Consider the following 1,153,433-nt stretch of genomic DNA (forward strand, 5'->3'; position numbering starts at 1 on the left):
GTACTGGATGTCCTAGCCAGAGCAATTAGACAAGAAAATGAAATAAGAGGCATCTGAATCAAAAAGGAAGAAGTAAAATTGTCTTTGTTTGAAGATGACACTATTTTATATACAGAAAATTTTAAAGATTCCACCAAAAAACTTTTAGATATAATCAATGAATTTCAGTAAAGTTGCAGGACATAAAATCAACATAAAAAATCAGTAGTGTTTCTTTACATTAACAGGAAATATCAGAAAAAGAAATAAAGAAAACAATCCCATTTGCAATAGCATCAAAAACAATAAACATATTTAGGAATAAATTTAACCATGGAGGTGAAAGATCTCTACACTGAAAACTATAAGACATTGATGAAAGAAATTGAATAAGACACAACTGAAGCAAAAGATGTCTCATATTCATGGCTTTGAGAATTAATGTTGTTAAAATATCTATGTTACCCAAAGTCATCTACAGATTCAATGGAATCCCTATCAAGATTCCAGTGAAATATTTATAGAAATAGAAAAAAGAATCCTACAATTTGTATGGAACCACAGAAGATCCTGAACAGTCAAATCAATCCTGAAAAGAAGAACAAAGCAGGAAGCATCACACTTCCTAATTTTAAACTATATTACAAAGCTATAGTAATTTTAAAAATATAGTATTGGCATAAGCACATATAACAATGGAAAAGAATCAAGAGCCCAGAAATAAACCCATGCATATATGTTCAACTAATATTTGACAAGGAATCCAATAATATTTAATGCAGAAGATGACTTCTTCAATAAATGGTCTAGAGAAAATTGGATATTTAAACATGAATGAATGAAACTAGTTTACACCACTCAAAAATTATCCCAAAATGGATTAAGGACTTATATGTACAACATTAAATTATAGAACTCCTAGAAAAAAATAGGGGAAAATATCCTTGACATTGGTCTTGGCAGTGATTTTTTGCATATGACACCTAAAGCACAAGCAATAAAAGCAAAAATAAATAAGCATGGCTACATCAAAGTGAAAAGCTTTTTCTTTTTTTTTTGCACAGCAAAAGAAACAATCAACAGAATGAGGAGGCAACCTATGGAATGGGAGAAATATTTGCAAGCCAAATATGTGATAGGGGTTAATATCCAAAATTCATATGGAATTCATATAATAGCAAAATCATCACCATCATCATCATCATCATCTATTCAATAATGGGCCTAGGGCCTGAATAGTCATTTCTCCAAATAAGGTATTCAAATTGCCAAGAGGTACATGAAAAGGTACTCAACATCACTAAGTATCAGGAAAATGAAAATCAAAACTACAATGAAATATCACCTCACATCTGTTAGAATGGCTATTATCAAAAATAACAAGAGATAACAAGTGTTGGCGAGGATGCAGAAAAAAACTATACGGCACTGTTGGTAGGACCATAAATTGGTATATCCACAGTGGAAAAAAAATATAGAGGTTTCTCAAAAATTAAAAATAGAGCTATCATATGATACAGCAATTCCACTTCTGGGTATATATTTGAAGGAAATAAAATCACTATCTTGAGATATTTGCACCCCCATGTTTATTGCCATATTATTTACTGTAGCCAAGACATGGAAATAACCTAAGTGTCCATTGACAGATGAATGGATAAAGAAAATGTGTTGTATATATAGAGAATGAAAGATTATTCAGCCATAAAAAGAAGGAAATCTTGCCACTTGTGATAACATGAGGAATCTTGAAGGCATTATGCTAAGTGAAATAATTCAAACAAAGACAAATTTTGCATGATCTCACTTATATATGGGACTAAAAAACCTAAACACATAGAAACAGAGAACCGATTGATGGTTGCCAGAGTTGGGGATGGGGGTGAGGAAAATGGCTGAAGGAAGTGAAAATGCACACATTACAGTTATGAGATAAAGTTACAGGGATATACGCAGCATGGTGGCTATAGTCAACAATGCTGCATTGTATATTTGGAAATTTCTAAGAGTAGATATTAAAAGTTCTCATCACAAGAAAAAAATTTTATCTATGTGAGATAATAAATGTTAACCAAAGTTATTGTGGTTATCATTTTGCTATGTATTCATTTATCAAATCATTATGTTGTACACCTTAAACTTAATGCAATGTTATATGTCAATTACATCTCAATAAAACTGGGGAAAAAAAGATAATATATTGTGATTTAGTGTGGAATTAGGCAGTTTCCATATCAATAGGGAATGTATAGATTACTGAACAAATGGTACTAAGACAATTTATTCATTGTTTATATATATGTATACATATATATGACTATAGTTTGTTGAGCATATGCTATGTGTTAGGCCTTTTGTCTATTGTATCTCTAATATTTACAACAATCATGCAAGTTAGGTATTATCATCACTCTTAAGTAAGAAAAGTTAGGTTCATAGAGCTTAGGTGAGTTGCCTAAAATAGAGAACATTCTTGTCCTAGTCACTGCTGTACCCTCATTGTGTAGAACAGTATCTGGCACATAGTAACTCTCCCCAATTTTTTAAAAAATTATTGACTCATGATTATTGTGAAAAATACATTCTATCTGTGCATTATTCAACCTTTCCTTCTTAGTAAGAACACTCTGAGTTCTTGTGTGATAGTTATTCCAGTTGAAAAAAGACATAGATTTCCCAGCCTTGTATGCAATTAGGAGTGGGCTTGTAATAGAGTTCAGGTCATTGAGATGCAAGGCTCCAGGTCGGGCTTCTAGAAATGCTAAGTCAGGATGACTCATATTGTATACTTCTTTCACTCTCTGCCTTTTCATTTCTTCTTATCTTTAAATGTATATGATACAGGAAGTAGAGTAGCCATTTTATTGTCTTGAGATGATATGGCTAACCATAGCCAAACCGTATAGCACGTTTGTGAGAAAGAGAAAAAGGTAATACCTCCACACAAAGTCAGGGTCAATTTCAGCTTTCACTTACCACTTCACTGGGCATCAGTGGAGAGTGAAAATTGTCACAACCCAATGTGGCAGTCCAGGCTGAGTGGAAGACCGGAAGCATATTAGATTTCTCAGAACATCAAGGAGTCACCTACAATGGACTTATCACTATGTGAGAAAAATAAAACCCATAATAAAAACCACTGTTTTCTGTTATTCACAGGTAAATACAATGTTTAATTTACATAACTATCAGGGTTCCTTGGGGAGGGCCATAATGGACAGGGCAAGAAGAAATCTATATCTTTTTCTGGACACTTGGGGAATAAAAGGATTTTCCGGAGGAATATGAAGTGCTTATTTGAAAATTGGGGAGGGATTGTCAGGCTTGATTGTGAAAAATGTAAAATAAATTATTTCTTAGGAGTTTCCTTCCCTCTAAGATGCTGATAAAGAAATAAAATGTATTGCTGGAATGATGAGCTCTGATAATGGCCCAACAGGTATTTGAGCCCAGGCATGTAGACCAAGAGTTTGCATAAGGCAGCATCTTTGTGTTCTCTTTATCCTATCAGTCATGTCCTGACACTGGACTGGGCACACACAAGCCAGAAAATACAGAGTGGTTGAACTTTCCTATTGTCTGCATCCTGCACTTCCTCCCTGTTCTCCCAACTTCTGTCTCCTAGACAGAAGCCCAAAGTCCTAGTACTGACTACATCATGGAGTCCTGAGAGCATAGTCAGTATTCAAGAATACTTTCTTACAGGCTGTCCCAAAGTGAGTGGGACAAGTAAGGCTGAGGGTGAAGCTTGGGATTGATCTAAAAGTCAATATCTCAAATAAACCAAAATTAAAGCCAAATGTGCTCTCAAAACATTTATCCAAAGTGGCTCATCCCAGCCAACAAATATACAGACCATATACTGTCATAAACAATTCCCCATCAATCCACTCTCTTATGATATACTGTATTAATCAGTCATAGTACTCTCCCCCCAAGCCCAGATAGAGCCACATAATACTTCCCAACATGGTGTTCCAAGCAGTCAAAACTAATTGATTTTCCATGAAATGTTATCTATGTGTCACTCTGGGACTGGATAGAAAGGGAGAATATGAACATGAAGCAGTGAGGTGGTAAATGGGGATCAAGACAAAAGCAGAACTATTAAAAATAGAGTACAGGAATGTAGCCTTCAGAAATCAACTGAGCCTGAGAGGGTACATACAGAAGCTTTGTGGAAGGTAACTGAGGATTAGGCAAGGGAAGGAGAAAACTGCTAGTGTTGCTGGCTCAGCCTAGATAGGAGCATTTAAACAGCACTGTTTTACAGGAACCTTCAGGAGACAAGGCCTGTGGGGAATGCAAGGCTGAAGGTCGAGTCAGAGAACTGTGATACTGGGACTTTGGAGAAGAGAAAGGAAACAAGAAAAGACGACTCTAGGTTTCTAGCCTAAGTTTGGTTCAGTTTTCTAGGAGTTTAAACATCCCATCCCTGCCTCTGGCTTGCCTTTACTGGACTCTGGCCTATGACCTAAATGTTCTTATTTCCTCAAAATCTCTCTGAACTGGGTCATATACTCTTGGGTCCTTGCTATAAGGCTGTTTTATAAGTTTTCTTCCTTCAGATTCTTTGGGGCCTATTTATGTTGTTTTCTCATTCTGTTTTCAAGCTCCAAGGCTGATTCTGAAAAACAGAATCTGCTCAGCTGCTCCTCAGAAGGATGTTTCCCTGAACGGACTTAGTTCACAAGGCTAACCTTGGGAAAGTCCCTATTTATGAGACCACAGTTATTTGGAGGCCCCCAAAAAGCATTCAAGTTTTCTTTTCAGAAACCTGTCAAAATAAGCTCTTTAGAGACAGGGCAGCATGCTTTGTTATGTCCCAAACATCTTTCACAAAATGAGTAACCCGTGGTTCTAAGATTAGGTACTTTGTTTGATTTTTTGTACTTCCTCAGGATGGACATTCTACCCTCCTGGAGCAATTGTTGCCCCCATGCCTAAATTGGCTCATTTGTTGTCCTCTCTTTTTGTGCCAGAGTCTAATGTTTATTATCAGTTACAAAGTCGCCTTCACTATATTTCCCAGGAGGGCTTAGACCCTGGTTTAACTGATTCTCCTGGTCTTAGGCTCTACTAACTCGAAATTCCAGAGGTGGGTATGTAGATTAAGCAATAATAATAATAACACATGTGTAAATAGAGCAGTAAAGTTTTTAAGGCACGCATGCTTATGATTTATTTTAATCCTTCCCTGTGAAATAAACGGATCAGAGGCTATTATCCCCATTTTCAAAATGAAAAAACTATGTTCCAGAGAGGGGTTATGACTTGTGCAAGGCCACATTGTACAACTATGTAATTCCCACTCTAATGTTCTTTCTGCTCTGCCATGGGCCTCTGGATCAGTGTAGCTTACACCCACAGTGGGATCAGCTTTCCCCTGACAAGCCCCTATATCCAGGGCCAAGGAGCTGGCGGCCTTAGAGCCCATCTGGTCTCCAGTGGATGAAGCTTTCAGTGATTGGTGACAAGCCCCACCCTCCAGTCCACTCCATTAGGAGCATTCTGTCTGAACTGCTGGAGTCACGCAAAGCTCTGCAGTATGTGAGTATGCAGCAGAAATCTGCTTTTCATTTGCTGTTTGAAAACCCCAAAGCACTGGATTGGGGCTCAAGAGGCATGAGAATGCTTGAGTAGGCCCACACTCCAAGAAAAGGGCAACATTTCCAGTGCCAGATTCTTGGAAGAAGACAAGGAAGACGTATTCAAAACAGAAACTAACGAGATGGAAGTAAGTGAGAAAGTGCATCATTGAAACCCACTATATACCATTTTCCCAGATGAAGGAACACTGAGACTTAAAAGATGGAAGGACCTAGTTGAGGTTCTACTCTAATACCTGACAGTGGTGGGATTTGAACTCAGTTTGTGTGCCCCAAAATTGGTACTCTCACCACTGTACCACGCTGTCATGCTAGGTGCCCTCAAAGGAAATCTTCCTGTTCTCGTTCGCTTTCTTCCTTCCCTTGAGTCAATGCCTAAGATGCTCAACTTTCAAGTTCCCAAGAGAAACCTGGTGAGGAGGAAGTAGAGAGCAGTGGGGAAATGACTGGTTTGCTCTGCATGTATGATGAGAGAAGATGAAAGCTCCTGCTTCCAGTATGCTCAGAAGGGAAGCAGTTCCTGCTGGTTTTCAGGCTGGCTTATTTTATATCACTTTTATATTATTTAATAATTCATAACAAGTGATTGATAATGTGTCTCACTCAGATACCCAAAGGAAGAGATTTCTAATAAGGTGACTCTGTAAGTGAAATAAAGAACAACCTAGTCTTGGCAAGCTCATTACCTGATACATAAGCTAGAAAGCCTCATGATTGTTCAGAGCTAAATGTCTGGAGGAGGGTGTTCTGGCTGGTTTCAGATCCTGAATGTGCCTCCCACTAGCTTTGTGAATTTTGGGTAGTAATTTAACTCTCTGTTGCCTCTGAGGAGGAGGAGAGGCTGTCTATTCTTCCAGTGCAGGGCCATGAAGGATCAGGATTGGTTCAAATGTCTCTTCTCCCCTCTGGGCCTTAGCTTCCACATTAGACCATAAAGAGGTGGATTAGCTAGTATCCAGGGGCCTTTCTATTTCTGAAAGATTCCTTTGGGCCTCCATTGTACCATCATACAGACTTAAGAATTTTGAAACAATTTAATTTTTAAAAATTATACAAGTTCACTGTACAACAATAGGACAATGTAAACAACATAAAAATAAAAGAAAAAATCAATTAGAATTTCACTGCTTAGAGATAACTATTGTTAAAATTGAGAGCTATCTACCTTTCTGAACATTTTTCTATGCACATTTATCTATGTTTATTGTGCTTGAATTTTTAAAAAATACAATCATGCCACACAGACTATTTTGAAATCTACTTCTTTCACTTCACAATGCATCGTGAATGTTGTGCAGAGGTGGAAAATGTATGCCACTCTTTTCATGTTGCAGATTTAAAATGCAGGAGACCTCTGTTCTTTCTCACCATACAGGTCCATGCTAGAGAGGGACTTATTACCCATTTCTTCAAAATCTCACTAACTCCCTGTTTGTTCCTTCCCATTAGAGTAGTTGTTAATTTTAAAAATTGGGATAGATAGATAGATGATACATCATCAATGTTACCATACTTAAAAACTATCCCTCTTTCCTTTCATTTCCTGTGTCTAGGTACTTCTGACCTTCCTCCACATCCTGTCTCTATAAGATAGGGCACTAGGTAAGAGTCCAGAACCTGCCGTTTAGCTGTCCTCCTAACTCTTTTCTGCCTGCAATTGAAGTATGTGGCAGACTTTCATCCTCATCCATAGAACTGGCTGAGTAAATGTACCCAAGCCAATTTTTGCAGATTCAAGAGAGGGAAAATGTCACAGTTCAGATTCAAACCTGCACTACTTTCCCTAAATCATAGCTCCACATTGAGGGTTATAATAATCTTGCCCAAATGAATAAAATGAGCACTTATTTCCCATTTGGCTAGTGATCTTTGTGTATGTTTCCCATTTGTCATAAATCTGGAGAAACAAAAAAAGATGAATGGCATTCTGATATTTAACAATGAATATCTATGTCAACTACATTTCTACATTGTCAGTTGAACTGGCTACAGGGTATCTCATTGTAAATATGTCCCATATTTATTTAAACAATTCCCTATTATTGGATATTTAAACAGTTTCCTTTCTTCTCCAGTTTATAGGATCCATATTCTGAAAATTACAAAATGCTGATAAAAGAAATCAAAGAAAACCTAAATAAGTGGAAAGAAAACCATGTTCATGGGTTGGAAGAAACAGCATAGTAAAGATGTCAGTTCTCCCCAAATTGATATACATGTTTAATACAATTCCTGTAAAAATCCCAGCAAGATTTTCTGTATATACAGAAAAGGTTTTTATAAAATGTGGATAAAAGGCAAAGAAACTAGAATAGCTAAAACAATTTTGCAAAAGAGTTACAAAGTGAGAGTAATAATTTTATCAGATATGAAGTCTTCCTATATAGCTACAGTAATCAAGACTGTGGTACTGTATGTGGGATAGACACAAGATCAGTGGAACATAATAAAGAGACCAGAAATAGACCCCACAAATATGTTCAACTGAGTTTTTTAAAAGGTGTAAAACAATTCAATGGAAGAAGAAGAGCTCTTTCAACAAATGGTGCTGGAGCAGTTGGATATTCATGGACAAAAAAGAAGGAACTTTGGCCTAAACTCACACCTTATACAAAAATTAATCAAACTTTATCATCAACTTAAATATAAAACGTAAACATTAAAAATTTTAGGAAAAAATAGGAGAAAATCTTTGGAATCTAAAGTTAAGCAATGAGTTTTTTGACTTGACATATATATATATATATATATATATATATATATATATATATATATATATATATTCAACGATAGAATTACTTTTGCCATGACAGAACTGACCAAGTCCCCAGAGAAACTTGTGAGCATTATTTAAAAACAACCATTTAAAGACTCTGGAAATGGTCTCAAGGGCAAACAGCAGATGAAGCAATATCTATTCAAGAAGATATATAAAAATTAAATACGAAAGTCAAGAGTCTGTTTGAACCAAGATCACACATTCCCATTCCCATCCTGCTACCAGATTAATAAGGTGAAGACTCCACCCCAAACAGCTGCAGCTAAGAACACAGGGATCCCTCTTCCCCCAGCTACCAGTAGGAGGGCATTCTTCCCTGGAGGAACAGGACTTCAGGAAACAGCATTTCTCACATTGCCCCCAGATGATTGTTGTTGAGGCTAAATACCAGTGGTGTTCAGTCTAGAGGTGGGGGTTTCTTCTTATGCCAAACCTCTACATGTGAAATGGAGTCTATACGTTGAGTGTGACATGTTGAGTATACTGAGGCACCAATAGCTTTCACTGCAGCATGTGAGATGTTGGTTCAACACTAAGAGGAATAAGATGAGAGGTCTTCAGGCTACTGCCCAGCCTCCTCACCACCACTGGCCACTCAGCTCCTAGAATAAGATTGTCACTCATAGAGATGCTTGCCATTGTGGGAGCTCTAGAGTCCTAGTTCAGAGTTTTTGCCTGGGTGGAGAAGCAGGACATAAAACTGACAGCTCCTAATCCCTTCCTAAAGTAGCTGACTTCATTCATGAGAGTATGGAAAAGTTTAAATCTAAGAGTACTCTCAAACCCAGTGAAGTTGTGGTAAAGGGAATTGAGAGGAAATTCATATATCTAATGAAGATACAATCTAAAATGTAGACTGGCTAACTTGGAGGAGAAAACTAGGAAATAAGAGATCTGGGAGGAGCTCTGCTGATGTCAGAACAAATATCAAATAATGACCACTGAAACCTTTCCATAAAAGGAGCACAATTTTATTATTAGTTTCTAGATGAATTTTATGCTCCACCACATTATGTAAACAATAGAGCAATAAAGGAACAATTAGTGGACCTTAACTGCTGGATGTTATCAGAGAGAGAGTGGAAGAGAGCTCTACCATTACCACTATTATCCCCTGGTGACTGTGGACCTACTCAAGTTTCATCTCACTGAGGAATATCAGAGATTTAAAACTGTGAAAAGTTGGAGGGTAGTAGACTTCACTAAAATAACCCAGCCACTCACTAAACAAGTTAATAATAATAGCAAGCCCCATGGGTAGGAGGACCAGTACACAGAATTGCTACAATATATTATATAAAATTTCTAGTTTCCAACAAAACAATATTACAAAGAATACAAAGAAATGGGAAAGTGTGACCAGAGAAAAAGAAAGCAACAGAAACTACCTGTTAGAGTGCCCAGATGTAAGATTTAAGAAGAAAATATTTTTAAAGTAGCCATTATAAACGTGTTCACAGAAACAAAGAAAAGTTTGATTAAAGAAGTAGAGGAAGGTATGGAGAAAATATTGATAAAAATGATAAAAAATAAATTAGAAAAAAAAGAAAAAACAAAACCTAAAGTCAGCAGAAGGAAGGAAATAATAAAGATCAAGGAGGAAATAACTAAAATAGACATTTAAAAAAAAATAGGAAAAAATCAATAAAACCCAGAGCTGGTTCTTTGAAAGGGTAAACAAAGGTGACAAACCTCTGGCCAGGCCCACCAAGAAGAAAAGAGAGAGAACCCAAATAAACAAAATAAAAATTGAAAGAGGAGAAATCTCAACAAATACTGCAGAAATTAAAAAAAAAACCATAAGATAATACTATGAATAATTATATGCCAACAAATTTGACAACCTAGAAGAAATGGACAACTTCCTAGAAACATACAGCCCACCAAAATTGAATCAAGAAGAAACAGATAATTTGAACAAACCAATCACTAGAAGTGAAATAGAATCTGTAATTTAAAAAACTCCCTACAGACAAAAGTCCAGGACCAGATGGTTTTACAGGTTTTTTTTAAGTTCATAAAAAGAAGAATTTATACAAATTCTCCTCAAACTCTTCCAAAAGATTGAAGAGGAGGGAACACTCCCAAGGACATTTGATGAAGCCATCATTAACCTGATACTAAAATCAGACAAAGATACCACCAAAAAAGAAAATTACAGGCCAATATCTTTGATGAAAATAGATGCAAAAATTCTCAACAAAATATTAGCAAGCCAAATCCAAAAACACATAAAAAAGATCATACACCATGACCAAGTGGGATTCATGTTAAGCTCACAAGGATGGTTCAACATACGGAAATCAATCAATGTAATGCACCACATTAACAAAAGAAAAGTAAAAATCCACATGATCATCTCAGTAGATGCAGAAAAAGCATTTGACAAAATGCAACATCCATTCATGATAAAATCTCTTACCAAAGTGGGTATAGAGGGAACATATCTCAAGATAATAAAAGCTATTATGACAAACCCACAGCCAATATAATACTCAATGGTGAAAAGCTGAAAGCCTTCCCACTAAAATCTGAAACAAGAAACAGGTGCCCACTCTCACCACTTCTATTCAACATAGTATTGGAATTTCTAACCACAGCAATCAGACAAGAAAAAGAAATAAAAGGTATCCAAATTGGAAGGGAAGAGGTAAAATTGTTACTATATGCAGATGACATGATACTATATAGAGAAAACCCTAAGGACAACACACAAAAACTACTAGATCTAATAAATGAATTCAGCAAAATAGCAGGATACAAGATTAACATTCAGAAATTGATTTCTTTACATTTCTTTACACTAAAATAAAATATCAGAAAGGGGATGTAAAAAACAAAAACAAAACAAATAAACAAACAAAGAAAATAATATTTTTAAAAATTGTACCAAAAAAAAAAAAAAAAACCTAGGAATAAACCTGACCAAGGAGGTGAACGACTTATATGCTGAGAACTATAAAACATTAATAAAGGAAATTAAAGAGGATTAAAAGAAATGGAAAGATATCCCATGCTCTTGGATTGTAAGAATTAATGATGTTAAAATGGCAATAATACCCAAAGCAATCTACAGATCTAATGCAATTCCTATCAAATTATCCAAGACATTTTTTTGCAGAACTAGAACAAATAATCCAAATAGTTATATGGAACCATAACGACCCAGAATTGCCAAAGCAATTCTGAGGAACAAAAACAAAGCAGGAAGCATAACTCTCCCAGACTTCAGACAATTCTACAAAGCTACAGTAATCAAAACAGTGTAGTATTTGTCCAAAACCAGAAATATAGATCAATGGAACACAATAGAGAGCCCAGAAATAAATCCATACAACTACAGTCAATTAATCTTCAACAAAGGAGGCAAGAACATAAAATGGGAAAAAGACAGTCTTTTCAGAAAGTGGTTGTGGGAAATTGGACAGCTGCATGTAAATCAATGAAGTTAGAACACACCTTCACAACATGCACAAAAATAAACTCAAAATGGCTTAAAGACTTAAATATAAGACATGACACCATAAAACTCCTAGAAAAGAGCAGAGGAAAAAATATTCTCTGACATAAATCGTACCAATGTTTTCTTAGTTCAGTCTCCCAAGGTAATAGAAATAAAAACAAAAATAAACAAATGGGACCTAATCAAACTTACAAGCTTTTGCACAGCAAAGGAAACCATAAACAAAATGAAAAGACAACCTACAGAATGGGAGAAAATATTTGCAAATGATGCCACCGACAAAGGCTTAATCTCCAAAATATACAAACAGCTCATACAACTCAACAGCAACAACAAAAAATGAACAATCCAATCAAAAAATGGGCAGAAGACCTTAATAGACATTTCTCCAAAGAAGTCATACAGATGGCCAGTAGGCACATGAAAAGATGCTCAACATCACTAATTATTAGAGAAATGCAAATCAAAACTACAATGAGGTACAACCTCACACTGGTCAGAATGGCCATCATTATAAAATCTACAAATAAAAAATGCTGGAGAGGGTGCAGAAAAAAGGGAACGCTCCTACACTGTTGGTGGGAATGTAAGTTGGTGCAGCCACTATAGAAAACAGTATGGATGTTCCTCAGAAAACTAAAAATAGAATTACCATATGATCCAGCAACCCCACTCCTGGACATATACCTGGACAAAACTATAATTCAAAAAGATACGTGCGGGCTTCCCTGGTGGCGCAGTGGTTGAGAATCTGCCTGCCAATGCAGGGGACACGGGTTCGAGCCCTTGTCTGGGAAGATCCCACATGCCACGGAGCAACTGGGCCTGTGAGCCACAATTACTGAGCCTGCGTGTCTGGAGCCTGTGCTCCGCAACAAGAGAGGCCGCGATGGTGAGAGGCCCACGCACTGCAATGAAGAGTGGTCCCCACTTGCCACAACTAGAGAAAGCCCTCGCACAGAAACGAAGACCCAACACAGTCATAAATAAATAAATAAAAGAATGTGAATTTCTTTAAAAAAAATCCAGACCAGTGCAAGTCCTCTCTCTAAAAAAAAAAAAAAAAAAAAAAAAAAAAAAAAAAAAAAAAAGATACGTGCACCTCTATGTTCATAGCAGCACTATTCACAGTAGCCAAAACATGGAAACAACCTAAATGTCCATCAACAGATGAATGAATAAAGAGGATGTGGTACATATATAGAATGGAATACTACTCAGCCATAAAAAGGAACAAAAGAATGCCATTTGCAGCAACATGGATGCTACTAGAGATTTTCATACTAAGTGAATTAAGTCAGAAAAAGATAAATACCATATGATATCACTTATATGTGGAATCTAAAATATGGCACAAATGAACCTATCTACAAAACAAACAGACTCACAGACATAGAGATCAGACTTGCGGTTGCCAAAGGGGAGTGGGGGAGGGAGAGGGCTGGACTGGGAATTTGGGGTTGGTAGATGCAAAGTATTACAATTAGAATGGGTAAACAACAAGGTCCTACTGTATGGCACAGGGAACTATATCCAATCTCCTGGGATAGACCATAATGGAAAAGAATATTTTAAAAATAATGTGTATATGTGTAAAACTAGTCAATTTGCTGTACAGCAGAAATTAACACAACATTGTAAATCAACTATACTTCAATAAAAAGATCATAAATAGATAGAAGAATTTTTTAAAAGTTTTAAGAAGAACCAAATTTCTACAAAAAACCAAATGTTACATATATACAATGGAATTATTACTCAGCCATAAGAAGGAATGAAATTGTGCCATTTGCAGAGACATGGATGGACCTATAGACGGTCATACAGAGTGAAGTAAGTCAGAAAGAGAAAAACAATATAATATATTAATGCATATATGTGTAATCTAGAAAAATGGTAGAGATGAACCTATTTGCAAAGCAGAAATAGAGACACAGACGTAGGGAACAAATATATGGACATAGAGGGGGGAAAGGGGGGTAGGATGAATTGGTAATTTGGGATTGACATATATACGCTACTATGTATAAAATAGGTAACTAATGAGAACCTACTGTATAGCACAGGGAACTCGACTCAGTGTTCTGTGGTGACCTAAATGGGAAGGAAATCCACAAAGGAGGGGATATATGCATACGTATAGCTGATTCACTTTGCTATACAGCAGAAACTAACACAACATTGTAAAGCAACTATACTCCAATTAAAAAATTTTTTTCTTTTAAAGAAAAAAGGAAAAAATAGAAAGAACCAAAGGTAAATTTTGGACTTGAAAAGTACAATAACTGAAGTAAAATTCTTACTAGAGGGGCTCAACAACAGATTTGACTGGCAGAATAAAGAATTAGCAAATTGAACACAAACTGACAGAGATTATGCAAGCTAAAGAACAGAGAAAAAAAAGAATGAAGAAACTAACAGAGCTTCAAAGAAATGTAAGATAACATTGAGAACGTTAACATGTACATAATGGGGATACCAGAAGGAGAAGTGAGAAATAAGTTGAAGAAAATTATCCAAAGGAATACTAGCTGAAAACTTCTCAAATTAAAAAAAAAATTATTAGAGTATAGTTGCTTTACAATATTATGTTAGTTTCTACTGTACAGCAAAGTGAATCATCTATACATATACATATATCCCCTCTTTTTTGGACTTCCTTTCCTTTTAGGTCACCATAGAGCATTGAGTAGAGTTCCCTGTGCTATACAGTAGGCTCTCATTAATTATCTATTTTATACGTAGTATCAATAGTGTATATATGTCAATCCCAATATCCCAATCCATCAAATTTATTTTTAAAATGGTAACACACATATCCAGGAAGCTCAATGAAGTCCAAGTAGGATAAATTCAAAGAGACTCATAAACAGACACATGATAGTAAAATGCTGAAAATCAGCAATAAGGAAATCTTGAAAACTGAAAGAGAAAAATGATATGTCTCTTACAAAGGATCCCCAATAAGATTAAGAGCTGTTGTCTCAGCATAAACAGTGGGGGCCAAAGGGCAGTAGGATAACATATTCAAACTGCTCAAGGAAAAACATTGTCAAGCAAGAATCCTACATACAGCAAAATTAATATTAAAAAATTAAGGCAAAAGAAAGATTTTACAGATAAATAAAAATTGAGAAAACTCATTGCTAGATTTGCCTTACAAGAAACACTAAAAAACTTTTCAGGCTGAAAAGAAATTACCTCAGATGATAATTTGGTGATTTAAATTTAAATGAACCAAAAGAAGATGGCTGTAGGTGCACTTATGTAATTGTAGTAGGCACTATAAATGCATATTTTATTCATTTTTTCTCTTAATTCATTTAAACAGCAATTGTTTAAAATTATATATATATATCATATGTAGTTGTTGTTACATATATAGCTGTCTAAAATTATATACTGTAAATTATATATTGTATTATATAAAATTATATATAAATTATATACATTTTTATTGAAGTATACTTGATTTACAATATTATATTAGTTTAGGTGTACAAGAAGGTAATTAAATACTTTTATAGATTATACTCCATTTAAAGTTAATATAAAATATTGGCTATATTCCCTGTGCTATACAATATATCTTTGTAGCTTATTTATTTAATAAATTTATTTATTTATTTTGGGCTGCATTGGGTCTTCATTGCTGTGCGTGGGCTTTCTCTAGTTGCGGCGAGTGCGGACTACTCTTGGTTGCAGTGCACAGGCTTCTCATTGTGGTGGCTTCTCTTGCTGTGGAACATGCACTCTAGGCAAGTGGGCTTCAGTAGTTCTGCCGCGCAGGCTCAGTAGTTGTGGCTCGCAGGCTCTAAAGTGCAGGCACAGTAGTTGTGGTCCATGGGCTTTGTTGCTCCGTGGCATGTGGGATCGTCTCGGACCAGAACTTGAACCCATGTCCCCTGCATTGGCAGGTGGATTCTTAACCACTGCACCACCAGGGAAGTCCCTGTATCTTATGTATTTTGTATAGAGTAGTTTGTACCTCTTGATCCTCTAACCCTATCTTGCCTCTCCACCCTTCCCTCACCCTACTGATAACTACTAGTTTGTTCTCTATATCTGTGAGACTGTTTTTGTTTTATTTATTCATTTGTTCCATTTTTTAGATTACACTTATAAGTGATAACACAGTATTTGTCTTTTTCTGTCTGACATATTTTACTAGGTATAATGCCTTCCAGTTCCATCACAAGGTTGTAAATGGCAAAATTGTATTCTTCTTTTTTTTACTGCTGAGTAATATTCATATATATATATATATATATATATATATATATATATATATATATATGCCACACCTTCTTTATCCATTCATGTGTTGATGGACATTTTAGTTGCTTCCATGTCTTGGTTATTGTAAATAATGCTACTATGAACATTGGGGTGCACGCATCTTTTCAAATTAATGTTTTCATTTTCTTTAGATTATGTACCTAGGAGTGGAATTGGATGATATGGTAGTTCTATTTTTACTTTTTTGAAGAACAACCATACCGTTTTCCATAGTGGCTCAACCAATTTACATTCCCACCAACAGTGTACTAGGGTTCCCTTTTTTCTATGTCCTCACCAGGATTTGATATTCGTGAACATTTTGATGATAGCCATTCTGACCGTTGTGAGGTGATATGTCATTGTGGTTTTGATTTGCATTTCCCTGATGATTAGCAATGTTGAGCATCTTTTCATGTGCCTGTTGGTCATCAGTATGTCTTCTTTGGAAAAACGTCTATTCAGATCTTTTGTCCATTTTTTATTGTGTTGTTTGTTTTTTGATATTGAGCTTTATGAGCTGTTTATATATTAACCCCTATAGGTTATATAATTTGCAGATATTTTCTCCCAGTCAGTAGATTGTCTTATTGTTTTGTCTAAGGTTTCCTTTACTGTGCAAAAACTTTTAATTTAAATTAAGTCCCATTTGTTTATTTTTGCTTTGGTTTCCTTTGCCTTAGGAGAGAGACTTAAAAAATTATTGCTACAATTTAAGTCAAAGAGTGTTCTGTCTATGTTTTCCTCTAGGAGTTTTATGACTTGCAGTTTTATAATTGGGTCTTTAATCCATTTTGAATTTATTTTTCATATGGTGTGAGAAAACGTTCTAATTTCATTCTTCTATGTGTAGCTGTCCAGTTTTCCCAGAACCACTTATTAAACAGACTGTCTTTTCCCCAATGTATATTCCTGCCTCTTTTGTCATAGACTAATTGACCATAAATGGGTAGGTTTATTTCTGGGCTTTGTATTCTGTTCCATTGACCTATAAGTCTGTTTTTGTTCCAGTACCATACTGGTTTGATTACTATAGGTTTGTAATATAGTCTGAAGTCAGGGAGTATGATACCTCCAGCTTTGTTCTTTTTCTCAAGATTGCTTTGGAAATTCAGGGTCTTTTGTGGTTCCATATAAATTTTAGGATTATTTATTCTAGTTCAGTGAAAAATGTCATGGGTATTTTGATAAGGATTTCATTACATATGTAGATTGCTTGTTTAGTATGGAAATTTTAACAATTTTCATTCTTGCAATCCATGAACATGGGGCATTATTCCATTTCTTTATATCATTTTCAGTTTCCTTCATCAATGTCTTATTTTCAGAATACAGGTCTTTCACCGCCTTTGTTAAATTTACTCCTAGGTATTTTATTCTTTTGGGTAGGATTTTAAATGGATTTGTTTTTTCATATTCTCTTTCTGATAGTTCATTATTAGTGTATAGAAAAGCAACTTTCTATATATTAATTTTGTATCCTTCAACTTTAGTGAATTCATTTATTAGTTCTAATAGATTTTTAGTCGAGATTTTAGGGTTTTCTATATATAGTATCATGTCATCTGTCAATAGTGACACAGTTTTACTTCTTCCCTTCCAATTTGGATACCTTTCATTTCTTTTTTGTGTCTGATTGCTGTGGCTAAAAACTTCAAGTACTATGTTAAATAGAAGTGGTGAGAGTGGACATCTTTGTCTTGTTCCTGATTTTAGAGGAAAAGCTTTCAGCTTGTCACCATTGAGTATGATGTTAGCTATGGGTTTGTCATATATGGACTTTGTTATGATGATATGTTCCCTCTATATCAACTTTATTGAGTGTTATTATCATGAATGGATGTTGAATTTTGTCAAATGCCTTTTCTGCCTCTATTGAGGTGATCATGTGATATTTATTCTTCCTTTTGTTGATGTGGTGTATCACATGGATTGATTTGTGGATATTGAACCATCCTTGATCCTTGGAACACATCCCACTTGATCATGATCCTTTTAATATATATTGTTAAATTTAGTTTGCTAGTATTTTGTTGAAGATTTTTGCATCTATGTTCATCAGGGATATTGGTCTGCAATTTTTTTTTTGGTAGTGTCTTTGGTTTTGGTATCAGGGTAATGGTGGCCTCATAATAAAAATTTGGGAGTGTTCCCTCCTCTTCAATTTTTTGGAATAGCTTGAGAAGGATGAGTATTCACTCTGTCTTAACCAAAAGGTAGATAAAAACATGATCCAACTATATGTTGTCTATAGGAGACATACTTTTGATTCAAAAACACAGATAGATGGAAACTAAAAGGATTGAAAAATATATATCATGCAAACCACAACAACAGGAAAACTGAAGTGGATATACTAATATCAGACAAACGGGCATTAAAACAAAGTTTTGCTAGAGATTTTCCTTAAAGAAAGAAGTCAATCACAAAAGACCACATACTACGTAATTCCATTCATAGGAATTCCACAATAGAGAAATATATGGAGACAGAAAGTAGATTAGTATTGGACTTCCCTGGCGGTTAAGACCCCATGCTTCCATTGCAAGGGGCACTTAGTTCAATAGAACTGCAATCACTCATGCCGCCTCACCATGCAGCGAGGCCGGCCAAAAAAAAAAAAATTTTTTTTTTTAAAGCTACGATGAAGCAAGAAAGGTAGTATCTCAGAAAGTAGATTAGTGTCTGCTTAGAGCTAAGTGGGGTAAGGCAGGTGAATAGGAAGATGAATAGGAGGAAATAGTTAAAGAATATAAGATTTTTTTCTTAATTGATGAAAATATTCTAAATTTGAATGTGATGATGGTTGTACATGTCTGTGAATATAAGAAAACCCGTTGAATTACATACTTTATGTGGGTAAATTGTATGATATGTGAATTATCTCAAAGAAACTCTTTTAAAAAGCTGAACAGTGAAAAAGACATCCAATTAGAAAATGGGGAAAAGATATGAAGAGAAATTTTACCAAAGATATACAGATGGCAAATAAGCAGATGAAAAGATGTTCAATATCATTTTCAGTCAGGGAAATGCAAATTAAAACCACAATGACATATCACCATACATGCACCAGAATGGCTAAAATAAAAAATATTTACAACACCAAATGCAGACACAGATGTGTCAACCACTCATACAATTTTGATTGGACTGTAAGGTGTTACAGCCACTCTGGAAAATAGTTTGACAGTTTCTTAAAAACTAAAATGGAACCATCACTTGACCCAGCAATTGGACACCTAGGCATTTATACCAGAAAATAAAAAGTAAACTTATGTTCCCACAGAAGCCTATACACTAATGACCATAGCATAGATTTATTTGTAATAACCTAAAACTGGAATCAGCCCAGATGTGCCTCAACTGGTGAGTGATTAAAGAATCCATGGTAAATATGTATTGTGTAGTACTACTCAGCAATAAGTTGGAACAAATTATTTATACATGCAATCACTTGGATGAATCTCCAAGGAATTATGCTGAGTGAAAAAAGGTCAATCAGAAAAGGTTACATACTGTATGATTCCATTTAAATAATGTTTTTGAAATAAAATTTTAGAAATGTAGGACAGATTAGTAGTTTCCAGGGGTTTGGAATGGAGGAGGGAGCCAGGAGGATGGTAGGTCTGGTTATAAAAGGGCAATGTGATGAATAATTGGAACTGGATCAGTAACTTGGCTGTGCTATGGATACAGGAATCTATACAGTTGACATAATATTATAGAACTTAATGTACACACTCAGACACACACACACAAATGAGTGAACATCTGGGGAAATCTGAATAAGATCTATAGATTGTATCAATGCCAGTATCCTTGTTCTAATATTATAGAACAATATATCTAGTTTTGCAAAATGTCACCATTGGGGGAAACTAGGCAAAGTGCACAAGGGATCTTTCTGTATTGTTTCTTACAATTGCATGTAAATCTACAATTAATTGAAAATTTCAATTAAAAATCATCCTAAGAAAATTTCTGGTGGGCCCAAAACAGTCTATCTCACCTACGATTTCAACCAAAATCTCTGGACAAAAATACAAAAAGCAACTATCTGAAGACTTTGAAAAGTTAACAATAGTGGGCAGATTCATGAGGAAATCAAACCCAGAAGAATGATCCCTATGGGAGTGAGTTTACTGGGGTTTTTCTCCTTTCTCATTTTTTCACTTTGTCCTTAGGGTAGTCCTAGTGCAGAACTGCACAGCAGGCAGGGAAAGCAAAAACTCTGAAAGAAACATGTCTTGCTGTCAATAGAATTGGGAAAGAAGACCATCCTGAGCCAGATAGTGTTCCGGTAAGCCTCGTTTTTATTCATTTTTTTTTTCTCTGTTTCTCTCCAGGCCCTGAATCAAGAGTAGCTTCAGTCACGGAGTTGTACTGCAGCAGCAGTGGTACAGTTACCTAAAACCACAAGAGAAAACTCATCTTCCTTGTTGAAGAAAAAGGAAAAGGGGACCCTGTGGTCCAAAGAATGTCTATACAAATTTCTTTTATTTTTTACATCTTTTTCTCTTAATGTTTTCCTCTGAGGATGGCCTCAGATGTACATATCTGTATGGTGCCATGAGTGGATAAAACTCTGAAAGAAAGACCATCTTAATAACTAGAGTATAACTAGACTGTAAATCCAAGGGAGTCCGTATATCTGCCTCATTCTCACTTAAGGCAATTGGGTATGGGGGGGGGATAAAAGAACCTAGAGGGTGCAAAACTGAGCAGCTATCCATGGGCAAGAGAGAATTTGTGGAAGTCCAGCCTGCTTGAAGAGAGTTTCCAGCACACTACCACAATGGGTTAGAGACAAGTTTGGATGCAGGGGAGAGAGAGGAACACACTGAGGCAGCCCCCCTCCCCAGGATGACACTTTAAGAGGCTGGGCTTTTGGCAACATCAGCATCAACCTCTTCGGCAGAGGAGGTGGAAAGTGGTCAACTCTCCCATGGAAGAGGTGGAAAGTGAAAATGGTAAGTGACTGCCCAGCTCTCCCAGTTGTGCAGGTTGTAACTGAAGTAACCCATTTCACTCCAGAAGCTGGTTGAGATGCTGAGGAGGGGTCTCCATGACTGGGGTGAGTGAGGAGAAAGGGAAGGCAGCAGATAAAAATATCAAAGGGCATTAAAGGAATATGTTTCTTGACGTTTGTTTCAGGACTTCCGCAGGAACTCTGCTCAGAAAACTCTGGGAGTACCCCACTCAAGGATGCCTCCACCAGGCCTATGGGCACCATGAAAATCTCAAGAGCTAAATCCACACCTCTCCCCACTGTGCAGGCCCTTATAATGCTCCTGAGTGCACTCATGAGTGTAAGCTCTGGTAGACACAGAAGAACTCAGGTAATAGGCAAGATCCATGGGCAAGAGAGAAATCACAAACATGAGCTATAATGCCACCTTCTGGAATACAAAAGAAAGATTCCTAATAAGCAGGCTGTTGAATTGTAAGAACAAAAGAAGGTATCAAAAATGTAATTAAGGAGTTATCTGTTATTTCAAATGCTATATCCAAAGTGCATACCTACAAACATTAAAAACATAAAGAAAATATGGTACCAAAGAAAGAAAATGATAATTATCCAACAACTGAACTCAAAGGCACAGAATATTGGATCTAACAGGATAAAAAAATTCAAAATAGCTATTATGAAGAAATTCAGTGAAGTACAAGAAACCTCAGAACACAATTCAATGAACTCAGGAATAAAATTGATGAAGAGAGGGAATTCCTTATGAAAAAGATTGAAATTATAAAAAAAAAAAACAAACAGAATTTCTGGAACAGAAGGATTTGATGAATGAGAAGAATGTAACAGAGCAATTCAGTAATAGAAGAAACCAGATGGAAGAAAGAATTAGTGACTTGGAAGATAGAAATATAGATATAATTCAGTGAGAAGAGGCGAAAGTAGTAGAATCTTTTAAAAGTGAAGAAATCTGAGAGACCTTCAAGATGGCAGAGGAGTAAGACGTGGAGATCACCTTCCTCCCTACAAATACATCAGAAATACATCTACATGTGGAACAATTCCTACAGAACACCTATTGAATGCTGGCAGAAGACCTCAGACTTCCCAAAAGGCTAGAAACTCCCCACCTACCTGAGTAGGGCAAAAGAAAAAAACAGAGACAAAAGAATAGGGATGGGACCTGCACCTCTGGGAGGGAGCCATGAAGAAGGAAAAGTTTCCACACACTAGGAAGCCCCTTCACTGGCGGAGCCAGGGGCTGGCGGGGACGGGAAGCTTCGGAGCCACGGAGGAGAGCACAGCAACAGGGGGTGCAAAGAGCAAAACAGAGAGATTCCCACACAGAGGATCATTGCTGACCAGTACTCACCAGCCTGAGAGGCTTGTCTGCTCACCCGCTGGGGCAGGTGGGGGCTGAGAGCTGAGGCTCCGGCATCAAAGGTCAGATCCCACGGAGAGCACTGGGGTTGGCTGGGTGAAGACAGGCTGAAGGGGTCTAGTGTGCCACAGCTAACCAGGAGGGAATCCGGGAAAAACTCTGGACCTGCCTAAGAGACAAGAGAAAACTGTTTTGGGGTGCACGAGGAGAGGGGATTCAGAACATCACCTAAACGAGCTCCAAAGATGGGTGCGAGTCGCGGCTATCAGAGTGGACACCAGAGATGGGCATGAAACGCTAAGGCTGCTGCTGCAGCCACCAAGAAGCCTGTGAGCAAGCACAGGTCACTATCCACACCTCCGCTCTGGGGAGCCTGTGCAGCCCGCCACTGGCAGGGTCCTGTGATCCAGGGATAACATCCCCAGGAGAACACACGGCGGACCTCAGGCTGTTGCAACATCATGCTGGCCTCTGCCGTCGCAGGCTCACCCCGCTTTCCGTACCCCTTCCTACCCCTGGCCTGGGTGAGCCAGAACCCCCTAATCAGCTGCTACTTTAACTCCGTCCTGTCTGAGTGAAGAACAGAAGCCCTCAGGAGACCTACATGCAGAGGTGGGAACAAATCCAAAGCTGACTCCAGGAGCTGTGCGAACAAAGAAGAGAAAGGGAAATCTCTCCTAGCAGCCTCAGAAGCAGCGGATTAAATTTTCACAATCAACTTGATGTACCCTGCATCACTGGAATACCTGAATAGACAACGAATCATCCCAAAATTGAGGCAGTTGACTTTGGGAGCAACTGTAGACTTGGCGTTTGCTTTCTGCATAAAATTTGTTTCTGGTTTTATTTTTATCTTAGTTTAGTACTAAGAATTTAATATCATTGGTAGATTTGTTTATTGATTTGGTTGCTCTCTTCTTTTTATATAATTTTTTTTCCTTTTTCCCTTTTTGTGAGTGTGTATGTGTATGCTTCTTTGTGTTATATGGTCTATATAGCTTTGCTTTTACCATTTGTCCCAGGGTTCTGTCTGTCCTAGTTTTTTTCCTTCTTTTTAATTTTCTTTTATTTTTAATAATTTTTTATTTTAATAACTTTACTTTATTTTTCATTCTTTCTTTTTTTCTTGCTTTTCTTCTGAGCCGTGTGGCTGACAGGGTCTTGGTGCTCCAGCCAGTATCAGGCCTGTGCCTCTGAGGTGGGAGAGCCGAGCTCAGGACATTGGTCCACCAGAGACTTCCCGCCTCCACGTAATATCAAATGGCAAAAGCTCTCCCAGAGATCTTCATCTCAATGCTAAGACCCAGCTCCCCTCCAACAGGAAGCCTACACAACCCACTGAACAAACCTTAGCCACTGGAGGCAAAAAACAAACACAAAGGGAACTACGAACCTGCAGCCTGTGCAAAGGAGACCTCAAACACAGTAAGTTAAGCAAAATGAGAAGACAGAGAAACACACAGCAAAATGAAGGAGCAAGGTAAAAACCCACCAGACCAAACAAATGAGGAGGAAATAGGCAGTCTACCGGGAAAAAAATTCAGAATAATGAGAGTAAAGATGATCCAAAATCTTGGAAATAGAAAGAAGAAAATAAAATAAACATTTAACAAGGACCCAGAAGAACTAAAGAGCAAACAAACCATGATGAACAACACAATAAATGATATTAAAAATTCTCTAGAAGGAATCAATAGCAGAAAAACTGAGGCAGAAGAACGGATAAGTGTCCTGGAAGATAAAACAGAGGAAACAACTACACAGAGCAGAATAAAGGAACAGAATGAAAAGAATTGAGGACAGTCTCAGAGACCTCTGGGACAACTTTAAATGCACCAACATTCCACTTTTAGGGGTCCCAGAAGAAGAAGAGAAAAAGAAAGTGACTGAGAAAATATTTGAAGAGATTATCGTGGAAAACTTCCCTAATATGGGAAATGAAATATTCAATCAAGTCCAGGAAGCACAGAGAGTTCCATACAGGATAAATCCAAGGAGAAACATGCCAAGACACATATTAATCAAACTCAAAATAATTAAATACAAAGAAAAAATATTAAAAGCAGCAATGGGAAAACAATAAATAACATAAAAGGGAATCCCCATAAGGTTAACAGCTAATCTTTCAGCAGAAACTCTGCAAGCCAGAAGGGAGTGGCAGGACATATTTAAAGTGATGAAGGAGAACAACCCACAACCAAAATTACTCTACCCAGCAAAGATTTCATTCAGATTCGACAGAGAAATTAAATCCTATACAGACAAGCAGAAGCTAAGAGAATTCAGCACCACCAAACTAGCTTCACAACAAATGCTAGAGGAACTTTTCTGGGGAGGAAACACAAGAGAAGGAAAAGACGTACAATAACAAACACAAAACAATTAAGAAAATGGTAATAAGAACATATATATCGATAACTACCTTAAATGTAAATGGTTTAAATGCTCCAACCAAAAGACATAGAATGACTGCATGGATACAAAAACAAGACCTGTGTATATGCTGTCTATAAGAGACCCACTTCAGACCTAGGGACACATACAGACTGAAAGTGAGGAGATGAAAAAGATATTCCATGCAAATGGAAATCAAAAGAAAGCTGGAGTAGCAATTCTCATATCAGACAAAATAGATTTTAAAATAAAGACTATTACTATAGACAAAGAAGGACACTACATAATGATCAAGGGGTCAATCCAATAAGGAGATATAACAATTGTAAATATTTATGCACCCAACAAGGAGCACCTCAATACATAAGGCAAATACTAACAGCCATAAAAGGGGAAATTGACAGTAACACAATCATAGTAGGGGACTTTAACACCCCACTTTCACCAATGGACAGATCAATCAAAGTGAAAATAAATAAGGAAACACAAGCTTTAAAGGATACATTAAACAAGATGGACTTAAATTAATATTTAAAGGACATTCCAACCAAAAACAACAGAATACACTTTCTTATCAAGTGCTCATGGAACATTCTCCAGGATACAGCACACCTTGGGTCACAAATGAAAACTTTGGGAAATATAAGAAAATTGAAATCGTATCAAGTATCTATTCTGACCTCAATGCTATGAGACTACATATCAATTACAGGAAAAAATCTGTAAAAATACAAACACATGGAGGCTAAACAATACACTACTTAATAACCAAGAGATCACTGAAGAAATCAAAGAGGAAATCAAAAAGTACCTAGAAACAAATGACAATGAAAACACAATTACCCAAAATCTATGGGATGTAGCCAAAACACCTCTAAGAGGCAAGTTTATAGCAATACAATCCTACCTCAAGAAACAAGAAACACCTCAAGTAAACAACCTAACCTTACACCTAAAGCAATTAGAGAAAGAAGAACAAAAAAAAAAAACCCAAAGTTTTTTGGGAAGGAAAGAAATCATAAAGATCAGATCAGAAATAAATGAAAAAGAAATGAAGGAAACAATAGCCAAGATCAATAAAACTAAAAGCTGGTACTTTGAGAAGATAAACAAAATTGATAAACCATTAGCCAGCCTCATCAAGAAAAAAGGGAGAAGACTCAGATCAATAGAATTAGAAATGAAAAAGGAGAAGTGACAATTGACACTGCAGAAATACAATGGATCATGACACATTACTACAAGCAACTATATGCCAATAAAATGGAAAACCTGGAAGAAATGGACAAATTCTTCGAAAAGCACCACCTTCTGAGACTGAACCAGGAAGAAAAAGAAAATATAAACAGATGACTCACAAGCACTGAAATTGAAATTGTGATTAAAAATCTTCCAACAAACAAAAGCCCAGGACCAGATGGCTTCACAGGCGAATTCTATCAAACATTTAAAGAAAAGCTAAGACCTATCCTTCTTAAACTCTTCCAAAATATTGCAGATGGAGGAACACACCGAAACTAAATTCTATGAGGCTACCATCACACTGATACCCAAAAGAGACAAAGATGTCACAAAGAAAGAAAACTACAGGTCAATACAACTGATGAACATAGATGCAAAACTCCTCAACACAACACTAGCAAACAGAAGCCAACAGCACATTAAAAGGATCATACACCATGATCAAGTGGGGTTTATCCCAGGAATGCAAGGATTCTTCAATATACGCAAATGAATCAATGTGATAAACCATATTCACAAACTGAAGGATAAAATCCATGTGATCATCTCAATAAATGCAGAAAAAGCTTTCAACAAATTTCAACACCCATTTATGATAAAAACCCTCCAGAAAGTAGACATAGAGGGAACTTACCTCAATATAATAAAGGCCATATATGACAAACTCACAGCCAACATTGTTCTAAATGGTGAAAAACTGAAACCATTTCCTCTAAGATCAAGAACAAGACAAGGTTGCCCACTCTCACCACTATTATTCAACATAGTTTTGGAAGGTTTAGACACAGCAATCAGAGAAGAAAAAGAAATAAAAGGAGATGGGAGGAACCAAGATGGCGGAGTAGAAGGACGTGCTCTCACGCCCTCTTGCGAGAACATCGGAATCACAACTAGCTGCTGGACGGTCATCGACAGGAAGACACTGGAACGCACCAGAAAGGATACCCCACATCCAAAGACAAAGGAGAAGCCACAATGAGATGGTAGGAGGGGCACAATCAGAGTAAAATCAAATCCCATAACTGGTGGGTGGGTGACTCACAGACTGGCGAACACTTATACCACAGAAGTCCACCCACTGGAGTGAAGGTTCTGAGCCCCAAGTCGGGCTTCCCACCCTGCGAGCCTGGCAACGGGAGGAGGAATTCATAGAGAATCAGACTTTGAAGCCTAGTGGGAATTGATTGCGGGACTTTGACCGAACTGGGGGAAACAGAGACCCCACTCTTGGAGGGCACACACAAAATAGTGTGCGCATCAGGACCCAGGGGAAGGAGTGGTGACCCTGGGGGAGACTGGGCCAGACCTACCTGCTAGTGTTGGAGGGACTCCTGCAGAGGCAGAGGGTGGCTCTGTTTCACCATGGGGACGGGAACGTTGGCAGCAGAAGTTCTGGGAAGTACTCCTTGGCGTGTGCCCTCTCAGAGTCTGTTATTAGCCCCACAAAAGAGCCCAGGTAGCCTCCAGTGTTGGGTTGCCTCAGGCAAAACAACCAACAGGGAGGGAACCCAGACCCACCCATCAACAGTTAACTGGATTAAAGTTTTACTGAGCTCTGACCACCACAGCAACAGTCAGCTCTACCCACCATCAGGGCCTCCCATCAAGCCTCTTAGATAGCCTCAACCACCACAGGGCAGACAGCAGAAGCAAGAAAAACTACAATCCTGCAGCCTGTGGAACAAAAACCACATTCAGAGAAAGACAGACAAGATGAAAAGGCAGAGAGCTATATACCAGATGAAGGAACAAGATAAAACCCCAGAAAAACAACTAAATGAAGTGGAGATAGGCAACCTTCCAGAAAAAGAATTCAGAATAATGATGGTGAAGATGATACAGGACCTCAGAATAAGAATGGAGGCAAAGATCGAGAAGATGCAAGAAATGTTTAACAAAGACCTAGAAGAATTAAAGTACAAACAAACAGAGATGAAAAATACCATAACTGAAATGAAAACTACACTAGAAGGAATCAATAGCAGAATAACTGAGAGAGAAGAACGGATAAGTGACCTGGAAGACAGAATGGTGGAATTCACTGCTGTGGAACAGACTAAAGAAAAAAGAATGAAAAGAAATGAAGACAGCCTAAGAGACCTCTGGGACAACATTAAACGCAAAAACATTCACATTATAGGGGTCCCAGAAGGAGAAGACAGAGAGAAAGGACCAGAGAAAATATTTGAAGAGGTTATAGTCGAAAAATTCCCTAACATGGGAAAGGAAATAGCCACCCAAGTCCAGGAAGCCCAACAAGTCCCATACAGGATAAACCCAAGGAGAAACATGCCGAGACACATAGTAATCAGATTGGCAAAAATTAAAGACAAAGAAAAATTATTGAAAGCAGCAAGGGAAAAATGACAAATAACATACAAGGGAACTCCCATAATGATAACAGCTGATTTCTCAGCAGAAACTCTACAAGCCAGAAGGGAGTGGCATGATATACTTAAAGTGATGAAAGGGAAGAACCTACAACCAAGATTACTCTACCCAGCAAGGATCTCATTCAGATTTGATGGAGAAATCAAAAGCTTTACAGACAAGCAAAAGCTAAGAGAATTCAGCACCACCAAACCAGCTCTACAATAAATGCTAAAGGAACTTCTCTAAGTGAGAAACACAAGAGAAGAAAAGGACCTACAAAAACAAACCCCAAACAATTAAGAAAATGGTCATAGGAACATACATATCGATAATTACCTTAAACATGAATGGATTATATGCTCCTACCAAAAGACACAGGCTTGCTGAATGGATACAAAAACAAGACACACAAATATGCTGTCTACAAGAGACCCACTTCAGACCTAGGGACACATACAGACTGAAAGTGAGGGGATGGAAAAAGATATTCCATGCAAATGGAAATCAAAAGAAAGCTGGAGTAGCTATACTCATATCAGATAAAATAGACTTTAAAATAAAGAATGTTACAAGAGACAAGGAAGGACACTTCATAATGATCAAGGGATCTATCCAAGAAGAAGATATAACAATTATAAATATATATGCACCCAACATAGGGGCACCTCAATACATAAGGCAACTGCTAACAGCTATAAAAGAGGAAATCGACAGTAACACAATAATACTGGGGGACTTTAACACCTCACTTACACCAATGGACAGATCATCCAAAATGAAAATAAATAAGGACACAGAAGCTTTAAATGACACAATAGACCAGATAGATTTAATTGATATTTATAGGACAGTCCATCCAAAAACAGCAGATTACACTTTCTTCTCAAGTGCGCACTGAACATTCTCCAGGATAGATCACATCTTGGGTCACAAATCAAGCCTCAGTGAATTTAAGAAAATTGAAATCATATCAAGCATCTTTTCGGACCACAACGCTGGATTAGAAATGAATTACAGGGAAAAAAACGTAAAAAACACAAACACATGGAGGCTAAACAATACGTTACTAAATAACCAAGAGATCACTGAAGAGATCAAAGAAGAAATCAAAAAATACCTAGAGACAAATGACAATGAAAACACGACGATCCAAAACCTATGGGATGCAGCAAAAGCAGTTCTAAGAGGTAAGTTTATAGCTATACAAGCCTACCTCAAGAAACAAGAAAAATCTCAAGTAAACAATCTAACCTTACACATAAAGGAACTAGAGAAAGAAGAACAACAACAACAAAAAGAAATAAAAGGAATCCAAATCTGAAAAGAAGAAGGAGAGCTGTCACTCTTTGCAGATGACATGATACTATACATAGAGAATCCTAAAGATGCTACCAGAAAACTACTAGAGCTAATCAATGAATTTGGTAATGTAGCAGGATACAAAGTTAATGCACAGAAATCTCTTGCATTCCTATAGATTAATGATGAAAAATCTGAAAGAGAAATTAAGAAAACACTCCCATTTACCATTGCAACAAAAAGAATAAAATATCTAGGAATAAACCTACCTAAGGAGACAAAAGTCCTGTATGCAGAAAACTATAAGACACTGCTGAAAGAAATTAAAGATGATACAGACAGATGGAGAGATATACCATGTTCTTGGATCGGAAGAATCAACATTTTGAAAATGACTATACTACACAAAGCAATCTACAGATTCAATGCAATCCCTATCAAACTACCAAGGGCATTTTTCACAGAACAAGAACAAAAAATTTCACAATTTGTATGGAAACACAAAAGACCCCGAATAGCCAAAACAATCTTGAGAAAGAAAAATGGAGCTGGAGGAATCAGGCTCCCTGACTTCAGACTATTGTACAAAACTACAGTAATGAAGACAGTATGGTACTGGTACAAAAACAGAAATATAGATCAATGGAACAGGATAGAAAGCCCAGAGATAAACCCACACACTTGTGGTCACCTTACCTTTGATAAAGGAGGCAAGAATATACAATGGAGAAAAGACAGGCTCTTCAATAAGTGGAGCTGGGAAAACTGGACAGCTACATGTAAAAGAATGAAATTAGAACACTCCCTAACACCATACACAAAAATAAACTCAAAATAGATTAAAAAACTATATGTATGGCCAGACACTATAAAACTCTTAGAGGAAAACATAGACAGGACACTCTATGACATAAATCACAGCAAAATCCTTTTTTGATCCACCTCCTAGAGACATAGAAATAAAAACAAAAATAAACAAATGGGACCTAATGAAACTTAAACGCTTTTGCACAGCAAAGGAAACCATAAACAAGACCAAAAGACAACCCTCAGAATGGGAGAAAATATTTGCCGATGAAGCAACTGACAAAGGATTAATCTCCAAAATTTATGAGCAGCTCAATATCAGAAAAAAAAACAACCTAATCCAAAAATGTGCAGAAGACCTAAATAGACATTTATCCAAAGAAGATATACAGATTGCCAACTAACACATGAAAGGATGCTCAGCATCATTAATCATTAGAGAAATGCATATCAAAACTACAATTAGGTATCACCTCACACCAGTTAGAATGGGCATCATAAGAAAATCTACAAACAACAAATGCTGGAGATGGTGTGGAGAAAAGGGAACCCTCTTGCACTGTTGGTGGTAATGTAAATTGAAACAACCACTATGGAGAATAATATGGAGGTTCCTTAAAAAACTAAAAATAGAATTATCATATGATCCAGCAATCCCACTACTGGGCATATACCCAGAGAAAACCGTAATTCAAAAAGACACATGCACCACAATGTTCATTGTAGCACTATTAACAACAGCCAGGTCATGGAAGCAAGCTAAATGCCCATCGACAGACGAATGGATAAAGAAGTTGTGGTACATATATACAATGGAATATTACTCAGCCATAAAAAGAAAGGAAATTGAGTCATTTGTTGAGACGTGGATGGATCTAGAGACTGTCATATAGAGTAAAGTAAGTCAGAAAGAGAAAAACAAATATCGTATATTAACGCATGTATGTGCAACCTAGACAAATGGTACAGATGAATCGGTTTGCAGGGCAGAAGTTGAGACACAGATGTAGAGAACAAACGTATTGACACCAAGGGGGGAAAACCACGGTGGGGTGGGGATGGTGGTGTGATGAATTGGGCTATTGGGATTGACATGTATACACTGATGTGTATAAAATTGATGACTGATTAAAATAAATAAATAAAAAATAACTGAAGAAAAATAAACAAATGAGACCTAATGAAACTTAAAAGCTTTTGCACAGCAAAGGAAACCATAAACAAGACGAAAAGACAACCGTCAGAATGGGAGAAAATATTTGCAAATGAAACAACAGACAAAGGGATTAATCTCCAAAATATACAAACAGCCTGAGTGAGGAGGTGTGCTCCAATCAGCTGCTGCTTTTGCTCCCTCTTTCCTGGGTGGGGAGCAGACACCTGATGGTGGTGCACACTCAGAGGTGGGGCCAAAACCAAAGCTAAGCCCCAAGGGCAGTGCAACTAAGGAAGAGGAACAGAAATCTCTCCATGCATCTGCACAAACCATGGATTAAATCCCCACCATCCACTTGGTAAATCCTGCATCTGTGGAATATCTGAATAGACAACAAGTATTCCCACAACTGAGACCAGTCTAGCTTTAACATCAGTAGACTTTGCAGGCAAGTACACGTGGAAATTGGGCCAGGTGAGAGTCTGAGCTGCCCCACAGTGCCAAAAGCGAGTCTGCAAACTTATCTAGAAATATTGGAGGGCCTTGTGGGGAGGTGGGGGTTGCCTGTGGCTCACTGTGGGAGCAAGGACTCTGACAGCAGAGACCTCAGGTAAATACTCTTATTACTATTATTCTCTATTAGTTTGTTACACTTTGTTCAGTTGTTGTTGTTTTTGTTTTATTATTTTTTTTGTTTTTTATATATTTCTTAATTTTTCTACTTTTTTGTTGTTTTGTAATTTTTTCTTGGTTTTTCTTTGATCATCTTTGTGTGTTTTATGATTTCTTTGCTCTTTTAGTTTGCTTTCTCTTTATTTTTTTATCTAACTTTATTTTTTATTTATTTATTTTTCTTATAAATTTATTTTATTTATTTATTTTTTGCTGTGTTGGGTCTTCTTTGCTGTGCATGTGCTTTCTCTATTTGCGGCGAGTGGAGGCTACTCTTTGTTGTGGTGCACAGGCTTCTCATTGTGGCGGCTTCTCTTGTTCGGAGCATAGGCTCTAGGCACGTGGGCTTCAGTAGTTGTGGCATGTGGGCTCAGTAGTTGTGGCTCACAGGCTCTAGAGCACAGGTTCAGTAGTTGTGACGTATGGGCTTAGTTGCTCCGTGGCGTGTGGGATCTTCCCAGACCTGGGCTGAAAACCTTGTCCCCTGCATTAGCAGGCAGATTCTTAACCATTGCACCACCAGGGAAGAACTTTCTGCTTATTTTGTTTGTTTGTTTATTTTTATTTAGTTTTTATTGATTGTTTTCATTTTTGAATTCTTTTGTTTGATCATTTGTTTTTTGTATTTTTTGTCTGTTTCTTTGTTTCTGTTTGTTTGGTTTTGTTTTTACCATTTGTCTTGGGTTTGCTTTGTCTGTTTGTTTTCTTTTTTTCATTTTTTAATGTGTTTGGTGTGGTTGTTCTGCTGTTTGATTTTGTTTTTGCTATTTGTCTTGGGCTTTGTTGGTTTGCTTTCTTCTATTTTTTCTTTTTCCTTTTTTTTTCTTTTACTTCTTTTTTTCCCCTTTTTTTCTTATCTTACTTTTCTCTGGCCATGCTGCACAGCTTGTAGGCTCTTGGTCCCCTGGCCAGGGGTTGGGCCTTGGCATCAAGGGTGGGTGCACCAAGTCCAGAATGCTGGCCCACCAGAGAATTCCTGGGCCCAGGGAATATTAATCAGCATTTGCTCTCACAGAGGTATCCATCTTGACCCCCATACCCATCTCCACCCAACTGGCTTCAGATTCCAGTACTGGACACCTCACGTCAAACAAACAGCAAGGCAGGAACACAGACCCACCCATCAGCAGAAAGGCTACCTAAACTCATACTAAGCTCTCAGACACCCCATAACACACCACTTGACATTGCCCTGCCCATCAGGGAAAAAAGACTCAGCTCCATCCACCAGAGCACAGGTACCAGTCACTCCCTCCAGGAAGCCTACACAAGCCTCTGGACCAACCTCACCCACCAGGGGGCAGACATCAGAGTCAAGAGGAACTATGACCCTGCAGCCTGCAGAAAGGAGACCATAAACACAGTAAGTTAGACAAAATGAGATGACAGAGAAATATGCTGGAGATAAAGCAGCAAGGTAAAAACCCACAAGACCAAATAAATGAAGAGGAAATAGGCAATCTACCTGAAAAAGAATGCAGAGTAATGATAGTAAAGATGATCCAACATTTCAGAAATAGAATGGAGGCACAGACTGAGAAGATACAAGAAATGTTTAACAAGGACCTAGAAGAACTAAAGAACAAACAATCAGTGATGAACAAAATAACTCCAATGAAAAATACACTAGAAGTAATCAAGAACAGAATAACTGAGGCAGAAGAACGGATAAGTAAGATGGAAGATAGAATGGTGGAAATAAGTGCCATGGAGCAGAATAAAGAAAAAAGATTGAAAAGAAATGAGGAAAGTCTCAGAGACCCCTGGGGCAACAGTAAACACACCAGATTTCAAAGTATAGGGTCCCAGAAGAAGAAGAGAAAGAGAAAAGGTACGAGAAAATATTTGAAGAGATTATAGTTGAAAACTTCCAAAACAAGAGAAAGGAAATAGCCACCCAATTCCAGGAAGCACAGAGAGTACCTTACAGGATAAACTCGAGGAAAAACACACAGAGACACATATTAATCAAACTAACAGAATTAAATGCAAAGAAAAAATATTAAAAGCAGCAAGGGAAAAGCAACAAATAGCATACAAGGGAATCCCATAATGTTATAAGGTGATTTTTCAGCAGAAATTCTGCAGGTCAGAAGGGAGTGGCAAGATATGCTTAAAGTGATGGAAGGGAAAAATCTAAATCAAAGATTACTCTACCCAGCAGGATCTCATTCAGATTTCATGGAGAAATCAAAAGCTTTACACACAAGCAAAAGCTAAGAGAATTAGGCACCACCAAACCAGCTCTACAACAAATGCTAAAGGCAGGAAACAATAGAGAAGAGGAAAAAAAGAGGAAGGGAAGAAAAAGACCTACAATAACAAGCTGATCAGAATTAAGAAAACAGCAATAGGAACATACATGTCAATAATTACCTTAAATGTAAATAGATTAAATGCTCCAACCAAAAGACATAGACTGGCTGAATTGATACAAAAACAAGACCCGTATATATGTTGTTAACAAGAGACCCACTTCAGACCTAGAGACACATACAGACTGAAAATGAGGGGATGGAAAAAGATATTCCCTGCAAATAAACAAAAAAAGAAAGCTGGAGTAGCAATACTCATATCAGTCAATATCGACTTTAAAATAAAGACTGTTACAAAAGAAAAGGAAGGACACTACATAATGATCAAGGGGTCAATCCAAGAAGAAGATAAAACATTTAGAAATATTTATGCACCCAACATAGGAGCAACTCAATACATAAGGCAGATGTTAACAGCCATAATAGGGGAAATTGACACTAACACAATAACAGTGAGAGACTTTAACACTCCACTTACACCAATGGATAGATCATCCAGACAGAATATTAATAAGGAAACACAAGCCTTAAATGACACATTAAACAAGATGGACTTCATGGATATTTATAGGACATTTCCTCTGAAAACAGCAGAATACACTTCTCCAGTGCACACAGAACATTCCAAGGATAGATCACATCTTGGATCACAGAACAAGCCTCGGTAAATTTAAGAAAACTGAAATCATACCAAGCATCTTTTCTGCCCACAATGCTATGAGATAAGAAATCAGTTACAGTAAAAAAACAAAACTAAAAAACACAAACACATGGAGGCTAAACTGTATGCTACTAAATATCCAAGAGATCACTGAAGAAGTCAAAGCGGAAACCAAAAACTACCTAGAAAAAAATGACCATGAAAACACAATGACGGAAAACCTATGGGATGCAGCAAAAGCAGTTCTAAGAGGGAAGCTTATAGTAATAAAAACTTACCTCAGGAAGGAAGAAAAACCTCAAATAAACAACCTAATCTTATACCCAAAACTACTAGAGAAAGAAGAACAATCAAAACCCAAAGTTAGTAGAATGAAAGAAATTATCCAGATCAGAGCAGAAATCAATGAAATAGCAAAGATCAATGAAACTAAAAGCTGGTTCTTTGAGAAGATAAACAAAATTGATAAACATTTAGCCAGACTTATCAAGAAAAAAATGGAAAGGATTTAAATCAATAAAATTAGAAATGAAAAAGGAGAAGTTACAACTGACACCATAGAAAACAAAGGATCATAAGAGACTACCACAAGGAACTATATGCCAATAAAATGGAAAACCTGGAGGACATGGACAAATTCTTAGAAAAGCAGAATCTTCCAAGACTGAACCAGGAAGAAATAGAAAATATGAACAGACCAATCTCAAGTAATAAAATTTAAACTGTGATTAAAAATCTGCCAACAAACAAAAGTCCAGGACCAGCTGGCTTCACAGGAAAATTCTACCAAATATGTAGAAAAGAGCTAACACATATCCTTCTCAAACTCTTCCAAAAAATTGCAGGGAAAGAAACACCCTCAAGCTCATTCTATGAGGCCACCATCCCCCTTGATATCACAAAACAAGAAAATTACAGGCCAATATCACTGATGAACATAGACACAAAAATCCTCAACAAAATAATAGCAAACTGAATCCAACAACATATTAAAATGATCATACACCATGATCAAGTAGGATTTGTCCCAGGGATGCAAGGATTCTTCAATATATACAAATCAATCAATGTGATACACCATATTAACAAACTGAGGAATGAAAACCATACGATCATCTCAATAGATGCAGAAAAAGCTTTTGACAAAATTCAACACCAATTTATAATAAAAACTCTCCATAAAGTGGGCATACAGAGAACCTACCTCAACATAATAAAGGCCATATATGACAAACCCACAGCAAACATCAGTCTCAATGTTGAAAAACTGAAAGCATTTCCTCTAAGATCAGGAACAAGACAAGGGTGCCCACTCTCACCACTATTATTCAATATAGTTTTGAAACTACCAGCCACCACAATCAGAGAAGAAAAAGAAATAAAAGAATCCAATTTGGAAAAGAAGAAGTAAAACTGTCACTGTTTTCAGATGACATGATACTATACATAGAAAATCCTAAAGATGCCACCAGAAAACTACTAGAGTTAATCACTGGATTTAGTAAAGTTGCAGGATACAAAATACACAGAAATCTCTTGCATTCCTATACACTAACAACAAAATATCAGAAAGAGAAATTAAGAAAACAATTCCATTTACCATTGAAGCTAAAAGAGTAAAATACCTAGGAATAAACCTACCTAAGGAGGCAAAAGACCTGTATGCAGAAAACTATAAGATACTGTTGAAAGAAATCAAAGATGACACAAGCAGACGGAGAGATATACCATGTTCTTGGACAGGAAGAATCAATATTGTGAAAATGACTATACTACCAAAAGCAATCTACAGATTAAATGCAATCCCTATAAAGTTACCAATGGCATTTTTCACAGAACTAGAACAAAAAATCATACAATTTATATGGAAACACAAAAGACCCTGAATAGCCAAAGCAATCTTGAGAACGAAAAATAGAGTTGGAGGAATCAGACTCCCTGATTTCAGACTATACTACAAAGCTACAGTAATCAAGACTATACTACAGAGCTACAGTAGTCACAAAAATAGAAATATAGATCAATGTAACAGGATAGAAGGCCCAGAGATAAACCCATGCTCCTATGGTCACCTAATCTATGACAAAGAGGCAAGAATATATGATGGAGAAAAGACAGCCTCTTAAATAAGTGGTGCTGGGAAAACTGGACTGCTACAATTAAAGAATGAAATTAGAACACTCCCTAACACCATACACAAAAATAAGCTCAAAATGGATTAAAGACCTAAACGTAAGGCCAGACACTATAAAACCCTTAGAGGAAAACATAGGCAGAACACTCTATGACATAAATTGCAGCAAGATCTTTTTTGACCCACCTCCTAAAGTAATGAAAATAAAAACAAAAATAAACAAATGGGACCTAATTAAACTTAAAAGCTTTTGCAATGCAAAGGAAACCATAAACAAAATTAAAAGGGAATCCTCAGAATGGGAGAAAATATTTGTACCGGACAAGGGATTAATCTTCAAAGTACACAAAAAACTCATGCAGCTCAATATCAAAAAAACCCCAAACAACCCAATCAAAAAATGGGTGGAAGAGCTAAGTAGACATTTCTCCAAAGAAGACATACAGATGGCCATAATGCACATGAAAAGATGCTCAGCATCACTAATTATTAGAGTAATGCATATCAAAACTATAAGGAGGTATCACCTCAAACCAGTTAGAGTGGCCATCATTAAAGTCTACAAACAATAAATGCTGGAGAGGTTGTGGAGAAAAGGGATTCCTCTTGTACTGTTGGTGGGAATGTAAATTGATACATCCACTATGGAGAACAGTATGGAGGTTCCTTAAAAAACTAAAAAAAGAACTACAATATGACCTGGCAATCCCACTACTGGGCATATACCCAAAGAATTCCATACTTCAAAAAGACACATGCACCCCAATGTTCATTGCAGCACTATTTGTAATAGCCATGACATGGAAGCAACCTAAATGTCCATCAACAGAAGAATGGATAAAGAAGATGTGGTACATATATACAATGGACTATTACTTAGCCATAAAATGGAACGAAATTGTGCCATTTGCAGAGACGTGGATGGACCTAGAGACTGTCATACATAGTGAAGCAAGTCAGAAAGAGAAAAACAAATATCGTAGATTAACACATATATGTGGAATCTAGAAAAATGGTAGAGATGATTTTACTTGCAAAGCAGAAATAGAGACATAGACGTAGACAACAAATGTATGGATACTAAGGGGGAAAGGGGAGGTGGGATGAATTGGGAGATTGGGATTGACATATATATGCTACTATGTATAAAATAGATACTAATGAGAACCTACTCATTAGTAGGAACTCTACTCAGTGCTCTGCGGTGACCTACATGGGAAGGAAATCCAAAAATTATGGGATATATGTATACATATAGCTGATTCCCTTTGCTGTATAGCAGAAACTGACACAGCAGTGTAAAGCAACAATATTCCAATAAAAATAAATACAAAGAAAAGATAATTATGTACTATGATAAAGATGCTAATTATCTTTACAATGGCAATCATATTGCAATATATGAATGTATCAAACTTTATGAAATGATTCATTGGATGGGATCAATATCATTATAGAGATGGCAGAGGAAACAGTCAATAAAAATTATCCAATCTGCAGAACAGAGAGAAAAACATTTAAAAGTAAACTGGGGTTCAGAAGTGTATGGAATAAAATCCGAAGGTATAGCATTCAGGTTGCTTGAGTTCCAGAAGGGGAGAAAAAGGTACTGGTGCAGGAAAAAATTTTGAAGAAATTATGTCCAAAATCTGCCTAAAGTTGGTGAAAGATAAAGATCTATATATTCACAGGTTCACACACATTAAATTGTATACTTTAAATATGTGCAGTATTTTGTATGTGAATTATATGTCAATAAAACTGTTCAAAAGACCTGCCAATATTAAAGTTTACAGTTTCACACCTGAATTTCTTCACTGTTAAAAACAAGATATTAACATCATTGTTCATTAGAGAAATTCAACTAAAATCACAGTGAGGCACCACTATACAACTATGAGAATGGTGAAAGATTTTTTTTAAAGCAACAATACTATGTGCTGAGGAGAAGTAAGAGCAATTGGAACTCTCATACATTGCTGGTTGGAATGCAAATTGCTAGAGCCAACTGTTAGGGAAACTGTTGTTTCTTATAATATTAAACATATTCTCACCATATAACTCAGTAATTCTACTCTTATGCATGTACCTAAGAGAAATGAAAACTTATATTTGCAAAATAACTGTACAGTCGATATTTATAGTAGTTTTATTTGTAATCACCAAAACTTGACAAAATCCAAATGCAATTTACCTGGTGATGATGGATAAACAAACTGGTAATTTCATAAAATGTGGCAATACTCAGCAATAAAACATTCAAAATGTAGATTAATCTGAAATGAATTATGCTAAACAAAAGGAGTCATACACAAAAGACTACATATTGTATAATTCCATTTATATAACATTCTGGAAAAGGCAAAACTGTAGATATGGTTTTCATGGGTTGGAGGTGAACAGAAGGCTGAACTACAAAGTTGCAACACAAAATAATTTTTTCAAAGAACTTTAACATCCCAATCGTGCAAGTGATTGCAAAGTTTCATAGATCTATGCACCAAAAAAGTAAATTTTAATGTATCAAATTTTTTTAAAATAATAATTTAAAATATAAATTTAGGAAGGGCCACCACAGCCAAGTCTTGTGGCCATCCTTAATACTTGCCTAAAAATATTCCTAGAAATATATTTGCTGAACAAATGTTGCACACATTTTAAGATCTTCATAAAAATGGTGTATTTTCCCAGACAATGAACCCACTGGATTATCTTTCATCAGGGAGCTGTCCTGGGTGTTAGAAGGTGGCCAGTATTTCACCTCAGGTTCTTGGGCAGACCTCGTTTCAATTTAATGAGCTGTTATTTTGATTGATAGTGTTGTTTTCAACAGAAGCTGTTATGTCTATAAACGATCATGTATTGTAGACATTTACAATTTAACAGTTAAGAGACCTAGCTCTGAAGTCAGAAACTGCATACATTCAAATATTAGCTCTACTAATGCCTTAGCTATGTGGCCTTGAGTAATTTATTTAACTTCTTCAAGCCTGTTTCCTTACACATACAATGAAAATCAATAACACTTGTTTCAGAAGGTGTCAGTGTTTTTGTTCCATAGTAAATACTCAATAAGTAGCAATAAAGATGTTATATTGTTGTTATTGTTGATGATGATGAAGATTTATAAGTTTAGAATTTGAAGATTCGACAGTAACCTGTTTAGCAGATGTATAATATAGGAAGCTCTACATGCTTGCTTCTTACACTGACCCCTTCTGGACAAGCAGCCTTAGGCAGTTGTTTCTGTATAAAACTGTCATGCCATGTGATATGGGATGCTGATATCATGGCCACAAGTGATTGAATCAGGGATCTATGCAAAATCCAAAAAAATCTTAAAGAGGGTTTCTTGACCAATTGGGGATAATGAAATTCTTTCCTCCTGAGAAAACTGCACATTAATTATACTTTACCAAATATTTTAGGGAGTCTGAGGACCTCCTGAAGATACCCTTGAGCCTCAATATCCCTCTGATCCAAATGCTGTATGACGTACACTGATACAAAAACAAAAATATAGATCAATGGAACAGGGTAGAAAGTCCAGATATAAACCCACACACCTATGGTCACCTAATCTATGACAAAGTAGGCAAGAATATACAATGGAGAAAAGACAGTCTCTTCATAAGTGGTGCTGGAAAAACTGGACAGCTACATGTAAAAGAATGAAATTAGAACACTCCCTAACACCATAAACAAAAATAAACTCAAAATGGATTAAAGACCTAAATGTAAGAATGGATACTATAAAACTCTTAGAGAAAAACATAGGCAAAACGTTCTTTGATGTAAATCGCAGCAAGATCTTTTTTTGATCCACCTCCTAGAATAATGAAAATTAAAACAAAAATAAACAAATGGGACCTAAAAAACTTAAAAGCTTTTGTACGGTAAAGGAAACCATAAACAAAATGAAAAGACAATCTTCAGAATTAGAGAAAATATTTGCAAATGAAACAACTGACAAGGGATTAATCTCCAAAATATACAAATAGCTCATGCAGCTCAATATCAAAAAAACAAAAACCCAATCAAAAAATGGGTGGAAGACTTAAATAGGCATTTCTCCAAAAAAGACATACAGATGGTTAAAAAGTACATGAAAAGATGCTCAACATCACTAATTATTAGACAAATGCAAATCAAAACTACAAGGAGGTATCACCTCACACGGGTCAGAGTGGCCATCATCAAAAAATCTACAAACAATAAATGCTGGAGAGGGTGTGGAGAAAAGGGAACCCTCTTACACTCTTGGTGGGAATGTAACTAGGTACAGCTACCATGGAGAACAGTATGGAGATTCCTTAAAAAACTAAAAATAGAGCTACTATATGATCCAGCAATCCCACTCCTGGACATATAACCAGAGAAAACCATAATTTGAAAAGATACATGCACCCCAATATTCATTGCAGCACTATTTATGCCAGGACATGGAAGCAACCGAAATGTCCATCAACAGAGGAATGGATAAAGAAGTGGTACATGTATACAATGGAATATTACTCAGCCATAAAAAAGAATGAAATAATGCCATTTGCAGCAATATGGATGGACCTACAGATTGTCATACTGAGTATGAAGTAAGTCAGAAAGAGAAAGACAAATACCATATGATATTGCTTATATGTGGAATCTTTAAATAAAAAAAGGTACAGATGAAATTATCTACAAAACAGAAATAGAGTCATGGATGTAGAAAACAAACTTATGGTTACCAGGGGGTAAGGGGGAGGGGAGGGATAAATTGGAAGATTGGGATTGACATATACACACTACTATATATAAAATAGGTAACTAAGAAGGACCCACTGTATAGCACAGGGAACTCTACTCAATGCTCTGTAATGGCCTATATGGGAAAAGAATCTTAAAAAGAGTGGGTATATGTATATATATAACAGACTCGCTTTGCTGTACACCTGAAACTAACACAACATTGTAAATCAACTATATTCCAATAAAAATAAAAAACAAACAAAAAAATGCAGTTTGACGAACTCAGAAACCTATATGATAAATCCTATGTGATTCCCGATGACAAATCAAGCCAATCGGAACCTCTTCCTCACTTTGGAAGTCTAAAGATGGAAGTCTAACAAAGAGAAGACCCTAAGGAGAAATGGTGATATTCTTTAGAGGGATCAGTTATCTGAGTCATTGGAACTGTAGTTATATTTTGAATGATGGTGTCAGTATTCTCATTCTCCCTGAGGTCACACATTTCTATCTCACCATGACCTCCATATCCCCCCAAGGCACCTCTACATAACAAGATCTGACCTAAGCCAATCCAGGTACTCATTTTCATTACAACTTAAAACTGCCTAATATATATAACATGAACAGAGAATAAGTACTATGAAAGGTATAAATTTACCTTCCAAAATATTCTGTGGTCACCTGTGGTGATGGTCCCCATCCTCACCCAGAGGCAGCTACACTGTTCTCTCTTATATTAAACTCAAATCTATTTTATCAAGCTCCCACCCACAGATCCTGTACCTCTCCTAATTAAGTGATGTTATTAAAGTCATTAAAGCGATGTATTAGACTTATGTTTTCCATTTTGTTTGTCTAGAATTTATACATAGAATTACAAAATTATCTTTTTTGTGTGTATCTTTCTAATGAGGACATTAGCCATCATTTAAGTAAACAAAGCTTCCAAACCAGACAGAGATGATAAATGTGTTACAAGGCATCAGGACAGGCTCTCTATGGCCAGAGTCAAACTCCAGGCTTGGGTTGTACTCAGGAAATCAAGGCATCTACTGGTGGGTGCCCAAGTAAGCCTTACATTTACTTGCCAAAATTTGGCATGTGCTTTATGCATGGTATCTTTGAAAGGAGTCTCAGTCTTCTGCACCCGTCTACCCTTCACTCTCTCCACTGCCAGAGACAACTCTCTAATAACTAAGTCACTTCATTTATCCTATATGGCCCACTTGATTCTTTATCTAACATCATATGCTTCCAGAGTTCAGAAGTATTCTAGTTCCAATCTGTCATGTTATTGTTGGGCAACCTGAAGTCTAGAGAGGGGAAGGAATGTTTCCAAGGTCATGCAGATAACGAATATATCTCTCACACAAAAGAAAATGCTTGTCCGTAGGATTCATAGCTCCCTTTTGGCTTTGCCTCTCAGGGTTCCAACTTAGACTAGGCAATAATGATCTCTAGAGATAAGTTATTTTTCTTCCCCATCTGTGTTTACTCTCGCCCTTGTTCTCCTTGAAGTCTGTTTATTCTGTTACCCAGCTTCCTTCTCTGCCTCTCGGGCAGGCCACTGTGTTCCCTGATTTCATCTTTCTTTCCAGGCAGCCATTCTTCATGCATTCCTCCCTCAGCTTTCTCTACTCTGGATCCCTTCCAAGTCATTTCTCTCTCTGCGTGGGGGCAGCAGTCCAAGAGGAAAGGGATGGTGGTTTACCCTAGTTTAGAGTAAGCCTCTGGCAAAATATCTCTCACCAAGCATAGGGACCTTCTTGCTGATGAGATCATAGGGACAATCAAGACTGTGTCCTGGGGCCTCTTCCTTTGACCTAAGTCTAAAGTTATGCAAATGTCAGAGTATTCCATAAGTCCCTAAAGGTCTCATCATAGCATGGTTGTTAACTTACCACCTGCTTCAGGACAACCCTCTTCCTGTGGAAAGGCTCTCCCAGATCTTATCCCAGATCAAGTATTCAGTATACTCAGGGGTAGTTCTCATAAGACCAGTGGAAATTAAGTAGGATGAAGAGAAAGCCTCAGAGGCTGATTGTCTCCCAAGGTTCCCTTCAGTGAAGCAATTGCTGTCCAATGAATGAGAGAGCTAGGGTTTAGGTTTGGTTTTGTTTATGTTATTACTAAAGGATAAGGGAACTCACATTTCCAGAGCACCTCCTACATATCAGGTGCTGTGTCAGGCATTTTACATATACTGGGAATGTTCTAGTTGATAGCAACACCACCCTCTCAGGCAAAGAGAGGAATGTAGAAGTCTTCCTGTCTTCCTCCTTCTCCATCACCCTCTACAGACAGTCTATCAGGAAATCCTCTTATTCTATCTCCAAAACATTTTTATTCCATCTTCCTCCCTCCATACATTCAGTTATGAATCTAGGCCAGTCCATTATCACCTCTAGTCTGGCCTAATGAAATAATCTTTTAGCCAATCTCCTTGTAAGTGTTCTCATGCCCCTGCAATCCTTCTCCACACGTTAGTAAAGTGATCTTTTTAAAATGAACATTTGATTGTTTCTCTTCCCTGCTTCAATGGCTTCCAAGTGCACCTTGGCTAATGTCCCCAAATCCTTAACTGGACCACAAGGTCAAATTTAGCTTCCCAGCTTTATCTATATCTACTTGCATTCTCCCTGTTTCAATTCCAGCCACATTAGACCTCTCTCAATTCCCTGAACATACCATGCCCTCTTCTGTCTCACAGCTGTAAATGTGACATTATTTATCATCTGAATATTCTCTCATTGTTCTTTACCTGATTAACTCCTACTCATCCTTAAGAAACCAATTTACATGTCATTCCTTAGGAACACCTTCCCTATACTTACTCCCTAGTCCCATGATGCTCCCATACCTACCCAGAAAAGGTTTGATCCTTCTTATGGATGAGTATTTAGAAGTACAGGGTATTATGGGAGTGTATAGAGAATTCCTAATACTCATTATACTTATAATTATTTGTTTATTATTTATTTTCCATGATTTGCTCTAAAATCCAAGAAGGCAAAAACAATGCCTTCCACATTCCATGTAGAATTGGTACAAATTCCTCTCTAAATGTTTGGTATAATGAAACCATTTGAACCTGAAGACTACTTTTTTCACATTCTTTTAAATTTTGGAATCAAATTCAGGGGGACTATTCAGCTTATCTCTTTCATATTGGATGAGTATTGGTAACTTGTGGATTATGAGAAATTGGCCCATTCATCTAAGTTGTTGAATTTATATGCATAGAGTTTTTCTCGTATTCCCTTTTTTTCACTTTAATGAGAGCAATATGTAGTTATATGCCTTGTTTCATTCTTGATATTCATAACTTGTGTCTTCTTTTTTTTTTTCTTTGTCAGTTTCACTAGATGTTTGTCAATTTTATTGATCTTTTCAGAGAAGCACCTTTTTGTTTCACTGATTTTCTCTATAGTTTTCGCATTTCTTACTGAATTGATTTCTTACATTTTTGGAGGTTAAGGATATATTTATTGCTTTGTGATGATGGTTTCATGGAGTATACATATCTCCAAATTTGTCACGTTGTATATATTAAAAATGTCCAGTTTTTAAAATATCAATAATAGCTCAATAGAACTGTTTTAAAAATACAAGTGGCAGTAGGTCTAGGCTAGAGTTTGGGAGGTTTATTTATTTATTTATTTATTTGATAATTGTGTAAGTTTAGGTATACAATATTTTGATTTGATACATTCATATATTGCAGTATGATTACCACTGTAGCATTAGTTAACACCTCGATTACATCACATAATTATCTTCTTTTTTTGTGGTCACAACATTTAAGATGTTGTTTTTTAGCAACTTTGAAGTATACAATACGGTATTGTTGATTATAAACACTATGCTGTGCATTAGATCTTCAGAACTTATTCATCTTCTAAATGTAAGTTTGTAACATCTCCCACCCAATTGGCTCACTCTCCAGCCCTTGGTAAGCATTATTTTACTCTCTGTCTTTACAAGGTTTTTTTTTTTTTTAGATTCCACATATAAGTGGTATTACACAGTATTTGTCTTTCTCTGACTTATCTCACTTACATAATCCCCTTTAGTTCCATAAATGTCATCAAAATGGCAGGAATCCCTTCTTTCTCATAGATGAATAATATTTCATTGTATAAATAAATACCACATCTTCTTTATCCATTCATCCATTGATGGAAACAAGTTTTTTCCATATCTTGGCTATTGTGACTAAAGGTGCATTAAACATTCGAGTGCAGATATACTTTTAATATCTGTTTTTTTTTCCTTTGGATATATGCTAAGAATTGGGATTGCTGCGTGATATGGTACTGTTATTTTTATTTGAAGAACCTTCATACTGTTTTCTGTAGTGGCTGAACCAATTTACATTCCCATCAACAGTGCACAATGGTTCCCTTCTCTGCACATCCTTGCCAACACCTGTTATCTCTTTTTTCTTTATTATAACCATTCTGACAGGTGTGACGTGATATCTCATTTTGGTTTTGATTTGCATTTCCTTGATAATTAGTGATGTTGAACATCTTTTGGTGTACCTTTTGACCATTTGAATATATTCTTTGGAAAAATGTCTAATCAGTTTCTCTGTCCATTTTTAAATTGGATTGTTTGTTTTGTTGTTGTAGTTATGGAGTTGTATGAGTATATTGCATATACTTTTATATTGACCCCTCAACTAGTATATGGTTTGCAAATATTCTCTACCATTCTGCAGGTTGCCTTTTCATTTTGGTGATTGATTCTTTTATTGGCAGAAGCTTTTGATGTAGTCCCACTTGTTGATTTTTGTTTTTGTTGATAATGCTTTTGGTGTCATGTCCAAAAAAATCATTGCCAAGACCAATGTCAAGGAGCTTCTTTCCAATGTTTTCCTAAGTTTTTGGTAACATAGCTTATGGTTAAGTCCGTAATCCATTTCAAGTCATTTTTTGTGAATGGCATAAGATAAGGGATCAATTTCACATTTTTGCGTGTGATTATCCAGTTTTCCCAACACCATATATTGAGGAAACTATCCTTTCCCATTGAGTATTCTTGGCTCCCTTTTTCAAATATTAGTTGACCTTATATGCGTGTGTGGAAGTTGTTTCTGGGCTCTATATTCCACTCCATTCTACAACGTGTCTATTTTTATGCCAGTACCATACTGTTTTAATTACTAAGGCTTTGTAGTATAGTTTAAAATCAGGAAAGTGATACTAATATTAATTATTTTGAGCCATGAACAAGGGTATCTTTCAACATGTTTGTATTTTTTTCAGTTTCTTTCATCAGTAGATTTTATTGTACAGATCTTTCACTTCCTTGGTTAAATTTATTCCTAAGTATATTACTGTTTTTGATGCTATTGTGAATGATATAGTTTTCTTTGTTTCTTTCCAGATATTTTGTTGTTAGTGCATAGAAATGCAACTGATTTCTGCATGTTAATTTTATATCCTGCAACTTTACTGAATTTATTAATTAGTTCCAACAGTTTTTTTTGTTGAGTCTTCAGGATTTTCTGTATATAAAGCGATATCATCTGCAAATAACAAACATTTTACCTCTTCCTTTATGATTTGGATGTATTTTATTTCTTTATCTTGCCTCATTGCTCTAGCTAAGACTTCCAGTACTATGTTGAATAAGGATTGTAATAGTAGGCTTCCTTGTCTTGTTCCTAATATCAGAGGAACAGCTTTCAAATTTTCATCATGTATATAATGTTGGCCGTGAGTTTGGCACACATACCTTTATTATGTTGTGGTGTCTTCCTAGAAGTAACAAATTGTTGAAGGTTTTTATCACAAAAAGTTGCTGCATTTTGTCAAATAATTTTTCTTTATCTGTTGAGGTGATCATATAATTTTTATTACTTATTCCATTAATGTGATGTATCACATTATTGATTTGCTTATTTTGGACCATAATTGCAACCCAGGGTTAAATCCCACTGATCATACTGTATGATTCTTTTAATGTGGTTTCTTAATTGAAGTATAGTTGATTTACAATATTATATTAGTTTCAGATGTACTGCATAGTGATCCAGTATTTTTGCAGATTATACTCCATTATAGGTTATTACAAAGTAATGACTATAATTCCCTGTGCTACACAGTATATCCTTGTTGCTTATCTATTTTATACATAATAGTTATATCTGTTAATCCCATACCCCTGATTTGCTTCTCTCCCCTTCCATCTCTGCTTTTGTAACCACAAATTTGTTTTCTATATCTGTGAGTTTGTTTCTGTGTTGTAATGTGTTGTTGAATTCATTTTGACAATATTTTGTTGAGAATTTTTGCATCTATATTCACCAGGGACATTGGTCTAAAGTTTTCTTGTTGTGTCCTTTGTAGGTTACAATATTTTTTAATGCTGCTTTTAGGATACTCTTTTCATCTTTGCATTTTGACAGTTTCATTATAATGTGTCTTGGAGAGGTTATTTTGTTTTTTGGGTTTTTATACGATTTAAAACAAATTTATTGAAGTATAGTTGATTTACAATGTTGTGTTAGTTTCTTTTCCTGTATAGGCCATTACAGAGTATTGAGTAGAGTTCCCTGTGCTATATAGTAGGTCCTTATTAGTTATCTATTTTATGCATAGTAGTATGTACATGTCAATCCCAATCTCCCAATTTATCCCTCCCTGCCCTTATTCCCTGGTAACCATAAGGCTTTTTTCTACATCTGTGACTCTACTTGGAGAGGTTATTTTAAATTCTGATAATGGGGTGATATCTATTTGCTTCATAAACTGGGATGTCCAAGCCTCTCCCCAGGTTTGGGAGGTTCTCACTACTATTTTTTCAATAAATATTCCGCCCCCCTTTCCCTCTATTTTCTTTCTGGTGCTCCAGTGATTGTGATATTTTTTCATTTGATGATGTCCCATAAATCATGTATGGTTTCGTCTCATTCTTTTTTTCTTTGTTCTCTCCTGACTGGGTTATCTCAAAGTTCCTGTCCTCTAGATCATAGATTCTATCTTCTGCTTGGTCTATTCTGTTTCTAATGCTCTCTATTGCAGGGTTTTTTTTTTCATTCATTGAATTCTTCAGCTCCAGAATTTCTGTTTTACTCTGTTTTATGAATTCTATCTCTTTGTTAAATATCTCATTTTGTTCATGTATTTTTTCTTGAGTTTGTTGATCTGTCTTTATGTATTTTCTTGTATCTTACTGAGTTTCCTCAAAACAATTATTTTGAATTCTTTATTGGGTAAATTACAGGATTCTGTGTCTTTGAGTTCAGTTACTGGAGGATTATTGGTATTTTTTTATGTTTCCTTCATTCTACATGCTCCTTAGTGTTTTACATTTCTGATTTTGCAATTAACATTGCAGCCACATCCTCCACTCTTTACTAGTTGCCTTCAGGTGGGAGATACTTTTCATTGGTTCTGGGGATTTCTTTGACTGTGTGGATATATCTGTTTCACACTTCTTGTTCATTCTTGCAGCAGAATTCTTAATATTGCATGACTTCTCTCAACCTTACAGTTCACCAGGGTGGCTGTTGGAAACCTATTTTTTGTTTTCAGAAGGTGACACTACCGCTCAAGTTTGTGGTTTCTCCCTTACCCACAGACCCTGGTCTATTTTCTGCATGCACTCTTTGTCTACCAGAGGCTGCACTTGCACAAAAACTCGTTGCAGAGTGGGGGAAGGTGTGGATTTAACTCTCTGAGCATTAGGGTGACCACTGGCCAGGTGCGGGAATCTTCAGGTGAGGTTTAACCAGTGGCTCATGGGTGGGCTACCTCCTCAAGTCCTAAACTCAGTCAGCAGGAATGGCATCTCATTAATGCCCCCATATTCTTGTCTTCCTCTTTCTGGATATCCTCCATCCTTCCAGTAATGGAAGTCTCACCTCAATACTCTGGGTGCTGTGGCAGAGAAATGGGTTTCTCTCACAATGTCCTACACTGTTGGGACAGCCAGGCACTCACTCCCCATTCTATCTTTCCTCCAAAGTATGGTAGTTACTGGCTTGTCCAGCCTCACACTGTGCCACCTTGGGGGCAAAGTTCCTCTTACCCTGCCCAATGCATCCAAACTCATATTTTTTGCTCCAGTGGAGTGTTCAAATTTCTCAGGAAGCCTGGACTTCTCCAAAGGCTCACTTGTAGGTGGGTATTAGCCCAAGTCAGTACTCTACAGGTTTTCCCCGACTGCAGTGAGAGGGGTGGAACTGGTTCACAATCCCCTGCTGGTTCCACAACCCATACTGAGATCTGTCTGCATATTATCTGATGCACATGTGGGAGTGATATTATAACTCCTACAGAGGCACAACTGTTCATGGAACATGGAGAATTTTAGTTGTTAAAAGGGAAGGAGAATGAAAGGAGTGATGTCTTATGCTGCCATGATGGTGATATCACCTTTATTTTATTGATTTTTATTCTCATTTTTATTTCTTTTCTTCTGCTAGCTTTGTTTTTATTTTGGTCTTTTTTTCAAGTTCCTTTAGGTAGGGATTTAAGTTACCGATTTGATACTTTTCTTCTTTTCCAGTGTAAACATTTGGTATCATACATTTCCCTCTCAGCACTGCATTAGCTGCCTGCCACAATTTTTGATATGTTTTATTTTCATTTTCACTCAGTTCTAAGTATTCATTTAAATTTCCTTTAAGACTTCCTGTTTGACTTATGGATCATTTATTTATAAGTGTGCTGTTACTTTACAAGTGTTTGGTGATTTTACTATTGTCTTTCTGTTATGATATCTAGCTTGACTTTATTATGGTCAGAGAACTCTTTGTAGTTTCAATTTGAACTTCCTTAGTGAAGGAAGTTCCTTAATGACTAAGGAAATTGAACAGTTTTTGTATGTTTATTGGCCACTGAAATATTCTCTTTTCTGAAGTTCTTTAAGCCTTCTGCCTATTTTTCTATTGGGCTGTTATTTTTTCTTATTGAATTATAGATTTTTATATATTCTAAATATATCATTGTCAACAATATATTTGTTGCTAATATCTTCTCCCACTGTGTATCTTGATTTTTACCCTCTTCTTAATGTAGTAATTGCATTTATAATTGCAATGTGGTCCAATATACCAATTTTTATGCCTAGCATTTGTGTCCTATAAAGAAATCATGATGATATTTTCTTACATTTTCTTCTACAAACATTATGTTTTGCCTTTCATATTTTCCCATGACCACCTCACTGTGCTCCCCAGTTTGAGCTTGACACTGGATTTAGAGAGGTTGGAACCTGGGAAAAGACTTGACGTAGGGATGCACAGGTGACCTGGAGGCCCTGGGGCTTAGCCCAGGTAAGGCAGTCGTGGCCTTTTTTGGTGCTTATTCAAGTTGTTTCCCAGGAACAGTCCAGAATTCTGACAGCAACACTACTGCTGAATTTCCTGTCACCACCTAGCTGTGTGCCCCAGCCCAAGTAGAGCAAATGATTCAACCCCACTCACTCCATGCCACAGCCTAACACCGTGTCTGGGACAGCCACAAAAGGGGGAAAGATGCAACAATGGGCTGCTTCTGAGTAGAGCCACAGATGCCTACACAGGCAGAGCATTGGACCTGAGTAAGTGAATGAGCCCCACTTGCTTCAACACTACCCTCCTTTATGTCAAAGGCCCCAGTGTGGGAAGAAGGAAACACACTTAAAAGGAACAGAGGCAGCTTGAGCCTGACCCTCAGAGCTTATGCTCGAGCAACTTGGTAGTAGATCTTGCCACTGACATGGTGGTCACAGACACTGAGCAGAGAGGAAGCCCCACCTCACCCTGTGAAGGCTCTAGCTGTCCCATCACTAGCCACACTCTCTACCAAGGTGAAAGCAGCCATCACACCTTGAGGAAAGATGTGACTGGTGACTACATCAAATCCAGCCCTCTCACCAAAGGCAATGGGTATATGCAGTCTATGTAGGGAAGCTCCCACATAAGAATATCCATTCAAGACCACAATAGGTAAGTGTTTCACTTAAATTCAGAGATGGAGAAAGTTAAGTAAAATTAAAAGGCTCTCAATTGAGAGAGCAAGATAAAAACCCTAAAAAAATTAATAATGAAACAAAAATAAATAATTTACCAGACAAAGAATTCAAAAAGTTGGTAATAAAAATACTAACTGAATTAGGGAAGAGAATTGATCTAAACAAAGATCATTTTAACAAGGAACTAGCAAATATAAAGAAGGTCCAATCAAAAATAGATAATTCAATATCTGAGATCAAAAGCACTCTAAAAGCAATGAATAGCTGACTACATGACACAGAAGAACACATCAGAACAGCAGATATAAAAACAAATTTTAAAAAGGAGTGCAATATAAGAGATCTTTCAGATAACAACAAACTTGTTAACATTCACATTTTAAGGGTTCCAGAAGGAAAGAGAGAGAAAAGAGTGTTGAAAATGTATTTGAAGTAATTATCGCTGAAAACTTCTCAAACCTAAAGAAGGATAAAGTTATCCAAGACATGTCATAATTTAAATGGCAAAAGTTAAAGAGAGAATTCTAAAATCAGCAAGAGAAAAACAGTCAAATACAAGGGAATCCCCATGAGTCTATCAGCTGATTTCTCTGCAGAAACTTTGCAGGCCATAAGGGAGTGGTGTGTTAGGGTACCTCTACCCTAAAAGAAATATTAAAGGATCGTCTCTAATTGGAAAATAGGTAAAAATATATAGGAAAAGGAAAATTCCAATAGGAAAAGCAAATATATAGCAAAGATTGGAGTTCACTTAAATAAACCAATACATAGGTTAAAAGGCAAAAAATTGTAAAAGCAAATATAACTGCAATAAACAGTCAAAGGATAAGCATGAAGATGTAAAATATGACATCAAAACCACAAAATGTGGGGGAGGGTGTAAACAATGTAGATCTTTTAGAATGTGTTTGAATTTAAATGACTACCAGTTTAAATCAAGTACATATAATTATGGTTCAACATATTTGAACCCCATGGTAACCACAAGTAAAAAACTGAAAATAGATGCACAAAAAGCTAAAATGAAAGGTACCCAATCATACTACTAAGGAAAACAATGAAACCATAATGGGAAAAAAAAGAAGAAGAAATAATGAACAGAGAAGAACTACAAAAACAACTGGAAAACAAGTAATAAAATGACAGTAAGTACATACATATCAATAATTACTTTAAATGTCAATGGACTAAAGGATTCAATCAAAAGACATAGGGTGGCTGATTGGATAAAAATAACAAGACCCTTCAAAATGCTGCTTACAAGAGACTCAGTTCAGAGCTAAAGAAACACACAGACTGGAAGTGAGGGGATAGAAAAAGATATTCCATGCAAACAGAAATGACAATAAAGCAGGGGTAGCAATACTCATAAAAGACAAAATAGACTTTAAAACAAAGGCTATCACAAAAGACAAATGGAGCATTATATAATAGTAGCAGGATCAGTATAAGAAGAGGCTATTACACTTATTAATATATACACACCCAATACAGGAGCATCTAAATGTATAAAGCAAATACTAATAGACATAAAGGGAGAAGCTGACAATAACACAATAATGGTAGGGAAATTTTACACTCCACTGACATCAATGAACATAAAATTAATAAGGACATTGAGACAGAAAATCAATAAGGCAATAGTGGTCTTAAATGAAACAGTAGACTGATTGGACTGAATTGGTATCTACAGGACATTACATCCAAATACAGGAAAATATGCATCCTTTTCAAGTACACATGGAGTGTATTCCAGGATAGATCACATAATATGTCACACAACAAGCTTTAACAAATTTAAGAGAATAGAAATTATATCAAGCATTTTTTTTCTGACCAAAAGAGTATGAAACTAGAAATCAAATAGAGAAAGAAAAGCTAGAAAAGAACAAACACATAGAGACTAACCTACATGTTATTTTTTTTTTAAAAGTCAATGGGTAAATGATTAAATCAATGAGGAAATCAAAAAAAACTTCGAGAAAAATGAAAAATGGAAACACAATTTTCCAAAATGTATGAGATGCAGCTAAAGCAGTTCTAACAGGGAATTTCATAGTGATAAAGCTTACTCAAGAAATAACAAAAATCTCAAATGAACAAACAAATCTACTGCCTAAAAGAATTAGAAAAAGAAGAACAAAGTCAGCAGAAGGAAGGAAATAATAAAGATCAGGGAGGACATGAATAAAATAGAGATTAAAAAAAATTAGAAAAATCAATGAAATCAAGAGCTAGTTATTTACAAAGCTAATCAGACTAGTCATGCACAGTGCTCCTGATGATACCTGCTTTCAGTCTCAGGCTCCCAGGGTTGCCCTTGGTGAGGAGGTAGAATTCCAGTGAAGTCTGCTAACAGGGCTGGGATCTGAGCTCCGATAATTACCTTCTGTGTGACCTCAGCCTTGTGGCTGACAGGGTCTTGGTGATCCTGTCTGTCAGTTTTGTTTGTTTGTTTGTTTTTAGTATAGTTCTTACAACTTGTTATCATTGATGGATTTGTTTTTTGGTTTGGTTGCTCTCCTCTTTTTTGCTTTCTTTTCTTTTTTTTCCTTTTTTTAACTACTATTTAATTTTTTTAATTTTTAATAATTTTTTTAACTTTCAGATTTTAATGGCTTTTTTCTTTTCTTTTCTTTTCTTTTCTTTCTTTATTCATTTTGGTCTTTTTTTCACACTTTTCGTCTGAGCTGTGTGGCTGACAGGGTCTTGGTGCTCTGGCCAGGTGTCAGGTCTGTGCCTCTGAGGTGGGAGAGCCAAGTGCAGGACACTGGTCCACCAGACACCTCCCAGGTCCACATAATATCAAATAGCGAAAGCTCTCCCAGAGATCTCCACCTTAACACTAACACCCAGCTCCACTCAACGACAAGCAAGCTACAGTGCTGGACACCCTATGCCAAACAATTAGCAAGACAGGAACACAACCACACCAATTAGCAGAGAGGCTGCCTAAAATCATAATAAGGTCACAGACACCCCAAAACACACCACCAGATGCGGTCCTGCTCACCAGAAAGACAAGAGCCAGCTTCATCCACAAGAACACAGGCACCAGTCCCCTCCACCAGGAAGCCAACACAACTCACTGAACCAAACTTAGCCACTGGGGCCAGATACAAAAAAAACGGGAACTACGAATCTGGAGCCTGCTAAAAGGATACCCCAAAACACAGTAAGTTAAGCAAAATGAGAAGACAGAGAAACACACAGCAGATGAAGGAGTAAGGTAAAAACCCACCAGAACAAACAAGTGAAGAAGAAATAGGCAGTCTACCTGAAAAAGAATTCAGAATAATGATAGAAAAGTTAATACAAAATCTTGGAAACAGAGTGGAGAAAATACAAGAAATGTTTAACAAGGACCCAGAGGAACTAAAGAGCAAACAAACCATGATAAACAACAAATAAATGAAATCAAAAATTCTCTAGAAGGAATCAATAGCAGAGTAACTGAGGCAGAAGAACAGATAAGTGACCTGGAAGATAAAATAGTGGAAATAACTACTGCAGAGCAGAATAAAGAAAAAAGAATGAAAAGAATTGATGACAGTCTCAGAGACCTCTGGGACATTAAATGCACCAACATTCGAATGATAGGGGTCCCAGTAGAAGAAGAGAAAAAGAGAGGGACTGAGAAAATATTTGAAGAGATTATAGAAGAAAATTTCCCTAATATGGGAAAGGAAATAGTCAATTCCAGGAAGCACAGAGAGTCCCATACAGGATAAATCCAAGGAGAAGCACGCTAAGACACATATTAATCAAAATATCAAAAATTAAACACAAAGTAAAAATATTAAAAGCAGCAAGGGAAAAACAACAAATAACATACAAGGGAATCCCCATAAGGATAACAGCTGATCTTTAAGAAGAAACTCTTCAAGCCAGAAGGGAGGGGCAGGACATATTTAAAGTGATGAAAGGGAAAAATCTACAATCAAGATTACTATACACAGCAAGAATCACATTCAGATTCGATGGAGAGATTAAAACCTTTACAGAAATCAAAAGTTAAGAGAAATCAGCACCACCAAACCAGCTTTACAAGTGCTAAAGGAACTTCTCTAGGCAGGAAACACAAGAAAAGGAAAAGACGTACAATAACAAACACAAAACAATTAAGAAAATGGTAATAGGAACATACATATTGATAACTATTTTAAATGTAAATAGATTAAATGCTCCAACCAAAAGACATAGACTGGCTGAATGGATACAAAAACAAGACACATATATATGTTGCCTACAAGAGACCCACTTCAGATCTAGGGACACATACAGACTGAAAGTGAGGGGATGGAAAAAGATATTCCATGCAAATGGAAATGAAAAGAAAGCTGGAGTAGCAATTCTCATATCAGACAAAATAGATTTTAAAATAAAGACTATTACAAGAGACAAAGAAGGACACTACATAATGATCAAGGGATCAATCCAAGGACAAGATATAACCATTGTGAATATTTATGCACCCAATATATGCATGTCAATACATAAGGCAAATGCTAACAGCCATAAAAGAGGAAATAGACAGTAACACAACCATAGTAGGGGACTGTAACACCCCACTTTCACCAATGGACAGATCATCCAAAATAAAATAAAGAATAAGGAAAAACAGGCTTTAAATGATATATTAAACAAGATGTATTTAATTGATATTGATGGGACATTCCATCCAAAAACAACAGATTACACTTTCTTCTCAAGTGCTCATGGAACATCCTCCAGGATAGATCATATCCTTGGGCACAATTCAAGCCTTGGTAAATTTAAGAAAATTGAAATTGTATCAAGTATCTTTTCCGAACACAATGCTATGAGACTAGATATCAATTACAGGAAAAAATCTGTAAAACATACAAACACATGGAGGCTAAACAAAACACTACTAAATACCAAGAAATCACTGAAGAAATCAAAGAGGAAATCAAAAAATACCTAGAAACAAATGACCATGAACACATGACGATCCAAAACCTATGGGACACAGCAAATGCAGTTCTAAGATGGAAATTTATAGAAATACAATCCTACCTCAAGAAACAAAAAACATCTCAAATAAACAACCTAACCTTACACCTAAAGCAATTAGAGGAAGAAGAACAAAAAATCCCCAATGTTAGCAGAAAGAAAGTAATCATAAAGATTAGATCAGAAATAAATGAAAAAGAATTGAAGGAAACAATAGAAAAGATCAATAAAACTAAAAACTAGTTCTTTGAGAAGATAAACAAAATTGATAAACCAGACTCATCAAGAAAAAAAGGGGGAAGACTCTACTCAATAGAATTAGAAATGAAAAAGGAGAAGTACCAACTGATACTGCAGAAATACAAATGATCATGAGAGATTACTACAAGCAGCTATATGCCAATAAAATGGACAAACATGAAAAAGTGGACAAATTCTTAGAAAAGAAGAACCTTCTGAGGCTGAACCAGGAAGAAATAGAAAATATAAACAGACCAATCACAAGCACTGAAATTGAGATTGTGATTAAAAATCTTCCAACAAACAAAAGCCCAGGACCAGATGGCTTCCCAGGCGAATTCTATCAAATATGTAGAGAAGAGCTAACACCTATCCTTCTCAAACTATTCCAAAATATAGCAGAGGGAGAAACACTCCCAAACTTATTCTATGAGGCCACCATCACCCTGAACCCAAAACCAGACAATGATGTCGCAAAGAAAGAAAACTACAGGTCAATATCACTGATGAACACAGATGCAAAAATCTTCAAAAAATATTAGCAAACAGAATCCAAAAACACATTAAAACGATCATACACCATGATCAAGTGGGGTTAATCCCAAGAATGCAAGGATTCTTCAATATATGCAAATCAATCAAAGTGATAAACCATATTAACAACTTGAAGGATAAAAACCATATGATCATCTCAATAGATGCAGAAAAGACTTTTGACAAAATTCAACACTGGTTTATGATAAAAACCCTCCAGAAAGTAAGCATAGAGGGAACTTACCTCAACATAATAAAGGCCATATATGACAAACCCACAGCCAACATCGTTCTCAATGGTGAAAAACAAACCATTTCCTCTAAGATCAGCAAGGAGACAATGTTACCCACTCTCACATGTATAATTCAACATACTTTTGGAATATTTAGCCACAGCAATCAGAGAAGAAAAAGAAATAAAAGGAATCCAAATTGGAAAAGAAGAAGTAAAGCTGTCACTGTTTGCAGATGACAAGATACTATACATAGAGAATCCTAAAGATGCTACCACACAACTACTAAAGCTAATCAATGAATTTGTTAAAGCAGCAGGATACAAAGTTAATGCACAGAAATCTCTTGCATTCCTATACACTAATGATGAAAAATCTCAAAGAGAAATTAAGGAAACACTCACATTTACCATTGCAACAAAAAGACTAAAATACCTAGGAATAAACCTGCTTAAAGAGACAGAAGACCTGTATGCAGAAAACTATAAGTCACTGATGAAAGAAATTAAGGATGGTACAAACAGATCGAGAGATAGACCATGTCCTTGGATTGGGAGAATCAACATTGTGAAAATGACTATACTACCCAAAGCAATCTACAGATCCAGTGCAATCCCTGTCAATCTACCAATGGAATTTTTCACAGAACTAGAACAAAAAATGTCACAATTTGTATGGAAACACAAAAGACCCCGAGTAGCCAAAGCAATCTTGAGAAAGCAAAATGGAGATGGAAGATTCAGGCTCCCGGACTTCAGACTCTACTACAAAGCTACAGTAATCAAGACAGTATGGTACTGGCACAAAAACAGAAATATAGATCAATGGAACAGGATAGAAAGCCCAGAGATAAACCCCCACACATATGGTCACCTTATTTTTAATAAACGATGCAAGTATATACAATGGAGAAAAGACAGGCTCTTCAATAAGTGGTGCTGGGAAAACTGGACAGCTACATGTAAAAGAATGAAATTAGAACACTCCCTAACACCATACACAAATATAAACTCAAAATAGATTAAAGAAGTAAATGTAAGGCCAGACACTATCAAACTCTTAGAGGAAAACTTAGGCAGAACACTCTATGACATAAATAACAATAAGATCCTTTTTGACCCACCTCCTAGAGAAATGGAAATAAGAACAAAAATTTAAAAATGGGACCTTATGAAACGTAAGAGCTTTTGCACAGCAAAGGAAACTATAAACAAGACCAAAAGACAACCCTCAGAATGTGAGAAAATATTTGCAAATGAAGCAACTGACAAAGGATTAATCTCCAAAATTTACAAGCAGCTCATGCAGCTCACTATCAAAATAACAAACAACCCAATCCAAAAATGGGCAGAAGACCTAAATAGACATTTTTCCAAAGAAGATATGCACATTGCCAACACACACATGAAAGGGTGCTCATCATCGCTAATCATTAGAGAAATGCAAATCAAATCTAGAGTGATGTATCACCTCACACCAGTCAGAATGGCCATCATCAAAAAATCTACAAACAGTAAATGCTGGAGAGGGTGTGGAGAAAAGGGGTCCCTCCTGCACTGTTGGGGGGAATGTAAACTGATACAACAACTATGGAGAACAATATGGAGGATCCTTAAAAATCTAATCATAAAACTACCATATGACCCAGCAATCCCACTACTGGGCATATACCCTGAGAAAACCATAATTCAAAGAGTCATGTACCAGAAATTTCATTGCAGCTCTGTTTACAATAGCCAGGACATGGAAGCAACCTAAGTGTCCATCGACAGATGAATGGATAAAGATGTGGCACATATATACAATGGAATATTAGCCATAAAAAGAAACGAAATTGGAGTTATTTGTAGTGAGGTGGATGGACCTTGAGTCTGTCATACAGAGTGAAGTAAGTCAGAAGGAGAAAAACAAATACCATATGCTAACACATATATATGGAATCTAAAAAAAAATGGTTCTGAGAAACCTAACAGCAGGACAGGAATAAAGATGCAGACATAGAGAATGGACTTGAGGATACAGGGAGGGGGAAGTGTAAGCTAGAACAAAGTGAGAGAGTGGCACGGAATTATATATACTACCAGATTTATAATAGATAGCTAGTAGGAAGCAGCTGCCTAGCACAGGGAGATCAGCTCATTGCTTCATGACCACCTAGAAGGGTGGGATAGGAAGGGTGGGAGGGAAATGCAAGAGTGAGGAGATATGGGGATATATGTATATGTGTAGCTTATTCCCTTTGTTATAAAGCAGAAAATAACACATCATTGTAAAGCACTTATACTCCAATAAAGGTGTTTAAAAAAATAAAAAATAAAATAAAAAGATAAGCAAAATTGATAAACCTTTCACCAGGCTTAATGAGAAGAAAAGAGAGAGGACCTAAATAAGCAAAATAAGAAATTAAAGAGGAGAAATAACAACTGATACAGTAGAGATACAAAAAATCCTGAGAGAATATTGTGAGCAGTTAAGTGCCAAAAAATTGGACAACCTAGAGGAAAAGGATACATTTCTAGAAACATGTAGCCTGCCAAGTCTGAGTCAAGAAGAAATAGACAATTCAAACAGACCAACAGTGAAGTGAATTTAATTGGTAATAAAAAAAAATCTCAGCAAACAAAAGTCCAGGACTGAACAGAATTTTACCAAACACATAAAGAAGAAATAATGCTGATGCTTCTCAGGCTATTCCAAAAAATTGAAGAGGAGGGAACACTCCCAAATTCATTCTATGAGACCACCATTACCCTGATATCAAAACCTGAAAAAGACACTACAAAAAATAATCACAGTTGACTAACTTTTAGAAATATAGATGCAAAAATTCTCAACAAAATATTAGCAAACAGAATCCAACAATATGTAAAAATGATCATACACCATGAACAAGTTGGATTTATTCCAGTGTTACAAGAATGGTTCAACATTTGCAAATCAATCATTGTGATACACCCCATTAACAAAAAGAATGATTAAAATCACATGATAATCTCAGTAGATACAGAAAATGCCTTTGACAAAATTCAACATCTATTCATGAAGAAAACTCTCATCAAAGTTGGTATATAGGGAACTTTCTTCAATATAAAAAGGCCATTTATGACAAACCCACAGCCAACCTCATACTCAATTGTGAAAAACTGAAAGTCTTCCTTCTAAATTCAGAAACAAGACAAGATATTCACTCTTGCCACTTCGATTTAACATAGTATTGGGAGTATTAGCCACAACACACAGACAAGAGAAAGAAAATTCTTCAGATTGGAAAGGAAGAGGTAAAACTGTCACTATTTGCAGATGACATGATACTTGTATAGAGAACCTTAAAGTATCCACCCAAAAACTATTAGAATTAATTAATGAATTCAGCAAGGTTCTAGTATGCAAGATTAATATACAGAAATCTGTCGTTTCTACATATGAATAATGAAATATCAGAAAGAGAATGTTAAAAAATCTAATTGAAAATTGCATCAAAAAGAATAAAATATCTAAGAATAAACTTAACCAAGGATATAAAAAACCTCTACTCTGAAAACTACAGAACAGTGATGAAGGAAATTGAAGATAATTCAGAGAAATGGAAAGATAACTTAAGCTCTTTGATTGGAAGAGTTAATATTGTTAAAATGGCCATACTACCCAAAGTATTCTCCATATATTTAATGCAATTCCTATCAAAATACCCATGGCATTTTTCAAAGAACCAAAGCAAATAGTCCTAAAATTCATATGGAACCCCAAAAAGCCCCAAATTTTCAAAGCAATCTTGAAAGAAAACGAAGCTGGAGGTATAACCCTCCCAGATGTCAGAGTGGACTACAAAGCTATATTAATCAAAACAGCATGATACTGGCACAAAAACAGACACATAGATCAAAGGAGAAGAATAGAGAGCCCAGAAATAAACCCATGTACCTATCCGTTTTCAATTAATCTACAACAGAGTAGGGAAGAATACAGGATGGAGAAAAGACAGTCTCTTCAACAAATGGTGCTGGGAAAACTGGACAGCCAGATGTAAAACAATGAGATTACAACATTCCCTTACCTCATGTACAAAAATAAACTCAAAATGGTTTAAAATCCTAAATGTAATAATGGAAGCTATAAAAATCCTAGAAGACAACATAGGCAGAACACTCATTGACATAAACAGTAGCAATATAGTTTTGACTCTATCTCAAAGCAGAAAAAGAGAAAAAGAGAGAGAACTAATTAAACTTAAAATCTTTGGCACCTAAATAAACAAAATAAGAAATGAAAGAGGAGAAATAACAACTGATAAAACAGAGATACAAAAAAATCATAAGAGAATATTATGAGCAGTTATGGGCCAACAAATTGGATAACCTAGAGGAAATGGACACACATACACACAAATAAAGAATTATCTTAACATTTTCTATTATGATGGTAGATTTTCCTTTCCCTTTTGTAGTGCTAACAATATTAGCTTTTTATCAAAACATTTCTGTATTTTATATTTAAGGTGCATTTCTTATAAGCATTATTCACTTAATTTTTAAGGTAGCCTGACAATTTTTGTCTTTTAAGTGGAATATTTAACTCATTTACGTTTAATGTAATGACTGTGATATTTGTGTTTGAATATACCAACTTTTTTTTTTAATTTTGTTGGAGTGTAGTTGATTTACAATGTTGTGTTAGTATCAAGTGTACAGCAAAGTGAATCTGTTATACAAATACAAATATATAAAATCCACGTTTTTAAGATTCTTTTCCCATACAGGCCACTACAGAGTACTGAGTAGAGTTCCCTGTGCAATACAGTAGGTCCTTATTAGTTATCTGTTTTATATATAGTAGTGTGTATATTTCAATCCCAATCTTCCCATTTATCCGTCCCCTACCTTACGTCCTGGTAACCACAAGTTTATTTTCAACATCTGTAACTCTATTTCTGTTTTGTAGATAAGTTCATTTGTACAATATTTTTTAGATTCCATATGTAAGCAAAATCTTATGATATCTGTCTTTCTCTGTCTGACTCACTTCACTCAGTATGACAATATCTAGGTGCAGCCTTGTTGCTGCAAATGGCATTTTTTAGTTCTTTTTATGGCTAATATTCCATTGTATATATGTACCACAACTTCTTTACCCATTCCTCTTTCAATAAACGTTTAAGTGGCGTCCATTCCCTGGCTATTGTAAATAGTGCTGCAATGAACGTTGGGGTGCATGTTGCTTTTTGAATTATGGTTTTCTCTGGGTATATGCCCAGGAGTGTGATTGCTGGATCATACAGTAGCTCTATTTTTAATTTCTAAGGGAGCTATGTACTGTTCTCCATATTGGCTGTACCAATTTTCATTCCCACCAACAGTGTAGGAGGGTTTCCATTTCTCCACACCCTCACCAGCATTTATGGCTTGTAGATTTTTTGATGACAGCCACTCTGACTGGGGTGAGGTTTGATTTGCATTTCTCTAATAATTAGTGATATTAAGCATCTTTCTATGTCCTTTTTAACCATCTGAATGTCTTCTTTGGAGAAATGTCTGTTGAGATCTTCCACCCATTTTTTGAGTGGATTGTGGGATTTTTTGATATTGAGCTGCATGAGCAGTTTGTATATTTTGGAGATTAATCCCTTTTTGGTCAGTTCATTAGCAAATATTTTCTACCATTTTGAGGGTTGTCCTTTCGTTTTCTTTATGGTGTCCTTTACATTGCAAAAGCTTTTAAGTTTAACTAGGTCCCATTTGTTTATTTTTCTTTCTATTTTCATTACCCTAGGAGGTGGATCGAAAAAGATCTTGCTGTGATTTATGTCATAGTGTGTTCTGCCTATATTTTCCTCTAGGAGTTTGATAGTATTCGGCCTTACATTTAGGTCCTTAATCTATTTTGAGTTTATTTTTGTGTATGGTGTTAGAGAATGTTCTAATTTCATTGTTTCACATGTAGCTGTCCAGTTTTCCCAGTACCACTAATTGAAGAGGTTTTCTTTTCTCCATTGTATATCCTTGCCCCCTTTGTCATAGATTAGGTGACCATACGTGTGTGGGTTTATCTCTGGGCTTTCTATCCTGTTCCATTGATCTATATTTCTGTTTTTGTGCAAGCACCATACTGTTTTGATGACTGTAGCTTTGTAGCATAGTCTGAAGTCAGAGAGTCTGACTCTTCCAGCTCTGTTTTTCTTTCTCAGGATTGCTTTGGGTATTCCTGGTCTTCTGTGTTTCCATACGAATTGTAAAATTTTTTGCTCTAATTCCTTGAAAAATGTCATTGGTAATTTGATAGGGATTGCATTGAATTTGTAGATTGCTTTGAGTAGTATAGTCATTTTCACAATATCGATTCTTCCAATCCAAAAACGTGGTATATCTCTCCATCTCTTTGTGTCATCTTTCATTTTTAAAATCAGGATCTTATATTTTTCTGAGAACAGGAGTTTTGCCTCCTTAGGTCGGATTATTCCTAGGTATTTTATTCTTTTTGATGTGATGGTAAATCGGATTATTTCCTTGATTTCTATTTCTGATCTTTCATTGTTAATGTATAGGAATGCAAGAGATTTCTGTGTATTAATTTCATATCCTGCAACATTACCAAATTCATTGATGAGCTCTAGTTGTTATCTGGTAGCATCTTGTCATGTCCCTGATCTTAGAGGGAATGTTTTCAGTATTTCACCATTAAGAATGATGTTTGCTGTGTGTTTCTCATATATGGCCTTTATTATGTTGAAGTAGGTTCTCTCTAAGCCCACTTTCTGGAGAGTTTTTATCATAAATTGTTCTTGAATTTTGTCAAAAGCTTTTTCTACATCTATGGAGATGATCATATGGTTTTTATTTTTCAATTTGTTGATGTGGTGTATCAAACTAACTGATTTGCAGATATTGAAAAATCCTTGCGCCCCTGGGATAAATCCCACTTGGTCATGGTGTATGATCCTTTTAATGTGTTGTTTGCTTAGGTTTGCTAATATTTTGTTGAGGATTTTCCCGTCTGTGTTCATCAGGGATATTGGCCTGTAGTTTTCTCATTTTGTGATATCATTGTCTGGTTTTGGTATCAGGGTGATGTTGTCCTCATCGAATGAGATTGGGAGTGTTCCTTCCTCTGCAATTTTTTGAAAGAGTTTCAGAAGTGTAGGTGTTAACTCTTCTCTAAATGTTTGATAGAATTCACCTGTGAAGCCATCTGGTCCTTGACTTTTGTTTGTTGGAAGATTTTTCATCACAGTTTCAATTTCAGTACTTGTGATTGGTCTGTTCATATTTTCTATTACTCCCTGGTTCAGTCTTGGAATGCTGTACCTTTCTAAGAATTTGTCTTTTCTTCTAGGTTTTCCATTTTATTGGCATATAGTTGCTTGTAGTAGTCTCATGATCCTTTGTATTTCCATGATGTCTGTTGTAACTTCTCCTTTTTCATTTCTAATTTTATTGACTTGTGTCCTCTCCCTTTTTTTCTTAATGAGTCTGGCTATAGGTTTACCAATTTTTTAAAACAAATGCAGTATTTTACTAATAATTGAAGCTAATAAATTTTAAAATTTAGATAAAGTAGTTCTCTGGAAAAATATTTTTCAAAATTGACTGGCTTTCCTTTTTAACTTTTTATTTTATATCGGAGTATAGCCAATTAACAAAGTTATGAAAGTTTCAGTTGCACAGCAAAGAAACTCAGGCATACATATACATGTATCTATTCTTCCCCAAACTTCTCTCCCATCAAGGCTGCCACATAACATTGAGCAGACTTCCCTGTGCTATACAGTCCTTGTTGGTTATCTATTTTAAATATAGCAGTGTGTACATGTTGATCCCAAACTCCCTAAGTATCCCTTCCCTCTATGCTTCCACCCTGGTAAACATAAGTTCATTCTCTATGTCTGTGAATCTGTTTCTGTTTTGTAAATAAGTTAATTTGTATCATTTCTTTTTACATTCTGCATATAAGGGATATCATATGATATTTCTCTTTCTTTCTCTGACTTACTTCATTCAGTATGAGAATCTCTATGTCCTTCCATGTTGCTGCAAATGGCATTATTTAATTCTTTTCAATGGCTGAGTAATATTCCAGTGTATATATGTACCATATCTTCTTTATCCATTCTTCTGTTGATGGATATTTAGGTTACTTCCATGTCCTGGCTATTGTAAATAGTGCTGCAATGAACATTGGGGTGCATGGATATTTTTGAATTATGGTTTTCTCTGGATATATGCCCAGGAGTGGGATTGAAGGATCATATGTTAACTCTATTTTTAGGTTTTTAAGGAAACTCCACATGGTTCTCCATAGTAGGTATACCAATTTACATTCCCACCAACAGTGTAGTAGGGTTCCCTTGTCTCCACATCCTCTCCAGCATTTACTGTTTGTGGATATTTTGATGATAGCCATTTGACTGGTGTGAGGTGATATCTCATTGTAGTTTTAATTTGCACTTCTCTAATAATTAGCTATGTTGAACATCTTTTCATGTGTCTCTTGTCCATTTGTATGTCTTCTTTGGAGAAATGTCTATTTAGGTCTTCTGCCCATTTTTTATTGGGGTGTTTGTTTTGATGATACTAAACCTCATGAGCTGTTAGTAAATTTTGGAGACTAATCCTTTGTCAGTCACATAATTTGCAAATATTTTCTCCCAATCTGTGGTTTGTCTTTTCGATTTTTGTTTTGTTTTGTTTTGTTTCCTCTGCTGTGCAAAAGCTTTTGAGTTTAATTAGGTCCCATTTGTTTATTTTTCTTTTTATTTCCATTATTCTGGGAGATGGATCAAAACGGATATTGCTGTGGTTTATGTCAGAGAGTTTTCTGCCTATGTTTTCCTCTAAGCGTTTTATAGTGTCCAGTCTCACATTTAGGTCTTTAATCCATTTTGAGCTTATTTTTGTGTATGGGGTTATAGAATGATATATTTTCATTTTTTTACATGCAGCTGTCCATTTTTCCCAGCACCATTTATTGAAAAGAGACTGTCTTTCCATGATTTTTGTAGTCTTGCCTATTTGACCATATGTGCATAGGTTTATTTCTGGGCTTACTATCCTGTTCCATTGATCTATATTTCTATTTTTTTGCCATTAATATACTGTTTTGATGACTGTAGCTTTGTAGTATAGTCTGAAGTCAGGGAGCCTGATTCCTCCAGCTCCGTTTTTCTTTCTCAAGAGTGTTTTGACTATTCATTGTCCTTTGTGTCTCCATACAAATCTTAAGATTTTTTTATTCTAGTTCTGTGAAAAATGCCATTGGTAATTTGATAGGGATTGTATTGAATCTGTAAATTGCCTGGGTAGTATAGTCATTTTGACATTATTGATTCTTCCTATCCACGAACATGGTATATCTTTCCATCTGTTTGTGTCTTTGTTGATTTCTTTCATCAGCGTCTTACCTTTTTGGGAGTACAAGTCTTTTGTCTCCTTAGGTGAGTCTATTCCTAAGTATTTTATTCTTTTTGATGTGATGGTAAATGGGGTTGTTTTTCGAATTTCTCTTTCTTATCTTTGATTGTTAGTGTATAGCAATGCAACAGATTTCTGTGTAACAATTTTGTAACCTGCAACTTTACCAAATTCACTGATAAGCCCTAGTCGTTTTCAGGTAGTGTCTTTAGGATCTTCTGTGTATAGTATCATGCCATCTGTAAACCATGACAGTTTTACTTCTTTTCCAATTTTGATTCCTTTTATTTCTTTTTCTTCTCTGATTGCCATAGCTAGGACTTCCAAAACTATGTTATATAAAAGTTGCTAAAGTGGACATCCTTGTCTTGTTCCTGATCTTATAGGAAATGCTTTCAGCTTTTCACCATTGAGTGTGATGTTAGCTACAGGTTTGTCATATATGCCTTTTATTATGTTGAGGTATGTTCCCTCTATGCCCACTTTCTGGAGAGTTTTTTTTATCATAAATGGGTGCTGAATTTTGTCAAAAGCATTTTCTGCATCTATTGAGATGATCATATGGTTTTTATTCTTCAGTTTGTTGATGTGATGTATTACACTGTTTGATTTGCAGATACTGAAAAGTCTTTACACTCCTAGGATAAATCCCCCTTGTTCATGGTGTATGATCCTTTTAATGTGTTGATGGATTAGGTTTGCTAGTATTTTGTTGAGGATCTTTGCGTCTATGTTCATCAGTGATATTGGCATGTAATTTGCTTTTTTGTGATATCTTTGTCTGGTTTTGGTATCAGGGTGATGGTGGCCTCATTGAATGAGATTGGGAGTTTTCCTTCCTTTGTAATTTTTTGGGAAAGTTTCAGAAGGTAGGTGTTAACTCTTCTCTAAATGTTTGATAGAATTTGCCTATGAAGCCATCTGGTCTTGGACTTTTATTGTTGGGAGATTTTTTTAATATTTTTATTTATTTATTTATTTATTATTTTTTTGGCTGTGTTGGGTCTTCGTTTCTGTGCGAGGGCTTTCGCTAGTTGTGGCGAGTGGGGGCCACTTTTCATCGCGGTGCGCGGGTCTCTCACTGTCGCGGCCTCTCTTATTGCGGAGCACAGGCTCCAGACGCACAGGCTCAGTAGTTGTGTCTCACGGGTCCAGTTGCTCCACAGCATGTGGGATCTTCCCAGACCGGGGCTCGAACCTGTGTCCCCTGCATTGGCAGGCAGATTCTCAACCACTGCACCACCAGGGAAGCCCCTTGTTGCGAAATTTTTAATCACAGTTTCATTTTCAGTGCTTGTGATTGGTCTGTTCATATTTTCTATTTCTTCCTAGTTCAGTCTTGGAAGGCTGTACCTTTCTAAGAATTTGTCTGTTTCTTCCAGGTTTTTCATTTTGGGGGCATATATTTGCTTGTAGTAGTGTCTTATGATCGTTTGTACTTCTGTGGTGCCAGTTGTAACTTCTTTTTCATTTCTCATTTTATTGATTTGAGTCCTCTCCCTTTCTTTCTTGATAAGTCTGGCTATATGTTTATCAACTGTGTTTATCTTATCAATGAGCCAGCTTTCAGTTTCATTGATCTTTGCTATTGTTTTCTTTGTCTCTATTTCATTTATAGAGATTGATTTGCTCTGATCTTTATGATTTCTTTCCTTCTACTAACTTTAGGTTTTGCTTGTTCTTCTTTCTCTAGTTGATTTAGGTGTAATGTTAGGTTTTTTATTTGAGATTTTTCTTGTTTCCTGAGGTAAGACTGTATTGCTACAAACTTTCCTCTTGGAACTGCTTTTGCTGCACCCCATAGCTTTTGGATCATTTTGCTTTCATCTTCATTTTTCTCTAGGTATTTTTTTATTTCCTCTTTTGTTTCTTCAGTGATTTATTGGTCGTTTAGTAGCATATTGTTTAGCCTCCACGTGTTTGTTTTTTTATAGTTTTTTTCTTATAGTTTATTTCTAATCTCATAGCATTGCGATCAGAAAAGATGCTTCATGTGATTTCAATTTTCTTAAATTTACTGAGGTTCGCCTTGTGGCCCAGCATGTGGTCAATCCTGGAGAATGTTCCGTGTTGACCTCAGAAGAATGTGTATTCTGCCGCTTTTGGATGGAATGCTCTATAAATATCAGTTAAGTCCATATGGTCTAATGTGTCATTTAATTCCTCTGTGTCCTTATTGATTTTCTGTCTGGATGACCTGTCCATTGAAAAAAGTGGGGTGTTAAAGTCCCCCACTATTATTTTGTTACTGCCAATTTCTCCCTTTAAAGCTTTTAGTATCTGCCTTATATATTCAGGTGCTCCTGTGTTGGGTGCATATATATTTACAATTTTTATATCTTTTTCTTGGATTGATCCCTTGATCATTATATAGTGTCCTTCTTTGTCTCTGGTAAAAGTCTGTATTTTAAAGTCTATTTTTCTTGATATGAGTATTGCTACTCCAATTTCCATTTGTGTGGAATACCTTCTTCCATCCCCTCACTTTCAGTTAGTATGTTTCCCTGGGTCTGATGTGGGTCTCTTGTAGACAGAATATACACACTTTTCTTTTTTTTTTTTTGTATCCACTCAGCCAGTCTATGTCTTTTGGTTGGCACATTTAATCCATTTACATTTAAGTTAATTATCTACATGTATATTCCTATTGCCATTTTCTTAATTGTTTTTGGTTTGTTTTTGTAAGGTCTTTTTTTTCCCCCTCCTCTTTTGTTCTCTTCTCTTGTGGCTTGATGACCATCTTTAGTGTTGTGTTTGACTTGCTTTTTCTTTTGTGCATGTGTATCTATTGTAGTTTTGGGGTTTGCTGTTCCCATGAGGTTTTGAGATAACAGCCTATATATGTACAAGTTTTTTAAGTTTCTAGTCTCTTTCCCTCCTAAAGGAGTTCCTTTAGCATTTGTTGCAAATCTGATCTGGTGGTGCTGAATTCTTTTAGCTTTTGTTTGCCTGTAAAGCTTTTGATTTCTCCATCAAATATGTATGAGAGCCTAGCTGGGTAGATTATTCTTGGTTGTAGGTTATTCCCTATCTTCACTTTCAATATATTGTGCCTTCTGGCTTGCAGAATTTCTTCTGAGAAAACAGCTGATAACCTGACAGAAGTTCTCTTTTATGTTATTTGTCATTTTTCTCTTGTTGCTTTTAACATTTTTTCTTTGTATTTAATTTTTGTTAGTTTGATTACTATGTGTCTCGGCATGTTCCTCCTTGGGTTTCTCCTGCCTGGGACTCTCTGCACTTCCTGGACTTGGTTGACTGTTTCCTTTCCCATTTTAGGGAAGTTTTCAGCTATTATCTTTTCAAATCTTTCTCAGGTCCTTTCTCTCTCTCTTCTCCTCCTGGGAACCCTAAATTGTGAATGTTGATGCACTTAACGTTGTCCCAGAAGTCTCTTAGGCTGTCTTCATTTCTTTAGATTCTTTTTTCTTTATTCTGTTCCACAGCAGTGATTTCCACCATTCTGTCTTTCAGGTCACTTATCCGTTCTTCTGCTTCAGTTATTCTGCTATTGATTCCTTCTAGTATATTTTTCATTTCACTTATTGTATTGTTCATCTCTGTTTGTTTGTTCTTTAGTTCTTCTAGGTCTTTTTTAAATATTTCCTGCCACCTTCTCAATCTTTCCCTCCATTTTTTCTGACATCCTAGATCACCTTCACTATCATTATTCTGAATTCTTTTTCTGGAAGTTTGCCAATCTCCACTTCATTTAATTGTTTTTCTGTGGCTTTATCTTTTTCCTTCATCTGTGGCATAATCTTCTGCCTTTTCATTTTGTCTGACTTTCTGTGATTGTGGTTTTTGTCCTGCAGGTTGCAGGATTGTTCTTGCTTCTGCTGTTTGCCCTCTGGTGGATGAGGCTATCTTTGCTGGACTTGGAGATCTGCCACCAAGTTCTTTCAAAGGAGGACCTGCCACCCAGAAGCATCGAGTGACTCAGCAAAATCTCTTCAAATATATTCTCAGTCCCTTTCTCTTTCTCTTCTTCTGGGATCCCTTTAATTTGAATGTTGGTGCATTTAATGTTGTCCCAGAAGTCTCTGAGACTGTCCTCATTTTTTTCATTCTTTTTTCTTTATTCTGCTCTGTGACAGTTATTTCCACCATTCTATTTTCCATCTCACTTATCCATTCTTCTGCCTCAGTTACTCCCCTCTTGATTCCTTCTACTGTATTTTTCACTGGAGTTATTGTGTTGTTCATCACTGATTGTTTGTTCTTTAGTTCTTCCATGTCCTTGTTAACCATTTCTTGTATCTTCTCAATCTGTGCCTCCATTCTATTTCCGAGATCCTGGATCAATTTTACTATCATTACTCTGAATTCTTTTTCAGGTAGATTGCCTATCTCCTCTTCATTTATTTGGTCTTGTGGGTTTTCACCTTGCTGCTTTGTCTCCAACATATTTCTCTGTCATCTCATTTTGTCTAACTTACTGTGTTTGTGGTCTCTTTCCACAGGCTGTAGGGTCAAAGTTCCTCTTGCCACTGATGTCTGCCCCCAATGGGTGAGGTTGGTCCAGGGATTTGTGTAGGCGTCCTGGTGGGAGGGACTGGTGCCTGCCCTCTCGTAGATGGAGCTGAGTCTCGTCCCTCTGTTGGGCAGGGCCACCTTGGGGGATGTGTTTTGGGGTGTCTGTGAGCTTAGTATGACTTTAGGCAGCCCATCGGCTGATGGGTGGGCCTGTGTTCTTGTCTTGCTGTTTGTTTGCCATGAGGAGTTCAGCCTTGGAACTTGAAGGCAGTTGGGTGGAGCCAGGTCTCGGGGCCGAGATGAGGACCTCTGGGTGAGCTCATGCCAATTAATATTCCCTGGGTCTGGGACTCTGTTCTCCCACCATGGGAGCTTGGGCTTGACCCCCAGCCACAGAACCATGACCTCACAAGGTGCACAGCACAGGCAGAAGAAAAAAGGAAACGAGACAACACAAAACAAACAGAAAAACAAAAACAGAGACAAACAATAAAAATAAAAGAAAGAAACAAAACAAGAAAACAACCAAACACAAAATCATAACCAACAATAGTAACAAAACTAGCAAGAAACAAAAATCAAATTAAAAAAATCAAAGAAACAAAAAGCAAACAAAAACAACAACAAAAATAAAAAACCCCAAAACAAAACCCAAAAAATTCAAAATCAAAATAAAATTTCAAAAATATAGAAAAATAAAAAATATATTAAATTTTTTTAAGAAAATAAAATAAAAAATAAAAAAACAACACCTACAAAAAATGCCCCTGGAGCCTCCACTACCAGTATCCTTGCCCCCATGGTGAACTACAGCCAAATGCTGCCTCCCCAGGAGACCATCCAAAACCTCTAGGTAGGTCTCTGTACCTGATGTGGGCACTGTGGGGGTAGCTCAGACTCTGAAATGGCCAAACTCCCTCGTGTACATGCCCACAAAGTCTACATCTATTAAAGCTAAACCCGTCTCAGTTGCAGGAGCACTCATTGTTCATTCAGATGTTCTGCAGGTGCTGCGTTTACCAAGCCAATTGCGAGTGTTTAATCTGCGGCTTGTGCGGCTGCAAGGAGTGACTTCAGTTCTTATTCATTAGTTACACTGCTCCTGGGGTTCAGCTTTGGTTTGGGCCCCACCTCTGTGTGTGGGCCATCCTCAGGCATGAACTCCCAGCCTAGGCGAGAGGGGGCAAAGGCAGCAACAGGGGGCACTCTGGCTCATCTGGTGGGACAGGAAGGGCATGCACACTCACTTGACTGGGAGCCCCTCCCAGTGCCTGCAGAGGCAGGGGCTGGCAGGAGGCGGCTACCAACTGGAGCACACGTGCTCACTCAGGCTGGAGGAGGATAAAGCAACAACAACTGGGGCATGTGCGCTCTCTCTGGCAGAAGCCACCCCCAGTAACTGTGGAAGCAGGGGCTGGTTTGTGGGGAGAGAGGTTGTGATGGAGGCCCCACCCTTTGCACATCACTTAACAATGCTGCTTTGCTTCTATGGTGCTCCGGGCTTCTTCCAGGGGCATTCCCAGTTGTTGAGCTCCTCGTTCCTGTCCCCTCAGGTTGTCTCCTCTCAAACTTAATAGGTTTTGAGGTAAAATTTTGTCTCCCCAGCTCTGTGAGACAGTTGAAGCTCTAGTCCATCTTCTCGAACTCTTAGTTGTGCTTTCTGATGAGCTTTTCAACCTCTCAAATTTGTGCCTGTTACAAAGTAGCCTTAAGAGGAAAAGAGGAGATATAAATGTCAGATTTATTTCTCTGTGTGTCAGACTTACTTCTTCTCTGTCTCTCCAGGATCTTATATGCTCAAGTTCTGGCTACCTTGGCAGTTCTCTAATTCCTTTAGGTTTATTTTTTCTGTAGTCATGTTCTTTTAACACTTTCATTTGATTTCATCCAGAGAAGTTTAAATTTATATAATGAAACTGATATGTAGTAGAGTTTTTAAATAATTTTGATAAGAACATGGCTCATTCATTTAAAAATAATACAATTCTTACTTGTATAATTGTAAAACTTTTAAGATTAAAGGAATCTTGTTTGATTGAGTCACTTATTTTTCTTCCAATTCCTTGTTGTAAAGTATTTTTAATTGTTGTCATAAAAAACACATAATGCAAGATCTACCATCTTAACAAATTTTTAAGTGTACAGTACATTTTGTTAATATGCACATTTTTATAACACAGATCTCTAGATTTATTTTATCCTTCATCCTGTTAATGTTGTAGATCACATTACTTTGGTTTTTATATGCTAAATCATCCTTGTATCCCAGGGATAAATCCCACTTGGCCATGGTATATGATCCATTTAGTGTGTTGTTGAATTTGGATTGCTTGAGTTTTGCTGGGGATTTTTGCACCAGATTCATAAGGAATGGCCTATAGCTTTCTTTTTTCATAGTATTTTTGCTTGGCTTTATATCAGGGTAATACTGACTTCATAAAACAGGCTTGGAAGTGTTCCCTCCTCTTTAACTTTTTGGAAGAGTTTGAGAAGGATTAGCTTTAATTCTTCTCTGTTTGTTAGAATTCACAGTGAAGCCATCTGGTCCTGGGCTTTGCACTGTTGGGAAGTTTTGATTACTGATTCAATCTCCTTACTAGTTATAGATCTGTTCAAGTTTTCTATTTCTTCATGATTCGATCTTGGTAGATTTATGTTTCTAGGAATTTGTCCATCTTTCTAGGTTATCCAATTTATTGGTAGTAATCTCTTATAATCCTTTTTATTTTTGTAGAATCAACTGTAATTTAAAATCTCATCTTTCAAATTTGATTTTATTTATCTGAGTCTTCTTTTTTCTTGGTTTAGCTTAAGATGTGTTCATTTTTTATTTTAAAAACACTCATTTTTTGTTGAATTTTCTATTGTTTTTCCACTCTCTATTTCATTTACTCCTGCTCTAATCTTTATAATTTTCTTCATTCTGATTAGTTTGTTCTTCTTTTTCTATATGTAAAGTTAGATTGTTTATTTGAGATCTTTCTTCATTTTTTTATTGTAGGCATTTACTGCCATAAACTTCTTTTTTAATACTGCTTTTGCTGCATCTCATAATTTTTGATATTCTACATTTTCATTTTCATTTGTCTCAAGATATTTTCTTCTTTCTCATTTGATTTCTCCTTCAACCCACTGATTTTTGGAGAGTGTGTTGTTTAGTTTTCACATGTTTATAAATTTTCCAGTTTTCCTTCCGATTTTCCAGCCTTCTTTCTTACTCACTTTCAGTTTCATACCATTTTGGTCATAAAGGATACTTGGTATGACATCAATCTTTGAAAATTTTAGGCCAGTTTTATAGCTTAATATACATTTTATCCTGATAAATGTTCCATGTGCACTTGAGAAAAATGTGTATTCTGCTGGTTTTTTATTAGAATGTTCTATATATATCTGTTAGGTCTAGTTGGTTCATAATGTTGCTCAAAATCCACTACTTCCTTATTTATCTTCTCTCTATAGTTTCTATACTTCCTTATTTATCTCCTCTCTATAGTTTCTATCCATTATTGAGAGTGGGGTATTGAAGATTCCAACTACTGCTGTAAAATTCTCTATTTCTTCTTTTAATTCTGTCCATACTTAGGAGTTTTTTTGTTGTGTGTATGTTTATAATTGTTATATTTTCATGATGTATTGAACTTTTTGTTGGCATATAATTTCTTTTTTTTGTCCCCTGTAACATTTTTTTACTTAATGTCTATTTTGTCAGATATTAGTATACCTACCTCAGCTCTCCTTTAGTTACTATTTGCATAGAATATCTTTTCCATCCTTTCACCTTAAACTTCTCTGTTTCTTCAGATCTAAAGTGAGTTTCTTTAGACCACATATACTTGGGTCATGTTTTCCTAAATCCATTTTTCCAGTGTTTGCCTTTTAAATTAAGAGTTTAATCCATTTACAGTTTAAAGTAATTATTAAGGGACTGATTTCTGCCATTTTGGTTTATTTTCTGTATGCCTCATATTTTTGGTTCTCCCGTTTCCCCATTACTGCTTTCTTTTGTAATTCAGTTGGTTTTTCATAGTGTATCATTTCAATTCCTTTCTGAAATCCTTTTCTATATATTTCTTAGTTACTTTTGTGGTTACTCCAGCGATTACAATTAACATCTTAAATTTATAACAATGTAGTTTTATTGGTACACAAAATCTCTGCTACTTTTCAGCTCTATCCTTCCTCTTTTGTGCTGTTATTATCATCACAAATTACATCTTTATAATTGTGTGCCAACTAACATATTTATAATTATTGTTTTATGTACCTTCTTTTAAATAATATAGAAAAAAGAGTTTAAAATAAAAAATACACTAATGTTTGCTGTTATATATTGGTGTTCTGCATTTCTTTGTATGGCATTCTTTCATTTTAGCCAGAAAGACTACCTTTAGCATGTTTCGTAATGCATTCCTACTAGTGATAAAGTCCCTCAGCTTTTGTTTATCAGAATTATCTAAATTTCTCCTTCATTTTTGAAGGACAGTTTTTCAAGATGTACTATTCTTGGCTGACAGCCTTTTCATTCAGCACTTGAAATATTTCCTATGTTTGCCCTCTAGCCTCCATTGTTTATAATGAAACACCAGCTGTTAATCTTACTGAGGACCATTTGTACGTGATGAGTCAACTTTTTCTTGCTGCTTTCAAGATTCTCTCTTAGTCATTGGCCGTCAACAATTTTATTATAATGTGTCTCAGAGTGAATTTCTTTGAATTTATCCTGCATGGAGATGATTGAGCTTCTTGGAAATGTAGATTAATGTTTTTAATCAAATTTGGGAGGTTCAGTTTGGGCATCACTATTTCTCCAAATATTGTTTCTTCCCCTTTCTCTCTATCTCTTTTGGAATTCCCATCCTGTATATGTTGGTACGCTTGATGGTGTCTCACAGGTCCCCCAGGCTTTGTTCATTTTTCTTAATTAGTTTTTCTTTCTGCTCCTCAGACTAGATAACTTCAATTGAGTTAAATTCAAGTTTATTGATTCTATCTTCTGTTTGCTGTTTAACCATTCTAGTAAAATTTTTATTTCAGTTATTTTACTTTTAGCTCCAGAATATCTATTTGCTTCCTTTTATAATTTATATGTCTTTTTTTATATTATCTATTTGGTGAGACATGAGACATCATTCTCCTGGTTTCCTTTATTTTCTTTGTACATGGTTTTCTGTAGCTCTTTGGGCCTATTTAAGATAACTGATTTAAAGTCTATCTATTAAGTGTTATGTCTGGGCCTCCTCAGGGATAATTTCTATTAATTTCTTTTTTTCTGTTAATGAACTGCACTTTCTTATTTCTTTGCAGGCCTCCTAAGTTTTTGTTTGAAACAGGACATTTTGAATATCATGATGTGGAAAAAGGAAAAACATGGTGTTCTCCCCCTTCTCAGAGCTTGTTGTTGTTGTTTGTTGTAGATTGTAGTTGTTTGTTTAGTGACTTTTCTACATTTTTTTCTACTATATTCATTCTCTTCTGTGATCACTAGGTTACTGTTCTATTAGCTTAGTAGTCAGCAAGTGAATTGACAAAGATTTTCTTAAAGGACTGAAGTAAAATAAAACCTCCCGGGTTTTGTGGCTGGGCTCTAAATGTGTTGTAAGTCATGGGTTGCCTCAACATTCAGCTTGGTTGTTTACAACACTGCTTTCACCTTCATTTCCCATTTGTCCAGAGGTTGGAGGTCATACAGAGGTAAAAAAAACAAAAACAAAACAAAAAACTTAGGGCTTTCTTAGGTATTTTTTGAGTGTATGCCCTGGCCTGGACATGCATGTGGACTTCTAGATGCTCAGGGATATGTGGAAGCTTCCAAAGCCCTTATTCCCCATAGCATCCCACTCCCCATATTTCCTCTCAGGCTTCTGGTGTGTCTACTCTTTGCCCCAATTGATATCTTTGTTCCAAGCAGCAATGGCTGATTCATTTGTCTAAATATTTTTGGCAAACACCTTTTGTGTTTATCAACCCAAGAGACTTCAAGTCAGGTGAAATAAAGGTAAGACCTTTGCATTAGTCTTTCAGGGAGCCACCAAACACATCAAAACAAGGAACTACAGTTCTTTGAGAATAAGCTTGGCTTTGCTCCCTCTGGTACCAAGAAGCAACATCAGAAATGCAGGATGCCTTCTTCAAGCTGCCACCAAACCAGGGAGGGAGTGATATAGAAAGTGTAAGGTAAAATATCACAAAGAATTCCTACTAGGTTTCAGCCAATAAGCTGATTATGACAGTTTTTCCACTGTTTCTGTGGAAGGACAAGCTCTGAATTTCCCAGGTCTTGCCATTGCTGCTGACATCACTTCTCCAAATTAGTTTCTTTTTATTTTTTTTAATTGCTTAACAATGGTGTGTTAGTTTCTGCTTTATAACAAAGTGAATCAGATATACATATACATATGTTCCCATATCTCTTACCTCTTGCATCTCCCTCCCTCCCACCCTCCCTATCCCACCCCTCTAGGTGGTCACAAAGCACCGAGCTGATCTCCCTGTGCTATGTGGTTGCTTCCCACTAGCTATCTATCTATTTTACGTTTGGTAGTGTATATATGTCCATGCCACTCTCTCACATTGTCACATCTTACCCTTCCCCCTCCGCATATCCTCAAGTCCATTCTCTAGTAGGTCTGTGTCTTTATTCCCGTCTTGCCACTAAGTTCTTCATGACCTTTTTTTTCCCCTTAGATTCCATATATATGTGTTAGCATACTGTATTTGTTTTTCTCTTTCTGATTACTTCACTCTGTACGACAGACTCTAACTCCATCCACCTCATTACAAATAACTCCATTTCGTTTCTTTTTATGGCTGAGTAATATTCCATTGTATATATGTGCCACATCTTCTTTATCCATTCATCTGGTGATGGACATTTAGGTTGCTTCCATGTTCTGGCTATTGAGGATAGAGCTGCAATGAATATTTTGATACATGACTCTTTTTGAATTATGGTTTTCTCAGGGTATATGCCCAGTAGTGGGATTGCTGGGTTGTATGGTAGTTCTATTTTTAGTTTTTTAAGGAACCTCCATACTGTTCTCCATAGTGGCTGTATCAATTTACATTCCCACCAACAGTGCAAGAGGGTTCCCATTTCTCCACACCCTCTCCAGCATTTATTGTTTCTAGATTTTTTGATGATGGCCATTCTGACCGGTGTGAGATGATATCTCATTGTAGTTTTGATTTGCATTTCTCTAATGATTAATGATGTTGAGCATTCTTTCATGTGTTTGTTGGCAATCTGTGTATCTTCATTGGAGAAATGTCTATTTAGGTCTTCTGCCCATTTTTGGATTGGGTTGTTCGTTTTTTTGTTATTGAGCTGCATGAGCTGCTTGTAAATCTTGGAGATTAATCCTTTGTCAGTTGCTTCATTTGCAAATGTTTCCCCCCATTCTGAGGGTTGTCTTTTGGTCTTGATTATGGTTTCCTTTGCTGTACAAAAGCTTTTAAGTTTCATTAGGTTCCATTTGTTTATTTGTGTTTTTATTTCCATTTCTCTAGGTGCTGGGTCAAAAAGGATCTTGCTGTGATTTATGTCATAGAGTGTTCTGCCTATGTTTTCCTCTAAGAGTTTGATAGTGTCTGGCCTTACATTTAGGTCTTTAATCCATTTTGAGTTTATTTTTGTGTATGGTGTTAGGGAGAGTTCTAGTTTCATACTTTTACATGTACCTGTCCAGTTTTCCCAGCACCACTTATTGAGGAGGCAGTCTTTTCTCCACTGTATATTCTTGCCTCCTTTATCAAAGATAAGGTGACCATATGTGCGTGGGTTTATCTCTGGGCTTTCTATCCTGTTCCATTGATCTATGTTTCTGTTTTTGTGCCAGTACCATACTGTCTTGATTACTGTAACTTTGCAGTATAGCCTGAAGTCAGGAAGCCTGTTTCCTCCAGCTCCATTTTTCGTTCTCAAGATTGCTTTGGCTATTCGGGGTCTTTTGTGTTTCCACACAAATTGTTAATTTGTTTTGTTCTAGTTCTGTGAAAAATTCCAGTGGTAGTTTGATAGGAATTGTATTGAATCTAGATTGCTTTGGGTAGTAGAGTCATTTTCACAATGTTGATTCTTCCAATGCAAGAACATGGTATATCTCTACATCTATTTGTATCATATTTAAGTTCTTTAATCAGTGTCTTATAATTTTCTGCATACAGGTCTTTTGTCTCCTTAGGTAGGTTTATTCCTAGATATTTTATGCTTTTTGTTGCAGTGGTAAATGGGAGTGTTTTCTTAATTTCACATTCAGATTTTTCATCATTTGTGTATAGGAATGCAAGAGATTTCTGTGCATTAATTTTGTATCCTGCTACTTTACCAAATTCATTGATTAGCTCTAGTAGTTTTCAGGTAGCATCTTTAGGATTCTCTACGTATAGTATCATGTCATCTGCAAACAGTGACAGCTTTACTTCCTGTTTTCCAATTTGGATTCCTTTTATTTCTTTTTCTTCTCTGATTGCTGTGGCTAAAACATCCAAGACTATGTTGAATAATAGTGGTGAGAGTGGGCAACCTTGTCTTGTTCCTGATCTTAGTGGAAATGGTTTCAGTTTTTCACCATTGAGGACGAGGTTGGCTGTGGGTTTGACATATATGGCCTTTATTATGTTGAGGAAATTTCCCTCTATGCCTACTTTCTTCAGGGCTTTTATCATAAATGGGTGTTGAATTTTGTCAAAAGCTTTCTCTGCATTGATTGAGATGATCATATGTTTTTTCTCCTTCAATTTGTTATTATGGTGTATCACGTTGATTGATTTGCGTATATTGAAGAATCCTTGCATTCCTGTGATCAACCCCACTTGATCATGGTGTATGATCCTTTTAATGTGCTGTTGGATTCTGTTTGCTAGTATTTTGTTGAGGAGTTTTGCATCTATGTTCATAAGTGTCATTGGCCTGTAATTTTCTTTCTTTGTGACATCTTTGTCTGGTTTTGGTATCAGGGTGATGGTGGCCTCGTAGAATGAGTTGGGGAGTGTTCCTCCCTCTGCTATATTTTGGAAGAGTTTGAGAAGGATAGGTGTTAGCTCTTCTCTAAATGTTTGATAGAATTCGCCTGTGAAGCCATCTGTTCCTGGACTTTTGTTTGTTGGAAGATTTTTAATCACAGTTTCAATTTCAGTGCTTGTGATTGGACTGTTCATATTTTCTATTTCTTCCTGGTTCAGTCTCGGCAGGTTGTGCATTTCTAAGAATCTGTCCATTTCTTCCAGGTTGTCCATTTTATTGGCATAGAGTTGCTTGTAGTAATCGCTCATGATCGTTTGTATTTCTGCAGTGTCCGTTGTTACTTCTCCTTTTTCATTCCTAATTCTATTGATTTGAGTCTTTTCCCTTTTTTTCTTGATGAGTCTGGTTAATGGTTTATCAATTTTGTTTAACTTCTCAAAGAACCAGCTTTTAGTTTTATTGATGTTTGTTATTGTTTCCTTCATTTCTTTTTCATTTATTTCTGATCTGATCTTTATGATTTCTTTCCTTCTGCTAACTTTGGGATTTTTTGTTCTTCTTTCTCTAATTGCTTTAGGTGCAAGGTTAGGTTTTTTATTCGAGATGTTTCCCGTTTCTTGAGGTAGGCTTGTATTGCTATAAACTTCCCTCTTAGAACTGCTTTTGCTGCATCCCATAGATTTTGGGTCGTCGTGTCTCCATTGTCATTTGTTTCTAAGTATTTTTTGATTTCCCCTTTGATTTCTTCAGTGATCACTTGGTTATTAAGTAGTGTATTGTGTAGCCTCCATGTGTTTGTATGTTTTACAGATGTTTTCCTGTAATTGATATCTAGTCTCATAATGTTGTGCTCGGAAAAGATACTAGATACGATTTCAATTTTCTTAAATTTACCAAGGCTTGATTTGTGACCCAAGATGTGATCTATCCTGGAGAATGTTCTGTGCGCACTTGAGAAGTAAAGTGTAATCTGCTGTTTTTGGATGGAATGTCCTATAAATATCAATTAAATCTATCTGGTCTATTGTGTCATTTAAAACTTCTGTGTCCTTATTTATTTTCATTTTGGATGATCTGTCTATTGGTGTAAGTCAGGTGTTAAAGTCCCCCACTATTATTGTGTTACTGTCGATTTCCTCTTTTATGGCTGTTAGCAGTTGCCTTATGTATTGAGGTGCTCCTATGTTAGGTGCATATATATTTATAATTCTTATATCTTCTTCTTGGATTGATCCCTTGATCATTATGTAGTGTCCTTCCTTGTCTCTTGTAACATTCTTTATTTTAAAGTTTATTTTATCTGATATAAGTATAGCTACTCCAGCTTTCTTTTGATTTCCATTTGCATGGAATATCTTTTTCCATCCCCTCACTTTCAGTCTGTATGCATCCCTAGGTCTGAAGTGGGTCTCTTGTAGACAGCAGATATGTAGGTCTTGTTTTTGTATCCATTCAGCCAGTCTGTGTCTTTTGGTGGGAGCATTTAATCCATTTACATTTAAGGTAATTATCGATATGTATGTTCCTATTCCCATTTTCTTAAATGTTTTGGGTTTGTTATTGTAGGTGTTTTCATTCTCTTTTATTTCTTGACTAGAGAGGTTCCTTTATCATTTGTTGTAAAGCTGGTTTGGTGGTGCTGAACTCTCTCAGCTTTTGTTTGTCTGTAAAGCTTTTAATTTCTCCATCAAATCTGAATGAGATCCTTGCTGGGTAGAGTAATCTTGGTTGTAGGTTTTTCTCCTTCATCACTTTAAATATGTTCTGCCACTCCTTTCTGGCTTGCAGAGTTTCTGCTGAAAGATCAGCTGTTGACCTTATGGGGATTCCCTTGTGTGTTTTTAGCTGTTTTTCCCTTGCTGCTTTTAATATGTTTTCTTTATATTTATTTTTTGATCATTTGATTAATATGTGTCTTGGCGTGTTTCTCCTTGGATTTATCCTGTATGGGACTCTTTGTGTTTCCTGGACTTGATTAACTATTTCCTTTCCCATATTAGGGAAGTTTTCAACTATAATCTCTTCAAATATTTTCTCAGTCCCTTTCTTTTTCTCTTCTTCTTCTGGGACCCCTATAATTCGAATGTTGGTGTGTTTAATGTTGTCCCAGAGGTCTCTGAGACTGTCCTCAGTTCTTTTCATTCTTTTTTCTTTATTCTGCTCTGCAGTAGTTATTTCCACTATTTTATCTTCCAGGTCACTTATCCGTTCTTCTGCCTCAGTTATTCTGCTATTGATCCCTTCTAGAGTATTTTTAATTTCATTTATTGTGTTTTTCATCATTGCTTGGTTCCTCTTAGTTCTTCTACGTCCTTGTTAAATGTTTCTTCCATTTTTGTCTATTCTGTTTCCAAGATTTTGGATCATCTTTACTATCATTATTCTGAATTCTTTTTCAGGTAGACTGCCTATTTCCTCTTCCTTTGTTAGTTCTGGTGTGTTTTTACCTTGCTCCTTCATCTGCTGTGTGTTTTTCTGTCGTCTCATTTTGCTTATCTTACTGTGTTTGGGGTCTCCTTTTCACAGGCTGCAGGTTCCTAGTTTCTGTTGTTTTTGGTATCTGTCCCCAGTGGCTAAGGTTGGTTCAGTGGGTTGTGTAGGCTTCCGGGTGGAGGGGGCTAGTGCCTTTGTTCTGGTGCATGAGGCTGGATCTTGTCTTTCTGGTGGGCACGTCCACGTCTGGTGGTGTGTTTTGGGGTGTTTGTGGCCTTATTATGATTTTAGGCATCCTCTGTGCTAATGGATGTGGTTGTGTTCCTGTCTTGCTAGTTGTTTGGCATAGGGTGTCCAGCACTGTAGCTTGCTGGTCGTTGAGTGAAGCTGGGTCTTGGTGTTGAGATGGAGATCTCTGGGAGATTTTCATCGTTTGGTATTACGTGGAGCTGGGAGGTCTCTTGTGGAACAGTGTCCTGAACTTGGCTCTCCCACCTCAGAGGCACAGCCCTGACGCCTGGCTGGAGCACCAAGAGCCTTTCATCCACACGGCTCAGAATAAAAGGGAGAAAAAATAGAAAGAAAAAAAGAAAGAGGATAAAATAAAATAAAATAAAGATAAAATAAAATAAAGTTATTAAAATAGAAAATAAAACATAATTATTAAGAATAAAAGAAAAAAAAATTTTTAAGTTAAAAAAAAAACGGACGGACAGAACCCTAGGACAAATGGTGAAAGCAAATCTATACAGGCAAAATCTCACACAGAAGCATACACATACACACTCACAAAAAGAGGAAAAGGGGAGAAAATAATATATCTTGCTCCCAAAGTCCACCTCCTCAATTTGGGATAATTCGTTGTCTATTCAGGTATTCCACAGATGCAGGTACATCTAGTTGTTTGTGGAGCTTTAATCCACTGCTTCTGAGGCTGCTGGGAGAAATTTCCCTTTCTCTTCTTTGTTCGTACAGCTCCCGGGGTTTAGCTTTGGATTTTGCCCCGCCTCTGTGTGTAGGTCGCCTGAGGGCGTCTGTTCTTTGCTCACACAGGACGGGGTTAAAGGAGCAGCTGTTTCAGGGGCTCTGGTTCACTCAGGCCAGGGGGAGGGAGGGGTACGGATGCGGGGCAAGCCTGCAGCAGCAGAAGCTGGTGTCACCAGCCTGAGGCATGCCACGCGTTCTCCCGAGGAAGTTGTCCCTGGATCACGTGACCCTGGCAGTGGTGGGCTGCACAGGCTCCCAGGAGGGGCGGTGTGGAGAGTGACCTGTGCTTGCACACAGGCTTCTTGGTGGCAGCAGCAGCAGCCTTAGCGTTTCATGTCCGTCTGTGTGGTCAGTGCTGATAGCCACGGCTCACGCCTGTCTCTGGAGCTCATTTAGCCAGCACTCTGAATCCCCTCTCCTCGCACACCAGGAAACAAAGAGGCAAGAAAAAGTCTCTTGCCTGTTCCTCAGCTCCAGACCTTTTCCTGGACTCCCTCCCGGCTAGCTGTGGTGCGCTAACCCCTTCAGGCTGTGCTCATGCCGCCAACCCCAGTCCTCTCCCTGCAATCCGACTGAAGCCCAAGCTTCAGCTCTCAGCCCCTGCCCGCCCCGGCGGGTGAGCAGACAAGCCTCTCGTGCTGGTGAGTGCTGGTCAGCACAGATCCTCTGTGCGGGAATCTCTCCACTTTGCCCTTAGCACCCTTGTTGCTGCGCTGTCCTCCATGGCGCCGAAGCTCCCCCCTCTGCCACCCACAGTCTCCGCCCGTGAATGGGCTTCCTAATGTGTGGAAACCTTTCCTCCTTCACAGCTCCCTCCCACTGATGCAGGTCCCATCCTTATTCTTTTGTCTCTATTGTTTCTTTTTTCTTTTGCCCTACCCAGGTACGTGGGGAGTTTCTTGCCTTTTGGGAGGTCTGACGTCTTCTGCCAGCATTCAGTGGGTGTTCTATAGGAGCAGTTCCACGTGTAGATGTATTTCTGATGTATCTGTGGGGAGGAAGGTGATCTCCGCGTCTTACTCTTCCGCCATCTTCTCCTCTCCGAATTAGTTTTTAATAAGAAAAAACTTTTTTTTCCAGTTAGAACAAAAAGAAAATTTAAAAAATGGGATAGCCTTATAGAGTACCTCTAAAGGAATTTTTCTCGAGTAGTCAAGCTCTATCAGAAAGAAGAAAGGTAGGGAGGACACTGGTGGTAAAAAGAAAGAGGCTTCCTAGTTCATTGTGATAGCTTAATAGATAATCTAACAACATATTATGCACAGTTATGGAAATCTACCCTTGTCTCCAGCGTCTCCTTCTTCCTTTTAATTTTCTTCTGTCTTGAATTTAGAAATGTTTTCTCCCTAATTACAACATAATCCAGTGTATTGTATAAACTCTCTTTCTTTCACCACTACCACCCCTTCCATTAATTATACTTTTCTATGGCTAGGTGGATTCTGGGAGAGAGAGATGAGGCTCAGTGCTAAAACATGATAATTCTAGAATGTCAAAGCAGCCAAAATTCTTATCTGGCTTACTGGTTTTCTAACTTTTAAAGAAGAAAATTATTTTTAAAAAAAAAATGAAGTCTCACAAAGAATATAAACACACAGATATACATAGACATATTTATTCCAGGTGTTCCCTGAAGTACTCCACAGAACTACAGGATCTTAGGAGTACATTTTCATGTCTACTGGTCCAGGCCAGCACTCCCATTTTATTGTTAAGGTAACTGGGACTCAAGGAGGGGAAGATCTTGACCACCCAAAGTTCCTCAGAGATTCAATGGCAGCGTCAAGTCCAGGTCCCAATCCTTTCTAACACCTTTCTTCTTTCTCTGCCTCTATCCCTAAGCTCTAATTCAGTCCCCATCCATTTCCAAAAATATTCAGTGCTAGAATGTAAATGTTCTCATTTCCACTACAACCACTGAATTGCATAATGGCAACGTGACAAATGCAGCTTATTAAAAGCCAACTGATGCTAAGGAATAATCGAATGAAGTGAATATGCTAAGAGAAAAACGATAGAGTCATGGGGCCCCCTTGGGGTCTTTCAAGGGTTCTAGAGTAATTATATAAACAGCCTGGGCAGTAGAACTCTCACCAGCACACTACCCAGGGTCCTGTATTCAAGCATTACCTTTATAATGATCGTTATACTTTATGTTGCCTCAATCACAGACAATGGTTCAGCAATGTAAAAAGCCCTGCTGATGGAAGTGGAGACCAAATAATTCATGAGCACTTCAGCTGCATTTTCAGTCCTGACAAATGCCTTGAGCTGGTCTTCTGGTAGTAGGCCTTTTTGGAATCCCAAGAATATGTTAGCTTGGTTTTCTCCAAAGAGGTTTTATTTGCTGCTCTGTATGTATCCTTCTCAACTCCTCAGCCTGTTGCTAAGTTCCATCTCCTTCCTCACTCTTTTCTTCTACTTCTTGCTCTCTCTCTCCTTCTTTCAAATTACAGAACTATATCTTGCCCTATAGCTCGTGTAGGAACTAGACATCTTGCATTATAAGATGACAGAATATCAGTGCTACAGTCCTTATCAATTATTCAGATAATCTTACAAGTGGTGAAACTGAGACTCTAGAGCAGTCAGTTAGCTTTCCTAAAGGCAAACAATGACGTGGTGATGGACCTGGAACTGTAACATCTCCTGAGTCTCAATCTATTGTCCTATTTTTCACTAAACCATGTGGGGAAAGAAATGGAAAACTAGAATAGAGAGTTTTGAGACAGACTGGAAGCCTGTCCATCAACCCCTCTACCCATGAGAATTTGCTTTTCCCTTCAACACTTCCCTTCCAAACTGTTCTACCCATTATCTGAGCCCCCTGGGTGTATGCTGAAGTGAAAAGAAATGTTCTATCCATCTGAGGATGATGGGTCTATTTAACCTCAAGAGTATTTTTTTCTGAGCATTGAGATGAGGAAAGTATTCAAGTTTAGGGTAGAGCAGAACTTCTTTGCATATTACATAAGAAAGGAGCATGTGAACACTGAACACTATGTTGGTAAAAGAAAAAAAGGAGGGAGATGTCAGAGAAATTTATGGCTAAGTAGAGAAAAGATGAATTTGAGGTATTAAACATTGTCATTTTTGGTAATTTTGAATTCCTTTGCTGAGGTGTGTGTCATATAAACTCATTCCTTCATCTCCCCTAAATTTTTTTCAGTCAAAATTTGTATTCTTTAATAATTCTTTTGTTCAGAAATATTCTATTGGAGAGAGAGAACTTAAAGAGGAAGATGAGGGGAATATCTGCAATTAACCATAAAATCTTAACCCAACTGATGCAAATAGTAAGGACTGTACAATTTTTCATAGCAAGATGTCCTAGGTAAGGCAACTCAAAGGTTGGTATTTCAGTGGCTTTACAAATACAAGATCCCAGGTTCTTTCCACCTTTCTACTATCACATTCTCAGTGTGTCAGCTCTTCTTTAGGTTGACTCCCTTCAGTAATCAAATTGATGCCACACTTTCAGGCATCATATTTAGAGCCAATAACATACAGCAGATTGGCTCTCACACAGTGATAACTCTGCCCCCCAAGAGACATTTGACAATGCTTGGAGACATTATTTAATTGTTACAAATCAGGGGGTTTGCTACTGGCATCTGGAAGTTAGAGGCTATGAATGCTGCTAAACCTCCTCTAACACACAGGACAGCTCCCAACAACAAAGAATTATCTAGTCTCAAATGTCATTGGTTAACCCAGCTGTTCAGAAACCCTGATCTAGCAAAAGAAAAGGAGCTATACTTTCCCTTATGCTTCTGAGAAGACTCGTCCTGTTTCAAAATTGGGTTACAGGCCCATCTTTAAACCACTCACTGACACCACTTTTAATGTAGACAAATCAGAACTTACCACTGAGTCCATTAGGGATCTGACAGCAAAGAGGAGGAGGGAATTGCTAGTGTAGAAGCAATCACCAATACTGGCTACAAGAGGACTGCTATATGGATAACACACGTAATGTCCTAAGCACAGGGCTTGGCACATAAGACATACTCAATGTTAGTTTATTAAAATATTTACTTTAAAACAATATGTAAGAAAATAATATTGTTAAACCAAAGGAATCGTACATTCACAGGATAATTCTGTACTTCAGTCTGAGAAGCAAGGGGAGCTGATATGTCACAGCAGAAGACCTTCCTTATACCCTTCATATCAATCTACATATGTTTCTATAAGATAAGCACTGCTTGTACCTCTATGCCCAGACAGCTTGGGGCATATGAGAATGTAAGAGTTGCTTGATATCAGAATGCAAGGCATGATGTCTTCTTGCAACAATGCAGAAGAGGGCATAGGTACCTAACATGATTCCCACCTGCTAAGAAAAAAGAGGCCAATTCCAGATGTGCAGTCAGGCAAGCCAAACACAATGGTAGAGGGGTGAGACATAGTCATGGTTCAGTTGAGATTCAATCAGGCAGACAGCCCAGCAAGGCAGTGCCCACTACTTAGAAAGAGCTGCCCCCCCATCCAGGAAGTCTGTCAGTGAGTGGTGGAATGCAGTCACAAGTTAGGAAAGCATAGAGTCTAAGAGAAAAGAATTTGGAATCAGGCAGACCTGAGTTCCAATTCTGCTTCTGTGTCTCCCTAGATGTGTAACTTCAGCAAATAACTTAATCTCTTTGAGCCCTGTAGGACCCAGTCTAAAGGAGGAGCAGAGGAAAGGAGATGACAGTGGGGTTCCTCTTTAAAATTTCCAAGTCCAATTGCCAAAACTCACTGCACAAAATAAAACCACAATTCTACTCCTACTCTGGATAAACAATTGGTTAAATAAACCATTTTGATCCCAGAAAAAAGAGAAGAGCCATTAGAGGAAACCTCCTCAGAGACTTATCAGAACTCAGTACATCTCCTACTCTGTGGAGGATTGTGGCAGGATGATTGACTGAGATATTACTTTGTGTTTTGTGTTCACTGTATAATTTCCCTCACCACTTGATTCCAAACTGCACTCCTCATACACACATACACTGTATTATTTAGAATGCATGATTGACTAACAGAAAGAACCTCAAAATACAATGGCTTAAATGAGATAGATATTTATTTATCTCTCACATGATACACTACTTATATTTATACCAGGACATCATAGGTATAGGTATTTGACAGTGACAGGTACCCAAGCTTCTTGTACCTTGTTCTCTGTCAATTTTAAAAACCATGACTTTCATCTTATAGTCCTAGGTGACTGCTCCAGTTCCTGCCATCATGTCTGCATTCCAACCATGGAAAATGGGAGATCATGAGAGGGAGATGGATAATTGGGAAGCAACTAAAATTCTTTAGGGATACTTTCCTTTGACTTGAACACCCAAATTCTTCTTTCAAAACAGAGAGCACAATCACCCTCTCCCAGGGAAGACAAGCCAAAGTTTCCCCCAGTTGCTAAATATGGCTCAAAGTTCAGAATCTCTGGATGATACACAGTCCTCTCCATCAGATTTGAGTGCATCTTCATAAAGTCTAGTGATCTATAAACTATGATATATATTATCTACCTCTTAATAACACTTTTCATTTGGAAAAGGGAAGAATGAGAAACACACAGTAGTCACTGGTACAAAGAAATTATCAAGTCTCAGTGGGCAGGAACTGGAAAACTTCCCTGCCAAGGCAGTGTAAGTAAGTTTGTAGTTTAGCCTGGAGGTTCCTGGCTATTTCTTGAGAGTGACACTTTGGTCTATTGTTCTCTGCAGTCTCTGGTTCTTCGATGTTCATTATTACCTGTGTAAGTTCTGAAGTGGGTGTTGGAGAGTATTCCTTCTTCTGGATTATTCAGCATTTGTAGTCATCCCCCTGATTCAGTTCTGGAACCCATAGTTGATTCAGATATTAAATGATAATGGGTTTTTGCAAGCCAGGATGTGAATCCTTTTGCAATACAATTCATTCAAAAACTTATATCACTATTATCTCCCTCCTCTTTGTGGTGGTATGGTCATAAAATTATACCTTTATACATTGTATGCCCATAAACACAGATTTATAATTATTACTTTATGTAGTTGTCTTTTAAATGAGACAGGAGGAAAAAAAGAATTACCAAAAAAACCATTTATAGTAAATTTATATTTATTAATGTAGTTACCTTTACCATTCCTCCTTATTTCTTCATATGGATTTGAGGTACTCTTTAGTGTCCTTTAATTTCAGCCTGAAGGACTCCCTCTAGTTTTTCTTATAGGGCAGGTTTATCAGCAATGAATTTTCTCAGTTTTTGTTTATCTGGGAATGTCCTTATTTCTCCTTGATTTTTGAAGTATAGCTATGCTGGATATAGAATTGACAATTTTTTTTTCAGCATTTTGAACAGGTCATTCCACATCCTTCTGGCCTCCATAGTTTCTGATGAAAAAACAGTTGTTAATCTTATCAAGGATCCCTTGTATGTGACGAGTTGCTTCTTTCCTGTTGTTTTCAAAATTCATTCTTTGTCTTTGACTTTTGATAGTTTATTTTGTATCTATGTGTGGAACTCTTTTAGTTTGCCTTATAAGGATTCAGTGAGTTTCCTAGATGTGTAGATTAATGTTTTTAATCAAATTTGGGAAATTTTGGCCAGTATTCTTTCTGCCCCCTTTTGTCCCTTCTCTCCTTCTGGGACTCCCATTATATGTATGTTGGTATATTTGATGATGTCCCATAAGTCCCTTAAGCTCTGTTCACTTTCTTTCATTCCCTTTTATTTTTGCTTCTCAGACTGGATAATTTCAAACCAAACAAAATACCTTCAAGTTCACTGATTCTTTTGCTGCCACCTCAAAGAGCTAATCTGCTACTGAGCCCCTCCAGTGATTTTTCCATTTCATTTATTGTATTTTTCAGCTTCATAATTTTTATTTTGTTCATTTAAAATTTTACATCTGCTTTTTTTTACATTCTTTTTTTATATTCTTTTCCATTATGTTTTATCCCAGGAGATTGGATATAGTTTCCTGTGCTATACAGTAGAACCTTGTTGTTTATCCATTCTAAATGTAATAGTGTGCAACTACTAACCCCAAACTCCCAGTCCATCCCTCTCCCTCTCCCCCTCCCCCTTGGCAACCACAAGTCTGTTCTCCATGTCTGTGAGTTTGTTTATGTTTTGTAGATAGGTTCATTTGTGCCATATTTTAGGTTCCACATATAAGTGATATCATATGATATATGTCTTTCTCTTCCTGACTCACTTCACTTAGTATGAAAATCTCTAGTAGCATCCATGATGCTTCAAATGGCATTATTTTGTTCTTCTTATGGCTGAGTAGTATTCCATTGTATATATGTACCACATCTTCATCCATTCATCTGTCAATGAAAATTTAGATCCCTGGGATCTAAATTTAGAACCATGTCTTGGCTATTGTAAATAGTGTTGCTATGAACATAGGGGTGCATGTATTTTTTTGAAGATTCATGTCTTTGAATTATAGTTTTGTCTGGGTATATGCCCAGAAGTGGGATTGCTGGATCATATGGTAACTCTATTTTTAGTTTTCTGAGGAACCTCCATACTCATTTCCATAGTGGCTGCACCAGCTTACATTCTCACCAACAGTATAGGAGGGTTCCCTTTTTTCCACACTCTCTCCAGCATTTGTTATTTGTATACTTTTTAATGATGGACATTCTAACTGCTGTGAGGTGGTATCTCATTGTAGTTTTGATTTTCATTTTCTAATAATTAATGGTGTTAAGAATCTTTTCATGTGCCTACTGGCTATCTGTATATCTTCTTTGGAGGGATGTCTCTTAAGGTCTTCTGCCCAATTTTCAATTTGGTTGTTCGTTTTTGTTGTTGTTGTTGTTGAATTGTATGAGCTGTTTGTATATTTTGGAGTTTAAGCTCTGATTGGTTGCATCATTTGCAAATATTTTCTCTCATTCCATAGGTTATCTTTTCATTTTGTATGGTTTCCTTGCCTGTGTAAAATGTTGTAAGTTTGATTAGGTCCCATTTGTTTATTTTTGTTTTTATTTCTATTGCCTTGGGAGACTGACCTAAGAAAACCTTGGAATGATTTATGCCCGAGAATGTTTTTCCTCTGCTCTCTTCTAGGAGTATCATGGTGTCTTGTCTTATGTTTAAGTCTTTAAGATATTTTGAGTTTATTTTTGTGCATGATGTAAGGGTGTGTTCTAATTTCATTGATTTACATACAGCTGTCCAACTTTCCCAGCACCAACTGCTGAAGAGAGTGTCTTTTCAAATTTTATATTCTTGCCTCCTTTGTCTAAGATTAATTAACCTAAGGTGTGTGGGTTTATTACTGGGCTCTCTATTCTGTTCCATTGATCCATATGTCTGTTTTTGTACCAATACCACACTCGTTTGATTTCTGTAGCTTTGTAGTATTGTCTGAAGTCTGGGAGAGTTATGCCTCCTGCTTTGTTCTTTTCCACAGGATTGCTTTGGCAAATCTGGGTCTTTTATGATTCCATATAAATTTTTGGATTATTTGTTGTAGTTCATACAGAAGGACACTATATAATGGTAAAAGAATCAATACAAGGGAGGATTTAACACTCATCAACATATATGCAGCTAATATTGGAAAACCTAAATACATAAAACAAATACTAACAGACATACAAGGAAAAATTGATGAGAATACAATTATAGTAGGAGACTATAACACCCCACTCACATCAATGGACAGATATTCTAGACAGAAAATCAATAAGGCAATAGAGATTCTAAATAGTACAATAGAACAGTTAGGCTTAACTGGTATTTTCAGTACATTACATCCAAAAGAAAGAAAACAGAATACACATTCTTTTCAAGTGCCCATGGAACATTCTCTACGATTGACCACATTCTAGGGCACAAAAGTAACCTCAACAAATTTAACAGTATAGAAATTATTTCAAGCATCTTCTCTGACCACAAAGTCTTGAAACTAGAAATCAAGCACAGGAAAATAATTGAGAAAAAAAAATTACATGGAGACTAAACAATATGCTATTAAAAAAACAATGGGTCAGAGGAGCTTCAAGATGGTGGAAATGTAAGACGCGGAGATCAGCTTCCTCTCCACAAATACATCAGAAACACATCTACATGTGGAACAGCTCCTACAGAACACCTACTGAACGCTGGCAGAAGACCTCAGACCTCCCAAAAGGCAAGAAACTCCCCACGTACCTGGGTAGGGCAAAAGAAAAAAGAAAAAAACAGAGACAAAAGAATAGGGATGGAACCTGCACCAGCTGGAGGGAGCCGTGAAGGAGGAAAGGTTTCCACACACTAGAAGCCCCTTCAAGGGCAGAGACTGTGGGTGGCAGAGTGGGGGAGCTTCGGAGCCACAGAGGAGAGCTCAGCATAACGGGTGCAGAGGGCAAAGCAGAGAGATTCTCACACAGAGGATTGGTGCCAAGCAGCACTCACCAGCCCAAGAGCCTTGTCTGCTCACCCACCGGGACAGACAGGGGCAGGGAGCTGAGGCTCCAGCTTAGGAGGTCGGATCCCAGGGAGAGGACTGGGATTGGCTGCATGAACGTAGCCTGAAGGGGCTAGTGCACTACAGCTAGCCGGGAGGGAGTCGGGGAAAATGACTGGAGCTGCCGAAGAGGCAAGAGACTTTTTCTTGCCTCTTTGTTTCCTGGTGTGCGAGGAGAGGAGATTAACAGTGCCGCTTAAAGGAGCTCCAGAGACAGGCACGAGCCGCGGCTATCAGCGCGGACCTCAGAGACGGGTATGGGATGCTAAGCCTGCTGCTGCCACCACCAAAAAGCCTGTGTGCAAGCACAGGTCACTATCCACACCTCCTCTCCTGGTAGCCTGTGCAGCACGCCACTGCCAGGGTCCCGTGATCCAGGGACAAATTCCCCCGGAGAACACACGGCACGCCTCAGGCTGGTGCAACGTCACGCTGGCCTCTGCCGCCGCAGGCTCACCCCACATCCATACCCCTCCCTCCCACTGGCCTGAGTGAGACAGAGTTACCGAATCAGCTACTCCTTTAACCCCGCCATGTCAGAGCAAAGAACATACGCCCTCAGGCAACCTACATGCAGAGGCGGGTCCAAATCCAAAGCTGAACCCAGAGAGCTGTGCGAACAAAGAAGAGAAAGGGAAATTTCTCCCAGCAGCCTCAGGAGCAGACGATTAAATCTCCACAAACAACTTGATGTACCTTGCATCTGTGGAATACCTGAAGGGACAACGAATCATCCCAAATTGAGGAGGTGGATTTTGGGAGCAAAGATATATATATGTGTTTACCTTTTTCTCTTTTTCTGAGTGTGTATGTGTATGCTTCTGCGTGTGATTTTGTCTGTATAGCTTTGCTTTTACTGTTTGTCGTAGGGTTCTCTCTGTCCTTTTTTTTTTTTTTTTTACATTTTAAAAATTTTTTCTTCATAATTGTTTTTTAATTTTTCTTTTTAATTATTTTATTTTATTTTATTTTACTTTAATTTATTATATTTTATCTTTTTTCTTTCTTTCTAATTTTTCTCCCTTTTATTCTGAGCCATGTGGATGAAAGGTTCTTGGTGCTCCAGCCAGGCGTCAGGGCTGTGCCTCTGAGGTGGGAGAGCCAAGTTCAGGACACTGGTCCACAAGAGACCTCCCAGCTCCACGTAATATGAAACAGTGAAAAATCTCCCAGAGATCTCCATCTCAACGCCAAGACCCAGCTTCACTCAACAACCAGCAAGCTACAGTGCTGTACACCCTATGCCAAACAACTAGCAAGACAGGAACACAACCCGACCCATTAGCACAGAGGCTGCCTAAAATAATAATAAGGCCACAGACACCCTAAAACACACCACCAGACGTGGACCTGCCTAACAGAAAGACAAGATCCAGCCTCATCCACCAGAACACAGGCACTAGTCCCCTCCACCAGGAACCCTACACAACCCACTCAACCAAACTTAACCACTGGGGACAGACACCAAAAAACAACAGGAACTACAAACCTGCAGCCTGCAAAAAGGAGACCACAGACACAGTAAGTTAAGCAAAATGAGAAGACAGAAAAACACACAGCAGTTGAAGGAGCAAGGTAAAAACCCACCAGACCTAACAAATGAAGAGGAAATAGGCAGTCTACCTGAAAAAGAATTCAGAATAATGATAGTAAAGATGATCCAAAATCTTGGAAATAGAATAGAGAAAATACAAGAAAGGCTTAAAAAGGATGTAGTAAAACTAAAGAGCAAACAAACAGTGATGAACAACACAATAAATGAAATTTAAAATTATCTAGAAGGGATCAATAGCAGAATAACTGAGGCAGAAGTATGGATAAGTGACCTGGAAGATAAAATAGTGAAAAAAACTATTACAGAGCAGAATAAACAAAAAAGAATGAAAAGAATTGAGGACAGTCTCAGAGACTTCTGGGAAAACATTAAACACACCAACATTCGAATTATAGGGGTCCCAGAAGAAGAAGAGAAAATGAAAGGGACTGAGAAAATATTTGAAGAGATTATAGTTGAAAACTTCCCTAATATGGGAAAGAAAATAGTTAATCAAGTCCAGGAAGCACAAAGAGTCCCATACAGGATAAATCCAAGGAGAAACACGCCAAGACACATATTAATGAAACTATCAAAAATTAAATACAAAGAGAATATATTAAAATCAGCAAGGGAAAAACAACAAATGACACACAAGGAAATCCCCATAAGGTTAACAGCTGATCTTTCAGCAGAAACTCTGCAAGCCAGAAAGGAGGGGCAGGACATATTTAAAGTGATGAAGGAGAAAATCCTACAACCAAGATTACTCTATCCAGCAAGGATTTCATTCAGATTTGATGGAGAAATTAAAATCTGTACAGACAAGCAAAAGCTGAAAGAGTTCAGCACCACCAAACCAGCTTTACAACAAATGCTAAAGGAACTTCTCTAGGCAAGAAACACAAGAGAAGGAAAACACCTACAATAACAAACCCAAAACATTTAAGAAAATGGGAATAGGAACATTCATATCAATAATTACCTTAAATGTAAATGGATGAAATGCTCAACACAAAAGACATAGACTGGCTGAGTGGATAAAAAAACAAGACCCATATATATGCTGTCTACAAGAGACCCACTTCAGACCTAGGGACACATACAGACTGAAAGTGCGGGGATGGAAAAAGATATTCCATGCAAATGGAAATCAAAAGAAAGCTGGAGTAGCAATTCTCATATCAGACAAAATAGACTTTAAAATAAAGACTACTACTGGAGACAAAGGAGGACATTACATAATGATCAAAGGATCAATGCAAGAAGAAGATATAACAATTGTAAATATTTACGCATCCAACATAGGAACACCTCAATACATAAATCAAATACTAACAGCCATAAAAGGGGAAATCGACAGTTACACAGTCATAGTAGGGGCCTTTAACACTCCAATTTCACCAATGGACAGATCATACAAAATGAAAATAAATATGGAAACACAAGCTTTAAATGATACATTAAACAAGGTGGACTTAATTGATATTTACAGGACATTCCATCCATAAACAGCAGAATACACATTCTTCTCCAGTGCTCATGGAATATTCTCCAGAACAGATCATACCTAGGGTCACAAATCAAGCCTTGGTAAATTTAAGAAAATTTAAATCGTATCAAGTATCTTTTCCGACCACAACGCTATGAGACTAGATATCAATTACAGTAAAAAATCTGTAAAAAATACAAACACATAGAGGCTAAACAATACACTACTTAATAACCAAGAGATCACTGAAGAAATCAAAGAGGAGATCAAAAAATACCTAGAAACAAATGACAATGAAAACACGACGACCCAAAGCATATGGGATGCAGCAAAAGCAGTTTAAGAGGGAAGTTTGTAGCAATACAGTGCTACCTTAAAAAACATCTCAAATAAACAACCTAACCTTACACCTAAAGCAATTAGAGAAAGAAGAAGAAAAAACCCCAAAGTTAGCAGGAGCAAAGAAATCATACAGATCAGATCAGAAATAAATGAAAAAGAAATGAAGGAAACGATAGCAAAGATCAATAAAACTAAAAGCTTTCTCTTTGAGAAGATAAACAAAATTGATAGACCATTAGCCAGACTCATCAAGAAAAAAAGGGAGAAGACTCAAATCAATAGAGTTAGAAATGAAAAAGAAGTAACAACTGACACTGCAGAAATACAAAGGATCATGAGAGATTACTACAAGCAACTCTATGCCAATAAAATGGACAACCTGGAAGAAATGGACAAATTCGTAGAGATGCACAACCTTCCGAGACTGAACCAGGAAGAAATAGAAAATATGAACAGACCAATGACCAGCACTGAAATTGAAACTGTGATTAAAAATCTTCCAACAAACAAAAGCTCAGAAACAGATGGCTTCACAGGCGAATTCTGTCAAATATTTAGAGAAGAGTTAACACCTATCTTTCTCAAACGCTTCCAAAATCTACCAGAGGGAGGAACTCTCCCAAACTCATTCTACGAGGCCACCATCACCCTGATACCAAAGCCAGACAAGGATGTCACAAAGAAAGAAAACTACAGGCCAATATCACTGACGAACATAGATGCAAGAATCCTCAACAAAATAAGCAAAGAGAATACAACAGCACATTAAAAGGATCATACACCATGATCAAGTGGGGTTTATTCCAGGAATGCAAAGATTCTTCAATATACACAAATCAATCAATGTGATACACCATATTAACAAATTGAAGGAGAAAAACCATATGATTTTCTCAATAGATGCAGAGAAAGCTTTTGACAATATTCAACACCAATGTATGATAAAAACCTTCCAGAAAGTAGGCATAGAAGGAACTTTCCGCAACATAATAAAGGCCATATATGACAAACACACAGACAACATTGTTCTCAATGGTGAAAAACTGAAATCCTTTCCACTAAGATCAGGAACAAGACAAGTTTGCCTAATCTCACCACTATTATTCAACATAGTTTTGGAAATTTTAGCCACAGCAATCAGAGAAGAAAAAGAAATAAAAGGAATCCAAATCAGAAAAGAAGAATTAAAGCTGTCACTGTTTGCAGATGACATGATACTATATAGAGATAATCCTAAAGATGCTACCAGAAAACTACTAGAGCTAATTAATGACTTTGGTAAAGTAGCAGGATACAAAATTAATGCACAGACGTCTCTAGCATTCTTATACACTAATGATGAAAAATGTGAAAGTGAATTTAAGAAAACACTCCCGTTTACCATTGCAACCAAAAGAATACACTATCTAGGAATAAACCTACCTAAGGAGACAAAAGACATGTATGCAGAAAATTATAAAACACTCATGAAAGAAATTAAAGATGATACAAACAGATGGAGAGATATACCATGTTCTTGGATTGGAAGAATCAACATTGTGAAAATGACTCTACTACCCAAAGCTATCTACACATTCAATGCAATCCCTATCAAACTACCACTGGCATTTTTCACAGAACTAGAACAAAAAATTTCACAATTTGTATGGAAACACAAAAGACTCCGAATAGCCAAAGCAGTTTTGAGGGTAAAAATCGGAGCTGGAGAAATCAGGCTTCCTGACTTCAGACTATACTACAAAGCTACAGTAATCAAGAAAGTATGGTACTGGCACAAAAACAGAAATATAGATCAATGGAACAGGATAGAAAGCCCAGAGATAAACCCACGCACATATGGTCACCTTATCTTTGATAAAGGAGGGAAGAATATACAATGGAGAAAAGACAGCCTCTTCAATAAGTGGTGCTGGGAAAACTGGACAGTTACATTTAAAAGCATGAAATTAGAACACTCCCTAACACCATACACAAAAATAAACTCAAAATGAATAAAGACCTAAATGTAAGGCCAGACACTATCAAACTCTTAAAGGAAAATATAGGCAGAACACTCTATGATATAAATCACAGCAAGATCCTTTTTGACCCAGCTCCTAGAGAAATGGAAATAAAAACAAAAATAAACAAATGGGACCTAATGAAACTTAAAAGCTTTTGCACAGCAAAGGAAACCATATACAAGACCAAAAGAGAACCGTCAAAATGGGAGAAAATATTTGCAAATGAAGCAAATGACAAAGGAATTATCTCCAATATTTACAAGCAGCTCATGCAGCTCAATATCAAAAAACAAACAACCCAATCCAAAAATGGGCAGAAGACCTAAATAGACATTTCTCCGAAGAAGATATACTGATTGCCAACAAACACATGAAGGAATGCTCAACATCATTAATCATTAGAGCAATGCAAATCAAAACTACAATGAGATATCATCTCACACCAGTCAGAATGGCCATCATCAAAAAAATCTATAAAAATAAATGCTGGAGAGGGTGTGAAGAAAAGGGAACCCCCTTGCACTGTTGGTGGGAATGTACATTGATACATCCACTATGGAGAACAGTATGGAGGTTCCTTAAAAAACTAAAAATAGAACTACCATACGACCCAGCAATCCCACTACTGGGCATATACCCTGAGAAAACCATAATTCAAAAAGTGACATGTGCCAAAATGTTCATTGCATCTCTTGTTACAATAGCCAGGACATGGAAGCAACCTAAGTGTCCATTAACAGATGAATGGATAAAGAATATGTGGCACATATATACAATGGAATATTACTCAGACATAAAAATAAATGAAATTGAGTTATTTGTAGTGAGGTGGATGGACCTAGATTCTTTCATACAGAGTGAAGTTCAGTCATAAAGAGAAAAACAAATACCATATGCTAATACATATATATGGAATCTAAGAAAAAAAAAACTGTTCATGAAGAACCTAGGGGCAAGACGGGAATAAAAACACAGACCTACTAGAGCATGGACTTGAGGATATGGGGAGGGGGAAGGGTATGCTGTGACAACGTGAGAGAGTGGTAGGGACATATATACACTACCAAACATAAAATAGATAGCTAGTGGGAAGCAGCTGCATAGAACAGGGATATCAGCTCGGTGCTTTGTGACCACCTAGAGGGGTGGGATAGGGAGGGTGGGAGGGAGGGAGATGCAAGAGGGAAGAGATATGGGAACATATGTATCTGTATAAGTGATTCACTTTGTTATAAACAGAAACTAACACTCCATTGTAAAGCAATTATACTCCAATAAAGATGTTAAAAAAAAACTATGTATGAAAATTGAAAAAAAAACCAATGGGTCAATGAGGAAATCAAAAAGGAAATTAAAAATTACCTTTAGACTAATGACAATGAAAACACAACCATACAAAATCTATTTGGTGCAGCAAAAGCAGTTCTTAGAGGAAGTTCATAGCAATACAGGCCTTCCTCAAAAACAAGAAAAATCTCTGATAAACAACTTAACATACCACCTAATAGAATTAGAACTAAAGAACAAATGAAAACCTGAATTCCTCAGAAGGAAGGAAATAATAAAGATCAGGGAGAAAATACATAAAATACGATTAAAAAACAATAGAAAAAATCAATAAAACCATTAGCTGGTTCTTTGAAAGGGTAAACAAAACTGACAAACCTTTGACCAGGCTCACCAAGAAGAAAAGCGAGAGAATGCAAATAAACAAAATAAGGTATGAAAAAAGGAGAAATATCAACTGATACCACAGAAATACAAAAAAAAGAGACTATGAACACTATGAACATTTATATGCCAACAAATTTGACAACCTAGAAGAAATGGAAAACTTTCTAGAAACATAGAGCCCACCAAAAATGAATGAAGAAGAAATAGATAATTTGAAGAAACTGATCACTAAAAGTGAAATAGAATCTGTAATAAAAACAAAAACAAAAACTCCCTACAAATGAAAGTTCAGGACCAGATGGCTTCACAGTTGAATTCTTCCGAACATACAAAGAAGAACTTATACCAATCCTTCTCAAACTCTTCCAAAAGATTGAAGAAGAGGGAATGCTCCCAAAGAAATTTTATGAAGCCACCGTCACCCTGATACCAAAACCAGACAAAGATACCACCAAAAAAGAAAATTCCCGGCCATATCTTTGATGAATATAGATGCAAAAATTCTCAACAAAATATTAGCAAGCCAAATCCAACAACACATAAAAAAGGTCATACACCACAACCAAGTGGGATTCATCCCCAGCTCACAAGGATGGTTCAACATACACAAATCAATCAATGTAATATACCACATAAGCAAAAGTCAAAAACTACATGATCATCTCAATAGATGCAAAAAAGCATTTGACAAAATTCAACATCCTTTCATGATAAAAACTCTTACCAAATTGGGTAAAGAGGGAACATATCTCAACACGATAAAAGCATTTATGACAAACCCACAGCCAATAAAATGCTCAACAGTGAAAAGCTGAAAGCCTTCCTACTAAAATCTGGAACAAGACACTGATGCCCATTCTCACCACTTCTATTCAACATAGTATTGGAAGTCCTAGCCACAGCAATCAGACACGAAAAAGAAATAAAAGATATCCAAATTGGAAGGGAAGAGGTAAAATTGACACTATATGCAGATGACATGATACTATATAGAGAAAACTCTGAGGACAGCACACAAAAAATATTAGATCTAGTAAAGGAATTCAGCAAAGTATCAGGATACAAGATTTACATTCAGAAATCAGTTGCATTCCTTTACACTAACAATGAAATATCAGAAAGGGAATGTAAAAAAAAATCCCTTTTACAATCATACCATAAAATAAAATAAAATAAAATAAAATAAAATAAAATAAAATAAAATAAAATACCTAGGAATAAACCTGACTCAGGAGGTGAAAGACTTATACACTGAGAAATATGAAACATTAATGAAGGAAATTGAAGAAGATTCAAAAAAATGGAAACATATCCCATTTTCTTGGTTTTGAAGAACTAATATTGTTAAAATGGCAATACTACCCAAAGCACTCTAAAGATTCAATGTGATCCCTATCAAATTAAAATTTTCCATCTGTCTAAAAATTCTCTATTTGATGAGACATCACTCTTCAGACATATTTTTCTTTGGTTTAACATATTTAAAATAGATGATTGAAAGTCTTCAGCTAATAAGTTCAATATCTGGGCCTTCACAGGAAGAGTTTCTACTAATTTCCCCCTGTACATAGGTCATATTATCTTGTTTCTTTGTCTTATAACATTTATTGTTGAAAACTGACATTTTAAATAATATTGGCAACTCTGGAAATCAGATTTTCCTCCTCCTCAGGATTTGTTCTTGTTGATGTCTGTTGTGATAATTAATTGTTTTTTTGCTTAGTGAATTTTTGAACTAATTCTGCATTCTTTGTTCTTATGGCCATTGATGTCTCTGCTTGGTTAGATTAGTGGTCAGGTAATGACTGAACAGAGATTTTCTTAAATGTCTGGAATTAATGAGTCTCCAAGTCTTTGCCAAGAGGATCTATGTATGTATTGGGATATGACTTCAACAGTCAGCCGGTAGCTGACAGCTGTGCCTTAGCCTTCACTTCTTGTTTGTGCAGAACCTCAAGGTTAGCCAGGGATGAGAAATTGGGGTCTTCTTGTGTTTTTCGTAAGCATGCACACCACCCCCCTGTACATGCACACAGCCTTAGACATGTGTGTGATCTTCTAAGTTCCAAGGAATATGTCATAGCTTTTCAAAGCACTTATGGATATCTCATTCACCAGCTTTTCCTTGAAGAATTTTGGTTATCCTATTGTTTGCCCTCACTGTTATCCCTCTCCTTAGGCAGGAGTGAAGTTAAATTACCTCTAAATATTTTTGACTGATGCCCTCAGTGAAAAGTCTTTTCACACAGGGCAAGCTGTGTCAGTTCAAATAAAGATATCCTTTCAGGTAGGATCTTCCAGAGAACCACCATACAGGTCAAATAATGACAGTTCTCTGGGAATGAGACTTTGAAGGAGCACATACCCCATTCTGCCCCCTCCAGTAGCTGCCAGCCTGATAAGTTTTCACTGTGATTTTAGACTCTTAGTTTTTAAGGCTACAACAGAGCTGGGAAGAGAGGAATGGGAATAGGCCAACTCAAACTGCTGCAAAGCTCACTGTTCACTGTTACTAAGATTCATCCATTTTTCTTGAATAAATGATCCCGAGACTGCTACAAGCCTTTGATTAATTTCCATAGTTGTGGAAAACTTGAAGTTGGCAATTTTGCCAGTTTTCTCATTGACTTTTTTGGAGCAGAGAATTTTTGGAGGTACCTAATCTGTAATTTTTCTCAATATCCAAGAAATAGTTTTTACACTTTAAAACTCTAATTACTCTAATTAATTATTTGCCTATGTATTCTGTTTATACCCCCTACCTCTTATCTTAATGTCAGTTACCTCAAAGCTATCTGAAACAACCTGACATTTGGTGCTGGGCTGGCTACCACTGTCTGACTGAAAATTTTTAAGAGGACTGGCTTGAGCAAGTTTGAGGGCCACATGATTATCTCCTGCTGAAGCTGCTTCTTCAAAGTCACCATTTAAATCAGCTTAAGCGTGTCTCTTTCACAAGACTTTGCTAAAAAGTGGCATGAAGCAACTAACACATACCAACATGATATTTTACAATCAGTACCACTACAGTTAAAGGCTCTGTTAGAATGTGACCTGGTTTACAAGGACTCTGTCGTAATATAATTAACAAGTGTTTTGCCATGGTATGACTAGGGTTATAGCTTTCTAGATTGCACTGTCTGTGTTCTCTATGCACGCTACTCATGATAAATACTGTGGCAGTACCTCAATTCTGGTACCAAATTCTGTATCAGTGAGTATACATATTTGGTTGATTTAAAAAAGAGACCCCGAAAATATAATGCCTTAAAAATAGAATCATTTCTTATAAATTCAGGTCAGGGGTCCAGGGCTCGTATGGACACTTGATAGTGTTGAACACTTGGATTATGGACATTTGAAGACCCAGGCTCTTTCTATATAATTATTCTTCTATTCTTAAAAATGCCCAAGTATTCATATTATGGTTCCAATGATTGCTCCAGCTTCCATCATCACACCTACATTTCAGCCATGAGGAGAGGGAAGGAGAAAGAAGGAGGGGAATGCTCTTTTCCTTTAAGAGAGGGTCTGGTGGTTGCACATATTGATTTGGCTCAGTCTGCTGGCCTGAGATCTACACACAGCTGACAAGAAGGCTAGGAAATATATCATTTATATTGGGCAGCCATTTGCCCAGCTGAAATTTGGGGATTCTATTAATAAAGGAAAAATGGGAGAATTGATATTGAAGATTAACTACAGTCTGAATAGTCTCCAAGAAGTATCATGATCATGTGTTCTTTCCTGTGTCAAAGGAAGTTGTGTTCCTGGGCAAAAAGAAGTTATCTGCAGAGAATTCACTTTTCTGGTTTTCATCATCCTAAATGCTTTGCAGTGGGGAAGGATTTGGGTAGGGGAAGTGAGGAGTGAGATAAGTGACTTGTGTGGGGAGAGTAAAAGCACTAAGAAAGAGAGAAATCCTCCTAGGCTAGGAAAGGGATTAAGTCTGTTTTCCCTTAGGTAGAGAGGATCTACACCTTGCTCGCTGGCTGAGCTTTACAGTTGTTGCAGAACATCATAAGTGAATGGTGGCATGGAGCACTCTGGAAGGCTGGACCTTATATATAAGGATGCTCAGCCTCAGTAAGGTTTTACATGCTGTCTGGCATAGGGACTTTGTGAGCTTGGAGCATGAAGATTTGCCACCAATGATGGACTGAAGACTGAAATGTTTTCACCCATTTTGTAGATACCATGAATACTTCCTGGATTTTTGTGAGACCTTAGGGAGGAGAAGGGGTCTTTCTAGCACTGAGGGTGAATTTCCCATCACCCCAAATGGGTTTCACTTCAAGTATATGTGACAGTTCTTGTACAGCTGAATATGTAGTGTAAGATTCATGCACTTCTGAATGAGGAGAGCCTCTGGAGTGCATGGGGCCAGCAGACAATTCCAAGGCAAGGGATTGTTTCTTTTAGGAAACTCAAAACACAGTAGAACCATTGATAGATCCAGTTACAAGGCCCAAAGTAAAAAATAAAAAGCAGGAGGGATTGAAATTTCCTTTTACTACCTCAACTAGAAGGCTCCTCCTACATCCCACAGTACTTGGATGAGCTGAAGGCTGGCTATACAGCTGAAGAGGACCAGCTGCTCTCCATTTCCACAGAACAAGACACAGAGGGAATAGACTGTAGCAACTGCTGAAATGGAGACCAGGCACATGGAAATATTATTTTTTCAGAAGCACCAAAAGGGGTAAATGAGAGAGTCCAGGAAGATTCTTAGCTCTGGGCTCTGATCTCCTACTCCAGTTCATCCACTAGAGTAGCATCACTTTAAAGATACAAATTAAACCACTTTATGACCTGACTCAAAACTTCCTATGGCCCCCAATTTCCTACAAGATGAAAACCATGAAATGCAAAATTGCCTATCATATGACCCCCTGCTACTTCTCCAAAGTGTTCCCCAAAGTATGATATTTCTGATTTCTGTGCCTTTAATATTCTTTTTATGTTCTCTCTATATTAGTTAGTGTTCTTTGATTGTAAGCAGAAAAAGTAAGCTACAACCTTCACATTATAGCAGCCAGAGTTATTCTTTTAATATATAAGTAAAATCAAGTCATTCTTCTGCTAAAAACTCTCCAGTGGATCACCATTCTATTCAGAGGAAAATCCAAATGATTTACTATGGCTTTTAAGGGTCTGCATGATCTTGTTCCTCTCCTATTCTCTCTCCCTTTCTCACTTTGCTTCAGTCACACTGGTCTCCTTGCTATTTCTCAGACACTTCAAACATACTGCAGCTTTAAGGCCTCTGCATGGATTATTCCCTATGTCTGGAAGGCAAACAATTCCCTTAGAAAATGAAATGTCTGCCTTCCATACCTCCTTCTTGTTGCTCAAATTTCATTTACTCAGTGAGGTCTATCTCAAACACCTGATTTAAATTACAATATTCCCTTGTCTCAGAACTCCCAATCCCCCTTACTGTGATCTCATTGCACATAATCACTTTCTAGCATACATGCTTGGTTGACTGATTGATTCAGTTTACTGTTTTTGTCTTCTCTGCACACTAGAATGTAAGCTCTATAAAGGCAGATATGTTTTTCTGTTTTGTTCACTGTTGTATTTTGAGCTCTTGGAATAGTGAGTAGCATATACCAGACACTCAATAAATGTTTGTTGAATGAATTACTGGAACAGTTTCTATCTAAGTTAAGCAAAAAAGGGATTTCCTTGAATGATATGAGATATCTCACAAAAATGAAGGAGCAGTTCAAAGCTGTTCATCTGTGATGAGTCAGCTCCCACTCTTTTATGTCTTTGCTTCAAATCTTCAATATTCAAAACTCAGAAAACTTGTATGCAGTCTGCCTTGCTTCAGTCATTTGTCCATTCCTTAACTAGAAGAGAGCAGGAAACATTTATTGACAGCCCCACCAAACTGTATCCAATGTGAGGGGAGCATCCTCCCCCAAAAGTAAAATTGGGGTGTTCTCACTAGGAGAAGCAATGTTTTCTGGGCAGCAAATACAACAAATTTCTACTCTTCTCTCCTTGGAATTCCTTTCTCCACCTTCTCCTTCTGGTGAATTTCTATAAACTCTTCAAGTCTTCTTCCAACCTTCCCAACCCCTCCAGCTTTTAGCAAGTGATTTAGCCTCAAATTCATTGGGAAAATAGAAATAATCATATGGGAGTGCCTACATCTTCTAATTACAAAATATGCAAATCTATCTTCATTTTACAACCACCTTCTACTTTCTCCTTTTCCCCCTTTATCCCAATGGATGAAGTATCCATCGTGTTAAAAGTCAATCCCTTTACAATTCCCATTGGATCCCATATCCTCCCACCTTGTTAAAGACTCCATATCTTTGGTTATTCTCTCATTTTGCTGCATCATCAACCTCTTCCACTCTACTTGACCATCGATCATTCCTATCAGCAAAACATTATTTGGTATCTCCCATCTTAAAAACAAAACGAAATAAAAAAGTTGATATCATATTTCTTTAGCTATCTACCTCATTTCTCTGCTCTAAGTCACAGTCAGTCAAACTTTTTGCAAGAGATGTTTACAGCTGCTCCAATCATATTTCCACTTCTATCAACTATTGATACTACTCTTATGAAGGTCACCAGTGATTTTCAAGATGTCAAATTCAATGGACACGTTACTATCCTCGTCTGACTTCACTTCCCAGCAGCATTTGGCACATGTGACTACACCCTTCCTCTTAGAAACAGTTGACTTTTGGAACACCCCTCATGTGGATTCTCTTTTATCACTCTGGTCACTCATTATCAACATCTTTTTTGACTCTTTTCCCCCCTGGGTTCCTTAGGGTTTAATTTCCTAGTATGGCTTCTTTTCTTTTCTTTTTACATGTTTTTCCCAGTTGCTTTCATTCATCCAATGGCCTTATAAATGCCATCTGTAGGTGGACAACACCAATATTTAAATCTCTAGCCTATACTTCTTTTCTGGCATTATATATCCAATCGCCTATTTGACACCTCCACTTGAAAGTCTTGCAAATGTCGTTAATCTTAATATATTCCAAAGGGATCCCTTGATTACCACTACCCCCTCAAAACTCCGTTATCTTCTGAATCTCAGTAAATGATACAACTATCCATCAGTTGCTCAAGGCAGCAATTTGGGAATACTCTTGACTTCTCCTTCTCTGTGCTTTCATTTTCATGAGTAATTTCTTTTGATACTACTTACAAAATGTATGCCATATCCATGCTCTTGGCTCCATTTCCACCACCACTACCTTATTCCAGGCTACCATCATTTCTTGCCTGAACTAGTTGGTCCTACTTCCTTTACTGCTCTCTCCACTTAATTACCACACTGTAGGCAGAGTAAACTTTTACAAATATAAATCAGATATTACTCCTCTGCTTTAACCCCACAGTGATTTCCCATTGCTCTTGGAATAAAATCCAAATTCTACACCTTGGCTAACAAGGTCCTTCATCAACTAACCCATGCTTACCCCTCCAACTTCATTTTATATCTCCCCCTAATTTATTCTGCTCCACTGGTCTTCAGCTCTTTGAACTCTTCCTAGCTTTAGCAATTTTGAACATGCTGTTACCGTTTCTTGATGCTCTTTCTCAAAAGTTTTACTCCTTTTTGTCTTTCAGGTCTCAGCTTAAAAGTTAAATCCTCTCTGAGGTTTCTCCTGAACACACAATCTACAAACAATGCTAATAAATTTCCTGTCTTCCACCACTACATTATTCTCTCAGCACTTTTTAAATTTTTTAATATAAATTTATTTATTTATTTATTTATTTATTGGCTGTGTTGGGTCTTCGTTGCTGTGTGCGGGTTTTCTCTAGTTGTGGCGAGCGGGGGCTACTATGTTGTGGTGTGTGGGCTTCTCATTGTGGTGGCTTCTCTTTGTTGCAGAACACAGGCTCTAGGCACACGGGCTGCAGTAGTTGTGGCACGCGGGCTTAGTAGTTGTGGCTTGCGGGCTCTAGAGCTCAGGCTCAGTAGTTGTGGCACACAGGCTTAGTTGCTCTGCGGTATGTGGGATCTTCCTCGACCAGGGCTCGAACTTGTGTCCCCTGCATTGGCAGGCGGGTTCTTAACCACTACACCATGAGGGAAGTCCTGAAGCACTTTATCTTTTATAGTATTTCAAATTATGTATGTATATTTTTATTTATTCATTTATTTACTTTTATAGTCTCTGTCCCCCCTACTAGGCTACTAAAGTCCATGAGGGGAGAGATATTTCGTACTCACAAATATACACCAAGTTCTGGCACATTCCTGCCACATTGTAGGGACACAACATGTGCTTCTTGAGGAACTGAACTAAAAGATCAGTTCAAATGTCACCATGGCTTATCTACCCAGATGAGAGATACAAGTTTCTTTTTAATCTAAGTGTCTGTCCTACTCTGACATGCTACAACTTTGTAATTCCATTATTACATTCTATTAAAATGTCCAGGCTCCTTGGTGTGAATCTCTGTAGTTACATTCATTCAAAAAGAAACTCATCCAAGAACTGTGGCTACAGAGATATGGCTACTGGGTACACAGCCAGAGACTCCCTGCTATTAGATGTTAGCACCCAAGCCAGAATAACTGATATTACTTTACCTTCTCTCATAAAAAATAAGAAGAAAACAGAAAAAACTCATTATGTAGTATTTTTGCAGCCATGTGCTGGCTGTCATCACATCCAGAATCTTGTTCACTCTCCTCAAATGTTTTTGATTGTCTGCAAAGGGGAGATTTATCCCCACTTTCTACAAATCAGTTAATTGTCCTCTGGATAGAGCCGCACTCAGAAATTCATGAATCCATTTTCTCAGGGAAAATACTTGGGGGAAAATATCCTTATGTATTGGTTCTTCATGTAGAGAGATGGCTGGATGCTGACTTATTCCAGTAGTCTGTGACAATACTTGGTTAATGTAAACGTGTAGCAGTGCACTGGAGATAGTAAATGCTTTCATCTGTGGTTCTCACCACAATCTGGTGAGGTAGGCAGGCTGGGCCTTGTTATCCCATTTTGTAGTTGAAGGAATTGATGCCCAGGAATCAAGACTCCAACAAAAAGTGACAATAATAATAACTACCATCTATTAAGTCACACACTCTGCCAGACATTTCATGTACATTACCTCATTTGAGCCTCACAACAATCCTAGAAGATGAGTACAGTTAGTGTCTCAGTTTTACAGATAAGAACACTGAAGCTCTGAGAAATGAAGTAATTTGCCCAAGGCCACACAGCTACTAAACTGCTAAATCAGGACATCAAAGTGTGCCTAACTCTGAATCTCATGTTCTTAAAATCACTCTGTCATTAGAGAGGTTAAGAATGGAATTCAGACTTCCATCCTTCCAAATCCAGTGCTTAGCCTTTCCTCTCAGACTAGTTGGTTATTCTGTCTCCATTCCAGAGGAAGTACAAGGTCAAGTCCTGCTATCGTTGCTCTCCCAGCCAAGAGCTCAACAACTGTTGCCTTCCATTCCCAACTAGGAGAGAGTGAACTCCTCTTCATATTTTTGCCAATTATTTATTTTGTTGCTGGGAATGTGAAATATTTTTCAGTTTTGATCTTTTGATGTTAGGCTTCTGAATAGTCAGTCCCAGGAAGAGGTGTGGGGGAGGTGGTAATGATAGGGAAGATGTAGGATTATTCAGGACCACTCACTAGACCAGGAAGTCAGTGACCCTCAGACAGGAGAGTCAAGGGCGTTTGAACTCTAAGGCAGACACCAAGATTATGAGGAAGAAGCTTTAAACTCAGCCTGAAACAGGTCATCCTACCAAGAAAAAGAAAACTAAATAAGGCCAACCCCCTCACAAAGCAGAAGATAAAATGAGCCTTGGTCACTACTGCAGTCCCATTAAAGGTAATTATTTTGCCCTCTTACTTCACTGCTGCCATCTTCGTTCATGGCTTCATTACAGAATCACCATACTTCTGACCTTTTGGCTTTTCCTATAATCCTTGGCTGTGTTCATTCATTGATTTTTTTCCAGTTTTATTAAGATATAGTAATTGACATACAGCACTGTATAAGTTTAAGGTGTACAGGATAATGATTTGACTTACATATATTTTGAAATGATTACAATAAAAGTTTAGTTAACATCTATCAACTCATATTAATACAAAAAAAAGAAAAAGAATAAAATGTTTTTTCCTTGTGATGGGAACTCTTAGGACCTACTCTCTTAACAACTTTCAAATATACCATACAGCAGTGTTAACTGTAGTAATCACAGTGTACATTACATCCCTAGTACTTATTTATCTTATAACTGGAAGTTTGTATCTTTTGTATCCACCTTCTTCCAATTCTCCCTCCCCTTCCCCCTGCCTCTGACAACCACAAATATGATATCTTTTCCTATGTCATTTTTTAGCCTCCACGTATAAGTGAAATCATACAGTATTTGTCCTTCTCTGATCTATTTCACTTAGCATGATGCCTTCAAGGTCCATCCATGTTGCTGTAAATAGCAGGGTTTCTTTCCTTTTTGTGTCTGAATAATATTCATAGATAGATAGACAGATAGATAGATAGATAGATAGATAGATAGATAGATAGCTATAGATATATAGATATACACACACACACAACTTCTTTATCCATTCATCCATCGATGCACACTTAGGTAATTTCCATGTCTTGACTATGGTAAATAATGCTTATATGCTTCTATGAACATGTGTCAATTCATGAAGATAGCTCTTCAGTACAGTGTTTTTGTATCCACTAGATATATTCCCAGAAGTGGAATTGGTGAATCCTATTGTAGTTCTATTTTTAATTTTTTGAAGAACCTCCACACAGATTTCCATAGTTGCTGTACCAATTTACAATCCCACTAACAATTCAAAGTGTTCCCTTTTCTTCACAACCTTGCTAGTACTATCTCTTGTCTTTTTGATGATAGCCATTCTAACAGACATGCGGTGATATCTCATTGTGTATTTGATTTGCATTTCCTTAATGATTAGTGATTTTGAGCACCTTTTCATGTACCTGTTGGCCATTTGTATGTCTTCTTTGGAAAACATCTACTTGCACATTTTAACTGGATTGTGTGCTTTTTTGGCTATCGAGTTGTATGTGTTCTTTATATATTTTGGATATTAACCCCTATCGGATAAATGGTTTGCAAATACTTTTTTCCCATGTTGTAGGTAGGTTGTCTTTTCATTTTTCTCTTAGTTTCTTTTACTGTGCAGAAGCTTCTTAGTTTGTTGAAGCCCCACTAGTTTGTTTTTTATTTTGTTGTTGGTTGTACATTGTTGGTTAATTTTGTTGGTTGTACTTTGGGTATCATTTCCAAAAAATCATTGCCAAGACCCATGTCAAGGAGGTTTTTCCTGTGTTTTCTTTAGGAGTTCATGGTTTCCAATATTACATTTATGTCTTTTAACAATTTTGAGCTGATTTTAGTGAGTGGCATAAGATGGAGTCTAGATTCATTCTTTTACATTTGAATATCCAATTTTCCCAGCATTAATTATTGAAGAGACTGTCTTTTCTCCATTGAGTATTATGGGCTTCCCCCATCAAATATTGGTTGACCAGATGTGAATAGGTTTACTTCTGAGCTCTCTAATCTGTTCCATTGGTCTATGTGTTTGTTTTTATGCCAGTACCATACTGTTTTGATTACTATAGCGTTCTAACAAAGCTTGAAATCAGGAAGTGTAATGCCTATTACTTTGTTCTTCTCTTTCAAGATTGCTTTGATTATTTGGATCCTTTTGTGGTTCCATCTAAATTTTAGAATTGTTTTTTCTACTTCTGTAAAAAACGACATTGGACGCTTTATAGGGATTACATTGAACTGAATCTATAGATGACTTCGGGTAGTATTGACATTTAAAAAATATTAATTTTCCAACCCACAAACATAGGATACCTTTCCACTTATTTGTGTCTTCTTAGATTTTTGTCATCAGTATCTTGTAACTCTCCTTTGGTTAAGTTCATTCCTAAGTATTTTATTGTTTTTGATAATATTGAAAATGGATTGTTTTCTTTATTTCTCAAATAATTTGTTGTATAGAAACACTACTGATTTTTGTATGTCAATTTTGTATCCTGCAACTTCACTAAATTTGTTGATCAGATCTAACAGTTTTTTTGGTGGAGTCTTCTAGATTTTCTCTATATAAAATCATGTTGGGCTTCCCTCGTGGCGCAGTGGTTGAGAATCTGCATACCAGTGCAGGGGACACGGGTTCGAGCCCTGGTCTGGGAAGATCCCACATGCCGCGGAGCAACTAGGCCCATGAGCCACAACTACTGAGCCTGCGCGTCTGGAGCTTGTGCTCTGCAACAAGAGAGGCCACGATAGTGAGAGGTCTGTGCACCACGATGAAGAGTGGCCCCCGCTTGCCACAACTAGAGAAAGCCCTTGCACAGAAACGAAGACCCAACACAGCCAAAAATAATTAAATAAATAAAGGAATTCCTTTAAAAAAAAATCATGTCATCTGCAAATAGAGCCAATTTTACTTCCTCCTTTCTAATTCTGATGCCTTTTATTTCTTTTTCTTGCCTGATTGCTCTGACTAGATCTTCCAGAACTGTGTTGAATAGGAGTAGTGAGAGTGGACACCCTTGTCTTGTTCTTGATCTCAAAGGAAAAGCTTTCAACCTTTCATCACTGAATATGATGTTAGCTGTGGGCTTGTGATATATGACCTTTATTTCATTGAGGTATGTTCCTTCTCTATCTAATTTTTTTTTTATCATGAACAGATATTGAATTTTGTCAAATGCTTTTTTTCTATTGAGATGATCATATGATTTTTTTCTTTCATTCTATGTACACAATGTATCACATTTATTGATTTGCACATGTTGAACCATCCTTGCATCCCAGCAATAATCCCACTTGATCATAGTGAATTATGCTTTTAATGTTCAGTTAAATTTATTTGCTAATATTTTATAGGGAATTGTTGTATCTATATTAATCATGAATATTGGCCTGTAGATCTATTTTCTTGTAGTGCCCTTTTCTGGTTTTGGTATCAGGATAATGCTAGCCTCATAAAATGAGTTAGGAAGTGTTCTCCCTGTTCAACTTTTGTGAAGAGCTTGAGAAGGATTGGCATTGATTCTTCTTTAAAAATTTGGTAAAATTCACTGGTGAAGCCATCTGGTCCTGGGTTTTTCTTTGTTGGGAAATTTTTGATTACTGATTTAATCTCCTTACTAACATTTGGTCTCTTCAGATTTTTCTATTTCTTCTAATTTAGTCTTGGTAGATACTGTGTTTCTAAGAGTGTTTCCATTTCTTCTAGGCTTTCCAGCTTGTTGGTGTATAGATGTAGTATCTTCTTAGGATCCCTTTTATTTCTGTGGTGTTAGGTATAATGTCTCCTTTTTCATTTATAATTTTGTTGATTTGAGTCCTATCTCTTTTTTCCTTGGTTAGTCTAGCTGAGGCTTGTCAAATTTGTTCATGTTTTTAAATCTTAGTTTTGTTAATCTTTTCTATTGTTTTCTTGTTCTCTATTTAATTCTGCTCTAATCTTTATTATTTCCTTCCTTCTGTCTACTTTGGGCCGTACTTCTTTTTCTAGTTCCTTGAAGCACAGAAGGTGGTTGTTTGAGATATTTTTGGTTTCTTTATGTAAGCATTTATTGCTATGAACTTCCCTCTGGAACTGCTTTTGCTATAGCTCATAATTTTGGTTTCCTTGTGTTTCCATTTTTGTTTGTCTCAAGATACTTTTTTGTTTCCCCTTTAATTTCTTCTTTGATCCATTGGTTCTTCCAGAAAGTGTTGTTTAATTTCCATGTACTCATGAGTTTTCCAGTTTTCTTCCAGTTATTGATTTATAGTTCCACACTAGAAACTAGAAATTGTTAGGGAAGATACTTGGTATTATTTCAATCTTTTTGAATTTGCTAAGGCTTGTTTTGTGGCCTAACATATGGTCTATCCTAGAATATTTTGCATTAGTGCTTGATAAGACTGTGTATTCTGCTGCTGTCAGATTGAATGTTCTACATACATATCTGTTAGGTCCTTTTGGTCTAGAGTACTGTCCAAATCCACTGTTTCCTTATTGATTATTTGTCTGGGTGATCTATCCATTGTTGAGTGTGGGGTATTAAACTCCCCCAACTATTATTGTGTTACTGTTTATTTCTCCTTTTAGTTCTGTTAGTTTTTGCTTTGTATGTCTGTGTGCTCCAATGCTGGATGCATAAATATTTACAATTATTATATCTTCTTGATGGATTAACCCCTTTATCATTATATAATGACCTTCTTTGTCTCTTTTTACCATTTTTAGTTTAAAGTCTCTTTTCCCTGGTATAACTACCCCACTTTTTTTTGGTTACCATTTGCTTAAAGTATCTTTTTCCATCCCTTCACTCTCAGTCTATATATGTCTTTAAGACTAAAGTGAGTCTCTTGTAGGCAGCATATCACTGGATCATTCTTTAATCCATTCAGCCATTCTGTCTTTTGATTGGAGAATTTAACCCATTTGTGTTTAAAGTAATCATTTTATAAGTAAGGATTTACTATTTCCATTTTGTTAATTGTTTTGTGGATGTTTTGTAGATCCATTTTTCCTTGCTTTATCCTGCTGTTCTTTTGTCTGTGTTTTAATGTCTTTTGGTATCAGTAGGCTTTAACTTCTTTATCATGTTCTTTTGTGTACTTACTAGAGGGGTTTCCCTTATGGCTACCATGAGGCTTACATAAAATATTTTAAAATATAACACCCTATTTTAAACTGATAACAACCTAACTTTAATAGCATTCCTAAAGTTTACACTTTTATTTCTCCTCCTCTTCACATTTATGTTATTGATATGACAGCTTACATATCTTTATTTTGTATCCAATAACAGATTATTGTAGTTATGTTTATTTTTACTACATTTATTTTTTCACTTTTAAACTAGATTTGTAAGTAAATCATGCACCACCATTACCAAATTACAGAATCTAACTTCGACTATATATTTACCATTACCAGTGAGTTTTACACTACTTTTTATGTTTTTATGATGTTAACACCCTTTTACTTCCACTCAGAGAACTCACTTTAGCATTTCTTGTAAGGCATATCTGTTGGTGATGAACTCCCTTACCTTTTTGTTTGTTCAGGAAATTCTTATCTCTCCATTTGCTTGATTTGCCAGGTATAGAATTCTCAGCTGACATTTTTTCTTTCAACATTTTGAATATATTATTCTATTATCTTCTGGCATGAAAGGTTTCTGTTGAGAAATCAGCCCATTGTCTTATGGTGGTGCCCTTGTATGTAGGTTCTCTCTTTTCTCTTACTGCTTTCAAAATTGTTTTCTTTGTCTTTTTGACTTCTGACAGTTGTATTATATAATGTGTCTTGGTGTATTTCTGTTCAGGTTCAGTTTATTTGGGAAACTTTGGGCCTCATGAACCTTGATGTTTATTTCTCTCTCCAAGTCTGGGAAATTTTCAGCCATTTCTGCTTTAAATACACTTTCTGTCCTTTTCTCTTTTTCTGGAATTCCTATAAATGTGGATATTGTTCTTTTGATTGTGTCTCATAAATACCATAGGCTGTCTTCATTCTTTTTCATCTTTTTTTATTTTTCTCCTCTGACTGGATAATTTCCAATGTCCTATGTCTAGATCATTGATTCTTTCTCTGCACGGTCAAGTGTGCTTCTGAAGCTTTCTGTTGAGTTATTTAGTTCAGTCATTGTATTTTTCTATGCTACAATTTCTCTTTGGGGTGTGTGTGTGTGTGTGTGTGATGGTTTCCATTTCTTTGTTGGGCTTCTTGCTTTGTTCATGCATTGTTTCCTTAATTTGATTTGGTTGTCTGAGTGTTCTTGTAGTTTACTAAACTTTGAGATATATTCTAAGTTCTTTGTCTGACAGTTCATAGATCTCCATTTATTTAGGGTCAGCTATTGGAGCTTCATTAGTTTTCTTTTATGGTGTCATGTTTACTTGATATCTTTGTGATCCTTGATTCCTTAGACTGGTATCTGCTCATTTGAGTAAGTGGTCTCCTCTTCCAGACTTTATAGGTTCACTTTGGCAGAGATAGTTCTTCACCAGTTAGCTCAGTTTGGTCTTCTGGACGTGTGTGCTGGTAATGCTCTTGGGCAAGTAGGGCTTGCTATCAGGGTCTATTTTGGGGCAAGGTCACTGCCTGAGCTCTGAGTTTGGAGGAGTGCTGCAGGCTGAGAAGAGTTGGGTGAAATTAGAATTGCTGGCTTGGTTTCTTACCAAAGATACCTATAGAATGAGCTCTGTGGTTGCGTGGGTTCTCTGGTTAAGCTTACTAGGTGGTTGGGACTCTATTATACTTAGTAATAGGTGGGGTTATGAATAAGCTTCCCTGCCCTGGCAGGGAAGTGCCTTGGGCCCCAAGGCTGCACAGCTTGTTGTTTGGAGCCCCAAATCAGGAAAGACTATGCACTGAATTCCCTGGCCAGACAAGACCACTTGTTTTACTCTGCACATGGGCAAAGCTATGGACTATGCTCTCTATTCAAGTGTAAGCACAGCCATTGCATGAGCCATGAAGCTACCCGTGTGCTTTGGTTAGGTGCCCTGGTTGGATAGACTGAAGTCTGTATTTAGCAATAGGCAAGGGTATGAATTAGTTTCCCTGCCTAGGCATAGCAGGAAACTTGGCTCCAAGTCCAGCAACACTTTTTGTTTGTGGTCTTAAATCAAGACTACTCAAGCCCCAGTTCTGTGGCCAAACAGGGCCACTGATTTTGGTCTGCTGATGATCAGCTCTGCTCAAGTACTGCTGTGCTACCCAGATTTTCAGGTGTTCCAACCAGGCTTTCTGGTTGAGTGGCACCAGGAGCTACACTCATCAGTGGACTGGGCTATCCTGCATGAGTCGGGGAAGACCAGGCTACAGGACTAGCAAGGCTCTTCATGGGAAGACCCAAACCAGGCAGACCTTCATGCCACCAAGTTCCATGTTCAGACTGTGCCACTGTCTTGGATCTGCATATGAGAAAAACTGCTGGTTCGGACTACTACTTGATTGCTGCAGTTATAAGATTGGTCTGCCAAGATCCAAGTGCTGCTTGTTGCAAGCCCCTTCCCCCTTCTCTGTCACAATCAGATTCCTAGTGGTCAAGTCATTCAGCTTCCCTTATAATCCCCATGGGGTGAGACCAGAGTGGGGGCTACCAGGAAGCAACCTACAATCTTGGGTAAGCTAGATGTCCACACTGAGCTCTATTTTCCCACTGGAGGAACTATAGGCTCAGAGGAGATCTCTCAGTGTGTTGCTGCACTGGCCTGGGGGAGGGGCAACGTGGTCAGCATGTAGCCATTCATCTTACTCTTTTAATGTAGTCTGTCTTGGTCTCTGTGGTACAGGGGGAATGCTTCATCCTCCCCCCCATGTTCTAGTATTTTCTCAGTGGTGTCTTTTCCATGAATAGTTGTTAGCTGGGTTTTGTGTGTGTGTGTGAGGGTCAATAAAGTTAGAAATGACCTATGTCATCATCTTGGTGATATCACTCTTGTTCATTGAATCTGATGAAAGAATATGACCTCCTAGGTTTGACTGCTGACCCTTTTCAGAATGCACCTTGTGCTGCCTTTTCTGTGACTTTTCTCTGAATGACAGCTTTAGAACCACCATGGGCAGGCTAGCTCTCCTCAAGGTACCCCACCAACGTTTGGATCTTTCCATGCAAAGTTATCTTGATTACAAGGCCAGCATCAGCTACAATCAACAGGTGGAATCCAGTTTCACAGAGGGACAGCAGATTCTTAACACAGGGAAGGGAATGCACATCAGGCAAATTGATATTCATTGAAAGATCTGGTCCCAGGCATATAATCAGACTTTTGTGAAATGAGTCCATTGGGCCCTCCAAAGGAAGTGTAGCAGGATATGGATGCCCAGTCAGTAGAGGTCATCTACCCAGCTCTCAGGTAAGGGAAGCATGTCTCCTAGGTGTAGGGGTAGTCTTGGGTCCAGGGCAGCTTCAGAACCAGAAGGTGTCACATGCCTCAGACAAAAGGAACTCTCTGAGAATCAGGGATGATAACCTGAAGATCTAGAATAACAGCCTGCCTGAACCTACCTGGGCTAAAGTCTGGACATCTTGGGCAACAACACAAATCAATTTCGATTTTGAGGTAAAGAATCAGAATTGGGGCCAGATGCCTTATATGCTATGAGTCAGCTAGTCTGTGCAGTGGTTACATGAGAACTAAAAACCTTGTTCTCCATGAACACCATGGCCTCTCTGCTTTTGTAATTGTTTCATCTTAAATATCCCTTTTAAAATATTCCAACCCACTTATAGCTGAGCTAAAGGGAAAAGGATTTGGTCACATTTCAACTGACCTAAAGAGAGGGGTGAGATCAGAAGTGGCCAAAGCTTTCTAAGTTTAGCATCTTGAAAAATCTAGAGAACTTGGGCACAGAGAGAGGTGAAAATCCATGAGAGGTAAAGTTGAGGACACCTATTAACATCAGTTCCATCCTATCCAGTGTTTGCTCTCCCACCAGTACTTGGGAGCTGGCTGTATAGCTCTCTCACTGAATCCTATGATCCACGTATAACTTCCGTGTCCTTTATTGGGGGTAGAACTGGCAGAACCACCTCAATGTCAGGTCTTGACCTCTCGAAGAATCATAGGATCTCAAATATCAGACTTGGGAAGGTCTGTAGAAATCAGCTAGTTGGATGGCTCTCAACCCTGACTTAAACATCAGAATCTCATGGGAGGGAGGTGAACCTTTACAAAAATATCAGTTCTCTTAGCTTTATCCCCAGAAATTCATATTTCATTGGTCATGAGCGGGGCCCCAGGCATCAGTATTTTTAAAAAGTCCCAGGTAATTCTAATGTGCAGTCAGGGTTGAGGAACACGGATATAGTCCAATCTTTTCATTGTATAGGTGGGCAAACTGAGGCTCACAGAGGTGAAAAGAAATGTCAAAGATATCATAACAAGTGAGTGAAATAAACTAGAGTATAAGTCTTCTTATTCCTAATCCCATACTTTTTCTAGTGTTCCACAGAGCTTCTCAAAGTAGAAAGCACGTACAGTTCTGAGTTCCCTCAAAGAATTACACATATCTGGTTCTATATGGCATGATGCCACCACTGCCATTTCACTCAAACTTCTTCACATACACCTCATGTAACCCTACACTCAGAGAATGAATGGTTGGAGAAGTGTGGAGGAGTTGCATCTTATGTGAAATGAAATATCCTTGTGTCTGACCACTCCCAATCCCAAGGAGCCCTTAACACCAGCACATGGGAAACTTATTGTTTTTAATGAGATAATTCTGGACATTTTAATCTGCTTTTTAATGAACATTTCCCTAAGTAATTAAATATGGTTACAAAGTCTATCTATTTGAAAATCTGATTTAATTAACTAATCCCACATTATTGTATACTTAGGTGCTTTCCAATTGTTTTCCTATTACAAACAGGGCCTCAATGAATACCAAACTATAAAAATACAAGTAATAATAATTTTAACTTCCAAATTGTCCTTATGAAAGATTGTACTGATGTATACTGTCATGGAGAGTATGTAGAAACAACAAATTCCCCACATCCTGCCCAATACTGCGTTATCAGTCTTTTTAACTCTTTACCAATCTGACAAAGGGAAAAATGGCCACATTTTAAATCCACTTATTTTATTACTATCATTTCCCCTGTCTTTAATGACCATTTCTATTTCTCATTGTTTCCCTGTTCATGCCTTTTGCCCTTTGTGATAGGAAAATTTCTAAAATGAAAATTTCCAAGATTCTCAGTCCTTAGTGTACCTGCCCTTCACAAGAGTGTGGGCAGGACCTATGAATATGATGGGATAGTCACTCTTAGGTTATGCTATATGACAAGGTGATGAGATATTCAATCTCACGATTATGTTATGTATAAGACTTTGAAATAGCATACTGAAAAAGGATTCTCCTTCTGACTTTGAAGAAGTAAGCTGTCATGTTATGAGAGGGCCACATAGCCTAGGCCTGAGGGTGGCCTCTAAGAGTATAGAGAAACCCTTCCCTCCCCAGTTGACAGCAATATGGATACTCAGTTCCACAACCAAAAGGAAATAAATTCTGCCAATATCCTCCATGAGCTTGGAAGAAAATCTTGAGCTCCAGTGGAAGTGATATTCTGAGACCTCAAAATCGAAGTTATAAGAAGCCTTGCAGCTTTCATCTGGTTCTTTTGAAATGCTCTCTTTTGAACTCTTCTTCAAGATTCAGGCTCTAGGCTGTGAGAAGGCCAAGCCACATAGTTAGATAACATGTAGGAACTCCCAAAGATAGCCTCAGCTGTAGAATAACTGAGAGTCATACAAGTGAGCCATCTTGGACATTCCAGCCCCACTGAGCTCCCAGCTGATTGACACCTCAGCCAATACCACATATAGGAGAACTACATAGCTGATCCCAGAGAATTACAAGACATAATAAGAATAATCACTCTCTTAAGCCACTAAATTTTTTGATTTGTTATGCAACAAAAGATAACAGGAGGAGTTGAGGAAGATGGCGGAAGAGTAAGATGTGGACATCACCTTCCTCCCCACAGATACATCAGAAATACTTCTACACATGGAACTGCTCCTATAGAATACCCAGTGAATGCTGGCAGAAGACCTCAGACCTCCCAAAAGGCAAGAAACTCCCCACGTACCTGGGTAGGACAAAAGAAAAAAGAAAAAATAGAGACAAAAGAATAGGGATGGGAACTGCACCAGTGGGAGGGACCTGTGAAGGAGGGAAGGTTTCCACACACTAGGAAGCCCCTTCACGGGCAGAGACTGTGGGAGGTGGAGGGGGGAAGCTTCGGAGCCATGAAGGAGAGCACAGCAACAAGGGTGCGGAGGGCAAAGCGGAGAGATTCCCGCACAGAGGATCATTGACGACCAGCACTCACCAGCCCGAGAGGCTTGTCTGCTTACCCGCCAGGGCGGGCAGGAGCTGGGAGCTGAGGCTAGGGCTTTGGAGGTCAGATCCCAGGGAGAGGACTGGGGATGGCTGCGTGAACACAGCCTGAAGGGGGCTAGTGCGCCACGGCTAGCCGGGAGGGAGTCCGGGAAAGGCTGGAGCTGCCAAAGAGGCAAGAGACTTTTCCTTCCCTCTTTGTTTCCTGGTGCACGAGGAGAGGGGATTAAGAGCACTGCTTAAAGGAGCTGCAGAGACGGGCTCGAGCCGCGGCTAACAGCGCGGACCACAGAGATGGGCATGAGACACTAAGGCTGCTGCTGCCACCACCAAGAAGCCTGTGTGCAAGCACAGGTCACTATCCACACCTCCGCTCCCGGGAGACAGTACAGCCCACCATTGCCAGGGTATTGTGATCCAGGGACAACTTCCCCGGGAGAATGCACGGTGCGCCTCAGGCTGGTGCAACTTCAGGCCGGCCTCTGCTGCCACAGGCTTGCCCCACATCCGTACACTTCTCTCCCCCCAGCCTGAGTGAGCCAGAGCCCCTGAATCAGCTGCTCCTTTATCCCCATCCTGTCTGAGCGAAGAACAGATGCCCTCAGGTGACCTACATGCAGAGGCAGGGCCAAATCCAAAGCTGAACCCAGAGAGCTGTGTGAACAAAGAAGAGAAAGGGAAATTTCTCCCAGCAGTCTCAGGAGCAGCGGATTACATCTCCACAATCAACTTGATGTACCCTGCATCTGTGGAATACCTGAATAGACAACGAATCATCCCAAATTGAGGAGGTGGACTTTGAAAGCAAGATATATTGTTTTCTCCCCTTTTCCTCTTTTTTTGAGTGTGAATGTGTATGCATCTGTGTGAGATTTTCTCTGTAAAGCTTTGCTTTCACCATTTGTCCTAGGATTCTGTCCGTCCGTTTTTGTTTGTTTGTTTGTTTGTTTACTTTTTCAAAAAATTTTTTCTTAATAATTATTTTTTACTTTAATAACTTTATTTTATCTTACTTTATTTTATTTTATCCTCCTTCTTTCATTATTTCTACTTTTTCTCCCTTTTATTCAGAGCCATGTGCATGAAAGGCTCTTGGTGCTCCAGCCAGGCATCAAGGCTGTGTCTCTGAGGTGGGAGAACCAAGTTCAGGACACTGTTCCACAAGAGACCTCCCAGCTCCACATAATACCAAACAATGAAAATCTCCCAGAGATCTCCATCTCAACAGCAAGACCCAGCTTCACTCAACGACCAGCAAGCTACAGTGCTGGACACCCTATGACAAACAACTAGCAAGACAGGAACACAGCCCCATCCATTAGCAGAGAGGCTGCCTAAAATTATACTAAGGCCACAGACACCCAAAACACACCACCAGACGTGGACCTGCCCACCAGAAAGACAAGATCCAGCCTCATCCACCAGAACACAGGCACTAGTCCCCTCCACCAGGAAACATACACAACCCACTGAACGAACTTTAGCCACTGGAGACAGACACCAAAAACAACGGGAACTACGAACTAGTATCCTGCAAAAAGAAGACCCCAAACACAGTAAGACAAGCAAAATGAGAAGACAGAAAAACACACCGCAGATGAAGGAGCAAGGTAAAAACCCACCAGACCTAACAAATGAAGAGGAAATAGGCAGTCTACCTGAAAAATAATTCAGAATAATGATAGTAAAGATGATCCAAAATCTTGGCAATAGGATAGACAAAATGGAAGAAACATTTAATAAGCACATAGAAGAACTAAAGAGGAAACAAGTAACGATGAACAACACAATAAATGAAATTAAAAATACTCTAGAAGGGATCAATAGCAGAATAACTGAGGCAGAAGAACGGAGAAGTGACCTGGAAGATAAAATAGTGAAAATAACTACTGCAGAGCAGAATAAAGAAAAAAGAATGAAAAGAACTGAGAACAGTCTCAGAGACTTCTGGGACAACATTAAATGCAACAACGTTCGAATTATAGGGGTCCCAGAAGAAGAAGAGAAGAAGAAAGGGACTGAGAAAATATTTGAAGAGATTATAGTTGAAAATTTCCCTAATATGGGAAAGGAAATACTTAATCAAGTCCAGGAAGCACAGTGGGTCCCAAACAGGATAAATCCAAGGAGAAACACGCCAAGATACATATTAATCAAACTATCAAAAATTAAATATAAAGAAAGCATATTAAAAGCAGTAAGGGAAAAACAACAAATAACACACAAGGGAATCCCCATTAGGTTAACAGCGGATCTTTCAGGAGAAACTCTGCAAGCTAGCATGGAGTGGCAGGACATATTTAAACTGATGAAGGAAAAAAACCTACAACCAGCATTACTCTACCCAGCAAGGATCTCATTCAGATTCGACGGAGAAATTAAAACCATTACAGACAAGCAAAAGCTGAGAGAGTTCAGCACCACCAAAACAGCTTTACAAAAAAAGCTAAAGGAACTTCTCTAGGCAAGAAACACAAAAGAAGGAAAAGACCTACAATAAAAAACCCAAAACAATTAAGAAAATGGGAATAGGAACATACATATCGATAATTACCTTAAATGTAAATGGATTAAATGCTCCCACCAAAAGCCACAGACTGGCTGAATGGATACAAAAACAAGACCCATATATATGCTGTCTACAAGAGACCCACTTCAGACCTAAGGACACATACAGACTGAAAGTGAGGGGATGGAAAAAGATATACCATGCAAATGCAAATCAAAAGAAATCTGGAGTAGCAATTCTCATATTAGACAAAATAGTCTTTAAAATAAAGACTATTATAAGAGACAAAGAAGGAAACTACATTATGATCAAGGGATCAATCCAAGAAGAAGATATAACAATTGTAAATATTTATGCCTCCAACATAGGAGCACCTCAATACATAAGGCAAATACTAACAGCCATAAAAGGGGAAATCGACAGTAACACAATCATAGTAGGGGACTTTAACACCCCACTTTCACCAACGGACAGTTCATCCAAAATGAAAATAAATAAGGAAACACAGCTTTAAATGATACATTAAACTAGATGGACTTAATTGATATTTATAGGACATTCCATCCAAAAACAACAGAATACACATTTTTCTGAAGTGCTCATGGAACATTCTCCAGGATAGATCATATCTTGGGTCACAAATCAAGCCTTGGTAAATTTAAGAAAATTGAAATCATATCAAGTATCTTCCCTGACCACAGCACTATGAGATTAGATATCAATTACAGGAAAAGATCTGAAAAAAATACAAACACATGGAGGCTACACAATACACTACTTAATAACGAAGTGAACACAGAAGAAATCAAAGAGGAAATCAAAAAATACCTAGAAACAAATGACAATGGAGACATGACGACTCAAAATCTATGGGGTGCAGCAAAAGCAGTTCTAAGAGGGAAGTTTATAGCAAAACAATCCTACCGTAAGAAACAGGAAACATCTAAAATAAACAACCTAACCTAGCACCTAAGGCAATTAGAGAAAGAAGAATAAAAAAATCCCAAAGTTAGCAGAAGGAAAGAAATCATAAAGATCACATCAGACATAAATGAAAAAGAAATGATGGAAATGATAGCAAAGATCAATAAAACTAAAAGCTGGTTTTTTGAGAAGATAAACAAAATTGATACACCATTAGCCAGACTCATGAAAAAAAAAAGGGAGAGACTCAAATCAGTAGACTTAGAAATGAAAAATAATTAACAACTGACACTGCAGAAATACCAAGGATCATGAGAGATTACTATAAGCAACCCTATGCCAATAAAATGGACAACCTGGAAGAAATGGACAAATTCTTAGAAATGCACAACCTTCCGAGACTGAACCAGGAAGAAATAGAAAATATGAACAGAGCAGTCACAAGCACTGAAATTGAAACTGTGATTAAAAATCTTCCAACAAACAAAAGCCCAGGACCAGATGGCATCACAGGCGAATTCTATCAAACATTTAGAGAAGAGCTAACACCTATCCTTCTCAAACTCTTCCGAAATATTCCAGAGGGAGGAACACTGCCAAACTCATTCTGCAAAGCCACCATCACCCTGATACCAAAACCAGACAAAGATGTCACAAAGAAAGAAAACTACAGGCCAATATCACTGATGAACATAGATGCAAAAATCCTCAAAAAATACTAAAAAACAGAATCCAACAACACATTAAAAGGATCATACACCATGATCAAGTGGCGTTTATTCCAGGAATGCAAGGATTCTTCAATATACGCAAATCAATCAATGTGATACATCATAGTAACAAATTGAAGGAGAAAAACCATATGATCATCTCAATAGATGCAGAGAAAGCTTTTGACAAAATTCAACACCCATTTATGATAAAAGCCCTGCAGAAAGTAGGCATAGAGGGAACTTACCTCAACATAATAAAGGCCATATATGACAAACCCACAGCCAACATCATCCTCAACAGTGAAAAACTGAAACCATTTCCACTAAGATCAGGAACAAGACAAAGTTGCCCCCACTCTCACCACTATTATTCAACATAGTTTTGGAAGTTTTAACCACAGCAAACAGAGAAGAAAAAGAAATAAAAGGAATCCAAATCGGAAAAGAAGAAGTTAAGCTGTCACTGTTTGCATATGACATGATACTATACATAGAGAATCCTCAAGATGCTACCAGAAAACTACTAGAGCTAATCAATGAATTTGGTAAAGTAGCAGGATACAAAACTAATGCATAGAAATCTCTGGCATTCTTATACACTAATGATGAAAAATCTGAAAGTGAAATTAAGAAAACACTCCCATTTACCATTGCAACAAAAAGAATAAAATATCTAGGAATAGGGCTTCCCTGGTGGCGCAGTGGTTGAGAGTCTGCCTGCCAGTGCAGGGGACACGGGTTCGAGCCCTGGTCTGGGAAAACCCCACATGCCATGGAGTGGCTGGGCCCATGCACCACAACTACTGAGCCTGCGCGTCTCTAGCCTGTGCTCCGCAGCGAGAGGCCGCAATAGTGAGAGGCCCGCACACCACGAGGAAGAGTGGCCCCCACTTGCCACAGCTAGGGAAAGCCCTCACACAGAAACGAAGACCCAACACAGCAAAAAATAAATAAATAAATTAATTAATTAATTAAAAAATATATATCTAGGAATAAACCTACCTAAGGATTCAAAAGACCTGTATGCAGAAAATTATGACACTGATGAAAGACATTAAAGATGATACAAATAGATGGAGAGATATACCATGTTCTTGGATTGGAAGAATCAACACTGTGAAAATGACTCTACTACCCAAAGCAATCTACCAATTCAGTGCAATCCCTATCAAACTACCACTGGCATTTTTCACAGAACTAGAACAAAAAATTTCACAATTTGTATGGAAACATAAAAGACCCCGAATAGCCAAAGCAGTTTTGAGGGTAAAAAACGGAGCTGGAGGAATCAGGCTTCCTGACTTCAGAATATACTACAAAGCTACAGTAATCAAGACAGTATGGTACTGGCACAAAAACAGAAATATAGATCAGTGGAACAGGATAGAAAACCCAGAGATAAACCCACACACATATGGTCACCTTATCTTTGATAAAGGAGGCAAGCATATACAGTGGAGGAAAGACAGCCTCTTCAATAAGTGGTGCTGGGAAAACTGGACAGGTACATGTAAAAGTATGAAATTATAACACTCCCTAACACCATACACAAAAATAAACTCAAAATGGATTAAAGACCTAAATGTAAGGCCAGACACTATCAAACTCTTAGAGGGAAACATAGGCAGAACGCTCTATGACATAAATCACAGCAAAATCCTTTTTGACCCACCTCCTAGAGAAATGGAAATAATAACAAAAATAAACAAATGGGACCTAATGAAACTTAAAAGCTTTTGCACAGCAAAGGAAACCATAAACAAGACCAAAAGACAACCCTCAAAATGGGAGAAAATATTTGCAAAGAAGCAACTGACAAAGGATTAATCTCCAAAATTTACAAGCAGCTCATGCAGCTCAATAACAAAAAATCAAACAACCCAATCCAAAAATGGGCAGAAGACCTAAATAGACATTTCTCCAAAGAAGATATACAGATTGCCAACAAACACATGAAAGAATGTTCAACATCATTAATCATTAGAGAAATGCAAATCAAAACTACAATGAGATATCATCTCACACCAGTCAGAATGGCCATCATTAAAAAATCTAGAAACAATAAATGCTGGAGAGGGTGTGGAGAAAAGGGAACCCTCTTGCACGGTTGGTGGGAATGTAAATTGATACAGCCACTATGGATAACAGTATGGAGGTTCCTTAAAAAACTAAAAATAGAACTACCATACCACCCAGCAATCCCACTACTGGGCATATACCCTGAGAAAATCATAATTCAAAAAGGGTCATGTACCAAAATGTTCATTGCAGCTCTATTTACAACAGCCAGGACATGGAAGCAACCTAAGTGTCCATCAACAGATGAATGGATAAAGAAGATGTGGCACATATATACAATGGAATATTACTCAGCCATAAAAAGAAATGAAATTGAGTTATTTGTAGTGAGGTGGATGGACCTAGAATCTGTCATACAAAGTGAAGTAAGTCAGAAAGAGAAAACAAATACCGTATGCTAACACATATATATGGAGTCTAAGAAAAAAAAAAAAGGTCATGAATTACCTAGGGGTAAGACGGGAATAAAGACACAGACCTACTAGAGCATGGACTTGAGGATATGGGGAGGGGGAAGGGTAAGCTGTGACAAAGTGAGAGAGTGGCATGGACATATATACACTACCAAACGTAAAATAGATAGGTAGTGGGAAGCAGCCACATAGCACAGGGAGATTAGCTGGGTGGTTTGTGACCACCTAAAGGGGTGGGATAGGGAGGGTGGGAGGGAGGGAGATGCAAGAGGGAAGAGATATGCGAACATATGTATATGTATAACTGATTCACTTTGTTATAAAGCAGAATCTAACACACCATTTTAAAGCAGTTATTCTCCAATAAAGATGTTTAAAAAAAAAGATAACAGGAACACAAATTGGCATTTAAATAGGTTTTAACCAATGCAGACATATACATATTGGATTTGTTACACAGTAAGAGATAACTAGAACATATATGAATACATTTAATCTTCTTAATAACCATACAGAATAAGTACTATTATTATCCCTATTTTACAAATGAGGAAAGGAAATAAGTAATTTGTCCAAGATCACAGGACTAATAAATGATTAAGCCATAATTCAAATTCAGGTATTTTGACTACAGAGTCCATATTTCTAACCAATATGCTATACTGCTGCTTATTAACACAAATGGAAAAAAAATCTAAATAAAATATTTGCAAATTATGTCCAGCAGCATATTAAGAGTATAATAGAGCATAACTAAGTGAGGTTTATCGCAGCAATACAAGGACAGAAAATGAGGAAGTCTATCTATAACAGATTAAAGGACAAAATATCATATGATCATCTCAACAGATGTGGAAAATGTGGTTGATAAAAATCTCACATCCATTATTTCACAGAAAAAAATCTTGGCAATCTAACATTATAACAGAACTTCCATAAGTTGAAAAAATATCGTTCAAGAAACTTGCAGGACATATGAAGCATAAAGTTGAAATAATAAAATCATTTTCATCAAAGCCAGGAAAGAATATCCAAGTAAACCTACAACAAAGATAAATCTTAGTGGTGAAACATTAGAAGTATATCCACTAATGTCAGGAAGACCAAGATGTCCAATATCACCACTAATAGACAACATTATTCCACAGGTTTTTGCTGATAAAATATCACAATAAAACAAATAAGAGATAAACAGATTCAAAAAGAATAAAGATGTGTTCTAAGAGGAACAACTATCATATTAATAAAATATTCAATATATAGCCACAAAATGTAAAAGATAATCGCTTTCCTAAAACCCATTATTGCAAATTAAAAACAAAAAAAGAGTAACATAACTTAAAATCACAATAACAACATAAAAATAAAGTACTTAGAAATAAGTATAAGAAATACTTATGGTTCTTATAGAGAAAACTGTGATCACCTAGAGATGACCTAAGTAAATGGAGAGATAGAACATGTTCATGAATGGTAAACTACTATATGGGAAAAGAATCTAAAAAAAAGAGTGGAATATGTTTATGTATAACTGATTCACTTTGCTGTACAGAAGAAACTAACACAACATTGTAAATCAACTATACTTCAATTAAAATTTTTAAAAAATGAATGGTAAACTAAATATTGTAAACTTTTTCTATATTTAAATTAAATCAAATTTGTTAGTTATTTCAAAACCTTTCAGACTTGCTCTGAAAATTTTGAAACTTCATATTTGTAAAATGTTTGTGAATGTTCAAAGAGTGGTGGAAAATAAGATTTGGTCTCTATTGATGGGGTAAAAATTTCAATATCTGGTTATTAGTAATTACAAAGCCTTGTAGCCTTAATAACATTTGTCTACTTGACCCGTCAAAAACTGAATTATATTAAAATTTGTATTTCTTCTTTTTTTATTCTTATATACCTGGATTTACTAAAAATATTAACTGGGGAATGAATGGTGACAATTATCTATTTACTTTATATATAGTACATTATTAAATGTTTCAAGTATAGAAAGACTTTGTGCAGATTTATGAAAATATAAGGGAATTGTTTATGTGGAGATATGATAGATTTATGAAAATATGAGAAATGTTTGTGTGAAGATATGGTACTGTTCAGGAAATTGTTAAAATTGGAACCATAAAATTATAACATCAATTTAGATATTTCACCTGGCTAAGATATCCCTGAAGCTGTAGAACGTATATCTAGCTATACTTGGGCATTTCTGGTGGTAGAGCCCATTCCTGCGGAATCAGTTAAACCCCAAACTGTGTGTCCTCATAGCACATTTTGATAACTACATTTCAGTATAATTGCACACACAAACACACACACACACTAAGAACTCTCGGAATGGGTATTGTGAGTATCATCATTGAAGGCAGATTGCCCGATCTAAATTCAGCTCTATACCACTTACTAGGCTTGCAGTGTGGGATAAGTTAATTAACCTCTCTAACCTAATGTTCTCATTATTCTTTTTTTAATTGGGGTATAGTTGCTTTACCATGTTGTGTTACTTTCTGCTGTACAGAAAAATAAATCAGCTATATATATACATATATCCCTTATTTTTGGATTTCCTTCCCATTTAGGTCACCACAAAGCATTGAGTAGACTTCGCTGGGCTATACAGCAGGTTCTCATTAATTACTTATTTTAGACATAGTAGTGTATATATGTCAATGCCAATCTCCCAATTCCCCCCTTGGTGTCCATACCTTTTCTCTACGTCTGTGTCTTTCTTTCTGCTTTGCAAAGAGGTTCATCTGTACCATTTTTCTAGATTCCAAATATATGCGTTAATATACCATATATGTTTTTGTCTTTCTGACTTACTCCACTTTGTATGACAGTCTCTTGGTCCACACACGTCTCTACAAATGACTCAATTTTGTTCCTTTTTATGGCTGAGTAATATTCCATTGTATATATGTACCACATCTTCTACATTTAGGTTGCTTCCGTTTCCTGGCTATTGTAAATACTGCTGCAATGAACATTGGGGTGCATGTGTCTTTTATTTTTTAACATCTTTATTGGAGTATAATTGCTTTACAATATTGTGTTAGTTTCTGCTGTATAACAAAGTGTATCAGCTATATGTATACATATATCCCCATATCCCCTCCCTTTTGCATCTCCCTCCCACCCTCCCTATCCCACCCCTCTAGGTGGTCACAAAGCACCAAGCTGATCTCCCTGTGCTATGTAGCTGCTTCCCACTAGCTATCTATTTTATATTTGGTAGTGTATACATGTCAATTCTACTCTCTCACTTCGTCCCAGCTTACCCTTCCCCCTCCCCGTGTCCTCAAGTCCATTCTCTACGTCTGAATCTTTATTCCTGTCCTGCCCCTAGGTTCTTCAGAACAATTTTTTTCTCTTTTTTAGATTCCATATATATGTGTTAGCACACAGTATTTGTTTTTCTCTTTCTGACGTACTTCACTCTGTATGACAGACTCTAGGTCCATCCACCTCGCTACTAATAACTCAATTTCGTTTCGTTTTATGGCTGAGTAATATTCGATTGTATATATGTGCCACATCTTCTTTATCCATTCATCTGTTGATGGACACCTTGGTTGCTTCCATGTCCTGGCTAATGTAAATAGTGCTGCAGTGAACATTGTGGTACATGACTCTTTTTGAATTATGGTTTTCTCAAGGTATATGCTCAGTAGTGGGATTGATGGGTCATGTGATAGTTCTATTTCTAGTTTTTTAAGGAACCTCCATGCTGTTCTCCATAGTGGCTGTATAAATTTACATTCCCACTAACAGTGCAAAAATGTTCCTTTTTCTCCACACCCTCTCCAGCATTTGTCATTTGTAGATTTTTTGAAGATAGCCATTCTGACCAGTGTGAGGTAATACCTCCTTGTAGTTTTGATTTGCATTTCTCTAATAATTAGTGATGTTGAGCATCTTTTCATGTGCCTTTTGGCCATCTGTATGTCTTCTTTGGATAAATGTCTATTTAGATCTTCTGCCCATTTTTTGATTGGGTTGCTTGTTGTTTTGATATTGAGCTGCATGAGCTGTTTGTATATTCTGGAGATTAATACCTTGTCAGGCTCTTCGTTTGCAAATATTTTCTCCCATTCTGAGGATTGTCTTTTTGTTTTGTTTATGGTTTCCTTTGCTGTGCAAAAGCTTTTAAGTTTAATTACGTCCAATTTTTTCTGTTTTTATTTTCATTACCCTAGGAGGTGGGTCATAAAAGATCTTGCTGCGATGTATGTTGAGGGGTGTTCTTCTTATGTTTTCCTCTAAGAGTTTTATAATGTCCGGTCTTACATTTAGGTCTTTAATCCATTTTGAGTTTATTTTTGTGTATGGTGTTAGGGAGTGTTCTAATTTCATTCTTTTACATGTAGCTGTCCAGTTTTCCCAGCACCACTTATTGAAGAGGCTGTCTTTTCTCCATTGTATATTCTTCCCTCCTTTGTCATAGACTAGGTAACCATAGGTGCATGGGTTTATCTCTGGGCTTTCTATCCTGTTCCATTGATCTATATTTCTGTTTTTGTGCCAGTACCATACTGTTTTGAGGACTGTAGCTTTGTAGTATAGTCGGAATTCAGGGAGGCCTGATTACTCCAGCTCGTTTTCTTTCTCAAGATTCCTTTGGCTATTCCAGGTCTTAGTTTTTATCTCTACTGAAATTTTGTTTTATGTGTTCAAGTACATTATTAATTATCACATAAACATTCCTCAAAATTATCTATTAGTTGAAGAATCAGTTAAAAATGCCTTCACAGCATACAGTAAAATACAATGCAACAGCTATAAAAGTACAAGGGCTTTTTTGATCCACCTCCTAGAGTAAAGCAAATAAAAACAAAAATAAACAAATAGGACCTAATTAAATTTAAAAGCTTTTGCACAACAAAGGAAACCATAAACAAAATGAAAAGACAAACCACAGAATGGGAGAAAATATTTGCCAATGAAGTGACTGACAAGGGATTAATCTCCAAAATATACAAAGAGCTCATGCAGCCCAATATCAAAAAAACAAACAACCCAATCAGAAAATGGGTGGAATATCTCAATAGACATTTCCCCAAAGCAGACATACAAGTGGCCAGTAGGCACATAAAAAGATGTTCAACGTCACTAATTATCAAAGAAATACAAATCAAAACTACAATGAGGTATCACCTCACACTGGTCAGGATGGCCATCATCAAAAAGTCTACAAAAACAATAAATGCTGAAGGGGGTGTGGAGAAAAGGGAACCTTCTTGCACTTTTGGTGGGAATGTAAATTGACACAGCCACTATGGAGAACAGTATGGAGGTTCCTTAAAAGAAAAACTAAAAATAGAGCCACCATATGATCCAGCAATTCCACTCCTGGGCATATACCCAGAGAAAACCATAATTCAAAAAGATATATGCACCCCAATGTTCATTGCAACACTATTTACAGTAGCCAGGACATGGAAGCAACCTAAATGTCCATCATCAGAGGAATGGATAAAGAAATGTGGTACATATATACAATGGAATACTACTCAGCCATAAAAAGAGCAATGTAATGCCATTTGCAGAGACATGGATGGATCTAGAGATTGTCATACTGCATGAAGAAAGTCAGACAGGGAAAGACAAATATCATATGATATAGCTTATATGTGGAGTCTGAAAAATTGTACAAACGTACCTATTTACAAAACAGAAATAGAGTCACAGATGTAGAAAACAAACTTATGGTTACCAAGGGGGAAAAGGGCAGAGGGATAGATTGGGAGATTGGGATTGACATATACACACTACTTTATATAAAACAGATAACTATTAAGAACCTACTGTACAGCACAGGGAACTCTACTCAGTACTCCGTATTGACCTATATGGGAATAGAATCTTGAAAAGGGTGGATGTATGTATATGTATAACTAATTCACTTTGTTTTACAGGAGAAACTGACACAACATTGTAAATCAACTATACTCCGATAAAAATTAGTTTACAAAAATTAAATTAAATTTAAAAAACACAAGGCAGCCTTACACAGAAAGAGTTTCAAGATATATTAAGTTAAAATTACAAGGTATAGAAAAATGTAAAATTAAGTTAATATTTGTAAAGAAAAAAAAATTGTGTATGTGTGTGAATACATAGATCTCTGGAAGGATACACAAAATCTGGTAACAGTTGCATCAAGAAAGGGGAACTGGGTGACTGGGGTTAGAGGGAGAAGTCAGAATTACTTTTAATTGTATATCATTTTATGCCATGTTATTTTTTTTTCCTCTGTTCATCGACTTTTCAAAAAGTGAAATAAGTCACCAAAGGAAATGAATCAACACTTCACAGAAGATAAAACTGTATGTCTAATGAACATATGAGAAAATACTCAACCACATTAGTGGTCAGGAAAATACAAATTAAAACAGTAAGATTTACTTCTCACTTATTAGATGGACAAAAATTGTAAAGACTATCATTTTAAGTGTTGGCAAGAATGTGAGGAAATAGAAACTTTCATACACTCCTGGTGGAGGTGAAAACTGCTGTAATCACTTAAGAAATCCATTTGACTGTAGATGGAAAAATTGAAAATCAACATACCTTAAGACCCAGTGATTGTATTTCTTTAATCCCTAGCTAATTTTTGTACAGAGGGACACATATACAAGGATGTTTATTGCAGTAACATTTGTATTAGAGAAAATTTGGAGAAAACCTAAATGTTCATTTATAGATGTGGTATATGTACTTGATAGACTATATAGAATAAGAAACGCATTATACATTTTTAAACACATATAACCAGTCAACATAAAAACACATCAATATCAGTTGATCTCTATAATATAATATAATATAATATAATATAATATAATAACATTGATGTACATTTCTAAAGCACACACAAAACATTACCATATATTGTTCATGGATACATAGCTGTAAATATAGAAAAATGTAAAAAAAAAAAAAAAAAAACCAGGAAAGCATGCATTAAACTAATGATCACAGCTACTTCTAGGGAGGAAGGGAGTGAAATGGGAATGAGGATAGGAAGAAAGGGAGGTTTAATTTTACCTATAATAATATACTTCTTTAAACAGAAAACACTTGAAACAAATATGATAAAATGGAAATTAGTAACATTAATTATTTAAATATTAATTGCCAATTCTGCATGATTAATAAAGAGATGGTTGTTCTATTTTTCTTGTACTTTTCTGTACTTTAAAAAATTTCCCATAAGGTAAACATATCCAAAACCCATAAAATATATATTTTTGAAATTACAGAACAATTAATTAAACTGAGGTCAATCTAACTCAAAGTCCATTCTTTTTGCTTTCTCCCTCTCTCTGGCAGGTACTAACAGAAAGTCTAGTTCTTCAGAGTACATGATACCCAGAAAATACAGAGAACAGCAACAGGTGTTGATCCAAATGATCAGCTGATTCCAAAATATCCAGCAGTTAGTAATGGAAGAGTTAGTGGACATATGGAGCACAGTGATGGAGAGACCTGGAATAGAATTTACCCAGAGATTCAGGCAACATCTTGAACGTCTGTCCATAGGCAGTGGAGAATCACAGGTAAGAGTAAGTGTGGGGTTGGGGAGCTTATTATGAACTGGGCTGGGATCTGAAGAGCTGGGCTCTCAATATCTGTGACCCTTTCCAAGCTACAGTGAACACATTTCACATTTCAGAACTTCGAGTTAAACACTAAAAATAAAATGAATATCTGCCCACATCTGCCAACAATTAGAAGAGATACTGGCTCTGACTCTAGTTGTGTCTCTGATGGGAAGAGATGTTGGCTGGGACTCTAAAACTCTGATTCTTGAACAGCTGCAGGCCATCATACTAAATCCCCAAAGAACATAATGCTCAGAGGACAGACAGACACTTTAGGCCAACATAGAGTTTTTATTCCATGTCAGGGGTCTAGACCCAAACTCCAGTGTTGCTTCCTATCACCAAGGTCAGGCTGAATCAGATTGGGCTGTCAGGGACCAGATACAGGGCTAAGAAGCCTGTCCTATGCCCTTATCCCTCAGAAGGCCCTCAGAATCTTACAGAGATTGTGGTCTTCTGGATCTTATTGCTCTAACTGCTAGTTCGGCCCCTGAACACTGAGCCCAAAGAAAGAGTTTCTGGTTAATTCATATGTCCTTGATTTCCTGAATATTTTTGTGTCCTAAATGAGTCTATTTTGCTGTTGTCTCTTTGGTAAAAAAAAAAGAGAGAAATAAGAGAAACTTTGGACTCCCCCAAGGAGTTAGAGAATGCCACTATTACTCTTCACATAATGTGGAGGTCCTATAAGACAGGAAACTAGGAAATCTGCTTCATTTGGGTACTTGAGTGCTGTTTAGGATTATATTTTACTTTATTTTTTAATATGAAGAGAACCAACACTTCCAGAGCATCTATTTTGTGTCAAAAACTTTAGACATACAGCATGATGGAATGAGCTGAGAGTATTCCAGATAAGGATGAGACAGAGAACATAAAACAGTAGCAGCAGTAGGCATCTACTTCCCAGAAAAAGACCAGCACTGAAAAATCCAAGGCAGTGAGCGTCCATGTAAACATAATAAACATTGGGATCTAAAGGGATCCAGTGGGGGTAAAGTGCTACATGAATGAGGGTAGGAAGAGGATGCTATTGGCCATTGACCATTCTCAGAAAAAACAGAAATTCAGTTTTCTTTACACAGGAAAGAAAATTGGATCCAGCCTACTACAGAAGAGGGCTAAAAGGAGCTGAGTCAGGATTTTGACCTGCCAGTTGACTGATAGAACATCACTCACCCAAGTATGTGAGGAGTATGTGAGGGTTTAAGAAACTGCATAACATAGACCTGATCAGCCACTGTGTAATAATAGAGTTCAGATATAAAATAAACATACATCAGTAGTTACCAATCAGAAAATGTGACAGAAAAAATATATAATGATTATAATGCCAACCAAAACTACAAAATATCTAGGAATAAACCTGACCAGAAATGTGTAGGACATATATGGAATAAAAACCAATGAAACATTACTTAAGAATATAAAAAACGTAAGTGGAGAGACATGTCCATTTCATAGACAAAAAGACTCAATATTAAAGAGGTGACCATTCCCTCAAAATTGCTCTGTAAATTCAAAGGGATCTCAATGCAATCTAATATGTTTCATTTAAACAGAAATTAAAAACCTCATTTTAAAATTTATTTTGAAGAAGAAATGCACCTATATAGCTAAAATATTATTGAAAATAAAGTAACAAAGAAAAAATTTCCCCACCAGATATCAAAACGTGTTATGAAGCTATAATTATTGAAAAAGTATAATCAACACAAGAAGAGACAAATCAATGGAACAAAATGGAGCCTAGGAACAGACTATAGATATATAGCCATAAACATAGATAAAGATATGAAGTGATATATGACAAAGATGGTATTTCATATTTGTGTGGAAATGATGGTTGAATTTAATAGATAGATTGGGAACAATTGGTCATATTATTGGAAAAAAGAAAGATCCCTATCTGATATTAGTTACAAAAGTAAATTTCACATTAACTAAATAGTTTAATGTGGAAAACAATTATTTATTTTAGCAAATATTTGTAAATTTGGAGTATGAAACTTCTTTTTATATAAGATATAAAGTACAAAACTTTAAAGGAAGAGATTTCTTAATCTGACAACACCAAAATGCAAAAACTTTTTACAACAAAAAACAACATAAACAAAATAAAACGTGATAGATTTGGAAAAAATATTTCCACAGAATTAATATCTGTAATATAAAAAGAACACTTACAAACCAAAACAGAAAAGAGAAACAATCCATTTGGAAATGGAGAAAGAAGATAAGCAATTCACAGAACAGGGAATCCAAATGGCCAATAAACATATGAAATGATGCTCAAGTGTCACTTATAATATTGGCAATTCTAATCTAATTAAAATGAGACCTATTTGCCCATCAAAATGGCAAAAATTTTAAATAATGATAATATAAAATACTGATGAAAGTGTAGGAAAAAATACTCTCATGCATTGTTGATGAAAATATAAATTCATACAGGCCTTTTTGGAAGGCAGGTAGTGTCTATTAAAATAAAAATTTTATGTACCATTTAATGAAGTAATGCCACTTCTAAATGACTAAAAGAGAAATATTTGTTCATAAAGAAGCATGTATAAGAACCATGTACAAAAATGTTGGTTTCACTATTGTATGTAATAGGGAAAATCTAGAAACAATCATAGTGAAATGGCAAAATAAACTATGGCATATCTGTAGCAAGGAATATCATGCAAGAGTTAAAAAGGAGGAGATACTAACTTGGAAAACATTCAAAAACATATTTTTGATTGAAAAGCCAAGTTATAGAACAATATGTACACCATGACACCATTTATGTTTTTTTTTTAAAAAACCCACAGAACCAAAGATTATATTTGTAGATTGTGTTCATTCAGGTCCTCATAGAAGCAGATGCCAAGAAACGATTAGATGTGCAAGAGATTCATTTAGGGAAACTCCTGTGAAGGATAAAGGTAGATGTATCAGGAATAGTCAGGGACAGCCTTCAGACTTTATGCAGGTCTGACAAGTGTAAAAGGAGAGAGAGAATGAAAATACGAGAAAGTCTTGGCCAGACCAATGGCAAGTCCCTGAGCAACACTTGTCTGTTAGAGAGATCACACATCAAACAGGACTGGCTCACCTCTAGTATCTCTATCATGGCAATCTTTGGCTTAGAGCAGCCTGGAAGAAGCATGGTTTCAGTTTTCATGCTGCATTGGATCCAAAGGTGCTGCAGCTGGAGCTGTCAGTCAAATATACTGCCAGCAGCAAGTTCTATCAAAGGGGGATTTGTATGACAAATCTCTATGTGTGCCACATACATGTAAATATATATGTCTGTAAACGCATGAAAAAGGTCTGGAAGGATAATAATATCTAATATGTACTGATAAACTGTAGTACATCCATGCAATGTAATAATACTCAGCAGTAAAAAGGAATGTACAATTGATACATGCAATTTGGATGGATCTCACTGGAATTATGCTGAGTGAAAGAAGCTAGTATCAAAAGATTACATTCTGTCTCATGACATTTATGTAACATTCTCTAAATGACAGAATTACACTGATGAAATACAGATCAGTTGTTCCCAGGGATTGAAGTAGGGGAAAGGGATAGCTTGAGGGAGGATTTTGGGGGTGATAAAAAATTCTGTTCTTCATCATGGTAGTAACTAAACAAATCTATACATGTGGTAAAAACAAAACTAGTATTACACACACACACAAGAGGAAAACACTGGTGAAATTCAAATAAGGTCTGTGGTTAGTTAATAGTATTATACCAATGTCAATTCTTGGCCTTGATAATTGTATACTGGGGAGAAGTTGTGTGAAGGGTACATGAAATCTTCAGTACTATTTTTGCAACTTTATGAGTGTATAAAATTATTAAAAATAACAAGTTTTTAAAAGTTCTAGTTTTCCACAGTGGTTATACTATTTTAATTCCCACCAGCAGTATATAAGAGTTTCAGTTCCTCTACGTCATCACCAACACTTGGTATACTTGGTCTTTTTAATTTTAGACATTTTAATGAGTAAACTGTATCTACTAGTAGTTTTAATTTGCATTTTTCTGAGAGAGTGATGATGAGCATCCTTTCAAGTGTTTATTGGCATTTCATATATTTTTTCTTAATTGAGTATGTACCATATTATATAATTTTCAGGTGTACAATGTAGTGATTCACAATTTTTAAAGGTTATATTCCTTTTATAGTTATTATAAAATATTGGCTATATTTTCTGTGCTATACAACATATCATTGTAGGTTGTTTATTTCATACATAGTAGTTTTTACCTCCTAATCCTCTACCCCTATCTTGCGCATCACGTAATCCCTCTCCTCTCTGGTAACCACAAGTTTGTTCTCTGTATCCGTGAGCCTGTTTCTTTTTAGTTATATTGACTAATGGGTCTGTTTCTTTTTATTTATACTGACTAGTTTGTTTTATTTTTTAGATTCCACATATAAGTGATATCATACCATATTTGTCTTTCTCTGTCTGACTTATTTCATTTACCACAGTGCCCTCCAAGTACATCCATGTTGTTACAAATGGCAAAATTATATTCATTTTTATGGCTGAGTAGCATTCCGTTGTGTGTGTGTGTGTGTGTGTCTGTGTGTGTGTGTGTATACACAATGGAATATATATATATATAAAATCACAACTTTCTAATAGCTGAGTAGCATTCCATTTTGTGTGTGTGTGTATACACAATGGAATATATATATATATTATATATATATATATTATATATATATATAATCACATCTTTTTTATCCATTCTTCTGTTGATGGATAATTAGTTTGTTTCTATATCTTGGCAATTGTAAATAATGCTGCTATGAACATATGAACATTTATCTTTTCAAATGAGTCTTTTTGGTTTTATTTTTCAAATATATACCCAGAAGTAGAATTGCAGGATCCTATCATAGTTCTATTTTTAAATTTTTGAGGAACCTCCATAATGTTTTCCACAGTGACTGTACAAATTTACATTTCCACAAGAGTGTACTAGGGTATCTTTTCTGAACGTCCTCACCAACATTTATTATTTGTTGTCTTTTTGACGATAGCCATTCTGACAGATGTGAGTTAATATCTCATTGTGGTTTTGATTTCCATTTCCCTGATGCTTAGTGAAGTTGAGCATCTTTTCACTTGCTTGTTGGCAATCTTTGTGTCCTCTATGGAAAAATGAATATTCAAGTCTTCTACCCATTTTTTAAAACATGTTGTTTGTTTTTTAGATATCGAGATGTAAGAGCTATTTATATATTTTATATATTAACCCCTCATCAGACATATAGTTTGCAAATATCTTCTCCCATTCAGTAGGTTGTCGTTTTGTTCTGTCAATGGTTTCCATTGCTGTGCAAAAGTTCTTAAGCTTAATTAGGTCCCATTTGTTTATTATTGGGTTTTATTCCCCTTACCTAAGGAGATAGATCCAAAAAAATATTGCTAAAACTTATGTCAAAGAGTGTACTACCTATGTTTTATTCTAAGAGTTTTATGGCTTCCAGACATATTTAGGTATCTAATCCATTTTGAGTTTATTTTTGTATACGGTATGAGAAAACATTCTAATTTCATTCTTTTATGTGTAGCCGCCCAGTTTCTTCAACACCACTTATTAAAGAGACTGTCTTTGCCTCATTGTATATTCTTGCCTCCTTTGTTGTAGATTGATTGACCATAAGTGCATGGGTTTATTTCTGGGCTCTCTATTCTGTTGCATTGATCTATGTGTATATTCTTGTGCCAGTACCATACTGTTTTAATTACTTAGCTTTGTAGTATAGTCTGAAGTCAGGGAGTGTAATACTTCCAACCTTCTTTTATCTAAAGATTACTTTGGCTATTCTGGATCTTTTGTGGTTCCAAACAAATTAGAGGATTATTTGTTCTAGTTCTGTGAAAAGTGTCGTGGGTATTTTGATAGGGATTGCATTAAATGTGTAGATTACTTTGGGCACCATGTACATTTTAACAACATGAATCCTTCCAATTCATGAACACTGGATATCTTTCCATTTCTTTGTATCATTTTCAATTTCCTTCATCAATGTCTCATAGTTTTCAGAGTATTGGTCTTCCACCTCCTCGGTTAAGTTTATTCCTAGGTATTTTATTCTTTGTGATGCAATTTTACACGGGATTTTTTTTTCCTGCTTTCTCTTTCCAATGGTTCATTATCAGTGTATAGAACAGCAACAGATTTATATACATTAACCTTGTATCCTACAACTTTACTGAGTTCCTTTATTAGTTCCAAGAGTTTTTGGTGGAGACTTTAGGGTTTTCTACATGTAGTATCATGTCTTCTGCAAATAACAACAGTTTTAGTTTTCCCTTCCAATTTGGATGAATTTTATTTTTTTCTTGTCTCATTTCTGTGGCTAGGACTTCCAATACTCTGTTAAATAGGAATGACAAGAGTAAGCATCCTCTTCTTGTTCCTGATTTTGATGTTAGCTGTTGGTTTGTCATAATTGGCCTTTATTATGTTGAGATATGTTCCTTCTAGACCAACTTTGCTGAGAGTTTTTATCATGAATGGGTGTTGAATTTTGTCCAATCTTTTTTCTGCATCTATTGAGATGATTATGTGGTTTTTATCCTTTCTTTTGTTAGTGTGGTGGATCACATTGATTGATTTGCATCCCTGGAATAAATCTCACTTGAACATATTGTATGATCCTTTTTATATACTGTTGAATTTGACTTGCTAAAATTTTTTTTGAGGAGTTTTGCATCTATATTCATCAGGGATACTGGCCAGTAATTTTCTCTTTTTTGTAGTGTCTTAGGTTTTGGTATCAGGGATAATGGTGGTCTCATCGAATAAAATTGGGAATACTCCTTCCTTTTTAATTTTTTGGAATAGTTTGAGAAGGATAGATATTAACTCTTTTTCATATGTTTGCTAGAATTCCCCTGTGAAGCTGTCCAGTCCTGGACTTTGGTTTTTTGGGACTTTTGTTGTTGTGTTTGTTTTTGGATTACTAATTCAATTTCAGTACTAGTATCAGTCTGTTCAGATTATCTATTTCTTCCTGTTCATCCTTAGAAGGTTATATGTTTCTAGGAGTTTATGCATTTCTTCTAGTTTGTCCAATTTGTTGATATATAACTGTTCATAATATTCTCTTATGCTTTTTGTATTTCTGTAGTATTGGTTGTAATTTCTCCTCTTTTATTTCATATTTGTTTATTTGGGTCATCTCTCTTTTTCTTAATGATCCTGGCTAAAGGCTTATCAATTTCATCTTTTAAAAAAACCAGCTCTTGGTTTCATTGATCTTTTCTATTCTATTTATTTATTTTCTCTCTGATCTTTATTATTTCCTTTCTTCTGCTGAATTTAGGCTTTTCTTTTGTTCTTTTTGTTCTAATTCCTTTACATGGTAGGTTAGAATGTTTGATATTTTTCTTATGTCTTGAGGTAGGCCTGTATCGCTACAAACTTCCCTCTTACAACTGTCATTGCTATCTCCCATAGATTTTGGAAAGTTGTGTTTCTATTTTTATTTTTCTTGATGTGTTTCCTGATTTCCTGTTTGATTTCTTTGTTGACCCATTGGTTTTTAATAGCACGTTGTTTATTCTCCACGTGTTTGTGTTTCTCCCATTTTTCTTCCCATTATTAATTTCTAGTTTCATATTGTTGTTTTTGGAAAAAGTGCTTGATATAATTTCTATCCTCTTAAATTTATTGAAACTTCTTTTTTGGCCTAGCATGTGATATATCCTGGAGAATCTTCCATGTGAACTTGAAAATGATGTGTATTCTGCTGCTTTTGGATTGAATGTCCTGTAGATATCCCTTGAGTCCAAGAGGTATAATGTGTCATTTAAGACCACAGTTTCCTTTCTGATTTTCTGTCTGGATAATCTGTTCATTGATGGAAGTGGGGTGTTAAAGTCCCCCACTTTTATTTCATTATTGTTAATTTCTCCCTTTATGTCAGTTGATATTTCTGTTATATATGTAGGTGCTCCTATACTAGGTGCATGTATGTTTATGAACATTACATCCTTTTCTTATATTGATACCCTTATTATATAATGCCCCTCTTTGTCTTTAATAGACTTTGTTTTAAAGTATCCTTTGTCTGATATGAGTATTGCTACCCCAGCTTTCTTTTAGTTTCAATTTGCACGGAATATCTTTTTCCATTCCCTCATTTTAAGTCTGTGTGTCTTCAGAATGGGAGAAAATATTTGCAAATGAAGAAACCAGCAAGGGATTAATCAACAAAATATATGAACAGCTTATGCAGCTCAATATCAAAAACAACAAACAACCCAATCCAAAAATGGTCAGATCTAAATAGACATTTCTCCAAAGACATACAGATGGCCAAAAAGCACATGAAAAGCTGCTCAACATCACTAATTATTAGAGAAATGCAAATCAAAACTACAATGAGATATCACCTCACACCAGTCAGAATGGCCATCATCAAAAAATCTACAAACAATAAATGCTGGAGAGGCTGTGGAGGAAAGAAAACCCTCCTACACTGTGAGAATGTAAATTGGTACAGCCACTGTGGAGAACAGTATGGAAGTTCCTTAAAAAAATAAAAATAGAGCTACCATATGATCCAGCAATCCAACTCCTGGACATATATCCAGAGAAAACCATAATTCGAAAAGATACATGCACCCTAATGTTCATTGCAGCACTATTTACAATAGCCAGGACATGGAAGCAACCTAAACGTCCATCGACAGAGGAATGGATAAAGAAGATGTGATACATATATTCAATGGAATATTACTTAGCTATAAAAAGAATGAAATAATGCTATGGTTGGACCTAGAGATTGTCATACTGAGTGATGTAAGTCAGACAGAGAAAGACAAATATCATAAGATATCGCTTATATGTGGAATCTAAAAAATGGTGCAAATGAATTTATTTACAAAATAGAAATAGTGTCACAGATGTAGAAAACAAACTTATGGTTACCAGGGGGGAAAGGGGGAGGAGGATAAATTTGGAGATTGTGATTGACATATACAAACTACTATATATAATATAGATAACTAATAAGGATCTACTGTATAGCACAGGGAATTCTACTCAATATTCTGTAATGAACTATATGGGAAAATAATCTAAAAAGAGTGGATATACATATATGCATAACTGATTAACTTTGCTGAACAGCAGAAACTAACACAACATTGTAAATCAACTATACTCCAATAAAATTAAAAAATTAAAAATGACAGAAATGGAACCCATTTAAAGTTTCTATTCATGAAATATACATAAGGATGTGGATACATTTATTTTAATATTCTTCCTTTTATTACTTTTTATTATTTTTTGTAATCACATATTTAAGATTTTTTTTTTACATCTTTATTGGAGTGTAATTTCTTTACAATGTTGTGTTAGTTTCTGCTGTATAACAAAGTGAATCAGCTATATATATACATATATCCCCATATCCCCTCCCTCTTGAGCCTCCCTCCCACCCTCCCTATCCCACCCCTCTAGGTGGTCACAAAGCACAAAGCTGATCTCCCTGTGCTATGCAGCTGCTTCCCAACAGCTATCATTTCTATCTTCAAAATCACTTATGTGATCTTCTGTATTACTTAATCTATTATTCATTCCGTGTGTGTTTTTCATGTCAGTTATTGTACTCTTTAGCTGTGACTGTTTCTTTTATATATACATATTTTTTTTTGTTAAAATTCTCACTGTGTTCATCTATTCTTTTCCCCATTTCAGTTGGCATTCTTACTACTACTGCTTTGTACTCTCTATCAGGTAAATTATTTACCTCTGTTTCATTAGGGGTTTTTCAGTTTTTTTCCCTTGTTTTTTTGAAACATATTCCTCTGTGTTCTCATTTTGTTTAACTTTTTGTATCTATATGAAATTAGGTGAAACAGTTATCTCTACTGGTCTTAAAGGTGTGTCCTTGTGTAGGGGCAACCCTATGCAGTCTGCTGGTGCCCAATGGCATTTTTGGGAGAGCTGGATGAAGTGAGAACAGGCTGCATCTTCCCCTGGGGTGTTGTGGCAGCCACAACCTTTGTGGGAGGTAGGGATGGAGTTGGAGGGGTTAGAACCAGAGCTAGGTGTAATCCAGAGCTTCCTCTATGCTCAATGGCTGTCACTGTCCTATCTGGGGTAGGGGCAGGGCCTAAGGGTCTGGAGCAAGATCCCTGAGGGACTTGAGTTTCTCCAGCATGTGATGGCAGTCTCTCCCTCAGTTTGGGATGTGGCCAGGGTCTGAGGGCTTGGGACTGCTCTTCTGTGCAGGTCTGACACTTTCCCCAGTGTGCATGCCTTGGTTAGAGGCTGGGTTGGGACTGGAGGCATTGGTGCCACACCACTGAGCTGGCCCCATCCCCTCCCAAGTGTGCACTAAGACACTCTTGCAATGGTGGTCTCTGTCCTGGAGCTAGCCTCATTCCTTTCTGAGTTTGTGTACCAAAGAATGGTTGGTAATGGCTGCCTCCACCCTGGCCAGAGGGAGGGCTGGGATTTGTGCTGTCTCCATTTGCCCCAAGTGTGTGCACTTTTGTTGGCAACAACAGCCTCCACTTTAGTCAAGAGAGGCACCAGAGCAATTGGGTCTGAAGCATGAGCACAGTACAGGCTGGAGAGTGCACTGGGGTGGTCCTGGCAAGCTGGCCAGAGCCCCAGGTAGTTTTCAATCTGCTGCCTCTCTTCTGTGACTAGGAGTAAGCAAGTCTGTGCAAGTGCACTTCAAGACAAGAGTTTTAGATTTTTACAGCCCTCCAGTAAGCCTCACTGGTTTTCAAACCAGCTAAGGGGGCTCATCTTCCCAATGTTGGACCCAAGGGCTGGGGTGCCTAATATGTGGCTTGGACCCCTCACTTGCCATGAAGGATCCCCAAGCCTGTGATATTCCCTTCTTCTTCTGTGTTTCCCACAAGAGGTTGGGTTTTGACCAGATTGCTTCTCCTCCCTTCCTACCAGACTCCGCGTGGATCTTTCTTTACAGTTTTGGTTGTATTATAGAAAGGCTGTTCTCCTAGTCCCCAGGCCAATTTCAGCTCTATATATAGTTGTAGTTTTGATGTGTTTGTGAGGGTAGTTGAACCCAGCGTCCTCCTACTCTGCCATTTTGATCTCTCCTTCTGGTTTCTTCATTTCTTATTATTAAGTTGTAAGAGCTCTTTATATATTTTGGATACAAGTCATTTGCTATTTTGAATATATTTTCCACATGTGTGGCTTTCATTTTAACAGTGTCTTTCAAAGACAGGAGAATTTTTTTTTGATGAACTCCTAATTATCAGGTTTTTTTCTTCTACAGATCATACATTGGTGTTGTATCTAAGAAAATTTTGCCTACCCTAAAGTCACAAAGATTTTTTTCTATGTTTTCTTTTAAATGATTTGTAATTTTAGTTATTATATTTAGGTCTATGATCCACTTTCAGTTAAGTTTTGTATATAGTGTGAAGAGTTGAGGTTCATTTTCCCATACATATATCCAGTTGTTCCAGAACGCCAGAATCATTTGTTGGTAAGACTTTACTTTCCCAATTGAATTGCCTTAGCACCTTTGTAAAAAAAAAAAAAAAAAAAAAAAAGAGAGAGAGAGACAGAGAGAGACAGAGAGAGAACGTATGTATTCTGGACTCTCTTCTATTACATTGATCTCTATATCCTTTCACCATTACCACACTGCCTTGATTATTTTAGCTTTAGATTAAGTTTTGAAATCAGATTATGTAAATTCTCCAACTTTGATTTTGTTTTTCCATTTTTGAAATTAATTATTCTAGGTTGTTTGCATTGCCATATAAATTTTAGAATCAGCTTGACAATTTCTTCAAAAACTGACTGAAATTCTTATTCAAATTATGTTGAATCTATAAAACAATTTGGCAAGAATTAACATATTAATAATACTGAGGCTTTCAATTCATAAAATAGTACATCTCCACATTTCTTTAGTCCTTCATTTATTACTATCAGCAACACTGCATATTTTTAGTAAGAGTTCATGAACCTCCTATGTTCAATTAAGTCCTAAGTGTATTGCGGTTTCGGTGCTATTTTAAATTTTATCTTTTTAAAATAATTCATTTTCAAATTGTTTAACACAGTTATATGAAAATGTGATTCATTTTTGCATATTAGCATTTTTTCCTGTGACAGGGCTAAATCTTATGAGTTGTACTAGGCTTTTCTAAATGTAGATTATTTAGGATTTTCTATGTAAGCACTATGTCATCTGCAAACAGGGAAAGATTTACTTCTTCCTTTTTAAAGTTTATGCCTTTTTTCCACTGCACTATTATGATGAGTAGGACCTCCAGTACAATCTTGAAGAGAAGTGGTGAGAGTGGAAATTCTTTTTTTTTCTGATATCAAGAGAGAAGTCCTCAGTATTTCATCATTATGAATAATCTAAGCTGTAGTTTCACTAATAGTTCCCTCAGATTGGAGAAGTTACATCTATTCCTATTTTTCTGAGGGACTTTAATCATGAATGGGTCTTGAATTTTGTCAAATGCTATTTCTCTATCTATGAAAGTAATTTTTATGTTTTTTCTCATTATTCTATCAATATAGTGAATTACATTGAATTTTAAAATGCAAAGTCAACCTTGTATTCCCAAGCCTGTGATATTCCCTTCCTCTTCTGTGTTTCCCACAAGAGGTTGGGTTTTGACCAGATTGCTTCTCCTCCCTTCCTATCAGACTCCACGTGGATCTTTCTTTACAGTTTTGGTTGTATTATAGAAAAGCTGTTCTCCTAGTCCCCAGGTCAATTTCAGCTGTATTCCAGGGATAAACCCCACTTGGTCAAGGTGTATTGCCATTGTGCATACTGTTGGACTTGATTTGCTAATTTTTTGTTAAGGATGTTTGGATCTATGTTCACTAGTTTTATTGATCTGTAATTTCCCTTTTCCCCTCCTTTCCACATTTCCTCCCACCATCCCCTTCTTTCCTCCCCCTCCCCTCTCCTCCTCTTTTTTTCTTTTTCTAAGGTCTTTATCACCTCTCTTATTGGGGTTATAGTGGGCTCATAAAATGAGTTGGGAAATCTTTCCTCATCTTCTATTGTCTGAAAACTTTTCTGTAATAAATTGGTATTATTTATTCCTTAAATGTTTGATAGAATTCAACAGTGAAAATATATGAATGAGTTTTTAATGATAAATCCGCTTTTTTTAAAAACATCTTTATTGGAGTATAATTGCTTTAAATTGTGTGTTAGTTGCTGCTGTATAACAAAGTGAATCAGCTATACGTATACATATGTCTCCATATCCCCTCTCTCTTGTGTCTGCCTCCCACCCTCCCTATCCCACACCTCTAGGTGGTCACACAACACTGAGCTGATCTCCCTGTGCTATGTGGCTGCTTCCCACTAGCTATCTATTTTACATTTGGTAGTGTATACATGTCAATGCCACTCTCTCACGTCGCCTCAGCTTACCCTTCTCCCTCCCTGTGTCCTCAAGTCCATTCTCTACGTCTGCATCTTTATTCCTGTCCTGCCCCTAGGTTCTTCAGAATCCCTTGTTTATTTTTCTTTAGATTCCATATATATGTGTAAGGATACAGTATTTGTTTTTCTCTTTCTGACTTACCTCACTCTGTATGACAGATTCTAGGTCCATCCACCTCACTACAAATAACTCAGTTTTGTTTCTTTTTATGGCTGAGTAATATTCCACTGTATATACGTGCCACATCTTCTTTATCCATTCATCTGTCAATGGACATTTAGGTTGATTCCATGTCCTGGCTATTGTATATAAAGCTGCAATGAACAATGTGGTACATGACTCTTTTTGAATTATGGTATTCTCAGGGTTTATGCCCAGTAGTGGGATTGCTGGGTCATATGGTAGTTATATTTTTAGTTTTTTAAGGAGCCTCCATACTGTTCTCCATAATGGCTGTATCAATTTACATTCCCACCAACAGTGCAAGAGGGTTCCCTTTTCTCCACACCCTCTCCAGCATTAATTGCAGATTTTTTGATGATGCCATTCTGACCAGGGTGAGGTGATACCTCATTGTAGTTTTGATTTGTATTTCTCTAATGATTAGTGATGTTGAGCATCCTTTCATGTGTTTGTCAGCAATCTGTATATCTTCTTGGAAGAAATGTCTATTTAGGTCTTCTGCCCATTTTTATATTAGGTTGTTGGTTTTTTTGATATTGAGCTGCATAAGCTGCTTGTATATTTTTGAGATTAATCCTTTGTCAATTGCTTCATTTGCAAATATTTTCTCCCATTCTGAATGTTGTCTTTTGGTTTTGTTTATGGATTCCTTTGCTGTGCAAGAGCTTTTAAGTTTCTTTAGGTCCCATTTCTTATTTTTGTTTTTATTTCCACTTCTCTAGGAGGTGGGTCAAAAAGGATCTTGCTGTGATTTATGTCATAGAGTATTCTGCCTATCTTTTTTCCCTAAGAGTTTTACAGTGTCTGGCCTTACATTTAGGTCTTTATTCATTTTGAGTTTATTTTTGTGTATGGTGTTAGGGAGTGTTCTAATTTCATTCTTATACATGCACCTGTCCAGTTTTTCCAGCACCACTTACTGAAGAGGCTGTCTTTTCTCATTTGTATATTCTTGCCTCCTTTGTAAAAGATAAGGTGACCATATATGCATGGGTTGATCTCTGGGCTTTCTATCCTGTTCCATTGATCTATATTTCTGTTTTTATGCCAGTACCATACTATCTTGTATACTGTAGCTTTGTAGTATACTCTGACCACAGTTATCTATGCTGTGTGGCTGACAGGTTCTTGGTACTCTGGCCGGGTGTCAGTCCTGAGCCTCTGATGTGGGAGAGCCTAGTTCAGGACATTGGACCACTGGAGTCTTCATGGTGTCACGTAATATCAATCAGAGAGAGCTCTCCCAGAGATCTCTGTCCCAACATTAAGACCCAGCGCATGCAACGACCAGCACGATCTAGTACTGGACACCCCATGCCAAACAAATAGCAAGACAGGAACACAACCCCATCCATTAGCAGAGAGGCTACCTAAAATCATAATAAGTTCACAGGCACCTCAAAACACAGCACGGGACACGGTCCTGCCCACCAGAAAGAGAAGATGCAGCCTCATCCACCAGAAAACAGGCACCAGTCCCCTCCACCAGGAAGCCTACACAACCCACTGAACGAACCTTACCTACTGGGGGCAGACACCAAAAACAATGGGAACTACAAACCTGCAGCCAGCAAAAAGGAGACCCCAAACACAGTAAGTTAAACAAAAATGGGAAGACAGAGAAATATGCAACAGATGAAGGAGCAAGGTAAAAACCCACCAGAACAAACAAATGAAGAGGAAATAGGCAGTCTACCCGAAAAAGAATTCAGAGTAATGATAGTAAAGACGATCCAAAATCATGGTAATAGAATGGAAAAAATACAAGAAACGTTTAACAAGTACCTAAAAGGACTAAACAGCAAACAAACAATGATGAACAACACAATAAATGAAATTAAAAATTCGCTAGAAGGAATCAATAGCAGAATAAATTAGGCAGAAGAACGGATAAGTGACCGGGAAAATAAAATAGTGGCAATAACTGCTGCAGAACAGAATAAAGATAAAAGAATGAAAAGAATTGAGGACAGCCTCAGAGACATCTGGGACAACATTAAGCATACCAACATTTGAATTATAGGGGTTCCAGAAGAAGAAGAGAAAACGAAAGGGACTGAGAAAATATTTGAAGAGATTATAGTTGAAAACTTCCCTAATATGGGAAAGGAAATAGTCAATCAAGTCCAGGAAGTGCAGAGAGTCCAATACAGGATAAATCCAAGGAGAAACAGGCCAAGACACATATTAATCAAACTATCAAAAAATAAATATAAAGAAAAAAATATTAAAAGCAGCAAGGGAAAAGCAACAAATAGCATACGAGGGAATCCCCATAAGGTTAAGGGCTGAATTTTCAGCAGAAACTCTGAAGGGAGAGGCAGGAGATATTTAAAGTGATGAAAGCAAAACACCTACAACCAAGATTACTCTACTCAGCAACGATCTCATTCAGATTCAACAGAGAAATTAAAACCTTTACAGACAAGCAAAAGCTAAGAGAATTCAGCACCACCAAACCAGCTTTACAACAAATGCTGAAGGAACTTCTCTAGGCAGGAAACACAAGAGAAGGAAAAGACCTACAATAACAAACCCAAAACAATTAAGAAAATGGTAATAGAAATATACATATTGATAACTACCTTAAATGTAAATGGATTAAATGCTGCAACCAAAACACATAGACTGGCTGAATGGATCCAAAACAAGATCCATATATATTCTGTCTACAAGAGACCCACTTCAGACCTAGGGACACATACAGACTGAAAGTGAGGGGATGGAAAAAGATATTCCATGCAAATGGAAAGCAAAAGAAAGTTGGAGTAGCAATACTCATATCAGTCAATATAGACTTTAAAATAAAGACTGTTACAAAAGAAAAGGAAGGACACTACATAATGATCAAGGGGTCAATCCACAAAGAAGATATAACAGTTGTAAATATTGATGCACCCAGCAAAGGAGCACTTCAATACATATGCCAAATGCTAACAGCCATGAAAGGGGAAATCGACAGTAACACAATAATAGTAAGGGACTTTAACACCCCACTTTCACCAATGGACAGATCATCCAAAATGAAAATAAATATGGAACACAAGCTTTAAATGATACATTAAACAAGATGGAGTGAATTTATATTTATAAGACATTCCATCCAAAAACGACAGAATACACTTTCTTCTCACGTGCTCATGGAACACTCTCCAGGATAGATCATATTTTGGGCCACAAATCAAGCCTTGGTAAATTTAAGAAAATTGAAATCGTATCAAGTATCTTTTCTGACCACAACGCTATGAGACTATATATCAATTACAGGAAAATACCTGTAAAAAATAGAAACACATGGATGCTAAACAATACACTACTAAATAACCAAGAGATCAGGGAAGATATCAAAGAGGAAATCAAAAAATACCTAGAAACAAATGACAATGAAAACACGACGACCCAACACCTATGGGGTGCAGCAAAAGCAGTTCTAAAAGGTAAGTTTATAGCAATACAATCCTACCTCAAGAAACAAGAAACATCTCAAATAAACATCCTCAACTTACACCTAAAGCAATTAGAGAAAGAAGAACAAAAAAACCCCAAAGTTAGCAGAAGGAAAGAAGTCATAAAGATCAGATCAGAAATAAATGAAAAAGAAATGAAGGAAACAATAGCAAACATCAATAAAACTAAAAGCTGGTTCTTTGAGAAGATAGACAAAATTGATAAACCATTAGCCAGACTCATCAAGAACAAAAGGGAGAAGACTCAAATCAATAGAATTAGAAATGAAAAAGGAGAAGTAACAACTGATACTGCAGAAATACAAAGGATCATGAGAGATTACTACAAACAACTTTATGCCAATAAAAGGGACAACCTGGAAGAAATGGACAAATTCTTAGAAATGCACAACCTTCTGAGACTGAACCAGGAAGAAATAGAAAATATAAACAGACCAATCACAAACACTGAAATTGAGACTGTGATTAAAAATATTCCAACAAACAAAAGCCCAAGACCAGAGGACTTCACAGGCAAATTGTATCAAGCATTTAGAGAAGAGATAACACCTATCCTTCTCAAACTCTTCTAAAATATAGCAGAGGGAGGAACACTCCCAAACTCATTCTATGAGGCCACTATCACCCTGGTACCAAAATCAGACAAAGATGCCACTAAAAAAAAAAAAAAACTACAAGCCAATATTACTGATGAACATAGATTCAAAAATCCTCAACAAAATGCTAGTGAACAGAATCCAACAGCACATTAAAAGGATCATACACCATGATCAAGTGGGGTTTATCCCAGGAATGCAAAGATTCTTCAAGATATGCAAATCAATCTATGTGATATACCATATTAACAAATTGAAAGAGAAAATCCATATGATCATCTCAATAGATGCAGAAAAACTTTTGACAAAATTCAACACCCATTTATGATAAAAACCCTCCAGAAAGTAAGCATAGAGGGAACTTACCTCAACATAATAAAGGCCATATATGACAAACCCACAGCCAACATCGTTCTCAGTGGTGAAAAACTGAAACCATTTCCTGTAAGATCAAGAACAAGACAAGTTTGCCCACTCTCACCACTATTATTCAACATAGTTTTGGAAGTTTTAGCCTCAGCAATCAGAGAAGAAAAAAAATAAAAAATAATCCAAATCGGAAAAGAAGAAGTAAGACTGTCACTGTTTGCAGATGACATGAAACTATACATAAAGAATCCTAAAGGTGCCACCAGAAAACTACTAGAGCTAATCAATGAATTTGGTACAGTGACAGGATACAAAATTAATGCTCAGAAATCTCTTCCATTCCTATACACTAATGATAAAATATCTGAAATATAAATTAATGAAACACTCCCTTTTACCATTGCAACAAAAAGAATAATATACCTAGGAATAAACCTACCTAGGGAGACAAAATACCTGTATTCAGAAAACTATCAGACACTAATGAAAGAAATTAAAGATGATACAAACAGATGGAGAGATATACTATGTTCTTGGATTGGAAGAATCAACATTGCAAAAATGACTATACTACCCAGAGCGATCTACAGATTCAATGCAATCCCTATGAAATTACTCATAGCATTTTCACAGAACTAGAACAAAAAATTTCACAATTTGTATGGAAACACAGAAGACCCTGAATAGCCAAAGCAATCTTGAGGATGAAAAACGGAGCTGGAGGAAATAGGCTCCTTGTATTCAGACTATACTACAAAGCAAATCCACTTTCTTTAATAGACATAAAACTATTCAGATTTTGTGTTTAATATATCAATTTTGGTGAGTTTTTTAAAAATATATTTCTTCATTTCCTCTAAATTGCTGAGTTTTTTGAATAAAGTTGTCCATAATATTATTTTATACTAGTGTTTGTAAGAAATGTATTAGTAATCCTGCTTTCATTGCTGATATTCATTTTTCGTGTTTAGTCTAGCTAGGGTATTATCAATTTGTTGAATTTTTTGAAGGAACTAACTAGTGGCCTTCTTAATTTGTTCTATCATTTGCCTTTATTGTATTTTATTTATTTCTGTCTTTATTTTTATTATTTCATTTCTTTCTCTTAGTTTAGGTTTGCTTTGTTTCTCTCTTTCTAGATTCTCAATGTGAAGATTTAGTTCATTAATTTCAGGCATCCCTTATTTTCCAATTTAAGCATATAAAGTTATAAATTGCCATATAAGCACTGCTTTTAGCTGCATCCCACACATTTTGATATGCAGTATTTTCATTGTTCTATTCAAACTATATTCTAATTTTCTTCATGATTTCTTTTTTATTTAGAACTATGTTGATTAATTTCTGACTATGTATTGTCTTTCTAGCTATCTTATAACATTTGTAGTTTAACACTATTATGGTCAGAGAACATTCTCTAAATGGTTTCAATCTCTTTCAATTTATAAAGACTGTTTTATGAACCAGTAGTATATGGTCTCTCTTGGTGAATGCACAATGAGCACTTGAAAAGAATATGTAGTCAGAAGATTTTGCATAGTCTATTATATAAATATAAGTGTCAAGGTGTTTGATAGTGTTGTTCAGATCCTCTATGTCTTTACTGATTTTTTGTTTCTTTTTACTATAAATTTCTGAGAAAAGGGTGTTAAAACCTCTTACTACAATGGTTTGATTGCCTATTTGTCCAATTGACTCTGTCAGTTTTTCCTTTATGTACTTTGAGGCTTTCTTATTAATCATATTCATGTTTATGATACTTATTTATTCCTGATGAATAGACCCTTTTATCTTTTTGAAATAGCTATCTTTTAGGGTAATATTTTTTATTCTGAAGTCTATTTTATTGATATTAATATAGCAGTTTCAGCCTTCATATGCTTATTATTTGCCTGGTATAACCATTTGCATCCATTTACTTTCAACATTTCTGTGTCTTTACATTTATAGTGTGCCTCTTGTAGTTTGGTTTGCTTTTTTTAATGCATTTTGATAATCGTTATCTTTCAGTTGGAGCACTTAGCCTATCAACATTTAATGCAATTATTGAAATTGTTGGGTTTAAGTGTATTATTTTATTCTTATTTTTTCCTATTTCTCTCTTCTAGCTTATGTCCTATTTCCTTTTCCTGTCTTTTTTTTGGATTTATGAATTTTTTCAATGTAAATATCTTTTAGAGAGTCATTTTATTGTATCTATTGGTTTTTTAGCTATTCATATTTGCATTTTTTTAGTGGGTGCCCTAAGGACTGTGATATGCATAACTAACTTTTCACCATGTATTTCGAGTTAATATTTTTCCACCTCACAGAAAATATAAAACTTGCAACCATATACATACATCACCACAGCAATCCTCAATCTTTTATACCATATGTATATAAATCTACATAAGTTGTACACTTCAGACAATGTTACACATACATATACAGTAAGGTGTGTTTTAAAGAAATTAAGATATTTTTAAAAATTAAGAGAAAAAATAGTTTTTGATATTCACCTATTTATACTTGTGATGTTTTTCATTTAGTCTGGAAGATCTGGGTTTCCCTCGAGCATGATTTTTCTCCAGCCTAAAGAATCCTATATAGCTTTTATGTAGTCTAGCAATTAATTATTTCAGAATTCCTTTATCTGAGAATATCTTTATTTTACCTCCATTATTGAAGGTTATTTTTACTGGATATAGAACTCTAAACTGACAGCTTTTCTTTCAGCACTTTAATGATACTGCTCCACTCTCTTCTGGCCTTCATGAATTCTGATGGAAGTATATCATGATTTGAATTGTTCCCCCGTATATAAGGTGTCATTTTGCACTGGCTACTTTCAAGATTTCTTTTTATCTTTCATTTGTAGAAGTTTGACTCGTATGTATTTAAGCATGATTTCTTCATATTTATCTTCTTTGTGGTCTGGTGTGGTGAATGAATCTGTAACTTGATTTCCTTTGCCAAATTTTGTAAGTTCTCAGCCATTTTCTCTTCAAATAACTTTTTCTGTCCCATTTTCTCTTTCTTCTCTTTCTAGTACTCTCATTCCCATCTGTTAAAATTTTGTACTGTTCCACAGGTCACTGAGAATCTCTTCATTTTTAAAATTTGTTTATTTTTTTTCTTATTTTTCAAATTGGACCATTCCAATTGATATGTCTGCAAGTTCACTCAGTTCTTCTTATATCATCTCCATTTGCTATTGGCTCCATAGTAACTCTTATTTCAAAATTTGTGTTTTTCCATTGAAATTATCATTTAGTTTTATCTTACATTTCTAATATCTGCTAATACCACCTACATTTTCATTCATTGTATTTTCTTTTAACTCACCAAACACAGTTTTAACAGCTGCTCTGAAGTCCTTGTCTGATAATTCTAACATACAGGTGATCTTGGAATTGCCACCTTTATTTCTGAAAGTGGCTCATACTTTTCTGGCTCTTTATATGTAGAATAATGTTGGCTTGTTTCCTGGACATGGTAAATGTTATATTGTAGAGCTCTGGATTCTCTTATATGCCTCTTAATAGTGTTGAATATTTAGGCCACCAATTAACTTGGCTAGACTCAAATTATTACTAATAGTTATCAGAAGATTACTCAAATTTGGTTAGAGTCAAATTTCAAGCTGTCACGCCTGCTGTGGGAGGCAGCTAAGATCTCAGTTAAGACCGGTTTCAAACTGCATGGTTCAGCCAGTGACCTGGCAGAGTTTTTACACAGAATGTGGATTCTTCTCTGGATTTTTCTTTTTGGGTTCCCCCTCAGTCTTTGGAAGCCCTATACCCTGAGCTCCTTCCCCTAGTCTTTCTAGCCAGAAAGACAGCAGTCCTTCATAAGAATTTTCTCTATCCTGTGCTGTGCCACAATTTTGGCTTCCCTCAGTTCAAAGTAATAAAAATGGGAAGCCTACCCCATTTGATCACTTCCTCCAAGTTTAGATTCCCCTACAGAATATAATTGCTTTTGTTTGTTCCCCAGAGACTTTGGGTAGTTGTTTTATTGCATTTGGCCCAGAGTTTATTGTTGTCACTTCAGGAAGGTTGATTTATTAGGAACGTATTCCTCCACACAGGAAGAAGTACTGTGTAAATTTAAAATAAACATTTATGGTTATAAACAAACGCTATGCCCAAGGTCATATAGTTACAACATGGTATATTCTACCTTCAAAATCAATTCTTATTTTCCACTGTACAACAGTTTTCAAACAATACCCACAAAGAGTACACACCATTGATACTAAAATGAGTTTCCAAGTGAATTTTCATGATGCTTCTAGTTTGATATAATTTCTCAGATGCCCTCTCAGATGCTTCTGAGACATGCCTACCACTGAGCACAGTATGGTGGTCAAGCCATGGTTGAACTGACCCTAAGCTATGGGGTAGGCCAAAAGGTTCATTCGTTTTTTTCTGTAAGATGGTTCTAGTAGCACTTAGTTGTCTTTAACATCATTCAAAACAATTTTGTTATATTGTATGTGACAGCTGTCATATCAGTGTGCATTTAAAAAGACTTATCAAAGTTGGTGAATTTTTGTGTAGCCATTGTAATATTGAAGATGGAAGAAAAAAACAATATTTTTGGCACATTATGCTTTATTATTTCAAGAAAGGTAAAAACACAACTGAAACACACAAAAAGATTTGTGCAGTGTATGGAGAGGGTGCTGTGACTGATCAAACATGTCAAAAGTGGTTTGTGAAGTTTCGTGCTGGAGATTTCTCATTGGACAATGCTCCATGGTCGGGTAGACCAGTTGAAGTTGATAGCGATCAAATCAAAACAATAATTGAGAACAATCAACGTTATACCACGTGGGAGATAGCCAACATCCTCAAAATATCCAAATCAAGCACTGAAAATCATTTGCACCAGCTTGGTTATGTGAATCGCTTTGATGTTTGGGTTCCACATAAGTTAAGCGAAAAAAACCTCTTCTTGACCATATTTCCTCATGCGATTTTAAATTTGTTTTAAAACAAATTGTGACAGGCGATGAAAAGTGGATACTCTAGAACAATGTGGAATGGAAGAGATCATGGGGCAAGCGAAAAGAACCACCACCAACCACACCAAAGCCCGATCTTCATCCAAAGAAAGTGATGTGGTGTGTATGGTGGGATTGGAAGGGAGTCCTCTATTATAAGCTCCTTCTGGAAAACCAAACGATTAATTCCAACAAGTACTGCTCCCAATTTGACCATCTGAAAGTGGCACTTGATGAAAAGCATCCAGAATTAGTCAACAGAAAACGCATAGTCTTCCATCAGGATAACACAAGACTGCGTCTTTCTTTGATGACCAGGCAAAAACTGTTACAGCTTGGCTGGGAAGTTCTGATTCATCTGCCATATTTACCAGACATTACACCTTCAGATTTCCATTTATTTCGGTCTTTACAAAATTCTCTTAATGGAAAAAATTTCAATTCCCTGGAAAATTATGAAGTTACCTGAAAAATGGCAGAAGGTAGTGGAACAAAAGGGTGAATACATTGTTCAATAAATTTCTTGGTGAAAATGAAAAATGTGTCTTTTATTTTTACTTAAAAACCGAAGGCACTTTTTGGCCCACCCAATAGTTTACCTTTGGATAGCCCATTCCATCTTGAGAGATCCCATTTAAGACTTACTTACAGATTCATAAACACCATTGCAACAGCTTTCCTGGGGATGAATCGGACCCCGAGGAATTGATTTATGTTCACCGAGCCACCAGAGACTAATTTATAAACCAGAGTCTATTTATTAATTTTCAATGAGCAATATCTCACTCCTGAGCAAGATGAGAACTTATATCAGCTTATTCGCCTCTCAGTAGGGAAACACACTTGGGAAAGTAAATCAAGATCAAACTCCCAGAGTAAATGCAGTCAAAGCATAGAGCGTGAATATTTTGAAGGAGAATATCAAATCCTGATAGCTGTGAGCTTCCGCCCTCCCCCAGCCACTTCTAGCTGAAGTCATGAATTCCTTCTGCCTGCCTCACCTAATTCTGGAACTGGGGAGGAAAATTCAATAAGCAGGTTGGGGGGTGGGATTAGTCTTCCTTCCTGCTTTGGTTTCGACAGTTTTTAATCCAGTTACTTATTGAATCTAGACTCTGCTCTGAATGACCCCCATTCTGTCTAGTCATGCCCTCCAGGGCTACTACCAACTGTTTTTTACCCACTGCTGTCAGATAGAGCCTTGATAATATGACTTGTCTGCAATCCGGGCTCTCACTGCTGTCAACAAACCCCTCACTTAGTGAGCCTACACAAATTATGCTACAGATCTATTGACATCTTTTCCACTGCTACAGTCATCGTCATCATCATTATCATCATCATCATTTCATTCTAGCAATTCTAGTAAAGTGGCTTTTACTTACATTATTGCATGATATCTTCCTAATAGCTCTGTGAGGTAGGAAAGGCAATTATAATTACATCCACTTTATAGATGAGAAATCTGAAGCTCAGAAAAGTTATTTACTCAGACATGTGCAGCTAGTTAGCAATGAAGCCAGAACTGATATCCCTGTCTATCTCACTTTCCAATCTCAAACTCTTTTCCCTACAATAGTATTTCACCCAAGATGCCTATTGTGATGCACATTCCTAAACCCTGTTTTCTTTTATCAGAATCCCCAGGGAGGAATTCCTTAAAGGGTCTTTAAAGGGCCTCCCATGTGTTTCTTATGAACAGGAAAAATGGCAAATACTGCATAATACCCTGTCTACCTATCAGTGTTAGCCAGTTAGTGTCTCCTCCCCTTAGTACAGTGCCTGAAATATCCTAGGAATATTCATGTGGTCCTAGGCGTTTGAATTACATCATTTTTAAGAGCTCATATTCCTTATTATGGGCCACTTCAGCTAGGGAGTCATGACAGGCTAAAGGATAATCTCAGAGGTGTTTGGCTATAGTTCCCACACACTTTCATTTCTGGTATTTCACTTACAGGAAACCTTAATATTTGTTATTATTTTCAACTCTTTTGTTTTGTTTTGTTTTTGCATGAGTCCCAAGTAACCCATGTCATTGTGTCTCTTTTTGACCCAATGTGAAAGTGACTTTCTCTCCAAATATGATACGTACTTCAGCTGACTAGTGGTCTATCATCCAAGGCCTTGGTTTCCCTATTAATCTAGGGAAACTTCTATTACCTCCCATGGATCCAAAAAAATGTGAGAGAGTTAAAACACATGCCATCATTTTAAGGAGAATCTGCAGATCAGCTGTTGAGAAGTATTGCTTTAAGTGCCCATCAAGCTTGACTCTTCCAGCTTTGCAGCTTCCTCTTTCAAAAAACATATAGCCATCTACTTGGAGGATCAATTGCTCTGCCTATCTTTCAGAAAGCCACGTGGGAACTATCAGGGAGGCCACATAGACTTGCCTACTCTAGAGAAAAAATAGAGCTCTCCTGGCTCTATAAGGTCTAGCCTATCTCAACAGGACTAGAGTTCAACAGTAAGATTTGGTCATCAAGTCTTCCTTTTTTTCACACTTCCCCCTAGGCAATTTCCTTCTGGGACCTCATAGGCTGATTGAGGACAGGATTTTAGAGTCTTGTGTCTGGACTCTCTCCTGCCTTCTTCTCTCCTCTCCTCTCCTCTCCTCTCCTGTTTCTCACTCTCACTCTCTCACTCTCACACAACAGAGACATGTTAATACACTCTTGTCTTGAATAGAGATTCCTTCCTTTCTAGGACCATCCCCAAGTATTAGGACAGATGCTAAGATTCTATCTCTCCCTTCCTACTCAGTGCTTTAGCCTCCATATCTTTCCTAACCCCTAAAAATCAATCTTCTAGTAGCAGATATCTGCTCTCTGGGGCTCAGGGAGGCAGCCGGCTAAACTGAGGGCCAAGCTAAGCTTTATATTAATGAGGAATAGTCAGCTGGTAGAGGAGCAAATGAATAGAATTGACTATATCACTTTCTAGATGTCTGATCTTAGCTAATTAAGTCACTTAACTTCTCTGGAACTTACTTTCCTTAAATGATATATGGAGAAGAGCGATCTAGCAACAAGTTCTAAGTAAATGGTTTTCTAACTGTGATCTACAGTACTTTGGGCCCATCACACTTCACTTCAACCAGAGCAACTGTGCTATTATCTGTAGTATAAGGAGGTTCCAACTAAAACTGCATTGGAACAAAGGGATTAACCAGTAAAAAACGTTTTTAACAACTTACCTAAAGAGTTTTTAGGGCCAATCTAATCTTAACCTGTTTTGATTAAGTAGTAGAAGTTCTCTATAACCACCTCAGAAAAATGAGCACACTTGTGGTTGGCTTATCCAAAGGATAAATTTACTAGGTGAGGATTTCTGCAAAGCCCAGTCAAGCAACAGCATGAAAAGTTGGTAAGGGACATATCTGAGGACCAGTTCATAGTCATTAAATAATCATCCCAAGGGCATAACCTGCCTCTCCCCTTGTGGTATGTGTCCCATAGACACTGAGCTCCTCATAAGTTGTCTGCATAATCCTGCCCCACATTGGATAGAGACATTTATGAGTACTTACTATGTATTAGGCTCACAGGTGGGGGACAAAGGTGGCATTACAAAAAGTTTTTTTCAACTATATGCTGCCTACAAGGGGCTCACTTTATTTTCTTCTTTCCATTTTTTTTCCAGTTCATAGATAGACTTTTAATTCTCATGACAACACGTTGATGTAGCATATCCTTACTTTACAGGTGTAAAACTAAGGCAAGAGAGGTAAAGTTTGCCTAAAATCACAATTATTCCTTCATCATTTATACAACACAGTTTCACACAACTGGTAAGTGGTGGATCTGGGACTCAAACCTATTTCTGCCTTACTCAGCAACCCCTTATCATTAGTTGATAAGTCCTCTGGTTTCCACTTGGCTAGGAGATATGCAATCCATCCCTTCCTCTCTATTCCCATAGTCACTGTCTTAATTCAGACGCATAATTTATCTTCTGGACTATTGCAATTGCCTATTGCATATGCCAGACAAGAGCTCCTGGCTTCTTGTCTCTTGCCTCTCCAATCCACTCTTCACCTAGTTGTAGTATTCTTTCTATAACACAAATCTGACCATATTGCTTCCCTTGTTAAACATCTTCAAAACTCCTACTGTCTTTAGAATGAAGTCCAAACTGAACATGAAACATGAGGCACTTCGTGACACCACACAGTTGCTTAGGGCAAAGCCTTGGATTCATCCTTGCTTTTCCTGTTTCCTTTACTCTCTTTGTCCATCAGTAAATTCTGTCTACAAGGACCTCTGAAACACGTCTTGAATCTGTGCACTTTGCTCCACATTTACAACTACCACACTTGGCTGAGCCACCATAATCTGTCACTTAGACTGTTACAGTAACCTCCTAACTGCTTCATTCTTGCCTCCCTACAGCCTATTCTCCACATGACAGCCATAGTAGTCATTTTAAAATCCAAATCAGACCATGGTATTCATCTGCTCAGTACCTCCAATGATTTACTATCTTATTCAAAGAAAATGACATATAAGACTCTAAATAATCTGTTCCTACCCCCTGCTAACCCTTTGCCCTACTTTCTCTCTTTGCTGTTCCTCAAACATGCCAAGTTCATTCCCATCTTAGGGTTTTCCCTAAGCAGTTTCCTCTGCCCAGAATGCTCTTCCTTCTTAATGTCTCATGCCTGGTTTCTTCTCATGATTTATGTCTCAGCTTAAATGTCATCTCCTCAGAGAGGCCTTCCTGAACCACTCAAGTCAAGATCCACCTATCATATCACCTAATCTTATTCTCTGCACAACACTCATAACTATCTGTTATTTTCTTGTCTGTTTATTGTTTATCTTCTTACACTAGACCATAAGCTCCATGAGATTAAGGACTTTGCCTGTCTTGCTCACTACTCTATTCCTAGTGCTCACAATAGTGTGTGGAACACAATAAATACTCTGTAAATATTTGTGAAATGGATAAATTATCCTTTCCTACATCTCCAATTTCTCCTCTTATCACTTCCTTTCCCACCCTGCTCTCAGTTTTGTGAAAATTCCAGAAATTTCCATGTTCTTTTTTGCCTTTTCCTCTTCTTTCTAGGATTCCCTAAGACTGAATCACCCTCCTGATAAGTTCCTAGTTATCATTCAAGACTCACTTCAAATATTACTTCCTTTGAGAAGCCTTTTTCTGATCCCTCCAGGAAGAATACAGACTTTCCCTCTGTGTTGCTAGGGTGTCTTGTCCATATAGTCATTATGTGATGTTTTTATTTAATTTACTATAATCAGTTTACTGTCTGTCTCTCCCCTGAAGCCATTTCCAGCACTTTTTATAATGATTGGTGTTTAATGAGTGTTTACTAAATGAATAAATGATGTCAAAGCCAAAGCCATCCAAACTCTACCAGACCACTTCTTTAGCCTTCTTGAACTACTGGAGAGACAGCATATTGAATCCAAAAGACTTGGCTGTTGGAGTTGATAGTCTTTTCTATGTTTCTTACTAATTTCATGGCATTGAACGAGTTATTCACCTCTATAAGACTCATGGTCTTCATTTGTAAAGTGAGTTAACAGGATGACAAACAGTCTTGGTTTACCTGAGACTGAGGGGTTTCCTGGACACAGGAATTTCAGAGCTAAAACCATATAAATCCCAGGCACACAAGAAGAGTTAGTTATCCTAACTAACACCTACCTTGTTGTGTTGCAGTGGAACTTAGAAATAACATATGTAAAGCCCTTAGTACCTCTGAGTGTTTTCTGGTCTTTCTGACAACCATCTCTGCCCCTCCCTTTATTGATCTAACTGCAAATCTTGGTCGTCCCCTGGATTTCTCAGGACTTCTCTTTCCTATCTGACACCCTCAGACCCAATGAAAGAAGTATAGCATCATGTTTAAGACTTTGGGGTCTAGAATAACACAGACCTGTGTTTGAAGACTAACTATACCTATTAACTCTGATCTTAGAAACTTACGTAATGCCTCTGAACATTGGTATGCTCAAGCATTGAATAGTGCAGATGAGTACTTATGAAGAGGAAAAGTTTCCACCCTTGTCTTATCCCTCTGCCCCCTCTCTTCCGCAAAGAGGAGGTAATGCTAATATCAGTGAAAGAAGCCTATGACATTGATTGGGTCATATTCACTAGTGGGAGTTGTTGCTATGCAAAAAAAAGTCATATGCATTTCTATGTAGGCTCATCTTTCTCCTCCATTCCATGCAAGCCTGCTTTTATAGGGCAAAATTAGCCCTAAGTGTGCATATATCTTTGTTGTAATCATTGTGATTATCTCTCTGTCATTGTGGTCTCTGTTCTACACAAGCCCTCCTCTCCACATACAAACAAAACACACACTTTCATCTCCCTTGCAACTGAATGAGTCAGAGGATTCAGGACAAGCCCTTGGCAGATGTATTTAATTCCTCTTAACTTCCCAATTCCATGCAAATGGTCAGAGGTGGTAAAGTCTGAAGATTCTTATTTTGGGCCCCAGATGCTCTCAGACAGGTTCCTAATTGTCCCAGGATTCCAAAAGATATATGCAAAATGTCCTGGGTCTAAGATCCCAGCCTCCGGGAGTGTGTGCTTTCCAGAGTAATGGGCTCAGGACACTCACTCATTTGAGACCTGATAGTCTGCGTTAGGTTTACAAATATCCACCTTTTACAGGTATAGAAAGGATCAATGAGTTAACTTCACAACTGACATCACCACCCCTGCATAAATGCAGACCTTTCCAGATCCCTAACATCTGAGCCCTCTGATAGATCCATCTTTAAGCTCAATCCTATGCAGTTTCCCAAGTTCCCCTCTCAGGCTGGTATCTTCTGGCACAATGGTTGGCACTGGGCTCCTACATAGTCCCCAAATACTAACCTCCAGCTAGATCTGGAGCCCCTGGGATATCTCCCAAAGTCAGTCATGGGTGCCTACATCAGGCTCTTCCCTTTTTCTCAATTTAGTGGATCTATGGGCTCTGTCTTCTGCTTTTATCCTTACTATGAATTTCTACCTACCCATTTTTACTTGTATTTCAACATATTCCCTGAAAAAATAACCCAGCTTAGTGACTATTATAGCTTTGGAGTTAAGTAGGTTCAACAACCCACTTGCTATGCCTCAGTCAATCAATAAAAACATCAATGGGCATTGTTCCCAACTCCTTTGTGCACGATTTTATCATACCAGCCCTGATTTTCCAGCTCCAAACCTTGTCTCTCGTGTATACTTTCAGTTTGGGAACACCTCTGGCTTTCTGGACTTTGGTTTTCCCACACAAATTTTTATTCTGCCTTTGACTTGGTTTTGGCGTTCCTGTTACCTCAAAAGAAAACACAAATTAATTGGGAAATGTGGACAGCCCAGAACTTAACATATATTCTACTTTGGTCTTAGCAGGGCACAGGGCACAGGAAACAGAACCATCTCCTCCCTGGCTCTAGATTCTATTTTTCTATTAATGCAGCTTAGGTTGGCATTGGCCCTTTTGACAACCTTGCCCACAGAACATTCAATGAGCTTATAAGTTAAAGAAACTATAACTATAGTCAAAGAAAACTCGTAAGTCTCTTTCAAATCTGCTACTACTAATCCAAGTCTTACCCATATTGGTCTTTGAGCAATTGATTATTTGAATTTAAATGCTGTTCTTTACATTTCTATTAAATGTAATTTAGTTTCATCCCATTACTCCTCTTTATTAACAAAGTTGGGAGATTAAGAGTTCTAGTCCACCCTTTCAAAGCCCTAACTATAGTTCAAAGGGGACTATCAGTGGAGTCTCATTCACTCAGCACTGGCATACTTGAAGGTTAAGACAAACTTAATTATGAGCTTGCTACCTGCCAAGGGTCATGATGCCATCCTGTTGGTGGTGGAAACCTTATCCTAATTATTCTTGTTAGCTCCTGCTTTAGACTCCCATTTGCTTGTGCCAGCACCATTCTATTCTAAAAAATGATCTAATTCTTAATACATATCCTAGTGTTTGTGATTTCTCTTCACATACACTCATCCCTACCACTCCTTGTTCCACCTGTCCACAGCTCATCATGTGGAAATTGACAGCTAGATGCACTGTGATGAATATTTGCTACAGCTCCTACAGACATAATAATGAATTCATCTATTTTCCCACTGAAGAATTTGCCTAGGGTAGCTGTCTATTCTCTTTTAACCAAAATTCCTTCTTCAATGCAACCATGGAGATTCATTATTTAGGATTGTGTAAAGTTTTCAGAAGTCCTCAATCCTGTAGATCTCAGATCTAAATATCCAACTGATTCATCCCATTTTCAATCACTTCCTCCTTTGCCTAGCCCAACAAGGACTTTGCTTTTTACTCCATATTGGCACACCCAGCCCCATAAATATAATATGAGACACTGGACCATGTTGTGGAAGGACTTCTGGACTTCTGTGAGTATCGTTGGGCTGCGCCAAATCTCCAGTTCATTGGATATGAGTAGGAGAGTGAAGCTGCCAATTACCAACTCAATAACTCCAAGATAAATGTTTAAAGTTCCTAGTAGGCAAATTTAGTGACATCCCAAACATGATCCTCCAGAGGAATGGAGTGAGAGTGAAGGGTAGGAGGGGAAGGTGTCTTTTTTCCCTGAGCCCTTTAATCTGAGCCAACCTACCTATACATCATATATCCCTACCAGGTCATAAAGCAAAGAATCACCCCATTTGGTTCTAAGGAATCATTCAATTCCTAGTAGTGCCTCCTCTCCACTGCTTCTTACTTGGTTCCATATTTGATAACTCCAGCACCTGCTCTGGCTCTCTTCACCAGTGGCAATCAAATTCTGAAACCTAAGAAACCGTATTTCCTGCCAGGCTAGTTCCCTTTTACTTTTCAGATGGATTGGGTTGTAAGGGTTTAACTTTAGATAAGTTATGTCGGGGTGTGGCCACTTATAAAGTGGCCAGTGATCTGTATAATTGACTGGACTTCTGAAGCTTTCCTACCTCACATTCCCCGGTACAGTATAGCAGTGGCTATATAACCCTAGAGTCAGGAAGAGCTGAGTTAAAAATCTGTCTCTGCCACTAACAAGCCGTATGCCTATGAGCAAGTGACAACTTCTCTGAGCCTCAGTTTACTCATATATAAAATGTGAATATTAAGGGAAAAACAAAGTTGAACAAGTATCACTGATATGTATTTAAGCCTTCCTTCCCCTAGTGCTAACCGCTTGACAGCTTCTCTATACTTAATATCTGTGACTGGGTCCAGCAACTCTTGTTCTACCCCGGGAGGCTGGTCTTAAACAGATCCTGGCTCATTGCACCCCACCCACTTCCTTCCCACCAATCAGGTTTATGAATGCTAAGTTCTGAGGACAATAGCCCTTAGTTACATCCAGGGACCAGAAGGTTGTCTCCTCACTCTCCCAATAAGACCAACGAGGTCACTCATATCTCACACAAGATGTGAAGAAATGTAAGATCACTATTTCTATCATCTAGTTGACAATCATTCTTCTAGTCTGTATGTATTTGTAGGTCTAAATACTGAGAGGCCCCATGGCACACTAGAAAGACAGTAGAGACTTTAGGGTAAGAAAGTCCTGGATCAAAATCCTGACTATATCACTTACTAGCTATAGGAAATTAGGCAAGTTTAGTTCTCTGAGCTTTAGCTTCCTCTAATATAAGAATCAAATGGCCTAGAACATGGTATGTTCTCAATAAATACTAGTTCTCCCATCACCCTTTCTCCTTCTGTTTCATGGAGAAAGAGGTTGACCTTAACCGCAGGCACAGGGTGATGGGAGGGTGGTTGATGAACTTTCCCTCAGAGATATAAAAAGAAAGGGCTAGAATGCAAAAAGGCCACCATGAGTATTGCAAAGGAGTCAGGGAGAGTAAAGCAGAGCTCCCAGTTAAAACAAGGTAATTAGATTCTTGAAGTTGTGGCCCTCTTTGCATAGTTTCCTTCTGGTTTCCTTGCAGTGTTCCTTCTTTCCTCACCTCATGATGTTCTCCCATGCTAACCCTCTGTTTTCCAACCGCCCACCCACACACTTGGAATGAATAACTGTAAAATCCTACAACCACAAAGGTCTTCTCTAAGGGAGAGCAGCAAAGGAGGGGAAGGCTCACTACACTGCCAACTCTGTGGGGAGTGGTGTCTTGAGGGACAGAGTGGTAGGGGCAGTTTAGAGGAGAGAAAATCAAGCCAAGTACTTAGGGCCTGTGGGAAGGAAGAGAAAGGGAACTTGGTGGCTGAGGGCAGTCAATGTGATTCAGAATACCTTGTGTCCCCCCTACTTACATCCTGTGACCACAGAGAAACAGACAAAAAGATACACCTTTCTTTGGTCTAAAAACATGGCTTAAGCATATCTGTGCATATTGGTGATGCAAAGCCACTCCACAGCACATCTCATCCTTTTTGTTGTCAGAGTAGTAAGCACATGTCCCTTTCCCATCTGTCCTCCTGATAACTCAGCCAATTCCAATTGCTGCTTCAATTCAATTCAGAAAGTTTTAATTCCCAATCTCTCTCAGGTAAAATGACAGCTATAGAAGGTAGCACTGTTTAGTGAAAAGAGAATTATTGGCTTTTGAATAATAGGATTTCAGTTCAAATCTAAATTCTGTCACTTACTAGCTGCGTGACCTTGGGCCAGACATTAAGCTTCCATTTCTAGGTTTATAGAATTGGAATTACAGTACATTACTCATGGGTTGTTGTGAGGACCAAATGAAATGGGACTTATAAGGCATTTGGCAAATAATGACTGAATGAATAAATATATATTTACCTCTCCATCACAGACAAGAGTTGGGGAACTTCTAGGTACAGGCTATTGTAGTTTATGATTCAGTCAGTTGAGCCTTGTGCTTAAGGTAGAGCATCTGCAGCCACCATGCCTGACCATGAATTCCAACCCTGCTGCTTACTAGTTGTTTTCAACTCTAAAATGGGGATAATAATTATAATGATAATACTAGTATCTATCCAATATGAGACAAATAAATTAATACGTGTAAATGCTTAGAATGATAACAAACACATAGTGAGTGCTCAATAATTGCTACTATTCTCATTCACCATATATACTTATGGAGTTTTTAATGGAATATAGACTCCATAAATATAGGGAATTTTAGCCTGCTTTATTCACTGCTGTTTTCCAGCACCTGAACAGTGCCTGGAACACAGTAGGTTCTTAGTATGTATTTGTTGAATGAATAAATGAATCATATTTATCTACTTTCCTCACCCACACAAGTCTGGTGACTGAGCATTAGTATTTGGCAAAACTAGTGATATGACAGTTCAGAGCAACAGAAGGCAGCTTAGTTCCTAGCCCTTCTCCCACATCTAGCCCAACCTACACACAGCTGTCAACATCCCTGCACTAGATCCTCTTGTTGACATGACAGATGCCCTGTAGTCTTGGTATCAGGACATTTCAAAAGGAAAGCTACTATGTTTCCTTTTCTATGGATACTGGGATCTAGGATAAACTGGCAGGCTAGGGCTCTGTCCTACACATGTCAATTGTAATATCTGTCACACACACACATAGTGTTTTCTAAGGGAAGATGCCCTTCCAAAGTCCTATTAGGTATCCATGCTTTGGATCACATAATGTGCGCCCTCCCCACCTTAGCCATAACTAATTGAACCGAGGTGGCCACCGAACTAAGGGAAGACAATCTATACATAGGCTAGCCAAAGATGAGGCATTACAGATGTAATCTGGCATCAAAAAATGACCTAAGACAACTAAGTTCTCTCACAGGAATTTGAATTAGGATGTCCCAAGAGAAGAAATCAGTTAGCAACAGGAACTAAAGCTGAAAGATCATGATGAAGAAAGCCTGGATGAACCATGAAGGGCTATGACAAGCTAACTGCAAGCCAAAGTTAGGAGAGAGTAGAGTATATTAGGGAGCAAAAGTTAGTAGTAAAGAAAAGATATAGAGAAAAGAATGGAGCAGACACTGGGTCATATTCATAGCTGTATACAGCAGACCATAGAATCTAGTACTTCTATCTAGAATGACCAGAAAAGCTGGGTAAAAAAAAAAATTCTATTTGAATGCAACAGAGAACTATTGAGGCAACAAGAACTAGGGGGGGATAAAAATACAGAGATAATATTACCTTAAAGAAGTGAGCAAAATTCTATAGCCACTTTTACCTTGGTAGTATTTGCTTATTCTGGGCATGGGTGAAAAGCTGGCAATCCAGTATTGTCAGTAATGTGGGCTGCTGCTGGGGGATGTAGAAAGTAGCAGAGTTTTTGGTGGAGGCTGAGAGATCTCAAATGTATGGCCTGTATCCCCTCGTATAACTGATAAATACTAGGGATACTTGGGGCAGGAGGCAAAATCCTATGAGATCCTAAAAAGTAAAGCACTGAGTTATGGCACTAACATTAATCAAAAATTATAGTTAAGGATCCACTAGAAGAGTGGCCATACAAATTACACCAGGCACTGTGTTGAAAGCCCTTGAAGTCCTGCAGCAAACCCAATGAATACTGAGCCTTACCAGGAGAAGTGCAACCCATAGGTAACATAGCATAGTTTTTGATTGGATTAAGGTCATCAGCCACAATGCTATCTATCTACCCAATAGAGTGAAGGCTGAAGCTTTTCTAAAGGAAGATAATCCCAACTTGACTTTCAACAATATTTTTATACCATATCTGGCATTCACTATAAAAGAATTGCATTGAGGTAAAGCAAAGGAGCACATGACTAAAAGTGGAGAGAATAGACATTAAAAATATGCCCAAAGATGGTCCAAGTATGAGAGTTAACTGACAAGAATACTAAAATGATTACAATTATTAAGTTCAAAAAAAGAGAGGAGTAGGTGAATAAAATAGATAAAAGGAGAATTTCCTCAGATATTTGAAATTCATAAAAACAGTCACAAGGAAATCTTAAAACTGCAAAATGTAATAGCTAAATATAAAAATGAATTTGACGAGTTTAACTGAGCATCCCTTGTACATGTGAAAGCTGGATATCCATGTGTAAAAGAAGACATCACTATAAGATACATTCTTCTCTTGCTGCTCTTAAGATTCTCTTCTTGGTTTTTGCTTTCAGCATTTTTAATATGATGTGTCTATTTGTGGGTATCTTTATGTTTATCCTACTTGGAATAGTTGAACTTCCTGGATGTGTAGGGAATCTCAGTAAGGTTGGCAGCTGACTTCTCATCAAAAACAATAGAAGCCAAAATGCAGTGGGATAACACATTCAAAGTACAAATGGGAAAAAAAAGTCAGTCAAGAAACCTACCCCAGCAAAACTACTCTTTCAAACTGAAGGCAAAATAAAGGCATTCCCAGATAAACAAAAACTGAGAATTTGTTTCTAACAATCTGGTTTTCAAAAATTACTGAAGAGATAGGGCAAGATGGCGGAAGAGTAAGACGTGGAGATCACCTTCCTTCCCACAGATACATTAGAAATACATAAACATGTGGAACTGCTCCTACAGAACACCCACTGAACGCTGGCACAAGACGTCAGACCTCCCAAAAGCTGTGTGGATGAAAGGCTCTTGGTGCTCCAGCCAGGCATCAGGGCTGTGCCTCTGAGGTGGGATAGCCAACTTCAGGACACTGGTACACAAGAGACCTCCCAGCTCCACGTAATACCAAATGGCGAAAATCTCGCAGAGATCTCCATCTCAACATCAAGACCCAGCTTCACTCAACGACCAGCAAGCTACAGTGCTGGACACCCTATGCCAAACAACTAGCAAGACAGGAACACAGCCCCATCCATTAGCAGAGAGGCTGCCTAAAATCATAATAAGGCCACAGACACCCCAAAACACACCACCGGACGTGGACGTGCCCACCAGAAAGACAAGATCCAGCCTCATCTACCAGAACACAGGCACTAGTTTCCGCCACCAGGAAGCCTATACAACCCACTGAACCAACCTTAGCCACTGGGGAGAGATACCAAAAACAACGGGAACTATGAACCTGCAGCCTGTGAAAAGGAGACTCCAAACACAGTAAGATAAGCAAAATGAGAAGACAGAAAAACACACAGCAGATGAAGGAGCAGGGTCAAAACACACCAGACCTAACAAAAGAAGAGGAAATAGGTAGTCTACCTGAAAAAGAATTCAGAATAATGATAGTAAGGATGTTCCAAAATCTTGGAAATAGAATAGACAAAATGCAACAAACATTTAACAAGGACGTAGAAGAACTAAAGAGGAAACAAGCAACGATGAACAACACAATAAATGAAATTAAAAATACTCTAGATGGGATCAATAGCAGAATAACTGAGGCAGAAGAACGGAGAAGTGACCTGGAAGATAAAATAGTGGAAATAACTACTGTACAACAGAATAAAGAAAAAAGACTGAAAAGAACTGAGGACAGTCTCAGAGACCTCTGGGACAACATTAAACACACCAACATTCGAATTATAGGGGTCCCAGAGGAAGAAGAGAAAAAGAAAGGGACTGAGAAAATATTTGAAGACATTATAGTTGAAAACTTCCCTAATATGGGAAAGGAAATAGTTATTGAAGTCCTGGAAGCACAGAGAGTCCCATACAGGATAAATCCAAGGAGAAACACGCCAAGACACATATTAATCAAACGATCAAAAATTAAATATAAAGAAAATATATTAAAAGCAGCAAAGGAAAAACAACTAAAAACACACAAGGGAATCCCCATAAGGTTAACAGCTGACCTTTCAGCAGAAACTCTGCAAGCCAGAAAGGAGTGGCAGAACATATTTAAAGTGATGAAGGAGAAAAACCTACAACCAAGATTACTCTACCCAGCAAGGATCTCATTCAGATTTGATGGAGAAATTAAAAGCTTTACAGACAAGCAAAAGCTGAGAGAGTTCAGCACCACCAAACCAGCTTTACAGCAAATGCTAAAGGAACTTCTCTAGGCAAGAAACACAAGAGAAGGAAAAAACCTACAATAACAAACCCAAAACATTTAATAAAATGGGAATAGGAACATACATATCGATAATTACCTTAAATGTAAATGGATTAAGTGCTCCCACCAAAAGACACAGACTGGCTGAATGCATACAAAAACAAGACCCATATATATGCTGTCTACAAGAGACCCACTTCAGACCTAGAGACACATACAGACTGAAAGTGAGGGGATGGAAAAAGATATTCCATGCAAATGAAAATCAAAAGAAAGCTGGAGTAGCAATTCTCACATCAGACAAAATAGACTTTAAAATAAAGACTATTACAAAGAGACAAAGAAGGACACTATATAATGATCAAGGGATCGATCCAAGAGGAAGGTATAACAATTGCAATTATTTATGAACCCAACGTAGGAGCACCTCAGTACATAAGGCAAATACTAAAAGCCATAAAAGGGGAAATCGACAGTAACACAATCATAGTAGGGGACTTTAACACCCCACTTTCACCAATGCACTGATCATCCAAAATGAAAATAAATAAGGAAACACAAGCTTTAAATGATACAATAAACAAGATGGACTTAATTGATATTTATAGGACATTCCACCCAAAAACAACAGAATACACATTTTTCTCAAGTGCTCATGGAACATTCTCCAGGATAGATCATATCTTGGGTCACAAATCAAGCCTTTGTAAATTTAAGAAAATTGAAATCATATCAAGTATCTTTTCTGACCACAATGCTATGAGACTAGATATCAATTACAGGAAAAGATCTGCAAAAAATACAAACACATGGAGGCTACACAATACACTACTTAATAACGAAGTGATCACTGAAGAAATCAAAGGGGAAATCAAAAAATACCTAGAAACAAATGACATTGGAGACACGACGACCCAAAACCTATGGGATGCAGCAAAAGCAGTGCTAAGAGGGAAGTTTATAGCAATACAAGCCTACCACAAGAAACAGGAAACATCTCGAATAAACAACCTAACCTTGCACCTAAAGCAATTAGAGAAAGCAGAACAAAAAACCCCCAAAGCTAAAAGAAGGAAAGAAATCAGAAAGATCAGATCAGAAATAAATGAAAAAGAAATGAAGGAAACGATAGTAAAGATCAATAAAACTAAAAGCTGGTTCTTTGAGAAGATAAGCAAAATTGATAAACCATTAGCCAGACTCATCAAGAGAAAAAGGGAGAAGACTCAAATCAATAGAATAAGAAATGAAAAAGGAGAAGTAACCACTGACACTGCAGATATACAAACGATCATGAGAGATTACTACAAGCACCTCTATGCCAATAAAATGGACAACCTGGAAGAAATGGACAAATTCTTAGAAATGCACAACCTGCCGAGACTGAACCAGGAAGAAATAGAAAATATGAACAGACCAATCACAAGCACTGAAATTGAAACTGTGATTAAAAATCTTCCAACAAACAAAAGCCCAGGACCAGATGGCTTCACAGGCGAATTCTATCAAACATTTAGAGAAGAGCTAACACCTATCCTTCTCAAACTCTTCCAAAATATTGCAGAGGGAGGAACACTCCCAAACTCATTCTACGAGGCCACCATCACCCTGATACCAAAACCAGACAAAGATGTCACCAAGAAAGAAAACTACAGGCCAATATCACTGATGAACAGAGATGCAAAAATCCTCAACAAAATACTAGCAAGCAGAATCCAACAGCACATTAAAAGGATCATACACCATGATCAAGTGGGGTTGATCCCAGGAATGCAAGGATTCCTCAATGTACGCAAATCAATCAATGTGGTACATCATATTAACAAATTGAAGGAGAAAAACCATATGATCATCTCAATAGATGCAGAGAAAGCTTTTGACATAATTCAACACCCATTTATGATAAAAGCCCTGCAGAAAGTAGGCATAGAGGGAACTTTTCTCAACATAATAAAGGCCATATATGACAAACACACAGCCAACATTGTTCTCAATGGTGAAAAACTGAAACCCTTTCCACTAAGATCAGGAACAAGACAAGTTTGCCTACTCTCACCACTGTTATTCAACATGGTTTTGGAAGTGTTAGCCACAGCAATCAGAGAAGAAAATAAATAAAAGGAATCCAAATCGGAAAAGAAGAAGTAAAGCTGTCACTGTTTGCAGATGACATGATACTATACATAGAGAATCCTCAAGATGCTACCAGAAAACTACTAGAGCTAATCAATGAATTTGGTAAAGTAGCAGGATACAAAATTAATGCACAAAAATCTCTTGCATTTCTATACACTACTGACGAAAAATCTGAAAGTGAATTAAGAAAACACTCCCGTTTACCACTGCAACATAAAGAATAAAATATCTAGGAATAAACCTACCTAAGGAGACAAAAGACCTGTATGCAGAAAATTATAAGACACTGATGAAAGAAATTAAAAATGATACAAGTAGATGGAGAGATATATCATGTTCTTGGATTGGAAGAATCAACATTGTGAAAATGACTCTACTACCCAAAGCAATCTACAGATTCAATGCAATCCCTATCAAACTACCACTGGCATTTTTCACAGAACTAGAACAAAAAATTTCACAATTTGAATGGAAACACAAAAGACCCCGAATAGCCAAAGCAATCTTGAGAACGAAAAATGGAGCTGGAGGAATCAGGCTCCCTGACTTCAGACTATATTCCAAAGCTACAGTAATCAAGACAGTATGGCACTGGCACAAAAACAGAAATATAGATCAATGCAACAGGATAGAAAGCCCAGAGATAAACCCACGCACATATGGTCACCTTATCTTTGATAAAGGATGCAAGCATATACAGTGGAGAAAAGACAGCCTCTTCAATAAGTGGTGCTGGGTAAATTGGACAGATACATGTAAAAGTATGAAATTAGAAAACTCCCTGACACCATACACAAAAATAAACTCAAAATGGATTAAAGACCTAAGTGCAAGGCCTGACACTGTCAAACTCTTAGAGGAAAACATAGGCAGAACACTCTATGACATAAATCACAGCAAGATCCTTTTTGACCCACCTCCTCGAGAAATGGAAATAAAAACAAAAATTAAAAAATGGGACCTAATGAAACTTAAAATCTTTTGCGCAGCAAAGGAAACCATAAACAAGACCAAAAGACAACCCTCAGAATGGGAGAAAATATTTGCAAATGAATCAACTGACAAAGGATCAGTCTCCAAGATTTACAAGCAGCTCATGCAGCTCAATAACAAAAAAACAAACAATCCAATCCAAAAATGGGCAGAAGACCTAAACAGACATCTCTCCAAAGAAGATAAACAGATTGCCAACAAACACATGAAAGAATGCTCAACATCATTTTTTTTTTTTTTTTTTTTTTTTTTTGCTCAACATCATTAATCATTAAAGAAATGCAAATCAAAACTACAATGAGATATCATCTCACACCTTTCAGAATGGCCATCATCAAAAAATCTAGAAACAATAAATGTTGTAGAGGGTGTGGAGAAAAGGGAACCCTCTTGCACTGTTGGTAGGAATGTAAATTGATACAGCCACTATGGAGAACAGTGTGGAGGTTCCTTAAAATACTAAAAATAGATCTACCATACGACCCAGCAGTCCCACTACTGGGCATATACCCTGAGAAAACCATAATTCAAAAAGAGTCATGTACCAAAATGTTCATTGCAGCTCTATTTACAATAGCCAGGACATGGAAGCAACCTAAGTGTCCATCATTGGCTGAATGGATAAAGAAGATGTGGCACATATATACAATGGAATATTACTCAGCCATAAAAAGGAATGAAATGGAGGTATTTGTAGTGAGGTGGATGGAGTTAGAGTCTGTCATACAGAGTGAAGTAAGTCAGAAAGAGAAAAACAAATACAGTATTCTAACACATATATATGGAATCTAAGGGAAAAAAAAGGTCATGAAGAACCTAGTGGCAAGACGGGAATAAAGACACAGACCTACTAGAGAATGGACTTGAGGATATAGGGAGGGGGATGGGTAAGATGTGACAGCTTGAGAGAGTGGCATAGACATATATACATTACCAAATGTAAAATAGATAGCTAGTGGGAAGCAACTGCATGGCACAGGGAGATCAGCTCAGTGCTTTGTGACCACCTAGAGGGGTTGGATAGGGAGGGTGGGAGGAGGGAGACACAAGAGGGAAGAGATATGGGAACATATGTATATGTATAACTGATTCACTTTGTTATAAAGCAGAAACTAAGACACCATTTTAAAGCAATTATACTCCAATAAAGATGCTTTTAAAAAAAATTACTGAAGCAAGTTCTTTAGTCTGAAAGTGAGTGACCCCAGATAGTAATTCAAATTCACTTAAAAAAATGATAAGCACTAGTAAAGGAAACTTTGTAATTATAAAAGATAATATAAATACATATCATTTCCTCTTTCTTTCCTTTACTGATTTAGGAAACAATTGTATAAAATAATATGTATATAATGTATTTTCGGTGCCTATAACATGAAGAACTGTAACATATTTGCCAATTGCAGCACAAAGAAGGTTGGGTGTGGAGAAAAAGGAGTATTTTGCTAATTAAATGAGTCTATATTGCAATTCAAACACAAAAGAATAAACGAAGGGAACCAAAAATAATAAATAAGAAGGTTAACATAAATATAAAAATATATTCTTATTCTCCTTTCTTCTTTCAATTTCTTTAAAAGACATAAAATTATATAAAGTAATAATTGTTACAATGTATTATTGAATTTGCAACATTTATAGGTGTGATATGTATTACAATAATACCGTAAATGAGGGATAATGGGTAATAGAGATATATGTGCATATTTCTATATCACACTGGAATGAAGAAAATCTGAAGCTGATTCTGATCAGTATAAATGTATATGTTAAGCTCTACAGTAACCACTAGGGAAATAATTCAAAAATATATAATAAAAATATCATTAAATAAATTAAAATGATACATTAGAAAATATTCACTTAATTCAAAATAAAGCAGTAAAGGAGGAATAGAGAAAGAAAAAAGATATGTGACACATAGAAACAACAAGTAAAATGGCAGATTTAAATCCAGGTATATTAATAATAATATTAAATGTGAATGGATTAAATAATCCATTCAAAATACTAAAATTATTAGAATGGATTAAGAAAAGATCCAACTATATGCTTTCTACAGGAGAAATACTACAGATTTAAAAATGAAATATAGTGAAGATCAAAGAATGGAAAAAGAAATATCACACAAACAGCAACCACAAGAAAACTGAAGTGACTACACTAATATCAGACAAAACAGACTTTAAAACAAAGTGTTAAAGACATAAAAGGGGACATTTTATAATGATAAAAGGGTTAATCCATCAAGAATATATAACAATTATAAGTATATATGCATCTAACAATAGAACACTAAAATGCATGTAGCAAAAACTGATAGAAATGAAGGGAAAAATATACAATTCAACAATAATAGTTGGAGATTTCAATACTTCACTTTCAATAATGGATAGAACAACTAGGCAGAATATCAACAAGTGAATAGAAGACTTGAATAATACCATAAACCATTTGAGGGAAATTTATAGCTGTAAATGCCTATATTAAGAAAGAAAAATGATTTCAAATCAATAACCTAATTTTCCACATTAAGACACTGGAAAAATAATGGTAAAAATTAAACCTAAAGCAAGATGGACCAAATAATACAGATTAAAAAAGAAATTTATGAAATAGAACATGCAAAAATAATAGAGAAAATTGATGGAATCAAAATCTGGTTCTTTGAAAAAAAGTCAACAAAATTGACAAAGCTTTAGTTAAATTGACCCCCAAAAAAGTGAGAAGACTCAAATTACTGGAACCAGATATGAAAGAGAGGTTACTAATGGTCTTACAGAAATTAAAAGTAGGAATGCTATGAAAAATTGTGTGCCGATAAATTAGAAAACAAATGAAATGGATAAATTCTTAGGAAGACACAAACTAGCAACATTCATTCAAGAAGAGATAGAAATCATGAATAGACCTATAACAAGTAAAGAGATTGAATTGGTAATCAAAAAATTACCTACAAAGGAAAGCCCAGGCCCAGATACCTTAACCATTCAGTTCTATCAAAAGTTGAAAAATAATACATATAAATTTCCAGATAATAGATGTGGTGGGAACATTTTCCAACCAATTCTGTGAGGCCAGTATTACCCTGATACCAAAAGCAAATACATCACAAGATAAGAAAACTAAGATCACTATATCCTTCAAATATAAATGCAAAAATACTAACAATCCAAATCCAGAAACATTAAAAACCTATACAAAATGATCAAATGGGATTTATCTCAGGAACGCAAGGTTGGTTCAACATCCCCCCAAAATCAATTAATGTAATATACCATATCAATAGAATAATAAACAAAAACCACATTATCATCTCCATATATACAGATAAAACATTTGGCAAAAATCTGTCACCTTATCATGGTAGAAACACTCAATAAACTAGGAATATAAAGGAACATCCTCAGCTAGAAAAAAAAGCATCTCTGAAAATTTCACAGCTCCTCTCTCTCTCTCTCTCTCATTCTCTCCATCTCTCCTTTATCCCCAGACTTTCTCTCCACTTATTCCTTTCTCTCAGTCTATAAACAAAATCAAGTGTCTTCCATTCCTTTACACACAAAAATCATGTCACTCCTCTGCTCAGAAACGTGAATGTCTTCTAAACTCAGTGAGGAGAAAAGCCAAAGTCATTAAAATGTCCATAGAAACTCTTTGACCTCATCTCTTACTATTTTCCCCCTCACTGTGCTCCAACCACACTGGCATGCTTTCTCTTCCTCACCACGTGTGTGTCCTCCTCAGAGCCTTTGCCTAGATCATCCCAGTTTCCTTCTGCCTAGAATCATCTTTAATATACATGTCTCTTTCAATTTCTTCACATCTCTGCTCAAATGTAGTCTTGTCAAATAGGCCATCCTTGACTACCTTGTTTAACATAGTACCCCAACCTTATCATTCTTTCTTCTCCTTACCCAGCATTATTTTTCTCCCTATCTCCACCACTAGAATTTGGGCTCCATGAAAATGGGAACATCGGGGTGTTTTTATTTGTTTTTCTTTAACCTCTGTGTGCCAGCGCATTGAATAATACTTGACACTGATCAAGAAAAAAACTGCCCCTGATGTCCATAACTGATTTCGTATTCACAATTCAACCTCAATATTATTACAAGCTAGTCAGACACTCACAGCCAGGCCATTTTGTTCTCCTGTTGGATATAAACAATCTTATAGGATACCATCCCAGACAAGATTACTCTGAGACCAAGGCAAAATGAAGCAAAACAAGGCTCTGTCATAATTTTGTCTGGGACAAAATCAAGGTGACTGTGTCACCTATAACATACCCAATCATAAAATTGCCCCCCATATTTTCAATAACGTCTAAAGCAAACCTCCACTTTCTTTGACCCTCTCCAAAATCACACAAAAAACCCAAATCTTATAATAGTTTCTTTCTAAGATCATTTTACTGAGATACTCCATGGGTCTACATGGTGTGTGTTCTCTCTTGCTCCAATGAGTAACAAACCCAACTTGTTTAACTACAAGGTGTCCCTGGTGGTCTTTGGTTGAAGCGCATTGACAGAATTTGAGGCACCAATAAAGATTTCCCTGAGATACTCATTCCCTTGGACTGAGACTTTTAGTATTGATATATAACAATCTGTACATTTGAGATCACTTGTGTCTCTATCGGAACAATGTTCCAAATGCTGTTGACTGAGCGATAAATCCATGCTAAATTGGGCTCCACTATTTCACTGAAGCCTTTCAACATTGGGTTTATTTTGTTTTCCTAGGAATAAGTCCCTCTTTGAGATTTTGGTTATTGATTAGATTTGTATTGTTCTTTTGTGAAATATTTTCTAGCATCTAACATCTGTTTGTCTAATGCCCCCTTTTCTGTCTGTATTCTTGTCTAGTGTCTTGGCTGTTGCTTGCTTATAAGAGGAAAAGTCTATAGGGAGAGGAGGAGTACTGGTCCAGTAAGTCTGTCCTCATGCTAGCCTTAGGGCTGAGAAGTTCAGAAAAAATTTTTTTCTCAAACCAGTGTCCTTTGGACAAACTTTACCCCAGGTCACCATTTCAAAACCTTACAAGGACTTCTTCAGTCTTGTTTTTGTGTCCTTGAGAACTTCTGGTATTTAGTTCAGTCTGTCCAAAATCGGGACGTTTTGTCCAGCCCTTGATCAATGACTCCTGGTCATTGACCAAGCTCTGGATACACAGGTCATACAAGTACCTTCTTATGGACATGGTGTAGTTCTTGTGGAGCCTTTTCCATCTAAAACTGCACCACCTTCAGGCCAAACACCTGCTTCCTTTGTTTTCTAACTAGAATGCTAATATGCATATCTTGCAATCTGGCACAATCTCACCAAGGAAAATTTGGAATTACAGTGGTCACTTTGGGAGAAATTTGATATGGACAAATGTTCTTTGAAAGATGCTTAAAACAAAAAGGAAACCAAACTCTGACTGTCCAATAGTCTACTTTCTTTAATTGGTATGAAGGGGCTTCTAAATGCAATTCAGACTCAAAAACTGCTTCCCTAAAATATTATTTAGCTAAGGCTATTGCAAAATATGAGAGGCTGTCTCCTAAATAGTACTTAGGATTAGCTTCTGATGTTGACATTCCTAATGTTTTTCCCACTTTTTTGTTGATTATTTAAAGCCTAAAATTGCAGATACGATATGTAAACAAAAATTTGACTAGAAAGTCATCCCGTTACATGAACTTCAACATTTGGCTTAACATTTTAAAGAAAACTTACATACCAGAAATAAAAAAATTCATAAGAAATGTGTTTGTCTAAAAGATATAGGTCATTTTGTTTAGCAGGGGAAATATCTCCTTCATTTCCATACGTTGGGGGTTAATAAGTGCAGGCTTTTTAGTTATATAACTTGATAAAATTCTCAAGAACCCAAATTACATCAAAATTTGTATGATACTCTCTCTATTATGTGTACATGTCAAAAATATCTTTTTCTACATCTAAACTTTCTTCTCTTACTTTACAGAGAAAACATAACTATTTGTCTAAATCTGGCTCCTCCTCATCTTTCTGTATAATTTTCTCTCCTCTTTCCCTCTCTTATGAGACTTTAAAGATTAACTGATTAAAATTATTTAATTGTTATGTACATACTCTAGGAATATTTAGTTCCGATAAGCAGTAAAACTTGTCAAAGGAAAGAAAAATTAACAAAACGATTATGCTTTTTTTGTGGACAATAAAAAGTATATTTTTATATAATAACCATTTTAACTGTAGATATTAAGTAATATGAAGAGGCTTCAATTTCAAGACATAAGTTCTCACATGATTCTGCTATCAACAATTAGTTTACCAAAAATAAAATGTTACCATAATATTTTGGTTTGTTCAGAACTAAGGTTAAATTTCTCATGATTTAAAATTCCTAAATAGCCTGCACCTAGTTTTATGAGTTAAATAATATTTCATTATTTCCATAACTTCTTTAAAAATAAAAATTATATTTCTAAAATTGTATTTAACTAAAAATAATTGTAATGGATGTCATTTAAAGGGTTTAACTTTTAAAAGCTACAATTAATAAAGATTTAATGCATTAACTAAACTGTAATTTCTAGATTAATTAACCTTACTAAGTAAATTAGTAAATAATCTCTAAATGCTTGAACAGTTTCTAAAAAGAAAAAAATACAAAAACACTGGTTACTAAACTTAAATTTTATTTTTCTCCATTTCTTAAAATGTCAGTAGATTAACAAAATATGCAAATGGTTTTGGATAATATTGTGTATATATCTGTTCTTGACTCTCAAATTTTTTGAACAATATAAGATAAATGTAGATGGAAAAAGTAACTGGATGATTTTTAACTTTCTGTCCTCTAGGGTTTTTTGTGTCTCGAGAAAAAAGAGCAAATTGTTTACTTTAATTAAAGATGTTAATAAATGTAAACAATTGTACTAGGTACAGTAATCGCAGTTAGAGGTATGTGAGCAGAATAAGAGACGTGATTTTCTGTTTAGTATAAAAGTTATTAAAGATCATTCAAATGATAATTTAAGATGACATATATTACTTTAAGTAGACCAACTAATTAGTTAAAATTTAAAGCTATACTTAAAGCTTTACACTATTACTTTATTTGTTTGTTCTTATACCTGTGTATGCCTAAATGCACATAAATAAAGTTATATTCATAGAGCTTTTACTACAATTTGTTAAATAATGTATCAAAGGAAGAAAATTATAATTTAGATTTTTCCTCTAAAATGCCCAAATTAGTAGAGGTTCCTTTTTGTCACCAAATTATTCTGTTAACTCTCAGTGCTTCGAGCATAGTCTTAAATCATTCTATTAGAGAGTCCCTTGGATAGCACTGACTTAGTTTCACTTGTTCATTTTAAAAAATGTCATCACACACCTAAAGTCACTCAAAATATAGACTGCTCCCAAAAATTAATTCATCTTAGATGATTAAATAATTGCCCTTACCCAAACCTGTCAGCTGGAAGAAAGTAAAAGCAAATATTTATATTGATAGCAGATGTGCTTTTGGGGTAGTCCACCAATTTGGGATGATTTGGTAACAAAGAGGTTTTTAACCTTGATAAAAACCTAAGGAAAAAAAGGATGGCAATTTGAAGAACTTCTAGATGCTTTGCTGTTACCTAAGGACATTGCTATAATAAATAAAAGGCCACTCAAAGTACAAAGACTCAGAATCTTATGGTAATGCTTCAGAGGGCCACTATGCTAAACAAGTAGCATTAACCAAGATAATTGCTCCTGTAATCACACAGAAAAGAGAGACCTTGGAAAAATTCAAAGAGGCTGTATATTAATGGTCAGAGACAAGTCCCTGATTTAGAGAAAATGAAATGAGAAAAGTCAGGATGCTCTTTGCACAAAGATAATAATTGGCACTCTCAGGATGGCCAACTGATAGCATCAAATAATTTAAAATGGAATTTAGTAAAAATGCTTCATGTCATTACTTATAATAGCAGAGATAACCTGGCAACAACATTAAAGCATCATTGGTGGGGCAATGTTAGAGTTATTGCCAAGGAAGACCCAAAATGTGTCCTACATGCCAACAACTCAATCCTGGTAAAACTGGAAAGGTGGGACATGGACAGAAACCAAAGCCTCAAAGGCCCTTTAAACACCTCCAAATTGATTTAATACAAATGTTTTCTGCAATAGGTTATGAATATATTCAGTTGTTTTTTGTTTATTCTTAGGGTTGGGTAAATCTTTTCCTTACTGGAGAGCTACAACCCTGTGAACAGCTCCCCAACCCCAACAAATCTGCTTGATTTCCTTTTTCTATCCCAGGGAATTCCCATTTATCTACAACAGAGATATTCATTTTACTGAACTATTATCAGGAAAATCTGTAAAATTTTAACTTTTACCCAGAATAGTCACTGGCCTTTTCATCCACCATCATTAGGAAAAATAGAGGACTAACGGAATTCTAAAACTAAAATTAAAGATATTCTCAGAAATCCTTGAAATCGCATACCCTAAAGTATTGCCCTTACCTTTAATGTATAGAAGATCAACCCCCTCTGGGATCTGCAGGTAATCTCCTTATAAAATAACAATAGGCCACCCCATGAATTTTATATTGCAAGCAGATGTAATTACTTCAAGGGACTCATGTGATATCTCCAGCTTTATCATCAACAAGTATGAGCTCCATTTCCAAAACATGCATGAAAATAAGTCTTTACATGATCTTCAACCTTGAGATGTAATCTTTTGGAAAAGACACTGGAAAAAAAACTGCCTTAGAGGCTTGATGAAAAGGGCCTTATCAGATACTGTTAACAACTGACACAGAATTAAAACTTTAAGGTGTAGATTCTTACATTCATATTTCCAGCTCAAAATACCTACATTCCTTCTTCCTGACTATTGAACGTCCATTCTATCTAGAAATCTAAACAGGATTCTTAGAAATCCCCTGGAACCTACTGACTTCAGAGAGGGACAGCTTCCCTCTGTTCCCTGGTCCAAAACAGTGGAACAGTATTAATTTGCTGATACTTCAACACTCTTTCCTGTCTCTTTACTCTACTACTAATCTGGCCATTAACTCCAACTGTGGGGAGTGGGACAAGATGATGGAGTAGGAAGACCCTGGGCTGCCTCCTCCCACAGACACATTAAAATTACAACTACATATAGATGAACTATCTCTGAGAATGACCTAAAGTTTTCTGCAACTAAGGATAAAAAGAAAAAGCCACACTGAGACAGATAGGAGCAACAGAGACACAGTCTATCCAGGACTCATACCTCCAGTGCTGCAAACCACAGGTAGGAAGAATATCACAGCCTCAGAGGTCTTCCCTGAGGAGTGAGGGCTTCAATCCAACATTGGGTTTCCAAGCCCAGGGAATCTACACTGGGAAGATGAGCCCCCAAAATATCTGGCTTTGAAAACTAGCAAGGCCTATGTCTAAGAGATCCCGAAGAGTATATGAAACTGAGGATCCGCTCTTACAGGGTACATGGTACAAACTCATTCACTCCAAGTCCCAACACAGAGGCAACAGTTTGAAAAGAGCTTGGGTCATACATGAAGAAGACGGATTGACTAATTTTAGGGCATGTGCTCAAAGGGTAGAGATCTATTGGAACTTTCTCTGCACCCAGAGATATAATGGGCACGATTTTTTTCTTTTTTTGGCTCACCCTCTACCTACCTGGCCCAGGGTTGGCAGGTGTCATTTCTGACTTTTCCCATTGAATTTGCTAGCAATGCTTGCCCCACCACAGGTTCACCCATGGAACAACCCAGCTGGCAATACCCAAAAGCAGCATTCCCTGTGTCATCAGACCTTGTGAGGGCCTTTGGCCAGCATCATCATCCTGAAAAAGTGGTTTCCACTGCTTCAGACCAAGTAGGTGCCTGGTGCCCCTTGCCAACACCAGAGCCTTTCCAAAGCATGCCCCTACCCTGCCAGACCTGTTAGGTGACCTCAGCTAGCACTGGTGTGCTCCCAAAGCATCTCGCAGTGGTCAGTCTTGCACAGCAGACTGCCCACAACAATGGCAGCCAGGCCTTATCACCAACCACACAGGAAGACAGGCCCACACATTAGCATGGCTGCAGCAATCATGGCCCATCCACAAAAGAGGGCACATGCAGCACATGTGCATGTGCAGCACACTTTGGGTGCACCTGGATCTGGCAACAAGGGAGGAACACACTGCTGCGCTCCACAGGATACCTTCTATAAAAAGCCACTGTTTCAAGAATGGAAGGGAGGAACCAAGATGGTGGAGAAGGACGTGCTCTCACTCCCTCTTGAGAGATCACCAGAATCACAACTAGCTGCTGGACAATCATCAACAGGAAGACACTGGAACTCACCAGAAAAGATACCCCACATCCAAAGACAAAGGAGAAGCCACAATGAGACGGTAGGAGGGGTGTCATCACAGTAAAATCAAATCCCATAACTGGTGGGTGGGTGACTCACAGACTGGCGAACACTTATGCCACAGAAGTCCACCCACTGGAGTGAAGGTTCTGAGTCCCACGTCAGGCTTCCCAACCTGGTCTGGCAACGGGAGGAGGAATTCCTAAAGAATCAGACTTTGAAGCCTAGTGGGAATTGATTGCAGGATTTCGAAAGGACTGGGGGAAACAGAGACTCCACTCTTGGAGGGCACACACAAAGTAGTGTGTGCATCGGGACCCAGGGGAAGGAGCAGTGACCCCGGGGGAGACTGAACCAGACCTACCGGCTAGTGCTGGAGGGTCTCCTGCAGAGGCGGGGGATGGCGCTGTTTCACCGTGGGGACAAGGACGCTGGCAGCAGAAGTTCTGGGAAGTACTCCTTGGCGTGAGCCCTCCCAGAGTCTGCAATTAGTCCCACCAAAGAGCCCAGGTAGGCTCCAGTGTTGGGTTGCCTCAGGCCAAACAACCAACAGGGAGGGAACCAAGCACCATGCATCAACAGTCAAGTGGATTAAAGTTTTACTGAGCTCTGCCCAACAGAGCAACAGTCCGCTCTACCCACTACCAATCCCTCCCATCAAGCCTCGTAGATAGCCTCATCCACCAGAGGGCAGACAGCAGAAGCAAGAAGAGCTACAATCCTGCAGCCTGTGGAACAAAAACCACATTCACAGAAAGACAGACAGGATGAAAAGGCAGAGGGCTATATACCAGATGAAGGAACAAGATAAAACCCCAGAAAAACAACTAAATGATGTGGAGCTAGGCAATCTTCCAGAAAAAGAATTCAGAATAGTGATAGTGAAGACATTCCAGGACCTCAGAAAAAGAATGGAGGCAAAGATCGAGAAGATGCAAGAAATGTTTAACAAAGACCTAGAAGAATTAAAGAACAAACAAACAGAGATGAATAATAAAATAACTGAAATGAAATCTACACTAGAAGGAATCAATAGCAGAATAACTGAGGCAGAAGAAAAGATTACTGACCTGGAAGACAGAATGGTGGAATTCACTGCTGTGAAACACACTAAAGAAAAAAGAATGAAAAGAAATGAAGAGAGCCTAAGAGAACTCTGGGATGACATTAAACGCAACAACATTTGCATTATAGGGGTCCCAGAAGGAGAAGAGAGAGAGAAAGGACCAGAGAGAATATTTCAAGGGATTATACTCAAAAACTTCCCTAACAAGGGAAAGGAAATAGCCACTCAAGTCCAGGAAGCGCAGTGAGTCCCATACAGGATAAACACAAGGAGTAAGATGCCGAGACACATAGTAATCAAATTGGCAAAAATTAAAGACAAAGAAAAATTATTGAAAGCAGCAAGGGAAAAACGACAAATAACATACAAGGGAACTCCCAGAAGGTTAACAGCTGATTTCTCAGCAGAAACTCTACAAGCCAGAAGGGAGTGGCATGATATACTTAAAGTGAAGAAAGGGAAGAACCTATAACCAAGATTACTCTACCCGGCAAGGATCTCATTCAGATTCGATGGAGAAACCAAAAGCTTTACAGACAAGCAAAGGCTAAGAGAATTCAGCACCACCAAAGCAGCTCTACAACAAATGCTAAAGGAACTTCTCTAAGTGGGAAACACAAGAGAAGAAAAGGACCTACAAAAACAAACCCAAAACAATTAAGAAAATGGTCATAGGAACATACATATCGATAATTACCTTAAAGGTGAAAGGATTAAATTATCCTACCAAAAGCTACAGACTTGCTGAATGGATACAAAAACAAGACCCATATATATGCTGCCTACAAGAGACCCACTTCAGACCTAGGGACACATATAGACTGAAAGTGAGAGGATGGAAAATGATATTCCATGTAAATGAAAATCAAAAGAAAGCTGCAATAGCTATACTCATATGAGATAAAATAGGCTTTAAAACAAAGAATGTTACAAGAGACAAGGAAAGACACTACATAATGATCAAGGGATCAATCCAAGAAGAAGATATAACAATTATAAATATATATGCACCCAACATTGTAGCACCTCAATACATAAGGCAATGGCTAAAAGCTCTAAAAGAGGAAACCGACAGTAACACAATAATAGTGGGGGACTTTAACACCTCACTTACACCAATGGACAGATCATCCAAAATGAAAATAAATAAGGAAACACAAGCTTTAAATGATACATTAAACAAGATGGACTTAATTGATATTTATAGGACATTCCACCCAAAAACAGCAGATTACACGTTCTTCTCAAGGGCGCACAGAACATTCTCCAGGAAAGATCACATCTTGGGTCACAAATCAAGCCTCAGTAAATTTAAGAAAATCGAAATCATATCTTTTCTGACCACAACACTATGAGATTAGAAATGAATTATAGGGAAAAAACGTAAAAAACACAAACACATGGAGGCTAAACAATATGTTACTAAATAACCAAGAGATCACTGAAGAAATCAAAGAGGAAAACAAAAAATACCTAGAGACAAATGACAATTAAAACACGATGATCCAAAACCTATGGGATGCAGCAAAAGCAGTTCTAAGAGGGAAGTTTATAGCTATACAAGCCTACCTCAAGAAACAAGAAAAATCTCAAGTAAACAATCTAACCTTGCACCTAAAGGAACTAGAGAAAGAAGAACAAACAAAACCCAAAGTTAGCAGAAGGAAAGAAATCATAATGATGAGAGCACAAATAAATGAAATGGAAACAAAGAAAACAATAACAAAGATCAATAAAACTAAAAGCTGGTTCTTTGAGGAGATAAACAAAATTGATAAACCATTAGCCAGACTCACCAAGAAAAAGAGGGAGAGGATTCAAATCAATAAAATTAGAAATGAAAAAGGAGAAGTTACAACAGACACCGCAGAAATACAAAGCATCCTAAGAAACTACTAAAAGCAACTCTATGCCAATAAAATGGACAACCTGGAAGAAATGGACAAATTCATAGAAAGGTATAACCTTCCAAGACTGAACCAGGAAGAAACAGAAAATATGAACAGGCCAATCACAAGTAATGAAATTGAAACTTATTAAAAAGCATCCAACAAACAAAAGTCCAGGACCAGATGGCTTCACAGGTGAATTCTATCAAACATTTAGAGAAGAGCTAACACCCATCCTTCTCAAACTCTTCCAAAAAATGGCAGAGGAAGGAACACTCCCAAACTCATTCTATGAGGCCACCATCACCCTGATACCAAAACCAGACAAAGATAATATAAAAAAAGAAAATTACAGACCAATATCACTGATGAATATAGATGCAAAAATCCTCAACAAAATACTAGCAAACAGAATCCAACAACACATTAAAAGGATCATGCACCATGATCAATTGGGATTTATCCCAGGGATGCAAGGATTGTTCAATATATGCAAATCAATCAATGTGATACACCATATTAACAAACTGAAGAATATAAACCATATGAGCATCTCAATAGATGCAGAAAAAGTTTTGACAAAACTCAACACCCATTTATGATAAAAACTCGCCAGAAAGTGGTCATAGAGGGAACCTACCTCAACATAATAAAGGCCATATACGACAAACCCACAGCAAACATCATTCTCAATGGTGAAAAACTGGAAGCATTTCCTTTAAGATCAGGAATGAGATAACGATGTCCCCTCTCACCACTATTATTCAACATAGTATTGGAAGTCCTAGCCACAGCAATCAGAGAAGCAAAAGAAATAAAAGGAATACAAATTAGAAAAGAAGAAGTAAAACTGTCACTGTTTGCAGATGACATGATACTATACATAGAGAACCCTAAAAATGCCACCAGAAAACTACTAGAGCTAATCAATGAATTTGGTAAAGTTGCAGGATACAAAATTAATGCACAGAAATCTCTTGCATTCCTATGCACTAATGATGAAAAATCTGAAAGAGAAATTAAGGAAACACTCCCATTTACCATTGCAACAAAAAGAATAAAATACCTAGGAATAAACCTACCTAGGGAGAAAAAAGACCTGTATGCAGAAAACTATAAGACACTCATGAAAGAAATTAAAGATGATACCAACAGATGGAGAGATATATCATGTTCTTGGATTGGAAGAATCAATATTGTGAAAATGATTATACTACCCAAAGCAATCTACAGATTCAATGCAATCCCTATCAAATTATCAATGGCATTTTTTATGGAACTAGAACAAATCATCTTAAAATTTATGGAGACACAAAAGACCCCAAATAGCCAAAGCAGTTTTGAGGGTAAAAAACGGAGCTGGAGGAATCAGACTCCCTGACTTCAGACTATACTACAAAGCTACAGTAATCAAGACAGTATGGTACTGGCACAAAAACAGAAACATAGATCAATGGAACAAGATAGAAAGCCCAGAGATAAACCCACACACCTATGGTCAACTAATCTATGATAAAGGAGGCAAAGATGTACAATGGAGAAAAGACAGTCTCTTCAATAAGTGGTGCTGGGAAAACTGGACAGCTACATGTAAAAGAATGAAATTAGAACACTCCCTAACACCATACACAAAAATGAACTCAAAATGGATTCGAGAGCTAAAGTAGACCGGACACTATAAAACTCTTAGAGGAAAACATAGGAAGAACACTCTTTGACATAAATAACAGCAAGATCTTCTTTGATCCACCTCCTAGAGTAATGGAAATAAAAATAAACAAATGGGACCTAATGAAACTTCAAAGCTTTTTCACAGCAAAGGAAACCATAAACAAGATGAAAAGACAACCCTCAGAGTGGGAGAAAATATTTGAAAATGAATCAACGGACAAAGGATTAATCTCCAAAATATATAAATAACTCATGCAGCTCAATATTAAAAAAACAAACATCCCAGTCCAAAAATGGGCAGCAGACCTAAGTAGACATTTCTCCAAAGAAGACATACAGATGGGCATGAAGCACATGAAAAGCTGCTCAACATCACTAATTATTAGAGAAAGGCAAATCAAACTACAATGAGGTATCACCTCACAGCAGTTAGAATGGGCATCATCAGAAAATCTACAAACAACAAATGCTGGAGAGGGTGTGAGGAAAAGGGAACCCTCTTGCACTGTTGGTGGAAATGTAAATTGATACAGCCACTATGGAGAACAGTATGGAGGTTCCTTAAAAAACCTCCATAGAATTAGAATTACCATGTGACCCAGCAATCCCACTACTGGGCATATACCCTGAGAAAACCATAATTCAAAAAGACACAAGCACCCCAATGTTCATTGCAGCACTATTTACAATAGCCAGGTCATGGAATCAACCTAAATGCCCATCAACAGACGAATGGATACAGAAGATGTGGTACATATAAACAATGGAATATTACTCAGCCATAAAAAGGAACGAAATTGAGTCATTTGTTGAGACATGGACGGATCTAGAGAGTATCATACAGAGTGAAGTAAGTCAGAAAGAGAAAAACAAATATCGTATATTAATGCATGTATGTGGAACCTAGAAAAATGGTACAGATGAGTCCGTTTGCAGGGCAGAAGTTGAGACACAGATGTAGAGAACAGACGTATGGACACCAAGGGGGGAAAACTGCAGTGGGGTGGGGATGGTGGTGTGCTGAATTGGGCGATTGGGATTGACATGTATACACTGATGTGTATAAAATTGATGACTAATGAGAACCTACAGTAGAAAAGAACAAACAAACAAACAAATAAAACAACTAACACTAAACTTTCTTTGGGTTATTTGTATGGAAATATGTTAATATAAATGTTTCAGACATTACATGAAATTTATAAAAATCTTATATGTTCTGGTATAATGTTATATGTCATAATTCTAGTTATTACTTTAAAATGTATATCTCAGCAATAACTAAATTTCCTTGTCAATTGCATTATTATTAACTTTTATCAAATCTTTAACCGCGGTCATTTTTAAGTCTTTTGTCATTTACAGACAGTTCTGTGTGTACTCTGATGCCTTTGCAAAAATATTCCTATAAAAGTGTTTCATCTTCAAGGAATTCATGGAAAAGACTCTGACAAGCACAGGTTTCTGGTAACTGACTATAGTGCTGAACTGAATGAATAAGCATTTTCAGAACTCTAATGTAAAACTGATGAATTCATAAAGGTGCTAAGAAAAGATCAAGATGAAAAAGAAATTAATTACATGGGACTGAGCCAACTGATGAGGATGATTATAATTTTTGTGACTTTCTGTTTGAATAAAAAAAAATCCCACAAGGACTCAGAGACAAAAAATATACAAATGAATTTTCACTGCAAAGTAAAAGAGCTGTTACAGTGGAGGATTACTGGACTGAATGTCAATATTATGACATACTATGAGTGTGTTTCGTGTTTGGTAATTGCAATCATTGTTGCTTTTGTTGTGGTCATCCATTTACAATGCTTGGTGTCAGTTTATTTATCTCTTGTAAAAATAAAATACAGGGTGTGTGTGTGAAAATAAAAAGAATGGGAGACATAGCTGATCTACTTAATACATAGACAAAAACAAAGAGAGTTAGGAAAAGTGAAGAGATAAAAGAATATGTTTCAAAAACAGTACAAGACAAAACCTAAGAAAAATAATTAAACAAAATAGAGATAAGAAATCTTCCAGGGTCTGGGCAAGATGGCGGAAGAGTAAGACGTGGAAATCACCTTCCTTCCCACAGATACAGTAGAAATACATCTACACGTGGAACTGCTCCTACAGAACACCCACTGAACGCTGGCAGAAGACGTCAGACCTCCCAAAAGGCAAGAAAATCCCCACGTACTTGGGTAGGGCAAAAGAAAAAAGAAATAACAGAGACAAAAGAATAGGGATGGGACCTGCACCAGCGGGAGGGAGCTGTGAATGAGGAAAGGTTTCCACACACTAGGAAGCCCCTTCGTGGGCAGAGACTGCGGGAGGCAGACGGGGGAAGCTTCGGAGCCATGGAGGAGAGCGCAGCCACAGGGGTGCGGAGGGCAAAGCAGAGAGATTCCCGCACAGAGGCTCGGCACCGAGCAGCGCTCACCAGCCCGAGAGGCTTGTCTGCTCACCTGCCGGGGTAGGCGGGGGCTGGGAGCTGAGGCTCAGGCTTTGGTCAGATCCCAGGGAGAGGACTGGGGTTGGCGACGTGAACACAGCCTGAAGGGGTTAGGGCACCACAGCTAGCCAGGAGGGAGCCAGTGAAAAAGTCTGCAGCTGCAGAAGAGGCAAGAGACTTTTTCTTGCCTCTTTGTTTCGCGGCACGCAAGGAGAGGGGATTCAGAGCGCCGCCTAAACGAGCTCCAGAGACGGGTGCGAGCCGCGACTATCAGCACGGACCCCAGAGACGGGCGCAAGCCACGGTTATCAGCGTGGACCCCAGAGACGGGCATGAGACGCTAAGGCTGCTGCTGCCGCCACCAAGAAGCCTGTGTGCTAGCACAGGTCACTCTCCACACTGCCCCTCCCGGGAACCGGTGCAGCCCACCACGGCCAGGCTCCCGTTATCCGGAGACAACTTCCCCAGGAGAACGCATGGCGTGCCTCAGGCTGCTGCAACGTCACACCGGCCTCCGCTGCCTCAGGCTTGCCCCGCATCCATACCCCTCCCTCTCCCCGGCCTGAGGGAGCCAGAGCCCCCTAGTCAGCTGCTCCTCTAACCCCATTCTGTCTGGGTGGGGAACAGACGTCCTCAGGTGACCTGCATGCAGAGGCGGGTCCAAATCCAAAGCTGAACCCCGGGAGCTGTGCGAACAAAGAAGAGAAAGGGAAATCTCTCCCATCAGCCTCAGAAGCAATGAATTAAAGCTCCACAAACAACTTGGTGTGCCTGCATCTGTTGAATACCTGAATAGACAACGAATCATCCCAAATTCAGGAGGTGGATTTTGGGAGCAGGATATATTAATTTTTCCCCTTTTCCTTTTTTTGTGAGTGTATATGTGTATGCTTCTGGGTGAGATTTTGTCTGTATAGCTTTGCTTTCACCATTAGTCCTAGGGTTAGGTCCGTCCGTTTTTTTTTTTTTTTTTTTTTTTTTACTTAAAATTTTTTTTCCTAATAAATGTTTTCTTAGTAGTTTTTTCCTTATTTTCTATTTCTAAAAATTAAAAAAATTTTTTAAATAAGTTTTTTCATATTTTTTATTTTAAAAAATTAAAAAAAATTTTTTTCTTAATAAATTTTTTTCTTAATAATTTTTTCTTATTTTTTATTGTAAAAATTAATAAATCTATGTTTAAAAATTAAAAAAATATTTTTTCTTAATAAATTTATTCTTAATAATTTTTTTCGTATTTTTTACTATAATAGCTTTATTTTATTTTATTCTATCCTCTTTCTTTCGTTCTTTCTATTTTTCTCCCTTTTATTCTGAGCCATGTGGATGAAAGTCTCTTGGTGCTCCAGCCAGGCATCAGGGCTGTGCCTCTGAGGTGGGAGAGCCAACTTTAGGACACTAGTCCACAAGAGACCCCCCAGCTCCACGTAATACCAAATGGCGTAAATCTCTCAGAGATCTCCATCTCAACATCAAGACCCAGCTTCACTCAACGACCAGCAAGCTACAGTGCTGGACACCCTATGCCAAACAACTAGCAAGACAGGAACACAGCCCCATCCATTAGCAGAGAGGCTGCCTAAAATCATAATAAGGCTACAGACACCCCAAAACACACCACCAGACGTGGATGTGCCCACCAGAAAGACAAGATCCAGCCTCATCCACCAGAACACAGGCACTAGTCCCCTCCACCAGGAAGCCTACACAACCCACTGAACCAACCTTAGCCACTGGGGAGAGATACCAAAAACAACGGGAACTATGAACCTGCAGCCTGTGAAAAGAAGACCCCAAACACAGTAAGATAAGCAAAATGAGAAGATAGAAAAACACACAGCAGGTGAAGGAGCAGGGTCAAAACACACCAGACCTAACAAATGAAGAGGTAATAGGCAGTCTACCTGAAAAAGAATTCAGAATAATGATAGTAAAGATGATCCAAAATCTTGGAAATACAATAGACAAAATGCAAGAAACATTTAACAAGGACGCAGAAGAACTAAAGAGAAACCAAGCAACAATGAAAAACACAATAAATGAAATTAAAAATACTCTAGACGGGATCAATAGCAGAATAACTGAGGCAGAAGAATGGATAAGTGACCTGGAAGATAAAATAGTGGAAATAACTACTGCAGAGCAGAATAAAGAAAAAAGAATGAAAAGAACTGAGGACAGTCTCAGAGACCTCTGGGACAACATTAAACGCACCAACATTCGAATTATAGGGGTCCCAGAGGAAGAAGAGAAAAAGAAAGGGACTGAGAAAATATTTGAAGACATTATAGTTGAAAACTTCCCTAATATGGGAATAGAAATAGTTAATCAAGTCCAGGAAGCACAGAGAGTCCCATACAGGATAAATCCAAGGAGAAACACGCCAAGACACATATTAATCAAACGATCAAAAATTAAATATAAAGAAAATATATTAAAAGCAGCAAAGGAAAAACAACTAAAAACACACAAGGGAATTCCCATAAGGTTAACAGCTGATCCTTCAGCAGAAACTCTGCAAGCCAGAAAGGAGTGGCAGAACATATTTAAAGTGATGAAGGAGAAAAACCTACAACCAAGATTACTCTACCCAGCAAGGATCTCATTCAGATTTGATGGAGAAATTAAAAGCTTTACAGACAAGCAAAAGCTGAGAGAGTTTAGCACCACCAAACCAGCTTTACAACAAATGCTAAAGGAACTTCTCTAGGCAAGAAACACAAGAGAAGGAAAAAACCTACAATAACAAACCCAAAACATTTAAGAAAATGGGAATAGGAACATACATATCGATAATTACCTTAAATGTAAATGGATTAAATGCTCCCACCAAAAGACACAGACTGGCTGAATGTATACAAAAACAAGACCCATATATATGCTGTCTACAAGAGACCCACTTCAGACCTAGAGACACATACAGACTGAAAGTGAGGGGATGGAAAAAGATATTCCATGCAAATGAAAATCAAAAGAAAGCTGGAGTAGCAATTCTCATATCAGACAAAATAGACTTTAAAATAAAGACTATTACAAGAGACAAAGAAGGACACTATATAATGATCAAGGGATCGATCCAAGAGGAAGGTATAACAATTGCAATTATTTATGAACCCAACGTAGGAGCACCTCAGTACATAAGGCAAATACTAAAAGCCATAAAAGGGGAAATCGACAGTAACACAATCATAGTAGGGGACTTTAACACCCCACTTTCACCAATGCACTGATCATCCAAAATGAAAATAAATAAGGAAACACAAGCTTTAAATGATACAATAAACAAGATGGACTTAATTGATATTTATAGGACATTCCACCCAAAAACAACAGAATACACATTTTTCTCAAGTGCTCATGGAACATTCTCCAGGATAGATCATATCTTGGGTCACAAATCAAGCCTTTGTAAATTTAAGAAAATTGAAATCATATCAAGTATCTTTTCTGACCACAATGCTATGAGACTAGATATCAATTACAGGAAAAGATCTGCAAAAAATACAAACACATGGAGGCTACACAATACACTACTTAATAACGAAGTGATCACTGAAGAAATCAAAGGGGAAATCAAAAAATACCTAGAAACAAATGACATTGGAGACACGACGACCCAAAACCTATGGGATGCAGCAAAAGCAGTGCTAAGAGGGAAGTTTATAGCAATACAAGCCTACCACAAGAAACAGGAAACATCTCGAATAAACAACCTAACCTTGCACCTAAAGCAATTAGAGAAAGCAGAAGAAAAAAACCCCAAAGCTAGCAGAAGGAAAGAAATCATAAGGATTAGATCAGAAATAAATGAAAAAGAAATGAAGGAAACAATAGCAAAAATCAATGAAACTAAAAGCTGGTTCTTTGAGAAGATAAACAAAATTGATAAACCATTAGCCAGACTCATCAAGAGAAAAAGGGAGAAGACTCAAATCAATAGAATTAGAAATGAAAAAGGAGAAGTAACCACTGACACTGCAGAAATACAAACGATCATGAGATTACTAAAAGCAACTCTATGCCAATAAAATGGACAACCTGGAAGAAATGGACAGATTCTTAGAAATGCACAACCTGCCGAGACTGAACCAGGAAGAAATAGAAAATATGAACAGACCAATCACAAGCACTGAAATTGAAACTGTGATTAAAAATCTTCCAACAAACAAAAGCCCAGGACCAGATGGCTTCACAGGTGAATTCTATCAAACATTTAGGGAAGAGCTAACACCTATCCTTCTCAAACTCTTCCAAAATACTGCAGAGGGAGGAACACTCCCCAACTCATTCTACGAGGCCACCATCACCCTGATACCAAAACCAGACAAAGATGTCATAAAGAAAGAAAACTACAGGCCAATATCACTGATGAACATAGATGCAAAAATCCTCAACAAAATACTAGCAAGCAGAATCCAACAGCACATTAAAAGGATTATACACCATGATCAAGTGGGGTTTATTCCAGGAATGCAAGGATTCTTCAATATACGCAAATCAATCAATGTGATACATCATATTAACAAATTGAAGGAGAAAAACCATATGATCATCTCAATAGATGCAGAGAAAGCTTTCGACAAAATTCAGCACCCATTTATGATAAAAGCCCTGCAGAAAGTAGGCATAGAGGGAACTTTCCTCAACATAATAAAGGCCATATATGACAAACCGACAGCCAACATTTTCCTCAATGGTGAAAAACTGAAACCATTTCCACTAAGATCAGGAACAAGACAAGGTTGCCCAATCTCACCACTATTATTCAACATAGTTTTGCAAGTTTTAGCCGCAGCAATCAGAGAAGAAAAAGAAATAAAAGGAATCCAAATCGGTAAAGAAGAAGTAAAGTTGTCACTGTTTGCAGATCACATGATACTATACATAGAGAATCCTCAAGATGCTACCAGAAAACTACTAGAGCTAATCAATGAATTTGGTAATGTAGCAGGATACAAAACTAATGCATAGAAATCTCTGGCATTCTTATACACTAATGATGAAAAATCTGAAAGTGAAATTAAGAAAACACTCCCGTTTACCATTGCAACAAAAAGAATAAAATATCTAGGAATAAACTTACCTAACGAGACAAAAGACCTGTATGCAGAAAATTATAGGACACTGATGAAAGAAATTAAAGATGATACAAATAGATGGAGAGATATACCATGTTCTTGGATTGGAAGAATCAACATTGTGAAAATGACTCTACTACCCAAAGCAATCTACAGATTCAACGCAATCCCTATCAAACTACCACTGGCATTTTCCACAGAACTAGAACAAAAAATTACACAATCTGTATGGAAACACAAAAGACCCTGAATAGCCAAAGCAATCTTGAGAAAGGAAAACGGAGCTGGAGGAATCAGGCTCCCTGTCTTCAGTCTACACTACAAAGCTACAATAATCAAGACAGTATGGTACTGGCACAAAAATAGAAATATAGGTCAATGGAACAGTATAGAAATCCCAGAGATAAACTCACGCACATATGGTCACCTTATCTTTGATAAAGAAGGCAAGAATATACAGTGGAGAAAAGACAGCCTCTTCAATAAGTGGTGCTGGGAAAACTGGACAGATACATGTAAAAGTATGAAATTAGCACATTCCCTAACACCATACACAAAAATAAACTCAAAATGGATTAAAGACCTAAATGTAAGGCCAGACACTGTCAAACTCTTAGAGGAAAACATAGGCAGAACACTCCATGACATAAATCACAACAAGATCCTTTTTGACCCACCTCCTAGAGAAATGGAAATAAAAACACAAATAAACAAATGGGACCTAATGAAACTTAAAAGCTTTTGCACAGCAAAGGAAACCATAAACAAGACCAAACGACAACCCTCAGAATGGGAGAAAATATTTGCAAATGAAGCAACTGACAAAGGATTAATCTCCAAAATTTACAAGCAGCTCATGCAGCTCAATATCAAAAAACAAACAACCCAATCCAAAAAAGAGCAGAAGACATAAATAGACATTTCTCCAAAGAAGATATACAGATTGCCAACAAAAACATAAAAGGATGCTCAACATCATTAATAATTAGAGAAGTGCAAATCAAAACTACAGTTAGATATCATCTCACACCGGTCAGAATGGCCATCATCAAAAAAGCTACAAACAATAAATGCTGGAGAGGGTGTGGAGAAAAGGGAACACTCTTGCACTGTTGGTGGGAATGTAAATTGATACAGCCACTATGGAGAACAGTATGGAGGTTCCTTAAGAAACTAGAAATAGAACTACCATACGACCCAGCAATCCCAGTACTGGGCATATACCCTGAGAAAACCATAATTCAAAAAGAGTCATGTACCAAAATGTTCATTGCAGCTCTATTTACAATAGCTAGGACATAGAAGCAACCTAAATGTCCATCAACAGATGAATGGATAAAGAAGATGTGGCACATATATACAATGGAATATTACTCAGCCATAAAAAGAAACGAAATTGAGTTATTTGTAGTGAGGTGGATGGACCTAGAGTCTGTCATACAGAGTGAAGTAAGTCAGAAAGAGAAAAACAAATACCGTATGCTAAGACATATATATGGAATTAAAAAAAAATGGTCATGAAGAACGTAGGGGTAAGATGGGAGTAAAGACACAGACCTACTAAAGAATGGACTTCAGGATATGGGGAGGGGGAAGGGTAAGCTGGGACAAAGTGAGAGAGTGGCATGGACATATATACACTACCGAACATAAAATAGATAGCTAGTGGGAAGGAACCGCATAGCACAGGGAGATCAGCTCGGTGGTTTGTGACCACCTAGAGGGGTGGGATAGGGAGGGTGGGAGGGAGGGAGACGCAAGAGGGAAGAGATATGGGGACATATGTATATGTATTACTGATTCACTTTGTTTTAAAGCAGAAACTAACACACCATTGTAAAGCAATTATACTCCAATAAAGATGTTTAAAAAAAACACAAAAAAACTACAGTGAGGTGTCACCTCACACTGGTCAGAGTGGCCATCATGAAGAAATCTATAAACAATACATTCTGGGGAAGGTGTGGAGAAAAACGAACCCTCCTACCCTGTTGGTGAAAATGTAAACTGGTACAGCCACTATGGAGAACAGTATGGAGTTTCCTTAAAAAACTAAAAATAGGACTAATGTATGATCCAGCAATCCCACTCCTGGGCATATACACAGAGAAAACCATAATTTGAAAAGATACGTGCACTCCAATGCTCATTGCAGCACTATTTACAATAAACAGGACATGGAAGCAACCAAATGTCCATCGACAGAGGAATGGATAAAGAAGATGTGGTACATGTATACACTGGAATATTACTCAGCCATAAAAAAGAACGAAATAATGCCATTTGCAGCAACATGGATGGACCTAGAGATTGTCATACTGAATGAAGTAAGTCAGACACAGAAAGACAAATATCATATGATATCACTTATATGTGGAATCTTAAAAAAAAAAGGGTACAAATGAACTTATTTACAAAACAGAAGTAGAGTTACAGATGTAGAAAGGAAACTTGTGGTTACCAGGGGGTAAGGGGGGGGAGGGATAAACTGGGGGATTGGGACTGACATATACACACTACTGTATATAAAATAGATAACTAATAAGAACTTGCTGTATAGCACAGGGAACTCTACTCAATACTCTGTAATGGCCTATATGGGAAAATAATCTAAAAAAAAAAAAAGAGTGGATATATGTATATGTATAACTGATTCAGTTTGCTGTACAGCTGAAATTATTACTACATTGTAAGTCAATTATACTCCAATAAAAATTTTTAAAAATGAAGAAAAAATATTTTTAATAAAATGTTAATAAATATTGGTTTATTATTATTATTTTTAAATGAAGTAATCAAAAATTTAAACATTTCCCATTTTTAACTTGCAGTATGGTAAACATCAATAGATATCAACCACAATATCAAAACCTCTTTGAAGTCTTCAGTAATTTTTAAGAGTATAAAATGGTCCTGAGACCAAAACATTTGAGAACAATTCCTCTATATTACCCATGTCATCCCCCTGGTTCTTAAGCTTCAATGGCCTTCAAGCATTCAAAGTCCTTCATAGACAGGCTTAAAGCTTCCTTTTAAGTCTCATTTCATGTCACTCCCCTCCATGCACTCCCCTCCACACATCAGCTGCATCTGCATCAGGTAGCTTGCTAGTCCTTCAACCTGCCATGCTCATTCTCACCTCCATGCCTAGCACATGTAGCCCAATTCCAAGATCACATTTTCTGTGGATTCTCCTTTCCTGCTTGGCAGATTTATTGATCTCTTCTTACTTTCTCCAATGTACTTTATGAGGTTGATTTCGAAACTGCCACTTTCCTCATTTTTGCAAATAAAGAAACTGAAATCCAGAAAAAGAAGGGGACTTGACTAAGTTCCACAGCAAGTGAGTGGCGGAGCTACAGCCTAAATTCCCAGCATTCTTTTCACACTTCTCTTCATGGAAGCTGCTACAGAGATCAGAAAGTATTGAAGGCTCTGGAAGGAAGGGGAATTAGTTAAGCTGAGCTTTAAAAAAGTTCTGGGTTGGAACATTCTTAAAGGAAGTAACCCTTGACTTTGGCCTGGTCTAAGAGCAGTCAATCAGTCTTTACCCATGTTGACAGCAGATGAAAAGCAACTCATGGGAAATATCCTTGTCCTTTTTAGCTTCTTCAGTTCTATCCAAACCATCACATCAGTCATTATCCTTAAATGGAATGTCTGAGGGGCTTGCAGGCACTCTGGAGGCCACCTGAAGAACACTGCTCCCATCTGAAGAAGAGTATTTGAGTTGATGTTGTTCTGTCACCACTGCCTGCTACACCAATTGCCCTTATTTGGCTCCCTAGGCTTGGATAAAAACTCTAGGTATGGCCTAATGCAACATTCAGGATTTGGTGGAAAATGTAATTGCCTGTTTCAGAGAACTTTGCTTTTCCTATAATTTGTCGAATGGCAGGTATTGGGAATACTCTCTTTGGAAAAAAATTAGTTTTAAAAGCTTTTGGTAACTGTCAAGAGATAGTTTCTGTGAGGGCTCCAAATGAAGCTAACCCTAAGGGATACTGCTTGTTCTATAGCATCTGGCTGGTTAGGAAAGGTTACCCCCAGGGACAGGGGTCTAGAGAAGGTTAATGAAAATTAACTTGGTGTCTGATGTCTTGAAAACACTGTCCTATGGTAAAGTTTTTAGGGTGGAGTTGATCCATTCAGTTTAACCCACATTATTGGGGCACATTTGAGCCAGATGCTGTGCTAAGAGCTTGGAATACAGAGTTGAATAAAACTAAGCCCCTGCCCCTGAAAAGTTCTTATTCTCTTCAGGAAGCCAGGCAAAAATACACATAGTTACAACATAGTATTATCAGTACTGGAATCAGTATGACTGGAGAAGGAGTGACTATAATGAAATGGAGAAGGCTTTCTTAGGGAGGTGATATGTGAGCAGGGCCTTAAGATGAACAGGTATTCACTTGTTCACAAAAGATCATTACAGTTTTAGGTAACCAAATGTGAAAGGCATGGAGGTAGGAAGGCTGAGCTTAGTTGTTATATTTTGGCTGTCATCTGCCACCTCCAGATCCATTCTCTGCCCTTCTCGTCCCTCCTCTTGTGTCCCAAGAGGCTGACGTCGTGAATTGCATCAACTTGTCTGCTGGCTTCTGGCTGGGTTTGGCACTGACAGATCAAGAGTGGGAGAAGAAGAAAGTCTTGTTATTTCTTCCTCACTCTTTCTCTGCTTTAGGTCTCATTTCTGACACTGACTGGAATTTTCCCTGATTACAGTTCCTACTAGGGACTTCTCCACAGCTCCAGCTCTCACTAGGTGCTGGTAACAATCTTCCATTGATTTACCCCTCCAGTTCAAGGGTGTAATGGCTTCCTGTTATTCTGAGACCCTGTATGTTTCACCATCTCTTGTTGATACCACTAACCCTGCCCACATTTTTGAAAGTTGTCAGTTTCGTTTCCTGCGGGACCCTTGCAAATACAGCTGAGAACATCCACAGGTCTAGTTTTCACAGAATGTAAAGTTGTGGGTAAGGTGAGGGAGGACGGGAAGAAGATGAGACAGAGTCTACATGGCAGACTCTTGTATGACCCTTTTTTATGAAAGACCTTGTGTGAGTAGGTCATGAAGAGCCTTTACAAACCAATTTTGTTCTCAATTGGGAACTCCTGAGGTTTGTTGATCTGTTACACAGATGATTCCAGAATTAATAGTTACCATTTATTGAATATTTTCTGTGTCAGACACTTTATCTTCATTATCTCATTGAATCCTCACAACCCCTAAATGTGAGCACTTATTGATCTCAATTTTACAAGTGAAAAAACTAAGTCTCAGTGAAGAGAAGTAACTTGCCTACTGGATTGCTAATGAGTAGAAGAGGAAGGATTTGAACCTATGCCTGCCTGAGTCTAGAGTTTAGGTTCTTCACTAGACCCAGTTGGATGGTGAATTGGTCTATATAACTTTTAGGGTGTCTTTCAGCCCTAGGACTTCATACTCTATGGGGTAAGCAGGCATCTCCAACTAAGCTCATTGGCCCATCCATTAACTAAAGGTGCAGGTGGCACCTTGTGGGGTACATGCAGTGGTGTGAATGAGACTTCTTGGTTGGGCACAATGCCTTCATTTCCTGCAAATGTCCCTCCTGCTGGCCATGTCTTCCCCATGTCTGGGCAGAAACAGAACCATATAGCTAATTAATTCTGACAGAATTCCATTTTTAGAAATGCTAGTTATATCAGCTCCTCTGGTGGAAATCTGGCACTCCAGCAGGAGTGAGTGCCACCCGTAGTGCCAACCAGTGCTTGCTTAATTTAGCACTGGCACAGTCTAAGTTGATGTGGCTATTGAGTTTGGATATCAAATCATAGTTTGGTATCAAGCTTTAGGAAAATGAAAAGAGGAAACAACTTTGAATACCTACTCCAGGCTGGGCACTTTCCATTGATTCCTCACTACAAACCTGAGAGGCATGTGTCATGACCCACATGTTACGGGTGAGGAAACTAAGGCTTAGAGAGGGGAAGTAACTTGCCAGGGTGTAAGGTAGCTGACAAGTGTCAGAATAGGCATCAGAATCCAGACTCTACTTGACTTCTAAAGCCAATATTCTTTGCTACCGTATCATGTGACCAGCACAATATACTGGTTAAAACCTCAGAATTGAGGACTTCCCTGGTGGTCCAATGGTTAAGAATCCACCTTCCAATGCAGAGGACGTGGGTTTGATCCCTGGTCAGGGAACTAATATCCCACATGCTGCAGGGCAACTAAGCTCGCGCGCCTCAACTACAGAGCCCACGTGCTCTGGAGCCTGCGTGCCACAACTAGAGAGAAGCCCGTCCGCCGCAATAAAATATCTCACGTGCCACAACTAAGACCTGATGCAGCCAAAATAAATAAATAAATAGGAAGGAAAAAAAAACCCCTCAGAATTGAGAACTTGGTTTTGAATCCTAGCTCCACCACTTCTTAGCTGTATGATCATGGGTAAGTCACTTAATCTTTCTGTGTCTCGGCTTCTTCATCTTTAACGTAGGAATAATAATATCTACCTCAGAGTCTTGTTGTGAGGATTAAATGCATTCATATTTGTAAAGCACTGAGAAGAGTGCCTGATACAGAGTCAATGTCATATATTTTTAAAATAAATATAGAGCTATTTCTATCCCTTTAAAATCTCTTAATTCTTCCATTCTCAGGCCTGGAGAAGAAAAGAAAGGAACTAGATCAGGAGGCAGACTTTCCTAGAAGGAAATCAGATTTTCTACTAAAGCTGGAGAAAGGCTAAGGCTATTGACTGAACTGGAGAGACCCAACCTGCAAAACTTGAGAGAAAGTATATGGTGTCCATGTCTTGTGGTGAATTTCTGTGCCCACCCTCCCTTGTTCCCTCACTGCAGCTGGATGTTGCTTGGCCAGCTCTCTCTGACCTCCCTTTTACCTTCAGATCTGGAAATGGCTGCTGAGATGATAGCAAGAATGGACAGATAGTCATCTGGAGGACTGGAACCTTGACTATAGGTTATGGAAGCTGGGCTTGAGGATCATAACACTGTCTGGCTCAAAAAAAAAAAAACCTACATATGTTTCAGATTCCTTCACACTACTGTCAAGTTAGCAAGGGCAAGGAGGTGGTTCCATGGCCATACCTTCCTGACCCAGAATTGATAAAGATATATATCAGGTATAGATGTGTATATGTCAATGGATGCCTTAGGGTTTCCTGGAAGTGTGGGGTGGGAAGGGGGGAAAATATGATCTCCACTTACCACTGAAGACCCTTGTGTGAGTGGGGTAAAGTTGATGATAACCATGGAGACCCTAGCTGCCCTGTATAGGTATGTCCTTCATCATCATGGTCTGGGTATTGGTTATTACCCTTTGCTCAGCCAAGGATCATGGGCCCTTTAACATGGTTTTTGCAACTTCTTTATTCTCTAAGGCTGCCACCAGCCTAATGCTTCTCGCTGATTGAACACACACCCAAATGCCCAATAGTTACATTGTGAAGGGAGAAATGTACTATTTCTTGTGTTAGACACACCCAGGGGCAAATCCTAATACCACCAATTAATATCTGTGTGATCTAAGGTAAATTATTTAACCTTAGAGCTTCAGTTTTCTCATATCTAAAATTAGGACAACACTATCTCTCCCATGGCTGTTGTGAGGAATATATGAGAAATTCAGTGTAAAAATGTCTTGCAGAGGGCCTTTCCCTCCTCCATTGCCCAATTCTTTCTCTCAGCTAACAGTCAGCATCCTAAAACTTTCAGGGCTTTGAAAATGTAAGTTAATACTATAAAGTCAAAGCCCTTCCTTCCCAAAAACTAAGCTCCATAATTCCTTCTCATTTAGAATTGCTTAGGCCATGATCTGTAGAATGACCTTCTAGTCTTTACATGGATCTGAGGCACACCCATTAATGCTTCAGTTAGTCCCATGATTATTTCACCTCCTTTGCACTTCTGGGCACCTCCCCAGGACCATCGAATGCAGTTGAGATGGCCACATCTAGAGATGCCTCTCACATTTTAATCAGACATTTATGTATTTATTACAATTTTCTGGCAGATGGTCATAAAGTATCTTGACCAAGGGGTGCTTTCTCTAATTCACACAAAGGCTCCATATAAGCTAGAAGTAGTCCTTCAACTTTCCTATCCCAACTTGCTTCAGGCACTGGCCACACCCTTATTTACTCTCCCCTTGCTCCACCTCCAGCATCACAGCAACAACAATGAGAAGTTTCTTTCCCAATAGTTCAGGGCTTCCCTGGTGGCGCAGTGGTTAAGAATCCGCCTGCCAATGCAGGGAACACAGGTTCGAGCCTTGGTCCAGGAAGATCCCACATGCCATGGGGCAACTAAGCCCGTGTGCCACAACTACTTAGCCTGCTCTCTAGAGCCCATGAGCCACAACTACTGAAGCCCGCGTGCCTAGAGCCCGTGCTCTGCAACAAGAGAAGCCACCGCAATGAGAAGCCCGTGCACCGCAACGAAGAGTAGCCCCCGCTCGCGGCAACTAGAGAAAAACCCACGCGCAGCAACGAAGACCCAACGCAGCCAAAAATGAATAAAATAAAATAAATAAATTTATCAAGAAAAAAACAAGAAAACTGGTTCAGCACTGGGTATTGGGGTCTTCTGTGTTAGAGAATGTTTCAGTAATGAAAATATGCTATGCTTGTACAGACTCAGGAGTCCATTCCTATCTAGGCTTTCACCATTTACTCTCTATGTAACTTTGCGCAGGTAACAATCTTTCTGAATTTCAAGTCTTGATCTGTAAAATGGGACTAAAAGGAGGTGGTTAAGAGGCTCAGATGAGACAATGTATATAAAACGTATACAATGTGCCTGCCAGGTGGTAGTACTTTTTTTTAATTTTACCCAGTTACCACCCTAACTCTTATGCCAGATCTACTGGGAAAGCTCAAGGATTCAGGTCTCTCCCACTTTATGCTTGACACACAATAGATGCTCAACAATGTTTATTTCCTTCCCTTGGTCCCAGGGGAACCCCAATTCCATTGTGGGGCTTGTTTCAACTTCCAAGGCCCTGAATTCTAGAAGCACAAATTACGCAAATGCTCTGGATATGATTCTTATAAATTGTTCACTTTTGGTCAGGGCTGAGTCCCTTTCCCCCTTTGTCACAGTGGGACCAGTTTGGCTACTTAGCTGCCTATGTTTCTTTCCCAGAGCTCTTCAAATTCATTTAAAGGATATTTAGACCCATTTCCAAAGGTATTTTGTGATGTCTTATTCACTTCAGGGAAAGTAATGTGATTTCTTACTGAATATAAATATACCCTGGACAGCCAAGAGCCAAGGTTAATTTCTAGTTAAGTGTGAAATCAGCCAGCAGCAGAATAGTGCTTCTCTTCTATATCCCCTTCAGGACCTACGTACCCCCTTAGAGAATACCTTTGAGGAAACACAATAAGCACTATTGTAATGACAGTAGGAGTGAAAAATGTAGGAGGAAGGGAGAGTAAGGGAGTGTTGGAAAGACAGCTGCTTCCCAGAATAGTATAAAGGGTCCTCATGAGGGTGAAGGTACCTAAGCGACATCACCAGGAGCTTAACTGTCATAGGAGGAAGGATCCCCTATTCCTCAAGTCATAGGAATGACTTCAGACCATACTGTTGGAAACTGCACAGGGCAGGGTAGCTGGGTCTGGGTTATTGGCATGAAACTCCTGCATGAGAGACTAAGTATGGGGGGGACTGAGCCATGCATGAGGACAGCTTCCATAGGGTGTTGGGGTTCAGGGTGGCTAGTTACAGGGCCAAGGAACATGACAGTTTCCAGATAATCAGGTCATTGTATTGAGGAATCCAAGAATCAGGTGGTAGATAGATAACATCTGGGAAGATTTTGAATGGCAGAGCATGATCCACTAGCCCTGAATGGATAGAGAAGATTCCATTCCTGGATAGTAACTGAGGCAGCCACTACTACTACTACTACTATGACGACTACTACTACCACCACTGGTTAATATCAATTGAGCACTTACTTATTAAGGGCCAACCATGGTTATTTGGGTGAAGTAACTTGCCTATGGTGATTGAGGCATGAATATGGATAACGGTGTTTGAGTTCTTTTCAGTGGGGTTAGAGGCCAGGGCTAGCAAAGGAGACATGGAGAACAGAGGAACTCAGCCTCTACTGAGTCCCTCTAGATCTCAACCTCAGAAGGGAGACAGAATTCTGAGTCCTGCAGGATGGTAGCAGGGGTGGAGAAGAGGCGAGTGACAGTTAGGACTGAGCTTGTCCATACCCCACCTACCTCACATCCTGATGGCTTTGGAAGTTACAGTAGGATGGCACCTGCCAGCATCATGGTACCTAGATGAGAACAGCTGAGGAAGCAGAAATAAGAGGAATAAATCCAGGGCTGACAACACTAGCGGAAACTTAGTTCCCACAGGCTTGCCGAAGGCTGGGAAATGTAAGACATAGTAAAGGCCATTGCCTAGCCCTGTTCTCCAAAACCAGAAAAACCCTCTTTTGCAGCCTTAATTTTAGGCACTTTTTTTGGATATGCTCAGGGCCTGGGTCTTCAAGAAATGGACCTCACAGAGGTTCAGAGGTAATGATACAACTTGAATGCAAACCAAAATAGGGAGGCCCGCCTGCTCTGCGAGGGCATTCCTGGGGCCGACCCATGTTGACCCCACCTACCTGGACTGACAGTCTCCTTTTCTTCCAGCCACTGAGAAAATGTTGGGCACCTTCACTTTGCACTCCATTGGCCCCATAAAACCCAGCAAGTCTCTAAATTTGATTCCTTCAGGATGCTCAGCTGTGCTGACTTGGGTTATCAGAATGCCAGGACTCTGAGGGCAAGCTTAGAGGATCAAAGGTGCAAGGGACTTTAACTTGGCCTCTATCTCCCCTCTAGGAGAATTTTCCCAGTCTGATAGAAGCCACAGGGGATTAGTTTAGGAATTTGTCTGGGTATGAATCCTGAATTCACCATTTCCTGGCTGTGGGAATGTGAGCAAATGATGTAACTATTCTGTGCCTGAATTTTCTCATCGGTAAAATGAGGCTTATACCAGTACTTACCTCAGAGAAATATTATCTGGACAAATTCAGTAGACCGATGCAAAGCACTTAGGCAAACATTTGGCATGTACTAGATGCTGTAAGTGTTAGCTCTTCTGGTCAGGTGATATGGGGAATACATGTCTTATCTTGGGCCTTTGGGAAAACTACTTCTGCCCCCTCCTCATCTTAGGTAGAATGTTACTAGTTAAGGGACTGGTCACCAGCATTAATGTGCCATCTAGGAATACCATCAGCTTCCAAAGAGTCCCCCTTGCACTCCAGCTACCACTTTTTTGGTGTGCTGCCTAATTGTGTCTGTGTGTGTTTGAGAAATGGGTGAAGTTGAACAACACGAATTTTTAACTTCCCATGTAGGTGGCATGTAAATGGTAATTTTTTTCTTCCCCAGGATTTAGTGGGGGACAACCATGTGTCTTTATGCTGAAAAGGGGTGCTTCTGTAGGGAGCTGCTCCGTGCTTGTTGTATGCAGCATTATGGTCCCCCATGAAGATCCCATATCCTAATCTCCAGGACTGTGATTACATGGCAAAAGAGATGTTGAAGATGTGATTAAGGTTACTACTGACTTTAAAATAGGGAGACTATCCTGGATTATCTGTGCAGGCCCAATGAAATCACCCCAATGAAAGGGCGAGACTTGAAGAGCAGAGGCAGAAGAGAAAGTTAGATACAGAAAAGGAAGCAAAAGTATTTAGCCTGAAGATAGAGGGGGCCATATGTTGAAAAAATGGGGACCTCAGTCCTACAACAAGGAACTGATTTCTGCCAACAACCAGTGAGCTTGGAAGATGATCCTGAGCCCCAGATGACAACTATGTCCCTGACTGATATCTTGATTTTAGTTAAGTGAGACCCTAAGAAGAGAATCCAGCCACACTATGCCAAACTTCTGACCTACAGAAACTGTGAGAGAATAAATGGAGGTTGTTTTAAGCCGCTAAATTTGTAGTCATTTGTTACAGCAGCAATATAAAACTAATACAATGTTTGTGGGCCTCACTTTGTACATGTCAAATGAGGGCAAAATACCTTGTCTTACCTACCTTATGGGTCTGTTATGAGAACAAAATGATGGACGTAAGTGTGCTCTGCAGAGTTTCAAGTTATAAAACTGTTAGGATATTCTCCAATAGGGAAAAAAATCAATCTGTTTTGAAACAATTGGATTGAAGCAATTAAGAGCTTAGAGCGCCTGACATTTCCCAGGAGAAATGCTGAGGGTCGGAGGGCTGATTCTCCTCTCCTGGAGAAGTAGTGCAGCATAGTTGAAATCAGAAAAGCTAGGTACAAGTCTATTTCTTATCTGTGTGACCTTGGGCAAGTTACGTCATCTCTCTGAGCTTCAATAAAATGTGGGTAATCATCCCTGCTCTGCCTAGGTGATATGGCTGTATGATGCTCAACTGAAGAAATGAGTGTGAACATGTCATGGAAACAAAGTACTCAGATGGAAGGCCTATTCATCCTCCCTAGTGTGTGCCTTACTGCTGGAAGCAGATATCTTGATTCTGGTAAACTAGTCACCCAAAGAAAGTAGAGTTGAAAGACCCTTGGGGTGGTACTCTGAGCACCTGTTTTCTGCCATTGGCTCTGGTGTGTGACTTTAGCCAAGTCCCTTCTCCTCTCTGAGTCTGTTTCTTCATTTTAAAAGTTTAGATTATAGTCAGTTGTCTTCAGCTAATGGGCATCAGAATCACCTGGAGAGATGGCAGATGGAGGACGAGCAAAAATTTTCTCTTTTTTACAAGTCTCTCCTACCCCCAATAAACTATCCCCCCCCCAAAAGCCCAAATCAGAGGAGCTTTATTAAAGTATGTAGGAGTTTCATGTAAAGTATGCCCTATTCAGGATATAGGAGTTGATTCCCAAGTATGTGGTTTGAAGCAGCTGGTTCTCAAAGGAGTCTGGATGCCTTGTTACACTTCAATTAAAATACCGGCGGCCAATTTCAAACCAGTTAACTAGTCATGCTCCTCCCAGTTCCTTGCAATTCCCATTAATGTTGCTTTGTTATGACTGATATTTCCTCCCAGAATACTCCTTCTCATGTGAACTAAAGATACTAATCTCTGGCCAGACAAAACCCGGTAGAATTGTCCGTGTTTTCATTACAATGTTGACTGTAGTAAAAGCCATAGCTGAGAATAACTGAATGTCAAAGCTGAAAAGGCCCTTTGGTTTAAAGACAGACAACTTGGGAGGGACTTGCTCAGCATTACAGAGAGGCAGTGACAGCGGTGAGTGTGGACCCCAAACGCTCCTGAAGGGAGCTCTTTCCAGTGCTCCATGTTGCCTTTCTATTGCCTTTGACGCTCAGAGGTTTGAAAGTCAAGTAACTTCCAGTCTTATTTCCTAGGCTGGTTTCACTATTCTTTGAAGTAGAAAAACTTAATTTATATGTCATCAAAGTATAATGCCATGTACAAAGCAATGTAAGAAGCAGGCAGCTATGGACACAATCTTTGTAAACACTTCCAACATACCAGATTGGCCTTATCTGCCATTTTTGGTCTTTGCCTCACAAAGAGGTCTCCTTCCTCAACCTGCTTTGTTGTCTTAAATGCCTTACAATCAGTGCTTCTCAGACTTTAATGTGCATAGCTATCTCCTGGAGACCTTATTAAAATACAAATTATGATTCCAGATGTCTGGGATGGGGCCCAGGAATCTGCATTTCTCATAAGCTCCCAGGTAATGCTGATGCTGAGGCTGTTTATAGACCACATTTGGAGTAGCACGACTTGCAGATGTTGTTAGTCTCATTTCTAAACATCTTCTCCATTTACTGTCAACATTCCTTTACCACTGGAGGTAGTATGGTGTATTAGAAACAGGAACGGCCCTGTAGCTTCTAGTCCTGGGTTTCTATCAATCCCTAACTGTGTGACATTGGGCAAATCATTTCTCATCTTCCTTAGCCTCAAGTTTCCTTATCTGTAGAATGGGGCTGTCAGCTGTCACACAATGATGTTGTGAGGCCTCAGGGAATAACTGGGCTTGGTGCAAAATAGACTGTAGATGGAGATGCCTAGGTACAAAATGATTCTGGGCCTACATTTCCTTAGAATTGCAGAAGACAACATGAGCAGTGGATCATGCAAAATATGCCCAAAGATTGTTTCCATGACAAAACTGTAGGTGGAGGCCATTAATACTAGACAGTCTGCATACTTTATTAAAAGTCACATTAATGGACCCCAGGATCTAATTCTTTTTCTTCTGATGTTACATATGTATTTCACAAATGTGTCTTTCTAGCATCTATTAATGTCCTTGGTATCAAGTGATTCTTTTCCCTATGAAAATGAAGGTTTTTCTTCAAAAACATCTCTTCAAGGTATCTTGCTTTTCTCTGAAATTTTTAAATGCTTCTGAAGCTTTTTCTGGGCTTGTGATGTGTCAAGGCCATTTGTCTGTAGCCACATTAAAAATAGTATCATTGATCTACATTCTCTCAAAAGCAATTTTTCTAGTCACAGAAATACTTCTATTACTTTATTTGTTCTAGCTATTACAGAATTAAGGAACTTCTTGAAAAGGGAAGGATTCTTTCCCACAATTGCAACTTATTTTAGAAATACTCTACATGACACCACTTTATTACTCAATTTGGATGCTGAGTTTTGCCCCTCAGTGGCTGGGCAACACACTCCATCTTTTTTTAAACAAAAACTTCAATAATATTTATTATTCTAAATCATCTCTTAACTTTTGCTATCATCACCACAGAAAACCCTTAATAGGGATTTGATCCCAAGGCATCAAGTCCTGCAGAAGCACCAAGACCATTTCTATTTCTCAAACCATGTGTGGATGCCGCCCGTCTCTTGGGGTAAAACTGCACATGCTAGAACCTTGGTGAAGTAACAGACATATACAAGGACCTTTTTCTCTTTGAAAACCAGCTAAGCCAAGGACTTGACAACTACCAACTAAAATATAAATCCTTCATGTCACAAGGTAAAAGTAAATGATCCGTTTTAAGACATTATCAAATGGGCATTCTGAAGGTGAGGAGAAAACATAACTCAGAAATCTCTTTCAGCCCAGTTTTTATTCCCCTGTAAACTGGACCTTCATCCCCTCCTTCCCCTCAAATACTTGCCTTTTAATATTTTGTTAAGTAGGTCAGCTCCAGTATTATGGCCTTTATATGGCAAAGGGAAAACAACATGGAGTGCAGAGTCAGAGAAAGCTGGATTAGAATAATAATTCTGTTATTTACTTTCTGTGTGACCTTGAGCCAGTTAATTTTAGCCTGCTGGGTCATAAATCCTTTATCTGTAAAATGAGGAGGATAGCATCCACTTGCATGATTATTGTAGGGACTAAATGATATAATGTATATGAAGCATCTAGCACTTAGTAGGTGCTTAATAAATGTTATCACTGACAGCTCAACATTTACAGTTCATCCATTGCCAGTTTCTCCTACCTGCTGGCCGAGGTATGCAGATAATTTCCTACAATTGACACGCTTCAATTATCACCCCCTTCCCATAGCCTCTTCTGAATGACTATCCATCCATCAAGCCTAGGACAAGCCAGTCTCATTCCACAGAAGCTTTTGCTCTTTAAATCAGAGAACAAAAGGGTAGGTGCTGAGGTTCATTCTTTGGGTATAGCCCAGGGCAGGGGCAGAGCCAGCCAGGCACTGCTCCTTGGCTTCCAGTCAGACTGGTGATCCCAACTCTTTAGGCCAGGCCTAAAGATCTGTGTCCCAGGAAACACATAGCAATCTCACAGCCACATTTCTGGGACACATATTCTACTGAAATTGTGGTGGCTTTCTCTGGTTCTCAATAATCTCTCAATATTTGTAGTGGTGACTGTGGAATTTCCCCCCAAGGAAACCAGAGTGAAATCATGTCTCTAATATCTTCAAAGGTACTGAGGCCCCATTGGCCACTGCTTCTGTGGCTAAAATCTGCACACCTGCTTTGTTTAGCTAGTCATCTAATGGGACAGAGCAGAGAGGCCACAGCTCTGAGACTGTGGCTCAATGAGTACTTCCTGAGTGAGGCTAGTAGGTCTCACAGAGATTCCCTTTGAGGGTGAGCAGCAGGTAGAATGGTGCCCACTTGGCTTACTTTCTCCTGGTTTTTTTAGCAACTTTGCCTTTGAGACTGGGTAGAGCTGAGAGTTCAATATGGCCACCTGGGTACATCGTCATTAAGAATGTCATCAAATTGCTACTCAATTACTTCCACAAAGGCTCTCAGTGTGTTTAGCTTACATGTTACTAACTCATCAATAAGCCATATTTAGAGTTCAATCTTGAAAGTAGCTATTGCCTTTCAGTAACACTGTTCCAAAGGCATCTCAGAGTTGGTTTGGGCATGGGTGCATTCTCTTTCTCATCTCCCTCTCCCTTACCCTCTCTCTCACCTCCCCTCTCCCCATGTCTATGCTTCTTTCTCAGTACTATAGTCAGTGCACTAGTGGGGCCTGGCTATAAGAGTCCAATAGGAAAGTCCTTTCTCTCACACTGGACCACATTATAATTACACAGACCCTAAAGACAGGCTATCTTAAAGGCCACCCTAAAGCCAAGGCACCTGTGTGGAAACAAGAGATGACACTTTCTCCAGCAGCTTCTCTTCAACAAACAGGAATCAGAAATGTCTACTCGTCAGATTTCTGACTCACTACACTAACTGTGTTTTAATTCCTTTCCAATGATTGAAATAGCAAATGAGGAAGACCAGGAGCTTATGTCTGGAAGTCCCATTTGGTGGCAAATATGTGTGGCCCAAGAAAGAGGGTAAAAGCCAGATCCTCAAAATGATGGCCATTAAAGCGACCAATCATAAGGCCCCTTGCTAGATAAGCATGGTGTAATGGAAAGAACCTTGTGTAGGTGCCCAGGGATGTGGTATCTTGTTTACACATGGCTGCTAACTTGCTCTGCCTCAGTTTCCCCAAAGGTAAACTAAGGAGTTAGACTAAATAATTCTGAAAGGCCTTTCTAATCAAATATTTTATAGGTCATAAAAAGAGTCTTTTATCTCAAAGGCTGTGGTTCTTAACCTTTATTGTGTCACAGGCCCAATTTGAAATTCACTAGAATGTTATGGACCATCTCCTCAGAAAAGGCACATTGAAAAGGCATACCATTTCAGAGGCTTTATGAAGTTCCTGAATCCACAGATATTGGGTTAAGAACTGTTTCTTTCAGGTGATAAAACAGCTTATCTGCATAAGGCAGACATGAAGCAACAGTGACAACTGCCTGGCCTCAATCCATCTTAACAATTCTCCCCAGCATTTGACCCAAAAATGGAACTCCTGCAGAACAAACACAGTCTGCCTTTTTTAAAAGAACTGTCTTCAGCTTTTGTTTCTTTCTTGATTGCTTGGAAAGGAAGCTGTCAGGAGAAAACAGGAGGAGGAATAATTCAAACAGACCTAGGCTTTGACATGTAAAACATGCTTTGCAGATTTGTCCTAAGCGGCTGTATGCAAAAGCAGGAAGGCCTGAGTCCACTTGGAGGGATTGTGGGGGCATCACTCATTCTGTCTGGTCCCATAAGAGCAGACACATTCTTGGCAATATATTACAGCGCCAAAGCTCCAAACTGGCACCAGGGTCCATATCCTCAGTAAGAGACATATTAAGATTCTCGAAAGTTCAGCAAACATTCCTACTCCCCTACTTCCAAGGTAAGCAATGGACCCAACTCAAGTAACTTCTGGTTCAGGGTAAGACTTCTGAGATAAATCTTTAGTCCCAAATCTTTCAGAGCTAGATGGCCTTTTGAGAAGGCAGGAAGTTCAGAGAAGAGTTGAAAACTGAGCTCCTCTCTTCGACTCAGGTCGGTGGATAGCTTGGTTTCTGCAGTCTGGCTTGAGGGAGTTCAGCCATTCACAGTCTTATAGGAGCTCAAGATAGACCTTCTGAGGGAATGAAGACAGAATACAAAGGAGAAATAAACTTGTGTCTAGGACGTGTGTCCCTTATTTTATAGCATCCCAGAGCCTGAAGGTGCAGGGCCAGGAAAGATCTGCTCTTCAGCACACAAGGGTTTGAAGAAGACTCTTCTAGAACCTGGAAAGGGTCCCCTGAGGCCAAGGCTTTTAAAACCTGAAAGGGAAAGAAGAGAGTAAGGAATTAGCTAGGACTGGTTAAACACTTAACAGCCACTGAGCAGTAGGCCCTCTCTTGGTAGGTAGCTAATCTTCCGAGCAATAGCGGCTGGGTAGAAAAAGGCCCTTATAACTCAGATCCCATGAAACTGTCCTAATACGGTGCTAAAATCAGGGCTGAAACTGTGTGCCTTAAGCCTGAACTCTAATCCCCAAAAAGTCTACAGAAGATACAGATGCCTGATACCTCTGAGATTACCCACCTTGCTGAATGGCCACTGCCTTTATGGCCCTACAATAACTCCAAACTTCCTTTTACTGGGACTTCACCTTCATGAGAGCTGATAAGAAAATGCTTATCTACCCATAGACCTCTGAGGACTGGCAGTGATATGAAGAAAAGGAAGGCTGAGGAGTACATGGAAAGCTCTGCTCCAGATACCTGGATCTGATTTATGTGTGTATTGGTTCATGTCATGCCAGCAATCTGATTGTCAATCAGAACTCCTAGTAAAGAAAGAAATTTCCATGATCTCCATGGTTCTGGTGATCTCAGTAAGTTACTTATCCCCTCTGAACCTCAGTTCCTTTATTTGTTGAGTGAAAATACATACTAACGTCCCTATTTCTGGCATTTGATATGGACTAAATGATATAATGGAAGTGAAAACGCTTTGCATTAGACAAATATAAAGAACTAAGGATGAAGGTTCAAGGGGTAAGACTGAAATTGTGATTTGATCTGAAGGAATGAAGTTCCCCTACAGATACTAAGGTAGACTCTTGGGACCTGCTATAATATCAAATGAGAGGTTACTGATATTCTTATAGACCCAAAGGATGTCAGAGTTAAAAGGTTCCAAACATTTCATCTTACATATTGGGAAATTGAGGCCCAGAGAAGGAAATGTAATTGCCCAAAATGTCACGATTTAGGATTCCTAATGACCTTGATTCAAAGGCAATTTGTAAAACTATACTGTAGTTTGGCTGAGCAAGAAAGAAAGGAAACTTAAAACACAGAGAACCTCATAATTAAAAGGCAGTAAGTTTAAGGGTCAAGTAATTACAGGGTAGTGAACTGAGGCATGGAGGTGAATTCCCACCCTCTGGACCTACATGGCACTCCAGTCCTCAAAAACTCAGATCTCATAAAGAAGGTATATGTGTAACAAGGTTTTGTAATCAGGGATGGATACTACATACCTGAGGCCTCAACTCTCATCTCCAGGAAGTCTGCCTTGAGAACTGTGGGTAAAGGAGGAAAGACATTTCACTAAGACTCTAGAAATCAGAACTGGAAAGGAAAGCAAGTGGATGGGTGACCCTTCCAGGACGGTGGCAATTAGGCCATTTGAAAAACGAGGAAGTGATTCCATCCAGATGTTTCAAAACATCTCACTCCATGCTTATAGGTTGGGCTACCTCTCTGCCAGATTTAGAGAGCCCAGTATCCCAGACACAAAGACATCTTTCAGGTGCCAGCACAATCCTTCGAGTGCCATACTATGGGAGGCAAGGGAAGACCAGAGAAATTGGCCCAAGACCAAAGACTACATTCTGTGATTATCTCCAATGGGAAAAGGGCAAAGAGGGAAGGCAAGTGCCTTGTGAAACATGAATCTTTCTTTGCCTTGAAGACCAAACCAGCCTCTTGATGTGCTTAGATTGGTCCTAAAGTAGCCTTGTCTGGGGATGGTTGGAGGCAAGAGACAATTCTGGAGAATCAAGCTCCCTATAATTTGGCCAGAAAATCCCAGACAACATCTTGCCCCAGGGCTATATCCTGAACATTGTTTTTCTCTTCTCTCTTAAGTCTATTTATACCTACTCCCTGAGTGATCTTATTCCCATCCATGATTTCAATCCCCATCAAATACTGAGACCCCCCCCCCACAAGGTTACTATTCACATTGTAGTATATGTGAATGCCCCTATAACTTTGTACAGTGGCTGTACTTAACAGTTCTACCTCTAAACCTATGTAGATCCAGCCCCAATTACTAGTCTAAGTTGCAGTTACCCACTGGACATCTCTATCTGATGTCCCAAAGAGTCTTCATACACACTGTGTCCAAAATTGACCAGAGAAACTTTCCCACAAAACCTGTTCCTCCATGATTAATTATTGCTACCATCTACCTAACTGCCCAAGTTAGACTTTTTTCTCTCTTAATCTTTCTCCAATGCTCCATGTTTGAAAAGTCAGCAAGGTCTTACTGAGTCTACCTCAAATCTGTCCTTTCATTCCATTCCTATTGACAATGCCATACATCAGGACCTCATCAACTCTTGCCAGGATGATTAGCCTCCTAACTGGTCTCCCTGCCTCCAGGTTTTACTCTCCCAACTATCTTCCTCATTACCAGCAGAATGTGTGTGTGTGTGTTTTAAAATAACTCAGGCAGCTTAGAATATGCATTGTCATGCTGAAAAGTTTTCCATGACACCCCATGGACTACAGAATAAAGACCAAACTCCTTAGTATGTCATATAAGGCCTTTACAATCTGGCCCCAATCCATCTTCTTGGCCTCAACTCTAGCTAAGCTTCCTTCTTCTCACCCCCACATTCTAGCCAGAGTGGAACACTAATCACTTTGTGAACCTGCCTTGCATAAGCTATTCTGCCTTACTGAAATGTCTTCCCCTCCCTTCTCTTCTTGATGAGCCACTTCTCATTTTCTTTTGAGTTTTTAATTTTTTTAATTGTTGTATTGTAGAAGGGAGATGAATGAGAAGTGAGGTCATTCAAATGTCAGGTTACATAGAGTCAGGCGTACAAACTGGAAGCAAAAAGGGGCAGAGGAAAGGTTAAACAGATCATTTTCATTAGAGATGAGATGGGATTGACTGTGGCTAGTCTAAGAATCTTGACCAGTAGCCAGCATGTAGGTGCACTGATGCAAGTGGTGGTTACAGAATCGGGGCCTAGACAGAAGGGGTGCTTTCCTTATGTGGATGCTGAGTGGGAGGAACCTGTGGGTACCTAGGAAGGTGGCTTATTACATATTGGAGGACTGGTGTACCCACCTTGGTCTTACCCACAATCCTGCCAAGATGGAATCTGGGGATAAGGAACAGGATTAAATTTATGTTCCAGAGGCCTGGACATAGGATTGGTCAGGTCGTCCTCCAGCCTGAAGTGTCTGCTTTGACCACAGTGCCCTATGTTGCAGTTGGTCCAAGACTTCCCTGAGCACTAAATGACAAAGCCCAGGCAGTGGTTACCAATCTTTCCACACTTTCAACACCAGGTTGGCTATAGTTTCCCTATTAAAAGTCAGGCTGCCTTAAAGATTCTGTTGGACTTTGTTCATGCCTAGTATGTGTCCCTCTCAATGCCTTGGTTCCCTGTCCAAAGCTACAGATCAATCCCTCACATTTTCAGTGTATTCTACCCATCTTTCAAGCCCCATCTCAGATATCACTTCCTCTAAAAAGCTTTCCTTTAGATATGCCCGGTTCATTCTGTTAATTCTAGTTTGCTTCATTCTATTTCCCTGGTATTTATTCTCATATGGCTTATCCTAGGGAGGTTGGAAGGACCACCAGGAAGTAGGAAGTAGTCCTGCTCATAAGCAGATACTTTATTAAGAAGATAAAGTATTCTCTCTCTTTCTGTTTTTCTTTTTTTCCCTCAAGCCTATCTGATTAAGCCTGCTTTAAAAATGTCCTAGGTGAAAACTTTATCTTCATTCTATCAGTAAGAGAAATCTGGGGCTTTGACCTCACTTTCATTTGTTATGGTAGAATAAATGGTAAATTATTGTCTAAGGAGAATTTGGCCTAGTCTAGAGTTCCCTGTGGCTGACTGCCAAGCAGAACTAGGGTGACCTGCTGTTCAGAATCATGTCCTGGTGAGTCGTGTCCCACAGTTTTAACTAGATGATGTCAAACCTATCCCAGCTCCAGTGCTAGTAAAGGCACATTGTTCTGCTTTTAACTGAATACCTGGAAGAGTTACACGCCTGTCACCCATCAGGAAGCACAATTTTGAACTCTCTGATAAGCAACATTGAATAAACTCACAGAAGAGTGCCTGAAGGCTAAGCAATCATTTCTCCAGGTGTTCTAGTCTAAAGGGTCCCAAATGATAGGCCTTGGAAAGCCTGTACCAGCACTTGAGGAATTTTAAAAACAAATTAACTGGAAGAAAGAAATAAAGGAAGGAAATTTTAAAAACCCAGACTCCCAGGCCCTACTCCTGGAGATTCTGTTTTAGTGGGTCTAGAGCAGAAGGCAGGAATCTGTGTTCATTTTATTTTCCCTCAAAATTTTCCAGGTGATTTATATATTCAGCCAGTTCGAAAACAACCACCTAAGTCTAATGTTTACTTCTGAAATGAGGGCTATGCTTATTCTAAGGCTGTTTATGTTAGAATATTGCTTTCTATATATTCCTATCAGCTGCCCTTTTGGAATATAATAGGGTCTAAATAAGTAAACTAACAAAAAAAATTAGACCTACATCAAGCATAAAGTTTTTGCAATACCACTTGGCATGTGAGTACTCTATGTGTGTGTGTGTGAGAGAGAGAGAGAGGAGAAAGAGAGAAAGAGATGGAAAGACAGAGTCAGAGAGGCAGAGACAACAGACACAGAGATAGACAAAGAAAGAGAGACATGGAGAGAGACAGAAAAAGAGTCAAAGAGATAGGGAAACAGAGACAAAGAAACAGAGATATAAGTAGAAAAACACAAGGAGAGACATAAAGAGACTGAGAATTACAGAGACAGAGAAAGAAACAGTGTTCAAGAGACAAATGGACAAGAGTGACAAAGGCAGAGAGACACACAGGTATAGAGACAAAGACAGAGACACAGGGTAAGAGACAGGGAGACAGAGAGACAGTGTTGGGGGAGAGAAAGGAACAAACACAGACAGAGAGAAAGAGACAGAGCTACAGAGAAACAGAAAAATAGAATGTTAAGAGAGCAAATGACATGCTCATGATATATTTATTAAAAAGTGATTTGGTTTCATTTCTGTCACCTGCATCTCTTACCTTCCTGTTTTCCGGGAAGCTGTTTCAAAGAACCTGGTCCTGGAAGCCACCCTGCAAAGAGAAGCCAACCAAGTCCCATGAGTTGCTCTGGAATATGTGTGGGAACCAATGGCCAATGGAAAGGAAAAGAAAATATGAACCAGATAGGCCACCAATGCCAGGCTCTGCCTTAGCTTGCAAAGGATCTCGGTCTGAGGAAAAACCCAAGTATCAGAATGTGAAATGGCTCAGAGACCATAGGCACCCCCAAGGCTATGGCTGATACCCTTTGCTCCCCCTTGGTTCAGAATGGTCTAAGTATGTTGCCCATTCAGACTACTCTTGGGAGAAATAAGTGAAACAAGTTCTTGGTTTCAGAGTATAATTTTTGGCATTTTTGGCTAAGTGTAATTTTGGCAATTTTGGCTAAGTGTAAATACACTTAGCTAATTAGTCCAAACGGTAGAGGCTCTGTTTTTCTTATTTTCTCAATTTTACAATTATGGAAAATAAGAGACATAAGAAAAAGGAACACTAGGAGGCAGGATACTGAGAGGGATCCCAGGCACTGGCTGAGGAGAGGCCGGCCAGGCTAGTTTTGTGGCCAAGAAAAGCTGGTCCCTGAGAGGTGCTGTGGCCCCACCTTAGCGGCTCTATCCCTGATTCCTTGGCTTACAGGCTAGCCTCAGGAAGGCCTGTTGGATATTAGCTCTGCTACTACCCTGTAAGAGGCTCTCTGGAGAATCTGAGCCATTTTGGAAGATTTTAAAAAATCATACCCTCTTTTTAAAAAAAAAAAAAGCCTCAAAGCACACGTAAAATGACCAAATCTGTTCATTAAATTACTTTTAAAACCAGTAGTAATAAGAAGAAAAACAAATTTCCAGAGGCAAAGAAGCATGAAAGCAGCCAGTAATCTTATCACCCTAGAGAGATCAGGGCGACTAAGAAAAATGGGTCTCCTATCGGGTACTAAGATTTAAACACCTCAGCTTTAGGAAAAATCTCCCAGCTTTAAGTGTTGAGTAGAACACTCTGAACAGAGCTGGTCTGCAACAGTCCCCTACACTATGAAGTGAATGATACCCTGGAGTTGTGCATTGTACACCCTTCACAACCATAACGGTGATCCTGAAAGCATTCTTAGTGGTCTAAGGTGGGCTTTAGGTCAAGGTTGAAAAACAACCCTACTTACACAGACGATGGGATTTCCCCTGCATTGCCAGTCACTATATCTGGCTTTGGTTCTGGTTTCTGGGTAGTAGTTGCCCGGCAGGGAGGATCTGGAGGCCTCACTGGGGGTCGGATGATGGTTGGCTTTTCTCCTGGAGGCCGCACTATGCTGAAACTGTCAGAGTCTCCTGGAAAAGAGAACAACAAGAACGTGGACAGTGAGCCAAATGGAACACTACTCCTCAGCAGGTACCCAATATTGCAGCTATCTTGGCCACCTCCCTTGGTCCCCATTTCTTTTTGGTAACTAACAACTCTGGATTAAAAAAAATATTCTTCCAGCAGCTGTCCTTTCAGAAAGTCTATGTTTGAACCTCAGCTCTGGAGCTTCATATTTGTGTGACTTAGGGTATGTCACATCACTTTGCTCAGTCTCAGTTTCCTCAACGATATAATCAAGACTAATAATATATTATCTTACAGAGACATTGAGAGGATTTACTTAGGTAGTAATATGTTTAGTACTGTGACTGGCACATAGCAGGTGCTTAGTCAACGTTTGATGATAAATTTGTTATATTCATCATCACCAAAAATGAGTCTCTTCTCACTTAAGCCTTAACTATTGTGGCAGTCTCCAAACTCACCTTTCTGCCTCTATGTCTCTAGTTTCCAGCTCACTCAGTACAAAATAAATACACATAATTTTTAAATAAAATGATTCTGACAGGAATATGGTGAAACATATGCATGCACACATTGCTGGTGGCACTGTACACTGGGATTATTCTATCCAGATAGCTATCAAGAATTCTGGAACAGAGTCTCATCCACCAGAGGGCAGACAGCAGAAGCAAGAAGAACTACAGTCCTGCAGCCTGTGAAACAAAAACAACATTCACAGAAAGACAGACAAGATGAAAAGGAAGAGGGCAATATACCAGATGAAGGAACAAGATAAAACCCCAGAAAAACAACTAAATGAAGTGGAGATAGGCAAACTTCCAGAAAAAGAATGCAGAATAATGATAGTGAAGATGATCCAGGACCTCGGAAAAGAATGGAGGCAAAGATAGAGAAGATGCAAGAAATGTTTAACAAAGACCTAGAAGAATTAAAGAACAAACAGAGATGAACAATACAATAACTGAAATGAAAACTACACTAGAAGGAATCAATAGCAGAATAACTGAGGCAGAAGAACGGATAAGTGAAGTGGAAGACAGAATGGTGGAATTCACTATTGCGGAACAGACTAAAGAAAAAAGAATGAAAAGAAATGAAGAGAGCCTAAGAGACCTCTGGGACAACATTAAACGCAACAACATTCGCATTATAGGGGTCCCAGAAGGAGAAGAGAGACAGAAAGGACAGAGAAAATATTTGAAGAGATTATAGTCGAAAACTTCCCTAACATGGGAAAGGAAATAGCCACCCAAGTCCAGGAAGCACAGAGAGTCCCATACAGGATAAACCCAAGGAGAAACACGCTGAGACACATAGTAATCAAACTGGCAAAAATTAAAGACAAAGAAAAATTATTGAAAGCAGCAAGGGGAAAACGACAAATAACATACAGGGGAACTCCCATAAGGTTAACAGCTGATTTCTCAGCAGAAACTCTACAAGCCAGAAGGGAGTGGCATGATATACTTAAAGTGATGAAAGGGAAGAACCTACAACCACGATTAATCTACACAGCAAGGATCTCATTCAGATTCGATGGAGGAATCAAAAGCTTTACAGACAAGCAAAAGCTAAGAGAATTCAGCACCACCAAACCAGCTCTACAACAAATGCTAAAGGAACTTCTCTAAGTGGGAAACACACGAGTAGAAAAGGACTTACAAAAACAAACCGAAAACAATTAAGCAAATGGTCCTAGGAACATACATATCGATAATTACCTTAAACGTGAATGAATTAAATGTTCCAATCAAAAGACACAGGCTTGCTGAATGGATACAAAAACAAGACCCATATATATACTTTCTACAAGAGACCCACTTTAGACCTAGGGACACATACAGACTGAAAGTGAGGGGATGGAAAAAGATATTCCATGCAAATGGAAATCAAAAGAAAGCTGGAGTAGCTATACTCATATCAGATAAAATAGACTTTAAAATAAAGAATGTTACAAAAGACAAGGAAGGACACTACATAATGATCAAGGGATCAATCCAAGAAGAAGATATAACAATTATAAATATATATACACCCAACATAGGAGCACCTCAATATATAAGGCAACAGCTAACAGCTATAAAACAGGAAATCGACAGTTACACAATAATAGTGGGGGACTTTAACACCTCACTTACACCAATGGACAGATCATCCAAAATGAAAATAAATAAGGAAACAGAAGGTTTAAATGACACAATAGACCAGATAGATTTAATTGATATTTATAGGAAATTCCATCCAAAAACAGCAGATTACACTTTCTTCTCAAGTGTGCACAGAACATTCTCCAGGATAGATCACATCTTGGGTCACAAATCAAGCCTCAGTAAATATAAGAAAATTGAAATCATATCAAGCATCTTTTCTGACCACAACACTATGAGATTAAAAATGAATTACAGGGGAAAAAACGTAAAAAACACAAACACATGGAGGCTAAACAATACGTTACTAAATAACCAAGAGATCACTGAAGAAATCAAAGAGGAAATCAAAAAATACCTAGAGACAAATGACAACAAAAACACGACGATCCAAAACCTATGGAATGCAGCAAAAACAGTTCTAAGAGGGAAGTTGATAGCTATACAAGGCTACCTCAAGAAACAAGAAAAATCTCAAGTAAACAATCTAACATTGCACCTAAAGCAACTAGAGAAAGAAGAACAAACAAAACCCAAAGTTAGCAGAAGGAAAGAAATCATAAAGTTCAGAGCAGAAATAAATGAAATAGAAACAAAGAAAACAATAGCAAAGATCAATAAAACTAAAAGCTGGTTCTTTGAGAAGAAAATCAAAATTGATAAACCATTAGCCAGACTCACCAAGAAAAAGAGGGAGAGGATTCAAATCAATAAAATTAGAAATGAAAAAGGAGAAGTTACAACAGACACTGCAGAAATACAAAGCATCCTAAGAGACTACTACAAGCAACTCTATGCCAATAAAATGGACAACCTGGAAGAAATGGACAAATTCTTAGAAAGGTTTAACCTTCCAAGACTGAACCAGGAAGAAACAGAAAATATGAACAGACCAATCACAAGTAATGAAATTGAAACTGTGATTAAAAATCTTCCAACAAGTCAGGACCAGATGGCTTCACAGGTGAATTCTATCAAACATTAAGAGAAGAGCTAACACCCATCCTTCTCAAACTCTTCCAAAAAACTGCAGAGGAAGGAACACTCCCAAACTCATTCTATGAGGCCACCATCACCCTGATACCAAAACCAGATAAAGATACTACAAAAAAAGAAAATTACAGACCGATATCACTGATGAATATAGATGCAAAAATCCTCAACAAAATACCAGCAAACAGAATCCAACAAAACATTAGAAGGATCATACACCACGATCAAGTGGGATTTATCCCAGGGATGCAAGGATTTTTCAATATACGCAAATCAATCAATGTGATACACCATATTAACAAATTGAAGAATAAAAACCATATTATCATCCCAATATAGGCAGAAAAAGCTTTTGACAAAATTCAACACCCATTTATGATAAAAACTCTCCAGAAAGTGGGCATAGAGGGAACCTACCTCAACATAATAAAGGCCATATATGACAAACCCACAGCAAACATCATTCTTAATGGTGAAAAACTGAAAGCATTTCCTCTAAGATCAGGAATGAGAGAAGGATGTCCACTCTCACCACTATTATTCAACATAGTTTTGGAAGTCCTAGCCACAGCAATCAGAGGAGAAAAAGAAATAAAAGGAATATAAATTGGAAAAGAAGAAGTAAAACTGTTACTGTTTGCAGATGACATGATACTATACATAAAGAATCCTAAAAATGCCACCAGAAAACTACTAGAGCTAATCAATGAATTTGGTAAAGTAGCAGGATACAAAATTAATGCACAGAAATCTCTTGCATTCCTATACACTAATGATGAAAAATCTGAAAGAGAAATTATGGAAACACTCCCATTTACCACTGCAACAAAAAGAATAAAATACCTAGGAATAAACCTACCTAAGGAGACAAAAGACCTGTATGAAGAAAACTATAAGACACTGATGAAAGTAATGAAAGACAATACCAGCAGATGGACAAATATACCATGTTCTTGGATTGGAAGAATCAATATTGTGAAAATGACTATACTGCCCAAAGCAATCTAGAGATTCAATGCAATCTCTATCAAATTACCAATGGCATTTTTTACGGAACTAGAACAAATCATCTTAAAATTTGTATGGAGACACAAAGGACCCCGAATATCCAAAGCAGTCTTGAGGGAAAATAACGGAGCTGGAGGAATCAGACTCCCTGACTTCAGACTATACTACAAAGCTACAGTAATCAAGACAGTATGGTACTGGCACAAAAACAGAAAGATAGATCAATGGAACAAGATAGAAAGCCCAGAGATAAACCCACGCACCTATGGTCAACTAATCTATGACAAAGGAGGCAAAGATATACAATGGAGAAAAAACAGTCTCTTCAGTAAGTGGTGCTGGGAAAACTGGACAGCTACATGTAAATGAATGAAATTAGAACACTCACTAACACCATACACAAAAATAAACTCAAAATGGATTTGAGACCTAAATGTAAGACCAGACACTATACAACTCTTAGAGGAAAACATAGGAAGAACACTCTGACATAAATCACAGCAAGATCTTTTTTGATCCACCTCCTAGAGTAATGAAAATAAAAACAAAAATAAACAAATGGGACCTATTGAAACTTAAAAGCTTTTGCACAGCAAAGGAAACCATAAACAAGATGAAAAGACAACCCTCAGAATGGGAGAAAATATTTGCAAACGAATCAGCGGACAAAGGATTAATCTCCACAATATATAAACAGCTCAAGCAGCTCAATATTAAAGAAACAAACAACCCAATCCAAAAATGGGGAGAAGACCTAAATACACATTTCTCCAAAGAAGACATACAGATGCCCAAGAAGCACACGAGAAGCTGCTCAACATCACTAATTATTAGAGAAATGCAAATCAAAACTACAATGAGATATCACCTCACACCAGTCAGAATGGGCATCATCAGAAAATCTACAAACAACAAATGCTGGAGAGAGTGCAGAGAAAAGGGAACCCTCTTGCACTGTTGGTGGGAATGTAAATTGATACAGCCACTATGGAGAACAGTATGGATGTTCCTTAAAAAAATAAAAATAGATTTACCATATGATCCAGCAATCCCACTACTGGGCATATACCCAGAGAAAACCATAATTCAAAAAGACACAAGCACCCCAATGTTCATTGCAGCACTATTTACAATAGCCAGGTCATGGAAGCAACCTAAATGCCCATCAACAGACGAATGGATAAAGAAGATGTGGTACATATATACAATGGAATATTACTCAGCCATAAAAAGGAACAAAATAGAGTCATTTGTTGAGACGTGGACGGATCTAGAGAGTGTCATACAGAGTGAAGTAAGTCAGAAAGAGAAAAACAAATATCGTATATTAACACATGTATGTGGAACCTAGAAAAATGGTACAGATGAGTCCGTTTGCAGGGCAGAAGTTGAGACACAGATGTAGAGAACAGACGTATGGACACCAAGGGGGGAAAACTGCAGTGGGGTGGGGATGGTGGTGTGCTGAATTGGGCGATTGGGATTGACATGTATACACTGATGTGTATAAAATTGATGACTAAGAAGAACCTGCAGTATAAAAAAACAACAACAAAAAAAACAAAACAAAACAACAAAAGAATTCTGGAACAATGTGAATGAAATGCAAAATGATATATATGAGACAGTTCATGCTCATTGATCCAGTTGATCCACTTTGGGGAACAGGCCCAAAGAAATTAACCCAAAAGACAAAAAATAAGGAAAACAACTAGCACAAAAACATGCTTCTTAACAGCAAAAATTCAGACCCAACCACAAAGGCTGATAAGCAAACAATTCAATTCTTACAGGCATTTAACCAATACATATTATGCATGAAATGACAAGGATTTAGGCTAGGTCAAAAAATGTATTCATATAAAATAATATTAAGTGAAAAAAAGTCCACAAAAAATGTTCATGGCCTGATGAACACCATCTGGAAATAGACACATTTGCAACTATGCAAGGGTGTTAGTAGATCTTGATATTCATTTAATTTTTGTCAGTAAACCTTGATATTCATTGCTTTCTGCTACAAAACTTTTTAAGGTAAATGTAAAAAATATTAACTTTAATCCATATAATACTGTTGTAAGGTTTACCTTAAGTGTTTCCATGCTGTATTTCTTCTCCTTAAAGATTTTCTCAGTGGCTATAAAATGTACAGGATAAGTTCAAACTCCTTAACATAAATTCAAGGCCCTCTATGAGCTGGTCCCAAATTATTAAACCAGGTACTAGTGCTAGACTTTAAATACCAGCTCTACTTTTGTTAAACGGGTCTCTTCACTGGCCCTATCAAAGCAGCAAGCCCTTGACTCTTCTAGATGAGACAGTATGGTACAGTGTGGAAAGTAAGAGTCTGGAGTTGGGCAGACCCTGCTTTCAGGCCTTGTTCTGCTACTTCCAAACTGTGGGACCCTGTGCAGTTATTTCAACTCTTTGACTATCAAGGTATTCATCTGGGAAATGGATGTAATAACCCGTCCTCACAAGGTGGTTGTAAGGACTAAATTAGATGGCTGTTAGAGAATACCTAGCATGTAGCAGGGATAAGTAAGTGTTAGACTCTGTCCTGCTTCTTGCCCGATATATGCCCCTGTTCTCATGTCTTATCTGTATTGTAACCACCCCTAAACAGTCAGCTCAAATCTCAATCCTCTGAACACTTGAGCTGGCATTGGTAATTTCCATCCATGTAAACACTCATGAAGTACTTATATATTGCTCCATGGGGTTTTTTTAATTCCTCCAGCTAGTCATTCTGGTGAGGGAGACAGATATGAAAAAAGATAATGATAATACAGTGTGATTGGTGTTCTAATGGAGGTATGAACCAAGTACTTTCATTTACACACATAGAAATTCTGGCTCCCAATCTAGGCTATATCTTACATTTCTGGACATGCCATTCCCCTTAGCACCAGGTCGGGTACACAGAATTGCAGCTAAAGAGTGACCAAAATAATAACAATAATCCAATTTTTCTAACACATTATAATATTCAAAGCACTCTCCCAATTAACTATTTGATGTTCACAATAAGCTTGGGAGGAAAGAATAGCAGATGGGTCTTATCTTTCCCATTTTATAGAGAAGGAAACTAAGGTTTAGAAAGGTGAACTCACTCACCCGCAATCATACAGTTAGGTAAGTGGTAGAGTGAGGACTAAAACTCATATCTCCTGTTTCTGCATCCTCTGTTCTTCCCAGTGTCTGCTGTTTTGTTGTTATTAGTAGTAATATAAAAAGTTATAAATGACAATAATAATGGTAATGGTAATAAAATAACTGGTAAAAAACTTTAGCTACCTTTTTTATTGAATACCTGCTCTGTTCCAGGTACTATGATAATATACTCAGTACTTTATGCATATATTCTCATTTAACATTGGCCCTAACTCTGAAAGACAAGAAGCATTATGTCTGTTCTACAGTTGAGGAAACAGAGACACAGAGATGAGAAGTATAACCCCATAGTTAATTGGCAATAGATTCAGGTCCATCTGCTTTCCAAAGCCCAAGTAGTCAGAAGTACCAGTGGTTTTCAACCTTGGCTATACATTGGGAACATTGAAATTATACAGTACTGGGGACCCATCCCCAGAGAGCCTAGTTTAATTGATTGGGGTAGCACCTTGGTATGGGTATTTTTAAAAGCTTCCCAGGTGATGCTATGTATAACCAGAGTTGAGAACCATTAGGCCACATGATGCTGCTTGCTCACTGCAGATCAGATTATAACAGCTGACAATGCTGTTCCATTTCTACTGGTCACTGGAGGAGGTATTGGATAGGAAGCATATGCTACAGTCAGAGCCAGAAAACATTTCTACCTGAAGCTGTGTCCACCCTAAGGCTATTGTTTCCTTTGGTGAGAGAACCAGATGACAACCCCTGAAATATGAAACCCATTCATTTCCCAGTTGCAGCCACATCCAAATAGACATCAACCCAAGGCCTTGGAAAACAAATGTCATCAGCCTTGCATCCTCCTAGGCTCTTTATTGGGTGCTGCAAATTGATGATTCATTATAAGTCAAACTTTGAAGTAGTAGCAAAGGGCTTTCTTGTTTGAAAGACCCCCAGTGTTGTTCTCTCCTGCCTCTAATTTGTGACAGTATAGCCACAATGTCAAACTGAGGAGGCAGGGATGGAAGAGTAATAATAACTGGGAGTCAAAAGACCTAGATTCCAGTCTTAATACTAAAACTAACTTGCTGTGTGACCTTGAGCAGATCACTTCCCTACCTGTACAATGTGAACTTGGACTATTTTCCAGATCAGTAGGTCCATGATATAAGTCTATAGGCCTATATGTCTCCCCGCTGACTATTATATGCTACAGTGGAATACTCTAGAAGCCAGTTCTGATCATGTATCTAACCAGCTTGAAAAAAATCTCCAGATAGATAGATAGATAATAGTTAGATTTAGATTTCACAGCTCCCTGTTGCCTGCAGAATAAATTCAAACATTTTTTTAACCTGGAATTCACTACCTTCTTCCACCTGGCTTCAACTGATGTTTCTGGTCTAACTTTCTACCCTTCCTCTTTACATATCCCATAGTCCACAGAAACAGTATTATTTCTTGTTCCACGTACACATCCTACAATTAATCATCTCTCCTAGATGCCCTTTACCCCATCTAATATGCCCAAATTTGCATCATCTATTAAGATTCAGCTTAAGTGCCACAGCTCTTAGAAGCCTAATATGCTCCAAGTTCCTTTCTCTTAGTCTTACGGCACCAACCACCTTGTACTTTGAATCAGGGCTCTTTGTTTTGGTGGCTCTATCTCCCCTATTAGAATGGAGCAAACTGAGAGCTAGATCTAAATGGGATTCCTCTGTGTATTCACCAGGGGCCCAAGTAAATTGCTTTGCATGTAACTGGTATTCAATAAATACTCATTGAGAAAAGAAAAACGTAGTTCAGCCCATTAGAAGGACAACAGGAAAAGCTTTCCCTTTTGAAGTCCCCATTTGTGCCATCTGTGACACACACAAACATGATATACCCAAATTTCAGGGCTATTCTAAAATCTAAATTGAAAGGTGTTCAATAGACTGAGTGTTTCTTGAGGGCTTTTGTGCCCGGCCTTATGCTCTCACAACAGATGCAGACAAATGATTTGACATTGACTTTGCCATCCAGGGGCTTAAAACTGAGTTGAAGAATGAAGTCATACTCATGGGGAAAAAGCATGAATACAGTAACTCAGCATCCACAATTAAAGGGTCAAACTTGGGTGCCAAAAGAAGTGAGGTAAGGGAGAGTTCCCTGGGGCAGGATTGTCAAAAGGCTTCATGGAGGCAATAGGACTTTAGCTGGACTTTGAGGGGTGGCTAAGAATCCTTCCTTGCCCCTTCCCCTTATCAACAGTCCTCCTATTTCTGAGTGTTTGGCATGGTCAGAGATAGGTTGAGGGTGGAAAGAGTAGTTCTGAGCTCTTTTATGACACCTACATTTGAAGCTTGAGGCTTCTCATAGGCTCTAGAATATAGAAGAGTAAATATCTACCATCTTCCATGCCTGCCATTTCCTGAGAGGTCGTTACCCAACCAGTACCACTATCATTTTTTGAACTTCTATTATACTACCAGATGTTTTGTATACCTAACCTTACTTAATCCCCACAAAAACCTTACTGCAATATAGGCATTGTCCCCACTTACAGTTGAGAAAACTGGCTCAGAGAAGTGAAGTTTACCTAATTAGGATTGTGTAGTTAGTAATTAGCCTCCTGTAAAAGCAAAACAACTGCTACCTTTTACTTAGTACTCATTATGTGCCAAGTACATTGGTATCTCATTTCATCATTACAGCAATCCTATAGGCACAAATATCTTCATTTTACAAATTAGAAAACTAAGGCTCAGAGAGGTTGTGACTTGCCCAAGGTCCCACAACTAGGATGAGGCAGAGCCAGGATTCAACTCACATCTCAGTGACTCTGGAGCCTAAGTCATATCTGAGACTCCACTAAGTCTTTTGAGCTTATTGGTATTTCTACCAAATTGTACTTCCTTTTAATTTATTTTTAACCTCGGTCCACAACTTGACTCTCTGGACCTCCCTCTCCAGCCCAACCTGTTCCCTCCCTCCCCATTCTCTATCAAATGACCATAACTAAAGAATTTTAGCATTTATAGATTTCTTAGGACTTGATGAACATCAGTATTCAACCTTAAGCCAATTTCTTCCACCTTTTTTTACATCCATCTACACCTTACCCAAGAGCACAGAGTAAAGGGAGGCTGTTTTGACTTGTAGATACCCTCAACCTTCTAGAATCATCTATTTCTTTCTACGACATTCCCCCATGATCACTTTAAAGCCTCTGACCCCTGTGGATCAACTTGGAGTTAGGCTCCAGGAAATCCAGAGAATGATAACTAAACACAGTACATTATTAAAAGCGTAATGAGTCCAAACAAGAAAATGTGGATAATGGCCACAAAGCTCATTACCGCAAGAGCAAGTCTGTGCCTAATACTTTTAGAGCAGATGCAAATGCTACTTATAGCATTAGTCACCCCAGTGGAGAATTGATGGCCCTGTGGCTGAGCAGGGCCTTACAAGCACCCTTTCCCCAAGCCCAAAAGCATGCTACCAGAATGCAGTCTTCTCTCTCCAGTCAAGACAGAGGCTCCTAAGCCCATATGTCATAGGGTCTCAGTGTGGATGTATTCTCCATTTTTATCTCAGAACCTCTGGCACCGTGAAGGGCTCTTTACCCCATGCTCCTACTGGAATGTATATCTAACTCCCACTAGAACATGGATGACACTGGACTGGGACTGGTTGCTTACATGCCAGCCTCGCCATGAACCTTTGGAGGGCAGGGAACATGGCCTTTCATCTTTGTCTCTCTAATTGCACAGCATTGTGCCTGAATAAATGAACAAATACATGTAAGTAGATGCCCTTCCTCTCCGTTCCCCAAAGGAAAGTCCTAAGTCCCTTTGTAGAAGCTACAAAAATGCCCTTTCCAAAGCCAGGCCTGGGAAGAGGCAGCAACATCAAAGGAAGGCAGGAAATTTGGCTTGTATAATTTTGTTCCTCTAAAAGTGAATGCTTCTTAGAAAACAGAAAGGGGAAGGTAGCTAAAGCCACTTAAGAAATAAGAATGTGATACCCAGGGAGCCGAGGTTCAACCCCCATCTCCACATCTTACAATGTGGGTGACTCTGGGCAAGCTGTTTCACTTCTCTGAGCCTCAGTTTCTCCATCTGTGAAATGGGGAAAATAAAACCTATCTCAAAGGCCTATCAGAATGATTAGATGCAATAGAAGAAGAGACGTGTCCAGTTCCATGTGTGGAACAGAAAAGGGCCCTTGACAAAATTACATCAGCAAACAATATTGGTTACGTTATCAAGTTGAGTGTCATGGAACAAAGCAATTTAACATGCACCTTGTTTTTGCTATCTTTAATTACTAAGAAAATATGTGGAGCACATCCAGTCCATTCAAATGTTGGATGAATGCAAGGAGTGAAGATGGTGGATAGGACAGTGGCACAGTTGTATCACTAAAGCAAAGAGACCTATGCATTGATCCTCAGGATGGCAGGCAAAGCTCTGAAGAAGGAGCTGAATTGAAGTGACAACGACAAGATGCAGAGTGGGTAAGCTAAGGTGACAGCTCTCTCCCTCTGACACTGCCATTTCAGGCTGTGGGCTAGAACCTGTGGCTAACAACTATTAGTTATAGCTTGGGGTCAGAGCTGTTTGCAGTTTTTGTTTAGTTGATATTTGTTCTGATGCCCGAAATCTGTCACTGGAGTGACAACCAAATGGGGAGGAAGGGAGGTAATAAGACGTGAGGAGGTGGGAGTAGGGAAAGTTCAAAGAGGCAACTACACCAGAGGTTTGGCTAATTCTTCACCAAGGGCAGGAGTACTACCTCAGTTTTACTTCCTGTAGCCAAGGCTGGAGGCATGGGTCTTTGAAAAAACCTGCATCACACTGGCCTGTTGCTAACTGATTTAAGGCAGAAAGCAAAGCCAGGGAGTGCTGTGGCCCAGATTTAGATAGTCTGGCTGATACTGGACAGTCAAATGAGTACTCACATTAACTGAAACCATTAGATCAGAGCAGCTGCCGCCAGCAGCCTGAGGCAGGACTGTGGAGGAAGGGGAAGAGTGGAATGTCGTTGGGATTTAGCTTTGCAGCAGAAGATGGTGAAAGCGGAACTGATAGGGAGGGCTAAGTTACTGTGTGGGCTGAGCTGATAAGATCTGACTGACCCCAAGGCTTGGCGACAGGCAAGACAAACTTTACTGTGATGAATATAAGTTGAGTTATTCAATTATCCACCAGATTGATGTGAAGGTCAACATACGACTTATAAATTGAAGCAGTTGTCTACATAGAAGTCTGGCCTAACTTGCTACTTCCGAGAAGAGGCAAATCTTATGAAGGGGACGAAAAGGGGAAGGAATTAAGAACATATTCTGCATATTGATTATATAGCAGATACTTTATTTGTTATTCCTTTTAACCTTAGCAATAATTCTGAGGGAGGAACTGTTTCTCCCATTTACAGATAAGGAAACCAAGGTGCAAAGAGGTTAAATAACTTAACTGTAATCATACAGATGCATCAGTGTCAAGCTACAGAATTCATAGTCAGTTACTTAGTAGAAATCTTATCAGAGTTCCATAGAATAGCTTTACTGAATTGTGCTCTGAGACAATGCCATCAACCCATAATGAGGTTGTTACATGCAACAATCCACATCATGAAAGTAGCTCTAGACAATATGTAAATGAAGGAGCATGTTTCTGTTTATGGACATGGAAAATTGAATTTCATATAATTTTCGTGTCATGTCATATTTTTCTTTTGATTTTTTTTCAACAAATTAAGGCTTAGGTTTGCTAAGTCCTTATAAAAGCCTAAAGAGGGTAGGGACCCTGTATGTCTTATTCACTCTTATGTCTTCAACACCTAGAAAGGGGCCAGGTACACAGCAATTATTCTTACTATTTTTAAGTTCTTATATTTTTCTATATTGTGAAATGCCTTAAATCTTTTTTGGAACAGGACATGATATAAAACATAAGGCACATTTTTAAAAGGCTATCTAGCTAGAAAATAAAAGAGTCAGGATTTGGATCTAAGCCTTTGTGATATCAAAGTCTCTTTTTTCATAGAATTATATTCCCCCTAGTCCCCTCTAGATTAGTCACAACCTCCCAACATGAGTCTCCACATCCAGTAGCCAATTAAATTTGCAGAAGTCAGCCACATTTTGAATTTGTAATTTGTAACTTAAAAAGCCCATAGTTTTGCTGAAGTTGTGCCCTCTGGTCCCTATTTCTACTATACTGGAAAGTAAGAATGAGAAAACAATAGTTCACAGGTTCAAAGCTTCTTATAGGAAGGTAAAGTGATAGTTCTGCCTTACTGGAAAGAACACAGACTTTGATGCCTGCCAGACTTACTAAGACTTAGATCCCAGATCTGTCAGTTACTCACTATGAACCTTTGGCAATTAACACCTTTGGGAGCCTCAGTTTTCTAGTAGAAATAAAATAATAATAATAATAATATATTCTTCACAGTAAGTTTGTGAGGATCAGAAATATTATGCTAGTACCTAGTACAGTGCCAGGAACATAGCAGATACTTAATAAATGGTAAATATAATGCACCTAACATAGAAGCACCAAAATATATAAGGCAATTATTAACAGACTTAAAGGAAGAAACTGATAGCAACACAATAATAGTAGGGGATTTTAACACCCAATTTACATCAATGGATAGATCATCCATACAGAAAGTCAACAAGGAAATAGCAGTCTTAAATGAAACATTAGACCAGATGGATTTGATAGATTTGTACAGAGCATTCCATCCAAAAGTAGCAAAATACATATTCTCCTCAAGTGCACATGGAACATTCTCAAGGATAGACCATATGTTGGGACACAAAACAAGTCTCAGTAAATTTAAGAAGATTGAAATCATATCAGGCAACCTTTCCAATCACAGTGGAATGAAACTAGTAATCAACTACAAGAATTTACAAGAATTACAAATACGTGGAGAATGAACAACATACTACTGAAAAACTATTGGGACAACAAAGAAATCAAAGGAGAAATCGAAAATTACCTGAAGAAAAATGAAAATGAAAATACGACATACTTAAATTTATGGAATGCAACAAAAGTGGTACTAAGAGGGAAGTTTATAGGAACACAGGCCTACCTCAAGAAACAAGAAACAAATCTCAAAGAAACAATCTAACCTTACACCTAAATGAACTAGAAAAAAAAGGAAAAAAATGAAGCTCAAAGTCAGTACAAGAAAGGAAATAATAAAGATCAGAGTGGAAATAAATGAAATAGAGACCAAAAAGACAATAGAAAAGATCAATGAAGCTAAGAGCTGGTTCTTTGAAAAGATAAACAAAATTAACAAAACTTTAGCTAGACACTAAGAAAAAAGAGAAAAGTCTCTGATAAGTAAAATCAGAAATGAAAGAACAGACATAATAACAGATACCACAGAAATACAAATAATTATAAAAAAATGTTATGAACAGCTATATGCCAACAAATCGGCCAACCTAGAAGAAATGGACAAATTCTTGAATCCCAACCTTCCAAGACTAAGTCGTGAAGAAAGAAAATCTGAATAGACTGATCACTAACAAGGAAGTTAAAACAGTAAACAAAAACCTCTACCAAACAAAAGTCCAGGACGATACGGCTTTGTAAGTGAATTCTACCAAACATTCAAAGAAGATTTAATACCTATCCTTCTCAAACTTTTCTAAAAACTTAAAGAGGAGGAAAAACTTCCTAACTGATTTCACAAGGCCAACATTACCCTGATACCAAAACCAGACAAGGACCACACACACACACACACACACACACACACACACACACACACAGTTACAGACCAATATCTCTGATGAACATGGATGCAAAAATCCTCAACAAAATATTAGCAAATACAGTACAATACATTAAAAGGATCATACATCGTGATCAAGTGAGATTTACTCCAGGGATGCAAGGATGGTTCAATATGTACAAATCAATCAATGTATACACCACACATTAACAAAATGAAAACTAAAAAATGTATCATCTCAATAGATATAGAAAAAGCATTTGACAAGATTCAATACCCACATATGATAAAAATTCTCAATAAAATGGGTATAGAAGGAAGTACCTCAACATAATAAAGGCCATATATTACAAACTCACAGGCAACATTATACTCAATGGTGAAAAACTGAAAGTTATCCCTCTAAGATCAGGAACAGGACAAGGGTGCCCACTCTCACCACTCTTATTAAACATAGAATTGGAAGTCCTAGCCAGAGCAATTAGGCAATAAAAAGAAATAAAATGAATCTAAATTGGAAAGGAAGAAGTAAAACTGTCACTATTTGCAGATAATATTATTTTATATATAGAAAACCCTAAAGGCTCCATCAAAGAACTATTAGAAATAATAAACAAATACAGTAAAGTTAAAGGGTACAAAATCAACACACAAAAATATGATGTGTTTCTATATGCTAACAATGAACTATCAGAAAGAAAAATTAAGAAAATAATACCATTTACAATTGCAGCAAAAATAACAAAATACCTAGGAATAAATTTAACTAAGAAGGTGAAAAACCCGTACACTGAAAAGTATAAGGCATTGTTAAAAGAAATTGAAGAAGACACAAATAAATGGAAAGTTATTCCATGCTCATGGGTTGGAAGAATTGCCATTGTTAAAATGCTCATATTACCAAAAGCAATCTAAAGTTTTTGTGCAATCCCTATCAAAATCCCAAGGATAGCTTTCACAGAAATAGAACAAAAAACTCTAAACTTTATATGGAACCAAAAAACAAGCTGAAAAGTCAAAGCAATTCTGAGAAAAAAAAGAACAAAGCTGGAGGTATTACATTCCCTGATTTTAAACTATATTACAAAGCTACTGTAATGGAACAGCATGGTATTGGTAGAACAGACACATATATCAAAAAAAGAGAATTGAGGGCCCTGAAATAAACCCATGCACACATGGAAAATTAATTAATGACAAAGGAGCAAAGATCACAGAATGCAGAAAGATATTTTCTTCAATAAATGGTGCTGGGAAAACTGGACAGCCACAAAGAAAAGAAAGAAAGAAACTAGACCACTATCTCACAACATACAAAAAAATCAACTCAAAATAAATACTTGAGGGGCTTCCCTGGTGGCACAGTGGTTGAGAATCTGCCTGCCAATGCAGGGGACACGGGTTCGAGCCCTGGTCTGGGAAGATCCCACATGCCGCGGAGCAACTAGGCCCATGAGCCACAATTACTGAGCCTGCGCGTCTGGAGCCTGTGCTCCGCAACAAGAGAGGCTGCGATAATGAGAGGCCCGCGCACCGCGATGAAGAGTGGCCCCCACTTGCCACAACTAGAGAAAGCCCTCGCACAGAAACGAAGACCCAACACAGCCATAAATAAGTCAATTAAATAAATAAATAAACCCAAAAAAAGTTTAAAAAAAAAGAAAAAAAAGATCCCGCGTGCTGCAACTAAGACCCAGCGCAGCCAAATAAATAGATAAATAAATATTTTTTTAAAAATAAATAAATAAATACTTGAGTGTAAAGCCTGAAATAATAACACTCCTAGAAGAAAACATAGGGAGTACATTCTTTGACATTGATCTTAGTAATATCTTTTTGAATATTCTCCTTGGGCAAGAGAAACAAAAGCAAAAATAAGCAAATAGGACTACATCAAACTAAAAAGCTTCTGCACAGCAAAGGAAAACTTCCACAAAAAATGAAAAGACAGGGCCTCCCTGGTGGTGCAGTGGTTGAGAATCTGCCTGGCAATGCAGGGGACACGGGTTCGAGCCGTGGTCTGGGAAGATCGCACATGCCGCGCAGCAACTGGGTCCGTGAGCCACCATTACTGAGCCTGCGCGTCTGGAGCCTGTGCTCTGCAACAAGAGAGGCCGCGATAGTGAGAGGACCGCGCACCTCGGTGAAGAGTGGCCCCCGCTTGCCACAACTAGAGAAAGCCCTCGCACAGAAATGAAGACCCAACACAGCCAAAAATAAATAAATAAATAAAATTTAAAAATAATCTGTTTGTACTTTTAAAAAAATGAAAAGACAACCTACTGAATGGGAGAAGATATTTTCAAATCATATAACTGATAAGGGGTTAATGTCCAAAATATTTAGAGAACTCATAAAACTCAACAACAAAAAAACCCAAACAACCTAATTTAAAAATGGAAAGAGTAGCTGTGTGGACATTTTTCCAAAGAAGATATACTGATGGCCAACAGGAACATTAAAAAGTGTTCAACATCATTAATTATTAGGGAAATGCAAATCAAATCCCCAGTGAGATAGCACATCATGCCCATTAGAAGGGCTAGTTTTTAAAAGACAAGAAATAACAGATGTTAGAGAGGGTGTGGAGAAAAGGGAACCCTCATGCACTGTTGGTGGGAATGTAACTTGGTACAGCACCTTGGAAAACAGTATGGAGATTCCTCAAAAAATTAAGAATAGAACTACCATATGATCCATGTATTCTACTGCTGGGCATTTATATAAATAACATGAAAACACTAATTCAAAAAAATATATGCACCCCTATGTTCATCACAGCATTATTTATAATAGTTAAGATATGGAAAAAACCTAAGTGCTCAGCAATGGATGAATAAAGATGTGATATATGCAAAGGAATACTATTCTGCCATAAAAAGATGAAATACTGCCATTCTCAACAACATGGATGAACCTTGAGTGTATTACGCTAAGTGAAAGAAGTCAGATGGAGAAAAACAAATACCAAGTGACTTAACTCATGTGGAAAAAAACAAACAGACAAAAAAAACCAAAACAGGAAACGTAGGTAAGAGAAGAGCCATGATTATTATGAATGGTTTTTATGTTCTTGCCCACCATTCCAATATTAGTGGTAATAAACTGGAACAGATTTCTACTTAAATATCTACAACTTCAGAAAGATCTCAAGGTACAAAGTAGTTGAGGTGGAGATGGGTTCAAGATGGCAGAGTAGAAGTACGTCCGCTAACTCCCTCTTACAAGAGCACTGGAATCACAACTAACTGGTGAACAATCATTAACAGGAAATACTGGAACTCATCAAAAAAGATACCTGACATACAAAGACAAAGGAGAAGCTGCAATGAGATGGTAGGAGGGGCGCAATCATAATAAAATCAAATCCCATAACTGCTGGGTGGGTGACTCACAAACTGGAGAACAATTATACCACAGAAGTCCATCCACTGGAGTGAAGGTTCTGAGCCCCACGTAAAGCTTTCCAACCTGAGGGTCCGGCAACGGGAGGAGGAATTCCCAGAGAATCAGACTTTGAAGGCTAGTGGGATTTGACTGCAGGACTTCAATAGGACTGCAGGAAACAGAGACTCCACTCTTGGAGGGCACACACAAAGTAGTGTGCACATCAGGACCCAGGGGGAACGAGCAGTGACCCCATAGGAGACTGAACCAGACCTACCTGCTAGTGTTGGAGGGTCTCCTGCAGAGGTGGGGGGCAGCTGTGGCTCACCATGGGGACAAGGACACTGGCAGCAGAAATTCTGGGAAGTACTCCTTGGTGTGACCCCACCCAGTGTCTGCCATTAGCCTCAGCAAAGAGCTGGGTATGCTCCAGTGTTGGGTCACCTCAGGCCAAACAGCCAACAGGAGGGAACCCAGCCCCACCCATCAGCAGACAAGCAGATTAAAGTTTTACTGAGCTCTGTCCACCAGAGCAACACCCAGCTCTACCCACCACCAGTCCCTCCCATCAGGAAGTTTTCACAAGCCTCTTAGATACCATCATCCACCAGAGGGCAGACAACAGAAGCAAGAAGAACTACAATCCTGCAGCCTGTGAAACAAAAACCACATTCACAGAAAGACAGACAAAATGAAAAGGCAGAGAATGATGTACCAGATGAAGGAACAAGATAAAACTCCAGAAAAACAACTAAATGAAGTGGAGATAGGCAACCATGCAGAAAAAGAATTCAGAATAATGACAGTGAAGATGATCCAGGACGTCGGAAAAAGAATGGAGGCAAAGATCTAGAAGATGCAAGAAAGGTTTAACAAAGACCTAGAAGAAATAAAGATCAAACACCTAGAAGAATTAAAGAACACAAAAGAGAGACGAACAAAACAATAACTGAAATGAAAAATACACTAGAAGAAATCAATAGCAGAATAAGGGAGGCAGAAGAACTGATAAGTGACCTGGAAGACAGAATGGTGGGATTCACTGCCGCAGAACAGAGTAAAGAAAAAAAAAAATGAAAAGAAATGAAGACAACCTAAGAGACCTCTGGGACAACCTTAAACACACCAACATTTGCATTACAGGGGTCCCAGAAGGAGAAGAGGGAGTGAAAGGAACCAAGAAAATATTTGAAGAGATTATAGTTGAAAATTTCCCTAACATGGGAAAAGAAATAGCTACCCAAGTCCAGGAAGCGCAGAGAGTCCCATACAGGATAAACCCAAAGAGAAACACCCCAAGACACACAGTAATAAAATTGACAAAAATTAAAGAAAAAGAAAAATTATTAAAGGCAACAAGGGAAAAATGACAAATAACATACAAGGGAACTCCCATAAGGTTAACAGCTGATTTCTCAAAAGAAACTCTACAAGCCAGAAGTGAGTGGCATAATATACTTAAAGTGATGAAAGGGAAGAACCTACAACCAGGATTAAGCTACACAGCAAGGATCTCATTCAGACTTGATGGAGAAATCAAAAGCTTTACAGACAAGCAAAAGCTAAGAGAATTTAGCACCACCAAACCAGCTCTACAACAAATGCTAAAGGAACTTCTCTAAGTGGGAAACACAAGATAAGAAAAGAACCTACAAAAACAAACCCAAAACAATTAAGAAAATGGTAATAGGAACATACATATCGATAATTACCTTAAATATGAATGGATTAAATGCTCCAACCAAAAGACAAAGGCTTGCTGAATGGATACAGAAACAAGACCCATATATATGCTGTCTACAAGAGACCCACTTCAGACCTAGGGACACATACAGACTGAAAGTGAGGGGATGGAAAAAGATATTCCATGCAAATGGAAATCAAAAGAAAGCTGGAGTACCAATACTCATATCAGAAAAAATAGACTTTAAAATAAAGAATGTTACAAGAGACATGGAAGGACACTACATAATGATCAGGGGATCAGTCCAAGAAGAAGAGATAACAATTATACATATATACGCACCCAATATAGGAGCACATCAATACATAAGGCAAATGCTAACAGCTATAAAAGAGGAAACCAACAGTAACACAATACTAGTGGGGGAATTTAACACCTCACTTACACCAATGGACAGATCAACCAGACAGAAAATTAGAAAGGAAACACAAGCTTTAAATGACAAAATAGACCAGATAGATATAACTGATATTCATAGGACATTCCATCTGAAAACAGCAGATTACACTTTCTTCTTAAGTGAACACGGAACACTGTCCAGGATAGATCATATCTTTGGTCACAAATCAAGCCTTGGTAAATTTAAGAAAATTGAAATCATATCAAGCATCTTTTCCGACCACAAGGCTATGAGATTAGAAATAAATTACAGGGGAAAAAGACGTAAAAAAAAAAAAAACCACGCATGGAAGCTAAACAGTACATTACTAAATATCCAAGAGATCACTGAAGAAATCAAAGAGGAAATCAAAAAATACCTAGAGACAAATGACAACAAAAACACGATGATCCAAAACCTATGGATGCAGCAAAGGCAGTTCAAAGAAGGAAGTTTACAGCAATACAATCCTACCTCAAGAAACAAGAAAAATCTCAAATAAACAATCTAACCTTACACCTAAAGTAACTGGAGAAAGAAGAACAAACAAAACCCAAAGATAGTAGAAGGAAAGAAATCATAAAGGTCAGAGCAAAAATAAATGAAATAGAAACAAGGATAACAATAGCAAAGATCAATAAAACTAAAAGCTGGTTCTTTGAGAAGATAAACAAAATTGATTAACCTTTAGCCAGACTCATCAAGAAAAAGAGGGAGAGGACTCAAATCAATAAAATTAGAAATGAAAAAGGAGAAGTTAGAAAGGACACCATAGAAATACAAAACATCATAAGAGAGACTACTACAAGCAACTGTATGCCAATAAAATGGACAACCTGGAAGAAATGGACAAATTCTTAGAAAGGTATAACCTTCCAAGACTGAACCAAGAATAAATAGAAACTATGAACAGATAAATCGCAAGTAATGAAATTGAAACTGTGATTAAAAATTTTCCAACAAACAAAAGTTAAGGATGCGATGGCTTCACAGGTGAATTCTATCAAACATTCAGAGAAGAGCTAATACCCATCCTTCCCAAACTCTTCCAAAAATTTGCAGAGGAAGGAACACGCCCGAACTCATTCTACGAGGCCACCATCACCCTGATACAAAACCAAAGATACTACAAAAAAAGAAAATTACAGACCAATATCACTGATGAAGATAGATGCAAAAATCCTCCACAAAATACTAGCAAACAGAATCCAGTAACACATTAAAAGGATCATACACTATGATCAAGTGGGATTTATCCCAGGGATGCAAGGATTCTTCAATATATGCAAATAAATCAATGTGATACACCATATTAACAAATTGAAGAATAAAAACGATATGATCATTTCAATAGATACTGAAAGAACTTTTGACAAAATTCAACACCTATTTATGATAAAATACTCGCCAGAGAGTGGGCATAGAGGGAACCTACCTCAGCATAATAAAGCCATGTACAACAAACCCACAGCAAACATCATTCTCAATGGTGAAAACCTGAAAGCATTTCCGCTAAGGTCAGGAACAAGACAAGGATGTCCACTCTCGCCACTATTATTCAACATAGTTCTGGAAGTCGTAGCCATGGCAATCAGAGAAGAAAAAGAAATAAAAGGAATACAAATTGGAAAAGAAGAAGTAAAACTGTCACTGTTTGCAGATGACATGGTATTATACATAGATAATCCTAAAGATGCCACCAGAAAACTACTAGAGCTAATCAGTAAATCTGGTAAAGTTGCAGGATACAAAATTAATGCACAGAAATCTCTTGCATTCCTATACACTAATAATGAAACATCAGAAAGAGAAATTAAGGAAACACTCCCATTCACCATTGCAACAAAAAGAATAAAATACTTAGGAATAAACTTGCCTAAGGAGGTAAAACACCTGTACTCAGAAAACTGTAAGACATTGATGAAAGGAATCAAAGATGACACAAACAGATGGAGAGCTATACCATGTTCTTGGGTTGGAAGAATCAATATTATGAAAATGACTATACTACCCAAAGCAATCTACAGATTCAATGCAATCCCTATCAAATTACCAATGGCATTTTTTACAGAACTAGAACAAAAATTTTAAAATTGGTATGGAGACACAAAAAACCCCAAATAACCAAAGCAATCTTTAGGGGAAAAAAATGGAGCTGGAGGAATGAGACTGACTTCAGACTATACTACAAAGCTACGGTAATCAAGACAATATGGTACTGGCACAAAAGCAGAAATATAGATAAATGGAACAGGATAGAAAGCCCAGAGATAAACCCATGCACTTATGGTTAACTAATGTATGACAAAAGAGGCAAGGATATACAATGGAGAAAAGGTAGTCTCTTCAATAAGGTGGTACTGGGAAAACTGGACAGCTACATGTAAAAGAATGAATTAGAAAACTCCCTAACACCATACAGAAAAATAAAATGGATTAAATACCTAAATGTAAAACTGGACCCTATAAAACTTAGAGGAAAACATAGGAAGAACTATGTAAAGAACTCTTTGACATACATCACAGCAATTTCTTTTTTGACCCACCTCCTAGAGTAATGGACATAAAAGCAAAAATAAAGAAATGGGACCTAATGAAACTTAAAAGCTTTTGCACAGCCAAGGAAACCATAAACAAGCCGAAAAGACAATCCTCAGAATGGGAGAAAATATTTGCAAATGAATCAATGAACAAAGGATTAATCTCCAAAACATACAAACAGCTCCTGCAGCTCAGTATTAAAAAAACAAACAACCCAATCAAAAAACAGGCAGAAGGCCTAAATAGACATTTCTCTAAAGAAGACATACAGATGACCAAGAGGCACATGAAAAGCTGCTCAACATCACTAATTATTAGAGAAATGCAAATCAAAACTACAATGAGGTATCACCTCTCACTGGTTAGAATGGGCATCATCAGAAAATCTACAAACAACAAATGCTGGAGAGGCTGTGGAGAAAAGGGAACCCTCTTGCACTGTTGGTGGGAAAGTAAATTGGTACAGCAAGTATGGAGAACAGTATGGAGGTTCATTAAAAAACTAAAAATAGAACTACCCTATGACCCAGCAATCCCACTACTGGGCATATACCCAGAGAAAACCATAAATCAGAAAGACACATGCACCCCAATGTTCATTGCATCACTGTTTACAATACCCAGGTCATGGAAGCAACCTAAATGCCCACTGACAGACGAATAGATACAGAAGATGTGGTCCATATATACAATGGAATATTAGTCAGTCATAAATAGGAACGAAATTGGGTCATTTGTAGAGACGTGGATGGACCTAGAGAGTGCCATACAGAGCGAAGTAAGTCAGAAAGAGAAAAACAAATATCGTATATTAATGCATATATGTGGAATCTAGAAAAATGGTACAGATGATCTGGTTTGCAAGGCAGAAATAGAGACACAGATGTAGAGAACAAACTTATGGACACCAAGGGGGGAAAGGGAGTGGCGGGGTGGTGGTGGGATAAAAAAAAAAAATGAAACCTAAGTAAGAGATTACAAAGTCCATTCAATGGAGAATATTTTTAATTGGTAAGATCCTATGCATAATTCTATGTTATTATAATGAAATTATTAAAGTGAACAATTTCTAGGGAAATATTAAAAACAAAATAGTTGAGGTAATTTCTCTTCCCCGTGGGATTCCCAAGCACTTACCCTCCTTGTGGTGAGCCAGGGGCCGAGGAGCTGGTCTCTTTACATGGAAAGAGGAGGCCTTAGTGGGCCCAGGGCCTGGCACAGGTCCATTGGTGGCCTTTGGTATGGCCTTGGTCCCTCCATCCTGCAGCCTAGATACCAACTTCCCCACATCCACCTCGAGGCAGGACTCCAACTTGCCATCTGAAACAGACCTGCTTGGGGATTTCCTCCCATGATCTGCTTCCCCACTTCTCTGCATAGGCATTTTTGGGTGTTGTGGCATCTTGGAGGGTTCTATACTGCTGATGATAGTACCATTTGGTGTTCTGTGTTGGATTTCATCTAGGAAAAGATGGTGCAAAGAGGAAAGATTAATGATAACCTTTGTATACATAATATTGCAAAGTTATACACATATTCAAAGGAGCTACTGTCATGGAGCAAATCAATGATATCCCACAAAATCAGTCTCTACCCATTGCAGTTCACGTGGAGTCACAAGTCTCATAAAACAGGGAATTCAATTTAAGATCTGAGTATTATTTTCATGACCACAATTCAGCAAAACCACAATATGCCAAGATACTTTATTTAAAGGGATATGTAAAAAAGGGACTTAAGAGCCCCCAATCAATTGTACATTATATTACTTTTAAATAAGGCACCATTTAATCATTAACTATTTCTATTTCTCTCAAAAGTAATTTATAAAGATCTCTCAAATTTCAAGGTAATACACTTAACAGAATTTAACTTCTTTCTCCATCCTCATAAAGACATCCTCAACTCACCACTTTATGGCTTTCCCTTAGCTCTTGTGGTCTACAATTTCCTGTGACAATAGTATATGCTTTTCAGTTGTCCTGTTTCTTAATTAAAGCTTTGAGTCTCTAATGAGAGCCAAGGATATTCTCCCTAGAAAAATTAACCTACACAAATACATGTAAAATTTTGAAAACTAATTTTAAGAGGTTCATGGAACCCCCTGAAGCTGTTAATGAACCCCCGATTGAGAACTCCTGCTCTAAGGAAATTATCACCTTCCTTGGTAATAGAAAACCTAGATCAGAGTGTAGTGGTTAAGAACAGAGGTTCTGGTCAGCTAAATGAGACCTGAGAGATATGTCAACCAGTTGTAATATATGGGTCTTATTTGGATCCTGATTTTTTTCAAAAAAAATGTAAAAATAGGAGAATTTGAATACTGACTAGATAGTGATCTTAAGGAATTACTATTTTGTTTAGTGTTCTTTTCTTTTACGTATGATGATGGAATTGAGATTTTGGTTAAAATAGTGTTCTTATCTTTTACAGGTACATACTGAAACATTTATGGATGAAATGACATGATGTCTGAGTTGGGGCAATGGGTAGGGGTATAGATGAAACAAGATTGGGCATGTGGCAAGGATTCTTCAAAAAACGCAAATCAATCAATGTGATATACCATATTAACAAACGAAAGGAGAAAAAACATATGATCATCTCAATAGATGCAGAAAAAGCATGAAGAAGATGTTCTGGAATTAGATGTTTGCACAAGCTTGTGAATATACTAAAAACCACTGACCTACACTTGAAAGGGGTGAATTTTATGTCATATGAATTATATCTCAGTTTAAAAAAAAGTTAGAAAATTGTCTAGAGTGGGTGATCCCATTGGTGATCTTCTGGCACAAAGAACTCATCACACAGAGGGGGCAAATTAAGACCCAGAATAGGGAAGTGACTAGCCCAAGTTATTCAGTAAGCTAGTGGCCAAGATGAAATTATATCTCAGGTCTACTAACACCCAGTTCATTCATTTATTACACACATTTATTGAGGATTTATGATATGCTAGATACCATGCTGGCACTAGGGATACAGAGTGAAAAATTTCTGCTGGCATAGAGATTATATTTTCTGGTGTGTATTTGGGGAGATTGTAAATAGACAAATAAATGAGTTTATCCAATTAAAATGAGAGTATGGAACAACAGAGTAGGCATTCAGTGTTCCCTTCTACTTTCTCCTAAATGCCAGATCACCTCCTAAGGAGATGATCCCTTAAACTGGGTGATCTCTTTCCCTTCATTATTCCCTATACACCCAGCCATTTATTCTACAAGTATTTACTGAACACATGGAATATATAGGAATTGTTCTAGAGGCTGGTGATAAAAGTGGCTCTGACATTCTAATGGGAAAGACAGATAATAAACATGTGAACAAATAGTAGCAAGTGATAGGAATAAAATAAAGCAGTGTAAAAGGATAGAGAGTAATGGAGAAGGAGAAAGATCTATTTAAATAGAGTACTCAGAGAAGGTCTCTATGAAGAGATGTCATTTAGCTGAGATCTGAATGAAGGAGTAAAGTTTGCAAAGTTCTGGAGGAAGAATGTTTAGGACCAAGAGAACAGCAAATATAAAGGCCCTTGGGTAAGTTTGACATGTATAAGGAATGGCAAAACCAATGAGATTAGAGCAGAGAGAACAAAGGGTACAGAGAGACAGTGAAGTTCAAAAATGAGATCAGAAAGGTAAGTGAGGATCATACAATGCAGAATAAAATGTAAATTTTCTTCTAAAAATGAAGAGAAGTCACTGGAAATTTGGACCAGAGGGAATGATATGATCTGATTTACATTTTTAAAAGAATATACATCTTACTGGCTGCTGTGGAGAACAAATTATAGTCAGGCAAGAAGAAAAGCAAGGATAATAGTTTGGAAGCTCCTGTAGCCACCCAAGTAAGAGATGATGGTGGCTCTACCAGGAAGGTAGCAGTAGGAATTAGTAGGTTCAACATACAATGTGCATGGAGAGCTAAGAGGAATTGCTGATGGATTAGGTGTAAGGTAAAAGGAAAAGAGAGTAATCAAGGATCATCCCAAAGTTCTTGACCTTAGCAACTGGGTGACTGGTACTGCCAATTACTTAGATGAGGGAGACCAGAGTAAGAGCAGATTGAGGAGGAATAGGGAATCAAGAGTATTTGTACATTTTGAATTGGAAATGTCCATGAGTCATCTAAGGAGAGCTGTTGAACAGGGAGTTTGAGATGGGAAGAGGGGAGATAGCACTCCTAGATATATAAATTTGCAAATTATCCTCATATTGAAAAGATATTTAAAACCATTAGACTGAATGAGATCACGCAGGAAAAAAATATAGACAGAGAAGTGGACTGAGAAAAACAAAACAGAACAAAACTCTGGGACCTTCCAACATGTAGAAATTGAGAAGAGAAGGAAAACCAAGAGGAGACTGAAATGGAATGTCTAGTGAGGTAGAAGGAGAGTTTGGTGTCCTGAAAGCCAAGTGAATAAGTGTTTCAAGAAGGAAGAGTCAGTAAAATGAAATGCTTCTCACAGGCTGAGAATGATAAGAATAGTGGAGTGGCACATGGATATTGTTGGTAATCTTGACAAAAAAGGTCTCAACAGAGTAGTGAGGAGAGAGGCCCATTTAGAATGGGTGCAGGATCCATACTAAGCAATTATTCAACTAAATGGCATTTATTTGTTTATCTATCTGTATCTATGTATCTATCTATCTATGTTTCTATCTATCTATCTATCTATCTCCATTTAGCCTATAAACTCCTTGAGGCCAGGAACTGTGTCTTAATTCCACCTAGCATGGTACTTAATCCATGTGAGCTGATTTTCTCCCCAGCTTTATCGGGATATAATTGACAAATAAAAATTGTATATATTTAAGGTATACAATGTGATGTTTTCATATATGAATACATTGTAAAATGAGTACCACAAACAATCTAATTAACATATCCATCACCTCACACAGTTTCCAATTTTGTGTGTGGTAAGAATATTTAAGATCTACTCTTTTCACAAACTTCAAGTATACAATAGAGTATTATTAACTACAGTCACAATGCTGTATCATATCTCCAGAACATATTCATCCTGAATAACTGAACCTTTGCACCCTTTGATCAAACACCTCCCCATTTCGCTCTCCCCTAATTCCCTGGCAGCCACCATCCTACTTTATGCTTCTATGAGTTTGACTTTTTTAGATTCCACATATAAGTGAAATCATGCAGCATTTATCTCTCTGCCCTTATCTCATCTCACTTAGCATAAGGTCCTTCAGGTTCATCCATGTTGTCACAAATTACAAGCTTTCCTTCTTTTGTACCTAAGGCTGAATAATATTCCATTTTGTGTGTGTGTGTGTGTGTGCATGCATGTGTGTGTTTCTGGGTGTGTGTCTATATATCTCTCACATTTTCTTTATCCATTCATCTGTTGATGAACACTTTGGTACTTCCATATCTTAGCTACTGTAAATAATGCTGCAATGAACATGAGATTGCAGATATCTTTTTGAGATATTAACTTCATTTCCTTTGGATATATTCCCAGAAGTGGAATTACTGGATCATATGGTAGTTTATATTTTTTCATTGACACAGTTGGTAACTTTTATTCTGTGGGCAACCAAAAAGAAGTAACAAGATCACAAAATATGAAGGACTGTTAATAAGTGGTATGAGTGAAACAAACTAGGGGCAGAGGCAAACAACCAAGGAAAGCCACTTTGGGTGTGGTTAAGGAGGGCCTTTTGGAGGAGGTGGCATTTATCTGAGACCTGAAGCATGAGAATGACCCAGCCATGTGAAGGTGCCAAGGGAGAGTGTCCAGCAAAGGGGATAGCAAGTGCAAAGACCTGGATTATGAGGGCATGCTTGAGGTCCTGAAAGAACCTGATATACCTGGAGGATGGGGATGATGCATGTATCAGTAGTTCATTCCTATGTGTTGTTGAGTAGTACTCCATTGTACGCATATACCACAATTTGTTCATTCATCAGTTGATGAACATTTAGGTTGCTCACAGTTTTTGGCTGATATGAAAAAAGCTGCTATAAATATTCAAATGTAAGTCTTTGTGAAGCTGTGTTTTCATTTCTCTTGGGTACATACTTAAGAGTGGAGTTGCTGGGTTATGTGGTAGCAATTACTTGATTGCTTTTTGTTTTTGTTCCTGTGTATGGGTCATGCTTTCTTGTTTCTTTAGATATCTCATAATTCTTTATTGAAAACTGGACAGTTTAAGTAATATAGCAACTCTGAAATTCAGATTCTCTCTTCTCCCCAAGGTTTGTTGTTGTTGCTGTTTATTTTAGTTATTATTGTTAGTTTGTTTACTGACTTTTTTCACCCATTTATGTTAAATCTGTATTCTTTGTTGAGTGTGGCCACTAAAGACACTGCTTAGTTAGCTTTGTGGTCAGCTAATGATTAGACAGAGATTGCCTTAAAACACTAAGAACCAATATGACTCCCAGTCTTTGCAAAGGGGCTCTGTATGAATGTTTGAGCATGCCTTGAACACTCAGCCAGGCAGTTGACAACTCTATATGGTAGTTTATTTTTAATTTTTTGAGAAACCTACACACAGCTTTCCATAATGGCTGTACTAATTTACCTTACCACCAACAATGTACAAGGGTTCCCTTTTCTCCACATTCTTGTCAACACTTATCTTTTGTCATTTTTTTGTAATAACTATCTGTAATAGGTGTGAGATGATATCTTATGGTTTTGATTTGCATTTCCCTGATGATCAGTGATGTTGAACAACTTTCCATATACCTATTGGACATTTATTTGCCTTGTTCTGAGAAATGTCTATTTAGGTCCTTTGACCTTTAAAAATTGGGTTATTTCTTTTCTTATTATTGAGTAGTATGAGTTCCTTATGTATTTTGGAATATTAACCCCTTAACAGACATATGATTTGCAAATATCTTCTATTCTGTAGGTTGTCTCCTCACTTTCTTGATTGTTTCCTTTGCTGTGCAGAAGCTCTTTAGCATGGTGCAATCACATTTGTCCGTTCTGCTTTTGTTGCCTATACTTTTGGGGTCATATCTGAAAAAATCACTGCCCAGACCAGACAATGCCAAGTAGCTTTCCCCCCACATTTTCTTCCTGTAGTTTTACAGCTATAGGTCTTACATGTATGCCTTTAACCCATTTTGAGTTGATCTTTGTACATTGTGTGAGATAAGGATAAAATTTCTCTGCATGTGGATATCCATTTTTCCCAACACCATGTACTGAAAGGACTATACTTTCCCACTGTGTATTCTTGACACCTTTATCAAAGGTCAATTGATCATAAATGTGTGTACTTTTTCTGGGCTCATTATTCTGTTTCATTTGTCTATATGTCTGTTTTTATGCCAGTACTATACTCTTTTGGTTACTATTGCTTTGTAGTATATTTTGAAATCATAAAGCCTTCAACTTTGTTCTTCTTTCTCAAGATTGCTTTGTCTATTTGGGGTCTTTTATTATGAAGTTTACATAAAACGTAGTTATAGCAGTCTGTTTAAAGCTAGCAAAGTAACATTGACTACATACAATAACTGTACATTTTAACGACTCCTACACCTACATTTTATGTTATTGATGTCATAATTTATAACTTTTTAGATTGTGTATCCATTAACAAATTATTGTAGCTATAGTTATTTTTAATACTTTTGTATTTTCACTTTCATACTAGAATTACAAGTGGTTTACACATCACTATTACAGTATTAGAATATTCTGAATTGGGCTATATTATGTTTACCAATTTGTTTTATACTTTCATATGTTTTCATGTTGTTACTGTCCATTTATTTCAACTTGAATACCCTTTTAGCATGTCTTACTTATTTATTTAATTGAAGTACAGTTGATTTACAATGTCCTGTTATTTTTAGGAGTACAGCACAGTGATTCAGTTATATATACAGTACAGTGATTCAGTTATATATATATATATATATATATATATATATATATATATATATATATACATATATACATATACTCTTTTTCAGATTTTTTTCCCTTATAGGTTATTAAAAATATTGAGTATATTTCCCTGTGTTATACAGTAGGTCCTTATTGGCTATCTATTTTATATATAGTAGTGTATATGTGTTAATTCCAACCTCCTAATTTATCCCTCCCCCACTTTCCCCTTTGGTAACCATACGTTTGTTTTCTATGTCTGTGGGTCTATTTCAGTTTTGTATATAGATTCATTTGTATCTTTTTTTGTTAGATGCCACATATAAGCGATTTCATATGATATTTGTCTTTCACTGTCTGGCTTACTTCACTTAGTATGATATCTTTTAACATTTCTTTTAAACCAAGTCTAATGGTAGTCAACTCCTTCGTTTTATCTCTCCTTCATTTCTGAAGGACTGCTTTGTCCAGTATAGTATTCCTGGTTGGCAGTTATTTTCCTTTCAGTATTTTGAATATATCAACCCATTCTCTCCTGGCCTGCAAGGTTTCTGCTTGGAAATCTGCTCACAGTATTATGGGGGTTTCCTTTTATTTGATGATTTGCTTTTTTCTTGCTGCATTCAAAATTCTCTTTGTCTTTGAATTTTGAGAATTTTATAACAATGTGTCTTGGTTAAAATCTCTTTATGTTTAACTTATTTGGGTTTCTTTGGGCTTCATGGATCCAGATGTTCATTTCCTTCTCCAGATTTAGGAATTTTTCTGTCATTATTTCTTTAAATAAGCTTTGTGCCCCTTTCTCTTTCTGTGCTCCTTCTGAGACTCCCATATATGTATATTGGTTTGTATACGGTGTCCCATAGGTCTCTTAGGTTTTCTTCACTTTTACAATCTTTTTTCTTTTTGTTCCTCTGACTGGATAATTTTAAGTGACCTGTCTTTGACTGCACTGATTCTTTCTTCTGCTTGTTTGAGTTTGATGTTGAAGCTCTCTACTGAATTTTTCTATGCAGTCATTGTGTTCTTCAGCTCCAGAATTTCTTTTTGGTTCTCTTTTTTTTATGATTTCTATGACTTTCTTGAACTTCTCATGTATTATTTTCCTGATTTTGTTTAGTTGTCTGAGTTCTCTTGTAGCTCACTGAGCTTCTTTAAGATGATTATTTGGAATTCCTTTTCAGACAGTTCATAGATCTCCATTTCATTAGGATCAGTTCATTGTGCTTTATTTTGTTCCTTTGGTGGTGTTAAGCTTCCCTGATTATTTCTGATCCTTGTGGCCTTGAGTGGGTGTTTACCTATTTGAAGAAGCAGGCACATCTTCCTGGCTTTGGCAAGGAAAGCCTTTGATCAGGCAGCAAAACCAGAGATTCTGGTTAGGCCACCTGGCATGCTCCAGAAGTGGGCTTGCTGCTGGAGTCCTTGGGTAGGGTGGTCTGGTGCCTGGGTCAGTGGATGGGCAAGCTTTCATCCTGGATCTACAGGGGAGAGCTTGAAGCCTGGATCCAGGGGGCTAGCCTGGCACTGAGGCAGACCTGGAGGTGGGATCCACAGGAAGCCAGACTGGATGCTGAGTTGTGGTTACATCTTGGAGACTAGAGCCACAGAGGCCAGCTTGGCATGTAATGGGCCTGGATTCTGGGTCTTCAAGGGCAGGCCTGGAGCCTGGGGCTGCAGAGAATGGCCTAGTGCTGGGGCAGGTCTGGAGCTTGGGTTGGTGGAGGCTGGCCTGGAGTCTGGAAAAATGGGGGATGGGTTGGTGCTGGGGTTTACTGGGGTGGGCCTGTTGCTGGGGTCCAAGGTAAAGCTGGGTGCTCATCTCACTCTCCTTCCTCCACGTGGAGGGGATTTCTCCCTGAACTACACTGTGTGAGCTTGGGGGAAGGGTGACGTGGGTAATATGAAAATGTCCTTTCTAGAATCTGCAATGTACCTTTTCGTATTTCTGTACTCAACCCAGGTGCTCTGACCTCTCATCTGGATTCCATAGCTTTCATGAAGGGATTTTCATGCATGGATGGTTGTTTGAATTCATATTACTGTGAAGGGACAAGCACTAGAAACTCCTATTCAGCCATCAGTTCTCTATGTTAGCTGAATTTATATTTAAAATCTCAGAACATTCAGAAAACACATTGCTCACCCATCTCAATGTACTGAGGTACAGATCTAAGAACACCTTGTATCCTTCACTGGTCTGCTAAGGGAAAATGGTAGCTGATTTTACAGGTTCATCTCTGTCCTATCCACTGCCAAAAGAATAATTCACTCTCTGGGCACAAATTTTACAAACCTTGGCTTGCCTGGCCCAGGACCCAGAAAAAGTTTACCTTTTCAGAAAAGATGGTTATGCCTCCACATCTGCCTTTCAATATCCTCTTTGTCTCCAATCACTATTAAGAAGCTAAGGGTAAACTTTAGTACTGACCTTCACTTTCATCCAGGGAAGAAGTATAGAAAACTGTCCTTTCCCTCAGCAAGCGCTTCGAAATTGTGATTGGTTTGTGCCTTCTTGCTGTCACTCGAGGTGGAGGCACTGGGGGTGCAGTACTTTCCTCAGGTGGACCTGAATAAATCTGTAGAGGGGGAATATTTCCAGAAAACAATTAGAAAGATCAACTTTTTGTATCCCTAATGCTAACTACCAGTTGATGCCCATCAGCATTACACCTAAAGTCTGCCATAGCAATTCTAATATGACTAAAGGAATTGTGGGGATTTTCTTAATCACTCTAGCTACCAGCAAGTGTTTAGAGATCTCCTATCATGTTTGAGGTGCAGGACCTGGTACTTCTCAGTGTGGAGGAAAGAATGCAGACAAAAACTGCAACATCAGGAGAGCACCCTTCTATTTATTAGATAGGATGCTGCCCAATACATGGATCATTGAATAAAACCAATTAGATCATTATTTTAAAAAACCTGCAACATCAGTCCTGGATTTGCCACTTACTGCCTGGGAAACTGTAAAAAAGTCACTACTCCCGCCAACAAAACCCATAAAAAGGTCATCTCACATCTCTGAGCCTTAGCTTCCTCATCTGTAAATTGCAGGGAACACCACCTATCACAGGGTGTGGTGAGTGAGAATCAAGTGAAAAGGGTAGTCAAGGTACATTGTATGGGTAGGGGTGGGGTGTGAAGAATGATTAAAAACACCCACATGCATTCAATATTTCTGAAAAGATACCCCCCCCAAAAAAAATTCCTGGTTACATTGTTTGCCCCAAGACAGGACTAATGAGTGGCTAAGGGAAGGATGGAGGAAACTTATTTTTCACCCCTATATCACTTTGATCTTTAAAATGTTCATACCATGTATGCATTGCTTATTCAAAAAAGACAGGGCAAAAACAAAGTGCCTTGGAAGATGTAAAAAGTGCTGGATAAGTGAGGGAGGAGCTGTGATTAGAATTTGTATATAATGTCTCATATGTACTTAAGATCTTCCTGTCCCTGGGGAGAATGACCTTTTGGGCAGAGTGAAAATATTTTGGGAAGACACACATATGTGGTGATGGAGGAAGGGAACCAGTGTCCACTGCAATAATGAAATCAACCCCAATGATTAGTGCAAAGAGAAATGTCACAGCCCAACATTCTATCAGGCAAGAGTCAACATAGATTGCACGGTCACAAAACTTACATGAATGGGAACACAAGGCAAGCCTGTGTAAAAGCTGCACAATGATAGAGAACAAGGTAAGAAGAATCATAAGGCAGTATATGTCTCAATGTCTCACGGTATACGGAAAAGAGAATATGACATAGTAGCAAGCAGATGAGCTTTGAGGTCATATACTTTTAGGTCATATTTCTGGTTCCACCACCATTAGTAATAATATTCTAAATAGCTACCATTTTGTGAGCATCTGCTTAGGCACTATAGTAGCTATTACAAATATTCCTTGCTATTCATCAAACACACCAGGGACTTTGCACTGAGTGTTTTTCTACCTGAAGTGCTCTTCCTCCAGATATCCATATAGCTTGCTCTCTTGATTCCAGTAGGATTAACGATCAAATATACCCCTCTCAGTGAGTCCTTCCAGGCAAATGTATCAGAACTTTGACATGCTTCCCTCTACCAAGTGCTTCCTATCCCCCGTCCCTATTTAACATTTTTTCCTATCACTTTCTAACATAGTATATTGTATTCAATACTTATTCAGTTTTTTGTTGTCTGTCTCTCCACTCGATTGTATACTATACTGAAGTATATCATCGTGTTCACTGCTGTAACTCCAGCAATTAGAAGAGTGACTAGAATTGCTGGGCCAAAAAACAAACACATTTAAAATTCTGGTATAAAAGGCCAAATTATCCTCTGAAAAGACCATAACAGCTACTTTCACTTCAAGCCAAAATACGGCAAAAGAAATTAGATTTACATCTTCAACATGAAACAATTAAAAAACTAGAAAAAATGTAACAATGATTCTGAAGGCATTTGAAATCTGGCAATTAAGGACAGTGATCCATGAGAGACAGGAAAAATAAATGAGGTGAGGTGAGCCCCATGACTGTCCCATGTTATAGCCTGGAAAGATTCTTTGGGCCATAATACAGGAAGAAGAACCCAGAGCAGCCCAGCAGTCTCCATTAGCTGAAGACACTGTGTTGCAGGTATGAGGAGGGCAAGGAAAAGAGAGTTTTCAGGGCAGGGTACCAGAAAGAAGAGAGCTGCACAGAGAGCTCTGAAGATTTGCAGGGGTCCTTTTTAAGAATATAGCTGTGTAAAATCAATCAATGTGATAAACCATATTAGCAAATTGAAGAAGAAAAACCATATGATCATCTCAAAAGATGCAGAAAAAGCTTTCAACAAAATTCAACACCCATTTATGATAAAAATCCTCCAGAAAGTAGGCATAGAGGGAACTTACCTCAACATAATAAAGGCCATATATGACAAACACACAGCAAACATCATTCTCAATGGTGAAAAACTGAAACCATTTCTTCTAAGATCAGGAACAAGACAAGGTTGTCCACTCTCACCACTATTATTCAACATAGTTTTGGAAGTTTTAGCCAAAGCAATCAGAGAAGAAAAAGAAATAAAAGGAATCCAAATCGGAAAAGAAGACGTAAAGCTGTCACTATTTGCAGATGACATGATACTATACATAGAGAATCCTCAAGATGCTACCAGAAACTACTAGAGCTAATCAATGAATTTGGTAAAGTAGCAGCATACAAACTTAATGCACAGAAATCTCTTGCATTCCTATACACTAATGATGAAAAATCTGAAAGTGAAATTAAGGAAACATTCCCATTTACCATTGCAACAAAAAGAATAAAATACCTAGGAATAAACCTACCTAAGGAGACAAAAGACCTGTATGCAGAAAACTATAAGACATTGATGAAAGAAATTAAAGATGATACAAACAGATGGAGAGATATACCATATTCTTGGACTGGATGAATCAACATTGTGAAAATAACTCTACTACCCAAAGCAATCTAGAGATTCAATGCAATCCCTATCAAACTACCAATGGCATTTTTTACAGAACTAGAATAAAAAAATTCACAATTTGTATGGAAACACCATAGCCAAAGCAATCTTGAGAAAGAAAAATGAAGCTGGAGGAATCAGGCTCCCGGACTTCAGACTACACTACAAAGCTACAGTAATCAAGACAATATAGTACTGGCACAAAAACAGAAATATAGATACATGGAACAGGAGAGAAAGCCCAGAGATAAATCCACGCACATATGGTCACCTTATTTTTGATAAAGAAGGCAAGAATATACAATGGAGAAAAGACAGCCTCTTCAGTAAGTGGTGCTGGGAAAACTGGACAGCTACATGTAAAAGAATGAAATTAGAACACTCCCTAACAACATACACAAAAATAAACTCAAGATGGACCAAACACCTAAACGTAAGGCCAGAAACTCTAAAACTCTTAGAGGAAAATATAGGCAGAACACTCTATGACATAAATCACAGCAAAATCCTTTTTGACCCACCTCCTAGAGAAATGGAAATAAAAACAAAAATAAACAAATGGGACCTAATGAAACTTAAAAGCTTTTGCACAGCAAAGGAAACTATAAACAAGACCAAAAGACAACCCTCAGAATGGGAGAAAATATTTGCAAATGAAGAAACTGACAAAGGATCAATCTCCAAAACTTACAAGCAGCTCATGGAGCTCAATATCAAAAAAACAAACAACCCAATCCAAAAATGGGCAGAAGACCTAAATACACATTTCTCCAAAGAAGATATACAGATTGCCAACAAACACATGAAAGGATGCTTAACATCACTAATCATTAGAGAAATGCAAATCAAAACTACAATGAGATATCACCTCACACCAGTCAGAATGGTCATCATCAAAATATGTATAAACAATAAATGCTGGAGAGGGTGTGGAGAAAAGGGAACCCTCCTGCACTGTTGGTGGGAATGTAAATTGATACAGCCACTATGGAGAACAGTATGGAGGTTCCTTAAAAAACTTAAAATAGAACTATAATATGACCCAGCAATCCCACTACTGGGCATATACCCTGAGAAAACCATAATTCAAAAAGAGTCATGTACCACAATGTTCATTGCAGCTCTATTTACAGTAGCCAGGACATGGAAGCAACCTAAATGTCCATCGACAGATGAATGGATAAAGAAGATGTGGTACATATATACAATGGAATATTACTCGTCCATAAAAAGAATTGAAATTGAGTTATTTGTAGTGAGGTGGATGGACCTAGAGTCTGTCATACAGAGTGAAGTCAGAAAGATAAAACAAATACCATATGCTAACACATATATATGGAATCTAAAAAAAAAAAAAAAAACGGTTCTGAAGAACCTAGGGGCAGGACAGGAATAAAGATTCAGACGTAGAGAATGGATTTGAGGACATGTGGAGGGGGAAGGGTAAGCTGGGAGAAAGTGAGAGAGTGGCATGGACCTATATACACCACCAAATGTAAAATAGATAGCTAGTGGGAAGCAGCTGCATAGGACAGGGAGATCAGCTCCGTGCTTTGTGACCACCTAGAGGGGTGGGATAGGGAGGGTGGGAGGGAGAAACAAGAGGGAGGAGATATGGGGATATATGTATATGTATAGCTGATTCACTTTGTTCTAAAGCAGAAACTAACACACCATTGTAAGGCAATTATACTCCAATAAAGATGTTAAAAAAAAAAACAAACGAATTTAGCTGCCTACTAATCAATACTTATGTGTGAGGCAAGAACCACATGAAAGAATTAGAGGAAGCAATTACCTAAGATCACACAGTGGCTGGAAGAATTCCTGTTCTCACCAGCCACAGTGGATTATTAAATAATTCATAGGGCACTGAGTACAGTACACAGACAAATTTTGCCTCATTAATGAAGAAAAATTAACCCTAGACTAAATCCTATTCATTTTCTGCCTAAAAAAGCCTAAGGGAAATATTTGAAAGCATCAAGCTGTTCTTGGGCTACTTACCTGCACCCCAGAAACAAGCTCAAGAACATTATTTATAGCAATAAAAAATGGCCATCATACAAGAAGGTAAAATTAACAATGTCTTGCATCCAATAAAGAATTATCAGAAATTCATAGCCCTTTCTAATTTTGATGTATTTTATTTCTGTTTCTTGCTCAATTGCTCTGGCTAGGATTCCAGTTCTGTGTTGAATAGGAGTGGTCACAATGAGCCTCCTTATCTTGTTCTTGATCTTAGAAGGACAGCTGTCCACCTTTGGTCATCGAGTATGATGTTAGCTGTGGGCTTTTCCTGTATGGTCTTGGTAATGTTGAAGTTTATTCTTTCCATACCCAATTTGCTGAGAGTGTTTATCATGAAAGGATGCTGAATTTTGGCAAATGCATTTTCTGCATATATTGAGATTTTAATTTTCCATTCTATTAATGTGGTGTATCACAGTTTTTGATTTGCATATGTTGAACCATCCTTGCATCCCAGGGGTAAATTCCACTTGATTATGGTCTATGACTCTTTTAAAGTGCTGTTCAATTAAGTATGCTAGTATTTTGTGGAGAATTTATGCTTCTATATTCATCAGGTATATTGGCCTATGGCTTATAGTTTTCTTTCTTTCCCCCTCCTTCTCCTTCTTTTTTTTTTTGTAGAGTCCTTATCTGGCTTTGGCATCAGGGTAATGTTGGCCTCATAAAATGAGTTTGGGAGTGTTTCTTTCTTTTCGAATTTTTTGAATTGAGAATAATTGGCATTAATTCTTCTTTTAATGTTTGGTAGAATTCACCAATGAAACAATCTGGACCTTAGCTTTTCTTTTTTGGCAGACTTCTGAATACTGATTCAATCTCCTCACTCACTATTAGTCTGCTCAGATTTTCTATTTCTTCATGATTCAGTCTTGGTAGCTTGTATATTTCTAGGAATTTATCCATTTTTCTAGGTTTTCCAATTTGTTGACATATGATTATTCATAGTAGTCTCTTATTATCCTTTGTATTTCTGTCGTGTATCCCTTTTCATTTCTGATTTTATACACTTGCATCTTCTCTCTTTATTTCTTAGTCCAGCTAAAGGTTTTCAGTTTTATTTATCTTTTAAAAAACTCACCTTAGTTTCATTTATCTTTCTATTGTTTATCTGGTCTCTATTTCACTTATTTCTGCTCTGATCTTTTTTATGTCCTTCCTTCTGCAAACGTTGGGCTGAGTTTGTTCTTTTTCCAGTTTCTTGAGGTGTTAAATTAGAACGTTTATTTGTGATCTTTCTTTTGTCTAATGTAAGTGTTTATCATCACTGTAAAATTCCCCTCTTAGAACTGCCTTTCCTGCATCCCATAAATTTTGATTGGTTGTTTTTCTATTGTCATGTCTTTCAAGATATTTTTTGACCTCCCTTTTGATTTCTTGCTTGACCCATTGGTTGTTCAGAAGTGTGTTGTTTCCCACATATTTGTAAATTTTCCAGTTTTCTTCCTGTAATTGATTTCCAGTTTCATACCATTGTGATCAGAAAAATATTTGGTATGATTTCAATCTTCTTACATTTGCTTACATTTATTTTATGACCTAACTTATTATCTATCCTAGAGAAAGTTCCATGTGCATTTGAGAAGAATGAGTTTATATTAGAGTTACATAATTAACACACCACCATATTGCAGTATTAGAGTATTCTGAATTTCACTATATACTTACCTCTACCAGTAGGTTTTATATTTTTATATATTTTTGCATTACTAATTAGTGTCCTTTCATTTCAGCTTGAAGAACTCCTTTCAGTATTCTTGAAAGGCAGGTCTAGTGTTGATAAACTCCTTCAGCTTTTGTTTGTTTGGTAAAGTCTTTATCTCTCCTTCATTTCTGAAAGATGACTTTACCGGGTAAAATATTCATGGTTGGAAGGTTTTTTTTTCTTTCAGCATTTTGCATATATCATCCAACTCTCTCCTGACCTGCAAGGTGTCTGTGGAGGAATCTGCTGATAGCCTTATAATGGTTCCTTCATATGTGACGGTTTTTTTCCCTCTGGCTGCTTTTAAAATTCTCTGTCTTTGATTTTAGACTGTTTCATCATAATGTGTCTTGGAGAAGACTGTTTTGGGTTGACATTTTGAGATAGTTAGCTTCATAAGTGTATCCCTAGATTTAAGAAGTTCTCAGCCATTATTTCTTTAAATAAGCTTTCTCCCATTCTTCTCCTTCTCGGACTTCTGGGACTCCAATAATGCATAGATTTTTTTCTTTTAATGGACCCCATAATTCACATAGACTCTCTCCACTCTTTTTCATTCTCTTTTCTTTTTGCTCCTCTGAATGGATGATCTCAAATGACTCTTCTAATTTACTAATTCTTTCTTCTATTTGGTAGAGTGTGATATTGAAGCTCTCTATTGAATTCTTCAGTCCAGTCATTGTTTTTTGAACTCTAGGATTTCTGGGTTGTTTTTTTTTTAATGGTTTCTGTTCATTTGTTGAACTTCTCATTTTGTTCATGCATTGCTTTCCTAATTTCATTTACTTGTTTATCTTTATTTTCTTATAGTCCATTGAATTTCTTTTTTTTAATGAAAGTATAATTGATTTACAATATTATATTATTTTCGGATATACAACATAGTGATTCAATATTTTTACATATTATACTCCATTTAAAGTTATTATAAAATATTGGCTATATTCTGTGTGCTATACAATATATCCTTGTAGCTTATTTATTTTATATATAGTATACATACATGCCTCTTAATCACCTACCCCTATATTGCTCCTCCCCGTTTCCCTCACCCCATTGATAACCATTAGTTTGTTCTCTATATCTGTGAGTGTTTCTGTTTTGTTATATTTTATTCAATTGTTTTATTTTTTAGATTCCACATATAAGTGATAACATACACCATTTGTCTTTGTCTGACTTATTTCACTTAGCGTAATACCCTCTAAATCTATCCATGTTGTTGCAAATGGCAAATTTTCAGTCTTTTTTATGGCTAATAGTCCATTGTGTGTATATATATATATACAGCCACTTTATTCATTCATCTATTGATGGACACTTAGGTTGCTTCCATATCTTGGTTATTGTAAATAATGCTGTGAAGAACATTGGGGTGCATGTATCTTTTCAAATTGATGTTTTCATTTTCTTCAGATATATACCCAGGAGTGGAATTGCTGGATCATATGGTAGTCCTATTTTTAGTTTTTTTAAGAAACATCCATACTGCCTTCTATATTGGCTGCACCAGTTTACATTCCCACCAACAATGTACTAGGGTTCCCTTTTCTCCACATTCTCATCCTGAGATTCTGGGTGGGCCATATGGTGGTGTCCAGCAGGAGACTTACTGCTTGAGTTCTTGGGCAGGCAGGTCTGGCGCCTTGGTCAGCAGGCAGGCAGGCCTGGTGTTTTGATCCGAGGGTATGGATGTGGGGCTTGGATTCACTGAGGTAGGCCTGACACTTGAGTCTGCAGTGATGGGCCTGTGATCTGGGTTCATGTGGATGAATCTGGATCTGGGTCCATGGGGGCTGACCAGGCTCAGGGGATCACTGGGGTGGGCCTACCATCTGGGTCCACGGGGACTATTCTGGTGCCAGATGGGCCAGGAGACTGATTTCATAGGGACTGGACTAAAACCTAGGGCGATGGGGGCTAGCCTGCCCTTTGGGCAAACCTGGAGCCTAGCGCCATGGAAGGTGGCCTATAATCTGGGGTCTCAAGGGCCAGCCTGGAGATTAAGTCTATGGAGGTCAGCCTGTTGCTAGTTCAGGCCAGAAGTCTGGTTCTCTGGGAGCCAGCCTATAAGCTGAGGCCACAGGGGCTTGCCTGGCACTGAGGTGGGCCAGAAGCCTGGGTCGACAGGAGCCTGCCTGGACCCTGAGACATAGGGGCAATCCTGGCATAGAGTTAGGCTGGGAGCCTTGGTCTATGTGAGCTGGTCTAGAAGCTAGGTCTATGGGGGCTGACCCATTCTGGAATGGACCAGGAATCTGCATTCATAGGAACTCACCAGTAGCCTGGTGACATCAGAGCTGGCTGACAATGGGGTGGGCCAGGAGCCTGGGTTTGTGGGAGCCCACTTTTTGCCTCATGCCTTGGGAGCTGCCTGGGGATATAGGTGCTGGGTCATGTTGGGTGTTTTGGGAGCTTGGGTTTGCAGGAACCTGCTGGGAGCCTGGTGCTACAGAAGCTGTCTGAGACTGTGGGAACTGCCTGGGGCCACAGAAGCTGGTGGATAACTGGGTGGGCTAGGGGCCTGGGTTTGCAGGAGCCCACTGGGAGCCTGGGGCCATGGGAGACACCTAAGTCTGCAGTAGTAGGTCTGATGCTGGGGCCGGCCAGTACTGGGGTTAACAGTGAAATCAGATGCTCACTTCACTCTCCTCTCCCATGAGTGTACCTCTCCATAATGGGCTGCTGGAGCTTGGGAGAGGGGTGAAAGACAGGTGACTCTATCTTTCTTCCTCATTGTTTTTCTTATTTCTGTGCTTCACCAGGTGTTATAATCCCTCACCTGGATTCCTTAGCTATTGTGAAGATACTTTTGTGTGCAGATAGTTGTTCAAATTGTTATTTTGGGAAGGGGAGCCGTGCTAGAAATTCCTACACTGCCATCTTGTTGATGTTATTCCACAATCCCCCAGCCTCCACTTCTTTGTATCCCATTTGCTGTTCAACCTGGTCCCTGTCCACACTGCTCTTCTGTAACTGTTTTCGTAACAATCACCACTAACCTCCTAATTCCCAAATCTATGGGCACTTTTCAATCCTTGCTTTTACTTTGCTGCAGCACTTGATACAAGCTGACATTCCTGATCTAAGAATGCTTTATTGTTTACCTTTCTTTTTTTTTTTTTTAAGGGAGAACTAACTGAGTGATTTTATTTTTAAATACTTGTCATTTGGAAAAAATACAGGAATAATAAAATTTTCGAGCTAATGTTCATGCTGTGTCTAAATCACATCTGAATAAAATGATGTGTTAAATTGTGTTAGTTCTCCCTTCTCCCAAGTGAGAAGGGAGAACTAACTGGGTGATTTTATTTATTTATTTTTTAAACATCTTTATTGGAGTATAATTGCTTTACAAGGGTGTGTTAGTTTCTGCTGTATAACAAAGTGAATCAGCTATACATATACATACATCCCCATATCTCCTCCCTCTTGCGTCTCCCGCCCACCCTCTGTATCCCACCCCTCTAGGTGGACACAAAGCAACAATTTGGTCTCCCTGTACTATGTGGCTGCTTCCCACTAGCTATCTATTTTACATTTGGTAGTGTATATGTCCATGTCACTCTCTCACTTCGTCCCAGCTTACCCTTCCCCCTCCCTGTGTCCTCAAGTCCATTCTTTATGTCTGTGTCTTTATTCCTGTCCTGCCCCTAGGTTCTTCAGAACCTTTTTTTTTTTGTAGATTCCATATATATGTGTTTGCATATGGTATTTGTTTTTCTCTTTCTGACTTACTTCACTCTGTATGACAGTCTCTAGGTCCATCCACCTTGCTACAAATAACTCAATTTCATTTCTTTTTATGGCTGAGTAATATTCCATTGTATATATGTACCACATCTTCTTTATCCTTGTTTACCTTTCTGAATAACTATATTTCTACATCTCTGAACACTGCCCAGTCTCTTTTACTGGCTCTTCCTAAATGTTGATCTTCCCCAGTATTGTATCCTCAGTCCTCTAATGATCTCACTAATCTAGACTCATTCTCTCTCAACAATTTCATGTACTCCCATGGCGTACACTATCAGTTTTCTCTAATAGTTTCTATACCGATATATATAATTGCCTACTCAATACTGCCATCTGGATATCCCAGAGGTACCTCAACCTCAACATTTCTAAAATTAAACATATTTAACTCTTTTCTTGTAACTGTTTATTTCTTAAAATAATGCTGATGTCCAAGCCAGAAATCTGGGCATTATTATCCTAGCATCCTCCCTCTGTCTCACATCCCATATCCATTAAGTCAATAAGTTCCATCAATTATACTTCCTTAATATCTCTCTAATTTGTTCTCTCTGTTCCCTGCCACTGCCTCAGTTCAGAGTCTCATTATGTCTCTCTAATATTACTACAGTGGTCTTCTAACTGTTCTCTGTGCCTCATGTCACTCTTTTCTTTAATCTGTCTACCAAAGTATCAATAACTAAACTCAAAATATAATTGTCTTACTCCTCTGCTTATAATATTTTAGTGACCCCACAATATTGTTGGGACAAAGTCCAAACTCTGTTGTTAGTATACAAGGTGCTCTATAATCTGGCCACTGCCTACAATCTCCAGTCTCATCTTCCATTTATTCCTACCTTCACCCTATACTACAGTATCCATTTGCCCTTCTTCCTTTTAATAATAGAAGTCACTGAGTTTTAGCTGAATACCCATACCTACATTTCCCAGCTTCCCTTATAGCTAGGTAAGGCCATGCATTTTAGTTTTAAACAATAAAATATAAGTGGAAGTGATGTATGCAAACTTCTGGATCATGTTTTTATAAAGAAATTGTCTGCATTCCATTGTCTCTTTTCCCCTTCCCTTTGGTGAAGACCAATGGAACAGGTATGTAGGACCCAAACATTAAGGCCAAGTGGTAAGGACGGCAGAGCTACTCCACCGATTTTGGACTGTTCACCTCTGGACTTTTACATGAAAGCAAGATGAACGTCTCTCTTATTTAAGCCACTGAATTTGCTGTGCTCTTTGTTACAGGAAGTTAGACTGTACCTTAATTAATTCATTCCCTTTTAACTTTTGGGTCTCAACTCATTCATTAACACTGTGTGAAGCCTTAGCTGACTCCCATGACAGAGATATGTTCCACTTCCATTTGCTCCCATAGCATCTGATGTACATCTTCATCACAGTAGTTATTACACTGTACCCTGAGTGTTAGTTGCTCCAAATTCCCTGCCAGTATCATGAGCTTCCTGCCACTGGAGACTTTTGTCTCATTCATCTCTACAAGCTAGGCCCTTACTAGGACACCAGGCAAGAGGAAGCAGCTCAATGATATTTTTTAGAATGAATGGATGGATCTTGGCTGCCAGGCACCTCAAGGCCTATTAAACAATAGAGACTTTTCTCACTTGCTTCTTCTCCAACTGGAATTGGGGAAATAGAGTATAATATAGAGATTAAAGAGCTAGCTTTGAGTCAGAATCAGCTGTGTAGAGGCTTTGCCACTTACTACCTATGCAACCTTGGGCAAAGTACTTAAACTATATGAACCTCAAACTTGAGGCTCAGTTTGCATTTTGTAAATCTCAGTTGCAAAATAGTGATAATAATACCATCTACCTCATAGGGTTGTTGTGATGATTGAATGAGACGATGTATGTAAAGAGCCTAGTCTGGAACATATTAAGCATTCTATAAATGGTAACTATTGCAACCCTAAAAAGGACTTAAACTCACATTTCCTTGGAGAGAAGCAGGGAGAGAGGGAGGGAGAGGCGAGATGGAAGGGGAAGGAATTGGGGGACAGAGGGAGGTTGAGATTAAAGCAATAAGGGATGAAGTGGTTATGTGCTATGCAAATCAAAAGTTGTGGACGTGATGGCTCTTCAAGGTCTCTGCCAGATTAAATTATTTTATTTCTCTCCTCTAGTTACACCAATTATTTGTTTCTCATTGACAAACTCCTTCCTTGCAGCCTGCTCATCTTCAAGGAGCTACCCAGGCCCCAAGAAGGATAAGGGGTCACTAACTTTGGGGGTTTGTAATGAGAGCTACCAAATCCACCTGAACAGGGTACCATCGCTACAGGCTCTGTCTCCTCCGGGTAGACTGAGACACTGGTTGAGAAAATTTTGAGAACAGTTCTGCCAATGGGCCCATAGGCAGTGTTCAGAGAAGATGCTCAGTAGGCTTAAAACCACAGTCTCTCTAAATGAGAAAAGATTAGAAAAACAGAGGGGATACTTCCTGTTGTGTGTCCTTCTAAAATTAAAACATGGCCTGGATAACCCTACAGTCAAAATGGATTGCAACATCCTCCCCAAAGCTGGCCTACAGATGTAAACCTTGTAAGCCAAGATTTAATGTGGAAATACTGGCAATTACTATAGTAGGAGGAATCCACTTACCTCGCTCTCTGTTCTGTGGACCCTCCAAATGCCCCACATCAGATCTCTTTTTAACCTATGTGTTACTGCTATTCCCTTTGGGTAAAGAAATGGAGTAAATATGTCCTCCTTGCTCATTCAACCTTAGCCACTTTGGCCTCTTTGCTGTTCAACATGCCAAGCACACTTCTGCCTCATGACCTTTGCACTCATTGTTTACTATTCTTGGAATTGCTCTTCCCCAAGATATCCACCATGACTAATACCCTTACTTTATTCAATTTTCTGCCTAATTATCATATTAACACCACCTTCTATAAGATATCCATCCCTTACCTTGTTTTTTCTGCAGAGCACTTATCACCACCTGACAAATATATTGACTTGTTTATCATTTGTCCCTCCCCGATAGAATATAAGATCCATGAAATAAAGGCCTTTGCTTTATTTACAAGTGTATCCCCAGTGCCTAGAACTTTGCCTGGTATGTGAAAAGAATTTAGTATTTATGAAACTTAATTTGTATCATCAATTCTTTGAAAAGAGGACTACAAACTAAGATATAACTAGTGGCTTGGGAATGAAAACCTGGCAAAATATCTACAGTTTCTCTTAAGAGAGGAAGAAGAATAGATGATGGGCCCAAGATCTCTGGACTTAATTTTGACAACCCAATTTTAATGAGGGGGAAACTTTTAGAAATGAAAAGGTGTTAAGAGAGGCCCAATAAAAGAAACTCTGTCTGTTTTACTTAATTCTCTTTTGACTTCTTGAGTATCCATGAAAAGCATGTTCTGAGAAATGAATAACAATATACCCTCTGAAGATAGAAGAAATAAATCTTAAAGGAATAGGACAGTCATAATGTGTGGGGCTTTCTTATAGGGGTGGATGGAGCCAAATACCAGGTGGCACAGGATACAAAACTAGCTCCTCTGTATCTCATGCAGTCAGTGTAAAGGGGAAGTGATAGCAGTAGCAGGAGAAGGCATAAGTGGCAGAGCTATGGTATGAACTCAGATTTGTCTGACTTCAAGATTAACACTCTTTCCACTATATAACATAGAAGTAAACATTTTAAGTTTAAAAAATAATTCCTTGGGTGGAAACAGTATCAAGCCAAACTTATTTTCCCACCTTCCAAATCTCCGGAAAGAGGGCAGACTGATTTGGCTTTCTGTAGACTGGTTAAGAACACGTAGAATTTTGTGGTCTTTGATAGTGACTTCAGGAAAAATCACAGAGGGTAGCCAGTGCAGAGTCTGGGGGAAAACCAATGATATTTTTTTCTGGGAACATGGTTAGCCCTGAGTGGATATTAGCTGAGTTGAATTCTAAAGGCCTGGGCTAAGAGAACTCAATAACCAAGGGATACTATTTCACTCGTTGGGCCTTGGTTATTGTCTGGGGTGATCAGGAGTCCAACTCCTGGATATCCTTCTTCTGAAGGTTCCTGAGGACTAAAGCTGGATGATAACATTTGTTGGGCTTTGAGGCACAGACAGGAGAAGTATCACCTTCACTGGGAAGGGGGTTCATGAAACTCTTGCCTGAGTTTGATCACATATTAACCCCCTCCCAGTTTCTTCTATGTCAAGTCTTTAGGCGTGAAAAAGAGAAGAAATTTAACACAACACAATCATTTTTCAATTGCCAAAAGCCATGAGATCCACAGTCATCCAAACTCTTGGAAATTTTGGCAGAACTGAGTAACTATCCAGATTCTCCCCAGATGCCTCTTCAGGGCTGCAAATATCAGATTGTACAAAAAGCATCTCGCCTTTCTATAAATCAAAGATATAAGACTTGGCCCCGATGAATCTCAGCTTTCCACTGAGTCTCCATTTACACTCTGGCTGAGGCTGTGTTGCACTTTCTGAGGTCTGGTTATATTAGAAAAACTATACTCTGAACTTCATTAGAAACAAAGTTGGTGATGGGGTCAAAAATAATGAGCTCTTAGCATTTGGCAGAGACCACTTTAAACATCAAGTGTGTCACCAAGTTATCTTAGAGTATGCACAGAACTTTGAAAATGTCATGTCTGTTGTTACTAAGAGCCAACATTTTTTAAAGAGGGCTGTCACCAGGCCTGTCTTTGGTCTCTGCAACACGTAGACTTTAAGGTTCTTCTACATGACACATTCTAGAATCCTATTTAGTCTTACACATACAATATACTTAAGGGAAAACTGATGTCCAAAGAGAGGAAGCGATTTGCCCAAGGCTCCAAAGCTAGTAGGTGGTAGAACTTAGACTAGAACCCAAGAATTCTAATCCCCAATCTGGTGTCCTATCCCCTTAAAACACAGTACCTCCTATATGAAACTCTTTTATACTCCCACTGATTATATCTAATATGTCTATAATCCATGCTCTGTCAGTCCATTCCTCTGGCCAGTTGCCTTGGGAAGAGGATACTGAGGAAAGAATGAAGTCAGATCCTGCTAAGGACACCTCCATCTGCTTGGCATGGATTTCTGCTTTCTACTAAGAGTGGAATGATAGGTTTCAAGTGGAGTTTTCCTTTTAGACCTACTTAGGACACTTTCAGGCTGGAGAAGTGAAGAGTTCTGCATCATCTAACAACCATGAATTAACAATGATCCAAGGACTTCTAGAAAACACCACTTTGACTACAAAGACTTAATATATACCAGGGATTATGGAAGAATGTCACCACTAAGATAAAGTTAATCTCCTGTCAATATAATAAAGGGGTGGGAAGGCATTAGAATTTGGTGGGCAATACTATGTACAAAGTACTTGGTATATTTATCTCGTTGAACCCTCCCAACAACTGAGGTAAGCCTAATTATTAGCCCCATTTTTAAAATGAAGGAAACAAGGCTCAGGGAGGTAGACTGGCTTGTTGAAGACTACTCGGCTAGCAAAGGACGGAGCTGGGATTCAACCTCAGAGTCATCTGCTTCCAAAGCTATTTTTCCATTCTTTCTATAATATTCTCACCTGTAGGGATATTTGGAAAACCTACAGAAGTGGCCTAGGCATTTTCAGGGTTATTTTAAAAAGTCTTAATCCAAAAAAGTAGCAGTGACTCAGCCATCAGTCCCAAAATCTCAGAGCAAAGAAAAAGTTCACCCAATCTCAATGCTCCTCCACTGATTCCTCGTTCCCAAAATCCCTATAGGCAGTATCACCAGACTGAGGAACTCAGTCTACTTCAAAGTACACATACCTGACCCGCTAGCACAGTGGCCCCAGTCTTAACTGTATTATCCAGACTGTGATGTTCAAAGCTGAGACTCAGAACACCGAAAGGAGAATAGCAAAGGCAAAAGTATATGGTAAGAGAAAATCATTGGCCATTGAGGGGAAGGGGCTATATGATTTTGGAGAGCTTTTAAAATTCTCAAAAAACTCTGATTCTATATTCATTCTCTCATTCTCATTCTCTCTCTCTCAAGCAAATCAGAAGCCTCCAAAAATACAATAAAAACAGATATTTGACTTCGATATCCATAACAAATCTAATCTCTCTAGACCTCAGTTACCTCTAAGTAAAATGAGGAAATACCTCATAAAAGTTATGAGGATTCAATGAGATGTTGAAGATGTTGAATGTCAAACATTTAGCACAGTCTGTGGCACGTAGCAAGCTCTAGATAAATGCCAACTATTGTTCATTGTATTGTAATTTTTGTTTCAGTGCCAGCTGGAAAGAGGAAAAGGAAGGGAGAGGGTATTCCCGCCTTTTGCTGAGTCTTGAGAATAATTCTTAGGTTGACAAGAATCAAAAGGGTGACTCATGGGGAATGTTTCAGCTCTCTGAACATTGAGGGGTAAACGCCAGCTCACAGCTGTATCCTACACTTATCACACTATCTCATCAGGCTTGGGCATGCTTATTCACTTCAAACAGGTCCTGACCTCACTTCAAAATGAAGAGAACTAGTCTTTTGGGAAATGTGTGAAGATCTTCTTGATTTAGCTACAATTGAAAACTTAAAGCTTAAATCTATGTTTTCAAAGATTCACTATGACTAATGAACATATCTGAAATTTCTCAATCTGATAATTCTTTGCACAAAGACATTTTTCTTCAGGTTGCACTTTGCTTTTAATATTCACTACTTAAAGATATTTTTTTCTGAAGATTAATTTGAAATGCTTGTCAAATCCCCAGTTAACTGCATATTATACTCTGAAATTATCCTCACATGTACAGGCTAATACAAATATTATTTTTAATAACTTTTAGCTTAACTCTATCATTTCAGAATTTAAAGGCAATGACATATAAACCTGGCTTAATTAGATTCTCTCTCTGTGTGTGTGTGCGTGCATGTGTGTATGCACCTATATGTATATATGTAGATAGATACATAGAGATATATTTTTAAATATATAAAATATAAATCTGTTAAGTATAGATCTATATTTATAGTTACTTATATTTTAAAATATCTATCATCTACCTATTCTATCTATCTATCTATCTATCTATCTATCTATCTATCTATCTATCTATCATCTACCTATCATTCCAGAAAGCAGAGGTAGAGGGAAACATTTATCTATTCCTTTGCTGCCCTCTGGTGGCAGCCCAAAATTCACAGAAGCCACATTTCAGAGAAAACAGGAGGCATAGGCCAGGACTAGAAGGTTCGGTTTCCTCTGGGTTGCTAAACTGGGTGCCTGAAAAATACATAAATCAGAGTTGTTCCTTAAAAGGGACTCTTGTTTGCCTCCACAAATCCATTACATTGCTACAATGTAATGGACAAGATCCATTACATTGTTTTTCCTGGACAAGATCCCATTTGGACATTTGCGAACCTAGGCAGCATTTGAGTTCCCACAAACTCTGCATTGAGAACAACCCAGCTTTCTCTGGCCAATTTACAGGAATAACTTTCCTTAACCATCTATATCTTCAGCAAAGACTGTACCATTCAGTTCCCTCAACCATGGTTTCCAACCATACATCTTTAAAGATAAGAATAAAATCCCTTTTCACATACATTGATAATAGATTTTCTAATTATTTTGAAAATAATTATTCACCCAGAAAACTGTACTTAAGGCAGTAAAGCAAGATCCTGTAGGATTAAAAAGCAGCTTACCACCCAGTAGAAGGGAAAGATTGTCAATAACGAAGGAACTCAGGAGAGGTTAGAAGAGCTAAGTCAACATCAGTGATGTAAAGACAAGTACAACCTGCTGTTGTCTTTAACATCTCACATAAAACAGGTCCCCATTACCTGAGGTGCAGACTTAACCCAACAGACCTAGATTTAAGTGTCAGCTTGGTCACTTACCACATTCTGTGCCTCTGTTTCCTAATCCAAAAAAAAATGGAAATAATAATATCCATCATTCACAGAGTTAGAATAATGACTGAATGAGATAAAAGTACATTGCCCCATACTGGAACATAGCCTGATTCCATGTTCCCTGAATACAGATCTAAATTTAAGAGGCAGACCTGCTTGTTTCTAGCCCCAATACAATGATCTCAGCAGTAATAAAGGAGGGAAATGGCCAATGCCAGATTGTATAACTAACAAGATGAGTTTGCAAAGCACAAGTGAGACAAGAAGAACTGTGGGGATAGGTTGGAGGTGGCGGACAAAAGTTCCAAAGAGCAGATGAGTGGGAATGGAGTTAGAGAAATGCAAATTTGTTACCACTACTACAGCATGCACAAAAGGACTTTATGTAAAATGAAGAGCCTCGACCAGAAGGTCTTCAGGGTCCCTTTATAGTCCTAATATTCAAATGGATCTGTCCCACATTTTGTCCCCTTAACTTCAAAATAAAACACTGTCCTTAAAACAAAATTGCTAAGAACTGCCTTCAGACCTGTTCTCTCTCCTCCCCTGTAATTCACCACAGTTCTGACAAACATTCACACAAAATGTTCAGAAAACAGAAGTCAACTTTCCTCTGTCAGTCCAAATAGCCTCTGTGTCTCAAGGCAGCAGCTTAGGTTCAGGCACCCTGGATAGATACTGCTCAGTGTGATGGGAAGAGAGAGAACTTAAGAATCATTGACACTGTCTAGGGATCAGTGTAGAGGTAGATCTTCTTGTTCCATAATTTACCTAGGTACCAACTTAGAAAATCAATAATTTAGAGATGATGATTCAAATTGTTTTAGAATACTCTTTTTGAAAGACTTAGGAATGGACTCCTTTAAGTATCAATACTTCTGATGCACTTAAATTTTATTTACAGACCCTGGATGTTCTTAAAAAGAGAGGCCAAAGGAAGAGAAGGACAGAAACTCAAAATCAATGTGTTTAGGCCCTTTTCTATTAAAGAGCAAGTGTAAATAAAAAAAAAACTCACATTACTGAAATTATAATATATGTCAACTGAAAAATCATATCTCATTAACTGAACAACTTGGCAGGAACATATAATCCCTGATATTTATAAAGCAGCATCAGCTCTCATATATATTATCTCTTTTAATCCCCACAACCATCCTATGAGGTTACACCTACATAAGGTCCAGAATTTCTGGAACAATCTCATCCACATTTCATTTGGCTCTTTTTCAAAACACACAACTTGATAAATGTATAATAAATTGGTACTTCTTTTTATATATCCATCTAAGATGTTTCATATGAATAAATTCATAAATCAGAAAAGATCCTTGGTTACCATGTCTTTGTTTGGAAAACATGATCAGAGTACATCTCTAGTATCATACAAAGGTCAGGACTTCAATCACTTAACACATATTTATAAGTTACAAGGGTATAACAACTTCACTCAAAAGCTGACCAAAGGTTAGCAGAAGTAACCTCCTATTGGATCAGAGGAATAACATATAACTAGCACTTTAATTGCTCCTCAAATTACCCAACAGAATACACTTTTGATATCCTGGCCAAAATCACACTTTTATGAACTCAGTAGGGATTGAGGTCATTCATTGAAAAATGGATTTTTTGATAAAATTGAAGTTGGCAGTTCCCCTAAAAACTGTAAAGAATAACAACAAAGACTTTTTTGGGTTTTGGGGGGCATGAGCCAAACTTCTCCTTACATGGCTCTGCAATAAGCCTTTCTCTGCTCCAAACTCAGATGTTTAAGTATTGTTTGGCTGGGGCTGTGGTCACAGTGGGTGCCCCCACCCCATCCAGGACACCCTTCCAGGACCATCCTTGGGGCAAGGTGGCACACTGCACTTCTGGCAGCTCCGTCCATAGCACCTCCACCTCCCTCCCCAAGTGATTAAGGGCCAAGCAGCCCAACCCTGCTGCCAGGCTTGGAGTATGGGTCCCTGAAGAGCTGGAACTCCTGGCTCAGCGTCTTTTCCCTCCACCATCACTGAGATGCATCAGAGCCCAAGGGGAGAGCAGTGCAACTCCCGACCCTGCCCACAACCACACCTCTGCCATACTTGGGAGGGACCTCACCAGCTGAAACCCCATTGGCCCCTGGGGCTGCCCACCAGTTGTAAGAGGAAGCAGTCAAGATGGCGGAATAGGAAGACCTGGCATTCACTTCTCCCCACAAGTACATAAAGAATACATCTGCAAGTGGAACAATTTGCACAGAGCGCCTACTGAACATTAACAGAGGACGCTGAACATCTAAAATGAAAAGAAATGATCCCCACATAACCAGTTTTGTTTTTATTGTTTGTTTTGGTATTGGAGTATTTTTGTTTGGTTGGATGTTTTCTTCCTTTTTGTTTTCTTTGTATTTTTTGTTTGTTTTTGCTTGTTCAGTTTTGTTTTTATCATTTGTCTTGGTTTTTGTCTATCTGTTTTCTTTTCCTTTTATTTGTTTTTGTTTTGTTGTCATTTTTGTGTGTTTATTTTTTGCTTTCTTTGCTTTTTTTGTTGTTTTAGTTTTGTTTATTGTTTTTCGTTTTTTGTTAGTTTTGCTTTAATTGTATGTTTTGGTTTTGGGGTTTTTTTGGTTGGTTGTCTTCTTCATTTTTATTTTCTTTGTGTTTTTTTGTTTATGTTTTTGTTTTTATTGTTTGCCTTGGTTTCTCTTTCTCTGTTTGTTTTATTTTCCTTTTTTTTTTCGTTGGCTGCACAGCACGGCTTGCAGAGTCTTGGCTCCCCGGCCGGGGGTCAAACCTGAGCCCCTGTAGTGGAAGCGCTGAGTCCTGGCGGCTGGACCACCAGAGAATTCCCAGCCCCAGGGAATATTAACTGATGAGAGTTCTCCCAGAGGTCCCCATCTCAGCACCAGGACCCAGGTCCATCCAACTGCTTGCAAGCTCCAGTGCTGGATGCCTCATGCCAAATAACCAGCAAGACAGGAAAACAGCCCCACCCATCAGCCGACAGGCTGCCTAAAGCCCTACTAAGCTCACAGACACCCTAAAACACACCCGTTGACAAAGCCCTGAACACCAGAGGGACAAGACCCAGCTCCACACACCAGAACGCAGACACTAGTCCCTCTTACCAGAAAGCCTACACAAGCCCCTGGAACAATTTCACCCACCAGGAGGCAGACACCAGAAGCAAGAAGAACTATGAATTTGCAGCCTGCAGAAAGGAGACTACAAACACAGTAAGTTAGACAAAATGAGACAACAGAGAAATATGTTGCAGATGAAGGAGCAAGGTAAAAACCTACCAGACGAACTAAACGAAGAGGACATAGGCAATCTACCTGAAAAAGAATTCAGAGCAATGATAGTAAAGATGATTCAAGATCTTGGAAATAGAATGGAGGTACAGATTGAGAAGATACAAGAAATGTTTAACAAGGACGTAGAAGAACTAAAGAACAAACAATCAGTGATAAACAACACAATAACTCCAAAGAAAAATGCACTACAAGGAATCAATAGCAGAATAACTGAGGGAGAAGGACAAATAAGTGAGCTGGAAGATAGAATGGTGGAAATCACTGTCATGGAACAGAATAAAGAAAAAAGACTGAAAAGAAATGAGGACAGTCTCAGAGACCTCTGGGACAACATGAAACGCACCAATATTCGAATTATAGGAGGCACAGAAGAAGAGAAAGAGAAAGGGTCTGAGAAAATATTTGAAGAGATTATAGTGGAAAACTTCCCTAATATGGGAAAGGAAATATTCACCAAAGTCCAAGAAGCACAGAGAGTCCCATACAGGATAAACACAAGGAGAAACATAGCAAGACACATATTAATCAAACTATCAAAAATTAAATACAAAGAAAAATATTAAAAGCAGCAGGGGAAAAGCAACAAATAACATACAAGGGAACTCCAATAAGATTAGCAGCTGATTGTGCAGCAGAAACTCTGCAGGCCAGAAGGGAGTGGCAGGATATATTTAAAGTGATGAAAGAGAAAAAACTAAAACCAAGAACACTCTACCCAGCAAGGATCTCATTCAGGTTCGACGGAGAAATCAAAAGCTTTACAGACAAGCAAAAGCTAAAAGAATTCAGCATCACCAAACCAGCTTTTCAGCAAATGCTAAAGGAACTTCTCTAGGCAGGAAACACAAGAGAATAAAAAGAACTACAACAACAAACCCAAAAGAAACAAGAAAATGGCAATGGTAACATACATATTGATAATTACCTTAAATGTAAATGGATTAAATGTTCCAACCAAAAGGCACAGACTGGATAAATGGATACAAAAACAAGACCTGTATATATACTGTCTACAAGAGACTCACTTTAGATGTAGGGACACATACAGACTGAAAGTGAGGGGATGGAAAAATATGTTCCATGAAAATGGAAATCAAAAGAAAGCTGGAGTAGCAATACTCATATCAGACAAAATAGACTTTAAAATAAAGACTATTACAAGAGACAAGGAAGGACACTACATAACAATCAAGGGATCAATCCAAGAAGAAGACATAACAATCGTAAATATATATGCACCCAACATAGGAGCACTTCAACATATAAGGTAAATGCTAACAGCCATAAAAGGGTAAATCAAAAGTAACACAATAATAGTGGGGGACTTCGACATCCACATACGCCAATTTAAAATCATCCAGACAGAAAATTAATAAGGAAACACAAGCCTTAAATGACACATTAGAACAGATAGACTTAATTGATATTTATAGGACATTCCATCTGAAAGCAGCAGAATCTACTTTCTTCTCAAGGGCACATGGAACTTTCTCCAGGATAGATCACATCTTGGGTCACAAATCTAGTCTCGGTAAATTTAAGAAAATTGAAATCATATAGACCATCTTTCCTGACCACAACACTATGAGATTAGAAATCAATTAGAGAGAAAAAAGCTGTAAAAAACACAAACACATGGAGGCTAAACAATATGGTAGTAAACAATCAATGGATCACTGAAGAAATCAAAGAGGAAATCAAAAAATACCTAGAGACAATTTACAATGAAAACACAATGATCCAAAACCTACGGGATGCAGCAAAAGCAGTTCTAAGAGGGAAGTTTACAGCAATACAACTGTAAATACAGTTGTACAATAGTGGTGTACAATCCCACCACTATTATTGAACATAATTTTGGAAGTTTTAGCCACAGTAATCAGAGAAGTAAAAGAAATAAAAGGAATCCAAATCAGAAAAGAAGAAGTAAAGCTGTCACTGTTTGCAGATGGCATGATACTATACATAGAGAATCCTAAAGATGCTACAAGAAAACTACTAGAGCTAATCAATGAATCTGGCTAAGTAGCAGGATACAAAATTAATTCACAGAAATATCATGCATTCCTATACACTAATGATGAAAAATCTCAAAGAGAAATTAAGGAAACACTCCAACTTACCATTGCAACAAAAAGAATAAAATACCAAGGAATAAACCTACCTAAGGAGACAAAAGATCTGTATGCAGAAAACTATAAGACACCGATTAAAGAAATTAAAGGTGATACAAACAGATGGAGAGATATAACATGTTCTTGGATTGGAAGAATTAACATTGTGAAAATGACTCTACTACCCAAAGTGATCTACAGATTCAATGCAATCCCTACCAAACTGGGAATGGCATTTTTCACAGAACGAAAACAAGAAATTTTATAATTTGTATGGAAACACAAAAGAACCCGAATAGACAAAGCAATCTTGAGAAAGAAAAATGGAGCTGGAGGAATCAGGCTCCCTAACTTTAGACTATACTACAAAGCTACAGTAATCAAGACAGTATGGTACTGGAACAAAAACAGAAGTATAGACCAATGGAACAGGATAGAAAGCCCAGAGGTAAACCCATGCACAGATGATGACCTTATTTTTGATAAAGGAGGCAAGAATATACAATGGAGAAAAGACAGCCTCTTCAATAAATGGTGCTGGGAAAACTGGACAGCTACATGTAAAGAATGAAAATAGAACACTCCCTAACACCATACACAAAAATAAGCTCAAAATGGATTAAAGACCTACATGTAAGGCCAGACACTATAAAACTCTTAGAGGAAAACATAGGAAGAACACTCTTTGACATAAATCACAGCAAGTTCCTTTTTGACCCACCTCCTAGAGAAATGGAAATAAAAACACAAATAAACAAATGGGACCTAATGAAACTTAAAAGCTTTTGCACAGCAAACGAAACCCTAAACAAGATGAAAAGGCAACCCTCAGAATGGGAGAAAGTATTTGTAAATGAAGCAACTGACAGAGGATTAATCTCCAAAATATATAAGCAGCTCATGCAGCTCAATATCAAAAAAAACAAACAACCCAATCCAAAAATGGGCAGAAGACCTAAATACACATTTCTCCAAAGAAGATATACTGATTGCCAACAAACACATGAAAGAATGCTCAACATCATTAATCATGAGAGAAATGCAAATCAAAACTACAATGAGATATCATCTCACACCGGTCAGAATGGCCATCATCAAAAAATCTACAAACAATAAATGCTGGAGAGGGTGTGGAGAAAAGGGAACCCTCCTACACTGTTGGTGGGAATGTAAATTGATACAGCCACTATGGAGAACAGTATGGAGGTTCCTTAAAAAACTAAAAATAGAACTACCATACGACCCAGCAATCCCACTACTGGGCAAAAACCCTGAGAAAACCATAATTCAAAAATAGTCATGTACCAAAATGTTCATTGCAGTTCTATTTACAATAGCCAGGACATGGAAGCAACCTAAGTGTCCATCATTGGATGAATGGATAAAGAAGATGTGGCACATATATACAATGGAAGATTACTCAGCCATAAAAAGAAATGAAATGGAGTTATTTGTAGTGAGGTGGATGGACCTAGAGTCTGTCATACAGAGTGAAGTAATTCAGAAAGAGAAAAACGAATACCGTATGCTAACACATATATATGGAATCTAAAAAATATATATATATGGTTCTGATGAACCTAGGAGCAGAACAGGAATAAAGATGCAGATGTAGAGAATGTACTTGCAGACACAGGGAGGGGGAAGGGCAAGCTGGGATGGAGTGAGAGAATAGCGTTGACATACATACACTACCAAATGTAAAATAAATAGCTACTGGGAAGCAGCTGCATCACACAGGGAGATCAGCTCAGTGCTTTGTGACCACCTAGAGGGGTGGGATATGGAGGGTGGGAGGGAGATGCAAGAGGGAAGGGATATGGGGATATATGTATGCATATAGCTGATTCACTTTTGTTATACAGCAGAAACTAACACAACATTGTAAACAATTATACTCCAATAAAGATGTTTAAACAAATAAATTTAAAAAATAAAATAAAATAAAATAGCTTATTGCCAAACAATAATAAAATAATATTACTGTACTATCCAAAGCAATCTACAGATTCAAGGCAATCCCTATCAAATTACCAATGGAATTTTTCACAGAACTAGAACAAAAAATTTTACAATTTGTATGGAAACACAAAAGACCCCAAATAGCCAAAGCAATCCTGAGAAAGAAAAACGGAGCTGGACCAATCAGGTTCCCTGACTTCAGACTATACAACAAAGCTATGGTCATCAAAACAGTATGGTCCTGGCACAAAAACAGAAATATAGATCAATGGAACAGGATAGAAAGTCCAGAGATAAACCCACGCACCTATTGTCACCTAATCTATGACAAAGGAGGTAAGAATATTCAATGGAGAAAAGACAGCCTTTTCAATAAGTGGTGCTGGGAAAACTGGACAGCTACATGTAAAAGAATGAAATTAGAACACACCCTAACACTGTACACAAAAATAAACTCAAAATGGATTAAAGACCTAAATGTAAGCCTGGATAGTATAAAACCATTAGAGGAAAACATAGAGAGAACACTCTCTGACAGAAATTGCAGCAAAATCTTTTTTGATCCACTTCCTGTAGCAATAAAAATGAAAACAAAAATAAACAATGGGACCTAATTAAACTTAAATGCTTTTGCACAGCAAAGGAAACCATAAACAAATGAAAATACAACCCAGAGAATGGGAGAAATATTTACACACTGGGTTTTGAGCAGTGTTTGGGGGGGAGGCGTGAAGCCCCACCAGGGATGGTACCACTCTAGGTTTATGGTGTGCATTGTCCTTTAATAACAGCCCTTTAGCACGTCCTTGGTCACCTCTCTCTCCATTCCCTTCATAGACTGTTCTAAACCTTCTCTTATTCTCCTCAAGCCTCCAGCCTTACACCCATTTTCCTTTATTCTCATCAGATAAGACAAACTTACATTGTATTTGAGATAATGGAGTGCAGCAATCATTATCCTCCTCAATTTTCACAGACATTGCTTCCTCATGCCCACAGATTGCAATCTTATATGCATCTATTCTTATTTTCCTCTTTCCCTAAATGGTCATAAAATAATCTGAAGGCCATCTGCTCAAAACTCCTCAGGGACCTTCCTCCATCAATTATTTTCTCTCTCACTTGGATCTTCAATCTCTTCCTCCATATGAGCTCCACTGTCCCTGGTTTATGAACATGCACATGTTTCCCAGCCCTAAAACGATTCTCTCTTGAATCAATGCCTCTAAAGCCATTGCCTCCAATTTTTCTTTCCTTTACAACCAAACTACTTGATGTTCATTTCCTCATCTCCCATTAAATATTTTAAATGATTTATTATGAAATATTCCATATAGATAAGAAGATTAAAATATTCTGTGTAACTACCACTCACTTTAAGATCAACAATGTTCACCAATTGTACTCCCTTTCCTCTCACAGATGTATCCACTATCCTAAAGTGGAGTTTTCAGTGATTAAAGGTTAAATGGGTGCATCAGAGGGATAGGCACACATTCAAATGTCAACCAAATAAAAACAGTGTGCCACCCCATCTCTCAACTGAAATGGACAGCTTTTAAGGACTGAAATGTATCCCCTCAAAATTCATATTTTAAAGACTTTACCCTTAATGTGACTGTATTTGGAGATTGGGGCTCCAAATTACTTTTAAAACGTAATCAGGGTTCAATGAGGTCACAAAGGTGGAGCCCTAATCCAATATGACTGGTGTCCTAATAAGATAAGGGAGAGACAGTAGGGAGGCACACAAACAGGGGAAAGCCTGCATGAGGACATAGTGAGAAATCAATCAAGGAGAGAGGCCTGAAGAGAAACCAACCATCCCAGTATTTTGACTTTGGACTTCCGGCATCTAGAACTCTGAAAAACTAGATTTCTGTTGTTTAAGCTATCTAATATACGGCATTTTGTTACTGCAGCCCTAGCAAACTAATACAACAACCAATAAATGTATGAAAAGATACCCAATCTCATTCATAATTTTAAAAATTTATTTGAAAAAAGGGAAATATAATTATTCACTTACGAGCTGAATGATATTAAAATATTTGGGAATATGGAACTTATTGACTATGTGAGGAAACATGCCAAATATTGATGGTACCAGTATATATCAATAAAACTTTTTTTAATGTTTTATTTTTAAATGACTTACAGAAAAATTGCAAAATAATACAAATAATACAACGACTTTCTGTATAACCTTCATCCAAATTCCCTTAATGTTAACATCTTATATAACCAGAGTGCAACTATCAAAACCAGGAAATTAACATTAGCACAATAATATTAACTAATCCATAGGTTTTATTTGAATTTTATCAGTTTTCACATTAATGTCCTTCTTTTCTTGTCTAGGATATAATCCAGGATCCCATATGTCATTAAATTGTCATGTTACCTTTGTCTTTTCCACTGTGTGATAGTTCCTCAATCTCTCTGTCTTTCATGACTATAAGACTTTCAAAGAGTACTGGTGTGGTACACAGACTAATGATACTCAAGATGTCCATGTGCTAATCCCCAGAACCTGTTATTATGCTACTTTACATGGAAAAAGAGACTTTGCAGATATGATTAAGGTAAGGATTTTGAGATTGGAAGATTATCTTGGATTATCTGGATATGCTCAACGTAATAACAAGGGTCCTTATAAGAGGGAGGCAGGAGGTTCAGAGAGAAAAGGCAATGTGATGACAGAGGCAAAGGCGAGTAAGTGAGTGAGACAGTGAGAGTAATAGTGTGAATAAGAATAAGGGGGGCGGATTATATGCTTTGAAGATGGAGGAAGGGTCCACAAACCAAGGAATGCAGAAGGCTTCTAGAAGGTGGAAAGGACTAGGAAAGAGAGATGCAGCACCGCCAACAAATTTTATACTTCTGACCTCCAGAACTATTAAGATAATGCATTTGTTTTAAGCCACAGAGTTTGTGCTAATTTGTTACAACAACAATAGGAAATTAATATAAATTGTGATGCCTGGAAGCAGTGTGCTGCTGTAAGAAATACTTAAAAATTATGGAAGTCAAACTACAATGAGATATCATCTCACACCGGTCAGAATGGCCATCATCAAAAAATCTAGAAACAATAAATGCTGGAGAGGGTGTGGAGAAAAGGGAACACTCTTGCACTGCTGGTGGGAATGTAAATTGATACAGCCACTATGGAGAACAGTATGGAGGTTCCTTAAAAAACTGAAAATAGAACTACCATACGACCCAGCAATCCCACTACTGGGCATATACCCTGAGAAAACCATAATTCAAAAAGAGTCATGTACCACAATGTTCGTTGCAGCTCTATTTACAATAGCCAGGACATGGAAGCAACCTAAGTGTCCATCGACAGATGAATGGATAAAGAAGATGTGGCACATATATACAATGGAATATTACTCAGCCATAAAAAGAAACGAAATTGAGTTATTTGTAGTGAGGTGGATGGAGTTGGAGTCTGTCCTACAGAGTGAAGTAAGTCAGAAAGAGAAAAACAAATACCATATGCTAACACATATATATGGAATCTGAAAAAAAAAATGTTTATGAAGAACCTAGGGGCAGGACAGGAATAAAGAAGCAGACGTAGAGAATGGACTTGAGGACATGGGGAGGGAGAAGTGTAAGTTGGGACGAAGTGAGAGAGTGGCATGGACATATATACACTACCAAACGTAAAATAGATAGCTAGTGGGAAGCAGCCGCATAGCACAGGGAGATCAGTTCGGTGCTTTGTGACCACCTAGAGGGGTGGGATAGGGAGGGTGGGAGGGAGGGAGATGCAAGAGGGAAGAGATATGGGAACATATGTATATGTATAACTGATTCACTTTGTTATAAAGCAGAAACTAACACACCATTGTATAGCAATTATACTCCAGTAAAGATGTTAAAAAAAATTGTGGTAGTGAAAACTTAAAAACAATTGTGGAAGTTGCTTTGTAATGGGCAGTGAGAAGATGCTGGAAGAATTTAGAGGAATGTGATAGAAACAGCCTTGACTGCTTTGAACAAACTGTTAGTAAAAATGTGTATATTAACAATTCCACTAGTGAGGGCTCAGAAGGAAGTGAGGAGCACAGCAGAGAAAACGTATAGTGTCTTAGGGAACACTTAAATCATTATAACAGACTGTTGGTAGAAATATGGATGTTAAAGGTGCTGCTGATGAAGACTCAGAAGGAAATAATGAACATGTTATTAGAAACTGGAGGAAAGGGGATCCTTGTTATATAGTGGCAGAAAGTGCATCTGAATTGTGTTATACAGTTAGGTGGGAAGCAGAACTTGTAAGCAATTAATTTGGTTATTTAGCTGAGATTTCCAAAGTATTAAAGGTATTGAGTTGCTTCTTCTTGCTGCTTATAATAAAATGTGAGAGGAAAGAGATAAATTGAGGAAAGAACTGTTAAGCAAAAAGGAACTAGGACTTCTAGGACTATATAATTTAGGAAATTCTCAGCCTATGAGGATTGTAAAAATTGCTAAAATTAGGAGATTCACTGTCAGGAAGGCATGCTCTGAAGAGAAATCCAAGGGTGTGGCTGGACAGCCTTTTGCTAGTGGTTCAGAACGATCAAGAGATCACAGTATTCAGTTATACAGGGGGATCTTTAAAGAGATTAGGTATGTGACTCATGGATCCCCTTAGCTGTCTCAGTAGAAGCCAGAATTAGAGACAGGATGGTTAAGGCAATTATTTAGGAATGACTTGTGGAGGATCCTCTTGCCTAACGGAATGAATCTTAGTGACATACCTGGGAGACCCACAAAATTTTGAGGATGTTATACCAATATAAACACTGCCAGCTTGGCCTAAAAGGGACAGAGAGAAGAGGAAATAAAAGAAGGCTGCCAGACCTCCACAAATCTACAAGCAGGAAACAGGCTGATAAAACTACTCAGCTTCAAACACATGCTACTTTTCACAAAAAAGGAAGGATGACTCAGAAAGTGGAGGTGCAAGCCCAAAGGATTGAGCCAAGAGGGATATTCCAGGCCTTGAGACCTAATAGAATTTGCCCAGTTGGATTTCAAAATTGCTTGGTATTGGTGACTCATTTTTTTCCTTCCATTTTCTCCCTTTTGGAATGGAAATATCTATAACTGTTATCCTGTACCTATCCTACCATTGTGTTTTGTGAGCAAATCACTTGTTTTCTAGATTCGCAGGTGAATAGGTAGTAAGGAATTTTACCCTACAATGAATTACAGCAAGAGACTCATCCATACCTAACTTAGATGATTTAGATGATGAGATTTGGGACTTTTGAGCAGATGATAATTAGATGAGATTTTGGACGTGAATTGATGCTATAATCAGTTGAGACTTTTGGGGAGCTTGAAATAGGATGGATGTATTTTGCATGTGGGATAGATGTAAATCTTTTAGGGCCAGAGAGTGAACTGTGGTAGACAGAATAATGACCCTGAAGATGTCCATGTCCTAATCCCCCAAACCTGTAAACATGTTAAACTACACGGCAAAAGTACATACAACTTGTCAGTTATTTTGTAGGATTCAGTCAGCTTGGGTTTTTCTGATGTCTTCTCATGATTATATTTAGGTTAAACAATCATTTTTAGGAAGAAGTGATGCTGTACCCCTCTCAGTGCATCATTCTAGTGATACAAGATGTTGCTATATCTTATTACTGGTGATGCCAGACTTTTCCACTGTAAAGATATTATTTTCCCCTTATCATTAATAAATATCTTATGGTGAGATATTTGAGGTTATGCAGACATCCTGATTCTTGCCACATGTTTTCACCCACTAATTTTAGTATTTGTTGATTCCTGCCTGCAAATTACTGTAGTATTTACTGTAGTAATTTTCTATTTTGCTCATTTCTTTTACATTTGTTAATTAAACTTCTACTGTAAGAAAGAGCTATTCCTTCTCCATTGTGTGTGTGCATTTGTTGGTTTATATCAGTCTGGAATCATAGATACTTATTTTATTCTATGGGTTATAATCCAATAATATCATTATTTAATTTGTTGCTCAAATGTTCCCATTTTGACCACTGGGATCAGTTTCATGTTGGCTCCCACATTCTTTCATCACATTCCTATAATTTTTTTTAGCCCTTCCTTACTTTTTGGCACCATAAGATATTCCAGTTTCATCTTGTATTTTCCCTGTCCCAGCCCTGGAATCGGCTATTTCTCCAAGAAGCCCTCGTTATTTTATAGGAGAATGGTATTTAGAAACCAAGGCCTGGGTGCTAAGTGTGCTCATTGTTACTAGAGTGGCACTGCTTCTAGGTATTCTATGGAAACACAAACACTTATCTATATTTACTTCTGTATCTATCTGTATATTTTTAAAATATGAGTTTTAAAAACATCGACTGTTTCCATTCCAATCCAATACCACAGTGATCATTTTAGCCTTCCTCCTTTGCTTATTTGTAATGTTCTTCTTCAATAGCAAGAAATTTAGTTTTCATTATTCAAAATATATTTACTTATTTATTTAATCCTACAATATAAGTATATTAATTTCAGAGTTGCTAACCCATACCCCTGTGAGCAATACATTTACCAAAGAGAGTAGTGTTTGTATAAAGTTCTTTTTCATCTTTAGTCCTAAAATATACAGTAGAAATACTGTTTTCCAAAATTACTTTTGTTAGTTCTTTTCTTCCTATCCTCTTCTATATGGCTATGTTCCTCATTTGTAATACAATTAGGTTCATTTGTTACTCTTTGTATTTCACTTTGGGTTCTTCTAACTGTCAGGTTGATTTTACTTACATATTTATTTAGTTTTGAGTACATGAAACAATACTATGATTCTGTAAGTCAGACCTATGCCAAAAAAAAAAGTATATTCAAAGAGTTGCTCCTCTCTCATCCCTGCTGCACCACTGTCATTATCCCATCCTCACCAATCCATACCTGCCAAACACCTATAGGTAACCAATTCATTAGGTTCTGGTTTACCTGTCCTGTATATCTTTTTCACAATAAGTAGATCCATTTCAATTTCCTTATATCCCCTTCGTCCTTACATAAGGGTAGCACAGTATAGATACATTTCTGCTCTCTGCTGTTTTAACTTGAGAGTATACAATAGAAAGCATTCCATATGAGATCTTCATTTAAAAATTTTTATAATATACTTTATTTAACCCAAAATATCCAAAACATTATCATTCCCACATGTAATAAGTATGAAAATTTTGAGTTGGTTTACACATTCCAAATTTTTATTTTGAAATAAAATAGATTCACAGGAAATTGCAGAGATGATAGCACAGAGAGGTTGCACATACCTCTCACCCAGTTTCTCCCAAAAGGGGACATCTTACATAACTATAGTACAATATCTAAACTAGGAAAATAACATTACTACAATGTATATAAATAGTGCTATGCCATTTTATCACATGTGTAGGTTCATGTAACCACTACTACAGTCAAGATACTATTCCACCATTCAAATTATCTCTCATGCTACCCCTTTATAGTCATACCCACCACCCTCCACACCTATCATCACCTAAACACTTGAAACCACTAATCTGTTTAAAAAGAACAGATTAGTGTTTAAAATTACTATTTAAAAATCTCTGTAATTTTTTCATTTTGACAATGTTATATGAGTGGAATAAACAGTATGTAACTTTTTGAGATAGGCTTTTTCACTCAGTATAATACCCTTGAGATCCATCCAAGTTGTTGTGTGCATCAATAATTCATTCTTTTTTACTACTGAATAGTATTCCACAATATGAATTACTGTAATTTGTTAACCATTCACCCACTGAAGGACATCTGGGTTGTATCGAGTTTTTGGCTACTACAAATAAAAATGCTATGTACATACCTGTAGAGGTTTTGTGTGAACATGTTCTCATATCTCAGGGATAAATGCCCAGGAGTGTAAATGATAGGTTGTATAATAAGTACATAGTTACGTTTCTTATTTTTTTTAAGAAACTGCCAAACTTTTCCAGCGTAACTGTATCATCTTATGTTCTTACCAGAAATGTAGGAGAGCTCCAATTTCTGTGTACCCTGGTCAACATTTGGTGTTAGCACTATTTTTTATTTTAATTGTTTTAATGGATATGCAGTGATATCTCATTGAGGCCTTAATTTGCATTTCCCTAATGGCCAGTGATACTGAACATCTTTTCATGTGTTTATTTGTCATACATACATCCTTTTCATGTTTTTTGTTCATTTTATAATTGGATTGTCTGATTTTTTTACTGTTCAGTTTTGAGAGTTCTTTGTATATTCTAGATATGAGTCCTGTATCAGATACATAGTTTGCAAATATTTTCTCCAAGTTGGTAGCTTGTTTCTTCATCTTTTTAATAGGGTCACTTATAGAGCAAATATTTTTAATTTTGATGAAGTTCAATTTATTAATTTACTTCTTTAATGGTTTGTGCTTTGGGTGTAATGTCTAAAAACTGCTCAGTAAGATTCTTCAGTAGGTCCACATATTTCCCCTTATGTTATATTCTAAAAGTTTTATAGTTTACATTTATATGTATGATGATCTTAAGTTAATTTTTGTATAAGATGTGAGGTTTAGGTCAATGTTCACTTTTGTTGCCTATAGACATGCAATTTCTCCTCCATCATTTGTTGAAAAGATTTTCCTTCCTCCCTTGAAATGCTTTTGTGCCTTTGTCAAAAGCAATTTGGCCATACTTTGCAAGGCTATTTATAGACTATTCTCTTCCATTGATCTATGTGTCTATCCATCTGCCAGTATCACACTGTTTGACTACTGAAGCAATATAGTAAGCATTAACAGTATCTCCACATTTATTCTTCATTTTAAAAATTGTGTTAGCTCTTCTAGTTCTTTTGTGTATGTGTATGTATGTGTGTGTATTATACACACACACACACACACACACATACATATATACACATATGTATGTGTATCTATGTATATATACACCTACATTAGTATAATCTTGTCCCTATCTACAAAAAGTCTTGCTGGGGTTTTGATATTAATTACCTTAAACTTATATATATAGGTTTGGAAAGAAATTACAATCTTTACTATTGAGTTTTCTACTCCATGAGTACAATATGTCTCTTAGTTTATATTTTCTTTGAGTTTTTAAATCAGCATTCTGTAATTTTCAGCATATAAATCTTCTAAATGTTTTATTAGACATATACCTAAGCATTTCAGTTGTTTTGAGAGATTGTAGATGGTATTGTACTTTTAATTTCATTTTCCACACCTTCATTGCTAGTATAAAAAATGCAACTGATTTTTGAATGTTGGCCTTGTATTCTGTAATCTTGATAAACTCTCTTATTATTTCTGGAAATTTTTTTTTATATCCTCCTTAGGATTTTCTATGCAGACGAACATGTCATCGGCAAATAGGGAAAGTTATATTTCCTCCTATCTGAACTATATGTGTTTTATTTCCTTTTTTTTTAATTTCTAAAGTTACTTTATTTTTTGATTGAAGTATATAGTTGATTTATTTATGTTGTGTTAGTTTCAGTTATATATCAAAGTGATTCAGTTTCATATATATATATATATATATATATATATATATATATATATATATGAAGTACTATATATGAAATATATACACATATATATATACTCTTTTCAGATTCTTTTCCCTTATCGGTTACTACAAAATATTGAGTATAGTTCTCTGTGCTATACAGTAGGTCCTTGTTATTTATCTTTTTATATATAGTAGTGTGTATATGTTAATCCCAAACTCCTAATTTATCCCTCCCCCACCCTTTCCCATAAATTCCATTACTATGTTGAATAGCAGTGGCAAGAGCAAGCATTCTTGTGTTATTCTCAGTCTTCTTAAAGGAAAAGCATTCAGCATTTTGCCATTAAGTATGATGTTAGTTTTTTTTTTAAAGATGTTCTTTACCAAGCTGAGGTGATTATTCCCTATTCCTAGTTTGTTGAGTTTTTCTTGTTTGTTTGTTTTTATAAATGTGTGTTGATTTTTTCAAATACTTATTCTGTATAAATTGATATAATTGATATGTTTATGTAATTTTGCTTCTTCAGCCTGTTAATATGGAAAAATTTTTTAACATCTTTATTGGAGTATAATTGCTTTACAATGGTGTGTTAGTTCCTGCTTTATAACAAAGTGAATCAGCTATACATATACATATATCCCCATATCTCTTGCCTCTTGCGTCTCCCTCCCTCCCACCCTCCCTATCCCACCCCTCTAGGTGGTCACAAAGCACCGCTGATCTCCTTGTGCTATGCGGCTGCTTCCCACTAGCTATCTATTTTACATTTGGTAGTGTATACATGTCCATGCCACTCTCTCACTGATTTTAAAATCAACTGAACCACCTTGCATTCCAGGAATAAATCCCATCTGATCATGGTGTATAGTGGTTTTTTTTAAAATTTTTCTGAATTCTATCCTCAAACTTTTTGTTAGTGATATTTGCACTTACATTTATGAGGGATATTGGTCTATAATTTTCTTTTTCTGTATTATCTTCTTTGCCTGGTTTTTATGTCAGGCAAATACTGCCTTAATACAATGTGTTGGGAAGTGTTTTCTCCTATTCTGTTTTCTAGGAGAGATTTTGTAAATTGATGTTAATTTTTCTTTAAACACTTGGTATAATTCTCCAGTAAAACTATCTGGGCCTAAACACTTCTTTTTCAGAGAGTATTCAAATATGAATTCAATACCCTTAATAGTTTCAGGGCTATTCAAATGATCAATTTCATATTGGGTGAGTTTTAGTAGTTTGTACTTTTTAAGGAACTCGTCCATTTCATCTAAGTTATCAAATTTATGCACATAGATTTGTTCATATTATTCCCTTATTATCCTTTCCAGATCCACAGGATTAGTATGATATCCTCCATTTTGTTCCTGATATTGGTAATTTGTGTCTACTCTCTTCCTTTGCTTTGTTAGCCTTCTAAAAGATTGTTAATTTTATTGATCTTTGGATATTGGTTCTCTGTAACCAACTCTTTCATTGATTTTCTCTTTTGTCTTTATGGTTTCAATTCCAGGGATTTTTATCTTATCTTCATTATTTATATTTACTATTTCCTTCTTTCTACTTGCTTTGGATTTATGTTGCTCTTATTTTTCTAAGTTCCTGAAGTGACATTTTGGTTTATTGACTTCAGACCTTTCCTCTTTTCTAAGGCAAGCATTCAATCCTATGAGTTTCCCTCTCAAACAAACTGATTTAGCTGCTTTCCATAAATTTTGATATATTTATACTGTCATTCAGTTCAATGTAATTTCTTATTTCTCTTGAGACTCCTTACCTACTCACAGATTATTGAGAAGTGTGTTTAATATTTAAGTCTTTGGAGATTTTTCACGTTGCCCTTCTTTTTTTCCAGCTTCATGAGTTATGATTGACATATAACATTGTGTAAATTTAAGGTGTACAGTGTGCTGATTTGATACATTTGTATACTGCAAATGATTTCCCCCATAGCATTAGCTAACACCTCCATCCCATCACATAACTACCATTTCTTTTTTGTGGTTAGAACATATAAGATCCACTCTCTTAACAACTTTCCAGTATATAATAAAGTATTATTAGCTATAATCACCATACGGTACACTAGATCCCCAGAACTTCTTAATCTTATAACAGGAAGTTTGTACCCCTTGACAGTATTTCCCCATTTCCCTTACCTCCCAGTTCCTGGTAATCACCACTCTACTCTCTATTTCTCTGAGTTTGGCTTTTTTAGATTCCACAAATAAGTGATATCATATGGTATTTGTTTTTCTCTGTCTTATTTATCTCACTTAGCATAATGCCCTGAAGGTTCACCCAGTTATTGCATAGCAGCAGAATGTCCTTCTTTCTCCTGGCTGAATATATGTTATATTTAATCTCACAACTTCTTCATTCACTCATATTATGTAAAATCTCACAACTTCTTTATTCATTCATCTGTGATGGACACTTAGGTTGTTTTTATATCTTGGCTATTGTGAATTATGCTGCAATGAACATGCGGGTGTGGCTATCCCTTCAAAATCAGTTTTTATTTACTCTGGATATATACCCAGGAGTGAGATTGATGGATCATAAGGTAGTTTTATTTTTAATTTTTTGAGGAATCGCCATACTATTTTCCATAGTGGCTGTACCAATTTACACTCCCACTAACAGTGCACAAGGGTTCCCTTTTCTCCACACCTTTGCTAACACTTGTTATCTCTTGTCTTTTTGATAATAGCCATTCTAACTGTTGTGAGGTGATACCTCATTGTAGTTTTGATATGCATTTCACTGATGATTAGTGATATTGAATATCTTTTCATGTATCTGTTGGCCAACTGTATATCTTCTTTGGAAAACTGTCTATTCAGTTCCTCTGCCCATTTTTCAATAGGGTTGTTTGTTTTTTTACTAATGAGTTGTATGAGTTCTTTATATATTTTGGTTAGGGACTCCCCTGGTGGTGCAGTAGTTAAGAATCCGTCTGCTAATACAGGGCACACCGGTTCAATCCCTGGTCCGAGAAGATCCCACATGCCGTGGAGCAACTAAGCCCGTGAGCCACAACTACTGAGCCTGCGCTCTAGAGCCCGTGCTCCACAACAATAGAAGCCACTGCAATGAGAAGCCCGCACACCACAACGAAGTGTAGTCCCCCTTGCCACAACTACAGAAAGCCCGTGCGCAGCAATGAAGACCCAATGCAGCCAAAAATAAATGAATAAATAAATTTATCAAACAAAACAAAACAAAAAAGAAAAGAAAAACACTGAACTGTACATTTATATATTTTGGTTATTAACCCCTTACCCAATATATGGTTTGCAAACAATTGCTCCTATTCCATATGTTGCCTTTTCATTTCATTGTCTATTTCTTTTGCTGTGCAGAACCTTTTTAGTTTGATGTAGTTCCACTTATCTTTTCTTTTGTTGCTTATGCTTTTGGTGTCATATACAGGAAATCACTACAAAGATCAATGTCGAAGAGCATTTTCCCTATGTTTTCTTCTAGGAGTTTTACAGTTTCAGATCTCATGTTTAAGTCTTTATTCCATTTTGAGTTAAATGTAAGATAGGGTTCCAATTTCACTCTTCTGCATGTGGTAATCCAGTTTTTCAACCCCATTTATGGAAGAAACTATCCTATCCCCAATGAGTATTCTTGTCAAATGCTAGTTGACTATATGTGCGTATGGGTATTTCTGGGCTCTTGATTCAGTTCCATTTGTCTATGTGTCTATTTTTATGCCAGTATCATAGAGTTTTGATTACTATAGCTTTAAAATAGTATAGTTTGAAATCAAATAGTATGATGCCATCAGCTTTGCTCTTCTTTCTCAGGATTGAAAGTGGATCCAGTAATTCCACTCCTGGGTATATATCCAAACAAAACAAAAAACACTAATTTGAAAAGATATACACATCCCAATGCTCATAGCAGAATTATTTACAATAGCCAAGATATGGAAGCAAAATAAGTGTCCATCAACAGAGGAATGGATAAAGAAGATGTGATAGATATACACATACACACACACACACACACACACACACACACACAACAGAATACTACTCAGCCATAAAAAGAATGAAATTTTGCCATTTTCAGCAACACAAATGGACTTGGAGGGTATTATGCTGAGTGAAATAAGTCAGACAAAGAAAGACAAATACTGTATGCTATCACTTATATGTGGAATCCAAAAAATACAACAAACTAGCGAATATAACAGAAAAGAGGCAGACTCACAGATATAGAGAACAAACCAGTGGTAACCAGTGGGAGAGGGAAGGGGGAGGGGGAGGTGATTAAGATGTACAAACTATTATGTATAAGTTACAAAGACATATTGTACAACACGGAATATAGCCAATATTTTATCATAACTATAAATGGAGTATAGCTTTTAAAAATTATGAACCACTATATTGTACATCTGTAGCTAATATAATATTGTACATCAACTATACTTCAATACAAATTAAATATAAAAAATAATAATAATTAAAAAAAGAAAGTGAAAGAGCCTTATTGCTGATATGGAGAAAGTTTTAGTGGTTTAAGTAAAAGATCAAACCAGCCACAAAATTCCCTTTAGCCAAAGCCTAATCCAAAGCAAAGTCCAAACTCTTCAATTCTGAGAAGGCTAAGAGAGGTGAGGAAGCTATAGAAGAAAAGTTTGAAGCTATCAGAGTTTGGTTTGTGAGGTTTAAGGAAAGAAACTGTTTCCATAACATAAAAGGGCAAGGTGAAACATCAAGTTTCAAGGGCTGATGTAGAAGCTGCAGCGAGTTATCCAGAAGATATAGCTGAGAGAATGAAGGTGGTTACACTAAACAACAGATTTTCAATATACACAGAACAGTCATGTTGGAAGAAGATGCCATCTAGGACTTTCACAGCTAGAGAGGAGAAGTCAATGCCTGGCTTTGAAGCTTCAAAGGACAGGCCGAGTCTCTTGTTAGGGGTGAATGCAGCTGGTGACTTTAAGTTGAAGCCAATGTTCAATTACCATTCTGAAAATCCTAGGGCTCTTAAGAATTATGCTAAATCTACTCTCTGTTTACAACATAGTTTACTGAATATTTTAAGCCTACTCTTGAGACCTACTGCTCAGAATAAAAGATTCCTTTCAAAATATTACTGCTCATTAACAATGCACCTGGTCACCCAAGAGCTCTGATGGAGATGTATAATGACATTAATGTTTTCATGCCTGCTAACACAATCTTCATTCTTCAGCCCATGGATTAAAGAGTAATTTCAACTTTCAAGTCTCATGATTTAAGAAATAGATTTCATGAGGCTATAGCTGACACAGATAGAGATTCCTCTGATGGATCCAGGCAAAGTAAATGAAAACCTTCTGGAAAGAATTCACCACTCTAGATGCCATTAAGAACATTTGTGATTCATTAGAAGAGGTCAAAATATCAACATTAACAGGAGTTTGAAAGAAGTTCATTCCAACCCTCATGGATGACTTTGAGGGGTTCAACACTTCAGTGCAGGAGGAATTGCAGATGTGATAGAAATAGCAAGAGAACTAAAATTAGAAGTGGAGCCTGAAGATATGACTGAATAGCTGCATTCTCATGATAAAACTTTAATGGATGGGAGTTGCTTCTTATGGATGAACAAAGAAAGTAATTTCTGAAGGTGGAATCTACTCCTGGTGAAGATGCTGTGAATATTGTTGAAATGACCACAAAGGATTTAGAATATTACAAATAAGCTTAGTTGATGAAGCAGTGGCTGATTTTGAGAGGATTGACTCCAATTTTGAAAGAAGTTCTAAGGTGGGTAAAGTGATATCAAACAGCACTTCATGCTACAGAGAAATCGTTTGTAAAAGGAAGAGTCAATTGATGGGGCAAAATCCACTGTTGTCATAATGTTAAGGAATTGCCATAGCCACCCCAACCTTCAGCAACCAACACCCTGATCAGTCATCACCCATCAACATCGAGGCAAGATCTTCCACTAGCCAAAAGATTGCAACTTGCTGAAGGCTCAGATGATGGCTAGTATTTTTTAGCAATAAATAATTTTTAAATTAAGGTATGTACATTTTTTTTTAGACATAACGTTATCGCACACTTAATGGACTACAGTATAGTGTAAACATAACTTACATGCACTGGGAAACAAAAAGTTTGTGTGACTCACTCTATTGCAATATTCACTTTATTGCAGTGGTCTGTAACTGAACCCACAATACCTCCAAGGAATGCCTATAAATATCTGTTAGTTCCATTTGGCCTAAAGTATGGTTCAAGTTCAACATTTCCTTGTTTATTTTCTGCCTGGATGATACATCCGTTGTTGAAAGTGAGGTAAAGTCCTCTACTACTGTTGTATTTTTGTCTGTTTCTCTCTTCAGATTTGTTAGTGTTTGCTTAATATATTTAGGTGTTCCACTCTTGGGTGCAAATTTATTCATAATTGTTACATATTCTTGATGAATTGACCCCCTTATCATTATATAATGACCATCTTTGTCTTTTTTTTTTTTTTTTTACCATTTTTGGTTTAAAGTCTATTTTGTCTGATATAAGTATAAGATACTCATGCTCTCTTTTGGTTCCTATTTGCGTGGAATATCTTTTATCCTCCTTTCACTTTGAGCTTGTGTGTGTCCTTAAAGCTGAAGTGAGTCTCTTTTAGCCAGCGTATGGTTGGGTCTTATTTTTTTTAATCCATCCAGCCACTCTATGCCTTTTGACTGAAGAATTCTATTATCATTTAGAGTAATTACTGACAGGTAAGGACTTAACTAATGCCATCTTATTGTTTTTTGGCTGTTTTCTAGTTATATTTTTCTTTCTTCCTTTCTTTGCTGCCTTCCTTTGTAAACTGATGATCTTCCACAGTGCTATGTTTTGATTCCCTTCTCTTTATCTTTTGTGAATCTACTGCAAGTTTTTGTTTTGTAAGGTTACCCATGAATTTTACATAAATCATCTTATATAACAGTTTATTTTACACTAACAATTTAAGTTTGATCTCACACAAATACTTTTTACTCCCCTCCCCCTTTTATGTTTTTGATGTCACCATTTACACCTCTTTATATTGTGTATCCATTAACAAATTGTTGAAGCTATAGATATTTTTAGTACTTTTGTCTTTTAACCTTTGTACTAGAATTAAGTAGTTCACACATCACCATATTACAGTGTTAGGGTATTATGAATCTGACTATATGCTCACCTTTACCAGTGCATTGTATATTTTCATATAAATGTCTTTATGTTGCCAATTAGCATCCTTTGTTTCAGCTTGAATAACTTTTCAGCATGTAAGGCATGCTTAGTGATGATGAATTCCCTCAGCTTTTGTTTATTAGGAAAAATCTTTACTTTGCCTTCAATTCTGAAGGACAACTTTCTTGAGTGAAGTATTTTTGGTTGGCAGTTTCTTTCTTTTAGCACTGTGAATATATCATCCCATTATCTTTTGGCCTCTGCTGAGAAATCCACTGACAGCCTTATGGGCATTTCCTTGTATGAGAGAATTTCTTTTCTTTTGCTGCTTTTAAAATTCTTTATCTTAGGTTTTAGACAGTTTTTTAATTATGTGTCTTGGAGAATACTGTTGTGGATTGAAATTTCGAGGTGATCTGTTAGCTTCATGAACGTGGATGTCCAAATCTCTCCCCAGGTGTAAGAAGTTCTCAGCCATTATTTCTTTAAATAAACTTTAAATCCATTTCTCCCTCTCTTCTTCTGGGACTCCAATCATTAGTACATTATTTTTGTTGATATTGTTTCATAAGTCCTGTAGGCTTTCTTCATTACTTTTCATACTTTAAAAAAATTTTGCTCCTCTGATTGGATAATTTCAATTGGTCTGTCTTCTAGCTCATTAATTCTCTCTTCTGCATGTTCAAGTCTGCTGTTGAAGCTCTCGATTGAATTCTTCAATTCAGTCATTATATTCTTCAGCTCCAAAATTTGTTTCTTTTTTATGTTTTCTATCTCTTCATTGAACTTCTCATTTTGTTCTCATATTGTTTCCCTGATTTGTTAAATTATTTGTCTGTTTTCTCTTGTAGCTCTCTGGGCACTATAGAACAATTATTTTGAATTCTTTGTCAGGCAATTCCTGATCTCCATTTCTTTGGGGCCAACTCTTGGAGGTTTACCATATTCTTTTGGTGGAGACATGTTTCTCAGATTCATGATCCTGTATAGCCTTTCATACATGTCTGCTCATTTGAAGAAGCAGTCACAACTTCTAGACTTTATGGATTGACTTCAGTAAGGGAAGCCTTTCTCCTGTGAGTGGGGGCATGCTGAGTTGTCCTACAACCCTCAGTCTGGTAGTACAGGGTGCTAAGTTTGGAAGCATGTGTCAGGCACCATGGGGGCATGATGTCTCTTTGGCCCAGGTTACTGGGGTCCATAGTATCATCAACTGCATGGTCCTTGGTGGGTACTGTGGGGGGTCAACAGTAGTTGCAAGGGGTGTTGGGGTCCTAAGTGGCACCTCCAGGCCCAAAAGCTAGGGACCAGGGCAGGCAGCTGTGGTGGCTGGAGCTGGTGGTGTACACACACTCAGCTATAGGTGCCAACTGCAGATGCCTGTTTATAAGCAAGGGCTAGTTGCAGACAGACATATAGTGATGGGAACCAGGGCAGGTAGCAAAGGTCAGGACCAACTATGAGCACACTGGCAGCTGCAGAGGCCCTGGATGTCAGAATGATCTTCTATGGCTGCACACTCTCTCCCCAGGTATGCACACTTCAAAGGAGGCTGGTGACAGAGTTGTTAGAGGTGTGCAGGCACACAGATGGAAGGATGAGTGCTGTTGTGTTGACCAGTGACAGAATGCATGGCCTGATCTGAGCCCATATGCAGCTGTGGGGTCCCTGGCTGTTGGTGTACACTCCTGCAGCTGCATACTCTCCTCCTGGGCATTCACACTGCAGTGGTGGCTGATGATGGGAGTTGGGCTGGGAGCATGCAGGCACACAGCTGGAGGGGCTAGTTATGGGTGGGCAGTGGTGCTGGCCAGTGACAGAAGGCAGAGCCTGAGCCAGGTGCACAAGTGGTTGTCATCCATGGCTGCACGCTCTCCCCTGAGGATGTGTGTGCTACGGTAGAGGCCAAAGATGGTTGTCAGGCCAGTGGTGTGCAGGTGCACAGCTGGGTAGGCTAGCCCACTACTAGCACAGTAGTGGTGGTGAGCCTAGTGTCTGTAGGTTGGTGTCCTAAACCAGCCTTACTCACACAGCTGCAGAGGCCCACACTGCCTGTGGGCATGGCTCTTGGGCTCCAGTGGGGGTAGGGAGGGTCTCGGGCAGCTTGTCTTTTACACTTGTGCAGCTGCAGAGATTTTGGATGGCTGCCCAGGTGGTTCCTGGGCTCCATCAGGAGTGAGTGGGTAGAGAGAGTGGAGATGGACTCAGTTGGCTGCCATTAGGGAACATGAACACCTGTGGGGAAAAAGCTGGTCAAGATCTGCAGTGGGTTCATAGCAGCTGTGCTGGCCACTGGCTTCATCAGTGGTGAAATCTGCTGAGTCTGTCTGCAGAGCAGGTCTCTGTGGACTTTGACCAGTCCCACTGCATGTCTGCTAATAATAGCCTCTGCTTTTCTTCTTTGTTCCTAGCCAGCTATATACATCTCAGCTTTGCTGGTCTGGGTGGTGCAAAACTGAAGTGGGACATTTACATAGTGCCCTGAGAGGCTGGAGAAGATGGTCATTCACTCCCTTCTTCCCTTCCGGGCAAGAGGAACTTTTCCTAGCTGGGAAGTTCCTTCTTGGCACTAAACAATGTTGACTTGAAGGATGGGGATGATGAAAACAAAATGCAATTTCTTCCTTCTCTTCTTGTGCAATTATCCTCTTTTTGTTGTTGTTGTTGTTGCTCCAATGTGTTGCTAAACTTCCGAAGGAGACTATAGAAGCCTCCTAGAGGTGTTTTTGTTCATGGATAGTTATCCAATCATTGTTCTTGTGTGGGGACAGGGAAGCTGGATTCTCTAACATCACCATTTTTTCTGCCAAGCTTCATGTTGCCGTTCTGTTATTGATTTCTAGTTTGATTCCATTGCAGTCAGAGAAAACACACGCATGATTTCAATTTGTAAAAATTTTTCGAAGTTTATTTTATAGACTAGAATATTGACTATCTTGGTATGTGCCCCATGGCCACTTAAAAATCATGTATATTCTGATGCTGTTGGGTGTAGTATTGTATCAGTGTTGATCAGATCCTGTTGGTTGATGGTGCTCTTGATTTCTTCTATTTCTGATTTTCTGTCTAGTTGCATTTTCAGTTCTTGAGAGAGAAGGTTGTTAAAGTCTCCAAGTATAATTATGGATTTTATATTTCTCATATCAGTTCCACAAGTTTTTGCATCATCTAATTTGAAGTTTATTTAGTTTTTTTTTTTGGTTTAGTGCATAAACATTTAGGATAGCTATGATTTCTTGAACATTTCTTGGAATTCCAATTTGATTTATCTGTTCTGAGTGCATCTCTTTTTATAGGTTTTTAGTGGTTGTTTTAGGTATTACATTGTATATACATAACATCATAGGCTACTAGTGTGAACATTTCATGTCATTGGTGAAATGTATTTAAATCTCTCTTCACTTGATGTTTTTTATGCTCTGTTAATACCACTGTCTTAAGCATTTTCTTCACATACACTGAGAACCACATCAGATCATACCATAATTTTTGCTTCACCTCAATAAAGTTGGAAAAAATTATTTTTTGCTTTAAGCAGCAAACGTAATTGAGACAAGGGAAAAGCAACAAATAACATACAAGGGAATCCCCATAATGTTAAAAGCTGATCTTTCAGCAGAAACTCTGCAAGCCAGAAGGGAGTGGCAGGACATATTGAAAGTGATGAAGGAGAAAAATCTACAACCAAGATTACTCTACGCAGCAAGGATCTCATTCAGATCTGATGGACAAATTAAAAGCTTTACAGACAAGCAAAAGCTAAGGGAATTCAGCACCACCAAACCAGCTTTACAACAAATGATAAGGGAACTTCTCTAGGCAGAAAACACAAGAGAAGCAAAAGACCTACAATAACAAACCCAAAACAATTAAGAAAATGGTAATAGGAACATACATATGAATAACTACCTTAAAGGTAAATGGACTAAATGCTCCAACCAAAAGACATAGACTGGCTGAATGGACACAAAAACAAGACCCGTATATATACTGTCTAAGAGAGACCCAGGGACATATACAGACTGAGAGTGAGAGGATGGAAAAAGATATTCCATGCAAATGGAAATCAAAAGAAAGCTGGAGTAGTAATTCTCATATCAGACAAAATAGACTTTAAAATAAAGACTATTACAAGAGACAAAGAAGGACACTACATAATGATCAAGGGATCAATCCAAGAAGAAGATATAACAATTGTAATTATTTATGCACCCAACATAGGAACACCTCCAGACATAAGGCAAATGTTAACAGCCATAAAAGGCGAAATCAACAGTAACACAATAATAGTAGAGAACTTTAACACCCCACTTTCACCAATGGACAGATCATCCAAAATGAAAATGAATAAGGAAACACAAGATTTAAATGATACATTAAACAAGATGGACTTAATTGATATTTATAGGACATTCCATCCAAAAACAATAGAATACACATTCTTCTCAAGTGCGTGTGGAACATTCTCCAGGATAGATCATATCTTGGGTCACAAATCAAGCCTTGGTAAATTTAAGAAAACTGAAATTGTATCAAGTATCTTTTCCGACCACAACACTATGAGACTAGATATCAATTACAGGAAAAAATTTGTAAAAAATACAAACACATGGAGGCTAAACAATACACTACTATATAACCAAGAGATCAGGGAAGAAATCAAAGAGGAAATCAAAAAATACCTAGAAACAAATGACAATGAAAACACGACGACCCAAAACCTATGGGATGCAGCAAAAGCAGTTCTAACAGGGAAGTCTATGGCAATACAAGCCTACCACAAGAAACAAGAAACATCTCAAATAAACAACCTAACCTTACACTTAAAGCAATCAGAGAAAGAAGAACAAAAAACGCCCAAAGTTAGCAGAAGGAAACATATCAAAAACATCAGATGAGAAATAAATGAAAAAGAACTGAAGGAAACGATAGCAAAGGTCAATAAAACTAAAAGCTGGTTCTTTGAGACGATAAACAAAACTGATAAACCATTAGCCAGACTCATCAAGAAAAACAGGGAGAAGATTCAAATCAATAGAACTAGAAATTAAAAAGGAGAAGTAACAACTGACATTGCAGAAATACAAAGGATCATGATGGATTACTACAAGCAACTGTATGCCAATAAAATGGACAACCTGGAAGAAATGGACAAATTCTTCAAAAAGCACAACCTTCTGAGACTGAACCAGGAAGAAATAGAAAATATACACAGACCAATCACAAGCACTGAAATTGAGACTGATTAAAAATCTTCCAGCAAACAAAAGCCCAGGACCAGATGGCTTCACAGGTGAATTCTACCAAACATTTAGAGAAGGGCTAACACCTATCCTTCTCAAACTCTTCCAAAATATAGCCGAGGGAGGAACACTCCCAAACTCATTCTACGAGGCCACCATCACCCTAATACCAAAACCAGACAAAGATGTCACAAAGAAAGAAAACTATAGGCCAATATCACTGATGAACATAGATGCAAAAATCCTCACCAAAATACTAGCAAACAGAATCCAACAGCACATTAAAAGGATCACACAGCATAATCAAGTGGAGTTTATCCCAGGAATGCAAGGATTCTTCAATATATGCAAATTAATCAATGTGATACACCATATTAACCAGTTGAAGGAGAAAAACCATATGATCATCTCAATAGATGCAGAAAAAGCTTTTGACAAAATTCAACACCCATTTATGATAAAAACCCTCCAGAAAGTAGGCATAGAGGGAACTTACCTCAACATAATAAAGACCATATATGAGAAACCAACAGCCAACAGCGTTGTCAATGGTGAAAAACTGAAACCATTTCCATTATGATCAGGAAGAAGACAAGGTTACCCACTCTCACCAGTATTAATCAACATAGTTTTGGAAGTTTAAGCCACAGCAATCAGAGAGGTAAAAGAAATAAACTGAATCCAAATCAGAAAATAACTAAAACTGTCACTGTCTGCAGATGACATGATACTATACCTAGAGAATCCTAAAGATGCTACCAGAAAACTACTGGAGTTCACCAATGAATTTGGTAAAGTAGCAGGATACACAATTAAGGCACAGATATCTCTTGAATTCCTATACACTAATGATGAAAAATCTGAAAGAGAAGTTAAGGAAACACTCCCATTTACCACTGCAACAAAAAGAATAAGATACCTAGGAATAAACCTACCTAAAGAGACCAAAGACCTGTATGCAGAAACCTATAAGACACTGATGAAAGAAATTAAAGATGATACAAACAGATGGAGAGATATACCATGTTCTTGGATTGGAAGAATCAACATTGTGAAAATGACTATACTACCCACAGCAATCTACAGATTCAATGCAATCTCTATCAAACTACCAATGGCATTTTTCACAGAAGTAGAACAAAAAATTTTACAATTTGTATGGAAACACAAAAGGCCCCGAATAGCCAAAGCCATCTTGAGAAAGAAAAACGGAGCTGGAGGAATCAGGCTCCCTGAGTTCAGACTATATGCTACAAATCTACAGTAATCAAGACAGAATGGTACTGAACAAAAACAGAAATATAGATCAATGGAACAGGATAAAAAGATCAGAGATAAACCCACGCACATATGGTCACCGTATCTTTGATAAAGGAGGCAAGAATATACAGTGGAGAAAAGACAGTCTCTTCAATAAATGGTGCTGGGAAAACTGGACAGCTACATGGAAAAGAATGAAATTAGAACACTCCCTAACACTATACACAAAAATAAACTCAAAATGGATTTAAGACCTAAATGTAAGGCCAGACACTATCAAACTCTTAGAGGAAAACATAAGCAGAACACTCTATGACATAAATCACAGCAAGATCCTTTTTGACCCAGCTCCTAGAGAAATGGAAATAAAAACAAAAATAAACAAATGGGACCTAATGAAACTTAAAAGCTTTTGCACAGCACAGGAAACCATAAACAAGACGAAAAGACAACCCTGAGAATGGGAGAAAATATTTGCAAATGAAGCAACTGACAAAGGATTAAGCTCCAAAATATATAAGCAGCTCATGCAGCTCAACATCAAAAAACAACCCAATCCAAAAATGGGCAGAAGACCTAAATAGACATTTCTCCAAAGAAGATATACAGGTTGCCAACAAACACATGAAAGAATGCTCAACATCATTAATCATGAGAGAAATGCAAATCAAAACTACAATGAGATATTGTCTCACATCAGTCAGAATGGCCATCATGAAAAAATCTACAAACAGTAAATGCTGGAGAGGGTGTGGAGAAAAGGGAACACTCTTGCACTTTTGGTGGGAATGTAAATTGATACAGCCACTATGGAGAACAGTATGGAGGTTCCTTAAAAAACTACAAATAGAACTACCATACGACCCAGCAATCCCACTACTGGGCATATACCCTGAGAAAACCATAATTCAGAAAGAGTCATGTACCACAATATTCACTGAAGCTCTATTTACAATAGTCAGGACATGGAAGCAACCTAACGGTCCATCGACAGATGAATGGATAAAGAAGATGTGACACATATATACAATGGAATATTACTCAGCCATAAAAAGAAACGAAATTGAGTTATTTGTAGTGAGGTGGATGGACCTAGAGACTGTCATACAGAGTGAAGTCAGAAAGAGAAAAATAAATACCATATGCTAACACATATATATGGAATCCTAAAAATATATATATGGTTCTGATGAACCTAGGGGCAGGACAGGAATAAAGACGCAGAGGTAGAGAATGGACCTGAGGACACGGGGAGGCGGAAGGGTAAGCTGGGATGAAGTGAGAGAGTGGCATGGACATATATACACTACCAAATGTAAAATAGCTAGCTAGTGGGAAGAAGCCGCATAGCACAGGGAGATCAGCTCAGTGCTTTGTGTCCACCTAGAGGGGTGGGATATAGAGTGTGGGAGGGAGATGCATGAGGCAGGAGATATGGGGATATATGTATACATATAGCTGATCCACTTTGTTATAGAGCAGCAACTCACACAACATTGTAAAGCAATTATACTCCAATAAAGATGTTAAAAAAAATGTAATTGAGAAATCGAAATGGGAGAATAAAAGTCTATGAAGTTTATTCATAATTTTGCTCGTTCTGTTGTTCTTTCTTTTGTCCTGCTATTCCAAGATCCCTTCTTTAATTGTGCCCTTTTTGTTTAAAGAACTTCCTTTAGCCATTATTTTAGGATAGGTCTGCTGTAACAAATTCTCTTAGTAGTCTGTTGCTTGGATTGCAAAATTTGTGTTATTCTGTAAGTTCACTGTTTCTTTCTCCTGTCCTCTCTATTGTATTGTTGAGTACATCCAGTGAATTTTAAAATTTCACTTATGGCATTTTTCAGTTCTATATTTTTCACTTGTTTCTTCTTTATATCTTCTATTTCTTTCCCGAGTCTTTGTATTACTCTGCAGAAATTTTCTATTACTTTGCTGAAATTTTTCCATCTGTTTCAAATGTATTCTTAATTGCACATTATAGCATTTTTATGATGGCTGCTTTAAAATTCTTGTCAGATAATTAACATCTGTGTCATCTGGATGTTGATGTCTTTTGATGGTCTCTGTTTCTCATTCATGTTGAGATCTTCCTTGTTCTTGGTATGACAAATAATTTTCAACTGAAGCCTGCACATTTTGGGTATCATGAGAATCTTGTTCTTACTTATACCTTCTGTTAGAGCAGGCCTCTTCTCACAGTGCCACTGCAGGGGAGGAGGTGCACTACCTTATTACTGCGAGGATGGAGTGGAAGTCCAGATTTTCCCCTTGGCCTCCATTGACATCCCAAAGGGAAGGAAAGGCTCCTTGTTAGGAGTAGGTAGGGAAGGAAACACTACCTTGTTACTGCTAGGCAAATGTAGGAGTTTAGGCTCCTCACTAGGCCCTGCTGATACCACTCTGGCTGGAGAAGAAGGGTGTCTCATTACGGTTCCCCACATGGTCTCCTCTCAACTGATACCACAGTGTAGTAGACTTACTACCACAGAGTAATGGTAAAGTCCTGTATTTCTGCCAGGCCTCCTCTGACACTACTCTAGTGCTAAATGGTCATGGGAGTCCAGGTGCTTTATGTGGTCTCCACTGACACCATTGGGAGTGGGGGAAGGTATCTCATTACCACCAGGTGAGGATGAAAGTCTGGTTCCCCACTTGGCCTCCTTGACACAACCACATGGGGCAGGAAGAGGTTGGTTGAGGTGCCTTGTTACAGACTGGCAAAGATAGAAGTCTAGGCTTTCCACTCAGCATTTGCTGAGGGTGGGGGTGAGGCCTCAAGTTTTTGGTGGCATTTTGTGGTGAAGGGGTTATTTTCTAAATTTTTTTTGTCATTAGGCTGTTCCTTTCCAGTTCCTTTGGACAGAGAGAGCAGGCTTTTGCTGGGACCTCTTTTGACTGTACCCGTTGGTGTTCTTAGGTTGTCAGCTTCTACACTACCCAATCTGGAAGACCTGAGGCAAAATCAAAACCCTGATGACTTGTGGCCATGTCATTCCTCAGGTCCCAAGGTCCGTACATGGTCTGGTGTGCCTTGTTCCCTTCATGTTTCAGAGTCTTCTTTTTTTGTTTTTTTTAAAGTTTTCTTTTTTATATTTTTATCTTATATCAGAGCATACTTGATTAATAATGTTGCATTAGTTTCAGGTGTATAGCAAAGTGATTCAGTTATACATATACACGTAATCTATTCTTTTTCAAATTCTTCTCCCATTTAGGTTATTACAGAATATTGAGCAGCATTCTCTGTGCTATACAGTAGGCCCTTGTTGGTTATCTATTTTAAATATAGCAGTGTGTACATGTCAATCTTAAACTCCCAATCTATCCCTGTCCCCCCACCCTTCCCCCCGGTAACCATAAGTTCGTTCTCTAAGTCTGTGAGTCTTTTTCTGTTTTGTGTTGCTTTTATATATAATGTCTAGGGTTTTTAGGCTTTCTCAGTAGAGAAATAAAATATGCATATTAAAATCTATCAAATATATTAATGCATGTGTATGTATATATATGTATTGTTTTTCTTTGCCAGAATGACAAAGAATAAATTATTGAAATGACGTTTGGAACTAGGAGTTGAGAATAAGTAAAGGGTGGAATTACTTTTCATTCTATACTTTCTTCATGGTTGGAAATTTTTACCATGTATATGTATTGCTTTTATTTAAAAATTTAAAAAACACTTAAAGCAGTAAATACTTTTCAGTTCCTGCCCTAGATGACTTGTCTTGGGAAACGGAAACCACTGTCCACTCTTTCTTCCAAAAACTATCTCCTCTCCAGGAGTCTATGGCTCCCCTATCTCCTCATTCTCATGTTACTGAACATTCTTTCTTGATCTGTTTTGTGGTCTCTTCTAATGGCCCTTAAAACATTGGCACTCCCTAGATTTCAATCTTTGGTCTAACATTTATTGTCTTGCTACAAGTATCCCTAGGCAAAACTCGCATGGTTTTAACCACTGCCTCTATGCTATGGAAGGCCAACTTTATTTCCCTAATCCTGTTCTATTCTCTGATCTCAGATGTCTCATAGGCATATCTATCTTAACTAGTCCCAAACTGAACTCCTGCTCTTTTTTTCAAATCTTCTTCTCCCTCAGCCTATCCATCACAGTAAATGGAAACTTCATCCTTCTAGTTGCTCTGATATAAAACCTTGAAGTTATCCATGACTCCTCTCTCTCTCCCACATTCCACATGATTTGTTAGCAAGTCCTGTCAGCTCTGCCTTCAAAATTATTTAGAATCTGACCACTTTCTCACCATCTCCACTGTTACCACCGTCATCCAAGGTACAAACCATTTCTTGATTGCATTATTGAAACAGGCTCTTAATTAGACTCTTTGCTTCTACCCTTGTTCCCCTACAGCTATTATCCACAAAGCATCCAGAATAGTCCTATTAAATATAAGTCAAATCATGTCATTTCTCTAGTCAAAAACCTCATTCTATCCTACTCAGACAGTAAAGTCAAAATCCTTCCAATGAGTTCTAAGGCCCTATAGGATCTATTTAGCTTTCCCTCTCCATTTCCTCTCTGAACCATCTTCTTCTGTTTCCTCTTTTGATTAAGCCTTCTGGCCTCCTTTTTGTACCATGAACATGATATATGCATTTCTGCCTCAGGGATTTTCCACTTACCATTTCTTCAGCCTAGAATGATTTCCCCCCAGATATCTGAATGAACAATTCCTTTATTTCCTATGGGTCTCTGCTCAAAAGTCCTTCTTGATGAGGTCTTCCTGGCCACTGTATTTAAAATGTGAAAACCACTTCTCAACCCTTCCTATTCCCATTTTCTGCTTTACTGTTCATCTTAATGCTCATTACCATTTAACATATTATATATTTTAGTTATATTGATACTGTTTTTCTAAATTAAATGAGGGCTGTATCCCCATGCCTAAAACAGTACCTGGCAAATGTGGATACTCAAAATATATTTTCTGAATGAATGAACCAATCAGTTAATCAATAAATGATATCTGGGTTATAGACCAAGAGTCAGAAAATTACAGTCCACAGGTCTACTGCCAGTTTTGTCAATAAAGTTTTATTGGAACATTCATTTGTTTATATGTTATCTATGACTGCTTTCCCAAAACAAAGGTGAAGTTGAGTAGTTGTGACACACATCTATGACCTACAAAGCCTAGAATATTTATTATATGGTTCTTCAATAAAAAGTTCGCCAATCCCTGCTTTGGATTCATAGTCAACTACTTCCTAGATATTGCTCTCTGGATACATTCCAGAAATCTCAAATCCAATCTGCCCCAAACTGAGCTTTTTCTCCATCTTTCTAAAATTTTCCCATTCTGTATTTCTTATATGTATGAAGTAGAGTCCCATCCACACAGTCTCCCAAATGTAACTCTATTCATCATACTACTCTAATTTGAAGCAAGGCTTTCCCAAGCCTGCAAGAACAATTTCAAACATTCCAAACTCCTTAATTAGACAAAGCCTAGTCCTTTTAGGACATGGCCACCGTCTGCCTCCAATCACATCTCCTGCCACTCCTATTTCCATTTCATGTTCCAACAATATAAAATGGTTTGGGGTTTTAGGTCCTTGGGCCTTTGTTCATGCTGAACCGTCTCCTTGAAATTTCTTTTCCCTATTTCCCTTTCTTTCCCACTTTAAGTATTGACATAGGTTGTACTTCTCTGCAAGTACCCATCCTTGATAATCCCAAAGTGCCCTGTATATACCCAATAATATCACTGTACCAAAATGACTGGTAAGGCAGCACTGTATAGTGATTAAGTACTTCAACTCTGAGCCAGGTACATGGATTTAAATTCTAGCTCTCTCACTAGCTAAATGGCCTTGGGCATGTAACTGTCACATAGCATGTGTTTATTATCATCTTCACATTTCAGCTGAAACAAAATGACTATCAGAGAAGTTACATTGCTCAATGTAACACAGATAATATGGCAGAGAATGTCAATTGTTCTCCAATATCCATTCTCTCCTTCTTTTAGTAAAAGAACTAAAGTCTTAGCTAGGCACATGGCTGCCCCAAACAAAAACTAAATTTCCCTGCTTTTCTTACAGCTAGATCTGACCATGAGATTAAATTCTGATAAATGGTATGTAAATAAAAGTGATATGTGTGACTTCCAGGTCATTGCCTTAAAGGAAAGGGTTATATCCTCAGCTTTCTTTCTTTCATACTTCCCAATTGATATAATGTAGAAGATATTTGGTCATGCAGATGAAGCAGCACCTTAGGGATGACGGAACAACAACAAAGAAGTAAGCTGGGTTCTAGCCTTTGTCAAGTCACTGTATCAGGCCTGGACCACCTTGCTGAACTGTTCCAAACCAAGAAATAAATGTCTCTTGTGTTGGAGCCACTGTGGTATCTTAGCAGCCTAACCTGTATCTTACCTAATACAGCTAGTAAGTGGAAGAGCTTGGATTTGAACTGTGCATACCACCTGGACTATATCACCAGTCCCCTCCCCCTGAAGAAAAGTTTTTATTGAATTATGCTCTGCTAGGATGGCATTGGCTGCTAGAAAGCCTAGAGTCAAATGTAGGGCCATCCGTAGCAAGTGTATAGGACTTGTCATTAAATATTTCTTGTCTAGTCTCATTCCTGGGTTCATTTTCTATCTGTATCATGATTTTTCATTTTTCATTTGACCTAATTACAATGTACACTACTTCATATTTTACATACCATATAAATATAACACCTTAAATTCTTTAGAATGTGATGGGGTTTTAATAAGTATTGCTTTCTTTATGGTTTAATTGTACATATACCACTTTTATACCTATCATTTTCCTTTGTTTACATGGTTGTCTCCATATTATACTATTAACTCCTTAAAGGCATGTACAATGATATTTTTCTTCTTCTATACCATCTTGCATGGGGTCTGATAATAAAATAGTTGCATGGTCAAGCAATGTTTGCTGAACGAATGAATTTCACAGGGTCAGAAATGCTATTAAATGTCATTGTGTCATATGGAATTTCCTTCCATTATAACTTGGACCAGAGACAAGACACAACTCTAAAAATTGGCTAGGGGAAAGTGTCACATGGTTGGAGGAGTGATGGTGAGGATAGGAAATACATACCTTGACAAAGTGCTCAATTAGGATTTCCACCACAATGTTCTGGAATTTGATGTTCATCATGGCAGCCACAGTGTCCTCCTGAGCTCTCATGAGAGTGGGCCCAAAGATCACCCCCATGTTAGAGGGGGTCATAAGATTCTCTTTGCTGTGCTCACACACACTGCCAGAAGAGAAAGAAAATGATTAACAAGATTTTCTCCAAGACCCCACTGTAACCAAGACTGCGTTAGATGCTTTAGGGGGTAAGAGAAACTAAAAAGTAGAAGAAAAGGAGAGGCCCAAAATATATATGGGAAGAAAAGATTATAAAGGAAGCAACTAGCAAAGAATACAAGATAGCATATAATTCGGGGCCAAAGTGAGCCATAGCTAACTTAGTTTGTAGCACTGTAGAAGTCACGAGAAGAGGGGTGGATGGCTATAGCATTTGGAAAGACAGGAGGGAAGCAAGACGGTATTCCAGGGCAAGAGGTACAGCATGTATAAAGCATATATAAAGAAGAACAAAGCACATAGAGAAAGTGCCTACCAGTCTCACCAGTCAGGAATCTAGTCTCTTCCCCAGCCCTAGCTAGAGAGGCAAAAAACTCAAAGAGCCAAAAGAGATCCTTAAGATGAGCACTTTATCATTGCCCTCACATTACAGATGAGAAAATAGAGGTCCAAAGAAGGAAAGAGATTTGGCTGAAGCCACAGTCAGTTAGCCTGATTAAAGAAGGGCCTGTAATCCCAAATCTTCTGGTCCCTGGTCACTTTCCTTACTTAAATTACCTTAAGGGGCTTCCTATCACTTATAGGACCCTGCCAATTCTCTTCAAAGTAGCAATTAAAGTCTTCAGTAACTTGACACATATTTCCAATCTCAATGCACAGCTTGGGCTCTGAAGCTGACCTGGGTTTGAATCCCAACTCTGCCACCCATTAGCCGTGCAACAGTGAATGTTGCTGACCTAACCTCTCTGGGCTTCAGTTTTCCCACTTGCAAAAATAGTATCCACCTCAGACGGTTGTGAAATAAATAGAGCTAAATTGCTTTAGCATGGTATCCTGGAAATATTCCATTAGAAGTATCTGCTGTTATAATGACCTCTCCAGGAGCCTCCATCTAGGCACTGCTGATGTCTGACACTCTTATATACTACACTGCTTAGATAAAGTTTTCTGGCTATATCATGCTGTTTCAGATCTCCGTATCTTTGCTCATGCCATTCCCTCTGTTTAGAATGTCTTCATCCTCCTAGAGCCAAAGAATGTCTATCCTTTGAGATTCACTTTAGGTGACATCTCCTTCAGGGCTCTCACAGCCCACTGTCCTCATCTTGATTGACACCATTGGCAAGTCGAATATATTGCAATTTTCTGTTTCTTATCTGCCTTTCCTACTAGGTGGTAAACAACTTCCAAGTGTGTGTGCCTCACACAGAGCAGATACTAATTAATTATTTTTAATAGAACTGAGAGCCTCTAGCACTCTTTCATGTAGTACTGGAGGCAGCTAAGTAAAAGGTGTACAGCCCTTTGGTCAGTTTGGCTGTGGGAGTGGGGAGATAAGGGAATGGAACAGCCCACCGCAAACACTAATTTTCAAAACCTGCCCAGGTCAAGGTCCTTGAGAGACTGACCCCATTAAGAGGCAGGTTCCAGTCACTAACAAGGTAATTGACAGGGACAGAATCCTTAGACAAATCCTAATGAAATCTGTTAAGCCCATGACAAAGGCTGGGTGCCATTCAGATGATAATGAACAGCAACTATTCACAGGCCTTTGGTATTGCTGGACTGGTGATGGATCCCTTTTAACAGTTTAAATACTTCTGCAATTAACCCTTATTCTTTAGTGACAGAATAGTTCAGATGTTAAAATGGAAAAGCAACTCCATGCTGCCACCAAGATCCAGAATGGCTAAACCACTAGTAACAAGGCAAGGACACTTGTGAGACAACAGCCTCCAGCATGTGTAAATGCTTATCTCCTTTTTTGAGCTTTGAAAGAAAGTGACTTTGGTTGAATATGCCAGAGCTCACTTAATCTGCATAACTCCAAAAGGCAGAGTATTTTATTGCTGAAGCCTAGTTTCACAGAGGGTAAAGAACTTAGTTAAGGTCAAACAGTTTGTGAATACATGGCAATACAGGGATTCAAACCCATATCTGTTGGGATCCAAGTCTTACAGTCATCCCATTGCATCCCACTGCCTGCTTGTCTAGTTCCTGTCAAGAAATCAGCCCCTATGGGGGCCCCTTTAAGCTAAAGCCACCTTCTATTTCTCTGATGGAGGTTCGAGGTATTCCATTTAGAACACTCTTTTCATTCTTAGTCTTCTTATGAGATTTGAAAGGTAATCTATTCTTTGGGGAGGTTTCTTTCCATTTGACATCTCTCCTTTTATTATACATTTTGAAAATCATTAAGAGGCATAATTGTAGGTTAATAAGATGAATGAAACCAAAAATAAGGGCATCATGAGTAGTTAATTAGGTGGGAGTTTGTAATATGATTTGGAAGCAAAGAAATCTTAAATTCTCTAGTCCACTTAGACTAAAGAAAATAGATACTTCTTTTTTTTTTAACATCTTTATTGGAATATAATTGCTTTACAATGGTGTTAGTTTCTGCTTTATAACAAAGTGAATCAGTTATACATATACATATATCCCCATATCCCCTCCCTCTTGCGTCTCCCTCCCACCCTCCCTATCCCACCCTTCTAGATGGTCACAAAGCACCAAGTTGATCTCCCTGTGCTATGCGGCTGCTTCCCACTAGCTATCTATTTTATATTTGGTAGTATATATAAGTCCATGCCACTCTCTCACTTCATCCCAGCTTACCCTTCCCCCTCCCTATGTCCTCAATGGATACAACTTCTTGAACATCAAAATTTAAACCAAAGAAACAGGTATTAGAGAGAGGTTATAAAAAGCCTCAGTTTAGGAAAAAATAATTTTGATTAGATGGTTTAGATCAGAGGTCATAAATTAAAATGCCTATAAAAACAGAACTACCTTATGATCCAGAAACCCCAGTTCTAGGTATATATTCAAAGGAAATGAAATCAGTATCTCAAAGAGAATATCTGTACTCCCATATTCATTGCAGCATTAGTCACAATAGCCTAAGTGTCCTTAGATGGAAAAACAGATAAACATATACACACAATGGAATATCAATAAGCCTTAAAAAAGAAGGATATCCTGCCTTTTGCAACAACATGGATGAACTTGGAGGACATTATGTTAAGTGAAATAAGCCAGACACAGAGAGTAGAATAGTAGTTGCCAGGGGCTGGGGGAGGGGAAATTGGGGGAGATGTTGGTCAAGAGGTACAAATTTTCAGTTACATAAGATGAGTAAGTTTTAGAGATCTAATATATAGCAATATGAATATAGTTAACGATACTGTATTTTGTGCTTGAAATTTGCTAAGAGGGTAGATCTTAAGTGTTCTTCATAGAAAGAAAGAAAGAAAGAAAGAAAGAAAGAAAGAAGGAAGGAAGGAAGGAAGGAAGGAAGGAAGGAAGGAAAAGAAAGAAAGAAAGAAAGAAAGAAGGAAAGAAAGAAAGAAAGGAAGAAAGGAAGAAAGGAAGAAAGGAGGGAGGGAGGGAGGGAGGGGAGGAAGGAAGGAAGGAAGGAAGGGAGAAAATGGTAACTATGTGAGGTGATAGATATAGTAATTAGCTATATTGTGGCAATTCTTTCACAATATATACATATACCAAACATCATTATGGTATATAAGTAATATACCATAAATATATACAATTTTTATTTGTCAATTATACCTCAACAAATATGAAAAAATAAAAATAAAAACTGAATAAGTTCATTAAACTGGTTCCATCACTAATGCGTTGTATGACTCCGGGCCTATCTTTTTCCATCCCTAGGTATCTGTTCGCTCACCTATAAAATGAGGTGGTTATTGGGTAATCTAAAGAGCCTTTCAGCTCTGCCATTCAGTGACTCTAAGGAAGTCCTTCCCTTGAAAATAATGGAAAAAAGAAACAGTCACACATTATGTGTCTACTGTTGGAAGAACATAGAACCATTTATTAAGTATGTTTGCCCTCCCCACTGTAAAGACCCCCCCAAAAAACCCCAAATAACCAAAATAAACCACCTCAAATCCCAAAAAAACAAATCAAAAAAAGAACTTGAATCAGAGCAAGCCTCTTGATTCAAAATATGGGAAACTTTAAAGGACAAATGACCTGTTTTCTTTAACAAATAAATTATAAGAAAAAAGAAAGAGATGAAGAAGAAACTTACAGATTGGGAACATGGTAAAAACACAGAGGCCCTATCCTATCAAACTTTGGCCTCTGTGTTCTTTATTAGCCCTCCAAGTGATTCTGATACACACAAAAGATTGAGAACTACTGCTATAGATAAGGGATCACCAAACTATGGCCCTTGGGCCAAATCCAACCTGTTTTTGTAGATAAAGTTTTATTGGAGTATTGTTATGCTTATTCATTCACATATCATCAATGGCTGTTTTTGTATTATAAAGGTAGAACTAAGTAGCTGCAACAGAGTCCATATAGCTCACAAAGCCTTCAATATGTATTATCTAATCCTTTCTGGAAAACATTTGCTGACCTCTGCTAGAGATTAAAAGAGACTTAAAAAACATCTGAAAAGATTCCTATGTGTGGACGTTATTTGGATCCTTATTAAAAAATATATATATATATATATATGATATATCTGAGACTACTGGAAAATTGAACACAGAATATTTAATGATATTAAGTAATTATTAACAGTTTGTTTTCAGATGTGATAATTATATTGTGTTTATATGTACAAAGAATTTTCATTTTTCAATATACATACTGAAATATTTATGGATAAAATAATGTCTTAGATTTGCTTCACAATAATATAGGAGGAGGGGAAATGAATAGGGATATAGATGAAACAAGATTTGCTACATGTTGAAAATTGTTGAAGCTGGGTGATAGGCACATGAGAGTTCCTTATAGGCCCATGAGAGTTCCTTATACTATTCCTTCAGACTCAGGATGCCACAAGGATTTAAAAAGTCCCCCACCCTCCTCAACAAAATTTTGGCTAAAGATTTAAGAGGATTATACCTGGATCAAGGTTGAGTAGAGGCCTTTCCAGCCAGAATGGAAAAAAGCATCTGAAGTGACAAAAACCTTTCTTAAGGACATTATTCCTAGGTACGGCCTTCCCTCTACTATTCAGAGCAACAATGGATCTGCTTGCATCACAGAAATAATGCAAACAGCAAATAAAGGTTTAGGTATAAAATGGAAACTTCACTCAGCATGGAGACCCCAATCTACAGAAAGGCTAAGAAGATGAACCACACTCTGAAGAAAATGCTTGCCAAGCGATGCCAGGAAACTCATCTAAAATGGAACAAGGTCTTGCTGATTGCTCTCCTTTGTATACTGGTGGCCCCTAGAAGTGGGCTAGGTATACAGGAGACCACTCTTACCTCCTAAGAGTAAAGAAAGAGAATCACTTCTAACACAGGAGGCAAAAATTAAACAGTATGTACAACAGATTGGTCAATTGTTAACCACTGCATGAGCTTGTGTTCTACAGGTCTCCCCCTCACCTGGAAGCTCCCTTGCGTCCCTTTAAAGCAGGAGACCCAGTGCTGCTGAAAGTGTGAAAAAAGAGCAAGGGGGCGTCCCTGGTGGCACAGTGGTTAAGAATCTGCCTGCCAATGCAGGGGACATGGGTTCGAGCCCTTCTCCGGGAAGATCCCATATACCGCGGAGCAACTAAGCTGGTGCACCACAACTAGTGAGCCTGAACTTTAGAGCCCACGAGCCACAACTATTGAGCCCACGTGCCGCATCTACTGAAGCCCACGTGCTCTAGAGCCTGTGCTCCACAACAAAGAGTAGCCCCTGCTCACCACAACTAGAGAAAGCCTGCGTGCAGCAACGAAGACCCAACACAGCCAAAAATAATAAATAAATTTTAAAAAAAAAGAGCAAGGATCTGAGCAGCAGCTTGAAGAAAAATGGAAGGGATCCTATGACATTCTTCTTACTACTCAGAAACTTTAAGTATTTGTTCCGACAAGCAGAATGAAAGTTCTGTTTTCTTATCCTTTCTCATACCTCTTATGTACAAAGCTATAGATCCATATGCTGATCCTTTTGATAATTCTAACTGCCAGATATGTGGTCAGCTTCCTATTTCTGGGTCTTCAGGATTGCCTTGATGGGTTTTCCCCATACAGGAAATGGTTTGGAAACAACTGGCTACAACAAGTCTCTCTGAAGTACCAGTTCCACACTGGGCTTCAGACTTATTCCCCTGAATTCCTAAGGAAATGAGATCTTTTCTGTCTACTAAAGTTCCAGCTGTCATTCCTCTTACCTCTAACTGGGCCTGTTGCACCAAAATGGCAGACGAAGGGATTGAGATATTAATCACATAAGACTCGGATCCAGGACTTGGAGCTCAAATATTGTAAATTTGGTATCTACTCCCCAAAATTTAGACACCCCATCTCAGCAGGAAGTAGTCAGAATGGTTGTCACCCAGTTCCCTGAAAGATTTGGGTAAAGATAAAACCAAAGTGGGGATTAAAACCGAGCTCCCCTAAAACCGAGTTCCTCTGCTGAGTTTATGATTAACATCTCTATCCAAAATGATTGTTCCCTTTCTCATCTAATATCTGTTCTCCTCAAGATTGAGGAGGATCAAAGAAAAAGGGGGGAGTGAGACTGAGCATGGCCCTGTGGGGCTCCCAGGACTCCCCGTTTCTTGTAGGGGCAAGACTCCAGCCTGCATGACTTTCCCTGTGTTCCAAAGGGCGGATTTGAACAGCTGCTAATCAAGGGAGAAGCAGCCAGGAAACCACCTGAGGAAAGACTAAAGGAACCAGAGAAGCTCATCAAGAAGATTACCTGAGACCAGATTAGAGGAGTGCAGGCCCTACACATACCCTAATCTTGTCAGAGACCCCACCCTTGAACCACTGTTATAAAACACTTCATCAGATCCTCTGGGGTTGGGACACATAGTTTTTCAGGCAGGAGCTGGCTGTGTCCCCCTTTGCCTAGCAAAGTAATAAAGCTATTCTTTTCTATTCACCCAAAACTTTCTCTCCAAGGTTTGATTCGGCACTTGTGTACAGAGAAGCTGAGCTTTTGGTAACATCCCAATCCCTGAAGATGATGCCCTTAAGGGCAGACAGCTTTGGTTTCATCCATTGGTGTTATATTATCCATAATTTAAATACTTCAACATAGCCAGTGCAATGTCCTAAATTTCATCAATGTCATCAATTGCAATCACACCATTATTTTATTATGTACCACTAAGAAAGAAGAAACTTTCACTGTCAAATCATTATGTAATATTTTTGAAGACATTTTAAATAGAAAATAAACTCAACAATGTATATAATTTAACTAAAATGACTACAACATGAGCAGCTATCATCATGTTCATGCATGTAGAGGTTATGATAATTACATAAAAACTGCTACCTGACAACAGTGATTTTAAGAAACAATTGATTCTAAGATGCATCCAGAATTCAGGTTACAATTTGAAAAAGACAAGTGCCCCTTAGAAAGGATGAAATTTGATATATGTGTTTGTTAGTTTTCATGCACACTCTAGGACAGGTCAGTTATGGTTGTAGTATTCTAATTTTAAATGCATACTTACATACTCTAGGGCTGATTAATTAGTATTTAAAAGGCTCTAATCAGAAGCCAGAGGGGCTACTATAAGCTTCAGCTAACCTCATCTCCAATCAAAACCAATGGCTCTGTTAATTAGCATGGTTGGGGGCAAAATGACTTCTCATTGCTTAGATGTGTCAAGATAAATGGATTGTGGATTGGCTAGAAATATTGTATAGACATTCTCAAGCTTTCATTGACAGGTTAGAATAGAGCAATGATCAATCTTAACATCAGTAAGGTGGGTCAACTAATATTACGCATCTTCAGATGTGATGCAGCATAAGGTACACAAAATCACCTATGATGTGTTCTACCCCCAAAATAGTTAACTTGAACCCATCTAGCCTTAAAATACAACCTCTGCTTTATAAGAAATAAAGAAAATAGGGGAACAAGCTGAAAAATACAATGAAAAAGTAGACAAAACTAGTGAGAGTGGCGTGGACATATATACACTAACAAACGTAAAATAGATAGCTAGTGGGAAGCAGCCGCATAGCACAGGGAGATCAGCTCGGTGGTTTGTGACCACCTAGAGGGGTGGGATAGGGAGGGTGGGAGGGAGGGAGACGCAAGAGGGAAGAGATATGGGAACATATGTATATGTATAACTGATTCACTTTGTTATAAAGCAGAAACTAACACACCATTGTAAAGCAATTATACTCCAATAAAGACGTTTAAAAAAAAAAGACTCTACAGAACAACTAATTTTGGGGTCAACTAAGGAAATGTTAATATGGTCTGGAGAGGTAGAACTTGTTGAACTGAAAAAAGGTGGAAACTGTTGAACTGAAAAAAGTTTGGTGTTACTGAACAGCATAACCTCAGTTTGGTAAAAAATGTAAATGTGTTTGTGTGGGGTGTGTGTGTATACATAAACACACACACACTCACAGAAAGATCCAGAAGAAAAAGCACAAATATATTAATAGTAGTGATTTTTAGATGCTGAGAATAGAAAGCTTTTATTTTTGTTTATTGACTTTTTTTGCTCTTCTATATTTTTCAATCTCTACAATGCAATGGTATTGCTTCAGAAATAACAGAAGTGCTATTATTACAAAAATAAGAAGATTCTAATAAGCCTAAGAGCTCACACCCTTTAGAATGGTAGCCCAAGCCTAGGATTGCAAAGGGGTCTCGCATTTGGGCATTAGATCATGGGATTTTATTGCCTGACTACAACTGCATTGCTGTAATATTATATCATCTGTTTCAATTTAAACTTTAATGCGTGATGCAGTCAGAGCAACTGAAAGGAAAGAGAGCTGAGACTTCACTGAGTTTACAGAACAGGTTGTACAACTGTTTTGAATCTGCTTCGAGATAAATACCTGCATGAGTGGCAGAATTAGGCCTGAGGCTTGCTTGCATTGTATATGCCACTGGTTGTGAGATTGTGGGGGAGGTAACCTGTACCATTCTCCTACTTCAGATTAATGGAAGCAATAGGTAAAAAGCAAAAAGAATGGAATAATTGGGAATCTCAAATTGGCTGATGTCAGTTTGTGTTTGCCTGTTATTAGCCTAGAAAATGGGCCAGCAGTGGGAACACACTATGAAGGCATAAGTTATAATTATCATATAGCTTATGAAAGCAGTGGTTGGCAGGCAGGAAAATTATGTGAATTTTGAGAGCACATAGATATTCTTCTCCTGTGTAAATTTCCCTGTTGGAACTAAGCCTATTTTTATTTGCATTTTCCCTATAACTCTTGGTTATAAAGATACAAAAAAATCGAAAGAATGGTACTATGAACATTAATACTGTCTATACCTAAATTCAGGAACTAACATTTTCCTACATTTGCTTTTTCTCTGTATATATTTTTTCTGAGCCCTTTAAAAGTAAATTGCTTCAACCCTAAATACTTTAGTATTCATCTCCAAATAATAAGCATGCTGTCCTACAAAACCACAATAATATTTTTATATCAAGGAAAATTTATAATAATTCCATATCACCCGATATCTGGTCCATATTCAAATTTTCTCAAATGTCATGAAAAAATTATTTTATAGATGGGTGTTTCAAATCTAGATCCAAAGTTCATACACTGCATTTGTTTATATTTCTTTAGCCTCTTAACACAAAACAGTACCACTACCTTTTATCCCCAGGACATTGACTTTTATAAAAATTCCAAGCCAGTTGTCTCAAAGAATGTCAAACATTCTGCATTTTTCTATACCCTGTATTTCCTGTAAACATAAAAGGCTAAATTTGATTGGGGTTAAACATTCTTGGCAAAAATATTTGTTTATGTTGTATACTTCTTACTGTATCCCATCAGGAGGTAGATACGGTCAGTTTGTATCATTATTAGTGATGCTAAATTTGATCAATTAATTAAGGTGGTATTTGCCAGATAACTTCATTGTAAAGATACAGTTTCCATTTGTAATTAGTAAGTAATCTGTGGGTAATACTTTGAAACTATATGAATATCTTGTTCCTGAAAAATCTTTTACTCAGTGGTTTTGATCCATGCCTGAAACAGGGCGCTGAGGTTGCAAACTCGTAGTTTTTCTTTTTGTTTTCTTTCTTAAGTGTAGTTGATTTACAATATTAGTTTTAGGTGTACAACATAGTGATTCAATATCTTTATAGATTATACTCCATTCAAATTTATAAAATATTGGCTATATTCCCTGTGTTGTACAATATATCCTTGTAGCTTATTTATTTTATACATAGTACTTTGTACCTTAGTCCCCTACCACTATCTTTCTTACCCCTCTCCACTTCCCTCTCCCCACTGGTAACCACTAGTTTGTTCTCTACATCTGTGAGTCTGTTTCTGTTTTGTTATGTACATTAGTTTGTTTTATTTTTTAGATTCCACATATAAGTGACAACATACAGTATTTGTCTTTCTCTGCCTGACTTATTTCCTTAGCATAATACCCTCCAAGTCTATCCATGTTGTTGCAAATGGCAAAATTTCATTCCTTTTATGGCTGAGTAATATTCCATTGTATGTATATATACCAGCTGCTTTATCAGTTCAGTTCATCTGTTGATGGACACTTAGGCTTCCACATCTTGGCTTTTGTAAATAATGCTGCTATGAACACTTGGGTGCATGTATATTTTTGAATTAGTGTTTTGTTTTCTTTGTATATATACCCAGGGGTGGAATTGCTGGATTATATGGTAATTCTAGTTTTAGTTTTTTGAGGAACCTCCAAATATTTTCCATAGTGGCTGCACCAATTTACATTCTCACAAGCAGCATACTAGGGTTCCTTTTTGATGACAGTCATTCTTTTGTTTGTTTGTTTGTTTAGAAAGAAGAAAAGAGTTTTATTTATCACTATGGATGATAAATGAAACAATGAGTAAATAAAATTATACTTTTAATATTGATTTACAGTATTTCAAATATCTCTGGGTGTTTATATTTAATCTACATATCCATTCAAACTTCTTAAAATTATTTTCATGAGCTAATGATCCACACAGAATTTAAAAATTCACAGTATCCTTCAATTTTGTTTATTTTATTAAAATCCAGTCCTCGATCTAATTGCATTTCTTTTCTTCTTTAAAATATAAATAGTGGCACTTAAAATAACACTAACAATTGCAACAGATCCAACCACTGACAATACCAAGGTAGAAATGTTAACTCTGGGATTTGGATGACTTTCACCAGGACTGTGATCTGCTTGAGAAATAAACAAAGCTACTTGTGTAATGTTGGATACTTCAACATTACAATTTGGATGTCAAATTGTGTAATGTTGGATACTTCAACATTACAATTTGGATGTCAAATTGCTTTTATCCACACTTTGAATGGCAATGAATGGCAATGAATATGTGGGTTGCATTTTCTTCTGAGATATTTCCTGGTTTGAATGCAAAGGTTTCCTTGGAGTTGGCCTCATTTGGTAGCAGATCAGTAGTGTTTACTTGCAGAGCATCGTCAAAATTATCCCTTAGCTCCAGGATGTTTCCACTTATTCTTATGATATACTGTTGAACTTAGGAAAAAAACTTACAAATGATGTAGGAACTGGAGCATCCATTTAAAATTCCTTTTTATTAATTTTTCTCAAAAACATTTAGTTATGTCAAGCTTATACTCATATCCAAAGTCTTATTTATTTTTCTATAAAAGCTGAATTCTGATTTTTAAACTCTGCCAAATGCTACCTTCTCTGTATGAAAAGTGGTAGCAGGTTATAATGTGTCACATTTGATTGATTCAAAACATGAGATTATAAAATTAATACTTTTCTGAGCTATCAATTAAACATTATTTTCCTCTTACTCACCCTTACACCCTTGCTTTTGCAATGAGTACCTTTCACTTAATCAACACTGCATGACACTTTGTCCTTACCATTTACAACATCAAAATAATCCGGTGCTGTCCATGTGTTTTTTATTAATTTTCATTGTAGTATAGTTGCTTTACAGTGTTGTGTTAGTTTCTGCTGTGCATCAAACTGAATCAGCTATACGTATACATAGATCCCCTCTTTTTTGGATTTCCTTCCCATTTGGTCACCACAGAGCAGTGAGTAGAGTTCCCTGTGCTATATAGTAGGTTCTCATTAGTTATCTATTTTATACATAGTAGTGTATATATGTCAATCCCAATCTCCCAATTCATCCCACCCCCCCCCCATGACAGTTATTCTGACAGGTGTGAGGTGATATCTCAATGCGGTTTTGTTTGCTTTCTCTGATTATTAGCAATGTTGAGCATCTTTTCATGTGTCTGGTGATCTGTATGCCTTTGTTGGAAAAATATCTATTCAAGTCTTCCCATTTTTTAATCGGGTTGTTTTTTCAATATTGAGTTGCATGAGCTGATCATATATTTTAGATATTAACCCCTTATTGGTCATATCTTCTACAAATATTTTCTCCAATTTGGTAGAATGTCTTTTTGTCAATGGTTTCCTTCGCTGTGTGAAAGGTTTTATGTTTAATCAGGTCCCAGTTTTTGTTGTTGTTGTTGTTCTTTTTTTTTTTTTGCTTTTGTTTACTTTGCCTTAGGAAACAGATCAAAAAAATATTGCTACAATTTATGTCAAAGAGTGTCTTGCCTATGTTTCACTCTAGGAATTTTACAGTATCTGCTCTTACATTTAGGTCTTTGATCCATTTTGAGTTTATTTTTGTGTATGGTGTTAGAGAATGTTCTAATTTCATTATTTTACATGTTGCTGTCCAGTTTTCCCAGCACCGTTTATTGAAGAGATTGTCTTTTCTCCATTGTATATTCTTGCCTCCTTTGTCATAGATTAACTGACCATAGGTGCGTGGGTTTATTTCTGGGCTCTCTATTCTGTTCCACTGATCCATGTGTCTGTTTTTGTGCCAATAACACACTGTTTTGATTACTGTAGCTTTTTGAAAACTAGTTTTTCTAATTATATCATTCCTCTCACATTTATTAGCTGGTATTCTTCAGTAATAAAGGGCTTTCCTTACTCTAACTACCTCCCATGGATTTTTATTTATTCAAAATGTTATTACCAAATACAGCACTCATTGTTTTTGATGTTTCGGTTGCTCCAGATGTAATCAGTGTCAGCCTTTTCAAGCAGATTCTGAATCTTTGTGACATGACCCTATTAGTGCATGAGCTCTTCTTTGCTTACAAAGGTATACTTGATCCAAGGCTCACCTTGTATTTTCCTTGCCCCAGACCTGGAATCAGCCAGTTCTCTAAGAAGACTTGGCACTTTTGAGAAGGGAATGTTATTTAGAGACAAAAGATCTGGGCATTACATGTGTTTATTGCTTTTTTGGGTAGAATCATTTCAAGACTGGTTAAGTGAACAGAAGATTTTGTTGTTTTGTTTTTATTTTTTATTTTTTTTATTTTTTGTTTTGTTTTTAAATCATGAGTTCATAGTGGCATTCTCAATTCAACTTTACCATTATAGAATTTTTTTTTCTTTACATCTTGAATTTTGTATCCATATCTCTTTTTCTTACACCATAAACCTTGGCTTCTGACAATATTAATATATTTACTATTTTTTACTTTATCCTTATGAGATACATATACATAAAATAATTTCAAGTTATAATTATAATATTACTAGTACTAATAAACCTACTGGGTGATGCTTACAACTTTTTTTTGCAGTTTTTCCTGTTTTTAGAATATATTTCATTAGCATGAATCAGAGACTGTGTTGACAAGTTAGATGAAATAACTGTTTTCTCTGTATGACTATGCTATGAATTTGATAAACATTTAGATTCATTTGCTTTTTTGCATTCCATTTTAGGGTTTGTAATGTTTTCCTTTTGATTTATTTTTACTTTTTGGATACCTAAAATATTAATATGGCTCAAAAGTCAAAACCATAGAATGAGGTGGACTCAGAGGAATCTAGCTCTCATCCTTGTCCCTTCCACCCTAGTCACCACCTATCCCCTGTAAAAAAGAAAACAAAAGAGAAGCCTCAATTAAATAAAGGTCAGGAGACCAGAAGGGGGAGCTCTCATACCCTGCCATGATAGCAGAGCCCAACAGGAAGAAAACAGATTTTTCTTTCCTGCCAAGGACTCAGGCCAATGAAAAGCCATGGACTCTTTGTTTACTATAGCCCTCCCAACTTCCTTTTCCCCTCTATAAAAGTGTTGTCCTTCCCTCATCATGTGGGGACTTGCCCATTGTTTGGCATGGTTGCAGATTCCAAATTACAAATCTCTGCTCATCCCAAATAAACCCATCTTTGCTGAAGAAATATCTGATAGTCTATTTCAGGTCAACACCCCCTTAGTAACCATTTTCATTAGTTTGTTTTTATAACAGCTTTATTGAGATATATTTCATATACCATAAAATTTACCCTTCTAAAAGGTACAATTCAATGGTTTTTAATATATTCACAGAGCTGTCCAACAATCATCACTATCTAATTCCAGAACACTTTCACCACTCCAGAAAGAAACCCTGTAACCATTAGCTGTTACTTCCCATGTCTCAGTCCTAGGCAACTATTAACCTACATTCTGCCTCTATAGATTTGTCTTTTCTGGACATTTCATAAAAATGGAGTAATGTAATATGTAGCCTTTTGTGTCTGGCTTCTTTCACTTAGCATAATGTTTTCAAGGTTCATCCATGTACTTGATTCCTTTTATGGCTGAATAATTTTCCATTGTATGTTTATACCACATTTTGTTTTTTCCATTCAGCATTTGGTGGTCATATGGGCTGTTTCCACCTTTGGACAATTATGAATAATGCTGCTATGAATATTTGTGTACAAGTTTTTGGTGGAAATTTGTAATGCATCTGGAAATCACTTCAAAAACAAAATTCATATTTTCCTCGTTCTTTTTAATGACCATATAATACCACATTGCTTGAATATACCATGATTTACATAACTTGTCACTTATTGTTGGACATTTATGTTGTTTCCAATATTTTGTTACTAAAAATTACACTGCACTGACACAAACTTGTGCATATGTTGTTCTGTATTTGTGGAGGTATGTCTTCAGAGTAGATGCCTAAAAGTGGAGTTGCTGGGTCAAAGGATAACTGAAGATGCAGATTTTTTTAGATATTGCCAAATTCCCCTCCTGTAGGTCTGTATTTGTATTGCATTAACACCAGCAATGTGTTGGACTCCCTGTGCCCCAAAGTCTCATAAACAGAATGTGGTCAAGCTTTAGGGTTTGCCAATAAATGGTATCTCAATGTAGGTTTAATTTTCATTTTTCTTATTACAAGTGAACTTGCACAGTTTTTCACATATTTAAGGTTATTTGTCTTTCTAGTTCTGTGTTTTGTGTGTTTGTGTCTATTGCTCCTTTTGTTCTAAGGATTTTGAGGAGCAAGATTCTTCAAGTAAGATAGATGGCCAGCCTTTGGGTGGAGGGAGGTAGGTGTCTCTCACTAACTGCTAGTAGGAGAATCTTCAACTGAATCCTTAGCTCATGTCACATATTAAGACTCTTAGAAAGTCAGAGCTGGAAGAACCCTTTGAGATTAGCTATTCCAGTCCCCTCATATTATAGATGACCAAACTGAGGCCCAGAGAGTAGGATGGACTTTCTTTAGGTTCATAGCAAATTAGCAATAAAGCTGAAATTTGAACCCAAAGTCCCTTTTCCCCGGGCAACTTCAAATTAACAACATGTGCTGATTTTTGTACTTTACGGAGATTATCATAAACAATTTTTTGGAAAGAAAATGCTTTTTAATGTTTGCTATTAGCCCAAATTACAAGCATTGGCAATAAGTATAAAAGCCATTGTCTTGCTAATTCTGCCTATTTGTCTGCAATATTGGCTATAGACGTATTAAAAAAACCCAAAAAACAAAAAACTTAGACTGTCAGAGTTGGTCAGATCTTGGAGAGATATTATCATATCACAGGGGAACCTGAGGTCCAGAGGTGCAGAGTGATCAGGATTTATTACAGCAGGAGGCAAAGAGGGCCATTTAACCTTCACTAAGGGCCTCAATTTTAGGTCTTTTGAGATATTCTCCAAATGAGGTTAAAATATCTCATCAATGCATTAATGAGTGTGCTGATAGCTTTATTTTGTTAAACACAAACACTTAAAATGCATCACAATTTTTCTAAGCTTGTTGTCTCACTTATTTACTTTTTAATACACCAGGAGTGGTCTTAAGAGTGACCTGCCCATGGTCCTCAAGAAAGCTAGTAGCAGAACTGACACTAGAACCCAGGTTTGCTGACTCCTGGACAGAGTATTTTCTGCTGCACCATACTGTTTCCTTAGAGCAGCTAGCCTTTTATGAGTCAAGTAAATTCATCTTTATTCACAACATTGAACCTTCATGCCAGGAAGCACTACAGTCGGGCACACATGCCCCTTACACCCACCCATCTTAGAGCCCATCACCAGACCTACTCTCTGAAATGCTGCTATCTGTTCCTACATGCCACACCCAGGCAAAGAAGGTGACCATAATCATAGTTCACATGTCTTGAGAACTTCCTATGTGCCACGTACTTCACCTGTGTTCATTCAAATCCACACAACAGTCTTATGTGGTAGGGAATACTACTCTCATTTTATAGATGACCAAACAGGTTAAGAGAGGTTTTCCTAATATTACACAGCTGGGATTTGAACCCACGTTTATCTGACAGCAAAGCCTGTATTCAGCCACCATTCTACCTGGTGTTACCATTCAACTGAGACAACCCCTCAACTAAGATGCATGATGACCCTGAGAGGATATATATAAGGGTAAAGGGAAAACTGCCTTTCTCACAGAGCACTCAGACTGCCCAGGATGAAGCAGCTGGGGGCTGGGACTTAATGAGCTGACAGACAGTTTATCTGCAGTGCTACCATGTGGGCCAGCCCTCTAATAGGAACTCTTCCTGAAAACCTAGAAGTTACTTACTTGACCAAGTGTTTTATAAGAAGTTCCAGCATCTCTCGGTTCTTTTCTGGTAGCTTATATACCAAGGAATGAATAGCTCCCAGCCGATAATCCAGGTTGTCAGACTCTGAGAGAGAACAGAGAGATAGTTTTGCCTTCTGGGCAATTGGATCAAGCAAACTCTCATACATATACACACAGGCACACACACACAGGCGCACATGTGCACACACAGACATAGACAATCAGAGACACATAGAGTCAAAGAGATGAAAAGAGAGAGATATATATAGACACAGGGACACAATGACAAAGAGAGACCAAGAAACAAAGACACTGAAAGAAAGAGAGGGAGGGAGAGAGACTGACTAAAAGATAAAAACATAGATTGAAAACAAAGAAATAGGCCTAGAAAGATGAAGAAATAGAAGAGAGAAGAGAAAAGAAATATGAGTAGAGAAGACGAGACTGTCTCAGAGCAAGTCAGAATTCTGGATACAGCAGGTTGCTCCTAAAGTTCCACATGCAAACTTCCAGCTGGAATCCCTTGCCCACCCACTTTCCTTGTGGAACTAGGAGGTATGCTTCTGCCTCTAGGTTCCTATGAAAATCACTGAGAGACCTCAGAGTAAAGATCAAAGCTCTCTTGCCTCAACAAAGATTCATTATGAAGACAAATCCCCTGAATCTTTTTCCTAAATACCATACAAGGCATAATGCAGAAGAGTCACATCAAGGTAGGGAGGGATACTCATACAGTGGCCTCAGCCAAAACTTTTAATGCTTCTTCAGCTGCCAACTTTTTGAGTGATTCTATATGCCTTATTTCCTATGTACCCCTCCACCCTCACCATCGGTCTTATCATCTAAAAAAATATGATGCTAGCACTAAAAGATTAGGAGTAATAATTCACAACACAATTGAAAAGCATTTGAAAAGGCAAAGTGCTGAAAAAATGCTGAAATAGTAACTGTAATGGAAACATTTTGCTGTCCCCTGGCAATGTGAGCCATCTTGTTCTGATGTAAGAGGCAAATCAATCAATAAAGTCCTCAGACCTGTCATATCCCTCGTTAGCCAGTTTTCTCCAATTCACTCAACTAACATTGATTTATGAAAAATAATACAACACTTGAGTTAGCAAGTAAGAATACTCTCATTTGACAGTGGACAAAATCTGTGTATATGTTTGTTTTTTCCCTCACTTTCCCTCAAGCAGTCTTCTAGGCTTGTTGCTGTAAACATTACTTAGAAGCGAGGACAACACAATTAACTAAGTAACATAAATACTTACTGGCAGCAGAGACCAGCTCTTTGTGAAGTCTATAGGTCATGACAGGTTCAGAAAGATTCCTGAAATTAATGAAGACTGTAAGTTCCTTTGGGGAGGGAGTAGCAAGGCCTTAGATGCGCAGTTCTGTGAGCAGCAAGCCTGAAGTTTCTGAGCTCCACAGATTAACGACTACATACATTTCTCTCTTCATCTGAAACTTTGTCAGAGGAATCCTAGTTGCTAGTAATTCGACAGAAGACCTATAAAAGTATGAGCTGAGACCTTGTGCAGGGTCTCCAATTAGTTCCCCAAAGTGAAAAGAGGCACAAATCAGTCCTGCAAAATTCCAAAGTGGACCCACTATGAATGCTACTATGAAGTCCTTACAGTTGGATACTTCCTCAGTTTCCAAAGTGCTTTTATATCTGTCCTCCCATTTGATCCTTCCAAAGATCCTGTGAGGTGAAGCAGTAATTCAAATCCCCATTTAATGGAGAAGGAAATTGAGCCTCAAATAGGTTTCTTTATTTAGTCAAAAAATATTGGCTGAGGGACTTCCCTGGTGGTCCAGTGGTTAACACTCCGTACTTCCACTGCAAGGGGAACGGGTTCGACCCCTGGTTGGGGAACTAAGATCCCGCTTTCTGTGTGCTGCAGCCAAAAAAAAAAAAATGTTGGCTGAGCCCCTACTTGTGACTGGCATTGTGCCAGGTATTGGGGATCCAGATGAGTTAGACAAAGTCTAAACCTCCAAGGAGCTAATAGTCTAGTTGAGGAGAGTTCCATATACAAAATGTAGGTGATGCATGGCTCAGAGGAAGGAAGTAATACACTAATAATAATAATAATAACAAACTATCCACTAAGTGGTTTATATATATTTACTCACTTAATTCTCATGACAACCCTGTAAGGTAGATATTGTTATTATCTACATTTTATAGATAAGGAAACTGAGCTTCAGAAAAGTTAAATAATTCATCCTAGACCACACAATTAGTAAGTGGCAGAATTTAGCAGTCTGTCTCAAGTCCATGTTCTTAATCACTACGTTATACTGCTTGCCACTGCTATTATTGTAGTAATCTAGGTGAGAAATAATAAAGGCCTAAACGAAAATAGTGCCATTAGGGATAGAAAGAAAATGTGAGGAGAGTCATTTGAAAGACATTAAAGACAGAGCTCCATCAACAATTGCATATGTTGGTGACGGAGAGAGTAATCTGGTTTGGGTGACTGAATAGATTAGAAATTGATTGAGAGGGAAGTGGAGATGCTATGTCAGAAGGGTTTCTGGGATAGCCAAAGGCAGATGTTTATTAGGAAGATGGATGGAGTGCCTTTCTAAATCTGAGAAGTAGATGTGGAAATCGTGAACCTAGGAGGGTGATTAGAACCATGAGAACAGATACCACTGCTCAAGGAAAGATGACAAACTGGCAGCCAACAGCTACATGAGACCTTTCAACATTTCTTCCCTGTCCAGAGTAGTGTGTAAAAAAGAAATGGAATTGAATGAGTCATCAGAATATGAAAAAATTGTGTATTTCACATAAAAATCAATATTGTCTGCCTCTATTGAAAAACTGAAAGATCTGTCTATATTGGGTCCATATGGTTATTTGTGGAAGTAAAGAATATTGCTGTTTATATATAAACAAAGGGATTGCTATGCAAGTAAAGGTTTTATATGCAACAAGTTTCACATGAAAGCAGTCTACTTCAGTCATTTTCATGTCCTGGCTTTTGTGGATATTTGAATTTTCCATCCCCTCAGTGTAGTAAAAAGAGAGGAAAGCCTTAGGAAATACCAGGTAGAAAGTCCATAAAAGGGACTTCTAAAAATGGTCAAAGAGGTGAGAGAAAATCCAAAAGCAATGGATTAGCAGAATCCAAAAGAAGAAAAAGTTTCAAGGAGGGCTTGTTAACAGCTTCAAATGCTACAAAGAGGTCAAATAAGGTAAAGGCTGACAATTGTCCATTGTGTTTAGAATTGAGGGAATCACTGGTGACCTTGGCAAGAGCAGCTTCAGTAGAGCAGAGGGGGCGGGAGTCAGACTGCAGTGGGTTAAGGAGTAAACTGGGACATTAAGAAGCAGAGACAGGGAGTGTATATTACTTCATACACTGAAGCTAGATTGGGAAGGGGTGAAATATCTCACTAGGCAATCTCATCTAAGCTCCTGCCTCCAATTATCATCTACACTGTTGATGATTCTCAATTTTTTAGCTCAAGCCCAGAATTCTTGAGTTTCATTCCTATATATTTCCTATATATCAAATTGCCTACTTAAAATTCTTGTCCTGATTTCTTCAAAGACACCCAAATTTGACATATCCAAACCTAACTTGTCATATCCCTCAAATTTAGTCATTTTCTTATGTTTCCCAAATCAGTAAATGTATGACCATCATTTGGTTGTATGGGCCGGAAATGTGGAAGCCATTCTTTTATCTCCCTCTCCTCCATCTTCATATCCAAGTTTACTCGCTAAATCTCTAGAATATGCTTATTTCTATCGATCCTCACCGCTACTCCCTAGTCCACACAGAAGCATCATCTCTTTCCGGGACCACAGCAATAGCTTGCTAATTGGTTTCCACCTCTACTTATTTTGCCTCTCTCTAATCTCATCTCTCTATGTTTTTCTCAAAATGCAAATCTCGTCATATAACCTCCTGCTTAAAAATCTTTCAATATATTCTCATTCCTTTTAATATAAATTCATACCCCGATTCTTAAAATGTCCTAAAAGGCCTTGCATGATCTGGCCCCTACATATCTCTCCCTCCCTGTCTACACTCAATACTCCACATAAACTGGTACATGTAGTTTCTTAAAAGGGTCTTCCTCTTGCTTCAAGGTCTTTGCATATGAAGTTATTTCTGTCTGGAACTGCCTCCCCCCACCCCCAGTTGACTCCAAGTTATAATTCAAACCTCATTCCAAACTAAAAACCAGAATAAGTTAGGCCTTCCTATTATATGACTGCATAGCACCTTGCACTTTTCCTTCAGAGCACTTATCATAGCACATTATATTTGTATAATTATTTGTCTTTTGTCTATCCACTTCACTGGACTATAACCTTTTTAAGGTCATATCTACTCACAGCTATATGCCTACTGCCAGACACCATGCTAGGCATAGAGTAGGTCAGGAAATGTTTACTGAATGGTTTAGTGAATGGTAGAATAAATGAATGCAAAGAGATGTGTAATGTTGGAGCATATTTACATGCTGAGAGGAAAGAGCCTGTTGAATGAGAGAGGGTAAAGATACAGAAGAGAGAAGGGATGGTTTTTGGAGTAATTTTCTAGAAATGCTGGAGACAAGGGGTGAGTTAGGTGCCTAGAACACAGATGGAGGAAGTCCACTATGAAAATACTGACACATTTAAGAAATCTAAAGGGTGCTGACTGGCTAGTACATATTAAATGTTCATGGATATGACACTTAAGAACAAATATCTCTTATTGGGGTTACAGGCCACTCAAACTTTCAGGCTCGATCTTCTCATCTTTCAAAAAAGCTACACTGCTTGTTATGGGATAAGCTGGGAAAGATGTAATGTGGGAGGGACTTACTCTATATAAATCTCTGAAAAAAAATAACTCCTTTTAAGTAGGCTAGAGACACAGTTATTTACTTGCACTATTCTCATCATCACGAGTCTCCTGAAAGTATGCATAGCAGATTACTCTGTCTTTCTTAAATTACCCAAGCAACTCCAAGAAGGTCACAGCCCCTGGGCAGTGGGGAATAGGGGAATAAGGTGCTCCAATACCAGTGGCCTTATAAGTCAGAGATACTTAGGTTCAAATAATATGAGCCATGATCATGAATATTACTTAATGGGGGAGGGGTATGATTTAATTTCTTCATCTGTAAGATGAGTATGGTAACACCTATCTTATAAGATTATTGTGAGAAAAAAACAATGATATTGTCAACGTAAGCAACTAGAACACACCCTAGCACAGAATAAACCCTCCAACGCCAGTGCTTTTCTTCTTTGGCATATGCAGGAGAAATACTCCTGGAAAGAGCATTCATGTTTACTTAAAGTTCTAAGATGATGCTACAGCAGAAGGTCATTTAATAGCAATATCTGGGACCCAATCTATTTTGGATTAATGATATTTCCCATACCTAAAGTGCCTATCTTAACGTCTAAAGAGTACAGTAATTGAAAAGAAGACATTCTACCACATAAAGTATGGTGCATACATGGGACACAGAAAATGGTAAGAAATGAATGACTTTAAAAAGTGTATATGTCACAAATATTTTTACGCAATATAAATCTATGCCAGTAAACTGAATGATATATTCATCATCATTGTGCATCCCCAAATTTTGCTTGTAAGTTAATTTTTTTCCCGACTGCCACCACTTCATTCAGTTCTAACATTTTTATGGTTGTAGTTTTTTGGTTTTTATTTCCATTATAACAAAAGACATACAAATACACAAATTATGTTTGTGTAAATGCAATTTAATGTTTCAAAATGGTTATTATCCACTAAAACATGTTAACAACCTTGAAATGTCACAACTCCTGATTTTACTAGTGAGCCCATTTGTGACATCACCCTATCTGTGCACAATGGCAAAACTTCAGTTATTTTAAGGGCATGATTTTTAAATAATCTTTTTTAAAGCCAATTTTCTTCAAAAAAGCCATATTTCAATAACTATTCTATTATTTTGATGCTTCCCTTGCTTAAATTCCCAAATTTTAAAAAGTCTCCTAATGCACATTCTTCTTTGACAGAAATTTTTTTCACTATTATTTTCTTTAGCAATCCTACCCAACCTCCCAAAATTGGGACCACATTAACTCCAATCTCCATCCAGAAATATTTCATCAACTCTGAAAAGGAATGTTCCAAATCATATCAGATATACCTGAGGTAGAATTTCAAGGAGCTGGTGATTGTCTTAATGTCCCAGTCACTATTATGAAAATCAACATCTCCTGGACATTTAGGATCTATTTGAGAAGAAAAAAATGAGAAAAAAGTTAACATTCCACAAGATCTTATATTTTATCCCTTTAAAAGAAAAATAAAGTGCATTAATTAAAAGATGGTTACTCTGACCAGTTTTCAAAAGATGAAAACTTTACAACAAACATGTCTTTGAGGTCTCAAAAATTCCCTTATATTGAACTAGGGATGTAAGGAGCTTGGAAGCCACCTCTTTCATTCACACAATAAGAAAAAAAAAAGGAACAAACTGAAAGTCAACTCCTCTTAGTTCCATCAGAGAACTGAGGTCATAAGGCAAACTGAAGAAACAGACAGGCAGATACAGAGAATCAAAACTTATAGAGCAGAAGCCCAAGGGTAGAAAACTCCTTAGGAAACAGTACAGGGCTAGGAAAACCCAATCTGTAATTGGCAAATTGCTAGCGGCTCAGTGTGGACAAGATTGAGAGTTAAAAATTTTAAGAAGGCCCAGTCCTAGGGGACTCCCAAGCTTTTGTGAGTTTTACCTCCAGGAGCCCTATCAGGTCCTCACAGTGAAGATCTGAGAAAAATTCCCTCATGTTACTGTAATTCTGAGAAGGAGATAAGAAAATTAGCCATTTAAAAATATGCACAGAGCATTTCATTCTTCTTAATAAGGCCTACCCTTAAGAGAAACTACTTTACCAGAGCTTAACTGACCTGGGAAGGGGGAAATTCCCAATTCCAGAAATGAAATCCCTTCCTGTCTCTTCTAAGGGGGAAAACTGAAACAAAACTGAGAAATACTTGTGAAAGTCACAGGCCAGAAGCACAGGTTCACTAAAATACTGAGACATATTGTAGAATTGTAGAACACTACCCCTGCCCTCACACCTTACCACCATATCAACAGGCTTCCTGGATAATAACAAGGGAATATGACTAAAAGAATTATTCTTCTCAGACAATATTTAAGAAGTCTCTAGGGAAAACAAAAGACAGTAGAGGAAATAAAAACAAGGACACCAGAGGTAAGTTTAGCCCCTGAGACCTACAGATACAGCAACCAAAAAACACAGGCTAAACTCTAGCCAGATAAATAAAACCTCACACTAAAGACCCATTTACCTCAGTTCCTTTTACCCATAATGTCTGACTTGCAACAAAAATTACAAGAAAACACTAAAAGACAAAAAAAGTTTCAAGAAACACAGAAAGCATCAGAATAAGACTCAGATATGGCAGATACTTTATAATTATCAAACTAGGAATTTAAAACAACTACGATTAATATACCAAGGACTGTAATGGGTAAAGTGGACAACATTAAAAAAAGGAGTTGGATTAATGTAAGCAGAGAGATAGAAGCTTTAAGAAAGAATCAAAAGGAAATTTTAGAAATCAGAAACACCATAACAGAAATGAAGAAATCCTTTGATGGACACAGGTGAGAAAATAAGCAGTGAACTTAAAGAAATGTCAGTATAAACTTCCAAAAATAAAATGCAAAGAGAAAAAAAAAAAGAAAGGAAAAGACAGAAGAGGATATCCAAAAACTGTGGGACAATAACAAAAGGTGTAACATACATGCAATGGGAATACTAGAAGGGGAAGAAAGAGAAAAAGGAACAGCGGAAATATCTTAAGCAATGATGACTGAGAATTTCTGAAAACTAATAATAAACACAAAACCACAAATCCAGGAATCTTGGAAAACACCAATCAGGATACATATCAAAAGAATCTACACCTAAGCATACCACAGTCAAACTGAATAAAACCAAAGACAAAGAAAAAATCTTGATAGAAGCCAGAAGAAAAAAACACCTTACTGAAGGAAGAGCACAATAAGAATTATTCCACCTTTTCTCAAGGAACCATGTAAACAAGAAGAGAGTGGAATGAAATATTTAAAGTGTTAAAAGAAAAAAAAGACCAGCCTGAAAGAAAGAAATTACCTTTCAAAGGTGAATGAGAAATAAATACTTTCTCAAATAAACAAACATTGAGAAAATCTGTCACCAGTAGATCTCCCTTGCAAGAGACGTTAGAAGAAGTTCTTCACAGAGAAACCTATAGGTCAATAATTCATATTTACATAAAGAAATGAAGAGTATTAGAGGAGGAATAAATGATGGTAAACAAAACACTATTACTCTTATTCTTAACTGCTCTAAGAGGTAAAAGTTTAAAATAATAGCAACAATGTATTCAGTGATTATAGCTTATGGATAGTGAAATGAATGACAAAAATGTTATAAGGGATTAAAGAGAGGAATTAGAAACATTCTGTTATAAAGTACTGGCACTTACAGCACAGTGGTATGGTATTATTTGAAAGAGGACTTGGATAAATTGTAAATGTATGTTGCAAATGCAAGGGCAACCACTAAAAAAGAGTTTTAAAAAAGTATAATTTATATGTTAACAAAGAGAAAAAATAGAATCATAAAAAATACTCAGTTAAACCCAGAGAAGGCAGAAAAAGAGTGGAAAATGAAAAAAGAAACGAAGAACAAGGACCATGACCAGAAAAATGTAGCAAGTATGGTAGGTATTAATCCAACTATATCAATAATCACTTTAAATGTCAATGGTATAAATACACCAATGAAAATACATAGACTGTCAGAGTGTATTATAAAACAAGACTTAATTATATATTATCTACAAGAAACCAACTTCAAATATAAAGAGACATATAGATTAAAAAAGGGATGGAGAATGATATACCACTCTAACATTAATCAAAAACAAAGCTGAGGTAGCTCTATTCATTTCAAACAAAGCAGACTTCAGATCAAGGAAATTATCAGGGATAAAGAGGGTCATTAAATAGAAGGATTAATTCTCCAAGAATACATACCTATCCTTAAAAGATATGCATCCAACAAAAAAGCACTGAAACATGTGCTTTTCAACACTCCTTTATGGTAATTGACAGATACAACGGGTAAAAAATCAGTAAGTAATTGAACTGAACAGCATCATCAATCAGCTGGATTTAATTGACATTTATAGACTACTTCATCCAACAAAAGCGAATACACATTCTTCTAAAGTTCATCCAGAACATTCACTAAGATAGACCCCATTCTGGGCCATAAAACAGACCTTAATAAATTCAAAAGAATAAAACCTTACACCAATATGAAATTGAACTAGAAAGAAATAACAGTAATATAAGTAATATTCAATGAAATCCCTATCAAAATACAAATGGCATTTTCCACAAAAGTAGAACAAAAAATTCTAAAATTTGTATGGAAACACAAGACCCCAAATAGCCAAAACAATCTTGAGAAAGAAGTACAGAAGTAGACATATCACATGTCCTGATTTCAAACTATACTACAAAGCTACAGTAATAAAAATAGTATGGTAATGGCACAAAAACAGTCCCCTAGATCAATGGAACAGCATAGAGAGTCCAGAAATAAACCCATGTTTATATAGTCAATTAACCTACGACAAAGGAGGCAAGAATATACCATGGGGAAAAGACCCTCTTTCCAATAAATGGTTTGGGAAAACTGGACAGCTAGCTACATGCAAAAGAATCAAACTGGACTACTTTCTCATGCCATATACAAAAATAAACTCAAAATGAATTAAAGGCTTAAATACAAGACCTGAAACCATAAAACATCTAGAAGAAAACATAAGCGGTAGGCTCTTTGATATCAGTCTTAGTAATATTTTTTGGAATATGTCTCCTCAGGCAAGGAAAATAAAAGCAAAAAAAAAAGTGAGACTACATCAACTTACAAAGCTTTTGCACAGCAAAGGAAACTATCAACAAAATGAAAAGCCACCTTACTGAATGCGAGAAGATATTTGCAAATGATATATCCAACAAGAATATATATATATATATACACACACACACACACACACACACACACACATATATACAACACACACACACACACACACACAACAAGGATATATCCAACAAGGATAATATATATATTATTTTTATATTCAAAATATAAAAAAGAAATCATACAATTCCACTTCAAAGAAACCAACAACCCAATTTAAAAAATGACAGAGGACATGAATAGAGATTTTTCCAAAGAAGATATACAGATAGCCACAGGCTCATGAAAAGATGTTCAAAATCATTAGGGAAATGCAAATCAAAACTACAATGAGCTAACACCTCACATCTGTCAGAGTGGCTATTATCAAAAAGACAAGAAATAATAAGTGTTGGTGAAGATGTAGAGAAAAGAACCCTCATTCACTGTTGGTAGGAATGTACACTGGTGCAGCCCCTATGGAAAACAATATGAAGATTCCTTTAAAAATTGAAAATAAAACTACCATAAAGTCCAGAAACTCCACTCTGGGTATTTATGCGAAGAAAATGAAAACACTAATTTGAAAAGATATATGCACCCATATGTTCATTGCAGCATTGTTTACAATAGCCAAGGTAAGGAGGTTCAAGCTAAGTGTCCATTGACAAATGAATGGATAAGAAATATATGGTATATATATACAGTGGAATATTACTCAGCCATAAAAAAGAATGAAATCTTGCTATTTGTCACAGCATGGGTGGACCTAGAGGGTATTATGCTAAGTGAAATAAGTCAGACAGAGAAAGACAAATACTGTATGATTTCACTTACATGTGGAATCTAAAAAAACCAAAACAAACCTGAAAACATAACCAAACAGGGTCATAGATAAAGAGAATAAACAGGTGCTTGTCAGTGGAGTAGTGGTTGAGGGGAGGAGAGAAATAGGTTAGGGAGATTAAACTTCTAGTTACATTATGAAATGTACAGTGTGGGGAATATAGTCAATAATTATGTAATATCTTTGTAAGGTGACAGATGACAACTATACTTATCATGGTGATCATTTTCAAATGTACAGAAATATTGAATCACTATCTTGTGTACCAAGAACTAATACAGTGTTGTAGGTCAATTATACTTCAAAAACAAACAAACAAGTTCAGAGAAAAAGAGATCAGCTTTGTGGTTATCAGAGACAGGGCATGAGGGAAGGGGGAATTAGATGAAGGCAGTCAAAAGGTACAAGCTTCTAGTTATAAAATCAGTAAGTACTAGATATGTAATTTATAACATGACAAAGATAATTAACACTGCTCTATGTTATATATGAAAGTTGTTAAGAGAGTAAATCTTATTTTCTATTTCTTTTATGCTATATTTATATGAGACTATGGATTTTTACTAAGCTTATTGTGGTAATCATTTCATGATGTATGTAAGTCAAATCATTATTTCGTACACCTTAAACATATATATGTCAATTATATCTCAATAAAAATGGAAAGAAAAATAGTGGTTAGTTGGAGTTGAGATATTCTGTAAGTATAAAATAGACACCACATTTTGAAGAATTAGTACAAAAAGGAATGTAAAATATCTCATTAATAATTTGTTATATTACATATTAAATTGGTAATATTCTTAATATACAGGGTTAAATAAAGTTTATGATTTAAAAAAAATGTCTAAGTTCAATGTCTTATCTAAATATCAACTAAATCAGATACTGGTGAGATAATTCATCCTGAAGCAAACTGCTCTCCAGCTGGCAACCTGCGAAATCAAGCATGTTAGGTGCTTCCAAAATACAAATATGGGACAGGTATAGAACAAACACTCCCATTCCAAAAGGAAGATATAGGAAAATAGAAAGGGGTACTGGTACTGAACAAGTCCCAAATCTTAAGGCCAGTTTGGTTGGGGATCCTGCCTTCTAGACACACTGGGGTAGTGGTCCTGTCCCCAAGGCTTTGGGTGGCCCTGCTCCCATGGCTTGGTCGGCACAGCACATTCTGCAGCTCTCCTGGGTCAGAGTTCAGTGCGGGTGACTCTCCCAGGCTGGAACTGCGTACATGTGGTTCTACTAGTCTGGGGTAATGGAGGCAGCCCCATTCCCACAGCTCCACTGGGCACTGCACCAGTGGGGACTCTCTGTGGTGGCCATGGCTTACAACAGCCCTTTGCCTCCACCCATCAAAATACATGTGGAAGTAGTCACACCTCCATAGCTCTTGCACTCTGCATGCTGGCAGCGAAGGTGCTGTAGTGATGCCCACAAGGTTTAGTGCCTATGCCCTCCAGAGGGGCAACCACTTTAAGCCTGTGCCTGTGCTTCCCCTTATATAATCCTTTTCTCTCAGAAGAGTGTCTGGCATAAAGTAGGTAAGCTTCATCCTTTTGCACTAAGTAAAGGCAAAAGATTCCCAGCTATAGAACCAACATTTCAATTGCTTGACTGAGAATAATATCCTCCTATATAAATTGGTAATTGGTATATTCTGAAGCTTACTGCAGCCTTATTTGTGTAAAATCTTGGCCCTGCCCAAGGCCTGTCCATTCTCAGTGAAAGTAAAGTGGCCATCAATTTAGCCATGTGTTGCATTTAGGCTTTTTAATCTTCAAAAGAATCTATCTACCCAAATTTCAGCTCATTTGATTGTAAAACATATGGGTCTGCATGTAACTGACATGACTATGGTCTCTGAATTCCAATTACTTCTCAGAGAATGCCAATTTCAGCTTTATATTGCCTAATTCTTATGCACATCTTTGTGACAAGATAGTATTTATAGAGAATTACTGGAGAAACATGCAGTCAAGATATTCCTCTAAGTTAGTGACTGAGATTTTCTTTTCCACCCAAACGAACTACCCTCTGAATCTGAGGTTTACCACAGCAGTGATTGTTGGAATAATGTTTCTCTTTTCTAATCATTTGGACCTGAAACTTTTGAGCAAGAACTCAAACCAATATCTTACAAACCCAAATTTGACTCCTCCTTGTCTATAATGTAATAGAAACAACAAACTGAAAAGTTATTAGGGCCAGGAAAAGTCCATGTAGCTCAAAAGAAGGGAAACACTCTGAAGAATCAGAATACAGGCATCCCTCTAAAAAAAATTACTGCAAGAAATAGAAAGTTTTAAAACTTTGGTGATAACTTGTCAATATGATGAAAGGTGGCTTCAATAAAACTCAAATAGTAATGAAAATAAAAATTATCCTTAGACTAGGAATAGAAGGAAATATTTGCAATGGTATGCTGGGAGAGGAGGGGAGCCTTGATTTGCAGCATTTGTCAAATTCTGTGGAGTGGGGCCAATTCCAAGCTACCACATGATGTCAATAAACTTGAAGTTGGGAAAAGATGTGCAAAGTCAGGTCTCATGAGCCAGTATGAGCGCATCCAGTACACCATTGAATCTGTCTCAAATGATCAGTTGATATCATAGTTAAAGCTTAAGATCAGAAGCCAGAAAGGAATCCTTCTTTCACCACTACTACTTATCATTGGATCAGAGTGTTTTGAACAATGATTCTCAAACCTAACTTCTAGAAATCTCTGAGAAGCTTTGAAAATAACAATGCCCAGGCTCCTCTCTATGTAAAGTAAATCAGAACCTCTGGAGGTGAGTCTTGGTTGTTTTTTAAATTCTCCAGGTGATTTTAATGAATGGCAAAGGCAGTGAACAGCTAGGACATTTAATGTAATTAAACAAGGAACAGGAAACTTAAAGCTGTTGGAAAGGAGATAGAGTAAGAATTATTTATCAATGACATAACTGTCCACCCAAAAAACCCAAGATAAACAATTAAAAAATTGTTAAAACTCACAGGAAAGCTTGTTAAAATCCTTGGTCAGAAAATAAAGACACAAAAATCATAAGCATCTTATACACTAGCAATAATCAGTTCAAAAATTTATTGATAATAGGAAAAACTGGCACTCTGTGCATGTGTGTGTGTATATGTTATTTTTATAATCAAACCTAGGAATAAATATGTGTAAACATTTAGGACTTATCTAGAAAAAAGTACAAAATATAAAAAGAAAACTGCATAAATGAAAACATATACTGTGATTCTGTACAGAAAGACTAAATATTGAAAAGTTATCAACTTGACTTCAATTAAGTTTTAGATTTAATAGGATTCAAATAAAAATGTCAAAAAGCTTATGTTTTCTGGAACATGATAAAAAGTTTACATGGGACAATGAGTTGGCAAAAATGGCTTAAACATTTTTTTAAAGAAGAATAATTGGGGAGAATTTGTGCTACTTGATAGGAAAATGATTAAAGATGCTACAACAGTAACAAGGTCATACTAGTACAAGAATAACAGGTGGAAAAAGTGAAGAGCTCATAAAAAGATCATCATGTAAATATAAGAACTTAATATACAATAAAAGCAGCATTATAAATTAGTGAAAAAAGAAGACATTCAATAAATGGAGCATAGAAAATTAACAATTTGGAAAAAATTCAGTTAGATCCCTATTTCACACCAAACATATTCAATTTCAAATTAACAGAAGAATTAAAATGTAAAAAAATAACCATTCAATTCACAGAAAACCAAATGAATTTTTATAGGCTCTTGGTTTGGGAATGACATTCTGAGCATATTAGAAAATGAAGTTTTGTATGCACCCTAGAGCACGTCATGAATATATAGCAAGGTTAACAAGTTCTAGAAACTGGAACAGAGATGACCATTTGAGAGCTATATTGGGGTCATCGTTTGATGTAGAATATGCACTGAAACTATGCATCCCCAAAATGAGCCTATAGTCAGTTGACAAACTGCATCAGAGACATTAGGGAAGTTTTGTGAAATACAGATTCCTAGATCCCAAGACAAGAGACTGTTTCATTGGGTCCAGGATTAGGCCTGGGAAGTTTTGTTTTGTTTTGTTTTGTTTTGTTTTTGAATAACAACTTCTCAAATGTGATTCTAGGGTGAGGCTGTTTTCCTGTCATGTTTTGTTATGTGATAGATAATAAGACTGGGAGTAAAAATAATCATAGGAATATCTTGGTCAAAGTTCTAACCACCACTCCAAATGAGGGCACAATGTTTTTTCCCCTCACATTTAGAGGCAGAAAAACAAAAACAAAAACACAACAACAAAAATACCCCCACAATAGCAAGAAGGTCATAGTGGCTCCTCTAAAACACACGAGTCATGTCAGAGTGTACGAACTAATGAAGAAAACATTAGTAATATGATATTACTGTGAAAATTCTGGTTGCATTAACAGTAAGATAAGCTTTGATTACTTGCAGTTGATAAAACTGATCGAGTGAGAGGAAGAAAGAGAAGTCACTAACAGAAAGTGGAGGAAAAATGAGACTATCAGTCTCTGACACAAGTCGTGAAGGCAGTAATGATTAATGTGAGGATTGATCAGTTTCACCAAGTTACAGCCTTGCCAGCTCAGTCTCTTGCTTATCTCCCTTCTTCACTTATAAAACCCAGGGATGGCAGACAAAAGGAGAGCTGAAATAAAGGTCACTTGTCCTTTTGTTGTTGCTGTATATGTATGTGTCCCAAGTAGAGTGATAAAAAACAATACACTCATAGGAAAACAAATATTATAAACTACAGCTGCAGGAGATCTTCAAATATTTCATAACCAATAATGGCACATGGTTCCATCAATAGGCAGAGATACTGGTTGTAAACACCAGAAATAGCCACACTGATGCCTCCCAGCTATTTCAGACCTGGTTCCTGCTATATATGTAGAAGACAGGGGTGCTACCTGAAAAAAAGGTGGAAGCAACCTTAGTTAGGTGATTAAAATAAATCCATACATGATCTACTGGTTCTCCCTGGATTCAAATTATATCAAGATTATTAATAATATTTATAATCTTGAGACAATAATTCTACTTCGGCAAATCTATGCAAAGTAAACATTAGAACGAATTCATCCACAAATTATGTAATCACAAAAAAGGAGACAAATGAAATGCTCAGTAAGAAGGAAATGATCTGATAAATTTTGGTTCTTTTGTCTATCATAATATTATGCAGCCATTAAAATATCTGCAAAGCATTTTTAATCGTATGGGAAACGCTTACGTTGAGGTAATTGTGGCCATGTAAAATCTAAATCTCCCTACACATCCTCCATAAAACAACACAGAACCATTAGAAACACAAAAGTACACAAAGCCATGCCCTCCACATGAAAACACAGAGAACACCCAAATTCCAAATTAATTGTAAGTAGGAAAATAAACACCAAATCCCAGTGAGGTATCACTCATAGTCCCCCTCCACAAACCTTCTCAGGAAGCAAGGGCAATGCTGGGAAAAGTTCATTCATGAGAAACAAAGAGGACTAGAGGTCTAAGATTAATCTAAAGCTAGCACCAGAAAGACAAAGTCTACGCAAAGTGTAAAAATACTGAAAAACAGTCAGGGTAGACCAGAGCACTTAGCGAAAGGTGTTCTAGGCAGTCTTCAAAAGGCAGTCTTGAGACAGACCTTCAAGATGGATGGAGGAGTGAGACGTAGAGATCACCTTCCTCCCCACAAATACACCAGAAATACATCTACATGTGGAACAACTCCTACGGAACACTTGCTGAACGCTGGCAGAAGACCTCAGACTTCCCAAAAGGCAAGAAACTCCCCACGTACCTGGGTAGGGCAAAAAGAAAAAAGAAAAAACAGAGACAAAAGAATACGGACAGGACCTGCACCTTTTGGAGGGAGCTGTGAAGGAGGAAAAGTTTCCACACACTAGGAAGCCCCTTCACTGGCGGTGACAGAGGGGTGTGGGGGGGAAGCTTTGGAGCCATGGAGGAGAGCGCAAAAAGGCGTGCAGAGGGCAAAGCAGACAGATTCCTGCACAGAGGATCAGTGCCGACCAGCATTCACCAGCTTGAGAGGCTTGTCTGCTCACCCGACAGGGCGGGTGGAGGCTGGGAGCTGAGGCTTGGGCTTCGGAGGTCAGATCCCAGGGAGAGGACTGGGGTTGGTTGTGTGAACACAGCCTGAAGGGGGCTAGTGTGCCACAGCTAGTCGGGAGGGAGTCTGGGAAAGTGTCTGGAACTGCCTAAGAGGCAAGAGACCATTGTTTTAGGGTGCGTGAGGAGAGGGGATTCAGAGCACCAACTAAATGAGCATCCAGAGGCAGGCGCGAGCCGCAGCTATCAGCGCGGACACCAGAGATGGGCATGACATGCTAAGGCTGCTGCTGCAGCCACCAAGAAGCCTGTGTGCAAGCACAGGTCACTATCCACACCTCCCCTCCCGTGAGCCTGTGCAGCCCGCCACTGCCAGGGTTCTGTGATCCAGGGACAACTTCCCTGGGAGAAAAAACAGCGCGCCTCAGGCTGTTGCAACGTCACACCAGCCTCTGCCACTGCAGGCTCACCTCGTATTCTGTACCCCTCCCTTCCGCTGGTCTGAGTGAGCCAGAGCCCCCTAATCAGCTGCTACTTTAACCCTGTCCTGTGTGGGCGGAGAACAGATGCCCTCAGGCGACCTACAGGCAGAGGCGGGGTCAAATCCACAGCTGAACCCCAGGAGCTCCGCGAACAAAGAAGCAAAAGGGAAATTTTTCCCAGCAGCCTCAGGAGCAGTGGATTAAACATCTACAATCAACTTCATATACCCTGCATCTCTGGAACACCTGAATAGACAATGAATCATCCCAAAATTGAGGCAGTGGACTTTGGGAGCGACTGTAGACTTCGGGTTTGCTTTCTCCATCTAATTTGTGTCTGGTCTTATGTTTATCTTAGTTTAGAATTTAGAGTTTATTATCACTGGTAGATTTGTTTATTGATATGGTCACTCTCTTCCTTTTTTTATATATATAGATATATACATTTTTTTCCTTTTTCTCTTTTTGTGAGTGTGTATGTGTACGCTTCTTTGTGTAATTTTGTCTGTATAGCTTTGCTTTTACCATTTGTCCTAGGGTTCTGTCTGTCCAGTTTTGTTTGTTTGTTTGTTTGGGGGTTTTTTTGTATAGTTTTTAGTGTTTGTTATCATTAGTGGATTTTTTTTTTCGTTTGGTTGCTCTCTTCTTTCTTTCTTTGTTTTCTTTCTTTATTAATATTTAATTTTTTTTACTTTTAATAATTAAAAGTTTTTTTTATTTTAATAACTTTATTTTATTTAATTTTTTTCTTTCTCTCTTTTCCCCTTTTCTTCTGAGCCATGTGGCTGACAGGGTGTTGGTGCTGTGGCCAGCTGTCAGGTCTTGACCTCTTAGGTGGGAGACCTGAGCTCAGGACATTGGTCCACCAGAGACCTCCCAGCTCCATGTAATATCAACCAGAAAAAGATCTCCCAGAGATCTCCATCTCAACGCTAAGACCCAGCTCCACTCAACGACCAGCAAGCTACAGTGCTGGACACACTATGCCAAACAACTAGCAAGACAGGAACACAACCCCACCCACTAGCACAGAGGCTGCCTAATATCATAATAAGGTCACAGACACCCCAAAACACACCACCAGACGCAGTCCTGCCACCAGAAAGACAAGACCGAGGCTCATCCACCAGAACACAGGCACCAATCCCCTCCACCAGGAACCCTACACAACCCACTGAACCAACATGAGTCACTAGGGGCAAAGACCAAAAACAATGGGAACTACGAACATGCAGCCTGTGAAAAGGAGATCCCAAACACAGTAAGTGAAGCAAAATGAGAAGAAAGAGAAGCAAACAGTAGATGAAAGAGCAAGGTTAAAATCCACCAGACCAAACAAATGAAGAGGAAATAAGCAGTCTACCTGAAAAAGAATTCAGAGTAATGATAGTAAAATGATCCAAAATCTTGGAAATTGAACAGAGAAAATACAAAAAACGTTTAACAAGGACCTAGAAGAACTAAAGAGCAAACAAACAATGATGAACAACACAAGAAATGATATTAAAAATTCTCTAGAAGGAATCAATAGCAGAATAACTGAGGGAGAAGAACAGATAAGTGACCTGGAAGATAAAATAGTGGAAATAACTACCACAGAGCAGAATAAAGAGAAAAGAATGAAAAGAATTGAGGACAGTCTCAGAGACCTCTGGGAACAATACATGCACCAACATTCGAACTATAGGTTCCCAGAAGAAAAAGTGAAAAACAAAGGGACTGAGAAAATATTTGAAGAGATTATAGTTGAAAACTTCCCTAATATGGGAAAGGAAATAGTCAGTCAAATCCAGGAAACGCAGAGAGTCCCATACAGGATAAATCCAAGGAGAAACATGCCAAGATACATAGTAATCAAACTATCGAAAACTAAATACAAAGAAAAAATAGTAAAGGCAGGAAGGGAAAAACAACAAGTAACTTAAAAGGGAATCTCCATAAGGTTAACCACTGATCTTTCAGCAGAAACTCTGCAAGTCAGAAGGGAGTGGCAAAACAATTTTAAAGTGATGAAAGGGAAAAACCTACAACCAAGATTACTCTACCCAGCAAGCATCTCACTCATATTCGAGGGAAAAATGAATAATTTACAGACCAACAAAAGCTAAGAGAATTCAGCACTAGCAAACCAGCTTTAAAACAAATGCTAAAGGAACTTCTCTAGGGAGGAAACACAAGAGAAGGAAAAAAACCTAAAATAAAAAACGCAAAACAATTAAGAAAATGGTAATAGGAACATACATATCCATAACTACCTTAACTGTAAATGGATTAAATGCTCCAAACAAAAGACAGAGACTGGCTAAATGGACAGCACAACAAAAGCCATATATATGCTATCTACAAGAGACCCATTTCAGACCTAGGGACACATACAGACTGGAAGTGAGGGGATGGAAAAATGTTCCATGCAAATGGAAATCAAAAGAAAGCTGGAGTAGCAATTCTCATATCACACAAAATAGACTTTAAAATAAAGCCTATTACAAGAGACAAAGAAGTACACTACATAATGATCAAGGGATCAACCCAAGAACAAGATATAACAATTGTAAATATTGATGAACCCAACATAGGAAAACCACAATACATAAGGCAAATGCTAACAGCCATCAAAGGGGAAATTGGCAGTAACACAATCAAAGTAGGTGATGTTAACACCCCACTTTCACCAATGGACAGATGATCAAAAATGAAAATAAATCAGGAAACAGAAACTTTAAATGATACATTAAACAAGATGGACATAATTAATATTTATAGGACATTTCATCCAAAAACAACAGACTATACTTTCTTCTCAAGTGCTTATGGAACATTCTCCAGGATAGATCATATCTTGGGTCACAAATCAAGCCTTGGTAAATTTCAGAAAATTGAAATCGTATCAAGTATCTTTTCTGACCAGAACGCTATGAGACTAGATATCAATTACAGGAAACACTCTGTAAAAACTACAAACACATGGAACCTAAACAATACATTACTAAATAACCAAGAGATCACTGAAGAATTCAAAGGGAAATAAAAAAATACCAAGAAACAAATGACATTGAAAACATGATGACCCAAAACCTATGCGATGCAACAAAAGCAGTTCTAAGAGGGAAGTTTATAGAAATACAATACTACCTCAAGAAACAAGAAACATCTCAAATAAACAACCTAACTTTACACCTAAAGCAACTAGAGAAAGATGAACAGAAAAGCCCCAAAGTGAGCAGAGGGAAAGAAATCATAAAGATCAGAAATAAATGAAAGAGAAATGAAGGAAATAATAGCAAAGACGAACAAAATTAAAAGCTGGTTCTTTGAAAAGATAAGCAAAATTGATAAACCATTAGCCAGACTCATCAAGGAAAAAAGGGAGAAGACTCAAATCAATAGAATTAGAAACGAAAAAGGAGCAGTAACAACGGACACTGCAGAAATACAAAGGATAATAAGAGATTACTACAGGCAACTCTATGCCAATAAAATGGACAACCTGGAAGAAATTCTTAGAGAAGCACAACCTTCTGAGATTGAACCAGGAAGAAATAGAAAATATATACAGACCAATCACAAGCACTGAAATTGAAACTGTGATTAAAAACCTTCCAACAAACAAAAGCCCAGGACCAGATGGCTTTACAGGTGAATTCTATCAAACATTTAGAGAAGAGCTAACTCCTTCTCAAACTCTTCCAATATATAGCAGAGGGAGGAACACTCCCAAACTCATTCTATGAGGCCACCATCACCCTGATACCAAAACCAGACAAAGATGTCACACAGAAAGAAAACTACAGGCCAATATCACTGATGAACATAGATGCAAAAATCCACAACAAAATACTGGCAAACAGAATCCAATAGCACATTAAAAAGTTCATACACCATGATCAAGTGGGGTTTATCCCAGGAACGCAAGGATTCTTCACTATACGCATATCAATCAATGTGATAAACCATATTAACAAACTGAGGGAGAAAAACCATATGATTATCATAATAGATGCACAAAAAGCTTTCTACAAAATTCAACACCCATTTATGATAAAACCCTCCAGAAAGCAGGCATAGGGGGAACTTACCTGAACATAATAAAGGCCATGTATGAGAAACGCACAGCCAACAACGTTCTCAATGGTGAAAAATGAAAGCATTTCCACTAAGATCAGGAACAAGACAAGGTTGTCCACTCTCACCACTATTATTCACCATAGTTTTGGAAGTTTTAGCCACAGCAATCAGAGAAGAAAAAGAAATAAAAGAAATCGAAATCGGTAAACAAGAAGTAAAGTTGTCACTGTTTGCAGAGGACATGATACTATACATAGAGAATCCTAAAGGTGCTACCAGAAAACTATTAGACCTCATCAATGAATTTGGTAAAGTAGCAGGACACAAAATTAATGCACAGAAATCTCTTGCTTTCCTGTACATTAATGATGAAGAATCTGAAAGAGAAACTAAGGAAACACTCCCATTTAATATTGCAAGAAAAAGAATAAAATACCTAGGAGTAAACGTACCTAAGGAGACAAAGGACCTGTATGCAGAAAACTATAAGACACTGATGAAAGAAATTAAAGATGATACAAACAGATGGAGAGATATACCATGTTCTTGGACTGGAAGAATCAACATTGTGAAAATGACTCTACTACCCACAGCAATCTACAGATTCAATGCAATCTGTATCAAACTACCAATGGCATTTTTCACAGAACAAGAACAAAAAATTTCACAATTTGTATGAAAACACAGAAGACCCCGAATAGCCAAAGCAATTTTGAGAAAGAAAAATGGAGCTGACGGAATCAGGCTACTGCACTTCAGACTATACTACAAAGCTACAGTAATTAAAACAGTATGGTACTGGCACAAAAACAGAAATATCGATCAAGGGAACAGGATAGAAAGCCCAGAGATAAACCCACACACATATGGTCACCTTATTTTTCATAAAGGTGGCAATAATATACAATGGAGAAAAGAGAGCCTCTTCAATGAATGATGCTGGGAAAACTGGCCAGTTACATGGAAAAGAATGAAATTGGAACACTCCCTAATACCATACACAAAAATATACTCAAAATGGATTAAAGACCTAAATGTAAGGCCAGACACTATAAAACTCTTAGTGGAAAATATAGGCAGAACACTCTATGACATAAAGCACAGCAAGATCCTTTTTGACCCACCTCATAGAGAAATGGAAATAAAAACGAAAATAAACATCTTGGACCTAATGAAACTTAAAAGCTTTTGCACAGCAAAGGAAACCATAAATGAGACAAAAAGACAACTCTCAGAATGGGGGAAAATATTTGCAAATGAAGCAACTGACAAGGAATTAATCTGCAAAATTTGCAAGCAGCTCTTGCAGGTCAATATCAAAAAAACAAACAACCCAATCCAAAAATGGGCAGAAGACCTAAATAGACATTTCTCCAAAGAAGACATACAGATTGCCAACAAACACATGAAAGGATACTCAACATCACTGATCATTAGAGAAATGCAAATCAAAACTACAGTGAGGTATCAACTCACACCAGTCAGAATGGCCATCATCAAAAAATCTACAAAGAATAAATGCTGGAGAGGGTGTGGGGAAAGGGAACCCTCTTGCACTGTTGGTGGGAATGTAAATGTATGTATGAATGTATGTATCACCACTATGGAGATACGAAAAGAATGTATCACCACTATGGAGAACAGTATGGAGTTTCTTTAAAAAACTAAAAATAGAACTACCATACGACCCAGCAATCTCACTACTGGGCATATACCCTGAGAAAACCATAATTCAAAAAGAGCCATGTACCACAATGTTCACTGCAGCTCTGTTTACAATAGTCAGGACATGGAAGCAATCTAAGTGTCCATCGACAGATGAATGGATAAAGACAATGTGGCACATATGGAATATTACTCAGCCATAAAAAGAAATGAAATTGAGTTACTTGTAGTGAGTTGGATGGACCTAGACTCTGTCATTCAGAGTGAAATAAGTCAGAAAAAAAATACCATATCCTAACACATATATATGGAATCTAAAAAAAAAAAAAAAGGTCATGAAGAACCTAGGGACAAGACAGGAATAAAGACACAGACCTACTAGAGAATGGACTTGAGGACATGGGGTGGGAGGAAGGGTAAGCTGGGATGAAGTGAGAGAGTGGCATCGACTAATATATACTACCAAATCTAAAATAGATAGCTGGTGGGAAGCAGCACCATAGCACAGGGAGATCAGCTCAGTGTTTTGTGTCCACCTAGGGGGGTGGGATAGGGAGGGGGGAAGGGAGACACAAGAGGGAGGGGATATGGGGATATATGTATATGTATAGCTGATTCACTTTGTTATAAAGCAGAAACTAACCCACCATTGTGAAGCAATTATACTCCAATAAGGATGTTTAAAAAATAAAAACTTATGTCAAAAGACATGAACAGACAATTCTCATACATAGTATGTATACATCTGTATGTCTGTGTACCATTAAGCATATGAAAAGAAGACCAATCTCTCTCATAGTAAGAAAATGCAATTTAAAACTGCAAGACTGGGCTTCCCTTGTGGCGCAGTGGTTGAGAATCTGCCTGCCAATGCAGGGGACACGGGTTCGAGCCCTGGTCTGGGAAGATCCCACATGCCACGGAGCAACTGGGCCCGTGAGCCACAACTACTGAGCCTGCACGTCTGGAGCCTGTGCTCCACAACAAGAGAGGCCGTGACAGTGAGAGGCCCGTGCACCGTGATGAAGAGTGGCCCCCGCTCACCGCAACTAGAGAAAGCCCTCGCACAGAAACGAAGACCCAACACAGCCAAAAATAAATAAATAAATAAATAAATTTAAAAAAAGAAAAAAAACAAAAAAACTGCAAGACCTAAATGTAAGACCAGATACTATAAAACTTAGAGGAAAACATAGGCAGAGCATTCTTTGACACAAATCGCAGCAATATCTTTTTCAATCTGTCTCCCGGATTAATTGAAATAAAAACAAAATAAACAAATGGGACCTAATTAAATTCAAAAGCTTTTGCACAGCAAAGGAAAGCACAAGCAAAACGAAAAGAAAACCAACAGAATGGGAGAAAATACTTGCAAATGATGCGACCGACAAGGGATTCATCTCCAAAATTTACAAAGAGCTCATGCGGCTCGATATCAAAAAACAAACAACCCAATCAAAAAATGGGCAGAAGACTTAATAGCCATTTCTCCAAAGAAGCCATACAGATGGCCAAGAGGCCCAAGAAAAGATGCTCAAAATCACTAATTAGCAGAGAAATGCAAATCAAAAGTATGAGATATTACCTCAAACCACTCAGAATGGCCATCAGCAAATAATCGACAAACAAAAAATGCTGGAGAGTGTGTGGAGAAAAGGGAACTCTCTTGCATTATTGGTGGGAATGTAAATTGATACAGCCACTATGCAGAACAAACAGTATGGAGGTTCCTTAAAAAACTAAAAATAGAGCTACCATATGACCCAGCAATCCCACTACTGGGCATATACCCTGAGGAAACCATAATTCAAAAAGATACATGTACCCCAATGTTCATTGCAGCAGTATTTACAATAGTCAGGACATGGAAGCAATCTAAATGTCCATTGACAGATGAATGGAAAAAGATGTGGTACAATTTTACAATGGACTATTATTCAGCCATAAAAAAAGAATGAAATAATGCCATTTCAGCAACATGGATGGACCTGGAAATTATCATACTAAGTGAAGTAAGTCAGACAGAGAAAGACAAATATATATCGCTTATATGCAGAGTCTTAAAAAAATGATACAAATGAACTTATTTACAAAAAAGAGAAACAGACTCAGACTTAGAAGACGAACTTATGGTTACTAGGGAAAAAAGGGGGGCAGGGATAAATTGGGAATTTGGGATTGACAGGTACACACTGCTATATTTAAAATAGATAACCAACAAGGACCTACTGTATAGCATAGGGAATGCTGCTCAATATTCTATAATAACCTAAATGGTAAAAGAATTTGAAAAAGAATAACTACATGTATATATATAACTAAATCACTTTGCTGTACACCTGAAACTAACAAAACATTGTTAATCAACTGTGCTCCAATATAAAATAAAAATTTAAAAAAAACATACAGATTTAGAGGAGACCAAGATGGTGACATAGGAGTCTACTAAATGTCCCTCCTCCCACAGACACACAACAGCAATTCCCTCTGAGAGAAATCCAGAAACTAGCTAAGTGACTCCTACATATTGGGCAAATGAGAAAATATCCACATGGAATTTGGTAGGAAAGATGGAGACATACTCTCACTGTAAACCAGTCACTCCACTCAGCATAATACCGTAGAGTCAGGAGGGAACCCTGAACTCTGGTGTGAACCTTCTCCTGAAGAGTGAAGGCTTCGGATCACACACACATCTAGCATCCCAACTTTTATTCATTCCCTTCCTTGTTACAAAAAGGATTTAAGATATTTTACCGTTTAACTGGATATAAAGGGAGATAAGCAAGAAGGATTAAATTATCTAGTTTAATGCATGATTGAAGGCAATCTGCTGATGTTCTTTTAATATCAATGTGAGCAGTGATTTTAATCTAATGTAGGTTTGAGTCTGTTAACTCCATAAATAAGATTACAATTACTAATCTAAAAATAATTAAATGTAAACCTATACAACAATGAACATGAACAAACTATTGCAATTCACACAACATGGCTAAATCTCACAAACATAATACTGAGAAAAAGAAGCCAGACATAAAAGAATACATACTGTAATTCCATTTATTTAAAATTCTAAAAGAGTCTAAACTAGTCTAGAAGTCAGGTTAGTGATTACCTTTGGAGAGAATGAATGGGAATAATGATTGGGGGAGGCCCCAAAGAGTGTTTTTCCAAGAATTGTTCTATTTCTTCACCTGGGTGGTGGTTATACAGGTGTGATCAATTTTAAAAATTCATTGCATGTTACACATAAGATTTGTACACTTTTCTGTACGTATGTTATATCGCAATAAAAAGTTTAAAAAGTTAAAAAAAAAGTTTACTACAAAAAAGTAACGTGACAATCAAAGGCAACAGACGATCTAAGATTCCCTTTCAGTTAGCTGAATCAATAATAAGATCTGTACATTAGATAATAGTATCATATCAATGTTAATTTCATTGTTTTAAGAATTATACTGTGGTTATGCAAGATCATGTCCTTGTTTTTAGAAAACTCTCAAATGCTTCAGAAAAAAAGTGCATATATAGTATGTCCCCAAAGTCTTAGTATTTAAGCTTCAATATCATCAGAAGTTTAAATGTTACAAATGTACAAAAAGCATTATTTGAAAGCTTATATAAATTCCTTTAACATTTATTCGTGTGAATTTTAATTTTTATTTCAGTTCCTCTGATTCAAGATAGCAAATGCTGAGGCATGGGAAATCCCAGGCAAAGAAACCTAGCCTGTTCTGAATATCTTGGCACCCTTTGGAATCATAACCATGAATACTCACATATATGAGTATGTATGGATATATGTATATATGGGAATTTGGGCATATAGATATGTGTATGTGACTGCCAAAGTGGTTGAAACTGGCTGAAGTAGCGACTGGAATCTCCCAGGATTCTCTGACCAATAATCTAATCATCATTTTAAACAACAGTTTCTAAAAGAATGACTATATACCATGGCATCGAAATTATCTGGAGAACGTTAAAAAATAAAGATTCTCAGACTCTGCCTCGGAGAGACTGAATCAGAATCTCTAGGGATGGGACCAGGGAATCTGTATTTTTACAGGACTCTCTAAGTTATTCTAACACACAGTCAGCAAACACTGATTTTCAACACCTTCCACTTGCTTGTCATTCTTTAGGTGGGAATAAGTTTACTGAGAGATAAGAGGGGAAAAATGGTGGACATCCAGTCTACCGAAAGATAGGAATTAAAACCAGAACTCCATTCTAGAGTATGTGGCTCTCTACATTAATTCCAAGAAGACAGATATGCTGGAAACATCGCAAAACCAGATTACATAAAATGTCAAGGAAGGGAGAACTTCCTTAAGAAAGGTAAAAAAAATGGTAACTCCAAGAGAAGATGAAGCAACTAAGAGGCTTCATTTCCTCATGCATAGAGTTGTCCATCAATCCATACACACCGCCTCTAGATGATAATATCTGAGGGAATGTGGGTAACATTCAAAGAAGCATTCATAGTTAAAAGGGGTCAATAAAGGTATGTATTATTATCTTAGTGAAATTTGCCAGTTACTATATGCCAGGCTGACCAAAATATTTTACTTGCATTATTGCATTTAATCTTCACCACAGTCCTATGATTTTCTATTTATTACCTTCCTCATTTTGCAAATGGGCAAACAAAGGCCCAGAGAGGTTAAGAAAAATGCCCAAAGAGGCACCACTAATAAGTAATGGGGTCAGGATTTAAAGACAAGCAGTATGTCATCAGAATGTGAACACTCTACTCCATATTCTGCCTCACTCAAAAAAAAAAAAAAAAAAAAAAAAAGATATCTGAGAGGGGAGCCTGAAAAAAAAAAAGAAGTGAACTGGAATAAGCTGTGCTGCCTAATGAAGAGAAAACATTGTCTGTAATAATCTTTATTTTCCTTTTTCTGATTAATGCCTTTTGATGGATAGTCCCTTCCATCAAGATGAGGTTAGTCGGTGGCATTTTACATTCTATCTTTTATTTTAATATTTATTGGGGTATAGTTGGTATACAATGTTGTGTTACTTTCTGCTTTACAGCAAAGGGAGTCAGTTATACATATACATATATCCACTATTTTTTAGATTCTTTTCCCATATAGGTCATTACAGAGTATTGAGTAGAGTGCCCTGTGCTATACAATAGGTCCTTATTAGTTATCTATTTTATATATAGTAGTGTGTATATGTCGATCCCAATCTCCAATTTTCCCTCCCATTATTCACCCCTGGTAACCATAAGATTGTTTTCTACATCTATAACTCTATTACTGTGTTGTAAATAAGTTCATTTATAATATTTTTTAGATTCCACATATGAGTGATATCATATGATATTTGTCCTTCTCTGTATGACTTACTTAGTATGAAAATCTCTAGGTCCATCCATGTTGCTGCAAATGGCATTATTTCATTCTTTTTCATGGCTGAGTAATATTCCATTGTATATATGTATCAACTGTTTTTTATCCATTCATCTGTCAATGGACATTTAGGTTGTTTCCCTGTCCTGGCTAGTGTAAATAGTGCTGTATATACCCAGGAGTGGGATTCCTGGATCACATGTTAGCTCTATTTTCAGTTGCCTCCATACTGTTCCCCACAGTGGCTGTACCAATTTCACTCCCACCAACACTGTAGGAGGGTTCCCTTTTCACCACACCCTCTCTAGCATTTATTGTTTGTAGATTTTTTTGATGATGGCCATTCTGATATGTGTCAGGTGATATCTCATTGTAGTTTTGATTTGAATTTCTCTGATAATTAGTGATGTTAAGCATTTTTTTGTACTTTGAATATGTGCAGTTTATTGTATGTTAATTATACCCAATTAATACATTAAATAATTTTGAAACAAAAAATGCACTATAAAATTTAAGAATGATCAATAAAACAAAAGGAATAAAATATATACCTTCCAAACTGGTGGAGGGAAAGGAGTTAATTCTTCTATTTTTAAAAAAATTTTATTGGAATATGATCACTTTACAATGTGTTAGCCTCCACTGCACAACAAAATTAATCAGCCATACACATACAGATATCCCTTGCTTTTTGGACTTCCCTCCCATTTAGGTTATCACAGTGCATTAGGTAGAGTTCCCTAGTTTTACAGTACATTCCCATCAGTTGTCAATTTTATACATAGTATCAATAATGTATATGTGTCAATCCCACTCCCCCACTTCCTCCCTCCACACCCTCTTCCCTCTTGGTATCCAAACATTTGTTCTCTACATCTATCGCTCTATTTCTGCTTTGCAAATAAGATCATCTATACCATTTTTCTGGATTCCACATATATGCGTTATTATACGATATTTGCTTTTCTCTTTCTGACATACTTCACTCAGTATGACACTCTCTAGGTCCATGCACATCTCTACAAATGACCTAATTCCGTTCCTTTTTATGGCTGACTAATATTGCATTGTATATATGTACCATATCTTCTTTATCCATTCCTCTGTTGATGGACATTTAAGTTGCTTCCATGTCCTGGCTATTGTAAATAGTGCTCCTTTGAACACTGGGGTACATGTGTTTTTTGAATTATGGTTTTCTCAGGGTATATGTCCAGTAGTGGGATTGTTGGGTCATATGGTAATTTTATTTTGAGTTTTTTAAGAAACCTCCATACTGTTTTCCATAGTGGCTGTATCAATTTACATTCCCACGGACAGTGTACGAGGGTTCCCTTTTCTCCACACCCACTCCAGCACTTATTGTTTGTAGATTTTTTGATGATGGCCATTCTAACCGGTAGGAGGTGATACCTCATTGTAGTTTTGATTTGCACTTCTCTAATAATTAGTGATGTTGAGCATCTTTTCATGTGTTTGTTGGCCATCTATATGTCTCCTTTGGAAACATGTTTATTTAGGTCTTCCAGCCATTTTTTGATTGGGTTGTTGGTTTTTTTGTTATTGAGTTGCATGAGCTGTTTGTATATTTTGGAGATAAATCCCTTGCCAGGTGCTTCATTTGCAAATATTTCCTCCCATTCTGAGGGTTAACTTTTTGTTTTCTCTATGGTTTTCTTTGCAGTGCAAACGCTTTTGAGTTTAATTAGGTCCCATTTGTTTCTTTTTGCTTTTATTTCCATTACTCTATGAGGTGGGTCAAAAAATATATTCCAGTGATTTATGTCAGAAAGTGTTCTGCCTGTATTTTCCTCTATGAGTTTTATAGTATCCAGCCTCACACTTAGGTTTTTAATCCACTTTGAGTTTACTTTCCTGTATGTGCTAGGGAGTGTTCTAATTTCATTTTTAACCTTTAGCTGTCCAATTTCCCCAGCACCAGTTACTGAAGAGACAGTCTTTTATCTATTGTATATTCTTGCCTTCTTTGTCATAGATTAGTTGAGCATAGGTGCGTGGGTTTATCCCTGGACTTTCTCTCCTATTCCATTGATCTATATTTCTGTTTTTGGGCCAGGACCATACTGTTTTGATTACTATAGCTTTGTAGTATGTTCTGAAGCCAGGAAAGCTGATTCCTCCAGCTCCATCTTTCTTTCACAAGATTGCTTCGGCTATTCAGGGTCTTTTGTGTTTCCATAGAAATTGTAAATGTTTTTGCTCTAATCCTGTGAAAAATACCATTGGTAATTTGATAGGGATTGCATTGAATCTGTAGACAGCTTTGGGTAGTATGTTTATTTTGATAATATTGATTCTTCCAATCCAAGCACATGGTATATCTCTCCGTTTGTGTCATCTTTGATTTCTTTAATCAGTATCTTATAGTTTTCTAAGTACAGATATTTTCCGTCCTTAGGCAGATTTATCCTGGGTATTATATTCTTTTTTTTATAAACGTATTTATTGGAGTATAATTGCTTCACAATTCTGTGTTAGTGTCTGCTGCATAACAAAGTGAATCAGCTATACATATACATATATCCCCATATCCCCTCCCTCGTGAGTTTCCCTCCCACCCTCCCTATCCCACCCCTCTCGGTGGTCACAAAGCACAGAGCTGATCTCCCTATGCTATGTGGCTGCTTCCCACTAGCTATTTATTTTACATTTGGTAGTGTATATATGTCAATGCCATGCTCAAACTTCGTCCCAGCTTACCCTTCCCTTCCCCGTGTCCTCAAGTCCATTCTCAACGCCTGTGTCTTTATTCCTGTCCTGCCCCTGGGTTCTTCAGAGCAATATTTTTTTTTAGATTCCATATATATGTGTTAGCATGTGGTATTTGTTTTTCTCTAAGTTACTTCACTCTGTATGACAGACTCTAGGCCCATCCAACTCACTACAAATAACTCAATTTCATTTCTTTTTAGGTCTGAGTAATATTCCATTGTATATATGTGCCACATTTTCTTTATCCATTAATCTGGCAATGGATACTTAGGTTGCTTCCATGTCCTGGCTATTGTAAATAGTGCTCCAATGTATATTGTGGTACGTGACTCTTTTTGAATTACGGTTTTCTCAGAGTATATGCCCAGTAGTGGGATTGCTGGGACGTATGGTAGTTTTATTTTTAGTTTTTAAAGGAACCTCCATACTGTTCTCCATAGTGGCTGTATCAATTTACATTCCCACGAACAGTGCAAGAGGGTTCCCTTTTCTCCACACCCTCTCCAGAATTTATTGTTTGTAGATTGTTTGATGATGGCCATTCTGACCAGTGTGAGGTGATACCTCATTGTGGTTTGGATTTTCATTTCTCTAATGATTAGAGATGTTGAGCATCCTTCCATGTGTTTGTTGTCAATATGTATATTTTCTTTGGAGAAATGTCTATTTAGGTCTTCTGCCCATTTTTGGATTCGATTGTTTTTTTGATATTGACCTGCATGAACTGATTGTATATTTTGGAGATTAATCCTTTGTCAGTTGCTTCATTTGCAAATATTTTCTCCCATTCTGAGGGTTGTCTTTTCATCTTGTGTATGGTTTCCTTTGCTGTGCAAAACCCTTTAAGTTTCATTAGATCCCAGTTGTTTATTTTTGTTTTTATTTCCATTTCTCTAGGAGGTGGGTCAAACAGGATCTTGCTTTGATTTATGTCATAAAGTGTTCTGCCTACATTTTCCTCTACGAGTTTTATAGTAGCAGGCCTTACATTTATATCTTTAACCCATTCTGAGCTTATTTTTGTATACAGTGTTAGGGAGTATTCTTATTTCATTCTTTTACATATAGCTGTCTAGTTTTCCAAGCACCACTTAATGAAGAGGCTGTCTTTTCTCCATTGTATATTCTTGCCTCCTTTACCAAAGATAAGGTGACCATATGTGCGTGGGCTTATCTCTGGGCTTTATATCCTGTTATATTGATCTGTATTTTTGCTTTTGTGCCAGTACCATACTGTGTTGATTACTGTAGCTTTGTAGTATAGTCTGAAGCCAAGGAGCCTGATTCCTCCAGCTCCGTTTTTCTTTTTCAAGATTTCTTTGGCTATTCGGGGTCTTCTGTCGTTACATACAACTTGTGCAATTTTTTGTTGTAGATCTGTGAAAAATGCCATTGGTAGTTTGATAGGGATTGCACTGAATCTGTCGATTGCTTTGGGTAATATAGTCATTTTTTCAATGTTGATTCTTCCAATCCAAGAACATGGTATATCTCTCCATCTGTTTGTATCATATTTTATTTCTTTCATCACTGTCTTATAGTTTTCTGCATACAGTTCTTTTGTCTCCTTAGGAAGGTTTATTACTAGGTATTTTATTCTTCTTTTGCAGTGGTAAATGGGAGTGTTTCCTTAATTTCCCTTTCAGATTTTTCATCATTAGGGTATAGGAATGCAAGAGATTTCTGTGCATTAATCTTGTATCCTGCTACTTTACCAGATTCATTGTTGAGCTCTACTAGTTTTCTGGTAGCATTTTTAGGATTCTCTATGTATAGTATCATGTCATGTGCAAACAGTGACAATTTTACTCCTTCTTTTCCAAACTGGATTCTGTTTATTTGTTTTTCTTCTCTGATTGCTGTGCCTAAAACTTCCAAAATCATGTTAAATTTGTGGTGAGAGTGGGCAACCTTGTCTTGCTCCTGATCTTAGTGGAAATGGTTTCAGTTTTCATCACTGAGAATGACGTTGGTTGCAGGTTTGTCATATATGGCCTTTATTATGTTCAGGTAAGTTCCATCTATGCCTACTTTCCAGATGGTTTTTATCATAAATGGGTGTTGAATTTTGTCAAAAGCTTTTTCTGCATCTATTGAGATGATCATATGGTTTTTCCCCTTCAATTGGCTAATATGGTGTATCACATTGATTAATTTGCGTATATTGAAGAATCCTTGCATTCCTGGGATAAACCCCACTTGATCATGGTGTATGATCCTTTTAATGTGCTGTTGGATTCTGTTTGCTAGTATTTTGTGAGGATTTTTGCATCTATGTTCATCAGTGATACTGGCCTGTAGTTTTCGTGTGACATCCTTGTCTGGGTTGGTATGAGGGTCATGGTGGCCTCGTACAATGAGTTTGGGAGTGTTTCACCGTCTGCTACATTTTGGAAGAGTTGGAGAAGTATAGGTGTTAGCTCTTCTCTTTATGTTTGATAGAATTCAACTGTGAAGCCCTCTAGTCTGTGGCTTTTGTTTGTTTGAAGATTTTTATCACAGTTTCAATTTCAGGGCTTGTGATTGGTCTGTTTATATTTTGTTTCTTCCTGGTTCAGTCTCGGAAGGTTGTGCTTTTCTAAGGATTTGTCCATTTCTTCCAGGTTGTCCATTTTATTGGCATATACTTGCTTGTAGTAATCTTTCATGATCCTTTGTAACTCTGCAGTGTCAGTTGTTACTTCTTTTTCATTTCTAATTCTAATGATTTGAGTCTTCTTTCTTTTTTTCTTGATGAGTCTGGCTTTTGGTTTATGAATTTTGTTGAACTTCTGAAAGAACCAGCTTTTAGTTTTATTGATCTTTGCTATCATTTCCTTCATTTCTTTTTCATTTTTTTCTGATCTGAATTTTATGATTTCTTTCCTTCTGCTAACTTTGTGTTTTCTTTGTTCTTCTTTCTCTAATTGCTTTAGGCGTAAATTTACATTGTTTATTTGAGGTTTTTCTTATTTCTTGAGGTAGGATTGTATTGCTATATGGTTCCATTTTAGAACTGCTTTTGCTGAATCTCATAAGTTTTGGGTTGTCATGTTTTCATTGTCATTTGTTTCTAGGTATTTTTTGATTTCCTCTTTGATTTCTTCAGGGGTCTCTTGGTTATTTAGTAGTGTATTGTTTAGACTCCATGTGTTTGTATTTTTTACCGTTATTTTCCTGTAATTGATATCTAGGCTCATAGTGTTGTGGTTGGAAAAGATACTTGAAATGATTTCAATTTTCTTAAATTTACCAAGGCTTGATTTGTGACCTAAGAAATGATCTATCCTGGAGAATATTCCATGAGCACTTGAGAAGAAAATGTAGTCTGTTTTTTTGGATGGAATATCCTATAAATATTAATTAATTCCATCTGTTTTAACGTAACATTTAAAGCTTGCGTTTCCTTATTTATTTTCAGTTTGGATGATCTGTCCATTGGTGAAAGTGAGGTTTAAAGTGCCCGACTATTATTGTGTTACTGTTGATTTTCCCTTTTATGGCTGTTAGCATTTGCATTATGTATTGAGGTGCTCCTATGTTGGGTGCATCAATATTTACAATTGTTATATCTTCTTGGACTGATCCTTTGATCATTATGTAGTTTCCTTCTTTGTCTGTTGTAATAGTCTTTATTTTAAAGTTTTTTTTTTTGATATTAGAATTGCTACTCCAGCTTTCTTTTTTTTTAAATTATTTATTTATTTATTTATTTATTTTGGCTGTGTTGGGTCTTCGTTTCTGTGCGAGGGCTTTCTCTAGTTGTGGCGAGCGGGGGCCACTCTTCATCACAGTGCGAGGGCCTCTCACTGTCGTGGCCTCTCTTGTTGCGGAGCACAAGCTCCAGACGTGTATGCTCAGTAGTTGTGGCTCACGGGCTTAGTTGCTCCGCGTCATGTGGGATCTTCCCAGACCAGGGCCCGACCCCGTGTCCACTGTATTGGCAGGCAGAATCTCAACCACTGCGCCAGCAGGGAAGCCCAACTCCAGCATTCTTTTGATTTCCATTTGCATGGAATATCTTTTTCCATCCCCTCACTTTCAGTCTGTATGTGTCCCTAGGTCTGAAGCAGGTCTCTTATAGACAGCATATATATGGGCCTTGTATTTTTATCCATTTAGCCAGTCTATGTCTTTTGGTCGGAGCATTTAATCCATTTACATTTAAGGTAGTTATGGATATGTATGTTCCTATTACCATTTTCTTAACTGTTTTGCGTTTGGTATTGTAGGTCTTTTCCTTCTCTTGTGTTTCTTGCCTAGAGAAGTTCCTTTAGCCTTTGTTGTAAAGTTGGTTTGGTGCTGCTGAATTGTCTTAATCTTTGCTTGTCTGTAAAGATTTTAATTTCTCTGTCTAATCTGAATGAGATCCTTGATGCATAGAGTAATCTTGGTTGTAGGCTGTTCCGTATCATCAGTTTAAATATGTCCTGCCTCTCCATTCTGGCTTGCAGAGTTTCTGCTGAAGGATCAGCTGTTAACCTTATGGGGATTCCCTTGTATGTTATTTGTTGTATTTCCCTTGCTGCTTTTACTATTTTTTCTTTGTATTTAATTTTTGATTAATATGTGTTTTGGCATGTTTCTCCTTGGATTTATCCTGTATGGGACTCTCTGCACTTCCTGGATTTGACTATTTCCTTTCCCATATTAGTGAAGTTTTCACCTATAATCTCTTCAAATATTTTCTCAGTCCCTTTCTTTTTCACTTTTTCTTCTAGGACCCATATTATTCGAATGTTGGTGCGTTTAATGTTGTCCCAGAGGTCTCTCAAACTGTCCTCAATTCTTTTCATTCTTTTTTCTTTATTCTGCTCGGTGGTAGTTATTTCCACTATTTTATCTTCCAGGTCACTTATATGGTCTTCTGCCTCAGTTATTCTGCTATTGATTCCTTCTAGTGATTTTTAAACTTCATTTATTGTGTTGTTCATCATTGTTTGTTTGTTCTTTAGTTCTTCTAGTCCCTTGTTAAACGTTTCTTGTATTTTCTCCATTCTGTTCCCAAGATTTTGGATCATCTTTACTATCATTACTCTGAAGTCTTTTTCAGGTAGACTGCCTATTTCTGCTTCATTTGTTTGGTCTGGTGTATTTTTACGTTGCTCCTTCTTCTGCTCTGTATTTCTCTGTCTTCTCATTTTGCTTAACTTACTCTGTTTGGGGTCTCCTTTTCGCAGGCTGTAGGTTTGTAGTTCTCTTTGTTTTTGGTGTCTGCCCCCAGTGGGTAAAGTTGTTTCAGTTGCTTGTGTAGGCTTCCTCGTGGAAGGGACTGGTGCCTGTGTTCTGGTGGATGAGCCTGGATCTTGACTTTCTGGTGGGCAGGACCGTGTCTGGTGATGTGTCTTGGGGTGTCTGTAAGCTTATGGTTTTAGGCAGCTTTTTGCTTATGGGCAGGGTTGTGTTCCTGTCTTGCTAATTGTTTGGCATGGAGTGTCCCGCACTGGAGCTTGCTGGTCGTTGAGTGGAGTTGGGTCTTAGCATTGAGATGGAGGTCTCTGGGAGAGCTCTCACCAATTGATATTACATGGGGCCAGGAGATCTCCAGTGGTCCAGTGTCCTGAACTCGGATCTCCCACCTCAGAGGCTCAGGCCTAACACCCGGCCGGAACACCAAGACCCTGTCAGCCACACAGCAGCAGCTCTATCCCTCACTGTGCCTCCTAGATCATGGCTTGTTGGCTGCTTCTGAGCCCATCTCCTGCTTCCACCCATGGTTACTTAACAGGAGCAAGGGCAAGTATACAATCTTGAGATGGTCTGGTGCTGAATGGTGGCCAGCCTCATTCTCGTCCCTCAACCTTGCAGCAATCCAGCAGTTGCAGTTGGGTTTTCTTCCTAACAAATCTTAAAGGCCTGCCATCTTGCTTCCTTCCTATTTTATTCTTTTTGATGCAATCGTAAATGGGACTGTTCCCTTAATTTTCTAATCTTTCATTGCTACTGTATAGGAACGCAAGAGTTTTTTGTTTATTAATTTTGTATCCTGCAACTTTACCAAATTCATTGATAAGCTCTAGTAGTTTCCTTTAGGTAGCCATCTTTAGGATTTTCTGTGTATAATGTCATGTCATCTGCAAACAGTGACAGTTTCACTTCTTTTCCAATTTGGATTTCTCTTCTCTAATTGCTGTGGCTAGGACTTCCAAAACCATGTTGAATAAAAGTGGTGAAAGTGGACATCCTTCTTTTTCCTGATCTTAGAGGAAATGCTTTCAGTTTTTCATCATTGAGAATGATGTTTGCTGTGGGCTTGTTGTATAGGTATGGCCCTTATTATGTTGAAGTAGGTTCCCTCTATGTCCACTTTCTGGGGAGTTTTTGTCATAAATGGATGTTGAATTTTGTCAAAAGCTTTTTCTTCATCTATTGAGATAATCAAATAGATGTTTGATTATCTCAATATGTTCGTCATTGATATTGGCCTGTAATTTTCTTTTTTTGTGATATCTCTGTCTGGTTTTGTTATCAGGGTGATGGTGGCCTCGTTGAATGAGCTTGGGAGTGATCCTTCCTCTGCATTTTTTTGGAAGAGTTTCAGAAGGGTAGTTGTTAACTCTTCTCTAAATGTTTGATAGAATTCGCCTGTGAAGCTATCTGGTCCTGGACTTTTGTATGTCAGAAGATTTTTAATCACAGTTTCAATTTCATTACTTGTGATTGGTCTGTTCATATCTTCTGTTTATTCATGGTTCAGTCTTGGAAGATTGTACCTTTCTAAGAATTTGTCCATTTCTTCTTGGTTGTCCATTTCTCTGGCATACAGTTGCTTGTAGTATTCTTTTATGATCCTTTAAATTTCTGTGGTGTCAGTTGTAACTTCTCCTTTTTCATTTCTATTTTTATTGATTTGAGTCCCCTCACTTTTTTTCTTGATGAGTTTGTCTAAAACTTTATCAATGTTGTTTATCTTCTCAAAGAACCAGCTTTCAGTTTCATTGATCTTTGCTATTGTTTTTTCACCTATATTTCATTTATTTCTGCTCTGATCTTTGTGATTTCTTTCCTTCAACTAACTTTGGGTTTTGTTTCTTCTTGTTCCTCTAGTTGCTTTAGGTGCAAGGTTAGGTTGTTTAATTGAGATTTTTATTGTTTCCTGAGTTAAGACTGTATTGTTATAAACTTCCTTTTTAGCACTGCTTTTGCTGTGTCCCATAGGTTTTGGATTATTGTGTTTTCATTGTCATTTTCCTCTAGGTATTTTTTCATTTCCGCTTTGATTTCTGCAGTGATCCACTGACTGTTTAGTAACATATTTAGCCTCCATTCGTTTGTATTTTTTTACAGGTTTTTTCTTGTAATTGATTTTTAATGTCATAGTGTTGTGATCAGAAAAGATGCTTGATATGATTTCAATTTTCTTAAGTTTACCAAGGCTTGATTTTTGGACCAAAATGTGATCTATCATGGAGAATGTTCCGTGTGCACTTGAGAAGTGTTTTCTATTGCTTTCAGATGGAATGTCCTATAAATATCAATTAACTCTCTCTTTTCTAATGTGTCATTTTAAGGCTTGTGTTTCCTTATTGATTTTCTTTCTGGATGATCTGTCCATTGGCGTAACTGGGGTGTTAAAGTCCATCCCAATATTATTGTGTTACTGTCGATTTCCTGTTTTATGACTCTTAGCATTTGCCTTATATACTGAGGTGCTCCATGTTGGGTTCATATATGTTTATAATTGTTATATCTTCTTCTTGGGTTGATCCCTTGATCATTATGTGGTGTCCTTTCTTGTCTCTTGTAACAGTCTTTATTTTGACATCTATTTTGTCTGATGTGAGTATTGCTACTCAAGCTTTCATTTGGTTTCCATTTGCATGGAATAACTTTTTCCATCCCCATACTTTCAGTTTGTATCTGTCCCTAGATATGAAGTGTGTCTCTTGTAGACAGCATATATATGGATCTTGTTTTTGTATCCATTCAGCCAGTCCATGTCTTTTGGTTGGAGCATTTAATCCATTTACATTTAAGGTAATTTTCAATATGTATGCTCCCACTGACATTTCCTTAATTGTTTTGTGTTTGTCTTTGCAGGTCTTTTTTCTTCCTTTCCTCTTTTGTTCTCTTCTTTTGTGATTTCATAACTATCTTTGGTGTTGTGTCTGGGTTGCTTTTGCTTTTTTGTATGTGTATCCATTGAGTTCTTTGGTTTGCTTTTCCCCTGAGGTTTTGATATAGCAGTTTGTATATGTACAAGGTTGTTTTCAGTTGCTGCTCTCTTTCTCACCTAGTGAAGTTCTGTTAGCATTTGTTGTAAAACTATTTTGCTGGTGCTGAATTCTCTTAGATTTTGCTTGTCTGTAAAGCTTTTGATTTCTCCATCAAATCTGTATGAGAGCCTTGCTGGGTAGAGTATTCTGGGTTGTAGGTTTTTCCCTTTCATCACTTTAAATATATCGTGTCACTACATTTTGCCTGCAGAGTTTCTGCTAAAAAAAATCAGCTGATAACCTTATGGGGATTCTCTTGTATATTATTTGTTGCTTTTCCCTTGTTGCTTTTAATATTTTTTCTTTGTCTTTAATTTTTGTTGGTTTGACTAATATGCGTCTTGGCGTGTTCCTCCTTGGGTTTATTCTGTATGGGATTCTCTGTGCTTCCTGTACTTGAGTGTTTCCTTTCTCATGTTAGGGAATTTTTCGGCTATAATATCTTCAAATATTTTCTCAGCCTCTTTTTTTTTTTTTTCTCATCTTCTTCTGGGACCCGTATAATGTGAATGTTGGTGTGTGCAATGTTGTATCAGAGGTCTCTTAGCCTGCCCTCATTTCTTTTCATTCTTTTTTTCTTTATTCTGTTCTGTGGCAGTAATCTCCATGACTCTGTCTTCTAGCTTGCTTATTCATTCCTCTACCTCAGTTATTCTGCTATTGATTCCTTTTAGTGTATTTTTCATTTCAGTTACTGTATTGTTCATTTCTGTTTGCTTGTTCTTTAAGTCTTCTAGCTGCTGGTTAAAAATTTCTTGTATCTTTCTCCATTAGTGCCTCTATTCTTTTTCTGAGATTTTGGGTCATCTTTACTATTATTACTCTGAATTCTTTGCAGGTAGATTGCCTATCTCCTCCTCATTTAGTTGTTCTTGTGAGTTTTTATTTTGTTCCTTCGTTTCCAACATATTTCTCTGTCATCTCATTTTGTGTCACTTTCTGTGTTTGTGGTCTCCTTTCCACAGGCTGCAGGATTGTAGTTCCTCTTGCTTCTGGTGTCTGCCCCCTGTTGGGTGAGTTTGGTCATGGAGCTTTTGCAGGCTTCCTGATGGGAAGGATTGGTGCCTTCCCTCTGGTGGGTGGAGTTGGGTCTTGTCCCTCTTGTGGGCAGGGCTGTGTCAAGATGTATGTTTTGCAGTAATTGTGAGCTCAGCATGACTTTAGGCAGCCTTCCTGCTGTTGGGTGGGGATGTGTTTCTATCATGCTGGTTGTTTGGCCTGAGACTTTCCAGCTCTGAAGCCTGTAGGCTATTGGGTGCAGCTTGGTCTTGGTGTCAAAATAGGGGCCTCTGGGAGAGCTTATGCTGATCAGTATTGTCTGGGGCTTCTGCCACCAGTGTCCTTGCCTCCACAGTGAGCTACAGTCTACCCCCACCTCCCGAGGGACCCTCCTAGGCCCCCAGTTAGGTCTATTCTTGGATCCTACAGAGGTAATTCTTTGTGCTGGGTCCTAATGCATGTGAGGTTTTATGTGCCCCTTCCAAGAGTGGAGTCTCTGTTTATCCCAGCCCTTCGGAGCTCCTGCACTCAGGCCCCGCTGGCCTTCAAAGCACATGCTCTGGGGTTCTTTCTCCCCATGCCGGACCCTCAGACTGTCTTAGAGGGATATTTTTATGTGGGAACATCCCTGTGTAGTCCTTGTGTGTTTTATATTTTTGGCACAAGGGCTGTTTTTAGTATGGATGTCGGACACCTCTTTCTTCAGTGTATGCTGGGCGTTATACCCTTGGTTGGAGGTGCGACTGATGATGTGGTGACCTAAACCTGCCCTGGATATTGAGCAGGACCTCCCCTTTGTTCTGTGGTTGTTACAGCCCTGCCAGGGCAGGGTCTGTTCCCTAGTTGCTGGGGTAGAGGCTCCCAGATCTGTTTCAGAGCTGTGTTTCTGCTCTGCGGTGTGAGGTAGGTGGGACTGGAGCACTCCCACTGAGACAAGCCACTGAGTTTTCCTCCTCTGGAGCTGTTCACCTGTGACTGTGCTCTCTTGTGTCACTTTTCACCCGTTGTGCTGGCCCACAAATTACACTGTTGTTGGAACTGCTCTCAGCGCCACCTTAGCTGTGGGTATGCTGGTAATTGGCCCTGGTGTCTCTCAGGTGTTGTTTTCACCAGGCCATCAGTGCAGATCTACCGAATTAAGGTCCCAGGACTGCAGTAATCGTGTACCTGAACTCCCTGTGTGAGCTATGGAGGCAGCTCGATTCTGACCTAGTTCAATCTCCACCTGTGCATGCCCACAAAGCCCACAGCTGTTAAAGCTAGACCCATCACAGCTGTGGGAGCACTCATCCATTCAGATGTTCTGCAGGTGCTGATTTTACAAAGCCAGCATTTGGGGTGTGAATCCGTGGTTCCTCCAGTCATGAAGAGAGATTTCAGCTCTTCTTCCTTATTTGCATGGCCCTCTGCTGTGGTTTCAGCCCCACCTTTCCATGTGTTCCTCCCACTCACGTCTGCTCCAGAGCACAGGCGCCCACCCAGGCTGGCAGGGGTAAAGGTGGTGATGGGTGTGGGGTATGGGCACCCCCAGGGCCAGCGTGGCTAGAGGAGGCTTTGGCAGGGAGTGCCGCATGGGCACCTCAGCCAGCCTGGGTGGAGGAGGCTTTGGAGGGGCAGGTGAGCCTGCTCAGGTGGGTTCCCCTCCTAGTGCCCATGGAGGCAGGGGCTGGCACATAGGGAAGGGGGCTGCAATGGTGGCCCTGCACCTTTTGTGCCACTCCACAATGGTGCCGTGCTTCTATTGTGGCCTGGGCTTCTTCCACAATCTTTCCCAGTTGTGGAGCTCCTTAGTCTCATCCCTTCAGGCTGTCTCTTCGCAGCCAACAGCTGTCCCCTCCCTGGGTCCATGCTCCAAACTCCACCTTCCAGCACCCAGACTCCCTCTGCAATAGGAGACACATGACTCAGGCTGGAGTGCACAGGGGTGTGGCACAGACCATCCACGTAGGTCTTACTCTGTCCTGCCTGGCACAGAGCAATTGCTGCACTTTCCTCCAGTGCCCTGAAGATCCCTCTCTATCCCAGCCAATCTTCCAGTTGGTGAGGGGGTTTCCTTGAGTGCAGGAACCTCTCCTCTCCCTTCGGCTCCCCCCACCAGGGGTACAGGTCCTGTCCCGTTTCCTCTTTTCTTTTTTTCTTTCTTTCATCCTACTTGGTTCAAGGGAATTTTTCTTGTACTTTCAGGTGTCTGAGGTCCTCTGCTAGTGTTCAGCAGGTGCTCTGTGAGAATTGTTCCATTTGTAGATGTATTCTTGATGTATTCGTGTGGAGAGGCAAACTCCATGTCCTCCTATTCTGCCATCTTGACCTTATATTCTATTTTGCCTTAGCATATCTTTTCAGGCTCCTCATTTGATTCTACTTAGATAGTTAGACCTAGTTAGATCTTTCACTAATTTCTCAGAAGAATTCCTGTCACTTGGCACTCTTCATTCTGATATCTGCATGCAGAACAGATATGAATCTAAGTAACATCCTTAGGAACTTAGATTGAGAAGCATTCAGTTCCATCTGTTAGTGTTAACTGCAGATGACTTATATCACAAGATAGAAGAAGTCTGTAAGATAAGAGGAATCTCAAGAAAGATGTCAACCTCTCTCCATCACCATTTATTCTGCTACTCTTATGATGCCAGATGGGGTTGAATTGGGAGAGAACTGAAAAAAGTTATTGTAATAAACACAGAGGTATAAGCTCTATAAACCTTTCTGTAAGACATGCAGGAAGTCAGTAAATTTTTCTAAGAAACTAAAAAGCAGACTAGTCTTGTCTACATCGCCCAGGACCCTAGGGAGGTTATCAGAGTTAGTACTGGAGTTAGCAACAGAATCTTAACATTTCAATATATATATTACATTCTGGATCACTAGAATGAATCAGAGGATAAAGAAGCTCAAAATATTTAAGAGACATGTCTATGACCTAAAACAGAAAGAAAAGGTAAATGAGTCTCTAAGAAAAAAAAAAAAAAAAAAAAGAAAGAAAAAGTATACCTGTTCTGGGAAAGGAAAGATTATAAACAAGCCAGAGAAGATCAGGAGGGAGTTACAATGTTCATTATAATCCAAATCATAACGCTAATAACCAATTATTTTTAATAGCTAACAGGTATTGAGAGTTTAACTATAAGATAGAAAATTTGCTGAGTATTTTACATATGTTACCTTATTAAATCCTTGAAACTCTATGAAACAAGTAATCTTAAATGTCCCATTTTACACATAAAGAAACCAGGGCTCTGAGAAATTATGTTACTTGCTATGAACACACAACTAGTAAGTAGAGGAACTATGATTTGAAAATATCTGCACCCTCAATCATTATGGTATACTGCTGATTTAAGGGATACCTATTAGAAAAGTAAAAGAAAAAAACATATCTCCATGTAACCAAGGAGCCAACAGCTCACAGGTGAAGTTTACTGACTCCTTAGGAAGAAGTTAATTTTTAAATATGAGCAATTGAGTAATTTAGATAAAAGGACTTAATATTCTTTGAAACCTATCAAAAATATAAGTTTATGTAAGTGGGTTAAGAATATATGAGTACCACCCCCTATATAATAATTGATTCAGGCAAGCCAGGATCATGAGTGGATAGTAAGGCTATTGGGAATAAGGTTGTTGGGAAGCAGACTATTTATATGATGCCAGAGTATCACCTGATAAATTAATTACCAACTACAAAAGAGAAATGCACTTTTACAATGGAGATATCTGGCAATCACTACCTCATGCAGGAGATCAAACTGCATCACTAATACAGGTAAAAGAAGGTTTCTCTTGATATGATACAATGAGAAGTATACAATCTCACCCATTAAGCATTCCTGCCAAAAATGTTTATGCTGATATATTCAGTCTTTTAGACCTGACTTCCAATTTGCAGGAAACATGGGTGATATAAGAACAAGTTATATAAAATGATGAAGTAATCAGAAAAATCTAGAACATGGGACATTCTCCAAGAAAACTGGCTCGGACTCTGCCAAAAGTCAATGTCATAGAAAAAAAGGTAAAGGGGCTGTTCTAGATTAAAAGAGATACAGATGAAACAAAAATTTTTGTGCACCTGGGTAAATCTGATTATGAACTTGATATCGGATTATCTTCTGGAAATAATTTTTTCAGTTAATGATATTATGGTTATGTAAGCGAATTATTCTTAGGAGTTCCATGCTGAAGTATTTAAGAGTGAAGTGTGTGTGTGTGTGTGTGTATGTATATATGTTCTCTCTCCCTCTAGTATAAAATAAGACATAGATGCATAAGCATATAAATAATATAGATAGATAGCATGACAGAAATAGAGACAGCACTTGCAAATGTGGCAAAATATCAACCAATATAATAAAAATTGGGGAAAATATAAGGGTTCCCACTAACAGAATAGAATATTATGTAAATTTTTCAAACCTGGAAAAAATAATGGAACACAGAAGACAATGAAACCATCAAAAGGTGAGAAAAAGAAAAAGAATACAAGAAAGCAATTTATTGAAAAAATAAAATGGTAGAACTTTTCAGTAATCACAATACATGTGAATGGAATAAATTCACCTACTGAAGAATACTATGCTTATTATTCAAAATTAAGCCCAATATTTTAACCATCTATATATCAGGTAGAAATTACTTAGTCAATTAAGGTTATTAAATTAAGGATTCCTTTAAAACACATAAAAGAATCATGTATCAATTTTCAGGGAAAAAAATGTAGATTGTTTTTGAAATCTATACTTTTTCAAGATTGAAAAAAATGTAAATATATTTTTAAGTAAAAAGTGACTATTAAACTGAAAAAATTAAGAAAACAATTCCATTTACGATAGCATCAAAAAGAATATAATCCTTAGGAATGAATTTAATATAAAAAAGTACCAGACTTATTTCTGAAAACTGCAAAGTATTGTCAAAAGATAATACCCAAACGAATGGAAAGACAGGCCATGTTCATCAATTGGAAAACTTAATATTGTGAATATGACATCACTTCACAAATTGATCTACAGATTCAATGTGATCCCTTTCAGAATCACAGCAGGCTTCATAGCAGCACTGTTCACAATAGCTAAAATGTGGAAACAAACCGGATGTCCCTCAACTGATGAGTAGATAAGCAAAATGTGGGTATATGATGGAATATTATTCAGCCATACAAAAGTGGAGGTGCTTAGAAGTGGTAAGATTATAGAAAGATTTTGAAGTAAGAGCTGCAGAATTTGTTCACGGATTAGACGTGAGAAGAAAAAAAAGAGAAGTCAAAGACAACTCTAAAGATTTTAGCTTGAGTGAGTAAAGAAATTGAAATGGAGAAAACTGTGGAAAGAATAGATGTGGAGGGCTAAATCTGTAGTTAACTTTAGACATGATAAGCTTGGAAGTGTTTAATAGAAACTCAGGGAAGATGCCAAATAGGAAATTGGATACATGAGTATGAACTTCAGGGGAGAGATCTGGGCTGGAGAAATAAATCTGGGAGTCATTCCTTCATTCAACAAATGCTTATTGCATGTCATCTGTATGCCAGGTATTGTGCTAAAACCTGTGCTGTCCAATATGGTCACCACTAGCCACATGTGGCATGTTAAATGTTCAGTTCCTTATTCTCACCAGCCATATTTCAAATGTTCAATAGCATCATGTGCCTAGTGGCTTCCATATTGGACAGAACAGATAAAAAGCATTTCTATCTGCACAGAAAGTTCTTTTGGACCATGCTGTACTAGATTCTATTGGCCAAGATGTAATAGAAAGAAATAAAGGCAAGCCTAACAAGTCACAATTTTAGAAGTAAAAGCGGCAGTATATTATATAAGGTAGTGTTAAAAGCATGTACACTAGACTCAGAAAGGCTGGGTTCAAATCCTGCTTCTAACTTCTGGAACCTACTTAAACTTTGTGCCTTAGTTACTTCATCTACAAAATGGGACAATAATAAAATCTGATTCGTTGACATGATGTGAGGTTTAAATGAGTTTACATTTGCAAAATGCTTAGCACAGATCATTGCATATAGTAAGTGCTAAATCAGTGTTATTTCTTTGTGTTGTTAAATCACAGTGGCAAATTGGTTGATTATATTTTGAATATGTCACTAGATGCCAACAACTGAACCTGAATCAGGGAAAAGAGTATGAATAAATAAAAAGAAATAAATGTTTTACAACAAGTTTCTGAGAACCATGTGCTTGGAAGATTTCAAGCCAATGTCTTGAAGGAGGCTCAGAATTTTTCAGTATATTGTCTATGTGTGTACCAGTGCCACTGCTATGATGGATGAGTAAATATGTATAAAAACTTTATGCTGTATAAAACTTCTTGAGTAATAATATATGTACTATGAATATGAGGTGTGTTATTGGGAGGAGGGTGATATAATATGAGGCAGGATGGGCCAAGACATTACAGGGATTTCTATATTTGCCAGGGCTAACTGTCAATTTCCATTGTATTGACAAAGCACAACAGCAAATCTTTGGTAGATTGAATGGTTATAGGTAATATTCAGTACGAACTAAGCCTATATCACTAAAAAATGAATTAAATCATGGGGAAGGAAGACAACAGGGGCTGATTTATAGAGAGCATCTTAGAATTTGAATTTGCATTTGTTTACCTGGATAAGCTTGGGTAAAGAGTTGATTGGCTCATGACCCATGAGCAGACCTCAGTCAACAGTCTGGTGACCTTAGAGAATACAGATTAACAAATACAACCCCTACTTCAAGATCAAGCATATTCTGGTCCAATCTGACACTGATTGATGGTTAATGTTAATTAGACAGAATAGGATAATTAAATCACCAGAGAGCCTTCTTGGGCTCTTCCTAAAGGCTCTGTGTAATCGGACCTTTCTAGGCACATTCCATCTAAACCACCCCATAAGCTAAATCTTCTATTAGCTCAACTAAGACCACAGCTGACTTTTTTTTTTTAATTGGAGTATAGTTGATTTACAATGTTGTGTCAGTTTCCGCTGTACAATGAAGCAAATCAACTATATGTATACATATACCCCCTCCCTCTTGGACCTCCCTCCCAACCACCCCCCATCCCACCCACCTAGGTCACCACAGAGCACCGAGCTGAGCTCCCTGTGCTATACAGCAGATTCCCACTAGCTATCAATTTTACACATGGTAATGTATATATGTCAATCCCAATCTCCCAATTCATCCCCCCCCTTCCCCCACTGTGTCCACACGTCCGTTTTTTACATCTGTGTCTCTATTCCTGTCCTGAAAATTGGTTCGTCGGAACCATTTATGAAAGGATTATTGTAACTATGTATTATTTGGGTAGTTGGGCATGTATGTATGTATGTGTGTGTACATGAGGAATTAGTTGTGAATTAGAAAACTTCAAAAATCAGAATTCTGTATTCCTTAATTCTTTGGTGTCACATCTATGGAAATTATATTACCTTTTTATTAAATTAGAAAGGATATGACTAACATTTTATTAGTGAATAATTCCTTCTCCCCTCTCATCCGCCCTCTTGAGAGCAATCTAGAAAGAGATACTTTTCCATTCATGGCTTCCAGGCCAGATCTGAGGAAAAACAAAAAAGGAAATTGTTCCCAGAGAAACTATTAAGCCTGGCAACAATTAAGGAGTCCAGATTTTTATAGGTCACTCCACAGGGTTTTCATTCTGAAGGCATCTATCTTGTATTGTTTAAAATATAAGCACCCTTGGCCAGATTCCAAGGACAGATACAGAAAAAAATCATGAGATTGCTGAACATGCCTACATGGCCCCCAGGAATAAAGCTACTTGACTGACTTCTGGTTTGTGGGTATCTGACTGAGATCCTCAACTCCCCATGGATGTGTACTATGGAGTGCTAAGTGGCATACACCAAAAGACATTTGATCTTAATATCACTAGACTGGGAGAGAGGTTGTATGAGGACTACTGTTTAGCTCTGACTTTAAAGGTGTATGTGATATGTATCTGTGGGTGCATACACATGCACATTTCAGGGAAGAGGAGGATAGAAACAAAGAGGTAGGTGATATACATGCTTGCTAACAGGAAATCCAGATGGAGACTAAATCCTGTTTACAAAATCTTGCTACCAAAAAACATAAAAGAGCTGAAAGATGTGAGGGTACACCTAGGGCTGCCACATATGGCCACACAGACTGTGCAATGTACTCCACCAGGATGACCATCATTCACAATGCCCAGGACATAAATGGTGATCCCTGGAGTGTGGCAATATGGAAGTCCTGGCTATACCATATCAGATGATACCAAAATAAAAATATAATAACATAATAGTTAATATGCATTAAACATCTATCCTGTGGCAAGGCACTATTCTAAATGCAGTACACATATTTAACTTCATTATTCCTCACAATAACACTATGAATTAGGTACTACTACTATCCCCAATCTACAAATGAGGAAAAGTGCAATGAGAGGTGGAATTGCTTGCCCAAGATTATACAGTCACTAAGCTGTGGCACTGGGATACAAACCCAGGCAGTTTGGTCACAGAGCCTACGTATTTAACCAATATGTTGTAAAAAATAAATAAATAAAAATAAAACAAAAACAGGGAATTTGCCTGGTTTATCTATAATATTAAAACTGAATACAGACACTTACAAAGCATATGTCATAAATTGAACCTACCACACTGATCAAACCTCTAAATCAAAATACCAGTTTATAGAACGCAGGTTGTATTTGGTTATAGACACACTGTATTTGGTGATGAAATTTGAAGAATATGGAATATTCTACAGGATAAACGACCCAGTTATTTCCACAATAAATGGAAAGAAAGAAAAAAGAGCTGGGGGTGGGGGAGCTATGGGTTAAAAGAGACGAGTTTTAACTAAATGCAATGATGCAATATGTGGACCTGATTTGGATCCTGATTCAAACAATCAAACTGTAAAAAAGAAAATGGGACAACTGGGAAATTTTTGAATGTGATGATATTAAGAAATTATTGTTGCTTTTTAAGTGTGAAATTGGTATTGTGGCTATGTTAAAATTCCTTATGTTTTAGTGATACAGACATATTTATGATCAAATAATAGGACATCTAAAATCTGTTTCAAAATAATCCAGCAGGTGGAAGAGAAAGTGGGTGAGGATATAGCTGAAACAAGGCTGGCCACTTGGTGATACTTGTTGAAGCAAGGTGCTGGATACAGGGAGGTTCAATATACTGTACTTTTTACTTCCATATGTGTTTGAAATTTTCCATATTGTTTAAAAAGAACTGAGAGGTAGAGAAATCAGTAACTGTACTTGCTTTCTGGGATGGAAATTAGGTGGCTGGAGACTGGGGTGAAACTTCCTTTACACAGTTTACCTTTTGTAGTTTTTAAAAGAAAAACATATTCAGTGTTTTTCGATTCTGCATATAAGTGATATACAGTATTTGTCCTTCTCTGTCTGACTTATCTCACTTAGCATAGTGCTTTCAAGTTCCATCCATGTTGTCACAAATGACAGGATTTCCTTCTTTCTCATGACTGAATTATACATATCTCACATCTTCTTTATCCATTCACCTGTTGACGACACTTAGGTTGTTTCCATGTCTCAGCTATACTGAATAATGCTGCAATGAACATGGGTGTGCAGATATCCCCTCAGGATACTGATTTCAATTTCTTTGATATATACACAGGAGTGGGAGAGCTGGATCATACAGTCATTCAATTTTTAATTTTTTGAGGAACTACCATACTGTTTTTCCATAATACCTATACCAATTTACATTCCCATCAACAGTGTATAAGAGTTCCACTTTCTCCTTATCCTCACTAGCATTTATCTCTTGTCTTTTTGATAAAAGCCATCCTAACAGGAATCTAAAAAAACGGAACCTATAAAAACAGAGAGTAGAATGACAGTTACCAGGGGCTGGTGGGTGGAGGAACTGGGGAGATGTTTAAGGGTACAAATTTACAACTAGTAGATAAGTTTTGGAGCTCTGATGCACAACATAGTGATTATAGTCAACAGTACAGTATTATAAACTTCAGTGTTGCTAAGAGACTAAATCTTAACTGTTCTCAACAACAAAAAGAAATGATAAATATGTGACATGATAAAGTTGTTAGCTAATGTTACTGTAGTAATCATATTGTGATACATAAATGTATCAAAACCAATGTACACCTTAAACTTAACACAATGTTATATGTTAATTATATCTCAATTAAAAAGATGAAAAAGAAAAGACAAAACTTCATCAAGGGTAAGGCCATACCAAGGTAGTGCATATTGGCTACTTGCTGTCTCAAGAGGAGGTGGTTATATTAATACATTCAAGCACAGAAGTCTAAGAAAACAGGTAGGGCACTGAGGTATATCTATACAGACACCAACCTCTTGAAGACAACTTAACTACAAAGAAGGAAGTAACAGCTTCCCTGTAGGGCAGAGCAAGTGCCAGCTGACACATTCTCAGTGCAATCTTCCTTGGAACTATTTAAAATAATTATTATGCATAAACAGAAAAATTAAACCCTGAGCAAATTTCATTTGAACTCGTTATATTTCCTTTGGAAGTTTAACAAAGACAGCTGAAACAGATTGTATCTGCACACTAGGAAGAAAACCTTAGAGAGGTAACTGATGATGCCATGGAAGAGATAAATCAGCTTGAAGTGGTCAACCCAAACTGTTGCTGTATCTTTACAGGTTCATTGGACACAAGTCCGAAATGATCACCCAGAATAGTTCCTTCCTTATGAAAGACAGAAAGATTGAGGAATCTAGAAACCACAGGAACAACTGAATGATCTGGCCTATGATCAGACCAATTTATAATGCTAATGGATAACACTATCTTAAAAGACTCTATAATCAAAAAAGTAAAAACTATGTCTGATTTTTCTCATCTTTCTCTCCCTAGCACTTACCACCATGCTTGGCACGTAGTAGATATGCAATAAACATTAAACTGGCGGACTCAAGAGAGACCTATATAACAGGGAACACTTAGAGGCCAGCATGAAGGTTATTTGTCATTCTGATTTAACAGGCCAGCATGAAGCAATGTGGTGAAGTCAGGGAAGAAAATAGAAACTACATGCAAACAAAATTTGTGTGTATAGGTTACCAGTGTGACTTTGTATACTTTCTTAAATCACTGCTACTTCAAATCTAAGATGCCTCTAATTGTAATTTCCACCATCATTTTTATACTATTAAGAAAAAAAAAACTCTGCCAATTATACTGTGACATGCCTCAAATTACGAGATGAATCCAAATTTAAAATGTGAAAAAAGTGTGATTCTTAGACTCAATGAAATATGATGTTTATGTTTGTTTGGACTGATTCTTTCCCTCTGGGGATATAGTATCTCATAAAGAGGGTCAGAGGCTGAGACTTCTGGACAAGAAAGTCCATAGAAGAAACCAGAAGAACATTCTGGCCAGGAAAGGAAAAGCCAAAAGAGGGAGAGAAGATGAAGTTGGTGACAATTTAATAGCAGAAAACATGGTGCTGCTCAGAAAAAAGGAATTCGAGAGGCAAGCTCGGAAGAGTTAAAAATGGCAGAAAGTTGCCTGTGAGTGTGGACAGTCCTGGAGACGATGCCCACAACTTTGCCCCTGGCAAACAGGACCTCAAGTCCTGACATTGTCCACTGCCCCTAGTTCTCTTCCATGGTTTTTCAAATGTTGATTAAACATCTATTCAGCTGACTGAAGTCTAAGTGTGCCTAGTCCATGTTTTAGATGGTGCTAACACAGGACTTAGGACACAAACAGCAATTTTCCAGGTCACGAATACCCTGGGAAATTCTTGTAAAAGCATGCTGACTTTTGCACAGGTGTTTAGGTGTTACACAAATGAAAATGAGAAAGGATTATTCAAAACTTCATTCAAAAACTTGAAGAGTTAGGCACTGTTCTTGGTACACATTCTCCTGTAAGGATCTTTCTGTCTTGCCAGATTTCAATTGCTTAGTTTCCCCATATTATTTGATGGACATGGTTTGTGGCCTGTTATTCTCTATATTAAGACCCCTATAGAACAAGCCTTCTCTGTACGTTCCTTTATCTTGGATTCAAACTTGAAAAACCTCCTCTTTTGCTCAGGAAATCTGGGCTATCAATGAAGATTCTGGAAGCCCCAAGAGTACCTACAGAAAACAAGATATGTTAATATTTTTTGGAATCGTACCCTATCTCTGGTACATAACCAGAGTGCAGAGAGAAACTGCTCAATGCTGGGCCTCAGTGGAAACTTTCTAAATAACATACTGTATATGTAATGATGTACTAAATATAAAACCAACAAGCTGCATTCTGGGACAGGAGGTAGGAAAAAGAATCTTCACATTAGTTAAAGACAGATGCTCATTAGAGGAAGTTTGAAGTTATGCTTAGGGGTAAAGGCATAGAGCTGAAGCTATCCGGGGTGGTGGGGGTGGAAAGGAAAAGACACTAAGTGACAACAAAATGAAATTGGATTTCTTCATCTTTGGGAAACTGGTGCTTGGTGATGACAAGGGCCCATCTGCAGCTGAGAAAGGTCAGGAAATGTACCATTGCTGGGATCATACTGACAGCACCTAAATGGGAGAATCAGTGTAGTCTAAATTAAAGTATACCTACATCTTCAGCCACTGGAAGCTGACAGATAATCACCACTTCTGAAATTTTATTTATTTTTAAAATGAAAGTTCCTGGAGTGCACCTCAACTCTGTATTTTCAAAGTCTTTATTGAATTTGTTACAATACTGCTTCTGTTTCATGTTTTGGTTATTTGGCCACGAGGGATGTGGGATCTTAGCTCCTTGACCAGGGATCGAACCCACACCCCCTGCATTGGAAAGTGAAGTCTTAACCACTGGACCACCAGGGAAGTCCCTGAAATTTTAAAACATGGGAGAAAGGGCCTGGATAGATTCATAATCCGACAAACCAATCAATGTTATTTAATATTCATTTACCTTACAAACATTTTTGTGTGTTATGAGTTTCTATCTTCTCCCTTTCACTTATCATCCCAAGAATGCTGGGGTAGGCAGTATGCCAAAATAGCCTTATTCTATTATGCTAGTCACCTAGGGAAACCCATATAGAATTGTATTCATATGGTGTCCAGAAAGAAGTTAACATAGCAGGCCTGAGATTGCTATCCTTAGAAAGTCCTGCTCGCAAGGTGTGTCCTTGGCTGGTGTCTGGGAACTTGGAATTTTGGAAGTGTTCCCACCATTTCCAGAACAGATAAAAGTGGCTCATTGTGTGCAGACTGCCTGTACAACCACTGTGCTTTACGCTGAACACCTGCTTTCCTCCGGGAATCTAGAATTCTGGTACATGCTGGGCAGAGGTTGCCTTCATGATCAGCCACCAATAAAAACCTTAGGCACTCAGTCTCTAATGAGCTACTGTGGTAGACAACACTTCACATGTATTGTCACAATTCAATACTGGAGGAATTAAGTGCACACTGTGTGACTACACTGGGAGAGAACTCTTGGAACCTTGTGCCAAGTTTTCTCCAGACGTTACCCCATGTGCCTTTTCCCTTTGCTAATTTTGCTTTATATCCTTTGACTATAATAAATCATAGCTACGAGTATGACTGTATGCTGAATTCTTCTAGCAAATGACCAAACCGGGGGTGGTTTTTGAGACCCCCAATGCATATAGGTGGTACATTTTCAGGACTTGTTCAGGGAGAGATAGAATTTCCTTTTTAGTCTTTAGGTAACTCAACTGACACTGACTAGGTGCACTGTACCATAATGGGTGGCAATTATAGAAAGGAATGTACTAAAATGATACTGAAATGACAATATCACAGATATAAGCATTAGGTATAAAGAAAGTTTGCGTAGTCACACAAGCAAGTTTCAGTTAAGAAACCACAAGTTGGCATTTACATGTTAAGGTTTATAAAACATATTCAATACATGAAATTGGGTGAAGTAACACATAGCATACTATATATAATCTGATATATGCATGTTGTATATGAAAAAAAGTAAAAAGGAAACATTGGGATCTTAGAAATAAAATTATACTAAAATAAGAAGTAAAAAGCTAGGGAACTGGGGTGAAACTGAAGTTAATCAATCAAAAATTCAGGACTTTGAAAGGTTCCCTCTTCCACTGTGGTATCTAAAGCTGCCTTTGGAATAACCCCACATCCCACCAGAAACCATGTAGAACTATATCCTCTGAAAGGAATAACATCATTAATTTTTTTCATGCAACACATGTTTATTGAATAGTTATTCTGTGCCAAATACTGCTTCAAAGTGCTAAGAAGATAGCAGGAAATAAAGCAAAATCTCTGCCCTCATAGAGCTCAATATATGGATCATTTCATGACTCTTTACTTAATGAGTTCAAGGTCAACAAAAAAGCATGCCAGCCTTGATCTTGGAACAAGAAAAAGAAAGGTTATAGAACATCATATTGTTAAAAAGGCACAGTGCTTTCCAAGTTTTCTAGGATAGTGCTGGGATGTCTAGAGGCAAGTCTGAGGAAAGGCTTCCATGATGAGGAGAGTTGGTCAATTGTATTATGAAATAATTAGTTCTAACTGGAACAAGCTGAGTCTAAGAGTCCACAAAATGACACAGGAAATGGAAAGCTAATAAGAATTATCCTAGAGAACAAGATCATAAAAAAGGAATTATGGTATATATATATATATATATATATATGGTCAAGAAGTTATGCAACGATTTTGCAAAGAAAGAGAAAGGTTATATTGATGTTGAGGAAAAGCAGCTTACATGCTGGTTAATATCCAGATCACCTATCATGAACTGCTATTGCATTAAAAGCCTCCAGATATATATGGAATAGATTCCAAGGTGTTAACATAAAGACTCATCATTTTCTACCATGTTGATATTCTTTAGAACGCTTGGATGCATAAACAGCAGAGGTGGTAAAGTGATGAAATCTCAGTCAAATTCAGCCTGAAAACATGTTTTGATTGGCTTTGCCAGTGTTGTTTTTTAATTGTAAAATATTTCAAACGTGAAGACACAAAGAAAAAATAAAGCAAACACCCATGTACTAATCATATTTTAATATTATACTATATTTCCATCAGATAGCTTTTATAAAGAAATTAATTAAATTGACTCACTCTATTTACTAAATAACAGCTGTCATGAATACAATGGTCATCATCCCCATGCACGTGCACATGCGTGCACACACAAGTGCATGCACACACGCACTCACACACACACACACATCTATAAACATAATATTTTGCAGGTCTTTAAACTTTATCCAAATGGCAATAAAATATATGAATCCTTCTACAACTTACTTTGTTTACTCAAATTACAGTTCTGATATTTATACATGTTGATATATCCTGCTTTAGTTTAAGGGTCAGCAAATTATTATCCTTGGGCCAAAACCAGCCTGCTGCTTGTTTTTGTAAATAACGTTTTATTGGAACACAGCCACTCTCATTAGCTGACATATTGTTTACGGCTGCTTTCTAACTACAGCAGCACAGTTGAGTAGTTGAGACAGAGATGATATGGCTGTAAATAACTAAACTATTACTCTCTGGCCCTTTATAGAGTTTGCCAACTCTTGTAACAGTTCACTCACTGTAATCACTGCATAGTATTTCATTGTGTGAATTTATAACATGCTGATAGACATTTTTATTTCTTCCATTTTTTCACTATTTTAAAAAACCTTGTGTGAATTTTTCTTTTCCAGCCTGTGTTGTCATGTCTCCTCAGTGCTGCCAGTGGACATCAAATGAACACTGAACTTAATCCTTTGAAATATATTTAACCAAAAAGTAATATGCTAACCCAAAGGCCTGATCTGAGAAGGTCTTCCCAACTTCTGAGAGCTCAAATGGTGACAAGCAGGGTATTAAATAGAAAATGAAAATGAAATAGAACTAGCTGAGACTGTAAAATAGTTTTGAGTCCATGATGAAACTGATGTAAAAAGGCAAGTTTAATATGACCTATATAAGGTAGACAATTCAAAGTAGTTGTAAAGAATATTATTACGAGGAAGTAATCACTGTAACTGTTAAGAATTCATAAGTCAATGACAATAAAAATCCGAAAGGGCTATAAAATATCCTGAGGAATGTGTCCAAATACCCAGGGCTGACATCCACTACACACAGTAAGCATTATGTCTAGGGCTCATGATACTTTTGGGGGCTCATGAAATGTTTTAATTTCTTTTAAAATGAAAATAAAACATTAATATAATCCAGTCTGTATAATATTTGTCTTGATAGTAAAACAGTCATAAAATAGAACTTTTAATATTTGTATGGAAGAAGTGGCTTATTAAAGCAAAAGTACATACGGACATTGGAAACCATAATTTGGCCCTGCAGATACTTTGTGAAAATTCCCAAATTTAGGAATATTATTATGAAGACTAACAAAACCACATTTGAGATTGATGATTAAGACACTGCCAGACTCACGTCACTAAATAATTCCTTGCTCCTACAGCTTCAGCCTTGGAACCCATACAATTGAAATAATTGATTCAGCCAAATGAAAAATCACCACATATGCTTACCTTTCCAAATCCCTTGCAAATAGTCAAAATAATAATTATTATATCCTTGAGTGGTAGGCTCTAATGAATGTAGAAGAAACCAACTTATGAGAGGCTATACCAAAATTGTAGCCAACATGCATGAAATTAACCTCCAGTCGTATTGTTCACGGCAGGTATGAAGCCAGTGACCTGAAGGCTCAGAATTTTCGACCAGTATAATTTTTCTTATAATCTCTCTATGTGAATGCACCTTGCTCCCTTCAGTTGTGATGGACATGGAACTTATCCTTGGTATGCAAGGATGGTTCAATATAACACAAATCAATAAATGTGATACACCATGTTAACAAAATAAAAGATGAAAATCATATTATCATTTCAATACATGCAGAGAAAAAGCACTGGACAAAACTCAACACACTTTCATGATTAAAAACTCTTAAGAAACTAGGTATAGAAAGTAACTCAACAAAATAAAGGCCATATAGGAAAATCCCACAGCTAACATCATACTCAATGCTGAAAATCTGTAAGTTTTTTCTCTAAGATCTGGAAAAAGACAAGGATGCCAACTCTTACCACTTCTATTCAAAATAGTATTCTAAGTCCTAGATGAGCAATTAGGCAAGAAAAAGAAATTCATAGCATCCAAAACAGATAGGAAGTAGAAAAGCTGTCTCTGCAGATGACATCTTCTTATGTGCAGAAAACCTAAAGACTCCACCAAAAAACTGTTAGAACTGATAAACTAATTCAGCGAAGTTGTAGGATACAAAATCAACATACAAATAAACATATCAGCTGAATTTCTCTACACTAACAAGGAACTATCTGAAAAGGAAATTAATAAAACAATCTCCTTTAATCCAAATTGGAAAGCAAGAAGTAAAACTGTCACTGTTTACAGTGACATGATACTATACATAGAAAATCCTAAAGACGCTGCCAGAAAACTACTAGAGCTCATCAATGAACTCAGTAAGGTTGCAGGATACAAAATTAATATACAGAAATCTGTTGCATTCCTATACACTATCAATGAAAGATCAGAAAGAGAAATTAAGGAAACAGTCTCATTTACCATCACATTAAAATGAATAAAATACCTAGGAATAAACCTACCTAAGGAGGCAAAAAACCCAAACAGATGGAAAGATATACCATGTTCTTGGATTGGAAGAATCAATATTGTTAAAATGACTATACTGCTCAAGGAAATCTATAGATTCAATGCAATCCCTATCAGAATACAAATGGCATTTTTCACAGAACTAGAACAAATAATTTTAAATTTGTATGGAAACACAAAAGAACCTGAATAGCCAAAAAAAAAATCTTGAGAAGGAAGAACAGAGCTGGAGGAATCATGCTCCCTGACTTCAGACTATACTACAATGCTACAGTAATCAAAACAGTACGGTACTGACACAAAAACAGAAATATAGATCAATGGAACAGGATAGAAAGTCCAGAGATAAACCCATGCAATTCTGGTCAATTAATCTAAGATGAAGGAGGCAAGAATACACAGTGGAGAAAACACAGTCTCTTCAATAAGTGGTGCTGGGAAAATTGGACAGCTACATGTAAAAGGATGAAACTAGAACATTCTCTAACACTATATACAAAAATAAACTCAAAATGGATTAAAGACCTAAATATTAGACTGGATATTATAAAACTCCAAGAGGAAAACAGGCAGAACACTCTACAACATAAATCACAGCACTATTTTTTTTGGATCTATCTCCTAAAGTAAAGGAAATTAAAGCAAAAATAAGCAAATGGGACCAAAATAAACTTAAAAGCTTTTGCACAACAAAAGAATCCACTGAAAAAATGAAAAGACAACCTACTGAATGGGAGAAAATATTTGCAAATGACATGACTGATAAGGGATTAATATCCAACATATATAAACAGCTCATAGAACTCAACATCAAAAAACCCACACAACCCAATTAAAAAATGGACAGAAGAACTAAATAGACATTTTTCCAAAGAGGAAATGCAGATGGCTGACAGGCACATGAAAAGATGCTTAACATCACTAATCATCAGGAAAACGCAAATCAAAACCACAATGAGATATCACCTCCCACCTGCCAGAAAGGCTGTCACCAAAAAGAACACAAATAATAAATGTTCGTGAGAATGTGGTGAACCGGGAATCCTTGTACACTGTTGGTGGAAATGTAAATTGGTCTGCAGCCACTGTGGAAAACAGTATGGAGGTTTCTCAAAAAGCTAAAAATAGAACTACCATATGACCCAGCAATTCTACTCCTCAGTATATATCCAAAAAAAAAAAAAAAACCCCACTAATTCGAAAACTTACATGTACCCTAATGTTCATAGCAGCATTGTTTACAATTGTCAGGATATGGAAGCAACCTAAGTGTCCATCAACAGATGAATGGATAAAGAAGATGTGAGATACACACACAGACACACACACACACAATAGAATGCTACACATCGATAAAAAAGAACGAAATTTTGCCATTTGCAGCAACATGGATGGAATTGGAGGGCATTATGCTAAGTGAAATAAGTCAGACAGAGAAAGACAAATACTGTATGATATCACTTATATGTGGAATCTACAAAGTGCAACAAACTAGTGAATATAACAAAAAAGAAGCTGACTCACAGATATAGAGAACAAACTAGTGGTTACCAGTGGGGAGAGGGAAGTGGGAGGGGCAATATAGTGGTAGGGGAGTAAGAGGTACAAACTATTAGGTATAAAATAAATAAGGTACAAGGAGATATTGTACAACATGGGGAATATAGCCAATATTTTATAATAACTATAAATGGAGCATAACCTTTAAAAATTGTGAGTCACTATATTGTGCATCTCTAACTTATATAATATTGTACAGCTACTATACTTCAAAAAAATAAAGAAAACAATCTCCTTTACTATACCACCAAAAAGAATAAAGTATTTAAAGTACTTAGGAGTAAACTTAACAAAAGAGGTAAAAGACTTGAACACGGAAAATTTTAAAAAAAATGAAAAAAATTAAAGCCACAAATATGTGGAAAGACATATTTTTCATGGATTTGAAGACCTAATATTGTTAAAATGTCCATAATACCCAAAGTGATCTACAGATTCAATGTTATCCTCATCAAAGTCCCAGTGGCAGTTTTTAAAGAAACAGAAAAAACAATCTTAAAATTCAAATGGAACCATAAAAGGCCCCAAATAGCCAAAGCAATCTTGAGAAAGAACAAAGCTGGAGGCATTACACTTCCTGATTTCAAAATATATTACAAATCTACAGTAATTAAAACAGTATGGTGCTGACATAAAGATAGACATACAGACTAATGGAACAGAATAGAGAGCTCAGAAATAAACCCACATATATATAGTCAACTGATCTTCAATGAATGAGCCAAGAATACACAACAGGCAAATAATTGTCTCCACATAGCACAGGGAGATCAGCTCAGTGCTTTGTGACCACCTAGAGGGGTGGGATAGGGAGGGTGGGAGGGAGATGCAAGAGGAAGGAGATATGGGGATATATGTATACATACGGCTGATTCACTTTGTTATAAAGCAGAAACTAACACACCATTGTAAAGCAATTATACTCCAATGAAGATGTTAAAAAAATAAAATAAAATACATAGATTATTTCAAATTTGAAAAAAAAATGCAATAGAGACTTAAACCAAAGACCTGAAATTTTAAAACTTCCAGAAGAAGACATAAGGGAAAAGCTTCTTGACATTAGTATTGGCAATGATTGTATGAATATAACACCAGAAGCACAAGTAATGAAAACAGAAATAGATAAGTGGGACAACATCAAACTAAAATGCTTTTGCACAGCAAAGGAAAAAAAAACAACAAAATGAAAAGGGAACCTATGAAATGGGAGAAAATATTTGCAAACCCTATATCTGATAAGGGGTTAATATCCAAAATAATAAGGAAGTCCTCTGAGTCCATAGCAAAAACCATATAACCTAATTAAAAAATGGGCAACAGGCTTGACTGGACATTTTTCCAAAGAATATATACAAACGGCCAACAAGTATACAAAAGGTGCTCAACATGATTAATTCTCAGGAAAATGCAAATCAAGATCACAATGAGTTATCACTTCACACGTGTTGAGATGACTACTACGAAAAAAAAAGATTACAAATGTTGGTAAGGGTGTGGAGAAATTGTAACCCTTATATAGTATTGGTGAGAATATAAAATGGTTAAGTCACTATGGAAGACAATATGGAGGTTCCACAAAAAGTTAAAAATAGAACTTCCATAGGATCCAGCAATCCCACTTATAGATATATATCTCAAAGATTTGAATCAGGAGCTCAAAGAGATTTTTTTTTTTTTTGTGGCTGCACTGCATGGCTTGTGGGATCTCAGTTTCCCAACCAGGGATTGAACCTGGGCCATGGCAGTGAAAGCCCAGAATCCTAACCATGAGGCCACCAGGGAACTCTCAAAGATATATTTTTATTTCCATTTTCGTTGCTGTATTATTCACAGTATCCAAGATATGGAAACAGCCTAAATGTACATTAACAGATGAATGAATTAAGAAAATGTGGTATATACTCACAATGGGATATTATTTAGCCTTTAAAAAAAGAGGAAATCCCACCGTAAGTGACAACATGGATGAACCTAGAGCACACTTTGCAAAATGAAATAAGCTATACACAGAAAGACAAACACTGCATGATCCTTCTTATATGAGGTATCTAAAATAATCAAACTCATAGAAGCAGAAAGTAGAATGGTGGTTGCCAGGGGCTAGGAAGAAGTGGAAATGGGGAGTCATTGTTCAATGGCTATAGAGTTTCAACTTTACATGATGAGTATGTGTTTAAAATCTGCTTGTACAGCACAGTACTTATAATTAACAATACTGCACTGTACACCTAAAAATTTAAGTCAATGGATCACATGTGAAGTGTTCATACCACAATAAAATATTAATTAAAAAATGATTTGATCTCAGGATAGTATTGTAAATTATGACAAAATGTTTCATTATTCCCAGTTTTACTTTTTATTTAATTTTATTATTTCATTGTGCTAGCTAGTAGTCAAGCTCACTGTTCTTTCCAGGGCACACTCCTCCATTACCTAATGTGCTTTGTCATCTCTAACTTCATACAGATAATTGGAGATAATAGGGTTTATATCCTTACCAGCTAATATCTAATGTTATAACTAAAATGTGTTATGAAGTGGGTGTTTATTCACACACCACAGGTTTATTCATTAAACTTGGTGTCAAGCTATAATAATGTTTAAAAGCACAGGATTTTCGAGGAGTTGCCAAGATGGCAAAGTAGGAAGACGCTGAGCTCACTTTGTCCCACAGGCACATCAAAATTACAGCTATTTACAGAGCAACTACTGATGAGAAAGATAGGAATAGGAGAAAATATTTTTCTACAACTACAGATACAAAGAAAGAACCACAACAAGATGGGTAGGCAGGATAGAGATGTGGCAGAGTCAAGACCCATACCCCTGGGTGGGCAACCCACTAACAGGAGGATAATTACAATTGAAGATGTTCTTCCCCAAAAGCAAGGAATCTGAAGCCCACACTTGGCTCCACAGCTTGGATATCCTGTACTGGAAAGATAAACTCCCAGAACATTTGGCTTTGAAGGTCAACGGGGCTTACTTTCAGGGGAACCAGAGGGCTCTGGGAAATAGAGACTCCACTCTTAAAGAGTGCACACAAAATCCCACATGCTCCAGAACATAGGGCAGAAGCAGTAATTTGATAGGAACCTGGGTCAGACTCACCTGCTGATATTGAAGAGCCTCCTGGAGAGGCAAGAGGCAACTGGACCTCACCCTAGGGACATGGACAATGGCAGCAGCCGTTTCGGAGACCTCATACCAGGAGAAGACTGGTGCTGACAAGCTTCATTTTGGTATCCTCCCTCTAGCTTATTAGTGCTGGAACCCAGCCCCACCCAACAGACTGTTGGTACCAGTACTGGGATGCCTCAGGCCAAGCAGCTAGGCTTAAGACGCCCTGAGCCCACAGCTGCCCTGGGGCCAGCCTATCCACCAGAGGGCCCAGAACTTGGCTCTGAAAACCAGTGCACTAACACTAGCCCCAGGACACTCTGGGGTACTGCAGCCAGACATTGTTACCCAGCCCTGCCCACCAGTGGGCTGACACCAACTGCATGAGCCCCAGGGCCCTGCAACCAGAGACCCCAGGACACGGATCTGCCCACCAGTGAGCAGGCACTAGCACCAGAACCAATGGGAAATTAATCTATGACAAAGGAGGTGAGAATATACAGTGGGGAAAAATCAATCTTTTTTCATAACTGGTGTTGGAAAGACTGGACAGTTGCATGCAATAGAATCAAACTGGACCACTCTCTAACATCATGCAGAAAAATAAATTCAAAATGAATTAAAGGCTTAAATTTAAGATTTGAAACCACAAAACTTCTAGCAGAAAACTGAGGCAGTATATTCTTTCACATCAGTCTTAGTAATATATGTGTCTTAATATGTCTCCTCAAGCAAAAGAAACAAAGAAAAGCAAACATAAACAAATGGGAATACATCAAACTAAAAACCATTTACACAGTGAAGGAAACTATCAACAAAATGAAAGGGCAACCTATTGAATGGGAGAAAATATTTGCAAACAATATATCTGATAAGGTGTTAATATCCAAAATATACAAAGGACTCATATAACTCAACATCAAAAGAACAAACAAACTGATTTAAAAATGGACAGAGGATCTGAATAGACATTTTTGCAAGAACACACACAGATGGCTAAGAGGCATATGAAAAGATGCTCAATATTGTTAATTATTAGAGAAATGCAAGTCAAAACCGCAATGAGATATCACCTCACACCTGTCAGAATGGCTATCATCAAAAAGTCTACAAATAACAAATGTTGGCAAGGATGCCAAGAAAAGAGAACCCTCATACACTGTTGGCGCAAATGTAAATTGGTGCAGCCACTGTGGAAAACAATGGGGATTCCTCAAAAAAACTAAAAATAGACCTATCATATGATCCAGCAATTCCACTCCTGGTTACTATCCTAAGAAATCAGAAATACTAAATAGAAGAGGTATATGCAATCTTATATTCACTGCAGCTGTACGTATTGATACAATAGCCAAGATATGGAAGCAACCTAAGTTCTCATCAGTAACTGAATGAATAAAGAAGATGGGATATATATATATATGTATACACACACACAATGGAATATTACTCAGCCATGAAAGATGAAATCTTAACATATGCAACAACATGAATGGACCTAGAGGGTATTATGATAAGTGAAATAAGTCAGACAGAGAAAAACAATACTACATGATTTCACTTATATGTGGAATCCAAAAAACAAATAAACAAACATAACAAAATAGAAAGAGTCATAGATACAGATAACAGTTGATGGCCTGAGGGGAGGGAATGGGGGTGGAAGAGAAATAGGTGAGGGAGATTAAGAGGTGTAAGCTTCAAGTTACAAAATAAATACTTCATGGGTATGAAAAATACAGTGAGAGGAATATAGTCAGTATTTATGTATTATCTTTGTATGGTGATGTGTGTTAACTGACTTACCATGGTGATCATTTTAAAAATGTACAGAAATATCAAATCACTATGTTGTACCGTAACTAACATAGTGTTATAGGTCATTATACTTCAAAAACATATAAACAAACAAAGAAACTCATAGTAAAAGAGATTACATTTTAGGTTACCAGAGGTGGGAGGTTGGGGGAGGGGGAATTGGATGAAGGCACTCAAAAGGTACAAACTTCCAGTTATGGAATAAATAAGTACTAGGGATGTAATGTACAACATGATAAATGTAATTAACATGGCTGTATTTTATAGATGAAAGATGTCAAGAGAATAAACCCTAAAAGTTCTCATCAGAAGGAAAATATTTTTTCTATTTCTTAAATTTTGTATCTGTATGAGATGATGGATGTTCAACAAACTTATTGTGATAATCACTTCATGATGTACTTAAGTCAAATCATTACACTATACACCTTAAACTTATACAGTGCTGTATGTCAATTATATCTCAATAAAACTGGAAGAAAAAAACAGCACAGGATTTTCTTTAAGGCAAACCAGGTGCCTGATGTCTGCACTGCCACTTACTACCTATTAATCTTTGTCAAGTTATGTAATCATTCTGAAGCTTGGTGTCCTTGTCTATAAAATTGATATGATTAATGAATTTCTGATGATTAAATGAGATGCTATATGTTAAGTGCTTATAAAATCCCTTCACTCATAGAATCACTTCATGAATGATTATTATTATTTTAATAATATAAATAAAAATAGCATCCAAATAGATATAACAACTAAAGGACAGTACACCATTGTTAGGAGCAATAAACAGTTATATTAGTATACTCTACTGGTTAAAATTATATCAATTCTTTTTCATCTCTTTTAGGGCAATTTTCTCATATTTAACATTTGATAGAGAATGCATATAGTGTGACCATAATTATGATGCCTAGCTTTTCAGAGTGTACATTTTGTAATCAGTCTATTACAATTCTTATTTTGAAATCACAGCTCTTAGTCACTGCTTTACAAATGCAATAAAAAGTCCCATACCTTTTCAGATTCTTGGGAATTGTCAGAATTCATAGCAATTTAGATATGTTCAGGTCAGTATTACTATAACTTGCACATAGTCTATGAAAGACCAGATATTACAGATTCTTAAAATTCTAATATTGCTATCCCTATAGTTTCAGGGCTTTCCAGGAACAACCAAAGATGAGTAAAAATTTAGCAGCAACAATAGTGCACACAAACACACACACACACACACACACACACACACACACACTATAGACTTTTTGTCCATAGAACAAGATGAATTACATACTGACCAAGTTAATCAGTGTGGAAATCAGGGCAAGGGAGTGGGAAGGACCAAAAGCATAGCTAGAAAGTGCAAAGTACAGTTTTTATTGAAACAGAAAGATCAAGTTGAAAAAAACCCCCAGGAGTTTCAAGTGCAGAAGCAAAATTCTAACCTTTCCAGGAATAACAAATATAATAAATAATATAAGAAAAATTAGAAGAAATTTAAAACTGTTCTCAAGTTGTATATTAGAAAATTCAAAGACAAAGATCACTACATAAGTCAGTGGTTCTCAAACTTTAGTATGCATAATATTCATCCAGATTCTTAGGCTCCACATTCAAAGACTTTGAATCTTGGGCCCCAGGAAGTTTAACAAACATTCCAGATGATTCAGACACAGGTTGCCTACCACCACATGTAGACATACACTGGCCTATGTAGGCTATCTTTCAAATATCTCACTAGATAAGCCAACCAACCATCTGAGATGTATATCATGAAATAGGAGGAGTAGGATAATGTAGAGAAAGAGGTTTTACAATTACTTTGAAACCTATGGCAGAGGGAATACTATGGAAAATACCAATTCTATTTTTGAAAAAAATGCAAAAAAAAAAATTCAACTGAGAAGATAAAGCCATCTGAGTACCCCACTGCAACTGTCATAATCTGCCTACAGTAGCAATGGCCTGTCATACAAAGAAAATGTGTCAACATCACCCAGATCTGAAAATTTTAGCTCAAAATATAACCATGGTATAAAGGAGGCCAAGGTATTAGCATATACCTAGGATAAAGATATGCATCCTCTGTACTTCATCACAAATTTCTTGAAGAAAGTAAAATAAGGAATACAATCTTGCCTAAGACAGTGTCTCTCAACTAATAATTTTTGGCCACCTGCATTAGAATCAAATTGGTTCCTTGTTTAAAATGCAGACTCCCATCTTAGGTCTACTAAATCAGAATATCTGAGGGAAGAAGCCAAGAAAAAAACATACAGAAGTACTTGCATGCACACACATATATAAATATTTAACTGTACAATTCAGTGACTTTTAGTCGATTCACAGAATTGTACAACCATCACCACAATTAATTATAGAATATTTTTATTATTTGTAGAAGAAACCCCATACCCTTTAGTAGTCACTACCCAATTCCTTCTTTCCCCTTCCCCCAACCACCCTAGGCAAATGCTAATCTACTTTCTTTCTCTATGGATTGGTTTATTACAGAAATTCTATATAAAATCAATCATATACACATGGTCTTTTATTACTGCCTTCTTTTAATTAGTATGTTTTTTTTAACATCTTTATTGGAGTATAATTGCTTTACAATGGTGTGTTAGTTTCTGCTTTACAAGAAAGTGAATCAGTTATACATATACAAATATCCCCATAACTCCTCACTCTTGCGTCTGCCTCCCACCCACCCTATCCCACCCATTTAGATGGTCACAAAGCACCAAGCTGATCTCCCTGTTCTATGTGGTTGCTTCCCACCAGCCATCCATTCTAAACTTGGTAGTGTATATATGACCATGCCATGCTCTCACCTCATCCCAGCCCACCCCTCCACCTCCCCATGTCCTCAGGTGCACTCTCCACGTCTGTGTCTTTATTCCTGTCCTGCCCCTAGGTTCTTCAAAACTTTTTTTTTTTTTAGATTCCATATATATGTGTTAGCATACGGTATTTGTTTTTCTCTTTCTGACTTACTTCACTCTGTATGACAGACTCTAGGTCCATCCACCTCACTTCAAATAACTCAATTTCGTTTCCTTTTATGGCTGAGTAATATTCCATTGTATATATGTGCCACATCTTCTTTATCCATTCATCCGCTGATGGACACTTAGGTTGCTTCCATGTCCTGGCTATTGTAAATAGAGCTGCAATGAACATTTTGGTACATGACTCTTTTTGAATTATGGTTTTCTCAGGGTATATGCCCAGTAGTGGGATTGCTGGGTCGTATGGTAGTTCTATTTTTAGATTTTTAAGGAACCTCCATACTGTTCTCCACAGTGGCTGTATCAATTTACATTCCCACCAACAGGGCAAGAGGGTTCCCTTTTCTCCACACCGTCTCCAGCATTTATTGTTTGTAGATTTTTCGATGATGGCTATTCTGAGAGATGTGAGATGATACTTCATTATAGTTTTGATTTGCATCTCTTTAATGATTAGTGATGTTGAGCATTCCTTCATGTGTTTGTTGGAAACCTGTGTATCTTCTTTGGAGAAATGTCTATTTAGGTCTTCTGCCCATTTATGGATTGGGTTGTTTGTTTTGATATTGAGTTGCATGAGCTCCTTGTAAATTTTGGAGATTAATCCTTTGTCAGTTGCTTCGTTTGCAAATATTTTCTCCCATTCTGAGGGTTGTCTTTTCGTCTTGTTTATGGTTTCCTTTGCTGTGCAAAAGATTTTAAGTTTCATTAGGTCTCCTTTCTTTATTTTTGTTTTTATTTCCATTTCTCTAGGAGGTGGGTCAAAAAGGATCTTGCTGTGATTTATGTCATAGATATTCTGCCTATGTTTTCCACTAAGAGTTTTAGTGTCTGCCCCTACATGCAGGTCTTTAATCCATTTTGAGTTTAGTTTTGTGTATGGTGTTAGGGAGTGTTCTAATTTCATTCTTTTACATGGACCTGTCCACTTTTCCCACAACAACTTATTGAAGAGGCTGTCTTTTCTCCATTGTATATTCTTGCCTCCTTTATCAAAGATAAGGTGACCATATGTGTGTGGGTTTATCTCTGGGCTTTCTATCTTGTTCCATTGATCTATATTTCTGTTTTTGTGTCAGTACCATACTGTCTTGATTACTGTAGCTTTGCAGTATAGTCTGAAGTCTGGGAGCCTTATTCCTCCAGCTCCGTTTTTCTTTCTCAAGATTGCTTTGGCTATTCGGGATCTTTTGTGTTTCCATACAAATTGAGAAATATTCTGTTCTAGTTCTGTGAAAAATGCCATTGGTAGTTTGATAGGGATTGCACTGAATCTGTAGATTGCTTTGGGTAGTATAGTTATTTTCACAATGTTCATTCTTCCAATCCAAGAACATGGTATATCTCTCCATCTGTTTGTATCACCTTTAATTTTTTTCATCAGTGTCTTATAGTTTTCTGCATACAGGTCTTTGGTCTCCTTAGGTAGGTTTATTCCTAGGTATTTTATTCTTTTTGTTGCAGTGGTAAATGGGAGTGTTTCCTTAATTTCTCTTTCAGATTTTTCATCATTAGTGTATAGGAATGCAAGAGATTCTATGCATTAATTTTGTGTCCTGCTACTTTACCAAATACATTGATGAGCTCTAGTGGTTTTCTGGTAGCATCTTTAGAATTCTCTATGTATAGTATCATGTCATCTGCAAACAGTGACAGCTTTTTTTCTTCTTTCTGATTTGGATTCCTTTTATTTCTTTTTCTTCTCTGATTGCTGTGGTTAAAACTTTCAAAACTATGTTGAATAACAGTGGTGAGAGTGCATAACCTTGTCTTGTTCCTGATTTTAGTGGGAATGGTTTCAGCTTTTCACCATTGAGAACGATGTTGGCTGTGGGTTTGGCATATATGGCCTTTATTATGTTGAGGCAAGTTCCTACTATGCCTACTTTCTGGAGGGTTTTTATCATAAATGGGTGTTGAATTTTGTCAAAAGATTTTTCTGCATCTATTGAAATGATCATAAGGTTTTTATCCTTCAATTTGTTAATATGGTGTATCACGGTGATTGATTTGGGTATACTGAAGAATCCTTGCATTCCTGGAATAACCCCCCTTGATCATGCTGTATGATCCTTTTAATGTGCTGTTGCATTGTGTTTGCTAGTATTTTGTCAAGGATTTTTGCATCTATGTTCATCAGTGATATTAGCCTGTAGATTTCCTTCTTTGTGACATCTTTGTCTGGTTTTGTTATCAGGGTGATGGTGGCCTCATGGTATGAGTTTGGGAGTGTTCCTCCCTTTGCTATATTTTGGAAGATTTTGAGAAGGATAGATGTTAGCTCTTCTCTAAATGTTTGATAGAATTCACCTGTGAAGCCATCTGGTCCTGGGCTTTTATTTGTTGGAAGATTTTTAATCACAGTCTCAATTTCAGTGCTTATGATTGGTTTGTTTATATTTTCTATTTCTTCCTGGTTCAGATTCGGAAGGTTGTGCTTTTCTAAGAATTTGTCCATTTCTTCCAGGTTGTGCATTTTACTGGCATATACCTGCTTGTACTAATCTCTCATAATCCTTTGTATTTCTGCAGTGTCAGTTGTTACTTCTTTTTCATTTCTAGTTCTATTGATTTGAGTCTTCTTCCTTTTTTTCCTGATGAGTCCGGCTAACGCTTTATCAATTTTGCTTATCTTCTCAAAGAACCAGCTTTTAGTTTTATTGATCTTTGCTATTGTTTCCTTCATTTCTTTTTCATTTATTACTGATCTGATCATTTTGATTACTTTTATTCTGCTAACTTTGGGGGTTTTTTGTTCTTCTTTCTCTAATTGCTTTAGGTGTAAGGTGAGCTTGTTTATTTGACATGTATCTTGTTTCTTGAGTTAGGATTGTATTGCTATAAACTTCCCTCTTAGAACTGCTTTTGCTGCATCCTATAGGTTTTGGGTCGTCGTGTTTCCATTGTCATTTGTTTCTAGGTATTTTTTGATTTCCTCTTTGATTTCTTCATTGATCTCTTGGTTATTAAGTAGTGTATTGTTTAGCCTACATGTGATGGTATTTTTTACAGAATTTTTTCTTGTAATTGATATCTAGTCTCATAGAGCTGTGGTCAGAAAAGATACTTGATATGATTTCAATTTTCTTAAATTTACCAAGGCTTGATTTGTGACCCAGAATGTGATTAATCCTGCAGAATGTTCCATGAGCACTTGAGAAGAAAGTGTATTCTGTTGTTTTTGGATGGAACATCCTATATATATACCAATTAAGTCCATCTTGTTTAATGTATCATTTAAAGCTTGTGTTTCCTTATTTATTTTCATTTTGGATGATCTGTCCATGGCTGAAAGCGTGGTGTTAAAGTCCCCTACTATGACTGTGTTACTGTCGATTTCCCCTTTTATGGCCATTAGCATTTTCCTTATGTATTGAGGTGCTCCTATGTTGGGTGCATAAATAATTACAATTGTTGTATCATCTTCTTGGATTGATCCCTTGATCATTATGTAGTGTCCTTCTTTGTCTCTTGTAATAGTATTTATTTTAAAGTCTATTTTGTCTGATATGAGAATTGCTACTCCAGCTTTCTTTGATTTCCATTTGCATGGAATATCTTTTTCCATACCCTCACTTTCAGTCTGTATGTGTCCCTAGGTCTGAAGTGGGTCTCTGGTACACAGCGTATATACAGGTCTTGTTTTTGTATCCATTCGGCCAGTATATGTCATTTGGTGGGAGCATTTATTCAATTTACATTTAAGGTAATTATTGATATGTATGTTCCTATTACCATTTTCTTAATTGTTTTGGGTTTGTTATTGTAGGCCTTTTCCTTCTCTTGTGTCTCCTGCCTAGAGAAGTTCCTTTAGCATTTGTTGTTAAGCTGGTTTGGTGCTGCTGAATTCTCTTAGCTTTTGCTTGTCTATAAAGGTTGTAATTTCTCCATCGTACCTGAATGAGATGCTGAATGAGTAATTTTGGTTTTAGGTTTTTCCCTTTCATCACTTTAAATATGTCCTGCCACTCCCTTCTCGCTTGCAGAGTTTCTGCTGAAAGATCAGCTGTTAACCTTATGGGCATTCTCTTGTATGTTATTTGTTGTTTTTCCCTTGCTGCTTTTAATATTTTTTCGTTGTGTTTAGTTTTGATAGTTTGATTAATATGTGTCTTGGCGTGTTTCTCCTTGGATATATCCTGCATGGGACTCTCTGTGCCTCCTGGAAATGATTGACTATTTCCTTTCCCATATTAGTGAAGTTTTCAACTATAATCTCTTCAAATATTTTCTCAGTCCCTTTCTTTTTCTCTTCTACTTCTGGGACCCCTATTATTTGAATGTTGGTGCGTTTAATGTTGTCCCAGATGTCTCTGAGACTGTGCTCCATTGTTTTCATTCTTTTTTCTTTATTCTGCTCTGCAGTAGTTAGTTCCACTATTTTATCTTCCAGGTCACTTATCTGTTCTTCTGCCTCAGTTCTTCTGCTATTGATTCCTTCTAGAGAATTTTTAATTTCATTTATTGTGTTGTTCATCATTGTTTGTTTGCTCTTTAGTTCTTCTAGGTCCTTGTTAAACATTTCTTGTATTTCCTCCATTCTATTTTCAAGATTTTGGATCATCTTTGCTATCATTATTTTAATTCCTTTTCAGGTAGACTGCCTATTTCCTCTTCATTTGTTTGGTCTGGTGGGTTTTTACATTGCTCCTTCATCTCCTGTGTTTCTCTGTCTTCTCATTTTGCTTAACTTACTGTGTTTGGGGTCTCCTTTTCTCAGGCTGCAGGTTATTAGTTCCCATTGTTTTTGGTGTCTGCCCCCAGTGGCTAAGGTTTTTTCAGTGGGTTGTGTAGGGTTCCTGGTGGAGTGGACTGGTGCCTGTGTTCTGGTTGATGAGGCTGGATCTTTTCTTTCGTTGGGCAGGACCATGTCTGGTGGTGTGTCTGTGACCTTATTATGATTTTTGGCAGCCTCTCTGCTAATGGGTGGGGTTGTGTTCCTGTCTTGCTAGTTGTTTCGCATAGGGTGTCCAGCACTGCAGCTTGCTGGTCGTTGAGTGGAGCTCAGTGGGTCTTAGCATTGAGATGGAGATCTCTGGGGGAACTTTCGCCATTTGATATTACGTGGAGCTGGGAGGTCTCTGGCGGACCAATGTCCTGGACTCGGCTCTCGCACCTCAGAGGCACAGGCCTGACACCCGGCTGGAGTACGAAGACCCTGTCAGCCACACAACATTGAAGAACTTCCTTCTTCTCTCTTGGACGATCTAGCTTTTTAGTTATCTATTCATTATACACAGGAGCAGTCCCACAAGGAATGTAAATTGTGTGTGGTCTTACATCAATGTAGAATTGAGTTTCTTTGAGGTACTTGATAGTTCTAAAACAACTTTAATCAACTTAGAAGAAATATATGCACATCTGAACACACAGCACAGATTATCTGGACCTGTTTCTCACATCCAGGGCATTTTACTCGCCCACACTGAAGAACCTCTTAGAGCATCTCCCTCTCTGCATCCCAGGAAGTGCGTTCCCAGTCAATTAGTATGTTTTTGAGGTTTATCCATGTTGTAACATGTATCAGTAATTTTTCCCATTTAATTGCAGAAAATATGGTATTGAATATGTATACAAAACTGTGCATCTTAAATAATTATTTCATATGAAAAAAGCAATGAGGAGAAAATTAGATGCTCATTTCCAAAATCAAGCAGAACTGAGGACTTGATTTCATTTGTAGACAGTTTTACAGAATTCCAACCCTTGTTTATTAACAGCTATTATAACAGTATGTAGGATAAATGATAACAGTGTCAGGAATGGTGGAATTAACATTATGAATGAAAACAGAAGATTAAAAATAAGCCTTGCAAAGACCCCATAGCAAGGCATATGACTCTCTGAACCTGGGCTGGCAAGCAGCCATACCCACATTTGGCTATTTTAATCTAGAGTTAAATTAACTAAAATTTAAAACATAGTTCTACAGTTGCACTAGCCACACTTCAAATCTTCAATGGCCAAATGTAGCTAGCAGCTATCATATTGGACAATGCATACAGAGAACATTTCCAGCATTGCAGAAAATTCTATTAGACAATGCTGCTCTAGAGATAGATAAAACTGTCATAGTATGACCCATTCATTCCTTCAAACAATAATAATGAAAAGTCTACTGTGTACAATTGTGGGAAAGAGAGGATAAACAAATAAATAAAATATATTACATAGAATATATTAAATGGTGATAAAATGGAAAAATGTGAGGGAACGAGAAGAGGAGATGGTATTTTAGATACAATGGTCTGGGAAAATCTCAATGATTAAGTGATGCTTGTATAGAGATCTGAAGAAAATACGGAGTGAGCCTTATGAATATAAAAGCATTGCAGAAAGAGAAAATAGCTAGAGCAAAGGCTTGAAGCAAGTATAGGCTAAGCATGCTTCAGCTATGTACTACCATGAGGACAAATGTCATTCTGAGGGCAACAGTTACTACAAACCTGCTCTCAGCAATCCCATACATTGGCACCACTCTTGTTGAATGGATCTGAGGTGGCTTTTCCGTAGACAAAGCAACACTCACATGATTCTTCACTTTTCATTTTATTCTCCCCTTCATCATTACAGCACTAGCAGCTGTCCACCTACTATTTCTCCACGAAACAGGATCCAACAACCCCACAGGAAACCCATCTGACACAGACAACATTCCACTCCACCCCTATTATACAATCAAAGACATTCTAGGTGCTCTACTACTAATCCTAGCCTCACTAATACTAGTCCTATTTTCACCTGACTTGCTAGGAGACCCTGACAACTACACCTCAGCAAACCCACTCAACACACCACCACATATTAAACTAGAGTGGTATTTTCCATTTGCATATGCAATTCTGAGATCAATCCCCAACAAACTAGGAGGATACTTAGCCCTATTATTCTCAATCCTAAATCTAGCATTTATCCCAGTACTCCACACATCCAAACAACAAAGCATAACATTCCGACTCCTTAGCCGGTTCTTATTTTGAGTGTTAGTGGCAGACCTACTAACACTAATGTGGACTGGAGGACAACCTGTAGAACTTCCCTTCATCATTATCAGACAACTCGCATCTATTTTATACTTTCTTTTGATTTTAGTGCTAATACCAGTAACTAGCATCATTGAAAACAATCTCCTGAAATGAAGAGTCTTAGTAGTATATCACAGTATCCTGGTCTTGTAAACCAGAAGAGGAGAACAATACACCTCCCTAAGACTCAAGGAATAAGCCCCAAGCTTCACCACCAGCATCCAAAGCTGAAATTCTACTTAAACTATTCCCTGAAATTATAAGACATTTACAGAATTATTAAGTATTATGTCAGTATCAAAACAGCCCATTTTATCACAAACTACTATGTACATCGTGCATATTTGTATTATCACATTAATAAGTACATACATCTTATACGTACACATCACATTATATGTATAATCGTGCATTACATTATCTACCCCATGCTTATAGCATGTACATATTATTATAAATATTGCATAGTACATATAGATTATTAATCGTACATAGTACATTAAGTCAAATCAGTCCTAGTCAACATGCATATCCTGTCCATTAGACCACGAGCTTAATCACTAGGCCATGTGAAACCATCAACTCGCTCAGCAGGTACCCCTCTTCTCACTCCGGGCCCATAACTTATGGGGATTTCTACTGATGAACTTTATCAGTCATCTGGTTCCTACTTCATGGCAGCTATTGTGACTAAAGGACAGTGACATATAAAAGAGCAAGACCAAAATATAGTGTAGGAAATATAGATTTAGAGGAAAAAGGCTTAATGGTGTTTAGAAAGTTTGGTTAGATTGTTATTAATACAGTATATTTTTCATATATCAAGTGATTCTCTGAGTTAGGAGAGAGATGTGAAATCAGAGCAAGAGGCACTCCATGGATCCTCTCCCCAGCAAAACAACCTTAAATAGAGAAAATAATTGAAACAAAAACACATCCACTTATGATCTCTAGAAACTCTCCTGATGTCATAAATGGATAAACACATTTAGTAAAATCTAATAAATGTCAGTGAGAACAGTGCAAGTCTAGGGCATTTCAGCGACAGTCTGCCACTTTGCATCTTTTCTTGCCAATTCAGCAAGACAGAAGCCCTGCTACTGCCAGATGCAGCCAAGAAGATAGGTCTCTCTCTCCCCAAGAAGGTCTTCAGCATTTCTCATCCCACACTCAGCACCAGGTTGCAGAAGCTTTATCCAGGAAAGCATGTCGAAGAGTTCTGGAGCTCTCTCTCTCAACACAGTCCCTACTCACACAGCAGAATCTCGACTCTAGAAACAGCAGGCACTAGAATAATGGTCACAAATCATCTCTGTGCCTGCTCACACATAGTGCAATGGTTCCATGCAGGGAGAGAAAAGCTGAGAAGACCACGGGATTCTACTTCCACTGAATGCCCTGTTCATAAAGCATGGGTGTGATTCTGAGAGAAGCATGTCACTGACCCCATCCCCAGCTCCCAGGTCATTTGTGCAGAGGTTTTACCAAGGGGGAGGAGCAGGCCATAAGAACAGAGTTCCAAATCTATCCCCAAAGGAACTGACTTTATTTAAAAGAGAGTATGAGAAAGTTCAAGCCTAAGGATATTCTCAAATATAATTGAGTTTTTGATGGTAACCAATTAAGAGGAAGGTGGTATCTTCATGAGCTCTCTAAACCATAGGACAGCCAGTTTAACAGAAAAAAAAAACAAGGAAAGAGGTGGCTAAGAAGAGACCATGGAAGGATGGAGCAAGGCTGAAACACTGGTGCCAAAGACTACCACTGAAAGGGACCCAAATTAAATTGAATCACTGTGAAACAACTTATGTCTCTGGGTATTGTTAAAGTCAATGTAGCAATCAGCTAACAATTACTCAGGGCTAACAGCTTAGTTTGATACCAAAAAAGGCAGATAATTTAACAGAGAGATCAGGGAAAGAGATAGCTAAAGATAGCCTTGGTAAAACTATTATTAGTGCAGGGTGAATGAGCACATGCCCAAGGCAGTGCCCTTGAGGAGCAACATCAGAGGCTGTACACCCCTTGAGGAGCAACATCAGAGGCTGTACACCCCTTGAGGAGCAACATCAGAGGCTGTACACTACAGGGGAAATGGCCTTCACTGAAACAGTACAGACAAGTCACTAAACAAACCAATAAACAGCAAAATAAAGCCAGCAAGCTGTGTATGTAGGGAGGGGATAGTAAATCAGAATTCAGAGTTGCTATAATATATTATCTAAAATGTCAAGTTATAGACCAAAAAATTATAAGATGCAAAGGAAAAAGAAAGTGTGGCTGATTCACAGGGAAAATAGCCTTTGAAAAGGTCTGGATATTGAATTTGCAGAAAAATATTTTTAATATTTTCAAAGAACTAAGGAAAAACCTGCTTTAAAAAAAGTAAAGGAAGATATGACAGCAATGCCTCCTCAAATAGAGAATGTCAGTAAAGCAAAATAAATTATTTTTAAAATAATTAAATTCAAACTTGGGAGGCGAAAAGTACCAAAAAATTCACTAGAGGGCTTCAACAGCAGATTTAAGTTGGCAGAAGGAAAAATTAGCACACTTGAAGATAGACTAATAGAAATTATGCAATCTGAAGAGAGAAAAATATAATGAAAAAATATATAAAATATAACAAAGAAAAATAAACAAATTCAAAGAAATGTGAGACACCATTAAGCACATTAACGTATATGAAATGGCAGTATCAGAAAAAGAAGAGAAAGAGAGGAGTAGGAAAAATATATTAAAAAATAATGCCTGAAAATATCCCATATTTGATGAAAACTATTGATCTACACATCCAAGAAGCCCAGTGAGTTTGAAGTAGGATAATTTGAAAGAGATCTAAACCCAGACACATCACACCAAAAATGCCACAAGACAAAGGCAAAGAGAATCTTTAAAGCAGCAAGAGAAAAGTGACTTATCATGTACAAAGGGACTCTAAAAAGATCAACAGCTCATATCATTTTAGGAACAATGCAGGACAGAAAGCAATGAGATGATATATTTTAAGTGCAGAAAGAAATGTTTTAAAAAACTTCAATCACAAATTTTACACTGAGCCAATCTGTCTTATGAAAATAAAGATGGAATAACGACATTCCAGGATTTTTTAAAAACTGAAAGAATTCTTTACCAGAAGACCCAACTTGCAAGAAATGGCAAAGAAACCTCTTGAGACTTATACAAGTGACATAAGACAATAATTTGAATACACACACACACACACACACACACACACACACAAACAGCACCAATAAAGGTAATTAGACAATTATAAAAAGCAGTATAACTGCATTTCTTTGTTTTTCTCATAGCTGATTTAAAAACCAATTGTATAAAATATTATATTTTCAGATCTATAACAAACAGAAATGCACTACATTTCACAAAAACAGCACAAGGAAGCACTTGGTACAAAGCTGTATCGGATTTAGACTTAATATGTATTATAATAATACAACAAAAAAGGAAGAGGAAATATGAATAGAAGGAATAGGAGTGGCCATTTCTATATCTCACTGGAATTAAGTTAGTATAAATATCAAATAGAGTCTGGTAAATTCAGATGTATATTGTAAGCCCTGGAGCAACAGCTAATAAAAAATAAAATATATTGAGAAAAAAGTCATTAAAAGATTACAATGTTACAATAGAAAATATTAACGTAAGGTAAAAGAAAGCAGTAACAGTAAGAGAAAAGCAAAGAAATGAGGTATATAGAAAGCAAAAATAAAAATGATAGATGTAGGGGGCTTCCCTGGTGGCGCAGTGGTTAAGAATCTGCCTGCCGATGCACGGGACACGGGTTCGAGCCCTGGTCTGGGAAGATCCCACATGCCGCGGAGCAACTAGGCCCGTGAACCACAATGACTGAGCCTGCGCGTCTGGAGCCTGTGCCCCGCAACAAGGGAGGCCACGAAAGTGAGAGGCCCGTGCACCACGATGAAGAGTGGCCCCCGCTTCCCACAACTAGAGGAAGCTCTCGCACAGAAACGAAGACCCAACACAGCCAAAAATAAAAATAAATTAATTAATTAAAAAAAAAAGTAGTAGCAATGCGGCTTAAAAGAAAAAAACATAGATGTAAACACAACCACATTAGAAGTAACACTAAATGAGAATTGATTAAACAAATTTATCAAAAGGCAAAGATTTTCAGACTGCATTTAAAAAGGATACAATGATATGCTTTTTACAGAACACATTTTATTATTTTTTGACATCTTTATTGGCGTATAATTGCTTTACAATGGTGTGTTAGTTTCTGCTTTATAACAAAGTGAATCAGTTATATATATACATATGTTCCCATATCTCTTCCCTCTTGCATCTCCCTCCCTCCCACCCTCCCTATCCCACCCCTCTAGGTGGTCACAAAGCACAGAGCTGAACTCCCTGTGCTATGCGGTTGCTTCCCACTAGCTATCTATTTTACGTTTGGTAGTGTATATATATCCATGCCACTCTCTCACTTTGTCACATCTTACCCTTCCCCCTCCCCATATCCTCAAATCCATTCTCTAGTAGGTCTGTGTCTTTATTCCCGTCTTGCCACTAGGTTCATCATGACCTTTTTTTTTTCCCCCTTACATTCCATGTATATGTGTTAGCATACTGTATTTGTTTTTCTCTTTCTGACATACTTCACTCTGTATGACAGACTCTAATTCCATCCACCTCACTACAAATAACTCCATTTCGTTTCTTTTTATGGCTGAGTAATATTCCATTGTATATATGTGCCACATCTTCTTTATCCATTCATCCGCTGATGGAAATTTAGGTTGCTTCCATGTCCTGGCTATTGCAAATACAGCTGCAATGAACATATTGGTACATGACTCTTTTTGAATTATGGTTTGCTCAGGGTATATGCCCAGTAGTGGGATCGCTGGGTCGTATGGTAGTTCTATTTTTAGTTTTTTGAGGAACCTCCATACTGTTCTCCATAGTGGCTGTATCGATTTACATTCCCACCAACAGTGTAAGAGTGTTCCCCTTTCTCCACACCCTCTCCAGCATTTATTGTTTCTAGATTTTTTGATGATGGCCATTCTGACCAGTGTGAGATGATATCTCATTGTAGTTTTGATTTGCATTTCTCTAATGATTAATGATGTTGAGCATTCTTTCATGTGTCTGTTGGCAATCTGTATATCTTCTTTGGAGAAATGTCTATTTAGGTCTTCTGCCCATTTTTGGATTGGGTTGTTTGTTTTTTTGATATTGAGCTGCATGAGCTGTTTGTAAATTTTGGAGATTAATCCTTTGTCAGTTGCTTTGTTTGCAAATACTTTCTCCTACTCTGAGGGTTGTCTTTTGGTCTTGTTTATGGTTTCCTTTGCTATGCAAAAGCTTTTAAGTTTCATTAGGTCCCATTTGTTTATTTTTGTTTTTATTTCCATTTCACTAGGAGCTGGGTCAAAAAGGGTCTTGCTGTGATTTATGTCATAGAGTGTTCTGCCTATATTTTCCTCTAAGAGTTTGATAGCGTGTGGCCTTACATTTAGGTCTTTAATCCATTTTGAGTTTATTTTTGTGTATGGTGTTAGGAAGTGTTCTAATTTCATTCTTTTACATGGACCTGTCCAGCTTTCCCAGCACCACTTATTGAAGAGGCTGTCTTTTCTCCACTGTATATGCTTGCATCCTTTATCAAAGATAAGGTGACCATATGTGCGTGGGTTTAACTCTGGGCTTTCTATCCTGTTCCATTCATCTATGTTTCTGTTTTTGTCCAAGTACCATACTGTCTTGATTACTGTAGCTTTGTAGTATAGTCTGAAGTCAGGAAGCCTGATTCCTCCAGCTCCGTTTTTCGTTCTCAAGATTGCTTTGGCTATTCGGGGTCTGTTGTGTTTCCATACAAATTGTGAAATTTTTTGTTCTAGTTCTGTGAAAAATGCCAGTGGTAGTTTGATAGGGATTGCATTGAATCTGTAGATTGCTTTGGGTAGTAGAGTCATTTTCACAATGTTGAGTCTTCCAATCCAAGAACACGGTATATCTCTCCATCTATTTGTATCATCTTTAATTTCTTTCATCAGTGTCTTATAATTTTCTGCATACAGGTCTTTTGTCTCCTTAGGTGGGTTTATTCCTAGATATTTTATTCTTTTTGTTGCAATGGTAAATGGGAGTGTTTTCTTAATTTCACTTTCAAATTTTTCATTATTAGTGTATAGGAATGCAAGAGATTTCTGTGCATTAATTTTGTATCCTGCTACTTTACCAAATTCATTGATTAGCTCTAGTAGTTTTCTGGTAGCATCTTTAGGATTCTCTATGCATAGTATCATGTCATCTGCAAACAGTGACAGCTTTACTTCTTCTTTTCTGTTTTGGATTCCTTTTATTGCTTTTTCTTCTCTGATTGCTGTGGCTAAAACTTCCAAAACTATGTTGAATAATAGTGGTGAGACTGGGCAACCTTGTCTTGCTCCTGATCTTAGTGGAAATGGTTTCAGTTTTTCAGCATTGAGGACGATGTTGGCTGTGGGTTTGTCATATATGGCCTTTATTATGTTGAGGAAAGTTCCCTCTATGCCTACTTTCTGCAGGGCTTTTATCATAAATGGGTGTTGAATTTTGTCAAAAGCTTTCTCTGCATCTATTGAGATGATCACATGGTTTTTCTCCTTCAATTTGTTAATATGATGTATCACGTTGATTGATTTGCGTATATTGAAGAATCCTTGCATTCCCGGAATAAACCCCACTTGATCATGGTGTATGGTCCTTTTAATGTGCTGTTGGATTCTGTTTGCTAGTATTTTGTTGAGGATTTTTGCATCTATGTTCATCATTGATATTGGCCTGTAGTTTTCTTTCTTTGTGACATCTTTGTCTGGTTTTGATATCAGGGTGATGGTGGCCTCGTAGAATGAGTTTGGAGTGTTCCTCCCTCTGCAATATTTTGGAAGAGTTTGAGAAGGATAGGTGTTAGCTCTTCTCTAAATCTTTGATAGAATTCGCCTGTGAAGCCATCTGGTCCTGGGCTTTTGTTTGTTGGAAGATTTTTGATCACAGTTTCAATTTCAGTGCTTGTGATTGGTCTGTTCATATTTTCTATTTCTTCCTGGTTCAGTCTCAGCAGGTTGTGCATTTCTAAGAATTTGTCCATTTCTTCCAGGTTGTCCATTTTATTGGCATAGAGGTGCTTGTAGTAATCGCTCATGATCGTTTGTATTTCTGCAGTGTCAGTGGTTACTTCTCCTTTTTCATTTCTAATTTATTGATTTGAGTCTTCTCCCTTTTTTTCTTGATGAGTGTGGCTAATGGTTTATCAATTTTGTTTATCTTCTCAAAGAACCAGCTTTTAGTTTTATTGATCTTTGCTATTGTTTCCTTCATTTCTTTTTCATTTATTTCTGATCTGATCTTTATGATTTCTTTCCTTCTGCTACCTTTGGGGTTTTTTTGTTCTTCTTTCTCTAATTGCTTTAGGTGCAAGGTTAGGTTGTTTATTCGAGATGTTTCCTGTTTCTTGAGGTAGGATTGTATTGCTATAAACTTCCCTCTTAGAACTGCTTTTGCTGCATCTCATAGGTTTTGGGTCATCGTGTCTCCATTGTCATTTGTTTCTAGGTATTTTTTGATTTCCCCTTTGATTTCTGCAGTGATCACTTCGTTATTAAGTAGTGTATTGTGTAGCCTCCATGTGTTTGTATTTTTTACAGGTCTTTTCCTGTAATTGATATCTAGTCTCATAGCGTTGTGGTCAGAAAAGATACTCGATACGATTTCAATTTTCTTAAATTTACCAAGGCCAGAACACACTTTAAATTCTAAGATACAATTAGAATAAATGTAAAAAGATGGAAACATATAATGTTATATGCCAATAAAACCTCAATTAGGAATATATATATGAAACGATGGAAACAGCTATATTATGCAAATAGCAACCAAAAGAAAGTTGCATGCTATACCGATATCAGACAAAATATATTTTAAAAGAAAAAAAATACTTCTCGAGACTAACAGGGACATTTTATAACAATAAAAGTTCAATCCATCAGGAAGATACAAAAATTGTAAACATATATGCACCAAATGTCAGAGTGCCAAAGTGTATAAAGCAAAACTGACAGAACTGAAAGGAGAAATAGATGATTCAACAATAATAGTTGAATACTTCAACACCCCACTTTAAATATTAGATAAAACAACTAAGCAGAAGATCAACAAGGAAACAGAAAACTTGAACAACATTATAAACCAATCAGACAGAAAAGACATCCATAGGACATTCCAGTCAAAAACAGCAAAATACACATTCTTCTCAAACACACTAGGAACATTCACCAGAGTAGACCATATGCCAGGCCATAGAACAAACCTCAAAAAACTTTAAAGGATTGGGATCATACAAAGTATGTTCTATGACTTCAATGGAATAAAATTAGAAATCAATACCCAAGAAATTTTGAAACTTCACAAATATGTATAAATTAAACAACACACTCCTAAACAGCCCATGACTCAAAGAATAAGTCACACAAAATTTTGGAAAATACCTGAAGATGAATAAAAATGAAAACACAACATATAAAAACATCTTGGCTACCACTAAAGCACTGTTTAGAGCTAAGTTTATAGATGCACATGCCAATCTTACAAAATAAGAAAGATCTCAACTCAATAGCCTAACCTTCTACCTTAAGACACTGGAGAGAGAAAAATTAAACCCAAATGCAAAGATACGGAAAGAAATAATAAAGATTTTAGAGCAAATTAATGAAATAGAGAATAGAAAAATAGAGATAATCAATGAACCCAAAAGTTTGTTCTATGAACATTTCAACAAAATTGACAAACCTCCAGCTGCACTGATCATGAAAAAAGAGACAATTTAGTACAATGAGGAATGAAAGAGGGGTCATTATTACTGACCTTGGAGAAGTGAAAAGGATTATAAAGGGATACTATGAACAATCATATAACACCGAATTAGATAAACAGGATGAAATGGACAATTCCTAGAGAATATACAAACTACTGAAACTGACTAAAAACTAAACTGAAAAATCCCATAATGAGTAAAGAGACTGAATTATTAATTAAAATTAATCATTTGGTCAATTTTACCACATACTTCATGAAGAATGAATACAAATCTTCCACAAACTCTTCCAAAAAACTGAAAAACAGGAAACACTTCACAATTAATTTTATGAAGCCACTATTACCCTAACACCACATGCAGACAATGAGCAGGTACATCACAATGGAGGAAAAGTGAATGGAAAATAAATGCAATAAAAGTTTCAATTCTTTACTTTGTTCATAATTAGGGACATGCAAATTAAAACCTCAAATAGAAAACATGTTATATCCACTAAATGGGGGAAAATTAAGAATCTGAAAATGACAAAAAGTGCTGGTAAGGATATAGTTTAAAGGAACTCTTTACACTCTGGTAAGAGTATATTAGTGGTCTATTACTTTGGAAAAAATTACTACTGTCTAGAAAAATTAAATGTATGTATACTCTAATTCTCTGCAACTTCTACATATACTTAACTAGAGAATCTTGTGGGGACATATGCAAGAATGAGTATAGTAGCATTATTCATGAAAGTAAAAAAAGTCAAAAATTAAAACTCTTAGAAGTGACAATAAATGTACATTAACAAGAGAATGAATAAAGTATGGTGGAACACTCATGTAATGGAATACTATATATCAGCAAAAATGAATTAAAAAGGACTTTTTATAGCAACATGGGTGTATCTAAATATTATATAAAATTGAGGGAAAAAATCAAGTGGAGGGAGAATACTACACGATAACCTTTATATAATGTTCAAAAAGAAGCCTCCGTGTGTGTGTGTGTGTGTGTGTGTGTGTGTGTATTCAGTTGAACAACATGAAATGGCTGTACTTGTAGGTCAAAAACAGTTGAGTAGTGGCCATTTCATTTAGTTACCACCTGAAACAATTAATACACTTATGAAAAGAAGAAAAAGTAAGAAAGTGTTCCCCAATGTTCACTGCAGCACTATTTACAATAGCCAGGACATGGAAGCAACCTAAATGTCCATCAACAGATGAACGGATAAAGCAGATGTGGTACAATGGAATATTACTCAGTCATAACACAGAATGAAAAAATGCCATTTGCAGCAACATGGATGAATCTAGAGATTATCATACTAAGTAAAGTAATTCAGACAAAAAAAGAAAAATATCATATGATATTGCTTATATGTGGAATCTAAAAAAATGGTACAAATGAACTTATTTACAAAACAGAAACAGAGTCACAGATGTAGGAAATAAACTTATGCTTACCACGGGGGAAAGGGGGGGAAGGATAAATTGGGAGATTGGGATTGACATATACACACTACTATATATAAAATAGATAACTAATAAGAACTTACTGTATAGCACAGAGAATTCTACTCAATACTCTGTAATGGCCTATATGGGAAGAGAATCTAAAAAAGAGTGAATATATGAATATGTATAATTGATTCACTTTGCTGTTCACCTGAAACTAACACAATATTGTAAATCGGCTATACCCCCATAAAAATTATAAAACAAGGAACAAAATACTATATATGAAATTCCAGATACTGGTTATCTACTAAGTAGTAGGAAATTAATGTGATCTGTGAGGGATATATGGGGAGCTTTCACTCTATTAGTAATGTTCTTTTTTTTTTAATCTGAGTTCTCGAATGCTCACTATTTTATTTATTGTATTTTGTATATGTTTCTAAAGTACTTTATAAAAAAACAAATTTCATAATAAGTATTAATAATAAAATAACAAAATAAAATTACATTTTATTCAACAATATGATTAAGCATTCAATATGCATATGTTTAAAAGCCAAACAGTCAAACCCTCTAGATGGCACAAAAGATATAGATAGGACTGCTAAAACAGAAAAAAGAAAGTAATACAATTACAGAATATAAGCTGAGCAGAATGGAAGGATTATCTCTCTCGTGAAAGTATTACACTTTAATTGCCGAGAATCTTTAAAATATAGCCATATGATTTAAAATTATGCCTTCCAAAGTGTAAATTCAATGGTCCTTATATGGAAAATAGTGGCTTTTCAATTTTTCATAGGAAATGGTTTTAGAAATGTGTTTTATACTGTGAACGTGATAATTAAGTTCCCTAATCAAATGAACACCTAGGTCATAAACTATTACTTTAGAATACAAAGGAGTTGATCACATAGTTGATTGTATTTACCAGTCATTTCCCTTGAAAAGAAAACACAAGAGGTCATTAAAAAATAAAACTTATTTTTCAAGCTAAAGAATATGTTATTTTTGTATTAAGTAACATATAAATAGAGCAGAAGTAAGGAGAACTACAATCCTGCAGCCTGTGGAACAAAAACCACATTCACAGAAAGATAGACAAGATGAAAAGGCAGAGGGCTATGTCCCAGATGAAAGAACAAGATAATACCCCAGAAAAGCAACTAAATGAAGTGCAGATACGCAACCTTCCAAAAAAAAGAATTCAGAATAATGATAGTGAAGATGATCCAGGACCTCGGAAAAAGAATGGAGGCAAAATTGAGAAGATGCAAGAAATGTTTAACAAAGATCTAGAAGAATTAATGAACAAACAAACAGAGATGAACAATACAATAACTGAAATGAAAAATACACTAGAAGGAATCAATAGCAGAATAACTGAGGCAGAAGAATGGATAAGTGACCTGGAAGACAGAATGGTGGAATTCACTGTGGCAGACCAGAATAAAGAAAAAAGAAAGAAAAGAAATGAAGACAGCCTAAGAGACCTCTGGGACAACATTAAATGCAACAACATTCACATTATAGGAGTCGCAGAAGGAGAAGAGAGACAGAAAGGACCCAAGAAAATATATGAAGATATTATAGTTGAGAAATTCCCTAACATGGGAAAGAAAATAGTCATCCAAGTCTAGGAAGCACAGAGAGTCCCCCAGGAGAAACCTAAGGAGAAACACGCCAAGACAAAGAGTAATCCAATAGGCAAAAATTAAAGACAAAGAAAAATTATGGAAAGCAGCAAGGGAAAAACAACAAATAACATACAAGGGAACTCCCACAAGGTTAACAGCTGATTTCTCAGCAGAAACTCTACAAGCCAGAAGGCAGTGGCATGACATATTTAAAGTGATGAAAGGGAAGAACCTATAACCAAGATTACTCTACCTGGCAAGGATCTCATTCAGATTTGATGGAGAAATCAAAATCCTTACAAACAAGCAAAAGCTAAGAGAATTCAGCACCACCAAAACAGCTCTACAACAAATGTTAAAGGAACATCTCTAAGTGGGAAAAACAAGAAAAGAAAAGGACCTAAAATAACAAACCCAAAACACTTAAGGAAATGGTAATAGGAACATATGTATCGATAGTTACCTTAAACGTGAATGGATGAAATGCTCCAACCAAGAGACACAGGCTTGCTAAAGAGATACAAAGACAAGACTCGTATATATGCTGTCTACAAGAGTCCCACTTCCGACCTACGGACACATACAGACTGAAAGAGAGGGGATGGAAAAAGATATTCCATGCAAATGGAAAACAAAAGAAAGCTGGAGTACCAATACTCATATAAGATAAAATAGACTTTAAAATAAAGAATGTTACAAGAGACAAGGAAGGACACTACATAATGATAAAGGGATTAATCCAAGAAGAAGATATAACAGTTATAAATATATATGCATCCAACATAGGAGCACCTCAATACATAAAGCAAATGTTAACAGCTATAAAAGAGGAAATCAACAGTAGCACAATAATACTGGGGGACTTTAACACCTCACTTACACCAATGGACAGATCATCCAAACAGAAACTTAATAAGGAAACACAAGCTTTAAATGACACAACAGACCAGAGAGATTTAATTGACATTTATAGGACATTCCATCCAAAAACAGCAGATTACACTTTCTTCTCAAGTGCACATGGAACATTCTCCAGGATAGATCACATCTTGGGTCACAAATTAAGCCTCAGTAAATGTCAGAAAACTGATATCATATCAAACATCATTTCTGACCACAACGCTATGAGATTAGAAATCAATTAAAGGGAAAAAAAGGTAAAAAATACAAACACACGGAGGCTAAACAATACGTTACTATATTACCACGAGATCACTGAAGAAATCAAAGAGGAAATCAAAAAATACCTAGAGACACATGACAATGAAAACACGACGATCCAAAACCTATGGGATGCAGCAAAAGCAGTTTAAGATGGAAGTTTATAGCAATACAAGCCTACCTGACGAAATAAGAAAAATCTCAAATGAACAATCTATCCTTACACCTATATGAACTAGAGAAAGAAGAAGAAACAAAATCCAAAGTTAACAGAAGGAAAAAAATCATTAAGATCAGAGCAGAAATAAATGAAAAAGAACTGAAGGAAACGATAGCAAAGATCAATAAAACTAAAAGCTGCTTCTTTGAGAAGATAAACAAAATTGATAAACAATTAGCCAGACTAAACAAGAAAAAGAGAGGACTCAAATCAATAAACTTAGAAATGAAAAAGGAGAAGTTACAACACACACCACAGAAATAAACAGCATCCTAAGAGACTACTACAAGCAACTCTATGCCAATAAAATGGACAACCTGGAAGAAATAGACAAATTCTTAGAAAGGTATAACTTGCCAAGACTGAACCAGGAAGAACTAGAAAATATGAAGAGACCAATCACAAGTAATGAAATTGAAACTGTGATTAAAAATCTTCCAACAAAGTCCAGGACCAGATGGCTTCACAGGTGAATTCTATCAAACATTAAGAGAAGAACTGAAATATGTTAATATAAATGTTTCAGACATTACATGAAAAAAAAAAAAAAAAGAGAAGAACTAACACCAATCCTTCTCAAACTCTTCCTTAAAAATGCACAGGAAGGAACACTCCCAAACTCATTCTATGAGGCCAACATCACCCTGATACCCAAACCAGACAAAGATACTACAAAAAAGGAAAATTACAGACCAATATCACTCATGAATATAGATGCAAAATCCTCTACAGAATCCAACCACACATTAAAAGGATCATACACCATGATCAACTGGGATTTATCCCACGAATGCAAAGATTCTTCAATATATGCAAATCAATCAATGTGATACGCCATATTAAAGAACAGAAGAAGAAAAACCATATGATCTTCTCAATAGATGAAGAAAAAGCTTTTGACAAGATTCAACACCCATTTATAATAAAAATTCTCCAGAAAGTGGGCATAGAGGGAACCTACCTCAACATAAAAAAGGCCATATATGACAAACCCACAGGAAACATTCTCAATGGTGAAAAACTGAAAGCATTTCCTCTAAGATCAGGAACAAGACAAGGATGTCTACTCTCACCACTATTATTCAACATTGTTTTGGAAGTCCTAGCCACAGCAATCACAGAAGAAAAAGAAATAAAAGGAATACAAATTGGAAAAGAAGTAAAACTGCCACTGTTTGCAGATGATATGATAATATACATAGAGAATCCTAAAGGTGCTAACAGATAATTACTAGAGCTAATGAATGAATTTGGTAAAGTGGCAGGATACAAAATTAATGCACAGAATCTCTTGCATTCCTATACACTAATGATGAAAAGTCTCAAAGAGAGATTAACGAAACTCTCGCATCTGCCATTGCCACAAAAAGAATAAAATACCTAGGAATAAACCTACCTAGGGAGACAAAAGACCTGTATGTAGAAAATTATAAGACATGGTTGAACGAAATTAAAGATGATACCAACCAAGATGCAGAGATATACCATGTTCTTGGATTGGAAAAATCAATATTGTGAAAATGACCAAACTACCCAAAGCAATCTACAGATTCAATGAAATCCCTATCAAATTACCAATGGCATTTTTTACCAAACCAGAAATAAGAATCTTAAAATTTGTATGGAGGCACAAAAGACCCCGAATAGCCAAAGCAAACTTGAGGGGAAAAATGGACCTGGAGGAATCAGACTCCCTGACGTCAGACTATACTACAAAACTACAGTAATCAAGACAATATGGTACTGGCACAAAAACAGAAACATAGATCAATGGAACAGGATAGAAAACCCAGAGGTAAACCCACGCACCTATGGTCAACCAATCTATGATAAAGGAGGCAAAGATATACAATGGAGAAAAGACAGTCTCTTCAATAAGTGGTGCTGGGAAAACTGGACAGCTACATGGAAAAGAATGAAATTATAACACTCCCTAACACCATACACAAAAATAAACTCAAAATGGATTTGAGACCTAAATGTAAGACCCGACACTATAAAACTCTTAGAGGAAAACATAGGAAGAACACTCTTTGACATAAATCACAGCAAGATCTTTTCTGATCCACCTCCTAGAGTAATGGAAATAAAAACAAAAATAAACAAATGGGACCTAATGAAACTTCAAAGCTTTTGCACAGCAAAGGAAACCATAAACAAGATGAAAAGACAACCCTCAGAATGGGAGAAAATATTTGCAAATGAATCAACGGACAAAGGGTTAATCTCCAAAATGTATAAACAGCTCATGCAGCTCAATATTAAAGAAACAAACAACCCAATCCAAAAATGGGCAGAAGACCTAAATAGACATTTCTCCAAAGAAGACATACAGACGGCCACGAAGCACATGAAAAGATGCTCAACATCACTAATTATTAGAGAAATGCAAATCAGAACTACAATGAGGTATCACCTCACTCCTGTTAGAATGGGCATCATCAGAAAATCTACAAACAACAAATGCTGGAGAGGGTGTGGAGAAAAGGGAACCCTCTTGCACTGTTGGTGGGAATGTAAATTGATACAGCCACTATGGAGAACAATATGGAGGTTCCTTAAAAAACTAAAAATAGAATTACCATATGACCCAGCAATCCCACTCCTGGGCATATACCCAGAGAAAACCGTAATTCAAAAAGACACATGCACCCGAATGTTCATTGCAGCACTATTTACAATAGCCAGGTCATGGAAGCAACCTAAATGCCCATCAACAGACGAATGGATAAAGAAGTTGTGGTACATATATACAATGGAATATTACTCAGCCATAAAAAGGAACGAAATTGAGTCATTTGTTGAGACGTGGATGGATCTAGAGACTGTCATACAGAGTGAAGTAAGTCAGAAAGAGAAAAACAAATATCGTATATTAATGCATGTATGTGGAACCTAGAAAAATGGTACAGATGAACCAGTTTGCAGGGCAGAAATTGAGACACAGATGTAGAGAACACATGTATGGTCACCAAGGGGGGAAAGCAGTGGCGGGTGGGGCTGGTGGTGTGATGAATTGGGAGATTTGTATTGACATGTATACACTAATGTGTATAAAATGGATGACAAATAAGTACCTGCTGTATAAAAAAATAAATAAAATAAAATTCAAAAATAAAAAAACATCAATGACATAGGAATTGAGAAAAATGGAGCTACGTTCTAAAAAGTGTGATTAAATCTAGGATTTATTGCTCTAGTTTTGAGGTAAAATCACAAAATAAAGTTGGAAGATGAGATAATGCATGAATAATAAAGATAATGATGGTGGTTTTATCAACACCATTAAAAAAGTAGTGGGAGGTTGCAAGATATTGGTGTAGGAAGATGCTGAACACCTCCTCCCATAGTCCCAACAAATCTACAACTACATATGAAGTAACTCTTCTGAAAGGAACCTGAAACTGGAGGAACAGAATCTTCACAACAAAGCGTAGAAGGACATAACTTAAGTGAGTAGGAGGAACAGAGATATAGGCACATCAAGGGAAAAAAAACACATTTCAGCCACGATGATCCACAATTGGAAATGATCATAAATGTATAGTTAATTTCCCTGAGCATCTGGGGATTCGAGTTCACATAAGGCACCCCAACCCTTGGAGCCTACACAGGAGAGATGAGCCCCCAAAACACCTGGCTTTGAACACCAATGAAAAATATGTCCAGGAAAACTATAGAACTACAGGGAACAGAAAACCTGCTCTTAAAGAGCTCATGCACAGACTCACTTGAAACCAAAACCAGCGCAAATACCATATTGAAAAGCGTATGGACCATACGTGAAGGGGACCCAATTACTATCTTAAAGGTTTTCCCAAAAAGGCAGGAAGAGTTTGGACACTCCCAAATAATTGACACACTAGCAGGACCCATTTTTGTGATCTCATGTTACCTTGCTAAAACTAGCACTGGCATGTGCCACTTTGGAAATATTCATCTAACTTGTTAGCACCATTGGGTGAGCCCCACTGAGAGTCCTACTCACCCCTGTGCCTTGGCTGGGCCTCACATCTGGTGGATCAATAACCCCACCCACTGGCAAACAGCAGCCACTGTGGCCAAGGTCTGCAGCTGTCCCAGCACTACGCAGCCACCGCGGTGAAGAACTACATCCATCTTTGGGACCAGCCCTTTCCACTAGCACACTGCAGCAGCAGTCACGGCCCTGCCACAACAGGAGGATGGGTGCAGCCCATATAAGGAATACCTCTTGAGTGCCTGGCTCTGCAGCCCAGGCAGGATTGTGCTTATGAGCCCCACAAGACATCTCCTACATAAGGCCACTACATCTAGATGGAGAGAGGTAGCATATTTATCTAATAAATAGAAAGAAACACAGAGAATTAAGCAAAATGAGGGGGAGAAATATGTTCCAATTGAAAGAATAAGACAAAACCTCAGAAAAGGAACTAAATGGAAGGGAGATAAGCAATCTTCCAGAAAATACTTCAAAGTAATGGTCATAAACATGCTCACCAAATGCAGAATGGAGGAATACAGGGAGAACTTCAACAAATAGATATACAATATTAAAGAGAACCAATCACAGCTGAGGAAGATAATAACTGAAATGAAAAATACACTAGAAGGATTCAGCAGGAGATTGGATGATGTAGAAGAACAAATCAGTGAGGTGGAAGACAAAGCAATGGAACTCACCCAGACAGAGAAGCAAACTGAAGAAATAATACAAAGTGAATATACCTTAAGGGACCTTTGAAACAACATCTAGCAGAATAACATTCACATTACAGGAGTATCAGAGGAGAAGAGAAAATGAAAAGGTTTGAAAAAATATTTGAAGAAATAGTGCCTGAAAACTTCCCTAATCTGGGGAAGGAGACATACATTCAGGTCAAGGAATCCCAGAGAGTTCCAAATGAGATGAACCCAAAGAGAAAAAAATTAAAACGTATTATAATTAAAATGGTTAAAGTTAAGGATAAAGAGAGAGTTCTAAAAGCAGCAAGAGAAAAACAACATGTGACATACCAGGGAAAAACCACACAGGTTATAGCACATTTTTCAGCACAAAACTTACAATCCAGAAAGGTGTGGCATGACATATTCAAAATGCTGAAAGAAAATTACTTCAAACCAACAATTCATTACCCAACAAGGTTATTATTCAGAGTTTGATGAGAGATTAAGAGTTTCACAGATAAAAGCTAAAGAAGTTCACCACCACTAAACTGGCACTCCAAGAAATGTTAAAGGGACTTCTTCAATCAGCAAAGAAATGACATTAATAAAAAATAGGAAAAGATATGAAAGTAAAAATCTCACTGGAAAAGGTATACACAGGCATATCTATTTTATTGTGCTTTGCAGATATTACATTTTTTAAAAATTGAAGGTGTGTGGCAACCTTCAATATTTGTGTCAACAAATATTTCAGTGCCATTTTTACAACAGCATTTGCTCACTTCATGTCCCTGTGTCAAATTTTGGTAATTCTTGCAATATTTCAAAGTTTTTCATTATTATTATATTTGCTATATATTATTATTATATTTGTTATATATATACCTGTGATCAGTGATCTTTGATGTTGCTACTATGACTTCCTGAAAGCTCAGATGATGATTAGTAATTTTTAGCAATAAAGTATTTTTAATTAAGGAATGTACAAAAATTGTTTTTTTTAGACATAATGCTATTGCATATTTACTAGACTCTAGTGTAAAAATGACTTTTATATGCACTAGGAAATGAAAAAATTTGTGTGACATGTTTTTTTGCAATATTTGTTTATTGTGGTGGTCTGGGACTGAACCTGCAATATCTCTGAAGTATACCTGTAATAAAGGTAGAAGATCAATTACTTACAAAGCAAGCATGGAGGTTAAAAGAAAAAAGTAATAAAATTAACTAAAAGTATAATAATTAGTTAAGAGACACATAAAATAAAAAAGATGTAAAATGTGCCATCAAAAGTACAAAATATGAGGGGGAAAAATGGTAAAGCTTTGGGATGTGTTCCAATTTAAGTTGCTACCAATTCAAAATAGACTGCTATTTAAATAGGATTTTATATTGGAATCTTATGGTAACCACAAGGAAAAACTTACAGTGAATACACAAAAGAAAATGATAAAATAATCTATACTTAACACTAAAGAAAACCACCAAAATGCAAGGAAAGAGAGAAAGTGGAAAAAGAAAGGAGTAGAGAGGAACCATAAAAACAGCCACAAAACAGTCAACAAAATGGCAGTAAGTACGTACCTATCAATAATTACTTTGAATATAAAAGGACTAAATTCACCAATTAAAAGACAGAGACTGGCTGAATGGATAAAAAGAAGAAGACCCATCTATATACTTCCTACAAGAGACTCACTTCAGAAGTAAAGACACACACAGACTAAAAGTAAAGGAATAGAGAAAGATATTCTATACAAGTAGAAATAAAAAGAAGGCTGATATTTGTCATATCAGACAAAATAGATTTTTAAAACCAAGAATGTAATAAAAGACATGGACATTACATAGTGATAAAGGGTTCAATCTAGCAAGAAGATATAACATTTATAAATGTATGTGCACCCATCATAGAAGTACCAAGATGTACAAAGCAAATATTAATGGACTTAAGAAATTGAAAGCAATACAATAATAGTAGGGGACATTAACACCTCACTTTCATCAATAGGTAGATCATTCAGATAGAAAATCAATAAAGAATCAAAAGACTTAAATGACACATTAGGTCAGATAGACTTAATAGATATATTATAGAACATTACATTCAAAAGCATCAGAATGTACCTTTTTCTCAAGTGCACATGGAAAATTCTCCATATGGATCACAGGTTAGGTCACAAAACAACTCTGAAAATAATCAAGAGGACTGAAATCATATGAAGCACCTTCCCTAACTACAATGGTATAAAACTAAAAATCAGTCACAAGAAAAACATGGGAAAAACTACAAATATGGGAAGATTAAACAATATGCTACTGAATAACAAATGGGTCATTGAAGGAATGAAAGGAGAAATAAAAAATACCTAGAGAAAAATGAGAACAGATATGCAACATACCAAAATCTATGAAATGCAACAAAAGCAGTTCTGAGAGGAAAGTTCATAGCACTACAGGCCTACTTCAAGGAACAAACAAAGAAAAATCTCAAATAAGCAATCTAACTTTGCACCTTAAGAAACTAGGAAAAGGAGAAGAAGCAAAGCCCAAAGGAAGGAAATATTAAAGATCAAAGTGGAAATGAATGAAATAGAGCCTAAAAAGATAATAGAATAGGTCAATGAAACTAAGAGCTGATTCTTTGAAAAGATAAACAAAATTGGCAAATTTAACTAGACTATCAAAGAAAAAAAAGAGGGCTCAAATAAATAAAATCAGAAATGAAAATGGAGAAATGACAACTGATACCAAAGAAAAACACAGGACTATTAGAGACTACTACAATCCTAATATGCCAACAAATTGGACAACCTAAAGAAAACAGAAAAATTTCTAGACACATACAATATTCCAAGACTGAATCAGGAAGAAATCTTAAAATCTGAAAAAACAGAATATTAATGAGATTAAAATAATAATCAGAACGCTCCTAACAAACAAAAGCCCAGGACCAGATGGCTTCACTGGCGAATTTTACAAAACATTCAAAGAAGATTTAATACCTATATTTCTCAAACTCTTCCAAAAAACTGAAGAGGAGGAAAACCTTGTAAACCCATCTTATGAAGCCAGCATTACCCTGGTACCAAAACCAGACAAGGATACCACAAAAAAAGAAAATTACAGGCCAATATCCTTGATGCAAACATAGATGCAAACAACCTCAACAAAATATTAGGAAGCCAAATTCAACAATACATTAAAAGGATCATACACCATGATGAAGTTGGATTTATGACAGGGATGCAAGGATGGTTCAACATCTGTAACTCAATCAATGTGATACATCATATTAAAAAAATGAAGGCTAAAAATTCATATTATCACCTCAATAGATGCAGAAATAGCATTTGACAAAAATTTAACATCCATTTATAATAAAAACTCTCAACAAAGTGGGTATAGAGGGAACATACAACAACATATTTAATGCCATATATGACAAACGCACAGCTAACTTTATACTCAATGGCCAAAAGCTGAAAGATTTCCCTCTAAGATCGGGAACAAGACAAGGATGCCCACTCTCACCTCTTTTAATACACATAGTATTGGAAGTCACAGCCACAGCAATGAAGCAAGAGAAAGAAATAACACATCCAACTCGGAAAGGAAGAAAAGTGTCACTATATGCAGATGACATGGTATTATATATAGAAAACCCTAAAGATTTCACAAAAAACTGTTAAAACTAATATGCAAATTTAGGAAAGTTGCAGGACATAAAATCAATATGCAGAAATCTGTGGTATTTCTACACACTAATGATAAGCTGTCATAAGGAGCAATTAAGAAACCAATTCCATTTATAATTACATCAAAAAGATTAAAATATGTAGGAATAAATTTATCCCAAGGAAGTAAAGAACTATACATTGAAAACTAAAAGACACAGAGAAAATAAATGGATAAAGATACAAAAAATGGAAAGATATTCTGTGCTCATGAGTTGGATATTGTTAAATTGTCCATAGTACCCAAGGTAAAAAATTTACAGATCCTGTAAAATCCCTATCAAAATGTCAATGGAATATTTCACAAAACTAAAACAAATCATGCAAAAATTTGTATGGAGACAGAAAGGACTCTGAATAGCCAAAACAATCTTGGAAAGAAGACCAAAGTTGAACGTATCATGTACCCTGATTTTTAACTATCCTACAAAGCTATAGTAATCAAAACAGTCATTTTGACAATACTGATTCTTCCAATCCAAGAACATGGTATATCTTTCCATCTGTTTGTGTCATCTTTGATTTCTTTCATCAGCGTCTTATAGTTTTTGGAGTGCAGGTCTTTTGTCTCCTTAGATAGGTTTATTCCTAGGTATTTTATTCTTTTTGATACGATGGTAAATGGAATTGTTTCCTTAATTTCTCTTTCTGATTTTTCATTGTTAGTGTATAGAAATGCAACAGGTTTCTCTGTATTAACTTTGTATCCTGCAACTTTACTGAATTCATTGATGAGCTCTAGTAGTTTTCTGGTAGCATCTTTAGCATTTTCTATGTATAATATCATGTCATCTGCAAACAGTGACAGTTTTACTTTTTCTTTTCCAAATTGTATTCCTTTTATTTCTTTTTCTTCTCTGATTGCCATGGCTAGGACTTCAAAAACTATGTTGAACAAAAGTGGCGAGAGTGGACATCCTTATCTTGCTCCTGATGGAAGAATCAATATTGTCAAAATGGCTATACTATCCAAGGCAATCTACAGATTCAATGCAATCCCTATCGAATTATTAATGGCACTTGTCACAGAACTAGAACAAAAAATCTTAAAATTTGTATAGAGACACAAAAGACCCCGAATAGCCAAAGCAATCTTGAAAAAGAAAAACGGAGCTAGGGGAATCAGGCTCCCTGATTTCAGACTATACTACAAAGCTACAGTCATAACAACAGTCTGGTAAGGGCACAAAAACAGAAATATAGATCAATGGAACAGGATAAAAAGTACAGAAATAAATCCAAGCACCTATGGTCAAATAATCTACGACAAAGGAGGTAAGACTATACAATGGAGGAAAGAGAGTCTCTTCATAAATGGTCTGGCAAAACTGGACAGCTACATATAAAAGAATGAAATTAGATCACTCCCTAACACCATACACAAAAATAAACTCAAAATGGATTAAAGACCTAAATGTAAGCACGGATACTATAAAACTCTTAGAGGAAAATATAGGCAGAACATTCTTTGACATAAGTTGCAGCAATATCTTTTCCGAGTCATCTCCCAGAATAATGGAAATAAAAACAAAAATAAAGAAACGAAAACTAATTAAACTCAAAAGCTTTTACACAGCAAAGAAAACAATAAATAAAACGAAAAGGCAACACACAGAATGAGAGAAAATATTTGCAAATGATGTGACTAACAAGGGATTAGTCTCCAAAATTTACAAACAGGTGACGTGGCTCAATATCAAAGAAACCAAACAATCCAATCAAAAAATGGGCAGAAGACCTTAACGGACATTTCTCCAAAGAAGACATACAGAGGGCCAAGAGGCACATGAAAAGATGCTCAACATTGCTAATTATGAGAGAAATGCATATCAAAACTATGATGAGATATAACCTCACACCAGTCACAGTGGACATCAGCAAAAAATCTACAACCAATAAATGCTGGAGAGGGTGTGTAGAAAAGGGAACCCTCCTACACTGTTGGTGGGAATGTAAATTGGTACAGTCACTATAGAGAACATTATGGAGGTTCCTAAAAAACTAAAAATAGAGCTACCATATGATCCAGCAATCCCACTGCTTCACATATACCCGGAGAAAACCATAATTCAAAAAGATACATGCACCCCAATGTTCACTGAAGCATTATTTACAATAAACAGGACATGGAAACAACCTAAATGTCCATCAACAGAATAATGGATAAAGAAGATGTGGTACATATATACAATGGAATATTACTCAGCCATAAAAAGAACAAAATAATGCCATTTGCAGCAACATGGATGGACCTAGAGATTGTCATAATGAGTGAAGTCAGACACACAGAAAGACAAATATCGTATGATATAACTTATATGTGGAATCTAAAAAAAATGATAAAATAAACTAATTTACAAAACAGAAACATAGTCACAGACTTAGAGAACAAAATTATGATTACTGGGGGGAAAGAGCTCGGGGGGGAATAGATTGAGAGTTTGCAATTGACATGTACACAGTGATATATTTAAAATAGATTACCAATGAGGACCTACTGTGTAGCACAGGGAACACTGCTCAATATTCTGTAATAACCTAAATGGGAAAAGAATTTGAAAAAGAATATATACATGTATATGTATAAATGAATCACTTTGCTGTACACCTGAAACTAACACAACATTGTTAATCAACTATGTTCCAATATAAAATAAAATTTAAAAACTTAATTAAAAAAACTGTGGTAATACTGCATAATGTTATAAGGATAACTGAGATAACATATTTGAAATTTCCCATCAGGACCTTGTATATAATAGATGCTCAATAAAAGTTAATGCTGCTGGAAAAAAAAAACAGTATGGTACCAGCACAAAACCAAACACACAGATCAAGTGTATATAATTTAGAGGTCAGAAATAATCCCAAATATATGGGCAATTAATCTACAACAATGGAGCAAAGAACATACAGTTGAGAAAGTATAGTCTCTTCAATAAATGGTGTTCAGAAAACTGGACAGCCACATGCAAAATAATAAAACTAGACCACTATCTTACACCATACACAAAAGTTATCTCAAAATGAATTAAATACTTAAATGTAAGACCTGCAACCATAGAATTTGTAGAAGAAAACATAGGCAGTAACCTCACTGACACCAGTCATAATAGTGTTTCTGTGGATTTGACTCCAAAGGCAAGAGAAACAAAAGCAAAAATAAATGGGACTACTTCACACTAAAAAGCTTCAATACAGTGAATGAAACAATCTTCAAAGCAAAACGGCCACCTACTGAATGGGAGAAGGCATTTGCAAATCATATATCTGATAAGGGGTTAATATCCAAAAAGTATAAGGAGGGACTTCCCTGGTGGTGCAGTGGTTAAGAATCTGCCTGCCAATGCAGGGGACACAACTTTGAGCCCTGTTCTGGGAAGATCTCACATGCCGTGGAGCAACTGAGCCTGTGCACCACAACTACTGAGCCTGTGCTCTAGAGCCAGGAGCCACAACTACTGAGCCCATGTGCCACAACTACTGAAGCCTGCACACCTAGAGCCTGTGCTCCACAACAAAGAGAAGCCACTGCAATGAGAAGCCCGCACACCACAACAAAGAGTAGCCCCCACTTGCTGCAACTAGAGTAAGCCTGCACACAGCAATGAAGACCCAACGCAGCCAAAAATAAATTTATAAAAAAAAATATAATGAAATCATACAACTCAACAACTAAAAACAAATAACATGATTAAAAAATGGACAGAAGAGTTGAACAGATTTTTCCAAAGAAGACACACAGAAGGCCAACAGGCACATGAAAAGATGTTCCACATCACTATTTAATAGGGAAATGTAAATAAAAACCACAATGAGATATCACCTCACACCTGTTAGTATAGATATTATCAAAAAGACAAGGAATAACAAATGTTGGAGAGGATGTAGAGAAGAGGGAACCCTTGTACATTGTTGGTGGGAATATAAATTGGTATAGTCACTATGGAAAACAGTAAAGGGAATCCTCAAAAAATTAAGAATAGAACCACTATACAATCCAGCTATTCCACTTCTGGATATTTATCCAAAGAACACAAAAACACTAATTTGAAAAGATATATGCATCCTTACATTCATTTCAGTATGATTTACAATAGCCAAGATATGGAAACAACCTAAGTATTCACTGATGGATGAATGGCTAAAGAAGGTGTGGTGTATATATATACAATGAAATACTACTCAGCCATAAAGAAGAATAAAGTCCTGCCATTTGTGATGACATGGATAACCCATGTGAAATAATTCAGACAGAGAAAGACAAATAGCATATAATTTCACTAATATGTGGAACCAAAAATAAAAATCAACCAATAAACAAAATAAAACAAAAACAAATTCATAGATGCAAAGAACAGATTGGTGGTTACCAGAGGAGAAGCGGGGTGGGGTGGGCTAAATGGGTGAAAAGTGAAACTATAGTGATATATGGTAACTAGACGTATGGTAGTCATCACTCTGTAGTGTATACAGATGTTGAACTATAATGCTGTACACCTGAAACTTATAGAATTTATAAAAAGATAAAATATGCCTTCCTTCTTCGATTTACCTTAGTATCTACTGCATATGTTTTCCATATAAAATGTTATTTAATCCTCACAACAGCCCTATGAGGATGGTATTACTTTTATTCCCATTTTATGGATGGAGATCATGCTCAGAGATGTTAGATAATGTGCCCAAGGACAAACAGTAAGAGAATCCAGCCAAAAGCACTCACAGTATAATAGAATTGAGGAACTATGTTCAATGTCCGATAGATATTAAGGACTGGTGATACCGTTAATTGAAAGAGAATTATAGACATATATCGTACCTTACCAGTAATTATATTAAATGTAAATAAATTAAATACCAACGACAAAAACTGGCAGAATGAAGTACAAAAATATATCATCCAATGATATGCTGTCTACAGGAGACACACTTTAGATGCGAATGTTCAAACAGGTTAAAAGGAAAGGGATGGGAATAATACTATAAAAATAGCAAACATATAGAGCCATAATGGTTATAATAATATCAGACAAAATAGATTTAAAACAAAAATTGTCATTAGAGACAAAAAGGAACATTTTACATTGATAATTAGATCAATTTACCAGGAAGAGAGAACAATTGTAAACATAGGTGCATCTAAGCACAGAGCCTCAAAATACAAGAAACATTTTTAACATTCATGACTGATGTACAGGGTGAAATAAGACAGCATAATAATAATAATTAGACACTTTAATACTACACATCAATAACTGATAGATTAACTAGACAGAAAAGCAATGAGTATATAGAAGACTTGAACAAAACTATCAAGCACCTTGACCTACCAGACATTTATATAAAAACCCAATCACAGTAGATTACCTATTCTTTTTAAGAGCACATGGACTATTTTCCAAGACGGACCATATACTAGACCATAAAACCAGTATTAATAAATTTAATAAAATTAAAATCATAAAGGTATATTATATGACTACAATGGAGTTACATCACCAAAAAAAGATAGAAATTTAGGAAATCCACAAATATTTGGAAATTATATACTATATCCTTAAGTAATTTGTAGGTTAAAAAATAATTAAAAGAAAATAGAAAGTACTTATATCTGAATGAAAATAAAAATACAACATATCAACATTTATTGAACATTGTTAAGCTGGTGCTTAGAGGGATATTTATAATCTTGAACGCTTATATTAGAAAATAATAAAAATCTCAAATTATTAATCTAAGCATTTATCCTAGAAATCTAGAAAAAAAGAATACAAAATCAAACTGAATCAAGCCAAGGCAATAAAACAATAAAAAATTAGAGCATAAATTAAAGAACTAGAAAAAGCAGAACAATCATAGAGAAAATTCATGAAACTGAAAATTTATTTTTGAAAATATCAACAAATCCTTAGCTAGATTATGTAAGAAACAGAGAAGACACAGATCACAAAAATAAGAAATGAAAGAGAAAACAATACCACTGACCCCTAAGAAGTTAAAAAGATTATAAAATTTAATTAGTAATTCAAAATTTTGCTATAAAGAAAAGCCCAGGCCCAGATGGTTTCACTGGTGAATTTTATCAAACATATAAAGAAGAATTAATGCCAATACTACAAAAGTTCTTCCAGAAAATGGAACACTTCCCAACTCTTTCTATAAGGACAGTATCATAGCAAAGCCAGAAAAAAGATATCAGAAGAAAGAACAAAACTATATACCAATATATCTTATAAATATGGATGCAAATATCTTCATCAAAATATTAGGAAAAGAAATCCAAAACGTTTTAAAAGATTATACATTGTGACCAAGTGGGATTTATTCAAGGAATGCAAGATTTGTTTAACATTTGAAAATTGATTAATGTAACAAACCACATTCATAGGATAAAAGACAAAAAATATATGATCATCTGCATTTGACACAAACCAACATCCATTTATAATAAAAGCTATTAACAAACTTAGATTAGAAGGAAACTTTCTCAACCTAATAAAGGACATAATGGTGAAAGACTAAATGCTTTCCTCCTCAGACTGGGAACAAGATGAGGATATCTACTTTTGACTCTTCTATTTACCATAGGATAGAAGGGTCTAGCCAGTGTTATGCAGCAAGAAATACAAATAAAAGTCATCTACATTGGAAAGGAAGAAGCAAACCATTTTTTTTTTCACCAATTGCATGGTCCTGTATACATAGAAGAAAATCCCAAGAAAACTATTAGAGCTAACACATGAGTTCAGTACAAAGTCACAGGAAACAAGATCAATATCCAGAAACCAGCTGTATTTCTATATATGAATAATGAACAATATGAAAATAAAATGAACAATGCAACTGCATTTACAACAGTATCAAAAAGAATGAAATATTTAGAAACAAATTTAACAAAAGAAGTGCAAGACTAACACACTGAAAATTACAAAACTTTGTTAAAAAAATTAAGAAGATCTAAATAAATGGAGAAACATTCCATTTTCATGGACTGGAAGACTGTTATGGACTGAAGGTTTGTGTTCCTCCGAAAATTTACATGTTTAACTCCTAACCCTCAATGTGATAGTATTAGGAGGTGGGGCCTTTGGGATGCATTTAAGTCATGAGGGTGGAGCTCTCATGAATGGGATAGTGTCCTTATTAAAGAAACCCCAGAGAACGCTTTCTTTTCACCATGTGAAGATAGAGTTAGAAGACAGCTATCTATGAACCAGGAAGTGGGTCCTCACCAGACATCCCATCTACCAGCACCTTGATCTTGGAATTCCTAGCCTCCAGAACTGTTAGAAATAAATGTTTGCTGTTTAAGTCACCCAGTATATGATATTTTCATTATAGGAGCCCAAACTAACTATGACAGAAATTGGTAAGAAGAATGGGGTGCTGCTGTAACAAATATCGAAAAATATGGAAGTGGCCATGGAACTGGGTAATGGACAGAGGCTGGAAGAGTTTCTCAAAAAGTTAAATAGAAATTTACTAATTTACTGTATGATGTAGCAATTCCTCTCCTAGTCACCTACCGAAGAGAAATGAAAATGTATGTCCACACAAATACTTGGACACAAATAATCATAGCAGCATTATATATAATATTCAAAAACTAGAAACAACTCAAATGTTCATCAACTTAAGAATGGAAAGATGTAGTATATTCACACAATAGAATACTGTTCAGCAATAAAAATGAATGAACTACTGATGCATAGGTACATCACAGATGAATTTCAAAAACATTACCTTAAGTGAAAGAAAACAGACATGACAGAAAACATATCATACGATTCCATTTTTATGAAATGCCCAGAAAAGACCAATATATAGAGACAGAAAGAAGTTTATTGGTTGCCTGGGGCTGAGGTTAGGAACAGGAATCGACTATAAATGCATCTGTGGGATCTTGTTGGGGGGATAAAAATGTTCTATAACTGACTTATGGTATGGCTGCACCACTGGCTAAAGTTAGTAAAAACCATTGAATTGTACACTTGAAATCAGTGATTTTAAGATATGAAAAAAAATATCTTCAATGAGTTTAAAAACCTGAACATATACACACCCTGTGAACCAGCAATTTCATTCCCAGATATATCTGTGACAATATGCATGTGTACATTCACCTAAAGGCATGTACAAGAATAATCAGAGTAGTGCTAACAGCAAACTGGAAACAACTCTAATGTCTACCAACACAGAATGGATAAATATATTATAATATGTTAATACCTTGTAACACTATACAATATTGAGAAACAGCAAACTACAACTACAAACAATGATAGAGATGAATCACTCAAACTTAATGTTGAATGAAAGAAGCCAGGCACAAAAGAGTATATAATGTATTATTCTATTTATATAAAAAAATTAATAAAGAATATTAGTCTATACTGTTGGAAGTCATTATGGTTAACCTCTGTTATGGGGTTGTGACTACGAAAGGTCAGAAGGGGACTTCTGTATGCAGGTAATGTTCTATTGTCTTGATCTCAGTACTAGTGACACAGGTTTATTCACTTTGTGAAAATTTATTGAGATTTCTGCACTTTAGTGCATGAATGGACATTTTTTAAAGTGTCCATTAAAATTTACATTTAAGATCTGTGTATATTTCTGTCCATTAATTGTACCTCAATTTAAAAATGGGTGAATAAGAGCCCAAAGCCTATCCTTGAATCATTGAAACCACATTCTTACTATCAGAAGTGGCTGACTCTTTTTTTCCTATTGAAGACACACTTTCTAACTATGCAGTTATATTCTTTTGTTATAGCCCTGTCATTTAAATTGTTATTAGACTTTGCCTTATGTGTTATGAAGTTTACCTTTGGACTTATTCTAAAAACAGAACTTTAATATTTAGGATGAGAAAAAATTAAGCTCTGTCTTGCTAGGAATGATTCATCTAAAACCCCAAGAAACTATAAACTACTCAGAATCATGTGAAAAAATTAGAAATTCTGCCCTGCATAATGTAGATATAAGCATCACTATGTGTGAGATTGGTTCAACAATTAAAATGGAGAGTTTTTAAAACAAACTTCATACTGTAAGCCTACTAATTATGTCACCTAAGTACATAAAAAAACCCAAACTGTCTTCTGAGTCACACACAAACTATTATTTTGAAAGGCAGTTATTTCAGTACATAATTGGTTATATGTTTAATGTATTTGGTTGGAAAAAATAAATTATAGCATGATTAAGAAAGAAATGTAACTATTTAAGCCAAAGCAGGGTTTTTCCTATTTAAATATCTAAATAAATATCTTTAAAAACTGAAACATTTTCTGTTCAAAATCCAGGATAGTATTTTAACCCAAATTCTGGCATAGAAAAAGGAGTTAAGTACAGTGACAATGTTGAACTTTACCTGAACCCTGTGATACAAGGAAACAGGGATGATTAAGAAATCACCCTCATCAATTTTGTGTCCAGGAGAACAACTAACTTCAAAGGACCACCCTGCCCTTGTATATAACACACATCCCTGTCCTGCAGAATTCACACAAAACTCATGCTGACTCCATTGCTTACCTACTTCTACAAAAACCCAAATTTCTCTCCTCTTCTAAGATATGAATTTGAGATGTTCCTCATTAATAAAGGTTCTGGCTATTGCAAAAGGCTGAATAAAACCATCCCCTTAATTGTCTGGTGCATCTTGTCTTGGACAAAGCCACAGTAATCAAAACAGTGTGGTACTAAGAGAGTCGATTTTAGAAGTTCTCATCACAAGAAAAAAAAATAACTCTGGGGAAAAAAAACAGTGTGGTACCTGAAAAAAGACAGACATAGACTAATGGAAAAAAATAGAGAACCCAGAAATAAATCCTCCTATATGTGGTAAAATGATTTTTGACATGAGTATCAAGACTATTCAATGGGGAAAGGACAGTCTTTTCAACAAATGGTGCTACGAAAACTGAATATCCACATAATATGAGATTCTTTATGGAAAGTTCCAGCAAAGCAAACTTAAAAAGGCCTATGTAGTCAATTATCATTCTTGCTGCATTTATGTAAATAATCAAGCAAAATCTAATGAGACTACACTTATTTTCTAAACAAGAATCAAAAAGGGGGATGACTCTACAGAGACATTTTATGTTTCAATGGAAAATTATTGCACACCCATATGAGTCATTAGATTCTAGTCCTGTTCATTATCTTTGAGCTATTTTTTCACCTCTTGGTAAACTACATTTTACTTTCTATTTCATCAGCCTATAACTTGGACTGGATTCTGCCATCATGCACATTTTGTCAGTACATACCAAATTCTCAATTCTTCTAGCTTCCTTCAATATCTGGCTAACAACTCTGTAAATTAACATTTCCAATTTTTCCTACCCTCCTGACTTGGCATCACTTAGGACTAAAACTGCTCTCTTCCCAAAGTCCTGCAAGCTGAAGGTGGGCGGCTTTATAAAACCATCAAAGAAATCACCACAACAGATGATGTATAGGCAATCTTCACATCGAGTTGCTGCTGTGTATCCCATACAGAATGCTTTGAGTTCAACACCTAGGAATCTTCTAAACTAGCTGCCCTACTGCTAAATCACAACAGATGGTTCAGCTACTCCTTAATGAACAAAAGGTGACCAAATGGGAAATGGACCTGTATTGTTCAAAGGAGAAAAGAATGTCTATTCCACACAGGGAACTATATTCAATGTCCTGTGATAAACCATAATGGAAAAGAATATGAAAAAGAATGTGTATATATATATATATAACTGAATCACTTTGCTATGTAGCAGAAATTAACACAACACTGTAAATCAACAACACTTCAATAAAATAAATTTTTGAAATAAAATAGAAGAATGTCTATTATTTCCTTGATCAACAGAAGGGACTGACAAAGACTCTTTCTTTAAATCTTTTTTTTTTTGGCTGTGCTGTGTGGCATGTGGGATCTTAGTACCCCAACCAGGGAACGAACCCATGCCTCCTGCAGTGGAAGCATGGAGTCTTAACCACTGGACCACCAGGGAAGTCCGTGGATTCTCTATTTGACAAAACTTTAGTCAGGATCTTCTGAGACCTCTTCTCAACTAAGCTTCAGCTTTGGGCTTCAGTGTCGGTCCTTGCAGGATTCAGTTTTAACAAGAATCCTGTTAAGTATGCTTAGAGAGAATCCTCCCACCCTTAATACCTGAAAATGTTCACCAATGTTCATTGCAGCACTATTTACAATAGCCAGGACACGGAAGCAACTTAAATGTCCACTGATAGATGACTGGATAAAGAAGATGTGACACATATATAAAATGGGATATTACTCAGCCATAAAAAGAAACAAAACTGAGTTATTTGTAGTGAGGTGGATGGACATAGAGTCTGTTATACAGAGTGAAATAAATCAGAAAGAGAAAAGCAAATACCATATGCTAACACACATATATGGAATGTAAAAAAAAAAGTAATAACGAACTAGTAACAGGGCAGGGATAATGAGACAGACAAAGAAAATGGACTTGAGGACATGGGGTGGGAGGGCAAAGGTGGGGAGAAGTGAGAGAAGCATTGACATACATACACTACCGAATGTAAAATAGTTGGCTGCTGGGAAGCAGCAGTACAGCACAAGGAGATCGGCTCACTGTTTTGCGATGACCTAAAGGAGTGGGATAGGGAGGATGGGAGGGAAGGTCAATATGTAGGGGATATGGGGACATGTCTATGCATATGGCTGATTCATTTTGTTCTGCAACAGAAACTAATACAATACTGTGAAGTAATTATACTCCAATAATGATCTATTTAAAAAATCTAGAAAAGAACAAGAAAAAAATAAATAAATAAAAAGAAATAATAACAAAAAACCCCCAAAAGTTACCAGAAGGAAAGAAATCATACAGATCAGATCAGAAGTAAATGAAAAAGAAATGAAGGAAACAATAGAAAAGATAAATAAAACTAAAAGCTGGTTCACTGAGAAGATAAACAAAATTGATAAACCATTAGCCAGACATATCCAGAAAAAAAAAAGAGTAGACTCAAATCAACAGAATTAGAAATGAAAAAGAAGAAGTGACAAATGACACTGCAGAAATACAAAGGAGCATGAGAGATTACTACAAGCAACTATATGCCAATAAAATGGACAACCTGAAAGAAATGGACAAATTCTTAGAAAAGCACAACCCTCTGAAACTGAACCAGGAAGAAATAGAAAGTAGAAACAGACCAATCACAAGCACTGAAATTGAAACTGTGATTAAAAATCTTCCAACAAACAAAAGCCCAGGACCAGATGGCTTCACAGGTGAATTCTATCAAACATTTAGGGAAGAGCTAACACCTATCCTTCTCAAACTCTTCCAAAATATAGTAGAGGGAGGAACACTCCCAAACTCATTCTACAAGGCCACCATCACGCTGATACCAAAACCAGACAAAGATGTCACAAAGAAAGGAAACTACAGGCCAATATCACTGATGAACATAGATGCAAAAATCCTCAACAAAATACTAGCAAACAGAATCCAACAGCACATTAAAAGGATCATACACCATGATCAACTGGGGTTTATCCCAGGAATGCAAGGATTCTTCAATATACATAAATCAAACAATGTGATACACCATATTAACAAACTGAAGAATAAAAACCATATGATCATCTCAATAGATGCAGAAAAACCTTTTGACAAAATTCAACATGAATTTATGATAAAAACCCTCCAGAAAGTAGGCATACAGGGAACTTACCTTAACATAATAAAGACCATATATGACAAACCCACAGCCAACATTGTTCTCAATGGTGAAAAACTGAAACCATTTCCTCTAAGATCAGGAACAAGACGAGGTTGCCCACTCTCACCACTATTATTCAACGTAGTTTTGGAAGTTTTAGCCACGGCAATCAGAGATGAAAAAGAAATAAAAGGAATCCAAATCGTAAAAGAAGAAGCAAAATAATCACTGTCTGCAGATGACATGATACTATACATAGAGAATCCTAAGGATGCTACCAGAAAACTACTAGAGCTCATCAATGAATTTGGTAAAGTAGCAGGATACAAAATTAATGCACAGAAATCTCTTGTATTCCTATACACTAACAACGAAAAATCTGAAAGAGAAATTAAGGAAATACTCCCATTTCCACTGCAACAAAAAGAATAAAATACCTAGGAATGAATCTACCTAAGGAGACAAAAGACCTGTATGCAGAAAACTATAAGACACTCATGAAAAAAATTAAAGATGACACAAACAGATGGAGAGATATACCATGATCTTGGATTGGAAGATCAACATTGTGAAAATGACTATACTACCCAAAGCAATCTACAGATTCAATGCAATCCATATCAAACTACCAATGGCATTTATCACAGAAGTAGAACAAAAAATTCCACAATTTGTATGGAAACAAAAAAGACCCCGAATGGCCAAAGCAATCTTGAAAAACAAAAACGGACCTGGGGGAATCAGGCTCCCTGACTTCAGAGTATACTACAAAGCTACAGTAATCAAGACACTATGGTACTGGCAGAAAAACAGAAATATAGATCAATGGAACAGGATAGAAAGCCCAGAGATAAACCCACGCACATATGGTCACCTTATCTTTGACAACGGAGGCAAGAATACACAATGGAGAAAAGACAGCCTCTTCAATAAGTGGTGCTGGCAAAACTGGACAGCTACATGTAAAAAAATGAAATTATAACACTTGCTAACATCATACACAGCAATAAACTCAAAATGGATTAAAGACCTAAATGTAAGGCCAGACACTATAAAACTCTTAGAGGAAAACATAGGCAGAACACTCTATGACATAAATCACAGCAAGGTCCTTTTTGACCCACATCCTAGAGAAATGGAAATAAAACCAAAAATCAATAAATGGGACCTAATGAAACTTAAATACTTTTGTACAGCAGTGGAAACCATAAACAAGACGAAAAGACAACCCTCAGAATGGGAGAAAATATTTGCAAAAGAAGCAACTGACAAAGGATTAATCTCCAAAATATACAAGCAGCTCAATATCAAAAAAGCAAAAACCCTATCCAAAAATGGGCAGAAGACCTAAATAGACATTTGTCCAAAGAAGATATACAAATTGCCAACAAACACATGAAAAGATACTCAACATCACTAATTATTTGAGAAATGAAAATCAAAACTACAATGAGGTATCACCTCACACCAGTCAGAATGGCCATCATCAAAAAATCTACAAACAGTAAATGCTGGAGAGGGTGTGGAAAAAAGGGAACCCTCTTGCACTGCTGGTGGGAATGTAAATTGATACAGCCACTATGGAGAACAGTATGGAGGTGCCTTAAAAAACTAAAAATAGAACTACCATATGACCAAACAATCCCACTACTGGGCATATCCTTTGAGAAAACCATAATTGCAAAAGAGACATGTACCACAGTGTTCATTGCAGCACTATTTACAATAGCCAGGACATGGAAGCAACCTAAGTGTCCATCGACAGATGAATGGATAAAGAAGATGTGGCACACATATGCAATGGAATATTACTAAGCCATAAAAAGAAAAAAAATTGAGCTATTTGTAGTAAGGTGGATGGACTTGGAATCTGTCATACAGAGTGAAGTAAGTCAGAAAGAGAAGAACAAATACCATATGCTAACACGTATATATGGAATCAAAAAAAATAAAATGGTTCTGATGAACCTAGGGGCAGGACAGGAATAAAGACACAGACATATAGAATGGACTTGAGGAGATGGGGAGAGGGAAGGGTACGCTGGGAAAAAGTGAGAGAGTAGCATTGACATAGATACACTACCATGTGTAAAACAGATATCTAGTGGTAAGCAGCTACATAGCACAGGGAGATCAGCTTGGTGCTTTGTGACCACCTAGAGGCGTGGGATAGGGAGTTTGGGAGGGAGACGCAAGAGGGAGGGGGTATGTTGATACATGTATACATATAGCTGATGCACTTTGTTATACAGCAGAAAATAACACACCATTGTAAAGCATTTATACTCCAATAAAGATGCTTAAAAAAAGAGAAAAAAGAAAAAAACATGAATGGGATGGGGAGAAAAATCAAAACTGAACCAACTACCCAGGTAAGAAGAGCCCACAGGAAAACTGGATGTGATTATCTGGCCAGCAAAGGAACAGCAATGAGGGAATGATGAGGGCAATAGGAAGAACAAATAAAAGATGCCCTCATATAGAGAAAAGGAGCTGAAGTTCCCCTTTACCCATTATCATCTACATGGTTTAAATGAAGAATTGCCTCAGATTGGGATTTAGGCATCTTTGAGAATTCTGGCCTCCATACGAAAAAAGAAATAATGACTTGGTAATTACTATCTGTTATGCCCAAATATTAATTACATGTCAGTTCAAATAACTTAATGGTACTAACGCTCTTTGTAGAGATTCATAGCAGCTATAATTTGTGAAACTATATAAGGTAGGAACTTTGTGCAAGAGTATGAAGTAAAGCCATATATGGAATGGTTCCTGTTTCTGAGAAAAAGGAATTATCATGGGAGAGACATGCATGAAGAAATAATTTTAATAGAACGTGATAGGCGATAGGTACAAAAAATGTGTTCAACATAGGGAATTAGTATAAAAGAGTGAAACATTTATTGTTTTACTTTAATTCTGAGGTATAAAAAAATCCTTATTGCTAAATTTGTCCATTATTGATGGGTTGTATTGCTTTCGTTCATGACTTATTTGTTCTGTTCTCAATATTTTACAGGATCTTGTACTATTAAGTCTTTTATGCTAAGCCTCATGTCATCAAAATAAGACATAATTACAATTTCTGCTCTCCCAGAAATGCAATCTTAATCTGGTCAATCAGGAATCACATGATCAACACTAGTTTAGTAATCTACCTGATAGATCCCTGTTATCCCCTAAAGGAAAGTAACCTTGCAATAGCGAACCCACTTTTTTACCAGTAATATTTCCTTATTCCTGCTCCCCATTCCCTATAAAAGTCTTCATTTTGTACAGCTCCTTGGAGCTCCTTTCTATCTGATAGATGGGTGCTGCCTGATTCAAATCAATTTTTGCTCAAATAAACTTTTATAAACTTTAATATGACTCAGTTTACCTTTTAACAGTAGATATACCCACCATGGAATGCAAAATTGTGAGTGCAAGTATAGACTGATCAACTCATTAAATCAATTTAGAACATGTATTCACATGATAGTGGGACTCGCTGAGGATTCTTATTCTACAAATGTGTTGGTTTCGAATTTTTGCTTTGCTTTTAATTGAAAAAGTATGTGGAACTTTGCTCAATGTAACTGGCAATTAATTTCTTGTACCATTATTAGGGATACATGGAGAATATACAAATATGGAATTATAGCTGGATTTTGCTGTGGTCTATATTATGTCATTAGTTTGGGGATATCATTAGTTAATTCACTACAGCACTCATTCATTCCACAAATATTTCCTGTGTCAGCCACTGTGCTGCATTCTACATTCCTAGAGATTCAGGCATCTGGTGAAGAAACATAGATAGAAAAATGCTAGAGCATGTACTGTCTACCTGAGCATTCAGTAAATGCAATTTTCCCAGATGATAGCTAGGTTTGATCTAGGGAAGACTAATCTTTCATTTCTGATTATTTTGCTACTTGTATCTGGAAGCGTTTCCAATATGAGCTGACGGGAGAGATTTTATGGAAGAGAATCAACAGTCATACTACATTAGAATAGAAAGTAAGGGAGAAAAGTGAACCCTCTTGCACTGTTGGTGGGAATGTAAATTGATACAGTCACTATGGAGAACAGTATGGAGCTTCCTTAAAAAACTAAAAATAGAATTACCATATGACCCAGTAATCCCACTACTGGGCATATACCTAGAGAAAACCATAATTCAAAAAGACACATGCGATGAGAGAGGAGAAGATGGCAGAACAGTAAGAGGCGGAGATCACCTTCCTCCCCACAGATACATCAGAAATACATCTACACATGGAACTGCTCCTATAGAACACCCACTGAACGCTGGCAGAAGAACTCAGACCTCCCAAAAGGCAAGAAACTCCCCACGTACCTGGGTAGGGCAAAAGAAAAAACAAACAACAGAGACAAAAGAATAGGGACGGGACCTGCACCAGTGGGAGGGAGCTGTGAAGGAGGACAGGTTTCCACACACTAGGAAGCCTCTTCGTGGGCGGAGACTGCAGGTGGCAGAGGGGGGAAGCTTCAGAGCCACAGAGGAGAGCGCAGCAAAAGGGGTGCAGAGGGCAAAGCAGAGAGATTCCCGCACAGAGGAGCGGTGCCGACCAGCACTCGCCAGCCCGAGAGGCTTCTCTGCTCAACCGCCGGGGCGGGCGGGGGCTGGGAGCTGAGGCTCGGGCTTCGATCGGATGGCAGGGAGAAGACAGGGGTTGGCGGCGTGAACACAGACTGAAGGGGTTAGTGCACCACAGCTAGCCGGGAGGGAGTCCGGGAAAAGGTCTCGAGCTGCCGAACAGGCAAGAGACTTTTTCTTGCCTCTTTGTTTCCTGGTACGCGAGGAGAGGGGATTCAGAGTGCCACCTAAACGAGCTCCAGAGACGGGCACGAGCCGCGGCTATCAGCGCGGACCACAGAGAAGGGCATGAAACGCTAAGTCCGCTGTTGCAGCCACCAAGAACCCTGTGTGCAAGCACAGGTCACTCTCCACACCACCCCTCCCAGGAGCCTGTACAGCCCGCCACTGCCAGGGTCCCGTGATCCAGGGACAACTTCCCCCAGGAGAACGCACAGCACTCCTCTGGCTGCTGCAATGTCACGCTGCCTCTGCCACTGCAGGCTCGCCCTGCATCTGTACCCTTCCCTCCCCCCGGCCTGAGTGAGCCAGAGCCCCCTAAGCAGCTGCTCCTTTAACCCCGTCCTGTCTGAGCAAAGAACAGATGCCCTCAGGCGACCTACATGCAGAGGCGAGTCCAAATCCAATGCTGAAACCCGGGAGCTGTGTGAACAAAGAAGAGAAAGGGAAATTTCTCCCAGCAGCCTCAGAAGCAGCGGATTAAAGCTCCACAAACAACTTGATGTACCTGCATCTATGGAATACCTGAATAGACAACGAATCATCCCAAATTGGGGAGGTGGACTTTGGGAGCAAGATATATTATTTTTTCCCCTTTTCCACTTTTTCTGAGTGTGGATCTGTATGCTTCTGTGGGAGATTTTGTCTGTATAGCTTTGCTTTCACCATTTGTCCTAGGGTTCTGTCCGTCCGTTTTTTTGTTTTGTTTTTTTGTTTTTTTTACTTTAAAAAAACTTTTTTTCCCTCTTTTTTTCTTCATAATTATTTTTATTTTTTATTTTAATAACTATTTTATTTTATCTTACTTTATTTTATTTTATCCTCTTTCATTTTTTCTTTCTATTTTTTCTGCCTTTTATTCTGAGCCGTGTGTATGAAAGGCTCTTGGTCCTCCAGCCAGGCATCAGGGCTGTGCCTCTGAGGTGGGAGAGCCAACTTCAGGACACTGGTCCACGAGAGACCTCTCAGCTCCATGTAATACCAAACGATGAAAATCTCCCAGAGATCTCCATCTAAACACCAAGACCCAGCTTCACTCAACAACCAGCAAGCTATAGTGCTGAACACCCTATGCCAAACAACTAGCAAGACAGGAACACAGCCCCATCTATTAGCAGAGAGGCTGCCTGAAATAATAATAAGGCCACAGACACCCCAAAACACACCACCAGACGTGGACCTGCCCACCAGAAAGACAAGATCCAGCCTCATCCACCAGAACACAGGTACTAGTCCCCACGACCATGAAGCCTACACAACCCACTGAACCAGGCTTAGCCACTGGGGACAGATACCAAAAACAACGGGAACTACGAACCTGCAGCATGCAAAAAGGAGACCCAAAACACAGTAAGATAAGCAACATGAGAAGACAGAAAACACACAGCAGATGAAGGATCAAGGTAAAAACGCACCAGACCTAACAAATGAAGAGGAAATAGGCAGTCTACCTGAAAAAGAATTCAGAATAATGATAGTAAAGATGATATAAAATCTTGGAAATAGAATAGACAAAATGCAAGAAACATTTAACAAGGACCTAGAGAACTAAAGAGGAACCAAGCAACGATGAAAAACACAATAAATGAAATTAAAAATACTCTAGACGGGATCAACAGCAGAATAACTGAGGCAGAAGAACGGAGAACTGACCTGGAAGATAAAATAGTGGAAATAATTACTGCAGAGCAGAATAAAGAAAAAAGAATGAAAAGAACTGAGGACCGTCTCAGAGACCTCTGGGACAACATTAAATGCACCAACATTCAAATTATAGGGGTCCCAGAAGAAGAAGAGAAAAGAAAAAGGGACTGAGAAAATATTTGAAGAGATTATAGATGAAAACTTCCCTAATATGGGAAAGGAAATAGCTAATCAAGTCCTGGAAGCACAGACAGTCCCATACAGGATAAATCCAAGGAGAAACATGCCAAGACACATTTTAATCAAACTATCAAAAATTAAATACAAAGAAAACATATTAAAAGCAGCAAGGGAAAAACAACAAATAACACACAAGGGAATCCCCATAAGGTTAACAGCTGATCTTTCAGCAGAAACTCTGCAAGCCAGAAGGGAGTGGCAAGAAATATTTAAAGTGATGAAAGGAGAAAAACCTACAACCAAAATTACTCTACCCAGCAAGGATCTCTTTCAGATTTGATGGAGAAATTAAAACCTTTACAGACAAGCAAAAGCTGAGAGAGTTCAGCACCACCAAACCAGCTTTACAACAAATGCTAAAGGAACTTCTCTAGGCAAGAAACACAAGAGAAGTAAAACACCTACAATAACAAACTCAAAACATTTAAGAAAATGGTAATAGGAACATTCATATCAATAATTACCTAAAATGTAAATGGATTAAATGCTCCACCCAAAAGACATAGACTAGCTGAATGGATACAAAAACAAGACCCATATATATGTTGTCTACAAGAGACCCACTTCAAACTTAGGGACACATACAGACTGAAAGTGAGGGGATGGAAAAAGATATTCCATGCAAATGGAAATTAAAAGAAAGCTGGAGGAGCAATTCTCATACCAGACAAAATAGACTTTAAAATAAAGACTATTACAAGAGACAAAGAAGGACACTATATAATGACCAAGGGATCGATTCAAGAAGAAGATATAACAATTGTAAATATTTATGCACCCAACATAGGAGCACCTCAATACATAAGGCAAATAGTAACAGCCATAAAAGGGGAAATAGACAGTAACAAAATCATAGTAGGGGACTTTAACACCCCACTTTCACCAATGGACAGATCATCCAAAATGAAAATAAATAAGGAAACACAAGCTTTAAATGATACATTAAACAGGAAGGACTTAATTGATATTTATAGGACATTCCACCCCAAAACAACAGAATACCCATTTTTCTCAAGTGCTTATGGAACATTCTCCAGGATAGATCATATCTTGGGTCACAAATCAAGCCTTGGTAAATTTAAGAAAATTGAAATCGTATCAAGTATCTTTTCTGACCACAACACTATGAGACTAGATATCAATTACAGGAAAAGATCTGTAAAAAATACAAACACATGGAAGCTACACAATACACTACTTAATAACGAAGTGATCACTGGAGAAATCAAAGGGGAAATCAAAAAATACCTAGAAACAAATGACAATGGAGACACGACGACCCAAAACCTATGGGATGCAGCAAAAGCAGTGCTAAGAGGGAAGTTTATAGCAATAGAAGCCTACCTCAAGAAACAGAAAACATCTCGAATAAACAACCTAACCTTGCACCTGAAGCAATTAGAGAAAGAAGAACAAAAAACCCCCAAAGCTAGCAGAAGGAAAGAAATCATAAAGATCAGATCAGAAATAAATGAAAAAGAAATGAAGGAAACAAGAGCAAAAATCAATGAAACTAAAAGCTGGTTCTTTGAGAAGATAAAGAAAATTGATAAACCATTAGCCAGACTCATCAAGAGAAAAAGGGAGAAGACTCAAATCAATAGAATTAGAAATGAAAAAGGAGAAGTAACCACTGACACTGCAGAAATACAAAAGATCATGAGAGATTACTACAAGCAACTCTATGCCAATAAAATGAACAACCTGGAAGAAATGGACAGATTCTTAGAAATGCACAACCTGCCGAGACTGAACCAGGGAAAATAGAAAATATGAACAGACCAATCACAAGCACTGAAATTGAAACTGTGATGAAAAGTCTTCCAACAAACAAAAGCCCAGGACCAGATGGCTTCACAGGCAAATTCTATCAAACATTTAGAGAAGAGCTAACACCTATCCTTCTCAAACTCTTCCAAAATATTGCAGAGGGAGGAACACTCCTCAACTCATTCTACGAGGCCACCATCACCCTGATACCATAACCAGACAAAGATGTCACAAAGAAAGAAAACTACAGGCCAATATCACTGATGAACATAGATGCAAAAATCCTCAACAAAATACTAGCAAAAAGAATCCAACAGCACATTAAAAGGATCATACACCATGATCAAGTGGGGTTTATCCAGAAATGCAAGGATTCTTCAATATACGCAAATCAATCAACGTGATACAACAGATTAACAAATTGAAGGAGAAAAACCATATGATCACCTCAATAGATGTAGAGAAAGCTTTCGACAAAATTCAACACCCATTTATGATAAAAGCCCTGCAGAAAGTAGGCATAAAGGGAACTTTCCTCAACATAATAAAGGCCATATATGACAAACCCACAGCCAACATCGTCCTCAATGCTGAAAAACTGAAACCATTTCCACTAAGATCAGGAGCAAGACAAGGTTGCCCAGTCTCACCACTATTATTCAACATAGTTTTGGAAGTTTTAGCCACAGCAATCAGAGAAGAAAAATCAGTAAAAGGAATCCAAGTCGGAAAAGAAGAAGTAAAGCTGTCACTGTTTGCAGATGACATGATACTATACATAGAGAATCCTAAATATGCTACCAGAAAACTACTAGAGCTAATCAATGAATATGGTAAAGTAGCAGGATATAAAATTAATGCACAGAAATCTCTGGCATTCCTATAAACTAATGATGAAAAATCTGAAAGTGAAATTAAGAAAACACTCCTGGGGCTTCCCTGGTGGCGCAGTGGTTGAGAATCTGCCTGCCAATGCAGGGGATGCGGGTTTGAGCCCTGGTCTGGGAAGATCCCACATGCCGCGGAGCAACTGGGCCCGTGATCCACAATTACTGAGCCTGCGCGTCTGGAGCCTGTGCTCCGCAATGAGAGGCCACGATAGTGAGAGGCCCGCACACCGCGATGAAGAGTGGCCCCTGCTTGCCACAACTAGAGAAACACAGCCATACATACATACATACATAAATAAAAAGAATGTAAGCAGACAAGAATCTCATTAAAATATATATTAAAAAAAAAGAAAACACTCCTATTTACCATTGCAACACATAGAATAAAATATCTAGGAATAAACCGACCTAAGGAGACAAAAGACCTGTATGCAGAAAATTATAAGACACTGATGAAAGAAATTAAAGATGATACAAATAGATGGAGAGATATACCATGTTCTTGGATTGGAAGAATCAACATTGTGAAAATGACTCTACTACCCAAAGCAATCTACCAATTCAATGCAATCCCTATCAAACTACCACTGGCATTTTTCACAGAACTAGAACAAAAAATTTCACAATTTGTATGGAAACACAAAAGACCCTGAATAGCCAAAGCAATCTTGAGAACGAAAAATAGAGATGGAGGAATCAGGCTCCCTGACTTCAGACAATACTACAAAGCTACAGTAATCAAGACAGCATGTTACTGGCACAAAAACAGAAACATAGATCAATGGAACAGGATAGAAAGCCCAGAGATAAACTCACGCACATATGGTCACCTTATCTTTGATAAAGGAGGCAAGCATATACAGTGGAGAAAAGACAGCCTCTTCAATAAGTGGTGCTGGGAAAACTGGAGAGGTACATGTAAAAGTATGAAATTAGAACACTTCCTAACACCATACACAAAAATAAACTCAAAATGGATTAAAGACCTAAATGTAAGGCCAGACACTATCAAACTCTCAGAGGAAAACATAGACAGAACACTCTATGACATAAATCACAGCAAGATCCTTTTTGACCCAGCACCTAGAGAAATGGAAATAAAAACACAAATAAAGAAATGGGACCTAATGAAACTTAAAAGCTTTTGCACAGCAAAGGAAACCATAAACAAGACCAAAAGACAACCCTCAGAATGGGAGAAAATATTTGCAAATGAAGCAACTGACAAAGGTTTAATCTCCAAGATTTACAAACAGCTCATGCAGCTCAATATCAAAAAAACAAACAACCCAATCCAAAAATGGGCAGAAGACCTAAATAGACATTTCTCCAAAGAAGATATACAGATTGCCAACAGACACATGAAAGAATGCTCAACATCATTAATCATTAGAGAAATGCAAATCAAAACTACAATGAGATATCATCTCACACTGGTCAGAATGGCCATCATCAAAAAATCTAGAAACAATAAATGCTGGAGAGGGTGTGGAGAAAAGGGAACCCTCTTGCACTGTTGGTGGGAATGTAAATTGATACAGCCACTATGGATAACAGTATGGAGGTTCCTTAAAAAACTAAAAATAGAACTACCATACGACCCAGCAATCCCACTACAGGGCATATACCCTGAGAAAAGCATATTTCAAAAAGAGTCATGTACCAAAATGTTCATTGCAGCTCTATTTACAATAGCCAGGACATGAAAGCAACCTAAGTGTCCATCATCGGGTGAATGGATAAAGAAGATGTGGCACACATATGCAATGGAATATTACTCAGCCATAAAAAGAAACGAAATGGAGTTATTTGTAGTGAGGTGGATGGAATTAGAGTCTGTCATACAGAGTGAAGTATGTCAAAAAGAGGAAAACAAATACAGTATGCTAACACATATATATGGAACCTAAGGGGAAAAAAAAAGGTCGTGAAGAATCTAGTGGCAAGACGGGAATAAAGACACAGACCTACTAGAGAATGGACTTGAGGATATGGGGAGGAGGAAGGGTAAGATGTTACAAAGTGAGAGAGTGGCATGGACATATATACACTACCAAACGTAAAATAGATAGCTAGTGGGAAGCTACCGCATAGCACAGGGAGATCAGCTCTGTGCTTTCTGACCACCTAGAGGGGTAGGATAGGGAGGGTGGGAGGGAGGGAGATACAAGAGGGAAGAGATATGGGAACATATGTATATGTATAACTGATTAACGTTGTTATAAAGCAGAAGCTAGCACACCATTGTAAAGCAATTATACTCCAGTAAAGATGTTAAAAAAAAAAAAAAGACACATGCACTCCAATGTTCATTGCAGCATTATTTACAATAGCCAGGTCATGGAAGCAACCTAAATGCCCATCAACAGACGAATGGATAAAGAAGATGTGGTCCATATATACAATGGAATATTACTCAGCCATAAAAAGGAATGAGATTGGGTCATTTGCAGAGACGTGGATGGATCTAGAGAGTGTCATACAGAGTGAAGTAAGTCAGAAAGAGAAAAACAAATATCGTATATTAACATATATATGTGGAACGTAGATATATGGTACAGATGAACCAGTCTGCAGGGTAGCAATAGAGAGACAGATGTAGAGAACAAACATATGGACACCAAAGGGGGAAAGCGGTGGGTGGGGGGGTGGTGGTGGGATGAATTGGGAGATTGGGAGTGATAATATATACACTAATATGTATAAAATAGATAACTAATAAGAATGTGCTGTATAAAAAATAAAATAAAATTCAAAAATTCAAAAAAAAATAAAAGCATTGCTTAATAAAAAAAAGAATAGAAAGCAAGGGATATGTGAAGAATGGGATAAAAGAACAAATAAAGAGAGATAAACATTAGCCATAATCACCAGTGTCTATCACATAGTATGCATTCAATAAACACTGGGTGAATCAATGAATGAGATGGAGAGAATTGCAAGACTGGTCTAAAGAAAAGGAGGAAAGTGTGATAAGTCAAGACAGAAGGAGACAGAAGACAATAAGACCTGTAAGAAAATGAAAACAAATGAAGTTTAGACAGAGGAAATGAGGTATATACTCCACATCAGGAAAAGGAATACTTTTACATTATCCCTAAGTTAATATATTTTCCTTACATGCATCATAGAAATATATGAAAGATCTTGGTTCAAGAAACAGGCTATTTTATTCCAAGGGGAATACTGTGATTTCTCTTTTATACTGTTTTATGTCCTTGTGCTGCCAGTAGAGATCAACAGGACCCTGTATCTGGGATATTCCACTTGGTTTCTGAAAATAAAATGTATTTTCTTCTAATAGCATGAATGTGAAAGGAGAAATTTAAATACCTAAATAACATCTTAGTGATTAGTTACTTCACTCACCATGCCAACTTCTCCTCTGTTTAGTTCAGTAGGCCTCTGTCATGGTAATAGTATTGTAGGAACAATGCTTTTCTGTGTATGGTTTCCTAGCCAGGTTCAACTTCATCAAGGACTTCTGTTAATATATCCAGTCTCTTTGCCCTCCATGCCCCATCTCACCCCTCTGCTCCAGTCATTGTAAAACACTTAGTCTCTGAAGCACAACATGATCTCAGAGTTCCATTGAAGGAACAGTTACTGAGTTACCACAGTGTGCTAGGTACATTGGCATTATCATGAGCATAATTATGATTATCAAGATTACAAGAATAACAGTAGGCATTATCATTAATGAAATGCCTATGACTTGGTAAAGGGTGAAGAAGCAGAACTCTTAGATGTGGTACCAAACTGCCTCTGAGGTAATCAAATTAGTTTCTCTGTGACCAAGGTAGTTTTTGATGGATCCAGCACAAGTGAAAACTATTCCTCACAGTTTGTAGGATCTACTAACATAGGGCATCATGCAACAATCTAGGGTAGGGGAGAACTGTGACTAACCAACCAACAGACTGATTGAAAAATAATTATTAATTGTGGATATATCCCCTTTAACTTAGTGTTATATTATATTTGCCAAAAAGACAGATTTTCAGGTAGGGGAAGTATGGAAGGCTCTAGTAAACAACAGAAGAAAGCCCACAGTCAAGTGTTATAGAAGATGCCATAGAGAAAGTAGTCTGCAGTCCGCAGATTGTTTGGGTTAAAAAAGTGGCTGGAAGTGTCTTTTTGACTAGCAAAGAGCATGAGACCTAAGGAAAGAAGTAAGGAAAAGATATCATGCTGGCAAAAGGAAATGAATGCTCTTTCTCCTGGATAAATCATGGTGAGCCTACATGAAGCCAAGACAGCCAATTCGTAGTGGTATGGGAAAAGATCAGGATAGGTCAAAAGAAGCAGGGCAATTTTGAGTATCCCAGTGAGAATCTCCAGAAGACATAACACAAAAGAAGCTTAGAAGGGAGGTCTCTTAACATATTTATAGATTATACGCTAGCTGACAGACAGTCTTCTCCATAGAATGTAAGTCCCACAAAGGTAGGAAATACAAGTGGTGTGTTCAGTGTGTAATCTATAGCCCTGAGTGTAATGCCTGGCCCTTTGTAGATACTCAAATATTTGCTAAATGAATAAATAAATGAATGAGGATCATCACCAGATCTAGAATTTCTTAGATCTGGGGCAGGGATCAGGGTTTACCAGTTTTATGCATACATAAGTAAATTAACACTGTTTTATAAAATACTTATAAATATTTTTATTCAGAATATAAATATTCTGAATATAATAGACTATTGTCTATTTTTCAGATATTCTTATGAGTACTGATATTTGGAGGTTGATGTTGAACACATGCACTACACCAGCCCAGCCACTTTCCATGATACTTTAACTGAATTGTACTGTCATGTGTGATTTGAATGAACCATTTCAGTCCTATTGAAGCCTGTAACAGAATCAGTAGGATGCCCACCATGGCGGTTCTTTTAGCTTATTATACATCAGGTAGAAGAATGTAGTGATACTGGAAACAGAATTCTAAATAGTTCAATAATTTTCCAGAGACTAAATATCCTGGGCCATGCTGTCAACTGTTTTATATATGAAAAGTGTCCTTAGCTTATAAAATGCAATGTAAATTGGCCATGAATAACGCAGCTTAAATTTTTAAAAGTCAACAGTGTAAAATGATAAATAGAAACAGATATTGAGGTACCAATGATGTAATCCACAATGCAAAATCTCCATAACTGTTCTTACTGGATGCTGCAGCACCCTCAAGTGTTAATAGATTAGGATGTCAGGCCTGCAGGTTTGTGGAAGGTAAGCTATGCATTACAGAAAAGACCAAAAATATATGCTTTATCCAAACTGCAGCTTTCCACACTCAATTTGTTCTCTGACACTTTATGAGAACTGAGCTTACCAGATAGTTCACCACCATTCACAAAAGGAAGAAGAGCAGGTTTTCAGGAAGAGATAAACAATGAGTTTAGTTTTGGACATGTAAAACATAGGTACCTGTGGAACATCTATGTACAGAGATCTTGCGCAAAAATTCCAATACTGACTTCCTCAGCCTTTGGAGCTTACTGCCTCAGCCATGATCAGTTTTGTCCACTTATCAGAGTGTGCTACACAGATATGATCATTCCAATATGTGCCATGACCTAAGTATGTTTGAGAAGCACAGGTCCAGTGGGAAACTGAATCCATGAGTTTAGAACTCATGAGATGATGTCTGGACTAGTGATTTTTGAGTGCTGAAAGCAAAGAGGTGCTAGTAAAAACCACAAAGAGGAACTTCCACTCCTGGCCATGTTGGAGTAACTGGGACCAGACTTCCCTCCTGTTGTAACAATTAGAACACAGGACAAAATATATGAAATAGCTGTTTGTAGTCATTGAATAACATACAGTATAAGACTATGACTCTGAAAGAGGCGAAAAAACAAGAATAAGCCCTACCATCGCCATAGCTTGCTACCTGAAAACACTTTCTGGATGGTAGCATGGGGAGTGAGAGCCCAAGCTGAGCATGCAAGTCTTGCTCAGTTGAAGAGACAAAGATCAAAGTTCAGAGTTCAGAGAGGTTCAAAGTTCAGAGAGGCTGAGGAAACTAGAATTTGCAGGGCAGAGTACCAGAGAAGAGGGAGCTATGTAAAAAAAGAACTGACAAACCCCTAGCTATGGGTCCCCTTGAGTCTGTTATTGAATATAAATCCTAGTGCCTAGGATGAAAATCCATGAGTCTAGGCAAAGAAATACCAAGAACTCACACAAAGCTGGCAAATGTTTAAGTTCCAATAACTAAGAATGAAGAGACAAAAGAAGTCAGACCTTAGATATAAGGCTAAACTAGCCAGGAAAGGATACTTTATATCTATCCTAACAAGCTTAAAAATAATCCTCAAATGGATCAAGCTGCTCCACAAATAACTGCCTGCAATACAAAATTCAACACTCTTAAAAAGAAGTCAACGACATTGAAACACTCAAGTCATGATGTCCAGTATCCAACAAAAATGACTAGACATATGTATAAAAGAAAAAATGTGATCCATAGCCAGGATAAAAATCAATCATTAAGAAAACATGTAGAAGAAGAAATGAAGGGGGGCAAAGATAGCATGCTGGGAAATACCCAGACAAGATTTAAAAGGTAAGAAAAAGAAAAAGGACCTGACAAGAGTCACTTGAAAGGAATAATACAAGATGTTAGAAGAATCAAGAGACCATTGAGTCACAGAAGTCATGTATGGAGAAAGTTTCGAAAAAGAGAGAGTGGTCAACAAGGATATCAAGCAAGATAGAGACTGAAAAGAGTCCACTGGATTTCACAAGAAGGTGCCTTCTAAGCCTGGCCAGAGTAGTTCCAATGGAGAGGTTGGGGTAGAATCCAGATTGCAAAGGGTTTGAGGAGTGAATAAGATGTTTCAAGGCAAGATGGCCTCTGACTCAGGATAGGCAAATAAGTGTACATTTTATGTTTGAAAATATTTTTAAAAATATATTCTACAACCTTCTTTAGCAATGTCTCCTTTCTCTTATAGCCACATTTCTTCCCAATACACAGACAACTCCAAAAAAGAATTATGAAATAAAAATTGTTACCAAAAAAGGCATTCAGCAACTTCTGAACCTGAATATTGCTGCCCACGGTACGGTACAATCCCTCTGTCTTGATCCCTAGGGAAAGAAAACCAAGTCAGTTTTATTTATATAGCTAGAGCTCTCATCTCCCTCAGGGTAGAGAAAGTAGGTACTTACACAATGGAGTCAGTTCAAACAGGAAAGGGTCTCCCTACTCTCTCCAATCTCTCCAGCCCTCCCTTGCAATAGGGGAACAGTCCTGAAACATCTCTGCAAATTATTCTTTTCATACTTTCATTTGGATTGTACCAAGCCCTCATTAACCTGAACAGAAAAGAACACACTCCATAGTAAATAGAAGAAAATGCTCAGTTGAGTAGCAGCGGATGGCTGAGAATGGTGTTACCATCTTGTCAAGGAACTAGGGTTTCGTTGAAAAAGGAGGAAATATGAACCTTCAAATTGCCCCTGAGCAGTGGTATAAAGTAAGAGAGGCCTACAGTGTGGCAGATGTGAAGCAAACAGCCATTTTTTGCATGAAGAAAGATTGAAGTAACTTAAAAAAAAAAAAAAAAGAGGCCTGGCTCATACACTACACTTGCCTACATTCAAAATATTCTCAGAGAGAAACAAGAGAGTATTGTCAACCTGGAAAAATGCTGATGCCACATTTGCCTGAATTTAACTTTGCCCACCAAAATTTTCAAATCAACATGTATTGTGGCAGAAACTGAACTCTTGTTTATTTAGGATGGAACTATCATAACACTACTTGAAGAGTGCCAGATAGTATTTGAGAATATTTTATAAGCCATTTGAAGCTCTTTACCTTTAAAAGCAGGAAACCACAAATTATCCAAACATGGTTAAATACCACTGATTTGCAATTTGTGGACATTTTAAAAATTGTGTCTAGTACTCAAGGTTTATAAACAGTCTCCTTTCCTAAAACGGGTCCTGACTAATAGATGATATCATTGTTCCTTTAGAGAAATTGCCCAGGAAAAATTCAGAATGACCAGACTTTGCCATTTGCAGCAACGTGGATGGACCTGGAGGGTATTATGCTAAGTGAAATAAATCAGACAAAGACAAATACTGTATGATATCATTTACAGGTAGAATCTAAAAGATAAAATAAAACTGGTGAACATAACAAAAAAGAAACAGACTCACAGATATAGAGAACAAACTAGTGGCTACCAGTGGGGTTGGGGGGAGGGGAGGGGCAAAAGAGAGGTGGGAATTAAGAGGTACAAATTATTATGTATAAAATAAATAAGCTACAAGAATATATTGTACAACACGGAATACAGCCAATATTTTATAATAACTATAAATGGAGTATAACCTTTAAAAATTGTGAATCACTATGTTGTATACCTGTAACATATAATATTGTACATCAACTGTACATCAATAAAAATTAAATAAATAAATAATAAAAAGAATGACCAGATTCAAACACTGCTAAGGCTATGGTTCATATCTTACCTTTGGTCTCAATGACATTGATGCACTTCCTAACAAACTTGAACCCCACTTCGTTCAGCTCCACTGTTTCAAGCAAAAGAAAGCAGAGTTAGATTCTGCTGTAATAAACCTCACCTACCAAGCATTCAATGATCTTGCTAAGAGACCGCAGTGAGAGAACTAGGGGTTTGGTTGCTCTTCTTCAATCACCCTTAGGTGGAAAGATTCCTCATTCAGGGGAGAGGGTGGTTAGAGTTTTTACTCTTATAACACAAAATGCTTTTACTTGACCCTTTGCATTATGTCTGCTTTAGGCATGAGCTACATCAAATGTGAAATGTGAGGCTGGAAATGCACACAATTTCTATCATGTGTCTAGAAAAAGAAGGATATAATGTGTTTCTCTATATTACTACTACTACCCCACCCATAAGCTAAGATAAAGTGACTTCCTTAATTCAATCAATAAACACCTTTTAAAAAAAATAGGCCTGAATTTCATTCCATACAGAGGTATCCACAAATACACTTGCATCAATATTACATATCATTGATGATAGCATTTACTGTGATTAGGACAGCTAACAGTTCATAATGTCAGTAGATCAGAAATTTGACTCACTTTCTTCCTGTTTCGTTATAGGGCTGTGATAGATCTACAAAAAAAGAGACAGAAAGAGCCATGGTTATTGTGAATCACTATAGGTAAGTACAGCAAATACTAAATATCTTTCCCCAAATAAGCCATCAAAACCATTAGCGACTTTAAGGCTTTAACAAGAAAGAAAGTGGGCTAAACAGAATCATCTTTGCCTAGGTCCCTAGGAACAGTTGGATTAACAATCCCTGAAGATTACACTGGATTTCATACAGTTCACTGCAGTTGTAGCCTACTCATCTTAGACATTTACTTATGTAAAGCTTAGAGAATTTTTCTGATGGAGCAAGAGAGCATGAGACAAAGAAAGTGATTTTCTCATGGATACCTGGGTAATTGGCATTGATGGTAAAATTTAAATATTCCTAATACCAACCAACCCGCCCAGAGACATTAATGGGTGTTTCCCTGTAGAAAGGCAAGTGCCCATCTGAAAGAGATCCATGCATTCACCAAGATTTCTCTGAGCCATCTTGAAGTATGCATTGTGATATCTATGTGAGAGACCAAAGAGGAGATCCTCGACCCTTGAAGCCTAGTCTTGGCTCTACCTCTACCTCTACCTCATTATGAAACTTAGCCGTGTCCTTTTCATTCTCTAGACTTCAAAATTCATATCTCTAAAATGATCAGGGTTGGAGTAGATGTTCCTTCAAGTCCTGATCTTCTTTGACACTTTAAGCAAAGGCAAGCATACTATGTATAAGATCAATGAATTGGGGGGGGTTAATAAAGTAGTGACAACATTAGTAATGTGAGGCTGCAGGAAATAAGTCCTCTATATGCCATCTGTATAGTTTGCTTTAACAATCTCTCCTTTTAAAAGAAAATTTTCTCCCTATGTGTGTATGCCAATGGATATTTCAGTGAGAGAGGTTTCTGTGCTTGGCCAGCCCCTTTTCACCACTGCTATAAACAAGATATTTGTGAAACGTCTCTCATAATCAAGTTGGTAAGGATCCACATGCAGTGGGCCCATGTTCTAACATCATTCTCCACAAAAAGCCATCTGTATCCTTTGATTTTTAAAACCCTAAAGGGAGAGCAATTTCAGGAGAGGGAATTAAGAGTAAAATGATTTACAATATTGTAAATTAACTATACATCAATTTTAAAAAGTAAGAAGAAAGAAATATGAACAACAAAAAAGAATAAAATGCCTTGCTGAGCTTCCTACTATCCTCCTAAAGAAATATCACAGGCATGTAATAGTTAAGCTCCAGGTTTCTGGGAGGGGAGGAAGGGGAGAAAGGCCCTGGCCTATTTTCTGGATGACAGTCCTCACAACACCACTTCTCTCCTGCTACCATCTTGGTTGCTATTAATGCAATCTGGCATCTGGGCACTCCTCTTTAGTCTCCAAGGCACTGAAAACACACAGAAAGAAAGCCCTGTGATATATTTCCCCTCTTAGCAAGTTTTTGCCTTGCATAAAGCAAGAAGATTGGACTGTATCCAAACACTGTTGAATTTCAGTAGGTTTGTACCCAACCTTCAGACCAGTCAGAAGCACCTCAACCTAACATAGTACATTATGGTTGACAAACTGGCTTTCAACTGATTTTTCAAATCAACTCTGTGAGGTAGGTAGAACAGAAATTATTAAAGCCATTTTACTTAAGAGAAGAGAACAGTCTCGGAGATTAAATAACTATCTCAAGATCACACAATCATTGAATGGCAGAACCAGATCCAAATCTAACCTTTTGGGATTCCAAGACTAGGAAGCTGATATTATTTCATATGCCACGAGAAGAAACCTACGCAGAAGATACTGAAGAGAGAAAATGCTTTTCAGTGACTTCTGACTGTTCATATTGGTCTTTCTATGATAATCACTAGCCTTTTAAAAGTATTACTTGTCATCATATGTAACAGTGTTCTAAATGGAGTGGTGCATCCTGGGATATAGGATGGCAATGCCATCTCCTGCCCTTAAAGAGAACAAGCTGACTTGGGGATGTAAGGGAGGGGCAGCAAAACCATTTTGAATAAAATCTTAATAAATCCTTGTTCACAACCATGGAAATTATTTTCCATCCTTATATATGAACCCATATTAATGTTATAAACTGCAAAAAGGCTTAATTTTCTTTCTTAAGATTTTGTGGGCATGGCTGCGTAATCTAAGACCAGAGCAAGAAGCTGAGAGACCTGGATTCTAGGCCCATTGTGATGCCTTTCTGAGAGTGATCCTAGAGAAGTCTTTCACCCTCTCTGGCACTCAAGTTGCCTAACTTGTTAAAAAAGAAATGTCAACTCAACAATTCCTTCTACCTCTAAAATTTTGAGTATCAAAGATCTATCACCATTTAATTATCCTGGACCCACTGCTACCACTAGAGCGACACATATACTGGATTCTGTTGCTGAGGTTTCCCCAGGATAACTTACAGGTTCTTTCCCATCCATGGCCTCCATCCATAGTCTTCTGTTAGCTTCTGAAAGGGCTTGCAGAGTGATGGTTCCTGGCCTAAGGAAAAAATGACAAGTTGAGAGGAGAAAAGTCACCTGAGAGATTGAAGTCTTGTGATCTAGGGTCCCTCTCAGCCCTGGGAGATATCAAACTGAGCAGGCACAGGCATATAGATTTCCAACTTCTCATAATCTGTTTTACTCAGAAAAACAATGGGACTTAGAGAACAGTAACTTTGGAAACACTGGTGGAGGTGGTATCTTGGTGGCCTCATGCCAGAATTGGACAAGGAAATAGGAAGGCAGATACTGACACCTAACCATAATACACACTTAAACTGGCCCCACTGTGCTTGAGCCAAACTGAGGCTCACCCTGCCTCTCTCTCTTGGAAGCCAGCCATTTGGTCTGGGCTCTAGGGGTTCTGAGCATGTTCATTACGGGCACGTTCATCTATCAGGAAAATGGCTTGCTACTTCTACCACCTAGGATGTCCAAGGAGCATTTCAGTTGGAAATAAGTCAACAACATGCACAATGGCTCAGCCACAGGGAGGAGGCCTTTTGGCCGATTTAAGCAAGCTTATGAATAACAATGACAACTAATAGTTATTGAATGCTCACCAGGTGCCAGGTTCTTTTCTAAGTACTTTATAGGTATTAATTCATTTAATATACACAGGAAGGCTATAAAGCAGGGACTATAGTAATCCTTATTTTATAGAAGGGGAAACTGAGGCACAGAGAGGTTACCTAAGTTCACACAGTGGTTAAATATAGAGCCAGGATTTCAATTTAGGAATTTGGGTCCAGCAGCCATGTTCTTTCTTAACTAATACACTATAAGGCCTCTTCTGCATGGCAGATGACTTCAAATCTAATTTTATTTTATTTACTTGCAGTAACTATAACTACATACCCAGAGATACCCCAATTTGGTATACTCTGTTCTTTTTAGACCTTCAAAACCAAACTGGAATTTGGGGATTGACCATAATGTTGCAGGTATAAGGTCTCTTCCATTCTCTGCGTAGTTGTGCCATTATGAGATGCTTGTTACTCTCACTCCTTCTACGTTAAGATGAGACCTCTCTCAGAGTCATGAAATGATAAGAGCAATTACAAGAGAGTTCAGTGGAAAAGTCACTGTGCCTCAGTTTCTTTATCCATAAAAATGTTGGAGCAGACAAGCTGGGAGGTCCTTTCCAGTTCTGATATCATGAGATTCCTGTTCTACCTGTCCTTCTGTCTCTTATTCCATTAAAGTACTCCTTAAAAAAGGAAAGAAAAAAGAAAAAGAAAAAGCAAGTCATTAACTAGAATGAATCGTTCTTTTTTCTGCTCTTTAGCTGTTTGGGCACAATTACACTTTACAGGATTTGCTACTGAACTAGGGATATTAGCTAACATCGTCATCAGTTAATGAAAAGGAATTCTGAATTCTAGGTGTCCTCGGGAACTTATAAGCATTGTGACCACCTATCGACCCATGCCAATTTTTTCCTCACAGACTCAATTTATAATATTCAATAAGACTAAACCCTTAAGTAAAAAAAAAAAAAAAAAAAAAGGAAAGCCCCCAAATGATCTTTAAGCCAGAATCAACTGAAAACCAGGACTTGGCTTTGGGCACTGGATTCTTTCAAGTTTAACTTTTTCTAAGAAACATCCAACCTTTTGGATATATCTTATGGGGCTAGAAAGTCTAGAAATCTTTGTAAAAACAGCTACGCAGCTGAATCCTGAAGCCAGAAGGAAGGAGAGCAAGCAAATGGGCAACAAACATAAAAGCAGATGCTGTAGACTAGATAGGATGTTAAGCCCATTCTAGACTCAGTTTCCCTACTTGGGAAACCAATAAGCTGGTATGTGTCCTCTCTTGACCATACGGAGAAGCTGAAAGAATAAATAAGTGACTATTCAATAAGCATTTGGAGATTCTTGGGTGCTACCGAAAGTCAAATTCAAAGAAAAATACTGCTAAGAACAAGACGACAAAGTAGAGAGTATGACTTCTAGTCCAGGCTTTTCCATTATGACTTTAGACAAATCCTTTGCCCACCCTGAGGTCTGAGTCACTCATCTAAAACAAAAAGGCATATACAGCATATTTGCTGTAGAGTTCAGTGGTTAAGAGTATGACTTGGAAACTAGTATTCCTGGATTTGGATCCTAGCTCTAACATTTAATAGCTGTATAACCTAAGTGCTTAACTTCTTTCTGTCTCCTTGTCTTTGTGAAATTGGGATAGTAACATTCCCTACTTCATGTGACTGATGAAGACTAAAGGAAATTATACACTTAAAAGGCTGAGAATGGTGCCTGGCACATAGAGGTACTCAGAGAATGTTAGCAGTTGTTGTTGTCATCATCATCGTCACTGTTGTCATTATTACTATTATTATTGCCCTTCAAGTTCTGATGGCCTATGAGCCTGTGGCTTCAAATATTGGTAGGAACACTAATAGAAAAGTTATCCTCTATTCTGGAAATAGAAAAAGGGACTCAAAGACTCCTTTGTTCTATCCCACAGGGAACATGAGTAAATGTGCCTGATGTCTACTGGGAGGCCTGTCTCTGCCCCTTATATCTGATTGACCAGCCAGGAAAGCAAATGCAGATGTCACATCACTCAGAAAACTCCACATGCACAGAGGTACCTCAGCATCTATTCATTATTATATTTGACCCTCTATTTCACAACATATTTATTCTCCTTATAATAGACAATGGAATAAAATTAAAAAGAACATGGGGTTTGGAGACCTACAGACCAGGGTTTGAGCACAGCCTTGCTACTATGTGACTTTGATTAGGCAAGGCAGTTAAATATATACAAGTTAATAGTCTCCTCACCTGTTAAATGAGGGAATGTTTTTTAAAGTGCCCAATATGTGGCAAGTAAAATCATAGATACATTGAAACTTTAATTCCTGGGTTCTGTTCTCAGAATTCCTCAGCATTCTTGGTTAGGGAAAAACACATTTAAAAATGAATACCAAATTCAGTATCTACCATGAGCTATACATAGCACTAGATGCAAGATATATAAAGATGAGTTGGTCTTAGCCCCTAACCTTAGGGCCAAACTGTTTGCAAATGCTTTGAGTCTATGGGAATATTACTTGCAAGTGGGCAGCAAATTTAAGCTGAAAAGTGAATCAGAATGGAATTAGACACAGAAAATTTTAATTTCATTTATGTACATTGATGCTGCATAGCCAAAGACACTAAAGGTTCATGAAAAGGAAGACACAGCCAACAGTCACTTTCCCCTTCCTACTGGGCCTGAAGCTGTGGGGGAAAATGAGTGACAGCCTTATGGTTATCAGTAACAATGTTTACAATTACAGCCGTCTTTGACTGAGGCCATCCATTCTTTTTTTTTTTTTTTTTTTTGGCTGTGTTGGGTCTTTGTTGCTGCGCGCGGGCTTTCTCTAGTTGCGGAGAGCGGGGGCTATGCTTTGTTGTGGTGCGTGGGCTTCTCGTTGTGGTGGCTTCTCTTGTTGCGGAGCAGGGGCTCTAGGAACACGGGCTTCAGTAGCTGTGGTATGCAGGCTCAGTAGTTGTAGCACACGGGCTTAGTTGCTCCGCGGCATGTGGGCTCTTCCTGGACCGGGGCTTGAACCCGTGTCCCCTGCATTGGCAGGTGGATTCTTAACCACTGTGCCACCAGGGAAGCCCAGGACCATCCATGCTTAACAAAGAAAGCATATAGATTCACAAACAGAATTTTTTAAACATCTTTATTGGAGTATAATTGCCTTACAAAGTTGTGTTCGTTTCTGCTGTATAACAAAGTGAATCAGCTATACGTATACATATATCCCCATATCCCCTCCCTCTTGCGTCTCCCTCCCACCCTCCCTATCCTACCCCTCTAGGTGGTCACAAACCACCGAGCTGATCTCCCTGTGCTATGCGGCTGCTTCCCACTAGCTATCTATTTTACATTCGGTAGTGTATATATGTCCATGCCACTCTCTCAACTTCGTCCCAGCTTACCCTTCCACAAACAGAAATTTAAAATGGGGAAATGGACTAATAGTTACTTATTCCCAGACAAAAAAATGCCTTATTTTCTTAATCTGATCTATATGATTCCAGTCACTAACAGTTTTGTTCATATGATATTGTAATTCAACCTTCAAGTTCCTTTCTAGTAATCTGATCATTTTGTTAAATTCTACTGTATTACTTAGTGCCTAATACATGGAAATAATGGACTGAAATAAAATAAACACATTTACTCACTGAACTTTGGATCAACCTCCCAACTATATAACATGCCTTTTTCCAAAGTAACTCCAAATGTTCTCATTTTAAAATTTAAAAGTTAAATTCCCCTCTGATAAAATTGCCCAGGTTGAAAAAACAAAAAGAGGGCACTGGAGAGAAACAAATGCAACAAAGTCCAAAGTTTGCAAGCTTTTGCTGAAATCAGAAAGTTGATAACCAAACTATTTCCACTTTACATAAATATCTGCAAAGTAGGAAAATCTGTAGCATGTTTGTACCAAATGGGGAAAAAAGAATCCCTAATACCACTACCACCCTCCATCCAATCTACCTCCCCTTAAATATGTGTTCCAATTCATTTGTTCTTGTATATTAGGAAATAAAAAAGAATGAGTTTTGTTACCCTGTCCTTTTGTAGCATCACCAAATGTTGACCTTTTGCATATATAATAGCAAATTAAATCATAGGAGTAACTTGTTCTGCCTAAAGCAAGTGAGGCAAAGCTGACTGAACCTTGAATAGAGAGAACTAGCTCTGGGCCAGCTCTAACAGGGATCCCTGAAAGGGCAGTCAGAAGAGCCAAGACGATGATGTCATGAATAATTTTGCTCATTTTTATCAACAGGAGATGACAGAGGAAAATAAAATACCTACCCAGGCTCAGCATCTGGCACATGGGGACATTGTCAATTCATATCAGCACAGCTTACCTTTCATTAGTTTCTATATCAAAACAGAATCTCTTGTCGATAGACTCCGTCTTCCTTCTCACGCAGTACTTCAGGGTTAAGTCCAAGGGTCCCTGATATAAGAAAAGGATTAATAGCCAGCTTGAAAAAAAATACATAGAAGCTTCTTCTGCCTACCGCAGCATCCTCAGTGTCACTTGGAAGGCATCTCTCAGGGCAGCGGGAACAATGTTTAGCCTCACTGAGAACCTTGTCCCCTCAAATGGTAGTTGCAGCAAGGTGGCAGATGGTTTCTCTCTGCTCCAAAAATCAATGGCTGAGTTCAGGAGAAAATGCTCAGGATAAGACATTGCTCTTTTCCAAGCATGATATATTAAATAGGAAACTCATTATACAACATGTAAAGGGGAATTTAGGAGAAATGGGCTGCCCAAATGCCATTAAGTGTACAAAATAAAATTTCGTGAGGCTTCTAGGTAGGGAGGTTGCAATGGGTAAGTGGCTTTCTGCAATCTTCCTTCCATTACAGTGGCAGATAGAAGAGGGGAAGAAAAACATTTTTGGTTCCCCACTTCCAGAGTCTTTAAGATGATGGGAATTACAAAAGCAATATCTCCAAAGATAGGGCAGGAGTAGGGAAAATAGGCATATTTGTGTAATGGTCAAGGTGGCATTTGGTATTTCATATGTGCAGGATAGTGTGGCCCACCTGTCTTGTGGGCACGTAACAAGGCCATAGAAATCCACTGTGTCCACAGATTAAAATTCTCCAAATCCCAACATAGTTCAGTTCCCCTCTATTATCTCAACAGAGACAGTGGGGTATAGGAAAGAGAAGTAATGTTTATTGATCACCTACTATGTTCCACATATTATGCTAGGTATTTTTAAACCACTTTTCTTCATAACAACACTCAGAGGGAAGTGAACCTCAGAGAGGTAAAATGGCTTACCCAAAGTCACCCAAGTCAGTATAGCAGAAATAGTAATAAACTAAGAAGTTTAAAACCTTGGGTCTTGTCTCAGTTATGCCATTTACTAGCTATGTGGCCCAGGGTAAATATTCTTCCTCTCTGAATATAAACTTCACAACCTATTAAATAGGAATAATACTATCCTCCTTGCTGTCTCGAATTCAGAAATACTGCCCAAGTGCCAGGTTTGTGCCTAAGCACTATACCATCCAAACTGGTCCATACAGCTGATCATCCAGTACTTCCCTCTCATTGTCACACTCAAGACCTTTGCAGGTCTATCCTTTTACCTGTTCCTGCACTATAGAAACAAAACTCTATATTCACCTTTCAATCTGCCTTCCCAACCCCAACACTTAGGATATCAAGCATTGTTAGCCTTGCAAGATGAGAGTAATTAACAGTATCATGTACTCACCCTCCCTCTTTAAACTCTCAACTCCTTCAGATTTGGTGAGGTGATGTCAAAGCTTGGGGGACAACACCACTTCAGGTTCACCTCCAGCTACCGTCATCTAGTTTATGTCCCATCAGTGCAAAAGTACTCTTATTTCACACATGTATCATGCTCTTTCATAACTCCAACTTTGCATATACTGTTTCCTCCACCCAAAGTGACTTTATCCATATTCTTTGACTGGCTAAACTCTTAACTTGTTCTGCAACTTGTAGTTCAGCTTTCATTTCCTCAAAAATCCTTCCCAAATACAATATACTGTCTGCTATGTGTTTTCTGCATTGTATTAAAGTTTCTTTTTTTCATGTCTGATTTCCCCACTTGACAGATCTCCTCAAGGATGTGGGCAGTGTCTTATTTATCTTTATATCTCTAGTACCTAGTAAAGAGTTAGTGCTCAATAAATATAAACTATATTATCATCCTTGCCATTTTTTTCTGAGAAAAATGATACTGAGCAACATTAAGTAATTTACTCAAGATCACAGTTTACTAGGCCACAGAACTAGGATTTAAGACTAGTTCTTGAGACAAGAGTGTCCAAGAGGTGGAGTAGGACGACCCTTAGCTCACTTCCTCCCATGGGCACACCAATATTACAACTATTTATGGAGTGATGATCAATAATGAGAATCACCTGAAGGCTAGCAGAAAAGATCCTCTACAGCTAAAGGTATAAGGAAGGAACCACAACTAGACAGGTAGGAGGGGCACAGGCATGGTATAGTCAAGGCGCACAACCCTGGGTACATGATCCACAAACAGGAAGATAATTACAATTGCAGAGTTTATCCCTAAGGGGCAAGGGATAAACTGACCCCCATATGCGATTCCTAGTCAAGGGGTCCTGACCCGGGAAGACAAGGCCTCAGAACATCTGGCTTTGAAAGCCAGGGCTTCCTTTCAGGAGGGCCAGAGGGCTGTAGGAAATAGACACTCTATTTTTAAAGGGTGCACACAAAATCTCACATGCTCTGAGAACTAGGACAAAAGCAGTAATTTGAAAGGCACCTGGGTCAAATCAACCTGCTGGTATTAGAGACCCACCCAGAGAGACAGGAGACAACTGGAACTCACCCTAGGGACATAGACACTGGTGGAAGCCATTTTGAGGAGCTAATTCTACCATGAGGAAACAGGTGCTGGAAAGCACCATTTTGGAGTCCCCCTTGTAGCTTATTAATGTCAGACCTGGCCCCACCCACCAGCTAGTTGGCAAAAGTCCTAGGACATGCTAGGCCAAGCAGCCAGCCACAGAGGGATACAGCCCCATCCACCAGCAGGCTAGCAGCAGCAATAGGTCCCCTTGGACTACCCAGCCACTCCAGGACCCAGTGTCATCTAACAGAAAGCACAGGGCTCAGCCCTGCTCACCAGTAAGTGGGAAAAAGCTCCAGGAACTGGCCTTACCCTGTAGCAGGCAGGCAACAGCCCCAGGATACACTGGGCTCCAACACTGCCCAGCAGTGTGCTGAAACTAGCTTTGAGACATACTGTGCCCCACAACCAGCTTACCCAGGATCCAGCCCCACCAAACAGCAGGCTGAAACCAGCCCCCAGACCCCAGCTTGACCCAGCAGCAGCTTGACACCTGCTCTGGGACCCTTCCTTTGGGCTTCACAAGAAGCCAACCAGTGACTTGGCCAAGCCCACCAGTGGGTAAGGACCAGGACACAGCCTAAACTACCATGGGGCAATAACCAGTTCCAGGACTCCCTGGGCCCCACAGCCAACTGCAATGGAACTCAGACCAGCCCACCAGCAGGTGGTAGCTTCAGCAGTAGGCAGGGCCTGGCAACCAACCACGGGGGGGTGCCCACCAGTGTGCCCATAATAGTAGGCCCCACCAAAAGAGGAGCCTCTTTTTATATATAAGACATTCTATTCAAAAGCTAGCTGCAGAATATACATTCTTTTCAAGTGCACATAACACTCTCCAGGACAGATCACAAACTAGGACGCAAAACAAGTGTCAGTAAATTTAAGGAGATAGAAATCATATCAAGTATCTTTTCTAACCACAACACTATGACTAGAAATCAACTACAAGAAAAAAACTGCAAAAAACCCCATAAACATGTAGAGGATAAACAATGTGTTACCAAACAACCAAAGGATCACTGAAAAAATCAAAGAGGAAATCAAAAATACCTGGAGACAAATGAAAATGAAAACAAAACAATCCAAAATTTGTGGAATGCAACAAAAGCAATTCTAAAAGTGAATGTTACACCAATACAAGCTTACCTCAGGAAACAAGAAAAATCTCAAATAAACAACGTAACCTTACACATAAAGTAACTAGAAGAAGAACAAACAAAAGCCAGTGTCACTACAAGAAAAGAAATCATAAGATCAGAGCAGAAATAAATGAAATAGAGACTAAAAACCAAAAAATAGAAAAGATAGATTAAACTAAGAGCTGGTTGAAAACATAAACAAAATTGATAGATCTTTACCCAGAGTCATCGAGAAAAAAGAGAGAGGGCCCAAATCAATAAAATCAGAAATAAAAAAGAAGTTACAACCAACCCCACAGAAATACCAAAGATCGTAAGCAATTACTATGATCAATCAAACACCAATAAAATGGACAACTTAAGAGAAATTCCTAGAAATAAATGTACAATCTTCCAAAACTGAATCAAGAAGAAATAGAAAATACAAACAGACCAATTATCAGTAATGAAACTGAATGAGTAATTAAAAGAAATACTCCCAACACACAAAAGTACAGAACCAGATGGCTTCACAGGTGAATTCTACCAAACATTTAAAGAAGACTAACACCTATTCCTCTCAAACTATTTCAAAAAATTACAGTGGCAATACACTTCTGAATTCATTCTCTAAGGCCTGCATCACATTGATATCAAAATGAGACAAAGACACCACAAAAACAGAAAATTACAGGCCAATATCACTGATGAACATACATGAAAAAAATCCTCAACAAAACTTTAGCAAAGCCAATTCAACAGTACATTAAAAGGATCATACACCATAATCAACTGGGATTTATCCCAGGGATGCAAGGATGGTTCAATATCCACAAATCAATGTGATACACCACTTAATAAACTGAAGACTAAAAAATCATATGATCATCTCAAGAGATGCAGAAAGAGCTTTTGACAAAATGCAACATCCATTATGATAAAAAAATTCTTAACAAAATTGATATACAGGGAACATGCCTCAACATAATAAAGGCCAAATATGATGAGCCCACAGCTAACATCATAGTCAATGGTGCAAAGCTGAAAGCATTTCCTCTATGACCAGAAACAAAACAAGGATACCCACTCTTACCAGTTTTAATGAACATAGTATTGGCATTGCAGGCCACAGCAATCAGACAAGAAAAAAAAAAATAAACCAAATCCTAATTGGAAAGGGAGATGTAAAAGTGTCAATGTTTGCAGATGACATGATACCACATATACAAAATCCTAAAGATGCTACCAAAAAACTATTAGAACTCATTGAAGAATTCAGTAAAGTTGCAGGATACAAAATTAATATACAGAAATCTGTGGCATTTGTACACACTGACAACAAACTATCAGAAAGAGAAATTAATAAAATAATCCCATTTATAATCACATAAAAAATAAAATACCTAGGAATAATCTAAGGAGGTAAAATGCCTGTACTCAGAAGCTATAAGATGCTAATGAAAGAAACTGAAGATGATACAAACAAATGGAAAGATACTCCATGCTTGTGGATTAGAAGAATTAATATTGTTAAAATGACCGTACTACCCAAGGTAATCTACAGATTCTATGTAATCACTAGAAAACTAGCAATGGCATTTTTCACAGAACTAGAACAAGTAATTCTAATATCTGTATGTAAATGCATACACCCTGAGTAGCCAAAACAATCTTGAGAAGGATGAACAAAGCCAAAGTTAACATGCTCCCTGATTTCAAACTATACTACAAAGATACAGTAATCAAAACATTATGGTTCTGGCACAAAAACAGACACATAAATCAATGCAACAGAACAGAGAGACCAATAATGAACCCACACTTATGTAGTCCATTAATCTATGACAAAGGATGCAAGAATATACAATGGGGAAAAGACAGTCTCTTCAATAAATGATGTTGGGAAACTAGACAGCTACATGCAAAAGAATCAAACTGGACTAGTTTCTCACATCATATACAAAAATAAACTCACAATGAATTAAAGACTTAAGTGTAGGATTTGAAAGCATAAAACTCCTAGAAGAAAACATAGGTAGTTCTCTGTGACATCAGGCTTAGCAATATTTTATTGGATCTGTCTTCTCAGGCAATGGCAACAACAGCAAAAATAAACAAATGGGACTTCCTCAACCTAAAAAGCTTTTGCACAGCAAAGGAAACTATAAACAAAATGAAAAGGCCACCTACTGAATGGGAGACAATATTTGTAAATGATATATCTGATAAAGGGTTAATATCCAAAATATACAGAGAACTCATAAAATTCAAAATTAAAAAAAAACAATTTAAAGAATAGACAGAGGGCCTGAATTTTTTGAAAGAAGACAAACAAATGGCCAACAGGAACATTAAAAGATGCTTAGCATCACTAATCATTGGGGAAATGCAAATCAAAACCACAATGAGATGTCACCTCACATCTGACTGAATGGCTATCATCAAAAAGACCACAAATAACAAATATTGGTGTGGATGTAGAGAAAAGGAAACCCTAGTACACTCTTGGTGGGAATGTAAATTGGTGCAGCGACTGTGGGAAGCAGTATGGAGATTCCTCAAAAATTTAAACATAGAGCTTCCATATGATCCAGCAATTCCACTCCTGGGTATTTGTCGGAAGAAAACAAACACACCAATTAGAAAAGATATATGCACCCCTATGTTCAGCATTACTTACAATAGCCAAGATATGGAAGCAATCTAAGTGCACACCAGTAGATAAATGGATTAAAAAACATGTGGTATATAAAAACCATGGAATATTACTCAGCCATACAAGGGAATGAAATCTTGCCATTTGCGTCAACATGGATGGACCTCAAGAGTATTATGCTAAGTGAAACAAGTCAGACAGAGAAAGACAAATGCCATATGATTTCACTTATATGTTAAATCTAAAAAACAAAACAAATGAACCAACATAATGAAACAGAAATAGAGTCATAGGTACAGAGAACAAACAGGTGGTTGCCAGAGGGGAAGGGGGGCGGGATGTGAAAAATAGGTGAGAAAGATTAAGAGGTATAAATTTCCAGTTACAAAATAAATGAATCACGGATATGAAATGTACAGTGTGAAGAATATAATCAATAATTATGTACTATCTTTATATGGTGACAGATCATAACTAGACTTATCACGGCGATCCTTTTATAATACATAGAAATCCCAAATCACTATGTTGTTCATCAGGAACTAACATAGTGTTACAGGTCAATTATACTTGAAAAACAAACAAAGTAACTCATAGAAAAAAGAGATCGGATTTGTGCTTACCAGAGGTGGAAGCTGGGGGAATAGGGAATTGGACAAAGGCATCTAAAGGTACTAATTTCCCGTTATAAGATAAATAAATACTAGGGATGTTATGTATAACATGATTAATATAATTAACACTTCTGTATGTTATATATGAAAATTGTTAAGAGAGTAAATCCTAAGAGTACTCATCACAAGAAAAAAATTTTTTCTTTAATTTTGTACCTGTATAAGACAATGGGTGTTCACTAAACTTATTGTGATAATACTTTCATATTGTATGTAAGTCAGATCATTATGCTGTACACCTTAAACTTATACAGTGCTGTATGTCAGTTATATCTCAGTATAACTGGAACGGAAAAATATTTGATATGAAGAATGAATGAATGAATGAATAAGTAAATGAATAAATAGGTAAAACTAGTTATTGTGATTCAAAATGTAGCTCTCTTGCCTCTTACAACTACCTGAAAGGGAAGGGATGAGAATCTTATAAAATAGTATTTGGGATTGTGCTCTGTAAAGTAAGCAGTACAACCCAAATGGAAGTTGATAGGCTGAACTACTAGAGTACACTGGTAAGTACCACAGTCAGAAAGAGAGCTAATTCTTCCATCTCCAAATTGGGCTAATGATACTCCACAGTGCTGCTGGGAAAGTAAATGAGGCACATGACAGCAAATGTCTAGCTCAGAGCCTGGTGCACAGCAAACACTGAATAAATAGTGGCTTTTATGGTGTTATCATTATTATAGTCTCACTTATTTGTATTATTTACCTTTATAAAACACAAACTAGTAAAAGGAACTGAGAGAAATGATAAGAAGAAACCATTTCCAATTCAGTTTAAGGAAATTAAAGTAACTACTTCCACCTCCCCTTTGCTGTAAATGGACAACCAAGTTCCTCTTTCCATTCCATAAAGAGTCCCATATTTAAATTGCTTAGGCTGACACTTACTGCAGTTTTGCAAGTAGCCACTCAATTAAAAGGGCAGGGGGAAAGAATAACTAAAAGAAGGGCTTGCTCTCATCTGCTAAGAAGCTATGAAAGTGGTATCTGCTGCCTCTGGCCTCAGCTTTGCAGTAGGACCTGCCTAAGAAAGGAACTTTGAAGTCCAAAGTTCGGAAAGTAATGTGTGTAGAAAAAGAAAAGAAAGAGACTACAGGACAGTGTTACTTAAAAGCACTTGCCAGTCAGATACATAAGCTAAGTTCTGACAGAAATGGGACAAATTCTGTGCTACAGCACAATTTATTGGAACCACATTGAAAGGTTCTTTGGCAATTGGCAGACTGGAAACTAAGGAGAGTTTTGGATTCATGGATGAATAACTGGCCCACATAGAAACATGGATGAGGGTTGTGGAGACCCAATTTGGTATGCTCTGTTAGCGGTGCATCCCATGTCTAATCCACATTCAAAGCAGAGTGGCAAAACTTGTGGTTAATGACAAAAAAGAAAAGCAGTTTTTCAACTGCCACCAAATCTCAATCATCACTAATTTCCTATGAACAAGCCACATAAGAGAGATCTTCCATGGAAAGCACCAGCAATGGAGAAAAAATGGCCCCAAAAGTCTCCAAATTTCTGCCTATCGAAATTGGGTCTTCATGCACCACAACTTTCAATGCTAACAAGTAAACCTTTTTTTCACTTTATAAACAATTTGTAAATAAGGGAAATCCTTAAAAATTATGCCCTAAGACCCTGTCTGAGAGACAGTTAAAGGGACACACTGAACTACTTTTAGAATATGAACAGTCAGTCTATCAGCTTTTATCTTAAGAAACCTTCAGGTGTGTGTACATGTGTGTGTGTGTGTGTGTGTGTGTGTGCATGTGTTCCCAAAGCCCCTACAAAGATAGGCAAAAGTGTGATAACAGAATAATTTTTTTAGCTGGGTGGTCATACATAAAAAATAATATATAATGTATAACATAATATAACATATATATATAAGATCAGGTTCCTCCAGGTAAGTGAACTATCTTCTCAGTGTGTTAAACTCATCTTGCCATTTTGGGGAGTAGGGGAAAGTTTGGAGGGCAGAAGAAGAGGCATTAACTGCTTAAAGATATTTGAGCATTACATACAATGTGGGGTATAGATTATTCCAACTTTAGGCACCAGAATACCCCTTTAAAAATGGAATTTCGGAAAATGTTTTGTATTTTAAACTCTTAACTATTTAAAGGAATCCTATAGTAGAGCCTTCTTAAAAGCAAGTAATACTCTCCTCCAATTTATCCATATTTTTTTGCAAATTTTCTTTGTACAATGTGATAGACTCTTGTAATAATGATCTAAAGTACAGGCACTTTCAGAAGGCCTGGAATCATTAACAGAGATTTTTCACTCAAATGAGTAGTATCTGGCCCAATGCAAACTTAGGCCACGGAGAACATATGAAGTCATGGCTTCACACGACAGTGGTGGACTTGATTCTTTGACACGAAGTCAACATATACTCTTTTCTGAGATGCAGTCACAGATGCATTTCAAAAAAATGTGGCCCATAAAAGAACTGACCTGCTGCTTAGCACCTGGCTTCTGCTCCATAGGTGTCATGGTGAGCGTTTTGGTCTCTTTCTCATATTGGCAGTAGTATTTCACCCAGGATATTCCCAAAGCCCCTACAAAGACAGGCAACAGTGAGCTGATAGAATAAGTATTTTGGCTGCATGGTCAGTCCACCCCTAAGACAGAAGCTGTGTACAGATTCTTCTTCATGGTCATGATCCAGATCTAGTGCTACCTTTCCCCTGAGCTCTAGCCGTGCAGTACCACCTGCCCACTACACAGATGGATAGCCTAATCATCATCAACTGCTTTCCACATCTGCTCTGGCTTGCTCCAAACCACTCTCCTTGCCATGTTCCCTGTGAATGCTCCCATTATATATCCTATTGTATGATCTGGAAACATCTGTAATCTTCTGCTCCTCCTTCCCTGTAACCTGCCCTTCTATCCCCTACATGTCTCTCCTTTCACCCCTTTTAGAACTGAATTCATTCAGGACCCTATTTCTGACTTTTAAAAAACATGTTTTATGAGCTATTTCAAACAAAATAAAAATTCACTATTTCTCCAATTAATTCTTTCAGTGGCCTTCTCTTTGGTTTCCCTCATCTGTGGTCACTCCTTTCTAGCCCATTCTCTACTCTTTTGCTAGAGAAATACTTTTTTAGATTATAGGTTTATTTATATCATTCTTTTTATTATAAACCACCCATGGCTTTCCCACTCTCTCCAAACTCCTTAGGTTGGCTCACAAAGCCTTTTATAATGTGATCGTATTTACGTTTCCAACTTTGTCTTTTGCCACCCTCACCTCTATGCTCGTCTCATGGAATTATATTCAGTTACCAAAAAAATAGGTGGCAATATAATATATAGACCAAGTTCAAGACATATTTAAGAGTGGATAGGGCACTATCACTAATTATATCAGGACAACAAGTATAAACCAGGACTGTCCTTGGAAAACTAAGACCCTACAAACAAACTATAACCTCACACACCTCTGTGCCTTTATTCATGCAGTGGTATACACCTGGAATTTTCTTTGCCATTTTCTTTACCTGTCAAACTCCCAGTCATAATTCAAGTTTCAGTTCATATATCACTTCCTCAGTGAAGCCCTTAGATATATGCCCCAAATGCAGTGCTCAACACATTTCATTATAGTTCTTGATATACTTGTGTCTTAATCAGACTGTGAACTTCTTGAGGGCAAAAACCAAGTTTGATCCATTTTTTGTACCCCCAGTGCATTGCATATTGTCTGGCAAAAAGGATTCTTAGTAAGCGTACATTCAACTGAGCAGGAAGGTCATATCCATTTAACAAATTAGAAAACTAGGGCATAGAAGGATCACATAGTTAGTTAATATTAGAGCCAAGATTACATACTCATTACTCTGTGCCTCTCTTATAATATAGCAGTGGTTCTCAAGTAGGGGCAATTTTGCCTCTCAGGGGACATTTGGCAATGCCTAGAGACATTTTAGGTTATCACACCTGGGAAGTGCTATTAGAATAAAGTGGGGAGAGGCTATAGATGCTTCTAAACACCCTATAATGCATGGGATAACCGCTCGAAACAAAGAATTAGCCAGCCTGAAATGTCAATACCACTGAGACTGAGAGTTCCTGCAATGGAGAGTTGAAGAGATGAACCTGACAAATAGAAGAACACATCTTTGAAAACCATCAAAGTGAGTTGCTCTAAGGGATGAAAAGCATGATAATATCACTGCTGAAATACCATGTTTTGTGGATTTCAGTGGGTTTTGCCACTGGTAACCTCTGGGTAGTCTCATCTGCCTACTCACCAGGTAGAATAATTCTGGTCAGGGAATGAAATCACAGGCTTTGGGGACATTGGGTCATAGTTCAAAAGGAAAATCAAATAGCACATACAGGTTTACATAATGTTATTTAGGAGGTAGAAAAGCTTGACCCCTCTGCAATATTCAGTGACCAGATAAGTTAACCCATTTTCCTTGGTTGGCAATGAACAACTGTGTTGCTCACTGAAATCGCAATGGTTGTGTAGTGCTTTAAGGGCAAGTTTATGATCCTAAGGCAGTGGAAGATATAGGGTATAGTTGTAGGAGCATAGGTTTTGGCATTTCACAAACCTGAGTTTACACTTAGCCCTGCTACATGATAGTTGGGTGACTTTCAACTAGTGATCTCTCTAAGCCTCAGTGGCTTCATGTGTAAAATGGGTATGATAAGGTGGTTTCAAAGATTACATGAAGTAGTATATTTAAAGCACATAACACCATGCCTGGAACATAGTAGGTATAATAAGTATTATTTTATGTCTCCTTTCCCCTACCTCCCTTTTAGCCCCAAAGAGTCATTGAAAGGATTAAGCAATTAACAATCCCCATTTTGAATCTCAGAGAAAACCTTAGGTCTTATCATCCCACAGCCTTTGTAAGACAAATCCTTAACCTCCTCCTCCAATTTCTCCCTCCTTTTCATTTTCTCTATTCCCACACTACTCTCCAAATAGGTATAGCTGGCAGGGGTCTATGAACTATATGGGTGCCTGGAGTTTGGAGAAGCCAAGTGGCAGCTGGTGTCAGCCTACTGAAACCGAGTAGCTATCCCTGTATTCCCACACACATTTCTCTTGTGTATAGAGATAGCCTTCGATGGTTGGCTGTCCTGGAAGTTTGCATGTCTGCGGAGCTTCCTTCATCCTTTTCTTAAGTTCTTCCATCTCTTCTCGGGTACTGGAGAAATGATTTCTTGTCTGTCAAGACATTATCATCATAATCATTATCATCATCACCATCATCATGAATAAGCATTCACTGGTCAGAGACCCAGTGCAGAGTTTTCTTGGCTTTCACCATGTGCTACAACATAGTAAAAAAACAAATGTTGAATGGCATAGTAATTAGAAAACAGTTTAGTGGAGTTTAACAGTACTAAAGTCTAAAAGGGAGAGGGAAACATAAATACCAATGTACCCATAAAACCACATCTGGGAGACATTTTCTAATGGAAATCACAAAAGCCTCCAATAAATAAAGGCTCTAAGAATTCAGAGCATCAGACTGACCCCTGCCTTACAAAAAGGGAGGCTATAAAGAAGGTTCCCAAAGATAATATTATCACGGCAACTTCTACATTCTGCCTCAAGTAAAGCTACTGCCTACTTGACTCTGAATCAAATCGAGGCCATTAGAATAAAGGATATGACAGGGTGCTCTCTTTGAACATAGGTTAACAGAAAACCTATGTTTTCATGCTCATGAATAGCAAAAGCTAATGTTAAGAAGTAATATATTTAAAAGTACACAACGAAATATTCCTGGTTATAGCAATATTTTGTAAATCAGCAGAAGACAGGGGCTCTCACATTCTGGTGAAAGAGAGTACCCAGAAAGAAAAACAACAATAAAAACAATACCTGTAAATCAGGATTCTCCTAAACAACCAAGTAAAGTTTATTTCCACTGCAACTTACCAAGTATTTTCATCTAAAAATACAACTATAAATTTTATGCAATGTAACAAGTCCAAAGTCACTACCTCAGTGATGCCTTCTTTTACTGTACCAGACAGTCAATTGTTCCACTCTCTGTGCTTCTTTAACTTTTTTGGTCTTAACTGTATTTTAGCACTTTTCATAAGTAATCATGATATATCTCTGTTTATATCTCTCGGCTCCAAGAGACTGTATATTCCTTGAAGGCAAAAACTAACATGCCTCATTATGGTATGTCCAGTGCATTTTACAATGCCCAGCACAGAGTATATGTTCATTATATCCCTAAGTATTTGTTAAATGTGGGTTAAATAAGTAAATGAGAAAAATAATATGTGTGACAAGGAAGGGAAGGGTGTGCCTATGCCCATCTATAAGAAACAGCATGGGAAAGAAGGTGGAGACAACCTTTAAAAATAATTTATTCAACTCTAGTAATGTAATGAGAAAAGTAGTGAGAAAAGGAAAAGAGGGGAAAATGGGCATTTGTGGTAATAAAACCTACAAAGAGAGTGTCCTGACTAACTAGCAGGGAAGTAGCATAAGACCTGTGTTTTAAAAAGCCCATAGGTGGGTTCTGATCTGGGAGAGATATAGCAAATTAGCAACATTTAATAAATATTGGATAGATAGACACGTCACTGGGTAGAAGGGTGGGTTTGAACAACAGTCAGCCTCAAACACAGGGAAGAGCTGAAACTGGAAGAGGAAGAACAATCTAGTACACTAAAACATTTGTGATCCATACCAGTCTGTCCTGACAAATTATCTGGGATGTAATAACCTAGAACTCCAAGGTCAAGATATTGGAGCTGAAATCCAATTGGAATGCAGAGACAGGTGAAGAAACCCACATGTAAACTCACATTCTGTAAACTGAGCTGGAGTTGCTGTTTATATGGGAGGAAATCCTGTGTGAGCTCCACGGTCAAGCTGTTGGAAATGAAGAGGCTATGAAGAAAGGCCAAGACCTAGGGAAAATGTATAAAAATAACTTTATCACCAGCACCTTCTCATTAATCAAATAAAGGAAATAGATGCATAAAAAGAAACTCGACACAGTGGAGTATAGTGTTAAAAGCAGTAACACAAACACAAACAGGTCTACACATAGCTATTCTTTTATTAGGTTAAACATTAACACTGGACTCAGATCTACAAAATAAGAACTATTACCAAATGTATTCATCAATACCCTTTTCAGATAGCATATAAAACCATTCATAATGTGGACAGTATGGACATAATGTGGGATAGACTGTGTCTTTATATCCTCAGGAATGGCACAGAATAGGTACTCAAAAAATTTAAATGGCTAAATGACCATAATGAAGACTGCCATAATGCTAAAAGATCCAAGGATCTTTTTTTTTTTAAAACCAATTTTCAAGTTAGAAATGTTTCAGGGAGGGGTTGGGACATTGCAGAAGAAGACATAGAAATGATCAATAAAATATATTTTTAATGTTTAAAATGTTCAACCCCAATAAAAATCAAATATACACAAATAAAAACAAAAGAAAATACAATTTTCATCTATCAAATACAAACATTTTAAAAGCAATGCTCAATGCTGGCAATAGTAAAGTGTAATAGGAAGTAGTAAAAACTGCCCTGTTCTTTTTAGAAAGTAAACAGGTGAGTACATATAAATATGCACACACATATATACATACAAACACATAAATATGTGTGTATATATGTACATAAACACAAACTATATATATGTATATATACATAAACATATAAAAACTATGTACACACTTATGTACTATACACGTGTATATGTATATATACATATATAGTTATATATATGTACATATATATGTACACATATATATAGATGCATATGAGTGTGTGTACCACACACACAGTTATATAGACATTCTTCCTGTTTCTCTCCAAGCTTTCCCATCTCAGGAAATGACACCACCACCCACTCACTCAATCAAGCCAGAAAGTAAAGAATTCTGATTTCTTTCACTCACATCTCAACCTAATCAATCAGTAATTCCTGTCAGTTTTGCTTCTAAAATATATCTCTAATCCAATCATTCTTTTCTGTTTCTACTACCACCATCCGAACCCAAAGCAACATCTTTGCTTGCCTAGACCACTGCAGTAGCCTCCTAACTGGTTTCCTCACTCCCACTGTTGCCTCCTTCCAAGCCCTTCTCCACACAACAAAATCAGCACGTCATATCCTATTTAATACCCGTCAGTGATTTTTCTACTATACTTAGACTAAAATCTAACCCCTTCACCATGCTTACAGATCCTATGCCTTCCTGTCAGATATTATTTCCTGCCACTCTCCTTTTCTCTCACCAGTATCTAAAGGCACTAAACTTTTCATTCCTTGAGCACATCATTCTTTTCTTTTCTTTTCTTTTTAACATCTTTATTGGAGTATAATTGCTTTACAATGGTGTGTTAGTTTCTGCTTTATAACAAAGTGAATCAGTTATACATATACATATGTTCCCATATCTCTTCCCTCTTGCATCTCCCTCCCTCCCACCCTCCCTATCCCACCCCTCTAGGTGGTCACGAAGCACAGAGCTGATCTCTCTGTGCTATGCGGTTGCTTCCCACTAGCTATCTATTTTACGTTTGGTAGTGTATATATGTCCATGCCACTCTCTCACTTTGTCACATCTTACCCTTCCCCCTCCCCATATCCTCAAGTCCATTCTCTAGTAGGTCTGTGTCGTCATTCCCATCTTGCCACTAGGTTCTTCATGACCTTTTTTTTTTCCCTTAGATTCCATATATATGTGTTAGCATACAGTATTTTTTTTCTCTTTCTGACTTACTTCAATCTGTATGACAGACTGTAACTCCATCCACCTCGCTACAAAAAACTCAATTTCGTTTCTTTTAATGGCTGAGTAATATTCCATTGTATATATGTGCCACATCTTCTTTATCCATTCATCCGATGATGGACACTTAGGTTGCTTTCATGTCCTGGCTATTGTAAATAGAGCTGCAATGAACATTTTGGTACATGACTCTTTTTGAATTATGGTTTGCTCAGGGTATATGCCCAGTAGTGGGATTGCTGGGTCGTATGGTAGTTCTATTGTTAGTTTTTTAAGGAATCGCCATACTGTTCTCCATAGTGGCTGTATCAATTTACATTCCCATCAACAGTGCAAGAGTGTTCCCTTTTCTCCACACCCTCTCCAGCATTTATTGTTTGTAGATTTTTTGATGATGGCCATTCTGAACGGTGTGAGATGATATCTCATTGTAGTTTTGATTTGCATTTCTCTAATGATTAATGATGTTGAGCATTCTTTCATGTGTTTGTTGGCAATCTGTATATCTTCTTTGGAGAAATGTCTATTTAGGTCTTCTGCCCATTTTTGGATTGGGTTGTTTGTGTTTTTTGTTATTGAGCTTCATGAGCTGCTTGTAAATTTTGGAGATTAATCCTTTGTCAGTTGCTTCATTTGCAAATATTTTCTCCCATTCTGAGGGTTGTCATTTGGTCTTGTTTATGGTTTCCTTTGCTGTGCAAAAGCTTTTAAGTTTCATTAGGTCCCATTTGTTTATTTTTGTTTTTATTTCCATTTCTCTAGGAGCTGGGTCAAAAAGGATCTTGCTGTGATTTATGTCATAGAGTGTTCTGCCTATGTTTTCCTCTAAGAGTTTTATAGTGTCTGGCCTTACATTTAGGTCTTTAATCCATTTTGAGTTTATTTTTGTGTATGGTGTTAGGGAGTGTTCTAATTTCATACTTTTACATGTACCTCTCCAGTTTTCCCAGCACCACTTATTGAAGAGGCTGTCTTTTCTCCACTGTATATGCTTGCCTCCTTTATCAAAGATAAGGTGACCATATGTGCATGGGTTAAGGACTGTACACATGTGTTTTTCTGTGCCTGGAATGTCCTTTCCCGATTATTCACATTGCCTCATCTTCTCTTTCTTTAGATCTCATTTTAAATGACACTTTCAGAGGTGCTCCTTGACCACTTGATCTAAAGTAGCTGTCTGTTCTTGTTCTTTGTTTTAGTCCTCATCACAACTTATAGTTATTTTATTTATGTGTATCCTTCTTTCCCTTCTGTCTACCCCATGAAAGTATAGTCTTCATAAAGACAGAAACTGAGTCTGTCTTTTTCACTATAGGATACCCAGTGTTTAGCACTGTGCCTGGAACATAACAGAAGCTCAATAAATGCTTATTGGATAAATTAATAAATACTTGTTTGCACATATACATATGCAGATATATACAACTGTGAGCACAGATACACATGTACATAGATATATACATGTTCATGTGTAATATGTGTACACACATCTACAAGTACACATGCACAACAGAGAAAGGACTATAACAGATACACAGGGAATTTAGGAGGAAAAATGCCACAATATTAACAGTGATCATCTCTGTATGGGAGATTTGTTGTATTTTTTTTGTTCTACATATAAGTTTTTATAGCTTTTCTGCAACTGTTTTTTACATTGTTTTCTACATTATTTTATAATAAAAAAGAAAGTTGTTAAAATTCAACATAGTTGTCAAACCACAGCCCGTCATCTTTTATAATAAATTAAGGTTATTTAATTAGAAAAATTTTCAAAAGATGGAAGTAAAAATAGTAGAATGGGAAGTCACTGAATGCAAGGAACATGAGTTCCTAGAACAGTGTCTGGGATATGATGAGTACATTCAGAAACCTTATGAAAGTATGAGAGGAAGGAAGGGAGGAGAACAAGGTAAAATGAAAGGTGACAGAGAAATCAAGGAAGGGAAAGAAGGAGAGGAGGAAAAGAAAGATAAAGAAAAAATCATAGCTATAGAGAGAAATGGGGGAGGAAGGAGTGTGGGGGAGGGAAAGGAAGAGTGAGAGAGAGAATATTAGTGAGAGAGCAAGAATAACATAAGCCAGTGTGTCTACTTCTTTGACATTCATTACTAAGCATTGACTATCCTTCATATTCTTGGAGACTCCAATTTTATAATCAAAGTTCTCCACATTTACCTGAGATTTGGTAAATATTTTTAGACCATTCAACAACAGATAGAACTTACTGGCTCCACAATATTGAACTTCTTAGACTCCTGAACTTCCTGGATTTGATAAACATAATCAAGGGATGACTCGAAGAAACTGTGTCTCTCCTTGTCCACCTGGAGGTCTGCCTGTAGAAGAAGGGTAACAAATGTCACATAACAGCATAGTCATTCATGCAATTCAGTGCTTATGGATTCAACAGAATGTTAGGGCTGGAGGAGAATTATGCCACCAAGCAGTGATCTTACCCCTTTATTTTACAGATAGGGAACATGAAGCCAAGATAGAAAAAGTGACTGATGCAAGATTTCCAGTTTCTGGCCTAACAAGCAAGAAGCCTGGAAGCTATTGTGCCCATCCTCATACAAGGAAAAGCTAAGATGAGAATCAACAACTCTTCTTAGAATCAACAGAGCACTGAAGTCAGAGGAAAAACCACTGCCTCAAAAATTGGATAGATAGTTGAATATGGAGAATACAAGCTTGCCAGAGCAGAAGCCCAGAAGCAGAAGCCTGTCACTGCAACCAGTATCAAACCTTATTTAAGAAGATCTCTCTAAAGAAATCCAAAGACAGTAGGGAAGACAAAAAACAAAGATACCAGAGGAAATTTTGGCCTCTGACAAGAACAGCTATAGCAAACTAAGCACAGCCTAAATCCTAGTCAGACAAGCATAAAACCTCATAATAACGGCCTTTTTACCTCAGTTCCTTTTACCCAGGGCATCATGTTCAGCTTTCAACAAAATATTACGAGGCATGCAAAAAGGCAAAACAAACCAACAAACACAGTCTGAAGAACCAGCCTCAGAATCAGACTCAAAGAAGGCAGAGAGGGTGGATGGTGAAATCATACATCCAGGGATTACAGCTAAAGGCTGTTATGGAAAAGAGGACAATACATAAGAACAGATGGATAATATAAGCAGACATATGAAAATTTGAAGAAATAATCAAAGGGAAATGATAGCAATCAAAAACACTAGCAGAAATAAAGAATGCCTTTAATGGGCTCACCAACAGACTGGGCAAGGCTAAGGAAAGAATCAGTGAACTGAATATATGCCAATAGAAATTTCAAAAACTGAAAGGCAGACAAAACGGAATAAAGAAGATAGAGTAGATTATTCAAGAAATGTTGGACAATTATAAAAGGTGTAAGATATGCATACTAGGAATGCCAGAAGGAAATGAAGGAGAGAAACAGAAGAAATATTTAAAGTAATGATGACTGAAAACCTTCTAAAGTTAAACACAGATACAAACAACAGATTGAGGAAGCTCAGAGAATAATAGCAGGATAAATACCAAAAAATCTACATGCAGGCATATTGAAAGTGTAGAAAGTAAAAGGCACAGAGTAAATCTTGAAAGAAGCAAGAGAAAAAAAACACCTTACTCAAAGAGGAGTAAGGATAAGACTTCTCTTTTTTAAAAAAATGCAAAAAGAGGAGAGTAGAGTAAAATGTTTAAGGGGTTGAAATTTTTAAAAATCACAAACTTAGAATTCTGTATCCAGTGACATTATCCTTCAAAAGTGAAGGAAAATTAAACAATTTCAAAAAAAACACAAAAACTGAAGGATTCGGTTGCCAGTAGACTCTGAGTCCAAGAAGTGTTACAGTTCTTAAGAAAGAAGATGATATAGGTCAGAAATGTGTACCAACATAAAGAAGAGCACTAGAGAAGGAATGAATGAAGGTAAAATAAAATTTTATATTTTTCTTATTCTTAACTGATCTTACAAATAAGAGTTTGTCCAAAATAATAATTGCACCAATGTATTTGGTGATTAGAGATTATGAAAAAGTGAAATGAATGACAGCAATATTATCAGGGACTCAAGGGAGAAATTGGAAATACTCTGTTATGAAGTTCCTGTACTACCAATGAAGTAGAATAATGTTATTTGAAAGTAGACATGGCTTAACTGTAAATGCATATTGAAAACACTAGGATAACCTGGAAGAAAGTTTTTTTTTAAAAAGTACAATTGATATGCTAAGAAAGGACAAAAAATGGAATCATATTACAATTTTCAATTTAAAAAAAGAGAATGCACAACAAGAATGGAAGACAAAAAAAGGAACAAAGAACAGAGGCAATGAATAGAAAACAGTAAAAACCATGGTAGACATCTATCCAACTATATCAATAATCACTTTAAACACACCAATTAAAAGGCTGAGACTGTGAGGGCACATAAAAAATAAGAGTTAATTATACGTTATGTATAAGACATCACTTTAAATATAAAAGACAAAGATCGATTAAAAGTAAAGTTACGAAGAGACTTGAATCAAGATGGCACAGTAGGAGTATGTTCATCCCACCATAAACACATCAAAAATACATCTATAATTCTCACTGAAAACTAACTGGAGACTAGCATAAAAACGCCTGTACAACTAAGGCTATAAGAAAGACACACACAGAACTTGGTAGATAGGGAAAAGAAGCAATCAGGTCAGGACTGATGCCCCTGGGAGGGGACTCAGAGGAAAAGGGAGATTACACTGGTGGGGATTCTCTTTGGGGAGTGCGTGGTTCAAGCCACATACTGGGCCCCACAGCCCTGGAGCTCAACAAAGGGAAGACAAGCCCCCTTAGCTGGTCAGAGGACCAGTGGGACTATCAGAAAGGCTGCAGCAAGCCTGGATTCTGCTCCTGAGGAGCACATGAATATGCTTGCTTGCTCCTAAAGCAAGGCAGAAAGGGCCGACTGAAACTGTGTTTCTCACTGACTAGTTTCCTGTGACTACCTAGGTGCACACACCAGCCTGAACCAAGAGAACACTCCAGCATCATTTGCCTCAAGTCACAGCTCCACACTGGACCGAAGGCTGCCACTACCATATGATCCAGCAATTCCATTGCAGGGTATATACCTAACGAAAACAAAAACACTAATTCGAAAAGATACATCTACCACAATGTTCATAACAACATTATTTACAACCATCAAGATATGGAAGCAAACTGAGTGTCCATCAACAGAAGAAGAAATAATAAAGAAGACGTGATACACACACACACACGCACGCACACACACAATGGAATATTACTCAGCCATAAAAAAAGAATGAAATTCTGCCATTTGCAACAACATGGATGGACCTAGACAGTTTTATGCTTAGTGAAATAAGTCAGAGAAGGACAAATACTCTATGTTATCACTTATATGTGGAATCTAAAAAATAAAATAAACGGATGTATGTAACAATACAGAAACAAACTCACTAATATAGAGAACAAACTAGTGGTTACCAGTGGGGAGCAGGAAAGGGGGAGGGGCAATATAGGGGTATGGAATTAAGAGATACAAACTGCTATGTATAAAATAAATAAGCAACAAGGATATACTGTACATCACAGGGAAATATAGCCATTATTTTGTAATGACTTTAAATGGAGTAGAACTTTAAAATTTCTGAATCATTATGTTGTACACCAGAAACTAATATAATATTGTAAATCAACCATACTTCAATTAAAAAATAATTTTAAAAATTTAAACATTTTTCAGAGTAAAGGTATGAAGAAATATTCCATGCCAACAAAAATCAAAAGTAAGCTGGAGTAGCTATATTAATTTCCAAAAAAGGAGACTTCAGAGCATTGAAAGCTATCAGGAAAATAGAGGGGCATAACATAATAATAAATAGGTCAATTCTGAAAGAATATATATCAACCCTTATTATGTATAACAGAACATCAAAACACGTGAGGCAAAATCTGATAGAACTGCAAGGATAAATAGATGAGTCTACTATTAAGAGTTGGAGACTTCACCATTCCTTTACCAATAATTGACAGATCCAAGAAGCAGAAAATCAGTACAGGTATACCTCATTTTATTGTGCTTCATTTTACTGTGCTTTGCAAATATTGTGTTTTTTACAAACTGAAGGTTTATGGCAACCCTGCATTGCCTGATGATAGTTAGCAATTTTTAGCAATAAAATATTTTTAAATTAAGGTATGTACATTTTAAAAAATATAATGCTATTGCTCACTCAACAGACTACAGGATAATGTACAGATAACTTTTACATGCATTGGGAAACCAAAAAACTCATGTGACTCACTATATTGCAATATTCACTTTATTGCAGTGGTCTGTAGCCAAACCCACAATATTTCTGAGGTATGCTTGTGAAGACATAATTGAACTGAACACCCCATCAGCAAGTAGATGTAATCAATATCTATAGAACACTTCATCCAACAACAGCTTATTTTCAAGCTAACACAAAACAATCGCCAAGATCAATCACATTCTGGGACATACATCTGAAAAAATTTAAAAGAATAGGAATCATACAAAGTATGCTCTCAGACCACAGTTAAATTACACAGAAATCAAGAACCAGAAATAGCTGGAATGCACCAAAATACTTGGAGATTAATCAGCACATTTCTAAATGACACATGGGTCAAGGAGGAGTCCTTAAGAAAAACTAAAAAGTATTTTCAAATGAAAATGAAAATACAATTTAATATTTGTGGGATGCAGTGAAAGCAGCACATAGGAACTGAATCAATAATTAATAGCCTTCCAAAAAACAAAGCACTAGGCCCAGTTGGGTTCACTGGTGAATTCTACCTGACATTTTAAAGAAGAAATGATACTAAATTCTACACTCTCTTCCAGAAAATAGAAGCAGAGGGAATATTTCCTAACTCATTCTCTGAGGCCAATATGACCCTGTTATCAAAACCAGACAAAGATATTACAATACAGGAGAAGTACAACCAATCTCTCTCATGAACATAGAGGCAAATATTCTCAACAAAATATTAGCAAATCAAATGCAACAAGGTGTAAAATAATTATAGACCAGGACCACGTGGGATTTATTCCAGTAATGCAAGGCTGGTTCAAAATTCAAAAATCAATTGACGTAATTCATCACATCAAGAGGTTAAAGAATAAAAATTATATGATCGAAGAGATGTAGAAAAAGCGTCTGACAAAATCCAACACACATTCATTCATGATAAAAACTCTCAGCAAACTAGGAATATATGGGAATTTCCTCAACTTGACAAAGGACATCTGCAAAAATCCTGCAGCTAACATCATACCTAATGGTGAGACACTAGGTGCTTTGCCTCTAAGATCAGGAACAACTATTAAAATCATACTGGAATTCCAAGCTATTGCAATAAGACAAGAAAATGAAATAAAAGGTATATACATTGGGAAGGAAGAAATAAAACTGTCTTTTTTTGCACATGACACAATTATGTATGTAGAAAACCCTAAAGAATATACAAAAATCCCCTGGAACTATTAATGAACTATAGCACAATTTCAGGATACAAGGTTAATATACAAAAGTCAATTGTTTTCTTATATGCTAACAGTGAACAATCAGAATTTGAAATTTAAAACACAATACCATTTACATTAGAAGAAAAAAATTGAAGTATTTAGGTATAAATCAAAAAATATGTACAAGATATATTGATGAATACTACAAAACTCTAATGAAATAAATCAAAGATCTAAATAAATGGAGAGATATTCCATATATACAGATAGGAAGACAATATTATCAACATGTCTGTTCTTCACAACTTGATCTATAGATTCAATGCAGTCCAATTCAAAATCCCTGCAAGCTATTTTCTAGATATCAACAAAGTGATTCTAAAATTTATATGGAAAGGCAAAAATATCCAGAATAGCCAACACAATACTGGGGGGGGAAAAACAAATCAAAATATTGACACTATCTGACTTCAAAATTACCGGTAAGTTATAGTAATCAGAACAGTATGGTATTGGTAAAAGAAAAAACAAATAGATCAATGGAATGGAATTGAGAGCCTAAAATAAATAAACATATTCAACTGATCTTTGACAAAGGATCTAGGAAAATTCAATAGAGAAATGATACTCTTTTCAAAAAATGTTGCTGGAACAACTGTATAACCCCATGCCAAAAAAAAAAAAAAAAAAAAAGGAGATCGTTGGAGAGAAGATGGCGGAAGAGTAAGACGCGGAGATCACCTTCCTTCCCACAGATACAGTAGAAATACATCTACACGTGGAAATGCTCCTACAGAACACCCACTGAACGCTGGCAGAAAACGTCCGACATCCAAAAAGGCAAGAAACTCCCCCCGTACTTGGGTAGGGCAAAAGAAAAAAGAAATAACAGAGACAAAAGAATAGGGATGGCACCTGCACCAGTGGGAGGGAGCTGTGAAGGAGGAAAGATTTCCACGCACTAGGAAGCCCCTTCGCGGGCAGAGACTGCGGGTGGCAGAGGGGGTAAGCTTCGGAGCCACGGAGGAGAGCGCAGCCACAGGGGTGCGGAGGGCAAAGCGGAGAGATTCCCGCACAGAGGCTCTGCGCTGAGCAGCACTCACCAGCCCAAGAGAGGCTTGTCTGCTCCCCCACCGGGGCAGGCGGGGCTGGGAGCTGAGGCTCGGGCTTCGGTCGGATCACAGGGAGAGGACTGGGATTGTCGGCGTAAACACAGCCTGAAGGGGTTAGGGCACCACAGCTAGCCGGGAGGGAGTCCGGGAAAAAGTCTGCAGCTGCCGAAGAGGCGAGAGACTTTTTCTTGCCTCTTTGTTTCCTTGTGCGTGAGGAGAGGGGATTCAGAGCGCCACCTAAACGAGCTCCAGAGACGGGCGCAAGCTGCGGCTATAAGCGCGGCCCCCACAGCAACAGGGGCGAAGAGGAAAAAACGGAGAGACTCCCGCACAGAGGTTCGGCGCCGAGCAGCGCTCACCAGCCCGAGAGGCTTCTCTGCTCCCCCGCCGGGGCAGGCGGGGCTGGGAGCTGCGGCTCAGCTTCGGTCGGATCGCAGGGAGAGGACTGGGGTTGGCAGCGTGAACACAGCCTGAAGGGGTTAGCGCACCACAGCTGGCTGGGAGGGAGTCCGGGAAAAAGTCTGCAGGTGCCGAAGAGGCAAGAGACTTTTTCTTGCCTCCATGTTTCATGGCGCGCAAGGAGAGGGGATTCAGAGTGCCGCCTAAACGAACTCCAGAGACGGGCGCGAGCCGCGGCGATCAGCGTGGACCCCAGAGACGGGCGTGAGACGCTGGGGCTGCTGCTGCCACCTCCAAAAAGCCTGTGTGTGAGCACAGGTCACTCTCCACACCACCCCTCCCGGGAGCATGTGCAGCACGCCACTGCCAGGGTCCCGTGATACGGGGACAACTTCCCCGGGAGAACACACTGCACACCTCAGGCTGGTGCAACGTCACGCCAGCCTCTACCGCCGCAGGCTTGCCCCGCCTCCTCTGTACCCCTCCCTCCTCGCGGCCTGAGTGAGCCAGAGCCCCCGAAGCAGCTGCTCCTTTAACCCCGTCCTGTCTGGGCGGGGAATAGGCACCCTCAGGCGACCTACATGCAGAGGCGGGTCCAAATCCAAAGCTGAACCCCAGGAGCTGTGCGAACAGAGAAGAGAAGGGGAAATCTCTCCCAGCAGCCTCAGAAGCAGCGGATTAAAACTCCACAAACAACTTGATGTGCCTGCATCTGTTGAATACCTGAATAGACAACGAATCATCCCAAATTCAGGAGGTGGACTTTCGGAGCAGGATATATTAATTTTTCCCCTTTTCCTTTTTTTTGTGAGTGTATATGTATATGCTTCTGGGTGAGATTTTGTCTGTATAGCTCTGCTTTCTAATAGCTTTATTTTACTTCACTATATTATAGCCTCTTTCTTTCTTTCTATTTTTTCTCCCTTTTACTCTGAGCCGTGTGGACGAAAGGCTCTTGGTGCTCCAGCCAGGCATCAGGGCCGTGCCTCTGAGGTGGGAGAGCCAACTTCAGGACAATGGTCCACAAGAGACCTCCCAGCTCCACGTAATACCAAACGGCGAAAATCTCTCAGAGATCTCCATCTCAACATCAAGACCCAGATTCACTCAACGACCAGCAAGCTACAGTGCTGGACACCCTATGCCAAACAACTAGCACGAAAGGAACACAGCCCCATCCATTAGCAGAGAGGCTGCCTAAAATCATAATAAGGCCACAGACACCCCAAAATATACCACCAGACATGGACGTGCCCACCAGAAAGACAAGATCCAGCCTCAGACACCAGAACTCAGGCACTAGTTCCCTCCACCAGGAAGCCTACACAACCCACTGAACCAACCTTAGCCACTGGGGACAGATACCAAAAACAACGGGATCTACGAACCTGCAGCCTGTGAAAAGGAGACCCCAAACACAGTAAGATAAGCAAAATGAGACGACAGAAAAACACACAGCAGATGAAGGAGCAGGGTCAAAACACACCAGACTTAACAAATGAAGAGGAAATAGGTAGTCTACCTGAAAAAGAATTCAGAATAATGATAGTAAGGATGATCCAAAATCTTGGAAATAGAATAGACAAAATGCAAGAAACATTTAACAAGGATGTAGAAGAACTAAAGAGGAACCAAGCAACGATGAAAAACACAATAAATGAAATTAAAAATACCCTAGATGGGATCAATAGCAGAATAACTGAGGCAGAAGAGAGGATAAGTGACCTGGTAGATAAAATGGTGGAAATAACTACTGCAGAGCAGGATAAAGAAAAAAGAATGAAAAGAACTGAGGACAGTCTCAGAGACCTCTGGGACAACATTAAACACAACAACATTCGAATTATAGGGGTCTCAGAAGAAGAAGAGAAAAAGAAAGGGACTGAGAAAATATTTGAAGAGATTATAGTTGAAAACTTCCCTAATATGGGAAAGGAAATAGTTAATTAAGTCCTGGAAGCACAGAGAGTCCCATACAGGATAAACCCAAGGAGAAACACGCCAAGACACATATTAATCAAACTGACAAAAATTAAATATAAGGAAAACATATTAAAGGCAGCAAGGGAAAAACAACAAATAACACACAAGGGAATCCCCATAAGGTTAACATCTGATCTTTCAGCAGAAACTCTGCAAGCCAGAAGGGAGTGGCAGGATATACTTAAAGTGATGAAGGAGAAAAACCTACAACCAAGATTACTCTACCCAGCAAGGATCTCATTCAGATGTGATGGAGCAATTAAAACCTTTACAGACAAGCAAAAGCTGGGAGAGTTCAGCACCACCAAACCAGCTTTACAACAAATGCTAAAGGAACTTCTCTAGGCAAGAAACACAAGAGAAGGAAAACACCTACAATAACAAACCCAAAACATTTAAGAAAATGGGAATAGGAACATACATATCGATAATTACCTTGAATGTAAATGGACTAAATGCTCCCACCAAAAGACACAGGCTGGCTGAATGGATACAAAAACAAGACCCATATATATGCTGTCTACAAGAGACCCACTTCAGACCTAGAGACACATACAGACTGAAAGTGAGGGGATTCAAAAAGATATTCCATGCAAATGGAAATCAAAAGAAAGCTGGAGTAGCAATTCTCATATCAGACAAAATAGACTTTAAAATAAAGACTATTACAAGAGACAAAGAAGGACACTATATAATGATCTAGGGATCGATCCAAGAGGAAGGTATAACAATTATAAATATTTATGCACCCAACATAGGAGCACCTCAACACATAAGGCAAATACTAACAGCCATAAAAGGGGAAATCGACAGCAACACAATCATAGTAGGGGACTTTAACACCCCACTGTCACCAATGGACAGATCATCCAAAATGAAAATAAATAAGGAAACACAAGCTTTAAGTGATACATTAAACAAGATGGACTTAATTGATATTTATAGGACATTCCACCCAAAAACAACAGAATACACCTTTTTCTCAAGTGCTCATGGAACATTCTCCAGGATAGATCATATCTTGGGTCACAAATCGAGCCTTGGTAAATTTAAGAAAATTGAAATCGTATCAAGTATCTTTTCCGACCACAACGCTATGAGACTAGATATCAATTACAGGAAAAGATCTGCAAAAAATACAAACACATGGAGGTTACACAATACACTACTTAATAACGAAGTGATCACTGAAGAAATCAAAGGGGAAATCAAAAAATACCTAGAAACAAATGACATTGGAGATATGATGACCCAAAACCTATGGGACGCAGCAAAAGCAGTGCTAAGAGGGAAGTTTATAGCAATGCAAGCCTACCTCAAGAAACAGGAAACATCTCGAATAAACAACCTAACCTTGCACCTAAAGCAATTAGAGAAAGAAGAACAAAAAAACCCCAAAGCCAGCAGAAGGAAAGAAATTATAAAGAGCAGGTCAGAAATAAATGAAAAAGAAATGAAGGAAACAATAGCAAAAATCAATGAAACTAAAAGCTGGTTCTTTGAGAAGATAAACAAAATTGATAAACCATTAGCCAGACTCATCAAGAGAAAAAGGGAGAAGACTCAAATCAACAGAATTAGAAATGAAAAAGGAGAAGTAACCACTGACACTGCAGAAATACAAAAGATCATGAGAGATTACTACAAGCAACTCTATGCCAATAAAATGGACAACCTGGAAGAAATGGACAGATTCTTAGAAATGCACAAACTGCCGAGACTGAACCAGGAAGAAATAGAAAATATGAACAAACCAATCACAAGCACTGAAATTGAAACTGTGATTAAAAACCTTCCAACAAACAAAAGCCCAGGACCAGATGGCTTCACAGGTGAATTCTATCAAACATTTAGAGAAGAGCTAACACCTATCCTTCTCAAACTCTTCCAAAATATTGCAGAGGGAGGAACACTCCCAAACTCATTCTACGAGGCCACCATCACCCTGATACCAAAACCAGACAAAGATGTCACAAAGAAAGAAAACTACAGGCCAATATCACTGATGAACATAGATGCAAAAATCCTCAACAAAATACTAGCAAACAGAATCCAAGAGCACATTAAAAGGATCATACACCATGATCAAGTGGGGTTTATCCCAGGAATGCAAGGATTCTTCAATATACGCAAATCAATCAATGTGATACACCATATTAACAAATTGAAGAGGAAAAACCATATGATCATCTCAATAGATGCAGTGAAAGCTTTCGACAAAATTCAACACCCATTTATGATAAAAGCCCTGCAGAATGTAGGCATACAGGGAACTTTCCTCAGCATAATAAAGGCCATATATGACAAACCCACAGCCAACATTGTCCTCAACGGTGAAAAACTGAAACCATTTCCACAAAGATCAGGAACAAGACAAGGTTGCCCACTCTCACCACTATTATTCAACATAGTTTTGGAAGTGTTAGCCACAGCAATCAGAGAAGACAAAGAAATAAAAGGAATCCAAATCGGAAAAGAAGAAGTAAAGCTGTCACTATTTGCAGATGACATGATACTATACATAGACAATCCTAAAGATGCTACCAGAAAACTCCTAGAGCTAATCAATGAATTTGGTAAAGTAGCGGGATACAAAATTAATGCACAGAAATCTCTTGCATTTCTATACACTAATGACGAAAAATCTGAAAGTGAAATTAAAAAAACACTCCCGTTTACCATTGCAACAAAAAGAATAAAATATCTAGGAATAAACCTACCTAAGGAGACAAAAGACCTGTATGCAGAAAATTATAAGACACTGATGAAAGAAATTAAAGATGATACAAATAGATGGAGAGATATACCATGTTCCTGGATTGGAAGAATCAACATTGTGAAAATGACTCTACTACCCAAAGCAATCTACAGATTCAATGCAATCCCTATCAAACTACCACTGGCATTTTTCACAGAACTAGAACAAAAAATTTCACAATTTGTATGGAAACACAAAAGACCCCGAATAGCCAAAGCAATCTTGAGAACGAAAAATGGAGCTGGGGGAATCAGGCTCCCTGACTTCAGACTATATTACAAAGCTACAGTCATCAAGACAGTTTGGTACTGGCACAAAAACAGAAATATAGATCAATGGAACAGGATAGAAAGCCCAGAGATAAACCCACAGACATATGGTCACCTTATCTTTGATAAAGGAGGCAAGAATATACAGTGGAGAAAAGACAGCCTCTTCAATAAGTGGTGCTGGGAAAATTGGACAGATATACGTATAAGTATGAAATTAGAACACTCCCTGACACCATGCACAAAAATAAACTCAAAATGGATTAAAGACCTAAGTGTAATAAGGCCAGACACTGTCAAACTCTTAGAGGAAAACGTAGGCAGAACACTCTATGACATACATCACAGCAAGATTCTTTTTGACCCAGCTCCCAGAGAAATGGAAATAAGAACACAAATAAACAAATGGGACCTAATGAAACTTAAAAGCTTTTGCACAGCAAAGGAAACCATAAACAAGACCAAAAGACAACCCTCAGAATGGGAGAAAATATTTGCAAATGAAGCAACTGACAAAGGATTAATCTCCAAGATTTACAAGCAGCTCATGCAGCTCAATAACAAAAAAAACGAACAACCCAATCCAAAAATGGGCAGAAGACCTAAATAGACATTTCTCCAAAGAAGATATACAGATTGCCAACAGACACATGAAAGAATGCTCAACATCATTAATCATTAGAGAAATGCAAATCAAAACTACAATGAGATATCATCTCACACTGTTCAGAATGGCCATCATCAAAAAATCTAGAAACAATAAATGCTGGAGAAGGTGTGGAGGAAAGGGAACACTCTTGCACTGTTGGTGGGAATGTAAATTGATACAGCCACTATGGAGAACAGTATGGAGGTTCCTTAAAAAACTAAAAATAGAACTACCATACGACCCAGCAATCCCACTACTGGGCATATACCCTGAGAAAACCATAGTTCAAAAAGAGTCATGTACCAAAATGTTCATTGCAGCTCTATTTACAATAGCCAGGACATGGAAGCAACCTAAATGTCCATCGACAGATGAATGGATAAAGAAGATGTGGCACATATATACAATGGAATATTACTCAGCCATAAAAAGAAATGAAATGGAGGTATTTATAATGAGGTGGATGGAGTTAGAGTCTGTCATACAGAGTGAAGTAAGTCAGAAAGAGAAAAACAAATACAGTATGCTAACACATATATACGGAATCTAAGGAAAAAAAAAAGCCATGAAGAACCTAGTGGCAAGACGGGAATAAAGACACAGACCTACTAGAGAATGGACTTGAGGATATGGGGAGGGGGTGGGGTGAGATGTGACAGGGTAAGAGAGTGTCATGGACATATATACACTACCAAATGTAAAATAGATAGTTAGTGGGAAGCAGCCACATAGCACAGGGAGATCAGCTCAGTGCTTTGTGACCACCTAGAGGGGTGGGATGGGGAGGGTGGGAGGGAGGGAGGGAGATGCAAGAGGGAAGAGATATGGGAACATATTGTATGTGTATAACTGATTCACTTTGTTATAAAGCAGAAGCTAACACGCCATTGTAAGGCAATTATACTTCAATAAAGATGTTTAAAAAAAAAAAAGAATCTAGAGACAGACCTTACACTTTTCATAATAATTAACTCAAAATGGATTATAGAAGTAAATGTAAAACACAAAACTATAAAACTCCTAGAAAATAACATAAGAGAAATTTTAGGTGACCTTGGATTTTGTGATGACTTTTTAGATATAACACCAAAAGCATGATCCATGAAAGAAAATATTGATAAGTTTAATTTCATTAAAATTACAAACTTCTGCTCCGTGAAAATTCTGTTGAGTGAAAAGACAAGCCACAGACTGGAAAAAAAATCTTTGTAAAACATATATCTGATAAAGGACAGGTATCTAAAATATGCAAACAGCTTTTAAGATACAATAATATGAAAACACACAACCCAATTGAAAACGGGCAAAAGATTTGAACAGACACCTCACCAAAGAAGATCTACAGATGGCATATAAAAAGATGTTCTGCAACACATGGCATTAAGAAAATGCAAATTACAAAAGTAATGAGGTATCACTACACACCTACTAGAATGGCTAGAATCCAAAACATAGACAACATCAAATGCTGGCTAAGTTGTGGAGCGAGAAGAACTCTCATTCACTGATGGCAGAAATAAAAAAAAATAGTACAGCCACCTTGGAAGATAATTTGGCAGTTTCTTAAAAAACTAAATATACTTTTACCATGCAGTTCAGTAATTGTGGTCTTTGATATTTAACTGAATTATTTGAAAAGTTATATACACAAAACCTGCACACAAATGTTTATAGCAGCTTTAATAGTAGTTGACAAAATTTGGAGGATTCCAAGATGTCCTTTGATAGGTGAATAGGTAAACAAATTGTAATACATCCACACAATGAAATAGTATTCAGTGCTAAAAAGAAATGAGCTATCAAGCTGTGAAAAGACACAGAAGAACCTTAAATGCACATTTCTAAGTGAAAGAAGCCAATCTGAAAAGGCTACATGCTATATAATTCCAACTATATGACATTCTGGAATAAGCAATAATATGGAAACCATAAAGAGATCACTGGTTGCCAGGGGTCAGCGGGGGTATGGAACGAGAAAGTGATGAATAGGTGGTGCCTAGGGATCTTTAGGGCAGTGAAACTATGTTGTATGATAGTGTAATGATGGATTCATGTCATTATACATTTATCAAAATCTATAGAATGTGCAACACATTGGCTCTTCAACTGTATCAAATGTATCTCATAAATGCAAATGTTAATAATAGGGGTAACTGTATGCAGGGGATTAAGAATATATGAGAACTCTCTGTACTTATCATTCAATTTTTCTTTAAATCTAAAACTGCTCTAAAAATAGTCCCAATATTAAAAAAGAAGTGAGTGATCCAAGGTCCCCCAGCTTTGTTTTGATTAGACAAACACAAAGGCTGCATTCTTGCTCATTAGGAAAGCCACCAGGGACATCTAGATACAGCACCAAACTGCTAGGACACTCTAGAAGCTTTCATTGCAAAAGCCTCTAAAAGAATAAAGTTTGGACTGTGTCTGGGCTTCTAAAACCCACAGGTTCAGTAATTCTCTAGGAGGACTCAAAGGACTCCGCATATAGTCATACGCATGGTTAAGATTTATTTCTGTGAAAGGATACAAAGCAAAATCAGCAAAGGGAAAAGATGCATGGGATGAAGTCCAGCTAAAGCTAGGTGCAAGCTTTCAAGAGTTCTCTCTTAGTGCAGTCACACAGGAAATACTTAATTCCTCCAGCAACAAGTTATGACAACACATATGAAATGTTGTGTACCAGGGAAGCTCATTAGATACTGAGTGCCCTAGGTTTTATATTGGTTGCTGTACACAGGCTCCCTCTGCTGAGCATGTACCAAACTTCTCGACTCCTAGAAGAAAATAAGGTGTTTAGCATAAACCACATTGTTTGTACAGGCAGTCTAGGCACAATGAGTCACTCTTACCACTTAGGGAAATTTTTATATCAGTGTAGGGTACTGTTTACCAGACAAGTTCCCAAAGACCAGCCAAGAGCTAACCTTGTAAGTAGACTTTTCTAAGCATAGAAGTCTTGGGCCAGTTATGTTAACTCTTTTCTGCATAGGAACCCTGGCACAGAATAGAAGGAAAAGGAAGAAAGCAAAATTGTGCAAGAGGAAAATGGCAGATGACCCCAGACTAGTACTTCATTCCAGTATGTGGAAGAGAAGTAGTCCTTCACCTTTCAACACTAACTCCATCTACCACTGAGTCTCTTGACTCATCACCTTCAAGTACCTCACGTTCTGTGATGGATACTCACTAAATCAGGTGTCAGGAGATGAGTTTCAGCTTTGCCACAGTCTGTGTGACCGTGGACAAGATGATTTCTAAGCTCGTGTCTATGACTTTATTCAGTTGGGTATCTCTTTTTATACTTGAACCTTCAATATCTCTATCTCTTACTGGATCTTTTATCCAAAACATAGATCCATTCTACCAGGAAATAAGTCTTAATCAGTTAATTCCTGTTTTTCCCTTCCCCAGTGCCACTTTTTCTGACTCAGAACTTCTCCCCTAGATCATCGCAATAGTTTCCTAAACTGGTTTTCTTGCTTCACATCTCTCCTGAATTTAATTAATCCTACAACTTCAGCCAGTTTAAGATTCCTAAAATAGAATTCTACTCATATTGCTTGCACAACCAAAGGCCTTCAATAATTCTTCCAGGGTCAACAGAATTAAAGCAAACTCCTGAGCCTATTACACCACAATATGTCTACAACTTGCCTGATCCTTTCCTGTCTTTCACTATCCTCTAATAGTAATGCAAATTCCGGTCAAACCTTTAGCCAAACATTGTTTTCCATCCTTGGGGCCACTGCCCTCCACTTGAAAGGTCCATTTCTATATTTCTATCTGTCAAACACTTTACATATAATCATATTACCACCTCAAATTTAGAAGGGCAACATTCTTCCACAAAGGCAATTCTCCACGTCCAAATGTAAGTTTTTTATTCTCCAAATACCTTCCTATCCCTACAAGGACACCACATACACATTACATTATGTAAAAAAAAAAAATTCTACTTGTATAAGAGTCATGTGTGTTCTCATTTTAGCATCCTAACTGTAAGCTGCAGAAGAGCAGTAAGTACGTCTTACTGTCTTTGTAGTCCTGTTGCAACCAGCATAGTGCCTGGCATGTGGTAGGCGCTCACTGAATAGTGGCTTCTTTGAACTGAAGTCAGTGGAAGTGCCATATAAGCTGTAGTCCCAGTGTGGGACCAAAAAGAAAAAAAAAAACCCTACCGTTGGAACACCTCATGGGAAAAAAGTAGATCTACTCCTGATCTATCAAATACAGCGCTAGTTTAACTCTATCCTAATATGTAATCTAGAATCAGAAACTTAGAACTGAAAAGGACTCTAGAGATCTTTGAGTACCACTCTTCCTTTGATAGATAGAGAAACTGAGGACAAGAAAGAAATATCTTATCCAAAGTCACACTGAGTTTGTGGAGGAGGTGGCTTGAGAACTCAGGGCTCCTGAGTCATTGGCCATGGTTTTATCTGCAAGCACAACTATTATACATGGTTCTCTGCTGAGGCAGGGTATGAGGAAAACCTTGCAATAGGAAGCTGCCACGTACCAAGGCATAGCTGGCAATAGAAGGCAGGGCAGGCTGTTTGAACATACCTCTTGTAACTGAGATTCTTTCTTTTTGGAAGACAAATGTAAGTGCCGATCCAGCAAGGAATAAAACCTCTCTCCATCCTTTTCAAATTTCTTTTTCCGCTCCTAGAGGTGGGAGAGAAGGCACAGATTAACATGTCTACGATTTTAATTCAGTCTGCTCAGAAATGAGAATGAATAACACAGTGTCAGGTTTCATGTGGTCAATCTCTCTAGTTCCCAGGAAGGAAAAAAAAAAGCAAGAGAGAATTAATTTCTGCATTGGTCTCAGTAATTTCGGCTTCCTCAAACATAACCTTGAAAAATTCCACCTACACAAAGGGTAGTTTCTACTGGTATAGCTAAAGGCTCTGGGAGCTGCTGCTCAGAGAATGGCACTTAAAACGCACCTGTGTGCAGGTTACCTTTTCTTCTCCTCAGTATTTTTCACATGCATTAAGTACATTAATCTTTTAAAGGAGAAAGAAGGAACACAATAGTGAACAGTGAATATACCTTTTAAATGTTAATCTACAATGCATTTAGACAGCCAAATAATAAGTAAAATATCTCCAAGGCAATTGGAACCTAAGACTGCCTCTGTGAATGATGAGTTCTTTGATATTGTTCAAGCATTTGAGTATTGCATATTAAAAGATGATGTTAAAGATGAGGAAAAAATCCCAGAAGGTTTAACTGAAAATAAAGAGCTGAAAAGCCTTATGAAGGATGGAGTACTCAGTCGTCACTCTCTTCAAGTATGAAATTTAATTAAGCTCTCTGCCTCTCAGCACGACGAGAAATCACACAGTCTCCAAAGGAGCACTAAGAATACTAGCTTGTCACAGATTAAGGTTAACATTCTGCAATCTTCTCAGCACCACGTTGGGAAATTCACTTAAAAGGCTTGTGTTGTCACATAGGAAATCTAAACTCACTGAGCCCTTACAGTGTGCCAGGTATTAGAAGAAGCAGCACAGGGAACACACAGACAAAAAGAAAAAAATACCTCACCCATGGTTTATTTCTAGAGGCAATCTGTTGCTGGGCAAGAAGCCAGCACAGAACTGAGGGACCTCTGATCTGTAAGGAATGTGCTTTTTACCAGAGGGAAAAAAGTAAAAGAAAAGCTAACATTAACTGAGGCATACATCAGGCCAGGCAGTACGTTAGGTACTTACTATTTTTTTTGAATTTTTGAATCTTATATATTTAATTTTTCTACAGCAGGTTCTTATTAGTTATCAATTTTATACATATTACTGTATATATGTCAATCCCAATCTCCCAATTCACCACACCAACGCCCCCCAGTCACTTTCCCCCCTTGGCGTCCATAAGTTTGTTCTCTACATCTGTGCCTCTATTTCTGCCCTGCAAACCGGTTCATCTGTACCATTTTTCTAGGTTCCAAAAATATGTGTTAATACACAATATTTGTTTCTCTCTCTGTGACTTACTTAACACTGTATGACAGTCTCTAGATCCATCCACATCTCTACAAATGACCCAATATTGTTCCTTTTTATTGTTGAGTAATATTCCATTGTATATATGTTCCACATCTTCTTTATCCATTCATCTGTCGATGGGCATTTAGGTTGCTTCCATGTCCTGGCTATTGTAAATAGAGCTGCAATGAACATTTTGGTACATGACTCTTTTTGAACTATGGTTTTCTCTGGGTATATGCCCAGTAGTGGGATTGCTGGGTCATATGGTAATTCTATTTTAAGTCTTTTAAGGAAGCTCCATACTGTACTCCATAGTGGCTGTATCAATATACATTCCCACCAACAGTGCAAGAGTGTTCCCTTTTCTCCACACCCTCTCCAGCATTTGTTGTTTGTAGATTTTCTGATGATGCCCATTCTAACTAGTGTGAGGTGATATCTCATTGTTGTTTTGATTTGCATTTCTCTAATAATTAGTGATGTTGAGCAGCTTTTCATGTGCTTCTTGGCCATCTGTATGTCTTCTTTGGAGAAATGTCTATTTAGGTCTGCTGCCCATTTTTGGATTGGGTTGTTTGTTTTTTTAATATTTAGCTGCATGAGCTGTTTATATATTTTGGAGACTAATCCTTTGTCCGTTGATTCGTTTGCAAATATTTTCTCCTATTCTGAGGGTTGTCTTTTCATCTTGCTTATGGTTTCCTTTGCTCTGCAAAAGCTCTGAAGTTTCATTAGGTCCCATTTGTTTATTTTTGTTTTTATTTCCATTACTCTATGAGGTGGATCAAAAAAGACCTTGCTGTTATTTATGTCAAAGAGTGTTCTTCCTATATTTTCCTCTAAGAGTTTTATAGTGTCCGATCTTACATTTAGGCCTCTAATCCATTTTGAGTTTATTTTTGTGTATGGTGCTAGGGAGTGTTCTAACTTAATTCTTTTCCATGTAGCTGTCCATTTTCCCAGCACCACTTATTGAAGAGACTTTAATTTTTGTCAAGTTGATTACTATGTGTCTCAGCATATTTCCCCTTGGGTTTATCCTGCCTGGGACTCTCTGTGCTTCCTGGACTTGATTGACTATTTCCGATCCCATGTTAGGGATGTTTTTGACTATAATCTCTTCAAATATTTTCTCATGTCCTTTCTCTCTCTCTTCTCCTTCTGGGACCCCTATTATGTGAATGTTGTTGCACTTAATGTTGTCCCAGAGGTCTCTTAGGCTTTCTTCATTTCTTTTCATTCTTTTTTCTTTATTCTGTTCTATAGCAGTGAATTCCACCATTCTGTCTTCCAGGTCATTAACCCGTTCTGCCTCAGTTATTCTGCTACTGATTCCTTCTAGTGTATTTTTCATTTCAGTTATTGTATTGTTCATCTCTGTTTCTTTGCTCTTTTATTCTTCTAGGTCTTTGTTAAACATTTCTTGCATCTTCTCGATCTCTGCCTCCATTCTTTTTCTGAGGTCCTGGATCATATTCACTATCATTATTCTGAATTCTTCTTCTGGAAGGTTTCCTATCTCCACTTCAGTTAGTTGTTTTTCTGGGGTTTTAACTTGTTCCTTCATCTGGTACATAGCCCTCTGCCGTTTCATCCTGTCTTTCTGTGAATGTGTTTTTTGTTCCACAGGCTGCAGGATTGTATTTCTTCTTGCTTCTGCTGTCTGCTCTGTGGTGGATGAGGCTATCTAAGAGGCTTGTGCAAGTTTTCTGATGGGAGGGACTGGTGGTGGGTAGAGCTGGGTCTTGCTCTGGTGGGCAGAGCTCAGTAAAACTTTAATCTGCTTGTCTGCTGATGGGCGGTGCTGGGTTCCCTCCCTGTTGATTGTTTGGCCTGAGGCAACCCAACACGGTAACCTACCCAGCTCTTTGGTGGGGCTAGTGGTGGAGTCTGGGTGGGCTCACACTAAGGAGTACTTCCCAGAACTTCTGCTGCCAGTGTCCTTGTCCTCAAGGTGAGACACAGCCACCTCTCGCCTCTGCAGGAAACCCTCCAACACCAGCACGTAGGTCTGGTTCAGTCTCCTATGGGGTCACTGCTCCTTACCCTGGGTCCCGATGCACACACTACTTTGTGTGTGCCCTCCAAGAGTGGAGTCTCTGTTTCCCCCAGTCCTGTTGAAGTCCTGCAATCAAATCCCGCTAGCCTTCAAAGTTTGATCTTCTAGGAATTCCTCCTCCCATTGCCGGACCCCCAGGTTGGGAAGCCTGATATGGGGCTCAGAACCTTCACTCCAGTGGGTGGACTTCTGTGGTATAAGTGTTCGCCAGTTTGTGAGTCACCCACCCAGCAGTTATGGGATTTGCTTTTACTCTGATTGCACCCCTCCTACCGTCTCACTGTGGCTTCTCCTTTGTCGTTGGATGTGGGGTATCTTTTTTGGTGAGTTCCAGTGTTTTCCTGTCAATGATTGTTCAGCAGTTACCTGTGATTCGGGTGCTTTCGCAAGAGGGAGTGAGCGCACGTCCTTCTACTCCGCCATCTTGAACCAATCTCCCATGTTAGGTACTTAAAATCTATGTCTCATTTAGTATTCACAACCCTGAGAAGTACATACTGTAAAGGAAATTAAGGTTCAAAAATGATGAACTAACTTGCTGAAGGTCATATAGCATATAGGTAGGATTTATTCTACATAGTCAAATAGGGCCCAGATGATCATGCAAGAAATTATACTCAGGAGGCTTATGAATAATCAGGGAGCCTTGGCTATAGCCTTAGCCCCAACTCAGATACCAAAACACTGGAGATAGAAAATTTCACACAAAAGATAGTAGGGGAAACTGTTCCTTCAGGTACTGAATCTATTTAAAGTAGCAACTGTTTGAAGAAAGCATGGGACCCAGAAAATGTCAGTGACTTCTCTAGGAATAAAGTTCTGTGGGTCACTTTCTCCTCCACTTCCATTTTTAAAATAAAAACTATGAGATAGAATTCATGTATCATAAAATTCACCATTTTAAAGTGGATAATTCATTTTTTAGTATATTAATTAAGTTGCACAACCATCACTGCTATCTAATTCCAGAATATTTCCATCACCTCAAAAAAAAAAAAAACCACATACCTATTACTAATCATTCCCTGTTCCTCCCTCCTTCCCCTCAATAACCACGATTTACTTTGTGTCTCTGTGAATTTGCCTATTCTAAACATTTCATATAACTGGAATCATACAATATGTGGCCTTTGGTGACTCTCTTCTTACACTAAAAATAATGTTTTCAATATTTACCCCTGTTTATTGACCCTTTGCATATACAATTGACCCTTGAATAACATGGGGGTTAGGGATGCCAAACCTCCGTATTGTTGAAAATCTGCATATAATTTAAAGTCCAATGTTCGTACACATGGATCCACCATATCCACAGTTCTGCATCTGCAGATTCAACCAACCACAGATTGCATAGTACTGTAATACTAGCTACTGAAAAAATCCACGCATAAGTGGACCCATGCAGTTCAAACCAATGTTGATGAAGGGTCAACTGTATATTCTTTGGAGAAATGTTTATTGAATTATTTTGCCCATTTTTAAATTTGGTTTTATATCTACTTGTCCAAAGAAGACATACAGATGTACAAAAGCACATGAAAAGATTATTTGGGTTGTCTTGGCACTTTCTTGGTAGTGTCCGTTGAAGCATAAACATTTTTAAATTTGTGAAGTCTATCTAACTGGTCTACTTTATTCTATGGTTACTTGTGTTTTGGTGTCATATCTCAGAAACTTGGCTGATCTAAGGTCATGAAGGTTTACACCTATATTTTCGTCTAAGAGTTTTATAATTTTCATTTCTTTTTTTTAACATATTTATGGGAGTATAATTGCTTTACAATGGTGTGTTACTTTCTGCTTTATAACAAAGTGAATCAGTTATACATATACATATGTTCCCATATCTCTTCCCTCTTCTGACTCCCTCTCTCCCACCCTCCTTATCCCACCCCTCTAGGTGGTCACAAAGCACCGAGCTGATCTCGCTATGTTATGCGGCTGCTTCCCACTAGCTATCTATTTTACGTTTGGTAGTGTATAAATGTCCATGCCACTCTCTCACTTTGTCACAGCTTACCCTACCCCCTCCCCATATAATCAAGTCCATTCTCTAGTAGGTCTGTGTCTTTATTCACGTCTTGCCCCAGGTTCTTCATGACCCTTTCTTTTTTTCTTAGATTCCATATATATGTGTTAGCATACGGTATTTGTTTTTCTCTTTCTGACTTACTTCACTCTGTATGACAGACTCTAACTCCATCCACCTCACTACAAATACCTCCATTTCATTTCTTTTTATGGCTGAGTAATATTCCATTGTATATATGTACCACATCTTCTTCATCCATTCATCTGTTGATGGACACTTAGGTTGCTTCCATGTCTTGGCTATTGTAAATAGAGCTGCAATGAACATTTTGGTACATGACTCTTTTTGAATTATGGTTTTCTCAGGGCATTTACCCAGTAGTGGGATTGCTGGGTCGTATGGTAGTTCTATTTGTAGTTTTTTAAGGAACCTCCATACTGTTCTCCATACTGGCTGTATCAATTTACATTCCCACCAACAGTGCAAGAGTGTTCCCTTTCCTCCACACCTTCTCCAGCATTTATTGTTTCTAGATTTTTTAATGATGGCCATTCTGACCGGTGTGAGATGATATCTCATTGTAGTTTTGATTTGCATTTCTCTAATGATTAATGATGTTGAGCATTCTTTTTTTTTTTTTTTTTTTTTTTTTTTTTTTTTTTTTTTTTTTTTTTTTAAACATCTTTATTGAGGTATAATTGCCTTACAATAGTGTGTTAGCTTCTGCTTTATAACAAAGTGAATCAGTTATACATATACAATATATTCCCATTTCTCTTCCCTCTTGCATCTCCCTCCCTCCCACCCTCCCCATCCCACCCCTCTAGGTGGTCACAAAGCACCGAGCTGATCTCCCTGTGCTATGCGGCTGCTTCCCACTAGCTATCTATTTTACATTTGGTAGTGTATATATGTCCATGACACTCTCTTACCCTGTCTCATCTCACCCCACCCCCTCCCCATATCCTCAAGTCCATTCTCTAGTAGGTCTGTGTCTTTATTCCCGTCTTGCCACTAGGTTCTTCATGGCCTTTTTTTTTTTTTTTTTTTTTTCCTTAGATTCCGTATATATGTGTTAGCATACTGTATTTGTTTTTCTCTTTCTGACTTACTTCACTCTGTATGACAGACTCTAACTCCATCCACCTCATTACAAATACCTCCATTTCATTTCTTTTTATGGCTGAGTAATATTCCATTGTATATATGTGCCACATCTTCTTTATCCATTCATCTGTCGATGGACATTTAGGTTGCTTCCAGGTCCTGGCTATTGTAAATAGAGCTGCAATGAACATTGTGGTACATGACACTTTTTGACCTATGGTTTTCTCAGGGTATATGCCCAGTAGTGGGATTGCTGGGTCGTATGGTAGTTCTATTTGTAGTTTTTTAAGGAACCTCCATACTGTTCTCCATAGTGGCTGTATCAATTTACATTCCCACCAACAGTGCAAGAGTGTTCCCTTTCCTCCACACCTTCTCCAGCATTTATTGTTTCTAGATTTTTTAATGATGGCCATTCTGACCGGTGTGAGATGATATCTCATTGTAGTTTTGATTTGCATTTCTCTAATGATTAATGATGTTGAGCATTCTTTCATGTGTTTGTTGGCAATCTGTATATCTTCTTTGGAGAAATATCTATTTAGGTCTTCTGCCCATTTTTGGATTGGATTTTTCGTTTTCTTAACATTGAGCTGCATGAGCTGCTTGTAAATTTTGGAGATTAATCCTTTTTCAGTTGCTTCATTTGCAAATATTTTCTCCCATTCTGAGGGTTTTCTCTTGGTCTTGTTTATGGTTTCCTTTGCTGTGCAAAAGTTTTAAGGTTCACTAGGTCCCATTTGTTTACTTTTATTTTTATTTCCATTTCTCTAGGTGCTGGGTCAAAAAGGATCTTGCTGTGATTTATGTCATAGAGTGTTCTGCCTATGTATTCCTCTGAGACTTTTATAGTGTCTGGCCTTACATTTAGGTCCTTAATCCATTTTGAGTTTATTTTTGTGTATGGTGTTAGGGAATGTTCTAATTTCACACTTTTACATGTACCTGTCCAGTTTTCCCAGCACCACTTATTGAAGGGCTGTCTTTTCTCCATTGTATATCCTTGACTCTTTGTCATACATTAGTTGACCATATGTCCGTGGGTTTATCTCTGGGCTTTCTAATCTGTCCCATTGATCTATATTTCTGTGTCTGTGCCAGTACCATACTGTCTTGATGACTGTAGCTTTGTAGTATAGTCTGAAGTCAGGGAGCCTGATTCCTCCAGCTCCATTTTTCATTCTCAAGATTGCTTTGGCTATTCGGGGTCTGTTGTGTTTCCATACAAATTGTGAAATTTTTTGTTCTAGTTCTGTTAAAAATGCCAGTGGTAGTTTGATAGGGATTGCAATGAATCTGTAGATTGCTTTGGGTAGTAGAGTCATTTTCACAATGTTGATTCTTCTAATCCAAAAACATGGTATATCTCTCCATCTATTTGTATCATCTTTAATTTCTTTCATCAGTGTCTTATAATTTTCTGCATACAGGTCTTCTGTGTCCTTAGGTAGGTTTATTCCTCGATATTTTATTCTTTTTGTTGCAATGGTAAACGGGAGTGTTTTCTTAATTTCACTTTCAGATTTTTCATCATTAGTGTAAAGGAATGCAAGAGATTTCTGTGCATTAATTTTGTATCCTGCTACTTTACCAAATTCATTGATTAGCTCTAGGAGTTTTCTGGAGCCGTCTTTGGGATTCTTTATGTATAGTATCATGTCATCTGCAAATACTGACAGCTTTACTTCTTCTTTTCCGATTTGGATTCCTTTTATTTCTTTTTCTTCTCTGATTGCTGTGGCTAAAACTTCCAAAACTATGTTGAATAATAGTGCTGAGAGTGGGCAACCTTCTCTTGTTCCTGATCTTAGTGGAATTGGTTTCAGTTTTTCAGCATTGAGGACAATGTTGGCTGTGGGTTTGTCATATATGGCCTTTATTATGTTGAGAAAAGTTCCCTCTATGCCTACTTTCTGCAGGGTTTTTACCGTAAATGGGTTTTGAATTGTGTCAAAAGCTTTGTCTTCATCGATTGAGATGATCATATGGGTTTTCTCCTCAATTTGTTAATATGGTGTATCACGTTGATTGATTTGCGTATACTGAAGAATTATTACATTCCTGGAATAAACCCCACTTGATCATGGTGTATGATCCTTTTAATGTGCTCTTGGATTCTGTTTGCTAGTATTTTGGTGAGGATTTTTGCATCTATGTTCATCATTGATATTGGCCTGTACTTTTCCTTCTTTGTGACATCTTTGTCTGGTTTTGGTATCAGGGTGATGGTGGCCTCGTAGAATGAGTTTGGGAGTGTTCCTCCCTCTGCTATATTTTGGAAGAGTTTGAGAAGGATAGGTGTTAGCTCCTCTCTAAATGTTTGATAGAAGTTGCCTGTGAAGCCATCTGGTCCTGGGCTTTTGTTTGTTGGAAGATTTTTAATCACAGTTTCAATTTCAGTGCTTGTGATTGGTCTGTTCATATTTTCTATTTCTTCCTGGTTCCGTCTTGGCAGGTTGTGCATTTCTAAGAATTTGTCCATTTCTTCCAGGTTGTCAAATTTATTGGCATAGAGTTGCTTGTAGTAATCTCTCATGATCCTTTGTATTTCTGCAGTGTCAGTTGTTACTTCTCCTTTTTCATTTCTAATTCTATTGATTTGAGTCTTCTCCCGTTTTTCCTGATGAGTCTGGCTAATGGTTTATCAATTTTGTTTATCTTCTCAAACAACCAGCTTTAAGTTTTATTGATCTTTGCTATCGTTTCCTTCACTTCTTTTTCATTTATTTCTGATCTGAACTTTATGATTTTTTTCCTTCTGCTAACTTTGAGGTTTCTTTGTTCTTCTTCCTCTAATTGCTTTAGGTGCAAAGTTAGGTTGTTTATATGAGATGTGTCCTGTTTATTAAGGTAGGATTGTATTGCTATAAACTTCCCTCTTAGAACTGCTTTTGCTGCCTCCCATAGGTTTTGGGTCATCGTGTCTCCATTGTCATTTGTTTCTAGGTATTTTTTGATTTCCTTTTTGATTTCTTCAGTGATCAGTTGGTTATTAGGCAGTGTATTGTTTAGCCTCTATGTGTTTGTATTTTTTACAGATCTATTCCTGTAATTGATATCTACTCTCATAGCATTGTGGTCAGAAAAGATACTTGAAATGATTTCAATTTTCTTAAATTTACCAAGGCTTGATTTGTGACCCTAGATATTATCTCTCCTGGAGAATATTCCATGAGCACTTGAGAAGAATGTGTATTCCTTTGTTTTTGGATGGACTGTCCTATAAATATCAATTAAGTGTATCTTGTTTAATGTATCATTTAAAGCTTGTGTGTCCTTATTTATTTTCATTTTGCATGATCTGTCCATTGGTGAAAGTGGGGTGTTAAAGTCCCCTACTATGATTTTGTTACTGTTGATTTCCTCTTTTATGGCTGTTAGTATTTGCCTTATGTAATGACGTGCTCCTATGTTGGGTGCATAAAGATTTAAAATTGTTATATCTTCTTCTTGGATCGATCCCTTGATCATTGTGTAGTGTCCTTCTTTGTCTCGTGTAATAGTCTTTGTTTTAAAGTCTATTTTGTCTGATATGAGAATTGCTACTCCAGCTTTCTTTTGATTTCCATTTGCATGGAATATCTTTTTCCATCCCCTCACTTTCAGTCTCTATGTGTCCCTAGGTCTGAAGTAGGTCTCTTGTGGACAGCATATATACGGGTCTTGTTTTTGTATCCATTCAGCGAGTCTGTGTTTTTCATGGGAGCATTTAATCCATTTGCATTTAAGGTAATTATCGATATGTATGTTCCTATTCCCATTTTCTCAATTGTTTGGGGACTGTTATTGTAGGTCTTTTTCTTCTCTTGTGTTTCCTGCCTAGAGAAGTTCCTTTAGCATTTGTTGTAAAGCTGGATTGTTGGTGCTGAACTCTCTCAGCTTTTGCTTGTCTGTAAAGGTTTAAATTTCTCCATCACATCTGAATGAGATCCTTGCTGGGTAGAGTAATCTAGGATGTAGGTTTTTCTCCTTCATCACTTTAAATATGTCCTGCCACTCTCTTCTGGCTTGCAGAGTTTCTGCTGAAAGATCAGCTGTTAACCTTATGGGGACTCCCTTGTGTGTTATTTGTCGTTTTTTCCTTGCTGCTTTTAATATGTTTTCTTTGTATTTAATTTTTGATAGTTTGATTAATATGTGTCTTCGCATGTTTCTCCTTGGATTTATCCTGTATGGGACTCTCTGTGCTTCCTGGACTTAATTATTTCCTTTCCCATATTAGGGAAGTTTTCAAGTATAATCTCTTCAAATATTTTCTCAGCCTCTTTCTTTTTCTCTTCTTCTGGGACCCATATAATTCGAATGTTGGTGCGTTTAATGTTGTCCCAGAGGTCTCTGAGACTGTCCTCAGTTCTTTTCATTTTTTTTTCTTTATTCTGCTCTGCAGTAGTTATTTCCACTATTTTATCTTCCAGGTCACTTCTCCATTCTTTTGCCTCAGTTATTCTGCTATTGATCCCTTCTAGAGAATTTTTAATTTCATTTATTGTGTTGTTCATCATTGTTTCTTTGCTCTTTAGTTCTCCTAGGTGCTTGTTAAACGTTTCTTTTATTTTCTCTATTCTATTTCTAAGATTTTGGATCATATTTACTATCATTCTGAATTTTTTTTCAGGTAGACTGCCTATTTCCTCTTCATTTATTAGGTCTGGTGGGTTTTTACCTTGCTCCTTCATCTGGTGTGTGTTTCTCTGTCTTCTCATTTTGCTTAACTTACTGTGTTTGGGGTCTCCTTTTTGTAGGCTGCAGGTTCATAGTTTCCATTGTTTTTGGTGTCTGTCCCTAGTGGCTAAGGTTGGTTCAGTGGGTTGTGTAGGCTTCCTGGTGGAGGGGACTAGTGCCTGTGTTCTGGTGGATGAGGCTGGATCTTGTCTTTCTGGTGGGCAGGTCCACGTCTGGTGGTGTGTTTTGGGGTGTCTGTGGCCTTATTATGATTTTAGGCAGCCTCTCTGCTAATGGATGGGGCTGTGTTCCTCTCTTTCTAGTTGTTTGACATAGCGTGTCCAGCACTGTAGCTTGCTGGTCGTTGAGTGAAGCTGGGTCTTGGCATTGAGATGGAGATCTCTGGGAGATTTTTGCCATTTGATATTACATGGAGCTGGGTGTTCTCTTGTGGACCAGTGTCCTGAAGTTGGCTCTCCCACCTCAGAGGCACAGCAATGACTCCTGGCTGGAGCACCAAGAGCCTTTCATCCACACGGCTCAGAATAAAAGGGAGAAAAATAGAAAGAAAGAAAGAAAGAAAGAGGGTAAAATAAAATAAAGTAAAATAAAGTAAAACAAAGTTATTAAAATGAAAAATAATTATTAAGAAAAAAATTTTAAAAAGCAAAAAAAAAAAAAAGAACGGACAGAACCCTAAGACAAATCATGAAAGCAAAGCTATACAGACAAAATCACACACAGAAGCATACATATACACACTCACAAAAAGAGAAAAAGGGGAAAAAATAATATATCTTTGCTGCCAAAGTCCACCTCCTCTATTCGGGATGATTCATTGTCTATTCAGGTATTCCACAGATGCTGGGTACATCAAGTTGACTGTGGAGATTTAATCCGCTGCTCCTGAGGCTGCTTTGAGAAATTTCCCTTTCTCTTCTTTGTTCGCACAGCTTCTGGGGTTCAGCTTTGGATTTGAACCCACCTCTGCATGTAGGTCGCCTGAGGGTGTCTGTTTTCGCTCAGACAGGACAGGGTTAAAGGAGCAGCTGATTCGGGGGCTCTGGCTCACTCATGCCTGGGGGAGGGAGGGGTACCGGTGCGGGGCAAGCCTGCGGCGGCAGAGGCCAACATGACATTGCACCAGTCTGAGGCGCGCCGTGCGTTCTCCCGGGGAAGTTGTCCCTGAATCATGGGACCCTGGTAGTGGTGGGCTGCACAGGCTCCCAGGAGGGGCAGTGTGGATAGTGACCTGTGTTTGCTCACAGGCTTCTTGGTGGATGCAGAAGCAGCCTTAGCGTCTCATGCCCGTCTCTGGGGTCCATGCTGATAGCCGCGACTCGCGCCCGTCTCTGGAGCTCCTTTAAGCAGCGCTCTTAATCCCCTCTCCTCGCGCACTATGAAACAAAGAGGCAAGAAAAATTCTCTTGCCTCTTTGGCAGCTCCGGACTTTTTCCCGGACTCCCTCCCGGCTAGCCGTGGCGCATTAGCCCCCTTCAGGCTGTGTTCACGCAGCTAACCCCAGTCCTCTCCCTGGGATCTGACTGAAGCCAGAGCCTCAGCTCCCAGCCCCCACCTGCCCCGGTGCGGGAGCTGACAAGCCTCTCGGGCTGGTGAGTGCTGGTCGGTGCCGATCCTCTGTGCGGGAATCTCTCTGCTTTGCCTTCTGTGCCCCTATTGCTGGCTCTCCTCCATGGCTCTGAAGCTTCCCCTCTCCGCCACCTGCAGTTTCCACCCACGAAGGGGCTTCCTAGTGTGTGGAAACCTTTCCTCCTTCACAGCTCCCTCCCACTGGTGCAGGTCCCGTCCCTATTTTTTGTCTCTGTTTTTTCTTTTTTCTTTTGCCCTACCCAGGTACGTGGGGGAGTTTCTTGCCTTTTGGGAGGTCTGAGGTCTTCTGCCAGCGTTCAATATGTGTTCTATAGGAGCAATTCCACATGTAGATGTATTTCTGATGTATCTGTGGGGAGGAAGGTGATCTCCATGTCTTACTCTTCCGCCATCTTGAAGCTCTAATCCAATTTTCAGTTCTAATTTTTTTAACATAGTATGATCTAGGGCTCCATCTTCATTCTTTTGCATGTGAATATCCAGTAGACTTAGCATCATTTGTTCAAAAGACCATTCTTTCCCATTCAGTTGTTTTGCCATCCTCGTAAAATATCAATTTGCCATAAATGTATACATTTATTTCTGGACTCTCAGTTCTATTCTATTGATCTATAAGTCTATCTTTATATTAGCACCACACTGTGTTGATTACTATAGGTTTGTGGTAAGTTTTAAAATTAAAACTTGTGAATCTTTTACCAAATTTCTTTTTCCATTTGGTTCTTTCTATGTGGATTTTAAGGTCACCATATCAATTTGTACAAAATGGTCAGCTGATATTTTACTAGAGATTTGCATTGAATCTATAGATATTTTGTATTACCATCTTAAAAATATTGTCTTCCAATTCATGAACATGGAAATTCTTTCTATTTAGAGGTCCTCCTTAATTTCTTCCAATGATGTTTTGTACTTTTTAGTGTACAAGTCTTGAACTTATTTTGTTAAATTTATGCCTCAGTACTTTACTCTTTTTGATACTACTGTAAATGGGATTGTTTTCTTAATTTAGTTTTCAGGTTATTCATTAATAGTGTATAGAAATACAATGTATTTTTGTATATTGATTTTGTATCTTGCAACCTCGTTGTACTCCTTTATTAGTTCTAACTGTGTGTGTGTGCACATGTGCGTGTATGTCTGTGTATTCCTTAGGATTTTCTATATACAAGATAAAGTAATCTGCAAATAGAGATAGTATTACCTCTTCAGACAGAGAACGACAAATACTGTATGATACTCTTTATACATGGAATGTAAAAAATAAAACAAAGTAGTGAATATAACAAAAAGGAAATAGACTCACAGATATAGAGAACAAACTAGTGATTAGCAGTGGGGAGAGGGGAAGGGGAGGGGTAATATAGGGGTATGAGGTTAAGAAGTACAAACTATTATGTATAAAGTAAGCTACTCAGATATATTGTACACCACTGGAAATATAGCCAATTTTTATAATAACTATAAATGAGGCATAACCTTTAAAAATTGTGAATCACTATATTGTACACCTGTAACATATAATATTGTAATTCAAATATACTTCAGTTAAATAAAGAAGAACTTTCATTTCAGGGTCAATTTGACTGCAAGTGCCAAGTGTAACAGAGGCTCTAATCAAGAATCACTTCTATACTCAGGTCAAAATGCTGCATTAAGACAGTTCTGGACTGATGAATAAGGTAAAGATCTACTATGTTGAAAAGACACATTTGCCAAGCAGGATGTGATGCTCTTCAATATATGTTATTTAATTGAAATATTCATATCAACCCTGAATGCTAGAATTAATTTCTTAACTTCTAATATTGAATAGAAATTTATACAGAATCACAGACAGAAGAAAGGAAACAGAGCCTGGGAACTTGATTGCATCATTACACGCATAATGCTCACATGACCACTTAAGTAGCATTCAAGGTTAAGACATTTTTTAAAACTCTTTTGTTATTCAAATAATCATCTAGTTCCATGTAGTAAGTTAAGACAAGCAGCAATCCCCAGTCCTCTTTCTCCTACTTCCTCTTTCCCAGAAGCAACCACTTTCATCTCTTTAAGCCAATTATACTAGAATTTCCTTCCAAATTTCTAGTATCTCAAAATAAATGTTTTATTGCTGTTATTAATTTTTAAGTTTTATGCATTAACTATTAGCATATTTATCAGTAAAGAAGATGAGAATTTAGCTCCCTTTCCTCTCACCATCTCATTACCACAACCACCACCTTTGCTCCCCTACCCAAACACACTTCCTCATACTTCCAATATACTCTTATTATAATTTTGGTTTGATTCATATTAAGTACTCATATTCATTATTATGACTATCTAAATACTATTTATAACTGATACATATAATGGAATATGAGTAATCTTACTTTATTGTACAATTTTTATATAACCTAAAGGTGCCTATTACCTTTTCTGTTTTCCTTTATTTGGTTGGTAATTTTCAATGCACTTAGAACTAAATCTCTAATTCTACTCCAGTTCTCTAAATCTCCTCTCAAAATGTCCATTCATATCATTTCATTTCAGTATCAACTGGAACCTTCTGGTAGCTCTAACCTGTAATTTTTGCCTTTTATGCATAGTTCCTGGTTGTCATTTTGGAACATCCTTCCACATTCATCCTGGTGTATTCCATTGGAACCTCTAATATGTTGGTATACTTTTCCCCCAATATTTCCTGTTTTCATTTTTCTTTCATTGCTCCCTTGTTATGTTGAACCCATTCACATGTAGCTTTCTAGAAAAGGTTACATATGTCAGTTATTGAGACCTTCAATATCTAAAAATTACTTTATCCTCCTATTTGATTGGTATTTTAGCTAAATATAGAATTATAGATTGGCAGGATTGAGTCTTGGTTCCAGAGATTTTGATGATGTCAGATTTCCTGAAGATGTCTTTAAGTAAAAGTCTATCTCCATCCATCTTGGTGGGTACTTGGAGGACCCTTTAAATCCTCAGATTCAGCTCTTTCAGTTCTGAGAAAATCCTTTCAGTCGTTTCATGTATAACTTCCTCCCCACTATTTTATCGTTACACACTTCCTTTTATTTTGACCTCCTAAGACAGGACTTTTACTTCTCTATTTTGTTTTTAATCCTCCATATTTTCCACTTTTTGACCTACTTTAAAATTTTTCTCTTAACGTTCCCTTCCAAACTTTCTAGTGAGTTATTCATTTTTGCTATCATTTTTTTAAAATTTCTAAACGTTCTTACTCATTCCCTGTTACACACATGAAGTTCATGATTAAGATGCAGTCATCTACTTGAAAATATTAAAATATTAAATATTGAATTTCTATATTTAATTATTTTATATTACATTGAAATATAGTTGATTAACAATGTTGTCTTAGTTTCTCTTTTTTTCTTTCTTTTTTAAACATCTTTACTGGCGTATAATTGATCTACAATGGTGTGTTAGTTTCTGCTTTATAAGGGGGTGAATCAGCTATACATATAAATATATCCACATATCTCTTCCTTCTTGCATCTCCCTCCCTCCCACACTGCCTATCCCAGCCTACTAGGTGGTCACAAAGCACTGAGCTCATCTCCCTCTGCTATGCAGCTGCTTCCCACTAGCTGTCGGTTTTATATTTGGTAGTTTATATATGTCCATGCCACTCTCTCACGTTGTCCCAGCTTACCCTTCCCCCCCCCCCGTGCCCTCAAGTCCATCCTCTAGTCGGTCTGCATCTTTATTCCTGTCCTGCCCCTGGTTCTTCATGACCATTTTCTCTTTTTATTTTTTTTAGACTCCATACATATGTGTTAGCATACAGTGTTTATTTTTCTCATTCTAACTTACGTCACTCTGTATGACAGACTCTAGGTCCATCCACCTCATTACAAATAATTCAGTTTCGTTTTTTTTTATAGCTGAGTAATATTCCATTGTATATATGTGCCACTTCTTTATCCACTCATCTGTCAATGGACACTTAGGTTGCTTCCATGTCCTGGCTATTGTAAATAGAGCTGAAATGAACATTGTGGTACATGACTCTTCTTGAATTATGGTTTTCTTAGGGTATACGCGCAGTAGTGGGATTGCTGGCTCGTATGGTAGTTCTATTTTTAGTTTTTTAAGGAACCTCCATACTGTTCTCCATAGTGGCTGTATCAATTTACATTCTGACCAACAGAGCAAGACGGTTCCCTGTTCTCCACACCCTCTCCAGCATTTATGGTTTCTAGATTTTTTGATGATGGTCATTCTCACAGGTGTGAGGTGATACCACATTGTAGTTTTGATTTACATTTCTCTAATGATTAGTGATGTTGAGCGTTCTTTCATGTGTTCGTTGGCAATCTGTATATCTTCTTTGGAGAAATGTCTATGTAGGTCTTCTGCCCATTTTTGGATTTCGTTGGTTGTTTTTTTGATATTGAGCGACATGAGCTGTTTGTATATTTTGTATATTAATCCTTTCTCTGTTGATTCATTTGCAAATATTTTCTCCCATTCTGAGGGTTGTCTTTTCATCTTTATGGTTTCCTTTGTTGTGCAAAAGCTTTTAACTTTCATTAGGTCCCATTTCTTTATTTTTATTTTTACTTCCATTTCTCTAGGAGGTGGTTCAAAAAGGATCTTGCTGTGATTTATGTCATAGTGTTCTGTCTGTTTTCCTCGAAGAGTTTGACAGAGTCTGGCCTACGTTTAGGGCTTTAATCCATTTTGAGGTTCTTTTTCTGTATGGTGTTACAGAGTGTTCTAATTTCATTCTTTTACATGTAGCTGTCCAGTTTTCCCAGCACCACTTATTAAAGAGGCTGTTTTTTCTCCACTGTATATTCTTGCCTCCTTTATCAAAGATAAGGTGACCATAGGTGAATGGGTTTATCTCTGGGCTTTCTATCCTGTTCCATTGATCTATATTTCTGTTCTTGAGCCAGTACCATACTGTCTTGATTACTGTAGCTTTATAGTATAGTCTGAAGTCAGGGAGCCTGATTCTTCCATCTCCGTTTTTCTTTCTCAATATTGCTTTGGCTATTCGGGGTCTTTTGTGTTTCCCTACAAATTGTGAAATTTTTTGTTCTAGTTCTGTGAAAAATGCCAGTGGTAGTTTGATAGCGATTGCAATGAATCTGTAGATTGCTTTGGGTAGTAGAGTCATTTTCACAATGTTGATTCTTCCAATCTAAGAACATGGTATATCTCTCCATCTATTTGTAGCATCTTTAATTTCTTTCATCAGTGTCTTACAATTTTCTGCACACAGGTCTTTTGTCTCCTCAGGTACGTTTATTCCTAGATATCTTATTCTTTTTCTTGCAATGGTAAATGGGAGTGTTTTCTTAATTTCACTTTCAGATTTTTCATCATTAGTGTACAGGAATGCTAGAGATTTCTGTGCATTAATTTTGTATCCTGCTACTTTACCAAATTCATTGATTAGCTCTAGTGGTTTTCTGGGGGCAGCTTTATGATTCTCTATGTATAGTATCATGTCATCTGCAAACAGTGACAGCTTTACTTCCTCTTTTCTGATTTGGTTTCCTTTTATTTTTTTTCTTCTCTGAGTCCTGTGGCTAAAACTTCCAAAACTACATTGAATAATAGTGGGCAACCTTGTCTTCTTTCTGATAATAATGGAAATGGTTTCAGTTTTTCACCATTGACAACGATTTTGGCTGTGGGTTTGTCATATATGGCCTTTATTATGCTGAGGAAAGGTCCCTCTATGCCTACTTTCTGGAGGGATTTTATCATAAATGGGTGTTGAATTTTGTCGAAAGCTTTCTCTGCATCTATTGAGATGATCATATGGATTTTCTCCTTCAATTTGTTAATATGGTGTATCACGTTGATTGATTTGCGTATATTGAAGAATCCTTGCATTCCTGGAATAAACCCCACTTGATTATGGTGTATGATCCTTTTAATGTGCTCTTGGATTCTGTTTGCTAGTATTTTGTTGAGGATTTTTGCATCTATGTTCATCAGTGATATTGGCCTGTAGTTTTCTTTCTTTGTGACATCTTTGTCTGGTTTTGGTATCAGGGTGATGGTGGCCTCGTAGAATGAGTTGGGGAGTGTTCCTCCCTCTGCAATATTTTGGAAGAGTTTGAGAAGGATAGGTGTTAGCTCTTCTCTAAATGTTTGATAGAATTTGCCTGTGAAGCCATCTGGTCCTGGGCTTTTGTTTGTTGGAAGATTTTTGATCACAGTTTCAATTTCAGTGCTTATGATTGGTCTGTTCATATTTTCTATTTCTTCCTGGTTCCGTCTTGGCAGGTGGTGCATTTCTAAGAATTTGTCCATTTCTTCCAGGTTGTCCATTTTATTGGCATAGAGTTGCTTGTAGTAATCGCTCATGATCGTTTGTATTTCTGCAGTGTCAGTGATTACTTCTCCTTTTTCATTTCTAATTTATTGATTTGAGTCTTCTCCCTTTTTTTCTTGATGAGTGTGGCTAATGGTTTATCAATTTTGTTTATCTTCTCAAAGAACCAGCTTTTAGTTTTATTGATCTTTGCTATTGTTTCCTTCATTTCTTTTTCATTTATTTCTGATCTGATCTTTATGATTTCTTTCCTTCTGCTACCTTTGGGGTTTTTTTGTTCTTCTTTCTCTAATTGCTTTAGGTGCAAGGTTAGGTTGTTTATTCGAGATGTTTCCTGTTTCTTGAGGTAGGATTGTATTGCTATAAATTTCCCTCTTGTAACTGCTTTTGTTGCATCCCATAGGTTTTGGGTCGTCGTGTTTTCATTGTCATTTGTTTCTATGTATTTTTTGATTTCCTCTTTGATTTCTTCAGTGATCTCTTAGTTATTAAGTAGTGTATTGTTTAGCCTCCATGTGTTTGTATTTTATAAATTTTTTCCTGTAATTGATATCTAATCTCATAGCGTTTTGGTTGGAAAAGATCCTTGATACGATTTCAATTTTCTGAAATTTTCCAAGGCTTGATTTGTGACCCAAGATATGATCTATCCTGGAGAATGTTCCATGAGCACTTCAGAAGAAAGTGTATTCTGTTGTTTTGGGATGGAATGTCTTACAAATATCAATTAAGTCCATCTTGTTTAATGTATCATTTAAAGCTTCTATTTACTTATTCATTTTCATTTCGGATGATCTGTCCATTGGAGAAAGTGGGCTGTTATAGTCCCCTGCTATTATTGTGTTCCTGTTGATTTCCCGTTTTATGGTTGTTAGCATTTTCCTTATGTATTGAGGTGTTCCTATGTTGGGTGCATAAGTATTACAATTTTTATATCTTCTTCGTGGTTTGATCCCTTGATCATTATGTATTGTCCTTCTTTGTCTCGTGTAATAGTCTTTGTTTTAAGGTCTGTTTTGTCTGATATAAGAATTGCTACTCCAGCTTTCTTTTGCTTTCCATTTGCATGGAATATCTTTTTCCATCCCTTCACTTTCAGTCTGTATGTGTCCCTAGGTCTGAAGTGGGTCTCTTGTAGACAGTATATATACGGGTCTTGTTTTTTTATCCATTCAGCCAGTCTATGTCTTTTAATTGGAGCATTTAATCCATTTACATTTAACGTAATTATCAATATGTATGTTCCTATTCCCATTTTCTTAATTGTTTTGGGTTTGTTATTGTAGGTCTTTTCCTTCTGTTGTTTTCCCTGCCTAGAGAAGTTTCTTTAGCATTTGTTGTACAGCTGGGTTGGTGGTGCTGAATTCTCTTAGCTTTTGCTTGTCTGTAAAGCTTTTAATTTCTCCATCAAATCTGAATGAGAACCTTGCTGGGTAGAGTAATCTTGGTTGTAGGTTTTTCCCTTTCATCACTTTAAATATGTCCTACCACTGACTTCTGGCTTGCAGAGTTTCTGCTGACACATCAGCTGTTAACCTTATGGGGTTTCCCTTGTATGTTATTTGTTGTTTTTCCCTTGCTGCTTTTAATATTTGTTCTTTGTATTTAATTTTTGATAGTTTGATTAATATGTGTCTTGGTGGGTTTCTCCTTGGATTTGCCCTGTATGGGACTCTCTGCACTTCCTGGACTTGATTGAATATTTCCTTTCCCATATTAGGGGAGTTTTCAACTATAATCTCTTCAAATATTTTCTCAGACCCTTTCTTTTTCACTCCTTCTTCGGGGACCCCTATAATTCGAATGTTGGTGAGTTTAAAGTTGTCCAAGAGGTCTCTGAGACTGTGCTCAATTCTTTTCATTCTTTTTTGTTTATTCTGCTCTGCAGTATTTATTTCCACTGTTTAATCTTCCAGTTCACTTCTCCGTTCTTCTTCCTCATTTATTCTGCTATTGATTACCTCTAGAGAATTTTTAATGTCATTTCTTGTGTTGTTCATCATTGTTTGTTTGCTCTTAATTCTTCTAGGTCCTTGTTAAACGTTTCTTGTATTTTCTTCATTCTATTTCCAAGATTTTGGATCTTCTTTACTATCATTACTCTCAATTCTCTTTCAGGTAGACTGCCTATTTCCTCTTCATTTATTAGGTCTGGTGGGTTTTTACCTTGCTCCTTCATCTGCTGTGTGTTTCTCTGTCTTCTCATTTTGCTTAACTCACTGTGATTGGGGTCTCCTTTTCACAGGCTGCAGGTCTGTAGTTCCCATTGTTTTCGTTGTCTGCCCCCAGTGGCTAAGGTTGTTTCAGTGGGTTGCCTAGGCTTCATGGTGGAGGGGACTAATGCCTGTGTTCTGGTGGATGAGGCTGGATCTTGTTTTTCTGGTGGACAGGTCCGCATCCGGTGGTGTGTTTTTGGGTGTCTCTGACCTTTCTATGATTGCAGGCAGCCCCTCTGCTAATGGGTGGGGTTGTGTTCCTCTCTTGCTAGTTGTTTGGCATAGCGTATCCTGCACTGTAGCTTGGTGGTTGTTGAGTAGAGCTGGGTCTTGGTGTTGAGATGGAGAGCTCCAGGAGATATTTGCCATTTGATATTATGTAGAGTCAGAGGTCCCTGGTGGACTAAAGTCCTGAGCTCGTCTCTCCAACCTCAGAGGCAAAGGTCTGATGACTGGCCAGAGCACCAAGACCCTGTCATCCACACGGTTCAGAATAAAAGGGAGAAAAGAAAGAAAAGAAAGAAAGGAAGGAAGGAAGGTAAAGAAAATAAACTTATTAACATAAAAAATAATTATTAGAAATTTAAAAAATTTAAGTAATAAATAAAAGAAAGAAAGAAGAGAGCAACCAAACCAAAAAACAAATCCACCAATGATAACAAGCCCTAAAAACTATACTAAAAAATAAAAAAAACCCAACAGTTAGAACCCTAGGACAAATGGTAAAAGCAAAGTTATACAGACAAAATCACACACAGAAGCATACACACACACTCACAAAAAGAGAAAAAGGGGAAAATATATATATATCATTGCTCCCAAAGTCCACTTCCTCAATTTGGGATCATTCGTTGTCTATTCAGGTATTCCACAGATGCAGGTACATCAAGTTGATTGTGTAGATTTAATCCACTGCTCCTGAGGCTGCTGGGAGAGATCTCCCTTTCTCTTCTTTGTTCACACAGCTCCTGGGGTTCAGCTTTGGATTTGACCCCGCCTCTGCATGTAGGTCACCTGAGGGCGTCTGTCCTTCGCTCAGACAGGAGGCGGTTAAAGTAGCAGCTGATTAGGCGGCTCTTGCTCACTCAGGCAGGGGGAGGGATGGGCACGGAATGCGGGGTGAGCCTGCAGCGGCAGAGGCCGATGTGATGTTGCACCAGTCTAAGGCACACCATGTGTTCTCCCTGGGAAGTTGTCCCTGGATCACGGGACCCTGGTAGTGGTGGGCTGCACAGGCTCCCAGTTGAGGAGGTGTGGATAGTGACCTGTGCTTGCACACAGGCTTCTCGGTGGCAGCAGCAGCAGCCTTAGCATCTCATGCCCCCATCTCTGGTGTCCGCACTGATAGCCACGGCTCACTCCCGTCTCTGGAGCTCGTTTTGGCGGTCTCTTAATCCCCTCTCCTCGCGCACTGTGAAACAAAGAGGCAAGAAAAAGTCTCTTGCCTCTTTGGCGCTCCAGACCTTCTCAAGACACACTCTCACCTAGCTGTGGCGCACTAGCCCCCTTCAGGCTGTGTTCACGCAGCCTACCCCAGTCCTCTCCCTGCGATCCGAGCTCCGAAGCCAGAGCCTCACCTCCCAGCCCCAAGCACCTCGCAGGTGAGCAGACAAGCTTCTTGGGCTGATGAGTGCTGGCAGGAACTGGTCCCCTGTGCTGGAAACTCTCCACTTCCCCCACAGCACCCCTGTTGCTGTGCTCTCCTCTGTGGCTCTGAAGCTTCCCCCCTCTGCCACCCACAGTCTCTGCCAGTGAAGGGGTTTCCTAGTGTGTGGAAACCTTTCCTCCTTCACAGCTCCCTCCCATTGGTGCAGGTCCCACCCCTGTTCTTTTGTCTCTGTTTTCTCTTTTTTCTTTTGCCCTATCCAGGTACGTGGGGAGTTTCTTGCTTTTTGGGAGGTCTGAGTTCTTCTGCCAGAGTTCAGTAGGTGTTTTGAAGTTGTTGTTCCACATGTAGATGTATTTCTGATGTATTTGTGGGGATGAAGGTGACCTCCACGTCTTACACTTCCGCCATCTTGAAGCTCCCCTTTGAGTTAGCTTCAAGTGCACAGCAAAGTGATTCAGTTATACATATACATTTATCTATTCTTTTCCAAATTCTTTTCCTATTTAGGTTGTTGCAGACTACTGAGCAGAGTTCCCTGTGCTATACAGTAGGTTCTTGTTGATTACCTATTTTAAATACAGTACTGTGTATATGTCAATTCCAAACTCCTAATTTATCCTACTCCACCTTTCGCCTTTGGTAACCCAAGTTCGTCTTCTACATCTGTCAGTCTGTTTCTGTTGTGTAGGTAAGTTCATTTTTAATTTCTTTTTAGATTATGCATATAAGCAGTATCATATGATATTTGTCTTTCTCTGTCTGACTTATAAAGTTATATATTTTGAGCAAAGTTATACATTTTAAGTATTTCTCTCCCTCTATTGCCTTCTACTTGCCTTTGATCTGTTTTCGCCTCTTTCTTTCATGTTCAGGAATTTGCTTGACTGTGAGGGACTTCCCATGATGATTGAAGAGTGGGGAGCTAGATAGCTAAATGAAAGTTCAAGTTGCATATATGGGGATTGTTAACTCTGGGCTTCATTTCACTGATCCATTTTTAAGGAAAATTGGAATATTTAAACTTTTTTTTATCCTTAGTCCTACCACTACTCCCATTTCCAGAGGTTTCCATTGCTGCCAATTCTTGAGTATTGAGGATTCTCCACTATGGGCATACCTTGTTTTACTGTGCTTTGCTTTATTGTGCTTCACAGATATGTTTTTCACAAATTGAATTTTTGTTGCAACCCTGTGTTAAGCAAATCTATCGGCACCAACCAATATTTGAAGAGATTATAGTTGAAAACTTCCCTAAAATTGGAAAGAAAATAGCCACAGAACTCCAGGAAGTGCAGAGTGCCCCTCACAGGATAAACCCAAGGAGAAACACACAAAGACACATATTAATCAAACTATCAAAAATTAAATACAAAAAAAAATTTAAAGCAGCAAGGGAAAAGCAACAAATAACATACAAGGGAATCCCCATAAGGTTATCAGCTGATTTTTCAGCAGAAACTCTGCAGCCCATAAGGCAGTGGCTAGATATATTTAAAGCGATGAAAGGGAAAAAACTACAACTAAGATTTCTCTACCCAGCAAGGATTTCATTCAGATTTGAAGGAGAAATCAAAAGCTTTACAGACAAGCAAAAGCTAAGAGAATTCAGCACCACCAAATCAGCTTTACAACAAATGCTAAAGGAACTTCCCTTGGTGAGAAACACAAGAGAAGAAAAAGACCCACAAAAACAAACCGAAAACAATTAAGAAAATGGCAATACGAACACACATATCGATAATTACCTTAAATGTAAATGGATTAAATGCTCCAACCAAAAGACACAGAATGGCTAAATGGATACAAAAACGAGACCCACATATATGCTGTCTAAAAGAGACCCACTTCAGACCTAGGGACACATACACACTGAAAGTGAGGGGAAGAAAAAAGATGTTCCAAGCAAACGGAAATCAAAAGAAAGCTGGAGAAGCAATACTCATATCAGATAAAATAGACTTTAAAATAAAGAATGTTACAAGAGACAAGGAAGGACACTACATAATGATCAAGAGATCAATCAAAGAAGAAAATATAATAATTATAAATATTTATGCATTCAAAATAGGAGCACCTCAATACATGAGGCAAGTGCTAACAGCCATAAAGTGGAAATCAGCAGTAATACAGTAACAGTGGGAAACATTAACACCCCACTTACAGCAATGGACATATCATCCAGACAAAAAATTAATAAGGAAACACAAGCTTTAAATAACACAACAGACCAGACAGACTTAATTGATATTTATAGGATATTCCACCCAAAAGTGAGAGAATACACTTTCTTCTCAAGTGCACATGGAATATTCTCCAAGACAGATCACATTGTGGGTCACAAATCAAGCCTTGATAAATTTAAGAAAACTAAATTGTATCAAGTATCTTTTCTAACCACAATGCTATGAGATTAGAAACCAATTACAGGGGAGAAACTGTAAAAAACACAAACACATGGAGACTAAACAATATGCTACTAAATAACCAACAGATCACTGAAGAAATCAAAGAGGAAATCAAAAAATACCTACAAACAAATGACAATGAAAACACGATGACCCAAAACCTATGGAATGCAGCAAAATCCATTCTAAGAGGGAAGTTTATAGCAATACAATCCTACCTCAAGAAACAAGAAAGAACTCAAACAAACAACCTAACCTTACACCTAAAGCAAATAGAGAAAGAAAAAGGACAAAAAGTAAACCACCAAAGTTAGTAGAAGGAAGGAAATCATAAAAATCAGAGTAGAAATAAATGAAATAGAAATGAAGAAAACAACAGCAAAGACCAATGAAAATAAAAGCTGTTTTTGAGAAGACAAAAAAAAAATTGATAAAACTTTAGCCAGACACATCAAGAAAAAAAGGGAGAGGACTCAAATCAATAAAATTAGAAATGAAAAAGGAGAAGTTACAACTGACACCACAAAAATTCAAAGGATGATAAAAGACTACCACACGTAACTATATGCCAATAAAATGGACAACCTGGAAGAAATGGACAAATTCTTAGAAATGTACAACCTTCCAAGACTGAACCATGAAGAAATAGAAAATATAAACAAACCAATCATAAGAAATGAAATTGAAACTGTAATTAAAAATCTTCCAACTGAGAGGTGTGGGCAGCTTCGAGGCTGGTGGACTCACCAGCCTGAGGGAGCACGCTGCTGGCCGGACTTGGCCTCACTCCCGGAGATGGGTGGCATTCGAGGTGGCACATCCTGGCTGGAGGTACAGGGCCCACTCGAGTGGCGGAAGCGGCGGTGATCAGACCAGCGCGATGGGAGCGGCAGCGGGGAGTGGCCTCCAGGGCGCGGCACAGCGGGGAAGATGACCGTGTGTTGCAGCATGCTCCTCGTGCTGCTCTTGCTCTCTGGCATGCTCCAGGCCCACAATGGGGATCTTACAGCCAGGAAGACAGACCTGCAAGGCTGAATGCTCTGAAGAACATTACAGGGCATTAATTGCCCAAAATATTCTGGAAGGAGTGAAGGTCCTCAAAGACAGGTAACTCTTGCCACGGTGGAAGGCATGGCTAGACGCATGGACCAAACGCTGAACAAGTCTGATGGCACACCTATCACCCAGTGTCATGCCTGCCTTGTGAGGTGGTGGGCGTGCAACCAGCATTGTCAAATGAAGCCATGAATGAGCCAGAAAACACTGACACCGCAGTGTTTCTGTGTCCCCTCCATCAACTCACAGACAAGCAGGAGCTGCTCTGAATGTTCAAATAAATGGCACACATGACAAACCAAAACAAAAAAAAATATTCCAACAAACAAAAGTCCAGGACCAGATGGCTTCACGTGCAAATTTTATCAACCATTAAGAGAAGAGTTAACACCTATCCTTCTCAAACTGTTCCAAACACTTGCAGAGGGAGGAACACTCTCAAACATGTTCTATGAGGGCATCATCACCCTAATACCAGAACCAGACAAAGATGTCACACACAAAAATATTACACACCAATATCACTCATGATCTTAGACACAAAAATCCTCAACAAAATACTAGCAAACAGAATCCCACTACACATTGAAAGGATCATACACCATGATCAAGTGGGACTTACCAGACGGATGCAAGGATTCTTCAATATATGCAAATCAACCAATGTGATACACCATATTAACAAATTGAAGAATAAAAACCATATTATAGTCTCACTAGATACAGAAAAAGCTTTTCACAAAATTCAACATCCATTTATGATAAAGACTATCCAGAAAGTGGGCATAGAGGGAACCTACCTCAACATAATAAAGGCCATATATGACAAACTCACAGCAAACATCATTCTCAGTGGTGAAAAACTGAAACCATTTCCATTAAGATCATGAACAAGACAAGGATGTCCAATCTCACCGCTATTAACTCAACATAGTTTTGGAAGTCCTGGCCATGGCAATCAGAGAGGAAAAAGAAATAAAAAGAATCCAAATCGGAAAGGAAGTAAAACTGTCACTGTTTGTAGATGACATGATACTATACATAGAAAATCCAAAAGATGCCACCAGAAACTACTCGAGCTAATCAATAAGTTTGGCAAAGTTGAAGGATACAAATTTAATGCACAGAAATCTCTTGCATTCCTATATACTAACAACAAAAGATCAGAAAGAGAAATTAAGGAGACAATCCCATTTACCATAGCAACTAAAAGAATAAAATACCTAGGAATAAACCTACCTAAGTAGGAAAAGACCTGTACTCAGAAAACTATAAAATACTGATGAAAGTAATTAAAGATAACACAGAAAGATGGAGAGATATACCATGTTCTTCGTTGGAAGAATCAGTATTGTGAAAATGACTATACTACCCAAAGTAATCTACAGATTCAATGCAATACCTATCAAATTACCAATGGCATTTTTCATAGAATTAGAAAAAAATATTACGATTTGTATGGAAACACAAAAGACCCTAAATAGCCAAAGCAATCATGAGAAAGAAAAACAGAGCTGGAGGAATCAGGCTCTCTGACTTGAGACTATACGATAAAGTTATAGTAATCAAGACAGTATGGTACTGGCACAAAAACAAAAATATAGATCAATGGTAAAGGATACAAAGCCCAGAGGTCAACTCACACACCTATGGTCACCTAATCTATGACAAGGGAGGCAAGGATATACAATAGAGAAAAGACAGTCACTTCAATAAGTGGTGCTAGGAAAACTAGACAGCTACATGTAAAAGAATGAAATTAGAACACTCCCTAACACCATACACAAAAATAAACTCAAAATGGATTAAAGACCATAGTGAGAGACCGGACACTATAAAACTCTTAGAGGAAAACATAGGAGAAACACTCTTTGATGTAGATCACATCAAGTTCTATTTTGACACACCTCCTAGAGTAATGAAAATAAAAACAAAAATAAACAACTGGGACCTACTGAAACTTAAAAGCTTTTGCACAGCAAAGGAAACCACAAACAAGACAAAAAGACAAGCCACAGAATGGGAGCAAATATTTCTAAATGAAGTGTCCGACAAGGGATTAATCTCCAAAGTATACAAGCAGCTTATGCAGCTCAATATCAAAAAAGCAAATAACACAATCAAAAAATGGGCAGAAGACCTAAATAGACATTTCTCCAAAGAAGACACACAGATGGCTGAGAGGCACATGAAAAGATGATCAACATCACTAATTATTAGAGAAATGCAAATGAAAACTATAATGAAGTATCACCTCACACTAGTCAGAATGGCAATCATCAAAAAATCTACAAACAATAAATGCTGGAGAGGGTGTGCAGAAAAGGGAACCCTCTTACACTGTTGGTGGGAATGTAAATTGATACAGCCCGTATGGAGAACAGTATGGAAGTTCCTCAAAAAACTAAAAATATAGCTACCATATGACGAAGCAATCCTACTACCGGGCATATACCCTGAGAAAACCATAATTCAAAAAGACACATACACCCCAAAGTTCATTGAAGCACTATTTACAATAGCCAGGACATGGAAGAAACCTAAATATCCGTCAACAGAAGAATGGATAAAGAAGATGTGGTCCATATATACAATGGAATATTACTCAGCCATAAAAAGGAACCAAATTGTGGGAGATGTGGATGGACCTAGAGACTACCATACAGAATGAGGTAAGTCATAAATAGAAAAACAAATATCATATATTAATGCATATATCTGGAATCTAGATAAATAATAAAGATGATCTTATTTGAAAAGCAGAAATAGAGACACTGATGTAGAGAACAAAGGTATCGATACCAAGGTGGAAAGGGGAGGTGTGATGAACTGAGAAATTGGGATTGACATATATACACTACTATGTATAAAACAGATAACTATTGTGAACCTACTGTATAGCACAGGGAACTCTACTCGGTGTGGACCAAATGGGAAGGAAATCCAAAAAAAGGGGATCTATGTATACGTATTGCTGACTCACTTTGCTGTACAGCAGAAACTGATACAATCAGGTAAAGCAACTATACTCCAATAAAAGTAAAATAAAATAAAAATAAAATAAAATAAATGTGAAATAAAATAAAATGTATTAGTCTACTGAGTATCTTTTTTTCTTATGCCATTTTTGGCCTTTTGTATTTTCTAGGAAATTAATTCTTCAAATGTATTAGCATATAGCTGTTTATAATCCTTTTGTCTTTAAAAAAAATCTCTGTTGTGTCCATAACATTCCATTTATTTTATTCTATATTCTGTATTTTGCCTCTTCGCATCTTCTCTTTCCTGCATCAGTCCTACCAGTGGTTTATCTTGTTAACCTTTTCAGTCTTTCATTTTTTGGTTTTGTTAATAATCTCTACCATTTTTTATTGTTGTTACAGTTATCCTTTAATTTATTTAATTTCCACCCTTAATTCTTATATGTTAAGAGCCTGTCTTGTTACATTGGGTATGCTCTGCTCTTTCCAATTTCTTGAATTAAATCCTCATCACGTTTGTTTTCTGTCTTTGATGACCAATATATTTCAAGCAATAAATAAAGTGTGTTCCACAAATGTTGATGTATAGTGACTTCATTATTCCATCCTCAAATGTATTTTTTTTAACTCAAAGAATTTTAAACATGATGTTCTAGTTCCCAAACATGGAATGTTTTAATATTTATTATTAATTTTCAGTTTTATTGTCATGGTTGGAGAACACAGTTTATATAATATTGATCCTTTGGAATTTTAGAGGATTCCTTTATAGCCTAATTCGTACTCTATTTTTGTAAATGTTCCCTGTATACTCAAAAATAATATATATCTTCTGTTTATCCTCTATGTATATCCAATATCTCAACATTACTGTATTATTAAGACTTTGGTATTGTTGCTTATTTTTCTCTATTACAATCGATTTCTGAGAGGCACATGTAAAATTTTCCAATGCAGTTGCTGTCTTATCTATTTCATTAATGTCATTTATCATGAGGATGTCTGTTATTGCATTATTAATAAGAAAAATAAAACAAAACCTGAAAACAGCTTTTTTCTAAATTATAATTTATTTATATAATAGAATAACGAGCAATTAAAAATTATAAGTTATTTATATTTATTAACATAGACCGATGTCCATGAGATTGGTAAGTAGAATAAAAAGTTACAAAGCAGCATGGCATATGATCTTATTTATGTAAAATTATACATAATTATGCACATATACCAGCATTTGTGTGTATGGGAATTCATATAGACTTTATGTTAACATTTAGTTATCAGGTAGACAGTAGAAAGAAGCAAAGGCAACTGAGGAGTGGCCACTTAAAGAAAGGGGGTCGGGGCATCAGGCCTAAACAGAGGTTCACCAAAATGTCAACCTGTTTATCTCTAGGTAATAGGATTTCAGGTAAAAGGTTTTTCCCTGATATATATTTTCTAGTATACTATATGCCCTTTTTTTAAACAGTGAGTACATATAATTTCATTTAAAAACAGAAATTTCTTTAAAAGGAAATAGAGAAATAATTTTTAAAATATTTTGTGCCTATACCTCTCAACATTGGAATTTGATTATATGATATAAAAATTCTAGCAATAGTTACTTTTTTTCAGTATAGCAAGGGATAGTTGCTTCATACTAAAAGTTTTGAAGGAAAGTGGGTGGGATTGAGCAGGTAGACTTCTAAATCACTAAATTATTGTAGGCATTATAGATTCACTTCCCATCTACAGTGATAGAAAGGCAGGATTATCACCATCTCTACTGCTACCACTCAAGCCAAGACTACCATCATCTTTCACCTATATTACTGTAGTAGCTTCCTAAATGGGATAGCTGATAGCACTTTAGCTCTCCTACTATACATTGTCCACACAGCAGCTAGTTAGATTGATGGTCATCTTGAAGATGGCAGACCACATTGCCACTGGTGGACCCTCGTCCCTGGTTAGGGAAGGAGCAGAGCAGACCTCATTCACAAATAATTATGTATGTCTATTCTAAACTGTCTGGGGACTATCTGAAGGACTAATGAAAGCATCCATTTCTGTTTCACTTAATGTGGAATTCAGGGCAAAAAAACTTCCTAAATTTGATGAAAGACATGAATCTATGCATCCAGGAATCTCAACAAACTCCAATAGGATAAATTCAAAGATATATACACTGAGACACACTTTAAAAAATTTTTCAAAAGCCAAAAACAGAGAGACATTCTTGAAAGCAGCAAGAAGGAAGCAATTTGTCATGTAAAAAAAATCCTCAATAAGATTAACAGTCAATTTCTCATCAGAAACCATGGAGGCCAGAAAGCAGAGGAATGACATATTAAAGTGCTGACAACAAAACAAAACAAAAAACTGTCAACCAAGAATTTGACATATGGCAAAAATCCCCTTCAAAAACTATGGAAAATTCAAACATTCCCAATCAAACAAAAGCTGAGAAAATTCATTATCAGTAGAACTACCTTACAAGAAATAATAAAGGGAGCTATTCAAGTTGAAATGGAAGGGTACTAGACAATAATTCTAAGCCATATGAAAATATAAAATTATCCAGTAAAAGTAACTATGTATGCATATAAAGGCCAGGATTATTGCATTTTTGTTTTGTAACTCCAATTATTCATTTATTATATCATTTAAAAGACAAATGCATAAAGTAATTATAAATCTATGTTACTGGACACACAATGTAAAAAAATGTAATTTTTAAAAATGACAATACAAATAGAAGGGGCAAAGTATTTGTATGCTACTGAAGTTAAGTGGGTAAAAATTCAAGCTCAACTGTTATAAATTTACTATGTTAAAGGTAATCCCCATGGTAACAACAATAAGATATCTAAAATACAAGTATACCTCATTTTATGGCACTTTGCTTTATTGCTCTTCACAGATATTGCATTTTTTTTTTTTTTTACAAATTGAAGGCTTGTGGCAACCCTGCATTTAACAAGTCTATCAGTGCCATTTTTCCAGCAGCATTTGCTCACTTAACTGTCTCTGTGTCACACTTTGGTAATTCTCACTGTATTTCAAACTTTTTCACTATATTATATTTGTTATAGTGATCTGTGGTCAGTGATCATTGATGCTACTATTGCAAAAAAAATTATGGCTTGCTGAAGGCTCAAGATGATGATTAGCATTTTTTAGTAATAAAGTATTTTTAAAGTGTGTACATTGATTTTTTAGACATAATGTTATTGTACACATAATAGACTACAGTATAGTGTAAACATAACTTTAATACGAACTGGAAAACCAATAATTTGTGTGACTCATTTTATTGTGATATTCACTTTATTGTGGTGGTCTGGAATTGAACCTGCAATATCTCTGAGATATACCTGTATAAATACAAAAGGAAATGACAAGAGAATCAAAATGGTTCACTGCAAAATTCAAACAAAGACAAAATAATATAGAAATGAGGAAATAAGGAACAAAAAGACATAAGACACACAGAAAAAAATAGCAAAATGACAGAAGTAAGTCCTTACATGTCATTAATTACTTTAAATGTAAATTGACTAAAATATCCAATCAAAAGGTATGGATTGGCTGAATAAACTTAAAAAACATGATCCATTATATGCTGTCTACCAGAGACTCTACTTCAGCTCCAAAGACACAAATAGGTTGGAAGTGAACAAATGGAAAAAGATACTCCATGCAAATAGAAACCAAAAAAGAGCTGAGGTGACTTTATTGGGTAAAATGCCAGATAAAATAAACTTTAAGTCAAAAACTGTTATGAGACAAATAAGGACATTATATATTAATAAAACGGACATTCATAAAGAAGATATAAAAATTACTACGAAATATGCACCAAAGAAAAGAGCCCTCAAGTGTATAAAGCAAATATTGACAGAAAAGAAGGAAGAAATACACAATTCTACAATAGTAGCTGAAGATTTGAATACCCACTTTCAATAATGGATAAATCATCTAGACAGAAGATCAATAAGGAAGCAGAAGACTTGAACAACATTATAAACCATCTACATCTAACAGACATATATAAAACACCCTACATAACAACAGCAAAAAACACATTCTTCTCAAGTATACACAGAACATTTTCCAGGATAGATAATATGTTAGGACACAAAATAAGTCTAAATAAACAACCACAATGGAATGAAGCTCAAAATCAGTAACAGAAGTGAAAACTGTAAAATTCACAAATATGTGGAAATTAACACTCTCTTAAACAATCAATGGGACAAAAAAAGGAATCACAAGGGGAATTAGAAAATACTTAGAGATAAATAAAAATGAAAATGCAACATACAGAAACTTATGGTATGCAACAAAGGCCATCTTCAGAGTGAAATTTAAGTTGTAAATGCATATATTAAAAAAGAAGAAAGATGTAAAATCAATAGATGTCAAAGAAATGGCCAAGAATGTAAAGTAAGAGACCCTGAGCTCACCTGTTCCCATGGGCACAGCAAAATTACAACCATTCACAGAGCAACTATTGATGAGAAAGACTGGAAGAACAGCAGTTAAGATTTTCTACAACTAAAGATATAAAGAACCACAATGAGACAGGCAGGAAGGGTGGAGGGAAGAGATGCAGTATAGTCAAGACCCATACTCCTGGTGACCCACAGACAGGAAGATAATTAAAATTGCAAAGGTTATCCCCAAGGAGTGAGGAGTCCAAGCCCCAGACTGGGTTCCCCAGCCTGGGGGTCCTGTACTGGAAGGACAAGTCCTCAGAATGTTTGGCTTTGAAGGCCAGTGGGGTTTACTTTTGGGAGAGCCAATGAGCTAGGGGAAATAAAGACTCCACTCTTAAAGGGCAAACAATATCTCACATGCTCTGAGACCCAGGGCAGAAGCAACAATTTGAAAGGAGCCTGGGTCAGCCCCACATTCTAATCTGAGAATGCCTCCCAGAAAGGTAGGAGGCAACTGGACTTTATTCTGAGGACACATACACTGGTGGCAACCATTTTAGGGAGCTTGTTCTACCACAAGGAAAATGGTATTGGCAAGCACCACTTTGGAATCCTCCATCTAGCTTATTAGCACCAGGAAACAAACCTGCCCATCAGCCTTTAGGCACCAGTACTGAGATGGCTCAGGCCAAGCAACTAGCAGTGTGGGAAAACAGCCCTGACCCACCAGCAGGCTGGCTGCCACAGAATCCCTGAGCTCACAGACACTCTAGAACCCAGCCCTGCCCACCAGAGGGCCCAGGACACGGCCCCACATACCAGTGTGCTGGCACTAGCACCTGGGCCAGTCTCACCCACCAGTGGGCAGGCACCATTTACAGAACCCCCTGAGACCTGCCCTCACCAACCAGCTAGCAGAAATACCAACTCCAGGATACCTATGCCATACAGACAAAGTCCCCAACACTGAGCTCTGCCCACCAGTGAGTGGGTAACCAGTCCCGAAATCTCCTGGGCCCCAGCCCCATACAACAGCAGGCAGACACCAGCCCCAGGACCACCCCAGCCACATAGCCTGTGATGTCAGGACCCAGATAACCCACCAATAGGCATCACCAGCCCCAGGTCGCCTTGGGACCCAGGCCCACACAGCATCAGGGCAACACCAGCTCTGAGACTCTTTGGGTCCCACAGCCAGCTGCCTTGGGAACTGGCCCCATCTACCAGGAGGACAACAATATATCAGGAACAAGACAAGAATGCTCACACTCGCCACTTTTATTCAACACAGTATTGGAAGCCCTAGCCACCACAATCAGACCAGAAAAAGAAATAAAAGGAATCCAAAGTGGAAAGAAAGAAATTAGTAAAACTGTCATTGTTTGCAAATGACATGATACTATACACAGAAATCATAAAAATGCCACCAAAAAACTATTAGAACTGATCAATGAATTTGGTGAAGTTGTAGGATACAAAATTAATATACAGAAACCCATTGCATTTCTATACACTAACAACTAACTATCAGAAAGAGATATTAAGAAAACAATCCCATTTAAAATTGCATCAAAAAGAAAAAAATACATAGGAATAAATCTAAGGAGTTAAAAGATGGAAAGATATACTGTGTTCATGGAGTGGAATTATTAATATTGTTAAAAAGAACATACTACCTAAGCCAATCTACAGAGTCAATGCAATCACTATTAAAATATCAATGGCATTTTTCACAGAATTAGAACAAATTATTGCACATTTGTATGGAAACATAAATTACCCCAAAAAGCCAAGCCAATCTTAAGAAAGAAGAACAAAACTGAAGGTTTAATGCTCCCTGATTTCAAACTATCCTGTACCAAGTAACAGTAATGAAAACAGTATGGTAATGGAAAAAAAAAAACACCAGTTATGTAAGATCAACAGAATTGAACAGACAGCCCAGAAATGACACCACACTTATATGGGCAATTAATCTACAACAAAGGAGGCAAGAATATACAATGGGGATAAGACAGCCTCTTCAATAAATGGTACTGGGAAAACTGGACAGCTAAGTTCAACAGAATCGAACTGGAGTGCTCTCTCACAATATGCACAAAAATAAATTCAAAATGGATTAAAAACTTAAATGTCAGACCTGTAACCATACAACTTCTAGAAGACACAGACAGTAAGTTCTTTGACATTGGTCTTAATAATATTTTTTTGATATGTTTCCTCAGGTAAGGAAGACAAAAACAAAAATAGCCAAACGGAACTACATCAAACTACAAAGGTTTTGCACAGCAAAGGAAACTATCAACAAAATGAAAAGCTACCTGCTTTCATGGGAAAAGATATTTGCAAACAATATATCCAATAAATGGTTAATATCCTAAATATACAAAGAGCTCATACAACTGAACATCATAAAACCAAATAATACAATTGAAAAATGGGCTGGGGGTCTGAAAAGACATTTTTCCAAAGAAGACATACAGGGACTTCTCTGGCAGTCCAGTGGTTAAGACTTCGCCTTCTAATGCAGGGGGTGGGGGTTTGATCCCTGGTCAGGGAGCTACGATCCCACATGCCTTGCGGACAAAAAAAACAAAACATAAAACAGAAGCAATATTGTAACAAATTCAATAAAGACTTAAAAAAAAAAGAAGACATACAGATGGCCTACAGGCACATAAAATGATGCTCAACATCACTAATCATCAGGAAAATTCAAATCAAAACTATGATGAAATATCACCTCACACCTGTCAGAATGGCTATTGTCAAAAGACAACAAATAACAAGTGTTGGTAAGGATGTGGAGGAAAGTGAACCCTTGTACACTTTTGGTGGGAATGTATATTGGTGCAGCAACTATGGAAAACAGTATGGACATTCCTCAAAAATTTAAGAATAGAGCTTCCATATAATCCAGCAATTCCACTCCTGGGTATTTGTCAGAAGAAAACGAAAACACTAGTTAGAAAAGATATATATGCATCCCTATGTTCATAGCAGTATTATTTACAATACCCAATATATGAAAGCAATTTAAGTGCCTAGCAATAGATGAATGGATAAAGAAGATGTTGTATATATATACACATACGATAGACTATACCTCAGCCATAAAAAAAAAAAGAAATTTTGCCATTTGTGAAAACATGGGTGGACCTAGAGGATATTATGTTAAGTGAAATAAGACAAAGACAAATACTATATGATTTTGCTTATATGTGGAATCTATATAACAAAACAAATGAACAAACATAACTAAACAGAAACAGAGTCATTGATTCAGAGAACAAACAGGTGGTTGCCAGAAGGTGGAGGAGTGGAGTGTAGAAAGTAATAGGTGATGAGATTAAGAGGCACAAACCTCCTTGCAAAATAAATGAGTCACAGGTATAAAAAACAATGTGGGGAATACAGTCAATAACTATGTAATGTCTTCTTTTTATTTATTTATTTATTTTTAAAATTTTTTTAACATCTTTATTGAGTATAATTGCTTTACAATGGTGTGCTAGCTTCTGCTTTATAACAAAGTGAATCAGTTATACATATACATATGTTTCCATATCTCTTCCCTCTTGTGTCGCCCTCCCTCCCACCCTCCCTCCATATCCCACCCCTCTAGGTGGGCACAAAGCACTGAGCTGATCTCCCTGTGCTATGCAGCTGCTTCCCACTAGCTATCTATTTTATGGTTGGTAGTGTATATATGTCCATGCCATTCTCTCACTTTGTCACAGCTTACCCTTCCTCCTCCCCATATCCTCAAGTCCATTCTCTAGTAGGTCTGTGTCTTTATTCCCGTCTTGACACTAGGTTCTTCATGACCTTTTTTTTTTTCTTAGATTCCATATATATGTGTTAGCATACGGTATTTGTTTTTCTCTTTCTGACTTACTTCACTCTGTATGACAGACTCTAGTTCCATCCACCTCACTACAAATAACTCAATTTCGTTTCTTTTTAGGGCTGAGAAATATTCCATTGTATATATGTGCCACATCTTCTTTATCCATTCATCTGTTGATGGACACTTAGGTTGCTTCCATGTCCTGGCTACTGTAAATAGAGCTGCAATGAACACTTCGGTACATGATTCTTTTTGAATTATGGTTTTCTCAGGGTATTTGCCCAGTAGTGGGACTGCTGGGTCGTATGGTAGTTCTATTTTTAGTTTTTTAAGGAACCTCCATACTGTTCTCCATAGTGGCTGTATCCATTTACATTCCCACCAACAGTTCAAGAGTGTTCCCTTTTCTCCACGCCCTCTCCAGTATTTATTGTTTGTAGATTTTTTCATGATGGCCATTCTAACCAGTGTGAGATGATATCTCATTGTAGTTTTGATTTGCATTTCTCTAATGATTAATGATGTTGAGCATTCTTTCATGTGTCTGTTGGCAATCTGTATATCTTCTTTGGAGAAATGTCTATTTAGGTGTTCTGCCAATTTTTGGATTGGATTGTTTGTCTTTTTGATATTGAGCTGCATGAGCTGCTTGTATATTTTGGAGATTAATCCTTTGTCAGTTGCTTCATTTGCAAATATTTTCTCCCATTCTGAGGGTTGTCGTTTGGTCTTGTTTATGGTTTCCTTTGCTGTGCAAAAGCTTTTAAGTTTCATTAGGTCCCATTTGTTTATTTTTGTTTTTATTTCCATTTCTCTAGGAGCTGGGGCAAAAAGGATCTTGCTGTGATTTATGTCATAGAGTGTTCTGCCTATGTTTTCCTCTGAGAGTTTGATAGTGTCTGGCCTTACATTTAGGTCTTTAATCCATTTTGAGTTTATTTTTGTGTATGGTGTTAGGGAGAGTTCTAGTTTCATACTTTTACATGTACCTGTCCAGTTTTCCCAGCACCACTTATTGAAGAGGCTGTCTTTTCTCCACTGTATATGCTTGCCTCCTTTATCAAAGATAAGGTGACTATAATGTGCGTGGGTTTACCTCTGGGCTTTCTATCCTGTTCCATTGATCTATATTTCTGTTCCTGTGCCAGTAGCATACTGTCTTGATTACTGTAGCTTTGTAGTGTATTCTGAAGTTAGAGAGCATGATTCCTCCAGCTCCATTTTTCTCTCTCAAGATTGCTTTGGCTATTCGGGGTCTTTTGTGTTTCCATACAAATTGTGAAATTTTTTATTCTAGTTCTGTGAAAAATGCCAGTGGTAGTTTGATAGGGATTGCATTGAATCTGTAGATTGCTTTGGGTAGTAGAGTCATTTTCACAATTTTGATTCTTCCAATCCAAGAACATGGTATATCTCTCCATCTATTTGTATCATCTTTAATTTCTTTCATCAGTGTCTTATAATTTTCTGCATACAGGTCTTTTGTCTCGTCGGGTAGGTTTATTCCTCGATATTTTATTCTTTTTGTTGCAATGGTAAATGGGAGCATTTTCTTAATTTCACTTTCAGATTTTTCATCATTAGTGTATAGGAATGCCAGAGATTTCTGTGCATTAATTTTGTATCCTGCTACTTTACCAAATTCATTGATTAGCTCTAGTAGTTTTCTGGTAGCATCTTTAGGATTCTCTATGTATAATATCATGTCATTTGCAAACAGTGACTGCTTTATTTCTTCTTTTCCGATCTGGATTCCTTCTATTTCTTTTTCTTCTCTGATTGCTGTGGCTAAAACATCCAAAACTATGTTGGGTAATAGTGGTGAGAGTGGGCAACCTTGTCTTGTTCCTGATCTTAGTGGAAATGGTTTCAATTTTTCACCATTGAGGATGACGTTGACTGTGGGTTTGTCATATATGGCCTTTATGATGTTGAGGAAAGTTCCCTCTATGCCTACTTTCTGCAGAGTTTTTATCATAAATGGATGTTGAATTTTGTCGAAAGCTTTCTCTGTATGTAATGTATTGTATGATGATATATCATAACTAGACTTACGGTGGTGATAATTTTGAACTCTATAGAAATGTGGAATCACTATGTTGTTCACTAGGAACTAACATAGTGTTGTAGGTCAATTATACATCACAAAGTCATAGGAAAAGATGTCTGATTTGTGGTTACCAGAGACATGGGGTGAGGGGGGGGGAACTGAATGAAGGTAGTCAAAAGATAGAAAGTTGCAGTTATAAGATAAATAAGTACTAGGAACATAATGTACAACACATTAAATATAATTAACACTACTGGATGTTTTACCTGAAATTTGTTAAGAGAGAAAATCCTACGAGTTTTCATCAAAAGAAAAAAAAATTTCTATTTCTTTAATTTTGTATCTGCATGAGATGATAGGTGTTCACTAAACTTATTGCGATAATGATCTTCTGATGTATATAAGTCAAATCATTATGTTCTATACCTCAACTTATAGTCTATGTGTCAATTATATCTCAATAAAACTATAAAACTATAGGAAAAAAACCCATAACGACATCAATGTAAAAACATGTTGTATATTTAAAATACCTTAAAGTCCTAATATATATATTTAACACATCTTCCCACTCAAAAACAAAAAACCTTTCATATACACCTCAAGGAATTAGAAGAAGAAGAGCAAATTAAGCCCAAAGCTAGCAGAATGTAGGAATAACACTTAGAGCAAAGAGAATGAAATAATAGGAAGAACAATAGCGAGAACCAAAGAAACAAAATGTTGGTGCCTTGGAAAAAAAAATTGACAAACCTTTAAGCAAACTGACAAAGAAATAGAGAAGAGACAAATTAAATTTAGAAATGAAACTGGGGACATTACTACCAACCTTAAAGAAATAAAAAGGATTATAAGAGAATACTATGAAAAATTATATGCCAACAAATTGGACAACCTAGATGAAATGAACAAATTGCAGGAAACACTCAAATTACCTAAACTGCCTCAAGAAGCAATAGAAAATTGTAACACACCTATAAGAAGTAGAAAGATTGAATCAGTAATCACAAACCTCCCAACGAAAAAGTGTCCAGGCCTTCACTGGTGAATTCTACTTCATTCTCTGAGGCCAACATTACCCTGATACCAAAGTCAGATAAAGACATCACAAGAAAATAAAATTATAGACCAATATCAGTTATGTATATAGATGTAAAAATCCTCAACAATATACTAACAAACTGAAGCTAAGAGAATACTAAAAGGATTATACACCATGGCCAAGTGGGTGTTTCCCCAGGACCGCAAGGGTGGTTCAACATAAGAAAATCAATGTAATACACATTAATAGAATGAAAGGGAAAAACAAAACACATGATCACTTCGATTGATTGGAAAAGTCATCTGAAAAAATTCAAAATCCTTTCATGATAAAAACACTCTGAAAACTAGGAATAGAAGGGAAATTCCTTAACATAATAAAGGGCATTTATATTGCATTATACTAAATGGCAAAAGGCGGAAAGCTTTCCCCCTAAGGTCAGGAACAATACAAGGATGCCTGGTTTCACCACTGTTATTCAACATTGTACTGGAAGTTCTAGCCAGGGCAATTAGGCAAGAAAAAGAAATAAAATGCATCCATATTGGAAAGGAAGAAATAAAACCATCTCTATACATAGATAACATGATCCTATATATACAAAATCCTAAGGAATCCACTGGAAAGCTAAAATAGCTAGTAACTGTATTCAGCAAAGTTGCAGGGTACATAATCAACACAAAATAGTCTTCTTTCCTAGCTAGAGGAAGTTAACATAAATTGCCAGGTTTAAGACATTGGTTCTGGTTCAGCAAATCTCCCTCTACATGCTGAGGAGGCTCTTCTGGCCAAATAAGGCTGGGACTACTTGGGCTGGCAAGACCAGCTGTGGAGCTGGCAGCTGTTGACCTTCTCCTCCTCCCACTTGGAAGTGGATGTTAAGTTATATAACCTCCTCCACCCACTTGGAAGGAAAAAAAAAAAAAACACCAGATACGTAGGATCAATGGAATGGAACAGAGAGCCCAGAAATGACACCACAATTATATGGGCAATTAATCTACAACAAAGGAGGCAAGAATATACAACGGGGATAAGACAGTCTCTTCAATAAATGGTACTGGGAAAACTGGACAGCTAAGTTCAACAGAATTGAACTGGAGTACTCTGTCCACAGGACATGGGACTCTGGCATTTAGCAATATACTCAGGCCCTTCTTCACAAGGGCAACAGCAAAGATTTAATAATTTCTTTCTGGGGGTTCAGAGAAGAAATAATAAACATAACAAATTAGAAAACTCAAAACTATACTGTAAGATTCACCTTCAACAGTACATACAAAATTCAGATTCCGTACCATCTTTAAATTAAGGAAAAATTAGGAAAAAGGAGATGGCACAGTTCAGCAACTTCCCAGACAACCAAGACACACTGGGTCACTGGCTTTCAATCTCTGCCCTGAGGGAAATTCTATAAGGTAGGTACTATTACTTATCCCATATAGTTAAGGAAAGTAAGGCCCAGAGAAGTTAAGTGACTTCCATAAGCTCAAGAGCTAGTAAATTGAAAAGCTGGGATGCAAACCCAGGTAGTTTAGCTCCACAGTCCACAGTTTAACCATTATACTATATAAAATAATATTATGTGTTGCTTAGGGAAATTCACATATGTGAGAAAAGGGAGGGAAAGTCATAATAGGGTAGAAAGGTCCATATGTAAAGATAATTAGGAGGATAAACCCACAGACCTTATCTCAACCACTGCTTCCTTGTATATATTAGGTGGGCCAAAAAGTTCATTTGGATTCTTCCGAAAGATGGCTCTAGCAGTGCTTAGTTGTCTTTAACTTCATTCAAAACAATTTTGTTAAACTGTACTGTGACAGCTGTCATAGCAGCATGCATTTTAAAATAAAACTTATCAAAATTGGTGAATTTTTGTGTAGCCATTTTAATACTGAAAATGGAAGAAAAAAGCAACATTTTCAGCATATTATGCTTTATTATTTCAAGAAAGGTAAAAACACAACTGAAACGTAAAGAAAGATTTGTGCAGTGTAACAAGAAGGTGCTGTGACTTATCGAACATGTCAAAAGTGGTTTGCGAAGGTTCATGCTGGAGACTTCTCACTGCACGATGCTCCACAGTCGGGTAGACCAGTTGAAGTTGATAGCGATCAAATCAAGACATTAATTGAGAACAATCAATGTTATACCACACGGGAGATAGCCGACATACTCAAAATGTCTAAATCAAGCGTTGAAAATCATTTGCACCAGCTTGGTTATGTGAGTCGCTTTGGTGTTTGGGTTCCACATAAGTTAAGTGAAAAAAACCTTCTTGACCGTATTTCCTCATGTGATTCTCTACTTAAACGTAATGAAAATGTTCCGTTTTTAAAACAAATTGTGATGGGCAATGAAAAGTGGATACTGCACAATAATGTGGAACAGAAGAGATCGTGAGGCAAGCAAAATGAACCACCACCAACCACACCAAAGGCTGGTCTTCATCCAAAGAAGGTGATGTTGTGTATATGGTGGGATTGGAAGGAAGTCCTCTATTATATGAGCTTTATCTGGAAAACCAAACGCTTCTTTCCAACAAGTACTGCTCCCAGTTAGACCAACTGAAAGCAGCACTCGACAAAAAGCATCCAGAATTAGTCAACAGAAAATGCATAATCTTCCATCAGGATAACGCAAGACCCCGTGTTTCTCTGATGACCAAGCAAAAACTGTTACAGCTTGGCTGGGAAGTTCTGATTCATCTGCTGTATTCAACAAACATTGCACCTTTGGATTTCCATTTATTTCAGTCTTTACAAAATTCTCTTAATGGAAAAAATTTCAATTCCCTGGAAGACTGTAAAAGGCACCGGGAAGAGTTCTTTGCTCAAAAAGATAAAAAGTTTTGGGAAGATGAAATTATGAAGCTGCCTGAAAAATGGCAGAAGGTAGTAGAACAAAAGGGTGAATACGTTGTTCAATAAAGTTCTTGGTGAAAATGAAAAATATGTGTTTCATTTTTACTTTAAAAACTGAAGGAACCTTTTGGCCAACTCAAGACTTTCAGTGGAAAACTTGCTACAGGAAATATTAATATTTTAAATGTTTTTGAATTAAAAAAAATATAACATATACTCTGAAAAAATACTCTGCACCAATCTCAATAAAAATGTTCACCAACTGAACACAGCTGTGTAATCAGCAGTCAGATCAAGAAAACATTATCAACACTGGTAAAGGCCCCCTTGTGCCTATTTTTGCCACTAATACCCCACTCTGAGGGAACACTTATCCTGGCTTCCAACACCATCACTTAGTTTTGTCTGTTTTTGAACTGTACAGAAACGGGTTCATGCAGCAAGTAATCTTTTGTGACTGACTTTTCTCCCTCGCAACCTTGTATTTGTTAGATTCATCCATTGTGGTGTACAACAACTCTAGTTCATTCATTCTCATGGCTAAAGTAATATGAATTTTATCACCCATTCAATTATTGAAAGACATTATTGATCATTTTTTTAATCCATCCATAGCAGTCCCACAAAGCTGGGTTCAGAGTGCAGTATAGTGGAAAGAATATAGTTTCTGGAGCAACACAAATCTGGTTGAAGCTTGCTTCTGTTAATAACTATGAGTCCTCGGAAAAGCTATTTGACTATTATGTCTTTACTTTCTCATCTATAGGATGTGGATAATAATGCTTAACTGAGATAACATATAGCAAGTAGCAAGTAGGTGGTAATTATTATGATAAGGCTTGTAAAATATTCAATTATGGCTCAAAAATCATTTATGGATTACTCTCAGAAAGCTTAGCTTTTGGGCACCTTGACTACTAGATCCTTCCTGCTAATGTATTCCTGTGGCCATTGAGACCCAAACTGGACTAGGGGCCATCTAAAATTCAATGTATTTGCAGCTGTTGATGGTGATTTGCTGCTGCTTTCTTCCCCTCTCTCCCAGGACACTGACCTTTGGAATGCAGGGCACACTAATATCCTTGTCTTCATCTACCCAGAATATCAGCTTTGTGCCTTCTTCCATCTTCTGCATTTGTTCAACCCCATCTACCTCCAGGATAGGCCCTTTTCCTACAGTTCTTTCTTTGATCTCTGTTCGTGGAGAAGAAACAGCAACAAGACTGAAAACCCGATGTCTTGCTGTCGATGCTTTCTTGCCTACTGTCTGTTGGGTGAGAATACACTATATCATAGCTTCGACACCAGCTCCAACTCCCCCAAAAATGGGTTAAATGCAGACTCAGATATCTTAGACAGTTTGGCCCTGGTCCCACCAGAGTGTACACAAAGGCTCCATTCAATGGCAGTTCTTCTCTGGCAAAGGCATCCTTGAAAGAGAACTGAAAATATCATACTGTGGGCAACTCTAACATGACCCAAAAAGATATGAATCAAAGGGTACAAATACTCTCCCTGTCATGTGACTATGGAGGATGACTGAGTCTTTATTTTGTCCTCTCCAATCAACAGCCCAGCATTCTACAGTGTGGGATGAACGACCCATTATGAAAAGAGCTGGACTGAGCCTTGTTTGTCCTCTCTTGACCTTGGGGCAGAGGGGCAGGGGTAAGTTGCATGGTGGTGAGAAGGGGAATACTGGTGGGAAGGATTCTGCCAATCAAGTAATAGCTAAAATATAGACATGGTGGAGGACTCACAAACTTTGCATGTGCTGGGAGTTTTGAGAGGTGAGAAGGATAGAAGGAGTTAACGGAACAGGAGTCTAGAGAAGGTGGACAAAGAACTCTGAGCCTAGCAGACAAGAAATTAGGAGAAAAAGGTAAAGAAGGGGATCGTTCTTGATCTGTTTCAGCCACGAGAAATTAATACTGACATTAACCCAATACAAGAAATGTCAAACTTCATGGACTCAGAGGCAAGAAACTTGAGTTCAAATCTTGGATTTATTACTTGCTTTTGCCACTATAAAATGAGCCTAATAATAACCACCAACAAGATTTAATTAAAGTTCAGACTAAAATAATAATGTTATCAACCCCAAGTGAAAAGCGAAGGTGTGGCTGACAGAAGTTGAGAGTTAAAAGGTATTAAAGGAAGAGAGAAGTGCTAATATCTTCATCTTATAAAGCCACAAGTCAAAAGTTGATGGAACATCCTTGGCAACACTTGTTATTTGTAGTCTTTTTGATGATAGCCATTCTGACAGGTGTGAGGTGATATCTCATTGTCGTTTGATTTGCATTTCCCTGATGGATAGTGGTTTTTTAAATTGATGTAGTCCCATTTGTTTATGTTTTGCTTTTGTTTCCCTTGCCTAAGGAGACATATGCAAAAAAATATTACTAGGACTGATGCCAAAGAGCTTACAGCCTATGTTTTCTTCTAGAACGTTTATAGTTGCAGGTGTGACATTTAAGTCTTTAATCCGTTTTGAATTTATTTATTTTTCTGCATGGTGTGAGAGAGTACTCCAGTTTGATTCTTTTGCATGTAGCTGCCCAGTTTTCCCAACACCATTTATTGAAGATGCTCTCTATTCCCCATTTTATATTCTTGCCTCCTTTGTCATAGATTAATTGACCATATAAGTGTGAGTTCATTTCTGAGCTCTCTATTCTGTTCCATTGATCTGTGTCTGTTTTAGTGCCTGTACCATACTGTTTTGATTTCCATAGCTTTGTAGTATAGTGTGAAAACATGAAGTCTGATGCCTCCAGCTTTATTGTTCTTTCTCAGTATTACTTTGGCTATAGAGGTCTTATGTGGTTCCAAACAAATTTTGGAATTATTTGTTCTAGTTCTGTGAAAAATACCATTGGTATTTTGATAGGGGTTGCACTGAATCTGTAGATTGGTTTGGATAGTATGGACATTTTAACAATATTAATTCCTCCCATCCAAGAACATAGAATATCTTTCCCTCTGTTGGCATCATCTTCAATTTCTTTCATCAGCTTCTTATAGTTTTCGCAGGATAGGTCTTTTACCTCCTCAGTTAGATTTACTCCTAGGTATTTTATTCTTTCTGATGTGATTATAAACAAGATTATTTCCTTTATTTCTCTTTCTGATAGTTCACTGTTAATGTATAGAAATGCAACAGATTTTTGTACATTATTTTTTGTATCCTGCAACTTTACCAAATTCATTGACGAGTTCTAGGCAATAAATAACAAGTGTTGGTGAGGACATGGAGAAAAGGGAACCCTCATGCACTGTTGGTAGGAACGTAAATTGGTCCAGCAACTATGGAAAACAGAATGGACATAACTCAAAAATTTAAAAATAGAGCTTCCAATATGATCCAGCAATTCCATTCCCGGGTATCCATCTGAAGAATGTGAAAACACTAATTAGAAAAGATATATGCACCACTATTTTCCTTGCAGTATTATGTACAATAGCCTAGATATGAAAGCAACCTAAGTGTCCATCAACAGATAAATAGATAAACAAGATGTGGTATATACACACAATGAAATATTACTTAGTTAAAAAAAGGAATGAATTCTTGCTATTTATGACAACATGGATGGAACTAGAAGGTATTATGATAAGTGAAGTAAGTCAGACCAAGAAAGACAAATTCTGTATGATTTTACTTATATGTGGAATCTAAAAATCAAAACAAATGAACAAACATAAGAAAACAGAAATTAAGAGTTATAGATCCGGAGAACATACAGATGGTTGCTAGAGGGAAGGGAAGTGGGAGGAGGAAAGAAATAGGTGAGGTAGATTAACAGATACAAACTTCCAGTTACAAAATGAATGAGTCATGGGCATGAAATGTACAGTATGGGGAATATAGTCAGTAAATATATAATATCATTGTATGGTGAGAGATGACAACTAGACTTAACGTGGTGATTATTTTGAAACATACAGAAAAATCAAATCAATACCCAGCACAAACTAAGACAATGGTGTAGGTCAATTATACTTCAAAAACAAACTAACCAATAAACAAACAAACTCATACAAAAAGAGATCAGGTTTGTGGCTACCAGAGTCTGTGGGTGGGGGGCGGGGAGGATGAAGGCAGTCAAAATGTACAAGCTTCCAGTTATAAGATAAATAAGTAGTAGGGATGTAATGTACTACATGATAAATATAATTAACACTACTGTATGTTATACATGAAAATTGTTAAGAGAGTAAATCCTAGGAGTTCTCATCACAAGGAAAACAATATTTTCTATTTTTTAAATTTTGTATCTATATGAAATGATTGATATTCCCTAAACTTATTGTGAAACACATTTCATGATTTAAGTCAAATCATGCTGTACACCTTATATAGTGCTGTATGTCAATTATATCTTAATAAAACTGGAAGAAAAATGGTACTAAAAAGTAATAAATACTGGGCTTCCCTGATGGCACACTGGTTAGGAATCCACCTGCCAATGCAGGGAACACGGGTTCTAGCCCTGGTCTGTGAAGACCCCACATGCCGAGGCACAAGGAAGCCTGTGCTCCACAACTACTGAGTTTGTGCTCTACAGCCTGCTAGCCACAACTACTGAGCCAACATGCCACAACTACCAAAGCCTGCATGCCTAGAACCTGTGCTCCACAACAAGAGAAGCCATTGCAATGAGAAGCCCATGCATGGCAATGAGGAGTAGCCCCCACTCACCAGAACTAGAGAAAGCCCACGCGCAGCAACGAAGACCCAACACGGACAAAAATAAATTTAAAAAATAAATAAATTTTTTTAAAAAATAATAAATATTGATACACACACAAAAGAGAAGTTGATGAGTAGGAAATAGGGGTTTAAGTACATTTTTTAAAGTAACAGGGGACCTTCAAGATGGTGGAGGAGTAAGACGTGGAGATCACCTTCCTCCCAAAACATACATCAAAAATACATCTACATGTGGAACAACTCCTACAGAATACCTACTGAACACTAGCAGAAGACCTCAGACTTCCCAAAAGGCAAGAAAATCCCGACATACCTGGGTAGGGCAAAAGAAAAAAGAAAAAAAAAAGAGACAAAAGAATAGGGATGGGACCTGCACTTCTGGGAGGGAGCTGTGAAGGAGGAAAAGTTTCCACACACTAGGAAGCCCCTTCACTGGCGGGGACAGTAGGGGGTAAGATTTGGAGCCACCGAGGAGAGCACAGCGACAGGGGTGCAAAGGGCAAAGCGGAGAGATTCCCGCACAGAGGATCAGTGCCAACCAGCACTCACCAGCCTGAGAGGCTTGTCTGCTCACCTGCCGGGGTGGGTGGGGCCTGGGAGCTGAGGCTCGGGCTTCAGAGATCAGATCCCAGGGAGAGGACTGGGGTTGGCTGCGTGAACACAGCCTGAAGGGGGCTAGTACACCACAACTAACTGGGACAGAGTCTGGGAAAAAATCTGGACCTGCCTAAGAGGCAAGAGACCATTGTTTCAGGGTGCGTGAGGAGAGGGGATTCCTTCCATGTCTGCCCACAGAAGGCAGAGCACCACCAAAACGAGCTCCAGAGAAAGGCGCAAGCCAGGCTAACAGCTCGGATGGCAGAGATGGGCATGAAACACTAACGTTGCGGCTGCAGCCACCAAGAATCCTGTGTGCAAGCACAGGTCACTATCCAAACACCCGAGCCCCCTGGGAACCTGTGCAGCCTGCCACTACCAGGGTCCCACGATCCAGGGAAAACTTCCCTGGGAGAACACATGGTGCGTCTCAGGCTGTTGCAATGTCATGCCGGCCTCTGCAACTGAAGGCTCGCCCTGTGTTACAGTTATAAGTACCGAACCCCTCCCTTCCCCTGGCATGAGTAAGCTAGAGCCCCCTAATCAGTCACTGCTTTAACCCAAACCTGTCTGGGCAGGAACAGGAGCCTGAGGGCAACGTACATGCAGAGGTGGGGCCAAAACAAAAGCTGAACCCCAGGAGCTATACAAAATAAGAAGAGAACGGGAAATTTCTCTGTGCATCCTCAGGAGCAGTAGATTAAATCCCTACAATCAACTTGAGGTACCCTGCATCTGGGGAATACCTGAATAGAAAATGAATCAACCCAAAATTGAGGCAGTGGATTTTGGGAGCAACTGTAGACTTGGGGTTTGCTATCTGCGACTGACGTGTTTCTGATTTTTATGTTTATCATAATATAGTTTTCAGTGCTTGTTATCAATGGTGCATTTGTTTATTGGTCTGGTTGCTCTCTCTTTTATTTTCATTACTTTAAAATTTTTTTATTTTAATAATTTTTAATTTTTTTTATTTTAATAATTTCATTTTATTTTATTTTTTATTATCCTTTTTCTTTCTTTTTTTCTCCCATTTATTCTGAGCCATCTGGCTGACAGGGTCTTGGGGCTCCGGCCTGGTATCAGGCCTGAGCCTCTGAGGTGGGAGAGCCGAGTTAAGGGTATTGGACCACCAGAGACCTCCCAGCCCCACGTAATATCAATTGGCGAGAGTTCTCCCAGAGATCTCCATCTCAACACTAAGACACAGCTCCACCCAACGGCCAGAAAGCTCCAGTGCTGGACGCCCCATGCCAAACAACTAGCAAGAAAGGAACACAACCCCATTCATTAGCACAGAGGCTGTCTAAAATCATACTAAGTTCACAGACACACCAAAACACAACACCAAACATGGCAATGCCCACCAGAAAGACAAGATCCAGACCCACCCACCAGAATACAGGCACCATGCCCCTCCACCAGGAAGCCGACACAAGCCACTGAACCAAATTCACCCATTAGGGGCAGACACCAGAAACAAGGGGAATTATGAACCTGCAGCCTGCAAAAAGGAGACCCCAAACACAGTAGGTTAAGCAAAATGAGACGACAGAAAAATATTCAGCAGATGAAGGAGCTACGTAAAAACCCACCAGAACAAACAAATGTAAAGGAAACGGCAGTCTACTTGAAAAACAATTCAGAGTAACGATAGTAAAGATGATCCAAAATCTTGGAAATAGAATGGAGAAAATACAAGAAACGTTTAACAAGGAACGAGAAAAACTAAAGAGCAAACAAACAATGATGAACAACACAATAAATGAAATTTAAAATGCTCTAGAAGAAATCAATAGAATAACTGAGGCAGGAAAACGGATAAGTAACCTGGAAGATAAAACAGTGGAAATAACGACCACAGAGCAGAATTAAAAAAATAAGAATGAAAAGAATTGAGGACAGTGTCAGTGACCTCTGGGACAACATTAAATGCACCAAAATTTGAATTATAGGGGTCCAAGAAAAAGAAGAGAAAAAGAAAGGGTCTGAGAAAATATTTGAAGAGATTATAGTTGAAAATTTCCATAATATGGGAAAGGAAATAGTCAACAAAGTCCAGGAAGCACAGAGAGCCCCATACAGGATAAATCCAAAGAGAAACACGCCAAAACACATATTAATCAAACTGTCAAAATTTAAATACAATGAACAAATATTAAAAGCAGCAAGGAAAAAGCTACAAATGACATAGAAGGTAATCCCCATAAGATTAACAGCTGATCCTTCAGCAAAAACTCTGAAAGCCAGAAGGGAGAGGCACGACATATTTAAACTGGTGATAGGGAAAAGCATACAACCAAGATTACTCTATGAAGCAAGGATCTCATTCAGATTTGATGGAGAAATTAAAACCTTTACAGAAAAGAAAAAGTTAAGAGAATTCAGCACCACCAAAGCAGCTTTACAACAAAGGCTAAAGGAAATTCTCTAGGCAGGAAAAATAAGAGATGGAAAAGACCTACAAAAACAAACCCAAAACAATTAAGAAAATGGTAATAGGAACATACATATTGATAATTACCTTGAATGTAAATGGATTAAATGATCCAACCAAAAGACATACACTGGCTGAATGGATACAAAAACAAGACCCATATATATGCTGTCTACAAGGGAACCACTTCAGTCCTAGGGACGCATACGGTCTGAAAGTGGGGGGATGGAAAAAGATATTCCATGCTAATGGAAATCAAAATAAAGCTGGAGTAGCAATTCTCATATCAAACAAAAAAGACTTTAAAATAAAGACTACAACTAAAGACAAGGAAGGACACTACATAATGATCAAGGGATCAATCCAAGAAGAAGACATAACAATTGTAAATATTTATACACCCAACATACGAGCACCTCCATACATAAGGCAAAAGCTAACAGCCATAAAAGGGGAAATCAACAGTAACACAGTACCAGTAGGGGACTTTAACGCCTCACTTACACCAATGGACAGATCATCCAAAATGAAAATAAACAAGTAAACTCAATCTTTAAATGATACATTAAACAAGATGGACTGAATGGATATTTATATGACATTCCATCCAAAAACAACAGAATACACTTTCTTCTCAGGTGCTCATGGAACATTCTCCAGGACAGATCATATCTTGGGTCACAAATCAAGCCTTGGTAAATTTAAGAAAATTGAAATCATATCAAGTATCTTTTCTGACGATAAAACAATGAGACTAGATATCAGTTACAGGAAAAAACTGTAAAAAATACAAACACATGGAGGCTAGACAATACGCTACTAAATAACCAAGAGATCACTGAAGAAATCAAAGTGGAAATCAAAAAATACATAGAAATAAATGACAATGAAAACACGATGACCTTAAACCTATGGGATGCACCAAAAACAGTCCTAAGAGGGACATTTACATCAGTGCAACTTACCAGAAGAAACAAGAAAAATATCAAATATACAACCTAACCTCACACCTAAAGCAATTAGAGAAAGAAGAACAAAGAAACGCCAAAGTTAGCAGATGTAAAGAAATCATAAAGATCAGCTCAGAAATAAATTAAAAAGAAATGAAGGAAACAGTAGCAAAGATCAATAAAAATAAAAGCTGGTTCTTTGAGAAGATAAACAAAATAGATAAACCATTAGCCAGACTCATCAAGAAAAAAAGAGAAAAGACTCAAATTGATACAACTAAAATGAAAAGGGGAAATTAACAACTGACACTGCAAAAATACAAAAAATCATCAGAGATTACTACAAGCAACTACGTGCCAATAAAATGGACAAGCTGGAAGAAATGGACAAATTCTTAGAAAAGCACAACCATCTGAGACTGAACCAGGAAGACATAGAAAACATAAACAGATCAATCACAAGCACTGCAATAGAAAGAGTGACTAAAAATCTTCCAACAAACAATAGCCCAGGACCAGATGGCTTCACAGGTGAATTCTATCAAACATTCAGAGAAGAACTAATACTTAACCTTCTCAAACTCTTCCAAAATATAAGAGAGGGAAGAACACTCCCAAATTCATTCTGCAAGGCCACCATCACTCTAATATTAAAACCAGACAAAGATGTCACAAAAGAAGAAAAGTACAGACCAATATCACTGATGAACATAGATGCAAAAATCCTCAACAAAATACTAGCAAACAGAAGCCAACAGCTCATTAAAAGGATCGTACACCATGATCAAATGGGGTTTATCCCAGGAATGCAAGGATTCTTCAATATACGCAAATCAATCAATGTGATATACCATATTAACAGCCTGAAGGATAAACACCATGTGATCATCGCAACAGATGCAGAAAAAGCTTTCAACAAAATTCAAAACCGATTTATGATAAAAACTCTCCAGGAAGTAGGCATAGAGGGAACTTACCTCAACATAATAAAGGCCGTATATGAAAAACCCACAGCCAACATCATTCTCAATGGTGAAAAACTGAAACCATTTCCTCTAAAATGGGGAACAAGACAAGGATGTCCACTGTCACCACTATTATTCAACATAGTTGTGGAAGTTTTAGCCACAGCAATCAGAGTAGGAAAATAAATAAAAGGAATCCAAATCAGAAAAGAAGAAGTAAAGCTGTCACTGTGCAGATGACATGATACAATACATACAGAATCCTAAAGATGCTACCAGAAAACTACTAGAGCTAATCAATGAATTTGGTAAAGTAGCAGGATACAAAATTAATGCATAGAAATCTTTTGCATTCCTATACACTAATGATGAAAAATCTGAAAGAGAAATTAAGGAAACACTCCCATTTACCACTGCAACAAAAAGAATAAAATATCTAGGAATAAACCTACCTAAGGAGACAAAAGACCTGTATGCAGAAAACTATAAGACACTGATGAAAGAAAGGAAAGATAATACAAAGTGATGGAGAGATATACTATGTTATTGGATTGGAAGAATCAATGTTTTGATGACTATACAACCCAAAGCAATCTACAGATTCAATGAAATCCTTACCAAACTACCAAGGGCATTTTTCACAGAAATAGAAGAAAAAATTTCACAATTTGTATGGAAACACAAATCCCCGAATAGCCAAAGCAATCTTGAGGGAAAAAAATGGAGCTAGAGGAATCAGGCTTCCAGACTTCAGACTATACTGCAAAGCTACAGTCATCAAGGCAGTATGGTACTGGCACAAAAACAGAAATATAGATCAATGGAACAGGATAGAAAGCTATGAGGTAAACCCATGCACATATGGTCACCTTATCTTTGATAAAGGAGGCAAGAATATACAGTGGAGAAAAGACAGCCTCTTCAATAAGTGGTGCTGGGAAAACTGGACAGCTAGATGTAAAATAATGAAATTAGAACATTCCCTAACACCATACACAAAAATAAACTCAAAATGGATTAAAGACCTAAATGTAAGGCCAGACACTACCAATCTCATAGAGGAAAACATAGGCAGAACCCTCTACGACATAAATCACAGCAAGATCCTTTTTGAATCACCTCCTAGAGAAATGGAAATAAAAACAAAAATAAACAAATGGGACCTAATGAAACTTAAAAGCTTTTGCACAGCAAAGGAAACCATAAACAAGACGAAAAGACAGCCCTCAGAATGGGAGAAAATATTTGCAAATGAAGCAACTCACAAAGGATTAATCCCCAAAATATATAAGCAGCTCATGCAGCTCAATATCAACAAAACAAACAATCCAATCCAAAAATGGGCAGAGGATCTAAACAGACATTTCTCCATAGAAGATAAACAGATTGCCAACAAACAAATGAAAGGATGCTCAACATCACTAATCATTAGAGAAATTCAAATCAAAACTACAATGAGGTATCACCTCACACCTGTGAGAATGGCCATCATCAAAAAATCTACAAACAATAAATGCTAGAGAGGGTGTGGAGAAAAGGGAAGCCTCTTGCACTGTTGGTGGGAATGTAAATGGATACAGACACTATGGAGAACAGTACGGAAATTTCTTTAAAAACTAAAAATCGAACTACCATATGACCCAGCAATTCCACTACTGGGCATATACCCTGAGAAAACCATAATTCAAAAAGAGTCATGTACCAGAATGTTCATTGCAGCACTATTTACAATAGCCAGGACATGGAAGCAACCAAAGTGAATATCGACAGATGAATGGATAAAAAAGATGTGGCACATATATACAATTGGATATTAGCCATAAAAAGAAACGAAATTGAGGTATTTTTAGTGAGGTGCATGGACCTAGAGTCTGTTATACAGAGAGAAGTGAGAAAGAGAAAAACAAATACCATATGCTATCACATATATATGGAATCTAAAAAAAAAAAGTTTCTGATGAACCTAGGGGCAGGACAGGAAGAAAGATGTAGCCATAGAGAATGGACTTGAGGACACGGGGAGGGGGAAGTATAAGCTGGGAGGAAGTGAGAGAGTAGCACTGACATACATACACTACCAAATGTAAAATAGATAGCTAGTTGGAAACAGCTGCATCGCATGGGGAGATCAGTTGGTGCTTTTTGACCACATAGAGGGGAGGGATAGGGAGGGTGGGATAGAGATGCAAGAGGGAGGGGATATGGGGATATATGTATACATATAGCTGATTCACTTTGTTATACAACAGATACTAACACAACATTGTAAAGCAATTATACTCCAATAAACACGTTAGAAAAATAATAAAGTAACAGAGTTAAGCAATAGAAGAAGTAAAAGGATTTTATAATTATTCCAAAAATTAGAAAGGGAGGGAAAGATAGGTGTGAACAATGCTGTCTTGTATTCATAGCATGAAGAAGTAATTTCTAAATTGGATAAATCAAGAAATAGCAATACAAGTATATTTTTAAATAGGAAAATAACCACTAAAGAATACAAATTAAACTGTTTAAAAATAGATGCCTCTGAGAAATGCAAAACAAAACTATAATTTGGTACCACCTCACCTTGGTTAGAATGGCCATAATTAAAAAGTCTACAAATAACAACTGCTGGAGAGGCTGGAGAGAAAAGGGAACCCTCCTAAACTGTTGGTGGGAATGTAAATTCCTGTAGCCACTATGGTGAACAGTACGGAGGGTACTCAAAAAACTAAAAATATAGTTGCCATTTTAGCCAGCAATCCCACTCCTAGGCATATATCTGGACAAAACTATAATTTGAAAAGATACATGCATTCCTAAGTTCATAGCAGCACTATTTATAATAGCTAAAACATGGAAACAACCTAATTGTCCACCAACAGATGAACAGATAAAGAAGATGCAGTACACACACACACACATACACACTGGAGTATTATTTGGCCATAAAAAAGAATGAAATAATGCCATTTGCAACAACATGGATGTACCTAGAGATTATTATACTAATTGAAGTAAGTGAGACAGAGAAAGACAAATACCATATGATATCACTTTATATGTGGAATCTTAAAAATGATACAAATGAAATTATATACAAAACAGAAATAGACTCAAAGACATAGAGAACAGACTTATAGTTGCCAAGGAGGGAGGGGTAGTTGGGGAGAGCTGGATTGGGAGTTTGGGACTAGCAGATGCAAACTATTATATATAGAATGGATAAACAACAAGGCCCTATTGTATAGCACTGGGAACTATATTTAAAACACTGTAACAAACCATAATGGAAAAGAAAAAAAAGACGCCTGTGAGAAGGAGGTAAAGAGTGGAGACTGCTGAGTTTCCTTACAGATCCTATTATACTATGGACAAAGAATGCCACATGCCATATCAGCAAACAAAGGCTGTTGCAGCTAACAAGCCATCAGCCACTACAGCCGACCCCAAAGTTGAGCCCTGAAGGAACCCAGGATGGAAACAGGCAGGATGCCTGCCATTAAGCCATCAGCCATCAGCCACTGCATCCACCCGCAACTGTGTACCTTGAGGGGTTTCAGAATGGAGAAAAACATGATACTGGCCCTAGATAGTTAAGATGCATGTCAAACGAATGATTTCTATAAGCCCAGGCTCTTGCATCTTCCCATACACAGAAAATTCATTTTCTAAATTCATTAACCTGAGATGTCTAGTTTTCTTTAATTAACAGTAATCTGTTGATGTTCCAACTACTGATTTTTGTTGCAAAAACCCCTGTATATCTTGGCTCATCCCTCACCTCTTCACAGCAGTCCCTCGGAACTATCTGAGAGGTCGCCTCCCGGGCTTGAGTCCTTAGAAAGTCCATCAAAAAAACATAATTCTCAACTTTTAGGTGGTGCATTTTTTCAGTCGGCAATACTATTTCACTTTAAATTATATATGTGTGTGTATGCTGTATATAATTTCAATCTTCAGAATGCAAAAATCAAACACTACGTTTTCAAAAACTAAGCACTGTAAAATAGTAGTCTGATAAAACTGTAGATTACATATTAAAATTAGAAGAAAACAAATGCCCACCTAATTGCATAAATACCCAAACTACCACACAGAAGTTGAAAGACAAATCGTATTTAACTGGAAAAGTGAGATCTATCAAGTTTTAGCATAAAGAAGTGGTTTACTAACTTTTTAACTAATATTGTCCTGTTTAAAAAGAAATATTACCCCCAAAAATCCCCTATATAAAACAGATCAAAAGAAAACTGCTGTGCCTGAAGTAGAGAATTAGGAGCGCCAATCAAAAGTTTCCCCCTGGGAAAAACCCTCCGATAGAGATGATACCTGTGACGTCACCTGGCCCATGATTCCATGCTAGGAAAGTGAACCATCTGACAGCCACTTATAAGCTATTGTATAACAGAAGCTAGTGCCCAAGGTATCACCGATTGGCTAATCTGATGGGAACTGTTGTCTTTATGAAATGACTCAATTACAAAATAGCCTTCTGAGATTCAGATTATTGAAAGAGCCTGTCTACTGGGGCCTAATCACCCAAGTTGAACTAACAACAGATGTGACTGGCCTGTAAATGAACTCTGCAAACAGGGCAACTTGCATAAGGCACCAAAACCATCCCTGAACAGCAGCTCAAAATCTGTCCATACAGGAGCAACAGGAGATTATCGAGTATCAAAAGTCACTCCCCGTTATGCTTGCCCCATCACTTTTCCACAAATTACACATAAGACATTTATTATTTCAAGAGTTTGTAGCATCAGTGTCATTTGAAGAGGATAATCCCATTTGAATGACAGGATAAGTTTACTCAGAATGTGTCCCTTCTTACTTCCCAGAACTCTTATTCTACATCTTTTTTTTTGTTTCTATGACAAAAAGACAACTACCACATCCTGTGGAGCCAGACAGAGATCTAAACACCTAGTGACATGAAATCTCTCCATATGCCAGTAGTCACCTGGGAAACAGTCACTGCCCCTACCCCTCTCTTTCTGCCTCATTCATAAATTTCTTTTCTGAATTTTTAAAATCAGAGTAAATCCATCATCAATGGGATAATTTCATGGGGAATATTCTATTCTCCCTGTTTTGCAGGCAGTAATAACAATGATAAGGAGGAGGAGGAAGAGGACGACGGTGACGACCACAGGAAACACTTATTTAACACTTATTATTGCCAGGTGCTGTTCTAAGAACTTTATATATGTTAAATAATTTAATTAATTCTATATCTATGTATATATAATTTTCTTCAAATGCTGCCTCCGGTTCATTTTAGACCCAGAGAGCCTATGCAATGGCAGGAGCTGTCTACCAAAGGTAGCTACTTTGACTAGTTCAGTGTTATCAAATAGAAATAAAATGCAAACCACATCTATAAATTTTAAAATTTCTAGTAGTCACATTAAAAAAGGAAAAACAGGTGAATTTAACTTGTGGCGCTTAAGAATAGAACAGCCATCTTAGGCTGGGGAGGTCCTTTCAAGATAAGAAAATAGCACCCTCCCCGCAAGTGAAATTACCAGCAGTCAAAAGCAGTTGGCATTCCAGGAAGATTGAGATACAACACACACAGCCCAAACCACCATACTGGTGGAATATTAACCTAAGGGTGACCAGAATGGAACATAAAAGAAGCCCAGTTTCTCTCCCCTGGGGCAGACCCCCTCTTGGTCTCATATGGTGCTCCCTTGCAGTGTACTCAAAAAATGTCACTTTCTACACTCGCTTCTAACTAAGAAAATACTTTTACCACCTGCATTGCCGGCACCAACACTGCACTCCGTGGCAAACTTAATAATATATTTTATTTAACCCAACATTTCGAAAAGAGTCTCATTTCAACATGTAATCAATATAAAATATTGAGATATTTTACATTTTTCATACTATGTTCAAAATCGAGTGCATTCCAACCACAATACTATGAGATTAGAAATCAATTACAGGAAAAAAAAACTATAAAAAAAAATATGGAGTCTAAAAAATATGATACTAAACAACCAATGGATCACTGAAGAACTGAAAGAGGAACTCAAAAAATACCTAGAGGCAAATGACAATGAAAACATGATGATCCAAAACCTATAAGACACAGCAAAAGCAGTTCTTAGAGGGAAGTTTACAGCAATAAAATCTTACCTCAGGAAAAAAGAAAAATCTCAAATAAACATCCTGACCTTACAGTTAAAGCAACTGGAGAAAGAAGAACAAACAAAACCAAAAGTTATTAGAAGGAAAGAAATCATAAAAATCAAAGCAGAAATAAATAAAATAGAGACAAAGACAACAATAGCAAGGATCAATGAAACTAAAATCTGGTTCGCTGAGAAGATAAAAAAAAATTGGTAAACCTTTAGCCAGACTCATCAAGAAAAAAAGAGAGAGGACTAAAATCAATAAAAATAGAAATGAAAAAGGAGAAGTTACAACTGACACCACAAAAATTCAAAGGATGTTAAAAGACAACTACAAGCAAATATATGCCAGTAAAATGGACAACTTAGAAGAAATGAACAAATTCTTAGAGAGGCACAACCTTCCAACACTGAACCAGGAAGAAATAGAAAATATGAACAGATCAGTCACAAATACTGAAATTGAAACTGTGATTTAAAAACTTCCAACAAACAAAAGTCCAGGACCAAATGGACTCTAGGCGAACTCTATCAAACATTTAGAGAAGAGTTAACACCTATACTTCTGAAACTATTCCAAAGAAATTGCAGAGCAAGGAAGACTCCCAAGCTCATGCTACGAGGACACCATCACCCTGATACCAAAACCAGACAGAGATATCATATAAAAAGAATATTACGGGCCAGTATCACTGATGAACATAGATCCAAAACTCCTCACCAAAATACTATCAAACCGAATCAACAACACATTGAAAGGATCATATACCATGACCAAGCGGGACTTATCCCAGGGATGCAAGAATTCTTCAATATATGCAAATCAATCAATGTGATATACTATATTAACAAATTAAAGAATAAAAACCATATGACTATGTTAATAGATACAGAAAAAGATGTTGACAGAATTCAACACTGATTTATGACAAAAACTCTCCAGAAAGTGGGCATAGAGGGAACCAACCTCAACATAATAAAGGCTATATTTGACAAACCCACAGCAAACATTATTCTCAGTGGTGAAAACAAAGTATTTCCTCTAAAATCAGGATCAAGACAAGGGTCCCCACTCTCACCACTATTATTCAACATAGTTTTGGAAGCCCAAGCCATGGCAATCAGAGAAGAAAAGGAAATAAAAGGAATCCAAATTGACAAGGAAGAAGTAAAACTGTCACTGTTTGCAGACGACATGATACTATACATAGAAAATCCTAAAGATTCCAACAGAAAACTACTAAAGCTCATCAGTGAATTTAGTAAAGTTGCAGGATACAAAATTAATACACAGAAATCTCTTGCAATCCTATACACTAACATGGAAAGATCAGAAAAATAAATTAAGGAAACAATCCCATTTACCATTGCAACAAAAAGAATAAAATACCTAGGAATAAACCTAGTTTCCGGTCCATGGCCCGGGGGTTGGGGACCCCTGCTCTATGACATAAATCATCAAGATCTTTTGACCCACCTCATAGAATAATGAAATTAAAAACAAAAATAAACAAATGGGACCTAATTAAAACCAAAAGATTTTGCAAAGAATAGGAAAACATGAATGAAATGAAAAGACAACCCACAGAATGGGAGAAAATATTTGCAAATGAAGCATCTAAGAAGGGATTAATCTCCAGAATATACAAACAGCTCATGCAGCTCAATATCAAAAAAACAATAACACAAATCAAAAAATGGGCCAGAGAACTAATTAGACATTTCTCCAAAGAAGACATACAGATGGCCAAGAGGCATATGAAAAATGCTCAACGTCACTAATTATTAGAGAAATGCAAATAAAAACTACAATGAGGTATCACCACACAGTGGTCAGAATGGTCATCATCAAAAAATCTACTAACAATAAATGCTGGAGAGGGTGTGGAGAAAAGGGAACCCTCTTGCACTGTTCGCGGGGATGTAAATTGGTACAGCCACTATGGTGAACATTATGGAGGTTCCTTAAAAAACTAAAAATAGAACTACCATATGACCCAGCAATCCCACTCCAAGGCAAATCCACGGAGAAAACCATAATTCGAAAAGATGCATGCACTCCGATGTTCACTGCAGCACTATATACAATAGCCAGGACATGGAAGCAACCTAAATGTCCATTGACAGAGAAATGGATAAAGAAGATGTGGTACATTTATACTATGGAATATAACTCAGCCGTAAAAAAAAAAAAACAAAATAATGACATTTGCAGCAACATGGATGGACCCAGAGACTGTCATATTGAATGAAGTAAGTCAGACAGAGAAGGACAAATATCATATGATATTTCTTATATGTGGAATTTTTAAAAAATGGTACAAATGAACTTTTTTACAAAACAGAAATAGAGTTACAGATGTAGAAAACAATCATAGGGTTATCACCGGTGAAAGAGGGAGAGGGACAAATTAGGAGATTGAGATTGACATATGCACGCTACTTTACATAAAATAGATAACGAATAAGGGTGTACTGTATAGCACAGGAAACTCTACTCAATACTCTGTAATGAGCTATATGGGAAAAGAATCTAAAAAAGAGTGGATATATGTATATGTATAACTGATTCATTTCACTATATAGCAGAAAGTAACACAGCATTGTAAATTAACTATACTCCAATAAAATTTTATTTTTAAAAATCGACTGTGTATTTTACATTTATGGCACACCAAATTCTGACTAGCTAATTTGTACATCTCAATAGATGCACATTTAGTTAATTACCTTTAGAATCTCAAACAGAATATTAGATTATGAGTTATTTGTCCATTGTTCTTATTGTACATATGAGAAAACTGAGGCCCAGGGAGAAGTGATAGCTCTCATACACTGAAAGGAGACACAGACTTACAACCAGGAGAACTGAATTCATATCCAAGCTCTGCCACTTCCTTGTCAAGTGACCTTAGACGCCACAGGTCACTGAACCTTAGTTTCCTCATCTCTAAACAAGGGATAATAACCTGTACTTTACAGGGTTATCCGGGGCTTCAAATGAGAACATATAATTATATTTGTAAGGACCTAATAAAGCACGTACCAGTAAAATCACAGAGCCAGCTAGCAGCAGTGTATCAGTCTGGGGGCATCAGTCTAGGCCTAGTCAAGAGGTAGAAACCAGTACAAAGAATTACTGAGCTACAAACTTATTAAACTAAAATAAACTAACCATAAGATATAAGGAAACTATATATGGTACCCTAAGGCTGAAGTAAGGTACTCAAAGAAGGACAAATATGGAAGGGGTTCAGATCTCACTGGAAGAGGTATAATCGAAGCCAATGAACAGCAGAGAAGTTTGCTGTTTTGGCCTGGTAGTCCACAGTCACTAAGTAAGCAGGAGGCAAGTCCAGAGTGTGGGTGGGAGGCAGAGAATCAGCAACCAGTGAAGCAGACAGAGAGGATGGGAACACTCTAGGTTTCAGGAAAGATTCATAGGGCCAGTAGGAACCTTCCAGAGCACAAGCAGGCGATAATGGGGGCTGGCAGAGGAAGTGGAGAGCAGCACCTCTGTTATAAACCTTCAGTCAGCAGGTAGGCTATGTGCTGGTCCTACAGAAGGAAGCTCGAGGATAGCATGAGTGGAAAGGCCTTGAGGGAAAGACATATACTGAAAGACCTATAGAAAGGTTATCACCAGGCCAGGTGGAGGTTTCAAGGTCATTGAGGGACCCTGTACTGTGGGTATATGCCTGGATCAGAGCCCCACAGGATATCTCACTCCCTCTCTACCAACCCACCTATGCAGCAGCTAGAAACTACAGGACAATCCCTCCTCCTGCAATATCCCTCCAGCACCCTCTACTGAGAATGCTTAATATCTTGCTTATAGTAAAGGAGAGATGCTTAAAGGATTTCTGTCCATTTTAACAGAACAGGTATTGAAGAGGGTTGGAGCTAAGAGGCCATAAATTGATAACATACAGTGGTAGACTGGAAGCTAAGCTACAGTACTTAGCTCAGTGCTGTTTCTACTACCTTAAATTTCACTACTGGGAGAATTCTAGACAGTTTCTTGAAAACTACTCTCACACTGAGCTGTTTACCTTCCTTATAGGTGTGCAGGGTGGTCCCACTGTTAGAGAAGTAGGAAAAAAGACTGATAGGAAGACGGGATTGGTTCAAGATGGCAGAGTAGAAGGACAGGTGCTCACTCCCTCTTGGAAGAGCACCGGAATCACAACTAACTGCTGAACAATCATTGACAGGAAGACACTGGAACTCACCAAAAAAGATTCCCCATGTGCAAAGACAAAGGAGAAGCCGCAATAAGATGGTAGGAGGGGCACAGTCACAAGAAAATCAAATCCCATAACCACTGGGTGGGTGACTCACAAACCAGAGAACAATTATACCACAGAAGTACACCCACTGGAGTGAGGGTTCTGAGCCCCACATCAGCCTTGCCAACCTGGGGGTCAGGCAACAGGAGGAGGAATTCCCAGAGAATCAGACTTTGAAGGCTAGTGGGATTAGACTGCAGGATTTCAACAGGACTGGGGGAAACAGAGACTCAGCTCTTGGAGGGCACACACAAAGTAGTGTATGCATCAGGACCCAGAGGGAAGAAGCAGGAGACTGAACCACAACAACCTGCTAGTGTTGTGGGTTCTCCTGCAGAGGTGGGGGATGGCTGTGGTTCACCACAGGGACGGGACACTGGCAACAGGGGTTCTGGGAGTGCTCCTTGGCGTGAGCCTTCACCGAGTCTGCCAATGGCCCCACCAGGAAGCCTGTAGCCTCCAGTGCTGGGCTGCCTCAGGCCAAAAAACTAACAGGGAGGGAAACCAGTCCCACCCATAAGCAGACAAGTAGATTAAAGTTTTACTGAGCTCGGCCCACCAGAGTAACACCCAGCTCTACCCACCACGAGGCCCTCCCATCAGGAAGCTTGAACAAGCCTCTTAGATAGCCTCATCTACGAGAGGGCAGACAGCAGAGGCAAGAAGAACTACAATCCTGCAGCCTGTGGAACGAAAACCACATTCACAGAAAGATAGACAAAATGAAAAGGCAGAGGGCTATGTACTAGATGAAGGAACATGATAAAATCCCAGAAAAACAACTAAATGAAGTGGAGATAGGCAACCTTCCAGAAAAAGAATGCAGAATAATGATAGTGAAGATGATCCAGGACCTCGAAAAAAGAATGGAGGCAAAGATCGAGAAGATTCAAGAAATGTTTAAAAAAGACCTAGAAGAAGTAAAGAACAAACAAACAGAGACGAACAATACAGTAACTGAAAAGAAAAATAGACTAGAAGGAATCCATAGCAGAATAACGGAAGCAGAAGAACGGATAAGTGACCTGGAAGACAGAATGGTGGAATTCATGCTGTGGAACAGAATAAAGAAAAAAGAACGAAAATAAGAGAAGACAGCCTAAGAGACCACTGGGACAACATTAAACACACCAACATTCGCATTATAGGGGCCCCAGAAGGAGAAGAGAGGGAGAAAGGACCCGAGAAAATATTTGAAGACATTATAATCAAAAACGTCCCTAACATGGGAAAAGAAAAAGCCACCCAAGTCCAGGAAACGTAGAGAGTCCCAGGCAGGAAAAACCCAAAGAGAAACACACCGAGAAACATAGTAATCAAATTGACAAAACTTGACAAAGTAAAATTATTGAAAGCAACAAGGGAAAAATGACAAATAATATACAAGGGAACTCCCATAAGGTTAACAGTTCATTTCTCAGCAGAAACTCTAAAAGCCAGAAGGGAATGGCATGATATATTTAAAGTGATGAAAGGGAAGAACCGACAGCTAAGATTATTCTACCTGGCAAGGATCTCATTCAGATTCGACAGAGGAATCAAAAGCTTTACAGACAAGCAAAAGCTAAGAGAATTCAGCACCACCAAACCAGCTCTACAACAAATGCTATAGGAACTTCTCTAAGAGGGAAACACAAGAGAAGAAAAGGGCCTACAAAACAAACCCAGAACAATTAACAAAAAGGCAATAGGAACATACATATCGAAAATTACCTTAAATGTAAGTGGATTAAATGTGCCAACCAAAAGACATAGACTGGCTGAATGGATACAAAAACAAGACCCGTATATATGCTGTCTACAAGAGACCCACTTCAGACCTAGGGACACATACAGACTGAAAGTGAGGGGATGGAAAAAAATTCTGTGCAAATGGATATCACAAGAAAGCTGGAATAGCAATACTCATATCAGATAAAAGAGACTTTAAAATAAAGAACGTTACGAGACAAGGAAGGACACTACATAATGATCAAGGGATCAATCCAAGAAGAAGATATAACAATTATAAATATATATGCACCTAACATAGGAGCACCTCAATACATAAGGCAAATGCTAACAGCTATGAAAGAGGAAATCGAGAGTAGCACAGGAATACTAGGGGACTTTAACACCTCACTTACACCAAAGGACAGATCATCCAGAAAGGAAATTAATAAGGAAACACAGGCTTTAAATTACAAAATAGACCAGATGATTTAATTGATACTTATAGGACATTCCATCTGAAAACAGCAGATTACACTTTCTTCTCAGGTGCACACAGAACCTTATCCAGGATTGATCACATCTTGGGTCACTAATCAAGCCTCGGTAAATTTAAGAAAATTGAAATTATATCAAGTATCTTTTCCGACCGCAACTCTATGAGATTAGAAATCGATCACAGGGAAAAAAACGTAAAAAACACAAACACATAGAGGCTAAACAATATGTTACTAAATAACCAAGAGATCACTGAAGAAATCAAAAAATACCTAGAGACAAAGGGCAATGAAAACACGACGATCCAAAACCTATGGGATGCAGCAAAAGCAGTTCTAAGAGGGAAGCTGATAGCAAATACAATCCTACCTCAAGAAACAAAGAAAAAAAAACTCAAACAATCTAACCTTACATCAAAAGGAACTAGAGAAAGAAGAACAAACAAAACCCAAAGTTAGCAGAAGGAAAGAAATCATAAAGACCAGAGCAGAAATAAATGAAATAGAAACAAAGAAAACAATAGCAAAGATCAATGAAACTAAAAGCTGGTTCCTTCAGAAGATAAACAAAATTGATAAACCATTAGCCAGACTCATCAAGAAAAAGAGGGAGAGGACTCAAATCAATAAAATAGAAATGAAAAAGGAGAAGTTACAACAGACACCGCAGAAATACAAAGCATCCTAAGAGACTACTACAAGCAACTCTATGCCAATAAAATGGACAACCTGGAAGAAATGGACAAATTTTTAGAAGGGTATAACCTTCCAAGACTGAACCAGGAAGAAATAAAAAATATGAACGGACCCATCACAAGTAATGAAAATGAAACTGTGATTAAAACTCTTCCAACAAACAAAAGTCCAGGACCAGATGGCTTCACAGGTGAATTCTATCAAACATTTAGAGAAGAGATAACACCCATCCTTCTCAAACTCTTCCAAAAAATTGCAGAGGAAGGAACACTCCCAAACTGATTCTACGAGGCCACCATCCCCCTCATACCAAAACCAGACAGAGATACTGCAAAAAAACAAAATTACAGACCAGTATCACTGATGAATATAGATGCCAAAATCCTCAACAAAATACTAGCAAACAGAATCCAACAACACTTTAAAAGGGCCATACACCAATTTCAATTGGGATTTATCCCAGGGATGCAAGAATTCTTCAGTATACGTTAATCAATCAATGTGATACACCATAATAACAAATTGAAGTATAAAAACCATATGATATTCTCAATAGATGCAGAAAAAGCTTTTGAAAAAATTCAACACCCATTTATGATAAAAGCTTTCCAGAAAGTGGGCATAAAGGAAACGTACCTCAACATAATAAAGGCCATATACGACAAACCCACAGCAAGTATCATTCTCAACGGTGAAACACTGAAGGTGTTTCCTCTAAGATCAGGAACAAGACAAGGATATCCACTCTTGCCACTATTATTCAACATAGTTTTGGAAGTCTTAGCCACAGCAGTCAGAGAAAAAAGATAAATAAAAGGAATCCAAATTGGAAAAGAAGAAGTAAAACTGTCACTGCAGATGACATGACACTATACATAAAGAATCCTAAAGATGCAACCAGAAAACTACTAGAGCTAATCAGTGAATTTGGTAAAGTTGCAGGATACAAAATTAATACACAGAAATCTCTTTCATTCCTATACACTAACAACAAAAGGTCAGAAAGAGACATTAAGGAAACAATCCCATTCACCATTGCAACAAAAAGAATAAAATACCTAGTAATAAACCTACCTAAAGAGGTAAAAGACCTGTACTCAGAAAACTATACGATACTGATGAAAGAAATCAAAGATGAAACAAACAGATGGAGAGGAATACCATGTTCTTGGATTGGAAGAATCAATATTGAGAAATGACTATACTACCCAAAGCAATCTCCAGATTCAATGCAATCCCTAACAAATTATCAATGCCATTTTTTACAGAACTAGAACAAAAAATCTTAAAATTTGTATGGAGACACAAAAGACCCCAAATAGCCAAAGCAAGCTTTAGGGAAAAAAACGGAGGTGGAGGAATCAGGCTCCCTGACCTCAGACTATACTACAAAGCTACAGTAATAAAGACAAGATGGTACTGGCACACACATAGAAATATAGATCAATGGAACAGGATAGAAAGCGTAGAGATAAACCCACGCACCTATGGTCAATTAATCTATGACAAAGGTGGCAAGTATATACAATGGAGAAAAGACAGTTTCTTCAATAACTGTTGCTGGGAAAATGGACAGCTACATGGAAAAGAATTAAGTCAGAACACTCCCCAACACCATAAACAAAAATAAACTCAAAATGGATTAAAGACCTAAATATAAGACCGGACACTTTAAAACTCATAGAGGAAAACATAGAAAGAACACTGTTGGACATAAATCACAGCAAGATCTTTTTTGACCCACCTCCTGGAGTAATGGAAATAAAAACAAATATAAACAAATGGGACCTAATGAAACTTAAAAGCTTTTGCACAGCAAAGGAAACTATAAACAAGGCAAAAAGACAACCTTCAGAATGGGAGATAATATTTGCAAATGAATCAACAGACAAAGGATTAATCTCCAAAATATATAAACAGCTCATGCAGCTCAATATTAAAGAAACATACAACCCAATCAAAAAATGGATAGGAGATCTAAATAGACATTTGTCCAAAGAAAACATACTGATGGCCAAGAGGCACGTGAAAAGCTGCTCAACATCACTAATTATTAGAGAAATGCAAATCAAAATTACAATGAGGTATCACCTCACACCAGTTAGAATAGGCATCATCAGAAAATATATAAACAACGAATGCTGGAGAGGGTGTGAAGAAAAGGGAACCCTCTTGCATTGTTGGTGGGAAAGTAAATTGATACAGCCCCTATGGAGAACAGTATGGAGGTTCCTTAAAAATCTAAATATAGAATTACCATATGACCCAGCAATTCCACTACTGGGCATATACCCCGAGAAAACCACAATTCAAAAACACACATGTTCATTGTTCATTGCAGCACTATTTACAATAGCCAGGTCATGGAAGCAACCTAAATGCCCATTGACAGACGAATGGATAAAGAAGTTGTGGTAAATATATACAATGGAATATTACTCAGCCGCAAATAGGAACGAAACTGGGTCATTTGTAGAGACGTGGATGGAGCTAGAGACTGTCATACAGAGTGAAGCAATTCAGAAAGAGAAAAACAAATATCGTACATTAACACATATATATGGAATCTAGAAAAATGGTACAGATGAACTGCACTGCAAGGCAGAAATAGAGACACAGATGTAGAGAACAAACGTATGGAAACCAAGGGGGGAATGTGGGGGGATGAATTGGGAGATTGGGATTGACATATATACACTAACATGTATGAAATAGCTAATAAGAACCTGCTGTATAAAAAAAATTTTTTTAAATGGTGCATTTTGAAAAAACAAATAGAAACATTCATATGATCCATCAATATCACTTCAGGAATGTATCTTAAGGAGATGATTAGACAAGTTTGGAAATCTGTATGTAAAAGGATGTTCACTACAATGTTTTTTTATGATAGTAAAAAAAAAAAGACAGAAAAAACCTAAATGACCAACAATTGAGAAATGCATTAATGGGTTATGGCACAGCTATTTAATGGAATATTATATTGTATGTAGCCACTTTAAAAAAAAAAGACTAATAGGAATTTCACCTTTCTGAGGCTCAGTTTCTTCATTGGGATAGTGAATAATATACATCCTACCTCACAGGTTTACTGTAAGAATTAAGGAAGACTGAATATGTAAAATCCCCAGCCCAGGCATGGGACATAGGAATTACATAACAGAAATTTTTTCCTTTCCCTTAGATGACATGAAGTCAACCACTGAAGCATATTCTTACTTTCATTTTTCCTATTCTCACCGGGAATGAAAGAAAACCAGATGTAAGGGTTTTCCCATCATCTGTCCTTCTTCATCCCCTTAATCAGTGTTATGTTAACAACTGTCATGTCACTTAACAAGTAGCTAATTATTTTCATACCACACTTGTGATTTTAAAGGCTCTTTTTTCCTTCAATTATACATTTTCCCAATTAAGTATTTAATGATGAACTGAGTGGAATCCAGAATTGCTGGCCTATCCAGAGAACTCACTTTGCTTGAATGCCAGTTACTCACATAATGCCATGTCAACCTGACTGATGATACCAGGCAATGGAAAGCACATCCACTAGTCTGCTCTTTCTTCTCATAACTTGCTACTTTCATAGCCTCATCCAAAATGCTTGTCAAGGTATTCCATATGATAACCACTGTGCAGTGTGTTCTTAGTCCTAAAAGGGCCAGATGCTTGGTCAAGAATCTACATTTAGTTCTGGTAGGCTGTCTTGGTCACATGTTACATACATATTGGAGCTCACAAGATAGGCCTACACCTAGATGTAAAGAATAAACTTAACAATTATTCATACCCCTTCATGAGATACTGGGGAATCAGAGAGATCCATGGGAATCTGACATTATCTGGTACAATGCTGTCCTGTCCAATACAGTAGCCACTAGCCACATGTGACTCACTGAGCATTTGAAATGTGACTAGCATGACTGAGAAACTGAGTTGTTAATTTTATTTTCTTTATATAGCTTGTGTCTACCATATTGGACAGCATAGATCTAGACAGAATAGTTTAATGGAAAGAATGTGGGATTTGAAGCTAAATAGATCCTCAGGTTTAAATCTTGTCAACTGTTAATTCCTAACTATATAGCTATAACTTTGATCATGTTCTTTATCTTGTTCAAACCTCAGTTGCATGATTTGTAAAATGCGGTTAATATCAGAACCTCACAGGGTTGTTGTGATTAGAGAATGAATGTAAAACACCTAGCCCGGGGCTCATCACATGATAAGTCAGCTTTAAATAATAGCTATTTATCAAGCTCCCCATTTTCCATATGGAGAAACTGAAGCTCCAAAAGAAGTGTCTTGTCCACAGTTACAGAGCTAGTTGGAAGCACAGTCAGGAGCCAAATCTAGATTGTCTCACTTTTTTTGATAATGAGTTTTCCTATAGAGACGAATCCTCCTCACCCCTGAAGAGTGAAGGGTGGTAGCCCAAACAACTACTCAACTGCTATAAAAAATATCTTATACATGTAGAGAAAATGTACCTTTGTGAAGCCTATTTGTTCCTTCCGGAAATTTTCCAGGGGTTTGATCAGCAAATCACCAGCATTGTGTACCTAGAGAAAAAGAAAGAACACGCAAAATAACTTGTAGATTAGCAAGGTTCAGATTCAACATTCATCGTTACTAGGGTATTTCCTTGTAATACACCATCCTGCAAAATGTTAACTAGTTTGCTGGTTTGTTGGGTTTTGTTACTGTTTTTCCCATATTGGTCTTTTAAAAACAAATGCTTTGACGATTACCTTAAGTGAATACCATGGGAGACAGCACAGGGGAGCATTTTTCTCAAGGACAAGAGCCCTTCCTGTGGGGGAGAAGATGAGAGTGTGGGTTCTCCAGTCATAGAAACCGGGGTTCAAATTCCAGCTGTGCCACTTAAAGTAATTTGCCACTCCAAACCTTTGTCAAATAGGATCATCACAGCACCTATCTTGTAGACAAATTACCTAGCACAGAGAAAACACTCATTGTGGAAACGGAAGGAGTCAGAGAAACCACCCGATCTCTTGAATTCTAAGATTCATATTTTAACATTTCTGAAATCACCATGCATCATAGATTGTCAGTGTTTTCCCTTCTTAGCAGCACATAAAATAATGACTCATCTAACAATCAATGACATCTTGGATTTAATGAGGGAATTACTCCCTAACCCTGGAGCAGTTGAGTAACTGACCTAGCTTTATGCAAACTGGTTTATGAAGAAATGTTAAAGTGAACATTTCGCTTAAATTAACAAGGGTTTCAAAAAATCTTCTGGGTCCTTGCTACTCAAAATATGGCCCACTAACCAGCAGCAGCAGCATCACCTGGGATCTTGTTAGAAATGCAGAATCTCAGCCTCCACCCCAGACCTATCAAATAAGAATCCTTATTTTAACAAGGGCCCTAGGTAATTTGTGTGTACACTCAAGTTTTAAAAGCACTGTTCTAGCTTTTTGTTTAATTTGTTTTAAGTTGGAGTTATTGGTATAATTAGACATTTGGATTCATTTCCTTAACTACTCACCAAAACTTTATTCTGTCATTAAACATATAATGGCAAATTGGGATTAAGTTGATGCTTTCAAATCTTTCAATGTTTATGATGTATCTGGGACTATAACTGTACATGGAAATCAAAATCTGTGAAAATCAGAGATAATATTAATACCAAAGTTGGAGAGGTGTGGAATCAAGTTTTAATTTGAAAAAATAAACTTTTTCTCCTAAAAAAATAATCAAATGCTGTGAGAGGAAATGAAAGAAGAAACATTAGGGGCATTTCTCTGTAACTTTACTGGTAGTCTGATCTGAGTTTTTAATCGATAAATATCCAGGGTCATGCCCAGAAACAGACACAGGAAGCCTGAAGTATATGTGGAAAAGAGAAGAGAAAGGGAATGGAAAATACATGAAAAGTCCAATTGCACCAAGAGCAAATCATTTCATGGGAGGCAAATGAGTTAGCAGGAATAGCATCAGGAAAAATTCCAGTATAAATTGTTTCCAGCCCTGCCCTGGTGTGTCATAAAACCAGAACATTTCCCTCAGAACTAGGAGTGTATTACAGCATCACAGAGAATACTGGACCAGGCCTTCTAACAACCTAACTGTAAGTTCAGAACCTGACAGGAACAGCCTGTCCAGGTACTAAAAATACTGGCATTAATATGGTGTTGGAAAAATAAAAATATCATATCCAAATTGAACCCCTTGCACAGTGGACAGGTAGAGATATACAAAGCTTTGTCTTCATGTAAACCTCTTGGGAGATTTCATCTATCCAACGCAACAAGTGGGGTTTGTTTCTTCAGAGGTGCAAATTAGCTGCACTTTAATTTGGATCCATTACAAGACAAGAAAATGAGGGACTGGCTTCGTTATCAGATGAGACAAAGTGTCAGTAAGACAAGATATGTCTTTATAACAAAAATAGAATAGAGAGTAGAAAGCCAGTTTTGACCAGTTCTGTATTCTCCAGAGTAAGAAGCAATTTTTAAACTACCAACAAAAAGCAACACAAATTGAGGCATTAATACATATTGTATCCAAGTCCTACAGGCACTTTGGACCACTTATTTTCTATCCAGGTATGATTCAACGTTCAACTAAATGGGCAAACTCTCATCCAATCAAAGCTCCATGATGTCAAAAATAGACACCAGTGACTATCCTTGATTGAAAACAATAATTATCTTACTAAAAGTACCAGCCTGTCTCCTTTGCCCAATACACTCTACATTTCCATGGATTGTGAATTATGTGATATCAACTTTGTGTACCCACCTGGAAATAAAGTAAGTTATTGGTGTCATAGATTACATACAGGGAATACTTTTTCTTCTTTACTATTGTGGAAGTTTTAAAACATGACCACAAATTCTATGATACTCCTCACATTGAGAAGGAAGGTCTCCATCCCCTCTACCTTGAATATGAGTGGGTTTGTTACTGCTTTGAACAAACACAGTACAGCAGAAGGGATACTACATGACATCCCAGGCTAGGTCATAAAAGGCCAGTAACTTCCACCTGGTTCCCTTGGAACACTCCCCATGAGCCCTGAGCCACAATGTAAAAAGTTGGACTACCCTGGGACTACCAAGCTAGAGAGGCCAAATGTAGACATTCTCGTCAAAAGACCCACTGAGCCCAGCCTTCCAGTCATCTCACTAAGGTGCCAGATATGTGAGTGAAGCTATTTTGGACTCTCCATATCACCCCACCTCCAAGGTGAATACCACCACATAGAGCAGAAGAATCTCTGAGCTGACCCCTGCATGAATTCCTGACCCACAAAACCATGAGATAAAATTAAATAGTTTTAGTTTAAGTCACCACGTTTTGGAATAGGGTGTTATGTAGCAATAGATAATTAGAAAAACTATTTCCAGTTTCACAAAGATAACACAAAAGTAGCCAATTGGGAAACATTGAGGAAGTTTGTGTTTGAATAAGAAGTGAACATGCCACTTCTAAAGAGAGTAATATGTGTCAAGCCTCTGTATGGATATTCAGGTGAGCCCTTGCATATGCAGGCACCCCAAGGATGGTACAGGTGCCAGTTTTTCATGTTCCGCGGGGGATTTTCTTGCATAAGTAAGTGTGCCAGTAACTTCTCACAGTGTTCATAAGGCTACTATTTTTACGTTTGGCCCTGTCCCAGTCTAGAAAAGTAGTACATGGTTCACTTAAATTGGAGTCGAGAGTTTTCCTTAATCGCATTGGCAATACTGCTCCCTGTCTCCTACAACACAAATAGATACTCTGAATCTTTTCCTCTCTTTAACATTCATTGGTTATTATACTAATTTCTGCCAGAACATAGAGCTAGAAATGTAGGGAAATGTCACACTGAGGATTGGCTCTTCTTTCTTTCCCATTCAGCTTTACCTTTAAACTCCTTAGAAATATAATAATTACTCAGAAAAGCCCTTTTAAGTAAACTTGGCCTTTATTCCCTTTCTGATCACTGCATTCATTTTGTGAGCTCTCTAGGACAAAAGCTCCTGCCTACTATATCACAGTAGAAGCCCCAGCATAAGTGACATTCTAAACACATTAGTGAGTTTATCTAAAATCTGGTTCTGAATGAATAAAACCAAACTAGATAGGCCACTTACTAAAATAGAGATGGCATTCAATCCAGTAGTGAAGAATTGCTCAGGAATCTTTGATGGTTAACCAATTACCAAAAGAAGGCATTGAGGGTACACTGTTTTAGGTCATTCTTGGCAATCCTCAAAGAAAGACCTTACCATTGCCAACAGAGTCCCCTTCAGAGTTAGAAAGGCATCTAGGCAAGTCTCCTATCGTTAATCATACAGAAAGTCTGTTATACAGACTTTTAAGGGTCACTTTCAGAGGTACTACAACCTCCCCCACTGTACTTTTTAAGAAATAAAAGCGGGGATGCTACTCTTCATTTATTCCCTCCATAGTTTCCTCAACAATTTAAAATTCATTTATGAGAATGACTAGACATCTGCAGTTGTCACATGCTAGGGCTATGAACTTCCTTCATGTTCTACTAAAGCTTCTTTGGGCCCCTTTTTATAGAAATGATAAAAAGCTGTTTAACATCTACCATATTGAGGTACAGGAGTCCTTCTACCACAGTTCCAGGAAATGAGAGAGGTGCAGTCAAGCAACGATTCCTGGCATGTTGTAAAAGCCCTTCATTGAGCCTAACCTACACAGCATTCCTGTAATTAAATGGGAAATGGGGCGCCAATACTCAAGACATGACTGAAGAATTGAGAGAACAAAAGGGCACAACATAATTAAAGAGAGAAGAAAATGAGTCAGTCCTGTGGAAAACAGCCAGCAAGTATGGTGAGAAAAACATCTCAAAAGGTGAATCCTTCTTCAATATTTTAGAGTTTTGTAATTGGGTAAATAAAAGAGATCAAGAAACAACTAGGGCTGAAGAGTTGTACAGCTGACATTTCTAGTGGTATCTGAATGAAATAGGGGTGAATGCCTTTGAGATCAACATTGGTAGCAGTCCACAAACTCTTATGATAGAAGAAAATATTTAGTAGAGTGTGGATTAGCTAGTGGGGCATCTAACAGGCTCTGGGAAAACTACCCATATTGGCCTCTCTTAACTATCATTAGAAGCAAATCTCTTAAATGAAGAAAATTCCCAACTCAAATTTCCACAAGCCAAATCTTGGGGGCAACAAAAGATAACTAGAAACATTTATATAATCAGTGCTTTTTGCTATTATAAAACCCTACCATATTCATTTTATCATTTGGAGTACTTACAACAAACTTGGAAGGTGGGAATTTTTTCTCATTCTACATATAAAGGAAGAGAGACTAGAAGAAATAAAGTGATTAGTGTGAAGTCACAAATAAGTTAGTGGCACAGCCACTATTAGCACCTAAAGATCTAATTTCCCAGATTTAAGGGCCCTGCCTTCAATCCTAACTCTCTAGGAGCTGAGATGAAATGGTAGCAGTATTCTGAGAAGCCAGTACCACCCTGTTGAAAAGGATGAGTGATTACAGATTAAAGAACTCTTGCTATTGGAATAAATGGGTTTAACAAAACTGAGCTGCCAATACAAAGTCATCCAACGAGAGAAAGGGAAGATAGACCACTTTGTTGTCCTTGTTTCCACTTGACCCACATGCTCCTAATAAAAATAAATATTGACCAACATAGGTACTTCTACATTTAAGTCTCAGCTCTGGTGTGTGGCCAAGGACCTTCATTTTTAACAATTTCCCAGGTGAAACTGGTGGTACAGGTCTAGGGACCACACAAAAAGATTATTTATTCAACTGTTAAAATAGAGTTCACAAAAAAATATAAATACTTAAGAATAAATCTAACAAAATATCTATAAGATCATTATGAGGAAACTATAAAACTCTGATGAAAGAAATCAAAGAAGGTCTAAATAAATGGAGAGATAACCCATATTCATGAATAGTAAGACTTAATATTTTTAAGATGTCAGTTTGTCCCATCTATAGATTCAATGCAATTCCAATCAAAATTCAAGCAATTTGTTTTGTGGATATTGATAAACAGGTTCTGAAGTTCATAACCTACTTCAACACTTACTACAAAGTTACAGTAATCAAGATAGTGTGGTATTGGCCCTTAACATTTTCCACAGAACTAGAACAAATAATCCTAAAGTTTATATGGACCCACAAAAGACCCAGAATTGCCAAAGCAATCCTGAGGAAAAAGAACAAAGCTGGAGGTATAAACCATCCAGACTTCAGACAACATTACAAACCTACAGTAATCAAAGCACCATGGTATTGGCACAAAAGCAGATATATAGATCAATGGAAAAGAACAGAGAGCCCAGAAATAAATCCACAGACATATGGTCAATTAATCTATGACAAAGGATGCAAGAATATACAATGGAGAAAATACAGTCTCTTCAACAAGTGGTGTTGGGAAAACTGGACAGCTATGTAAATCAATTAAATTAGAACACTCCCTGACACCATATACAAAAATAAACACAAAGTGGTTTAAAGACCTAAATATAAGACATGGCACCATAAAATTTCCAGATGAGAACATAGGCAAAACATTCTCGGACATGAATCATAGCCATATTTTCGTAGATCAATCTCCCAAAGCAAAAGAAAGAAAAGCAAAAATAAACAAATGGGATCTAATGAAACGTAAAAGTTTTTGCACAGCAAAGGAAACCATTGGCAAAATGAAAAGACAACCTACGGAATAGCAGAAAATATTTGCAAACAATGTGACCAACAAGGAGTTAACATCCAAATTATACAAACAGCTCATACAACTTAATACAAAAAAAAAAAAAAATTAAAAACTGAAGAAAAGACCTAAATAGACATTTCTCCAAAGACATACAGATGGCCAATAGTCACAAGAAGAGATGCTCAACATCACAAATTATTAGAGAAATGCAAATCAAAACCACAATGAGGTATCACCTCACACTGGTCAGAATGGCCATCATTAAAAAGTCTACAAATAATAAATGCTGGAGAGGATGTGGAGAAAAGGGAACACTCACACACTGTTGGTGGGAATGTAAATTGGTGCAGTCACCATGGAAAACAGTATGGAGGTTCCTTAAAAAACTAAAAATAGAGCTACCATAAGATCCAGCAATCACACTCCTGTGCATATATCCAGACAAAAATTAAGACTTTAATTTGAAAAGATACATGCACCCCAAGGTTCACAGAAGCACTATTTACAATAGCCAAGACATGAAAACAACCCAAGTGCACATCAACAGATGATGAAGATGTGATACATATATATATATATATATATACACACATATCAATATATATACACACACATATATTTATATATAAACATACACATAATGGAATATTAATCAGCCATAAAAAAGAATGCAATATTGTCATTTGCAGCAACAGGGATGGAACTAGAGATTATCATACTAAGTGAATTAAGTCAGACAGAGAAAGACAAATATCATATGATATCACTTACATGTGGAAGCTAAAAAATAAGACAAATGAATCTATATACAAAATAGAAACAGACTCACAGACATAGAAAATAAACTTACAGTTACCAAAGGGGAATGGGAGTGGAGGAGGGATAAATTAGGAATATAGGATTAACAGATACAAGCTACTATATATACAATAGATAAGCAACAAGGATTTATTGTATAGCACAGGGAGCTATATGCAGCATCTTGTAATACCTGATAATGGAAAATAATTTGAATATATATATATATATATATATATATATACATGAATCACTTTACTGTTACACCTGAAACTAACACAATATTTAAATCAACTATACTTCAATAATTTTTTTAAATTTTGTAAAAAAAAGTTCTGTGATATTGCTGAACAAATAGACAAACAGATCAATGGAACAGAATAGAGAGCCCAGATATAGATCCACACAAATATAGTCCATTGGTCTTTGCCAAAGAAGCAAAGGTAACTCAATGGAAAAAGGACAGCCTTTTCAGAAACGGTGATGAAAAAAAAAAAAAAAAAAAGAATCCAGAGACAATCCTTACACTTTCTCAAAAATTAGCTCAAAAGGGGTCATAGACCTAAAGGTATAACATAGAATTATAAAAATCCTAGAAGATAACTTACGAGAAAATCTAAATGACCTTTGGTTTGGTGCTGATTTTTTTAGATACAACCCCAAAAGCACGATCTATGAAAGAAATGATAATCTGGACTTCATTAAAATTTAAAACTTCTGCTCCACAAAAGACATTGTTAAGAAAATGAAAAGATAAGCCACAGACTGGAAGATTCTTTGCAAAGCACATTTCTTTCTTTTTTCTTTCTTTCTTTATTTATTTTTTAATCAGTCATCAATTTTATACATGTCAGTGTATACATGTCAATACCAATCGCCCAATTCAGCACACCACCATCCCCACCCCACTGCAGTTTTTCCCCCTTGGTGTCCATAAGTTTGTTCTCTACATCTGTGTCTCAACTTCTGCCCTGCAGCCCAGTTCATCTGGACCATTTTTCTAGGTTCCATATACATGCGTTAATATACGATATTTGTTTTTCTCTTTCTGACTTACTTCACTCTGTATGACAGTCTCTAGATCCATCCACGTCTCAACAAATGACTCAATTTCATTCCTTTTTATGGCTGAGTAATATTCCATTGTATATATGTACCACAACTTCTTTATCCATTCGTCTGTTGATGGGCATTTACGTTGCTTCCATGACCTGGCTATTGTAAATAGTGCTGCAATGAACATTCGGGTGCATGTGTCTTTTTGAATTATGGTTTTCTCTGGGTATATGCCCAGTAGTGGGACTGCTGGGTCATATGGTAATTCTATTTTTAGTTTTTTGAGGAACCTCCATATTGCTCTCCATAGTGGCTGTATCAATTTACATTCCCACCAACAGTGCAAGACGGTTCCCTTTTCTCTGCACCCTCTCCAGCATTTGTTGTTTGTAGATTTTCTGATGATGCCCATCCTAACTTGTGTGAGGTGATACCTCATTGTACTTTTGATTTGCATTTCTCTAACAATTAGTGATGTTGAGCATCTTTTCATGTGCTTCGTGGCCGTCTGTATGTCTTCTTTGGAGAAATGTCTATTTAGGTCTTCTGCCCATTTTTGGACTGGGTTGTTTCTTTAATATTGAGCTGAATGAGCTGTTTATATATTTTGGAGATTAACCCTTTGTCCGTTGATTCTTTTGCAAATATTTTCTCCCATTCTGAGGGTTGCCTTTTCATCTTGTTTATGGTTTCCTTTGCTGTGCAAAACCTTTGACGTTTCATTAGGTCCCATTTGTTTATTTTTGATTTTATTTCCATTACTCTAGGAAGTGGATCAAAAAAGACCTTGTTGTGATTTATGTCAAAGAGTGTTCTTCCTATGTTTTCCTCTAAGAGTTTATAGTGTCCAGTCTTACATTTAGGTCTCTAATCCATTTTGAGTTTATTTTTGTGTATGGTGTTAGGGAGTATTCTAATTTCATTCTTTTACATGTAGCTGTCCAGTTTTCCCAGCACCAGTTATTGAAGAGACTGTCTTTTCTCCATTGTATATCTTTGTCTCCTCTGTCATAGATTAGTTGACCATAGATGCGTGGGTTTATCTCTGGGCTTTCTATCCTGTTCCATTGATCTATGTTTCTGTTTTTGTGCCAATACCATATTGTCTTGATTACTGTACCTTTGTATTATAGTCTGAAGTCAGGGAGTCTGATTCCTCCAGCTCCGTTTTTTTCCCTCAGACTGCTTTGGCTATGCGGGGTCTTTTGTGTCTCCATACAAATTTTAAGATGATTTGTTCTAGTTCCGTAAAAAATGCCATTGGTAATTTGATAGGGATTGCATTGAATCTGTAGATTGCTTTGGGTAGTATAGTCATTTTCACAATATTGATTCTTCCAATCCAAGAACATGGTATATCTCTCCATCTGTTGGTATCATCTTTCATTTCTTTCATCAGTGTCTTATAGTTATCTGCATCCAGGTCTTTTGTCTCCCTAGGTAGGTTTATTCCTAGGTATTTTATTCTTTTTGTTGCAATGGTAAATGGGAGTGTTACCATAATTTCTCTTTCAGATTTTTCATCATTAGTGTATGGGAATGCAAGAGATTTCTGTGCATTAATTTTGTATCCTGCAACTTTACCATATTCATTAATTAGCTCTAGTACTTTTCTGGTGGCAGTTTTAGGATTCTCTATGTATAGTATCATATCATCTGCAAACAGTGACAGTTTTACTTCTTCTTTTCCAATTTGTATTCCTTTTCTTTCTTTATCTTCTCTGATTGCCGTGGCTAGGACTTCCAGAACTATGCTGAATAATAGTGGTGAGAGTGGACATCCTTGTCTTGTTCCTGATCTTAGAGGAAATGCTTTCAGTTTTTCACCATTGAGAATGATGTTTGCTGTGGGTTTGTCATATATGGCCTTTATTATGTTGAGGTAGGTTCCCTCTATGCCCACTTTCTGGAGAGTTTTTATCATAAATGGGTGTTCAATTTGGTCAAAAGCTTTTTCTGCATCTATTGAGATGATCATATGGTTTTTATTCTTCAATTTGTTAATATGGTGTATCACATTGATTGATTTGCATATATTGAAGAATCCTTGCATCCCTGGGATAAATCCCACTTGATCGTGGTGTATGATCCTTTTTATGTGTTGTTGGATTCTGTTTGCTAGTATTTTGTTGAGCATTTTGGCATCTATATTCATCAGTGATATTGGTCTGTAATTTTCTTTTTTTGTAGTGTCTTTGTCTGGTTTTGGTATCAGGGTGATGGTGGCCTCATAGAATGAGTTTGGGACTGTTCCTTCCTCTGCAATTTTTTGGAAGAGTTTGAGAAGGATGGGTGTCAGCTCTTCTCTAAATGTTTGATAGAATTCACCTGTGAAGCCGTCTGGTCCTGGACTTTTGTTTGTTGGAAGATTTTTAATCACAGTTTCAATTTCATTACTTGTGATTGGTCTGTTCATATTTTCTGTTTCTTCCTGGTTCAGTCTTGGAAGGTTATATCTTTCTAAGAATTTGTCCATTTCTTCCAGGTTGTCCATTTTATTGGCATAGAGTTGCTTGTAGTAGTCTCTTAGGATGCTTTGTATTTCTGCGGTGTCTGTTGTAACTTCTTTTTCATTTCTGATTTTATTGATTTGAGTCCTCTCCCTCTTTTTCTTGATGAGTCTGGCTAATGGCTTATCAATTTTGTTTATCTTCTCAAAGAACTAGCTTTTAGTTTTATTGATCTTTGCCACTGTTTTCTTTGTTTCTATTTCATTTATTTCCGCTCTGATCTTTATGATTTCTTTCCTTCTGCTAACTTTGGGTTTTGTTTGTTCTTCTTTCTCTAGTTTCTTTAGGTGTAAAGTTAGATTGTTTACTTGAGATTTTTCTTGTTTCTTTAGGTAGGCTTGTCTAACTATAAACTTCCCTCTTAGAACTGCTTTTGCTGCATCCCATAGGTTTTGGGTCGCCGTGTTTTCATTGTCATTTGTCTCTAGGTATTTTTTGATTTCCTCTTTGATTTCTTCAGTTATCTCTTGGTTATTTAGTAACGTGTTGTTTAGCCTCCATGTGTTTGTGTTTTTTACGTTTTTTTCCCTGTAATTCATTTCTAATCTCATAGCGTTGTGGTCAGAAAAGATGTTTGATATGATTTCAATTTTCTTAAATTTACTGAGGCTTGATTTGTGACCCAAGATGTGATCTAATCTGGAGAATGTTCCGTGCGCACTTCAGAAGAACGTGTAATCTGCTGTTTTTGGATGGAATGTCCTATAAATATCAATTAAATCTATCTGGTCTATTGTGTCATTTAAAGCTTCTGTTTCCTTATTTATTTTCATTTTGGATGATCTGTCCATTGGTGTAAGTGAGGTGTTAAAGTCCCCCACTATTGTTGTGTTACTGTCGATTTCCTCTTTTATAGCTGTTAGCAGTTATCTTATGTATTGAGGTGCTCCTATGTTGGGTGCATATATATTTTTAATTGTTATATCTTCTTCTTGGATTGATCCCTTGATCATTATGTAGTGTCCTTCTTGTCTCTTGTAACATTCTTTATTTTAAAGTCTATTTTATCTGATATGAGTATAGCTACTCCAGCTTTCTTTTGATTTCCATTTGCATGGAATATCTTTTTCCATCCCCTCACTTTCAGTCTGTATGTGTCCCTAGGTCTAAAGTGGGTCTCTTGTACACAGCATATATATGGGTCTTGTTTTTGTATCTATTCAGCAAGCCTGTGTCTTTTGGTTGGAGCATTTAATCCATTCACGTTTAAGGTAATTATCGATATGTATGTTCGTATGACCATTTTCTTAATTGTTTTGGGTTTGTTTTTGTAGGTCCTTTTCTTCTCTTGTGTTTCCCACTTAGAGAAGTTCCTTTAGCATTTGTTGTAGAGCTGGTTTGGTGGTGCTGAATTCTCTTAGCTTTTGCTTGTCTGTAAAGCTTTTGATTTCTCCATCAAATCTAAATGAGATCCTTGCTGGGTAGAGTAATCTTGGTTGTAGGTTCTTCCCTTTCATCACTTTAAGTATATCATGCCACTCCCTTCTGGCTTGTAGAGTTTCTGCTGAGAAATCAGCTGTTAACCTTATGGGAGTTCCCTTGCATGTTATTTGTCATTTTTCCCTTGCTGCTTTCAATAATTTTTCTTTGTCTTTAATTTTTGCCACTTTGATTACTATGTGTCTCGGCGTGTTTCTCCTTGGGTTTATCCTGTATGGGACTCTCTGTGCTTCCTGGACTTCGGTGACTATTTCCTTTCCCATGATAGGGAAGTTTTCGACTATATTCTCTTCAAATATTTTCTCTGGTCCTTTTTCTCTCTCTTCTCCTTCTGGGACCCCTATAATGCGAATGTTGTTGCGTTTAATGTTGTCCCAGAGGTCTCTTAGGCTGTCTTCATTTCTTTTCATTCTTTTTTCTTTAGTCTGTTCCGCAGCAGTGAATTCCACCATTCTGTCTTCCATGTCACTTATCCGTTCTTCTGCCTCAGTAATTCTGCTATTGATTCCTTCTAGTGTAGTTTTCATTTCAGTTATTGTATTGGTCATCTCCGTTTGTTTGTTCTTTAATTCTTCTAGGTCTTTGCTAATCATTTCTTGCATCTTCTCAGTCTTTGCCTCCGTTCTTATTCCGAGGTCCTGGATCATCTTCACTATCATTATTCTGCATTCTCTTTCTGGAAGGTTGCCTATCTCCACTTCATTTATTTTTTTCTGGGGTTTTTTCTTGTTCCTTCATCTGGTATATAGCCCTCTGCCTTTTCATCTTGTCTATCTTTCTGTAAATGTGGTTTTTGTTCCACAGGCTGCAGGATTGTAGTTTTCTTGCTGCTGCTGTCTGCCCTCTGGTGGTTGAGGCTATCTAAGAGGCTTGATGGGAGGCTCTGGTGCTGGGTAGAGCTGACTGTTGCTTTGGCCGCAAAGCAGATTTCTGATAAAGGACTGGCATCCAAGATATACAAAGAAATCTTAAAACTGAACAATAAGAAAACAAACAAACCAATTAAAAACTAGGCAAAAGACCTGAACAGACACCTCACCAAAGATGATCTACAGGTGGCAAATAAGCATATGGAAAGATGTTCCAAATCAAATGTCATCAGGAAAACACAAATTACAACAGCAAAGATATACCATTACACATACATATTAAATTGGGTAAAATCCAAAACACAGCCAACATCAAATGCTGGTGAGCATGTGGAGCAACAATAACTCTCATTCAAGGCTGGTGAGAATGCAAAATGGCAGTCACTTTGGAAGACAGTTTGGCAGTTTCTTACAAATCTAGAAATATCACACAATCTAGCAATTGGATTCCTTGGAAATTAATCAAAAGAGTTGAAAATTTACATCCACACAAAAATCTGCACACAAATGTGTATGGTAGGTTTTTCATAATTGCCAAAACTTGGGAGTAACCAAGATATCCTTCAATAGGTGTAGGGATGAACAAACCGTGGTACATCCATATGATGGAATATATATTATAATATATGCGTATATATTATTCAATGGCAAAATGAAATGAGCTATCAAGCCATGAAAAGACATAGAGGTACTTTAAATGCATATTGCTAAGTCAAAGGAGCCAATCTGAAAAGGCTATATACTGTATGACTCCAACTGTATGATATTCTAGAAGAGGCAAAACACAGTAAAAAGATCAGTGTTTGCCAGGGGTTTGGATGTCAGAGAAGGAAGGGGGAATCACAGGGGATTTTTAGGGCCATGAAAATATTCTTTATGATGAACCTTTGAAGGTGAATATATGTCATTAAGCATTTGTCAAAACCCATAAAATATTCAATAAAGAGTGAACCCTAATGTAACTATGTACTTAATAATATTGCGTTGATGTTGGTTCATTAACTGAAACAAATGTACCACACATGCAAGATAATAATAGAGGAAACTGTATGGGGAGGGGTGGGGGAAGAAAGGGAGTACAGTTTACCCTTGAACAGTGCAAAGGTCAAGGGCACTGACCCCCCCCACACACTGTGCAGTGAAAAGTCTGCATATAACTTTACAGTCAGTCTTTCAGTATCTGAGGTTCCACAACAATAGATTCAACTGAACTCAGATCATGTAGTACTGTAGTATTCGTTGAAAAGGACCCACATATAAGTGGACACACACAGATCAAACCTGTGTTGTTCAAAGGGCAACTGTATATGAAATCTCTCTGCACTTTCCACTCAATTTTTCTGTAAAACGAACACTGCTCTAAATATTAAAGTCTATTAATATTAATAAATTAGACTTTAAATGTAAGGAAAAACGTTTTCACATAGATTTAAATAAAGCAACCATATATCAAATATAAAGCTCACATTATTAATTCTAAAAGCACATAAACACATAAATAAATAGATAATTTGTTTAAGAACACTAAAGACCACAATTTTTGTCAACATGTTCAACAGTCGAATTTAATGTCCTATGAAATCTTATCTCACTGAAATGAATAGACTAATTTCCCTCTACCTAATGCTAAACTCTCAGGATGGGAACTTGAGATAGAATAATCAGATCGATTCCCTGTCTTTACAGTACCCAGGTAATGATGAGACAGAAACTGAAACAACATAGTGTCACTCCAACCAATGAGGACAAGAAAAATTCCCAAGATCAGAGACGATCTTGGTTCTAGGCCCAGTGTTAATGACCTACCATCATCATCCTCTCGTTTTCTACTTCGTTGAGCAATTCGGCAAATTCCTTGAAGGATTCGGCTGAAATGACAGAATAAAAGATAAACCAAATTAATCATGGTACTTAATAGGCAAGTGGGCAGAAATCTATGGGACAGGAGGTAGAGATCAGTGCCCCAAGACGATGTGGGCACTAGAGGAAGGTGTCAAATCTAAGGACAACAGAAGAAGGAGTTCAGTACCTGCTGCATATTTATTTCCTTTTTCTTCTTTTGTTTTTGTTCTTGTTTTTGTTTTGCTAATGCTCCTACCCCAATTTTTTTCCTCCAGTTGTACTGAGATATAATCAACATATAACACTGTATAAGTTTAAGGTGACTTTGGAAAATGCTAAAAAAAAAATAAATGAGCATAAGATTTTTAAAAAGTTAAACATAGAGTTACCACATGATTCAGCAATTCCATGCCTAGGTATATTCCTTAAAGAACTGAAAACATATCCACACAAACAATTATATACAAATGTTGTTGACTGCATTATTCGTAACAGCCAGTAAATGGAAAGAATGAAAGTGTTCTTCAATCGCTGAATGGTTAAACAGTTGTGATACAGCTATACAATAGAACAATGTGTGGCAATGAAAAGAAACAAAGGATTGATACTCAGTACAACACAGAATAACTTTGAAAACATTATGCTCAGTGAAAGAAGCCAGTCACAAAAAGCCACATATTGTATGATTTTGTTTAAATGAAATGTCTAGACTAGGCAAATCCAGAGAGACAAGAAGTAAATCAGTGGTTCACTGAATGTAGGGGGAAGGTGGGAATGGGGATTGATGCTAATGGGTTTGTGGTTTCTTTTGGGGGTGTGAAAATGATCTGGAATTGTATTGTAGCAATGCTTGCACAACTCTGTGAATATACTAAAAGCCACTGAGTTGCACACTTTTAAATGGTGCATTTTATGTGTAAATAATGTCTCAATTTATAAAATAATGTAATCATTTAGCCAAAGCTCACTGAGAGGCATCCTTAGTATTGTTGAATTTTGAATTTTTTTTCCTCATGAATAATGAAGCCTGATTCATTTTAAAACCCTAGATTCCGGTAGTAGCAGCTCCTCCCATCTCTGTTTGATCATCTATTCAGATGTTATTTAGTAACTTATTCTTTGGTTACCTCCACCTGGAGGTGTGGGCAGTGTGAGAGTGGCAAGACCTTAGCTCTGGCAGCAAGATGTATCTGAATTTGAAACCTAGTTCTGCCATTTATTTTCTGTGTGACCTTGAACACGTTGCTTAGCCTCTTCTGAGCCTTAGTTTTCTCCTATTCAAATTAGGGATAATTACATGTTCCTAACAAATTTATTGTGAGGATTAAACCCTGAGTCAAAAGGCTTGACACAATTATATTTCACGAAGTCAAACTTTTCCTTTAAATGTTCCTATATTATATGCACTTGTGACATTTCCTTTAGAGGCAAACTGATCTTCCCCAGAAAAGTGCCAGAATAACAAAAATATACCTCTGACTCCTTTTGTAGCATAAAGTATTTAGAGACAGGAGATCAGTGAATATTTTCATCTTTTCCTATTTACTCTTTCTGATTAGGGTATTTTTCTTCTTTATGCTGAGTTTGAGCTTTTAATTTGCCGTGTTTGCAACAGTGACTTTCCTGAGTGTGTGCAGCAACTTAATCCTCAGAAGAAAGAAATGCCATTGTCTGATGCCCTGTATTGATCGTGAACTTAGCTTCCTTGGTACTAGGAATGCTGGATTAGTTGTCTAGCTCTCTTAGGAAGAAAAACCTATTTTTGATTTAAAATATTAATATGAATGCATTTGTTTTTCTAGGCTTTCAATATCTTCTCTTTAATTCATATACCATTTGAGAATATACTTCCTATTTGTGGTAAAATGTTAGGGACTTCAAAATAGTAGTTATTAGAGTTTGAAGGGATACAAAAGAATATTTAGCTTATCTATATATGTATAAATTGAAGGCCAAGGAGGAAGAAGTGACTTGTCCAGTCACCTTTCCAGTAAGTGGCAGAACTGACACTAGAAGAACAGAAATTTGCGATGGGGGAGAAGGGATAATGTTTATTATCTACTATGTGTTGGCACTCTACATTTACCTTCTTAAAGATTTAGTCCTTACAACAACACTCTCAGGTATATCATCATGCCTACCTGACAAGTTAGGCAACTGAAGCCCAAAGGGGTCAAGTCACTCATCAAATATCACATAGCAGGAGGATGATAGAATGAGGCTAAAAATCCGGGTCTTTCTCTCTCTAAAAGTCATATTCCTTATATTTCTCTATCCTGTCCCCTAAACTAGAATCCTCCTCATCTCTTAGCACATCTATTGTTCTTTCTAACATACCACATGCCTTTCGTATCTACAGTCCCACAAAAGCTCTTCAGGAACCCAAGGAGAAACAAAACCAGAATGCAGGGAGATGATTTTAGGATTAATATGAAGGAAAAGGTTTTAATGGATACTGAAAGTGAGAAATGGCCTGCCTCAGGAGAGAGTGCGCCCCTGTCATTTAGGGTGACTAACAGTCCTGGGCAAACAGGTACTGGAGGTTTTCCTGGAATGTGGGTTGTTCAGTTTTATAACTGTGATAGCCCTGGGCACACCTAGACAAGTTGGTTACCACTACTGTCACTAGAGGTGTGTGAGCAGGATGGCTGCTAATGGTGGCTGTTGCATGAAGAGTTGTTTACGACCATCTGAGTCCCCTCTGTTACTATGGACCAATATATATATATTGTTGTTTTTGTTTTTGGACCTATTGTCCAAATCCTGATAAAACTGGGTCAAGGAACTGCTAGTGAAATATAATAAGAAAAGGACAAAAGTCAATAATTTTTTTAAAATATTTAAAGTTAAAAAATTAAAAATTTTAAAAAGTAATAACAAGAGACTAGCTGGGGTTTACTGCTCTCTGTACTACAAAAACATAGTTTTGTTGTTGTCATTTTCTTTGTTCAACCATTTTTTTTTGTTCAATATAAGAACACACTCTCAGGTAATTAAGCTTTATTTCCTAACTCAACCTCTGGGTGTGCACTTCAACAATTGTATTGTGTCACAACAACTAGGCTTTTTGACACTTAGCAGGTGAATCTGGGTTTAATTGTTATGAGGAGGGATGAAGCATTGTTATTTAAGTTCCCTAGATTATTCTAACGTGTAGCCAGGGTTGAGTATGTCTGCCTTACATTCAAGAAGGAACAAAACTAACATTTTTTAAAAGGCTTTTCTGTGTGCTTGGAGCTGTGCATGTATTATCTTATTTAATCATGAAACAGTCCTGTGAAATAGGAATTATTATCTCTAGGTAAGGAAAGTGGGACTCAGAGAATTTGAGTAACTTGCCAAAGGTCACAGAGCTAGTAAGTCATATGTGCTTTTTATTCAAACACAGTGCTTCTAACACAAGGAAAATGACACTTAACACTTTATAAAATCTGCTGGAAACTAATTTTTTCATTCTATATCCATAACCACTCTGAAGTAACAATTAGTAATATCCTCATTTTATGGGTGAGGAAATTGAGGCATTAAATGGATAAATTGAGAGTAATTTGTCTAGGTTGGTGAGTAGTGTGGAGTAGGGAACCAAACTCAGTTCCCAGGATTCTTGCACCATTTTTCTTTACAAAGCACATCCATTACACCTCCCCCAATCTTTGCTTGTCTATGAAATGAGAGAAATCCTAGCTACTCCTAAGGGTGGCTGTGAGGATTAAATGAAATATCAGATATGAAAGAACTCTCAGAAAACTACAGGCCAATATCCCTGATGTATATAGATGCAAAAATTCTCAAAAAAAAATACTAGTAAGCAGAATTCAGCAGTACATTAAATGCACAATACACCATGATCAAGTGGTATTCATCTCTGGGATGCCAGAGTAGTTTTACATATGAATATCAATAAAACTGATATATCACATTAATAGAATGAAAGACAAAAATTATGTTCATCTCAATAGGTACAGAAAAAGAATTTGACAAAATACAACAACTGTTTGTCATTAAAAACTCTCAATAAGTTAGGTACAAAAGGAACATACCTCAACATAATAAAGGCCATGTATGGCATGCCCACTGCTAACATCATACTCCATCGTGAAAGTCTGAAACTTTTCTTCTAGGATGAGGAACAAGACAAGGGTGCCCACTCTCACCACTCCTATTAAACACAGTCTGAAAGTCCTAGCCAGAGCAATCAGGCAAGGAAAAGAAATAAATGGCATCAGAATTGGAAAGGAGGAAGTTAAGTTGTCTTTATTTGCAGATGACATGATTTTATATATAGAAAATCCTAAAGATTCCACCAAAAAATTGTTAGATATAATCAACAAATCCAGTAAAGTTACTGGATAGAAACCAACACACAAAATTCAGAAGAATTTCTATACACTAACACCGAGTTATCTGAAAAAGAAATAAAGAAAATGATCCCATTTACAATAATATCAAACAATAAAATACGAAGGAATAAATTTAACCGAGAAAGTAAAAAATCTCTACACTGAAAACTAAAAGAAACTGCAAAAAAAAAAAAAAAGAAAAAGACACAAATAAATGGAAGGACATCCTGTGTTCAGGGATTGGAAAAATTAATATTGTTAAAATGACAATACTACCTAGAGACATCTATAGACTCAATGTAATCCCTATCAAGATCCCACTGGCATTTTTTTACAGCAGTAGAAAAATCAGTTCTAAAATTTGTGTGGCACCACAAAAGACCACAAATAGCCAAAGTAATCCTGAGAAAGAGGAACGAAGCTGAAGACATCACACTTCCTGATTTCAAACTATATTTTAAATCTATAGTAATAAAAACAACACGGCATTAAAAACAGACACCTATGGGACAAATTTGAGAGCCCATAAATAAACCCACACCAACACTGGACAAGAGAGCCAAGAATACTCAATGGAGAAAAGACAGTTTCTCCAATAAATGGTGATGGGAAAATTGGATATTCACATGTAAAAGAATGAAACTAGACCTTATCTTACACCACTCACGAAATTTAATCTGTAATGGATTAAATATCTAAATGTGAGACTGAAGCCACAAATCTCCTAGAAGAAAATATAGGGGAAAAACTTCTCAACATTGCTCTTGGCAATGAGTTTTTGGATGTGACACCTAAAACACAAACAACAAAATTAAAAAATTCACAAGTGAGACTACATCAAACTAAAAAGCTTCTGCACAACAAAAGAAATGACTAACGAAATGAAAAGGCAACCTGTGGAATGGGAGGTAACATCTGCAAATCCTGTATCTAATAAGGGAGTAATATCCAGGATATATAAAGAATTCATCGACTCAATACCAAAAACAAACAAATAATTCAATTAACAATGTATGAAGGAGCTGAATAGACATTTTCCAAAAGAAGATATTGAAACAGCCAACAGGTATATGAAAAGATGCTTGGAGTCACTAATCATTAGGAAAAAGCAAATCAAAACCATGATGAGATATCAACTCATGCTTCTTAGAATGACTAGCATTAAAACAATAAAAGATATAAAGATTGGAGACAAGATGGCAGAGTAGAAGAACTTGAGCTTACTTCCTCTCATGAAAACACCAAAATCACAACTAACTGCTGAACAACAAGAGAAAAAGACTGGAACTTACCAAAAAAGATATTCTACATATAAAGACAAAGAAGAAACCACGAGATGGTAGAAAGGGCACACTCACTATACAATCAAATCCCATACCAACTGGGTGGGCAACCGACAAACTGGAAAATAAATATACAGCAGAGGTTCTCCCACAAGAGTGAGAGTTTGGAGCCCCACATCAGTCTCCCAAGTCTGGGGGTCAGGCATCAGGAAGAGAGCCACCAGAGCATTTATTTGAAGGCCAGTAGAGCTGAATCACAGGAACACCACAGGACTGGGTGAAACAGAAACTCCACACTTGGAGGGCACACACAAGGTCTTGTGTGCACAGGGACCCAGGAAAAAAGCAGTGACTTCGTAGGAGCCTGGGCCAGACCTACCAGCTAGTCTTGGAGGGTTTCCTGGGGAGCTTGGGGGTGGCTGTGGGGGAAAAGGACACTGGTGGTGGAAGTACCAGGGAGTACTCATTGGAGTGAGCTCTCCTGGGGAGGCCAGAATTTTGTCAGCAAGACCTGATCCTACCAAACATGCTGTAGGCTCCAGTGCTGAGATGCATCAGGCCAAAGAACCAGCAGGGTAGGAACACAGCCCCACCCATCAGCAGACAGGCTGCATTAGGTCTTCCTGAGCCCACAGCAGCATCTAAACACACCCCATTACATGGCCCTGCTCACCAAAGGGACAAGACCCAGCTCTACCAACCAGTGGACAGGCACAAGTTCCCCCCCACCATTATAGGGGTCCCATAAGGAGAAGAGAGAGAGAAAAGGCCTGAGAAAATAATTGAAGAGATAATAGCTGAAAACGTCAATAACATGGGAAAGGAAATAGTCACCCAAGTTCAGGTAGCACAGAGAGTCCCAGGCAGGATAAACCCAAGGAGGAACATGCTGAGACACATAGGAATCAAACTGAAAAAATTTAATGAAAGTGTGAAAATAAAAGAAACAAGGGAAAGGCAACAAATAACAACCAAGGGATTTCCCCATAAGGTTATCAGCTGATTCTTAGCAGAAAATTTGCAGGCCAGGAGGGATGGAAGGCTCTCATTCAGATTTTACAGAGAAATCAAAAACTTTACAGAGAAACAAAAGCTAACGCAATTCAGCACCACTACACTATCTTTAAAACAAATGCTAAAGGAACTTCTCGAGGCAGAAAAGAAAAGGCCAAACTAGAAAGAAGAAAATTATTAATGGGAAAGTTTACAAGTAAAGGCAAACATACAGTAAAGGTAGCAAATCATCCACACACAAATAAGATATCAAAACCAGCGATCATGAGGAGAGTACAAATGCAGGACACTGGAAATGAATTTGAAATTAAGAGACCAACAACATTAAAAAATCCAGTATATATATATAGACTGCAATACCAAAACCTAATGGTAACAACAAAACAAAATTCTATAATAGGGATGGAGAGGAGAAGATGGTGGAAGAGTAAGACGCAGAGATCACCTTCCTCCCCAAAGATACATCAGAAGTACATCCACACGTGGAACTGCTCCTATAGAACACCCACTGAACGCTGGCAGAAGACGTCAGACCTCTTAAAAGGCAAGAAACTCCCCACGTACCTGGGTAGGGCAAAAGAAAAAAGAAACAACAGAGACAAAAGAATAGGGATGGGACCAGCACCAGTGGGAGGGAGCTGTGAAGGAGGAAAGGTTTCCACACACTAAGAAGTCCCTTCACAGGCAGAGATTGCAGGTGGCAGAGGGGGGGAGCTTTGGAGCCACGGAGGAGAGCACAGCCACAGGGGTGCGGAGGGCAAAACGGAAAGATTCCCACACAGAGGATCAGCGCAGACCAGCACTCACCAGCCCGAGAGGCTTGTCTGCTCTCCCGCCGGGGCGGGCAGGGGCTGGGAGCTGAGGCTCGGGCTTCAGTTGGATTGCAGGGAGAGGACTGAGGTTGGCTGTGTGAACACAGCCTGAAGGGGTTAGCGCGCCACAGCTAGCCGGCAGGGAGTCCAGGAAAAAGTCTGGAGCTGCTGAAGAGGCAAGAGACTTTTTCTTGCCTCTTTGTTTCCTGGTGCATGAGGACAGGGGATTCAGAGTGCCACCTAAATGAGCCCCAGAGACGGGCGCGAGCCGCGGCTATCTGCATGCACCCCAGAGACGGGCATGAGACACTAAGGCTGCGGCTGCCACCACCAAGAAGCCTGTGTGCAAGCACAGGGCACTATCCACACCTTCCCCTGGCCTACCACTGCCAGGGTCTCGTGATCCAGGGACAACTTCCCTGGGAGAACACACAGCACGCCTCAGGCTGCTGCAACGTCACGCCGGCCTCTGCCGCTGCAGGCTCGCCCCGCATCTGTACCCCTCCCTCCCCCCGGCCTCAGTGAGCCACAGCTCCCGAAGCAGCTGCTTCTTTAACCCCGTCCTGTGTGAGCGAAGAACAGACACCCTCAGGTGACCTACACGGAGAGGCGGGTCCAAATCCAAAGCTGAACCCCGGGAGCTGTGCGAACAAAGAAGAGGAAGGGAAATTTCTCCCAGCAACCTCAGGAGCAGCGGATTAAAGCTCCACAGTCAACTTGATGTACCCTGTATTTGTGGAATACCTGAACAAAAAACGAATCATCCCAAACTGAGGAGGTGGACTTTGGGAGCAAGATATATTATTTTTTACCCTTTTCCTCTTTTTGTGAGTGTGTATGTATATGCTTCTGTGTGAGATTTTGTCTGTATAGCTTTGCTTTCACCATTTGTCCTAGGGTTCTGTCCATCCATTTTTTGTTTTTTGTTTTTTTTTTTACTTAAAAAAATTTTTTTTCTTATAATTATTTTTTATTTTAATAAGTTTATTTTATTTTATCTTACTTTATTTTATTTCATTTTACTTTACCCTATTTCTTTCTTTCTTTCTTTCTATTTTTTCTACCTTTTATTCTGAGCCGTGTGGTTGAAAGGCTCTTGGTGCTCCAGCCAGGAGTCAATGCTGTGCCTCTGAGGTGGGAGAGCCAACTTCAGGACACTGGTCCACAAGAGACCTCCCAGCTCCACATAATATCAAATGGCGAAAATCTCCCAGAGATCTCCATCTCAATGCCAAGACCCAGCTTCACTCAAAGAACAGCAAGCTACAGTGCTGGACACCCTATGCAAAACAACTAGCAAGACAGGAACACAGCCCCATCCATTAGCAGAGAGGCTGCCTAAAATCATAATAAGGCCACAGACACACCAAAACACACCCCAGACGTGGACCTGCCCACCAGAAAGACAAGATCCAGCCTCATCCACCACAACACAGGCACTAGTCCCCTCCACCAGGAAGCCTACACAACCCACTGAACCAACCTAAGCCACTGGGGACAGACACCAAAAACAACAGGAACTACGAACCTGCAGCCTGTGAAAAGGAGACCCCAAACACAGTAAGATAAGGAAAAAGGGAAGACAGAAAAACACAGAGCAGATGAAGGAGCAGGGTAAAAACACACCAGACCTAACAAATGAAGAGGAAATAGGCAGTCTACCTGAAAAAGAATTCAGAATAATGAGAGTAAACATGATCCAAAATCTTGGAAATAGAATAGACAAAATGCAAGAAACATTTAACAAAGACCTAGAAGAACTAAAGAGGAACCAAGCAACGATGAAAAACACAATAAATGAAAATAAAAGTACTCTAGAAGGGATCAATAGAAGAATAACTGAGGCAGAAGAATGGAGAAGTGACCGGGAAAATAAAATACTGTACATAACTACTGCAGAGCAGAATAAAGAAAAAAGAATGAAAAGAACTGAGGACAGTCTCAGAGACCACTGGGACAACATTAAATGCACCAACAATCGAATTTTAGGGGTCCCAGAAGAAGAAGAGAAAAAGAAAGGGACTGAGAAAATATTTGAAGAGATTATAGTTGGAAACTTCCCTAATATGGGAAAGGAAATAGTTAATCAAGTCTTGGAAGCACAGAGAGTCCCATACATGATAAATCCAAGGAGAAACACGCCAAGACACATATTAATCAAACTTTCAAAAATTAAATATAAAGAAAACATATTAAAAGCAGCAAGAGAAAAACAACAAATAACACAAAAGGAAATCCCCATAAGGTTAACAGCTGATTTTTCAGCAGAAACTCTGCAAGCCAGAAGGGAGTGGCAGGACATATTAAAAGTGATGAAGGAGAAAAACCTACAACCAAGATTACTCTACCCAGCAAGGATCTCATTCAGATTTGATGGAGAAATTACAAGCTTTACAGACAAGTAAAAGCTAAGAGAATTCAGCACCACCAAACCAGCTGTACAACAAATGCTAAAGGAACTTCTCGAGGCAAGAAACACAAGAGAAGGAAAACACCTACAATAACAAACCTAAAACATTTAAGAAAACGGGAATAGGAACATACATATCGATAATTACCTTAAATGTAAATGGATTAAATGCTCCCACCAAAAGACACAGACTGGCCAAATGGATACAAAAACAAGACCCATATATATGCTGTCTACAAGAGACCCACTTCAGACCTAGGGACACATACAGACTGAAAATGAGGGGATGGAAAAAGAGATTCCATGCAAATGGAAATCAAAAGAAAGCTGGAGGAGCAATTCTCATATCAGACAAAATAGACTTTAAAATAAAGACTATTACAAGAGACAAAGAAGGACACTACATAATAATCAAGGAATCGATCCAAGAAGAAGATAAAACAATTGTAAATACTTATGCACCCAACATAGGAGTACCTCGATACATGAGGCAAATACTAACAGCCATAAAAGGGGAAATCGACAGCAACACAATCATAGTAGGGGACTTTAACACCCCACTTTGACCAATAGACAGATCATCCAAAATGAAAATAAATAAGAAAACACAAGCTTTAAATGATACATTAAAGAAGATGGACTTAATTGATATTTATAGGACATTCCACCCAAAAACAACAGAATACACCTTTTTCTCAATTGCTCATGGAAAGAATGTTCAACATCATTAATCATTAGAGAAATACAAATCAAAACTACAATGAGATATCATCTCACACCAGTCAGAATGGCCATCATCAAAAAATCTAGAAACAATAAATGCTGGAGAGGGTGTGGAGGAAAGGGAACACTCTTGCACTGTTGGTGGGAATGTAAATTGATACAGCCACTATGGAGAACAGTATGGAGGTTCCTTAAAAAACTACAAATAGAACTACCATACGACCCAGCAATCCCACTACTGGGCATATACCCTGAGAAAACCATACTTCAAAAAGAGTCATGTACCAAAATATTCATTGCAGCTCTATTTACAATAGCCAGGACATGGAAGCAACCTAAATGTCCATCGACAGATGAATGGATAAAGAAGATGTGGCACATATATACAATGGAGTATTACTAAGCCATAAAAAGAAATGAAATGGAGGTATTTGTAATGAGGTGGATGGAGTTAGAGTCTGTCATACATAGTGAAGTAAGTCAGAAAGAGAAGAACAAATAACAGTATGCTAACACATATATATGGAATCTAAGGGAAAAAAAAAAAGGTCATGAAGAACCTAGTGGCAAGATGGGAATAAAGACACAGACCTACTAGAGAATGGACTTGAGGATATAGGGAGGAGGAAGGGTAAGCTGTGACAAAGTGAGAGAGTGTCATGGACATATATACACTACCAAATGTAAAATAGATAGCTAGTGGGAAGTAGCCGCATAGCAAAGGGAGATCAGCTCGGTGCTTTGTGACCACCTAGAGGGGTGGGATGGGGAGGGTGGGAGGGAGGGAGTTTCAAGAGGGAAGAGATATGGGAACATATGTATATGTATAACTGATTCACTTTGTTATAAAGCAGAAACTAACACACCATTGTAAAGCAATTATACTTCAATAAAGATGTTTAAAAAAAAAAACTAAAAATAGAACTACCATACGACCCAGCAATCCCACTACTGGGCATATACCCTGAGCAAACCATAATTCAAAAAGAGTCATGTACCAAAATGTTCATTGCAGCTCTATTTACGATAGCCAGGACATGGAAGCAACCTAAGTGTCCATCATCGGATGCATGGATAAAGAAGATGTGGCACATATATACAATGGAATATTACTCAGCCATAAACAGAAACGAAATGGAGTTATTTGTAGTGAGGTGGATGCAGTTAGAATCCGTCATACAGAGTGAAGTAAGTCAGAAAGAGAAAAACAAATACAGTATGCTAACACATATATATGGAATCCAAGGGGGAAAAAAAGGGTCATGAAGAACCTAGTGGCAAGACAGGAGTAAAGACACAGAACTACTGGAGAATGGAGTTGAGGATATAGGGAGGGGGAAGGGTAAGCTGTGACAAAGTGAGAGAGTGGCATGGACATATATACGCTACCAAACGTAAAATAGATAGCTAGTGGGAAGCAACCGCACAGCACAGGGAGATCAGCTCTGTGCTTTGTGACCACCTAGAGGGGTGGGAGAGGGAGAGTGGGAGGCAGGGAGATGCAAGAGGGAAGAGATATGGGAACATATGTATATGTATAACTGATTTACTTTGTTATAAAGTAGAAATTAACACACCATTGTAAAGCAATTATACTCCAATAAAGATGTTAAAAAAAAAAAACAAAGGATGAAAAGAGAGTGCTACCAAGGGAAGGGGAGCTGCATTTTTATGCTATAAAGTTTTTATACATCAATTGATATTCAAGATCTTCATGACAAAAAAAAACCTAAAACATTCATCTTCTGTGTATGAACTATTAATTGCCAATCACCTTAAGACTAGCTTTCCTTTATTTTTAAAATAAGGATGTAAGATACTAAGAATGAAACTTGCATGACTACCTTTCATTAAAAAACATCCAGCCTCTTGCCTAAAGTTAAATATTTATAATAAACACAAACATTTATCTTTCAAAAAAGATTCTATATTAGATATACACACAAAAAAGAAAAAGCAATCCAAACACAACAATAAAGATAGTCATCAAATCACAAGAGAAGAGAAAAAGAGGAAGGGAAGAAAAAAACCTACAAAGACAAATCCAAAATAATTAACAAAATGGCAATAAGAACATATATAACAGTAATTAACTTAAATGTAAATGGATTAAATGCTCTAACCATAAGACATAGAGTGACAGAATGGATACAAAAACAATACCCATATATATGCTGTCTATACGACACCCATTTCAGATCTAGGGGCACATACTGAAATTGAGGGGATGGAAAAAGGTATTCCATGCAAAAATAAATCAAAAGAAAGCTGGAGGAGCAATACTCATCTCTGACAAAATAGGCTTTAAAGTATAGACTGTTAAAACAGACAAAGAAGGACACTACATAATGATCAATGGATCAGTCCAAGAAGAAGAAGATATAAAGATTATAAATATATATGCAATCAACATAGGAACACCTCAGCATATAAGGCAAATGCTAACAGCCATAAAAGGAGAAACACACACTAAAACAATAATTGTGTGGGAATTTAACACCCCACTTACACCAATGGACAGATCATCCAGACAAAAAATCAATAAGGAAAGACAGACCTTAAATAACACATTAGACCAGATGGACATAATTGATATTTATAGAGCATTCCATCTGAAAGCAGCAGAATGCACATTCTTTACAAGTGCACATGAAACATTCTACAGGGTACATCACATGATGGGCCATAAAGCAAGCCTCAGTAAATTTAAGAAAATTGACATCATATCAAGCATCTTTTCAGATCACAATGCTATGAGATCAGAAATCAACTACAACAAAAAAACTGTAAAAAACACAAACATATGGAGGCTAAAAAATATGCTACTTCACAACCAATGGATCACTGAAGAAATCAAAGAGGAAATCAAAATATACCTAGAGACAAATGACAATGAAAACACAACAATCCAAAACCTATGGGACCAGCAAAAGCAGTTCTAAGAGGGAAGTTTACAGCAATAATATCTTACCTATGGAAACAAAAAAATCCCAAATAAACAAGGTAAATTTACACCTAAAGCAACCAAAGAAGAAAAAAAATAGCCAAAGTTAGTAGAAGGAAAGAAATCATAAAGACCAGAGAAGAAATATATGAACTAGAGATGAAGAAAATAATAGAAAAGATCAATGAAACTGAAAGCTGATTCTTTGAAAAAATAAACAAAATTGATAAACCTTTAGCCAGACTCATCAAGAAAAACAGGGAGAGGACTAAAATCAATAAAAGTAGAATTGAAAACAAAGTTACAACTGAAACCTCATAAATGCAAAGTAACATAAGAGACAACTACAAGCAAATATATGCCATTAAAATGGACAACCAAAAAGAAATGGACAAATTCACTGATTCACTTTGTTATAAAGCAGAAACTAACACACCATTGTAAAGCAATTATACTTCAATAAAGATGTTAAAAAAAAAACTAAAAATAGAACTACCATAAGACCCAGCAGCATTGAACATGACACAAACAGATGAAAAGATATACCATGTTCTTGGATTGGAAGAATCTATTTGGTCAAAATGACTATACTACCCAAGGTAATCTACAGGTTCAATGCAATCCCTACCAAATTACCAATGGCATTTTTTGCAGATCTAGAACAACAACAAAAAAATCTTAAAGGTTGTATGGAAACACAAAAGACCCCGAATAGCCAAAGCAATCTTAAGAAACCAAAACCAAGCTGGAGGAATCAGGCGCCCTAACTTCATGCTACACTATACAGCTAAAAGAATCAAAAGAGGATGGTACTGGCACAAAGAAAGACTTCTAGATCAATGGAACAAGATAGAAAGCCCAGAAATAAAACCACACACCTAGAGGCAATTACTCTATGACAAAGGAGGCAAGAATACAGAATGGAGAAATGACAGTCTCATCAATAAGAGGTGCTGGGAAAACTTGAAAGCCACATGTAAAAGAATGAAATCAGAACACTCTAACACCATACAAAAAAATAAACAAAGGGGACCTAACTCAACTCAAAAGCTGTTGCACAGAAAAGGACACCATAAAGAAAATGAAAAAACAACCCACAGAATGGGAGAAAAGATTTCGAAATGATGTAACTGACAAGGGGTTGATATCCAAAATGTACAAAAAGCTCATGCAGTTCAATATCAAAAAAACAAGCAACCCAATCAAAAAATGGGCAGAAGATCTAAATAAACATTTCTACAAAGAAGACATACAGATGGCCAAAGAGCACATGAAAAGATGCTGAACATCTTTAATTATTAGAGAAATGCAAATCAAAACTGTAATGAGGTATCACCTCACACTGGTCAAAAAGTCTACAAGCGCTGGAGAAGGTGTGGAGAAAAGGAAACCCTCCTACACTGTTCGTGGGAATGTACAGCCACTATGGAGGACAGTACAGAGGTTCCTTAAAGAAACTAAATATAGAACTACTATACAATCCAGCAATCCCACTCCTGGGCATGTATCTGGAGAAAAACATACTTCAGGAAGGTATATGTAGCCCAGTATTCATTGCAGCACTATTTACAATAGCCAAGACATGGAAGCAACCTAAATGTCCATAAACAGAAGAATGGATAAAAAAGATGTGGTACATATATACAATGGAATATTACTCAGCCATAAAAAAATGAAATAATGCCATTTGCAGCAAAATGGATGGACCTACGGATTATCATACTAAGTGAAGTAAGTCAGATACAGAAAGACAAATATCATATGATATCACGTAAATAGGGAATCTAAAAAAATGATACAAATAAACTTATTTACAAAACAGAAACAGAGTCACAGACATAGAATACAAACTTATACTTACCAAAGGGGAAAGGTGGGGGGAGGGATAAATTAGGAGCTTGGGATTAACATATACACACTACTCTATACGAAATAGGTAATCAACAAGGACCTACTGTATAACACAGGGAACTCTACCCAATACTATGTAATAACCTATATGGGAAAAGAATCTGAAAAAGAATAGATATATGTATATGTAAAACTGACTCACTTTGCTGTACACCTGCAACTAACACAACATTGTAAATCAATTATAATCCAATATAAAATAAAATTTCTTTAAATAAATAAAAAAATTTTAAAAAGATTCTCTCTTTGTTGCTGTCTGTTGACATTTTGGTTGTGGTGGCTGTAAGCATGTATCTCTCACACTTTGTCTTCGAGTTTGCTGAACTTGTTGGACGAGGATATTAATGTTTTTGAACCATATTTTGCAAGCTTTTGGTCATTGCTTCTTCAAATAATCATTGGTACCCTTGCACGCTCTCTGCTTCTTCTGGTACTCCCATTATACATGTGCTGTTATGTTTAATGGTATTCCATGACCTCTGAAATTCTGTTCATTTTCTTAATTATTTTTTCTTTCTTTACCTCAGAATGAATATTCTCAATTCATCTGTGTATAAGTGCACCAATTCTCTTTTCTCCCCATACCCTGTAGTGAATTTTTCATTTCAGTTACTGTACTTTTCAACCACACAATTTTTCAGTGGTGGTTCCTTTTTACTAATTAAATAAATTACAATTTAATTTTTATATAAATATATTTATATATTTAAACTAGCTAATTGAAAATCTTTTTCAAGATTGGTTTAACATGGTGGGGTAGAAGGATGTGCTCTCACTCCCTCTTGCGACAGCACCGGAATCACAACTAACTGCTGAACAATCATCGACAGGAAGACAGTGGAACTCACCAAAAAAGATAGCCCACATTCAAAGATAAAGGAGAAGCCACAAAGAGACGGTACAAGGGGCACAATCACAATAAAATCAAATCCCATAACTGCTGGGTGGGTGATTCACAAACTGGAGAACACTTATACCACAGAAGTCCACCCACTGGAGTGAAGGATCTGAGCCCCAAGTCAGGCTTCCCAACATCGGGGTCCGGAAATGGGAAGAGGAATTCCTAGAGAATCAGACTTTGAAGGCTAGTGTGATTTGATTACAGGACTACTACAAGACTGGGGGAAAGAGAGACTCCACTCTTGGAGGGCACACACAAACTAGTGTGCCCATCAGGACCCAGAGGAAGGAGCAATGACCCCATAGGAGACTGAACCAGACCTACATGCTACTGTTGGAGGGTCTCCTACACAGGTGGGGGCTGCCTGTGGCTCACCAAGAGGACAAGGACACTGGCAGCAAAAGTTCCGGGAAGTACTCACTAGCATGAGCCCACCCACAGTCCACCATTAGACCCACCAAAGAGCCCATGTAGGCTCCAGTGTTGGGTTGCCTCAGGCCAAATGACCAATAGGGAGGGAACCCAGCCACACCCATTAACAGTCAAGTGGATTAAAGTTTTACTGAGCTCTGCCCACCAGAGCAACAGCCAGCTCTACCCACCACCACTCCCTCCCATCAGGAAACTTGCAAAATCCTCTTAGATAGCCTCATCCACCAGAGGGCAGACAGCAGAAGCAAGAAGGACTACAATCCTGCAGGCTGTGGAACAAAAAACACATTCACAGAAACACAGACAAGATGAAAGGCAGAGGGCTATGTACCAGATGAAGGAACAAAATAAAACCCCAGAAAAACAACTAAATGAAGTGGAGAGAGGCAAACTTCCAGAAAAAGAATTCACAATAATGAGAGTGAAGATGATCCAGGACCTCAGAAACAGATCGAGAAGATGCAATAAATGTTTAACAAACACCTAGAAGAATTAAAGAACAAACAAACACAGATGAAAACTGCAATAACTGAAATGAAAAATACACTAGATGGAATCAACAGGAAAATAACTGAGGCAGAAGAATGTATAAGTGACCTGGAAGACAGAATGGTGGATTTCAATGCTGTGGAACAGAAAAAAAAATAAAAAAGAATGAAAACAAATAAAGACAGCCCAAAACACCTCTGGGACAACATTAAACGCACCAACATTTGCATTATAGGGGTCCCAGAAGGAGAAGACAGAGAGAAAGGACCAGAGAAAATATTTGAAGAGATTATACTCAAAAACTTCACTAATATGGGAAAGGAAATATCCACCCAAGTCCAGGAAGCGCAGAGAGTCCCATACAGGATAAACCCAAAGAGAAACACGCTGAGACACATAGTAATCAAATTGGAAAAAAATAAAGACAAAGAAAAATTATTGAAAGCAGCAAGGGAAACACGACAAATAACATACAAGGGAACTCCCATAAGGTTAACAGCTGATTTCTCAGCAGAAACTCTAAAAGCTGGAAGGGAGTGGCATGACATATTTAAAGTGATGAAAGGGAAGAACCTACAACCAAGATTACTCTACCCGGCAAGGGTCTCATTCAGGTTCAATGGAGAAATCAAAAGCTTTACAGACAAGCAAAAGCTAAGAGAATTCAGCACCACCAAAACAGCTCTACAGCAAATGATAAAGGAACATCACTAAGTGGGAAACACAAGAGAAGAAAAGGACCTACAAAAACAAACCCAAAACAATTAAGAAAATGGTAATAGGAACATACATGTCAATAATTGCCTTGAACGTGAATGTATTAAATGCTCCAACCAAAAGACACAGGCTCGCTGAATGGATACAAAAACAAGACCCATATATATGCTGTCTACAGGACACCCACTTCAGACCTAGGGACACATACAGATTGAAAGTGAGGGAACAGAAAAAGATATTCTGTGCAAACAGATATCATAGAAAGCTGGAGTAGCAATACTCATACCAGATAAAAGAGATTTTAAAATAAAGAATGTTAAAAGAGACAAGGAAGGACACTATATAATGATCAAGGGATCAATCCAAGAAGAAGATATAACAATTATAAATATATATGGACCCACTATAGGAGCACCTCAATATATAAGGCAAATGCTAACAGCTATGAAAGAGGAAATCGACAGTAACACAAGAATACTAGGGGACTTTAACACCTCACGTACTCCAATGGAAAGATCATCCAGAAAGAAAATTAATAAGAAAACATAAGCTTTAAATTACAAAATAGACCAGATGATTTAATTGATATGTATAGGGAATTCCATGCGAAAACAGCAGATTACACTTTCTTCTCAAGTGTGCATGGAACATTCTCCAGGATAGATCACATCTTGGGTCACAAAACAAGCGTCAGAAAATTTAAGAAAACTTAAATCATATCAAGCGTCTTTTCTGATCACAATGCTATGAGATTAGAAATCAATTTCAGGGAAAAAAACGTAAAAAACACAAACACAAGGAGCCTAAACAATACGTTAGTAAATAACCAAGAGATCACTGAGGAAATGAAAGGGAAAGTCAAAAAATACCTAGAGACAAATGACAATGAAACACGATGATCCAAAACCTATGGAATGCAGCAAAAGCAATTCTAAGAGGGAAGTTTATAGCAATACAAGCCTAACTCAAGAAACAAAAAAAAAATCTCAAATAAACAATCTAACCATACACCTAAAGGAACTAGAGAAAGAAGAAAAAACAAAACCCAAAGTTAGCAGAGGAAAGAAATCTTAAAGATCAGAGCAGAAATAAATGAAATAGAAACAAAGAAAACAATAGCAAAGATCAATAAAACTAAGAGCTATTTCTTTGAGAAGATAAACAAAATTGATAAACGATTGGCCAAACTCATCAAGAAAATGAGGGAGAGGATCAAATTAATAAAATTAGAAAGGAAAAAAGAGATGTTACAACAGACACCACAGAAACACAAATCATCCAAAGAGAATACTACAAGCGACTGCCAAAAGAGTGGACAACCTGGAAGAAATGGACAAATTCTTAGAAAGGTATAACCTTCCAAGACTGAACCAGGAAGAAAGAGAAAATATGAACAGACCAATCACAAGTAATGAAATTGAAACTGTGATTAAAAATCTTCCAACAAATAAAAGTCCAGGACCAGATGGCTTCACAGGTGAATTCTAGCAAACATTTAGAGAAGAGCTAACACCCATCCTTCTCAAACTCTTCCAAAAAATTGCAGAGGAAGGAACACTCCCAAACTCATTCTATGAGGCCACCATCACCCTGTTACCAGAATCAAAGATACTACAAAAAAAGAAAATTACAGACCAATATCACTCATGAATATAGATGCAAAAATTCTCAACAAAATACTAGCAGACAGAATCCAACAACACATTAAAAGGATCATCTGCCAATGTCAACTGGGATTTATCCCAGCGATGCATGGATTCTTCAATATATGCAAATCAATCAATGTGATACACCATATTAACAAATTGAAGAATAAAAACAATATGATCATCTCAATATTTTCAGAAAAAGCTTTTGACAAAATTCAAAACCCATTTATGATAAAAACTCTCCAGAAAGTGGGCATAGAGGGAACCTACCTCAACATAATAAAGGCCATATATGACAAACCCACAGGAAACATCATTCTCAGTGCTGAAAAACTGAAAGCATTTCCTCTATGATCAGGACTAAAACAAGGATGTCCACTCTCACCACTATTATTCAACACAGTTTTGGAAGTCCTAGCCATGGCAATCAGAAGAAAAAGAAGTAAAAGGAATACAAATTGGAAAAGAAATAAAACTGTCACTGTTTGCAGATGACATGATACTATACATAGAGAATCCTAAAGATGCCACCAGAAAACTACTAGAGCTAATCAATTAATTTGGTAAAGTTGAAGGATACAAAATGAATGCACAGAAATCTCTTGCATTCCTACACAATAATGATAAGAAATCTGAAAGAGAAATTAAAGAAACACTCCCATTTACCACTGCAACAAAAAGAATAAAATACCTAGGAATAAACCTACCCAGGGAGACAAAAGACCTCTATCCAGAAAACGATAAGACACTGATGAAAGAAATTAAAGATGATACAAACAGTTGGAGAGATATACCATGTTCTTGGTTTGGAAGAATCAATATTGTAAAAATGATATACTACCCAAAGCAATCTACAGATTCAATGCAATCCCTATCAAACTACCAGTGGCATTTTTTACCAAACTAGAACAAATCATCTTAAAATTTGTATGGAGACACAAAAGACCCCGAATAGCCAAAGCAGTCTTGAGGGAAAAAAACGGAGCTGGAGGAATCAGACTCCCTGACTTCAGACTATACTACAAAGCTACAGTAATCAAGAAAATATGGTACTAGCACAAAAACAGAAACATAGATCAATGGAACAAGATAGAAAGCCCAGAGGTAAACCCACACACCTATGGTCAACTAATCTATGACAATGGAGGCAAAGATATATAATGGAGAAAAGACAGTCTCTTCAATAAGTGGTGCTGGGAAAACTGGAAAGCTACATGTAAAAGAATGAAATTAGAATACTCCCTAACACCATACACAAAAATAAACTCAAAATGGATTAGAGATCTAAATGTAAGATCAGACACTATAAAACTCTTAGAGGAAAACAGAGGAAGAACACTCTTTGACATAAATCACAACAAGGTCTTTTTTGATCCACCTCCTAGAGTAATGGAAATAAAAACAAAAATAAACAAATGGGACCTAATGAAACTTAAAAGCTTTTGCACAGCAAAGGAATCCATAAACAAGACGATAAAACAACCCTCAGAATGGGAGAAAATATTTGCAAACGAATCAACGGACAAAGGATTAATCTCCAAAATATATAAACAGCTCATGCAGCTCAATATTAAAGAAACAAACAACGCAATGCAAAAATGGGCAGAAGACCTAAATAGACATTTCTCCAAAGAAGACCTACAGATGGCCAAGAAGCACATGAAAAGCTGCTCAACATCACTAATTATTAGATAAATGAAAATCAAAAATGCAGTGAGGTATCACCTCACACCAGTTAGAATGGGCTTCATTAGAAAATCTACAAACAAATGCTGGAGAGGGTGTGGAGAAAAGGGAACCCTCTTGCACTGTTGGTGGGAATGTAAACTGATACAGCCACTTTGGAGAACAGTATGGAGGGTCCTTAAAAAACTGAAAATAGAATTACCATATGATCTAACAATCCCACTACTGGGCATATACCCTGAGAAAACCATAATTCAAAAAGAGACATGCACCCCAATGTTCATTGCAGCACTATTTACAATAGCCAGATCATGGAAGCAACTTAAATGTCCATCGACAGATGGATGGATAAAGAAGATATGGTACATATATACAATGGAATATTATTCATCCATACAGAGGAACGAAATTGGGTCATTTGTAGAGACGTGGATGCATCTAGAGACTGTCATACAGAGTGAAGTAAGTCAGAAAGAGACAAACAAATATTGTATATTAATGCATATATGTGGAATCTAGAAAAATGGTATAGATGAACCAGTTTGCAGGGCAGAACTGGAGACACAGATGTAGAGAACAAACGTATGGACACCAAGGGGGCAAAGTGTTGGGGGTGGTGGTGATGAAATGGGAGATTGGGATTGACATATATACACTAATATGTATAAAATGGATAACTAGTAAGAACCTGCTGCATAAAAAAATAAATAAAATTAAATTAAAAAATTAAAAAAAAGAAAATCTTTTTCTATGAAGTCCAATGATTTTGTTTCCTCAGGGACAGTCTCTATTTAATTTTTTTTCTGTGTTGATAGGTCATGATGTATTTCTTTGCATGTTTCATGTTTTTGTTGTTGAAAAGTGAGCATTTTAAATAATACAATGTGACAACTTTAGAAATCAGAACACCCCTCCTTCCTTGTTGTTGCTGTTCACTTACTGACTTTGTGCACTAATTCTATAAAATCTGTGTTCTTTGTCATATAAAGCCACTGAAATCTCTAGTCAGATGGCTTAGTGGTCAGCTAATGATTGGACAGAGATTTATTAAAATGGTTTAAACCAATAAGGATCCCAGCCTTTGTTGAAGGGCTCTGTGTGTGTGTTGCTGTACACCTTCAATAGTTACCCAGTTGGTTTATAACTCTGCATTAGTTTTAACTTCCAGCTTGTACAGAGCTTCAAGGCCAGCCAGAGGTCAAAGATTAGAGCCTTCTCAAGTCTCTTTGGACATGAGCAAAGCCCTACACGTGTGCATGACTTTCTATATTTCCAGAAATATGTTGCATCTTTCCAAGCTCTCTATGGACATCTCATTCTCCAGTTTTTCCTGACAGGTTTATTTTTCAGCTTCATGTTTGCTACTATTCTTTTTGCTGCCTGAGGCAGCTGCGGTGCTAAACAATTATCACTAATTGTTTTTGAAAATGCCCTGAAAAAAATCTATTTGCAGTTAGTCATCTCTGAGTTATTTCAAATAACACAAGACCTACAATCATACTTTTCAGCTTTAGAGGAACTTCAAACCCATTCTGCGCTCTCCAATGGCTGCTAGAGTGATGGGTTTTACAGCTTCCATGACTATGCAGCTGTTAGTTTCAAGGGTGCTGTGGAGCTGGAGAGAGGGGGTGGGAATAAAGGAAATTAAAACATCACAGAGTTCACTGTTCTTTCAATTATCTAGCATTTTTCCTGAATAAACACACCTTATATTGTTGCAAATTTCTGTTAATTTCTAGAGGTCTTAAAAAGTTATTTGGGGCAATTTTTGCCAGTGTTTTGAGTGCTTAAAAATGTAGGAGCAGCTTTTCAGAGGTCATGTCTTAACCAATTCCACTGAGGTCAGAGCTTTTTGATCCTTACTTTCAATTAACAAGAACTTCAATAATTGTTAAATCAATTAAGTTACTGAGTCAAGGAAAATATCATTGTTCAATATCTGGTTTCTAAAAGGCCTTAATATAAGGCCAAATATTGATGATCAGAAGACTTTAAAAGCTCATTGAGGTATATGACAACAGGCAAGAAGGATTTGCAAAGTCAAGGTAGTTTCTGCCTTCTGGTCCCCTACCATCTAAAAGGCTCAGATTTTTACAGATCCTCTACCTTTTTCTACCTACTTCATTTTATTTGTAAGGAGACTGGGGTCCAGAGATGGGAACTGACTTGCCCGAGGTCACACAACTAGCTGTACAGTCATAAAGGAACCTTAAATCAATGCTTGCTCTAACTGCCTTAAGATAACAATGTGTCTCCAGTCACAACCAAAGTACCTCTGTGATATACTTTTCCTTATCTAATTGCACCACAAATAGTGTTTTCCTTACCCGAAAGGTCTCATATTCATTCTTCTTTGCTCATGTATATAGTGAGTTGAGAAATGCTTCAAGGGCTAAATCAAGAAGTTTGGACCATAGTTACTTATACCTTAGAGTCGTGGAGTCCTGTAAGACCTCTTACTGGTATATTTTTAACCAAACTCATGGATTATTACATCCCCTTCTGAGAGACAGCCCTGCAAATGGCTCTCTAGAGTCAATGGAATAAAAACAAAAGCTTTAGTAAGATCAAACTATCCATTAGAGTGCTGTGGGAGAGAATAAAGAGCAGGGAGAGGGAGTTGAACGCTTGCCCTCTCTTCAGATGAGAGGAAGGGTAACTAAGAAACCTGGCTAGAGAAGGAAGAAAACAGGCCTGCAAAACCACCACTGTCATCACCACGACCATCAACAAGAACACTGCCTGCACTACCAGCAATAAAAAGCATGGCTTAGAAAACTGAATGCGATGCTCTTCAATAATGTCTAGCAGTCCTATAGCATTAAAAAGATAGCCCAGCAAGAATTAACTATCTTCAGAAAATTTCAAGGGAGAAAAGAGCAAAAACTTAAGAAAGGGGAGAGGAAGGGAAAGGCACTACAGTAGATGCTTCTTAAGTCTTTTATTATTTATCATTATCATTTTATTAAAGAGAAAACTGAGGTTCAGCAAGGTCAAATAATACAGTGTCTTTGAAAGGAGCTGTAAATTTCCAATGAAGGCTAACAATACTGACCAAAACAGTTACTATTGTTTATCTCCTTTTAGCCAGTAAACTCACTTCTGGGAATCCATGTCTGAAAAATAATCCTGGATACAGGGGAAAAACTTTATGCCCGAAGATAAGCATTCAACAGTATTAATGATAGTGAATAATTGAAAACAAATAAAATGTCCAGTGACTGGGGAAAGCTTAAGTACACCAATTTAATGGATTTTATTACAGCCATCAAAAAGGAGCAGTACACAAACTTTTATGAACAAAGTAGAATGCCTCTGGTGAAAAATTATATGAAAAAGTAGAATAAAAAAATGTACACAAAAAGTATACATAACTACAAATATGTATAGAAAATTATGTTCAGGCCCCCAAAAAAGCACTGGAAGGAAATACATCAAAATAGTTCAGGTTATTTTTTCTGTGTGTGTGGTATCTCCTATTGTTTGATTTCTTTTTTTTTAATACAACTTTATTGGAGTATAATTGCTTTACAATGTTGTCATAATTTCTGCTGTACAACAAAGTGAATCAGCTATATGTATACATATATCCCCATGTCCCCTCCCCCTTGCAACTCCCTCCCACCCTCCCTATCCAACCCCTCTAGGTGGTCATGAAGCACCGAACTGATCTCCCTGTGCTATGCGGCTGCTTCCCACTAGCTATCTATTTTACATTTGGTAGTATATATTAGTCCATGCCACTCTATCACTTCGTCCCAGCTTACCCTTCCCCCTCACTGTGTCCTCAAGTCCATTCTCTACGTCTCCATCTTTATTGCTGTCCTACCCTTAGGTTCTTCAGAACCATTTTATTTTTTTAGATTATATATATATGTGTTAGCATACAGTATTTGTTTTTCTCTTTGTGAATTACTTCACTCTGTATGATAGTCTCTAGGTCCATCCACCTCACTACAAATAACTCAATTTCAATTCTTTTTATGGCTGAGTAATATTCCATTGTATATATGTGCCACATCTTCTTTACCCATTCAACAGTTGATGGACACTTAGGTTGCTTCCATGTCCTGACTATTGTAAATAGAGCTGCAATGAACATTGTGATACATGACTCTTTTTGAATTATGGTTTTTTCAGGGTATATGCCCATTAGTGGGATTGCTGAGTCATATGGTAGTTCGATTTTTAGTTTTTTGAGGAACCTCAATACTGTTCTCCAGAGTGGCTGTATCAATTTACATTCCGATCAACAGTGTAACAGGGTTCCCTATTCTCCACACCCTATCCAGCATTTATTGCTTGTAGATTTTTTGATGATGGCCATTCTGACCAGGGTGAGGTGATACCTCATTTTAGTATTGATTTGCATTTCTCTAATGATTAGTGACGTTGAGTATCCTTTCATGTGTTTGTTGGCAATCTGTATATCTTCTTTGGAGAAATGTCTATTGAGGTCTTCCACCCATTTTTGGATTGGGTTGTTTGGTTTTTTGATATTGAGGTGCATGAGCTGCTTGTAAATTTTGGATATTAATCCGTTGCCAGTTGCTTCATTTGTAAATATCTTCTCCCATTCTGAGGGTTGTCTTTTCATCTTGTTTATGGTTTCCTTTGCTGTGCAAAAACTTTTAAGTTTCATTAGGTCCCATTTGTTTATTTTTGTTTCTATTTCATTAATCTAGGAGGTGGGTGAAAAAGAATCTTGGTGTCATGGATGTCACAGCATGTTCAGCCTCTGTCTTCCTCTGAGAGTTTTATAGGATCTGGCCTTACATTTAAGCCTTTAATCCGTTTTGAGTTTATTTTTGTGTATGGTGTTAGGAAGTGTTCTAATTTCATTCTTTTCCATGTAGCTGTCCAGTTTTCCCAGCACCACTTATTAAAGAGGCCGTCTTTTCTCAACTGTATATTCTTGCCATCTTTGTCAAAGATAAGGTGACCAAATGTGCATGGGTTTATCTCTGGGCTTTCTCTCCTGTTCAATTGATCAATATTTCTTTATTTGTGCCGGTACCATACTGTCTTGTTGAGTGTAGCTTTGTAGTATAGTCTGAAGTCACCAAGCCTGACTCCTCCAGCTCCGTTTTTTTCCCTCCAGTTTGCTTTGGCTATTCGGGGTCTTTTGTGTTTCCATACAAATTGTGAAATTTTGTGTTCTAGTTCTGTGAAAAATTTCATTAGTAATTTGATGGGGATTGCATTGAATCTGTAGATTGCTTTGGGTAGTATAGACATTTTCACAATGCTGATTCTTCCAATCCAAGAACATGGTATATCTCTCCAACTGTTTGTATCGTCTTTGATTTCTTTCATCAGTGTCTTATACTTTTCTGCATACAGGTCTTTGGTCTCCTTAGGTAGGTTTATTCCTAGGTATTTTATTCTTTTTGTTGCAGTGGTAAATGGTAGTGTTTCCTTAATTTCTCTTTCAGATTTTTCATCATTAGTGTATAGGAATGAAGAGATTTCTGTGCATTAATTTTATATCCTGCTACTCTACCAAATTCATTGATTAGCTCTAATAGTTTTCTGATGGCATCTTTAGGATTTTCTATGTATAGTATCATGTCATCCACAAACAGTGACAGTTTTACTTCCTCTTTGCTAATTTGGATTCCTTTTTTTCCTTTTTGTTCTCTGATTGCTGTGGGTAAAAGTTCCAAAACAATGTTGAATAATATTGGTGAGTGTGGGCACCCACTGTTGTTCCTGATCTTAGAGGAAATGGTTTTAGTTTTTCACCATTGAGCATGATGTTAGCTGTGGGTTTGTCATATATGGCCTTTATTATGTTGAGTTAAGTTCCCTCTATACCTACTTTCTGGAGGGTTTTTATCATAAATCGGTGTTGAATTATGTCAAAAGCTTTTTCTGCATCTATTGAGATTATCATAGGGTTTTTATCCTTCAGTTTCTTAATATGGTGTATCACATTGATTGCTTTGTGTATATTGAAGAATGCTTGCATTCTTTGGGATAATCCCACTGGTTCATGGTGTAAGATCCTTTTAATGTGCTGTTGGATTCTGTTTGCTAGTATTTTGTTGAGGATTTTTGCATCTGTATTCATCAGTGATATTGGCCTCTAATTTTCTTTTTTTGTGACATCTTTGTCTAGTTTTGATATCAGGCTGATGGTGGCCTCGTTGAATGAGTTTGGAAGTGTTCCTTCCTCAGCTACATTTTGGAAGAGTTTGAGAAGGACAGGTGTTAACTCTTCTCTAAATGCTTGATAGAATTCGCCTATGAAGTCATCTGGCCCTGGGCTTTTGTTTCCTGGAAGATTTTTAATCACAGTTTCAATTTTTCTGCTTGTGATTGGTCTGTTCATATTTTCTATTTCTTCCTGGTTCGGTACAGGAAAGTTGTACTTTTCTAAGAATTTTTCCATTTCTTCCATGTTGTCCATTTTATTGGCACATAGTTGCTTGTAGTAGTCTCTCATGATTCTTTGTATTTCTGAGGCATCAGTTGTTACTTCTCCTTGTTCATTTCTAATTCTGTTGAATTGAGCATTCTCCCTTTTTTCCTGATGAGTCTGGCTAATGGTTTACCAATTTTGTTTATCTTCTCAAAGAACCAGCTTTTAGTTTTATTGATCTTTGCTCTTGTTTCCTTCATTGCTTTTTCATTTATTTCTTATCCAATCTTTATGATTACTTTCCTTCTGCTAGCATTTTGGGGGCGTTTTTTGTGCTTCTTTCTCTAATTGCTTTAGGTGTAAGTTTAGGTTGTTTATTTGAGATTTTTCTTGTTTCTTGAGGTATAAACTTCTCTCTGAGAACAGCTTTTGCTGCATCCCAGCGGTTTTGGATCATCGTGTTTTCATTGTCTTTTGTTTCTAGGCATTTTTTTGATTTCCTCTCTGATTTCTTCAGTGATCTCTTGGTTATTTAGTAGCATTTTGTTTAGCCTCCATGGGTTTGTATTTTTTACAGTTTTTTTTCCTGTAATTGATATCTAGTCTCATAGCATTGTGGTCGGAAAAGGTGCTTGATGTGATTTCAATTTTCTTAAATTTACTGAGGCTTGATTTGGGACCCAAGATGTGATCTATCCTGGAGAAGTTCTGTGAGCACTTGAGAAGAAAATGTATTCTGTTGTTTTTGGATGGAATGTCCTATAAATATCAATCAAGTTTATCTGGTCTAATGTGTCATTTAAAGTTTGTGTTTCTTTATTTTTTGTTTGGAAGATCTGTCCATTGGTGTAAGTGGGGTGTTAAAGTCTCCTACTATTATTGTGTTACTGTCGATTTCCTCTTTTATAGCTGTTAGCATTTGCCTTATGTATTGAGGTGCTCCTGTGTTGCTTCCATAAATATTTACAACTGTTATATCTTCTTGGATTGATCCCTTGAGCATTATGTAGTGTCCTTCCTTGTCTCTTGTAATAGTCTTTATTTTAAAGTCTATTTTGTCTGATATGAGTATTGCTACTCCAGCTTTCTTTTGATTTCTATTTGCATGGAATATCTTTTTCCATCCTCTCACCTTCAGTGTGTATGTGTACCTAGGCCTGAAGTGGGTCTCTTGTAGACAGCATAAATACAGGTCCTGTTTTTATATGTATTCAGCCAGTCTGTGTCTTTTGGTTGGAGCGTTTAATCCATTCACATTTAAGGTAATTATCAATACGTATGTTCCTATTGCCATTTTCTTAATTGTTGTGGGTTTGTTTCTATGGCTCTTTTTCTTCTCTTGTGTTTCCCACTTAGAGAAGTTCCTTTAGCATTTCTTGTAAAGCTGTTTTGGTGGTGCTGAATTCTCTTAGCTTTCGCTTGTCTGTAAAGCGTTTGATTTCTCTGTCTAATCTGAATGAGATCCTTGCTGGGTAGAGTAATCTTGATTGTACGTTTTTCCCTTTCATCACATTAAATATGTCCTACCACTCCCTTCTGGCCTGCAGAGTTTCTGCTGAAAAATCAGCTGATAACCTTATGGGGATTCTCTTGTATGTTATTTCTTGCTTTTCCCTTGTTGCTCTTAATATTTTTTCTTTGTATTTTATTTTTGATAGTTTGATTAATATGTGTCTCGGTGTATTTCTCCTTGGGTTTGTCCTGTATTGGACTCTCTGCACTTCCTGGACTTGATTTGACTATTTCCTTTCCTATGTTAGGGAAGTTTTCTACTATAATCTCTTCAAATATTTTCTCAGATCCTTTCTTTTTCTTTTCTTCTTCTGAGACCCCTATAATTCGATTGTTTTTGCATTTAATGTTGTCCTCAATTGAGACTGTCCTCAATTCTTTCCATTCTTTTTTCTTTATTCTGCTCCGTGGCAGTTATTTCCACCATTGTATCTTCCAGCTCACTTGTCCATTCTTCTGCCTCCATTATTCTGCTATTGATTCCTTCTAAAGAATTTTTAATTTCATTTCTTGTGTTGTTCATCATTGTTTGTTTGCTCTTTAGTTCTTCTAGGAACTTGTTAAACATTTCTTGCATTTTCTCCATTCTATTTCCACGATTTTGGATCATCTTTACTATCATGATCCTGAATTCTTTTTCAGGTAGACTGCCTATTTCCTCTTCATTTGTTTGGTCTTGTGGGTTTTTACCTTGCTCCTTCATCTGCTGCATATTTCTCTGTCTTCTCATCTTGTTTAGCTTACTGTGTTTGGTGTCTCCTTTCCACAGGCTGCAGGGTCATAGTTCCTCTTACTTCTGTTGACTGTCCCCAGTGGGTGAAGTTGGTCCAGAAGCTTGTGTAGGCTTCCTGGTGGGAGGGACTGGTGCCTTTGTTTTGGTGGGTGGGGCTGGATCTTTTCCCTCTGATGGGTAGGGCTACGTCCGTTGGTGTATTTTGGGGTGTCTGTGAGCTTAGTATGACTTTAGGTAGCCTGTGTGCTAATGGTGGCGTTGTGTTCCTGTCTTGCTAGTTGTTTCGCATGAGGCGTCCAGCACTGGAGCTTGCCCGCCCTTGGGTGGAGCTGGGTCTTAGTGTTGAGACAGAGATCTCTAGGAGAGTTCTCAATGATTAATATCCATGGGGCCGGGAGTTCTCTGGTAGCCCAACATCTTGGACTCAGCTCTTCCAGCTCGGAGCCTCAAGCCTTTTCCCCAGTCGGGGCACCAAGACCCTGCAAGCTGCACGGCGTGGAATAAAAGGAAGAAGAAAAAATAAACAGAGAGACAAAACTCCAAGACAAACATACACACACTCACAGAGAGAAAAGAAAAAGAGAAAACAAAGAAGAGAGCAACCAAACCAATAAAGAAACCCAAAAACAAAAAAAAACACTAAAAACTAAACTAACAAATACATAAAACCAGAAACAAATCAAATGCAGAAAGCAAAATTGAACTGAAGGATTTGCTTGGCCCAGTCAGCTGACTTGTTATACTCAGATGGACCTTGGCCAACTTGATCTGGCTGCTCTTCAGGTGAAACATCCAGATGGTCCAAATAACCAGCTTCTCCTGCAGTTGTTCACTTGTTCTGCATGGAGAGGCTTAGTTGGCCAGAGGGCTGGTTAAATCCTGGGATTCTCCACAGGAAACAGGAGTGAGGACAGTCACTTCCAAGGCCTCTCTTCTTTGTGTTTCGTCTAGTTTCACTTGCCTATAGAGTGATGTGTGCAGAAGCCTTGCACCTGGAACTTTAGACCATAGTTCCTAGCACGGTGAAATGGCTGTGCTGACACCTCAGCTCTGTGGGCAGACGTGTGGAGAAGTGCTGCACCCAGCCTCTCTCAGGCATAAGCAAGGCAAGGGAGCTCCTGGGCAAGGGGTCCCACCAGGTCACATAGACTCCTGGACTCTCTGATGTCCTTTTATTCCTTTGCTCTTAGTCTAGTTTCACTTGCTCATAGGGAGCCATGTGAAGAGGCCTCGCAGCTGTTCCTTCAGACCACAACTGTGGTTCTTTGAGTGGAAAACACAAGTTTATATATATATATATAAACTTTAGATGCAAGAAGAACTGATTTAAAATCCCACTTAAGCTAATTACTAGTTATATTATCCTGTGCAAGTTTCTTTTTCTTTTTTTTAAATTAAAGTATAGTTGATGTACAATACATAAGTTACAGGTGTAGGATACAGTGATTCACAATTTTTAATGGTTATACGCCATTTATAGTTATTATAAAATATTGGCTATATTCCCTGTGTTGTACAATATAACTTTGTAGCTTATTTTATACCTAATAATGTGTACCTCTTAATCTCTTACACTTATATTGCCCCCCCCTTCCATTTCCCCACTGGTAACCACTAATTTGTTCTCAATATCTGTGTCTGCTTCTTTTTTGTTATATTCACTAATTTGTTGTATTTTTTAGATTCCACATATAAGTAATATCACATAGTGTTTGTTTTTCTCTCTCTGACTCATTTCACTTAGCGTAATATCCTCCAGGTCCATCCATGTTGCTGCATATGGCAAAATTTCATTCTTTTTATGTCTGAGTAGTATTCCATTTTTTGTGTGTGTGTGTTTCTGTGTGTGTACACACACACACCACATCTTCTTTACCCATTTATCTGTTGATGGACACTTAGGTTGCTTCGACAACTTGGCAATTGTAAATTATGCTGCTATGAACTCTGCAGTGCATGTATTTTTTCAAATTAGTGTTTTCTTTTTATTCAGATATATACCCATGAATCGAATTGTTGAGTCACATGGTAGTTCTACTTTTCATTTTTTAAAGAAACCTCCATAATGTTTTCCAAAGTGGTGCATCAATTTACATTCCCACCTACAGTGTACAAAGGGTTCTCTTTTCTCCATATCCTTGCCAACGTTTGTTATGTGTGTTCTTTTGGATGATAGTCATTCTGAGAGGTGTGAGGTGATATCTCATTGTGGTTTTGATTTCCATTACCCTGATGGTAAGTGATGCTGAGATTGTTTCATGTGCCTCTTGGCCATCTGCATTTCCTCTTCGGAAAAATGTCTATTCAGTTCTTCCACCCATTTTTAAATTTTTTTTAATGTTGGGTTGTATGAACTGTTTATATATGTTAGATATTAATCCCTAATCAGGCATATCATTTGTAAATACATTATCCCATTCAGTAGGTTGACTTTCCATGTTGTCAATGGTTTCCTTTGCTATGCAAAAGCTTTTAAGTTTAATTAAGGACCATTTGTTTTTCTTGCTTTTATTTCCTTTGCTGGAGTTGATAGATCCAAAAAATATTGCTATGATTTATGTCAAAGAGTGGTCTGCCTATGTTTTCCTCTAGGAGTTTTATGGTTTCGGTCTTACATTTAGGTCTTTAACCCATTTTCAGCTTATTTTTGTATATGGTGTTATGAGAATGTTCTAATTTCATTCTTTTACATGTAGCTGTCCAGTTTTCCCAGCACAACTTATTAAAGAGATTGTCTTTTCTCCATTGTATATTCTTGTCTCCTTTGTCATATATTCATTGACCATAAGTACGTGGTTTTATTTCAGGGCTTTCTATACTGTTCCATTGATCTATTTGTCTGTTTTTGTGCCAGTACCATACTGTGCCAATGACTGCAGTTTTGTAGTATAGTCTTAAGTCAGGAGGCATGATTCCTCCAGATCTGTCCTTCTTTCTCAAGATTGCTTTGGCTATTTGTGTTTCCATACAAATTTTAAAATTATTTGTTCTAGTTCTGTGAAAAATGTCCCTGGTATTTTGATAGCAATGGCATTGAATCTGTATATTGTCTCAGGTAGTACAGGCATTTTGACAGTATTAATTCTTCCAATCCATATACTTCCAACTGTTTGTGCCATCTTCAATTTCTTTCATCAGTATGTTATAGTCTTCCGAGTACAGGTGTTTTACCTCCTTAGACAGGTTTATTCCTAGGTATTTTATTCTTTCTGATGCAATGGTAAATGGGATTGTTTCCTTCATTTCTCTTTCTGATAATTTATTGTTAGTGTATTGAAATGTAACAGATTTCTGTATATTAATTTTGTATCCTGCAACTTTGCTGAATTCATTGGTGAGCTCTACTAGTTTTCTGGTGGCATCTTTAGGACTTTCTATGTCATCTGCAAACAGTTCCTTAACCTTTCCTAGCCTCAGTCAACCTCTTAAGAATTGCTCTGAATATTAGATAATGCATGCAAACCATTTTGCACATAGTAGGTACTCAGCAAATGAAACTTTTAATATTATGTTTTCTCTTTTTCCATATTTTTATTATAATGCAGAAATTCCAATAAACTCAATATTTATTTTTTTAAATGAAAACTAAGATCACATAGCTAACAAATGGATAGGTCAAAATCTGTACCCAGATCCCGCCACCTAAAAGACCATGTGCCTAACTCCTATCAACTCTCCATAGAGAACCAGTGAGCCAAGGTGTTAGAAGGGTCATTACCAGGGATATAAGATAGTGGCAAAGACAAGATAGAGAGGAAAGCTCAGAGTGTGCAATTACAAGAGTCTATGTGACCTTTATGATGGGGCAGGAGTGAATGGCAGGCAGGCCTGAAGCCTGAGCCTCTTGAAGGACGTTCCTGGGAAACTGACATTCACTTCACCTAATCTCCCAGTCCACAATCAGGAATGTGTTGGGATTGTTTTAGACCACTTACTCAATGCTAGCTGGCACCTAAGCAGCAGTCTACAGATAAGTTAGATGGGAAGCATGGCAGGAGGGTATGAAAAGTCCATGAGAATTGGAGATGGTGACACTCATGCCTTGCAGTCTCCTCATTCTGCATGGGTGTCATCTTTTCAATCAACACCTCCATGGGAAGAACTCAGAGGGCCCTGGGAGCTGGCACTTCCCTTTGAAAGCACTCTGGGTTATGCCCTGCTTTGTGAATCCTAGATCACTGACAATGTTGAACTTACTTTGAACCCTGGGCTCCAGGACAGCAGAGACTATTAAGAAACACCCTTTCATGTTCTGAAAAACAACTAAACCACAAAGGACCATCTCCATCCTCCCTCATGACTCCCGTAAGACTCACAGATGACTTCCTTGTTTACCTGCCTCTATAATAGCCCCAAGTTTCCTTCCTTTTCTTTAAAATGTTCCTCATTAATGAAGGTTTTCCCTATGGTAACAGTCTGAATACAATGACCTCCTTAAACTAGCTAATGCACAGTTTTGGTACTTTGGATTTTATCATTTGAGTTGCACAGGAAGCATTGTCAAATCAAAAGAAATTCTTAGTCTTCCCTGGGTTAAATCTGTATAGGTAAAATGTTTTAATACACATATTTCAGATACTATGTGCTGTACAGGAAGCTCCTAGAAAATTGTCAATGCCCTCACTGTCCATGATATGTTTCTATTTATCAGAGTCCTGGTGCTACCTTGCCTGATATTACAAAACAGTATAGTGTCATCAGTTGCAATTTATTTTTTAAATGGTAACTTAATGTAACATTAATTCTTTAACTTGAAATCAGCATCTTCAAATCAGTGGTTTTAATTGGGCACTCATTTCTCTTACCTTTGGAATCTTATTAATATAGAGATATTTAGGACTACTCCAGATTATTGTTTCTCATTACATAATATTCTTAATGTATTCTTGGTATATTCTAACTATATGGTTGGCATATTATGCCAGTATAATTACCGTATATCTGAAGATTTTTTGTAAAGATTGTATTCATCCATTTTTATAAATTAGATGTAATATCCACTCTTCTTTGGACATAGACATCATTATGTTTACAAATATTTTGTCCCAAACCTTTTTTGGATTAATTTTTATCTTGTTCTGCATACCACAGAAACAGCCACATGTCCTTGTCAGTTGCATTATTATTCTTATAATGAACTCTCATCATATCTTTCACTTTTGAAAATTACCAGTAGTAAGTTAGTCACAGCTATGTAAATCTCTTCCTCATCTATAGATACTTTATGTTTTATTCTAATGCATCCCTGAAAGCACTTGCAATTGTCTACAGGCCAGAGTACTTCATTGTTAACAAAGAAGGACTTTCTCAGAACCCCAGAGAATAGGACTGTACCAATCCTTTTGTGTACTGATTTCTGATGGCACCCTTTAAAGACCTTTGAGATCATACCAGTGAATTGAGTCAGGATTCTGAGAACTCTGAGAATCAGATGAATTCATGAGTTTGCTAATGCAAGGTCTAGTAAAACAAGAACTACTTAGGACTGAATGAACTAATGAAGGATGATTGAGGGTTTTGTTTGGAATATTATTGATGTTATAATGTTCTATGTTTTGAATATATAAGGAACCCATTTCTCTTATTTTGTAAGTTATCTATAACTCATAACAATTTACAAGATTATGCTTTTGTAACTTGAAATGAAATGACATTCATTTGTAAATGACATTTGTAAGTGACATTATCTCTGCCTAATCCCATCTAGGATTCAGAAACTCATATTATTCTTATTTCCATAACAATATAATTATTTACATAGGTTTAATTAGAGTCTGTCCTCTTTATTATCAGGAAAGTGTTGGAACATTGGTTTTTGCACCAAGGCCTTACCTGGAATGACATATATGAAAATGATGCTCATTGAATCAGATATGACCAGATACTTTTAAGGAGCAAGGTTGACTTTATGGAGCCAACAATGCTTACAAAGCCCTCATGGAAAAACCAGGCTGACACCTGGCTTACAGAGTCCTTGGCCTTATAGGTGAATAAGGAAAGTCTCTTCCTGGCAGACCCGAAAACTTTAGGATATGCTGGGCATCTAGAGAAGAATTCACCCAAATTTTTAGGTACTGCAGGTGAAATCTGGTGGATAATTCTTGGTTTGGCTTCTTAGCCTCAAAGGGCTTTTAAAAGTCCAATCTCAGAATCTTTTTGAAAACTTCCAGCAAAGCAAACTTAAATAGACCCATATGGCAAATAATTATCCTTGTTGTGAGTACAAATAATTAGGCCAAATCTCATGAGACCAGCCTTATGTTTTTAATCAAGAATATCTTTTCTTTGAGATTAACTTTCATCAAAAGGGAGAATTTTTGTGTTTCAATGGAAAATGATGCATTGTCTATAGCACAGCCTTTTGGATTATCAGAGTTTTGCCCTGTTCTTTGTCTTTGAGCTAGTTGAAATTTTGCATCTCTTGTTAATTGAGGGTAACTTATAAACATGCACACCCTGTCTTGTCTGGTTGAGATTTAAATGACTTCCTCCCCTTCTGTCAAAAAAACAGTTTTGGTATCTATCTGTACATTGAACTGGATCCAGCCACCTTTCCCAATTTGTAAATATTTAGCAAATTTTCAATCCCTTCTATTTTTTTCCAATATCTAGTTATAATCCTCCAAACTAGCAATTCCAATTTTCCCCTTCCCATATGATCTGGAGTCATGGAGAACTAAGACCTGATGATCCAGATCCCTATAAGGATTCCAGGTCACCTTGTAACTGACTCTTTCCCCATGATATGATGAAGACCTGTGAACTGAAACCTTATGACTTGATATAAACCTCTAAGTGCTCACCACAACAGCAGACCATGCATTGGGCTAGAATTTTCCCTGGACACACTGTCTGGACTAAGGAAGTCGGGCGAAATGCTCAATTCATATATGCCCTTATATGAAAGATTGCCAGGACTGTGGACAATGTCACAAAGAGGACTGACATCCCACCTTGAGAGCTTCAAGAAACTCCAATGAGTGGCACTACATAATCAAAAAAATTTCCACCACTGACCTCTTAGAAATCACTGGATCCTCAGGGTTCAACTCCTGGCTCTTTTCTTTAATACAAACTTTTGTGTTAAACAACAAGGTCCTACTCTATAGCACAGGGAATCATATTCAATTTCTTGTAATAAACCATAATGGAAAAGAATATGAAAAAGAATATATATATATATATATATATGTATGTGTGTGTGTGTGTGTGTATATATATATAAAACTGAATCACTTTGCTGTACACCAGAAACTAACACAACATTGTAAATCAACTATACTTCAATAAAAAATAAATAAAATTTTTAAAAATTTTTTAACTTTTACATTAATATTTTTCTTTTTCATTTAGGGTATACCTCTTCTTTTAGGATGTCTGATTTTCAGGACCCTAAAACAACTGACCTTTGCAACATCAAAAGGTGGTCAGAAAAACACCAACAAAAGGCCTCAGGCGACTATTTCTTAAGCCCTGCTGCATCCCAATCAGGTTTATGATTGCCTGTGAGCTATCAGCAATGAATAATATTCATGTTAAATACAAGTGTGGGGGCTGGGGGGAATAGATAATGAAGAACTTTACCTGAGTCCTCTGCTCCTATAAAGCAGTAATGGGTGGCTGATGGAACTTTCTACCTGCAAGTTTGACCTTAAATCAATCTGCTTGGTCCACAAAGGAGTTTCTTCAAATATGTTATGATGACTAGACTAGAAATTTGATTTGCAGTCTGAGATCTAAAAACACAGCATTTTCTTTCTCCAGGCATAAACAAACAAACTGATTCATTTCACCTAACACGGGTCCTGAGACTCTGGATCAACAAGCTCTCCAGGTAATTCTGATACAAAGCTATATTAGGAATAACTGAACTAGATCCCTGTAAACACCGACATCTCATTTTACATTTTCTTCTTGTAGTTAACTCGGGAAATATAGTTTCAAACTAACATCTTTCTCCAAAAATTAGGTTCTACCACCTTCCTAGTAGGATCACCAGGCACTGAGACAAATGATTTATATACACCCTCTGATACATGTATTTATCTGATTTATTCCTCACAATTCTGGGAAGTAGGTTATACTGCCTACTTTACAAATGAGGAAAACAGAGACCCAACAAGCTCAAGTAATTTTGCCAAGATCTCATAGCCAATAAATAAAACTCAAATCTGAAGGAGATACAACACTACCTAAACACTTGAATTTCCTTTTCTTACTGGGCCATAGAGGTAGAGAAAAGGCCAGGCAATGCCAATTGAAAGCATAGATATCGTACTCTAAAGCAGTGACAAATGTCATGGTCAGGGCAGTGAGATACTTCCTCCCACTTGTCTCTGTTGTACACAGACTGTGAGGTCCAAGAGCTGACCATCAAGGGAAGGAATTCTTCAGAGAAGCTTCAGGTTTTCCCTTACATCCTCTAGGAATCACTACCATCTCTGTTACACAACTGGAATCTACAATGGGGTTAATGCTACTGATTACCTCTTGCAGCAACCATGAAAAATCTACTATGGGGAGAACTGCAAGGCCCTCTTCACATGTAATGTGAAATCTAAAAGCTCAGCCCAAAATTCCATCCTAACTGTACCTTTACCACTTTTTCCAGTGAAACAGAAGGGCCAGTAGTGCTGGCAATTGGAGGGCATGGCACACTCTGTTCTTTCCACTTCCAAAGCAACTGTTCTTTCCCAACAATAGCCTCCCAGTAGGATCTCGAAGATTGCTTCTCAGAGCCTCTAAGGAGCTTCAGCCTCAGCCAGTGGAGCATCGGTTGTTCGCCTCACTAACACCACACGTCCCAGCTTTCAAAATGACAAAATCAACAAAGCCAATGACTATGACAGGCCATTGAAATTCTCAAAATCTCTTTTCAGTCCCCATCAATAAAGGTCAGTTCATGAGTCAGCATCACTAAGAGCAATGGTCAGATGATAACTAGGAGTTTCTGGAATTGGCAGGCAAATGACAACTGAGTCAAAGGGTTACTGTAAAGCATACATTAAGAAGCAAATGTGTCACAGCCAGCAGACATCCACAAGAACCTGGCAGCACCAGGGCGTCATTTTTATTTTTGTTTATAAGCCATTATGCTCAAACTCACACACTCTTTTATGCTGCTGGTACTAGTTGACAATTATGGTGGGTTTCAGAGGGGTGAGAGAGTTGAAACACAAAGTTCAACATAAAAGAAGATATGGGACACATCTCAGATCTGTTGGTTGGCTTTAGGGAAAATGGGCATCTGTTCAAAGTCTGACTTTTTTTAGTAGAAAAAAGACATATTTACGAAATTCCACGTACCATGCATCTGCAATCTTCAAGGTTACCAATTGATAGGCAAGTAGTAGTTATTTTTAAGAAAGAAATGTATTTAGTTTGGGATGCTGTAACAAAATACCATAGATTGCGGGGTGTATAAACAATAGAAATTTCTCACAGTTCTGGAGGCTGGAAGTCCAATGTCAGAGTGCCAGCATGGTTGGGTTCTGGAGCGTGCCCTCTTCCAGCTTATAGACTGCTGATTTCTTGCTGTATCCTAACATGATGGAAAGAGGGCTAGAGAGCTCTCTGGGGTCCCTTTCACGAGGGCACTAAAACCATTCATGAGGGTTCCACTCTCATGATCTAATCGCTTCCCAAAGGCTCCACCTCCTGGTACCATCACTTTGGAGACAGGCTTTTAACATGAATTTGGGGGAGAGACAAACATTCAGTCTGTTGCAGTCCATCCCTTGCTCCATAAAATTCATGTCCTTCTCACATGTAAAATATATTAATTCCATTCCAACAGCCCTACAAGTCTTAACTCATTCCAGTATCAACTCTTAGGTCTAAAGTCCAAAATTTCATCTAAATATCTAAATCAAATATGGGTGAGACTCAAGGTACAAATTATACTGAGGCAAAATTCCTCTCTAGCTGTGAACCTGTGAAAACAAACAACTTATGTGCTTCCAAAATACAATGATGGGACATGCATAAGATAGACATTCCCACTCCAAAAAGAAAGAAGGAAGGAGTGATAGGTCCCAAGCAAGCCCAAAATCTAGCAAGGCAAGTTCCATATGATCTTAAGTCTTGAGAATAATGCTCTTTGGCTTGATGCTCTGCTTTCTAGACCCACTGGGGCAGCAGTCTAGCCTTCTGGACCCACTGGAGTAGCAACATCACCCCCACAGTTTGGTGGAGGGCTGCCCACACTGTGGCTCTCTGCAGTGGCCCCACACATTTTGGTTCTCTGTCTGGAGGAGGCATGGGGAGAGAGGTTTGTGTGTATCCTCAGGGTTCTGCAGAGCGGCCCCACCCCTACGCCTGGGGTGGGAGTGGCAGCCCTGATGATCTCTGAATCACCTTCAGGGTCCTTCTTCCCTTGTTTTGAAGAAAAATAGTGCAGGTTCACATTGCTCTATGGTCTGGTCCTATAGGATCTAATAAGTTTTCCTTCATTTTGTCTTGTTTTCTCTGTTTCCTTTAGTCCTAGCTGGCAGTGTTTCTGCTGGTATAATCCCATCTCTATTCCTAGCTTTTGTTGAGATGGTTGATTAAATCCATGGTTCACACCCGCATTAATCTCCTTATCAAATGGTACGTCTACCATACCTTTAGCGTTTTCTTCCAAATACACTTTCTCATTTTTTGTAATATGGATGAATCTTTAAGTTCTGGTTCCTTTTTGCTTAAAAATTTCACCTTCTCTTCATTTCTCTCCTCTGACATTTTAGTATAAGCAGTCAGGGTAAACCAAGTCACTCCTTTAACACTTGCTTAGAAACCACGTCAGCCAAATATCCAATTTCATTGCTTGCAAGTTTCACCTTCCAAAAAACACCAGAACACAAACAATGCAGTCTAATTATTTGCCTCTCTATAACAAGGATCACCTTTCTCCATTGTCCCATAACATGTTCCTCATCTCTGTCTGAGACCTCCTCAAAATGGACTCTACCATCTATATTTCTACCAATATTCTGTCCATGATTACTTAGGTATTCTCCAAGAAGACTGAAGCTTTCTCTACCACTCTTTCTTCTTTCAGAGCTCTCGCCAGAATCACCTTTAAAATTCCACTCACAGCAATCTAGGCTTTCTCTGTCATGCACCTCAAAATTATTTCAGCCTCTGCCCATTACCCAGTTCCAAAGCCACTTCCACATTTTTAGGTATTTGTTATAGCAGCACCCCGGACTTCTCAGTACCAATTCGTGTTTAACTGAGTTCAGGACGCTATAGCAAAATACCATAGACTGTGTGGCTTATAAACAACAGAAATTAATTTTGCACAGTTCTGGAGGCTAGAAGTCTGAGATCAAGGTCAGGTTCTCCTGAGAGCTCTCTTCCAGGTTTCAGACTGCCAACTTCTCATTGTATCCTCACATGATGGAAAGAGGGTGAGAGAGCTTTCTGGAGTCTCTTTTATAAGGGTACTAATCCCATCCATGAGGGCTCCACTTTCATGACCTAATTACCTCCCAAAGGCCCCACCTCCTAATACCGTCACATTGGAGGTTAGAATTTCAACATATGAATTTGTGGAAGACACAAAAACATTCAGTCCATTGCAAGGTACAAAGTAACCAAACCTTATATTAACAATAATGATTAAATAGCTAACATTTATTTAGGCACTGTGCACACGTGGCATTGATCACCTCATCCCCATATTACAGATGAGAAATGTAACACTCAGAGAGGTGAAGTCACTTGCCAAGGTTACACAGCTAATAAGTTGCAAAGCTAGTGTTCAAACTTGGACTATCTGACTCTCACAATATTAACTTTTAAATAAGCCATGCCCTTAGACCAAGATAGATTTGCAGAAGTAGAATGAAGTGGAGTGAATAAAGAAATAATCCAAATGCAAACGTCTGCCTCACTAGTTACACTGCCACATTTATCTAAAACATTAGTCATCAACCTCATAAAAATACTCATTGCAGTATTATTTATAATCATGAAAAATCAGAAATAAGCTAAGTTTCTAACAACAGTTGAAGAGTATATAAAGCATAGTTCCTATAATAATGAAACTCAAATGCATCCATTACTCATTCATTCAACAAACATGTATTGAGCACCTACTATATGCTAGGTACTCCTCTACATGCTAGGGAAATAGTAATGAACAAAACAATGTCCTTTCCCCATCCAATGAAGCTTATGAAAATTTTTAAATGACATGAAAAAATACTTGATGAAATGTTAGGTTAAAATTAGATAAAATTATGTATTTAGTAGGAACTAAATTACACATACACAAAACAGATACATGTACAAAAGAGAGTTAAAAGACAATATGCTAATATATCCAATACATTGCTTCTGTGCTGAAATATCTTATTATTACAGGTATCTTTATACTTTTATATATTATTCATACTTACTGCAAAGAGCATTTAATATAATAATAATATATTTTAGTTCTTGGGCTCATAAATATAATTGCTTTGGTGACATTAATTAGATCGTTCACACTACTTCTGTGCTCTCATCTAGCAAATGCTTTACACTAACTCTTTAATGTGGTGCTCCAAGGACAATGGTGCTTCAAGGACAAAGGACAACCCTGCCTGAAAAAGTTTCAGCGTTACACCCCCTACCTGACTCAATCTCCCTCCCCACCATGTCACGATGGTTACAAAATTCCTGAGCCCACCTGGGCGACGCCCACCTGGGCAACTGGACCTGTCCCAAATAAGGAAAGGCACATGCCCTGCCCCACTCCCACCCTATAGAAGGAAGGTATATGTGCCTCGACCAATAAGTAAATGAAATTTTCACCTCGGACCATTCCTTTGTTTTCTGGCTATAAAAACTGATCAATAGCACATGTTCCGGCTCGACTCTCCCAGACTACTAGGAAGTCGGCCTGCCGTTCTGGCAGCGACCTTTCCCTCTAATAAATTCTACCTTCTTTACATTCTGCCTTGTGTCTGGAAATTCTTTTCCAACCCGCGTTCGGACCACGACAATTAACTCAGTGGTTACCAAACTTTTTTTTTCAATGGCCAGAGGGCAAATATTTGAGGCTTTGAAAGTCATGCAGTCTCTGCCACTACTACTCAATGCTGCCGTTGTACTACAAAATCACCCACAGACAATATTTAACTGTGTTGCAGTTAAGTCTGTGTTCCAACAAAACTTTATTTACAAAAAAATGTGGCAGAGAAGATTGGCCCAAGGGCCATAATTAACTTCATAACAAACACAAAGTTCTTACTTCCACTGTTCAATCTCCTAATTGTAACATCCGTGAGAGATAAATATTAACCACATTTTACAGAGGACAAGACTAAGGCTCAGAGAGAGGAAATATCTTGTCCAACATCATGCAGCTCACAAAGCGAGTTATTAAATCCAGCTCCCAAGAGAGATGCCAAATCTCCTGTTGCCTTAAAAGCTGTACATATATAAATGCTAATTTTAAACTTTTTCGGGGAATTTGTTCCTTAGAAGAACCTTACTCTGAATTATTTTGCGAAAAAAAACAAAACAAAATCACTCTTTATCCTTCACAAAACATCTATTTTCGTGTGTTAGATTCTTTAAAGAAAAATTCCCCTGCAGACTGAGTCAAAGACCTCAATGGAGGTTTAAGGGATATCTTTTGATTGCTTTTGTGTGAAGAGGAAATGGGATTATGAGGGAATGTTTCTTTATGTTTCTTAAGCAGCCCCCCAGGAGCTTGGCACAACAGGGGACAACAGGGAATAAAGATGCCCAAGTTTTCTATACCCACAGACCAAGGAGGCTGCTTTTATTCAGACCTGCTATGAGAGGCACATGGCCATATGTAGCTGAAGACTTACCAATGTTAATCTCGTCATCAGTCAGAGTGTCTCCAATGAAATCAAACTGAAAGGACTGCAACGTTTGGGAAAATTTCTGAACAGCAGAGGAGTAATCTGTAAAGGAAGGGAAACAGGAGAAATGGTCAATACTGCTGCCTTTTGTCTGATTTCCTCATCTCTGTTAGAGCAGACAGGAGAAAAACAAAGGGAAGTGCTCCTAGCAGGTAGCAAATTGCATTACAAGACCGTTAAACCAAAGACCAGACCTTCAGTAGAAAATTTGAGCAACTAAAACCACATATTAAAGATGAAGTAGGGCAACTTAGTGAAGTCCTTCGTTTAAGTCATGGTACATGTTTTATCTTCAATCCCTGTCCTATATGACCTGTTCTACCCAAAGCCTGTAAGACCTAAAGCTACTTAGTTGTACTCCTAATAGAGTCTCCTTAAGCTTTATTGAGTGCCTATTATGGACAATGGACTAGATGCTTTCTTACCTCTACCAAACAAACATCCACAATCATTGTACAAAGAAAAAAATAGCTCCAGGTTCCAGAGCTATCTGGAAGAGCTGGAACTAGAAGTCCAGTGGTGTGTCTGCATCTCTAGGGCATTCCCCATGACAACATAGGTAACAGCTGGACATTTTACACATTAACCAGATGGCAGCCTGGGTTAAGATACTGTCTGGCAGAGGGACAAATTTAACTTGCTCACAGAGTATTCACTAAGGGACCTAAAATAAGGAGATAATTGATGAAAAATTGAGGGTGGTATGGCCAGACAGATGTTTTTATTTTGGGTCAATGATTTTGAATTTTATTACACAGAAGTTTAATGATAATATAAAATTAAATCACAATTAGTTACCCTTTTGACAAATTATCCTTATTGAAATTTTTAAAATATGACTTTCACCAGTATATCCAGCCAAACCTCCAATCTTGCTATGCCAAGAGTGGTTCTCAAGCCAGCAGTATCGTCATCACCTGGGAGCTTGATAGAAATACACATTCCCAGGTCACACCCCAGACCTACAAAATCAGAAACTGCATTTTTATATAATCCCTAGGGTATTCACATGCTCTTTAGAGTTTGAGGAGCACTGCTCTCACCAACTAAAGTAACACATTAAGACCATATTCTAGGAAACATCAAGCTTCGTGGTAATTTTTGGTCCCCTTTTCCTATTTCTTCTTTCACTCCTTAGTTTCATCATCCTCCACCTTCATATCTATCAGATATACAAGCTACTTAAAGTTTTTGCTCTCACCCTAACAGAAAGGGAGACAATGCAAACAACAGTCCTTTCAATGAAAAGTTATCATGGTTAGGCTATCATGGTTAAACACAGTAAAACATGCTTAGGCATTTGTCTGGAGCACATAAACATGCCAAGAATTTTATTACCTTCTTGCCTATGTCCCATTATCAGAAGTACTTATTTTTAGTATTTAGATCCTTGACCCTCTGAACACATCATTGGCAATAATAACAACAATAACAATAATAATAATACTTTACAGAGATTGGAGACTGCAGACCAGGTTACCATTCCTTTTCAAATTTCCACATTTTAGAATCACATTTTCCACTTCAAATCAGGCCACATAAATGTGAGAGGAGCATGCACACCCTGCCTTCCACATTTCATCAGCAAAGAGAACACAAAACTGGCTCCATATCTGGAAAACTTTTCTCTGGCCTCTTTGGCCAGCAGCAAAAAAAAAAAAAAAAAAAAAAAAAAACAAGGCCAGAGTTTCCCATGTGCACTGTTTTACTCAGGGAAATTAAATATAATATTCATTGTACTATCCTTTCACAAATACCAGGATTTCGTAAATTGAGCTGAGCAAGGTACAGTTATAAATCACTCCTCATTTAGAATTATATGAACATTTTAGAAACCACAAATATTATGATTTTCAACATTTATAGTATTTTGTAAGTAAAGGCATGGAGTGAGAAAGGAGTTATATTCATTCCCTTTCTCATTATTTGCACCAACACTCTTCTCCAGGTTTCTTGGACTTCAAAACACTACCTTACATCTGCACAGAGCTTGAAAATGTTTATGAAGGACTTTGCACAAACACTTTTCATTTACTCTTCCCAAGTATCTAAAGGTAGGTATTACTATCCTCACCTTATAAACAAACCCAAAAAATGAGACCATGAAGCAAATCACATGCACAAAAATACAAACACAAATTAACAGCTCTTCATGGAAAGAAGGTCTCATTTATTTGGCCTCTGCACTGAGGGAAATGCCAGGAAAGACTCATATATTTTAGATAAATGTGTTGGGCGACTTCTTGACTACAAAGAATCAACAGATAACCTAGAAATGCTTATCATGGATGGGACATTTATTTCCTTATCATCCTAAAATTCGCTGCACCACTCCAAACCATGTAAATTCATCCGTATATCCTCCCTGATACTGCCCCACCCCCGCCCACAAAGCCACTCTCTCATAATTTTTCAAGCTATCTTTGTCAGTTCTCCCTCAATCCCCTTCTTATTTATTCGTGTGTCTTCTATGATGTTTTTCCTTCATCTTTTCCTAACTCATTTTAGAATGTAGTTGGATAGTGCCTTTTAGGCAATTGAAGCTTCCGGGGAATGAGGCAGAATATAAACGGGATCGATTAGTTAACTAATTCATATTATATAGATCCCAATTTGGTTTCTATCACTATAGTTTTCTACAGAATCATACGGAATATCCTCTTTTATTTCCAACTTATTTAAGTCTGCAGGATGTCTTGGTAATTCATGAATCAGTAATTCATTCTTTTTGTTGCTAAGTAGTATCCTATTGTGTAAATATACCATAATTCATTCATTCACCTATTCAGGGACTTTTCTGATGTTCCTAGCTTTTCACTATTATGAATAAAAACTGCTATAAACTCTCATGTAAAATTCTTTCTGAGACATATGTTTTCACTTCTCCCAAGGAGTGCACCCTAGGAGCTCAATGAATGCGTTTTATGGTTAGTTGGTAAATGTATATTAAACTATGTAAGAAAAGGTTAAACTGTCTTCCAAAGCCATTGTACCATTTTGTATTCTTATCAACAATGTATGAGAATTTCAGTTGATCCACATACTTTCCAGCATCTGGTTATTTACTTCTTAATTTTAATTTTAGCCATTCTAATGGGTGTGTAGTGGTATTTCACTATAGTTTTAATTTGCATTTTCCTGATGACTAATGGTGCTGAGTATCTTATCATTTACTTATTGGACATTTGTAATAACTTTTCTTATAAAGGGTCTGTTCAAATTTTTGCTTGTTCTATGGTTGAGTTGTTTATTTTCTTATTATTGAGCTATAAAATTTCTTTATATATTCTGGATACAAGTTTTTTCTCTCATATATATATATATATCAAGTACTATCTAAATTAAAGCTTAAAAATCTAAGGGCTGTATATTCAAGACAAAAGAGTGAATCTCTATAAAAACAGTGAATTTTGTGATATATTACGTTATCCTAATCAAATCACCTTCTCACCAGCTCTGCAATCTCTGCAATAACGCTAAAAACCAACAGCCTCACAACTACAGTATCTATGAAAACCAACAGTTTAGCAGCCACTGGAGAGGGCAGAGCGGGTTGGAGGTTCACAAGGCCCCACTCTCAGAGAATGATTACTATTTGTCCAGTCTGACAGGTACAGAAAGCTCCGTTCTTAGAGTTTGTCTTTGCTTCTCTTAACGCAAAGTTCATTCTGTGTAAAGTATGCTGCCTTTGGAGCATTTACAAAAACAATCGTCTGAAATTGTTTAAGATTGTGGTGACCTGAGGTGATGTACAAATTGGACTTATAAAGTGGCTGAACAAAACACCTGCTAAGAAAAAAAAGAATGACAAATTAGAGAATGACATACCCATAGGGGTCTTTGCAAAGCTGAACACTATTCCAAGAAATCTAGAAAGACACATACATGCAAAGAAATGTATGCACACTCTGGGTTGTGTGTTTGCCCACAGAAGACTTGAAAAGGCCTTAATCTTTCTCTTCTGCCTGAATTTGAGGCCCTGCCCAAGCAGGGAGAGAACAGTAAGGCAGCGTTGTAAATTTACTGCCCAAATGTTGAAGGCATGCCTTAAAACACACACAAAGCCTTTCAGCAAAAGCTGGGAGACTTACTGGTTAAAATTATTTAATAAAATCACTGCCCAATCATTAGCAGAACACTAAGCTAACCTATCAAAGACTTCAGTGGCTTCACACAACAAAAAGTAGACTTTAATACAGATTTAGTCCAAGAGGTCAAAAAACAAAGAACAATAACAGTCACTTATAACAAACCCTGGGAGGGAGACAGGATCTAATTTTCAGAGTTGTCACATTATATTATTTTAAATGTACCCTTTCCAACAAGAAATTATGAGACACACAGAGAATACTGCCCCATACTCAAGAAAAAAAGGGTTATCAACAGAAACCATTCAGGAGGAAGCCCAGACATTGGACTTTCAAAAAAAAAAAGATTTTGAATTAGCTATTTTAAATATGTTCAAATAATTAAAGTAAACCATGACTAATAACTAAAGGAGAGAATGCGAATGATGTGTCACCAAATAAACAACAACAATAGCGGGTTGGAGATATTTTTAAAAGAAACAATTCAAAGTTCTGTAGTTAAAAAGTACAAGGAATCAATAGCAAAGACCAATAAAACTAAAAGCTGGTTCTTTGAGACGATAAACAAAATTGATAAACCATTAGCTGCACTCATCAGGGAAAAAAGGGAGAAGACTCAAATCAACAGAATTAGAAATGAAAAAGGAGAAGTAACAACTGACACTGCAGAAATACAAAGGATCATGAGAGATTACTACAAGCAACTATGTGCCAATAAAATGGACAACCTGGAAGAAATGGACAAATTCTTAGAAGAGCAAAACTTTCCATGACTGAATCAGGAAGAAATAGAAAATACAAACAGACCAATCACAAGCACTGAAATTGCAACTGTGATTAAAAATCTTCCAACAAACAAAAGCGCAGGACCAGATGGCTTCAATTCTATTAAATATTTAAAGAAGAGTTAGTACCCATCCTTCTCAAACTCTTCCAAAATACAGGAGATGGAGGACCACTCCCAAACTCATTCTATGAAGCCACCATCACCCCAATACCAAAACCAGACAAAGACGTCATGAAAAAAGAAAATTACAGAACAATATCACTGATAAACACAGATGCAAAAATCCTCAACAAAATACTGACAAACAGAATCCAACAGCACTTTAAAAGGATCATATACCATGAGCAAGAGGGGATTCCCCCAAGAATGCAAGGATTCTTCAATATACGCAAATCAATCAATGTGAAATAACATATTAACAAAACTGAAGGATAAAAACCACATGACAATCTCAATAGATGCAGAAAAAGCTTTCAACAAAATTCAATACCCATTTGTGAAAAAAACTCTCCAGAAACTGGGCACAGAGGGAACCAAACTCAACATAATAAAGTCCATATATGACAAACCCACAGCCAACGTCATTCTCAATGGTGAAAAACTGAAACCATTTCCTCTAAGATAAGGAACAAGACAAGGGTGCACACTCTCGCCAATATTATTCAACATAGTTTTGGAAGTCTTAGCCACAGCAATCAGAGAAGAAAAAGAAATAAAAGAATCAAAATTGGAAAAGAAGAAGTAAAACTGTCACTGTTTGCAGATGACATGATACTATATATAGAAAATCCTAAAGGTGCCACCAGAAAACTACTAGAGCTAATCAATGAATTTGGAAAAGTAGCAGTATACAAAATTAATGCACATTGTTAGTATATATGCATTCCTATATACTAACAAAGAAAAATCAGAAAGATAAATTAAAGAAACACTCCCATTTACCACTGCAACAAAAAGAATAAATTACCTAGGAATAAACCTACCTAAGGAGGCAAAAACATGTATGCAGAAAACTATAAGACACTGATGAAAGAAATAAAACACGATACAAACAAATGGAGAGATATACCATGTTCTTGGATTGGAAGAATCAATATTGTGAAAATGACTATACTACCCAAAGCAATCTACAGATTCAATGCAATCTCTGTCAAATTACCAATGCCATTTTTCACAGAACTAGAACAAAATATTTTACAATTCATATGGAAACACAAAAGATCCTGAATAGCCAAAGCAATCTTGAAAAAGAAAAACAGAGCTGGAGGAATTAGGCTCCCAGTCTTCAGACTATACTACAAAGCTACAGTAATCAAGATATTATGGTACTGCCACAAAAACAGAAATATAGGTCAACGGAAGAGGAGAGAAAGCCAGAGATAAACCCACACACATATGGTCACCTTATCTTTGACAATGGAGGCAAGAATATACAATGAAGAAAAAACACTCTCTTCAATAAATGGTGCTGGGAAAACTGGACATCTTCATGTAAAAGAATGAAATTAGAACACTTGCTAACACCATACACAAAAATAAACTCAAAATGGATTAAAGACCTAAATGTAAGGCCAGACACTATCAAACTCTTAGAGGAAAACATAGGCAGAACCCTCTATGACATAAATCACAGCAAGACCCTTTTTGATCCACCTCCTAGAGTAATGGAGGTAAAAACAAAAATAAACAAATGGGGCCTAATGAAACTTAAAATTTTTGCACAGCAAAGAAAACCATAAACAAGACGGAAAGACAACCCTCAGAATGGGAGAAAATATTTGAAAATGAAGCAACTGACAAAGGATTAATCTCCAAAATATACAAGCAGCTCATGCAGCTCAGTATCAAAAAGCAAACAACCCAATCCAGAAATGGGTGGAAGAACTAAAGAGACATTTCTCCAAAGAAGACATACAGATTGCCAACAAACACATGAACAGATGCTCAACATCACTAATCATTAAAGAAATGCAAATCAAAACCACAATGAGGTATCACCTCACACCAGTCAGAATGGCCATCATCAAAAAATCTACAAACAATAAATGCTGGAGAGGGTATGCAGAAAAGGGAACCCTCTTGCACTGTTGGTGGGAATGTAAATTGATACAGCCACTATGGAAAACAGTATGGAGGTTCCTTAAAAAACTAAAAATAGAACTACCATACGACCCAGCAATCCCACTACTGGGCATATATCCTGAGAATACCATAATTAAAAAAGAGTCACGTACCACAATGTTCATTGCAGCACTATTTACAATAGCCAGTACATGGAAGCAACCTAAATGTCCATCGACAGATGAATGGATAAAGAAGATGTGGTACATATATACAATGGAATATTACTCAGCCATAGAAAGGAAAGTAATTGAGTTATTTGTAATGAGGTGGATGGACCTAGACTCTGTCATACAGAGTGAAGTAAGTCAGAAAGAAAAAACAAATACCGTATGCTAATGCACATATATGGAATCTAAAAAAAACGGTACTGATGAACCTAGTGGTGGGGCAGGAATAAAGATGCAGATGTAGAGAGCGAACTTCAGGACACGCAGGGGAAGGGGAAGCTGGGACAAAGTGAGAGAGTAGCACTGATATATATACACTACCAAACGTAAAGTGGATGGCTAGTGGGAAGCTGCTGCTTAGCACAGGGAGATCAGCTCGATGCTTTCTGACAACCTCCAGTGGTGGGATAGGGAGGGTGGGAGGGAGACGCAAGAGGGAGGGCATATGGGAATATATGTATACATATAGCTGATTCACTTTGTTGTACAGCAGAAGCTAACACAACATTTTTCTAAAGCAATTATACGCCCAGAAAGATATTTTTAAAAAGTACAATAACTGAAATAAAAATTTTACTACAATGGCTTAAGACTAAATTTGAGCAGGCACAAGAGTCAGTGAACTTGAAGACAGGTCAATTGAGATAATCCAGTCTACGAAACAGAAAGAAAAGAGAATGAAGAAACATCAACAGAGCCTCAGAGACCTGTGGGACACCAACAAGAGTGATGCTACACACATAGTGGGAATCCCAGAAGAGGAGAGAAAGAAAGGGAAAGAAATAACATTTGCCACATTTGATGAAAAACATTAATCTGCACTCCCAACAAGCTCAACACACTTTAAGGAAGACAAACTGAAAAACACACACACCTAGAAACATCACAAACTACTGAAAGAAAAAGAAAGAGAAGCTTAAAAAAAGCAAGAAAAATTGACTCATTATGTACAAGAGAGAGCCTCAATAAGATTAACAGCTGACTTTTCATCAGAAAGCACGAAGGCCCCAAAACAGTGAAGTGACATACTCAAAGTTCTGGGGGAATAAAAAGTATCAAAAATACTCTATATCTGTCAAAATTAACCTTCAAAAATGAAGAGAAAATTAAGATATTCCCATATAAACAGAAACTGAAAGAATCTGTTGTTAGCAAAAGTGCATTATGATAAATACTAAAGGGAGTCTTCCAAGTGAAAATCGAAGGACACTAAACAGTAACTTGATGCACATGAGGAAGTGAATGGCACCAGCAAAAGAAATATATGCAAATATAGAAGATAGAGTAAATGTATTTTGTTTGTTACTCTTTTCTCTTTATGTATGAGTCAAGAGAAAACTGTGCATAGCAATAGTTATAAAACTATGTTGATGAAATTATAATGTATAAAGTGTAATTTGTATGAAAATACTAGCACAAAAGAAAGGGGAGGTAACATAGCTATATTGGAGAAAAGTTTTTATATATTACAGAATTGGTACTAATCTGTCCTACATTATTAAGGTTAGATATCAATTGTATTTCCCAGGACAACCAATAAGTAAACAGCTGAAAATATATAGTAAAATAAACAACAAACTAACTAAAATCGTGTACTAGAAAAAATTTTTTTACACAAAAGAAGACAATAGTGGAAGAATAGAAGAATAAGTGAGATACAAGGCACACCAAAAATAAATAGCAAAATGGTAGATGTAAATCCCACCTTGTCAATATTAAATTAAACATGAATGTACTAAAAATTCCAATCAAAGCCAGGGAGTGGTAAAATAGATGCATAAATTAAAACAAAAAATACAATGATCCAAAATCTATGGGATGTAGCAAAAAACAGGTCTAAGAGGGAAGTTTATAGCAATACAAGCTTACCTCAGGAAACAAGAAAAATCTCAAATAAACAACCTAAGCTTACACCTAAAGGAATTAGAAAAATAGAACAAATCACAAAGTTAGTAGAAGGAAAAAAAATCAGAGCAGAAATAAATGAAATAGAGACTGCACCCATATTTTAATTGGGATGAAACTCAAGTAGCCAAATTTCATTATGACTCAAAACCTGATGGATGCAATTCTACTTCTTAAGCATATTAAACAGTGGAATGCCCAAGGGATTGCCAGGCTTGATGGTTTTTGCTGCTTTCAGTTAAAAAAAAAGTTGTTCCCTTAATATAATCATCCCTTTACACTCAACAATTTATTAGCTTAAATGAATCCTCATATTAACACCTGGTAGGGCTGTGTGTTTTTCCAAGGCAGAATGAGGTAGTGGAAAGATCACTAAGACTGCAGTTCTAAGTCTTGGCTCTGGAACTAATCAGCTTTGTGGGTATGGGCAAGTTACTTCGCCTCTCTGGGCCTAGATTTAAAAGAATCCTTACTACTTACTAGCTACTATGATTGCCTTCAGTTTATATGTAAAATTATAATATCATCTACCTCAAAGGGTTATTGGGGAGATTAAGAGGTCATACTTTAAAAACTAGAGATCACCTTATAAATGCCAACTATTTTTATTTTAAAATTGGGCTATTGTTACTATTAATAAGACTGCTATAAACATCTAATGAAAATGTCCTATAAAAATTAAAATAGAATTAGACAAACAGTGGCTCTTGCATTTTAAAGACTTGTTGAGAGTATGATAAAATATACAGATTTTCTTCCCAGAAAAATGTGTATATATACACATCTGTAAAATCTCAAGTTCCAAGAAGCCGTGATGTCCAACTTAAGAACTCTCCAACAAGAAAATCTTTAAGGTCTCTCCTAGCTCTCTCAGCCTTGAGTGTATGACTTTGACTCTTTTAAAGTACCCACTCAATAAGTCAGATTGATTCAACCAATAAACCCTCCTCCTAATCCAAACACACAGAAATGTTAAGTAAAATGCAACAAGTGAGTGAGTGGTTTTTTTTTGTGTGTGTGTGTGTGTGTGTGCCTTTTAAAATATCCAACAGACCTAGAAAGCAAGCAAAACTCTCGGGACTTCCCTGGTGGTCCAGTGGTTAAGAATCCACCTTCCAATGCAGAGGACGTGCATTCGATCCCTGGTCAGGGAACTAAGATCCCACATGCCATGGGGCAACTAAGCCCACATGCCGCAACTACAGAGCCCACGTGCTCTAGAGCCTGCGCATCACAACTAGGGAGCCCATGCACCACAACTAGAGAGAAGCCCACACAAAGCAATGAAAGATCCCATGTGCTGCAACTAAGACCCAACGCAGCCAAAAATAAATAAATAAATAAATAAATTTTGGGGGGGGGCTCTCAGCTACCAGAAATGAAGAGGAGAAGAGGAAATTCAAAACCAGAGGAGAGAGCAGTAGCTGAGACCAAGTAGCCAGTGGAAGGGTATGAGAACTAGATACAGTTGATTCTCATCATTTGCAGATTCTGTATCTGTGAATTTGCCTACTCACTGACATATATTTTCCCAGCAGAGGTCATGAAAATCAACATTGCTTTCTTGTTTCAACTCTCATACTTTAAACAAGTGTCCTTTTTGTGGTCTGTTTATTGTCATGATTTTCATATTTTTTGTGCTTTTTGTTGGTGATTGAGCTGTTTAATATTGCCCCTAAGCATACTGCTTAAGTGCTGTCTCATGTTTGTAAAAATAAGAAGGTTGTGCTGTGCCTTACAGAGGAATTTCATACATTAGATAAGCTTAGATCAGGCATGCATTATAGTACTATTGGTCATGAGTTCAATGTCTTTAAAAAGGAACTCAAAAAACAAGGTTATGTATTGATCAGTTGATGAATATGTTGTGACAAGAAGCTTAAAGAAACCTCTGTATTCCCTCAAGGAGCAATGGTTCAGTATTCACAAATTCAGTGTTTCTAATGACTTTAAAAGTATAATTACCATCAGTAAAATGAAGTGACTGCATGTAGGAGTAGGGATTTTATCAACAAGCAGGGGGAACATTCTGGTGGAGTTGGGAGCTAGAATGAGGTTCCTGCATGAAACCCACTGACATAGGATGCTCCAGGGAATATAGCAGACAGTCAGTCTCACACTGAGCTAAAATCAACAGTGACCCAGAACCACAAGCTTTTGTTGATTAAAGTTCAAAATTGTACTGCACACATAGGTTAAAAGAAATTAACTTCAAAACTGATCCTGAACCAGCACCAGCAAGCTCAAGAGGAAGTAAAAGAAAAACTGCCCCCTAAGGATGCCTCCACAAAGCAGGGTACATGAGGAAATCTCAAAGAAACAACTCCCACCCAGGAGAACTTAATAGTCAGAAATTACAAATAATACTAGGAAAGTAACATGAGAGCCAAAATAAATGAGTGGATTCCTTTCTTTGAGAATGAGAATTACAGTGCAATCCAAAAGGTATTTTAATAGGTACATTTACAATATTCAGAGATGAAGTAAAAAATCCAATCATCTAAGAAGGGACAATAAACAGACATACATTTTCTCATCAGCAATAACCAATGTTAATAAAATGAAGTATTAATTTTAACATGCTGAGATAAAATAACAATCAACCTACTGGTACTGAATTGGAAAACAGATCTGAGGATATCACCCCCAGAACAGCACAGAGAAATAAGCAATGAGAAAACATAAAAGAAAATAAAAGAGACAGAAGGACAAGAGGCCCTAATAGGAATAACAAAAGAAGGGAGTAAAAGACATAGGGGTAGAGGTCAGTAAAATGGCAACCTAGGAAGCTCCAAGCTCTTAGTTCCCCACAGGAACATCAAAACAAACAAACAAACAAAAAATAACCAGGGGCTTCCCTGGTGGCGCAGTGGTTAAGAATCCACCTACCAATTCAGGGGACACGGGTTTGAGCCCTGGTCCAGGAAGATCCCACATGCCACAGAGCAACTAAGTCCGTGCACCATAACTACTGAGCCTGCGCTCTAGAGCCCGTGAGCCACAACTACTGAGCCTGTGTACCACAACTACTGAAGCCCGCCTGCCTAGAGCCCATGCTTCGTAACAAGTGAAGCCACCGCAATGACAGAGAAGCCTGCACACCGCAACGAAGAGTAGCCCCCGCTCGCCGCAACTAGAGAAAGCCCGTGCACAGCAACAAAGACCCAATGCAGCCAAAAATAAATAAATTAAAAAAAATTAAAAACAAAAAAAAATAACCAGAATCTGTCTAAACCAACTTTGAAGGAGCTCTGGAAAACAAAGGTTTACTGTAACCAAGCAAAGGCCGAATCAAGAAAAATTATCTTAACTGGAAGTCCTACCCACTGCAATCAAAGAAGAAAAAAAAATAAAAGGTATCCAAATTGGAAGGGAAGAGCTACAGTTCTCACTATTTGAGGAGGACATGATACTTTATATAGAGAACCCTAAAGTGCCCACTCCAAAAAAATTAGAACTAATAAGTAAATTCAGGAAGGTTACAGGATACAAGATTAATATACAGAAAACTGTTATTTCTATATACTAATAATGCAGTATCAGAAAGGGAGAGTCAAGAAAATATCACTTAAAATTTTATCAAAAAGAATAAAATACCTAGGAATAAACTTAACCAAGGAGGTGAAAGACAAATTCTCTGAAAACTATAAAACATTGATGAAGGAAATTGAAGATGATACAAAGAAATGGAAAGATATTCTGTACCTTTGGATTGGATGAATATTGTTAAAATGGCCATATTACCCAAAGCAATCTACAGATTCAATGCAATCTTTATCAAAATACTCATGACATTTTTCACAGAACTACAACAAATAATCCTAAAATTCATAGGGAACCATAAAAGACCCCAAGTGACACAGCAATCTTGAGAAAAAAAAAACAAAGCTGGATATATAAACCTCCAAGAGTTCAGACTATATTGAAAAGCTATAGTAATCAAAACAGCATGTTGCTAGCACAAACACAAACACATAGATCAATGGAACAGAAAAGAGAGCCCAGAAATAAACCCACACACGTATGATCAAGTAATCTACAACAAAGGAGGCAAGAATATACAATGGAGAAAAGACAGTCTCTTCAAAAAGTGGTGCTGGGAAAACTGGCCAGCCTCATGTAAAACAATGAGAAGTGTAATAATGGAAACCATAAAACTCCTAGAAGAGAACATAGGCAGAACACTCTTTGACATAAATCACAACAATATTTTCTTGGATCTGTCTCCTAAGGCAAAAGAAACAAAAGCAATAATAAACAAATGGGACCTAATTAAACTTCAAAGCTTTTGCACAGAAAAGGAAACCTTTGGCAAAACGAATATACAACCTACTGAATGGGAGAAAATATTTACTTTGTGACCACCTAGAGGGGTAGGATAGGGAGGGTGGGAGGGAGATGCAAGAGGGAGGGGATATGGGGATATATGTATACATATAGCTGATCCACTTTGTTATACAGCAGAAACTAACACAACATTGTAAAGCAATTATACTCCAATAAAGATGTTAAAAAAAAAAAAGATACAGGATTGGCCAATAATTCTGAGATGGAAAAATGCTTAAATTGGTCTTAAACATTTTTTTTAATTGGAAAAGTTATTTAGAAACTATCATTTGGGTGAAGGTGGTCAAAAAGGACAAACTTTCAGTTACAAGATAATTAAGTTCGGAAGATGCAATGTACAACATAATATGGTTAACAATACCATACTGTATATTCAAAAGTTGCTAAGAGAGTAGATGCTAAAATTTCTCATCACAAGAAAAAAAAATTTTAAATACGTGAGGTGATGGATGCTAACAAAGCTTATTGTGGTAATCACTTTGTAATATATACATATATCAAATCATTATGATGTACATCTTAAATTTATATGTGTTATGTCACTTGTATCTCAATAAAACTGGGATAAAAAGGAATGCATATTATAAATTTTTAAAACTTCATATTTTCCTGCTGCCTCAACATCCCCACAAACCGTGAGCCCCCTGACCATGCAACAAGGTGGCGCAGTGTTATAAAGCTGGTCCCCACCACAAGTTTCCCTTTTTGCCCTCCCCTGATTGTGACTTAGCAACGTTCAGTCACATCAATGAAATCCCATCATGCCTTTTGTTTGTGTACTGTACCTTAAACCTAATAAAGTCATTTGCCACTTTTCTCTAAGTTTTTCTTCTCTTCTCCTCTCCTCCCTTCTCTCTCTCAGCTCCCCATCTGCTTGGTTGAGCCCATTCACTTGAAGCTACTCTCACATGGCCCCTTCATGGAGGGCAGTGCCTCCCTATTCCAGGTCCTGTGAGGATAATAAATCTCTTTCACTTTCATACAACTCTGCTTGGTGTTATTCCACGTTTGCACCTGACTGATGTAAGGGAAAAAAACACTTTTAGTAACATAATTATTCCTGACAACATACAATGAACTTCTGATACATGCTACAAAATAGATAAACCTTGAAAATGTAATGTTAAGTGAAATAAACCAAAGGACAAATATTGTATGATTCTACTTATATGAGGTATCTAGAATAGGCAAATTCATAAAGACAGAATATAGAATATAGGCTACCAGTCATTGAAGGTAGAAGGCAATGAGGAGTTACTGTTTAATGGGTACAGAGTTTCAACAGGTATGATGAAAACGTTCTGTAAATGAATAGTGGTAAAGATTGCACCACATTATGAATGTACTTGTATGCTAAAAATTATCAAAATGGTAAATTTTATTTTACATATTTTATCACAATAAAAAAGAGAATAGGGCAAGAAAATATTCAAGGATGTTATGTTAACTGTAAACAAAATTAACTCTAATAATTATAAATAGTATCTAATGGGGGGAGTAAATGGTAAAGTGAAACTAAAATACCAGTCATCAGTGAAACAGAAGATGGGAAACGGTAGCTCAATTTAAGGTGTTCTAAGGTCCTTGTCTAGTCATAAAATATTTAAGCGTATCCATTAAAAGGAAACAAGTGGAATTGGTGGGAAAAAATAAGATACAATAAGATTGAAGGCAGGAGTCAGAGAAAAGGAAATAAAAAGTATGGTCAATAGGATAAAAATAAAATAAAATGGTAAAAGTAAATCTAACTATATAAAAAGGGCAATAAATGTAAACTCACGTAATGAAACAGAGATAGAAATATTTTTTTGTTACAGTCTGGCTATATCCTGTTTATTAGAAGTACAACTAAACATAAACACTAAAAATGGTTGAAAATAGTATAATGGAAAATAAATATACCAGGAAAATACCAACCAAAAGAAAGCTTAAATAGCAATATAGAATCAGACAAAAATAAAGCAAGTAAATACATTAAAAAGGCTAAAAATAGATTTTACTCAGTAAAAGGAATAATGAACCAAGAATATATGTCTAAAATCTATATATACCTAATAAAATGTCCTCGTGTATATATATATACATATAGATATTTGACAGAATTAAAAGAATTGACAAATTCATGATCATAATGTGAGAATTTAACTGTGCTGATAGATCAAAAAGAAAAATTATTTGTATGAATATTTAAAGATTTGAACACGAAGACAAGCAAAATCTAAATAATAAATACATATATTGTTTTGGTGTGATATATATACATATCTGTGCCCAACATTCTATTTTTTTAATGTATTTGTAACATTAACAAAAACTGACCACATAAGAGACCACAGAAAAGTCTCAACAGGATCCCAAAACTACCAGGCAAATTTGGGACCACAAAGTAACAAATTCAGAAAGCAATAATAAAGATAGCAAAAAGATACAATATAAGAAAGATAAACTTCTAAATAATTTATACATTAAAGAAGAAATCATTTTAAAAACTGCAAAATACAGGGACTTCCCTGGTGGTCCAGTGGTAAAGAATCCACCTTACAATGCAGGGGACGTGGGTTCAATCCCTGGTCAGGGAACTAAGATCCCACAAGCCATGGGGCAACTAAGCCGACACACCACAACAACTGAGCTCACGTGCCTCAGCTAGAGCCTTCATGCCACAATTAGAGAAGAGAAAACCCACACTCCACAACTGGAGAGAAGCCCATGCACCGCAACGAAGAGCCCACGTGCGGCAACGAAAGATCCCACATGCCTCAACAAAGATCCCACATGCTGCAACTAAGACCTGATGCAGCCAAAAATAAATAAAATAAATAAATACATAATAAATAAATCTTTAAAAAATAAAATAAAAAAATGAAAATTGCAAAATACAATGAATGACAAAAACACTACATACCAAAAGTTGCAGTATGCAGCTGAACTGATTTTTATGAGAGATTTATACCTTAAATGGATGTATTAGAAATAAGTGAAAAGACTGGCATCCCATTTTAAATACTAGGAAAAGAAACTAGTCTTCAAAAGAATGCAAAAGAAATGGAATAATACATATAGAAGCAGAAAATAATGAAAAAGAAAAGAGATATGAAGGACCAACAAAATTACAAACTAGTTTTTGAAAAGACTAAAAATACAAACATCTAGCAAGAATGATCAAGAAAATACAAATAAGCAAGATTAGAAATGAAAGGGGGATATAACTACAGATGTAGGGGAGCTTTTAAAAGCATAAGATAATTATATAAAAAGTTATGCAAATACTTTCAAAAATAGTAAAATGGGCAATCACTTAAAAATTATTTACAGAATTATTTACATCAGGACAAACAATCGCAGTAAAAATGTAAAGTAACTAGGAATAAGTCAGACAAAAGTGGGGTAAATACATTTACAAATTCTAAAATAATTTTCAAAAAAAGCTTCACTTTAATAAACATTGAGGTAAATCATTTTCACAGACAGGAAAATTCAACATCATCATTATGTAAACTAACAACAACAACAACAACAAAAACCAGGAAATCTGAATAGGACAAATAAACACTAAAATAGTTAAATATTCAGTATAAACTACAGTCACCCCACTGGCACCTTTACCATTTTCCTGTAACAAAGACGGAAAATTCAGGCAGTTTTACAGGTGAATGTTAACAAGACTTCAAGAATCAAATAATCTAAATGTTTTACAAGTTGTTTCAGAGAACTAAAAAAATAAAAGAGGAAAGGATTTCTGTCTCTAGAATGACAAAGTAGACATACTTTTCCCTATTCCTCCTGCTAAGTAAAGTTAAAAACCATGGATATTATATGTGAAAAAAACATAAGACTCTGAAAAGTAGAGAAAAAAGTAATAGTACTAGGTTTAAAGTACTGAAAGAGAAAAGCTAGCAACCTACTAGTAGTAAATTAGAAAACAGATCTGAGGAAATTACCCAGAGTACAACACAGAGAGAAAAACAGCTGGAAAATACATATTAAAAGAGAGAGAGAGAGAGAAAAAGATAGAACAAGAAACCCTGATAGAAACTCTATTAGAAAACTGAGACTGTTATACAGAGTGAAGAAAGTCAGAAAGAGAAAAACAAATATCGTATATTAACGCATATATGTGGAACCTAGAAAAATGGTACAGATGAACCAGTTTGCAGGGCAGAAATAGAGACACAGATGTAGAGAACAAACGTATGGACACCAAGGGGGGAAAGTGGCAGGAGGGGTGGTGGTGGTGTGATAAATTGAGAGATTGGAATTGACATATATACACTAATATGTATAAAATGGAAAACCAATAAGAACCTGCTGTATAAAAAAATTAATTAAATAAAAGTAAAAAAAAAAAACTCTATCAACTACAACAAAGGACCCTGGGTTGAGTTCTCTGGGTTACATTTTGGCTTCATATATCCCAGCCTAGGTGCTGAAGAAGCCAGCAATCTGGAAATGCCAAAGGATTCAAGCAAAATACAGGCCATGAAAAACCTGCTCTCTCTAGACCAAGGACCAGAAAAGAAGCAGCCTAGCAAGACAGAAAACCTTTAGACAATAACCAGTCTATACCAGGAAACACCACAGAAAAAAAATCATGCCCCCCTCCCCACAGCACCAAAGGCTGAATTGAGAGCCTGTAACATAGTACCTCAACCCCAATCACATCATCATGGCAATGTCAGAGAAGGCCAAGTGGGACTCTCATCCCTGCAGGGATGTAACAAGCCACCTACTCCACGTGGTATCATTGTAGACTAAAGATGTGCCCGGACATCCACTCTCACCCAGCAGTACTGTACCTATCACCCTCCCCATTAGGGTAGTGTGAGAGGAGACCTAATGGAGAGCCAAGACTGGACTTCCACACTCACCCAGTAATAACAAGGCCATCCCGTCCCCATAATGTAAATGGAGGCCCATGGGAAGCAGTACTGAGCCACTCCTGCCCATCCCAGAAAAGACAGTACTAGTGGAGGCCTAGTGGGAACCTGAATATCTATCCCCCCACCCCAGCAGAAAGGAGTATAGTATCTCTGGGCCACAAAAGATGAAGAGTAGGAAAACTGGACTTCTGCCCCCATCTGGCAGTAATGAGGTAGTGTGTGTCACCCAGAAGAGTGGTGTCATGATGGTGTGCTAAAACATAAGATTTAAATAAGATTCAAATTCTCATAATATCCAAAATGTCCAGAATTCAATTGAAAATAACTTGTAATATCAGAAACAGAGAAGATTTCAAGCTGTATGAGAAAAGACAATCAATAGACACAGAGATGATACAGATGCTAGGATTATCTGACAATGACTGTAAACCATCAGTCATAAAAATAAACAATCACAAACATGTCTGAAACAAATTAAAAAAAAATAGAAAGTCTCAGCAAAGAAATAAAGTGCCAATAAAGAAATAGAAGATATTTTAAAAATAATTAAGTGGAAAAATACAATAACTAAGATTTTAAAAACTCAGTGGGTAGGCTCAACAGCAAAATAGAGAGGACAAAGGAAGAATCAGTGAACTTGAAAATAGAACAATAAAATTTACTCAATTTGAAAAATTGGGAAGGGTGGGTACTTAGAGACCTGTGAAACTAAAACAAAAGACCACACATTCATGACATCATAGTCCTAAAAATAGAGGAGAAAGAGGACATCAATGAAACAGTACTCAAAGAAATAATAGCTGAAATTTTTAAAAATCTGGCAACAAAAACCTACAGATTCAAGAAGTGAACCTCAAACCAGATAAACCCCCCAAAATACATGCCAAGACATATCATAACCAAACCACTGAAAATAAAAGACTAAGAAAAAATCTCAAAAGCAGGAAGAGAGAAATGACGCCTTACCCATAAGGGAAAAAACTCTAACGATAGCAGATTTCTCATTCAGAAATTGAAGGCAAGAAGAAAGTGGCACAACATTTTGCAAGCACAAAAGAAAAGAACTGTAAACCCAGAAGTCTATATCCATTGCAAAATCAAGACGTTTGCAGATGAAATAAAACTAAGAGATTTTGTCACCAGACCTATACTAAAAGAATGGGCAGAGGAAGTTCTTTAAACAGAAAGGAAATGCAAAACGAAGAAATCTTTGAACATGAAGAAGGAAAGAATAGTGGTAATGGCAAAAATATGGTTAAATACAGTAAATTTACCTCTCCTCTTAAGTTTTCTAAATTATTTTTGACAGTTGAAGCAAAAATTATAACACTGTCTATTATAGATCTCAATGTATATTTAGTACATATTATCATATTGTAAATGGGGATAGGGAAAGGGACCTAAAAGTGGGAAGATTTCTACATTTCACTAGAAATGGTAAAATGTGGACACCTATAGACTGTGAGAAAGTATGAGTGTATATATACAAATATGTTATATATACATAATATTTTACAAACATATGTATATATGGAAATATATATTTACAAATATAATTCCAAGAGCAACCACTAAGAAATCTATACAGAGATACACTCAAGCAGAGTCTCAAAGAGATATCTGTATACCCATGCTCATATTAGTATTATTCATAATAGCCAAAAGGTAGAAGCAACCAAAGTGTCCATCAACAGATTAATGGATAAAGAAAATATAGTACATATATGTACAATGGAATAGTGGTCAGCCTTAAATAGGAAGGAAATTCTGACATGCTACAACATGGAAGAACTTTGAGGACGTTATGCTAAGTAAAATAAATCAGTCACAAAAAGGCAATATTTGATTTCACTCATATGAGGTATCAAGAGTAGTCAAACTCACAGAAACAAGAAGTAGAATAGTAGCTGCCAGGGGCTTGGAGAGGGGGAAATGAGTTGTTGGGTAATGGGTATAAAGTTTGGTTTTGCAAGATGAAAGTTATCAAGATTGGTTACACAACAATGTGCATATACTTAACACTACTGAACTTAAAATAAGGTGGTAAATTTTATGTTATGTGAATTGTATCACAATTAAATTTTTAAAAAGAGGTACACTGAAAAACACTGCAAATAAATCAAAATGGAATTCTAAAGTAAGTTCAAGTAACCCAGAGAACTGCAGGAAAAAGAAAATATATAGAAACAGAAACAGAAAGAACAAATAGAAAACAAACAATAAAATGACAGATTTACACCCTAACATATAAACAATTATATTTAATGTAAATGATCTAAATATGCCAATGAAAAGACAGAGACGGGTGGAATATAATAAGAAAATAACACAATGCAAGAATATGATATCTATAAGAAATTCATTTGAAATATGTAAGTAGGTTGAAAGTAAAGGGATGTAAAAAGATATACTATGCAAACATTAACTTTCAAAAACCAGGGACAGAGAAGGGCATTAAATAATGATAAAGAAATGCACCAAGAAGACACAGAATTCCTAAATGTGAATGCACAAGATGTTCAACATACATGAAGCAAAAACTGATAGAACCTTAAGAAGAAAAAGATAAATCACCCCTCTCTCAACAATTGATAGAACTGTACAGAAAATCAGCAAAGATATAAAAGAACTCAATAATACCATCAACCTACAGGATCTAATCAACAGTATTAAACACTTCTCCCAACAACAGCAGAGCACATATCCTTTTCAAACAGCCATAAAACATGTACTGATATTATAACATTGTATTCATTTTCTATTTGCTGCCATAACAAATTACCACAAATTTAGTGGCTTAAAACAATACAAATATATCATCTTACAGTATGGGTGGTCAAAAGATTAAAACAGGTCTCACCAGGCTAGAATCAAAGTGTTGGCAGGGCTGCATTCTTTCTGGACACGATAGGAGGGAATCTCTTTCCTTGTCTTTTTCATCTACCCACATTCCTTAGCTTGTGGCCCAATTTCTCCACCTTCAAAGTCAGCAATGTCGGGCTTCCCTGGTGGCGCAGTGGTTGAGAATCTGCCTGCCAATGCAGGGGACACGGGTTCGAGCCCTGGTCTGGGAAGATCCCACATGCCACGGAGCAACTAAGCCCGTGTGCCACAATTACTGAGCCTGCGCGTCTGGAGCCTGTGCTCCGCAACGAGAGGCCGCGATGGTGAGAGGCCCACGCACCGCCATGAAGAGTGGTCCCCACTTGCCGCAACTAGAGAAAGCCCTCGCACAAAAACGAAGACTCAACACAGTCATAAATAAATAAATAAATAAATAAAAGAACGTGAATTTCTTTAAAAAAAAAAAAGTCAGCAATGTCACATCAAGTCATCAAGTCTTTCGGATACTGCCATATCTCTAATTCTTTCTTTCCTGCTTCTTCTTCAAGTTATAAAGACCCTTGTGAAAACACTGGGTGCACCTGGATAATACAGGATACCCCCCCATCTCAAGGTCATCCCATTAGCAATCTTACCTCCATTTGCAACCTAACTCCCCTTGGCAATGTAATATAACATATTCACACATTTCAGGGATTAGGGTATGGACATGTTAGGAGGGTTATTATTCTGCCTACCACAACCATATTCTGGGCCATAAAACCAACTTCAGAAAATTTAAATGATTTGTAATTCTATAGAGAGTGTTGTCTAGTCACAACAGACTCAAACTAGAAATTAATAGTAGAAAGATATCAGAAAATTTTCTAAACACTTAGAAACTAAACAACACACTCTGATATAATTTATGGGTCAAAGAGGAAATCTCAAAAGGAATAAAAAATGCATTTAACCAAATGAAAATGAAATTACAACATACCAAAACTGTTCCTATTGACAGATAACTGAAGGCCTATGTAGAAAACAGCAAGTACTCTAAAATAACACCCCTAGAACTATTAAGTGAATTCAGCAAGGTTCCCGATACAAGATCAACATACAAAAATCAATTGTATTTCCATATACTAGCAATGAATATGCAGATACTAAAATTAAAAATATAATTTTTATTTACAACTGCTCAAAAAAAATACTTAGGTATAAGTTTAACAAAACATATACATGATTTGTATGCTGAAAACAAAAGGGTGATGAAAGAAATCAAGTATCTGATAAATGAAGGAACTTACCATGTTTATGGATTGGAAGACTCAGCATAGTAAAGATGTCAATTATCCCCAAGTTGATATACAGGTTTAAGGCAATTCTTATTAAAATTCCCACCAAGACATTTTTCAATAGATATATAAAATAATTCTAAAATTTACATGGAAGGACAAAGAGAATAAAATAGTTAAAATATTTTGGAAAACAATAAACTGGTAGGAATCACTTTGCCTGATTTTAGAATTTATTATATAGCAACAGTAATCAAGAATGTATGTTATTATTCATAGATCAATGACATATAAAAGATAACCCAGAAAAAGACCCAAATAAATATGTCTAACTTTTAAAAATAAATTTCTTTAGAACAATTTTAGATTTAAAGAAAAATTGCAAAGATACTACAGAGTTCCCATATACTTTACACCCAATTCTCCATCACTAACATTGTATACTATATGGTACATGTATTACAATTAATGAGCCAACCATCATACAAGATTATTAACTAAAGTCCATATTTTATTCGGATTTCCTTAGTTTTTACCTAATGTCCTTTTTATTTTCCAAGATCCCACAGAGGCTATCACATTACATTTGTAGTCAAATCTCCTTAGGTTCCTCTGACAGTTTCTCAGTCTTTCCTTTTTTTTGATGACCTTGAGAGCTTTAACAAGTACTAGTCAGCTATTTTGTGGCATATCCTCCAGTTGGAATTTTCTGAGGTTTTTCTAATGATTAGCTTAGGGTTATAGGCTTCTGGGAGGAAGACATAGAAGTAAAGTGCCACCCTCATCACATCATATCATGGGTACGCACTATCAACATGACTTATCACAGATGTTAACATTCATGTTGACATCAGTAACCTGGATGAGGCAGTGTTTGTCAGAATTCTTCACTCTAAAGTTCCTCTTTCTTTCCTCCATTCCATACTGTATCTTTAGAAAAAAAATCACTACGTGCAGCCCACATTTAAGTAGAGGTGAGTTCTGCTTCACCTGCTTGAGGGTAAGGTATCTATATAAGTTATTGTCCAACCAATTTTTATCAAAAGTGTAAAAGCAATTGAATGAAAGGATAGCTTTTTTGACAAATAGTGCTGAAGCTATTGAAAATGATGCATAAAAATGAACCTCAACACAGACCTCATACCTTACACAAAAAGTAACTCAAAATGGATCACAGACTTAGACCTAAAACAGTAAAATTTTTAGAAAAAAGCTTGGAGAAAATCTTTAGGTCCTAGTCCTTGTTTATGAGTTCTTAGGCTTGATAACAAAAGCACAATCTATAAGAGAAAAATATGTTTAAAATGAACTTCATCAAAACTTTAAAATTTTGCTGTGCAAAAAGTCCTTGTTAAGAGGATGCAAAGATAAGCTATAGACTGGGAGAAAATATTTACAAACCACATATCTCACAAAGGACTCATATCTAGAATATATAAAGAATAGACAAAATTGAAAATTAAATATAAATATAACAGTCCAATCAGAAAATGGACAATAGAAATAAAGAGATGTTTCGCTGAAGAGACTATATGGATGGCAAATCAGCACAAGAAAGGATTCTCAACATCATTAGCTATTGGGGAAATGCAAATTAAGACTACAATGAGATAACACTGTACCTATCAGAAAGGCTAAAATAAAAAATACTGACAATACCAAATGCTGGTGAGGATGCAGAAAAACTGAATGTCACATACATTGTTCTTGCAAATGTAAAATTTTAATACCACTCTGGAAAATATTTTGATGGTTTCTTTAAAACTTACCATACAACCCAGCGATTACATTACTGGACATTTACGCCAGAGAAATGAAAACACATACCTGCCCAAAATTCTCTACATGAATGTTCATAGCAGCATTATTATAGCCAAAACTGAAAACAACCCAAATATCTTTCATCAGATGAATGGTTAAACAAAAAGTGGGACATTCATAGCATGGAATACTTCTCAGCAATAAAGAGAGATTAAGTATTGACACATGCAACAACTAGGAAGCATTTCCAGAAAATTGTGCTGAGTATAAAAAAAAAGCCAATTTCAAAAGATTTTATACTGTATGATTCCATTCATGTAGCATTCGCAAAATGACAAAAAATATAGAGATGAATAATTTATTCTTGGGTGCCAGGAGATAAACATGTTGGCAGGGAGGTGATTGGGTGTGAATATAAAGGGCTAGCATGAAAGAGAACTTTGTGGTAATGGACTAATTATAAATCTTGATTGAGGTTATAGTCACACAAATCTACATGTGATAAAATGCATAGAATTATACATACACATTGTACAAGTATCATTTTTCAGATTTTGCTATTGTACTATAATTATATAAGATGTAACCATTGGGATAAACTGAATGAAAGGTACAAAAGATATTTCTGTACTATCTTTGCAATTTCCTGTGAATCCATAATTATTTCAAACTAACACATTTCTAAAAAGAGGGAAAGCTTTCCAATTATTTATTGTCCTGATAGCAAAACTAGTTCTAGCTACAATGGCTTCCTTTCTGTTACTTGAATCCACCAGAAACATGCTCACTTCAGGGCCATTATAACTTATCTTTCCCCCAGATGTCTTTACTGAAATGTCACCTTCTCAGAGAGCCTTCTCTGTAAATCCTTATCTAAGATTGCGTATCTCCTATACCCACACATATACACATCCTATCCCCTTCCTACTTATTTCTTATTGCCAACATGCAACATAATATATATTTAATTAATTGTTTATGGTTTGTCTCCTCCCAGTAGACTACAAGTTTCAAAAGAGCAAGGATTTTTACTGATTTTATTTACAACTATACCCAATTTATTAGAAAAGTACATGGAACACAGTATATACTCAATAAATACTTGTCAAATGAGTGAATGATAAAATGTACAGGGAAAGAAAAACTATAGAATAATCTCACTCATGGATATAGATGCAAAAATCCGAAACAAAACAAAATATGGGTGAATAAGCAATGTATAAGAAAGTCACTACAAGAAGGAAAACTTGCCATTTGTGATAATATGGATGGAACTTGCGGGCATTATACAAAGTGAAATAAGTCAGACAGAGAAAGACAAATACTGTATGGTCTCACTTATACGTGGAATAAAAAAATAAAATAAAATAAAAAACTCGTAGAAAAAGAGATTAAATTTGTGGTTACCAAAGGCAAAGGTAAGGGGTGGAGGAACTGAATGAACATGGTCAAAAGACACAAACCTCCAGTTATAAGATAAATAAGTACTGGGGATATAATGTACAACATGATGACTATAGTTAACACTGCTGTATGGTATAATTGAGAATTGTTAAAAGAATAGATCATAAAAGCTCTCATCACAAAAGAAGTATGTTTCTCATCTTGTGGTATACATATAGAAGGTGATGGATGTTAACTAAACTTATTGCTATATTCATTTCACAATATATGTATGTCAAGTAATTATGCTGTATACCTTAAATTTATACAGTGCTGTATATCAGTTACATCTCAATAAAAGTGAAAGAAAAAGAAAAAAAGAAAGTCACTATATATTACGTTCAAGTAGGGTTTATTCTAAGATTTCAAGAATAATTAAACATAAAATCTATTAGTGTAATTTACCACATTTTAAGACCATGGATACAAAAAAGCATTTGATAAACATGCAACACTCATTCATGATCATTATTACCAAAAAGGGAAAAAAAGGCAGCCTCAGACTAGAAAGGAACTTCCTTAACCTTAAAACCACTATTTACCAAATGCATTAAACACCAGACCTAATAGTTAAATTTTAGAAGCATTACCATATAAGTGTGGATCAAGTACAGGGTGCCACTACAGTTCTTACTAATAAACACTGTATGGTGATCCTAGCCATTGCAGTTAGACAAGAAAAAAGAAAATGAAGTATAAAGGTTGGAAGGGAAGTCTTAAAATTGTGAATGTTTGTAGGTGACATGGTTTACTACATAGAAAATTCAAGCAAACCTACAGGCAAACCATTAGAATTAATAATAGGGACTTCCCTGGTGGTCCAGTGGTTAGGACTCCACACTTCCAATGCAGGGGGTGTGGGTTTGATCCCTGGTCAGGGAACTAAGATCCAACATGCTGTGGTGTGGTGTGGCCAAAAAAAAAAAAGTGATAAAATAGAACTAATAAGAGTTCATCAAGGTTATGACATACAAGATCAACATATAATAATCAATAGAATTCAGGGTTATGATCAAGATGGTGGAGTAAGAGAACATGGAGCTCACCTCCCCCCAATGAACACATCAATAATACATCTACATGCAGAACAACTCTCACTGAAAACTAACTGGAAACTGGCAGAAGGACTCCTGTACAAACAACACTGTAAGAAAGATACACATGTAATCAGGTAGGAAGAGATCAGATTGGGTCCTGTGCCCCTGGGAGGGTACTCAGAGGAAAAGGGAGTTTACACAGGCAGAGACCCACCTTGGTGAATAAGCAGTATGAGCCATAGATTGGATGTTCTCATTCTGGGGTCCTACACAGGGGGTGATGAGCCCTCTTGGTTGGTTGGGGGACTGCTGAAATTAATAGAAGGGCTGTTGGAAGCCCAGACTCTGCTCATGAGGAGCATACACATGAATGCCTACCCCTGAGGCAGGGGAAAGAGAGGTCTGCGCTGGTGGCTCCTGGGTTCCCTGCAACAACCTTGCCGCCCCTAGCCCAAGCCAAGCAAATGCACAAGCCCCAGTCACTCCACATCACGGCATGGCACGGGAGATGGGATGGCCATGACTGTGAAAAAGACTCAACCATGGGATAAACATGTGGCTAGAAACCAGGGCAGAGCATGGACAGGTCAGCAAAAGCCATTGCTGTTGCTCACTCAAGCGGTGCCTCAGAAGCAACCAATATCTATGACAGAGGCTACACAACAGCTCACCCACCACCAACAAGCACAGAGAGGTGACACGGGCCCTGTCTGGACTACAGAGCAATTCCACAACAAGGCAGCAACTGCCTAGGCTGGGGTGAGTTGCACCAGAGGCTGCTTCTGAAGGGAGATGCAGGAGCCTGCACAGGCAGTGCATGAGGTCTCTGTCTGTGGTTTTAAATGACACAAAAGACCAGTTGGACTTAAAATATTTCTACAGGCCATTACATCCAAACACAGCAGAATACACATAGTTTTCAACTGCACATGAAACATCGTCCAAGATAGATCACATGCTAGGCCACAAAGCAATTCCCAACAAATTTAAGAGGATAGGAATTATATAAAGATCTTTTCCGACCACAACAATGTGAACCTAGAAGTCAATTACAGAAAGAAAAATGGAAAAGCACAAACACGTTGAGACTAAAAACATGCTAAAAGATGACTGGGCCAATGAAGAAATCAAAGAGGAAATGAAAAAAATATCTCAAGACAAATGAAAATGGAAACACAACACCCAAAATCTATGGGATGTAGCAAAAGCAGTTTTAAGAAGGAAGTTCATAGTGAAAGAGGCCTTCCTCAAGAAACAAGAATCTTCAATAAACAACATAACCTACCACCTAAAGGAATCAGAAAAAGAAGAAAAACGAAGACCAAAGTTAGGAGAAAGGAAATAATAAAGATCAGTGAGTAAGTAAAGAAACTAAAGATTAAAAAATAGAAAAGATCAATGACACCAAGACCTGGTTTTTTGAAAAACAAAACTGATAAAACGTTATCCAGACTGACCAACAAGAAAAGAGAGGACCCAATTAAACAAAATGAGAAATGAAAGAGGAGAAGTAAGAACTGATATCACAGAAATACAAAAATTCATGAAAGAATACTATAAACTTACATATCAACAATTTGGAAAATCTAGAAAAAATGGAAAAAATTCCAAAAACACACAGCCTGCCAAAACTAAGTCAAGAGGAATACCGAATTGGAACAGACCAATCATTAGTAGAGAAATTGAATTTGTAATAAAAAACTTCCATCAAACAATGGTCCAGCAAACAATGGTCCAGGATCAGACAGCTTCACTGGTGAATTCTATGAAACATATACAGAAAAACAAATACCTACCCTTCTCAAATTATTCCCAAAAAACTGAAGAGAAGGGAACACTCCCAAATTCATTCTAAGAGGTCACCATCACCCTGATACCAAAACCAGACAAAGAGAGTACAGAAAAGGAAAATTACAGGCCGACCTCTCTGATGAATATAGATGTAACAATCCTCACAAAATATTAGAAAACTGATTCCAATATATCAAAAGGATTATACATCATGATCAAGTCGGATTTATTCAAGGAATGAAAGAATGGTCCAACATTCGCAAATCAATCCACATGATACGCCACATTAACAGAAGAAAGAATAAAGAGATTGGTTCAAGATGGCGGAGTAGAAGGACGTGCACCCACTCCCTCTTGCTAGAGAACTGGAATCACAACTAACTGCTGAACAATCATCGAAAGTAAGACACTGGAACTCACCAAAAAAGATACCCCACATCAAAGACAAAGGAGACGCCATAATAAGATGGTAGGAGGGGTGAAATCACAATAAAATCAAATCCCATAAATGATGGGCGGGTGACTCAAAAATTGGAGAACACTTACACCACAGATGTCCACCCACTGGACTGAAGGTCCTGAGCCCCACGCCAGGATTCCCAAACTGGGGGTCCAGCAATGGAAGGAGGAATTCCTAGAGAATCAGACTTTGAAGGCTAGTGGAATTTGATTCCAGGAATTCGACAGGAGTGAGAAACGGAGACTCCACTCTTGGAGGGCACACACAAAGTTGTCTGTGCATCACGACCCGGGTGAAGGAACAGTGACCCAATAGGAGACAGAACTAGACCTACCTGCTGGTGTTGGATGGTCTCCTGCAGAGGCAGGGGGAGGATGTGGCTCACCATGGGGACAAGGACACTGGCAGCAGAAGTTCTGGGAAGTACTCCTTGCTGTGAGGCCTCATGGAGTGTGCCATTAGCCCCACCAAAGAGCCTGTAGGAACCAGTGCTGGGTCGCCTCAGTCCAAACAACCAACAGGGAGGAAAACCAGCCCCACGCATCAGAAGGCAAGTGGATTAAAGTTTTACTGAGCTCTGCCCACAAGAGCAACACCCAGCTCTACCCACCACCAGTCCCTCCCATCAAGAAGCTTGCACAAGCCTCTAAGAGAGCCGTATCCACCAGAAGGCAGACAGCAAAAGCAAGAAGAACTACAATCCTGCAGCCTGTGGAACAAAAGACAAATTCACAGAAAGATAGACAAAATGAAAATGCAGAGGGCGATGTACCAGATAAAGCAACATGATAAAACCATAGGAAAACAACTAAATGAAGTGGAGAAAGGCAACCTTCCAGAAAAAGAATTCAGAATAATGATAGTGAAGATGATCCAGAACCTCGGAAAAAGAATGGAGGCAAAGATCAAGAACATGCAAGAAATGTTTAACAAAGACCTAGAAGAATTAAAGAACAGACACCTAGGAGAAATAAAGAACAAACAAACAGAGTGAACAATAAAATAACTGAAATGAAAAATACACTAGAAAGAATCCATAGCAGAATAACGGAGGTAGAAGGACGGATAAGTGACCTGGAAGACAGAATGGTGGAATTCACTGCCATGGAACAGAATAAAGAAAAAAGAACAAAAAGAAGTGAAGACAGCCTAAGAGACCACTGGGACAACATTAAACGCACCAACATTCACACTATAGGAGTCCCAGAAGGAGAAGAGAGGGAGAAAAGACCTGAGAAAATATTTTAAGCGATTATAGTCAAAAACTTCTCTAACATGGGAAAGGAAATAGCCACCCAAGTGCAGGAAGTGTAGAGTCCCAGGCAGGATAAACCCAAGGAGAAACACAGCAAGACAAATAGTAATCAAACTGATAAAAATTAAAGACAAAGAAAACTTACTGAAAGCAACAAGGGAAAAATGACAAATAACATACAAGGGAACTCCCATAAGGTTAACAGCTGATTTCTCAGCAGAAACTCTATAAACCAGAAGGGAGTGGCATGATATATTTAAAGTGATGAAAGGGAAGAACCTACAACCAAGATTACTCTACCCAGCAAGGATCTCATTCACATTCGACGGAGAATTTAAAAGCTTTACAAACAAGCAAAACCTAAGAGAATTCAGCACCACCAAACCAGTTCTACAGCAAATTCTAAAGGAACTTCTCTAAGTGGGAAACACAAGAAAAGAAAAGCACTTACAAAAACAAATGCATAACAATTAAGAAAATGGCAATAGGAACATACTTATGGATAATTACTTTAAACTTGAATGTATTAAATGCTCCAACCAAAAGACACAGGCTCACTGAATGGATACAAAAACAAGACCCAAATATAAGCTGTCTACAAAAGACCCACTTCAGCCCTAGGGACACATAGAGACTGAAAGTGAACGGATGAAAAAAGATATTCCATGCAAAAGTAAATCAAAAGAAACCTGGAGTAGCAATACTCACATCAGATAAAATAGACATTAAAGAATGTGACAATAGACAAGGAAGGACAGCATATAAGAAGAGAAGAAGATATAACAATTATAAATATATATGAACCCAACATAGGAGCACCTCAATACATAAGGCAACTGCTAACAGCTATAAAAAGGGAAATTAACACTAACACAATAATAGTGGGGGACTTTAACACCTCACTTACACCAACGGACAGATCATCCAGACAAAAAATTAATAAGGACACACAAGCTTTAAATAAAACAATAGACTAGATAGATTTAACTTATATTTATAAGACATTCCATTCAAAAACAGCAGATTACATGTTCTTCTCAAGTGTGCATGGAACATTCTGAGGATAGATCACATATTGGGTCACAAATCAAGCCTTGGTAAATTTAAGAGAACTGAAATCATATCAAGCATCCTTTGCGACCACAACGCTGTGAGATTAGAAATCAATTACAAGGAAAAAAACATAAAAAACACAAACACATGGAGGCTAAACAATACCAATACATAACCAAGAGATCACTGAAGAAAACAAAGAGGAAAACAAAAAATACCTAGAAACAAATTACAATGCAAACGAGACAATCCAATATGCAAGGGAAGCAGCAAAAGCAGTTCTAAAAGAGAAGTTTATAGGAATACAATCGTACCTCAAGAAACAAGAAAAATGTCAAATAAACAATCTGACCTTACACCTAAAGGAATTAGAGAAAGAAGAACAAAAAAAACCCCAAAGTTATTGAAGGAAAGAAATCATAAAGATCAGAGCAAAAATAAATGAAATAGACACGAAGAAAACAGTAGCAAAGATCAGTAAAACTAAAAGCTGGTAATTTCAGAAGATAAACAAAATTGATAAACCTTTAGCCAGACTAATCAAGAAAAAGAGGGAGAGGATTGAAATCAATATAATTACAAATGAAAAAGGAGAATTTACAATGGACACCGCAGAAATACAAACCATCGTAAGAGACTACTATAAGCAACTCTATGTCAATAAAATGGACAACGGGGAAGAAACAGAAATTCTTAGAAAGGTATAACCTTCCAAGACAGAACCAGGAAAAAATAGAAAATATGAACAGGCCAATCACAATTAATGAAATTGAAACTGTGATTAAAAGTCTTCCAACAAACAAAAGTCTAGGACCAGATGGCTTCATAGGTGAATTCTATCAAACATATACAGAAGAGCTAACACCCATCCATCTCAAACTTGTCCAAAAAATTGCCAAGGAAGAAACACTCCCAAACTCAATCTACAAGGCCACCATCACCCTGATAGGAAACCCAGACAGATACTACAAAAAAAGAAAATTTCAGACCAGTATCACTGATGAATATAGATGCAAAAATCTTCAGCAAAATACTAGCAAACAGAATCCAACAACACATTAAAAGGATCATCCACCATGACCAAGCGGGATTTAACCCAGGGATGCAAGGATTCTTCAATACATGCAAATCAAGCAATGTGACACACAATATTAACAAATTGAAGGATAAAATCCAAATGATCATCTCAATAGATGCAGAAAAAGCTTTTGACAAAATTCAACATCAATTTATGACAAAAACGCTCCAGGACGTGGGCACAGTGGGAACCTACCTCAACAAAATAAAGGCCTTATATGACAAACCCATAGCAAACATCTTTCTCAATGGTGAAAAACTGAAAGCATTTTCTCTAAGATCAGGAAGAAGACAAGGATGCCCACTCTTGCCTCTATTATTCAACATAGTTTTGGAAGTCCTAGCCATGGCAATCAGAGAAGAAAAAGGAATAAACGTAATACAAACTGGAAAAGAAGTAAAACTGTCATTGTTTGCAGATGACATACTATATAGAGAATCCTAAAGATGCCACCAGAAAACTACTAGAGCTAATCAATGAATTTGGTAAAGTTGCAGGATGCAAAATTAATGCACAGCAATCTCTTACATTGCTATACACTAATGATGAAAAATCTGAAAGAGAAATTATGGAAACACTCCCATTTACCATTGCAACAAAAAGAATAAAATACCTAGGAATAAACCTACCTAGGGAGATAAAAGACCTGTAAGCAGAAAACTATAAGACACTGATGAAAGAAATTAAAGATGATACAAACAGATGGAGAGGTATACCATGTTCTTGGATTGGAAGAACCAATATTGTGAAAATGACTATACTACCCAAAGCAATCTACAGATTCAATGCAATCCCTATCAAATTACCAATGGCATTTTTTACAGAACTAGAACAAAAAATCTTAAAATTTGTATGGAGACACAAAAGACCCCAAAGAGCCAAAGCAGTCTTGAGGGAAAACAACAGAGCTGGAGGAATCAGGCTCCCCGACTTCAGACTATACTACAAAGCTACAGTATTCAAGACAATATGGTACTGGCACAAAAACAGAAATACAGAACAATGGAACAGGATGGAAAGCCCAGAGATAAACCCACACACCTATAGTCAACTAATCTATGCCAAAGGAGGCAAGGATGTACAATGGAGAAAAGACAGTCTCTTCAATAATTGGTGCTGGCAAAACTGGACAGCTACATGGAAAAGAATGAAATTAGAAAACTCCCTAACACCATACACAAAAATAAACTCAAAATGGATTACAGACCTAAATGTAAGACCGGACACTATAAAACTCTTAGAGGAAAACATAGGAAGAACACTCTTTGACATAAATCACAGCAAAATCTTTTTTGACCCACCTCCTAGAGTAATGGAAATAAAAACAAAAATAAACAAATGAGACCTAATGAAACTTAAAACCTTTTGCACAGCAAAGGAAACGACAAACAAGACGTAAAGACAACCCTCAGAATGGGAGAAAATATTTGCAAATGAATGAATGGACACAGGATTAATCTCCAAAATATATAAACAGCGCATGCAGCTCAATACTAAAAAAACTAACAACCCAATTAAAAAATGGGCAGAAGACCTACATAGACATTTCTCCAAAGAAGACATACAGATGGCCAAGAGGCACATGAAAAACTGCTCAACATCACTAATTATTAGAGAAATGCAAATCAAAACTACAATGAAGTATCATGTCACACCGGTTAGAATGGGCATCATCAGAAAATCTACAAACAACAAATGCTGGAGAGGGTGTGGAGAAAAGGGAACCCTCTTGCACTATTCGTGGGAATATAAATTGATACAGCCACTATGGAGAAGAGTATGGAGGTTCCTTAAAAAACAAAAATAGTATTACCATGTGAGCCAGCACTCCCACTACTGGGCATATACCCAGAGGAAACCATAATTCAAAAAGACATATGCACCCCAATGTTCACTGCAGCACTATTTACAATAGCCAGCTCATGGAAGACACCTAAATGCCCATCAACAGACGAATGGATAAAGAAGATGTGGTACATATATACAATGGAATATTACTCAGCCATGGAAAGGAACGAAATGGCATCATTTGAAGAGATGTGGATGGATCTAGACACTGTCATAACAGAGTGAAGTAAGTAAGAAAGTGAAAAACAAATATCGTATATTAATGCATGTATGTGGAATCTAGAAATGGTATTGATGAACTGGTTTGCAAGGCTGACATAGAGACACAGATGTAGAGAACAAACGTATGGACACCAAGGGGGGAAAGTGGTGGGAGGTGGTGGTGGTGGGATGAATTGGGAGATTGGGATTGACATATATACACTAATGTGTATAAAACAGATAACAAATAAGAACCTGCTGCTTAAAAAATAAACAAATAAAATAGAAGGAAAATAAAGAAAACCACGGAAAACAGACATCTTGTGAGAACACTTCATCATATAAGTAAGTTTGCTATTTTAAGCTGAGAGTTCACGAAAGACATCAATGATAAAATGACATTGGAAAAGAAGCCGTGAAGGAGGTTAGTGAACCGTCATTGGAATAACTGACAGGTAAGAGGGAAGGCTTTCAGGCAGAGAGAATAAAATTTTTTCAATAATTATCAGTAAAAAAAAAAAAAAACAAAAGAAAGAATAAAAATTGCTTGATCATCTCAACAGAAGCAGAAAAAGCATTGGACAAAATTCAATGCCAAAAAAAAAAAAAATTCAACGCCCATTCCTGTTAAAAACTCTTATCACAGTGAGTATAGGGGAAAAAATATCTCAACATAATAAAGGCCATGACAAACCCACAGCTGAAATCTTACTCAACGGTGAAAAATGAAAAGCCGCTCCTCTAAATTCAGGAAAATGAGAAGGATGCTGACTCTTGCCACTTCTACTTAACATAATATTGGAAATCCTAACCACAGCAGTCAGACAATTAAAAGAAACAAAAGTCATCCAAGTTGGGAGGTAAGAAGTACAACTGTCACTATTTGCAGATGACATGATATTATATACAGAAAATCCTAAAGTCTTCTACTAAAAACAACTAGAACTTGCATTCCTGGGATAAACCCCACTTGATCATGGTGTATGATCCTTTTAATGTGCTGTTGGATTCTGTTTGCTAGTATTTTGTTGAGGATTTTTGCATCTATGTTCATCAGTGATATTGGCCTGTAGTTTTCCTTCTTTGTGACATCTTTGTCTGGTTTTGGTACCAGGGTGATGGTGGCCTCGTAGAATGAGTTTGGGAGTGTTCCTCCCTCTGCAACCAGCACAAAAATAAACTCAAAATGGATTAAAGACCTAAGTGTAAGGCCAGACACTATCAAACTCTTAGAGGAAAACATAGGCAGAACACTCTATGACATACATCACGGCAAGATTCTTTTTGACCCAGCTCCAAGAGAAATGGAAATAAGAACACAAATAAACAAATGGGACCTAATGAAACTTAAAAGCTTTTGCACAGCAAAGGAAACCATAAACAAGACCAAAAGACAACCATCAGAATGGGAGAAAATATTTGCAAACGAAGCAACTGACAAAGGATTAATCTCCAAGATTTACAAGCAGCTCATGCAGCTCAATAACAAAAAAACGAACAACCCAATCCAAAAATGGGCAGAAGACCTAAATAGACATTTCTCCAAAGAAGATATACAGATTGCCAACAGACACATGAAAGAATGCTCATCAACATCATTAATCATTAGAGAAATGCAAATCAAAACTACAATGAGATATCATCTCACACCAGTCAGAATGGCCATCATCAAAAAATCTAGAAACAATAAATGCTGGAGAGGGTGTGGAGGAAAGGGAACACTCTTGCACTGTTGGTGGGAATGTAAATTGATACAGCCACTATGGAGAACAGTATGGAGGTTCCTTAAAAAACTACAAATAGAACTACCATACGACCCAGCAATCCCAATACTGGGCATATACCCTGAGAAAACCATAGGTAAAAAAGAGTCATGTACCAAAATGTTCATTGCAGCTCTATTTACAATAGCCAGGACATGGAAGCAACCTAAATGTCCATCGACAGATGAATGGATAAAGAAGATGTGGCACATATATACAATGGAATATTACTCAGCCATAAAAAGAAATGAAATGGAGGGATTTGTAATGAGGTGGATGGAGTTAGAGTCTGTCATACAGAGTGAAGTAAGTCAGAAAGAGAAAAACAAATACAGTATGCTAACACATATATACGGAATCTAAGGGGGAAAAAAAGGCCATGAAGAACCTAGTGGCAAGACGGGAATAAAGACACAGACCTACTAGAGAATGGACTTGAGGATATGGGGAGGGGGTGGGGTGAGATGTGACAGGGTAAGAGAGTGTCATGGACATATATACACTACCAAATGTAAAATAGATAGCTAGTGGGAAGCAGCCGTATAGCACAGGGAGATCAGCTCGGTGCTTTGTGACCACCTAGAGGGGTGGGATGGGGAGGGTGGGAGGGAGCGAGATGCAAGAGGGAAGAGATATGGGAACATATTGTATATGTATAACTGATTCACTTTGTTATAAAGCAGAAGCTAACACACCATTGTAAGACAATTATACTTCAATAAAGATGTTTTAAAAAAAAACTACTAGAACTAATAAATGAATTCAGTAAAGTTGCAAGATACAATTTTATTATACAGAAATGTGTTGATTTTCTATACCCTAATAAAGAACTATCAGAAAGAAAACCTGAAAAAACAAATTGAATCAAAACTAATAAAATACCTAGAAATAAACTTAACCAGGGAAGACAAAGACTTATAATCTGAAAACTATAAAACACTGATAAAGGAAATTGAAGATCATACAAAGGAATGGAAAGATATCTTGTACCCTTGGATTGGAAGGCTATTGTTAAAATGGCCATATTACCCAATGTAATCTACAGAGTCAATGCAATCATTTTCAAAATACCCATGACATTTTTCACAGAACTAGAACAGATAATCCTGAAATTCATATGGAACCACAAAAGACTGCAACTGACAAGCAATCTTCAGAAAAAAAGAACAAAGCTGCATATATAAACCTCCCAGACTTCAAACTATGTTACAAAGCTGCAGTAATCAAAGCAGCATGGTGCTGGCACAAAAACAGACACATAGATCAATGGAACAGAATAGCGAGCCCAGAAATAAACTCATGCACCTATGGTCAATCAATCTATAACAAAGTAGGCAAGAATATACAATGGAGAAAAGACAGTCTCTTCAGTAAGTGGTGCTGGAAAAACTGGACAGCTCCACATAAAAGAATAATACTAGAACATTCCTCACACTATATACACAAATACACTCAAAAAGGATTAAAGGCCTAAATGTAATACCTGAAACTGTAAAACTACTTGAAGAGAAGATAAGCAGAACAGTCTTTGACATAAACTGTAGCAATATATTTTTTGGATCTGTCTCCTAAGGCAAAATAAATAAAAGCAAAAATAAACAAATGGCACCTAATTAAAATTTGAAGCTTTTGCACAGCAAAGGAAACCGCTGACAAAATAAAAAGACTGCTTACTGAATGGAAGAAAATATTTGCAAATGACATGACTGGCAAGGGGTTAATATCTAAAATATATAAACATTTCATACAATTCAATATCCAAAAAACCCAAACAACCAAATTAAAAAATGGGCAGAAGACCTGAATAGACATTTTTTCAAAGAAGGAATACAGATGGCTAACAGGCACATGAAAAGATGCTCAATGTCGCTATTAGAGAAATGTAAATCAAAACCACAATGAGATATCACCTCATGCCTATCAGAATGGCTATCATCAAAACATATACAAATAACAAATGTTGGAGAGGATGTGGAGAAAAGGGAACCCTTGTATACTGTTGGTGGGAATGTAATTTGGTGTAACCACTATAGAAAACAGTATGGAGGTTCCTCAAAAATCTAAAAATAGAAGTACCATAAGACTCAGCAATTCCACTTCTGGGTATATATCTGAAAAAAACTAAAACACCAATTCAAAAAGATACATGCACCCCAATGTTCATAGCACCAACAGCCAAGATACAGAAGAACCCAAGTGTCCATCAACAGACAAATGCATAAAGAAGACATGGTACATATAAACATACATACGTACAATGGAATATTACTCAACCATAAAAAAAAGAAATTCTGCCATTTGCAGCAATGTGGATGAACCCAGGGAATATTATACTTAGTGAAATAAATCAGATAGAGAAGACAAATACTGTGTGATATCACTATACATGGAATGTAAAAATAATAATACAAATGAATATATAGTAAAACAGAAACAGACTCACAGTTATAGAAAACATACTAGTGGTTACCAGTGGGAAGAGGGAAGGGGGAGGGGCCGGTTAGAGGTGTGTGAGGAAGAGATACAAACTACTATGTAGAAAATAACAGGATACTGTATATTGTATAGCACAGGGAATTACAGCTACTAACTTATAATAACTTTTAATGGCATATAAGCTAAAAATACTGAATCACTATGCTGTATATCTGAAACTAATATAATATTGTAAATCAACTATACTTCAATAGAAATTTTAAAAATAAACACAAAAAATCAATAGAATTCCTATATGTCAAAAATAAACGATTAGAAAATATAGTTTAAAGGGATTGATTGTAGCAACTAAAAGAATAAGCTACCTTGAAATACATCTAAGAAAAGATGTGCATAAATTTTATGTTTAATTTTTTAACAATATTGAAAGACACAAATAGCCCCTGATTAAGGAAATAATTATCCATTTCCATACATGGGAAAACATGATATCATAAGGGGTCAGTCTATAAGTTCGATGCAATTCTAATCAGTAGAATTTTTATGGAACTTGATAAACTCAGTCATTCAATAGAGCAGTCCCAATCCAAGAATAGTTAGGAGAGTATTTAAGAACAAGTCGGTCAGACTCTCCCTATCAAGAGGCTAGACTCGTTACAAGCTATAATAATTAAGATAATATAAGTGCAAGGAGAGGAAAATAACTAGATGGAATAGAAATAGAAATCCCAGAAAATGATCCACATATATATGGAAAAACAGTATATTACAGAGGAGACACTACAAATCAGTGCAAAAAGGATATATTATTACATAAAAGATATTGGGACAATTGTCTATACATATAAAAATTTAGATACCTATTCACACCATACACAAAAATAAAACTAGATGGATTCTGACCTAAACGTGAAAAGCAAAACTTTAAAACTTATATAAAAAACAAGAAAATATCTTTCTAACTTCAGTGTACGAAAAAATTTCTTAAGTAATATACAAAAAGAACAAATAATAAAGAAAATACCATATATTTAACAGTTTAAGACTTCTGTATGACAAAAGACACCATAAACAAAATGAAATGGAAGGTCAACAAAGTGGTCATCTTTGGCAATAAAGGAGGCTAGGAATAAGGAGAAATAAATTGTAACATATTTCATGAATAAAGGATTAACTTCTGGAGTATACAAATAACACTTATAAATCAATAATAAAGGCCAACAACCCAAAAGAAAAATGGGATAATGATACAAAAATAGGCAATTCACAAAAGAGGAAATATGAATAGCCAATAAACACATTGTAAAATTCTCAAGAAAATAAAAATTAAACAATAATGAGATTCCATTTCATACTCATCAGATTGGCAAAATTTTTAAGGTACGACAATATCAAGTGTTAATGATGATGTGGATAAACAGAGAATTTCATATTTGTTGGTGGAAGTACAAAGGAGCATAACCAATTAGGAGTACAACTTGGAAATTATCTGGCAATTTTAAAAATGCTCATTACCTGAGAAACTCTTGCACATTTCCCAGGAAGGCATATATGAGAATGTTCATTGGCACTTGATTGGTGGCACTTGATTGGCAATGATGAAAAATAAGAAACAGCCTACATTCCCATTAATAAGAAAATGAATAGATAAATATGTGGTATATTATAGGATTGAAGGTTCCTGGTTGCCACAAGGGAAAGACCTTTTCCTCTCTCCCTTTTCTTTGTTATTTCCTTAAGAAAATTTGTAATTGTAAAGCTGCCTTCTACCCCTTTGATATGTATGCAAATCTCTGTAAAAGCTAGACAAGCCTCTTGCCAATGTTACAACCCAGGAATATTTTTCTTAAGAGCCCAGGAGCAATCTTTTTGAAATATTAACATCCAGGAATATAGGTCCTATTTCCCTGTTACCCTGTAAGTTTAACCTAGGTCCCTAGCTAAGCCTTAATTGCCTGCTTGTCATAGAGATAAGAAAAGTATCATTTTTTCCTTTGGACAAAGGCAATTAACTAATTCATGGCCACCTCAATTGCCAGGTGAATTTTGGATGAACTATGTATAGCAAATAGTGTTGTCAAGTCATTTTACTTGAGGACAATTTATGGTTTATCTTGGAACATCTACATAATGGATTATATCTGGTTAGCTATATAATAGGGTAAGATTTCTTTCTGTCTTGGCAATCTCAGTGGACTGCCTGTCACTTACATCCCAGTTTGGTTTAATGCTTATTTAATCACAAAATGGTTTTCTTTCTTTTCTACATTTATGAAAAAGATTTCCTGGGTTAGCAGGAAATTTTATTTTTTAAATTTTCCCTAACAATATTCATAACAGAAGTACTAATCAGTATTAAAAGTGAAGGAATTACATATCTATATATACACACACACACCAATGTGGAAATGTCTAAATATCTAAAAGGAATAATGCTGAGTAAAAAAAAGAAAGTTCAATGGTACATGTTGATGATTCCTCTTGTGAAAAAAAATCGACATATATATAAAATAATTCTAGGAGATATATGTGTATGCATGTGTATCCTAGAAATAAATAAATATATATATATATATATATATATATATATATATATATATATATATCCATCCTAGAATATGACCAAGAAGGACAAACACCAAATTCAGGATTGTGGTTGCCTCTATTGAATACTGAATACTGGAGAGAGGAGTAAAAGCAGATTTCACTATCTCTGTAATGTTTTATTGAGAGAAAGAAAGTGATAAATGGAGTATTTCGTGCCATATCAGTAAACAAAGAATGTCACAGTCATCAACGATTGCAGCCCTCCAACGTGAGCCAGTGAGCCCTGAGGAAACTCACGGCTAAAAAGAATACCTGCCATCTAGCAGCCATCAGACTGCAGCCACTCCCTACAGTGAGCCCTGAGGAAACTCAGGATGTGAAAACTTGCCCCAGATAGCTGAGGTGCATAACAAAGGAATGATTTCAGTGAGCCCAGACTCTTGCACCTTCCCATACATAGAAAAAGCACTAAATTCCTTAACTTGAGATATCTGATTTTCTTTAATTAACAATAATCTTTTGATGTTTAGTCTACCTGCCCTTTGTTGCACAACTTCTATATAACCTGGCTCCCCCCTCCAGCCTCCTCAGAGCAGTTTCTCAGAGCTACCTGAAATGCTGTCTCCCAGGCTGCAGTCCTCATTTTGCCCTGAATAAAACTTAACTCACAACCCTCACGTTGTGCATTTTTTTGTCAACAATTATGGCAACCACGAAGGGACCCAGAGTGGCCTTCTCTCCTTCACCTGAACTCTACGAGGAACCAAAGCCTTGGTACCAGCAGAGGCCCCTTGCACCCATCGGCCTACTTGGAGAGTCCAGACGAATTTGGGTACGTCTCTCCTGGTTCTCAGATGTCCAATGTTGGTTGATGATCCTGAGTTTTATTTGGTGGTATATAGCAGGTACCTGCCCCTGCCCAGTTGAAAGATACTGGGCTGGGGGGAGAGCAGCTGAAAGATAGCAGGGAATACCCACCCAGGTGAAAGATACTGGGGAGGGGGGGCTGGTTGAAAGATACCAGGGTTTGCTTGGTTGTAAGAGACTGAGTGGTCTTGGCTGAGTGGTTAGGTAAGAGGCTGATCTGACACTTTTCCTCAGTTCAGCTGCCTTAATAGAATTTGTCAAGATAAAAATGAAGATATAACATGAAAGCAATGCTCCAAAGTAAAGGGACAAGACTCCTCCCAGCTGGTTACGGCTTTCTCAGGCGACTGAGAAATTTACGGAAGTGGTGGAGGCAGAGGCCTCATACCATGCAGTGGTTCCATAGGGAAACCCCCTCATTAATTAAAACACTTGCTCATCCAGGGGCTGCAGATAAGAATTGGCCATTCAGAAATCCGAGTACCCACAGATTATAGCTCCCTTTAAGGAGAAACCTATTACAGGGAGAGGTGAGCCATCCTCGGTGCTTATGTACACACCATGGACCCGAGCAGAACCTAGAGCCTTGGCTAAAGAATTTCCCGATCTGAGTCAGGATCCAGTGGAATTTGTTAAGGAATGTGAGTTAACCATCCAGACCTATAAGCCTGGGTTTTCAAATTTATATCAATTGGTATTTACTTAATTGGAAATTAAAGGAAATCTCGCCCTAAAAATGAGGAGGCTCTTTTATTGCATACACAGTTAAGTTAAATTAAGGTTAAAAAGCTGGCTTGATAAGCAAAGGCCTTCTAGGGGGAAACTTGCATTTCTCTTCCTGTGTCTTTCAGATGTAAATGTTCTACCTGATCTTCCTAATACGTTCCCTGTGTGTGTGTGTGTGTGTGTGTGTGTGTGTGTGTGTTTATGTATGTGCTTTGAAAACTTGACCTCTGCCATACTGTTTGAGAGTAAACTCTCCAGATTTTACTTAGGTTACATCCTCCCCCACTCTCTTATGGGGAAGCCTCTTGCATCTTAATAGTTTGAATCACTATAAATATATATACTTTATTAATGGCCAAATGATGGATCCTTTTAAAATTGGAGAAACTAACAAATTGGTGAATCTAGAGTGCTCTCATTATAAACAGCTGTTTTATTGGTACCTATAAAAACAAAAAAAAATCAAATTAAAGGTGGAAAAAAGAAATATATCTAATGATTAACCTAAGAACTTCTTTAGTTTAAAACAAGTAAGAAAAACTGGTTTGGAAAGCTTCATTTGTGGTCTGTGCTTTCCCTCAATGGGTCTTACAGATGCTAATAAAAGCATTACAATAATTAATGTTAACAGGAAAAATCCTGTAAGGAAAATCTAGATACTATTTCCAACAAGATAGAAATTTTAAAGGAATTATCTCAAATGAATAAAGAAATATTTAGATGGTTATTTAAAATAGGATAAATAAAATGGACATTTATGTGATTAAAACACAAGGTTTTGATATTACTACATTACCTAAGGTTAAATGGGCCAAAAGGAACCCCGTACTGGTCCTCAACATTAAAAGCCAAACAAGTCTGTTCTATCTATCCCAGTTTTAAAATATATTTAAGGGGCTAGAAAAAATTTTTTTCTCTACACCAAGATACCTGACCAACGATTATTTGGGACAACAGTTAGGCCAAAGGGTCTGAGTTCATTGGCTCAAGCCCACTCTGGGGAAGAGCAAATTCTGAGTCCATGTTGGTTCTGTTTCTTTTACTTTAACCTTTGCTTTTTGTTGCTTTTGTTATTATTATAATCACTGTCTATAGCTATAAGCATACATAATGGCCTGCCACAGGGAACCTTGCCCCTCCTGCCTGACTGTTAAACTAAAAGGCCTTTGTTCAGCTCTCAGAGAGACATTCTGACCCTGCCCACCTGTGAATGGCTCCAGAAAAGAAGGAATTAACATATCCCTTCACCAGTGTAGACCCAGCAAGGAGATATCTTGCAAAATAAATGGCCTTTTTACTTTACTGCCTCACCTCCATTCCCTCTCTGTTGTATAAAAGAAACTGGCATCCAGACCCCTATAAGTTGGTTTTTTGGGTGCACTAGTCCGCCATCTTCTCAGTCTGCCGGCTTTCCAAATAAAGTTGCTATTCCTTGCCTCAACACCTCGTCTCCTGATTTATTGGCCTGTTGTGCCAGGCCAACAAGCAAAGCGAGCTAGGACTCGGTAACAAGCCTTTTATATAAAAATAGATAAAATGGACAGGGAACAAAAAGAAGAAAAACTTCTAGAACTCCTCCTGTAAGCTTGTTGATTGGACCCTAATGAAAAGTAAAGTTAAAGGTATAAAGTTGACGGAAATGAGATGAAAGTATATAAAATTGGTATATTTAAATGAGCTTTATATAAGACGGATACATCTTTTTTGGTTAATTATATTGGGGAATAGGCATGTTTCACTGGGAAATACTTCCCCTGCATAGAATTATAAGACAAGGCATATAAATCTTCCCCTCAGGAAATATTAATTGAACGAACTAAAAGACACCAATAGGGTTACTTGAGCCATACAAATAAGGAAAACTGGGAACTAACATTAAAGAGCTAATAAAAATAAAAATAGTGATTTTGCTCTGGGTTTAACTTGTAAACTCAGAAAGGTCTTTGCTGAATGCCTTATACAAACCTTTGAAGGCATGATAAACTCTAAAGTTCTAGAACATAGAACTCAAAAAATAAGTTAGAAATCTTGTCACTGACAAAATCTTTTAGTATCTTATGGGTGACAGACCTGTTCTTTGGGAAACTAAAAGCAACCATCTTTCTCTTGCAAATCTCTACAAACCAGAAATGTAAATACAGGCCACAAGGACCTGAGACTGAACCTAATTAGCTCAATCTGGCAAGACCTGAAACCAAGGGGGAAAAAAATGGCAAAGTGGCACTTTTAAAATTCAAACCACTGGGAATGCTCCCTCAGCCAATCTTTACAAATAGTAAAGCCTTAGTCATCTAAGCAAGCAACTTTAATGTGTTCCAACTGTTCTTTGTAAACTAGTAAGTTTATATTGTAATACCTGATTCATAACTAAGTGGTTTTTTTAATGAAGCCATGAGATCTCTAGTTTTGCCTGTTTATGTCTGTGTACACATTATACATATGAGATATCTCTACCTCTGGAAAGTATTATGAAAATTGAATTTATAAGAGCTCTATTTAATATTTTTTAAAAAGCACTTACGAATAAAGAAACCGGACAAAATGACTTTCAGGTTCACGTGAACTGCGAAATACTCAATATTAAGTTGACATCCGGTATTAAAGTTTGTTTGTTGATCTAATTAATATAGACATGCCATTAGAGTCATCAATATTAAATATAATACTTTATTGTACCTAGGTTTAATAGAAGTCACATAAGACCTTATATCTGTTGCAAGAAAAATAACTTGATATGATGAGACTCTGAATGTAAATGAGATAAGAGCTTTTGGGTAAACTCTTTAAAAATAGATTTTAGAAATGTCTACTTAAAATTATCTCTTCAGATATCTGATAACTTCTAGAGTTGTGCTAATTTAAGTGCTGAAAGTTTATTGAATAGCTAGATAATTTCCAAAAAAAATGAGATACTGAGACATCAATTACTAAGTAGAGAAACTAAAGGTATTTAGGACTATTAATGACAATGTTTGGTGCCACCCTGAGATGGCCTCTATAAGAAAACAAATGTTTTTAGAAATTATCACTGGTATTTATGTTCATCAATGTACAGAATACTAATGTAAAAGACAGTTCATAATTGCTTACTTCTTACCTTTCACTAGAAATTAAGGTTTTTAAGAGTTGAGGATTCTAATTTAAACACGTAATTAAAGTTAATAGGAATAATATGGAAACATTTCAGTGTACAGTAGGAAAAGAGAATGTGTGTTTTTAGTAAAGAAGGTATGAGGAATGGAATTACATTTTACTGAGGGAAAAGAAAGAAAGTATGTCTTGGTTTATTTGGATAGAAAAATAAGGGACAGGCTGATATGAATACAGAAAGTGATGAAAGATTGTGGAAAGAAACCATGAGGGGAAAAAAAAGTTTTATGCATGGTCAGGATTAACTAAATTTAGATTGAAGTTAACTAAGTAAATAGATTTTGTTGTTAAGTAAGCTGGTACAAGACTGGGATTTGAACAAAGTTTCTTAGAGTGTTCCTTTTTGATAACAGATTTTGTGAGTTTCTGTACCCTTAAGTAATGTTTTTGAGACTTTGGTTAAATGAATAAGTATTGTTTCAGAGTGACCTGTTGTGTTTTAAAACCGTTTTGATATTTTTAACAAACTTACCAAATATTAAAATCCAACTGAAGCTCTTTTAGCCTCCAGCTGACTCTGGGCTGCTTTGAAGGAACATCTCTGAGACATCTTAAAGAGGAATGTTAAACTAAGTTTATTTGGTATGTTTAATTACTTCAGAAAATTTGTCAAGTGATTGGAGATGAAACTTAGGTTGTAGTGTATGGATAAATGTCATTAATATAGATATTCCAAAATTGATATGGAATTCCTAACATTTGATATGCCCTGATATAATGTTATCAATCATAATTCTATTTATTCTAAAATGTTATATGTCACAGAAATATCCAAGTTTCCTACTAATTGCATTGTACTCTAATCTTTAAACCTTGCTATTTTAAGTTTTGTCCTGATGCTTTTACAAAATGAAGATTTTCAAGAAGACTCATAAAAAGAACTTTTTTGTAACAAACATAAGTTTCTGATGGCCTTTAGATAATACCACTGATCTGTATAACAAATGACAGAAAACCTGAATACTTCATCCAGAACAATAGGAATCAATTACATGGAACTGAATGAACTGATGAATATGATTTATAACTTTATGACTTTGGGAAATATAGTAGCTTTAATCTTTTGTTTGTTTTTCAGAAGAACCTTTTCTCTTACGCTATGACCTACAAGTAAAACAAAGATAAAACATTTATCTTTTTCTCTCTACCTGACCCTGCCAGAATTTGGCTTCTCCACCTGGCTCTCCTATGACCTTGATGGTTTATTGCAACTGATTTACAACTAATTGGTTTTTTTCTTTTTTTTTCTTTTTTCTTGGCTGCGTTGGGTCTTCGTTGCTGTATGCAGGCCTTCTCCGGGTGCGGCGAGTGGGGGGCTACTCTTCATTGAGGTGTTCACGCTTCTCATTCTGGTGGCTTCTCTTGTTGCGGAACATGGGCTCTAGGCACGCAGGCTTCAGTAGGTGCAGCATGTGGGCTCAGTAGTTGTGGCAGATGAGCCCTAGATGCGTGGGCTTCAGTAGTTGTGGCGTGTGGGCTCAGTAGTTGTGTCTCACGGGCTCTAGAGCACGGGCTCAGTAATTGTGGCACACGGACTTAGTTGCTCCGCAGCATGTGGGATCTTACCAGACCAGGGATTGAACCCCTGTCCCCTGCATTGGCAGGAGGATTCTTAACCACTGTGCAACCAGGGAAGTCCCCTAATCATTGTTTTACTTTGCTCTTGTTTCCAAATTGTTGATGATTTGTGTCTCCCTCCTGCACTATGACTTTGTCAATATTACTAACTGCATTACTTATATCCTGTCTATTTTATAAGATGGTTGTCTCTTACAGTACTCAATGTGTAACCAGGCCTCCAACAAATTTGATCATGGCTAAACATCTTGAGAAAATAGATCACATTTGTGACTCATAAAATAATTGTAATAGTGTGATTCTAGATATGGGAAGAAGCAACAAAGGAAAATATTTCCTGCGTCATAGTAGACTAGTAAGACAGAGGATCCAGAGAATCTTTAATTGTCAACAGGGCCTAATCCAGAAATTAACACCTGGTGTGGGATATCAACAAGAATTTTTGCCTGATCTAGGATGAGCCTCCCAGTACCGTGGGACAAAATTTGGTCATGAAATGTCTCCCAAACATTGGTTGAATTTCCAACCAAGAGAAGGGACTGATAAATGGAATATTTAAACAAAGGATGTCACAGTCATCAACGATTGCACCCCTCCAATGTGAGCTGGTAAGCCCTGAGGAAACACAGGGCCAAAAATAATACCTGACATCTAGCAGCCATCAGACTGCAGCCAGTCCCTACAGTGAGCCTTGAGGAAATTCAGGATGTGAAAACACAGGATACTGGACCCAGATAGCTGAGGTGCATATGAAAGGAATGATTTCAGTGAGCCCAGACCCTTGCATCTTCCCATACATAGAAAAAGCACTAAATTCCTTAACTTGAGATATCTGGTTTTCTTTAATTAACAATAATCTTTTGATATTTAGACTACCTGACCTTTGTTACAAAACTTCTATATAACCAGGCTCCCTGCCGCTCACTTCCTTGGAGCAGTTTCTCAGAGCTATCTGAAATGCTGTCTCCTGGGCTGCAGTCCTCATTTTGTCCCAAGTAAAACTTAACTTGTAACTCTCACGTTGTGTATTTTTTTTTAAATGAACAAGAGCAATGAAGCAAATATGACAAAATGTTCATCTTCAGGGGTAGGTCCAACAATGTTTTTTATATGACCCTCTGTACTTTGAAATTTGCATTAATAAGAGACGTTCAAAATGGCGGAAGAGTAAGACGTGGAGATCACCTTCCTCCCCACAAATACATCAGAAATACGTCTAAATGTGGACCAACTCCTACAGAACACCTACTGAACGCTGGCAGAAGACCTCAGACTTCTGAAAAGGCAAGAAACTCGCCACGTACCCAGTTAGGGCAAAAGAAAAAACAGAGACAAAAGAATAGGGACGGGACCTGCACCACTGGGAGGGAGCTGTGAAGGAGGAAAAGTTTCCACACACTAGGAAGACCCTTCACTGGAGGAGACAGGGGTGGCAGGGGGAAGCTCTGGAGCCACAAAGGAGAGTGCAGCAACAGGGGTGCAGAAGGCAAAGCGGAGAGACTCCCGCACAGAGGATCGGTGCCGACCAGCACTCACCAGCCCCAGAGGCTTGTCTGCTGACCTGCCAGGGCTGATGGCGGCTGGGAGCTGAGGCTCGGGCTTCGGAGGTCAGATCCCAGGGAGAGGACTGGGGTTGGCTGTGTGAACACAGCCTGAAGGGGGCTAGTGCACCACAGATAGCCGGGAGGGAGTCCGGGAAAAAGTCTGGACCTACCTAAGAGGCAAGAGGCCATTGTTTCAGGGTGTGGGAGGAGAGGGGATTCAGAGCACAGCCTAAACAAGCTCCAGAGATGGGCGCGAGCTGCAGGTAACAGTGCAGACACCAGAGGCAGGCATGAAACGCTAAGGCTGCTGCTGCAGCCACCAAGAAACCTGTGTGCAAGCGCAGGTCACTATCCACACCTCCCCTCCCAGAAGCCTGTGCAACCCGCCACTGCCAGGGTCCCATGATCCAGGGACAACTTCCCGGGTAGAACACATGGCATGCCTCAGGCTGTTGCAACATCACGCCAACCTCTGCCACCACAGGCTCACCCCACATTCTGTACCCCACCCTCCCCCCAGGCCTGAGTGAGCCAGAGCCCCTTAATCATTTGCTACTTTAACCCAGTCCTGTCTGGGCAGGGAATATACACCCTCAGGCGACCTACACGCAGAGGCGGGGCCAAATTCAAAGCTGAACCTCCGGAGCTGTGTGAACAAAGAACAGAAAGGGAAATTTTCTCCAGCAACCTCAGGAGCAGCAGATTAAATCTCCACAACCAACTTGATGTACCCTGCAACTGTGAAATACCTGAATAGACAACAAATCATCCCAAAAGAGAGGCAGTGGACTTTGGGAGCAATGATAAATATATATTTTTTTCCTTCTTCTCTTTTTGTGAGTGTATATGGGTATGCTTCTTTGTGTGATTTTGTCTGTATAGCTTTGCTTTTACCATTTGTCCTAGGGTTCTGTCTGTCCGTTTTTGTTTTTGGTTTTTTTTTATTTTAAGTATAGTTTTTAGGGCTTGTTATCATTGGTGGATTTGTTTTTTGGTTTGGTTGCTCTCTTCTTTCTTTCTTTTTTTTTATTTCTTTTTTTATTACTTTTTAATTTTTTTATTTTTAATGAACATTTTTTATTTTAATAACTTTATTTTATTTTGTTTTCTTTCCTTTTTTCTCCTTTTTCTTCTCAGCCATGTGGCTGACAGGGTTTGGTGTCCCAGCTGCAGATCAGGCCTGTGCCTCTGAGGTGGGAGAGCCGAGTTCAGAACATTGGTCCACCAGAGACCTCCCGGCTCCACGTACTATCAAATGGCGAAAGCTCTCCCACAGATCTCCATCTCAACGCTAAGACGCAGCTCCACTCAACGACCAGCAAGCTGCAGTGCTGGACACCCTATGCCAAACAACAAGCAAGACAGGAACACAGTCCCACCCATTAGCAGAGAGGCTGCCTAAAATCATAACAAGGTCACAGACAGCCCAAAACACACCACCGGACATAGTCCTGCCCACCAGAAAGACAAGATCCAGCCTCATCCACCAGAACACAGGCAATAGTGCCCTCCACCAGGAAGCCTACACAAGCCACTGACACAACCTCACCCACTGGGGGCAGACACCAAAAACAACAGAAACTACGAACCTGCGGCCTACAAAAAGGAGACCCCAAACACAGTAAAGTGAAGCAAGATGAGAAGGCAGAGAAACACACAGCAGATGAAGAAGCAAGGTAAAAACCCACAAGACGAAACAAATGAAGAGGAAATATGCAGTCTACTTGAAAAAGAATTCAGAGAAATGATAGTAAAGATGATCCAAGATCTTGGAAATAGAATGGAGAAAATACAAGAAACGTTTAACAAGAACATAGAAGAACAAAAGAGAAAACAAACAATGATGGACAACACAATAAATGAAATTAAAAATTCTCTAGAAGGAATCAATATCAGAATAACTGAAGCAGAAGAAGGGATAAGTGACCTGAAAGATAAAATAATGGAAATAACTGCTGCAGAGCAGAATAAAGAAAACAGAATGAAAAGAATTGAGGACAGTCTCAGAGACATCTGGGACAACATTAAACACACCAACATTGGAATTATAGGGGCCCCAGAAGAAGAAGAGAAAAAGACAGGGTCCAAGAAAATATTTGAAGAGATTACACTTGAAAACTTCCCTAATATGGGAAAGGAAACACTAAATCAAGACCAGGAAGTGCAGAGTCCCATACAGGATAAATCCAAGAAGAAAAATGCCAACACATATTAATCAAACTATCAAAAATTAAATACAAAGAAAAAATATTAAAAGCAGCAAGGGAAAAACAACAAATAACACACAAGGGAAGCCCCATAAGGTTAACAGCTGTTCTTTCAGCAGAAACTCTGCAAGCAAGAAGGGAGTGGCAGGACATATTTAAAGTGATGAAAGGGGAAAACCTACAACCAAGATTACTCTACCCAGCAAGGATCTCATTCAGACTTGACAGAGAAGTTAAAACCTTTACAGACAACCAAAAGCTAAGAGAATTCAGCACCACCAAAACAGCTTTAAAACAAATGCTAAAGGAACTTCTCTAGGCAGAAAACACAAGGGAAGGAAAAGACCTACAATAACAAACCCAAAACAATTAAGAAAATGGTAATAGGAACATACATATCTATAATTACTGCAAATGTAAATGGATTCAATGCTCCAACCAAAAGTCACAGACTGGCTGAATGGATACAAAAACAAGACTCATATATATGCTGTCTACAAGAGACCCACTTCAGACCTAGAGACACATACAGACTGAAAGTGAGGGGATGGAAAAAGATATTCCATGCAAATGGAAATCAAAAGAAAGCTGGAGTAGCAATTCTCATATCAGACAAAATAGACTTTAAAATAAAGACTATTACAAGAGACAAAGAAGGACACTACATAATGATCAAGGGATCAATCCAGGAAGAAGATATAACAATTGTAAATATTTATGCACCCAACATAGGAGCACCTCAATGCGTAAGGCAAATGCTAACAGCCATAAAAGGGGAAATCAACAGTAACACAATCATAGTAGGGGACTTTAACACCCCACTTTCACCAATGGACAGATCATCCAAAATGAAAACAAATAAAGAAACACAAGCTTTAAATGATACATTAAACAAGATGGATTTAATTGATATTTATAGGACATTCCATCCATAAACAAAAGAATATACTTTCTTCTCTAGTACTCATGGAACATTCTCCAGGATAGATCATATCTTGGGTAACAAATCAAGCCTTGGGAAATTTAAGAAAATTGAAATCATATCAAGTATCTTTTCTGACCACAATGCTATGAGACTAGATATCAGTTACAGGAAAAAAAAAACTGTAAAAGATACAAACACATGGAGGCTAAACAATACATTACTTAATAACCAACAGATCACTGAAAAAAATCAAAGAGGAAAGCAAAAAATACCTAGAAAGAAAGGACAATGAAAACACAATGACCCAAAACCTATGGGATGCAGCAAAAGCAGTTCTAAGAGGGAAGTTTAAAGCAATACAATCCTACCTCAAGAAACAAGAAACATCTCAAATAAACCACCTAACCTTACATCTAAAGCAATTAGAGAAAGAAGAACAAAAACAACCCAACTTTAGCAGAAGGACAGAAATCATAAAGATCAGATCAGAAATAAATGAAAAAGAAATGAAGGAAACAGTAGCCATGATCAATAAAACTAAAAGCTGGTTCTTTGAGAAGATAAACAAAATAGATAAACCATTAGCCAGACTAATCAAGAAAAAAAGGGAGAAGACTCAAATCAATAGAATTAGAAATGAAAAAGGAGAAGTAACAACTGACACTCCAGAAAAACAAAGGATCATGAGAGATTACTACAAGCAACTCTATGCCAATAAAATGGACAACCTGGAAGAAATGGAGAAATTCTTAGAAATGCATAACTGTTTGACACTGAACCAGGAATAGAAAATATGAACAGACCAATCACAAGCACTGAAATTGAAACTGTGATTAAAAATCTTCCAACAAACAAAAGTCCAGGACCAGATGGCTTCACAGGCGAATTCTATCAAACATTTAGAGAAGAGCTAACACCTACACTTCTCAAACTCTTCCAAAATATATCAGAGGGAGAAACACTCCCAAACTCATTCCACGAGGTGACCATCACGCTGATACCAAAACCAGACAAAAAAGTAACAAATAAAGAAAACTACAGGCCAATATCACTGATGAATATAGGTGCAAAAATCCTCAGCAAAATACTAGCAAATAGAATCCAACAGCACATTAAAAGGATCATACACCATGATCAAGTGGGGTTTATCCCAGGAATGCAAGGATTCTTCAATATATACAAATCCATCAATGTGATACACCATATTAACAAATTGAAGAGGAAAAACCATATGATCATCTCAATCGATGCAGAGAAAACTTTCGACAAAATTCAACACTGATTTATGATAAAAACCCTCCAGAAAGTCAGCATAGAGGGAACTTTCCTCAACATAATAAAGGTCATATATGACAAACCCACAGCCAACATTGTCCTCAATGGTGAAAAACTGAAACCATTTCCACTAAGATCAGGAACAAGACAAGGTTGCCCACTCTCACCACTATTATTCAACGTAGTTTTCGAAGTTTTAGCCACAGCAATCAGAGAAGAAAAAGAAATAAAAGCAATCCAAATCGGAAAAGAAGAAGTAAGCTCTCACTGTTTGGAGATGACATGATACTATACATAAAGAATCCTAAAGATGCTACCAGAAAACTACTAGAGCTAATCAATGAATATGGTAAATTAGCAGGATACAAAATTAATGCACAGAAATCTCTTGCATTCCTATACACTAATGATGAAAAATCTGCAAGTGAAATTAAGAAAACGCTCCCATTTACCATTGCAACAAAAAGAATAAAATATCTAGGAATAAACCTACCTGAGGAGACAAAAGACCTGTATGTAGAAAATCATAAGATGGTGATGAAAGAAGTTAGAGATGATACAAATAGATAGAGAGATATACCATGTTCTTGGATTGGAAGAATCAACATTGTGAAAATGACTCTACTACCCAAAGCAATCTACAGATTCAATGCAATCTCTATCAAACTACTAATGGCATTTTTCACAGAACTAGAACAAAAAAGTTCACAATTTGTATGGAAACACAAAAGATCCCGAATAGCCAAAGAAATGTTGAGAAAGAAAAACGGAGCTGGAGGAATCAGGCTCCCTGCCTTCAGACTATACTACAAAGGTACAGTAATCAAGACAGTATGATACTGGCAAACAAACAGAAATATAAATCAGTGGAACAGGATAGAAAGCCCAGAGATAAACCCACGCACATATGGTCACCTTATCTTTGATAAAGGAGGCAAGAATATACAGTGGAGAAAAGACAGCCTCTTCAATAAGTGGTGCTGGGAAAACTGGACAGCTACATGGAAAAGAATGAAATTAGAATACTCCCTAACACCATACACAAAAATAAACTCAAAATGGATTAAAGACATAAATGTAAGGCCAGACACTATCAAACTCTTAGAGGAAAACATAGGCAGAACATTCTATGACATAAATCACAGCAAGATCCTTTTTGACCCACCTCCTAGAGAAATGGAAATCAAAACAAAAATAAACAAATGGGACCTAATGAAACTTAAAAGCTTTTGCACAGCAAAGAATACCATAAACGAGATGAAAAGACACCCTCAGAATGGGAGAAAATATTTGCAAATAAAGCAACTGACAAAGGATTAATCTCCAAAATTTACAAGCAGCTCATACAGCTCAATATCAAAAATCGAACAACCCCGTCCAAAAATGGGCAGAAGACCTAAATAGACTTTTCTCCAAAGAAGATATACAGATTGCCAACAAACAGATGAAAGAATGCTCAACATCACTAATCATTAGAGAAATGCAAATCAAAAGTACAATGAGGTATTATCTCACACCAGTCAGAATGGCCATCATCAAAAAATCTTCAAACAGTATATGCTGGAGAGTGTGTGGAGAAAAGGGAACTCTCTTGCACTGTTGGTGGGAATGTACATTGATACAGCCACTATGGAGAACAGTATGGAATTTCCTTAAAAACCTAAAAATAGAACTTCCATACAACCCAGTGATCCCACTACTGGGCATATACCCTGAGAAAACCATAATTCAAAAATAGTCATGTACCACAATGTTCATTGCAGCTCTATTTACAGTAGCCAGGACATGGAAGCAACCTAAGTGTCCATCGACAGGTGAATGTATAAAGAAGATGTGGCACATATATACAATAGAATATTACTCAGCCATAAAACGAAACGAAATTGAGTCATTTGCAGTGAAGTGGATGGACCTAGAGTCTTTCATACAGAGTGAGGTAAGTCAGAAAGAGAAAAACAAATACCATATGCTAACACATATATATGTAATCTAAAAAAAAAAAATGGTTCTGAAGAACCTAGAGGCAGGACAGGAATAAAGACGCAGACGTAGAGAATGGACTTGAGGACACGGGGAGTGGGAAGGGTAAGCTGGGACAAAGTGAGAGAGTGGCATGGACATATATACACTACCAAATGTAAAACAGATAGCTAGTAGGAAGCAGCTGCCTAGCACAGTGAGATCAGCTCAGTGCTTTGTGACCACCTAGAGGGGTGGGATAGTGAACGTGGGAGGCAGACACAAGAGGGAGGAGATATGGGGATATATGTATCTGTATAGCTGATTCACTTTGTTATACAGCAGAAACTAACACACCATTGTAAACAATTATACTCCAATAAAGATGTTAAAAATAAATAAACAAAAGGGATGTGATAGTAAAAAAAAAAATTTTGCATTAATAGAAGTAGCGATAATAATAATAAAATAAGTAATTTGGTTTTCCCTGTGGCTCCTGTGCTCTTTCCAAAGCAGAGTTTTTTCCCCCAAGTTTCCTACATAATGTTTGTGGCAGCAATTGGCCGTCCAGCACTCACTAACAGCCAAGGTTAGGGACACAGAGAAAACCAAAGAAAATGTGAAAACTTGGCACCCAAATAAGTGCCTGTTGTTGTCAGTGCTTTTTCACTCACTGGGACCTTCTGGGAGTTGCACTGAATTCCAAGTTCAGAGTGATGCCCTTGGGGGGAATTCTACCTTTGTGATCCTTTCTTACAGTTATCACCAACACTAGTAAGAACCTGGCTACAGGCCAGGGAAAGGTTATATTGCCTGTGTATTTAATCTGTCCCCCCAGAATGCAGAGCTTCCTAGGTCCTGCTTAGACTTATTAACATTTGAAAAGCTTTCCTTTTTTCAGATTTATTGAGTACTGGTCCCTTTTCTGATTCCCAAGGGAAAACTCCAATTCTCCTCAGCAGAGCTTCTGCAAAAGACTCAGCCTTTGAGACAACAAAGCAGTAGACCTCTGGGCCAAAAAGGACAGGGGAAATCTTTATAACCACTCTACCATTTTTCCTACTCTAATTGGTCACTTGTAGAATTTTTTTTAAAAAGCAGAGAGATTAAACCCTTCAAATCATAAGTACATAGGCTGCTGCTATGCCTATATACAGATCTATAGGAGGTAAAGTGAACAGATTCTGCTGCCTGGATGCAGAAACAATAGAAAATGTCCCTTGGGGCCAAATTTGTTTCTTTAACACAGGAAGACAATATTCTTCAGCGACTGACCACTCCATCATCAGCTAGTCCATTCAAACTTACAGAGAAAGGAACCAAAATGCTAAAACTTCAAGTTTACATTCTAGCCCCTGTTAAATCACAATTACATTACATATGTATAATGGTAGCCAAGAAATGCATAAAGTACTACATATAATGTAGTAGTAATATATAGCCAATAAGACTGGTACCTCAAAGCATATATCCATGTGTACACACAGAGAAATGGAATATTTCCTGCCACATCAGTAAACAAAGGATGCCACAGTCATCAGCGACTGCAGCCCTGCAACGTGACCCAGTGATCCCTGAGGAAACTAAGGAAGGAAAGAATACCTGCCATCTAGCAGCCATCAGAGTGCAGCCACTCCATACAGTAGGCCCTGAGGAAACTCAGGATGTGAAAACAGGGGATACTGGCCCCAGATAGCTGAGGCGCATATCAAAGGAATGATTTCAGTGAGCCCAGACTGCTGCATCTTCCTATACATAATAAAGCAGTAAATCCCTTAACTTGAGATATCTGGTTTTCCTTTAAAAATAATATTTTGATGTTTAGACTACCTTCCCTTTGTTGCAAAACTTCTATATAACCTGGCTCCCCCCCTCACCTCCTTGGAGCAGTTCTCTCAGGGTTACTTGAGATGCTACCTCCCGGGCTTGAAGCCCTAAAAATTCCTGCTGAATAAAACATAACTCCCAACTTTTAGGTTGTGAATAATTTTTTAAGTCGACAACACACGTGTACACACACTCACAACCCTATATTTGAAAGGGCTGTGATAAATATATAAAATAAGCACCTTCACATTGACAGTAAATTCCTAGTGAGTAACTCTATATCAAAAAACAAGTATCATTAATTTGAGACTAACCACCTCCTCTGACTTTTAAGAGCCTCCAATCATACTCCTAAGGACCAGTATCGACAGGGAAATTTTCTCTAATTCAACTGTCATTTTCTACTCCAGTCCAATACAATCCAATAAGTCTTAATCTGACATTGATGCTGATAGTTAATCCATTCCAGAAAGATACTTGCTTCTCTAATTCTTAAAGTTCACTAGGAAAGCAGTTCTTATAGCTTTTAATAATCACTAAATTTCACACCTAACAGCACATCTTAAACTAACAGATGAAATTATAAAGGATATTTTAAAGATTTTTTGGTAAAACTGCTTATTTTAAAATGAAAAGACTGAAGTCCAGGAAGGAAGCACGATTCCCCCTAAATCACAAAAATAATTAGTGTAGTATCAGAGCTAAATTTTAACAGGCTAAGACAAATGATTTTGTGCTTTTCTTGGTGAGGAGGTGGGAGAACACAACAAAACGCTCTTAGTATTTTAATAAACACCATTCCTCATCTACCTCTCCTATTGGATTTTAATATAATTGATTTTTTTGGTATTCAGTTGTAGTTAGTATTATTAAAATACTAACGCTCTTAGTATTTTAATAAACACCATTCCTCATCTACCTCTCTTATTGGATTTTAATATAATTGAATTTTTATGTAGTTAGATTTTGATATAGATGGATTTCAGTTGTAGTTGATATAATTGGATTTTAATATTGGAATTCCAATGCAGTTGATAAATAAATTGGATTGCTAAATAATTCTATCACTACTTATAAAGCGGTTAAGGACTAAATGAGATAACATGTACAGGGTTCCTGGCTCAGAAGAAATGCTCAATAAATTGTACTTTCTCTTGTTCATAATGATGTCTTACATATGTATACAGGCTTAATAGTTTACAAAGGGGCATTGATACCAAGCAGGACTCTGCGGGGCTCCTGGGTACAAAAGTCTTCCTGTGTCCCCCATTTTTTGATTACAGGAAATAGGCTGCATTCAGCCTCCATGACCTTCCCTGAGTTCCAAAGACCAAGTACCAACAGTTGTTAATTAGGGAAGGGAGGGGAGACAAGGGAGGAACAGTCAAGAGAAACAACAGTGCAGCCTTGGAGCAAGGTCCTTGTTCCCCATCAAGGGATACACACAACAATATCTTCGAGCTGTTTTGCAGATACTGAAACTCCCACCAGGTGGAAGAAGTTAACGGTTATATGCTGCCCACAAGCATATAGACCACAGGCCGGTTGGAACCAGAAGGTTGATGATGCTGGCTCCCACTTACCTCACCACCAACCAGTCTGAAGAATGTCCACAAGCTGATTACGCCCTCTTTGAACCTTACTATAAAACTTCTCACTACCTCCTCCAGGTTGGGACACACAGTTTTGAGGGCACTAGCTTGTTGTGGCCCCGTTTGCCTGGCAAAGCAATAAAGCTATTCTTTTCTACTTCACCCTAAACTCTGCCTCCAAGATTTAATTTTGTGTCAGGGTACAGAGGTCAGATTTGGCTTCAGCACTGACATAAATTCTCTGATTAGTCTCATGACAACTGTGTGAATTAGATAGAATAAATATTCTTATTTTCCTTAAAAAAAAAAGGTAAAGGACGCTCAGAGGAGATAAGTAAGCTGCCAAGCATCACCCAGAACTGCCCAGTGACAGCTACAAGACTCACAGGAAGTCCTCAGACCTCAAAGCCCACAGTGTTTTCTCCCTATGCCAGTGGTTCTCAAACTTCAAAGTGCATCAGAATCAACTGGAAAGATGGAGCTTGTTAAAACACAGTCTACTGTGCCCCACCCCAACAGTTTCTGATACAGTATATGTGGGGTGGTGCCTGAGAATTCACATTTCTAACATACTGCCAAGTGATGCTAATGGTGCTGGTCTAGGGACCACACTTTGAAAACTACAGTTCTATGCCATACTGACAAGTTAAGAAGATGTGATCTAACATGGGTAAAGAATCTCATGGGAAACATCTCTCTTGCCCACAGTATCACAGAATGTCAGAGCTACAAGGAAAACTAGAAATCATCTAGCCCAGTGGTTATGGCCCCTGGTTTATTATTAGAATAACATGATACAATTTTCTAAAAATCACCTTTGCCTGGCTCTACCCTCAGAGATTATGATTTCAATTGCATAGGAGGACACTTAAGTTCTACTGAGAGAATCCTTTGCTGGCAGACACACCTTACAAGAAATACTAAAGGGTTTCTTCAGGCTAAAAGCGATTGACCATAGGAGACGGGTGGCCAAGATGGTGAAGTAAGAAGACCCTAAGGTCGCCTCCTCCCATGGGCACACCAAAATTACAATTATTTACAGAGCAACTAACCATGAGAACGACCTGAAGACTAGCAGAAAATATCTTCTGCAACTAAAGATATAAAGAAAGAACCACAAGGAGATGGGTAGGAGGGGCAGAGACAGGGTATGATCAAGAACCACATCCCTGGATAGGCTACCAACAATTGGAAGATAACTAAATTACAGATGTTCTCCCCAAGGAGCAAGGGGTCCAAACCAAACCCCATGTCAGGTTCCCCAACACAGGTGTCCTGCAGGGGAGATTAAAACGTCCAGAATGTTTTGCTTTGAAGGCCAGCAGGACATACTTTTGGGAGATTCTGAGGACTGTAGTAAATAGAGATTCCCCTCTTAAAGGGAGCACACAAAATCTCACACTGCTCTGGGACCCAGGGTAAAAGCAGTAATGTGAAAGAAGCCTGGGTCAAACCCAACTGCTGATCTTGGAGAGCCTCCTGGATAAGAAGGTGGAAACTGGAGCTAACCTTGGGAACAGAGACACTGATGACAGCCATTTTGGGGAGCTCGTTCTACCATGAGAACACTGGTGCTGGCAATCACCATTTTGAAATCCTTTCTCTAGCTTATTAGCAAAAGAAAAAGGCTCTGCCTACTAGTGTGTCAACATGAGTAGTGGGCCACCTGAGGCCAAGCAGCTATCCAGACAGGAACACAGCACAACTCTCCAGCAGTCCACCAACCTGAAGATCCTTTTAGCCCACAGTTACACCAGGAGCCAGCTCTGTTGACCAGAGGGTCCAGGACCCAGCCCCACAGAGCAGTGCACAAGCAACAGCCCTGGAACCACCTAGGATCTGCAGTCAGGTACTGGGACATGGACCCACCCACAAGTAGACTGACACCAACTCCGGGAAACCAAGGGTCCTGCAACCAGAGACCCTGGCACCCGACTCCACCCATGGACTAGCTTCACATACCACTGGATGGGCATCAGCACCAGGATCCACTGAGCTGTGGTCTCACCTACCACCAGTCAGGCATCAGCCCAGGGACTCACCAAGCCCAGGCCCCACGCACCAGCAGGCAAACACCAGCTCTGGGACACCTTGGAACCCTCAGCCAGTGGTCCCAGAAACCAGCACTGCCCACCAGCAGGCCAACACCAGCTGTGAAACACCTTGCAAACCTCAGTCATCTGTCCCTGGATCCAACACCACTCACGAGTTTTGGGATACACTGAATTCCACAACCAGCGGTATCAAAAATCAGCCTGCCCACCAGCAGGCTGGCACTAGTTCCAGAGCCCCCAAACCCACAACCACCCACCCCAGAACCCAATTCCACCCAAAAATGGGCCAGCACTAGCCCTGGGACCACCAAAGACCCCACAGCCAGCCACCTTGTGACCTGCCCCACCAACCAGTGGCCAGCAGCCTCTGCACAAGGCAGGGCCTGGCATCAACTATACCAGAGGCCAGCCACATCTATTAGACAACCCACAGTAGTCAGCCAACCACAACAGAAGGACCCACACAGCCTACATAGGAGTCATCGCTGCAGCATATAGCTCAGGTGACAAGTGGGAAATGCACTGCTGGGATGCATAGGACATCTCCTACAAAAGGCCACTTCTCCAAGGTTGGAAAACTATCAGATACATTAAAATAAAAACAGCAAGTTTGGCAAAATGAGGTGACGGAGGAATATGTTAAAAGGAAGGAACAAGATAAAACCCCAGAAGAAGAACTAAGTGAAGTGGAGATAGGCAAACTATCTGATAAAGAGTTTAAGGTAATGAAAATAAAGATATCCAAAGAATTCAGGAGAAGATGGGAGGAACAGAGGGAAAGTTAGAAGTTTTAACAAAGAGCTAGAAAATATAAAGAGGAACCAAACAGAAATGAAGAATATAATAATGGAAATTTTAAAAATATACACTAGAAAGAATAAACAGTAGACTAAATGATACAGAGGAACTGACCAGTGACCTGGAAGACAAAGTACTGGAAACCACTGAAGCTGAAGAGGAAAAAGAAAAAAGAATGCAAAGAAATGAGGACAACTTAAGAGACTTCTGTGACAACATCAAGTTTACTAATGTCTGCATTATATGGGTCCCAGAAAGAGAAGGGGGGCAGAGAACATATTTGAAGACATAGTAGCTGAAAAATTCCTAAACCTGGGAAAGGAAACAGACATCCAGTTCCAGGAATCACAGAGTCCAAAACATGATCAACCCAAAGGTGACCTAATCAAAACACATTCTAAATAAAATTGCAAAAATTAAAGGGAAAATATTAAAATTAGCAAAGGAAAAGCAACACATTACATACAAGGGAACTCCCATAAGGGTATCAGCTGACTTTTAAGCAGAATCTCGCAGGCCAGAAGGAAGAAACACAATACATTTAAAGGGATGAAAGGGGAAAATCTACAACCAAGAACATTCTACCCAGCAAGGCTTTCATTCAGATTTGACAGAGACATAAAAAAATTTTACAGGGCTTCCCTGGTGGCGCAGTGGTTGAGAGTCTGCCTGCCAATGCAGGGGACACGGGTTTGAGCCCTGGTCTGGGAGGATCCCACATGCCGCGGAGCAACTGGGCCCATGAGCCACAATTACTGAGCCTGCGCGTCTGGAGAGGCCGCGATAGTGAGAGGCCCCGCGCACCGCGATGAAGAGTGGCCCCCACTTGCCACAACTGGAGAAAGCCTTCGCACAGAAACGAAGACCCAACACAGCCATAAATAAAAATAAAATAGTGTTTAAATAAATAAAAATAAAAATAAAAAGCCAGCTTGTATATCACCTGCTCTTTAAAAAAAAAAAAAAAAATTTTACAGACAAGCAAAAGCTAAAATACTTCAGCACCACCAAACCAGCTTTACAACATATGTTAAAGGGACGTCTACAAGCAACACCAAAAAGCCACAACTTGAAATATGAAAATTATGAAAGGAAAAATCTCATTGGTAAAGGCAAATACACAGTAAAGGTTGTAAATCAAGGATGTATAAAGCTTAGTAGGAGGGTTCCAGGACAAAAGTATTAAAATAATCTACATCCACAATAAGTTGATAAGGGATACGCAAAAAAAGAAGATGTAAAATATGATGTCAAAAACAGTAAATGGGGTGGTGGAACAAAAATACAGGGTTATTAATATGCACTTGAATTTAAAAGATCAGCACCCTGCTCATTTTCTGTCTGGATTACCTGTCCATTGATGTAAGTGGGATATATCAAACTGTATGCATATCTGTATCTATATCTATATCTACATCTATATATGTGGGGTGTTAAAATCTCCTATTATTGTTGTGTTACTATCAATTTCTCCCTTAATGTCTGTCATTTTCTGTCTGGATTATTTATTCATTGATGTAAGTGGGGTATATCATTCTGTACACATTTCTGTATCTATATCTACATCTATATGTGTGGGGTGTTTAAATCTCCTATTATTATCGTGTTACTATCAATTTCTCCCTTAATGTCTGTTAATATCTATCAATTACTATCAATTTCTCCCTTAATGTCTGTTAATATTTGTTTTATGTACTGAGGTGCTCCTATGATGGGTGCATATATATTTATAATTGTTGTATCTTTTTCTTGGATTGATCCCTTGATTATTATGCAATGTCCTTCTTTGGCTGTTGTTACATTCTTTGTTTAAAAGTCTATTTTTTTTCTGATAGCAGTACTGCTACTCCGGCTTTATTTTTCTTTTCTAGTTGCATGAAATTTCTTTTTCCATCTCCTCACTTTTAGTCTGTGTGTTGCTGGATCTGAAGCGAGTCTCTTTTAGGCAGCGTATATACAGGTCTCGGTTTTGTATCCATATAGATGGGCCTTGTTACTTATATCCATTCAAGGTACTCTATATCTTTTGATTTGAGCATTTAGTCCATTTACATTTAAAGTTATTATTGATAAGTATGTTCTTATTGCCATTTTGTTGATTGTTTTTGAGTTGTTTCTGAACTTGTTTTTTGTTCCTTTCTTCTTTCACTCTCTTCCTTTATGATTTGATTTATAACTACGTTAACAAATTGAAGAATAAAAATCGTATGGTCATCTCAAAGGATAAAGAAAGAGCTTTTGACAAAGTTCAACATTGATTTATGATAAAAACTCTCAACAAAGTGGGTATAGAAGGAACATAACTCAACATGAGACAGGTCATATATGATATGCCCACAGATAACATCATAAAGAATGGTGAAAAGCTGAAAGCATTTCCTCTAAGATCAAGAACAAGACAGAGATGCCCATTCTCACCAATTTGGCGGTTAACATCCAAAATATACAAAGAACTCATACAACTCAACATCAAATTAAAAAACCCAATTTAAAAAGGGGAAGAAGAGTAGACATTTTTCCAAAGAAGACATATAGATAGCCAACAAGCACATGAAAAGATGCTCAACATAACTAATCATCAGGGAAATTCAATTCAAAACCAAATTGAGATATCACCTCACACCTGTCAGAATGGCTCTTTTCAAAAAGACAACAAATGTTGGCAATGATGTGGAGAAAATGGAACCCTTGTGCACTGTCAGTGGAAATGTAAATTGGTGCAGTCATTATGGAAAACAGTATGGGCATTCCTCAAAAACTTAAAAATGAAACTACCATATGATCCACTTCCACTCCTGGGTATTTATCTGGAGAAAACAAAACACTAATTCAAAAAGATATATGTACCCCTATGTTCATTGCAGCATTATTTACTATAGCCCAGATATAGAAGCAACCTAAGTGCCCATCAATAAATAAATGGATAAAGAAGATGTGGTACATATATCCAATGGAATATTGCTCAGCCACAAAAATAATGAAATCTTGCAATTTGCAATAACATGGATGCACCTAGAAGGTATTATGCTAAATGAAATAAGTCAGAGAAAGACAAATACTGTATGATTTCACTTATATGTGGAATCTACAAAACAAAACAAATGAAATAACAAAACAGAAACAGTCATAGACTCAGAGAACAAAATGGTGGTTGCCACTCCTACACCATTGGTAGGAATGTAAATTGGTACAGTTACTATGGAGAACATTATGGAGGTTCCTAAAAAGCTAAAAATAGAGCTACCATATGATCCAGCAATCCCACTCCTGGGCATATACCCAAAGAAAACCATAATTTGAAAAGATACATGCACCCCAGTGTTCACTGCAGCACTATTTACAATAGCCAGGACCCGGAAGCAACCTAAATGTCCATCAGCAGAGAAATAGATAAAGAAGATGTGGTATATATATAATGGAATATTACTCAGCCATAAAAAAGAATGAAATAATGCCATTTGCAGCAACATGGATGGACCTAGAGATTGTCACAATGAGTGAAGTAAGTCAGATAGAGAAGGACAAATATCGCATAATATCACTTATATGTGGAATCTAAAAAAAAAAGTGGTACAAATGAACTTATTTACAAAACAGAAATAGAGTTAAAGGTGTAGAAAACAATTTTATGGTTACTGGGGGAAGGGGGGGAGGGTTAAATGGGAGATTGGGATTGACGTACACACACTACTATATATAAAATAGATAACTAATAAGAACCTACTGCATAGCAAAGGGAACTGTACTCAATACTCTGTAATGACCTATATGGGAAAAGAATCCATAAAAAAGAGTATATATGTATACGTATAACTGATTCACTTTGCTGTATAGCATAAAGTAACACAACATTGTAAATCAACTATACTGTAACTAAACAACTACTTAAAAAAATAAATAAATGTGGACTTAATCTCTGATGTTCATGGGAAGTGATTCATGGCCAGTTTCTACAATATGCCAAGGAGATGCTTTATATCTAATACATAAAGTGACACTTTATGTATTAGTCTATAATCAATACTATTTGCTGCATGCTTTGTCACTGAAATAAAACCATGATTGTTCTACAAATAAAGTTTTAATTACAAACACACACACAAAAATAAGCATTAGGGAGGTAATGTACAACATGATAAATATATTTAACACTGCTGTATGTTATATATGAAAGTTGTTAAAAGAGCAAATCCTAAGAGTTTTCATCACAAAGAAAATAGTTTTCTTTCTATTTCTTTAGTTTTGCATCTATATGATATGATGAATATTCACTAAACATACTGTGATAATCACTTCATGATGTATGCAAGTGAAATCATTATGCTGTACACCTTAAACTTAAGAGTGCTGTATGTCCATTACATCTCATAAAACTGGAAGAAAAATATATATATATATTTATCTTTAGATGAATTTTTAAAATTAAAGTTAAAAAAAGGCAATGGGCCAACAAAGGTAATTCAAATTCACTTGAAAAACTGAGATCTCTTGCAATAGTAATTCTGTAATTTTAAGTGATTATGCATTTATAATTTATTTTCCTTTCTTCTCTTAACTGATATAAAAACACAACTGTATAAAACTATATGTATATAATTGCATTTTGGGACCCATAACATAAGGAAACATCTCTTTTAGAATAAAATCACAAAGAAGGAGGGTGAAAGCAAAGCCTTAATAGAGTAAGTGACACAAAATGGTAACTTAAATCCAAAAAAACAAACGAAGAGAATCAGAAATTGCACCCAAGATGATTAATATAACAAGCTCCATAAATTTATGCCTATTCTCCTTTCTTCTCTCAACTTCTTTAAAAGACATTAATTAAATCTTAGAATTAATTATAACAATGTATTGTTAGTTTTCTAAATATACAAATATAACATGTATAACTATAATATCAATACTAGCATTTAATACATAAAAAGCAGTAAGTGAGGAATATATGACCAAAAAAGACATGAGATATATAAAAAAAGTAAAATGGCAGATATAAATCCAACTATATCAATAATAACATTAAATGTGAATTGATTAAATAACTGAATCAAAAGATAGTGAATGATATATAAAAAAGAATATATGTGTATAATTGAGTCACTGTGCTGTACAGCATAGATTGGCACAACATTGTAAATCAACTACACGTCAATAAAAAAATAAAATTAAAAAAATAAAAAAAGATAGTGAGTGACAAACTGGATATTATTTTAAAAATCCAACTGTATGCTGTTTACAGGAGATACATATTACATTAAAAGATATAAGTAAGTCAAAAGTAAAAAGATGTAATAGATATGAGAAAGCCTTAGTGGCTATATAAGCATCAGATAAAATAGATTTCAAAGCAAAAAAATATGATACTGGAAATAAAGAGGGACATTTTATAATGATAAAAGGTCTGGGACCTCCCTGGTGGTCCAGTGGCTAAGACTCCGCGCTCCCAATGCCAGGGGCCTGGGTTTGATCCCTGGTCCGGGAACTAGATCCCACATGCCGCAACTAAGAGTTTGCATGCCACAACTAAGAGTTCGCATGTTGCAACTAAAGATCCCACATGACGCAACTAAGAGTTCGCATGCTGCAACTAATAGGTCCCATGCCACAAATAAAAGATCCTGCATGCCGCAACAAAAGATCCCGCATGCCGCAACTAAAGATCCCACATGCCGCAACGAAGATCCTGAGTGCCGCAACTAAGACCCAGCACAGCCAAATAAATAAATAAGTAAATAAAATGACAAAAGGTCTAATCCATCATGAAGGTATAAAAATTATAAACCTATATATGTACCTAACAATAGAGCCGTCAAAATACATGGAGCAAATAATGACAAAATTGAAGGGAGAAATAAACAATTCAACAATAATAGTTGGAGAATTCAATAACTCACTCTCAATAATGATTAGAAATAGAATGACAATCAATAAGGAAATATAAGCCTTGGACAATATCACAAACTAATTATACCTAACAAACATCTATAGAATACTCCATTCAATGACAATAGAATACACATTCTTCTCAAGTGCACATACAATATTCCCCTAGATAAACTATATGCCAGTGAATAAAACTATCCTTAATAAATTTGAAAGAGCTGAAATAATAGGCATCATGTCTTTGACAACATGGAATGATATTAGAAATTAATAATGTAAATAAAGTTGAGAAATTAACAAAATATGTGGAAAATAAACAACACACTACTAAGCTGTGAATGGGTAAAATAAGAAATCACAAGGGAAATTAGAAAATACTTTGAGATGAATGAAAATACTTTGTGAACGAAGACACAACATACAAAAACTTAGGGCATGTAGTTAAAGCAGTGCTTACAGTAAAATGTGTAGCTACAAATGCTTATATTAAAAAAGAAGAAAGATCTCAAATTTTTAAACTAACCTTCCCTCCTAAGATACTGGAAAAGAAGAACAAAACAAACCTAAAGCAAGCAGAAGCAAATAAGTATTAAATAATAGAGCAGAAATTAATGAAATAATTAGAAAACAATAGAGAAAAACAACAAAACCAAAAGTTATTTTTCTGAAGAAATCAACAAAATTGACAAAACTTTTGCTAGACTAACCAAGGAAAAGGAAAGTTCAAATAACCAAAATAAGAACAAAAGAAAGAACATTACTACAACCTTATGGAAATAAAAAATAATTATTAATGAGTACTATGAACAACTGTATGCCAAAAATTAGATAACTTACATGAAACACACAAATTTATTGAAAATCACATACTGTTAAAGCTAACTCAAGAATAAATTTAAAAATCTGAATATACCTACAACAGATATATTCAGAAATTAAATTTATAATATTAAAATTTCCCATAGAGAAAAGCCCAGATCCAGATGGCTTTACTGGTAAATTCTACCAAACACTTAAAGAATAATTCATAAAAATTCTTAACTAAACTGTTCCCAAAAATTGAAGAAAAGAGAACACTTTCCAACTCTTTCTCTAATACCAATATTACCATGGCATAAAAACAAAACAAAGTCATCACCAGAAAAGAAACCTCTATAAATATAAAACCACCAAAAAAACCCTTTATAAATACAAAACCAAACCCCTGTAACAACAACAAACAGCAAACTGATTCCAGCAATATATAAAATATATTATACATCATGACTAAGTGAGATTTACCCCAGAAATGCAAGGTTGGTTCAACATATGAAAATCACTGTAATACATTATGTCAATAGAATAAAGGGGGAAAAAAATCACATGATCATCTCAGTAGATTCAGATAAAGTAAGTAACAAATTCCAACAACTTTCATTATTAAACCATTCAACAAACTAGAAATAAAGGGAATTTCCTCAACCTGATAAAGGGCATCTATGAAAAACATACAGTTAACTTCATACCTAATAGTGAAAAACTAAATACTTTCCCCTAATTTCAAGAATGAGACAAGGATATCCACTCTCACCAGTTCTATTCAACGCTGAACTGTAGATTCTAGCCAGGGCATTTTTGTCAAAGAAAAAAAATAAAAGGCATCCAGATTGCAAAAGAAGAATTAAAATGATCTGTATTTGCAGATGACATGATCTTGTATACAAAAAATTCAATGAAATCCAGTAAAAAAAAAAAATTAGAACTAATAAACAAGTTCAGCAAGGCTGCAAGATTCAAAATCAATATATAAAAACAAATTGTATTTCTATACACTAGCAATGAACAATCCAAAAATGGAATTAAGAAAACAGTTTAATTTACAAGAGTAAAGGAATCTGGACCCAACTTCAGTGTGTGTGTGTGTGTGTGTGTGTGTGTGTGTGTGTGTTGGAGGGGTTTCCCACATCAACAAGAATTTAATTATGACACTATCTACCCGGAGATAGCATCATATTCCACAGGCTAAGGGCTCAGTCCAGAAGACTACTCTCCACTTCTGATGCCAATCACAAACCCCAGGTTGTTATCTGTACTTCTGATCAACTGGCTATAAATCAAATGTTCCCATGACCCCCTTCTTGAGTTTGATTAATTTGCGAGAGCAGCTCACAGAAATTAGGAAACCCATTTACTCACTAGACTACTGGTTTATTACAGAGGATATTAAAGGACATGAATCAACAGCCAGATGAAGAGATACATAGGGCGGGGTCCTGAACAAAGGAGCCTCTATGATGGTGGAAGTTGGGACCCAACAAGTGCCCCATGTGGAAGTGTTCTGGTTCATTAACCTGGAAGCTCTCTAAATCTCTCATTTTGTGTTTTTATGGAGGCTTCATTACATAGGCACAATTGATTAAATCATTGGCCATTTATGATTGATTCAACCTCCAGCCTTTCTTCCCTCTCCAGAAATCAAACTGAAAGTTCTAACGCTCTAATCATGGAAGGTTCCCCTGGCAACCAGACCTCATCCTCAGGTGCTTTCCAAAAGTCACCTCATTAACATAAACCCAGTTATGTTTATGTTCTACAACTGGGTGGAAAGGGTTTTGTTATGAATAACAAGACATGCATTTCAGGAACTGTGAATAAGAGACAAACTATAACAAAAGATGCTCCCAATGCTCTTATTACTCAGGAAATTTGAAGGATTTGGGGAACTGTGAACCAGGAACCACACATGAAGACCAAATACATGTGTGATAAATATATTTTGGTTATCTGAATGACCAACTAATTATATATTCCTTATAAATCACAATATCACAAATAGCCTCAAAAACAATACTTAGAACTAAATTTAACAAATTAACGTGCAATTTATATGCTGGAAACTACAAAACATTGTTGAAAGAAATTAAAGAGGAACTAAATAAGTAGAAAGACAGTCCATGTTTATGTTCAGAAAACTTAATACTGTTAAGACGGAAATATTTACATTGTTCTACAGATTCATTGCAATCTCTATCAAAATTTCCTTTCCTACAGAAATTGACAAGCTGATCCAAAAATTCATATGGAAATTCAAGAAACCAAGAATATTCAAAACAATCTTGAAAATGAAAAACAAAGTTTGGGGATTCACATACTAGGTTTAAAACCTTACTACAAAGCTACAGTAATCAAGACTGTGTGGTCTTGCCATAAAGACAGACATAAACATGAATAAAATAGAATTGAGAGTCCAGAAATAAACCCTCACATCTGTGGTCAACTGATTTTCAACAAAGGTCTCAAGACAACACAATGCGGAAAAAATAGTCTCTTCAACAAATACTACTGGCACAAATGGATATCACCTGCAAAAATAAGAAGTTGGACCCCCACTTCACAGCATACACAAAAGTTAAGTCAAAATGGATCACAGACCCAAATGCAAGATGTAAAACTACAAATCTCTTAAAAGAAAACATATGCATAAATCTTCATGGCCTTGGATTAGGCAATGAATTCTTAGATATGACACTCAAAGCACAAGCAAAAAAAGAAAAAATAGATAAGCTGAAATCATCAAAATTAAAAACCTTTGTGCTTCAAAGCTCACCATCAAAAAAGGTAAAAACACAACCTACATGATGGAAAAGAATATTTATTTGCAAATCCTGTATCTGATAGGGAACTTCTATCTAACTCTGTAATAAAAAGGAAAATAATTTACAAATGAACAAAGGATCCGAATAAACGTTTCTCCAAAGAATATATTAAAATGACCAATAACAAAATGAAAACATGCTTCACATCAAAAACCAATGGGGAAATGTAAATCAGAACCATAATGAGATACCACTTCACACCCACTAGTATGGTTATAGTAAAAAGACAGATAATAACATGCATTGGTGGGGATGCGGAGAAACTGGAACCTTCATATGCTGTTGGTAGGAGTATAACGCGATGCAGCCACTTTGGAAAACAGCCTAGCGGTTCCTTAAAATGTTAAACATAGTGTTACCATATGACTCAACAATTCTACTGGTTAGGTATATATAAATATATATCTATGAGAAATGAAAATATATGTCACTCAAAAACTCGTACATGAATGTTCATAGGAGCATTGTCCATAACAGGTAAAAAATGGAAACACCCCAAATGTCCATCAACTAATGAATAAATAAAATGTGGTATATCCATACTATGGAATATTATTCACCAATATGAGGAAATGAAGTACTGATACATGCTAAAGCATGGATAAACCTTGAAAACATTAGGCTAAAGGAAAGAACTCAGTGGCAAAAGGTCACTTATTTTATAATTCTACTTATATGAAATATCCAGAATAGTCCAATATCTAGAGACAGAAATTAAGCTTGGTGGTTACCTAGGGTTAGGTCCATGGGATGAATGCTAAATGGTATGGGGTTTCTTTTTGGGTTGATGAAAATGTTGTAAAGTTGGTTATACACTCAGGAATATACTAAAAACCAATGAATTATACACATTTAATGGCTGAGTTTTATAGTATGTGACATATATCAATAAAGCTATTAAACGGTGAATAGACTAGAATGACAAACCCCCATGTGCCCTCACTTCCCCAAATTCAATAATTACCTAATTCATTAGGCCTTGGATTTTAATAGGTAAAATAGTGTGAACAAAGGTCTAAAGGTGGAAAAGTCCAAAAGACTTTCAGATTTAAAAACGGAGGATAGGGCAAAGTACACGAAAGAGTTCTTTAACTAAATTACAACTTTTTGAGATTTGGTTCTTCTAGAAAACAAAGTTGAAATAACTTGAATGGGTTCCCCCTAACCAAAGGCAAGGCAATTTGAACATTATAAGGTATAATAATCTCAATGAATTGAAACTCATCAAATACGAAAATCCATGAGTTCTATAATGAGTTCTATAATGCCCATCCTCCTAATTGGTCACCTTTGCAGGATGCTAGAGAATCAAGTCATTATCTGAAAACTGGTAAATAAAGGGGAAAAAAATCAAGCACTTATTCTGCCTTTTCAATACAAATATATTTCAGGATAACCAAATAGTGATGAGAACGAGTTATTCTTTATAGAAAAATTCTAACTAAAAAAATTGAGGGACTGACAATTAAAATATCACCATTTTTCAAACCATTATTAAATAACAGATCTAGGCAATGGCTGCTAAAACCATTAGGTGAGGGACAAGCTGATAATAAATTTTATAATGGAAGTATCAAGCTGAAAAACCCCAGTACACACAACCTTAAAATTACACACACACAAAAGGGCAACCAGATGTTATGTACCTCCTGATGTAAGGCAACAGAAAATACAATACACCCAAAAAAATGAACCTAAATCTGATCAAACATCTAGATCTAACTGCAAGCCTACAGGAATTCCTAGAGGAGTATGTTAAATAACAGCATGGTGATGGAATCAGTAAAGTCCATGGAATCAGAATATGAGAAAGGCTAGAGGTCAAACAACCAATTCCTTCAACAAGTAAACTGTAAGTGAAAAAAAAGGGAAATTTTAAAAACATAATTAAGAGACATACCAACTCAGTGCAATGTATGGGCCTTGTTTGAGTCTTGATAAGCTAACTATAAAAAAACAATTTAGAAGACAATCAGGAAATGTGGATATTTACTCTTTATTTGATGATATTAAAGAAATATTTTTAATTATTTTAGGTGTGATAAGGGATTGTAGTTATGTGTTTTTAAATTCTTATTTTGTGAGGTAAATACTAAAATATAATATGTTGTCTTGAAACTTGCTTCAAAATAATCCAGTTGGGAAAGGAAAATTGAGTGTACAACAAATGAAAGTGGCCACGAGTTGATACTTATGGAACATGGATGATGGGCACATTGGGTTCACTATATGTGAACTCTACTTGAATATGTCTGAATTTTTCCACAATAAAATTTTTTGAAATAAATGAATGTAAATATATAAAAATTTTTAAAAGTTGGAGTAAAAAAATTAAGGTAGGGCTTCCCTGGTGGCGCAGTGGTTGAGAATCTGCCTGCCAATGCAGGGGACACGGGTTCGAGCCCTGGTCTGGGAAGATCCCACATGCTGCGGAGCAACTAGGCCCGTGAGCCACAACTGCTGAGCCTGCGCGTCTGGAGCCTGTGCTCCGCAACAAGAGAGGCCGTGATAATGAGAGGCCCGCGCACCGCGATGAAGAGTGGCCCCCACTTGCCGCAACTAGAGAAAGCCCTCGCACAGAAACGAAGACCCAACACAGCCATAAATAAATAAATAAATAAATAAAAATTAAAAAAAAAAAAAAAAAAAAATTAAGGTAGTTACAAAGATTACATAATGTTTGATTGCATTTATATGAAATATCCAGAATATGCAAATCCATAGAGATAGAAAATAAATTAATGGTGGTCTAGGGTTGTGGGGGTTGAAGAGAAAGAGAGGGACTGCTAATGAGTATGAAGTTTCTGCTCGGGGAGATAAAAATGCTCTAAAATTGATTGTGGTGATAGTTGCGCGAATCTAGATATACTATAAACCATTGAATTGTGCACTTTAAACAGGTGAATTGTATGGTATGTGAATTTATCTCAATAAAGCTGTAATATTAAAACAAATTCATGGCTCCTTAGGGGGATGCTAATGAAGAAAAGGTTATGAAACACTGACTCAGACAATGGCTATGAAAGTGCTTTGTATATAGAGAAGCACTATTTGCCACATCATTTAGCTCTTGTAACTCGAGGACCAACAGCATAGTTACCACCTCTTCAGACCAATAAACATACTTAAGTATTTCTCATCCTAAAAAAAAAGAACCCTTAACCCTTAACCTATTATAGCTGTTGATCTTTCTCACCTTTTCACCTTTAAGAGTGATCTATATCTTCACTCAACATGTGGTCCCCAGACCTACTGAATCAGTCTTCATTTTAACAGTTCTCAGGTGTTTAGTATACACCTTCAAGCTTAAAAAGCACTGATATAGCCAGCTCATCGTTGTGGAGAAAGTCGAGGCAAGAGCATAGGAATGTGACGACTCTCCAAAGTTGTGGCCAGGTTAACCTTAATTATAGAAAGGTAAAATTTGTAGTCTAATTTATGTGACACTGCACCTGTTTAAAAATCATTCTAAGGATGGAAAGACAGAACTTCTATGAAAATCCAGCCCCTTTTGCTGACCAAACAATGGCTGTTTCCTCAGCTGCACACTTTAAAAAAGCTGCAAGCGAAGTGTATGAACAATTTACATAAGAAATAATAAATAAGCACATAAAATATAGATTAGTTAAGAACACACTGAAATAGCAGTTTTTCTTTTAATAAGGAAATCCAATGCTTACAAGACTGCAGGAAAATACATATACACTCAAATCAACGCTGGTACTATGAATTATCATAACCTATGACATTCATTCATGAAATAAATATCAATATTTAGAAAGTAGGGCTCAGAAAAGGGAAACATTTGACATGGGCCCCAGAGCTAGTAAGTGGTACAGCCAGGATTCTAACCCTGGTATATTACACTACAACACTCCTGCAGCCAACCACTAGGCAAATTTCCTCTAAAGACAGTGAAGTTCTGCTTAGCAAATACCTCCAAAATGTCTATATCTATATCCTTTGGCCCAATAAAACTCAGTGGCAATTTTCATCTTAAGGAAATAATTTGAAAGGAGATTATAAATCTATATATTCAAAATTGATCACAGCATTACTCATAATAGCAAAATGAAAAATGAAAAGCAATCTAAATGTCCAAAAACACAGATTAATTCAGAAATAATCTCAGCAGAGATGGGTTTTCAAAATGAGAATAATTTGTTTTAAATAACTCAAAATTGGGAAACTCGAAGAAAATCTGTATATTAGATAATAGTATCAATGATAATTTCCTGATTTTGATAATTATACTGTGGTTACATAGGAAAATGTCATTGTTTTTAGGACATGCACACTGAAGTATTTAGAGGTAAAGAGGCATAATATGTCTGCAATTTCTCTCAAATGTTTCAGAAAAGAGAGAGAGAATGATTTTTAACAAGTGTGGGAAATGTCACCACTTGAAGAACCTAGGTAAAGAGTAAGAAGTTTATACAGGAATTCTTTGTATGATTTTTGCAAATATTCTATAAATCTGCAACTACTTAAAAATGTGAAATTCATGGGGCTTCCCTGGTGGCGCAGTGCTTAAGAATCCGCCTGCCAATGCAGGGGACATGGGTTTGAGCCCTGGTCCAGGAAGATCCCACATGCCGTGGAGCAAGTAAGTCCGTGTGCCACAACTACTGAGCCTGTGCGCCTAGAGACTATGCTCAGCAATGAGAAGCCACCTCAATGAGAAGCCTGCGCACCGCAACGAAGAGTAGCCCCTGCTTGCCGCAACTAGAGAAAGCCCGTGCGCAGCAACAAGGACCCAACACAGCCAAAAATAAATAAATAAAATAAACATATTTTTTTAAATGTGAAATTCATGAAAAATCTCAAAATTTTATTTCTACAATGACTACATAATTTTTTTAAAAAACTGGAATGAAACACACCATATATTTGTTTGTACCTTTTGACCATCTTCATCAATTTCCCCACTCCTCACCCTCACCTCTGGCAACCACGAATCTATTCTCTATTCCGATGAGTTCAGGTTTTTAGATTCCATACGTAAGCAAGATCATATAGCATTTGTCTTTCTCTGTCTGACTTATTTCGTTAAGCACAATGGCCTCAAGATCCATCCATGTTGTTGCAAATGGCAGTAATTCCTTCTTTTTTTAATTTTATTGAGATATAGTTGATGTACAGTATTATATAATTTACAGGTATATAACATAGTGATTCACAATTTTAAAGGTTCTACTCCATTTATAGTTATTATAAAATATTGCTATTGGATTACTTTTATTTATATAAATAAGTCCTGATATTATCACAGAGGTCACAAACTGTCCTCAATTCTTTTCATTCTTTTTTCTTTTTTCTGTTCAGCATCAGCGATTTCCATTACTCTGTCTTCTAGCTCGCTGATTCATTCCTCTGTACCATTTAGTCTACTGGTGATTACTTCGAGTGTATTTTTCATTTCAGTTATTGTATTCTTCATCTGTGTTTCATCGTTCTTTAATATTTTCTAACTCTGTTAAAAACTTCTAACTTCTTGCTCTGTGCATACATTCTTCTCCCAAGTTCTTTGATCATCTTTATGATCACTATCCTGAACTCCTTCTCAGTTAGATTGCCCAGCTCCACTTCACTTAGTTCTTCTTCTGGGGTTTTATCTTGTTCCTTCCTTTTAACGTATTCCTCTGTCACCTCATTTTGCTGAACATGCTGTTTTTATTTTTATGTATCTGGTAGTTTGGTTACATTATCCACATTGAAGAAGCGGCCTTTTGTAGGAGACATCCTATACGTCCCGGCAGCACATTCCCCACTCGTCATCTGAGCTATATGCTGTAGGGGTTCCCCCTATGAGGGCTGCATGTATCCTTCTCTTGTGAAAGGCTATGTGGGCAGTCTGGTAGGCTTGTTTGGCCTCTGGTCCAGTTGTTTGCCAGGCCCTGCCTTGTGCGGAGGCTGCCAGCCACTGGTTGATGGGACCAGGTCACGAAGCAGGTGACTGCCAAACCCCAGGGGGCCCCAGGGCTTATGCTGGCTCACGGGTGAGCAGAGTCAAGACCCCAAGACTCCAAGGCTGTTGCCCGCCCACTGGTGGGTGAAGCCACATCTTGGGTTCAGTACTGGTCTACTGGCAGCAGAGCTGGGTCCTGGAGTCTGGTTGCAGAATCCAGGGGTCCAAAAGCTGGATCATTGCTGTAGGGGGCTGACTGCCAACACAGTGAGGTACAGGGTCCAGTGTGTCCTGAAGTTTGTGTTGGCCTGCTAATGGGCAGGGCCAGGACCAGGCTGGCCCCAGGGCAGGGTCTGCCCTGCTGACAGGCAGGCTGCAGGATTGTGGTTTTCTTCAGTCTTGTGTCTGCTCCCTTGTGGGTGATGCTGGTCCAGAGGCTTCAGCAGGCTCCCTGAAGGGCAGGGTCAGGGCCCAGGGGATTCTCGGACTCGTGCCTGCTCACTGGTGGATGGGGCTGGGTCCTGCACCCTCTGATGGGCAGGACTGAGTCCATAGGTGGCTGTGGGCTCAGAGGGTCTTAAGACAGCCTGTCTGCTGATTGGTGGAGCTGTGTCCCTGGCCATTTATTTTCTTGGCCTGAGGCATCCCAGCACTCGTGCCTACATGCTGTTGCATGGGGCCAGGTCTTGGCACTAATGAGTTAGAGGGAGGATTCCACAATTGTGCTTGTAGCACCGGTGTCCACATGGTAGAAGGAGCTCCCAGTAATGGCTGCCACCAGTGTCTGTTTCCAAGGTGAGCTTGCCTCCTGCCTCTCCAGGAGATTCTCCAAGATCAGCAGGTAGGTCTGAACCAGTCTCCTCTAAAATTACTGCTTCTGCCCTGGGTCACGGAGTGTATGAAATTTTGTGTGCACCCTTTAAGAGTGAAATCTCTATTTCCCTCAACCTTCTGGGACTCCCAAAAGTAAGACCTGCTGGCCTTCAAATCCAGATGCTCTGGGGGCTCATATTTTCAGTGCTGTACGCCTGGGCTAGAGAGCCTAACATGGTGCTCAGACCTTTCACTCCTTTGGAAGAACCTCTGCAATGTAATTATTCTACAGTTTGTGGGTCACCTGCCCGGGTGTATGGCACTTGACTATTTCATGAGTCTGCCCCTCCTACCTGTCTCATTGTGTTTCCTTCTTTATGTCTTTGGTTGTAGAAGATCTTTTTTGGTAGCTTTTGGTCTTTTTCATCAATGATTGTCCTGCAGATAGTTGTGATTTTGGTGTGCCCATGAGAGGAGGTGAGCTCAGTGTCTTTCTACTCTACCATTTTGGCCAATCTCTATCAGAATTTTCTTCTTTTTTATGGCTGAATAATATTCTGTTGTGTGTATGTGTGTGTATACATATATGTATGTATACACACACCCCAACTTCTTTATCCATTCTTTCACCAATGAATACTTAGGTTGTTTCCATACCTTTGCTATTGTAAACAATGCTGCTATGAACAGGAGGGTGCAGCTATCTCTTTGAGATAGTGATTTAGTTTTCTTTGGATAAATACTCAGACGTGGGATTTCCAGATCCTATGGTAGTTCTACTTTTCATTTTTTAGGAGCCTCCATAATGTTTTGCATAGTGGCTGCACCAACTTACATTCCCACCAACAGCACACAAGGGTTCCCTTTTTTCCACACCCTCAGCAGTATTTATCTCTTGTCTTTTTTATGAAGGTTATTCTATGAGGCATGAGGTGATATCTCACTGTGGTTTTGCATTGCATTTCTCTGATGATTAATGATGTTGTGCATCTTTTCATGTACCTATTGGCCATTTGTATATCTTCTTTGGAAAAATGTCTATTTCAGATCCTCTGCCCATTTTTTAATCTAACTGGGTTTTTTTTTTTTTTTTTTGGTATACCATAATATTAAGAGTGTTTAAATTAGAGTGGTGGCATTCGGAGGTGATTTCTTTTCCTCCTCTTAATTCCAAGAATTTTTATGTAGCTACATTACCTTATTTGGGGGAAAAAAGCATTCAAAAACAAATAATAAAACACATATGAGTAAAATTATATAAGAACTTAAAAAATTTAAAAAGCTAATCTTATGGGTAAAAATAGTTTTCATTGTTATTGCGAGTATTTTAATAGTAAATAAATAAATACCCCTTTTAAAGAAACCACAGAGACTATTATCAGCAGAGGTGCAACTGCATGACCTTGAAACACACATATTGTTATATTTGGAACCATCCCAGCTGAAATGAAAAGGAGTGGAGTACCCTGAGCACTGAATGAAAGGCATAGTTCTCAGAACTGATGAGCTGAAGAGAGAGGTGACCAAGAAGACAAACCACTATTAATAGGAGAACAATAGAGTCCTAAGAGAAATGAACAAGCAAAGAAACAACTGTGAAATTCAAGAGAAAACAAAGGGATCTGTAGAAATGACAAGCACAACATGTCCAATAGTCTGTAACATGAAACAATCAAGTTAGGCAATAAGGAGAGAATGGGGGCCTTTCCTGGAATGTAGCAGGTGGCTGGGAGAAGTGGCTGCTTCAGCAGAATGCTAAAAATGCCCTTAGAACCTAGAATATCAGCACAGGAAGACCCATGAGAGTAACTAATGTAACCTCTGATTGTACACAATTGGAAACCAAGGCCCAGAAAAGAGGAAGGGCCTTATGAAAAGTCCACAGTGAGTTCTGGCTTAATGAGTTCTAAAACCTAATACCAGGCCAGATCTCTTCCACAAACACCAGCTGCTTTCCCCAAAGTGCTGTATGCTGAGAATGTTACTATTTTTACAAGGGATATCTAAAGTCCTCAAACCATTATACTCCAAATTGTGTTCATTACAAAAATCTGGCAATGTAATCTCAGTTTCTCTCCAGAGAATTCTTCTGGGAAAACAATCTAATTTCTTTACCTTGCAATAATTTCTCATATGTATATACAAGATAGGACCAGAGTATAAGAAGCAAATGCAGAATTGTGGACCACTTCACATTTGTCAATATGATAGTTGCTATAATATGTCAGAGGAAGGACATATATCCAAAGCCCATCTCTTTTACCTACCCCCTGGCTCCTACCTAGACATATTCTCTAGTGTCTTTTAGTACAAATGGCAAGAGGCCTGACCTCCTAGTACTGTCTCTGCCATTCATAGCTAAGTAACCTTGCACCCCATTTCCTTTATCAGTAAACGACGGGGCTGCACATTCTGTGAACACTAAATTAACACTGCCATAATCAAACCTTCAACATCTCCACAATCAAATGTGTATTTCCTTATGAGAAAATTAGGAACCCTCCTCAGAGCAACCAGCTGGCCCTCATGGCCTAAATTCAAAATCTAGGAGTCCAAAGTTATGAACTCTATTACTAGCGCTGCTAAAAAGTTCTCTGGATGTGCCTGAGGAAGTTCCAAAGGAAGGAGCCATTCTACACTGGGTCAGTTGATCAGTCAAGCTAAGATGTGGGAACACTAATTTTGCAAGGAATTTTGGTGAGGGAAAAGGCACGTGAATTTTGGAGATAAAAGAGATCTTAAACAACCAAACAACACTTTAACAGAGTAACCTGTCAAGAAATACGTTGGCCTGGGAGTCAGTAGACCTGGAATCTAGTCCTGAGGCTGCCAATTACCAGCTGTGTGACCTTAATAGGAACAAGAGGCTAGAATTAGGGAGGGCACTAACATTCACTGAGCATCTACTATGTGCCACTAACATTCACTGAGCATCTACTATGTGCCAGGCACATGAGTTATCTAAAATGTCAGGGGAGAACTATTTTCCCCAAAATTTTTTCCAGCTAAAACATCCAAATTTAATCTCTATCAGAACAAGGTAGAGAAGCAGATGGATTCAATCATGCAAAACTTATTCTGAGTGTTGGTTTTATAACCGGTTTTAAAGAAAAATAAGGCTAGTGAAGGTGGAGGGCATAGCTGGCAGAAAGAAGAGCATCTAACTAAGTTTTGAGGAGGGAACTAGAAAATGTGAAAGTGGAAGACAGAGAGGAAAGAAAGAAAGTAGCTATATGAACATGACCAGAGCAAGAAACCTATTAGGGGAATAATGAAACATGAGACTGAAAAGAAATAATAGAAGGAGCAGTTTATTAAACATTTACCAAAATAATCACCACCAACTGTCTACAAAATATATGATATGCATAGAGAAAAAGACTGGAAGAAAATGTCAAAAAAGTGGTTTTTACTGAGACTGTCCATGACTGTTGCTTTCTTATTTATACTCCTGTGTATTTTTCAAATTTTCTTAATGAGCATATATTAATATTATTATTATAGTGGGAAAAAGAATATACCTCATGCAAAATGTTTATTTACTCAGCATCTATTTTGTGTCAGGAACTGTGACAGGTAATAGGGCTACAAAGATAAACAAGAGGGCAACTGTTTTGGCACAGGAGAGACTTCACAAAAGAGTGATTTATATTTGGCTGTGACTTCAAGGATAAAGAGATATTCACCCAGGTGAAAAGGGAGGACAAAATTACAGGCAGGGAAAATAGCAAATAAAGAGACAATGAATCTGGGAGGACAAAATTACAGGCAGAGAAAATAGCAAATAAAGAGACAAGGAATCTGGGGAAAAAATTAGAAATATTCTGAGAACTTAACACAGTTGGCAAGTAGGGGGTATGGGGAGGAGTAGCAGGAAATAAAACTGGAGAAGTATTATAAATAGAAGAAAAATTGTGAACAGCCTTGAATGCCACACAAAGAAATTTAAATTTCAACCTACAAAAGCTTTTATGAACCAAAGAATAACCAAATCATATTTTCATGGTAGAAGAGCCATTAACATGCCAAGTGTTACCTAGGTGTAAGATTGCCTCTGCCATATTTTCATATCCCTTAGCCCACATATTATATTTTACTGACTTCTTTATTTATCAGAGATTCTTTCCATGTTCCCTCAACCAGATTTCAACCACATGAATATGTCACAGGAGGGAGAAGATAGAGGCTAGGAAGTCAGTAGCATTATTTTCTCTTTTCTCACCACTGACTGTACATTCAGGGGTGCTCTCAAAATAGAATTGCAAAATTCCAATTTATCTCTATATAGTCCCAGAAAATATGAAAAAGCACCAATTTAAAATATTCCATCCCTACAGAAATACAAACTATCATAAGAAATAATATGAGCAGTTATATGCCAACAAATTGGACAACTTAGAAGAAATGGACAAGTTTCTAGAAACATTCAGTCTGCCAAAATGGGGTCAAGAAAAACAGATAATTTGAACAGACCCCGATCACTAGAAGTGAAATAGAATCTGTAATAATAATTTTTTTTAAAACACTCCCTGGAAACAAACATCCAGGGCCAGACAGCTTCATGGGGGAATTCTACCAAATATACAAAGAACTTATACCAATCTTTCTCAAGCTATTCCAAAAGATGTAAGAGGAGGGAACACTCCCAAATTCATTCTATGAAGCCACCATCACCCTGATACCAAAAACCAGACAAAGACACTACAAAAAAGAAAATTACAGGCCAACGTCTTTGATAAATATAGATGCAAAAATCCTCAACAGAATATTAGCAAACCAAATCCAACAATATCATACACCATGATCAAGCTGGATTTATTGCAGGGTTGTAAGGACAGTTCAACATACACAAATCAATCAATGTTCTACATCACATTAACAAAAGAAAAGACAAAAAACATTTGATCATCTCAACAGGCACAGAAAAAGCATTTGATAAAATTCAACATCCATTCATGATAAAAACTCTCCCTAAAGTGGGTATAGAGGGAATATATCTCAACATAATAAAAGCCATTTATGACAAACCCACAGCCAACATAATACTCAATGGTGAAAAGCTGAAAGCCTTCCCACTAAATTCAGGAACAAGAAAAGGAAGGATACCCACTCTCACCACTTCCCTTCAACATAGTATTGGAAGTCCTAGCCATAGCAATCAGACAAGAAGAAGAAATAAAAGGCATCCCAATTGGAAGGGAAGAGGTAAAATTGTCATTATTTGCAGATGGCATTATACTCTATATAGAGAACCCTATAGACTCCACACAAAAACTATTAGAACTAATAAATGAATTCAGCAAGGTAGCAGGATACAAGATTAATATACAGAAATAACATGCATTTCTTTACAGTAGCAATGAAATATCAGAAAGTAAAAAGCAGAAACAAAAAACAATCCCATTTAAAATCGTGTCAAAAAGAAATACCTCAGAATAAATTTAACCAAGGAAGTGAAAGGTCTATACACTGAAAACTATAAAACATTGATAAAGGAAACTGAATGAAGATGATCAAAGAAATGAAATAAAAAAAGGCCTCTCCAAACCACATCACCATTTGATAGAAACTAGATTATCAGTAGAGCCCATTCAATTACTATGCATGCATTTCTCATAAGATTTAACCTCTATGTAAAGAAATAATATCACCAGGGATGCAATTATAATGTGAGTATTTACTAGCAAAAAGATGAGGACGAGGCCTAGACACTTCCCCCAGCTATGTGAAAACAGTCATTAAAATAAACACAAGGTCTAAAATGGAAAGCAACTTAGGGTTCACTGGGGGTTTTAATGAAACTGAAGTATAAAATATTTCATAAAGTCCTTTCAATGTCAGACTTAGGGTTTTAATACAAATTAGAGAGAGAGAGAGTATGTTTTAAAACTAGTTATAGGAAAGAGCAGCATCCAAGGGCAGGAGGAGCTTCTCAATGCTTTGAGATAAGGACAGAGAAGATTGTTGATAGAGGGGAAAAAAAAGTTTCTGCATTAGAAAGGCACATAAAGAAAAACCAGAATAAAAGCAAGATTAAGTGTAGCCTTTTTAAAACACCTTTATTGAGATATACTTCACATACAATAAAATTTACCCACTTAAAGTGTAAAAAGTAAATGTATGTTGTTTTTGTTTCCTAGTTAAAAACAAATTACACTATTTTGTGGGAACATTAAAGCATAACATCATCAAATAATGTCAAAATGATAATTACTCATAATTCCCCCTCTAACTAAATTATTTGTAAGATTCTATTCTACTCTAATAATTTTCATTGTACATCATCTTCAAGGCAAGGTACATAATTGTTTTAAAATACACTCAACAGCTATACCACAAGGTATGCAGTAAGTCTCTTTTTCTTCATAAAATATAATCTTGTAAAAAGTTAGCCCTGAAGCAAAATAGGCAGCCAGATCTTTCAATGCTATCAAGGCAACATCCAAGACTACAGTGATGAAGAATCAGCAAAATGGATGTTCAAATCCAAAAAGTAAGAGAAAGTACATTATTTCAAAGAATGAGGCTTCTGATTCACAGGTATACATTTTGAATCCACAATAATTTATGCAAACTCAGTATATCTATTTTGACAAAACAACATTGCAATCATCTTAGCCATTAATAATGTCTCTGGACAAGGCATTGTTGAGCAGTGTTAGAAAAGCCATGATGAGGTAAAAAGAACCCTGATTTCGTGGTTCAAATTCTGGCCATACCTCTTACCATATGTGTGACCTTGAGGCTGTCTTCATCCCTAATAATTCCTACCTCTCAGCCAAGCACTCTCTCAAATGTCATGGACACACATATCCTAGGCACATCACTGGGGGCTGGCACGGACAGCCAAACCCTTTCTCCACACACACACTGTTGGGCCCAGGAGTGTACTCATAAGTCAGCAGCATCAGACTGGAGAATTTGAGGGAGTAGACTAGTTTCCTTACATATTATTCAGCCTATATTTATTCAACCTCCACAGAACTCCTTATCTGTAGACCCTGAAGAGTTTCACATTTTACATGAGTGTAACTGCAAGAGCTTCCTTTTGAAATGCAGAGACAAAGGAAAATCTTTCTAGCTGTGTCAGGAAACCTAGTAACTGCATCTAGAACCTGCAAGAAAATTGATTCGTTTTAAGAAACCAATAAAGGGAACTGCATAAGACAGAGGCAGGGATAAAAATACAGAAGTACATAATATATTATATCTGTCCAGTGGGGAAGATTAATGTCTGCTGTGGAACATAGACCAATAAAACCTGGACATGGTCCTGACACTTGATAATTTGAGTTTCCAGCTAGTAAATGTGGCTTAATCTCTGCCTCTCCAGTTTTATTTGGAAGTAGGCTATCAATGGCAGGAAGAAAGGCCCAGATGTTTTCAAGATGAAATATTTTCCTATTTCAAAGAGATGCGGGGAAAAGTCCTTTCTTAGCTGAGCTTTGAGGCTGCTGTGAAGAACAATATTCTTCTTTCTGGGCCATTTCAAAAGTCATGTCTTATCTCAGGGTAGTTGGTTACAGAAAGAGATTCAAAATACAGCAATTTCTGGTGCTAATTTTGAATTGTATATGCTTCAAATGAAGACAACCCTCAATATTAGGTTTGTTTACCTTATTTCCCAGATCAAAATAGACTGACCAAATGTAAGGGATAATTTTATATGTCAACTTCGCTGGGCCACAGTTCCCAGATATTTGGTCAAATATTTTTCTAGATATTTTGGTGAGAGTGTTTTTGGATGAGATTTACATTTAAATTGGTAGACACTAAGTAAAGCAAACTGCCCTCCATAATGAGGGTGGGACTCATCCAATAGGTTGAAGCCCTGAACAGAACAAAAGGCTGACCCTCCCATCCCACCTTAAGCAAGAAGGAATTCTCCAGTAGACTGCCTTCAGACTTTATTTTCAACATTGTCTCTTCCTGGTTACTATAGATCAAATGTTTATGTCCCTCCAAAATTCATATGTTGAAACCTAGTGCCCAGTGTAATGATGTTAGTAGGTGGGGCCTTTGGGAGGTGCTTAGATCATCAGGGCAGAACCCTCATGAATGAGATTATTGAGTGCCCTTATAAAAGAGGCCTTAGAGATCTCCCATAACCCCTGCTGCCGTGTGACATCTATGAACCAGAAATCGGGCCCTCACCAGACACTGAATCTGCCAGCACCATGATATTGGTCTTCCCAGCTTCCAAAACTGGGAGAAATAAATATCTGTTGTTTATAAGCTACCAAGCTTATGGTATTTTTGTTATAGCAGCCTTAACAGACTACAATACTGGTTCTACAGCAGACTGCCTTTGCACTTGAAAATGTGACTCTTCCCTGAGTCTTCAGCCTGCTGGCCTCACCCATCAGATTTTGGACTTGCCAAGCCTCCACAATAGTGTGAGCCAATTCCTTAAAATAAATCTCTTTCTATACATATACACATCTTATTGGTTCTACTTCTCTGAAGAACCCTGACTAATACACCAAGGTCTCGCCTCCAAACACAGTTTCTAAGAATAGGCACTGTAACATGGATGAACCTTGAAAACATTATGCTAAATGGAAGGAAGAAAGGAAGGGAGGGAGGGATTTAGCCACATTTATCAGCTGGAAACTCAAATATTCAAATGTCAGGATTATGTTCAGGTTTTACTGGTTTACATTCCACTTTTCAGCCCCACTCTCACTGTCCTTTTTTCCTCTCCACTCTAATGACACAAATATTAAACATTTTGTTATAATCACAAAGGGCCCTTAGGCTCAGTTCTTTTTTTTTTTTTTTGTCCATTTTTTTCTCTCTGTTATTCACATTGGCTAATTTCTATTGTCTTATTTTCAAATTCACTGATTCTTTCCCCTGTCTTCTCCATTCTGTTGTTGGCTCTATCTATTGAGTATTTAGTATCAGCTATTTGATTTTTCAATTTTAAAATTTCCATTGATTTTTCATTATATTGTCTATTTTTTACTGAGAATTTCTATTTTTCCTTTGTTTCAAGAATATTCATAATCGCTTATTAAAACATTTTTATGATGGATGCTTTAAAGTCCTTCTCAGATAATTCTAACATCTTATCTTAGTGGTGTCATCTATTGTCTTTTCTTATTTAGCAAGTTGTGATTTGTTTTGAATTGTGTTCTCCCAAAATCCATATGTTAAAGCCCTAATCCCTAGTACCTCAGAATGTATTTGGAGATAGGCTTTTAAAGAGGTAATTAAGTTAAAATGAGGCCATTAGGTTACCGTATTCCAATTTGATTTGTGTCCTTATAAGAACAGGAGATTAGGACACCAGAGACGTCTGTACACAGAGGAAAGGCCATATGAGGACACAGCAAGAAGGTGGCTACCTACAAACCAAGGAGAGAGGCTCCAGGAGAAACCAAACCTGCTGACACCTTGCTCTTAGACTTCTGGCCTCCAGAATGATGGGAAAATCAATTAATGGCTTAAGCCACCCATTCTGTGGTATTTCGTTATGACAATCCTAGCAAACTAAAACAAGATTTTAATGATTCTTCATATAACAGATTATTTTCTATTATATCCTGGACATTTTGGGTATTCTGTTATGAGACACTTGATCTCATTTAAATTTTGTGTTTTAGCAGGACTCTTCTGACATTTGTCTGATGGGTGAAGGGAAGTGCCATTACTGCCAGGTGTGGGGGCAAATAAAGGATCCCTAGTCAGCCTTCATTGACACCTCGTAGAGGAAGGGTTCTTTCTCACCGCTACATACAGGTGGGAGTTCAGGTTTCTCAGAGCTTCACTAGGCCTCCACTGACACCACTGTAGCTGGAAGAGGCAGGTAGGGTACTTTGTTCATTATATTCTGGCAAGGGTGATCTAGATTCCCTACTTGCTCTTTGTTGGTAGTGATGGAAGTAGAGCCCTAGCTTTTTTCTGAGATGTCTGACTTGAGTAGAATGGTTACTGTCTAAAAGTTTTCTCTCTGGCTAGGCTTCCCCTAGAAAGAGCAGAATTTTCTTGGGGCTTTTTTTATTTGTGTCCATTGGCATTATGAGGTTGCCAGTTTCTACAGCTCCCAGACTGGGATATATGGTGTCCAGAGAATATCCAGGAAACTCACAACCATCTTGTTCCTCAGGTCAAGGTTCCTAGTCAGTCTGTCTACTTGTCTCCACTTTTCACAGTCTTCTTAGATTTGTTTTATATATAATGCCGAGGGTTCTTAGTTATACTTAGCAGGAAGAATAAGGAAAAATGTACCTCCATCTTTCCAGAAGGAGAAGTCCTACATATATATGTATAATACTTGCATTTTAGGTGTTTCATAATCTTTTTGAGACTTTATATATGATAAATATTTTAACATTTTCATTTTCAAACAGGTACCTATTATTGATATAAACAATGCAGACTAAGAGTAACACCAGAACCCCATTCTAACCACCAGGTCATAAGCTCCATTCCTAACTTCTAGGCTGGTCATGAGCACCTACCCTGGGCCAGGGGATGCAGGGATACAAGATGAATAAAATGTGATTCTGGCCACTGGGAAGTTTACAATAAAGAGAGTGGAGTAAAGCAGAGACCACCACAATCCTGAATGAAATCAGGGTTATAAGATAGATGTTTTATGGTAGTACCTAGAAAGGAATAATTAACTTGGCCTGGGTAGCTCATGAAAAACTTCCGGTTTGGAAGTGGCCCATCTGAAGGGAGGAAAGGAACTATTGTTAACTAATTTCCTATTATGTATTAGGTCCTGTCCTGGGTACTTCATATCATCATCTCATATCATCCTAACAATCTTATGTGAAAGTTGATATTATCCTATTTTACAAATGAGGAAACTGAGGCTCAGACATGAGTTCTCATCACTGGAATAAATTTCACACACAGCAAAGGTCTGGATTCAATTTTATACTATACCTTATTGCTTTCTTGGACACAACAAAAAATAGATCTGGAAAACTCATTCTCAATCAAAATCTGGTTTGATAACATGACAGAGATACAAGAATGAGTAATACTGCAAGTTAAAACATCTCTGCCTACCACATACAACCGTAATTTGTCAGACGGTTTCAAGCCATTTAAAATTGTGATCAGGAATCAAGTTCACAAGACCCAAATGTGTATATCCTATAATACACTAAAGAGTTACATAAATGAAGAAATATGACATAAAATGAAATTCAAACATCATTTAGTGTACCCATGATTGGAAAGATGACCTTCATTCAAGTCCCATCACCAGCACCTTCCATATGTATGACCTTAGGCAAATCATTTAATCATTATAAGCCTGTTTTCTAATCTACAAAAAAATTGTAAATGGGGATAAAAGCATCTGACTTATTGCTTTATGATTCTTTCTTAAGGATTAAAATGACCTCATTCATGAACACACGTTCTAGATCAATGCTGCCCAATATAAATATAATGTGTGCTACAAATGCAAGCCACATACATAATTTTAAATTTTCTAGTAGCCACACTAAAAAAGTGAAGTAAACAGATAAATTAATTTTCATACATTCTATTTTAACCCAATATATCCAAAATATTATTTCAACATGTAGTCAATATAAGGTGATATTCTATACCTATAGGTATAAAAATGAGATATTCTATTTTAATTTTATCATACTAATTGTTTGAAAGCCAGTGTATATTTCATGCTTATAACACATCTCATTTCAGTCTAGCCACATTTCAACTGCCCAACAACCACATGTGGCCAGTGGCTACCATAATACACAGGGCAGATCTAGACATACAATAGTATGTAAGACTGCCTGGATGCAAATCCCACTCTACCCCTTACGCTAAAGACAGACTCACCACTTAGGAGACTGCCATTAAACCATCTTTAGGCTCTCTTTAAACAGATAGTATAGTGTAGAGCTTAATAGCGTAGACTCTAGAAATAGCTTGTCTAGGTTTCAGCTCTACCCATTACAGGCATTTTGACTTCAAAGAAAGCTCTTTAACTTCTCTTTGCTTCAGTTTCCTCATCTGTAAAATGGGAATAATTATACCTATCTCATACAATTGTTCTGAGGATTAAGTAAATTAATATTATAGAAAATACTTAATATAGTACCTAGAATGCAATAATAGCAACTAATATTTATTGAGTTATTGTTAATATTACTATTATTCTATACTCTCTAAGCCTTATAAAATAAACTAGATTGTATTGTATTTTATTGTATATTATACTGCAAATTTCTATTAAATTTAATCTAAAATACAAGGCAGTATAGGGTAAATGCAACATGCATGCTGCCAAAGTGCAGGCAGAGAAAGGGGGAATTGTTTCTACTGGGGTAATCACAAGAGGCTTAATGGAGGAGGTGCCTTTTGAGTTGGGCTTTAAAGATCCGTAAAATTTCAACAGCTAAATAATGGGGAGGGTGTCCTCAGCAGAAGGAAATATATTAGCCAAAGAATAGATGTGGAAAAATACAACTTTCAAGGAGTAATGAGTCTTCAAGATTAACAAGAGCAGGGTAATGTTGGGGAGTAGTGGAAAATAATGCTCAGAAAAGCTGACCAGGACAGGCCAAGTTCATGGAGGTGCTTGAACACCAGCCTCAGGTGTCCACATTTATTAAGTAATGGAGTCACTGAAGGTTTTAACAGAGGAGAAGGATGCATTAGAGCAATGGTTCTCAACCCTGGCTGCACATTAGAATCACTTGGGGAGCTTTAAAATATCCAGTGCCTGGGCTGTACCCTTGACCAGTTAAGTCAGAAATCCTAGTTGTGGAGCCCAGGCATCAATATTTTTTAACTCCCTTGCTGATTCCAATGTATAGCCAACATTAAGAACTACTGCTTCTAGGAGGCTTACTCAAACAGCTGTCTCCCTTGACAGGTAAATCAGTTGAAGGGAAAAAGATATGTCTTCCAGGGTATGGCCCTAAACAAAGGGTTTGCTATAGGGGGTTTAGTGGAGACAAGTGATAGTCTCCACCATCAAATCCCAGGTCAGAGGTAAAAGCAAAAAGGAGTCCAAAACCCATGCTAGAGGTAGCCCAAAGTCAAAGGAGGTCATGATAGAGGTACATAAGTTTAGAAATAAATGGTCTACAACGAAACCACAAACAACCATCATTTCTCAACTTTAAACAAATATTTGCAGAATTACAAATACATGTTAGGCAGCCTTTATCCATGTTAATAATATAATAATTATCATCAAGACTAGAGCCATCATTTTCCTGAGCACTTATTACGCATCAAGCACTAAGTTAAGTGGCTTACAGGGATTCTCTACATTACTCCTCACAACCACCTTGTGGTAGGAGCCACTGTTACTTCCATTTGAAGAAACTGAGGCTCAGAGAGGTGAGGTAACTTCCTCAAGGTCAAAGAGATGGTAAGTGGCAGAGCCAGGATTTGAATCCCAGTCCATCCAATTTCATGCTATCAAAACCTGAGTTCTAAACCACTTTATTTGCTGCCTTATCTATTTTGTGATTTAACTTGTAGGTTAAGAATTAAATTTTCAGACAAGGAAGCTGAGACTCAGATTGAGTAATCTCTCCCAAATCATACAACTATTACGTAGTGGAAATGTGATTCAAATCCAAGAATACTGATGCAAAAAAACCCCAGGGTTAGTGCTCTGATTACCACCTATTCCCCGCAAATGGCAGCCCTGGTCTGCAATTTGGAAGCCGTTTTCTCATCTGGAAGAGCCAATGGGGCTTGGGTTTCCCTTTTTAACCTAAGGTTTTGTTTTCTACTTATCTCTGCTTTACTATTTCACTCATATTCACCCTCTCTTCAGCAATGGTTACTCCCCCTTTAAGTATGAAAAACCATATTTGATGCCCCCCAAATTTTGGACCTTCTCATGTAATTGTAGTTGTAATTTATAATATCCGCCAAGTAAGAAAATGCAAGTACATTGTCATTTTATTATTTATATAAACTTTTAAAATAGTGCTCACACTATTATTCTGCAGATACAGTCTGGAGTACATATGGATTTGTAGATGCTTCACAATAAAAGCAAGCCTCCAGGATGCTCATACCCATAGGTCGTATGGCTTTTTTGGAACAGGGTGGCTTTCTATTTTTGTGAGGAAGCACAAGAGATAATAGAAGGGAAATATAAGAGATGACTGGAAAGGAAATACCCTTGAGGCATAAGCCTCCTGGAATAATTTACAGACAGGCTCAAGAAATGGCATATCTACCCTCATCCTCTAGGAATCATCTAAAAGAGGAGAAGAGCCAGACTGCCTAAATTCAAATCTCTTCTCTGAAAGGTAATAGCTGTGTGGCCTTAGGCAAGTTACTTAACTTCTCCATTCTTCAGCCTCCTCTTCTGCAAAATGAGCATCATGTTAGCACTAACCTTATAGGTTTTTTGGTGAGGATTAAATGAGTTAATATGTGTAAAGTGCTTAGAACAGTGCCTGGCATATAATAAGTGCTTGTAACTTACAAACCATTTGGGGGACATGAGTAAATCATATCAACTCTCTTAAAATGAATGTCTCAAGCTATAAAAAAGACAATGTGAGAGGACTTCCTAGTTTCCAGTCAGACGTGTGAGGAGCTTGAAAGTCGTCACTACAATTCTCACAACAAGAAAAAAGCTGAACAAACTGAAATCAACAGTTATTAGATTCACTAGAAAATTGAGGTTACAGGGCAAACTGTTGCCCCAAATTTGGAGAGATAGACAGGTGAATACAGAGAATCACATCTTAGTGGAGCAGAAGCTCAGGAGCACAAACCCCCAGTGGAGCCAGTATCAGAGTAAGAAAACTTAAAATTATAATTGATGAGTTTCTGGAAGATCAGTGTGGACAAGTTTGAGATTTAAAAGGCCTGAGCGGCAGTCGTAGAGAGCCCCCCAACAGTTCTGTGAGTTTTACCACCAGGGACCCTGCCAGGTCCTCACAATGAATATCAAAGAAAAAACCCTCATGATTCCAGTGGGGGAAGGGGAAAAATAGCCATTTTGAAATACATCCAGAGCATTCTGTGTTCTTCACAAGACCAGCACTCAAAGAAACCTATTTTATCAGAGCCTAATTGACTAGGGATTTACCAAAGCTTAAGCAAGCAATGTGGAGAAAAGAAAATTCCCCACTCCAGCTGCCTTTAGTCTTCCACATGGGGGAATGGAAATACTCAATTCCAGGCTCTACTACTTTTCCTATCTAACCTAAGGTAGGGGAACTGAGAAGGACTTGCAAAGGTCACAGCCCAGGGACACAGGCTCACTAAAACACTAAGACCTAATCATATGACTACTGAATGCTTCTCAGCTGCCCCTCCCCCTAACACTTACCACCACATCAATAGGGCTCATGTATAATACCAGGAAAATATAACTGAAATTACTGTACCTTTCAAATCTGATTTAAGAAGAAGCCTCTAAGGAAACCCAAAGACAAAAGAGGAGACTAAAACAAGGACACAAGAGGAAATTTAGCCTCTTACACCTACAGCAACAGGAAACAGTAATACAAACTAGCTCCTAGCCAGATAAACATAAAGCCTCACACTAAAAGTATATTTACTTCAGTTCTTTTTATACAGTACATCATGTCTGGCTTTTGACAAAAAATTACAAGCCATACTAAAAGAAAAAAAAAACAGTTTTAAGAGACACAGCAAGCATCAGAACCAGATTCAGAAATTGCAGAAATGTTGGAATTATTAGACCAGGAATGTAAAACAAGTATGATTAATACGACAAGAGTTCTAATGGAAAAAGTGGACAGTATGTAAGAACGGAGGAATAATGTAAACAGAGAGATATAAACCACAGAAAGAATCAAAAGGGAATGCTAGAAATCAAAAACAAAAATGAAGAATGCCTTTGATGGACTCTTCAATAGAGTCCTAAATAATCTTCAATAGACTGGAATAGGCCAAGCAAAAGTCTTCAGTAAGCCTGAAGATATGTCAACAGAAATTTCCAAAACTGAAATGAAAAGAGAAAAATTTATTAAAAAAAAAAAAGAAACAGAAAATCCAAAAATTTGAGGACAATTACAAATGGTGTGACATATGCATAATGAGAATATCATAAGGAGAATAAAGAGAGAAAGGAACATACGAAATATTTGAAGCAATAATTGATAATTTCCCAGAATTATTGTCAGACATCAAACCACAGATCCAGCAGGAAGCTTAATGAATACCAAGCACGATGAATGAAAAAAAAAAAAACCCAGAAAAACTTCACACCTAGACAAATCATATTAACTACAGAAAGTCAAAATAAAGGAAAAGAAAGAAAGAAAGAAAGGAAGGAAGGAAGGAAGGAAGGAAGGGAGAAAGAAAGAAAGAAAGGAAGGAAGGAAGGAAGGAAGGAAGGAAGGAAGGAAGAAAGAAAGAAAGAAAGAAAGAAAGAAAGAAAGAAAGAAAGAGGAAGGGAGGGAGGGAGGGAATAAGGAAGGAAGGAAGGAAGGGGCCAGAGGATAAAAATATCTTACTTATGGAAGAGCAAAGATAAGAATTACATCCAAACCCAGCAATCCCACTCCTAGACGTATAGCCAGAGAAAACCATAATTCGAAAAGACTCATGCACCACAATGTTCACTGCAGCACTATTTCCAATAACCAGGACATGGAAACAACCTAAATGTCCATTAACAGAGGAATGGATAAAGAAGATGTGGTACATATATACAATGGTATATTACTTCAGCCATAAAAAAGAACAAAATAATGCCATTTACAGCAACATGGATGGACATAGAGATTGTCATACTGAGTGAAGTAAGTCAGACACAGAAAGACGAATATCATATGATATCACTTATATGTGGAATCTAAAAAAATGGTACAAAAGAACTTATTTACAAAACAGAAGTAGAGTTACAGATGTAGAAAACAAACTTATGGTTACCGGGGGATGGGGAGGGGATAAATTGGGAGATTGGGATTGACATATATACACTATTATGTATAAAATAGATAACTAATAAGAACCTACTGTATAGCACAGGGAACTCTACTCAATATTCTGTAATGGCCAATATGGGAAAAGAATCTAAAAAAACAATGGATATATGTGTATGTATAACTGATTCACCTTGCTGTACACCTGAAACTAACACAATATTGTAAATCAAGTATACACCAATAAAAATTTAAGAAAAAAATTACATCCAAATTCTCCTTAGAAATCAGGCAAGCAGGAAGAGACTCGAGTGAAATATTTACCGTGTTAAGGGGGAAAAGACCCCACCAACCTAAAATTCAGTACCCTGTGAAATTATACTTCAAAAGTAAAGGAGGAATAAAGACTTACTCAGAAAAACAAAAACTGAGGGAATTTGTTGCCAGTACACCTGACTTGTAAGAAATGTTAAAAGAAGCTAATGAGCGGAAAAAAAAATGATATAGGTTAAAAACATGGGTCTAAAAAGAGAAAGGAAAAACATTAGAAAACAAATAAATAATGATAAAATAAAAACTTATTTTTCTTATTCTTACTTAATATAACATAACAGTTTGTTCAAAATAATAATTGGAACAATGTATAAGTGGCTATACTGTATAAGTGAAATGAATCATAGCAATGTCATAAGGGACCAGAGGGAGGAATTAGGAATACTCTGCTATAATATACTTACACTGTATATGAAACCATAGTGTTATTTTAAAGTAGACTTGGATTATTTATAAATATATATTGCAAACTCCAGGGAAACCACTGAAATAAAGTTTTAAAATAAGTGTAATTTATATGGTAAGAGAGAAGAGAAAATGGAATCATACAAAATGCTCAATTATAACCAGAGAAGGCAGAAAAAGTATAAGACAAAAATGAAATAAAGAACAAGGGGCAAAGAACAGAAAAGAGTAACAAATATGGTAGATATTAGTCCAGCTAAATAATCACATTGAACATCAAGGGTCTAAATTCACCAATTAAAAGACAGAGAAGGCTGCACAGGAGAGAGAGAGAAAGAGAGAGAGAGAGTGTAAGAGTGGATTAAAAAAAGAAAAACAAAAAACGAGTCTGCAATGCATGTCTATAAGATGGCCACTTTAAATGTAAAAACACAGATAGATTAAAAGTAAAGGTGTGGAGAAAGATATGCTATGCTAACACTAATCAATAGAAAGCTAAATGGCTAGATTAATTTCAGACAAAGCTGACTTCGAAAGCAAGGAAACTCATCTGGGATAAAGAGGGGTACTACATAATGATAGAGTGGTCAATTATCCAAGAAAACATGACAATCCTTAATGTGTATGCACCAAAAAAGCATCAAGGAGAGAGGAGAAGATGGTGGAAGAGTAAGACGCGGAGATCACCTTCCTCCCCACAGATACATCAGAAATACATCTACACGTGGAACTGCTCCTATAGAACACCCACTGAACGCTGGCAGAAGAACTCAGACCTCCCAAAAGGCAAGAAACGCCCCGCCCCACGTACCTGGGTAGGGCAAAAGAAAAAAGAAACAACAGAGACAAAAGAATAGGGACGGGACCTGCACCAGTGGGAGGGAGCTGTGAAGGAGGAAAGGTTTCCACACACTAGGAAGCCCCTTCGCGGGCGGAGACTGCGAGTGGCAGAGGGGGGAAGCTTCGGAGCCACGTAGGAGAGCGCAGCAACAGGGGTGCGGAGGGCAAAGCAGAGAGATTCCCGCACAGAGGAGCGGTGCCGACCAGCACTCACCAGCCCGAGAGGCTTGTCTGCTCACCCGCCGGGGTGGGCGGGGGCTGGGAGCTGAGGCTCGGGCTTTGGAGGTCAGAACCCAGGGAGAGGACTGGGGTTGGCGGCATGAACACAGCCTGAAGGGGTTAGCGCACCAAAGCTAGCCGGGAGGGAGTCTGGGAAAAGATCTGGAGCTGCCGAACAGGCAAGAGACTTTTTCTTGCCTCTTTGTTTCCTGGTGCGCGAGGACAGGGGATTCAGAGCACCGCCTAAACGAGCTCCAGAGATGGGCGCGAGCCGCGGCTATCAGCACGGACCCCACAGACGGGCATGAAACACTAAGGCTGCTGCTGCCACCACCAAGAAGCCTGTGTGCAAGCACAGGTCACTATCCACACTGCCTCTACCGGGAGCCTGTGCAGCCCGCCACTGCCAGGGTCCCGTGATCCAGGGACAACTTCCCCCGGGAGAACGCATCGCACTTCTCAGGCTGCTGCAACGTCACGCTGGCCTCTGCCACCGCAGGCTCGCCCCGCATCCGTACCCTTCCCTCCCCAAGCCTGAGTGAGCCAGAGCCCCCGAAGCAGCTGCTCCTTTAACCCCGTCCTGTCTGGGCGGGGAACAGACGCCCTCAGGTGACCTACACACAGAGGCGGGTCCAAATCCAAAGCTGAACCCCGGGAGCTGTGCGAACAAAGAAGAGAAAGGGAAATTTCTCCCAGCAGCCTCAGAAGCAGCGGAGTAAAGCTCCATAAACAACTTGATGTACCTGCATCTGTGGAATACCTGAATAGACAACGAATCATCCCAAATTGAGGAGGTGGACTTTGGGAGCAAAATATATTATTTTTTCCCCTTTTCCTCTTTTTGTGAGTGTGTATGTGTATGCTTCTGTAGGAGATTTTGTCTGTATAGCTTTGCTTTCACCATTTGTCCTAGGGTTCTGTCCGTCCATTATTCTTTGTTTTTTGTTTTTTTTTACTTAAAAAAATTTTTTTTCTCTTTTTTTCTTAATAATATTTTTTATTTTATTCTTTTAATAATTTTATTTTATTTTATCTTACTTTATTACATTTTATCCTCTTTCTTTTTTTCTTTCTATTTTTTCTCCCTTTTATTCTGAGCCGTGTGGATGAAAGGCTCTTGGTGCTCCAGCCAGGCATCAGGGCTGTGCCTCTGAGGTGGGAGAGCCAACTTCAGGACACTGGTCCACAAGAGACCTCCCAGCTCCACGTAATACCAAACGACATATATCTCCCAGAGATCTCCATCTCAACACCAAGACCCAGCTTCACTCAATGACCAGCAAGCTACAGGGCTGGACACCCTACGCCAAACAACTAGCAAGCCAGGAACACAGCCCCATCCATTAGCAGAGAGGCTGCCTAAAATCATAATAAGGCCACAGACACCCCAAAACACACCACCACACGTGGACCTGCCCACCAGAAAGACAAGATACAGCCTCATCCACCAGAACACAGGCACTAGTCCCCACCACCAGGAAGCCTACACAACCCACTGAACCAACCTTAGCCACTGGGGACAGATACCAAAAACAACAGGTACTATGAACCTGCAGGCTGTGAAAAGCAGACCCCAAACACAGTAAGATAAGCAAAATGAGAAGACAGAAAAACACACAGCAGATGAAGGAGCAAGATAAAAACACACCAGACCTAACAAATGAAGAGGAAATAGGCAGTCTACCTGATAAAGAATTCAGAAAAATGATAGTAAAGATGATCCAAAATCTTGGAAATAGAATAGACAAAATGCAAGAAACATTTAACAAGGACCTAAAAGAACTAAAGAGGAACCAAGCAACGATGAAAAACACAATAAATGAAATTAAAAATACTCTAGAAGGGATCAATAGCAGAATAACTGAGGCAGAAGAACGGATAAGTGACCTGGAAGATAAAATAGTGGAAGTAACTACTGCAGAGCAGAATAAAGAAAAAAGAATGAAAAGAACTGAGGACAGTCTCAGAGACCTCTGGGACAACATTAAATGCACCAACATTCGAATTATAGGGGTCCCAGAAGAAGAAGAGAAAAAGAAAGAGACGGAGAAAATATTCGAAGAGATTATAGTTGAAAACTTCCCTAATATGGGAAAGGAAGTAGTTAATCAAGTCCTGGAAGCACAAAGAGTCCCATACAGCATAAATCCAAGGAGAAACACGCCAAGACACATATTAATCAAACTATCAAAAATTACATACAAAGAAAACATATTAAAAGCAGTGAGGGAAAAACAACAAATAACACACAAGGGAATCCCCATAAGGTTAACAGCTGATCTTTCAGCAGAAACTCTGCAAGCCAGAAGGGAGTGGCAGGAAATATTTAAAGTGATAAAGGAGAAAAACCTACAACCAAGATTACTCTACCCAGCAAGGATCTCATTCAGATTTGATGGAGAAATTAAAACCTTTACAGACAAGCAAAAGCTGAGAGAGTTCAGCACCACCAAACCAGCTATACAATAAATGCTAAAGGAACTTCTCTAGGCAAGAAACACAAGAGAAGGAAAACACCTACAATAACAAACCCAAAACATTTAAGAAAATGGGAATAGGAACATACATATCGATAATTACCTTAAATATAAATGGATTAAATGCTCCCACCAAAATACACAGACTGGCTGAATGGATACAAAAACAAGACCCATATATATGCTGTCTACAAGAGACCCACTTCAGACCTAGGGACACATACAGACTGAAAGAGAGGGGATGGGAAAAGATATTCCATGCAAATGGAAATTAAAAGAAAGCTAGAGTAGCAATTCTCATATCAAACAAAATAGACTTTAAAATAAAGACTATTACAAGAGACAAAGAAGGACACTATATAATGATCAAGGGATCGATTCAAGAAGAAGATATAACAATTGTAAATATTTATGCACCCAACATAGGAGCACCTCAATACATAAGGCAAATAGTAACAGCCATAAAAGGGGAAATAGACAGTAACACAATCATAGTAGGGGACTTTAACACCCCACTTTCACCAATGGACAGATCATCCAAAATGAAAATAAATAAGGAAACACAAACCTTAAAGGATACATTAAACAGGATGGACTTAATTGATATTTATAGGACATTCCACCCAAAAACAACAGAATACACATTTTTCTCATGTGCTCATGGAACATTCTCCAGGATTGATCATATCGTGGGTCACAAATCAAGCCTTGGTAAATTTAAGAAAATTGAAATCGTATCAAGTATCTTTTCCGACCACAACACTATGAGACTAGATATCAATTACAGGAAAGGATCTGTAAAAAATACAAACACATGGAGGCTACACAACACACTACCTAATAACGAAGTGATCACTGAAGAAATCAAAGGGGAAATCAAAAAATACCTAGAGGGGCTTCCCTGGTGGCGCAGTGGTTGAGAATCTGCCTGCCAGTGCAGGGGACACGTGTTCGAGCCCTGGTCTGGGAAGATCCCACATGCCGTGGAGCAACTAGGCCCGTGATCCACAATTACTGAGCCTGCGCATCTGGAGCCTGTGCTCCACAACAGGAGAGGCCGCAATAGTGAGAGGCCCACACAACGTGATGAAGAGTGGCCCCCACTTGCCGCAACTACAGGAAGCCCTCACACAGAAACGAAGACCTAACACAGCCATAAATAAATAAATAAATAATTTTTTTAAAAATCACATTATTTAAAAAATACCTAGAAACAAATGACAATGGAGACACGATGATGCAAAACCTATGGGATGCAGCAAAAGCAGTTTAAGAGGGAAGTTTATAGCAGTACAAGCCTACCTCAACAAACAGGAAAGATCTCGAATACACAACCTAACTTTACACCTAAAGCAATTAGAGAAAGAAGAACAAAAAACCCCAAAGCTAGCAGAAGGAAAGAAATCATAAAGATCAGATCAGAAATAAATGAAAAAGAAATGAAGGAAACAATAGCAAAGATCAATAAAACTAAAAGCTAGTTCTTTGAGAAGATAAACAAAATTGATAAACCATTAGCCAGACTCATCAAGACAAAAAGGGAAAAGACTCAAATCAATAGAATTAGAAATGAAAAAGGAGAAGTAACAACTGACACTGCAGAAATACAAACGATCATGAGAGATTACTACAAGCAACTCTATGCCAATAAAATGGACAACCTGGAAGAAATGGACAGATTCTTAGAAATGCACAAACTGCCGAGACTGAACCAGGAAGAAATAGAAAATATGAACAGACCGTTCACAAGCACTGAAATTGAAACTGTGATTAAAAATCTTCCAACAAACAAAAGCCCAGGACCAGATGGCTTCACTGGCGAATTCTATCAAACATTTAGACAAGAGCTAACACCTATCCTTCTGAAACTCTTCCAAAATATTGCAGAGGGAGGAACACTCCCCAACTCATTCTACGAGGCCACCATCACCCTGATACCAAAACCAGACAAAGATGTCACAAAGAAAGAAAACTACAGGCCAATATCACTGATGAACATAGATGCAAAAATCCTCAACAAAATACTAGCAAACAGAATCCAACAGCACATTAAAAGGATCATACACCATGATCAAGTGCGGTTTATTCCAGGAATGCAAGGATTCTTCAATATACGCAAAACAATCAACATGATACACCATATTAACAAACTGAAGGAGAAAAACCATATGATCATCTCAGTAGATGCAGAGAAAGCTTTCAACACAATTCAACACCCATTTATGATAAATGCCCTCTAGAAAGCAGGCATAGAGGGAACTTTCCTCAACATAATAAAGGCCATATATGACAAACCCACAGCCAACATCGTCCTCAATGGTGAAAAGCTGAAACCATTTCCACTAAGATCAGGAACAAGACAAGGTTGCCCACTCTCACCACTATTATTCAACATAGTTTTAGAAGTTTTAGCCACAGCAATCAGAGAAGAAAAAGAAATAAAAGCAATCCAAATCGGAAAAGAAGTAAAGCTGTCACTGTTTCCAGATGACATGATACTATACATAGAGAATCCTAAAGATGCTACCAGAAAACTACTAGAGCTAATCAATGAATTTGGTGAAGTAGCAGGATACAAAATTAATGCAAAGAAATCTCTTGCATTCCTATACACTAATGATGAAAAATCTGAAAGTGAAATTAAGAAAACACTCCCATTTACCATTGCAACAAAAAGAATAAAATATCGAGGAATAAACCTACCTAAGGACACAAAAGACCTGTATGCAGAAAATTATAAGACACTGATGAAAGAAATTAAAGATGATACAAATAGATGGAGAGATATACCATGGTCTTGGATTGGAAGAATCAACGTTGTGAAAATGACTCTACTACCCAAAGCAATCTCCAGATTCAATGCAATCCCTATCAAACTACCACTGGCATTTTTCACAGAACTAGAACAAAAAATTTCACAATTTGTATGGAAACACAAAAGACCCCAAAGAGCCAAAGCAATCTTGAGAAAGAAAAATGAAGCTGGGAAAAACAGGCTCCCTGATTTCACACTATACTACAAAGCTCCAGTAATCAAGACAGCATGGTACCGGCACAAAAACAGAAATATAGATCAATGGAACATGATAGAAAGCCCAGAGATAAACCCACGCACCTATGCTCACTTAATCTTTGACAAAGGAGGCAAGAATATACAATGGAGAAAAGACAGTCTCTTCAATAAGTGGTGCTGGAAAAACTGAACAGCTACATGTAAAAAATAGGAAACTACAACACTCCCTAACACCATACACAAAAAATAAACTCAAAATGCATTAAAGACCTAAATGTAAGGCCGGACACTATAAAACTCTTAGAGGAAAATATAGGCAGCACACTCTGACATAAATCACGCAGCAAGATCTTTTTTGACCCACCTCCTAGAGTAATGAAAATAAAAACAAAAATAAACAAATGGGACCTAATAAAACTTAAAAGCCTTTGCACAGCAAAGGAAACCATAAACAAGACAAAAAGACAACCCTCAGAATGGCAAAAAATATTTGCAAAGGAAGCAACTGACAAAGGATTAATCTCCAAAACATACAAACAGCTCATGCAGCTCAATACTAGAAAAACAAACAATGGGCAGAAGACCTAAATAAACATTTCTCCAAAAAGACATTCAGATGGCCAACAAACACATGAAAAGATGCTCAACGTCACTAATTATAAGAGAATCGCAAATCAAAACTACAATGAGGTATCACCTCACACCTTTCACAATGACCACCATCAAAAAATATACAAACAATAAATGCTGGAGAGGATGTGTAGTAAAGGGAAACCTCTTACACTGTGGGTGGGAATGTAAACTGATACAGCCACTATGGAGAACAGTATCAAAGTTCCTTAAAAAACTAAAATAGACCTACCATATGACCCAGCAATCCCACTTCTAGGCATATACCCAGAGAAAACCATAATTCAAAAAGATACATGCACCCCAATGTTCATTGCAACACTATTTACAATAGCTAGGACATGGAAGAAACCTAATTGTCCATCAACAGAAGAATGGATAAAGAAGATGTGGTACATATATACAATGGAATATTACTCGGCCATAAAAAGGAAAAAAATTGGGTCACTTGTAGAGTCACGGATGGACCTAGAGTCTGTCATACAGAGTGAAGTCAGAAAGAGAAAAACAAATATCGTATATTAATGCACATCTGTGAAATCTAGAAAAATGCTATAGATGAACTTATTTGTAAAGCAGAAATAGAGACACAGATGTAGAGAACAAACATATGGCTACCAAGGGGGGAAGGCTACCAGGGGTGGGATGGATTGGTATATTGGGATTGTCATATATACACTATCGATACTATGTATAAAATAGGTAACTAATGAGAACAGATTGTATAGCACAGGGAACTCTACTCAATCCTCTATGGTGACCTTACTGGGAAGGAAATCCAAAGAAGAGGGGATATCTGTATACGTGAGGCTGATTCACTTTGCTGTACAGCAGAAACTAACAAATCATTGTAAAGCAACTATACTCCAGTAAAACAAAAAGGTCAACACCCATTTATGATAAAAATTCTCCAGAAAGTGGGCTTAGAGGAAAGCTACCTCAACATAATAAAGGCCATATATGACTAAATGTACAGCTAACATCATACTCATTGGTGTCAATGGTGAAAAGCTGAAAGCATTTCCTTTAAGATCATAAACAAGACAAGGATGTACACTCTTGCCACTTTTATTCAACATAGTTTTAGAAGTCCTAGCCATGGCTATCAGAAAAGAAAAACAAATAAAAGGAATCCAAATTGGAAGAGAAGAAGTAAAACTGTCATTGATTGCAGATGACATGATACTATACATAGAAAATCCTAAAGATGCCACCAGAAAACTACTAGAGCTCATCAGTGAATTTGGTAGAGTTGCAGGATACAAAATTAATACACAGAACTCTCTTGCATTCCTATATGCTAACAATGAAAGATCAGAAAGAGAGATTAAGGGAAGAGAGATTCCATATATGTGGAATCTAGAAAAATGGTACAGATGAACTGGTTTGCAAGGGAGAAATAGAGACACAGATGTAGAGGACAAACGTATGGACACCAAAGGGGGAAACTGGGGGGTGGGGGGGGTTGGGATGAATTGGGAGATTGGGATTGACATATATACACTAATATGTATAAAATAGATAACTAATAAAAACCTGCTGTATAAAAAAAAGAAAATTAGGATATTTAAAAGCGACTGTGTATAATGAGGAATTTAAGAAACCACATGCGTGCCCAGGGTAAGATGCACACTCAGAAAAAAACTGCGAAGACCCTAAGCTTTCACCTTGGACCAATCCCTAGTCTCAGTGGAAGCCTCCCTAACCACTGAAGGATGGTCCAGGCACAGAACCAATCTGGAAAGACTTGGAGAGGTGTTTGTTTATTTGTTTTTAGCTCCTGGCAGACAAGAAAATCTGTATCAAAATGCTAGCTGAACATAAGCTAAGAAACAGAGACTTCGGTGACCACACGGGAGAAGGACAAAGGATATAGTCTTTGCCAAAGTAGTAATAAAAATGGAAAAAGAAAATTTTGTGGAAGGGAGAGAAACTTATTTCCAGAGATACTGCCTTATAATATTCAAACATTCAGTTTACAACAACAACAACAACAAAAACATCTCAGGGAAAACAAAGAAACATAAAAGTATTGCCCATTTAAAGGAACAAAATTAACCAACAGAAATTGTCCCTGAGGATATCCACATATCAGATTTACCAGACAGAGACTTCAAAACAACAACTGTCTTAAATATGCTAAAGGAAAACATACAGAACTAAAGAAAATCAGGAGTATGATGTATGAACAAAATGAGAATACATTAAAGATACAGAAATTAAAGCATGAACAGAGTCTAAGAGATGTGTGGGACATGATCAAGCAGAGGAGAATATGCATTATGGGACTGCCAGAAGGTAAAGAGAGAAAAGTACAGAAAGAATATTTGAATAAATAATAGCCAAAATCATGGCAAATTTGATCAAAGACATAAATCTGTACGTCCAAGAAGCTCAATAAACTCCAAGAAGGATAAACTCAAAGAGATTCACAGTGAGATACATTGTAATCAAACTTCCGAAAGCCAAAAATATAGAGAGAATCTTGATAGCAGCAAGAGAGAATTGACTGGTCATGTAGAAGGGATCCTCATTATGATTAACATCCAATTTCCCATCAGAAACCAGGGAGGTCAGAAGACAGTGGGATGACACAAAGTATTAAAACAAAAAGAAAACTGTCAACCAAGAATTCTACATTCATCAAAGCTATCTCTCAAAACTGATGGAGAAATAAAACATTCCCAGATAAACAAAAGCTGAGGGAGTTCATCACCGCTATACCTCCTCTATAAGAAATGCCAAAGAGAGTCCTGTAGGACAGCAGTCCCCAACCTTTTTGGCACCAGGGACTGGTTTCGTGGAAGACAATTTTTCCACCAACAGGGAGGGGGGTGAGGCGGGGGGATGGTTCAGGCAGTAATGCGAGCGATGGGGAGTGATGGGGAGCGGCTTGCTTGCCTGCTGCTCACCTTTTGCTGCACAGCCCAGTTCCTAAGAGGCCGCAGACCAGTACCAGTCCATGGCCCAAGGGTTAGGGACCCCTGCTTTAGGATGAAATGAAAGGACACTAGACAGTAACTCAAAATCATTTGAAGATATAAAGATGTCCTGTAAATGTAACTATATGAAAATATAAAAGCTACAATTATGGTATTTTTGATTTGTAACTCCACCTTTTTATGACCTATGTAATTTAAAAGACAAATGCATAAAAATAATTATAAATTTATGTTATTGGATACACAGTGTATACAGATGTAATTTGTGACAACAGCAATACACAGAGGAGGAACAGAACTTTAAAGCAGAAATTTGTATGCCACTGGAGTTAAGGTGGTATCAATTCAAGCTTGTTTGTTATAAATTAAGGATGTTAAATGTAATTCCCATGGTATCCACAAATAAAATATGTAAAAAATATACATAAAAGGAAACGAGACAGGAATAAAAATGGTTCACTACAAAAAAATCAACTAAACACAAAAGAAGGAAGTAATGGAGACAATGAGGGACAAAAACGTGTAAGACATACAGAAAATAAATATCAAAATGGCAGAAGTAAGTCCTTACCTATCAATAATTACTCAAGTGTAAATGGATTAAGCAGGAGGAATAAACTGGAAGATTGAGATTGACATATACACACTACTATATATAAAATAGATAACTAATAAGGACCTACTGTATAGCCCAGGGAACTCTACTCAATACTCTGTAGTGGCCTATATGGGAAAAGAATCTAAAAAAGAGTGCATATATGTATACGTATAACTGATTCACTTTGCTGTACATCTGAAACTAACATAATGTAAATCAACTATACTCCAATACAAATTTTTAAAAATTAAAAAAAAATTTTTTGAAGTATAAATGGATTAAACACCCCAATAAAAAGGCAGAGCTTCATAGAAAGGATTGAAAAACAGGATCCAGCTATATCCTATCCACAACAGACTCCCTTTAAATCCAAAGACAGAAATAGATCCATTGAAATAAAAAGAATGGAAAAAAGTTATTCATGTAAATGGTAATCAAAAGAGTATGATATTGGCATGAAAACAGACACATAGATCAATGGAGCAGAATAGAGAACCCAGAAATACCCCCATCCATCTATGGCCAATTAATTTATGACAAAGGAGCCCAGAATATACAATGGGGAAAGGACAGTCTCTTCAATAAATGGTGCTGGGAAAACTGCACCACCACATGTGATGGAAGGAAACTGAACCACTACCTTACACCATTCACAAAAATTAACTCAAAATGAATTAAAGATTTGAATGTAAGATCTGAAACCATAAAATTCCTAGAAGTAAGTTCCTTGACATTGATCTTGGAAATGATTTTTGGGATCTGACTCTAAAAGTAAAGACAACAAAAGGAAAAATAAACAAGTGGGACTATATCAAACTAAAAAACTTCTGCACAGCAAAGGAAATCATCAACAAAATGAAAAGGCACCCTACTGACTGGGAGAAAATATTTGCAAATCATATATCTGATAAGGGGTTAATATCCAAAATACATAAAGAATTCATATAACTCAACAACAAAAAAACAAAACAAACAATCTGATTAAAAAATGGTCAGAAGATCTAAATAACCATTTTTCTAAAGACATACAGATGGTTAACAGGCAAATGGAAAGATGCTCAACAACACTAATGATCAGAAAAACGCAAATCAAAACCACAATGAGATATCACCTCACACTGTTACAATGGCTATTATCAAAAAGACAAGAAATAACAAGTGTTGGTGAGGATGTGAAAAAAAGGGAACCCTTATGTGCTGTTGCTGGGAATGTACATTGGTGCAGCCACTAGGGAAAACAGTATGGAGGTTCCTTAAAAAATTAAGAATAGAACTACCATATGATCCAGCAAATTCCACTTCTGGGTATTTACCTGAAGAAAATGAAAAGACTAATTTAAAAGATATCTGCACACTGTAAGGCAATTATACTTCAATAAAGATGTTTAAAAAAAAAAAAGATATCTGCACCACATGTTCATTGCAAAATTGTTTATGATAGCCAATATGTGGAAAAAATCTAAGTGTCCTTTGATGGATGAATGCATAAAGAAGACATGGTATATATCTACAATGGATCTATCTATTCATCCATAAAAATGAATAATATGGTAACAAAATTATGAGCAAAAAATTAAAATATATATACTGTACTCCATCAAAATTTAAAACTTTCATGCATCAAAGTATAATAGGGAAGAACTCCATATTGGATCTGTTTCTTTACTTTAACCTTTGTATTCTAACCCTTTTGCTTCCAGTTAAGAATGTTGCCTATAGCCTGAAATATACAGGATAGTCCATTCTCATGGCTCTGACCTTTAGAGGTGTAACACTTTTCCATTCATATAGAGATAAAAAGTTGCAGAACAGAGAATAACATTTGTCTTGTTGGAGGTTTGCAGGAACATCGTGAGCTGACCTACATGGACAGTTGCAAGAACAAAGGATTCTGACACCAAGGAGTTTGCAACAACCAACCACACCCCCTCCCCTTTTAGTATATAAAAGAAGCCTAAATTCTGACTTGGGTAAGATGATTCTCTAGGACATTAGTCCACCATCTTCTCAGTCTGCTGGCTTTCTGAATAAAGTTGTTATTCCTTGCCACAACACCTCATCTCCCGATTTATTGGCCTGTTGTGCAGTGAGCAGAATGTGTTTGGACTCAGTAACAAAAGAACATCATCAAGAAAGTGCCAAAAAAAAGCCAATGAATCATTTCTTTTATATCAATAATGAAAATTAATAAACAAAATGTGATTTTCTTGTGAAGAAAAGTACAAAGGAAACCTACAGAATGGGAGAAAATATTTGGAAATCATGATTCTGATAAGGGTCAATACCCAGAATACATAAAGAACTCCTACAACCCAACAACAAATAGGTAGGTAACTCAATTTTAAAATGGGCAAAGGATTTGAATAGGCATTTCTCCAAAAAAGATATACAAATGGCCAATAAACATATGAAAAGCTGCTCATCCTTAATCATTAGGGAAATGAGAATTAAAACTATAATAATATACCCCCTCATAACTACTACAGTAATTATCAAATAAATGAATAATAAATGTTGGTGAGGATATTGAGAAGTCGGAAACCTTGTACATTGCTGGTGGGAATGTAAAATGCTGCAGCCGCTAAGGAACCATAAACATAGAATTACCATATGACCCAGCAAATATACTGCTAGGTATATACCCAAAAGGACTGAAAACATATTCAAACAAAAACTTGTACAGGAATGTTTACAGCAGCACTATTCACAAAAGCCAATATGTAGAACAACCTAAATGCCTATCAATGGATGAATGGGTAAACAATATGTGGTGCATGGGTATGTGTGTATAAAATATCCATTATTTGGCAATAAGAAGAAGTGTGCTACAAAATGGATGAACCCTGAAGACATTATGCTAAGTGAAATAAGCCATATATTAAAAAAACAAATAGTATATGATTCCTCTTATATGAAATATATAGAAGAGGCAAATTCATACAGATAGTTAGTGGATCAGAAGTTACTATGAGCTGAGGGGACAGGGCAATGGGAAGTTGTTTAATGGTTACAGAGTTTCTGTCTGAGGTGATGAAAAAAATTTGGAAACAGATAGTGGTGATAGTTACGCAACATGTCAAATGTAATTAATGCCACTGAATGTACACTTATGTTCAAAATTGTAAATTTTATGTTATATATATATTTTACCAAAATTTTTTAAATGTTTTAAATAAGCAATCTGCCTGAGAGCCTATGCTCTTGACAACTATGGATGATATCCCAGGCCCCTCCAGTTGGAACACACTGACAGCACTGTATCTGTAAAATATAAATAATAATCCCTGTCCTCCCTCTCTCATACTTGTTGTAAGGATCAAATTAAATAAAGAACAGTACAGGGCTTTCTAAACTGCAAAGGGCTAAAGTCAAGTGCTACTATTATCTTGGAGATTCATACATAAACCATTACATTCAGCTGGTCTTCAGCACTGTGCAATAAAACATATGTGTTTTGTCATATCCTGGGGCTCAGAGGTAATTTCAATAGCACTGTCAGTTTCCAATGACACCACTCCAAGCGGTAAAACTTTACACTTGACCAGACTGATAAGGATCTCTGGTCAGACTGGTTGTGACTACAACTTTTGCATTTAAGAGCATACTTTCTTTCAAGGCATCTTGCACATGCTTGTCACAAAAGATTAATTCACCTAAGGATCTCATAACACTAATCAAAGAGGAAGTAAAATACACACACACACATACACACACAAACAAACATTGAAGCTGCCAGCTCTTTCTCAGGGAGACTAAGGAGACTTCCTGGGGGGCCAACATGGCATGGAGCGCCAGAGACCATAGTAAGGATCAACAAAGTGGCAGTGGTATGCAGCTTTTGAAATGGCTCTCAGACCAAGACCTACCACAGGCACAATCAGCTTCCTGAGAGGGTTCTTCAGCCTTTTCAGCTCTCCTGAGCAGTATGTTTTAGAAATGCTACCCAAAGGGAACCTGGCACATCACCAGGCTATTGGCACCAAAACAACTGTGCTCACAGCAAAATGCAGTCTTGGACTAGATTCGTTTCGAGAACAGAGGGCAAAATGCTTCCTACATAGCTAGTGAAAACCATCCTAAAGTGAAAAACCAAGGCCAACACACTTAAACTAAGCTATGAGGCAAGCACTCCACAAGAGGGTACCTCAGTATCCTGCTTTGTTCATACTCGGGGTCCAAAACTCCTTTGCCCTTACCTATTTAATCAGGAAGAACTTCTTGAATTCCTCCTGACTTCCACAACATCTGAATTCACTTTCCATTTCCTGTTTTTTACTACACACTCTTGCCTTATACAGTATTGAACTGGCCTTGGGCTCAGCTCCCCTCCCAACTGGAAATTGCTATCACTTCCTGACTATAAGTGATTTCAGTCATCACCTCAATAGAACCCATCTGCCAGAACCCTACCTCAGCACTGACCCATGCACCCTAACATCCTTTGAAGGGATTAAAAGGAATAATGTATTATATGTTCTCAAATTTTATAAATCATTAAGTAAAATCTCAAAATTTGAAACTCTATAAAATAAATAATAATAATGGCTACTACTATCTACTGTGTACTAGGCAGTTAAACATATAGTCTGAAATCCTCACTTCAACCTTAGGAGGTAGGACCTATTATTATCCCCATTTTTGAGAAAAGAAAATTGAGGCCATGAGAGGTTAAGTCATTTCCCAAAATGTCACAGTTAAGAAGTGGCAGAGGTTTTCAAAAAATGGTGTAGAGCAATTGGACACCCATAGGTCAAAAAAACCCAAATAAATAAAAATAAAAGCTCAACTTAAACCTTGCACCTTATACAGAAATAAACTCAAAATAGATCATAGATCTAAATGTAAAACCTAAAATTATAAAACTTCTACAAGAAAACATAACATCTTAGTGACATGGGGTTATGTGACATCTTCTTACACATGACTCCATAAGCATGATCCATAAAGAAAAAGTAAATAAATTGGACTACATAAAAGTAAAAACTTTTGCTCTGTGAAAGACCCTAATAAGAGGATTTTTAAAAAGATAAGCTACAGACTGGAAGAAAATATTTGCAAATTACCTATCCGACAAAGGACTCATATCCAGAATACATAAAGGATACACTAAGCCAAAAAGTAAGAAAACAAACAACCCAATAGATAATGGGCAAAATAGTTGATCAGATACTTGACCAAAGAAAATATACAGATGTCAAACACATGAAAAGTTGTTCAACCTCATTAGCCATTAAGGAAAAGCAAATTAAGGCCCAGATGAGATACCACTACACACTTATTAGCATGGTTACAATAAAATATAGTTAACAGTACCCAGTTCTGGCAAGGATATAGAGAAACTGGAATTATCATACATTGCTAGTGGGAATATAAATTGGAAGAGCCACACTGGAAAATGGCTAGGCATTTTCTTACAAAATTAAACACGTGTGTATATATGAGCCCACAGTCCCTTTCTGGGCATTTATCCTCTAGAAAAGAAAACTTCTGTTCATAAGAAAACTTGTATTATAACGATTAAAGCAGCTGTATTTGTAATCACCAAAAATGAGAAACAATCCAAACATCCCTCAATTGGAGAATGAATAAACGAACTGGTACATCCTTACAAGGTAACACTAATCAGCAATAAAAAGGAATAAACTATTGCTACACTTGGATCGATCGAAAGGGCATTTAAAAAAAAGTGGAAAAAAAAGCCAAGCTCAAAAAGTCACATACTACATGATTCCATCTATATAGTATTCTCTAATTTAGAGATAGAGAATAGATCAGTTGTCTGGGGTGAAAGGTTTTGAAATTGAGACCTGTCTAAGGAAAACCTAGAAATATGCTTGTAGCTATATGCGCAAAGATAACAGGAGTTCTTTTTTGAGTGAACTATTGAGACTTTTACAAGAAACTCTTAGTAGAGATGCTAATATGATGTGTGACTACAATCTTAAAATGTCAAGGACTTTCTCCAGGAAAATCTTTTAAAACATGAAGGAAAGGCCCCTGAAGGCGTCACACAGCAAGTTTTATTCAACTCTGCGTTAGTACCTAGCACATGGCGGGCACTCAGGAATTGTTTGTTTTCAGTAATATTGAAATTAAAGAGATCATCAGCCTTATCCCAAACTGCCTTATCCATGATATGCCTGATTATTTGATTCAGGTAAAAAGAGCTAATGTTTACAGAGTGCTTATTATGTACAAGGGTCTGTCTTACGCATTTTATATATATGATTCATGTAATTCTCAGAACAACTCTACGAGGTAGGGACTATTATGATCTTCATTTTACAGATGCGAAAATTGAGACAGAGAGAGATTAAAGAACTTGCTTCCAGGTCCCACCTCTAGCAGGTGAAGGAGATACAGTGTAGTCTGACTCTAGAATTATGTTCTGATCACTGTTATAGAGCCTTAATACTATATTCTACAGCATCTCTATGATATGCTTTTCAGTTATTAAGTCTTTGATTTATGTATAAATTCATTAAAGACATATAAATATAGAGAAAGAGATCAAGATGGCAGAGTAGGAAGATGCTGAGCTTACCCCCTCCCATGGGAACACCAAAATTACAACTACTTACAGAACAACTATCTGTGAGAATGACCTGAACACAAGTAGAAACTATTTTCCACAACTAAAGTTATAAAGAAGGAAACACAATATGAATAGGAGGGGTGGAGACGCGGTCTACTCTGGATCCGCAATCCCGGTGCAGCAACCCAAGAGAGAGAGGGATATCACAAACTGCGGAGGTCCTCTCTGAGGAGGGAGGGATCTGAGCCCCATATTGGGCTCCCTAGCCCAGAGGTTCTGCACAGGGAAGATGAGTCCCCAGAACGTCTCACTTTGAAAACCAGTGGTGCTTATGTCTGGGAAAGCTGTAGGAAAACTGAGACTCCACTCTTAAAGGGCCACCCCAAATCTCACATGCTCCAACTCCCAACACAGAGGCAGCAGTTTGAAAGGCACCTGGGTCAGAACCACTTGCTGATTTGGGGGAGCCTCCCAAAGAGACAAGAGGCAGCTGCTACTACCCTTGGGGACTAAGATGCTGGCAGCAGCCATTTTTTGATCTCATTCTACCATACTGGCACTGGTAGGCACTATTTAGGAATCTTCTCTCTAATCTATTAGAACTGGGGGCCTGCCTCACCCACCAGCATGCCTGCAACAATCACGCACTGCTGGGACTCGCAACCAGGAGCACGAAGGGCCTACCCTGTCCACCAGTGCACAAAAAGTAGTTGCAAACAGTCAGGCCACACAATCAGCTGTACTGGGGGCTTGCTCCACCTACCGAGCACACCCACAACATGCACGCACCACCAGGCTGCATAGCTAGACGCGCCAGAAGTGTAGCCCACCAAACGGCATGCCTGTGGCACTCATGCACCACCAGGTCATGCAACCAGCTGTGCTAGGGGCCTTCCTCACTCACCAGCACACCCATGAGAGTTGTGTGCTACCACGCATCACATTCAGTCATGCCAGGGGCCTGCAACACCCACCAGCATGCCTGCAGCAACTGTGCAAAGGAGGGCCTCACAACCCTCGGCCAGAGGCCAGCCCCACCTATCAGCATACCTGCAGCAGTCAGCCTCACCACAACAGAAGGGCACACACAGCCAACATAGGGGACATGGCTCTGGTGGCCAGAAGGAAGTATACTGCTGGGCCCCACATGACGTCTCCTATATAAGGCCACGTCTACAAGATCGAGAGATATAACAGACCTACCAGGTACATAAAAATAAACACAGAGAATTAGGCAAAATGAGGAGACAGAGGAATATGTTTCAAACGAAAGAACTAGACAAAATCTCAGAAACAGACCTAAACAAATTGAAGAAAATAAACCTACCTGATAAAATGTTTAACATAATGATCATAAAGATGTTCACCAAATTCAGGAGAAGGCATGAACACAGTGAAAACTTCAAAAATGAGTTATACATAAAAAAGAATCAGAGTTGAAGAATACAATAACTGAAAAAGAAAAATAAACTAGGGGAACCAAAGGTAGATTAGATAATACAGAAAGCAAATAAGCCATCTGGAAGAGAGAGTAGTGCAAATCACCCAAGCTAAATCCTAAGTGGCATCTGAGCAGGGAGGAGGAGGGCAATACTGGCTATTGCACAGGTGGCACATCAGAGGCAGAACAGATTTCTGATGATGGCCAGAGTGCCACAGCATGTGCCCTGACCCATGGTGAATACCCACACCAGCCCCTCTTGCTCCACTGCTGCGCCCCTCTGGGGCAAGGGTGCCAGTGCTGGGAAGGGGAAGGGCATACACTTGAAGGGAACTGAGCCAGCTCAGACCAGACCATTTAGGGCTTCTGCTCCAGCAACTCAGGACCTTACTCTGCCCCTATAGGGTAGCAATGGCCCCTGAGAAGAGGGGAAGCCCTGGCTCACACCTGGCACTGGCACTGGCACTATCCCCTCCATCTCCATCAACCACATATAAAGCTAGTAGGAAGGTTAAAAGACAAATGTAGTGAAATCATCTATATCTACAATAAGAGTTAAGGGATTAAAAAAAAATTAGATATAAAATATGATGCCGGTAATTGTTGAGGGGAGGAGAGTAAAAACGTAGGGTTGTTAAAATGCATTTGAACTTAAGAGATCAGCAACTTAAAATAATCATGTATGTACATATATGATTATATATACATATATACATGTATACACACTGCTATATATAAACCTCAAAAGACAACCTACTAAATGGGAGAAAATATTTACAAATAATGTCACCAGAAAGGGGTTAATATCTAAAATATATAAACAGCTCATAAGATCAACAAAACAAACAACCCAATCAAAAAATGGAGAAAAGACCTGAATAGACATTTTTCCAAAGAAGACATACAGATGGCTAACAGGCACATGAAAAGGTGCTCAACATCACTAATTGATGCTCAACATCACTAATTATTAGAGAAATGCAAATCAGAACAACAATGAGACACCACGTCACCCCCGTCAGAATGGCTATTATCAAAAAGTCTACAAACAACAAATGCTTGCAAGGATGTAGAGAAAAGGGAACCCTTGTACACTGTTGGTAGGAATGTAAATTGGTGCAGCCACTACAGAAAACAGTATGGAGGTTCTTCAAAAAACTAAAAATAGAACTACCATATGACCCAGAAATTCCACTTCTAGGTACATATCCAGAAAAATGTGGAAAAGATACATGCACCCCAATGTTCATAGCAGCAGTATTTGTTGGGTTGGCCAAAAAGTTCGTTCGGGTTTTTCATAGTATCTTACGGGAAACCCAAACGAACTTTTTCGCCAACCCAATACAATTGCCAAGATATGGAAGCAACCTAACTGTCCATCAACAGATGCATGGATAAAGAAGATATTTATGTATTTGTGTATACAATGGAATATTACTCGGCCATGAAAAAAAGAATGAAATATTGCCATTTGCAACAACATGGATCGACCTAGAGGGTATTATGCTAAGTGAATAAAATAAGTCAGGCAGAGATACACAAATACCATATGATTTCACTTACATGTGCAATCTAAAAAACAAAACAAAACAGAAACAGAAACAGACCCACCGGTACAGAGAAAAAATTGGTGGTCATCAGAGGGGAAGGGGGCAAGAGGGTGTGTGAAGGGGATTAAGGGGTACAAACTTCCAGTTATAAAATAAATAAGTCACAGGAACATAATGTACAGGATAGGGAATACAGTCAATAATATTATAATAACTTGTATAGTGTATGGCTAGTTGACTTTTTGTAGTTATCAATTTGTAATGTATATAAATATCAAATCTCTATGTTGAACATCTGAAACTAATATAATATTGTATTCAATTAAAATAAAAAAGACTGACAATAACAAGTGTAAATTTGAAGATGTGGAGCAACTGTAATTCCCATATATTTTTGGTGCAAATATAAAATAATACAACCACTTTGGAAACTTTTTTTAAAACACAGACCTCTTGAAGGATTTCCTAGGTCAGGTTTAAGTATCTATATAGTTATGATTCAGTCAGTAAGCATTTCCTTCATGTTACTCCCAGTACTATGCACCAGCGACCCAGAGAGAGACAAAGCATAATCCTGGCTTCAAAGAGCTCATTCTGGTAATGGACACTCACATGGAACAACTGCAATTCAGCGCAGTAACTGACAGTGTGAAAGACATCAGTGAAGTCTTTCTAGAGGAGGAGAGACATGAGTTGAGGATGTGGAATTAGAGTCTGTCAGGAAAATATGGCAGGGAAGGGCACTTCAGGCAGAAGGAAATATATGTGCAAATGAATGAATGAGAGAGACAGAGAGAGACAAATACTGAGAGACAGAGACTGAAAGAGATATCAGGGTTCAGTGATACACGGTTTAGTGTGTGGTGGGAGGGCTGGTTGCTATACAGGGCAAGGCTGCAGGAGAAATGTGGCCAGTTCTACATGTAGTACCTCCTCCACAAGGAAGTCTCCCTTCTTTCATGCTGGCAGTCTTGAACAAAGCAGAAAGAAAACTTTCTGGGGTAAACGCAGTTGTGGTTACCACTGCACTCCCAGTGTCTAGCACAGTACCTCTTATAGAATGCCTGGCACAAACTGTACTTTGTTATTTTAAATCCTAATTTATGATTTAGTTGACACAAAAAATTAAATTGCTATCAGAATCCTGGAATGACTGAAAAGAACAGAAATGCAGTTTTCACAGGCACTATCCATAATAGTAACTCTTCACATTTGTAAAGTATTATACAACTAATGAAGTTTTCATTCATATTACCTCAAGTAATCCTAATAACACTCTTGTTAGTTAGGTATTTCTGTCCCTAAAATACCGAAGGGGAAAAAAGCTTAGAAAAGTGAAGTGACCTAAAGTTACCAGCAGAGTCTAAACCATATGGATCCAAATCCAGTGCTTTTTCCACTATACCACAGCTGCTAGACTCAGAGAAGTCAGGCCTAGCTCCCACTTGCCCTTGACATTCCTACCTGCCTCCAGGCCTCTCACATCTCACTTCTAAAGCACTCTTCTCTTAGGCAATCCCAAGGATAAATGCTATGCCAAAATATGAGGTGTGAAGTTTGTCAATGGTTGCTTGCTACCTAAAGGAAAAAGTTCAAACTCTTTAAATCTGCAGCCACCATCCACTATACCTGACACTCCCTATCCCCCTTTCTTTGATTGAGCACACCATCTGGTCATAAAACTGACTCGTTTTTCATCTACTTCCCCAAATAGAGTTCAAGTTCTTTGAAGACAGGGATTTTTTGTCTTTTGCTCACTGCTCTACCCTCAGTGTCTATATGAGTGCTTGGTAAATAATAAGTGCTCAGAAAACATCTGTTAAATAAATGAATGAACCCTTTGCCTGACATACAAGGCCCTTCATAGTCTGACTTCTACAATGGTCTCCCCCTCCTCCCCCATCTCCAACCTATCTCAAGGTCCTCCCAACATGCTTCATGGCATTCCTAACCCTATGCCTTTGATCTTATTCCCATCCAGATTCAGCTAGAACCTACTTCTTTCTGGAAGTCTTCTTTAATCATTCCGGTCCACATTAATATCTCCTTCCACTGAGCTTAACAATATCGACCATCTGTGGTGCATATATGGCATCTCTCAAGTGTGGCCCTACGTTATAAAAACAGTCAAGCTTCTTGAGGACACAATCTCTGTCTTAGTCCTCTCTGCATGCCACATTGCTTCTGTCACAGTGCCTAATCAATAAATAATGAATCACTCACCTATTTATGATAGAACATCTCAAATCATAGTTCATATTGTTGAAAAGGAGGGAGAACTGTGCTTGGTCCTATCACATGACCAAAACGTGACAGTGTGATGAGTTGTTAAAAGCTGTGGAGTCAGGACTTCCCTGGTGGCGCACTGGTTAAAAATCCACCTGCCAATGCAAGGGACACGGGTTCGAGCCCTGGTCCAGGATGATCCCACATGCCATGAAGCAACTAAGCTCATGCGCCACAACTACTGAAGCCCGCGCGCCTAGAGCCCCACTGCAATGAGAAGCCCGTGCACCGCAACGAGGAGTAGCCCCCGCTCGCCACAACTAGAGAAAGACCGCGCACAGCAATGAAGACACAACACAGCCAAAAATTAATTAATTAATTAATTTTTTAAAAATCCTATGGAGTCAGATGGCCTGGGTTTGAATCCTTATAAACTGTTTTAAATGTCTCTGTGCCTCAGTTTCTTCATCTGTAAAATGGGGGTAATATCAGTCCCTACCTTGCAGGGTTGTGTCAAGTATTAAATGAAATAACACATGCACGTACTTAGCCCAGTGCACAGAATAAGCTCTCACCAAATATTAGCTATTACTATTGACACTGACCTAGGTTAAAAAGTAGGCCTTTGTAATGGGTACAAAGTTTCTTTTTGGACAGATGAAAATATTTTAAGATTGGTGATGGTTGCACAACTCTATGAATATACTAAAAGCCACTGAATGGTACACAATAAGTAGATGAATTATATGATAGGTGAATTATATTTAAATAAAGCTATTTTAAAATTAACCCCCAAAAAAGAATAGGCCTTGGAGCTATTGATGAGTTGGAACAGAAGGTAGAACATAAAAAGGTCTCTCCTCAAAATCAAGTTATTAACACTATTTGCTCAAAGCCTATAGAATCCATGAGGTTTACTCTCCTTTCTCGTGGCAGGCAAGATCTTTGTAGTGTTTGGCCCACCTAGGAAGAGGGAGGGTCATCATACTTACATTGAAGTATGATGGAACTTATGGAACATACGATGGTATGGAACTTACATTGAAAATGCTCCTGAATGGGATCAGAGATGAAGGGGGAGAAACAGATCACCTCTCATCTCAGACCAAATACAGACTGCCTAAGTCCACTCAGGAAAAGTTTCAGCATGATCAAAAAGGAATTAAACAGGAAGTGTTAGAGAAAAATCCTCCAAAGGGAAGCTGAACATGGAAAACAAGGAAAAAAGAAACAGAAAAACAGCAGGCTGTCCAGAAGAGGATAAGTCCCCAGGGATCCTCAGAAAGCTCCAACTTGTACTTTCAATTCTTTCTCTCCTCCATGAGAGATCTAAACACATTTAATAATCTCAGGCAGAAACCTCATGATACAGAAGACTGTTCTGTGTTTACTTCTTTGCCTCAATTTTTTTGTTTGTTTGTTTCTTTGTTTTGTTTTTTGGCTGTGTTGGGTTTTCGTTGCTGCACGTGGGCTTTCTCTAGTTGTGGCGAGCGGGGGCTACTTTTCGTTGTGGTGCATGGGCTCTCTCATTGTAGTGGCTTCTTTCTTGTTGCAGAGCATGGGCTCTAGGAGTGCAGGCTTCAGTAGTTGCAGCACGTGGGCTCAGTAGTTGCAGCGTGCAGGCTCTAGGGTATGCAGGTGCTGGGCTTAGTTGCTCCACAGCATGTGGGATCTTCCCAGGCCAGGCATCAAACCTGTGTCCCTTGCATTGGCAGGCAGATTCTTAACCACTGCACCACCAGGGAAGTCCTTTTGCCTCAGTTTTACTGGTGAAGAAGCCAGGACCCAGAAACCACAGTCTTTGCCAGGCACCTGATCAGTCCACACTCTGACCTGGACTAAATAACTAGAAAATGAGGAGAAATCTGTACATCATCTACAACTTATGGGGGAGGAATAACTGAAGGAAAAATGCTAGTGATTCCTAGTGAATACTGGGAAGGACCTATGGAGAGGAAAGGAGAAAATGGATTGTAAGCATTTCATTGCATATTAACTTAAAATAGATCACTGTCTAGATGCTTCAGGAATTTTCTTCATATCACCATCCCTTCCCATTTATATTATTTCAAGAGTAGAGACTTATGAGAGGTACCATTTTTCCAAACTGTCACACAACAGACATGCACAAAATTTCTTTGATGAATAAAATTAGAGTATATTATTCTTTAATTAAATTCCAGATTCTACTGTCCTTTGACAATATGTATGCCTAGGAATACCTTACCACCAGTCAAAACTCCCTAAAACCACTAAAGACATCGGCATGAAAGTATTCAAATGAGCCCTACAAAATACATTGCAAGAAAGGACACTAGGCGAGGATTCAGGGGAGCTGGGCTTCAGTCCAGTTTTGTCAATAGCTGTATACCTTAAGCAGGTCTCTCTGGTCCTCAGTCTCCTCCTCTGAAATATGAGGGGTTTAAAGTAGAGCAGTAGTTCTCAATCTCAAGGTAGCATTACTCCCAGGGGGCATCTGGAAAGGTGTGGAGGTGATTTGGTTTGGCCTCATGACTCAGAGAACACTACTGGCATTTTTTGCAGGGGATGGAGGGACAGCTAGGATACTAGACAGCTAGCAATGTACAGAACATAGACAAACACAATGAAGAACTATGCTGTCCAAAATGTCAAGAGTATATTACTCGCCCCTCCCAGAAATAACTGGATAAAATAATTTAAGATCTCATCAACCCCTAAAATCCTTTGTCCCATTGGCCAAGGTAACAAAGAATACCGCTACATTGTGATTGTCCTATTAAGTCTGAAGAATGGGGAAACATCAGTCATCTTTTGCTTGGTAAAGAAGAAGAAAAGAAAAAGAAAATTTTACTCTGCATTTCATCATGCTCTAAAATGTGTAACTAACAAAACCTTTTCTAGAACCCAGTGCAATAAGAAGATCTGAGTCTGGCAATGAAATGAACCTTACAACTGGAGACATATTACACACACACACATACACAAGGAACTTTATTAACTGTAACCAGATGTTCCTTAACAACCATTTGTTTAAAAAAAACACAAACAGTGAATTCCATTAGACTCTTGTTCACATTTGAAATCCAAGTGAGTCTGAGTTAGGGGCAAGTAAGAGAAGTTTGGAAAAGTATTCATAAAACAGCAAAATGTTCACCCTGCTGGATCCATGTGTTTCAGTCCAATTTCAAAAAAAAAAAAAAAAGTGTGAGTGGTTGTTTATCAGCTTCATCCCAAGAGTCAAGAGGGTGGAGTTGAAGAAGCTTTGCTTATTAATATAATTTACTATTTTTAATGCCTGCTCTGAAATTCTTCCCACAAATCTGCATAGTGTACTCTGCCTTATGGATTAGAAACAATGAACTCTTTGTGTCTCATTCTTATCAATCTGACAGTAAATCAGTTGGAATAAAAATTCTAATCCCAGGATCTTAACTACAAACTGTTGTAAACTGGCAATTAACTCACTGATACAATACCAGCAGCCAGAGAGAGAACATCAAAGCCTCTCACACCCCAATAGAAGGGCCAACTGCTAAACAGAATCTTTTGAGAAGATGGCTTTGAGAAAAAATAGGTCTTCTGATTTTTCTGGACACAAATTGTAGTAACTCCATCCAAACCCATTGCTTATCTAAGCCAAATTTAACCCCTTCCTGAAACTAGTCAAGAGGTTATAGTGAAAAAATCCATCCTTTCCTTTTAAGGATGTATTTCAAAAAGCAGTTATTTTCTGTGGTAGAAAAAGCAGACCTCTGTAGCCAGCCCCACCTTGGCAGCAGTCTCCTAGAATATAGCCTCGAGTCCCAGAAATTTAAAACTCCTGAGTCTGTGCTAGTAGTTTTTGCCAGTGGCCTCACTGGGCTGGTATCCAAACTCTAGGGTCTAATGTTTCAAATAAGGCCAAACCCAATACTGGACAATCATCATTACTGTTTAGCAGTGTCTAACTTCTAAGAATATTTTGCTACCAGTAAATTCTCATCTATACTGCGGGAACTATATAATACCCATATTTGACTCTGACAATTCAGCTATTTTCCTTGCCACACACCAGTTAACCTATCCTAGTTAATACTATCCACATCTGTTATTAACCTTCACAGACTTATTGATACATAGCCCTTGTTAAAGGCTAGTTGTGTGGGTCAGGTTATTTTGTAAACCGAATAAGGAAGGGGAGGGGCAAACAACATCTTGTCTCCACCTAATATTTGCAAAGGGTACGATATAAGAAAAACCTAGGTAAACTCTAGCAACTTTCATGCCTCAGCAAACTGATTTTTAACTGTCAATATGCTTACTTCGCTCACCTCTGCTCTCACAAATCAGAGAACAATAAGCAAAGGGGAATGAAGTTTTGCTCATGCTACACAGCTGATAGAAATTTTAGACTGACAAAAGGTAACATTGTTTTATTCATTCCAAATAGGCATCTCAAATTTTAAAACAGAACTCTCAATATTTCTTCTCTCTCTCCCTCTCTCTCTCTCTCTCAAACACACACACACACACACACACACACACACACGATCCAGGTGCTCAAGCCAAATAAACTTATGACTCATCCTTGATTCCTCTCCCCCTTCCCCTCCCCTTACCCCGACCCCCCGATCTAATACATTGGCAAGTACTAAGCAATGATAGCTCCACTTTCTAAGTACATCCTGAATCCCGAGGCGCTTCTCACCACCTCCACCAGCATTTTAGTCCAGGCCGTCATCACCTCCTGTCTAGATTATTGCAATAGCCTTGGAACTGATTTCCCTGCTTCTATTCTTACTCCTATAATCCATTAAACTCTCAGAAGCCAGAATTATCTTTTAAAAATATAAAATATATCATATTCCGTATCCCATTATCCTGTTGTATTTTCTTCATAGAACTAATAACTATCAGAAAATATCTTAATTTTTTACTAGTGTATTTTATGTCTCTCCCCTTTAAAATTCAAGCTCCATAGAGAAAGGACTTGATCTGTCTCTTTCACCACTGTATCTACAACAACTAGAACAGTGCCTGGCATACAGGAGATGTTCAATAAATATTTTCAGTATGAATGAATAAATGATTATTCTATAAACTGTCAGTGAACACTTGTCTGACAAAACTGTGCTAGGCGCTATGTGTGATGGAGACAAAGAAGACATGGTCCATGGCCTGGAGGAGCTCATAGGAGGGACATAGACATTAAATAATTACAGTAGAATGCTGTGAATGCAATAAAAAAAGGATAGATCACTGGAAGGCACTGGAAGAATACAGAGTAGTCTCCTGACTGTGTTTGGGTGAGATGCAGAAAGCTACACAGGTGAGAATAAACTTGAGCTGTAACTTGAAGAGTGAGTGCATTTTCCAGACTGAGAAAATGTGTGATGTGGCATGGCAGGAAAAGAGAACAGCACAGGCAAAGAATGGAGTCTTAAGCAAGGAAATGGGGCACAAGAATTCTAGCTATGTTCAGGAAACAGTAAATAGTTTGGTAGGTGGAATAGAAAATATATAGAAAGAGATGAGAAAATGATAGGAAAAGAAGTCTGAAGATGTGGGCTGCAGCCAGATTATAAAGGGTCTTACATGCCTTATTAAAAAGTATGGTATTGGGGCTTCCCTGGTGGCGCAGTGGTTGGGAGTCTGCCTGCCAATGCAGGGGACCCGGGTTCGAGCCCTGGTCTGGGAGGATCCCACATGCCGTGGAGCGGCTGGGCCCGTGAGCCACAACTACTGAGCCTGCGCGTCTGGAGCCTGTGCTCCGCAACAAGAGAGGCCGCGGCGGTGAGAGGCCCGCGCACCGCCATGAAGAGTGGCCCCCGCTTGCCGCAACTGGAGAAAGCCCTTGCACAGAAGCGAAGACCCAACACAGCCAAAAATAAGAATAAATAAATTAATTAATTTTTAAAAAAATCCTTAAAAAAAAAAGTATGGTATTAATTCTTATAGACAATGGGGAGTCAACTGCAAGCAAAGAGTAAAAGGGATTCATCCATTCAAGAAATATCTATTGAGTGTCTGATCAGATTTGTTTTTTAGGAAGATAACCCAGGCAACAGGGGCAAGAGTGCACTAAAGTGGGGAAGAAACTGGAGGTAGGCAGAACAATTGAAAACTGCTACCAATTCAGTTGTGAGATTTTTTTTTAAACACCATAGAGTTCTAGCTCCACCCCAGAACTATTGAATCTAAACCTCTCAGAATATGTCAACAAAACTATCTTTTAGGTTTTTTTTTTTTTTTTTTACTGTGAAAGCAATACATGTTCATGGGGGAAAAAAATACTCAACCTGTACAGAAGGGTATGAGTTAAAAGCATGTCTCTCTTCCCATCTCCTGCATCAAGAACTACAACCACTCCCCCACTACCTCCCACCACCCTGCCCTCAACTATGTCCCTTTGCTCCAGAATGCCCAAGGTTGAAAATCACTGCACTGCTAAGCTCCATCACCTAGGCAGTTTTTCCAAAATTTCACAGAAAATAAGAATTGCCTGTGGTGCTTTTTAAAATATTTTAAAAGAGAGCTTCGCAGGCTCCTCCTCTCCAGAATCTGATTCAGTGAATCTTATCTTGGCCTGGGAAACAATTACCCTGATGAGTCTTATCAGGTAATCTGAGACACCTGTCACAATCCTAATAAACACCAGCATCCCAAACTTTAATATGCATAGAAGTCACCTGGGGATTTTGTTTAAATTACTGATTCTGACTCAGTAGGTGTGGGGTGGGACCCAATATTCTACATTTCTAATAAGCTCCCATGTTACGTCAATGCAAATGGCACAGGGACCACACTTTGCTGAGCACTGGTTATCAACCCTGGCTGCCTATTAGAATCACATGGGGAGCTTTTAAAATGCTCATTGACCAATCCGTTTTAAGCTCTTCAAAAAACAGAAAAGGAGATAACACTTCCTAACTGATTTTATGAGGCCAACATTAACCTGATACCAAACTCAGATAAAAACACTACAAGAAAACTACAGGCCAATATCCTTTATGAATATTGATGCAAAACTCCTCAACAAAACACAAGCAAACCAAATTCAACAGCATATTAAAAGGATTATACACCATGACCAAATAAGTTTTATTCCTGGAATGCAAGGATATCTAAAAACATATAAAAATCGATCAGTGCAATGCACCACATTAACAGAATGAAGAAATAAAACACATGATCATCTCAATTGATGCAAAAAGTTTGACAATATTCAACACCCTTTCATGATAAAAATACTCAAAGAACTAGGAGTAGAAAAAAACTTCCTCATCATGATAAAGGGCATATATGAAAAGCCCACAGCTAACATCACACTCAGTCATGAAACACTGAAGGCTTTTCCTCTAAGATCAGGAAGAAGACCAGGATGTCTCCTTTCACCGCTTCCATTCAAAGTAATGCTGGAAGCTCTAGCCAGAGCATTTAGGGAATAAAAAGAAATTAAAAGCATCCAAATTGGAAAAGAAGAAGTAAAATTATCTTTGTTCACAGATGGCATGATCTTATATCTAGAGAATCCTAAGATTCCACACAAGAAAATGTTAGACCTAATAAACAAATTCATCAAAGTTGCAGGATACAAAATCTACATGCAAAAATCAGTTGCATTTCTAAATACTATGAAAAGGAAATTAAGAAAACAATTCCACTTACAATAACATCAAAAAAAAATCAAATACTTAGGAATAAACCTAACCAAGGAGGTAAAAGACTTCTACACTGAAAACTATAAAACCTTGCTGAAAGAGATTAAAGAAGACCAATAAGTCTTATGGATTGAAAGATATAGTACTGCTAAGATAGCAATACTAGCCAAAGCAATCTACAGATTCAATGCAAAACCCATCAAAATCCCAATAGTGTTTTTTTTTGCAGAAACAGAAAAATCCCATAACAGATCTGAATGGCCTCAATTTGGAACCCAAAATGGCCAAATAATTCTTGAAAGAGAATAATAAATGTGGAGGACTCATAATTACTGTTTCCAAAACGTACTACAAACGTATAGTAATCAAAACCATCTGGTACATGCATAAGGACAGACATATAGGCCAATGGAACAGAATACAGATCCCAGAAATAAATCTTTGCATATATGGTCAACTGATTTTCAATATAAATGCCAAGAGCATTAAATGGGGAAAGAACAGTCTTTTCAACATATGGTGCTGGGTAAACTGGATATCCACATACAAAAGAATGAAGATAGACCCTTACCTTACACTATATACAAAAATTATATCAAAATGGATCAAAGACCTAAAGGTAAGAACGTAAATCATAAAATTCTTAGAAGAAAACACAGGGGGAAATCTTTATGACACTGGATTTGGCAACAATTTCCTGCATATGACACAGAAAGTACAGGCAACAAAAGAAAAAATAGATAAAACAGAGTTCATCAAAATTTAAAACTTTTGTATATTAAAAGACACTATCAAGATATTGAAAAGGCAACCCATAGGATGAAAGAAACTGTTTGCAAATCATTTATCTGATAAGTGATTAATATCCAGAATATATAAAAAGCTCCTACAATTTAATGACAAGAACAAAAACAACAACAACAACAAAAAATAACACAAGTGGAATTTATCCCAGGGATGCAAGGATTCTTCAACATATGCAAATCAATCAACGTGATAAACCATATTAACAAATTGAAGAATAAAAACCATACGATCATCTCAATAGATGGAGAAAAAGCTTTTAACAAAATTCAACACCCATTTATGATAAAAAAACTCTCCAGAAAGTGGGCATACAGGGAACCTACCTCAACATAATAAAGGCCATATATGACAAACCCACAGCAAACATCATTCTCAATGGTGAAAACCTGAAAGCATTTCTTCTAAGATCAGGAACAAGACAAGGATGTCCATTCTCACCACTATTATTCAACATGGTTTTGGAAGTCCTAGCCATGGCAGTCAGAGAAGAAAAAGAAATTTTAAAAAAATCCAAATTGGAAAAGAAGAAGTAAAAATTGTCACTGTTTGCAGATGACATGATACTATACATACAAAATCGTAAAGATGCTACCAGAAAACTACTAGAGCTCATCAATGAATTTGGTAAAGTTGCAGGATACAAAATTAATACACAGAAATCTCTTGCATCCTATACACTAAAAACAAAAGAGAAATTAAGGAAACAATCCCATTTACCATCACATCAAAAAGAATAAAATACCTAGGAATAAACCTACCTAAGGAGGCAAAAGACCTGTAATCAGAAATCTATAAGACACTGATGAAAGAAATCAAAGGTGACCAAACAGATGGAGAGATATACCATGTTCCTGGATTAGAAGAATCAATACTGGGAAAATGACTATACTACCCAAAGCAATCTACAGATTCAATGAAATCCCTATCAAATTACCCATGGTGTTTTTCACAGAATTAGAACAAAAAATGTTTACAGTTTTATGGAAACATGAAAGACCCAGAAGAGCCAAAGCAATCATGAGAAAGAAAAACGGAGCTGGAGGAATCAGGCTCCTGACTTAAGACTATACTACAAAGCTACAGTAATCAAGACAGTATGGTACTGTCACAAAAACAGAACTACAGGTCAATGGAACAGGATAGAAAGCCCAGAGATAAACCCACACATCTATGGCCACCTAATCTATGACAAAGGAGGCAAGAATATACAATGGAGAGAAGACAGCCTCTTCAATAAGTGGTGCTGGGAAAACTAGATATCTACATGTAAAAGAATGAAACTACAACACTCTCTAACACCATACACAAAAATAAACTCAAAATGGATTAAAGACCTAAATGTAAGGCCAGACACTGTAAAACTCTTAGAGGAAAACATAGGCAGAACACTCTTTGACATAAATCGCAGCAAGATCTTTTATAACCCACCTCCTAGAGTAATGAAAACAAAAACAAAAATAAACAAATGGGACCTAATGAAACTTAAAAGCTTCTGAACAGCAAAGGAAACCATAAACAAGATGAAAAGACAGCACTCAGAATGGGGGAAAATATTTGCAAATGAAGCAACTGACAAAGGATTAATCTCCAAAATATACAAGCAGCTTATGCAGCTCAATATCAAAAAAACAAACAACCCAATCAAAAAATGGGCAGAAGACCTAAATAGACATTTCTCCAAAGAAGACATACAGAAGGCCAACAAACACATGAAAAGATGCTCAACATCACTAATTATTAGAGAAATGCAAATCAAAACTACAATGAGGTATCACCTCACGCCGGTCAGAATGGCCATCACCAAAAAGTCAACAAACAATAAATGCTGGAGAGGGTGTGGAGAAAAGGGAACCCTCTTACACCATTGGCAGGAATGTAAATTGATACAGCCACTATGGAAAACAGTATGGAGGCTCCTTAAAAAACTAAAAATAGAAGTACCATATGACCTAGCAATCCCACTCTTAGCCATATACCTGGAGAAAACCATAATTTTAAAAGATACATGCACCCCAATGTTCATTGCAGCACTATTTACAATAACCAGGACATGGAAGCAACCTTAATCTCTATCAACAGAGGAATGGATAAAGAAGATGTGGTACATGTATGCAATGGAATATTATTCAGTCATAAAAGAGAACAAAATAATGCCATTTGCAGCAACATGGATGGACCTAGAGATTGTCATACTGAGTGAAGTAAGTCAGACACAGAACAAACAAATATCATGTGTTATCACTTATATGTGGAATCTAAAAAAAGGGCACAAATGAACTTTTTTTATAAAACAGAAGTAGAGTCACAGATGCAGAAAACAAACTTATGGTTACGAGGAGATAAGGAGGGAAGGGATAAATCGGGAGATTGGGATTGACATATACACAGTACTATATATAAAATAGGTAACTAATAAGAACCCACTGTATAGTACAGGGAACTCTACTGAATACTATGTAATGGTGTATATGGGAAAATAATCTTAAAAAAGAGTGGATATATGTATGTGTATAACTGATTCACTTTGCTGTACACCTGAAACTAACACAACATTGTAAACCAACTATATTCCAATAAAAATTTTTAAAAAACATAACAATCCAATTCATAAATGGGCCCAGGACTTGAATAGATATTTCTTCAAAATGATATAGGAAATAGCTAATAACTACACGAAAAGACTCTGGACATCACTAGCCATTTATGGAAATACAAATCAAAACCAGATATACCACCTCATACCCATTAAGATGGCTACTATCAAAAAAAAGAAAAGAAAAGAACAAGCATTGCCAGGGATGTGGAGAAACTGGAACCCTGTGTATTACTGGTGGGAAAATTAAGTGGTGCAGTCACTGTAGAAAACAGTATGACAGTTCCTCAAAAAACTAAACATTGAATTACCATATGATCCAGCAATTCCATCTGGGTTCATACTCAAAAGAACTGAAAGCAGGAATTCAAGCAGATAACTGTACACCAATATTCAAAGAAGCATTATTCACAATAACCAAAAGGCAGAAAAAATTTAAATGTCCATCAACAGATGAACAGATATACAAAATGTGGTGATACATAAATGAAATATTACTCAACCTCAAAAAGGAATGAAATTCTGATGCATGCTACAACGTGAATGAACCTTGAAAATATTATGCTAAGTGAAACAAGCCTAACATGAATGGACAAATACTGTATGATTCCAGGTTATATTAGATACCTAAAATAGGCAAATTCATAGAGACAAAAAGAATAATGGTGATTGCAAGGGGCTGAGGGGACAGGGAAACAAGGAGTTATTATTTGATGGGTACAGAGTTTCTGTTTGAGATAATGAAAAGTTCTGGAAATGTGGGTTGGTGATGGTTGCATGACATGGTGAATATACTAAATGCCACTGAATTGTACACTTAAATATGGTTAAAATGATACATTTTATGTTATGTATATTCTACCAAAATTACAAAAAATTCTCAGTGCCAGGCCCCCATCCTAGACCAATTCCATCAGAATCTCTGGGAGTGTCTCAGTCATCAGTACCTTGAAAGTACCTCAGGTATTTCCAATGTTCAGCCAAGTTTAAGAACCGTAGATCTGGACTTTTTCCCCTCTTGGAATACACAGAATTATCATTTGCAGATCACTGATGATGGACATCCAGCTGTGCTTTTCCCAACCCAAGTGAGATCATTAGCTCTACTCATTTTCCAGGTTGTCTCTGAATACTCATTTCTAGGGTAACTTAAATTAGTAAGCTACTAGGATACTATCACTATAATTGTATAGTATAAAAACTGTGTTTAATGCTAAAGTATTTACAGATGAAATAACAGCCTGCAAATTTGATCCAAAGTAATCCAGGTCTGGGGGAAAGTACTGGGTGAGGGTTATAGATAAAATAGATAGGCCATATGTTAGTAATCGTTGAAGCTGATTGATGGGTACATAGGTGTTCTTTATGTTATCCTCTCTACTTTTGTGTATATTAAAAATTTTCTGTGTTAAAACTGGAAACAAATTTCATTACATTTGCAATGGAAAAATCTATTTCGTAATAAGATCTTGGACTTATAAACTATAGTAGATACATACAATGGAATATTAAGCAACATTTTTACATGATGGTAAAAATTTTGTAATGATATGGGGAGATATTTATGATGTGTAATTTAGTAAAAAAGCAAGTTATCAAAATGAGCATATACAGTATGATCCAATTTTTTGTACAGGCTGTAGGATGGAGCAATCAATAGTGCTAGATCTGGAGTCTGACAGAACTAGGTTTCTGCCACTTACTAACTGTGTGACCCAGGACAAGGGAGAGAATAATAGCGTCTACCCCCATGAGATTTTGTAAAGATTAAGTTGAAATAAAATAATTAAAGCACTAAAGAGATTAATAGTAATAGTAGTAGTAGTAGTATCAGCTGTATTTGGCTAGAGCTACTTAAAAAAAGCAAAACATTGGAAAAAATATCTAATATCTTAATATCTAAAATAATGGTAAGATATGACAAATTCATTGACTTATTAAATGAACAGCTATTAAGGGCCCACTGTGGAAAAGACAGTGGAACTATAATGCTGATCAAGACATAAACAGAAGGCAGCTGTGTGCACCACTACATAAAAGTCAGTTACATCTCTATACACTAACAATGAACTACTGAAGAAGAAATAAAGAAAACAATCCCATTTACAATAGCATCAAAAGGAATGAAATAATTAGGAATAAATTTAACCAAGAAGATGAAAGACCTCTAAACTGAAAATTATAGACACTGATGAAAAAACTGACAAACACAAATAAATGGAAATATATCTCCTGTTCATGGATTGGAAGAATTAGTATTATTAAAATGTCCATACTACCCAAAGTCATAAACAGAGTCATAGAAAAAAACAATCCTAAAATTGTTTTTAGGCTATGGAACAACAGAAGATCCCCATAACCAAAGCAACCTGAGATAAAAGAAAAAAGCTGGAGGCATCACAATACCAGATTTCAAACTTTATTACAAAGCTATAGTAATCAGAACAGAATGGTACTGGCATAAAAACAGACACATAGACCAATGGAACAGAATTGAGAGCCCAGAAATAAACCCATGCATATATGTGGTCAACTAATATTTGACAAAGGAGCCAAGAATACTCAATGGGGAAAGGATAGTCTCTTCAATAAATGGTGCTGGGAAAACAATATATACATGCAAAGGAATGAAATTAGGCCCCTATCTTATACCACTCACAAAAATTAACTCAAAATGGCTTAAAGACTTGAATGTAAACTTGAAACTGTAAAACTACTAGAAGTAAACAGAGGGGAAAAGCTTCTTGACATTGGTCTTAAAAACATTTTTTTGATATGACAATAAAACTGAAAGCAAAAAAAGCAAACTAGACAAATGTGACTGAATCAAACTAAAAAAGTTTTGCAAAGCAAAAGCAAGGGAAACAATCAAAAAAGTGAAGAGACAACCTATAGCATGGGAGAAAATATCTGCAAAGTATACATCTGGTAAGTTAATATCCAAAATGTATAATGAATTCAAACAACTCAATAGGCAAAAAAAGTTACCTGATTAAAAAATTAGCAAAGGACCTGAACAGATATTTTTCCAAAGAAGACATACAAATACCCAACATGTTCATGAAAAAACTGCTTAATATCTCTAATCATGGAATGTAATCAAAACCACAATAAAATATCACCTCATGCTTATTAGAATGGCGATTATAAAAAAGACAAAATACAACAAGTGTTGGAGAGGATGTAGAGAAAAGGAAACCCCTGTGCACTGTTTGTGGGAATGTAAATTGGTGCAGCAACTTAGGAAAACATTATTTAATTCCTCAAAATATTAAAAATAGAACTACTATACAATCCAGCAATTCAACTCCTGGGTATTTTTCCAAAGGTAATGAAATCACTATCTCAAAGAGATATCTGCACCCCCTTGTTCATTTCATTCACAATAGCCTAGACATGGAAACAACCTAATGTTGCCTGGATAAATATAATGTAATATTAATCAGCCATTTAAAAAGAATGAAATCCTGCATTTTGCAGCAATATTGATGGACCTTGAAGGCATTATGCTAAGTGAAATAAGTCAGAAAGAGTAAGACAAATACTATATACTCTCACTTATATGCTGAATCTAAAAAAGGTGAACTCAGAAATAGAGAGTAGGGGAGAGAGATCAAGATGGCTGAGCAGGAGGAGGCTGAGCTCACCTCCCCTCACAAACACATCCAAAATACAACTACATGTGAAATTGACCTGGGTACTGGCAGAACAGCTCTTCTACAACTAAGACTGTAAAGGAAGATCCATACAGGTAAGAAGGGAAGAAAAGTGATCTGGTCAGGACACGCACCCATGGTGGAAGACCCAGAAGAGGAAGGGGATATCACAGGCTCTGTGATCCTCCCTGGGAAGTGAGGGGTTTGAGCCAAATATTACGCACCCCAGCCCTGGGATCCAACATTGGGAAGGCGAGCCCCCTTAGCTGGTTTGAAAACCAGTGAGGCTTACCAAAAGGCTGGAAGAAACTAAGACTCCACTCTTGAAGAACGTGCACACAGAGGCAGCAGGCTGAAAACTGCCTGGGGCTCTGGCAGCTTGCTAGGACTGTCCCACTACACACACCCAACCCACACCAGGATCCTGCCCCAGCCCTCTTTCTCCGATGTTGCTATCGACTAAGGCAGAGGCTGCCTTTGCCAATGAGTGTGCACACACTTAAAGGGAATGCAGCCAGCTTAGACCCCAGCCTTGCCTCTAACCAGGGCAGAGGCAGCCACTGCCAGTGCACGTGTCCCTACCAAGATTACAGAGAAACAAACCTAGCTCCAGGGTAGAGACTGCCATCTTCAGCAGGAGGGAAACCAGCTCATTAGTGTGGCACCAACTCTTCTGGCCCCAACCCAGTCTCTAACCAAGGCACACACACCAGAGAAAAAGTGAAACCAGCACAAAAGTGCAGCCCCAAGCCCTCAAGCCCCAACCAGGACCTCAACCAAGGCAGAGACTACCATCACACCCAGGAGAAACCCAACTCCCTCAGGGCTCCTGTTCCAGCCTCTCAGGCCCTGCCACTTTCCCCAATATGGCAATAATGGCCATTGAGAATAGGAGAAGCTCTGACTCACACCTGGCTCTGCCTCTGGCTCTGGCTGCTCCAACCCCAGCCCTACCTGCTGCCAGCACACCCCAGGAAAAGATGCAGTCTGTGCCCACTTAAGATCCAGCTCTCCCACCAAAGCCACTGGGCACATGTAGACTACATAGGGATGCTCCCACAAAAGAACACCTTTCAAGACTAGGATAGGTAACTGTTTCACCTAACATCATAGAGACAGAGAAAGTTAAACAAAATGAAAAGACAGAGGAATAATTTCAGACAAAAGAACAAGAAAATACCTGAAAAAAACCCTAATGAAACAGATACATAATTTACCTGATAAAGAGTTCAAAGCAATAGCAATAAGAAAGCTAACTGAACTGAGGAAAAGAATAGATGAACACAGTGAGAATTTTAACAAAGAATTAGAAAATATAAAAAACAACCAGTCAGAGCTGAAGAATACAACAACTGAATTTAAAAATTCATAAGAAGGAATTAATAGCAGATTAGGTAATAGTGAAGAATGCATAAGTGAACTGGAAGATAGAATATTTGAAATGACCCAATCAAAACAGCAAAAGAAAAATAAATTTTTGAAGAAGGATAATTTAAGGGACCTCTGGGACAACATCAAGCACACTAACATTCATATTATAGAAGTCCCTAAAGAAGATGAGAGAAAGGGATAGAAAATGTACTTAATGAAATTAAGGCTGGATACTTCCCAAACATGAAGAAAGAAACAGATATCCAGGTACAGGAAGCACAGACAGTCCAAAACAAGATGAACCCAAAGAGACCCACACCAAGACATATCATAATTTAAATGGCAAAAGATAAAGATAAAGAGAGAATTTTAAAGGCAGCAAGAGACAAACAGAAAGTCACATACAAGGGAACCCCCATAAGGCTATCAGCTGAATTTTCAGCAGAAACTTTGCAGACCAGAAGGGAGTGCATGATATATTTAAAGTGCTGAATGGAAAAAAATGTACAACCCAGGATAATCTACCCAGCAAGATTATGATTTAGAATTGAAAAAGAGATAAAGAGCTTCTCAGACAAGCAAAAACTAAGAGTTCATCAACACTAAACCACCTCACAAGAAGTGTTAAAGGGTCTTCTTTAAGTGAAAAAGAAAAGGTTACAAGAAATAAATTATAAGAAAGGAAAAAACCCACAGGTAAAGGCAAATATATAGTAAAAACTGTGGATCGATCACTTAAATAAGCTAGTACAAAGGTTAAAAGACAAAAATTGTAAAATCAACTATAACTACAATAAACAGTTAAGGGATAGACATGAGAATGTAAAATACGGCATTAAAAGCACAAAATGTGGGGCAGGACTAAAAAATGTAGATCTTTTGGAATGTGTTTGAACTTAAAGGATTTTCAGTTTAAAACCCCATGGTAACCACAAATCAAAAATGTACACTAGATACACAAAAACTAGAGAGGAAGAAACACAAACATAACACAAAAGAAAATCATCAAACCACAAGGGACCGACACTAAAAGAAGAAGAACAAAACAAAGAAGAACAACAAAAACAACAAGAAAACAAGTAACAAAATAGCAATAAGTACATGCCTATCTCAAATAAACAACCTAACCTATCATCCAAAGGAATTAACAAAGAAGAACAAAGCTCAAAGTCAGCAGAAGAAAGGACATAACACCAGAGTGGAAATAAATAAAAGAGACCAAAAGAAAAAAAAGAAAAAACAAAACAAAACAAAAAAGATCTGTGCTATGCAGTTGCTTCCCACTAGCTATCTATTTTACGTATGGTAGTGTATAGCAACTGCATAGCACAGGGAGATCAGCTCTGTGCTTTGTGACCACCTAGAGGGGTGGGATAGGGAGGGTGGGAGGGAGGGAGACGCAAGAGGGAAGAGATATGGGAACATATGTATATGTATAACTGATTCACTTTGTTATAAAGCAGAAACTAACACACCATTGTAAAGCAATTATACTCCAATAAAGATGTAAAAAAAAAAATCTGTGAAACCAAGAGCTGGTTTTTTGAAAAAAAAAACTGATAAGCTTTTAACTAGGCTCATTAAGAAAAAAAGAGAGAGGAACCAAATAAACAAAATAATAAATGGAAGAGGAGAAATTACAACAGATATCACAGAGATACAAACAATCATAAGAGAATACTATGAAGTTATATGCTAACAAATGGGACAACCTACAAGATATGGATAAATTCCTAGAAACATACAATCTTCCAAAACTGAATCAAAAAGAAAGACATAATCTGAACAGGCCAATTACTAGGATTGAAATTGAATCAGTAATCAAAAAACTCCCAAAACACAAAAGTCCAGGACCAGAAGTCTTTATAGGGGAATTATACCAAGCATATAAAGAAAACATAATACCTCTCCTTCTTAAACTATTGCAAAAAAATTGAAAAGGAAACACTCCTAAATTCATTTTATGAGGCCACTATTACCGTGACACCAAAACCAAACAAAGACATTACCAAAAAAGAAAATTAGAGGCCAATATCTCTGATGAATATAGCAGTAAAAATCTTCACAAAATATTAGCAAACCAAATTCAACAATATACAAAAAGGATCATACACCATGATCATGTGGGATTTATTCCAGGGACACAAGGATAGTTCAATATTCACAAATCAATCAATGTGATACACCACATTAACAAAAGGAAGGATAAAAATCACATGATAATAAATGCAGAAAAAGCACATGACAAAATTCAACATCCATTCATGATAAAAACTCTCAACAAAAGTGGTAAAAGAGGGAACATATCTCAACATACTGAAGACCATTTATGACAAACCCACAGCTAACATCATATTCAATGGTTACAAGGTGAAAGCTTTTCCTCTAAAATCACGAACAAGATAAGGATGCCCACTTTCACCACTTCTATTCAATATAGTATTGGAAGTCCTAGCCACAGCAATCAGACAAGAAAAAGAAATAAAAGGCATCTACATTGGAAGGGAAGAAGTAAAACTGTCACTACTTGCAGAGGACATGATTATATATACATATATATATATAAAAAACCCTAAAGTATCCACCAAAAAAACTATTAGAACTAACAAACCAATTCAGTAGAGTTGTGGGATACAAGATTAATATACATAAATCTGTTGTTTTTCTATACACTAATAACGAACTATAAGAAAGAGAAAGCAAGAAAACAATCCCATTTAAAATCACATCAAAAGAATAAAATACCTACAAAAGATCAATGAAAAAGAATAGGCAGCCCATAAATATACCCACATATATATGATCAATTAACCTATGACAAAGGAGGCAAAAATATACAACAGGGAAAAGGCATTTTCTTCAATAAGTGGTGTTCAGAAAACTGGACAGCTACATGTAAAAGAATGAAATTAGAATATTTTCTCACACCGTATACAAAATAAATTGAAAATGGATTAAAGACCTAAATGTAAGACCAGAAACCATAAAACTCATAGAAGAAAATATAGGCAGCACACTCTTTGACATTAAGTCTTAGCAATATTTTTTTTGGATCTGTCTCCTCAGTCAATTCAAACATAAGTAAATAGAACCTAACGAACTTAAAAGCTTTTGCATAGTGAAGGAACCATCAACAAATGAAAAGACAACCTACTGAATGGGAGAAAATATTTACAAATGATATGTCTAATAAGTGGTCAATATCCAAAATATATAAAGAACTCATACAACTCAATATCAAAAAACAAACAACACAATTAAAAAATGGGCAGAGGACCTGAATAGACATTTCTCCGAAGAATAAATACAGATGGCTAACAGGCACGTGAAAAGATGCTCAACATCACTGATCATCAGGAAAATGCAAATCAACACCACAATGAGATATCACCTCACATCTGTCAGAATGGCTATTATCAAAAAGACAACAAACAATAAATGTTGGCAAGGATGTGGAGAAAAGGGAACCCTAGTACACTGTTGGTGGGAATGTAAATTGGTACAGCCACTGTGGAAAACAGTATGGAGGTCCCTCAAAAATCTAAAAGTACCATATGATCCAGCAATTCTACTCCTGGGTATATATCCAAAGAAAATGAAAACACAAATTTAAAAAGATATATGCACCCCAATGTTCATAGCAGCATTATTTACAATAGCCAAGATATGGAAGCAAACTAAGTGTCCATCAACAGTCGAATGAATAAGGAAGATGTGATACACACACACACACACACACACACACACACACAGACACACACACAATGGAATAGTACTCAGCCATAAAAAAGAAAATTTTGCCATCTGCAACAACATTGATGGACCTGGATGGTATTATGCTTAGCAAAGTAAGTCAGACAGAGAAAGACAAATACTTTGTTTTCACTTATATGTGGAACATAAAAAAAAATACAACAAATGAATGAATACAACAGAACAGAAACAGACTCACAAATATAGAGAACAAACTAATGGTTACCAGTGGGTTTAGATGTGAGGGGAGGGACAAAATAGGGGAAAGGGATTAAGAGGTACAAACTACTAGGTATAAAAAAAGTGTCAGAATATGAATTCACCTGTTACTGACTTAATACAGCTGGATGTGTCACTTAAAAAAAGAATGAGAGAGTAGATTGGTGGTCACTAGGGGTTAGGAGCTGGGGGAAATGAGGACATGTTGGTCAAAGACTACAAACTTCCAGATATAAGATGAATAAATTCTGGGGATCTAATGGACAGCCTGGTGACTGTAATTAACAGTACTGTATTATATACTTGAAAGCCGTGAGCAGAGTAGATCTTAAATGTTATCACCACACACCAAAAAAAAATATGTGAGAAGATGGAGGTGTTAACTAACCTTATTGTGGTAATCATTTCACAATATATACATGTATCAAATCATCATGTTGTACACCTTAAACATACATATATGTCAATAATATCTCAATAAAGCTGGGGGAAAAGACATAAATGGTCCTTGCCCTTGTATAGCTTATAGTCTAGAAAAGAAGGCTAATAAATAAATAATAACATTAAAGTAAGGAGTCATTATAGTGTGCACAAAAAACGTTAAAGCACGTGGGGAAATGCTTATCATTTAAAGAGGTCAGAAGTCCAAGAATTCAGTCCTTCCATTTTTCATCTACTAAAGGCTGTGCACATTCCTTGGCTCCTGGATGCATAACTGGACCACTGGTTCCCTTTACACATCACCTTCTCTCCCTCTCTTACCCTCCTGCCCCCACCCTTATAAGGATCCTTGTGATTACATTAAGCCCACACAGATAATCCAGGAGTATCTCCCTACCTCACAATCCCTACTTACAACTACAAAAGTCCTTTTTGCCATGTGTAGCAGCATATTCACAGATTCTGGAGATTAGGGCTTGGACATCTTTGGGAAGCCATTTATTCTGTTTACCACAGACATAATTATGAATAGAAAAAAATGATAGAAGGAAATATACCAAAAATATTAACAGTTGTTCAGCCTGTATGGTTGGATTATGATTAATATTTTATGCTTTTCTCTTTTTTGCAATTTCTACAATTTCTACAATGAGCATATGTCACTTTTAAAAATAGAGAATACAAATACATAAACACAAAAAGTACAAGGGGTATGCAGTAAAGTGTCTTTGTCTCACTCTTGTCCCTCAGTCCCCAGGTTCCTCTTTCCAAAAGGCATTTATCATTAGCAATTTCTTCTTCTTCTAGAGATAGGGTATGCAAGAACATGCCTATGGTAGGTTGAATAATGTTCCCTCAAAGATGTTCATGTCCTAATCCCCAGAACCTATTAATATCTTACCTTACATGCCAAAAGGGACTTCGCAGATGTGATTAATTCAATGATCTGGGGATGGGGCATTTATCACTGATTGTCACTGATTGATGAGCCCAGATATAATCAGAAGGATCTTTTTAAGAGGGAGGCAGGAGGGTTAATGGGAGAGAAGGCAGCGATGTGACAACAGAAGTAGAGAATGGAGTGATGCTCTTTAAAGATGGAGGTAGGGCCCACAAGCCAAGGAATACAGGCATCCATTAGAAGCTGAAAAAGGCAAGGAAGCAGATTCTCCCCTTAGAGTCTCCAAAAAGTTCCAGTCCTGCTCATGCCTTGACTTTAGCCCAGTGAAACTAATTTTGGACTTAGGACCTCCAGAACTATGAGATAATAAATCTGCGTTGTTTTAGGCAACTAAATTTGTGGTAATTTGTTACAGTGGCAATGGAGATGATCTTTGCATATATATATTTTTGCACATGTATGGATATATTGGGTATAGCTATAGAATAAAATCAAATGAGTAGAATTCCTGGGTTAAGGTATGTGCATTTTAAATTTTGACTTAAACTGCCAAACTCCCTCCCCAGAGGTTGTGCCAATTTCTACTGCAGCAATGTATGAATGACACTCATTTCAATTTTGACTTTACTCATAATGCTCTTTTTCCATACAGAAGTTTGAGTTTCATGCTCTCAGAGATATCTTTTCCTTTTATTGCTTCCTAATTTTATAACATATTTTAAAAATCCTTCCCCACTCTAAAATTAGTTTTAACCATTCCCATGTTTTGTAGTTTTATGGCCCTATATTTCACATTTAATTATTTGATTTATCTGTAAATTACTTGGGTGTTAAGTATGAGGCATGGAAATAACTCTTCTTCCCAAATGTCTACTAAGGTGTCCCAACAACCTTTATTAAATAATTCATTTTTTCCCCACTAATCTGAAATGCCATCTTTATCAGATGTACCAGTACCACACTGTTTTAACTATTGCAGCTTAATGACATTTTATTCTTAATCTCTGATAAAACTAATTTCCCTTAACTACTCCCCTGTTCCTAATTTCTCTAGGCTTTCATGCTTGTTTTTACATATGAATTTTACAACCATATTAACAAAAATATGTATCTTTATTTGAACTGAGTTTAATTTATCCTATTTACTTAAGTGAATTGATATTTTTATATTATCTTTCCATTTAAGAATATGATGTATCTTTCTATTAGTCTAAGTTTTCTTTGGTGTTCCTCACTAATATTTTTTTCCTTCATGTAGAACTTGTATATTGTTTGTTAAGTTTATTCTTAGGTATTTTCTCCTGTCTGTTGCTAATTAAATGGGGTCTTTCCTTCCATTATATGTTCTGATTGTTACTATTTTATATGAAGGCAATTTCAGGATGATTTCAGGATACCTGAGGAGTCTAGGGTCCTTCTTTGAAGGCATTTCAAGGATTCAACCAAAAGATTACTGAGGGTGGAGGTTGGCTGGTAGGACCCTCTGCCATTCCTCCCTGAGACAGGATAAGGCAGGACTTCCCTGTACAGCCAATAAGCATCAAGGCTGGGGAGGCTAGGTAAATCCACATGCCTTCTCCTCATATCTAGGGCTTGAGACTTTGTGTGAGGGACTGCTAGGGAGTTCCTGACTCTAAATACTAATGAACACCCTTGTCTTGCAGGTTGAGCACCCGGTCAATAGTAACTGGCTAGAAGGTTACCCATCACTCCCCACCTTCTCAGGGGAACTTGCCCCCAGAGGCATGTAACTGTCTCTAGACTGAAGGGCTCATGGAAAGTGCAAATAACTCCATCCTGTGGTTAATCTTCTCTGTGTGGCTAGTGAAAACTATCTTCCCATTGTGAGTAGCTCTCACCTTGGGCACAATACCAAGACTGCTTAGCAAAAGCTGTGTTAGAACAGCCTCCAGCACAGTTCACCCAGATTTCTTTAATCTTCTCTCTACCTGTAATGCAAGTTCTATTTAGACAAAAGCATAGCAAGGTCAACAACCTTCATTTTTTGGTTTTTTGCTTCTAACTTCTAATTGGCTGTAAACTAGGGACCACAGGTTTTTGCTAAAGGATTCCCAACAAGTTTACAAAATAGGCTTCCCCCAGTGCCCCAGGCCTCTTATCAGTGAAGCCAATTACATTTCACTGCAAATCTGCAGATTTTCAGGTAACCTGACAAATTTCCACATTATGGCCTCAACACAGCCTGAGAGCCTGTTTCTTTTGGCTTTTTATTTTTCTATGTTAGGTTAACTAGTTAACCCTTTCGTAATTCCCAGGGCTTTTTTTTCCTTTATCACCACCATCTTTCTTTTAGCACTGGTATATCTAACGTTGCTCTTCCTTGCTACGTTTTTTTGCTTCTTCTCAGATCAGGCTCCTTCTACACTGTAACATTAACAAAACTATAATTCAATGATTTTGCTTGGGGTTGCAGGGGGAGGCGGGCATCTGAAGAAAGACTGAGAAGCCAGCTGTTTCCAGACTATAGCATGTGCACGAAAATTACCAGATTGGGGCACAAGGTACTGCAAAGAAACTGGAGCTGACTTTGATCTTATGTTGCCTCCTGCCTTTTCTCTCCATCTCCATTTACTAGCTTTTATTTGCTATTATTTTTAGGATATACTTTTATAGTTGCTCATGACTGCATGTGTATACATTTTCCTCAACTTATGCTCTATCCAATGGGAGAAAGGTCCACCTAAAGATCACCCTCTTCAACAGGGCCCCAGTGCTTGAACAATCTTTAGATGTTTTGGATTTTCATCTGCTGCTCCATTAATTGATGTCAGCTGCAGCTATAACCTTATGGAATGGTTTCCAAATATTTCAAGCCAAAACATTTTTCACTTGAAATTTTCAAACCCACAAAAATGTTCTCCAACTCTTTCTATGTGTTCCATTCCTGTGGTGACGATGCATTTAACGGTAGAAAAGAAACCACATAGGAACACAGGGCTGCCAGGCTTGTAAAGACGTAACTTGCCCTGGTACCCCTGCCTTGAATGAGGGTAACATTTATGCAGTATCAGAGAGCTACAGTGCTAACCAAGAGACAGTGTTCTGCCTCCGACTGTGATTTGGGAAGACTCCTCAATATATATAAAATCAAATGTCCAATCTTCCCCACAAAACTGGTCCTCTCCAGGAATCTCTCATCTCATAGAATGGCCCCACCATCCATCTAGAAACCAGGTAGTCATCCATGATATCTCCCTCTCCCTCACCTTCCATATCCAATCCATCAGCAAATCCCATTGATTTAAACTCATAAGTATATCTCTAATACACTTTTCTCCATTTCCACCCTAATCTAAGACATCATCATCTCTCATATGTACTACTGCAACTACCACCTAATAAACAGTCTCCCCTCATCCATTCTTGCCCATCCTGAAGTCACTCTCCACAGTGCAACCAGAGTAAGCTCAAAATATAAATCACATCACTTGAATATTCCTGCTTTAAACCCTCTGATGGGATCATACTATATCTCCCTACCTGGCCTACCCTTCCAACCATACTGCTTTTCTTTTAATATCTTGAAGAGGGAAAAAACCCAAGCTCTTTGCAGCCTCAGAGTCTCTGCATACACTGTTCCCTCTGCTTGGAATGTTCTTCCTAATACCCTGCCCAGATCTTTGTGTGGTTGGTGCCTTCTTATCATTCATTTCTCAACTTAAGTTATCACCTCTTCTGAATGGACTTGAGGACGCAGGGAGGGGGAAGGGTAAGCTGGGACAAAGTGAGAGAGTGGCATGGACATATATACACTACCAAATGTAAAATAGATAGCTAGTGGGAAGCAGCCGCATAGCACAGGGAGATCAGCTCAGTGCTTTGTGACCACCTAGAGGGGTGGGATAGGGAGGGTGGGAGGGAGATGCAAGAGGGAGGGGATATGGGGATATATGTATACATATAGCTGATTCACTTTGTTATACAGCAGAAACTAACACAACATTGTAAAGCAATTATACTCCAATAAAGATATTTAAAAAAGAAAGAAAAAGAAAGGTTAAAATAGACAAAATTTTAAAATAAATAAATATATTTTTTAAAAAATACATCACCTCTTCTAAGATGACTTCCCTGACCACACTATGAAAAGAAAGCCTCCCTCTGTTATTCTCTCAGGATTTGTTTATTCCCCTCACAATTTTATCACAACTTACTATTATTTTATTTGTTTGCTTATTTGTTGTTTACCTGCCTCTGGAATATAAATTCCCTGAAGGCAGAGACCATGTTAGTCTTGTTCACCACACTATCCAGCGCCTAGTATATAAAAGGTGCTCGATAAGTACTTCTTAAGGACTTAGTTCTGACTGAGCTAAACACTTCTTATCTGTCTCCCCTGCCCTTCCCAAGCATCCTGAATTAGGTTTTCATGATATTCCTTTCATGAAGTTATTACCATATGTGGTAGATATTAGTGCTATTCACCAAATATTGCTGATTCCTCCATCAAGGCATCTGCTAGGGTTGCACTTCCCCACCTCCTATGAAGGCAGCTATGGCCATGTGACTTACTTTGGCCAATGAAATATGAGCAGAAGTGATTATGTGTCATTTCTAGTAGAAGCTTTAAGAGCCACAAAGCAAACCCTCATGTTCTTTTTCCTCTGCCCCAGTAATCATGAAAGCATGTATAAAAATGGAGCTCCATCAGCCTCAGTCCCTGATAAGCAGAGTGCCCAGCCAAACCTCCAAGGACATGCATCATGATAAAAAAATAAATAAACCTTTGGGGAAATTGATCAAGATGGCAGAGTAGGAGGACATGGAACTCACCTCCTTCCACAAACACATCAAAAAATACATCTGCATGTGGAACAATTCTCACTGAAAACTAACTGGAAATTGGCAGAAGGACTCCTGTACAACCAAGGCTGCAAGAAAAATCCACAAGTAATCGGGTAGGAAGAGAAGGAAAGCAATTAAGTTGGCACCTGTGCTCTGTCTGGAGGGGACTCAGAGGAAAAGGGAGATTACACGGGCAGAGACACGCCCTGGGGTGTGACTGGTTCGAGCCACAAATTGGGCACCCCAGTTCTGTGGTCCTACACAGGGGAGATGAGCTCCCTTGGCTGGTTGGAGGGCCACTGGGACTACCAGAAGGGCTGTGGAAGGCTGGACTCCACTTGTGAGGAGCATAAACGTGCTAGCTTTCCCCCTGAAGCAGGGCAGACAGGGCAGATTGAAGACTGCTCTAGTGGCTGCCAGGGTACCTGTGACTGCCTCGGAGCACACCCCAGTCCTGCTTACTTAACAACACAGCACAGCACTGGATCTAGGACTGCAATGACCAAGGAAAAATCTCAGCTGTGGAACACAGAGGCGACTCAGTACTGGAGTAGCATCTGGGTGAGGAGGCAGCCGCCATTGTTGGCACATACTCAAGCAGAGCTAACAACAGCCCAGAACACTGATGGTGGCCGGTCACCACAGTTCATGACCCATTATATGCCGAGAGTCCACGTGGGGCCCACCTGCCTTGTGGTTCGGCTCCAAAACAGGGCAGGGGTGGCAGAGGCTGGGGGGAGTGATTGGCTGTGAGGGACAAAGGGGACTTGGACACAAGGCTGCACCTGAACAGAGTGAGGGAAACAACTGCTGGCACCTGTACAGGCAGCACATCAGAGACAGCTTGGAACTCTGTCTACAGCCAACATGAGTGGAGAGCCCACATGGGCCACCTTTGCTTCAGCACTACTCACTCTGGGGCAAGGGTCACAGTGCTGGGAGAGGGGAAAGCACACACTTAAAGGAAACTGAGCCAGCTCGGGCCTGGCCCTCAGGACTGCTGCTCCAGCAACTTGGGATCAGATTACACCCTGATAGGGTGGTGATGGCCACTGCGAAGAGGGGAAGTCCCACCTCACACCTAGATCCAGCTACAGCCCCTCCATCTTCAGCCCCATCCCCTACAAAGGTGATCGCTGCGAGCACACCCTGAAGAAAGACATGACTTATGTCCACATCAAATCCAGCTCTCCCACCAAAGGCACTGGGCACATGCAGTCTGCACAGGGATGCTCCCACCTAAGGACTAACCATCAAGACTGCAATAGGTAACTGTTTCACCTAAATTCATTGGTCACAAGAATACCTATGTTGAAAAGAAACGTGAGAACAAAATAGAAACTTTAAGATAATTGTATTGAGTTACTCAATTCAACTAAGTCACTGAATGTTTTCTGTGAGCCAGGTACTGTGCTAAGTGGCATGAGATATACAAAAATTAGTCAGAACCACCCCCCCGCAGGAAGGTAGGGAAGATATTCACAAATATGGCTAACAAGATAGATGACTGTATAAACAACATATAAGTGACCATCAAGGGGGGAGTGGTAATTCTAACTGGGAAGGTGGTATTGGGGACTGGTCTACAAAGACTCGAGATAGACTATTGAAACAATAAAGAAAACCCTACTCAGTTGCACAAATAATTTCTGAAAGCTGGATATATGCAAGGTCTAGGCCTCATACTGTTCAGTAATACAAAGATTATTAAGAAATAACTCTTGTCTTCCAAGGACAGTAACCAATGTAGCAATGAAGATGAGTATATAAATACCTAACATCAAGGCTCACACAAGCATCACGTGACATAGATAGTCAATTCAAATGAGGAAAAAATCACATTCAGTTGGGAGTACCTGGGAGGAATACAAAAAGGTGAGATTTGAGATGGGCCTTGCAAGATGGAAGGATTACAACAGAGATGGATGGAGGTAACAGCATTCCAGGAAAAATAAATGGCCTGAGCAAAAAGGACTGAAGTGGAACACAGCTGAGCACAGGTTTGTAGAACACGGAGGAGTCCAATTTAGCTTGAAAGCAAAGGATAGAAATGGAAGTAGCAGATGAGGCTGAAAAAGACAGTTGAGTGCATAATCTGGAAAACCCTGAAGGTCAGGTTGAACATTCCTTTTTTTTTTAAAAAAAAAAAAAAGAAGTTCACAGAATGAGAAGCCACTTAACGTATCTGCACAGGAAATGGCATGATGGGTGCTTTGGTTTGGAATCATTCATCTGGAACTGCTATAGGATGAACTAAACGAAAAAGAGATAAACAGCTGGGGACCAGTTTTTGCTCAGGCAAAAAGAAAAAGGGGTTTGAAATGTGGTGTGAGGGGGAAGGCAAGAGAAAGGTGGAGATAAATGCAAAAGACACTGCTGAAAATAAACCTCCCAGGCTTTGCCATTTATTGGATGTGAGGTTCATGGGAGAAAGAAAGAGCAGCTGTCTAAGGTTTCAAATCTGGCCAACTTGCAGGACTGGGGATGCCATGAACCAAAATAAGGAAGTCAGCAGGATGTGGGGAAAATGCATAGCTGGGTTTTGACTCAAAGTAAATGATGAGTAAATGTCAGCATAAATCAGAACGTTAAACCCCAGGTATAAATAAATCCTGTTGCATACCTTATGTCGACAGGCATCATGATCTGTTCTCTTCAAACAGCCCAATAAGAGTTATAGATAGTGCTACACCAAGAACTAGAGACCAAAGAAATAAGCCCTGATAAGATATTCAGATGAGTTCTTGTAAGATCAAGTTTGCAAATAATTCCACACATTTTCATAATGAAAAGGGCCAAGATAGGTTCCACATACAGCCAGTGGTGGTGGTGGGGGGTTAGTATTATGGTTCTTCCTTCCAGTTTTATTGAGATATAATTGATATTCAGCACTGTATAATTTTAAGGGGTACAGCAAAATGATTTGACTTATACATCACAAAATGATAACCATAATAAGTTTAATGAATATCGATCATCTCATACAGATAGAAAATTAAAGAAATGGAAAAAAGTATTTTTCCTTGCGATAACTATTAGGATTTACTCTCTTAACTTTCATATATAACAAACAGCCGTGTTAACTATATTTCTCATTCAGTATATTACATCCCTAGTACTTACTAATCTTTTAATTGAAAGTGTGTACCTTTTGACTACCTTCATCTAATTCCCCCTCCCCCTCATCCCGCCTCTGGTAGCCAAAAATCTGATCTCTTTTCTATGAATTTGTTTGTTTGTTTTTGAAGTATAATTGACCTACAACACTATGTTAGTTCCTGTTACACAACATAGTGATTTGATATTTCTATACATTTCAAAATAATCACCATGATAAGTCTAGTTACCATCTGTCACCATACAAAGATATTCCAATTATGATTGACTATATTCCCTATGTTGTACATTTCACGCCTGTGACTCATTTATTTTGTAACAGAAAGTTTGTACCTCTTAACCTCCCTCGCCTACTTACCTCCTCTACCATCCTGCTCCCCTCTGGCTACCATCAGTTTGTTTTCTGTTTCTGTTTTGTTATGCTTGTTCAGCTCTTTTGTTTTTTCAAATTTCACATGTAAGTGAAATATATGGTATTTGCCTTTCTCTGTCTGACTTATTTCATTAAGCATAATTCCCTCTAGGTCCTTCCATGTTGTCACAAATAGCAAGATTTCATTCTTTTTTATGGCTAAGTAACACTCCATTGTATACATTTATCACATCTTCTTTTTCTTAAAGGTTTCTTTTCTTTGCTTTTGGCCACACCGTGCATCTTGCAGGATCTTAGTTCCCCAACCAGGGATTGAACCCAGGCCCTGAGCAGTGAAAGCGTGGACTCCTAGCCACTGGACCACCAGGGAATTCCCTATCACATTTTTTTTATCCATCTGTCTATCACTGAGCACTTACGTTGCTTCCACATCTTGGCTATTGTAAATAATGCTGCAAGGAAAATAGGAGTGCATATATCTTTTCCAATTAGTGTTTTTTGTTTTCTTTGGGAAAAATACTCAGAAGTGTAATTGCTGGAGAGTATGGTAGTTCATTTTCAATTTTCTGATGAATCTCCATATTCTTTTCTATAATTGCTGTAACAATTTACATTCCCACCAAAAGATCATAAGGGTTCTCTTTTCATCACATCCTTGCCAACACTTGATTTTTGTTTTCTTTTTGATGATAGCCATTCTAACAGGTGTGAGGTGATGTCTCATTGTGCTTTTGATTCCCATTTCCCTGATAATTAGTGATGTTAAGCATATTTTCATGTGTTTGTTGACGATATGTATGTCTTCTATGGGATAATGTCTATTCAATTCTTCTGCCCATTTTTAATTAGGTTGTTTGCTTTCTAATGTTGAGTTGCATGAGATTTTTGTATATTCTGGATGTTAACCCATTATCAAATATATCATTTGAAAATATCTTCTCCCATTCAGTAGAGAGCCTTTTCATTTTGTTCATATTTTCTTTTGCTGTGAAAAAGCCTTTGAGTTTGATGTAGTCCCATGTGTTTATTTTTGCTTTTGTTGCCCTTACCTGAGGACACAGATCATAAGAAGTATTGGTAAAACTGATTTTAAAGAATTGACTGCCTATGCTTCCTTCTAGGAGTTTTATGATTTCATTTATTACATTTAAGTTTTTAATCCATTTTGAGTTTATTTTTGTATATGGTGTAAGATAGTGTTCGAGATCCATTCCTTTGCATGTAGCTGTCCAGTTTTCCCAAAACCACTTATTGAAGAGGCTGTCTTTTCCCAACTGTATATTATTGCTTACATTGTTATAGATTAATTGCCCACATAAGTGTGGGTTCATTTCTGGGTTCTCTATTCTGTTCCATTGATCTATGTCTCTGTGTTTGTGCCAGTACAATACTGTTCTGATTACGTAGATTTGTAATGTAGTTTGAAATCTGGGAGCATGATATCTTCAGGTTTGTTCTTTTTTCTCAAGATTATTTTGGTTATTTGCAGTTTTTGTGTTTCCATACAAATTTTAGAATTATTTTTTCTAGTTCTCTTAAAATTGCCATTGGTATTTTGATAGGGATCGCACTGAATCTGTAATTGTGTTGGGTAGTATAGTCATTTTAACATTAATTCTTACAATCCATGAGCACATCATTTCTTTCCATCTGTGTCGCCTTCACTTTCTTTCATCAGTGTCTTACAGTAATCCACGTATGGGTCTTTTACCTCCTTAGTTAGACTTATTCCTAGGTATTTTATTCTTTTCAATGTGATTGTAAATGATAATTTTTTCTTAATTTCTTTTTCTGATACTTCATTGTTAGTGCATAGAAACTAACAGATTTCTGTATATTAATTTTGTATCCTGCAACTTTACCAAATTCATTGATAACTTCTAGAAGTTTTTTGATGGCGTCTTTAGGATTTTCTATATATAGTATAGTGTCATCTGCAGACAGTGACAGTTTTATTTCTTCCTTTCCAATTTGGATTCCTTTTCTTTCTTTTTCTTGTCTGACTGCTGTGTCTGATTGCTAGGACCTCCAATACTATGTTGAATACAAGTGGCTAGAGAGGGTATCCTTGTCTTGTTCTTGATCTTAGAGGAAATGCTTTCAGCTTTTCATAGTTGAGTACGTTAGCTGTGGGCTTGTAATATATGGCTTTTTTTTAACACCTTTATTGGAGTATAATTGCTTTACAATGGTGTGTTAGTTTCTGCTTTATAACAAAGTGAATCAGTTATACATATACATATGTTCCCATATCTCTTCCCTCTTGCATCTCCCTCCCTCCCACCCTCCCTATCCCACCCCTCTAGGTGGTCACAAAGCACAGAGCTGATCTCCCTGTGCTGTGTGGTTGCTTCCCACTAGCTATCTATTTTACGTTTGGTAGTGTATATATGTCCATGCCACTCTCTCACTTTGTCACATCTTACCCTTCCCCCTCCCCATATCCTCAAGTCCATTCTCTAGTAGGTCTGTATCTTTATTCCCGTCTTGCCATTAGGCTCTTCATGACCTTTTTTTTCCCCCTTAGATTCCATATATATGTGTTAGCATACTGTATTTGTTTTTCTCTTTCTGACTTACTTCACTCTGTATGACAGACTCTAACTCCATCCACCTCACTACAAATAACTCCATTTCATTTCTTTTTATGGCTGAGTAATATTCCATTGTATATATGTGCCACATCTTCTTTATCCATTCATCTGATGATGGACAGTTAGGTTGCTTCCATGTCCTGGCTATTGTAAATAGAGCTGCAATGAATATATGGCTTTTATTATGTTGAGATATGTTCCCTGTATACTGACTTTGTGACAGTTTTTGTCCTAAGTGGATGTCAAATTGTCTCAAAAAATTTTTCTGCATCTATTGAGATGATCGTATGATTTTTATTCTTCAACTTGTTGATGTGGTGTATCACTTTGACTGATTTGCAGCTATTGAACCATCCTTGCATCCCTGGGATAAATCCCACTTGATTATGGTGTATGATCCCTTTAATGTATTGTTGAATTTGGTTTGCTAGTATTTTGTTAAAGATTTTTGCCTCTATGTTCATTAGTGATATTGGTCTGTAAATTTCTTTTTTGTGATATCTTTCTCTGGTTTTGGTATTAGGGTAATGCTGGCCTCACAGAATGAGTTCAAAAGCATTACTTCCTCTGCAGTTTTTTGAAATAATTTGAGAAAGATGGGTGCTAACTCTTCTCTGAATTCACCTGTGAAGTCAGCAAGTCCTCGACATTTGTTTTGGGGAGCTGTTTTATTACTGATTCAATTTCACACTGGTAATTGGTGTGTTCATATTTTCTATTACTTCCTGGTTCAGTTTTAGGAGATCATACATTTCTAGGAATTTGTCCATTTCTTCTACATTGTCCATTTGATTGGCATATAATTATTCATAGTAATCCCATGATCATTTGTATTTCTGTTGTGTCAGTTGTAACTTCACCTATTTCATGTCTGATTTTATGATTTGTACCCACTCTCTTTTTTTCCTTGATGAATCTGGCTAAATATTTTTAATTTTATCTTTCAAAGAGCAAGCTTTTAGCTCCATTCATCTTTACTACTGTTTTCTTTAGTCTCTATTTCATTTGTTTCTGCTGTGATCTTATTATTGATTTCCTTCTACTAACTTTGGGCTTTGTTTGTTCTTCTTTTTCTAGTTCCTTTAGATGTAAGTTTAGGTTGTTTATTTGAAATTTTTCTTGTTTTCTGAGTTAGGCTTCCATCACCATAAACTGCCCTCTCAGAGCTGTTTTTGCTGCATCCATTAGATGTTGGATCATTGTGTTTTCATTTTCATTTGTCTCCAGGTATTTTTTTTATTTCTTCTTTGATTTCTTCAGTGACCCATTGGATGTTTAATAGCATATTGTTTAGCCTCCACGTTTGTGTTTTTGGAATTTTTTTCTTGAAATTGATTTCTGGTCTCATAATGTGGTCAGAAAAGATGCTTAATATGATTTCAATCCCTTAAATTTATTGAGCCTTGTTCTGTGGCCTAGCATGGGATCTATTCTTGAGAAAGTTCAATGTGCACTTGAAAAGAATGTGTATTCTGCTGCTTTGGGATGGAATGTTTTATACATAAAAATAAAAAGTCCATCTCATCTAGTGTGTCATTTAAGGCCAGTATTTCCTTACTGATTTTCTGTCTCAATTATCTGTCCATTGATGTAAGTGGGATGTTAAAGTCCCCTACTATTATTGTGTTACTGTCAGTTTCTCCCTTTATGTCTGCTAATATTTGCTTTATGCATTTAGGTGCTCCTCCATTGGGTGTATATATATTTTTCAACTGTCATATCTTCTTGGATTGATCCTTTTATTGTTATGTAATGACCCTCTTTGTCTCTTGCTACAGTCTTTGTTTAAAGTCTATTTTGTCTTATATAAGTATTGCTGCCCCAACATTCTTTTGGTTTCCACTTGCATGGAATGTCTTTTTTCCATCTTTTTACTTCAGTCTGTGTGTGTCTTTGGCTCTGAAGTGAGTCTCTTGTAGGCAGCACATAGATGGGTCTTGCTTTTGTATCCATTCAGTCTTTTGATTATAGCATTTAGTCTATTTACATTTAAAGTAATTGTTGATAGGTATGTACTTATTGTCATTTTGTTACTTGTTTTGGGGTTGTTTTTGTACTTCTTTTTTGTTCCTCTCTTCTTCTTTTGCACTCTTCCCTTGTGATTTCATGACTATCTTTAGTGTTATTTTTAAAATCCTTACTCTTTTTGTGTGTGTGTATCTATTATACATTTTTGGTTTGTGGTCACCATGAGGTTTACATATACCAATCTGTATGTATATGTGATTATTTTAAATTGCTGGTCTCTTAAGTTCAAATGCATTCTTACTGCCCCCCCCAACTATGTTTAATGTTTTTGACATCATATTTCACATCTTTTTGTTTTATGAATCCCTTAACTACTTATTGCGGATATAGATGACTTTACCACTTTTGTCTTTTAACCTTCCTTCTAGCTTTACGAGTGGTTGATGTCCTACCTTTACTGTATATTTGCCTTTACCAAGAAGATTTTTCCTTTCATAATTTTCATATTTCTCGTTGTGGCCTGTTCATTTCTGCTTAGAGAAATTTCTTTAACATTTCTTATAAAGCTGGTTTTGTGGTACGGACCTTTTAAAATTTTTGCTTGTCTGTAAAACTCTTGATCTCTCCTTCAAAAGTGAATGTAAACCTTGCCGGGTACATATTCTTCGTTGTAGGTTTTTTTCCTCTCATCACTTTACATATATCATACCACTCCCTTCTGAATATGGCCAGTAGTTTTTAAACTTTGGAAATTGATTGAACACTATAGACTTGCTCCCTGAGAAAAACATACATTAGCACATATTCACACATTAAAATATAAAATTGGGGGATTTCCACAAAATTCTAAAGATTCAACATTTTGATAGCCTGCCTAGAAAAATGACAGTTTCCTAGAAGATGGAACTTGAACAGGCCAGCATGAAGTGGGTGAGGTGGAAAGATGATGAAGAAAACAAAGTCTAAGACAGAGAATTAAGATACAATCCAAGCTGCCAACTGTTCCTGTATGCTGAATAGGAAAAGGAGCACAGCACCAAATGTTTCAAGTTTGTGGACTCCAGTAGGACACTTTATTCAGGAATCTATGACTCAGAGGTCTTATCTTAGAAGCTTTCACACCACTGCCTCAGAGCCCAGATACAGAACCAGCGTCAAGTGCCTTTAACCTTAGCACAATAGGTTACTGAGATGATCCTTATAGAAGGAGAAAAAGGCACCAAATAAAATGAAAACCAAATCTAAAAAACTCAAATCAGGGAGACACAACTCCTCATAGGAAGCATTCCCAGAGAGAAGGATAGTGTTTATTATTACAATTGAAATATAAAAATCATTTGCTTTTTTTTCAAACTGTCACTCTTCCCTACAGATCAGCAATCATTTTGCATGAGTGCAGATGTAAGATATTTTTGGAGGAATTGATGTTGAAATGATATCTGCTTTAAATCTGCAGAAATCTAAGGGGAGACTCAGTGCTCAGCAGCTAAATCAAAGACCAATTGTGCCTTTCAACTCTAAAAAAGGAAAACTCCCTATTGCTGAAAGAGCTATGCCAATTGGCTGCTTCCTTATATATGCCCTGTACGCAATCCCAGGCTCAAGAGCGTAAGGCAAAGGAGCAGTGATGAATCTCAACTGAGGCAGCATTCTGACCTCTACAAAGTCAGGAACTGTACCAGACACAATGCCTGATGGGTGGGGCATTTCTTGAGCAAAGGGTACAGCTGTGACACGTAGGATCAAGGAAAATTCTGAAAGGGAAGTGCCATAATCACATCTCAAGAGCACTAGAGGGATGGCACAAGCAGGGGACTAAAAAGGAGGAAATGAGATACTGAATGCAGAGTCAGAAGACCTGGATTTCAGTCTCAGCTCCACCACTGGGAGCTGGGAGACTTGGTAAAAACAAATGCTATAGAGTCAAAAGACAAGACTTAAATCCAGTGCTTTACCACTTATACGATCAGATTGCTTTGATCTTATAAGCCTCAGTATTCCCATTTGTAAAATGGGAGTAACAATATGTACCTCAGTGGATTGCTGTGGAGGTAAAATGAGACTATGCCTATAGGAAAGCCCTATCCAATTTATAGAGTTTGGTAACATACCATTAGAGATAAGAACCATGTGTTCCTCTATAAATGATGCTATAAATTTGGCATAACAATACCTCGTCAATGTCCTCTACCTATACATTAGGTAAAATGATACAAAACTATCCAACTGCGAGAAATAAAAATACTTTTATAATATAATGATTAATAAAAATATTAGTGTAGTGATAGCCTATTTATTCAGCATTATGAGATAATAAACCATTAAAGAAAATTAATTTTCAACTTAAATAAAACTTATCCTTTTAAGCACTGAGAATTTTTTTCATTTTAACCACTTTAATGGAAAGCTAACATTTAATACTCTCCTACCTTCTTAAATGACTTTTAGATAACTCAATTTCATCAAATGACACCATCAATTAATCTGAGTTTGTCATATACTTGTTGAATGTTCAGGTATGTAGAACTACTAACTCCTACACAAAATGGACCCAAAGCACAATGCTTTATAGACTTTATATCTGTTTTTCAGGTATTTCCAGTCTCCTCCCTAACTTCACTTCAATTGCCAATCATTTTTCATATCAAAGTTCTATTTCTAGACTTCTTCCCACTTCACCTTCACATCCCTAGTTTCTGCTTCTAAATTTCTCAGGGGTAGGAAACCACATCCTCTACCATGGAGTAGAGTGCCAATTGAAAACCACTTTAGCTATTTGAGACCTTTTTGGGCTAACCTCTGTAGATTCCCAGTTATATTCTGGATGTTGAGGTTAGAAAAATGACCTTCAAATGCATAGTACTATTACTGTAATGAGGCAATAAGCAGTGTTATGCATAATAAATTTGTTATTCTAATTAGCAACTGGTCCATGGGCTTACAAATAAGAATAAATTAAGCCAGGAAAGCAAAATTATTTGATACACCCTACAGTATTTAAGTCTCAGTTAATCAACATTTCCTACAAGCATACAGCACTTAATAAGAAAATACTTTAACTTCTATGATCTCACTTGATCCTCAGAATAATCTCGAGGGGTGAACAGTGCAAGTGTTCTAAATCCCGTTTCACATATAAGGAAACTGAGGCTCTAAAAGATTAGCTGTACCTAAAATCTGGTTAGCAAAGATTTGGGACTTGAATCCCAGTTCTAGGAATCCCAGGCCAGTGTTCATGCTGCTGACTCTTATAAACGCACTGGAGCATATCTGTAAGTGCAGTATCTCTGAAGAACATTTTATCAGCTACAATCCTGGAGGGGAGGAGGTATGGACTCTTTCCCCCAAAATACAAGCCAAACAAAATGGTGATCATCACCAGGCAGAGGATTATAAACTTTGCAGACCAAAATCTCTTCCCTAGGCTTTGGCAACGAGCTGGAATGCTAAGGACAATGTTCAGAATGTCATATGAGAGCTGGAGAGGATCCAGAAAGAGGACAAAAAACTGGCCAAGCAACTAATATGTTTTAAAATGAGGTGCTAATAGAAAAATTACAATTCTTTTGTCAGAAAAGATATGGGCTGATGGCTGAAAATAGAAATCTTTAGAGTCACACAAGGTAAGGAAATGTTAATATCTGTTTCTTAGCAAGTCTAAAAACCCAAAAGTTAAGGAGGTATCCTCCTGAAGTTTCAAATAATCAATTTATGGACTAATTAAAGAATGTCATATCAATATTTTCATGTGGTAGACTTAGGGAACTCTTTACTCCAAGTTATGTGGAATGCAATTATAAGAAAAAATTAATATGGGATCAAGACATAGAGAAATTAGATTTTTTTAGTATCTAACAACTGTGAGGTGATGCCACTCATCCCATAAACCATCTCTTAATGCCCAAAACAAATGTCCAATGTCCAGAAACCTCTGGCTGAACAGATCATGGGTCTGAATCAAAGTGGTGTTACTAATGCTTTTATGACTCAGTTCATGAAAATATTATGGATCCTGAAGAAAATATTTAAATTATTTATCAGGTTCCTCAAAAAAATAAAAATAGAATTACCATATAATTCTGAAATCCCACTTTTGGGTATATAACCAAAAGAACTGAAAGTGGGGTCTCAAAGAGATATCTGTATATCTATGTTCATAGCAGTGTTATTCACAATAGTCAAATGGTGGTAGCAAGCTAAAGGAGTTCATCACCACTAAACTGGCCTTACAAGAAATTTTAAAGGAACTTCTTTAACAGGAAAAAAAGGGTGCTAATTACTAACAAGAAAATATATGAAAATATAAATCTCTCTGGAAAAGATAAACATGGTCATGGTAGTGGACTAATCATTTATAAAGCCAGTATGAAGCTTAAAGGACAAAAGTAGTAAAAATATCAATAACTATAAGTACAATAAATAGTTAAAGGATACACAAGATAAAAAGATGTAAAATGTGACATCACAAACACAAAATGTTAGGGGAGTAAACATGTAGTTTTAGAATGTGTTCAAAGTTAATGTTATCAACTTAAAACAGACTGTTATAAAAATAGATTGTTCTATGTAAGCTTCCTGATAACCATAAAGCAAAAACCTATAGTATATATAAAAAAAAAAATGAGAAAGGAATCTAAGCATACCACTAAAGAAAGTCATCAAACCACAAAGGAAGGGAACAAGAAAAGAATAAAATAAAAGAAAGGAACTACAAAATAGCCAGGAAACAATACACAAAATGGTAATAAGTACATACAGATCAATAATTAATTTAAGCGTAAATGAACTAAACCCTTCAATCAAGAGACAGAGTGGCTGAATAGATACAAAAAACAAGACCCATCTATATGCTGCTTACAAAAGACTCACTTCAGAGGTAAGGACACACACAGACTGAAGTAAAGGGATGGAAAAAAGATATTCCATGCAAATGGAAACCAAAAGAAAGTTGGGGTCACGATACATATATCAGACAAAATAGACTTCAGAACAAAGACTGTAACAAGAGACAAGGAGGGACATTAGATAATGATAAAAGCATCGATCCAAGAAGAAAATATAACAATTGTAATTATATATGCACCCAACATAGGAGCACCTAAATATATAAAACAAATATTAACAGACCTAAAGGGAGAAACAGACAATAACACAATAATAGTAGGGGACTTTAATACCCCACTTACATCAATGGATAGATCATCCAGGCAGAAAATCTATAAGGAAACATTGGCCTTAAACACCACATTAACCAGATGGACTTAAGAGATGTGTACAGGACATTCCATGCAAAAACAGAAGAATACAAATTCTTTTCAAATGCACCTCCAAGACAGATCACATGCTAAGCCACAAAACAAGTCTCAATAAAATTTTAAAAGAGTAAAATCTTACCAAGCATCTTTTCCAACCACAACAGCATGAAACTAGAAATTAATTACAAGAAGAGAAATGGAAAAAAATGCAAACATGCAGAGCTAAACAAAATGCTAATAAACAACCAATGTGTCAACAAGGAAATCAAAAAATACCTTGAGAATAGTGAAAATGGAAATACAATATATGAAATTTTATGGGATACAACAAAAGCAGTTCTAAGAAGGAAGTTCATAGCGATACATGCCTACCTCAAGAAGTAAGAAAAAATCTCAAATAAACAGCCTAACTTTACACCTCAAGGAATTAGAAAAAGAACAACAAGCAAAGTCCAAAGTCAGTAGAAGAAAGGAAATAACAAAGAACAGAGTGGAAGTAAATGAAATACAGACTAAAAAGACAACAGAAAATATCAATGAAACTGAGACCTGAACAGATAAACAAAATTGACAAACCTTTGTCTAGACTCACCAAGAAAAAAAGAGAGGGCTCAAATAAATAAAATCAGAAATGAAAAAGGAGACATTAAAACTGACACCACAGACATACACAGATCATAAGAGGCTACTATAAACAATTATATGCCAAAAAATTGAACAACCCAAAAGAAGTGTCTTAAGTTCCTAGACACAGAGGACCTTCCAAGATTGAATCTTGAAGAAACAGAAAATCTAAATAGATTGATTATTAGTAAGGAGATTGAATCAGCAATCAAAAACCTCCCAGCAAACAAAAGTGCAGGACTAAATGGCTTCACTGGTAAATTCTACCCAACATCTAAAGAAGAAACAATACCAGTCCTTCTCAAACTCTTCCAAAATATTGAAGAGAAGGGAACACTTCCAAACTCATTTTATGAGGCCAGCATTACCCTGATACCAAAACCAGACTAGGACACCACAGGCCAATTACTACAAGAAAATTACAGGCCAATATCCCTGATGAACATAGATGCAAAAATCCTCAACAAAATATTAGCAAAATGAATTCAACAATATATTAAAAGGATCACACACTATGATCAAGTGGGATTTATTCCAGGGATGTAAGGATGGCTCAACACCTGCAAATCAATGAACCTGATATAACACATTAATAGAATAAGGGATAAAAATCATATGATCCTATTGATAGATGCATAATAAAGCATTTGACAAAATTTAATACCCTTTCATGATAAATGCTCTTAACAAATTTGGTATAGAAGAAACATATCTCAACACAATAAAGGCCATATATGACAAACCTACATGAAACATCATACTCAATGGTGAAAAGCTGAAGAAAGTATTTCCTCTAAAATCAAAAATAAGACAAGGATGACCACCCTCGCCACTTTTATTCAACATAGTATTGGAAGTCCTATCAATCAGACACAGCAGTCAGACAAGAAAAAGAAAAGGAATCCAAACTGGAAAGGAAGAAGTAAAACTGTCTCCGTTTGCAGATGACATCATACCTTACATAGAAAATCCTAAATATACCACAAAAAAAAACTACTAGAACTCATCAACGAACTTGATAAAGCTGTAGCATACAAAATATACAGAAATCTATTGAATTTCTATATACTAACAACAAATTATCAGAAAGAGAAATTAAGAAATCAATCCCATTTACAATTGCATCAAAAAGAATAAAATACCGAGGAATAAATTTAACCAAGGAGGTGATGTTTGGAAACATTTAAATAATAGTACAAAGCAGAAATATATAAATTAGATTATGTCACAATTCTTTTTTACTGTTTCTAATTCTTTACATAAAAAGAATAAGTTTGTATAAACAACAAGGACCTACTGTATAGCAGAAGGAACTATATTAAATATCTTGTAATAACCTATAATGGAAAAGAATCTGAAAACGAATACATACTTACATGTATAACTGAATCACCTTGCTGTACACCTGAAGAAACATTGTAAATCAACTATACTTCAAGAAAAAAAATAGAAAAAAAATTTAACCAAGGAGGTAAAAGTCCTGTACTCTGAAAACTATAAGACATTGATGAAAGAAATTAAATAAGATACAAAGAAATGGAAATATATCCCATGCACATGGACTGGAAGGATTAATATTGTTAATATGTCCATACTACCCAAAGCAATCTACAGATTCAATGTGATCCCTATCAAAATACTAATAGCATTTTTCAAAGAACTGGAACAAATAATCCTAAAATTTGTATGGAACCACAAAAGAAAACTTGAATAGCCAAAGTTATCTTGAGAAAGAAGAACAAAACTGGAGGAATCACTTCAAACTGTACTACAAAGTTATAATAATGAAAACACTATGGTACTGGCACAAAAACAGACACATAGACCAGTGGAACAGAATAGAGAGTCCAAAATTACACCCACACATATATGGTCAATCTATGACAAAGGAGACAAGAATATACAATGGTGAAAGGCAGTCTCTTCAATAAATGGTGTTGGGAAAAATGGACAGCTACATGCAAAAGAATGAATCTGGACCACTATCTTACACCATACACAAAATAAAACTTTACAAAAATAAACTCAAAATGGATTAAAAACTTAAGACCTGAGACCATAAAACTAGAAGAAAGCATGGGCAGCTTTGTTACATCATTCTTAGCAATATTTTTTTAGATCTGTCTCCTCAAGCAAGGGCAACAAAAACAAAAATAAACACATGGGACTACATCAAACTAAAAGGCTTTTGCACAGTGAAGGAAACAACAAAATGAAAAGGCCATCTAGTGAATGAGAGAAGATATCTGAAAACAATATACCTGATAAGGGGTTAATATCTAAAATAAACAAAAACCTCATACATCTCAACATCAAAACTACAAACAACACAATTAAAAAATGGGCAGAGGACCTGAAAAGACATTTTTCCAAAGAAGACATACAGATTGCCAACAGATGCATGTAAAGATGCTCAACATCACTAATCATCAGAGAAATGCAATTCAACACCACAATGAGATATCACCTCACACCTGTCAGAATGGCTACTGTCGAAAAGACAACAAATAAGTGTTGGCGAGGATGTGGAGAAAAAGGAACCCTCATGCACTTTTGGTGGGAATGTAAATTGGTGCAGTCACTGTGGAAAATAATATGAAGGGTCCTCAAAAAATTAAAAATGCACTACCATATTATACATAAATTCCACTTCTCAGTATTTTTCCAAAAAAAACAGAACACTGATTTCAAAAGCTATATGCACCCCTATGTTTATCGCAGCATTATGTACAATAGCCAAGATGTGGAAGCAACCTAAGTGCCTATCAACAGACAAATGGATAAAGAAGATGTGGAATATATATACAGTGGAGTATTACTCACTCATAAAAATGAATGAAATCTCGCCATCTGCAACAACATGGATGGACCTAGAGGGTAGTATACTAAGTGGAATAAGTTAGACAGAGAAAGACAAATGCCATATGATTTCACCTATATGTGGAATCTAAAAAACAAAACTAATGAACAAACATAATAAAACAAAACAAAAGACTAATAGATACATGGAACAAACTGGTAGTTGACAGAGGAGAGTGGGGTGGGGGGATGAATGAAATAGGTGAGGGAAATTAAGAAGCAGAAACTTCCACTTATAAAATAAATAAGTCACAGAGATGTAATTAATGTATGGCATAGAGAATATAGTCAATAACATTGTGATAACTTTTTATGGTCACAGATGGCAACTAGACTTACTATGGTGATGATTTTGTAATGTGTAAAAATATCGAATCACCGTGCTATATACCTGAAACTAATATAATATTGTAATTCAATTATACTTCAATTAAAAAAGAAAGGGAATTCTGATCCATGTTACAACATGGATAAACCTTAAGGACATTGTGCTAAGTGAAATAAGCCAGTCACAAAAAGACAAATACTGTGTAAGTCCATAATATGAAGTACCTGGAATAGTCAAATTCATAGAGACAGAAAGTAGAATGGTGGTTGTCAGGGGCTGAGGCAATGAGGAATGGGAGTTACTATTTAATAGGTATAGACCTTCAGTTTTTGAAGATGCAAAGAGTTCTGGAGATGGATGGTGGTGATGGTTGCACAACAATGTGAATTTATTTAATACCACTGAATTGTATCCTTAAAATGGTTACAATGGTAAATTTTATGTTATATATATTTTACCACAATTAAAAATAATTTTCAAATTACTTTTCAGGCTCTATTAAACATACCTCTTTCCTGACCTCACAAGGAGTATTGATAATCAGAAGGAAATTTTATAAACAGAGAAGAACTTGTCTAAAACAGTACATAGAAAGAAAGATAATAAGCTCATCTCAGCTGTGCACTTGGGACCTGAAAAGGGGAGAAAACAACTAAGCGACTAAAGCTGGCTTTTCATGTGGAAGTGTTTATTTTTTGTCTAGTATTAATCTTAAAAGCATTTCTTCATTTATACAAGTTCCAGAAGCATTCAAAAGGTAGTCCAGATGTCAGATCAGGAATCAAAATACCTGGGCTCTATTCCTTCCTTGGCCAAGGCTCCCTACAATCATAAAGAGCTGTTGCAGTGACTCAACGCCAGACAGGAAGCAAAAGGAGAGGAAAGACAAACAAGCCAAACAGCCTGCCATTAAATGTGAAATTATTCCTCTCCAACTTGTTTAAGCCCAGTGTGTAATAGACCTTGTTTACGTATTTCTTCTGGGGTTTCTAAATTACTTCTGCAACAACTGGGGCATAGTGAGAAGTTCAGACAGAGGCCAGCTTTCTAGAGACAGTGGATGTCTGTATATTCAGGGAGAGATTTCCACACACAGCTCCACTAATGTACATTAGCCTTGCCCCCTGACTTTCTCTATCAGAATAATGAACTTTGTTAATCAATGTGAAGTCCCTGGGGAATGTAATCAGATTCAAAGATTCAGGCTGTAGAAGGAGATACATTCTCTATACCCACACCCACACATCACTGTTAGTTTGTTTTTCTTCCAAGCCAACACCATCTGCCTATAAAATTTATGCCATGGTCACCCATCCTTCCCCACACCCCAACCCAAGCCCCTTTGTTCAACTTCAGCTCTGATGAAACAGACAAAAAAAAAAAAAAGAGTCCTCCCTATTTGTTGTAATTTCAACAACTATTGAAATCCTAGATAAAACATTTGAATTGCCATATGGCACTCTCACTGCATTTTTAACCCACTCTCCTAATTTAGGTAGAAGCATATCACCAGCTGGTAAGGGGGAAGGAAGTCTTTACATTACACTGCACAATATGCTTGGAGCAAGAGAAAGGCTGGAAAGGGAAGGATTTGTGTTAAGAAACCAAGGCAGGAGACCAGGTCCCATATGGACAAGGCCACAAGGTTAATCCCTGGATAAGCCACTTAACTGTTCTGTGTCTCAATTTATCTGCTATAAAATAAGATCTCATTATTCAATTCAAATAAAATACTTAGAGAATACTGAGGGCCAGGCACTGTGTTAGGCACTTTGACCAGACCTAACTAGTATTCCCTTTCTCAGTGCCAGTAGAATCAAAGCAAAGATACAACATCACACTGAAGGACACTACAAATAACAATGCTAATCTTTCTCAAATGGTTATTATAGAAAAAGAGACCAAGACCAGGCACACCGATATTTTCTTTGTGAGTGAAACTGCTTTCATAAGCCAGACTAGAAGGCTTTCTGATCAGTCCCTACTTTACTCTCATTAGAGTATCCGCAGAGCTGTATGACAGAAAGCAATGTGACGCATTCTTTGCTCTTCTCTTTGTAAAACGTATTCTTGAATTCTCAAGAAATCACCCACGTCGAAACTCCAACCAAGTTGCTGATTACTACTGATAAAATTTATTTATGGCACAAGTATTGCCATAAATATGTTTTTTAACTGTATAGCACAGAGAACGATACTCAATATTTTGCAGTAACCTATAAGGGAAAAGAATCTGAAAAGGGATATATATATGTATATTTATGTGTGTGTGTGTGTGTATATACGTGTGTGTGTATATATATATATATATAAAAAACCAAATTGCTGTGCTTTCCCCCTGAAACTAACATAATATTGCAAATCAACTATACTTTAATAAAAAATATGTTTTTTTAAGAAAACGCTTAGATAACAGAGACTTATTAAAGGCATGTTACTTTTAAATATGTTATTTTATTAATACACTTAATGACCAATGTTGGTATTACCGTCTCCAATTATAGTTGAGGAAACTGAGACTTTAAGAGGCTGGTAGCTTGCCAAATGTCACCCAACTAGTCAATGGCAGATATGGAATTCGAAACCAGGTCTGTATTCCTCCAATGACAACACTTATTCCCACAGCAGCAACCACTGTGCTAAGCTTCACCATACTGCCTTGCTGATGAGCTCTCCTTCCTAGATAGAGAATATGCTGAAACCTAAACTCAGTAACATAGCTTCAACCAAGACTATATCTTTAACCACTCAGTCCCAAGTGTCATGTAGGTTAGATTGAAAACAAAAAAAAATAGGAGACTTAATTAAAGCCCTGGGGTCCAAAAGTTATATTTTCCCTAACTAGTTTCTAGTGCTCCCAAAGGACAGAAGTTAATGATGAAAAACATCCCCAAGGCAACAATCTAATTCCATTCTTTCTCTAGTTCTTACCTATCTTGGCTGGTTTAGATGGCTGGAAAACAAAGCAGTTGTCTCCATGAACTCCCAGACCCCCTCTAACACTATAGTTCTTATTCTCTTTGCCCTACTTATATAGGAGAACCTGTAAAACTATAAAACTAGGTTTTAGATGCCAAATTAATCCATTTTAGTAAAAGTACCACCAATAACATGAAATTGCATCTAACAACTGCCACGTTTTAAAAATTCCTTTTAAATCATACCAAAATAATCATAGCAAAATACCAGAATCATACCAATCAATCACAAGGAATAAATAAGAACCAGGAAAGCTGAGAGGCACTCCTGTTCATAACATTTCATTTCTTTAGACCTCAGTGAAATATCTGACCAGTTGGAGAAAGCCTGACTGGACAACATGGCCTGTTGTGACTTTTGTGGTTCCTGTCCTGTGGCCTTCACCACTTGGTATATTACATCATTGGTAACTATAAAGGGAAATGCTGGTCTGGCCCCTTTAATGAACCAGAAGTTCCCAAATCTGGCAGAGAGAAAGAGATTCCTGTTATCTTATTTATCTCTTATGATAAATAATATGTCAGAAATCATGGGTTTCCCTTCCAGCAGAGCCATACATTACTTATGTATTACTTAGTTGTACCATATACCTTAGGGCTTAATATACCAGTTCAAAATTCAAAATCAACAAATGCTTATAAACTATTCAAGGGCTTTGTAAAAAATCCCAATGACTGTCTACAATGGGAAAGAAACAGGGGTTCATGACCAAATATCAAAAGACAGTCAAAAAGGGCAAACTGTTTCTGCACTGGAAAAGCAGTGTGTTTCTGACTGGCCACTGGGGAAAGCGCAAGCCCTGGATGATAGCTTCTTGATACCAGAGCTGAGATTGTGTCAGGCCCTGGGGTAGGTACTAGGGATGCAACACTGGTAATGGAGACTTTGCCCATTCAAACAGGAAAACACCTAGTAGCACCATATGGATTCTAAAATCTTCATTATGTATGAGGAAGTAGGCTATTTCCAAAACCACTTCCTTGCATACCTCTCTACACACACTCAGCTGAAGCTGGACAACAAGAAGGTCCAAGGAACGCTCAAGGAACTCAATGTCCTGCTGTACTCAACAATAGCCAATTAATGAACAGCCTAGTTTAGTCTTTAAGGGCTATACTCGCTGTCAACTCCTCCATTTTAGGGCAAAAGCAGCTGTAGACAATATATAAACAAGTAGGTGTGGCTAAGTGCCAATAAAATGTTATTTACAAAAACAGACATTACTTACAGAAACAGATGGTGGGCAGGATTTGGCCCATGAGCCCTAGTATGCTGACCCCTGCTTTAGTTCATATAAAGCAAGGAGACCCCTTTGAGAAATCAAGTTACTATTCCTTTTTCCCTCGCCCTTCTGCCCAGGACTCCTGAGAAGGAACAAAGAGCAAAGGTGCAAGGCTAGAAAGTTTCCTTCAATCAGTTATTCTCAAAATTAGAGGCTACAAAACACTTCAAAGTAAACAAGACCTGCGAATATCCATTCTACTTACTTGTACTTGTCACCATTAGAAAATAAAAATCTTCACTTGTCCAATGGAGAGACCAGAGATACTTTCTCTGGTGTGCCAGTGGGATGACACATGGTTTTTATTAAACATCATGCTATTAATTCCTGCCTGGTGCAGAAACTCAGACAGCATCCCATAAAAAACATCAAAGCCACAATTGGCCAGCAGCCTTCAGAACACCTAGAAGCTCCTGGAGGGCCACACTTTGGGAAAGTCAGTCCTGAAGGGGGCTACTAACTCCTTGAGGGTGAGACCATTACCAAAAGAAAAGAATTCTCTCTGGAGAGACTTGCCAAGCAAGTGCCTCCTTACCCAGTGGTTGGTTCAAGGCTTCAATCAGCCAGATCCTGCTGGACTTGTTAGACCTGACAAAACAACAGCAATAGCTTTGGTAATAATGCCAGATATGGACTAGGGCAAAATTGCCTGCTGTAAAGGAAATCTATATAATGGGCTCTGCCTAAGAAACATGACAATTATCTCCATACTGGCAGGGGAGCAGAAGCTGATTAAAGGCACAGGGGTAAGAGAAAGGCAAAAGGATTGGTCCTAAATATCGCCGTGGCACACCAGTATTTATGAGCTCCTTTGAATGGGGGCTGCCTAACACATGGCATGAGGGGGTCCAAAAGAATTTAAATCACAATTTGGAGAATGGCAGGTGAGTCATCAGAGCAAGGACAGGTGACCAGGCAAAAAAACAAGGCACATTAAGGCAAGGTTTCTGAGAGGGAGGGAGGAGACGGCAACTGGCAACAGGCAACACAGAGGGTTTTACAGAGAGTGAGCTGCATAGGAGATGGTGTTAGGAGGAAAGGCTCAAGGAGCAGAAGAGGGCTGAGTGCAAAGCCAGGTCAGAGCTGAGCCAGACATCAGGAAGAATCAGGTAACTACCACAGGAAGGGACCATACAGGAAAGCCCAGAGGCACAGACTTCCCATACTCACCCTGCAAGGCATAAGCACTGACCCCCTTCAACAGAGCATACAACAGAATACAGTAGAAAATTTGCTGCCCTTAGGAGCCAGAAGATCTGGGTATTGACCCCTATTTGCCACACACTGCTGAGTAACTCTGAGTAAATCACTTAACTTCTGATTTTCAATTTCCTCATCTGTAAAACTGTGAAACCATTATCTGCCCTTTGTTACTTCACCTATATAAGAGGAACGCTAATAGTACCCTGCCTGATTGGCTCATAGGGTTGTTGTTAAAGATCAAATTGAGATTGTAGGTCAAACTGTTTGGTGAACTGAAAAATACTAAGAAAGATGTTATACTTTCATTATTTTTATGAAGCAGTATTATGTATGGCATCAGTGCAAACACATAACTCCATCTAAGAATGAAACTGGTTTTAAACAAGATGTGTATTAGCCCCAAAATTCAACATTCACGGATAACTTGGGCTAAATAATGTCTGTACCACCTATGAAGCTTTCAGAATCAAAAACCGAGCAGCCTACTAAAATACGCCCCTATTTTTCTTCCTTGTTAACTAATTTACAATTTTTAGGTTTATTCTCCATCCTAAAGATGTAATTAAAAAGGCCTAGGGTCACCCTCTCCCTCATCACAATATGAAGCTTCCCTAATTCCTTTTAGCCACCTCCGTTGGCTTCAGAGAATTCTGCTTTTAAGGCTTCTACCTTGGTCTAGACAGTCTTCTCCACAGGAGCTCACAGAATAGCCCAAGATTGATGACGCCAGAAACTCTACCACAAGCTCTGGTGTATCGGTCCTGTTAGCTACCCACTCCTCTACTGCTGTTCTCCAGCTTTCAAACCTTTCCTAATGGCCACTTCCTGTGGAGATGCGTACTGATGGCTGTCCCCATTTCTCTACAGAAGACCCCATATCTCTTCTTCATTAACTCTACTTTCTGAACTACCTGTTCCTCTGAACAGCACTTATATTCTCTTTCATCATTAAAGGAAATAAAATCAAAGTGGAACAGTGGAAATATTCAGAAAATCTAAGTCTTAGCTCTACTATTGACTAGTAGCATGAAAGTTCTTAAACTCTGTAAGCCTTAGTTTCCTCATCTATAAAATAGAGATAACACTTTTCTTCCCAGATTAAGTTATATAATGTATGTGAAAGTGCCTTGTATATTATAAAGTGCTCTGTAAATATTAGCTTATGCCCATATCTATATCTATGCCCGCATCCAGGTAATTGGTCAACCTGAGTGAGATCATGTTCACAGATCCCAGCCTTGCTGTTGCCCAGCACAAACAGTACCAAACCTAAATCCCAACTCAATTTGTATTAGAGTTGCTTCTTCCTCATTCATAATTGCATTCTCTAAATTCCACATATCTAGGGGTAAGTGTTCTATTATAGAAGGTCTGTCTCTTGATCTTCTATTTCATCAAGTTCCTACTAGGCAAGGGCCAACCAGAAAAAGTACAGCAGTGACTTCAGATTTCCTGACCTTCCCCTACTCCATTCCTGCAGGTCTGTGAAATGCTTGGCTGCCTTCAGACCAACACTGGAGGTGCATTCTTGGCCAGAGGCAGTGAAGAGAAAACAATTCTTTTCTTTCACAAGCTGAAAGTGATTCTGAAAAAAATCACTGGCTCAGCAAAAAGAGATTGGTGAAGGGTAGAGACTGTTTTCGTAAGGCACAGTGACATTGCACAGAGCCCAAGAGTGGGACTGATTACTGGGTTCCCGTACTGGCTCTGTGATTAACTGTCTCAGTGACCTTGGACAAGGAACACCCCCTCTTAGGTTTGTTTCCTCATCTGAAATATGGAAGAGTTAAACAAAATGTTCTCTTAAGTCCCTTAGAACTCTATGAGTCCATTCCCAGCAAGATACTGCCCATTAATCAAAAAGAAAAGGGAACAGTTAAACAGCATCTGCTTTTCACAAAGAAAACGCAAACAAAATGCCAAGAAATCCCAGCTTTCCCTCCCCTTTCATTCTGCTGGTGCAGCCATACACTCCCTGGCTGAGCTGTTACCCAATTAGCACACTGGTACCCCTTCCAAAAACCCTGAAACACTGGGCTTGGATTCTAGAAGACAAATCACTCCAGATAAACCAAATATGGAAAGATATCAATATTTCCCATGTTAAGAACAAGAGAAATTCAGCATGGTGATAATGGTGACAGAGACATTCTCTTCAGAACTCTCTTTCCAGTTTTTTTTTTTCCTGCTTTAAGCAAAAGTTGTAAGGGGCAGCTATAAAACACCTCGCTGGCTTGTTACCCACCCTCCTCCCCCCACCTAATGAATTCAGGATGGATGAATTCAGGATTAGTCTCCATCTGTCAACTGCCACATGCATAATACATACTTTTCCAATCACAGGGAAAGGCTTTTCCACGAGAGCCTGGTGCTGGAAAGAGAGTTGGAAGCTGAAATGTGGCCCTCCTGCTTCTGGGAAGTCCTTAATGAAAACCTCTTGCAAAGAACAGCCTTGACGTTCCTAATACGGTACTATAGTGCTAGGCCTACTGCTTGCCACTAGTGAGAAATTCCATGGTGCCTAGGGATAAAAATAATATGGGGGGAGGACTTTGTCACCCTTTAGTAACGCCACATATTTCCCAATATACACTATCCACTATGTGAAAAGCAGCTGCATTTGCCGTAAGAAGTCAACAGATGAGCAGAGAAGAGGGGAGGCCTCTGGAACTGCCCAACCAGCTGGTGTAGGTTCTTGCAGCAGGAAACAAAGAGGACAGGTGGCACACCACCAAGATGTAATATACTGTCATTCTTCTGTGACAAAAATAAAACATAACCAGGCTGTAATTAAAATGGGGCTAGATTGCTCAACACGGAAACCACCTGATCCCAGCCATGATAATGGAGGAAAGAGAATGAAAGGAAACTTTCCACTAGCACAGTTCTTCACTGCCAACTGGGCCACTTCAAACAAAAGAACCCCCAGCCCCAATAAAGAACATCCACACGGTTTTAATGCAAGGTACCTGCTTTAGAGTACAGTGCAGAAAGAGCCTTGGAATGGGAAACCAGAAAATCTGATTCTGGTCCCAATTCAGACTCTAGCTCTAGATCCCTGGAAGAGTCAGTTCTCTCTCTTGGCTTCCTTTCCCTGGATATCAACTCAACAGAGTGGATGTGAAGCTTTCTAAACAACTTCCCAGTTCTGTTGTTCTATAAGGAAGAGCCAAAGGAAGGGATCAGTACATAAACCAAGCACCTCTGTTTCTCCAAGCACAATCATACCATAAAATTCACTTATTAAAGTGTACAATTAAGTGGTTTTTAGTATACTCACAGAGTTGTGCAACTAACATCACAATCTAATTTTAGAAAAATTTTACAACCCCAAAAAGAAATCCTTTGCCCATTAGTAGTCACAACATGTCCCGATCCTCTCCCCCAGACTTAGACAATCACTAACCTGACATACCTAGTTCGCTTAGTGTTTTTAGCATAATAAAGTAGCGGACTTTTAAAAATATCTGCATCTATTGATATAATAATGCTTTTTCCCTTATTCTAGTTATTTGGTATATTATATATACTATTACACTGACAGATTTTTAGATGTTAAACTAACTTTGCATTCCTGGAATAAATTCCACTTGGTTATGGTGTATAACTCTTTTTATATGTTGCTTGATTTGGTTTTGCTAGTTATTTTGTTGAGGATTTTTGCATCTACATTCTTAAGGGAATTTGGTCAATAGTTTACTTGTGATATCTTTGGTTTTGGTATCAGGATACTACTGGCCTCAGAAAATGTGTTAAGAAGTGTTCTCTTCTAACTTCTGGAAGTTTGAGAAGGATGGGTATTAATTTTTCTTTAAAGGTTGGAAGAATTCACTAGTGAAGCCATCTAGGCCTGGGCTTTTCTTTGTGGGTAGTATTTTGATTACTAACTCAATGCCTTTATTTGTTATAGGTCTACACAGACTTTCCATTTATTGTGGAGTCAATTTTGGTAGTTTGTTTCTTCCTAGATATTTGTCCATTCCATCTAAATTATATAATTTATCAGCATACAGTTTTCATAGTATTCCCATTTATTCATTTTTTACTTTTGTAAGTTTGGTAGTAGTGTCTCCTCCTTCATTCATGCTTTTAATATTTTGAGTCTTTTCTCTCTTGTCTTTGTCAGTCTAGCTAATGGTTTCTCAATGTTGTTATTTTTAAAAACCAAATCTTGATTTTTTTTTTTAATTTTCTTTATTTTAAATAGAGAAAATAGATTTTCCTATTCTTTATTTCATTTAGTTCTACTCTAACTTTATCATTTCTTTCCTTCTATTTGCTTTGGGATTCGTTTGTTCTTTTTCTAGTTTCTTAATGTGGATGGTCAGCTTATTGAATTATGATCTTCTTTTCTAACATAGGTGTTTAAAGCTATAAATTTTCCCCTAAGCACTGCTTTTGCTGCATCCCATCAGTTTTGGCACATTGTGTTTTCATTTTTATTCATTCCAAAGTATTTTCTAATTTCCCTTGTGATTTCTTCTTTGACCCACTGGTTACTTAGGAGTGTGATATTTAATTTCCACATATTTATGAACTGCCTAAATATCCTTCTGCTATTGATTTGTAATTTCATCCCACTGTGGCTACAGAACATAATTTGTATAAATAAATATATTCAGGCAAGTTTTGTGGCCTATCAGAGGGTCTGTCTTGGAAAATGTTCCATGTGCACTTAAGAAGAATGTGTATTCTGCTGTTGTGTGGAGTGTTCTACAGATGTCTGTAGAAGATCTACTTGGTTTATAGTGTTGTTCAATTCCTCTATTTACTCACTGAGCTCTGTCAAGTAGTTCTACCCATTATTGAAAGTACAGTATTGAAGTCTCCAACTATTACTGTTACATTACCTGTTTCTCCCTTCAATTCTGCCCACTTTTGCTTCATGTATTTTGGGGCACTGTTGTTAGGTGTATATGTTTATAACTTGATATCTTGCTGATATATTGACAGTTTTACCATTATAAAATGTTTTTGTTTGAATGTCATAAAAATTTTGTCTTAAAATATATTTTGTCTGATGTTTATATAGCCATCCTAAGTCTCTTTGGTTACTATTTGCCTGGTATATTTTTCCATCCTTCTACTTTCAACCTATTTGTGTCTTTGAACACAAAATGTAGCTCTTAAAAGACAGCACATATTTCAATCAATTAATCCATTTTTGATCAATTTATCCACTTTGCCAATCTCTGCCTTTCTACTGAAGTGTGTATTCCATTTACATTTACTATTACTGATAAGATAGGATTTATGTCTGCCATTTACTTTGTTTTCTAGCTGTCATCTTTTCCCTCTATTTTTCCATTACTACCTTTTGTGTTAAATAGATATTGTCTAATGTACTGTTTTGATTCTCGTGTTATTTCATTCACTATATATTTTTTAGTTATTTTCTTAGTGGCTGACCTCAAGATTAAAATTACAATATGGTTCATATTAATTTTAACTTAACTTAGAAAGCATACAGAAACATTGTTACAATATAATTGCTTCCTCCACATCCTTTGTGCTGTATTGCATGCATACTGCATTTTTATATATCATAAGATCAACAGTTTTATAACTATTACACAACACAGCTGTCATTTAAACCAAATAGAGAAGAAATGAGTTACTAAAAAACAGACAGTTATAGTGTCTTTCATATATACCTATGTAGTTACATTTACTGGTGCAGATTTAAATTACCATACATCATTCTTTCATTTCATCCTGAAGGACTCTCATTAGTATTTCCTGTAAGGCAGTTCTGCTAGTGACCAATTCTCAGTTTTGTTTTGTTTTGTTTTAATTCTGAGAATGTCTTAATTCTCCCTTTTTTAAAAAAAATATTTATTTATTTACTTATTTGGCTGCACCAGGTCTTAGCTGCGGCATGCGGGATCTTCGTTGCGGCATGTGGGATCTTTTGTAGTTGTGACATGTGGGATCTCTAGTTGCAGCATGTGGGATCTTTTCAGTTGTGGTATGCAGGAACTTTTAGTTGCGGCATGCGGGATCTTCAGTTGCAGCGTGCGGAATCTTTAGTTGCAGCATGCAGGATCTTTTAGTTGCAGCATGCAGGCTCTTAGCTGTGGGCATGCAGGATCTAGTTCCCTGACCAGGGATCGAACCCGGGCCCCCTGCATTGGGAGCATGGAGTCTTAACTGCTGAACCACCAGGGAAGTCCCTCCCTTGTTTTAAAAGAATAGTTTTGATGAATAAAGAATTCTTGATTGACATTATTTTTCTTTCAGCACTTTGAATATGTCAGTCCACTGCCTTCCAGTCTCCATGGTTTCTGATGGGAAATCAGCTCTTAATCCTATTGAGGGTTCTGTTCACCTGATGAGTTGTTTTTCTCTTCCTTCTTTCAAGATTCTCTCTTTGTCTTTGGTTTTCATCAGTTTGACTATAATGTATCTAGGTATGGATCTTCTTCAGTTTATCCTACTTGGAGTTTTTTGAGCTTCTTGGATCTGGAGATTAGTGTTGCACATCAAATTGGGGGAGTTTTGGCCATTACTTCTTCAAATATTCTATCTGCTTTTTTCTATCTTCTCCTTCTGGGACTCTCATTATGCATATGTTGATACACTTGATGGTGTCACACAATTTCTGGGATTCTGTTCATTTTTCTTCATTTTTTATCTTTCTTTTGCTTAGATTGGATAATCCCCGACTGGATTATCTTCAAGTTCTATGACTCTTCTGCTAGCTCAAATCTGCTGTTGAACCTCTCTAATGGATTTTTCATTTTAGTTATTTTATTTTTCAACTCTAGAATTTCTATCTGGCTCTTCTTTATAATTTTTAGCTTTTTATATTGTCTCTTTGGTGAAACATTGTTCTCAGGCTTTCCTTGTCTCTTTGGTGAAATACTGTTCTCAGGCTTTCCTTTAAATCTTTAGACATGGTTTCCTTTAGTTCTTTGAATATATTTATATTAGCTGATTTAATTTTTTGTCTAAATTCCAACATTTAGGCTCCATCAGGGACAGTTTCTACTGACATCTTTTTTCTTGTGTATGAATCATACTTTTCTGTTTCTTTGCATATCTGATCATTTTTTGTAGAAAATGGGGCATTTTAGACAATGTAATGTGGTACTTCTGGAAATCAGATTCCCCCAGGTTCTGTTGTTATTGTTGTTTTTGTCATTGTTTTTGTTGCTGTTTGTTTATCATATTTCTTGGACAAATTCTGTAATGTCTGTATTCCTTGTAGTATGTGGCCCCTAAAGTCTCTGCTTGGTTAGTTTAGTAGCCAGCTGGTAGCTGTTCAGAGATGTCCTTAAATGTCTTGAACCATTAAGTCTTCCACTTTTTTCTGAGGGGTTCTGTGTGCATGTTGGGTCATTTCTTTAACACTCAGCCAAGCAGTTTATAACTCTGCCTCAAGTTCAGCCATAGGAGAGAAACTGGGGCCCTCTCAGGTATTTTCTAGGCACATGAGCAGCCCTGGGCATGCACATAGCCTTCTAGATCTGCTGGAATACGTCAGAGCTTTTCAAAGCCCCCAGTAGACATCTCATTCCCCTTTTATGTTTTTGGCCAGGCTTTTGCTTGCCCTTACTGGTCTCAGTCTCAGTCACCTGTGATGTTAAACACCTCGGGGTCAGAACTTTTCCCACTGAGCTAGCTCTAAATCAGATGAAGTAATGAGAAGCTGTGTGAATGGGGCTTTCCTAGGTAGCTTCGAGACAGGTTAGATAGTGACAAGACTATAGGTCTGTGAGTTTTTGAGGAACTACAAACCCATTCTTCTCCCTCAGATGCTAAAGGCTACTGGTTTCCACAGCTACTATGGTTATGGGGCTGTGGGTTTTCAAGGCTACCACAAAGCTCTGGAGAAGGGAATGGGAGGCAGGGTAAGTTAAAATGCCACAAAACCTGCTGTTACAAAGGTTCAACATGTTTCCATCAATAAACATTCTTCAGATTGTTGCAAGCCTTTTGGTTAATTTACAGAGTTCTGAAAAAGTTGATTTTGACAATTTTTGCCAGTGTCCTTTTTGCTTTTATGGAGGAGCTGATTTTATGAGGTCTTTACCATTCGCTCCAAGTACAATCCTAAAGAAATCTTGCCCCAGTGTGGCTGAGAATTTGCCCACGATGAACACATTCCTGTGGAAGCAGAAGTTGAAAAAAGCACCAGGAAAAGTCTTTTTAAAAGATAAGCAAAAAGTTGCCAGTTGTTGCCTCTAGTGTGAAGAACTGGGGAACTGGGACACAGGAGGAGGACCTTTTGAATTTTGTACCATGTTCATGTGTTACTTACTCAAAAAACGTTTTTAATATACTTATAAAAGAAGAAGGAGGGGAGTTCCCTGGTGGCCTAGTTGTTAGATTCTGGGCTTTCACTGCTGTGGCCTGGGTTCAGTCCCTGATTGGGGAACTGAGATCCCACAAGCCACACAGCACAGCCAAAGACCCCAGGAGATATACTACACCCTATTTCTGACAAACTCTCCATTCACTTAAAGAATCTTGCTCATTATCAGGGCCATTAACTACCACAGTAGTAAAACAGATAGCTTTGACTTAGGAACTCTTCCTTCTCAGTTTATTTTTTTTTCCTATGGACAGTTGCATCCTCACAGTCTAGCTCATTTTTCTCCCCACAAAGACCCACTTAATAACATGTGATAGAATATATATCATATCCTGAACTTCTTCATAGCTCTTCTCACAACTGTAATTAAATTATTTAAGTGGGTAATCAGATGTTTAACGTACGCTCCAAGAGGGCAGAGTCCATATAAGCCTTATTCACCATTATATCTCCAGTTGCCCAGTTGTCTGACACATAGTGGGTGCTTCGTAAATCCTTGTTGAATTAAAATTAATTATTTTTACATCGTGTAGGGCTTTAGCACTTGATGCAAGCCCAATAACGTATCATGAGGGCCCTCCACCCCACTAGAAAAAAAATCAGCTCAAGATTTCCAGGATACTCTCCTGGAAAAGCATGTATCTTTCCAGATCATCGTGGGCTTTTAGGAAATTTCTACAGTTACTGATTAGAGAAGCAGGTGCCAGATTAAACAGAAGTTTTGGGTTATGCTTTTAAAAAATGATGCTATAAAAATGAAGCTGAAAAGTAATTTTCCTTCATAATTCTTAACTCTGAAAAACTGTTCTTAATAAGAAGATCAAGCCATAATCTTCCCTACCCTAACCCTATACCATTCACCATCCATAAAAAAAAAAAAAGAAAAAACCTACCAGCTTCTCGTAAATGGTCACACTGAAAGGCTGGCTTGGTTCACTTTTCCACCCTATTCCCCACAGCACTCCAGTCCAGCTACTGTGGAATCTGGTCTTCTGAGGACCTTCTATGAATATGGTAATATTGCCTCCACCAAATTCCATTTGACACTGCTTCATATCTACTAACAGCAGTACCATACGACATACTCATTACATTGATCTGAGCGACTCTACAGAATATCTAAAATACAGTCTTCCCTCATTATGTGTGGGGAACTGGTTCCAGGACCCCTGCAGATACCAAAATCCACAAATATTCAAGTCCCTTATATAAAATGGTGTAGTATTTGCATATAACCTACCCACATCCTCCTATTACTTACAATACCTAATATAATGTAAATGCTATGTAAACAGTTGCTAGCATGTGGTAAATCAAGTTTTGCTTTGGGAACTTTCTGGAATTTTCGATCCCCCATTGGTTAAATCCAGAGATGCAGAACCTGCAGATACAGAGAGCCGATTGCAACTTCATGTCCTCCAAGTCACTGATTAACTATCACCAGGATAATGACAGGATATCTGTTGACTGAGAATGTATATTATATCACCAACTCCTCCCTGCACACCATAGCACTACACTCAGTCCAAAGGGATTAAAAGCTTTGGTCTCCCTCACTATAGAGCTATTCAGGACAGAACTGAAGGGCACCAGGTTGGCACCTCTCAAGAAGCATTCACCAAGCAGATAATCAAATAGGCTAGCATGATTCAAGTCATCTACTCACACTGGACATATCAGTTGGATTTTCCCTTTGCCCGCTCTCCCAGAGTAAAGATGAACTGGCTCCAAAGTTTACGATGGAATCAATTTAGGTTGCTTGACTATTTGTGCAAGACAGTGGCAGCCCAGAAAACAGAATGAGAAAGCCAGGAGGAGCCCTAAAGCTCACTGACCAAACTTCTAATTTTAGAAATGGGAAAACTTAGGTTTGCAAAACTAAAGACTTACTCAGAGTCATACAGCTAGGAAGTGGCACAGTTGGAACTAGTACCCAGGTTCCCTGTGTGCAAAGCTAGAGATGGCTCCACTAAATATATTCAATATCAAATTTGCCTCAAAGATGGAATTGACCCATCCTTTCAGGAAAGCAATTACTTACCAAATATGTGCTCCGGTTGCCAAAGCAAGAGCTGAAAAGGTACCCTAAAAAGTAACCTTAACGTAAACATCTAAAACTCTTGTCTTTAAAAGTATAGAATGTAAGAAAGTGACATTTTTGCATTCTTTTAAGACATAAGTTTTCATTAGTCCAAGACAGCCTGTGTATTTGTGGTTGTACATGTGTATGTGTGGGCTTAATGATAAAATTCCTTTTTTCTGACATCTGTTTTATACATATAAACATACATACATATAAAGTATGTTATCCTTGGTTTTTGAAAGGCTATTTTAAAATTTTGTTTAAATTTTTATATTTAATTAATGCTGTCAATATACTAATATAATGTAAAAATTTATGTAGGTATAAATTAAGATCCTATAATGAGGTTACTCATTCCTTTCCCAAATGGTTAAACTACAATATGCATGAAGAAAAATCATGGAATGTTAGATCTGAAAGTGGGCTTATAGATCCCCTACCCACCCTTACCTTTGGGCTCCTCACCAAGGGCCCCAGCAAATGACTTACCAAGGTCACAGATCCCATTAGTAGCAGAACCATCACCATACCCATCATGTCTAGGGTTTTTTCCCACTATACCATCATTCTGCCTCTGTTCATTTGCAGCATCTAGTGTGCTTCCCTAGAGAAATCTCTGTCTGGAGACTATCACCTTCTATTTTCCTAGCCCATCAGAATCCAAGACTCCTAGACTGTTAGAAATAGATCATCTAGCTCAGGCGTTGCAACCTGATTGAATCCAGGCTGTAAATATATTTCATTTAGCTATCACATTTTTAAAGAAAGCGAAGGCTTTTTTACATGGGATGAGGCTGCTGTATTTTACCCCAATCACTCCAGCCCTATTAACCCACTTCCAATAGCTTCATGCTTTTCTGTTTTCTCCTTGGCCACTGACAGCATTTGGGCCTGCAAACCCTGAATCCAGAACAGGCATAAGTAGCAGCACACCAGAGTAAAATTAGTTGATGGAAAATGTGAAATATGGCATTATGTTTTAGCAATAACTATATTCACTGCCTTACCAATAAAAAAATCCATTTAGGTTAACTACTCGTATCAGAGGTCTGCAAACTACAACCAATGAATCAAACCCAGCCCACAGCCATTTCTGTATGCCCCCGCCCCAGATGAGCTGAGAATGGTTTTTATATTTATAAACAGTTGAAAAATTCAAAGGAAGAACAATATTTTTGTGACGTGAAAATTATGTGAAATTCACTTTTCAATGTCAATAAATAAAGTTTTATTAGAACACAGCCACTCTCATTTCATGTACGTATTACCTATGGCTGCTTTCTCACAACAACGGCAGTTAAGTAATTGCCACAGAGACTGAATGGCCCTCAAAGCCTAAAATATTGCCCTTTACAGAAGAGGTCTGCTGACCCCTGAGCTATATCAAAGAAAATTTAAAGTTCCTAATAAATTGCTAAAAAGTCACAAATATTTGTTTAGAATTGGAACATCTTACACATCACTCTCAGATGAATCTTCCTAAAACACAGCTCAGACCATGTCTCTCTCCTACCAAAAATGTTTTTAATACTCCCTGCCTATAAAGAAAAGTCTGAAGTACTTAACAGGTCCTGCACAGTCAAGACCTCAACCTTCTATTCCAACCTTATCTCCCAAACTTCTCTTCCTGCACCATATATCCCAGATGACTTGAATTATTTGCTATCCTTTTACATTCTCTATGTCATTCCTACTACATGAAATGCCCTGTCCTGAATACAGTTCCATGCAGTAAAATAAGCAGGGCTTTTAGAGTCAGGTCTGGGCTCTAATTCACTCTTGCCCTTATCAGTTGAGAAAGTTACTTAACGCCTCTGAACTTCAGTTTTCTCATATATAAAGTGGGAATAATAATCCTTGCCTCATAAGGCTCTTACAAGATTTTAATTCCTGGCATATAGGAACAACTAAACAAGTGATAAGTGTTATTAATTCTGTCCAATTACAATGCTACTTCCTCCTTTGCTTTTCCTTGTCCTTCCACAGGGAAATGACCTCTCCCTCTAATGTCGCATACCATGGTGTCCACCTGTCTCACTCTATGGCTCTGATCCATATCTACTACCTTATATGATGGTGATCTCTACATATATCTTACCTCCCCTACTAGTCTGGGACCTCCTTGAGGGCAGGATCCCATCTGTGACTTACTCTGTCACATCTGTGACAGCCCTGAGAACAATGGCTTGAATTTAGTATGTGCACGAGTATTTATGGAATGAATGATATGTGTTCACTGAACTATATAACATTTATTAGGTGTATCATGTTGTGTTGGGATATAAGCAGAGGCTATATCACTTGTTCTAAATAATACCTAGCCTAAGTGTGTAGAAAATATTCAAACAACGCCAGGGACCAAAGCTGCCTATATAAAAACAAAGAACAAACAGAAAAGTGTGCAGTATATTCACCTTTCAGAGTGCCAGTGTTTTTATTTTTCACTGGCTTAAGTTATAATCACCATTTTGTACTCCAACAATTATGAATAGATCACATTTAAGGGGGGGGAGGGAATGAATCACTTTCCCAAGGAAGACATATTGAATATCATTCATAACATCAGTTACCTCTGAGCACAGATCTAAGAAGATCTAAATATCCAAACAGGACCTATATTTAATAAGTTAATCATCATACACAGTTGTGACTAAAACCTTATCTAGAGCTCTGTACAAAATCAGACACAAGCAGGAAATCAAGTTCCAACTAGCTTAACAACTTTAACAAAAACTGCAGCTGGTTTTTGTGGCATGATGCACTAGGTTTCACTGGTTCCTAGAAACACTAGCCAGTTGATTTGATGGTCAATTTAATAAGTTAAATAAAAAGGTGCCAATAATTCTTCTTTACTTTTAATGCCAGACTCCAAATGACAAAATGAATCCACACACATATATACAAAATTAATTGCTGAGACACACCAATGTAGGGAATGACATTTTCCAACAAGATGACAGCAAAAAATATGTTTCCAACTACTTCTGCTTATGTATTTCCCTTTAGAAATCTACCGAAAAGTACACATTCACCAGCAGATATATTATTAACCTGAAGATGTATTATCAACAACTTACAATATTTAGCCATTTCCATTTACAAAATACCTTCATAATCCATTAACTCCTTTGAGCCTCGTAGCAACTCGGTGAGGTGCGTATAATTACCCCCATTTTATATATGAAGTAAATGATTTGTGCCTTCTTATCCCAAAATGGTGAAGCCAAGATTGTAGCCCAGGTCTTCTAAATCCACTTCCAGTGCTCTCTCTTCCTTTTTCCTCCACACAAAGCAAAAGTATACCTTTGTTTTGCATCTACCTCACTTACCCTCAAAATGTCGCCCAGCTAGCCCAGTGTGAGGAAACAGAGTGGGAGTATAAACATTACTGTGGTCAAGACAGTGGGAAACATCCCGCCTTTGCCTCTAGCTAATCACATTTTTAGAATCATGCAACTTAAAGGAAAGAAATGGAGTGTGGGTTAGCTGCTGGGTTTTACTTCCTAACTGTCCTATTTTTGGCTTTCTATGTATACTCAGAAAGGGAAAACCACCATAAATATCAAGAAGCCCCCTGAACCAAAATAACTCTTGGATCTTTTGCCCATATGCAAAGGTTTAAGCCTGCATAATTGTTGACTCTTACCACGTTTAATCTCAGAAAAGGAAAGAATAAAAACCGCAACTTGCCCCTCGCTTAGAAAACTTTTGCCCTTCCTCAAGCATTTTATTGAACTGTTTATTTTCTCTTAAGAATCCTAATCTCTCTGATATTCCTCAGCTGCTCATTTTTTAGCACAAACACTTTCAGCTTACCCTACACTTCACAAAGCCAGTCCCTTCCAGGGGCTTAGATGAGCTTCATTTGACTATGAATACTGCACCAAGCAGTTTACTGAAACAAGTAAATAAAAAGAAAATCCAAACATTCCCCCTTTTCCTTTCAGGAACCCCCACCTTTCTAACTACTTTTGTGGTACAACCTGCATATGTTTAACCTCTCAATGAACTCTATTAAGTGGCAACACACCCCAAAGCCTGGCCTAAAGTTTCTAAGGATCAGCATTTCAAATACCCCATCTTTCAGGTGCTGCCAAGAGTTTACTCTTGTTCAGACTGCAATAAGACAAACCATTATATGATCGAATTCAGTCAAACAACCAGCAGGAACTTGGAAAACTTCTATTCTGACCAAAGTGGGCAGACAACATATGTAGGGAAGGCACAGACTCCAAGGGGCAAATCAGGAGAGCTACACAACAAACACCCCTGCGCTGCGGCTCCCAAGCCTTTCTCTCTGCTCTTGGTTGGCTGCATTTGCCTTAAGGTCCCCACGCTGGACCAGACACAGTATTTGTGGGATAAATCCACTCAGAAAAAAGTTATAGGCATACAGAATATATTTGCCAGTGACTTTGACTTTATTTTTCATAATCATCTTTCAACCAAGAAGAGAAAAAATGAATTATATCCACCCATTCACTAACCTCCATTCTTCTGGGTATATACTTTGGCACAATGGATTGGTTTGCCTGCACTCTTGTTGGGGATGTTTATTATTCTTTCTCCTACCCCAAGCCTTCTGCCAACTAGCAGAAATAAAAACTCCATACACAGTGGGGAAGCAGGGGAGGGTCCCACAGCTGTTAACCGTGACCACTGGGAAAGCCAAGCTAGGTGAGGTTCCTTCAGCCAGATGACTCCCAACCTGAGCTCTCTACTATGCTCCCAGGGGGCCGGGTTCCTCCTGCCAGGGACTAGGCAGGTCTTTGTTCCACCCTCGAGGAGAATTCAGTGGCATGTGATGTCATTTAATAATTCTGAACTTACACCGACCTTGACCAGAACCATAACTCAGTAACTTAAAGAAAAAAAATCACTGGGGCAAAGGTGCTTTCCTTAGAAAATAACTTGCCATCTGAAATTTTTTTACTGCCCCCATACTTACCTATAGCAACCAGAGGCCAGGCAGGAACAAAACCCTGACTCAAGCTGCTGGCCTGAATTCCCAATTCTTTAGGAGGTCCTAGGGCAGTTCCTCAGTCAGCTTGGATGTCCCTTTGCCTCATACATGGGTAGAAACATGTCTGACAGTACAAGCAGACTGTCCCTTTGGAACAACAGTCTGACAAGAAAGGATAGTTGCAGAACAAGACGGTCCCTGGGACAGCTACAGATCCTGTCTTATAAAGCCAAGGACACTAAAGGGAAAAGCCCCAATTCTAGTTGCAGCCACCACCTTCCACTTCTACTGACCCCACTCCAAAGTGTCCGGAAACCCATTCGCCTCAGACACCTGGGCTGGGAATCACCCTAAATCCCCCCTTTCCCCGTGGTGTGGAAGAGCTCAAAGGCCAGAGCCACCGACTCGAGGAAACTGCTCATCGAAGCCTTCCACTTACTTCTCATTGCGCTGATAAGCGCGTTGCCGTCTTTGATCACGTCTTTGATGAATTTATTGGTCCTCTCCAGTTCCTGCTCATAACACTTGAGCCTCTCGCGGAAATCAGGGCTGTCCAGGTAGCAGTCGCTGAACTCCAGCGGGGGGTGCCCCATGGTTCTGATGGCGGGGATTGGAAGGAGAGAGGAAAGACACAAAGACCAAGAGCATCAGTGGCACAGTACAGGGAGAAGATGGGGTGCGCAGAGTGCAGGACCCGCTCAGGAAGCTGTAGCCTCCCTCTCTTTGGAGGACAGGTACCTGTTCAGATGAGATTCCTGGGGACAGCTGGCTGGTCTGTACCGGAAACGGGCGGCCTGGCGATTGCTTCAGGTGACTGGGAGGGCTAACTAACGCAGTCGGATCCTGGCGGGGTGCTGCCTAGCAAGCAGCTGGCCCCCTAGTCATCGCCCCCCTTACCGGCGACAGAAACTGCAGCTCAGCTCTCCTCCGGAGACCGGCCAGATCCTTCCTGAGCAATTGCAAACGTGACACTTCAGCCTGCCCAGGGTGTGGGCGGGGGTGAGCGCCGGGGGTGGGAGGTGCCTCTCCTTGCTCCCAGTGGCGGAGCCAGCTGAAGATTTCCTTTGCTGAACTCCGCGGGCAACCCTAATTGCACTGTCCCCTCCCCCTTCTTAAAGCCAGCGCCTCCGCCCTGCCCCGGTGAAGCCCTCGTACCGAGCCTGGGGACTCGGGTTCCTTCAACTGTATCTTACTTGCACCCTAGGGTCTCGTTACCAGAGTCCTCCGTCTCCCAAAATTCTTCCTGGTCCAAGGGAGCCGGCCTGCTGTCCTGTTAAGCTCCGGAAGGGTTAAGCCGGGACGGCAATGAAACGTAGCCTTCCTCCAAAGACGCCCAAGCGGGAAGAGGAGGGCAACGGCGCGACGCACAATAGCTGCAGTAGCCCGACGCTTCCCTACGGAAACTGGGGAGCAGTCAGCGCCCTAGACTCCAGCTGGAAAGCGTGGCGGCCTGGGAGATGTAGTCTTTCCGTTTCACGCCCGGTGACTCCTCCCTGCGATCGCCCCACCACCCCGCCAGGGCGGTGGCTCTCGCCGAAAGGCATTCCCAGCCCGCCCCAGCTAATAGCTGTCCCGGCCCAGCATCAAGGGGCAGGTGCACCGCACTAGAGTCTACCTGGAAAGCTTCCAAAACTGGAGCGAGCAAGAACCCGGGAGGGATCGACTGTGGGAGGCTGTCTCTCACTTCTCATTGTTTGGCTGGACTGTTTGTGGTTTTTCCTTCCTCTCTTTCCAGACTCCCTCTGACCAACCCACTTCTTTTCCTCTTCCCTTTCCCATTTCTACGGGTCCTAGAGCTCTAATTCCCATGGGCCTTCTACCTGAAGGGTTGACTCCTGCCCTTGGATCTCCATGTTAAGCTCAGAACCTCCTGCCAGAGAAAGGGAGGCCATAACTAGGAGTTCATTTTTCCCTGAATAGGACCTCAGAGCGTGGTTTTTGTGATCCAACTCATCTCATCGGCTGTTGATTAAAGCACATGATTTTCCATATGTAAGTGAAAAAGCTATGAAGAGGATGTTATAAATTGTCTTGCAGCTTCCCTGAGAGGCCTCTTGTCCATTGTCTATTGTAGGAGAACTGGGGCTACTTTTACAGGTGGATGCCTTGAGATTAAGAGTAGCTAGGGGCTGGGAAATAGTGTGTACATGGGCAAAAAGATTCATTTTAATTTTGGAGAAGTGTTTGGATTACATTGCCCTGTGAAGAAAGCCAAGAAAAGCCAGAACTGAAGGGGATTGTAAACAGAGTACTAATGGCTACCCCACCTGTGTTAGTATCCTATTGCTGCTGTAACAAATTACCACAACCTTGATGACTTGAAATAGCACAGATGTATTATCTTACAGTGCTGGAAGTCAGAAATTAAAAATAGACCTCTGTAGGCCAAAATCAAGATGTCAGAAGGGCTGTGTTCCTTTCTGGAAGCTCTAGGGGAGAACCGATTTCCCTGCCTTTTCCAGCTTCAGGAAGTTGTCCACATCCCCTGGTTCATAGCCCCCTTCCTCCATCTTCAAAGCCAGCAATGGCCTATCAAGTCTCTCTCCCACTGCATCACTTTGACACTGACTCTCCTGCCTCCCTCAGTCTCTTATAACGACCCACCGAATAACCCAAGATAATCTTCCCCATCTCAAGATCCTTAACTTGTATCTTCAAAGTCCTTCTGTCATGTAAGATAACAGAGTCACAGGTTCTACGGATTAGGACATGGACAACTATGGGGGTAACATTCTTTACCTTCCACACAATCTATAATCCCATAACCCACCTCACTATTCCTCAAAACAACCTTATCAGGTTATTATTATTATTATTATACCCATTTAAAGATGAGATAGCTGAGTTGAAGAGAGGTTAAGTGACTTGCCCGAGGATACACAGCTAGTTTGAACTTGAGCCAACCCTGCTCTTAACCACTACACTATATCACAGTAATGGTCAAGAGTCCAATGAGGAGACACTCTCTGAGCATTAATAGGCAGCCACATACCAGGAAAGGATTTCATTTCCTACTCTTTTATCTTTAAGAGAAAATGTCCATTTTCTTTATAAACACCAATGCAGGTACTAAGGGAAGATGCCCAATGAATGGGTACTTGGTCTTTCATTCTAGGAAAGTTCCCTATAGCATTCATTAACTAATTCAACAAACATTTATTGAACACCTGCTATATGCCTTGACTTATACAGCCTATGCCTATATTTTCATCATGATGAACATTATCATTGACATTATCGATGTTAGGTATCATCTACCTCCCTATACTCAAAAGTGTTTTACAGTCATCCGTGTTATCCTTTATCTAGACAATGAAACTAAAGTGCAGAGGAACACAAGTGCCCTGGACCAAATACCAAGGAAGAAAGAGGGTTAAAATTAGAACTCAGTCCTTCAGACAATAGCAGCATTAATTGAGTGTTATTCTAGATGCTTTGCACACGTTATACCCAACACCTGACAACATGATAGGACTGGGGTCTTCAAATTTTTATTCACATAACTCCTAAAGGTTTTTTGAGAAGCTATGTACTCCCTCATATGTTAAGTTGACATCTAGATTTTTTTCATCTTGTTTAAACAGTTGCAAGAGGTATAATTTCCAGCATACTATACATATTGACAATTTAAAATAAAACTGTTATATTACATGTTTAAAGATATTCATTGGATTCTAGAAACCAAGGCAATTTGATGCCCACCATCAAACATTAAACACAAAAGTGTAAACTTTTCTTTAACCTTCAGAAAATATACATTGTTTCTTTCTTCATCTTGAAATCAAATATCCATTACATTCTCCCTACAGAATCATAGTCTATAATATTTTTATACTTGAAAGTCCTCTATTGATCTCCATATTGAATTTCTCTGCAACAAAATATGTCCATAAATAGAAATTGAATTATTTTTATTTCCTCGTGACCATAAGTTTCCACGTATAAAAAGTCCTCTGGATTGAGTTATAGTTGCAACTATTATGCATACATAATGGGTAAAAATAGCATGAAGATATTATACATTGTGATTATTATTAAACATAAAACATAAAATGTTATTTGAAATACATCTGTTAGTGAGATGGGTGAAGAAGAGGTAGGTTACAGGGCCTTTAGTTAAAGAAGATTTCTGGACATGAATATTTGAAATTGTTACTTTATTTAGACCCAAGGGTTTTTACAGGCTGGGTCAACGTATCACAGTAAGATTCCTGACCTTTGAAAAGTATGCTTTTCTTTTTAGAGACTGGGAAAAAGAGGTGGGAAAGGCAAATCATTTTTAGCAAATAGTACTAAAGGAATTTGATGATTTGGAAACTGGTTCCCTTTCAGCTTTATTCATAATTACCAAAACTTGGAAGGAACCAAGATATCCTTCAGTAGGTGAATAGATAAATAAACTGTGGTACATCCCTGGAATGGAATATCATTCAGCACTAAAAAGAAATAAGCTATCATGATACCGCTTATATGTGGAATCTAAAAAAAATGGTACAAATGAACTTATTTACAAAACAGAAATAGAGTCACAGATGTAGAAAACAAACTTATGCTTATCACAGGGGAAATGGGGGGAAGGTTAAATTGGGATATTGGGATTGACATATACACACTACTCTATATAAAATAGATAACTAATAAGGACCTACTGTATAGCACAGGGAACTCTACTCAATACTCTGTAATGACCTATATGGGAAAAGAATCTAAAAAAGAGTGGATATATGTATATGTATAACTGATTCACTTTGCTGTACAGCAGAAACTAACACAACATTGTAAATCAACTATACTCCAGTAAAAATTTTTTTAAAAAAAGAAATGAGCTATCAAGACATGAAAAAACATGGAGGAAACTTAAATGTACATATTACTAAGTGAAAGAAGCCAATCTGAAAAGACTACATACTGTGTGATGCCAACTATGTGATATTCTGAAAAAGGCAAAACTACAGAGACAGTAAAAAGATCAGTGGTTGCCAATGTTCATTGCAGCTCTATTTACATTAGCCAGGACATGCAAGCAACCTAAGTGTCCATCAGCAGATGAATGGATAAAGAAGACGTGGCACATATATACAATGGAATATTACTCAGCCATAAAAGGAAATGAAATGGAGTTATCTGTAGTGAGGTGGATGGACCTAGAGTCTGTCATACAGAGTGAAGTAAGCCAGAAAGAGAAAAACATATACTGGATGCTAACACATATATATGGAATCTAAAAAAAAAAAAAAAAAAAGGTTATGAAGAACCTAGGGGCAGGACAGGAATAAAGATGCAGACGTAGAGGATGGACTTGAGGACATGGGGAGGGGGAAGGGTAAGCTGTGACAAAGTGAGAGAGTAGCACTGACATATATACACTACCAAATGTAAAATAGATAGCTAGTGGGAAGCAGCCGCATAGCACAGGGAGATCAGCTCGGTGCTTTGTGACCACCTAGAGGGTGGGATAGGGAGGGTGGGAGGGAGGGAGATGCAAGAGGGAGGAGATATGGGGATATATGTATATGTATAGCTGATCCACTTTGTTATAAAGCAGAAACTAACATACCATTGTAAAGCAATTATACTCCAATAAAGATGTTAAAAGAAAAATTAAAAAAAAAAAAGATCAGTGGTTGCCAGGATTGTGGGGAGGGGAGAGAGAAATGAATAGGTGGAGTCCCAGAGGATTTTTACAGCAGTGAAAATGCTCTGTATGATATTATAATGGTGGATACATTTCATTATACATTTGTCCAACCCATAGAATGTACAACACCAATACTGAACCCTAATGTAAACTATGGACTTTGAGTGATTATGATGTAGTTTCATTGTAGGTCATCAAATGTGCCACTCTGGTGGGGGATCTTGATAATGAGATGAAGTTATGCATGTGTTGGAGGCAGGGGTATATGGGAAATCTCTGTACCTCCCTCTCAATTTTTGTAACCCTAAAACTGCTCCAAAAATAAAGACTTTAAAATTTTGTGGGGGGACAGAAATTCTATTTCCCCTGCTTCTTGTATGTCAAGGTAACACCACCTCCACAGTCTTAATTCAGGACAAATATCTCTTCCCTAAAGAATCATTCTATTTAAGCTGTGATGCTGTGGAAAGCATACTGAGTTTGAAGAAATACAGGTAATACAGACCTGAAGTTGAGTCTGACTCCACCCTTTAGAAGCTCTGTGACCTGGAGCAAGTCATGTAAACTCTGCTTGGAATAGTGTCTTCTTCACAAAGTTTTCTAAGGATTAACCATAGATGATGTATGTGGAAGTGCCTGGCACATAATAACTCCTCAATAAATGTTGGTTGAATCTAATGCTTTCTCATTGTGCTTGTTCTGATGGACAGCACCAGAGGCACGGAGGAGTCAGATTACTCACAATGATATTCCTAGAAAAACATTACTATGTATATGATAGCAGAACTTGATCCCTGTTCATTATCATCATAGGAAACTAAAAAGCCATGTTCAGAGTAATTTACTTTTTTTTAAATAAATTTATTGCTTTTATTTATTTATTTTTGGCTGCGTTAGGTCTTCGTTGCTGCGCACGGGCTTTCTCTAGTTGCGGCGAGCGGGGGCTACGCTTTGTTGCGCTGTGCAGGCTTCTCATTGCGGTGGCTTCTCTTGTTGCAGATCATGGGCTCTAGACGCGCGGGCTTCAGTAGGTATGGCACGAGGGCTCAGTAGCTGTGGCTTGCAGGCTCTAGAACACAGGCTGAGTAGTTGTGGCGCATGGGCTCTGCGGCATGTGGGATCTTCCCAGACCAGGGATCGAACCCATGTCCCCTGTACTGGCAGGCAGATTCTTAACCACTGCGCCACCAGGGAAGTCCCCCAGCGTAATTTACATTTCAACTCACATAGAAACTCTAGTCTAGTTTGTGGTATAGTTAATATGCTATCTCAACTTTCAGGCCACTCATGGGGTCTGCAGCTTTGCAACATGGCCAAGACTCTCAGGGTTTAAGAACTAGAACCTGAAATTCTGGAGTTAATCATTTTAGTGGGTTACTCTGAGGTGGAGTTGCAGGACAGCTGAAAGTCTCAACAATGTTCAGCTCAGGTCATCCAGGATAGGAGCTTATCAGCTTCATGTGTCTGTCTGTCCATCCTTCATGCTGGAATCAGAACCAGAGGGAATCAGAAGTGAGGGAAAGTAAAGAAACCAGATGTTATAGATTTTTAGGAAAGGCAATGTACTTGCCCAAGAAAACCAAATAAATATCTAATATTAACTTAATATGCCGGTTTCTGTTTCATCTCTCCCATCTGAGACCACAGCTAGCTTCATTAAAACATTTCTTTACAGTGCTCATTAATCATTTGCTCTTCTCCACACATGAAAAAGTAAAATGAGTTCTTTTTAAAAGGGTCTGGGAGCCTGCAAAGAAAGGTAATTTTCCAAACGACATTTTTTAGGCTTTAGTAATTTACGAGATGTGTTTAAAAAGACACAAAGTAATATATTATAACCCCTGTGTTTCTTATAACAAATCCTGAAGGTTTTTGTCCTAAGATGTTACAATCCTTCTTTCACAAAAAAGTAGAGAAGATACAGAAGTTAATTGGCCTATGTCAGTAACAAGAAGAGGGACTGAGGGGAAATAGGGATGAGAAGTGGAGGGAGAGGGGGCAGCATGGATGGATGATTTCTCTTAAACCAGGCATGTTACATACATGATCTTGCTTACTTTGCATAACAACTCAGTGAGGAAGGTTCTACTGTCACCTTCATTTTACAGACGAGGCAACTGAAACTCAGAGAAAGTAAGCTGCTTGGCTAAGGTCACCCAGAAAATATATGATATCCCAGAGATTTAAATCCAGGTCTGAATCTGAAGCCATTTTTGCCATTGCATTATAATGCCTTCCAGTCTAATACATCAATATCTAATCTCTATTCCCTCCTGCTTATGTGACTCTATTCCCTCCTGCTTATGTACTTAGTATCACAATATGGAAAAAATAGTTCAGGGTCATTGATAATTGCAGCAAATTATTTTAAGTTATCCCAGGTTTAAAGTTAACAAGGGCATTATGTTTAACGTCTCTGAAGAGCTAGCTGTCACTTCTGGCTCTCATGCTGTATATGTCCAACCCTCTAGAATTTCCAGACTTGCAATGCATAGAACATAAGACAATGTGCATATCAGCTCCCCCCAACCCCACCACATGGCTAGCCTTGCCCCCCCTAGTTCTAGCCTCGCCTAAATCCTGTACTACTATTGGCCCCATTCCCAGCCCCACTCTTGACTCTGGCCCTTTCTCTGCTTTGACTAGACTTGGCCTAGTTTCTTTCCTTAGCCTAAGCCAAGATTTTAGGAGCTATAAGTGACAAATGGTTGAAGGAAGGGAAAATTCTTTTTCATAGTTTCTGTACATGCAACTCTCCACTTATCCTCCCCCTTCAGGTCTCCCCTTATGATGTTTTTTGGTGAAAAAAATCCATCAATTTTAGCTTTAATAATGTAATCTATTTTAATCTATGTGATTATCCACCAAAACTTTTTATTCATAGGATTCACTGTTTTCATCACACTTTCATATTAGCAAGTCCATATCAAAGCTGTCTGTTGGTAAGAACCTGGGGATTTTCTCCTTGTGGCCATTTTCTGTGTCCATTTTGATTCCCAATTAGCTACATTATAAGGATGGTGAAAACATGGCTGAATACTTTTATACTCCCAGAAACTTCTATACTTTTACTTTTATACTGCCATCCCAGTACAGCCTGCTGTACATCCCATTTTCCAGCATCTTAGAAGGTAGTATGATCTTCTGAGGGGCCAGAAACTTACCAACCATTCCTGGAAGCTCCTACTGAATAGTGGAACATAAATCATAATGTTCTACTAATGATCCTTGAATTTTGGTTTGCATAAGAATCACCTAAGGTGCTTGTTGAAAATGTAGATTCTCCTACACCCGTCTCTCACAGTGAGTCTGATGATATGATATGGATTCAGGTATGGGCTGAGGCCAGGTAATATGGACTGAGGCCTAGAAATAATAAGGAATAAGAAAATGGGGGTAAGGGGAACTTAGGTGAGTCCTTGGGAAATCTTAATTTTAAACAAGTACCACACATGATTCTGATGAAGGGAGTCCACAACCCAATCATCCAGTCTTATGCATTGATATAGGGTTTTATCTATTAAGCACTGATTGAGAAATGAGAGTCCTCATACAACAGTGATTTTGATTAATAACATGAGTAGAAGTTTCCACTCCTCATTTTGGCAGTAGTTAGGCTTTCTGCCTTCCATATTAGTTCATCTTACATCTGATTCTAACCTAATGCTTAAATTAACGTGATTAAATAACTGTGGCATTTGTGTAACATATTTTTTTTGTGTGTGTAACATTTTATATGTGGTCATTTTTACTCATAGCACATATTACCCTACATACTTTTTAACAGAATTGCTAGAATGATAACTTGAGGAAAATGAAACAATCAAAATATTTTCCAACGGGTTTCAGGTCTCGAGGGTGGTAAGCCATGAAGAAACCTTCAGACAATTGAGCCTAGCAAAGTTCTTTTAGTTTCTCTTTAAGTAAACAACATGAGATGAAACACGCAATTCTTTTGAATCTTTAAATCTCTTCCTTTTTTTCGTCAATAAAAGAAGCAGTAGACAAATGTTCAGAATAACATGTCACTGACTGCAAGTGAATATGCATTCATACTTAAAGTAAAATATTAAGATATAAAATATTTTAATAAAGTGCTCTAGAACAATGTAAATTTGTTCTTTTCCCAAAATTAGGAGTAATTTAACATGAGTAATTTTATAAATGGACACAGCACACAATGGACACCAAGGTGGTTGTCTAAAGAAGGCAACAGTATGGTGACAATACTCGGCAAGGACCCAGTACATGCCAATCATTCATTTTCTCTCTTTGTTAAACCAACATTACCACAGGAAGGAAAGTGGTTTCAGAAACTTACTAAAAATGAATTGTGGGTGAATTCACATTTCAACCTTCAAAAGTCTTGATTAGGCCACTATGTTACTCTACTTCTTAGTCTTAAGAAGAACAACTTTGAATTTTAAGTTAATGTTAAATACTGAAAGGTAGAGAAAACATTAACATTTACTATGTCCAAGACACCTACTTAACCATTCTAACTACAATCATCCTTTGAGGCAGGAATGTCATTCCTCATTCATCAGATGAGGAAACTGAAGCTTAGAAAGATGAAGTAATTTGTCCAAAGTCACACAGCTTGTAAGTGGTTGAGCTGGGAATCAAATCTAGCTGCTGGGACCCCAGCATCTCACTCTTAACTATCATGTTAGCCTGCCTCTGTGCTGATATATCATTTTCATTACATTGGGCAAACTTTAAAATCTTGCTAGACACTGGTGCTGACAAGGAGAGACAGGCGTTCTCGTAGACGGATTGTGGGAATGGAAACTGGTATGAACATTTTGGAAGGCAATTTGGAAAGATCTACCAGAATTTTAAATGCATATTCCCCTTGACCCAGCTGTTCTACTTTTAGGAATTTGTGCTGTAGATTTCACCACAGAAGCATGAAAAGATATGGACAAGCATATTCACTATAGCATTATTTTGTAGTAGCCAATCTGGAAATCCCTGAAATGACCATTATGGGACTGAATATACAAATAATGTACACCCATGCAATGGGAGATTATGCACACATAAAGAGAATGAATTAGTATGGTCCAAGGTATGTAAGTGAATAAAACTGGTTGAAAACTAGTTTCACATTAGTATCTAGAGTATGATCGTTTTGTGTGTTTTATATTATATATTATAATTTGTAATATATATAAATTGTATCAATAAAAATGGGAATGGGTACATTTGTATATGTATTTATTCACAAATAATTTTAATGGTCTTGATTTGGGGAAGTGGAAATGGGATCGGGGGGGTGGGACTTTTCATTTTACACCCTTCCGAACAGCTTGAATTGTTACTATGAGCATATCTTATTAAGAATGAAATTAAGACAAGAAACAAAAACAAAAACTCAAGAAGCATCATTTAATTCAGTACCATTAGAACTTTTTAGACCATGAACATAGTAAGAAATACAGTACATCATAGACCAGAACATACAAACAAATAACTAAAACAAGTTTCACAAAATACTGCATACACTGTACTCTACTATTTTCTATTCTACTCTATTTCATTTTTTAAAAAATCTTTCACCACTACCCACTAAAATGATTTCACATCCCAAAGTAAACCTCGACTTGTCCTGCGGACATGGGCACAGACCCCATTAAGCACCATAATCCAGATGGGGGCCTACTTATACAAACAGACCATCTCCAGCCAGTCCAGTGTTTACCTAACCCACAAACTCAGATACTCCCAGCCAATCAACACCACTCAGAGATTTTGCTTTCCTAAAATAGGACAGATGATACAGTCTATGATTTTTTGACTTTAAAAGATTTATCCCGTTCTTCCTATTCCCAGCCTCATATCCCAGAACCTACCTAGACTATACTGAATTGGGTTCCCTGCTTGGCAGTAAAACTTTTTCACTCGGTTTTTGCTCTTTATTTTTTAATTTAACAAACCAGTAATGATTTATGACCTGTAGTTTGACAAAAACTGATCTAATTCACTAGGGAACTAAAAAAAAAGTTGGGTCTCTTGCTCATTCGTTTTTTTTTTTTTTTTTTTTTTTTTTTTTTTTTTTTTTAAATTTATTTATTTATTTTTGACTGTGTTGGGTCTTCGTTTCTGTGCGAGGGCTTTCTCCAGTTGCGGCAAGTGGGAGCCACTCTTCATCGCGGTGCGCGGGCCTCTCACTGTCGCGGCCTCTCCCGTTGCGGAGCACAGGCTCCAGACGCGCAGGCTCAGTAGTTGTGGCTCACGGGCCTAGTTGCTCCGTGGCATGTGGGATCTTCCCAGACCAGGGCTCGAACCCGTGTCCCCTGCATTGGCAGGCAGATTCTCAACCACTGCGCCACCAGGGAAGCCCCTGCTCATTCGTTTTAATACAACTTTTCTGTTTTATTCCCAATGAACTACTAGTTCACATAATTAAATTTTTATTTGCCCTACTCAAACAATAATTTTCATATTCCTGATTTATTTATTTTGAGATTGTGCAAAGCAAAACCAAGCTTTTCTGTAGCCAGCAATAACATTAAAAAAAAACTCACTGAACCCAAAAATGTGGGGAGAGTTTGGTTGATCAGGAAATTTAGGAAGAGGCATTAGACTATTTAAGTGGAACCAAATATAAAATTTTACACCATTTGTCTAAGAAAATTCTTACTACTTTTTGTGGTTGATGTGAGCTTATGTAAAACTGCCTTGTTAAACTATATTAGTAAAACAAAAATAAATCAATAAAGCATTAAGAAAAATACAAAACATTGATATTTAATGTTTTTATCCTGCTTTTATCAATAAGCAGTAAATTGGAACAATTTAACTTTAAACAAATATGAAACAGTGCATGCATTCTTCAGATCCTTAAATAACCATTTTGAGATAACTGAAAACTTCTGTCATTCTCATGTCTAACCAATACTTTGCTGCAACAACCCTAGGCTTTTTTTATGTAACAACTTTATTGATGTATAGCTCACATACCATACATTTACAATGTACAATTCAATGGCTTTTAGTATATTCACAAAACTGAGCAACTATCACCACAATAAATTTTAGAATATTTTCATCACCTCAAAAAAATTACCCTGTACTCATTAGCAGTCATTCTCCATTTCCCTCTAAACCCACCACCTCCCAGCTTCTGTCAACCATAAATCTACTGTGCCTCTATAGATTTGCCTATACTGGACATTGCCTATAAGTAAAATCATATAATATGTGCCCTTTTCTGTCTGGCCTCTTTCACATAGCATAATGTTTTCAAGGTTCATCTATTTTATAGTATGAATCAGTACTTCATTCCTTTTTACTGCCAAATAAAATCCATTGTATAGACATATCACATTTTGTTTATCCATTCATCAGTTAATGGTCATTTGGATTGCTTCCTCTTTGGGGTTATTATGAGTAATGCTGCTATGAAAATTCATGCACTAAAATTAGAAATTAATTTTATTTTATTTTATTTTATTTTTTTTCACACACACACACTATATTTTATTTTTACAAGAGATAAATAGACTGACACCAAGCATTGTACATGGATGACCACAACAAAAGCAACAATGATTGCAATTACCAAACATGAAACACACTCATACTATGTCGTAATATTGACATTCAGTCCAGTAATCCTCCACTGTAACAGCTCCTTTACTTTGCAGTGAAAATTGATTTGTATATTCTTTGCCTCTGAGTCCTTGTGGGATTTTTTTTTTTTAATTCAGACAGAAAGTCACAAAAATTATACTCATCCTCATCAGTTCACTCAGTCCCATGTAATTAATTTTTTTTTTTCATCTTGATCTTTTGTTAGCACTTTTATGAGTTCATCAGTTTTTCATTAGAGTTCTGAAAATGCTTATTCATTCAGTTCAGCAGTACAGTCAGTTACCAGAAACCTGTACTTGTCAGAGTCTTTTCCATGAATTTCTTGAAGATGAAAGCCTTTTATAGGAAGATATTTGCAAAAGCATCAGAGTACACCCAGAACTGTCTGTAAATGACAAAAGACTTAAAAATGACCACTGTTAAAGATTTGATGAAAGTTCATAATAATGCAGTTGACAAGAAAATTAGTTATTTCTGAGATATACATTTTAAAGTAATAACTAGGATTATTACTTATAACATTATACCAGAACATATAAGATTTTTAGAAATTTCATGTAATGTCTGAAACATTTATATTAACATATTTCCATACATATTTCCATACAAATACAAATATAAGATTTTTAGAAATTTCATATAATGTCTGAAACATTTATATTAACATATTTCCATACATATTTCCATACAAATACAAATATAAGATTTTTAGAAATTTCATGTAATGTCTGAAACATTTATATTAACATATTTCCATACAAATAACCCAATGAAAGTTTAGTATTAGTTGTTTTGTTTGTTTGTTGTTTTATACTGCAGGTTCTTATTAGGCATCAATTTTATACACATCAGTGTATACATGTCAATCCCAATCGCCCAATTCAGCACACCACCATCCCCACCCCACCACAGTTTTCCCCCCTTGGTGTCCATATGTCCGTTCTCTACATCTGTGTCTCAACTTCTGCCCTGCAAACCGGCTCATCTGTACCATTTTTCTAGGTTCCACATACATGCATTAATATACGATATTTGTTTTTCTCTTTCTTACTTACTTCACTCTGTATGACAGTCTCTAGATCCATCCACTTCTCAACAAATGACTCAATTTCGTTCCTTTTTATGGCTGAGTAATATTCAATTGTATATATGTACCACAACTTCTTTATCCATTCGTCTGTTGATGGGCATTTAGGTTGCTTCCATGACCTGGCTATTGTAAATAGTGCTGCAATGAACATTCGGGTGCATGTGTCTTTTTGAATTACGGTTTTCTCTGGGTATATGCCCAGTAGTGGGATTGCTGGGTCATATGGTAATTCTATTTTTAGTCTCTTAAGGAACCTCCATATTGTTCTCCATAGTGGCTGTATCAATTTACATTCCCACCAACAGTGCGAGACGGTTCCCTTTTCTCCACACCCTCTCCAGCATTTGTTGTTTGTTGATTTTCTGATGATGCCCATTCTAACAGGAGTGAGGTGATACCTCATTGTAGTTTTGATTTGCATTTCTCTAATAATTAGTGATGTTGAGCATCTTTTCATGTGCTTCGTGGCCGTCTGTATGTCTTCTTTGGAGAAATGTCTATTTAGGTCTTCTGCCCATTTTTGGATTGGGGTGTTTGTTTCTTTAATATTGAGCTGAATGAGCTGTTTATATATTTTGGAGATTAATCCTTTGTCCGTTGATTCGTTTGCAAATATTTTCTCCCATTCTGAGGGTTGTCTTTTCGTCTTGTTTATGGTTTCCTTTGCTGTGCAAAAGCTTTGAAGTTTCATGAGGTCCCATTTTTGTTTGTTTGTTTTTATTTCCATTACTCTAGGAGGTGGATCAAAAAAGATCTTGTTGTGATTTATGTCAAAGAGGGTTCTTCCTATGTTTTCCTCTAAGAGTTTTATAGTGTCCAGTCTTATATTTAGGTCTCTAATCCATTTTGAGTTTATTTTTGTGTATGGTGTTAGGGAGTATTCTAATTTCATTCTTTTACATGTAGCTGTCCAGTTTTCCCAGCACCACTTATTGAAGAGACTGTCTTTTCTCCATTGTATATCTTTGCCTCCTTTGCCATAGATTAGTTGACCATAGGTGCGTGGGTTAATCTCTGGGCTTTCTATCTTGTTCCATTGATCTATGTTTCTGTTTTTGTGCCAGTACCATATTGTCTTGATTACTGTAGCTTTGTAGTATAGTCTGAAGTCAGGGAGTTTGATTCCTCCAGCTCCATTTGTTTGCCTCAAGACTGCTTTGGCTATTCGGGGTCTTTTGCGTATCCATACAAATTTTAAGATGATTTGTTCTAGCTCCGTAAAAAATGCCATTGGTAATTTGATAGGGATTGCATTGAATCTGTAGATTGCTTTGGGTGGTATACTCATTTTCACAATGTTGATTCTTCCAATCCAAGAACATGGTATATCTCTCCATCTGTTGGTATCATCTTTAATTTCTTTCATCAGTGTCTTATAGTTTTCTGCATACAGGTCTTTTGTCTCCCTAGGTAGGTTTATTCCTAGGTATTTTATTCTTTTTGTTGCAATGGTAAATGGGAGTGTTTCCATAATTTCTCTTTCAGATTTTTCATCATTAGTGTATAGGAATGCAAGAGATTTCTGTGCATTAATTTTGTATCCTGCAACTTTACCATATTCATTAATTAGCTCTAGCAGTTTTCTGGTGGCAGTTTTAGGATTCTCTATGTATAGTATCATGTCATCCGCAAACAGTGACAGTTTTACTTCTTCTTTTCCAATTTGTATTCCTTTTATTTCTTTTTCTTCTCTGATTGCCGTGGCTAGGACTTCCAGAACTATGTTGAATAATAGTGGTGAGAGTGGACATCCTTGTCTCGTTCCTGATCTTAGAGGAAATGCTTTCAGTTTTTCACCATTGAGAATGATGTTTGCTGTGGGTTTGTCATATATGGCCTTTATTATGTTGAAGTAGTTTCCCTCTATGCCCAGTTTCTGGAGAGTTTTTATCATAAATGGGTGTTGAATTTTGTCAAAAGCTTTTTCTGCATCTATTGAGATGATCATATGGTTTTTCTTCTTCAATTTGTTAATATGGTGTATCACATTGATTGATTTGCGTATATTGAAGAATCCTTGCATCCCTGGGATAAATCCCACTTGATCGTGGTGTATGATCCTTTTAATGTGTTGTTGGATTCTGTTTGCTAGTATTTTGTTGAGGATTTTTGCATCTATATTCATCAGTGATATTGGTCTGTAATTTTCTTTTTTTGTAGTGTCTTTGTCTGGTTTTGGTATCAGGGTGATGGTGGCCTCATAGAATGAGTTTGGGACTGTTCCTTCCTCTGCAATTTTTTGGAAGAGTTTGAGAAGGATAGGTGTTAGCTCTTCTCTAAATGTTTGATAGAATTCACCTGTGAAGCCATCTGGTCCTGGACTTTTGTTTGTTGGAAGATTTTTAATCACAGTTTCAATTTCATTACTTGTGATTGGTCTGTTCATATTTTCTGTTTCTTCCTGGTTCAGTCTTGGAAGTTTATACCTTTCTAAGAATTTGTCCATTTCTTCCAGGTTGTCCATTTTATTGGCATAAAGTTGCTTGTAGTAGTCTCTTAGGATGCTTTGTATTTCTGCAGTGTCTGTTGTAACTTCTTTTTCATTTCTGATTTTATTGATTTGAGTCCTCTCCCTCTTTTTCTTGATGAGTCTGGCTAATGGCTTATCAATTTTGTTTATCTTCTCAAAGAACCAACTTTTAGTTTTATTGATCTTTGCTCGTTTTCTTTGTTTCTATTTCATTCATTTCTGCTCTGATCTTTATGATTTCTTTCCTTCTGCTAACTTTGGGTTTTGTTTGTTCTTCTTTCTCTAGTTTCTTTAGGTGTAAGGTTAGATTGTTTACTTGAGATTTTTCTTGTTTCTTTAGGTAGGCTTGTATAGCTATAAACTTCCCTCTTAGAACTGCTTTCGCTGCATCCCATAGGTTTTGGGTCGTCGTGTTTTCATTGTCATTTGTCTCTAGGTATTTTTTTATTTTCTCTTTGATTTCTTCAGTGATCTCTTGGTTATTTAGTAACGTATTGTTTAGCCTCCATGTGTTTGTCTTTTTTACGTTTTTTTCCTTGTAATTCATTTCTAATCTCATAGCGTTGTGGTCAGAAAAGATGCTTGATATGAGTTCAATTTTCTTAAATTTACTGAGGCTTGATTTGTGACCCAAGATGTGATCTATCCTGGAGAATGTTCCGTGCGCACTTGAGAAGAACGTGTAATCTGCTGTTTTTGGATGGAATGTCCTATATATATCAATTAAATCTATCTGGTCTATTGTGTCATTTAAAGCTTCTGTTTCCTTATTTATTTTCATTTTGGATGATCTGTCCATTGGTGTAAGTGAGGTGTTAAAGTCCCCCACTATGATTGTGTTACTGTCAATTTCCTCTTTTATAGCTGTTAGCAGTTGCCTTATGTATTGAGGTGCTCCTATGTTGGGTGCATATATATTTATAATTGTTATATCTTCTTCTTGGATTGATCCCTTGATCATTATGTAGTGTCCTTCCTTGTCTCTTGTAACATTCTTTATTTTAAAGTCTATTTTATCTGATATGAGTATAGCTACTCCAGCTTTCTTTTGATTTCCATTTGCATGGAATATCTTTTTCCATCCCCTCACTTTCAGTCTGTATGTGTCCCTAGGTCTAAAGTGGGTCTCTTGTACACAGCATATATATGGGTCTTGTTTTTGTATCCATTCAGCCAGTCTATGTCTTTTGGTTGGGGCATTTAATCCATTCACGTTTAAGGTAATTATCGATATGTATGTTCGTATGACCATTTTCTTAATTGTTTTGGGTTTGTTTTTGTAGGTCCTTTTCTTCTCTTGTGTTTCCCACTTAGAGAAGTTCCTTTAGCATTTATTGTAAAGCTGGTTTGGTGATGCTGAATTCTCTTAGCTTTTGCTTGTCTGTAAAGCTTTTGATTTCTCCATCAAATCTAAATGAGATCCTTGCTGGGTAGAGTAATCTTGGCTGTAGGCTCTTCCCTTTCATCACTTTAAATATATCATGCCACTCCCATCTGGCTTGTAGAGTTTCTACTGAGAAATCAGCTGTTAACCTTATGGGAATTCCCTTGTATGTTATTTGTCGTTTTCCCTTGTTGTTTTCAATAATTTTTCTTTCTCTTTAATTTTTGTCAGTTTGATTACCATGTGTCTCAGCATGTTTCTCCTTACGTTTATCCTGCCTGAGACTCTCTGCGCTTCCTGCACTTGAGTGGCTATTTCCTTCCCCATGTTAGGGAAGTTTTCAACTGTAATCTCTTCAAATACTTTCTCAGGTCCTTTCTCCCTCTCTTCTCCTTCTGGGACCCCTATAATGTGAATGTTGTTGTGTTTAATGTTGTCCCAGAGGTCTCTTAGGCTGTCTTCATTTCTTTTCATTCTTTTTTCTTTATTCTGTTTTGCAGCAGTGAATTCCACCATTCTGTCTTCCAGGTCACTTATCTGTTCTTCTGCCTCAGTTATTCTGCTATTGATTCCTTCTAGTGTAGTTTTCATTTCAGTTATTGTATTGTTCATCTTTGTTTTTTTGTTCTTTAATTCTTCTAGGTCTTTGTGAAACATTTCTTGCATCTTCTTGATCTTTACCTCTATTCTTTTTCCGAGGTCCTGGATCATCTTCACTATCATTATTCTGAATTCTTTTTTCTGGAAGGTTGCCTATCTCCACTTCATTTAGTTGTTTTTCTTGGGTTTTATCTTGTTCCTTCATCTGGTACATAGCCCTCTGCCTTTTCATTTTGTCTGTCTTTCTGTAAATGTGTTTTTTGTTCCACAGGCTACAGGATTGTAGTTCTTCTTGCTTCTGCTGTCTGCCCTCTGGTGGATGAGGCTATCTAAGAGGCTTGTGTAAGTTTCCTGATGGGAGGGTCTGGTGGTGGGTAGAGCTGACTGTTGCTCTGGTGAGCAGAGCTCGGTAAAACTTTAATCCTCTTGACTGTTGATGGGTGGAACTGGGTTACCTCCCTGTTGGTTGTTTGGCCTGAGCCGACCCAACACTGCATCCTACCTGGGCTCTTTGGTGGGGCTAATGACAGACTCTGGGATGGCTCACACCAAGGAGTACTTCCCAGAACTTCTGCTGCCAGTGTCCTTGTCCCCATGGTGAGCCACAGCCACCCCCCATCTCTCCAGGAAACCGTTCAGCACTATCAGGTAGGTCTGCTTCAGTCTCCCCTGGGGTCACTGCTCCTTTCCCTGGGACCCGATGCACACACTACTTTGTGTGTGCCCTCCCAGAATGGAGTCTCTGTTTCCCCCAGTCCTCTCGAAGTCCTGCAATCAATCCCACTAGGCTTCAAAGTCTGATTCTCTAGGAATTCCTCCTCCAGTTGCCAGACCTCCAGGTTGGGAAGCCTGACGTGGGGCTCAGAACCTTCACTCCAGTGGGTGGACTTCTGTGGTATAAGCGTTCTCCAGTCTGTGAGTCACCCACCAGCAGTTATGGGATTTGACTTTACTGTGATTGCGTCCCTACTACCATCTCATTGTGTCTTCTCCTTTGTCTTTGGATGTGGGGTATCCTCCTTGGTGAGTTCCAGTGTCTTCCTGTCGATGATTGTCCAGCAGACAGTTGTGATTCTGGTGCTCTCACAAGAGGGAGTGAGAGCACGTCCTTCTACTCCGCCATCTTGGTTAATCCCCTATCCTGATGGTTATTCTGACTGGTGTCGGGGTAGAATCTTTGATAGAGACTATGAGAGAGGCTGCTGCTGCAGCTTCTGCCCCGAGTCACACTCAGAGCCCCTCCAGGTCTGAGCCCGGGAGCCTGGAGTTCAGAGACCCAGCTCTCAGCCAGAAAAGCCCAGCCTCTTCGTTTTAGAAATTAATTTTAAAAGGTAGCAAATAGCTTCATATATATTTGGGAATAAAATTACATATTAATAAATAACTCCTTTGTTTAAAAAGGAAACAAAGAAAATTAAGAAATGCTAGAATAGAATGATAATAAAACTGTACATGCCAAAATTTGGGGGCCACACTTGAAAATGTTATATAGGTATATAGGTCAAAATTTATGGTATTAAATTATTTGATCAGGAAACAAGAAATGTTAAAAACAAAAAAAAGTTGAACATTCAACTCACAAACTGGAAAAAAGTGCATAAAGAAAATATAAAGAAAGAAAAATAAGAATAAAAACATGAAATAGAGAAAAGCAACATAGAAGATTTACAAAATGAAAATTGGTTCTTAAAAAAGAAGATAGAAATTGGCAAAACTAATTTTTTAAAAAATTAGGCTCAAGTAAATAAAATGAAGATTAAATAAGATACAACAGAGATTAAAAACAATAAAAATGTACTGTGAACAATTACATGCTAATAGATTTGAAAACACAAAGGAAATAGATAAGCTCATAGAAATCTATAAAATGCCAAAATAGGCACAAAAAGAAAGATAACTAACACATACAAAACTGAAGTGGTAGTAAAAATTTTCCCTCTCATAAATCTCCATATTGTTTTACAAGCAAGTTCCACCAAGCTTTGTAGATCTCTAAATTCCTATTATATACAAGTCGTTCCAATAAAAAGGAGCAAAATCTGCCCAGTTCATTTTATAAGGCACTAATATTATAGATTCCAAAACTATAACCAAAGTAAGAAAAAGTGTTAGCCCAATTCACTGAGTATAGATGCAAAATTTTAAAATAAATTATTAATTAACCAACCAGAGTATATATTTTAAAAATCATTCACTATGATCAACTATGAGTTTTCCCAGGAATAGAAGGATGATTCGATATCATGAAACCTGTCTATATAATTTAACGTATTAATAGTCTAAATGAGTTAACTCATATGACTCTAATAATACATTTAATAAAGTTCTAGGCTAATTTATGTTTTAAATAACTGCCAGCAAACAAGTAATAAAAGAGAAAAACACAAAGCCAAATTTTGGTTTTTAAACAAATTAACCAAGAATGTAAACTTTTTGAAAAAATAAAGATTAAAAAGGAGACATGAAGAAATAATAATATGAATGAGAAAGGGGATTAACTACAGTTAAATTTGAAAACTCACATGAAATGGAACACTTTTTAGAAATTAATGGAACTCACTCTAGAAAAAAACAGATATTCCAACTAGATCTATAGAGCCATTTAAAATTTGAAGCAGGAATTTAAAATCGTCCCACAAAGAAAACACAAAACCAGATAGTTTTATAGGACAGTTCTTCCTAACATTTAAGGAAAAGATCATTCCAATTTTATGTAAAATCTTCCAGTTTCTCATTTTATGAGACTAGAATAGTTTTGATATCACAACCACAATGGAACAGTACAAGAAAGGAAAAGCAAAAGCCTATTTAACTTATGAATATAGATACATCAAGTCTAAATGAAATTTTAGAAAACTAAATCTTACAGTGTCTAAAAGTACAATATGCCATTGGCAAGCAGGGCTTATTCCAGCAATGCAAAGATAAACTCATAATAAGAAATCTCTCAATGACATTTACTACATGTTAGAATAAATGAAAAAAGCCATAAGATTATAAATACAAGAGTATTTGATAAAAATTCAGCACATTTTTTTTACTTGAAAACTTCTAGCAAACCAGGAATAGAAGGGAACTTTCTTAATCTGAACAAAGGGAATCAACAAAAATCATGCAACAAACAGTGTCTTAAAAGGAGAAATGTTGGGAGTATTGCCTCTAAAATTAGAAAAATGCCAATGAGGCCCACAATCACCACTTCCTATTCGTAGTTCGAACCAGCAAAAGAAGACAAGAAAAATCAATGAATTGCTAAGGATTACAAAAGAATACATAAAACTGTTATTATTTGCAGATGATTTGTCTCTATAAAAAAAAACTTTGAAGTATCTACTGACCAGTTATTAGAAATACAGGAGAGTTTTGTAAGGTATCTTTTTTTAAATTAAAGTATAGTTAATTTACAATGTAGTCTTACTTTCAAGTGTACAACAAAGTGATTCAGTTATACATATATATATACATATATATGTTATTTTTCCGATTCTTTTCCATTATAGGTTGTTACAAGATATTGAGTGTAGTTCCCTGTGCTATAGAGTGGGTCCTTACTGTTTACCTATTTTATATATAGTAGTGTGTATATGCTAATCCCAAACTCCTAATTTATCTCTCCCCCATTTCTGCTATCCCCTTTGGTAACCATAAATTTGTTTTCTATACCTGTGAGTCTATTTCTGTTTTGTAAATAAGTTCATTTGTATCATTTTTTTAGATTCCACATATAAGTGATATCATATGGTAGTTGTCTTTGTCTGGCTTATTTCACTTAGTATGATAGTCTCTAGGTCCATCCATGTTGCTGAAAATGGCATTATTTCATTCTTTTTTATGGCTGAGTAGTACTACACCATGTATGTATACCACATCTTCTTTATCCATTCATCTGTCAATGGACATTTAAGTGGCTTCCATGTCTTGGCTACTGTAAATAGTGCTGTTCTGAACATTGGGGTGCATGAATCTTTTTGAATTAGAGTTTTCATCTTTTCTGGATATATGCCCAGGAATGGGATTGTTGGATCATATGGTAACTCTATTTTCAGTTTTTTAATCATTAGTAGTGGAACAATTCAAAATCAAGTGACCCCTGATAGGATTCAATAAGAATATAGCATTATCTCTGTGATATTACTGCCAAAGATGCATAATAAACATCTAATCATGAAAAAAAATAGAAAACCCCATATCGGGGAACATTCTATACCATAACCATTCATTAACCTTCAAACTTATCAAGCTTATGAAAATCAAGGAGAGACTGGGAAACTGTTCCAGACTGAAAAAAAAAAAAACCTAAAGAAACAAATAATGCAGCACATGATTCTGCACTGAATCATTTAGCTCTAAGGAACAATATTAGGAAACTGGAGAAATTTGAAATGGGTCTGGGGATTAGATGGTAGTAATGTGTCAATGATGATTTCTGCATTTTAATGGTTATACTATGGTTGTGTAAGAGAATGTCCTTGTTTTTATGAAAACACACTAAAACACTGACAGCTGGTTGAGCATCTTGTTGGCAACTTGACCTCAAATAGGTCAGAAAAAACAGCTTTTACGGTAATTTCAACTTTTATATAAGATTGAGATTGTTTCAAAATAAAAGGGAAAGGGAAAAAAATAACTCAATGAACAGGCTTAACAACGGATTAAGGAGTTAAGAAAAAAATCAGTAATCTGGAAGCAAATTAGAAGAAACTATACAGAAAGTGACACATAGGGCTTCCCTGGTGGCGCAGTCATTGAGAATCCGCCTGCCAATGCAGGGGACACAGGTTCGATCCCTGGTCTGGGAAGATCCCACATGCTGTGGAACAACTAAGCCCATGCGCCACAACTACTAAGCCTGTGCTCTAGAGCCCGTGAGCCACAACTACTGAGCCTGCATGCTGCAACTACTGAAGCCCACGCACCTAGAGCCCGTGCTTCACAACGAGAGAAGCCACCGCAATGAGAAGCCTGCACACTGCAATGAAGAGTAGCCCCTGCTCGCGGCAACTAGAGAAAGCCTGTGCGCAGCAATGAAGACCCAACACAGCCAAAAATAAATTAAATAAATAAATAAATAAATAAAAATAAAAGGAAGTGGTACATAAAGATCAGGCAGAAGGGAAAGTAAGAAACATGGAGAACTAAATGTTGTCAAATTAGCTTATGCTTAATTTGACGACAAATGGGGACGACACAGAGAGATTGGGACTATAAAGACATAATAGTTGAGATCTTCCAGAATTGATGAGTATGTCAATGAACAGATTCAAGAGGCCTCACAAATCCCAAATAGGGAAAATAAATAAATACTTAACAAGAGCCATGATAGTGAGAATACAGAAGTGTCATCAAAAGATATTAGAAAATTAAAAAACAAGCCACAGACTGGGAAAAAATATATACAAAACATATACCTTCCAAAGGAATGATGTCTGGAATGTATGAGGAGTAATAACCTCAATAATAAAGGAAAAACAACTTAACTTAAAATGTACAAAATATTTTAACAGATAACTTATAAATGCAGATATAGAAATGGGAGATAAGCACATTAAAAAGCACACAGCATCTCCACCTTGGCTGGACTCCGCTTCTGAGGAGCAGTGCATGCTGGCTTGCTCCTGAGGCAGAGCGATTGTTGCTCACACAGGCAGTGCATCAGGGACAGTCCTTATCTCTGAGGGCAGCTGGACTACCACAACCAGTGCCCTAATACATGCTGAGGGCCCACATGGACCCCGTCAACCCTGTGGCATGGCTCTACATTGTGGGGGGGAAGGGTGGTGGCGGAGGCTGGGGGGAGTCATTGGCTGTGAGAGACAAAGAAGACCCAGTCCAGAAGCCATGTCTTAGCAGAGTGGGTGCAGCCTTTGCTGTCACTTGCACAGGTGACAAATTGGAAGCAGCCCAGACCTCTGTCTGTAGCTGGTTGGCCACAGACCATGCCAAGAGCCCACTCAGGTCCCTCTTGTTCCACCACTGCTTCCTTGTAGGGTGCTGGTGCTTGAAAAGGTTAGAGCATACACTTAAAGGGAACAGAGCCAGCTTAGACCCAACACTCAGGGCCTCTGCTCCAGCAACTTGGGATTCACCCCACCCCTGATAGGATGGTGACAGCCACTGGGCAGAGGGGAAGCTCTGCCTCACACCTGATTCTAGCACAAACCCCTTCATCTCCAGCCCAACTTACTACCAAGGTGATAGCTGCCAGCACACCATGAGGAAAGATATGATTTGTGTTCACATCAAATCCAGCTCTCCTACCAAAGGCACTGGGCACAAGCAGTCTGCATAGGGATGCTCCCACCTAAGGACACCCCTTCAAGACCACAATAGGTAACCGTTTCACCTAAATTCATAGAGACGGAGAAAGTTAAGCAAAATGAGAAGACAGAGGAACTGGTCTCAACTGAAAAAAGAAGAGAAAATCCCTGAAAAAATAAATAATGAAGCAGAAATAAACAACCAGATAAAGAATTCAAAGCATTAGTAATATGAATGATATTTGAATTAGGGAAAAAAATAGATGAATACAGTAAGAATTTTAAAAGTAAATAGAAAATAAAAGAAGAACGAGTTAGAAATGAAGAATAAAATAACTGAAATGAAAAACACACTAGAAGGAGTTAGTAGTAAGCTAAATGATACAGAAGAACACATAAGTGATCGGTAAGATAGAATAATAGAAATTACCCAATCAGAACAGCAAGAAGAAAAACAAATTTTAGAAGATGAGAGCAGTTTAACAAACCTTTAGAATAACATGAAGCATACAAACATTCACATTATAAGGGTCCCAGAAGGAAAAGAGAGAGAGAAGAGAGGGTCAAACTGTATTGGATGAAATTATGGTTATAAACTTCCCAAACCCGAAGAAGGAAACATATCCAAATACAGAAAGCACAGATGGTCCCAAACAAGATGCACCCAAACAGGCCCACAAAAAGACATATCATAATTAAATGGCAAAATTTACAGATAAAGAGAAATTCTAAAGGCAACAAGAGAAAAACAAAGAGTCATATACAAGGGAAACTCCATAAAACTATGTGCTGATTTCTCAGCAGAAACTTTTCAGGCCAGAAGGGAGTGCCATGATATATTCAAAGTGATGAAAAGGAAAAACGTGCAAACTAGGATACTAGACCCAGCAAGACTATCATTTAGAATTGAAGGAGAAATAAAGAACTTCTCAGACAAGCAAAAACTAAGAGTTCAGCAACACTAATCCTACCCTAAATGAAATGATAAAGAATCTTCTCTAAGTGGAAAAGAAAAGGCTATAACAAGAAGAATCTATAGGAAAGGGAAAATCCCACTAGGAAAGGCAAATATATAGTAAAGGCTGAGGATCAACCACTTAAGCTAGTACAAAGCTTGAAAAACAAAAAGTTGTCACTGTAACTATAACTAGAATAAACAGTGAAGGGATAAACATGAAGATGTAAAATATGACATCAAAAACACAAAATGTGGATGAAGGAAGTAAAAAATGTAGATCTTTTAGAATGTGTTTGAATGTAAATGACTACCAATTTAAAACTAGTAGATATAGATATGGGTCAACATATATGAACCCCATGGTAACCACAAATAAAAAACCTGCAATAGATACACAAAATCTAGAAAGAAAGGAAAACAAGCATAGCACTAAAGCAGATAATCAAACTACAAGGGAAGAAATAAAAAGAAGAAGAAATGAACAGAGAAGAACTCAAAAACAACTGGAAAACAAGTAACAAAATAGCAATAAGTACATACCTATCAATAATTACTTTAAATGTCGATGGACTAAATGCTCCAATCAAAAGACATAGGGTGGCTGATTGGTTAAAAAAACAAGACCTGTCTATATGCTGCTTACAAGTGACTCACTCCAGAGTTAAAACACACAGACTGGAAAAGAGAGGATGGAAAAATATATTTCAAAAATATATTTCATTTATATGCGAATGTAAACAACAAGAAAACAGGGGTAGCAATACTCATATCAGAAAATTAGACTTTAAAACAAAGTCTAGGGGCTTCCCTGGTGGCGCAGTGGTTGAGAATCTGCCTGCCAATGCAGGGGACACGGGTTCGAGCCCTGGTCTGGGAAGATCCCACATGCCACGGAGCAGCTAGGCCCGTGAACCACAGCTACTGAGCCTGCGCGTCTGGAGCTTGTGCTCCGCAACAAGAGAGGCCGTGATAGTGAGAGGCCCGCGCACCGTGATGAAGAGTGGCCCCCGCTCACCGCAACTAGAGAAAGCCCTCGCATAGAAATGAAGACCCAACACAGCCAAAAAATAAATAAATAAATAAATAAATAAATAGATAAAACAAAGTCTATAACAAAAGACAAAGAGGGGCAGTATATAATGACGAATGGATCAATACAAGAAGAGGATATTTCACTCATTAGTATATATGCAACCAATATAGAAGCACCCAAATATATAAAGCAAATATCAACAGACATAAAGGGAGAAATTGACAATATATAATAATATTAGGGGACTTTAACACTCCACTTACATCAATGGACAGATCATCCAGACAGAAAATCAATAAGGAATCAGTGGTCTTAAATGACACAATATACCAGTTGAACTTAATAGATATCTAACATGTTTACAGGACATTCCGTCCAAAGACAGCAGAATACACATTTTTTCAAGTGCACACGGAACGTCCTCCAGGATACATTACTTACTAGGCCACAAAACAAGACTCAACAAATTTAAGAGGATAGAAATTATATCAAGCATTTTTTCCAACAACACCTATATGAAACTAGAAATTCATTACAGGAAGGAAAAAGGGAAAAGCACAAACATGTGGGGACCAAACAAGATGCTGCTAAAAACCAATGGATCAATAAAAAAATCAAAGTCGAAATCAGAAATTACCTTGAGACAAATGAAGATGGAAACAAAATGTTCCAAAATCTACGGGATAGAGCAAAAGCAGTTCTAAGAGGGAAGTTGATAGCGATACAGGCCTTCCTCAAAAAACAAGAAAAATCTCAAATAAACAATCTAAACTACCACCTCAAGGAATTAGAAAAAGAAGAACAAACAAAGCCCAAAGTCACCAGAAGGAAGGAAGTCATAAAAATCATAGAGGAAATAAATAGGGACAAAAAAAAAAAAAAAAACAATACAAAAGATTAATGAAACCAAGAGCAGCTTTTTGAAACAATAAACAAAGTTGATAAAACTTTAGCCAGGCTTATCAAGAAGAAGAGAAAGAGGACCCAAATAAACAAAATAAGAAATGAAAGAGGAGATAAATAACAACTGATACCACAGATAAAAAAAATCATAAGAGAATAGTATGAACAGTTATATGCCAACAAATTGGACAACTTATATGAAATGGACAAATTTCTAGAAGCATACAACCTGCCAAGACAGAATTATGAAAAAACAGACAATCTGAACAGACTGATCACTAGTAGTGAAATTGAATTTTAATTTAAAAAACTCTAAGTAAACAAAAGTCCAGGACCAGAAGTCCTCACAGGGAAATTCTACCAAACATATAAAGAAAAGATAATACCCAGCAATCTCAAACTATTCCAAGAAACTGAAGATGACGGAACACTCTCCAATTCATTCTATGAGTCTATAATTACCCTGATACTAAAACTAGACAAAGACACTACAAAAATTAAAAATACAGAGCAGTATCTTTGATAATATGGATGCAAAAATCTTCAACAAAATATTAGCAAACCAAATCCAGCAATATGTAAAAGGAGTCATACATCATGATCAAATGGGATTCATTCCAGGGACTCAAGGATCACTCAGCATTTGCAAATCAATCAATGTGATACAGCACATTAACAATAAGAAGGATAAAAATCACATGATCATCTCAACAGATGCAGAAAAAGCATCTGAGAAATTCCACATCCATTCATGAAAAACTCTCAACAAAGATGGTATAGGGGGAACATATCTCAACCTAAATAAAGGTCATTTATGACACACTCACAGCTTACATCATACTCAATGGTGAAAATCTGAAAACCTTCCCTTTAGAATCAGAAACAAGACACAGATGCCCACTCTCACCCCTTCTATTTAACATAGTATTGGAAGTCCTAGCCACAGGTGTCAGAGAAGAAAAAGAAACAAAAAGCATCCAAATTGGAAGGGAATAAGTAAAACTGACACTATTCACAGATGGCGTGATATCATATATAGAAAACCCTCAAGTCTCCACCAAAAACTGTTAGGACTAATAAATGAATTCAGTAAAGTTTCAGGATACAAGGTTAATATACAGAAATGTGTTGCTTTATTATACATTAGTAATGAGATATCAGAAAGAGAAAGCAAGAAAACACATCATAAAGAATTAAATACCTAGGAATAAACTTAACCAAGGAGGTGAAAGATCTATACTCTGAAAACTATAAAACATTGATGAAATGGAAAGATATCTCATGTTCTTGGAGTGGAAGAACTAATATTTTTAAAATGTCTATACTACCCAAAACGACCAACAGATTTAATGCACTCCTTATCAAAATACCTATGAAATTTCTCATAGAACAAAAACAAATAATTCTAAACTTTTTATGAAATCTCAAAAGACTCCAAATAGCCAAAGCAATCTTGAGCAAAAGGAGCAAAGCTGGAAGTATCACCCTCCCTGACTTCAGACTATAACATAAAGCTACAGTAATCAAAACAGTATGGTACTGGCACAAAAACAGACAAATAGATCAGGGGAATAGAATAGAGAGGCCAGAAATAAGCCAACACTTACAAATAGTCTATGACAAAGGAGGCAAGAATATACAATGGGGAAAAGACTGTCTCTTCTGTAAGTGGTGCTGGGAAAACTGGACAGCTACATGTAAAAGAATGAGATTAGAACATTTCCTCACACCACATACAAAAATAACCCCAAAACGAATTAAAGACCTAAATGTAAGACCTGAAACCATAAAACTCCTAGAAGAGAACATAGGCAGAACATTCTTTGACATAAATTGTAGCAATGTATTTTTTGGATCTGTCTCCTAAAGCAAAAGAAATAAAAGCAAAAATAAACAAATGAGATCTAATTAAACTTAGAAGCTTTTGCATAACAAAGGAAACCAATGACAAAATCAAAAGAAAACCTATTGAAAGGAGAAAATATTTGCAAATGATATGACTGATAAGGGGTTAATATTGAAAATATATAAAAAACTCTTATAAATAAATATCAAAAAAAAAAAAACCCAACCTGATTAAAAAATGGGCAGAATACCTGAATAGACATTTTCCAAAGAAGACAGATGACTAACAGGCACATGAAAAGATGCTCAACATCACTAATTAATAGAGAAATGCAAATCAAAACACAATGAGATATTGTAAATAATGCTGCTATATATATGTATTATATGTGTGTATGTATATACATATTTTATATATAAAATGGAATATTATTCAGCCATAAAAAGAATAAAATTCTGCCATTTGCAACAATGTGGATGGACCTAGAGAGTATTACGCTTAATGAAATCAATCAGACAAGAAGACAAATACTGTATTTTATCACTTATATGTGGTATCTAAAAAATAAAACGAACAAGTGCATAATAACAAAACAGAAACAGACTCGCGGATATAGAAAAACAACAAGTGGATACAAGTGGGGAAAGGGAAGGAGAGAGGGGCAAGATAGGGGTATGGGATTAAGAGGTAGAAACTAGTGTATAAAATAGATAAGCAACAAGGATATATTGTATAACACAGGGAAATATAGCCATTATTTTGTAATAGCTTTAAATGGAGTATAATCTATAAAAATATTTAATCACTATGCAGTACACCTGAAATTAATATAATATTTAAATCAGTTATACTTTAATACAAAAACAAACAAATGCAAATCAAAACCACAATGAGATATCACCTCATGCCTGTCAGAATGGCTATTGTCAATAAGACAAAAATAGCAAATGTTTGCAAGGTTGTGGAGAAGAAGGAACTCTTGTTCACTCTTGGTGGAATGTAAATTGGTGCAGTCACTATGGAAAATGTTATGGAGGTTCCTCAAATGATTAAAAATAGAACTACTGTATGATCCAGCAATTCCACTTCTGGGTGTTTACCCAATGAAAATGAAAACACTAATTCAAAAAGATATATGTGCCCCTTTGTTCACTGCAGCATTATTTACAATAGTCAAGATATGGAAACAACCAAAGTGTCCATTGATACAAGAATGGCTAAAGATATGTATATACATATATTACTCATGGGATATTACTCAGCCATAAAAATGAATGAAATCTTGCCACTTGAAATAACATGGATGGACCTAAGGGTATGTGCTAAGTGAAATAAGTCAGACAGAGAAAGACAAATACCATATGATTTCACTTATATGTGGAATCTGAAGAGTATAGCAAATGAACAAACAGAAGTAAACAGAAACAGATTAATAGATACAGGGAACAAACTGGTGGGTGCCAGAGAGGAGGGGAGTTGGGGGACTGGTGAAGTAGGTGAAGGGGATTAAAAGGCACAATCTTCCAATTAAAAAATAAATTTCATGGGAATATGCTATACAGAATATGGAATATTGCCAACAATATCATAATAACTTTAAATGGTGACAGATGGTAATTAGGCTTATCCTGGTGATCATTTCATAGTGCATATAAATGTCCCATCACTATGTCACACAAATGAAACTAATATAACATTGTATGTCAATTATACTTCAATTTTTAAAAATCTATGAATGGGATGTAATGTACAAAATCATGATTATATCTAAAGCTGTTGTATGATATATATGAAAGTTGTTTAAACTGTAAATTTTGAGTTCTCATCACAAGGGAAATTTTTTTCTTTTTCTCTTTTTGGCATCTATATGAGAATATGGATGCTAAATAAACTTATTGAGGTAATTATTTCACTGCATATGTAAGTCAAATTATTATGCTGTACACCTTAAACTTATACAGTGATGTATCTCAATTTTATGTCAATAAAACTGGAAAAGAAAACTGAAGAAAAAAGCTTATTATAAATATGAATCATAATATGTACAAATAAAAAGAAAGTAAAATTTTAAAAGTACACAGCATTATTAATTATCAAAAATGTAAATCAAAACTTCAGTGAGATACTGCTACATACCCATGAGAGTGGAAAAAGTCTAATAAAAATTAAAAAACTATTAGAATAATAATTCACATGAATGAATTTAGTAAGGTCATAGAATACCAGATTAATAGAAAAAATTAATTGTATTCTATATAATGAGAAATTGAAAGTGAAAGTTTTTATAAAAATGCAAATATATTAAATATTTAATGGCTAGGACTAAATCTAATAAAAGACGTCTAAGATATGTACAGTAGAAACTTTAAAATATTGATAAGATAAATTAAAGAAGATCTAAATATGATATTCATGGATTAGAAGACTCAGTATTGTTAAGATGGTAACTCTTACCAAATTGATCTATAAATTTGTGAGATCCAAATCAAAAATTTCACAGGCTTTTTATTTTTTAGAAATTCATACAATTCTAAAATTTATATGGAAATGCAAAACACTTAGAATAACCAAACACATTTTTAAAAAGGACAAAGTTGGCAGACTTACCTGTAATGGTTTCAAGATTAAATATAAACATACAGTAATAAAAACAATTGGTATTGATTAAAAAATAGAAACATAGATAAATAGAACAAAATAGAGAGCACAGAAATAGATCCATACATCTTTTGTCAATGGTCTTTTACTAAGGTGCATGGTGATTCAATGGGAAAAGGCAGAACTTAACAAATGGCTTTAGAAAAGTGAGATTTAAATGTGGAAAAATAAATATCTACATCATGCAGAAAATTTAACGTAAAATAGATCATAGTACTAAAAGTAAGAGCTAAAACTATAAAATTGTTAAAGGTAAATATAAAAGCAAATCTTCCTGACTTTGGGTTAGCTATGACACAAAATGCACAAACAACAAAAGATAAAATATAAATCAGATGTTATCAAAATATAAACGTTTTGTACATCAAATAGTACTATCAAGAAAGTGAAAAGAAAACCCACAGAATAGGAGAAAATATTTGCAAATCATATGTCTGATAGGGAACATGTATCAATAATATATAGGGATTTCGCTGGTAGCCCAGTGGTTAAGACTCCACACTGCCAATGCAGGGGGCACGGGTTCGATCCCTGGTCAGGGAGCTAAGATCCTGCATGCCACACAGTGCAGCCAAAAAAAAAAAAAAAATATATATATATATATATATATATATATATATATATATATATATATAACACAACTCAACAATAAAAATTACAAATAACTTATTTTTAAATGGGCCAAGGATTTGTTTTCTGGTTTTCTTTATTTTTATTTTTTAACATCTTTACTGGAATATAATTGCTTTACAGTGGTGTGTTAGTTTCTACTTTATAACAAAGTGGATCAGTTATACATATACATATGTCCCCATATCTCTTCCCTCTTGCAACTCCCTCCCACCCACCCTCCCTATCCCACCCCTCTAGGTGGTCACAAAGCACCGAGCTGATCTCCCTGTGCTATGCGGCTGCTTCCCACTAGTTATCTATTTTACGTTTGGTAGTGTATATATATCCATGCCACTCTCTCACTTTGTCCCAGTTTACCCTTCCCCCTCCCTGTATCCTCAAATCCATTCTCTAGTATGTCTGCATTTTTATTTCCGTCTTGCCCCTAGGTTCTTCTGACCACTTTTTTTTTTTTAGATTCCATATATATGTGTTACCATACGGTATTTGTTCTTCTCCTTCTGACTTACTTCACTCAGTATGACAGACTCTAACTCCATCCACCTCACTACAAATAACTCAGTTTCGTTCCTTTTTATGGCTGAGTAATATTCCACTGTATATATGTGCCACATCTTCTTTATCTTTTCATCTGGTGATGGACACTTAGGTTGCTTCCATGTCCTGGCTATTGTAAATAGAGCTGCAATGAACATTTTGATACATGACTTTTTGAATTATGGTTTTCTCAGGGTATACGCCCACTAGTGGAATTGCTGGGTCATATGGTAGTTCTATTTTTAGCTTTTTAAGGAACCACCATACTGTTCTGCATAGTGGCTGTATCAATTTACATTCCCACCAACAGTGCAAGAGGGTTCCCTTTTCTCCACACACTCTCCAGTATTTATTGTTTGTAGATTTTTTGATGATGGCCATTCTGACCAGTGTCAGAAAATATCTCATTGTAGTTTTGATTTGCATTTCTCTAATGATTAATGATGTTGAGCATTCTTTCATGTGTTTGTTGGCAATCTGTATATCTTCTTTGGAGAAATATCTATTTAGGTCTTCTGCCCATTTTTGGATTGGGTTGTTTGTTTTTTTGATATTGAGCTGCATGAGTTGCTTGTATGTTTTGGAGATTAATCCTTTGTCAGTTGCTTCATTTGCAAATATTTCCCCCCATTCTGAGGGCTGTCTTTTCGTCTTCTTTTTGGTTTCCTTTGCTGTGCAAAGGCTTTTAAGTTTCATTAGGTCCCATTTGTTTATTTTTATTTTTATTTCCATTTCTTGAGGAGGTGGGTCAAAAAGGATCTTGCTGTGATTTATGTCATAGAGTGTTCTGTCTATGTTTTCCTCTAAGAGTTTGATGGTATCTGGCTTTACATTTAGGTCCTTAATCCATTTTGAGTTTATCTTTGTGTACAGGGTTAAGGAGTGTTCTAATTTCATTCCTTTACATGTAACTGTCCAGTTTTCCCAGCAACACTTACTGAAGAGACTGTCTTTTCTCCACTGTATATTCTTGCCTCCTTTATCAAAGATAAGGTGACCATATGTGCATGGGTTTACCTCATAGCTTTCTACCCTGTTCCATTGACCTATATTTCTGTTTTTCTGCCAGTATCATACTGTCTTGATTACTGTAGCTTTGTAGTATAGTCTGAAGTCAGGGAGCCTGATTCCTCCAGCTCTGTTTTTCTTTCTCAAGATTGCTTTTTTTTTTAAATTAATTAATTTATTTATTTATTTTTGGCTGTGTTGGGTCTTCGTTGCGGCGAGCGGGGGCCACTCTTCATCGCGGTGCGCGGGCCTCTCACTATCGCGGCCTCTCTTGTTGCGGAGCACAGGCTCCAGACGCGCAAGCTCAGTATTTGTGGCTCACGGGCCTAGTTGCTCCGCGGCATGTGGGATCTTCCCAGACCAGGGCTCGAACCCGTGTCCCCTGCATTGGCAGGCAGATTCTCAACCACTGCGCCACCAGGGAAGCCCCTCAAGATTGCTTTTGCTATTCACGATCATTTGTGTTTCCATACAAATTGTGAAATGTTTTGTTCTAGTTCTGTGAAAAATGCCAGTGGTAATTTGATACGGATTGCATTGAATCTGTAGATTGCTTTGGGTAGTATAATCATTTTCACAATGTTGATTCTTCCAATCCAGGAACATGGTATGTCTCTCCATCTGTCTGTATCATGTTTAATTTGTTTCATCAGTGTCTTATAGTTTTCTGCATACAGGTCTTTTGTCTCTTTAGGTAGGTTTATTCATAGGTATTTTATTCTTTTTGTTGCAATGGTAAATGGGAGGGTTTCCTTAATTTCTGTTTCAGATTTTCATCATTGGTGTCTAGGAATGCAAGAGATTTCTGTGCGTTAATTTTGTATCCTGCTACTTTACCAAATTCATTCTTTAGCTCTAGTAGTTTTCTTGTAGCATATTTAGGATCCTCTATGTATAGTATCATTTCATCTGCAAACAGTGACAGGTTTTCTTCTCCTTTTCCAATTTGGATTCCTTTCATTTCTTTTTCTTCTCTAATTGCCATGGCTAAAACTTCGAAATCTATGTTGAATAAAAGTGGTGAGAGTGGGAAACCTTGTCTTGTTCCTGATCTTAGTGGAAATGGTTTCAGTTTTTCACCATTGAGGACGATGCTGTCTGTGGGTTTGTCATATATGGCCTTTATTATGTTGAGGAAAGTTCCCTCTATGCCTACTTTCTGGAGGGTTTTTATCATAAATGGGTGATGAATTTTGTCAAAAGCTTTCTCTGCATCTATTGAGATGATCATATGGTTTTTCTCCTTCAGTTTGTTAATATGGTGTATCACGCTGATTGATTTGCGTATATTGAAGAATCCTTGCATTCCTGGGGTAAACCCCACTTGATCATAGTGTATGATCCTTTTAATGTGCTGTTGGATTCTGTTTGCTATTAGTTTGTTGAGGATTTTTGCATCTATGTTCATCAGTGATATTGGCCTGTAGTTTTCGTTCTTTGTGGCATATTTGCCTGGTTTTGGAATCAGGGTGATGGTGGCCTCGTAGAATGAGTTTGGGAGTGTTCCTCCCTCTGCTATATTTTGGAAGGGTTTGAGAAGGATAGGTGTTAGCTCTTCTCTAAATGTTTGACAGAATTCGCCTGTGAAGCCATCTGGTCCTGGGCTTTTGTTTATTGGAAGATTTGTAATCACAGTTTAAATTTCATTACTTATGATTGGTCTGTTCATATTTTCTATTTCTTCCTGGTTCAGTCTCAGTAGGTTGTGCATTTCTAAGAATTTGTCCATTTCTTCCAGGTTGTCCATTTTATTGGCATAGAGTTGCTTGTAGTAATCTCTCATGATCCTTTGTATTTCTGCAGTGTCAGTTGTTATTTCTCCTTTTTCATTTCTAATTTTATTGATTTGAATCTTCTCGCTTTTTTTCTTGATAAGTCTGGCTAATGGTTTATCAACTTTGTTTATATTCTCAGAGAACCAGCTTTTAGATTTATTGACCTATTCTATCGTTTCCTTCAGTTCTCTTTCATTTATTTCTGATCTGATCTTTATGATTTCTGTCCTCCTGCTAACTTTGGGGGTTTCTTTGTTCTTCTTTCTCTAATTGCTTTAGGTTTAAGGTTAGGTTGTTTATTTGACATGTTTCCTGTTTCTTAAGGTAGGATTATATTGCTATAAACTTCTCTCTTTGAACTGCTCTTGCTACATCCCATAGGTTTTGGGTTGTTGTGTTTTCATTGTCATTTCTTTCTAGGTATTTTTTGATTTCCTCTTTGATTTCCTCAGTGATTTCTTGGTTATTAAGTATTGTGTTGTTTAGCCTCCATGTGTTTGTATTTCTTACAGATTTTTTTCCTGTAATTGATATCTAGTCTCATAGCGTTGTGGTCGGAACAGATACTTGATACGATTTCAATTTTCTTAAATTTACCAAGGCTTGTTTTGTGACCCAAGGTATGAGCGATCCTGGAGAATGTTCCATGAGCACTTGAGAAGAAAGTGTATTCTGTTTTTTTTGGATGCAATGTCCTATAAATATCAATTAAGTCTATCTTGTTTAATGTATCATTTAAAGCTTGCGTTTCCTTATTTATTTTCCTTTTGGATGATCTGTCCATTGGTGAAAGTGGGGTGTTAAAGTCCCCTACTATGATTGTGTTACTGTTGATTTCCCCTTTTCTTGCAGTTAGTATTTGCTTTATGTATTGAGGTGCTCCTATATTGGGTGCATAAATATTTACAATTGTTATATCTTCTTCTTGGATTGATCCCTTGATCATTATATAGTGTCCTTCTTTGTCTCTTGTAATAGTCTTTATTTTAAAGTCTATTTTGTCTGATATGAGAATTGCTAATCCAGCTTTCTTCTGATTTCCATTTGCATGGAATATCTTTTTCCATCCCCTCACTTTCATTCTGTATGTGTCCCTAGGTCTGAGGTGGGTCTCTTGTAGACAGCATATATATGGGTCTTCTTTTTTTAATCCAGTCAGCCAGTCTATGTCTTTTGGTTGGAGCATTTAATCCATTTACAGTTAAGGTTATTATTGATATGTATGTTCCTATTACCATTTTCTTAATTGTTTTGGGTTTATTATTGTAGGTCTTTTCCTTCTCTTGTGTTTCCTGCCTAGAGAAGTTCCCTTAGCATTTGTTGTAAAGCTGGTTTGTTTGTGCTGAATTCTCTTAACTTTTGGTTGTCTGTAAAGGTTTTACTTTCTCTGTCAAATCTGAACGGGAACCTTGCTGGGTAGAGTAATCTTGGTTGTAGGTTTTTCTCCTTCATCACTTTTAATATGTCCTGCCACTCCCTTTTGGCTTGTAGAGTTTTGTGCCAGTACCATACTGTCTTGATTACTGTAGCTTTGTAGTATAGTCTGAAGTCAGGGACTCTGATTCCTCAGCTCCCTTTTCTTCCCTCAAGACTGCTTTGGCTATTTGGGGTCTTTTGTGTCTCCATACAAATTTTAAGATTTTTGTTCTACTTCTGTTAAAATGCCACTGGTAATTTGATAGGGATTGCATTGAATCTGTAGATTGCTTTAGGTAGTAGAGTCATTTTCACAATGTTGATTCAACCAATCCAAGAACATGGTATATCTCTCCATCTATTTGTATCATCTTTAATTTCTTTCAACAGTGTCTTACAATTTTCTGCATACAGGTCTTTTGTCTCCTTAGGTAGGTTTATTCCTAGATATTTTATTCTTTTTGTTGCAATGGTAAATGGGAGTGCTTTCTTAATTTCACTTTCATCATTAATGTATAGGAATGCAAGAGATTTCTGTGCATTAATTTTGTATCCAGCTACTTTACCAAATTCATTGATTAGCTGTAGCAGTTTTCTGGTAGCATCTTTAGGAATCTCTATGTATAGTATCATGTCATCTGCAAACAGTGACAGCTTTACTTCTTCTTTTCCGATTTGGATTTCTTTATTTCTTTTTCTTCTCTGATTGCTGTGGCTAAGACTTCCAAAACTATGTTGAATAATAGTGGTGAGAGTGGGCAACCTTGTCTTGTTCCTGATCTTAGTGGAAATGGTTTCAGTTTTTCACCATTGAGGACGATGTTGGCTGTGGGTTTGTCCTATATGGCCTTTATTATGTTGAGGTAAGTTAACTCTATGCCTACTTTCTGGATGTTTTTTTTTTCATGAATGGGTGTTGAATTTTGTCAAATGCTTTCTCTGCATCTATTGACATGATCATACATTTTTTCTACTTCAGTTTGTTAATATGGTGTATCACATTGATTGATTTGCATATATTGAAGAATGCTTGCACTCCTTGGATAAACCCCACTTGATCATGGTGTATGATCTTTTTAATGTGCTGTTAGATTCTGTTTGCTAGTATTTTGTTGAGGATTTTTGCATCTATGTTCATCAGTGATATTGGCCTGTAGTTTTCTTTCTTTGTGACATCTTTGCCTGGTTTTGTTATCAGGGCGATGATGGATGTGTAGAATGAGTATTGGAGTGTTCCTCCCTCTGCTATATTTTGGAAGAGTTTGAAAAGGAGAGGTGTTAACTCTTCTCTAAATGCTTGATAGAATTCTCCTGTGAAGCCATCTGGTCCTGGGCTTTTGTTTATTGGAAGATTTTTAATCGCAGTTTAAATTTCATTACTTTTGATTGGTCTGTTTATATTTTCTATTTCTTCCTGGTTCTGTCTTGGAAGGTTATACTTTTCTAAGAATTTGTCCATTTTATTGGCATATAGCTGCTTGTAGTAATGTCTCATGGTCCTTTGTATTTCTGCAGTGTCAGTTGTTACTTCTCCTTTTTCATTTCTAATTGTATTGATTTGAGTCTTCTCCCGTTTATCCTTGATGAATCTTGCTAATGGTTTATCAATTTTGTTTATCTTCTCAAAGAACCAGCTTTTAGTTTCATTGATCTTTGCTGTCATTTTCTTCGTTTCTTTTTCATTTATTTCTTATCTGAGCTTTATGATTTCTTTCCTTCTGCTAACTTTGGGGGTTTTTGTTCTTTTTTCTCTAATTCTTTTAGGTGTAAGGTTACGTTGTTTATTTGAGATGTTTCTTGCTTCTAAAGGTAGGATTATATTGTTATAAACTTACCTCTTAGAACTGCTTTTGCTGCATCCCATAGGTTTTGGGTCATCGTGTTTTCATTGTCATTTGTTTCTAGGTATTCTTTTATTTCCTCTTTGATTTCTTCAGTGATTTCTTCGTTATTTAGTAGTGTATTGTTTAGCCTCCATGTGTTTGTATTTTTTACAGATTTTTTTCCTGTAATTGATATCTAGTCTCATAGCGTTGTGGTCAGAAAGGATACTTGATACGATTTCAGTTTTCTTAAATTTACCAAGGCTTGATTTGTGACCCAAGGTATGGTCTATCCTGGAGAATATTCTATGAGCACTTGAGAAGAAAGTGTGTTCTGTTGTTTTTGGATAGAATGTCCTATAAATATCAATTAAGTCCATCTTGTTTAATGTGTCATTTAAAGCTTGTGTTTCCTTATTTATTTTCCTTTTGGATGATCTGTCCATTGGTGAAAGAGGGGTGTTAAAGTCCCCTACTGTGATTGTGTTACTGCCGATTTCCCCCTTTATGGCTCTTACTATTTGCCTTATGTATTGAGGTCTTCCTTTGTTGGGTGCATAAATATTTGCAATTGTTATATCTTTTTCTTGGATTGATCCCTTGATCATTATGTGGTGTCCTTCTTTGTCTGTTGTAATAGTGTTTCTTTTGAAGTCTGTTTTGTCTGATATGAGAATTGCTAATCCAGCTTTCTTTTGGTTTCCATTTACATCGAATATCTTTTTCCATCCCCTCAATTTCAGTCTGTATGTGTCCCTGGGTTTGAAGTGGGTCTCTTGTAGACAGCCTATATATGGGTCTTGTTTTTGTATCCGTTCAGCCAGTCTCTTTCTTTTGGTTGGAGCATTTAATCCATTTACATTTAAGGTTATTATCGATATGTATGTTCCTATTACCATTTTCTTAGTTGTTTTTGGTTTGTTATTGTAGGTCTTTTCTTTCTCTTGTGTTTTCTGCCTAGAGAAGTTCCTTTAGCATTTGTTGTAAAGCTGGTTTGGTGGTGCTGAATTCTCTTAGCTTTTGCTTGTCTGTAAAGGTTTTAATTTCTCCATTGAATCTGAATGAGATCCTTGCTGGGTAGAGTAATCTTGGTTGTAGGTTTTTCTCTTTCATCACTTTAAATATGTCCTGACACTCCCTTCTGGCTTGTAGAGTTTCTGCTGAAAGTTCAGCTGTTAACCTTATGGGGATTCCCTTGCATGTTATTTGTTGTTTTTCCCTTGCCGCTTTTAATATTTTTTCTTTGTATTTAATTTTTGATAGTTTGATTAATATGTGTCCTGGCGTGTTTCTCCTTGGATTTATCCTGTATGGGACTCTCTGTGCTTCCTGGACTTGATTAACTATTTCCTTTCCCATATTAGGGAAGTTTTCAACTATAATCCCTTCAAATATTTTCTCAGACCCTTTCTCTTTCTCTTCTTCTTCTGGGACCCCTATAATTCGAATGTTGGTGCGTTTAATATTGTCCCAGAGGTCTCTGAGACTGTGCTCAATTCTTTTCATTCTTTTTTCTTTATTCTGCTCTGCAGTAGTTATTTCCACTATTTTATCTTCCAGGTAACTTCTCCATTCTTCTGCCTCAGTATTTTGCTATTGATCCCTTCTAGAGAATTTATAATTTCATTTATTGTGTTGTTCATCAGTGTTTGTTTGTTCTTTAGTTCTTCTAGGTCCTTGTTAAAAGTTTCTTGTATTTTCTCCATTCTATTTCCAAGATTTTGGATCATCTTTACTATCATTATTCTGAATTCTTTTTTAAGTAGACTGCCTATTTCCTCTTCATTTGTTTGGTCTGGCGGGTTTTTACGTTGCTCCTTCATCTGCTGTGTGCTTTTCTGTCTCCTCATTTTGCTTAAATTACTGTGTTTGGGGTCTCCTTTTCACAGGCTGCAGGTTCGTAGTTCCCGTTGTTTTTGGTGTGTGCCCCAAGTGGCTTAGGTTGGTGCAGTGTGTTGTGTAGGCTTCCTGGTGGATGGGACTAGTGCCTGTGTTCTGGTGTATGAGGCTGGATCCTTTTCTTTCTGTTGGGAATGTCCACGTCTGGTAGTGTGTTTTGGGGTGTCTGTGACCTTATTATGATTTTAGGCAGCCTCTGTGCTAATGGGTGGTGTCGTGTTCATGTCTTGCTCGTTGTTTGGCATAGGGTGTGCAGCAGTGTAGATTGGTGGTTGTTGATTGGAGCTGGGTCTTGGGGTTGAGATGGAGATCTCTGGGAGATTTTTGCTGTTTGATATTATGTGGAGCTGGGAGATCTCTGGTGGACCAATGTCCTGAACTTGGCTTTCCCACCTCAGAGGCACAACCCTGACCCCTGGGTGGAGCACCAAGAGCCTGTTATCCACACGGCTCAGAATAAAATGGGGAAAAAAGAAAGAATGAAAGAAAAAGATAAAATAAAATAAAGTAAAATAAAATAAAATACAATTAAATAAGGTTATTAAAGTAAAAAAATAAGAAAATTATTTTAAAAAATTAAAAAGTAATAGAAAAAGAAAGAAATAAAGAAGAGAGCAACCAAACCAAAAAACAAATCCATCAATGATAACAAGCACTAAAAACTATACTACAAAAAAAAAAAAAAAAGGAAAGACAGAAACCTAGGACAAATGGTAAAAGCAAAGCTATACAGACAAAATCACACACAGAACCATACACATCCACACTCACAAAAAGAGAAAAAGGGAAAAAATATATATATCATTGCTCCCAAAGTCCACCTCCCCAGTTTGTGATGATTCGTTGTCTATTCAGGTATTCCAGAGATGCAGGGTACATCAAGTTGGTTGTGGAGATTTAATCTGCTGCTCCTGAGGCTGCTAGGAGAGATTTCCCTTTGTCTTCTTTGTTTGCACAGCTCTTGGGGTTCAGCTTTGGATTTGGCCCCACCTCTGCGTGTAGGTCACCTGAGGGTGTCAGTTCTTCTCTCAGACAGGACAGGATTAAAGGAGCAGCTCCTTTGGGGGCTCTGGCTCACTGAGGCCGGGGCGAGGGAGGGGTACGGAGTGCTGGGAGAGCCTTCAGCGGCAGAGGCCAACGTGATGTTTCACTAGCCTGAGGAGCGCCATGTGTTCTGGGGAAGTTGTCCCTGGATCACGGGACCCTGGCAGTGGCGGGCTGCACAGGCTCCCAGGAAGGACGGTGTGGATAGTGACCTGTGCTTGCTCACTGGCTTCTTGGTGGCTGCAGCAGCAGCCTTAGCATCTCATGTCCGTCTCTGGGGTCCTCGCTGATAGCCGCGACTCCCACCCATCTCTGAAGCTCCTTTTAGTGGCGCTGTTAATCCCCTCTCCTTGAGGAGCACGAAATGAAGAGGCAAGAAAAAGTCTCTTGCCTCTTCGGCAGCTCCAGACCTTTTCCCAGACTCCCTCCCGGCTACCTGTGGCGCACTAGCCCCCTTCAGGCTGTGTTCACTCAGACAACCCCAGTCTTTTCCCTGGGATCTGACCTCTGAAGCCTGAGCCTCAGCTCCCAGCTGCCACCTGTCCTGGTGGGTGAGCAGACAAGCCTCTCAGGCTGGTGAGTGCTGGTCGGCTCCGATCCTCTGTGTGGGAATCTCTCCGATTTGCCCTCCGCATCCCTGTTGCTGTGCTCTGCTCCATGGCTACAAAGCGTCCCCCCTCTGCCACCCGCAGTCTCTGCCCACAAAGGGCGTCCTAGTGTGTGAAAACTTTTCCTCCTTCACAGCTCCCTCCCAGAGGTGCAGGTCCCGTCCCTATTCTTTTGTCTCTGTTTTTTCTTTTTTTTTTTGCCCTACCCATATACGTGGGGAGATTTTGTCTTTTGTGAGGTCTGAAATCTTCTGCCAGCGTTCAGTAGGTGTTCTGTAGGGGTTGTTCCACATGTAGATGTATTTCTGATGTATTTGTGGGAAGGAAGGTGATCTCCATGTCTTACTCATCTGCCATCTTGAAGCTCCCCCCTCTGTTGGAAAATTTTTAATCACAGTTTCAATTTCATTACTTGTGATTGGCCTGTTCATATTTTCTATTTCTTCCTGGTTCAGTCTTTGAAGGTTATAACTTTCTAGGAATTTGTGCATATCTTCCCGGTTGTCCGTTTTATTGTCATAGAGTTGCCTGTAGTAGTCTCTTAGGATGCTTTGTATTTCTGCAGTGTCTGTTGTAACTTATCCTTTTTCATTTCTAATTTTATTGATTTGAGTCCTCTCCCTCTTTTTCTTGATGAGCCTGGCTAATGGTTTATCAACTTTGTTTATCTTCTTTAAGAACCAGCTTTTAGTTTTATTGATCTTTGCTATTGTTTTCTTTGTTTCTATTTCATTTATTTCTGCTCTGATTTTTATGATTTCTTTCCTTCTACTAACTTTTGGTTTTGTTTGTTCTTCTTTCTCTAGTTCTTTTAGGTGTAAGGTTAGGGTGTTTATTTGAGATGTTTCTTGTTTCTTGAGGTAGACTTGTACTGCTATAAACTTCCCTCTTAGAACTGCTTTTGCTGCATCCCGTAGGTTTTGGATCATCGTGTTTTCATTGTCATTTGTCTCTAGGTAGTTTTTGGTGTCCTCTTTGATTTCTTCAGTGATCTCTTCGTTATTTAGTAACGTATTGTTTAGCCTCCATGTGTTTGTGTTTTTTACGGTTTTTTCCCTGTAATTGATTTCTAATCTCATAGTGTTGTGGTCAGAAAAGATGCTTGATATGATTTCAATTTTCTTAAATTTACTGTGGCTTGATTTGTGACCCAAGATATGATCTATCCTGGAGAGTGTTCCGTGTGCACTTGAGAAGAAAATGTAATCTGCTGTTTTTGGATGGAATGTCCTATAAATATCAATTAAATCTATCTGGTCTCTTGTGTCATTTAAAGCTTCTCTTTCCTTATTAATTTTCTGTTTGGATGATCTGTCCATTGGTGTAAGCGAGGTGTTACAGTCCCCCACTTATATTGTGTTAATGTCGATTTCCTCTTTTATAGCTTTTAGCAGTTGCCTTATATACTGAGGTGCTCCTATGTTGGGTGCTTATATATTTCTAATTGTTATATCTTCTTCGTGGATTGATCCCTTGATATTTATGTAGTTCCATCCTTGTCTCTTGTAACATTCTTTATTTTAAAGTCTATTTTATCTGATATGAGAATTGCTACTCTAGCTTTCTTTTGATTTCCGTTTGCATGGAATATCTTTTTCCATCACCTCACTTTCAGTCTGTATGTGTCCCTAGGTCTGCGGTGGGTCTCTTGTTGACAGCATGTATATGGGTCTTGTTTTTGTATCTATTCAGTGAGCTTGTGTCTTTCGTTGGAGCATTTAATGCATTCACATTTAAGGTAGTTATCGATATGTATGTTCCTATTACCATTTTCTTAATTGTTATGGGTTTGTTTTTGTAGGTCCTTTTCTCCTCTTGTGCTTCCCACTTAGAGAAGTTCCTTTAGCATTTGTTGTAGAGCTCGTTTGGTGGTGTTGAATTCTCTTAGCTTTTGCTTGTCTGTAAAGTTTTTGATTTCTCCCTTGAATCTGAATGATATCCTTGCCGGGTACAGTAATCTTGGCTGTAGGTTCTTCCCTTGCATCACTTTAAATATATCATGCCACCCCCTTCTGGCCTGTAGAGGTTCTGCTGAGAAATCTGCTGTTAACCTTATAGGAGTTCCCTTGTATGTTATTTGTCGTTTTTCCCTTGTTGCTTTCAATAATTTTTCTTTGTCTTCAATTTTTGTCAATTTGATTACTATGTGTCTCAGTGTGTTTCTCCTTGGGTTTATCCTGCCTGGGACTCTCTGTGCTTCCTGGACTTGGATGGTTATTTCCTTTCCCATGTTAGGGAATTTTTCAATTACAATCTCTTCAAATATTTTCTTGGGTGCTTTCTCTCTCTCTTCTCCTTCTGGGACCTCATAATGCGAATATTGTTGCATTTGATGTTGTCCCAGAGGTCTCTTAGGCTGTCTTCATTTCTTTTCATTCTTTTTTGTTTATTCTGTTCCATGGCAGTGAATTCCACCATTCTGTCTTCCAGGTCACTTATCCGTTCTTCTGCCTCCGTTATTCTGCTATTGATTCCGTCTAGTGTGTTTTTCATTTCAGTAATTTTACTGTTCATCTCTGTTTGTGTGTTCTTTAATTCTTCTAGGTGTTTGTTCTTTAATTCTTCTAGGTCTTTGTTAAACATTTCTTGCATCTTCTTGATCTTTGCCTACATTCTTTTTCCGAGGTCCTGGATCATCTTCACTATCATTATTCTGAATTCTTTTTTTGGAAGGTTTCCTATCTCCACTTCATTTAGTTGTTTTTCTGGGGTTTTATCTTGTTCCTTCATCTAGTACATAGCCTTTTGCCTTTTCATCTTGTCTATCTTTCTGTGAATGTGGTTTTTGTTCCACAGGCTGCAGGATTGTAGTTCTTCTTGCTTCTTGAATTGTTGAAGTTTTAAGGAGAAAGAAGGTATGATCTAGGTGAGTGGGTTTGTGAATGGACATAAGAAATATGTGTGATCACCAGGCAGCATTAAGGGTCCCTGAAGCTTTGCAGCCATTTAAAGTGAGACCAGGCCACATAGTTTCGTTTTGTTTCAGTCACATTTAGCTGACTGTGCAGGTGTTGGGTTTAACCAGGTTTGGACTTTTGCCAAGTAAGTGTCATAAAGCAGAAGTGAGGCAAAGGAGTTGAGAGTGTTGTGAAGGAGTGACTGTAGCGATTATCAATGGAACTTAATCTGAATAAGGAGGGAAGAGAGGACATCAGTTGGATGAAGGACAGTAAAATATTGGTAGTTCAATGATTTGTAGTTCCCAACAGGATCAAAGAACAGAAGAAATGAGCTGGTCTTGTTTCTCCCTGAGCTTTAATTTCTTGCTCATTTCATATACATTAGGGAAGTGACCTTTTATAATAATTCACATAAAAACAGAGGTAGGAAATAATTTAGAGGGCTGGAGTGAAGAATTAACTATATTTTAAATTTACATACAATAGGTCAGATATTAGTGAATCATGTATTCATCCTAAGGGACAACAAAGTCTAGGAAAAACAGTGGCCTCTGCCCCCCTTTGTTATGTCCACTCACACCATTCTCTTCTCTCAACCTTGATATAGAGGAAACCTACTTTAAAATGATTCCTATATGGTGTTTTTCATATTGTAGTTTACTTAAAGTAAGAGAAGAGGTGTGGCTTCATACTCCTCAATGTATCCTTTTCTTTTCTTCCTCCTTCTTTCCTTATTCACAATCTTCCTTTCTGAGAAAGAGATGTTGGGGAAAGGTGGGAAGAAATGCATAGTCCTACACGCATATTTCTTTTTGTTCTGTTGTAATTTAATGGCAATCTAATTGCATAGGTTTTGTTTTCTTTTCAAAAGTGCATTTTTCAGATGAAATTATTCAGAGCAAACATTGACTAGACATCCTACTTTTTTTAGTTCTTTTTGTCAACTGAGCCAATAAATTCTTCCACAGTAGCCCTACATTCTCCATTGTCCTTGTTACAAAAGAGGAGGTATTGCTGCTAAGAAGCAAGATAGTGAAGCACCAGAAAAAGAGGCAGAAGTAATAACAGAAGGAGGTAAGGGAAGGAACATCTCCCCTTGGGTAGCTAGATACTAACATTCACCTCTCGATTTGTCTGAGTTCCATTTCACTCCTCAGCTTCCCTTAATCTCTTGACCTTACTTTGCTGACAGAATAGCTTTATGTCCCCTTCCAACTGTGTGAGCCCAAAGCTTCCCATCTCAATATCCCTTTCATGGGCTTTTCTCTCCAACCCCTCACTGGCAGTGCAGGTTTATTTTCTCTTACTTGAAAACAAAAGAATTCTAACAGATAAAGGACAGAACGTTGTATTTTATATATCTATATATTCTGATTCTTTATAGCAAAACTGTATTTCTATTATAAATATTAGTAGCTAACATTTAACTTGTTTAGTCCTCACAACTCTATAAGGTAACTATTGTTATTGTATCCATTTTACAGATGATGAAACAGAGGCACAGAGAAGTTTTGTAACTTGATAAAAGTCAAGTGAAAAGTAAATGTTGGAGTTGAATTTCATACCCAGGTATTCTGGTTCCAGAGTTTGAGTGCCTATTTACTTCACAAAGTTGCCTCTCTTTTTATAAATGTAAATATTAAAACTAAAGAAAAATGAAAGCAAATTTTCTTCCTTGGCACTGCTACCGTCACCACTATTTTCCAGATGTCTATCATCTTGTGTGTGGACTGGGCATCAAACACCTTTCATGCCCCGCCTCACATCCTCTCAACCCTAACATTCTGCAAGCAGGTTGAACCTGGCATCACTTGTCTACACTGTGATATATCTCACTTTCTGTCATAGGCCTGTAGGAATCTGCTCTGCCATTTTGAAGCATGCATAAGTTTGGAAGTGCAAGGGGTTGAACACTCCATGTAGTGACCCTTGACCAATGGGATATGGCAGTGGTAGAGAAACATCCCACTCTCATGTCCCTCCAAAGGACGATTCTGCATGTACATTCTATGTGGCTCCTCGGTGGGATCTACCCCCAGTTTTGCAGCTTGAAAACACCCTTCTAATAACTTTCCTTCCATTTCTGCTTCATTCTTCCCAGTATCCTACTCCTGTTGCTTGGGATCACTTCCCAACGTCAACATGTATATGAAAGTCCTTGTCTCAGGCTCTGCTTTCTCAGGATAAGACAGACTACTAATCCAATAAGATGTATTTAACTTTATTTTTCACACTTTGCTACTTTCTCACACACTTCCTCATTTAAGCCTCCAAAATTTGCTTTGAATTAAGTAAGTGCTGATATTGTATCCCCATTTTAAAGAAGATATTCTTGTTCATATATTACAATAATACATGTGAATGATTGCTTTAAAAATATTACAAAGAGTATGAGAAGACCATCCTTAGTTCATGGGCTTTTGTCCTTATCTTTCTCTTCTCATGGTTGCAAGATGTTTGTTGCACCTCCACATATGATGTCTGAATTCAAGGCAAGAAGATTGGTGGGAAGGGGCAAGCCATGCAAGCTGAATTTGTCTCTTTTATCTAATCAAGCAAACACTTTCCAAGAAGCCTCCCTGGATGACTTCTTTTTTGTTCTCATTAGCCATATGGCCATTCCTGTAGGGAAAGAAGCTGGAAAATTAGAAAATAAGATTGCCGTGATTGACTTGAATCAGTTATAATTCAATACTTGGGCCTGGGCACATTGCCACACTGAACTAAAGTGGGGTCCTGATAAGAAGGAATAAGATGTAAATGTATATTGTTTAGGCAATTAAATTCTTATGTCTACATAATACTTACATTTAACATAAATGGTGTTTTTTATAATCTGTTTTTTTTCATTTACTATAACATGGACATCTTTATATGTCAGTACAGAAATATCTATCTTATCCTTTCAAAACTGCAAGCTGAAATGTTTAAGCATGAAGTATACTAATGTCTGAAACTTACTTTGAAACATATAAAAAACAAAACAAATGATGCATGAATGGACATATGGATTGAGATGTGATAAAGCAGAAACAGCAAAATGTGAATTGTAGAATCCAGGTGGTGTGTATATGGTTGATCACTGCACTACTTTTTCACACTTTAGTCTACTATGCTTTGAACATTTTTATATATTTGAACATATTCATAGTAAAATGCTGGTGAAAGTATTAGTCAAATTGAATAATATGTACAAATGTGTAAGTATGAAAAAATAAATTGGAAATAATATCTTTTGCTATAAAATTACAATTAGGACACATACTAAGTGTCTGAATGTAATTTTATGGATTAAAGGAGCAAATGTCAACTGCTCTACTGAAAATATCATGGTTTGAAACAGAATAATTAATGTAGGTATACACGTTTATAAATGTTGCTGGATATACTTCTAACTGAAAAAAGATATCATGGCAATTACTATTCTGTAAGTTTGTTCATGTCTTCACATTTTTTATCTTAAGAGTAACTTTGGAGTTTTTAAGGATCACCTATCCAAAAATATAAAGCACTCTAGTTCGTCTTATACCAATCTTCTACCTTGTTTGTTAAACAGGGAACAGGTGTGTGTAGCCTGAAAGGGCCTCCAGGTAACCTGAATACTGACTGAATCTACAACTGCATTATAACCTGACCTCTCCCTAGCCCATTGTCAGAAGCTCTGAGAAAGCCCAGGGATAAAGTACATGGTGGAGGAGTTAGAGAGAGAATTTATTTTGGAGACTGGTGTAGTGATAAAAGTTATAAAAACCTCAGGGAAGTGGAAGAGGATTAGAGAATGGAATAAGGGAAGGGCTGGGCCAGGACAACAACAGGGAAAGAGGTAGAGGTAAATAGAGAGGTTAAGGAGGGGTTTATCACTAATTCTTTACAACAGGAGAAGAGAGAAACTATGTTTACATCAGGAAGGGTGGAATGTTTATACAGAGAAATGCTATACTTTGGGAGAGGCAAGTGCCAAGAAAGGGAAATATTGAAAGTGGGAAACATGCCTGAAGTTTATACAGCTGGAAGGTTGCTTGTATATTAGAGAGAGAGGGTTAAGATGGGGTTAATGGGTGAGGATATCCAGGGGGACCAATGGCCTCAGAGAGAATGAGCAAGGCTGGCCTTAGCCCCAAAGGGAGGAAAGTCTTAATTGCATTGCCTAGCACTTCCAAAAGAATGTCAAATAGTGGTGATAATACGCATTCTTCTCCTGTTCTTGGGTTTAATGGGAATGCCAGGTATAGCGTGAGGTTGGCTTCTGGTTTGATACAGATTTCTTTATCATGTTAAGTAAGTACACTTCTATTCACACTTTATTAATATACTTATTTTGTAAACAAAAAATATTGTCCACCATTCGAGTTCTACAAGGATCAAGTCATTAGCTGTTGCAATGGCTGACCTACAGCACACACTGAAAGGAATTCAGGATGAAGCATTCCTTGTTTTGAATGGGCCCCTAGACAGTTAAATGCATATCTAAGGAAGAATTTCAATGACCTCAGATTCTTGCATCTTCCCATAGTTAGAGAAGCACTAAAATCATTAACTGAGATACCTGATGCTCGTGACTAGCAGTAACCTTTTACTAAGATGTATGCTTGACTACATGTATTTCTCAGCACACCCCCCAAACATATATATATATTGGCTCCTCCCCTACCTCTTTGGAGCAGTTCCTTACAGCTATCTGGAAGGCTGTCTCCCAGGCTATAGTCCTCAGTAAGTCCCAAAGTAAAACTGAAATTTACAGTTCTCACATTGTTCAGGGTTTTTTTGTTGTTGACAGTTTTGGCAACCATGAAGGGACCCAGAGCAGATTTCTCTCCTTCACCTGAACTCTATGAGGACTTGGAGCCTTGGTCCTGTGTCCATCCTCTGACTTAGCAAGTCCAGATGAATTTGAGTAAGTGTCTCTTGGTCTCAGATCTTCCGATTATTGGTTGACAATCTTGAGTTTTATTTGGCTGTGGATAGAAAGGTACCTGACTCCTCAGTTGAGAGACACTGAGGAGGATTTTCCCAGTTGAGAGACACTGGGAAAAAGGGCCTGGTTGAGAAACACTGGGAAGATTTGCTCAGTTGAAAGACACTGAGTGGTTTGGACTGGGTGATTAGGTAGGAGACTGGTCTGATGTCTTATCTCAATTTGGCTACCTTAACAGAATTTGTCAGAATAACAGTGAAGATACATATGGGAGTTCTCTGCTCCAAAGAAAAGAGACACAACTTCTCCTGGCCAGTTATGGCTTTCTCAGACAACTGAGAAATTTATGGGAGTGGTGAAGGCAAGTCCTCATACCATGCAGTGGTCCAATAGGGATATCCACTCATTAATTAAAAACTTGCTCGCCCAGGGACACACAATATAAGTGTTGGCCAAGCAGTACTCTGAGCACCCATGTGATTTTAGATTGACAGAGGGAGAAGCTGAGACACATAAAAGAGCTGAAATGACTCTAGGGTGACACCTAGAGGACTTAAACTCACAAACAGCACATGGGTCCACCACATAATTTCATTAGCAATTTCATTCCAACAAACCAACTTTAAAATGGGGAAGAGTTTCCCAAACAGAGAAATGAGGGGAGTCAGAAAACTTCTGACTTAGCACCCCAGCTGAGTTTATGTATATTTGGAACTTATACTTGCAAGTCCTTTTAAATTGTGAATTAAAGGAACTCTTGCCCTGAAATGGCCAAGATGGGTCTCTTTTGACATTCCAAAACTGGTTTCTGTGCATACAGTTAGAGAAACCTCTCAGAAGGTAAGAATTCTTACCATGTCAGTCAGTTTCCTTGATCTCTGCCTGCAGGGTCTGCTGGAAATTAGAGTGGTAAGAGTTTTTCTCTTTTCTAAAATTAGATTAGTGAGAATAAATTTCTGTAGGGCTAGCTCCTTGGACTCAGTGACTTTTGGTTTGAAATTTGGAAGAGTATTCTAGATTTGTTAATCTTTTTCTTCCCAGAGATGGTCACTGATTTTTGTTGTTGTTGTTTCTGTCTTTTGTGTCTTTGGTCATAAGGAGGAAAACCAGTCCTCCTTGGTCTGGTTAGGTTTTCCTTTAGTCTTGTTAGGTATCCTGAGAACTTGACTTGTTGACCAATGAGAATATTCTTTCTGGTCTCCACCATACAGAAGGTACATATACTGGCGTACATTTGGCAGTCAGTCAGATAAACTGAGTGTTCTTTGTCTGACAGTGTCAGCTCTCAGGGGAGTTTGTCATCATAAGGGATCTCAGTCCATAAGGGGCTTTGGTCATCTCAACCTTTGTTGTTTCCATGTGTACAATGAAGTTCTCTACTTCTTTAGAATGTCCTTGGGAGTGAAATTTCTGCATCTTGTGAGGGCTGCATCCTTTGCACTCTCTTGAAGGATGCCTCTTACATACTTGGTTTAACCATAAAAAGGTTTATTGGTTTGAGTCACTATTAGGATCCTACTCATCAATAGACAAATGATGAGTCCTCTGAATTGGAAAGACTTCAAAATTGTTAAAATTTTAGAAAGGGTTCATCTTAAACACTTGTACCTATTTTAATTGGTATGCAAAACAACCAAAGGCTTCTAATTTCCAAAATAGCTTAAATGACGGATTTGTTGTAGAAGGCTAATGAAAGATTAAAGATATAAAAGGTACCTAAAACAAAAGACTATAAGATTGACATAGTTCCTAATGCTCCCCTCTATCCTCCTTTATTTGAGTACTCATTCTTGTAATCCTCTGTATGAATTGCTTTTCCACTCTGAAGAGACTATTAAACAGTTACCTTTAGAAATGGGACCACTTGAGGCTGTAGGCAATCCTCTTCAGGTCAAAGGCTGAACTGAGGGCCATAGTTAAAGAATTTCTTAAACCCAGAGAGGATCCTCAAAAGTTTTTGTAAATGGATTACCAAGATGGGAGGCCATTGGTCTGACTAAACAAGTGACCATAGCTGATATTCAGAACCTGATAGGAATTTTTTTGGCTTTCTCCCCCAAGCTAAATATACCCAGAGGGAAGAAAAACATTCCAACATAGGTGGCTCAGTATGTCCATCCTTTGATATCATTTATGTGGCTACCCAGTTCCTTGAGGAATTAAAAACAGCAGTCTACTCTTTCCAGGACCAGAGATGTAGCTCCAGAAACAATTCAAAGCCCATCAATCTTTTTTTCCACTCCCCGAAACCTCCCCCTATTTATCTTAAGAGGCTTGTAAGCATTGAAAAAAAATTCTGGCCTTATGGGAACAAAAGTCCTCCTAGGAGGCACTTGCATTTCTCTCCCTGAGCCTTTGAGATGTAAATGTTCTACCTAGTCTTCTCGAGGAACTCTTCTCTAGGCCATCTTTTTAAAATGCAAATTTCAGGAAGGTAACTCTTATCAAAAGAAACTGAAAAGGGGGATAGATCATTTGGAACTTGAGGTGTCAAGGACAAATATAAATCTTCAGTGTCTTCTCCATAAATATTAGTAAGAAAACGTTTAGCCATCTAAATAAGTGACCTTGATTTGTTCCATCTGCCAGAAACCCAATTTGAACCCAGCCTTTTCTGTAACTGATGGGTTTTGTGTTATTGTACCTGATTTAAGGCTGAAAATTTGGAATGGGAACTAAGGGGTCTCTGTGTGTTTGTGTGTGTCTACATATATGTGTGTGTTGTAGACGTGTGGTATAGCCAAAATTAATTTGTAAAAGAGTCCTATTTAGTTGGTTTAAAGAAAATTAAGCACTTAGATAAATCCTCAGAAATATAAAAGAAACTAAAATGAATTTCAGGTTCACATGAACTGGGAAATATTCAGTACTGAGTTAATATTTGGTATTAAAGTTAGTTTATTAATTAATACAGACATGTCTTTAGAGTCATCAACATTAAATATAATACTTTTATTGTACCTAGATTTACTAGAAGTTAAATAAGATCTTATATCTGTTGCAAAATTTGTCAGCCAGAAAGATGACTTGATATAATAAAATTTTTATAAGTAAATTAAATGTAAGTGGGTTAAGACTTTTTAGGTGAACTCTTTAAGAATAATCATGTTTTATGGTGTGTCTACTTAGAAATAGTTTCTCCAAATCTTTTTGGCAACTTCAAACTTTAGGGTTTTGCTAAATTAAATTAAATGATGCAAGTTTATTGAATATCTAGATCATTCCCAAATAAAATAAGATACTGAAACATTAATTACTAAACATAGGCTTCCTTTTACAGAGAAACTAAAGATATTTAGGACTATTAATAAATATGTTTGGTTCCACATGGAGATATTTTCTACAAGAAAGCACATATTTTAAAAAAATTATAAATAGTATTTAGAAGTTTGCCAATCTACAGAATGCTAATGTAAAAGACAGTTCATAATTGCTTACTTCTTAGTTTTTGCTACAAATGAAGGCTTTTAAGAGTTGAGAATTCTAATTAAAATATGTAATTAAAACCACTAAAAATTAATAAGGAAAACATCTTTGTATGCAAGGAAAAAGAAGGTATAAGGAATGGAAATACACTTAGTTCAGGGAAGAGAAAGTAATTTTGTCCTAAAGATAGGTTTAAAAGAGAGAGAATGATGGCTTCCGGAGCACATATACTAAAATTGGAACGACACAGAGAAGATTAGCATGACCCCTGCGCAAGAATGACACACAAATTTGTGGAGCGTTCTATATTTTTATTAGCAGATGCAAACTATTATATATAGAATGGATAAACAACAAGGTCCTACTATCTAGCGCAGGGAACTATATTCAATATCCTCTGATAAACCATAATGGAAAAGAATATGAAAAAGACTATATATAAAACTGGATCACTTTGCTGTTTAGCAGAAATTAACACAACATTGTAAATCAACTATACTTGAATACAATAAATTTTTTAAAATAAAAAAATTAAAGTAAAATGAAATCTTATAAAAAGAGAGAGAGAAAAGGAAAACATAGGACAAAAATCTAAAGGTTAAAAAAAAGTAAGTTATAGAAGTTTTGTGGAAAAGAAACCTTGAGAATAGAGTTCTGTATGTGATCAAGACTGGCTAAGATTAGAATAAGTTGTAAGATGGTGCAAAACCTGAATTTGGTTTTCTCTCTGTTAAGAGCACAAAGTTTTAATGGGATTTTGATAGGCTCTTGATAAGAGGTAGTAAAGATTTTTTACCTTTTAAGTAAACTGTTGTAACTTTCTGTATTTTGCCTTTGAAATCTTTTGTCACTTTGCTTGGGTGGATAACTAAGTACTGTTACATAGTGACCTATGATCCTATTTGACCAAGTGTTTTAAAACCTTTTTAATATATTTGACAAACTTCCCCAAAATCAAATTCTAAATGAAGTTCTTTTGACCTGTAGATAACATTGAGGTTTTCCAGAATGCCCCCGAGCACCTCAAGATTTGTTTTCTCTCCTTATCAAAGAAAGACATTAAACTAATTAGGCTTATTTGGTATGTTAAATTACATGGGAAGCATTGTTAAATGAGTGGTGATAAACCTTCTTAGGTTGTATAGTATAGATAAATGTCATTAATATAAATGTTCTAAAAATTATGTGAAATTTCTAAAATTTAAATGTGTCCTCGTGTAATGTCATCAGTCATAATTCTAAAAATTGTTTTAAGATTGTATGCCACTAAAACAACAAATTTCTTTGACAATTGCTTTGTAAACAGGTCTTTAACCTTGCTTTTTAAGTCTTTTGTCTTTTATAGACAGTTATTTTTGTACTCTGATGCTTCTGTAAAAATGCTTCATCTTCCAGAAGATTCATAGAAAGGACCTTTTGACACATACAGGTTTCTGATAACTTTCAGCTCATACCAGTGAACTGGTTAAGAAATTAAAGAATTCTCCAGCATTTATTGTTTGTAGATTTTTTGATGATGCCCATTCTAACTGGTGTGAGGTGATACCTCATTGTAGTTTTGATTTGCATTTCTCTAATAATTAGTGATGTTGAGCATCTTTTCATGTGCCTCTTGGCCATCTGTATGTCTTCTTTGGAGAAATGTCTATTTAGGCCTTCCGCCCATTTTTTGATTGGGCTGTTTGTTTTTTTGATATTGAGCTGCATGAGCTGTTTATATATTTTGGAGATTAATCCTTTATCCGTTGATTCATTTGCAAATATTTTCTCCCATTCTGAGGGTTGACTTTTCTTCTTGTTTATGGTTTCCTTTGCTGTGTAAAAGCTTTTAAGTTTCATTAGGTCCCATTTGTTTATTTTTGTTTTTATTTCCATTACTCTAGGAGGTGGGTCAAAAAGGATCTTGCTGTGATTTATGTCAAAGAGTGTTCTTTCTATGTTTTCCTCTAAGAGTTTTATAGTGTGCAGTCTTACATTTAGGTCTTTAATCCATTTTGAGTTTATTTTTGTGTATGGTGTTAGGGAGTATTCTAATTCCATTCTTTTACATGTAGCTGTCCAGTTTTCCTAGTGTGGAAAAAAGGGAACCCCCTTGCACTGTTTGTGGGAATGTAAATTGATACAGCCACGATGGAGAACAGTATGGAGGTTCCTTAAAAAACTAAAAATAGAATTACCATATGACCCAGCAATCCCACTCCTGGGCGTATACCCAGGGAAAACCATAATTCAAAAAGGCACATGCAACCCAATGTTCACTGCAGCACTACTTACAATAGCCAGCTCATGGAAGCAACCTAAATGCCCATCGACAGACCAATGGATAAAGATGTGGTACATATATACAATGGAATATTACTCAGCCATAAAACAGAACGAAATTGGGTCATTTGTAGAGATGTGGATGGATCTAGAGACTGTCATACAGAGTGAAGTAAGTCAGAAGCAGATAAACAAATATCGTATATTAACGCATATATGTGGAATCTAGAAAAATGGTACAGATGAACCTGTTTGCAGGGCAGAAATAGAGACACAGACATAGAGAACATACGTATGGACGCCAGGGGGCAAGGGGGGGGTGGGATGAATTGGGAGATTGGGATTGACATATATACACTAATATGTATAAAATAGATAACAAATAGATAACAAATGAGAATCTGCTGTATAGGACAGGGAACTCTATTTTGTTTCACTGTACAGTAGAAACCTACACAACATTGTAAAACAATTATACACCAATTAAAAAAAAGAAATTAAAGAATTCTAATGGAAACCCTGATGACTTCATAAAACTGTTAACAGAAGATCATGATCAACAAGAATTAGTTACATAGGGCTGAATGTTAGTTTGTATAACTTTTTGTCTGAAATATTACTAGTTTTTAATCTTGGTTGCCCAAATATAAGGAAACCCTTCACCTTAAGTTAATTATGACTTACAGCAATTTGGTAAATTATAACTTTGTAAGCAGAATTGTAACATTCATCTTTTCTCACTACTTGATTCCTCCAGAATTTGGGAACTCAGTGAGTATTCTTATTTTTATGGCAATGTAGTTATTTGCATAAGTTCGATAAGAGTCTGTTCTTATAACAGGACATATTGGAAACATTGGTTATATTACCATGTTTTTGACTGGAATGTCATATTTGAGAAATTGCACAGAATCAGATATGACCAGATAGCTTTAAAGAACTAAGGTGAACTTTATGGAGCCATAAACCCCCTTGGAAAAACAATCTGGTACCTTGCTTACAAGGAGCCCAGCAGCCTTACCAGGTAAATAAGAGAGGTCACTTCCTGGCGGGCCAGGAACCTCGAAATATTTTGAGGACCTTGAGAAGGGAGGCATTCACCCAATCTATATATAGGTAGTACAGGCGAATCTGATGACAAGCCCTTGGCGTGGCTTTACTGGCCTTGAGAGGCCTTTTAAAGCTCAATCTGAGATTCCTTATGAAACGTTCCAGCACAGCCAATTTAAAAGAGCTTGTATGATCGATTACCCTTATGCAAATAATCAGGCAAAGTTTATTGAAACCAGACTTATTTTGCAGGCAAATTAGTCAACTTGGCTATATTTTGTAGAAATTAGGGTAATTTTAGAGAGAAAAAGATTGTTTCTGTAGATGTTGGGTTCTAGTGTTGTTGTCTTTGAGGTTTTGTATTTACTGCCTAAGACTCACTTCCTGGATGGCTTCTTGTTACTATGTTGCATTATGACAAAAGTTTAATTGAATTATTAAAAGGACATACTAAGATTGTTTCTGAAGCTTATCACATCGATTTATCTTTGGATGAAGATCAGGTGACCTATGGCCTGCAACCAGGAGATGATGTACACTGGAAAAGACATCATTGAAAGGACTCTCTCCAACCTAGATTACAGGACCCTTGTCAGATACTCTTAATTAGCTCTTGCACTGCATAACTGAAGGGAATTGATTCTTGGATTCGTATTTCCCACTTGAAAGGGCCCCTGCACTGGACTGGTCCATAGAGAGGACTGCTCACCTCAAACTCACCTTAAAACCATGCTCAAACAGAGGAGAAACTACTCCCACCCCAGGATGAGAAGAAGACATCAGAACGAGACAGCTATCCCAAGATGCTGGACCTGACCCATATGATTATTTATTGTGTTTTTTCATTTCTTTGACTTCTGCACATAACTCAAATGTTTTTCTATCATTGGCACAAGTCCCATGTAGACTTTAAAAATTAATCCAATTGTTGGATTTATGGTCAATTACCTATGTCAAGTACTTCTTGGTGGATTTCTCCAAGGCTCTAATTGGATGGTCCTTAGGAAAATTATTCTAGAAGAAAGAAGTTATAGTTTTGTTCGAGCCACTTTTGTTATTGCTAGATGGGACCCCTTCACTTGGCCAATCAATCATACTTCTTCTGACCATGGTCATAAATATGAATGACTTAAATCTGCATCGTAATCACCCTTGTTTACTGTGCTTTTCCTGGTAACCTCCCATAACTGACACTCCCCACCCTCAAAATCCTCTTTTGTCTTTAGCTGAGGATAGTATTTAAGGTGAGGGCTTTGGCCATTTTGGTGAGTTACTCAGTTTTTCTGGGTCTCTTCCATGTATACGTTATTAAATCTTGTTTGATTTTCTCCTGTTAATCTTTCTCATGTCAATTTAATTCTTAGACAAGCCAGAAGAATGTAGATGGGTAGAGGAAAATTTCTTCTTCCTTGACGATAGCCTTGGAAACCATCCAGTACCTTGGGGGTGGGAGGGGAGGATAGCTCTTTGGCAATTTTTTTTTTTTAAAGTAACACATGTATATAGTAAAAATTTCAAACTGCATGAAAGGTCATACAATGAATAGCCCTCCCTTGAAAGTCAATAAATAGTCCCTCTCATCTCTTATTGCTAGTCCCTCAGTTTCTCCCCCAGAGGCAACCACTGTTACCAGCTTCTTGTGTAGTCATTGGGACGTAGTCTGTGAATATTCAAGTATATGGATATATATTCCCTTCTACTTTTTTACATAGATGGTAGCATACAATATAAACTGTTCTGCACCTTGCTTTTTATATACTGTTTTCTTCCAAAATTTTGTCCTAACGAAATACCCTGCTTCCTTTTTGAGTTAATTTTGAATACTTCTCCAGGAAACTGCCTGTTTCCTCAATATTTTCCAGTTGTTTTCAGAGTTGTACGTTATATTGTCTTGTAATTTAGAACAACTACCAAAGTTCTTCATACCTATTGGTCTAAATGTTAATCCCTCTTCTAACAAACTTTCTAAGCAATTTTGGGCAAGTCCCGTGAGTCGTGCTATGTGGTAAATGTTCATAGTCTAACAGAGGGTAATGATTGTAGTGTATTAAAGAATGATGAGTGAGTTTGGCAATTTTCTGAGATATACTTGCAACTAAAAACATAAAATAATTACTATTTTAGGGGCTTAGCCCTATGCCACCCCTTCCTCTATAACCTTCCTTCCTGAGTTTCTCTTCATAACATATTAACTCACACTCAACCTGTACCCTATTAGTTAAATAAGGAAAACTGGCATTTTTAGACTGAAATAATGCCTAGGTAAGCCAAATACTGACTGCCTCAACAATTGTTTTATGGCCTGTCCTCCTCTGAAGCCAGCATCAAGGCCATGTTGAAATGAGTGGTAAAGAGGCCAAGAGATGAGGCTGGGTGGTATAAGTTGTGGTTTTCAGTTGGGGAGAGATAACTAATTTTGGAGGTTGGCAAGGAAATAGAAGAGGTTATTAATGGCCTCAGAGAAGCCGGAACGGATTTGGTAATCTGATAATGAGTGCTGAGGTCAGGACAGGGGTAGGGGTGGCATTGAGGGTGGGAATGGTAGTGGGAGGGGTGGAGCAGGTGTGGGAAGCTGAGGCTGGGCCTGGGGAATTGTATTTAATACATAATAATCTCTTGTAACATTAAAAAAAGTTTCATATCTATTGGCCTAAATGTTAATATTATTCCCATCAGTATTTGAACAAGTACTGAAACTGTGCTTGCTCTGAGAAGGAGAATTATAAGAATATTTAAACAAAACAGAACAACAAACACACACACACACATCTCATTAGTTTGGGAATTTCTTCACACCACAGCCACATTCTTTCTTCTTAATTTTACTACTTGTGTGCTTTCCTAGATTGCCCATCCAAAAAAATAAGGCTAGTTCACATCATCCCCTACCCTGTTTGTTAAAAGTGGAAAACTGGTAATTACTTGCCCCAGTGGGCACTCAATACCCTGCATATTGCTTGCATCAACAATGGATGTATTGCCTGAGCTCATTTTAGCCTGAGGTGAGGTGAACTGGAGTCTGAAACACAGAGAAAGTCCCGAGATAGGACAGGAAAACGAGATAGGGGCATGCAGGAGTTTTCTTTAAAAAGTTATTCTTACAATAATTGCCCTCTTTCAGCCTTGAACATCTTCAGTACTTGCCCTAAATCGCTTAGCAACTTTGTAAATTGTGGTGGGATTAAAATGTTGGCCAATGTATACAGAGAAGTTCCCCCCCACCCCGCCCCCAAGGGGGTGAGGGAGAAAAGCAATTTTGGAGGTCGCTGTGGAGACAGTATGAAAGCTTATAACAGTCCAGTAAGTGGGAAGCTGCTAGGTAGCGGAATGAGAAGCGCAGGGAATCATCCAGGCGAGGGCGACAGTGGAGGGAGCAGTTGTTAAGGTGGGCTTCATCCCTTTATTCAGCAACTGGGAAAGGAAATCTCTCGGCCGCTGGGGGAGGGGCAGGCTTTTTCCCTAAGGTGCAGTGCTGGGGTGGGAGGCGGCACCCCGAGCCTCCTCCAGAGAGCCGGAAGCAGACGCTGGCGGGGGCGGGGGGCGCGAAGAGGTGGAAGGGGGGAGAGAAGGAAGCGGCGGCCCCGCGGCCGACGGGAGTGCGCTGAGAATCGGGGTGCAGTGTTAAAAAGGGAGCGTGTCTAGCGAGACCCGTGGCCCCGAAGAAGGGAAGCGAGGCGACGCGAACCCCTACCCAACACCCAGAGGACGAGGGAGGAGGGCCGAGGGCCGGGGCCGCTAGCAGCTGCTAGGCGCTTTTCGGTGACGCAACCTCCACGCGCAGACGCGTTGACGGGCCGCGGCCTCCACGTCTCAGGTTCCGCAAAGGCCTGTGGGAGCGACCCGGCAGAAGGAGGGCCAAGATGGCGGAAGCGGCGGAGTCTCCAGGAGACCCGGGGACAGCAACGCCCAGGCCCCTGGTGAGCTTGGGTTCTGCGACAGAAGGGACCGAGGGTGAGGCAGATGCCCCTTAAGGAAGTCGGGCGACGGGCTCGTGGCGTGAAAGAGCCGGAATCCCTTCCTCACGGCAGGTCCTTCCTGTACCCGATGCCAGAACAGGTCCCAACACTGCGCCTGTTCTTTGGGCTAACCGCTTCCCCCCACCCGCGTTGTTTCCACGCCTTCTTGGGAAACTTTCATTCACTTTCCTTTTCATCCTCGTCCCCTGCATTTTGTAAAATGCTGAGCTTTAGGCGATTTAAGTGTCTTTGCATCTGCTGTCCCCTCATTTTATGGAGACTTGTCACTAGCCCTTGTTGGAGTAGCAGCATTCTGGGATTAATGAGAGATTACTTCCCATGGAACGTTATAACTTGACTATTGATTTGCCCAGTGACCCCCAGTCGTCTTGGTTTTATCCCTGCCCTCCCTGTCGCAGCTCCTTGCAGTCCTCTTCATGATGCTCTCTTGCTCCTGTCTCTGCAGAGGATAGGATTTCTACTGCAAATACTACAATTCCAAAGCCTGGACAAGTATTTAAGAACACAGGCTTTGGAGTTAAAGTTAACTTGGAGTTGAAGTTATCACCCACTCTGCCGCTTGTGTGAATTTGGGCAAGTCATTTCATGGAGAGTGTTTTTTCATCTGTAAAATGGAGATAAAAATACCTGCCTCAAAGAGTTTTTACAAAGTTGAAATGACAAATTATGTGAAGTGTCTAATACAATCAGTGCCATAACTGAGTGTAGTCAGCTCAACATTCTGTCCCCCAATCCCTCCTCCCAAACAACGTTTAGTTATATACCAAATAGTGTTTAGTTATATAGTAGTTGCTCAATAAATGGTACATCCCTTTTCTCTGTTTTAAATTGGCAACTTAACATCGTAGAGGACTGACCTGGGAGTTGGGTGAAACTGATTCTACTTTTGGTTCTGCTTACTAGCTCTATTTGTTCATCACTTCATTCATTTGACAGATATTTATTGAGTATCCACTATGTTCCAGGCACTCTTTTAGGCACTGAAGATACAACAGTGAAAGAGAGTGAGTAGGTCCAAGTTCTCATGGAAGACTTCTGACCTTGAGGAAGTCACTCTGAACCCCAGTTTCCTCATTTGGAAAATGAGGCTAGTAAGTCACCACAGAATTAGAGTACTAAATGAACTAATATATGCATAGTGCCTGGTATGACATAGTTACAGGTGCTTAGGTGTTTTTAGCTCCTGTCTTTCATCTAAACTGCCCCACTCCTCTTTTATGAAGCTTTCCCCCAATTAATTTTAGTGGTTCTGGTTACTCATTACTCAGTATCCAGTCCACTTCTATTCAACAATGTTTATTGAACTCCCACAGTGTGTAATACACTATGCTAGTTGCTTTAGGAAATACAAATGGCCTGTCCTTATGGTGCTTACAGTCTAATTTGTAGGGATAAGACAAATGTATAACGCTAAAATAAGACACTATATAAGAAAGTTACACATAAAGTATTAACAAAATTTAAAAGAAGATGCTGTCATGTCTAGTTGGGGTGATGAAGCAAGCTACATGGTAGAAGTTATATTTGAGGGGGCCTCAGAGGATGGGTGGGATTTGAATTGCAGGTGAGCATAAGAGCTATCGATGATTGACCACCTGCTATGTGCCAGGATTGTGCTAAACATCCTCTGTATATTTTCTAAACTTCACAGCAACTATTTCAGTTAGGTGGTTTTTGAACTATGTTTTACTTGCAGGTGAGGAGATGAGACTCAGAGAGATCTGATGATTTCCCTAGGGTGGTTAGGCTGAAAATTGAACTTAGGTCTGCTTCTGAAACCAAGACTGTTTCTAGTAATGCTACACAGCCTCTCATTGGTGAAGGTACAGAGGTTAGGAGGTGCTAATGCATTTGTAGAACAACAGAGAGATTACTTTGGCTGAAGCACAGGGAAGTATTAGGAGGTAAACCTTAAAAGATAAGGCTACTAAATTAGGGAGGCAATATGGAACAGTGGTTATGGATGTGTGCTCTGGGGTCAAGTTGTCTAGGTTTGGTTCTATGCTCTGTCATTTAACTAACTGTGGGATATTGGGGAAATTACCAAACCCCTCCATGCCTCAGCTTCCCTGTCTGTAAAATGGAGATAAAGTAATACAGGGTTGTTTGGTGGATTAAATGAGTTAAAACACATAAAACACTTGGTAGAGTGCCTGGCACATACTAATCATGTAGTGTTATTTCTTCTTATTGACTACTATGCCGGGAGGTTTAATAGGCAACAAGGAGCCACTGGAAATTTTTGAGGAGGGAAGGGTTTTAAATCATGAATTTGACAACATAACAGAGAAAGAGTTACCATGGGGTGTATCTGGAATCTAGGATACCAGTGCAGCTGTTGCGGTAGTTCGAGGAAGAAGTGATGACTGTCTGGACTACAGCAGTGGCAGATGTGAAGATTTGAGTAAGGTGGAATCCTCGAGGGTTTGCAGTGCTAGGGAGCATGTGTCTTACATAGTGCTTTTCAAACTTTAACGTGCATAGCAGTCATCTGGGGTATTTTGTTAAATTGCAGATTCTGATTTAGTAGGTCTGGGATGAGGCCTAAGATTCTGCATTTCTAATAAGCTCTCAGGTGGTGCTGCTGCTGCTCCTCCCAGTATCACATTTTGAAAAACAAGGCTATAGACAAATGGGAGGAAGTGATACCCTGAACAGAAATACAGAAGAGGAGAATGAGGGCCCTAAAAGTTGATTAATTCACTTTTGGAAATGTTTAGTTTGAGATATTGGCAGGCCATCCAATAGATATCCAACAGGTAGTTGGACACTGAAATCTGGACTTCAGGGCTCACGAGAGGTCAGGACTAGAAAGGTTGATTTAGGAGTCATCTGCATAGAGTTGAAAATACAGAATCTTGGGTAATGCCTGTCTATTGCTTGTCTGTTTAAGGAGCAGGAAAAAGAGCCATAATAATCGCTGTAGCCTGGGGTCTGGAAGGAAGCTGGTCCCAGGTGAAGGTGCTGGCTAGAGACCATGCCACTAAGCCCCCACCCCCACCTCTTGGACTGAGCTGTTTCTTGCTTGATCCACCCCACCCCTCCCTCCACCTTGTTGACTCCTTTCTCTCTTCAGGATTTTGGTCAATAGTATGAGCCATCTGCTCCCAGCCACTTTCTTAAGGCTGCAGTCCCTGCTTTTACTGTGTGTTTTTGGCCCTGCCTCTATCTCCTCCCCTCATTGGCCCAAGCCAGGCAGCAAAGTGTGCACATGTGTTTATGTGCACACATGTGTATGTATGTGCACAAGGCTGCCTGCACAGAGGAAGGGGAGGGACATGGGGTCCAAGTCACCTTTCATCCCCACTGAGAGGCTAGTCAGAGAGCAGGGTCCACTAGCTGAGGTCCTGGTGGTATTGTCTCATATATGGGGCTAGAGAGCCACAGATCCTGGCTCAGTTCGCTGAGCAATGTCACTGATTCTCTGGAGAAGAGATACTGAGGAAGGGTTGGGATGGGGGATGAGTGGGAATCACATGGCACTTTAGTGACTGCAGTGACTTCTGAAACCAAGTAGCTGGAGTTAGGCCAAACTTCCCCAGTTAAGGGCACAGTCCTCCATAAGAATGTCCTCACTTCAGATACCAGCTGCAGGACCAGGACCACCCTCACTTCTGACCTACTGGCTACAAATTCAGGAGTTCCCGTGATCCCCTCAGGCTCTGTAATTCACTAGAATGACTCACAGAACTCAGGACAATGCTGTACTTAAAATTACACTTTTATTATAGCAAAAGGATACAACAGAAACCAGCAAAAGGGGGAGATGCGTAGGTTGAAGTCTGAGATGGTCCCTAACAGAAAGCGTCCTTGTCTTCTCTCTGTGGAGTCAGGACAGGACACTGTTACCCCCCTGATACATCGATGTGTGACAATATGCAGAATATTGCCAACCAGGGAAGCTCACCCACATATCTAGAGTTTTTATTGAGGTTTCATTATGTAGGTGTGGTTGACTGGATCATTGCCTCCTCCGCTTCCAAGAGGCCAGGTTTGTATCACAGGACTCAAACCCCCAATCCTCTAATCTTGTGTTTGGTCTTTTAGCAGTGGTTAGCCACCATGCTGTCATCTCATTAACATAAACTAGCGGTCTACCAGGGCTCACCTGTTAGCTAAACTATTAGGGCCCACTATGAATAACAAAAATATTACTATCATTTAGGAAATCCCAGGAGTTTAGAGGCTGCCTCCCAGGAGCAAAGGACAAAGGCTAGCCAAATACTTTATTCTACAGCAGTGACAGAACCTGAATTGACTCCCTGGGAATCTTGAACCTGAGCTCTTGACATGTATCTGTCCCCTTCTGTGAGCCTGCTACTAAGTGGTTTACTTGTATTAATATATTTCTTCCTCAGGACAACCCTGTGATGATAGTACGATTATCTCAATTTTACAGATGAGGAAACTGAGGCACAGAGAGGAAAAGGAACCTGCTCATTGTCACACAGGTAGTAAGTGATGGAGCTAGGATTTGAACTCAGGCTGCCTGCCTCCAGGAGCTTGCACTCTTAACCAAGGCTCTCCGGATACCACATGTTGAGCATTGACTATGTGCTAGGTGACATGCAGGTGTTACCTAATTCTTGTAGCAGTGTTGTTTCCAAGGGAGGGCAAAGGCCCGTTTGGCTTCAAAGCCCATTCCTTCTGCACTGCCCTGTCTACCCTAGCAGTAGCAGGCAGCAAGAAAGCTCAAAACAAGCAATCCTGGAGCTTGAAAGGGCAGTGTCATAGTAGTAAAGGGAGAATAATGACTTCAAAACAGGTTGGTTTACACATTAAGTGCTGAAGAATATTCAAAGGGTGAAACTGAGGAAAGATTCTTGTATTTCTTTTGTTTTTCTTTTTTTTGCTTGCAGGTTTTCTTTCGTTTATTTATTTTATATTTTTTTGGCCATGCCCCGTGGCATGTGGGATCTTAGTTCCCCCACCAGGGATCGAACCCGCACCCCCTGCATTGGAAGCATGGAGTCTTAACCACTGGACTGCCAGGGAAGTCCCCAGATTCTTGTATTTCTTGATTATGAGGTCACTATTAGCAATGTCAGTAAAGTTGTGGGAAGACTAGTGTAGACTACAAAGGATTAAGAGAGTGGGAGAGTGAAGAGCAGTTTGATCAGAGAAGAGGAGAGGAAGGAGAGTAGTTTGAGGGAATGGCAGAAACAAGGAAGTGATGTATTTTACCATTTTATTACAGAAGCTTTCAAATATGTAAATAAAATAAAGAGTAGTATAACGAATCCCATATATCTGTCAACATTCTGCTATTCTTATTTCATTTATTTCCCCACCATATTTTTTTTCTGGAGCATTATTTTAACCTTTTTATTTTGAACTAATTTTAGACATATAGAAAAGTTGCAAAAATGGTACAGAGAATTCCTGTATACCCCTCACCCAGCTTCCTCTAGTGTTAACATTGTATATAACCATAGTACAGTGATCAGAACCAGGAAGTTAATGTTGGTACAACACTATTAAACTACAGATCTTATTTAAATTTTATCAGGATTTCCACGAATGTCCTTTTTTGTTCCAGGATCTTATCCAGGATCTCACATTGCCTTTAGCTGTTATTTTTCCTTAGTTTCCTTCAGTTTGTAATCGTTCTTCCGTCTTTCCTTGTCTTTCATGATCTTTTGTGAGTGTTTTAAAATAAATCCCAGACATATCACTTTACCCATAATACTTCAGTATGTTTCCCTAATAGGTAAGGACTTTTTTTTGTTATCACACATAGCATAATAATAATCACTCCTTAATATCATCTAATCTCTGTTCACCTCCCAATTTTCTAAAAAAAAAATGTGTTTTTACAATTTGTCCAAATCAGGATCCAAACAAGGTCAACAAATTGCATTTGGTTAGTAAGTCTCTCTTTTTTTTAAAGGAACATTTCTTTTCCTTTTTTTTTTTTAATTTATTTTATTTTTGGCTGTGTTGGGTTTTTGTTGCTGCGTGCAGGCTTTAGTTGCGGCGAGCGGGGGGCTACTCTTTGTTGCAGTATGCAGGCTTCTCATTGTGGTGGCTTCTTTTGTTGCGGAGCACGGGCTCTAAGCGCATGGGCTTCAGTAGTTGTGGCACGCAGGCTCAGTAGGTGTGGCTTGTGCAGGCTCAGTAGTTGTGGTGCATGGGCTTAGTTGCTCTGCGGCATGTGGGATCTTCCCAGACCAGGGCTCCAACCCGTGTCCCTTGTGTTGGCAGGCGGATTCTTAACCACTGAGCCACCAGGAAAGTCCCAATAAGTCTCTTTTAATATATGTGTTCTCCTCTTTTTAATGTAATTTATTTGTTTAAATTCAGTCATTTCTCTTGTAGAATTCTCCACTTTCTGTATTTGGCTGATTGTATCCTTGTGGTATTTTTAGTATGTGCCTCTGTCCACATATTTCCTGTAAACTCTAAGATATAGAGGCTTGATTATATTTAGATTCATTTTAGCTTGGGGAGGGGAGGCAAAAAGAAAAAAGAACTTAGATGGTCCCTAAAATTAGGAATTTTTTGTTTATTTTTTCACTTTTTATTAAGAAAAATTTCAGACACACAAAAGTAGAATAGTAAAGTGGACCCTCAGGTACCCAACCTTCAATAATAATTACCAGTTTATGGCCAATCTTCTTTCTTCTATAGCCCTACCCACTTCCCTCTATACTATTTTGAAGCAAATCCCCAGCATCATTACATTAGTAAATATTTGATATGTATCTCTAAAAGATAAGGATTCTGTTTTTAAAGAACATAACCACAATATCATTAGTATATCTAAAAAATCAATAATTCCCTAATATCAAATATCTTGTCAGTGTTCAAATTTCCAGTTATCTCCTAAATGTTATATTTTTATAATTTAAAGTCTGGCCCACTACCTATTTTTGTAAATAAGGTTTCATTGGAACACAGCCAAACATAATTTTTTATGTATTGTCTTTGATTGCTTTGATGCTACAGTGGCAGAGTTGAGCAGTTGCAACAGAAACCATTTGGCTCTCAAAACCTAAAATATTTACTATTTGGGTTCTTCACAGAAGAAGTTTGGTGACCTCTGCTTTAGGCAATCATCTTTTAGAATAATTAAAAATAAAAAAATATTTTTTATATTTACCTTCATTTAAACCACTTCTGGATATCTTCATTTCCTTGTGTAAATCCAAATCTTCTGATATCATATTCCTTTCTGAAGATCATCCTTTAACCTTTCTTGTAGTGCATGTTTCAGCTTTTGCTCATCTGAAAAAAATTGTTTTGCCTTCATTTTTAATAGCTATTTTTGCTGGGTTTAGAATTCTGGGTTGACAGTTTTATTTGTTCAGCACTCTAAAGGTGTGTCCATTTTCTTCTGCCTTATGTAGTTTTGGGTGAGATGTCTGTTACCTGTTTCCTCTGATTGCAATGTCTTTTTTCTCTGGCTGCCTTTAAGGTTTTCCTCTTTATCTTTGGTTTTCAGTCGTGTGAATGTGTCTAGGTTTGTGGATTTTTGCTTTTGTCTTTAGGTATTTATCTTGATTGGGGTTTTCTGGGCTTGGATCTGTCATTTGATGTCTTCATTATTTTTGGAAAACAATTCAGTTATCTTTTCAAATATTTTTTTCAGATCCATTATCTCTCTCCTCTTGTGGGATTTCAATAATATACAAATTAGACTGTTTAATATCGACCCACAGTTCTTGCATGCTCTGTTCTGTTTTGGGGTGTTCTTTTTTTGTTTTTTTCTAGTTTTATTGAGATACTATTGACATATAACATTGTACAAGTTTAAGGTGTACAATACAATGATTTGATGTGTGTAATTTTTTTCTTTTCTAACTCTTCTCTTTTTGTTTTTGTTTAGATAATTTTCACTGACCTATCACCGATTTCTTTATTTGGTTCTGTTGAGTCTGCTGATAAGGCTGTCAAAGGCATTCTTCATCTGTTACTATATTCACTTACTTCTAGCATTACTATTTGACTCTTAGAGTTTCCATCTCTTGGCAGAAATTCACCATCATTCATGCATATATCTTTTCTACTAGAGCCTTTTTAACATATTAATTGTATTCATGGTAAATTTTTCTTCTGAAATTCTAACATCTGGGTCACCTCAGAGTCTGGTTTAATTGCTTTGTCTTGTCACAGAAGGTTGTTTTCCCGTGTGTGTGTGTGTGTGTGTGTGTGTGTGTGTGTGTGTTTATGGGGAAGGGGTGATTTTTTTATTGATCGCTGCCCATCATGTATAACAGTAGAGACTGCCTGGAAATGGCACATCTTTTCTGCTAAGTTGTTACTATGGGGGTTAAGTCAATATAGTAAGGAGTTGAACTGTATTTGGGTTTTGTACTTGATATGGGAACCTTCAATGCATTATCAACTTCAAATTCCTCTCCTATTACCTTGTGCTTAGGGTGGGCACTAGGTTTTCCCAGTGTTTTTCTTAATGTTCCTCCTCCATGCTTAGTTTTCTGCATTCCCTTTGCCCCTGCATAAAATAGTGGGTTTCTCTCCAAGCTCTAGCCCCTCCCTTAGCACTAGACTGCTATTGCTTGTTACTGCATACTTGCTAGCCTTGTGGTGGGTACCTGGGAGGTGGAGATTCTTTGTTGTTTTGGTCCAGCCTCTGCCTTAGATAGGTCATGTGTCCCTGAGTCTTCCTGGGTGAGACTTTCTCAGTGATCCTGTCTCTCCCCCAGCTGAAGGGAGACTCTGATAGTCTGGCCTCAGGATGATTTCCCACCCCTCCCCCAGGAGTAGTGAGGTTTGTCTTTTCCCTTTCCCCAGCCACAGTGGGTTTTCACATGTGCTCTGGAGACAACAGAGTTTGCTGATCTTCCCCCAGCAGCTTTAAGGCTCTTTTTCTGTAGGGGAGAAGGGTCTGAGCCGGTCTCTGTGCTTTTCTCAGAAGAGGCAGCTACTCGCCTCACACCTGGACCAATGGAAGTCTGTGGAGAAGAGCCTGCAAGTAGGTGTGAATGCCTCCTGTGTCTAGTGCTTCCAGGGACGCTGTACTCTCATACCAGTCAACACTTGGTCTTTAGCAATTCATTTTAAATTTTAGCTGAATTCTTAACCATCTGTGTGATGCCCAGTGTTGTCTTCTCGTGCTTTGCTACAGATGAGCCATTGCTCATGTCCCATCTCTTCTTGGAAGTAAGTGCCTGTCTTTCCTTAGATTTCATTCATGCTGCTTGGTTGCCCTACAACCTCAGCTCTCTGATGGATTCAAGGAAAGTTATGATTTTGTAGTTAATCTAGCTTTTTCTCATCGTTCTAGTGGATGGGATGCTCATTCCAGCTTTCTGCATCCTAATTGGAAGTCAAATTACAGTGTTGTAAAGTCACTTGAAATAGTTGCTCTCTGTGTGGTTGTGTATTTAATTCAGTAGGTTCATTTGTTTCATTATTCTTTCAGTTTTTGGGACTGCTTTTAAATTTTAATTTTGTCTCATAATTCTGTGAAGTATTTATATGATTTCAAGTTATATATACAGAACAATGTGTGTTCCAAGAAGACTAACTTCTCTACTTGTTTCCTCCACCTTATTCCCTCCTTTCCTAATTAGGAAGCCTCTTTTTAAAAAAATCTATGACATTTCTTACATTACATGTGACAGGTCACATTACATGACTTATTTCTTATATTTAAAAGATATTCAGATATGTATATATATTTGTATCCCCTCTTTTCTCAGATAAGTGGTAGCATGTATACAGACTTTCCTCAACATTATTTTTTAATTTAACACTCCATAATAGTTCTTTAGAGATATCCCCGTTCCTTCTTACAGCTGCATAGCACTCCATTATGTGGACATACCATGCTTTATTCAACTGGTTCTCTGTTGATGGGCATTTGGGCTATTCTCGGGTTTTTCACTTTTACAGGTAGTGTTGTAATGAAGAGCCTTGTGTATATATATATATATGTCTTTTTGTATTTTTACCACTTTAGACTCCTAAAAGTGGTGAGCAATCCATATATAAATTTACTAGATATTGCCAGATTCATCTTCAATAGGGCCTAGTACCATTTTGCCTCCCCACCAGCAGTGTGTGAGTGCTTTTACCCCTCAGCTTCACTTGCAGAATGTGTTGTCAAACTTGGATTTTTGCCGGTCTAACAGGTGAATAATTTTCAAGTAGCTTTAATTTGCATTTCCCTTATTAAGAGTGTGATTGACAAACTGCTTTTCATAAGTTCTTTGAACAACCTTATTCTTCCTAAAATTTTAGTATACTGTCTTGTATTTCATTTACCTGTAACTATTGCCCACTAAACATTGGGCCAAAAACCATATGAGAAGGGATTGCTTCTGTTTTCTTAGGAACTGGAAGATTCTAGAGTTTCAGTCACAGTAATCAAATTTGGCATATGAACGTAAGAGTTTAAAAGTTTGCAGTCTTGCAGTTCACTTTGGAAATGTTATTTGATCTGTGGTTGCCAGTAATCTGGTAAAAAGAGTATAAATAATGATGTGTTTTGCTATTTCCATGTTCTTCCCAGTTCCCCTTTAGATTTCACATAATGCTCCTTTTTAGCCAGCAGAGGCCACTGGAGCCCACTAAGGAGCAGAAGTGCAACAGAATTGTGGCTGTGCTAAGATGTGATCACTGAAAGGTCACTAAAAGTTCTGCAATCTTACTAGCTTATATCCTGTTAAGATTTCATGCTTGACAGCTCATGCAGCTCAATATCAATAAAACAAACAACCCAATCCAAAAATGGGCAGAAGACCTAAATAGACATTTTTCCAAAGAAGACATATAGATTGCCAACAAACACATGAAAAGATGCTCAGCATCACTGATCATTAGAGAAATGCAAATCAAAACCACAATGAGGTATCACCTCACACTGGTCAGAATGGCCATCATCAAAAAATCTAGATACAATAAATGCTGGAGAGGGTGTACAGAAAAGGGAACCCTCCTGCACTGTTGGTGGGAATGTAAATTGATACAGCCACTATGGAGAACAGTATGGAGGTTCCTTAAAAAACTAAAAATAGAACTACCATATGACCCAGCAATCCCACTACTGGGCATATACCCTGAGAAAACCATAATTCAAAAAGAGACATGCACCCCAATGTTCATTGCAGCACTATTTACAATAGCCAGGACATGGAAGGAACCTAAATGTCCATCGACAGATGAATGGATAAAGAAGATGTGGCACATATATACAATGGAATATTACTCAACCATAAAAATGAGTGAAATTGAGTTATTTGTAATGAGGTGGACGGACCTAGAGTCTGTCATACAGAGTGAAGTAAGAAAGAGAAAAACAAATACCATATGCTAACACACATATATGGAATCTAAAAAAACGGTACTGATGAACCTAGTGGCAGGGTGGGAATAAAGATGCAGACATAGAGAACGGACTTGAGGACACGGGTGTGGGGGATGGGGAAGCTGGGACGAAGTGAAAGAGTAGCATTGACGTATATACACTACCAAATGTAAAATAGATAGCTAGTGGGAAGCTGCTGTATAGCACAGGGAGATCAGCTTGATGCTTTGTGATGACGTAGAGGGGTGGGATAGGAGGGTGGGAGAGAGGCTTAAGAGGGAAGGGATATGAGGATATATGTATACATATAGCTGATTCACTTCGTTGTACAGCAGAAACTAACACAACATTGTAAAGCAATTATACTCCAATAAAGATATAAAAAAAAAGATTTCATGCTTGAAAGAAACCAAATATTTGAGGGCAAGAAAGTCTATGCCATTTACTTTATAATTTTTTCCATTGTTTGCCATCTCCTTCTTTAAGTTAAAAGAAATAAGCATTTGAGAATTTTAGCTAACTGCATTGTTCGATGTCTGGTGAGCTAACACCTTATTTTAAAAACTGTATAAAACCCTACAAAAAGACATAGTCCTGCTTTCTGGGAAATGATGATGTCTTTGGGGGAATCATACAGTTTATTACAGGCTTTAAATTTTTGTCCCTAACTCTTCTCAGTTTGCAGGCCTTTCAGATATATCTATCTCACAAGACATCCCTGTGGAAGGAGAAATCACCATTCCCATGAGATCTCGCATTCGGGAATTTGACAGCTCCACATTGAATGAATCTGTTCAGAATACCATTGTAAGTTAGACGAGTTGAGAGAACTTCTGTTCAGTGTCATGGGGCTAAATAGCTAATAGCACTTTGTAATATTTTTGTTTGGTTCCCTGGTTTTCAGTGTATTTTATTTATTGAAATTTAAGGTTCTCCCCTAGAGAATAATTTGGTACAGCCTTTTTGGAAAGCAGTTTGGCTGTAATTGATATTAAGGAACTTAAAATGTCCAGTCTTTTTGAGGTGATAATTCCGCTTCTCTAGGTATAAGGAAAAAATTTTTTTAATACAAAAATATTTTTAAAAATACAGAAAAATATTTATACAAAGATGTTTGTTACAGCAATATTTATAATGGGGGAAAGTTGCAAAGAAGAGTAATCTGTTAAGTAAATTATGTTACACCTATGTGGTAGAATGGTAAACAACCATTAAAAGTCATGTTTACGAAGAACTATTAATGACACGAAGAAATTTCTAGGTTGAAAAAATTAGGACAGAATTACCTCAACTATATTTTGAGAGGTTATGTTTATATGACTGCACCCTTCTTTAAATGTCTTGATTTTTAAAAATCTGGCTTCTAGGATTCATTTGCCAGAATGTATGAGAATGTTGAAAATTAATTGACTTTATATATTGTGAAGAATGTGTTAGCTTGGGAGCAGGCTGATTGCCCCTTGTGACCTCATCATGTATGAACTGAAAGTTAGGTGCTGTGTTTTTCAGAGCAGATTTTACTAGTGCTATTATTTTCGTTTCTTTAAGTAACATATTAGGAGGGCTATATTTCTCTTTTGTGGAGTTTAAAAAATCAAAACAGAACTGATGAATGTGGTAAAGAGTTAGATGTTGGCTTAAGGAGTTAATAGGAAAAGTTAATAGAAAAAGGAGTTAATAGAAAAACCCCACCTTTCTGGTTTGTTTGTATAGTGAAGGAATTAAACTGGAGTTATAGCTCTAAAATTCAATGAAGGGCTCCCAGGAGATTGAAATATAAGAAATTTTAGCAAATTAAGTGAGGGAGCTGCTTGGCAACCTTGGTCATCACAGTACAAGTTGTTTATGTCTTTCAGATGCGTGATCTAAAAGCTGTTGGGAAAAAATTCATGCATGTTTTGTACCCAAGGAAAAGCAATACTCTTTTGAGAGATTGTAAGTATATAAGGATTTTGAGGCTTTGCTGTTTCTCATCATACCTTATCATAAGTATTTTATAAGGCAAAGGCTCTGTGCTGATAAAACTGATGTCATTTTGCAGGATGAAAAAATATATAAATGAAGTTTTTGAAAAAAGTTAAAAATTTAGGATGGAATTTCAGAGATTGGAAGATTTTGCTGAATATATTATCCTCATCAATAAATATAGACTGTATATTCTCACCTGCTATAATAGACACTGCAAAGAATATTTCTGGAAGTGGCAAAGACATAGGGACTTTGTTCAACCAAAGAGCTAATGATTTCCAAGGGAAAGGCAAAATGTGTAAATGTTAAATTAGTATAATAGCTAATACCCATTAAAGGTTTAACAAATTAATAGTACTTTATTGACATTTCTATTTTCAGAATGATCATTTAGTCTGTTGACTGCTTTCTTTAGGAGTTCCAAAACAGTGTTTGCAGAAAATTATGCTGTTATTTAGATTTTATTCTTAAAATTGTTAGACCTTTTCTTTTCAAGCATTCTTGGTTTTTCTTAGTACGCTTTGTCAGAAAAAAATTGAATCTATTGTTTGAGAATAGTAACAGTGATGTTGTACATGAGTGTATGTTCTACTTTGGCAGCATTTCAGCTGTAATATAAGGATGTCAAATATGTGGCAAATGTGCCATCACTGTGTGGCAATTGGATGCAGCGTCAGAATCTTTTTCAACATAGTACATTGTGGGTTGAAGCTGACACATGATTTGCTACAGCTCGTATATAGTGGAAAGAGCATGGGCAAATCAGTGTTTGAATAGTGTGTGATCTTGGATAAGACAGTTAACTTTTCTGAGGTTGAAGTTTCTTCCTCAGAAAAGCTGTCTTATCCAATGAGATACCACTTCAGATCCATTAGGATGGCTATGTCAAAGAAACAGAAAATAACAAGTGTTGGTGAGGATGTGGAGAAATTGGAACCCTTGTGCATTGCTGGTGGGAATGTAAAATGGTACAGCCACTGTGGAAAACAACATGGTGGTTCCTCAAAAAATTACCACATAATTTTATAGTATATAAAATTTATAGTATAGAACTACCACATGATTCAGCACGTCTCCTTCTGGGTATATACCCAAAAGAATTGAAAGCACGGACTCAGACAGGTATTTGCACACCCGTGTTCATAGCAGCAGGTGAAAACAACTCTTACGTCTATCAGTGGATGGATGGGTAAACGAAGTGTGTTATATATACCATGGTATATGCCATATATGAATGGATTATTATTCATCCTTAAAAAGGAGTGAAATTCCTGATACATGCTACAACATGGATGAACCTTGAAGACATTATGCTAAGTAAAATAAGCCAGACACAAAAGGACATATATGATTCCACTTATGTTAGGTACCTAGAGTAGTCAGATTTATAGAGACAGAAAGTTAAATGATGGTTGTCAGGGACTGAGGGGGTATTGAGGAGTTATTGTTTAATGGGTTGGAGTTTCAGTTTGGGAGATGAAAAAGTTCTGGAGATGGATGGTTTGGTGCTTGCACAACAATGAATATACTCCGTGCCTGTACAGTTAAAAGTGACTAAAATGGTAAATTTTGTGTTTTATGTATTTCACAAGAATAAGAATAGTTTTAAAATACTGTTATGAATCTTTTACAAATTAAAAACAATCTTCACTGCATTTAAAAACAAACAGCATATTAATGTCAATTGTACTTGAATTCAGCTTTTCAGTTGATAAATTTTAACAATTTATTGTTTATTTAATAAACAATAGTTTATTAGAGTATTAGGATTATGGTTTTTCTTTTTTTACATCTTTAATAAACTTTCCACAGTGGTGTCAAAATTACTTATTTAAAAGAAAAGACGTAAGTATGTACATATGCACACTTCTTTCAAGTAAAGTTATGTACAAGTGAGGTTAAAGTTAGAAGTGGTATATGTACCTTTTTTCATATTACTTGAGGAAGATAATTGTGCTTTAAGCTGTATGTTACTGAACTGTTGGTTTATTAATCACCCAACAGCTATTGATTGAGAACCACAGTGATTAGACCTAATGTTGACAGAGCCTTTATAGTTTTCAAAAAGTTTTCATGTTGTTTGTTAACATTTAACCCTATGAAATTACCAGTGTTGGGCTGTTTTTTCACCTATAAGAACAGCAATTCTGTGCTAGTTCAATGTAGTAATTATGAAAGGGAAACAGTACTGCAGAGTGGAAAGGACTTTGTAGTAGGAATCAGAAGATTCTGGTTTTGGTTCTAGGTTCTGGTCCCACCCCCACACTTAACTGTTTACGGAAACTTGGGCACGTCACTTCTTCCCAGCTTTGTTTTTCATATTTGTGAGGTAAACCTGATTATACTTGCCTTGTCTAATGTAGTCTCAGATAGGTAAAGTGACTTGGCTTTAGTCTTCTTTTTGACGGTGCAGGGTAGGGCACTTAAGTCTTTTGACTCCTTGCTCGTTGGTCTTTAACTATAGCATGCTGGAATGTGGCTTAGTAGGTGGGGAGAGGGGTGATTTGTGGGATGTGAAGTGAACAAAATTTAAAGGATATATGAAGAAGGGCATTCAGAATTGGGGAGCAGAGAGGGCCAGCAGAGGGATAGCAGAGGTGGGAAGGCTTGGGCAGACAGGGAGAGCCTTGATGTCTGAATTCCAAGAGTGGGAGAGGTACATATTGGAATAAAGACAGAAAACACTATACATGGTTGTGTCTTAACAGTCTTCTGTCTTTTCTTGTAGGGGATTTATGGGGCCCTTTGATCCTTTGTGTGACGCTTGCATTGTAAGTACTTATATTTCCTTTCTTTGTCATTTGCGATAGATTAGACTTTTTTCATGGAGTTTCAAAATTGAAGGGGATTTTGACTGAATATTTCATTTAGGACTTCTATGACATATTGTACTCCTTATGTATTTAAATCTAAAAAGTCAGGTAGTTTTCTAGATCAATTCAAAGAATGATGGAATTTAAAGATGTGAAAATTATGCCCACCTTCATTTACCAATGACTTCTTATCCTGTTTTAGCCATTTCTGTTCAACATTTATTCACACTCATGTACCTCATTAAGCTAAGTGAATTAAGTATCTGTAGGTTTAAGCACTGTTTATTTGCAAACATAATTCTTTTAAAATTTACTAAAAGTATAAGTGAGAATAAATTAGAGTAGAAGTGGTAGAGTTCAAAGCAAGATCATGTTTCAAAGTGTTATGTTTTCCATATGCATTGTATGTAAAGGGAAAGGACAGAAGAAGGAAAGCAAAGTTCCGCTGGGGAGGGGAATATAACCACTGGTAGAGTGGAAAAAATACTGCACTAGGATTCAGTTCTGAGTTCTCATCCTAACTTTGCTATCGGCAGAGTGACTTTCGGCCGCTAATAACCAAAATTTGTATAATGATTTTTCTCAGCTTACAGAAAACTTTTAAATACCTTCTCTTATCCTCATAACAAGAAGTGAATATTTTTCCTCTTTTGACAAACAAGCTCAGGTTCAAAGAGATTGAGGACTGAACCAAGGTCACATATTCAGTGGTAGACCTGGAATTCAACCTCAGGTTTCCTTGACTGCCCATTCTCTACCTCTGCAATTATTACACATCTCTTCCCACCTAACCTCTCTGGGTCTCCTTTTCCATATCTATAAAAGGAGATGGTTGAGGGTCCTTTCCAGGCCGAACCTTTTATGATTTTAAATTCAAGTTTCTTACTGGCTTCTTTACCCATTTTTAAATGTAAGTCAAGCACATGGTAATTTAGGTAAAAACGTGGAGTGCTCTATCTTATGCCTTTAATAACCATATCAAGGGAAACAATCCAGTGCCTTGATGAAAGGGTTTATATTAGAAGCTCTGAGCATATACTTTTTTAGTTTTGAAAGATTAACCTTAGAGATTATGGAGTTTAATCCCACTTATTTGCAGAGAAGAAAATTGGAGTCCCAGGACATCAAGTGATCTGCTCCAGTTTCCATATCTAGTGACAGAATTAGGATCAATATCTGAGTCTCCTGCCTTTCAGGCCAGTTAATGTTCTTTCCGTCACACCATGCTGAAGCAATAGGAGTTCCAGACAACAAGTGATGAGGGCCAGCATTCTTTGCACGAGATTGTCAGGACTTGGAATGGAGTATGCAGAACCATAGAATACAAAAGCCTGTACTGGCAAATAGCATAGCAGGACAAGACTTACTGTGTAGAGGTTGTGAGTTTGATGTTACTTATTCTGTTACTGGAAAAAATGACACAGAGTACAAGTGTTCTGAGTCCAAAATTCAAAACAGTTTACATCTGTAAAATTTTTAGAGAGGATATAAGTGACTGTTCAATTACTCAGTTTCAAAGCAAAGCCTTTTCGTGATAATCTGTATGTTTTGATTTTTAAAAATCAACAACTAAATAGGTTTATAGACTGTTTCCATTTTTAAATGCCAGAACTAGAACCTTAACCCAAGGATTACAAATTCAAATGTGTACATGCATGCATTGCGAATTGGTTACCAGAAGCCCTTGTGAAGGAATCTGCTGCTGTGTCAACTGCACCTGAGAGTTGCCATGTAGGAATGTAGGTCCAGTGTTAGAAACTCTTATGATTTTTCAAGAAAATCCAGAAATACCTCCCAATTTTAAAATAACATCAACTTGAATTTAAGACCATTTTAAGTATTGCATGGACCAACAACCTCATGTCTATGAGCCACATTTAGCCCTTCAGTTTATACCCTCTGCTTAACCAAAAAAGGTCTTTGGTAATCCATTTAAGCATTCCCATGAGGTCAAATGGAGCACCTCTTTTAGTCCTGAGGCATTTGGAATTTGAAATAAGGGAGCCTTGCATATACTTCAGGCATTTTCCTTTTGTACAGCCTACATATTATAGATCTTCAGGTGAGGTTTAGGGCAGCTCCCTGATTCAAAGTTTGAGAACCCATGCCGTAACTTTGTTGCTCTAAATAAAAGATTAGGCAATTCTCATGCCATTTCCTTTTCACAGAATGCTTCAGAGAGGCTCTGTAGATAGCGAAAAAGATGGAGGGCCCCAGTTTGCAGAAGTGTTTGTCATTGTCTGGTTTGGTGCAGTTACCATCACCCTCAACTCAAAACTTCTTGGAGGAAACATGTGAGTATTATTAAAATGCATCATTTTTCCCTTGCCAGGTTGCATATCTTAGATTTTTAAGGAAGTCTGGCTAGTTATGTATTTTTCAAAAAGAAAAATCAAAATAAATGAGAGCCAAAAAGAAAGTTCTCTTAAAACCACTGAACAGAGATAACCTAGTTGAATTAAATTACCTTAAATTATCTGGGGTCCTTTGATAAGATTCAGTGCTCTCTCTCCAGCCCCTGAAATCGTAGGCAGAATTTTTTGTGTTAGAAGATTATGTCTGTCTTTGGGAACAGATGGTCCATAGTTTTCAACAAATTCTGAAATAGGTCTGTAAACCAGAAAAGATTAAGAAACACCATTCTTAGAGGTTCAGTGGGAGAAGGAGGTCTCTAGGAATTAGAGCAGATCATCTAGATCCTAGATGGCTGACTCTTAAAGAGTTTAAGCAGAGAGGAGGAGAGTATGGGGAGAGCAAAACTAAAGCACATGTTTAATACAGAGGCCTATCCTCATAAAATCAACATTAGGGTATAGGTATTATGTATCTGAAGGAAGGTAACGATCCGTGATACATAGAAATCTGTGTAATAAACTGTATCATGATACAGATCAGCTATATTTATGATCTTTATGGATGTATGTTGTTTTTTAGATCCTTTTTTCAGAGCCTCTGTGTGCTGGGTTACTGTATACTTCCCCTGACGGTGGCAATGCTGGTTTGCCGGCTGGTACTTTTGGCCGAGCCAGGACCAATAAACTTCATGGTCCGGCTTTTTGTGGTGATCGTGATGTTTGCCTGGTCTATAGTAGGTAAGAACGTACTTATCTCTACAGTAACAGAGCAGACCGAAACATGAGTTAGAGATGAAGACCAGATGAGGAGCAGTGTAACTTATAAGTTACATATGAGTGATATGATTCTTGCCAGTGTCATCCATAGAACCGTCGTCTCTCAGTAGGGATAATGTTCATCTTTTCTGAGTTGGCTATCTGGACTTCCGAGATGTGGAGAGTCACGTCTTCTTTTTTTTTTCAATCCTTAAATAATGGATAGGGTTGAAAAAGGAGATTACACTAGACCTAGCTTAGTCCTGGCATATAGGAGGCATAGGTGACTTGAGAAATGACTTGAGCCTTTTCCTGACAAATTAATCATAATAATAGCCAGCATTTACCAATTGCTTACTGTAGGCCAGGCACTGTCATAAGTACTTCATATATATTATCTCATTTAACCCTCACAACAACCCTAATAAATAAAAACAGTTATTATTGGTCCCATTTTTATAGATGAGGAACAGACCCAGAGAGGTTAAGCAACTTGCCCTAGGACACATAACTAGTGAATAGAGGAATCAAGTTTCAAACCCAAGCAGATCACGTACCTGTTTAGAAATGTACTATACTACCTCCCAGTATAGGTTGTTAAGTATCATAGTACTTGTCTGCTTCAGTAGAAAATTCTGCTAAAGATTAGTGAGAGCCTGTAGCAGTGGCAATGAAGGCTATTTGCTCATTGTTTGTACTTTCCTAAAATTCTCTTAAAATTCCACCTTAAACTGGAAGTGTTCACTAGCTTCTTTTTAATGGGATAGACAGACTGCCTAATATTTTTATGTGCAATAACATCTCTTTGCTCTGGAACATGGTTAAAAGCCAAGAAGTAATCCAAAAGTAAGGTCTGAGAATGCCAGAATTGATATTCCAAGGACTGTATTAAGCTTGGGCGCTTTAACTACCCATGGAAGAGCCCCTCATTCCCTCACTTAGAGTCTGATAATTTACCATACATGTAGTTCTGAATAGCTTAGTTATCAAGTGTCCAGGCCCACAGTGGTTCAGCAAGTAGAATCTTAGATGAGAGAGAAGTTCCTGTAATTCAGCAAATATGTATTAAGCACAGACTGTGTGTCAGGCATTGTGCTAGGCATGGTCTCTATCCTCCGAGTTCACAATCTAGGCATGTAAACACTTAAGGGCAATAAAGTTTTCCAGGTGGGCAATGGAACTCTATGCAGGGTATAGTGGGGACACAGAAGAGGTAAGTGGGCAGTTCTTCCTGGGGTGGCAGGATACCAGATGGTTGTTCAGGAAAGATTTCCTTGAAGGGTGATTATCGATGAGTAAAAAGATGAGTAGGTGTTTCCTGTACGGACAAGAGGATTGGCATCTAAAAGAGCTGATAACTTATTAAGAACAATTACTCAAAAAACACAGCAGTGTGAGGCCATTTGCCATAGGAGTTTTGTAAGCCTATTTAGCACAGTTCAGTAACTTCTCAGAAAAGGGTAAGAAACCCCTTTTAGAAAGGTTTCCATCTTAAATGGTTGAAACCTTTCAAAGCTTTCATACTTGAAACAGGTAGCCCTCAGCTGTCTGGAAAACTCTGCTGCCAAATGCCTTTTTCTCTGAGGATCACAAATGTAACTGAACTTATAGTATATAATTCTGTGTCCCAGACTATGCCAGGCCCCTTCAAGTTTAGTAAATGTTAGTAGTTGTGACAGTCTTATTGTATTAAATATTCCTTTTTATTGTCTTGTTTTGCTTTGTTTAGCCTCTACAGCTTTCCTTGCTGATAGCCAGCCTCCAAACCGCAAAGCCCTTGCTGTTTATCCTGTTTTCTTGTTTTACTTTGTCATCAGTTGGATGATTCTCACCTTCACTCCTCAGTAAATCAGGAAATGGAAATTAAAAACCAAGGAATTCAAAGCTCATTTCAAAGATGCAATTCACCGTGGAGTTTTGCCTCTGGCCCTCTTGTCTAATTTTGGAGGTATTTGGTAACTGGGTATATGAGGAGATTAAAAGGGAACCATAAAGCACCGTCACCATTTATGTAAGGAACTGATGTTTGAAAGGCCGTCCTTTCCTTCTTAATGTTATTTCTTTAAAATATGTGTGCATAGTACACACAGTATAATGCCTCCTTAAGGCATGATGGGGTCACTGTGGTCCATTTGGGTGACAACCAATGACTCGGGAAGCACATGGATACATCCTGCAAGTTGAATAGAGTTGGTAACTATATTTTCAGTTTTGAGAATACCAGTTCAGGTGCAGCTCTTAAACATATTGCCTTATGACTATTAGAATATGCCTCTCCTTTCATAAATAATAAGGGATAGTCTATTTTACTTCTCTTAAGCTTAAAAAGACAATGACAGAGGTTGGGAAAGGGGTTCATAGATGTGGGAGGAGAAAACATCTACTAAGCAAGATTCAGATTTTCATTAGAGAAAATTCTGCACTTGTTGCTTAAAAAAAAGCAAAGGACATCTAAAACATAGGCTTTTTTAGTCTTTCTGTATAGTCACCTTTCTGCCATGCTTAATAGCAGCTCAGTGACACTCAATTTTTTTTTAACATCTTTATTGGCGTATAATTGCTTTACTTACAATGGTGTGTTAGTTTCTGCTTTATAACAGAGTGAATCAGTTATACATATACATATGTTCCCATATCTCTTCCCTCTTGCGTCTCCCTCCCTCCCACCCCCCCATCCCACCCCTCTAGGTGGTCACAAAGCACCGAGCTGATCTCCCTGTGCTATGCGGCTGCTTCCCACTAGCTATCTATTTTACGTTTGGTAGTGTATATATGTCCATGCCACTCTCTCACTTTGTCACAGCTTACCCTTCCCCCTCCCCATATCCTCAAGTCCATTCTCTAGTAGGTCTGCGTCTTTATTCCCGTCCTGCCCCTAGGTTCTTCATGACCTTTTTTTTTTTTTTCTTAGATTCCATATATATGTGTTAGCATACGGTATTTGTTTTTCTCTTTCTGACTTACTTCACTCTGTGTGACAGACTCTAGGTCCATCCACCTCACTACAGATAACTCAATTTCGTTTCATTTTTATGGCTGGACACTCTTAATTTTTAATCTTACTCCCCAGTTCTGCATATGCAAGCTAAGGTGTTAGCAGTCAACTTGTAATTTTCCTTTGACTGAAGCTCTCAGTGGACCAATGCTTGAACTTACCCAAGTAGAAGACCTCAGAAATTTAGATTGGTAGGTCCCTAATGCATATTATCATGTGGGCACCTTCTCTTAAGGGTAGAATGAGGCAGTTTGGATACAGCGTAGCTGTAAGGAATTTCTTGCTGTTCTGTGTAGTCTGGCCTCTAACTAAAAAGTAAAGTTAAATCAAAGGCTGCATTTAACCGTGTAAACATGGAGGGATTTAGTGTTCTAATGGCTGATTTCACAGAACAACTAGATGCGTAAGAGCATGAGGTAGGATGAGTTGAGTTTACAGCTGCTGCCTTTTCATAGTGGGCTTAGCAGTTTTTTCATTAGGTGTGTTTTTCGGGTTGGGGATAGCAATTTATTTTCTTGGTTTTAGACTTTATTTGTAAAGCCAATTAGCTCTCCTTTAGAGAAGTACTTTTTTGCACATGTGCACCTACTTGTATTCTCAGCTATTTATGCACACAAGTGTGAAGGCTTTTCAGGGAGCAGAGTGTCTGGGACAGGCTGATTCTGAGCTAATCAGGGTTCTTTTAAGGTAATATGAGCTGCTGCCTTCTATAAATTGCACAGTGAAAAACTCTTAATAGACAAAGATTAGGAGTCAGGCAGAAAACATTCATTGTAAATATACAGTTACTTATAAAGATAGGAATTTCTTATTCCACATTTTTTCTTTATCATGGAATTTAAATATTTATTCACTGGTATTTAAAGATGACCTACACATAGATATATAATTTTTAAAATATACTTTCTCCATCCCCAGATTAACCAGATGAACAATACTAGGACAAATGAGTACTTGGAATGATATTCAGTTACAGAGCATTACAAAATTGGTCCCCTCTGTCCCAGCGTTGTCTAGATATTTTGGTTATGTATTTGTATTTGTTTCAATTTCCCTTTTAAATTTCAAAATAAACCCTGTTAGGACAAAGCCAATGTTTCAGTCTTGAATTGATAAAGAAAATATTTTGAAACTGGTTCTGATTTTAAAATTGGTCCTAAATTATCATCCATTTCCATTGTCTGAAGTTTTCTAACTTCCCACTAAAAACATCTCTCTTCCAAAGTTGTTTTGTAATCTATCCCAATGATTATAATGTAAAATTAAAGAAATAATCATGCTTCTCAAAAGGGAATTAAATCTTCACTGAATTTTCCTCAGGCTAAATATTTGGTCAGAAATTCCTAAGGCCACAACTTTGGTGGGGTTTGTGTGTGTGTGAGGGGGGTGTTATACATACTGGGTGTTAAGGCAACTTGTTCTGTGTTTTAATCTGTTGCTTTTGGGTGACTTAGGGAATGGTTTTATTTGATTTAAATGAAGGCGGGTAAAATGGAGATTTAATTATCTTTCTGAAAATGAGTGGTCAATTTGAGGGTATAAATAAATATTTTCTTATTATATGCAAAAAAGTGCATTGCTTTCTGTCACGGAAGACCTGAGTATCTGGAAGTTGTAACCCTCAACGCAGCTTTCCCTGATTTGCTACAGAGGCACGTGGCTAATTATAGAAAGGAAGACTAGAAGGGAAGGGGACTCCAACAAAGGAAACCCTGTTCTGGGAATTGGAAGGTTTCACACTTTAGATGAAATTCAAGCATGTGAGCATCATTGCCTAATGTGCATTACTGCCATCGTGGCTTATCACTTGCTGCTCCTGCTTCTGAGATTGAGACTCCGTTGTCATATTCTTTAGCAATAGGAAAGGTGAAGACTGGATTTAATTGCTGTTCAGATTATAAATACTCAATTGATGTGAACATCTTTTTGCAGTGTAGTCTTAAAAGTCAATCATTAATCGTCAAGTCTTTTGCCTCTTAAGTGGTTTATTACATGAGTTGAGTTGTATTTTTTCATTGTGGTGGGGATTTTCTTTTGGGCAAGGTGAGGGGGCCACAGGGCATGGGGCTAGTAAGCATTTTACTGTTTACTGTATTTGTCTTTTTATAAAGTGTCCCCCAAAATGTGATTAGAAGGCTAACAAGCCTATATTTGAAGGTTTAATTGTGTACGTTATATAATCTAAGTACTTACTGTATTTGAACTTCCTGTTTATTCCTGGAGATGAAAATGAAAATCTCCCATCATTTCCAATTCTTGGATAACATCAAGTCATTGGAATTTATCTAAAGCCTATCATGATATGATCAGACATCCATTGCATGCAGTTGTTTTATTCCAGAGTAAAATACTGAAATTATGCTTCTTAATTAAACTGTTCATTTCTGAGACAATTTGGATAGAAATAAATGTGTGAATGTTAATGCATATATGTAAATTAGAAATACTTTTTTAGATTCTGTGGGCTTTTATGAAAAATAAAGAATTTCTAGGGATTTACTTAGGTCATAAGATGGCTAAATAATAATGTGACAATAATATTACTACAAATAATAGCTAACATTTATTGGGCACTTACTGTGTGCCAGACACTATTCTATTTTTTTAAGAATTTTTTGTAACAGCTTTATTGGGATACACTTTACCATAAAATTCACCCTTTTAAAGTAATATATAATTCAGTGATTTTTCAGTATATTCATGTAATTGTGCAACTATCACCACTGTCTCATTTTAGAACATTCCCATCACTCCACAGAGAAACCCCATATCCATTAGCAGTCATCCCCTTTTTCCCTTTTCCTCAGCCCCTGGCAACCATCAGTCTGCTTTCTGTCTCTATGGATTTGGCCAGGCACTATTCTTAAGTGCTTTTCATGCATCTCCTCCAATCTTCAACATAAAGTGGTACAATCCTCATTTCACTGGTAGAAAATTGAGGCACAGAAAGGTTAAGTAAATTGCCCAGGGTCACACAGTGAATTGATTTAAAATAGGAAAACACATTAACTGAGATCATAGTAGGACACAGTTTTGAATTGCATTGTTATACGCATGAAATGAATACACCTCCTCCCCAGGGTATGTCCCCTGTTACTAGCCATTACAACGTACAGCTCACTGGAGGTCAATAACTCGTTTTTTTCTGAGTACTAGAATACTATATTAGTAGCATCTGAGAAAGACACAAGAGCGGTTGTACATTGGGAAGAGTTAGGTTTGCTGCCTTCACTCCTCCTTGAGCCCCTGTTCTTTCCCCTCCTCCCACCACCAGACACATACACCCCTCCCCTTTTTCTCAAAGTCTTAAGAATCAAGCAGCTTCTGCCTCTTTCATTAAGATTCTCCCAGAGGGATGGTTAACACATCAAAATTTAACGTGTCTATTCAGGTGTTTATAGTCAAGGGATGCCTCTGGTCACATGTAGTACCAGCTATATTCCTAAGACCTCAGAGAGCAGTAGTGTGAAAATAGAATGCCTTTCTATTTGGGTTAAACTAGGTGGGGTGAAGAAATAACACAGTAAATAAAGGCTTTGCCTTAATGAAGTCAGTGTTCCAGCCTGGTAGGAAGTGGCTACACGCTGCTCTTGTTCACTCTGTTCTCTTTTAGAGCCTTTGTATTCTGCACCATCTCTGCTGGTAATTTCTTGGTCCTCTTCGATGCTCTGTTTTAATCCTGATCTTTCCTGTAAATAAAGAACCTGTGAAAAGAATAAATCTGTAAAATGATTTGTGAATATTAAATGTGCAAATAAAAAACACTGGAAAAGGAGAATTTGCATGTGCCTGTTCTTGTGCTGAAAGGCATGGGATATTTCCTGCATACTGTTTTCAGATATATTGTCATCAGAAAATATTGAATGCTGTGTAGGATTGCACAGGTAGCAAGTTAGGAAGTCACATTTACTGAGCAAATAACATTTACCAGATGCTATAATAGCCGTTTTATAAACAGTACTGTTCCCAGTGAATTTGAGGTTCTTGCCTTGTCGCGAAAGAATTCGGAGACAAGCAGGGAGTTAAGAAAGTAAAGTGAGGATTTATTTAAGCAAGAATACGCTCTCACAGGGAGAGCAGACAGACAGGTGAGAAGCTGCTGCCCTGGGTTTCTCTGGCAAGCCGGTTATGAGGGGCATACAAATGAAGGGGCAGAATATTCACGGGGGAAGGAGGGGTTTGGGGGTCGTATTCCCTGATTTTCATCCCAGCTCCATCTTCCTGAGGGGAGGAGGGATTTCTGTTCTTATTTGGCTTAGATCAGAAGTATCATGGTGTCAGTGCATGATGGGTACTTTTCATCTGTAAGGCTAATTTTATTGTAATGAGAGCATAATGAGCAACAGGTCACATTCAGACATAGGAGATTCCTGTCTTTCCCCACCTTTCTTTGTCTGCTTCCAGGACACTTATCACCCAAAACGTGTGGTTTCCTGTCAGTCTGGAGGTTCCTGCTTTTTTTTTTTTAACATCTTTATTGGAGTATAATTGCTCCACATTGGTGTGTTAGTTTCTGCTGTACAACAAAGTGAATCAGCTATACATATACATATATCCCCATATCTCCTCCCTCTTGCATCTCCCTCCCACCCTCCCTATCCCACCCCTCTAGGTGGTCACAAAGCACTGAGCTGATCTCCCTCTGCTATGCGGCTGCTTCCCACTAGCTATCTATTTTACGTTTGGTGGTATTTATAAGTCCATGCCACTCTCTCACTTCGTCCCAGCTTACCCTTCCCCCTCCCCGTGTCCTCAGGTCCATTCTCTACGTCTGCGTCTTTATTCCTGTCCTGCCCCTAGATTCTTCAGAACTATTTTTTTGATTCCATATATATGTGTTAACATACGGGATTTGTTTTTCTCTTTCTGACATACCTCACTCTGTATGACAGACTCCAGGTCCATCCACCTCACTACAGATAACTCAATTTCGTTTCTTTTTATGGCTGAGTAATATTCCATTGTATATATGTGCCACATCTTCTTTATCCACTCATCTGTCGATGGACACTTAGGTTGCTTCCATGTCCTGGCTATTGTAAATAGAGCTGCAATGAACATTGTGGTACATGACTCTTTTTGAATTATGGTTTTCTCAGGGTATATGCCCAGTAGTGGGATTGCTGGGTCGTATGGTAGTTCTATTTTTAGTTTTTTAGGGAACCTCCATACTGTTCTCCATAGTGGCTGTATCAATTTACATTCCCACCAACAGTGCAAGAGGGTTCCCTTTTCTCCAGACCCTCTCCAGCATTTGTTTGTAGATTTTTTGATGGTAGTCATTTTGACTGGTGTGAGGTGATACCTCATTGTAGTTTTGATTTGCATTTCTCTAATGATTAGTGATGTTGAGCATTCTTCCATGTGTTTGTTGGCAATCAGTATATCTTCTTTGGAGGAATGTCTATGTAGGTCTGTGCCGATTTTTGGATTGGGTTGTTTGTTTTTTTAATATTGAGCTGCATGAGCTACTTGTAAATTTTGGAGTTTAATCCTTTGTCAGTTGCTTCATTTGCAAATATTTTCTTCCATTCTGAGGGTTGTCTTTCCGTCTTGTTTATGGTTTCCTTTGCTGTGCAAAAGCTTTTAAGTTTCATTAGGTCCCATTTGTTTAATTTTATTTTTATTTCCATTTCTCTAGGAGCTGGGTCAAAAAGGATCTTGCTGTGATTTATGTCATAGAGTGTTCTGCCTGTGTTTTCCTCTAAGAGTTTTATAGTGTCTGGCCTTACATTTAGGTCTTTAATCCATTTTGAGTTTATTTTTGTGTATGATGTTAGGGAGTGTTCTAATTTCATTCTTTTCCATGTAGCTGTCCAGTTTTCCCAGCACCAATTATTGAAGAGGCTGTCTTTTCGCCATTGTATATTCTTGTGGTGTCTGCCCATGGACCCTCACTGTTTACAAGATGTGTGATTTCCTGCCATCAGGCCCCTGCCTCCATTTCTCTGCTCATATCTAGCTACTGCCTGCTGTAACATTCCCCTCTCAAGGAGTCTGGGACCCTTAAAATCTTTTAAGAGGCAGAGGGACCAACGGTCCATCTTATGTAACTGCTTCAAGCTGAGCATGGGTGTTGTCCCTACCTGTGGGTCCAGATCTCCTTACTATCTGTCAGAGATAGGGATCTTGGGATTGTTGACAGAGGTGGAGAGTGGGGAGTAGAAGGAAGCAGCAACCTTGTCCAGCAGGTGTTGATGGTCCCCTTCGTCAGGTGGGATGGGTTGAAATCCCTGGCGTAGCATCATTTGAAGCTGGAGTTGTTGCATTCTTGGATCTGTGATGTTTCTTTGTCCTTGTTGAATAAAAGCTTCAGGTCCTGAAGAGGCTTGATCATCCATCTGGACTTGTTGCAGGAAGGGGGACCCCTTCCAGGGCCTGAGAGTGGGCTTGTCTAATACTCGGAAATGAATTGTCCAAGGAGACACCGTGCTGACAAAGCAGGAGACTTTATTGGGAAGGGGCACTTGGGTGGAGACCAGGAAGGTAAGGGAACCCAGGAGGACTGCTCTTCCACGTGGCTCGCAATCTCAGGTTTTATGATGGTGGGGTTAGTTTTCAGGTTGTCTCTGGCCAATCATTCTGACTCAGGGTCCTTCCTGGTGGCGCACACATCAGTCAGCCAAGCTGAATTCCAGCGAGGCGGATTCTGGGAAGTTGGTAGGACATATGGACTGGTGTCTCCTTTTGACGTTTCCAGAATTCTTCCTGTTGGTGGTGGCTTGTTAGTTCCATGTTCCTTACCAGGAGCTCCTGTCATAAAATAGCTCATGCAAATGGTTATTGTAGTGCTGGCCAGGGTGGGCGGTTTCAGTCAGTGTTTCCTCTAACAACTCCCCCCCTGAGACTTCATACTCAAGATACTTCTTGGGAATTGGGGCGGAGGTCTGTTTCTTCTGTAACTACTTCCTGCTGAGAGTGGGCATAGTCCTGCCTAGTAGAGTAGAAGTCTCTCTCCACCTGATCTAAATCGAGTTATTCTGTGCCCGAAACCAGGGGAACCGGCATTCACCCTTGTAGTAACAATTTAGCTTGAAACTGTTGGACCCTGTTGGAGATGAACCTTGTAAGCAGTTGAAACAGACAGGGGCCAAACAAGAGGCCTAACAGGATGGTCATCACCAGGCCCAGAAAAGGAAGGCAAAATTTGGGATGTGGACTGCAGGGTGTGTGACTTTCTTCTGATTGGTTTGTGGCATGGTAACAGGGTGGTGCTCCAGGAATCTTGTGCTCAGCCTGAAGTTACCATCCTCCACCTGAGTGGGGGTCCCAGTTCTGCAGAAGAACTCAATGGTATTGTTATGCATATTCCTTGAGGAGGAACCAGGATCCTGCCCCAAGGCTGCACCACCATTTGACTGCTCCTCCCGTTTCTGCATCCCTTCCCTTCCCTGATTAGAAACTGTTTGAATCTGCCCTTTGGAACTCAGGGAAGGTCTAGGAGGCTGAATGAAGTCTGTATCCTACAAACAGAAAACAGGGGACAGAGAAAGGGTTTGTACTCTGGAGCCCCACAAAGTCCTGCTCGGTTTTAATTCAGGGAACTGGGCAATGATGGCTCTGGCATCTTCCTGCTAAAATGGGGCATAGTGCTGCCTCAGTTTGGAGAATAGACACTGAATTGGAAATATTTCTGAGTTCCAAGTCCTGGATCTTAGTCTCATATGATTAAAATCTCAGTCCCTTGGTCTGCCATTTTGGTGTAACAGACCACATTAAAAGTAGTTGGAGGAGTGACAACTGGAATTTTAATAGACAAAATAAATCTCATTTCTTTTCAGGAGAATAAGCCTGAAACCCAGTCTGGACCTGGCGCTTTGGGGAGCCTTGTAGCCAGGTGACCAGTTGCCTAGTTTTATCTAAGTAGGTTTTAACTTTTAATGTGGTATTTACACATAGATAACAGGTGCTATTGGTCATCATACATGTTTCTTCTTTTTGTTAATGTATGATCTAAAGCAATTTAATTGTCTAAAAATGTAATAGTTACAAGAGGACACCTTTAAAAAGTAAGGTTGCAGTTACCAGCTGCCAGCGGACATTGTTTTGAGATTGGCTGGTGGCATCCAAGTCTGACACAGCTCAGAAAACTCAAGTTCTTAGCAATACAAGGACTTGACTTGTCTGAGATCACACCCATAGTGTCACCTAGTTATTTCCTTGGATGTCTGAACCACAGCTACTCCATTTTGACTTTCAGTTGCATTTCTCTCCTTAATGGCCAAAGCAGATGTCACCGTTAATGATTTTAGTGCTTTTTTAGATATGAGAAGATGCAAGAACTTGGGGTCATAGAAGCTTCTCCTGAAAGTATCTAACTATCTGAAGACCTGTTCTGCCAGTTTTTCCCAGAGCACAGAGTGCCTCATTCCTGATCTCCACCCTGAGCTCCTTTCAGGGGGTGTTGAAGGTCAGTGGCTGCCGTGCCCATTGACCTAATCCTTGCAGAGGCAGATGGCAAGTGTCAATTTTCGGTTGGCAGGGCCCCTTCAGGGTCATAAACTTGACCGTGGTTTGGGGGGCATTTCATGACCATTTCATCCCGTGGTGCCAGGAATGCTCATTCCCAGGTCTGGAGAAGATTTCGCTGCTGGGTCACTCAATGTGCTATTACTGGACTAAGCCTTATTCACAGTAGCCAAAAGTCTCTGGACCACCTGTCTTACTAGTCTCTTATGGTCCAGGAAAATATTCGCTGTTGTCGCTTCTTCCCATATCTAGAGTTACATCATTACCATCATTGATCTTACATGAAACTATATATCATCATTTTATCAGAGGCTCAGTCACACATTTGGTAATGTAAGAAACAACAATTTTGTAAAACAGGCAATATAAAAAACAATATAGCTAGCAGATTAGTAAGGTCATAAGTAAGAATATAAGTCGAGAACTTCCACTAGGTGCAACCCAGTATATCCCAGGTTGTCTGACTTACTCTGTTCTGTACCGATCCTTATCTTTAAGGGAAATTATATATTGGCATTGTCCATAAGGCACCCAGCCCAGTTTCCTAGTGTTACTAGGCTGGTTATCCCTAGTATGGGTTTAATTGTCCCCAGTATAGAGGAGCCTTTAAACTTAAATTACCATAGCCTGGTGTTAACTACATAAATCCATCCCATAATTGTGGGAGGTATTATTCCTTGGCTGAAATTTTGGTTGTTGCTCTGATTGAGCCTGAGTAATAGAGGAAAATTCATATTTATGGCCAGAGTCGGAGCAGGTATTATTAATTGGCTAGGTGAGGGGATCCCACCTAGTAATATCACTAGTTGCCTAAACAGGACTATAATTTCTTTCTTCTAGAATAAATTTTCTAAGAGCCAACCAATTAGAGCCTTCAAGTGGAGAAATCACCAAGGTAACACAGAAGTACTAGACACAGGTAATTGGCCACAAACCCAACAATTGGATTGATTTTTTAAAACAAGCATAGGATCGTGCCCATGATGGGAAAACATTTGATTCATATGCAAGGGTCCAAGAAGTCAAGAAAACATTATAAATGATCATATGAGTCAGGTGCAAGATCTTGGGCAAGCTGTCTACTTCTGCTGTTGTCTTCTTCTCGCCCTGGTGTGAGTGTAGTTTCTCCTTTGTTTGAGCATTGTTTTGAGGTGATTTTGAGGTCAGCCATCCTCTCTATAGGCCACTCCAGTGCAGGGGCCCTTTGTGAGTGGAAATTAATCCAAGAGTCAATTCCCTTCAGTTTCACTGTGCGTGAGCTAGTTAAGATTACCTGATAAGGGTCTTTCCATCCAGGTTGGAGATAGTCCTTTAACTTATGTCTTTTCCAGTATGCACATTCTCCTGGTTGCAGGTCATGGGACATTTGATTTTTATCCAAAGATAGATTACTGAGATAAGCTTCAGAAACAAACTTAGAGTGTCCTTTTAATAGTTCAATTAAACTTTACAACAATATAACATAACAGCAAGGAACCATCTGAGAAGTGAGTCTTAGTGAATACAGACAGAATTAGATTTTGATGTCCACTGAAACATCTCTTTCTGTCTAAAATTACCCTCATTGACACAGATGTAGAGAACAAATGTATGGGCACCAAGGGGGGAAAGCCACGGGGGGGGTGGGGATGGTGGTGTGCTGAATTGGGCGATTGGGATTGACATGTATACAGTGATGTGTATAAAATTGATGACTAATAAGAATCTGCTGTATAAAAAAATAAATAAAATTAAATTAAAAAATTAAAAAAATAAAAAAAAAAAATTACCCTCATTTTATTAAATATAGTCAAATCAAGATTAATTTGTCTGCAAAGTAAGTCTGATTAATTCATAAAAGGCTTCCCTGGACCAGGAAAGCCATGCCAAGGGCTTGTCACAGATTTTGCCTTACAGGTTTAAGTGATTTCCTCCCTTTTTGAGGCCCACAAAATACCTTCAGATTCCTGCACCTGTTAGGAGGGGGGCTTCCTAATTTATCTGGTAAAGCTGCTGGGAATCTTAAGAGTTTCCAATCTCTGGAGGGGTCAGGTAGAGAGAAAAGAGAAATGTTTCAATTCTGCTTATAAAGGTGTAATTTACCAAATTGCTGTAAGTCATAATTAGTTTGAGGGGAAGGGATTCTTTATATCTGGAAAACACAGGTTAAAAGCTAGTAATGTTTCAGATAGAAACCATAAAGTTATAACCATATTCACCAGTTCACTCAGTAACTAATCCTCTTGTTAACTTTTTATGAAGCCATCAGGTTTTTCATTAAGATTCTTTAATTTCTTACCCAATTCAGCATTATGGTCTGAAAGTCAGAAACTTGTATTTATCCAAAAGTCCTTTCTATAAAACTTCTTGAAGAAGAAGCATTTTTGCAAAGGCATCAGAGTGAAACCATAACTCTCTACAATGACAAAACACTTAAGAAGGCACGTTTAAGTCTAATTACAATGCAATTGACAAAGTAACTTGGTTACTGCTGTGACATACAACACTTTCAGATAATAACTAGAATTATGACTAATAACATTTTACCGGGACATATCAGATTTTTAGGAACTCCGTATAATTTCTGGACTATCTATATTAATAACATTTACCATACAGTATTTTTAAAAGGTTTATTATCACTCATGTAATAATGCTCTGCATGTAATTTAACATACTAATTAAATATTTCTCTCTGAGATGCCTCATGGGCCTTCTAAAGCATCTCAAAGTTAGCTGGAGGTCAAAGGAACTGTAATTAAAATTTGATATTTGGGAAATTTGTCAGAAAAATATCAAAAGGGTTTAGAACACTCAGTCTGATAGGATCATAGGTCACTGTGAAACAATATTCTACTTAGCCAAAGTAACAATAAGAGATTTCAAAGGCAAATGCAGAACAGATTACTTTAAAGAAACTAAAATCGTTATCAAAGGCAGTTCAACATTTTAAGAAAACTTGTCCTCTTAACAGAAAGAAAAGCCAAATTCAAGTTTTGTACCAGTTTACTTTTAAAATTCATTTACTCAATTAAATTTATTCTAAACTTATCCAGTTCTGACCATGCACAAAACTCTTTTCTTGGGGTCCACTTTCCACAAACCTTGCATCACTTAACTTCTTTAGCACAATTCTAACTTTCAAGTTGTCAAATATCTGGAGAGATTATTTTTAGATAGACAATTCCTAAAACATAATTATTCCTAAAAAGTTCACCCAAAGCTCTTATCTCATTTGCATTTTCTTTCCTTAAAAGTTTCTTCACATTGAGTTACTTTCCTTGCTGACAAATTTATAACAGATATAACAAGATTTTATTTAGCTTATATTAAACCTAGGCACAATAAAGGTATTACAGTTAATGTTGATGACTCTATAAAGACATGTCTATATTAATTAGATCAACAAACTTAAACATTAATACCAGGTATTAATTTATTGCTGAATATTTTCCCGTTCACGTGAACATGAAATTAATTCTGGCCAGTTATATTGTATATTTTTCAGAATTTATATAAGCACTTAACTTCCTCTAAGCCAATTAAGTAGAGCTCACTGACAAATTTTGATAATACCATCCTAAAGGTATTATCAAAGATATTTGATAATACCTTTGATAAAGGTATTTGTTAATACCTTACCTTACCATAAGGTAAGGACATATATATAATGCACACAGACATACAGACAAACACAACCAGAGATCTCATAGCTTAACAGAACCAGAATTTCCCATTTCACAAGGCAGAATGGCCATCACAAATCACAACACAGAACACAAAGTATAAAACACACACAGCCCTGGCTGTCCTAATCAGGCACTCCCTTAAATACAAGATTGCAGTCTCTCAGAAAACCTCCTACAGAGACACAAAACTTCAGATCTGAGTACTAACAGAGTAAACAGAAATATCTCAGGTCTTCAAAGCTTTCAAAGGGAGGAAATGAGGCCAGGTTGAAAGAAGAGGGGAAGGAGGAGGGACAAAAGGGGTGGCCTTACGGACGTCTCCTGCCACCTGCAGATGCCCAGGCACTACGGGGACATTTCCCTGGGCTTCCAGGAAGGGAGGATGGGAACTCGGCCCTACCAGAGACCAGAAACCAGATACCAGATACCAGAGCAGAATTCGAATTCTCTGCTCACCGGAGGTGATCAGGCTCTGACCCTCAGATCAGGCTGAGGCCCTTCAACCAGACTCCTGTGTCCAGGACCAGGACAGAAGAAAAAAGGGTAAGATAGGAGGGGTTGAAAAGAGGAAAGAGAGAGGGAATGGGAAAGAGGTCAATAAAGTCTCTTGTTCCTTACCCAGTCGGGGCACTCTGGCCAGTCGTCCGCATCAGGAGGAGACCAGGGACAAAATGGTCTTGGTTGCGGCCGCTGAGGTCTGGTCCACTGGCGGGTGAGCTGGTCCCCAAGTACCCTGAGTGGTAAGACTCTTCTGGCTGTCCAAGGTCCTCTGTGCCCTGTGAAGACTCAGGGGGAGGGGGAGGTTTAATTCTAGAAAGGTTTACCCAACTAGTGATCCCCTGTAGTTTTACTGAAGTAGTAGTGCTGAGAAGGACCTGGTAAGGCCCCTTCCACTTAGGCAGTAATTGATCAGAGGGGGACCCTTCCCTCCATGTTTTCAGAGGACACATCTCCTGGCCGAACCTGAATGGGGCCCGTTTTCTGGCTGGAGGCCAGCAAAACCTGATTTCCATATTCTGCAATTGCCTTTTGGACTAGTCCCAGCTTAATTAGGTACTTAATAAGCACACTGTTTTCGGTGTCCACTAGAATATCAAAGGATAAAAAGGGCCTGCCATAAGTCATTTCAAAGGGGCTGAGCTTTATTCCTGTTTTAGGTGCCACCCTGATTCTCAGGAGGGCTATGGGTAAAAGCTTTGTCCAAGGTTCTGATGTCTCTTGACAAAGCTTAGCCAGAATTCTTTTTAAAGTTTGATTTGCCCTTTCTACTTTTCCTGATGATTGAGGCCTCCAGGCAGCGTGGAGATGGTAGCAAATGCCTAGGGCAGTAGAGATATGTTGTGTTACCTTAGCCACAAAAGAGGGGCCATTATCACTTTGTAAAGACCGTGGAAGCCCAAACTGAGGGTTTATTTCTTTTAATAATGCCTTTATTACTTCCTGAGCTCTCTCAGTCCTTGTTGGAAAGGTTTCTCCCCACCTGGTGAAAGTGTCTATAAAAACCAGGAGGTATTTATGTCCCTGGGAGGATGGCATCTGGGTAAAGTCTTTTTGCCAGTCTTCTCCCGGATAAGTTCCTCTTCTTTGGATGGGCTGAAGGAGGGGTGGGGGCCTAAGTTTTCCCCCTGGGTTGTTATGGTAGCATATATTACAGGCATTCGGGACTTCTAAGATAGTTTGAGAAAGGCCTATGCCAGAAAAAACTTTTTCCACCAGGCTTGTCAAAGCATCCCTCCCCAGATGAGAAGAGTCATGGAGTGATTTTGAACTTTTCCATTGTAATGCTCTGGGCAGCGTTACTGTTTGTTCCTTAATCCACCATCCAATGGGGCCCTTTTGATATCCCTTAGTTTTAGCCCACTTTACTTCTTTGTTTGTATACTGGGGTGGCGAAAGCAGGCTGGGGGTTGGTACCTGGGGAAGAAAGGCAGCCTGAGTTGAAGGGGTTTTAAGAGCTGCACTCTTTGCCGTTTTGTTGGCCAGGTTATTTCCTTTTACTGTGTCCAAATTCCCCTTCTGATGTTCCTTACATTGGATAACTGCCACGTCCCAGTACAAGGGTCTTGTACTGTCTATAGGAGTTCTAAGATCTCCTGGCAGTGCTGGATTGGGGAGCCCTGTGCTGTCAGGAGTCCCCTGTGTTTCCAAATGGCAGCATGTGCATGTAACACCAAAAATGCGTACTTAGAATCCGTATAGATATTGATCCTCTTGTCTTTTCCTAGCCTTAGAACTCGAGCTAGGGCTATAAGCTCAGCTTTTTATGCCAAGGTCTGGGGAGGCAGGGCACCAGCCTCTATGATCCCATGTAAATCTATTATGGCATACCCTGCTTTCCGGATGCCGTCATGTATGTAACTACTTCTGTTAGTAAACCGGACAGCATCAGGGTCCTCGAGGGGCTGGTTCCTAAGGTCAGGTCTGCTAGAGTATACCTGTTCGATAGTCTCAGTGCAAGAATGAGATAATACCTCTGGGTTTTCTATTGGCATAAGGGTGGCTGGATTTAAGGTCTGACGTACTTTAATGGTTACTTCAGAAGAGTTGAGAAGGAGGGCCTGATATTTTGTGAGGTGGCCTCCAGTCAGCCATTGATGTCCCTTAATTCCTAATAACCCCTGTACCTGTTGTGGGGTTAATACTTCCAGGGGTTGACCCATGGTGAGTTTTGTGGCCTCTTCAACTAGCAGGGCTGTGGCTGCCACAGCTCTCAGACAGTCTGGCCATCCTGAGGCCACTGAGTCCAGTTGCTTTGAGAGACATGCCAGTGGCCATGGAATTGGCCCTACTTTTTGGGTGAGAACTCCCAGGGCTATTCCCTGTTTTCCTGAGGTGAATAGAGTAAAGGGCTTGTTAAGATCTGGGATCCCTAAGGCTGGGGTGCTAGTCAGGGCAGTCTTAATCTGATCAAATGCTCTTTGTAAATTTCCTGTCCAACCTAGAGGTTCCATGTCTGTTCCCTTCAAAGCCTCATATAATGGTTTTGCCATGAGACCAAACGCGGGGATCCAAATCCTGCAAAACCCAGCCATTCCTAAGAAGGTTCTGAGCTGTTTCTTTGTACGTGGTGGTTGTAAATTGAGGATTGCTTGCTTATGCTGGCTTCCCTGGGCTTAGAACGTGTCCCACGTAAGTGACTCTCTGGGAGGAAATTTGGGCTTTCCACGGGGATACTTTCTATCCCCTTGAGCCCAGGAAATTAAGGATCTGTACAGTGTTTTGGTCTGAGGCTTCCTTTGAGGGGCTGCAGATAAGGAAGTCATCTACATATTGTAATAATGCCCCTGTCTCTAATTTTAGTTCCCTTAGTTCCTTAGCTAGGGCATTGCCAAACAGGTGTGGGCTGTCCCGGAACACCTGAGGAAGAACAGTCCAGGTATATTATTTGGTTTCATTAGTGTCTGGGTCAGTGCATTCAAAAGCAAAAAAGAATTGAGAAGCAGAGTGAACACTTATACAGAAGAAATCATCTTTAAGATCAAGGACTCTAAACCAGGCTGTGTCCTCAGGAATCTGAGTAAGGATTGTGTAAGGATTGTAAGGATTGGGAGCAATTGGATGGAGGAGAATTACAGCTTTATTTATGATTTGAAGATCTTGGACCATTCAATATTCCACACTTGGTTTGAGGACAGGTAGGATTGGAGTATTACAGGGAGATTGGCATGGCACCAAAAGCGCTTATTTAATGAATTTTGAGATTAGGGGTTGGAGACCTCATCGAGCCTCTGGTTTTATGGGATATTGGCACCTGGAAGGGAAGTTATTAGTTTCCTTTAAGGTGGTTTTATAAGAGTGACAAACTTTGCCTTCCCTGGGATTCCTTGACCCCAGACCTGTGGATCTATAAGTTTTTCAATTTCTGGGGGAATATTTTGGGTTGGACTGTCCATGTCTTGTATAATACATAGTTCAGCCAAAAACACTCCTTGGCTTTGGTCTTCAGGGAGAGTAAGAGTTGCCCCCAAGGCTGAGAGAAAATCCCTCCCGAATAATGGGCTGGAGCATTCAGGCATGACAAGAAACTTGTGAGTCATACGAGTCTTTCCCCAGGTGCAAGTTAGAGGGGTGGTGAAATGTTTGTGTTTTGGCTTTCCTTTGACCCCGACAATAGAGCAGGTTTCAGGGGCAAGGGGCCCAGCATGAGAAGTCAGGACAGAGTAAGTGGCTCCCGTGTCCACTAGAAATTGGGCAAGCTTACCTGCCATGTCAATGGTCACCTGCGGTTCCTCCCGTGTGATGATGACTGTCTTCTCAGGAGCCTTGGGAGGCCCCGGGTCCTGTCAGTCAGCCACTGCCATGACTGGCATAGGGGAATTTCCTTGCTCCCTTCGGAACTGGGGGCATTACTTCTTCCAGTGGCCCATCATCTTGCAGAATGGGCATGGTGTTTTGGATGTAGGCTGGGACCTGTTTCCTGAGTATTCCTTGCTCCAGTGTCTGGGACTCCCACAGCTGAAACAGGCTCCCTTCCTTGGTGGAGGTCTGGGAGTACTTTTGGAGTGACGAGGAGGTGGGTTAGGTCTTGTCATGACAGCTGCCAAAAGCCTGGCTTGCCATCGTTCCTTCCTTAAGTCATGCTGTTCCTTCTTTTCCTCCTCAGCCTGGTCTCTATTGTTAAAAACACTGAAGGCTGTCAGTGAGAAGGTTGAGAGGGGTTTGGGGCCCCTTGGCATGCTTTTGAAGCTTCCAATGAATGTCAGGGGCTGATTGGCTAATACAGTGGGTTGCAAATACAATGTGTCCCTTGAAAGTATTTGGGTCTATGTTCGTATATTTTCTGAGGGCATCTACCAATCAGGCCTGAAATAGGGCTGGATTCTCATCTAGGCCTTGGGTGATCTCTTTAACCTTATCATAGTTAACTGGTTTAATCATGCATTGTTTTATCCATTCAATGAGGCAAAGGATCATGTGATCCTTACTAGTGATACCAGCTTGGCCTTGTTGGTAGTCCTAATTGGGATCCATTAGAGGCACTGCTGTCAGGCCCACAAGGTGTCAATGTGTTTGGGCAACATGTAATCCATCAGCATATGTTTGAGCTTGTGCTCAAATATGGGGCTTTTCCTCACTGGTGCAGCAGTGAGAAATAACAATATTTACATCCTTCCAGGTAAGGTCAAAGGAAAGAGTCAGTACCTAGAATTCTTTGGTGAAGTGGCTAGGGTCCTCCGAGAATCTGCCTAAGCAGGTGCAGCATTGTCAGACAAGGAAAAAAAAGGGGTGCGGACTCTGGTAATTCCCTAAGGCCCACCTACTACTTCCTGAAGGGGGCAAAGAGGCTCTGGCTGCATTTCTGGTAAGGAAGGGTAAAGAGGCTTATAGGGCGGGGGAGAGGCTGAAGATGGTGGAAGAGTGTTGGGGCTTGTGCCTTCTGTCTGGGGCTCCTGTTCTTCCAGGGGTGCCACTAGAGAGGGGCTTTTGTGCAGCCCGAATGGGTCCCAGCCAGCAAGGTTCCCTAACATAGGACTTGCATAGCTCCAAGTTTTCTCTTAGGACCATAAAAGCCTGTACATAAGGAACTTCTGTCCATTTCCCCTGCCTTTTGCAAAAGATGTCTAACTATAGTTGAGGCTCCCACTTTCTGTCCAGGCCTCATTGTCCTCAAGTTTATCCTGGGGCCAGGCTTCATTACAAAAGAAAATGAGCTTTTTTCGTTTTAAAGAATCTAGAGAAAACTTGTCCCAGTGACTCAAAAGGTACCCAAGGGGTGAGTCCTTGGGGATGGAGGAGGTGTTTCCCATCATTCCTTCAGGGAGAGGGCGCTCCTGTAACAGAGAGGAGCACTAGCATTAGGAGGTCCTGTGGGGGCGCTCTAAGACAGGACTGGTTCCAGGCGTCCCCGTCCACCTAGCCCTGTCGACTTTATCCACAATGGGGGTTAGCTACTCCCCCATGTGGCAGTCCTGTTGGCCCCAGTGTCGTGGGGCCTGTGTCCTATCCTAGCATCTGTGGTACCCAGGATGAGTGACCTTCCTGAAGGTTTCTCTGTAGATTAATCCCTGTGTTCCGGGATATGTTCCCCTGGAACGGACATCCTCATGGTTCTAGGACCTATCTAAGTCCCAGACTTTTTCTCTAAAAAGGTGGTAAGTTTCAGAAAACAGGCACTGGCCATTAAGGGAGATGGTTTGTGAAAAAGAAAAAAACCCCTCTCTTTACCCTTCCTTTTTGTGGGTGGCACCCCTGGGGCCTTGGTGCCATTCTCACCCTCACCCCTTCCCACACATGCTCCGACCAGCGGGCAGTGCGGCTGGGTGCAGGGGTGGATATGGCAGCTGAGGTGGAGGCACCATGACTGTAGTTAGGGGGATGGAGGACCCCGCGACCCTGGAAGGACACTCCCAATTGCGTGACCCTGGCGGAGGCAAGCACAGCAAATGGAGGTCATTGCTCGGGCATGTATCCCCAGGGCACGGCCACATGCATGACCCACCCAGCTTGAGTTGCGTGCCCTGCCCTAACAGGGCAGGGTGGGGGTGGGGTCAGGGCAGACCCTGGAGGGGGCTGACCAAACACCAGGAGGCGGATGGTGAACAATGGTCCCACCGCCATGAGTCCCAACCACGTGACGCAGGACCATGCCCCTCCTAACACCCGGGGGTATGTGCACAGACCACCTACAATGTGAGGGAGCTCCCAAAGAGATTGCAGCCACTATAACCATGGCACAAACTCTAAGTAAGGCTGTATTTCATATTTTTACACAATTGGATCTGTTGGCAGTTAATTAAATGGTGGATAAGGCAAACCCAGAGGGCAAAGATCCTATGGTTCAGGTCCCTAGCTGCCTGTGAGGATGGCTGGAAACTTTCCCTGACATGCCCTGTGCATATGTAACAGTAAGAAATGGAAGACCTAGCAGCAAGGTTGGACAATGCCTGGCAGATTTCTTTTTCCCCATTTCCAGCAGAATAAGGCATGAGATAAGAGTGGAAATTAAGAGTGAGGTACGGATGCAGAGTTGAGATAAGGATGGATAGGCATAGGTGGACCAATAATAAGCCTATGAGGGTAGCCGCGAGGAGGAGGTGGTGTTATGCTTTTAACTGTGTGCCTGAAATCATTGCGTGGAAATTGCCTTGAGGTGGGCAGGCAGATGTAGCATCTCTCTAGTCTGTTCCATGACCCACTTTTCCTCTCACAGGAGACTTCTTTTTCATAGAGAGCACCCTGATGGCTTTTAACTACTCGTCTTGCACCCACATTTTTGCGGCAATAGGTCTGAAGATGAGACAAACTATAAGAAAGAGAGGGAGAGAGACAGAGTGGGGAAAAGAGATGGAGATGGCTGGAAGTAAGGCCATGCCTCTCCCTCTTGAGAGTAACAGCGGGAAGTAAGGCAGTGTCTCTCAAGCCCAAGGGAGGCGAGAGGCTAAGTCTGAAAAGGCGACAGAGAGTAAGAAAGCAAAAGAGAGAGAGAGTAAGGGAGCGAGTAGGAGAGAGTGGGAGAGTAATGGCGGGAAGTAAGTTAATGCCTCTCAAGCGCAAGGGAGGAAAGAGGCTAAGGCTTACCAAATTCTCCTAGCTGGCTCGCCAATATATTCCTGGTGAATTTAAGGTTCTTGCCTCGTTGTGAAAGAATTTGGAGATGAAGCAGGAAGGTTAAGAAAGTAAAGTGAGAATTTATTTAAGCAAGAATATGCTCTCAGAGGGAGAGCGAGCACACAGGTGAGGAGCTGCTGTCCTGGGTTTCTCTGGTGAGCTGGTTATGAGGGGCATACAAATGAAGGGGCAGAATATTCACTGGGGAAGGAGGGGTTTGGGGGTCGTATTCCCTGATTTTCGTCCCAGCTCCATCTTCCCGAGGGTAGGAGGGATTTTTGTCCTTATTTAGCTTAGGTCAGAAGTATCATGGTGTCAGGGCATGATGGGTACTTCTTATCTGTAAGGCTAATTTTATTGTAATGAGAGCATAATGAGCAACAGGTCACATTCAGACATAGGAGATTCCTGTCTTTCCCCACCTTTCTTTGTCTGCTTCCAGGACACTTATCACCTAAAAGGTGTGGTTTCCTGTCAGTCTGGAGGTTCCTGCTTTTCTTTGTCTGCCCATGGACCCTCGCTGTTTACAAGATGTGTGACTTCCTGCCACCTGGCCCCTGCCCCCATTTCTCTGCTCATATCTAGCTACCTGCCTGCTGTAACAGTATCTCTAATCACAGCAACCTTTTGAGGTTGGTGGTATTATCCTTATCTCACAGTCAAGGAACCTGAGACTCAGGGAGGTTAAAAAATTTGCTCAAAGTGACATAGTGGTGCAACCAGGATTGAAACTCAGGTTCTATGACTCCATAGTCTCCTATATCAGTTTCTTGTCCAACTAAAAATATGTCTACCCACTCAAATGAAACTAAGCCAGGTCAATCAGGCAGCTTAAGAGTATGGTGGGAAACTGGGTTTTCAGCTTTGTGCTGGAGACTACCTGTTCCCACTCTCAGTTTACAATCTACATGAAGATACCATATTCCCTACTCCCCTGACACACATAATAGTTGAAATACATTGTGGTTCTTATTTTTGGTACCACATAAGATGCCAGAGTGATCAGTAAGAACAGGAGAAAGTCTTTGAAATATTAGGAATGTTTGTATCTTCCAAGAGGAGAGGAGGAAGGGCACTCCAAATGGCAGAGAATACTCATGAGCAAAGCTGAGAGGGAGAAGGCAAGCCTGTAAAGCCATTTGTGTGCACGTGTGAGAGTGTAGCACATTTTCCTGTACACAATCACAGTGCTTTGTGACACTTTTCTAGCTGCCTTTATACATCTTATTTCACTCTGTGAAGTAGGTAAAACTTCTAAGCTTATTCTGTAGTTAAGGAAATAGGCTCAGAGAAGTGAAGTAATATGCCTTGGGTTACAAAGCCAGTCTCAAGAACACAACTGGAAAGTTGTTCTTTGTGTTAATACAATTATTTTTCTAACAACTAACATACCGAAGTGAATTCAACTGAATTGGGGAAATGATGTTAGTTGGATAAGGCGAGACCAAAGTATTTAAAGTATTGAAAACTAGGAAATTGTAAACTAGGTCTTATTGTGGTAAGAAATAGGTCGTCTCCAAAAGTTCTGGAGCAGGGGAATATCTTGATGAAAGTGACTTCAAAGGAATAAGTGAGAACGTGAGAAATTGGATTGGGATAAGGGTAGAGGGAAGAAAGGAGTGCCAATAGATTCTCCCCATAGGCCTGGAAAAATGGTGTGTTTCTGAGAACAGTTGTGGAGGTGCTGAGTTTGGCTATCAAAGTGGTCATATCTTGGAGACAACTGGAAATAGCAGTCTGGAGAGCGGTATAAGTCATACCTAGACATGTAGATTTGAACTGACAGATGTGATGCATGTTGAGAGAATGTGTTGTCTCAGTCTTGATGACAACCATAGTTGCTAGAGGGCAGAGCTGTAAAAAGAAAGATGAGAAGGAAGGAATGAATGAAGCTATACCTTCTGTGCCATGGATCTCCACATGCTACCTTCATCTTACACTATCCATATGAGGTAGTTACCTTCATTTTTGTAGAGGAGGAAACAGTTACGATTCAGTTAGTGGCAGAGCTGAAATGTGAACACAGCTCTGTCTTAATGCCAAAGCCTATGCACTTCCCGCTATGCTGTGCTACCTTTGCAAAAAATTTTATACTCTGAAAGCCTAGGGACCAGTGCCTTGCACAAAGTAGGTATTCAGGGGAAATGTGTTGAATTAGTTAAAAGAAAAGTGTGTAGTAAGTAGGTATTACATGCCAAGTGTGTGTGGGGGGGTATGAAAAGAAATAAGAACTGACAAAATGTATTTGGCTAAAAGCCAAACCTTTTAGCCAAATTTGGCTAAAAGTAAACCGATTGAATTAGTGGTCCCAATATTTTAACCCTCTCTGTATCCCTGCCCTTTGCCATGAGACTTTGGAGTTCCTCTTAGTAAAAGGCAGAAACTCTGTTTCTAGGTGGGCCTTATGGTTCATTTTGCCTAATAAAATGTGGCAAAAGTAATGGTGTGCAAGGCCTGACCCTGAAACCTGAGGTTTTGTACGTTTACATTTGTCTCTTTTGTTTCTCTGCCATCTCTGAGATGAGAACATACCTGAATTAGCCTGGGGGACATAGGGAACAGAGCCCACTCATCCCAGCCATAGCCATCCTAGATTAGCCCACTACCAACTGACTGCCAGACAAATGAGTGAGCCCTCTGAGACTAGAAGAACTGCTCAGCTGTACCCAGCCTAAGTTGCCAACCCACAGACTCAAGAACTAAATACTTACTGTTTTTAAGCTACTGAATTTTGAGTGGTTTGGTATGCAGCATTATAGTGTCAGTAGATAACTGGATACAAAAGGTCATTAAAAAACTTTTTAAAGGTGTTTCCAGAGGTACTACATAGGAGATAGAGGCACTGGGTATTGGTTCCTTATTTGTAGAGTCATATCAGGCACAGAACATTAGAGATGAAAGGAATTTAAGAGGTAACTGATTCAGTTTGCTCATTTTACCAATGAAAAGCTGTGTCCCAGAGAGGGAAAATTATTTATCCAATGTTACTGGAAGGAAGCAGAATAAAACCTAGCTTTCTTCAGTTTTGGTCCACTGCTCTTTCTATAACATAAGAGAGTAGAGTATCTAATAGGGCTATAACCTAATGCGAAAAAAAGAAAAAGAAAAGAAAACCAACACTTTTTTGGGCCAGTGGATAGGGGCATATTTAACAGTGAAAAAGGAAGGAGCACCTGAGAAAGAGTCATAGGCTCCAAGGAAAAGGGTTTATTGAGGGAGCAACACCCCAAAGGAGATGAAAAGGACCGTGATTCAGAATATAGTTGGTGGATTAAGCTTTAGAGTTTCTCATCCAAACTTCTCAAAAAAACTTGTGTACACTCACATTTAACTCCTCAACCAACTGCACTCTGGCTTCTATGCTCACTTCAGTGCTCTCACTCCTAATTGCTAGGTCCTTATCTTACTCTACTGCATTGACACTATCGATCACTCCTAATCTCTCCTGGAAACACTTCCCTCTCGTTGTCCATGACATCAAACTCTCTTGGTTCTCATAATCATCTATGTCTTCTTAATGGGCTCCTCTTCCTCCACCTGCCCTTCAAAAGTAGGTGTTCTCTCTTCCTCCTGCTCTTCTCAATCTGCAAACTCTCCCTACATAGTGAAACCCACTCTCATAATTTCAACTACCACAATAGGCTATTCAAACTATTGCTTTTGCTTGCTCGGTGTGCATTTCCATCCTCTTTCTAGTTCTTTTGAAGAATTCCTCCCTTACTCCATACAGTCCTGGTGAGGTATCATCCATGGTGCTCTGTACCCTCCCTGCCACAGGAGTAGACATGGGGCCTAGACTCAGCCAATCATGTTATCTCCTTTTCTTGAACACAGTAATTGATGAAAGAATGAGTATTTGTCCAAGTTGGCCTAATCAGAGGCCTCCCTAGGTCTTTTTTGCTAGAACTAGTAGGAAAGAGTGTCTTCCTTTTGGATAATGAGTTCTAAAGATACAGGCCTAGGGTGGTCAGTGGCCAACTTTTTCGCCATCTGGAGGAAGGCAGCAAAAGAGAATGAGTCACAGAAACAGAATCCGACAGCTGAGCAACATATCAGGATGTTTGAGCCCTGAATCTAGCTATGTCCGAAGGCACAAGCTGTACTCCTGGATGGATGAGCCAATAATTAGTTTCAGGAATTCTGATAACTCTGAAATCTGCAGTCCAGAATTTTGATTATGATTTCTAGCATGATATAGAAATAATTGCCTGCTAGACGGTCACTTGAAAGTCCCATATGCTCTTCAAGCTTATCATGTCTTAACTGGACTTGACTGGCCCCCCAAAGCCTGCTCCTCCTCCTATGTTCCTTATTTTAGAGAACAGAATTACCATTATACCCAGTTACCCAAGTTAAAAATCTAAGAATTTGCCCTAAACTCCCTTCTTACTTCCCTATATTTATTGTCACCAATACTGCTAGTTTTACTCACTAAACCTAGCTCAACTCCATCTCTTCCTCTCTATCCCCACTTCCACAGTTTGGTTCCAGTCCTCTTGTTGTTTGGACTATAGCAACAAACCCCTATGTAATCTCCTGCTTCCACGTTGCCCCGCTCAAATCTATTTGTCACACTGTTGCCAGAGTTACCTACTTTAAGTATAGATTTGACCACATCTCTCCTCAGTTTAAATCTCTCCACTGCCTCCCCATCTTCTCCAGGACAAAGCTGAAACTCTTTATAACATGGATTACAAGGACTTCTGTTACCTGACCCTAGATTTCCTCTCTAGCCTCATTTTACACGACTCCTGGCCTTAAATTCTGTGCTCCAGCAACAATGAACTACTTGTTCCCAAGCATGCACTGTGCTATTTCTCACCTCTGTGCCATTGCTCATGCTGTCTCCTCTGCAGTGCCCTCTATACCCACATTTTCCTTTAAAAATCAGCCAGGCCTCACCTCATCCAGGAAGTCAACTACCCTCCCCACTTCCTACCCCCTGCCCTATTCCACCTTGTTTAGGTATTCTCTTCTGTGCTACTATAATACCCTTCATTCCTTCAATAAATATTTATTGAGTGCCAATTAAAGTGGACAAGACAGTCTCTGCCTTCATGGAGGTGACATTTTCTTGCCTTCTCTTGTGGTAAAGTTCATATCTGTCACTGCACTTTACACTGAATTAAGTTGAATTATACTTACCTGTTTGTCTGTCTTTTCTGCTAGATCATGAGATATAAAAGACAAAAATCATGACTAATTTACCTTTTTACCCGCAGAACCTGGCTGGAAAACTGGTACATGATAGGCACTCAATATTTGTTGAATGATTTAGACTCAGGAGGGTCATTCCAGAAGACCAGGTAGGAGGAAAACAGGAGTAGGGTTAGGTCTGACCCCAGGTGGACAGGGGAGGAGAGATAAGAGAGATAGATAAAGAGATAAATCTAACTACAATGTGAAAAGCACGTTAATAGAGGCTATAGGAGCCCAGGGATGTGGTGTTTTCAAGCAGTGAGTTGAGGTGAAGTTGGTGGCCCATGAGGCTATTCACTCTGTAAGTTAGCAATCTTCTCTGGAAGGGGGAAGCCTTCTGCTCTTCTATAAGGGAGAGATTATATGCTGGATGTTTAGGGTATGCTTTCATAGACTCCTACCTCATATTAGCCCTGCAAGCTATGTATTATTAGCAACATTTTAATAATGAGAAAGCAGAGACTCAGAGGTGAAATTATTTACCCAAGGCCACACAGTTAGTAAGTGGCAGAACTGGGACTTGAGCCCAGGTCTCTCTGATTCTAGAGAACATAATCAGTTAGAATTAGGTTCAACTGCATATAACAGAAAAATCCCAGACAAGAATGGTTTAAATAAGATAGAGGCTTATTTCTCTCTCATATAAAAAGTCTAAAGGTGGGAGGTCAGGGGTTGGTATGGTGATTCCCTGGCATTACCTGGAACCTAAGCTTCAATTGCTTGGTGCCACCATCCTCAGTATTAGCTTCCTTCCTGAAGGTTACCTCATGGTCCAAGATGGCTGCTGAGCCCAATCCATTATATCTGCATACCGGACAGCAGTTAGAAGTAGGGGAAAATAAAAGAGTAATTTTTTCCCAGGTAAGTCAGCTCCCTTTAAGCTACCTTATTAGAACTTAAACACAGCACTTCTGCTTATATCTCCTTGCTAGGAAGCTTAGTCACACAGGCATATCTAGTTGTGGGGGAGGCTGAGAAATGTACTCTTTCAGCTAAGTGAATTGCTGCCCCAAATAAGAAAAGGGACTAGGTATTGAGTGCAGCAAGCAATCTCTGTAACAAATATTTGTTTAAATAAATTTTAAGGGAGGAGGACCTTCAAGATGGCAGAGGAGTAAGACGTGGAGATCACCTTCCTCCCTACAAATACATCAAAAATACATCTACATGTGGAAAAACTCCTACAGAACAACTACTGAACGCTGGCAGAAGACCTCAGACTTCCCAAAAGGCAAGAAAATACCCACGTACCTGGGTAGGGAAAAAGAAAAAAGAAAAAACAGAGACAAAAGAATAGGGATGGGACCTGCACCTCTGGGAGGGAGCTGTGAAGGAGGAAAAGTTTCCACACACTAGGAAGACCCTTCACTGTCAGAGACGAGGGGTGGGCGGTGGGCGGGGGGGGGGGAAGCTTCCGAGCCACGGAGGAGAGTGGAGCAACAGGGGTGTGGAGGGCAAAGCGGAGAGATTCCCGCACAGAGGATCAGTGCCGACCAGCACTCACCAGCCTGAGACGTTTGTCTGCTCACCTGCCGGGGCTGGTGGGGGCTGGGAGCTGAGGTTCGGGCTACGAAGATCAGATCGCAGGGAGAGGACTGGGGTTGGCTGGGTGAACACAGCCTGAAGGGGGCTAGTGCACCACAGCTAACTGGGAGGGAGTCCAGGAAAAAGTTTGGAACTGCCTAAGAGTCAAGAGACCATTGTTTCGGGGTGCACGAGGAGAGGGGATTCAGAGCACTGCCTAAACCAGCTTCAGAGACGGGCGCAAGCTGTGGCTATCAGCACGGACACCAGAGACGGGCATGAAACACTAAGGCTACTGCTGTAGCCACCAAGAATCCTGTGTGCAAGCACAGGTCACTATCCACACCTCCCCTCCCAGGAACCTGTGCAGCCTGCCACTGCCAGGGTCCCATGATACAGGGACAACTTCCCCGGGAAAACACACGGCATGCCACAGGCTGTTGCAATGTCATGCCGGCCTCTGCCGCTGCAGGGTCAACCCGCATTCCGTACCCCTCCCTCCCCCCAGCCTGAGTGAGCCAGAGACCCCTAATCAGCTGGTCCTTTAACCCTGTCCTGTCTGTGCGGAACAGAGGTCTGAGGGTGGCCTACATGCAGAGGTGGGGCCAAATCCAAAGCTGAACCCCAGGAGCTGTGCGAACAAAGGAGAGAAAGGGAAATTTCTCTGAGCAGCCTCAGGAACAGCAGATTAAATCTCCACAGGCAACTTGATGTACCCTGCATCTGTGGAATACCTGAATAGACAACTAATATTCCAAAATTGAGGCCATGGACTTTGGGAGCAACTGTAGACTTGGGGTTTGCTGTATGCGACAGACTAGTTTCTGATTTTTATGTTTATCTTACTATAGTTTTTAGTGCTTGTTATCATTGGTGGATTGGTTTATTGGTTTGGTTGCTCTCTTCTTTTTTATATTACTATAAAATTTTTTTATTTTAAAATTTAAAAAATTATTTATTATTATTTTTTATTTTAATAACTTTTATTTTATTTTATTTTATTTTATTTTATTTTATTTATTTTTGTTTCTTTTATGAGACGTGTGGCTGACAGGGTCTTGGTGCTCCGGCCTGGTGTCAGGCCTCAGCCTCTGAGGTGTGAGAGCCAAGTTCAGGACATTGGACAACCAGGGACCTCCCAGCCCCATGTAATATCAATCGTCGAGAGCTCTGCCAGAGATCTCCATCTCAATGCTAAGACCCAGCACCACTTAACGACCAGCAAGCCCCAGTGCTGGACAACACATGCCAAATAACTAGCAAGACAGGAACACAACCCCACCCATTAGCAGAGAAGCTGCCTACAATCATAATAAGTTCACAGACACCCCAAAACACACCACCAGGGGCGGTCCTGCCCACCAGAAAGACAAGATCCAGCCTCATCCACCAGAGCACAGGCACCAGTCCCCTCCACCAGGAAGCCTACACAACCCACTGAACCAACCTTACCCACTGGGGGCAGACACCAAAAACAATTAGAACTACAATTCTGCAGCCTGTGAAAAGGAGACCCCAAACACAGTAAGTTAAGCAAAATGAGAAGACAGAGAAATATGCAGCACGTGAAGGAGCAAAGTAAAATTGCACCAGACCAAACAAATGAATAGGAAATAGGCAGTCTACCTGAAAAAGAATTCAGAGTAATGATAATAAATATGATCCAAAATCTTGGAAATACAATGGAGAAAATACAAGAAACATTTAACAAGTACCTAGAAGAATGAAAGAGCAAACAAACAATGATGAACAACACAATAAATGAAATTAAAAATTCTCTAGAAGGGACCAATAGCAGAATAACTGAGGCAGAAGAACGGATAAGTGACCTGGAAGATAAAATAGTGGAAATAACTACTGCAGAGCAGAATAAAGAAAAAAGAATGAAAAGAATTGAGCACAGTCTCAGAGACCTCTGGGACAACATTAAATGCACCAACATTCGAATTATAGGGGTCCCAGAAGTAGAAGAGAAAAAGAAAGGGACTGAGAAAATATTTGAAGAGATTATAGTTGAAAAATTCCCTAATATGGGAAAGGAAATAGTTAATCAAGTCCAGGAAGCACAGAGAGTCCCATACAGGATAACTCCAAGGAGGAACACGCCAAGACACATATTAACCAAACGATCAAAAATTAAATACAAAGAAAAAATATTAAAAGCAGCAAGGGAAAAGCAACAAATAACATGCAAGGGAATCCCCATAAGGTTAACAGCTGATATTTCAGCAGAAACTCTGCAAGCCAGACGGGAGTAGCAGGACATATTTAAAGTGATGAAAGGGAAAAACCTACAACCAAGATTACTCTACACAGCTAGGATCTCATTCAGATTCGACGGAGAAATTAAAAGCTTTACAGACAAGCAAAAGCTAAGAAAATTCAGCACCACCAAACCACCTTGAAAACAAATGCTAAAGGAACTTCTCTAGGCATGAAACAGAAGAGAAGGAAAAGACCTACGACAACAAAACCAAAACAATTAAGAAAATGGTTATAGGAACATACATATCGATAATTACTTTAAATGTAAATGGAATAAATGCTCCAACCAAAAGACATACACTGGCAGAGTGGATACAAAAACAAGACCCGTATATGTGCTGTCCACAAGAGAACCAGTTCAGACCTAGGGATACATGCAGACTGGAAGTGAGGGGATGGAAAAAGATATTCGATGCAAATGGAAATCAAAAGAAAGCTGGAGTAGCAATTCTCATATCAGACAAAATAGACTTTAAAATAAAGACTATTACAAGAGACAAAGAAGGACACTACATAATAATCAAGGGATCAATCCAAAAAGAAGATATAACAATTGTAAATATTTATGCACCCAACATAGGAGCACCTCAGTACATAAGGCAAATGATAACAGCCATAAAAGGGGGAATCAAGAGTAACACAATAGGGGTTTCCATGGTGGCGCAGTGGTTGAGAATCTGCCTGCCAATGCAGGGGACACAGGTTCGAGCCCTGGTCTGGGAGGATCCCACGTGCTGCGGAGCAGCTGGACCTGTGAGCCGCAATTGCTGAGCCTGCGTGTCTGGAGCCTGTGCTCCGCAACAAGAGAGGCCACGATAGTGAGAGGCCTGCGCACCGCGATGAAGAGTGGCCACCGCTTGCCACAGCTGGAGAAAGCCCTCGCACAGAGGCGAGGACCCAACACAGCCATAAATAAATAAATTAAAAAAAAAAAAAAAAGAGTAACACAATAATAGTAGGAGACTTTAACACCCCACTTTCACTAATGGACGGATCATCCAAAATGAAAATAAATAAGGAAAAAAAGCTTTAAATGATACATTAAACAAGATGTCCTTAATTGATATTTATAGGACATTCCATCCAAAAACAACAGAATACAATTTCTTCTCAAGTGCTCATGGAACATTCTCCAGGATAGATCATGTCTTGGGTCAGAAATCAAGCCTTGGTACATTTAAGAAAATTGAAATCATATCAAGCATCTTTTCTGACCACAATGCTATGAGACTAGATATCAATTACAGGAAAAAACTGTAAAAAAATTGTAAAACACATGGAGGCTAAACAATACACTACTAAATAACCAAGAGATCGCAGAAGAAATCAAAGAGGAAATTAAAAATACCTAGAAACAAATGACAATGAAAACATGATGACCCAAAACCTATGGGATGCAGCAAAAGCAGTTCTAAGAGGGAAGTTTCTAGCAGTAAAATCTCACCTCAAGAAGCAAGAAACATCTCAAATAAACAACCAAACCTTACAGCTAAAGAAATTAGAGAAAGAAAAACAGGGAAAACCCAAAGTTAGCAGAAGGAAAGAAATCATAAAGATCAGATCAAAAAGAAATAAAACAGAAATGAAGGACACAGTAGCAAAGATCAATAAAACTAAAAGCGAGTTCTTTGAGAACATAAACAAAATTGATAAACCGTTAGCCAGACTCATCAAGGAAAAAAGGAAAAGACTGAAATCAACAGAATTAGAAATGAAAAGTAAAAACTGACACTGCAGAAATACAAAGGATCATGAGAGATTACTACAAGCAACTATATGCCAATAAAATGGACAACCTGGAAGAAATGGACAAATTCTTAGAAAAGCACAACCTTCCGAGACTGAACCAGGAAGAAATAGAAAATATGAACATACCAATCACAAGAACTGAAATTGAAATTGTAATTAAAACTCTTCCAACAAACAAAAGCCCAGGACCAGATGGCTTCACAGGCGAATTCTATCAAACATTTAGACAAGAGCTAGCACCTATCCTCCTCGAACTCTTCCAAACTATAACAGAGGGAGGAACACTCCCAAACTCATTCTACAAAGCCACCATCACCCTGATACCAAAACCAGGCAAAGATGTCAAAAAAAAGTAAACTACAGGCCAATATCACTGATGAACATACATGCAAAAATCCTCAACGAGATACTAGCAAACAGAAACCAACAGCACATTAAAAGGATCATACACCATGTTAACGTGGGGTTAATTCCAGGAATGCAAGCATTCTTCAATATATGCATACCAATCAATGTGATAAACCATATTAAAAAATTGAAAGATAAAAACCATATTATCATCTCAATAGATGCAGAAAAACTTTTGACACAATTCAACCCACATTTATGAAAAACACTCTCCAGAAAGTAGGCATAGAGGGAACCTACCTCAACATAATAAAGGCCATATATGACAAACCCACAGCCAACATCGTTCTCAATGGTGAAAAACTGAAACCATTTCCTCTAAGATCAGGAACAAGACAAGGTTGTCCACTCTCACCACTATTATTCAACATAGTTTTCGAATTTTTAGCCATGGCAATGAGAGAAGAAAAAGAAATGAAAGGAATCCAAATTGGAAAAGGAGAAGAAAACCTGTCACTGTTTGCAGATGAAATGATACTATACATAGAGGATCCTAAATATGCTACAAGAAAACTACTAGAGCTAAAGAATGAATTTGGTAAAGTAGCAGGATACGAAATTAATGCACAGAAATCTCTTACATTCCTAGACACCAATGATGAAAATCTGAAATAGAAATTAAGGAAACACTCCCCTTTACCATTGCAACAAAAAGAATAAAATACCTATGAATAAACCTACCTAAAGAGACAAAAGACCTGTATGCAGAAAACTATAAGACACTGATGAAACAAATTAAAGATGATACAAACAGATGGAGAGATATACCATGTTCTTGGATTGGAAGAATCAACATTGTGAAAATGACTATACTACCCAAAGCAATCTACAGCTTCAACGCAATCACTATCAAAGTACCAATGGCGTTTTTCACAGAACTAGAACAAAAAATTTCACAATTTGTATGGAAACACAAAAGACCTTGAATAGCCAAAGCAATCGTTTTTTTTTAACATCTTTATTGGAGTATAATTGCTTTACAATGGTGTGTTAGTTTCTGCTTTATAACAAACTAAATCAGCTATACATATACATGTATCCCCATATCTCCTCCCTGTTGTGTCTCCCTCCCACCCTCCCTATCCCACCCCTCTAGGTGGTCACAAAGCACCGAGCTGATCTCTCTGTGCTATGGGGCTAATTCCCACTAGCTATCTGTTTTACATTTGGTGGTATATATAAGTCCATGCCACTCTCTCACTTCGTCCCAGCTTACCCTTCCCCCTCCCCATGTCCTCAAGTCCATTCTCTATGTCACTGTCTTTATTCCTTTCCTGCCCCTAGGTTCTTCATAACCATTTTTTTTTAGATTCCATATATATGTGTTAGCATACAGTATTTGTTTTTCTCTTTCTGACTTCCTTCACTCTGTATGAGAAGACTCTAGGTCCATCCAACTCACTACAAATAACTCAATTTCATTTCTTTTTATGGCTGAGTAATATTCCATTGTATATATGTGTCACATCTTTTTTATCCATTCATCTGTCGATGGACACTTAGGTTGCTTCCATATCCTGGCTATTGTAAATAGAGCTGCAATGAACATTGTGGTGCATGACTCTTTTTGAATTATGGTTTTCTCAGGGTATGTGCCCAGTAGGGGGATTGCTGGGTCATATGGTAGTTCTATTTTTAGTTTTTTAGGGAACCTCCATACTGTTCTCCATAGTGGCTGTATCAATTTACATTCCCACCAACAGTGCAAGAGAGTACCCTTTTCTCCACACCCTCTCCAGCATTTACTGTTTCTAGATATTTTGATGATGGCCATTCTGACTGGTGTTAGATAATATCTCATTGTAGTTTTGATTTACATTTCTCTAATGATTAATGATGTTGAGCATTCTTTCATGTGTTTGTTGGCAATCTGTGTAAATTCTTTGGAGAAATGTCTATTTAGGTCTTCTGCCCATTTTTGGATTGGGTTGTTTGTTTTTTGGATATTGAGCTGCATGAGCTGCTTGTAAATTTTGGAGATTAACCTTTTGTCAGTTGCTTCGTTTGTAAATATTTTCTCCCTTTCTGAGGGTTGTCTTTTCGTCTTGTTTATGGTTTCCTTTACTGTGCAAAAACTTTGAAGTTTCATTAGGTCCCATTTGTTTATTTTTCTTTTTATTTCCATTTCTCTAGGAGGTAGGTCCAAAAGGATCTTGCTGTGATGTATGTCATAGAGTGTTCTGCCTATTTTTTCCTCTGTGAGTTTTGAAGTGTCTGGTCTTACATTTATGTCTTTAATCCATTTTGAGTTTATTATTTTGTATGATGTTAGGGAGTGTTCTAATTTCATTCTTTTCCATTTAGCTGTCCAGTTTTCCCAGCACCACGTATTGAAGAGGTTGTCTTTTCTCCATTGTATATTCTTGCCTCCTTTATCAAAGATAAAGTGACCATATGTGGATGGGTTTATCTCTGGGCTTTGTATGCTGTTCCATTGATCTATATTTCTGTTTTTGTGCCAGTACCATACTGTCTTGATTACTGTAGCTTTGTAGTATAATCTGAAGTCAGGGAGTCTGATTCCTCCAGCTCCGATTTTCTTTCTCAAGATTGCATTGGCTATTTGGGGTCTTTTGTGTTTCTATACAAATTGTGAAAGTTTTTGTTCTAGTTCTGTGAAAAATGCCATTGGTATTTTGATAGGGATTGCACTGAATCTGTAGATTGCTTTGGGTAGTATAGTCAGTTTCACAATGTTGATTCTTCCAATCCAAGAACACGGTATATCTCTCCATCTGTTTGTATCATCTTTAATTTCTTTCATCAGTGTCTTATAGTTTTCTGCATACAGGTCTTTTGTCTCCTTAGGTAGGTTTATTCCTAGACATTTTATTCTTTTTGTTGCAATGGTAAATGGGAGTGTTTCCTTAATTTCACTTTCAGATTTTTCATCATTAGTGTATAGGAATGCAAGAGATTTCTGTGCATTAATTTTGTATCCTGGTCCTTTACCAAATTCATTGATTAGCTGTAGTAGTTGTCTGGTAGCGTGTTTAGGATTCTCTATGTATAGTATCATGTCATCTGTGAATAGTGACAGCTTTACTTCTTCTTTTCCGATTTGGATTCCTTTAATTTGTTTTTCTTCTCTAATTGCTGTGGCTAAGACTTCCAAAACTATGTTGAGTAATAGTGGTGAGAGTGGGGAACCTTGTCTTATTCCTGATCTTAGAGGAAATGCTTTCAGTTTTTCACCATTGAGAACGATGTTAGCTGTGGGTTTGTCATATATGGCCTTTATTATGCTGAGGTAAGCTCCCTCTATGCCTACTCTCTGGAGGTTTTTTTTTTTTTTATCATAAATGGGTGTTGAATTTTGTCAAAAGCTTTTTCTGCATCTATTGAGATCATCATATGGTTTTTATCCTTCAATTTGTTAATATGGTGTATCACATTGATTGGTTTGCATATATTGAAGAATCCTTTCATTTCTGGGATAAACCCCACTTGATCATGGTGTATGATCCTTTTAATGTGCTGTTTGGTTCTGTTTGCCCAGATTTTCTTGTGGATTTTTGCATCTATGTTCATCAGTGATATTGGTCTGTAGTTTTCTTTCTTTGTGACATCTTTGTCTGGTATTGGTATCGGTGTGATGATGGCCTCATAGAATGAGTTTGGGAGTGCTCCTCCCTGTGCTATATTTTGGAAGAGTTTGAGAAGGATAGGTGTTAGCTCTTCTATGAACATTTGATGGAATTTGCCTGTGAAGCCATCTGGTCCTGGGCTTTTGTTTGTTGGAATATTTTAAATCACAGTCTCAATTTCACTGCTTGTTATTGGTCTGTGTATATTTTCTATTTCTTCCTGGTTCAGTCTCGGAAGGTTGTGCTTTTCAAGAATTTTTCCATTTCTTCCCGTTTGTCCATTTTATTGGCATATAGTTGCTTGTAGTAATCTCTCATGATCCTTTGTATTTCTGCACTGTCAGTTGTTACTTCTCCTTTTTTATTTCTAATTCTGTTGCTTTCATTCTTCTCCCTTTTTTTCTTGATGAGTGTGGCTAATGGTTTATCCATTTTGTTTATCATCTCAAAGAACCAGCTTTTAGTTTTATTGATCTTAGCTCTTGTTTCCTTCATTTCTTTTTCATTTATTTCTGATCTGATCTTTATGATATCTTTCCTTCTGCTAACTTTGGCCTTTTATTGTTCTTCATTCTCTAATTGCTTTAGGGGTAAGGTTAGTTTGTTTATTTGAGATGTTTCTTGTTTCTTCAGGTAGGATTTTATTGCTATAAACTTCCCTCCTAGAACTGAGCAAAAGCAATCTTTAGAAAGAGAAACAGAGCCGGAGGAATCAGGTTCCCTGACCTCAGCTTATACTACAAAGCTACAGTAATCAAGACAGCATGGTACCTGCACAAAAACAATAATATAGATCAATGGAATAGGGTAGAAAGCCCAGAGATAAACCGATGCACATATGGTCACCTTATCTTTGATAAAGGAGGCGAGAACATACAATGGAGAATAGACAACCTCGTCAATAAGTGGTGCTGGGAAAACTGCACAGCTACATGTAAAAAATGAAATTAGAACACTCCCTAACACCATACACAAAAAGAAACTTAAAATGGATTAAAGACTTAAATGTAAGGCCAGACAGTATAAAAGTCTTTTAGAGGAAAATATAGGCAGAACACTGTATGACATAAATCATAGCAAGATCCTTTTTGACCCATCTCCTAGAGAAATGGAAATAAAACCAAAAATAAACAAATGCAACCCAATGAAACTTAAAAGCTTTTGCACAGCAAAGGAAACCATAAAAAAGACGAAAAGACAACCCTCAAAATGGGAGAAAATATTTGCACACCAAGCAACTGACAAAGGATTAGTCTCCAAAATATACAAGCCGCTAATCAAAAAAAATAGCCAACCCAATCCAAAAATAGGCAGAAGATCTAAATAGACATTTCTCCAAAGAAGGTGTACACATTGCCAACAAACATAATAAAGGATGCTCAACATCACTAATCATTAGAGAAATGCAAATCAAAAGTACAATGAGGTATCACCTCACACCAGTCAGAATCTACAAAAAATCTACGAACAATAAATGCTGCAGAGGGTGTGGAGAAAAGGGAACCCTCTTGCACTGTTGGTGGGAATGTAAATTGATACAGCCACTATGGAGAACAGTATGGAGCTCCCTTAAAAAACTAAAAATAGAATTACCATATGACCCAGCAATCCCACTAGTGGGCCTATACCCTGAGCAAACCATAATTCAAAAAGAGACATGTACCACAATGTTCATTTCAGCACTATTTACAATAGGCAGGACATTGAAGCAACCTAAGTGTCCATCAACAGATAAATGGATAAAGAAGGTGTGGCACATATATACAATGGAATATTACTCAGCCTTAAGAATAAATGAAATTGTGTTATTTGTAGAGATGTGGATGGACCTAGAGTCTGTCATACAGAGTGGGGTAAGTCAGAAAGAGAAAAACAAAGATCGTATGCTAACACATATATATGTATCTAAAAAACAAAAAAATGGTTCTGATGAACCTAGGGTCAGGGCAGGAATAAAGACGCAGATGTAGAGAATGGACTTGCAGACATTGGGAGGGGGTATCGTAAGCCGGGACGAAGTGGGAGAGTGGCATTGATCTATATACACTACCAAATGTAAAATATGAAGAAGCTGCATAGCACAGGGTGATCAGCTCAGTGCTTTGTGACCACCTAGATGGATGGGATAAGGAGGGTTGGAGGGAGACTGAAGAGGGAGGGTATATGGGGATATATGTATATGTATAGCTGATTCACTTTGTTATACAGTAGAGAAACTAACACAACGTTGTAAAGCAATTATACTCCAAAAAGATGTTATAAAATCATAAGCAAAATATGGTCTTCAGATTCGGTGAATAGCAAGAGAAAATAAATTCCATAACTTTTGATCTATATTTGTTAATTTAGTATATTTAGGGGAGGTGGTTGGGGTGGATTGAGAACAAAAAGGACTCATATTCATTCAGTGGCAACTATGTGCCAGGCACTGAACTAGGCATTTTACATATCTAATCTCTTTAATTTTACAATATCCTTAAACTTTTTGTTACAAGTAATTGGAAAACAACTAACTGAAGCTATACATATATTCACTTAACTCGAAGTCCAAAGGGCTGGCTACGTTCAGGCTCAAGTCAATCTCTCTGAAGTACTGGGACCTTCTCTCTCACAGCAACAGTCCTCTCCTAAGGATGAACCCTGCCTGGCTAATTTGCACTCTCTTGGAACACTGTGTCCAGGGGAATGCAACAATCCGATTGATTGTTTTGGGTTAAGTGCCTCCCTCTGTGGTGGTGGAGATGGACTCCTGTAGATTGATACCTGTCAGGAATCACACAGTGGAGGAGGGACAGGTCCCAATAGGAAGAGACGTGAGGAATAAAAAAACAATAGACGTTGCTACGTCTTTGTCAAGTGAGCTTTATCATCTTCATTTTACAGTTTAAGACACTAAGGTGAAGTGACTTGCCCTGGATTTCATACCTAAAAGGTTGGAAGTCTGAGTTGGAAGAGGCAGCATGAAAAGTGGGCAAAGCTCTGGACTGTGGATCAGACAAAATGGGTTTCACCCTGGCTTTGGCCACTGACTGTATCATATATATATATGATATATAGACTGGCTATATATACATATATTATTGTTTATTTTATTGTATTATATGTATATATAATATATAAACAATTTGGAGGGAGTCAATTCCACTAAGTCACATGTTCCCCATATGTGAAATGGGGATATAGTATCCCTATTTCTGAGTTCATCATGAGGCTTAAGTGAACTATGTATGTGAAAGCACTTTGTAATAAAGTGCTATGTAATTTTACAGTGTATTGTTTTGTCCAGCATATTTGACAATGGGAACAGATATTTTATTTTTTAGTTGTCAGTTTTCTTTTTGGTCTGTAGCCTGTTTTTCATCCTGTTAACAGTATCTGTCATGGAGCAAAGATTTTTAATTTTGATGAAGTCCAAATGATCAATTTTTAATTTTATGGATTGTACTTTTGGTGACATGTCTAAGACCTATTTGCATAACTCCAGGTCATGAATATTTACTCCTGTATTTTCTGCTGAAAGTTGTATAGTTTTACATTTTATATTTAGGTCAGTGGTTCTTAACCAGGGGCAATTTTGTGTGGGTCAAGAAATTCTGATTAGTTCTCTGACAGATTTTGAATTAATTTTGTTTTTTCCCAGCTTTATTGGGTTATAAGTGATGAATTAATTTTGTATAAGGTGTCAGTTTTAGGTCAAGTTTCATTTTTTCACATATGGATATCTAATTGTTCCAATATATTTGTTGAAAAGACTACCCTTTATGGAATTGCTGTTATAACATTATCAAAAATTAATCGATCATATTTGTGTCATCTACTTCTGGACTCAGTTTAGTTCCATTGATTTATGTGTCTATCCTTTTGCTAATACAACACAATCTTCACGACCATAACCCTGAAATTAAGTAGAGTGGCCATGACCAAGTGGGATTTATCCCAGCAAAGTTGGTTCAACATACAAAAATTAATGTAATATACCATATTAAAAGAATAAAGGACAAAAATCACATGAATCACATGATCATCTAAATAGATGTCAAAAAACGAAAGATACCCAACACTCCATGATTAAGAAAAAAAGACAACCCAATAAGTGAGGAATAGAAGGGAACATCCTCAACCTGATAAAGGGCATCTACAAAATAATCCACAGCTAATACCATACTTACTGATGAAAGACTGAATGCCTCCCTCCCATCTCCCCACCCTCGAGATCAGGAACAAGACAAAGAAATCTGCTCTTGCCACTTCTATTCAACATTGTACTGGAGGTTCTATCCAGGAAATCCAGGCAAGAAAAAGAAATAAAAGGCATCCAGATTAAAATCGAAGAAGTAAAACTATAAAGAATCAACAAAAATTTATTTGAGCTAATAAACAAGTTCAGATTGATGATGTTGTTCAGCTCTTTTATATCCATGAGGATTTCTGTCTACTAGTCTTCCTTTTACTGAGAGAAGAGTGTTCAAGTCTCCAACTCTAATTGTGGATTAGTCTATTTTTCATTTTAGATCTGTTAGTTTTTGTTTCATGTACTTTGAAACCATGATTTTTGACGCATACACATTTAGGATTGTTATGCTTTCTTGGTGAACTGACTCTTTTATCATTATGTAATGTCCATCTTTTTCCTTGGTAATTTTCTTTGCTCTGAAGTGTACTTTGATAATAATGTAACTACTCCAGCTTTATTTTGGTTAGTGTTTTCATGGTATATCTTTTTACTTTTAAACTTCCTGTATCATTATATTCAAACTGAGTTTCTTCTAGCAAGAATATAGTTGAGTCATGTTATTATTAATTTTATCCATCTGACACTCTATGTCTTTTAATTGGTATGCTTAATTTAATGTAATTATTGACTTGTTTGGGTTTAGGACTACTATTTAATTATTTATGTTCTGGTTTTCTATGTTTCATTCCTCTGTTTTTCGTTTCCTGCCTTCTTTTGTATATTTTTAGTATTCCATTTTAATTTATACATCATGTTTTTTACTATATCTCTTTGCATTGTTTAGAGATTTCTCTAGTGATTACAATATACATAACTGTCAGAAAGAGAAAAACAAATATTGTATATTAATGCATATATGTGTAATCCGAAAAAAATGGTATAGATGATCTTATTTACAAAGCAGAAATAGAGACACAGATGTAGAGAACAAACATATAGATACCAAGGGGGAAAGGGGGGGTGGGATGAATTGGGAGATTGGGATTGACATATATACACTCTTGATACTATGTATAAAATAGATAACTAATGAGAACCTACTGTATAGCACAGGGAACTCTACTCAGTGCTCTGTGGTGACCTAAATGGGAAGGAAATCCAAAAAAGAGGGGATATATGTATACGTATAGCTGATTCACTTTACTGTATAGTAGAAACTAACACAACATTGTAAGGCAACTATACTCCAGTAAAAATTAAAAATATATATATAAGCATGTGTTTCCTTACAAAAAAATATATATATACATACCTAACTTTTATCAGTTTATTTTTAAATAATATTTACCACTTTAAGTGGAATTTAGAAATCTTATAATGTCCTAGGTCCCTTTAATCTTCTCTCATTTATATTGTAGTTGCCTAATTAATTACATCTATATAAATTGAAAACTCCATCAAATAATGTTATAATTTTTCTTTCAAGTGTCAAACATATTTCAAAGGACTCAGTAGGGGAATGATCTATTATATTTGCCCAGATACTTACAACTTCTCTTGCTCTTCCTTCATTCTTGATGTTCTAAGTTGCTTTCTGGTATAATGTTACTTCTGTGTAAAGAACTTTCTTTAGTAATTATCAGTATTTTACAGCACATCTGTGGGCAAGGGATTCTCTTAGTTTTTTTTTTTTTTTCAATCTGAGAATATTTTTACTTCACTTTTATTTCCAGAGGATATTTCTACTGGACATAGAATTTTGGGATGACTTTTATTTTTATTTTTTTTTCAGTGCTTTAAAAAGGTTGTTCCACTTCCTTCTGGCCTCTCTGTTTCTGATAAGCAATCCAGTCATTTTGATCATTATAACACTACAGGCTTTCAAGATTTTTTCTTTGTTGTTAGTGTTCAGCAGTTTGATTATTATGTGTCTGGGCATGGATTTCTTTGTGGTTATCCTGTTTGTGGTTTGATGAACTTCTTGAATTTACAGATTGATGTATTTCTCAAGTTTTGGGAACTTTTCAGCTATATTTTTTACATTTAAATATATTTTATTCTTTAGAGCAGTTTTAGGTTTACAACAAAATTGAGAGGAAGGCACAGAAATTTCCCATATCCCCCCTGCCCCCACACGTACATAGCCTTCCCCCATTAGCAACATCACTCAAAGAGAATTACATTTGATACCATTGATGAACCTACATTGACACATCATAATCATCCAGTCTACAGTTTGCATTATGGTTCACTGTTGGTGTTGTACATTCTGTGAGTTTGGACAAATGTATGATGACATGTATCCAACGTTATGGTATCACACAGAATATTTTCACTGCCCTAAAGATTCTTTGTACTCTAACTATTCATCTCTCCCCCTCCCCCACCAACCCCTCTAGTGACCACTGATCATTTTAATATTAACATAGTTTTGCCTTTTCCAGAATGTTATATAGTTGGAATCATATAATATGTAGCCTTTTCAGATTGGCTTCTTTCACTTAGTAATATGCATTTAAGGTTCCTCCATGTCTTTCATTGCTTCATAGCTCATTTCCTTTTAGTGCTGAATAATATTGCATAATATTTATCCATTCACCTACAGAAGAACATCTTGGTTGCTTCCAAGTTTTGACAATTATAAACAAAGCTGCTATAGACATCAGTGTCCAGGTTTTTGTGTGGACATAAGTTTTTAACTCCCTTGAGTAAATACATAGAAGTGTGATTGCTACATCATATGGTAAGAGCATGTTTAGTTTTCTAAGAAACTGCCAAACTGTCTATACCATTTTGCATTCCCACCAGCAATATATGAGAGTTCCTGTTGCTCTGCATCTTTGCCAGCATTTGCTGTTGTCAGTGTACCAGATTTTGGCCATTCTAGTAGAGGCATCTCATTGCTGTTTTAATTTGCATTTGCCTCATGACATATGATGTGGAGCATTTTTTCATATGCTTATTTGTCATCTGCATATCTCCTGTGGCAAAGTGTCTGTTAAGGTCTTTGGCCCATTTTAAAAATTTGGTTGTTTGTTTACTTGTTGAGTTTCAAGTGTTGTTTGTATATTTTGGATAATAGTCCTCTATCAAATGTGTTTTTTGCAAATATTTTCTTCCAGTCTGTGGCTTGTCTTCTAATGCTCTTTATATTGTCTTTTGCAGAGCAGTTTTTAATTTTAATGAAGTACAGCTTAAAATTATTTCTGTGATAAATTGTGTCTTTGATGTTGTATCTAAAAAGGCATCACCATACCCAAGGTCGTCTAGAATTTCTCCTGTGTTATCCTGTAGGAGTTTTATAGTTTTGTGTTTTACATTTAGGTCTGTGATCCATTTTGAGTTAATTTTTGTGAAGGGTGTAAGGTCTGTTTCTAGATTCATTTTTTTGCATGTGGATGTTCAGTTGTTCCAGCAACATTTGTTGAAGAGACAATATTTGCTCCATTGTATTGCCTTTACACCTTTGTCAAAGATCAGTGACTATATTTATGGTGGTCTGTTTCTGGGCTCTTTATTTTGTTCCATTGATTTGTCTGTTCTTTTACCACTACCACACTGTCTTGATTACTGTATCTTTATAGTAAGTCTTGAAGTCAGTCAAGACTTCAAGTGTCAGTCCTCCAAGTTTGTTCTTCAGTATTGTGTTGACTATTCTGGGTCTTTTGCCCCTCCATATGAACTTTAGAATCAGTTTGTTGATATCCATAAAATAACTTGCTGGGATTTTGATTGGGATTGCACTAAATCTATAGATCAGGTTGGGAAGAACTGACATCTTGACCATATTCAGTCCTCCTACCCATGAAGATGGAATATCTCTCCATTTACTTAATTCTTTAAAAAATTTCATTTATCAGAAATTTATAGTTTTTCTGATGTAGATCTTGTACATATTTTGTTAGATTTATACCTAAATATTTAATTTTGGGGGTGGTAATGTAAATGGTATTGCATTTTAAATTTCAAATTCCACTTGCTCATTATTGGTATATAGGAAAGCAATTGACTTATGTATATTAAGCTTGTATTCTGTGTTCTTGCTATAATCACTTAGTAGTTCCAGGAGTGTTTGTTGTTGTTGTTTCTTTTGGATTTTCTACATAGATGAGCATGTCACTGCAAATAAAAATAGTTTGATGTCTTCTTTTCCAATCTGTATAACTTTTATTTCCTTTTGTTGCCTTATTGCATTAGCAAGGTCTTCCAGCACAATTTTGAAAAGATGTGGTGAGAAGGGATATCCTTGTCTTGTACCTGATCTTAGTGGGAAAGCTTTGAGTTTCTCACCATTAAGTATGATATGACCTGTAGGTTTTTGCAGATATTTTTTTATCAAGTTGAGGAAGTTCCCCTCTATTCCTAGTTTACTGAGAGATTTTTTTCTTTTTTAGATCATGAACGGGTGTTGGATTTTGTCAAATGCTTTTTCTGCATCTATTGATATGATCATATGACTTTTCTTTTTTTGTCTGTTGATGTGATGGATTACATTAATTGATTTTTGAATGTTGAACCAGCTTTGCAAACTGGGGTAAATTCCACTTGATTATGGCATATGATTCTTCTTATACTTTTTAATTTGATTTGCTAACATTTTGTTGAGGATTTTTGCATCTGTGCTCATGATAGATATTGGTCTGTAGTTTTCTTTTCTTGTAATGTCTTTGTCTGGTTTTGGTATTAGGGTAATGCTGGCCTCATAAAGTGAGTTAGGAAGTATTCCCTGTGCTTCCATCCTCTTAAAGAGATTGTAGAGGATTGGTGTAATGTCTTCCTTAAATGTTTGGTAGAATTCACTAGTGAACCCATCTGGGCCCAGTGCTTTCTGTGTTAGAAGGTTATTAATTATTGATTCAATTTCTTTAGTGGACATAGGCCTAGTTAAACCTCTATTTCTATTTGTGTGAGTTTTGGCAGATTATATCTTGCAACGAATTAGTCCATTTCATCTAGGTAATCAAATTTGTGGTCATAGAGTTGTTCATAGTATTACATTATTACCCTTTTAATTTCCATAGGATCTGTGCTGATGTCCCTTCTTTCATTTCTGATGTTAGTAATTTGTGTGCGTGCTCTCTCACTCTCACTCTCTCTCTCTCTCTCTCTCTTTTTTGTTAGCCTGGCTAGGGGTTTATTGATTTTACTGCTCTTTTCAAAGAACCAGGTTTTGGCTTCATTTATTTTCTCTATTGATTTTCTGTTTTCAATTTGATTGATTGTTGCTCTAATTCTTATTATTTCTTTTCTTTTACTTACCTTGGATATAATATGCTCTTCTTTTTCTAGCTTCCTAAGGTGAACATTTAGATTGTTAATTTTAGATCTTTATTATTTTCTAATATATATATATATATATATATATATATATTCAATACTATAAATTTCCTTCTAAGCACTGCTTTTACTACATCCCTCAGATTTTGATAAATTGTGGTTTGTTTTTCATTTAGTTATATATGTTAATTTCTGTTGATATTTCTTCTTTGACCTGTGTTGTTTAGAAATGTATTATTTACTCTCCACCTATTTTGGGATTTTCTAGTTATTTTTCTAGTTATTGATTTCTAGTTTAATTCCATTGTGGTTGAAGAACAGATATTGTATGATTTCCGTTCCTTAAAAATTTTAAGGTGTGTTTTATGGCCCAGAATGTGGTCTATTTTAGTGAATGTTCCATGTGAGCTTGAGAGTATGTATATTCTGCTGGTATTGAATGAAGTAGTCTATAGATGTCAGTTATATCAAGTTGATTGATGGTGTTGTTTAGTTCAACTATGTCCTTACTGATTTTTGTCTGTTGGATCTGTCCATTTCTGAGAGAAGTGTGTTGAAGTCTCCAGCTATGATAGTGGATTTATCTATTTCTCCTTGCAGTTCTACCAGTTTTTGCCTCAACAGTTTGATGTTCTGCTGTTAGGTGCATCCATGTAAAGAATTTTATGTGTTCTTGGAGAATGGACTCCTTTATCATTACATAATATCTCTTCTTATCCCTGATAACTTTCCTTAGTTTGAAGTCTGTTCTGTCTGAAATTAATGTAGCTATTCCTGCTTTATTTTCATTACTGTTAGTGTGGCATATTTTTCTCCATCCATTTACTTTCAATGTATATGTGTCTTTATATTTAAAGTGGGTTTCTCCAAAATATACAAACAGCTTATGCAGCTCAATATCAAAATAACAAACAACCCAATCCAAAAATGGGCAGAAGACCTAAATAGACATTTATCCAAAGAAGACATACAGATGGCCAAGAGGCACATGAAAAGATGCTCAACATCGCTAATTATTAGAGAAATGCAAATCAAAACTACAATGAGATATCACCTCACACTGGTCAGAATGGCCATCATCACAAAATCTACAAATAAATGCTGGAGGGGATGTGGAGAAAAGGGAACCCTCTTGCACTGTTGGAGGGAATGTAAATTGATACAGCCACTATGGAGAACAGTATGGAGGTTCCTTAAAAAATTAAAAACAGAACTACCATGTGACCTAGCAATCCCACTACTGGGCATACACCCTGAGAAAACCATAATTCAAAAAGAGATATGCACCCCAATGTTCATTGCAGCACTATTTACAATAGCCAAGACATGGAAACAACCTAAATGTCCATCAACAGAGGAATGGGTAAAGAAGATGTGGTACATATATACAATTGAATATTACTCAGCCATAAAAAGGAATGAAATTGAGTCATTTGTAGAGATGTGGATGGACCTAGAGACTGTCATACAGAGTGAAGTAAGTGAGAAAGAGAAAAACGAATATTGTATATTAACACATATATGTGGAATCTGAAAAAACTTGGTATAGATGATCTTATTTACAAAGCAGAAATAGAGACACAGGTGTAGAGAACAAACGTATGGATACCGGGGGGGAGGGGAAGGGCGAGTGGGATGAATTGGAAGATTGGGATTGACATATATACACTACTGATACTATGTATAAAATAGATAACTAACGAGAACCTATTGGATAGCACAGGAAACTCTACTCAGTGCTCTGTAGTGACCTAAATGGGAAGGAAATCCAAAAAAAGGGGATATATATACATATATATATATATATATATATACACATATATATATATATATGTGTATATATATGTATAGCTGGTTCACTTTGCTATACAGTAGAAGGTAACACAACATTGTAAAGCAACTATACTCCAATAAAAATTTTTTAAAAATTAAAAAATAAAGTGGGTTTCTTGTAGACAACACGTAGTTGGGTTGTGGTTTTTGATCCATTCTGAAAATTTGTCTTTTAATTGGTGCATTTAGACCATTGACATTCAAAGTGATTATTTACGTAGTTGGAGTAATAGCTATCATATTCTTTACTGTTTTCTATTTGTTGCCTTTCTTTTTGTTCCTAATATTATCTTCCACTCTTTTTTCTGTTTTTTTTTTGTGGTTTTAATCAGGCATTTTATATGATTCTATTTTCTCTCCTCTCTTAACATATCAGTTATACTTCTTTTTTTAAACTTTTTTAAGTGGTTGCCCTAGAATTTGCAACATACGTTTACAACTAATCCAACTCCACTTTCAAATAACACTATATCACTTCACAGGTAGTGTGAGTGCCTTATAATAATAAAATAATCCTAATTTCTTCCATCCCTTGTATCATTGCTGTCATTTTTTTCACTTATATATAAGCGTACATAAGTGTATGTACATGTACATAAGACATATACATCAGCATATGTAATAGAGTACATTGTTGCTATTATTATATTGAACATACTGTTATCCGTTAGATCAATTAAAAATAAGAAAAATAAAAGTTTTATTTAACCTTCACTTATTCCTTCTTCAGTGCTCTTCCTTTCTTTACACAGATCTGAGTTTCTGACCTATATTATTTCCTTTCTCTCTAAATAACATCTTTTAACATTTCTTGCATGGCACTTCTGATGGCAACAAATTCCCTTATTTTTTTGTTTGTCTGAGAAAGTCTTTATTTCTCTTTCATTTTGAAGGATCTTTTTCCAGGATACAGAATTATAGCTTGGTTTTTTTTCTGTCTCAACACTTTAAATATTTTATTTCTACTCTCTTCTTGCTTGCATGGTTTCTGAGGAGAAGTTGGATGTAATTCTTATCTTTGTTCTTCTGTAGTCAAGCTCTTTGTTTCCCTCTGGCTTCTTTCAGGATTTTAAAATTTATCTTTGATTTTCTGTAATGTGAAAATGATATGTGTAGGCATAGTTTGCTTGTTTGTTTGTTGCATTTATCTTGCTTGGGTTCTCTGAGCTTCTTGGATCTGTGGTTTGGTGTCTGACATTAATTTGTTGAAATTCTCAGTCCATTATTGTTTCAGATATTTCTTCTGTTCCACTTTCTTCTCCTTCTGGTATTCCCATTACATATATGTTACACATTTTGTAGTTTTCCCACAGTCCTTGGATAGTGTGGTCTATTTTTCTCAGTCTTTGTTCTCTTTGCTTTTCTGTATTTAAGGATTCTATTGATATATCCTTTAGCTCAGAGATTCTTTCCTCACCCATGTTCACTCTACTCATAAGTTCCTCAAAGTCATTCTTCATTTCTGTTACAGTGTTTTTTATCTTTTTGGCTATCTTTTTGGCTCATAGGATTTCCATCTCTCAGGTTACATTGCCAATCCGTTCTTGCATGCTATGTATTTTATCCATTAGAACCCTTAGCATATTAATCATAGCTGTTTTAAATTCCTCGTCTGATAATTCCAACATCCCTCCATATCTGGTTCTGATGTTTGCTCTGTCTCTTCAAATTGTGTTTTCGCCTTTTGGTATGCCTTATAACTTTTTCTTGATAGCCAGACATGATGTACCAGGTATAAAAGGAATTGCTGTAAATAGGGCTTTAGTAATGTGGTGAGGTGTGGGGAAAGGGGATGCATTCTATAGTCCTATAATTAGGTCTTCAGTCTTTTGGTGAGCCTGTGCCTCTGAACTACTATGTACTCCACAAGTGTTTCTCAGGTTTTTTCCCACCCCCTTAGGTGGGACAGGATGGTTAGAGTTAGCTGGAGTTGGGTATTTCCCTTCCCTGTGACAGTTGGGCCCTGATAATGCCCCAGCAGGTTAGGTTCTAGTTTTCTTGAGGGTAGGCCTTTTTAAGACTAGAGTGCTCTGGCTATTTAAAAATGTTTCCTTTTTCCCTCCCTCTGCTGGAAGCCTGAGGGGATTTTTTCCCTTAATATTTAATATTTTTCCTTAATATTTGCCTCAGGCTCCAATATGGCTCAGTATAGAACTCTTGCTAATCCTGTATCTATTTAAAACCTTGATATTTTGTTCATGGAGTTTTTGCTCTAATTTTGATTTTTAAAAATTATTGCATTAAAATATCATTTATCGGGCTTCCCTGGTGGTGCAGTGGTTGAGAATCTGCCGGCCAATTCAGGGGACACGGGTTCGAGCCCTGGTCTGGGAAGATCCCACATGCCGTGGAGCAACTGGGCCCGTGAGCCACAACTACTGAGCCTGCGCATCTGGAGCCTATGCTCCACAACAAGAGAGGCCGCGATAGTGAGAGGCCCGCACACCGCGATGAAGAGTGGTCCCCGCTTGCCGCAACTAGAGAAAGCCCTCGCACAGAAACGAAGACCCAACACAGCCAAAAATAAATAAATAAATAAATAAATAAAAAATTTCATTTATCTTGATTGCTGAGTGTTTTTGTACACCTGTAAACTTTGTGCCTGAAGTGATGGCCTCACTTGTGTCCTGATCCTATTGGATAATTTATATCTATTCTATTTTCAAGTTTGCTGAATCTTTCCTCTGTCATCTCTATTCTGCTAGTGAGTCCATTCAGTAAGTTTTGAATTTTGGTTATTTTATTTTTCAATTCTAATAATTTCCATTTAGTTTTCCTTTATATCTTCTATTTCTTTGCTGAAATTTCTAGCTTTCAATTTCCAGAGTATTTACATTTACTTATTATAAAGAAGTTTTATAATAGCTGCTTTAAATTTGGCAGATATTTCCAATATCTATGGAAATATCTCAGTGTTGGTGTCTGTTAATTCTTTTCCCTTGCAAGCTGAGATTTTCCTGGCTCTTCATATGCCAAGTAATTTTGGATTGTATCCTGGGCATTTAAAATATTATTTTGTGAGACCCTAGATCCTGTATAAACCCTAAGGAAAATGTTGATAGTTTTTATTTTAGCACACAATTGACTAGTTGAATTCTGACCAGCCTTATATGGGTTGCAGTTTCAGTGTCCATTCAATTTTCTTTTTTTTTTTTTTGAATTGAAGTATAGTTGATTTACAATATTGTGTTAGTTTCAGGTCTACAGCAGAGTTATTCAGTTATATATATATTTTTCCATATGGTTTTCCATTATAAGTTATTACAAGATATTGAATATAGTTCCATGTACTATACAGTAAATCCTTGTTGCTTATCTATTTTATGTATAGTAGTTTGTATCTGTTAATCCCATACTCCTAATTTATCTCCCCCCACCTAATTACCCCTTTGGTAACCATAAGTTTGTTTTCTATGTCCGTGAGTCTGTTTCTGTTTTGTATGTAGATTCGTTTGTATTATTTTTTAGATTGCACATATAAGTGATATCATATAATATTTGTCTTTCTTTGAGTTACTTCACTAAGTATAATATTCTCTAGGTCCATCCATGTTGCTGCAAATGGCAATGTTTCATTCTTTTTTAAGGGCTGAGTAATATTCCATTGCATATATGTATGAGATGTATATATCTCACATTTTCTTAAGCCAATAGTCTGTTGATGGGCACTTGGGTTGTTTCCATGTTTTGCCTATTGTAAATAGTGCTGCTGTGAACATTCGGGTGCATGTATCTTTTTGAATTAGAGTTTTCATCTTTTCCAGATATATACACAGGAGTGGGATTGCTAGATCATAGGGTAGTTCTATTTTTAGTTTTTCAAGGAACCTTCATACTGTTTTCCATAGTGGCTGCACCAATTTTCATTCCCACCAACAGTGTAGGAAGGTTCCCTTTTCTCTACACCCTCTCCAGCATTTATTATTTGTAAGTTTTTTGATGATAGCCATTCTGACTAGTGTGAGGCGATACCACATGTGATTTTGATTTGCATTTCTCTAGTAATTAGCAATGTTCAGCATCTTTTCATGTGTTTGTTGCCCATCTGTATATCTTCTTTGGAGAAACGTCTATTTAGGTCTTCTGTCCAATTTTTGATTGGGTTGTTTGAGGTTTTTTTGTTATTTAATTATATGAGCTGTTTGTATATTTTGGATATTAACCCACCGTTGGTTGCATCATTTGCAAATATTTTCTACCATTCCATAGGTTATCGTTTCGTTTTGTTGGTGGTTTCCTTTGCTGTGCAAAAGTTTTTAAATTTCATTAGGTCCCTTTTGTTTATTTTTGCTTTTATTTCTATTGCCTTGGGAGACTGACCTGAGAAAACATTGATAAGATTTATGTCACAGAATGTTTTGCCTATGTTCTCATCTAGGAGTTTTATGGTGTCATGTCTTATATATTTAGGTGTTTAAACCATTTTGAGTTTATTTTTGTATATGGTGTGACGCAGTGTTCTAATTTCATTGATTTACATGTAGCTGTCCAGCTTTCCCAACACCACTTGCTGAAGAGACTGTCTTTTCTACATTGTATATTCTTACCTCCTTTGTCATTAAATTAATTGACTGTAGGTTTGTGGTTTTATTTCTGGCCTCTCATTCTGTTTCATTGATCTATATGTCTGTTTTGGGGCCAATACCATGCTGTTTTGATTACTATAGCTTTGTAATAGAGTCTGAAGTCTGGAAGGGTTATGCCTCCAGCTTTGTTCTTTTCCCTCAGGATTACCTTGGCAATTCTGGGTCTTTTGTCGTTCTGTATAAAGTTTAGGATTATTTGTCCTAGTTCTGTGAAAAATGTCATGGGTATTTTGAAAGGGATTGTATTAAAACTGTAGATTGCTTTGGGTAGTATGGTCATTTTAACAATATTAATTCTTCCCATCCAAGAGCATGGGATATCTTTCCATTTTTTTGAATCATCTTTAATTTCCTTTATCAATGTTTTATAGTTTTCAGCATACAGATCTTTCACCTCCTTGGTTAAGTTTATTCCTAGGTATTTTTTAAAATGTGATTTTAACAAGTGTAATATCCTCTGCTTGTATTGATCTTTTTATCATTATATAATGTCCTTCTTTATCTTTCTTTATAGACTTTGTTTTAAAGTCTATTTTGTCTTATATAAGTATTGCTACTCCAGCTTTCTTTTTGTTTCCATTTGTATGGAATATCTTTTTCTATCCCTTACTTTTAGTCTGCATATGACTTTAGCTCTGAAGTGAGAGTCTTGTAAGCAACATATATTTGGGTGTTGCTTTTGTATCCATTCAGCCACTCTATGTCTTTTTTTTTTTTATGTCTTTTGATTATAACATTTAGTCCGTTGATATTTAAAGTAATTTTTGATAGGCATGTACTTATTGCCATTTTAAACCTTGTTTTCCAGTCATTTTTATAATTCTTCTTTGTTCATTTTTAACTCTTTCTGTTTTTCCTTTTGAGGTTTGATGATTTTCTTTTTTAAAAAAAAATAATAATAAATAAATATTTATTTATTTATTTGGCTGTGTTGGGTCTTAGTTGCAGCTCGCGGGATCATCGTTGCAGCATGCAGGATCGTTCATTGCGGTGCGTGGGCTTCTCTCTAGTTGTGGCACACGGGCTGTAGAATGCATGGGCTTATTTGCCCCGTGGCATGTGGGATCTTAGTTCCCCGACCAGGGACTGAACCCGTGTCCCCTGCATTGGAAGGTGGATTTTTAACCACTGGACCAGCGGGGAAGTCCCTGATGATTTTGTTTTGTAATATTCTTGAGTTCCTTTCTTTTTGGTTTTTGTGAATCTATTGTATGTTTTTGATTTGTGGTTACCATGGAATTCAAGTATGTTGACCCATAACTCTATCTACTAGCTTTAACCTGATAGTCATACAAGTTCAAACACATTCAAAAAGATCTACATTTTTATACTCCCCTCTCCCACATTTTCGATTTTGATGTTCTATTTTACATCTTCATGCTTATCCTTTTGCTGTTAATTGTAGTTATAATTGTTTTACAAAATTTTTAAATTGTTTTTTAATCTTTTAATACGTACTGGCTTATTTAAGTGATCTTCAATCCTTTTATATATTTGCCTTTCCTATTATGATTTTACCTTTTCTATAGATTCTTGCTTCTTTTCTATTTAGAGAAGACCCTTTGATATTTATTTTAGGGTAAGTTTAGTATTGCTGAATTATTTTAGTTTTTGCTAGTTCAAAGGTTTTGCAGTTCTAATCAGATCTGCCCAAGTATGTTCCACCCAGTGGCCAATTCAGGGCTTTGCTAGTGTTTTATTCCTTAATTCAGTTTTCAAAATCTATGTATGTTATTTTGGATCAGATCCGTGTACACACAATTGGAAATGCAAGCCCAGGAGTTCGTAAGCAGTTTTAAAGATCACTTTTCTGAATTTCTCCCTCTACGTGATCCTGCCTGTTACTTTTTGTTTCTGTAGCTCCTCTTTTTGGTCCTCCAGCCATTAAGCTGGAACTTTAGGTACTCTGTTCTGCCATGTACTTTCAGCAACTGTGACCATATTCAGGGCCAAGTGGCAGGAGGACAGAGAGGAAAACATGCAAAGAAGGTTCACCAGAGGAATATTTCCCTCCCTCTGTTTTTGCTTCCTATTGGCTACAGTTGCCACCACTACCATTACTGCAACAGGGGACTGGAGCACAAGAGAATGGAGAAAAAAAACACCAAAGGAAAATGGGGAATTTTTGCACTGTCTTTTTGAGCATTAGGGAGACCCCCTTTCAGCTCCCTGCACCAGAACTAGTGGTCTCCTGGAACTCTGTCTACACTAATGCCCACTTCTGGGTTTTGGGCTGTACTGAATTCAGGCTGGGGAATGCTGGAAGGAAGAAAATGGTAAACTCATTGCCAGTGGAAGTGGTACTTCAAATTCCAGTTTTCTTTCCCAATCCTCCTGTTACTATTTACTTTTCAGAGTCCTCAGTTATCTGCTCCATTCATGCCACCATGCTTTATAGCTGCATTCAGTGGGAGAGACATTATAAAATGTGCTTACCCAGAACTAGAATTCCTAATTATTATTTTTTAAAACGATTATTACTTAAAATGATTAATGTTATTTCAGAAATAGACAATGATGGTTATTACGGTGTCATAAACACAGACTAAAAATTCTTAAATTACTGGCAAACCACCATCTGGATTATTCCCTGAAGACCTGGGCTTCTTTAAACTCATGTTTAATGTCTTTCCTTTGGGAATCTTTGTCATAGTTCTACATAAAGACGATGTTAGAAGTGAAGAGAGTGGATGAACTATAAATGTAAGGTTTTCATAAGCCTGAAGACTCAAAAAAAGCCTTATGGTGTACTTGACAATAGCTTTGTGTTTTTTTCCTCTTTTTAAACCAAAATGCCCTTGATTAAAATGTACAGAAACTCACTATGTAAACTAGATTAAAACAGGAGGATCAGCTCAGTTGAGGTGAGGTTGAGCACCTTCCAATGCCTCATTAAGCCTTAGTGGCCACGTTGAGCCTCTGTGGAACTCATAAAAAGTCGCTGGCATGGACCCAGGCTTTGGAAACACACATGACTATATTTGTGCTACTTAAGACAAGTCATTTCATCTTTCTGTGCTTTCTCATCCTCTGTAAAATGGACTAATTATACTCACCCCACACATCTGTTGTAAAGATGAAGTGAGCTTTCATGAGTCAAGCATCTAGAGAATAACAGGTGCTCAATAAATGATAGTTTTTGTTCTTTAAAAGTCATATTTTCTTAAAATACATTGATAATACTACTGCTAGTTAGGTAATCACAGGCACTCTATATCTTTACTCAAACTTCTCTTGGATCTTTAAGATGTAAAATTTTCATCTTGTGTGCTGTTTAAAGCAGTCTAGTTGTTTGATAAACCTTCGTTTGAATCTTGGCTTTTGTGCCAGTAGCTCTGTGATCATATTACTTCCTTCTTCCTTAATCTGAGCCACAGATTCCATACCTCTAAACTGATATGATAAAAGTGTTTACTTCATGGGGTTTTGTGAATCTTAACTAAGCTAATGCATATGAAGCACTGATCATAGTGACTGGCATATAGTAAAAATTGGCATGTAGTAAAGATGAGATATTTTCTGGCTGAGAAGACAGAAGATGTACAGCATCATTCTCAGAAGATATAGAATTGTCTGATTCTTGTCTCTTCACCCCTATTTTGGCCATCTCTCTGTGTAGCTGGGTTGAAAGTCCTGTGAATCCATGAGAACTATTATGGAGTATCAGTCAAGCCACTTAATTTCTCTGAGCCTTTCTATTTTCTTGCTTAAATTAGAGTACTCTGCCCACCTGTCCCAGTCATGACATGCTGGGAACAAAAGAGTATGATGATTTAAAATATGATTTAAAAATGTGTCTACCAATTCTTTGACACTCTTCAAAAGGTGGAACCTAAGTCCCCTCCCCTTTAGGACTTGCTCCTAATGAATAGCATAAAGCAATAGTAACTGTGAAATTTCAGAGACTAGGTCAAAAAGGCACTGTGGCTACTTCTGAGCTTTCTTTTATGGCTCAGTCACTCTGGGGGAAGTTAGTTGCCATGTCATGAGGACACTCAAACAGCCTAAGGAGAGGCCCTTGTGGTGAGGAGTCGAGGCCTCTGCCAACAGCCAAGTGAGTAAGCCATTTTCAAAGTAGATCCTCTATCACCATTTAAGCCTTCAGATGACTACAGCCTTGCTTATATCCTGACTACAGCCACGTGAGAGACCCTAAGCCAATGCTCCCAGATAAGCCACTCCCAAATTCTTGACTTGCAGAAATTATGAGATTTTGTGTCTATGTGTTTTAAACCATTGGGTTTTGGAGTAATTTGTTGTGCAACATTAGATAACTAACACAGATTTTGGTACCTGGAAGTGGGAGGCCATCATAACAAATATCCAAAAATGTGGGAATGGCTTGAGAATCAGGCAAAAACTGGAAGGACTTTGAGGAGAGTGTTCATGAAAGGCTAATATTTCTTGGACAGCCTGTTAGTAGAAGTCTAAAACTTTGAGGAGTCTTCCAGCAAAGGTTTAAATAGAAGTAAGGAATATGTTATTGGAGAATGAAGGAAAGGGGATTCTTGTTATGTAGTGGCAGAAAGTTTAGCAACACTGTCACCTGAAATTATTTGGAAAGTAGAAAATGTATCCAATGAACTGGATGATCCAGCTAGGATAACTCCCAGCTAAAGTGTTGAAGGCACTGCCTGGTTTCTACATGCTGCTTATAGTGGAATGTGAAAGGACAGAGATAAGCTAAAAGAAGGACTTTTAAACAAAAAGGAGTCCAGATGTGCTGGTCTAAAGATAAAGCTTAAGGTATGACTGTAAAATCCTTTGTTAAGATCTCAGAAAGATCCAAGATCATGTCTCAGAGAGCTGTTCAGTCAAGCAATAGGACTTCTAAGAAACTTAAGGGAGCCCCCCCCTCAGTAGTCTCAGCAGAAGCCCAATGCTAGGAAGGGCTTAACTCAAAGATATTTGGGGGAGAGTCTTTGGTGTAACAGAGTAAACATTAATAGGATTCACAGAAGCCTCACAAAGTTTTAAAGAGAATTATATTTAGAGAAACACTATCCGCTTGGACGGAAAAGGACAGAGACAGTACAAAGTGAAATGAGACATTTGGACCTCCAAAACTCTACTGGCAGGAAGAAATCTGAGAATACTATTCAGGTGTAAACATAGACTATCTTTCAAGGAAAAGGAAAGATGAGCCAGAAGGTGGAAGCAAGACCCCAGCTGGGCAGAGCCAAGAGCCATGGAGAATTATTCCCAGGCAGGAGTAGGACTGAATACTAATCAAGGAACTTCCAACATTTTCACAGGTAGATTTCAGAATTGTTTATGAAGCAGTGACTCCTTTGTGCCTCCTATTTCCCCCCTTTTTTGTAGAGCAATATCTTTATGGGTTATCCTGTGCTTTCTAACCATTGTATGTTGAGTGACGGGAGGTGGTGTGGGTGGGTGTAGAGAGGCCAGACAACTTGTCTCTTTAGTTGATGGGTCATCAAGTTGAGAGGAACTGTACTTAAGTAGCTATACTTAAAAACTACAAGTGGGGAGCTTCAAGTACACCTGGACCTGATTTAGATGATGAGATTCTGGGCTTCAGGCTGATGCTCTAATTGGATAAGACTTTGGGGATCCTTGGGAGGGGTGAGTGTAAGTTGTATGTGGGAGGAATATCAATAATTTGTGGACAGAGGGAAAACTGTGGTAGTTTTGAAATGTGTCCACAAATTCTTTGCTACTCTTCCCTTCAAAGGCAGAGCCTAATTCCTGCCTCTTGAGGGTGAAGCACTTGTAATGTCTCGCTTCAAATGAATAGGATGAATATTCATTAGTGGCTTGCTTCTAATGAACAGAATAAAGCAGAAGTAACTGTGTGATTTCAGAGACTAGTCATAAAAAGTCAGTGCACCTTCCTCTGAGCTCCCTCTGCAGTGGATCACTCACTTTGTGGTAAGTCAGTTGCCATGTTATGATGGCACTCAAGTAGTATATGGCGAGGCCCACATGGTGAGGAACTGAGGACTCCTGCCAAAAGCCAAGTGACTGAGCCATCCTGAAAGTGGATCCTCCAGCCCTATGCAAGCCTTCAGATGACTGCAGCCCCTGCCAATATCCTGACTGCAACTACATTAGAGACCCTGAGTCAGAACCTTCCAGATAAGCTGCTCCTTAATTTCTGACCCACAGAAACCATGAGACAATATGTTTGTTGTTTTGGTGGTAATTTGTTAACCAGTAATAGGTAACTAATGCAGGCCTTGAGTTGAGATGGTGGGGTAGAATGGGAGACTATCAAAAATGTAGAGAAGCAGGAAGTGAGTGCCAGGCCATGAGCCCTTGATTCCCAAGGTACCTTCTATACAGCCATAGAAGAACTTGCAGTACTGGAGAATTCTTATACCTGCTTAAGATGGTATTGAGGGGAGGTTCCCTCTCCCCACCCCTTGCACTACCACCACACCCTTACTGCTTCTGCCCAAGTGGTTTTAGATGAAGCATGCTTTCTCATACAGTTGAAATGCTTCATGGACACCTAGGCCTCACAACTCTCCAAAAGGATGAACAAGTGGCAGATTTGACAGATGAGACTTCTGTCTAGGCAGACTGGCAACCCTTTTATTAAAAGATTCTGTGTGCTTTTGGTGCCGAAAGCTCAGCTTCTCTGTACACCAGTGCCGAAGCAAATTTTGGAGACAGAGTTTTGGGTGAAGTAGAAAAGGATAGCTTTATTACTTTGCCAAGCAAAGGGGGACACAGCGGGTTCCTGCCTTGAAAAACTGTGTGTCCCCACTTGGAGAAGATAATGAGAAGTTTTATAGTAATTGTTCAAAGAGGGCGTGATCAGCTCGTGGACATTCTTCTGATGGGTTGGTGGTGAGGTAAGTAGGAGTCAGTATCATCAACATTCAGGTCCAACTGGCCTGGGGTCTACATGCTTGTGGGCAGCATACCATCGTTAATAGTTAACTTCTCCTATCTGGAGGGGGTTTCAGTATCTGCAAAATAGCTCAAAGATATTGTTGTGTGTATTGTTGATGGGGAAACAGGACCTTGCCCCAGGGCTGCTCTTGACTGTTTCTCCCTGGTCTCACATCCCCTCCCTTCCCTAATTAACACCTGCTTGGATCTGCCCATTGGAACTCAGGGAAGGTGATGGAGGCTGAATGAAGGCTGTTTCCTGTAATCAAAGAAATGGGGGACACAGAAAGGCTTTGTGCCCGGGAGCACCACAGGGCCCTGCTCAGTATCAATTTCTGGCAGCTCTGTGTGTGTGTGAGGGTGGTGGGGAGCAGGGAGGTGATGGCCAAACTTCTGCTCCCTTCAGTAGAGGGCATCAGTACATATATTTTCTACCTTTTCTAGGGGAAGGAATAGATTAACCAGCATAGGTCCTGTGTTAGAATGACGATACCAAGAAAGGACAATTCTAGGAGTTTCCAAGCCACTCCACCAGTAGGATGGAAGCCTGACTAAACTGATGATTCAATGTGTGTGGGGGGGCCATCCAGTACAACTCATGACTCAGGCTCTTACATGAGTCACTCTCAAGGCTGCAAATGAGCTCACAAAGCTATTTAGGCTGTGTTCCCTCAAAGTCTGCTTTTAGGCACACGTGCCACCAGCATGTACAATTGTGCCTATCCCTGGGACAGGTTGTGTGCTTTGTCCTGGGCACCCTGTTATCACTGATGGGAAATTTCTCAGTCCACTGGGAAAGGAAATTGTCCATTTCCAGTCTCACTCTTCCTCTTCTCTCTCTTCTCTGACTGGCTAACAATGGTACAGGGGTGAGAGCACTGGGACCAGTCGTGTGCTAGACCAGCTTGTAGCAGTTCACAAAAGCTGATTGCTAAATTTTCAGAAATTTTGCTTGCTGGTTATTAATCACAGCCATTATGAAACATTAAATTATATAAACTTACTATTAAATATGTTATATTAAAACGTAGGTAGGGGGGCTTCCCTGGTGGCGCAGTGGTTGAGAATCTGCCTGCCAATGCAGGGGACACGGGTTCGAGCCCTGGTCTGGGAAGATCCCACATGCCACGGAGCAACTAGGCCCGTGAGCCACAACTACTGAGCCTGCGCGTCTGGAGCCTGTGCTCCGCAACAAGAGAGGCCACGATAGTGAGAGGCCCGCGCACCGCGATGAAGAGTGGCCCCCGCTCACCGCAACTAGAGAAAGCCCTCGCACAGAAACGAAGACCCAGTACAGCCAAAAATAATAAATAAATTAATTTAAAACGTAGGTAGGAAATACCCAAAACTAAACACTTCCTAATGATTTTACTACCTTTTACTGTTATCTACACTCCTTAAGTTATTATGTCCATTCAATCTGTATGGTAGAAATACAAAACATACATATGGTGTTACTGTACATCTCTCCTCAACTCTGTATTCAATGGTATAACCTTGATAGCTTGGAATCAGCCATAATGAGAGTATTTGCACCATGGAAATCATCAAAGCTTTTTTTTTTTTAGGAGAGCTGTTTTATTACACATGTACCAGTATACCACTGTCTGGGGCCCACCTGTGGATCTAGGCAAGGGTGGATTCTGTGGTATTTTACAACTTTTTAAATGAAACCTTGCTTCAAGAGACTTAACTAGGCAACTTTCCTGAAACTACAGTAAGTCTGAATGGATGAGATAAATAGACATCTGCTAGAATGAGCCCATGAAACCCTGTTTACGCTTACGGGTCAGGATAGGGACTATACAGGGCCATGGGTGCTGTCAATCGTTCATGCATCCATGGCTCAGAAGGACCCTGCCATGTCCTTCACCTAGGCCAAACTGTGGGTCATATCAGTGGCTGTCCAGTCTGCCTCACCCAGCAAATAAGCACCCTGGAAAAGAACTACCTGAGAGGGATGGAGAATAGCTGTTCCACACAGTAATCACAATTACGCCATTGATCTCACTTGAGGGTCATGAGCCTCGCAAAAGGAAGTACCATTTCAAAGTCAGAATCTTGAGATTCAGGGAGTACCTCAAGCAGAACTTGTGTGTAGGGTCCTCTGGCACTCAGATTCTCCTGGTGGCAGCCCCATTATTTATGAAAAAGAGGACAGGAGGTTTGCTGCCTACTTCTGCTTAATTGCATCCTGCTGAACAGTTCCAGCAGATCCAGGAATTTGAAAAATTTGAACTCAGTGGGCCATTTATCTGTATGCATGAGAAGGACTAGGGAAAGACAGCATTTCAAGTTGGACTGGAACAGTTCATGTTCCTGGGGCTGTCCTGTTGCAAACAGCACTAGCTGGCGACCAAAGGTCCAGGCTTACCTTCCATAGTGTAGAATTGTTTCTGGGAGGAGGCTTCCCATCAATTTCTCAGCCCTACCGACTTCTAGGCAGGGTCAAATGACCAGTGCAATAAGTAGGCATGATGTGCATCATTTCAGGGCCAATATTGTTAAGTAATGGGTGTGTGATTCTCCACTCTCATGTCTCCATCTACTGCTGGAATACTAGGGTGGCCTTGAAGCCACAATGTGGTAGAGCCTCAAGATGGAAACAACTGGGTTCTTGAGTCACCACTTGGAGAAGAGTCACAGATTCTCCAACAGATTGACTTGAAAGAGAAATAAACTTCTATTGTGCTAAACCCCTGAGATGTAAGAGTTGTTTGTTATAGCAGCTAGTGATTAATACATGTTCTCTGGCTTGTGCAGTACTCCAATCAAATTCTAGGGCCTTGTGGCTATTGTCCTCTGTGACCTCCTGGACCAAGGAGTGGTTGTCTATCTCTAAGATACTCTGTTTCACTCAAACCTGGCTTCCAATGAGCCCCTGGTCTGAGTAATCCTGGTACAAATAAAAAACTAAGGGAAATCAGATACTGTCCCTCCCACCTTAGGAAATTCTTCATTTGGTGATATTTTGAATTCCCTGCCTCTTACTGTGCTGACAGGCTCTGTCAGGAGGCAGCAACGATTCAGTACCCAAGATGATCAGGGTCTGGCAGAGCCTCAGGAGCACTCTGCTTTGGTAGATTTCATGGCATACATCTACACCAGCACAGCCTTTGGGAGATCCCAGCAAGGGTATTCTGCCTAGGCCTCACTGCCACCCTGGAAGATAGCCTGACAATCAACTTGCTTGTTGAGGCTTTTGGAGGGCCTGCATCTAGCCCAGTGTTCTGAATGACACAGAAGAACATACAGGACCAAGGATAGAGTAGGAAATCCTGAGATTTTATCTTATACTTTTATCCCTCCCCTCCTAAGGCTACAGTGCCACATTTGCTGTGGGGCAGACACCCTGAATAAGATAGTCCATTTCCTGCCCTGCCACTTCAGTTCCATTATCTGCTGCCTTATTTGTACCTGCAGGAGATGCCCCAGCTCCTTGACTTGCACTGCCACACTTTGTTAAAACAAGAACCCATCTATCCTGTGCCTTTTCCAGGGTCTCCAATTACCACTCTACCTGTCCACTGCTCATCTCCTTCAGATAAATTGTCAGATGAAATATGCTGAACTACACCCTCAAATGCTCTGGCATTCTGCCTGCCACACACAGGACTCTTGAGCCCTTTGACCTCCCTGATAACCAAGTTTGACATCTTATACACTTCTACCTAGAACCCCTAAACATTTAAGTAACAAAAGACACTATCTCTGCTCTTTTCTTGCACCACCCAGTACTTCCAGGTCATAGCCTTTGAGAACTTCAGGTTGCTTATGACCAGTAATACTGCTCACTGGAATGGGGGAAGGGATATGGTGGGAAGCTGATCTTGCTTTCCTCCTGCCCCATGTCCTACCTCACCTTTCCCAAAGCAACCGTGATGGAAACTAGAGGACCTGTTTCTGGCTCCATTCCAGATTTCTGAAATTATTAACCACCCTCCCTACTGCCTCAACCCTACCCACATCAGGATATAAAGCGGTCCACAGGGTTCCTTCCACTCTGGCTTCTTGCTGTCACAATACTACCCACCTCAAGAGACCAAGCCAAAGAAGGAGGCTATAATAAGGACTAATCATTCATTTATTTATTCAACAAATGTTAACTGAGCACCAAATATGTGGCAGATGCTGTGCTAGGCACTGGGGATACCACAGTGGACAAAACAAAGTCCCTCTCTCATCTCTCATGTAGCTGAAACTCTGATAATAGATACAATAAACAAATAATTAAACAAAGAAGTGTCAGATGGGTGTAAGTGCTGGGAAGAAAAATAAAGCAGAGTGAAGAGACAGAGAATGGCTAGAAGAAGGGTTGCTCTTTTAAAAAAGAGTGGTCAGGGAAGCCTTCTCTGAGATGCCCACATTTGAATGAAGTCCTGAATGCAGTGAGGTAGCAAGCCAAAGAGAAAGGGTGTTCCAGGACAGGGGACAACAAGCCAAACAGCCTGAGATATGAATAAGTGTGGTGTGCATGAGGAACAGGAAGAAGGCCAGAATGACCTTCTTCCTGTTCTCTTCAAAAGACCATCAGACCCCTCATGCCTTACATGCCTGGTTAATCTAAATTACCACAAGAAGGGAGTCCAAACCTCCCATTATCACCTGCACCATTCTCTTTGCTTGGCTCTGTACACCCTCTAATCCAACTCCAGCTCCCATCCCTCTCTGACCCTCCAAAACCTCCACTGTGCCCTAGTTCAACCAAATTCTCCCCTTTCTCAATGCTTGCACTCAAACAGCTGAACATGGCTGGAGGGAAAATTAAAAAAAAACAAAAACAAACTATGTTGACAAGTCTCACTTTAAGTTTATAACCACAGTATTTGTGCCCCTAATTTCCTGACAACCATACATTTTCTTAGCCATTTACCCTCTCATTCTTCTAGCTCACTATTTCACACCTTTTCCTCTCTCCTCAAAACTCCAACATCCTTCTGTCTCCCCACTCTTTGTGATAAAGTCACTTCTTATTTTTTGTCTAAACAGAAGCAATCAGAAGACAAGTAGCTCACCTTCCCACAACCAAATTGGTCATTCTTCAGACATCCATGCTTGTACTATATGCCTTCCTTCTTGACACAAAGGATGAACTCCCTATGCCCTTTTCATAGGCCCATTCTTCCACTGTGAACTGGACCTCATTCCCTCCAGCCTACTCAAGGACTTTGCTCCTGTAAATAAACCCTCTGTTTCTCCTGTGATCATCAATATTTTCCTGTCTGTTGAATCAGTCCCATCACTTGCCAATATGCTCCTCTTTACCCCCATCCACTTCCAACTACTCTTTAATTCTCTGCTATCCCCTATGGTGAAGCACTATAAAGAATCGCCTGTACCTTCTGGCTCCAGTTTCTCATCTCTCATTCTTTCTTCAAACCCTTTCCTCCCAGGCTTTTATTAAGATCCCCAAGACCACCATTTTGCTAAATCCAATAGATTTAGAAACATTTGACACAGTTCATTACTCTGCGCGCCTTGAAACACTTTCTTTGCTTGGTTTCTAAGAAACCACACTCTCCTGGTTTTCCTCCCCTCTCACTGCCCACCCTTTCTCAGTCTCCTTGAATTTCTCCAAATCCTCTTCTTGATCTCAGAATGTTAAAGTGATTCAGGGTTCAGTTTCCAGACCTTTTCTCTCTACATTCACTCCCTCTCAACTAGTCTCCTGGCTTTAAATATCTATACACTGATGACTCCCAAATTTTTATCTTTAGTCCCGACCCTCTGCACTAAGCTCCAGACTTGTATGTCTAACTTGATATCTCCATTTGGATATCTAATCTAGTAGGCATCTCAAACTGTGTTTTAGAAAATCACCCTTACTTCTCCACCCTTAACCTGCTCCTCCCCCAGCCTATCCGAATGACACATGATGCCACTATTCATCCAATCTCTCAGACCAGAGACATCTTTGAATACTTTCTTTCCCACAAACTCCTAATCTAATCCATCAGCAACACATATCAGCTCTACTTCAGACACTAGATATTATGTGCCTCCTGTTGAAGAACCCAATACTACCAATGAGGTATTCTTGACAGAAAACTGAACCCCGATCTTATCAAGCCTTTAGATCAGCTACCAATTTACAAGAAATACAGGGCCAGAGAAATATTTTATTTATTTATTTTAATTTATTTATTTGTTTACATATATATATATTTTGGCTGCGTTGGGTCTTTGTTGCTGTGCATGGGCTTTCTCTTGTTGAGGCAAGCGTGGGCTACTCTTCGTTGCACAGGCTTCTCATTGTGGTGGCTTCTCTTGTTGTGGAGCATGGGCTCTAGGCGTACGGGCTTCAGTAGTTGTGGCGTGCAGGCTCAGGAGTTGCGGCACATGGGCTTAGTTGCTCCACGACATGTGGGATCTTCCCAGACCAGGGCTCAAACCCGTGTCCCCTGCATTGGCAGGTGTATTCTTATTTTATTTTATTTTTTTAATTTTATTTATTTATTTATGGCTGTGTTGGGTCTTCGTTTCTGTGCGAGGGCTTTCTCTAGTTGTGGCAAGTGGGGGCCACTCTTCATGGCAGTGCGCGGGCCTCTCACTATCGCAGCCTCTCTGGCTGCGGAGCACAGGCTCCAGACGCGCAGGCTCAGCAATCGTGGCTCACGGGCCTAGTCGCTCCGCGGCATGTGGGATCTTCCCAGACCAGGGCTCGAACCCGTGTCCTCTGCATTGGCAGGCAGATTCTCAACCACTGCGCCACCAGGGAAGCCCAGCAGGTGTATTCTTAACCACTGTGCCACCAGGGAAGTCCAGAGAAATATTTTAAATGACAGGGAGGCAATAAGCAAAGTCCAGGCTGTGAGAAACAACTGACTCAGTTTCTTCAACAAATACACTTCAAAGAAAGGGAAGAGACAGATGGAGTGGGAAATGTATGGATTAAAATAGACTTGATACATGTTAATGAAATACAATGTGTATAGTTTTAATTCTGCTCCAAGAAACCTTAAAAATATATAATATTATGAGACACTTGGAAACGTGAACACTGGCAAGATATTTGATATTAAAATTGTTAATTTTTAAGATATGATGATCATGATTTTAAAATTCTAAAATAAATATGGGTGAAGTTCTATGACATTTGGAATTTGCTTCAAAATAATCCTGGTGGAGGTATAAGATAAACAAAATTGGACATGAGTTGATAATTGTTAAAGCTGGGTAATGATTACACTATTCTTTGTTTGTATATGTTTAAATTTTTGCATAATACAAAATTAAGAGTTAGGAAAGTTTATTTTGGTGGGTGAGAGCTCTCATTAACATAAAGAGCTGCTTTGGTTAGCACTCAGAGGCAGTTATAGGATGAGGAAAGTGGAATGGATTTACTGTATACACTATATGACCCTGGTCCTTGAATGAGCAACCATGAGATGAAATACATTAAAGGTATTCTGGTCAAACCCTGATTTCTGAAATCTCAAGTGGTTAACACCCATATGAAGGTTCTCTTTGTTCTTATTATAAAGCAGATTCAGGGTTTCTGTTCCCCTCTTGCATGACAACTAGCATCATTTAACATGATGGCTGCTTCCTCAGACTGGGTCTCTGAATGACTGAGAGGACTAGAGTAACCCCCTCCATCCACCTATGATGGATATGTAGTGTCAGCAAGAAATCAACCTTTGTTATATTCAACTACTGAGATTTGGGAGTTGGCTGTAGCAGTATAACCTAGCCTACTGTGACTGATTTGGCGTGTATGGGTAATGTGTTAGTCTTCTCATTCTGCTATAACAAATTACCATAGCCTGAGTAGCTTAAACAACAGACATTTATTTCTCACACTGCTGGAGGCTGGAACTCAAAGATCAAGGTGCTAGAAGATTTGGTTTCTGGTGAGAACCCTCTTCCTGGCTTGCAGAGGGCCATCTTCTCTCTGTGTTCTCACATGGAGAAAAGAAAGAGAGCAAGCTCCCTGGTCTCTTCTTATAAGGACACTAATCCCATTATGAGGACCACACTCTCATGACCTCATCTAAACCCAATTACTTCCAAAAGATCCCCCCTCCAAATACGAACACATTGGGGGTTTTGTATTCAACATATGGATTTGGTGGGGTGGGGGGTACAAACATTCAGTCTACAACAGAAAATGAGTGGTTTATGAGCCAATCATTAATTTAATTAATTAAATGACTATATATGGAACAACTGGGCTACCCAAAGCTCCCACACCCCATAAATGCCCTCATGCATACAGATATACTTATAAGCTGCAGAGTCAGTGACTGTGAAAATCAGAGGCCTACTTTCTAAAGAAATTTAACCCTATATCGATAATTACCTTAAATGTAAATGGATTAAATGCTCTAACCAAAAGACATAGACTGGCTGAATGGATACAAAAACAAGGCCCGTATATGTGCTGTCAACAAGAGACCCACTTCAGACCTAGGGACACATACAGACTGAAAGTGAGGGGATGGAAAAAGATATTCCATGCAAATGGAGATCAAAAGAAAGCTGGAGTAGCAATTCTCATATTAGACAAAATAGACTTTAAAATAACGACTATTACAAGAGACAAAGAAGGACACTACATTATGATCAAGGGATCGATCCAAGAAGAAGATATAACAGTTGTAAATATTTATGCACCCAACATAGGAGCACCTCAATATATAAGGCAAATACTAACAGCCATAAAAGGGGAAATCAACAGTAACACAATCAAAGTAGGGGACTTTAACACCCTACTTTCACCAATGGACAGATCACCTAAAATGAAAATAAATATGGAAACAGAAGCTTTAAATGATAGATTAAACAAGATAGACTTAATTGATATTTATAGGACATTCCATCCAAACCAACAGGATACAGATTCTTCTCAAGTGCTCATGGAACATTCTCCAGGATACATCATATCTTGGGTCACAAATCAAGCCTTGGTAAGAAAATTTAAGAAAATTGAAATCGTATCAAGTATCTTTTCCGACCACAACACTATGAGACTAGATATCAATTACAGGAAAAAATACAAGCGCATGGAGGCTAAACAATACACTACTTAACAACCAAGAGATCACTGAAGAAATCAAAGAGGAAATCAAAAAATACCTAGAAAAAAATGACAATGAAAACACGATGACCCAAGCCTATGGGATGCAGCAAAAGCAGTTCTAAGAGGGAAGTTTATAGCAAAACAATCCTACCTTAAGAAACAAGAAACATCTCAAATAAACAACCTAACCTTACACCTAAAGCAATTAGAGAAAGAAGAACAAAAAAACCCCAAAGTTAGCAGAAGGAAAGAAATCATAAAGATCAGATCAGAAATAAATGAAAAAGAAATGAAGGAAATGATAACAAAGATCAATAGAACTAAAAGCTGGTTCTTTGAGAAGATAAACAAAATTGATAAACCATTAGTCAGACTAATCACGAAAAAAAGGGAGCAGACTCAAATCAATAGAATTAGAAATGAAGAAGGAGAAGTAACCACTGACACTGCAGAAATACAAAGGATCATGAGAGATTACTACAAGCAACTATGTGCCAATAAAATGGGCAACCTGGATGAAATGGACAAATTCTTAGAAATGTACAACTTTCTGAGACTGAACCAGTAAGAAATAGAAAATATGAACAGACCAATAACAAGCACTGAAATTGAAACTGTGATTAAAAATCTTCCAACAAGCAAAAGCCCAGGACCAGATGGCTTCACAGGCGAATTCTATCAAACATTTAGAGAAGAGCTAACACCTATCCTTCTCAAACTCTTCCAAAATATAGCAGAGGGAGGAACACTCCCAAACTCATTCTATGAGGCCACCATCACCCTGATACCAAAACCAGGCAAATATGTCACAAAGAAAGAAAACTACAGGCCAATATCACTGATGAACATAGATGAAAAAATCCTCAACAAAATACTAGCAAACAGAATCCAACAGCACATTAAAATGATCATACACTATGATCAAGTGGGGTTTATCCCAGGAATGCAAGGATTCTTCAATATACGCAAGTCAATCGATGTGATACACCATATTAACAAATTGAAGGAGAAAAGCCATATGATCATCTCAATCGATGCAGAGAAAGCTTTCGACAAAATACAACACCAATTTATGATAAAAACCCTCCCGAAAGTACACATAGAGGGAACTTTCCTCAACATACTAAAGGCCATATATGACAAACCCACAGCCAACATTGTCCTCAATGGTGAAAAACTGAAACCATTTCCACTAAGATCAGGAACAAGACAAGGTTGCCCACACTCACCACTATTATTCAACATAGTTTTCAAAGTTTTAGCCCCAGCAGTCAGAGAAGAAAAAGAAATAAAAGGAATCTAAGTGGGAAAAGAAGAAGTAAAGCTGTCACTGTTTGGAGATGACATGATACTATACATAGAGAATCCTAAGATGCTACCAGAAAACTACTAGAGCTAATCAATGAATTTGGTAAAGTAGCAGGATACAGAGTTAATGCACAGAAATCTCTAGCATTCCTATACACTAATGATGAAAAATCTGAAAGTGAAATTAAGGAAACACTCCCATTTACCATTGCAACAAAAAGAATAAAATGTCTAGGAATAAACCTACCTAAGGAGACAAAAGACCTGTTTGCAGAACATTATAAGACACTGATGAAAGAAATCCATGCTCTTGGATTGGAAGAATCAACATTGTGAAAATGACACTACTACCCAAAGCAATCTCCAGATTCAATGCAATCCCTATCAAACTACCACTGGTATTTTTCACAGAACTAGAACAAAAAATTTTACAATTTGTATGGAAACACAAAAGACCCCGAATAGCCAAAGCAATCTTGAGAAAGAAAAACGGAGTTGGAGGAATCAGTCTCCCTGACTTCAGAATATACTACAAAGCTGCAGCAATCAAGACAGTATGGTACTGGCACAAAAACAGAAATATAGATTAATGGAACAGGATAGAAAGCCCAGAGGTAAACCCACGCACATATGGTCAACTTATCTTTGATAAAGGAGGCAAGAATATACAGTGGAGTAAAGACAGTCTCTTCAATAAGTGGTGCTGGGAAAACTGGACAGGTACATGTAAAAGTATGAAATTAGAACACTCCCTAACACCATACACAAAAATAAACTCAAAATGAATTAAAGACCTAAATGTAAGACCGGACACTATAAAACTCTTAGAGGAAAACATAGGCAGAACACTCTATGACATAAATCACAGCAAGATCCTTTTTGACCCAGCTCCTAGAGAAATGGAAATAAAAATAAATATAAAGAAATGGGACCTAATGAAACTTAAAAGCTTTTGTACAGCAAAGGAAACCATAAACGAGACCAAAAGACAACCCTCAGAATGGGAGAAAATATTTGCAAATGAAGCAACTGACAAAGGATTAATCTCCAAAATTTACAAGCAGCTCATGCAGCTCAATATCAATAAAACAAACAACCCAATCCAAAAATGGGCAGAAGACCTACATAGACATTTCTCCAAAGAAGATATACAGGTTGCCAACAAACACATGAAAGAATGCTCAACATCATTAATCATTAGAGAAATGCAAATCAAATCTACAATGAGATATCATCTCACATCGGTCAGAATGGCCATCACCAAAAAATCTACAAACCCTAAATGCTGGAGAGGGTGTGGAGAAAAGGGAACCCTCTTGCACTGTTGGTGGGAATGTAAATTGATACAGCCACTATGGAGAACAGTATGGAGGTTCCTTAAAAGACTAAAAATAGAACTACTGTATGACCCAGCAATCCCACTACTGGGCATGTACCCTGAGAAAACCATACTTCAAAAAGAGTCATGTACCAAAATGTTCATTGCAGCTCTATTTACAATAGCCAGGACATGGAAGCAACCTAAGTGTCTATCAAAAGATGAATGGATAAAGAAGGTGTGACACATATATACAATGGAATATTACTCAGCCATAAAAAGAAACGAAATTGAGTTATTTGTAGTGAGGTGGATGGACCTAGAGTCTGTCATACAGAGTGAAGTAAGTCAGAAAGAGAAAAACAAATACCATATGCTAACACATATATATGGAATCTAAGGAAAAAATAAAAGGTCATGAAGAACCTAGGGGCAAGACGGGAATAAAGACACAGACCTACTAGAGAATGGACTTGAGGACATGGAGAGGGTGTAGGGTAAGCTGTGACAAAGTGAGAGAGTGGCATGGACATATATGCACTACCAAACATAAAATAGGTAGCTAGTGGGAAGCAGCCGCATAGCACAGGGAGATCAGCTCGGTGCTTTGTGACCATCTAGAGGGGTGGGAAAGGGAGGGTGGGAGGGAGGGAGACACAAGAGGGAAGAGATATGGGAACATATGTATATGTATAACTGATTCACTCTGTTATAAAGCAGAAACTAACACACCATTGTAAAGCAATTATACTCCAATAAAGATGTTTAAAAAAAAGACACAATAAGAATTTTAACAAGGAACTAGAAAATATAAAAAGAACTGGTCTGAACTGAAGAATACAATAAATGAGAAATACACTTAGAAGGAATTAACAGCAGAATAGGTGAAAGAGAGGAATGAATAAGTGATCTGAAAGATAGAATAATGGGAATCACCCAATCAGAACAGAAAAAAGAAAAACACATTTAAAAAAATAAGGGTATTTTAAGGAACCTCTAGGACAACATCAGGCATACCAACATTCATATTATAAGGGTCCTGGAAGAATAAGAAGAGAGAGAGAAAGAGGCCAAAGAGTATTTGATGAAATTATGGCTGAAAACTTTCTGAAGCTGAAGAAGAAAACAGATTTCCAGGTACAGAAAGCACAGAGTGCCAAACAAGATAAACCAAAAGAGATCCACACCAAGACATATCATAATTAAAATTGCAAAAGTTAAAGAGAATTTTAAAGGCAGCAAGAGAAAAACAAAGAGTCACAGACAAAGGAACCCCCCTAAAGCAATCAGGTGATTTTTCTGCAGAAACTTTGCAGGCCAAAAGGGACTGGCATGATATACTTAATATGCAGCCATTAAGGGAAACAGTATGTGGGTTCCTCAAAAATTCATAACAGAACTACCATATGATCCAGCAATTCCGCTCATGGGTATATATCCAGTGAAAATGAAAACACTAATTTGAAAAGCTACCTGTAGCCCAATGTTCATAACAGTATTACTTACAATAGTCAAGATATGGAAACAACCTAAGTGTCCATCAAACAGATGAATGTATAAAGAAGAAATATATACACAATGGAATATTACTCAGACGTAAAAAAGAATGACATTTAGCCACTTGCAGCAACATGGATGAATCTGGAGGGTATTATGCTTAGTGAAATAATTCAGACAGAGAAGGACAAATACTGTTTGGTATCAATTATATGTGAAATCTAAAAATTATAACAAATGAATAAATATAACAAAGCAGAAACCGACTCACAGTTATAGAGAACAAACTAGTGGGTACCAGTGGGAAGAGATTGGGGGGAAGGGCCAGACATGAGTAGGAGATTGAGAGGTACAAACTACTATGTATAAAATAAACTACAAGAATATATTGTATAGCCAATATTTCATAATAACTTTAAATGGAATATAATCTTTAAAAATATTGAATCTCTGTTGTATTATATATCTGAAACTAATATAATATATAAATCACCTATACTTTAATTTTTAAAAAAGGATCTAACAAAGTGAATACATGTTTATTGGAATGGGTGGCTAAATAAATAGAGCCAAAAAAAAAAAAAAAGAAATTTAACCCTTTAAATGGAGCTAGGGTTTCTACTGTGGAAACTAGAGCACCGGAATAAAGACTTCCTTATGTTGGCACCTAGAAAGACTCCGATGTGTCTGCTTGCTCTTTACCTGCAAAAGGTGAAACCTCACACATACACATAGAACTTAGATTTCTCTCCCATTCAAGAGAGGCGTTTGGAGGATTGTTACCTACATAACTCTGCTCTCTATTTTAATCACCTTAGATCTTCAGTCAGAAATATGAATGGACAACCAAGGATTACCTGATATTTAAGGAAAAAAATCAACACAAAATAGAAGTTCTCAAATGAGAAAACAGAACAAATGGAGGGAGTGTGGGGCAGAGAGAGAGAGAGAGAGAGGGAATGAGCATTCAGGGAACATAACATTTATGACCTTCTAATTTGTACACTCATAGATTCAGGAGTATATTAAATTGATAAAGCAAGAACAAGCTGACACAACAAAAGAGCAAATATGGATGACACAGACTTCTTGGAAATTAAAAATAATTATATAAATATTTATTATTTATATTATAAATTTACAACATAAAGTCAAGGAACATAGAGCAAAACCACAAAAAGCTAAAAAATAGGAGAAAAAATTAGGACATGGAGAATCAATCCAGTAGGTTCAAACTTTTAAATTTTTTTTGAATTTTTGAATTTTATTTTATTCATTTTTTTATGCAGCAGGTTCTGATTAGTTATCCATTTTATACATATTAGTGTATATATGTCAATCTTAATCTCCCAGTTCATCACACTGCACCCCCCCCGCCACTTTCCCCCTTGGTGTCCATAAGTTTGTTCTCTACATCTGTGTCTCTATTTCTGCCCTGCAAACCGGTTCATCTGTACCATTTTTCTAGGTTCCACATATATGCGTTAATATACAATATTTGTTTATCTGTTTCTGACTTACTTCACTCTGTATGACAGTCTCTAGATCCATGCACTTCTCTACAAATGACCCAATTTCGTTCCGTTTTATGGCTGAGTAATATTCCATTGTATATATGTACCACATCTTCTTTATCCATTCATCTGTTGATGGGCATTTAGGTTACTTCCATGAACTGGCTATTGTAAATAGTGCTGCAATGAACATTGGGGTGCATGTGTCTTTTTGAATTATGGTTTTCTTAGGGTATATGCCCAGTAGTGGGATTGCTGGGTCATAGGGTAGTTCTACTTATTAATTTTTTAAGGAACCTCCATACTGTTCTCCATAGTGGCTGTATCAATTTACATTCCCACCAACAGTGCAAGAGGGTTCCCTTTTCTCCACACCCTCTCCAGCATTTGTTATTTGTAGATATTTCTGATGATGCCCATACTAACTGGTGTGAGGTGATACCTCATCATAGTTTTGATTTGCATTTCTCTAATAATTAGTGATGTTGAGCAACTTTTCATGTGCTTCTTGGCCATCTGTATGTCTTCTTTGGAGAAATGTCTATTTAGGTCTTCTGCCAATTTTTTGATTGGGTTGTTTGTTTTTTTAATATTGAGCTGCATGTGCTGTTTATATACTTTGGAGATTAATCCTTTGTCTGTTGATTCGTTTGCAAATATTTTCTCCCATTCTGAGGGTTGTCTTTACGTCTTGTTTGTAGTTTCCTTTGCTGTGCAAAAGGTTTTAAGTTTCATTAGGTCCCATTTGTTTATTTTTGTTTTTATTTCCATTACTCTAGGAGGTGGATCAAAAAAGATCTTGCTGTGCTTTACGTCAAAGAGTGTTCTTCCTATGTTTTCCTCTAAGAGTTTTATAGTGTCCGGTCTTACATTTAGGTCTCTAATAAATTTTGAGTTTATTTTTGTGTATGGTGTTAGGGAGTGTTCTAATTTCATTCTTTTCCATGTAGCTGTCCAGTTTTCCCAGCACCACTTATCGAAGAGAGTCTCTTTTCTCCATTGTATATCCTTGCCTCCTTTGTCATAGATTATTAGACCATACATGTGTGGATTTATCTCTGGGCTTTCTATCTTGTTCCATTGATCTATATTTCTATTTTTGTGCCAGTACCATACTGTCTTGATTACTGTAGCTTTGTAGTATAGTCTGAAGTCAGGGAGTCTGATTCCTCCAGCTCCGTTTTTTTCCCTCAAGACTGCTTTGGCTATTCGGGGTATTTTGTGTCTCCATACAAATTTTAAGATTTTTTGTTCTACTTATGTAAAAAATGCCATTGGTAACTTGATAAGGATTGCATTGAATCTGTAGATTGCTTTGGGTAATATAGTCATTTTCACAATTTTGATTCTTCCAATCCAATAAAATGGTATATCTCTCCATCTGTTTGTATCATCTCTAATTTCTTTCATCAGTGTCTTATAGTTTTCTGCATACAGGTCTTTTGTCTCCCTAGGTAGGTTTATTCCTAGGTATTTTATGCTTTGTGTCGCAATGGTAAATGGGAGTGTTTCCTTAATTTCTCTATCAGATTTCTCATCATTAGTGTATAGGGATGCAAGAGATTTCTGTGCATTAACTTTGTATCCTGAATCAAATTCATTGATTAGCTCTACTAGCTTTCTCGTGGCATCTTTAGGATTATCTACATATAGTATCATGTCATCTGCAAACAGTGACAGTTTTACTTCTTCTTTTCCACTTTGTATTCCTTTTATTTCTTTTTCTTCTCTCATTGCTGTGGCTAGGACTTCCAAAACTATGTTGAATAATAGTGGTGAGGGTGGACATCCTTGTCTCATTCTTGATCTCAGAGGAAATGCTTTCAGTTTTTCACCATTGAAAATGATGTTTGCTGTGGGTTTGTCGTATATGGCCTTTATTATGTTGAGGTAGGTTCCCTCTATGCCCACTTTCTGGAGAGTTTTTATCATAAATGGGTGTTCAATTTTGTCAAAAGCTTTTCCTGCATCTATTGAGATGATCATATGGTTTTTATTCTTCACTTTGTTAATATGGTGTATCACATTGATTGATTTGCGTATATTAAAGAATCCTTGCATCCCTGGGATAAATCCCACTTGATCGTGGTGTATGATCCTTTTAATGTGTTGTTAGATTCTGTTTGCTAGTATTTTGTTGAGGATTTTGGCATCTATATTCATCAGTGATATTGGTCTGTAATTTTCTTTTTTTGTAGTATCTTTGTCTGGTTTTGGTATCAGAGTGATGGTGGCCTCATAGAATGAGTTTGGGAGTGTTCCTTCCTCTGCCATTTTTTGGAAGAGTTTGAGAAGGATAGGTGTTAGCTCTTCTCTAAATGTTTGATAGAATTCACCTGTGAAGCCATCTGGTCCTGGACTTTTTTTTGTTGGAAGATTTTTAATCACAGTTTCAATTTCATTACTTGCGATTGGTCTGTTCATATTTTCTGTTTTTTCCTGGTTCAGTCTTGGAAGGTTATACCTTTCTAAGAATTTGTCCATTTCTTCCAGGTTGTCCATTATATTGGCATAGAGTTGCTTGTAGTAGTCTCTTAGGATGCTTTGTATTTCTGTGGTGTCTGTTGTAACTTCTCCTTTTTCATTTTTAATTTTATTGATTTGAGTCCTCTCCCTCTTTTTCTTGATGAGTCTGGCTAATGGTTTATCAATTTTGTTTATCTTCTCAAAGAACCAGCTTTTAATTTTATTGATCTTTGCTATTGTTTCCTTCATTTCTATTTCATTTATTTCTGATCTGATCTTTATAATTTCTTTCCTTCTGGTAACTTTGGGTCTTGTTTGTTCTTCTTTCTCTAGTTACTTTAGGTGTAATGTTAGATTGTTTACTTGAGATTTTTCTTGTTTCTTGAGGTAGGCTTGTATAGCTATCAACTTCCCTCTTAGAACTGCTTTTGCTGCATCCCATAGGTTTTGGATCATCGTGTGTTCATTTTCATTTGTCTCTAGGTAGTTTTTGATTTCCTCTTTGATTTCTTTAGCGATCTCTTGGTTATTTAGTAACCTATTGTTTAGCCTCCATGTGTTTGTGTTTTTTACGTTTTTTTCCCTGTAATTCATTTCCAATCTCATAGCGTTGTGGTCAGAAAAGATGCTTGATATGATTTCAATTTTCTTAAATTTACTGAGGATTGATTTGTGACCCAAGATGTGATCTATCCTGGAGAATGTTCCATGCGCACTTGAGAAGAAAGTGTAATCTGCTGTTTTTGGATAGACTGTCCTATAAATATCAATTAAATCTATCTGGTCTATTGTGTCATTTAAAGCTTCTGTGTCCTTATTTATTTTCATTTTGTATGATCTGTCCATTGGTGTAAGTGAGGTGTTAAAGTCCCCCACTATTTTTGTGTTACTGTCGATTTCCTCTTTTATAGCTGTTAGCAGTTGCCTTATGTATTGAGGTGGTCCTATGTTGGGTGCATATATATTTATAATTGTTATATCTTCTTCTTGGATTGATCCCTTGATCATTATGAAGTGTCCTTCCTTGTCTCTTGTAACATTCTTTATTTTAAAGTCTATTTTATCTGATATGAGTATTGCTACTCCAGCTTTCTTTTGATTTCCATTTGCATGGAATATCTTTTTCCATCCCCTCACTTTCAGTCTCTATGTGTCCCTAGGTCTGAAGTGGGTCTCTTGTAGACAGCATATATATGGGTCTTGTTTTTGTATCCCTTCAGCAAGCCTGTGTCTTTTGGTTGGAACATTTAATCCATTCAGGTTTAAGGTAATTATCGATATGTATGTTCCTATGACCATCTTCTTAATTGTTTTGGGTTTGTTTTTGTAAGTCCTTTTCTTCTCTTGTGTTTCCCACTTAGAGAAGTTCCTTTAGCATTTGTTGTAGAGCTGGTTTGGTGGTGCTGAATTCTCTGAGCTTTTGCTTGTCTGTAAAGCTTTGATTTCTCCATCGAATCTGAATGAGATCCTTGCTGGGTAGAGTAATCTTGGTTGTAGGTTCTTCCCTTTCATCACTTTAAGTATATCATGTCTCTCCCTTCTGGTTTGTAGAGTTTCTGCTGAGAAATCAGCTGTTAACCTTATGGGAGTTCCCTTGTATGTTATTTGTCTTTTTTCCCTTGCTGCTTTCAATAATTTTTCTTTGTCTTTAATTTTTGCCAATTTGATTACTATGTGTCTCGGCATGTTTCTCCTTGGGTTTATCCTGTATGGGACTTGCTGCGCTTCCTGGACTTGGGTGGCTATTTCCTTTCCCATGTTAGGGAAGTTTTCGACTATAATCTCTTCAAATATTTTCTCTGGTCCTTTCTCTCTCTCTTCTCCTTCTGGGACCCCTATAATGCGAATGTTGTTGCGTTTAATGTTGTCCCAGAGGTCTCTTAGGCTGTCTTCATTTCTTTTCTTTCTTTTTTCTTTAGTCTGTTCCGCAGAAGTGAATTCCACCATTCTGTCTTCCAGGTCACTTATCCGTTCTTCTGCCTCAGTTATTCTGCTATTGTTTCCTTCTAGTGTAGTTTTCATTTCAGTTATTGTATTGTTCATCTCTGTTTGTTTGTTCTTTAATTCTTCTAGGTCTTTGTTAAACATTTCTTGCATCTTCTCTATCTTTGCCTCCATTCTATTTCCGAGGTCCTGGATCATGTTCACTATCATTATTCTGAATTGTTTTTCTGGAAGGTTGCCTATCTCCACTTCATTTAGTTGTTTTTCTGGGGTTTTATCTTGTTCCTTCATCTGGTATATAGCCTTCTGCTTTTTCATCTTGTCTGTCTTTCTGTGAATGTGGTTTTTATTCCACAGGCTGCAGGATTGTAGTTCTTCTTGCTTCTGCTCTCTGCCCTCTGGTGGATGAGGCTATCTAACCAGCTTTTAGTTTTATTTATCTTTGCTGTTGTTTTCTTTGTTTCTATTTCATTTATTTCTGCTCTGATCTTTATGATTTCTTTCCTTCTACTAACTTTGGGTTTTGTTTGTTATTCTTCCTCTAGTTCCTTTAGGTGTAAGGTTAGATTGTTTATTGAGATTTTTCTTGTTTCTTGAGGTCGGCTTGTATTGCTATAAACTTCCCTCTTAGAACTGCTTTTGCTGCATCTCACAGGTTTTGGATCATTGTGTTTTCATTGTCATTTGTCTCTAGGTATTTTTTGATTTCCTCTTTGGTTTCTTTGGTGATCTCTTGGTTATTTAGTAACGTATTGTTTAGCCTCCATGTTTTTGTGTGTGTTTTTTTGGTTTTCCGTGTAATTGATTTCTAATCTCATAGCGTTGTGGTCAGAAAAGATGCTTGATATGATTTCAATTTTCTTAAATTTACTGAGGCTTGATTTGTTACCCAAGATGTGATCTATCCTGGAGAATGTTCTATGCACACTTGAGAAGAAAGTGTAATCTGCTGTTTTTGGATGGAATGTCCTATAAATATCAATTAATCTATCTGGTCTATTGTATCATTTAAAGCTTGTGTTTCCTTATTAATTTTCTGTTTGGATGATCTGTCCATTGTTGTAAATGAGGTGTTAAAGTCCCCCACTATTATTGTCTTACTGTCGATTTCCTGTTTTATAGCTTTTAGCAGTTGCCTTATGTATTGAGGTGCTCCTATGGGTTCAACTTTTTTAAACTAGTGATTCCTAAAAAAAGACAGATAAAATAGATGTGATGCAATAACTTTTAAAAAGAAGAGAATTTCTCAGAAATGAAGTCAGACATGAATATTTGAATTGAAAGGTATTGCCAATTCTGAATAAATTGAATGAAAAAAAGATCAACATTTATCTCAGAAAGCAAAGTACAAGTCTAGATGGTTTTGAATTTTATCAAACATTTCAGAAAGAAATAACACCAATATTACACAAACTCTTTCAGAGAATAGGGGAGGGAGGAACAACTCTTAAATTGTTTTATGAGATTGCATAACCCTAATACCAAAATCAGGTAAAAGTATTGCAGGAAAATTAGATGCCAATCTCACTCATTATCATAGATGCAAAAATACTTAAAGTACTAGCAAATCAGCAGGGCGGGTGTTCACCTTTGCCTGGTTTTGCCAGCAGTGTGCACAGTTTCGGACCCAGAGGAGCTGACCTTGAGCAATGGCCCATGCTACCCTCCGAGTATTACTTTTGCCATTTTCCATGTCCTTTTGACAGCCCCAGGCATTGGTGCTAGCATTTGTACTGCCAGTTCAAACACCGGGAAATGTGGTGGGAACTGAGTGAGGGAGGTGTTTGCAGCAGCTTGGCGGTGCTTGGGGTACAGAGGAGCCATGTTGAATTCATGGGCACAACTATGGAAGAATTGGAAAGTATCAACAAAGAAATGGAGTCAGTCAAGACTGAAGTTGAAGAAAAGCGGAAGAGGCTCTCCAGGTTTACTTTAGCACTTGAAGAGCTATTGCAAAGCCCTGTGGCCTCCTTGAGTGACACAAATGTGAGACAAGGTTTTCCTGAAAATAGCCTGCTCCCAAAAGAATGATTAAGGTATTAAAGGTAGGTATTAAAGGTAACAAAAACTTGTGTTCTGTTAGAAACCACATTTCTAAGATGGGAAGCTTTGGTAGTGAGAAAAAGTATGTCTGTATTTCAGAAGAAAGTATATCTTATGCACCTCTTAATGACAAAGAAATACAGAAAGAAAGTCATAATGAAAGTTATCCAAACAGCACAAGATGTATAAAAACAATTGATACTCATAAAGAAGAAACTGAATGGTGATATTCACCAAGCTAACCATGTGAAAGACAAAGTTCTGAGAATACAAGATGATAGTAAGGGCTTCACTACTTTTGAAGACAGCAGATTAGTTGAATTTGATTTTGAAATAGAATGTACTGAAAATGACACTCCCTCTGATTCTGATGACACTATGAAGGAATGTCTTCGAATTTTCAGTGAGTTCACACAAAGCAAAGCTCATAAGGGAGAGACTGCTAAGTAGGTTTCAGGAAAGGAAATAGAATTAGATATGCTGTATTACCAGAAAATTTCTGGACCAAAAAGGGAAATGGCACACACTGCCAAGTTTGATGTTCCAATCAGTAAAGATATCACTAGCCCATTCAGGGGACCAGTCCCACCACTAATTAGTCACACTGGAATCCTTCAGGCCCAGCAACAGTCAGTGCAGATAATGGCTGCCATTAAAGGTGAGCAGGCTTTTGTTGCTGCCACTTCAGGACAGAAGAAAAGTACATTTGCATGTCCAGCCTCACAGACCCAAAGGAAAGCCTCAGGAGAAAATTCATGTACATCAAACAGCCCTCATGTGGAGGTAGTTCTTCAAAGGAAAATCCAACTGCAAGGCCAAATAGATCACACTTTCCTGTGAAAAGTATTGCTTCTTTTCCTGTAAAGATGTTGAAATATAAGGTGGCTCATCCGAAGCAGGCTTTAGGAGCATCAGAATCCTCGTCCAAAGTACCCAACGAAGTAAGATAACGCTCTGCTCACCTCCTTTTTTGAGAAGTATTTGAGACTTCATAAAACAGAGGATGAGGCTTTTAACAAGGCTAAAATAGAAGAAAAGGCCACTTATGAACACTGTGGCAGTCAAAATATATATGTGAACATAGCAATAAATATTCTTAAGAAGCTGAGAGGCCAAGATGTGTTTGGAAGCAGTAACGGCAAAAAGACAACTGGAATGAAAAAGAATGAAAAGAAAAATGTGCTCACAGGAACTATTCTCTACAGACATCTTAAAGACTACCTTCTAACTGAAGAACAGTTACATGAAAATAGCTACCCCCAACCCAACCTTGACAAGCCAGGAAGTGTTCTTTTAAACCCAGGCATGACAAAAAATTCTTGTAAATGATCCTTCTAAGAAGATTAGTATGAATGTGCTGTCGATGTGGGAAGATCTATGGCGTGACTTCCGCAGGCAAACACAGCAGGGTAGAAGAATGTCATTACCACTTTGGCCAAGTGTTGAGTCATAAAGTCCTTGGTGGCTTAGAAAGGCAGTACAGCTGTTTTGAAGGTGTCCTTGGATCCCCCAGGTGTCAGGTTGCCAAGCTTCATGTTCATGATCAAAAAGAAAACCTAGAGGGCTTTGTGAAGACTTTTGTTAAGTTCCCACACCCCGACAGGTATCACAGTGTATTAGCTGTGAATTATGAGATGTGCTATACAGTCAAAGGTTTGGAACTTACTCGAGTGACAGTGGTTGATCACAGCCTCCAGGTGGTCTATGATACATTTGTGAAACCAGATGAAGTCATTGACTATAACACTAGGTTTTCTGGTGTGGTTGAAGATGACTTAAAGAACACAAAAACCTCAATCCGTGATGTGCAAGCCATCTTGTTGAACCTGTTCAGTGCTGACACTGTACTAATTGGACATAGCTTTGAACATAGTCTCTATGGACTTAAGTTAATTCATACTTCAGTTGTGGACACGACAGTTATGTTTTCTCATTGGCTAGGTTTACCTCACAAAAGATCCCTTAAGAGTCTAGTGGCTGACTACCTGAGGAGAATCATTCAGGATGATGGTCACAATTCAAGTGAAAATGCAACCGCCTGCATGGAACTGGTCCTATGGAAGGTAAAAGATGAACTGAAAGGAAATAAGTAACCACTTTGTCCAAGAATATCTTAAACCTCTGCATTGCTTCCGTGACTCCTTGGCATCCACTGCTGGCAGTAGAGTTTGGTCTATAATAACACAAGGCTTCTCGACGCTTTCAAAGGGAAGAGGAGAAGGAAAAGCACTGTTGAGGTTTATTTATTACATTTTAAAGATTAAATTTCCACAGTGATTTCTAAAGTTGTGACTGGGGAGGAGTGGGGGGAGGAATTAAGTCGTTTGAGATTTGACTCACCTTCGTAGGCAGTGTGTGAATAATGGTGAAAGATGGTTTAAAGTTGAAGTAATGGGTCCAAGACTTTCACAAAGGTCGTTTCTCAGGTTACTTAAATTTCTTTTTCTCTCTAAATACCTAGAACCATTATACAGCTTGAAGTTAGAAACATCTTTACCTAACAAAATTGTAAGTTTTCTTTAGATCACCTATATAGAAATAGAAGTAGAGATTTTCCTCACAAAACATATGGCAGTAAATGTAAACTTTTCAGTGTACTGTTAACATAAAAGTTTTGGTCATTTGAAAAAAAAGGTACTAGCAAATCAAATTCAGCAATATATTAGAAGGATTTGCATTGTGACAAAGTAGAGTTTATCACAGGAATACAACATTGGCTGAACATTAGAAAATCAACCAATCTTATTCACCATATTAACAGAATAAAGGAGAAAAAGCACATGAGCATTTCAATAAATGTAGATAAAACGTTTTACAAAATTCACTATCCACCAATGATAAAAATCTCTTGCGAACTACCAATAGAAGGAACTTCCTCAAGCTGGTAAAGGGCAATTATGAAAAATCTACAATGAACATGACAGTAGTGAAAACAAAAAGCTTAATAGGGAAAACAAAACTAGTCAATGCTTCCCTCTAGTACTGGGAACAAAGCAACAATGCCACTCTACCACTACCTTTAAAAATTTCACTAGAGATCCTAGATAGTGCAATAGTGCAGGAAAAATAAAGGGAACAAAGATTATAAAGAAAGAAATTAAACTGTTTTTATCTGCAGATTACATAATTGTTTCCATGGAAAATCCTAAGGAATCTACAGAAGAACTACTAGACTTATTAAGCGAATTTAGCAAGTTTGGAGGATACAAGGTTAATGTAAGAACATCAAATGTGTCTTTATATACTACTTGTATAAAATTTGAAAATTAAATACAAAACCATTTTGTATACAATAGTATCAAAAACATAAAATCCTTAGGAATAAATTTAACAAGAGACATACAAGATCTCTACACTGAAAACTACAAGGCATGGCTAAGAAAACTTAAAGAAGACCTGAATAAATGGAGATATATACTACATTTACGGATGGGAAGACTCAATATTATTAAGATGCTGGTTCTTCCCAGACTGATCTCCCTATTCATGTTGAAAGGAATTAGAAAGCTTGTCAAGAGAGAACACAAAGGTTGTGGCCAAATTTGATAAGATTAGTATGCATCAGCATATCAATGCAAGCCAGGTGTTATTCATTAAGAAAATGGGGAGATTAGTCAGACATCTGAACAGAAATTAGGATCTACTGTTGTCTAAGACAGTAGAAAAATAACCCCAAAGGCATTTCAGAGGCCACTGGGACTGCCTCTCCCATCATAGGCCCATAGTGAAAGGGCCTGCGGGGTAGAATGATTTCACGACTCTACTCCTCCCATTCCTGTCCTAAAATCATCTACCCCTTTGGAGGTAGATGGTATAACTTGGCTGCATAGGTGTGGTGCTATCTCTGCCAGTGCACAGAGTGCATAAGCTATTGGATCATGGCTACCTCCACCTAGATTTTGAAGGATGGAGCCATCTGGAGCCACAGGTGCATGACCCAGTCAGAGGGCTACTGCAAACATACTTTGCTAAGGCAATTCCTAATGGAACTCTAGGGCTAGGCTATCCCTGCAACTGCAGACTGGTAGGTGACCTGTGTGTGTCTGTGATTCTAGCATGGGAGAGTGACAGGCATGTGACTCCAACCCATTAGAGCTGCAGAGTGAACTGTGCCCAGCAAAGTTGTAGGGGCAGGGCTGCTAAAAACTGTGGAGGACCACTGCTCAAGTGTGTCCAGAAGGTACCTTTGCCTGAGTTGTCCTTACGGTTTTGGAGTTGCTTTGAACCTGTTTCCCTTTTCTTCTTTCCTATGTCTCCCTTTTAGAATGGAAATGTCTATCATATGCCTGTCTCATCATTGTATTTTGGAAGCACATAACTTGTTTGATTTCATAGGTTCACAGCTGGATAGGAATTTCCCCCAGAATGAATTTTACCTTGAATCTCACCCATATCTCATTTAGATGCTTTAGGTGAGACTTTGTATTTCGACTTTTGAATTGATGGCATGTGATAAGGACATGAATTTTGGGGATGGGGAACAGGGACAGAATGTTATGGACTGAATGTTTCCCCTCAAAATTCATATGTTGAAATTCTAATAGCCAGTGTGATGGTATTAGGAAGCTGGGCCTTGGGAAGTGCTCAGGTCGTGAGTGTGGAGTCCTCAGGAATGGGATTAATGTCCTTACAAAAGAGGCCTGAGAGGGCTCCCTTGCCCTCTTCCACCATGTAAGGATACAACAAGAAGTCTGCAACCCAGAAGAGGCCCTCATTCCACCATGCTGGCACCATGATCTTGGACTTCTAGTTTCTAAAACTGTGAGAAATAAATTTCTGTTGCTTATAAGCCACCCAGCCTGTAGTATTTTGGTATAGCAGCCCAAATGCACTAAGACACATCTCAAAATGAGTTATAGACTTAAACATAAGTCCTGAAACTGTAAAATTCTGAAACAAAGGGGGAAAGCTCTATAGCATTGGTCTTAGCAATTATTTATTGGATATGGCATCAAAAGCACAGGCAACAAAAGCAAAAATAAGACAGGTGGATTGCATGAAACTAAAAAGCTTCTGCACAGCAAAGAAAATAATCAACAGAGTGGCAATCCATGAAATGAGAGAAAATATTTGCAAATTATATATCTGATGGGGGGTTAGTATCTGAAATACATAAAGAACTCCTACAACTCAATAGTAGAGAAACAAATAACCCAATTAAAAAGTGGCCAAAGGTCTTAAATAGACATTTCTCCAAAGAAAATATACAAATGGCCAACAGTTATATGAAAAAATGTTCAATATCAATAATCCCCAGGGAAATGCAAATTAAAACCACAAGATGTCACCTCACACTTGTTAGGTTGGCCATTATATTAAAAAAAAAACCCAGAAAACAGAAAACAATGAGTGTTGGTGAGGACATGGAGAAATTGGTTGGTGAGGATGTAAAATGGTGCAGCTGCTATGATAAACAGTCTGGAGGTTTCTCAAGAAAATAAAAATAGAACTAGCATATGATCCAGCAATCCCACTACTGGGTATTTGTCCAAAAGACATGAAAACAAGATCTTGTAGATATATTTGTTCTTCCATGTTCATTGAAGCATTATTCACAATAGCTAAAGGGTGGAAACAACCTAAGTCTCCACTGACAAATGAATAGATAGAGAAAATGTTGTATATACATATAATAGAATATTGTAAAAGCTAAACTTTTTATGGAATAGCAAATGATTCCAAATAGACAAACAATCTTGAAAAAGAAGGACAAAGTTGGGGGACACTGACTTGCCAATTTCAAAACTTACTACACAGTTGTAGTAAGCAAGACAGTGTGGTACAGGAATAAGGAAAGATATATAGACTGATGGAATAGAGTTGAAAGTCCATAAATAAATCTATATATTTATACTTGTATTAGTTTGCTATAATAAAGTACCAGAGAAAGCATGGAGTGAAAACCAAAGTTTATTTTCTCATGATTCTGGATGCTTGGAGTCTGAAATAAAGGTGTTGTCAGGATTGACTTCTTCTGAGGCTGCTCTCCTTGGCTTGTAGATGACCATCTCCAACTTATGTCCTCACATGGTCTTCTCTCTGTGTATGTCTGTATCCAAATCTCTTCTTATAAGGACACCAGTCATATTGGATTAAGGTCCACACTAAGACCTCATTTTAACATAATTACTTCTTTAAAAACCCAAATGCAGTCACATTCTGAGGTACTGGGGCTTAGGACTTTAATATATAAATTTTGATTTTTTATGAGTTCCAAGATCAATCAATGGGAAAGAATAGTATTTTCAACAAATGATGCTGACACAAATGGATATCCAGATTTAAAAGAATGAATTTGGATCCCTACTTCATGCCCTATACAAAATTTAACCCATGATGTATCAAAGACCTAAATGTAATATTTAAAGCTTATAAAACTCTTAGAAAAAAAACATAGGTACAAATCTGAATGAATTTGAGTTAGGCAACTGTTTCTTAGATATGCCTCCAAAAGTAAAAGCAATCAAAGAAAAAATAGATAAATTAGACTTCATCAATATTAAAAACTTGTGTGCCAAAGCAAACTATCAAGGAAGTGAAAAGACAACCCACAGAATGGGAGAAAATACTTGCACATTATATATCAGTATCAAGTGACCAAAATATATAAAGAAAACTTACAACTCAACAATAAATAAAAAGGCAAATAACCCAATATAAAAATGAGTAAATGATTTGAATAGATATTTCTCCAAAGAAGATATGTAAGTGACCAGTAAGCACATTAAAAAAAATGCTTGACATCATTAGCCATTAGGGAAATGCAAATAAAAACCACAATGAGATACCACTTCACATCTATTAGGATAGCTATTATCAAAAATAAAGACAATAACAAGTGTTGGAAAAGATGTTGAGAAATTGGAGCCCTCATACATTGCTGGAAAGAATGTAAAATAGTGTAGTCACTGTGTAAAACAGTTTGACAATTCCTCAAAAATTAAACACAGAATTACATCATGACCCAACAATTCCATGCCTAGATATATATGAAGAGAATTTAAAACATATGTTCAAACAAAAAACTTACTCAAATGTTCATAACAGCAATATTCATAACTGCCAAAAAGTGGAAACAATTGAAAAGTCCATGAACTGATGAATGAATAAACAAAATGTGGTAAATCCATATAATGGAATGTTATTCATCCGTAAAAAGAAATGAAGTATTGTTACATGCTGCAACATGGATGAACCTTGAAAACACTATGCCAAGTAAATGAAGCCAGATGAAAAGGCCACATATTATGTGATCCATTCATATGAAGTGTTCAGAATAGGCAAATCCATAGAGACAGAGCATAGATTGATGGTTTCCAAGGGATGTGGGGAGGGGTAATTGGGACTACTTGCTAATACGTATGGGGTAAAAGAAATGTTCCGTGTATATATGGTGGTGATGGTAGTTGCACATAATGAATATATTAAAAATCACTGAAGTACAAACTTTAAAATTGTGAATTTTATATTATGTCAATTATATCTCAGTTAAAGAAACCCAATGAGATACCTTTACACACCCTCCAGAATAGTTAATATTAAAAGCACTGCAATACCAAATCTTTTGAAGGATGCAGAGCAACTGTAAATCTCATAAACGGGTAGTGAAAATGATACAACCACTTTAAAAACAGTTTGGCAGTTCTTTTAGAGTTAAACATATGCATTCCTTATGACACAGCAATTCCACGCCTAAGTATGTACTCAAGAAGAATTTAAACATATATCCACACAAAGACATGAACATGAATACTCACATCAGCTTTATTCATATAGCTCCAATCTGGAAATAATCCAGATGTCCATAACATGAGAACTGATTAACAAACTGTGATATACAATAACACACTATTCAGCAACAAAATGGAATAAAATTATACATGTAACAACATGGATAAATCTGTAAAATATGATGAATGGGGAAAAAAAGCCTTATACAAAAGGCAGGCATTGTTGGATTTACACTTATGTATTTCATATTTGAGTAATTGTAAATGGTATTGTATTTTTCAGTTTTGGATTCCACATGTTCATTGCTAGTATATAGATGCATAACTGATTTTTATGTTTATCTTATGTCCTATGACCATGCTGAACTCACTCATTAGTTCTAGGAATATTTTTTAGATACCGTGGGATTTTCTGTGTAGACAATCATGCCATCTGAAAATAGGGGCAGTTTAATTTCTCCTTTGTAATCCATATGCCTTTTATTTCTGTCTTGCCTTACTGCTAGGACTTCTAGAACTATGTTGAATAAGTGGTAAGAGTTTTCCTGGTCTTAGAAGGATAACATTTAGGCTCTCATCATTAAGTATAATGTTAGCTATAGGTTTTTTGTAGATGATCTGTATCAAATTGAGGAAGTTGCCCTCTATTCCTATTTTTCTGAGAGCTTTTTTTTAAAAAATCATGAATAGACGTTGAATTTTGTTAAATGATTTTTATGCATCAACTGTTGTGATCCTGTGATATTTCTTCTTTAGCCTGTTAAAGAGGTGAATTAAATTATTTGATTTTCAAATATTGAACCCGTCTTGTATCACTGTGGTCCTTAATTAAACCTCACATAGTCATGGTGCATAATCTCTTTTATATATCACTGAATTCTACTTGCTAATATGTTATTAAGGATTTTTGTGTCTGTATTTATGAGAAATATTGGTCGATAGTTTTCTTTTTTTGTACTTTGGTTTTGTATTCAGGGTAATACTGCCCTCATAAAATGAGTTAAGAAGTGTTTTCTATTTACTGAAAGATGTTGTGTAGAATTGTTAATTCTTCTATTTACCGGAAGATGTTGTGTAGAATTGTTAATTCTTTAAATGCTTGGTATAATTCTCAAGTTAAATAATCTGGGCTTGCATATTTTATTTGGGGGAATTTTAAAATTATGAATTCAGTTACTTTAATAGTTATAGAGTGATTCAAATTATCTGTTTCATATTAGGTGAGTTGCAGTAATTTCTTTTCCAAGGACGTGATCAATTTTACCTAAGTTGTCAAATTGATGTGTGTAGAGTTGTTTGTAGTATTCTTTTATAATCCTTTTGCTGTCCACAGGGTTTGTAGTAATACCCTCTGTTTCATTCCTGATACTGGTAATTTGTTTTCTCTTTTTTTTTTTCTTTGTCAGTCTTGCCAAAGGATTGGTAATTTTATTGGACATTTTAAAAAATCAGCCACTATGGAGAACAGTATGGAGGTTCCTTAAAAAACTAAAAATAGAACTACCATACGACCCAGCAATCCCACTACTGGGCATATACCCTGAGAAAACCATACTTCAAAAAGAGTCATGTACCAAAATGTTCATTGCATCTCTATTTACAATAGCCAGGACATGGAAGCAACCTAAGTGTCCATCATCAGATGAATGGATAAAGAAGATGTGGCACATATATACAATGGAATATTATTCAGCCATAAAAAGAAACGAAATGGAGTTATTTGTAATGAGGTGGATGGAGTTAGAGTCTGTCATACAGAGTGAAGTAAGTCAGAAAGAGAAAAACAAATACAGTATGCTAACACATATATATGGAATCTAAGGGGAAAAAAAAAAGGTCATGAAGAACCTAGTGGCAAGATGGGAATAAAGACACAGACCTACTAGAGAATGGACTTGAGGATATGGGGAGGGGGAAGGGGAAGATGTGACAAAGTGAGAGTGGCATGGACATATATACACTACCAAACGTAAAATAGATAGCTAGTGGGAAGCAACCGCATAGCACAGGGAGATCAGCTCTGTGCTTTGTGACCACCTAGAGGGGTGGGATAGGGAGTGTGGGAGGGAGGGAGATGCAAGAGGGAAGAGATATGGGAACATATGTATATGTATAACTGATTCACTTTGTTATAAAGCAGAAACTAACACACCATTGTAAAGCAATTATACTCCAATAAAGATGTTAAAAAAATCGGCTCTTGGTTTTATTAATTTTCTCTATTGTTTTTCTGTTTTCACTTTCATTGATTTATACTCTTTATTATTTGCTTACTTTGCTCTGCTTTGGAATTATTTTTCACTTCTTCTAATTTCTTGAGGGAGAAGTGTAGATTATTTACTTGAGACTTTTCCTCTTTTCTAATATAAACATTAAGTGTTATGAATTTTCCAAGACTGACTTAGTTGGGTCCCACAAACTTTAGTGTTGTATTTTCATTTTTATTCAGTTCAAAGTATATTTATTTCCTTTGAGATGTACTCTTTGACCTATTGACTATTTAGAAGTGTGTTTTTCAGTTTTCAAGTGAGTGGAGATTTTCCTGTCATCAGTCTGTTAATGACTTTTTTACTTTGAAAGTTTTAAAAGTTTTTCAGCTCTGTTGTTTGGTGCATACACATTTAGGATTGTTATATCTTCTTAGTGAATCAAGCCTTTCATCATATGTAATGTTGCTCTCTATCTCTAGTAATTTTATTGTGCTCAAGTCTACTTATCTTTTTTTTATTGAAGTAGAGTTGATTTACAATGCTGTGTTCATTTCAGGTGTACAGAACAGTGATTCAGTTATACATATACATATATATATATATTCTTTTACAGATTCTTTTCCCTTACAGGTTATTACAAAACACTGAGTATAGCTCCCTGTACTATATAGTAGGTCCTTAATTTATCTTTAATTAATATAGTCACTCCTGCTTCCTTTCAATTGTTTCCATAGTATATCTTTTCCCATCAATTCACATTCAACATACCTATGGATTGTACCTGAAGTGAGTTTCTTGTAGGCAGCATAATGTTGAATCATGTATAACTCACTCTTGCAATCTCTGTCTTTTAGTTGGGGTATTTACAACAGTTACATTCAATGCAATTAGTGATATGTTAGGGCTTAGTATTATTTTTTATATTATTCGTTTATTTTTTATTTTTATTTTTTTTAATTGGGGTATAGTTGTTTTACAATGTTGTTTTAGTTTCTACTGTACAGTGAAGTTGAGTTCCCTGTGTGCTATACAGCAGGATCTCATTAGTTATCTATTTTATACACATTAGTGTATGTATGTCAATCCCAATCTCCCAATTCATCCCTCTCCCCTTTCCCCCCTCAGTGTCCATACGTTTGTTCTCTACATCTATGTCTCTATTGCTGCCTAGCAAACTGGTTCATCTGTACCGTTTTTCTAGATTCCAAATGTATGCATTAATATACGATATTTGTTTTTCTCTTTCTGACTTACTTCACTTTGTATGACACTCTCTAGGTCCATCCAAGTCTCTACAAATGACCCAATTTCGTACCTTTTAATGGCTGAGTAATATTCCATTGTATATATGGACCACATCTTCTTTATTCATTCATCTGTCGGTGGACATTTACATTGCTTCCATGAGCTGGCTATTGTAAATAGTGTTGCAATGAATATTGGGGTGCATGTGTCTTTTTGAATTATGGTTTTCTCTGGGTATATGCCCAGTAGTGGGATTGCTGGGTCATATAGTAATTCTATTTTTCGTTTTTTAAGGAACCTCCATACTGTTCTCCATAGTGGCTGTATCAATTTACATTCCCACCAACAGTGCAAGAGGGTTCCCTTTTCTCCACACACTCTCCAGCATTTGCTGTTCGTAGATTTTCTGATGAGGCCCATTCTAACCAGTGTGGTGTGATACCTCATTGTAGTTTTGATTTGCATTCCTCTAATAATTAGTGATGTTGAGCAGCTTTTCATGTGCCTCTTGGCCAACTGTATGTCTTCTTTGGAGAAATGTCTATTTAGGTCTTCTGGCCATTTTTTGATTCTGTTGTTTCTTTTTTTAATATTGAGCTGCATGAGCTGTTTATATATTTTGCAGATTAATTCTTTGTCCATTGATTAATTTGAAAATATTTTCTCCCATTCTGAGGGGTGTCTTTTCATTTTGTTTATAGTTTCCTTTGCTGTGCAAAAGTTTCTTTAGGTCCCATTTGTTTATTTTTGTTTTTATTTCCATTTCTCTAGGAGGTGGGTCAAAAAAGATCTTGCTGTGATTTATGTGAAAGAGTGTTCTTCCTATGTTTTCCTCTAAGAGTTTTATAGTTTTTGCTCTTACATTTAGGTCTTTAATCCATTTTGAGTTTATTTTTGTGTATGGTGTTAGGGAGTATTCTAATTTCATTCTTTTCCATGTAGCTGTCCAGTTTCCCCAGCACCACTTATTGAAGAGAGTGTCTTTTCTCCATTCTATATCCTTGCCTACTTTGTCATAGATTAGTTGACCATAGGTGTGTGGGTTTATGTCTGGGCTTTCTATCTTGTTCCATTGATCTATGTTTCTGTTTTTGTGCCAGTACCATACGGTCTTGATAACTGTAGCTTTGTAGTATAGTCTGAAATCAGGGAGTCTGATTCATCCAACTCCATTTTTTTCCCCCTCAAGATTGCTTTGGCTATTCGGGGTCTTTTGTGTCTCCATACAAATTTTAAGATTTTTTTGTTCTAGTTCTGTGAAAAATGCCATTGGTAATTTGATAGGGATTGCATTGAATCTGTAGATCGCTTTGGGTAGTAGAGTCATTTTCACAATGTTGATTCTTCCAATCCAAGAACATGGTATATCTCTCCATCTGTTTGTGTCATCTTTGATTTCTTTCATCAGTATCTTATAGTTTTCTGAGTACAGATATTTCACCTCCTTAGGTAGGTTTATTCCTGAGATTTTTATTCTCTTTGTTGCAATGGTGAATGGGATTGTTTCTTTAATTTCTCTCTCTGATCTTCTGTTGTTAGTGTATAGGCATGCAAGAGATTTCTGTGCATTAATTTTGCATCCTGCAATGTCACCAACTTCATTGATTAGCTCTAAAACTTTTCTGGTGGCATCTTAAGGATTTTCTATGTACAATATCATGTCATCTGCAAACAGTGACAGTTTTACTTCTCCTTTTCCAATTTGTATTCCTTTTATTTCTTTTTTTGCTCTGACTGCATGGCTAGGACTTCCACAACTATGTTGAATAGTAGTGGTGAGAGTGGACATCCTTGTCTTGTTCCTGATCTTAGAGGAAATGCTTTCAGTTTTTCACCATTGAGAATGATGTTTGCGGTGGGTATGTCATACATGGCCTTTATTATGTTGAGGTAGGTTCCCTCTATGCCCACTTTCTGGAGAGTTTTTATCATAAATGGGTGTTGAATTTTGTCAAAAGCTTTTTATGCATCTATTGAGATGATTATATAGTTTTTATTCTTCAATTTGTTAATATAGTGTATCACATTGATTGATTAGTGTATATTGAAGAATCCTTGCATCCCTGGGATAAATCCCACTTGATTATGGTGTATGATCCTTTTAATGTGTTGTTGGGTTCTGTTTGCTAGTATTTTGTTGAGGATTTTTGCATCTATATTCATCAGTGATATTGGTCTGTAATTTTCTTTTTTTGTAGTGTCTTTCTCTGATTTTGGTATCTAGGTGATGGTGGCCTCATAGAAAGAGTTTGGGAGTGTTCCTTCCTCTGCAATTTTTTGGAAGAGTTTGAGAAGGATGAGTGTTAGCTCTTCTGTAAATGTTTGCTAGAATTCACCTGTGAAGCCATCTGGTCCTGGACTTTTGTTTTTTGGAAGATTTTAAATCACAGTTTCAATTTCATTACCTGTGATTCATCTGTTTATATTTTCTATTTCTTCCTGGTTCAGTCTTGGAAGTTGTACATTTCTCAGAATTTACCCATTTCTTCCATGTTGTCCATTTTTTTGGCATAAAGTTGCTTGTAGTAGTGTCTTATGATGCTTTGTATTTCTGCAGTGTCACTTTTAATCTCTCCTTTTTCATTTCTAATTTTATTGATTTGAGTCCTCTCCCTCTTTTTCTTGATGAGTCTGGCTAAAGGTTTATCAATTTTCTTCATCTTCTCAAAGAACTAGCTTGTAGTTTTATTGATCCTTCTATTGTTTTCTTTGTTTCTATTTCATTTATTTCTGCTCTGATCTTTATGATTTCTTTCCTTGTACTAAATTTGAGTTTTTTTCTTGTTCTTCTTTCTCTAGTTCCTAGGGAAAGAAGTTTAGATTGTTTATTTGATATTTTTCTTGTTTCTTGAGGTAGGATTTTATTGCTATTAACATCCCTTATAGAACTGCTTTTGCTGCACCCCATAGGTTTTGGCTCATTGTGTTTTCATTGGTATTTTTCTCTAAGTATTTTTTGTTTTCCTCTTTTATTTCTTCAGTGATCTCTTGGTTATTTAGTAGCATATTGTTTAGCCTCCATGTGTTTGTATTTTTTAGTTTTTTTCCTGTAATTGTTATCTAGTCTCATAGCGTTGTGGTCAGAAAAGATGCTTGATATGATTTCAATTTTCTTAAATTTACCGAGACTTGATATGTGACCAAAGATGTGATCTGTCCTGGAGAATGTTCCATGTGCACTTGAGAGAAAATATAGTCTGCTGTTTTCGGATGGAATGTCCTATAAATGTCAGTTAAGTCTGTCTTGTCTACTGTGTCATTTAAAGCTTGTGTTTCCTTATTTACTTTCTGTCTGGATGATCTGTCCATTTGTGTAAGTGGGGTGTTAAAATCCCCCTCTACTATTGTGTTACTGTCAATTTCCCCTTTTATTGTAGTTAGCATTTGCCTTATGTATTGAGGTGCTCCTATGTTGGGTACATAAATATTTATCATTGTTATATTTTCTTTTTGGATTGATCCCTTGATCATTATGTAGTGTCCTTCCTTGTCTCTTGTAACTGTCTTTATTTTAAAGTCTATTTTCTGCAATATGAGTATTGCTACTCCAGTTTTCTTGTGATTTCCATTTGCATGGAATATCTATTTCCATCCCCTCATTTTCAGTCTGTATGGGTCCCTAGGTTTGAAGTGAGTTTCTTGTACACAACACATATATGGGTCTTGTTTTTGTATCCATTCAGCCAGTCTGCGTCTTTTGCTTGGAGCACTTAATTCATTTACATTCAAGGTGGTTTGTTGGTGCTGAATTCTCTTAGCTTTTCTGTAAAGCTTTTGATTTCTCAGTCGAATCTGAATGAGATCCTTGCTGGGTAGACTGATTTTTGTTGTAAGTTTTTCCCTTTCATCACGTTAAGTATATCCTGCCACTGCCTTCTGGCCTGCAGTGTTTCTGCTGAGAAATCAGCTGATGACCTTATGGGGATTCCCTTGTATGTTATTTGTCACTTTTCCCTTGCTGCTTTTAATATTTTTCCGTTGATTTTAATTTTTGTTAGTTTGATTAATGTGTGTCTTTGTGTGTTTCTCCTAAGGTTTATGCTGTATGGGACTCTGCACTTCCTGGACTTGGGTGGCTATCTTCTTTCCCAGGTTAGGGAAATTTTTGACTCTAATCTCTTCAAATATTTTCTCAGACACTTTCTCTTTTTCTTCTTCTTCTGGGACTTCTATAATTTGAATTTTCATGCATTTAATGTTGCAGATGTCTCTGAGACTGTCCTCAATTCTTTTTATTATTTTTTCTTTATTCTGCTCTGTGGCAGTTACTTCCACCATTCTATCTTCCAGCTCACTTACTTATTCATTCTTCTGCCTCAGTTATTCTGCTATTGATTCCTTCTAGAGTATTTTTAATTTCAGTTATTATGTTGTTCTTCACTGTTTGCTCTTTAGTTCTTCTAGGTCCTTGTTAAACATTTCTTGTATTTTCTCCATTCTGTTTCCAAGATTTTGGATCATCTTTACTATCATTATTCTGAATTCTTTTTCAGGTAGACTGCCTATTTTCTCTTCATTTATTTTGTTTTGTAGGATTTTACCTCACTCCTTCGTATGTAACATATATTTTTGTCGTCTCATTTTTTTTGATGGGTGGGGCTGTATTCCTGTCATACTGGTTGTTTGGCCTGAGGCGTCCAGCCCTGGAGTTTGCAGGCAGTTCGGTAGAGCCGGGTCTTGGTGCTGTGATGAGTACCTCTGGGAGGTCTCACTCCAATTAATATTCCCTGGGGTCTGAGGTTGTTTGTTAGTTCAGTGGTTTGGACTCAGCTCTCCCACCACAGGAACTCAGGCCCAAACCCTGGCCTGGGAACCAAGGTCCCATAAACCATGTGGCACAGTAAAAGAAAAGAATAAAAAGGAGGTGTACAATAACTAAGAATAAAAAGCAAAATAAAATTAGAACGATAAAACATATACTATGAAAAATAAAAATATAATTGAAACAACCAGTCGCTGGCATTCCTCCCAGCCCCTTAGATGTCCGTGGTCCCCCACCAGTGCCTGGTAGGTGCCCTAGTTGTGTGGAGATGAGAACTCTGTATCCTCCCAGTCTGCCATCTTGACTCCACCCCCTGTATTTAATTTTCGATAGTTTGATTAATATGTGTCTCAGCGTGTTTCTCCTTGTGTTTATCCTGTATGGGACTCTCTGAACTTCCTGGACTTGAGTGACTATTTCCTTTCCCATGTTAAGGAAGTTTTCAACTATAATCTCTTCAAAGATTTTCTCTGATCCTTTCTTTTTCTCTTCTTCTTCTGGGACTCTTATAATTCGAATGTTGGTGCGTTTAATGTTGTCCCAGAGGTCTCTGAGACTGTCCTCAATTCTTTTCATTCTTTTTTCTTTATTCTGCTACTTGGAAGTTAAGTTATTTCCACTATTTATCTTCCAGATCACCTATCCGTTCTTCTGCCTCAGTTATTCTGCTATTGATTCCTTCTAGAGTATTTTTAAAATTTCATTTATTGTGTTGTTCATCACTATTTGTTTGCTCTTTAGTTTTTCTAAAAGTCCTTGTTAAATGTTTCTCGTATTTTCTCCATTCTATTTCTGAGATTTTTGGATAATCTTTACTAACATTACTCTGAATTCTTTTTCAGGTAGACTGACTATTTCCTCTTCATTTGTTTGTTCTGGAGGGTTTTTACCCTGCTCCTTCATCTGCTGTATATTTCTCTGTCTTCTCATTTTGTTTGACTTAGTGTGTTTGGGGTCTCCTTTGCTGCAGAGTCATAGTTCCTCTTACTTCTGGTGTCTTCCCCCAGTGGGTGAGGTTGGTCCAATGGCTTGTGTAGGCTTCCTCATGGGGGGGACTGGTTCCTGTGTTCTGGTGGGTGGAGCTGGATCTTGTCCCTTTGATGGGCAGGGCTGTGTTCGGTGGTGTGTTTTGGGGTGTCTGTGAGCTTAGTATGGCTTTAGGCAGCCTGTCTGCTAATGGGTGGGGTTGTTTTCCTGTCTTGCTAGTTGTTTGGCGTGAGGTGTCATCACTAGAACTTGTTGGCCATTGGGCGGAGCAGGGTCTTAGTGTTGAGACAGGGACCTCTGGGAGAGCTCTCACCAATTAATATTCTGTGGGGCCAGGAGTTTTCTGGTGGTCCAATGTTCTGGACTCAGCTCTCCCACCTTGGAGACTCAGGGCTGACCCCCAGCTGGAGCACCAAGACTCTGCAAGCCTCCCAGCATGGAAGAAAAGGAAGAAAAAAAGAGAAACAACAAGAAAAACGAAAAGACACAACCCCAAGACGAATGGTAAAAGCAAAACTAAACAGACAAATCACACAAAGAAACACACACATACACTCACAAAAAGAAAAGAAAGGAAAAAAAGAGAAAACAAAAAAGAAGAGGGCAACCAAACCAATAAACAAACTGCAAAAAAACACCTAACACTAAAAACTACACTAACAAAAACATAAAACCAAAACCAAATCAAACGCAGAGAGCAAACTAAAAAAAAGGCAAAGAGAAAGCATAAAACAAACACACAAAAATGTTCAACAAAAAAAGGAAAGACAAAAGAAAGATGAAAACAAAAGAAAAAATACAAAACAACAAAGAAAAGTAAAAATAGAAAAATATAGAATATAGTTAAAAATAAGATAAAAACAAAGCAAAACAAAGGAAAGAAAACAAAAACAAGGAAAAACCAATATAACAAAAAAGTCCGGTAGAAATAAGAAGAAAATAAAATAAAAATATATTAAACATAAAAGCATAAAAAAGAAAAGAAAAAGTAAATAAAAATAAAAATTAAAAGCATAATAAAAGAAGAACAGAACAAAATGAAAAAAAGTAGTAATAATAATAATATTTTCCTGTTGCCTCAGCTGTCAGTGTCCTTGCCCCCACAGTGAGCCACAGCCAATCCTTGCCTACCCAGGAAGTCCTCCAATACTTCTAAGTAGGTCTCTGGACCTGCTGTGGGCTCTGTGGGGCCAGCTCAGAGTCTGAGCTGGCCTTACTACTTCATGTACTTGCCTCCAAAGTCCACAGTTGCCCCCAAAGTTCACAGCCTCAATTGTGGGAACACTTGTCTATTCAGATATTCCACAGATGCAGGGCTTACCAAGCTGACTGCAGGCAGGGGTTTAATCCTCTGCTCCTGTGGCTGCATGGAGAATTTTCCCTTCCTCTTCTTTGGTCACACAGCCCCTGGGGTTCAGCTTTGGTTTGGGCCCTGCCTCTGCATGTGGGCTGCCCTCAGGCATCTGTTCCCCGCCCCGGCAAGAGAGGGGTGAAAGCGGCAGCTGATTAGGGCTCACTTGCTCACTCAGGCCAAGGAGAGGGAGGGATACGGCAGTCACAATTGGGATGTGTGTGGAGTGCCTGCAGCAGCAGAGGCTGGCATGAAGTTGTCACAGCCTAGGCACGCCGTGCTTTCTCCCAGGGAAGTTGGCCCCGGATTACGGGACCCTTGACAGTGGTGGACTGTGCAGCCTCCTGGAAAGGTGTGGGCAGTGACCTGTGCTTGCCCCCAGGACCCTTGGTGGCAGCAGCAGTAGTCTTTGCGCCGACCTTTGGGGTCTGAGATAACAGCCATGGCTCACGCCTGCCTCTGGAGTTCATGTAGGCAGTGCCCTGCCATCTGTCAACACACAGAGCAGGAAGCTCCTATGGTGGGCCCGCCCCTCTCTTCATGCAGCCCAAGACAATGGTCTCTTGCCTCTCTGGCAGGCCCAGGCTTCTTCCTGGACTCCCTCCTGGCTAAGTGGCATGCTAGCCCCCTCAGGCTGTCTTCATGCAGCCAACCCCAGTCCTCTCCCTGGGGTCCAACCTCTGAAGCCTGAGCCTCAGCACCCAGCCCCCACCCGCCCCAGCGGGCGAGCAGACAAACATCTCAGGCTGGTGAGTGCTAGTAGGCACTGATCCTCTGTGCGAGAATCTCTCTGCTTTCCCTCTGCACCCCTGTTGTTGCCCTCTCCTCTGAGGCTCAGAGGCTCCGCCCCCCCGTCCCCACCAGTGAGGGGGCTTCCTAGTGTGTGGAAACTTTTCTTCCTGCACAGCTCCCTCCCAGAGGTGCAGGTCCTGTCTCTCTTCTTTTGTCTCTGTTTTTTTCTTTTGCCCTACCCAGGTTCGTAGGGAGTTTCTTGCCTTTTGGGAGGTCTGAGGTCTTCTGACAGCATTCAGTAGGTGTTCTGTAGGAGTTGTTCCACATGTAGATGTATTTTTGATGTATTTGTGGGGAGAAAGGTGATCACGTCTTACTCCTCTGCCATCTTGAAGGTCTCTCAGTACTATTTTTAAAATTTTACTATTTTATTTTATTTTTTATTTTGTTTGCTTCCCCTGTTTTTTATTATAGTGTTTTATTTTTTTGGCTTCTTAATTATTAATTTTTTCTAGAATTCCATTTGATTTATCTTTAGTGTTTTTGAATGTATACTTTTGTGTAGACATTTTTAGTGCTGGCTCTATATATTACATTGTATATATTTAAGCTAGCACAGGCTTTTGGTGTTGACATTATACCAATTTTAATGAAGTCCCTTTAAATCTCTTTACCCTCCCTCATTTATATTATACTTGTCTTAAATATTTCCTTACATATATTGAGAACCTCACCAAATCATTAAATCATGAAACATTCAGTCATTAAACACAATTCAACCATCAATCACACATTAGAAAACACAAGAGGAAAAGAAAATTCTATCATATATATCCATATTTTCACTTTCCCATTTCTTCATTCTTCCTTCCTGATATTCCAAGATTTCTTCATTTATCATATCCTTTTTGTTTAGAAAACTGTCTCTAGCAATTCTTTAAGGGTAAGTTTCCTGGTGAATATTCTTAGTTTTCCATAATCTGAGAATATCTTAATTTCCCCTTCATTCCTGAAGGATAGTTTTGCTGCAGATAGAATTTATGTTTGCCAGTTCTTTTCCTTCAACACTTGAAAAATGTTACCCCACTTAATTCTGGTTTCCAAGATTTCTAATGAGAAATCTGTTGCCATTCCAATCATTTTCCTTTTACAGGTAAGGTGTCATTTCTCTCCCCCTGCTATCAAGATATTTCTTTGTCTTTAGTTTTCAGAAATTTGACTATGATGTGTCTTCATGTCTTAATCTGCTTGGGCTGCCATGAAAAAATACTGTAGACTGGTTTAAACAACAGAAATTAATTTTCTTATGCTTCTGGAAACTGGAAGTCTGAGGTCAGGGTGCCAACATGGTGAGGTTCTGGTGAGAGTTCTCTTCCTGGCATATAGATGGCCACCTTCTTGATAAGTGCTCAAATGGCCTTTCCTCAGTGTGTGTGTGTGTGTGTGTGTGTGTGTGTGTGTGTGTGTGTGTGTGTATGTGGGTGTTTATGGGGAATATGAGAAAGAGAGAGAGAGAGAGGGGGAGAGGGATAGTTCTCACTCTCTCTTTCTCTTCTTATAAAGCTACCAATCCCATCAGATTATGACCTTTCTCTTATGACCTCATTTGAACTTAATTACCTCCTAAAAAGCCTATCTTCAAATATAGTTACATTGGAGGTTAGGGCTTCAACATATGAATTTTGAGAGGACAAAATTCCATCCATAGCCAGGTTTTTTTTTTCATTTCTAACTCAATCACTTTGTTATAGTTCTGTTCAGATTTTCTGTTTATTCTTCAGTTGTTTTTGGTAGTTTGTGTCTTTGTAGGAATTTGTCTATTTCACCTAAGTTATGTATTTTTTTAGCATACAGTTGTTCATAGTATTCCCTTATAATCCTTTTTATTTGTGTAAGACTGGTAGTAATGTCCACTCTTTCATGTCTGATTCGAATAATTTTAGCTTCTCTCTCTCTCGTCTGTCTAGAATGTCTGTCAATACTTTTGGTGTTTGTAAAGGATCAACTTTAGGATTTACTGATTTTTTTCTATTGTTTTTCTATTCTCTATAACATTTATTTCCTATCTAATCTTTATTATTTTCTTCCTCTGTTGGACAGGGGTTAGTTTGCTCTTCTTTTTCCAGTTTCTTAAGGTGGAAATTTAGATTATTGATTTGCATTCTTTATTTTTTTAATATAGATTTGTATAGCTAAAAATTTCCCTCTAAGCACTGCTTTAGCTTCATTTCGTGCTATAGACTGAATATTTCTGTCCTCTCAAAATGCATATGTTGAAATCCTAACCCCCAGTGTGATGTTATTTAGGATGTGGGACCTTTAGGAGGTGATTAGGTCATGAGGGTGAAGTCCTCAATAACGCTATTAGTGTCCTTGTAAAAGAAACCCCAGAGAGGATATCTTATAAGTTTTGTCCTTTTTTTCATGCATCTCAAAGTTTTTTTCTCATTTCTCTTATGATTTATTCTTTGGTACATTGGTTATTTGGAACCATGTTACTTAATTTGCACATATTTATGAATTTCCCAAAGTTCTTTCTGTAAATTTCACTCTATTATGGTTATAGAATATGCTATGTATGATTTCTATACTTTTAAATTTATTGAGACTTTTTATATCATAACATTATGATCTATCCTGGTGAATATTCCATGTGCACTTGAGGTAAACCTGTATTCTGCTGTTGTTCTATGGAGTGTTCTGTAAGACGTATAGCTGGTATATAGTATTGTTCAAGACTTCTATGGTCTTGTTGCTCTTCTATCTAGTTGTTCTATATGGAATTGTAAGTGGATCATTGAAATCTCCAACAGGTATTGTTGAATTGTCTATTTCTTCAATTCTATCAGTTTTTGCTTCATGTATTTTTGGGGCTTCATTTTTACGTGCATATATGTTTATAATAATTATATCTTCTTGATAGATTAACTCTTTTTTATCATTATAAAATATTTGTCTTTAGTAACAATTTTTGTCTCCTCTAGTTTGTTTGATATTAACATAGCCACTCCAGCTCTCTTTTGATTACTCTTTGTATGGTGTATCTTTTTCATCATTTTACTTTCAACTTATTTATGTTTTTGGGCAAAGAATATATCTCTTATAAACAGCACATAGTTGCATTATGTTTCTCTTTATCCATTCTGTAATCTCTGCCTTTGATTGAAGTGTTTTAAACATTTGCATTCAATGTAAGTACTGATAAGGTAGGATTTACATCTGTCATTTTGCTATTTGTTTCTTATGTGTCTTGTGTGTTTTTTGTGGACCTAGTCTTCCATTACTGTCTTCTTTTATATTAAATATATATTTTCAGTGTAGTATTTTAATTCCTTTGTAATCTCTTTTATTATAGTTTTGGGTTATTTTCTTACTTTTTTCCCTGGGGATTATAGTTCCATCTTAACTTAAAACAATGTATTTCAGATTAATGTCTACTTAACTTTAATAGTATACAAAAACGTTACTGCTGTAGAGACTAGAGCTCCAACTCTGTTCTGCCCCTTCCACTGGCTGCCAGGCTTCTGGTTTCACTGTGATAATGGGCTGTTGGTTTTCACGCTACTGTGGAACTGGGAAGGGGGTATGGCAATAGGGCAAGTTAAGATATGACAGAGGGGAGCTTCAAGATGGCGGAAGAGTAAGATGCGGAGATCACCTTCCTCCCCACAAATACATCAGAAATACATTTACATGTGGAACAGCTCCTACAGAACACCTACTGAACGCTGACAGAAGAACTCAGACCTCCCAAAAGGCAAGAAACTCCCCTCATACCTGAGTAGGGTAAAAGAAAAGAGAAAAAGAGACAAAGAATAAGGATGGGACCTGCACCAGTCGGTGGGAGCTGTGAAGGAGGAAAGGTTTCCACACACTAGAAACCCCTTCACGGGCGGAGACTGTGGGTGGTGTAGTTGGGGGGGAGCTTCAGAGCCACAAAGGAGAGCACAGCAACAGGGGTGTGGAGGGCAAAGCGGAGGGATTCCCGCACAGAGGATCAGTGCCGACCAGCACTCACTAGCCTGAGAGGCTTCTCTGCTCACCCATTGGGGTGGGCGGGGGCTGGGAGCTGAGGCTCCGGCTTCAGTCGGATCCCAGGGAGAGGACTGGGGTTCGCTGTGTGAACACAGCCTGAAGGGGTCTAGTGCACCACAGCTGGCCAGAGGGAGTCCGGGAAAAAGTCTGGAGGTGCTGAAGAGACAAGAGAATTTTTCTTGCCTCTTTGTTTCCTGGTGCGCGAGGAAAGGGTATTAATAGTGCCATATAAAGGAACTCCAGAGAGGGGAGAGAGCCGCGGCTATCAGTGCGGACACCAGAGATGGGCAGGAGATGCTAAGGCTGCTTCTGCCGCCACCAACAAGCCTGTGTGCAAGCACAGGTCACTAGCCACACCTCCCCTCCCGGGAGCCTGTGCAGCCCGCCACTGCCAGGGTCCTGTGATCCAGGGACAACTTCCCCGGGACAACACACGGCACACCTCAGGCTGGTGCAACATCATGCAGGTCTCTGCCGCCACAGGCTCACCCCACATCCATACCCATGCCTCCCCCTGGCCTGAGTGAGCCAGAGCCCCCGAAGCAGCTGCTTCTTTAACCCCGTCCTGTCTGAGCGAAGAACAGATGCCCTCAGGCGACTTACAGGCAGAGGCGGGTCCAAATCCAAAGCTGAACCCCAGGAGCTGTGCGAACAAAGAAGAAAGGGAAATTTCTCCCAGCAGCCTCAGGAGCAGTGGATTAAATCTCCAGAGTCAACCTGGTGTACCCTGCATCTGTGGAATACCTGAATAGACAACGAATCATCCCAAATTGAGGAGGTGGACTTTGGGAGCAACGATATATATATATATTTTCCCCTTTTTCTCTTTTTGTGAGTGTGTATGTGTATGCTTCTGTGTGTGATTTTGTCTGTATAGCTTTGCTTTGACCATTTGTCCTAGGGTTCTGTCTGTTCACTTTTTTAAAATTACTTAAAAGAATTTTTTCTTAATAATTTTTTTTATTTCTTATTATAATAACTTTATTTTACTTTATTTTATTTTATTTTATCTTCTTTCTTTCTATCTCTTTCTTTCTTTCTTTCTTTCATTCTTTCTTTCTTTCTTTCTCCCTTTTATTCTGAGTCGTGTGGAGGACAGGCTCTTGGTGCTCCAGCCAGGCGTCAGGGCTGTGCCACTGAGGTGGGAGAGCCAAGTTCAGGACACTGGTCCACAAGAGACCTCCCAGCTCCATGTAATACCAAACGGTGGAAAGCTCCCAGAGATCTCTATCTCAACGCCAAGACCCAGCTCCACTCAACAACCAGCAAGCTACAGTGCAGGACACCCTATGCCAAACAACTAGCAAGACAGGAACACAACCCCATCCATTAGCAGAGGGGCTGCCTAAAATCATAATAAGGCCACAGACACCCCAAAACACACCACCAGACATGGACCAGCCCACCAGAAAGACAAGATCCAGCCTCATCCACCAGAATAGAAGCACTAGTCCCCTCCACCAGGAAGCCTACACAACCAACTGAAACAACCTTAGTCACTGGGGACAGACACCAAAAACAATGGAAACTATGAACCTGCAGCCTACGAAAAGGAGAACCCAAACACAGTAAGTTAAGCAAAATGAGAAGGCAGAGAAACACAGCAGATGAAGGAGCAAGGCAAAAACCCTTCAGACCTAACAAATGAAGAGGAAATAAGCAGTCTACTTGAAAAATAATTCAGAATAATGATAGTAAGGATGATCCAAAATCTTGGAAATAGAATGGAGAAAATACAAGAAACGTTTAACAAGGACCTAGAAGAAGTAAACAGCAAACAAACAGAGGTGAATAACACAATAAATGAAATTAAAAATTCTCTAGAAGGGATCAATAACAGAATAACTGAGACAGAAGAATGGATAAGTGACCTGGAAGATAAAATAGTGGAAATAACTACTGCAGAGCAGAATAAAGAAAAAAGAATGAAAAAAATTGAGGACAGTCTGAGAGACCTCTGGGACAACATTAATCACACCAACATTTGAATTATAGAGGTCCCAGAAGAAGAAGAGAAAAAGAAAGGGACTGAGAAAATATTCGAAGAGATTATAGTTGAAAACTTCCCTAATATGGGAAAGGAAATAGTTAATCAAGTCCAGGAAGCACAGAGGGTCCCATACAGGATAAATCCAAGGAGAAAGACGTGAAGACACATATTAATCAAACTATCAAAAATTAAATACAAAGAACAAATATTAAAAGCAGCAAGGGAAAACAACAAATAACAAACAAGAGAATCCCCCTAAGATTAACAGCTGAACTATCAGCAGAAACTCTGCAAGCCAGAAGGGAGTGGCAGGACATATTTAAAGTGATGAAAGAGAAAAACCTACAACCAAGATTACTCTACCCAGCAAGGATCTCATTCAGATTCAATGGAGAAATTAAAACCTTTAAAGACAAGCAAAAGCTAAGAGAATTCAGCACCACCAAACCAGCTTTACAACAAATGCTAAAGGAACTTCTCTAGGCAGGAAACACAAGAGAAGGAAAAGACCTACAATAACAAATCAAAAACAACTAAGAAAATGGTAAGAGGAACATACATATCAATAATAACCTTAAATGTAAATGGATAAAATGCTCCAACAAAAAGACATAGATTGGCTGAATGGATACAAAAACAAGACCCATATATATGCTGTCTACAAGAGACCCACTTCAGACCTAGGGACACATACAGACTGAAAGTGAAGGGACGGAAAAAGATATTCCATGCAAATGGAAATCAAAAGAAAGCTGGAGTAGCAATTCTCACATCAGACAAAATAGACTTTAAAATAAAGAGTATTACAAGAGACAAAGAAGGACACTACATAATGAGCAAGGGATTGATCCAAAAAGAAGATATAACAACTGTAAATATTTATGCACCCAACATAGGAGCACCTCAATACATAAGGCAAATACTAACAGCCATAAAAGGGGAAATTGACAGCAACACAATCATAGTAGGAGACATTAACACCCCACTTTCACCAAAGGACAGATCCTCCAAAATGAAAGTAAAAAAAGAAATACAAACTTTAAATGATACATTAAACAAGATGGACTTAATTGATATGTATGGGACATTCCATCCCAAAACAACAGAATACATATTCTTCTCAAGTGCTCAGGGAACATCCACCAGGATAGATGATATCTTGGGTCACAAATCAAGCCTTGGTAAATTTAAGAAAATTGAAATCATATCAAGTATCTTTTCCAACCACAAAGCTATGAGACTAGATATCAATTACAGGAAAAAATCTGTAAGATATACAAACACATGGAGGCTAAACAACACACTACTTAATAACCAAGAGATCACTGAAGAAATCAAAGAGGAAATCAAAAAATATTTAGAAGCAAATGACAATGAAAACACCTATGGGATTCAGCAAAAGCAGTTCTAAGAGGGAAGTTTATAGCAATACAAGCCTACCTTAAGAAACAAGAAACATCTCAAATAAACAACCTAACCTTACACCTAAAGCAATTAGAGAAAGAAGAACAAAAAACCCCCAAAGATAGCAGAAGGAAAGAAATCATAAAGATCAGGTCAGAAATAAATGAAAAAGTAATGAAGGAAATGATAACAAAGATCAAGAAAACTAAAAGCTGGTTCTTTGAGAAGATAAACAAAATTGAAAAACCACTAGCCAGACTCATCAAGAAAAAAAAGGAGAAGGCTCAAATCAGTAGAATTAGAAATGAAAAAGAAGTAACAACTGACACTGCAGGAATACAAAGGATCATGAGAAATTACTACAAGCAACTCTATGCCAATAAAATGGACAACCTGGAAGAAAAGGACAAATTCTTAGAAATTCACAACCTTCTGAGACTGAACCAGGAAGAAATAGAAAATATGAACAGACCAATCAGAAGCACTGAAATTGAAACTGTGATTAACAATCTTCCAACAAACAAAAGCCCAGGACCAGATGGCTTCACAGACAAATTCTATCAAACATTTAGAGAAGAGCTAAGACCTATCCTTTTCAAACTCTTCCAAAATATAGCAGAGGGAGGAACACTCCCAAACTCATTCTACGAGGCTACCATCACTCTGATACCAACACCAGACAAAGATGTCACAAAGAAAGAGAACTACAGGCCAATATCACCGATGAACATAGATGCAAAAATCCTCAACACAATACTAGCAAACAGAATTCAACAGCACATTAAAATGATCATACACTATGATCAAGTGGGGTTCATCCCAGGAATGCAAGGATTCTTCAATATATTCAAATCAACGTGATACACCATATTAACAAATTGAAGGAGAAAAACCATATGATCATCTCAGTAGAGGCAGAGAAAGTTTTCAACAAAATTTAACACCCATTTATGATAAAACCCCTCCAGAAAGTAGACATAGAGGGAACTTCCCTCAACATAATAAAGGCCATATATGACAAACACACAGCCAACATCATCCTCAATGGTGAAAAACTGAAACCATTTCCACTAAGATCAGGAACAAGACAAGGTTGCCCACACTCACCACTATTATTCAACATAGTTTTGGAAGTCTTAGACACAGCAATCAAAGAAGAAAAAGAAATAAAAGGAATCCAAATCAGAAAAGAAGAAGTAAAGCTGTCACTGTTTCCAGATGACATGATACTATACATAGAGAATCCTAAAGATGCTACCAGAAAACTACTAGAGCTAATCAATGAATTCGGGAAAGTAGCAGGATACAAAATTAATGCACAGAAATCTCTTGCATTCCTATACAGTAATGATGAAAAATCTGAAAATGAAATTAAGAAAACACTCCCATTTACCATTGTAACAAAAAGAATAAAATATATAGGAATAAACCTACCTGAGGAGACAAAAGACCTGTATGCAGAAAATTATGACACTGATGAACGAAATTAAAGATGATATATATAGATGGAGAGATATACCATGTTCTTCGAGTGGAAGAATCAACATTGTGAAAATGACTCTACTACCCAAAGCAATCTACAGATTCAATGCAATCCCTATCAAACTACCACTGGCATTTTTCACAGAACTAGAACAAAAAATTTCACAATTTGTATGGAAACACAAAAGACCCCGAATAGCCAAAGCAATGTTGAGAACGAAAAATGGAGCTGGAGGAGTCAGTCTCCCTGACTTCAGACTATACTACAAAGCTACGGTAATCAAGACAGTATGGTACTGGCACAAAAACAGAAATATAGATCAATGGAACAGGATAGAAAGCCCAGAGATAAACCCACGCACATATGGTCACCTTATCTTTGATAAAGGAGGCAAGAATGTGCAGTGGAGAAAAGACAGCCTCTTCAATTAGTGGTGTTGGAAAAACTCGATAGCTACATGTAAAAGTATGAAACTAGAACACTCCCTAACACCATACACAAAAATAAACTCAAAATGGATTAAAGACCTAAATGTAAGGCCAGACACCATCAAACTCTTAGAGGAAAACCTAGGCAGAACACTCTATGACATAAATCACAGCAAGATCCTTTTTGACCCACCTCCTAGATAAATGGAAATAAAAACAAAAATTAACAAATGGGACCTAACGAAACTTAAAAGTTTTGCACAGCAAAGGAAACCATAAAGAAGACAAAAAGAGAACCCTCAGAATGGGAGAAAATATTTGCAAATGAAGCAACTGACACAGGATTAATCTCCAAAACATACAAGCAACACATGCAGCTCAATATCAAAAAAACAAACAACCCAATCCAAAAATGGGCAGAAGACCTAAATAGACATTTCTCCAAAGAATATATACAGATTGCCAACAAACACATGAAAGAATGCTCAACATCATTAATCATTAGAGAAATGCAAATCAAAACTACAATGGGATATCATCTCACACCATTCAGAATGGCCATCATCCAAAAATCTACAAACAGAGGGATTAACCAAGATGGCGGAGTAGAAGGACGTGCTCTCACTCCCCCTTGCAAGAGCACCAGAATCACAACTGGCTGCTGGGCAATCATCGACAGGAAGACACTGGACTTCACCAAGGAGGATACCCCACGTCCAATGACAGAGGAGAAGCCACAGTGAGACGTAGGAGGGGCGCAATCAGAGTAAAATCAAATCCCATAACTGCTGGGTGGGTGACTCAAAGACTGGCGAACACTTATACCACAGAAGTCCACCCACCGGAGTGAAGGTTCTGAGCGCCACGTCATGCTTCCCAACCTGGGGGTCCGGCAACAGGAGGAGGAATTCATAGAGAATCAGACTTTGAAGCCTAGTAGGAATTGATTGCAGGACTTTGACAGGACTGGGGGAAACAGAGACCCCACTCTTGGAGGGCGCACACAGAATAGTGTGCGCAACGGGACCCGGGGGAAGGAGCAGTGACCCTGGGGGAGACTGAACCAGACCTACCTGCTAGTGTTGGAGGGTCTCCTGCAGAGGTGGGGGATGGCTCTGTTTCACCGTGGGGACAAGGACACTGGCAGCGGAGGTTCTGGGAAGTACTCCTTGGCGGGAGCCCTCCCAGAGTCTGCCATTAGCCCCACCAAAGAGCCCAGGTAGGCTCCAGTGTTGGGTTGCCTCAGGCAAAACAACCAACAGGGAGGGAACCCAGCCCCACCCATCAACAGTCAAGTGGATTAAAGTTTTATGGAGCTCTGACCGCCACAGCAACAGTCAGCTCTACCCAGCACCAGAGCCTCCCATCAAGCCTCTTAGATAGCCTCAACCAGCAGAGGGCAGACAGCAGAAGCAAGAAAAACTACAATCCTGCAGCCTGTGGAACAAAAACCACATTTACAGAAAGATAGACACAATGAAAAGGCAGAGGTCTATATACCAGATGAAGGAACAAGAAAAAACCCCAGAAAATCAACTAAATGAAGTGGAGATAGGCAACCTTCCAGAAAAAGAATTCGGAATAATGATAGTGAACATGATCCAGGACCTCGGAATAAGAATGGAGGCAAAGATTGAGAAGATGCAAGAAATGATTAACAAAGACCTAAAAGAATTAAAGAACAAACAAACAGAGACGACCAATACAATAACTGAAATGAAAACTACACTAGAAGGAATCAATAGCAGAATAACTGAGGCAGAAGAACGGATAAGTGACCTGGAGGACAGAATGGTGGAATTCACTGCTGCAGAACAGACTAAAGAAAAAAGAATGAAAAGAAATGAAGACAGCCTAAGAGACCTCTGGGACAACATTAAACGCAACAACATTCGCATTATAGGGGTCCCAGAAGGAGAAGAGAGAGAGAAAGGACCAGAGAAAATATTTGAAGAGATTATAGTCGAAAACTTCCCTAACATGGGAAAGGAAATAGCCACCCAAGTCCAGGAAGCGCAGCAAGTCCCATACAGGATAAACTCAAGGAGAAACACGCCGAGACACATAGTAATCAAAGTGGCAAAAATTAAAGACAAAGAAAAATTATTGAAAGCAGCAAGGGAAAAACGACAAATAACATACAAGGGAACTCCCATAAGGTTAACAGCTGATTTCTCAGCAGAAACTCTACAAGCCAGAAGGGAGTGGCATGATATACTTAAAATGATGAAAGGGAAGAACCTACAACCAAGATTACTCTACCCGGCAAGGATCTCATTTAGATTTGATGGAGAAATCAAAAGCTTTACAGACAAGCAAAAGCTAAGAGAATTCAGCACCACCAAACCAGCTGTACAACAAATGCTAAAGGAACTTCTCTAAGTGGGAAACACAAGAGAAGAAAAGGACCTACAAAACAAACTCAAAACAATTAAGAAAATGGTCATAGGAACTTACATATCGAAAATTACCTTAATCGTGAAAGGATTAAATGCTCCAAAAAAAGACACAGGCTTGCTGAAGGGATACAAAAACAAGACCCATATATATGCTGTGTACAAGAGACCCACTTTAGACCTAGGGACACATACAGACAGAAAGTGAGGGGATGGAAAAAGATATTCCATGCAAATGGAAATCAAAAGAAAGCTGGAGTAGCAATACTCATATCAGATAAAATAGACTTTAAAATAAAGAATGTTACAAGAGACAAGGAAGGACACTACATAATGATCAAGGGATCAATCCAAGAAGAAGATATAACAATTATAAATATATATGCACCCAACATAGGACCACCTCAATACATAAGGCAACTGCTAACAGCTATAAAAGAGGAAATTGATAGTAACACAATAATCGGGGGGGGCTTTAACACCTCACTTACACCAATGGACAGATCATCTAAAATGAAAATAAATAAGGAAAGAGAAGCTTTAAAAGACACAATAGACCAGATAGATTTAATTGATATTTATAGGACATTCCATCCAAAAACAGCAGATTACACGTTCTTCTCAAGTGCGCACGGAACATTCTCCAGGATAGATCACATCTTGGGTCACAAATCAAGCCTCAGTAAATTTAAGAAAATTGAAATCATATCAAGCATCTTTTCTGACCACAACACTATGAGATTAGAAATGAATTACAGGGGAAAAAACGTAAAAAACACAAACACATGGAGGCTAAACAATACGTTACTAAATAACCAAGAGATCACTGAGGAAATCAAAGAGGAAATCAAAAAATACCTAGAGACAAATGACAATGAAACCACGACGACTCAAAACCTATGGGATGCAGCAAAAGCAGTTCTAAGAGGGAAGTTTATAGCTATACAAGCCTACCTCAAGAAACAAGAAAAATCTCAAGTAAACAATCTAACCTTACACCAAAAGAAACTAGAGAAAGAAGAACAAACAAAACCCAAAGTTAGCAGAAGGAAAGAAATCATAAAGATCAGAGCAGAAATAAATGAAATAGAAACAAAGAAAACAATAGCAAAGATCAATAAAATTAAAAGCTGGTTCTTTGGGAAGATAAACAAAATTGATAAGCCATTAGTCAGACTCATCAAGAAAAAGAGGGAGAGGACTCAAATCAATAAAATCAGAAATGAAAAAGGAGAAGTTACAACAGACACTGCAGAAATACAAAGCATCCTAAGAGACTACTACAAGCAACTTTATGCCAATAAATTGGACAACCTGGAAGAAATGGACGAATTCTTAGAAAGGTATAACGTTCCAAGACTGAACCAGGAAAAAACAGAAAATATGAACAGACCAATCGCAAGTAATGAAATTGAAACTGTGATTAAAAATCTTGCAACAAACAAAAGCCCAGGACCAGATGGCTTAACAGGTGAATTCTATCAAACATTTAGAGAAGAGCTAACACCTATCCTTCTCAAACTCTTCCAAAAAATGGCAGAGGAAGGAACAGTCCCAAACTCATTCTATGAGGCCACCATCACCCTGATACCAAAACCAGACAAAGACACTACAAAAAAAGAAAATTACAGACCAATATCACTGATGAATATAGATGCAAAAATCCTCAACAAAATACTAGCAAACAGAATCCAACAACACATTAAAAGTATTATACACCACGATCAAGTGGGATTTATCCCTGGGATGCAAGGATTTTTCAATATAGGCAAATCAATCAATGTGATACACCATATTAACAAATTGAAGAATAAAAACCATATGATCATCTCAATAGATGCAGAAAAAGCTTTTCACAAAATTGAACACCCATTTATGATAAAAACTCTCCAGAAAGTGGGCATAGAGGGAACCTACCTCAACATAATAAAGGCCATATATGACAAACCCACAGCAAACATCATTCTCAATGGTGAAAAACTGAAAGCATTTCCTCTAAGATGAGGAATGAGACAAGGATGTCCACTCTCACCACTATTATTCAACATAGTTCTGGAAGTCCTAGCCACGGCAATCAGAGAAGAAAAAGAAATAAAAGGAATCCAAATCGGAGAAGGAGAAGTAAAGCTGTCACTGTTTGCAGATGACACGATACTATACATAGAGAATCCTAAAGATGCTATCAGAAAACTAGTAGAGCTAATCAAAGAATATGGTAAAGTTGCAGGATACAAAATTAATGCACAGAAATCTCTTGCATTCCTATACACTAATGATGAAAAATCTGAAAGAGAAATTATGGAAACACTCCCATTTACCATTGCAACAGAAAGAATAAAATACCTAGGAATAAACCTACCTAGGGAGACAAAAGACCTGGATGCAGAAAACTATAAGACACTGATGAAAGAAATGAAAGATGATACCAACAGATGGAGAGATATACCATGTTCTTGGATTGGAAGAATCAACATTGTGAAAATGAGTATACTACCCAAAGCAATCTACAGATTCAATGCAATCCCTATCAAATTACCAATGGCATTTTTTACGGAGCTAGAACAAATCATCTTAAAATTTGTATGGAGACGCAAAAGACCCCGAATAGCCAAAGCAGTCTTGAGGGAAAAAAACGGAGCTGGAGGACTCAGACTCCCTGACTTCAGACTATACTACAAAGCTACAGTAATCAAGACAATATGGTACTGGCACAAAAACAGAAACATAGATAAATGGAACAAGATAGAAAGCCCAGAGATAAACCCACGCACTTATGGTCAACTAATCTATGACAAAAGAAGCAAAGATATACAATGGAGAAAAGACAGTCTTTTCAATAAGTGGTGCTGGGAAAACTGGACAGCTACATGTAAAAGAATGAAATTAGAATACTCCCTAACACCATACACAAAAATAAACTCAAAATGGATTAGAGACCTAAATGTAAGACTGGACACTATAAAACTCTTAGAGGAAAACATAGGAAGAACACTCTTTGACATAAATCACAGCAAGATCTTTTTTGATCCACCTCCTAGAGTAATGGAAATAAAAACAAAAATAAAAAAGTGGGACCTAATGAAACTTCAAAGCTTTTGCACAGCAAAGGAAACCATAAACAAGACGAAAAGACAACGCTCAGAATGGGAGAAAATATTTGCAAATGAATCAACGGACAAAGGATTAATCTCCAAAATATATAAACAGCTCATTCAGCTCAATATCAAAGAAACAAACACCCCAATCCAAAAATGGGCAGAAGACCTAAATAGACATTTCTCCAAAGAAGACATACAGATGGCCACGAAGCACATGAAAAGATGCTCAACATCACTAATTATTAGAGAAATGCAAATCAAAACTACAATGAGGTATCACCTCACTCCTGTTAGAATGGGCATCATCAGAAAATCTACAAACAACAAATGCTGGAGAGGGTGTGGTGAAAAGGGAACCCTCTTGCACTGTTGGTGGGAATGTAAATTGATACAGCCACTATGGAGAACAATATGGAGGTTCCTCAAAAAACTAAAAATAGAATTACCATATGACCCAGCAATCCCACTACTGGGCATATACCCAGAGAAAACCGTAATTCAAAAAGACACATGCACCCGAATGTTCATTGCAGCACTATTTACAATAGCCAGGTCATGGAAGCAACCTAAATGCCCATCAACAGACGAATGGATAAAGAAGATGTGGTACATATATACAATGGAATATTACTCAGCCATAAAAAGGAACGAAATTGAGTCATTTGTTGAGACGTGGATGGATCTAGAGACTGTCATACAGAGTGAAGTAAGTCAGAAAGAGAAAAACAAATATCGTATATTAATGCATGTATGCGGAACCTAGAAAAATGGTACAGATGAGCCAGTTTGCAGGGCAGAAGTTGAGACACAGATGTAGAGAATGGACATATGGACACCAAGGGGGGAAAACTGCGGTGGGGTGGGGATGGTGGTGTGCTGAATTGGGCGATTGGGATTGACATGTATACACTGATGTGTATAAAACTGATGCCTAATAAGAACCTGCAGTATAAAAAAACAAACAAAACAACTAATACTAAACTTTCATTGGGTTATTTGTATGGAAATATGTTAATATAAATGTTTCAGACATTACATGAAATTTCTAAAAATCTTATATTTGTATTTGTATGGAAATATGTATGGAAATATGTTAATATAAATGTTTCAGACATTACATGAAATTTGTAAAAATCAAAAAAAAAAAAAAAAAAAAATGGGCAGATGACCTAAATAGACATTTCTCCAAAGAAGACATACAGACAGCCACGAAGCACATGAAAAGATGCTCAACATCACTAATTATTAGAGAAATGCAAATCAAAACTACAATGAGGTATCACCTCACACCAGTTAGAATGGGCATCATCAGAAAATCTACAAACAACAAATGCTGGAGAGGGTGTGGAGAAAAGGGAACCCTCTTGCACTGTTGGTGGGAATGTAAATTGATACAGCCACTATGGAGAACAATATGGAGGTTCCTTAAAACACTAAAAATAGAATTACCATATAACCCACCAATCCCTCTACTGGGTGTATACCCAGAGAAAACCGTAATTCAAAAAGACACATGCACCCGAATGTTCATTGCAGCACTATTTACAATAGCCAGGTCATGGAAGCAACCTAAATGCCCTTCAACAGACGAATGGATAAGGAAGTTGTGCTACATATGTACAATGGAATATTACTCAGCCATAAAAAGGAACGAAATTAAGTCATTTGTTGAGACGTGGATGGATCTAGAGACTGTCATACAGAGTGAAGTAAGTCAGAAAGAGAAAAACAAATATCGTATATTAACGCATGTATGTGGAACCTAGAAAAATGGTACAGATGAGCTGGTTTGCAGGGCAGAAGTTGAGACACAGATATAGAGAACAGACATATGGACACCAAGGGGGGAAAACTGCGGTGGGGTGGGGATGGTGGTGCGCTGAATTGGGCGATTGGGATTGACATGTATACACTGATGTGTATGAAATTGATGACTAATAAGAACCTGCAGTATAAAAAAACAAACAAAACAACTAATACTAAACTTTCATTGGGTTATTTGTATGGAAATATGTTAATATAAATGTTTCAGACATTACATGAAATTTCTAAAAACCTTATATGTTCTGGTATAATGTTATAAGTCATAATCCTAGTTATTACTTTAAAATGTATATCTCAGAAATAACTAATTTCCTTGTCAACTGCATTGTTATGAACTTTCATCAAATCTTTAACTGTGGTCATTTTTAAGTCTTTTGTCATTTACAGACAGTTCTGGGTGTACTCTGATGCTTTTGCAAATATGTTCCTATAAAAGGGTTTCATCTTCAAGAAATTCATGGAAAAGACTCTGACAAGTACAGGTTTCTGGTAACTGACTGTACTGCTGCACTGAATGAACAAGCATTTTCAGAACTCTAATGAAAAACTGATGAACTCATAAAAGTGCTAACAAAAGATCAAGATAAAAAAAAATTAATTACATGGGACTGAGTGAACTGATGAGGATGAGTATAATTTTTGTGACTTTCTGTTTGAATTAAAAAAAAAATCCCACAAGGACTCAGAGGCAAAGAATATACAAACCAATTTTCACTGCAAAGTAAAGGAGCTGTTACAGTGGAGGATTACTGGACTGAATGTTAATATTATGACATAGTATGAGTGTGTTTCATGTTTGGTAATTGCAATCATTGTTGCTTTTGTTGTGGTCATCCATGTACAATGCTTGGTGTCAGTCTATTTATCTCTTGTAAAAATAAAAAAAAAATCTACAAACAATAAATGCTGGAGAGTGTGTGGAGAAAAGGGAATCCTCTTGCACTGTTGGTGGGAATGTAAATTGATACAGCCACTATGGAGAACAATATGGAGGTTCCTTAAAAGACTAAAAATAGCACTACCATACGACCCAGCAATCCCAGTACTGGGCATATACCCTGAGAAAACCATAATTCAAAAAGAGTCATGTACCAAAATGTTCATTGCAGCTCTATTTACAATAGCCAGGACATGGAAGCAACCTAAGTGTCCATCAATAGATGAATGGATAAAGAAGATGTGGCATATATACACAATGGAATATTACTCAGCCATAAAAAGGAAGAAACTGAGTTATTTGTAGTGAGGTGGATGGACCTAGAGACTGTCATACAGAGTGAAGTAAGTCAGAAAGAGAAAAGCAAATGCCATATGCTATCACATATATGTGGAATCTAAAAAAAAAAAAAAAAAGAAAATGGTCAGAAGAACCTGGGGGCAAGACGGGGATAAAGATGCAGACCTACTAGAGAATGGACTTGAGGATACGGGGAGGGGGAAGGGTAAGCTGGGACAAAGTGAGAGAGTGGCATAGACATTTATACACTACCAAATGTAAAATAGATAGCTAGTGGGAAGCAGCCGCATAGCACAGGGAGATCAGCTCGGTGCTTTGTGACCATCTAGAGGGGTGGGATAGGGAGGGTGGGAGGGAGGGAGACGCAAGAGGGAAGAGATATGGGGACATACGTATATGTATAACTGATTCACTTTGTTATAAAGCAGAAACTAACACACCATTGTAAAGCAATTATACTCCAATAAAGATGTTAAAAAAAAAAAGATCCTCCCTTACCTTTTACTTCAGATTTCTTCCCAACTTTGCCATCTGTAGTTTAACTTTTACATGGACATGTTGATAATATTTAGATCATTTCTACTCTGTTCTATATAGTTGTCTGCTGTGCTGTTTCCTTCCTGCCTAACTGGGGGAAAGGAGAATGGTGGTAGGGAATTCCTGGAACAAGAAGCCTGCAGAGAGATCTAAAAAAGTTCACACAAGTCATTTGCCCTCAACCTAGCCAAGGGAAAGCCTCTCTCCATTTTTCCAGTATGTGTTTGTTTCAGAATGGGTCCTGGGATTCATAGCCAGACTCTCCCTCCCTCCTCCATCCCTCCAAATATAAATGTACCCCCCAGGAGGGCTGGTTCAGAGGACTAGGAGTGGTCCCCTAGGGGCAGCAGCGAGCCCAGTAAGGTGAGGTTTCAGGGTAATGCTCCTTTTGTATGTCAGCTTGGAACAGGACTAAGAGATTCACTTAACCTTGACCCAGTTCCATCCCACTTCCCTGCCAGCAGACACACATATACACCAAGAGATGTGACACATCTCACAGAAGTGTGACTCCTTTATACTATTCACCACATACTTTTCACATGTGCTATTGCCATGTCTCAACATGGCAACCCCATGCACATTTTTACTCTTATTTTATACATGATGAAATGGAAGTTCAGAGAGGTGAATGTGAGTGGCAGAGCTCAGATATTATTTCCAAGGCCATATGAACCTGATTCCAGGCTCCAGAGCCAGAGGGAGATTGATACTGCACGGTTTTCTGCAGCTGCCTGTGAGCCCCTTCTGCTCTCTCCATATGAGAATTCTTATCCTATGGCATAGAATAGGGGGCTTGGGTCTATGAGAAGGCTCCAGGCTGGAGCTGTGGGTCTGTATCTCTCCTCCTTTCCTCTCTCTTCCCTTGATCAGCCCTGGGTCTGGCTCTTACATGCTGGGGAGGAAAGGAGGATAGAAAAGGTGGAATGGAAAACAATTCAAGGAAGAAAGCTGCAAACTGTCCAAAAGTCAGCATTTCTCCACGGGTAAGGAAAATGGAATGGTCTGATTGTTATACAAGGTGGCATTAAAAGTAACATAATTGACTGCAATGTGAAATGCCCTTTTGAAAATTCCAGATGAGGAATAAAAATGAGGCAGGCTCAAATGGATTTAAAATTCCAAAAGGTTAGAAAGTGGAAGGCTTTGTGAAGTGTGTTTCTCTTTCTTTTTATTCTCCTACCAGGACCTTTTCAGCAATATTCCTTTCCAATTAACGCTGAGCAATGAGCAAGACTCCTTTTAAAAGTACTTCTTATGGCATAGGTGGAGTCTCCTGTTTCGTTATGCGAAATGAATGTCTAGGAGATCAGAATGGAATTATAGGGCGAGCCGTGACTCGAATCCATAAGGAGACCTGGATTTAAGCCCTAGCTCTGTCATTAACCTGAACTGTCAGCCAGGTCATTTCTCTCTGGGTCACTGTTTTCTTATTTATAAAATGGGAGTGACAGGAAAAGATGTTAAACTACATGATTTTTAAAAAAATTTCTGGTCATAAAATATTTATTAAGGTATACTTTAGGGAATACAGTGAATATAAAATTTAGGATCACAGAATAAAGCAATTTCAATTCTCTCAAAAGTCAGCCCAGTCTTCAATGCTCCGCAGATGTAAAACCACTGGTGAGACTCACTAAAAGCAGTTTGAGTCCTTTCTGGTTCTATGGACCATGCTCAGCCTCTTTCCTCTCAAGAGTATAGTCTCTTTGTTACAGAATAGGAGGTCTCTTCCAATTCTTCCATTTGGTATGTGATATGAGGAGACATTTCTGCCCCACCTGTCCCCTTCTCCAGCTCCCCCAATTAGGCACCATGTGAATGCCCTGTCCTTGAAACTGAGCAAGTACCTTAGAAGAATGAGGTATATGTGTGCAGGCAAGGAAAGGAGGAAGAATTATGGCATGGCGGGGGAAAGAAAGAATTGAGAGGCAGACAGATGGATTCAAATTCTGGCTCCACCATTTTTCAGCTATTGTGATTTTAAATAAGTTGCATAACCTTTCTGAGCCTTATTTTACTTGTCAAAAAACATGGATATCTTCTGCCTTGTGGGATGTTGTAAAGATCAAGCAACAGAAGATATGTGAAAGGGGTTACAACAGTGTTCACTACTCCACAAATATCACTCATGGTCAAGTCTGATATTCAGTGGGTTCACACTGGTATGGGGTCCATTCTGATTGGTCAGAGCTTGTGCCACAGCAGTTGTGGAATATTTAGAGTATCACTATCTGGTGGTTATTATTAGTATTACCCAGGATTTCTAGAAGGCCAATCCTCTTAGAAAAGCCTAGAAGACTCTCCTTCCCTGGACCTGGAGAGTCATGCCTCAGCCAGTGCTCACTCCTTTCCAGGGCAGCTTGTTCAGATACATGTAAAGAGCGATTGCTGAGCATGTGCGCTCCTTTGGGCTCTGCAATTATCAGGCAGTTCCTAACAGTGCCAGGTTGGAGCATGGCAAACCATGGCGGTAGATGGGCTATGAAGAACACCTTGAACAGAGAAGTTGAAAAGACATCTTAAGATTGTGATGAAGACAAGTTATGGAATGGTTTTCCACAGAGGTCTTGGTGAATACGAGAAGTCCTACTTGCTTGCATTTGAGCAAATGCCATGTTCCTTCCATGGAGAGATGGACTGCCATGTTCCTCAAACTTAAGTGTGCATAAGAATCACTTGGGGACCCTGTTAAAATGCAGATTCTGATTCAAATGTCAAGGGTGGAGACTGAGACTCTGCATTTCTAACACACTCCTGGGCATTTTGAGGAACAAGTGGCTAGATGACCTCGTTGGAATCATGTGCCTTGAAATGATTATTTCTTCTGGAACAAGGGGCTGACTGCTATGCCCCTCTACTTCAATTCAAAGTCAGAGCCTGGTAGTGAGAATAAAAGGGATAGGGACCTACTCTGGTCAGGGAAGCGGTGGCAGAGCTGCAGAATGAACAGACAGAGGTCCTGTAAGGACCTCTCCTATCCATAGACCCCTCCCCTCTCCTGATTTTTGAGGGTCCCAACCAGCATGGGCTGAAGCAAGGAATTCAGAGAAATGGACTATTTACCATCCCCCATTCCCCCCTCCCTGGTTAGTTCATTTGTTTCTTCATTCATTCACAAATTCATCTAACCATGTATCTACTCAGTAAACATTTACTAAGTCCCTTGCTCTATGCCTAGTCTTGTGATGAGCACATTTATTTAGAAAGGAATCAGATATAATCTCATCCCTCAAGGATCTCAGTCTAATGGGAGAGAGACATAAATAAGTTGCAATTCAGTGTGATACATTTTATAATAAAATATGAGCAAGGTTAAATAGATTCATGAAGGACGGATGTTCACCATTTCTGGGTATAGGTGGCTGGTTAGAAAGGCTTCATAGTGAAGAAGGTGACACTTAAGATGGGATTTGGTATGTGAGTATTTGTTATGCACATACAGGAGAAAGCACTCCAGGCAGAGGAACCAGCACGCGCAAAGGCACGTACTAGTGTGTCCTGGCAACTATAAATTGTTGAGTATGGTGTGTATTAGTTAGGATGCTTTCCATTGTAAGTGAATATCCAACTAAAAGTATCGTGAACACATGAACAATGGTTGGTTTATTATCTCACATGACAAAATGTCCAAAGGTGGTTCCCAGGTAAGTTCAGTGGTTCAATGTTGTCATCAAGGACCCAGAGGCTTTCTTATCCTTCTTCTCTATCATCCTTGCTTTGTCAACAATATTTCTCTTCTGGATTGCAAGATGGTTATTTTGTCACATGCAAGCATAGCTACATCCAGTGAAGAACAGGAGGACCACTTCATTCCATTTGTGTCCTTTTAGTAGGCAGGAAAACTTTTTCCTGAAGCTACCCATCAGACACCCCTTCCAGTCCCCTGCCCATGCCCTAAATGCAAGGGAGGCAGGGAAGGTGAGTATATGGAGTTTTCAGACTTTATAGTGGGAGGCTCTTCCACAGGGAGAGGTGACAGGAAAAGAGCCTGAAGAAACCAGGTTCTGAAAGTCTTATATGTCTGGCTAAGTATTTTACATTTTCTTCTACAAACTATTTGGGAGAAACTGGATCAGAGAACTAATATAATCAAATCTGCATTTTTGAACGATCACATTGCTATGTTTATATATATGTATGCAAGTACAGTTGACCTTTTGTAACTGAGCAGGACCTTATGGGGCCTTCCCAGGACAATAACCGCCCCCCAAATATCCTCTGCCTGCCTCTTGTCTGTAGAAAAACTTTAGCCACTTAGGCCTTCCCCAAGTTTCAAAGAATAAATTTAATCAGAGAAGTGAAAAAATGCAGAAAGGAAAACAGTCCAGCAAGACAAAATAATAATAGTTTAGCCATTAAACAAAGTCAAGGACCTTTAGTTACTCCTCAAAGACGATAGATAATATTCTTAGCCATATCCTACGAACTATTTTGTAGATACTGAAAGCCCCAACAAGTAGAAGAAGTTAACTGTATGCTGCCCACCAACATGTAGACCCCAGACCGAATGGAACCAGAAGGTTGATGATGTTGACTCCCAATTACCTCACCACCAACCAATCAGAAGAAGGTCCATGAACTGATCATGCACCCCACAATCTCCCTCTCTCACCCTGTCTTGAAAAACCTTTCCCTGAAGGCCATCGGAGAGTTCAGGTCTTTTGAGCACTAGCTGCCTGGACTCCTTGCTTGGTGCCCTGCAATAAATGCTGCACTTTCCTTCACCACAACCTGGTATCAGTAGATTGGCTTTACTGGGTGCAGGCGAGCAGACCCAAGATTGGTTCGGTAACAGTTTGAACAACGTGGGAGCTGGGGTTAGGGGCACCGACCCTCATGCAGTTGAAACTCTGAGTATAATTTATAGTTGGTCCTCCACATTTGTGATTCTTCAGTATACACGGTTCCTCCATATGTGCTGTTCCAATGATTCAACCAACTGTGGATCGTGTAGTACTGTAATATTTACTATTGAAAAATATCTATGAATAAGTGGACTTGTGCAGTTCAAACCCTGTTGTTCAAGGGTCAACTGCATATATAAAAGTTCTGGAATGACAGATATCAACTGATACTAAGAATCATCTCTGAGGAGGAGAGTAAGATTGGAGGAGGTGAAGGGGGACATGCACTTTTTACTCTTTAGCAGTGGTCCTCAACAGGTGGAGATTTTGCACCCCAGGGGATATTTGCCAATGTCTCCAGATGTTTTTTTTTTTTTTTTTAGTTGTTGCAGCTGGGAGAGTGCTATTGGCAATTAACAGACAGAGGCAGAGATGTTGCTAAACAACTTACAAGGCATGGGACAGCTTCCACAGCAAAGAAGAATCCAGCCCAAAATGTCAATGGTGCTGAGCCATATTCTGTAGTATTTATCCTTTAAACATGTTTAAAAACATTATTGCATAAACAAAAATTTATAAGCAACATTGGAAAGCAGATTGGAAAGGTAGAGACTGGAGGTGGAGAGACCGGTTAGGAAGTTGTTACAATATTTAGTTCAATGGTTTTCATTTTTCTTTCTTCTCCCTCCCTTCCTTCCTTTCTTCTTTCTCTCTCTCTCTTTTCTTGGGCAGTAGGAACCCTTTATTCCATGAAATTTTCCTGGATCCCAGTATATAAATCAAGGAATCAACTAATTGATCAGCACTGTTGATGCAGGAGTGGGGTCTAGAGCCCTATCTTCTGACACTTTCCCTCCCCCTCATGGTGGCCTGATATGCTTCCATATCAGAGCACTTTGAACCCTTCTGCCCACCCCGGGTAGAGGCTGAGGCCTGATCCAGCCCAAGGATGGTAGGGATTGAGAGGCTGAGAAGATTCTAGAATTAGTTGTGTGTAGTATGTTTGGTAGACCAATCATGATAATAACTCAGATAGCTAATTACAAAGTGTTACAATTTTGTCAGTAAGAAGAGGCATTTTGGGGACCATTTCTAATTCTAATTTGGTAAAGATAACTCCCTTACCATTAACACTAAGTAAAGGAAAACAACTGAAAAACTGAGAGAGCAGGTGGGACTGATGGAACCATGGAACATGGTGATTGGATATTAGAGGAAGCTTGGAGGATTCCCAGGTTTTTGTGCGTGGGTGCTATTCATTAAGGTGAGGAATAAATGAAAGTACAAAATGAGGAGTTCAATGTTGTATGTGTTGCATTTGAGGTGCCTGTGACACATTCAGGAAGAAGTGTTGAGTAGACAACTGTATACATGGGTCTGAAGCTGAGGGAGAGATCTGGCCGAAAACAAAGGTTGGGAGTCATCAGCACATAAATTGTGGTTGATGTCTTGAAAATGAGTGAGGTCATCTAGGGAGAGTAGAGTGAACCTAGGATAGAACTTTAGAGAAAAGCAGTGGTTGTGGAATAGGCAGAGCAAGATGTCTCCCTGAAGGAGATGGGGAAGGGCTGAACCAGAGACAGAAGAAGAGATTAAGGAAAACGAAGAGTCTTCAACATAAGAAGTGTTTCAAGAGAGAGGAAGTAATCAATAGTCAAATGTAGCAAACATGTCAAATAAGAAAATGACCAAAAAGTGAGTTGCCTTGGTTTCTCTCTCAGGGCTCTTTGACAGTGCTGCCTATAAAAGATTTGAGGATGAAAAACCAAGGACAGAGAATTTTGTTAGAAATTGACCAATTCAATTCAAAGTAACTTTAGGCCAAAAAAGTGTAATGTAGGGTTGAACAACCAAACTCGAGAGACAGGGATACAGCTGGGCCTCAGGAACCACTGGATCAGAGCCCCTGAACACTGCCAGGACCTGAATCTAGCTGTATCTCACTTATCAGCTTCTCTCTGCATGCCATCTTCAGTCTCTCCTGCAGAAGACAAGACTGGCCCTCTTCACATGATAACATGGCCTCTGTGCCTCACATAACCTGAGAGTGATTGAATCCCTTTCCCAAGCTCCAGTTAGAAAAGTTAAAGGGTAGAATTAGATGGTCCAGGCTTAGGTCAGCTAACCATCCCTAGACCCATCTCTGGATTGATAAGCTATGGTCAGAAAGTATGTTTTGAGAGGCAGTGGTAGTACTAGGTATCTAAGAACGCAAAACTCACACACAATTTTTAAATGAACAGATACAATTCTATTCTTTTCTCACTGGCCTTCAGCTATTCTTAATCATGAAGACGAAACAAGTTAATGAGTGTGAAATGTTCTTTGTAAATTGGAAAACATGACAGAAATGTGTTATTACTATCAAATGTAGACTCCGTCACATTTCCCTCTAGAATCCTCTAATTTGGAACTAGGCAGATTTCATTAAAAAAATGGAGGGTGAAGAATTTCTCAGAAGAAGTGGGGAAGTTGCAAGCAGAGAGAACAATTGAGCAGGAGAGATTAGTGAGGAGTTCCTGAAGCCTTGGAGCTCCTGAGATTTCACCTGTCTCCTTCCACTTCTCCCCAATCCTTTCCCAACAGAGACAAGTCTGCGCACAGACAGGGACACAGGAAGCTGTGTGTTGTCTCTAAAGCCTGATGGTCCTGTACTCTTTGGTCTTTATACTCCAAATGCCAAGGAGGGAATTGAAGGTCTTATATTCTTTATGCTACCAGATCAAAATCCTTCTCCTCCTGAGGGCCTCTCTATCTGTGGGGAAGCAGTCAGTCCCCCTCCCCACTATGACCCAATCAACTGCAGCTTGGTAGCAGCTTGGGGTCCAAGGAACCCATCCCATCCTGACACTATGACAAGATGCACTCACCTTTGATGCCAAAATGACCTGAGCTGCCAGACAATTAAGCCCTACTGGAACGCCTAATTTCAAATTAGAGGAGTCTAGGAGATGTAACAGAGCCTACACTTGATAGTAATAGCACATTTCCATCACATTTTCCAATTTACAAAGAACATTTCACATGCATTAACTTTAATCCTCATGATTAAGAACAGCTGAAGACCAGTGAGAAAAGTACAGAATTGTATCTGTTTGTGTATTTAAAAACCATGTGTGAGTTGTGCATTTGATTTAAATGTTTAACTTAGTAGAGGTTGCTGTGAAAGCCAAGCTGCTTTCATAAAGAATTCCATTTTAATTTTTTTAAAAAGTGTAAATGAGTTGAAAAGCACAACACTCTCCTTGTCTCAGTTAACCTCAGCTACAGCCAGCTTAGCTGTTCAGACCAAGATAAATACCCCCTTCAATTTGCATGGCACTTTAGAGATCCCCAGTACTTTGACATCCATCCTATCATTTAATCTTAAAAATAATCCTAGCAAGACAGATTGTCATCCAGATTTTCAGAAGTGGAAACCAAGGCATGGAGTGATGCAGAGGTTTGCCCAAGATTACTCAGCTTCTTGGGACTGCGCTAGGACTACAAGGTACGTGTATCGCCTCTCGGCCTAGGGCTCCTTCCCTTCCAATAGAAATGTCTGTTCTGTTCCTGAGACTAGATTGCAAGCTCTTTGAGGGCAGGATTGTGTCTTATTCATCTTGGGTAAACCCACGGTGGCTGATGCTCAGAAAATTGCTGACTGCCTGACGTTCTGCATGGGGTACAGATTCACCCCCATCTGTAAGCTGAGGAGCTCACTGCTAGTGAGTTCCAGGAACTTAGGAGAAAATTAGTCTCTCTACCCATTGCTTGGCCTTGCCACCAGGGGTCAGTACTACTGTTCATGAGCCCAGAGCCCAGGGTGATGGGAGCAGGGAGGGGAAAGACAGGCAAACTTGAGCTTCTGTTCCTAATGGCTAGCGAGGGGACTCCCATTGCCCGTGGGAAGGACAAGCCCACCGCATACCGGCCTTCAAGCTCTTCTACTCTACTCCTGGGAGTCACGCTGGCTATCTAGGGAGGGTCCTTCCCCCGCTGTCCTCCCTGCTCCCACCCTGACTCTCTGACCCTGCCAGATGGAAGCTCTGGAGTACCACTTCCCCGGCGCACGGGCGGCACACCCCAGGTCCCTGCTATCTGCTCTGCCTCCTTCCTTGGGAAGCGTCCTTCTTATAAAAGAGACCTTCGGAGGCATCTGGGAAGGAACCATCACAGGACTGGCAAGGGGAAGGGAAACATTCCTGAGACAGGAGCTGGGAGAAAGAAAGGAGTCTCTGTTAAGACAAAAAGTAAAAGGCAAAGAACAGACCCTCCTGGCACTAAGGATAAGTAGGAACCACTCCTCCCCTTTGGGCAGTTTTACAATTTCCAAAGTGCTTCCACAGTCATTAACCACTTTATATTTTGAGCCTCAACAACAGCCCTTAAAGGGGCCATTATCCCCACGTCTCCCCCTGCTTTCCTGACCGCCCTAGTGAAAACAACCACCTCTCCGCCCTCCCAGCCCTATCATTTTTCATCTTCTTCCCCTGTTGTATTTTTATAGCCCCTCGCACTACCTGGCATTTTATTTTTATTACATGTTTACTTGTTTATTGTTGACAAATAAACATGGAAGACAACCAAGCCATGCCCACTGGTGGAGACACACCTACTAACTGCTGCTGGGCTAGAGGGAGGAGCTGGGTTTTTTTTTTTTTTTTTTTTTATTCTCCCCATGAGCCTCCTTGTGGGAGACCGCTGAGCATAAGAGTTACTTATGCAGGTTCAGGTGCCAACCTGCCAGGATTTGCCAACTATATGGCCTCAGGCAAACATCACTGAACTGCCTCTGTTTCCTCATTTCTACCTACCACTCAGGAGTTCTGTGAGGGTTAATGAAGCAATCCATGAAAAGCATTTGGAGGGGTGTCTGGCACAAAGTAAGTGCTTAATGCATTGTTAGCTATGATTGTGGTTATTTTGTTAGAACTTGTCATTATACTTTCTTCTTATTTTTCTATTGTTATTTATTTTATTTCATCATCCGCATCATCATTATTATTACTCTTATTTTGGTTTCTTCTCCTTCCATGTATTTTTCTTCCTCCAGCCCTAAGGATGCATGGTAGATGGGGAAATGAAGGCCCAGAAGCCCAGCAGTGGCTTGTCCAAGGTCTCAGAGTTCACCAAATTACCAAGAAGACCACAGCTTCTTAGCTCAAGGCTTGCTTTCCCTGAGCCTGGGACTCTTGGGAGACCTTTTGGCCACTGTGGCAGACTCTGGGTCAAGCTGCACAAGCTGAGTGATGTCAAGCTCAAGGAGACAGATACTTCTGGGCTAGACTTGGTGCTGTGGGGTCTATTATCTAATGTTGCCCAAGACCCGGCCACTACTCATCTCCTTCCTGCATAGCTGAGACCTTTTGATCCCATCTGTAGGCCGAGCCCCATCTCTGGCATTCATCCAGGCACTGGGCAGCCCCAGGCGTACCTGCTGGGGTCAACATCAGAGCCTTGCTGTGGCCTGGCCCTGGCCCTGCATCCTGGTCCAAGTCACAGGGCTCTGACTAGTAACAGTGACCAAGTCCCCACTTTGATCCCTGGTTCCATCCTTGGTGACCTGAGAGCTGAGCCCTGCTTTGCCTTTACTGGTCCCCTCACGGACTAGAGTCTGACCCTTTTTCCCCTGCTGGAATCCTGCCACTGCAGACAGACCCCCCACTCCAGCTGCCACATCTTTAGTCGCCCCCTAGAATACTTCGCATTACCTGCCCGTGGACTCCTTGTCAGTTGCCATGCTCTCCCCCAAGACACTGTATGAGACTGAAGACCTCCACTGCCCCCCTGAAAGTCCCCACTCCTGGTTGTCGCCTCAGCTCCCCAGAGAGCCCGTTCTGCCTGCCTTCCTGCAAGTGTAGCAAGCCTTACCCTGTAGTGCCTGCCTAGGTCCTACCATCTCTCAGGGCATCCAGGTTTGCTGAAGCCATTATCCCATGACAAAGAATTTCATTCACCCACCAAGCCTGGCAAAGAAGTTCTAAAGCATTCACTGCCACTAACACAGGGTCTCCCTGAGTCATGTCCATGGGCCATCCTGGAGCCCTAGGAGGTCTCCGCTGTGTCATTGGCCCACAACTTGTTCCAAGCCACTTTTCTTCTTTCTCCTGCCCTGTTTCTCAGTCCCCTTACTCCCATCTGTGACTCCTTCTCCCTTTCCCTCCCCTCCCTTGCTGGCCAACTTTCCCACCCCGTGCTTAGCCCTGCCAGGTTCTCTCTGACCTGTGAGGGCCAAGACAGCAGCCCTTTTGTCAGAGCATTTGGAGCCACTACTTCATGTAGGAAATTGCTCATGTGCTGGGCTGATAATGACCAACAACCCTGCTGATAATCAGATGCTCATGGGATTCAGCCCTTGGTTGCTACTACTTCCTGTGAGGCCCTGCCAAGCCAGTGGTGGCCTTGAGCGGCCATCACACTTAGAAATGAAACCCAAGGCCTCTCCAGAGAGGTGGAGTGGGTTGGCCCAAGGTGAGGTCTGCTGGGCCTGGCTAGGAAATGTAGCAGAGCTTGGTCCTTGGGGAATCTCATGTCCCCTGCCCTGCCTTTGACTCTCAGTCTATCAAGCTGGCTGGGGTAGGGGCCACAGGAGCTAGGAGGTGCTGAGCTGACCTACTTATGGGCAGAGCCACCGTGGCAGTGGGCAGGGACACTGCGTTCCTGAGCTGGGAAGTCTGTATTTCCCACCCGAGGTCTTGGTGACTGGGAGACCAGACTTTCTTTTTAATTTTTTTTTAACATCTTTATTGGAGTATAATTGCTTTACAATGGTGTGTTAGCTTCTGCTTTATAACAAAGTGAATCAGTTATACATATACATATGTTCCCATATCTCTTCCCTCTTGCATCTCCCTCCCACCCTCCCTATCCCACCCCTCTAGGTGGTCACAAAGCACCGAGCTGATCTCCCTGTGCTATGCGGCTGCTTCCCACTAGCTATCTATTTTACATTTGGTAGTGTATATATGTCCATGACACTCTCTTACCCTGTCACATCTCACCCCACCCCCTCCCCATATCCTCAAGTCCATTCTCTGGTAGGTCTGTGTCTTTATTCCCATCTTGCCACTAGGTTCTTCATGACCTTTTTTTTTTTTTTTTTTTCTCCTTAGATTCCATATATATCAGCAGGAATTTCACTTCTCCAAGGGGCATCTAATGTCTTTTCTGGAGATCATATTCAGGCCTGCCTCAGTCTCTGGCTGCTTCCCTTAATGCTCCTGTGACACACAGAACCCTAGTGTCCATCCCATTTCCCAACCATCCCTGCGCCCCTCCCTTGGGCAGGAGGAAATTCCTGCCAAGGCAAGGAGCATTTTGTAGTAAAGAGATGATTAGCTGCCTTTCATCTGCCAGAACTCCTCGTTTAAAATGGCAGTATTCTGTCTCTGGGAGAGGAATGGATAGGGAATTCCCAGTCTTTTGTGTCTGGCCTCTGTGGTGAGGAAAAGGGGGACCCACAGTTTACAGATGAGGAAACAGAAATGAGGTGGCTTTCCTGAGGGCACACTGCTAGAAGGTAGCAGAACCAGCATTCAAATCTAAGTCTGTCTGGTTCCAAAGCCTCAGCTTCTTCAATAATACCAAATAACATTTCTTGAGAACTTACTGTATGCCAGGCACTATACTAAATGCTCTAATTCATTTAATTTAAACCTCCCAACCAGGTAGGTACTATTATTTTACCCATTTTACAGTTGGGGAAACTAAGGCAGCCCAAGGTCACCCAGTTAGAAGGTAACAGAACTTGGATTTGAATCCAGGCAGTCCACCCCCACAGTTCGTGGGCTTAACCACTGCATGCTAACATCCTCAAGGCTGAACCGGTGTGAGAGGCCCAGAACTGAAACCGAAGTCTCCTGGTCTCTCAGGTCAGTATGCTGTGCATTATTGCCTCCTGAATGAATGTCCAAAGGCACAGCTGGTGCACCTCCCCCCGGGGGCCTGAATCTAAAGAAGGGGGTCATTCTAGGAGGCCTGGGCTCCTGCCATGCAGCCTCCATGGCTCTCCATCCTCAAACATCTGGCTGTGTGGGAAGAGGAGATACGCTTCCAAAGAGGGAACACTGCTCCACTCTTGGTCCTTGTGTTACTCGCCTGCCCCAGGCAGGGTGCTTCCCCTCATAAGCGTGTGTGCAGTTGGAGGTAGGTGGGAAGGACCCACTTGCCTTGCCTCTGACTGACTATCATTCTGACAGGGCCCAAAAGAACAAACATCTGAGACGGCCCAGAGGCTAGAGAGAAGGTGAGAGATTCGTTATCACAACCTCCCCAGGGTACAAATGAGGAAACAGGGCCACAGAGTAAGTTGTAAGCAGAGGTGGAGGGATCCTTACAGACCCTCAAGACAAACCTTTGGACCAAACCACAGATGAGGAAAGTCCTCAAACATAGGCAGAACTTAGCTCAAAGCAGGCTTAAGATCTTCTTAGGGCCCCAGGATTTGGCCCTTTGCCTGACCAGCTAGAGTCTTAGAAAGGGAAGCGAGGCCAGAGGGAGTAAGTTATTCTGGGACTTGTGATGACATGTGCCCCAAGAGACCCAAGCCTGGCCCTTTGCCATGGGGTCCCTGAGAGCCTTCTGGCCACCAGCCATGGCACCCTGCCTGCTGAGGCTTGGGGGCAGGGGGGATCACTGCTTCTTAATGGCTTCCTGCCCAGAAAGCCTCTAGAAGTGCCTGGTGCTAACTCTGTTTCCACTGAAAGAGCTGACTTCAGTGCATCCAGAGGGTTTAAGATCAGATTCCAGGCTAAACTGGATATGGAGAGTTCTGAGCATGGGAGTAGATAAAGAAGGGAAGACATCATCGCCTTAGAAGATGTTCAGAAAAGGACATATAGCCAGGCTATCTGATCTGGGAGAGAGCTGTGTTGCCCTGAGGCAGGGAGATGGAGGAAATGACCTTTGAGCGCTGGGATTCTCTTTGGGGCATTCCCTGACTTCCTATGGATGCCCAGGGGCAGCACGGTAGTTCTGAGAGGAGCAGTAACTGTCCAGAAGGGATTTTCTTCCAGACCTGCCCTGTACCTAACTCCAAACAGGAGCCATACAACAAACTTGACACTTAGCAACCTGTGAGCCTGCCTCTCATTGTACAGCTGGGAAAACTGAGGTCCAGAAAGGAAGGGGCCTCCCCAAAGTGCCAGAGTGACTCATGATTCATGATGTTAGAGCAGGGTGGGAGAATAACCCTGGGATCCAGGGCCCAGAGCCTCCTGTCAGAGAAGGTTTCCTAAGGCCACAGACTTTCCACTTCTATGACTGTCTCCACACCAGCCTGGGTCCTGCCCAGGTTGAGGGCTCTCCTCCCTGGGTCCTTTTCCTTGGCACCCTTTCCAATGCCCCTGTGCAGTCTGGGTTCTACCCAGAGGCCCCCAGGAAGGGCTGCTGTGTCATTCGCAGGAGGCAGCGTGCAGGTGGCGGGACCGGCGGGTGAGCCACAGTGGGCTGGACGCTCCAAGCTTAGGAACTGTAATGTTCGGGGAATTTCAACTGGCGTTGCTGTCCAGTCCCAGCCAACTGGTTAACGGTGCCGAGTTTGAATCAGTGACCCGCCTCCTGGTCCCTCCTCCTCAGCCTCTCTTCCTCCCTCCCTCGGGCCCTCCAGGAGGCGCCTGGAGTGCAGGCGAGCTGAGCTCAGGCCGCTGCTCTCCGCCTCCTCCCTCTCCGAGCTGAGCTGGCTGATGGAGCGCAGGGCTAGGGCTGGCTCTTGCCGAGCCCCTGGTCCCGGATAGCCTGGTCCCCAGAGAGGGAGAGGCCTGTGCCCAGCAGAGCTCTGCTGGGCCCGGAGAGCTCCCCTCACCCCACCATGCCTCTGTTGGACGTGTTTTGGGCTTGCTTCAGGAAAGTGAAGGTAAGAGGCTACGCAGACCCGGCCCAGCCCACTGCTCTGGTTTGAAGGAGGCAGCTGGGGACCACTGTGTGCTGGCTGGAAGGCAGATGGGCTTCTGAGACTACCTTGGAGCTAGAAAGGCTTGGGTTCAAGTCTTGCCTTTGTCACCAGCTCTGTGATCTTCTGCTGCTTTCCTACGAAAATAAGTCGGCTAGCTGGCTCTTCTTCTAAAACCTACCTCTGTTGCTTCCCTGGCCTTGTCACAAAGGCAAGATTCTTAACCTCTCTGAGCCTCTGTTTCCTCAGCTTTAAAATAAAGACAATAACGACACCAACCTTATAGGGTGGTGAGGTTGGTGTTATTGTTTACATATTAAATGTATTCAAATATAAGAGATAATATGTGTAAAGCTCCTAGCGTAATGCGCGGCATGTGGCATCCATACCATATGAGTAATGGTAACTATTATTATGATTATTGTTACTAATTTCCTTCAACATATATTCAGTACCTACTCTGTGCTAGGCACCATAGGATTTACACAAAAAAACAAAAGGGACATGGCTTCTGTCCTCAGAAAGGAGGTAAGAAAAGTGACAAATCTTTATCAGGCACCTACCATATGCCAGACACTATGGTAGACAGTTAGTCGGCCAATAAATGTTTGTTGAGTGCCTGCTATATCCTGGACACGGGGAATATACGAGCACAGCAGCACCCATGAGGATGTGGAGGGCATGATTTCTGCTCTAAAAAGCCAGAGAGCTGATATTTATTTAGTATCTGGTATGTATCAGACATAGGCACTTTCAGTTCGTGAACTGTGGTGGTGATTTTCACCACAAGCCATTGTTTTCCTGCTTTTATAGATGGGGAATGGACACTGTGAATGATTAAGAAATATTTACAAGGTCACTCAGATATGATTGGCAGAGTTGGGATCTGAACTCCTAAGTAAGTCCATACTCTTCTTGACAGTATATGGCTTCCCACAGCTGAACTCAGTAGGGAGACTTTTAAACAACTAGCCTGACTGTATAGAAGACAGGATGAAAGTCAAGCTGGGATCCTTGGAGGGACTTGGAAAGGTTTCACAGGAGGTCACATTTGGGCTGAGCTTGAAGCTTGAAGGAAGAGAAAAGTCTGTCAGTCCAAAAAGGGGGGAAGGGCATTCCAGGCATGCCTGACAGAGGGAACTTCATAAGCAAGAGTCTGGAGGCAGTCAAGTTCTGGGTTGGGGGAGGGGCTGGTTTCATCATGTGCCTTAAGTGCGGGGTTCGAGAGGAGAGGAGCTAGAGAGAGGGGACCAGGGGCTGCCTCCCATAGAGTTTGGAATTGACCTGTGGGTTCATGGTCCTCACCTAGTGAGGGTCCCACATGAGCTTTTCACTCATCTGCAGTAAAACGGGAGAAGAATGGGGCTGATGCCGTGCAGTTTTCAGAAAGCTAAATTAATTCAACTCAAAGGACTATTCTTTATTTAGAGATTATTATGACCTTCTTACAGGGATGGGGTTCAAATGATCTTTCTTTTATGAAATAGGAGTTGAGATTTTTAGAATACCTGTCCTCAGCAAAATAAAAAAGTTTGCAACACTCTGACTGTTCCCCTCCTCATTTATTTAAAAATTCTCTTCCTCGTTCATGAAATTCCAAAGTCTGGGGACTGCTGTTTTAGGGGATGGGGGGATTTCAGTAAAGTAAGGATATAATTAAGTGGACAGTTTTAAGAAAAGCACTCCAGCAGCCTTGGACGGAAATGGTGTGGAGGGGCCCAAGTAGTGATGCGAAGGCCAGGAAGGTGGCTGCGATGGCAGTGGGGATGGGTGGGGAGGGGATGATGGGGGATGGGTGGGGAGGGGATGATGAGAGATGGGTCTAATGATAAGAACAGGACAAGCGGGAAGTGAAAGTACCCGTGAGGTTGGATGCCAGACTGGTACCACTGTCCACTCTCTGGAGAACCATTCTGGGTGCTTGGCATGGATTTAAATCCCTTTGCGCTCATTACTCCAATCTGTCAGACTCCCAGCAAATGCTCCCAACCCATGTCAGCCTCTTAGAAATTGTTGGGGTCGGACAGCCCCAAGAGAAAGTCAGGGCCCTCTATCCCAGGTCCCAGACACTAGCGCACATGCACACATTCACCCATGTGCATGTCCGCAAAGATGGAGCCTACACATGCGTTTCTGCACACTCTCAGCTACACGCACATATGCGTAGACACGCCATTCAAGCGTGTGCACACACACATATGCACGTAGAGACAAACACACACACAATCACATATGCACACACAGATATTACATATCCACAAGCATGTAGACTCACATACGTGCCCACATGCACATACAGAGGTAGGCACGCATGCACACAAATACATACCCTCCCATGCACGAGCTTGCAGGCACACACAAAATTATGGTGGCGTACAGAAGCATGCACACAGTGGAAAGGCACATGTGCACACACAGTGTTGTGGCAGATGCGAATCAACACATGGTTAGATCTCAGGGGTAAGAGGCAGCCTGCCAGACCAACGCACACCTTGAGTTTTGTGTCTCTTTTTCCAACGCTGCTGCTTTGAGGCCTCAGGGGCATGGGCTGCTCTGAGCCACCCTCCCTCTCTGAGCCGGCTCCCCTCCTGAGCAATTGCGTGGCTGTGCAGGAGGGGAGCTGTGGCAAATGCAAGAGCTGCCTGCAGAGAGGGGCATGGCTGTGGCCGAGCCTGCTATAGCTGAAAGGGCCATCTCAGACGTCTCATTCGACCTTCTTGTGGTCCTAATAGGGAAACCAAGCCCCCAGCATCCTGCACCACGTGGAGCTCTCCATCAGCTGAGGAGGTTTGAGGAGGGAGGAAGCAGAGAAACTTAGAATCCCAGCCCCCCACCCCATACACACAAGCACACATACTAGCTGTGTGCTTTTGAGCAAGTCCTCTCTGAGCCTCAGCTTCCTTGTCTGCAAAATGACACTATTCGGGGCCTGCCTCACAGAGATGCTATGAGAATTCGGGGAGGTTGTGTCTTTAAAGTGCCTGGCGTGGGATAGGTGGTCAACACACATGACTTGTTGGAAACAGATTTCAGAACTGTACACCGGGGGCATCAAAGCAAAGAACAAGGTTATTCCATGTTTGGCAACTCCAGGGTTAAGGTCTCAGTTCTTGCCTGCTCCTTTGCCACAAGTCCCCTTCAGCCCTCTCCTCTGGTCCTGTCTGACTCTAGGACCAGAAACAACCTGTTTGGGAGCTGAAGGGTGACACCTCGGTGATACTGGGAAGGTGGCAAGAGGTCAGGCCAAGGCCCAGAACTGCTTTGAGCTGCACTGGGGTTAGGGGTAGCCAAGGTGCAAGGCGTTTGGATGTGAGATGAACCCAGTGTAAATAGTGCCGTACGTGTCTGATGTATCTTCCCTGGACACCAATGAGGGTTGAGAAGGTATCCATGACTTCTCAGCAGAGCACCATATATGCATGCGAGTCCCCCCAGCCTCACACTCACACGCATACGCACGGGACCATTTCTCTGATGTGTCCTTTTGCCCCATTCCAGCAACTAGCATGGTGTGATGCACATAACGAGTGCCTAGAGCATGGATACTCTCTCATATTACTCTCTTTGTATCAGGTGGGCATATCAAGTCCTGGAGGGTACTGGCCTGACAGGTAGAGAATCCAGCTGGAGCTCCATCTCAGCCATGACCTCTAGGTGACTTTGAGAGGGACAATACTCCCTGCTGGCCCTCAGTTCTTTCCCCTTATAACAGAGGTAGATAGTCACACAATATCAGAGATGGCAAGGTCCATAGAGGTCATCTGTTCCTCCATCCCTTTTCCTCCCTCCAAACTACCGATGAGGAAACTGAGGCTCAAAGAGGGGAAGAGATGTGCCCAAGGTCACACACGGTGTCAGGACATAGCTGGATCCACACATGGTCTGTGTAGTAGACTGTAGTCTCCCTACTGCTCTGTGGCAAAATCCAAACACAGCTCGTCTCTGGTAGAATATAACAGCAACACCAGCGGGACATGCCACACACATGCACATAAAGGCATGTGGTAATAACCCTGTCTCACCTAACTGCTTCTATGGGAGACAAAGCAAATCACAGATAGAAAATTCCCTTGTAAACTACGAAGCTTTGTCAAGGTTGGCCACCCAGTTATGGTCCAACAAGCGACACCATGCTTTTCCCCAGTCATGTGCTCACACAGCCAGGCATATGACTGCAGATGTGCACAAGGGCTCTCCTGAGTTCACCCAAGGGCACACTCTCAAGCACCCCCTCCTGTGTGCGCAAAACCGCCTAGTCCTCAAGGCAAAAGGATGGCTAAACTGGAGAGCAGGGTACTTCCTGCAACAGCACAGCTGGAACAATCTTGAAAGTGGGCCCAGCCTGGGGATGGGGGTGGGGACCTCCAGAATTTGCCTGATCTTGACTCCTAATCCTTGCCCCCTCTCCTCCAGTTGCCTCATCTCAGCACAATTGGTGAGGTTTGCTCAAGAGCCATCTGAGATTGGACAATATTTGTTCTGGGGAGTGGGAGAGGTGGCAATGGGCACTGGCAAGGTAAGATGGGGAGTAGGAAGCAAGGCTTTGACTCTGACTCATGTGTTGGACACAAATTCTTACTTTGCCTTCAGCTTCTTTGGTACCAAAAGGAGTATGAGTGGGGGCTGCCGGGGGTAGAGGACAGGCCTGATGATATGGCTGGTGGAGGCAGAAGAAGTGGAAAAGCCTGCAGATTGGCAGTGCCAGGGGTTTTTTTCCCTGCCCAAAGCCCTATAGAAAGTTAGAACTGATATTAGCTACATTTATAGAGCACATGGTATGTGGCAGACACTGTTCCAAGCCCTTGACATATATTAACTCATTTCACCATCACAGTCACTCTGCAGGGTGAGTGCTATTATTCTCATCATCCTCATTTTACTGAAACACAGAACTTTTAGGAAACTTATCCAAGGTCACACAGCTATTATGTGATAAACTTGGGATTTTAAACGCAGGAAATCGAAGTCCACAACCCATGTTCTATCCACTATGTTTATGTAATCTCTGCCTCAGTTTTTTCCACCTATAAAATGAGGGGGTTAGGTTGATTTATCTCTGAAAGTCCTTCCAGCTCCGGTACTCTCATTATATTTAATATTGTTGACTGAAAAAAAAAGCAAGACTCTTGCATCTTCCCATACATAGAAAAGTGCTAAATGCATTAACTTGAGATGTCTGGTTTTCTTTAATTAACGGTAATCCTTTGATGTTCCAACTACCTGGTCTTTGTGGCAAAACCCCTATATATCCAGGGTCCTCCCTTACCTCTTCAGAACAGTCCTTCAGAACTGTCTTCCAGGCTGTCTTCCAGGCTTGAAGTCCTCAGAAAGACTGCCAAATAAAACGTAATTCTCACCTTTTAGGTTGTGCGTTTCTTCTCTGAACCTTTAAGCCAAGTGAAAAAAAGAACTGCTCCCAAATGTCAGTGATTTCTACTCAAGGTCCCTGGGGAGTGGAGCTGAGCCCAGGTTCAGAGAAATGAACCTGCCCTGGAGGCTGGTCCTCCCAGCAGCTCCTAGGGCTGGAGGAGAGCTGGAGGCCTGGCCTGCATTTCCAAATCACTAGTAAAAATAACAGGGAGCAGCGGCTCAGGCAGCCTGTGCTGGGATGTGGGGTCAGAGGTTTCACAGTGGGGTTGGGGAGTGGAGCTCCTTGACTGCGTCCCTTTGGCCCACCCCTGAGCTGCCGCTGCCGCTAGGGACCTTGGAGTCCAGCTAGACCAGCAGCTCCAAGGCTGCAGCTGCCAAGGGACAGAGCAAAGGAAGCTCTGCATTTGGGGAATAGGGCTTGAGGCCCTGGAAATGAGCATGGGTTGAGGACATTCCCTGGCCTTTCCAGCTACTCTGGCTTGGGTCCCCCTGAGAGTTGAGAGAAGAATGCGGTATAATGATACAATGTAGTAGCTGCCGGAAATGGAATGCTGACCCACAAGCCCAGCTTCGGCCTCTTCTTTCCCTCTCTGAGACTCAGTTTCCTCATCTACAACATGGGGATAATAGTCTCCACTTCAAAACTGATTGCAAGGGTGACATATGTGAAAGTGCCTGCTGCATAGTAGGTACTCAGAAAATCTGAGTTAAATTTGAAGATAGTCTATAGGTTGCTCTAGGTGATCCTGGGCTCATAGCTTGGGCCCTCAGTTTCCTCATCCATAGAATAGGGAGAAATTCTACCTGCCTGAGGAGAGCCTAGATTTGGGGACATCCTGTGGAGATAAAGACAGTAGGAAACACTGATGTTACTACCCTGAGGCTTTGAAAGTGAGTTGTTTAAGCCATTCCCCTCACTCCTCCTACCCCACCCCTACTCCCACCCTGGGCCAAACTAGTTCAGAGTCTGGAAGAGAGGCCCCATTCCACCCTGGAATCGTTGCGTCTCCTCTCTCCAGTCCCTTCCTGCACTCACCCCATCTAAGGCCCCTCTCCTAGAAGGACTCCCAAGCTCTGGGCAGGAAGGAGGGTCCCTGTTGGCTGGTGGGAAAGTTAAGTCTTTGGGATGTGACATTCCTGAGATTATCCAGAGAACCCCTGGGGGTTGCAGCTGCACTCTCTCTCCTCTCTCTGGCCGGGCTCTCCGCCTGCTGTGGAGGAGGGGAGGGCAGTAGGGCACGAGGCTGGAGAAGGCTGGGGGGAAAGGGGCCCAAAGGCAAGGAGCCAGGCCTGGGGTGGCCTTGCAGGCCAGGTGAGGAGTGGGGAGTGGGGAAGGAGTAAAGGACACCCCACCAGGACTGGCAGGAAGGAATCAAGGCAAAAAGAGCCCAAGGCAGCAGGCTATCTGTCACAGGGTGAGTTATAAAATGATATACAGATCAGCATTCTTAAGGCTACAGGTCAGATCCCCTCTTGGGGGTGGGTGAGTGGGGTATTAGACCATGGTAGTTCTGGTGGGTGGGAAAGGAGAGTCAGGACTTCTGAGAGGCTCACACATTCCAAGCTAGTCTGGGACAGCTCGCACCCCCAGAGAAGGGAAAAAAATCCCCTCTGGGGATTCCTCAAAGTGCTGTCCCAGATTGAGTTCTACAAAGGCCTTCTTGAAGTCATTTCTTCCAGTGTCTTTTCCCAGCTGGGATTGTCCCTCACCCTCTTCCTTGTGATGAAAGGATAAGAATGGTCAGGGACCCACTTATTATAGGCAACAAGTCTGAGGCCCAGCAAAGAACTCGTCAAAGGCATGCGGTCAGGCCCAGAATGCCTGCTGTCACTCAGTCCCACTTTAAACCATGTCTCCCCTGTCCTTCCCAGGGGAGCGATTGGCATCCCTCAGGGCTGCAGCACCTCACTCGCAGCAGATATCACACCCTGAACATGAGCACATGTTCCCAGGCCACTGGAATGGGGTTTAAAAGCGACACCATGACACTAATGCTCCAACTGAGGCTCAATCCAGCCCCAGCACGCACACTGCAGTCCACGTACCCAGCGACCTACAAGCTGGACCATGATGAACTCCTTTAAGGACCCAACCTGTGTCTTATCCACCCCTGTGTCCAGTCCGACACAGCCTCTATTTCAGGCCCAGCCTAGAGGAAGTTGGCTGAGTGCATAGAATATACATGTACTCTCATGCACATACAAGTAGCCAAAGCCACTGCACCTTCTCCCGACGGAGAGACCCCAAGAGACAGAGGAATCAGCTACCAAGGGATCAGGGGAGCCTGCCTCCCACAGTGGCCGTAGTCTGCGTTGGCAACACACAGGCTGGGCCTGAGGGCAGTGAGAGCCCACTCAGGAGGGAGGGAGGGGTCAGGCTGTGAATAGGGCTCTGTGTGGCCCAGCTGAGAGGGCTGGGGGAGGCTGGAATGTCAAGAACGTGCTCTCATGACCAGCCCCAGGCTGGGGCCTGTGGCACAGGGCTGGCCAGGGGTTGAGGGGGAGCAGGGAAGCCAGGCAAGGAAAGGAGGAAAAGTCCCCACCAGCCTGCGCTCAGATAGCAGGGTAAGGGCTGGGTATAGAGGATGCTGGGAGAACAAGCTCCAAACCCGCCAATGACGCTGAGGACTCCTCAGGTCTGGACAAAGCTTGTCAGTAGCCTTTGCTACTCCAACCACCCCTCTCAGATCCCGCAACTTCTCACCCAGCAACCAGCTTCCTGTTTCCATCCCCCTTTGGGCTCTGGCTCTCTCTTTTTCACTCTTTCAACAGGATTCCCTTTTTCTGTCAAAAACTCTGGATCTGTCTCTTTCTGTCTAGCCACTCTGTCTCCCACTAGATGGCAAGCACCCCAAGCGTAAGGCCCATATCTGCTTCTGTGCAAGTTTGTATCTGCAGGTCCACCACAGGGCCTACTGCATAGTTCTGAGCAGACGCTGCACACAGGCTTCAAATCCAAGAGATTCAGAGCGAGATTCATTACAAAAGGAAGATTCCCCTCCCACTTACCCCCAACCAGGCCTTTTCCTCTGTTCCTGACCTCAGTTAATAACACCTCCATCCACCTGGTTGCCCAGGCCAGAAACCTTGCTTGGACTCATCCTTGACTCCTCTCTTCACCTCCCACATCCTGTCATTTACTGTGGTTCCATTATATAGACAGTTCATATATTGGTCCCCTCCTTTCCATCCCAAAGGCCACTGACCCTATCTGCTCCAGCCTTCCCGTGTCAAGTTTTGCCTAACCTTCCCCATCCCCATTCCCAATGAATTCCTCACTCAACAGATAGAGTAACATTCTGAAACATAAACCTGACTCTGTTACTCCCCTGATTAGGCCCCTTCAAGAGCTCCCCACTGGGCTCTGGATAAAGTTCAAGTTCTATCACATTGACCTACGAGGTTCTTCATGATCTGGCCCCGACCGCTGCTCCACACATAGTTCTTACTCTCTGTCTGGCACTCTGCTCTCCAGCCAGACTATACACATTTCCTTAAACCTCACGCTTCCACACCTCTTTGACTTTTTCTCTGCTCTTCCAGCCATGCTCTTTTCCAGTACTTACATGGAATTGTGATGATTTGTACTTGTGGCCTACCCCCTTGCCCCCACCTGGCTGTGAATTCCTCAAGGGTGGGGAACATGTTTAATTTATCTGAATCCCTGGGTACCTATCAAAGGGCCTGGCCCTTAGAGGCTCATAGTAAATGAATGGATGAATGAATGAATGACCCACCAGATGGGAAGACTGTCACCACCAATCCAGGCCTTGTTCCAGAGTGCCTATTTCTGCAACTGCTGGACTCCTGGCTCCTCTGTCCAGAATCTCCACATGACAGGAATATGTTCTACAACCCAGAAACAAAAAGAACCTTCGCCCCCTGTAGCAAAATTCTCAGATGTAAAAGTTCATACCTCAGTTTCCCCTGTAAACCTCTCAGCTACCAAAATGGCACCAGGATCAGGGCCCAAAGCTGAGTGGGTTTCATGGTCCTGGTCTAGGCCAGGTTATCCTGGACCCAGAGAAAAAAAGAATAGGATGCAATAAAACTGGGAGCCCCATAAGCCTAAACTGTAAACTTGGTTCTGCCATGTACTAGCTGTGTGGCCTTGGGAAAGTCATTTCTCTTCTCTGGGCCTCATGTTCTTTATGTGTCACATGAGTATAAGAAAACCTACCATGTCTGTGATAGTCAAACACGTTTACTTATTTGTAACCTGTAAATCCCTGTGTAAATTTAAAGCTTAATTAGCTCCTGAACGATCTTTAATTCTCTTACACCTATGGTGCGTTAGGGGGTAGGGTGGGAGAGGAGGGAATTTAATAAGAATAGAACAGGATTGCAGAGTAACAGTGTGCCCTACCCATCAGTTCGTCTCCTAATTTTCCAGAACTGTCACATTTAGGACCTCACAAGGCCCTGCTTCCACCTTCCCTCCCACCCCCTCAGCCTTTTTTTTTTTTTAACTCCCCTTTTGTCCACCACTGAGAATTATATTGAGTTGCTTAATCATGGGTCCACTTTGGAGTTTGTAGGAGAATTTCATATCTTTCTTTCTCGATTGGTCTTTCCCCTCTCTTCACACCTATCTCGTTCTAGAACTGTCCATCTCCCTCACACTAACATCCCTTGAGGACTTTTCCAATGAACACTCAGGGGGGACACCTCCTACCCCTACACTCTCTTGTGGCCAATTGTGGGTTGGAGATTCACCAGATTTTGTCTTGTGGTCTACGAGGGTGGATCTGACTTTTGGTCATTTCAGAGTGATCTAGAGCTGAGATTAATCTCCCGGGACTAGAAATCATTGTAGTCAAGTGTCTGCACCTGGTGTGGCAATCATTGTGCAGGGATAAGACAGATAAAAAGTACTATGGCAACCCCTTTCCTTATAATATTTTGGTTGGCTTAGAGACTAGCTGCATGAAGGCAGGAGAATAGGCAAGACAACCCTTCTACCTCTAAAAGGAACCCTTCTTTCTTTCCTTAACTATTTTTTTTTTTAATTTTTATTTATTATTTATTTATTATGTTTATTTTTGGCTGTGTTGGGTCTTCGTTTCTGTGTGAGGGCTTTCTCCAGTTGCGGCGAGTGGGGGCCACTCTTCATCGCGGTGCGCGGGCCTCTCACTATCGCGGCCTCTCTTGTTGCGGAGCAGAGGCTCCAGACGCTCAGGCTCAGTAGTTGTGGCTCACGGGCCCAGTTGCTCCGCGGCATGTGGGATCTTCCCAGACCAGGGCTCGAACCCGTGTCCCCTGCATTGGCAGGCAGATTCCCAACCACTGCGCCACCAGGGAAGCCCATCTTTCCTTAACTATTGAATTCACATCTATACCACTATCATTTTAGCCCAAGCCACCAACATTGCTTACCTGCACCACTGCAAAAGCCTTCTAAGAGACCTCCCTGCTTCCTCTGTAGCTCCAAAATCCATTGTCCACACAGCAGCCAGAGTGATCTCTCTACGATGGAAGTCAGATCTTGCCATTCTCCTGTTCTATGCCTTCCAATGGCTACCTACCATCGTTTGAATCGAAGCCAAAATCCTCACCCTGGCCTTCAAAATCCTGCATAATTTGGCCCTTGACTCTCTTAACCTCTGTTTGGAATGTTCTGCACCCAGATTGTCACATCGCTGGCTCCTTCTTGTCATCCAGGCCTTGCTCAAAGTTCAGCTCCCCTGAGAGATGCTCTCTGGTCACCTTTTCTAAAGCAATCCCCGCCTCTTCTGTCTACCCTATCATTCTCTACTTCATCATGTTTTTTAAAGTTTCTCCTTCTTGGTTCTTAGTGATGTCTGTGATTTCCTTATTGATTTATTTGTTTACCTATTTATTGTTTGTCCCTGCTCCATGAGGACAGGGACCTTATCTGTCTAAATCTATGCTATATCCTTAGCATCCTATTATAGTGCCTTGTAGGGCATCGGTGCTCTATAAATTTTTGTTGAATGAATTAATTTATAATATTCTTTATCATTTAAAAATGCTTTTGTGTATATCAATTTCTCACAAAATCTGTGATGTTGGGATTATTACTATCCTAGGCTTATGGATACAGAAACTGAGTTTCAAGAGGTTATGGGTGATGTCCAATGTTATATAACCAATAAATAGGGGAAGGTGGCCCTGAACTTCAGCTTTCCAGTTCCAAATACTGCTTTTCCCACCAACATACCTTGCTTCTAACCTGGTTGATGCTATACCAAGGATGGCATGTTCCAAGCAAATGCTGACTGATTCTTTGATAATTCTTATTGTCAGGCATTGGAACAGTACTGTGACCTGCACAGACTGCCTCTGATCTCCTGACTTGGGGGTGCTCTTATTCCATGAGAATGACATGAACCAGAGGAGTCAGCCAGTGGAGTGGGCGAAAGTAGTATGGAGTGGGCGGTCAGGAGTCTGGGCTTCTAAGCTCCACTTTGCTCCCTACTTGTACTTCATTTTCCTTTTCTGTGGGCCTCCGTGTGTCTTCCTGTAAAATGGGTAGATTGAACTTGCTGACTTCAAAGATTCCTTCCAGTTTTGATATTGTGTGGGGCTCTGCAATGCCTTAATTTCTCCTCTGTTTCCTTTACAGTGCTTCCCATTGCTGCAGGGGAGGAAGAATGCCGGTAAGTGCATGAGGTAGGGCTCAGAAGTGGCATGCAATGGCACTGAGCTTCTCAGTGGTCCTCACAGACTAGCTGATCGGGTCCCTGGACCGTGGAGCTGACGTCCTAGATGCTGAAGCTGGAGATGTTCTCTGTCTCCCTCCAGTGGGCATTTCCTGGGCTCCTCAGCCTGGTCTTCTGGAAGTGAGTGGGTGTGCAGAACTTCTGTATTTCTCAGGTTTTCTCCAGTCAGGGAGCCAGGGGAGGATCTCCCTACAGAGCTATCAGCAAGTGGCAGCCACCCATACGCTTCCCTTGTTCTCAGATGCCTTCTTTCTACTGGGAAGTATATTAGGGTGGGAGATATGTTGGGAAAGGGAACAGGTAAGATGAGGGTGAAGGAAAGAGACTTGGCATTTGGAGTTCAGTGTGTGATATTTCCAATGCTTACCTTGTGTGGAAGTCTACCAAGAGGGTTACTTAGGGCTGAAGGGATATATATATATATATATATATATATATATATATATATATATATATAGCCTTGAGGGAGAAAAATCTTTCCCTTTCCTCTCTAACAAGTTTCTTTGAGGTTGGCTTCTTATCTGCCTTCTGCCTCTGGTGTCCTACTTGGGTGTGGACAAGTGGGTGGCATTCTGGAGCAACTCCCTTCCATTGAAGAGGGCACAGTTGTCTAGAGGGGGATGACTTCTTTGGGGAGGAAGAGAAAGAAGGATATTGGTCAGGAATGAATTTGCTGCCAGAGCCTGGACTCCTGGCATCAACCAGACTCTGCTGAGGTCATCTAGGTCATCCTCCTGGCTCCAGCCCGATCTCAGCCATTTCCACTGGCTTCAGGTTTTCATCAGGATGAGTTCAGGGCTTGAATGAGCATGGCTGCTAGACAGCAATTAGGGCTGGGGGGTCACGGAAACAGAAAGACACCAATTAAGAAGCGGCATACTAAGCGCCTGTGCGAGGCATCTTGGGAAGATGTTGGAAGAGACAACCCGAGCCCTCGCTCCTGAGCACCTCCCCAAGTTGTTGGAGCTGGTTTGGACACAGTCTTACCAGGAGGCAGAGAGGGGATCTGGTTACCTCTCAAGGACTTTTCCACCTAGGACCCTGAGTTCTTGGGTGGTGGTTGCTGAAAAAGAAGAAGAGCCAGCAGGGCGAGGTGTTTATTTACATTGCCATGACAGCAGATGAGAGGGGACCTATTTTGGAGCAGGAACACTGCTTTGATCAGCACACAGCACACATCTGTTTCTCTGTGCCACACCCCCTCCCAAGCCTCCCCTATCACCATTCCAGGGCTTCTTGCTGAGCACAGTTCCTGCTTTGCAACAGAGACTTCTGGGGGCACAAGATCTATGGGCTGCCCATACCGGGGGAAGGACAAACTTCTCCATTTCAGAGACACCAGCTGCAAAGGCTAAAAAGAAACCCTCAGGCCCTGAAATAGTGACCCCCCCCCCCACCAGACAAAAGCACTCTCAGCGGCTACCAAGTTGCCTCATTAGAATGTCTGTGCCAGGCTGAGTTGCCAGTGCTGAATCCCGGGCGGGTGGGCACCAGGTGGCTGAGTGGCCTGTGGTTTCTAGAGGAAAGAGGAGTGTCTTTTAGAGGGCAGGGTCAGGCAGAAGAGATTGCCACCTGCAGAACTGAGCTGGGACTGATTTTTGTGCTACTTCTTTAGGTTAAAGTTTGAAAATGTCTATTTAAGGGCAAGTGTGAACACATTGTCTCAGGCTGATCCAAAGACAATCTGGCACAAATTAAGAGTTTATGTGGATACGGCAGTGGAAGCAGCGAGGCACTGAAAATCAAAGGACCTGGATTGTATACCAAATTTCATAACCAATTCACTGCGTGGACCCAGGCATGAAACTTCCTCTCTCTGGACCAACGTCCACATCTGTAAAATGGAGCTTATTGCATGGGGGTCTTGCATGGATCGCAAGAGGTAGTGCGTTAAAACATCAAAGTGCTGAGCAAATGTGATTATTTTTGAGATATAGCTCAAGGAGGGAGAGAACTCTTGGTTTGTTTAGTTATTGATTTTTTTTGGACTAGGTAATGACTTCACCTGTTTTAAAATTCAAGAGGTATGAAAATAAAAATCTTCCCACTTCTGTCTCTCCACCACCCAGCAATCCTCTTGGATGTGACCAATGTTACCAGCTTCTTGGGCCCTTGATGAATTTTGAAGGTCTAAAGGAAGTGAGCTGTACTAGCCAAGACTTCAGTGGAGGCTGTAGATGCCTGATTTGGGCTGGGAGTAGGGTTGAGGGGAGTGTGCAAAAAGGGCAATGGAGAAGGAATTGCGGGGCAGGAAATGTGGAGCACTGGTGGAATAAGCATTTGTTTGGGAATCAAGAGACCTGGGATCCAGTCTTGACTGTATGACTCATGGTCGAATGATCTTAAGAACCTTCCCCTTTCTAACTCTCAGTGTTCTATCTGTACATTGAGCCTGCTGTGTTCTCATATGCCATTCTTACAAGTTCCACCAGAGTAGAGCAGAAGTGGTGGAGGGGAGGACGGCCCAGGGACATTTTAGAGAAGGAGAAGCCAGTACGCTGACTCAAAGCTGATAATTGAGTATGCTTTTCATATGTAATCTTCTTCCTATTAAGATTAGTCAATCAAAGGGTTCTCTGCCACCACGCTACTGCTTTTGTCCTAGTGGTTTCACCGACAGAGCAAACCTTTGGCACCGTCTGCACAGGAGAACATTAGGAACGTCCAACTGGCTTCAACATATGTAATGCTGCCCAGGCCCAGGAGGATAGTCTGAATAAACTTTGGTGGTCCTGCTATCATGGCCCAAGAATCTACTAGCACAATGTTTCCCAAATTTCACTTATTGGTGAACCAACTTCACAATTTTTGCCATTATTTCATCCTGTGCCATTAGGTACTTATTATGTTTCTTTAACTCAACCCGATTTTAAACAATAACCTCACTTTAAGCCGTAAATATCTATGAAGCGAGGGGTTGAGGTACTAGTTACAGCTTTCCTAATGCATATTGAATTCAACATATATCTATCACAATTCAAAACATCAGTGTATCATCACTCCAAACCATCCCATGCATATATACCCAGCATTGGAAACCACAGAGGTAGCGGTAACACAAACCGGCAGGTCAAGAAGGCCTTTAGACCGTTGGAGCTCACGCCAAGACTCACTCGGTGCTCCCGGGCTCCCTGCGTCACTCCATACTCCTTATGTTGTGTTACTTAGGGATGAATTGCTCCTGAGATGGAAATAGGTTCTGGAACCTAAAAGGAGCCCCTTCCCTCCAAACAAAATCCACAATTCTGAATTGCCTCACAGGTACTGAAGAGAGAACACTTGACTAGGGCACCAGAAGTTCTAGGTTCCAGTTTTGGCTCTGCCCCTGACCAGCTGTGTGACTTTGGGCCTGCCCCTTCCCCTCTCTGGGCCTTCGTGTTCCCAACTATAATATGAAGAGTTTGGTCTAAATGACCTCTAAGGTATCTTGCTGCTCTGAAATTCAACGACTTCTTGACTTGCAGACCCTACACTTCTGTTTAACTCATTAGCTCCCCTTCCCAGCAGTCCACAGAGGTGAGAAGGCAGCTGACCTTCCCTCCCATTGCCCTTGCACCAAATCCTCCCTGAGGCCCCTTGCTCCCAGTGCACAAGGCTCCTTTTGTTGCCTGGAGCCATTCAGGGCTTCTCTTCAAGCTCTCTTGTTGAAGTGGCTGAGGCGACCTGTGGGGTAATAGTTGGCCTGTAACAAGAGCCCTGGCTCCCCAACCCAACTGGCTCCAGCCTGGCTGCAGGCTTGGACTCAGCACCAGACTTTGTCCATCAGCTGCCCAGACCCCTCCCTCCAGTTCTGAGAGGGCAGAGAGACTAGTTTAAAAGGGAAAAAATAGAAACTAATACATTTATTTAAATGCATTTATTTAAGTTGCTATTAGACGTCACTTCTAAGGCTCAAGAGGACAGTAGACCAAAACACTGAGTCTATGAAAATCATCATCATAATAATAATTCAATTAACTTCCTCTCTTTTGAAAATGACCAAATCATTACTGTAACTAATTCTTGACAGATCTGGCCATTTAACATTTGCCATTTTATGAAGAACGTTTGCAGGGCATAGCTTATCTAGCATTTGACAGATATTTTACCCAGCAACTTGGAATAGTATAAAAACCGACTTAGGGGGTATCTGGAATTGATTATCATTTGAGACAGGAAATCTTTCAACCATGGTCTGCAGTGAATTCAGCCAAGGTAAAAAACACTGGACTGTGAGTTGAAAATTCTAAGATCTAATCCCAAGTCTGACATTAACTCCTTCTGTGACCTTGAGTTAGTTGCCTCCCCTGCCTGGACCTCAGTTTCCTTGTATGAAAAATGAGAAGGTTGAACTAGAAGGTCCCAAGGTCCTTTGCACTCTACTCTGTGTCGTCCTCCACCCCCTGTCCCTGCCAGAGTCAGGCTGAAAGGAGGGAGAGGCAGGGATAGGGTCAGTGAAAAGGGCAGTTTCAAGATGTTCTTTTGGATAGGGGAAGGATTTCCAGACCCACGGAGGAGAGTAACAGCTTCCTTTAGGGTCAAAATGGGCTGGGAAGTCCAGGTCCCCGATGCTTGCTGTCAGGAGTACAAAACAGAAAGCCAAGCCCAGGCTTACCGATACGAGCCAAGCAAATGTCCTGAGGCACAGCTTAGTTGGCCATTTTCACAGCCTGGGCCAATCCAGAAGATCAGAGCAAGGGCTGCGTGGCATGGGACAGCTACCCAGGGGCTGGGGAGGGAATGGGAGTTGCAGATGGAATGACAGGTCTGGAAAGTGTTATTGGACGCTTCCACCAGAAGCTCACATGAATCCTTCAAACTCAACACTAAAGAGCATAGTTCTTCATCATTCTCCTGGAAACCTTCTCCTTCTCTAGGATTCTCTTGCTTGGTTAATGTACCATCATCCACCCAGTCACTCAAGCAAGAATCATGGAAATCGCTTGGGCTCCTCCCTATCTCATTCGCTACCATGCAGTCACCAAATCATGCCCATGAAACTTCTCCGTAATGTTTCTCAAATCTGCCCCTTCTTTTCCACCCACGCTGCCGTAGCCCTGCATCTCGGCCCTTAGCATCTCTGACATGGATGGTTGCTACAGTTCCTAACTGGTCTCCCTGCCAGCATGCTTTCCCTTCCAATCCACCTCCCATACTGCTGCCAGAGTTCTCTCTTTAAAAGAAAAATTTGGTCATGCTCAAAAAACCTTTGATTGTTCCCTGCCTTTGGTCAAAGTCCAGATTTTTTGTGTTGGCAATCAAGGTTCTTCACAAGTTAATAACCTGTCTTTCTTACTTCATCTCACACCACATCCCCACATTTCCGAGCCCCATGGGACAACTCAGAATTCCCTATGCATACAATGAACTCTCATATTGGACTCTCCACTGTGGGTGTCTTTGCCAGTCCCCCTACTTGGCTTGTCAAGCCGTCTTCTGGTCCTCTGGACAAGCCCATCTTGTCCATATTTCTATTATAACACATCATGCAGTTCTGCATTTGCTTCTTTTCTTTCCTGTATCTCCCATGGACCATGAGCTCTTCGTGTACAATAACTATATCTGACTGACCTCTGTATTCCCAGAACTAAGCACAGGGCCTCACAGAAACAACGAATCTGCCAAGGACTGTCTTTTATTTTTGATGGCATAGCAAAGGAACTTCTGGTAATTAGACTAGTGACTTCTTTCTCAGCAGACTTTCTTTCCTATCACTTCAGCTCTGAACTAGCTATTACAGATGAACACAGAGCCCCCACTGGCTCCAGATGACAAATTGTCTTGAGACAGGGCTTTGACGGGCTTAACAGTTGCAGCCAGTGGTACAGATTCATGTAAAACACGTTTCCACCAAACCCTTGAAACTTGGAGGTTGCCTACACCTCAAGGCAAGAAGGGCACTTAAGGACCATATTCATATTAATCAGTGGCTTACAAACTGAGTCCCGAGGAACTCTAGAGTCCCCAGAGATTCACTGGGAGATGTGAGAAGAGGACAGATTTGGGGGGGTTGCTTCACTCAACCAAATCTATTTCACCTCTTGGAAGTTCCATAAAGGTTTCATTTGGAGACTGAAATTGGCCACATAAAAGTGGATATTGGAGACCACTGCCCTAGTCCAGTGCTCATCTGCTAACACTTGCTCACCCTTTATACCATTCCTGCTATGTGCCCAGTCAGGCTCAGACCAAGCTCTCCAGGTATCGTCAAGCATCCCTTTTCATCCTGTACTCGGTTGAAAGTTCTTCTTTATATGGAGCCAGAATCTGCCTCACAACTTCCACCCAGTGGTCTTGTTTTCACCCCTTGGAGTCTCATGGAAGTTGTTCTATTCCTTCTTCCCCTATGGCCAATCTGATGGCATTTAGAATTTCCCAAAGTCTGACATGGAAGGAACCTTGTAGCTCATACAGTCCAATGCTCCCATTGCAGTTGGTGAACCTGAAGCTCAGAGAAGGTAGGTGATCTGCAAAACAGCAGACAGCACTTAGCAGTAAAACTGAGACCAGAACCCAAGTCCCCACTCATGTATAATGTCCTCCCAGAATCTGTCTTTCCACAGAATGAACAGCTCCCACTCCTAATTTCTCACAGTCCTGATGACTCTTTCCTAAACTTACTCCCAATTGACAGCACCCAAGTGCTGAAGATCAGCAGCTCAGCTGGTGAAAGCTCCGTGGTGTCCAGGCTTTCATCAGCCTGGGCTAAGGGCAAAGGCAAAGGAGAGCAAACTGGCATCGGAAGCAGAGCTGTTTCCTCATCACAGCCTGGATGCTGTTCTCCTCCTCTTTCCATGGGACTAAATTCCATTCCTATAGCCCTTCTCCTATGGCAGGGCAGCCAAGGGGCAGCTTTCAGAGGCCCCTTCTGACCTGTTTGCTAGAGGGTCCCTGCTGTGTGACCCTCCACATCCCCAAACCAGAAACAGGAAGAGTTGATTTGGTTTACGTTTCAAGAAGAAAAATGAAAACATAGGCAGTAGGGCTCCTGAGAACAGAGGCTTCCAACTCTGTGTCCATGTGCCCCCGGAGCAGGATATTTCAGGGAATACATTCCACAGGGGAAGGGAATGGTCTCCTTATTAAAAACAAAACACAAAACCCTTCAACGTTTGGAAAAAGAAAACGGCCAAAGGAGACCCTTAAGGAGGGGAGGGGCAGTTGTTTCAGAATCTCCAATGCTCCCGGCCACCACCCCCCGCCCCCCACATCCACCATTTGGCGCTTTGATCATACTTTGATCTCACTGCTGTTATCAGCACATCTGGCCCCCAGAGATGCCCTGTTCCCTTTAACCTATGGCCCAAGAGAAGGTCCAAGCACCTTTTCTTGTTTCCCTGAGGATCATCAAAGTAGGCTGGCACTTAGAACCTTCCTTTAAAACCAAGCAAAAAAACCCAGAATGAATAATGAATTCATTAATTCATAATTAATTAATTAACAGAACATGCAAATTGCAGAACAGCATTCAGACTTTGCAAAGTACATGCTTCTTGTCTTGAGAAAACCAGCAAAAGCAGGGAAGCACTTTGCCAGTCCCTAAATATCTCTCACAGGATAATTACTTCATTGCCCCACATGAGCTGCTGTAAATTTGCCTGACTTTCTCCCCTCTCAGCTCTCTGTTGCTGGGAGGTGGTGCCATCTTGTTTCCCAACCACAGTTACCAAAATGGCCAAAGCAAAAGGTCTTTTGGAAAAAAACAAAACCTTCCAGAACACCTAGTGTCCTTTCCAGTTCTGGTTTCTGGGCTGAGGAACATGGCTAGTTCACAGCTAGTTGGCAGGGTAGAAGTGTGGATCATCTCGGTGCCAAAGAAACATGGTCCTGCAAAGGAAACAGTTCTGGCCACCTCTGAAGCTTCTACAGAGCTTCTATACGTGTCACATGTGTGAATGCATGCACACACACATATAGCCTCTTCACCAAAATCTTAACCTTCACCACACAAAAACGTGCTACTCTCTCTTGCTTCTCAAAGGGGTCTCTGTGTCCCCTTGGGTCAGAGGTAAGCAGAACCTCTTCCCAGATGTTTCCAAGAGCATCTGTATGGAATAGCTCATTCTCCCTAAAAGATCTGGGGGAAAAACGTCATTTTTGAATTAAAACAAGCATAAATATATGTAATGGAATAGCATGCAAAATTCACATGAATTTGTAAGATAAAAGTGGAGACTTCCAAGAAATTTCTCACTTATGGCTGGCAACATGGGCTCCCCGGCTCCTTGGGGCTGTGTGGGGAATGAGTTCATTCTGTTCAGTCGTTTGGGGGTACCCTGGTGCAAAGGTTTGAGAAGCACTCACTGAACTGGTAGGCTCCCTGAGGGCAGAAACTTTGTCTCATTCCTCTCTGTATCCTCACGCCTAATACATAGCCAGCAACAGAGAGAGTGCTCAAGAACTGTTTGCTCCATCCTTCTGTCAGCCCATCCATCCTTCCCAAGAAACCAGTGCAAAAGGTGGCTTTAGGCTGATGAAAAGGGCTCAGTTTCTGAAGAACTCAGACAGCTCTGGGTCTGAATTCTGACTCTGTCACCTATCAGCTGTGTGATCACCTCTCTGAGCCTCAGTTTTCTCAGTTTGAAAATAAAGATCCAAACACCCAATTCCTGGGTTGTTGTGGGAACTAACTGTGATAGTGGGAGTGAGACAGCTCTATAAGCTCCCAGGCAATACACAAATAATAGTTATTAAATGATTATAAAAGTGACCATCACGACCAGTCCAAGCAGGAGAGTGGGGGAAGGGAGAGATGTTTTCTCCAGTCAAGTCTGACTTGAGATTAAGAAGGCAGGAGCTGAGGCCTCAAGAATGAGCCCCTGGGCCTCTCTGATGGGGAGGGCCCAGGTTGGATGGCTCTGGAGTCCCACCCCCACTCCAGGGAGGCAGTGTGTATAGGCAGCTTCGGGCAGAGTGATGGAAGTATCAGATGTGTCTCTGTATACCTCCAGTCTCCAAAGACCAGATGTGCTTGCTTTCTCATATCTGCCGATGAGCCCTGTGGAGGCCTGGCTCACACACAGCAAGGGTCACACGTCAGCTGGGCTAAAGTTACAATCAGGCACGATGGCTTGGTGGCTAGCAGCTCTGTGACCCTGGGCAAGTGTCTTCTCTTTCTGGGCCCCAACTTCCCCATCATTAAAATGAGGGGATTGGATAGAGTGACCTCTAAGGCCCTTCCATCTCCTACACACTGTGGTTGTATGGCCCTTAATCAGAAAGTTGTTTGACCTTGTTTTTCCAAAAATGTGATCAATCTGATCATCTGAGAGTTTGATACTGAATCCTGGACCTTAGTGAAAAGCAGTGTGGGGAGGCCTGCCTGGGCCCCCTTCTGTTTGTAAGCCTCCTGGTCCCTAGGGCTCCTTCTGCCTGGGTCTGGCTGGACTGGCCCATCTCCAGGGCAATTTGTGATCACGTTCCAGGTGAGGGGCGGGTGGGTGAAGCAGGTGTTTCCCAAGGCTGGGACTCAGGGCCAGGTACCTCACAATATAAAATGAAGAAAGGAAAGAAAACAGGAAATCCTGCCCACTCTATGCACCTAATTGTTCAGGAAAAATTCCTTCTAGGCAGGGCTGCTGTCGCAGAAGTCAGCAACAGCTGCTGGGCTGGAGAGCTGCTGTGGTCCCTGGGATTCTGAGTCTCCTCACCCCCATCTCAATCTGTTCAGACCTTTGCCATTCTTTGACAGCCAGTTCAAATAGTGTCCCCTCCCCACCACCTTCAAATCCTCTGCATACTGTTTGTCTGTCTTAGAGCATGGATCATGTTCTGCCTTGTGTTGGAGCTATTTCCTTCTCATAAGGATTCGAAATAAACTACATTCTCTGAGGAAAAACTTTAACCTGAATATCTGGATATAAAATGGAGAGCCAAAGTCCTATAACTCCTCACTCCCACTTTTGAGAATTAGCCACCGTTAGGAAGTTTTTCCGGTAGTTTCCAGAAAGCTTCTATTGTCAAAGCTATTGAAAATGCGAGAGAGCATGATGCTTTGGAGGGAGCACTGGCTCTGGAAATTAAACACCTGGGTCTGTGTCTCAGCTCTCCACTTGCCGGTCAGATCAGCTAGGGTGAATTCTGTCTTCTCTTTGACTCTCAGTCCTCTGCTCTGTAAAATGGGATAACAGTTCCTCTCCTGCTATCTCACAGGGTTGTTGTAAGGACCAAATGAGACAAAAGAAATGAAAGCATTTTGGAAACTCTAAGGGATGCTCTATTTATCTCCATGCTTGTCTTTGCAATTTGACTGTAAGCACCTTGAGAACAGAAACCTTGGCCCATCTGGGACTGGGTCCCCATTGCCCCTAGTTCTGATGATTTGTCTGGAACAGGCAAGTGGTGACTGTCAGGTGGGGCGGGGGGCAGGCATGGAGCTCAAGCCCAGGGGGTGCACCACACCCAGCGGAGTCAGTGCTTTGCTCCTGCCCTGGTTCTGGGCACATAGTTCCCTGAGCTTCCTCTGGAGCCAAACTCAACCTCAACCGAGAGGACCATTTTTCTAAAGTCACTTGGCTTTTAAAATGCTGCTCTACTTTGAAAATTCAGCAACTCCTGTTCCCACCCTCTACCTCCCTCAGCTCCCAGTTCCTCGGATTCTGACCCTAAGTAGTGTTTTCAGAGTTCTCAGCACACACACACACACACACACACACACACACACAGACACATTTGCGTGTGTGTGTGTGCAGATACATAGATATAAATGAGAGAGAGAGAGAGAGAGAGAGAGAGAGGAAAGTGGCCAAGAAGGTTCAATTTTCTAAATGGACCAGATATAAAAGGGTTGGAAATTAAAGCTAGAAAACTCCTCGGATATCATTTAGTCCAATCGCTCCTCCCCTTCAACCTTTAACAGATGGACAAACTGAGACCCAGAAAAGGGAAGGGACTCACCCAGGGAGTTAGTGGCTCTGACAGCCAAGTAAAGGTAGGGAGAAGGAGCAAGGCTTTGGGCCGAAGGGTTCAAGTTAGGGGATCCAGCCTGGGGAAGATGGGTGGGGCCCGAGAAGAGATGAATGTGGCCAGAGTGGGAGGATCAATTAGGAGAATCAGTCAGGACCAGCTGAGAAACTTCCCTGGGAAGTGGAAATATAAGAAATATGAGGGTTGTGGTTTAGCAAGTTATTATGAGCCTTGCTGAGCAAGGAGAGGGAGGGGAGAGGAAGAGAAAAACAGAGGGGGGCCAGAAAAGGAGAAGAAATATAAGAAGGAAGGCTGACCTGGGCGAATGGAGGACACTTAGAGTGATGGGTCAGTAAGGGCTGAACTGAGCAAGTCAGCAGAGCCTTGTCACCTGTGGGACATCCAGCCACTTTACAGGTTCCCGCCGGTCTGCTCCCTGGCTTCTTCTAGGCTCTGAGCATGCGAGCCAGTTCTTCTTTTCTTTTTTTTTTTTTTTTTTTAGCATCTTTATTGGAGTATAATTGCTTTACAATGGTGTGTTAGTTTCTGCTTTATAACAAAGTGAATCACTTATACATATACATATGTTCCCATATCTCTTCCCTCTTGCGTCTCCCTCCCTCCCACCCGCCTTATCCCACCCCTCTAGGTGGCCACAAAGCACCGAGCTGATCTCCCTGTGCTATGCGGCTGCTTCCCACTAGCTATCTATTTTACGTTTGGTAGTGTATATATGTCCATGCCACTCTCTCACTTTGTCACAGCTTACCCTTCCCCCTCCCCATATCCTCAAGTCCATTATTTTCTTCGCAAACTCAGTCTTTTCCCACTGCCCACTGTTTGGGGAAGTGGCCCCAGACCATAGGCTTTATCTCTGCAGATCTGGGGCAAGGGCACCCTGAAGCCTGGCCTGGCTGGCTGCCAGAACAGGAATGCACCCACTCTACAGCCACGGTCTGGTTTTAGGTGCACAGTCACATTGAGAGGTGAACTCAGCGCAACTTTCAGATGAACGGTAAGAGAACATACCAATGGAAATAACCATAAGAATAACAAAAATAACTAAATATGTATGGAGAACCAATAGTTGGACCGATCAAGAAGGAGGGCACTAGAGCCAAAATGCCTGTATTCGAATCCCAGTTGTACCCCCCATTAGCTGTGTGATCTTGGACAAGTTCCTTAACTTCTCTGTGCCTCAGTGTCCTATGTGTAAAATGAAGATATCAATTGTGCCTTCTTGAGAAGATTTAGAAGGAACAAATGAGTTGACCCTGGTACGGCCTTTAAGCGATGCCCAGCATACAGTGCTCAGTAAATGGTAGCTATTATTGTCATCATCATTACGTGCTGGGCACTGCTCTAAAGGTTTGACTTGTATTATGGCCTGTAATGATCACTCAGAAGGGAACTGAGGCCCAGGTGTAAGGACATGTCTAGTCCATTTGCTTTTTCTTAGACGCAGACTTTTTTTTCCCCCAAACCGAATCCTGTGTGGAAGCTCAATGTATAAAACAGATGAAAAGCAGCATGGCTCTGATTGAAGCAAGGTGGGGTAGGGATGGGAACCTGAGCCTCCAGGCTCAGCCTTCCCTCGTTCTTCCCTCCCCCAACATCCCCAAGGTAGGCCTTGAGGCTCCTCCCCAGCCACTGGGAGGCACAATTTGCAAGCCTGCTGACCTAGTCCATCTAACTTTTTATGCTCAGATGAAGATATCATTAGACTTGAAAGGGCAAGTAACGTGCCCAAAGGTTATACAGCAAGTCAAAGGCAGAAGGGGGCATGGGTGGCACCACCAGGCATGGAGGACAATAACTTGGTCAAAGAGAACAGCCTCCTTGGTTAAACTAGAACATAGAACATCCAGGCTTGGGCGGAGAAGAGCCAGGAAAGGAGGGGTGAGCAGGAAGGGAGGGGACCCTGACCCAGAGGCCCTGCCCCTGGGCCCTGAGTGTGAAGAGCCCCTCTGGACCCTCCTATCAGGCTGGGGCCACCCCAGACTTCAAGACAACAAGACAGGGCTTCCCTGGTGGCGCAGTGGTTGAGAATCTGCCAGCCAATGCAGGGGACACGGGTTCGAGCCCTGGTCTGGGAAGATCCCACATGCCGCGGAGCAACTGGGTCCGTGAGCCACAACTACTGAGCCTGCGCGTCTGGAGCCTGTGCCCCGCAACGGGAGGGGCCGCGATAGTGAAAGGCCCGCTCACGGCGATGAAGAGTGGCCCCCGCACCGCGATGAAGAGTGGCCCCCGCTTGCCGCAACTAGAGAAAACCCTCGCACGAAACGAAGACCCAACGCAGCCAAAGATAAATAAATAAATAAAGTAGCTATTAATTAAAAAAAAAAAAAAGACAACAAGACAAGGCCCTGTCCTCATGGAGCCTCTCACTACACAGGGTTTGGGGTACTGTTTTGACAAGGGACGTGGTCCCTGCCCCTGAGCTCTCCAGTCTGGGGGATGCAGCTGACGTGGGGCTAAATCCTGCCATTCAGGCCTTCTGATTGAACTCTTGGCGGGCGAGAGCATTTTCACAAGGCTCCTTCTCCTTCAGGGTTCCAGGACAGCAGGCTGGCTTCCAACGCATTGTTGTCAGGGAAGTACAGAGGGACAGCCCGGCTCACCATCCCTTTCACTGCTATGTGTGTGGACGCCCCCCCCCCTCTGTTCAAGACTCACCACTGTTTATCTAAGAACCTGCGCATGGCCAGCTTTTGTTTTCAGACTTTGGCATGGGTTACCTGAGGATACCACACAGAGGAGAAATGTTCCTCCTAGAGAACTGTGGGACTTCTCTGGAGTCCCTTCTGACCTGATAGTTTGAGCCAGTCAGACCCGTAAGACCTCTGGAAGATGACTGAATCTGCAGGGCAGGGCAAGGCAGGGGCAAATACTGAAGGGCAAAACCTGGGTGCAGGGCCCTGAGTTGCTTGCCCCTCCCTGCACAGGCCTCAGGATCTCCATCTGTATAATGAGGGGGTGGAGCAGATGCTCTCTGAGGGCCCATCAACTCCAGGCTGGGCTTCTGTGGAGGCCCCAGCCACTTGGGCACTCTGTCACACAGTGGCCTGGAATCCCAAAGGAACACACCAAGTGACAGATGCAGACAAAGCCTGTTCACTGCCATGGCTTGCCAGCCCTCGTGGCAAGTCACACAAGAGTGATGATGCAGGAGGCAGATGACTGACCCACCCCACCACCGCCGCCAAATTGCAAACTCCTTCTCTGACACAAAAGCTGCTTTTGTTCATGGCCAGGCCAGCTGCTCAAATGGACCGAGCCCTGGATCCCTGAGCCAGGCTGCAGAGTCCGTGTTCCTGTTGGGTGGTGCTGCACCTTGCCAGGTGATGGGGAGAGGAGGAAGGCTTTCTGCAAGTTCCATCAGGGTGAGGGGTGTGTGCTAAGGCCCAGGGGTGGGAGTAGGGGCAGCTGTGGGTGGGTGCTGTAACTACTTCCCAGATAAAGGCAAAAAGAATTAGTAGACATTAAATTGAGCAGCCTGCATGACACAAGGACAGGAAGGAAATAGCCAGGCAGGCGAAAGGCTAAGGGGTGAGTTTGCCACTGACAAGTGCATCTTATCAGTGATTTCTCATTTGGGTCACATGACAGTTTCGGGAAGTAGGTGCTACCGTCTCCCTTTAATAGTGAGGAAACTGAGGCCCAGAAAAGTGATATGATGTGTCTTCTAGTAAGTATTCTCTCTACATCTGGTCATTTTCCACTTAAAAAGTGCTCTCAGATCCATTATCTCGAGGTTTGTGGGGCAGAAAAAAAAATATTTCCATTTTCTAGGTGAAGAAACTGAGGTTCAATAACTTGCCAAAGGTTACACAGCTACTGAATGGTGGAACCAGGACTTGAGGCCAGAGTTGTGCCCAAACTGCCCTCTAGTTGTCCACAGAGTGCATTTGGCCAGCATGGGAAGGATAGAGCAAATTGGGTGAAGCATAATGTTGGAGACCCAAAGCAGCAAACCCCAACTCCCTGGGGTGACATTTAAACCCTTTGCTCTTTTCCATATGAACCTCTGAATTGCACAGAGTCATGGGGCCCTTGGGAGGGAAACAGAAGCCAGTGAGGTCAGTTCTCTGGAGCAGACCCCAGAGCTGCCAGCTTTCATGGCTTGCTAGATGTAGATGCCCCATCAGCCCAAATGGCTTTGTGGTCAGGGTGCCAGGTTTGAGTCAACCACACAAAGGGCACAAAAGGGTGGAAGGGCCTTCTCTCTCTTCCCCTCTCACCAAATGTGGTTGCATTTCATGCTTGGTCACCGAGCCATCTTGACGTTCCTCTACCCCAGTGACGTTGGGGAAAGAAGACCCCAAATCTTTCTGCCACCATTGAGTTTGGGCAAGGAGACCCCAAATCTTTCTGCCACCATTGAGTTTGGGCAAGGCTACTTCTGAGTCATTCATTCAGTCCTTGAACAAATATTCCCTAAGTGCCAACTCTGTGCCAAGCTCCTTCCTGATCAATGGATATGCCATGAATAATAAAACACAGTCCCTGGTCTCAGAGGATCCAAACTCTTATTGGACAGGAAGACATACAGATAACTCAACTCAATATAGAATTATTGCTGATGAAACTGAGCTGAAGGAGCAATTGGAAAGGGAATGGCTTATGCTATTCATAGGAGTGGCTACAAGGATCTGTGGGACTTTGCCAGGTGCAGGAGATAGGGCAAATACCTTAACCTCTTTGTACCTCAGTTTCCTCATCTGTAAAATGGGATAATAATAGTACTTACATGGTTTCTGTGATGAGTCCATGAGTTAAAATGTGCAAAGAGCTTAGAGTAGTGCCAGGTACATTGAAAGCACCACATAAGCGTTTGTGAAATGAGTCAAGGAAATAAGGATAAGCATTTTGTGTGTGTGTGTGAGAGAAGAGCACATGTAACACATTGGGAGGGTTAATGACGTTTAGTGTGTTCTGGGAAGGCCAGCTGCTTTGGCTGCGTGAGCTTGTGTGGAACTATGAATGTCAACCTTAGAAGTGTGAACTTGTCCCTGTAGATGACGGGCAGCCCTTTCTGAAGTTGGATCTTTGCTATGGAGGGTGGCAGAGGACTCCTGTGTGAAATGCTAGTGCTCTTTCACCAGCCCAACAGGTGCTGGGTCCAAGAGACTGCCACCAGCCAAGAAGCAGTCAGCTGCCACACATGAATGGAGAGCCAGCCCTTTGCACAACCCAGCTCCTGGCTTAGCATCGATCTAGGGAAGGCTGGGTTGCAGGGAGAGACCCTACATCTTTGCCCTCAAGGAGCTGCTCATCTCATTGGAATAAGGTCTGCTTCTGCTAAGAATCAACTGAATTTTCCTGGTTTGAAGTTGTAGAGATGTGTGGGTGAGAAGCTCTGTTGTGGCTGGAGAGGCAGTATGTATAGTGATTACTAGCCAAAGCTGACAGGCTTGTCTGGATTTAAAGCCCAGTGGTCACTTCCCAACTGTGCGGCCTCAGGCAAATTACTTAATATCTCTGTGCTGCAGTTTTCCCGCCAAAAATGAGGGCAACGATAATAACTTGACCTCCTCACAGAGTTGTCACGATGATTAAAGCACAATCGTACGTGGAAAGTGCTTAGAACTTTGACTCACATGACAAGTGCCTCATAAATGTTGTTAGCTATTCTCAGTGACTGAGGGCCTACCATGTGTCAGGTGTCTGGCACCCCTGGGGTCAAAGGCGGTGGCCTAGAGGCATATGGATGCACAGGACCAATGGAGCTCATCTCCCAGGAGTGTCAACTTTCCTTAAAGGCTTAAAGGAGGAAAACACCCATTTTTATATGAAAACAATACGGATGTACACTGGAGTTAACTGGAAAATTCAAGTAGATGTTTAAGAGCGGGGATTTTAAAGACATTCCCTGCTTGGAGACAAAGCTTCAGGTTACATCTTCAGCCCCCGGGGTTTCTACACATTCTTCCCCCTCAGCCTTAAGGGTCCTTGGGTACAAAAGTTCCAGCCACACAAACACATGTGAGCTCACGGGACCTTTATGATGCATCATTCTCTGGGGTAAGGATGATCACTGCATCATACGGGTGAAAACTGAGGTTCAGGGTTCAGATTCTACCATCGCCACTTATTAGCTGTGTGAACTTAGCAAGTTACATTATCTTTGTCGTCCCTCAGTTTCTTCATCTGTAAAATGGGGGTGATGATGATGATTATGATTACCTGCTTTATCTGGTTGTGGTAAGAATTAAATAGATTAGTATGCAAAAAGCACTTAGAACAATGGCAGGCATATAGTTAGTGCTCAATACACATTAGCTTTTATTAAATCCATTCTCACATTTCCTCCCACAACAACATTGTCAGGTGGATGTCATCCTGTCCATGTGATGAGGCGTGAAGTTGAAGCTGTAAGAGGTTAAGTCAGATGCCCCCTCCTCTTTATTAACAGAGGGCATTACTGCAGTGGGGAGGAGGTGGGAATAAATGACCTCTGGGGTCCTTCCCAGTTCCCAGGTCCTATGATTCAAGTTAAACTTTGGAGCCTTTTCATATTACTGTTCTGGCTGGAGCCCAAGAAGCGGAACTCAGGAAACAGGGGAGGGACTGGCCAGGGAGGAAGATGCCTTAGCAGGGTAGGAAACGGCTGCTGCCACCCTTCCTTCTAGGCTGCTGCTGCAAGGGGCTGTATCCTGCACTCCCGCCCCACCAGAGAGCAAAAGGGAAACTCCTGTGCTTGGAAGGAGCCGACCAGGGCCTCCGTTTCCTCAGAAGGGAACTTGCCCCTGTGGCAGGCGCTGTGTAGTGGCTGCTGGAAACTCAAAAGTCAAAGGCTTGGCAGCACTAAGCTGGGCACCGAGAGGGGCCTCCTGATGGCTGTTTATCCTGGCTGAGCTAATCCAGAATGGGGACTCCTGATAGGCCAGAGGGTGCTAGGAGAGAGGAATGGGGTCCCCACTGATTTGTGATCATATGAGAGAAAAACAAAAAGAACTCCATGAGGCAGAATGGCCTAGTGGAAGGAGTAGACAGGAGATCTGTCTCGATTCTGAAATGAATTCACTGTGGGACCTTGGGCAAGTTCTCTTCCCCATGTGAAGAATACATTCATTCAATAAATATTTTGTAAACACCTACTGTGTGCCAGCACTGCCTTGGGAAAGGGCAAATGACATGGAGATCATCAACGTGTTAATCTCGCATTCCCTTCCAGCTCTGCCCCTGAGTCTGTAAAAAATGGGTGCAAATTTCAGACAAATAAGCACAAATCAATTCACAAACCTCTCTTCCTTTTCCCAGCCTGTCCCTCACAAATGGATTTGCTCAGCCCTTGTCTTGTGGCACAAGGGAAGGAGACAGTAGAGGGAGGGGCTGTGAACTTCACCTGTGTATCCCCTTATCCTTATTCTCATGTGTCATGGGATTATTATCTTCATGTTGCAGATGAGGAAATTGAGGCTCAGAGAGGAAAACGGCCCAGGTTATTCTGCCACTGTTAGACTCCCCACTCCCTTACTAGCCACCACCACAAGTGGAATGGAAATGGCCAGGTCTGAGAGCTGGCATCTTACTGCCTTCCCTCCATTGTCAGCAAAGCGGGATAGGACTCCCCACCATTCCCAAGTTAGGTAATGTAAGTTTGCTTGCATAGATGGAGGTTAGGGGTAAGGGAATGGGTTATGCAATATAGGATTCTGGGTCCAGGCTTTTTTTGGTGGTGGATGCCCAGTGCTGATCTCTTTGAGAATAAAAGCAAACCTTTCTTTATGGAGATTGTACTCTGTGCCAGGTACCATGATCAGTCCCTTTACATCCTCATAACTGTCCTGCGACAGAGAGATAATTGTCCCCTGCTTAGATGATGGCCAAGTCATTTGTATTCCTGGGCCTCAGTTTTGGGTTTGTAACACAAGAACGTCTTTAAGGAATGCTTCTGCTCATAAGGTCCAGGATATTCTTGGCACTAGAAGGGTTTCAAGGGGTCCTTGTTGGAACCCAGGGTCCGTTGCTCTTGTCAGACAGACAAAAAACGGGGTTGGGGGGTAATGAGAACTATGGGGGTGGAGGAGGCCCAGGAGTGAGTCAGTCGGCCAAGATGGCAGGAGCCATTGTTTCCTTCTCCATCTGGATGTTGCACAAGGTCTTCCGTCATGTCACGTGGTTGGTGAGATGTCGAGTAGACAGGAGGTGGAGGGGCTGACCTGGTGACTAAAAAGACCCTCGCTATCTCGAACTGGGGTGGGAGAAGTGGTATGGCTTGTGAGACACCTCTCAGATAGGCGGCCCGGGTGCAGAAGGCCGGAGGGGCACTCCAACCCCAGAGAGGAGGCCCGATGGCGATGGGGAGGCAGAGTAGTGGAGCTAAATGACTTGAGGCTGGTGTAGGACAGAGAAGGGGGAGTTTCTGCTCAAGGTGGGGGCGTGGAACTTTCTAGTCGCCCCTGGGGGGGCGGGGCTAGGTCGGCCCCTCCCTCCCTTCCTCGGCGCTGCCCGGCCGCGGGCTCAGTCCTGGGGCCTCCACCCGAGGCGCCGGAGCCGCCGCGGACTCATGGCCCAGGCGCAGGGCTGGGGACAGGCCTTGCGGCTCCCGAAGCTCCGGACGTGGACGCCGCGGGGTGTGAAGGACACCCGCTGGGACCCGCCGAGCTGGAAACCAGGTGATCAGAGCCGGGCGGACCCTGCGGGAGGTCGGGACTCGGCTGCACTGAGCCCGGAGTCCCCGTGCTGCCACCCGCCGGCTCCGCACTCCCGGCCCCCTCGCCGCCTCGTCTGTTGTTCCAGTCCCGTTTTCATGGATTTCATCTGTCCGTTTGTCTAAACCCCGCCCCTGGCTGGCAGCCCCCTTTTTCAGACGTTCCACCCCCGCAGCCTGCTTGCTTCTAATTCTTAGCCAGCTCTCTCAGTCCCTGGGTGCAGCATCCTTTGATCCCTATGGTCTGACTGGCTTCGTCCCTACCCACCTCTCTCCCTGTGTGGGCATCCTCCTCTCAGAAAGAACAAAAACAGGCTGCTATGGTTATTAACACATAGTAGGCAGTTTTAATAAACAGTATGTTCCTGGCCCCTTATTCCTCCAGCACTTTCTTTGTCGCTGCCTCTGGTGTGGCGCTTGCACCCTCCTCTATGTTTTCCTGTTCCACTATATGTCTGACCCTCGGTCTGTATTTTTACCTCTTCGTTCGAATATCTGTCCATCCTTCTATCCCACGTTTTGTCTCCATGTCTTACTACCTAGCCGGTAGCTCCCTACACTCCCCGTCACCCCAAGGGCCCCTTCCTGCCCCACTTTGTCCCCTAGTTGCGCGACCCAGCCCAGCCACCCTGGCAGCACATTTTTAGTCAGCTGGTAAAGCCTGAAAGCGCCGTCCCAGGGCCTGTTAACACTCCAACAGGCCTCCAAGAGTGCCTGGCACTTCGTCTTTTTTAAAATGGAAAAAATATATGTTTCTTTGAGCACGGAAAAAAACCTTCCAGGCTCTGCCTGTTCCTTTTCCCTGGTAATTTCCCCCTTGCTCCCACTCAAAAGGCATATAGGGAATAGCAAACCAGGTTTGGATTTGTCATGGAACTTGAATGCATTGAAGGATGGGGGCTATGGAGATCCTCAGATCAGACCCTCTGATTGTATATATGTGGACACTGAAGCCCAGAGAGGGCAAGACTCTCAGTCCAGTCACACAGCATCTCTGTGGTAGAAGCAGGGTAGAAGCCAGAGTTGCAGTGTCCTGGCCCCTGATCCAGGAGCCTTGGTGAGAGTGGGACCCAGAAGCCGCTTTCCTGGTGTTTCTTGGGGATCAGTTGATCCAGAGACATCAGATATGCAACCTGGGCGCCTTGCTGTCCTCTCCTGTCTCCTTGTCCTCTGGGACCTAACCTGGCTGCCCACCTGCCTGGGATGGGCATTCTCCATCTGGGGCTGCTATTGCCTCCCGCACTGGCATGGGAGTTCCAGGAAGGTAGGGACCCTTGTTGGGCCTATCTACCCTGTTCCCCACGCAAGCCCCTGTCAGTGCCTGGATGTCCATGTTGACTGACAGGTTGATGTGTATGCGTAGGGGAGCCCTGGTGCTGGCTCAGGGTCAGATCAGAACTTTTATTTGTGTGTGTGTGTGTGTGTGTGTGTGTGTGTAGGGATATTGAGGAGGGGGAGAGCTGTGCTTGCCGAAGGGCCCACTGAGATGAGATAGGGACTCCAAGGCCAAGGAGAACCCACACCCTTTGCTGAGTGGCCCTGGAGCCACATCACACATCCCATGCCCTCTCTGATGTCATCCTGGGGCCTCTAAGGGCTATCCTTCAGGGGAAGGAGGCAGGGTGGTTGGGTGGCCAGGGGACAGGCACTGTCTGTCTGAATTGAGATTGCCAAGCCCCAGAGACCCACAATCACAGGGTTGGTCTGGGCCAGGCTGTGGGCAGGACCTGTAAAAGCTACTCTCCGCCCCCATCCTCCCCCTCACCCCAGCAGCCCTCCAACTTTGCGGGCTGCAGCATGAGGTCAGGCTGTGGTGGGCTGGTGGTGGAGCCTGTGGGTGGGAAGGAAGAGCCCCCTCTCTCCTCCTCCTTCATCTCCTCCTCACCCTCCCAGAGTTTGTCTTGGGAGCTGCTTCCTGGGAGGGACATGTGGAAGGGTCCCAGGCAAGGGGGCAGGATCCTGAGCTCTGTTCAGGGGCTCTGGGTGTCTACTGCTGCAGGGTGAGCTGAGGACAGAACTGGAGGCAGAGGACGGGTCTCCAGCCATCTGGACCAGCTTGGCCTCAGCCCCCTCGCTTTCTCTGCATTTCACCTCAGCCCTACCCCTTCCCTTATTGCACTTTCTTCTGCTCTTTCTCACCTGGCTGCCTGCTAACCCCCATCCTCAGAGGACCCTCACAGCCCACCACCCCTTCCTTTGCAGAAGCCCCATGCATGTAGGGTTTCTGGGAGCCCCACCCCTTGGGGACACACAGAGAAGCTCACAGGAGCAGAGAATAATCTGGAAAGAAGGGGCCATAGAAACCAGGACCCAGCCCTGTTTTTCCAGATGAGGAAACTGAGCCTAGACAGGAAGGAGCAAGTTGAGGGCTGAAACTAGATCAGGCAGAGGGAGCTGTTGGGGAGGTTAGAGGGACTTTCCTCTGACCTCAGCTGCTTGTATGTGTGCATGGGGAGGGTGCGGGGCAAGGTGAGGGGCTCGAGCTGGAAGTGGGCTTGCCTTTGCTCATTTCCCTTCAGCACACTGTGACCTTCCTCTGAAGGACAGGAATGGCGTGGGGTGTGGGGGCTGGGGGTGGACATCCTGCTCCGGGTGTCCGTGCCCAGTGTGACCCCACCTATTTCGTTTGGCCCAAGGCAGGCCGACTTCCCCCAGGGAACGGGGTGGGGGGTGGGGAGAGTGCTGTGGGGTGGTGCACCATCTGCTTGCAGCAGAAAACCTCTAGCTCCTTTGAGATAGGCCAGTAAAGCCAGGCAGGGGTCCTATCCTGGGTGTGAAAGGGGCCCATCGCTGGGTCTGTTGTGTGGATGCTGCAGGATGCCATCAAGCTGACACTATATCTGGTGTTTGTTAGGAACAGGGAGACAGGCTCTTGGATGTCTGAGGAAGAGCCGGGGACAGGGACTGAGTAGGCCTGGATTTTCTGCCTCCAGCTGCCTAGTCCAAATGTCTGGAGGCAGTCATGAGCTGCCCCAACACTCTCCTCTTGATGGCTGCAGAAGGCAGGCGAGAGGGAATGAGTGCCTCTGTGTCCTAGCTCAAGGAGGGAGAGCCCAGAAAGGGCAAAAGTGACCCTTGAAACTCCCCTGGCCTGTGCCTGGCTTGGCCAGTGCTCCAGTTCCCCTCACAGCCAGCCCAGGGCTCCCAGCCCAGCACAGAGCTCCCCGCTGCAGAGTGCTCTGGGGTGTGGGGTGAGCACAGCCACGGCAGTCCCCTGGGTTGTGAGCTGACAGGGGGTCTTTGTGCTCCTCCCAGGGCATAGCTCTCTGTCCCCCACCCCCCACTTGGCAGTGCTCAGTGAGGTGTCTGTGTGCCCCTCACCTTTGCAAGCCCCTCCCACCACTACATTTTCCCCTCCCCACATCTGGCCCTACTCCAGCTGCCCCCTTAGTGCACACCCCCCTGACGTGGCCACAGCTCCTCAGGAATTTATTTTTTTTTACAACCTGTCACAATCCCACGTTGTGGCAGCCTGATCAATAGCCCCTTTTCATGAGGCTGGGTGGGGGCCCTAAACCACCAGGGAGCGGTCCTTTACCCTCCCAGGCCTGATGGGTGGGCTTTCCATGAGGCCTGCAGGAATATGTGTGCAAGTGTGAGTGCGTGTGTCAGGGCACCCATGGTCTTGTGCTGGGCAGGGCTGGTCTGAGTGTAATTGATTTTCCCCTCGCAGCTCCTACTCCTCTTTTTTTCTTCCCAACTGAGTTCCCTGGAATTATTTGCTGCTGCTCCTTTAGCTGCGTGGAAAAGAGTAGTGGAAGAGTCTGTTGGGTTCCTACCTGATGTTACCCTGGGCCATTCTGGAGTGGGGCTATGGGTCTACCTGCAACAACCTGAGGAATCCCCATCCTGGGCAGGGAGGGGTGTAGGGACTGTTGTAAGTCCTCAGATGGGTGCTTATTGGGACGCAAGTGTCTCAGAGTGAGGCTCAGGGTAAGGGCATACAGAGTTTCTCTGTGCCACTGCCTAGAAGGAAAGAGCTGATTGGCCCTGGCAAAAAGCTTAGCTCTGCAACACCTTCAGTGCCATCCTGTCACCTGTCACCCTTTACAGTACAGCCTCACATCCATTGTCTCAACTTTGCCCACTAGGGATTGTACTCTCCCCTCATTTTACAGATGAAGAAACTGATGGTTGGAGTGGCACAATGACTTTCCCTGGGTGACACAGCCAGAAAGCTGTAGAACTGGGACTAGCACCCAACTCTCCTACTTCCTGATCCAGGGCTCACTCTACCATTGCTCAGTGCCTCTGTCACCATATCTAACACTTAGAAGCACTGTCTAGGTGCCAGCCACTGTTCTAAGTGTCACCTAGTCCAGTGGATCTGCTTAGCAGCAGAATAAGGTCAGGACTATGATTATCGTCCATACTTTACAGATGAGGAGACTGAGGCACAGAAAGTTGGAAAGTAATTTGCCCAAGGTCACACAGCTAGTAAGTAGCAGAGTTGCACTTTGTACCCAGGTTGTCTGGCTCCAGAATCCATTGTACTGCCTTTTGTATGACACAGTTGGGCTGTGGTAGTGGTAGAATGAGGGAAGCCCCGTGCCTCAGGCATAGAAACACACGCATTCACCCTGAGGCTTTTTCACCTGCCCTCAGCCTACCCCCATGAAGACTCTACATTTCTCTGCCTGATGGTTGAGCTGACATCCAGGGCAGCAGCAGCACTATAGGACACACAGGAAATAGGGGGGTTTATGGAAAAAGGGATGGCAAAGACCTGGAGGCTCCAGTTATCTCTAGAGTCATTCAAGATGCAGCCCAGTAAGGAACCTGTGAAAAGGTACCATGTTCTCATCTTCCAGGCACCATTACCGAATATCTGTTCTATGCAAGACTCTGGCTTAGGTTGGGGTAGGGGGCTTGGGGAACAAGGGCTGCTGGTGGTTGAAGGAGATGAACTATCTTTGTTTTTCTTACGAGGCTGAGCTCTCCTTGCTTTTCTGAAGCTCATGGGATACGGGAAAGATCAAAAAACACCCAGAGAAATAGCCTAGACATTGCTTGGGCCATTTCAGAATGTCACAATGTGCATGGCAAATATTAGGATTGTAGCTTTCGCTGACTATTGTGTTCACTCATTACCAGATGTTTTTATTGAGTGCCTAGTCTATGCCAGGCACTGTGAAGCTCTTGTTCTCATTATTTATAGCAATTGCTCCTTTTGTAGTTTTTGTACTTCCTGTAGTTTTCCCTTTTGCAGTTTTCAGGTTTGATTGCCTTTTTTTTTTTTTTTTTAAAGAATTGCGTATCTCAGAACCCATCATATCTGATTCAGTTAAATGTATATACCAAAAGGTAAATTGGGTTTTTTGCTCATCATTTGTTTGATCCTATTTATTCATGGTTGTCCCTTGAGTATCTTTTAACATTCATTCACCCATTAGCAAACATTATTGAGAAGCTACTGTAGGCACTGTGCTTGGTGTCATGCGTGGATGGAATCCGCTCTGACATGGTTTCCTGCCCTTAGGGAAGCTCTAGGATCATTGCAGGACCCACACTCTTATATTCTTCTAGCCTTTTCCAGAAGCAAGATAAGTTTGGCTCCAACTCAGAGCCTTAGGGATACTTACAAATATAGCAACCCAGTCTCAGGAAGGTCATCTTGAGTGACCCATCATAAAGGTTTCTTCCCACCGATCATAAAGGTTTCTGACTCTGGGTAGGATTTTGTTTCCAGGAGTGAGTTCTGGCATACAGGCCTCATCCACATCCAAGACCCAAGGGGACATGGCTCATCTTGAGCAAAGTGCCAGCTGTGTGCGGTTATGCCATTGAGAGGAAAAGAGGAGTACACACTGGAGGTAGCCTTGCTTCACCATTTCTCCTCTGATTCTCATCAGGGCTGGCAGGGAAGGAAGGTGGAAGAATTCCAATTTGGCCTAGTGTACTGAAGGCCAGGCAAGAGGGGTCACCTGGGGCTAGGTCTGGCTCTGCCATTGCCTCGGACGACCTTAAGAAAGTTGCAGTCCTAAGAAACATTAATTTTTGCTCTCCTCAGTGTTGGGTACTCTAGGCAACAAGTTGGATGCAGTCCCTGCTTTCTAGGAATCTCAGCTTCATTTCTCCCATCTGTTAGGTATGAAATCTCCCATCTATTAGAAAACCGGTGTGCAGGTATTGTTACTGCCATGGATTTGCTGGGAAAACTTGAGTGAGTCATCTCTTCTTAGTTTCTGCATTTGTAAATGTGGAGGATGGTGATTGAGTGGCATGGGGTCTTGGATATTTCCATCCCTGGCTAATAGGAGTCCCCAAGTCAACAATGAAATCAAAGTGTGAACTTGTGTTGGACCCTTGTGAGGAAAGGCAAGAGAGAAATCAAATCTTAACACTCGGTTTCTTACTGAATTTAAACAGGCTTTCTGGTGGTACTTGCTGTCACAACTCTTGGGAGCCCTCTACTACTATGATTAATGCAAATGCCCCAAGTTTTCCGTGCATTTCTCCGCAGAGGTAGAGTTTGGACACGGGGCAGAGAGTGGGGGAGTTGCAGAATGCTGAGGCCTGAACAAGGTGGGAATGGCAACTTCCTTCTCAAATGTCTAATGTTCTCTTGGTTGCCCCAACTAATCGGAGATCTCACCAAAGTTGTGTCTTCTGAACTCCCTGTAAATTATCCTCAGCAAGCCACTGAACCTTCCCGTGCACATGGCGTAAGTATTTAAATCCCCCCCCCCCCACGGTGCCAGTCACTTACAGAGCTCAATAGATATTAGTCTGCGTGCCCGGTCACCCCGTTCCTTCACCCTTAGTTGCTGGCCCTGGGCTTGTGCCTTGTCCCAGCCCCCCCGCATTGGTGTGACCGGAGGAAGTGGCAGCAGCGCGGGGATTGGAAGAACTCGAAGGCAAAGCCCCGCCCACCACAATTTGGGCCGCTTTCTGGGGAGTTCGGTGGGCCGGACTGCGCCCTCATTGGTCGAAGGTCCTGTAGGTGGGCGGGGCGTCCCCGCCACCCGACTCGCCGCCGCTCCCTCCCCACCTGCGCAGAGAGTGGCCGCGGGTTGACAACAGCTAAGCAGCCGCGGCAGCTGCTCCTCTGGCTGGCACCGTTACCCCCGCCCAACCCCAGGCTCCGCGCGTGCCTCCCGCCCGCTGGCAGCTGCGTCGGGGTCTCGAACCCAAAGCGACGGACGCGGCCTCCAGGTGGGAGTTGGGGCGACGGCCGGGGGAGGTCGGGGCCGGCGGGGGGCCGGGGCTCCCTCGCCTCGCCTCTCCTCGCCTCGCCTCTCCGGCGCGCTCCGGCCCCCGCTCTTAGCGGTTCGGCTGCGCGGCGTCCACGGGAGACGCGGAGGGAGCGAGCCGAGCCATTTGCGTCCCCAGGATTAGAGGCCGGTGTCGCCGAAACTGGGGGACCCCCGGAGCCCGCCAGCCGCGCTTCTCCCTAGGAAGCCTCGGGAGTGGGGTGGTGGAAGGCGGCTGTCCGCCCATTACCCCCGGGCCTGACTGGAGCCCGGAGCTGTAGCTCAGGGACTTCGGAGACGGGCTGGAACTGGGCGGGGTGGCGGGGCTTGGGCTTTGCGGTCGGGTCACGCCGCTTTTCCTCTCCTCTCCTCCTTCCTCTGCTTTGAGCGCATTTCCAGGAAGCCCCTGGTTGGGCAGCATGGGCTTTCCCCTCGGCCACTGCCTTCCTTCTGAGAAACGCCCGGACTTTCCTGGTATTGAGGTGGCAGCGGGGATCAAGCGAAAACCTTTGGATAAGTCGTTTCTTCCAGGGCTCAGTTTCCCCATGAAGTCCAAAATGGGTTTAGATTAGAGAACCTCTGAGCAAAGGCCTTTTAGTGGAAGTTTTTGGGATTTCCCAATTAGATAGTCTGAGGTTCTCTCCTCCATTTCTCTTCTCCCAAACTCTTTAAAGTACTGAGTTACGACTCGGGGAACCAAGGCTTAGCCACTAATTCATGTGACCTTAGGCGAGTCATGCTACTTCTGTGGGCCACAGTGTTTTCAGCTGCACCTTGGGTGGTGGGCTGGATTTCGGTATCTAAAGGGCCAGTCTCTTCCACCCTGACATCTGGTGACTTGTCCAGGCTCTTAAACTGGCAGGTAAAGGGTTGTTTCTGAGATGCTTGGGGCGACAGGAGCTATGCAGATGGAGAGCCTTGTGGTGATTATGCAGCTAAGCCAGCTGGAAAACTAGTGGTGGTGGGGAGGGCAAGCAGGACAGCAGCCAGACTGGTGGGGAGTGGTGGGGCCAACGCAGAGCCCTGGGCCCCAGAGGTTGCGCTGGAGGGCCCTGGCTTGTCTCCATCTCACTCAGAGCACCCGCGTCTGCCGACCCCGAAGGAGACGGTGATGAATCACACCCAGGGCTATTTTCAAACCCTGACTCCTGCTGTGGACCTGTTCCCGCCCCCACTCTAGGGGTTGATGTCCCCACCCACCGTCTGTCTTACTGCTCTCTGAATTTTCCCTTCACTTTCGTCCTCCTGGAATAGAAGAGAGACAGTTCTTGTGGGGGGAATGAGAAGGCAGGCAGCCCAAGGGCGTAGAGAAGGTGGTGACTGCAGGTGGTTTCTGAGTGGTTGATGGAGTGAACGGAAAGAATGTGATGGGAATGATGGTTTTAGGGGTGGAAGATTCTTTCACCCTAAAGCTACAGCTACCATATCGCTGGACATTCTGGGCTGGTCCTCATTTCCAGGATTTGGCCTTTGTCCAACTATTTTCTGGATTTGGGATTTGGAATTTCTACTCCCTGGACCGCTGTAGTTAGAAAACACCACATGGATAGAGTCTGGTTTCCCCTATTTGCTTGCCTTTTCTCCACTCCGTAAGCAATTCTTGGAGCAGTATGCTAAACCTCTCTGTGCATCTGCAGCTCCTCTCCCTGATCTGGAGAGGAGAGGGAGATGATATCTGGAGGTGTTTAGGGCAAGAAGAGAGGCTGAAGTTGCACTAAAGGGCTGTGTACCCTGTGTGAGTCCTGGGCGGGGGGGCGGGTGGCATGAGTCTTGCGGGGAAGACAGAAGACAACACTTCCTGAGTTTGAACAGAGGAGTGAAGGAAGTGGCACAGAGAAGTCCAAACTTTGACACTCTCTGTCTTCTTGAGGTTTAAAAATTCCATTCTTAGGGCTATAGATTGGAGAGGAGGGAGCAGAGGACCCCTGGATCCGGGTATAGGGATAACAGCAGCAACACAAAAGCAAGAAAGTCCCGAAGGGAGGAGAGGATCGAGTCTCTAATGGGGCTGCTGTGGCAGCGGTCAGTGCTTTTCTGCCCGGAGACTCCTGGAGCTCCCTGTTCCAGCCTTGGAAAGTTCAGGTTCAACAGATGACAGGTTTAACAAAGGCAGGCTGTGCCTCCACCTTCTTGGGGAAGGTGGGGCATGGGGTCTCTCACTGGAAGAAGGAGTTGCCTCTGGCTTGAATAGGATAAGGAGAACTTTTTTCTTGGACTCCCAGTTTGGGTAAGATTGAGTGTCATGGCCCTGGGCCTTTGGGAGGCTGTTATCAGATAAAGTAAAGATAGGGGATCTGAAAGATGCAAGGGCTCTAGGATGGGATGTGTGAACTCCCCCACCCTACAACCCTAAACAGAGGAGTTGAGCACAGGGCTGGAAACACAGTTGTTGGTGTCAAGTGTTTATTACGGCTTTATTCATCTGTGACCCGGGGCCTTGGTTTATGTGTGTATATTAAGGGGGAGCGGGTCCTAGTAAATTTGAATCAGTGGACAGGAGGCACCAGTCTGGGCCCTTGTCACCAGTCTGAAGTGCTGTGTTTGTGTGTTGAGTCTCCTCTTGCCCAGCCTTCCACCTTGGGAACTTGCGTGCCCACTGTTGCTGTCCCTATTTACCCGTGACCTCTCAGGGACTGCAGAACTGGAGGTTAAGTTCCTCAGGAGTCCAGCATGTTGCGGGGCCAAGAACTGGGGACTGGGAGCAGGACTCGTGGAGGTTTAAATCCAGGCTCTGCTGCACCACTCAATCTCTCAGTCTCTTGGTTTTTCCCCGCTTTTTCCACTTTACTGGATTAAACAAGAGGATCCATGGCTAAGTGCTTGGTGAACTACCAAGTGCTATATAAATTATTAGCCATTAAATTCTTGGTACTAGGTCTTGTGGAGGACACAAAGTGTAACCTCCACCTTCACGGAACCTACCATCTAGTAGATGGGGGTGAGTGGCATGAATGATACATGACACACTAAGTCTTTACCTCGGTGAGGGCTTTAAAAAATTATTATGAAGAATTTCGAACATACATAAAAGTAGAGATGATTAATGTAATAAGGTCCCATGTGCTCGTCACCCAACTTCAACAGCCGTTAGCCCATGGCCAATCCTTCCCTGTATATGCCTCCATCTACTTCGTTCTCTTTCTTGTTATTTTGACATGAATCCCAGACACCTTTTGATTTATCTTTAAATAGTCATATATATATATATATATATATATATATATATATATATATATATGAGTGATAAGGACTTAAATGATAGACACTGCACCACTATCACACTTTAAAACAGTCCCTTAATATCATCAAATATCCTAGCAGTGTTCATATTTCCAATTGTTGAGGAGGATATTTTGCCCTGGGAGGCCTGACCAGGGAGCAGTGGCTTTTGACTGAGGGGAAGGTGACTGACAGAGGCAGTGACATTTGAGCTGAACCTTGAAAGAGAGGCCCAGGAAAGGTCTGAGCTGGAGGGATTATGGAGCCCTATCCCCTTGTTTTACAGTGCCTGCTGCCATCTCTGAAGCTCTGGCTCTGGGGCTCGGGCTCCCAAGGCTGACTTGTGGAGGCTTCTTGTGGAAAGTACATGCGTGCCTTGGTTCTCTAGTGGTAAATGAAGAGTTCTGACTCTCTTGCTGGCCTCCCCAGTTCCAGGGCCACCCAGGATCTTGAGGTCGGCAGGCCTGGGAGAATTCCTGGGAGGCTGCTTGCCTCCTGGCCCCTCCCCTGCCCCTGGCCCCTGAGGCCAGTTCCATTTCAGAGCAAAACAGGATGCATTCAGGATGAGCGTCTTTCCCAGCTTGTCATCTAATCACCATGACCCAGCTTGGAGCTTCCTCTCTCATTCATGATAAAAACCCTCACTGTCTCGCTTTTCCCTCCCACTCCAGTAAGGGTGTGCTGACTTCCTCCATATCCGGGCCAGCCCTCCTCCACCCCTGTGTGGAGCCGAGAGAGAGCTTCCCTCATCCAGGCCTCGCTGCCCCAGAGCCTCCTGCTCTTGGGCTGTCCTTGGGAAAGGAGTGGCTCCTTTCCAACAAGCCTGGGGTCCTGCCACTGCTTGGTTAATGATTGAGCCACATAATAACCACTTTGGAAAGTCACCTCTAGGGATGGCCATTAACTAACTCTTTGTCCACCCCAGGCCTTAAAGGGACCCCATTGCTGAGCCCTTACCTTCCCCCAAGGGGACATTAACGAACATTCAGTCATGGGAACTTCTGGGGCCAATTAAACTTCTGCTCCTCTGTTTTCCCTTGGGCAAACAGAAGTAGTCATTCACATTGCTTGAAGGACACATATGCAACTTGGGTGGTATTATAGAGAGGGGCAGGGAGTTGAGTTAATAGGGATTCAGATGGACAGTGGGGTAGGAGTTTTTTGGGTTTTTTTAGGCATCAGAGTCAAAAGGGGGTTGGGGTGTTTCCAGGAGCAGCTGACTCCCTGATTCAATCTGAAAGTCTAAAAGAGCAAGAAATGCCCACCCAAAGGGTTTGCCATTACTGGGGGTGGGGTGGAGCTGTGTGTTTTTGTTTTCAGTCCGCTGTAGGTCCCTTCACACCAGGCTGGGACACGAGGCCTGAGACCTCCATAGTGGAGGAGGAGACCTTCCTCAGAGAACCTGTATCTTGACAAGCAGTGGGAGTTGGGAAGGGTCAAGCTAGGACCCAGGCCCAATTTAGAAAGCTCTAGACCACAAGAAGCTTTCTGCAGTTTCAGTGAGACGAGAAGGAACCAACATTTAGTGAACCCTGTGGGCCTACGTTAGGGTCAGGAAACCTGGCTTCTGGTTGTGTCTCTCTATAGCTACCTCTCCATGAGTGACTTCAGAGAAGACATTTGCTTTCTCTGGGCCTAGATCTTTAAAATGCAGGGCCCATGGCATGGACTCAGTGGTCTCCCAGGCTTCCTTTTAGCCATGAGAGTATGCGTTTCCAGTCAAGAGCATTTTCTTATCCACAAGGCAAAGGTGAGCTGGCTTCAAATTCTGCCAGGGCCAATCACTAAATACTCTTAGCCGGCTGGTCAGTTAGGGCTGGCCGGGCCTTGAACCGCCAGAGCTTGGGTTTTCCTTGAGCATGGGCTTTTGTACAGTTTGCTCTCTCGCCCCTCCTCATGTTTCCATCTGTCTCAGGTGGCCACCCTCTGACCCATTCAGCCACAAGTTAATGAGTGACCTGCTCCCCCTGGGTAGTAGCAGCCCAAGGTGCTCCTGAGATCCCAGGTCTCTGTGGGAATCAGCCGAGGGCCTAGCCAGCTCCAGTCACCTTTATGCTTCTCCCACAGTACCCCAGAGGTAGGAAGCAGGCAGAGCTTGGGGAAGAAGAACCTTTAGAGGGCAGTGGGTCTGACTCTCTTTCTGAAGCTCGGGTCTTCCCCCTCCAAGTACTTGTGCAGCTCCTGTCACCCATCTTCAATAACTGGGAGTGCAATGTTTCAAGGCAGTTGCTTACATCCATGTAATCTCCAAAAGTTTTTTCTGATGTTGAGCTGATCTCTGTCTCCCTATGGCTTTTACCCCTGAGTCCCAGCTCTGCCCCCTGGGACCACTTAGACCCTATCTGTTCTCTCTGATCTGTAGATGTCTGAGGACAGAGCCCAAGTCCCCCTGTGTTTTCCCTAGGCCAAACAGCCTCAGCTTCTCCAAGTGCCCCTCAGGGGACCTGGGACCAGTCCCCTTCCCAGCCTCATTACTGTCCTTTGCACATGCTACCCTTTGTGCCTCTGGGGCACGAAATGGGGCTCTGGAAGTCCCTCACTCTCGTCTGTTTTTCTGTAGCCTGAACTTTTCCAGAAGACTTCTCCATTACCTTTTCCTGGTTGACTCCAGAACCTCAGGTAGATTCTGAACCCCAGGAGTCCTGTGGGTGCAAACACCTCATACGGTTCTCTCTGATTTGTTTGTCATTCCGGTCCAGCCAGCTCCCATGACTGTGGTGCCCTGGGAGGGTAGGGCCTTCTCCTCAGTGCTCCCACAGCAGAGGGCAAGCCTGAGGGGAGGAGGTGCTCACTGGGATGGGCCGACTGCATGGTACTGTGTGGGGGCTGCCCGTATAGCCCGCTTTCCTGTGACTTGCTTTTGCCTCTTGAGCTGGTCGGGGGGTGGAGGAAGGGGATATTTTAAGGAGCATCGAAACTGGAAATGAGTCCGAGCCGTGCCCACAGTGGGGCCTAGAAGGGTGAATCAGACGGGGAGAAACACCAACTCAGCCACGCCTCTAGCAGTTGATGACGATGACATTGACACGTCCTCCCATTTCTTTAAAGTTTCCAAGGCACTTTCACTTCCACGATCCCATTCTGTTCTCAGAGCAGCCCAGTCAGATAGACAGTGTGAGCCCCCCGGTGTGATCCTGGCTGATCCCCACCTGAGGCCCAGAGAGAGGAAGGGCACAGTCTCCAGGGAGGGAGGATTTGGAACCCAGGTCTCTGACGCTCAGCCCTCCCTGTTTCCCCCAAACCACACTCGGCAGCCAGGGCAGCTGGGGCTGACTTGGCAGCTTCCGCACCACAGAGGAACCTCTGCCCAAGCTGCAACTCTGTTCCCATGGTAGAGGGAGTGACCTCCAGGGGAGGTGCCTGAGGATTTCCTGTCCTTTATCTGGGCTGGCCAAAGGCAGGCCTGTCTGAGGTGTGAGATAGGCACTTGCAGCCACCTTTTCTGCTCCAGGCTGAAGTCAAGTCAGGAGGGACAGGGGCAGCAAGTTTGGGGAGCACCTTGCCCCAAGCATCTGGTCTGAGCCGCCCTCACCTGAGTAGGGCCTTCTAAATGGGAACAACAGAGAGGGGCATGTGGGAAAGTGGCCAGAGTGGAGCCGAAGCAAAACAGCCCCCGAAGTGTACACACGGCGCCTGGGGCAGGAGAGTGTCATGGTGAAGAGTGGGGACTCTGGTATAATGCAGCGCTGGGTGACTTTGGGCAAATTACGTAATCTCTGTGAGCCTCCATTTTGTCAGCTATAAAATGGAGATATGTACTTACCTCATGGGTTGCTGAATATTAAATCCAATAATATAAACAGTACTCTCACTGTTATTGTTGTTTAGTAGTACTTTCTGCCACCTTGTCACTTTGCTGTTTCTCACTGACCTGGGGACATGCTGTGCGCAAACCTGCCACGTCCTGGGCGTAGGTCTGGACTTTTCTGTCACTTCAGATTCCACCTCCTCCCGAAAAGCTCTTCCTGGCCATGCCCGCCTACAGGGTTCCCTTCCTCTGGCCTCCTTAGTGGCATTTATGACACTGCAAGAGGCTGTAGTAATGATGATAACACCAAGAATAATAGTGAACTCTTCTCAATTTTTGGCACATTTGAATTTACTTAGCTCCCATGACAATTCAGCAAAGTAGGTACTGCTGTCGTCACCCCCATTTTATGTATGAAGAAACCGAGGCAAGGAGAGGTTAAAAGAAGAACTTCCTCGAGGTCACTCCAGCGGCTCGGGAATGATGGAGCTGGGATCAGGACACAGGCAGTCTGAGTCCACCACCCACACCCTTAGTGACTGTGTCATGCTTCCCCCTTGCCTTTCCCAGGTGCCTGGCTGGGAGGCAAGACCCGAAGCTTGGGTCTCCCTTCTACCCCTGACTGCTCCCCGCACCCACCAGCAATCAGTCACTGCTGTGCAGACAGTCCCCAGGTCCTTGCCTGCTCCCGGACCCCCGAGGTGGACAGATGGAGAGGAGAGAAAACACTGAGGGCTGGGTATCCATGCTCTAAAGCAGAGCTGCGCTGGGGTGGGGGAGTGTGTGCAGGAGGGATTTGGGGGTTGTTCCGATGTCAGCAGCAGGCCTGCCTGGTTAGCACTTTCCAGCACTGAGGGTGGAGAGCAGGCTGCTGGGTGGCATCAGGGGGAGAAGAGACATTTTAATGAGCTATCTCCACAACCAGGTTGCATTATTTAGAAGGTTAGGGGCAGGCGGGAGGCTGTCTGGATTCACTTTTGTGAGCCCTCCAGCTGGTGTGGCCCGTGCTAAAATTGGGTATGTATGTGGTGGGCTTTTGTCTGGAAACTCTAGTCCTCCCCACAGTGTTCCCACCTCAGGGCTCTTGGGTGCTGCAGGCGTCCTTCCCTCAGGCTGTACCAGTTGCCAGCTCCATTGCTTTCGAGCTCATTCTCTGTTACTTGCCTCCAAACAAGCTCCAGGGGGTGCTTCAGAGGACATTCCATCTTAGCCTCTGCCTCCCTGAGAAGGATGGGCGTGGTAGCAGCTCTGGCCAAGTACGCCAGGAGAGTTCAACATTTGTTCACTTTTCAGACCTTGGTGCCTACCATAGGGCCTGGTGTGGAGTAGGTGCTCAGGTAATAGTGGTTGAATAAGTACACAACCAAGGGGGAGTGGATTTGGAGGGGAGAGCCTGGGGAGGCTGACATGGGAACAGATCAACAGGAGGGCAGTGGGTATTTAGGCAGGCTCCTGGCTCCATCCGTAGTCCAGTAGAAGCCACTTGACCTTTCCATAGCCTTAGTTTTCCCATTTGTGCGGCAGACCTGCTTTGGACAGGGCTGTTGTGGAGACCAAAGAGATATGGGATGATTAGGTGCTTTCTCCACTACTCTGAACTTACTTCAGGTTAAGGGTTCATACTGCAAAAACCCTGGTATATGTTTTTTGTGTCTATAGCCTAGGCGATTTCTCCTATTTAATGAGGAGGATTCTAACTTAGTGGCTCTGACTCTGGAGCCAGACTGCCTAGATGTGCATCTTGGCCCACCACTTCTTCACTGCTGATCTTGGGCAAATTACCTGATAGCTGTGGGCCTCAATTTTCTCATTGGTCAAATAGAGATATTGTCAGAGCATTTACCTCACAGGGCTGTTGTGAAGATTCAGTAACATAAATCATCTAAAAAGTACCTAAAGTAATGTCTCGGACATAATGATGACTTGTACTCTTTGGCTGTTATTATTATTATCTCATTTTATACTTGCAAATACCTCATGTTGTCGGTACTATGATCGTAACGCTATTTGACAGATGAGGAGACTGAGACATAGAGAAGTTAAGTCTTATACGGTACGATCGGTGTAAGGTCCTTAGCCCAGGGTCTGGCACGTAGTAAGTACTCAGTAAATATTAGTGTCTATTATGAATTGTTCTTAATAATTACATTTAGTATCATAAATACTGTTATCAATAATGATCACAGCCACAGCTGAGAAGTAGCAGAGCCAAGACTAAAAGCCAAGTCTTCAGATCACTAGCCTGTTACTCTTCCCACTCACTGTACCCCAGAACCTCTATGCTCCGAGGTCTTAGCACAGCCATTAGACCACTGTTTTGGGTTCTCCTTCCCTTCACCCCACCATGGCCTGACCATGCCTGTCATCACCCCTGCCCCGACCCTCTCCTTTGTGCTCCTCGTCCTGGCCCTCCCTTTGGCTGCTGCGGGGCTCCGGGGCGGGCTTGTGTCTGCTGGCTTCCAGAGGGAGAGCAGGCCCCACCTGAGGAGGCTACTTCTCTCAAGCCCATTTCCTTTCTGTCAGAGACAATTTTCTCTGGATCTCAGGGTGGGGCCAGGCTCCTCCAAGGCATTTCCTGCACGGGAGTTTATATTTGGCCTCAGCAAAAGGAAAGGGAAGTGGGACTAGGAAGTGGGGGTGGGATGTAGATGTGGTGGCCCAGGGTCAAAACGGGCGAGCGCCAAGACTTTGCAGGCCAGGAAAGGGAAGCAGGAGATGGCACATAGCCTTTCTCTCAAGTGAGCTTGGATGCCCTCACGGGAGCTTGGGATGGGAGAACTAAGTGCTCCTTGAGGCCAGAATGCCTCCACCCTCAGGCAGAGTTCATTTTCCCTTCTCACATCTCTGGGTCTTGGTTCCTGGCTATGTGGTTTCTGCCCTGGGGCAAGGTGGGTTGCCAGTCAGCCAGTCTGCTGGGTCGCAGGTGTGTGCTCAGTTCTGTGTCCTCACTATGGGGATACCAGAGGAGGGGGTGCAGTCGGAGGTCTGCACCCTGTTGAGTTGGGAAGCAGGACTTCTTATCTAGGTGTTGCAAGAATATTCAGTAGCCCATACCACACAGCAGTGGGGATACTGAGACCCAAAGGACCCCAGTGCGGTGGAGCTCCAGTTGAATGGGGGAGACAGAGTTATGTGCTGCCAAGAAGGTACGGGAAATGCCCTGGGGGCCACTTAATTTAACTAAGCCATTGGGTGGTAGGGGGCTGGTGAGAGGTCAGGGAACGAAGGCTTCATGGGAGGTGGTGTTTGACCTCCATCTTGATGAGTAATAGGAATTTGCAGCTTCAAGCCAGGCTGGGTCTAGAGTGTGGAGGTGGAAAACAGTCTGACATCTGCCCTGGGCAGTGGGCAGTGGGCAGTGGGGAGCCCATTAGGTTGCAGAGTAGGAGAGTGGCCAGGTCAGAGCTGGGCTCTTGGGAGAAGAAGCTGGCAGGACGACCTGTTGAAAGGAGAGCCTGGAGGCTGGGAACTTACAGGGCTGAAGTAATCCAGGCATGAGAGTCTAGGGCATGGTTGGGCATGGGAAACCGTGACCACTGGATGGAAAAATTGATGGAAGTTGGTGGCTAAATACACGAGCGGAGAGAGGACAGACCAGGCTGACTGGAGGTTTAAGCCTCGATGTTTGGTGCCTTTGGAGGCAGGAAATCAGGAGAGCTGGATTAGGAGGGAAAGATGGGTTTGTTCTTGGTCCCTACAGAGGGTCCTCTCTTGAGTCTCCCAGAAGAGAACGTGCAGGAGAGGCTCCCCTCTCTACCGAGCCAGCCACTGCCAATTACACATACTTCTGTTCCGGGTCTAGATTTTGGTGAGTGGCCATTAGAAGATGGGGAAACTGCAACTTAGACAGAGGTACTGGCTTGCCCAAGGTCACCCGACAAGTTCCTAGTGGAGCTAAGGCCAGAATGTAGTTCTCCTGACCTTCAATCCAATATTCTTTCCACCCATACCACAGTGGAGAGCGGTTCCATCTGCCCCAGACCGGTTAGGCTGGCATCTCTTGCCTCCAGGCTCCAGACTGGAAGTGATGGAGTAGCACGTGGATTATTAAAACACCTGTCTTTCCTTGTCACCATGACCTTGTCAGAGCACCTGGGACAGGATCCCCTGAGGGCAAGAAAGCTAATGGAGCCACTGCAGCAGAGCACGTGACAGCTTTGACCTTCGCTTTCACAAGGAAGCCCTGGGCCAAGCAGGAATGTCAGCTGCCTGCTTTGGCTCTGCTACATCAAGTGCTTGCCTAGGAGACCACAGGCTGGGCCAACCCTGGACCCAAATTGTCAAGCAGCCCCAGCAAGCCAGAGGTCTGGGTTAGCCACAGGGCCCTCATGACCCTCCCCCATTTACAGCTGCATACTAGAGCTCAGGCCACAGTTTGTGTGTGTGTGTGGGAACACAGTGGAGGGTTCCTTGTGTCACTTCCATATTTATAAAAACTCCAAAAATGAGAACTGTCACGTCCCCTTGGCTGACCCTGCAAGGGGTCCACGGTGTCCAAAGACAAGGGACCTCCAGTGAACACTGTATCCATTCTTCACCTCAGTCCTCAGGACATCCCCAAGGTGGGCTGGGGATGCCTGGAGGTACCTGAGGCCCCCAGGTAAGGTGGAAGGGAACTGCCCCTCCTGGTCTCACACTTCAGGTCTGGAGTCAGCCTTTCTTTTATTGTGGGAGGTGTCCTTTGCACTGTAGGATGTTTAGCAGCATCCCTGGCTTCTACTCGGCAGATGCTAGCAGCGTCCTCCCCCAGTCGTGATGACCAAAAATGTCCCCTGACATTGCCAAAGGTCTCCTGGGGCCGGGGGGAGGGTAAAATTGTCTCTGGTTGAGAATCCCTGTGGCCCTGTGGCCATGACATGGATATGGAGTGTTAAGGAGGGAGGGCCGCATGTGTGAACCTGCTACTGGCGAGCAAGAAGATTCGATGTCTTCATTTTGTTGCCACCCAGTCCCACGGTACTGTATTCTCCTGGGCCCTTTGCCTCGGTGGTGCCCCACTTGTGATGGGGAGGCTCCAAAAGTGCTGCTCACATGGGCCCAGGGCCTTGTCATCCCGCCGTAGCTCCAGATGAGAGACCAAGGATTGCATCCGAACAGGTGCAGCAGGGGCCCCGAGTTCTGACCTAACAAGCCAGAGGCTGGTCAGCGTCCAGCACTGCCTAGCTCGGCCGCTTGACATCGGCAGCCCTTGCTGCGGCTCCCCTCCTGCGAGGGTTGGAATGTGGCATGAGAGCTATTTTGGTCTCAGTCTCCCTTCCTCCCTCTCCCTCCCTCCCCTGGAACAATCTAGTTAAAGTTGTGATTCCAGCTAAGAGCAGCAGGAGCAGGAGAGATGATGGGTGCACTTGACCTCCCAGCGGACAGTGCATGGTAGACCCCCCTGAATGTCCGCTTCAAGGTCAGGAGGGGAAGGCTTGGCAGTCGTGGCATCCATGACAGCTCTTAGTACCGGCCCTTGTGAAGACCCCTCTCCTTCAGTCCCCCAGAGAGAGAGATGGCATAGCCAGGTGGTCACCTGTGGCAGCACCTATGCCAGGGTCACTACCAAACTCGAGGACCCCTTTGTGCAAATTCAAATGAAGCACCACCTCGGGGCTGGGTGGGCACTCTTCTCGTGGCCAAGGCCCCTTAGTGTAACCTTATGGGAGGGTGGAAGGAGCTGGTCGTGAGCACTTGGGGCCAACTGAGATATGAGCCCTCTGCTGGAAGGCCAACATCTCCTCCTCAAGCGGGGTCCCTCTCTAAGAGTGGGGGTGGGCAGAGGAACTGAGACTTGCATCAACCAAGAGAAATGATCTGAGAAGCTGTTTGCCAGAACCTGGCATTTCCCAGGTGCAGCAGCAGGACCTGGAGTGGTAGGCGGCCCCTCTGCCTACTTTGGCTACCAGCTTGGCCTCACACAGCCCACCTTCGGAACTTGGGTTGTCACATAGACAGCTGCCTCCCAGGTCTTTCTTTACCCCTCTGAACACTGGCTCTACCTTCTGGGTTCACTGAAGGTGAGAGAGATCACGCTGGAGACACCCATCCTGCGGTGAGGGCCACGGGGGAGACACCTTTCCAAATAGGCAACTAAGTAAGGGAAAGGAAACCAACACGTTTGTTGAAAGCTGCCTCATGGAGTAAGTCAGCTTTGAATAAGTTACCTTCACAAACACCCACAGATGTGCCCTCTCCTGTCCTACCACATGCATTCAGATCACTGTTCATTGGGCCCAGAGAGAACACAGGCCAGTGATGAGAACGGGCCTGAGTATAGCCTCCAGCTAGAATCTTCCTAAAGACCTATGCTGTGGCTTTTTAGCTGGTCATGTCTGTTTAGGGCAGCAGTTCTTGATCCTGGCTGTGCTTTCGAATCACCTGGAGAGCTCTCAAAAACATAAAAACTAACTCTATCCCTAAAGAGTCTAATTTAATGGGTCATGATTTAATCGGAGCCCAGGCACTGGCATTTTAAAGCTCCCCAGATTATAATGTGTAGCCTGAGTCGAGAGGTGACTGCTCCAGCAGTAACAAGGACACTTTGATCTGGGCCTCTGTGACATCTGCCCATTGCTTGTCCTGGGCCCTGTATCTTGCCTGGTCCCTAGGCCTGAGCTGGACTTTGAGTTGGGAGGGAGCAGGCTGAACCGGGCCCTGGGCAGCAGCTGTCTCACAGCCCACTGAGTGACCAAAAGGTGTAAAGGGCTTGAGTTCCCCAATAGTGGTGTGAAGAGAAGTGGGGGGGGGGGATTGGTGAGGGAAGAGAGTGGCTGGCTGAGGCCTGAGCTCTGGCAGCTTTGTTGCCCATTGCCTTTTATTCTCCTTCTAGCTCACTTACTTTCTCACTTTACACCTAGGACACAATCTGAACTGGACTTTAAAGACTGTGAATACAAAGTTCAAGTCGTCTTAACAAAACAGCCCTCTCTGATGATAACTTTCATAGAGCTGCTTTCAAAACCAGACAGAAGCCAACCAGATGCACACAGTAACCTCAGAGGTAGGCAGGAAAGTTGTTAGTCCCCATTTTATAGATTTGGAAACCAAAGCTTAGAGAGTAAAGCAACTTGCCTAAGATGACTTAGGCAGCAAGTGGGGGAGTCAGTGTGATTGGAAAAAGCTTTTTCTCCAACTCAGTTATCATCTTTGAGCATTACTGTATTTCCTCAGTGGAAAACATTGCTGCCCTTTTCCTGGGTGCATAAACTCTTCCCTCATTCATGTAGCATTTCTCAAAAACAGAAGGCCTGCATTTCTCCTCATTCTGTCCATCTTTGCATAGAAAAATGTGCCATGCTAAGAGGATCCCTGGACGTGGCCTGTGGAAGTATAGGTGTAGATATTGTCATTGACCCCCGAGACAATCCGCTGCTGCTCGGCTATTCCTTCTTTGTCACTCCCTCTGGGAGACCTGTGGGTGTGGCCCTTGAGGCCTGATTTGACTCTGGAGCTTTCTAGTATGTTGTCTCCCCCAACCCTTAAGGGGATCAGTTGGGCTCCTCCCCAGGGAGAGAGTCTGGGGTTAAATCTCAGTGGAATGCAGCTTGTGCCAGCTGAGTGCTGTCCCTGACCTGTCCTGGCATATCACCCTAGCCTTGGCCAGCACATGGCCTGCAGAACATAGTGGTTGAAACTGCTGGAATCTGCACATCTGGACACAGAGGCAGGACCAGGGGCCACAGACATTCCTCCATCACTCGCCTCAGCCTGCCCAGTGTCACTCTTCCCGCCAGGCACATAAGGCAATCCTCAGTCTGGGCTGCCTGGGCCCCAGCCCCAGGTGGATTGACTCTCCTGGCCGTAGGTGGTCACTCCTGGCCCCGGCCTGGGCAGGCTGGGATGGGCGGGAGGGACAAAGCAAAGCACCTTAGCTCAGCCCTTAATCACCAAGACCTACGTCCTTGACTGCTCCATCTGGGAGGGAGCCTCAGGGCCTCTCAGCCTTCCACGAGGTGGTGTATTGTCAGGAGCCAATGTCCCTGACATCCTGTTGGGTAATAACCCATTACATTCTCCAGATTCCTGCCAGGGAGGGCTGCTGGGGATTCATTCGGAGCCCTGCTTCTAACTCCTTGGCTCCTTTGTCTTTTGGAGCTATTGTGGCCTCTTTGAAACTTCTGCCTCTTAATCTCACTTCCTTGAGCCATCTGGCTCCAATTCTGACAGAGATATAGATGCAGCCACTTTCCAGACCCAGAAGAGAACACTAGCTGAGTCTCTTTCTCCCATTTTCTCTTTTTCCTTGGGACCCGTCAGTCAGTGTGGGGAAGGAACTCTCTGTTGAATGCTTGGTACAATGTGCCAGGTGCTTTTTCTCTCCGGTATTTTATTTAATGTTCTCAGTAGCTATTAGAAGTGGATTCTATTATTCTCATTTTACAGAGGAGAATACTGAGTCATAGAGAGGTTCAACAACTTGCCCAAAGTCAGAGAGCTAGTGACTGGCTAGCCAGAGAGCTAGTGACTAACCAGGATTGGAACTCAGACTTGTAACTCCACTAGACCAGAAGGGGCAGAAAAAAGTTTGGGGGCCTGGAGTTGGTTCCTTTGAGTCTAAGCCCTTTGTTTATCTGGCATCTGAAGGAAGGTGCCATAATGCAGTGGAAAGAACGCTGGGCATGGAATGAAAAGATCAGGGTCGTAGTCCCAGTTGTGACACTTAACTCTGTGGCTTGGTAAAGTCCCTTGGGCCCTTTCCAGTCCATACTGTAGCTTTTAAAAAATACTGATTTGGAGAGTCTCAGCACAGATCAATTAAACGGGCCTCCGGGGACGGGGCCCCAGGGGATTGGTATTTTTACAAAGCTTCCTAGCTGACTCTAACGTGCATCCAAGGGTGAAAAGCCCTGAGCTAGGTGATTTATGCCAGCGCTTCTCAAACTTTAATGTGCATGCAGGTCATCTGAGGACCTAGTTGAGTGTAGATTCTGATTCAGTAGGTCTGGGATTCTGCCTTTCTAACAAGCTCCCAGGTGATGCCCGTGCTGGTGGTCCAGGGATCACGCTTTGAATAGCAGGGGCTAGAGGCCTCTACATAGGAATGAAAAAACTTGGCGCCCACCTGAGTGAGCTGGTCCCCTTCCCACCAACCCTGGCCAGGGCCGCTGCCGAGCATTAGGGGAGTGGACAGCCTGCCCCTCTCCCACGGGACTTGTGACTCAGGCAGGAGGCACAGATGTGTAAGATGAGGACTTCATCACTGCACTCTTCCGCCACCTCCAGGCTCAGGAAGGGCAGTCAGATGCCTCTCTCCTCCCCCTCGTCCTCCTTGTTCTGCCTCTAGCCATGAGTGACCGAGGGCTGCAGTGGTCTTCAAGGGTGTGTTCTTGACATGCAGACCTGTTCCTGGGGACTGGCTCCCCTGCCTTGGGTGGCCATTCTAGACCTGTGGCCCTTTAGAGGTCACTGTCTCCTTCTGTGTCTGCCTTTCTGGAAACTCGGACCTGGTCCTTCCTTTGGCACCTCCCCTTTGTCCTAATGACAGGAAAGGAGAGCTGGTTGCCTGGAGGGGCTCTGAGGACAGGGATGGGCCTTTTCCCGGGGGCACGGTAGGAGCAGGAGACAGGGAAGTGGCTGTGGCAGCCGGCTCAACTGTCCTAGCAGCAAAACCATGTCCCTCAAATGCTGCCTGGGATGGTGTGAAGTCCCTTTGGGCTACTTTTACCACATTCCGAGATCATCACCGGCCTAGAGACCTGGATCATTTCCTGGGCTTGCATTGCCCCCTGCCAGAGGGGCTGAGGTATTGCTAGCTGGGCTCTGTGGGAACAAACACTTTCCAGTACCTCTCAGAGGTCCTGGTGATTCCTAGATTTCTATCGTAGGTTAGAAGGTTGTAGTGACATAAAACACACGCATGTGCACACAGATGCAGGTGCAGGTGCGTGCACAGACCGAGGGGCCTGTGGGGGAGTGTGCACTGGTTCATGGTCCCATGCTGATCTATGTGGATCGTGGACATGAGCAAACTTGGCTACAGTTACATGCAGAGACAGATGCTGGGACAGCAGCGACCAACGCACATGCTTTCAGAAATGCACAAGTGTTCATCCCCGCCCCACCCGATTGCCCCCAAAGCCCTCAGGGGCTCCAGAAGCTTCAGAGCCTTCTCTTCTCCCCATCGAATCCTCATTAGTGTGCGACCCTTGAGGAGCCTGTTGTTTCTTCTGACCGACTTGCACCTTCCCGCGCTGTTCCCTCCCTTGTCTACCCACCCAGCATCTCTGAAATGCCTTCTTGTCCTTTCACTTATGATTCCTGGCTGCCAGAATCTCATCTTGGATTTCCTTGTGGGAGAGCACTGGGGAGAGAGCTCTTCCTGTCTTGGAGATATCCCACCAGTCTCCTTGGAGTCTCCTGGTCACAGGCACTAAGGAAGTAGAAGAAATGTTGGGGGCAGGACTCCGTGGGCCGAGAAGCTCTGCTGAGCCAGCAGCCTCTCTGTGCCCCCAACCACAATGCCAGGTCCCATGTTCCCAGCCCCACTGCTTCCTGGTACCACCTGGGTAGGGAACTGGGCAGTCCCAGGGCTCTGCTGCAGGTACTCAGCCTACCATGGCCAGGAGGACCTCCTTTGTGGCTTCAGTCCAGCTGCAAGTCTCCACTGAGGCTGGCAGGGGTGCCCCACCCTGTGCCAGGCACTCTCAGAGCAGAGGTGGGAGGCTAACCCAGCCATTGCCCTCCAAGACTCCCATAGGCCAGCACTGTCAGCTTGGCAAGCAGCATTGAGTTGTGCCACAAAGAGGCCAAGCCACGGGAGAGTGCCGGAACAGTCCTGGGAGGCCCTGTGGGGAGGGAGGGCTGGGACTTGGTGAATGGTTGGGGAGGGAGCGCACTGGTGAAGCTGCCATGTTAGAAGAGGTCGGAACCCTGAGCAGGAGTCAGACTGAGCTGGGACTCCGGCCCCTGCACTGTACTTTGTCAAGTGCGAGACTTGTAGACGAGCCCTTCCTTTCTGAGCCTGTTTGGAGATGTGTAAAATGGGCATATTAAAATCTGCACAGCTTATGGTGTGTGTTAAATGAGATTGGCTTACCAGAGTGCTGGGGAATGTTAGGTATGATGATAGGAGAGAATAATAGCTGTTGAACGTTGTGTATCCCTAGCTGTACTAGGATGGTCTGCCTGGGTCATGGAAGGGGGTAGCTCCCCCGGGGTGGTGGGAGGTGAAGACACAGCAATGGTTCCTTCCCCTGGCAGTATTCCTTGACCCCAGATGTTCCTGGGAGTTGCTGCTGCTGGTGGTCCTGTTCTTGGGCAGGGGTGGGAGAGTGGGAGGGGGATTGGGACAGGCAGGTAATGAAGCATAAGAGAGGTGTCCCAGCACATCCCGGGAGTAGGGTTTGGGGAGCAGAGGGGAAATCCTAGCTGTGACATGGAGTGAATGTGCCAGCCCCTTTGTACTTTTGTTGTCATTGCTAGGTCACCAGAGCTATAGGTACCTCCCTACTGGAGGTGCAGGGGCGCACACCAGGGTGGCTTGGCGCCAGCACCCCCTAATCTCCTTTCTCTGTCTCTCTCCCCCTCATCTGTTTTAGAAGCTGAGGCCAAAAAAGCATGCAGGTGGCTCCGAGCGACAGGATTCCCTCAGTATGCTCAGCTTTTTGAAGGTAAGGCCACTCAATGGCTCCCCCTCCCCCACCCCAAACTTGCTTTATCCCTCCATTTTTCAGCTGGAAGATGGGGTCCCTCAGATCTTTTCTTCAACCACACAAGAAGCTGCGTACCCTGGCCCTGCTCCCGTAGTTACAACCTCCCTCCTACACCATCCTGGCCTCTCTCCTGCATGCTTATCAGCTCTCACAAGCTCTGCAGTCACCCATGTGTTAAAGTACCGTGTCTCAAGCCGGGCCGCTGCTTTGTACCACCACATCTGCTTTGTACTGTTTCTGAGAACGCTATTTACATAGATGCAACATGGAGGGTGCACCCTGGCAGCCCTGCTTTCACCTTCCCTCCCCATGGCCTTATTTCTTTGCTTTCCTTCATTTTTCTGTTTTTCTCTAGAGTTGTTCATACTTGCTGTTTCCAGTTCCCCTCTTCTTCCCACACCCCCACTGTACCCTGGCTTCATCCCTACCTCGCCAACAAAACAGCCCTTGTCAAGCTCACCGGGGATCTCCATGTGGTCAAATTCAGCGGTCGCTTCTCAGTCCTGACTTAGTCTCTCAATAGCATTCAGCATAGTTGGCCACTCCAGCTCCTAGAATGCCCTCTTCTCCCGGCTGTCTCTCTGGCTGCCGCTCTCAGTCTCCTTAGCTGACTCGGCTTCCTCTAACTGCTCCTAGTTGTTAGGGTGTCCCAGGGCTCCGTCCTGGCCCCTCTTCTCGCTCGACATTTCTCTCCCAGGAGATCCTTGTCCAAGTACCATGTATATTCTGATGACTCCCCAGTGCCTCTGTGTCCAGACCTCAGTCCCAAGCTCCAGATTCATCTCTTCGACTCCGAATTCAGTATCTCTGCTTAGCTGTCTGACAGACGTCTCAGATGTCACCGCCTGATGGCACCACCACCACTTAAGCCCCACATCCAGGCATCATCCTCCGTTCCTCTTTTCCTTTGTCCACCTATCTAACCCTCCAGCAAGTCCCTTCTCCCTCCAGAACATATCTTGAATCCATCCACTTCCTACCGCCTTCACTGCCACATCGGTGTGACCCGCTCGCCCGGCCTAGTGCTGCAGGCTCCTTTCTGTGCTCCGTCCTCTACTCTGAACGCACAGCAGCTGGAGGGACCCTGGGAGTGCAGGCCTGCCTACATTACTCGGTTACTCTGCTCTGTGTTACTCCTCCGCTGGCTTCATAGCACACCCAGAATGAAGTGAGCGTCAGCACTTTGTTCCCGCCAACGAGACTGCATCACCCAGCTTCCACATACTTCTCTCTCCTTTGCTCACTACTCTCCGGGCTGCTTTCTACCACTTGCTCACGCCAGGCTCTAGCCCTCCTTGGAGCCTTAGTTTCGGTCCTGCCTGGGACTTTCTCCCAGGCTCTTTGCACGGCTGGCCCCTTCTCGCTCTTCAGGGCTCAGCTCAGAAGTCACCACCTTAGCAAGGCCTCTCTTTATCCCGTCACCCTGGCTCATGTCTTTGCTAGCATTTATAACTGCATAGTTTGTTTCCCTCACATATTGTTCACTGTCTGTTGCCCCTGTGACAATGTAAACTCCATGTAGGCTTGGATCATTTTAGTCTCATTCACTGTTGTGTCCCCAGTGCCTGGCACAAAGTCGATGCTCAACTAATAATAGTAAATGAGTCCATGGGCTTGTTTTACCAGTAAGGCAGAGAGAGGTGTGGGATTTGGGGGATGCTCTTTCCTCTTCCCCCACTCCTTCCTCTTTCCCATCCTCTTCCCAGACCCCAGGGAGTGGGTGCCCTTGCTCTGAGCAGTAGGGGAAGCGAGGTGTTGTTTGGCTGCACGCTGTCCTTGCTCTCTCCCTGGTCTCCCCGGTTCACCTTGGGTCAGGGAAGAGGTTCCCTGTCTGAGCAGCCCAAGATGCAGAGGGGACGGAGGAGCCCAGATGGGCTCTGGGCAGCCACCCAGGGCCTCGAGCCTGCCGTCCCCCATGGACCTGCCAAAACTGACTGATGGGTCCTTTTGTCCAGCTTGACTCTGCTATCCTTTCCTTGACCTTCCCCCAACGGCCAGCCATGAGCTCCCTGGGCCCCTCCTTCGCTGCAGCCTTTCTCCTGCTCAGCTCTCGCCTGCCTGCCTCCCCGCTTCCTGGGCCCCCTTCTTCTCGCTCAAGGGTCGCTGGCACTGAGTTTCTAACCTGCCACCCTCGACTCATCTTGGCTTTTCTCTGCCATACAGAAGGTTCGTTTCCTGTGGATATTGGCTCTGTGAAGAAGGACCACGGTTTTCTGGACGAGGACTCTTTGGGGGCCTTGTGCAGGTAGGGGTGCTAAGGGCCAGGCCTGGGAGGTCAAGGGCCTGGCTTGGGGCTTCCTCATGGGAAAAAGCAATCCTTGTCCCCTCTGACAGAGGAGGAGCCTGCCTATTAACAAAGCTCATCTGCTGCAGTCACGCTGTTCACTCTGTCTACTGTGTCTGTGACATCCTCACCCGCCCAGGCACTAGAAAGCCAAGGTCCAGCCTTGATTCTTTTTTCCCTTCAGTTAGAGCCTCCAAACATTCCTCTGATTTGTCCCCTCTCTACTTGTTTGAGGCCAAACCACGACTTCTTGGATTCATCCTCCTAACTGGCCTTCCTGCCTTCCGGCTCTGCATTCCCCTCCTTGCTCTGATCCAGCCTCCCTATAGCCACCAGAGTCAGCTTCCCAGTGGGTGCTCCTCTGCTTCAAATGTCTCGCTGTCTGCAGGGAGAAGTCCAAAGCTTTTATAGCATGACACCTGAGGCCTTTTGCAACCTGGCTTTGACTGACCTTATCAGCCTCAGTCCTCCCCTCACACACACACTGGTCTGTTTACTGACCGTTTCCCTCTCTACATTGTCACAGGCTCTGATCGAAGCCTGGTATAGGAGTCCCTGTTTCTCTGTCCCTCTGAATCCTATTTCTGTTCTCCTGCAAGTCTTCCCTGACTGCATTCCCCTGCCTTCATGGAAGTTCCTTGTCCCACCCTCTGTGTGCCTGCTGTGCCTTCTGCCTACTCTGTTTTTGAACGTGTCCCATCTCTGTAGTGGGTTTTTCCACATCTGTATGTTCCCAGAGGGCAGAGCCCATAATCTCCACAGCATCATGTCTGGCACTGAAACCTTCATGAACACGGGGACTTGGGAGAAGTTTTGATGTCTTGGGCACGCAAAGCAGTGGGTGGCATCTTGGGAGTGTCTTGGCAGGCTATGCCCTGCAGGCTCTGGGGCTTGGGACCCTTGAGTGAACCCTGCTTTGTTTCCTTGCAGGAGGCTGATGACCTTGAACAGTTGTGCCTCGATGAAACTGGAGGTTCATTTTCAGTGCAAGCAGGTGAGTTAGGACAAGGGTAGGCTCTGTGGTCTTGTGGTACCATGGGGAACCCAGGTCAAACAAAAACCACTTATGAAACTAGCTCCAGTGTCCTGTGAGTCTGGGCTGTCTGGAGCGGTGCCTTGCTCCAGCCTGGGAGTGGGGTGTAGGGGGCTGTATGAGGCTGCTGGGTTTTGGTGAGCCTGGTCTCAAAGTTGGGGTGTGAGAACAAGTACCCTGGCCCGCAGCCTTACCCACCCCCCTCAGCCCACCCCTCCCTCCTGGATTTACTAATAACTTGACCTAGTGATGGCCGTCCCTCAGGGAAATCCATCTGCCTACACTGCCTGCTCTGTGATGGCAAAAATTCCTTGACTAGGGAGCAAAGACAGAATAATGTGATGGAAAATCATGGCCTATATGGTCTTAGAAGTCAAGCTCCCTAACCTCACCCCACAAGGTCTTACCCCACTGAGCCTCATTTTCTCCATCTCTGCAGTGAATTGGGGGTGGCATTAATAGCCTCCAAAGGCCTTTCTGACTCGGCCAATCTGGGATTGTAGAAACGGAGAGGGCTCTTGGTCTGCATGTAGCCCTGGAATGTGGGCCGGATGAACCCATCCTTCCCTGGGGTCAGGCTTTGTGGCTTTTCTCTGGAGCTTTTTCTACCAGAGTCCTGCCATCTCCAAGTTGCCAGAGCACTGGCCCGGGAAGCAGGAGACACCTGGCGGCTGGTCCCAGCTTTGCACTGACTTTTCAGTGACCTTGGACAAGCCTCTTCCCCTCTCTGGTCCTCAGTTTCCCCACTTTGCAAATTAGAAAACTAGAAAATCTAAAATATCCTTTCTAGCTCTGCCATTCTGGGATTCTAATCTAAGACTATAGCCTAGAGACTCACTGGGAGGCTGCTGAGAACAGGAGGTCAAGATGCTTGGATTCTAGCTCTGGCTCTGTCACTGACTTGCTGCAGACATTGTATGGCCTTGGGCAAGTGGCTTCTTATTTGTTTGGGTTTCCCTATCTGTAAAATGGGGAGGAATTTGATTGATCAGATGACCACTACACTACCATTGATCAGAAGCCCACTACATCTGGGCTTCCTCCATGACTCCTAGCTTCTTCTGGCAATCCCAGAGCCAGTTCCCCTTCCTAGGACGTGTTCTCAGCCAGAGAGCAGGGCCCTTTGCCCCAAAGTCCCCCAAGAGTTTGGAGGCAGAGAGTGGAGCCCAAGCAAGGGCTTGTGGGCTGGACACCTCTGACCCCACCCTGTGGCGCCCTTCCCAGAATGAAGACTCAGAGGAGGAAGAGCACTGTACCATCAGCAACCACTGGGCCTTCCAGCGAGAAAGTAAGCGCTGGTCTCACGTGGGCTCCTCTGACCTGCTGGCCCCACCGAGCCCTGGCCTACCAGTGACCTCCAGCTGTGAGAGCGTCCTCACTGAGCTTAGTGCCATCTCCCTGCCAGCCATCACTGTGAGCCTACCACCCGGGCCAGTGGACCTGCCCTTGCTAGGCTGTGCTCCCAGCCCGAGTGGCCGGCCCTTCCTCAGCCCCACTCAGAACCAGGAGACTCCACAGGACAAAGCCAAGAAGCACCGTTCCCGGAGCTTCCTCAAGCACCTTGAGTCTCTGAGGCGGAAGGAAAAGGGTGGCAGCCGGCAAGCAGAGCCAGAGCGCAGCTCAGCCACCTCGGAGAAGGCCACCAAAGCCGCCTCTTTCCGAAGTCGCCGTGGCTTCCTCTACAGGGCCAAGAACCGGGCGGCCACCTCAGCCAGTGGCGGTGGCACTGAGACTCAGAGGGCCTGGGAGGCCTGGCCTGTGGCCACATTCCAGCATCCTCGGCGGGCACACTGGGGTGACTGCCTGGTGCACGTGCCCAGGGACCACAAACCAGGCACGTTCCCTCGCTCCCTGTCCATTGAGAGCCTGTGCCCTGAGGATGGACACCACCTGGCAGATCGGCAGCCGGGTAGCTGCTGGGGCTATGAAGGGCGCCGGGGCTCCTGTGGCTCCACGGGCAGCCACGCCAGCACCTATGACAACATGCCTGAGCTGTACCCAGCTGAGCCTGTCCTGGCTGGTGCCGAGGCTGAAGAGGAGGAGGAGGGTGGGGACAGCTACACGCACCTGGATGACATCCTCCAGCACGTGTGGGGGCTGCAGCAGCGGGTGGAGCTCTGGTCTCAGGCCATGTACCCAGACCTGGGGCCTGGAGATAAGGAAGAGGAAGAAGAGGAGGAAGCCGCTTCATCGGTAGAAATAGCCACCAGTGGAGTGGAAGGCCAGACCGATGAGACTCGGGCCCAGGGAGAGGCTCCAGCCCTCAGGGAGTCCTTAGCCCTGGGCCAGGCGGATGTCCAGCCAGGAGTCCCGGCTCAGGCTCAGGCCCCAGCTGAGGCTGAGCTCCTGGCACTGGCAGAGGCCGGGGCTCCCGGCTTGGCCCAGGATCATGAGCAGGAAGCAAATTCAGGCGGGGAACCCACCTCTGCCTCCAGTCTGTCTGTGGAAGAAGGACACTCCATTTCTGACACTGTGGCCTCCTCCAGTGAGCTGGACAGTAGCGGGAACTCCACAAACGAGACCGAGGCCACAGGGTCCCCGGCTGGACTTCAGGCATCAGCACCCCGTGAACGACGAGATTCAGGTGTTGGGGCCTCACTTACCAGACCCTGCAGGTGGGAGTTCAGGGTAGGGGTGGGGCAGGGCTTCTGTTGTCCCTCTCTCTCTCTTTCCCCCATCTCCCTGTCCCCTCCCTCCCTTCATCTCTCCCCCTACCCCCTTTCTCTCTTCCCTTCCTCTTTCCCTCCTCACCACCCCCCCAAAGCCAATTTCTTCATCACAAGGCGCAGAGGCAAGTTCTTAGGGGCTGAGTGATTGCCAGCTGGCAGCCAGTCCCAGAAGAGAAATAGAAAGAGTAATGGGACTCAGGAATCTGGGATGTGAGGTTCAGGACCTGCCTCTGCTATGGCCTTGCGCAAACTGTGGCTCCTTTTGGGTCTCAGTAGCACCATGTGTAAATCAAGGGCATCACAGGAGATGGTCTCTGATCCCCAGCTTCGCTATTCTGGGTTTCTCAGAGCAGCCCCTCCACTGCAGTCTTGAAGGGAAGGGGGACTGATACTGTTTGCTGGCACTAGATGGGCCTGAGCTCTGTGCCACCCTTCCTGACAGCATCTGGCCGCTGTGCAGCCCTGGAAACCAACACTAAGCTTTCTCCACCCTGGGGCCCAGCATCAATGCTGACAGTGGTCCCTTCTCCTTGTATATTTTTTCTTTTGGGGAAAAATAAAAAGACCAGAAGAACACAATTTTACTAAGGTTTACTGAAACCTGCTCCTCTGGCCTTCTCTACCCCCTCACCCCTCACCAGGAAGCTCCGTTGGCACAGCTTCCAGAACTCCCACCGGCCCAGCCTCAATTCGGAGTCGCTGGAGATCAACCGGCAGTTTGCCAGCCAGATCCACCTCTTGCACAAGGGCTCACTGCTGCGGCTCACCGCCTTCATGGAGAAGTACACTGTCCCCCACAAACAGGGCTGGGTCTGGTGAGTCCTGGGCCATGGTGGGCGCCCAGCTGCTCATCCAAGTCCTGGATCCCTCTCTGCCCCCACTCCAGGGCCCTGGGAGGGTCACCCTCAGAAGGTGGGTGCAGGCAGGTGGAGCCCCTAGGCCAATGGAGTGGTGGGATGTGCCAGGAGGCTGGAGAGGTCAGCGTGGCTCTGGGTGGCAAATGTATGTCTGTGAGGGATGCACATAGGATTCACATGAGTGTGTGCCATGAATGAGGAGGGGTGGGGTGGGGGTCGGGACCCCAGGCCCCCCAGCTATACCTCCTCCATCCCAATTTCCATGCTGCCACCAGGGAGATTGTCCTAATACGCATCTTTGGTGGTCACTCTCCTAACAAATACCCTCCTGTGGCTCCCCGTTGCCAAAGAATACGGTCCAGTTTCCTTCCCATCATGATCCTTTCACGTTCCAACCCTGCCTCATCTGTCAGGCTCTGTAGTCCGCCATACCCAAGCGACACCACCATACAGGCCAGCAGACTAGTCGCCCTTCTCTGAATGCGCCATGCTCTTGTTCCTGCCTCTTTGCCTTTGCCCATGCTGTTCTCTCTGCCTGGGATGTCTTTTTCCCATTTATCCTCTGGGACAAGGGCTACCCATCCCTTAAGAGCCAGCTGAATTTCCACCTTCTCTCTGAAGCCTTCCCTGACCCGCTAGGTACATACAATTCCCCTCCCTCGTGGGTCCTCCCCTAAGTTCTTGGCCCACTTCTGGCCACATGTATTGTCACTGCCTGTCAATGCAGTCATCTCCTTGACCAGACTGAGAGCTCCCTGTGTTCCTCTGGGACTCCCTAGGACTGGGCCCAGAGCAGGTGCTCGATGAATGTTGACTCTGGGGAGATGGCATGTTTCTTACCCTGCTCACCCACACCTGAGTCCCCCAAGACTGCAGACAGAGTCTCCAAGCTGTGTCTGGGCCTACCCCATCCTTGTTCCTGATCTTTTGTCCCTCCCCCAAACAGGTCAGTGCCCAAGTTCATGAAGAGGAACAAGACACCGGACTACCGGGGTCAGCATGTGTTTGGGGTGCCGCCCCTCATCCATGTGCAGCGCACAGGCCAGCCACTACCCCAGAGCATTCAGCAAGCCATGCGCTACCTGCGTAGCCAGTGCCTGGACCAGGTGAGGCCTTCTGGGGAGCACGAAGAGAGATGGTGATGGGAAGGAAGTCCAAGGCTGAGGGATTAGGGAGGGGAGCTGCTGTGGCCTTCCCCCTGGGTTGGGCTGGCCCACCAGAGACTTTTCCTATCCTCAGGAAGGCCCAACAAGGATGGACTCAAAGCTCCCTTCTGCCCGGCTCTGTGCCAGCTTTTTTCTGGCCCAGGCGCATTAGCCCCCACCTTCCAGGAGCCCGCCTTAACCGAGGTCCTCGTTTTCCTACTCATCTCCACTAAAGCCATCTTTCTCCTTGGTCCCAAGGCTATAAAAACCCTTCTCTTTGGTTTTGCCATTTCTCTCCTACCCTGCCCAGCAGGAAGCTTGCCAGGCTTGGATGTCTCTGGGGTGGCCTACACTCCTAAAACACCCGGTCTAGGGCTGGCCTCACAGTCTCCCTCCCACCCCTGCATGTCTCCCTCTCTCCCTCCCCTGCATGGGCCAGGTGGGCATCTTCCGCAAGTCCGGGGTGAAGTCCAGGATCCAGAACCTGCGTCAAATGAATGAGACCTCCCCCGACAACGTCTGCTACGAGGGCCAGTCTGCCTATGATGTGGCTGACCTGCTGAAGCAGTATTTCCGGGACCTGCCTGAGCCAATCTTCACCAGCAAGCTCACTCCCACTTTCCTACAGATCTACCAGCGTGAGTTGCCTGCACCTATCCTCAGTAACCTGCCAGGTTCTCGGCCTCCCTGAATCCTAGGGCTTGTGGAAGATAAACCTTGTGCAGGCAAGTGTAGCTGCGCCCATGAGCTCAGCGGAAGATTTACTATGCCGAGTTGGAAAGGTCCTTAGAGAGAGACCACATTCTATTCCCCAAACCCATTATATGGACTGAGGCCCTGAGGAATGGCGGGGACTTCCCCGAGCTCATGCTTCACATTACAGCCGGGCTTGATCTAGCACCCAGAGACCTCCCAGAGTCCACCTTCCCCCTCACCAACTTCCCCTTGGGACCACTGTGCCTTCTGCATTCCTGGAAGCAGGAAGCTTGCTGCCAGAGGCTCTTGGGGAATAAGGAAGCCCTTCTGTCTGCCTTCCTCACAGTCCTCCCCAAGGATCAATGGTTGGCAGCCGCGCAAGCCGCCACCTTGCTGCTCCCCGATGAGAACCGAGAGGTGCTACAGACCCTGCTCTATTTCCTAAGCGACATTGCCTCTGCTGAGGAAAACCAGATGACAGCTGGTAACCTGGCTGTGTGCCTGGCACCTTCCATCTTCCACCTCAACGTCTCCAAGAAGGATAACCCCTCCCCCAGGTGAAACAGGGCAAGGCATGGCAGGGCCAAGCAGGAAGGGTTTGGGCCCCATTGGCTCTTTGGCCCTGGATGATTGGCACTGCAGTTCCCAGGCATCACCACAAGGGGTCAGCCTGACTCCTCAGGGGCCCTGGGCTGGTTGGATGCTGTGAAGCAGGGTCTTCAAAAGGGCAGCAGGTTGTTTTGTGTTCAGGACTGGCAAACAGGCTTCTGGGGAGCTTGTCTTGTGCCCTCGTGCCATCCTCTCTTCCTGGCCCTTCCCTCCAGGATCAAGAGCAAACGCAGCCTGGTTGGCCGGCCAGGCCCTAGGGACTTGAGTGAGAACATGGCTGCCACCCAGGGCCTGTCACACATGATCAGTGACTGCAAGAAACTTTTCCAGGTGAGTCACTCTAGGCCGTGGTGCCTACTTCCCAGACCCGGCGGAACCAACATGCCTGACCTTTGCGCTCTAAGTCAGGGATAGGGCGCATCTTGACACATATGCTTCAGTCTCCTACTTTCAGCTCTTCCCCTACAAAGTTTTTCATCTACCACACCGCAGTAGCCAGGTCTCTCCGCTCCCTTAAAATGAACCTGGCAGACCCCGTGGGCTCTGGGACTGGGGGTCCCTGACGCTGCTGCTTCCCATGGCCCCCAGCCTGGTGTGTGTGTGCTCTCCCAGGTGCCCCAGGACATGGTGCTACAACTGTGTGGCTCCTACAGCGCAGCTGAGCTCAGCCCTCCGGGCCCAGCGCTGGCTGAGCTGCGGCAGGCCCGAGCTTCTGGCATGAGCCTGAGCCTCTACATGGAAGAGAGCATCCAGGAGCTGCTGCGCGATGCCGCTGAGCGCTTCAAGGGCTGGATGAGTGTGCCAGGGCCCCAGCACACGGAGCTGGCTTGCAAGAAGGTGACGACCACACTGCCCAGGGTGGCCATGGGGCCGGGAGAGGGCAGAGTGCAGGCTGTGTGCAGGGATCCTCAAGGAAGGAGCTGCCCCCGCCTGTCTCGCTGTGCCTCCGCCTGATACTTGGAGAATGTCAGCCAGCAGAGCAAGAACCTTAAGGAAGTGAGAAGCAAATGAGACCAGGGCTGTCTCTCAGGGAGCACCTACCGGAATTATCTTCCCAAAAGCCCACTCCAGACGTGTCACTACTTTTAGAACCTCACCTGCCAACCCTACCTGCACTGTGACTGCAGTCAGTGACTGCGCTGAGCTCCTCACGTTTCCACCTTTGTGCTTCTGCCCCTGCTGTCCTCCTGCCTGGAAGGACCTGCCCCAAGCATTATATTTCCCCAGCCACTTTCAGCCCCAGCTTGATATGCCCCTCCTCCATTCAGAGCCTCCAGTCGTGCCCCAGGCTGGAGGTGACTTCTCTCTGTCCTTCTCTTGGCACTAGCCATGTTCTTTCTCGGATTCTGATTATAAGTAAGACTGCAAGCCCAAGGTTTGCCATGGATAAACCGGTCATAGTAAAAGCTTCCTCACAGGGTCAGGGTGAGAAGCTTGCACAGGGCCTGGCACATGCAAAAGGCTCAGGAAGTGGCAGCTTTTGTTGCCATGCACGTGTTCCGCTTCCCACACTAGATGGGGAGTTCCTTGAGGATGACCACCATATTCAGTTCCGGAAATTCCAAGCACTGTGCCCATTGCTTGGTAGAGCCTAGTAGGCCTCAGAGAATGTGTGTCCTGTCATCTCTCTGTGCTCTTGAGCAGGCGGAGGAGAGAAATCTGGAAAGGAGAAAGAGGACAGGGAGCACAGGGCTGGCCTGTCTGGCTCTGGCTGGGGTTAGCGGAGCAGTCCTGCCGCCTTCCCTTGCTGGGGGCTGGAGTGAGGGCAGGCCGGGGCCCAGGGGTGGATTGGGGGTTCTCCAGCCCTGACAGCTTCCCCCATCCCCACTCCTGTGGCTCGCAGGCACCAGACGGGCACCCGCTGTGTGTGTGGAAGGCATCCACAGAAGTGGCTGCCCCCCCGGCCGTGGTGCTACACCGTGTCCTGCGGGAGAGGGCCCTCTGGGATGAGGACCTTCTGCGGGCCCAGGTGTTGGAAGCCCTGATGCCGGGTGTGGAGCTGTACCACTACGTCACCGACAGCATGGCACCCCATCCCTGCCGCGACTTTGTGGTGCTCCGGTGAGGCGCTTGAGCTGTCACCCTGCTGTACTCGGGGGACTGGGGAGGTGGGGTGGGAACTGGCGCCAGGAAGCTGAATGTGTGTGTCCCTTCCCCGCAGGATGTGGCGCTCTGACCTGCCCCGTGGGGGTTGCCTCCTCGTCTCTCAGTCCCTGGATCCTGAGCAACCCGTGCCGGAGTCGGGGGTGCGGGCCCTGATGCTCACTTCCCAGTACCTCATGGAACCTTGCGGCCTGGGCCGCTCCCGGCTCACTCACATCTGCCGCGCTGACCTCAGGTACCAGGCCACCTCCGCCCTGCACCCCCCCAACCTCCACCCCGTGCCCCTGATCCTGGGGAGCAAGTCCTGTCTTCCTTGTCCCTGGCAAGGGCTCCAGGAAAGAGCCCACGGCTCATGCCTTCCTGCTTCTACTTCCCCAGGGGCCGTTCTCCTGACTGGTACAACAAAGTCTTCGGGCACCTGTGTGCCATGGAGGTGGCAAAGATCCGGGACTCCTTCCCGACCCTGCAGGCAGCTGGCCCTGAGACAAAATTGTGAGCCTTGGCCTGGTCCCAGAGTGGCACCACTCAGGCCCCCTGGCACCAACGCAGTGAGGGGGAATGAGAGCAGAGCAGCCCCCGGATGGATGCTGCTTCCAAGGGTAGAGGCAAGGCCACGCGGTCGCCCTTACTTCCTGAAGCTCCTCCACATGTACAGGGAAGGAAAAGCGAATTTCAGTGTCCTGTCTCCACTCCACCTCCACCCGCAAACCTGTGTTCTGCCCTCCCGAGAGAGAGGAGTCATTTTTGGAGCAGGAAGACGGCTACTGCCCTTCAAGTCCAAGGAGCCACCAGTCAGTCTGAAGCCTTCCCAGCTCCTCCGCCTGCGGGGTGAGGAGGCAGAGAGTAGTGTGTGCTCCTAGCTCTCTGCCATTCTGAGAGGCCAAGCCATCCTGTTCGGTGCTAGGGTCCCTTTGAGTGTGGACAGGACGTTCTGGTAGTGCCTTTGGGCCCAACATTGGTCCTAAACTGGTTTTTGCAGAGAATTTGGACTGGAGTGGATGGGCACAGGGGCAGAGCACAGGGCAGCCCCAGCCACCATGAGCTGTTTGATTTGTGTAAATATGATGCTGATTTTTATGAGGCTGATTTAAAGAGGGGGCACTGATGGGTCCCAGTAGGTGACATGACGATTTGGGATAGCTTGGGCTGTGAGAGTGGGGGGAACCTTCCTTTCTCAGATCTCAAGAGACCAATGAACCAATCTCCCCTGACTCGGGCCCCATACTTTATCTGCCACTCCCTGGGGTCCTGTGTAGCCATGGGCCACGCACTGCCATGTCTAGAGGGTAAACAGCCTCGTTCCCACCACACGGGCTGAGCAAAAGCAGATGGTGGTGAGGAGACGCTATCTGTGTCCGCGTCGCCTTTCCTGCTCTTCCTGCCTGTGGTAGCAGGCTGATATGACAGTCCCTTCCTCCAGCAGAGACCTGGCCCCTGGTTCAAGCAGCCAGCCAGTCAGATGGAAGGGCATAATGTCATCTCAGCCTGCTGGGGCTTGATCCAAACCTGACCTATCCCACCCACCAACCATCTTGGTTCACGTGCAAAGTCAAATGCCAAACGCCAGCTGGTGCTTTATTATTATTTTTGGCTGAATAAACTGGAGTGGGATGGGTTCCAGCCAGTCAGTTGTAATGTTTAAACCTATCTATTTTATTTGTACCTGTAAATACTGTACAGTCAGAATATAAAAAATGTATTTGTGTATATATAGATACATATATATACACACACACACACATCTATATACACACACACACACACACACACACACACACACACACACACACACACGTATTCTATCATGAGTGTACCATAATCTGTTGGGTGGGGGCAGGGGTCTGGAAAGCCTCGGCGGGAAGGGCACTTAAGATGAGACAGGGGAGGTGGAGAGCCTGGTCCATGTGATCCCCCCCTAGTGGAACAATAAAGCATTCCTACAGATGCACTCTGTCTGTGTGGTTGTCTTTGCTGAGACGATGGGCCAGGGACAGAGGGCAAATTACAATGCAGTTTCGGTGTTAGGGTCAGAGGTTGTGAGTGTTACCAACGTAGGACTCGGGGGAGGCCGCAGGAGAAATGGGGAAGGGCCTCAGCCTTTCTCTTCAGGAGATGATTGGGGCTGGGAGAGGCATGATTCCGAGAAGCCAGGGCTTGGGCAGAAGCCGCAAACCCTATTCCCTGACCTGACCAGGTCCCCTATCTGAGTAGCCCCCAACACGACCTCACGCATCCTGACGATAGCCCTATGGAGGGATGCCTTCGCTATACTGTCCTTTCTTCCCCTGCTGCACATGGCTCAAGCTGAAGGATGAAGAGTGGAGACCCAGCCTCAAGAGGCTTGGGGACCCTGTTCTACCCATAAGCCAGCCTGATACAGGTCTCAGTGCCTCAAAGCAGCCCCTGGTCTGGCTCCAGTGGCCGGCAAAGAGAGGCCCCTCATATAGACTTCCTGCTTTCTTTGGCACATTGCTGTAGCCATAAAATCCCCAAGCTTTGAGGGGCAGCTAGAGAGAGAGTACAGGCTTTGCAGTCAATCTGTTTGCATCCTTTGAGTGCTGTTGAGTAGCCTGGGGCAAACAAGTCCTGTTCTCTCTCTTTCTCCGAACCTCAGCTTCCTCTTGGGCCAAACAGTCCAGTGATCACCGCATCATGAGTCTGGCTCAGTAAGTGTGAACAGGGTGTCTGTCAAGTCCCATTTCTCTGTCACCTTCTTCCAATCTCTTCTTCTGGGTTCAGCTGTACCTACATGCCTTTGGCCTTTCCTCACTGCTGCTGCCTGGGGGTCTTGGCTAAACCTGGAAGGGAGTGAGGTGGAGCAGAGAACCTGTCAGCCCCTTGACTTTGGGAAAACAACGAAGGCACCCCGTGTGTGATGTAGGATGGGAGATCACTCAAGCAGCTCTGGTGTTAGGGGACACTGGCGTGAAGCTCGAGCCAGTACTTTTCAAGGCAGCCAGCCAGGGGAACTTCTGGCACAGGTACTGCCCCACCTGGTCATGGAAGGAGGCCGTGGTGACGGTACAGAGGATACGGTTGAGCATGCTGTCCATGGGTGGCATGAAAATGCCAGGAGACAGAAAAGAGTTATGGAGGAGGTCCTTGGAAGGGCCAGAGAATTCCCCGTGTTTCAGCTCTGGACTCTAAGGCCCTGGACCAGTTGCCCAGTGTGGCTCCTCTATGTTTGGCATTTTAGGAGAGGTAGTACCAAGCAGGGGAGCTTCTCTGGGCCTTAGTGTTACCCCCCTGCATAAAGCAGAGGCTTCCATCCCTCCATCCTGGCATCTCTGCCTGGCCCACCATGCAGTCTGTGAATGGATTGCCATGGCTTATAGACATTGGAGTGGGTATCATGAGGCCGCCCAGGCCGCTCACTCCCACACATGGCAGGCACCACCCATGGCCATTTCTAACCCTCAGTCTTGTACCTTGATCCACCTTGAGTTGGCCTTTCCCTGGTGCCAGAGAATTCTCACCCTCAAGTTCCCAACCCCATTGCCCGTACGTTCTACTCTTATGCTTCCCCTGACCCAGTGAAACCAGGTTGTGGGTGAATCCCACATGGGAACTGAACGATCTGTCCACGAGCATCAATCTGTTATTTTCTAGTCTCCAGAGCCCTGTTGCCAGAGTGGCTGAGGGTAGATGGTAGACAAACCCAGGCTCAGAACTAGCTATATCATCATCTGGCTCTGTGACCTTAAGTGGCACATGTAACATTTCTGATTTGGTTTTCCTCACAGAAGATAAGGCTAGTGATTGTTTGTATCTTGCAAGCGTGTCATCAGGGTTAAATGAGCAAGCGATTGTGAATATGGCTACACAGTGCCTAGGACATGGCGGACATGAATAAATGGTAGTCTCCCCTGTCCTGCCGCCTCCCTGCCAGACTCCGTGGAAGGCTTGGGCTTGGGTGGGTAGGAGTGGGGTGCATATGCATATCATTTCCTGATTTGCACCAAGACCCTACTTACCCTTTTGGCTCCCAGACCACCACAACCTCGGCTTTCACCATTCTGGACACACCTACCTCTTCACCAGGCTCTAAATATCCTACTGACCTCTTTACATCCTAACTACTGATTGGTTTTCACTCTACTTCCTTCTTGAGAATTGTCTTGAAGCCTTCCTTCCTTATCCTGTCCTCTCTGCCTCACCTTGCTCATTTGGGGCCTCGCTGACATCCACTGTTTCAGTTTACACCTCCGTGCAGATGCCGTCCCCCGCCCCGTCACTACCAAGATCTCCATCACTTCCTTTGGCTCTGGCCAGTATTTATCACTGCATGAATGGACCTTTCCACCTGGAGGCCCCACCTGCATATCAAACTTAACAGGCCCAAGCCAAACTCACCATCTTCCCACACACAGTCTTCTCCCTGCTGCCTGCTCTGCCTCAATTCGTGGTACATGTTATCTTCCTGGCTGCACAGCTCAGATCCCCAAGTCAGCCATGATCCCTCCTTCTTTCTCAACCAATGCATCCATCCATCCATCCATTCCAATTCTCACCCATTCTGCTATTCAACAAGTAGTTGTGGAACGTCTGTTTTATGCCAGACTCTGCTGAGGCACAGAGAATACATCAGTGAACAAGACTGATAAGATTCTCACCTGCCTTTAGTGCACATTCTAGTAGATGGGTGAGTGGAGGGAGGGTGATGAAAGCAATAAAGCAGGCTGAGGTAGTAGTGACTGAGCACTTACTCCAATAGGGTGGTCACAGACGGCTTTTCTAAGCAGGTTACATGGAAGCCAAGACCCGGGGAAAATGAATGGGCTCTGCAAAGATCTAAGGTAAAGAGTTCTGGGCAGAAGAAATACTGAGCAAGTACAATGACCTTAAGGTGGAGACAAAGTTGGCATTCCCAGGTCAGAGTGGCTGGGGTGCAAGGAGCAGGGGAGAGTGGGAGAAGATGGGGTCAGAGAGGTAGGGCCAGATCACGTGGGCCTAATGGGGAAGTAGCCACGTCTTGTTGAGTCTCCTCGCACGGTGTCCCCCCCTCCAGCCCCTGCCCCAGTGTCTGCAGGAGCCCAGTTCACACTGCATTCCTTTCCACCTGGATATTCGGGAGAGGCCCTCATCTCTTGTCTCTCCTCTCCCACCCTTTTCCACCTATACCCAGTACCAGGTCAATCTTTCTAAAGTCGAGTGTCACCCTGTCTTTCTGACTCAAAAACTGTCAATGCCTCCACTTCCCCTCCCCCCACAATGCAGCCTTGACCTGTCCACCAAGTTTCTTACCCCTTACCCTCTGTTCTCCAGCCGTGTTCCAGGCATGCTCCCTTAGTTCCCTTTGCCAGGAGTGAAAGTAAGACTGTCTTGGACTCAGAGGACCCAGGTTCAAGTCTCAGCTCTGGCAGTTGTTAGCTGTGGGGCTGTGAGCAAGTTATTTAAACTTTCAGGGCCCCAGTTTCCCCATACATAACTAAAATGAGGTTCAGAGAGATGTGTGAATTACTTAGCAAGGTAGGTTGATTATTGCAAAGTGCTATCACCGTCCAACCTCACCAGTCTGGCAATAATACTCAATTCCAATATGTCTCCACCATGAAGTCATTCCCAAAACTTCCAGCAAGGTTTGTTCTATCCCTCCTCTGAGTTGTCATTGCCCTTTGCGTCTAACACCTCCATCTTGCTGATGCCTCCTCTTAGGGTTCTTTGGGCACCAGTCACATTTCCAGTATCCCCAGTAGCTTGGGAGCACCTGGGATCAGGATCCTGGTGGGGTTCATCACTGAGTCCTTCATAGTGCCCAGCTCGAGGAGGCAGGGAGGCCCAGGGAAGGCATCTGGAGACACAGAAGTGGGTTCTAGTCCTGGTTCTGCCACTTCTTGGCAGTGTGAACTTGATTCTCTGAGCCTCAGTTTTCTCATCTGTAAAATGGGTACAGGAATGCCTACCTCTCTAGGGTGTTGCGAGGAACCCACATACCCAGCACAGTGCCCAGCACAGTCCTAGGCAGAAAGGGAGCACGTCATCACTGTTTATTGTGTAGCCTCCTTTACTCCAAGCCCTTGTGCTACAAGCCCCTCCACCAACTAGGTTTGCCCCCTTCCAGGCTCAGCCAGCTTCCTCCAACCAACCTGCCCCTGAGCTCATGAAGTACTTTTTGAGTGGAATTTTGTCACATAAAACTAACATCAAATGTACAAGCTCATCTCATCTAGGTTGCGACATCCAGGACAGGGACCAGGTGAGAGGTATCTCTGTAGCCCCAGTGACCAGCACCGGATCTGGTCTAGAAGAGCCAGTGTCAGGGAGCTCAAGGAGGGTGTGCTGAATGCAGTTAAATATTTGTGTGTAGGAGCAGGGAGACATGAGAGAACATGAGATGGGGGCTGTGAGGATGGGAAGGGGCCCTGGAGCTCAAAGGAACCTGGGAAAGAGTGAGTGAGGATGGCATCAAACTCCTGCCACCCAGGAGTGAGCACGTGGATACTGAGCGCTGACTCTATACCAGGCCCTGTGCCATGTATTTCCCACGCAGGATATCCTTTAACCTCAAAAGTCCCCTGTGCGGTGTTTAGCATGCCCTTTCCCTGGATGGAGATCTGAGAGTCTGAGAGGCAAGGAGACTTGCCCTGGGGTCCACAGCAAGCAAGCAGTTGAGCTGGAACTTCCGCCCAGACTCCCAAGCTTGTCTTCTTCCCACTGCCATCCAGAGTGAAGGGAGAGGGTGCGCCCACCTCTTGCTGGTAGCGGCAGTGTGTCTGCCAGAACAGTGGGGAGGGAACCGGGAGTGGAAGGTGTGAGAGCTGTTGAACAAGGGAGGAAAAGCATTTGAGGAAAGCTGAGCCCAGGACGCAGGGCAGAAGGGCAGGGCTGCGGGGCTGCACACTGGTCATGGGGGCTGCCTTCCTCTGCCCCAGGCCACCCCCGCAGCCTGCTGGGGGTTGGTCTGCCCTGTCCCTAGGATTCCTGCCCTGCCCGGGAAGGGCGCTAGGGTGGCCTTGGGCTGCCACAGCCTCTAGACAGGCAGATGGTGTCTCAAGCCAACGGGGCAGGTCTGTGATTGAGCAGAGACCAGGGCCACATAGGAGCTTTCATGGCCCTGCCTACTTTTGCCTTCGTGGGCCCTTCCTTCCTAAACAATATTTTAAAATATATTTTACAACTACATTGGTATAAACTCAAATATTCTCTGGGCTGAACTAATCATTATATATTCACTGTTATTATATTCATTTTTTTTCTTCCGATGTTAAAATAAATTAAAATTAAAACATTTTCTTGGGCCCTAGATGCTGGACCTACACAACTAACAATAAGCTGGCCCTGGCAGAGGGCAGCGCAGAAGCTATAAATGAGTAAAAACATCTCTGCTCTGGGGGAGAGAGGTCCTGAGGCCTGGGCAGCTGGGTGGCCGTCTCTACACTTCACTTTGGGCGCATTGAACACGAGTGACTGTGGACACCCCTTCTCATTTCCCAGCTCCACCCCAGCTATGCTTCCTAGTCCAGAGAGGCAAGCACGTTCCTGTCAGGGCCTCTAACTGGCTCCTATGGCCTTGGACCAACTTCTTGCTGGCAAATGAGAGCGATTTATCGCCCCAGGCTCCTGACTGGGAGGCAGAGCCCCTGGTTCCCAGCTTCCTCTCCTCGGGGAAGAGCTGGGCCCAACCTGAGGCTGGCCTCCTTCCAACCAGCCCCCCGGGGGGTCAGCTGAACCGGTGGCTCCAGCTTGTCCCTGGAGTGGGACATGTTGTAGAGGTCACAGAAAAACACCAGCATAAACAAGCACTGCTTACGCAGGCAGAGGAAATGGCCATGCCTTGGCCTGTGACAGCTTTATGAGGAGGGGAAGCAGAGATGAGGGGAGAGAAAGATGGGGGGTGGGGGGGGGCAAGGTGCTGAGAAGGGAGGCAGGGCCCAGGGCGAGGAGGGGGAACTACAGAAATGAAACCCAACCCCTCCCTCTTCAGTGTGGTTGACACAGCTCGCCTACCTGTTTTCTCATTACATGTTCACAAAACCCTGAAGGTAGGTACACTTTTTTTTTTTTTTTTTTTTTACTGAACTCAGATCACGTGAGACTTTAATCGTTGAACAAACAGACAATTAATAGCAGGTATACCATTGAAATGTCGTGATCCAGCATCAAGGTCATAAACCATATTGCCCATATGAACTCCAGAATACAATTACACTGTTATCCCTAGTAAAACTTGTTCCATTGATCAGTGTTTTAGAAGAACACGTGATAAAGCATTTTGACTAGCTGGCCTAAATTTTAATCACTCAGAAGTGGTTTTATTCTCCAAAAAATAAATGGCGTACGGGCTCAAGACACACCGGCTTCAGTAGTTGTGGCGTGCAGACTCAGTAGTTGTGGCCCACTGGCTTAGTTGTTCCGCGGCACGTGAGATCTTCCCGGGCCGGGGATCGAACCGGGTCCCCTGCATTGGCAGGCGAATTCTTTTTTTTTTTTTTTTTGGTAGGTACACTTTTATCCCCACTTTTGAGGTGCAGAAACTGAGGCTTAGAGAGGTGAAGGAGGGCACTTGCCCAACATTATACTCAACTAGGGATTCTCTGTTAGTGGTGGAGTTTTAGATTTGAACAAATTGGGTCTGTGTGATTCAGTGTTGGGTGGGTGAGAAGAGCTCAGTCAGTTCGGTGGTGGCAGAGAGGTGGGGGTGAGTGAGGCAGGAGAGCCTTTTATCTGCACTGTTTCCCATAAAGTACACTTGATTTGTTTCCAAAATACTCTGGGGTGGGTATCAGCACACTAGTAGCTGATGTTTACTATATGCCAAGCACCGCTTACATACTTTACATGTCTCTCCTCCTCTAGTGCTTAGTGTGCTTTGATTATGACAGGCACTGGGTTGAGTACTTTAAGTGTATTTGCTCGTTCACTTTTCACAACACTCCTGTGATGAATAGCCCCATTTTACAGATGAGGACAACTGAAACCCAGAGAGGTGAAGGGACCTCCCTGAGGTCACAGAGCTAGCCAATGAGGGACCCTGGATTTGAACCTTGGTTTGTCAGACTCTAAAGACCAAAGAAGAACTGGGGTTGGGCAGGGCAGTGGGCGTTGACGCAGTGGAATAAACTTGGCAGAGCGAGAGGGCTGAAGACGGAGCCCAGTCACAGAAGGAACCTCAAATGCCAGAGACTGTTCTTCACCCAGAGGGGTGGTTAGAAGTTTCCATGTCCAGAAGGAAAGAGAGGAAGTAGGTCTAGGGAGTGGCTGGAGAGATTGGGGTTGGATGTTGGGAAGCACTTCCTCATTCTGTGGATCACTAAAGCACCGCTTACCTGGCAGCATCTTGCCTGGAAGCAGGGGCTGTCTAAAATGATTCCCCTGAGGCTTGGAGATTGAATCAGACTTTGGGGAGGACATGCAAGGACTCAAATTGTCTCAAACAGCAGGGCTGAGTTCCTCCTTCGGAGACCAGCTCCCAGCTACAGGTGGAAGGAGAAGAAATGGGCCTGAGCCCCAAGCACCAGATTCCTCTCACCGTCTTCCCCGTCCCAGGCCAGGTCTGTCCCCAACTGTGTATCTCACTGTTTACACCTGAATGGCAAACTTACATCCTACTCTGTCCAGGTCTGAGAGGCCCAGCCCCTCGGAAATATTTGCATGCTCTTGTCCCCCCACGAGATGGGGGCGGTGGTACAGTGCACAGAGCTGCAGGATCACTGAGGTCTTGGGCCGCTGGGGATTGTGAGATGAGGAAGGATGATGGAGACCACGGTCAAACACTTTCATGCTACACAGGCCGCTTTGGTCTGAGTCTCACAGCAGTCCCATGTGCTGAGAGCTTAGAGACCCATCATACAGGCCAGGGAAACAGACTCAGACAGGACTAGAACATGAAAGGAAACACAGGAGACGTGCCAAGTGGCAGAGTTTAGAGGAGGGCAAGGTTTCATCCTAATGGGATAGTGCAGAGGGGGCCTCATTTCAAGGTAGCATTTGGAAGAGGCTGGAAGAGTGGGTACAACTGCAAAGGTGGGGACAATACCAGGAGGATGGGAGGAGGTACCATGGAGGAGGGAAGAGTGTGAGCTAGGGTTGGAGTCAGGAAAGCACGGGAGGTGAACTTGAGGAACAGGGTTGAACCTGAGGAACTTGAGGAACTGGGTTCGCAGGAGAACACAGTGGGGGCAGGGAGAGTGGAGGGGATGGGTCTGGAGCAGAGACTTGCCCCTACATGCCCAGAGGGAGATTTGCTTTGAACTCCCTAGGAGCCACTGAAGGTTTTTGAGTAGGAGAGGAGTCTGACTAAAGCTGTGCCTAAGGAAGATAAACCTGGCAGCGTGGTGGTGGGGAGGGGAGAAGGGGGAGGGTCTGGAGGCAGAAAACCCGAGGAGAAAGCTGTTTCTAAGACTCCTGGAAAGAGAAGGTTAAAGTCATGGCCAGGGAGCCAAGAGACATCAGTTCTCGACAAAGCACAACCACTGAGTCTCTGTCCCTCCCCTTCTCTCGGCCTCAGCGTTTCGATCTGCACAGTAAGGGATTTGGGCTTCAGTTCTCCAAGGGCCCTTCGGCCAGAACATCCCAGAGCTCTGACTTGCCAAGGTCCCTCCAAGACTCCCTGGAAAAACAAACTCAAAACTTTGGCTACTCCTGCCACGCGAGCACAGGACTGGAAAGGTGAAGGTGCCCAAGGGGTAGTAAAGCAGGGTGGGCAGTAAGGGCAGGGAGGCTAATGGACTTGCTTGGGCCACTGACGTTGTCACATTCCAGGTCCCCGATGGCAGAGGAGTTGGAGGGTGGAACCCAGGGACACACCCAGAGGCACCGGTCTTGCCCACAGTGATGGCAAAGAGCCTCGAGAGGAGAAAGCCAGGAGCTGTCGGGCTCGGCCGTGGTGTGAGCACCTAGCAGGATAGGCAAAGTCTTAAAAACACCCGCTGGGGTACAAAAAGTAAGTGGTGCATTGGCCTAGGGCTTGGCATTACAAACACATACAATTTCGCTACTGCTATACTGGCGAGTCCCAGTGTCCTCCGCCAGCCTCTGCCCCCTTCCCTCCCTACCAGCTCTCACCCCAGGCCACCTCTGAGTCCTCAGGACTTGTATGGATGGGAGTGCCCAGGCCTAGCCACCAAATGTTGGCCCTGGAGTTATGGGATTTAGTGCCAACCAGGCAAGGAACGTGGCAGGGAAGGGGCCTCAGAGAGGTACTGGGAGCTTTGCAGCTGGACTAGCTCACCACCCACATGGCGGCCTCCCCAGGAAAGGGAGGCAGAACCACAGTAGCTGCCTTCATTCTAACCCAGTGCTTCTCAACGGAAGGCAATCTTGCCTCCCAGGGGACATTTGACAATATCTGGAAGTGCTTTCGGTTGTCACAACCAGGGGGCAGAGGGGAGGCGTGTGCTAGTGGCACACAGAATGGCACAGAGAGGCCATGAATGCTGCTGCTTAGGACACGGGACAGGCGCCACAACAAAGAATTTCCCCACCTGAAACATCAGTGGTGCCAGGGTTGAAAACCCTTGGTCTAACCCAAAGCCTTCCAGCCGTGATTGGGGTTAACTGGCCAAGGCCAGTGTGACCAAAGTCTGTAAAGCCAGGAGATCAAGAGTGAGAAGGTGAAGGGAGAAGAAAAGAAGGGCTGTAGGGAAACGACTGTACCCTGCAGCCCTGCTCTCAGAGCTCTGAAGGAGCAGCCCTCCCAGACAGTGAAGCTTGGGCAGCTGGGTGAAGAGAGAAGGGGCAGTATGTAGGGAGAGACTTGTCGAGCAGGTGCCTAGAAGGTGGCAAGCAAGTAGACAGGACTGAGTGCCCTCCTGGGGCTCAACACTCTGCCAGACACCCAGGGAGACACAGTGCCTCAGAGTCACCTCTCACAGCCACATGGCCCTTTACATCCAACCAAGCCTCACTCTGTCCACTGGCTCCTGTGGGCTTCATCAGTGCTCCAGGGATAGGCAGGATGAAGATGCTTCTCTCTGCTCTGGGGTAGTAGAAAAAACCACTGCTCCATGAAGCAGGAGCCGTAGGGGGGTCTTAGCTCTGTTGCTCTGAACTATATGACCCTGAGCAAGACCCCCACACCCGGCTCTTCCTCCAAGCCCACAGGGTCTAGGAAGCTGAACCAGGGTACGTGTTCCACGCCCTCCACCAGTCCCAGGGGGTAGACTTGGGGGCTTCTGGTCTCCTGTTCCCTGGGAAGAAGACCCTGGCCCTCTCCTGGGTGCAGGTAGGCCTGTGCATACACACACATGCCCAAGGACATGTGCGTTGCACACACATACTCATGTGGGCACACACAAAGTCACACACACACACACACACACACACACACACACACACACACACACACTCCAGATTCTTTGTTCCCTGGCTGGAGCAATTGTGGGGAGAAGGGTGGATAGGATCAAGAACTTACAGAACGTACAAAGATCTCAGCCCCAAGACGGTGTCCAGGAGCAGCTGCGTGAGCTTACTGCCAACCAGCCTCCTGCGAGGAGGTAAGCCTCAGCAAGGGGGTGCAGCAGGCTGGTGCTGCCCAGGCAGGAGACCCAGCTCCCAGGTGGGGTGCAGTCGGAGGCATGGTCTCCTGCCAGTCTTTCCCCAGACTGCAGCCCTCATCCTAGACAGCCTCCAGGAAAGTGTCACAGATTTGCCCTGTCAACGTAGCCAAGAATTTTGTGGACATCTGAGGTGACATCTCCTTCTGAGTGGGGGCTTCCCAGGCCTTCAGCCTTGTATTGTCCTGGTTCGTCCACATACAAAGGGCGAAAACCACCAACTAATGTGTGAAGGGGTCTCACTGTGTCATTGTTCGCAGGGTGCTCAGGCTGAGCGGCCAAGGTTAAAAGACAAATAAGTGCCACTGGGGGAAGAGGCCAGTGCATGATTCCAGATTGCTGAGAACAGAGGACAGGCACACCAGGTTTTACTTACAGCAACAGAGGAGAAAGACACTGCACAAAGATCCAGGCACTTGCAGAGTGTGGGTCCCCCAGGGCCAGAAGTTCTGTTCTGCAACCAACTCATGCAATGTGACTACAGGCGCCCCACTTCGTGCTGTAGCAGAAGGACAACATCCTTCCCCTCTCCCTCTCCAGGGTCTGAAATACAGAAAGCTGGGGGCGTGCCTGAGGACCACTGATGTGGGAGCTTAAGCAGAACAAAGGAATCTACATCAAACCCAGAACAGAGAGAGAGCCCCTCACAAGGCCGTAAGCCCAGCACAGTATTCCAGGTCCAAGGCCCAGCGGGGGTGGGAGGTGGACAGCTGCAGGAGACTGCCTTTCCCAACACTCGCTGAGCCTTTTCTTATCTCCCCTCCATCTTGCTCCCGCATCCAGAAGGAAAGAAACCACTCACAGCCACTCCAGGGAAAGGTCCTGAAAGAACCAGGGAGGGAGAGCCAAAGAGGCCCCAAAGGCCAGAGCAGACTCAGGGACAAGGGCAGGGCTGAGCTTGAGGCCTACCTGGGCAGTGGGTGTGCTGAAGGGCCCGTGAGGGCTGGCTTGAGTGGAAAGGTTGTGTGTGGGCTGCAGCCTCATTGGATGCCAATAAGCCAAGAGCAATCAGCCATTTCTAGCAAAGCTGCATAGAGCATCTTATATAATGTACTGTTCTTCTGTTTAAAGTCCATTAGCTTGGCACACAGAACCTGGGGCATTCTGAGTGCTTCCTGACAAAAGCTTTCATATACTTGCTTTTGCTCTCTCACTCCCTCTTTCTACTCCTCTTAAGCTCTCTTTCTCCTTCTTTCTCTGTTGCTCTTTCTGTCCCTTCTCTCCATCCAGCGTTCACTGAGAACTGGCAGGCCCTGTGCTGGGCTCTGGGCCCAGAGTTGAATAAAGCCCAGACTCTGCCTACAAGGAGCTCAAAATCCCATGAAGGAGGCAAATATGGAAATTGTTTCAATACATGGTAGTAATTCACAAGCCAGAGATAAGCACAGCCTGGAGAGTGAGGATGCGGAGTGGGTGGGGAAAGCCAGGGTAGGCTTCCTGGAGGAGGCACAGTCTAAAAGTCTTCAAAGATGAGTATGAATTAGGCAGGCAATGGGAGGGCCAAGGAAGGCATTCTAGTTTAGGGGACAGCATGAGTGAAGACAAGGGGGCTGGAGGTACATGCAAGCACCAGGTCGTATATGGCATGTAGAGCCAGTGTTTCTCAAACTGCGTTCTGCTGAACACTATGTCCTATGAGAAAGATGTGGTAGATGACATACACATTAGCATATACAAATGCTGATCTGCTCTACAATAAAGACACCTGTTTTACTTTGTTGAAGGAAGCATTCTCCTAATTTATTTGCCCTTGGAACCCCTTTTGTCACCAGATCCCAATGATCATCCCAGGCCACATAATTTGGGAACTGAGGCCATAGACTCAAGGGAACCAGCAGAGGGTTTCAGGCTGGGAGTGACAAGATTGGGCCTGTGTTTTGGAAGGCTCACTCTGGATGCTTGTGTGGGTTGTGGACTGGAGAGGGCAAGAAGAGCTGCAGGGAGATCAGGGGAGATACTGCAATCATCTAGGCAGGAGAATTAAGGGTCCCACCCATAGCAAGGATACAGCAGGGATGGTGAAGGGCATTGGAGCCTGTCTCATCTTTGAATTGGCCCAGTCCATGAACCCTCAGCCCAGGACTGAGCCCTCATTGTCAGCCCAGTCCTACCTTAGGTCTGCCTGCACTCTGCCTGACCAGCCCTATTCTACCTTCCCAGCCCCAGCTCCTCCAGACTGCCCAGGATGCCAGCGCTGACACTCGAGGAGGTTGGGTTCCTGGCTTCTCTCCATCTTAAAATCTTGGAAGACTGGGGTCCCACAAGGCCCACAGTCCTCAATTCCATTTCTCCCTAATAGGATTGCAGTGTGAGAACAACTGGCCCCAGGCTTCCTTCTCTTTTATGAAGCATTTTATGACCTCCCACTGGAGGGATTTTGTTGGGAAGGCTAGCTGGACAGTGAGGAGGGAGGTACAAATAGTAGCTCTTCTTCCCATGGATTAGCCTCACTTCCACACCCTGGTCAAGTGTGGAGTCACTCTGACAAGGCTATTGCTGTAGGCAATGGCAATGGGCACCTTTCTCCACATGGACACACTCTGCGTACACTGAGCAAGGCCCCCAGGCCTACAGGTACCTGGACTGGCCCAAATGTTCATAAAAGAGAGCATGTAGCCAGTGACTCACTCGGAGGCTCACACACACACACACACACACACACACACACACACATGCATAACATCTTGACCTGGCTGCTTAGATGAATGCATTTGGACACCAGGAATATTTTGTTCTGACTGCTTTAATGGGGTGTATTTGACACAAAGATATTTTTATAAGGTCTAAAATCAAACCATTACATTTTCAGCTTGAAAAAAGAGTATTATTATCAAGTTCTATTTGAATAGGACATCCCAAGTTGGATCCTGTAACTGGTAATGGTGGTGCATAATTCTCTTCCAACTCCAGTTTAAAAGTTAAAAAATGAATGTAGTAAGTATAACCATAGCTAGTTGTTATCCATGAGTTATTATCAGCTTAAAATAGGGTATTACAAGTTTAAGATGTTTTATATAAGCCTCATGGTAACCACAAGGGAAAAACCTCTACAGGTTTTTACACAAAAAGAACATTTCACAAAAGAACATGATAAAGAAATCAAAGCATACTAATACCAAAATACATCAAAACATGGAAAAAAGATAGCAGGACAAGAAATAAAGGACAAGAGATCTTGAAAACAACCAGAAAACGATGAACAAAATGACAACAGTAAGTCCTTACCTATCAATAATTACTTTAAATGTAAATGGATTAAATTCTCCAATCAAAAGACACAGAATGGCTGAATGGATTAAAAAAAAAACAAAAACAAGATCCAATGATATGCTGCCTACAAGAGACTTGCTTTAGCCTTAAAGATGCAAATAGACAGAGTGAAGGAATGGAAAAAGCCATTTCAAGAAAATGGTGATAAAGAAAATCAGGGTAGCTCTAATTATATCAGACAAAATAGACTTTAAAGATAGTAAAAAGAGACAAAGTCATTACAAAATGATAAAGGGGTCAAATCCATCAAGAAGATGTAACAATTGTAAATATTTACGTGCCCAACATCAAAGCACCTAAATATTTAAAGCAAAAACTAACAGAGCTGAAAGGAGAAATAAACAACAATACAACAATAATTGGGGACTTTAACACCCCACTCTCAACAATGGATAGATCATCCAGATAAGGAATCAATAAGGAAACAGCAGATTTGAATAGCACTATGGACCAAATGTATCTAACATACATATATAGAACATTCTATCCAACAACATCAGAATACACACTCTTCTCAAGTGCACATAGAACGTTTTCTAGGATAAAACATATATTAGTCCATAAAACCACTCAGCAAATTCAAGAAGATTGAAATCATACCAAGTATCTTCTCTGACCACAATAGCATGAAACTAGAAGTTAATAAGAGGAAAACTGGAAAATTCATGAATACATGGAAGTTAAACACTCCGCTGAATAAAAAAGGGATGAAAGAAGAAATTAAAGGGGAAATGAAAAACTTTCTTGAGATGAATGAAAATGGTAACACAATAGACCTGAATTTATTGGATACAGCAAAAGCAATTCTAAGAGGGACGTTCATAGCATTAAACACCTACATTAAGAAGCAACAAAGATTCGAAATAAACAACCTAACACTACACCTTAAGGAACTAGAAAAAGAAAAAAAAAAACTGAGCCCAAAGTTAGCAGAGGAAAGGAACTGATATATATGAGAGCAGAAATAAATAAAATAGAGAACAGAAAAACAACAGAACAGATCAACCAAACTAACAGTTGATTCTTTGAAAAGATAAACAAAATTGACAAGCTGTTAGCTAAACTAACCAAGGAAAAAGGGGATAGGACCCAAATCAACAAAATTATAAATAACAAAGGAGACATTACAACTAATACTACAGAAATACAAAGGATCATAGGAGGCTGCTATGAACAATGATATGCCAACACACTGGCCATCCTAAAAGAAATAGAAAAATACTTAGAAACATACAACTTACCAAGATTGAATTAGGAAGAAATAGAAAATTTCAATAGACTAATTAATAGTAAGACAATTGAATCAGTAATCAAAAATCTCCCAATGAAGAAAAGCCCAGGACCAAATGTCTGCATTGGTGAATTTTACCAAACAATTAAAGAAAAATTAACACCAATCTTTTTCAAATTCTTCCAAAAAACCAAAAAGGAGGAAGTACTCCCAAACTCCTTTTACAAGGCCAACATTATCCTGATACCAAAACCAGAAAAGGACACTGCTAGGAAAGAAAACTATAGGCCAATATCCCTGATGAATATAGATACAAAAATTCTAAATAAAATACTAGCAAATCAAATTCAGCAACACATCAAAGGATCATGCATCATGATCACATGGGATTTATCCCTGGGATGCAAGAATGGTTCAACATACACAAATCAGTCAATGTGATATATCACATTAATAGAATGAAAGAATCATAAGATCATCTCAATAGATGCAGAAAAAGCATTCGACAAAATAAAATATCCATTCATGATAAAAAATCTTTAACAAATTAGGCATAAAAGAGGTATATCTCAGCATAATAAAGGCCATATATGAAAAGCCCACAGCTAACATTCTACTCAATGGTGAAAGGTCGAAAGCTCTTCCTCTAAGATCAGGAACAAGATAAGTGTGTCCACTCTCACCACTCCTATTCAACATACTACGAGAAGTCTTAGCTAGAGTTATTAGGCAAAAAAGAAATAAAAATTATCAGAATTAGAAAGGAAGAAGTAAAATTGCCTCTATTTGCAGATGACATAATTTTATATATAGAAAATCCTAAAGACTCATGCAGAAAACTGTTAGACCTAATCAATGAATTCAATAATTTTGGCAGGATACAAAATTAACATACAAAAATCAGTAACATTTCTATACACTAACAACATATTTTCTGAAAAAGAAAGAAATTGGCTCCATTTACAATAACATCAATAATATTAAAATACTTAGGAATAAATTTAACCAAGGAGGTGAAAGAGCACTACTCTGAAAACTATAAAACATTAATGAAAGAAATTGAAGAAGACACAAATAAATGGGAAGGTATCCTGAGTTCATGGATTGGAAGAATTAATATTGTTAAAATGTCAGTACTACCAAAAGTCATCTATAGATTCAATGCATACCTGTCAGGATCCCAATAACACTGTTTACAGAAGTAGAAAAAACACTCCTAAAATTTATATGGAACCACAAAAGACCCTGAATAGCCAAAGAAATCCTGAGAGAGAAGAACAGAGCTGGAGGCATCACACTTCCTAATTTCAAGTTGTACTATAAAGCTATAATCATCAAAACAGTATGGTACTGGTATAAAAACAGACCAAAAAAAGGGAAAAGAATCAAGATGCCAGAAATAAACCCAAGCATATATGGTAAACTAATATATGACAAGGGAGCCAAGAATACCCAATAGAGAAAAGATAGTCTCTTCAGGAAATGGTGCCAGGATAATTGGATATTCACATGTAAAAGAATGAAACAGGACCCCTAACTTACACCACTCACAAAAATTAACTCAAAATGGATTAAAGACTTAAATGTAATACCTGAAAATGTGAAACTCCTAAAAGAAAACATAGGAATAAATCATCCTGACATTGGTCTTGGTAACAATTTTTTGAATATGACACTTAATGCACAAGCAACAAAATAAAAATAAACAAGTTTGACTTGTTTACTTTGACTACATTAAACTAAAAAGCTTCTATACATCAAAAGAAACAATCGACAAAGTGAAAAGACAACCTACAGAATGAGAAAAAATATTTGCAAACCATATATCAGATAAGGGGTAAATATTCAAAATATATAAAGAGCACATACAACTCAACAGCAAAAAACCAAACAATCCAATTAAAAAATGTGCAAAGGACCTGAATAGACAGTTTCCAAAGTATATATATGAAAGGCCAAAAGGTACATGAAAGGATACTCAACATCACTAGTCATTAAGGAAATGCAAATTAAAACCACAATATGGGGGAGAGCTTCAAGATGGCGGAAGAGTAAGACGTGGAGATCACCTTCCTCCCCACAAATACATCAGAAATACATCTACATGTGGAATAACTCCTACAGAACGCCTATTGAATGCTGGCAGAAGACCTCAGACTTCCCAAAAGGCAAGAAACTCCTCATGTACCTGGGTAGGGCAAAAGAAAAAGGAACAAACAGAGGCAAAAGAATAGGGATGGGACCTGCACCACTGGGAGGGAGCTGTGAAGGAGAAAAAGTTTCCACACACTAGGAAACCCCTTCACTGGTGGAGACGGTGGGGGGAGTGGTTGGGGGGAAGCTTTGGAGCCATGGAGGAGAGCGCAGAAACAGGGATGCAGAGGGCAAAGTGGAGAGATTCCCACACAGAGGATTGGTGCCGACCAGCTCTCACCAGCCTGAGAGGTTTGTCTGCTCACCTGCCGGGGCTGGTGGGGGCTGGGAGCTGCGGCTCGGGCTTCAGAGGTCAGATCCCAGGGAGAGGACTGGGGTTGGCTGCATGAACACAGCCTGAAGGGGGCTAGTGCACCACAGCTAGCCGGGAGGGAGTCCAGGAAAGAGTCTGGACCTGCCTAAGAGGCAAGAGACCATTGTTTAGGGGTGCATGAGGAGAGGGGATCCAGAGCACCACCTAAATTAGCTCCAGAGACAGGTGCAAGCCACGGCTATCAGCGCAGACACGAGAGACGGGCATGAAATGCTAAGGCTGCTGCTGCAGCCACCAAGAAGCCTGTGTGCAAACACATGTCACTATCCACACCTGCCCTCCTGGGAGCCTGTGCAGCCCGCCACTGCCAGGGTCCCGTGATCCAGGGACAACTTCCCCGGGAGAACACACGATGTGCCTCAGGCTGGTGCAACGTCACACTGTCATGTCGGCCTCTGCTGCCGCAGGCTCACCCGCATTCCATACCCATCCCTCCACCACCTCGCCTGGCCTGAGTGAGCCAGAGCCCCCTAATCAGCTGCTACTTTAACCCTGTCCTGTCTGAGTGAAGAACAGACGCCCTCAGGCGGCCTATGTGCAGAGGCAGGGCCAAATCCAAAGCTGAACCCCAGGAGCTGTGCGAAGAAAGAAGAAAAAGGGAAATCTCTCCCAGCAGCCTCAGGAGCAGCGGATTAAACCTCCACAATCAACTTGATGTATGCTGCATCTCTGGAATACCTGAGTAGACAATGAATCAAATGCTAAAGGAACTTCTCTAGGCAGGAAACATAAGAGAAGGAAAAGACCTACAATAACAAACCCAAAACAATTGAGAAAATGGTAATAGGAACATACATATCGGTAATTACCTTAAATGTAAATGGATTAAGTGATCCCACCAAAAGACATAGACTGGCTGAATGGATACAAAAACAAGACCCGTATATGTACTGTCTACAAGAGACCCACTTCAGACCTAGGGACACATACAGACTGAAAGTGAGGGAATGGAAAAAAATATTCCATGCAAATGAAAATCAAAAGAAAACTGGAGTAGCAAGTCTCATATCAGACAAAATAGACTTTAAAATAAAGACCATTATAAGAGACAAAGAAGGACAATACATAATGACCAAGGGATCAATCCAAGAAGAAGATATAACAATTATAAATATTTATGCACCCAACATAGGAGCACCTCAATACATAAGGAAAATGATAACTGCCATAAAAGGGGAAATCGACAGTAACACAATCATAGTAGGGGACTTTAACACCCCACTTTCACCAATGGACAGATCATCCAAAATGAAAATAAATAAGGAAACACAAGCTTTAAATGATACATTAAACAAGATGGACTTAATTAATATTTATAGGACATTCCATCCAAAAACAACAGAATACACATTCTTCTCAAGCGCTCATGGAACATTCTCCAGTATAGATCGTATCTTGGGTCACAAATCAAGCCTTGGTAAATTTAAGAAAATTGAAATCATATCAAGTATCTTTTCCGAATACAATGCTATGAGACTACATATCAATTACAGGGGGAAAAAACTGTAAAAAATACAAACACATGGAGGCTAAACAATACACTACTTAATAACCAAGAGACCACAGAAGAAATCAAAAACGAAATTAAAAAATACCTAGAAGGAAATGACAATGAAAACAAAACAACCCAAAACCTATGGAATGCAGCAACAGCAGTTATAAGAGGGAAGTTTACTGCAATACAATCCTACCTCAAGAAACAAGAAACATCTCAAATAAACAACCTAACATTACACCTAAAGCAATTAGAGAATGAAGAACAAAAAACCCCCAAAGTTAGCTGAAGGAAAGAAATCATAAAGATCAGATCAGAAATAAATGAAAAAGAAATGAAGGAAACAATAGCAAAGATCAATAAAACTAAAAGCTGGTCCTTTGAGAAGATAAACAAAATTGATAAACCATTAGCCAGACTCATCAAGAAATAAAGGGAGAAGACTTAAATCAATAGAATTAGAAATGAAAAAGGAGAAGTAACAACTGACACTGCAGAAATAAAAAGGATCATGAGAGATTACTACAAGCAACTTTTTGCCAAAAAAATGGACAAACTGGAAGAAATGGACAAATTCTTAGAAAACCACAACCTTCCGAGACTGGACCAGGAATAGAAAATACAAACAGACCAATCACAAGCACTGAAATTGAAACTGTGACTAAAAATCTTCCGACAAATAAAAACCCAGGACCAGATGGCTTCACAGGCAAATTCTATAAAACATTTACAGAAGAGCTAACACAAATCCTTCATAAACTCTTCCAAAAAATTGCAGAGGGAGGAACACTCCCAAACTTATTCTATGAGGCCAACATCACCCTGATACCAAAACCAGACAAAGATGTCACAAAGAAAGAAAACTAAAAGCCAATATCACTGATGAACATAGATGCAAAAATCCTCAACAAAATACTAGCAAACAGAGTCCAACAACACATTAAAAGGATCATACACCATGATCAAGTGGGATTTATCCCAGGGATGCAAGGATCCTTCAATATATGCATATCAACCAATGTGATACACCATATTAACAAATTGAAGAAGAAAAAACATATGAGCATCTCAATAGATGCAGAAAAAGCTTTTGACAAAATTCAACACCCATTTATGATAAAAACTCTCCAGAAAGTGGGCATAGAGGGAACCTACCTTGACATAATAAAGGCCATATACGACAAACCCACAGCAAACATCATTCTCAAGGGTGAAAAACTGAAAGCATTTCCTCTAAGATCAGGAACAAGACAAGGATGTCCACTCTCACCACTATTATTCAACATAGTTTTGGAAGTCCTAGCCATGGCAATCAGAGAAGAAAAAGAAATAAAAGGAATGCAAATTGGAAAAGAAGAAGTAAAACTGTCACTGTTTGCAGATGACATGGTACTATACATAGAGAATCCTAAAGATGCCACCAGGAAACTACTAGAGCTAATCAATGAATTTGGTAAAGTAGCAGGATACAAAAGTAATGCACAGAAATCTCTTGCATTCCTATACACTAATGATGAAAATCTGAAAGAGAAATTAAGGAAACACTCCCATTTACCATTGCAACAAAAAGAATAAAATACCTAGGAATAAACTTACCTGGGGAGACAAAAGACCTGTATGCAGAAGAGTATAAGACAGTGAAGAAAGAAATTAAAGATGATACTACCAGATGGAGAGATATACCATGTTCTTGGATTGGAAGAATCAATATTGTGAAAATGACTATACTACCCAAAGCAATCTGAAGATTCAATGCAATCCCTATCAAATTACCAATGGCATTTTTAACGTAACTAGAACAAAAAAATCTTAAAATTTGTATGGAGACACAGAAGACCCCGAATAGCCAAAGCAATCTTGAGGGAAAAAAACGGAGCTGGAGTAATCAGACTCCCTGCCTTCAGAGTATACTACAAAGCTACAGTAATCAAGACAATACGGTACTGGCACAAAAAAACAGAGACATAGATCAATGGAACAAGATAGAAAGCCCAGAGATAAACCCACGCACCTATGGTCAACTAATCTATGACAAATGAGGCAAGGATATACAATGGAGAAAAGACAGTCTCTTCAATAAGTGGTGCTGGGAAAACTGTACAGCTATATGTAAAAGAATGAAATTAGAACATTCCCTAGCACCATACACAAAAATAAACTCAAAATGGATTCAAGACCTAAATGTAAGACTGGACACTCTAAAACTCTTAGAGAAAAACATAGGAAGAACACTCTTTGACATAAATCACAGCAGGATCTTTTTTGATCCACCTCCTAGAGTAATGGAAATAAAAACAAAAATAAAAAAATGGCACCTAATGAAACTTAAAAGCTTTTGCAGAGCAAAGGAAACAAGACAAAAAGACAACCCTCAGAATGGGAGAAAATATTTGCAAATGAATCAATGGACAAAGGATTAATCTCCAAAATATATAAACAGCTCATGCGGCTCAATATTAAAAAACAAACAACCCAATCAAAACATGGGCAGAAGACCTAAATAGACATTTCTCCAAAGAAGACATACAGATGGCCAAGAAGCACATGAAAAGCTGCTCGACATCACTAATTATTAGAGAAATGCAAATCAAAACTACAGTGAGGTTTCACCTCACACCAGTTAGAATGGGCATCATCAGAAAATCTACGAACAACAAATGCTGGAGAGGGTGTGGGGAAAAGGGAACCCTCTTGCACTGTTGGTGGGAATGTAAATTGATACAGCCACTATGGAGAACAGTATGGAGGTTCCTTAAAAAACCAAAAATAGAATTACCATATGATCCAGCAATCCTACTACTGGGCATATACTCAGAGAAAACCATAATTCAAAAAGACACATGCACCCCAATGTTCATTGCAGCAGTATTTACAATAGCTGGGTCATGGAAGCAACCTAAATGCCCATCAACAGACGAATGGATAAAGAAGTTGTGGTACATATATACAATGGAATATTTCTCAGCCATAAAAAGGAACAAAATTGGGTCATTTGTTGAGACGTGGATGGATCTAGAGACTCTCATACAGAGTGAACTAAGTCAGAAAGAGAGAAACAAATATCGCATATTAACGCATGTATGTGGAACCTAGAAAACTGGTACAGATGAACTGGTTTGCAGGGCAGAAGTTGAGACACAGATGTAGAGAACAAATGTATGGACACCGAAGGGTGAAAGCTGCGGGGTTTGGGGGTGGTGGTGTGATGAATTGGGCGATTGGGATTGACATGTATACACTGATGTGTATAAAATTGATGACTAATAAGAACCTGCTGTATAAAAAAGTAAATAAAATAAAATTCAAAAATTAAAAAAAAAAGTCATGTACCGCAATGTTCATTGCAGCTCTATTTACAATAGTCAGGACATGGAAGCAACCTAAGTGTCCATCGACAGATGAATGGATAAAGAAGATGTGGCACATATATACAATGGGATATTACTCAGCCATAAAAAGAAATGAAATTGAGTTATTTGTAGTGAGGTGATGGACCTAGAGTCTGTCATACAGAGTGAAGTAAGTCAGAAAGAGAAAAACAAATACCGTATGTTAACACATATATTTGGAATCTAAAAAAAAAAAATAGTTATGAAGAACCTAGGGGCAGGACAAGAATAAAGACACAGATGTAGAGAATGGACTTGCGGACACGGGGAGGGGGAAGTGTAAGCTGGGACAAAGTGAGAGAGTGGCATGGACTTATGTATACTACCACATGTAAAATAGATAGCTAGTGGGAAGCAGCCGCATAGCACAGGGAGATCAGCTCGGTGCTTTGTGACCACCTAGAGGGGTGGGATAGGGAGGGTGGGAGGGAGACGCAAGAGGGAGGAGATATGGAGATATATGTATATGTACAGCTGATTCACTTTGTTATAAAGCAGAAGCTAACACACCATTGTAAAGCAATTATACTCCAATAAAGATGTAAAAATAAATAAATAAATAAAAATTTAAAAATGATACAAATGAACTTATTTGCAGTACAGAAACAGACTCACACACATAGAAATTAATCTTATGGTTACCAAAGGGGAAAGGGGGGGGAGAGATAAACTAGGAGTTTGGAATTAACAGGTACACACTACTATATATAAAATAGATAAACAACAAGGTCCTACTGTATAGCACAGAGAACTATACTCAATATCTTGTAATAACCTATAATGGAAAAGAATCTGAAAAGGAATATATATATATATATATATATATACATATATATATATGAATCACTTTGCTGTACACTGAAACTAGCACAACATTGTGATTCAACTATACTTAAGAAAAAAAAGAAGAAGAAATTATGTGCTGATTACGGTTATGCATGGAAACATAGGGCAACACAAGCATGTGTCCACACAGTGGCTCAGAAGAACAACCCCAGACACAAATACACAGGTGCACACACTCAGACACACATGTCCCTGCACAAACACACAGGAGTCTCTAACATACATCCTTTCCCTTCCTCATTTACTGGGTTATGCAACTCTGGGTTGTGGTGTGTCCTGTTGTGCCTCTGCTGGCATCAGATTGTATGGTGGGCACACCAGTCCACCAGTCACAGGGCAAGGGCAGAGGCAGGCAGGCACTTACAGCCCTTCAGAACGTGGGTACTGGCTGAACCGCTTGTCTGGGAGCTGGTGGGGCTGAAGGAGGGCAGGAGACCTGGGTCCAGACACAGACCACCCTGTAGCCCTAACCCGGGGGTAAATCACACATGTGGTCGGCTCCCCTAACAGAGGTGACAGGGCTTACGTTGGATGCTGCTCTGCATGCCCCTTGCAGGGCCCTGGCAACGTCCTTGTCTTCAGCCACTTGCCTTGTAAGGGAAGGAGGCAGCCTATTTGTGAGAGGGAAGGGAGGGGGCCTGGGCCTCTGGCCAGCTGAGGGCTGTGGAGAAGGAGACAGGAGGGCAGTGCTCTCCAGGATGAAATGAGGTGTTGGTCCAGATAGCTCCCAGGTTAGGCCTTCTAAACAGACCACATTTGACAGGGGACAGGGCTAGGGGTATGCTTTCACCCATCACTTGGGCCAGGCCCAGCCAGGTTATATAGGGAAGGGACCTCTTCTTTCCAGAGCTTAAAACTCTTCACATGAGACCCTTCCACAGCTCCACAGCTGTTCTCTTACTTGCGGGCCAAGCTGGCTCTGGGGCTGAAGGGGATTGGCCTGGTACAGGGCACTGTCTCTCACGACAGCCCCATTCCCCCAACACACACACACACACACACACACACGTGTCACACCAGTCTAGCCAGAACCTTCTGTTCTCAGGGGACTGTCACACTGCTCCTGACTTCCCATCCTTATGGGAACTCTGTTCAGTTTCAGGCCAACTGCTGTCCTTGTCAGTCTTATTTTCCCAGAAGCTTTTGCAGTTCATTTTAGCCAGCCATCATAGAGTTGTTTTGAGGGTTAACAGAGTTAATATTTAGTTAATAATTAAAACAGTGCCTGGCATATAGTGAGAGTATATTTATGTGTGTAATAAATCAAAAATCATAGCTACTATGTATCAAGTACTTCATAGGTGCCTGGCGCTTTACATGTATTATTTCATTTCACCCTCACAACTGCCCTCTGAGGTTGGTACTATAATTATCCCTATGTTATAGATGAAGAAACTGAGGTCTACAGAGATTTAAGAAATTTCCCAGAGTCACTTATGTATTAAGTGGCAGAGCAGGTTTTCCAATCCAGGCAGTCTGGTTCCAGAGCCCTGGTGTTTCATCTCTAGGCCATTCTGCCATGTCAGCTGGGTGCGCAACTCTCAAGGGCACAGGGCCAGTTGGGTCACTCACCCTCTCTGCCTTGGGACCAAAGTCAAGGGTCCATGAAGTTGGTCCTTCAGTGGATCCCTCAAGCCTTCAGGATAAAATCTCAGATTTCTGATGTGACATACCAGAACTGGCCCCTGCACAGGTGCCTATTCCTCCATCACTACCCTCCTTTATGTTCTTTGCTCCGGCCACATTCGCCCTCTTGCAGTTCCTGTAATATGTCGTGCTTTCATTTTCTTCCTTGGCTCTGAATATGCAGATCCTTCTGCCTGGAAAGCCCTTCTTCTTCCTTTTTTCCTGGCTAACTCTTATTCCTTCTTCAGATCTCAAGTCAGAATTCATTTCCTCCTGTAAGCCTTCTTTTGTCTTCCTCCCAATCCCATTCTGGGGTAGGTGCCCCTGTGTTGCCTTCACATGACACTGGCGACACTGCATTTTCATTGACTGTTTGTGTGCCTGTCTTCTCAACTATGGATTGTTGAAAGGCAGGAACTGGGACTCAGTTCCTCAAGTCCCCAGCACTTAGCATAGGCCTGGGCTGATGGGGGGTCAGCACATGCTTTTGAGCAAATGACTGGGAATATCAGCTGAACAGGGCAGATCTGTGACCCTGGAGAAAGGGGTGCAAGCCAACCACCTGAACTGGGCCACCCACTGAGGGCAGCAGAAGACATTTGGGAAGGCTTTCCCACCCCAGCACTGGGAAGGCCATCAGAAGGCAGAAGCAGAAATGATCTTGCTCTTGTGGGTGAGATGCGAGAAACAAGGTAAATACCGGGTAAAAAGGTGGCAGTGAGGAGAGGGATAAAGGAGAGAGAAAAAGGAGAGAAATGGAAGGACAGCTCCTCTGTCTGCCAAATGTGTGCTAAATGTATGAATCGTGGGTTACTGTGTTGCATTCAGGTACTCCATATGTGGGTGTGTTCTCTCCTAGAAAGAAGACACTTCTGGGGTCATTGATCTGGGGAAGTGGCAGATTCTGATACAGAAACCCAAACTGCTAGAGATGGCCCTTTGGCAGGACATAACCTCTTTAGCTCTATCAGATCTATGGACATTTGGGCGGCACCTATGTTGTGGAGGCAGGCCAGGAGCTGAAATGGGACTGGCATGGGCCTCAGGGATAGCTTCTTTTGTAAGCCAGATAATGCAGTTTTATGTCATTTCTCTGCTATTATCCATGCACCTGTAGGAAAGCCTTAGCTATACATTCTATCTACACTGAGGGCAGAGAATGAAGGGAAATAAAGGGGCTTCCCTGGTGGCGCAGTGGTTAAGAATCCGCCTGCCAATGCAGGGGACATGGGTTTGAGCCCTGGTCTGGGAAGATCCCACATGCCGTGGAGCAACTAAGCCCGTGCACCACAACTACTGAGCCTGTGCTCTAGAGCCCGTGTGCCACAACTACTGAGCCTGCAAGCCACAACTACTGAGGCCCATGCACCTAGAGACCATGCTCCCAACAAGAGAAGCCACGGCAATGGGAAGTCCACGCACCACAACAAAGAGTAGCCCCCGCTCGCCACAACTAGAGAAAGCCCACGCACAGCAACGAAGACCCAACACAGCCAAAAATAAATAAGTTAAATAAATTAAAAAAAAAAAAAAAAGAATCTGCCTGCCAATGCAGGAGACATAGGTTTGATCCCTGGTCCAGGAAGATCCCACATGCCACAGAGCAACTAAGCCTGTGTGCCACAACTACTGAAGCCCACTGACCATAACTAGAGAAAGCATGCACGCAGCAACGAAGACCCAATGCGGCCATAAATAAATAAATAAATAATTTTTAAAAATGCTAGTTAATGCTTTGGCCTGTAGGTCCCCCTACAGGCCAAAGCATTAACTGGGTCTCACCAGTGTGTGTAAGGAGTCCAGAGAGAGTAGAGGTAGCAGTAATTAGTGAGAGGTCCCCAAGGTGAGTCTCCCTCCACTGCCAACACTGGGCCATTTTTTTTTTACAGATGCCAAGGATGGTTTTTACAAGGAACAGAAGAGAGGACCCAGGAAAAGGAGAAAAGGGGAGAGAGATGGAGAGAAAGAGGAGAAGAATAAAGTGTTAGAAACACCTCCAGGGCTCCCTGGACCCAGATCCTTCTGGGTGTTAAACAAATAATGTCTCTTTAATAAGAAACAGCCAGGAAGGATTCTTGGCAATTAGAAGCAAATAACAATCTTACTGAGAGGGTTAATGCAAATAGGCTGCCTGGAAATACTGTTCATTCACAGGTTTGTGAGTCAAGAGGCTGGACCACCTGGCCCACTCAGAGTGACAGGGCTGAGCAAATCTCTGAAGAGGTGGGGGAAGGGAAGGAGGGAGGGAGAGAGAGAGAGATGATGAATTGATTTGGAGAACAGGGTCAGAGCTGCCTGCTAGGCAAACTCAGTGCAGAATCATGTCCTAGTAGCTGGAGCTTGGAAAGATCTGGGCCCAAGTCCCTGGAAGATGGCTCCATGAGACCAATTATTGTGGATCCGCCATTGTCTTATGCCTGGCTGCATCAATAGCCCACCAAGGTGGCAGGGCAGGTATTATTATTCCCATTTTTACAGACTAATCTACTGAGGCCAGCGATGGACAGCAAATGAATTGTCCCAGTAACCATAGCAGAATAGTGGTACAGTCAGAATCTGAACCCAGATCTCCTGATCCTAAATCCTAGGACTGCCAAGGTGGAAGGGAGTCTATGTCTTAGAGGAAATGGGGGACTTGGTATATTAGTAAGGGTTCTCTGAAGAAACAGAACCAATAGGATAGGTAGATAAATAGATAGATAGGTAGATAGATTTATCATAAAGAATTAGCTCACACAATTACGAAGGCTGAGAAGTCCCAAGATCTGCCATCAGCAAGATGGAGACCCAGGAGAGCCAATGGGTAGTTCTAGTCCGAGTCCAAAGGCCTGAGAACCAGGAGAGCTGATGATATAAGTGCCACTCTGAAAGCTGGCAGGCTTGAGACTCAAGAAGAGCCAATGTTCCAGTTCAAGTCTGAAGGCCAAAACAGACTGATGTCCCAGCTCAAGCTTTTGAGCAGGAGTTCCCTTTTACTCCCAGGGCAGGGGAGGGGGTGTGGCAACCTTTTTGGTCTATTCAGGCCTTCCAGTGATTGGATGAGGTCCACCCACATTAGGGAGGGCAATCTGCTTTACTCAGTCTACAGATTCAAAAGTTAATCTCGTCCGAAGACCCCTTACAGACACACCCACAATAATGTTTGACCAAATATCTGGGCACCCTGTGGCCCAGTCAAGTTGACACATAAGATTAACTATCACATCCAGGGAAAGGGTGAAGGTGAGCCTATGGCTCCCTTCCTGTTGGGAGTTACTCATTGCATGGCTGGTCCTCTATAACCCACTTTCATACTTACTTCACTTTGTGAATCAAGCCTGAAGGGCGGAACCAGCCACTGCTGTCCACTGGGGAGGAGACAGGAAAGAGGAGCGCTGAGGGTGAGGGGAATGGGCAGCCCCAGGCAGATCCTCCCTTCCTCCTCAGTGTAAGGGTTCACATGTGCCAAGGGGCTCCGTGGACCTGGTGCTTGACTGGGGACTTTATGGACAGGAACTTGAATCTTCTACCTTGATACCATCCTAGAAAGAAGGGAGCCCCGTAGAAGGTCACCAATTTGGAACCTAAACCCAACGGCAAAAGACTTGTTATAAGGGGATGTTTTTAATGGAGAGCGATTTTTCTTAAGAAACAACACCATCACAAAAATCCAATGATGATTTATTGATCACTGTAATTCATTACACGATGATGGTGTGTAATGTTGGTTAAAATCACGGTGGCCCAGTTCATGTAATGCAGACAGAATAGTGTGGATGGCACCCAAGCTCAGTGATACCACAGTGGCAGTCTCATGGGTAATGCATATTTAGTGGTGACAGTGAAAAGTTCTTTATGTGTTTTCACAGTTAACAAAAATTATGCATATATAAATACATTTTTTCTTGTCTCTTTAAAAAAACATTGTTCTGTTCTGGAGTAAACATTCTCAACTCTGGAAATATTGTTAATGCAGCAAAGGAAGGATCAGCCACTCCAGATAAAAGATCTTTTAACAATATTGCTATCCGCATTTTTAGATGAAGAAACTGAGGCACTGAGGGATTAGGGAACTGGCCTAAGATTACACAGCTGCTAAATGGGGGAAGTGGGATTTAAATCCCACATCTGCCTGATTCCAAAGTTGTCATGTGACTGATGAAGAGCCAGGGATCCAGAGAAGGGAGGTGGTAGATTTGGTTGGTGAAGGCAGACTACTCCTATTCCCTCCACCCACCCCCAGAACCCACTTCTTGTGTCTAGTCCTTTCTAATCGGTGGACAGGATCAGTTCTTGGGATTTGGTGAGGTGTGTTTCTGGGGAGGCAAAAGGTGGGGAGAGGGAGAAAATGGAGGAGCAGGACTTTTGGAACAAATAAGGAGATGGTCCATGGGTCAGGTGCCAGGAAGCTAATGGGAGGCCATGGAAGGCCAGGAGCTTAAGTGTGTGTACATACATAAAATGGTGGAGCCACCAGGGGCTCCTGGGTTGGGTGGGTTGGCTAAGGGTGGGGGAATGGGCAGGAAGGATTCACCACAATCCTCCGCACCAGTCCTGGTTGGCACAGTCCAGCTTACCATGAAGTGCAGGAGCTGGGGGAGGCAACCACAGGGAAATTGGTCCAGGGGACAGGGCTGATGGGGAGGCCACCTCTACTCAGGCTGGGATGAGTCAGTAGAGAATCAGCCCAAGGGAAGTAAAGAGTGTATGGGGTGGGTGGGTGGGGGTGGATGTTAGTTTCTTAGGGCTGTCATAATAAATTACCACAAACTGGGTTGCTTAAACCAACAGAAATTTATTCTCTGGAAGACAGAAGTCTGGAATCAAAGTGTTGGCAGTGCCACATTCCCTCCTGAGGCTCCGGGGGTGAATTGTTCCATGCCTCTCTCCTAGCTTCTAGCGACTTCCAGGCAAATGTTGCCATTCCTTAGCCTATAGCCTCATCAGTCCAACCTCTGCCTCTGTCTCCACATTGCCTTCTCCTCTGTGTATCTCTCAAAACTCCCTATGCCTTTCTCTTATGAGAATACATATGATTGCATTTAGAGCCTACCTGGATAATCCAGGGTAATCTCCTCATCTCAAGATCCTTTACTTAATGACATCTGCAAAGATCCTTTGTCTAGGGATTAGGACTTGATAGCTGTGGGTGGCCATTATTCAGTCTACTACAGAGGATGAGGGTGTGTATCAAGATGATTTCAGGATTCACCTCCCTGTGGTTCTCTTTGGCCCCTCTCTGATCCGTGTGGTAGCTCCATCCTGAGTCTTGTTGCAAGATGGCTGCCACTGCTCTGGATATCCTTTCCAGTAGAATAGCAACCCACAGAAGACAGGAGAGATCATCTCTTCCCATGTAGCTCTGTTATAAAGCAAGAAAACCCCAGAAGGGCCCCCACTAGGCTTCCCCAAGTATCTCATTAGTCTGAACTGTGTCACATGCCCATGGCTAAGTCAATCATAGGCCAGGGATTGAAGCCTCTATGATAGGTTTAGACCAATCAGAACCCATCTCTTGAAGCACATGACCATGCAGAGGAGGTTGAATATCGTGAACAAAATTGGGGTTCCAACAACAAAGAGAAAGGCACGGGTGGCCCTAGTTTTCATACTTTGAATTGGATATAACCAGATTGGTTAACTAGGGAACACTATTTGCCTCTTATAGCTGCTATTGCTTATCAAGCTAAGCTTGGAGTGTGTAGAAAATGTGTTGCTAAATGTACCGAGCTGATCTCCCTGTGCTATGCGGCTGCTTCCGCTAGCTATCTATTTTACGTTTGGTAGTATATATATGTCCATGCCACTCTCTCACTTCTTTCCAGATTACCCTTCCCCCTCCCTATGTCCTCAAGTCATTACTCAGCTGGGTGCTTTGTGATCACCTAGAGGGGTGGGATAGGGAGGGTGGGAGGGAGATGCAAGAGGGAGGAGATATGGGGATATATGTAAATGTATAGCTGATCCACTATGTTATAAAGCAGAAACTAACACACCATTGTAAAGCAATTATATTCCAATAAAGATGTTAAAAAAAAAAAAGAAAATGTGTTGCTCAGGACTTCAGAAGGCCACACAATACTAGATCTGAGGAATTGACTGCTCAGATGGCATGTCACCTATTCACAGAGGACAGCTGTGATCTCTCATGATTTTTTAATTGAGGTGAAATTCACATAATATACAATTAACGATTTGAAATGTACAACTCTGTCATTTTGTGCATTCACAGTTTTGTGCAACCACTACCTCTCTTGCATTTCAAAATTTTATCACCCCAGAAGAACATCGCATATCAATTAAACAGTCACTACTCAGTCACCCTTCCCTCCATCCCCTGGTGACTGCTAATCTCTTTTCTGTCTCTATGGATTTGCCTATTCTGGATGTTTCATATAAAAGGAATCATAAATTATGTGAATTTTAGTCTGGCTTCTTTCACTCAGCTTATGTTTTCAAGGTTCATCCAAGTTTCCTAGATAGATAGATAGATAGATAGATAGATAGATAGATAGATAGATAGATAGCTCAGTACTTCATTCCCTTTTTATGGCTGAATAGTAATTCATTGTATGGATAAACCACAGTTTGTTTATTCCTTTATTCGTTAATAGACATTTGGGTTGTTTCCACCTTTTGACTGTTGTGAATAGTGCTTCCATGAACATTTGTGAACAAGTGTTTATTTGAATACCGGTTTTAATTCTCCAGGGTATATATCTAGGAGTGGAATTGTTGAGTCATATGTTAATGCTATGTTTAACTTTTTGAGGAAGCAACAAAGTGTTTTCTATAGAGGCTGCACCATTTTACATTCCCACCAACGGTGTACAAGGATTCCTATTTCTCCACATGCTTGTCAACACATGTTGTTTTCCTATTTAAGAAAATTAGAGCCATCCTAGTGGGTGTGAAGTTGTATCTCACTGTGGTTTTGATTTACATTCCTTAGTGATCAGTGGTGTTGAATATCTTTTCCTGGGCTTATTTGCCATTTGTCTGTTCCCGTCCTTTGCCCATTTTTGAATTGGGTTATTTGACTTTTTGTCATTGAGTTGTAAGTGTTCTATTCTGAATACTAAATCCTTATCAGATATATAATTTGCAACTATTTCTCTCACTCTATAAGGAATCTGTTCATTTACCTGTTAATGTTCTTTGATGCACAGAGGTGTTTAATTTTGATGAAGTCCAATTTATCTGTCTACAGATGGACTTATTTGCCCACAGATGCCCAAGGCTCCTGACTCTCTCACACCACAGCAGAGGCACCGCTAAGTGCCCTGAGCCATTATGGAGTTCAGCCTGGGACCCTTCAGGATTAAGTTTGATTCTTTTTTTCTCAGTCTCACCTTGTTTTACTCTCTAGTCCAGCCTTGAAGAACAGCATTTCTCTGCAAGTTCCTCCAAGAGCTATGCTGTTCTTCAAGGCAACCCTGCTTTTCTAATACTCTCTGCTCCCAAATTCCCCTTCTTTCAGAAAACACAGTGCAGGGAACCCTTCCTTTCTTCCTTCTCTTCCTCCTCCATCCCTCCTTCCTTTCCTTCCCTTATGTTTTCTTCCCAGTCCCCAGGTTATCTAAGTAGACTGAAGATGGAGGAACAGAAGTTTGGGTGAGGGAGGCTTGGGCTGGTGAAGATCACCCTCAGACAGCTTTAGGGAGCCTGAAATCTAGACCTCACACAGCCATGGCCCCAGCACCTGTTCTCTCACTGACTGTGTGTGACCAAGTCAAGTCCCTTCTCTCTCCTAAGTTTCAATTTCCTCTTATCTGTAATATGAAAACATCAGAACACATCTGTGGTTTCTACACTCAAAAAAAAAATCCTATGGTTCAATGAAATCTAACTCAGAAAAAAAAAAATGAAACAAATCAAAGCAGATGGGCTCTGGTGAAGGGGGAGTGTCTGCTCAGCTCAGCCAGCCTGCCTTTCAACAGCTGCCCCTGAGATGTGTCCTCAGCACCCTAAAGCTTGGCATATTCATTTACTGAACAAATATTTTTTGAGAATGTACTATGGCTAGCCCTAAAATTGCCACTCTGTATTTCTCTGTGGCATTGGATATTAAAGGGATACGTTACAGGTTCAGGCACTGGCATTTGTGCCTCTGGCTCTGTGTCTCCAATGCCTACCCCATGGGGACACACTCCAGTGCCCACCCTGCACCTTGCACCTACCCCTCCTCTTGCCGCTCCCTCTTCCTAACTTCTCTCCCCCTACACCCAATCTCCTGCTTATCTGCCCAGCACTGTCTCTTCCAAGGCAGGAGGGGAAAGCTAGATTTATTGGGAGCTCCATTCCAACTCCTTTCTCCTATTTTTTTGCCCAGGTCATCCTGGGATTTGCAGCTGTTAAAAAAGTGGAAGGGGGCATCCCCCAGGACTGAGACCTCATCTATACTTAATGGTTGTTAAGGCTTTGAGTATCTGCTTCTTGCTCAATAAGCATTCTACCATAAAACAGTCCAAGGCAAATGGCTCTGTGAGATGCCCCCGCACCAACTCTTCACCCACAACCTGCACACAGAGCTCTCCGTGAGGCTCATCTCTGGGGCGGGGGGAGAAGAGAAGGAGCAAGAGGGAGTTACCTGGATGCTGTGAACCCTAATCCTACATCCAGTCAGAAAGAGGTCCATCTAGATTGTGAGGTAGAGCCCAGAAATGTGGATGTTTAACAAGTACCCCAGGTGATTCTTATCATCAGGGATGTTTAGGAAACCCTGGATCAGTGGTTCTCAGCCATGACTACACATCAGAATCACTGGATGCCCAGGTCATATCCCAAACCAATGACATCAGAGCCTCTGGATGTGGAACCCAGGCATCAGTATTCCTTTTAAGTTTTGCAGATGATTCCAATGTGCAAGCAAGACTGAGGACCACTATCCTAGATGATCTGTGAACCCCTTTTCAGCCTCAAATTGTATGGCCTAGAGACCACATGTGGCTGATAAGGCCCCTAGTGGAGGGGGAGAGGACACTGAGGGGCGAGAGGAGCAGGCCTCTCTGGGGAGGCAGTGTGTTGAAGTGGAGGGAGCACTGAAGAATCTCTGGCTACTTGCTTAGATGGTGGAAGAGGAGGGCAGCAGGGAAGCCTGCCTGTGTACAGGCATAGTCTGAATATCCAGCTTGAAAGGCCAATTTCTGGAGCAGTCAGTGACTCAGATGGCATCCCCAAGGGAATGAAAGGCTAGTGTGGGAGTCTGATGGGGCTTTGCTCTGGATGCCTTCCCCCGGAGCTCTCAGCCTCTCACAGAGCCCACAGTCTGACAGTAACTCCCTTTCCACATCTCCAGCAGACAAGCACTCAGGCAGAAGTAGGGGCCATGCTGAGGCTCACATCTTCCTAAGTGCAGCAGGTACTACCCACCCCCCCGCCTCGACAAATGCATCCAGGGCTCCCCTTCACCTTCACCTGCCTCACTTCTCAGACAGGAATTCCAGGCCCTTCCCCATCTGGTCTTGTAATAGGGAAGAATAAATCTGACTCCATATTAGATCTGTTTCTTTTACTTTAACCTTTGTATTCTATTGCTTTTGCTTCCAGTTATGAATGTTTCCTATAGCCTGAAATGTACAGGATAGCCCATTCTCAAGGCTCTGGCCTTTAAGGGCGTAACACTTTTCCACCCATATAGAGATTAAAAGTTGCAGAGCAGAGAATAACATTTGTCTTGTTGGAGGTTTGCAGGAACATCGTGACCTGACCTAACCTACATGGACAGCTGCAAAAACAAAGGACTCCTATACCAAGAAGTTTGCAACAACCAACCACACCCCTCCCTCACCTTGCCTTTAAAAATGCTTTGCTGAAACCCTTTGGAGAGTTTTGGGGTTTTGGGGCATGGGCCACCCATCTCCTTGCATGGCACTGCAATAAACCTTTCTCTGCTCCAAACTCTGACATTCTGGTTTCTTTGGCCTCACTGTGTGATAGTCTCAGCTGCTCTCAGCTCACTTGGTCTTTCGAACTTCTCCTACCTTCTCAGACAGGGGCCCACGTAGGGCAAGGAACTTAGCCCAGGTCACATGGCACAACAGGAGTGGAAAGGAATTTCTGCCTCCCGGTCCAGTGGTCTTTTGATTATAACATGATATCTCATTCACTTTCACATCTAAGCCCTCTTCCTCAAACCCAGGTAGGGCCTCAACTCATAGTAAGGCAATGTATTTCCCAGAGAAGTTCAAAGGCAAACTGGAAGAAGAGCGGCTAAGGCAGGATGGAATTGGCTGTGGGACCCTGCCTGCCACTTGGCTTTTTCCAGTGAGGTTTTCAATAAGACCGAACACAGTGTGTGCATCCGGGGCTGGCTCTGAGCAGGCTGCGTCTCTTTCCTCCAGGCTTCTCCCTCTGCAGACACTGCAGCTCTCACAGAGATGCCCACCCAAGAGTGTATATACGTTCCAGATCAAAAGGTTCCCACCCCTGTAGAGCGTTCAAGCTTATGAATACTTCAGGTTTCGGTACGCACAGAAATGTGTGTCTATACAGAGGCATTCATTCATCCGGTGAACAAATATGTTCCCCTGCTCAGAGAGACCCCAGGGCCTCCTGTCAGCATTATTACTGTTTCTCACCATACTTCCCGTTGACCTGGTGATTCATTGTTTTAAAAATCCTTCCTCATCCATTCACCCTTTCCTCCTTATAAAACCCGTTAAGGTATAACAGTGAACAGCTTTCACTGTTATAAATGGAGAAACTCAGGTTCAAAGGCCAGAACGTACTTTTTCAAGATCAGAGTCGGTGGCGAAACCGGTCCCAGAAGCCAGGCTCCCTGACTCCCGGCTCTGCGTGGACTCACTAGCAGCAGGCCATCTCCTCCAGGCACAAGCTCCCACACCCTCTCATGGGTGACTGTTTCAGTGTTTGAAATTGATAAGAGGCCAGACAAGAAATTCAGGCAAGGCTTTACTGGGACTTGTGCTACAGCACGAAGGAGCAAGAACAGGTAACAGGTGCCTTTGCTTGCTCCCTGGGCGGCGCGGGGCGAGCTGGTTACTTAAATGACGTGAAGGTGGGGCGAATCAGTGGGTCAGGGTGGAGGGGTGGCTTAGGTGGTCTGCCCACCCCCTTGGTGGTGCTTTGTGCAGGGATCATTCTCAGTACCCTGCTTTTGCTCCCAGCACCTCAGAAGTGGCAGTTGGGTTTTGGCCTTTTTGTATCTTGTTGTTCATAATTGTCCCCAACTGTGCTTGCATGCAGTTATCTTTAGTCCCTTATAGTTTCTTTATATTCTGTTGCTCAAGGAGATGTTTACCCAGATGCAAGCACTCCAGTAAAGGGTCCCAGGTCCCAGTCTGTCTTATTCCTAAAGTGACTTCAGTGTCGGGGCAGCAAAGAGAAACTGAATGTACTTGCTCCATCCACATCTCCCACCGTGTACTGCTCTCTCTGGCTGGCATTCCAGGGTTTTCTAAGACCTCTGGAGGATGCTCTTATTCAGAGAGAGAGCAATCCCTGTGCAGCTCAGCAGTGCCCACCCAGATGGCCTGCTCTGATGACTCCCTCTTGGAGGGAGCTGCCCCACCCCATTTCACAGCTCTGCCTGCGTTCCCTGACATCTCCCACTCTGCACAGTGACCAGAACTTCCCCCAAAATATATGACTGCATGGTGTCATTTATTGACCTCTACGCAACCCTGCCCAGAACTAGGCTAGTGGCCCAAACCTGACACTTCCTGTTCATGCCACTCAATCTGAACTCAACTGCTAGGATCTCAGGGGCTGGCTCCCTGTCCTCTCCTTCAAAATTCACTTCTTCCAGCAAGCCTTTTTTGATTAACTCCATTTGGTTCCTCACTCCCTCTCCCAGCTATATTCTTTCCCCTGCTATTTACCCCCTGGAAGCAGGGGGCAGCTGACCCTTAGGGACTACATCGCCTGTCTGCCTGGCCCTCTGGCTCTTGTTGGGTTCAGTCAATGGGAGGCACCTGCAGGGGATGGGAAGGTGATGCCAAAATCTTGGCTCTCTGTGCACTGATGTCGAATAGAAGCACAGAGACAGAGTTTGGAGGAAAGAGAGAGTAGTTTTATTCTTTGCCAGGCAAAGAGGCTAGCACCTCAAGGACTGTGCCCACCCCCCCCCTTCCCTGGGGAATAGGGAAAGGTTTTTTATAGCCAGGGCTCATGGTCTGAGGTAGGTAATAAGGCTCAGAGTAATGAAGGTCTTGCATTTTTTTCCTTTTCTTCTGTAAATTCACGGCCAAAGCTGGTGTCAGGTGGCTCAGCACCCGGGTCTGGTGTCCCTGAAGTTTTTGGCCTGTTACCTTTCTGAAATGAAGAGTGCTACAAGGGAGTGTAGGGGGAGAAGAATGCCAGGTGCAGAGTGTAATTCATATGGAGTCAGAGAGTAATTAGCTTTGTGAAGGACAAGTCTAGCTACAAGTGTTTGTTAGTAGTAACAGCTAAAGAATAACCAAGATTGCTTAACTCTTTAAGGCCTGTTTATGCTGTTTCCCCAGCCTGTTTATTGTTTCCTTATTTTCCTTGTTTATCAGAAAAGTCTCATTTCTATTTTTGCCACAACAAGGGGAGTAGAGAGAAGTCAACATATTTCTTCTCCTCTCCTTCCCCCCTGCAGCAGCACCTTCTTCTGGCAGAAGCACCCCTCTTGTTGGTGACCAACCTTCCATAATTCAAACTCTCTGGGACAGCAAACAGGCCAGCCTCTCACCCATCTTCCCGCCTCCCTCCCTCCCATCCTCCTTGCTCTCACACAGTCACACATGCCCTCACTCACATACTGTCACACACATACACACACATACACATGAGGTCTTGCTCCCCCCATGCACTGACCTGCACATGCAGCTGCCAACACACCTCAACCCTTCTCAGAGACACGAGGACTCACAAAGAGACATACAGGAGCTCATACACACATGCTCACAATCACACACACACATACACTCAGAAGCCCTGTCTGAATTGCTCTTAAAGCTTTCTTCCTTTGTCCTCCCTCAGATGCTCCCAGCTGCCTATCCAGACTGGGAGAGCAACTTAAGAAGCCAGGCCTGTCTAGGGTCCCACAGTGTCAGCTGAGCCTCGGGACCCTGCCAGCTTCTTTCTCTCCCAGAGAGTCAGGAAACAGTTACCGCTGAGAGGGAGAAAGAAGGATCAGAGGACTTTCCTGCTGTCAGGTGCCAAGCACCCACCCTGTCTGCCCCAGGCCTCAGCAGGCAGGGCAAAATCAAAAAACTGAAAAAGGCCCAGCTGGCCCTGCCATCCTGAGCTCATTAGGAAAGTCGGAGATGGACGGTCATTTTTTTCATCCAAACAAACATTTTTGAGTGTCTCTTATACGCTAGGCACAGGGGATATAGTGATGAACAAAAGAAATGTGGCCCCTCCCCCTTATGAAGTTTACAGTAGAGGATGAGACAGGTTGTAAATCTGTCAAATGGTTAATTACAGTTATTTGTGGTGAGCTCTATAATGGGAAATGATGGGGCATAATGAAAGCATGCATAGGGAGAACAAACCTATCTTGGAGGGCCAGGGAGGCTTACCGGAAAAAAGTTACAAACTGAGATCTGAAGAATGAACAGGAATTAATTAGGTAAAAGTGGGGTGGGTGGGTGTGGAGGAGAAGACTGTTTCAGGCAGTGGAAACAGCATGGGCAAAGGTCCTGAGGCTAGAAACATTTGGAGTGTTTTAGAAGCCCGATGTGGTTAGAGCATAGTGAAAGCAGAAGAGACGGCTAGTGGAGGACATGTGACAAGTAGAGCTCATGAAAGCCGTGGCAGAGACTGGACTTGAATCTAAGGGCAACAGGAAGCCACCGGAAGGTTCTGTACATGGGAGTGCATGGTTTGATTTGCATTTTAGAAAGATCATTCTCGCTTCTGTGGAAAGGATGATTTGGAAGAAGGCAAGAGCCAACTCAGAGAGACCAATAGGGAAGGTATATTGGGCAGAGTCCAGTTAAGAAAACAGAACCCACTCTGTGTCTTCCAAACAGAGGGAATTTAACATGGGGTCTGGGTTACATAGAGGACAGAAAAGCTGAGAAGCCAAACAAGAGAGAGTGAGGCAGCCCACAGTTTAGCAGCAGCAGGAGACAGCTATCGCCCCTAGGCTGGGGGAACAATGCGATAAGGGGTGTTACTTGAACCTGGAAGCTGGGCCAATCCAATGGAAGCTAGAAGCACAGAGAGTTGTCTGGTGAGAGATGGAGCACAGAGGAGACACAGCTACTGCCAGAGCCACCACCCCAGGCAGAAACAGAGGCGGAGAAAGACCTAATTAGTCTTGTCCTCTAGTCTCCCACCAGTGCCTCCCATTGGCCAAACCCAACACAGAACAGAGTGGGGGGAGGAGCAGAGGCAATATCTGAGTGTAAACTGGCAAATGATAGACACACAGAGTCCGGTATCACTATCCAGGTTAGGAATGCTGGTGGCCTAAGCTAGGGGGACTAAGTCTTTGCTCGCAACTCCCTGCACCCAAACATCATGACATTTCCAACAGCCAGTCTCCTAGGGATGAGGCTCCCTGAGTGTCTGATAGTCAGGGAGGGAGTGGTAGGGTTAGGGCACAGAGAGCAGAGACGCCTCCACTCACAGGCTGTCTCATTCCCATGAGACCAAATCCCAGAGCAAAGGTTTCAGGTACTCAGGCTACTCCTGCTTCCTCCCCACCAAATCCCCAAAGTACTAATTGCTCCCATCTCTTTTGGACATCAGGAAAATGTCATAATTTTCAGTCCTCTCTAGGAGAGTCTGTACAATGACTCTGCTATTCTGGTCATCCTAGAACACAGCTCTGGTTCATGACACTCCTTGACTCAAGAACCATCAATCGTTCCCCATTATTTCTAAGAGAAAGTCCAAATTTAGACAGTGGGCATCCATGATGGTCTATAACCTGGCCCCAGTCTATAACCTCCCTCACTTGATCTTCCCTCTTCTGTTAAGTAATAGTGCTAATTGCTATTTATTGAGATGTCTACTATCACCCGGATATTATTTTAAGAGCTCTACATGTATTAGCTCATCAAATTCTCATAACAGCCCTATACAAAGATCCTATAACAGACCCATTTAGTAGATGAGGAAACTGAGACGAAGAGAAGTAAGGTAAACCACCTATGGTTACACGGCTGTAGGGACAAAAGTTGTAGCCTCCGTCCATGACTGATGCTTTACTCAGTGTTCAACCCATCATGCCATGTATATTTGGACTGCCTTTTTGCTTCCTTTCCCTTGTTTTACTTATCTCCATGGGAATTCTATGGGACCCAGGGCCTCACTGGGAGGCTTTCCTGATCACCCCCATTCATGCTACTGTGAACATAGTAGTTCAGCGAGCAGGAACTCTCTTGTGACTCTCATGTGGCATCATGAGCCAAGCAAGCTTGGCCTTCCAAGACAGACAGAGCTGTCTGTGAAAGCTATGACCTTGGGCAAGTCACTTCACCTTGCTGAGCTACCTCAGCTTCCTCATCCCTAATATGGAGCTAATGATAACATCTGCCTCAAAGGCAGCTGGAGAGATTGAGTGGGGCAGTGGATAAAAACAAAGCCTCTGCAGAAAATAGAAAAACAGGAGATTAAATAAATCAAAATCTTTGTTTTTTGAAAAAAATCAACAAAAGAGATGAACCATTAACAAATTTAATTTTAAAAAGGGAAAAAGCACAAATGAAATGACAGGAAAGAAATAACTATTAATACACAGCAAATTTTAAAAGGTAACAAAAGACTACTTTGTATAACTATATGTACATAAATTAGAAAACCTAGATGAAATGCATCATTTCATAGGAAAATACAACTTACCAAAATGGGCCCAAGTGTTGATAGAAAGCATAAGCAGAGCAGTTATAATAGAATTAAAGGAAATTATTAGATCCCACAAAAGTCAGTAGAACCAGATGATATCATAGGGAAATCCTGCAAAAGAGACCAGATAGCCTTAGTGCTACGTAAATTGCTTCAGAGAAAATGAAGGAAAACTTCCACATTCTTTTTACAAAGTGAGTGTAACACTAACATCTAAATATGATATGATATATACTATAATACGATAAAGATAGTTTTAAAAGGAGGAAATTTCAGATGAATATCACTTATGAATATTGATGCAAAAAAATCTGAAATAAAACTTAAGTGAACAGACTTCAACAGCACATTAAGAAAACATTATGACCAAGGAGGGCTTCTGAAGAAATGCAAGGATGATTCAATAGTAGAAAATCTATTAATATAAACTACTATATTAATACATTAATAGTTCTGAAAAAGCCTTTGAAAAAATTCAACATTCATTCTTTTTTTTTTTTTTTGAAATTCACATTCTTTTATTTATTTATTTATTTATTTATGACTGTGTTGGGTCTTAGTTTCTGTGTGAGGGCTTTCTCCAGTTGTGGCAAGTGGGGACCACTCTTCATCGCGTTGCGCGGGCCTCTCACCATCGCGGCCTCTCTTGTTGCGGAGCACAGGCTCCAGACGCGCAGGCTCAGTAATTGTGGCTCACGGGCCCAGTTGCTCCGTGGCATGTGGGATCTTCCCAGACCAGGGCTCGAACCCGTGTCCCCTGCATTGGCAGGCGGATTCTCAACCACTGCGCCACCAGGGAAGCCCCTCAACATTCATTCTTAATAAAAACTCTGAAGAAAAAAAAAAAAAGCCTCTGGCAGTGGAAGTAAGTTCTCTTGACTAAGACCTGACCGTAACTTGCTGGTTTCCTCACGTCCATTGGCTGGCTGTCTCAGAGAGTGAGGCTGCAGTTTAGGGAAGCAAAGGCCTTTGAGTGGCTCTGTCCCTGGAGAAAAGAAAGGAAGTGGTCAATTACTGCGGCCCCTCCACAGGCAGCCCTGTACTCTGTTCTAGATACCTTCTCTTTTGGACCTTGACAGCTACCCTGTGGGGCAGTGTCAGTATCACCATGTCGCAGATGAGAATGCCAAGGCCTTTGAAAAGGAAGGGAAGGTAGAAAACAGGAAACAGCCTGAGGCTCAAGCTCCCACGCTGGGGATCAGGTCCCAGTGCGCTGTGGGAGATGTTGTTCTATTATCGCAGAAGGGCCCAGGCCCTCCCACCTTTCAGAGTCTTGGTCTAGAAGAGACACCCTCTGCTCGCCATGGGTGGTGGTGCCCGCTGTGTCTGGTGAGCCTTGCCCTAAAGGCTGCACGTGCCTTCGAAGCACACCCTGGGATTCAGCCATTTACCAAACACTTCTGAGAGGACACCACCCACAATACTACCAAAGCTCCCTATGCAGACAAATATTCACAAACCATAAAGATGTTTCAAAACAATTTATAAAGGAGTGGTGCATCCTGCCCAGAAGAAATGGGGCTGGCCCAGAGTGGGAGCCACAAGTCTGGTGGCTGTGTATTCATCTCTCTGCAAGTATATACAAATTACTCCAACTTTCAAATTGTAATAATTTATGTGTATATTTCCTGTAGCAGATACTTCCAGAACTCCAGAATGGCCCCAGCCTATGGCAGTCATGACCATGAAAAGCTGAGACAGAAAGCAAAGAAGAAACAAAGCAGAGAAACAGCAAATCCTCACGCACCACCTGATTTGTTTCAGATACTGGACCTGTGCCTGGTGCTTATTTGCATGTCTGGAATCTGTTCTCACTGGCCACCTCTGCTCACTAGCTTCTCTCCTAGAATCATGTGTTCTTCTGTGTATTTCTCATCCTCCAGAAAGCCTTACACAGCCTGGACACTTGAAATATATATGGACTGATAAGTCACCAAATTTCTATAATAACAGTCATCCTTCTCCCACATATATTTGTTACATTTAACAGTTTAGAAAGTACTTTCAGATAAATTATTTTATTTGCCTCCCAACCCCAGTTGTATAGAGAAGTACTATGAGAGGGAGATAGTAAGTGGAACACACACTGGCCAGGGATGCAGGGGTCCCAGGTGCAAGTCCTGGAGATAAAAGGGTTTTTATTGAAGTAGAGTTGCTGTACAATGTTATATAATTTATAGGTGTACAATGTAGTGATTCACAGTTTTAAAGTTATAAAATATATGAATAATTAATTAATATTAATAATTAATAATATATCCTTTATAGTTATAAAATATTGGCTATATTCCCCATGTTGTACAATATATCCTTATAGCTTGTTTTGTACCTAATAGTTTGTACCTCTTAATCCCCTACCCGTACATTGCCCCTCCCCACCCACTGGTAACCACTAGTTCGTTCTTTATGTCTGTGAGCCTGCTTCATTTTTGTTATATTCAAGAGTTTGTTGTTGCATTTTTTAGATTCCACATGTAAGTGATATCATACAGTATTTGTCTTTCTCTGTCTGACTTATTTCACTTAGCATAATACCCTCCAAGTCCATCCATGTTGTTGCAGATGGCAAGATTTCATTCTTTTTTATGGCTGAGTAGTATTCCACTGTGTATATATATCACATCTTCTTTATAGATTAGGGATAAAAATTTGCACAATAGGCACTGGCTACCTGAAACACTGTCTGGAGGCAGATTTTGAGGACATCTGTACTAAGGGAGAAAGAGTTCCATGACTGGACCAGTGATATCTGCCATGGATGAGGGAGAGAGGAGGCATAGCCCATGAGCACTTATCCATGCTCTTTGGACTAGAGGGTATTTAAGAGCCCATTTCAGTTCTGAGAATTTGGGGTTTTCAAGTACTATGCCCCCGAGGTAACTCAGGGAGATCAAGGCAGAGCTGGGACTAGTCTCATTCCTCTACCAAATAAGCTTTCCACCTCCACTCCCAAGATCCATCGGGGGCACTGGACTCATCATTTACTTCGGTCCTAGGTACCCAGTAGAGATATGCTGAGTATTTGCTTTGTAGTTTGTGGGAAGCCACTCCCCCAGATGTTGTTTTCAAGGTACATTCATGTTGTAGCCTGGATCCGTACTTCAATATTACATATATTTAATGGATAAAATTTGTTAAGTACTGACAGTACAGGGAAGAAAATAGAAATCATATTTAACTCCACCATCCTGGGAAATCAGTGTACACATTTTAGTGTATTTCTTTTCAGGCTTTCATATATTATGATGTTATATTATATATTATATATACTATGCCATTAAGGAGCTTCCAAAAAAATAACGTCCAGTGTTCCATCCTGTGGGTGAGCTGTATTAATTTAAACAACCCCCTATTGTTGGCTGTTTAGGTTGTTTCCAATTTATTTTAAACTGCCAAGTTGTAAACAGTGCAGAGAATCTCCTTAGTCTGAGATGGTTTCAAGGTAGCCCAGCACAGAGGCAGGGAGACTGTTGAGATGCACTCTTAAAGTTCATCTTGTGCTAAATTCTCTCTCCAAGGGGGTCGCTTTTGTTCTCCTTGAGAAGTTTATTTCAGCGATAGCTAGGATTATTTTTGTCTGATCTCTGAGCTGACACACTCTTCCTTCCAGTTCCAGGCTGCTTATAGCTTTAGCCTTCTTGGTGACAAATCCCAATTCCTGTCTTATCAACTACTGTGGTAGCTGCCAAGAAGTGATCTTTGTTGAGGCTCACAAGAATAGCTTTAGGGATACCTTCCAGGGCCCAGTGGGAAACCAGATCCTTCCAGAAATGAGGGGGGGCAAGGGCAGCTGAAGCCAGACTACGGGGTCAAGAATGGTGGAAGAGGGCCCTTGAGACGGGAGTCTTTTGTTCATGGCTGGGGGACCCCTGTAAGCTTCAGGTGGAGGAACGTTGGGGGAGGGAGGTCCTGCTGAGGAGAGGTGTGGAGCCAGAGACAGGAGGACCAGTTAGGAGAGGTCGACATTCCTCTGCAAATAGAAGGAAATAAAAGGTGGATAAAAGGAAAGATAATACCAATGATTTCTCAGATCCTTTCCAAAGTATGCCAACTGACTTTGCATTCCCCCTCTCAATGACTGTCCTCAGGAGCTAGGTGAGACAAGGATTATGATGCTCATTTGAAGCATAAGGAAAATGAATCTCAGAGGAGTGAAGTAACTTACCCAAGGAGGAGAACTCATCCCTCCATTCATTTGACAGACAAGCTCAGGCACTGTGCTGGTCACAAAGATGAATACAGCTTGACTCCTGTCCTTTACTGGGCAACAGCCACATGATAGGAGTGGTGAACAAGAGAGATGTTGAACCCATCCTCAAAAAGCTCTTGCGTCTATAAGCACCTTGCCCATCAGGTTGGCAGGTTGTACAGTCCGCTCTGCCTGGCCTCTGGCTGGACCTCTATACTAGGGTCCTAAGCAAAGTCCATCGAACTTTTGGAGGTCTGACAAAAGATTCTAGCCCTCCACACCTCCATATCCCCTGACTGAGGGACAGACCAGTACCCTGGACCAAGGCCATCCCCAAGATGGGATCTGAGCTTTGACTGCATGGTCTAGTGGAAAGAGATACCTGGATGAAATAACAGAGGGTCCAGGTTTTTCCCTCTTCAGGAGTAGTGAGTGCCCTGTGGCTGGGGATGTGCAAGCAGACACTGTGAGAACACTTGCTGGGGAAGCTGTAGAGGAGTTTGGGGCATCGGGTACCAGTGACAGTGGACATGGAGTGGAACTAGGTGGATCCCCATGTCCTTTTCTGCTTTGAGAGCTGTGATATGGATATTCTGCCCAGTTGTTTTCCAGAGACGACCCCACAGAGCTCCCCCCTAGACGGAGAGTGGAGTGCAGTTCCGCAGCCAGGTCAACAAGCTTCCCCTGGGGCTACTGGGTGGTCCAGAGAGACATTTTAATATTCCAGTTATTCACCCTACCTGCCCCATACACCTGAGTCCCTACCCTCAGTGTAGCCTTGGTTGCTAGGTGAAGGTTCAGCCTTGGACACTGAAACCTATTGTGGTTTGGCATCTGCCCACACTTACAGTTGAGCCTGGTGGAAGTGGGAGATGCTGGGGATCAGGTAACCTGTTGTCTGCCTCCTAATTTGGCCTATTCTGAGCTTGGGGTGGCCCAGCCATGCTCTTTTCTCCCGCTGACTCATCTGGAGTCTTAGTGTCTGAAGCTCGCACGAGAAGATGCATATCTAAGCAGAAGTTTCCCAGGGAATGGGTCAGTGAGGGAAGGAAAAAAGAAGGGAGGGAGGAAGGGAGGACATTTTTATTGAACTTCACTTATGTGCCAGGTGCCATAGTAAGCACCAAAGGAAGCATGGGTTGATGGAAAGAACAAAGACTTTAGAGTTTGACATTCATTTATTCATAATTTTATCCATTTATTTAACAAACATTTGTTGAGCATACTATGTGTCAGACATTGGGCTAGGTACTGGGGTTATCAGAGTGAAAAACCACAATCTCTGACCTCATGAAATTACAGTCTACTGGGAAAGACAGACATAAAGCAAATTATTCCCCAAATTGATCTCGAATTACAAAGTGTGATAAATGCTCTGAAAAAAAATAAAGTGGCTTTGATAGTGTATAGCAAGGGGACTCCAATTCAGATTCAGGGAGTGGGGAGGGAAGTGTCAAGGAAATCCCCTATGAGGAAAAGACCCCATAGTAAGAACTTAAGGATGCGTAAGGGTTAGCCAAATCAAAGTGCAGGGAAGAATGTTCCAGAAAGAGAAACTACACCAAGCTAGGGCCTCAGGATGGGGAAGAGATTAGAATGCTTAAAGAATTAGGAGACTGGTATGACTAGGGCAAGAGATTGATCCTGCAAATTGATCCCTGCAGGATTTGTTTCTTCCTAATCCCCTTTCAGGTACCCAAGGGTCGGGGACTGCAGGCTCCATTTGAAGGGGGGAGAGTGAAGCCCCGCGGAGGAAACCAGCCACTAAGTTCCTGCAGCAACAGTAGCCTGTCAAGCTTCCCCAGGTCTAAGCCCAGCTCTGCCTTTCATCGAGCAACCCAGCGTGGTATACGAGCACTTAGTGGGAGAGTCTTTAACCTGGAAGGGGCCTGAGTCCGCCTGGCTATCTCCACCTTGTTCTTAAAAATCTGCTTCTAGTGTGGCCCTTCCCCATGGTATTTTCTGAGCAGCTGCTCTGCTCCAGGTCTTTGCTGGATGCTGAGGATATAGAGATGAATTTGATGGTTTCTTCTTCAAGGAGTAAGGAGACAGGCATAAAGAAAGAATTGGGTTAGCGCACCACAGCTAGCCGGGAGGGAGTCTGGGAAAAAGTCTGCAGCTGCCGAAGAGGCAAGAGACTTTTTCTTGCCTCTTTGTTTCGCGGTGCGCAAGGAGAGGGGATTCAGAGCGCCGCTTAAACGAGCTCCAGAGACGGCCGTGAGCTGCGGCTATCAGCGCGGATCCCACAGCAACAGGGGCGCAGAGGGAAAAACGGAGCGATTCCTGCACAGAGGCTCTGCGCCGAGCAGTGCTCACCAGCCCGAGAGGCTTGTCTGCTCACCCGCCGGGGTGGGCGGGGGCTGGGAGCTGAGGGTCGGGCTTCGGTCGGATCGCAGGGAGAGGACTGGGGTTGGCGGCGTGAACACAGCCTGAAGGGGTTGGCGTACCACAGCTAGCCAGGAGGGAGCCCGGGAAAAAGTCTGCAGCTGCCGAAGAGGCAAGAGACTTTTTCTTGCCTCTTTGTTTCCTGGTGAGCGAGGAGAGGGGATTAAGAGCGCCGCCTAAACGAACTCCAGAGACGGACGCGAGCCGCGGCGATCAGCGCAGACCCCAGAGACGGTCATGAGATGCTAAGGCTGCTGCTGCGGCCACCAAGAAGCCTGTGTGCGAGCACAGGTCACTCTCCACACCGCCCCTCCCGGGAGCCAGTGCAGCCCGCCACGGACAGGCTCCCGTGACCCGGGAACAACTTCCCCGGGAGAACACACGGCACGCCTCAGGCTGCTGCAACATCACGCTGGCCTCTGCTGCCGCAGGCTCGCCCTGCATCCGTACCCCTCCCTCCCCCCCGCCTGAGTGAGCCAGAGCCCCCTAATCAGCTGCTCCCTTAACCCGGTTCTGTCTGGGCGGGGAACAGACACCCCCAGGCGACCTACATGCAGAGGCCGGTCCAAATCCAAAGCTGAACCCCGGGAGCTGTACGAACAAAGAAGAGAAAGGGAAATCTCTCCCAGCAGCCTCAGAAGCAGTGGATTAAAGCTCCACAAACAACTTGATGTGCCTGCATCTGTTGAATACCTGAATAGACAATGAATCATCCCAAATTCAGGAGGTGGACTTTGGGAGCAGGATATATTAATTTTTCCCCTTTTCCTTTTTTTTGTGAGTGTATATGTGTATGCTTCTGGGTGAGAATTTGTCTGTATAGCTTTGCTTTCACCATTAGTCCTAGGGTTAGGTCCGTCCGTTTTTTGTTTTTTTTTTTTACTTAAAAGAAAATTTTTTCCTAATAAATGTATTCTTAATAATTTTTTCCTTATTTTCTATTTTTAAAAAATTAAAAAAAATTTTAATAAGTTTTTTCATATTTTTTATTTTAAAAAAATTAAAAAATTTTTTCTTAATAATTCTTTCTTATTTTTTATTATAAAAAATTAGTAAATTTATTTTTAAAAATTAAAAAAATTTTTTCTTAATAAATTTATTCTTAATAATTTTTTTCTTATTTTTATTATAATAGCTTTATTTTATTTTATTTTATCTTCTTTCTTTCTTTCTTTCTATTTTTTCTCCCTTTTATTCTGAGCCGTGTGGATGAAAGGCTCTTGGTGCTCCAGCCAGGCATCAGGGCTGTGCCTCTGAGGTGGGAGAGCCAACTTCAGGACACTGGTCCACAAGAGACCTCCCAGCTCCACGTAATACCAAACGACATATATCTCCCAGAGATCTCCATCTCAACATCAAGACCCAGCTTCACTCAACGACCAGCAAGCTACAGTGCTGGACACCCTATGCCAAACAAGTAGCAAGACAGAAACAGAGCCCCATCCATTAGCAGCGAGGCTACCTAAAATCATAATAAGGCCACAGACACCCCAAAACACACCACCAGACGTGGACGTGCCCACCAGAAAGACAAGATCCAGCCTCATCCACCAGAACACAGGCACTAGTCCCCTCCACCAGAAAGCCTACACAATCCACTGAACCAACCTTAGCCACTGGGGACAGATACCAAAAACAACGGGAATTACGAACCTGCAGCCTGTGAAAAGGAGACCCCAAACACAGTAAGATAAGCAAAATGAGAAGACAAAAAAACACACAGCAGGTGAAGGAGCAGGGTCAAAACCCACCAGACCTAACAAATGAAGAGGAAATAGGCAGTCTACCTGAAAAAGAATTCAGAATAATGATAGTAAAGATGATCCAAAATCTTGGAAATAGAATAGACAAAATGCAAGAAACATTTAACAAGGACATAGAAGAACTAAAGAGGAACCAAGCAACGATGAAAAACACAATAAATGAAATTAAAAATACTCTAGACGGGATCAATAGCAGAATAACTGAGGCAGAAGAACGGGTAACTGACCTGGAAGATAAAATAGTGGAAATAACTACTGCAGAGCAGAATAAAGAAAAAAGAATGAAAAGAACTGAGGACAGTCTCAGAGACCTCTGGGACAACATTAAACGCACCAACATTCGAATTATAGAGGTCCCAGAAGAAGAAGAGAAAAAGAAAGGGACTGAGAAAATATTTGAAGAGATTATAGTTGAAAACTTCCCTAATATGGGAAAGGAAATAGTTAATCAAGTCCTGGAAGCACAGAGAGTCCCATACAGGAGAAATCCAAGGAGAAACACGCCAAGACACATATTAATCAAACTATCAAAAATTAAATATAAAGAAAACATATTAAAAGCAGCAAGGGAAAAACAACAAATAACACACAAGGGAATCCCCATAAGGTTAACAGCTGATCTTTCAGCAGAAACTCTGCAAGCCAGAAGGGAGTGGCAGGATATACTTAAAGTGATGAAGGAGAAAAACCTACAACCAAGGTTACTCTACCCAGCAAGGATCTCATTCAGATTTGATGGAGAAATTAAGACCTTTACAGACAAGCAAAAGCTGAGAGAGTTCAGCACCACCAAACCAGCTCTACAACAAATGCTAAAGGAACTTCTCTAGGCAAGAAACACAAGAGAAGGAAAACACCTACAATAACAAACCCAAAATATTTAAGAAAATGGGAATAGGAACATACATATCGATAATTACCTTAAATGTAAATGGATTAAATGCTCCCACCAAAAGACACAGACTGGCTGAATGGATACAAAAACAAGACCCATATATAGGCTGTCTACAAGAGACCCACTTCAGACCTAGAGACACATACAGACTGAAAGTGAGGGGATGGAAAAAGATATTCCATGCAAATGGAAATCAAAAGAAAGCTGGAGTAGCAATTCTCATATCAGACAAAATAGACTTTAAAATAAAGACTATTACAAGAGACAAAGAAGGACACTATATAATGATCAAGGGATCGATCCAAGAAGAAGGTAAAACAGTTGTAAATATTTATGCACCCAACGTAGGAGCACCTCAATACATAAGGCAAATGCTAACAGCCATAAAAGGGGAAATCGACAGTAACGCAATCATAGTAGGGGACTTTAACACCCCACTTTCACCAATGGACAGATCATCCAAAATGAAAATAAATAAGGAAACACAAGCTTTAAATGATACACTAAACAAGATGGACTTAATTGATATTTATAGGACATTCCACCCAAAAACAACAGAATACACATTTTTCTCAAGTGCTCATGGAACATTCTCCAGGATAGACCATATCTTGGGTCACAAATCAAGCCTTGGTAAACTTAAGAAAATTGAAATCGTATCAAGTATCTTTTCCGACCACAACGTTATGAGACTAGATATCAATTACAGGAAAAGATCTGAAAAAAATACAAACACATGGAGGCTACACAATACACTACTTAATAACGAAGTGATCACTGAAGAAATCAAAGGGGAAATCAAAAAATACCTAGAAACAAATGACAATGGAGACACGACGACCCAAAACCTATGGGATGCAGCAAAAGCAGTGCTAAGAGGGAAGTTTATAGCAATACAAGCCTACCTCAAGAAACAGGAAACATCTCGAATAAACAACCTAACCTTGCACCTAAAGCAATTAGAGAAAGAAGAGCAAAAAACCCCCAAAGCTAGCAGAAGGAAAGAAATCATAAAGATCAGATCAGAAATAAATGAAAAAGAAATGAAGGAAACAATCGCAAAAATCAGTGAAACTAAAAGCTGGTTCTTCGAGAAGATAAACAAAATTGATAAACCGTTAGCCAGACTCATCAAGAGAAAAAGGGAGAAGACTCAAATCCATAGAATTAGAAATGAAGAAGCAGAAGTAACCACTGACACTGCAGAAATACAAACGATCATGAGAGATTACTACAAGCAACTCTATGCCAATAAAATGGACAACCTGGAAGAAATGGACAGATTCTTAGAAATGCACAACCTGCCGAGACTGAACCAGGAAGAAATAGAAAATATGAACAGACCAATCAGAAGCACTGAAATTGAAACTGTGATTAAAAATCTTCCAACAAACAAAAGCCCAGGACCAGATGGCTTCACAGGCGAATTCTATCAAATATTTAGAGAAGAGCTAACACCTATCCTTCTCAAACTCTTCCAAAATATTGCAGAGGGAGGATCACTCCCAAACTCATTCTATGAGGCCACCATCACCCTGATACCAAAACTAAAGATGTCACAAAGAAAGAAAACTACAGGCCAATATCACTGCTGAATATAGATGCAAAAATCCTCAACAAAATACTAGCAAACAGAATCCAACAGCACATTAAAAGGATTATACACCATGATCAAGTGGGGTTTATTCCAGGAATGCAAGGATTCTTCAATATACGCAAATCAATCAACGTGATACATCATATTAACAAATTGAAGGAGAAAAACCATATGATCATCTCAATAGATGCAGAGAAAGCTTTCGACAAAATTCAACACCCATTTATGATAAAAGCCCTGCAGAAAGTAGGCATAGAGGGAACTTTCCTCAACATAATAAAGGCCATATATGACAAATCCACAGCCAACATCGTCCTCAATGGTGAAAAACTGAAACCATTTCCAGTAAGATCAGGAACAAGACAAGGTTGCCCACTCTCACCACTATTATTCAACATAGTTTTGGAAGTGTTAGCCACAGCAATCAGAGAAGAAAAAGAAATAAAAGGAATCCAAATGGGAAAAGAAGAAGTAAAGCTGTCACTGTTTGCAGATGACATGATTCTATACATAGAGAGTCCTAAAGATGTTACCAGAAAACTACTAGAGCTAATCAATGAATGTGGTAAAGTAGCAGGATACAAAATTAATGCACAGAAATCTCTTGCATTCCTATATACTAATGATGAAAAATCTGAAAGTGAAATTAAGAAAACACTCCCGTTTACCATTGCAACGAAAAGAATAAAACATCTAGGAATAAACCTACCTAAGGAGACAAAAGACCTGTATGCAAAAAATTATAGGACACTGATGAAAGAAATTAAAGATGATACAAATAGATGGAGAGATATACCATGTTCTTGGATTGGAAGAATCAACATTGTGAAAATGACTCTACTAACCAAAGCAATCTACAGATTCAATGCAATCTTTATCAAACTACCACTGGCATTTTTCACAGAACTAGAACAAAAAATTTCACAATTTGTATGGAAACACAAAAGACCCCGAATAGCCAAAGCAATCTTGAGAACAAAAAATGGAGCTGGAGGAATCAGGCTCCCTGACTTCAGACTATATTACAAAGCTACAGTAATCAAGACAGTTTGGTATTGGCACAAAAACAGAAACATAGATCAATGGAACAGGATAGAAAGCCCAGAGATAAACCCATGCACACATGGTCACCTTATCTTTGATAAAGGAGGCAAGCATATACAGTGGAGAAAAGACGGCCTCTTCAATAAATGGTGCTGGGAAAATTGGACAGGTACAAGTAAAAGTATGAAATTAGAACACTCTCTGACACCATACACAAAAATAAACTCAAAATGGATTAAAGACCTAAGTGTAAGGCCAGACACTATCAAACTCTTAGAGGAAAACCTAGGCAGAACACTCTATGACATAAATCACAGCAAGATCCTTTTTGACCCAGCTCCCAGAGAAATGGAAATAAAAACACAAATAAACAAATGGGACCTAATGAAACTTAAAAGCTTTTGCACAGCAAAGGAAACCATAAACAAGACCAAAAGACAACCCTCAGAATGGGAGAAAATATTTGCAAATGAAGCAACTGACAAAGGATTAATCTCCAAGATTTACAAGCAGCTCATGCAGCTCAATAACAAAAAAACAAACAACCCAATCCAAAAATGGGCAGAAGACCTAAATAGACATTTCTCCAAAGAAGATATACAGATGGCCAACAGACACATGAAAGCATGCTCAACATCATTAATCATTAGAGAAATGCAAATCAAAACTACAATGAGGCATCATCTCACACCGTTCAGAATGGCCATCATCAAAAAATCTAGAAACAATAAATGCTGGAGAGGGTGTGGATAAAAGGGAACACTCTTGTACTGTTGGTCGGAATGTAAACTGATACAGCCACTATGGAGAAGAGTATGGAGGTTCCTTAAAAAACTAAAAATAGAACTACCATATGACCCAGCAATCCCACTACTGGGCATATACCCTGAGAAAACCATAATTCAAAAAGAGTCATGTACCAAAATGTTCATTGCAGCTCTATTTACAATAGGCAGGACATGGAAGCAACCTAAGTGTCCATCATCGGATGAATGGATAAAGAAGATGTGGCACATAGATACAATGGAATTTTACTCAGCCATAAAAAGAAATGAAATGGAGGTATTTGTAATGAGGTGGATGGAGTTAGAGTCTGTCATGCAGAGTGAAGTAAGTCAGAAAGAGAAAAACAAATACAGTATGCTAACACATATATGTGGAATCTAAGGGGGGAAAAAAAGACCATATAGAACCTAGTGGCAAGACGGGAATAAAGACACAGACCTACTAGAGAATGGACTTGAGGATATGGGGAGGGGGAGGGGTGAGATGTGACAGGGTGAGAGAGTGTCATGGACATATATACACTACCAAATGTAAAATAGATAGCTAGTGGGAAGCAGCCGCATAGCACAGGGAGATCAGCTCGGTGCTTTGTGACCACCTAGAAGGGTGGGATGGGGAGGGTGGGAGGGAGGGAGATGCAAGAGGGAAGAGATATGGGAACATATGTATATGTATAACTGATTCACTTTGTTATAAAGCAGAAACTAAGACACCATTGTAAAGCAATTATACTTCAATAAAGATGTTAAAAAAAAAAAAGAAAGAAAGAATTGCCTTTGTCAGCAGGAAGTCCTCATCATCTAACCTTCTCTGCTGCTGCAGTCCAGGACGATGTCACCCTAGACTCCTTTACACCAGCCCCGCCTCAGCTTCCTGACATCACCTTGGTAGGATGTGGTAGGAGCTTCAGACCTCAAGCTGAACTTCGGCTAATGTCCTCTGCTCACCAGGACAAAGACTTTCCAGTTCCCTCTGGCTTTTCTGTCTGCACTGCTCTATCGCTTAGCTCTCAGAACACAACAGAAAATTATTTCTGTGAACCTGAGCTAGTGGCAGGGGCGGGGTGAGGTGTGGTTTACTGGAAGCTTATGTACTCCTACCCCTCCAAGGTCAGAGAATAGAAGGGGACACTGGACTGGGACTTCTCCCAGGAGTGGGGGTAGAAAGCACCCTGGGACCATAAGGGATTAGGTGGCAAGAGTCATGGGAGAGACACTGAGCAGTCAGGGAGAGGCCCTAATGTCCCACCCCTCCCACTTTCCCCAAGCCATGTCCATTGCTGGCTGTCTCACAGGAGGGGTTATTGGCCATTTCTTCCGGGGGTGCAGAGGAGAGCAGTGGAGCAGTGATAAAGAGGGAGGCTTGGGAACTGGGCAGCCTGGGGTTGAATCTTTGTCAGCTGTGGGATTGTGATGGGCATCATCAAGGGTTCACCAATGTCAAGTTCTCTGTACTTCCAGGTACACAGGGATTATATGTTCCCACTTGTTTGAAGTTAGATGTGGCCATGTGACTTGTTCTGGCCAAAGAAATGAGGGCAGAAGTGACAGGGGTCACATCAGAACCTAAGCATTTAATTGTAGGTCTTCAATTCTCCATCTTTCTCTTCCACAGTTTTGGTGATGGGGAAAGTCCACATGGAGATGTGGTGTCATAAGATGGTGGCTGTTCCCCCAGCCTGGGTCTTAGAACCCTCCTGCTGACCACGGTAGACATATAAGATGTGTGAGAGTAAACTTTCTTTTGAAGTCACTGAGATTTGGGTGATATTTATTACTGTAGCATAATCTAGCCTGTGCTACCTAAAACAGAAATCATGGGCAAGTTACTTAACCTTTCTGTGTCTCAGTTTCCTTGTCTGTAAAATTGGGGTCATAAAAGTCTCAACCTCCTGGATATAAGGAATAAATAGATCAATACATAAGGGACTTAGAACAGTTTGGGGCATATACTATTAATATATTGAATGAATGTTAGATTTTTACTATTATCTCCCACCTGGAAAATCTCTTCCAACTCGATTGGCTTAAGCATAGAGGTACAGAAACATAGACACTGAAGGTTGAGAAAAACTTTAAAGTTTTCTGATTCCACCTTTATTTTGCGTTGGGGTCTTTTGTGCAGCACCCTTGACAAGTGCTATCCAGCTCTTCTGGAGGTCCTTGCACTGGCTGCAAACGCAGAGCTGCAACCTGTTCATAGATACCTTCCCTCTCCCTGTCCCTAATGCACCTATAGTAGGGGCGCCACTCACACCTGGTATTCCTGCCTCTCTGTCCGGTGTGTATCTGATGACACTGTTACCATGCATGGCACCAGTTTCTGCTGTCACTGATATAGTCATGGAGGGAAGGAACTGGGCGACATTCCCCTCAAGCAGCTTGCAAATCGTATCTTGCCCCACCCCCACACAGTCCGCTGCCCTGTGCTCCCATCGGTCTCCCCTCAAAGACACCTCCCTGAACATGCATCCTGGGCTCAGAGCCCCTCTGACCATCTCTCTCAGTTGCTCCATCTCCTTTATTCCTCTTTTGTCCTTTCTGAAAGGGGCTCCCTGCTGTCTTCCTCCATCAAGTCACTCTGTGTATTCTTCCCAGGCTCGTGAAAATTGACTCTTTGCCTCCCCATGATCTGTGCTTCCCAGGGTGGTCACAGCTCCCTCAGGCTGAGCTGTAGCAGAGGCACCTATGGGCCCATGTGGTCACATGCATGAGGTACCACCTGAGAGAGGTGGAGAGGCTG

General features: G+C 39.0%; 3 protein-coding genes and 1 non-coding gene across 13 annotated transcripts; 3 read left to right on the forward strand and 1 right to left on the reverse strand.

Moving 5' to 3' along the window:
* Window positions 1–213,880: 213,880 nt before the first annotated feature.
* On the reverse strand, window positions 213,881–813,764 carry OPHN1 (oligophrenin 1). 4 transcript variants are annotated; one of them, XM_059910818.1, is made up of 26 exons: window positions 813,523–813,764; window positions 813,046–813,256; window positions 812,747–812,904; window positions 630,245–630,340; window positions 586,478–586,539; window positions 571,784–571,855; window positions 500,594–500,695; window positions 483,594–483,704; window positions 479,407–479,511; window positions 477,670–477,799; window positions 475,060–475,163; window positions 465,635–465,726; window positions 460,665–460,743; window positions 458,235–458,268; window positions 457,634–457,696; window positions 456,161–456,235; window positions 336,882–336,966; window positions 331,991–332,049; window positions 330,717–330,822; window positions 313,648–313,807; window positions 257,545–257,692; window positions 248,366–248,689; window positions 223,997–224,162; window positions 222,823–222,873; window positions 219,021–219,062; window positions 213,881–217,812 (listed from the first exon to the last, which is right to left on the reverse strand). In XM_059910818.1, the coding sequence occupies exons 3-25, from the start codon at window positions 812,898–812,900 to the stop codon at window positions 219,029–219,031; spliced, it is 2,412 nt and encodes an 803-aa protein (XP_059766801.1). In that variant the 5' UTR covers window positions 812,901–812,904; window positions 813,046–813,256; window positions 813,523–813,764; the 3' UTR covers window positions 213,881–217,812; window positions 219,021–219,028. The 4 variants fall into 4 exon arrangements, with proteins under 4 accessions (XP_059766801.1, XP_059766804.1, XP_059766803.1 ...); XM_059910821.1 differs by lacking the exon at window positions 813,046–813,256; XM_059910820.1 differs by lacking the exon at window positions 813,046–813,256 and having other exon boundaries at window positions 813,501–813,528.
* A 53,173-nt stretch (window positions 813,765–866,937) lies between these two features.
* LOC132358112 (U6 spliceosomal RNA) lies at window positions 866,938–867,040 on the forward strand. Its single transcript, XR_009500465.1, has one exon. It is a non-coding gene; the product is annotated as a U6 spliceosomal RNA (small nuclear RNA).
* A 6,655-nt stretch (window positions 867,041–873,695) lies between these two features.
* On the forward strand, window positions 873,696–899,952 carry YIPF6 (Yip1 domain family member 6). 3 transcript variants are annotated; one of them, XM_059911164.1, is made up of 8 exons: window positions 873,899–873,956; window positions 874,982–875,107; window positions 885,967–886,095; window positions 887,145–887,223; window positions 889,985–890,027; window positions 892,238–892,363; window positions 893,004–893,161; window positions 894,909–899,952. In XM_059911164.1, exons 2-8 carry the CDS (start codon window positions 875,099–875,101, stop codon window positions 895,025–895,027), a joined length of 663 nt encoding a protein of 220 aa, XP_059767147.1. In that variant the 5' UTR covers window positions 873,899–873,956; window positions 874,982–875,098; the 3' UTR covers window positions 895,028–899,952. The 3 variants fall into 3 exon arrangements, with proteins under 3 accessions (XP_059767146.1, XP_059767147.1, XP_059767148.1); XM_059911163.1 differs by lacking the exon at window positions 874,982–875,107 and having other exon boundaries at window positions 873,696–873,956; XM_059911165.1 differs by lacking the exon at window positions 874,982–875,107 and having other exon boundaries at window positions 873,901–873,990.
* A 158,107-nt stretch (window positions 899,953–1,058,059) lies between these two features.
* STARD8 (StAR related lipid transfer domain containing 8) lies at window positions 1,058,060–1,097,334 on the forward strand. Of its 5 annotated transcripts, none has more exons than XM_059909891.1 (14): window positions 1,058,060–1,058,162; window positions 1,083,877–1,083,948; window positions 1,086,154–1,086,235; window positions 1,087,205–1,087,268; window positions 1,088,532–1,089,922; window positions 1,090,618–1,090,791; window positions 1,091,780–1,091,939; window positions 1,092,418–1,092,616; window positions 1,093,021–1,093,231; window positions 1,093,499–1,093,613; window positions 1,093,896–1,094,120; window positions 1,095,127–1,095,344; window positions 1,095,445–1,095,621; window positions 1,095,765–1,097,334. In XM_059909891.1, exons 4-14 carry the CDS (start codon window positions 1,087,212–1,087,214, stop codon window positions 1,095,880–1,095,882), a joined length of 3,045 nt encoding a protein of 1,014 aa, XP_059765874.1. In that variant the 5' UTR covers window positions 1,058,060–1,058,162; window positions 1,083,877–1,083,948; window positions 1,086,154–1,086,235; window positions 1,087,205–1,087,211; the 3' UTR covers window positions 1,095,883–1,097,334. The 5 variants fall into 5 exon arrangements, with proteins under 5 accessions (XP_059765874.1, XP_059765877.1, XP_059765878.1 ...); XM_059909894.1 differs by lacking the exon at window positions 1,058,060–1,058,162 and adding an exon at window positions 1,065,182–1,065,352; XM_059909895.1 differs by lacking the exon at window positions 1,058,060–1,058,162 and adding an exon at window positions 1,065,182–1,065,352 and having other exon boundaries at window positions 1,083,880–1,083,948.
* The last annotated feature ends 56,099 nt before the right edge of the window (window positions 1,097,335–1,153,433 follow it).

This window comes from Balaenoptera ricei, chromosome X (assembly GCF_028023285.1).
Source record: "Balaenoptera ricei isolate mBalRic1 chromosome X, mBalRic1.hap2, whole genome shotgun sequence".
NCBI classification, from domain to species: Eukaryota; Metazoa; Chordata; class Mammalia; order Artiodactyla; family Balaenopteridae; genus Balaenoptera; species Balaenoptera ricei.

What these genes read in the sequence shown, in the direction of transcription:
- STARD8 (XM_059909892.1), top strand. Translation starts at nt 1,079,270, where the DNA reads ATGATAACTTTCATAGAGCTGCTTTCAAAACCAGACAGAAGCCAACCA. An exon ending in CACAAACAGGGCTGGGTCTG is followed by an intron (nt 1,090,792 to 1,091,779) that starts GTGAGTCCTGGG and finishes TCCCCCAAACAG; the next exon opens with GTCAGTGCCCAAGTTCATGA. An exon ending in CGGAGCTGGCTTGCAAGAAG is followed by an intron (nt 1,094,121 to 1,095,126) that starts GTGACGACCACA and finishes TGTGGCTCGCAG; the next exon opens with GCACCAGACGGGCACCCGCT.
- OPHN1 (XM_059910821.1), bottom strand. Translation starts at nt 812,900, where the DNA reads ATGGGGCACCCCCCGCTGGAGTTCAGCGACTGCTACCTGGACAGCCCT. An exon ending in GCTTATCAGCGCAATGAGAA is followed by an intron (nt 630,341 to 812,746) that starts GTAAGTGGAAGG and finishes CTTCCTTTACAG; the next exon opens with ATTACTCCTCTGCTGTTCAG. An exon ending in AACAAATAGGCTTCACAAAG is followed by an intron (nt 500,696 to 571,783) that starts GTACATTTTCTC and finishes TCCCACCTCTAG; the next exon opens with GAGCGGAAAAAGAAATTTGA.
- YIPF6 (XM_059911163.1), top strand. Translation starts at nt 873,900, where the DNA reads ATGGCGGAAGCGGCGGAGTCTCCAGGAGACCCGGGGACAGCAACGCCC. An exon ending in CAGCAACGCCCAGGCCCCTG is followed by an intron (nt 873,957 to 885,966) that starts GTGAGCTTGGGT and finishes AACTCTTCTCAG; the next exon opens with TTTGCAGGCCTTTCAGATAT. An exon ending in AATCTGTTCAGAATACCATT is followed by an intron (nt 886,096 to 887,144) that starts GTAAGTTAGACG and finishes TATGTCTTTCAG; the next exon opens with ATGCGTGATCTAAAAGCTGT.